This window comes from Pararge aegeria, chromosome 14, assembly GCF_905163445.1.
Source record: "Pararge aegeria chromosome 14, ilParAegt1.1, whole genome shotgun sequence".
In the NCBI taxonomy this organism is placed as follows: Eukaryota; Metazoa; Arthropoda; class Insecta; order Lepidoptera; family Nymphalidae; genus Pararge; species Pararge aegeria.
This window is the reverse complement of record NC_053193.1, coordinates 8,026,700-9,180,132: the sequence shown is the minus strand read 5'-3', so window position 1 is coordinate 9,180,132 and position 1,153,433 is coordinate 8,026,700. Positions and strand designations below refer to the sequence as shown.

General features: G+C 34.9%; 24 protein-coding genes, 1 non-coding gene and 1 pseudogene across 40 annotated transcripts; 9 read left to right on the top strand and 17 right to left on the bottom strand.

Moving 5' to 3' along the window:
- Positions 1-69,784: 69,784 nt before the first annotated feature.
- Trnal-cag lies at positions 69,785-69,868 on the bottom strand. The gene has a single exon. It is a non-coding gene; the product is annotated as a tRNA-Leu (tRNA).
- A 9,123-nt stretch (positions 69,869-78,991) lies between these two features.
- Positions 78,992-87,506, top strand: LOC120629594. The gene is made up of 4 exons (XM_039898570.1): positions 78,992-79,135; positions 86,517-86,593; positions 86,671-86,748; positions 86,961-87,506. Exons 2-4 carry the CDS (start codon positions 86,536-86,538, stop codon positions 87,458-87,460), a joined length of 636 nt encoding a protein of 211 aa, XP_039754504.1. The 5' UTR covers positions 78,992-79,135; positions 86,517-86,535; the 3' UTR covers positions 87,461-87,506.
- A 53,241-nt stretch (positions 87,507-140,747) lies between these two features.
- LOC120629395 lies at positions 140,748-152,811 on the top strand. Its single transcript, XM_039898329.1, has 12 exons — positions 140,748-140,840; positions 142,215-142,284; positions 143,574-143,667; positions 144,255-144,412; positions 144,980-145,132; positions 145,530-145,736; positions 146,472-146,774; positions 147,100-147,236; positions 147,536-147,681; positions 148,515-148,681; positions 151,712-151,863; positions 152,601-152,811. The coding sequence occupies exons 1-12, from the start codon at positions 140,773-140,775 to the stop codon at positions 152,749-152,751; spliced, it is 1,806 nt and encodes a 601-aa protein (XP_039754263.1). The 5' UTR covers positions 140,748-140,772; the 3' UTR covers positions 152,752-152,811.
- Positions 152,812-156,707: 3,896 nt separating this feature from the next.
- Positions 156,708-158,003, bottom strand: LOC120629461 (probable tubulin polyglutamylase TTLL1). The gene has a single exon (XM_039898402.1). The coding sequence runs from the start codon at positions 158,001-158,003 to the stop codon at positions 156,708-156,710; it is 1,296 nt and encodes a 431-aa protein (XP_039754336.1).
- Positions 158,004-159,382: 1,379 nt separating this feature from the next.
- On the bottom strand, positions 159,383-160,884 carry LOC120629460 (annotated as a pseudogene).
- A 49,742-nt stretch (positions 160,885-210,626) lies between these two features.
- LOC120629374 (probable tubulin polyglutamylase TTLL1) lies at positions 210,627-211,973 on the bottom strand. The gene has a single exon (XM_039898305.1). The coding sequence runs from the start codon at positions 211,943-211,945 to the stop codon at positions 210,704-210,706; it is 1,242 nt and encodes a 413-aa protein (XP_039754239.1). The 5' UTR covers positions 211,946-211,973; the 3' UTR covers positions 210,627-210,703.
- A 46,492-nt stretch (positions 211,974-258,465) lies between these two features.
- Positions 258,466-284,767, bottom strand: LOC120629189 (transcription initiation factor TFIID subunit 1). 3 transcript variants are annotated; one of them, XM_039898029.1, is made up of 34 exons: positions 284,400-284,767; positions 283,733-283,800; positions 282,240-282,484; positions 281,193-281,307; positions 280,679-280,857; positions 279,511-279,685; positions 277,915-278,094; positions 276,919-277,046; positions 276,297-276,541; positions 275,591-275,750; positions 274,718-274,952; positions 274,068-274,253; positions 272,952-273,124; positions 272,583-272,703; positions 272,169-272,326; positions 271,554-271,749; positions 270,884-271,147; positions 270,296-270,429; positions 268,910-269,078; positions 268,077-268,188; positions 267,357-267,641; positions 266,927-267,063; positions 266,017-266,187; positions 265,298-265,537; positions 264,401-264,545; positions 263,896-264,026; positions 263,202-263,364; positions 262,743-262,885; positions 262,306-262,483; positions 261,778-261,834; positions 261,551-261,643; positions 260,837-260,979; positions 260,147-260,248; positions 258,466-258,636 (listed from the first exon to the last, which is right to left on the bottom strand). In XM_039898029.1, exons 1-34 carry the CDS (start codon positions 284,617-284,619, stop codon positions 258,562-258,564), a joined length of 5,526 nt encoding a protein of 1,841 aa, XP_039753963.1. In that variant the 5' UTR covers positions 284,620-284,767; the 3' UTR covers positions 258,466-258,561. The 3 variants fall into 3 exon arrangements, with proteins under 3 accessions (XP_039753963.1, XP_039753965.1, XP_039753966.1); XM_039898031.1 differs by having other exon boundaries at positions 264,401-264,542; XM_039898032.1 differs by having other exon boundaries at positions 282,240-282,364.
- A 141,960-nt stretch (positions 284,768-426,727) lies between these two features.
- On the bottom strand, positions 426,728-462,762 carry LOC120629628. The gene is made up of 5 exons (XM_039898621.1): positions 462,481-462,762; positions 443,898-444,021; positions 440,118-440,435; positions 430,113-430,227; positions 426,728-427,841 (listed from the first exon to the last, which is right to left on the bottom strand). The coding sequence occupies exons 1-5, from the start codon at positions 462,545-462,547 to the stop codon at positions 427,704-427,706; spliced, it is 762 nt and encodes a 253-aa protein (XP_039754555.1). The 5' UTR covers positions 462,548-462,762; the 3' UTR covers positions 426,728-427,703.
- Positions 462,763-463,059: 297 nt separating this feature from the next.
- LOC120629077 (evolutionarily conserved signaling intermediate in Toll pathway, mitochondrial) lies at positions 463,060-466,797 on the top strand. Its single transcript, XM_039897810.1, has 5 exons — positions 463,060-463,628; positions 464,670-464,896; positions 465,292-465,499; positions 466,078-466,200; positions 466,304-466,797. The coding sequence occupies exons 1-5, from the start codon at positions 463,244-463,246 to the stop codon at positions 466,474-466,476; spliced, it is 1,116 nt and encodes a 371-aa protein (XP_039753744.1). The 5' UTR covers positions 463,060-463,243; the 3' UTR covers positions 466,477-466,797.
- On the bottom strand, positions 466,433-470,563 carry LOC120629078 (TM2 domain-containing protein CG10795). The gene is made up of 4 exons (XM_039897811.1): positions 470,177-470,563; positions 469,461-469,542; positions 469,061-469,226; positions 466,433-467,318 (listed from the first exon to the last, which is right to left on the bottom strand). Exons 1-4 carry the CDS (start codon positions 470,403-470,405, stop codon positions 467,196-467,198), a joined length of 600 nt encoding a protein of 199 aa, XP_039753745.1. The 5' UTR covers positions 470,406-470,563; the 3' UTR covers positions 466,433-467,195.
- Positions 470,564-470,890: 327 nt separating this feature from the next.
- Positions 470,891-497,966, top strand: LOC120629076 (nuclear pore complex protein Nup214). Of its 3 annotated transcripts, XM_039897806.1 has the most exons (30): positions 470,892-471,141; positions 471,252-471,390; positions 472,159-472,325; positions 473,209-473,381; positions 474,113-474,324; positions 474,676-474,796; positions 475,310-475,397; positions 476,478-476,580; positions 477,475-477,628; positions 478,359-478,425; positions 479,524-479,656; positions 480,365-480,435; positions 482,181-482,381; positions 483,031-483,197; positions 484,139-484,300; positions 485,842-486,024; positions 486,492-486,742; positions 487,479-487,685; positions 488,430-488,573; positions 489,284-489,523; positions 490,293-490,775; positions 490,998-491,087; positions 491,197-492,092; positions 492,960-493,135; positions 494,025-494,206; positions 494,700-494,855; positions 495,454-495,514; positions 495,946-496,088; positions 496,668-496,791; positions 497,777-497,966. In XM_039897806.1, exons 1-30 carry the CDS (start codon positions 471,103-471,105, stop codon positions 497,805-497,807), a joined length of 5,364 nt encoding a protein of 1,787 aa, XP_039753740.1. In that variant the 5' UTR covers positions 470,892-471,102; the 3' UTR covers positions 497,808-497,966. The 3 variants fall into 3 exon arrangements, with proteins under 3 accessions (XP_039753742.1, XP_039753740.1, XP_039753741.1); XM_039897808.1 differs by lacking the exon at positions 489,284-489,523 and having other exon boundaries at positions 470,891-471,141; XM_039897807.1 differs by lacking the exon at positions 490,998-491,087 and having other exon boundaries at positions 470,893-471,141.
- A 2,848-nt stretch (positions 497,967-500,814) lies between these two features.
- LOC120629090 lies at positions 500,815-538,693 on the bottom strand. 4 transcript variants are annotated; one of them, XM_039897848.1, is made up of 31 exons: positions 538,505-538,693; positions 538,100-538,296; positions 537,663-537,782; positions 535,871-536,921; positions 534,686-534,936; positions 533,815-533,989; positions 532,575-532,713; positions 530,513-530,630; positions 529,331-529,673; positions 527,551-527,689; positions 526,190-526,307; positions 524,826-525,328; positions 524,167-524,284; positions 522,746-523,248; positions 521,837-521,954; positions 520,123-520,625; positions 518,911-519,028; positions 517,105-517,607; positions 515,980-516,097; positions 514,936-515,441; positions 513,878-513,995; positions 511,238-511,740; positions 509,786-509,903; positions 509,298-509,643; positions 508,705-508,868; positions 508,049-508,241; positions 506,509-506,647; positions 505,938-506,055; positions 504,785-505,205; positions 503,470-503,618; positions 500,815-501,174 (listed from the first exon to the last, which is right to left on the bottom strand). In XM_039897848.1, the coding sequence occupies exons 3-31, from the start codon at positions 537,772-537,774 to the stop codon at positions 501,170-501,172; spliced, it is 7,710 nt and encodes a 2,569-aa protein (XP_039753782.1). In that variant the 5' UTR covers positions 537,775-537,782; positions 538,100-538,296; positions 538,505-538,693; the 3' UTR covers positions 500,815-501,169. The 4 variants fall into 4 exon arrangements, with proteins under 4 accessions (XP_039753782.1, XP_039753779.1, XP_039753780.1 ...); XM_039897845.1 differs by lacking the exon at positions 500,815-501,174 and adding an exon at positions 501,815-503,403; XM_039897846.1 differs by lacking the exons at positions 500,815-501,174; positions 538,100-538,296 and adding an exon at positions 501,815-503,403.
- A 1,565-nt stretch (positions 538,694-540,258) lies between these two features.
- Positions 540,259-545,772, bottom strand: LOC120629335 (D-beta-hydroxybutyrate dehydrogenase, mitochondrial). 2 transcript variants are annotated; one of them, XM_039898251.1, is made up of 6 exons: positions 545,693-545,772; positions 544,587-544,705; positions 543,196-543,342; positions 542,279-542,439; positions 541,576-541,738; positions 540,259-540,601 (listed from the first exon to the last, which is right to left on the bottom strand). In XM_039898251.1, exons 1-6 carry the CDS (start codon positions 545,770-545,772, stop codon positions 540,264-540,266), a joined length of 1,008 nt encoding a protein of 335 aa, XP_039754185.1. In that variant the 3' UTR covers positions 540,259-540,263. The 2 variants fall into 2 exon arrangements, with proteins under 2 accessions (XP_039754185.1, XP_039754186.1); XM_039898252.1 differs by having other exon boundaries at positions 545,697-545,742.
- A 6,382-nt stretch (positions 545,773-552,154) lies between these two features.
- Positions 552,155-571,590, bottom strand: LOC120629459 (phenoloxidase-activating enzyme-like). Its single transcript, XM_039898401.1, has 8 exons — positions 571,457-571,590; positions 567,523-567,657; positions 562,504-562,517; positions 558,956-559,131; positions 557,879-558,137; positions 555,862-556,018; positions 554,105-554,283; positions 552,155-552,531 (listed from the first exon to the last, which is right to left on the bottom strand). Exons 1-8 carry the CDS (start codon positions 571,588-571,590, stop codon positions 552,155-552,157), a joined length of 1,431 nt encoding a protein of 476 aa, XP_039754335.1.
- An 8,665-nt stretch (positions 571,591-580,255) lies between these two features.
- LOC120629252 (CLIP domain-containing serine protease 14D-like) lies at positions 580,256-585,561 on the bottom strand. The gene is made up of 7 exons (XM_039898129.1): positions 585,336-585,561; positions 584,990-585,150; positions 584,274-584,865; positions 583,137-583,304; positions 582,819-582,987; positions 581,820-582,016; positions 580,256-580,959 (listed from the first exon to the last, which is right to left on the bottom strand). Exons 1-7 carry the CDS (start codon positions 585,406-585,408, stop codon positions 580,568-580,570), a joined length of 1,752 nt encoding a protein of 583 aa, XP_039754063.1. The 5' UTR covers positions 585,409-585,561; the 3' UTR covers positions 580,256-580,567.
- Positions 585,562-606,688: 21,127 nt separating this feature from the next.
- Positions 606,689-918,260, bottom strand: LOC120629175 (brain-specific angiogenesis inhibitor 1-associated protein 2). 6 transcript variants are annotated; one of them, XM_039898010.1, is made up of 18 exons: positions 917,365-918,259; positions 768,555-768,610; positions 739,329-739,370; positions 694,548-694,774; positions 622,913-622,988; positions 620,646-620,738; positions 618,526-618,587; positions 617,882-617,953; positions 615,800-615,937; positions 614,158-614,223; positions 613,617-613,808; positions 612,814-613,033; positions 611,409-611,664; positions 610,861-610,890; positions 609,958-610,114; positions 609,563-609,778; positions 609,317-609,483; positions 606,689-606,877 (listed from the first exon to the last, which is right to left on the bottom strand). In XM_039898010.1, the coding sequence occupies exons 4-18, from the start codon at positions 694,590-694,592 to the stop codon at positions 606,805-606,807; spliced, it is 1,863 nt and encodes a 620-aa protein (XP_039753944.1). In that variant the 5' UTR covers positions 694,593-694,774; positions 739,329-739,370; positions 768,555-768,610; positions 917,365-918,259; the 3' UTR covers positions 606,689-606,804. The 6 variants fall into 6 exon arrangements, with proteins under 6 accessions (XP_039753944.1, XP_039753938.1, XP_039753942.1 ...); XM_039898004.1 differs by having other exon boundaries at positions 606,784-609,199; positions 917,365-918,260; XM_039898008.1 differs by having other exon boundaries at positions 606,784-609,199; positions 612,874-613,033; positions 917,365-918,260.
- Positions 918,261-942,731: 24,471 nt separating this feature from the next.
- On the top strand, positions 942,732-943,955 carry LOC120629358 (cathepsin B). The gene has a single exon (XM_039898285.1). The coding sequence runs from the start codon at positions 942,743-942,745 to the stop codon at positions 943,871-943,873; it is 1,131 nt and encodes a 376-aa protein (XP_039754219.1). The 5' UTR covers positions 942,732-942,742; the 3' UTR covers positions 943,874-943,955.
- A 6,712-nt stretch (positions 943,956-950,667) lies between these two features.
- LOC120629159 lies at positions 950,668-962,123 on the bottom strand. Of its 2 annotated transcripts, none has more exons than XM_039897980.1 (7): positions 961,906-962,123; positions 960,797-960,945; positions 958,813-958,966; positions 957,776-958,354; positions 955,680-955,970; positions 954,786-954,891; positions 950,668-952,257 (listed from the first exon to the last, which is right to left on the bottom strand). In XM_039897980.1, the coding sequence occupies exons 1-7, from the start codon at positions 961,949-961,951 to the stop codon at positions 952,092-952,094; spliced, it is 1,491 nt and encodes a 496-aa protein (XP_039753914.1). In that variant the 5' UTR covers positions 961,952-962,123; the 3' UTR covers positions 950,668-952,091. The 2 variants fall into 2 exon arrangements, with proteins under 2 accessions (XP_039753914.1, XP_039753915.1); XM_039897981.1 differs by having other exon boundaries at positions 960,797-960,942.
- Positions 962,124-962,485: 362 nt separating this feature from the next.
- Positions 962,486-965,746, top strand: LOC120629320. The gene is made up of 2 exons (XM_039898232.1): positions 962,486-962,964; positions 964,041-965,746. The coding sequence occupies exons 1-2, from the start codon at positions 962,629-962,631 to the stop codon at positions 964,311-964,313; spliced, it is 609 nt and encodes a 202-aa protein (XP_039754166.1). The 5' UTR covers positions 962,486-962,628; the 3' UTR covers positions 964,314-965,746.
- Positions 965,747-965,808: 62 nt separating this feature from the next.
- On the bottom strand, positions 965,809-967,101 carry LOC120629319 (UDP-N-acetylglucosamine transferase subunit ALG14 homolog). The gene has a single exon (XM_039898231.1). The coding sequence runs from the start codon at positions 967,009-967,011 to the stop codon at positions 966,361-966,363; it is 651 nt and encodes a 216-aa protein (XP_039754165.1). The 5' UTR covers positions 967,012-967,101; the 3' UTR covers positions 965,809-966,360.
- Positions 967,102-969,577: 2,476 nt separating this feature from the next.
- LOC120629139 (GPI inositol-deacylase) lies at positions 969,578-992,114 on the top strand. Its single transcript, XM_039897932.1, has 18 exons — positions 969,578-969,740; positions 969,828-969,919; positions 970,650-970,780; positions 971,730-971,887; positions 972,496-972,774; positions 973,809-973,979; positions 975,340-975,461; positions 979,559-979,693; positions 981,011-981,167; positions 982,956-983,227; positions 983,302-983,430; positions 984,725-984,946; positions 985,826-986,014; positions 986,656-986,809; positions 988,365-988,566; positions 989,224-989,464; positions 990,162-990,263; positions 990,625-992,114. The coding sequence occupies exons 1-18, from the start codon at positions 969,588-969,590 to the stop codon at positions 991,022-991,024; spliced, it is 3,309 nt and encodes a 1,102-aa protein (XP_039753866.1). The 5' UTR covers positions 969,578-969,587; the 3' UTR covers positions 991,025-992,114.
- A 71-nt stretch (positions 992,115-992,185) lies between these two features.
- On the bottom strand, positions 992,186-992,627 carry LOC120629142 (signal peptidase complex subunit 1). The gene has a single exon (XM_039897935.1). The coding sequence runs from the start codon at positions 992,537-992,539 to the stop codon at positions 992,261-992,263; it is 279 nt and encodes a 92-aa protein (XP_039753869.1). The 5' UTR covers positions 992,540-992,627; the 3' UTR covers positions 992,186-992,260.
- A 491-nt stretch (positions 992,628-993,118) lies between these two features.
- On the top strand, positions 993,119-1,003,750 carry LOC120629141 (serine-threonine kinase receptor-associated protein). Of its 2 annotated transcripts, none has more exons than XM_039897934.1 (8): positions 993,119-993,341; positions 996,603-996,737; positions 997,747-997,905; positions 999,380-999,501; positions 1,000,726-1,000,807; positions 1,001,603-1,001,770; positions 1,002,453-1,002,631; positions 1,003,461-1,003,750. In XM_039897934.1, the coding sequence occupies exons 1-8, from the start codon at positions 993,227-993,229 to the stop codon at positions 1,003,473-1,003,475; spliced, it is 975 nt and encodes a 324-aa protein (XP_039753868.1). In that variant the 5' UTR covers positions 993,119-993,226; the 3' UTR covers positions 1,003,476-1,003,750. The 2 variants fall into 2 exon arrangements, with proteins under 2 accessions (XP_039753868.1, XP_039753867.1); XM_039897933.1 differs by having other exon boundaries at positions 993,120-993,341; positions 1,002,453-1,002,664.
- A 1,931-nt stretch (positions 1,003,751-1,005,681) lies between these two features.
- Positions 1,005,682-1,068,204, bottom strand: LOC120629355 (peroxidasin homolog pxn-2). Its single transcript, XM_039898281.1, has 24 exons — positions 1,068,004-1,068,204; positions 1,034,265-1,034,429; positions 1,033,354-1,033,511; positions 1,027,730-1,027,896; positions 1,021,516-1,021,585; positions 1,020,088-1,020,217; positions 1,017,244-1,017,436; positions 1,016,722-1,016,859; positions 1,016,287-1,016,516; positions 1,015,700-1,015,825; positions 1,015,298-1,015,450; positions 1,014,539-1,014,714; positions 1,013,557-1,013,692; positions 1,012,911-1,013,182; positions 1,012,274-1,012,447; positions 1,012,009-1,012,185; positions 1,010,934-1,011,137; positions 1,010,349-1,010,591; positions 1,009,800-1,009,984; positions 1,009,284-1,009,552; positions 1,008,535-1,008,684; positions 1,007,968-1,008,114; positions 1,007,204-1,007,360; positions 1,005,682-1,006,844 (listed from the first exon to the last, which is right to left on the bottom strand). The coding sequence occupies exons 1-24, from the start codon at positions 1,068,018-1,068,020 to the stop codon at positions 1,006,659-1,006,661; spliced, it is 4,023 nt and encodes a 1,340-aa protein (XP_039754215.1). The 5' UTR covers positions 1,068,021-1,068,204; the 3' UTR covers positions 1,005,682-1,006,658.
- Positions 1,068,205-1,104,456: 36,252 nt separating this feature from the next.
- Positions 1,104,457-1,112,374, top strand: LOC120629519 (nucleolin-like). Its single transcript, XM_039898468.1, has 8 exons — positions 1,104,457-1,104,520; positions 1,105,035-1,105,256; positions 1,106,919-1,107,019; positions 1,107,132-1,107,524; positions 1,110,629-1,110,833; positions 1,110,947-1,111,397; positions 1,111,635-1,111,769; positions 1,112,237-1,112,374. Exons 2-8 carry the CDS (start codon positions 1,105,042-1,105,044, stop codon positions 1,112,372-1,112,374), a joined length of 1,638 nt encoding a protein of 545 aa, XP_039754402.1. The 5' UTR covers positions 1,104,457-1,104,520; positions 1,105,035-1,105,041.
- A 5,470-nt stretch (positions 1,112,375-1,117,844) lies between these two features.
- Positions 1,117,845-1,152,851, bottom strand: LOC120629478 (sodium-independent sulfate anion transporter-like). The gene is made up of 13 exons (XM_039898419.1): positions 1,152,599-1,152,851; positions 1,138,366-1,138,576; positions 1,130,862-1,131,057; positions 1,129,840-1,129,979; positions 1,129,334-1,129,414; positions 1,127,213-1,127,376; positions 1,125,797-1,125,951; positions 1,124,331-1,124,492; positions 1,123,578-1,123,690; positions 1,121,940-1,122,113; positions 1,120,039-1,120,189; positions 1,119,246-1,119,419; positions 1,117,845-1,118,598 (listed from the first exon to the last, which is right to left on the bottom strand). Exons 2-13 carry the CDS (start codon positions 1,138,564-1,138,566, stop codon positions 1,118,399-1,118,401), a joined length of 1,911 nt encoding a protein of 636 aa, XP_039754353.1. The 5' UTR covers positions 1,138,567-1,138,576; positions 1,152,599-1,152,851; the 3' UTR covers positions 1,117,845-1,118,398.
- Positions 1,152,852-1,153,433: the final 582 nt, after the last annotated feature.

The following is a 1,153,433-nucleotide window of genomic DNA, read 5'->3' as shown; positions in this document are numbered from 1 at the left end:
CGAATATATTATCATAAAAATACAAGGAATTAATATAAATCGACACGCGACTTATGAGTTGGAGTCGGAACCCCTGGTCCAAAAGCGATATTTGATGTTGGGATAATACCAAATTTAAGTATCTCTTTTATACGTTTTGGTACCTACATTAAATAACTAAGCAGTAGCTTTATAGGCAAAGCGAAAAATTCAAAGGATGGCCAGACATTTTGACGTAATTACTTTTTGTTGCCCAATATGTTTTCATCTTGAATGAAAAAAAAATTAAATGAACAGCTATAAAATTCTTTGTTCGCAATTTAAATATTCCATACAATAGACGTGAACAAAGGCAGAATATTCCATTTATTCAATTTTAAATTATCCGAATACTCAAAAGAGTTTAACGAGTGTGAGCTAGCTCGTAAAAAAGAGGAATTTCACGCTATTCAGCGATTTCGGGAAATTGGTATGGCAGGTACATTTAAGTTGGGTAACTTTGCTTTTCAATCTAACAGCTTCGACTGACTACGGAATATGTTTTTTTTCCCCTATAGGTAAAGGACTTCATGTGTACCAAATATTCAGTAAAAAGCTTTTACTGCTGAAACTGTTATCTGTGTGATCAATCAGTGTGTCGACCTTATCTTGTTGTGTTGAAACTAAATTAAAGTTTATGAAATTCAGTTGCCTAATGTAGAGCTGACCTTCTTAAAATATCAGAAAAAAAACGCATTACGAAACAAATACATTACTTTCAGCGGTAATGCTACACGGATTGGTCACAGATTTGCATCGACTTGCATAGATACCTATTAGTAATACTTGGTTGCATAAAGGTCTCAAATGTATTAACTTAATTGTAGGTTTCATAGTAAGTGGATCCACCCTATTTAGAATGTTGATCAACAGTTACATTAAAGTTAGGAAAATAGATGAGTCAAGCCATCTGTCTCCTGGGTAACGTTAAATTAGCATAGGCAAATTCGATACTTTGAGCAAAAATCCCTGGAGACTTATCCGGTATCAGAAGCCTCGGTCCATAAACATTTACGGGATTTTGCTACACTGTTACGCTTTTAGACTGTCCTTTAAAATGTACTGAGTTGTTAAATTTAAAAGCCACAGAATATCTTATATTTATTAATCTAATAATCTGATTGCTCAGCACCAATAAAATTGACATATTTAATGTAAGTTTAGCTAAGTACATAAATTAAATTCAGATAATATTTTTTGTAATGTAAATCTGCAACTGACTTAGTTAACGTTTTGGCTAGTTGTAAGCATACTAAGGATATAAATAAATCTAAGACATGGACTCCGTGGTTAGGTACTTCCTAGTCGTTATTTAAATTGCGGGTACCTAGTCGACCTAGTAACAAATGATTAAAGTTTTATATTCGCTGTAAATGTGACATGTTGAAAACTTTGCTGATTTGCCAACTGGAACTGTAGGACATGCATGGACTTTTGTAAACATACTTGTCTTTTTCTTCTATGGTGGGCTATGGTGGTAAGTGGATAGGTATTCCATCGCCATTTAATAGAGCATCGTATGCAAAAAACACACTCTAATAAGTGCCGCCCGTTTACTATCATCCTGAATAGTAGGTGTTTAACACATTATTTTCGTATGCGTTGTTTATCATTTGACAATACTTTTGTAAATATATATTTTGTTAATCAACCACCTCTTTTTTACCATTGATGAAAAGCCTACTATTTTAATCTAATGTATGTTACTAATATATCAAAACCTTCTTATTAAACCTTTATATTCTTGAACTAAACTCAGAACCGGCTTTAACGATTATGATAAAGTTTTTTATTTAGATACGGTCTTGCTTCTGAAGTATGCCTTTAAAGTTGAATCGAAAAAGACAATAATAGGTATGATTTTCGAAAAGAACTGATAGGTACACTTTTATTTTATTGTACATCACGAAACAACAAAGCGAATACAATATGGCGGTTTTATCGCTAAGTAGTGTTTTCCGGGCAACTAATAGCGCAAAAGATAGCCATAAAAAATTAAGTGCGTTCGTATGTTTTTTTTAATTTAAAGCAAGTGATATTCAATAGATTAAAACGCACATACCTCCTAAAAGTAAGAGAAACTTGCTAAGGTTCGAACTTAGTCCGAATTCTTACAATGTATGTAATTAAGTATCTCTATTTACTGGAGATTATTAATTATAGAGAAACATATATTGCATGCATTTGACGGTGAAAGAAACCTGCATGCTTGAGAGTTCTTCGTAAAATTCTCAAAAGGCGCGTGAAGTCCAATCCCACTGGGCCTTCGTGTTTAAACTAAACTCTTCTAAGTCTTTTTAGGGTACATTTCCTTCACCTAACAGCTGTCGCCTACAACCGCCAATCTGTACCTAATCCCAATGTCAACAGTTTAGTAATATTTTAAAACTCCTCTCTTGAAGTATTATTTAAAATAGCTATCAAAGCCATCTTTCCACCCACTGTTTCTATCATATTTAGTTTTTAAATAACTGTTATAACCTGTACGAGTGTTTTGTTGCGAAATTGTATTCTTTAGATGCATTTTAATTTAGATAAACTTGAAAAGTAAATATTAAAGAAATATAAATTTTCATTTTCACCGTCTGACCCATTTCCGAGTTGCGAGAGATATAGTCATCATCATCATTATAGACCTACTACCGGCACATAGGTATAGCTATATAGGGCAAGGTAGAAGGCACTAGAGCACGCGGTAGGTCACCCATGCGATGGACCGATCAAATCAAATCTTCAGTGGGAGGTCCCTTGCATGAGTGTACCAGACTATCTGCAGGGAGAAGTGGCGAATGATCGTGAGGCGAGTAACAACTGTCACAAACACAAACAATGTCCCACCGTGATGACCACGACCACTCTGGCAAGAGTGTTACGACAAAGAAGAAGAAGACCGGCACATAAAAGGGTCGGGTTGCCTTTCGGCATTTCAAGGCATCTTTAGGTTTATTGACTTTTAAAGCCTTATACTATTATATATACTATTATATACTATAAATTTATATTCCTGTACAAAGTAACGTGTTTTAAAAGAACTTTTTCCGTTAATGTAGCTCTTAAAACAACTGTTTTGTTTACGTGTAGTATTTAAATATTGAAACTCGGGATAACTTCTAAATTAAATGTCCAATTAGAATTAATTAAAAAAAAATTTTATTTATTTGGGGCGTAAATTTGTTATATAAATATAACCTAAAATAAACTATGTAAAACTAAATAAAATCTAAAATGTCTTCGAAACCACCGCAGGCACAGTTCCTAAGATGCTGGCAGAATTGCACGTTAGGATGGCCAAACTAATTCTTTGGCTAAGGTAACGGCCCGTTCTAAGATCACCGGTAGACCCGATAAGCCTTTTTGATCATTCTTTAAAAAGAGCTCGTGCCTACGGACTCCACAGTCCCAAAGTCTCTACTCTAAAAGACACAAAAATGAAACTGCTATCCAGGTTTTCGTACTTACGCCACTTGGCCTGCTCGGCACTGGTAGCAGCCGCACCCACCATTGACGTTTTGGCTTGAATGTGTGATGCAGCTAGGGTTTCGACACAAATTATATCCCACACAAGGAACCTTCCCAGCCTCAAAGGAATGAGCGTCGTACCATCAGGTCTCTTGCCATCGCTCCTCGACAAACCAATAGATACTAATACAGCTGAATGAATTAAAATGTATTTTACTGCCATATATAAATACCGTTTATAATAAAACTATTTATTTGAATAAGAATTAATACTGCAATAGAAATTAAACCATATAGTAAAGTAATATAAGTACTTTAAATGTAGGTACCGCTACTGTAAATATTATATGCCACTTCTGTTTCTACCGGTGATCTAATAAGGATTTAGGAACACAGAAGCTGCCATTGCGACTTAACTATGATAATAAAACTTTAGGAGAAAACAGTGAGTGCCTTAAAAGTGGAATTATCAAACTTCGAGCCTCACATTTCACGCCGCAAATCTTTTGCAATATTTCTTACAACAGATTTCGTGAATAATGAAAATAAAAAATCTTTACAAAAGAGATGTAATTTTGTTTACATAGCAACAAACCTTTTTCGATATTTCTTAAAACTGAGTAAGTAAATAATGTTACCAGTTCCTATCTTCCTTAATTTATCCTTAAGTCATTCAACTTCGTTAGCAATAAGCCGGGGGCTAAATACGAGATGGAAAACAGCATTAGCAAAATTGTAAACATTTTCAACAATACAAATATAGACTACACGCAAATAAAACTGAAGTTGCTGTAATTTTGAAATTCCTGCCAATTCTAATTACCTACTAAGTTTATTCGTTTAGGCTCTTTTTTTTTTTTTTTTTGGTTTTTGTCTGCCAGTCTTTTCGATTCGATATTAAGACGTATACTTAAATGTATAACTATATATTAAATATATATTAGGTACATAGAGACTTTAACATTGATTAATCTTCTTGTGAAGTTAGCTCTGCTCGTAACTTGACCAGTTTAAAATTACATAAGAATACTCTTTTTAACCGATTTACAAAAATGAGAGGTTATTAATTCGGATTAATATACAATAAATAAATATACTACGACGATGCACACATCGCCATCTAGCCCCAAAGTAAGCTTAGCTTGTGTTATGGGTACTAAGATAGCTGTTGCCAGACACTGTTTATCACACAACCTTTTTTCAGTTGTCGGAATCGAAGCCACGGCCTAGAACTCAGAAAGCGGGGTCGCTGCCCACTGCGCCAGTCGGCCGTCGGATGTATTTTGTTTTTATGTTTGTTACCTAAGAACTCCGTCATTTCTATACCGATTTAAAAAAAACATTTACTTGGTTGATACGGTTGACTTCCCTTGCTGCCCCATTTTTCTAAGGTCAATAATATCTGTTAAAGGGATCCTGGAGAAATCGAGGGAACTTTACATATATGATAGGGTTGTATTTGAATATCTTTATTTCGAAAAGCACCACTTAGTCAAGTGAAACTCGTGATGAAGACCGTGGATGGCCACAGGAACTACACAATAATAAGCATAATGGTGCTGCTAATGAAGAAGTCCCGGGAGAATTCCTCAACCATTAACACCCCATGTTCGGTAAAATAAATATATTGTAAAAGGTTATGAGCAATTGACATTTGGCTATTTGAACAAAGATAACAGCAAATCTAGCCACTAAGAAGCGTGAAAAAAAAAAAAAAAATAATAATAATTTCACAAGTATGTTCTTGACACCTGCCATTTTTTTTGTATTAACAATTGACGGCTCAAGGAGATAGGCCCACCTGTGTTAGTGAAAACCAACGCCTTTAAACAGAACAACACTTCACAGGGTATTCACACTTCACACCCACAAAGCCATCTGTGTCCATAAACCTCAATCGTAAGTGTTAAGTCACATGTGCCTGTAATTAAACCGGCAATCATGCCCTTCAGACAGGACACAGCAATACTGCTTGGCAGCGTAAATAAGCATGTCGGTAGTATCCTATCCTCGGAAGAAATCTATGTTTTTTTTTTTTTTATTCTTATTGATTAAAGGGCTTTTATTTTACAAAAATATGTCAGCCCTTTCGTAACTTATTCTATTCTTGTACAACTTATAAATAACTACTTCTATAAAAATCATATATCATTTTGGCTCCCCCAGAAGTTGGGGAAGACAAGATGGTATGAAACACACCTATCGCTAAGGTTTAATTTTAAATCCCTTAGAAATCTATGTTAATGGTCTGCGGTATGTAACTATCTATCTATACGATTGTTATACATAACCAGTTGCGGCCCTCAGGATATTTTGGGGATTAACCATACCTAGAGAATCATGAATCTAAGCTCTCTAAGCCTCTTGTAATTGATATTATACTCTGTCGTTAGAGGCAATATAGTAATTAATTTAGGTTAGCTGTAATTAGGTTGTAATTCAAGATCAAGATTGCTTGGTAGTGGCGTACTGTTTTGGATCAGTCTGACGCACCTACGTCTTTTATTAAAAATGGATAAATAGATCGATTTGAGACTCATATTTTGGATAACTAAGACTGAGGTTACTTTATAATCCCTCTCCCTATCCCTATCCCTACTAATATTATAAATGTCAATGTAAGTTTGTTTGTTACGCTTTCACGCAAAAACTACTTAACCGATCCTCATGAAACTTTGTAAACATATTCTTGGAAGTGTTAGAAGTAATATAGGATATTTTTTATCTCGACATTAAGCTCGGTTCCTTGGGAGAGGGGATGAGTGTTTGACGATTTTACACCATAACTCCGACAAATTATAACCGTTTTAAATAATTATTTTTATACTATAGAGGTTATAATATGTTTTTAATTTTGCCCAAACTTTGTGTAGATCTGATGAATGTGTTTGGAGGTAGTGGACAGCAGCAAACCCCTCATTTAAGGCTTAGCGATAGTTTAGTTGTAGTTCTAAAAAAGTTTAAAGTATTCAGTATACTTTAAACTTTTTTAGAACTACAACTAACTTGAATGCCACAGCAAAAGACAAAATCAAACGCAGACGAAGTCGCGGACAATAGCTAGTATTGGATATATATTTCAACGTTAAATAGCTGTTGTTCTTTTAAAACTTTGTGTTATGAATATTTAGTATTATTCCGCGCTTTATAGTATATTTTGATATTTGAAACTATGCTAAACCAACTGCTTAAATAAAAACCTTCATGAACTCAAATTCCTGCGAATCAAAGCTACTATCTAATAAAAACTTCTCTTTTTCATAGAATATTTTAGGGATGGAATGGCTAAGAATGGAATGTAAAAATAAACTCTCTAATACATTGCGAAATTATATTATTATATCAAGTTAAACAAGTATAATGTGCATGTTTAAAATATACTTGAAATATATTATTCAAGTAGGCATTCAGTTGTCCACATAAATTAACAAAATAAATATGCTTTGGCTCAATCTATTCGGAGTTCATATTAGCTTTGCGGTCGAATCTCTGATGGTAAATAGTGTGATGTAGAGTTACACAAATACGTTTTCAATTAACTTCTTATTAATAAGCCGATAGAGCGCATTTCAGTGTTACAAAAGACACGAACTGTATCTATTTGGAACATTGTTTGATACTAAGCAATCGTTAAATGTGTAAGAATATTGATTTAACTGAAGCAAACTAGTAAACCATTATATTAATAAGGATAGTTTAACGTTGATCGGATAAAGTGTCTCCATTGTTTTGATTTTACCTCCTTATTTAAAGATATGTTATTTATTGTATATATTCGTTTTTTTTATTTATTGGCATTGTTGATTGGCACATTGGGAAGCGACCCTGCTTTCTGAGTCAAGGCTGTGGGTTGGACTCCCACAACTGGAAAATACTGTGTGATGAGCATGAATGTTTTTCAGTGTCTGGATGTTTATTTGTATATTATAAGTATTTATGTATATTATTCATAAAAATATTCATGATTCATCTTATTACCCATAAACAAGCTACGCTTACTTTGGGGTTAGATGGCTATGTGTGTATAGTCGTAGTATATTTATTTATTTATTTTTGTTTTTTATAGTATTTTAAAATTTTTAATAGAAGCCATATAAGTTTTATAATAGTATAAATGTCCAGGCTTTTCAATTACTCAAACATAAATTGGAAGTCTAAGTAAGTATGCATTATTCATAATTTGGGTCCGAAAATACACAACCATATGATTTAAAATGAATCAGACTTATTGGCTTTTGCCGACAACTTCATTCGGGTTGGTTTCGATTCTTCTTAAATCTGCGAAAACTTTTTTTGATTACAAGATATTGTTAATCCTGACTTTAAAATTGGGCTCTATGTAATTCTAGATAACGCAATACTCAAGTTGTACCTGTTTAAATTCAAATTCAAAATTCATTTATTTCAAGTAGGCCTAATATAAGCACTTTTGAAACGTCAAGTCTGTCTGTTTGTAGTGATTCTACCACCGGTTCGGAAGGCAGATTCTACCGAGAAGAAGCCGGCAAGAAACTTTACTTTTATGCCATGTGTTCACACATAGAATATGGTAAGTAGCCCCAATAATTATTTCGATAGTATTATTTTATTCATATTATACCCAGTGATTTTTTGAAACAATGACAGAACCTTAAATCTACAGTATCTCTTAACTCCTCAATGTTTACTAAAGAATTAAAACATAAACTTCTGCATTTAGAAAGGAAGCAGCTGTTTAAATTAAGTATCTATTCGAATATATTATCATAAAAATACAAGGAATTAATATAAATCGACACTCGACTTATGAGTTGGAGTCGGAACCCCTGGTCCACAAGCGATATTTGATGTTGGGATAATACCAAATTTAAGTATCTCTTTTATACGTTTTGGTACCTACATTAAATAACTAAGCAGTAGCTTTATAGGCAAAGCGAAAAATTCAAAGGATGGCCAGAAATTTTGACGTTATTACTTTTTGTTGCCCAATATGTTTTCATCTTGAATGAAAAAAAAATTAAATGAACAGCTATAAAATTCTTTGTTCGCAATTTAAATATTCCATACAATAGACGTGAACAAAGGCAGAATATTCCATTTATTCAATTTTAAATTATCCGAATACTCAAAAGAGTTTAACGAGTGTGAGCTAGCTCGTAAAAAAGAGGAATTTCACGCTATTCAGCAATTTCGGGAAATTGGTATGGCAGGTACATTTAAGTTGGGTAACTTTGCTTTTCAATCTAACAGCTTCGACTGACTACGGAATATGTTTTTTTTCCCCTATAGGTAAAGGACTTCATGTGTACCAAATATTCAGTAAAAAGCTTTTACTGCTGAAAGTCCGTTTGTTTGATCGTTATCTGTGTGATCAATCAGTGTGTCGACCATATCTTGTTGTGTTGAAACTAAATTAAAGTTTATGAAATTCAGTTGCCTAATGTAGAGCTGACCTTCTTAAAATATCAGAAAAAAAACGCATTACGAAACAAATACATTACTTTCAGCGGTAATGCTACACGGATTGGTCACAGATTTGCATCGACTTGCATAGATACCTATTAGTAATACTTGGTTGCATAAAGGTCTCAAATGTATTAACTTAATTGTAGGTTTCATAGTAAGTGGATCCACCCTATTTAGAATGTTGATCAACAGTTACATTAAAGTTAGGAAAATAGATGAGTCAAGCCATCTGTCTCCTGGGTAACGTTAAATTAGCATAGGCAAATTCGATACTTTGAGCAAAAATCCCTGGAGACTTATCCGGTATCAGAAGCCTCGGTCCATAAACATTTACGGGATTTTGCTACACTGTTACGCTTTTAGACTGTCCTTTAAAATGTACTGAGTTGTTAAATTTAAAAGCCACAGAATATCTTATATTTATTAATCTAATAATCTGATTGCTCAGCACCAATAAAATTGACATATTTAATGTAAGTTTAGCTAAGTACATAAATTAAATTCAGATAATATTTTTTGTAATGTAAATCTGCAACTGACTTAGTTAACGTTTTGGCTAGTTGTAAGCATACTAAGGATATAAATAAATCTAAGACATGGACTCCGTGGTTAGGTACTTCCTAGTAGTTATTTAAATTGCATGTACCTAGTCGACCTAGTAACAAATGATTAAAGTTTTATATTCGCTGTAAATGTGACATGTTGAAAACTTTGCTGATTTGCCAACTGGAACTGTAGGACATGCATGGACTTTTGTAAACATACTTGTCTTTTTCTTCTATGGTGGGCTATGGTGGTAAGTGGATAGGTATTCCATCGCCATTTAATAGAGCATCGTATGCAAAAAACAAACTCTAATAAGTGCCGCCCGTTTACTATCATCCTGAATAGTAGGTGTTTAACACATTATTTTCGTATGCGTTGTTTATCATTTGACAATACTTTTGTAATAATATATCAAAACCAGCTACACCTTTATTTATATTCTTGAACTAAACTCGGAACCGGCTTTAACGATTATGATAAAGTTTTTTATTTAGATACGGCTTTGCTTCTGAAGTATGCCTTTAAAGTTGAATCGAAAAAGACAATAATAGGTATGATTTTCGAAAAGAACTGAAAGGTACACTTTTATTTTATTGTACATCACGAAACAACAAAGCAAATACAATATAGCGGTTTTATCGCTAAGTAGTGTTTTCCGGGCAACTAATAGCGCAAAATATAGCCATAAAAAATTAAGTGCGTTCATATGTTTTTTTCAATTTAAAGCAAGTGATATTCAATAGATTAAAACGCACATACCTCCTAAAAGTAAGAGGTGCTTGCTAAGGTTCGAACTTAGTCCGAATTCTTACAATGTATGTAATTAAGTATCTCTATTTACTGGAGATTATTAATTATAGAGAAACATATATTGCAGGCATTTGACGGTGAAAGAAACCTGCATGCTTTAGAGTTCTTCGTAAAATTCTCAAAAGGCGCGTGAAGTCCAATCCCACTGGGCCTTCGTGTTGAAACTAAACTCTTCTAAGTCTTCTTAGGGTACATTTCCTTCACCTAACAGCTGTCGCCTACAACCACCAATCTGTACCTAATCCCAATGTCAACAGTTTAGTAATATTTTAAAACAGTATTTTTATCCTCTCTTGAAGTATTATTATATTTAAAATAGCTATAAAACCATCTTTCCACCCACTGTTTCCATCACTTTTAGTGTTTAAATAACTGTTAATACCTGTACGAGTGTTTTGTTGCGAAATTTTATTCTTTAGATGCATTTTAATTTAGATAAACTTGAAAAGTAAATATTAAAGAAATATAAGGCTTAGAGTCACTCAGCGGGCGATGGAGAGAGCTATGCTAGGAGTATCTCTACGCGATCGAATCAGAAATGTGGAGATTCGTAGAAGAACCAAAGTTACCGACATAGCTCAACGAGTCGCGAAGCTTAAGTGGCAATGGGCCGGGCACATAGTTCGGAGAAAGGATGGACGTTGGGGTCCCAAGGTGCTGGAATGGCAGCCCCGTACTGGTAAGCGCAGCATTGGTCGACCCCCAACGAGGTGGACAGACGACATTAAGCGCGTCGCAGGTAGCCGTTGGATCCAAGCGGCTCAGAATAGTGGAACTTGGAACTCCCTACAAAAGACCTATGTCCAGCAGTGGACGTCTATCGGTTGATGTGATGATGATGATGATGATAAATTATCATTTTCACCGTCTGAGCCATTTCCGAGTTGCGAGAGATATAGTCATCATCATCATTATAGACCTACTACCGGCACATAGGTATAGCTATATAGGGCAAGGTAGAAGGCACTAGAGCACGCGGTAGGTCACCCATGCGATGGACCGATCAAATCAAATCTTCAGTGGGAGGTCCCTTGCATGAGTGTACCAGACTATCTGCAGGGAGAAGTGGCGAATGATCGTGAGGCGAGTAACAACTGTCACAAACAATGTCCCACCGTGATGACCACGACCACCAGAGTGGTCGTGGTCATCAGAGTCAAGAGTGTTACGACAAAGAAGAAGTACGGTACGGGTTGCCTTTCGGCATTTTAAGGCATCTTTAGGTTTATAGACTTTTAAAGCCTTGTAAGTCATTAAGACTGTATTCTTAACTGAAACGAAAGCTCGCTCAAAATTATATCGTTATTCAATGATTATATGATTTCGTTGATTATTTAATAAATGCAAATAAAAATTGTCACTACTTTTCGTCATACTAATACAAACAAAGTTTCGATTTCAGTTCAGTTACTTTACCAAGAGAGTTAGGCTCCGAACATTTCCTATGAATATCAACAAGATATTAAGATGCCATTAGTACAAACTGAAGCGAAGTTTCGAGTGGTGGAATCATTGGAGTGATTTACGAAATTACTCTGAAAGTTCTCCAGTTTAGAAATACCTACCTGCTGTCTTCGTTGTTTCTGAACAACAAAGTTCGAAGAACCGTAACGACTTAACACAGATGTTCCGGGCAACAATTAAACAAAAGTAGTGATTTCAGTACAAATGGGTATTTAATTTTCAATGTTGATGTTTAATGGCTAAACTGCCCGTCAAAGATGAAAGAAACGTTGAAAATTAATAAAAGTTAATACATAGGTACTGGGTAGGGAACTACGTAACGATAACGTAGGTATGGCCGGTAGGGAAGTACCGGCCATACCTACGTTATGTGGGAATTATATCTATTTATACTGACTTCATATTCAATTTCGGCTCGGTAATGAAATTTCCATTGCTAGGTTATACTTGCTTACTTATAGAAAAGAGAGAGAAAGGTATAGATAACTAAGCCCAGCAATAAATGACGTATATTTAAAATCCCGAATATATGGCATCAAGAAAAAATGCGTGGTTTATATTGGAAAGATGAATGTCGCTATTATAAAGGTTTGTTATTATAATGGTCATAAAATTCAATTTTAATCGTGAAATAATTGTGCAGGATAAACCTACATATTACAAAAGCTATTAATTACTATATAATGCAATCGGTTTTTTTGCAAATGCAGAAAAACGTAATGCAGAAAAGAGTCTCTATGCGAGAAATCAACTTGATTGGTGGCCTGCAGGAAAGACATACAGCTGTTTCACGTTAAAACTACATAATCAATCTTCAATTAAACATGGGCTACTTTATATCCCAGAAAAGTGTAAAGCTCTCGCGGGATTTACGAATTAAAAGGCGGACGAAGCCACAGTCTACAGCTAGTAAACTATAAAATATTATTAATAGACTGAACGGTTAAATGCTTTGCACAAATCCTTCAAACGTTGCGTGTTGTTGTTAATTACAAATATACATTTCGTTGGGGAAAAACAAAAGGGACCCCATATCATCTATTGGATGGAAATACAAATTAATCGTATTAGTGCCGTTTAAATATATATTATTTGATACGTAAATTTCATTCCGGACGGGTAGTTTTGAATGGTGTATAATATCAACATTTAATTTACATTTAATAATGCAAATAATATTAAGAACGTCACTATATATTTTACTTATTAACTGTGACACCACACAAATAACGTTTTATGGAAAAAAGTTCTAACAATCCGCGAGTGTCTTGTTTATTTTTTAATTATGTAGGTCCGTCTCAAAGAGTAAACTGATCTTGGCAAAATTGGGCATGTATATACCTAGCTTACACTCCGTAGTCTAGACTAGAGGTACTTTTTATACTTAAAAAGCCAACGAAAATCGGACCTAACGACGAAAAAAACTTGGTATACCAATCTTTACGAATTGCAGCTTACGATTGTATTCTGGACAAAGGAAACTTTTGAGCTCGAGGAAAACAAATATTTTCCAAAGAAACCGAACCAAACACAACGGAAGCAACTAGTTTCTATTAGATACACTTAATGTAAAATGATCTCAATGGGACGTAGACATAGCATCCCAATACGCTAATAAATATTTAAAGGAATTACAGAAGTGAACAGTGGCAGAAAAAAACAATTTCATTACAAAAGTTACATTATGCTGTAAGTAGATAAAATATATTATATCTGCCACCGTCCATTAGGCCTCATTTTGTGTAAGAAGGGCAAAATATGGCATAAGTAAGTTTGTTTTTCCCGACCAAAGGAATGAATCATAACTGGAGATAAGTGAACGCAACAAGCAGAAAGGTAGAAACACCGTAGAGTTATTACAGGCATTTGTTTTTACGAAAACGTAGCCACATTTTATTCAGCGTCTTCTAATGCGTACTTGTAATTACTACTTTGTCTTTTACTTAGAAATAGTGAACTGGAATGTTATTCAGTTACTCTTATTATTCAATTTAGTAAAATACTGCCTCGTTGGTCTAGTGGTTAGCATGTTTAACAACGGATTAAGAGGTCCTGAGAAAAAATCCCGGGTCGTGTTTTTATTGATTAATAAATTGTCAGTACTAGCCCGGAACTCTCATCCCGATCATAATTACTAACTTGTGAAAATAGTCGTTAGGCCTGCCAACCAGCATTGGAGCAATGTGTTTCTATGCTCTAAAACCGTCTCTCCTGTAAAAGAGGAGGCCTGTGCCCAGCAAATGGGCTAATAGTGAGTTATAAGGCTGCGGATGTTGATGATGACACATAGTAAATAAATGAATCTCTAGTAATACTCGTAGAACATAGATGATCAAAGCTCTAAATCCTTCTATGAGATAGGATGCCTGCGCCCTGCGTTAATAAGCTAAGAAAGAACAAGTTTAAAATGCTCTATCGAATTTATCTTTAATTACATTTTTGCCAGTAGCTGTTTAAAAATAATCTTTGAAGTGACGTCATTCACTCCGTTTAATATTATCAAAAACACGCCCTTCTAAATAGACAATGATTGGCATTTCAATTAGCGAAAGTTTCAGATATCGTGGCTGGTCGGGCCAATTAACTGAGAACGGGATCGAATGTGTCGTTTATCTCACACAATGCTGTCTGGCTTTTTATCTGCACGAAAATAATGGAGTGAATTAAAAGAAAATATTGTGGTGAAGGAAAACAGTCAGCATTTTCTCCATATTACATTATTTTTTTGTTATTCCTTTTCAAGTTAACTCTTGACTGTGAACCTTCTTATGTTATGTTGCGGTTTAAGATGGTAGCGGGATATGGTAGAAGAATGGCAGCTGTGTTAAAACCCATACCCCTAATCGGTTACCAAGCGGCATCAAACCAGACCTGTCGCTTGGCGGCATGTTTTTGTCAGTAAGTTGGTAGCAAGATTTTTGGTGTTTTAGGTAAATTGAGGAGATGGAAAAATCTACTACCACTTAAAACTAAAATATCTCTTGCTCACCTACCAATCCTTGACTATGCCGATTCTTGTTTCTCCGATTTGTCACAACAGTTACTTAACAAGCTTGAACGAATTCAAAACCTAATAAGATTTGTGTTTGGGCTTAGGAAGTTTGACCATATAACTCAACACCAAATGTGTTATATAATGTATGTATAAACTCCAATTGCTCACTATTAGACACCGACTAAACTATCATATTTTAAGTTTTCTTTACACTATTCTGTTTCATCCTCATACTCAGACTAATCTTAAAGATCGCTTTACATTTCTTGGTGCTATTTCAATTCTTCCACTTACTCTTCGTTCTCAGAGTGACAATAAGCTGGAAGAGCCAATCAGCCGTACGCACTGTTACAACGAGTCATTTACTATAAAGGCAGTTAAATTGTGGAATGATCTTCCACGTGACATTCGTTACGCTAAATCACACAGTATTTTTAAGACTCGTCTAAAGAATTATTATTTAACACTGTAAGTATGATTATTATATTCCACATTTACTTTCTGCATCGTTAACATTATTATATATAGTTTTAGTATTATTTATTTTATCATATAGTATTTTATTACATTTTATATATGTACTGTTTTTGTAATTATTAATATGTATGTATATTCTTAGATTTTTCCGCACCGCTATATGTGAGCCAATTCCTCATAATGGTTGCCTGGAAGAAATCACTATAAGTGATAAGGCCGCTTTTGTACCTTTGATTGTGTGGTAATTGACTTGTACCTTTGTTCTCTTTTATTTATTTTTTCTTGTGTGCAATGACTTATTTTTGAATGATCGATTGATATAATTATATAGCGTTTGGAACCCTCGTAGCTTTAGTTTTAAGTTTACGAATGTGGTTATCGCCATCATCTCACTACCGTATAATTCTTATGTACGCATCAAAAGTGCCACCTATGGGCCTACTTGAATAAAGATATTTTTGACTTTGACTGACTTTGAATTTATAAATTAAAAGCTTAAAAAACCTCCGGCAAAAACAATTAAAATCGTATCTAAAATTCTACTAGTCAACCTCTTTCATTTGATACCCATATTGAGTTGTGAAAAAAATTGTAATCCGCCATTATGTTGCAGTCACATTGAACTGATTTTCATCAGTCATAGTTAAGAACAGTTCCGACTAATGAACCTTTCAAGCAAAAAAAAGAAACTAAATCAAAATCGGTTCATACGTTCGGGAACTACGATGCAACAGACAGACAAACCCACACTCCCATAGACATGTTAAACTAATAACACCCCGTTGTTTTTGCGTCCGCGGTTGGTAATAGCTATATATATATATATATTGAGAATAATTAAAGCCACGCCTTTAGCCTCCCGGTACACCTAGAAAGATGATAAAATTGTACATTTCTAAATAGGTCCACGAAAACGGGATCTCTAACTTATGACAAAAACACCCCCCAAGAATATTAATTTTTTCATACAAACGTATTCAAAATATTCTAAGTGTTTACTTATGACAACCCTATTGATGATTAAGGATCGACACGTGCAGTGGCGTGCACTTCATACATGCACAAAAGCACTGCTTCCTTCATTATTCGCTGGATACGCGCAAAGTACCTTTGCTACGCGACGCGTACCTGATAAATTAACAGGTGTCACATGATTTCAATTTTGCATGTGATGTATCTGATTTCTTTTAGTAAAAACTATGGCAGTGGTTTACTCCAAAACTATTAGGTTGTCGGTTTCACAAATAAGTCGCAGAGACTGTACATAATATACCTCTAATGCCTATGTAGTATTATTTCGGTTTTCATATTTCACACGTTGTATAATGCTAACTAGCTGACCCGTGTAACTTCGTCTGCACCAAATCGGTTATTACCGGAAAACACAAATAAAATGACATTTTCTAAAAATGAATCCTAGCTAGATCGATTTATGGCCCCGAAACCCAATGTAAATCGTTTCATGAAAGTCGTTGGAGCTGATTCCTAGATCAATTTATCGCCCCGGAACCCCCTGTATACTAAATGTCATGCAAATCGTTGGAGCCGATTCAGAGATTCCAATTATATATATACACAAGGATTGCTCGTTTAAAGATATAAGATTCTATAAATCCAAGAGAGTATATGTTACTTTTACCGGAGGGTGACTATGTGACAGATAAAAAGCATAATTCTTTTATTTACTCTTAAGACTTAATTGGGTGAACAATCCTGCAGCAAATTTTTGCATTTATAACATAAGAAGTATGTTGTAGTGAGCTTTTTGTCACAGAGCTCATCCGGGGAAGTTCTACCGCCATGCAAAAAATTCAAAATTCAAAATTCAAAATTCATTTATTTCAAGTAGGCCTAATACAAGCACTTTTGAAACGTCAAGTCTGTCCGTGTGTAGTGACTCTACCACCGGTTCGGAAGGCATATTCTACCGAGAAGAAGCCGGCAAGAAACTCAGCAGTTGCTCTTTTCCAACATCAAAAATTTACATTTTATATTTTAACATTCATTTTTCTATCTTGTGAGAGATGAAAGCGGAGCCGGATGCTTCCAAGCAACCTTGTCATTAAGAATGCAAGCAGCATGATTGCAATACTGTTTTCTACATATTGCAGTCATGCTGCTTGCATATACTTGTAATTACTGGTGTAATTACATGTACATGAGGCTTAACACCTACGCCTTAGGTTGAGGGTCACAGGGCGGTACATTTCAGGCAAGCCCTGTGCAGTGTTACTCTGTTTATGTCCATCAATTATATAGAAAATAAGGTAAGCAAGTGTGGCACAGTGATGGCGAAATATATATCCTACTGATATTAAAAATGCGAAAGCTTGTATTTTCCGATGAGTTTAATCCCTCACGCCACAATGACTGAAATTTGGAATGGTTTCAGCTTGTACTCTGAATTAATATAAAAAACATTTTTTTTTATTCCGGATATTTCAAGAGTTCCCGTAGTAATTAATAACTGTAACCGATTTCCCCGGAGATTAACAAAAAATAGTTCTATTTATAATTTTGATGAAACTGATATTCTTTATTAATTAAAAATTTATCGGTACGATGCGTACTTAATTCTTTCACAGAAGGGTTATTTTTAAATACAACATTTTCTTAATTAAAGAACGCCAGATTATTTTTAAATTTTGTTTAACCTGTTTGTTCCTTGGACATAATATGTTTGTCCAATATAGGAGCAGTCGGCTCCGTTTTTATCACAAAAAGGTAGAATAATTTTTGTAAAATTGTAAAATCTTTAGTTGGAAAAGAATAACTGCAGAATTTATTATAGGTAGTTTATATATATTATAACTTTATAATAGGCTTCTTCATAGATTCAAACTGGTGTTAGGATTACTAAAAATATACCGATTTACGCTTCACAGTGATAAGAAATAGAAGAATCTACAGGCTTATTGTCCAAATTACTTGGGCAATCTTGACGTAGATACTTTACATTATGTGTACAAGTACAAGCGCCAATGTGTTCACGGATATATTATTTTCCTTTTCTTCTTATCAACAGTTTTACGATTCTCGCCAAATAACACAACAAGGCGTTCAAATTGTCAAGCGTTTTTTGCTTCAATGGCGTCTTGAGGATTCTCGTTATTATTCAGGAAGCATCATTTCCTCATCGTTTGTAAGAATTCCGTAGAGACGTATACAGTTTCTGAAGAATTCATGATAAACTCCAGATTGCTTAGTTTTATACTTTGCCGGTTTGTTTCGTTTATAGCAAGTAGGCCTCAGATGCACAGCGCAGTCTCTCAGTACACAAAATACGGGTTGATGACGTCATCACGGCGTTGGCAGAATTTATTATAATGTTAATTGTCGCTTAATTCTATCTTCAAAGTGAATTCGTTGCTTAGGGGGTTAAAAAGGCATCAATTTTCTTAAGGGCCTAGGCTTTAGTGATATAAAATAAAAGGGTTATCAGGAAATTTATGGCGTTATGGCCCATAAAATAGGGAGATCTTTACTTACCTATTCAGATGAATTCACAATTCACAAAAATAAAACTCAATAGGAACGTGCTTCTTTGATTTTGATAAAGTTGGTCAATAGTGATCAAGTTAAGTTATTATTTTTTATTCTGATAATAATTTAAGTGTCCTCACTCACAAAATGTAATTATAACAGTTTGTCCAAGAACACATTGAGTCTTCACTATGACTGGCAATCGCTTAGATTGATAAGAAAATTCATATTGTTAAGCATCGGTTTTGATCCCTGGGGCTCAACTCCTGGCTTAGCTTATCACTATCGCGCTATCCCTGCCTCCCAAAGATGCAGTTAAAACCCCTGTGGAGGTAAGTAGGTTCAGAAAAACCAAAGCAACACCGACCCTTTTACTTATACTCGAAACGCTGGTGTTACAGTGATGTACTCTACCCGAGAAGCTTTAATGCTATCGAGTACACTCTAAAAAAAATTGGTTATTCCTAACAAGATAGTGATTGTTGTGATCAAGCATCTTGATGCCATACGAGCCTAACAAGAACATAGATACATCAAATAAGATGATAATGATTGTTTATCATAATTCAATGGACTGGGCAACTGTATTGCTCCTATTATTGTTACTTAACTAAGGCATATTCTTAACTGATTCAATTTACGTACTTGTTTAAGCTAAATAATTAAAAATGATCTAATCATACAAAGAAGTAAATAATAATAGAAACAACGTATTTATTTGTTAGAATCAATGAACATACCTACATTGTTAGCTCAATCTATAATGAACTTGCTGCTATAACTAATCAGCTTTTGTTGTTATGTTTATTATCATAATTGTTATAATTTATATAACGTCAACTAAGAGAAAATCTCTCTTAGTTGGCTTTCTTTTTTTGGAGTGTACTTTAATTCAGATTTTTAACTGTCTGTACTTCCACATTTTGACCTTGGCGGGAACGAGCCGTGTCTAATGCGAGATACGGATGAGACACAGATGCAAACCTTAACATACATTTTGTATTAAGCCCTAAGTTTTATTGTATAGAATGTTCTTGATGTATAGGATCTGTGCAACAACTGTGCTATATATACTATAAAGTAACCGTATACAAATCCTTCATGAAAATACTGATATAACCATCACTTGTTTTTATGTACTCCCTACCTACTTATATACACTTATAAGTCGAAATTATATTAATATCTAATTATTAGGTACGTTATATTTTAAGAGAGCTGATCCCGTCAACAAATCATTGTACAGTTTGTTCCTCATATTGGTTGCCTGGAAGAAATCACTATAAGTGATAAGGCCGCCTTTATTGGATAGAAGCAGGCGTAACGTATGTCTCGTCCATATCTCGTTCCCACCAGTCTCAACCATAAGTCATTCTTAAACCTGCCCCATAATTTTCCATCAAATAAATACCAATTGTAAAGACTCCATCTAGGAAATATACGATGGCCATTAAATGTAAGTAAATAAAAGGGCTTTTCTTCAAATTGGTGACCAAACTAGTAGGAATGAGCTCATCCTTTATTCAATCCTCAGATTGGGTCCTACAAATTGCTGCAGTTTAGAGGGATAAGTGCTGCCATAAGTCACAGAACCGTATTCTTTATGTAAAAAGTAAAAAGAGAATATTTCGAATATTTTCGCATATTTTCCTTCAAAATATTTAATAATGGCGTTACTTTCAGTCTTTTAATTTGAAGTGATGATAACCTAGTGGGAAAGGCCCCAGTTTTTTTTCGTGGAGACCGAGTTTTAGTGTGTTTTTGGAAATTTAAATATCACTTGCTTTAAACGGTGAAGGGAAACATCATGAGGAAACCTGTATGCCGAAGAGTTCTCCATAATGCTCTCAACGGCGTGTGAAGTCTACCGATCCACACTTGGCTAGCGTGGTAAACTACAGCCGACACCCTTCTCATTCTGAGAGAAGACCAGTGCCCTGTAGTGGACCAGTACTGGGTTGATGATTATGTCCCACTGCTGGGCACAGACATCTTCTCTCACAGGCGGGAAGAATGAAATGAGAGTCAAGAAACACTGGAGGGCAACTCTACTGCTCTGATGCAGGTGAAATTCATCAATCATAATAGCTTATAACAGTCCACAGCTGGACAAAGGCCTATTCCAACGGAAGGGTTTGCCCAGAAGCTTTTTATAAATGGTTAATTAATAATAATCATTTATTGCCATACTCTCGTGTTAATAAAAGTTTCTTACCACTTTATTATTTACCAATATGGCAAATGGCCGCTAACACAGCCTAATACAACAATGCTCTGTGCTGATTTCCAATTTGCTCAAGTATCCAACGTACCAAACAACCGCGTCGCACGTTGCCTTAACATTTTAATTAAAAAGTTAGAAATTCTAATAAAAATTAAATAAAATTCAAAATAATAACAAACAAAATGGAACACAATTAGAACATAATTAACAGTAATAGGAATAGAAGTAATTGTGGACGAAAATTCAAAAAGCAAAACAACTAATAAACAAAAATGACAATTGAAAAACTTATTTACAAATCCAGTTGCTTCTATTTGTATGAAAAGGAAAAATTTATATAACTTGTACATTCAGTAGTTTATTTTTAATTATTGTTTTTGATCTGTCGTCGTCACGGCACGTTTCAGGTTGACCTATTGACATTCAAATGTGTACCTGTTCTATTTCAGGCAAGTAATCATGTTGATGGAAGAACATATAATGTATCTTCAATTAAATTTTATTCCATCCTACAACCGATTCATTTTAATAGCGAAGGGATGCTAAGTTTTTTGTAGAAGTTCGAAGAAAGATAACTGGATTATCATTTTTATTTTAGCTTGGGGATGTTAGGTATATCCGGGTAATTCCCTAGATGTTTTATTAAACCCTCACTGTTCCGGTCTAATATCACGCGGTGTTTTCCCATGGGCGTTCATAAATCATAATATCTTGACACATTTACCTTGTTGAGTCCGTTGTACCGTATACGAGTGTAAATTAAAGAGATAAAAATGTCTTTAAGAAAAACGTGTATTACAAAAAACGAAAATGAGGTGATGTTGTTAATTAATATAACAACGTGGGTATGAACAAAGGTCGAGGGCACGTTATGTCCTTTAGAAAAGGTGGTGATTTAATCTCTATAGGCTACCAGTTTTAGCTTCCTTTATATTGTATCCATTTACGACCGAAGTTCCTGGTCAATTTAATCCTAAATCTTCCGATTACAGATTGAAATTAGGAATGCTATCCTTTTCTACAAAGAAAGCTAGGAATAATACTTAATTCAAGCTAAAATCGAGATATTTATTGAGATATTAGACAGCATTGATGTTTATTTGGGCGATAATCAACCACAATCAACTAATTATTCAACCTTAATAGTTTCGTCAAATTATTTGGGACTGTTATACCTTAGTGCAAGCATTAAAATGCTATAAACTAAATGTAATATTTTAAAGTCGATATTCTAATATCTAAGCCGTATTTAGACGATCTATAATCCTGAACCTTTTAAGGTAAATATCTAGACGGCATCTTCTCTAATCAAGACTGTAGCCAAGCTTAAAATCGAATTTACAATACGGAAAATTCCATACTATTATGGAAAAAATATCACAAAGTGTAACTCTATATTTATGTACTTAAAACTTTTTTTAGATATTCAGTAGTTCCATCAAAGTAAGCAGGACAGCATCTGGCATGTCCAATATAACTTTCGCTTGCAGCTTCTTGTTACACCGAGAAGGACTAGCAAGTAGGAACCGAAAACTTTGGCACCATCTGCCTTCATGTCATCGCTTTTTGGAATATTTTACATTGACAAGGCTCAACGCGTTTGAATGTTGAGAAATAAGCTAAATTTAGTTATTAAATAATCTATGCAGGACTTGCATAAGTTTTCCTTGATAGATACTTCTCTTAATCATTAGTGCAAGGTAGTAATTTACTATGATGTTTCCACTACCTTGGTCACAGTAAATGTTTACTGCGTCTTAGTCATCTTTGTCCTTAAAAATTTAGAGGATAATTATTGCAATTGTGAAATTTATAAGCCATGGTATGACTGGTAACAGGATCTTCCAACTTATACACATCTTAAAAATAAGAAGTTAAATTCGTGCTTCTGTATGCAGCTCTATAATAATTTATTTCAATTACAGCGCTCTTATGCAGAACCGACTTTAATGTAGTTTTATTCTAATTGTTACCTTTTTAGGTTGGGAGGTAAGCTGAAAATACCCCAATTGCTAATGCTGACTTACTACTGTAGCGGTCTCCACATTACATAACTAGATGTCGCTACAAGTACTTAATATCCACAGTAAAAAATGTAAAAACACATTAAAGCCAAGAGCATCATGAAAGCGGTCTCTCGGAGCGGAAATGAAGGCATTTGGTTTATCATGGATCACAATTAAGGCGGAGATCGTGATAGATTTTGTGGGTAAAATATACTCGCTGTTTATTACATCACTATTTAATTTTGTCATGCTTCTTCTTTACCTCTTTAGGTTACGCAGAAGAACAAGACATAATAAATAGTGGAGTACTCTAGATGCTGGAGAATAGCTCATAAGCTACTTGATTATTCTCATAAAAATGTAAAGCTTATAGCTTGAATAGAAATTTTAAAAGGAGAAATGAAAGACTTAAATTGCAGTACTTTAGAGATATTTTATGCAAAAAGTATTTTGGTCAACCTTGTGAAACACTACCGTTTGATGAAGTAGTCACAGTAAAGTAGGTTATACGGGTCAGGGAGATATTCTGCTTTCTAAGATTTATTCATAACATATACTCAACACCCCATCCGACACGACGTGTCGTCAAGCGCGAGATCACAAACCACGTGATCGTGTACTATGCATACTATCCAATCCACACGTATACTCCACTAGCAATTTGTGAAAATCATTCATCAATGGTAGCACAGTAGACATATCTGTAGCAATTTCTTGGCTAAGAGTTGGCAGGAGAATTTATCGTCATCTGGTTGCGTTGCAGTCAATATGTGGAAGTTTTGTTGATATTTTCTAATAATCTTCATTTAATGAGCTAAAAGGAGCAGGATCTTGATAAATATTATGTCACTCCGAAAAAATAACATATACAAATAATTAATACTATTTCTAACCAAAACATTAAATAATACAAACAAACAAAAATACAAACTAAATAGAAGCTATATACAGACCTAGTACTTTTTGCAGCAACAGGGCGCAGAATTCCATTTTGTTTTTATGAACTTGTTGTATAATGCTGTGCGGTCAGGAACAATAATATTAGGTTAAAGAACATAGTATCTGCTCGGAAGCTATTATTCTTTAATACTAAGTACATTTTAATTTGTTATGATAGCCTACTTAAAAGGATCTATACTATGCTTTCCCTAGATAGATTTCACGCTCTTGCATGAGTGCAGAAAAGTGACTTACAATAGAAATATGCAATAGCCCTATAGAATATTACATCGCCTCTTGAGATGCAAGTATGTGTATTCCAGAACAAATCATTGTGGGTCTTCGACTACATCTATTGTGTAATTTTATCTCCCAATTGTAGGATGCTTTTCAAAAATACACTTGCTAACCTTCCTACTACACGCGTCGTGTTTTGACCATTGGCATCACGCCAATCTAGAGCTCCTACCTCAAGTAACATGTTGTCGCACGGGTATACAAAATTGAAATATATTATATCCAACGTCGCTTACAATAAAAGAGTGTGCATCTAACATTAGATATACCACAAACCATACTCTAAAGAACTGTGTGTATTATTGTTGTTGTATTAATCAACGATGTTGGCAAATAGTCGCAGTCGATAGCATCCTGGAGACGGACTTAAAATACTTTATATCACGGGGAAACTAAAAAGGTGAGAAAGGTGGATGATGTCGCTTTCAGTAGTTAGTTTTACCATAATTCCCTGAGCAAGTAAGATTAAATATACATACGAGTACCAATGATCGTTGTTATCGCTAAGCGTAACTTATTTTAAGTTAAAATATATATGAATAACGCATCGAAATATTACGTGTAACAATGGCATCCTTATGAAATGTTAGACCCGTAGAAACAAAGTTTTATAGAAGTTTAACATAAGTCATTGCTTAACGCTCGAATAACCGATACCTTTGTCGCGACTTAATGAATTGGACTTGTTTAAAGTTCCCTGTATCTGGAACTGATATCGGATTCAGATCGGAACGAGGGGTTCTAATGACGCCTTTGCAAGAACTCTCTGGGAGTTTTTTATTGAGACTCGTTTTAATTAAAAACCGCCGGTCGCACGAATCAAACGAAAAGAACGAAGTAAGTTGTGAATTTGAATTTAAGATTTTAAATTCGTTCTCTATAAAGCTAGCGTTTGAGTCATACTGAATTAAAATTGTCTACAAAGACACTAATTTGTAAAATGTAAAATGTACGTACTTGTACGAATTCAGCACGCACCTCTAACTTTTTAAGTTATGTGCGTTTTAAGTCATTAAAACATAACTTGCTTCAACGGTGAAGGAAAACATAGTGGGGATACCTGCTTGCCTGAGAGTACTCCATGACGTGTTAAAAGCCTATACGAATCTACATTTGGCCAGTGTGGTGGACTACGGCGTAAACCCTTCTGATTCTGAGAAGAGACCCAGAGTCTCGTAGTGGATCGGTAAAGGGTTGATTATGCAGGTACAAACTGGTTGGTTTAGTGGATTGCATGTTACTAACTACGGATAACAAAGTCCTGGGTTACCGGATTACCGGATTGGGCCAGAATTTGTCAGTTCAAGACTTGCGGAATAGGAAATATCGTTAAACCCTTGATACTGTAAACCCTCAACCTAATGTGAGACAAGGCACGTGCTCAGCAGAGAACCTTTAGCAAGTTAATCATGATGGTGATGATAAATAGCGTAGAAACATTAGATACTTATTTATTATTGAACAATTATTATTGTATTTCTAGGTTTATATTTTGGTATTAAATTATTGTATTTCTAGGTTTATATTTTGGTTTACTTCCGTCCGTTATAAGTTTTAGGAAAGATAAGATATATTTTTTCTTTCCGGGAAAAAGGGAACATTGCGTGAAATGTTTGTTTTAATCATATATTAAAACGTTAGTTCTTCCATGTTCCATGTTCTTGTATCTTATATTTATGTATTTTTATATATCTTATATTTATATATTTTTTTTGTGCGTGTGTATGTCACTGAACTCCTCGTAGACGGCTGAACCGATTTGAATGATTTTCTTGGTATACGTTTGGGTGGCACCCTGGATGGTTTAGATGCACAAATTAGCCCGACAGATGGCGCTGGGGTCCGCTAGTATATATGTATATATGTAGTATATATGTATATATAATTTTGATGAACTGAAATTGAAGAAAAAAGTACAAATCTAAATAATATTATTACATGCAAAAAGCAATATCTTCCAGGCTACGATACCATGTATGTGGATTCGAAAGAATTCATTTATAATTTTCAGAAGAATGCATTTCGTAAGTCATGCGGAAAAACCAATTACTGGAAATGAATCCACATCCATGGTTAAACGTTCTTGTCAATAACAAACAGCAAGGAAAGAAAAATTGTTGATTTTTACTCTTTATTTTCCATCTAGATCCCGATATGAAGCCAATGTTTTGTGGAAACGCTGCTATGAATATATCCTCGGTTATCTGTTTTCATGAAATACAATACAAGCTAACGATACTCGGTTCTTTGGCTCTCGTTGCTATATTACGCTTCATATATTGCTTCCATTATGGTATGCTGGGCACTGGAGAGGCTACAGCGTTCCTTTTAAGGGTTCCGTTGCTGAAATGGAATAAACGAAATCTCATGGTGCGGCTTTGTTCATCTGTCGATTTGAAACTTGAACTTGTATATATAATGATCACGTAACAGTTATAAAATGTTCTATAACTGTCATCTGTCGTCATCTACATTATCAACCCAATACTGACCCGCTATATCAGGGCATTGGTCTCCTCTCAGAAAATAGGAAGGGTTATCTCAGGCCGTAGTCCACGACGCTGGCCAAGTGCGGATTGTTAGGCCTTTAAGAACATTATGGAGAATTCTTAGGATTGCGGGTTCCCTCCCGATATTTTCCTTCATAGTTCAAGCAAGTGACATTTAATTGCTTGAAATTCTTTAAACGAAGTTTACTCCGTAAAATTTATGCTACGTGCCGCCTGTCACGGAGATAATACCTAACTATCATCACAATAAGTATCATATCATCAAGTGCACCATCAAGGGAGATGTCATTGGAATTATTAAAAGACTTCATTTTACAATTGCGAAACGGGTTTTTTTAAAACTGCACAGTTGTTGATTCATTCTAAAATGTAATAAAAACAACTATTCCAAACCTATTTATTCGATGTTTGCAAGAAAAAAAATTACGATCAATTGGTGAATATTGAAGCAAATTTTGCAAATTTTAAATCTCTTATCAAAACTTAGTATAGCTTATATATCTTCTTGAAAATGATACAGTATAAAAAAACAGCAACACTCATAGACCCGCTTATTTAGTTTAGATCAGAGATTTATGAACAAAATAATCGATAACATAAACCATTGTGTTAGCATTAGCTTCTGTACGTTATACAGGAAAAATAATACCATGTCTTTCGTTAGCACAGTTATTCAGAAATTAGCCACACATTTATTAAAATAAACTTAGATCAAATAATAATTATTCATCCGAAAATTAAAGGTATACAGAACCCTTGGTCGAAACAGTCCAAATCGCACTTGCCGGTTTTTTTTTTCATTGTAAATTACAACTATTCAGTACCTATTACGTCCAGCTACTGCGCATTTGAGCATGTGGTGCAGCATTTGGAAATGTAATATTCCTTGCACGTGGTGTTCAATTCGAAAGACTTATAAATGAAGATGCTGTGTCTCAATTTGTCCAGTAATCCCTGTAGATTTTGAGTCTACAGTAGTAACAGTGCACACTAGTTTTTGATAATTTAATAAACAAAAAACTGTAACTCAAATAAACTGCCAACGTCGTCTTGGTGATAGAAACAACTCAAGAAGCCCGGACCAGGTCGACTTCCAAGTTAGATGGAGAATTTTAATGATTCTACGGTGTTAGCTTTTCATACCAGATATTTTCGATATAACTTGGCAGTTGGAAAATGGACGTTGTCCACCCTAGTGCAACGAGCAGGTAAAGCTATCGTACCCGGTTATTGTCACTGACATGTTATAATAAATTGCCATTAAAGATCGCATTGGAGAATCTGGTTGGGGTCTTGTGAAAAAGGAGGCATGCGCTTGACAGACGACAAACACGTTGATGTTGAGCCATGTTGAGGCATGTGCCCAACAGCAACAAAGCTCCTTTAAAGCTTAAGATATAAACACCGTTCTTGGAATCCTAACTATCTCATGCTTATTTCTACCGCCAAGCTACTGCTTTGTTTTGGTCTGAAGGGCGTGGTTGCTGGTGTGATTTCAGGCATATGAGTCTTAACATCTACTGGTTAACCGATACAGAGCGACCAAAGTTTTAGAGTAAATTCCATTTTGAAAATAACTCATTAATATACCCCGCCACATCTTCCACAAAGCATATTAAGCATTCCAAACTAATTTACTTCAATAATCTGCTGGAGCTAAATCCAATGTCGTGTGTGTGAGCGTAGATAGCGGGGTTCCGTATCTGCAATGCTAATGGACCTATCTGTATTCAACACGTACGGTATATACTTGCGGTGGACTAATTTAACACATCTTGACTAAAACATGTTATATGAAGTTGTTTATTTTATTGAATATTTTCTTAACCGCTTTCTCCGCTGATATTTCGTAACAGAGGCAGCAGTGAGGTAAATGGAGGTAGATATGCCAAATAATGCAGTGCAAAAAAAACGAGATTGATCAAACAGAGGTGCATTTTGTGTCAACAGAAAATAAATAAATCAGTTTACATAAAAACATAACATATAGTACATAATAAATGAATGTATGTAATGTTTTCATAGTTATTTCATAATTGAATCTATCTATGACCTTTTCGATTACTTACTATTATAGTTGTCACGCCATCTTCATTATAGATTCCATGGAATTAATTTGTTACGATAGTAAATAGATGAGCAGTGTACCAGTGTAAGAAACGCATTTAGGTATGGTAAATCAATTATTTATGATTTAACATTATCATCGATTTAAACTATCGACATCCATTACTGATGATAAAGGTCTTTTGTAGCGAGTACCAAAATCCACGGTCCTAAATTTAAAAAAAAAAAAAATTAAATTACTCATTAATTTAAATTTTTTTAACAGGCATCTTAGTACCCATAAAACAAGCTACGCTTACTTTGGGGTTAGATGGCAATGTGTGTATTGTCGTAGTATATTTATTTATTCTTTTATTAATTAAATTCCAAATTTTATTCAAAATTCAAAATTCATTTATTTCAAGTAGGCCTAATATAAGCACTTTTGAAACGTCAAGTCTGTCTGTTTGTATTGACTCTACCACCGGTTCGGAAGGCAGATTCTACCGAGAAGAAGCCGGCAAGAAACTCAAAAGTTGCTCCTTTCCAACATCAACAATTTACATTTTACATTTTAACACCCATTTTTCTATCTTGTGAGAGCTGAAAGCGGAACCGGATGCTTCCAAGCAACCTTTATTTCGACATTAAGGTAGAGTAGTGTATCAAGATGAACTGTTCATAAATTATAGTATTAGAAATCATTTTGTCAAAATTCGACCTGGGAAGTACGTTTGTGTTTGTACGTACGAAGTGTGTTTTTCTGCCGTCAGGAAGTATTGCTCTATTCCGGTCTAAAGGGCCTTATTGCCGGTGCACATGACGATTCATACCTTAACCTCAGTTTTCCTTGCATCCTTTGTGATGCAATGATGTTTATAGGTGAATGATTTGAATGATTTATTTATTTCTCCACATTACTTATAAGTACGAGTACAATATAATGTTGCTTACGGGCTATTTTGTTACACATTTATAATGTGGGGACTGATGCTTGAACTAGGTAGAACCGGTATCTCAAGCCACCAGGCCCTTTCCCCAGGATAAAGTATACAAGGATGAATATAATATAGTTTAAGTAATGTTATAATCACAGTTATTCGGTAATATTTAAATTAAGTAAGAGTAACTTTGTGTTCTATATTTTAAATAATGAATTTCTTTATTTTAACAGAAGATTTAACTTATGCAAAGATTTTAAAGGTGGTCAGTCATTTAGTAGTTACTATAAAAAATGGATGGTATTATATTAAATGCGATGCGATGCAATATTAGAGAGGATGGAACGAATTTGAGAATGTACATTTCTACTTAACTAAAGGTTCAAATTAAGCTGTACCAGGTTTGAGTGGATAACAAAGGATATTTCTATATCTCGGGAAGACTGTTCAGCTGTTTTTTTGGAATAAAAACTATCCTCAGCCCATCCAAGATGCATCCAAGAGGCATCCAAGATGCTTATTGTTATGCCACTAGACAAATTTGTAATTCTAACACATATTTTTTTTTTATGAATGTAGTTACAATTAATTGCTGGCGTGTCTTATGAATAAATAAATATAAACGGATGTTTGTTAAAATATTCTTTAATTTGCTAAATATAGAGGATATTCCTGACTTTGACCTTGACATAAAAACTGGCCCGAGCCTAGAGTAACAGTGTGCACACATAGTAATTAAGTAAATGAATGAATGGTTTCCGTAATGGAGATTGCGGGATCGTGTGGACAAGCTAATGTAGAAAAATACTATCACACTTTACTGGTGTGACGCAGAAAATAGTTGTATTCATTTCACAATATATAAAAATGGCGTTGGGTATTCAACATAACACTAACGACGTAATAAACCGACGGAGTACTGTGTGTAGGTATATATTGTAACATCCAAGCGCTTTTCTCTTTAAATTCTCGTTTACGATTGACTATTTTACAATAGTCATTGTTTACAAATTTATAAAATGAATAGCAGTAAGACGGTTCGCGCTCCTTCTACTTGAGTCGAAAGTAATATGCTTTCCATGGTTCAATTTATTGCAGAACCTTCTTATTTTTTAGACTTTTCACAATGGACGATGGTGTTGACATTATGGTGGCCCTTTGCCAAGTAGCTTAACTTCTTCTTCTTCACCTTGGCTTGTCTCCGTACTTAGTTGGCCAGAAACTTCCGTTGTACGTAGTGGCATTGGTACGGCTCCCTGCTTGGTCACTTAAGCTAGCTGATCTTACTCCAAAAACTTTACAGGCCGCCCAGATCTCCGTGTGATTCATGATGCTGATGAGCCGAGGTCAGCTGCTCGTTGTTCTCCTACTCCATTTTATCGAAACATTACGCATGTCGGTGTTTCGTCCGCCTGAATGCATGCTATACACATAACTTGATACACAGATTAATCTCGGTTAAACCTTAAATGAGAAGATGTTTGTTTAGTGGGTAATGCTTAGTTATCATGCCTACTACTATCCTTAGTTTTTCCCAGTTTAGAAGCAGTAGTTTCATTTTCAGTCGTAAGCTGAAGTATGGCATGACCTTCTTTGTGTGATTACACTCATTTACATTAGCCCATAGCTCCGAGTTTAATATTACTATCATCTGCATATTATTTTTGGCTGTCATCTTAAACGATGCTTACGCTTCGCTATCCAAGATCTTGTGCTACTTATTCCATTAATTTGTTGTCTTGGTTGACTGTTACAAACACTGTTCTTTCCAGTACATTAATACATAAATAAATAAATAATAAATAAATATACTACGACAATACACACATCGCCATCTAGCCCCAAAGTAAGCGTAGCTTGTGTTATGGGTACTAAGTTAGCTGATGAATATTTTTTTATGAATATAATACACATAAATACTTATAATACACAGATATTATTATTATATTATATTATATTATTATTATTATTATATTATATTTGACGGCCGACTGGCGCAGTGGGCAGCGACCCTGCTTTCTGAGTCCAAGGCCGTGGGTTCGATTCCCACAACTGGAAAATATTTGTGTGATGAGCATAAGTGTTTTTCAGAGTCTGGGTGTTTATATGTATTTTTTAAGTATTTATGTATATATAATTCATAAAAATAATCATCAGTCATCTTAGTACCCATAACACAAGCTACGCTTACTTTGGGGCTAGGTGGCGATGTGTGTATTGTCGTAGTATATTTATTTATTTATTTATTAAAATAGAGTAAGGGTTGTCGTACTTACAGAGTTCCGACAGAGCTGTCTAAATAGAGAAATGGTTCTGTAAGTTTGGGAGGAGTGTAGGTGCCTTATTTGTCTAATTAGTAAGAGTCTTTTACACTGTTGCGACGCTGTCTAAACGATGCAAGATGTCGGCATTTACCGCGTCGAACTTATAATCTATTCTCTATTTCGTGAAAGTGCTAACATAATAACACATACCTAAGAAGTTTCTCTTGTTGTGTACAAAAAGTTTCCGCCATTTTTCTGACTTTTTTGAAATATTGCGAAAACCATGTTGTTTGTTTGTCTGAAAGCTTTATTGCACACACACATTTAAACAAAGTAAACACATATACAGAAGAAACTTAGTTTAGAAAATAGATCGTGCAAAGGCAGTCTTAATTCTTATCACTATTGTGTTCTCTTCCAGACAACCTTTGACGTTAAGAAACCCTTATAGTTTTTCCGGGATAAAAAGTATCCTATGCTCGTCTCTAGGAAGCCATCTATCTCTATGGAAAGTTTTATCAAGATTGGTTTTGTTTAGCTGCTAAGCCATGCATAGGTATAAAAAAATAAATAAGATAGAGATACACTTTTGCATCTATTTTTTTTATTTCCATTATAAGTTAGCCCTATACTGCAATCTCACCTGGTAGTAAATGATGATGCAGTCTAAGATGGTAGCGGGCGGGAGTATGGTAGTCATACCATAATCGTTTTCTATGCGACATCGCATCTGAACACTAAATCGCTTAGCGGCATGTCTTTGTCGTTAGGGTGGTAACTAGCCAAGGCCAAAGCCTCCCACCATAGACCATAAATTAATATTACTATAGATGAACCGAGCAGCTGGCGTTCTTGCCTTCCACTTAGATCTCTTATTACAAACAACGTAACATTAATTATCTTTTTGCCACTGGAGACAGAGGAGAAATTTATACGTCTCCGTTTTCGGGAAAATAAATGTTTGTAATAACTCTGCGGCCGCGCTCTTGCCTTTTCCACTTGTTAAGTTCAGTTATGATGTTTTGTGATTTATACTTTGTTTGTGCGGATTCGCCATCGTAGTTTAATGCTGCTGACTAGGTCTTGTCTGTTTTTTATCATAATATAAGTATAAATAAATATAAATATACTACAACAATACACACATCGCCATATAGCCCCAAAGTAAGCGTAGCTTGTGGTATGGGTACTAAGATGACTGATGAATATTTTTATTAATAATAAACATTTTACATAAATACTTGTAATATACAGAAAAACACCCAGACACTGATAAGCACACATGCTCATCACACTAACACTTTCCAGTTGTGGGAATCGAACCCACGGCCTTGGACTCAGAAAGCAGGGTCGCTGCCCACTGCGCTATTTTTCCGCTAATTCGCCCGCGCAGAACTTCTGCTATGTTTGTCATAAAAACTTTCTATCGCTATTCTACACAAAAAAAGCCGGCAACGCATCGGTGGCTCCTTCGGTGCTGCAGATGTTTATGGGCGGCGGTGATCGCTTACCATCAGGTGACCCACTTGCTCGTTTGCCCGCTATTAATATAAAAAAAAAAAAACCGCATGGCTAGTACACACGAATGGTAACGACTTAGGTTTTGGGTTTGAAAAAACATTTATAGCGCTAAAAGGTCAGCCCGCCACCATCTAAGACGGCATCATTATATACCATCAGGTAGAATGCAGTCAAGGAATAACAAAATTAATATTAGTGGAATAAAAAACAAAATAGGAGCCCTGCCCATTGCTAATTTATCTTCGCAACACAATACGCTGTTGTTTATTCATGAACGTTCCTCCATTACCATTTGGTACACCTCACGTCATTGAAGGATTGTACCAAAAATTGGTACGTACCAACCGTAGTCCAACTAACTGCCTGGTTGGTCCGGTGGTTAGTATGTTTGACCATGAGGCCCACGGTTTGATTCTCACGTCAGACTGTAATAAGGGTTCAAAAAACACAACACTCGCAGTCACTACTAAGTCCTATTTGAATTTTAAAATAGGATCTACTACATTTATTTATTTCATTTATTTATATTTTTATTCTAACACTATCATTACAGAATTCTTAAACCTAACGCGATAGTGTAGCTCTTTTTTTTTTTAATAATCTTAACATCATAATATTTAATTATCTATTCCTGTAACAAATAACCCACATTGCGATCCTTGTGAATTCACTCAGAGCGCAACAATTCAAATCACATTGCTCTGATATGACATTGAGGATGCGAACGGCGCGCGTCATTGGTGCCTCTTTTTATAAATTTGTCCGCCCAATCGGACGTGTGCGTTTGAGTCATGATTGAAACCCCTTTTGAATTAAAAATAAATGTTGTAGGGGCTTTTTATGACAGCTTGCCCGGCAAACCACCATGCTTGTTTCTGCTAAGTAGCATTGTTGCAATGCTGAGTTCCGGTCTGAAGGGCGCCGGTGTCATTACTGGCTCATGAGGCTTAAGATCTATCCCTCAGGTTTTTGGACACAGGGCAGCACGGTGCAGACCGTGTTCCTAGCCTGCGCTGTAAATTGTTGCTCTATTCTTGCTTATCATCAGGTGGGCGATCAGCTTTGTAAAAAAAATATTACAGAAATCAAGGAGTTGCATAATCTAAAAAACAGAGCATTTAGGAAACCTTCTTATTTTAAAACGTTGAGACGTACCAAAATTATTTTTATTATTGCAAAACAAAAATGTTTTTCGCATCCTGAGACGGATAATTTCATGTTTCAGAAGCAATGATGCCGTTTACCAAAATAACCCTTTTATTTTTGCGCACTTAAGCTAATACTCTCGGGGAAACTGATCGCCTTTTATCTTACGAAGGTTGGGTCTACTCCGCAGATGAAAATCAGGAACAATTAGGAAAAATATTTTTTTGTACGAAAGAAAGGAATAGTTACCAGTGAACACCGCAGTTCCTAAACTTTGATGTTATGTAATACTAGCGGTCCCTTGATTTTGTAAAGTTCCATACAAACTCTCACCCACCGCGTCGCATCGCCCGCTAATTGTTCGACCCCTAAAGTTGTAGTCTATCTATTTTCCTAACCCAACTTTTTCCAGGAACTGCCTGTTGGATTTGGAAAATGTTAGCTTGCATTTAATAGCTAAATGTTTGAAGTTATCTACACTTCGGAGTCGAACTAAGTTGGTAAAAGTTAAAATAATGATAAACTTTTGTCAGGTGCATATAACGAGAGTTTGGCATGGAACGTAGCAAATGAAAGGTATGCAGATATAAAATCTTACACCTGTAAATTTCTGTCCCGAAAAACTTCACGCTAGACTTTTTTTTTATTTATAAAGCTCCCTGAGATACTGCTGAAATCGTGGAGCCATCGCAGAAACTTTTTTCCAAGGGCTTACGAAGTATGACGAGGGTAGAATTATTGACACTTTGATTAGTAGGTACCCAAAGAACCCTTTTCGAAACCCTGGATGTACAGTCGACTATATATAGTAAATCTATACTTAAAATAAAACTGTAACTGGACGATTTCTGTAAGTTTAATATATTATGAAAATTTTGACAGGGGAATGCTTTATAATCGATACTGAAAACAGATTTTTATTTAACATTTGTATGTCTGTCTGTCTTTCTGTCCGGGCATTAGGTGAAAACTACTGAACGGATTTAGATAGAGGGGATTATTCCGGGAGACATAGCTCCGTTATATGATAACCAAATTTAATAATTCTTTTTTATTTAAAAGTTTATACTGTTAAATATGTATTGTCTAATTTTAATGAAGATCTGATAAATATTGTCCGAGATAAAGGACATAATGCGACGGCCGAGTGGCGCAGTGGGCAGCGACCCTGCTTTCTGAGTCCAAGGCCGTGGGTTCGATTCCCACAACTGGAGAGTGTTTGTGTGATGAACATGAATGTTTTTCAGTGTCTGGGTGTTTATCTGTATATTATAAGTATTTATGTGTATTATATTCATAAAAAAATATTCATCAGCTATCTCAGTACCCATAACACAAGCTACGCTTACTTTGGGGCTAGATGTCGATGTGTGTATTGTCGTAGTATATTTAATTAATTTAATTAATTAATAATTCTTCACAAATAACAGCAAGTACTGCTACTAGCATATTGGACAACGATCGAATGCATAAGTAACATCCTACTAATATTATAAATGCGAAAGTTTGTGAGGATGGATGTATATAGTATGTATCAACTAAAATAATAACTACTTACTAACTTAGTATACCACTTAAAAAACGATGATAATGATGTAAGCGTCAGATCTATTCTAGCTTCTCGATTGACTCAGACGCGGACGAAGTCGCGAGGGTTCGCTAGTATTTAATAAAACAAAGAGTACAGTAAATATTAAACTTCATCATCATGGTCATCAGCTTATTGACGGCTCACAACTGGGCACCGCCTCTACTGAACATTGTGCATATGTAAAGCGTCTATTGAGATACAAAAAATTACGGTTTGAAGTACACTGCTGATGGAAATTCAATATTAGAAGGATATGTAGATGCAGATTGGGGTGCAAATGTTAAAGATAGGAAGTCTTATACAGGTTATTGTTTCACTTTATCTGGTTGTGTAATTTCTTGGTAAACTAAAAAACAAATTACTGTAGCCTTGTCTAGTAGTAAGGCCGAATATATGGCTATTACAGGAGCATGTAAAGAAGCAGTTTATTTGAGAAACTGACTTTATGAAATTACACAAAATTGTTATACCATAGATTTGTTTAACGATAATCCAATGTTCACAAGCGTACAAAACACATAGACATTATGTTTCACTTTTGTAGAGAATGTGTAGTAAATAAAATTGTAAATGTGAAGTATTTGCCTACAGCTGATATGCCAGCTGATGTATTCACGAAGGCTTTATGTACTGTGAAACATTATAAGTTTTTGGATGTATTAGGTATTCAAAGATTATATTTTGTTTATACCTCCATATTGTTAGATATAGTAGGGGTGTTAAAGGTCTTATATCTACACAATATGTTACTAGTGCATGACATGTTTTTTTGTTTTAAAAATAAGATGTAGTCAGTGTCACTCGTCAATGCATTAGGTTGTTTTATTATACTTATGTCGTGACTGAGAGGGTTTTAGAGCATAGACCCACAATGTAGCTCCAGTGCGGATTGGTGGACTTTTAATGATTACATTATCACACATTAGTGATGATGTCCGAGATTGAAAGCTCAAAAACACGCCAATTTCTAATATCCGGGCTGGAGGTGAATTTCTTGAACGTAATATTCAACACTTACAAATATTTGCCTAAGCCGGGAATCAAACCCAGGATCCTCCAGAACCTTGGTATGAATGAATGAATGAATGAATACACTTTTATTGTACACCACAGAGAAAATTTACAGAGATACAAATACAACAGCACAATAAGGTAGAACGTACAATTTGGCGGCCTTATCGCTAAATAGCGATCTCTTCCAGGCAACCAAAGGTATACAAGAAAATGCTATACGAAATTAGTAGGTGGTACAACAAACATTAGTAAAATATTAGGATTTAAAACTAAATTAACATAAAATATAGTACATATTAAACATAACATATTAAAGATATGTACAAAAATATAAAATATATTCCATACATATATATAAACATATAAACATACAAATACGCTACTATAAATACATAATAAAAAAAAATATTATACTGAAAAATAATATATATATACTTGGTATATGTTGTATGACATGCTAACCACTAACCCAACGAGGCACCAGGCTTAATCCACCAGGGCCATAGAAATCTATATTTCTTCTGTATTGTATAGGTGAATGTTTTCAAAGCGGTTTGAATGTTCTCAAAGCGGTGATAGCCCAGTGCATAGTACGTCGACTTCACTTTCGAGGGGAGGAGTTCGAATTCTAACGCGGACTACTAACTTTTTAAGTTGTGCGTTTTCAACAATTAAAATATCACTTGCTTCAACGGTGAAGGAAAACATCGTGAGGAAACTGCATGCCTGAGAGTTCTCCAGAATGTTCTTAAAGGTGTTTGGAGTTCACCAATCCGCCAGCGTGGTGGACTAAGCCTTAACCCCTTCTCATGTGGGGGGGAGAACCGTGCACTGCAGTGGTAAATGGGTTGGTGTTATGATAATGATGATGATGAATGTTTTCCTATTTTTATTTGCTATACGGCACACCAGAATCTGTGATCCTCCAAAACACTCTCTTCGCACGCCTTGCGACGTTCTAATCTGACATTAAACAGCACAATTCGAAACTGCACCGTACTGGTCTATACACGGTACGGTATCTGGTTGTCGCAAATAATACTGAATCGAGCTTAATTTTATTTATATATTACTAGCTGTTGCTCGCGACTTCCTCTGCGTTTGATTTTGTTTTTTGATGTGGCATTAAATTTAGTTGGAGATCTAAATAAAATAAAGTATTCAGTATCGCTAAACCTTAAATGAGAGGTTTGCTGCTGTCCGCTGAGGAGTTCTGTCCTCTATCTCCAACCACAGTTTGGGCAAAATTAAACACATATTATAACCTCTATAGTACAAAAATAATTATAACGTTAAACACTCATCCCCTCTCCCAAAGGAACCGAGCTTAATGTCGGGATTAAAAGTATTCTATATTACTTCTAACACTTCCAAGAATATGTGTACAAAGTTTCGTGAGGATCGGTTAAGTAGTTTTTGCGTGAAAGCGTAACAAACAAACTTACATTCACATTTATAATAGTAGTAGGGATGGACTGAATAAAACACCTGTTCTGTGCGGAATAATTAGATTTAGTTTGTATAGATAAGATAAAGACGTAATACACATTTGTGAACGAAAATAAACTAGATGGGGATAAAATGTTGTAAATCATATTTCAGGCTAAAATGCTGAAAGGCGGACTTACACAAATGAAAAAAGTCATATCAAGTTAATAATGTCACGTTTCTGGCTTGGTTGAGAATGAGATTAATGTCACAAAAACCGTTTCATCGTGTCTTCTATTAACTATGTAAGGTATTTCATACGATTTCTACTCTATTTAATGATTTCTTACAGTGTCAGGAAGAGCCTACATATTTTTAATTAATTTTAAGAGCATATAAAAATTTTCGGAACCGACAGGATTTGAACCTGAAGCGACTCTCTGGCAATCGCGGCCTGAGCGCTTTCTCCAATTAAGCTGCGGCTCTCCTAGCGTCGATGCCGAAATTAGTATATGCCTTTCCCATCAGTCTTATAGCGACTTAAATATATAAAATTGATAATTCCAACAAGTGTAGGTAAAAACACTTATAAAAAATTATAACCTACATATTATTATGGATAATTTGTAGATTCTTACTAAATTTTCAAGGATTTGTTAGGCAAAAAATAAGCTAATAAGCTTAATTTCAATATTTTGTTTTGGTTTTAAATAATCTTAGTAAATAATCTTCTCACAGTGTTAACAAATACTTCTCATAATTTGGTGGGTGATATAAGTTGAGCCACAAAATCTCAGAGTGAACAGTTCCCTCCGACTTCTTCTGTTAACACTGTCAACTAAGATGATGAATTGAAGAATTGATGATTGAAGATGATGATTTTGGTATCAAAACATAATATTAAAATTAAAATTAAACAAATTAAAATTGTTTCTATCATTTCATATTGACGCAATCCGGTTTTTTGTTTTTCTTAGTATATTTTTTTTTAATTTTGTTGTACCTACCCAGTGTCACTTTCACGACTAAGTGTAGGCTCTAGGTTGTTCCAAAGAATTAAACATATATAAGTAAATAGATACATTTATGCACTCGAAAAACATAACCCTCCATCTTTCGCAGTCGGGTAGAAAGTCTTAGTTCAGAGGCAAGACAGTTTGTTGTTACTAATTGGTTAATGCCTAGAGCAAGAATATTCTACATTGCAAATTTAAATATATTTTATCTTATAATTTTCTGATTTGAAAACATTCTTCCTTCCTTCAGTCCTTAAAAACAGCTCCCTTTAAACTACTCGAAATTGCCTGATTAGCACTTTTATCACACAGTTGAGAAATAACGGAGACTTTCAGTTCTCAAAAGATGAATTTAACTTAATTAACATTAGTGCAGCGCTTCGAACATCTGATGCACTATTTCTGCCCGAGAACAGTTCTGCTAATGAGCTCCGTATTTAGATATTCATAAACAAATAGGCAAATTAGAGGTTTTATTTCAAAGATTACTACACGATTAATGAATTCTTTAACGACAAGGCTGCTTGGAAGCAGGCCACTCTGCCCTCATCTCTCGCAAAACAGTAAAATTCTAAAGATTGTAAAACTATAAAATGATGTTGGAACAGAGCAATCTGCTGAGTATCTTGCCGGCTCTACTCAGTGGAATCTGCTTTCCGAACCGGTGGTATAGTCTTTACAAACAGACTGACTTGACGTTTCCATATGATTATAAACTAGGCCTACTTGAAATAAATGAATTTTGAATTTGAAAGAAACGTTTACTTATTTCAAAGAAACTTTTACTCATTTCATAAACACTTTTCGATTAGCTGGACAAATTCAAATAGGAAATAACTAAAACAAAAACTAAACTAAACGGTAAAACCAACAAAGATCTATCAAACGCAGAACATTATAATCAATTATTGACTACCTATTTACCTGTTTTTACTTATTGCCCGCGTTCTTGGTCCGCGTTTAAAACTTGCTTTTTAAAAAAGCGTGTGAGAATCTCGTGAGATAAAAAGTAGCCTATGTTACTCCGTCCTTTCAACTAACTCTGACTGAACAAGTTATTTACACAAGTTTATTGATTGCTTAGTTGGAGCGTGAAGGAAGGACAAACATACAAACACACTTTCGCATATATAATATTAAGTAATATTAAGTAGTGATAGGCGCCTTGCTTTCCTGACTGTGCTTATACAATTAATTAAAATCGTGCTGCGATGCAGTTCGTCGCCAAAGTTATCAAAAGCCTGCCAACTCTTAAGCTTCCAAAACTGTATCCAAACTCAAACTAGTCCACTTAACACTCGACCTTAATTTCTGAATAATGAAAACTACGAAATTCGGTAGCATCAAGATTTCAGCCCAGTAAAATTATTGGACCACAAAAATATCCTTTTAACAATGAAAATATCACAGCATTAATATAATGGAAGTTAAACAAAAGACTAGATATTTTACGCTTTCGACCTATAATTCAGCGTAATTTCTGTCCAAAATATGAAAATATTTTCCGTTTGAATAGATTAATCACCTTGAACGAGCCGAGTACGGATTATTGTTGAGTTAATTGAATGAAGAAAATTGGTTATGGCCTTTACAATTTGTTTTGAATAGCTGCCTCATCGATCAGATGCTTTAACAGTAAATAAACTTTGTACGACAACATTTGTCGGCCAGTATTTTTTACATTCTTTCTTATATTATAGATGCAAAGATGTTGGGTTTGTTGGTTTGTCTATCAATCATGAAGCAAAAGAGAGACAAATTAATGTGATACTACTTTTTATCACGGAATAGTGCACGATGGTTCCTGAGGAATAGATCTAATGCGAAATTCTATTGATGTAATTACGAAGAACTTATTGGACCCTTTATATAAAATAAGCAGCATTTTGCGCGGAAGTTCCTTACCCAAACAAAACCGAAAAACATAATTTATATATATATTTTTTATATACAAATGTATGTATATTCTTTTATTAATATATTTATATTTTAATGTGCATATATGCATCACATTCTTACTTCTTTTCTATGTTTTTTTGCATTGGTTGCCTGGAAGTTGCTAAGAAGCGATAAGACCGCCTAATTATATAGCCTGGGTTGTGTTTTTTTCTTGTTTCTATACTTTTTGTGTGAAATAAAAGTGTATTTGTTGATTTATTTAATCATTCGCATTTAGTATTTACTGAAGCACACATTTTTTCTTTTTTTTATTCCACTACAAGTTAGCCTTTGAGTGCAATGTCACCTGGTGGTAAGTGATTATGCAGTCTAAGATAGTAGCGGTCTAACCTGTTAGGGAGTATGGCAATCATACCCCTAATTTTTTTTTCTACGCAACATCGCACCGGAACACAAAATCGCTTTGCGGCACGTCTTTGTCCGTAGGGTGTTAACTAAATACGGACAAAGCCTCTAGATCAAATACCGGACCAGAGAAAATTCAGAAATTATAAATTCCCAAATTGCCCCTGCCGGAGTCGAACCCGGGTCCTACTTAAGTTCATAGTGCTCACCGTTGTGCCAGGGAGGTCGGCAAAATTTTAATGAAGATTATGAGGGTGCCGTATAGACTCTAGTTATGTTTTATAAGCCATGACCCAGAACGTATCCAAAACTATATGTTCGTCATATCTTATCTTAATATATATAAATCTCCTGTCACGATATTTGTCCGCGATGGACTCCTAAACTACTTAACCGATTTTAAATTAAATTGGCACACCGTGAGCAGTCTGGTCCAACTTAAAAGATAGGATAGCTTAGGTCTTTAATTATAGTCGCAATTTTATTTGATTAATTGACAGTCACAACTCACATGTTATATATATATACTACTATACTCATTTAAGGCTTAGCGATACTGAATACTTTAAAAACAAAATCAAACGCAGACGAAGTCGCGGGCAACAGCTAGTGATACTATATAAATAGATTGCTAAAACTGCTTTAGAAGTAAGTATAATTTATAGTGGACAAAATGAAGCCTTTGGTGGACCGCACATTGATTTATTTCTATATGCTACATCTACTTTTACTACGCCATTACATCTGAAATTTAATTTAATCAAAATACCGATTTAAAAACCTATTAAAAAATTTAAAATAATAGTTTAAAGGATATCTGTCTTTAATTCGGTGGCATCTGTAATCCGACTTATTTTCGGTAGAAAAAGTTTTTGTCACATCTGGCCATACCAATGCCTATCATGAAGCTCTATGGTTATCACTTTAAACTCTAATTTGTTCACAATAATTATTCACAAAAACGACTTCACTAAAAGTGTAAAATAAAACCTTTAATTAAAAAAAAACTACTGAAAATAAGCCAATATACGGCCAGCCTTAGAGCGTCAATTATGCTTACGAGACCTGCATTCTAGATCACTGGTTCTCGAGTATAGAATTCTCAGAGGTGACAATGATTGGCATTCCAAATCGTTGATTCACCATTTCAGTTTGGAATTCGCTAGGAAATGTATCTTTCATTAAGGAAGGTATAATAGATTTCAATTTTAATGAATACATATGAGTGATTCATTATTGTACTAAGGAAATAGCAACACGTAGCCTGATCAATCGTTTATCATCAGTTTTAGGTTTAACATTTATTATAAAACTACCCACATATATACTATAAATATAAATTGCTTAAGGCGTAGTCCACCAAGCTGAACAAATGCGGTATCGCAGACTACACACACCTTTGGTTATATATAGCTTAAATAAAAAAAGCACTTGCTCTGGAGAGTTAGAGGTGCATGCGGGGATAAAACTTGTTCCCCCCGAAAGGAATGCCGAAGCTCTAACCACTAGGATATCCACAGTTAAAAAAAATGGATACTAAAAAAATTACTAGTTTTACAGTTATAGCAAAAAAAAAACCAGCTGTAAATGTGGCATTGACTTTAAAGTTAAATTATTCTCGCTATAAAGAAATGGGGCCATTTATATCATTGACAGCGCAATAAGTACATAAAAATAGCACATAAAGCGACTGGCAGTGAGCGTTGAAAGGACCGGTCGTTCAGTCTACATATTATGCTATTTATTTTGGTCCGCCCTGTAAAGCAATTACGCGTAAATTAACGTAAATACTGTCTGCCACTGAATGAATAGCACAAAATATTGATTCACATCACATGAACTATTTACGTGATTAATTATTCAATCAATGAACAGGAAAACTGATAAGGCCTTTTCTCTGTTAACTTAATTGCTATTCTTTAGCTTCGGATAGATAACGAGCTCATTTCCTGCCATCAATTTGATTATAACTGTAATACTTTATATATAATGGTACGGCCTTTTATCTACTTTTAAGCAAACATTATTCCTAAATAGAACGTGCAATATTGTGCATAATTTGTTCCTTTAATACCATAACTTTGTAGAATGGGCTTTATAATCTCCAAACCGACACTTAAAAAATCTTTAAATACAACATGATATTAACTTAAGTTAATTCAAGCTGAGTGAGCTTTAAAATGGACACGGACAATAGATTGTATAAAATACTAAACTCTTACTAAACACTTAAAATTGTTATAGATATAATGAGTTCATTAAATAGCTTTTTAAAATGACCTTTCAAGTATTATTTCATAATTATAAGTTCTTACATAACGATATAGTATAAAAACAAGTTTTTAATTGATAGTACAAATCTCGAACTAAGAGAATTGAAATTAGTTTTTGCATTTTAAAGACCAATTCTTGAGGAAGGTTATATGGGTTTCCAGATCGGGTAACCTCCACGTATACTGCTGGAGTGCTGGAGGTCCTTTTCCAATAAAGGGCGGGTGATAAGCAGCGATCGGTCGCAGGGTAAAATTTTGAATGGGACTTACCTATTGCCTAATCAGAAATTGTGCGGATGAAGATTTGTGACAGAGCTCGTATAGAGAATAAGGTTAAGGTAATAGGTTTCGTAGGTGCTATTAATAAAATTGCGATCCAAATAATAAAAAAAGAAGCTTAATAGGCCTGAACTTAAACTTCGTTCCGTTAACTTTCTCCTTTGATGGATTAATGACATCTTCCTACACAAAGGTTCCGAGAACTGGGCAAACAAGATAACATTGTTTGCATTTTCTTTGTCTTTAACCTAAACTTCGATAACAAAATGAAAATGACGGAAGGCACGACTTTTGACTCTCGCAAACCATTTCTTCTTATCAACGTCAAAACGGTTTTGTTAATAATATTTCGTTGAGCTGACTTCTCTACAGGATTGTGGTTAGTCCTTATTTCATAATTTGAAAGACCGATTGTTTTTGCTAATCTGTTTGTTTTACATACATACTCGTATCTGCGAATCATTTTTATTTCTATAAATTTGATGTCAGATTTTCAAAACTATTATATACATTCTTGACTATTGAAGAAGAACGAGGATGGTAATAATAAGTCCGGGTTTTGGACGAAATCCCTGATTTTATAATAATTTCACTGCAATATACTTGTTGCACCTACTTACCCTCTTCCTTTGGAAACTAATCCTGTATCAGGAAACAATTCCTAACAACAATGCGGAAGTCGATGAGAGTAAGCGCACTCTTGCTGTACTTTTAATGTCGTTTTCGCGATACTATTAATTAAAACTTTAGTAATTACCGTCAACCTAGCTAGTATCCGGTATAGGGTTTTTTTACTTGTCATTTATTAATTTTTGTTGCTAACTTTGATGGAAAGCATTTATTAACAGGATGAATGGTTGGTATGGATGTTTTTTTTTATTTAGGGAAATTTTGATTTAAAGCCGAAGGAAAACGTTTTGAGGTGGTGGACTACGGGATTTCATTTTGATAAGAGACCTGACCTGCTAACCAAAAAGTGGAATATCCTCTTCAAATAGACAAATGGTACAGACCGGTTTTAGGTAGCAAGACAGTCTTGATAATCCCAAATTTTTGGCGCAGAAGTGAGTACGTTCGGTCGAGCAAGAACGATTCGTTCCCTGGCGGGAAATTTTGGAAATTATGTGTTTTCTGAATTTTCTCTTGCCTAGTGTGGTGTGACGCCCTGGTCGTAACAGGTTAGCGGCTAATCCATCTTAGACTTCATCACTTACTAGCGGCCTGATGATATAGCAGTCACTAGTAGTGTAATAAAAAATAAAAAAAATCAAAATGCAAAGCATTGAATGGCAAGTCCCTATTCATCATCATTTTAAATACCTAGTAATTAAAACATATGCGCAAAATATAATCATAATGAAGAAAGCTAGTTCTGCCAACTACGATATTTGCGGTACGATGGATGATGTCCAGCATGTACTGGTGGAATGTAGCAGATACAATTTGGAGCGACTAGATGTTATGCGGCGGTACAAAATCAACAGATTTGACGTGGGTGCTCTAACGAACCTTCTCTCTCAACCGACCACAGAAGGTTTCAGGTCTGTTGTTGAGATATTTGTGCATAGGCAGCAATAACAGATTGTATCTGTTACATTTCCCTTATATTAATATAATTATTAGGTTTTTTGTTTCCTAGTTACTTAAGGGATGATGGGGCTGGCATATCCGTGTTGGATAAAAGTCCCAAATAAATAAAGATTTAAAAAAAAAAAATAACTAAGATCGATCTTAGTCGCTAAGTTTAATGTGTGTTGAAATAAGTAATAAGTTGTCAAAAACAATTGTGAGTCAAATATTGAGGTATTGTTAGATATCTGAAGGAAGAAAGTACAAGATGTCTATATATCTCGGTCTAACTCCTTTGCCATTAATTCTGACCTATTCATCGCTCTCGTATTTCTGAAACGTTAATATGTTACTAATGTTTTGAAAGTTCTTTTCTAGATCTACCGAAAAAACTTCGATTCGAAACCAACCGAAACTAACCAAGTTCGTCAAACTATTCATCAAATTAAACCAGGACTTGAAGGCTGCAAGAAAAAATATTACCAAAGTCAGCAGGTAAAGTAGCAGGTAATATTTAATGCATAGTAACTACCGAATTAGCTTTGGCAAATATATTGAAGATTAAATTGTAGGCTATTTTTTATCTGCATGTATACTTTACCACAAACGCTTCCACTCTATCTAAACTATTGCGAACCGTTTCGTCCATTAAAACTGATTTATAGTACACGTGAGACACAAAGATCTCTTTCAGATTGCTTTTTTATAGCATTATTGCGTTTTATGGTTCCACAAATGGGAATTCAAAGAAGAATTGTAATTACATCTACGTTAATTTTATTTGGGCCAAAGCGAAGAGCGTTATTAAAGCCATAGTCAAATATACTTTTTTTTTATTCCTCTTGGAGTTAGTAGCTTTTGACTACAATCTCACTTGATGGTAGATAAGTGAAGTTACAATCCAAGATTATTTGAATACAGTCAGTATGAAATTAAAGGCAAATAAATACACGTTTTGATGCTTATACACGTAAACTAAAGAAAGTTATTTTCGATTCCCGTTAGGTAAATATGCTGTAAGACGCGAATCCTACTCGCACTTACCGTCTTTTTACTATACGCCCACGGTTTGTATACCTTTTATCTGAAGATTTATTGTTTGCCTAAGTTCAAGTGGAAATAAATTGCCTAGTTTATATTTTTGTATAGAGAAAAAGAATCTGCTTTATTTTGATTCCAACCAGTGTAATGAAATAATAAAAATATAATTTCTACGCACCTTTTTTTTATTCCACAACAAGTATCCCCTCACAGCAATCTTATCCGGTGGTAAGTGACGATGCAGTCTTTGGTGATAACGGGCTAACCTATTAGGGTATGGCAGTCATATTAAGCCCACACCACTACGGTTTCTACGTACCGGAAAGATTCGCTTAGCAGCACGTCTTAATTGGAAGTATGGTAGCATAGCCACGGCAGGCCAGAGAAAGTTCAGGAATTATAATTTCCAATATTTTCCAAAATCTACAAAAAGGGATCGAACCCGACCTTCCGCTTCCGCTAAGTATCAGATTGATATAATTGCTTTGCTTTCAAAGGTAAATTATGAACTGCAGGGCAAGGTAATACAGCATAAAGTCATATGGTATACGCACATAATATTTTTTACAAAAAAATCACAATTTGACAAAATAATGACTAAGTTTGTTGTAGGCTTCTTAGACCAGGGCGCGTTTGGAACCCTCGAAGCATTATTTTTAAGTTAACGAATGTAGTTATCGCCATTACTCACTATTATGTACACATTTTGTATGTAATCGACGTATCAAAAATACCACCTATGTGCTTTTTTAATAAAGAAATATTCGACTTGACTTTGACTTTGGCTTTTTTTTCGATTTCCCAAAAATATTGTTGCTCATAACTGCAGTTACGTACCGAATAAGATTTCACGAATTCATAATGATATTATATTATTATCAATTATCTTACTAATATTTATATACTTATATCTATCGATAGAGCAAAGTTTAAAGTTAACCAAACTCCCGTGACGCAATAACGAGCTTTATTGATTTTTAGCTGCCGAATCCATCAACGACACAAAGGTTTTTTGTCAATGGACAGTGGACAGTCAGAAATTGATGTATGGATAGAAAAAGCGAATTGGCTTTCGTTTGGTAGGTAAGCTTTTTTTAACTGACTTAATAAAAGGAGAAAGCTCACTCACAGTGTAAACAATTTATACTTATTTCTTGCTAAGTAGTTGCTTGACTGACATCATTTTGGCACTGTATATAAAATAAATAAATAAATATATTGCGACAATACACACATCGCCATCAGCTAGCCCCAAAGTAAGCGTAGCTTGTGTTATGGGTACTAAGATGACTGTTGAATATTTTTATAAATAATATACATAATTACTTAGAATATACATATAAACACCCAGACACTGAAAAACATTCATGCTCATCACACGAACATTTTCCAGTTGTGGGAATCGAACCCACGGCCTTGGACTCAGAAAGCAGGATCGCTGCAAACTGCGCCTATCGGTCGTCTGTACTGTATATGTACGAGTCTGCATTATAATGCGAGTGTCCAAGTTAAAATAACCTAAAGCACTATATTATTTAGTTCGAGAGAAACTCGTTTTTACACTTCATATAGGGATTAAATTTAAGCTGTTATTTGTCTAGCGAAAGTAGGTCTAGTGTGAGATCATCATCATCATCATCACCAGCCTACATAAGTCTACTGCTGGACTAAAGGCCTCTCCAAAAAGGAGGTTTTGCCGATAGTTACCACGCTGGGCAGCCGGTTTGGTGATCGCAGTAGATGGAAGTCCTAGCACAGAAGATGCTGCTGCTCGTTGTTTTGGCATCGACCCGCGGGAAGAGTTGGGGTGGTGACACCTGTATTCTAATCTGCCGCCACCGGACGGTACGGTGTGAGGACAGTGGGTTTATATGTCTTCTGAGTACATACGAAGCCTTATTACCGACTATTAGCTATGGGCACAGTTAAGGTAATAAGGTATCTTTCAGAACGCAAAAGGAAAACATCGGAGGGATCAGCTGCAGTAGAGCTTGGATGAGAGATCGCGTGCGAGAGGCGAACTGCCAAGCGGTTTAGAATACAATCATAGCTACTCCGAAATAATCTTAAAATATTTTTTTAGTGCTTTACTACTTTCTGCATAGATACTTATCTGTGCTTGGAAAAGTTGTAAATGGACTCTAACAACGTCTCAAGGTAAGGTAAGATGTTTTTCATCTTACGTTTCTATATTTTTATATCGAACAAAGCAAAAGCTTTTGAACTTAACAAAAGAACTTTGCGTGCATATTAAATAAATAAACACCCACTTATATCTTCCTTCGTTAATGTTGGCTTGGTTGGCTTTGGCCATCTTGGTTTTGAGAAGTTTATATTATTTTACTAATCGGCTTATGGGTTTGCTTGAAAGTTTTTTCATTTGTTTATTTTTGTCATTTTTTCAAAGTTGTTTTGATGACATTCTAGATGTTAATATGAATTGAATTTGCTAAAAAAATCGTGTTATTAAAATTCAAAGTCGAAGTCAAATATTTATTAATTCAAATAGGCACTTTAGATGAGTACATTACATGTAAAATATAACATAGAAGTGAGTTGATTGCGATAACTAAATTCGTTAACTTAAAACTGAAGCTACGAGGGTTCCTATTCACTGTTTCTGTTTCCACACATTTCCTCAATGTTGCCCGCGTTGTGAAAATAGTGGCAATAGTTTTTGACTTGTCAACTTAGTGAAGTTACAATTTTCTCGTATCACCACCACCAACATTCAGTACAAAGAAGAATGGACGAAGCATCTACATGCTACTGGTGAAACAGATCAGTTTTTGGTAGAAATAAGCACGAATATGTCCCACTCAATGCGCTACATGTTGATATTGAAATCAGTGCCCGGAAAGCTATATATAGACTTACAATGGCAGGCACGCAAGGATCTGCGCGGCCCAAGACTAAACACTTGTGTCTGGACGGAGATGCTGATCTTTATAGGATACTTAGTATGGGGTGTGATAAGATCGCACCTGTGCAGATATTTAAGAAGGAATACACTGTTCAAATCCCTACAAGGGAGGAATGGAAAAAGGGACTCCACCCACCTGAGGCAAACACTCTTATCTGGTACACAGATGGATCCAAAATGGACACAGGTACGGGTGCTGGGGTCTACACAAATGGCTACAGAGGAAGCTACTTCAGTGTAACTGCTCTAGCTTGTGTAGCTGCATAGTCTAAACATAAAGCATGTGGACGTCTACTGCTGGCCATAAGTTTTAGTAGTGGTAGAGCGTTTTGTGACAGAGTTTGCTGGCGAAGTACTATCGCCATGTTTATGTCTGGCGCAAGGGCATTGTTGCAATGCTGTGTTCCGGTCTGAAGGGCGTGGGTGCCGGTGTAGTTACAGGCGCATGAAGGCAGTGGCGTGCATAGAGGGTATGCACAGGGTATGCAGATTATATAAAATGAAGAAAATCTCTGATAGGAATTATAAAAAACTTAAGGATAGGCATTGTAAGAGTCATAAAAAGCCTACTCTTGAGTATTTAATAACTCGTAATCGAGATTTTCTAAATTTTATGTCATCTGCATACCCTGTGCATACCCTCTATGCACGCCACTGCATGAAGGTATACCTACGCCTCAAATTTATGGACACAGGGCAGAATGTTTGCAGGACGTGCTACTTGCATGTCCTGGAAACTGTTGCTCTTCTTATAGGCGATGATTTTCCACTTACCATCAGGCCCACCTGATGGTAACCTGACGTTTGGCCTGACAGGCCAAGCATTTGGCCCACCATATGCTTTGCCCGTCAATTATTACTATTATAAAATCAAAACTTTAAACATATTCATGCAATATATAAATAAGGCTTCATTTGCTATAATCTGTGAAAACAAGGCAAATCTGTACGGAGTGATTAATAATGACTCCAATATTAATACACCATACCAAACAAATCATCCAAAATGTAATATCTACGCACGTTTTGCTCCGACACCGGAGAATCGTCAGGCGATGTTGACTTTAGAAAAAACAATTGCTAAGTCTTAAGTATGTGCCAGTAATAATTTCTTGCATTATACTTTACTACAGTTTTAAAAAAAGACTAGCTCAATAATACTCTAGTTAAAATCAAAAATCTATATAAATCTCTGGCAATGCCAATATTACGTAAAAATATATTTCCGTAAATGAATAGATAATTTACCAAACATTCACATTGGCTTATTTTCACTGCTCTCAAAACAAATTAAGTTCGAGCCTGCAAGGTGAAATGGAGATTTTAAAAGCCTAACGGTGTAATGTAATTAAGTAAATACAGTCCGGAGCGGCTTAAATCAGGATAAAGCTCGAAGGATCTCGCCTATATTCTTGAAATTAACCACCCTCATCATTTTGACGGCCGATGCTTTCTGCGTCCAAGACCGTGGGTTCGATTCCCACAACTGGAAAATGTTTGTGCGATGTACATGAATGTGTTTCAGTGTCTGGGTGTTTATATCTATATTATAAGTATTTATGTATATTATTCATAAAATTATTCATCAGCTATCTTAGTACCCATAACACAAGCTACGCTTACTATGGGACTAGATGGCGATGTGTGTATTGTCGTAGTATATTTATTTATTTATTTACCCAAAATAACAGTACCTCGAAATAACCTATTTACTATACTATAATCATAATAAAACTGTAATAGATGGAATTCTGTAGGTTTTTGCAAATTGTTTTGGAAAGATACTGAAGCCAAAACTGTATTTTTTTATGTTTGTCTGTCTTGGCTACGCATAACGCTGAAACGAAATTCAGTTCAGTTCAGGGACGATGAAAGTGTTTGACGATTATACAACATAACTCCGTCAAATGTTAACCGATTTAAATCATTATTTTTTTACTTACTATATAGCTAATATGCTGTACATGAACTAATCAGAAGTGAATATATAAAAAAAAAAGTGTGTGTGTAACCTTTACGCGCGATTGAAGAAAACTTTTATTATTATTTATTGATGAAAGAGTAATTGGAAATAGAAAATTGAAGGTTAGATCAGCACATGTCCATAAAACCTTTTCATTGAATATTATAGAATGTCGCAATCGTTAGAAAATGTATTTTTAATTTATTTATTACAACAGTAATAAAAAAAACAAGTATTTTAAGTTTACAAAAAACTTTGCAATTTAAAATATTTTTTTAAACTGTTGAATTTTTATTCACTTTGCGCTTCACAATTGATCCGTTTGAAAATATTGGAAATACATAACCCTAATTGATTATTATATTTGTCACTAGCTGGCGTATAAGTCAAGAAGCGTGGAGTAAATGACATATACTTACGATAATCCAAATTATTATTTTAAAATAGCGAAAACTACACAGACGTCTGACGTAAGCGTTACTTGCGTCAGAAAAAAAATCAGAGTTAATCCCTAGTCGCACCTAAATAAGTTTTACTTCAAAAAACCTTCTGATTTAACAACTTCCGCAGCTGAAAAGCCAATGGATACATCATTTAGTTCGAATCATCTGTGAACTTTAAGTAAGTTGTCCAAAGTAACATGATGACGGCTTGACACTGGATACCTTAACGTTGGTAGATGAATGAACTACTCTTAGGCTGTTTTTTGACGATTATCTATAGTCCAGCACGGCTATTGCACGGCAATGGACAGGAGACATTTTTTTCCTCAAGAAAGGAAACAGTTTTATCTCCTTAACAGCTTTATCGACCCTCCGAGCCAATGGCACAAGTGAAAATTATATCTAAATAACTAGCTGACAGCGCGAATTTCATTACGCCTTAATATATTGTACATCACAATGTCTTTGTAAAGTACAGTACGTACTGCTCATCTTACTCCGGATTAATATAGCTCTCTTTAGGCCATATCCACTGTTCTACGTTTATAGACAAACTGTTGGCTAGATTAGTCTTTTGATTTTAAAAATATTGTTTTATCGATAAATATTATTATTCTATACTTGTCATCCCATTCCGGAATAACAGAAATCCAACGAATCAAAAATAATGCAAATCGGTCCATCCGTTCTCAAGTTATAAACGACTACACTAACACGACTTTGTTTTATATATACTAGTCAAGTACAATCGCCATCTGTCGGGCTGTTTTGTGAATGTAAACCATCCACGGTGCCACCCAAACGCATACCAAAAAAATAATTTAAATCGGTCCAGCCGTTTAGGAGGAGTTCAGTGACATACACACGCACACAAGAAATATATATATTAAGATATACGTGTAATAATAAATGGGAGTAAACTTGTTCTATTCCCTTTGCCATGCTCTGGCAGGTGCACACGTAGATTTTATCTCTTGTCAGGGGATATAATCGGGGGATGTATTTTTTTTCTCCTGCCTTTGCTGCCAGTTGATACTACACGGCTAGGATCGGCAAGATGTATGTCTAGCAGAGAATGGCCATGATTATCAAGCAGAGGGCACGGCAGAACAAAGTATTTCATCTCCATCTAACGTTAATTAATACGTGGTACTAAGGTACACAAGAGAAGAAAAATTTAGAATCCTTGAAAATCTCTATTAATACCCCGGGATTTACCTATAAACATTGGATTCTGTATCTTATTACCACTCGCTACGTGTGAAGTTACTATGGGTACTGATAAAATGCTCTGTCCTGTCATGCCCGCTGTTTGCTAAAGGAAGATAACTGCTAAAATAATTTCTTTCTAATTTTCAAGACAAAGGAACACACACAAAGAGCATGGATATTTTACTACTTTGAGTCCTGAAAACAGATCTATTTTTGTGAAAAAGCCGTAGTGATTTTTTTTTCACTCGTTAAAACTGATTTACTTCTCAAAGCTACTTTGCGGAATGTTTGTTGCAATTCTCTAAGGTAATTTTACGGGTGAAAATGTGGCAATGCTGCAATTCTATTCAACTATATAAACTTTTTTAGCATTTGTTTTTACAATACACGCTAAAACACATTCGTTTTACGTCGGAAAGTTAACATAAATATATAACTTGAAAAAAATGTAAGAAGTTAATTTGTGTACAATATACCAATCAGCGAACGAATAATGCATTGCACGAATTGCTTCGTTCGCTGATGCCAAAATATAAATATTTACCTATTTATGTAGGTGATTTCCGAATAATATCGGTCTTAGTGAAATGAAGGAACTTACAAATTCAAATTCAAAATTCATTTATTTTAAGTAAGCCTAATGCACTTTTCAACGTTACTTTGCAAACGTCACGTTGTGGTTCGTAGTAACTACCACCGATTCGGAAGGCAGATCCTACCGAGGTGTTTTTTTTTTAAATTCTAGTACAAGTTAGCCCTTGACTATAATCTCATTAACTGTTAAGTGATGATGCAGTCTAAGATGGTAATTTTTAAATAAATATTCTACCTTATGAGATATGGAAGCTGAGCTGTGTGCTTCCAAGCATTCTAGTCATTAAGAAATTCATCAATTGTATAGTAACCTCGCTGTTATAAATTGACAAATTGTTTAGCCCTTAACTTATTTAGGTCCAAAATTACGTAGCGAATCAAGTTAAAAACCGTATACTTAATCATCATAATCATCATTCCCAGACTACGACAGCCTTACGCTCGAAGAGATGCGGATTAGATCTTGGGTCCTCCAAACGTCTCCAATACGGGTTAGCGAATCCGCGGAGTTATTTATACCGAATCTCTACTAACAGATCTCTAAGTTTTAAAAGCTAGTCACGTAAAAACAAAAAAGAGAGATTTATCCTATTCCAAAGGAATGGCGACATGATGGAAAGCTCAGGTGTCCTATAAACTCGACAATATTGACCATTAGCGGAGAGCTATTGAGTTTCAACGGCGAATCCATCAACAACACAAAAGGCTCCATCAGAGACCCGACGCTTAATTCCACCTAGCGTTGACGTGAACAATTAAGCTAGTTTTAATTGAATAAGATAACATTATACAACTAGTGATTCCTAAACTATCCATAGCCTTTCATTGTTTCAATCAATGAGATCGTCACTAAGTAATGTAATTATTTTTTAAACGACTACAAGTTCTAGCTCTTCACTCTCAATCTCACCTGCAGGAGTATTCTGTATCTCAGTTAACATCAAATTTAGCTAGCCACTCTTGTAAGTAGCCATGAAATAACACCCAAACCATGATTATAACTTACGTAATTGTATCTGCCAACCGCGTTGAAATGAACTCAGTTAGAAAGTAGGTCTCAGAATGATTGATCCTAAATGTATAATGTATATAAATAATAATATAATGTAATGTATGTAAATGTATATGTGTAATATTGAAGCAATATAATTCTCACACACTTTCTTAAGCACACTGCTTACTACGTGCTGGAGTATATACATCCAACACGTTAGTAAGCTGATAGTAAAATAGTAAATCAATGTTATTAAGACACAATCAAAATATCACATACTCGTACGTATCTACATCGATATATATACCTAATTACGCAGAAACATATTTAAGTATGCCTATCTTACAATTATAAAGGTACAAAAGCTTATAATAATAAAAGTCATAGATTCTTCAATCTCTATACCTACCTACTAAAGTAAAAATCCTCAGTAGGGAAAGACCGCCGTTTTCTCAACCTACTAACGCCATCACAGCTTGTAAGGCAATGAATATTCAATAGAAATCGATCACAGAAGTTCCAGCGTGTTTCGATTAAAGGTAATTATTCTGTCACAACAATAACTAGCGCATCTATTAGCATTGCAGATACTAACGTTCGGGTTCCTGCTTAAGAACCTACTGTATCACAAACCCAGTGTTTCCCAAACTTTTCGTCTTCTAGTTATATTTTCTGTCAAGGAATTCGCTGTACAAGCATGGGTTTAGCTCGATTGATGAAGTTGGAATCCCAAAGTAAAAGCAGCGTCGCAACCCCCAAAGAGATAACGATGCGAGCGACCTCAAATGATGGGAGCCGCTGATAACAAGCGGCCCAGGACCTTGTATTTTGGAACCCCCTACAAACGATCTCTCCCCTCTTGCTGCCCTAATCCTAAGGTTACCTGGCAGAGATCGCTTCTAAGCGATAAGGCCGCCTTTTGTATTCTGCTCCAATCTTTTTGTTTCTCTCTATTCTTCCTTTATTTTCCTAACTGTGTAGTAGTGTACAAAAACAGAGTTAAAAAAAAAATATATTCTTAAAAGATCTATGTAGGAGAAAGTGAAATTGGTGTCAATTCTGACGCCCGAAAATCTAAACTGACATCTCGAGTATAATTCATTTCTAGTAGATACAAAGTGAACGTGCAGGACTACTTTTGGACTTGCCAATTTAATCAAGATATTTGGTTCTATAGTCCACTTCAATGACTCGGAGAGTAAGTTGAGTCGGTCTGAGGAGACCTCTGATATGAGCCCGCCAACTCACTGTCAAGCAACGCAGATAGTTAAAGTCTAAACCTCTCTTTCTTTTTTAGTTGGACACTACAAGAGCGAGTTACATTTTTAATTTATTGTTTATTGTATGAAAATTTTCTGTAAGCAAACTCTAAAACCATTTTTACGTTAACAGTTACATGATGTATTTATTAGATTCCAGAGATGATCCAGAACTGATCACAGTTCACAAGTGTTCGTTTCAGACTTACACTTATTTACTTTAATACCTAAGTCTCCGTGCCAATAAAATATGTTCGGTACACTGCTTATTGCAAATTGTCGGTTTTTGTATCAAGTGTTGTCAAATATGAAGTCAAACCCTAAAAGGATTGAAACTGCGATGTATTCATCCAGTTTGATTGCTACCCAAAACTGGGTGTACATCCATCATTTGAGAAACGCTGCACTAACTGATTGCTAAAGTAAATTAGCGTCGAAACTAATGCTCTTAGGGAAGTTCCGTTATTATAATATTACCTATTTGCAACAGTGTAGAGTATAAATTCTAGCATTAAACTTAGCTTTGAGTTTTGACTACACAAATGACATACGGATACTGAAATTTACTTGTGATCTGTCTTAAGCGTCTGTTAAGATCAAACCAAATATTGATTGATAAACTCCCTGGCGCAAGGGTGGTTCCCCTGGTTCTAGGTTCAATTCTCGACAGGGAATGTTTAGAAATTTATGATTTGGTAATTGGAAAACAATCACCTAAAAATAGAGCATCCTACAAAGTACCGTCATTGGACCATCCAACTATGTTGTTTTGCCTCAGATTGGATAGCGCAGGTGTTTTGTTTTTAATCTAATAGGCATAGTGGTGCCCTGTGGAGTATGGTGTCTTATATTATTATCACAAACAAAAATATTATGAGCTCACTATGATTTATTTCCAAGATAGGTGAAAACATTATTTCAAGTTCTTTCAGTAGAGTCCTTATAAGACTTTGATTAATTTTGCATTAAACTTTAACTCATGGATAAATTGACTTTTTAACAATTTAAAATTAGAACAAGTTCAACAGCTATCATAGTAGGATCAAATTAATCTATCCTTTTATAGCTTTTTGTGAAATTGTGCAACAAGAATTTAGTATCTATAATTTATTTCATATCAAAGTTTTTTTACGAGTTTACTAGTCTGCACTCAGTAGTTTTTGCTATTTTTTATAATGAGTTGCGTAGTAGTCTCTGCTCTAAAACTTAAACCATATGATATGATATGCCTGTGTCCAGCAGTGAATCACAACATTTTTCATTGTTTTATACATTTTACGGGAATTAACATTGTAATTCATCATGATCATCATCATATCAATCCACAAAAAAATACTTATAGCTATTAAAAAAAGAAAATAGAATAGAAAACAAAAAAGAAAGAAAAAAAGAAAAATAGAAAAATATAGAATTTTAATTATTTATTTTAATTCTAGCATCAGAAAACCACCCAGGTTTGTAATATATGCTTACAGAGAATTAAGTCTAGGTACGTTAACTACAGAACATTATTGCCAGTTTACCATGCCCACTACAGGGCACGTGTCTCCTACCATAGTGAGAAGGGTTTAAGGCTATAGTCCACCACGCTGACCCAGTGCGTATTGGTGGACTCCACACACCTTTAAGCACATCATATAGAACTCTCAGGCATGCAAGTATCCTCATGATGTTTTTCTTCACAGTTGAAGCAATTGATATTTTAATTACTTGTATGTGCGTTTTAACTTAGAAAAGTTGGAGGTGCGTGCTGGGTTTCAAACTCGGCCCCGCGAAAGTGATGTCGATCTCTTACCCTCCAGGCTTCATCACCGCTTCGCATTGTAATTATAACATTTTAATCAACATTATGTTTGGAATGTAATAAATACATTTTTATTGTCATTACTAACAATAAAGTCACAGTAGTAAATACATCAATAAACAAGCAACGCTAAAGCACGTGCGATTCTACTTTAGTTTTATAAGAAACTTTTGAATGCCAAACATTTCTGCATGGAATTTGTCATATCCCGTGAGAATAAGTTACTTCGCGCGGTGCTTATGCCCGTCGTAGCTACAGGAAAAGCTAAAAGCAAATGAAAGTCAAAATAAGAAATTGATCGATATACTTAACTTGAACCTTAAAATTCAACAAACTTCTATGCCCTTTTTAACTCTTTGGGAATGGATTGTATAACAAATAGGTACTTCTTTATTTTTAACTAAAATATTAAGTTTCATGGACATACAATTTCAGATTTTTACACAAACTTTCTTCCTCTATCTTACCCCATAATTTTTAATATTTCATTCTTAAAAAATTCTAAGTTCTACCTTCAACCGTTTAGGCTATTTCATCTTCAACCGTTAACGTTGTAGGTTGTCAGTCAGTCAGTCAGAACAAAGCCTTTTATAGATAAAGAAGATGATATCCTTTCAGTCTCAGAATATGTACTGCTAAAGATAACAAAAATCTGGTTTTAATTCAACCTGTTCTAAGCAGATTTATTTGGTAGCGTAAAAAATTCATTGCTACGCCTTTACGCTCGTTAAAACTGATTTACGTCTTGAAGATGTTTCCAGGTTTTTTACAATCCTTTCAAGTCCTCGGGGAGATAGGTTTCATAAGAAATATTCCTATGAAAAGCTCCAGAACCTTTGCACTTTTACAGTAAGAATTGTTAACAGTTTCTTTGATTTTATATATAATACACTACGTAAATCGCTAACGTATTGTTAGCAATTATAATGGCTATTGTCTAAAAGTATAAACTCTTCAATTTTATACCAAAAATGTACCTTTTCCAGAATACTTTAATTTACTTAACTTTCAAATAAAGCCACCGTAACGATTCATTCAAGGCAGTAAGCTTTCACTCATTTACGAGTACACATGACTATCTAGTTATTGCTTATAACCTCTGTCTTTTATGGGAATATCTATTGGATAGCTCATACCAACAGAAGAGGTCGAGTCGGACTTCTACCGAATAAAATTTCATAAGTTATTGTATTTTTAGTCGACCATGCGTGATTCAGCCACTAATATGACATTATGTAAATGCGTAATAAAAGTTAGTTTGAGTCCTGAAGTTGGTTCCAGGACTCAAGCTATCTCTGTGCCGAATTTCGTCGAAGTCAGGATCGGTGCAGCGGTTAAGCCGAACACAGTTATCAAACAAACTACTAAACAAACAAAAAGATACACTTCCGAATTTATATTATCAGTAGGAATTATCGTTAAAGCTTTTCCTTGACGTCTTAATGTCGACTTCAACAAAGGCTCGTGTACTTGAGGAAATAAGATAGGTAACGCTGTTTGCATATTTTTCGACCCCAGCCTAAAGTTTGGTAACAAAATTAGGTTGATGGAAGGCGTGACCTTCTGGCGAGTACGTGATCCGTTTTTGTAGGGGCCGCGCTTACATTCTTACTAGAAAAATGAAACCGAATTTATGACATATGGTATCATGGTATTGGTATATGGATGGTAAGCAAATTAAGCTCGTCACAATAAAGGAGCTGATGGTGAACTGCCGGGAAAACTCCTCAACTATTAACGGGAAAATTGAAAGGGAATGCGAAGTATATTACTTACTAAGTACACTTCATGGTAATCTCGAGTACACTTCATAGTATTACCAGACATAAAAATATTCTAATTATTTTATTATCTTTGTTTCGGGGTTGGTAAAATCTGTTTATAATGACCCTGACATTGACTTATTTTATTGTAATATAATTAGTGTACGTCGCAACGTATTGGATAAACTGTTGCATGTTAGGTAAATTTAACTTTTATATATAGTTTGCTGCATTTTTGCTTGGTTCTACGAGGTACCCTTGTTTATCTAGTACTTATCTGTGAAAACATATTAATGAAGTAAATTTAAGTCAACCAATTTATGAACTATTTCGTAAATACATTTGTTGGTTTTCCAATTAAAGTACAAATAAAATAAAATATTGTCTATACCTGGTAATTTTCTACATCTTTCTTGGCACCGACTTAAAAATGTTGTAGAAAATATTTATTTCTTGCTTTTGAGTTGTGTAACAAAGTCGGTTTTTTTTGACAAAATTATCAATTAGAACCCACGATTTTTGGGATGGAAAGTTTTCTGTATAGTGTTCTAAACCATGTTTAAATATAAAATATATACCTTAACGGCAAATATAATGTGAATACTTTCATCTATTTTACACATACATTTATAGGTTATAACAGTGTTTAACAACAATATGTTTTTCTATAAACGAATTTCTGAGTTAAGTTAATATTTAATCTCAAGAGAGTCTTGAATAAAATTACTCAGTAGTATTTTCATGATTTTATTTTCAATTTATGAGTTATTATAGTTCAGTAAATCGAGTGACCTAAATTTCGTACGCTCCTTAAATATTAGGAACAATACATGTAACAATGAAAAGCAAATAAAGAAACTCATGCTCTGAGCCAAGTCCATTGTTACATAGAAATCAGTTGTGCTTAAACACTAGACAATAAATGTACCAAGTAATTAACTTAGTCTATGACTTTGGGTTATGGCCAACTTGACAGACCTTCTTCGATTAAACGTTATCACAATAGGTGGGAGTATATTATAGCCCACTTTTCTCTTTGCTTTAGGTTTCAGTACTAGTTTACTTTTAAAACATAGAGGTTTGAGTACCTATAGACTCATATGGGTTAAGAGATTGATTTGCATTTCATGTCATATCATATCATGGAATTCGGACACCGGAACATCTTCAGGAGATGTTGACAATACAATGAGTAACTGTTGAGTCCAATTATTCATTGTAAAGTGAATAGTTGTTAATTACAATTATTCATTGCAAAGTTACATCACACAGATTCTCCTGCTTTTCGCGAAGTATAGCAAATTAAGTTTAATTTTCATTATATATATATAATATTATGGGTTCTCAAATATAAGTTCACGATCACAACCACGTACCATTATAAGTCGCATTTTAGTTTACAGCGTTCTGAAATCGAATAATTTCATTTCAGGCTAGTTTAGAAACTTATTATAATGATTGAATACTATTCTGCCTGTTTAAATACGGAGAAAATGTACGGGACTTTGGTTGCGCAAGTATGACTTGCACATGCCCAACTCTTCTATCTGTGTCAAGGCCACTAAAAGAATTCCCATTACGTTAATTGGGGAAAGGCCTTATCAGTTTTCCGCCTCAGCGACTGATTAACGATTCACCAGAAGTAACTTTTCAAGAGGACGTGAGATAATATTTTTTCCTGTAATTGGCTGAAATTGAACTAAACGCAATTTTCTCGCCCGAATTTTCTGTAATCGTGTTAATCGTAGTTTTACTTTGATTGCCCTGAGTTTCGCCCCCTTTTAATTTGGGTCCAGCTGTCAGGTTGTTATACCTACTTTGATTTTCATAAAGCTTGTCGCTAGACAAGAAATTAAAACTTCACATGTGGCAAGATATGAAAACTGGCTCGTGCAGTACGCAAACGTCTCTCATATTGTTAAAATTATAGCTCCAGAAGTTTTCTAGTCCGTTATTTTTACCGTATTTCTTGATATTATAAGGTTCTTGAAGTTAGGTTCTAGATTCATCATCATCATCATATCAACCCATTACACTCTTGTGATCTCCTCCCATAATTAGAAGGGGTAAAGGCTAGTTCACCACGCTGGCCCAGTGCGGTTTGGTGGACTTCAAACTCCTTTTAGAACATTATGGAGAACTTTCCCGTATGCAGGTTTCCTCACGATGTTTTCCTTTACCGATGAGGCAAGTAATTTTTTAATTGCTTAAAACATAGAAACGTTAGAAGCTGGGATTCGAACTCTGCCTCCTGAAATTTAAGTCGAAGTCCTAATCTATCTCCACTTCTAGATTACTAGGAATTAATCCCTTTGTTTCCTTGTCTCATTTTCTCAGAACAGGAATCAAGTTGAGATTCTTAAGTCTGGAAAATATCTTGTGGCTGTGAGAAAATCAAATGAAATGAAAATGACCTTCACGTTTTCAAACTTGGCGTTCAACCAACACGTGTCCTTGGCGGCGTTCAAGTTTGAGGCCTGCGTGCTACCAATCACAGCAAGGTGTTCCAAGAATTCGTGCTATTTGTAAGACGCGAGCAGCTCTAGAAACGACCTCGTCATGGCCGATCTTTTTTTTATCAAAGGTTACTTACTACAAGTTAGCCCTTGACCACAATCTCACCTGCTGGTAAGTGACGACGCAGTCTAATCGGTATGTACACGACATCGTACCGGACATTTAATCGTTTGGCGGCACGTCTTTGTCGGTAGGGTTGACCAGACCAGAGAGAAAAAAAAATCCCAAATCGCCCCTGCCGATGATCGATGAGAGGTCCTTGAGACCTCTCATTTAAAACCACAGCACTCACTGCGCCAGGGAGTTGGTCAGTCGTCAATCCGTCTGCAACTCGTTGGTCAGATCAATGTACGTTCAGATCAACGCGGCAATGTGCGAACAAATTAATATGGACTTGTCTATTCCAACCGACCAATTAAAATAGTGTAATCCGTTGTCCTTTGGGAGTGGAAATATCGAAAATTGACATGTCAGTTTCAGTTTTCATGTTAATGAACACAGTAATGATTTTTACTTGTACGGGTATATCGCTCGTCGGAGCGCCCGAAATGGATAGCATAATAAACTGCATGACCGGTCTTTCAGCGCTCTTAACTGGTATTTTTTATGGGCCGTTGTTGGTTATTTATGGAGCTACCAATGTTGTACCGATCTGTGAATTTTTTTTTTTAGTAAACAAAACGAACATAATAAATATTCTAGCGAAAAATTTTATGCCTCGTAATAACCACCAGTCTACGCTGTGATTTTTAGGATTCCGTAGCCTAGGATCTCAACACTAAGAACTCCGCTGTCCGTTTGTCCGTATGTCCATTTGTTTGTCGCTCAGCTGTAACTGTTGAACCGTAACAGACTTAGTCACATCGAAGGGTGACTGGGTAAAGGTAGTAAAGATTATACAGGGAGGAACACCCTTAACAAAAATATTTAACAATTTTTTTTAATGGAATTTGACTTAACAATTAATCATTGTAAGGTCAACATCTCCTGAGAATGCTCTGGTTTTGGAGCAAAATGTGCGTAGAGGGTACATTGCCAAGATACGAGTATGTTTTGTGTTGAGTATAAGGATTGAAGAAATTATAAATTACATCATACAGATTCTCCTTCTTTGCGCGGAGTAAATTAAGCTTAATTTTCATAATATATCATGGAATTCCGCAAAGTAACGCATGCTTCTATCCAATATTTCAAGAAATATTGCTACCAGTAGGTATAGAGATGTAACAGGAATTTCCCTGGTGTTCTATCATACACATTCACACACACACACTCTGCACATACTTTAAAATATCAACTTACCTCCACCAGTCTGTACCAGCGCGCATGTCAAGTCTTAAACAAAGCAATATTTCGCTTTGTAGCATACTGTATTATTTATACAGGCATAATTCAATGACTGACCGGGTGTTTCATCCCTTTTTACAGGCTTTTTATGGGCTGTTATTAAGTATTTATATAGCTTTGTCAGAGTTGTATTGTTCTCGCAATTTGTTATTGTTAACAGTGATGGAAAGCGTATTTTGTAATACGTTAATGATACCGATCAGATTAATGTTGTAAAACACGCGGTATGGTTTTATGAAAGGTTTCCATATTTCATTTTTATGATTAGGTTTTAGGATTGTATGTATAAGAAAAAAACTGGATTAGCGACAGCCATTTACTTTTTGAGGAGATCCATTCTCGTGGCCCAAAGGATAAGGAATATTTAACTATAAATTAAATCAAAATGATGTGATAAAAATAAAATTGTTGCTTTGTACCCGAATTAAACGCGAAAAAAGTACAAAAAAAAGTAAAGTTCTTTTAGGTAACGAATTAATGTCACAAATGCCTTTCGTTGTAACCAAAAAATTAACAAAACTTGTCAGGTACCATTGTTGGATTTGATATTTTGGCATTTCAACTTTGTGTCTAACGTAAAGTTTATACTCGTACATACTAAAGTCAGTCACCCGCTGGATCGTAGATTTTAAAACCTTGCAAATATTAATAAGGATTTTTTAAATAAAAATTACCATTTTTGAAGAGGACAAAAAATGGTATTATTCCTAGGAGCGTAATGCAGTGTTCATGCAACTCTGGTTTGTTATTACACATTCATGAAATAGAAGGAAAAGAGCGCGTCCTAATAAGCTAATGGAATTTGGTCGTTAGTTACTATACTATATATCTAGTACGGTGCAGTGGATACAAAGTTATTGCCACATAGTGTTTATGGAATCAGTTGGTATGTATACATGTTTAAAATGTTGCAATAAACCGTAGAGATAAAATGATTATATTATCAAACAAATTTATTTGGTTCACATTTATGCTGGACAAGGTATGTAGGGATTGCCAATTTATGGAATTCCAGTCTAAAGCTATTCATGACCATTTACTCCTACGGAATCGTCTATACTCCCAGTGAGGGTTTACTAACACACCCTTTCCTTTAGCTTGTTGGTTGGCAATTCACCGATGCAACTCGCTTGACTATGCCCGTTACTCGAATTCTTCTACGGATCGCCTCGTTTCTGAAATGATCATGGAGAGTTACCCGAAAGCCGTCATCCGTTCAGTGACACTAAGATTGCTTATCAGGTCCATAATTGGCAACTTAACTAAACAACGTCAATTATAAAACAACGTTGATCACAATTTGATTCCTTGTGTGGTAGGATGGAGATTTTTCTCTAAACGACGACGCGCTACGGTTGGACACTTTCCAAGTAAAGCAGGTGTTTCTAACAGAGTTGCGGTTTACATTACGGCTCATATTTATTTAAATCTCATCCCATGCACTAGCACTTTTAGAGCTAAGTTTAATAGGAAACTCTACGATACTTATATATTTGATTTTGTTAAGATTAAGTTTTTTTTAGAGCTAAGTTTAATATGAAACACTACGATACTTAATATATCTCTTTAACATTCTTAGTTCCCACCTTCTTAGTTTCGCATTGATATGTATATATGGATAATATTATAACATTTATTCTTGTTTGAAAACAAATAAAGAGTTTTGCTTTCATTATTTGTCGAAGAAATTTAACAGTGCATGTGAAATCATCTTGAGTAAAATATTAGTAAAATCTTATCTATACTTATACTTAATAAAACTGTAACTGGAAGATTTCTGTACATTTAATATATTTTGAAAATTTTGACCGGGGGATGCTTTATAATCGATACTGAGTCCAAAACAGATTTTTATTTAATTTTCGTCGTACTAAACGGATTTAAATGAAATTTGGTATAGTGGTAGCTAATATTCCGGGTCAACATATAGGCTACTTTTTATCCCGTTAAACAAAAAGTTTCCACCGGAAAATGGGATGAAAGTTTTTACCAATTTTACTTCCAATTTTAATAATTCTATTTTTATTTAAAAGTATACATTATCAAGCATTTTTTGTCTAATTTTAAGAAAGATCTAATAAATATTCTGGGAGATAAAGAGCATAACTCTTCACTGATAACAGCAAGTCGCAAGGCATATGGGATATTAAATTACTAAAATTTGACTTATGTTTAGTAGTTACGACGGGTATAAAAATGCCAAAAGCAAGAAAAAATACAGAGGGACGCCCGGCCGCGTTTTATTTAGTTTGGAAATAAAACTGGACCCAGTAGGTGGCGCTGCAATAAGGTTTTTAGTTTTTTTAAGATAATAAAACAGATAATCAACGATTTGATGCAGACGAAGTTGCGCGGGTCAGCTAGTTAACTATAAACGTATTTCTTTGAGAATAGCTTCTATATACCGAACTTCTAACTCTGGAAACTGAAATCAATTCGATGTCTCCGATGATGTGGTGAACAATAGTAGATATTGGGGTTTTTCGCTCATAAACCTGGGACATACGATCCAGTTAGGTAGGTCCAATTTTGAGAAAGAGGTGAACCGCATTTGGGAAACTTTGTGACATATTTTCGTCGAAATTCCTTATTGCCTGAAGACCAAAGTCTTCGCACAGTGCGTGTTGTCAGTGGTGACTTACGGATCCGAAACGTGGTCTCTAGCTATCCACGAAACCTCACACGAAGGCCATTCAACGGGCGATGGAACGAGCTACGATTGGAGTATCTCTTCGTACGCAAATCAGAAATGAGGAGTCGCGTCGAAGAACTAGAGTTACCGACATAGCTCAACGAGCCGCGAAGCTTAAATGGGAACTGGTGTGGCTCGGAGATACGATGGATGTTGGGGTCCAAGGTTTTGGAATAGCGCACTGGTAAACGCAGCGTTGGTTGTCTCCAACGAGGTGGACAAATTACATTTAATGAGTTGCAGGGGGCCCAGGAATAGGATCGTGGCTTGGAACGCCCTACAAAAGACCTGTGTCCAGCAGTAACCGTCAATTGGTTGGAAGTGATGATAATGATTATGATAACCCATAATCATTATCATATGTAACAATACCAGTCCAGAATTACTAAACTGGCGTTGTCTGCCCTCACATCTAGAAGATAAAGGCTTTATCACCGTTCCGGTTTTAAAGTAAAACTGTACCTACTTAGCAGTGGCACATTGGTATGTTGAAGCGGTAGCTGAGGGTGTCAAACGCCGACAGGATATAAACTATCAATCTGAGGATATCTTAAAGGTTTGAGTAATAGTACAGCTTTTTGTGACAGAGCCCGTCCGGGGAAGTACTATCGCCATGCTTTGTTTCTGTAGGGCGTGATTGCAGGTACATGAGGCTTAACACCCACGCATCAAATTGATGGACACAGGGTAGCATGTTGCAGGACGTGCTCCTTGCATGCCCTGTGAGGCGTTGCACTGTTTTCCACTTATTAGCTGTGCCATCAGCTTAGTCCGTCAATTATTACTATAAAATAATTTAAAAAAATGTTACTAAGCAGTAAATACATATACTTCTTAAGTATATGAATCATAAAATATTGATAAATATAATATGTTACTTTAAATACCAATAAATCTATCTATCCTACATGGATTTTCCTATAATCCATACTCTGGTGGTGCATTCCATTAACGTAGAAATTTAATTAAACTACTTTGGCCAAGTAACCCAAATGATTGTGGTTTGAAATACTTTGAAAACTTCAGCTTTCCAAGTATTCAGCTCAGAGCTGATTTTGTGATAAAGAAACTGATTAATTAATATACTTACGTAGTTTGAAAGACTTGATAAATTTTATGATGAATATAATATTTTAGAATTTTAGCACAAAAAAGTTATCGTAAGTAGTACTAAGTGTTAATAATTAATAGCAAATACTGTATTAGTTGTATGAACTGAACAGGGAATTACAATGTGGTCTATCCGGAACGCTGCTTCTTCAGGGACACTTGTTTGGGTCTGCGCTGCAGTTGTCCGTAGGCGCTTTTCTGGGTGAATTTATTAAATCCACATTTTAGGTTATATTTTTTTAATCGCGCTAGCTTACGTTACGCGTGGTCTTTGTATTAAGTCCGTCTGACAAAACAGTGGTGCTGTTAGTTTGCAAATTTCCATTTTGGAAACGTCTACATTAACATACAACAATGCACAAAATAAAAATTAAAAACCCTGACTTTCAGTATAGTGTGCATTATTCTAATAAACAAGCCACTTTCATTTCACCACAACCCATGTTTAGGGAGCTGTCAAAAAAAATGTAATTTGCCATAATGTGGTGTCCTGCTAGTCAAGCTCTTTCATTTGATACCCATTGAAAGCTCAGAAGGGTAATTCGCAATAATACTCTGATAAAATTTCATTAAATCATTTTATTATTTATCTCCTATTTATCACACATTAATTATTCACAGTAATATATTTTATGTCCACGTCCGAACGTGACCACAGCCGAGAATAGACTGCCGTCCGCCTAAATCATTCAATGCCAACAAGTCTCATCAGTATGTACCTATACACAAATCGGTATCACTACCTGTCAATGTAAGTCATGAAACGTATGCAACAAGGGTATATTGACATGGTTACACTTATTATTTCATGAGGTACATTGACAGACACTAATTATATTTGAAATTGCTAACACCATTTTCAAGGAGTTGTAAAAAATATGTAATCCGCCATTTTGTGGCGGCGGGCATCTTAGGCCCATTTTTATTAAACATAGCTACGTATACTCTCAACTCATTCACCTTTCAAACAAAAAAAAACACAATCAAAATCGGTTCATCCGTTCGGGAAATACGATGCCACAGATAGACACACACACTCGCCAAACTTATAATAGCGTTATTCTTGTGTCGGCTGTTAAAAAGTGCTGATCAATTGTGCTTTAAGGTTCAGGCTGTAGATAATAAATTAAAAACTTTAGCAGCGTAAAAAATGTATCGGCGAAACCCTGCATCTGCTTTCTTTGCAAGAAAGTAATACAAATACAAATTAAAAAAATAATCAGGTCCGATAATAGATATTATTTTTCTAGATACGGAAGGAAAGCAACGGAAAAATGTGCCAGCAAAATGTTAACCGAGTTTTTTGTATTACCGCAACAGAGTTAGACGGCCAGTGTGATAGACTCCGGGCCAAGGCAGTATATGAAACCGGACTAAGATTTTTCATATCTCTGCCTTGTTAGTACGGATACATTCCAATAATAAATGGTAGGTAGCTTTGCTTTTTTGATTCCCTTTTACTCGTATCTTCGATAACTATTATAGTTGTTCAAAGTTGTTTGACGTATCACTCACTACACACACTACTACACTACTGTTTATCTATGTAGATAAATATAATGAATGAGTTAATTAATGAATACACTTTTATTGTACACCAAAGAGTAAATTCACAGAGATACAGAAAAAAAATTGATATGATTAGCCGAAATATCTTAAATATCCATTGTATGGGAACTGACTGACTTTAGATCGGTATCGACAGGTAGGTATGCATGAATCCATACTATCGTTAAGTTTAAAAAAAAACATTGGTTCAATCGATGTCATAAAATTTTGTATATATTTTCTAACGTTTCTAGATTTTTAAGCACATGAGTTCCTTACGAAGACGCAAGTTTAGACTGCAAACTTTCCAAGTAATACAAATCCAATAAAGAAACTTCTCCTTTGTTTTGAATCCAATAACAGTTCCAAACAAGCAACTCTATATTTTAATTTGCGATAAAAGTAATATATTTTGGGTTCACTTTGACTCGTGATATTTTTGAGAATCTTTTCAGTGAGGCTATTGCAAAACAAATCAAGTAAACGTAAAAAAATAAAAAAAATATTTTTGTCAGAAGTGGGATTCGAACCCACGCCCACAGAAGTGGACTGTGACCTGAACGCAGCGCCTTAGACCGCTCGGCCATCCTGACTGAAGACTTGTTAGTCAATATTTGAAACGATTGATATCATATTACGTAAAAGGAAGTCTCATCCTGTAAAAATTTAACGTTTTATTTTGTAACCTGAAATTTGATCAATCTCCAAGCAAGCTTTAAACGAAATCGTTTCATCGTTTGGAAAAACCAACAGATAAACAGCGTAACTTTCGAATTCATAATATTGGTATGGTTACGAAAGTAGAAGTTGCTTCACATTGCGTTGATTTAATTCAAAGACAATGGCTATTATTTTGACTTTTTTATGTCACAATGGTTATCATTATGAACAAAGACTCCTCCACATCTTAAAGTGGGTTAAAATTAATGAGAACGATAAACTCTGCCCAATTAGGGAAACCGTTGATTTGGAAAAAATGTTGAAGGAGGCTTTTGTTTGCTATACAAACGCTTTTCAGCCCCTGCTAGTAAACACTCGTACGGGCAAAGTCGTTCTACCAATTTACCTGAGGTTCCGTTTCTATGCGATGTAAGAGCTTTAGGTGTTATAATATAGAGTAATAATTAAGGGCCGTAAGAACGACCCTTAAACAACAAGACAGACAAGATTCATGGCTGGGTTTCGTAAGTCAAAGGAGAAACCTATTACAAGATTGTTAATTTTTTTTTCGCACTGCAAGTTAGCCCTTGATGGCAATCTCAACTTATGGTAACTGGCGATGCAGTCAAAGATAGTAACGGGCTAACATGTTAGGGAATATGCCAGCTATATTAATAAAACCATACCATACCTGAAATCTATTAAGATTTCAGATTTGTGTAAAGTAGATTTTATAATATTTATTTTAGTAGCAGGCACTCAATGTCGATTTTCCCTATTGCTATCGGGAATGTTTTTATATAAATATTGATTCAAATTTGAAACCGTGAACGCGTTGTAGCAAGGTGGCTGTCGGTTATAGTGTGTAGTCATATACCTAATACATAAATCATACATGTATCAAATAAGGTCTATATTTAGTTTTTTGAATCTATTGTTCCTTAAATAAAAAGAGCCTTGTTAAGTAAAGCATAACTCAAAAATTATGTGGTTTGACAGTATATTTTTCATAGTATATATTTTAAAAATCATAAAAGTAAAGTTAACCATTAGGGACTTGAGACGTCGCGTGCAAATGGTTAGGATTAGCATACATGTGTCGGAGATACGAGGTCTGCCGAATTTAAACGACCTTCCGGAGAACAGTTAAAGGATACGCCTAAAAGTTGTGATATATTTGATTAAACCACCTGAAAATTTTGTTCACTTTTCAAACATCTGCAAGTTAAATTTCAACTTGTAGACGAACAATACTGCACACGTTAAATGACAAAAGAAACATAAAAAACTTTGACTTTCTAAAATGTTTAAACAATTTGCTAGGAGATACGTAATGACAAGTGAAGGTATTTCAAAAGGAAAGACCCTAAAAGTTAAACTTTCGGCAACAACGTTTAATTCCGTTAACAATGTTCCACTTTATAACTTTCTTAATAGGCCAAATAAATAAAAGGATTTTGTTTGTTTATTTGTTTTTTTGAATGCATGTTTTATTTCAATAAGTTTAGGGAAACTTTTCTTTCATTTGTAAAAATAATACATGGGAATTATTGCATGCCTCATAAGCAAAGCGTTGAGGTGGGTATTACTGTCAGTTTACGCACACCGAATGATTCTGCAACTTAAAATGTCACATTTTTTTATTCTTTATTGCTATTATAAGTGAATATAAATAGACAAATGTTGAGAAAAAACACTATTTTTAACACTCATGATATTTTTAAGTCTATCCGCACATTCAGACACACGGACTTCCACGTCCGTGTGTCTGAATGTGCGGATCCCGTATCTTGTAGTCACGATAACGAGCGAAATACTTCACTTATCGAGTTGTTTTTTTATAGGCTTCAGTATTTTGAGGAATAGAAGAAGGAATAGAAGAGAATTATTATTTACAAATAATCTCAATTTTATTGTAATGAATGAGATTATGAGGCGTGCATTTTTGGATTTTCCAACTATTTTAGATCGCACTAAAATTTCAATCCTAATGGAATCATTGACGTAAATAATTGACGCCCACGTGTTAATTATATATACAGTTCACTTGATTAAAAACATATTATGTTCTATAAAAATCTTCGCGTCTGTTAAATGTTGTCTACCATTCTATCAGTATTAACATAAAAAAGAGGACAATAAAATTACTCGGAAAAACGAATTCCGGTTTCAATTAATCGAGTTGCTGACGTGAAAAATTGAGAGAGAGTGTTTGTTATATTAACGCCAACGGTGAATTTGTCACAAATGCGCTATCAAATTTAATAAAAAAATATTAATTAGAATCTTCTAATATCTAATAGAAGTGCAAAAAGGAGGCATGACTCAGGTTCTGATTTTCATAACGTGTCTCCTTTCTGCATAAATCTTTGGTAAAACACCTGCAGGCGGGTATAAGGGAATTAATATATTTACAATGTCGGAACACGTCTGCCACGAAACTCTCATATTGTAGTCTTGAAGCTAAAAACAGAAACAGAAATAAATTAGATTACACTTAGAGTAACAGACGACATAAGATTTGCATAAACTAATTTGGTTAAAAGGCGAAAAGTCTAGGGACCAGTTGTGGTTCCAGCATCTTTACATTTATGCGCTTGAAAAATATTTACTTAGCGCTTCATCTTTCCCCTTGTTACAACCATGTTACTGGACCATTTTAGCTACGTAGTCAGTTATAAACATTAAGCTGAATAAATTTTGATTAATATTAGGTCTGATCAGTTAATCATTAAATAACTCATCTGAGAAATCAAATAATTAGATATTATACAGTACATAAAACTGTCAACGTCACATTTATAACGAAGCGATTATCGGGCGATAGACAAATAAGCTCTAAATTTATTATTTTCATTACCAAATACCTGTCCCTACTAATATTATAAATCTCAATGTAAGTTTGTTTGTTACTCTTTCACGCAAAAACTACTTAACTGATCCTCATGAAACTATCTATGTACACATATTCTTGGATATGTTATAAGTAATATAGGATACTTTTTATCCCGGCACTAAGCTCGGTTCCTTTGGGAGAGGGGATGAGTGTTTGACGATTTTACACCATAACTCCGACAAATTATAACCGATTTAAATATTTGTACTATAGAGGTTATAATAAGTTTAATTTTGCCCAAACTGTGGTTGGAGATAGAGGACAGAACTCCTCAGCGGACAGCAGCAAACCCCTCATTTAAGGCTTAGCGATACTGAATTCTTTAATTTTTTTTAGATCTACGACTAATTTTAATACCACATCAAAAAACAAAATCAAACGCAGACGAAGTCGCGGGCAACAGCTAGTATAATAATATTTCAGCCGTAGCTCCTTGCGAATGAACTCGTCCAGGGACGTACTTTCGCCATGAGGATTTTATTAATAATAAAAAAAAAAGGATCTTAAAATTAGGTAACAAAATAAACTTAAATAAGCTATAAACAAACAAACATAATTCCATGTTGGTAGTGACATATCTGTGGTGTTGTTTCTTCCAAACAGAGTATCGCCTCAGCGTTATGCTGTAGCAGTGGTAATTTCTGCCGCAAAGCAGCATTGCTCTGTTGCGGTCTAAAGGGTGCTAGCCGGTGTAATAAAAGGCATATGGGGCTTAACACCTACGCCTCTGGTTTATGGACACAGGGCGGCACTCAACAGGATACGTTCATGCCCGCTGAAGTGTTGCTCTGGTTTCATCTTTTTGGTCCGTCAATTGTTACTATATATGAAATATGCATTAACTGTATAACCTTAAATATTAATAATAATATAGTCTGCCCGTACGTTCTTACTACATCTATACTTATAATAAAACTGTAACTGGAAGTTTTCTGTACATTTAACATATTTTCTGTCTGTCTGTCTGTCTGTCTGTCTGTCTGTCTGTTCGTCCGTCCGTCCGTCCGTCTCTCTGTCTGTCTGTCCGACTGTCTGTCTGTCTGTCTGTCTATCTGTCTGTCTGTCCGGGCATAACGCGAAAACTACTGAACGGATTTAAATAAAATTTGGTATAGTGGTAGCTGATATTCCGGGTCAACATATAGGATACCTTTTGATCCCGATAAACAACAAGTATCCTAAGGGAAACGGGATGAAAAATTTTATTAGTTTTACTATTAGTTTGTGAAAGTATGGATGTATGTAAGTATATATGTGTCAAGTAAAATATTTACAACTTACTAACTCTGTATACCACGTAAAATAATATCAGGCAAATAGCTAGGCACGATGATTATGATTTTAGCATCACATCTATTCTAGCTTCTCGACTGACTCAAACGCGGACAAAGTCGCGAGGGTCCGCTAGTTATAACTAAAGTTTTACTTGATACTTATAATTTGAAATATAATCTGGTTAGATTTCGAAAATATTACGACATCTATAATGCAATCAAACTGAAATTGTGGTTTGAAGGATAGGGAAACGTTTGACAGCGGAACAGATGGTACCAGAATAGTTTTCGATGTGACTCTGTCTACTTAATGCGACGCCGACAAGAAAGTCACAAGTTATATTAGAAGCGCCAGATGATGCCCAGTATGCTGCAGGAAAACTTTTTAGCGTATAAAAACTGACTATCTATATTCTATTGGCTTGCGGTGATTTAAAATATCCCAATTATTTCGATGTTATTCAAGCGTGAATGCTCACTGGACATAAGTTTCTTGTAGAGATTTTCACACTTCAGCATCTTGTAACGTTTTAAGTTTTATAATAATAGTGGCGGATACAGCAACGCCACTTTTTCTAGTGTGCATATTTTATCTTTCCTGAAATTTACCTACCTACGAGCTCCTTCGGGGCACGGGTCTCCTTCCACAGTGAGAGGTGAAGGTTGTGGTCCACCAAGTTGGCCCAGTGTGTATTGGTGGATTTCAAACACCTTTGAGAACATTGTGGATAACTCTTAGGCACGCAAGTTTCCTGCTATGTTTTACTTTACGGTTGAAGCAAGTGATTAAATATCACTTAAACACATAACTTAGAAAAGTTAGAGGTGCGTGCTGGGATTCAAACTCGGCCCCCCTCCAAGGTAAGTCAAGCTCCTACTGCTAATTCTTCCTCTCTATCGCCCGCTTCCTAACTCTGAATATCTACACCAATACTGGATGGAAATGCTAATTCGATTGTTACCTCGATCCTAACAGTGTAAACCATTTAAAATAGGAAAATAACATATAGCTATAGTAGTATTGGGAAATAACACAGCTGTTATAGTAGGTGATAAGGTTAAGTTTTAGTTAGTGTTTTTTATTTACTCATGGTATGAATTTACAAAGATGTGTTAGCCTGAACAACAAACATATAAGTTTACGTTAGCAATAAGCACGTTTAATATCTATTGCATTGTATGAGTTACATTTAATTGACAAAGTTAAGAAATAATTTAAAAAAACCTATCTATCCTAAAGGTTGTCTGGAAGAGATCGCTCTTTAGCGGTAAGAACGTCTTTTGGTACTTTTTTAATAATAATAATTCTTTATCTGGTAACTATGACCCATCTGCACTATTATATAGCATAATAATTAAAAAGTAATAATCACAAACTAAAAAACAAAATACATGAGACATTAATGTTAAATATACAAACTGTTTATTAATAGTTTATTATAAATTAGAATGCCTGCCTCTAGGCAGCCCTACATGGAGTTTAATATAAAGCTAAATTGGAGAGTCTTATCTATTTATTTATGCTTTCAGAATGCCGTCACTGCTTACCCACGTCCTTTTCATCAAGAATGCTATGCGTTTTCTTCCGATGGCAAAAAGTCATCAGTATGAGCCCTCGCGAACATTTCGGATGCATTAAAATAACGTGGTAAGCCCAACAGCATTTTGAAACCATTATTATACTGAACTCGTACTCATATACACTTACGTCCATAAAAAACATCACCGGCTTTAAGAATATTGATCTTCTTATATCCAGTTCATTACTAGGTACGCTATCTGTTGACTCAAACATAACTCTCAAAATTTAGACGTGCGTGCTGGAGATAAAACTCCATAAGCGATCAAGCTCAAAAGGTCATTACTCTTTTTAAAATTTTAGTAACTATGACTATGAAGACGGTTACTTTGCAAAAAAAAACATTTAGTTGTTTAATTTCATCGCCCGCTTATTTTTATCACAGTGGGGATAGAGATCAAATTTGGCACAGTTGAAGATAGTTTTCGTGAAATGATTTTCCGATTTTTTCCTGAGATTCTTGTGACATATAACTGTACTTATCCCTCCGAACTGCTTGGTTTCCAATATCAAAATGAGGATTGAAATAATGAAATTGTAATATACCTTTTCGATATCGCCTATACATTGGAACGCAATGGCTCGCAAAAAAGCAATTTGCAACTTGATTTGATAAAGCTGTTCTCATAATTTTCTACATAAATTTATGTTTCTGAAATCTTCTTACAATAATGATGTTTTAATAGAAATTTATATACATCCAACAGATTAAAGTATACACATTGATACAAAGTTTTTTGTTTTCTCTAACATTTAATTGTCATCAAATAATAATATATACTTTGAGAACATCTTACATACATCTTTTTAAGGACTTTATTACCTGTAATTTTCATTGTATCTAGTTCTTCCCAAGAGTTTGAGCACAATATTCTGAACACCAAACTTTAGTTACTAACTGCCTTCCGAAATATTACATTAAGTTGACCAAATTGAACTTTGGTAGACTCATGAAAATCTTCGGTGATAGTGAGGTACCTAAAGTAATAATTTCTTTGTAAAGTGGTGGTTCAAATCGACCACAATTATTGTTTTATTTTCTGCATAAACCAGTACCAACTCTTTCATAATAATCTCTCCCTTTGGCAAACCATAACATTAAAGACCACAGGTAAATTGAAAAAAAAAGGTTTAAAGAAACATAGGGTTTCTAAAGCATTACCAGCTTAAATAAACATAATACAACTCTGTGTTAATAGCAAAGCGTACAAAAGGCCAAAGAAATCTCAAACCATTAATTACCATCACTTTTTTTCTTTTAAAGCTTTATATAATGGGATACTTGAATAAATAAAAACGGTGCGTCATGAAAAGTGTTTGATAAAAAAAAATTGTTTTGTCCTTTATTTTCTTCTATTTTGATATCAGATAATATATATATAATAATGTAACTGTATGGTCGTATCTCTACGTACGTGCCAGGTTTTAGGCAGGAATGGCATGTTTGGCAAACGTAGCGTTGATGAGTGAATGGTCTTCACTCACTCGTAGACAGATAATATTATCTATACATACGATTATCTGTAACCAACTAAAAATTTTGCGTCTGAATAGCTGTACAATTAAAAGTAAAGCTAATTATTATTAGATATTACTGTCATCCTCATCATATCAACCGATAGACATCCACTGCTGGACATAGGTCTTCGAAGGGTGTTCCAAATTCCACTGTTTTGTGCCGCTTATGTCCAGCGGCTCGTGCTTGATGTCGTCTGTCCACCTCGTTGGCGGTCGACCAACGCTGCGCTTACCAGTTCGGGGCCGCCATTCCAGCACCTTGGAACCCCAACGTCCATCCGTTATCTGAGCTATGTGACCCGCCCATTCAGCTTTGCGATTCGTTGAGCTATGTCGGTAACTCTGGTTATCCTACGATGGATCTTCTCATTTCTGATTTGATCACGCGAGATATTCTCTCCATCGCCCGCTGAGTGACTCTGAGCCTTCTTATGAGGCCCATAGATATTATTGTATGATAGTCATAATTGATGGTAAATTTAAAACCATCGCCTACAAATAGAGCAACATTGCACAGGGCATGCAATGGAAAAGCCCTGTAAAGGGTTCCCCTGTGTCCATCAATTTGAGACGTAAGTGCAACTGGTGCGTGCAATTACATCAATGCTAAAGCTGGCAATGTAACACAAAGTTGTTTATATTTATTTAAGCTGGTAATTCTTTAGAAACCCTATGTTCCTTGAAACATTTTTTTCAATTTATACGAGTAGGTTATTTGAATAAATACAATATATTATCTTATAAATGTGTCTTATAATTTTTTTCTACATTTTCCATAGTTATCTATTCCCTACTAAATGTGTAAGTGTGGATGTTTGTTACTCAATCACGCAAAAACGGCTGAACGGATTTGGATGAAATTTTGCATGCATGTAGCCTACAATTATAAAAGGGATAAAAGGTAGCCTATGTTCTTTACATGTAAAAACACAGGCATAATAACATAGTCATAGACATTTTATCCCGATTTCAGTAGTTCCCGAGGCAAATTGATTACAAGCTAAGCCGCGGGCAGACAGCTTTGAAATTTAGTATGCATATCGCCTATGCTATGGAAAAGGACATGTACTTTCTATACCAATCGCTCAAAAAGTTCCCATAGTAGGATTAAAAATTGTTGTCGAGCGAAGCTTTAGACCTAATTCTGAAGTCCACGCAGACGAAGTGGCGGGCAGATGTTAGTTTTCAATAAATACCCTACTTAAATGAAACCTATTCATTTGTTTTACCTTACCCCAATAAAACCTTTATCATTTATTGTACTCGTGTAATGTTGTGTGTGTACTAAGTCATGCTAAAAAAAAACGTACGAATTGATTTCATGAATCTGCCAATTTTCATAATATATAATTTAATACTCAGAACGTATTAATTAACTCTTGACTGGACATGGATATTAAATAATGTTGAAGGTGTCGCCCTATAGAATTTCTGTTTCAAAGACCCAGCTTACCTGCAGACATCTGCAGGTAAGCTTAGCAATACAAGTTAAGCCATGGTGGCAACAGGGGGTTATCGAGGGTGGAATGAAAGTGGATGAAAGCGTTAGCCATGTATAAAATCATTTTGGAACACGTCTCGATACCTAAAAATTAAGTATCCAATGCTTGTCATAAAACGAGCTTTCGTTTTATATTTCTTAAAAACCAGCAATGGATGCATTGAATTGCGAAAATTTTACTAAAGCTTTCATGTTAGAGGTGTGGCGTTCTGAGACTGGCAATATCGAGTTGTCCAACGGAAAAGCTTTCAGTGTAATATCGGGTCGCAAACAAGGAGGACGTATACACGGGAGTTGTGCAAACACGAAAACTACGTAACAGTAGCAGAAAGTTTCGTGAATTATATTGAAGTTTATTTTTATTTATTACCACTTCCTAACACATATGTTTTCGCTGCTGTGAAGCGTCTGTGCGTGAATTTACGGTTACAGGTAAATATTTGATTCTTTATTTAAAGTTAGTTTTTTTTAAATACTCGTTCGTATTACTTTATTTAGAGCAATTTTGAAGGAATTGTTTATAGTTTTAAAATCAATGATCTACATACTTGCTTATCATTCTGCAGAGGTTGCGGATGTTGCTCTCGACAGCATGAGAGTTTTTAGTGAGATATTTTACAATGGCACAAAGACAGACAGTTTATTCCCAGATAAATTGAAGCTCCTTCATCTGAGAGTTTTTTTAAAACATTTCATGTGATTATATAGACTGTTAGATTTAATAATAATGGCCTTTGAGAACAGTTTGGAAACTGACATCCACAATTTAAATACCACTTATTAGATAAAATATATCGTCTGTGTGACTGCAATACTTTTCCAGCGAAGTTGAAAAATGGGTCGACACCAGTTAGTGAGTTTTATCCTCCATTTCCGAAGATCCTCTGAAGAATTTTACTAATAATTTTGTCTAACAAGACTGCATAGAATCATCGAAATTAAAATTGGTTCAGTACTGATGGGTACATAGAGTTTCACCGTCTCATTTGGCGCTCATGCCTTGCTTATTCAATTTGGGTTGTATTAAGCCCAAAATGATTCATAATATTTTTGTATTACGTTAAGAATAGTTTATTTTTTCTCTTTAAATAAGAAGTTGTTTTTTAAAAAATTCCGGAGACGTGACAGCACATTTCTTTCTTTTACTGTTAATTTAAGCCATTCTTGAACCGACCATGTTAGTTTGCCTCATCATGTTTGATTTAATTTAGTGTTACGACAGCTGTAATAAGGACTAGGATAGGACTAACAATAACTAGGATAACATACAATTCTGGAAAAAGCCTGTGAACCGTTCCCGTAGGCTTTAAAAACTTACCTACATTGACAAAATTTTGCATAGAGATAGCTTGCACCTTATTGGTGAACGTGGGTTTCATTTTAGGCCGGAAAAACAAATGGTTGAATCCAATAATTTTTAGTCCAACGCGTGAATCAAATCCGGAACATCCTTAGTCGACTAGCTAACTACCAGACGAGCAAAGCAGTTACTCATATAGAAGCACAAAGTGCCAGTAACTATTATTTATTGGTATACATAAACCATTATACCAACGCTATAACCGTACACTGAACTTAAACTAGGCGTAAAGACTATAAGACTTCATAGCAATACACGTGAATACGATTGAAACATTTGTAATCAAAACCTACAGCTAGACATTAAGATATCTGCAATCATGGCATCCGTTGATAAGAATTGATTTCACACAGTTACGTAGTTAATTTCTAAACTCTTTACTAGACGGCCTGCTGCGAATAAGCAAGCAAGAAGCGCAGCGTTTGCTTTGTTCCAACCTTAAAATTTTATAATACATTACATTACTAGGTTCCATACTGTGTGTAAATGAAAGCGACACCGATTGCTTCCAAGTAACTATGTCGTTAAGAAAATCGTCAACTTAGTATAAAGTATTCTTGACTTAATGAATTTGTTAAGTAAAGATTAATCCATTTGGTAAATACAAAATATCTTCGGAATCATATAAACATCACAAATATTTCATAATTATTTTTTGTAAATAGTTAGCTTATTAACAATTTTTTTTTGTTTACAAAGACTACTACCTACCTACGGTAACATTACTGTGTAATTTCGATTGAAAGCCTTTGTGCTGGCCATGAATTTCAATTCAGTAGATAATTGGTAATTTTATCAACAAACATAGGTTTTCGTACATTCACATTCATTAATTAATTAAACCGCACAGTTTGTTTCATCAACATGTTGGAAGTATTTATGGATATACGTTATCCATTGCTAGCAATTTTTGAAAAAAAGGCGTTATGGAGGTCGACCGATCTTTGCCTTCATTTTTAATGTTTAAAAAATAATTGATGTACTATCCATAGTGATATTCTCTATTAGATAAAAGATGGAGTAAAAAATGGATGTATAGCAAAAGTGCAATTCAGTTTATAATAATTCATGTAAATAATGAATGTGTTGTCTGAAAAGGTTTCGTTATTTCGGTTGCTAATGGTTAATCCTAGTTCATTTGTTTGATATTGCTATAAATAATATTAATTTGCTCGCACTGTGATACGTTTTATAAATAATATTTAAATAATATTTATTTTTTATCGTAATGAAATTTTGGTACCTGTATAAATATAATATATTAACTTTTCAATTGAAAAATTGTCTATTTAATTTGTCATTTATTGGCACGTGCCTACTTTTAACAGCGCAATATAAAAATTTAATTTAGGAGTTATAGATTTTATTATTTAATAAAGATAACCAACAGCTAATACATTTCGACTTATTGACAATTATCCTCGAAAAATAAATTGAAGTAAAATATGAGAGGATGTTTTTTTCATATTACGCATCTAATTGAAAAAGGGAGGAAGAGGCGTACAAACGATTAAAAACCGAACTATATTTCTATACAGACATCGGAACTAGATCTTATTTTAATTTTTATCAGCTTATCTACCAAGTAATAAAAGATTGATGGATGGGTATTTTTTCGTTCGACTGCGGTTTTTTCCAAATCTGAACCATTGCCAAACTGTTAAATGTGCCTGGAAAAATATTAATACAATTTTCAATGTTCTGTATTCCCATGCCTATTTAAATTCCTTAACAAAGTTATGGATCGTTAAAATATTCTGTTATTTGGTACAAATATTGAAAGTGCTGATTGTGCTTGCGATAGGATGTTGATTGGGGCGGAAATGTAAATGTAGAACTAGACATTGCATTTGCTATTATCTTGATTGAGCATATCCGTATTAATGTAAATATATTTAAAGAATAAAATAAAATGCATTTTTTTTATTGAAAGTTATGATTTGCAAATCCATCTTAGGAAAGGTAGATTAACTTGGTCTTTAAGTTTTGTAATGCAATTTTTTTTTATAATCACAAGTTGGCATGTTTATAAAAAAAACGTTTATTTTTCTATGTACTTTTTAGGCAATGAAAATTATTTTCCTATGTGTTAAATTCTTTAGACACTCTTTCTAAGTAAGCGCCCTTCTAGTTTAGACCTATAATCAGGTAAAAAACAATCAGGTATAGTTTTATAATTTTTATAGTGTTTTTTCCTGTACTTGGAGGAAATATATTTAAAATGTATATCACTTATGTATATAAACATTTTCGGAACCGACAGTATTTCGACCTGCGACTCTATGGCTGATTCTCAGGCCGCGATTCCCAGAGAGTCGCAGGTTGAAATCCTGTCGGTTCCGAACATTTTTATTTGCATTTTAAATTTATAAAACTATCAGGTGTGTTCAATCAAAAAAGGTACCAACAGAGATTGATGGGAACTTACCCATAACCTCATACCTCATACCTCGTACACGAAAATGTGTAGAGGTTTTTTAAAAAGAAAACGTGATATTGACACAGTATCATGCAGGAGTACAGCAAACGTAAGCTATAAACGAAGGATAGGCGAAAAAGGAAAACGGATACCATTTTTTTCTAAGCAACGCTCGTCTGGCGTTTGAAAATTGAAAAGAACCCAATTTAAAACTTTTGTACATATTTTCTCTTCGTAAGTAAGAGGAAAAATATGTATGAAATCAATGAAAGGCTTAGTATATTGTGGCTTAAACGCTGTTTCAATAGTATCGACCATACTTTCCGTGAAGTCTTTCGTGCATATTTTATACAAATTGTATTTACAAAATGTTACCAAAATCATAACAACTCGTTTTTAATTATAAATATCACTAGCCGTTTCCCGAAACTACGTCCACGTTTCTTTAGGTGTTTATATTTTCCACAAAAGCTCATCAGTTTTCCCGGTATTAAAATGTATCCTATATATGACTTTTAAGCCGTGTTTATAATAATAATCTCGGGTGTTCTCTGGAATAAGAAAATCCTATGTATTCTCCCGGATACAAGATATAAATCAATAGGAGTGTTTTAAGAGTGTGCAGTTGTGCAGAGGAGTGCAGTTGTTGAGCCGAACATAGATAATGCAGAAACAAACGTTTTCACATCTATACATATAATAAAACTGTAACGGGTCAAATTCTGCATATTGAAGATATTAAAAAATATTTTTTTTGAGAGCATTCTATAATCTAAACTGAATTGAAAAGTCTGTTAGTCTGTCTATTTGTCTGTATCTGGGCCGCGCATCACACTAAAACTACTGAATGAATTCAAATGAAATTTTTCACGATTTAATTTCGTACTATGAGTTGGACATAAGATCCAAGATTGGAATCCCGAAATACAGCTTAGTTTTTTTGGTAGCCCCTCTACCTCTGATATGAATATATTTGATGATTTATCAGCATAACCCTGAGAAATGTTAACCGATAAAATAATTCATTAGAACTGGATAGGTTATATATATATATCAGTTTAATTTCGGCCTAATTTCGCCTAGCTCTGATGAATATGATTGGAGGTAGACGAAAGAACTCCTCAGCCGATAACTCAGCAACAAACCGCTCACAAAATGCTTAACGATATTGAATACATAAAATGTTATCATTTTTAAGGACTTAATACGAAATGTTAGAAATTGTCTTGTTAAAGGTTAACTTTAGCATACGAATCAACTAACAATGCGATTTCGATACTTCGTTTAAGGATTACTATTCTTTGTTAGTGATAGGAGCTAAGACTGATTAATATCAAACTACTTATCAAATTTACAAAGTAAACCCATTTAATTTACTGACTTGGGGCAATGTTGCTTACCCTAGCGTTATCGGCTAACATGTGGTGCTGCTGTTATAGCACACATTATTTACATCAAGCTCAAATTTGCCTGTTATTCTTCAGCTAGGCTAGTTTTTGCAGAACACTTGTAAAATAAAAATGCATAATGTATGCGACGCTTAAGCGAAGAGAATAAGGCCTAGTTTACTTTGACGGTATAGAGTTCGATATTTGAAAGAGAGAGTCCTCGATTGTGAGTTAACATATCTTGTACTAAGACAGTGCGATTGAAAAAGCTTTACGATTAGTATTTGATTTATTAAGGCAGGTGTAGTCTGTGTAGCAGTACGTTTCATCCCGTAATTAACGCTAATCATGATTTCAGATACATTATTTAGACAATTTCAAGATCATCTAGATGTAATAGGATCACCCAAATCAAAACAAATGTTGGAAATCTGTAAAAACAGCGGATGAGTCCCGCACAGATTTCCTGTTTCTAAGTAAAAAAAAATCTGTTTTTAGAAGTTTGTTAAAATAAATTAAATTAAAATATTAATTGATTGAGAATAGAGTATCATGAAAATAAATTGACTTCCTGTAATGTATAATTTTATTACCTCTCGTCAATTTAATTTTGGGGCTTAAAATTAATGAGAAAATATTAAAACATTTTCTTCGACGGAATGGCAACATCTGGAACCGGAACAATATTTAATGTTTTAATAATGAAGCTCAGCTACGCAGAATCGTAACAATAATTTAAATAAATATTTGAGGCTATAACGAGACAGGAATAAACGAATTTCAGTGACAAAAAACAATATGCTTATAATAAATATAACCAATCCCTATTTTGTATATTTATATATTATATAATATTGTATTTAACCTTTACTGTTGTCTGTTTGCTTGTACGTTGCCGATCGCCGTTGGAAAAATTGAAAAATTTTCATTTTTCATTTTTTTACTAATAATTTTCGATCTTGCAAAATTAAATAGATACTTAAATTAAGCGCGGCTTGCCCAAGCCAGAGTACCCGTTATAAGCCGTTTTTTCATCCTTTTGGGAAAATTATAAATATTGATTCTACAATTCCGAGAATTAAGACTTTTTTTAGGAAATTTCATTCTCTTTTTGAATCTTTTTTCAGTTTTGAAAAATGTTGATTAGTTTTTGGGATATTTGCAAAAAACCAAAGCCACCTTTTTTTTAGTTAATTGTTAATAACTTTTACAATTTCTGCAAGCGGATCTTCATTTTTCATCTAGATGTCATTCCAAATCGAGTGACACCTCGATCATAATTTTTGGAGGCTGCTGAACAAAGTTGGTCCAAAAAGCACTTATTATCAAAATTAAGCTTAATTTGCTATACTCCGCGAAAAGCAGGAGAATCTGTGTGGTGTAATATATAATTTCTTCAATCCTTATACTCCACACCGTATAACCGTGTGGAGTATAAGGATTGAAGAAATTATAAATTACACCACACAGATTCTCCTATACACCGTATAACCGTGTGGAGTATAAGGATTGAAGAAATTATAAATTACACCACACAGATTCTCCTGCTTTTCGCGGAGTATAGCAAATTAAGCTTAATTTTGATAATATATCATGGATTTCCGCAAAGTAACGCCTGCTTCTATACAATACAAAAAGCACTTGTTGACTAGACTATGATTCTGTTGAACACAAATGTCTATATTAAACTAATTTAGTTTAATTCAAGACAGATCTAAAAAGAGTGTTTTACAATGTACGAGGTCAGTGGTAGAAAGGGTTACCTCTATATCACGATATATCAATTAAGCTTTTGAGATTTATGTGAACTAGTTACTTATTAAATCAATATACATTTACATCAAAGTTGACACCATTGACTTTAGTGTTCACTATAAGTTTCAAATTATATCATCTATGTGCATATAAACGAATTCTAGTGCGTGTTTCTTCCAAATACTCGAAAATGGCTGGACCCCTATGAACATCATTTTTTATTTTGTTTTCATAGATACTGGGTTAATTTAAAAAAAATTGAAAACCCAAATTGAAAGAATCTTTTGTATGGGGATTGCCACCGCGGAATAAGCCCAATTAATGGCGTCCTTTAAAAAATACGAAACTCAACTGATCTAGTTAAAAAAAACATTAGTGAAAACTAGAAATATGAGAATAAATAGAATCTGTCTACCAATCTGCACTTGGCTAGCGTGGTAGACGACGTCCTAGACCCTCTCATTTTGACAGGAAGGACTATGCCCTATAGTGGGCCGGTAATGGATTGATGATGATGAAGCTATTGTCTATGACTGTAGTGGTATTAGTAATCACTCAACTCTATTTTATATATTAGCTTCGCGTTCTGGAAACGGTCATGGAAGATTTTATTCCGAAAAAATAACCGCGGACCATTGCTGTGGGATTTAATTTTCGAGATAGCGTGCATCGTCAATCCTGCAGAAAGGTGTATGGTAGTAGATCCTGCATTTCTACAAAACCAAATGCATGCGGGCTTTTTTATTTAAATATTTCAATAAAAAGTGTAATGATGAGATAAAAGTATATAATAACATCAAAATACAATTGAATATACAGAGGCTTACTCAGCAGAGCGTTAATTTGTACAGCAAAAGGCAATCCATAAAATTTATTCTCTCCTTGTTCCAGGTTGCTGTCAGAATTTAGAATGGATTGTTGCTCCGTGCAGAATACATTCTTGTTAATTTTGCTTGCTTTATTAGTAGGTACGTATGCCAGCTTTACTAAACCATTAAAAAAAGCAGAAGTTAGAAGTCATAATATTGTTGTTTATTATTTCCAGGTCAAGGCGATGGTAGATGGAAAAAATCAAATAGAGAAATGCTTCAGCACGATGTAAAATTATTCAAAAAGATGACTGGTATGTACTGTATTCAGTGAATATACATTATTATAAAAAAAATGGGGGTACAAAAACTCCCAAAAATGTTGGTCGTTTTTACTTCAGTATTAATTTAATAAGAAATAGTTTCGTAACCTATTTTCCAACCACTCGAACTTTACTTGCAGTATTTTCCCTAAGTTATATTATAAAAAACGCAACAAAAATAAATATGTTTGTTTTTCTTATAGAAAAAATCAAAGACGAACTCGGAGCATATTACGAGGAATACTCAGATGAACCATTTGCGGATTATTTTTTTGAAGAGATAGATTATTTGCAGAGTAGAATTGAGAGAAATATGAACAGAAAAACGAGAACAGGCAGACGTAAAGAAATAAACAATTCTAATTTTGATGACGAAAATAATTCTCCACAACGTTATACAAAAAACGTGTTAAAGAACATTCAGGCTTCAGTAAAAAACGTCACTTTTGAATCAAGTGATAGAAGTTATGAGTGGCCTAGTTTTGAAGATATTTTATCAGAAATGGGAAAAAAGTACGATTGGAAAAACGACCGATGGATAAAAGTAAGGACTAAAATAAAGAGGAAAAACGAAGCGAAGCCAACAATACACTCTAAGAGTAGTATCGAACACCTTAAACATAACTTTAGGTATAGAATTGTAAAATTAAATAGGGGGAAAAGCAAAAGAAATGTTGTGGTAGCTGTGACAGCAGTTAGATAGAAAAATTATGTCAGTACTCGTGAAATGTTAAAGCTTATTAATGGGGGTTCTGTATTTCATAATATTGAGGGGACCAATCAGATAAGGTTGATGATTTATTTTAATGAAATAATCAATAAATTATTTGAAGTTTAGATATGGTTGGTATAAAACATAATAATTTGTCAACAGTTTAAATACTACAACAACTAATGTATATACTATTCTTTATTCAATTTAAACATCATCAAAAAAAATTCACCCACCGTTATTTAGAAGGTAAAGGTAGTTCTTTCAGTTAATGATATAAATTATACACTACTTAGTATTTTCTTGATATTCAAACCCAACGTTGGAAATAAATAAAGATAAGCTTAAGATACTCGTTGTTTGTTTATTTATTTATAACTCCTGAAATACATTAATGCTTTAAACGAGCAATTCTTGTATATATATAATTGGAATCTCGGAATCGGCTTCAACGATTTTCATGAAATTTAGTATACAGGGGGTTTCGGGGGTGATAAATCGATCTAGCTAGGATTCATTATTCATGGAAATCTTTTCATCTAGAGTATTTGATGAGCATTTATCATGCAGAAAACTTGCTTGATAAATGGCCATTTCTAAAACACTTACAAAAATTAAAATCTTTCAATTATTGTAAACTGCTTGGCGAAGGCGCTCCCTTGATGAAAATCTATATTTTAATTTAAATAAAAGTTGTAGGAAAATCTAATTGATGAAAGTTAAATAAAATAAGAATGTTTGGCTAAAATTAATAAATTTATTACTAATTCTACTAAAACCCAGTAGGCTAAATATATACACAGAAATCTACAGATCGTTTGACTTATTTCGAACATTAGCAAAATAACCTGCTCGGAACATATAAGTATTATCTGTGATATGTATAGGTATTTATAGTATTTTCTCGGCGTCATCATCATCATCATCATCATCATCATGTCAACCAATCGACGTCCACTGCTGGACATAGGTCTTTTGTAGGTAGTTCCACAATACACGGTCCTAGAAAATGTCTACTCTTATCTTGAAGGCATTATCGTCGTATGAATCAGGAAACACAAACAACAGGAATAGGAAGATTTCAAACCTTAGCGGTACGTATTAGAAACGTAGATGAAAAGCGCTTCGTGCGTGTTGCACGTATATGTCAACCACATAAGGATGCCGCCGTTCACGGCGTCCATCTGTTTTGTGATAGAATGGTGCAGGTGTAGGTGGTGTACTTCATAATCTTGTAATTATGAAGTTCTTGAGCACACTCGCCAAAGTATATCCTGTTAAAAACCGCCAGGCGTTTTTTACGTCAGTGCTGTAGTTTTGCCTGAGTAAGGGATTCGCTGCCGATGATTCTTCTGTCGCGACGATCCAAGGAGACTAAGGTTTCAGTCTGGAACTTTGCAGAGCCATCCCACAGGTGACTAAAATATTCCATACTGGTTCGCATTTGGGCTTGGTAAAGTCTAAGAAGTTGTCCCGATGTGAAACACCGGTTAACCATGTTAAAGATACCAGGTTTTTAGCAGCAGTTTATGCTCGATACTTTTCCCATAGTTGAGATTGGATGAGATGTTGATACCCAAGGGCTCGCTTACAGGCACGGATACACCCTGGAAAGAAAGAGCGAAGAAAGGGCTCTTTTTTGCACTGAATAAACACGCTTGGTTTTGGCGACGATAACTTAACCAAGTTGGATTTCATATGTAGAAAATATAAAGTTTATTGCCACAATTATAAGGTAATAAACCTTATAATTTCTACATATCATTTTGATCTAGACTGATCCGACCCAAGGGTTAAAAACATTGAAGATGTTAATTTCAAAGATATACCTACTGCTACTATATTTTTTTCGGTTTATCGTATTTACGTATTTTAAAATCGTAATCGCTTAGAAGTTGATATATTTTACCGTGATAAGTATTTACCTTGTGGTGCATTTCCTACGATAAGTTTATTCTGAAAATTTATACGTTTTGGAATGGCGTGGAGTGGGTACTATATTTTACTATCGTATTGTCACTTGTAATCAAGATACCCGGCATAACTGTTAATATAGTAGTTAGCCCTTCAACTAGCAATTTTGTATCCATTTCTTGTATAAAGTTTGTCCTTGGTTGAAGGTGAAAGATAGTGAAAGTCATGCATCACATTATTTTAACTTTAAATCCATCCATATATCATCCATCCAAACACGCAATATAGTAGTTGTAGGTAAACTTTGTACATTTTACTAATACATAACCTATTTGCGTATATCTCACGCTTTGATCTCTTGAATGGCTATCCGGTAGTATTTTATCAGGTTAGATGCATTCTATTGAATGCAGAGGAAAATGTATATTGTGTATCGCCTAAGCCATCTGCCACAATGTCCACTGTCCGCGCGAGCCCGTAGCTGCACCAGAATACATTTAGCGAGCCAATGTTGATTTAAAATGGCGATGTGTTTGAACTGCGAGTAATCCGTTCTGTACGTGCTATAACATTTTTCGTATTCAATTGCAACGATCTTACTGGCTTATAAATTTTGAAGATAATAAAGTAAATGAAGCAAGTGGAGAACTTTCAGGCATGAATTTTTTCTGAAGAGGTTTTCTTTCACGGTTAAAGTAAGTACCATGTAAATGTAATATCCTTAATTGAAAACGCACATAACTTCAAAAACTCGGAGGTACCGGGGATCGAACTTGGCACCCCCTGAAAGGGAGGCAGAAGTGTTAACCACTAAGTTTTCTCCACTTTAACTTCCACCTAAAAGCGTAGAGTAAATTATTGTGAGTTACTACTTTATATAAATTAATATTGCAAAGTGGTCCAATTAGGTTGGATCCGACAAGTTTATTGCTGGTAAATTCATAAAATAATTCATAGCTTTAATATTTAGCAAACAACTTTAACTTGAGTTAACAGTGTAATACCTGTTTTCCGATATTTGAGGTCCACTAATTAGGGGAAATTTTGGACTGTTATACCTGGGTCCTACTATATAACCGCCATCAAACAACTCTTATAATATTAATAATATCATTTTTGTTTTTTGATAGGCAGCTTTCTGGTAGCTTTCTAAAATATTATAGTTCGTTTGTTCGTTCATTTTTGATTACCACTTAACATGAATGAGATTTCAGTCACGTTGTAGAGAAAACAAAATAACAAAACAAAACTAATAAAATACTCTGTACTAGACGTAACCGATTTTACCTGACACAGTCCAAGGACACAGATTCTCCAGTAGATATGGCTGTTATGCAAATACCACTGCACAATTTATATTCCATCCAAGGCTTTTTAGCAAATGAAACCTTACCGTGATATAAATTCTTTAACCTGAATGCAACACTAGCCATATTCATTTGTGGACAATAAGGTAAGGTATTAAACCTGTGTAGAGGATTACGTCTGATATAGGAGCTTAAACTTTGTACAACCTTAACTTGAAAGTCCATGAATACAATATATTGTACATTAAGGTTCAAAGGTTTGGACGTAAGACTAAATCGTGAAACTTTCTGTTTGGTGTGGAGTATAAAGATTGAAGAAATTATAAAATACACCGCACAGTTTTCCCGCTTTTCGCGGAGCATAGAAAATTGAGCTTAATTTTGATAATATGAACATAGTTTCGATGGGGGATTGCAAAATAAATTTTTAATGAGATACATCTTTTTTAAATGGTCACCGTGCAGATATTATTCACGGCAATGCACAGCCTAAATCGCGATTTTGTATCCTACTACGCGCTGTTCTTTTTTTTTTTGATTTTCTGAGATGTGGAGTAAAAATAAAGAATATAAATAAAAGTAAATTAAACAACAAGCCTAGCTCAGATACTAGTCTAAAATGGACTATGGGCCCATGCTTTCAATGAGCAAACTTTACCTACAGGCATTACTCGTTGGCATCGTCATCGCTTGTTTTGTAGTTTCGGATCGATACAAGCACGGCGGTTTTTATAAACAGGTAGCTGCAGTGATAGTTAATTGTTTCTATTTTTACCTACTAGTCTGGAATAATTTTTCTCAATAGTTCTTGGAGTATTGATAAATTACCAACTTATCTTAAATGTAATTATAAGATTGGGAAATCATAAAAATACTAATTGATTGATATATACCGCCGTGTTTGGTCTACCAGTCGCTTGTAGGACTAATGGCTCATGGGTTATCGTACTTTTGCTTCAATACACGATACAATTAATGTTAGATTAGTTTAGGTAAACGAATTCCTGCTTTATAGCAGTGTTGTCGGTAATAGCTAAATTTTATCCCTATGTCTATATTATAAGATAGGAGGCCTGTATTTGAAAACTAGCTGATGCCTGCAATTTCGTTAACCTAGATTTTCTAGTTAACTGTGGGGTTAAGATAATTATCTGATATAACTGTAACGGTAGTCTGTGAGCCACTTACCTCTTGATGATTTAAAAAAAAATATTATGAACATAACATTCCAAATAGAACACCATAGACATTTTCATTACCCGTTTCATTCCTTGACTTAATAGTGTTCTCTTATCTCTTAATGCAACATTAAATTCTTAAGGGAATACGATGTCCTTATATATCTTATCTGTCTTTAGTAATTTAGACTATCAGACAGTGAGCTAGACAAGGTAATTTTTTTTTATCGTTCAACTTAAATGCCTCTTTGCAAGTAAAACCTTTTTCGAGCATATTACTAAATTAAATTATCCAATTATTTATCATCACTCTGCTTAACAGCTTTATTCGCAACTTGATTGAATTCCATTACACTTAAACGAATAAGAGGCAAATATTCAGATAATGGACTTGCAATGCAAACACAACGCCACTTCACTCAATATTGACTCTTTGAATGCGGGCCCGTTTAGACTCGCTCAAATAGTACCTAAATGGTGTCAAAGTATTACTAATACGCAACTCAAAGACATAAAACTGTGGTTACAAAGACAAACGGTGGTTTCCTCTTAATTCTTCAGAACTTCATTAATATCGACTTGTTTAATTAATTGACTTGGCTATGATCCATAGTATACAATTTTTAAATGTTTTCACTTGACATTGACTGTATCCGTTAAATTTTAGTTACAACGTAAACCGCGGTCTAGCTTTTTAGCTTTGCGAATATGTCGCAACGCCATACTAAATTGACTTTTTTTAGTGTTAATTTTATGCAACGTTTTACAATTTTATTTTATTATTTTTATTTGCTAGCAAACTGTTAAACTTTGAGTCGCATTTACCTTTATCTATTCGAATACAAACTCAATTTGCAAAAAATCCTAACGTAACAAAACAGTTGAATAGTTTTCTATTTTTAATTAATGTCAGGCCTGCTGTCAGACAACTGACGATGGCATAAATTAATGAATTAATTAATTCATTATTTTCAATTACTAATACCTACCTAAAGTGTTTCATGCTACCAGACCCTTCCCCATATCAAAATATCTGTTACAAATCCTAATAAACAATTAATTTTATTTATGAGTACCTCTGTAAAAAGTATTCGAAATATATTTTATTTAATTTATGTGGCGCATGAGTACCACAAACATAATATTAAAGAGATATATATATATTTGGTAACAATGCCTTTTTCTATATTTTAAATTCGTTTCTTCTTTATTTTTGAATATGATATCTCTTGAAACTAGTCATTGCCCGCGACCATTATCGCATATTATTTGTAATACGTAAAAAATCTTCTCTTATAAACAAAGCAACGCTTCGCAGGGCACAAACCTTACAACGTGCCGACCAATGTTCATGAACCTGAGCCTTATGCCTGTAATTATAGCGGCAACCAAACTTTTAGCCCGCAACACAGCATTGCAATTACTATGCTGCTTTGCGGCAGAAATAAGCATGGAGGTAACAATTCCCCTAGAGCTCAGTCACAAAAGCTTTTAAAAAAAAATATCTTTTTTTTTGTAGTAATAATTGACGGACCAAGCTGATGACCCACCTGATGGTAAGTTGAAAACCATCTCCTATAAACAGAGCAACCTTTAAAGGTTCGCCGCCCCGAGTTCTTCAACTTGAGGAGTAGGTCATAAGCCTTATCTAATTACGTCGGCAACTGGAACTCACAGCTATGCTACCTATGGCAAAAATAACCATGGTGTTGGGAATTTCCCCAGAACTCTGTCACAAAAATCTCTACTGCAAATAAAAAAAACAGTTATTTTCAGTCGTGAAAGGAAGCAGTCTTATTTCGCATCATTGCGTTTAAACAGTCTAAAAGTGGTGGAAAGTAGTTTACCGAGACTCAGTTCCGCCAAACACCTGGCGTATTCTGACCTACGTAAGTGCCTCTTCAGTTTCCGAGCCCGAGTTTAACAATTTCAACGTCTCTTGTTTTATTTACTTTTGTATAAAAGGAAATTCATATCGCTTATTTGGTTACTTGTCTTAAAAAAACTGCTAAACACTTATGCTCGTATTTACTAAACCTAGGAAACGTTTAAATCGGATACCTGATGATTTGGGAGATGCGTAGGGAAAAAAATGTTTCACCAACTCTTTGGTGACTAATGACGTTAGGCGCCATCTTAAGTTACGACACGATTCAGCTTTTCGCGATGTTTAGGGAACTCGTAAACTAACATTTGGCAGATGTAAAAAATTTAGGAAAAATATTAATTCCTTTTTTTTTTAAATCCATATGTTAAATGATAGATCAGAATATAACACCTAGTGAGAAGAACCATAGACAAGTAAGGTACTATTGTTTATCCTAGCCTAGTGATAATTAATTCGTGTAAGGTAAATGTATGTCTGGGAATCTACTTTGATTAGGCGGGATTTGTTCGTCGTTAGTGAAAACGGGCATTACCAATACGCTGGTATGCAGTGCTGTCTTAATGATGCACTCTTCCAAATAAAGTCATGAGAAGAGTCAATTCATATTTTAAACTTTGTATCGTTTTTCTTTGATTTGAAATAATAGAATGTGTATTTCTTAACGGAACACATAGCACTGTGCTTTGAAGCAATCGCATAAAAGCACTGTCTGTTTCTTTTTAAAGTGAAATATGGTCGACGTATATTGTGGAGTATCCGTCTTCCAGAGCCCTAAAACCTCTTAGACAACTTCGAATTCTCAAATTGTATATTATGTTAATTAATCCATAATTGTTGTTTGTTTGTTTGTACTTCACGCCAACCAACTTTAAGCAACAACTTAAAGCAACCAATCGATTTGATTTTTTGCATAGAGTTAGTTAGTTAGTTATTTCGATCCTTGAAAAACATGACATTCCCAAGGTCGCTGTACAGGAACATTCGTACACCAGATATCATGTTTTCTTCACGTCCTAATAAAGCAACCAAACATATTAACCAGTAGCACTATGGGACGTAACTCTTATAATAAAAAAAACGTAAGACCTGGCTCTATCAAGGCGATAAAAAAAAGTGTTTCATCAAAAGTCTATAAAACTCTACTTCTTGCTGGACTAAAGATAGATAGATAGATAAATTCTTTATTGCACACAATTAAGGGATAAAGATAACATATTTTGAAAACATTAACACTAGAAAAATAAAAATGCTCAAAGGCGGTCTTACCGCTAAAGGCCTCCTAATGAGAGGGTTTGGCCATAATCATCACGCTAGGCCAGCAAGTTTGTAATAAATGGTAGTAGTAGCACAGAAGGTTGTCCTTTCTCCTTTACATTCCCTCAGTCCCTAGTATGATATAGACGAGGAAAGGGATAAGAGGGTGAAATCGTAGCGAGAAATAAATGTAGTATGAAATAAAATATAATATCATAAAATAAATATTTCATAATGTCGCCTGATAGGCACAATTGATATTAACCACTTTGTGGCCATTATTTGGCCATTAGGCATAAAATACGCATGAGTTATGTAATTGATATAGGTCACTAATGGTGTCTTAGTCAAGTGTAACTTCTAAATACAAAGCTACCCTACCCAGAATATTACCTAAATATAGTTACTTGAATCGGTATATAACTTGTTTTACACATACCTACCAAATAAATGGATACCTTACTTACTGAACTGAAGGATTCATACAAAACAAATTAGTTTTAAAAATGCTAAAATTCGCGTGTTTGTTTGTTTATTACCTACGTTTGGCTGAAAGGGTATAACGATCTTGACGAAAATTGATTTATATAATCCCTTGCAGATCAAAGATGGGCTTTTTATTTCGGGAAAGCTTACGGTTTCCTTGGTATTTTTAGTCACGAAGAAGTAGCGGGCTCCATTTGTTTATTATTAGTAACCTCGGTACCTTCAAGTCAGAGGCGAAAAAGCATCTCCTAGGCAATCGCGCTCCATCTTAAACCGCATTTTTACTTACCATGAAGTCTGATTGCAGTCAAGCGTTGGTTTTAACATAAAAAAAATCTGGGCTAAAATACAAAGCTTAGTTGGACCCTCAGTTGAGAACTTTTTTAGATCGGTTAAACAATTGATAATAACCGACGTATAAAAAGCTTGGTTCCTAAGAACTTTGTCCTGCCCAACTGACAGTCATCCTAAAGCCCATACGGATAAGCGTAGATATTTGAGTTTTTAGAGAATATTAGAGGTAGCAAAAAAGGATTTTTTAATGCAATCCTTAAAAAGGAACAAATTTTGTATCAAAATTATATCAATAAATTTGGTATTTTTACTTAAGCAAGTTTTTCTTCTATAGCATCTTAAAAAACTAGAGTCGATCACGAATCGATTCTTTGAAGAGTTTATCATTGATTTAGATTTTATTCGTACAAAGAACCTACCACATTTTTTTATTGCTTACAGAGGTTACTAAGTAGTTCACAGTATACAGTAAATAGCAACCTGGAAAATCACAACACATTCTAGATATTTTGAAGTCGGTTTTACAGTCGAGTAACCTCTATATACTTACGAGCTAGGGTTCGTAGATTGGAATGAAAACACGGATTCTTAGACTGGCGCCTTTATTTGTTCAGAAGCTCCGCGACACGTGAACATCCCCTACACGATTCAGCTTTACGATCATAAGTACTATCTTCTCTTCCACTATTACTTATTTTTACTGTATTCGCTTTCAAACTGAACTGACTGAGTCGTCCCAAGGTCTAGGATAAACTCTTAGCAAATCAAATTATCTTGATCTTAATTCAAACTTCTAATTGTGTACATTATCTACAGCGAAGTTCTGAGTTTTCTCGAAAAATTCTATAGATCTTCCATCCCATTTTATTTCCAGATATTTTTGTTCTTGACTCTTCTAACATAGAGTATTCGGCGAGTTGGCCGGCGTAACTAGAATATAATTTTCTATATTTTGTTTGTGATATCAGAACTACATTATATATAAAGTAAATTACTAAAAATGAACCTTTACAGCATTATTATAAAACTTCTAGGATAGTCTTAATTGAATTAAATAAAAGAGGGTTTTACTATAAGCGGTTTTTATACATTCAGACAAGTCGGATAATAAGAAATAAGTGAATACTTATTAAATTAAAAATAATATGTAATATCTACAGGCGTCAAAGGCTTTGTAGTTCCAGCAGAGTTCGCCATTGTACAATGTTCGCTTTTATCAGTAACCCTCGATCAAAATATTAATCGAACTTGTTAAAACTTTACTGGATTTATTTAATACTAGCTGTGCCCTGTGGTTTTAACCTCATTAACTACGGGACGCAACTTTGAAAACTTTCTTCGATAAATCAACTACCTAACTAAACGATTTTACACATAACAGATATAAAAGATAGCAAAGCAACTTCTCCCAGCATCTTATACAAAATACAATTATATCAACTAAACTGTGTAAGAATGAGGTAATTACATAATGTTGATTTCGAGGAACCATTTAATAAACTCGAATCTGCATCGAATATCAGCTATACTTATAATAAAACTGCAACTGGAAGATTTCTGTACATAGAATATATTTTGAAAATTTTTACCGGGGGATGCTTTCGGTATCTGAGGTATGAATCGGTACTGAGTCCAAAACAGATTTTTATCTAACTTTTGTCCGTCTGTCTGTCTGTCAGGGCATCACGTGAAAACTACTGAACGGATTTAAATATAAATCGGTATAGTGGTATCTGATATTTCGGATACTTTGTATCCCACTTTAAGCCACTGTAAGCACTTTTGAAAGATCAAGTCAGTCTGTTTGTAGTGGACTCTACCACTGGTTCGGAAGGCAGATTCTGCCGAGAAGGGCCGGCAAGAAGCTCAGCATATTTCTCGTCTTCAAAATAATTTTACAATTTACCATCTTTAGAGTTTTCTATCTTGTGAGAGCAGAGCCTGCTTCCAAGCAGCCTTGTCGTTACGAAATTCAGCAATCGTATAGTGACCACGATTTAATAAATGTGTTTATAAACTATTACAAAATTAAAAAAAATACTTATTTTAAAATTTTCAAATGCATGAGTACCTGATTTAAAGCAATTGTAATATACTTACGTGTATCAAGTAGGTATACGGAAACAATTGTTTTATTTGTTGAACATAAAAAAGGCAAAAGAAGTACAAATTAAAAAGCCAAATAAAATGGCTGATCAGCTTAAAAAAGTTTTATAATTTATTCATGGTCGAGGTGGAATGGCGCGGCAAACTTGCCACCGGAAAAAAGTTTGCGGAACAAAATTTGCTGATTTGCCGCCTCTGAAATTATTTTAAGCCGTGGAAGCATATCCAATTTTATCTCATCAAAACTTTTAACGCATATAAGTCGCACAGATTTATATTTTTCAATTTAAATATAGAGTTCGTTTTCGCAGTTTTTTTTAATGAATGTTTCAAATAAATCATTAAGCTTAGATTAATGATTGGGGTGCGCTGCTCCAAATATATATATATACCGCTTGATCTCAATGCGCTTAGTATATATATATATATATCTACACTTGTAATCGTAGAAACGTTATCGAGTATCGAAACCCTGTAAAGTCAAAGCAAATTGGAATTAATAATCCTTGGGAAACTTAAACTCGTCTACACTTCTTCAGGCAGCTCTCTGAGCTTAGCTGGCAAGATAAAGTTTAATAAGGTCCTTTTTTTGATGTCATAGCGTTTCGATTTTCGAAAACGACTTCACTATAACTATCTTGAAAACTTATATCAACGAAGGGTACAGGAAAATAGCTCCTTAAATGCGGCAACTTAGAACTCAATTTCGAAGTGTGTAAACTATTTGCTACGTTGCGGCTTATCGATCTATAAACTTTTACCCCATATATGGGAACATTTATATATTTATTTGCTATATACTCGACGAAAAGCAGGAAATCTGTGTGGTGTAATTTATAATTTCTTAAAGACCTGCCAACTTAGTTTAGTTATTATATATGTGAATAATAAAATATTGATCAGCATTATGAATGTACAGATAAAAATACAAATGTCACCATTCCTTTCTTTTCCTCCGGGGTGTCGTACGAGGCGACTAAGGGAATTTAACGGAGATCGATCCTCTGCGCTACTACTAATTGTAAATGTTGATAATGATTGTAAATGTTGATAATGATTGTATATATTGATGTTGGAAAAGAGCAACTACTGAGTTCCTTGCCGGCTCTTTTCGGTAGAATCTGCTTTCCGATCTGGTGGTAGAGTCACTACAAACATACATACTTGGCGTTTCAAAAGTGCTAATAAAAAAAAATTGAGAGGTTAACACAAAATAAATATAAAAGACAGATTTTAAAAATATATATATTTTTAATAAAGAAAAAAAAAGAAAAATTATAAAGAAGCCTACTTGAAATAAATGAATTTTGAATTTGAATTCCCCTTCTTTTCAATAGCCTATAACAGTCCAGTAGTAGACGTTGACGGACGTGGTGTTATAGGCTATTGATGATGTTGATGATTATGAATGTAGCTTAGAAATTGAAAAACTTCTAAAAATAATAATTATCCAACTGCGCTGATTTCGCAAAAGTAGTGGTCGCACTTTACTTGTAAACTGGTGGTATCTAGTTGGATCGCATCGGATCTAATTATTAATATAAGATAGTATATAGATAGTAATAGTAGTTATTTATATTTTGCGAGTTCAAAGGTAAACTGTTAACGGTAAAGAAACGGATGTAAATGTTCATATAAACGTAAATGGAAATACCATTATTTTTTGTTAAACAGAAAAAAGTGCGAGTTAAGGCAACCTTCACATCTCGCTTGTCACAAGTAAAGCCCTGAGTGAGATAAACGACGCAGTTTTCGTTACGCGATCTTGAGAGATCAAATTTAATGAGATAGTGTTTTTATAAAGAAAAACACACAACAGGCACATACGCATGTACCATACACTCTGCGAGTCTGTGAAGCAAAGACAGGTAGCTTTTCAATACGTCTTCTGTTGTTTACTGCTTCTGTGTTAAGTTAACCTAAAAATTTGTTTTAAATTCTGCTGTATTATTACAATAAATTTGTCAGAAAAAAGCTTTACTTTAAATAAAGATCATGAGATATGGAGCTACCTATAGTAAATGTTATTGCCAGATAAATCGTGTGTTATTTTTATTGTATTAAAATAGCACCAGATAGATCGTTTACGCTCTCTACGCACGTTTCGTCCCGATCCCGTAGCATCCTCAGGAGAAAGTGGCTTTAAAATTACGAATTTGCAACTTTGTATAAGCGTTACTTGTAAAAAAATACCAAACAACCCATATTGAAAAAATAACACCATACAGATTGGTGGAGCAAATATAGTTTTCTCAAACATGCGCGAAAATATTAATATTCGTAAAAATAATGCGCGAACTATCGAATTTACGAACTGGGTTTGAACTATAAACATAACTTTAATTTGAATTGAAATTTAAATAAAGTTGCCCACAATATTTCCGGCTGATTCGGTGGATCGGTGGCTTTGGTTTGTAGACCCTATTAATTAACTTACATAACGAGTCCACTATCATTGATAGTTAGTTTATGCAGCTTCTAAATATTGTATGTATACCTAACCTCGTCAAATGACTAAGGATTATGTTATCGCTTTTTCGGTCAATGATATTTAATTTTCCTACAAGCGCTTGACAACAATTCTTGAGATAAGGCAACTGTCGCATTTCTCTTGTCAGAAATAAGCTCCGAGTGAGATTAATGATGTCCTTTCTTTAACGCGCTACCCGACCTTGGGCCTTATTCGTTATGATATTCATTATAGAAAACTAGTTACTGAATTTGTGATAATCTTGAGATGTCTTGAATATGGAATGGCGAATGTTATGAAACTTAAAAACTGCTAATTTGGTTTGCGCAACCTTCGGCAATCATCGGCAAAATATTTCGAATTTTTATTGAATTAAATGAGGGATCTGATAGAATATAACATCATATATGTATGGACAAAGTTATTCTTTTGTCTATATAAAATGTTACCGTCAAATATTGCACGAAAATACATGTTTGAAGAATTTAATATAACCTAAGGAATTTCCGAGCAATTTTCTATTAGGTATCTGAGGAAATTAATCGCAGCAATGCACTTTCAACGAATGGATACACATGGCGAAGCAGCTGAGATGTTCTACAAGCTTGCTTTTAGCATTCCGAAACTTTTAAGAGTGATATAGTTCTTGTGTTACTTTGACGCTTGCGAATAGTTCAAAACTTTTAGAACATTTTATGATAAAATCTCTTCTGCTAAGTACTTATATACCTACTTTATTCATTTCTACATTCTCTTCTTTTTTGCCGTATTAACTATGTGTTCCTCCCGTATCCGCGCCTGCTTATATCATAATATTTAACTGCACGTTATGAATTTTATAAGAACTTCGAATTTCTCGGATTTAAGAGTATTTGTTTTCAGTCTCATGGATGCAATTTATCTCTGTTCTAAATTACATTAAGATTCGTTCAACCATTGAGTCGAACATATAGGAAAACAAATGTAGGTAGGTAATAAACCAACAAACGTATGGATACGTGAATGTCGTGCCTGGACTCAATGATATGCAGCCTTGTTAGACTCTTGTTTTGTTCTCTGCTTTTCCAACATTAGCTGTAATCGGGAGACCTGTTTGTTTAGGCTTATCAAACCAACCAGTGTATTCCACATTACCCTACTATTAGTTATCCGAGGTTACCGGGCAGGCGTTGGGTAATATGACAAAAATAGCGTATGTTCCTAAAACAAATAGATCAAGTGAATTTGATTAATTTATGTGTTTTTTTGAACGTCTTATAATTCGATGGAGCCGGCTGCACGCACGAAAAAACATGACGTATGCGGCGTTACCTTGCTCTGAGGCGTTCCATTCAAGGCTTGAAGTGCAAGCGAGAGCGCGGAACGAGCGACAAAGAGGCATAGTCGGCCTCTGCGTTCGACATCTGTCTCTCTCCTACTTGAGTGAGCGATGCGTCCGCGTGGACACCTTCTATACAATAATACATTTACATGTTTTCGGCAAGGATGAAGTGCATTGAAAAGTGAATGTGGTGTCAATTGTTTATAACAACGATAATATCTATCAAACAAATAATATTAAAATTTTCTTTTGAAAAATGCAACCATTCCATCACTATTTTCTTACGACGTTGTTACGTTCAACTATCGTCAGTAAGCCTACTTTACAGACAACCAATTTTTTATCGTAATAATTGAAGAACCAAGCAGATAGTACATCTGTTTGTAAGTATGAAGCCATCGCATATAAACAGAGCAACATTCGCAGTGCATGCTGAGTACACATTCTGCAATGTGCCGCCCTGTGTCTATCAACCTTAGACGTAGGTTTTAAACATTATGCGCCGGAATAACACCGGCAACCACACCTTTCAGACCGGAACACATACAATGCTGCTGCAGAAATAAGAATGTGGTAGTACTTCCCGGACGAGCTCTGTCACAACACCTCTACTTCTAAAAACTACTGTACTATTGTTTATCCTTATTTCACACATTCCACATTCATTCATAGTTAGAAAGAGTGGTAAGATAGGACGTGTTACTTGGAAAGTGGTAAAGTTTCCTTAACTTCAAATAAATTCTTTGGAACTTTCCCGTTGTGAACGTACATAAAACTGACGGCCGATTGGCGCAGTTTGCAGCGACCCTGCTTTCTGAGCCCAAGGCCGTGGGTTCGATTCCCACTACTGGAAAATGTTTGTGTGATGAGCATGAATGTTTCCCAGTGTCTGGGTGTTTATATGTATATTCTAAGTATTTTATTTATAAAAAAAATATTCATTAGTCATCTTAGTACCTACCCATAACACAAGCTAAGCTTACTTTGTGGCTAGATGGCGATGTGTGTATTGTCGTAGTATATTTATTATTAAAACTCGTCGTTCTCTCCTAAACTAAGATTTTTTAAAGTGATACATAAACGAAAATTCATAAATTCGGTAGGATGCATAGTAGGTACGGAGTGGGTAGATAAATACTCGTAGGTAAGGAAGGTAGTAAGTAAAATAATAACATCATTTTTAAAGCCTTTCACTGTTATTACAATTAATACTTAAATGTTGTTTCATAAATAAATTTACCTTCTTAAGTAATATTATCCTTAAAATAGCTGCCGCAAAGTTTTCTGCTAGATTTATAACTTTTAGCACTCAGCTCGACATTGCACTGCATTTTGGAGTAACCAAATGTAATAGTCGTGCTTACAGCTGGTTTTCAATGGTGTTGCATTTATTCTCGCTGCAAATATTCATTAGTCATCTTAGGTTCTTTTTATTTTATTCAAAAAGGCAAGAGTAATAAAAGTGGAAAAATTGAGCTCTGCTCGGTAGGGTATAATATTTTCAGAAGCTTCATAATTGATGAAAGAGATATTATTATGACCAACATTATTCTCTTTAGTGCTCCTACGTGTCAAGCATAACCAAACTTACAATAAACTAAGAGCTTCAAAAGAATAGTAGAACCTTTATATATTTATCTGCTTTGCAAGCTTAATTTAATTATCAGAATCCCGGTATTTAAGATGTATGAATTTGAAACAAGAGTACAGTACCCAATTTTAATACAAAGGAAAAAATTAAGTCAGTTTCTTCAAATAGACATATTTGACGGCCGATGGGCTCAGTGGGCAGCTACCCTGCTCTCTGAGTCCAAGGCCGTGGGTTCGATTCCAACAAGTAAAAATATATACTTATTAAAGTTCGATTCATACAAATAATACAGTCATCTCAGTACCCATAACACAAGCTATGCTTACTTTGGGACTAGATGGCGATTACATATTGTCATAGTATATTTATTATTTTTTATAAGAATGGCACGTTATATTACAAAAAATATGTACATACTACATAATAGTCAGATGATGGCGATAGATGGCGCTCCCTGGTCTAAAAATAAGCCCCCAACAAACTTAGCCGGGTGTTCTTTTAATTAATTATTTGTTACTTAATAAAAGGTTAATAACCTTATTTTAAGTTTCGACCTAACGCATTCACAAAATAGGACGGTACTTACTAGGGTAGAATTTCATAGAGTTATATATATTTTTGATTTAAAGGTTCACATAGGACCAGTGGATTACAGAAGCTGAGAAACGTCAACATCTATGCGTTCAAGAAAAAAAAGCGCTTCGTAAGTACGTGTGAGGTGACTATGAGTTGATATGAATAATAATTAAGAACGGAACAGATCCATGCGCTGACCCTACTGAATAATTACGACTTTTATTATGGGCCATTTTTTCGATATCAGCAATCTTTGTTTACGTTCGAGTCCAACATACGCTAACTCAGAATTTCTCTATACGTGTAATACATGGGACATGTATTGTTTGCTGGCACGCTTCCAGCCGAGTTCAGGACAAACTGCTGGCGTCTCTAGACAAATTACACGTTTCAACGGGTATTATAATTTTCGAAACTAAATTAATCTTTAACTAAGACAAGTTTCATCTGTATAGAATAAGGATATGTTAAGGAAATTAATATAAAGTAACTCTTCAACTCGATACGGTCGGCGCTACTGGGTGGCTCTTTATATTGCGGCTATCTTTGAATATTTTGTTTTTAACAATCAATTATATAATATAAACATGGAAGTCAAAAAGTAATCGGTGTAAGTAGAAACCAATATATATTGTTTAAAAAACGAGCAAATGTAATAATTAATGCAATTGTATACGTTAGTGACGATAAGCAAGCATTGATCGTTGTGCCCAACTTTTACCAGTATCAGAACCTTCGACTTTCCGTTTGCCGTTTCTCTACACAGTATCCGTGGTTTCCTGTTATGGCTTTGGTAGAAAACAGTATCTATGGCGTCGATTTACGAAATACAGGCGAGTAAATAGGCATCGCAGATATTCTGGAACGAGCTTGGATGGCTGGAGTAGCGGGCAACAGCGGGAAATTTCTACGTACAACAAACGAAGCGCTTACGTGCGGAAACTGCCCAGAGAGAAGAAGAAGAAGAAGGTATCGCAGACAAATAACATAATGTATAGGTAGATGGTGTATTTATATGCTTTTATCCTAAGGAGTCTTAAAAGCTGCCGACCCACTAACCTAGCCATGTTTGTGAAACGCAGGTTAGTCATCTCATTACAAGTTGGAAACCTTTGTTGGCGGCATGAAATCTGCAACTTCTAGAATCGCCAACTTTTAGAAACTGAATGTGCGGCTATGTAATACTGGTAGGTACTTCCTTACTGCTAAACAATATTGGTGTGCTTCCCATAAAATCTAAATTTCCAAATAGATCCCAACGGTAATGCAAACATTCGGACACACCAAATAACTCACAACGTCTTAAAAAGTAAAACTGGAAAATATCTTTAAAATGTTTATAAATCAGAGTAAATCGAAAATATTATATTTGCAGGGACAAATACCTAATAGGTACAGTCCTGAACAGTTCAGTGGAGCGAGTGAATTTATGTGCACGCTGAGAAATTTATCATAATAAATGTGTTTCCTGTCTTTGCAGAGGAATAGAAAACATATTATAGTTGGCCGGATACTGCTAGGAAAACAACTTTTATCATTGTTACTGAACAAAGTAGGCACATACTTAGAAGTTTTGTTCCATATTGACATAATATGTAATCAGCTTATTTATTTATTATATTTTAAAAAAATTCTTCCCCTGATTGCAATCTATCTCATCGGCTTGAACATTGTCTTTGTTTGATTGGGCCACAAAATATAAAAGCGTAAAAACACCAAAAATTTTTTTTTCTAAAAAATTATACCTACATCATGAAAATCATAAGCTACATGAGCGCATCATGAAAATCAAAGGAGAGTGAAATATTTCGAATGCATCCGAATATCATACGAAATTGAAAAATTCGTGAGTGCGACGTAGAAGTTTCGTTACAATTTTTTAATAAAAAAATACTTTTGTCTGCTTTGTGACATTCTATTTTCTAATCTATTTTTGTTAGCATAGCTATAAAGCACAAAATTAAAAAAAAAAATATTTTAACGAAAACGAAACGTCAAACTTATGATAAAGTTTTTGAACAGAAATTAGAATTTTTAAGTATAATAGAGGTCAGTGATTTTGTACCTATTTTTTTACTATAAAATTACATTAAAGGGAACCATAAGCGGCACTAAACATAAAAATACCTTAACACCAACGGTATTTGAATCATTAAACGTCTCATAATAAAAACTCTTACGTGACCTTAGAAATTAACCTCAATTTGCCAGCGAATACATCGAAGAGAAAATATTTCAGTGTACGTACATTTTTATAGCTTTTAATATAATTTCATACTTCCTATTTCATAATTTAATATTAAAGTCACCTTGGCTTATTTTTGTTGAGTACTTTTTATGTAGAGTGTATAAAAACATAAATTAGTATAGACTACATTTATTTTATTAAGTACCTAAAATCACTGAAATATAATTTTTTTTTATCTAATCAATTAAATATTATATCTGAACGCGAAACACCCACGTATCTCGTATCCATACTTATATTAGAAATTCGAAAGTGTGGCTGTTGGTATATTTGTAACCTATGTTCAGCTCAGCCGTTATACACACATATTTGGCACACATGTAGCTTGTATCCTGGAGATGCATATAGTATATTATCCCGCAAAAGCTGCTGGTAAAAAGTTTACCTGCTTAAAAAAGGATTTGTTACAATTATGGATGGCATGCCCGCCCACTTAATTAAATTTTGCTTAACCTAACTTGATTAAATTTTGCTTAACCTATCTTAATTAAATTTTGCATTGAAATAACTTCGCTGGAGCTTCCTAGCATCCTGGAGACCAGCATATGCTAAATTTTATCCCAGGATTAAAAGGTTCTAAAAACCCCAAAAAAAACGCGAACCATGCTGTGGGCAAATGTACGTATGATGTTAAACTTATATGAATGGTTTAATTATGAATGATTTTGCGATTCAAACTTAACTTGCTTCTTTCAACTTCTAGATGTTTCAATAAAATAGGAAGCTTTATGTTATATATTATTCTATGTAATCAAAAATAACTTGATTGCGGATTTGAGCTCCATGAAATTCTAGATGTTTCAATAAAATAGGAAGCTTTATGTTATATATTATTCTATGTAATCAAAAATAACTTAATGGCGGATTTGAGCTCCATGAAATTCTAGATGTTTCAATAAAATAGGAAGCTTTATGTTATATATTATTCTATGTAATCAAAAATAACTTGATTGCGGATTTGAGCTCCATAAAATTTTCAAACCTCTAATATTACAAATTTCTGCGGCCATAAAGTTTCATAGCTTTATTTTATTGTTGCGTCGTTAGATTTGAATTAGCTGTAATATAATCATGTATTATGGCAAAAAGTATGTATAACTTTAGACATAACTTTACAAGAATGTTTCTTCAACATAACTTTACAAAAATGTTTCTTGTGTGAAGTGTTATCTTATAAGGCTATTAGGCTAAATCATATTAATAAAAAACCAAGTAAAGCAAGTTTATAAGGTTTGCTTAGGGAAAATAGTACTTTTTTCCTATGTATATTTTCTTATTATCTGTCCGTCCATCCGTCTGTCCGGCATCGTCTCATGTCATCCAGATTAAGGATGTAATAACTCCAAATTCAATTCAAATTTACAAATATTATGATAATTGACGCATTGGGCGTCTAATGTACTATCTAGGATTAGAGGTATTTTTATATATATATAGTCATATATATATATATCAATTGAGTATTATATAAACATATAAACTAATACTAGCTTACGATACATGAATGTCTAAAAAGCGTTGCGAAATTATTTTCCTTACAGCACGGGATATTGTTTCGGAGCAAACATCTATCTATATATTTAAAAATGAATTGCTGTTCGATAGTCTCACTAAAACTCGAGAACTGCTGGACCGATTTGGCTAATTCAGGTCTTAAAATACTTAAAATTCAATTTTACAAAAAAAATTACAATAACTGTTACTAAACTAATCTTTAAGGTTTTTCTTTTAATCCTATTAGTTTTCAAGTGCTTAAAAATATCATCACGATGAATATTTGTGACACTTACCTCTAACCTTTCGGGGTTATGTGCGTTTTTAATTTAAGTAATTTTAATATCACTGGGTTTAACGGTGAAGTAAACGGTGAAGTAAACGGTGAAGTAAAAAAAAATGCATGCCTGAGTTCTCCATAATGTTCTCAAGTCTCAACCAATCAGCGCTTGAAAAGTGTGATGGACTACGGCCTAATCTGTACTCATTCTGAAAGGAAACTCGTGCTCTGTAGTGGACCCGTAATGCGTTGATGATGATGTGATGATGTACCTTTATGGAAAACTTTAATAAATTTCGCTGCTAACTGCGAAGGCTATCCTAAGTGAAATTATATGTGTTGCCTATTTTTTAGACCTGAACAATGATAGCACTACAATCTTAGCTATCTGTCCTTAATATCATAAGGCTGAATATTAAATTTGTTTACCTACGTTACTATGTGTATGTATACGCTGTACGCTGCGCCCCGTAGTTTACGCAGGTGAGAACGCAGGGCATAGCTAGTTTAAAATAAATTATATTTTTCAACATAAATAGAAAAATTCATAGAGAAACTAACAGAGTAGTTATTTTGATATAGCGTCGGATGGCGATAAATAAAAAGATCTTCGAAGAACTTTATTTCATCTCGGATGCTGGCGAAGTTTACCGGTTTAATAAAAGTTCGATCACAACACTCCTTTTAATATCCGTCTCGCAGCAGGATCATAAAATCTTACTTCAAAAATAACTTCAGAAAATGAACGCATAAAATACACCTTAATACTCAGAGCGTCGAAAAGTGCTTCTATCGTTTCTATAAAATATGAAGCACTATAAGGCTTACTTATGAAAGAACGGGATGAGATGGATGATGAAAATCCAAAAGGTAAAGCAGATCTTATAATAATTAAATAGTCTGTATCTATTCCAAATAATTTGGCCTTCTATTGTAGTAGAAGTAGTAAGTTTGTTGTGGGCTCCTTCTTAGACTAGGGCGCGTTTGGAATCCTCGTAGCTTTAGTTTTAAGTTTACTACTACTGTTTATTTTGTATATAATCAACGCATCAAAAGTGCCATCTATGTGCCTATTTTAATAAAAAGATATTTGACTTGATTTGACCTAGTACATTATGCATCAAGTACAGTTACATTTCATTTTATTCATTGAGTAAGTAATGTACCATTCGCTTTTTTTACAGCGATTTTATTCACTCCTGCGTGAAAAATAGCAGGCTTAACTTTTTAATACTTTCTCCGAACATAGCTGACCCTTGTTTGCTGTTTTTCTACTGTATGAAAGTTTCGTAGGCCACTCTCTAGGTTTTGGTGGAAACAGGTTATTCACTCTCAATTTGTGCCTCAATTATTATACCCGGCGGAGTGAAATTCAATATTGCTCTGATTTCCAAGTTAAACTGGACTGTTTAAATTTATATTTATAAACCAACCACAAACCGAAAATAATACTTAACAAAATATTAATTACGAAAATGGCACGACGCTTTTTTTCGCTCGTCAAGATAATTACAAATTCAGCCAGCATCGTTCGCTATATACAGCCTAAATAAAAACATATTAAAATACAATACATCATACGTTTTTTTTTCAAATAACTTATTATGTATTAGTAAATAATTTAATCAAATTTATTGTACTTTATGTATGGTAAATAATTTTATCAATTTTAACGTTAAAAGCCCACCAATCCCTACTGGGCCAACGTGGTGGACTAAACCCTTCTCATTGTGGGAGGAGACCCATGCCCTGTAGTGGGCCGGTAATGGGTCGATATGATGATGAAACGCTAATTAATCCTAAAAAAAGGTCCATAATATATATACTCATTTAAGAAAATGCGAACACTTCGTTGGTTGAAAAAGAGAATCCGGATTACCCGGTTAAATTAAAGATGTTCTGTCTTCAAACATATAACTTGCAGTGAGGTACAAGATTAACTTAATCGGGACATCAGAAATAAAACACGAGTACGGTTATTTTAAATAAAACATGCGTGTTTAATATTTTGGATTATGAGCCTTATAGCAATGTAATAAAGTCCACGTGTTTTTAGGTGGTTAAGGGTACCTGGCAGGAGCTCGAAGAATGCTGCCAGTGGCAGTTTGTCTAAAAAATAATCTCTCTGAGACTATTAGTGGAGTTACCATTTCATTTAACATTGAATAACAAAATTCTTCAAGAACGCTTATAATCATTATTTTACACAACCAAGTAACTTTTGCCCTAACACATTAGGTTAAAAATCAGGCAAGGCAACGTAGTGGGCCGCAGAATTAACAAATAAGAACTAATTCACTTATCAGATGTTGTACGCAAAGGATGTCGCGGAGGACAGCTAGTAATTTAATACATTTGAACCTTGTAGTAAAAAAATATACCTACAATTTTAATTTGTAGTCACGTGACACAAATCCTTGCTACAATCAAAAAGACAGGAACTAATATTTCATTTGCTAAAAACAAAGCTTTATATCAAAGAATGCGACACCTGGCGTAATTGAATATTTACCCGGTATGAAAAAATATCATTTCAAATCTTTTTGATACCGAGGAACAATAGTGGGCGCTTTTTTCGTAAAGTATTAAAGGCATTGAATAATATTTTTGATGAAAAGCTTTACAAATACCGCTATTATGATACTTGAATCCTCACATTTTTTGTAAAGAATCGCGATTAAGATTAACATAGCTTTCAATGTTATAACTTTACTCTGTTGCTTAAGCATTTAGTCACCTGGAATATAAAATAATAAATAATTGAACATGTAAACATACGAGTACCTACTTAATTAAATTCAATTTTTGTATGAACGGCGTAACCGGGAAACGGGTAATTGCCCAGTGTCTAGAGCTTCGGCCAACCCGACCAGACCGAAGTATATCCCTGGCGTAACTCTTACTATTCAAAGACATGTGTTTATTGAAGCAATTAAATATCACTTGCTTTAACTTTGTTTATTATAATAACAGAGAGGTTAGAAATACTGCCGCAAAACTAGATTTTCCAAGCTTAACATCTAATGCTGCATAAAAGTTCTACAACAACTCATGTGTTTATTTTATGTTGAGTTGTTTTTTTTAATATATTTTATGAATAGCTTAAGACTGGGAGTTTTACCGCGTGAATTTGTATTCCAGGAGTAGGCACTTTAAAAAAAAATACTATTTAGCTATCTGGAAATTACGTCCATTTGTTACTTCAAACGAAATCTATCACATTTATTATATAATCAAGTAGGTGTAGCAACGTTATAAACGCAACGCAAGCTCCTAGTCTTATAGGAGATATGGTGTTAGATTATAGACTTTGCTCCAATGTGGATCGGTGGGCTTTAACGATTATTGTCACATGTTAGTGTAGTATATCATTCTCCGAATCTTTGGCTACCATTATGCTAAAAAATCGATCATGATTATGTCTATCGCTTGCTTTGTGAAAATAAATACAAGACTATCCCATGAAAAACAGTACATTTTCCGGGATAAAAAATAGCGTACGTGCTCTTCCAGACTATAATCTATATCTGTACTCAATTTCATTAAGATACGTTCGACCATTCTGGAGGGATTGAGTAACAAACATCCCTCCAAACTTTAGCATTTATTATATTAGTAATGATGAAGAATAATAATGTTATTGTATAGGTATAGTGAAAAGTACAATTAATTTTAATATGTAGCTAAAAGCTTTGTGTACATTACATACACGTTTACATTAATTCAGTACGTTTGTTATGTGAATAATACAAATAGGCTTCGCAGTGAAGGTATCGGGTCAACAGGGCGTGTAGCCCCATTCGTCTCAGTCAGCCGCCAGGTAGGCTATTTATTTGAGCACGGACAACTTGACAATACATCGAGCCGGTATTTAGAAAAATATATAGCCGTTTCCTAATAAAAGATCAAACGAACTGTATTTTTAAAGGGACAGTTGTATCGCAGAGTTCAGTATTCCGAATTCTATGAGTTGTATTATACTTCTGGATCGTTGCTAAAACATTAAGGAACTATAGTCCGACTACTGAAAATGATTTCTTGACAGTCTGTCCGTTTATCATCTAAAGCTATATAAATAGTTGGCAAAACCAGTGCGGTAACCAAAAACAGTGCGGTAGGAATCAAAAAAATATTGTTTCGTTTTTATTTATGTGTGTAAGTTTACCTAAAATATAATATAGTTTTATAACAATCATTCGTTAGTAAAGCAAATAAAGAAATATTTAAAAAGTGACTATCGATAATTCAAAGCCTATTCGTAAATTAAAAGTCAGATCGTCAATTCGATCCATTGAGTTAATATGTATATAACAGACTAATCACACCAGTCTAGAACCCATTATATGGCTGAACGGAAGTTCTCTTCTTTCAACGGTCGATCTGTAGCTGTACCTAACTGGACACACTGACATTGCGTCTAACACTTTCATATATAGCGCGAAGAGACAATAAGAGAATGGTAATTTATTTGTCTATTAGAAACTGTGCATTTATTTTGGGATGAATGAAAGAGCCATTTACATGATGCAAGTTTCTTAACTGTTGCATACAATAAAATTGAAGCAATAAATTAACTGCATGGTCTAAACAGTACGTAACACTTTGATCTTTTGCGCAAGTTTTGCTTGTCAAAATTTTCTTGGTGTAAACAGCACATACAAAAATTTCTTAGGCGTTTCTTAGTTTTTTATTTTGTTTGTAATTTCCTAAGGTTCCAAACCGTCAACTCCAAATTCTTGTGCAAATGCTACAAGTGCAGCATTACGTGCATCACGATTCTTGCAATTCATATTTTCAGTGTCCCACAAACACTCATGACTGCGATAAATCTCAATAAACTTTATTAAGTCAGCAGAACCAAATTTTAACACTTTTTGACTCATATTTTTTAATAAACAGACTCTTTGCAAAACCTTCCAACACTGGAATGAAAAATTTGACAACGCAAATACGTGCAATACTTGAAGCAACCTGCCAATGAATGGTACACGCACATAGAACTCTATATTTAGACAAGTCAAAACTTGAAAGCAATATTCTCCTAAACATTATTGTATTGGTCTAAACAGAAGACATTTGCAACAATTTTTTGTCAAGACTTGCATTCAATAATAGCGTTCAATTTTTTTACTTGTATCCACATGTAAACAGTTGCGTACAATTCTTGAAGGTCAATTAATGCACTTAATTTATTGCAATCAATAATTGCACTTTAAGAAAATTGTATCGTCTAAATCACTTTTAATTCTTTGTACAACCTATAAACTATCTGAAGGGATAAACGTCATTCTGTTGCATTCAATTTGTCAGCAACATCGTATTGGTTTGAAACGATAAAATCAATGCTGGTATCTGCAAAGTGCATTTTTGCAGGTGGGCATATTAATTAAACCTCGAGCGACTTCAAGTATCGAACGTCAATATCCGATATGCGAAATCGATCATATCGAGGTACTCTTTCTAGCGTTTTCATTTCCCATTATTGGATCTGATATTCTGTAACGTTGCCAATATCTTCCTTGTTTGTCCACTCGGGTTCTACCAACAGGGGTGATATTGTAGATACCGCCAGATACTTTTGCTAAAGCTACTGCTGCTGGAATCTGAAAAAGCAGGCTGCTGAAGACTATATACCGTGACCACGTTCCATGCTTGAAAAGGACATGCAAATAATTATCACGTCTGATATGTGGGTTGGTGATGTAGGTACTGACTTTATTACATCGATAAGGTTAATTGGTAAGGAAAACAGCCATTGGACGGTTTTTTTTTTCGGTAATTAAAAATATCACTTGCTTCATCGGTGAAGGAAAGCATCGTGAGGAAACCTACATGTCTGAGAGTTCTCCATAATGTTCTTAAAGGTGTGTGGAGTCCACCAATCCGCACTGGGCCAGCGTGGTGGATTACGGCTTAACCCCTTCTGAATGTGGGAGGAGACCCGTGCCCTGTAATGGGCCAGTTGGGTTGATATGATGATGATGATGACAGCCATTAGTCGGTCGCCCAAGCTTGTCCACTAACATGATGCATGCACCATGGTTAATGAGCAGCTTAAAACAATAATCACTATCCCTATCCCTATCCCTACTAATATTATAAATGTCAATGTAAGTTTGTTTGTCACGCTTTCACGCAATAAATAATAAACCGATCCTCATGAATTTTTGTACACATATTCTTGGAAGTGTTAGAAGTAATATAGGATACTTTTTATCTCGACATTAAGCTCGGTTCCTTTGGGAGAGGGGATGAAAGTGTTTGACGATTTAACACCATAACTCCTACAAATTATAACCGATTTAAATAATTATTTTTGTAATGTAGAGGTTATATAATATGTGTTTAATTTTGCCCAAAATTTTTGTAGATCTGAATGTGTTTGGAGATAGAGGACAGAACTCCTCAGCGGACAGCAAACCCCTCATTTAAGGCTTAGCGATACTGAATACTTTAATTTTTTTTTGAACTACAACTAAATTGTATGCCACATCAAAAAACAAAATTAAACGCAGACGAAGTCGCGGGCAACAGCTAGTAGTATTATAAATGCGAAAGTTTCATAATCATTATCATATGAACCGATAAACCACAATCACCAAACCAAATTCACTGCCGATCACTCCCACACTCCGATCTTGAGCCGCATATGTCCAGCGACTCTCTGAGTCACGCTTGATGTCGCTGACCACTCAGTAGGAGTTCTATTCACACTGTCTTTCGAATGTGGAGTTGAAGTCCATAATCTTGGAACCCGAATTTCACGCGTCCATTGTGCAACGTGCCCCGCTTATTGCCACTTTAGCTTTGCAACTCTTTGAGCTATATTGGTAATCTGGTTCTTTTGCGAATGTCCTCTTTCTGATCTTATCACTGAGAAATTCTGCAAGTATAGCTTTCTTGCCCATCACTTGCATTGCGGGAGAACAATGCAAGTTATTTTCTCAATAACTTGCACAGTTCCTATAGGATAAATAGATGACTGATACATTCTTATTAAGACTTGGTTATGACGTCTTGGTTGGTTGGTTTTTCCTACAAGCAGTAACATTTGCAAGTATGACATAAGAAGAAAAGTAGGGATGCAGTACCTACACGTGAGCAGATTAAGTACAAATACATATTACATACAATTCGCAAATTCAAATTCTGTTACTGGTTGAAATGGGCTAATATATCAATTAACATACTGATAAATAGCTTCGTACATTTTATCGCGAGATACAGCTTTATCATTGTCCATAAATCTCGCGCGATTTAATATATTGGCAATAATTCAGCAGTACTAACTCATTTTGACATTAAATGGGATATTTCATTATGTTAACAACGTTAATGTAGCAAAAGCTTTGATGTTAACAAAGGTGGATTGTATAATATTATTTTACCTATATATATTTATATAAATTGGTGTTACTTTTTGCTTGCTAGTTTGTTTAATAATAATTACCTTGGAGTACATCCGAAAACAACAGACTTAAAGTTCAGGTACCTAGTAGCCTATTTTTGTGAAAATATTGCTGTAAAACGTTTCCTCTACATTGTTACTACCGCTTCGTTGTACTATTTAGCATATAGAATACCTACCTGCAGTCATATTGTGATATTTTCACAAGCGTACAAAATGCAAATTAGCACAATACTAATATGTGCACTATTCAAACGTCTGCGGCTGCCTTTCCTACGTAATATATTTTACTTCTTTTTATTTTTAGGCAATCATATGCGCGTTTTGAGGAATTAAAATAACACTTGCTTCATCGTGAGGAAACCTGCATACCTGGGAGTTTTCCATAATGTTCTCAAAGGTGTGTGAAGTCCACCAATCCGCACTGGACCAGCGTGGTGCGCTAGGGCCTTAACCACTTCTCATTGAGGTAGGAGACCCGTAGTGGGCCGTAAATGGGTTAATATGATGATGATGTTAATTATAACTAGTAATTGAACTAAATACGAACTAAGTATACCGTCGTAACATGAATCCTACCACCTACTTTTGGAAAGAGCATCGAAACCTGTGCACTTGTTTACTGTTTGGCGAAGGACACGTCGGTTTTATACCAAAAGGGGAAAATTTCATCCTAATGCGAACTAATATTAAAAATAAATGTGGAAATGTGTTTGCTTGTTTGTCCTTCTTTCATGCTCTAACAAAAAAGTCAAACTAGATATTGACATAGAGTTAGTTGAGAGGGCGGAAAGTAACATATGCTACTTTGTATCCCAGGAAAACAACCCGTTACCACGGGATTTGTATAAAACCGTAATATACGCGAACAAAGAAGTGACAAAATAATCTAGCTTTTGATTTCGCTAACACATGAAATGGTGCTATTGCGTACATAAACATAAAAGGAAATAAAGGCTGACGATGTTAATTTGTTCGGACGCCAAAAAAATACACGTTTTTTTTCATTTTCCTCTGTGAGATAGGATCACGGGTGGCAGATTAACCTTAATTATGCATTCAGTTTCAAATCGTTGAAGGTTTTAGTTGCGAGTTTATTTGTTTTCCAACGCTGCTAAAACGTTAGAACAAAAGCTTTTAGCCCTAGTTTACATATTCCGGAAATACACATTACATTTGAAGCTTTATCGCGAAGTTAATTTTGATATTATGATTTTAGTCATCATAATCATGATCACCATCGACCTATTTAACAGCCCACTAAAGGACACGGATCTTCTCCCAGAATGAGAAGGGTTTAGTCCTTTATAGTCCACCACGCTGGCAAGTAGACTTCAAACGCTCTTGAGAACATTATGGGTTTCCTCACGATGTAGGTGGGAACTGGGTCGCACCGAAGGTAAGCCAAAGCCTTAATCATCATCATCATCGTTCAGCCTAGGAATATCCCAATGCTAGGCTCAGATCTTCTGTCCCATAGCTGAGAGGGTTTTAGAGCCATTGTGCTGCTCGAATATGGATTGTTGGACTGAATTAATTGTAATCAAAGTATATAAGTGGTAATAACCAGGTACAGCTTAATGGACTCTCCGAAGCACTGGGATTTTCGCCATTGCACCATGCGCCATTTTCCTTGCGCTTTTTGAAGTGGTATCGCCATTCCTAACAACATTCGGGGTAACCTTGATACCCCAAAAGTCTATTAGTCCTCCGAGCTATGTGTCCCGTGCATTGCTAATTCAGCTTCACAACTTAAAGCTATGTCTATAATTCTCGACCTCCTTCAAATCTCTTCATTTGTAATTTGATCGCGTAGAGATACTCCGAGCATATATCCATCGCCCTCTGACTTCCAGCTTTCCTCTTTGAAACCTATGGTTTTCAGCTTGGTTACCATGTTGCAACACTGTCCTGTTACCAGTGTCATTTATATATACGAGTTACACTATTTAATATAATTGTTTCTACTAAGCCAGGTTAGTCAAGTGCCAAGTCGACTCCACTTTTTTTTGAAAAAATAAGAGTGAATGTCTCTAACTAAATAGCTTAATCTTAATTAACTGTAAGATGGTGATAACGAAAAAAAATACCCGGCTAAGTTTATGGTTGGTTGTTGAACTGTACTTCGTCACTAAAACTTATCTCTAAATACTTGATCAATGTAAATCGCGCTTACCTTCGCTCGCAATCAATAAATAATTTAAAAAATAATGTATCTAGTTACTGCTGCTAAAATACTTCTTTAACTATTTATTGCACAATATACATGATAATACGATTAAGTTAGTAGAAATAGTATTGTATTAAATCTGCTTCGAAGCTTTTCATGTTTACCTCAACATTTTATGGCGAGCCCGCCGCACACAGGCAGTTAATATGAGCTGCAGCTTGCTATCTACTTCACTTAATAGGAAGAAGAAGAAGAAGAAGAAATACTTTATTGCACACAAACATCAGAATATACATAAAATATAGAATAAACAACAACAAGAATTGTAGGCATGCAAAGGCGGCCTTATTGCTGCAAGCAATCTCTTACAGGCAACCTCTGACAGAAGGAAAAGCTGCAAGAGAGCGGGATAGTGCAATTATACTACATATAATATACATATATATTCGGCAATAAATAGACATACATATAATATAAATAAATATATAAATACATATATAATAAATATATATATAAATACATACATAAATAAAAAATGAAAAAAGAAAAATACAAAAAAAAAACACATTAATTACGATATTTGTTCAAATTACTTCACTCAAAGACAGATAGTAGTCTTTAAGACGACATTTAAATATGGGAAGGGATTGACTTTTACGGATGTCAGCAGGCAAATTATTCCAAAGAACAACAGCCTTAAAAGTGGAAGAGTTACCGAAGAACTTGGTTTTGCAAAATGGGAGTACCAGGCGGTTATCGTGCCGAGATCGGAGGTCAGTATGTGAGGCAGAATCAGAAATATAGCGAAAACGGTATTTAAGGTACGAGGGTGTAACTGGATTATTTAGGATAGAGTACAAGAATGAGAGGAGATGAAGTTCACGACGCAATCTGATCGGCAGCCATTTAAGTCTAACCCGGTACTCCGAAATGTGGTCAAATTTACGCAGTCCAAAAACAAACCGGATACATAAATTTTGTAGGCGCTCGAGTTTGTTCAGCAGTTCTTCGGTGAGATCAGGATAGCATGAGTCAGCGTAGTCAAGTAACGGAAGAAGAAGAGATTGTGCAAGAGAAATTTTCGTTTTAACTGGAAGGAAATTTTTCCAACGTTTTAAATAACCGATCGAAGCAAAAACTTTACGACTCACCTCAGCTACTTGAGGGGACCAGGATAGGGTAACCATAAGCAGGCCGAGATTCTTTACTGTAGTGCTAAGAAGCAAATCAGTAGAGTTAAAGCGAACAGAAGGAAGAGTGCTGAAATTAACTTTTGCTAATTGCTGACGGCTGCCAATAATAATTACTTGTGACTTATTGGGATTAACACATAGCCCATATGAATTACTCCATGTGTAGATACTGAGTAGTTCATTGTTAACCTCAGCAATGCCCTCACAAATACTGTGTGAGGGGGATCCAATATAAACTTGTAAGTCATCGGCATAGAGATGAAAGCTGGAAGAAAGTTGTTTTGAAACAGTGTTTATAAAAATAGCAAATAGAAGAGGGGAGAGGACGCCACCTTGAGGAACACCAGCAGTCAGAGAAGAATAGGAGGAGAATTTATTTTGACTATAAACACATTGCTGACGTCCATTTAAGTAGCTATGGAACCAATCAATAGCTGCCTCTGAGATGTTAATGGATTTGAGAATAGCAAGGAGGATATCAAAATCCACAGTGTTGAAGGCATTGCTGAAATCTAATAAAGCAAGGATTGTAATAAGCTGATTGTCCATATTAGCACGAATATCGTCACAAACTTTAACAAGAGCAGTTACAGTACTATGGCCGCGTCTAAAACCGGACTGATACGGACTGAGGATATTGTTATTGACCAGGAAAGAGTTAAGCTGGAAATGCACGATGCGCTCCAATACTTTAGATAAAAAGGGAAGAATGGAGATAGGGCGATACTGAGAGAAAGAAATTGGATTTTTAGCCTTAGGTATAGGAATAATGTGAGCTTTACGCCAAGATTTAGGAAACTCTCCAGAAGATAAAGAGAAATTAAAAATATGCGAAAGTACTGGCGCCACAGTATCTAGGAGAAGAAAAATCATTTTGCGGTTAATTCCGTCACACCCAGTAGCATTGGACTTAATTGCCAGGACATGTTTTTTTACCTCAGCCGGAGTTATAGGACAGAAATGAAATGGAGCGCAGTTTAAAGGAGAAAGAGTCTTAAGATGACTTAAGGTGCTGCATTTATTCTGTGGATCCATAGGCGAAATTGAAGTGAAATGGCGATTAAGAGCATCAATATCCAGGTCACATGGGGCGCTCAAGCGTTGCCGGCCAAAACCGAGTGTCTCCAAGAATCTCCAAATCCCAGTACTGCCACAGTTTTCAAAGGAGGAGAAAATATAGCTCCGCTGTGCGTCCCTGCAGATTTTATTACAACGGTTACGCAGATGCTTATATTTATTGAGATAGCTGTCAGTTGGGTTGCGTTTGTACTTGGCTTTGGCAGCATTACGCTTCGCCATCAGTGCCCGGATATCTTGTGTCAACCATGGCGCAGATGGATGTACTAGAGTACGCCATATTTGTTTAAACAAGCTTGTATTTTCACAATGAATCCCCTTTTACGGCCGTTGTAAAATTTTAGATGCGATCGACGTCATTACTGTACCGAGCGGCCATTACTCCAATATTCTCTTATAAATATCCTGGGATTGATTGCTAAGATCTCTGAGATACGAAATTGGAGTATAGACCCACCACCCTGTTCCGATGTAATTGGGTTTTAAGCATCATTATCACAAGCTGGTCATAATAACCGGGCCTAACAGCTTAACGTACTCTCTTAGGCACGGAGGTGAACACCGCCTATTTCCTAACTCAATTCTCAATACCTACTAATTGATTCCCATTCGGGAATTTAGCTCAGACCCTAGGTAAACCTAGTCTAAACGCTAACCACGAGACAAGAAATATGAGGCAATAAATATTCTTTTAAACTCACGGAAATATAATATTCTAATGTAGATACCTGGTACCTATAATATTAAGTTATTTTTACCGCAGTGATATTATACCAGTTTTTCGAATAATATCAATACGTGGTACAAGGTATCTGTTATCAACATTCCAATCACGTAATTTTCGAGCGTGTCTATATCTATTCGCTTATTCGATTACTGAAAGAGGATTTTTACAAACGGCTCCAATGTTTCGACCGATTCCATACTCTGTGATTATCTAAATAAAAGCTAGTTTTATTAAATTCGCTAAAATTATTGCGTAGTTCGTTACTTGATTTATAGAAATTTTATTAAGTTTCGATATTTTAATAAACTGGGGATATAATACAACTTTCGATATGTGTAACTCGCTTTAAGTGGGACTATTACTTCCATAGGTGTTATATCGATAATTTTAGTTTTACAAATCCTTTAAACTTGTGATCATATCCAGTACAATAAATACACGCTTCTATCCAATAGTTTTAAACGGAACAAAGATGCCTTTGTGATTCGATGTTTGAAATGTGAATTCACTTTCCAGTCTTGCAGAAATAGGTCACCAATGAATGGGAAACAAAGCTCGAAATACTAAATTATATTTAGAAAATGACTGTTTTCATTTCACATTTGTCTCTACATGATATAAAAGCAAAGTACACTTCCCGAGCTTTTCCTACCTAAAAGCATTGCAGTCTGATCGCTCTCCAAGGTATTCACGGCTTTAAAAGTACACATAAATAATTTAGTAAGTAAGACATTTTACTTACCAGCAAAACAATGAGTCTATTGGCTAGAAGCATTGGCTACCTGATCATCATCATATTAACCCATCAAAGGCTCGCTACAGGACACGGGTCTCCTCCCACAGAACAGGTACCCAGGTACCCAGACAGTGTAGGCCGTAGTCCACCACGCTGGCCAATTGCGTATTGGTGGACTCCACACGATTTTGTGAATATCATGCAGAACAATCTCAGGCATACAGGTTTCCTCACGATGTTTTGCTTCACTAATTCAGCAAGTGATATTTTGTTTAAAACGCACTTAATTCGTAAAAGTTAGAGGCGCGTGCTGGGATTAGAACTCGGCCCCTCGAAAGTGTATTGCTAAGCAATTGTACGATGAAGGTTCAATATATTCTGTGGATGCTCTTGGATTGGAGCATAATATTATCATTCTTAAAATTGTAGCTTATAGTTTCACACCCCTTTTTCCAACGCACACTACGACTTAAACGAATAATATCAGCATAAATTTAAATAAATACTCTTAAAATTGTTTGATAATATGCCTGACTGAACTCATATATGTAATATATTGGTAGATAAATAATTATACTCACATTGTACTCATAATCTTAATTTATTCAGAGATTAAATTCAGGTCACTTTTCATTTGCGTTTACGTAATCCCTTGGGTTAACTTATTTATGGCAGTAGAGCCAGAGGTAGCAGTTATTTATAATGGAAATGTATGAGCAGACTTTTGGTCATGTGACTTTTAATAACAAATTTATTTCAAAGTACTAGGTACATAACATTATTATTTGTTAGGAATCGGTTTTATCTAAAACTAAGTAATAATTTATAAATAAATAAATATACTTCGAAAATACATACATCGCCATCTAGTCCCAAAGTAAGCGTAGCTTGTGTTATGGGTACTGAGATAACTGAAGAATATTTTTTTATGAATAATATACATAAATACTTATAATATATAGATAAACATCCATACACTGAAAAACATTCATATTCATCACACAAATATTGTCCAGTTGTGGGAATCGAACACACGGCCTTGGACTGAGAAAGCAGGGTAGCTACACACTGCGCTAATCGGCCGTCAAATTTATAGTTAAACTATGCACTAGGCAAAAATAAAAATAAACTCTTATAGACTTAATAACAGGTCATTTTAGATAAGCGCAATAAAAAGTGAATGTTTACGTAGTCATTTCAAACAGGTCACTGAGTGATACCTGAGTTAGTAGGGAAGTGTGGCAGTAGGGATGGCAAAAGTGAATAGTAGTTGGACGCGAGCAAAACTACTGATAGTTAAAGTAATAATTCATCATCATAATCATCTCAACCGATGGACGTGTACTGCTTGACATAGGTTTTTCTTAGGGAGTTCCAAATCCCACAGACTTTAGCCTCTTGCGTCCAGCGGCTCCCAGCAGCTGGTTAATAACGTGTGTACAACTAGTCGGGCGTCTACTAACGGAGTGATTACAAGTGCGAGGTCGCATTTTCCAGCGTCCATCGGATCTTTGAGCTATGTGCCACTTCCACTGGCCCTACAGATTTGTATCGGTATCGTTTGTATCTCGTTGAATTGTATCGGTAACTCTGGTTCTTCTACAGACCTCCTCATTTCTGACTCGATCACGTGGATATACTCTGAGCAAAGCTCTCTCTATCGCCTGCTGCTTAGCTGATGGTGGCATCTTAGGGAGCTCATAATAATTTACGACAACGTTTCGTAATAAATAGTGTTCTTTTGTATGTTTATATATATATATTATATATATTTATATGTATTTAATTTAATTGTATCACCGGTTGCACTATCCCGTTTTCCCTAACCTAATTCTCTACCATAAAGGGCTGTCTGGAGGAGATCGCTTAAAGCGATAAGACCGCCTTTGCCGCCGCTAATATATATATATTTTTATTGTTTTGTTATTTCTTGTTTCACTTTTAATTTCTGCAATAAAGAGCTTATCTATCTATCTATCTAAATAATAGCGACTAATTTGAGCCATGAATTCTATATGTTTTCTCAACCTACATACTTGAGCAGCAAAAGTGAGGCACAAAAGCATCGAGACCACGGCTGAAGTCTGTGACATACACCGACATTAATTTGCTGTCTGTGTGACATATCTCCCGTCGCCTGCCCTTAATTACAACCCATTACTAATTAATTTCACGATGTGATGGCTTGGAAAGTGAGTCATTTATATCATAAATTATATTAATTCATATTCACTAAAGTACTAGGTAGTTTAACCTAGTTTATTTACTTAACTGCTGCTATTAATTTAATTCCGATGGTAAAGGTGTAATTTTGCCTTTATTTACCTACCTATATTCCTGTCATTACCGGAGAATCAAAATCTGCTTATCAATAAACTTACACCTAAAATTAATTATAAATCGAATCCGAAAACTTTAGATTGTAAAATCTTTAAAATTGTTTGGTATTCGACTTCGATGGTTAGGAATTCTTAGTATCAGCCTGTCAGCCTAGAGTTAGAAAATTTACGCACAGCAGCCCTCGGAGAGAGCAAAACGCACATAACTATTATTAATAATATTTGAAAAAAAACTTTTAAGCCCGCCGACCGTCATTATATTGGCATGGTGGATCTGTGATGCTAATTCTAATAGAGACGTTATTATTAGGACATTGTTTTGAAGTTATCAGTACCTGCTCGGATTTTGGGAATTGGCGTTGTCATGTCTCGGAAAGCACATCATGATTTCGTACCAGGCCGGTTATTAACACAAAAAACATGATAAATATTATCGTTAAATACCTATAGCGTGGTGGGTCTCTGCTCTAAAAACTCTTAGCTCTATCAATAAGAAAGCCTGTATAGGACTTTAATAGGCTGAGGATGACGAAATAGAGTTTAATGATATGACTTTCTTTCACGCAGTTACTTTCGCTGACCTTGTTCACTTTAATATTGTTTTCGCTACAACGAAGGAAACTCGTTGATCAAATACCTTACTATGTTGCTTATAAATAAATCCGCTGTTACCATTCAACGCTTTACAACGAATAGAACACCTACAAAATTTTCTTGTTTACCATCTCAGACTGCTTATAACAAGCGTTGCCAAGTACCTAAACAAACAGAAAAACAGGGAGGTACCTTCGTTTGCGGTTCAACCTAAAATTTAGTTGTTCCGCTCATCTTTACTCAGTTTAGTTCAAACAATGAAAGTTACTTGCATATCTCATCTAGATTCAGACAAAGTCAAACTTTATTTTATTCAAGTAGCTACGCTTATTTGCTAAATCCATACTAATGTAAGAAATGTGAAAGTCTGTTTGTTTGTAACCCAGATAGAATCCTGAAACCATTCCTTGTGGCTTATAAAAAGGTTAGCTTAAGCGTTTTTATCGATGCATGGTTAACCACATAGGTAGGTATGCTAATCTTGATGAAATCTTTGTTAGACAGCAAAATACAAATTTTCGCGAGATTTTTCAATTCAAGCGGCCGAAGCCGCGGAGTTGACAGCTTAGTTTGCTTTCCAAACTTTCCCAACTCCGAGCTGGTAATGTCAATTTATTGATAGAAAAACCTATATCACAAAACAATCAACCAGAAAAATACGTCCTTGGAAATGTTTTACCATGTAGAATTCAAAAGAAACTCATTACACTAAAATATGTATTTTCACATTGCATTAAAAGATGGATTTCGCTGGAGCGGAGCAGCAAATGTCATCATTACGATAAAGTCGCTCACACTCTGTGAAAGCTCTATAGATTTTTTTGTTTTGTTATTTTCTACAAAGCTTTGACAGTTGCTCCGATGTTCTTATGAATATATTTTTGTGATTTGAACAAAAACTTACAGGAAATTACTTTTACTAAAATAACTAATGTTAAGGAGGTAATCTTTACTATTATAATAAAAACAAAAGTTAGTGAGTTTGGATGTAGGGGGTCCTCTCCGGTACTAGTGATTCGATTTGAAATTTCCTTGAGTTCTATATTTTTAATTTTCGTAAATATATATTTTCAATAATTAATCAGAAATAAAGTAACGGAATCAGAAGAATTATATAATATGGCATGCGCTGCTTGAATGGTTTGATTTCAACAAAAGTATAGAAAAAATGTTTATTACTTTTAGTATAGTATAATTGCTATCTAGTGTATAGCGTATAGTGTCTCACTGGCTCCGCTCGCAAAGGTGGTTCATGCAATAAAGTTATGAAATAAAAATAAATAAATAAATATTAAGAGCTTTTAAAGAACTCTTCAGCCCGATTTTTATCGACTTTTTTCAAAACATCACTATTCGTGAGAGAGTCTACATTCATCAGCAATCAACATTATAAAAACGTTTTATTTTTATTTTATCACACTTTAAAAGAACTAAGACCATTTCTAACGTTTTTAACCTAAGTCAAGAAATGATAGCGATGATCAGCTCTTTGATTTTAGCAACGCCGCTCGGGCCAGACTACTAGTTCAGTATACAACTGGATATAATTAACCATAATTCCACAATAAATAAGCCCTTGACTGCAATCTCTCCAGGTGATAATGCAATCTTATATTGTGAGAGCAGATTAAGCTATTAGGAGTATGATAGTACACAGTTGTATTAAACCCATAATCGAATGCGACGTCAAATAATATTCTTTTCCTCTCTTATTTGATTTTTCGGTAAATAGCTACGACCAAAATTCTCACCAGACCAGAGAAAATCTTTATTTATAAATTGCCCCTGCTTGGGATCCCTGGAACTCCACTTATATAACGTAAGGCTCACCACAGTGGCATGGAGGTTACCAAAAAAAAAGCTCCAGCTCTAATTTAGTACCTACTTTTAATGACATAAGACATTGAACTATTAATAAGACCCAATAAAGAATATTGTGCCATTTAGGGCCAAAATTGTGCTTCCCAAATATTTGATACATGTCTGTATTAATAACATTACCATTATTATGTAACTAGATATTCAACTGTGACTCAAATTGCCACAGATGAGATAGCGCTTGTAGTTTGCAGCCTATCTAAAACCTCATTTGCACCAAATTTCACAGCGAATGATGCTCCCGCAATTCCAAATACTATCTGTAGCTGTGAAATGGAGTTTGAATTACTAGGAGGTATATTTGGGCGGCAATAGGCTAAAACTTTCGAGATTATGGATTTTAATGAAAATCTATCCCACAATAATAATTGTATTCTTAATCTCACTGCCCTTATTGAACTCCTTTATTAATATTCTAGAAAGAAAAAAAAAATAGAAAAAAATTGCTTCCATTTTAAAATTAGGCTGTTATTTACTTAACTACCTGTTGTCCATATATGTGTTTAAAAACAATTTATTTTTCAGGCAAAAAAAGATATCCTTTGTTAATCTCCTGGTATCATCAATACCACCTGGCTGGAACCACCCATTGTACATAGAGCCGCTGGTATGGTTACCCGATGGGTCATTCCAGCCAGCCAAGCTAGAAGCTTCTAGAAGCTTAACAAGCCGCCCAGGTCGCCTTAGATGGTAATAGTAGTACAGAATACGATGCTGCCCGTTTTCTGTTAAATTCTCTTAGTCGCCTAGTATGACACCCGCGGAAAGAGAAGGGGTGAAAACTATACGTATATTGTTACGTAGATAAGGAAAGGTTTTTCAAACGCTCATTGAATAGATATATTTACTGGAAAATGTCTGTGTGATGAGCATGTATATTTTTCAGTGTCTGGGTGTTTATATGTATATTTTAAGTATTTATGTATGTTATTCATAAAAATATTCATTAGTTGTCTTAGTACCCATAACACAAGCTTCGCTTACTTTGGGGCTAGATGGCGATGTGTGTACTGTGTATATTTATTTATTTAAAAAAAAAAAAAATATATATATATATATATTTAAGGATTGAGCCTGACGTATGTCAACAGGAAGGGAATTCCAGGTTGTTCTTGTAAGAAGCGCTATTGGTATATATCCATTCAATAAGGTGGATAGGTCTACAGATAGCAGGTTGCATCCACATCAAAGGTTTCCGTAGGAAGCAACGGTGGGAGCCCTTTGATGTCACAGCGGTACATACAATATACTCAATACATTCAATAGGGCCCATTGTTACTTTGTGAACAATATCTATCACAATAGCTTCTCGAAGACGTACGTGTTATATAACTGTATTGATTTTATATGATGGGGTATGTACTGTACCATTAGACTAAGTGGTAGGGTATGTTAAGAAAATATTGGAAAAATTAAGGCTCCTATTATAAATGCGAAAGGGTTTTTGTTTGTTTGTCCTTCCTTCACGCATTGACTGAGCAACCAATCAACTTCATTTTTGGCATAGAGTTAGTTGAAAGGAAGGATAGTAAAATCAGCTATCTTTTACGTCAGAAAAAAAAATAGTTTTATTTAAACTGGGATTTTAGTAATCTGTAATAAACGAAGACGGAAAACACACTGGCTACAGCTAATGTATGTTTTCTGAAAAACAAATTAAACAACTAATTGTATTGATACATCCGTTGATTCCCACATTAGGTAATCCTGTATCGCGCTTAATTAGCATCTAACAATATTAGTGTTAGAATTGTTGAGTGGTCGGCACTTGAAATCAAACGATAAATATTTTACATGATGATATTTTATAAAATAAACTAGCTGATGCCAGCAACTTCGTCTGCGAAAAAAATCTTATTTCTCCTGAGATAATAAATAATAATGAAGGTCTCCATACAAACTTTCATTCCATATTTGACGGGTGACTGGCGCAGTGGGCAGCGACCCTGCTTTCTGAGTCCTAGGCCTTGGGTGCGATTCCCACAACTGGAAAATGTTTGTGTGATAAACATGATTGTTTTTCAGTGTCTGGGTGTTTATCCGTACATAATAAGTATTTATGTGTATTCTTAGAAATATTCATCAGCTATCTTAGTACCCATAACACAAGCTTCGCTTACTTTGGGGCTAGATGGCGATGTGTATATTGTCGTAGTATATTTATTTATTTATTATTATTTATGTTTAAACTCCATAGGGATAGAATTTTAAGGAGAAAAAAAATACAAATTTATACGTTCAGGGTATAAACGGTAGTTTTTTCTAAATAAAGGTAAGTATCCTTTGACAAGCATACCAAGGCCAAAATGTATGTATGCAAAAAGTGTTTATGATGTAAGGAAACTGTTTAGCACGTAATAATTATTACGCAATTAATTATTATATTTACGTGACCTATAAAAGACTATTGAATATAGAATAATATTCAATAGTCTTTTATAGGTATATATAGGTATATATATATTGAATATTATTCTATATTCAATAGTCTTTTATAGGTATTTACGGGTTTTTTTTTTTTTAACAAAATATCAAACAATTCACAGTACCAAAACGAGATAATATCCCAACTTTCGCAGGAGGTGACTGCGACACACCAGCGTATATAAACCTTATCTACCAACCCTCGTCAAGAGATGACATTCGCAATCTTTGCACGACCTTCGTTCAGTATTACGAATTGTTGTAACATCCTTTACATAAAGGAGACATGAGTAGCTTAGACAAAAGTTGCAAAAAAGTTTTCCAAGCTCCATTACATTCGGGTGGTTAAAAATCTTTTAATAACTATTGATTAACATTGATTGAGAAAAACATATTATCACTATTATTGTTGTAAGTATGTCAATAGCACCAATATCGCCTCTTTGTAGACTATTTAATTTTAATGATTTATTCTATTAATTGAACCTTTTACAATTTTGTGGTTTGCAATTAATTTCTTACATACACAAACACACACACTTGTAAACATAATCGGAGGGCTTAAATAAATATAAATAATTAGTGACGTTCTTATTTAAAGATTATTATGGTTATTTTACGGGCGTCAAAATATCTTTTTACTAATACTTTCATACCAATATTATACAGTAGAAAGATATATTTGTAATCGATAGACTCTTAATCTACTGAATAAAATAAAGATTATATTTAATTTTAGTAATATTAAAGCCTTACAATAAAGTTTCTTGTAGAGCAAGCCAGATGAAGTATTCATCATCCGTTTCACCAGCCCACTCCAGAGCACGCGTCTCTTATCAGAATGAGAAGGGTTTAGGTAGTCTACCGTGCTGGCTATGTGCGGATTGGTACATAAATATCTACTACAAAATTGGTACATAAATACTGAACCTAGGCAGATCTTAAGAAAAAAATCGTTTCCATGAGAGTCATTTTATAACAAGACAGCTCTTGATAGCATACTATTTAGACGCTTAACTTGGAAAATAATAAAAAAATTAAAAATATATACTGCTGGGGAAGCTTACGTTACTATGAGTTTGGCCAATATTATCCCTATCCCTATCCCTACTAATATTATAAATGTGAATGTAAGTTTGTTTGTTACGCTTTCACGCAAAAACTACTAAACCGATCATCACGAAACTTTGTACACATACTCCTGAAGGTATTAGAAGTAATATAGGATGCTTTCTATCCCGAAATTAAGCTCAGTTTTTTCGGGAGATGGGAACAAAGTGTTTGACGAATTTACACCAGGATAGCTAATCCTAAATACATAAAGTACTGCCACATTTATGAGGAACATGTCTTTCGAAAAACAGAAACAAAAGCGGACGAAGTCGCGGGCAACAGCTAGTGCTTAAAGTTACGAAGTTCAGCTAACGCGGTGAAATCTCGGGAAATAGCTGTTGTATTAGGTAAACTCTCTTAGCTATTTAATATTACTTTAGGCGGCAGTGTTAAGCCTCTCGAGCCTTAATCTTTTTAAACAAGCATCATCACTATCAACCTCTTATCAGGTCATGGGCAACTTTTCAGAATGAAAAGAATCATTATCATGCCAACCAATTACCGACTCACTACAGGGCACGGCAGGGTGATTACATATCTCGCGACAGCGATGCGACAGGCGTAAGTCTTGCAATCACTGCTGTCAAACACTTTTCCATACAATAAATAAACAAAAGGGACGTTTGACAGGCGTGATTGCAAGATTTACGCCTGTCGCATTGCTGTCGCGAGATACGTAATCACACTGCGGGTCTCAATAAGATGGGTTTAAGGCCGTAGTCCACCACGCTGGCCCAGTGCGTATTGGTGAACTACACACAAATTTGAGAAATTTATGTCGAACTCTCAGGAATGCAAATTTCCTCCTTCACCGTTAAAGCAAGTGATATTTTAATGACTTAAAACGCACATAATTTAGAAAAGTTAAAGGTGTGTGCTGGGAATCGAACTCGGCCCCCCGGAATTGAAGTCAAGCTCCTACCCACTGGGCTATCATAATATTACATACAAACCACACATAAATCAGGGTCTTTGAAGTCCTACTGCACGAAGATGTATAGATACGGAGTACTCGTAATTCTCAATAATAAAATAATCCCATTCAGGACGTGCCGGATGCGTTCATTTCCCCGACCATTATGACAATATTCCGTTGAATTACTACCTAATGACAAATTTCCAACCATACTGCTTCACTTATAAATAAATAATATTATCTATTATCGGAATTGTATTGGAAAACATTTCGAATACTTAGATTGTTAATGTGAACGTAATTACTGTATAAACAGAAATACTTTTGTTATTTTGTGTAATGTAATCGTAATTTAAATAGATTAATACTTCTAAGTCATAATACATAGGTTTAATATAATTATTACTAATTAATAAATCCTTAACTAAACAAAATTGAGGGAACATAAAAAGTTGACGGCTGATTGGCGCAGTGGCCAGCGGCCCTGCTTTCTGAGGTAAAACTGTAGGTTCGATTCGCACAACTGGAAAATATCTGTGTGATGAACATGAATGTTTTTCAGTGTCTGGATGTTTATCATTACATTATTCGTAAAAATAATTATCAGTCATCTTAATACCCATAGCACAGCCTACGCTTACTTTGTGGCTAGATGGCAATGTATTTATTGTCATAGTATAATATTATATTATACTAGCGGTCTCTCGCGACTTCGTCCCGTATAAAAAAAAAGCTACGCGATGAAAATGATATGTGTGCATGATATGAGTGCCTTTCACGATAAATGGGCTATCCAGAACTTAATGAATTTTTCAAATTGGACCAGTAGGACATGAGGTCATCTCGTTCAAGTAAACAAACTCTTCAGCTTTACAAAAGGTGCCCCAGGGCTAAGTGCCGCCCGGCGTTTATTGAATATTTGGACAAAATTATTAACAAATAACCTTAAACTAGTGGTCTAATCCATATAGTTTTTTTAACTGGATTTTTGACTTTTTTATGATTGATTGAGTTTTATTGATTTTTAACTATTTTTTTGTTTTTACTGCTTTTTCGTTTACTAACTGTTATCATAATATATCAATTAAAGATATTAAATCTATCTAAAATAAAATGAAACGATTTAAAAATAAATATATTAACTCAAACTTAAAAGAAAAATCACGACATTTTTTTCTCATTAGTCTCGTAATACCGAAAAATGTCGAATGAATACTATTGTTTTTTAAACTATTATGAATCTATACATAATATTAGCTACAATTTGTTAATACAATGTTTATATCTCAGACATACCAAAATACAAGAAGCTCTTGGAATGTGATCGTTCTTCGGTCAAAAAAAGGATCTATATCCAAGTTCTAAATTAGCACCAGCAGAATAGTATGGCACTATTAATTTTCAGCATTCACGACGTGTGGTCTCTGTCTTGCGGTAATATCACATGGCTAGAGCTCTTCCATTTCAACGCTTTTGTGAGGCACTCGAGCTAATTAATGTAATATTCCGCTACAAACCACAACCTGCAGGACTACTTAAGCGTATATTTCAATTGGACGCATTCGAATAACGATATCAATAGTAAGAAACTTAAGTAGCCTATTAACAAGTTTAAGATGCTGAGGATTTTAAGAGGAGGTTTATAAAACACATCGGAAGCAAGTTATTTAATTTCTAAGCCCTAGTTGATTTGCCCACTCGTTTTGACATAGCAATGTCTGTACTCTCGAAATTCATAATTATGTATGATAAATGTTGTGCCGCCGTGCTAAAAATTTTAAGCAAATTTTAGACGACCTCTCCGGCGTAACGGTGAGCACTGTGAGTTTAAGTACGAGGTACCGGGTTCGATTCATGGCAGGGACAATTTGGGAATTCCTTATTTTTGAATTTTCTCTGGTCGGGTCTTGTGGGAGGCTTTTGCAGTGGCAGGTTACCACCCTACCGACAAAGACGTGCCGCTAAGCGATTAGCCCATTACCATCTTAGACAGCATCATCAATTAACACCTGGTGAGATTGCAGTCAAGGTCTTACCTGTAGTGGAATAAAAAAAGTAGCCATTAGGGTCAACTGAAAAACATTTCTAGCCAGGAGTTAGGAAATTTCCTTAGTCACGTGAAGCCGTCTGCAAGGCTAGCACGGGTGGAAGATAAAAATTATATCCCCCGATTATATCCCCTGACAAGGAATATAATTAACGTGTGCACCTGCTAATTCACTGGAACATGGAATAGGAGAAGTTTACCCCCGTTTATTAATACACATTTTATTAATACCTACATATATTTGGATATTATTTCCACTTATGCGCCAGTGCTCTGAGAGTTGATAAAGCTGTGTGAGAAGGTAAATTTTTATTCTTTCCCCGGGGAGATAATTGTCTCCTGCCCATGCTAGACGACTGGTCCCAATTATTATCGCTATGACAAGGGTAATAACCGTTGTACCAGCCATTGAAGCATCGTGGAAGGTCCAAGCTCTCTGTACAGTAAAAAAGAATTCCTATGCCGAGTGGGAAACCAACTGAGAATAATGCAAATAAAAATACATGGAAATGTAAAATAACCCCGTTTGAGTAGCTTGCTCCATTCAATGAAATGATAAATTCTGTTCCTCAATGTCGATTCGCGAAAAGGGATTTAACAGTAACTTCCCAACTTCAATAACAAACGCAATTAGAAGACTATTGTTCCAGTTGATCTTTTGTCTGAACAAAAGCATTCTGTTTAAATATTCATTTGGGGTGGAAATTATAACACTTGAATCTCCTTCATTTAAATAATTCATTCTTATGCATTGGAAATGTGTTTCGTTTCGCCTCACCTGTTTTAATGCGGGCGATAAGCTTGCGTACCGTTTTGATAATAGAATATACGAGTAAGATTATATTGTAATTTTTGCTATTATTTAGCAATTATGTGACAAACACTTTAGACCATTGCTTAACTTGCACAAATATAATATGTGATACATTCACATGCATCTGGTTAAAATTTATCTTAAAAGGGTAATAACATATAGGACGGATATTTATGTACGTAAATGCACGTAATGCAATTAGGTTATCATGGAGAAATCTCAGGAAAACGGTATGGTTTCCTCGCCATGCAACTTTTAATTATTTAAATTAAAAACGCACGGTACTACGAAAATTAAAGATCGAATTTCGTTTCCCAAAGGAGAAGCTAAAGTGCGGCCCACCAGGCTATAACGTCTCTGCATATCATACCGTACCATTTAAATCTGTGTTTTATTTTTAAATAATAAAAACGCTTCTTGCTTTCTTTATTATAATTAAAAAAAATCACGTTAAGTGGTCCTTAGATACCTGATCCTTCCATTATAGAGTGTCAGCTTCTTGTGATGACGGTATTACTATTTCATTATGCGTAAGAACGTTCCTGACAGGCAAATTCATGAGATCAAAAGATGACCTGGAAGTTTAAAAAGTATATTAGGAAATTTCTAAATATAAAACTGATCTCTGAGTGCATTGTTATTGTATACTAAATGTTTTATTTTAATAAAAGTATTTTTATACCAGATAGATAATATGATTTATTTCTGTTTTTATTTTTGTATTTCCTTTTTTTTAATTCTCGTTTCAATCTGCTATGTATTTAATTAGTGTAATTGGTGTCAACCGTACTAATTGAATTAAATGAATAAATAATAATAGGATCCCTTGCCTGTATCACACGGGATGGCAGCCTTAGGTCGAGCGCGCTTGCCTAGAAGTATTTGTCATATTGGAGGTGGGGACCACCAAGGGTTAGTAGTAGCTTTTTACGACGAGGCATGCCACCAAGCATTGTTGTGTTCCGATCTGAATGGCATGGTTGCTGATTTAATCGCAGGCACTTAGGGCTTAACACCTATGCCTTAGGTTGATGGGCACAAAGTGCCACTTCGCAGGATGTGTTCCTTGGATGTACTGCTCTGTTTATATGCTACTAGCGTACCCAGCCCGCTTCGCCGGGCTAGATTTTGCTTTATTTTATTTAAACAATAAACTTACGTCATTCAATTTTTAATTTAAGTCTCATAATATATTAAATTATTTATTTCTCTCCGTATTCATTCTCTTCTATTCTCTTCTCGAGCGGACCCAACAATAGAATATCGTCATAGTTAATAAAAGCTGTATTTGACAGTTTGACAGTTCAAAAATAGGAGTGCTGCGATCATCACCAAACTTTACAGGATTACTCGCCAGGTCAATCCGGAGATTCCCTGAAAGTTTCATTGAAATCGGTCCATATAGATAGATTGTTTTCAACTTACTTTCAGTTGGCCAACCTGCTTGATCCGTCAATTATAATAATAAAAAAAAAACAGTGCAGATCCCTACGATGCCTCGTAGTTTGATAGTAAATAGAGTGGTATTAAATCAAATAGTTCTGGGGTATAACTCTATGGTGTATGTTTTGTAGGATACCAATAGTTAGGCAACCTAGCAACGGTGCTCTTAACTTGGAGTTGTGGTGGTTCTGGAAAAGTTGGAGTTCTGGTTGCGAATGAGTTTTTCAGTTCTATTTTTCTTTCTTTTTTGAGTCGTTTAACTGTTCTGGGATTTGTTAATACACTATGATACACCTTTTATTGATTATCCGACGACACTAGTGGTAAAATTTAACCATTATTAAATTAAAATTAGTTGAAACTAGAAGTTCAGTAATATAATTTAACAAAAATGCTTTAATTAAGAAAAACATGTTGTAGGTGTACGCGAACGGTACGGAATTTTATATTTACTGAAATATTTTTTGAAACGCGCCAGCTTTTCCTCAAGTGCGGTACAAATGACCTCATTTACTGAGAAAATGAAAAACGTAACCACCTTTACGGTTTCGAAGGGCTTACGTGGGTATGTAAAACACTTTATATAACATTTTCTATTGAATCTTTGGCCGTGGGAGTGTTTCTCATAAACAAATTCTAAGGAATGTTACAATTAAAAACGTGCTCGCATTGAATGTTATCATTTTTATTGAAATGTTTAAAAAAGTACAAAATTTTCCGAAGTTTTTGCAGCCAAGTACAAAATAGGTGTTTATTTTCTCTAAAAGCTTTTTCGATCGTGATCGAATTAAATACAAATTTGCTCAGGGAATTTCTACTTCCGTTCCAATCTCGGACACAGTTGATTCGGACTAATACAGGAATTGGTTTTTTCGCCAAATAGTATGGATAAGATAAATTGAATTTCTTTCGAATTGTTTAAAAGTTTTTTCGACATAACACTGCCACGCCAGACAAATATCATGTACCTCAATATCAATATGAACATATCATATAAAATCTGGTTGAGCATAACTATAACTTACAAAGCAAGGTTTAACAAACAATTGAAATCAACTTTTAAGTTTTGATATTTTAAACTTTATAGCAATATATTTTAAAATGTATTTTTTCCTTTTTTCACAAGAAGTTTGCTAACACAATTGCATATAAATTATCGTCACGTTATTAAAACCATAGAATCAGTATTATTATCATAAATTTGAAAGTGTGGCTGTTCGATTCTCTATTTTGACGTGACAAAGTCTTATAATTCGATGGATTCGGCTGCACGAACGAAAAAACTGACGTATGCGGCGTTACCTCGCTCTGAGGCGTTCCATTCAAGGCTTGAAGTGCAAGCGAGAGCGCGGAACGAGCGACAAAGAGGCACAGTCGGCCTTCGCGTTCGACATCTGTCTCTCTCCTACTTGAGTGAGCGATGCGTCCTCGTGGACAGCTTCAAACAATAATACATTTACATGTTTTCGGCAAGGATGAAGTGCAGTAAAAAGTGAATGTGGTGTCAATTGTTTATAGCAACCATAATATCTATCAAACAAATAAAATTAAAATTTTCTTTTGTAAAATGCAAGCATTCCATCAGTATTTTCTTACGACGTTGTCACGTTCAACTATGGTCAGTAAGCCGACTTTACAGACAACCAATTTTTAACCATAGCTAATACATAGACCTACCTAGTGGATTGGTAAGCGCTGTGGTCATGTAAGAGTAGAAAATCCTGGGTTCGGTACCCAGTAGGATTAATTTTGGATTTTATGATCCGTGACTACCGAGCCGAGACCTTTTCTTTTTATAACCTTAATATTTATATTTAGGTACCTTCACTCAATGCTACACACAGAACACGGTGTTTATTGGTAGAAGCAAAAGTTTAAACAAGCCTGCAATATCCTGACATGCCGTATAAAATCTCGTGAACTCAACTCTCGTAAGCTTATACAAAGTTTTTACGAAGAATACGGTCTGTGGCGCCAACTTTAATTTCCTGTCGACGTAGTCTTAAACATATTCTTTTAAACTTTTGTTAATGTAAAGAGTACTGTATCTACATATCGTGTGACAGAAAAGGGGTAATTGGAATCTGTTTTACCGTAAATCGGTTATATTTGATCCAGAATCATCCGATCCGATCAGAACTCGAGTACCTCTCAACCATTTATTCGTAACTTGGTATAATAATAGCCCAAGCAAAGTTTTCTTGGATAAATAGCTAGAGCACTAGGATATTATTATACAGTGCCTCTTTTATAAAAGAATGTTGTTGTATAAAGAGGAAAGATTCATTTGATTTTTTGTTTATATATTAATAATTTTCTCACAATTCGAATTCTGTTTTGCCCTGAATAGACAAATAACGCTATTTTTAAACCAAGCCAGAAGCATAAAACGTTCTCGTTCGTATACCAGCTGTCTCCTAATAATAAGCCACGATAACGCATTTATTTAAAAAAAAAAAATTAAAATGTGATTTCCAATTTTAATTTTTAGAAAAAAAATATTATTCTTCAGATAAAACAATCAGTTTTAGTGTCTGGATGTATATCTGTTTATTATAGATATTAATGTGTGATATTATACTGTCGTATACTACGACAATAAAAACATCGCCATCTAGCTTAATTATTTAGCTTATTTATTTGTTTTTTATTTAGTCTATTATCAAGACAATTTTATGTCGATATACTTTGGGCTTCACAGTATATTATTTAGTCTCATAGTTTAGTTAGAAGATAATATATTGATCGCCTATCAATACTACGCCTATCAAATTTTTCAAAAAGAAAGATGTATAAAGATTAGGAAAACACGTGAAGGACAAATCTGGATTAAAATAAATCAACTCACGGTGCCCCTTCGCGGGTCCAGCGTGTCACTCATTTTCACTTAGAAACAATATCTTCACCACTACAATATTCAATGAGTTTCGTTATGCGAAATGATATTAATTTATACAATTTTTGTAACTTATACGGCCATGGTTTTTGTTTTCACGAATAGTACGTGCGCGCGCTATGGTAGTCGGAGTTCGATGTTTTTTTTTCATAAATTTGCGAACCTCAACGGGTAGGAAGGTAATAAAGATTTAATGAGAGATAAAATCTTTATAGCTCAACGAGTCGCGAAGCTGAAGTGGCAATTAGCGGGCCACATAGCTCGGAGAACCGATGTACGTTGGGATTCCAAGGAGTTGGAGTGGCAACCCCGCACCGGTATAAGCAGCGTTGGTCCCCAACCAGATGGACAGACATCGAGAGATTCGCGGGGAGGCGCTGGATACAAGCGGCCCAGAATCGTGGAGTTTGAAACGCCCTACAAAAGACCAATGTCCAGCAGTGGACGCCAATCGGTTGATTTGATGATGAAACCTGTTTTAATTAGAGGGAAAGCGAAAGTGTCTTATTAGTCTTTTTTTATAGATGCGTTTTATTTTGGCAAATATTTTGATTGGCATATTAAAATTGAGGTTCCTATTTTTACTAAAAAATATATGATAAAATTGTATAATTATGGTCAATGAACCATAACTTTACGTACATTATTTGATAATGTAGGCGAAACCGTGGGGAACATTAAAGCAAAGCAACTTTATAATGCAGTGGAGAGTAATTACGCTGCTATTTCACTAAAACTCGTGCCATGCTTCGGCCTATTTCAACAGAGTACGGCACATCGTTCCCAACTTGTTAATATACCCAAACTGACACTGCTTCCAGTTTCCCGACCACAGTTTATTGCATTTCACAACACTTAGCTCCACCATCAACGATAAATAGAGCCCATGTAAGTTTAAAGCTTAGTTGAACATTGTATATACATTGACAGTATTGTACATACTTGTTGTAAAATGTTTATTATTTCATAATCTTCATTATTACATATATACGAATATGATATGGTAATGTTTGTACAAAAGAAAACTCAAAATGTTCTAAACGACTTAATAGATACCTAGAGACAGGAGAAGGAAAAAAGGTCGACTAAAGAAAAGGTGGAGAGATATTTTCACAGAAAATTGGCACAGATTGGATAACTAAGTACGGAGATCGGTATCATTGAAATACTTGGGGGAGGCCTACGCCAAAGATGAGTCACAAAATAAATTTTAAAGAGGCCGTTGCATGATTATTTTTATATAATTTTTATAACAAATTAATTTAATCAATGTAACAATAAATAGATTTAAATGTCTTAACAGGAAAATATTATTTTTCTTTTCTTTTACATTTTATTTATATGCGAATACATAAATTGATGATTGATTGATTGCCCAGTGGGTAGGACTACGACTTCACTTTTGGGCTCCTAGTTCGAATCCCAGCACGCACTGATACCCATACGCACACGTACAGTAACTTTTCCATGTTATGTTCGTTTAAAGTACATCACACCACTTGCTACATCACTTGCTTCAACGGTGAAAGAAAACATTATGAGGAATCATGCATGCCGAGGACTTCGTAATGTTCTAAAGGTGTGTGCCATTAATCCGCACTGGGCCAGCGTGGTTGCCTAAAGCCTGAAGAGGTTATACTCTTCTCACTGTGGGAGAAGACCCGTTCCCGGTAGTGGGCCGCTAATGGGTTGTTAAGATGGAGATAATGACATTCATTGATGTTAAGATGATTAAAAGCCGAAATTTCCTACTGTTGTGCACAGGCCTCGTCTCCTATGCTTGGTTCAGTTTCGTTTTAGAGATTATGATCACATATTAGTGATAACGACCACTAAAGGCAGGGGTTAAGAGGAATTTAACTCTAGACTCGTACGCAAAAAGTATTTATAGAAAAATCAAGCTCTAAATTTTGGACCCGGCCCGGGAATCAACCAACCAGAAACTATTATTCCTTAGTAATAATGCTTACTACTTACGAGGCCATACAATCGAATGAGGTATTTTTTATTAGTAAAATGAAACACAACATACAACAACAACAGAATCTAAACAAAGGAGGATTTTCAATTATCTTGAATGCTTTCATTCAATAATATTTTTAACGCTCACAAGCATCGAGTTCACTGAGGCAAGAAAATTTATATGCATCCAAAGAAATTATTCATATTAATGTGTGCTGTGTTCATGCAAGAGTAAAGAAAATGATAGCGGAATAACACAAAATATGAGTTGCTTTCATGTTTAAAAGCCTTTAAAATATATTTAATATTTGAATAATGTTGTCTATTTATTTTTATAATTTATAGACTAGCTTCGAAGAGCAAGATTATCCGTCGGTCCCGGGCGTTTATTACGTCTAAATTTTTTATTTTTATTTTTATAATTGATAGTCCGAGCAGATGACCGACCTGATAGTAAATTGGAAACTTGCGATAGTTTTTCCATTTGGTTATAAACAGAGCAACGCTATGAAGCACATGCAAGTTACAGGTCCATTAAGTTTCGGTCTGGATCCAGTGTGGCGTAACTAGCTATTAAGCCTCATGTTTTAAGCCTTAAACTATCAACCGTGCCCTTAAACATGGAATACACAGATGTTTCTTGGCGGAAAAAAAAGCATGGCTGTAGTAATTCTCCGCACGATCGCTGTCACGAAAAGCTGTACCGCTACTTAAACGCGTGACAATTGTAAGTTTACACTCACTATTCGTGGACATTTAAATTAGCATTCCTAAATCCCTGCATATAATTTTTTCACTGATATGGCTCATAAATAGTGAACAAAGTCATGAAAAATTGGAGAGGTGACGATTCTTATACATTTACTAGTATTATAACTAGATGAAGCTCATTTGATCCTATACGAATTGTAGTTAACTTTATCGCGATTGAATAAGTAAACATAGGGAGAAAGTCTCAAAATAGGCACTCGGCAAAGGCAAGACAAAGTCTTTACTATCAAGACTTTTCTTTGGTATTACATAAACTATGGTGAGTGTGTAATAAATGTTTTTGAAAAAGCCAACTAGTTTTATTACATTTCTTATCATTTATATCGGTCATTGTTATTGAACCACAAATAAATAATACAATATTTGCGTGTCAAAAAAATATTAAAATATGCGAAAGAAATTATTACCTCCGGAAAAGCCAATATGCAACGTAGTAGCAGTTTATAGAGAAAGAGGGTGAGTTAAATTTTGAGTTAGTTATTTTAAAAAAAATCCCCAGTCCCTTTAAATTTTTGATTGAGCAAAATACCTAATACTATTCGTCTATTAAGCTCTACACAAAGAAAAAGTATATTTCCCTTTATACTTAGTTTTAGAACGTTTTATTCAATGTTGCTCCCTACATCTTCGGCCAAAGCCCTAAAGCAAACAATAACTTTGTAATGAAAAACTTTAGAACATAATGTACGAAGTAGACATGGCGTTTTAAGTCCAGTTTTTGACGTCATCATTATCAACATATTACCGGCTCTGTTTAGGACACGGATCTCCTTCAGAATAAGAAGGGTTTACTATTTAAGCCGCAGTTTAGCATTCTTAGACTTCACATGCCTTCAGTGTACCTTACAGAGAAGTCCCGGCATGCTTGTTTTCTTACGATAGTTTAACGTTAAAGCAAGTGATATTAAATTGCTGAAATTAAAAACGTAAATAATCCCAAAAAGTTCTAAAGAACGGAGATCGAACACGGTCTTCCCGAAAGAGAGGGTGAAGTGTTAACCATTAGGATATCAGCACTTATTTGAAAACTGGCATAAATAAAGATAGCGATTGATAAGAAGTTAACGCTTGGCTACGATTACAAGATGGTAAGTAAAGAAGAAGCCTGAGATGGAACGCCCTAATTTAAAAGAGATTTCCCTTGGCTTGCAAGCAGCTCAATGCTTTTTCCATTTGCGGTGCGGATTTTCCAGTAGGGTGGATAGTAGATTGCCGAATAGATACATACTTTTAAACTAAAAATAAAATTTATTTTTAAAAACCCTCTTTTAGGGCCTAAGATAAATAAAATAATCTCTTCGTGACCAGTAAATTGGAACTAATGGAACGGATGGATTCAAAATAAATGTAAATTCTTGCAAAAATAGTATTTTGGAGTCCAATTTGAATCCATTTCTTTTGGCATTGTTTTTACTCTTATTATACTGGGCTTATTAGTGATGCACAAAAAAATAATTATTTTTATTATTTGATGTTATAATGGCGTTTAAATCAATACAATTCTTTGAAAATTTCAACTGGTGTGAAAAGGTGGAGCTTTTACAGTTTAAGAACAAAACAGAACTAACAGATTTTTAAGCTTCAAAGATCACCGAACATATTATGATAAAAGTCACATATCGAATCCATACACCTAGAAATATCAACTTTAATCGGTCCACTAAAAGATAAAAGGGTTCAAGATAAAATATTTTGTAATCATGTAGATTGGTAAGAAGTAAAACCTTCGCAAAGCCAGCTTTTACTCGTTCTAGTTTATCATATTATACATATATCGTGAAGACCCAGGATTGCCGAGTAGATTGCAGATAACAATTTCCATTTTCGCAGAAATTACTTGCAACGCTTGGAGCAATTTGAGAAAGCGATTTTAGCCTACAACGAAGCTCTTCGCTGGAATGTATGTCATTACCTATTTGTTGTGAATTAGAATTATTGATATAAGTGGTCGCCTAGTGCTTGAAATTCAACCTTAATTAATTTAAATTATAAGAACATTGTTAGGTTTCCTTTGTCAAACTATATACTTCTTTAATCACAGATTTAGCCAACGATACAATAATAATTTGCCTTTCACTACTGAAAAAGAGTATATATATGCATTATACGTGTGTGTCAAATACATGGTAGTAATAATAAAAAAAAATTATATATATATATATTTTTTTTTTTTTTATTGATTTAATGTATTTTTATGCATAGTTTAAAATAACTTATAACTCGCCAAACTTCTCTATGTAAACTATAAGTGTAGGAAATACATACTCCTCTGTCCGTGGAATGATTTCGTAAATACGAATATAAAGTTTTTACTTCACGTATTATTATATAGATAAAATATAAATTTGTCTAATTTATTACGATGATGAATGATCTTTACTGATCGCCAGTTGCATGTTATAGTATTTAGATATTTTCGGTGATGGTAAAGGAAGAATAGCTGCATAAAAATAGTACACAAGCACCCAATAATGTTAAAGCAGGTTTACTGATGTGTAGTATAAACCCATAACTTTCATATTTTAGAATATTACCATTATCTTATCGTATTATCTTCCAAGGATGCTAATAGGTATACCGTATACTATAACGTAGATCTGTCCATAATGAGATATTAGCCACTCTATTTTGATAATGATCAGGTGACAATGCACGTATTAGAGGACTATATATAGTTATATACTCTGTCAAATGAGAGTAGGTACGTTAAAGTGCTCGGATATGGCAAATTAACATAATATTATATTTGTCTATATATACCCTTGTCTTCGTCTGTGTACGACTCCTGATACAATATACCCAGATCCAAAGCTTCTCACCCGTCTGAGTTAAAAAAATGAGGCATGTAGGATACTTGCACTTTTATATACCATCAGGAAAGCATCAGGGTTGTGGTTGCCCCGGAATTTAAAACGGTAGCCGTTATTACCGATTCACGGCTCCACGGCAAACTAATCTTGGTGAAGTTACTCTCTGGATATGGACATAGGAATTTTGTCATTCCAGGAATAACGGTTTCGCATTGTTAAATAGTCGCTAGTAATTGCTAGTTATTGATAAGTTAAGAAAAAAGATAAAAAAGTAAGTCGCAACATTAGGTTAAGTTTTAACATGTTTGTACGGTACCCGGTTAATCCGTTCGGGCACCATTCTGGATTAGCCTCAAATAATTGTTAACTTCGTTCGCAGAATGCCGACGTCCGTTCACTACTCGGACGAAGTTTAGCTCGAGCCAAGTCTACTTATTATACCGAAGCATTGGTAGATGCTGCAAAAGCTGCTGGTATAAATTGCAATGTTGTTGCATTAGAAGTTACTAGCTAATTTGAACCTTCACTACACGGGTTATCCTTAGTTTTTATAAGTAATCTGAAACTGTTCCAAGGGAGCCTGGGAGCCATATGTAGTATTTATCATCATCATCATCATGTCAACTAATGGACTTCTTCTTTTGTAAAGAGTTCCAAGCACCACGGTATTGTGCCGCTTGAGTCCTGCATAAAGGATTATGTAGCATTACCGTCATCTAGTTGTATACGTTGAGTGGGATTTTTTAGTTATTTTTTAAGCAGAACCAATTACGCACTATTATACTTGTATCTTCAACTGCAGAAATTGATCTTTACACAAGTCTAATAATGTTTACGAGAAAAATAAAATAGGGATGTATGGAGCGACAGTTTAGACTAGAATATTATTTATTTGACGAAGCAGAATAAATATACAAAGGTATATTTATCCTATCGGAGGAGAAGGAATATATAAAGAGGGTCCGTTGAACTTTAATGGATTTACACCGAAAGATTTTTTTACAAAGTTCTTTATAAACTTAAATGACGTTTAACCCTCAACATCCCGAATTCCATTTAGAACTGGAACCAGAAAACTTGACGGCCATGCAAATAAGAGCACAAACGGAATATGAAAAATGCTCCTTTGAACGTGCTTTAGTGCTGGCGTATCGAGGCCAGCGCGAGAGACGACTGCCGCCGAACTTCGCAGACTGTGCCAGATGTGCCGAAGAAACGGTGCAAGTTTTGATTTAAACTGTTCCATACTTAGCCTAATTACCACCCACATTGTTTAATGGTTCTCTTTTTGTATGCATAATTTGAAAATTTCCGATCCTACTATCCTACTAATATTTATTAATATTATAAATGTGAAAGTGTTGATGTTTGTTACTCAATCACGCAAAAACGGCTGAACGGATTTGAATTAAATTTGGCATGCATACATAGCCTTTGACATGGAAAAGAATAAGAATGAAGTCGCGGGTATCAGCTAGTGGTTTCATTAATTCTTCATTATATTTTAAATTTAGAAATTTTACTGTTTCTAGCTTTTTTTTTGGAGTACTGTGTCTTAGCTGTTAAATAAGTAACACAAGAGCATGATTTTAACATAAATACATTAATAAATGTTGTTAAGTTAATTAAAAAAAGTTATTTCATGTGAATTTCGCCTTTTGAAACCTCTTTAAAAAATTAATCCGTGTAACATCACAAACTTCAGTATCGATTATTACAGTGTATTATGAATACAGTGTCATTGAGAATTTAGGGATCGTCCTGATCCAATCGCCTTTCGTTTAGATTCGAGAATGCGCTGGAAATAGTGCTGGCAAAGTACTCTCTCGTATGATCAATATATTTCCACTTATCGGTTTGCGAGAAGATTCCGTAGATGCCACAAGAGCTCCAAAACGAAGAAGTCGGATGCAAGCTCAATCTACACCATCACACCAAGTAATGTATATCTATCTACCTTCCTATCTTTTCTGAAAATTATGTAAAAATACTAAATACAGTAAGTTAGTCTCTAAACCTTGGAATAGCTTGAACGATTTCAATTTTGTTTAGTTTTATCATCTCAATATTACGACGCGACGGTATAGCAAAAAATTAAATGCCAAAGGAACTGTCGCAAAAACTAAACCGGTTATTTAGTGTGGGAATTGCTATTAGGATTAATTTCATAAGATTGCGTTTGAATTGATAATCGCTTAAGAATCGTTACAATTTAAATAATATTAGGTCGTACGAAGTTCGTCCGGTCATACCTCGGGTTTCCTTTTAATTATTTCGGGTTATTTTAACTTAACTGTGCTTACAAGAAATTTCTGCATAATATAAACTATTCCAGACTCAAGAAATATCTCGGGTGGAAAAGCAAAAGGCCGAACATACATCCCGTCTAATGGCTTCGAAGTATTTGGAGCAAATGGCCCATGACAAATATTTTCTCCGAGCGTTATGTAACGATGAAAGACTTAAATCCGCCAATAAACAGGGTTCCCACGAATTACAAGAACTATCCTATAAAGCACTGGCTGACATCGATAAGAGACTTGTAAAATCTTTATTAAAATTTATTAATTTGACTATTAAGATAAGAAATATAATATTATAAATGCGAAAGTGGATATGTTTCTTTATTTATTTATTTGTCATTACTTTACGTCCTAATTAAGAAAGCAATGAAGTTGATTTTGACAAAGAGTTATTTGAAAGGACGGAGACATAGGCTACTTTTTTTTCCAGAAAGCAAACGGTTTCCACGGGGATTGTAAGAAACCGTTATTTGATTGTGATTTTGAAAAGTCTGAACAACGCGGGCAACAGCTAATAATAATATTATATACCTCTAAAATTTGATCGCCACTTGAAAAATCAAAATGTTACATATACTTACTACGAAACATTTGGATTCCAAATACCTAGTTTTAGACTCTTTCTAAAGTTTTAGGTGTGTACCTAATATTTAATGTTTTAATTGTATAATATTAAATGTTACACGCTTAGGTGCCCAAAATTAGCACTGGTGAAAACATTGGGCCCGATGCGCTCTAGGATTCCAGCTAAGTGCCTGAGAACTATTCGCACCGGATTTACCTTTGTTTTATTATTGTAAAAGAAACGCTAAGCAGCAGAACCATTCTTCATGATATTATCCACATAATTTTGATACCTTGCGTATAATTATAACTTTAGAGCCTGAGAAAACGAATGATTCCAGTGGAATTTTTGCAATCTCGAAACAACCACATACGGCCACCCTTAATGATTTTGAATTATTTTTCACCAGACTGTACTCAGAGAACGCCGCCCATTTTATGCGGCTCGTGCATCTGAGGCTGCTGCAAGAGCAAGACTGTCAAGAGCTCGTAAACAAAGAGTGGGTAATGCCCAGCGACAACACATAACAGACGCACGCCGTCTAGTTAACTCTGCACAAGAAATTTATGAAAAACATGATACAATTAAGTGTTTAGAGGCAGCAGAGTTTGGTATGGAACAGATCTCGAGAATACAAGGCAACATGCTGCCTGGCAAGGATAAGTTTTTGCAAGAATTATATGAAATTGTGGCTCAAGCTTTTTTAGATCAGGTAATGAATACTTCAAGATGTCTTAAGGGATTACTTACCTTAATTGATGATGTTATTTTGGTAGTTGTACATTTCATATTAAATTAATTATCAAATGTTGTTTTAATTTCCATTTAATTCGAAACCTTTATTGATAGCTAAGGAATTGGAGCCACAATTCCTTAGTTATCAATAAAGGTTCATGATATTAATAACAAATATAAGCACCGTAGCACATCATTAGGAGATAGTTTAAGTTATCTTCACCGAAACCAACTTATTCTCAAATATTGCTGACGAACTCTTACCGCAGTTTTGTCGTTTTATAACTGAATTTTATTCACAGAAACGTGTTCGAGCAGAAATGAGCGAGGCAGATCGTGAGAAAAGAGCGTTTATTCTGTTGGGAATACCAATATCGCGTGAACCCAGCCATGATTCAATTTTACGTACGCGACCCCCAGCACCCCCTCGCGATGCCAAGTGAGTCACTTATAGACGAACTCCTTGTAATATTAATATAACAAAAATATTCTAACAGTACGAGTGGAGTAATAAAATGATAGATTATGAAAACTAAAGTATGGATATTAGGGTAAATAAAGTAATAACCATCAATATAATCATTCATTGCTGGACACAGGCCTCTAATACAGGCATAAGTTTATTTTTGTTGTGTCCATTGTTTTTTTTTCCTATTTGTGGTGTACAAATAAAGTGTATAAATAAATAAATAAAGATGCTAAGCAGGTTGACGAGCTTAGCTAACTTATCATTCCAAGACGACGTCTCCGTGCATTGGAACGCAGCCTAACTCTTAGTGGACGTGCACCCGAACGTTGCTACGTTCTACACGAGCTGGCGCGCCTGCACGCTGATACTAGGCAAGCGCACAGAGCACGGTTTTATGCAGCAAAATGCCAATCTGGTAATTCTTTTGAACCTTTCAAACTAACTTCTAGTAGATATAGCTAGTTCGCGTATAACGCGCGACCGCCCGTGACGAGTATCATAACTGGGTGTTCAAATCAGTGTTCAATCAGTTAACGAATGTGGTTATCGCCATCATCTCACTACCGTGTGGTTCTTATGTACGCATCAAAAGTGCCCCCTGTGGGCCTACTTGAATAAAGATATTTTTGACTTTGACTTTGAGTGGTGTAGATCATCGTCATCATGTTCATCATCATCCTCAGCATACTGCTATTAATGACTACAAGTCAGTGACTTGGCACAGGCCTCGTTCTCAGAGTTCACTTCCATCACGTTTGCCTAATGCGAGTTGGCAAATTTCAAGATCATCACTTCATGTTGATGATAATACCAGAAACTGACAGTTTCAGAGCCACAGGGCAAATAAATCATATTACTTAACTCAGGGTTAGTACTGTTAAGTACTAAAATTCAAAACTAATAACTAAATATTTCAAAGAAGCTTTCTCTAATAATGTACTTTTGGCAGTAACTATTCCGCCGCCTTTTTCTCAGTAGAATCTGCCTTCCGAACCGCATTGGTCTGAGAAAAAGGTGGCAAGAAACTCAGTCAACATAAGCAATTTAAAATTTAACATTCACTATCGTGACAGAACACAAAAAAAAAAAAAATCCTGCCCGACGCGGGAACCCAGTTATTAACAATTATATTTATGCCGTTGGGGGTCTAACTTCTTCTCCTTTATGAAAGAGGAAGCCAATGTTCAAGTAAATAAATATGTAGGTTTACCCTTCTATAATAACTTCGAATAAAATTACTATTTACAGAGGCCAAATCCTCGAAGCTGCACGCATGGTGTATCAACGCAACATTTCTTCTGGCACGGTGTCATGTGCTACAGAACAACCGTCCGGAAAGTCGCGCACAATTGATTGAAGGAGCGGCACTGGCTCGCTTGTTTGGCTACCTGGATGTGGCTGCATTTTTTGATACGGTACTGGCTTAAGCCGAATACATACCTCACCAGCATCACCGATAGCCTATAGCAGTCCACTGATGAGCTAAAGCCCTTTCTCTATAGAAAGGTTTGCTTATAACACGCCGCGATGACCAACACGTCTGCCCATCGTGGTGCAATCCCCACGATGGGCACACGTGTTGGTCTTCGCGGCTGACGGTAGTAGTTGCAGTGCAGATCTTTTTTTTTTTTTAATGTTTATAGACGAGCGCTTGACTGCAATCACTCATGATGGTAAGCAATGATGCAGCCTAAGGGTGGGCGCGCTTGCCTATTCACTTGATTTGAAGGTACTTATATTGTAGGCACTGGGGAAAATGGAAGCTGGAAGAGCGTTCTAGATCCTAGCGGTGCGGATCAGAAACGTAGATGCGAAGCGCTTCGTACGCGTCCGCCGTATATCGATATATCGTATCAACTTTCGATAGATATTTTTAAACCACTTGCTCAATAAACTTGTGGAAATCCCGAACTAGGACACCCCTTGTGATGTAAGGAATAAATTTTTCAACTTTTAGCGAAAATACTTAAACAAAACAAAACGTATTATTTTATATTTATACTTGATCGTTATCAATTTTTATTAATAAATATTAAAGTACATAATTACATTGCATTGTAATTATACATATCATTTACTATGGCTTAATAACAGGGCTACAGCCAAACCAGCAACTTTGATAAAAAATTGTCCATTGTGATCGTTTATTGCGAAAATTAAAAAAAAATATAAAAGTAAGGGAATGTTTTATTAGAATTGCTGAAAATACGACTACGTACAACAGGAAGTAATAAAGGCAGGCCCTCGCTAGGCATCCAAGTGAATAAAAACGAAGATTTTTGTTTTTTTAAAGCTGATTCAAATTGTTTTCAGGCTCTACTAGTAGAGTGTATTTAATATTACTATTTACAATAGAGTGTTAATAATAAATTGTATTATTTTATATTGCGTTTATTAATTATTGTGTATCATAATCTATACTTATAATAAAACTGGAACTGGAATGGAAGATTTCTGTGACCGGGGGATGTTTTATTATCAATACTGAGTCCATAACAGATTTTTATTTAATTTTTGTCTGTCTGTCTGTCCGGGCATCACGTGAAATCTACTGAACGGATTCAAATAAAACTTGGTATAGTGGTAGTTAATATTTCGGGTCAATATATAGGCTACTTTTTATCCCGATATACAATACGTTTCCTCGGGGAAATGGAATGAAAATTTTTATCAATTTTACTTCATGGCTCCGTTAAATTTGAACCGATTTTAATAATTCTTTTTTTATTTGAAAGTGTATACTATCAAGCATGTACGGACTTATTTTAATAAGGATCTGATAAATATTGTCGGAGATAAAGAACATAACTCTTCACAAATAACTGTTAGTCGCAAGGCATATGGGACAACGATCGAAGGATGGTAATCCTACTAATATTTAAATTGCGAGAGTTTTTGAGGATGTATGTATGTATGTATGTATGTATGTATGTATGTATGTATGTATGTATGTATGTATGTATGTATGTATGTATGTATGTATGTATGTATGTATGTATGTATGTATGTATGTATGTATGCATCAACTGAAATATCACGTAAAATAGTAGGTACATAGCTACCCACGATGATTATTATGTTAGCATCAGATAAATTCTAGCTTCCCGATTGACTCATACGCGGACGAAGTCGCGGGGGTCCGCTAATTATTTTATAATTAACTAACGTTAGAATTTAAAAAAAAAATTGGTTGCCTGTAAAGTCGGTATACGGGCGAAAGTTTTACGTGACAACGACTTTGAGTGGTAAAATAATTTTAATGTGAATATTCATTCGTATAGTAGGAAGAAGGATGAAATAATAGTAACAATTTAAAACATTTATTTATACAAAGAATTATATTTAAAACATTAATTTATACAAAGAATCTCGCACTGAATTTCATATTAACAAAATTTTATTTTTACTTTTACACATACATACGTATTTATATACAAATATACATACAATAACTTGCAATACATTTGCGTACAATGAAACAGCGTTTACTAAAAAGGGACGCGTGCCTTTCACTTTTTATGTCTGTCTCTCTCGCTCTTAGGCGGGCTAACCATGCCCGAGTGGAAGGGACGCGTGCCTCTCACTCGCTCTCATTGTGAGCGCATAACGTGAGCGGAGCGTAACGCAGTTTCTTGAAGTGTCACCCGGCAAACCAATTTATAAGACGTTGTCACGTCAAAAAATATTTCAATTATCGATTAATAATGTGGGTAAAAGAATGGTACTTATTTTATTGAAGCAAATATTTATAAAATAATAAAAAAACAGAATAAAAAATAAAAAAAAACGAAATATGAAAGGGAATATCAATCTTACTCTGAACGACTGTGCATCGCCTCACAAAAATACTTATTCTATTTATGTTTTCACTTTAATAAAAGTAATTTAAGAAAGTAAATTTCAAAACAAAAGAAATTATAACTACCCTATATGAACCAAAAAAGAATATTTGTGCGGTTGCCTCTGGTATTCGTAAAAAAGTTTTTTAGCTGTACTAATTTATACGGGACTTTTACACGTAGGTAAAGAATTTTGCTAGGAGTCTAGGGTACTTTTGACTACGTAAAAAGCTAAACTTTTTGAGCAGGTGGGCTTTAATGACGAAAGTATGTAAGCTTCGCGAGAAACCCGAAATCAGAAATTCTTTGTGGATGAAATCGTTCATTTAAACTAAAAGATAAAAAATTACAATTTTTGCGTCTTGCGCTATTTATACTTTAGGTTAATAATGTTATTACCTACAGGTATTAAGTACAAAACACGATGAAGATTAAAGTTCATGGAGTTATTCCCACTACGTCGCTCTCTGTTCATGTTATAAAGCTATATTGTATAGGATGCGGGGAAAACGCAAACTGGATGATCTAAGAATAATATAATGAGCGCACAACTTCCGACTCGCTTCTACTGTATCTATACGTCCTCTAATGAATTATTATTTTTAGTGCGTCGATATATCACTAGAGGGTGAGGTTGGATCGAATGATTCAATCCTGGTGAAACGAGAAAAAGCGATGGTGAGTCTTATGCAGGACGACGACCTTCGCCAAGCTGCTGAGCATCTGTTCCGAAGAATGTCCGTTTTACCCGCTTCGAGGTAATCAATGTAATCAATAACATGACTTCTAATGAATTCAATTAAAGTCAAATAAAATGTTTTCGTACAATATTATAGTCAGGTTAGAAGTAATTTTGGAGGCTCAGTATGATGTTAATACTGTATTTTATATCGTAAACTATCCACAATAAAATAAAACACACTAACAATACTGTTGTTATAAATATGAATGTGGGCGTTTTTGTGCTTGTTTCTTTGTTTAAATGAAAATTGAAATGGACAAAGGATGCAGAAAAGCACCCCAAGTAACGTTTTCGTTTAATACTAAATGAACATTTTATATAACGATAAGAATAGCTTGGGCACGGCTAGTCAAAACAGATGCAAATGATTGGTTGCGCCCTCATATACTCGTAGATATGATATTTTTATTCGGGAGAACCCTTCCCCGACAATATAAAAACTATAATTTTACTCACGAAAAAGTATCAGCACAGCTAGAAAGAGGCATTTTTACCAAACCACTTGCAAAACTACTTGTCCACCGATTATATTAACTAACAAAACACTTGCCAAACTACTTTTCCACCTGCCAAAGCTATTATGCATATTACTACCATCCGCACGACTAACCTCGGTGTGGATAAAACTGTGATATAAGATTTTGTCCTTACCCCGTGGCCCCCCTTAAAAAATCTCTTGCAGTTCATTGCGGTTCTTGCTTTTTTTTTAATAAACGATACAAACACAGGTGAAGCTAGTAATTCATATTTTAGACGATTCTCCGTAATGCCTGGCACACGTGCTGAGGAGCCTGTTGAACCTACATCTAATCGACGAGCTTCGATCATGCCACGTGGCCAGACTCCAGTGCGAGTTGCTCCTAAGAAACACTATCCTCTTGGATTTCAAGATTTTGATATGTGATCACGGATGCTTTTTCGTTAATATCATTGGTTTACAATATGTTGAATCAAAATAAAATGTAATGCCAGAATTCTATCTCTTGTTTTAGTTTCTGTTCTACCTGGTAACTTCTAAATATATATATATATGTTACGACATTACACACATCACCATCTAGCCCCAAAGTAAGCGTAGCTTGTGTTATGGGTACTAAGATAGCTGTTGAATATTTTTATAAATATAATACATATAAATACTTATAATATACAGATAAACACCCAGACACTGAAAAACAATCATGTTCATCACACAAACATTTTCCAGTTGTGGGAATCGAACCCACGGCCTAGGACTCAGAAAGCAGGGTCGCTGCCCACTGCGCCAGTCGGCCGTCAAATATATAAGGCTACTTTTTATATTATATGTCTTGGAACTGTTTAGTTTAAGTTGCAGTATACATATAAATACTACTTCTATGATTCGCATACAATTTATTATTGTAGTAATAAACGGAATTGACACTGACCCACAAAAACAGTCCACTCTAACTGATGCTTACCCAAAGCAGCAAGAAATATACCTGAATCCTGAGCCCTTATCCGATTAGGTATATTTTCTAAAGTATGATGTATACTGATACCTAGATGATACTGTTACCTAGTATTTTCTTTAATTTGATCTCATACAATTTGATTCGGATTTTCTAAATTCATGAAACAAACAATGTAAAATAAATATAAATATATAGTGATAGATATTGCACTAAGTGAAGACAATCAAAGTTAACACAGTAAAAAAAGGAAATGTGGCAGCCTATTAGATACGATATTAGAATACGAGAAATAGAATAATGCATTTGAGAAGTTTCTATACTTTAACTAGACTATGGACTACGGACAAAAAAATACATAGGTTTATGAGTGTTTGTTCAGAAATTGTCTTTTAAGGATACTTGCCCCTCGGAAGGTAATTTCTGAAGTAAAACACTTATTTAACTGTGAAAGAATTGTCATACACAACAGGATATCAATGTTAGCTCAAAATTAAAGTGCACGTTCCACAAAGAAAGGTGAATCGTTTTTATAATGAAGTACCTACAAGATAAAAAGATAAAAAACCTGTAAGTTCTACAGGATCGCATTGGTAGCCATTTTAAATGAGCAAAGTAGTACAGTATATATATAGAAGGAAAATATCGTGAAGAAACCTGCACGCCTGAGAGTTCCACATAATGTTCTCAAAGGTGTGCGGAGTCCACCAGTTCGCACTGGGCCAGCGTGGTGGACTACGGCCTTAACCACTTTCATTATGGGAGGAGTTAGGAGTTCATTGGTATTCTACAAGATACATTATTTATTTTTTTATGTTAATTTAGTTTTAAGTCCTAATATTTAATTTTGTTTGTTGTACCACCTACTTATTTCTTATAACATTTTCTTGTATGCCTTTGGTTGCCTGGAAGAGATCGCTATTTAGCGATAAGGCCGCCAAATTGTACGTTCTACCTTATTGTGCTGTTGTATTTGTATCTCTGTAAATTTTCTCTGTGGTGTACAATAAAAGTGTAGATGTGTGTAAATAAAGTGTATATTCATTCATTCATTCATACATTCCAGAGTATGCTGAATACATACGCATCATAAGTGCCATCTATGGGCCTACTTGAATAAAGATATTTTTGATTTGGACTTTCCAGTTTCATTCTTCCATCATATTATAATTGCCTGGGATGGAAAGAGTCTGCAACATTTCGATATCCCTTCATCATGTCGGAAGCGCTTTTTTTCCTCATTTTAATATACACAGTTTGCGGTGCGTATTAAACAAGCTCTCACGCCCCTTCGACTTCCTTCTTTCCCTCAACATATGGGTCCCTTATAATCGAAATTTGAAGAGTTTAAGATTTTAGACGAGATACCTTAAGCTGCACTATCTGGTGTGATTGCAGACTTACGCTAGTGTATATTATATAAAAGAAAACAATAAAATTTACTATCAACTGAAAATGTGTCCCAGCGCAAACCTGCAATGAAAATATAACAAGATATTTTATTCGGAAAAAAAATAAAAACCAAACTGTTTATTAAACTGCGACACAAAATGCTTTCAGTGTTTTCACTATGACGGTATAGCACTATTTCGGTATCCGGGGTTAAAAGGGTCTTTTTCCGCATGTGTGCCAAAAATCCTTTTATAGGAAACCATAGGAATAGAGTATTGATATGTACATTCAGTGTGAGCTTATTGTAAGCTCAATTGCCTGCTTGGAAAAGAATTTCAGGTTACAATGGCTTGATTTCATGTAGGTACAATATCTGTACATATTAACAAAGTAGCTTCTGCTGTTTGTACGCTTAGATCTTTGAATTTTTTCAATAATAAAAAGAAGATAAAATTTTAATTTACGTTTTATTCAAAGAAAATCTCCCCCTAGTGAGCTATTAAGAGACGAAAAGAAAAGCAAAAACTAATGAGCGTTTATCCGATGTGGCTTCATTTATCTCCTAGGTAATTTGTCTCAAGCGATGAACAGAAAATATTTAAATAAACCTTTTTAGTTATTTTCATTCCATGCGGTGAACATTATTAAAGTTGTCTATGTTTTAAAAACTTTAATGTTATTTTGAACACGATAAATTAAAAAAAAAAAAATTTATATCTACTGATAAGGTTGCTTGGAGGCAAGCCGCTCGGCTGTCATCTCACACAAGATAGAACAATGATTATAAAATTGTAAAATGATGTTGGAAAAGACAAACTGCTGAGTTCTTGGCCGGCTCTTACTCGGTGGGATTTGCCTTCCGAACCGGTGGTAGGACCACTTTTAACAGTCATACTCGACGTTTCAAATGTGCTTATATTAAGCCTAATTCAAATAATTGAATTTAGAGTTTGAATTTGGATTTGATGCTTTATTCCTCGTTGGTTGAGTTGTAAGCACGTTATATTACAGATCACTGAAGAACGTGCTCTTCGAACAAAGAACGGCCCTGGTGTCGATTTCCAGGGCCTCGAAGAGCTGGTTTAGCCGTCCCTATTGGTTATTATCACAACTATGTGATAATAATAAAATAGTTACAGCTTGCCTGTAGTGGAGCAGCGTGATAGGTTAAAGTTCTAAATGTCTTAAGTTAGCGCTGAAAGAGGTAGCCTGCGTCCAGAAATATAAAAGAACCCCTATACTGAAGCCTAAGGATGTCGATGCTGATATAAAATAAAACACCTATAGTACGTACTATCGGGAAAATTTTCAGAGCTAAGTCCAAAGAAGATATGAAAGTTTTAAAAAATGTCAGATAATATCAGATAATCCCCCATTCAATTGCGCTATGAGTTTCCGCTGAGTTTGCTACTTCATTAAAAGCGTTCTTCGGTTTTATCGTCATAAAATTGAACCGCATCGAAGTTATGATATTTCCACAAAACGAATCTATACATACCTACTCATAGATACTTTTTAACGGTCTAATGTTATTATAAGACTGCTAAAAAGTATTATTCTTGCGTCAATTATTCTTTATTATCTTAAATCATTTTTAAATACACGTTTGTATTTAAAAGTGAAGCAACTTTGACGTGTTTGTAAGTGTGTCTGTGGGCACCGTATTTCTCGAATGGAAGAACCGATTTTATTTTGTTTTTGTTTGAAAGCTGTAGGCAGTGTAGTTAGCTATGTTTGATGAAGTACGATCCAAGATTGCCGCCACCAATAAAATGGTGGATTACTTATTTTTTTTCACAACTCTCACAAAATGTTCACTAAATGAAATGGCTTGACTAGTAGAATACACTTAGACAAATTTCAAATCCAAAATGGCCGCCACGTCAAAATGTCCAATTACATTTTTTTCACAACTTCCTACATATCAAATGAAAGGTCTTGACTAGTAGAATAATGAAATGAAAGTCCGGGGTTTTTTAATTTTAAATTTATATATTTTTAATACAAGCTTAGATCATGAAATTATGACAATAGACTATTTTTTATTTTTTGCACCTCGACCAGTTGAGTTTGCTGACTCTTCTTTTTCCATCAAGTCTTCATCAATCAACAAGTCAAAGTTCCCTAGAGCTTCTGGGTTAGGCACTTTGTTCCAACGCACATCAGGTATTCCATCAGGAGGCAGTACGGCTGTCAAAATATTATCTATCAATTTATACTTCATTATTCGATCATTTACAGTTGTTGATGTAAGAGACGGTGAAGCGTTCACTTCCACCAACCAGGGTTTCAGCTGATTATCTATTATTATATCATATCCATAACACTCAAAACAATGCCTGTCATTTGCCATTACAGATGATACAGCTTTCAAAGAATGCACAATAAGCCATTGTATCGAGGCAAATAATTTTTCAGTAACAGCCCGACCTCTGGTACCTTCCAAAAACAAACGCAAATTCTGTACACTCATTTTTCCACCGTGTATATTATTATAATCACCCCCGTGCTTCTGTACACTGACATTTGTAAGATGCACATACATATTATCTAACTCCGTAACACTTGTGTCATATTTCACTGTACAGAATCTACAAAATCCCAGTTGAAAAAGGTAAGCTTTCAATGGTCGGAACGATGTCACTAATACGTATAGCCGCAGGTCAAACTTTTTGCTGCCGATAAGCAAAGGATTATCGATATAACGAGATATAACATAGCTTTCCTTACTTAGCTGCGGGTGAAAAGGGGCCTTCGCTTCCCTTGACCATTTTTTCAGTTTCGACAGTTTATTTATGAGAAATATACCAGTGCCCTGGGATTTTCCGCAGGGTTTCATAATCCACGTACTCTGGGGTGATTTACGGTATTCCTCAACAAACATGTTGTAGTCTGCTGGGAGAACAAATGTCACTGGGATAAAATCTAGATGAACATAACGGGTAACAACTTGCCCTCCATGTAACACGACCTCGGCTTTTTCGGCTAAAGGACTTCCATCTCGTTCCAATTCTTTTCGATACCTTTTTATATTTTTCACCAGTAAGTCTTTTCTCGACAGTTCGTAATGGTTAGGGAAATGATTGATTATTTGATTATCATTCATCCGATAGCCGCTCTCGACGCTGAACAAGTTTCTGCAAGTTTGTGTTGATGCCCAATAAAAGTTCCACTCATCGTCGGGCCCAACTTGATGCCACCCGCGCCTTTCAAAATTACTCATCAAAACAGATTTTTCCATATCAGTACAAAAGTTGACTCGACATCTTTCTATTGGCACATTTACCCTTCCGTAAAGGCTTGCGGCCATTTTTTTCCCTTCAGTATTCATTGTATGTCTTTAGATTATTTCATTTACCACATAGTTTAGGCACGTTTCTGTACGTGAGCGGTTACTATAGCAAGAAAGGCACCAAACGGCGTTTCCGAGGCGATCTAATCACATTGTATCCAAGATCGTATTGATCTAATAACGATACTGACTTGTGTAAAATGAACCGCGAATTTAATATCGCCTGGTAAAGTTATGATATTCTTTAGGAAAGTAAACATTTTCTATAATCGAAATATTGTAATATTTGATGTTAAATTATTGATAATAAACAAAATTGATAACTTATTTATAAAGTTACTTTCAACGTAATTACTAAGAAATATTTATTTGATTGTTATTCAAAGCAAACCAACGCTATTTCAAGCAAACAACCGACAAAAGTAATAACTGCTATTGGGGAGCATAACTCTAATAATAAAACCACACAATTTTCTTTAAAGCCTAATATGAAAAAGTAGATCATAATATACCTATTTACAAAAAACTCATTTGCTTTATCGCGAATGTTTGGCCAAACAAACAAACAATTTCAAATATTGTTTTTAAATTGAGAGAAAGACAATATATTGTTTAAATATTAAAAAATTGAGGAAATATCGTAAACCAAAAAATTGTATTATTCCTTTTTTTAATAAATTTGAAAAATATACATTTGTATCGAAACGCATTGAATTAAGTATCATTCGAAAAATAACTATGTAGGTTAGCTAAATTGTGCCTAAAAACAGATAATGAAGATATCATATGTTAATATTCGAAAGATTGATTTTTAAAAGCGTTTAAATGAATGCAGACATTTATCATAGCAAGTTTGTTGATTTTAGAGACTTCAGACATAAGGATAAAATAACAGTAACTTATTTTACAAGAGCTCTTCAAAAACATCCTGCCCTGAAGCTTTGAAACGTACCTGCCTACCGAAATGACTCTGAAGTTTATCTCGGAATACTGTGATGTAATATTATTATAATGTTTTATATTAACTTAGAAAGCGAGTTTTATATATATTTAGTTCTAAATGTACTAAAACTTAATATATAAAATATCATAAAAGACAATGACAAAAGTAAACATTGCAAATAATAATTAAATCTATATGTTAGAAGCTATGTTGGTATTTTTTTAAATAAATACCTAATATTATATATTACCTAATATACATAATATTGATAAAGATGCTAGACATAAAAACACATTGTAAATGGTGTTTTCATGTCTAGAATCTTCATCAATAGGTATTTCAAAAGCGCCAATAGCAGTGGCCTTGGGAGTTTTTTTTTCGTCTGACATCAGGAATTCCGTTTGGTGGCAAAACAATGTATAAAATATCATCGATAAGTTTATATTTGAGGATTCTATCAAATACAGCTTTTAAGTTATTGAGACTGTTTTCCACTGTGTTTTCCAAATTTCCAGAATCCGCAAAATCCTTTCCGAAGCATATAAGCTTTTAAAGAACGAAATGATGTCACTAATACGTAAATTCTCAAATCTAATTTCTTTCCACCGATCAAAAGCGGATTATGGATGTAGCGAGATATAACGTACATACGAGTATTTTTGCTTGAAAGATTACACGATAAGTATTTCTTGGATTGCCGAGACCACTTCTTGAGTTTCGTTAAGTTGTTTATTAAAAATATGCCATCGCCTTGAGACTTCGTCGATTGTAGATATTATCGATATTCCTCAACGAATATATTTATAGTCAAAAGGGAGAACATAAAATGTAAGAATAAAATCGACTAAATAGATTGATTGACTTTTTTCTGCAAGCGGATTACCGTATTTTACTAACAAGTCTTTACGCACTAACTCATAATGATTTGGCAAATTGTTTATAAGTTGATTATCTCAAAATCGACGTCTAGTATTGAGATTAAACAGTGCTCGATAACTTAGAGTACTCGACCAATTAATATTCTAGTCCTATAATATTTATAAATCTTAATTAGTATTTTTACTTTATGGTATATGTTTTATAATTCAAAACATCACAAAGCTCCTATTGTATATAGTTTTGCAACCAAGCCAAAACAAAATTTAGTAAAGTTATACAGGTATTAGCCAGCTGCTCCCTTTACAGTAGCACACTGTATCTGACATTTAAATTATTTAAACGTAAAGTATACTTCTATTCTCGAATGAACATTTTAAGCAGTCATAAAGGGTTAACAAATTAAATGAATGCTTTTATTCAGACAAAAGATCAACTTAGTCTGCTAATTGCGTTTATTATTGAAGCTGGGAAGTTACCATTTAATTTGTCTCATAAATCAACAGCTAGGAACGAATTAAGGGTTTGAAAGGAATAAATTTATTAAAGGAAGGTTTCTAGCGTAATAAATAATCTTGGACAATTTCCTGGTAGGAATATAATCGAGGTTTTTATTAATACTTTATTAATGCTTATCGTATACCACAATTTTGGCGATAGCAATTTCGTTAAATCTTTCATTAGTCATACGTGTATATTATATCAACATAAGAATATTTACGACTAAGCCCTCATAAGCTTTAAATCTAATAACATAATAATATTATATTAAGTATGAATTATTTGATTAACTAGGTATTATTACAAAGTAATATGAAATGAAACATTAATTATATTCAAACAAAAATGGCTTACTCTACTAAATAGTGCCTACTTACTGTAAATAATATTTCATCAATAGCATATAACAGTCCACTGCTGAACATGTCCTCTCCATATGGAAAATTAGCCCCTAATCACCACTCTGGGCAGACGGATTGGCGTTCCCAGTAGATGGTACAAATAGCGTGGAGGATGCTATCTAAAACCTTAGCACTATTAGCCGTTGGTCTAAATAAGTCTGGGTCACAGACGTACAGAGCAATTTTCGGGACACGACATAATGCATGAATGAATGAATACACTTTATATCACAAATACAACAGCACAATAAGGTAGAACGTACAATGTGGCGGCCTTATCGCTAAATAGCGATCTCTTCCAGGCAACCAAAATCATACAAGAAAATACTATACGAAATTAGTAGGTGGTACAACAAACATTAGTGAAAAATTTGGATTTTAAACTTAATTAACCTAAAATAAACATATAACATAGTACATATTAAACATAACATATTAAAGATATTTACAAAAATATAATATATATTCCATACATATATACAAACATATAAACATACAAATACTCTACTATAAATACATAAATAAAAAAAATAAAAATAAAAGAAACCTCAAAAATATAAAGAATACGAAATAAACAAATGGAGTAAATAATGTATTGTTTCGTGCCCAATCATCAACGAATTAAAGTCTCAAAGCAAGTCGCATCCCAATCCAAAGCACGCCTGTGACCCTATCAACCACAGGTACTGTAATACATATAACTGAATTCATTATTTGTATATTCTATATTTTATTGCAATTTGTGAACCCTAACATAATATTTATACCAGTTTATGTATTTTGCACAAAAATGTATCGCGATAAGTCTGAAGCTATATTAATAGCCTACCTGGGGCAAGGGCCTGACTGAGATAAATGAGGTCACACCGGCTCCACTTGACCCGACATTACCTTTCAAATTTGTTCAAGTCGACCCTATAAATCAGGAACTTACAAAAATACAAGTAATTTGGCAAATGGAATCATCTTCATTCAATAATGCCGACATATTTAAAATTGCTTAAGAATATTTTATACATTGTTGTGCAGAAATATATTTTTTTCTTGATTCCATTGCACAAATTAAATTAAAGGGTAATTTAAATAACAATACTGTTACTCTAACATTCATATTTGTCAGATATTTTATTAAATTTATTAGGATTTTACAAATACCCTAATAATTATTAATTAATTAATAGATAGTTTTCAAGACACCATTAAAATTATATTTGATTAATAACCAATGTTCATGACATTGAGTTTGTGGGTATTTTGACATAAATACGGGTGCATTTTCGATACACTTCAGTCCTACATGGACTCGAACGATGCAAAGATGCCTCCCGGTGTCTTAGTCGTTTATCAATACTGTAAAAGAAACTTGAGAATATTAATTTCTATAATTGTCAAATCATGGGCCCACCATTCCACCCAGTAGCCCATTTTACCGCTCTAATCCTCTACCTGCTTGTAAAAAACGGTCCTTTGGCCGGAACAAACATATGGATATAAAACAATTAATACAAAATTCAATGAACAATAAACTCTAGTATTTTTTATTGTATATCATGAAATTCTGCCAAATTGATGGTTTTAAATTTAAAATTGTTTTTTAGTTATAAGTACTGACTTTCGTAATAGGTACATACATATTCTTTACATAGATCTTTAATACTACGCAACGGATTTTAATGTAGTTTCAGCAATAGATTGAGTGATTTAAGATCAAGGTTTATAATGTAGTCATCATCATATGAACCGATCCACTGCTGGACATAGATTTCCAAATTCCACGTTTTTATGCTGCTCGGGTCCAGCGACTACCTGCGACGCGCTTAATGACATTTTTGTTTGTAATGTGTAGTATACAAATTATGGTTAAGAAAAGCAAAGAAAATCACATATTTGTAATGTGAAAAATGTGTCGTAAGAAACTCATTTTTGTGCTTTTACATTACAAACGCTGCCTAAACCTTACGAGATGGATTAAAAAATTATTGTACCACGAAATTGTATCTTTAATCACCCCAAACTGCTCTATAGTATCTATATTATTTTCTTTAATTACTCACTTCTTTAGTATAATTTTTTTTTTTTACCTAAATGAATCTACGCAATGCAAAATTAAACTCACCGAATACGGCGAAATATGTTTAATCAAGCAATTTAATATCACTTGCTGCTAAAGGAAAAAAAACAAACATAGTTCCGAAAATTTAATGTTTCGTGCCGTATAACAGACAGCAAAGTCAATCATACTCTTGGTTTATATAATATTCAACTCTGTAGAACTTGCGTACTTGTGCGTGAACCTTGAGTGATACAAAGTTTTGTTTTGTAACACAAAACAGTCGAAATAACAAGACATATTTTACATTCTAAAACAAAATTTCTTGTCATTGGCTGGCTGATAGCAAATAGGTGATGAATAATTAATCTGCCACTGTGTGCCTACCGACAACATTCAGGCTGCCTAGTGTGCGGCTAGCTTTGCGCTAAAAGCTATAGGGAAGTAAATTTGCACAACAAGCGAATGCAACGTTTTGTGCAAGTAACTCCCACTTTTCATTTAAACAAGGAGCTACAAAATGAAGTTTGTAGAATTAGCAGAAACTTTAATGAACTGTTAGCATAAATTATTATGTTTCACGTATAAGCTGCAGCTCATTGTGTCATATTTCCTATATACAATGAAGCCGGAATTATTAAGTCTTGTATGCACACAGAATTAAACTTTGGGATTATGTTATAAACTAATGAAACTGCATCGTTGTCTGGTTACATAGCTTTATGCGTAGGTTCCCTTTCCGGATCGTACAAAAATGTTGTTATTGGAGTTTCCTTTTAAAATTCTGTGCACCAGCCTGGAGCCTATATCGGAGTAATCTGCACTTGTGCTTCAGAGTACTTACTAAACCTTTTGCGTGATTATAACAATTAAAAACAGCCAACCTGCGTTGAAGCAGGGTTGTGTGTGTATATTTTAAACCCTCGCTTTCTCTCTATATTACCAAAAATATTATTTTGTTGATTTATAATTATAAATATATAAAATTAAAGTTGCTTAAATTAAAAAGATTAAAGTTTAATTAAATAAATAAATATACTACGACAATACACACATCGCCATCTAGCCCCAAAGTGAGCGTAGCTTGTGTTATGGGTACTGAGATAGCTGATGAATATTTTTTTTTTTTTTATAAATATAATACACAAAAATACTTATAATATACAGATAAACACCCAGACACTGAAAAACATTCAAGTCCACCACACAAACATTTTCCAGTTGTGGGAATCGAACCCCATCGAACCTCGGGACTCAGAAATCAGGATCGCTGCTCACTGCGCCACTCGGCCGTCAATTATTAAATAAGATAATTGAAAAGATTAAATTTCTTATGTTAAATAATCTATTGTTCCCTAGAAACAGTAAATCTTCGATCAGTAATATACTAGATGTGCTGTCAGTCAGATAAAAGTATCAAATAAGTTACACTGACAGAATGAGGAGTGTTTTTAGTAAATTGGCAATATTTGAATAGCCAACGTGTTTGGGCTAAGCGTCCGAAAAAGCTTTGCAAACTAAATAAATGTGTGTTCGAAAATTAAATTCAATATTTTAAAAGATCAACTTTAATAAATAACCACCAGTTTAAAACCAAAACAGGGCGCATTCTCTACTAGGTTCTGTAGATAACTAAGCTGGTATTTTATTGATCGAATACATAAATATTAAAACATATTGGATAGAGCCTATAATGGTGGCAGAAAATAATTATGCGACATAAATATTTTCCTAATCCTACGACAAAGCCAGCGAGGCGAGTAAATTTATGTGCATTCCATGGATATTTATCATGGCAAATGCGCACCGCGTTTGTACAAGACAGTAAGTAAAATGCGAATAACAGGATTACTGAGTCAAAACAATTTTTTTTTTTTTACTTTAGTAAATCATACTGCGCAGTCTAGATAATAATCGATATCAAAAATCCATGTGTTCTTTTTGTATTAAATACACAAATAAACATTGCTTTTTAAAAAAAAAGAAAAAGGATTTAAGAGTGAGTAAAAGCTAGACTTATAACTATTTATCTGCACATTATCGTTATTATTAATAGCTATTACCGGCTTTCATCAGAGGTCTCTCAAATTAAGAAGGGCACAGTAGTCCACTAGTTGAATTGCTAAGACGCACAATATTAAAGTTAGAGGAGCATGCCGGAGATTGAACTCAGTGCCCTGCAAAGATGGATTCCTAACCTCTAGGCTATCACCACAAAGCACTGGAAAAATCTACATACGTTATATTAATGTTTTTATTTAAATTATAAATGTATATGTATATGTATCTTTAAATTTTGGTATTTATGTATATCTATCAACACTCTTGGCACTATCCCGTTCTCTTGCTGTAAGTCCTATCTACAAAGGTTGCCTGTAAGAGATTGCTTGCAGCAATAAGGCCGCCATTGCATGTCTACATACTGTATACTCCTTACTGTTTCTTTTCCTGTATGTTATACGTGCAATAATGTGTTTCTTCTTCTTCTTCTTCTTAATGTAAAAATAACCCTAATTGTTATCACCATTGTCAACCAAATGCAATTTCGGTCCAGATTGCAAGTTCCAGATCATAGTCTAAACCACGTCTACGTATTCTTATTTTCTGTTTTTTTTTTCTGTGTTGGATAGTGAAGGTTTATTAGTCATTCGTTCACGGCTTCTTCTTGGTGCCCATTATTTTTTATCAAGCTGTGGATAGCCGATGCTGCTACATTTTAGAGTTCGGTTACCTCTCTGCTCTCCATCTGCCCATACTTTTTATGACACACGTGACATATCCAGCTCCCTTTTACAGTTCGCTGCTTTTTGATTGTGCCAGCAATATAATATAATAACACATTAAGTATATACAGCCCCATATTTATAAAAAAATAAATAAAGAAATGAATATGTGGTTAGTGTTCCTAAACAAATAGTAATGAGTCGAGCAACAAAGTATTGCAATACTTAGCCGTATCGGTGCCAAATAGAAATATAATTGATCACGTCCAATTACTAAACTAGCTCCCATTTGGGAGGGATTATTCATTAAAGCTTCTATAAGTGTATATAGTTATTTCCCATAACGAACTGGGTATATAAATGGATAGATTAATAACTGATCTACATACCTAGAAAAATTCGTTGTAACCGTGTGTGTGAATGTGATACCTAATACAATATGGTAGGGAGTATGTCTTTTTATGGAGATGTGTTTTGAAAAATGGATAATCTTACACCAGTAGATAACTTATCTTAACTTTTGAATACACACAGACAAGTAGTTTAAAACTTAAATTTTGTATAAAATATGTGTGGTTGTAATAAAGACTTCAAACAAACAAAAACAACAATTCCCAAATCTCTAGATCATTATTTAGCATAAATATTCTGACTATTTCTTATCAGCCACACCCTGTATTCTTTTATTCCTACACCTAGTAAGGTTGTCAGACCATTAGTGACTTCTGTAATAAATGATGTCTATAAGTATCACAAAATAGTAATATCATGTACCTACCTTTTTATTATATTCCAGGTAAAAAAATAAACAAAATTTTTAAAACAACCTACGCGGGTTTTTTATCGTTAGGTTATATTTTTCATTTTCACCGTACTAAATGAGATCATTTGTACCGCACTTGGATGGTAAAGCTGGCCCGTCGGGAATATTATTTAAATATTATTTTTGTTGCTAAAATTACATTTTCCACCTTTGTGAAACATATTTTTTTGATATTTGAATTGAATTCTATTTTATTTTGTCCATTTGTCCCATAGAGGGTCCGAGCGTTTTTAACATTCTAGTAATATTAAAACTGAATTAATAAATATATATTACCATCGTGAATAAATACTATACCTAAAAGCATTATTTATCCATTTGTCATATTATCTATTTAAATTAAAGAAAAATGCGAAGAACCAGAGCGAAGGTAGGTTTTTTTATATAATCATTAAGAAACACAAAGTAAAATTAAAAAATGATGTAATTCAAGAAAATTGGTGGTAATTTATGGTGCCACAGTTTTTAGTCTTTGAAATGCCGTAATGATTTTTTTTAATCAACTGATTAATTACTATGCATGGACTGCTAGAACCAGTCTTAGTCATCTTTGTTTTATAAGTTAATAAAAAATCTTGAGAAATAGCTAACATTTATTATAAACCTTTTAAAAACTTTGAAGTTTCATGTTGAATTCATAAAAATAAGCAAAAAGTGCTAAGTAAAAGCGCATACAGCAGCGTTTGTGCGGTGAGCATTTTCTGGTAATTTGCACTTTAATGAGCGAGCTTGCAAAATATCATTACTACAGAGTTGAAGCTTTCTATATGCAAAATGGACAGGAAGCGTTGACCATGCTGCCGTGCAGGTTTTTGGTCAGTTCAGTTCAGACTTTATTTTGTTTTAATAACGTTAAACTGCAGGTGATTTTGCACGTTCTGGTTTTGGGACTCCCGATAAACAAGTATCGCCAATTTTATTTTATCTCAAACAAATGTAGTAAGATATTTTATGTCTCAAAGCCTCTTATAATGTCTGTTAACTTTTCAGAAGTTACTTTACAGACACACAATTTTTTTTGCTTATGTGTATTGTGAGATTCATATTAAAATTTGTATAAGTAGAATGAACTATGTCCTGAACTTACGCCTGCTTCTATACAGCGTGTAAAAAAAAAAACCGAAATAATACTTCACAGGCTTTAGATGTACATTTTTTACTGTCTCTTAGACTTATCTGTGAAACCGAAATTTTCATAGTTTTCAAGTAACCCATTGCCATAGTTTTTATCGAAAGAAATCAGATACAGCCCTAACATAACATGAAAAAATAAAATCAAGTTACTGCTATCATTTTATTAGGTACGCGTCGCGTAGCGTAGGGACTATGCACGTGTCGGTCTTTTATCTTCAATAGGGTTTCGTGTTTTATTCATTTAAAGTTTCTGACATAACGTGGAAAACGTAATTCTATTTTAAGTTTTAAGGTGTATTCGTTCCAACTTGGTTCTTTCCAATTTCGCAGCATAAAAATGTATGGAAGTTTTAACTCGAAACTTGTTTCACGTGAAACATGTAATACGGCGCAGTCTGAAATTTTCTGAATACGTGCTTGAATTTAGAATATTTTGCCTCAGTCTATGGCGTGCTTCAATCGCGTAAAATCAATCGTAGCAATATATGCATACTGGTTTATTTATATATGAGCCGTGCTATTCTCGATATACACAGCTTGATCGAGACGACTCTTTTTAGGGTTCCGTACCCAAAAGATGCCAACGGCATGCTTTTTAATAAGCTTTCATTGTACATCTGTGACCACAGTTGCACAGTCTTCATCAGCAAAGATTAGGGTCCGATTTCTGACTTCATGAGGACTTACTACGGACACGGTCAGGTGTTCAGACTTCACTCTAGCCCAAAAAGCCACATCCATCCCCTTCCCCTGGTGACGAGGTTACAGCCCTTCTCACTACTTCGGAAATAATACCATCGTCTGTCCGACCGATTGTCAGGTTGTATCTCAAAAACCGTAATAGGTTTTAAATATATAGATTCAGATTGTAAATATCCACATAATGTACAATTCTTATATCCACTGTGTTCACAACTTAATATAATTATAACAAAACTTAAAAATTTCGGGGTTCAAAACAGCTGCTCAGATACCTGTGCTTTTGCACGATCTTAACAATGTTTTTGTAGTTTTTCATATTGCAACTTGGTACGGAACCCTACGTTTGCAAGTTTAACTCGCACTTAATCTGGTTTTTCATCGTACCCTCTCTTTTAGGTGTTATTCTGTCATGCGTCACCATGCTTACTGTGAACGTTAAGTTTAATTTTGTGACTTGATGGGTGTATTTTTTTTTTTTCAAACACGTTTCTTTTGCGTATGCACTGTAAATTCCAGTTTTAATTTCTAGATTAAGAACATTTTGTAATATATTATTATTCTTATCTAGACTCAGGTCCAGATACAGCAGAAGAAACACGACTATAAATATTGTTTTACTTTGCAAACTTTCCCTTGAATTTAAATCGGAGAACATCAGAAAATAAATAAAATATTTAAAAAAAATTGGTAATTAACAAATATACTTCAAACTGATAAATTTTAATGTAAAGCTATGAATTCCTGCAAATGATGGGTGTAAGTAAATTCTGTAAACACTATATTATTTGTAAATGCAAATCATCAGTAAACATTTGTAAACTGCACGCTTTGTAAAGTGAACTGCTGTAGTTAGCAAATAGAATCCACTGGTTATCACATTGTGATAGATACGAGTGGAGGATCATGGATTACGTTGAGTGAACGTTTTATCATTACATCATTAATCCAGATTACTTATTAATAAATTTATTCCCCAATATTAATCTCCATCAACAAACTAACTGAACCGATAAATTTATAATAGCCGACACTCAATTGTAAAAGGAATTGTACTTTTATATTTTAGTATAAATGTACATAAAAAAGTTTATTTAAACAATATCTCTACGTGATCAAATCAAATAAAAGGAGATCCATAGTAGGTCTAGAATTACTGACATAGCTCAACCAGTCGCCAGACTATAGTTGTAATAGGCGGGGCACATAGCGCAAAAAACAGATGGACAATGGAGTTCCAAGGTACTGGAATGGAGACCTCACACTGGTAAGCGCGGTGATGGTCGACCCTAACGAGGTGGACAGATGACATCCAGCGATTTGCTGGGAGCTGTACAGGTACTCGTGTGTACCTTTATATCTTATCGGTTAATGGAAAACCATCACTAGCAACAGAGAAACACTTCGTTCGGCATGCAAACGCATCCTACATCGTAGGAGATAGCCTCATGCAACCCCAATTATGTTGGAAACAACGCCCTTCAGACTGCAGCACATCGATACTGCTTTGCGGCAGAAACAAGCATGGCGTTAGTACTTTCCCTTACGAGCTCTTACACATAAAGCTTGTTATTTTTGATAACTAGTCAGTCGTTCTGGTACTAGCCGAATTGCTACCCAGCTACAGAACTGGTTTCTGCCTGCCGACCTACCTCAACAACCAGTAGCGTGCACTGGGTTTCTTACCAGGGTATGCATACAACAGGAAAATTGCATAAAATGGAAAAAATCCTCCTCTTACACGGGCTATATTTCAATTTTAGGGTATGCCGTGCTTTTGTGCATGTATGTAGTGCACGCCACTGTCAACGACAAGATAATCTCGTAGTAAAGTTATTTTAGTAAAGTCAATAAATGGTAAATAATTATAAAATCTTAACATACATAAATGCGAAAGGGTGTGTTGTTTGTTAGGTTGTTTGTTTATTTATTTATCCTTCATTTATGCACTAACTAAGCAATCAGTCGATTTGACTTTTAGAATGAAGAGTTCGTTGAAAGACGCAGTGAAACATAGGCTACTTTATATCCCTCGAAAACTAATGGTCCACGGTAAAAAACCGTCATGAACGCAGACGAAAAACATCACCCAATGATACATTAGCTAATTCTAGTGCTTATTTTTTTTTTATCTCATGAAGTGCCAGTAAAATAGTGCGTCGATTATAAAACCACAATAATCCATACCAATATTACAAATGGGAAAGTTTGTTTGTATGTTTGTTTCGGCTTCCTTTACGCCCTAACTAAGCAACCAATCCACTTGATATTTGGCAAAGAGCTAGTCGATAGGACGGAGAGTAACAAGACGGTGAGGAAAACAAACGATTCCCACGAGATTTGCAAAAAAACCGTAATAAAGGCGGACAAAAACGCGGGCATCATTTAATATTCGATCGAGATGATGAAATGTTTAACAAATAACATTTCAAAATTTGTTAAAAATTCTGTTGTATTCCGCTGTGAAATTTTTACGTGTAACCACACGTAAAATGTTTAGAGCGAAAGTCAAATTTATCCGGTATTGCGGTTACAGCGTTTATTTATTTGTACGTAGTTCCACCGGGGCTGAGCCTCAGCCACAATTGTCAGAGTTTTAATTGGATGGGCTTACCATTGCTTCTATTTACTTTTATCGGCTGCATTCAGGTAATATTTCAGTTTAAAAAGTTGACGCGATGACGTTGTGAAACATGTTTTAATTGCTATAAAAATGTTATTTGAAGCGCACTTTCGAGGTGCTTTAATTAGTTTTATAAATATCTGCAATAACTGTCTGGATTCTTATTTAATACACTGTATGCAGGTGATCCCATCCATTACTATATATCTTGAAATGTCACTTTGTTTGTTTGTTTTAGGAATAGGTTTGTCTAAACCACTTAATTGATCTCAAGAGAATTTGGCACAGAGATTACTTGCGTCCTGGAGATCTACCTCCAGGATGTCCTTATTTAGGTCTGCCAAATTATAATGAAGCAGCAAGAGGGACCGAAACTCTGTAGGTGTATGTACCTATCTCATATAATATCTTTCATAATATCTAGGTACAAATATACGACTATATATCCTGTAAGTCTTGCATTACTTGGGATGATGGTGATGAAGAAAGATCATAGCGTAAAGAAAGTTATTCTCTTTGTCATTTTGTGTTCAAACTCATTAGCGATACTTTTTAGACTTGTATTGAGATTGAAACGGCGCATACCTCTTAGTGTCGTCATAAGTCGTTTCACTGGAATTTAGTAACTTTTCATTAGGCATGAAAATTAATTCGAAAAAAATCCACTCTCCTAGGTGAGATATACAGTAATGAGTCGATAGGAGATACTAAGCATAGAAGTTTAATTCCTTTTTTATATAAATGTTTTGATGGTAATTATTCAAAAAAGTTGACAGAGCAAAATCTTATCCCTTAAGTTCGAAGTTCCTAGGATAAAGGTTCGTTGTTTCGCAGTTAAAGAGTTTTTTTTTCTGCATGGACCGTAGTTTTCTCGAGCGGCGATCTTATTGACGGTGATGAAAGTGTGTCAAAAATAACCGATTAGAAGAGATTTCTTATAGTACCTTTTGGTTTGGCTTACGTTGGTGATAATCCATAAAACGCGTAGATTCAATTCAAGTTTAAAGGTTTCATAACTTTCTCAGATCATAAACACGATACAGTGTTGTATGTAAATACTTACCTGTCCTAAGGGTTTCAAGGGTCTCCTCTAACTTAGTGATAGCGAGACCTTTCAAACTAACACGATTCCACAGTAAATAGTCCTATTTGCTTGCCGTCCGGTAGAGACCTTTGTAAACAGTAACTTCCCCATCGTTTATAGATACTTAAGCACCTTCATTCAGTCGAAATAGGTCAAGATAAGGCATTGATTTCAATAAATGTACAACTAAGCATAATTATGTTACAAGTTCTCACTCACGATTTTGTCCGCGTGTTGTTTCTGATTTCCCATAGACAAAAATCTCCAAATACTCTTAAACATTAATGTATACTTATTTATTTATAATCAAATGCTTAACAAGCACCGTTATAATATTACTAGCTTTGCATCTCGGTTTTACACAAATATTATAAGAAGATGAAATTATTTTTCGATGAAAATTTATATTTAGGTTGACAATAAAAAAAAGTTAAACCCACGGTTTAGACTTTAAAAAAAATCAACCCGAAGAGGTTAAATAGGGGAACAAATTATAATATCAAATAATTAACGGATGATGCAAGGATTTTGGTCGTAGGACGAAAGTTTGTAGGTATAATCGTTGAGACCAAAATATTTTTTAGGCATTTCTAAATAGTTCTCATGGAAAATAAATGCGGCAACATGTTTGATTATTTACAGTGACATTTAACTAACGGTTGTATAACTATTGGTAAATAAATCAATAAATAATGTACCTTTTCTTGAAAATGTTTTCCGTTGTGAAAAATAAAGCTAATAAAAGAGTGTTAAAAAATAGCGGATGTGATCTAGAACCGGAACGTGCCTCGAATGGTGCTACGCAGGATGTTATGTTTATGATTTTTTTACGGCCTTCTTACGAATGGGCTCTATATTTCTTCGTTCTCGCACGAATTCAATTTTGTTTCTACTAACCTAAAAGTCGCTCACTGTAATTTCGTTAAAGATTTTTATTTTTGCGCCTGTTGTTTATTTTTAGAATTTCGATACTTATGAAATTACTGTGAGATTCCTAAATATGTTGAGCCACCTTAGTTGACCTTTTTAAGAGAGCTTATCATACTAGTGCCATGCTTACTGAAAATATTAACCAATAAATGGGAAAATCCCTATATGGAGCACTGGGTTGGTACACACTCACACACCAAGTGCTCAAGAGGGTATTTACCTTAGTTAGGAGATCCCTAATTTTTTATTATGTAGATGTTTGTAGCTATGGATTTATATCTGAATTAAACGTTATTATTATTACAATTTTCTATCATTTTTTTTTTTTTTAAATTCTTAACAATGCTTAAAAATAAAATAAAAAACACTATAAAAAAAATACATCCACCCTCCGCTTGCGGGGCTTTTGAACGCCCAAGCAACCGGCGGTCAGGGCTCCAGAGTGAGGAACCTCCTCACAATACGCGCCGTTTCAAGGACTACTGCCTTCTGTATCCGACCCTTGATGCAACAACCAAGCGAAAGCTTCTTAAGATGTTTGTCGAAGCTTTTCGCGAGAAGACCATTGACTGAAACGACGATCGGAACAATAACGGGCGACTCAACACTCCACATGGCGATAATCTCGTGACCAAGGTCCAATTGTTATTATTATTATTTCTGCCACTAAGCAGCATTGCTGTGTTCCGGTCTGAAGGGCGTAGTTGCCGGTGCATGAGGCTTAAAACTTAGGCCCCAGGTTGATGGACACAGGGCGCTACTTCATAGGACGTGTCCTTGCATGCCCTGCGAACTGTTGGTATGTTTATAGGCAATCCTATCTTCTGGGCTTGTGAAATATTATATGTAATATAACTTGTATTATTTACAAAATATTTGACGGCCGATTGGCGCAGTTTGTAGCGATCCTGCTTTCTGAGTCCAAGGCCGTGGGTTCGATTCCCACAACTGGAAAATGTTTGTGTGATGAACATGAAAGTTTTTCAGTGTCTGGGACACTCTTCATGTTCATCTGTATATTATAAGTGTTTTTGTATATTATTCATAAAAAAATATTTATCAGTCATCATCTGACGTTTCCAAAACAAGGATTCAACAATATATTGTTCTACTTATATTGATATCAGCGAAGTTAAGATACAACACAAAAAAGAAAAAAAGATAGCTATTATTGTCCATTTATTATCATACTAAATGGTGATTGAGTAAAATTGGTTCCGCAGTCTAAAATAATTTATAAAAATTTGGAATAAAAAAAATCAACCAAGATGTGTTTAACTTTATTTAGGCAACTAAAACTCGAAAAAAATTTATGAAACGGCCACATGGCATTTTTGAACAAATTTTAATTTCCAACGTTCTGAAATAGAATCCGCTTATGTCATGCTCTAAAAGTTTCACGCAGCGAGTTTCACATTAATTAAATATTGTTATTATAGTAGAGAAGGAAGGATACATGCGCGCAAAGGAAAAAGATACACTATAGTAACCTTACGAGTCTACTATAATTTACCATAATATTTTTTTATAAATTGAGTAAAGATTCTGATAAAAAGCTAGAATATAAGCTAATTATAGAACACAACTACAAATCATATTCGCCTGAATTGTGCCAAGAACTTCAAGAACGCTTGCTGCATTTCCGCGCTGGATTGTTTAATTGATTTTTTGTGCTAAAATACGAGCTAGCTCTTTTGTCACTTGACTTTCGCACTCTTAATTAAAATTTAAAAGTAGTTAAGTGGGAATGTTAGTACTTACGCTTCATTATTCAATGAATTTAAAATGAAAGTGAATTTAAGGCTAGCTACTAATGCTCCTAATATAGCGTCTTGAATTATGTGAAATTTAGTTTTGTGCTACGTACAATTTTTTATACAATTGTTTGTAAAATTCATGAGAAAATATGAATTGTCTTCGTTTATTTTTAAAATGGAAGATACCTTCTTTACTTCTGGTTGGTCTGATACGAAGGAATCGATAAAGACATTCGTAAAATAATGAAACATTCATAGTTTCCTGCATTAGTCATGTTTGTTATATATTATGAAATTTTTAAAAAGCGGATAAATATTATTACTTCCCTTTTCGAATATTTAGCTTCATTTTTATATGTCCTGGACAATGATTTCCGCTGCTGCGCCGCGCATCGCTTGCAATGATTTTATGATGTTGTTTACTGACCGTATCTGCAAAAAATTTTTTAATTTTACTTATTGAATTTTTATTTCTTAAATGATTATTTTGCTTGAACAGCGCATTGAGCGCATTAACTGAGTCGCCGCGCCATCTCACGTCTAACTTTTCTAAGTTATCTAGGTTTAAAGCAATTAAAAATATAACTTGCTTCTACGGAGAAGGAAAACATCTTGAGGAAACCTGCATGTCAGAGACTTGTGAGAACTTTATGTTCTACATAAACAAAGGTCCAACGATCGGTGGAGTCCAACGATCCGCACTGAGCCAGCGTTGTGGACAGCCTTAACGCCTTCTCACTGTGGGCGCAAAACTCGTGCCCTGTAGTGGGCCGGTAATGGGTCGACATGATGATGAGGTTTAATGTGTAATCGTTAAGATTCCAAAGATAGTTAGGGTTGGTGGAGTAACGATCCCGCACCGCAAACCAATGGATATCCTCACTAAGTGCACAGATGATATTAAGTAAGCCAAATGGAAGCGCTGAACACTCGAATCTCGAGACGTAAAAGTCCAGACTTCTCAAAAATAGAATTATTTGTAAGGATTTCAAGAAATGCCTATGTCCGATGTCCAGTAGTGAACAACCATCGCTTGAAATAATAATCACTTGGACTCTACATTTAGGCCTTTTGCGACTCTTGCGGCAGTGCACAACTATGTGTACACCCCACTTTCCACTGGCGCTTTCCTACAAACGCAATCGTCACCGCCCGCCGTAAAATTTCATGCAAATGAAATATTACCTATTCCACAGATTACGTTCCCAGTTCACGTAGAGGAAAATTAAAGTTAAACGTATGAAAACACGACTTTAGGATGGATGATCTAAGAGATATAGAGATATGCTGTAGCATATCTCTGTAAGAGATATGAGATATGTTGCCTACATAGGTAGGTATTATATTATCAACTGCTTTTTAGTGTGTACCACAATGGAATACACAAGTGGTAAAAACCCCGGTTTGTACCACTTGTGTATTCCATTTAAAGGAAATTGTATACAATTTTACAATAAATTACCAGTTGATATATTGGAGATGTCTCTGAAAAAGTTCAAAGTTTATATTAAACGTAAGCTTATAGAAAAGTCCTATTATAGTATTAAGGACTACGTCAACGATAAAAATGCTTGGATGTAAATTATTGCTCTAACCAGGTTGATTCTTTAATAGTTTTTAAAGGACAATGTGAGATGGTGATAACAAAAAAAAATAACAACCGGCTAAGATTGTTGTAGGCTTCTTCTTAGATCAGGGCGCGTTTGGTACCCTCGTAGCTTTAGTTTTAAGTTGACGAATTTATTTATCGCCATCAACACACTCCTATGTCATATTTTACATGTAATGTACGCATCAAAAGTGCCATCTATGTGCCTATTTGAATAAAGAAATATTTGACTTTGACTTTGACTTTGTGCCCAGCGGTTCTCTGCGACTCGTTTCATGATGTCTGTCCCCCTAGTCCGGAATCAAACAATGCTATTATTACCTGTGCCACACGCCCATCAATTCTCGCATAAACGCTTAGAATAAACACAGTGTCTAAAACAGGCATAGCATATTCAAGTCTAGTCTAGTCTAAAGTCATACCTCACAATTGTGAATCATGCAAATACCTACGTCCAGCGATTGTTTTGTTTCGTTATATATAGAATATTTGCGTTATTTAATAATTTGAGTCTCTTTTAAAAATCATGAGAAGCACTAAATGACACAATTTACTTTTCAAACTTTGTTAATTTAAATACACAGCCGTGTGCGTACTGTATTTTTTTATTTTATAATCAGAGCATTATTTTCCATTAGAAGGCTAAAATTAAATTTTGTTCATGTTCTTTACGATCTCTGCAACAGAAAATAGGTCCTAGAGTTCTGTCGTATTTTTGTGTCTTTAATGATTTCGTAACTTTGTACCTACGAGAAGGTCTGCAACAAAAGACCACTATTCCGTTTCTAATTACGGATTCTAAAAGGTTCATTAATGAAAGCTGCCCGTGCCTTTTCATCACGCGACAAACAATGAATGGTAGCCATTTCGTTTCGTCGTCAGTAACTTACAGACCATGGGGGTGCGGTTGTAGGTATTAACCGAAGCAAATTACCGAAATACCATTTGAATCGTTTGCCAAAGCAGATACCTAGTAATTATAGTATCCTGAGTACAAACAATCTAAGTTTTGTTTCACCTAACGGATAATTTGGATTATTTTTTTAAAGGAATTCCACCTATCCGAATAGGGCCAGAGCGGTGGACTGCGACCTAAACCCTTCTTATTGTAGGAGGAGATCCGTGCCCTGTAGTGACCGGGTAATATATTAATTTAAGAGTATGATATATGTATTGTATGATAAAAAAATATATTTATTATTATGTAGCTAAAATATCTTGAAGAACACGTAGAAACTAATTAAAGAAAAGCGAGTTTTATAACAACTTTATGAAACTTAATTTGAGTTTCAAGATTTCCTCAAGCGATTCTTTGATATAACATTTATACAAACGGTATTTGACGTAACCACGTATATTTCTCATTAACGTGAAAATAAAAATTGTGTATCATATTTAGAGCTTATTGAATATAATTTATTATATTTATGGGCAGAATTACAAAATAATTGTCGCTTTTAGCAATTATTGTAACAAGATAGACATAATATTGGTTAGTTGATAAGATTTTTTTTTTTTGCGACAATCCCAATACCTTAAATAAGCTCATCACTAGATCAAGAAAGTATTGCGATAAAGTTAAAAAAATAAAAAATATACTTAAGTATATTTTCAACATCACAATCTAACAAAAAAAATGTGTGTGTGTGTAACCACGTAAGAAGTTAAACTTCTTTATGACATTTTTTTTTTCAATTTTATTATTACAATTAATTGATGATTACTAGATTAACAGTAACATAAGTAGTATACTTAAGTATATTTTATATTTTATTAAGTTTTTATTATTGAGAGTTAACCTTGGTGCGAAATTGTCCAGAATTAAGAAATACCCTTCAAGATTTAACCGTCCTTAAGATGCAGCTGGGTCAAGTGATTCCATCGTCACCCTCTCTAGTACCCTCTTTAGAAAGGTCACCGTATTGTAGGTCCAAATTCACAATTTTCGGAAGATAAATTAGGAAGGTTTTATGAAGAATTTGGACGCTCTTTACACATTTGGAAACTAATACTGTAACATTATACAAGCACGACTATATCATAGTAGTTTTAGTTTCGTATACCGAATGAACTCGCTAGCAACATCACAATCTAACAAAAAAATGTGTGTGTGTGTAACCACGTAAGAAGTTAAACTTCTTTATGACATATTTTTTTTCAATTTTATTATTACAATTAATTGATGATTACTAGAATAACAGTCATATTAATAAATAATTGCTAGTTTTAATAAAATTTTCCTTCACTGATTCAGGATAACTTCAGTTTTTGATTGCAAATGTAACACCTTAAAAAAATCATAATTACACCCACGGTTTAAATTTATTACAAATAAATATGGCGCGTAACGGAACACTGTGACTTAAAAATGAAAATGGCCCAAAATCGTTACATTGCTATGAAATTTCCCCCATACGTCGATAAAGAAGTTTCACTTAAATAATGTAAACAAAGCTCTATAAGTGTCTTTGATGTATCCGAACACTTCTGAGTATTGCCGTAACTAATTGATTGCTTTAAACGATAAGACTTCACCTAAATACTCGACATTAGCAGTTGTTTATAACTCAAACTTGCTGTTCCTAGAGCCAAATTTAGATATACAAACATGAGACAAGTTTATGACTATTTTTTTTATTTGATGAATATTTACAGTATTATCATAAAGTAACTTAGACACTTGAAACTTAGAACTTTGTGTTTCCTCAGAGTTAAAGCCCATGGGAACTATTTTGAAGCATACACGGTTCTTCTTAAATAAAACTTGGTGTAGGTACTGTGTATAAAATACTACAATAGACAATTTAGGTTCGCGGTGAAAACCTAGTGGTTAGAACTTCGGCTTCGATTTTCGGACCCCAGTTGCAATCTCAGCACACACCATAGCTTCAACGGTGTAGGAAAATATCGTGAGGAAACCTCCAGGCCTGAGAGTTTTTGATGAGTTTTTTAGTTTTGTATAACCCGCACTTGGCCATGGTGGTGGACTACGGCCTATACCCTTCTCATTGTGGGAGACTAAACTGGAAACAGTAACAAGAGTAGTTTTAGGAAACGTCATATTTTTTAATAAGAAACCAATACAAAGCAAGAAATAAAATCAATTTATGATTTTCAATATGCCATAGGTATTATAAGTATTTCGCTTATTTCAAAGAAAATTTCCGTACAAACTTTGACGAGAAACAGCTGCAGAAGACATATTTGCAATATGACTTTAACCTATAAGTTTTCGCCAGAAAATAATGTATTCGCGGTTGGCAGGAGAGAAAAATATTTTGATAAAATTGAAATACAGCAGTTGCGTAGCAAATGAAATATAAATATTGGAAAAAATTGGTAGAATAGCACTCTATGAATTTTATTCTCTTTCCTATAAAATTATATAAACTTTCTATATTTTTTATCAATGCTCTGCATAAATGTTCCTACAGAAATAAAATATTATTCCAAAGTAACCCAAGGTGCTAGAGTGACGATCCACACCGGGAAAGGCAGTCTGTGTAGACCGCTTAATAGGTGAAGAGAAAAATATCAAGAGTCGCAAGCAAAACATCATCAATACTCGCGACTTCGTCCATATTTTTGGTGCAGAAAATTTACCCGTGTTCTCTGGTGTGGTCTGGTGGGAGAAGATGGCGCGTAACAGTAAAACGTTACATTGCTTTAAATTTTGTGGGAGGCTCTGGCCGCGGCTAGATACCCTACCGACAAAGACTTGCAAGCCAACTGATATAGCTTTTCAATACAATACTGCACAGAAATCGATTGAGGGTATAGGTTTTTAATATGACTGCCATGTTAGTCCATAGCAGGTTAGCCCACTGGCAGGTGAGATGGCAGTCAAGAGCTAACTTGCAAAGGAAATCGAAAAATGCGATCCTACTTTACGTTAACGCATTTCCATTAAACTGCATCATCTCATTCTATGCTAACATATTCAACTCAGACTTTAAACGGGCATTTTTGTTACTACGAATAATAAGAAATGCACTAATTCTTATTCCCTCCCTTGAACAAACACGGGTCGCTTTTGCCGTGATAAAATGTCCTTGGATGCACATAAATTTATCCGCCTCGCTGGTTATTGTGGCAGATTAAGGAAATATGGATGTAGCGTAGTTAACATGGTTCGCTGCTCAATTTCCACGATAAATATTAAAGATTAGTAAACTGTATTTTTCCTAGAGGTAGCTTTTATACACTACACAAGTTATCGCTTTCTTTCGGTGGAATAGATGAATGAGGATGAGACAAAACTTATAATAAATAATGCCTCACATTATAACCTACAACACTTCAAGTGCCAATAATTAGGTTACAGTAATGATGCTATTAATGCGAAAAATTACGTCAATAGTTCCACTTTTATTTTTGTATGTTGAAATGTAAAATTTTGAATTTGGAAATAAGCAAAGCGGCATAGTTTTTGTCGGTTTTTTCTCTGTTTTTGCGTTAAATGTTTTCTTAACCAGCAACAGTCCCTATGCAAATATTTATATACTTATTATAAAATATTTTTTTATTATATTTCTATTTGAAACTACGTTCCGCAGATTGAGTTCAGCTAGCAACAGTTCGAGTTCTATTTTTAAATGGGTAAGTTCTTCGATCACTGTCGGTACCTATTTCAAGATAAATGATTCTGTAGAAAAAACAACGAAAAAGCTCCTATTCATGGTTCTTGGGTGCAAATTTAACAACGAATACTATTATTCTTACTCTGTGGCTTGAATATAAGTTTAAACGACCTCTCCTTCTCCTGTATTGGCGTAAGGTTTTATTTTTGGCTGCAATCATTGGATTTACTGCTTATTATTTAAACAATTGTATTAATAGGAATATAACCTATTAATTAAATTTTAGATAAGTAGTATGCACGCCTCGGTTTCTCAAATATTTTTTTTAAATTATGAAAATTAAGCTTAATTTGCTATACTCCAACATCCAAAACATTTTCAATATTTTTTTTTTTTCTGTTTAGTGACAGTTTTCGTTTGTTTTAAAATTTAAAGAGATTTATTTCTATAGAGCAGCGTATTTTTAGGTCTATTGTTTCAGTTTAAATCAATGTTATGAATAATTTTCGACACATATCTATACAACTATATGAGAATAAAACCTTATTATTATGCATGGCTCGGCTCCTAAAATATTTAGCGAGAGGCTTTTTTCGTTTTGTGTCAGTGCCTGTACCAGGTGAATATTCAATCACGCTATGTGTCACGTTCGTTGATACAAAGCTTTGGGATTGGGACAACGTATGAAATACGAAACATTACCTCTTTTGACATGACAAGGCTTAGGGTGATTTATGTACAAAACACAATATAATAAACATAAGACATATATACCTTGTGAAAGTCACATTAATTAAGATTTTATTTCATTTGTAAAATTTTTACTAATTAGCTGATATACAGATAAAAAAGTGTATTACTTTTCATCATTGATTTATTATGTTACTATCGCAACAAACTCACTGCTTTTCACACTAAAAAATAAACTTAAATAGGTTTTATTTTTAAAAGATTCAAAAAATAGTAGGTTCTCTCAGTAACAGATAGGTAGTTTTTTTCAAAACATAATATGAACTCCGAGTTTTATTGGTAAAATAAAAAAATAATATGGCTTCATATTTCATATAATAATGTTTACCTATTTACAGTTACGCTGAAGCGATATAATTTTTTGGATATTATTATTTTAGCTACTTTACCTAAAACTAAAACTCGATATCAGTATTTATTGTAACAATTAGTAATTAGTAATAAGTTTTATTATATATATATTTATTTATTTTATTAATTTTTATATGTGTATGTTATAGTATATAGTATACATATTTTTTTTCTCGCCTGTGTATGTTTCATTGTTTTCTGTTATTACTTTCACCAAGGAGATTGCTTTCACTGTAGGAGATTGCTTTTGCAATAAGACCGCCTTTGCACACAACAGTATTTAACTTTATTATTTTTTTTTTAATTGGTTTTAATTTTACTTATTTTATTTTCTTTTCTTGTGTGTTTCTTGTATTGTTTCTGAGTTTGAGCAATAAAGTATTCTAAATAAATAAATAGTGTTTTTGTTTCATATTCTATCATTCTACAATTCTACTATGCCCTAAAGGAAATATTTATTACAGTGGACGCGATTTCTACACTAATTGAAATCACAAAATTAACTCTAAGTATTTCATGGTTGTTTTGAGGTTTTTAGTTTCCTCATAAAGAATACTCTGAACCACTGCGAACTGGTATTTATAAAAATTCCCATCCATAGCGGAAATATTGCTTTCAAAGTGGGGATTGATCGGATGAGTCGTTTGCATTGTTATCACCGTCCTGTTTTCTATAGAAAACAAATAAAACATGACTTTATTAAAGGAGCAATCTCCCATCGAATGTGTATCGATACACTACTTTTTAGGGATATTCAAGGGCAGATAAACAAACGCCTTTAAATTTTTATAATTTTAATTAGTGTCATCACTACATTTGGAGGAAATATAAATTTTATAAATGTAAAAGTGCATATAGAGTTACGGGAACTCTATACAACTCTCTTGAAAACCGGCATCGGTGGCTCCTCTAGTGCTGCAGATTTTCATAGGCGGCGGCGATCACTAAACATCAAGTGAGCCACTTTCTCGTTTTTCTGCTATTAGTATAAATAAAAACATGATCCCTTTTTTGTTATTCAATATTAAATATCAATAGCTGGAATGGCGATCTCGCACCGGTAAACGCAGCGTTGATACACAAGTTGGACGGTTGTCATCAAGCGAGTCGCGGGGAGCTTAGACTCTAGCAGCACAAGACCGTGGTATTTGGAACTCCCTACTTAGTATACTCTGAAAATAAATACATATAATATATACAATATCTGAAAAGTTCTCTGTGACCGAAACCTAAGCATTGCTCGTCGAACACGCATAGCGCGGTGTTATGTGTTCTCTGTATTCCTATATGGCGTAGAAACTTGGACTCTAACAGAGACCATGTCCAGGAAACTCGAAGTGTTCGAGATGTTGGTGTACAGGCGTATGTTAAGAATATCTTGGACAGATTGTGTACGGAATAGCACTGTATTGTAGAGAATGGGTAAGGTCCCAGAGGTACTAAGAGTACCTTTTTTTAATTGTTCCAGAGGTAAAAAAAGAAAATTAGAATATTTTGGTCATGTGATGCGGAACACCAAAAAGTATGAACTTCTTCAGCTTATGGTACAAGGTAAAGTGGCAGGCAGAAGAAGGCCTGGCCGGAGAAGAATATCATGGCTCAAAAACCTACGAAAATGGTTTGGAAAGAGCACCAAATCTTTATTTAGAGCAGCGGTGTCCAAAGTAAAGATAGCCATAATGATTGCCAACCTTCGTATGGAGACGGCACCCTAAGAAGATACTTAGTGGACGTCCGTTGGTTTACATGATTATGACGTTTAGCAGTAGCTTTTGTGAAAGATCTCGAGCGCGGTAGTACTATTACCATGCTTATTTCTGCCGCTAATCAGCATTGTTGCAATGCGGTGTTCCAGTCTGAAGAGCGTGGTTGAGACTTAACACTTAAGCCTCAAATTGATGGACACAGAGCGGCATGATGCAGGACGAGCACCTCGCATGCTCTATGAAGTTTGCTCTGTTGGCGATGGTTTTCCACTTACCATCAGGTGAGCAATCTCCTCCAATCTCCAATCTCATTAGCTGTCATAACATAGTTCGTCATAACAATGATAGTCAAGTACTAAAGTTACTTGACCCGTTAAGTAGTATTACTAAGTTGATATCACAACAAGTTAACTAAGTCTTGAGAAATCCCATGCCATGTCGAAACATGAAACTCAGTTAGAGTGTAAATTGCCTGCAACTTCTGCAATATTCTTAGCTGTATGTTTCTAAAATCATCTATTTTTAGAAAACAACATCTACATTTATATAATTACTAGCTGTTGCCCGCGACTTCGTCTGCGTTTGATTTTGTTTTTAAAGTATTCAGTATCGCGAAGCCTTAAATGATTATAGTAGTATATATATATATATATATATATATATAACACTAGCTGTTGCCCGCGACTTCGTCTGCGTTTGATTTTGTCTTTAAAGTATATATATAACACGTGACTGTCAATTTAAAGTCAAAGTCAAAGTCAAAGTCAAATATTTCTTTATTCAAATAGGCACATAGATGGCACTTTTGATGCGTTATTATATACAAAATGTGTACATAGCAGTGAGTAGTGATGGCGATAACTACAATCGTAAACTTAAAACTAAAGCTAGGAGGGTTTATTATAGACAAATAATTTGCAATAAAATAAAATTGCGACTATAATTAAAGATCTAAGCTATCCTATCTCTTAAGTTGGACCAGACTGCTCACGGTGTGCCCATTTAATTCAAAATCGGTTAATTAGTTTAGGAGCCCATCGCGGACAAACATCGTGACAGGAGATTTATATATATTAAGATATATATTTTTTGGCCAAATCCTCACTCGTTTTTAACGCTAGTATGGCTGGTAAAAAAATGCTTAAGCATTAAGGCTACCTTTATAACAATGTTTGTAAGCTGGTTTATGGTTGTGAAACAAAAAAAAAATCACACTTCTTAATATTGAGATAATGTATTTACATAGTTTGCATCTTGTAGAATCCGCCTTTCTAAATCAAAATTGAATTCAAATTCAAAATTCATTTATTTCAAGAAGGCAAAATGTAAGCACTTTTGAAACGTCAAGTATGTCTGTTTGTAGTGACACTACCACTGGTTCGGAAGGCAGATTCTACCGAAAAGAAGCCAGCAAGAAACGTTTCCAACATCATTTTACAATTGTTCTATCTTGTGTAAGATAAAAGCGGAGCGGCTTGCTTCCAGGTAACCTTGTCATTAAGAAATCCATCAAAAGTATAGTAACTTCGATGTATTAAATGTCTTTTTACACATTCTTTAAACTAAAAAAATTGATTGAAAAACACAATTGCCATAACACATTGAAAACGGCACCAGACAGCCATTTTTATTGAGTAATGCGTGATATTGTGAGGATTCTTCATACAACCAAATCTGTACAGGTATTTAGAAGTCGTTGCAGGGTGAAGAAGCTCACATACATGCATACAAAAACCCTAAATACTTGTATCTTCTAATATTCCACATTTCTACAACATCCATCCAACAATTTCTATAAGCGATATTTATTTGATTGGCCGCGATTGCTATAGTCTGTAGTAATCAAAATCTTAACCTTAGCACCTATTTGTTGGTTGTATCGAGTCTACTCAAAAAAGAGATTTTATACCACAACGCACTGGTGCTTATACAAATTCCCATCCAAAATGGAAACAATATGTTTATAATTATCTAACAGAATACATAAACCCTTAAAACGTGATACTTCTTCTTTGGGCAGTCATGTGAATATTTTGAGCAAACTTTCGTCAAACGAGGCATTGCAGACGAGATATATATGGTCTACATGTTGAAAACGCTAAAAAAATTATACTGATTTCTTGCCGCAATACATAAAACATTTTAACTTAGAGTCGTTAAAAGCTTTATTATTACGAATAAATGCAACGATAATACGAAGAGGGCAGGACAATAAAATTGGGATATAAAACGTTTATTGTGTCTGAGATTTGAAATAGGTGTAGGTTTTACATTAAATGAGCTTTGGGGAGGCAATAAAGAAGTTTAATAAAAAAAAAGATTCGAATAATATGAGTTGAAAACCTACGTACAATTATTGTGCGATATTATTTCGAAGGCTTGAACTTTTAATGTCATACGTCGCTTAGCGGCACGTCTTAATAATTAGGGTTGTAACTAGTTGTAGTTGCTAAAGCCTCCCACCAGACCAGACCAGACCAATTCAGAAATTATAAATTCCTAAATTGCACCTGCCGGAGATCCAACCCGGGACCTCCTACTTAAATTCATAGCGCTCCACGTTACGCCAGGGAGGTCGACAAAATTCTTCCTATTAATAGGTACATCTTCTGAAAATTTAGCTTAATTTGCAATACTCCGCGAGAACCAGGAGAATCTGTATGGTGTTATTCATAATTGTTTCAATCTTTATACTCCACACCTACGGTACTTTATACTACACACTAATGTACTGTCTACGCATGTTTCGCTCCGACACCGGAGCATCTTCAGGAGATGTTGATTTATTCATTGTAAAGTCATCATAATATACAACAGCTATACTAGCTGTAGAATAAAAGTTCGCGGCACTTTTCTTACTCTTTATATTTTTATAACCGTCTTAGCTTCTAACATAAGTTCCAATTTGCATAATTTAATGAGCAATGTACAGGTACATAATAAATTTTAATTATAAAACTTATAAACATTTGGATAATAACTAATATCATGATTGTGTCACTTTTCGATAGTAGCCGTGTTTTGATTGACAAATGTGACTTAACCAATAACAGTTAGACATAGACCTCGCGGATATTTTTTAAAAAATTATCACTTCAAAGTACATTTATTTTATTTTTATGTATCATCAATATTGATCGTACGCCAGTAAAGCTCCAAGTCGGTATGGCATCTTCAACAAACATCGTTAAATTTTAGCCAGAAAACTATACCTTCCGCATGAGTCCCTGTCCATTAGTGAAAACCGTATGAAAATCCCTAAGTTACTTTTAAAGTTGTTGCGCCCAGGCAGACAGACAGATAGATAAATATAGATAGATAGATATAGATGTAAATAATTTTACTATGCCTATAACCAACGAACAAGTGCGTCTAAGAACTAAGAAGAAAAGTTACATATAATTGGTAGATTTTAGATTTAAAAAAAGTACCTTTTCTGTTTCTGTAAGTTTATCGTCCGCGGAATTATGGAATATTTTTAACATTTACCACTGAAATATTAAAGTTTTACAATTATTTTTAGCTAAGATTAAAAAACTCAAACCATTCCAGAATCTGTAACAAATACCGTAATATGCGATGCTATTTCAATACATGACGATATTCTAGTCGATGTCGTCGCCCAGCAGAGTAATTTAAGTCTAAGTTCTTAAGTTGCCTTCACGGTACATTAAGCAGAGTTTACTCAAACGTAGATAAAGTGGGTGTAACTAATATTAATGCGGGCTTTTAAGCGCACCGCGACGATAACGTATCACCCACTTTGTGGCGTTCTGTTATGTATATTAATTGCCACTATAGTATTTCTGACCTGAAATATACCATCTGGTATATGTCAAAGTATCCCTTGTAGAAGTAGGGCAGAAATGAACTTAGAACAGTGCTCAAAACCAGTTTATTCATCGTTATATACTTTGTGTTGGGTGAGGAAAATTAATAATAGTGTATTGTATATATAACAGACTTTACTTTAACAATTAAATGAGTGGTTTACTTGTTTGAGCGTTTAGTGGGTTGATTGGCGGTTCGTGTATGATCTCGCATAATGCATTAAACATTAGACTAAGACGTGGGGACGCGCTTCCTATTTATATTTCTTTGACCCCGTGTACATTTGCAAGACATTGGTTTCATAAAATAATATAATTTACCATTTTAGATAGCTCGTTAATTCAATTTAAATAAAATTGAAATTAAATATCTGAAAGTTATATTCCTCGCAGGTCTATTTGACCAAATGAAAAATAATCAAACATAATAGCGGAACGCTGTGATGGTGCCTAGTTACTTTAAGCAATTTACGCATCACGTTTTTTTTTAATATAAAACATCTTTGACACGCATTGGTAGAAACATTAACGCCGGTATTAAGCCTTGACTTATTGATCAAGAGAGTCAAAATGTCACTTACGTCAGTTACGCCATAGTCACTGCTATTTATATGACCAAATAAAACAATAATAATAATAAGCTTATTTTATTTTAAAGTCCAGTACAAGTTGGCCTGCTGCGATATCAACGGGTGGAGTGATGATGCAGTCTAAGATGGTAGCGGACCTATTAGGGAGTATGGCATCGCATCGGAGCACTAAATCGCTTTGCCAGTAAGGTGGTAACTAGCCTCGGCCAAAGCCTGCCACAGACCAGACCAGTGTAAATTCAGAAATTATAAATTTCCAAATGGCCTACTACTGAAATTCAAAGCGCTCCCCGTTGCACCAGGGACGTCGTCAAAATGCAATTTTTTGCAATTAGACTTTGAACTTTAAGAGTAAAACACAAATCGCGTGACATTGGCCGGGTGGCTTTGTAGTAGATATGCCGGGGTTTTTACTAGTAGGTACCTACTTAAAAGAGACAACAGACAAGTTTCAGAAAAAAAAATTTTTTCACCTTTTATAAGAATAGCGGCACTGCTTCAGGGGATACAATAGTAGCAAATCTGAGTAAAATCTCTAGCCTTAAAAAAATTGAATAGATTGCGGTATGACCCAAATATATAGAATGAATTACGAAAGTTTAAAGTCTAGGTACCTCTGCTGCTGGCTCTGGCATACAAAAGCCTCGGAAAATAAACGGCTTTTTGTTTTACATTTGCCTACCCTGATTTAAAAACTTAACGTACGAGTACTGACCTTAATAGGAATCTGCTTTTATTAATGCGACTGTTAGTAGTTACCTCATTAAAAAAAAAAAAAATCACACGCACCGATATGCAATAAAACATGATATCCTTTGCAGGAATAATATGAATACCCATGGAATTACTTTTACTACTACTGAACGCGGTTTACTTCTACTTCTGCATAATCTACTTACTCAATAAATCAATATTTTCTCAATTGTACTGGTAGTGCCAAATATACCAAGCTATGATATAAGATAAGTACAGGTATAAAATAAAGCGATTTTGCTTCTTTTAACATATTTACGGAAAAGACAGAGATGTGGGCTATTAATGATCTCGCTTATAAAAATTGAATTGAATCATCCTTTTCGAAACCTCTAATCAAGTAAAAATTGTAAATCGGACATCAGACAAATGACCGTCCCGGGAATCCACTCCCGTTTCGCCGTGATTAGAATACTTAAACGGTCAGACCGACAGACAGACAGACGGATCGAAGGACGGACAGACTGAAAATAAACATTTCGTTACCTATATAGACAAAGGCTTTATAGCTAAACTGATCTTGAGACTTTATTTTGCCGCAGGGAGACTGAAAAAGGATATTTTTTATTTCGGGTAAACTATGTGAAAAAAAGTCAGATTAAGTCTCGTGCTAAATCTGCATTAATTAAAAATGCACACAAGACTTTATTTTAATATGACGAACCAAATTTAATAGTCCCTTTTGTAAAAACTGTTGCTTTACGTTTCCCCTTTTTTGTTTCATATAATCTGTCTCAGACACAAGCATATCTAATGGTAATCTAAACCACAGTATAAGTTTGAAAGAGTTACAGAAAATAGCATTTCCTTGGCAAGGCATGAAAAGGCAGTAGGTACTTGTGTATGAATGGCTCTTTTCTAGGAGGCATTAGTGAAAGAAAATCGGAAAGAAACGCATACAAGCACTTTTATGTATGTACCCATTTTCGTGTCAACAACTCAACATGTTTGCAAATATCGTTTCAACATTACTTTAGCTTGCTACTGCATACCCATAATGTAGGAATATAAGCACAAAATTTTGCACACAAAAACTTGTTAAAAAACAGATTACAAATCTTTTATTTGCTTAGGTATAAAAGGCATAAAATTCAAAATTAAAAATTCATTTATTTCAAGTAGGCTTATATAAGCACTTTTTAAACGTCAAGTATGTCTATTTGTAGTAACTTTACCGCCGATTCGGAAGGCAGATTCTACCGAGAAGAAGCCGGCAAGAAACTCATATCAAGAGCAATCTACCAGACAACCTAATAGCTTGGAATATGTTGAGAAAATGGGGTTAGTGGGTAACGGGGCAATGTACTCGTAGTTAGGTGGTGTATTATAATACACTTGTTTAGTATGTCTCAAAAATTCCAAACAAGTAAAGAATACTTTTGGTAATATGGGCGATATTCATAAGTTTAAACAATGTGTTAAACATTTTTACTAAATCGAGGTTACCAGGTTTCGTAGCTCTTGAGTCCACTGGGTCCACTTACGTCTCTCACAAGATAAAAAAAATGTTAAATTTTATCTCTTGCTCGCTTATAGATCTTTTCAACCGATGATTGAGTTACTGTGGCTGTGAAACTACAAATAAACAGGGTCAGGTAGCAAATGTGCTTAAAAGGTACTTGAAATACTACTACTCGGTACTTGAAGACTACTTGAAATAATATAATTATGATAGCAATCGTGCCCCAACAGATAAATGGAAAGAGAACCTCATTTTATTTTTGATAAGAATCCTACTTATAGTAAGCATAAGCTAAATAATAATGTCTGAGATCGTGTTCACAACTTAAGTAATGCTAGCATAATGCAAAGTAATACTTTAACTGTGTAATTTTTAGAGGTCAATTTTAAACCTGTTAGACGTCAAAAAGAATCTTATTTAATTAACGAATGACACTGATGGGACAAAAAAAATAGTCTCAAGATATCGCTTGCACTGAATGTTTGTAAACGTCATGACATGAAAAACTTTTTTTTTAGTCTAGTGGTAAAATTTGTAGATCTTTCCTTAACTTCATAAACTCTTTTGAAATGTTTAGTACATCTGTTCTTATAGACTGTATAAAATCTTATGTATAACTTATATAACTAGTATGTAAAGTGTATGCTTTTTCTTTTATCACTAGTTATAGACCTAAACAACACAGAACATCTAGATACCTCCGTTAATTTCTCAGCAGATAGAAATATGCTAATGCGAGTTATCTATATAGACTTACTCGGAAAATGTTTGCCTAAAGAAAATGTGTAATGAGGTGTAGCAGGGTATGTAGGTAATGTACCCAGTAAATATATTAAAAGCACGCGCATACATATCTTGGTAATACATTCGCGATGATGTGCGGAAGGTAGGGATACCAACCGACCGGGGTTTCAGGGAAGGGCCCAAACACAAAAGCTCTTGAGATTCCCGCAAATTTTTCTAGAAACACAGATCTCCATTTTCTCAATTGAAAGAAAAAGATTGAGAATCTCTTCTCTCTCTTCATTGAGAAGTTTTTCTCTGAACTGCCATAGTAAGTTTATCGTTTGTAGAACGGTTCGGAACGGGGATGTCTAATGGTTAGGACTTCGGTTTCACTTTCAGGAGGCCGAGTTGGAGCCCGGGTACGAACCTCTCTTAACCTCTTTTTAAGTTATGTGCGATTTAAGCAATTAAATATCATTTGCTTCAACGGTTAAGGAAAACATTGTGAGAAAACCTGCATGCCTGCGAACTCTCCATAAGGTTCTCAAAAGCGTGCAAAGACATCTATCCGCAATTAACGAGCGTAGTTTACTACGGCTTAAACCATTCTCAATGTGAGACCCGTTGAAAGTCCCCGACTGAAGATGATAACAGTTCTTGTAAACTTAGTTAATTGCATAATCTTAATAATGTTTGAAATATAATACATTGGAACTTCTTATAGAGAATATAGAAGAATTTAAATTATTTAATTTTGGCAAAAAATAAAGTTTCATACCAAGTTCCAACTTTATCTGAACATATATTACCATTTCATGGCGGGAACTTTCTTATCTTTTATTTAATATTAGTAGCATTAAAATGTGAGCCACGAAATACGCCAAGCGCCGGATATCGAAAAAGGAAATCCCGGAAATGACTTTTTTGTAAATGGCAAACCTAGTTATTGGGTCGTTTTTCATTTGAGACTGGGGGTTTGATTTTGGTGGCATAAGCCTGTCAGGTGAAATAATGTGTTTAGATTTTTTTTTAAATTAAAAAGAGCGAAACGCCGATTGCCTAGGGGTTAGGACTTCAGACTAAATTTCCGGAGGCCGAGTTCGAATCCCAGGACGCACAACTAACTTTACAATTTAATTTTACTTTCTAAGTTTATGCGTTTTATGCAATTAAATATCACTTGCTTCAACGATGAAGGAAAACATCGTGAAGGAACCTGCTTGCCTGAAAATTGTCTATAATGTTCTCTATAATGTTCTAGGCGTGTGGAGTCCACTAATCCGCACTGGCCAGCGCGATGGACTACGGCCTAAATCCTGCTCATATGTGGGAGACTCACTACAGAAGGCCGGAAAAAAAATTTAAATAATAAAACGTTGCAAAACTATGTATTGTAACTATCTAAACTAAGTATTTGATGTATTTTTTATACATTTAACATATGAACAAACAATTACGACATAAGGAAGTGAAATGCTTGCACAAACATTACAAAACTATTTCCCGTGTCAAAACAGAACTCTAATAATAAGTGTTCAGTTTCTCTGTTCATATGTCTCGTCCTTTTCACTTAGGTCCGAAGTTAATCAAAAAGTCCTCCAAAAATTTTTGATTTAATTAAACTTAAAGCCTTACAGGGTCTTGTTAATAACAGTGGCATAACGTCTCAATAGTAAAGCCGTGTTTTACTCATTTTAACTGATAGCACCTTTCTAATTGAAGAATTCATCACAACGTTGGGATAGTGGGATAATCTATCATGCAGTGCATGTAAAAACACTGCATGATAAATTATCCCAATATCCCAACGTTATGCTACGCTTATATATATTGGAAATAAGATGATTTCTATAAAGATTTTTTATTGTATTTTGGATAAAGATGTAGTGATACTACACAAAAAATTAGGGTTCCACACCACACACTGATTGATTGAATGATTCACTAAGGGAAGAAATAAAAATCAGTGCAATTAGGCATAAATATATATAATGCAGTTTCATGTTGTCACATTGATTTTTCCCAAGTCCATAGTATGTTAGACAGTAGTTGCGTATATTTAGGAATTCTCTAACATTAAAATTTACGGAAAAAGAATATAAAAAAAATTAAGGTCTTTACAACTAATATTTCAAATGAATATAGTCATTACGAAACAGATTTGTTGAAGAAAATAATATGTCATGTAGCTTTCATATTATGAAATACTCCGTTCAAACATATAAAACCCTCGGCAAGTTCAACACGCAGTTAGTTTTTTTTTTTAATTGAAGTATTTAATTAATTCCATCGGGAAATTAATGCGGTTTCGTTGTTAGAGATGACTTGGAAACGCAACAGTGAGTGTCGCAATATCATTACAAAACATTTTGTAAATTTGGGACACGTTCTTCAGATCGCGTTTGTTGTTTTTTTCATAAATACCTAATCCGTGATTTATATTGCACTCAACAAATCAGGGTGATGAATGGCGGGCTCGCGGGTGAGAAAGGTCGTTTATGAAAAATTTATATAAAGAACTGAGGAATAAGTAAGCGTGTCTGCTGACGGTAGCTAATAAAAGTTTCAACGGTTTTCGCGTTTGTAATACCATGCGTTACACAGAGAATAAATATGAATAAGAGAGAAGAATAATGTACATTAAAGCACGGTTTATTTTATTTCCAAAAATTTTAAAAAAATACGTAGGTATTTTTGATAAATTTTCTTGCTGATCTATAAGAAAAATAATTAATAAATACTTACTTAAAAACAAGATAATAAGAATATACAAAATACTTATCTTATTTTTGCAATACCTTTAAAACAGAAAACAAATATTAATTATCGAACCTTTAAAAGTTTTTCAGGTTAGGTCAGTTTGTCAAGCACACCTGCGTGTGTTTGCTTGTGGCATCTAGGTTCCGAACATATCGACCGACTTAATCAAATTGATTTAGTTTTTTTTGTTCGAAAATTGAATTAGTCCGTTCTGTTCTTATGTATGTTTAATGAAAATAAGTTTAAGATGGTCGCTGCCACAATAAAATGAAAGGGCTTGATTAGTAGAACACTGGACTAACTATGATAAATTTCAAATACAAGATGGCAGCCACCGCAAAATGGTGTATTACATTTTTTTTCGCAAACCTCCCTATATGGATATCAATTGATAAGTTAAGATAATGACAAGGTACTATATGGTGCCGAGGTTTTTTGAAAATTTTAAATTAATATTTTATGTAGTTATATAAATGTGTTCTTGACTATCTTTGTTCTTATCTATGTGTCATAGATATGCTTGTAAAATAGCTAGACAATAAAGGTAAGTGCGTACGCATTTATCACAGTTCGCCGCAAGGTAGACCCAGCAATAAGACCCCTCATATATTGTAGTCATACGTTATCGTAGCGTTTACAGGATACCTCGAGGCTAGACTGAATGTGACCTAGTTTCGATCTGTTGACCGATTCATCGTTCTTGCTTCCTATACAGAAACGATGAATCGGTTGGTCATTTGACCTCTTTCTACACAACTTAGACTAAAGTCTTACATTTTTTGTTTGTTTTGTGTAACTTATTCAATCTTTTACTCCTTGAGATTTTATAAAGTACTAGCTGTTGCCCGCGACTTCGTCTGCGTTTGATTTTGTTTTTTGATGTGGCATTAAATTTAGTTGTAGATCTTAACAAAATTAAAGTATTCAGTAACGCTAAGCCTTAAATGAGGGGTTTGCTGCTGTCCGCTGAGGAGTTCTGTCCTCTATCCCTAACCACAGTTTGGGAAAAATTAAACACATATACCTCTATAGTACAAAAATAATTATTTAAATCGGTTATAATTTGTCGGAGTTTATGGTGTAAAATCGTCAAACACACACACACACACCGACATTAAGCTCGGTTCCTTTGGGAGAGGGGATGACCCTCTTCCAAAGGAACCGAGCTTAATGTCGGTATAAAAAGTATCCTATATTACTTTTAACACTACCAAGAATATGTGTACAAAGTTTCATGAGGATCGGTTTAGTAGTTTTTGCGTGAAAGCGTAACAAACAAACTTACATTGGCTTTTATAATATAAGTAGGGATGTACTTGTAACATTGTGTTTGGTAAATAAGGTGTTTCTTCGTGGTTTGGTCACTAAATTTAAATGGCGTTAAACCAATCATCTTCTATATTTATAAAATAAAGTTGTGTTAGTTACACCATTTATGACTCAAGAACGGCTGGACCAATTTTTTTGATATTTGATTTTTTGGATTCCTCTTAGACCGGAATAGGATAATAAGCATTAAAATATAACATTCATAAAAAAAAAATCCGCGGTACGAAGTTCGCCGGGACAGCTAGTATAAGATTAATAGGACAAATGGATGGAATACAAAACCCGAATTAATAAGGTATTTAATGTAACATTTTATTCAATAGTATTCGAGAATTTGGTCAAACATAAATTGCTTTATCAGTAGGTACCTATAGATTTTGTGAAGTGACAAAACAAAAAAAAACATTTACATTGAAGCAACCCCCTTTCCGTCTGTTTAACATACGTGACCTGGCGTTCCACGGTAACTAAACTAGTTTTTACTCTTATATTTTACGCTCTCTTGGTAGTCTTTGTATCTTAAATTTGTTGATCCAAGACGTATGCCCGATAAGCCGGAGCGTCTGTAATCGCTTTTTAATGTGTATATCCTACTTTAACGGAAAATTTTCAATAAACAGATTTAACTTAACTTCAATGTATTTCCGATTTGCTTTTAGCTATGCAATAGATGCATTGCATACAATAAATATATCATTACGTCCGGATTATAAGTAATCACTATCACTAGATCACTGAAAAATCCATTTTCTTTTTTTTAACGTAATAGAGTGGTGAACAAAATGTATGCAAGCCCACAGCTAAGATATAAATTAAAGTTCCATATGTATCGACAAAATAGGCTCACACACTCACAAACACGCACACGCGCACGCATATACATTATGTTAATATACCTAAATTTCAGTGTTCCTAAATTTATTTTAAAATGCAACTTACTTCTTTTACGCATATAACGGATATTGTTATGGAAGAGCGGAGTCTTCAGATACAGGTATAGTACTACTACATCTAAAAGGAGGTTCCAAACTTGCAATCTTGTTAAAACTGTAAAAACTTGTAAAAATAAACTATTTTATTTATTTATCATTTATTATTAAATGTATGTCAAGCAGGGGAGGTTTACAGACTTCTGATAGTGATGATGATGGAATTACAAAAGGGGTGGATGAAACATTCTCTAAAAAGTAAACACATTGGCAGTTCCTCTGTTGAAACTGGTTTTTTAAGGCCGCATTGAAAATTTCATAATTTCACGAAAAACCGCAAGAGGGTTGAAATTATTCAAACTATTAGTTTTGTTACCTTTAATCTTTTCTGGTTGGCTTACTTATCGTTGAATACCTGCACCCAGTGTTACTGGTTCATTGGTTCCCCTTATTGAGTAAACTAAATGACATGGAAAACTGATAATGTTCGATCACAGAGGATTTCTATTATGCGTTTTATCTTTACTTTTCAATATATTTGAACAGGCTATTCACAGAAACTTACACAATGATTTCATGTTATCTCCTTGAGTTAAATATCTTATTTATAAAAAAAAACTTATTGAACTGTTTTAAGTTACGCAAGACGTGATAATAAATAAGTTTAACAATAACATAATAAGATAGATCAAGAAAAATAAAAATCAAAAAATATCATCAATAATGTCAATAAATAAAAATAATGTCGCGAGTCTCACAAAAGCTCGAAAACGGGTCAACGATTTACTGTTTTGTTCGCTTAATTTTGCAGGTTTTATTTGCATATTGTTTTTTTTTTAAACTAGTTTACTGGTTTAAAAAATCAATATGCAAAAAGGAATGCTTTCCATAGATAAGGTTCGATTAGAAGAATTAGATTAAAAGCAGAATAGTTTCAACAAACTATTCAGCTTACGGTACGGTCGAGGTGGCACGAAGTTCAGCGGGTCATCTGGTTAAGCAATTTACATTATTTTTCATCACTAATAATTACTAAATAATAATCAAGGCACAAATCGCGAGTGTTTAGCTCGATGCCACTAAAAACTACCAAAACTACGGAACGCTACGCAATAATTTCATCATTGTCATTTTCAGAGAACAGTTTTGAAAGTTTAGCCTATTCTTTCTTTCCTTCGCAGGTGTTATAAAAAAGTCGTCTGAAACACGTGTGCATTGATCATTACAACCTTGACTTCCTTATCGCGGTATTTACTTACAGCTCGCGCGCTTAAATAAATGGCTATGTAGCTATAAGAAGGTGGTTAATATTAGTATAATATCAACAGTTATAGGTATTTAAAAATATTACTGGGTTAAATTTCTACCTCCAACCTTTCAGATTAAAATAATTTTGCGTTAATTTATTTAAACTTACACTCAAGACATTATTAAAAAGTTCTCTTGCTTACAAATACTTATGAATTATTTATTAATATTTTTAACAATTAACAGATAAAGGGCGTAATTAAATTTGACATCATACAAACAAGAACTCTGAATGAGGACTGAACTAAGGCTCCCTAATATGTTTTATATGACTCATATTCTTCTCATATCATATAAGAAGTATGCGGTGCAAACTCGATCGGCATTATATCAGCTGTATTTTTCTCAGCAACATCTCACATATTTCGGTCAAGACTAAAGTACTAATAAGAAATTTTGAAAATATTATTTATTGTTCTTCGATTTTTTCTGCGATCAAATATTCGATTAAAACATTTTAATATATATATTAACGAAAATAATATATTATATATCTAATTTAACATTTCCTACGTTTGAAACACAAGTTCAGAACAACTAAACCACTATTAGTGTCAAATTAAACCACGCCCGAGGGATCACAGTTATTACATACGTATTCGCATTGTTGCAAACTTCGACCTTACACTAGTTTCTGAACATTAATGACCCTAAGTACAAAGTTACCACAACAAGTAAATATGCTTGATGTAGTTTCTACGTTATTCCTTTTATCTTAATACGCTTGCATGGAACGAATTAGTTCATCAAGCAAATGCTTACTAACGTTGATTAAGTAAATCTAGAATAAACATCCGTCGGGCAGCAGCGCTGTTTGTTCGCTTTGCACGCAAAGGAGTTGCAGGTTTGATAGGCACGCTGCAGGGTTAATTTTATGTATATTTCCATTCCCTGCATGCCGCTAAATGACTAATATGTCAGTGAATGTCAATGTAAAATGAGCAAGATGTGTATAAAAGCACTTGTCCAGACTGACTAATCTATCAACAGTCAGCCTGATCTGCTAAGGTTAGAAACTTAAAATATTGCGATTAATTTGGTTTCACGATGTAAGTAAAAATGAAGAAGAGATTCCTACCACTTCCCGAATCTAACCCCTTAAATAGGGTAAGGGGAAAGATTAAAAAAAAATTTCTAAATATCAATCGACTCTCGCAACTCTCGTAGTATACCGTTTACATCGAGATCAAAGGCGTCAAACAACCATTCTCATACTGTGACCCAGCTTTTACTGGTATTTAAAGGGTTAAATGTTGGTATGAATCTCTTATTCTTCTTTTCTAATCTTACATCGTATATGAAACCAAATTATGACAATATTTTAAGTTTTTAACCATAGCAGCTCATGCTTGCAGATAACAGTAAAAAAAACTGGCTGAACCTGAGACTGTTTGTTACAGCACGATAACTAGGTATTTACTCGTAAGTCAAAATAGGTAAGCGCAGCGCCTTCTCCTACACTTATATCCCGTCACTTATAAAAATCAGAACGTAGATAATTAATAACCCTCACAGTCAACTAGTATTGTATCCACTGAATTGAACATAACATAATGCACTTTGTGACCAGATCACTCCCCTAAAGAGTTAAATATCTCAAGGATATGGGTATTAAATCCCCACATCGAAAAACCGAATGTCGAAGAAGAAGAATTCATACTCGTAAAATGAAATTGTGTTTTACAAAATTGTTCGCAAATTCGATTGTTCCGACCATTGTACGGTTAAAGGAATATAGTAAAGTTTAAAGTGAGTTCGGTTTAAATTTGATTGGCGGTTACCGATAAGAGGAACAGTTTTAATGAAGTAGCGAACTCAGCTAGAACTCCACAATGCCTTTGAGAGCGCTTCGGTTGCAGGGATTTTCTACTATTCGGAATTTTTACAAAACCTATAACAGAAAGTCATTTAGGCTTAACTTTTTATCCAGCATTTTTTTAAAGCTCTATTGTTACTACTCCACCTGCATGCTTTCCAACTCTTTTTTTGAATAACGTATAGCGTCAATAATTAAAATGGATAAAATGGAAATAGAATCCATTTTATCCATTTTAATTATTGAAGCCTATATACTTTATTTAATAAATATTCATAATTCATATTATATTTCGGGGGCGAGTGATTTCGACCCCCGGCACGCAGATCTTTAACTTTTCGAAAGTACTTGCGTTTTTAAGCAATTTAATATCATTTGGTTTTACGATGTAGGAAAACAGTGTGAGGAGTTGTGCATGCATGATAGTATGTTCTCAAAGGTATGTGAAGTCTACCAATCCGCTCTTTGCTAGCGTGGTGATATGGGCTTTAAACCCGACTTGTCGTTAATCGGGTGTTAATTTATCATGATCATGATAAAGAAATTTAATCTGCATCAAAGAAACTCGTTCGATAATGCGGCAAAAGCACTTTTACTGACAAAAAATTAAGATAAATGAAGTAAAAAGCGTAATAACTTTAATATCTCGAATAGGCGCACCGCGCAAGGAATAAGTCTTGACATTTTTAAATCAAGCTGATTCTCGCGTAAAGCCGAATGTTGGATGGCGATACTCTTTAACCCCCAATGATTAGAGGTCGGTTACCTTAGAAAATTAACCAAAGCCTCACATAGCGAGTTTTTTTTTTAACTGAACCCACAGGTCTGGGGTTTTACCTAAAAACAACGAGGCGTTAAAGCAGTATTATCTTGTTATTCTTTTATAATCATAATTCTTATTTTAGAAACTTTAAGGTAAGTATGTCATACGAAACTCTATTTCAAAACCATAGTAACATATTAAATAAATGATTTTAAAACTGTAATACTGCGTTTTGCGATGTATGCCCCGCAGCTAACAGTGGCGTCCTCTGCGACATCTCACCCACCCTGACGTCGATTTATCATTGTCAGATACCATCTTTATAAAGATCATAAGTAATACCAATGTCTATAACAATTGTTGGGGTTTGGTTGCAACATAAATTTTAAATAATCAAGTTGGAATCAATTTGCAATGGAATCAATCAGCCAATGAAATTTTCGCATCCATTATTTATTTATTATCGGTGCAATTATCAAATTACTTCGGAAAGCTGCAGTAAGTACGTGCCACTGAAACATAAGCAGCATTAAATATTTATAATAGGCACTCTGGAAATTAATCATTACGTTAATTATTTGGATAAATTTTAAATAGGAGTGATAATATTGCAATTCATTATTCAGTAAATTTAGCGGCTGTTACTACAGCTTTCCTGTGGGTTGACATCAATAAAGATTTATTTGATACTAGCTGTTGCCCGCGACTTCGTCCGCGTTTTTTTTTGTTTTTGGATGTAATAAATATACTAAATATACTACGACAATACACACATCGCCATCTAGCCCCAAAGTAAGCGTAGCTTGTGTTATGGGTACTAAGGTGACTGATGAATATTTTTATGAATAACATACATAAATACTTATAATATACATATAAACACCCAGACACTAAAAAACATTAATGTTCATCACACAAACATTTTCCAGTTGTGGGAATCGAATACACGGCCTTGGACTCTGAAAGCAGGGTCGCTGCCCACTGCGCCAATCGGCCGTCAATGTGTGTGGATGTGGCATTCAATTTAGTTGTAGATCTTAAAAAAAAAATATTATTCAGTATCGCTAAGCCTTAAATGACGGGTTTGCTGCCGGCCGCTGAGGAGTTCTGTCCTCTATCTCCAATCACATCATCAGATCTACACGAAATTTGTGCAGAATTAAACAGGCATTATAAACTCTAAAGTACAAAAGTAATTATTTAAGTCAGTTATCATTTGACGGCGTTATGGTGTAAAATCGTCAAACACTTTCGTTCCCTCTCCCAAAAGAACTGAGCTTAATTTAGGGATGAAAAGCGTCCTATATTACTTCCAATACCTTCAGAAATATGTGTACAAAGTTTCATGTTGATCGGTTTAGTAGTTTTTGCGTGAAAGCGTAACAAACAAACTTACATTCACATCACCACCACTAATTATTATTATAAATTTCCCACTGAGATTGCAGTCAGTCTTTCACAGAAGAGTGAGGTTATGAGCTTTAGTGAATTTGTTTTGAAAATCGAGGCAGACAGTTTATTTTTTACATGAATAACGAAAACTTTTAAACGGTATTACAAAGTTGCTTTTAATTTAATACTCACTATATTTCTCTCGAGGAGTCTTCAATTGATATGATCTACAACCATAAGAATGCAAGATTAAAAACCTAAGCAACCTACCTACCAACATGTTTTTAATTATGAGTTGAACATAATACCTTTGGCGGAATGTTTTCTTTGAGTCTTTAGAAAGGATGTTCTTTCTTGCTAAGTATATTAAAGAAGTTGAAAACGGACGAAGAAATATCTGTTTCTAAGAATAGTAATGACGTTCTTTAAAAAGCTCACTTCGAATGGTACAAAAAAACGACTTTTTACTTTTTGAAAAAGGTCAAGATGTATTTTGTTTTAAAATACGGAGACCGTTAACGTTACGGTATAATTAATATTGAATACATTTAGGGTTTATTTATTGTTTATAGCTTCAGTGAAATTGCAATCTGTCCATCAGTCCTTCTGTCAAAGCCACGTAACGTTTAGTTTCCTCCAAACTCACCAATATTATGTAAAACTGTTGATATGGCAAATTGAATCATAATAATTAAAAAATATATATTTGAGAGATGCTCTCATACGAATAAATATTAATGAAAATATTAATATTAATTATAACCTGCTATATATGGTCAACCATTGGATTTTTTTTCTTATAAAGTACATAACTACAGTAACTCAACCTACTTGCGTGTTAGATAAAAAGAAGCACGTGATACTTTTATTTATATACATATGTTGTATAACAAATATATATATATTACACGAACAGATTGGTCGTGCTGTCGCGGAATTGTATCGAAATATCGAAGGAAATTAAAAATTTTAACGCCTTAGAACAAGAGGGTTTTGTCGTGTATGTTTAATTTAAAATGCTATTGACATATTAATAAAGGAAGTTTATACTAACAAGCTTAAACATCTTCTAAGTTTTATAAAATAATATACTTAAATATAATCACATGCTTACCGAGCAAAATTCACATCGCTTTCCATAACGATTCATTCGGTAACGACGAGATTCAAGTGTTTTGCTTACCTTGTTCACCTTAATCAACAACCTCCTCCTACATTTGTGCGAAAGGTTTCTCTTAGATTCTGAGAATGGAGCGACTTTATTGACCTTGTTTGTAATTGTGTAATTGTAGGTAAAAGGTAGAAATTCTAGTGAACTTCAACCTTTTACCTACTTTGGACTAACACATAACATCGATAGCTCTGTTAGCGGCTCTAAGTTATGTTAAACTTTTCGACCTCGGTGATCGCTGTAAATTTAAGTAATAGGTCCCAGTTTCGAATACCGCCAGTGGCAATTTGGAATTTATAATATTCGAATTTTCTCTGGCCTGGATGGTGGGAGGCTTTGGCTGTGTCTAGTTACCACTCTACCGACAAAGCCGTATATTGTGTGGCAACATGAAGTATAATATATTCGCAACGTTTTGGCGGATATACCATACACACCTACATGAAAATGTTTTAAAGACATCCTTTCAGTCGCTAAAAGGCTTCGCTATTTAACTACTTCCACAAAAGCATACGCTAACGATGATTATTTGTACGACGTCAAAAAATAACACAAACTAAATATCATTTGCAACTAACAAAGAACAACAAACAGTAAATGAAAATCAGTTTTCATTTCGTTAATGGAATTAACATGTCTCTCATATCATTGACGTGAACAGTGTGCTCTCATTACGGAATGGATGCCATTTTCCTAGCCGTTTTGCGTTTATATTAATTAATTATCAACAGTAGTACATCAGAACACTGGACGTGTGGGTTGTTAACTGTTTCATCTGTTACCGAATATGTCAATCGAGTGTAATATATTATTGGTCATCCGGTATACGTAATGTAACATAAAAAAAGCGCTGTTGATCCTTCAGAGTACATTTGTTTTGCGTTATGCGTTTTCATTACCTTTTCACCGTGCTATCTTGATAAAATTTGCCGCATGGATATCTTGTATCCTGGAGCGTATCAAGATACTTTTTATCGTACCTAAAATTAAATCCCTACAGGATATTGTAATGAACTTAATGCACACGAACAATGTTAGTAAGAGTCATGAAAAGGCCGGCAATGCGAGTCAGATAATTAAATCAATTATTCGACTGCCTCAAAAACAACAGTCCGTGGTCTGTACACCATCAATTTAATTTGCCTTAGATTCATCTTTCCAAGCTTCGGATTTTATTTTAGCGATGAATAAATAAAGTTGGTTACCTAGAACTTGCATTCCGGTGTCAGTCTTATCGGAAATATGTCCTTAAACTGTACCAACAAATAATTTTCCAACAAAAACAGACGCTGTCGACTACACGAACTATTATTTGCAACTGCTTTCACAATTTATGGCGCATAGCCAACAATATTCGCTTTTTGTAATCCATTAACATGGCTGTAACGTTAATATCGTTTTGAACATTGTGCTTAACGGTCTGCTATATATTTTCTATACGCTATTATCATTGTCATGTCCAAAATCAGAGGCACTTTAATAATCATAGATGCCTAAACTGGCTTTGATAATGTGTCGTAAGTAATAGATAATCTTTTGAAAACCTCCCTGCTGTTGTGTTGTACACCTTGATGTTCTAAGTGGGAGAGCCCGGGTTTATTCCCCGGCCGAGGTAATTTGAGAATCTATAACTTCTGAATTTCCCCTGGGAAAGCCTGATTTGAGGCTTTGGCCATGACTTGTTACCATCTTACATACCAAGACGAGACGTAATTAAATTCAGCATGATGACGCGTAAAAACCAATTAGAGATATAGACTTAAAAAAGCTGCCATAACCCTAACAGGTAACCATCTAAGAACGCATCATCATACAAAGTCAAAGTCAAATATTTTTTATTCGCGTAGGCCTATCACAGGCACTTATAAATCGTTCATACATATATTATTACATAATAGCCTGAACTTCGTTCGACAACATAAACCTAAAGCACAATCACAGGCTCCAATTAGTAGAGGTTTTAGTAGTAGATTCAAATTCAATTTCAAATTAAAATTAAAAAAATATTTATGTAGACCTCATACCAGGCACTTATGAAGCGTTCATACATTTAACATGTTAACACTAAAGTTAGGTGATGGTGATAACTGCATTCGTCAACTTAAAACTAAAGCTAGGAGGGTTCCAAACACGCCCTGGTCTAAGAAGAGCGCATAACAACAAAGAGCTTTTTGTGACAGAGCTCGCCCGGGGAAGTACCATCGCCATGCCTATTTCGGATGCTAGGCAGCATTGTTGCAATGCTGTGTTCCGGTCTGAGGGGCGTGGTTGCCGGTGTTAATACAGACACATGAGGCTTATCACCTAAGCCTCAAATTGATGGACACAGGGCGTCATGTTGAAGGACGTGCTGCTTGCATGCCCTGTGAAGTGTTGCCCTGTTTATAGGAAATGGTCCGTCAATTATTATTATATAAAAAGGTGACATTGCAGTCAAGGGCATTGGAAGGGCAACAACAAAATATCCGCAACTGAACTCAATCATATTGGGTTAGCTATTTAATATAAATTCACGACTTCCCTTAGTGTATCTAATCTAAGAAACTAGCTCTTTCCGGGTTTATAGGTGAAGTTTTCCTACGTTCTACACATCATCGTAAATTCGTTTTATGTATTAGTCAGCCGTTTATCCCGAATGTGCAGAGTGTTTGTAAAGAAACCCGTGTTATAGATTATACAACCGCACAAAGATTTACGATGTTTGTTGCGGATTCAGGATACATAATATACTTCGCAGGTAAATATTTACGTCAGCATAGTGCACTAACTGTTTTCCGAGGCTCGTCCACATTTGTTCCAGATTATGAGTTCATCGAGAACCTTTTTTTCCGGGGTAAAAAATATCGAATGTCCGTCTTCATGATGCATGGTGTCTGGCAAACCTTCGTCCTTTCAAGTATACGTGACATTGGCGAAGCACAGCGTGCTCATTTGGCACATTTAAAAGCCAAAGAATAAGAAGATAAATTCATCTTACACAGAAGAGATATATAAATATATGTTTTGTACCCTTGACTTAGTACTTTTTAATACCCATTACACTATTATTAGTGCTGTGCTGCCATTTACTACATTACTATTACGAAAATTATCAATTCGTTTTAAAATTATACAAAAAAATTTAATATCAAGTCAGTGCAAGATAACTTAGACTCACTGCTAAAAAAGACCTAAAGCCGGTCGTCACCGTTATGGCCGGTACAGCCGGTAGTACTTACAATCCACTGGCTCACTACTACACTGTCACGAGTGCAGGCGCACGTCCAATAAGTACCTTGTCCCTCTCAAGACTACCCGATTGACAGCTAGCCCCTCTGCTTGTGTACGTGAGACAGTGCATATTAATAGTTACGTACGCTACAGTCGCAACTATGATTATTAGGGATGTAAACAACTTTACAAGTTCAAATACAGCCAAATTCAAACATGTACCTAATTTATGTTGCAGTTGTTATTATTTACCAAAACGTGTTCAGATCCTAAACGTAACACTCCTACTTGTAGAGAGTGCAAACTTATGGGCATAATATGTGGGAAAGCGAGCGCAATATATTCTTGCGCTCGCTTTCCCACATATCATTTCCCCCATTGTTTCCAAAAAACAATGTGTGGGAAAATCACTCATTGTTTATTAATACGCATTGGTACTAACGGTGCGGAGGGTTAAAGTTAGTTATTTAAATGAACCCATATGGGAAGTGAATTTACAGCAGACTCCATTTGTATATTTGAACTGCATCGCATGCTGCCTTAATTACTGTTGCGGCTGCATTTACAGCAATTTCAGCGTTAATAGCATTTGCTTGCAGTCCCATTAAATACTCTTTTAAAAAGCAAAATTACGACACTACTAGGCATTATGTTTATATCCTCATTGCTTTTTTATTAGTTACTCAGTTTCATGTTTTATTATGCTAAATACGTCGATGTGGCCCTTAATCTATTTTACAGTTAGATTCTATAGTAGCTTTATATGAATTTATCCTTACGCAGCTATTTTCTAGTTCAGGCCGATTGTACCACCAGGCATTGTGTTCAACTTCAGTAGATGTTTATATACTATCTTAGGGGTCCATAATTAAAAATGTTACTTGAATAAAACTTGCATTTTCGGGGGGAAATAATGTTAAAAATGCCTTACCAAAAATAATCATTTTGATGATAAAAAACACCTTTGAGATATTATAGGTACACAAAGATATTTTAAGTTGTAGCTTGACTGCTTCTTACAGGAAGGAGCTTTTGTGGATTAAGTCATTTTATTATAGCACTCAAGTAAAATAGTGATGGAAATGTCTTATAAGCACTAGTTCGGAGGCAGGAAATTTGCCTAGTCTACCCCTGTGCCTATGGTCGGTGGACTACGAGAGCGGGGGATCACGATACCCAAGCCGTTATTATTATTACCGAGAACAAACAAATCTGCCAAAATTGTAGTAGCGCGGGTCTATGCTCTTAATCCCTCCCTCATATGAAATATGAGCCTTATGCCCAGCCGTGGGATATTAATGCACGACGAACGACGACAAACTAAATAAGTCACGCCTAATCTAAGGAGATTCCTAGATATATATCAACGGATCACAAATAGTTATCACCTAAGAGTTGGTGAAACTTGTTTCAACGGGCAGAGACCGAGGATGAAGTTATTACCCACTTCTTACATTCATTTTATACTAATAATTGACTGACCAAGCAGATGGGCCGATTGTTGGTAAAACCATCACCTATGAACAGAGAATTACTTCACCGGAAATGCAAGGAACACGTCCTGTAACATGCCATGCCATGTCGGTATTTTATATAAGCTACTGACGTCGACTTCTTTAACACGCTTTTGTCGAAAGAACGCCAAACACTTTCAAGAAATAAAAAAACACTTTAAGATACCTACAAGAAGTTGTACCTAATTCGACAAAGAAAAATACGTTTAACCGTTTTACTGATCCCAACAAAAACGTATTGGTCGATCAGAAAACAATTTCCTCACGGTTTTACGGCTGGTAACGGAGAAAAACGACGTGTTTCTGGATGAAATCACGCATTGATTTTATTTGCCGGCAGGGATATTCATCAGACCGCGACCGAGGGAAATAAATGAGATTTCTTTATTATTTTGTTTTTTTTTTATTCCACTTCTATTATATTTTGGCTTTTAGTAGTGCCCAACCAGTAATTTACACTTCACCAGTACCAATTGTTATCGGATCAAAAATATGGGGTTATTTGTCAAAAACCTCAGTAATAGCCCTGAACTACTTTCTTCGGTTTTCACTCCCGGTTCTAGTAATACTAGTATGTGATATTAATCGTTAAAAGCCAAGCAACCTTGGTGGAGAGTTGGGGTCTGCAAGCCCTCTGTCCTTTAAGACAAAGGCCTGTGTTTATATGTATGCTTACGAGTACTACTAATATTACTTAGATATGATAGAGCGCCCATGCTTATTATCCTTATGGAAATGAACCCAGAATACTTCCTTTGCGAGGCAGAACCATTCCTCCAGAGTGCTTGTCGACTTTGTCAGTGACACTCGTGTCGAGCTTTTAAAGGTGGTAATCCCTTAAAACATCTCACGTTTAAAAGCTTTCTGTGTCAACTAATGGAAAGCAACAGATGTTATTATTGACTTTTCGCCTGTTAAGAGCAAACATTTAACATACGATAAACAAGCTATGTGTATTAAGTCAAATAGAAGGGTAGTACCTATAAAGTAGTATTCAAAAAAGGAGGACGTTTTCGATCGACCCGTATTTAGGTATATACTATCGATTATCACTCACTAGATGAAGTAGTTTACAGGCCCACAGGGCACGAGTCTTCTGCCATTATGAGAAGGGGTTAAGGCCGTAGTCCACCAGCTGGGAATATACAGGTTTCCTCACGATGTTTTCCTCCACCGTTTAAGCAAGTGATATTTTAATTGCTTAAAACGTACATCTATATCTTCTATATATGTATATAAAAGAAAGTTGTGTTAGTTACACCATTTATAAATCAAGAACGGCTGGACTAATTTTTATGATATTTGATTTTTTGGTTTCCTCTTAGACCGGAATAGTATAATAAGTATTAAAATATAACATTCATCAAAAAAAAATAAAAAATGATGTGCGGTACAAAGTTCGCCGGGACAGCTAGTCTATATTTATAAAAGAAAGTCGTGTTAGTTACACCATTTATAACTTCAGAACGGATAGACCGATTTTCATTATTTTTGATTTGTATGATTCCTGTTAGTCCGGAATAAGTATTAAAATATACCATACGTTAAAAAAAACGATCTGCGGTACGAAGTTTGCTGGGATAGCTAGTAACATATAAAAATTAGAGGTGCGTGCTGGGATTCGAACTCAGCCCGTCGAAAGTGATGTCGAAATCTACTGGGCTATCAGTGCTCTATAGGTAGACCCGGTAAAATCGCTGAGAGGAAGCCATCAATTGAAATTATTCTAATTTCCAACCAATTCGATACGAAAGGTTTATTTTTATTTTTAGACTACTCCTTTGGGTTTGTCCTAATATTATTTCTTGCCACTTTCTATTAGATCAAAGTAAGAAAAAGGCGTATAGACTTAGATAAGGACTGTTAAGTCATAAAATGTCATGATTATATCATATTGAATGACACAAATATATTTGAAACTGGTGACATTTAGAATGCCAGCGATTTCAGTGGTGATTACAGTGGATAGTCGAAGATATAACATAACACTGGTGTTAGAATTAGCACCAGTGTTATGTTAACACCAGTGTTATGTTGTACACAAATCTCTAAACCCAACAAACAGATCCGAAAGTGATTCTACCCTTTTTTCTGTTAGAAAAAGATAAAGCTATCTCCTTTTAATATAGTGTGGAAACTGTACAGTGTGATTTATGTAAAATTTCATTAGCATCGGTGATCTGCTTTTGAAAACAGTAAATTTCCGCGACCTGATACTGTAAAGTCCACCGTGTGCGTTAATCCATACAAAATTAATTAAAGCGTTGACACGAGCATTTTTTAAATGCGCGCTACGACGCACCGCGTGTACGTGTGCGCTACCAATTTGCGTTCACAATATATTACTTTTGACGTACGTTACGACACAATTAACTATGGAAAAGGGGCTTATCGGCTCGTACATACAAGGAACACAGTCGTGACTAATTGGAAGATATCTGTTAAGGTAAGCATAAAACTGCATCGTAATATATATTAAGCATCAAATAAAGTTAAATGAAAGCGTAATAGTATTTTGATACTGTCAATTCCCTACAATAAATAATGTACAAGGGAATACATAAAGTATTCTCTGTTGTGTTAAATAAATAATGCTTTAAAGATTAAAAAAAAACCGTTGTTAGTGCTTCGGGAAAAGAAAACAGGAGAAAATAGGAGAAAATACGCTGTCGTGCTTAAGCGATCAGAAAGCAATTATGCATTCAATTATTTTTTAATCGATGAAAGCTGTACAGCAAGTTTAAGCTATATTGTTTTCATTTTTTATAGGTACTTTAAACTTCAATTTAATAATATTAAAAATCTATTTTAATATATCAATAGCGTTTATAGCCCAGTGGTTAAGACTTCGGCTTCATTTTCAAGGGGGGCTGAGTTCGAATTTCAGCACGCATCTCTATCTTTTCTAAGAAATGTGATTTTTAAGCAATCAAAATATAACCTCCTTTAGCGCTGAAGGGAAATTTTGAGGAAACCTGCACACCTGAGAGTTCTTCTTAATGCGTCTGGTGGCGGACTACGGCCGTGCCCTGTAATGGGCCAGTATTTGGTTTTCAAAATGAAATAGACATCATAGATAAAAAAATAGTAGGTATGCATTCAAGAAATCTATATTTATAAAAGAGAAAGTGTGTGGGTATGTTCCGTATAGGCTCCGAAACGGCTGGACCGATTTCAATGAAACTTTCAATGAATCTCCAGATTGACCTGGCGAATAATCCTGTAAAGTTTGGTGACAATCGAAACACTCCTATTTTTGAACTGTCAAACTGTCAAATACAGCTTTTATTCACTATGATGATATTCTATTGTTGGGTATACATGGGTGTAGATTATGATCTTCACCCGCTCGAGAAGAGAATAGAAGAGAATGAATACGGAGAGAAATAAATGATTTAATATATTATGAGACGTAAATTAAAAATTAAATGATATAAGTTTATTGTTTAAATAAAATAAAGCAAAATCTAGCCTGGCGAAGCGGGCTGGGTACGTATTTAATAAAAACTGATTTAATCATTACTTTAATAATTTCAAAATAAATTTATAAAATGTTACAGTAACTTTTATTATTAAGAGTGAATAACTAAACAGAACCATTTCATTTTCCCTTTTGAATCAAAAACCACTTTACACCGTTGAAAAGTCACGATTTACACCGATTATACTTACCGCTCCGCAAATTTGCGTCATCCCTCTCTATTAATTCCTCGTCGATCAAAACATCGAAGTCACCTAAAGCCTCTTCGGTAGGAACTTTATTCCACCTCGCATCCGGTATACCGCCCGGGGGAACCACAACTGAGATAATATTGTCGATCAATTTGTACTTTAGTATTCTATCATTATGCGTCGTCGACTGAAGCGATGGCGATGCATTAACCTCAACCAGCCAAGGCTTCAGAAGATCGTCTATGATAATGTCATAGCCATAGCATTCAAAACTGTGCCGATCATTTGCCATCACTGGTGCAACGGCCTTCAAAGAGTGAACAATCAACCACTGCATATCATCAAACAACTTCTCCGTCACGACACGTCCTCTAGTACCTTGCAAATATAATCTCAAATTTTGTATGCTCATTTTGCCTCCATGCAAGCTATTGTAGTCACCGCCGTGTTTCTGCACACTAACATTAGTCAGATGGACGTACATATTATCTAATTCCGTAACGCTTGTATCATATTTCACCGTGCAAAATCTACAAAAACCATGCTGAAATAAGTAGGCTTTTAATGGTCTGAACGAAGTGACTAACACATATAATCTGAGATCGAACTTCTTGCCGCCAATTAAAAGTGGATTGTCAATGTAGCGCGATATTACGTAAGTTTCTTTGCTTGTGAGTTGCGGGTGGAGAGGAGTTTTCGCTTCACGAGACCACTTTTTTAGTTTTGAAAGTTTGTTTATTAAAAAAATTCCGGCTCCCTGGGATTTCCCGCAGGGTTTCATAATCCAAGTGCTCTGTGGTGATTTCCTGTATTCCTCCACGAACATGTTGTAATCCGCAGGCAGTACATAAGTTACGGGAATAAAATCCAAATGTAAGTAGCGTGTAACGGTTTGACCGTTTGGTAGCGTTACGTCTGTTTTTTCCGCTAAAAGACTACCCTCGCGCTCCAATTCTTTGCGATATCGTTTGATATTTTTTACCAATAAATCCTTGCGCGAAAGCTCGTAGTGGTTAGGAAAATGGTTTATTATTTGGTTGTCGTTCATTCTGTACCCACTTTCAATGCTGAAAATAGTACGGCAGTTCTGTGTAAAGGACCAATAGAAATTCCATTCACCTTCGGGACCTACTTGGGTCCAACCACGTCGCTGAAAGTTGCTTATTATCACCGATTTTTCTAAGTCAGTACAATAAGTAACTTTGCTCTTTTCCATGATAAATTACTTTAATTTCGATACTATGGTATTATTTATAAATATTTAACATATATAAAATTATTAAACTATTACATTATAATTATTAATCATTAAAATAAAAATACATAAAATAATAATATTGTTTGGAAACTGACGTCTAACTTAAAGTCAAATATTTCTTTATTCAAAAAGCACATAGATGGCAAAACTTACTTATGTCTCAATTTGTCATAATGTCTAATGCAATATAAGTACGTATCAAGTATCTATTCCTACTTATTTTTGGTTTACATCGCGTTTCTGTTCATTGTTTTGAACTTTAAATGAACGCATGATAAAATATATTCTCATTTACTCTGACCCATTTTAGGGATATACTGTTTATTTTGATTATTATAATACTTAGTGTTCGTATCCTCTTTGGTGTATATCATAGGTGGGTCATCGGCTTAGTCCGTCTATTAATTATTACTGTTACAATATAAAAATAAAATACTTGGAGATAGGTATTTTTAACGAGGCGGTTGGAAAGTAAATTAAGGAGCTTTCCAAATTATTTTGATTTTCATATTTCAGTTGCTTTTTCTCCAAATTCACTAACATTAGTAGTATTATTCACAATTTCTTGACGTACATATGTACATGTATATATTAGAGGCGGAGCAAAGTGCTTTTTAAGTGTTATATTGATTACTTTTTGGAATAATATACCTACGTAACTTTGAAATCCAGTAACGCAACTATACAATTATATATTATCACGACGAATTCGATGGTAAAAATGTAAAGCAGGACCTAGATAAAATAGTTCCCTCCGAATATCTCCGAAATAATGTATCTTACAGAATACCGATAATTAACGTGTAACCGAATTCCGAAATAATGTTGAAGGATGCATAAGTATATTTATAAGTACATAAGGAGTGATTCAAAGTCAAAGTCAAAGTCAAATATTTCTTTATTCAAATAGGCACATAGATGGCACTTTTGATGCGTTATTATATACAAAATGTGTACATAGCAGTGAGTAGTGATGGCGATAACTACAATCGTAAACTTAAAACTAAAGCTACGAGGGTTCCAATCGCGCCCTGGTCTAAGAAGAAGCCCACAACAAACTTAGCCGGGTGTTCTTTTTTGTTATCACCATCTCACATTGTCATTAGAAAATATTTAAGAAGCAACCTGGTTAGAGCAATTGTTTACACCCAAGCTTTTTTATCGTTTACGTAATCCTTTATACTATAATAGGACTTTTCTATAAGCTTTCGCTTAATACAAACAATTCCTTATGAAATACTTATGCATCCTGTAAACTATTAAATCAAAAGAAGAATTTTATTTTTCCATACAAACGAATTCAAAACATTTTAAGTGTTTACTTATGTCAACCCTATTGAAGATAAAAGACCGACACGTGCATAGTACCTACGCTACGCTATTTAATAAAGTGACAGAAGTCACATGATTTTAATTTGATGGTGTTTGGGCTCTATTGCAGTGGTTTACTCCAAAACTTTTGGGTTTCTGGTTCCACAGATTATCTCAGAGACAGTACATAATGTACCTCTAAAGCCGGTAAAGTATTATTCGGTTTTCATTTACACCTTACATAGCCTAACATACAACGAAGCTGTAAATTTTGAAGATTTTACGTTGACTAGCTCTTGGTTCCCGAGTGTTGAAAATAAACTGAAGCAAAAATTCAGAAGTTTGTTTAAAACCTGTAACCCGAGCGTAATAAGTATCACGTAGAACTGTAAAACGCGGCATAAGTAGGCATGTAACATTTTACGACTCTTTCCCAAAGTTGTTTGCGTTGAATATTAACATTTTTATGTCAAAAGGTAAGTACTTAGACTTCAGGTGCAGATAAAAGCTTTATGTACTCACAAAACTTTGTTTTATTTATAATACTTTTACTACTATACCTTTTGCTTTGCACGTATGACCCTAAACGCTTAAACGCTCTGCGAAAACCGAGACAATTTTGTCTTGTTTCTGTTACAAGTAACTAAACAGGGATATTTTTCTTCTATCAATAACTATGATGCCAACAACCAAACACGACCTACGCGGATTTTTAATCAAATATTTTTGATGCAAGCAAGAAACTTAATGTGTGAATGGACACACCGTTTCTTTAACACCCGCAGTGTCTTTACAGGACTTTGTTGCATTTGTCAGCATATCCTACTTATATGATAAACGAAAAAGTTTACCGATATTGATGTATGTATTTTTGCTAACTTTCTAAACAACTATGTCACTCTACTACTACATTCTTTCACGCTAAACTAATGTGTCAAGTAAGTCGGCATAAGTTTTGCCATCTTAGAGCCAACTTAGTATAAACTGAGAGCCAGCATGGCGTAATAACATAATAAAATAAGATTATTGCTATTAAAATTTTTAAAAATAGTCAGCGGCATCATATTTACCTTTTATGTGGAAGCTATTATAGCCAAAACTTGATATTAAAAAAAAATTAAACTCAATACTATACTTACAATACAAATTTTATATTATTATGCTGCTTCTGGTATTTAAAGAAGATTAATTTTGTGTTTTACAGTAAGAAAGAAGTTTGAAATTTGTCGAGGATGATATTTAGCAACAACGTCCCGGTAATTTAGAATATGGCGCGGTGCGGCGTCCGTGGGGTTGCAGGGCAGGGTACGATACAGAAAACACTTTTACTAACAAGAAATCAGAAACTTTGCGCAGACAAAGTCACGGGCATCTGCTAGTAATAAATATTTACGGAAAACTTTCATTAATATTGCCAGCCGCTTTGGATATTGGATAGAAGCAGGCGTTACTTTGGGGAATTCCATGACATATTATGAAAATTAAGCTTAATTTTCTGTACTCCGCGAAAAGCAGGAGAATCTGTATGGTGTGATTTATAATTTCTTCAATCCCTATACTCCACACCAAACAGATTTTAGGCAATGTACCCTCTACGCACGTTTTGCTCCGAACGCATCCTCAGCCTCAGTCAGCTGCTTTTAACATAGTCTTTCGTCAGCTGTCCATTCGTTCAGCCTGTATTTTGCTATTATTTATTGCGCTTACCTTGCACCTTCAGATTTCCACCAGTTTCGGCCTTCTCAGTTTATTCGAGTCGTTTTTATTTACTGCTAATGCCAAATAAATGGCATAGTCGTAATAAATAATAATCAATGAACTCCACCAACCCATATTAGAGTAGTATGGTGGGTCTAAGCTTTAAAGGCGGAGCATGTGTGCGCACAAGTGGAACATTAATATTGGCTAAATATATAAGTATAAATAAAGATTATCCACTGCTGGTCATTTGAGATAGAGATTTAGAGCATTCACCCACCACATTGCTCTAATGTGAGTTAGCGGAATATATATATATATATATATATATATATAGATATATATATTATTTATCCAATGAGTATGTGGGCCGTAATATGGTTACTTCTCGCCGAAGCCTGTTAATGAAATTACAAAATATGAAATCATTTTCCCTCATCCCGTATTAAGACTATGGCACACTTATAACGTTCTACGTAACTTAACAGACATCACGCGATGCATGTTGAGTCAATTCGAGTCATTGTATTTTCTGTAACCAAAAACAGTTTTATTTATAAAAACACTGCGATTTAAATCAACTCATTACACGACTCTTGGTTACAAGTTGAGTAGCGAGTTACAAATATGTTTCCAGCTTTAACATTGTTGGCTTGGCCTCGTAATGGTGGTAGCAGCTGTAAATAATAGTGTTCATTTTCAGTAATATCACATTGTTCGGTAGTTAATTACTGCATAACTCGGTTATAAAGGCCACTTATTAATTTAACAGAATTAAGGAACGAATTTTCATTTTAAAAGTCACACTACATAAAGTTAATGTAAATGTGCGGCCTATTAAACATCAATAAAATTATATTTAATTGATATAATCTGTTTTTATTTTAAAAATAACAGGGTTTAAGCCATCATTTTTAACCTAAATGTTATTAGGGCATAGTCGTTATAGATTGTTTGAATTCGCTTACAGAGATTTGTCTAAAATATACTTCCAAAGGGGTGAAAAAGTGGTTGAAAGATTGTATGAACTTTAAGAACGTATTTTTACCCAACCCTCAAGGTTTAGGAAATATCACTGGTTTAAACGGTGAAGGCAAACGTCGAGAGGAAACCTGCACGCATGAGAGTTCTCTTTAATGTTCTCCACCAACCCGCACTAAACCAGCGTGGTGGACTTCGCTCAAACCCCTGCTCGTTCTGAGCCGTACCCTGTAGTGGGCTGATGATAATGATAATGAATGTTATAGACTAAGTAAATAAATAAGTTTGAATGGAAAAAATTACGTATTACTAACATTAAATAGGTATATGCATTGTGTTTGGTTGTGTGGAAGAGATCGCTATGTAGCGATAAATTGTATACTTTTTGTTAAATTTTTATTTATAGTTTTTCTATATGTTTATGTGGTGTACAATAAAAGTGTATTCATTCATTCATTAAAAAATATTTTTACTAAAAAAATGATATTTTCATACTTTTTTTTCATCAATTATTCCACGACGTACTGATCCATCAACCAGCACTATATAAAAAAACACTACTAATAAATATTTATAAAAACAACTCCGCCGCAATTATTCTATTAATCCACTTATTTTAATTTAAACAAAACAACAAAGAACAAAGCAAAAATTATAAGCACAAAGTACAGGTCCGTTAGAATTTTACCTCCATAAGCCTGTTGCTTTAGATTTGCCGTGTATAAAAGCTTCAAATAATCCGCCTTGGAGCGCTTTAAAGGGCAGCCCGTGAGTCACTAAAGGTATGAAAGGGCCGGGAAGGATATGAATGGCGACCATTTGTCTGTCCTGTCATAAATGGTTACGTAACGAACATTATGTGTTTAAATACCTTTGCAACATGAAAACGGAAAATTTCTTTATCCTTAAATTTAATTTATTTTATTTATTAATTTAATTAATTTGTTACTACTATAATTATATTAAACTCTGATAGCCTAATGGTTAGGACTACGGTTTTACTTATGGGGGGTCGAGTAAATCCCAGCCTATTATATCCCACCTTTAATAAGAAACACGTGTTTCAATGTTCTAAAGTATCATCCATAGAGTACGACGGAAATGCCTTGCAGCGAATTGCGGCAAGTATTATTGCAAAAAAAAAAACAATAATAAAGTGTGAACATGGGACGTGCAACGCCATAGATACCCATCTACGTTAAACGGTTCTTATGTTCATTGATGTTTAGCGGCTGGTTTACGGCTTTGAATGTGGAGCCTTTATATATTTCTGATAACTTATGGTCATCATCATCACATCAACCCATTACCAGCCCACTGCTGGGCAAGGGTCTCCAATCTCCAATCATAAATATACTACGACAATACACACATCGCCATCTAGTCCCAGAATAAGCGTAGCTTGTGTTATGGGTACTAAGACAACTGATGAATAATATACATCTATACTTATATTTAGATAAACACCCAGACACTGAAAAACATTCATGTTCATCACAAGAATATTGTTCAGATGTGGGAATCAAACCCACGGCCTTGGACTCAGAAAGCAGAGTCGCTGCCCACTGCGTCAATCGGCCGTCAAAGAAGGCAGGAGAACTCTCAGGCATGCAGGTTTCCTCACGCTGTTTTGTTTTACCGTCAACGGTGATATTTATTGAAAATGATATTTTAACTGCTTAAACTTACATATGGTCACTGACCTATATTTTATTTATCGTTATGATTGATAGACCAAGCAGATTTATTTATTTTATTTTATTAATTACACATTGTACACATAGCAAAATACAAATTTGTAAAAACTGCACAAGTTATTTAGATGTATATTATTTATAGGTTATAGTTATTAGGTAGGTACATTTACATCGCAAAATACCTATGTGTAATTGTAAAACAATCCAATTGTTAATTGACTACTGACTAGTTCAGTAAACTGTGCATCAGTAGTCAGCCTTCCTCAATTATACAGGAAAAATAACACAACGAACAAAACAACTAGTGAGAAATTTTAACAAAAGGACATTTAAAATAACATTTAAAATTACAGCATGCAAGTATGTTCATAGTGGTGGTATATGTAGTATTGTTAAGGGGTGTGTAGTGAATGTATGTAAAGTAATGTGTGGAGTATAGTAGGTGTACATGTTTGACATTCAAAGTACAATAATTTATAATAATAACATGCAAGTATGTGTATAGTGGTGTTATTGTTGTAGATGAAGCATTAGCACTGAAGTTGATATTTACTCTGACTCGTTTTATAAGTTCAGAGATAAGATATTTTTATCATGGACCAATTGACCCTTATTTGCTGTTTATTTGTTTTTTTTTTTCACTCATTCACGATACCTTTTCTTTTCATGATATGGTGTTATTATATATTTTCATATGCTGTGTTTACTTTTAAGAAAACATTACACTTAAATAGAATAGTTAAAATTTTAAAAACGGTTGTATTAGTGTAAGTGTTTGTAAGTAAACCTAATAAGTAAAATAAAATAAAATAAATGGCCAATATGAGCGGATAAAAATAGATCAACACTTCGCAAGGCATGCAAGGAACACGTTTGACAAAAAACCGCCCAATGTTTACCAACCAGAGGTCTAAGTGTGAAGTCTGATGTGCCTGTAATAGCACCGGTAACCAACCTCTTCAGACCGGAGACCTTCACAGCAAATCTGCGTGGAGGAGGTAAAGAACAAGGCAGCAGTACTTCCCCGGAGCTCTATCTATCACAAAAAGCTATACTGCACTACTGTAAATGATTATCGTTCTTTATTATACAAGTGATTCTTCCCCATTTTATTATAGGCTGTAAGCCTGCCTAAAACTGGCCACCCTAAAACTAAAAAGAATTAAATTAAGAAGAAGAAAAATTAAAAAGATACCAAGACAACAAGTTATAAATTAAATTATAAAAACAGTCTCATTAATGCAAAAGGTAAAAAATGCTTACAATTATCGTTTCCCTTTCCGTTTCTGTCAACTCCCTGGAAGTAAAGAAAACTCGGATTTCCGAACTTGTATATTTAAGAATTGTTAATTTTGCTTGTTTTAATGTACAGTTCAAGAGTTATTGATAAAGGTACCAAAATAAAAGAAAAGTATTTTCTCTATCCTAGGAAATCCTAGGAATTAAAGACATGTTTCAACTGCAAAGATTTTTTTTTTACTTTATTGAACAAATTAGCTAAACCAATATCTACCAGTTAACTTGTGGAGTGCGAGAAAAGAGTGTGGTGCTGTAAAACCAAAAAATTAAATAAATATTCTCATATTAATATAAATATATGTATATTATTGTGTAATAACATACATAAATAAGATTTTTATTTTTTTTTAGCTACGATCAGTAGATTTTATCGTGTAACGAGAGTACCTTACAAACGAGGCGAAGTATTGTTGTATGTACCTACTTTAACAAACATTTTTTTCTCCCTTTCGATTGATTCGATTTACGTATAAGGGGAATGGGATAAAGCGGACAAAATAGAGACGCCGCGAAATTGTGTCCGAGATTATGTGACACACTGTTTGCGGCCGAAAAGTAGATAAAGGCAATGGCTTGTAGGTTTTCGGTTTCGATAAATTACGTTTTATTTGATACTGCATTCACTGCTGACTTGAAAAATAACAAATCAGGATATATTTACGTTGAGACTAGACATAGTGAATAAAATATATAAATATACTACAACAATACACACATCACCATCTAGTCCCACAGTAAGCTTAGCTTGTGGTATGGGTTAATAAGCTTGTGGTATGATGAATAATTTTAAACTACTTATGATATATAGATAAACACCCAGACACTGAAAAACATTCATGTTCATCACACAAACATTGTCCAGTTGTAGGAATCGAACCCAGGGACTTGGAAGCAGGGTCGCTGCCCACTGCGCCAATTGGCCGTCAAATGTCATATAGAATAGGTATCATCAACATCAACTCATTACCGGCCCACTACAAAGCTTAGGTCTCCTTTCAAAATAAGAGAGGCGGGGCGTCAAGTGCGGATAGATAGACTTTACACGCCCTTGAGAAAAATTATGGAAATCTTTCAGGCATGCAGGTTTTTCAAGTTGTTTCACAAGAGTGCGGATTCTTCGAAGCCTGTTCTCCAACTCCGGGCTGATATTGGTTATTATTTCTTCCTAATACTTACAATTTTTGGCCAAACAAAAATTGTAAGTATTAGAAAGTGTTAGAAGTTTGTTGTGGTTTTATTTAGTTTATTTAGTTTAATATGATAAAGGTATGTTAATCATTAAAATGTGCAGGTATATTTATTTATGTTTATGCGTACAAACTGGCCTCTGCAAATATTGTTTTACCAAAAAGAAATAGAAATGAATGCAATAAAACGGAGCGGGAAGTTACGCGTAAGGATCAGAATAAGTTTAAATGGAAGAAAACGAATGTATTATTTATTATATAATCTAATAATATTTATCATAAATAACAAACACATTTTGTAAAATAACTACTCGTATATAACACATACTACATCCTTCCAGCCTAATTCCTCTACTAAACCCGGAAAATGGTTAAGACAGGTAATTGCTGTCAACGTCCCATCCCTACATTTATCCAATTACATAAATTTAATTACTCCTACGCACGTATCGACTAAGCTGAATCGAATTTCCTATTGGAATTTAACGCACCGACGGTTTTATACGTATCAGCTCGAATGAATAAATTAGCCGGATTACATTTACTTTTACGGGTTTTGAAATGATTTAGGTCAAAGTTAAGCCTTTAAAATTCAATTTTGTATATAAAGTGTGGCATGTGAAAATAACTCGGTCTGTCGACCTGGGTAGTGGAGTATTTCTATGAATATTTATTTAGGGCAGATTTTTCGATCGTTAGATAATGAATATATTATCAAATATAGATATCAGGAAACACAGGAAACATCCCATTAAACAAGCGCTTTTTCGTGTTTGATCTCATCGACACCGCCTGTTCAGATCATGTAGAAAGAATACATGAAGTTTTAAGTTCGGAAACTGACCCATTAAAAGTAGTAGTACTATATTTGTATCCTTCAAAACAAATGTATTCTTCAGTTAACGATTATTAATTTTCAGATGAAATGTTGGCATCTATCCTGCTCGAAGGACCATAATATGATCAAGAATCCAGGTTGTAACAAAAAAAACTTTACGCTTTTAAAAAAACTCAGGCTATTATGTGTATTGAAATGAGTAATTTCGTTGTGTTAGTTAGTTACGCAGGCTAAGCTACTTTATTCCTCACAGAATAGTGCGCCAGAGCAGCTCCACAACGAAATTACACATCTCAATTGTTTATATTAATAATTGACTGACCAAGCAGATGACCCACCTACAGACCAGGTGCATACTACCAGACCAACAGTTGCACAGGGCATGCAAGAAGCAAGTCCTGCAACATGCCGCCCTGTGTCCATCAATTTGAGGCTTAGGTGGTAAGCCTCATGTACCTGTAATTACTCTGGCAACCACGCACTTCAGACTGGAACACAGATTTGCAACAATGCTGCTTAGTGGCGGAAATAAGCATGGCGATGTTACTTTTCCGGACGAGCTCTGTCACAAAAGCTCTACTACTGTTTATCACTCAATACACAAATGGCCTTTTGTTCGTTACAACCTAAATTCCTGATCAGATCTAAAAGAAAATTACAAGTAGCAATTAGAAAGCGGAAAAGTATTCCCAGATCCTTTGCCGGAACAAAAACTACTTGCCTATCTCCAGAATACAAGCTAGGTATCATGTGCCTCATCATCAACAGTGCACAAGCGTCCACTGCAGGACATAGACCTTTCCAAGAGCGCGCAACCATACACGGTCTTCCACCTTTCTCATCCAGCCGCTCCCAGCCACCTTTTATGTACCTCATCAAGATTAAATCGGTTCCGTGGCTAAGCAGAACACGGATAATAAACCAACAAAAAAACAGACACTTTCTGGTATTGTATAAGTGTCGTTAGGTACGATAGATAGACTGAGGACGGAGATGGCTTATGGAGGTTTCACTGATTAAGGCTCAATGTCCAGGGAAAAGAAACGATTTGCGATTGGTATTTCTGTTTCGTATTCCGTTCTGCCAATATGCAAAACCAGTAACGAGGTAGACATGCAATTTCCCAGTAAACGGCAACGATGAAGCCGTATACGCAAACACCAACTGGCGCAGCGATTCAATTCCGTGCAATTATGGTCGCAACGAATGGCAATACCACATTTGAAGTGCCATGTTGTAAGCGTATTGTGTTTTGTGTAGGCTTGTACTTGTATCTATTTATACATATAACTAAGATACCTCTTATACATATAAAAGATATTTAAAAATAACTCTCTTATGGAGCCAAAGTCATTAAATCAAGCTCTATTTTGTATCCCTTGGCTATCCCTACAAACGCTACAAAGGCAACTAGTTCTTGGTTAGATTTTCGATCTTTAACGCGGCATCTGAGATATTTTACTTGATTTTTGTCTAAATATAGAAGAAGTTGCATAATGCAAGTGCTTCCTAACGAATAAAACCATTTTATTCTAAAGTGCGTGAATTTATCTTGATGAAATTCGATATTAACGTTTTACATATTATAGGATAGGTACTTTCATACCAAAAAATCTACCAATGTTAATATTGCGAACGTATATAGTTGCCACTGGAGAACACATCGGACAGTAATTTTGACGTCATAGCTAAGGTAGTTGCCGATGCATGCCCAATTTACTGACAGTAGGTAAATTATACGAAACTAAACTTTATATATTTAATGCTTTTGTCCATCTGTTTGTGCAGGCTGATATTAAGAATGGCTAAACCGAATTTCGTAGAACTTTTACTGCCATGAAGAAATATGCGGCATAATCCAGCGGCCATATCTTTTGATTGCGTTGACTTAAAACTTCAAATATTGCATAGCTACAAAGGATTGCAGACTTGTGAATTTGATATGATTTACAACTGGATGCCTTCTCGTCTTTCCGCAGACAAATGAATGGCACATACACAGAAAAGTAGACAGGCGGACGAACAAAGAATTATCCTATAATTCTTCCCTTTCCCTTATTTTAAGGTACGGAACCAAAAAATAAAATTGTTATGTGTCGACATCGGTATCGTTACTCGAGCATTCGAACAAATAAATATTTACACGGTGCTGTTCCAAATGCCTGCCAAAAGAAGTTGAAGCTGAGTATGCTTGATTATTTTTAAATTCCGTCTAATATTTTTTTTTGTCTTATAACCAGTAACTAACGTATATAAAGTTGTATTTATTATTCTTAAATTTCTATGTTATACATACCTATATATATTATCTTTGACATATATTATTATAGTATGAATTCATATTTATATAAGTAACTACCCTTTACTACCTTTAATATCTTTCCCCAAGGGTTGTCTGGAAGAGATTGCTTTAGCAATAAGGCCGCCGCGTAAGGGTATTTAGCATACCAAAATGTGTTGAAATTTATTGAGTGTTCTTTTGTGTTGTTTCTTTTTTGTGTGCAATAAAGGGTTTATCTATACGGAGAAAGTTAGTACCTAGGTACCTTAATAATATTATCATAAAACTAGTATTAAATTTTCCTCTAAACGGCTTTTTTCTATCTAGGTTGTGGTAATAAGTAAGCTATGGCCCAGGCAGGCGTGGAAAAATAAGCTTATAAAAGCTGAAAGAATGTTATTATAATATGGTATCGCTGTCTTACCTGCCTAGACCTTCAGACAATCGTCCATCTAATGGTTCGCCCATTTCATGCGATGCTACGAATCACGAGGGCCTGGGCCTGGGGGTCAAGCCATAATGTGAGAGAAGAGATGACACAAGTCGATTATGTATTAATAGCGATAGAAAGCAGGGCTAACTCTTCTCTCAAGTTTAAAATACAGTATCAATCTCTCATTCTATTTCGGTTGATTGCAGGATACGTAGGCAAAATATTAAAATAAAATATTATTAAAATCCAATAGCGGATGCATATTGACGGCCGATTGGCGCAGTTTGCAGCGACCCTGCCTTCTGAGCCCAAGGCCGTGGGTTCGATTCCCACTACTGGAAATTTTTTGTGTGATGAGCATGAATGTGTTTCCGTGTCTGGGTGTTTATATGTATTTTCTAAGTATTTATGTATTTAATTCATAAAAATATTCATCAGGCAGATTAGTACCCATAACACAAGCCAAGCTTACTTTGGGGCTAGATGGCGATGTGTGTATTGTCGTAGTATATTTATTTATTATTATTATTTATTTATATGTAAATAACACACTCCGTAAATTCGTATATGGATAAAAAATTGGCACACATGTTTATCTCGTTAAAACGGATAAATAATTAACGTGCTTTGTAAATTTATATGCCGTCACTATCCGTGACATGTTTGAGATACAATTTATTTTAGTAACTAGATGCACCATCCAAATGTTCTATGAACAGCACATTAAGAAGTTATTAATGCAGTCATAATTAGCAATTCATTCCCGTCCTACAATAGGGCACAGGTCTCCTCTCAGTGAAAGTAGTCCGTAGTAGTAGACAGTAGACGTAGTCCACCGCGCTGGCTAAATGCGGATTGACTAAGACACAACGTCTTAAACAACATTATTGAGAAGCAAATTCTCAAGGGTGTAGATTTCCTTCACCCTTGAGGCAAATAATATTTTAAGGTCAAAATAGCAGTGAACTCCGAAAAGTTGGAGATACGTTCCATGGATCGATCTAGGTCTCGGTCGAAAGTGAGGTAAATTAGGCTATCAACGTCCCTAAAAACTTTAATGTCAGTTTTCAGTAGCGACGAACAAGGTAATTCCTTAGCAGGTAACTCTTAATCTAAGAAATTTCCTGGCCATACCTAACTTTCACCAATGGATATTTACTAGGCATTTCATTAATTAATATATATTAAAACTGATATTCTTGACACAAGTGGTCGTATTTTTTGTTTGTATTATCATAGTTTTCAGTGTTCATATTTATTTAATTTTGTTAAAAAAAGTGAATTTCAATTTTTTTCATCTGCTGTGTTAAGTGTCAGTTTACGAGTTCCCTTAACATTACGCACTGCCAAATCGGTGTCATAAATTTAGATGGTGCCTTTTCAAAATATTAGGCATCGGTTTTAAGCGTTTCCTAGGTTTAGTGGAAATGGTCATAAACCTTTTAAAGCAAATATACAACTAACTATAGGATCTACTTTATGTAACACAGAGATTTCCCTTTTTTATCTAGCTCCTCTCAAATTTGCCTACGTCCTCTCGGTGCACTAGTAATGACGTTGACATGCAATTTCCCAGTAAACGTTAACGACGAGGCCGGATTAACAAACACCATCTGGCGTTGCGTTTCAATTCCGCGCAATTACTTATATGGGCTATGGTAGCTGTATATTGCAATATTCAATCGCATTTGTATTAAAGTGTGAATGTTTTTGAACCTCATATTAGCCTCATATAAGGAGTTTCCTCAGCTTTCGTGACTAGTTTTCAAAAAGAGTGATATGCCAGCATATATCAAAGTCAAAGTCAAAGTCAAAGTCAAAAATATCTTTATTCAAGTAGGCCCACAGGTGGCACTTTTGATGCGTACATAAGAACCACACGGTAGTGAGATGATGGCGATAACCACATTCGTAAACTTAAAACTAAAGCTACGAGGGTTCCAAACGCGTCCTGGTCTAAGAAGAAGCCCACAACAAACTTAGCCGGGTGTTTTTTTTTTTTGTTATTACCATCTCACAATGTCATTTTAAATTAGTAGAAGAGCAACCTGGTTAGAGCAATAATTTACACCCAAGCTTTTTTATCGTTTACGTAGTCCTTTATACTATAATAGGACTTTTCTATAATCTTACGTTTAATACAAACTTTGAACTTTTTAAGAGACATCTCCAAGATGACAATTGGTAGTTTATTGTAGAATTGTATGCAATTTCCTTTAAACGAATTATGAATTTTATGTAACCTAGTATATTGCACTGTAAGTTTATTCTTACTTCTAATGTTTAAATTATTGCAGTCACATTTTTTCTTAAATTTAGAAATGTTTTTATGAACGTACATTAAATTTTCAAATATGTACTGACTATACACTGTCATTATTTTAAAATCTTTAAATTTATCTCTCAATGACTCTGACTATTATCGATATTATAACCGACATATATTTATATTACGACTGCTTATAATATGTCACTTTGCATTTCTCTCCAAATGATTTACACCATTTTGGTTCCGTAAGTGTGACGCGGTAATATGAGTAACTAAAATTTATAAAAGCAAAACTCCTCAGCGCTTAGTGACTAGTTTTCAAAAGTGTGTGATGTAAGCATATACCGATATTATCATCACTGGACTGCTTATGTCACTTTGCATTTCTCTCCAAATTATTTACACCATTTTGGTTCCGTAAGTGTGACGCGATGGTATACGTCAGCACCAAAAGTGCTGTGTGACGCGGTTATAAGAGAGTTCAAGTAACTAAAATTTGTATTACTAAAAACAATAGTATTTAGTTCCTGGGTTTTGAAAAAAAGAGGATAACAAACTGCGGGTGGTACAAAATATAAAATTAATACATACGAATAACTAAATACTAAACATAAACTAATATACAAAAATTCATCGAACACATAATAAAAATTAATAAAATAACTAATTATATGACGGCCAATTGGCGCAGTAGGCAGCGACCCTGCTTTCTGAGTCAAAGGCCGTGGGTTCGATTCCCACAACTGGAAAATGTTTGTGTGATGAACAGGAATGTTTTTCAGTGTCTGGGTGTTTATATGTATTTTATCAGTATTTATGTATATTATTCATTGAAAAAATATTCATCAGTCATCTTAGCACCCATAAAAAAAACTACGCTTACTTTGGGGCTAGATGTCGGTGTGTGTATTGTGGTAGTATATTTATTTACTTATTTGCCATATAATAAATACTTAGATTAAAGTTAATAAATACTATTAAACATCCAGGACAAATAATAACACTTAACGGCTTTTTTAAATATCGCCAGTGAGTTTGACTGCCGTATATTCATAGGAAGTGCATTTCACAATTCGATGGCTTGTACGGTAAATGAATGTTTATAAAACATTATGATCGAACTCGATCTTCCCAAAAGGGAGACCAAAGCCCTTAACACTAGGTTATTATTTGTAAACACAGTTTTGCTACATTTAATATAACATAAGCTACTACTCTAAATCAAACTCAGTGGCAGCCTGCGATAAACACAGAGGATGACGCATAACGGATAACAGCCACCGCACTGCGACTCGGTAATAGGCCACGTCGCCCGTCACGTCACGATGTAGTCTAGAATCTAGATTTGGCCTTCTCTAAAAACAAAGTTAGAATATTATGTACATAAAATATCTAAGGATGTTTTATTCCAAAAGTATAGAGTACGATAAATTTTTTCGAATTATTGCCAAAGGTCTTTGAAAATTTATGTTTTACTTTTATTTTACCTTATTTACCTATATTTTTAACTGCCCCTTTGGTCTAGTGGAGAGCATGTCCGACTGCAAATCACTAGACAAGGGTCTCCTCTCAAAATGAGAAATTAGGACGGTGTCCACATCACGCTGGCCGAGTTCAGATTGGTAGAATTGATGCACTTTTTAGAACATCATGTAAACTCTCAGGCATGCAAGTTTTTTTCCCGATGCTTTCATTTTTTTTTATTGACGGTAGGCCAGCGCTTGGTGACAATCATGCCCGTTAGAAAGCAATGATGAGGTCTAGGTTGGAGCACGCTTGCCTAGAAGAAGCCTATTCACTCTAGCCTTGAAGGTACCCAAATTATACGTGGCAGGAAACACAGTTGCCGGGAGGGCGTTCCACATCTTAGCGGTGCGAAATGTTTTTTACCCACGTTTATGATAAACGTGGATAAAAAACATATCGTGCGTGTTGATGGTATATCAACGACATAAAGATGCCACCGCTCACGGTGTTAGCTATTTACCGTTAAAACAAGTGTTACATAATTTCTTTAAATGTACTTAAATCTGAAACGTTAGAACCCCGAAAGGAAAGCTAAGTCTCAACCCCTAGTCACTATCGAATTATTTAGCATAGCCTAAATTCCAAAATAAAAATTAAAGACAAAGTTTTTACCGATACTTGCAACAACGTTACGGGTCAAAGTCCTAACTTAAATCTACACATTACTGAATACTTTGTTAATTTTACCTTACCTACATTTTCGAGTACTACCACATGCTTCAATAACCTGCAAGCAATGTCCAATTTGGCGCGTCCCCATCTTATACTGATCGCCACTTCATATCAGATGTGTACGCAATCAAGTGAAAAAAATTACTTTGTACTCCGATCATTTCACGGTAGTGACGTCCATATTGCGAGGAATTAGATTGCGGCGGCACTCGGTGTTTGCAAATGTGGTTATCGTTTACTGTATGATATGAAATTGCACGTTTGCGTTATTATGGACCATTGAAATTTAAGTGGTTTTCTCTTAGTTGGTACATCTACTAATATGTCCTAAGCTCCAACTTCAATCAGGATAAGTATATTCTCGAGCTACTACAAATGTAAGATTTCATCCGCGTTCATACTTCAATTTTTTTTTTCATACCTACTTTCATCCTTTATTCTTCAATAAATACTATGTAGGTACTACCGCCTACCATCGCCCGGTCGTAAGAGATAAAAAATCTGTAGTTTGTTATAAATATCCGTACTATTTAATACAACTAAAATAGGCTCATTTGTGTTTACTACTCATTTTTTTCGCATCTGACTTTAATATTTTTTTCACTTTATAGACTTACTTTAATTGAATAAATCCCGAGAGCTTTATCCATCGGGACAAGAAAGATCACGCACGTTGGTGCGTAAATTTCAGATGTACCTACATACGTCTATAGTAGGTACATATACTCTTTAAAAATACGCGTCATATTGAAAATTCATCGTTTTTTGAACTCTGTGCACAACATACGAAAAAAAAGTTAAACACAAAATAAAATTTCGCCGATAAGCTTGTTTTAATCAACAATAATGCTTTTAAATTACGAATGTACATAATACAATAATAAAATACGATACTAATTATACAGATAAATACATTAAAGTTAAATCGAAATCGCCTGAAAGTATCGTCAATTATACAAAAGCACGACAAGTAAAGCCTACAGTCTGATAAGCTACACGTAAAACATTTAAATTTCAAATTATATATTCCGCATTGTGTTCTGTTGATAAAGACTTGTATAATCCTTGTAAGAGGCCAGAGTTCGGTACCTTCGCGCCCTTTCGGAATGCTGCAGACACAATTTATTATTTAGTAGATTTATTCTTCTTATATTATCCCCCTCATGTTTTATTTTGAAACATAATAATAAAAGGATAAGAGCCTAAGGCTATGCCTATTAGGATGTTGGAACGAACATCTTATTTTCATCATCATCATCATCACCACATCAACCGATAGACGTCCACTGCTGGACATAGGTCTTTTGTAGGGAGTTCCAAGTTCCACGATTCTGAGCCGCTTGGATCCAACGGCTACCTGCGACGCGCTTAATGTCGTCTGTCCACCTCGTTGGGGGTCGACCAACGCTGCGCTTACCATTACGGGGCTGCCATTCCAGCACCTTGGGACCCCAACGTCCATCCTTTCTCCGAACTATGTGCCCGGCCCATTGCCACTTAAGCTTCGCGACTCGTTGAGCTATGTCGGTAACTTTGGTTCTTCTACGAATCTCCACATTTCTGATTCGATCGCGTAGATATACTCCGAGCATAGCTCTCTCCATCGCCCGCTGAGTGACTCTAAGCCTTCTTATGATAATATCATAAGAAGGCTTAGAGTCATCTTATTTTATTACATTATAATAAGATACTAGAAATAAGGAGTGTTTAACTATTTGGATACACAGGCCTTCTCATCTATTTGTGTGAAAAACTTTGTAAATGATTTTTCTTTTATTCATCTTATAAGACAAAAGGTCGTTTAATATTTTAAAAAAAATTATATCTTAAATAAATATACTATTTTTTAGAGCAAACTAAAATCAGAAAAATATACGTTTAATATTCGTAAAAATTTTATTTCATAAATATATCAAAGTAAGAGCATTTATGAAATGTTTTTTTTTTTTTATGTAAATTACCGATAGCAGGTAGGTACTTTATATTGGACCAATTGGCTCGTTGGTTTAGTGATTTTGACGACCTCCCTGGCGCATCGGTGGCCGCTGTAGATTTAAATGGGAGACCTCGGAATGGATCACCGACAGGGGCAATTCGGGAACTAATAATTTTTGTATTTTATTTGGCGTCGGCTGGTGGGAGGCTTCGGCCGTGGCTAGTGCCTTCCCTACTGGCAAAGACGTGTCGCTAAGCGATTAAGAGTTTGGGTACGATGTCGCTTTTGAGTATGGGTTTAATATAATTACCATACCCCTAACAGATTATCCCGTTGCCATCTTAGACTCCATCATAACTTCCCAGCAGCTGAGATTGTATTCAAGGGAAACTTGTAATGGTATAAAAGCTGATATGAGAGGTACCTGAATAAGACCGTCGGTTTGATTTGTGAAATGAAATGAATATGTGGTACCCACCCTTGATTCGTAGAGCACGTTTAGTACCTATACGGCCCCAGATAATCGTTAAAGCTCATTAACCCACATTCAAAACAACGTCATGGGTCTACGCTCTAAAACTTTCTCTCCTATTTGAGAGTGCCCAGTACCCAGCAGTGGTTAATAGGCTGATGATAATCCGGGATTTATCTTTCACGTTACCATAAGTAAACTTTGTCACACAACATTAAAAATTCACACGAGATCTTGGAACATAGAGGGACTCTACATGACTATTTGCTTAACCTAAGCTTAAATAAAACATTCCATTGTTCCTTTAGTTTGCCGTCCAATTTTAGGAAGGTGACTTCAATACTCCGGGGAAATCTCTTTAACTATTTTCTTACCTTTTTTTTGCTTTGTTATCTCTCAAAGCAATTCCAAGATTAGGTGTGAATGGGGAAATCGACTTATGAACTTTTCTTTACGGCTTCGTAGTAAAATTTAATAATATTTATGGGCAGTTGAAATTTTTTACACAACTCTTTGAACGTGATAGAAATACTAACACCAGAAATAATCACTTCAATTTAGACAAACATAATATTGGAAACGTATTAGTATATATTTTTTTTTATATTTATCAATAGTATTGTTGTATTTGTGTAGTCTGGTTTATGTATTAGTATTCGTATGTATGTACTAAATTGTGTATCCCATTTATTCGTTTTTCTTTTAAGTTTTCCTAATCCTAAGGTTGCCTATCAGAGATTGCTACTTAGCGATAAGGCCGCCTTTTGTGCTTCATTCTTCATGTGTTTGTTCTTTTTTTCTCGTTATTCTGAGTGGTGTACAAATAAAGTGTATAAAAAAATTAATAATAAATATTTTGTCCATTCTTCAGGGCAGCTGACTGGTTTAAATCCATAGTAAGATATAAAATCAATGGGTTTTAAGATATTAAAATATAACAGCACGTTCTAGCAAATATAAAATTAATTTAAATTCAAGCTATTGTTAATACCGTAAATAATAACGAACCCACTAAGTAAATGTTATACCAAACTAAAACAGCTTTACGTGCGTATTGTGCGTTACTTCATTGACGAAACTTAGCAAACAGTCATTGGTTAGATATGCCACCTTAAAAACAACAAACCGAAAACAATCGTCATGTCAGCTAACAGCCAAACACTGTATATGCGTACACAATAAACTAATATTTATCACATCCCTACTAATATAATTAATTTGAAAGTAAGTTTGTTTCTTACGCTTTCACGGGAAAACTACTGAACCGAACGACTTCGTGAAACTTTTTATACATATTCTCAGAGGTATTAAAAATAATATAGTATACTTTTCATTGAAAAAAAATACGTAAGATAATAAAACATTTGCGAAAAAATCTCATTTATAACTATATATAGACTATGTAGCAGTACGCTGCCTCCTAAAATTACGCGGCCGAAGCCGCAGGGCACATCTAGTATAGAATAAACATCTCAGTCCAGTCTTTCTAGAAGACTAAATTGATTTAGGTATTATACACACGTAAATCACATAAGTTTACTCGTATCAACCTACAGCAACCTTGTTATTCTTCTTAGTTGTTTACTCACTTATATTGTTAACTGACAGTTATCACATATACAAACTTTTTCGAAATTTTTAACTTTCATTTTATTCAGATATAAAGAGATTAAAAGTAACCTTTCTGCTATCTACTTACGCGGCAAGTTAAAGTCCTCATTAAATGTTTAACTTTGCGTGAAAGTTATATTCAGGTTTATGTCTATCCCAAAAAATTGTGTGCGTAAGTACCTACTTCTTACTCGCTTATCGCCCTCATTTCTTTTTGCAATAACTTTTACGTCTTTTTTACTAAAAGTTCAGCATATTACGTTTTTTAGTATATTCCTACTTACTTACATATTTTATTGAAAACTTTTATAAATGAAAAACTGAACTTTTTAACTCAACTACCCGGATTTAGGGTTTCGTACTTGAAGGGTGCCAACGGGATCATGTTGCTAAGCCTACGATGTCCATCCGTCTGTCTTTCTGTATGTTGACATTTTCAGAGCGTTCGTATGTTTCTTGCCACTATATAAAAAAAATAAGATGAACTTAAAGTGGTTCTACATAAATTGATTTGTAAATCGATTTTAATTGTGTTAAGGCTCACCAATTATTATATTGTGTCAATATTATTATTAAGTCTTTCATATTGCATGTTGATTAAACGACTCTAACGTTTATTTTAAATTTACTAGTAATTAACTGCAATCACAACTGATGGTAAATGATGGTGGAGTACGCTTGTCTATGACCTATTCACTCTTGACTTTAAGAAACTCCCATACTATTAGGTAGTGCCATAATCAGTAGCTGGAAAAGCATTACAGATCTTTGTTCGTACCTGTCCACGGAATGTCAACGACGTAACGATGTAGATCCTATGGCCTCGAAGTGCGAGGGTAAAAGGCGAGGGGAAGATCAAGTAGTTCTTGCACACTATCCAAATTATACCTACCTTGAAGAATGCCAATATACAGGCAAATTTGCGGCTTTCCTCCAAACTTAATTATTTATTTTATTTCTTATTGTATTATTAAGCGACATTGTTTGCCGTATCATTTACAAGCCTCGAACATCCTTCTTTAAACACCAACATTCATTCTTAGCTCCCTATATATAGAACAAGATCAATAAAAAATTAAATATCTATCCTATGACTAAATACCTAGCTAAAACAAAAATTACTATATGGCTACTGCAAATGAGCTGTGATCAAACGGAAGAGTTTATTCTATCAAATATATGACATCCCTAGCCATCCTGTAGTACGTACGAGTATCTATAATATAAACTCACACACAAACTCACACACACACACACACACACGCACACACGCACACGCACACACACACACACACACACACACACACACTAAATCTAGTGGAACATTTGTATAATTATTGTACTATAACTCGGAGGTGGGCGGTGGTACATGCAGCACAGTTTTGACTATTGCAGTGCTTCCCTTGCTAGTATTTTAAGTGCCATTGTAACTGTTCCAAATAAAGATTTATTATTATTATTATTATTATTATTGTTATCATGATTTAGTGAAATGTTTGATTTAGTGAAATGGATGATTTTACTTTTCAATTAATGTTACCGACGAATAATATTAAAATTAAAATGTTTTCGCTACATTTTGTGACATGTATAGGTACATAGCAAAAAGACACATCCGATTGCAATGTCCTGTCTTGTTAGATAATGTTTATCATGTACATTAATGCAAATAAATAAATAAACAAAACTGTCGTCGACTTTGAAATAAAATTGTTAATCATAGAGCGGACAGTTACCTTGGCCAACGAATTAGTTTGGCCATCCAAAGGGGCAATGCTGCCAGCATCTTCGAACTGTGCCTCGCTGCGGTGGTTTCGAGGACGTTTTAGATTTTATTTAGTTTTAAATAGTTTATTTTTGGTTATATTTATAAAACAATATTTTAACGATTAAATGTTAATCATTTCGATTATTTTTATATTTTGATTAACAGATATAGCTTTTAACAAGTAGAACCTTAACACAATACGTTCAATTATTGACAGAACTTCGCTGATTCCGACGGCAAATAACGAGCTAAATTAAGCGGAAATTGCCGCCGAATGAGGATTGCCCGACGAATGCCGATGAATCCACAAATAGAGCCTTCCAGATATACATTCATCCCTACAAATAATAAATGTGATAGAAGTAGATTATAATAAAACGGAACAACGATCATTGCGAATTGAATAATACCAGTCTATAAATATTTACCCGAGGGAAACATGTACATGTAATTTTTCGAGTCATTATAATTTTGAGCATGAATTATTATTTAACATAATATATCGTAATGTAGTTAAATTATACATTATATTTTCTAATGAGTTCAATGTTAGATTTTAATGGAATAATACCAATTTGTGGGTCGGAGCCCGTAAACCCGCATTGGAGCAGCGTGGTTAGTATATGGTCTAAAACCGTCTCCCCTGTGGGAATAGTGTACTAAGCTCAGAAGTGGGACGTTACTTCAGATAATAATGGTGATCCTATTACGAAATACAGCCCTTTAAGAGTGTTATTCTTAGCATTTACTGTGGTAGTTATGATAATATTATGATTACCATCATTCATCTAATTTCGATTCAATAAAGACAATACAAAGGTGAGGTGAGTGCCGTCTCGTGAAGTTAGGAATATAGCTCCCCCTCAATCGCCACCCCTCCTTTTCCCGCGGTTGTCCTACGAGGCGTCTAAGGAAATATAAGAAAAAGGCGGGAGGTTTCGTGCATGGCAGACGCGGTTTTTTCAGATTTTTCTTTAAATTTATTGTTAACTCGTTTTGGGGAGGATTGGTGTTGTTTTTATTGTGCTGTTTGTACTCAAAATAATATGTTAAAAGAACTCACTCAGAGTTCTTTTAAAATATTATAAAAGTTTAAAATTTAGAATATAATATTTTGAAGAACTTGCATATAAAGGCGGCTAGCTGCTGTGGGAATGGCGCCGGTTCTGCGGTATGTGCAGTATATACAGCACCAGTCCTTCGGGGCGAATTTGCGGTAGATTTGGGGGGCCGCGTCCACCATGTGCGAAGTTTCCCGCCCTTTTCGTCAGTCAATTTCTCCTGATATTTTATATTTATGCTTACCTAACTTTTATTGAACATTTATAAACCTGTTATTGGCTAATCTGTGTAAAGACAAAAAAAAAGGAAATATAACGGAGAACGGACAGCAGCGACCTCTGTGCAACTACTACCATCTACTGCAATCACCATCAGCACCTGTATGCCACCACCATGGTGATTATGGTTAAGTCCTCCCGTTGGGAACATTTTACCTAAGTTTAAACAACATAAAAAAACACATTTAACAAATCGTGGTTACAACACTGTCAGCCGATTGGCGTAGTGGGCAGCGACCCTGCTTTCTGAGTCCAAGGCCGTGGGTTCGGTTCCCACAACTGGAAAATGCTTGTGTGATGAACATGAATGTTTTTCAGTGTCTGGGTGTTTATCTGTATATTATAAGTATTTATGTGTATTATATTAATAAAAATATTCATCAGCTATCTTAGTAACCATAACACAAGCTACGCTTACTTTGGGGCTGAGGGCGATGTGTGTATTGTCGTAGCATATTTATTATTATTTATTACACGATTGATGAATTCCTTAACGACAAGGCTGCATGGAAGCAGGCCACTCCGCTCTCATCTCTCACAAAACAGAAAAATTATAAAGATTGTTAAACTTTAAAATGATGTTGGAAAAGAGCAATCTGCTGAGTTTCTTGCCGGCTCTTCTCAGTGGAATCGGCCTTCCGAACCGGTGGTAGAGTCACTACAGTCAGACTGACTTGACGTTTCAAAAGTGCCTACTTGAAATAAATGAATTTTTAATTTTTTTTTAATTTGTCCGACAGATAGCCTATAGCCGTCCATTCTAGGCTATCGATAATGGGTTATGATCATTGATTGAATATGTTACTATCGGTAATGATATTGTGAATATCATCTTATTTCCATTCAATGAATACAATACCCGTCGTGGTTTGCCGAGGTTTGTGGCTAAATATGGTGTATTTCGCTTGGAAAGTGACTCAGATATAATATTTGGTTCGTTTAATCCAATTAATCGAAGAAAAACGATATTGGTCTACGATAGTGGTCTATATAATTGGTTCGTTGATTCGAAAGAAAGCCTGCCGAACTAAAAAGAAACCCTACATTTAGCTTTGTTCAAGGTAATTTGAAACTATTTTATATTTGTACCTTTATTTCTACTGAATTTCGTTTTCCATGGTGATTATCCATACTTATATTATGAATGTGATGCGAACATATGTTTGTTTTTTTTGTCCTTTACGTAACCCTCTTTGTATGCCGTCTTCCTGCTTTTAGCCTACCCTGGTACCCCTGAACCTTGTAAAACCCCTGTGCTCGCCTCTGTTATGAACACTTTATGAATGTGACACTATGTGATTTGAATCAAATTTATATATACAACAAATTTATCAAGGCGTATAAAATCAATCGCAACCTCAAAATTATATTACAAAAACTAAATATTATTTAACATATCACACTGACTTATCTATTCTATTGCCTATTTACGTTTACGCCCTAACTTAGCATCCAACCGACTTTATTTTTGGCAAAGCGTTAGTTGAAAGGACGGAGAGGAGATACGCTACTTTTTATCCCAGGAAAACAAACTGTTCCCACGGAATTTGTAAAGAACAATGACGCGGACGCGGACGAAGATCGCTAGAAACAGCTAGACAAGTAAAATAAATAAGCATCATCATGAACTACTCACTAGGTTCTGCTGAACATATATTTTTTATGTAGACGATCTGATATTTTTTTTATGTAGATATTCTATAGGCAAGACACAGACAATTAATCACTAAGTATTATATTATGAGTAACTTAGTTTCTGACTCAGGTGAATGTTGCGGATATGACAAAATACCAGTGCTGTGGTACAACACTGGTATTCTGCCAGTGTTATAATAGAAGCATTATTTTTGCTCTCTCTCCTTCTCAAGTTCACTCACTCGCATTCTCTCTGTTAAACTGTTTTCCAGTCAGGCCGTGACGCCACACTTGAAAATCAGCGTAGCAGGAGTCAAATACCGCAGCATCGTGCTAAGGTAGAAGCCTTTTCAGTTGAAGCACCCTATAGCTAATGCATTCCGTTTGTAATAGTAGTAGTGTTTGTAATTAGTTTTAGTGAATAACGTTAAAATCTGAACAGTATATTATTGCATGAATGTCAACTGCAGAATCTTTTTTTAGTATTTTCTAAAGTTTTCCAATATCCAAGATTTTTTCGTAGTTTGCAATTGTTTTTCATCTATCTACCTTTTTAGGTGCTGCGTTTACTGCTGCTTGGTCGCCATTCAATATGAAGATTAAGCTTTTTTTTGACGGCCGAGTAGCGCAGTGGGACCATGCTTTCCGAGTCGAAGATAGTAGGTTCGACTCCCCCAACTGGAAAATATTTGTGTGATGAACATGAATATTTTTCAGTGTCTGGGTGTTTATCTGTATATTATAAGTATTTATGTAAAAATATTTATCAGCTATCTTAGTACCCATAACACAAGCTAAGCTTTAAGCGAGGTGTCGTAGTATATTTATTTACTTAAATAATTGCTATACTCCGCGAAAAGCAGGAGAATCTGTACGGTGTTATTTATAATTTCTTTAATCGTTATACTCCAAACCAAGCAGATCTTCGGCCATGTACTCTCTACATTTTTTTTAATGTTAATTTAGTTTTAAATCCTAATATTTAATTTTGTTTGTTGTACTACCTACTTATTTCTTATAACATTTTCTTGTATGTCTTTGGTTGCCTGGAAGAGATCGCTATTTAGCGATAAGGCCGCCAAATTGTACGTTCTAGCTTATTGTGCTGTTGTATTTGTATCTCTGTAAATTTTCTCTGTGGTGTACAATAAAAGAATGAATGAATGAATGAATACATTCATTCATTCATTCATACATAAACTCCTTAATGCGACGTAATACCTACCTACCTGCGAATATCACTTGCTTCAACGGTGTAGAAAAACATCGTGAGGAAACCTGCGTGCGTGGGAGTGCTCCATCATGTTCTGGCCAAGGCGTGTGGAGTCCATCAATCCGCACTGGGGCAGCGTGGTGGACCACGGCCTTAACCCCTTCTCATTGAGGGAGCAGACCCGTGTCCCGAAGTGGACCGGTGAGTGAATGAGTTGATATGATGAATACTTACCTTTTTAATTACAATTTGCAAATAGCTCTTCCTTTATTGTCCCAGCCATTGTTTGTTACAATAATGGTGTTTTTGAACTAGATTTATTCTCAGTTTAGACAATCACTCTGCTCTTGCCATTTTTCAAATAACAAAAGCGTCACAAACTCCTCCTTTGGGGCATAATTCACGCGAATTCTTCGACATCATCGTTTAATGTAAAAGGAAATTTGTTTTCATAGCTCTAAGGAACTTCTATAATCCTTTTCACGTCACATTGTGATTCGCGTAAAACAACAAGTTCTGAACAATTTGACGTTCTTTAGGCTTGGCAGTATTCTGAGGATCAATCAATCATAAAAAATAATGAGTTATCGCGTCATCGCGGCGTTCTTACCACGCTCTTACAGTGTAGGCAGTTTATCAAAAAGCATCATTAGGTTATTTTTAGTACCATGACTACAGTCTCGCGTTGAGGCCACGCGATCATTTATCAGGATCTTTAAAGAACCTACCTACCTACTGTAATACGAAACTCCGTTCCGAAAATAACTAGTAATGCCAGTTTTCAGTAAACCTAAGCATCGCCTGATACGAATGCCTAATGTGTAATATATTCGATGTCTACAGAAAAATAGTGTTTTACCAACTCTCAGGTTAAAACTATTGGTGAACGGTTGATGTGTACCTAGGAATCTCCTTAGACTAGGCGTAGATATTGCCTTGTTCGTCATTAGTGAAAGCGAGCATAAGTATACTTTATGCTAGCATTAATAATATGCGGCAATGGAGAGCCACATTATTATTGCTTGCATATAAGGTATATACTTTTGCTTATTGGAGCTATGCTCGAAGTTTATCTACTTGTAGGACATCTGGGAAATAAGGGCATTCGTTGAAAAATTGTTACGGGTGGGGGTGGTCGGTAGCGTGGTCGATAGGGTGGTAACTAGTTGCGGAAAAAACCTCCAACTCGATTAGATCTCAGAAAACTCAGAAAGTAAGTATACATTTCCAAATTTCTCTATCACTATTGGGGTTTTGTAGAGACCGGGTAATCATGTCTAACATGTGATAATGATCGGTCAAAATGAGTCGTTTATAAGCTAATAGAGAGACCTAAAACAAAATCGGTCTCCCATAAGTTTCCATAACGGCGAAATTAGAGCATTACGAGCGAAAGTACTAAAAACTATATTACCTAGACCAACGCTGTGCTTTTGCGAGTAACGTGTACACGTATTTACGAGTACAGGAACATGGCAACATTGGATTTTATGTGGCGTCCGTATAATCCCTACTTACGACCCCGGAGCCCCGGTTGTAGCGCATTATCCTATTAGTTTTCTGTGACATTACGTTCTTGGATTACACCATAGTGGTAACTATAAGGTCACGTTGTATATATCCAAGGCTTAGCGGAAAGATGGTCTACTAATAATACACATTATGCTTAATTTGCTATAATATACGAAAAGCTGGCAAAACTGCACACTGCAATTTATAATATCATAAATATATAGTTTCTAAAGAATAATCCTGTGAGGCATTACGCTCGTGTGGGTGTAACCCTCATGTCAAGATCACGTTGTTTGTATCCAAGGCTTGACGGAAAGATCCAACAATACACATTAAGCTTAATTTGCTACAATATACGAAAAGCAAGCAAAACTGCACACTGCAATTTATGATATCTTCAATGTAGATATATGGTTTCTATGTGCAAAAAATAATCTTGTGAGGCATTACGCAGGTGTGGGTGTAACCCTCATGTCAAGGTCACGTTGTTTTTTATCCAAGGCTGGGCGGAAAGACAACAATGCACATTAAGCTTATTATCAAAATTAAGCTTAATTTGCTATACTCCGCGAAAATCAGGAGAATCTGTGTGGTGTAATTTATAATTTCTTCAATCCTTATACTCCACACCAAACAGATCTTCGGCAATATACCCTCTACGCACGTTTCGCTCCGAAACCGGAGCATCCTCAGGAGATGTTGACTTTACAATGAATAATTGTCAAACAACTCCTATAATATGATTCCTAAGGTAATTTTGGACCTACCAATGCATAAGTTTAAAGAATGTGTTAAAACACATTTATTACAGCGAGGTTATTATACAATTGATGAATTTCTTAATTACAAGGTTGCTTGGAAGCATCCGGCTCCGCTTTCATCTCTCACAAGATAGAAAAATGAATTTTGAAATGTAAAATGTAAATTGTTAATGTTGGAAAAGAGCAACTGCTGAGTTTCTTGCCGGCTTCTTCTCGGTAGAATCTGCCTTCCGAACCGGTGGTAGAGTCACTACACACAGACAGACTTTACGTTTCAAAAGTGCTTATATTAGGCCTGCTTGAAATAAATGAATTTTGAATTTTGAATTTTCAACAATCCGCAAAGGATTTCCGCAAAGTAACGCCTGCTTCTATCCAATAGACATTAAGCTTAATTTTCTACAATTTATAATATTCGATTTAAATATATACTTTCTATGTGCAAAGAATAATTTATGAGGCTTTACAGGAATTACAGGTGTGGGTACCCTCATGTGCCGGGCGGTAGAACTTCCCTGTCACAAAAAGCTCATTGGTAGTTTATCACTAGATCAATGACTTACACCTGTTTAAGTTCGCACTTACGGTTCAGGCCGGCCTAAGGGCATAGTTTACCGACGTATCCTAAAATAAAAGATTAAATAAAAATAATAAAATAATTACGAAATTTAAGTAAAATGGTAATATATCATCATCATAGCCTATAACACAGTCCACTGCTGCTCTAAAGACCTCTCCAAATGAGGGATTTGCCCATAATTACCGAGCTTAGCAAACGGATTGCTGATCGCATTAGATGGTAGTAATAGCACAGAGGACGCTGCGGCCCGTCCTCCGTCCGTATACTCCCTTAGTCACCTCGTACGACACGGAAGAGGAGAGACGGTTACAACTGTATGTATCATCATCCTTATCAACAGCCTATTACGGTCCACTGCAGGACCTCTTCCAACTGGAGAATTTGCCCACCACGCCACGGGCAGGCAGGTTGGTGATCGCAGTAGATGGTAGTACACAGAGGACGCTAATGCCCACTTTCCGTTATATTATTCCCTTAGTCGCCTCGTACGACACCCGCGGGAAGAAGATTATCTAATACAGTAATGTGTAGTTTCAGTTAAATTGAGAAAAATTACTTACTTCTTTTTCGTATTTTTCAGCCATAATTGAAGAAATTTTATATTTTACTCGAAGTGTTTTAAATTGCTATGTGCTCATTCTTCTTTAGAAACGTGAGCATAATACATAATATCCTACCTTAGATACCCGCATTTCCCGGCAGGGATGAATACTGTACGCCTTGCGAACACTTACAGAATTTAACAGTTCGTTAAACATTTTTGCTGTAAAGACTATAAAATATATATTTTTAAGATACAACTTAACGTAACCTGAGAGTTGAGTGGCCTAGTTTCAAAATCGCAGATCCGTAGATTACACTAATTCGATAACATATCCCCAGGTCGGTTAGTGGACGAGTAACAGGTTTTAGTTAATGGCATATTACCTAATTCTTTTAACTACTTACTTAACAGTTTTAAGTTTAATAGAAAAACTGGTAAAAATCTATTTTACTACAACTATAAGTATAACTCAGCAGATTGCTCTTTTTCAACATCATTGTTTATAATCTTTAAAATTTTCTATCATGTGAGAGATGAGAGCGGAGCCAGCTACCAAGCTGCCTTGTCGTTAAGAAATTTATCAATCGTATAGTAACCACAATTTATAAATCCCACAAATGACTTCTGCACCTTTTGCAAACGATATGCACTAAGTTATTATGTCCATTTCGAGTAAGGCGGTTGTTTCCACTTTTTGTTTATAAAGAGTAATTGGCTGAAGGCTTCCGCAGACTTCTCGATGCTGCAACATCAACTTGGGCATCTCTTGGAAGTTACACCGAAAACACGGTACACGGAATAAAAACATTGGGCGCTTTTAACAAGTGGGAAATAATACTCAACAGATCTTCATAAATTAAAGCTAAGAACCATTTCGACGCGTCCGCTTTCAAATAGAAAATCCGTATCAAAATCGTATCATCGGTTTAAAAGCTACGATGCCACAGACACACAGCGCACACAAATTGCAGCTTCATATTCTGTTCAAACATATCAAAGTCAAAACTTTACGGATTTCAGGTAATACCCGTCAGGGACGTCAGTTATTAGGCACATTCCTAAGATGGCTTTATGTAGCATTTTCCTTTGTGTAATAATGTACGGAGGTAACAGGTATCGCAAAGCAAGTTGTTGTCCCACGCTTCGTGATTCAATGTACTGCATGTGACAAGTTCACTTTTCAGTGCCAAGTTACAAGTGTATTAGCATAGAGTAAGGATAGCAGTAGAGGCCGTAAAGACAAAGCAATCGTTTGTGAAATGCAGTGCAAGAAAATGATTCTTACTGGCTCACATTCAATTATTTAGCGAAGCTGTTAACAAACAGGCGACTAGTGGCCTTGTGGCCACATATTCCAGTAAGATCAAACGAGGTGGTTTCACGCTGTCATAATTATTATTGGCAGTGTTAAAAATCCACCGTATAATCAACACCAATACGGTGGCCACCGACTACGCAAATTTTTGTTAATTATAAGATATTTGTTAATAAATCAGGTCCATTTATTCATTTTATAGGTAGTGTAGTAGTATAGCTACGTGTTTTTTAGATTTTATGTAGCTTGGTTTTAGAATTCTATAAAAACGCTGTTTGAACCATGTCGGCATTTACCTCGAAATCAAAGTGTGTTAGAGTGAAAGCGTTTTGATAAGCTTGAATAAAAATAAAAGTATATCAGTTAATAGATTATCTTGGTTGTTCTTTAACGTATTTTGCTAGATTTACTTCGTATCCCGCTAACAGAACACTTACAGGCTTATAACTTCTTCCTGAGCTCAATATTTTTAGAGGAATCACGTAAAAAATGTCACTGTTAAAAAATATCAGCATAAATATGTATACATCACAAAATGTATATATGTATACATTTTTAGTCAAATGGGGTCACGGCCGTATATTTTGCTATAGGCTTTGCAAAACGCAATAATGTAACCTAAAACTGCATTCTGTACCTTTGAGCCAACAGTACAGAACTCAAGGTTCCAAAATAAACCAATTCCGCTTGAGTGTTAGTTTGAGAATAGTGGTGGAATACTATGACCCTACAAAATATTTATACAACAATTCACACGCGTTGATACGCACACGTACACGTGTTAATGCGATTTCAATCTATGATGATATAGCATTGCACTTAACTAGGGGGAATCAAAACTGATATATACTTACTTCAGTTTAAATTAATCTTTTCTCTATGTCGAGTATTAGTTATACTCTTTATTTGTGCAATCAACAAGTACACTTGAGATTTCTGCTTGGACACCCTAATAACGAGCTTCAAATTCCATTGCGTTTAATTAAAACTGACATAAGCATCCACTTTCTACCGGTAATACCTACATTATATTTCGACTCCAAAAAAAATCACTCCAATAAAAAACAAAATACATATGCGTTAAAACTAATAGGTAATTCGATAGCACTCTTTCAATATGAGTTTTTAAAAGCCAATACACGAACTGTCCCAAATAGTGTGATATCGTTCCCTATCAGCAGCATGCACGTTCGTTATTTTAAAGTGCCTTTCAACAGATTTCGATTGAAATGTGATTACATTGCACCACTCTGCTGTTAAAAGATTAACAAGCGAAAAACGAAGGGCTGAACTGTAGTGTGTTCCAATTAATGTTATTAGTAAGATGATTGGAATGCATGCACTGCGGCTTATAGTCCTTTTGGTTTACGCTTGTAAATAGAAATTTTTCATTATTACTTTTAGCTTACTTTTAACTTACTTCATTTTTTAAATAATGCATTTTTAGACTCCGACGTAAACCCGCGCGTGTGTGTGCCTGTGTGTGAGTGGGTGTGTGTGTGTATAATAGTTGATTACATATTTTTTTACAAAACTCTTTTTATGGGTGTCAAATCAAACGGATTCACTAGTAGAATACTATACACTATGTTAAGTTTTTTTTCCACTTCATCAATATCCTTTATCTAATGAAAGGGACTGTAGAGTAATTAACACTATATCGACGGTTGAAGTTTTTAAAATTTAAAATTTATCAAATAAATTTTAGAGTCAAATCTACTTAGAGTCAATTTTATTTAATGAAATATTGCATTTTCAGGCAATTAGAAATTTTAAATTACAATATTTGATGGAGTTTTCCGTACGCTACCCATTAGAGTTGGGTTCCTTTCGGCACCTTTTTGTCAATATAATCAATATTACTGGATCGCACATCCTGTTATTTTGTATTAATCGCCTGTTATCTTGCAAGCCGTAGTAAGTAATAATCGAAGGATCAAACTGATGGTCTACCTGAGGGGAAGTGGAAATCCATTGACTATAAACATAACTACACTTGTCAGGGCATAAGAGGAACACGTCCGGCGCCCTGTGTCCATCAACTTAGGCGTAGGTGGTAAGTCTCTTATGTCTGTAATTTAGTATTAGCATTAAACCAACTAAAATGGGTTACTAAGCGAAAATCCAGCGACGATGTAACTATATTTCACAACTGTTTCACATAACGCTGATAATGTTACCCATACTTCAAGTTCAGTTGTAATTCTGAACATGGAAGCGGGAAATTCGCTTTAATTTCACCGATCCAACGATTTTCCGACTCATGGAGCCGATACCACGATGACAAGTACAAGTAGTTTCAATCGCCAACAGGAGCTGTAAACTAGCCAATATCTCCTACGATATGCATAGTGCACCTATAAATAAATACATTAGTAGTTTATTTGTTTTAAACAACTTTTTAATCTACTTACAACAAATAATATTTTTTACTTATCATGAGCTTTCAGCAAAATCTTACCTGCTGCAAATAGCGGCAAAATATTATATACCCCAACTTGAGGGCTTTCGCTAAATTATTCATTTTAACTCCAACTTACTATTTACCGTTAATACTACTACTACTAGAGTTAACAATTCGTCCTTAGTACAAAATTTGCTAGCAATCGAGGAGTCGTTTTCGAAAATCGTAACACGTTATATCGTGAAGGCTTGTGTTGTCATAGTAAGTTTGTATAATGTAGGTAAAGAAATTGCGAATCTAAACAAGTGTCATCAGATCCATTTCACTCTGGCTGATTAGTATTCCGATAAACGAAAGCGGCTCCACGTTTGCGAGCGTGCTAATCTTTTACCAAACGTACAGTCTACAGCTAGGCATCGGCTTTCACTCATACCACATCAGCGTGTCGTCGACAAGTTGGTAACAGTAAAGGACGAGTTATGGGTGAAGTGATGCAGGCTGTAAGAAGTTTATAACAAGAGGGCATCTCGTGGTCTTGAAATCGTTGACTATTTACACAGTTTCAGAATACCTTACTTTATACTCCACAAAGGAGAAAGCTCACTTTGCCATGCTTTAGTTTAAGTGGTGTTGGTATCGATTCAAAATGGTGTTAGTATGCGAAGGCCTTTAATGTATTAAAAGTTACTTCTTTCCACAAAAGGAGAGGTAAGGTAACGTATAGTATCTCATAAATATTAGAAACAATCTGTCCATTTGGTTAGAACTTTCAATGTTTATGAGTTGGAAACATCGTGAACATTGAATTTTATGTTGCCCCCGGTCGTGTAATCTCTACTTACGACCCGTAGAGCTTCTATTTGATGGTTGTTGTTATCCAAGTTATCCAATTAGCGTGCGATGTATTATTATTGACCTACTAGGCAATTGTTTTTACGGTTCCGTACTCAAACAAGGGACACCTATTGGGCCCTAAATATAAGTTTTATCTGTCTATTCGTGTGACATGCGTCATGTTCTAGGTCGTGAATATTTGGGGTGAAGTATCACACATTCAGACGACATTCATGGTGCTACTAGTGCCGAGCAGGCTAAGAGGCATAAAATATGAAATACTTGAAAGCATTTAGTTTTTGTGCCTTTTGTAGTAGTCTAGCCGTGGGGACCGGGGACTCCAGCTCTTTTTATAGAATTGTCAAAAAGAGTTAACGAACACTTACCTTAGCCAAAGGATTAGTTTGGTCATTCAAAAGGGTAATAATGCCAGTTTCTTATATAGCCACTATGCCTCGCTGCGGTGGTTTCGAAGACTTTTTATTTTTAAAGAAATAAATTTTGTAACGAAACACTGAAGGAGAAGACACAAAGAGAACAGTAATGGTATTTATTGCTAGAGTGCAAAGTCGGCCTTATCACTAATAGTGATCTTTTAAAGACAACCCGAGCGTACGAAGCCGATATAAAGATGGATAGGGGATAGTGCATAAAGTATAAAATAAACTTACATGTAAACAAGCAATATTAACGTACACACAAAAAAAAATACAGGTATAAACTTTATATAACTTTATACATTAGAATAGATATTAATGATAAATATATGCTATCATTAACAATACTTAATTACATAGAAACGTAATATTTTTTTACGTAACTAAGGTTTTATGTAATTTTATTTTCCGGGCTATGGATGCGGGAAATCCGTCACACGATGGAGATAAGTCTTCGGGTCCGCAGGCGGACCCTGTCTTCCTTCAGCGATTTGTAGGGCCATTATAGTATGTCTCAGGCCGTCAGACAAGGGTCTGCCACAGCGGGCTGCGCATAGCTGGATCGCGGTTGTGTGCGAAAGCTTTCCCGTGGCCCAGCCGCCAGGCAACTGGTTGGTAAGCCGTGGGGTTTTAGTCGGTAGTTACGAGTCTTACATAGTCCTCTGTGCCTCCCCGTGGCGCGGTGGTATACATGAGGCTTTTCACTAGGAAAAAAAGGGTTATTTTTTTTATAAATATTTTAAAATTAACCACCGTGTTTAGAATGTTGAAAAAAAAAAGCTTTTAAATATTTATTTAAACAACATTATTGCATAATAAAGGAAACACAAACAGGAACACTTACTTTAAAATAAATTATGTGCAAAAGGCGGCCTTATCACTAAAAGTGATCAGGCTACCTTAACTAATGGAATAAGGCATTCTATAAATACAGAATTCTATACATAGATTTACACACTAAAAAAACGTAAATAATTAAATAAAATAATAAATGTAATAATATATAGAAATATAGTTATTTTATTATCTCGCGATCTCTAGAAATATACCACCGTTTTCTACTTATTACGCAGTAACCCATTTTTGCGCACATTATGCCCTTTATACTTGGGTGAATATGTCGGAAAGTGAAGCCGAGTTATTTAATGTGAACATTAATTTATACAGATCCGTACCTACATTTTTATTTCAAATACAACTAAAATAAGATCCCGACTGGAAAACTAACAATAAATTCACTCTGCTAACCATTTCAATTAAAGACCAGGCTTAACGAATATGGTACACTATTGAGACTGAAGCCATTTGTCTGTAAATCCCAAGACACTGTATCGCAGCTTGTCTGTGTCCATATAAATGGGCCTACCTGCCGGCTGACTGTGACGAATGGATTTACCGACACCTCGAGGCCTAAATAGGACGTGAAGTGTGTTTTATTAAAGCACTTACAATACAAAATTAATACGAACCAATTTATTATTATGTTGTGTAATTTACTTAGGTGATTTATTCAGGTGTAGCCGCTGCCCGCGTTTTATACGCGTTTTTTCGCGTGCGTGTGTATGTCACAAACTCCTCCTAGATTGCTGGACCGATTTGAATGAATTTTTCGGTATGCGTTTGGGTGGCACCCTGGATGGTTTAGATTCACAAATCAGCCTGGCAGATGGCGCTGGGGTCAGATAGTATATCTTTTTATTTATCGTTTTTTTTATTCGATTATTGGCATAAGTGTCTATTGTGAAGGTTTAATATCAGTAATTAAGACCGAAACTCTAATCGACTTACAAATAAAAAAGAAAACTTTTTTAAGATAGAACTTTCGGATAAATACATTGAAATACAGTTCGATATTTTATCCATATCTGAAGCTTATATCGTATATCTTTCTATTTTAACTCTGCTGTGTATTTTATATAAATAATTATATATAGTAAAAGTTTCATATGATAATATATTAATAAAAAAATTGTATTTATATTTAAATATATGGATATACCTCTACAAGTCTAGTCCATAGCCTACATAACCGGATGCATACATATTATAAATCTACTACCTAAATACACCAGAATATCATAACAATATTACACCAGTATAACATACAAGGAACACACCATAGATAAAGATTATACATTAAATAATTGGTATACATACTTGAAAAAGCCTTTAATACTACTTCCGAACGAAACAATTGTTTAAATAAGAGTTTGATTTGATTTTTCTTTCAGTTACAAAAATCTGCTAGATCCTAGTATAGTAAGTAATTCCTATGTCGATCTTTCAAATGGAAATATTGAAATAGCAGTCCGATCTCATTATAGACTTGGTACCAACGTATAAATTTTGTTCACGCTTCGGAAAACGTCACGTTCTGAATTAAGCATCCGTATCGAGCTATTCTTTGTAAAAGAACTTTAATCTGATACAAAATTCCATTACCAACAGTGAATGCGATAAGTATTATGCTGGCGTAGAGGCTTACAAATGCAAAACGGAATTGTGTTTTCAGAAAGTAATCACGCTTTCATTATAAATAAATGGTAGTAAGAAGCTGAATTCAAAAACCCAAATAATTTACGGGCGTGTAAAATTACGGGTTTTCAAACTAATTTTACAATTTTATTTTTTTCGATTTGTACCTACTTGTACGTAGAGACCCGTTAGAAAGATTCTTCATTTAAGACTGTTTGTCGTGAAAAATATCGCTGATATTCAAACTGTTCAGTTTTTTTTTGTAGAGTTAAAAAAGAAAAAAACTCCAAATCATAAATACCAACCACCTCTTTTTTAAGTCTACCTTTTTAAACTCTAGTAAAACTTTAGTAAAATAAACTCATAAAAACGTTTTCATAAAAACTATTATTTTTCATACTACATAAGCCTGACTCCATCTTGGTTATTTAACGCGTTAAATAATTTTATTATAGTAGGTAATTGCGCAGCTCGGAGCAAACTACTTATGTGATGTAGGAAAACTATAATGCCTGCTCCGTAAGATTTTATTTTTGCTATTTTTGATTGCGGGCTCGCCTTTTATTGGTAAGTATAGCAGTTTTATTAAACCGATATCCCTAATCAGTTTCTACGTAGGATCGTAGCAGAGCGGTAAATCGCTTGGTGGCACTAGTCACGGCCAGAGCCTTCCACCATACGAGACCAGAGAAAATTCAGAATATATAAATCAAATAAATTTGCCCTCTCGAATATAAACTCTATACCTGATACTTTTGATATCTCCGCGCTCACTGCTCCAGAGACGTCTAACACTATTGCGATTTCCCCTCTCACAAATAATAACCCACATGTTACTAGATATGATCACGTTTAGATGTGTGCATTTAATGACATACCTACGCAAAATTGCACAAATTAGTCAGTCATACTTTTATAACATAGTATTTCAAAATTGAATGCATACTCGTACCTATACCTAATATACGTAAACTTATATAGATCTTTCGCTCCATATTTTCTTATTTTCGCTCAACTTAATCCCTAGAGACGTTGGTCGATCCAGTTTAAATTTAACCGGTCTCATGAAAAGATCAAACATAACAGACTGCTTGAAATAGTGCAATATTTTATTATATTTCGTATAAAATATAAAGATTATTATAGTATTAATGGCGGCTGTAATAATAAACTCGATACTAGCCGGCTAATTAGAAGTCTATCCTCGAGAAGATAATTAGGATAATATAATCACGGTAACATCGGCTAAACTAGTCTTCTGATCACTGTTGGGAAGTTATCAACTTAGATGTAGACTAGACATATCTTCAGCCATCAAATAAAATTTCAACTGCTAAGCGGAAAATCGACAAACACCGAAGCAAGACGTTAAAATTAGCATCTTCTTGAATTAAAAACGGCTTATCTTATATATTTTCACACCCAACGCAAATAGCAAAACATGGAAGACGGTATCGTGTATTTAAAAATCTGTTATTTAAAATTGTATTCACTTTATCGTCCTCACATTTTCCCCTCAACATAAAAGCCTTCCCGTGCCTTTAATGAGGACGTGTCGCTGCAACATAAATAATAAAAGAGAACCGCTTTTAGCAGAATTTACGGGAGTCTCGTGCATATCAAACTATCCTCATTAACGTGACGTGGATTGACAGCATGCATCTTAAAACTTTACTTAAACAAAAAGAAATTTGTATAGACGAACAATTAAAAAACGAATTCTCCAAATCCCTGAATTCGATTAGGTACTATCGGGACTATTTGCGTAAGAAATAAGATTCCTCTTAAAGTTCAATGTCTACTATACGCTCTGTAGTAGGTATAATATTTAAAAAAAAATCGCCTTTGCGTGAAGCCTGAAAGTTGGAGCGAAACAAATTTTATTTTTATAAATTTGAAATTTCTTTCTAACATTATTTGAACCCGTGCACTAAAATCGGTATAGAGCGGTTGTATATAACGTTTCCAAATCAATTTTAACGAGCAAATCCAAAATAATATCACCTCAACACATCAACCCATTACCAGCCCACTATAGATCATAGGTCTCCTCCCACAATGAGAAGGGGTTAAAGCCGTAGTCCACCACGCTGACCCAGGGCAAATTGGTGGACTCCACACACCTTTGAGAACTTAATGTAGAATCTTTATCTTATATATTACTAGCTGTTGCCCGCGACTTCGTCTGCGTTTGATTTTGTTTTTAAAGTATTCAGTATCGCTAAGCCTTAAATGAGTATAGTAGTATTTATATATAACATGTGAGTTGTGACTGTCAATTAATCATAGACAAATAATTTGCAATAAAATAAAATTGCGACTATAATTAAAGACCTAAGCTATCCTATCGCTTAAGTTGGACCAGACTGCTCACGGTGTACCAATTTAATTTTAAATCGGTTAAGTAGTTTAGGAGTCCATCGCAGACAAACATCGTGACAGGAGATTTATATATATTAAGATAAGTGCATATGTGATTATATTCATAAAAATATTCGTCAGCTATCTTAGTACCCATAACACAAGCTACTTTGTAGCTAGAAGGCGATGTGTGTATTGTCGTAGTATTACTTAGCTTAGACTTTCAATGGCATCTATTTACATAGATTATCACCTGTTAGTAATAATATTTATTAATCGAGACTGGTGGTTTTTTTTTCCTTGGGGTACCCAGCCAAGGGTATTTGTTTGTGTATTTCATCATTATCGTCATAATAAACCAATTATTAGTGCACTACAGGGCAAAGGTTCTTAGAATTCGAAGGGTTTGGGACGCAGTCAACCATACTGACCAAGTGTTGAATGGAATTAAGACATCGTGCCCCTTTAGGTACGTTATGGAAAACTCTGAGACGCGCATGTTCCACGTTTCTTCATGTTTTTCCTTCACTGTTAAAACAAGTGATATTTTAATAGCTTTAATTATTATGCACATAGCAAAGCCAAAAACTCAGAGAAGTGTCGGGATCGTACTCAGACCACCCGAGAGGGAGGAAGATGTCCTAACAACTAAGCTGTTACGGTTTATTGTTTCGGGCATTTGCACTAAGCCTATACCTATCAACTTTCTACAAGGGCATCTTAAAACGCACCAATGGCAATGATCACCGAATAATTACCTATTAAACAAGTTACTACAGTTACAAAGTACTCGTACAGCGTACTTTGTAACGAACAAAGTGCATTTTGTCTATCTAAAGTATGAAACTTGCATCCTAGGTAATATAAAATAGGAAAGCGTTTTTAAGAAAATAAGATGAGTTAATATTGTAACCATTGTGCTGTGCTCAGCAAAAATTAACGGATCTCAAATAAGATTACCATCTCGTCGCGTCCTGGTGAACGTTCCCGCGTAACTGAATTTAAAAATACGAATGTTGCTCCGGAATTAAAATTGTCTCTACGTTCCGCTGCTTATAAGCATTACATAAAACACTTTTAATAGAGCAATTTATTTTCCTGCGCACGTTAATGAAGTTTAAAGTCTTAAGAAAACATCATGTTTATTTAACCGAACTAATTATGTTACTCGCAAGTTAAGTACTTACAACGTTTTAACTATATACCAACTCCTTTCATTCAGGCTGTCATTTATAAACGACATACACGATAATAAATATTTAATGATAGATATCAATCTTGCTGTATATAGATGCTTTAGCTAAACTTAATTGACAAGTCTCATCTCATCTCACTTATAAAATTGACAATTTAGTTTTGTTTAGATATCTATTTCGTGTGTTTTAAAATACCTATTAGTATTTTAACTTTTATCAGTGGCGAGTTAAAAAATAACGTTTTCAATACCAACCTATCTACTAAAACAAATTGACAGTCGATTGGTGCAGTGGGCAGCGACCCTGCTTTCTGAGTTCAAGGCCGTGGGTTCGATTCCCACAACTGGACAATATTTGTGTGATGAACATGAATGTTTTTCAGTGTCTGGGTGTTTATCTATATATTATAAGTATTTATGTATAATATAAATAAAAAATATTTATCAGTTATCCTAGTACCCATAACACAAGCTACGCTTACTTTGGGGCTAGATGGCGATGTGTGTATTGTCGTAGTATATTTATTCATTATTATATATTTATTTATTAAATACAAAGCAATAAAAAAACACAATTGAAAGAGACAAAGAAAAGGATAGGCGGCGTTATCGCTTGAAAGCGATTTCTACCAGGCAACCTACTATAAACCTAATAGGAAGTTAAGAAGAAAACTTAGGGTGTAAACAAAATAATATTTAAATAATAACCTAACTAACTATAGGGTTGTACACTGTGCATAGGGTTATATTTGCCTTAACATATTAAGGCGGCCACGTCAATATAATTGACCATATTCTGCATGTTTTAATGGGATAAGGCCGCCTTTTGTGTACTGCTTCTGTCTGTGTTTTTTTATTCTTCTTCTGTATTTTTTTGAGTGCAAATAAAGAGTAGGTAAATAATTAAATTAAATATTTTAATAAATAAAATAATAAATAAATGTACTACGACAATACACACATCGCCATCTAGCCCCAAAGTAAGCGTAGCTTGTGTTATGGGTACTACGATGACTGATGAATATTTTTATAAATAATATACATAAAATACATATAATATACATATATACACCCAGACACTGAAAAACTTTCATGGAAATCGAACCCACGGCCTTTGACTCAGTAAGCAGGGTAGCAGCAAACTGCGCCAATGGGCCGTCAAATAAATATTGACTTATTAGTAAATAATATTGTTAATATTTATATTATTAAGTACAAGATGTAATTGGTAGTTTGTTACGGCGCGGCGGCTACGGATAAGAAAATCAAGTGGCTACTACCTACTTTTTCTGCTGAGGGCAAGCGGCCCAGACAAGGATTGTGAAACAAAAGACCGTCGTCGTCGTCGTGGACGTCAATTGGTTGAAATGACGATGATGATGATGATGATGACTACCTAATTTTCTTCTGAATGTGAGTATCTTCTATCAATTTTATTTGGTTTACACCTATTTTTATGTTTAAACTGAAATCTTTAGCGTTTCTACAATATTGGTCGCGTCACGCTTGGAATTTTACTCGCGTCGCGTCGTTTGTTAAAAGTTTGTTTCCTCCCCAAGCCATGCAACGTATTCTGAAATATTTGGATGGGTATCTACATATTCAAATATTTGACATTGTAATACGAACAAAATAGCGAGGGCAAAAGCTTTTTTCCCTAAAAGTTCCTACTCTCATGGAATAAATGTAAGTTGTGAGTTCCTCAGGTACTTACCTACGCTACGTGATTAGAGTGACTAATAGACAGGGTATTTATTCTTTTACCGATAAAGTACTGAAAAACGTATGTTATTTATGAGAATTCTTAGCAACTTTATATTGATGTGACACGAAGTTAAAATTTACAGTGCTATTGAAGATAAAAAAATAATCCGAAAATTGAAAAAATACAGTTTAATATAAACACAGAATTAACAATTATTAGTTAACTAATTATTAATAGTTATTCTAAAGAAGCTGTTTGTTACACGCAACTGTTTGCATATTTATTTCGGTATAAAAACCAGCTTAAATCGGTTTATTGAATCGACAAGTAAAAACCATTGTACAACTTAATAATGAGGAGTTGGATTTGGTGGATACGACAATCTTTTTAGGAATAACTTTAGATGCTAAGCTTCAATGGGGCCCACATATAAATAATTTAGCGAACAGACTTAGTTCTGCAGCATACGCGGTAAAAAAGATTCGTCATATGACAAACATAGAAACTGCTAGGCTTGTTTATTTTAGTTATTTTCACAGCATTATGTCCTATGGCATTTTATTATGGGGTAATGCTGCTGATATAGATTATATTTTCGTCCTGCAGAAAAGGGCTGTTCGTGCGATATATAAAATGGGCCCAAGATAGTCATTAAGGGATAAATTTAATGAAGTTAAAATAATGACGGTGCATAGTCAGTACATATATGAAAATTTAATTTATGTCCATAAAAATAAGTATATCAAAATTTAAAAAGAAAATGCACTGTAACAATATAAATATTAGAAGCAAAAATAAACTCGTTGTGCAGTTTACTAGGCTACACAAAATTGCAAATTCATTCAAGGGCAATTGTATATTATTTTATAACAAATTACCAAATGAAATCTTTGAGTTGTCTCTCAATAAGTTCAAAGTTTATATAAAACGTAAGCTTACAGAAAAATCCTATTATAACATTAAGGATTATTTAAACGATAAAAAAGCTTGGGTGTGAATTGCACTAGCTTCATAGCTTAATTTAAATTTACTGGAAGATGGTGATAACAAAAAAATAAATTTACCCGGCTAAGTTTGTTGTGGGCTCTTCTTAGACCAGGGCGCGTTTGGAACCCTCGTAGCTTTAGATTTAAGTTGGCGAACGAAGTTATCACCATCCCGTTACAATTATGTAAACAATTATGTATGAACGCTTCATAAGTGCCTGTGATAGGCCTACATGAATAAAGAAATTTTGAATTTGAATTTGAATTTGAATTTGACAGTCCACATAGATAACATACACAAACTAACGAAACGTCCGACGTCCTAAATTCCCAACGCACCTACCAAGATATCAATAAGTTCAATTTTTTGCAACAAGTATTTTTATTGTGTGAATAGAATGGGGCTTGACTGCAATCACACATGATGGTAACTGATGATGCAGCGTTAGGTCGAGCGCGCTTGCCTAGAAGTCCGAATTTATTCATATTATAGGTGCTGGGGAGAATGGAACTAGAAGAGCATTCCAGATCTTTGCGGTGCGGATCAGAAACGAGGATACAAAGCGCTTCGTACGCATCCATGGTATACCAACCACGTAGGGGTGCAGATCCTTACGGTCCCCCGTGGTTCTATGGTAAAAAGGTTAGTGGGGAACTAGATGAAACAGTTCTCTCACTCCGTGCACGATCGAGCTTGGTAAAAGGTGAGAAGTTGTTCAGGCGTGAAGTACTGCTTGACGCCGACAAGTACCTTATCGAACTAAGAACTTCCGATTTAAAAGCAAAATAACACGTTAGTTCAAATTCGTTTATAATATAAAAAAAAATGTTTTTCTTTACTTTTCCTTATCAGAAAGCATACAAATTTAGACTAAATAAAGTAAAAAACACCTGGGTACCTGAATAAAAGGCATAACTTTAAGTTGTTAATAATTTAGAATTTCTCAAGTCGGAATTTCTTATCATAGCACTGGCACTCTTCAAAGGAATTTTAATATGTGATGTTAGCTTTTCTCCATATAAATCAAGAATGGAATGTTTATTTTTGCAACGAATACTTGGGACTATTTCTTTGAGAGGAAACCGCGGTAGGTATGTTTGTTTTTAACCGACTAACAAAAAAGGTTACGTCAGAACTCTGTCATTTATAAACCAATTTGAAATTATTTTTTTGTTTGAAATTTTGCGTATCTATACTTCCCGGATGATCGATCCCATTTTCATCAGGTCAAGATCTATTGGAGGGATCCTGGAGAAATCGAGAAACTCTTCAAATATTATATTTTATTATTATAGCGATTTGAGATATTTGATTTAAATTAATTTGAGCATTTGCTTTGCATTTGAAAAGCAACATTTGGTCAAGTAATGCTGATGAAGATTGGCACCACGGATGGGCACCGGAACTGCACAATATGGTTCGAAAGCAATTAAGCTCGTCAAAATAAAGGAGCTGATGGTGAAGTAGGTACCGAGAATACCTACTTCTCAACCATTACAACCATTAACGTCCTAGGTTCGGGAAAAAAATATTTTGAAAAAGTCTGTTTGTTGAAATGTCGAATTAGTCGAGAGTATCTTGGCTGTTTGTTATGAAAATCGATCCAACATGGTCACGGCCACAAAATGGCGGATAACATATTTTCACAACTGCCACAAAATTGATCTCAAGTGAAGGGTCTTGACTAGTAGAATAATATACAATATATAGAGAGGCGGGGTTTTTTTTAAATTTATATCTTTTAAAGAATGAGGATTCCTTTAGAAAGGTAATTGAGCGAAAAGAGATATCGTATCGTAGGTATTATTAAATTGGCCAAGCGGATACCTGATCCATAGACAACTCCTATAATACCTATTAAAAATCATCTCCTAAACTATGTTTGTAAGTTTTTGTTATCGAGCTGATTTAGAAACTTTTAAGAATTTGTCACAAGAATCAAGAAGGAGGACCGAACGTCAACACCTTCACCTTTTGGTATATAACCCAATCTACAACCCTATTAATCAAAATACGGCGCTCCGATCGCTTGGCTTCAGCAAAACTAGCTTCGTCTATCTACTCTTAACTACGCTTGACATTGCAAGATATTTGACTTTTAGGCACTTAGCTAACCCGCTCCTAGCTAATCCATCAAGACACGGCGCCCCGATCACATGGATTTTTTTTCGAATTGAAATTTAAATACATATTTGGTTCAACAAAATATTATTCAAATACATATATATTATTTTGCTTAAAATATGACAAAATATTATGACATGTTTCGTCGCGGTCTACGACATGCAAATCTTTAAATATCGCTCAATTGCCTATACTTATATTAAAAATAATAAAAGTTATAATTATAACCACGTCATATGTGCACTATAATAGCATTATTATATTTGTTGTATATGTCAAAATAAAAAAAAAACTCCGAATTAATGTTTCGTGGCAAAGATTTCTTTAACAAAATACTAACTGTTATCTACCATCCAGTCATGTTATTTATTTTTGAACTTCAAGAACGGTAAATCTTTTATACTTGTTGGTAATTTATTACGAATCATTATCATTTTATAATGATAACAACTTTTGGAAAAGAGCACTGTTTTGAATGGTGGATAATATATATTTTTTATCGGGTATTAAAAAATACAACATTTCCACATATCTCAAAAATTTCTCTTCTATATCTTCTATATCTCTTTGCGAAGCATGCTGATTCGAAGATGTATATACACGGTAGCGTTAATATGTAAAAACTAGCGCCATCTAACTATGTATAAGAGATCTACATTGGGCTAGTGTAACTTTAAGCTTTAACTTTTTGGCATAGAACCACCACGCTCCAATTGCTTGGCTAACGCAGAACAGCGCCATCTATATAATCGAGATACCCTGAAGTACGTAAGGTGTTACCTACACTTTTTGGCACTCCAATCTAATGCGTCAAAAACATGGCGCTCCAAAACTAGCGCCATTTATTTGGAGTAATCTAAACTTTATTGTGGTTTTATTACTCAATTTACGTTTTCACTGTATCCAATAAAGTACACGATAACTCAACATTTTTGGCTAGACCCGACAAATGAACCCCTATTACCTATCTATAATGAAAATCGCCAATGGTTCTAGAAATCTTATTTGGGAATAAAACAAATAAACTTTATTAAACGTAATTTTATTTAATTAACAATCTTATTCAATATATTTAATATAATTTTAACTAATTAACAGAATAGACCCTAGATGTTCTTACAAAAACCCGATTATGATATATATACAGCACATGTAAAAATATTATGCGAGTGCTAGAACCAAAGTCCGTCCTCAGCTTCTTCTTCGCTGTCCGTGACCTGCAAGTCATCTTGTATAGCAGGATCCGGCTGAAAAAAAAACGAATTTCATCGTCCTTAACGAATTCAAAACAACATACAGATGTACGAAATATCTAAAGTCAATGGATTAATCTAGGTTACTTTAATTATTTATTTATGAACCAACGAAAAATATATTTTTCTAGGGAAATAATAATTACAAACTAAAATTAATATTTACAATAAATATAATCCGTCTAACTGTTCACTTATGGGCATGGTACCCAAAATGCTAGCGGTATTGCCCCTTTGATTGCTAAACTTAGCCGTTGGGCTAAATAAGCGCCAGCTCTTCTCTCAGGTCACCAGACGTACGGACCAATTTTTGGGACACGATGTTAATAAAATTGATTAATTGATTTTGACATTCTAATTTGCTAGAATGGTAATGTGAACTACTACTTAATGGAGAAGTTTCATACCAAAACAATAGGCAGAAAAATATAAACAACGTGTAAAAGTATTACGAAATAATATTAAAATATGTAAATTGCATAAGGAATCGTCAACCCTGTAAAACTATTAAATCAAAAGAAGCATATTTTTTTTGCATAATAACCAATGTGTGTTTACTATTGGCAACCCTATTGAAGATAGAATACCGACACGCCCATAGTACTATGGAGGGTAGAGGTAAGGAGAGTCATCAGTGTATATGAAAAAGTGTCGTCAAAATGTATTAAATTAGGATGGCGCCACATTTGCATCAGGGTAACTCTTAAAAGAAGCGCCAAATATAAATACCGTACTATTTACTGTTTACGAAATAAAATCACTCTAAACGCACGTTTGGTTATAATAAATATGTAAGGTTATATTTACCACAATATTTTGTACAACGTAAGTTGTTGAAATTCTCAATAATTAACTACTTTAGTCGATAATGACATTAAATTTTTTAACTCGGCATACTTCAATTCATCTAGGATTGCTACATTCATACCATACCCTGTGCATCCACCAGCGCCATTGTGGAGGATTTTTGAACTGTTATTTAGCGCAACAACTGGACACTTTTTCAACTTTTCTCCCATATAAGATGATTCTCCTTACCTCTACCCTCCATACATAGTACTTAAGCTAGGCGACGCGTACCTAATAAAGTGACAGGAGTCACATAAATTGAATTTTGCATGTGATGTTTGGGCTGTAACTGATTTATATAATTAAAATCTATGGCAGTGGCTTACTCAAAAACTATTAGGTTTTCGGTTCACAGATAAGTCTCAGAGACAGTACATAACTTACGTCTAAAGCCTATGAAATAATATTTCGGTTTTCATTTACACGATGTATAATAACAGGCTCTTTTTAAAAATGGATTTCAATTTCTATACGATAAGATGAGATCTTCTCCTATTCCCTGTTACCATGTCTTTGCCGGTGGACACGTAATTACCTTTGTCACGGGATATATATTTATCACTTGCCTATACTAGCTGTGCACAGATGGTCTGAAACCATCGACTATAATCTATAAAGAGCAACACTTAACGGTACCAAAATACTTAAGACAAACCTGCCAGTTTTCGAGCGGCTCCTCTTTAAACTGCGTATGTTCCACGGGCGGAATGTCCAACATTGGCGGCTCCAGATTCAAATCGGGCTCAATAGGTTCCTCCTGTTATTAAAAAAAATAATACCTTTTGTTACATTTTTAATTTAAACGAGCGAATGTGAATATATCTTAAAGATATCGTAATTTCTTGAATATGACTTCCTAAACTACTAAATGAGCAAATGTATTGTGGCGATTAAATATCTTAAACACTGCTACTATTAATTACTGTATTTATTGCTTCGAATTCTAATACTTATAAATATTTGTCTCACTTGGTATAAAATTAACCCAATTAGTATTTAATATTCGCCCATATTTTGCAAAAATAATTGAATGCTTGTTTAGATAGATAGATTAACTTTATTGCAACAAAGCGCTGAGAAACAATACAAAGAAAAATAAAGACATAAGTTAGGGTGCAAAGGCAGCCTTATCATTTTAAGTAATAAGGCTGTTTGTTAGGTATTAAAATATCTTTCTCAACCAACAATTTCACAATGTACCGTGTACTTTTTATCAAATTTATTAGTATCCCTAGACGCATGCCTTCAAAGGCTTAACAATAACATCCTATTTTTAGGTAAGTTATAAATCAGGTCAAAACAAGGCTCTATTTATTTAGCGTAGGTTAAGTTATCAGTATATTACCTTCACCACCGCAGGATAGGTGTAGTCTCGGCTGTGTTGGTCCAAGTCAACCAGCTCGTCAGACATCTGGGGTGGCTCATCAGGAACTTCACGTTTGATGAGGAACTCTGATGTATCGAAACTCGGCTCTCCAGATAAGTCTTCTGTTAGGAGAGTTAATTGTAAAGAGTGAAGTTCATTATCAGTCAATCAGAACTTTGAATTTTACACAATTGTTTTAACCTGGCGCTCCCCACTTTCCTAGCGTTTGAGTTACATAATTTGAAAATAATTATAAAAAAAAATACAGTAAGGATGTTATATAGACGAGAATGGATTGCCACTGAAAGAGAAAAGCACTGCACACGCGTTTGAAAATTAAGCTACATTTTTTTAGTTCATAAAATGAATGAAAGCTATGCTTTAATTTTATCATTTATCATCATTTAACATAGCTTTAATTTTATTGATGTTTAATGACACTAAACTTACTAATACTCAAGTCATGCCCGCGTGAAATAGTGGCAAGAATGCTGGCTGCATTCCGCGCTGAAGCTCAGCTCAGCCAGGATGATCATTTGCACAAAAAAAGAGCCAGCTCTTTTGTCACCACATGATGCATTCAACCGCAGTAAAATGTCTCGTAAGATTTTTTTTTGCACTTAGACAAAGTACCTTATGATGCGTTCCAAAATTAAGTGGATAAGTTATAATACTAATAAAATGCAAACTTACCTGGACGAACCGGCAACTGTACCATTGCCTCGGCCACGTCCTTCGATTCCACCTCTTCAAGTCCTGAACTTCCGCTGTCCGAGTATTCCAGATCTGCACAAAATCAAAAACTCTATTGCGGAACAAACTTGGAAGGAAACTTTAAAGGAATTCTGCAGTATATTCCGATTTCAACCGACCACATGATTTTTAATTAAGAACTAATGGACCATCTTTAATGCACTTACCGTCAACAAGGCTGTTCTGATCTTTCTTCGGTCTTCCGCGTTTTCTTTGCGTTGCATCTGGAAAATATGTCATTATCATTATCAACCCATAACCGGCGTACTACAGGGCACGGGTCTCTCATTAAAACGAGCAGAGTTCAAGTCGTAGTCCACCACGCTGGCCAAGTGCGGATTGGCAGCCTTCACAGACCTTTGAGAACATCATAGACAACTCTCAGGCACATGCCTTCTGATTATCTCTAGATGTTTTCCTTCACCGTTAAAGCAAGTTATATTTTAAATTCTTTAAATTAAGAACGCACATAACTCCGAGAAGTTAAAGGTGCGTGCTCGGAATCGAACTTAGTCACCCCATAAGGGAGACCAAACTGGGCTATTACCACTTCGGAAAAGATGCGAAATAAAAATACGCTAAAAGTCGGGTAAATCACTACGATCCGCGCATGTATCTATTTGAGCTTAAACGTCATCATGAGTTAGGAATATAAGAAAGTATTTCAATTCCTGAATAAAAACAAACATCGTTACCATCAGCTGCAGATGTTGAGGTGGTCGGCTTATGTTTCCTGGGTCGCCCTCTTCCACGTTTCTCGTCAGAATGGTGAGGTAGCGGTTCATCTTCTGTATCAGATTGGTCGGCCTCTTCTAACATCTTTTGTTGCACGCGGACAATGTTGGCTTCTAATTGGCTTACGTGCTCGTCGAACTAATGTTTAAAAGTATAATAAGTTTTATAGTAGATAAAATAAAATAAGCATTCAATAAAAATTTAAAGATTTCAATAATGCTTATCACGTACAATCAAGCTCATATTTTAGTGAATATGTTAAGGTCACATACGTACTTTTACAAGTAATTGAGGTTTCCAATTTTCCTATCTTTCAAAATAAAAGAAAGTTTTGCAATTAAGAAACCACAAACAGATAATAATTGGTCATATATATCTTATCCTTTTTTTGGCATACCTGTTCTAAAGCTTCCTGCGTAACCTTGAGCACCGCTTCAGCTTGCCGTGTAAATTGAGAATTAGGTCCATTGTATGCACGACAGTTATCTACTAACAGTTGTATATCACGAAGAAACTCTTCGCGACTGTGATACTTGTGAGCTAGAACAATAAGGCATTTTCAATACTTTAAAAATAGTAATATGGCTGTTAGGATCAAATTACCCTCGAGGTCGTACAAAGTACATCGCAGAGCAAATTGCAGACCATTAAAGAAATTTTAATTCCCTTCAATCGGCTTCAAAAGAGATAGAAATGAACGTCAGAAGGTTTACCGATTTCACATAGGTTTCGGCGATATAACTTCTCTGTATCTTATTCTATCCGATTTGGTGTTTTACAAATGTTATTTAATAATCTTACGATTTCATCAACTTAGTACATACAAACAAAAGAATGACCTTGAACTCTTACTTACCTTGAATTTTCTTGCCAATGGTCTCCATGTCGATGGGTTTTTTGATAACGTTGTAGTAATCCTTTACTTGCTTCTTGTTCACAGGTTTCAGGAAGGGCCACGCTTCCGGCATTATCTTCAATTTTGTTGTCAACAGATTCTCGAAGATAAATGACAGTGCAACCTACGCATACAAAGAACTTACAGTATTTCTTCTTCTCATTTGTTCTTTTTCTAAATTTAAGTTTTAAAAACTCATTCTACGACTTCTTTTTGTTTAGTTTGAGAGTTGACAGATAGCCGGAAAATTCAGGAAAGTCCCAAAAAATACGTTGCATTATTAGTGTGATGTCTTGGACTCGTTTCCGGTCGAATCCAATGCAGGAATATGCAATTTTTGAATTTGCTTAGGTGGGTTTGGTAAGGCCACAGTTAGACTTAGTCGCAAGCAAGCTGAAGTAGGAGTTTGAATTTCAAAATTCAAAATTCATTTATTTCAACTAGGCCTAATATAAGCACATTTGAAACGTCAAGTCTGTCTGTTTGTAGTGACTCTACCACCGGTTCGAAATTTGAATAACTGTCTCACCCCTTGGAGATAAGGACGTTGTCATCTGAAGAGTGCATCGGCACATACAATTTAAGATTTTAGTCAAGGAATACTACAATTAAGCACTATAGAGCACTAATAAATAAAAATCTTAATCGCACTTACCTGATCATTATCATCAAGAAGTGGATTAATTTGTTTTTCAAGTTTCATAAACTGTTCCTCTTTTTCGGCCAACTTCTCGAAACAGCGTTGCATCATACGCTGTGCAGCAACGGTCAAGCTACTGGTAGGACCTAGATAATAATCCGAAAACTATAATTCATATGGATAGAACGGCAACAGTCATCCTCACATTTCCTTTAATGTTAGTGACATTATCTACCAACTTCTTAACTTATTTTCAGAAGCACGGAGTCAAAGGAGCCCAGTAAATACCGTACAATTTTGATACATGGAAACATTTCACCCACCTCCAAACCATCTCATATAATTTTTTCAGTTGAGAGTAAAAGTATTGAGTAAGTAAAATTTATTAAATTTCAGACTTAGTTTTAACTCTGGAGACAGACCTAGGCTGATGTTTTCTGAAAACACCTTAGAAGCTTGTAAAACACAAGATCAGAATAATGCACCGGAAATTATTACGTGTCGAAATGGTTGTCCTTACCATTATAAAGATTGGAGTTCTCAACAATTTGGTTGACATCAGCAAGGAATTCTTCGCGACTTTGATAGTGTTTTTGCCTCAAGTTGTCCCTAATCGTCTGCAGATCCATAGGGCGTGACACGATGCGGTAGTAATCTGCGACCAGCTGTTAAACAGGAGGAAAGATTGATCTATTCGCTTGTTGTCGTGGAAAGAACAAACCGGAATTAAACTATTCTAACTAATTACTATAAATGCAAAAGTGTTTTTCGGCATTTTTTATTCGTGGAGCATTCATACTATTTTTTACTTTCGTATTATTTTTATTATAGATTAGTAGGAAAATATGGACGCACACAAAAAAAAATGCAGAATAGTATACGCTGTAACGTGTTTGGTATTATAAATACGTAAGTGAGTCTGTTGATTTGTCCATTATTCCACATCAGATATCCTTGCGTAACTTATCAATTCAATAAACTTAACTTTAAAGTAAATCTGTCAAATTTGTATAAAGTTTTTGGATGGTGGCGTTGAATTTACGATAACGTGGATGTGTCGTTGGTATACATTAAAGTTTTAACTAAGTCTACTAAGCAGCGTAATGCTGAAAATAAGCTACTTTCTATCCCACAATATATCGCTGTTTACTCTTATGCAAGAATGGTAAACTAAATGTTGTTCTCACAACATTCAGCTTGTACTAAAACTTAATCTCGATGGTTTTAAGTTAAATTTGGCGTCAAACCATAGTTTCTCCTATAATAATTATAAATGAACGAATACACTTTTATTAGAAATATTAGAAGCAAGACAATTATTTGTCTAAAGAGACAACAAGAAAAAAAGTAAGATATTGTAATATAGAGCGAAATAAAGGAATTTTGCGTAAAATGAATAGAAACCGTGGTAACTTACCTTGGGATTAACCGGGAACAAGAACGGTTGAACATCTGGCAAATGGCGCATAGTGTTCAAGACATCTTCCAGAAGAGACGAAAGGGTGACTAACGGGTCAGTTCGGCGTCTTTCGGCTGGTCTCTTCACTAGATAATCACAAGATTCACTCGCGGTGCCCCGGCGACGATTACGACCGGCCGGTCGTATTCCGTCCCCACGATGGCTTCCTCTCCGGCGTTTGAAGTCTTCGGCTGATTGCTGCAAGCAAGTGAAATAATATATATCTACACCGAGGACAATAACAACAGCTTTAAACAAAATCTATGTTAATAAAGTGTACTGAAAAATTTAGACCCAACCATTTAGTAGTGAATCACTATACTATATTATCATATCAGTTACTTCAAGTGTACATATAAAATTTTAAATTCAAAATTCATTTATTTCAAGAAGGCCAAAAATAAGCACTTTTGAAACGTCAAGTATGTCTGTTGTTTGTAGTGACTCTACCACCGGTTAGAAAAGGCAGATTCTACCAAAGAGAAGCCGGCAAGAAACTCAGCAGTTGCTCTGTTCCAACACAATTTTACACAGTCAACAACTATAGACTTTCATGTGGTGCGGAATAGGTTATCAAGATTGGATCCAGATTTTTATCACACGCCTTGCGCACGCATTATCTAGAGTAGCTAATTTTGATTAAAAGATGGCATAACGAATCGTTTTGAAGTACTTACTTTGATGATCTTGGACGGAAGAGTGAGTTTGGTTCCGTCAACATATCCAAGATCAAGGTCGTCGGGTTCCGGCGCCGGTTCATCATGCTCAGGCGTAAGAGCACCACTGCCCGTGTATAGAGGACAAGCTTTGTTGGTTCTCATGTGACCTACTTGACCGCAGGCTCCACACTACGAATTATATATGATTTTAATTTTATTTATCACTAATCGCAGAGCGCAGCTTGTATAAATATAATGCAAAAAGTAAACTATGTGATAATCCAAGCTATTATTTGCCTCCATTCCATTCAAATCCGTAGTTTTTTGCGTGAAAGCGTAAACAAAACATTCATACATCCATCCATACATAATCACAAACGTTCACCTTTGTAATAATAGTAGGATCAATTTAAAAGTGGAATATGGAAAGTGCGTCCGTTTATCAACATACGTACGTTTCGTACGTACGGACTTAGTCGAGGACACAACACGTAGTTGGTTTTTAATGACCAATTAGAATCCATTATTAATAATTAAGGATTTTAAACTAGACTTTCGCGGTTAATCACAATTTCTAAAATATTTTTTTTTGAATAAACTAAGTTGCCTTACTCGACTTGATTTAGAATTGACCACTTTAAACGAATTAGACGAGATACGGTTTATATTTGATTCTAAAGTTAAATGAGACACAGTTAATACAAACCAAAAAGTAAAAATTTACTGTAAAATAGATTCATTACAAAAATATTATAAGAAATTAACACTGCTGCCATTCTAAACTGCGTGCGTCATCTTTCGCCACCAGGTGTGATTCATGGGCTTATTTGTAGTGTTTTAAAAAAAATATATAAATAAATTAACGGTAAATATGTCATATTTACATTTACGAGATTTCGAGTTAAAATTGTGATTTGCATTTCATTACCTTTAACTTTAAGTCGGCCTTCAGCTTTGTTCGTCTCCTAGAGGGCGTATGAAGATCTGGCTCCTGTTTAATTTGACCCAGAGGAATCAAACCAGGCGACGGAGAACCCAGATCTGACATCGTCGAAGAAATCATACCTGAAAGTGTAAAGAAATAAAAAAAAAGATTTACTAATGAATTAATTTATAAAATTCTCTTATTATTACTGATTAGAAATGTGTTGAACTATTTCACTAATTGCTCTTTCTCCGAAGACCGTAATCGCTCTTGTCAAATTTAAATGGTGTTTACTAGACGGCAAACTCTTTCCAATAAAAAAAACATCAGCAATAAAACTTAATGAGCGTGAATTTATGCTATAATTTAGAAGCCTTAAATAATTCTAAAATAACTTTACATTTAGTTTCTTAGTATATATTGAGATACTTACTATCGCCCAAGGGAGTACTAACGCCCAAGACATTTCCAGCGAGTCTTTCTCTTTCTTGATTCCTTTTGATACGTCTTAACTGTTCTTGAATTCTTCTCTTTTCTCTCTTCATCTCCTCTTTCTGCGTTTCATCCATGGTAGCGAATTGTCTTATGAACGCGTCATCTTTGGTTGAACGTATTTTGGTATACGCTTCTATGACGGCCGCTTTTCGTACTAACTCCAAGCGGGTGTAACGTTGACCGGACGCGTTTCTGAATGTACGTACTATACGTAGTACACGGCCTGGAAAAAAAAATTTTGGGTGTCTAGAAAGAAGCATCTGATATACAAGGTTACTCCGTGACTTAGCGGCTTTTATTAACTTATTGTAGCCAAAAAAATAATATTAAGCCGTATTTTCTTGCATGAGCACCCTTTTCAAGCTGTGATCAGAAGGACGGACAGATGGGAGACCTGGTGGGTTTGACCTATTAGTGCATTAAGTGAGAATGATTTGATAACGCCGAGCTTTTTTGATCATTACAATTCCGACAAATCCTTAATATTTATTATTTTGCTTTTATCCTACTAATGTACGACTTGTTATAGACATCTATCTTCGTATACGATAGACGTCCTCTGCTGGACATCAGTCTTTTATGACTGACTCGAGGATTTTGTATCAATCTCGCTAGGTCAAAATGAGCATCTGAATGTTGTTTAAAATAAAAAAAATACCTTGACTTGACGTTTGCTGGTCAGGTTGATTTATTTGCGGTTTCTTTTCATGCTGTCCCATAATCATCTTTCTTAATTCCGCTCTTTCCGCTTCTTCTCTTTCCATAGATAGCTTTACGCAAAAAAAAAATATAGTGTGTTTGTTAGAAAAATAGTAAAACTTATCTTTATCTAAGCCAACATAGAATTTTCAAGCGGCTATGAGTATTTATTTATACCTTGGTTTTATTTTTATTTTCTATTTATAGTAATAATTGACGGACCAAGCAGATAGCCTATGGTATGCAGTGGCGTGCATAGAGGGTATGCACAGGGTATGCAGATGATATAAATGAAGAAAACATCCAGTACGAGTTATAAAAAACTTAAGGATAGGGATATTGTAATAGTTATAAAAAGCCTACCCTTAAGTGTTTTCAACTCGTACTGGAGATTTTCTTCATTTTATATCATCTGCATACCCTGTGCATACCCTCTATGGTATGGTAAGGGAAACCATCGCCCATAAACATAGCAACACTTCACAGGGCATGCAAGGAGTTCGTCCTACAATATGTCACCCTGTGTCCATCAATTTGAGGCGTAGGTGGTAAACCTCATGTGCCTGTTATGAAACCGTAAACCATGCTCTTTAGACCGGAACACAGCATTGCAATGCTGCTTGACGGCAGAAATAAGCATGGCGATAGTACTTCCAACAAGCAATCATATTGGTGAATTTGACACACATCCGTAGCTCGGTAATGCAACACGCCAGTCATAAAAGAACAGCCTCAAAAACAGCGGACTTAAAAAAAAACTTCGTTTGCAGTATCGTTTTATATTGAACTCACCTGTTCAGTAGTCTTCTTATTAGCAAGCATGTTCTCAAGGTTTTTGCCCATCTCCTCCAAATCTGACTCTTCACTGACAGAACTTTCCGCCTCATCTGTACTCAGTACTTCAGTGCTAGTCAACACGCGATTTTGCAACTCGAATATACGCTGGCATTCTTCTTTGTATCTACATAAATAAACCTGAGTTATATTATCACAATAATAGGCATGATGAATAATTTTGTAAAACTGGCCTATGTTGTTCGGTAGTATCTAGTTCGGTTTGTTTTATATAAATTACAAAATAAATCAAATAAAAACGCGCGCCGTATAATGGCCGCACTCATAACCTCATAGGCAAATTAGATCTATATACGTATAATGGCCGCACTCATAACCTCATAGGCAAATTAGATCTATATAGAAAGTCTTTGTTCCATAACGAAAGATTTTGATTTTGGTATAGATAACAGAGGAGTTTTAGTTTTTAGATAGTTAAAATCACAAAATACTTTATATACGCAGCTATTTTCGAAGTTCAAACGGAAAAAAAAATAGTTTTTACGTGGAGTCATAAACCTGTCATGGTGGATCGCTATATTGCAGTTTTATTGAACAAAATAACAATCTCACTAAAAATATAAATAAAATAATGTTTTGCATAATACATGACTAATACAATTTATTAGAGATTCTTTGTTATCCTCATCCTGCCTATTAGAGAACTGAAGCCTAAAATAAAACGCTCAGTTCATATTTCTACACATCAAAAAATGTACAAACTTAATAGCCAACGTGCCCAAACGTCCCGCTTTAAGTGAGATAGTCTGATACTGGACTCTAATACTAATAGCCAACTATTTGTGGATTTATATCTTAAACTTGTCCGCGCTCTTCGTCCGCGTTCATTTCTGTTTTTACAAATCCCATGGGTACCATTTAATTGCCTGGGATAAATGTAGTGTTTATTAGTCTCCGTCCGTTCCAACTAACTTTATGCCAAAATCAAGGTTATTGGTTTGCTGGCTTCGGCGAAAAGAAAGGACAAGCAAACAACCAAACACAATTTCATATTTATGACTTTAGTAAGGATTATTAAATAAAAAGGTTAAATGTTTAGATAAATTCGTGCAGGAATACATTTTCATGTGGATAAACTATCTGAGACTAAATGAAATTTAGTAGCTGATAATATTTCCAGTTTTCTTCAACCGCAAGAACACCGTTATGCGTATTTCATGAAATAGATTTACGTATAAGAGAAGTAAACACAAGGAACTCCTTTCCATCAGATGATTGGCCAGGCAACCTTACCAATCAGAAAACATGTTTCCTTTAACAAAATAATGCTATTCTTATTCATATATTAAACAGAAAGTAATGGCAAAATAGAAAAAAAAATACCGTTCTTGATGTTCAGCTATCGAGAATCGGTTTCCTCTTGAGAATTTAGTCATTCCCTCTTCACCGGCCTTTGCTTTCTCTGTTGATAATGTTCTCACCACGTCTATAACTTCCCATCGGGACAACTTTTTAATCTGTATGAAGAATGCATACGTTAGTAAGTATGGTTAAGTTCACACGCGGGTTGGAAGTGGACAAATATCTTGATGACTATTACAATCGAGCACTATTAAAATCATAATGTAAGGTACGGAAGAGGGTCGGGTAGGTGGAACGTATAATATATTTAATGTGCTTTGATTAAGCACAAAAAATAGCATGAAAAGAAACCTTGGGAATATCTTAGGAAATCAAAAGGGGGACCGTCCGGTGGCGGCAGATCGTAATACAGTAGTCGCCACCCCTTCCCTTCCCGCGGTTGTTGTACGACAAATGGGCAAATTCTCCCGGTGGGATAGGCTTTTAGTTCAGCAGTGGACTGTTAATACTTGTTGAGGACAGCCTATGCTGTTGATGATGATGATGATGATAAAAGTAGGACGGGCTTAGACTAAGTTCTTTGAAAATAATTCATTTAAGTTATTTTACCTCTTCTTCCGGCACACCAAACTTCCTCAGCAAAGCTTTAGCATTATTCAAACTCAGTCTTCTCAAGTCCGCATCAGTACCCGTGACCGTTCTCTTAGGTTGCTGTTCTTCGTTCGGTTGTTGAGTGGGCTTGTTAGGAACACGCACGTAGGAGAAACCTTCGCCGCAACCCGTGGGGTCGGCGGGACCAGTCAACTGGAGAAGGCATTTCCCGCGCATCGCTTGGATATAGGCACGCGTTGTGTTCCACGGAGCGACTTTGACCTGGGAACAATAGTTTAATGGAATCGTTGCTTTTGAGTGTATTGTTCTCAGATTATTGACTCTACGTATTATAGCAACCAAAAACTGCATATGAAAGATGGTAAAAGGTTAGCAGGCCAACCAAACATTTGTCTGTCATAAACTAAGCTGCAGGGACGGACTGGGTGAATCAAGGCAAACCAACGGTAAGGTCGGTCTTTATCCGAGAGGAGGCTCGTATCCCATAAGTTAATTATAACATAAATTTAGACACAATTTTATTCCAAAACGTTTACAAACTTATTATCAAACGTACTTAATTACATAAGAAGTCAAGTCAAAATTATATAACAAATGACCTCGTTCTTTTCCTGAAAAATAGCAAAGTAAAATCTCGAAACATGTAAAATATTTGCAGATTAAATACCTCATCGTCCATCTTTAGTTGCAGTTCCTCATCGTCATCCTCCTGTGGGGTGAAAATGAATTTTTCCCCGTAACCGGCATCTTTCAACCTCTGCTCGGCCGATGCCATGCTGAAGTACGCACAGCACTGCTCTGGTGACACCATAGCCCGAAGTTCTTCCTCGGAAGGCAATCGAAAGTCTGGTTTAATGACCCACCTAGTAAAAATAAAGGTCGATGATACTTTTGACTTATTTTAAAGGTGCTATTGTGAAAGTAAAATGGATTAATTTTGATTCTAAAGCGCACAGTTTAAAATTTCAAACAAATTGGAATTGTGTTTGGGGTTCATTGATGCATTCAGATTTAGTTCTCTAACTAAGCAGAGAAAGCAATTGGTTACTAAAGTTGCAAATAAAATTTCGTCGGAATTCATTCTAAATCCTTATTTAAATAATAGGAGTTAATATTCTATGGTAAATAATCTAAATCTAGTGTGATTCCATCTGAAAAGAATTTTAAGGGATATGGGTTTCAAAACACTGTGTTAGCTATAGTTTTTACTTACCAATAGAGTATGATTGTAATAGAAAAAACTTAAATTATGTTGACGGTTAATTTTCTGATTGATACATACCAATTAGAATCTTCTCCAGTTCGCTTAAAATCTGCGCATAACTTTAGACGTTTACGTATTGAACTTTCAGAGTGAGACGGGAATGCCCGTTTGATGTCGTCCATCTTAATACGGCGAGGGTTTCCTCGGGATTTCCAGAACAGCCTGTATATGAATACCTATAAAATAAGAACGCAGAATTTTTGACGTTTCCAAAGTGCGTATAGAGTAAGCCTACCTAAAATAGAAGGATTAAGAATTTTGTTTTTAATTTTTAATATATTTATGCATCCTTGCTATACTTGCATCAACCAACAAGTGATGCCCAAAGCTTGTGAAATTGTAATATTTTAATATATTGACTCGATTGCTTTGAAAGAATTTTTTTTCTTGCGTACAAGCACTATCATTTATTTTAAAAAAAAAAATACACACCTGCAAAAAGTCTCGAACAAAATTGTTCGCTCTCTTGGAATTTGGTCCCGGAACTTCATACAGTGGACACTGTTGTCCGGCTACAAATAATGCATCAACCTCACGAATATAATAAGCTTGCCTTAAAATAAACAATTCAAAATTAAATATTGAATATTATTAGTATAAGTATTTTAACGTAAATAATCTATTAGTTAAGTAAAAGCTAATTAATTAGAACTACTTGGTTTCAAATGAACTGTAAATTCGAGCCTTCATATTCAAAATACGTGTAACAAACTGAATTATATTAACTATGAAGAAGATTTTTTGATTTCGCAAAATAAAAAATAATTGCAGCCAAGATGTATAAGGTAAGATGTGACTTACCTTGTTCTTATGACAAGAAAATCGCTAACACATAATGTATGTTCGTAAATAGGCGCGCGATACATGTTGTTCTCAACCACAGACTGTGTCGTGCCTGGAGGTAAAATTCCGAGAAAAGGTGACGTATGGGCATACGCTATTTCGCCATACTTAAGTGACTTTGGTCCATTATCCTGCAAAACAAATAATCTAAGTCCAAACACGTATACGTACGTATGTACGTAACTTATAAGTACGCAATGAAATAGGGCAAGTCCATACTACCCCGCAATGTAAATTTTACAAACAATTTTCTCTATTCTTGAGTCAATGCGATCTAAGAGGGGTAGGGATAATTGCCATTATGTACACTAAATTTTTTCTAACTTGGCTTATTATTAAATCTTATTATTATTTTTTACTGTGAAGTGTTGAATGAACATGAATAAATACCAATAAAAAGAGATTATCTTTATTAACGTCTATTTTTATTCACCATCAACCCATTATCAGCCAACGACAGGGCATGGGTCACCTCCCACAGTGAGAAGGGGTTAAGGCCGTACCGTACCGCCACATTATTTTTAATATTATTAAAATATTATAAGGAAAGATTAAGAGAATATTTTGTGGACTATAACTAATTCGATTCATATAATTAGCTTTCACTTGAGCTTATTGACAGTGCCGCGTCCGTCAAGTATGAATTTTGAAAAAATAGTAGCTGACAGTAGATTTCAAAAGTTTTTTAGACAGTTTAAAATACTTTGCTCCTATTATATATATATATATATATATATTACATAGTTGCAAATAACGATCGTGGAAATAAACTAAGCAACTTCGTAGTAAAATCATACTAATCATAATCAGTTTGTTTTAATTGATAAACCGGATTTCAGGCCACATAAATGTGGGGCAAAATTACAGCATCAATAAAAATACCTTTTTTTTGGCGTGGTGGAAAAGCTTTATTGCTACCTACGACCCTTGGGCAGGACAGAGGTTATATGGGATTCCCCCTTCTAAAGGGGGTATAACCCAAACTTAAATCCACCACGGCATGTCCCTCTTGTTGGCTTTGTTAGACGCCCGGGTAACACCGTTGTATGCCTTCCGATCGATCAATAAACATACCTTGGTAGCAGTTCTCTTGTAATAATTCTTGATCTTGGTACACATGCCAACTTGGCTTATTAGGGGTGGATGTTCTTCACAGAACTCCACCAGGATCAGTTCCCCATCCCTTCCGCTGAGGTCTTCAGCCAATCGCATGAAGAATACGTCACCACCACCGGACGCAAGACGTTCCGCTTCACGTTGCTGTGGGTAGAAGAAAAGGTTGTAAAAATAAATTATGATCATACCATATATTGTATATGACCAGTTGAAATTATTATGACCATATAGGAAATAAGATGAAATAGACAAGGACAATAATTATTATAGACAGGAATCGGAATGTAACAAACTTTTTAAGTACACCAAAAAAGATAGTATCCATCTTTAATATTATAAATGCAATCTGGATATAATTCAGCATATATATAACTTTAATCTTACAGACGGATAGAATATATATACTCCTCAGCCTAGTAAAGCGAATGATTTCTTGGGTGGTTCTTTATACAAGTCTGCTAATAATTCTGATATATAATATTTGACTCTGCAGAAAAACTCAGGAAACGGAAGAGTTTGAATCATTGAAGAACGTATCGGGTTGTCAATGAACAATAGGACTTCGGACACCAGATAACTTGTAAATAGAGCTTTGAAAAGAAAAATACCTTAGCTTTCTTTCTAATATGCTTCAACAAAGGTTGAACTGGATGCGGTCCAGGCGCAGCCAGTGGTCCATACGATAGTTTCCTCATAGCTGGTCGATGGAATGCACGCAATCGAGCCGGTCCCATATGAGTTTGGATGAAAGGAGCCCGAAGTTCTACCACTGGTGTACTATGCTGTATGAGTTGACCTCCACCCACTTTGAGTCGAGGATTTTGTGATTTAGGCTGATAGTACCTAGAATATATTTAATATAACTTAAAATTATATATTATAAGCTTCACCAGCATCTTTCTCTCAGAGAATCCTATATAATATTTTGTGGACTAATACCTGCATATAAGAAATTTGGCCTTTTAGCGGAGATGCTTTTAGTCCAGCAGGGTACTGTTGTAGGCTATTGATGATTGATGAACATATTGGAATAACATAACATATTGTGTATTTCAGTGCGTAAGCCTATTACTATTTTATCTCAAACCTATTAGGCTAGATTTGTATATAATTAGAACATACACAATAGAAAACCAGGTAGGAGTAAAAATCGTTTTCAGTGGCAAAAGATTTTTATCAACAAAACGAGATCTCAATAAATCTTTCTCCAACAAAGGTACATAAGACCTTCTAGACGACCGCCTCTATTTTTTTTTAAATGTATCATCTATTGGCGGGCTTTACAAGCTAAAGCCCTCCAATTGATGATCCGTCCGATCCGTCACGGTAAAAGGCATGACGCTTTGTTATTCTTTTTCATTATATAATTTTTTTTATATATTATAAAAATTTCAGTTTAAAGCTACTTGTGGCTTCCAAAATTCTACCACTAAATGTACTGACACTCCAAATTGTTTGTTTTTTTTCGTAACATTACTTACACGTCATTAGATACATTAAAAGGATCACGATCAGGCGACTTCGGCGGAGGAGGTGGTGCGTCTTCTTGTAAAACGTTGATCACGCCCGCTTTGCCCAGCAATATTTTGGATTTCTTCACGTGAGGATGGGGTATCTTAACCTTCGGTTGTGGCCCTCGTTCTTAAAGAGATAATTAGTTTAGCTACTCTCATGAGAAACTATAAGCTTATTAATAAAAGATTAACAATGCGGAAAAGTTATGAAGGCTTTTGTCTCATGTCAACTGAATAAACCTTAGAAATATCAGTGTCATAAAAAAAATGTGTAACTATATCAACGTTATTCTACGTTTATTAACTGAGCCCTCAGTGTCGACACAATTGCATTTACAACAAAGTGACAATATTCTAATCAATTGATGAAACGCTTCAGAATATCCGCCATGAATTATTATTATTATTTATTATTAAAACTCTTTATTTGTATACCACAACATTTAAAATATAACAAAAACAGAAACATCGAAAGAAGTAGTAATACAAAAGGCGGCCTTATCGCTTAATAGCGATCTCTGCCAGGCAACCTTAGAATTAGGAAAAAAAAAAAAGAAGAGGAGGCATGAATGTTGTACGCCCAGAGAATACCACTAACTTTGTTAAGTGAATGATTGTTAAATTAATATACAAGGCAAAATAAAATATAGAAATTCAAAACTACAGCATGTACCTCTGGTAATCTTCGAAGGATCGACATCATCAGGTATACCCAATATAATGTTTTCATCGTTAGGATCCAGCGTAAGTATTTTAGGTTTCGGTATTTTGGGCATGTTCTCAGCGTCCCATATAACATCGTCTTCCCAATTTCCGTAGACAAGTTCCTCATTCTCTACAGGGAATATGCTGTACCAAGTATTGTCTTCTCCATCAGCAGAATTCGTCCCATTGTTGGTGGAAGATGAAGCTGTTGATCTAAATAGGAATAAATTAATTCAATAAAGTCGAAAAAATAATTTATACATGTTTTACAGAGATAGCGAATGGAGTTAAGTGAAAAATTCACTACATATTTTTTACTCCACCATAAAAAACGTTCGTAATCAATTTCGTCACATTGATAGGTACTACATTAAGTTCTAGGAAAGACATGGTGATAACAAAAAAGAACACCCGGCTAAGTATGTTGGGGACTTCTTCTTAGACCAGGGCGCGTTTGGAACCCTCGTAGCTTTAGTTTGTAAGTGCCATCTATGAATAAAGATATTTTTGACTAGAAGGATAGTAAAATTTAATTCAAGGAACAAGGAAAATAATTCAAACTGCTGGAATTCACATTAAAGGTAACTCACATGGTAGGTTTCGTTTGCAAAGGCGCGGGTTGTTGCGGTCTGGGATGGGAGAACTGTTGAGCTGTTCTACTGCCCGATGTTGGTACCCAGCCCGCAGCGTTGCTTTTACTGTTAAGACGAGCTAGAACCTACAATATAGTAGTTTCCAGTAAGATTTATAAATTACGTTAATCGCAATGTAAAATAATATAAAGCTAGAGACAGATTGGTCTTACGTACGCACGAAGTGCACTATTTTCCAATGTACGCAACAGATGCTGTTGTAATTTGCGTACGCAACGTGTGATGCCTCGTACGCAAATCGTCGATATAGTATGTCCAGACGTGCATTTTAAGGTTTGTACGCTATTCCACGCTTAACCAGTGTGTTTCTAGAACTTAAACGAAGCATTTCCTAAGCTAATAGGCCTTTGAAAAATTACAACATCTAAATTACAGCATCTATTGCGCACATGGGACAATAGTGCACAGCGTGCGTACGTGAGACCAATCTGTCTCTAGCTTTATAGTATTTTACATTGCGATTAAACTTGTGCGTTTCATACGATACGTGTTTCTATGGCATAGATTTCCATATTAAATAAAGAGTCCATATACGAGTATCATAATGCAATGCATGTGTTGCGTACGTTGAAACACTTTGTCTCTAGCATTAAACATAATTATCTGTGTTAAAATTGCATCATAATTGTTTGTAAAACGCAATGACAGAAATTCATAGTTATAACATAAGTAAATACGCAAACATTTAAATAAGTACGAGAGACATATTGGGGACATCTCGCTGTCTCTATCACACATATTCATGTTCAGCATTACGTCATGGCTTTTGTGTCATTTGACAATACCTTATAACACTAAATATAAATAACTTTATACTTATTTAATTTAAAGAAGATTAATGGAAGGAACATTGTATTTTGCGTAACGTAAAATTTCAATTAAAAAATGCGTGTATCGTGAGAAAAAAAATTGAAGAAATAGCCATTTTTTTACCTTCTGTTTGATCTCGCTACCGTCCCATATAACATCATCCTCCCATTGCAGTTGGGAGACCATTAGGAACGCGTCATCGGGGAATCCACTGTCGGGGCTTCCCACGTTTTCATTAACATCAGAGTTCGGTTCTCCTTCAATCTTGTCTTTCGGTTTTTCTTCCCTTTCTGGAGATGGTGCCTGTAGAAACAAAGAATCATTATCGTCCACCCATTACCGGCGATGACCGGCCACTACAGGTCATGAGTCTATTTCTCAGAATAAGAATGATTCAGGCCGTAGCCAAACACGCTGGCAAAGTGATGGTAGCTGGCAAGCCGCTTTGAAAGCAGAAAGGAGAACTCTTACGCATGTAGGTTTCCTCACGATGACTTCCTCCAACGTTAAAGTTATATTAAACTGATTTATCTACTCCCATGCTAAAGCATGGTGTAAAATCTACATTCGTGTTTAAGTAATCCAAAATTCATTTATTTCAAGTAGGCCTAATATAAGCACTTTTGAAACGTCAACTCTGTCTGTGTGTAGTGACTCGACCACCGGTTCGGAAGGCAGATTCTACCGAGAAGAAGCCGGCAGGAAACTCAGCAGTTGCTCTTTTCCAATATCAACAATTGACATTTTACATTTTATAACTCATTTCCTTCCATCCAATCCTTTTTATAGAATAGTTGCATAAATAACTGTAAACGCAAATAACTTTCAAAAGTTAGAGGTCGGTCCCATGGAAGGAAAGTCGAAACCTTACCCATTAGGCTATCACCCTTTCATACAAGGAATAATCATCGTAATCATCACTAACCCATCACCGGCTACTACAGGGCACCGGTCTCCTCTCAGAATGAGAAGGGCCGTAGCTCACCACGCTGGCCAAATGCGAATTGGAAGACTTCACACGAGAGAACTATATGGAGAACTATCAGGCATGCAGATGTTCCCACAATGCTGTCCAGTACAGTTGAAAAAAAAAGAGATATTTAATAAATTGAAAGGCACATAACTTTGAAAAGTTAGAGATGCGTGTCGAAGATTGGACTTTGATTGATTTTTTGTCACGGCCGAAGCCTCCCATAGAACAGGTTAATAGCCTAGTGAGTAAAGGTTCGATTTCCCTACGTTCCCTTTCCTAGGGGACGTCCCCTAGGAAAGGGAACGTAGGGAAATTGCAAAGACGTGTCGAAAAGCGATCTAGCGTTTTAGTAAGATATCGCGTAGTAACCAATTAGGGCTATAGGTTTAATATAAATATATCCCTAAGAGGTTAGCCTGTTCCTTAGATAGCATCTTTATTTACCATCAGGTTTGTAGTCTAGAGATAGAGATGTACAAGTGTAAGGGAATAAAAATGAATAAAACCTTCTAATTTAAAACTTTTTACCAGATAGCGGGAAAATATAAGGTAAAAAGTTTTATACGTATCAGAAGATTTTATTCATTTTTATTTCCTTTACACTTGAACATATTTATTTTAATTCAAAATGTTTAACTTTCAAGGATGGCTTCTAGGTCTTATTACATAGCATTTACACCAACACCAATCAAAATCAGCTATATAATCTAAATGGACTATGGACTATGTTTACACTGTACACATACCTTAACCTTAAATCCGTAGTCAAATCCCTCGCCGGTCTCTGGCACATTAAGCATATCATACCAAGCCTGAGCGGGACCAAAGCGCCAATGTGCCGGCGTTGGCCTTTGCGATTTGTCACCAGAATTTTGCGAATTAAAATCGCCTTGTGACGCTTGAGAGTTTTCTTCCATGGGTCTAAAAATATTGCAGTCTTGTAATTTTGATTAATAGATGCGTACTACGAGAATCATTATCATCATGATCTACCCTGTACCGGCCCACTAAAGGGCACGATGGGTCCTCAGAGACAGGATATAGGCCGCCGTCCACCACGTTGTCCAGGTGCAGATCGGACTTCGCAAGCCCTTAAGAACATTATGGAGAGTTCTCAGTCATTTAAGTTTCCCCACGATGTTTTCCTTCACCGTTAAATCAAGGCATATTTGATTTCATTAATAACGCACATAGCTCCGAAAAGCTAGAGGTATCGGTGTGCCGAACACTTGCAAAAATATAATTCAATGAATATTGAAGCTAAATATTTTCATCTAAATCCGTTCAGCCGTTTTTGCGTGATTCAGTAACAAACATGCACATTTCACATTTGTATTATATACTAGCTTGTGCCCGCGATTTCGTCTGCGTGGACTTCAGATTGGGGTCTAAAGCTTCGCTCGTTAACAATGTTTAATCCTACCAAAGGAATTATTTGAGAGATCGGTATAGAAAGTACATGTCTAGTATAGGTGACATGCATACAATGCATATTTCAAAGCTGTCTGCCCGCGGCTTAGCTCGTACACAATTTTTAATTTTCCCTCGGGTACTTCTTAAGGAATCTGGATAAAAGGTAGTCTATGTTCTTTTCCATGTCAAACGCTACATGCATACCAAACTACATCCAAATCCGTTCAGCCGTTTTTTTATGATTGAGTAACAAACATCCACACTTTCACATTTATAATATTAGTATAAATGTGAAATTGTGGATTGGGATAGGAGGATTGGGCTTTTGGTATAAAGAATTATCAGTAGCAGTTAGGAAATTGGCGGTCGTTGAAGCCCACCAAATTCTTCTTTTCTTTATTTTAAAAAAGCCTGTCTCGTACAAGAAAAGGTCTGTGCCCAACGTGTGTGGGACCTTAATAGGCTGAGAATGACTCAGGAACTCGTGAAAGACCGACTTACTTCAAAAATTTCTCTTCATCGTCACTGGCATATTGAACTTCTTGCATCTCTGCGGATTGTGGGGTATCGCTACCAGTACTGCCACTGCGCTTGCGACGACGACGTCTTTTCACCCCGCGCCAGATTTGTGGTAAACTGGATAATTTACCTGGTCCGAATAGACGTGTGAACAATAATACCTGTAAAATAAAAAAAAAAAATTCGCCAGCTGCCCTTTGATCGAATATTTTTTATCATTAGTTGAAATAGTTTTTAGGGTAAAACAGGACCCTATACGACGACTCTGCAGAACGTCCGTCTTTCACCAGGCTGTATCTTATGATCAGCGATACAGTCGAAATTTTCACAGATGCTCTGAGTATTTCTTTTACTAAAACGAAGAATACAATTAATATTTGGGACGGTACCGTGCAATAGACATGATTTTTGCCACTTGTATAGACCAAACCATACAAAATTCAGAAATTATAAATTCCCATGTACACTATATACAGTCCCCTGTGTGTTGACTCACCTTATCCGGCCTGAAGTCTGGAAACAATTCGGTAACGTCAACATTAGCATATTTAGAGGGCAACATAGCTGCGAGTGGAGTGTCCAATTTCTTTTGCTTGTCACTTTTAGGTTTCCTGGAAGACAAGAAAATAAAAATTTCTGAATTGCACTTATCCTAAATACAATAAACTTTACTAAGTTATGTATCTCAATTGCAAAATATAAACAGTTTCTATTTTAAATTCTTATTGTATCTGTGGCTATGACCTCTATGGTGCAGTGGTGTACCCTATTGTCTTGTAAGTAGAAAGGCCCGAGTTAGATTTACAGCCCATGCTAACTTAGGCATTTACAATTCTTACACAGCCTCATTAGTTCAGTGGTTCGCATGTTTAGCTACATAACACGGGATTCTCGGTTAAAATCCTGGGTTGTGGATATATTGAGATACTAATATTGAGATAAGAAGATTGAAGAATTTGAAATAGAGTTTTTCTGCAAAGAAATTTTTAGTAAGTTGCCTGCAAACTTCTTGAGCTAATGACCTTCATGGCGCAGTAGCTATTTATGTGGCAATATTGTACCCCTGAAAAAGCTAGCTTTAGTTTTAAGTTAATGAATGCAGTTATCACCATCACTAACATTAGTAACATTAGTTATGTTAAATGGTATGAACGCTTCATAAGTGCCTGTGATAAGGTCTACATGAATAAAACATTTTTGAATTTTAGTTTCTAAATAAACTCTGTTTTCTCTTACTTATCTTATTATGTTAACAACATTTTTGTTACTTTTTAGTATAAATTACATTCATTTTAAAAATAATATAAACAAACATTCATTTAGAAAATCTTTTTTTTAATTTAGATATTAAAAAAATTTGTTTTAACAAAAACTGTTTTTATTTTATATTTTTACACTAAAAGATATTTAAAAGTGTTTAGGTAATAAGACAAGAACATTAATGTAAAGATTTCAGTACTTTAATTCTGTTATAAAACTAGTTAACGGAAATCAGTGTGTGTTATCAACCTACCTAGTATTGCAATAATTAATATTTACTTACGGCACAGTAGACGGTGGTGGCATGAGTCCCCCATCGCCTTCCATATCTCCTTCATAACCTTCGTCATTATTACGTTGTTCCGATTCATTCTCATAATCGTCTTTCCAGTTTTCTTTAACATCAGTCTGTGGAAAATCGCTTTTAAAATCTAAATCCACTGCAAAATCCTCTTGGACACTCGTCTCAATTTTTGGATCAAACTCAGTCTCCCCTCTATTGTTAGGCTCTACATTGCGCTCTACCTCCTTTTGGTATTAACACAAAAACAAAAAGTTAGCTTTACTTTAAAATACTGTGCCTATATTATGTTAGTCAAATATACCCGATACCCAAAAACTATCTAGAAATTATTAGCTGGTGCCATAAAATTCTTGTAAAATATTTATTGAATTCAAAAACATTTAAACCCCACTTCAAAAACACAGCACATTGCATTCCGATGGTTGAAGTAAAACTGAATACACAGTAAACCCTTACTGTGCATTCAGTTTTACTCTTACTGTGCATTTAGTTTGTCCAGCAATTATTAAATAACTACTGTGCCTCATGGTTTCACCCACACTCAATTCAAAACTTAATATAGCCACTAACTTTCTATAATAAACAAGCTATTTAACACGTAAAGGATCTTTCAAATTGGTGTGGTAGTCCCTCAGATTGTAACATTCAAACAAACCAACTTCAGCTTTATAATAGTTATAATTGCAATTTTTACAAACTATTTACTTTTAATATCATTACTGCAACCTGCACGCTGCATTCACTTCCAACTTTGTGGTAATACAAATGCATGTGGTTGTCAGTTTGGATGTATAGAATAATGAGAACCAATCATCTAATCATGCTAGATGCCAGTTTTCAAAGTAACCATACATTAAACCTATCAATTTAGTTTGTTTATGAGATAAATTGGCACATTATTTATTAAGTTATGAATAAAGCTTTATAAATTATATATAATTATGATATCAACACTCAACAGACCATGAGTAAAAAGAAACAGTTGAGCCGGAAACTTTTTTTTGCTGACATTTTGGATGGGACTGCATATCTAGTTCATTTTAATTTATCTCAGGAGTGCCAAATTGGTTCATAATTTTTTTTTTTTTATTAGACATACCCTTGAAGTTACTTTATCTATCTTTACTGACACCATGTTAGACTTTGATATAATCAGATAGGGAAAAAAAAATTTAAATGGAGCTGCATTTTGAGCTCATGACCAATATTCCCGTACAAATTATTACTAAGTCTATTCAAAGATATGATAACAATATCCCTGTAATAAACTGACTTCTCGATCATTGTGTGTTAAGATGACATGTGCCATGCAACATCACAGTAGATTTTGTATTTGAGTATAACTTACTACTTAGTATAAAATGTTCAGAATAAAAAAACATATAAATAAAGATATTAATTTATTGAAAAAACCATACAAGTTAATATATATTTGTTAATATTGTGATGTATACCTTTGTGTATATTATTACCTTTTCTTCCTCTGCCACATCGTCAATATCAAAAAAATCCACAGCAGAAGGACTTTTTTGGGCATAATCTGAAAATTATACAATTTTATGTAAAAAAGTACACAGATTTTAAAGTATCCATATTTCATACTTATATTATAAATGTGAAAATGTGTCTGTTTGTTTGTTTCCTTTTTCCAGATTGGCTAATATATCTTGTCTGATATTCGGCACTTGTTGATTGAGACCCTAGAGAAAGACATAGGATACTTTTGATCCTTGAAAAGTTTTGCTTGTATTATATCCCTGGAAAACTTATAGTTAATTTCCAAAAAACCCTAAATATGTGGTCCATTTTTCAGTTATTTAACAATAATATTTTTATTTAATTAATTTTCATGTTAAATTTTCAAATCGAATATTAGTAACTAAATTGACATAGCAGCAATTAATAAGTACTTATATCCCTGCAATAAGTTAATGTTATGACAATCAAAGTCTACTATCACGATATATCTAATTTGTTCCTAATTATAGTCAAAAAAGCTCCAAAGCTATATTATTCAGATTGAACACCTCATTTACACTGTGTAACTAAATATCAATAAAACTTTATGGCACCTAAAAATTAAGTTCAATCTACTAAGAAAGATTTAGTTGGTAAACCAGGCCAAAAGTGACGCTTTACCTTTCTCTTCATCATCCTCAACAGGTTCCTCTTCTTCCAATACCTCTGATAGCATAGAACCAAGCCCCAAACGTGTTAGTGAGGACAGCATTCGCTTAGAATCTCCGTCCAGCAGCCCATCGTCCTCCAGTTGGCCGCTTTCATCGATATTTCCAAACAAGAAACCAGTCAGGTCCATGCCGGACCTACTGTGATCGTTCGGGTCATCACTGTCGCACATTATATACAACTAACACCCAAGTTAAATGCTGGAATTTGTCAATATTACACAACAATACATTTATTACACCTAAATAAAAACAAATAATACGAAAAAATAAATTAACGCAAAGCGCGTCGTTGAACAGTAGGCACAATTTTGGTTTTAATTGTCACTGTCAGTGTCAAGTGTGATTAAGACGTCACAACAATTAGCCACAGATACAAAATCGTATTTTTTTTAATTATCTTCTTGACACGGAATCTGGTGTTTTTGTATTCTTACAATATTATTAACTGGTTGATGATAAAACTATTTGTTTAATACTGAACACTTGATGATAAAAATATTGATTTAATACTGCGATACAAATTTAATCCAATTTTGTTTTTACCAGTGATTAAAAAAAAATTTGCACCACAAAAGCTGCTATTACGACTTATGTTTTTTATCTTCAACCACGTTCATCAGATCTACACAAAGTTTGGTCAAAATTAAACACATATTTTAACCTCTATAGTAAAAAAATAATTATTTAAATCGATTATAATTTGTCGGAGTTATGGTGTTAAATCGTCAAACACTCTCATCCCCTTTCCCAAAGGAACCGAGCTTAATGGGATAAAAAGTATCCTATATTACTTCTAACAATTCCAAGAATATTTGTTCAAAGTTTCATGAGAATCGGTTTAGTAGTTTTTGCGTGAAAGCGTAACAAACAAACTTACATTGACATTTATAATATTAGTAGGATGTTACTTCGTTATGATTTAGTTTTCTTTTGGCGAAGAAATTGTTAAGTCAGTCCACTACTTTCGGAGCCTATTTGTTACAAACAAACAAAGAAAATAATTTTCATCTTGATCTTATTAGTATAGCTGATATAGATGTTTAAATAATAATTATTATCAAACCATTACCGGCCCATTGCAGGATATTGCTTTGCTCTTCATAAAGCAATACAATTGCATGTTTGCTTGTTAGACTTTACACGCCTATAAGAACATTATGGAGAACTCCCAGGCATGCTGATTTCCTAACGATGTGTTCATTCAACGTTAAAACATAATATTACCTATTTACATCATTAATAGACCATCGGAGCTTGACGGTTGCACGAAATGGGGCCGAAATCTTAACCACTAGACTATCAGCGCTTCCGTACCGCGGAGGTGGGGCGAAGCGATAGCCTTGTTAATTGTAACCTTACATTTAATGCAATTCCCATTATGTTAAAACAGTTGTGGGCTGCCACAAAAATAAATAATATAATTAGTATATTATGCAACGAATTACAAAATACTGTTGAAGGGTGCATAAGTATATTTCACGTGGAATCATCCTGTAAAAATTTTATATCAAAAGAAGCATATTTATTTTTCCATACAAACGAATTCATTCATTCACGAAATTCTAAATGTTTACTAATGACAACCCCATTGAAGATAAAAGACATACCCGCGCATAGTACCTAATAAAGTGACTTATGAAGTCACTTGATTTTAATTTTGCATGTCATGTTAGGGCTGTATCTCATTCTTTCAATAAAAATTATGGCAGTGGTTTACTCAAAAGCTATAAGCGTTTCTGTTTCACATATAGTTCTCAGAGACAGTAAATTATGTACCTCTAAAGTATTATTTCGGTTTTCAATTACACGTTGTATAAAAGTTTACTCTCGACAGGAGGACTGCGGTATCTTTGTACCTTGAAGTGTGACTTGAGTGGATTTTGCAGGAAAGACGAAGGGGAGAGCACAAAAGAACTAAGAGGCTATGTGCATCCGGCAACAGTAATACTCAAATGTGATAGGTACAAAATAATATGTATAATTTTTAATAGCAGTAGGGCCTTTTTGTGACAGCGCTCGTCCGGGGAAGTAGGTGTTTACTACCCTTATGCTTATTTCTGCCGTCAACAGTTCTGAATGGCGTGGTTGCCGATGTAATTACAGCCACATGAATCTTAACATCTATGCCTTAAATAAAATAAATATACTACGACAATACACACATCGCCATCTAGCCCCAAATTAAGCGTAGCTTGTGTTATGGGTACTGAGATAGCTGATGAATATTTTTTTATGAATATAATACACATAAATACTGATAATATACAGATAAACACCCAGACACTGAAAAACATTCATTCTCATCACACAAACATTTTCCAGATCTGGGAATCGAACCCACGACCTTGGACTCAGAAAGCAGGCCCTCTGCGCCACTCGGCCGTCAACAAATTGATAAACACAACGCAGTACTTTATAGGAAGTATTCCTTGCATGTCATGCGAAGTTTTGCTCTGTTTATGGGGAACGGTTTCCCACTTAGGCATAAGGTGAGTCAGATCACTTGACATGACACCAAGCAGACGCTTGGTCCGTCAATGAACATTTTAAAAATCATATCTAGTTATCTTTACATTAACCGCGTTTTTAACTGCTACATATTACCTACTTACATTTCTAGAACCTATAGAGATCAACTTAGATAGGCAGATTATGTAGAATAATCCATTGAAAGCTCCAATATATTGTTGTAATCATCATCCTCTACGCGAATCAGACATGATAGTTGATACGAGTAGGTATGTCATCTAACCGCTGTGAATGGGGATCTACATACATTAGATCCTAATCAATTTATTGCTCAACATTTCAGTACGCAGTGAATTATAGCCATTAATATACTAAACCTCCTTTATAGTTAGCCAGGGGTAAAGTTAGACGGGTCTTAACTATTAGATAACCTTAAGACGTTATAAGTTGTTATAATATGTGAGTAAGTAATAGAATAATAATTATATAACCGTTACGATTTTTTATCGTTGATCGCATAGTGGTTAAGACTTCGGCCTTCCTTTCCAGGGATAGGACCGAGTTCAATCTCCGTCACGTACTTATTTATAATTATGAGAGATATGTGCATTTTAAGTAATTAATTACATAAACAACACTTGCTCCCTGTATTACCAGACGTACTAAACTTGCATAAACGACACTTGTGACCTATATACGAGATTACTAAACATGCATAAAAGGTACTTGCTTTCTGTATACGAGACGTACCAAACTTGTATAAAACACTAGCGACCTGAATTCAAGATGTACTAAACTTGCATGAAAGACAATTGCGAGCTATATACGAGGGGTACTAAACATACATTAAAAGTCACTTGCTTTCTGTACACGATACTTACTAAATTTGCATAAAAGTCACTTGCTTCCTGTATACGAGACGTACTAACCTTGCATTAAAGACACTTGCTCTCTTTATACGAGCCGTACTAAATATGCATAAAAGACAATTGTGACCTGTATATGACAGGCACTGAACTGGCATAAAAAGACACTAGCGAGCTATATACGAGAGGTACTAAACTTGCATAAAAGACGTCCTAAACTTGCATAAAAGACAATTGCGAGCTATATAAGAGTGGTACAAAACATACATTAAAAGACACTTGCTTTCTGATTACGAGATGTACTAAACTTGCGTTGCCGTTCTTTCGCTTTTCTATGATTTGTAAACCTGCACAGAGCCTCTGACGAAAATGAAACAAAGTGAAACACTGTACTGGGTACATTACTAGTTTGAACATTTCTCATTCAGAGAGGAGGCCTGAGCCAGGGCTCAGGCCTCTACAGGTAGTGGGCGGCTTTTGTTTGATAACAATGATTTCGTATCAACTTCTAGTTTCTTTAAGTCTGTTTATTGTGGTTGGGCTTATAACATTTGGCCCTTGATTAAGTACGTATCTGTTGTTCTTGCAGTTCTATTATTTGTTTATAATAGAACTGCAAGGTGATAGTTTGTAGACGAATAGGGAACATTCCTTATTCGGACACAAACTATCACCAGCTACGAGATTAGCCCTCTACCAACTTAGACTGCAACATCATTTATCATCACAATGGTAAAAATGGATCTATCAGTACACGAGTAGGTATCTCTCGTAGTTTTTCTGTGGTACGATTTGACTGCATTTTGAAAATGAAGTTTGTAAAATTTGAGTAAACAAATGTTATTCTTAGGTGCTTCACATAATAGAAAAGCGGCGAAAATTTAAAAACAGTTTTTAAATAAATCTACCGTTGCCTTGTTTATAAACATATTTCTTTCAATGCAAATACCTATAATTCTTAAAGGCGCGATGGAAACTTTTGAATTTTGTTTCGTTACAGCAGGTTTTATAATCTTCAGTGAGCTGAACTCCCGGTTAGCGTCCGCCGTGGACTAATTACGCTAATTAGCTCGCTAACTTTACATAAATAAACGTTAAGATCGCAACTTTTACTCCTTCATTTAAAATCCGGTTCCGGTTGTCCACGGGGCTGTAATTTCAAATGTACTTAACAACTTATTTATAAACGTGGCGTAAAATCAGAATAGTTGCGCAATGTTTATGAATTTGACGACGAGTTAGGTTAGGGCTACAAGCTAACCTGTTAGGGGTGTGGCAGTTATATTAAAACCATAGGCCTAATCCTATCATAAATTTAATGTAGTTTATCTTAATTTACTTACTTCTATTAAAGATTAAAATATACACGCTTACTTAGTTCCCATCGCTCTACAATGTAGCAGTATGTTCTTCTCACAGCTGGTTTTTATTCTTTCTAATCAAAAACCTAAGGTAATCGTTGCAGATAGGCACCGAGGACAAAACTTTGCGGTTTTTTCGGTGCTTATATACTAAACATTTTGATGTGATTGTTTATTTGATAAAGAAATTAAAAAAAACGAGTTCTACGCGACATAGTACCGGAACAAAGACGAAAGGAAAAAGAATGGCTATGCCGTGGGTCTGACTACGTAACAAGTTAAAAAAGATACAAATAAACAAACGATTGTTGTTGGTTTCCCGCTATGTGTTACACACTAAATCGTAAAATATATAGGCAGCTTACCTACTTCTACCTACAAATCGTTATTAGGCACAAATAAAGATAAAAGTAAAAAATACAATGATTTTTGACATGGTGAAAATGTCAAAAATAGAATATTATAATTTATTTCTATGTCCTAATCTAAATTAGTTAAATATTCCTAGGTAGGTATAGATATATATTAGAGGTTTTATTGTTTACAATGGTTTGGCCTTTGTTGATACGTCAATAAGTGAAGTCGAAATATAAACTAATAAAACATGTCAAAGTTGACAAAAGCTGAATACGCTGAATATGAGTTTATGCAATGTTGCCGTAGCGCTTTCAATCACTGGATGGTATGACGTCACCAATTTACGTCGACAGCTGAGGGGCATTGAAACTATTTATATACCTACGTATCCGTTGAAATACTGAGTGCAAGGAACTTTGTTGAAGGAAACTTCATATGAAGCGTATATCTGTAATCAAATATATTGTTTGTACGGGTTTTTAAAAAGTTAAAAAATATCTATATTGTACATACTAATTGTATTAGTACATATAAGAAGTATTTTCAGATACCTGATTTATGGTCGATCATATAATTACGAAATGGCGGAAACATTTGAAAATCTTATTTCATTACAACACTATTTTTACAGATTTATTAAAACAAGCGATCAAGTTTTTAAAAGAATAAATTAAGTTCTTTCCTAAAATTTTGCGGGTTCAAACCACACACAAAAGTCATAATACATACATTTGTCTCTGAATCTTTCGCACAAACTTAACAGAGTTAGATTATCCCATAACAAATTATACCTACACAATAAACTTACGTCATAAATCAAATAAACATGCCCAAAACATCAGTTACAATAACATTTCTAACATATCATGTTATCTAAAAGCGGCTGTAACTTAGATAAATTGTATTGTCATCTTGATACTCCACTACATTCTAGTTTACTATCGCCACTCAAAACGGATGTTATTTTAAAATAACAGTTTTACGAACACTTATCTCTACAACAAACAATAATTTGCGACGTAAACACAGAGTTTATGTATGAAAAATAAGACAAATTTTTGCATGTGAATTTCAAAAGAGATGTTAAAATTTACAACACGAAATGCATTTTGTACTCAGTTAAGATTACAATACTATTGAAAATCAGTGGTCTTGTCGCAAACTTGGCAGTGAGTTTTGGGGACGGAGGTTTGGTTAGTAGGTAGGTACATTCATTCTCACTGCATATATATATGGATTTTTTAATAGCTCAGAATCCAACAAGCCCATTACCGCCTCAGGAATTCGGGTATCTTACCAGGAGATTGCAAGGTACAAGGAGATTACAAGGTACCTACTAGGAGATTACGAGGTACCAGGAGATTACAAGCTACCAGGAGTTTACAAGGTACCAGGAGTTTATCAAGCAGGCAGTTGAACTAGAACTGATTATGTAAAGTTCGCTAGCGAGTCGGTTTAGTTTTATAAACCTTTAATTTTTTGCATGTGAATGTCATTCCACAACTACATACGTCAACACTTTTAACATCCGTTCCTGCTATTATATTGACCCCAGTCCACACCGCCCTCTTTCACTAATAGGTAAGCAAGAGGTATACTGGGTTAGTTGGAAAATGGTTTATATAAGACACTTCCCATAAAATTCGTATGAGCGTGTGTGTGAATTATTGCTTTAATATTATACTCTACCATCACCCTTTGTATTTTGCCATTGTAATCGGTGGCCTTTTATTACCTTAAAGCTTAAACCTTGTAAACACAACTGACCGAACGCCTGGTTTCCATCAAAGCGGAGATGATCAGATAGAAGAGATTTTTCGTCAATAGCCAATAATATGTCAATTAGCTTGAGTGGGAAAAAAAAGATGGCTTATTTTTCTATGGTTTAGCTAAGCGCAGATGTAAGCGGTGTGCGGCGAGCAGAACGTGGTTAAGATAATTATGCTAAACTGTTCAGACAGCTCCACTCCTTATTGGTGGAAATAATCTGCCTGTTACGTCGCTGTAGTGTGTAGTGTTATTTCTCTATAACTTATACTGATGAAAAAGTTCTAGACAACAAAAACAGTGTTTTATGCTATGGATACTGCAATAACCCATTGCCCAATCTTCCCCCAATCTGACAAGCATTGTATGTAAATCTATCTCACTATCTGCAACTATAAAAAAAAACCGTTTACACTACTAGCTTTTGTAAATTTGGCACATTCGTTTTATTTAAATTTGAAAAAAAATTGTGCAGTAGTGAATGCTCAGGTATATTCTTCTTTACGCCTTGTTGAGCGCCAGCTACGTAACACGGCTTAACTGTAACGAGGTTGTTTTCTGTTATTTTATTCAAAGCGTTTTTGTAGAAGCTCATGTTGAAAAGCCGCTTAATAGAATAAAATTGTTACTTAGTCAGTCCTGAAAAGATTTAACCAACCATGTATTGTTTTAAAATTGTCTTTTTTGTATACTTGCAAGCTTCTATATAGCGTTACCTGTCCCGGTGACTGTCTGTGTGCTTGTATTTAATTCGTGAGCCGCTTTCTGGCTTCCGCTTGTCCTAAATTCTTCATGCAAATGATGTACATTGGATCATGAATTATTAAGAAATTTAGAACTTTCAGGTTTCATTATGAAAATTAAGCTTAATTTGCTATACTCCGAAAAGCAGGAGAATCTGTATTGTGTAATTTATCATTTCTTCAATCCTTATACTCCACACCAAACAGATCTTCGGCAATGTACCCTCTTCGCACGTTTCGCTCCGAAACCGGAGAATCCTCAGTAGATGTTGACTTTACAATGAATAATTGTTAAGACTGATGCAGGTTTCCTCGAGATCGTTTCCGAGATATTTAATATGACTTAGAAAAGTAAAAGCGCACCTTTTACTTTTATAAGTTATTCGATCACGGCTCCCCGAAAGTAAAGCCGAAATCCCCTATCTAGGCTAGGCAAAATATACCCTTGGCTATCAACTCTTCAGCAACTATCAAAAGCTTTAAAAAAATCATGCTAGTTATTTTTAACAACATTGCTATACTAATATCCGTTATTGAATGAATTAATGAATACACTTTTATTGTACACCAAAGAAAAAGAGTAGTTACTGAGATATAAATACAGAGCAAGAGAGTACAATTTGGTGGCCTTATCGCTACATAGCGATTTCTTCCAGGCAACCAAAGGCGAAATAGGAAAAAACAGAAAAGAGGTCAATAAGATTTTAAAATTATACAAATATATAAATAAAATATATATATAAATAAATATATTACATATAAATACAAATAAGATATAAACATACATGAAATTACCCATAATTAATGTAAACTACTAAAAAAAATTTAGTATTAATAATAATTAATAATAATTAATTAATAATTATTAAAAATAATTAATTAATTAATGTAATCCAAAATTTCCATATCTCAGTATGAACTTAGTAAAGCGTTCTTTGTCAAAGTGGAAAATATAAAAAATTATAGCAAAACTCTGAGATCTGTTGATTTAGGATATTGATTATTAATTTAAATGTAATTGCTCTTACTCCATCTAAGAAGTTATTAGAATACCTACATAGAAATACCATGCTTCGCGTACAGTGTAACGCGAAAAAATCTAGATAAATAAAACAAACCTTTTATAAGAGAATAAGCTCGGTAGATGCCAAATTAGTATCAAACATAAACAGGTAAGTAACTCATTACATATTCACAAAAAGTTAAGAGATAACCTAAAGTTTTTTAATTAAACTCTCACCAATCTGACGCAGTACGTTGTCTTAACTTTTTTGATTATCCGTGAATAATTAAAAACGTTGTTTCTAATACAAATAATTAATTCTATACGCATTAAAGATTTTATTATAAATATCAGAGGCTGGCGAGGTGTGGCCTAAGGTAAGATATACGCATTTCGTATTCTAACATCGATTATACCCATAATCTTGCATCTTGCTTATTAAAGGTTAGCACTTAAAAACTGCCCTCCGCGCCACGCGAATCGCGGATCAAATGTGAACAAAAAATGACACTTATTGATGCCATAAACAACATTTTAGTCTTCTATAAAAATCTAATACATAAATAATAAAATATGTTATTTACCACTAAAATCCTAAAATAACCTTATTTTTTTCTTGCGGAAATCCTCATGAACCTAACTAACCTGATCTTTAATAAACAAGAGAATCTTTCTAAAATCTTCAAGGAACTCCAGCAATTTCGTACCTCTATCTGTTACGGTTGGTTTACAGTGGCTACTTTACTTAAAAATAGCGTTTTTTGCGACTCTATTTACTTTTATTGAGTATGGATCCTTAAGTAAAAATTATTATACTATTCTTGTGTATTTAATTTTTTAATGACATAATAAAATAAATATATACTTTGGTAATAGTCCTCTCGTGTGGACGCATTGTTAAAATAATGCTCCATTCGTACGTAAATGAGTAAAATTTCTAGTTTAGCATTAGAGCAAATGCGAAGGGTTCAAGAAGTTGGTGTATAACGACGCCTCCGGGCCTCTTTGTGCCCTACGTTTGTTTAGTGTATTCGTAAACGAGCAATTCACCCTGCTACACTCCACCGACGAATATTCTGAAGTATTTCGCGTCTTTAGCCAAATTTTAAAGTAAAATAGCCATATTTTGATTATCTTGGCCTTTACCTAAATTTAATGTCTGTTAGTAAATTTATATTTGTTTAAAATTCAATTTTAAAATCCAAACAAAAAATAGTAATAATAATAAAGCGTGTAACGTGGGCGTTGAAAGTCTACTAAAACCGTTATGATTGCTACTATATGGCGTTAGTTGTCTTTATAAGGTTAATAAAAAAGTATTTATAATAATTTCGGCATCGACGGTACGAGAACTCTACGATTGACAAAGTACCTACTCAGGCCGCGGAATTGTAGGTTCATATCAGGTTCCGAAATATCTGTTCAAAAATAAATAAATTTGCCTGTAATACTACATTATTAGTACGGGTCTCGTTTTAAAGTTGTTGATAGTATTGTGCTCGGATCCTAAACCCAATTCCTAAATATTTTCAAATCAATCATCAGCGACATAGTAAAATTACCATCAACCATTCATCATTCATTCATTCATTCATCATATTATTTCATAACTTTAAGATATAAATTAGAACATGCATCCAATGCTCGCTTATGTATTGCTCAATCTGTGCTTAAGACTGAACTTGAGAACCCATTCTTAGCTAAAAATCGGTTCATTACTTACCAAAACCAAAGACTTACCTAACGTACTTCATCAGAGTCATGAGGTCGATTGGCTGGTACTCAGTATGGTTGAACATGCTGACGACTACAGCTATGAGCAAATATAAATAAATCGTGACAATCATATCAAGTTTAATAATCTGATTGGGTTATTGCTGAACGTCTTCGCTCGGCTCTTTAGCAACACACCCTAAAACGTTCTAGAAAGGCAAACAAATAGGTCTTGTTAAAACAGTGAACATGTTTATGTTACGTTTTAGTAGTATTATTGTTATCCAAACGTTCCAAAACACCCTAGATATATTTATTGTCAGCATTATCCACCGCAGTATACGGAGCGTAACGCCGGAATAGCTGTGACGGTAATTACATTAATTCCTGCCGCGCGTATCACGTAAATATTGCAACGTCGGCAATTTATTACAGCTAGTGCAAATAGCGACGTAATAGCGGTTATTGCTGCGATTTCTAATATTAACCCATCGTAATCACAAATGTTTGAGGTAATTCAATTCTTGTTTATGGCTTTAATTTGTGTGAACTAGGCACATGCCATTTTGCCAATGTAGTTTTATACGGAGACTTTTCAGTTATTAATAACAATAATAACAGTAACAATAGTAACAGTATTAAGATTTTAGTAAACAGCCATTTTAAAAGCCGTAACATTCAACTAAATTAAAAGTGTGCAAATTTTTATTACATATCAGATATAAACCAAATTTTAATGGATGCGATCACTGCGCCCGGGAGATGGTTATAATTAAGAGAGAACTTAATAATTGAATACTCTTTCTCAAATTGCGGTTTTTAGCCACTCGCGCTATAGTATCGGTTTTTAGCCACTCGCGCTATAATATCAGCTCAGATCTTCTTCTTCCTCGTTTTCTCCATTACTGAACGTCCTGCTCGGATTTAACTTCTTTCGTAGCGTTTTTTATTACCTTCCATCCTATTCTATCCTTGGCTTTTTTGATAGGTTCTGCAATAGGGAAGTCTGATAGTCCTGGTCCGACAGGGAAAAGGGGATCGGCCGCGTGGTCTCTACCATACCTACCAATATTAAAAGCTCAGATAAAGGACACTATAGTAGCTCCTTCATCTGAGTTTAGAAGGATCTTGATATAACAACAAGTATTATTTGCGCATGTCCATATTGGAAGGTTGATAATTTTTTAAATATTTGTTTCCTTTTTGTAAGTCCGTCCTAAACTGGTTAATTACAAAAATACTTTTAGTGATATTTATCTTTTTTGTTGAATTTGATCTTGCTACCAAATGTATAATCAAGGAATGAAGATCGAGATCAACTTTGTGTTTTTAGACGAGAATAACATGATAAATCAATAGGTTTTAGTGTTAGCTGATTGAACCTAAGACTTTTAAACACACATAATTTGCTTTAAAGCAATGGGTGAGGTGTCATTTATAAAGGCATAAGAGGGCTATGTTACTGAAACTTAGGTATGTGCAGCAACAAACTTATAATCTCCAAGGATTTACGTTGCCTGAGGCGTAACACAGGAGTCAAAAGCCAATTCCAATTTCTAGTTTGTCCGTTGTATACCTACTATTGCAAATTCAATTTTATTTAACACTTCAATAAAATTATCATAATTATTTTAATAATATTCAGTAACAGAAAATATTAAATCCGTAATAACGCTTATACCAATTAACGAGTTTCGTTAATAATTACAGAAATTAATATTTTAACAACTTTTAGTTTCATACCTAATTTATGTTTTGTTTGAAAAATACGTACTTTAAAATATATTTTTGTATCTAAAATCAACAAGATTTTAGATATTTTTGACTGCAGATTTATTTGGTGTGTTATACATAGTTTAATAATATGTTATTATTAATGATATCTCAATATAAATCATTAATTCAGGTTAAAAATAAAGGCTACATATGCCAACTAAGTTTTATCAGATTTTATAATGCGGAAAGCATCCTGGTAGATATTAAAATTATAATGAGGTACCTATGCTCTGCATCATGAATAACTAAATAAGGCTTTCAACTCATTTAGCGCGTTTTATGAGCGTAATTAAATTTCATATTCGTAGACTATTTAAGTTCATCTGATCAATGAAAACGTCTACACTGCAGATATTATAATTAATGAGCTATGCTTTAAAATAATTGTTTTATAAATATAACCTAAAATAAACTATTTAAAACTAAATAAAATCTAAAACGTCCTCGAAACCACCACAGCGAGGCACAGTTCCTAAGATGCTGGCAGCATTGCCCCTTTGGATGGCCAAACTAATTCGTTGGCCAAGGTAACTGCCCGCTCTAGGATCACCGGTAGACTCGATAACCTTTTTCGATAATTCTTTAAAAAGGGCTCTTGCCTCCGGACCCCACGGTCCCAAAGTCTCTACTCCAAAAGGCACAAAAATGAAGCTGCTATCCAGGTGAGCTATGTACAAAACGCAAAAAGATAATTTATTGTAGAGCGTGTTCTACGTACGTATCTTATAGTTATTATCGACGTACCTTTATGTCTTTTAATTTTTCTAAAGATTGATGCAAGAGCATTGATGTCATGTTACACACTTCGCATTTTCTTATTTAAGTTGGCAGCTCTGTTTTGAACATAGCGCGATTGGACGTGAGGTCATCTCAAGCGATACAAAATGAATCACGTACCGAGATTTGATTTCGCACCGAGAATCCAAGTTCATTCTTAAGAGTATACTTTGAATTCAAGTGGTTCATTATTTCTTAATACTTATTTTACCAATATTTGTTTCCTATCCTATCCAACAGTCCTCTTTAATAGGTATTGTAAAGAATTGAAGAGGTTTAGCGGAGTGAATGGATACTTTATACAAATTTCCCACACAGGGGAAACCAAGAAGTTGATATTCTAATAATAGTTCTTAAATATGATACAAATTACCTTGCTTAGCAAACTCATATGACACCTGAAAATTCAAAATGGCGGATTTGTGCTTATATTTTAGTTTTTATAGATTATTATTCAAAATATATTTATAGGACTGTAACGTACTGAAGAAAGAAGATAAGTATGGTCATTTAAAATCTTTATCGGTAAATTCTAAACGTATATATAGACTATAAAGCTATAAATGTAAATATATAGTAGTAGAAGGATATAGTTAGCAAATCGTTATAAATATGGCAATAGTACTTCCCCGGACGAACTCTCTCAAAGCTCCACTTCTGCTTTCACAGCTGCAGTTGATCTTCAAAAATGAAAATTATTATTGAAAATGAAAATCTATACTAGAATAAGATTTGAACCCCAAATGGGTTTCCGCAGTGCTGAAATAGCGAAGAACTAATTCTAGTGTGCGTTTAAAGAGAAACAAGATAAGTAATTAACGTCCAAGTACTAACTAGTGCACAATTTGAAATCAGCTTACAGGAAAGCTTTCGATGTTTCCGAGAAACTTACCTAAGTGAACAAGAGTTTAAGAAAACTTTAAAATCTTAAAAAAAAGCACTTAATTAAATTACAACTCCCATCAATTGAACTGCGATTATTGGCTTTGAGAGTGTGGCGTTTATAATTCAGAACACACCTCCCACCACCATTTTTGGATCAAAATAATATCTTTCTAACAAAATACCTATTGACTGACTATATTATATGTAAACCTGGAAGAGGTTCGGCTGTTATAAATCTAATCTATTCATAAAATTAGGATACGTACCTAAACGTATAACGTCCACCTTGGAAACTGCGCTAACGATTTGGATCAACTTTCTTATGTACATACACATATTATGTATTACTAAGAAAGTGCACCTAACATTAGTTTTCTACGTTATCTCTGATATTTATTATACTATAAAACAAACCTATTATTAGCGCATTGGGTAGGAGCTCGACTTCGAAGGAAAACATCATGAGGAAACCTGTTAAGATCCGCACTGGGCCAGCGCGGTGCACTAGAGCCTTAACCCCTTCTTATTTCACTGTGGGAGAAGACCCGTGCTCTGTACTGGGCCGGTATTGGGTTGATGTGATGATGATGATGATGACACAAACCTATTACCTGTAGACATATAAAAACAATAGGAATGACTTCCAACGCAAAATACATACTGCAATAACTCTCGTAAACAGATACACTCCTGTACCTGTTTGTTAGTACCAGTGATTTACGTATCTACGTTGAAGGAGGAACAAAACAAACGACAACGGTAATTTATTTCACTGTAAGTGTGAAATATTTGGATAGCTGTAGCGTAGAGCGTGTGAGAAAAACGTGCCTTCCTTTTCCAGCCAAATACAACAGTTATTTGTTACTGTTTTAATTACCTTATATCTTTGGAACCCGTCAAGGACTACTACTTTAGCATACTGCCAGCATATTATAATCACACGTTAGTGATAATTACCGGAACTGTTTGTTTAACGTATTATTTGATGCAAAAAATTCAAGTCTCAAGACACCAATTTCCTCACACCTATTCTAATAAACGGCAAGTATTCATGAACAGCGGATATAGGCCAGTGGGTAGAACTTTGGCTACACTTACGGGGGGCCGAGTTCGAATCCCAGCACGCACCTCTAACTTTACGAAGCTATGTGCGTTTAAGCGATTAAAATGTCACTTGCTTCAACGGTGAAGGAAAAGAGAGAAAACATGCATGCTTCAATAAGTTTCTCCAACGCGTGTTGAGTCTACTTACGCGCGCAGGATCAGCGTGGACTACGGCCATAACCCTTTCTCATTGTGGGAGGACTCTGCCCTGTAGTAGGCCGGTAATGTGTTGATATGATGATGATTCATTTAATACTAACCCAGGCTCAGTCCAATACAGCTCTTTGAAGAAAACATAGGGTCCTGTTTAGTGGGGGTCCAAAGATCTGAATATGACAAATATTTAGTTTCCACTTTTCATTTTAATCTGCAGCTCAGAGATGTTTGAGATTTTCTATCCATGTTTACTTATTATATTGCGTGAAAATTAACTACGATTTATATAGTATCGAAGTTGCGCCCTCTAGTAACTATACTGGGGAACCGTTCTGTCACTAGATCGTGCCATTTCGATATAAATTGTAGTTAACTTTCACGCGATCGAATAAGTTAACGTAGGTAGAATATCTCTAGAGTCGTAAGAAAAACATGTCAAGTGATGTCTGAATAATATCAAAAGAAGCTCTTAGGCATTTGGTGATGGAAAAGCTTTCATACGTTCTTATTATACTTCGGCCGAGTTGTAATAATATGAAAGTAGCGATAATTATTATCAAACCATCACTGAAAAAATAAAAATAAAATTATTAACTCTATCTCATCTCATTACAAGTGGACCCAAAACTTTCCTCTCTGTTCTGTCTGTCTGTTTTATTTTTTTGAGTGATTTTTGTACGATAAAAGTGATATTATCAAAATACGTGGTACTTACTTTTATCTACGAGCTACGAACTGTAGCATTTCGCTACGAAGCTACAAAAATGTTTTGACTACAAAGTGACACATTAACGACAAATAAAATTACCTGTACTCATAATATAAATACGAAAGGGTGTTTGTTACCTATATTAGGTTAACCACCGCACCAATCTTGATATAATTAGACATAATATACAGTTTTATAATTTAATTTAGGCTATATCGGAATCAAATTCCCAATTTGGCTTACATTGCATCACAATTGGAGCACTAGTATAATTGATTGGATTACACCTGTTATCAGGGAGAGGTTCGGCTACGTGATCTCTGTACATAATTGTCAAATGCGACACAATTTATTACGAGGCAACCATGATAAACTGATTCACTAATTTCGTTCTATTACTTGAACGTGCTAATCGTACAAATATAGAGACCATAATATATAAATAAAAAATTTAAAAAATTAACCCCGACTTTAGATATATAGTTTAAATTATTGGGTGGCGGCCATCTTGGTTTTGAAATATTTCGTAGTGTCTAGTATTCTACTAGATACGCCCTTGCATTTGATACTCGAGGGAGTTGTATAAAAATATGTAATCCGCCATTTTGTGGTAGTGAACACTCTCACTAAGAACACTCCCGTCAAATAAAAAAACACGCTAGGTATAAAAAACTAAACTAATTTCTTTCTTTTAGTTTATTCATAATAGCGATTTTTTTTAGTTTTTCTTAATCTATTATTTTTATTAGAGCAAAATTAATCGGTAACCCATCCACCATTAAAGAGATAAAATATTTTTTTTTTATTCAGTGTGCCCGTCTCTCGAAATGCAAGTTCTAATTATTATTTAAAACAGGCCATTAAAAAGTAATAGCTAACGCCCTCTACCATCTAGTAGCTTAATGTTTTCTGTGGAATTTGTTAGGTACGCGAACACCCGGCTAAGTTTGTTGTGGGCTCTTCTTAGACTAGGGCGCGTTTGGAACCCTCGTAGCTTTAGATTTAAGTTGGCGAACGAAGTTATCACCATCCCGTTACAATTATGTAAACAAATATGTATGAACGCTTCATAAGTGCCTGTGATAGGCAGGCCTACATGAATAAAGAAATTTTGAATTTGAATTTGAATTTGCAGCACTGTTTTCATTTACTTAAGCCTCACGTGCCTGTAACTACACTGGCAACCATGCCCTTCAGACCGGAACACAGCAATTGCAACTATGATGAATGAATGAATACAATTTTTATGTACACCACAGAGAAAATTTTCAGAGATACAAATACAACAGCACAATAAGGTAGAACGTATAATTTGGCGGCCTTATCGCTAAATAGCGATCTCTTCCAGGCAACCAAAGGCATACAAGAAAATGCTATAAGAAATAAGTAGGTGGTACAACAAACATTAGTAAATATTATTATTTAAAACTAAATTAACATATAATAAACATAAAACATAGTACATATTAAACGTAACATTTTAAAGATATGTACAAAAATATATGATGGCATCAAAAGCAAGTATGTTGTGCAAGTGCTTAAACATGCATGCAAAAACTTAAACTTCATTATACAAAATTATCGCAAAGGTTCTATAAAAATGAAATTAGATTTTCAACTTTTAAATTCACTCGTATGAAATGCATACTTATCAATAAAATAACTGTTTATTGATCTATGCATTGTAGATTTCACTGTTGCAGAATTGGAGCACGAGTGTAATAATTGATTGGATTACACCTTTCATCTGGATGCTACGTGATCACGGTACGTGATTGGTGGAAGAGACTTTGACTGCCAATGTTTCATCGTTCATAGGATCTGTGGTAGGTAAATGCCAAATAAACTACGTTTAAGAAAGGACGACTTGCTTCAGCAGTGAAGGAAACATCGTGAGGAAACTTGCATGGCTTAGAGTGCTCCATAATGTACTCTCAGGTGTGTGGAGTCCACCAACACGCATTGGGCCAACGTGGACAAAGAAAGACCTAAGCCCTTCGCACTGTGGGAAGAGGCCCGTGCCCTAAAGTGGGCGGGTAATGAATTGATATGATGATGATGATGATAGTGAAGTAAATACCTAAGTACATATTTGTGAAAAGATTTAAATGTTTAGATCTTAGTTGATAATAAATAAGGACACCAGTGAGCCCTAGTCCAATAAATATCGAAAATACCGACACAAACGCACGGACTTAAAGAAGAAGAAAAAATTGTCGAAGGCACATTTGCGCGTGCCTTTAATGTAAAAAATCGCAGACGAAAGTGTCGAATAAATTAAACATTGCTGTTAGTACACTTTAAAGTAAAAACCGCTAATCGGATTGAGTAGAAACTCTCGAAGCTGAGGCCGGTTGGTATTCTAATGTTATTTCACTGCTCTTTTTAACCACATGCACTGCAACACGGTATTCTAAAACATTATCAAAACGTGTTCCAGACCATTTTATATCGCAAATAAAGGTAAACCCAACCCGTTCTAGTAACTGCAGTTTCGCGACTTAGATTAAATTGTATGCCATGGGTAAAAACCCCAAGAATGAATAAATATTTATAGCATATACCTATCCTACCAGTTGCCTGCGACTTAGTCCGCGTTTTTTGTTTTTTTTTTCAATCTTTGTTTTGTCTCATCGTTTACAACCCGGACAAAGAAGAAACAAATATGACACACTTTGTTACAACTAATACCTAAATAATATAGCCCGCACCAGCTCAGCTGCCATTTCACAAGCAAGGTGCGGGCATCTTGTACGTATGAATGGCTCTAGACTTCTTAAGGCCGTATTCTACTAAAAACTTAGAGGAAATGTGGTGGTCAATTTCCGCACTAAAGGGATGTTCCCGAGCGCCACCTAACAGCTTCCAACATACGAAGAAACAGGTGGGAGGAGCTTGCACGGCTGAGGAACCTCGATTTAAAGACCTCGACACGAAACGCCTTAACAAAAAGACCCAGCCGAAGTTTTTCTACACCTACACAAAAAATATAGCTGGCCAGTTACACTGTGAGCAATGCAATTGGATCTTCAAAGCCAAATTTGCCAGTCTGATACGCTCACTTTTCCAGCATTAGTCTGGTCCACCGTTGACAGACACGTCAAGGAGGCTCATACATATACAAATACTATTCACCGATGAGCCGAAGCAATAAAATCATAAATCAGGACTACTCAGGGCACTCCGCGCAACACCTACGTCGTTATAACTAAGGCTCATCAGTGAAAACTTTTATTCCGGTCGCACTACATCAACAAGTGCTGGACATCTTCTAGGCGTCCACACACAGCGCAATTTGGTCAACCCGTCTTCTTCATTAGATGAGCAAACTTGTAGCGTGGAAAGTGACCGTACCTAAAAGTTAATTTAGGCTGATCTCTTTAATTTTTCTTAGTACAAATCAGGGGACACAAAAAAGCTCACTCTGGATTGTTTCGTACCATATTCCTTTCGTTCTAGATCGTTCTTCAAAATAATTTTTCGTTTATTAAAAATCTTATCGGAACCGTTATTTTTTAGCTGTGTACATGGGTAACAAAGGGTTTCTGAGTTCTTCAGGAATGTTAACGTGGTGTTGATCCGGGATAGAAAGAATCTACAGTATAGTAGTACATAATATGATACATTTGCCAAATTTTATCAAGATCGAATTTGTTATGAAAAAATGAAATTGCTGTGACTAATTATACTTTGCTTGATAAAATAGTGTAAGCTTTAATTTTCATAAAAAGGAATATTAAGATTTTATGTACATAACTTTTACAGCAAAAAATATCGCTTTTATGATTTCTTATAAATTGCGTAGGTACCTAATTATCAAATACTCCGGCCTTCAAAGTATAGCTATAATAAATATCTTTGATAGTCTCCCTTAATTTCATTTGACCTTTTGCTAGACAAAAGTACCAAGTATTCTGTTTTATGTTCGATGAGGTCTAAGCTTTTTAGGTTCTTACCTAACAATGTGACATCATTTAGGAGAGGACGAATCTTTAAGAATTGGATTATTCTCCGTAGGGATTGAGGTCTTCTGTTATCTATAACTATAAAAGACTTCGTCCTGACTGATTTACTGACAGAAACTGCCCAAGCGGCAGGACATAAAAATTTGAAATGTTGGAGAACATTCTTTGAGCATCCGAGGGTTGTACTAAGAATGGATTTATTAAAACTCTACTCCTAAATGATTAACCAGGGTAAGAAAATTCGTGTAAAAGTCTTACATTATACAAGTTACATTCATGGTACTTGACCTCACTCTTAGAAACAGAGAAACACGTGTTTTCAAAAAATATTTACTACCACCAAACAACTGGAAAACAATGGAATGGAAAAAGAGCAACTAAAAACTCAATTTCTTGCTCTTCTTAGTAAAATCTGCTATTCGAATCGGTGGTAGAATCACTGCATAAAGACATAGATACAGTACCTACTAATCATTGGCCGAACCCGGAATTCAAACTTGGGGCCTCGTTATTCGTCGTATTAAAGTCTTACCGTGCTAAACGTACTCGTATTATACAATCAAATTCATCAGATTTTTATAACACACTAAAAGAAGTATTACTTAAATAAAAAGGCAGCGTATAAGAATAAAAATCACATGTCGGGCCCGACGCGATTTTAAAATGCTCTCAGTTGCAAGGTGACACATCAATTTAAAAACTCTGGGCTTCTACTAAGAATTATTTGTCAGAAAACCTATGTAGTTGAGTTCATACAGGCAGACTTTTAGACAGATAGGAAGTTTAGAAATATTTAGTGAAAATTGTAATATTAATTGTAATAATTTAATAATATAATAGGTATATTGGTACACAAGAAGCGGTCATAGCTCTCAACTTCATTTTCTAAGTTATGTGCGTTTTAAGTAATGAAAATATCACTTACCTTACCTTGGTTGGTACCTTGGGCTTCAGTCGTAGCTAGCTACCACCCAACCGACAAACACGTGCTTTAGTGTTCCAATATAACGCGAAGAAACCGATGGTTATTAAAACCAATATCCCTAGGACCTAAAAGGTCAGGTTAGGCTAACATCTGAGATTGCATTATCAAATTAAATCAAATCAATACACACTTTGTTGTATACCATCTACAAAGCAATAAAAAACACAGTTGAAAGAAAGAAAATAAAGGTACAATAGGCGACCTTCTCTATTATAGATCTCTATATCTTAAGTGAAGAAGAAGGGTTATTGTGTACACAATGTAATTTATAAATAATAAACATAAATTACAAAAAAGCTAACTAATAATAATAAACAAAATAAACTTACCTCATTATCAATTAACAAGTTGGTGAAACAGAGTTCAAAATATATTGAGGTAGCAGTTACTAGGGGCATTTCATACTACTTGATAATATCAATATTCCGGTACAAAATCTACTAGGGCAACAGTTAAACATATGGAAATAAGTATGAAAATTGCTCATGAGGGTGGAAATTTTCCTATTTATTTATTTATGAACGTCAGACTCGGAGTTGAGAGAGTTCCTTTTCAAGAAGTGCCTTATCGTGTAAAGATAAACACACCGAAGAGCTGAATTAAAGGTAAATGTTGACATTTGTTTTATTTTTAGGGTCCCGTATTGAACCGACCTTCTAGTTTTGCACGTTTAAAGTAACGACTTTGTTGTTCGACAGCGTTGCTATATGATGAACATTGACACGTGTCAGCTACACCATATTATGTTTGTATTAAATTGCTGCTTAAATGCTATACCTAATAATCATTATCAAAATTCTGTGTGTACTTACCGGTACACACTCAATTTTGACACACAAGGCACACACACACAAGGCAGGCGGATCTCCTCTTAGAATGAAATGGGCTTAGTCCGTAGTCTATCACGCTGGTCTTGTGCGGAAGGAAAACAACGAGAAGAAACCTGCATGCCTGAGAGTTCTCAATAATGTTCTCAAAGTGTGGTGTCCACCCATCCGCACTCGGCTAGCCTGGTGGACTACGGCCTACGAACTAACCCCTTCTCTTTGTAGGAGGAGATCCGTGCACAGTAGTGTGCAGCTAATGGGTCAAATAACTTACCGCAAAGTAATATCTTACAATATTATTATTGGTCAGTTTTGTTGTCAGTATTATAAACGTTATCCGAGCCGTATAAAATAGTCGTATAATCATTGCTACGTCGGACACTCATTCGGTAAGTAATATTTAAAGAAGACTATGCCCAAATATAGAACAAAATATATGCGATAATGAGTTACATATTCTACAGTAAACAGCATGCGACGGGTTATGGAGCATGCAATTACATGCTGAGAAACGGAAAGCCTCGAGATGGTATGCGCAGGAGTCCGCTAACACGTGATTGCGGGTTAAAGACGTAAAAGCGAGGGCGCACGCCGTAGCAAATTTTCCTGCTCTGGTACGTCATTGGCCCTTGGCATGCCGTGGAATATCCCGGTACCAGCATGTGCGCAGGCCGATTGCAAAATCCCCAGGCCTGCCATTAATGTTGTGCGCTGGTTCTATCTATAACTGTGTTTCGTAACCAAAGCAAGCTTTTTAATTACTACGATGGTGTTCTTTTAATAACCTATTACCATAGAATAAAATATTCAGAATCCACATTCATATTGTGTCCAAAATCAGTAAAAACGCCCTGCGCTCTGACTAACTTCAAATCCGCGCAATGTTGCTAGCTTATACAAACATTTTCTCATTTTCCCCAAGTTTTTTTTTAAACGTTTAGAACATTAGAGGTAAAATAATGACAGTCAACTGCTAAATGGAATTAAGTGACTAACCGCCTGTTTGAGAACTTTAAAGTGAATGTGTTTTTGATGCTTTAACATTAGTCGTGTACACAGTTTCTGTGGGTTTTTAATTCTGTGCCTATATCCTCTAATGAGAAAAGATAGAGATATAGAGAAAAGGAAAAGAGCGAGGGGAACAGTAAACCGTCAAAACTATTTTGAATATTTTTAAGGCAAGACGTTCTGTTTATTGACTCTCTTGTTGACGTTGCAGTTTCCTCGCTCTTAGGGAACTCTAAACTCCCTTTTGCGTGCTGAGACACAAACTTGCCCAGCTATTTATTATTCATAACATTTATTTTTGATATGAATATTCTCGCAGGTGGTTACCCTAACGTCAGAATCGCAAATGTGTTCATTTTTCCATATGCACTGAATTCATTTATCTAACAAATAAGTAAAGCTAAAGAATTAATCTAACTGAAGTGACAGCTGTGTAATAACCCAGTAAAAATAATTTAAAAAAACATCCATCATTCAGCTTGCAACATCTAGATGGACTTAGGATAAATTTTTAATGCACAACAGAAACGTTCGGGAACGGGACTAGAATTATCGACTTCAGCTCATTCACTTCACAAGCAGATAGAAATTACACAGGCAAGTTTTTATTTCGGAGATTATCTCTAAAGGGATGAAGTGGGGGATTGAAAGACTGGTTAAGAGGAGCACGTTATTCTCACTTCGGGATATGAAACTTCAAATCAAAAACTTTAAAATCTAAAGAAATAAAAGGGTTGAAAGATTGTATGAAACTTTGAAAGTGTAACCCACTTTCAAAGTTTCATACAATCTTAAGATCAGTGTTTATGATATATACGTCAGAATACCTCCATAACTTTTTTTATTATTTTCTGTCATGACATTAACTAACGACAGAACGAAACGCCGCAGGTTAAATTGTCGTAGTCTGACGGTGTTCTTATACATTTCCTTTATAAAATTAAAACATGTTTGACTCCGATTTACGCTTCACAGCGTAATAAAAGCAGAGGTTCAACTTTTATACTCTTTCCCGCTTGTAAAAATATCTATTTCAACAAGTATTAATCGCATGGGCGCTTCAAAAAGAAAGCTCTCGGCATTGCCTGCAAAGAGAAGACACTGCGAGTATATTTCAATATTTCTTTTCCGCCTTGGCTTCCTTTCACACTGTTCACTTGCTTTAAGAACGCCTGTCATTGTATGTTACAATGAACAAAGGCAGGTCTTTATATAGAATCTCTGACGGTTAAACGATAAAGCCGCGGCTGAAAATTGAAATATCACGTATATTCTTAAGTGGATTTATATTTTACTAGCTGTTGCCCGCGACTTCGTCTGAGTTTGATTTTGTTTTTTGATTTGGTATTAAATTCATTCATTCTTCATGTGTTTGTTCTTTTTTTTGTCTCGTTTTTCTGAGTGGTGTACAAATAAAGATAGTATAAATAAATAAATAAATTTAGTTCTAAAAAAATTTTAAGTACTCAGTATCGCTAAGCCTTGAAAGAGGGGTTTGCTGCTTTCCGCTGAGGAGTTCTGTCCTCTATCTCCAACCACAGTTTGGACAAAATTAAACACATATTAATTCGGTTATAATTTGTCGGAGTTATGGTATAAATCGTCAAACACTTTCATCCGCTCTCCCAAAGGAACCGAGCTTAATGTCGGGATAAAAAGTATCCTATATTACTTACTATATGAGGATCGGTTTAGTAGTTTTTGCGTGAAGCGTAAATATTAGAAGGGAAGTAGAGATAGAGAATGTCCGTGGTTTATAACACGGATTTTTTGGAGATATGTGGGTATATATGGGATATAGTACTGATTACTGATTTTTGCAGACCTTCCTGACGCAACGGTGAGCGCTGTGAATTAAAGTTGGAGGTCCCGGATATGCTTCCTGGCATTATCTAATTTGGATTTTTATAATTTAAGAATTTTTTCAGGTTTGTTTGGTGAGAAGCTTTGGCCGTGGCTAGTTACAACCCTACCGACAAAGAAAAGAAGTGCGATGTCGCGTGGAAACTGATTAGGGGTAATTTTACTATCACACTCCCTAGCAGGTTAACCCGCTACCATTTTAAACTGAATCATCACTTACCACCAGGAGAAACCAAAGAAGTCATTGGACATGCTTTAAGCGATTAACCATACCATACATTATAATTAGGAACAAACCGAATGCCTTATTAAAATTTAATAAAAACAATTATGATGGTCCTATGACAATCACTAATCGATTAGTGCCCAACTAAAAAACAATTGTACTAATTATAGAAAACAAAAACAATGATATAAAACCAAATTCACTGTCTATGAAGGGTTTATTTCTATGCGGAAAATTCCTAAGTTTTATTTAACAAATTCAAAAATTTCAAATTCAAAATTTCTTTATTCATGTAGGCATTCTGTTAGCGAACAGATACGACGGATAGAGTTGTAAATCTTCAAATGAAACAGCGATGTATTTAGTTCATTCAATAGTATTGAGTATGAACCATCAAAGACACCTGCAAGCGATCCCATGGTATTGGAAAAATACTCGACTCCAATATGAAATAACCGATAACGGGAGCTAGACTAAACCGTACAAAACGTTTCAGAGGTATAAGAAGCTTACCTCGGATTTAGCGGCTGATACGCCGTATCGATATGAAGAGATGATAAGAATTCTGTTACATTAATTTGAGAGATAATTGTATTAGAAATCGGTTTGATTAAATAAAATATAATAACTCAAACGATTGCTTTGCGTTGTAGCTTAGATTGTAATTGCTATTCAATGTTTTTTAGGCTTAAAAAATGTTTAATTCATGAAGATCTAATCACTTACGCTGACGCACTTATGAAGCGTTCGAACATTTAACATGTTATTACTGATGGTGATAACAGCATTCATTAAATTAAAACTAAAGCTAGGCTATGCTAAGCTAAGGCTAAGTACTAAACTAATTTTAACCTTTTCTTCGCTAAAAGAAAGCTAAACTATCACAAGTGACCATTGCAATGAAAAATAGAATAGAATAGAATAGAAAAACTTTATTGCAACACAACACAATAGGAAAAATACAAGGAAAACCATAAATAGTACTTAGTGCTAGGGTGCAAAGGCGGGCTTATCACTAAAAGTGATCTTTTAAAGGCAACCTGAGCGTACGAAGCCGATAAAAAAGTGGAAAGTGGATGGTGCATAAAGTATGTTACAAAAAATAAAATAAACTTACATGAACACACAAACTACATTTACATATTAACTACACAAATACCGATATAAATTTATATATACTATAATATATATATATATCATAAAAATTGCAATAATGTAACCAATAGTAACGAAATTTTACTTATGAAATCCATTACTTGGATTACTGTTAGAACTATTGATAATAAATAAAAAAATATGTATTAAATGATTCAAGTACTCATTATTACCTAAAAAAAGTCCGCGAGGGAATATATCTATCAAAGTTAAGTCGAATTAGAAGCTTGTGTGTGCTGTGTTCTAACTTTTGTTAGATCGCAGGTAGAAACAGAAGTGTATTAGTATGACAGTATTTATTCTTATTCAAATAAATGATTTTATCATCAAGGGTATTTATATAGCAGTAAAATACTTTTAAATTCATTCCAATCGGACATTTAATTTAAAAGTTATGGCAAGTTTAAAAAAATTAAGGACCACACCTAAATCAAACAGTTATTTTTAGATATTTTATGAAATGAATTGAAATTTTTATTTAAAAACTACACCCAAATATTTTCAAAAGAAAACACAACTTAAAAATATCAGTAAGACTACCCCTAAATGAACACCATAAATCCTACAAATAAACGGAATGCTTTAAAAACAAAAGCGGACGAAGTTTCGAGCAACAGCTAGTAAAATATAATTTAAATAGGTTCGTTAATCCGCTGTTATTTGCTTTAAGTTTCCCTCGACAAATAAAATGAAATAAATTAATTAACTCAAAGAGAAATTACATTAGACGGGAGCAGGGTCCAGTAAAGTTGTTGACGCTGTAAATTACAATAATAAAGGCTTATAATATCATAAACACCTGGAACTAGCGAGCACGACTTCCTGAATATTCTATGCATTCAAATCTGAAGTTTATTTTGGAGCTCATCGTCGTGCTGTTTTGTCTCACTTTGATATTCCACCTCAGATATTCGAGATTTAAAAAAGACTTCCTTGGTCCTTAATTATTATAGTTTAGTAGACAAAATCGGTTACTTGTACGTAGAATTACTAGTAATAGGGACGCACGCAATTTTTTTGCATATTAATACTGTAGGGTCTGATAACAATATATAAACAAAATACTTAAATAATAATAATTGATCTAAATACTTTACATACATATATAACTTAACGCCTTATTCTAATTTGCCAATAACAGTTTGAACATACAAACATTCACACAAACATACATATAAACATTCACAAACTTACATTTACGATCGTACCTACCGGTTTTATTCAACCATAGTCCATACCGATCTCGCAGTTGAAACGCACAAACTCCCGACTGATTTTATGACGTCGTCGTTAGCTTGTAGGTAGTCGGTACACCAACCGCCCGCCGGCAGTTCGCTATTGGATTCGTGCACCAGTCGTGTCGCTCAATGTAAACGAATGTTATTATCTTCTTATCGACTCTAAACAATATTGTAAATCTCGTAGTAAAGTGATTCCGAACTACAAGTGTGTTTAACATTTAAAGCAAACCTAAATATCATCGGAAGATCATAACTCGCCAACCCATTGCCCCTTAGATTGCTATTTAAATGTCTGCCTCGTTGGTCTAAGGACTGAGGGAATATAACCGAGAATTGGCAGCGTCCTCGGTTCTACTATTACAATCTACTGCATTCACCAACCTGTCTACCTACTATGGTGATTATAGGCAAACCCTCCCGTTGGGAGAGCAGTGGATTGTTATATATTTTTTATTATTACAGGTTAGAACTTGACTGCAATCTCACCTAGTGGTAAGTTATGATGCAGTCTAAGATGGAAGCGGGCTAACATGTTAGGGAGTAAGGTAGTGGCACTCCCTAATAGTAGGGGAGCCCACGATGCTAAATGGGGATTTACTCGAGCGTCGCAGAGACCTATTGGGATGCAAAGCTTAGATGATAAGAAGAAAAAAATGTTATATGATATATACCTTTACATCGGTGGGGGAAGCGGCTATAGATTTTTAAATATGTAAAAAAAAACTGTTGCATGGACATCCTCGAGCGCGTCAGATATTGATAGCATCAATGCCTTACGTATTTTTAATAATGTACGTATGTTAATCTGATCGTTTGCATGATGCGGGTGGTTGTATTAAAGGGTTGAAAATGAAAAAAAATAAAATTTAATCGAGCGCGTCAGATTTTCTAAGGGAGTGTTAAGTACACCAAAAAAAAGCTCTCATTCACTAATCTGACGATTTCGATGGGACGCAAACTCGGGGCCATTTTCATAATGTGCAAAAAAAAATCGCCATTTTGAAATACTCAAGCGCGTCAGATTAAGATCGTTCATCTTTAATTTCTAAACGTACTGTCTCATTATCTGACGATTATCTAGAGGGATTCGCCTGATCTGACAAAAAAATATTAGAAAAACGGTTCACCTTAAAGGCCATCCCTGCCACTTCCCGCTAATTCCATTTCTGGTCGCTTAAAATTGTACTTATGACATTTTTGAGCTCAAAATATAATTTATGTGATATTTTGAGCTCGCTGAGTTGAAAGAAATAATATTTCTATGCATTTGAGCTCTCCCAGCTCGAAAGTCTGATAGAAGTTTCATAGAACACTATTTTTGGAATTTTCGAACCACAATAACTACTTAATAACCTCAGTAGACAAAGAATCAGCAGTACCATATGCTTCGGAACACTCTCCAGAATCAGGAGCATGTGTTTCGGAGCTATTTCCCGAAACTTCCGGTGTATTGTCATGTTCCATTACACTTTGTAAATACTGAAAGCCTCGCGGTATTTTAATTGCAGTAAATAATTTATAACACTGTGCGTGATATAAATCATTTAATGATGATTCCATCGACAATTCGAGGTTATCATGTTTCTCGAGACTTTCGGATAACCGGCTTGCTCCGACGATATTCCAAAATATTTACACATTTTTTTAATGTTTCTACCGTAAATTTAATTGTTTTTTGTAAGGTACTTTCACCACAAAATACACATTTCAAATTAATATCACTCATATTAAATATTTATAAACATTAATTAACACAAATAATATTAAACTAGCATAAAAAGCCGAAACGTTGGAAACAAGTTGTAAACGTCGACGTCGTCGTTGTACACGTCGTTTATGATCAGCTGTGATGGCGTCATGGCAGCAGAAACCAGAGTGGGGACGAAGTGAGAGAGTAATAGATAGAGAAAGAGTGAGAGAGGAATAGAAACGCGGAGAAGGAAATGTAGGCATCACGCTGCACGCATTTAACTTCATCGACGAATTTTCGTTATTTCGGCTTGCGGAAATCGTTAGATTATATATTTTTCATTATTCTTGAATTATTTCCTTCAAAATAAAAAAATATTTAGCTACGCTCGAGAATGTCGAGATGACTTTTTTTTTACAATTTTGTTGACCTCCCCTTTTTTTACGTCACTCTCAAATTGTCAGATTAGTGGAATATATACTTTTTAGGATGTAATTTACTCGCACTACCTTAATCTGACGCGCTCGAGAATTTCTGATGGTCAATTTTTTTTTACTAGTCTGATCCTGTATCCTTCACGGGCGGCCTTATATATGGGCCTCATGATTTGTGGAGGTACTTAAACGGGTATAAGGTATCCCCCTGTATATTAACCTGCCGCGCTTTAGTAAATCCCGAAATCCCCGCTTGGGCTCCCCTACTATAATAAGTTTCTATGCGACATCGCACCGGAACACTTAATCGCTTTGCGGCACGTCTTTGTCGGTAGGGTGGTAACTAGCCACGGCCAAACAAGTGAAAATTCTGAAATAATAAATTCCCAAATGGCCCCTACCGGGAATCGAACCCGGTACCTCCTAATTAAATTCACAGCGCTCACCGTTGCGCTAGGGAGGTCGTCAAAATTGTTATATGTTAAAGTCAAAGTCAAAGTCAAATATTTCTTTATTCAAATAGGCACATAGATGGCACTTTTGATGCGTCCATAACATGTAAAATGTCACATAGGAGTGAGTTGATGGCGATAAATAAATTCGTCAACCTAAAACTAAAGCTACGAGGGTTCCAAACGCGCCCTGGTCTAAGAAGAAGCCCACAACAAACTTAGCCGGTTGTTATTTTTTTTTCGTTATCACCATCTCACATTGTCACTTAAAAACTATTAAGTTTGTTATATGTTATTTACAACCATATGTAGAACATAATAATATACCCTGTGTTCATTTTATTTGCAACCTAGGTACCCTGCTCAACGCAAGTGGCTACGCTTCATTTAATTTCCAAATAATGTAATATCAGGAAACAAAATAAGGTTATAGCTAATTAGCTTAATGAGGTGAGGCGTGAGATTAATCAACATGTCCTACACAAAGGGAGGTGATTAATGAAGGTAACACCGGTAAAATTACTCCCTAGCAAAATCATAACAACGTCATATAGATCCCAAATATACGAGTATGTATGTTATCCATCCTAATATTATAAATGTGAAAGCGTGTCTGTTTCTTTGTTTGTCTGTTTGCTAGTTAGTTACCTATGTTCGGCTCAACTGTTAAACCGATCTTGATAAAATTTTACACACATGTAGATTGCATCTTGGAGATGAATATAAGATAGATATTATCCCGGAAAAGCTGCTGGTAAAAGTTTTCCACGGGCTTTAAAAAAGTAGCATTTGATTACTAGTGTAGGTGAAACTTTGCCTAGAAAAAACCTTGCATCCTAGAGACGGTAATAGGATATTATTTATAATAGGAAAACAAAGGTTTTCTGCGAGATTTTTAAACCCGAAAAAAAACGCGGATGATTTCGCGGGCAACAGCTAGTGTATAAACATCTCATAGAGATCGCTTTGTTTAACAGAATTATATGTAACACGTTATATAACGGTCATTAAAACAGATAAGATTTTTAAAATTCGCAGCATTCGTGAAGTTCAGTTGAAGCTTTAGGCAAACATTTCTCCTGGAAACAAATTTTATATTTAAAACCACGTAATCTATGAAAGCGTAAGCCAAAACCCCTTAAATTTACATCCAACTAGTGAATCCGTGCAAGCTCATTACGACTGCATTTAAAGCTTATCTCGAAGCGATTACCAGTTAATAGGCTGTCGCGGAAAAGCTAATCTGAATCGTTACAGTAAATAAGCGTTTAATTTTACGACGTCACAGCCGTTCCGATATAAAACGAGTAATAAAATGCGTGATAAAATAATGGCCACCATATATGTTTACTTTAAGGCTAAAAGTTATAGTTCAGCAGTACGAAAATAAATTGCTAGCCTATGTACGAGATTTGTCCGCTCTCAATCGTAGAGTCGTTTCCGAGTTCAAAATACTTGAACATTGGTGTAAAATGAAACCTATTCTGATAGTTTTGAAGCTCAAATTTGCCTAAAAATCTTTAGCTTTGTATTTTGTAAAACAAAAATAGGGAGTACGGAATTTGCTACTCTAATGAGAGGGACATTAGGTCTATTTCTCGAAAACTGTTGCTGGATTTCGAGCGAGCAAATCTTGTACTAAGACTACTAAACTAATATGCAAAGAAATTCCAGGATATTTAGTGGACGTCAATCGGTTAACTATCCACGGCCCTAGATAATTTATTTATTTGTATATACTTGATTATACTAGCTGTGCCCTGCGGGTTTCTCCCGCTCTAGGCTTAGAGGTAAATAGAAAAAATAACAGCTCTTTCTAAAATAGGTTGTTATTTATCCTGCAATATTATTAATTTAAATTAGTTCTATTTCTAAAGTTTTTAATACGATTTTATTAAATAGAGTAGTTCAATGTTGATAGAGGTTCTAAGCACCTCTTCTATTTTTCAGTTTGTGCTGAATATGGTTGGAGGTCTATAACAGTATCATCATGTTTAAAGTGACGTACTGGTCGTACTCATAAAGTATTGTTGTCGGTTTGATTATGTTGACCATTTTACACTGCTGTAAGCATTGGTTAAATATTTTACTCTTGACTGTAAGATTTTCATTATTCCCTATTTACCTATAATTGAAGGGGGTAATTTGCCTGTTTATCTAATCAACATTTACTTTTTACCCATATTCCTTATCATTTTAAGTTATTAAAATTCACGTTCAGTTACTTAAAAGGAAAATATGTTCAGAGCTCACGTTGCATTAAATCGTATAATCCGATCAATTAACACGGTCGTGCTCTAATTCTGCAACACACGAAGCACAATCAAAAAAAAACTCGAACAAATGAAACCATAACCTTTAGAGTTTCTGCAATTTTTTAACAATTATTTTTCAATCTGTACATAATTCTTAAAAATCAGCTTTTACCATGTAGTTAACATGAAGGACAAAAATGCATCAAGAAGGGTAGGTAATGTTCAACGGGTACATACCACGATAATATTTGTTGGTATTTCGATATTTCGACCCAGACCCAGATATTTTGAATCTTTCCTAATTGTTGATGCCTCTTTGTTCCTTCCCCAACTGATAGTAAACTATCGTTTTGAAGATATTTAGAATTCAATTAATATTGTGATTTGTTATTGACCATTGAAATATAATAGGTGGTATTAAAAATAGATCTTAAACACGTAAATAACAATAAACACAAGCTGACCCAGACCAAGATGCCCCTTTTTTTATTTTTATAAATGAGCTCGAATAAACTAAATCTCAAGTTTATATTCCTCGTTACACTTCATCAAAAATAAGAGATTCTCGCAACCATTTAACTTTTCGGTAACTCCAATCACTTGAATAATAAGATGAAATGAACGAAACCGAAAATAAGTGACACGTAATAACATTTTACTTGCCATCATGAGAAACAACGAGTTTCACGATGTCGTGGACACTTAATTTTGTTTCCATAACTCACTGTTAATATTTTGACCTACTCTAGATCGTGTTTGGGTGAGAATTTGGCCATTTAAGTGCAAAATTACTTGGGATTTTCAGATATAAAAGTATTGCCATCCTCTTCATGATGAAAAGTGAGTGCACTTTAAAAAGGCACTATTTATGGTAATTTATGGTTTCTTTATGCAAAACACAATTTGCACTAAGTCTTAATAAAAAGTCGAAACCCTTTTCGATTTTATCACTAGATAAAAAGATTACTTACGCGAATTTTCAATTTTTTTATAGAGAGTAAAACAAGACAAAGGCGTCAAGCGCTGAGTATTCAGTAAAATTCGAAGTTTTCCCTTCCGAAGTTTGTTTGGTGGATTCGAAATAAACTATTATGAAGGATACAAAGCTATAAATTGAACTTACCTGATTGTTGTTTGTTTCCCATTCATACGATTGATGGAATTCCAAATGTTTTTTTCAGCTAATGTTTTTTTTAGAATAGAAACTTACCTACTCGTATTTCCTTATGTATAATAATCTGAAGCAGCACTATCTTTCCTCATCAATCAATTATACCTACTGTTAATACATATTTATTTATTTAGGTATAATCTTGTTCCTTTTCAAGGCATGGCTCTAACACACCAGTTGATCGAGGTACAGAGAAAAAATTTTGCGAATACATTTTAACATTGCATGAAAAATGACATGAAATTGAATAAAGAAATTACTAAAGTCAAGTATGTTTCAAGCCTACCTCGCTCGCAAAGAGAACTAGACCACGGCGAAGCGGGAACACCGGCGCCGGCCGTGACTCTTTACATTCCCTATCGGGATTGAAAGCAACAGCCTTTAATAGTCCACTACTAGACTCTCTCGTCTCTCCCACGCTGGGCAGACTGGTTCGAGATTGCAGTAGATAGTAGAAGTAGCACAGAGAAAGCTGCTGACCGTTCTCCATCATATTCCAGTAGTCGCATCGTAGTCGCCCGGGAAGAGACGTACAAACAATGTTATTTTTTAGTACTTTTCTTAGTCCACCCAGTTTCGACCAAAACATTATTTTATATCTAACAAATAATGTTTTGGTCCTTCAAGCCGGACATGTTAATTGTGTGCAAAGATTTGTAAATTATAGAAATGTAGTAAATATTGCCTTTTAATGTAACGGCATAAGCCAGCCTGGTCAACAAGTTTATCTAACAGTCACAGTAGTATTTTGCCAAGTAACAAAGACAATGGGCTTTTGAAATTGAATTTTAGTGAAGCATTGGGTCTATCTGTACCTGTCTGTAGATTGAATGGGCGAAATTGAAAATCGGGACAATCGTTTGATTGGAATTCATTGTTGTTTAGCCAAACATACGGTCGTGTTAAGCCTCGTGGCCGGCTATAAATATCGACTAACATTGACTAATGGGCACGATGCGAACATTCATTACCCTTGATTGGACTACTAATGCCGACACAATCAGACTTCAAACAAACCACCCTTATGTCAAACTCTTAACTATTAGTATTCCAAATACAAAGCGATTTTTAGGTCTTGTTGAATGAAGGCGAATCGAATTAGAACGCGGAAAAATGGGGTAGATATTCTAAATAGATAAGTTATTCAAAATAGATAAATATACTTGTAACTTATGCGGGCCGAAGCTTCTTATTAATATAATCGTCAAAAGAACAACTGAAACAGAAAATAAAATAAAGTTTTAAGAAAAAAAATACTATAATTAGAGGTATTCACGTTGAATAGGATCTCGTTGAATAAGGCTTTGAATGAATAAAAAATTTAATATGAATGTAAAATGATTTTCCCTTCTTTGATCTCTTTTACTGCAAAATTGCAAAGCCAAATTAGAATAAGATATTATGCTGCCTTTCTGAAAGTGTGGAACTTATTAAACTCTTATTTTAAAGCTTATTCAAATTGTTATAGGCAGCGTTATTTTCTGGACAAGTCTAAAAAAATTAAATCGCCTCAACGTTAATATTTTCTACTTGAAAGTACGATTAAAGTTACAAAAATGATTGCTCTAGGTACTTGTTTTAAACGGCGGATAACAAAATACCGGAAAACCGAGTTGCACGCCCATTTAACTTTACGGAGTTATGTGAGTATTTACCAATTAAATAACAATTGTCATGACGGTTATTATCAAACGTGTACGAAGTCTACCAATGCGCGCTTGGACAGCGAAGTGGCCGGCCTAAACCCCTCCTTATTCTGAGAGAAAACCCGTGTAAAGTTGTAGGGCGGTGATAGGTTGATAAAGATGATGATTTGCGCAATTCATGCCATAAACTTGTACGTATCAGTGTCGCTGGTATCACATTCAAATGTCGATGATTTGAGTAGTATTAGAGCTATCTGTGACAGAGCTCGTTCGGGGAAGTACCTATTACCGGCAGTTTAGATTGCATGGTTGTCTGTGCAATAACAGGTACATGAGACTTTACACCTACGCCACAAGTTGATGGACAGTTTTTATTTTTCACTACAAGCCCTTGACTTGCCCTTGACTGCAATTTAACCTATTGGTAAGTGATGATGCAGTCTAAGATGGTAGCAGGCTTACCTGTTAGGAAGTATGGAAGTCATATTCCGAATTGGTTTCAACGCGACATCGCATCGGAACACTAAATCGCTTAACGGTAGGGCTTTGTCGGTAGGGTGGTAACCAGCCATGGCCAAAGCCTCCTGGACCAGAGAAAACTCAGAAACTATAAATTCCCAAATTGCCTCTGCCAGGAATCGAATCCGAGAATTCGTAGCACTCACCGTTGCGCCAGCGAGGTCATCAAAAACACACACACAGGACACAGGGCGTAGGATGTGTTCGTTTCATGCCCTGCAAAGTGTTATCACTATATAAAAAAAGATTAGCAAGCCAACTACTTATATCACAATATCGTGTCATTTTTTCAAATTGTTGGCTACCAATAGTTTTAAGAAAAATATTTTTTTTTTTACCAAAGCTTACACCTAAGCCAAGCTGCTAAGAGGTATGGCAGTTTTTTAAACCCGGATGGGTTTACTATAAATACTACGTTTCTACGCCATATCGTTCCGGAACGTACAATCGCTTTTGTCGGTAACTAGTCACGGCTGATCCTAGCCATCCACAAGACCATAAAATTTTAGTTAATAAAGGTTTTATGTAAAAAAAAAAAATAAAAGGTAATTTGCTTTAGTTATACTATTTTTATACCCATACAATTCTTATTACAGAACAATCTTTCCGCAGAAAACATTTTAGTGGCGAAGTTAACAGCACGTATGGCTGCAGACCGCTAAATTTTATTGCGAACAACTTAAACTTGAAGTAATAACAAGAAGTTGTTATCTTATTTCCTGAAAACGTTCGTGGATATTTGTTTTGTTTCAACAGTTTGAGAAGTACCGGTAAAAACAGGCAGAGAGTAATTTTTGTTATTGTTATTAAAGGCATTAACCCCCACAAAACGACGGGGTCTTATAAGTTAGACGTGTGTGTGTGTGTGTGTGTATGTTTGTGGCATCGTATTTCCTGAACGGATGAACCGATTTTTACTTTATTTTTTGTTTTAACAGTTAATTGTTATCTTTGATGAAACTCGTTCCTAGATGGCCGCAGCCACAAAATAAACTCCCTAAAAATATGGTATCAAATGAAGGGGTTTGACTAGTAAAATACTATACGCTATGATAACAAAATGGCGACAATATTATTTCACAACTTCCTCAATATTGATGTCAAATTAAAAGGCTTGACTAGTAGAAGAGCTAGTGCAGTAAATATACATATTTTTAAAAAGATATTAGTAAATTGGTTTTTTATGCAAGGCTAGTTGCAAACAGGGAAACTTTTTCAATGCGGTATAACTGTAAGAACCTACTCAAGTTAGGATAGTTTAAATATATACCCCATTGGCATAGTGCCCCCTACGCCAATGGGGTATAATGATATTCATGACAATGTAAAGCTATTGTTTCACAATTTGCTCCTGTTTTCATACAAAATACGCGGCGGTTTTATATTTTAATCTACAAATGAAGTTTAAAAATTAAATTTTATTAAAATAAATAAATATAATATTAATATTAATATTTAATTTAATTTAATTTTTATTTAAATTTATTTAATTTATAATTTTATTTACTTGGTAGTTGACAAGGGACTAAACCAATAGATTATTGCGGTGGTCGTGATGAAGAAAAACTTTGTTATACAACATTCGCCTATTTCCATTCAAGATACCCTTAGGTAAGATATTTTTTACATTTAAGGTAAATAAACAAACTACTCACTTAATTACAGGATATACCTGGAACTACCAGTCGGTTTTTAAATCTTTTGCAATTCGATAGCCGAATTCCTTAGGAAGGTTATAGACTATTTAGCATTACATTAAGACCCTCAGGAGCGGATTTAATTTTTCTATGGAAAACTCAACAGAAGGGATACGCGGACGAAGTCGCGGAAAACCACTAGTACATACTTGATAAAGTTGAAAACATTCGTCTTATAAAGTGTGCTTCATAGCTATTAGCGAATTTTTTTTCACGCCCAAAACTTTTCCACCCGCGAATAAATCAAGTTGACGCTAGCAATTTACTTGTTTGACAGAAACCACATCAACTCTCAGCCAGCGATGGCTTCACTTACTAGAAAATGGCTTCGTTAGACGGGAAGTAGGAAATCCAATAAGTTACCGCTTTGATAATTTCTTGGAATAAAATTTTCTCTGCGTATACCATCTTAATATAAGTTGCTTGTTCGTTTAAATGAATTACTAGTTGCTTCCCGCGGTTCCACTCACGTTAACGGTCACGTCACGGGTCACGGTCGACCGTGGACCGCAAAGAATATGAAATCATATCAGCCGCACGATAATCTTACCCATAGACGTAAACTCCCCCACAGCAACAGTGCTCTCCTAAACTATGTGTCTAAAAATCATGCTATGGAGCATTAAGTTTGACTGTGTACACTTTTTTGATAAAAAGTACTTTATTTTGTAAAGATTATTAATATGTGCGTTCTAATGACGGTTGAATGTTACTTACAATTGATATAAGATATAGCTCCACTTATTTTTTTTTTTAATCTACGAAATACCTACTCCTAAAAGTAATAAATATTCATTTTGTTAATTTTAAATAATAATGTAAGAATTTCTGCAGTGCAACTTGGTACAACTCATTTAACATTCGAATTATAAAAATTAAAATGAACATTGTTGACATTACGCGAACGTGATGATGAGAATAAATAAATAAATAAATATACTACGACAATACATACATCGCCATCTAGTAAGCGTAGCTTGTGTTACGGGTACTAAGATAACTGATGAATATTTTTATGAATAATATACATAAATACTTATTATATATAGATAAACACCCAGACACTGAAAAACATTCTTGTTCATCACACAAATATTTTCAGTTGTAGGAATCGAAGCCACGGCCTTGGACTCAGAAAGCAAGGTCGCTGCCCACTGCGCCAATCGGCTGTCAAAAGAATAAACGGAGAATTCAGTGAATTATAAAGGAAATCGCTTTTTCGGAGTAGCCTATTGAACATTATATTCTAAGAACTCATTATACCTTTCTATTTTCATCAAACACTGGTCTGGCCATTTTAGATCAACGTGGATCAAGAGATACCTAAAAAAATAACTGCGATTTAAATCGATCATATCCAATGAAACCATTCTATTTTCTAACATAAAAAGTAGGCTACATCACACGGCCTATGAAATTTTCAAGATCATAATGGTAATCGAAATTGTTAGCCCACGTATGCAATGTAAGCGCACAAAAATATATTTGTTACGACATCACATTAAAAATGTTTGTACTGTTTTGCTTTTCTGTACTTTTTATACATGTTTACTGCACATAAACCTTTCTCTATATATTGCTGAAAACTGCATTAAAATCCGTTTCGTAGTTTAAAACATCTAAGCGTAAAAGCAGTGAGAGCAACTTTGTTTTATACTATGTAAAGATATATCTAATAATCTATTTATAATTATTCTGTCTACAGATTAGTAAATAGTACGGAAAATAATTCCCACTGTTGGCCACAGCTTTCCTATCACGTACGCAGGAGGGGAATAACAGTCACCACGCTGCTCCAATGTGTGTTTGCGGGCTTTAACTATTATTCCAGCACGTGTTAGTGATAATATCCGAGACATGATAATTCCTGACCTAAAATATCTTACCTATCAATTTCTCCCTGATAACCCAGTACTTCATCATTTCTAGTTAAAAATTGTTACCATACAAATTACAATACCAATATAGGACAACGAAGTAAATAAACTTTAGTACTTTTGTTTGACTATTAGTGAACCAAGATTTAGATAGAACTAAGTAGTTATCCCAACAGTGTTTGAACTCGCTGGATTATACCTACTCGAAACAATTTATGTTGTTGTTTGGACCTTCACTGTGGGTGGAGGCGTTGATAACAGCAATATGATAAGCCAGTGGGGCTTACCGCTCAAGACTTGTGTATCTTGTAACCCTTACTTATCCAAATACTAAACAAGTTTTGGATCTACTTAATTTACTAAAATACCTCCATTTATACTTAGGTATTGCGATTATTGCACGTCTCATAAGCGAAGCGTTGAGGTGGTTATTACTGTCAGTTTACGCACACCGAGTGATTCTCCAACTTAAAATGTCACTTTTTTTATTCTTTATTGCTTTTATAAGTGAATATAAATACACAAATGTTGAGAAAAAAACATTATTTTTAATACTCATGATATTTTTAAATCTCGTTTTATTATTTAAAATAATTAATTTTTTTTTTTTTAAAGTTCTGTCTTGGACGTCCGTGTGTCTGTATGTGCGGATCCCGTATCTTGTGGTCACGATAACGAGCGAAATACTTCACTTACCGAGTTGTTTTTTTTTATAGGCTCATCAGTATTGAGATGAATTATAGAAGCCTTCATCATCATCATCATCAAGCCTACATCTAAATACTTTTCAAGGTATAATTAGATGTAGTTTAATTATTATTTACAAATAATCTCAATTTTATTGTAATGAGTGAGATTATGAGGCGTGCACTTTTGGATTTTCCAACTTTTTTTTATTTTACTACAAGTTAGCCCTTGACTGCAATCTCAACTGATGGTGAGCGATGATGCAGTCTAAGTTGGAAGCCGGCTAACCTGTTAGAGAGTATGCGAGTTATATTTAAACCATACTGATACCGATGATCGGTTTCTACGCCCCATCGTACCTCTAAGCGATAAAGCGTTCCGGTACGTCCATGTCTTTGTCGGTTGGGTAGTAACTAGCCACGGCTGAAGCCTCTCACCAGACCAGACCAGAGAAAATTTAGAAGTTATAAATTCCCATATTGTCCCTGCCGGGAATCGAACCCGGAGCCTCCAGCTTAAAACCACAGCGTTTACCGTTGCTCCAGGAAGGTCATCAAACCTTATCATGGACTCTCTATGTATTTAGTGAAATAATATCAATATATTGTCATCAGAAGAAATCAAGATCATCCCCGTTCTAACCAGCGAAAAGATCGGCAAAAAGGAAATGCATAGGATTGTTTTTTTTTTAAATTAAAATCATGTTAGTTGCTAACTAACATAGTGTTCGTAGCTTGTAGATACAACTTTATCTATTGTATATAACTGTTTTAAAAACAGAGTAAATAATACATAACAATCAAGATAATTTGAAAAAATCGTTATACAGACATAAGAACAACTCCGCCTTTTAATGAATACTTACTTTTATTTTTTACAGAGGCGGCGTGATGTACGTTAATAGTAAATTTTTACATTTTATTTGTCTAAAAGCACCTAAACACATAAAAATCAAATTGGACTAACTTAGCAACCAATACATAGTGTGGTAGATGGGAAATTCAAAAAAAAAAATACTTAACTGCACGCAAAACATAAAATAACATAGATAAATACATAAAAAAGGTTCTCCAAGCAGTGTAAAAAAGGTGCGAAGCTGAAGTGGTAACGGGTCCCCGCCCGTTATTGAGATAACCTCTTGCTGTTTAACTATTTTCAAAGAAGAAGAAAGAGTTACAAAATTTTTCTGGCTATCTAACGAATTAAAATCAGCCCTTAAAATAAATATTCTTCAATGGAATTCATCACTAGATGAAAATATCGGACTTGAAAGTTGTTGTAGAACTTCATATTGCATATGCTTGTTAGCGAGAAGTTAACAATAAATAGGTCACGTGGGACGAACGCTGCCTTGTATGAGACCTTGCGGTCTGATGTTATGCTTGCTTTGTTGAACGCAAACATTTAGACTTACCTAATAGTTCGTATTTTGTATTACTAGAATACGTATTGTTCACTGTAATTATTAGGTATAATTTTATTAGCAAGGTAAGTTAAGTACCCAAATATTACAACGTGGCATTATAATGTTCTACAATGGAGAAACTTCCAAAGTTTGAAGAGATCCTGTGTAGACCCTGCAAGGTGCTGAAAATATATCAATCTATAGGATATCTGTATAAATATGTTAATCTTTTTTACAAAATTTACCTTGGCCATTAAAATATTTGTTTTATAAATATAACCTAAAGTAAACTATGTAAAACTAAATAAATTCTAAAACCTCTTCGAAACCACCGCAGCGAGACACAGTTCCTAAGATGCTGGTAGCATTGCCCCTTTGGATGGCCAAACTAATTCGTTGGGCAAGGTAACTGCCCACTCTAAGATCACCGGTAGACTCGATGGCCTTGCATTTCGTTTAATTTTGAAAATAGTTGTATAATAAATTGTAGTGTTGGTTATGGGATCGTGAAAATGGATGGTTACCGACTTCGCCTTTTTGTAGCAATACAGTATATTATTACAAATTATTTGGAGTATTACAAAGTATCAAAAAAACAAATTCGATTAAAAAGATAGATAAAACTTATAGCACCCTTCCTCAATTAGCTGGATAGAGCCATAATCAAACGCGCCAAGTGTCTTTTAAAATAAACACATTAAACTCATACGAAATGGAAAACCACGTTGCAAAGTGAGGCACGTTCGATGAATTTATCGAAGTTATTTTAACCTCCTTTATTTGTTTTTCGTACAACTGTTTTAGCTTTATCATCAGAAATGTGAAATGTAAGGAAATAATAGCTCACTGTGAGGGTACAAGTTGTGTAGGTTTATTTGTAGGCTCCTAGCACTAAAGCAGGTGGACCGATTTTGTTGTGGTTTTTTGCATTTTATATTAAGGCAGAATTTTGTTTAAGCATACAATATTCTTGACAGATAAGTGCAAGGTTTGAAATAGGAATACTTGTATAATTCGAGTGATTTTATTAAAATGTTTCCGTTACGTACCTACGTACTCACTTGAAACTCTACGACTCTTGCTTTAACCGGTCTCTCAAGCGTGTACCTAAAGTTTCAAAATTTTTCATAGAAACTACAATTTCTTTGACTTTGGGACCAATGCACCATTGGAACGTCAGCGCAGAGTATTTTTCTCTATGATACAAATTCTAATGTTAATATATCAACCTGGGATATATCCCCAGTGTGCGCTCAACTTTGGTATTTTCTGTTCTCAGAAAAATCTGTCCTTGAACACAGTTCTCTCATTGTGTCAAAAGATTTGCCTGTTTCATACTATTTTCACACTCAGATGAGCCTCAATACCGAAGCAAAATCGCTTATCCATCAATCGAAAGACAGAAAAGGGAAGAGAGCTCCAGGACGTCAGAGACGCAAATGGTTGGACGATATAAGGGGGTGGACCGGACTTTGTTACCGAGATCTAAAGAAAGTTCAATTTAAAGAAGATTGCACCCGATGATGATGATGATGATAAATCGAAAATCAATCTTAGCTACCAACTTCAGCCCAGGTAAAGCAGGTAAAGAGGTTAAACCTAAAACCCTATACGCCTACATGCTTAGCCTTATCGAAAAAATCCTACTAATATTATAAATGCGAAAGATTGTATTGATGGATGGATGTTTGTTACTTTTTCACAAAAAAAAAGACTGAACCAATTTGACTGAATTTTCGAATGGAGTTAGATTATACCATGGATTAATACATAGCCTGTTTTTTATCTCTGGAAAAAGTACGGTTTAAGCAGGATTTATGAAAACCAAAAAACCGCATGCGAAGCCGAGGGCAACAGCTAATCAACAAATAAAAATGCAATGCCTAAAATACCACAACATTTACTCTAACTTTAGGCAATTCTAACGTTGTTTTATTCAAATCAAAATGTATTAAGCATGTGACACTAAGTTTTACAAAAATACATTGCCAGATCGTAACCCTATCGTAGTGGGTAAAAATAATTAATTACCAGCAACATTAAATCCACATAAGCACCTGGAGCACCTAAGTATAATAAAATGGCGAAACAAACTCTCCTAATTACGCAACACGAAGAATTAACTCCAAGCGCCTCGGGCTGTAGTAAGCAGTGATCCACATTGGCCGAGCGAGTAATTAAATATTTCGCCAACAAAACCCTGCGTCCGTTGAGAGGAAAGCTCTCTTGAATAATTTAGCTTCACGACGCTTTCGCCTGTCGTAATCGGCCGTCGTATGCTATTTGCTTGCGTTAAAGGTGACACAACATCCGTCGGAGATAAGTCCCCGAGTTGCAAGACGCAACCTGTGTGATGTATCTTTTTTATTTTTATGTTCCACTTAAAGTTAGCCCTTGACTGCAATCTCACCTGGTGGTAATTGATGATGCAGTCTAAGATGGCAGCGGGCTAACCTTCTAGGGAGTATGGTAGTCATACCCTAATAGGTTTCTACGCGACATCGCACCGGAACACTTAATCGCTTAGCAGCACGTCTGTGTCGGTAGGGTGGTAACTAGCCACGGCCAAAGCCTCCCACCAGACCCGACCAGAGAAAATTCAGAAATTTTAAATTCCCAAATTTTCCCTGCCAGGAATCGACTCCGGCAACTCCTATGTAAATTCACAGCGCTCACTGTTGCGCCAGGGAGATCGTCCAAATATCTTTAAGTATCTCTCTTTATCTCTCTGATATAGAACATATATAAGTATCTCTCGGCTTTTTGATATGTCCCAGAGCAGGGTCTATAATGGCGGGCACGGCTGGATGGATGATTGCAAAATCGTTCCTGGCCCAGGTTTCGACTGATTGGAATACCGTTGGATTTTAGTCGGTATGAGGTCGACATAACCACCCTGCCTCTCCATTGTGCGATGGTATTCATGAGCATTACCTAACGCAAAAAATTAATAATAAAACATAATAAATATAGTTACTACGAAAATACACATATCACCATCTAGCCTCGAAGTAAGCGTAACCTGTTTTATGGGTACTAAGGTAGCTGTTGAATATTTTTATGAATATAATACACATAAATACTTAAAATATACAGATAAACACACAGACACTGAAAAATAATCATGTTCATCACACAAACATTTTCCAGTTGTGGAAATCTAACCCACGGCCTGGTACTCAGAGAACAGGGTCGCTGCCCACTGCGCAAGTCATCCGTCTGATATCCCAATGCTGGGCTGGAGTTTTAGCTTTGTACGCCTTGGCCTGCAGTAGACCGCTGTATAAATAAATCCTTAGGTTATGGGATGCATTAGGCAAGAACCATATTGGATAAGAAAGTAATTAAACATTTCGCCGCCACCAAAACCCTCATTCCATCGAGAGGTGAAGCCCGCTTGGAAAATTTAGCTTCGCGACGCTTTCGCATGTCGTAATCGTCTGTCGTACTTTACTTGCAACATCATCTTTATAACCCGTAGCCTATTAATATCTCATAGCATATCCTTCTTTCTTTTTTTAATTATTTCTGTTTTGTTCTTGCGTGCAATAAAGTATTTTTGATTGATTGATAGTTGGGCTGAAGAATAAAATCGTTACACCTCCGTAGACAGTGATCTACCTACATTGGTTGAGAGAGAAATAAAATATTTCGGCAACATAACCCGCGTCCGTCGTGGATGTAACGCTCGCTTGAATAATTTTGATTTTCGAGCATTCCCTGTTACCTTCCGGTTCCGGACTCCTTTCTATTTTTAACCGCTTTAGAAAAATGTGGAGTGCTCAATTCGAAGAAAAGAGAGAGTCTAAAATGTTGCCTACTTCAAACTTAAATAAGACAATTTCCAAATGTCCGTCAGTACCAACACGGTATACTTAAAGACTCAAAAATCATTGTTCCATGATATTACTTGGCCCCTACTTAATGCTTAGTCTAATACTTATATCGGTTCTCGTTTGAAAGAAGTGATCCTAATTCTAAAAAACCTTATATAGAAATGCTATGAAGAGTTAAAAATCACCACTGCTTTTGGAGTTTCACAAACGTTAAATCCTAAGAAATTTTATAAATGCAAATGTGTGTGTGTGTTTCCTTCACACACTAGTTAAGCAACCAATAAACTTGATTTTGGCATTGGTGTCAATTAAAAGGACGGAGAGTAACATAGGCTAGTTTATAGCCCAGGAAAACAAATTTTTCCCGCAAAATTTGTAAAAAACTGTAATTAACACATTATAATCATATTTGATACTTACCACAATAATTCAAAGTTATAAAACAAAAGAATCATACTTATTTGGCTTTAATTTTTTATTTACCATGCTTATGTTTTAATAATGAATACAAAATAAAACGTAAAAACTTTGCGTCGATATGATCGATGGATCGATAAAGTAAATGAATTTATGTTTTATATAAATAGGTGGATTCGTTCTCATTTATGGCAACGTTCATAAACATAATGTAGAACAAGATAGTTCCAGCACGTTATTACTCAGTGAATAGGTGAGTACAACATTTTCTTTGTCCCATCAAAACCGTGAACAACGAACAAGGAAAGTTTTGTTGATACAGTTTCGTCGTAGTTTATTTGAGAAGTTTATTTAAAGGTATATTAACTTTGACAAAACAAAAAGTTTTGTATCTTCACTTTTCAAATTCGACGCCGTGCCTACCCCTCTTTAATTAATGAAAAGTTTCCAAAAGAAAGCTTTTTCATTGTTACCAGTTTAAACTTGTTCTAACAAGGTTATATTATAGTATAAAATATAAAAACGGTAAGTAAGTATTGTAGAAAAGATAGAATAAATACTCACTATCATGCAAAAACTTTATCGAAAATGTTGTTTGAGCTAACAACAACCTACGATTTGTATAAATTTATGTAGAGTGCATCTTTTCAATTAATAATGTAGATTCTTAAGTGAGAAGTGCTTTGTTCATCGCTCGAAACACCTGTGCTTCGAAATATAAGGGGCATTAAGTGTACCGACAGCGACATTATTTTTAGATTTTTATTTAAGCCCGTAGGTACTTAATCTAAGTCTACATAAATAATCTTTTGAAGTCGGCGTTTTAAGTGCACGACAGAGATAGACAAAATATAAAATTTTAGTTGAAAAGCAATAAATTTCATGCAAATTTTAATCCGATATTATCCCTTTGGAGCTGGAATTTTGAAATCTTTGAAACACAATCTACTTCATTTTAATATACCAAGTTCCATAGATATAACTTTAACCATATAGGACTTTCCTCTATTTTTTCATGGGGTAGGATAATCAAAAAATACTGTTTCCTCATTTTTAAATGAAACCACATATTTAATGGATTGAACTTGAAGAATGACGCAATTTCACCCCTTATTTAACACTGGAGTGGAAATTCAAAAACACACATACTTAGTGAGCACCTACATCGTAAGAAAAACTTGTTGTAAAAATTTCAACTTCCTACTCCAGCAGCTAAGGCTGTGCGGTATATCATCTAACTATAAATCAATCAATCATAAATCAGTCAGTCAGTCAAGACTTCAGAATTCAGGACAGAAATATTTACGAGTATAAACAAAAAGATATGTAGATAGATTTATATAAATATTCCTATTTTTATGAATATATTCAAATACTGTACTTTGTTTTTGATATTCCATTTTCCGTTTAATATTACATTCAGGCCATAAATCCCGTAGTCCGTGCCTCACATAAATATAATCAAAGATAAGACAAACAGCGGAACAAAAGTAACGTTCATCAACAGGTAAGCCTCAGGAAGACGTTCACGCTCCCAACGAAACTATTTATCGCCTCTAACTGCTATAAAGATGTTTGAAACACGCATTTACCGAGAATAAAAGCTTGTACGCGAGACGCATATTCCTACCACGCCACGGAATAGATATAACTTCGTTATAGGTTCTTACCCTTTTTATGAGATTATTTCTAGTACTTTATTGTATTTGACGTTTCATATAACCTTTTTTATTAGCGATGGCTAGTGGGTAAGGCTGTAACTTTCATTTGTTGATACAAAATTCCATCCCTAGCTCGCACTACTGTCTTTTCGGAGCTATGTGCGTTCTTATTAAGACAATTTATTTATTACTTGCTCTAACGGTGATTGAGAATATCGTGAGGAAACCTGCATGCCTGAGAGTTCTCCATAATGTTTTCATAGGCGTGTAACGTCTACCAATTCGCAAATGGCCAACGTGGTAGACTACGTCCTAAACGCTTCTCATTAAGAATGAGAAAGGAGGAGAACCGTGACCTGCAGTGCACCGGTAATGAGTTGATGGCGATGATGATGATAAATATAAATATACTACGACAATACACACATCGCCTCCTAGCCCCAAAGTAAGCGTAGCTTGTGTTATGGGTACTAAGATGACTGATGAATATCTTTATGAATAATATACATAAATAATAAGAATATACATATAAACACCCAGACACTGGCTCTACATTCATGCTCATCACACAAACATTTTCCAGTTGTGGGAATCGAACCCACGGCCTTCGGCTCTGAAAGCAAGGTCGATAAGCTTTTCCCTTTTTCCCTTTCGAAGGATGATAATAACCTTTTTTCATGATTAATACTTTTTCTTTTATTTTACTTTAAGTTAGACCGCACACGCACACGCACACGCACACGCGTACGCACTCAGGCATAGTAATTTCCTAAACTATTAATTACCCACAAAATTGTAACCTATAGATAGCAAATATAAATTATATTTTTACTACTTTATACTTAAGAACCCATAGCAGATCAAGGGTTCTTTTAAAGAACTTACTTCGGGCCCCACGCTTGCCTAATCAGGCATTACCACTACCAGACCAGAGAAACTTCAGAAATTATAAATTACCGAATATCTTTTACTGCTACGCAAGATTACTACATATATGTAGTGCAGTATGAAGAAAGTGTATCTGTTTGTTACCTGTGTTCGGGTCAACTTAGTAAATTATTTTTTTAAAGTCTTCTCATTATTGGGTCAGCGTTTTCAAAAAAAAATCCCGTTAGAGTATATTCGATGTATAGAGACGATTTATTTATTCAATTAAGTTCTAAGAGTAGGACTGTATCGGCAAAATGAAAAACGTTTCTTACATAATTTTCTACTGATATCAGTACTTAGTCAGTACTTTAAGAGAACTAACTGTACAAAATTGCTATTCGAAAACACGCAGAGACAACTTTACCCATCACGGATTTCTTTGCTAACAGCAAAGAGGTTATTATCGTAGATAATATTTAAACAATAATACACATTCACGTTCATACGTACATACATACACGTGAAAATTTGTTTCTAGTCACTACATCAGAGCTGTCAATTTATTTTAAGTCATTTTAATATGTAAAATAAAATACATTTTAAACGATACTTTTTATTTAGATATTTATTAAAAACATTAAAAATAAATATGGCCGTGTTGTTGTAAGGTAAGTCCACATGTGTATATATCAAAGTTCCCAAACGTGTTATTCCTGTTATAATCGTGAAGGTCTCCAATCACTGGAGCGAGATTTCCTTATTTTCCCGCCCTTTGCTATGGATGAGGCAAATTATAGCTTGAGGGCGCCATTTATTCAATTGTACCGAAATCAAAGATGTGCCATTTCAGCAGTACATGGTTGAATGAGCTCATCGGAACCGGAAGATACGAGTATCAGATAAATACAATCGCAATTGTGTGGATATACACTTCAATTGTTCAAAATTTTTGTATATACAGATTGTAACTATGTTTGTTTGCGATGACGCACATACGAGTACTAACTTCGTGCATACCTATATGCGCTACGTTTTGACGACCACCCAGGCGCAGTCTTTTACAGGTCTCGGGTTCGAGCCCACGCGGGGGCAATGTGGAAATTTATAATTATCAAATTTTCTTCGGTCGTTCTGGAGGGTGGCTTCGGCGTTGGCTAGTTACCACCCTCCCGACGAAAAGGTATCGCGAACCTAGATGCCGCGTAGAGACCAGTTAGGGATATCATACCCAAACAGTTAAGACTGCTACCATCTTAGACTGCATCAACGGCTAAATGGTAGCGAATTAAAAAACGTAGTTTTAGGTTTTTTAAAAACCCTGTTCCCATACTTAGTTTTCCGAGATATAAACTTTCCAAACGTCCTCTCCCTATTATAAAAAATAAAAGATATAAAAGATGGTCCCACGTTCTTCATTGGTTTTATATAAAGGCTTAATCTTAATCAAAGGGGCACAGGAGTAAATTGAATATCAACAACAAAGTAACGCACATTTCGACCGTTCATTTATCTGAACATGTACGTAGAATCCCGATCCTCCTTATAAGTACTATAGGAGCCACTGTGTCATCACTGGGTGCGAAAAAATGCAAAACACAACGATAAAGGTAAAAGCCGCGCCGGCCGTATCATTATAACAATACATTTGTTTTAGACGCTATAGAGGCGGTCAAAATTAATTCAAAAATTGCAAATAGGGGTCGCGAATTACCGCGTGTTCATTTTGTTAGACGTGCGTTCCTGCTTATTACCTCCGTTAAGGTGCTATACAAATTTATATCTAAAGTCAGCGAGGCATAAAAAAATATTCGAATAGATACTACATTTCATCAGCTGCTTCCATATTTCTTCTATGATTTAACTTCATATTACTGGAGTAGAAAACTTCAATTACTTATTTCGAATATTGCTTTGAGATACTTTAGATCTCTATATTAAAGGAACTGTAGATGTCTGACGATAAAAAAATCAGGGTGCATATTTTTCATAACTCTCGGTTTTATGATAAAAAAATAAAGAAATTTCGGGATATTTTATGATCAAAATTTGTAAAGTAGCAGTACAAACTTTGACACTTAAACCCGTAAAAACAGAGCATAAAGTTTAGGTTAGGCGCGTGAATTAATCCAAAAACTTCAATAGGTACATTTAAGAATATTAAGTTCATTAAATTAATGCATAATCCACTGGTGGTATGAGTTGTATTAATTAACTGTGTTATAAAGTATTAAGCGTTTTTTGTTCTTATCAGAACTTTATAATTATTTTTAGTTCGCCCTGGCAACGTCTGTCTCTGCAGATCTTCTAATAGAGTTGTTGAAAAGTTCTCAGAACTGAAGTGGGGAAACTTTATTAATGAAGTTTCAGTTTTTATGGTTATTAATTTTGTAGCTACAAATAAAATAAGTAGATTGAATTCTGAATAGATAATAAATATATGAGATTAATTAGGACGGGAGGGATACGACGATGGGGGTATGACAGAAGAGACCTAAATGACTAAAATTTAAATAATAAATACATTTCAGATAAACAAATTAATGACTTGAATAAAATCAATTAAATCAAATTCAAACTCCATTAATTGTAGTTTTAATTTGATTTTATTTATAATTTAAAATTACTTAGTCTCAGAAATACTGTACCGCGATTAATGAAAAATATTACAATTAGTTAAAGTTGTAAATTATTTTTTAGAGTTAGAGGTTACTTATAAAACTAATATATACCTACTTTATTTGTTATTGTTGATATAATTTCTCTAATTAAATACTAGTTTTACTTTATACGGGCCGTGCTAGGATTATATTTTAGTTTGTAACTTATTCTAAATTCACGCTGATGGCCACTATTCAACTACTGTCCCGATTTGTCCTTCCTGTCTACGAGCTAAGCTAAACATCGTGAATGCGAATGTTTCACACTTTCCAGGGTAATAAATTACCTTTGTCGTTGTGTTTTGTTATATTGTAAATATTTCATGTGTGCTTTGTTAAACAAAGCACACATGAAATATTTCACTTTATTCTATGTAAGAAGATAGCAAAATGTTTTTATAACATAGTATACATAACGTGAATAGCACACAACTTTTTAATTTGATTTAAAAAAACAACAAAATTTGACTTTTTAAAAATTGAAATATTTTTTTAAATATACGGTTTGGGAAAAAGTCTTTTCGCATTATAGTATGTATATAATATAACTGGTTATAAAATCTCTTTGGCTATACTATTTGTATCTCGCTGGTTTTGGTCTTATTAAAAGTTTAAATTTTAAAGAAGATAATTCCAATTTCAAACTAGGAAAATGTGTGATTTTTATTTGTTTTTCCTACTGTGAAGAACATAGACCACTCAAAAAACAACATTATAGGTAAAGGTAAAGATACTAAGCTATTTTCAGAGTTCGCAGAGTCTATTTTTATGGTCCCAAATAAACTACTGAGAACCTTTTAAATCGAGCTATCTTGCTGTTACTTGGAACGTTGTTTTGATGGGAAAGGGAAAATGTTTTATTAGGTCCAGTGTTATCTTTTGTTTTTCATAGAATTTATATTCTGAAAATAAGTAGGTTAGTTATCCTTTTACTGGTTTTGTAAGTGTCGTATAAATTGTCTGAATAAGTGGTATTAGAGAAAATATAAAAGTGTTTAAAGGTAAACAATTAAGAATCTGGTGGCAAATGAAAAATAAAATTGGTAGGCAATCTATGTAGAGTCACTAATATTTTTCAAAATCTTCGCATACCATTTTGAAACTATTGAAATTACAATGCATTGGAATTTGGGCTTTGTTTTATCTGTCATAATGTAACTTTTCAATATTTATGTGCCAGTAGTAGGTATACGACGAGTGGACGACCACGCATCGGCCATGCATCATACTCTTCATCAACATTTTCGCTCGATTTTCAAAGTTATTATTTGAATGTAGTCGGTTTTAAGTCGATATGTTGTATCTTAACCAGCGAACAATAAATAATATAAGAAATATATCATCAGAGATAATTATATTAAAACATTAAATATACAATACTTGCTTAAAATTTTGAAAAGACATTTACAATATACCCGTTGACTACCAGTTTAATTTCCTCGCGATCGTAGTAAAAAGAAAAATGAATAAACTCATACATTGTACTACGTACAATGTACGTAATACATTGTACAAAAAGTGCATAAAATCCATTTTATGCACTTTTTGTACAATGTACTATTTTTATGTGACAATAAAATGGAATAAATTATAAGTAACAAATCCCTTCTCTATAACAAATCTTTTTCCAAATATAAAATTGAAACGATTGTTTAATGTAAAGAAATGCATGCAGTTTTCAACCGTTCGGTTTAAACCGAAAACCAATAAGCGATCAGAATTCGAGGCGGCTCCATTTCAAAGCTTTGCATTTAAATCAGTTTTATAGAGTCACCTGCATACTCGATATAGAATATAGTGCTCCGTGAACAAATTGTGCTTAAAATTTATTTAAAGTTGAAATTTACAAACTCGGGATGTTTTTATATAATATTTTTAATAAATAATTGAAACAAAAATAATATTAATATTAGTTTGAGAAACACTCAGCTGACCTTTTTCATAATGACAGCTAGTTAAAATACCTACACACTTCAATACAAAAAAATTTTGGGTTGCAGTATGACGTATTTTATGCGTTTACTCAAAACTAAAGTCTAAACATAGAACAAATAATTGATTTATGGAGTCTATGTTATCGTTTTCCATTAATCGTCATCATTTGGACGGGACATATTAATTAATTTTGCTCCTCGCGCCATCAATCTGAATTATTACGTTCTATTTTAGGAGATAAATAAATAGCCACGATATAATGAATTATTTCTTGATATGCTCTCTCTTTGTACTCCCAGAAATTATCAGCTGCATTTGGGAGAATATAATATTGCCGAAGAAAAAAACAATCGGTAATTGGGTCACAGGCGACCGAAAAACTCACAAGGTAGGGTCCCGTAGTCTTAACGAGAATCAGAAATAAATGAAAAAAAAGTAGTTTTGCATTTGATTATTCCTCTTACTTTATGTAAATTTCACAAGTCAACGGTGCTGGAGGATGACGTTTATATAAGCAAAATATTATATAGCTCATGATGATAAATCATTTGTTCAAATTTGTGTGAAATAATATTGCAGAATTTATTAGTTTTCTGATATGTTTTTACAGTAGTTTAGTTTGATGGGACATTCAACTAGCGTAAAACCAATTAATCGACGATTTAACAATCGAGAGTTATGTAAGTACTTAAATAATTGTTAATGGAGTTGGTTTTCATTACACTGAAAGTAATAGCATACATGTTAGTAAAAGTTCTGTTTATTTTGTCACTATTTTTTGTTACTTAAGTGATATTAAATACATTGCATAAAAAGTGTACCTACTTGCAGTTAAAAAGCTTGAAAGAAAAGACAATAAAAACCTAAGAGTTTTTTGAAATATCTTTATGCCTTGGAATAAAGCGTATAAGTTAATAAGTGACTATTAAACTTCATCGAAAACACCGAACTGAAACTAAGTATGCTTGCAAAGGATATAATATTGATTTTTAATAATAACCTTGCTAGTTATAGAAATAGCTTTCTTATCAAAGTATATATAAAAGCTAATATGTACCTCTTTCAACTCTATTTACTTCTATTTATTTGATGATTTGAAAACTCAGAGGTATATGGTTAAGCTAATAGGCAGCAAAATATTAAATATCAAACGTAGGTTTTGATACAGTATTGTGACATATTTCATACCGAAAAAAAAACATCTGTGGTAAATGATGTTTCTCAATGTACTCAGGTGCAGATGGTCCGCAGTTTTACCAAAATAGTACGGAACCCTAAAACGTTAATAAGTACGCACCGTTACTTTCTCCGATTTAATACACTTAAGTTATTACATCAGAGCCATAGAACTACGCTCGAACATAATTGTGATTTCACAATAGTCGTAAAATGAGTTGAATGTAAAAAATTGTAATTGAGTCGTGGGAAACTTGCCACTGGAACTTCGCGCCGCCCGTACTTATCTGCAGGAAATTAGAGCTTTTGCGGGATTTCCATCATATTTTAATTTTCCTGACTCTTTTTACAAAAAGTTAGTTTTTATAAGAAAATAATGACTACTGTTGATAAAGTATGGCAACCGAGATATTGCTTTGAGGAATATAAAAGTATTCCTTTTTAAAAGCATAAAGGGAATTCCATTTTAGAAATTTCTCTATAAAAATAGTTAACCTAAATACCTGATGTTTTAGTTCTTAATATCTTGATAGAATCCATTACTGTATTTTATTTTATCAAATATGTTGGTTATCTGAGCATTATTTTGACGACCTTTTTTGATATAGATTGCCTGGAAAATGCAGCTGGCCCACCTGATGGTAAGTAAATAAATAAATAAATAAATATACTACGACTACTACTACTACGATACACACATCGCCATCTAGTACCAAAGTAAGCGTAGCTTGTGTTATGAGTACTAATATGACTGATGAATATTTTGATAAATAATACACGTAAATGCTTATAATATACATATAAACACCCGGACGCTAAAAAAACATTCATGTTCATCACACAAACATTTTCCAGTCGTGGGAATCGAACCCACGGCCTTGGACTCAGAAAGCAGGGTCGCTGCCCACTGCGCCAATCGGCCGACAAAAAGTGGCAAACTACACAGGGTATACAAGGAGCACGCTACCAACATTCCACCCTATGTCCATCAATTTGAGTCGTAGGTCTCATGTGCCTGTAATTACACTGGCAACCACGTCTTTTAGACCCGAACACAGCATTGCAACAATGCTGCTTGGCGGCAGAAATAAACATTATGGTAGAACTTCCCCGGACGAGCTCTGCCACAAAAAGCTTTACTACTAATAAAATAAACTAGCGTACCCAGCCCGCTTCGCCGGGCTAGATTTTGCTTTATTTCATTTAAACAATAAACTTACATCATATAATTTTTAATTTAAGTCTCATAATATATTAGATCATTTATTTCTCTCCGTATTCATTCTCTTCTATTCTCTTCTCGAGCGGGTGAAGATCATTATCTATAGCCATGTACACCCAACAATAGAATATCATCATAGTAAATAAAAGCAGTATTTGATAGTTTGACAGTTCAAAAATAGGAGTGCTTTGATCGTCACCAAACTTTACAGGATTACTCGCCAGGTCAATCCGGAGATTCTCTGAAAGGTTTCATTGGAATCGGTCCAGCCGTTTCGGAGCCTATACGGAACATACCCACACACTTCATCTTTTATATACGAGTATATACAGATAGATGTTCTTATGTTGCAGTAAAATAATAATTATTATTTAAAATCCAAATGGAAAGATGTATTCATAGATTATCTACGCTTACGCTTCTTTTGGGGCTAGATGGCGATGTATGTATTGTCGTAGTATCTATATTTATTTATTTGTTGGCGCGTACATCACCATGCTTAAATCAAGTGATACAAAACGATTGCTGTTCGAACACATACTACTTTACTAACACTGTTATTTTATCAAAACACGTAGACAGGTGAACACCTAACTTACCTACTTGGTCACGATCACCAAGTGTAAAAGCCTATCACGTTAGGTTTAATAAACAACAACTTCATTAACATTTTAATTGACTCTTTCGTAGCGCATATTTTTGGATATTTATGAAGACCCGCATAATTCGTAGTATTTGAATTACTTCTAAAAACTTTTTTTTCTATTACAAACTAGTAGTTGCCCACGACTTTGATCGCGTGGAATTTTTTATGTATATGCTTATGTAATTATCTGACCTCTGAACCACCATAACGCAAAAGAATGTTGATCTCTTTCTCTAAGAAAAACAAACAAAGAATATATCGAAGGGGAATGGTACATTTATCTGGGATAAAAAGAATATTTGCTATTCCAGACTATCGATCAGCCTTTCTTGCGCGTTTGAGTAATAACAAACTTAAGTATTTATAATAATAACATAGATTTTACTAGTAAATCAAATTTTCCGAAATCCTTTGAAAAGCTTCTGTATCTCGATATTTAATTTTGATTTTGAAAGACATGTAATAGTAGGGGTCACCAAGATACTATCCACAAAATCTGAAGCCACGTATGTCAGGTCAGCGCTTAAAAACTTGGTTATATTTACTGTTAGCGAACAAAAGGTACGGGTTTGATTTATGGATTTCGATATGAAGGGGCATACATATCTTAAGTTACAGTCAAAGATAGAAGTTGACAGGTTTTCCTACTGTAATGGTAAATCTCTGTAGTAACATACTAATAGCAATGGAAAAATGGTACGCAGTGGCGTGCACAGGGTTTTTGACCAGGGTATGCATATAAAAGGAATATGCCAAAAAATGAAACAATCCTACGCAGTTATGAGGTATACAAAATTTGAGGGTAGGCAGAGCTTTTGTGCATGTATGAAGTGCACGCCACTGATGGTACGCGATTGAAAGTTTTGGGTACAATGCATTCAATGGAATAAAAAAAATCATGTCCCTATAGAGCTTTATTGACAGCTGATATTAAAAATGTACAAAAAAAATATTAGCGGGGATGGCTTAGTGGATAAGGCTTCGGATATCCTTTCGGAGTGGACCGAGTTCGATGCACCTCTAACCTTTCGGAGTTAAGTGCGTTTTTAGCAATGAAATATTACTTGCTTTAACACTCTCTATCAATCCTCACTAGGCCAGAGGACTTCGGCCTAAAACCTTTACATTTTGAGACCCGTGCCCTGTTGTGGACGGGTAATGGGTTGGGGATCTTGATGATTAAAAACATTCACTTAGCTTCACACATGGCTTCTTAAAATAAGATCTCTATTTAGTTCATTGGTAAGTCAGTTTCGAACGTTAGAGTTATTAACTAATTGAAACGAGTTAGGTAGGTAAATATAGCAAATAAAGCATAATATCACATCTGTCACAACTTTTGTTTTAACATGTATCTTTTGTTCTAAATCAACATATTTTGTATGGTAACGCTATGTAAATAACAATGGCCCAATGGTACGACAAGATATATTCGGCCGTTAAGAAAATCGTTATATTATACTATTGTCAAAGCGTACTTAACTTAATGGATTGACCGCAAACTATTGTTATAAATAAAATAAATATACTACGACAATACACACCTCGCCATCTAGCCAAAAAGTAAGCATAGCTTGTGTTATGGGTACTAAGATGACTGATGAATAATCATATGAATAATATACATAAACACCCAGACACTGAAAATCATTCATGCTCATCACACAAACATTGTTCAGTTGTGGGAATCGAACCCACAGCCTTTGCTCAGAAAGCAGGGTCGCTGCCCATTGCGCCAATCGGCCGTCTTGGCCAATTGTTATAGTAATTTCGTTTTCGTGGTCTCCGGTCAGCTCTAGGATTTTCGGTAAATTCTTCGGTCTATTGCTTTGACCAGAGTGCCTTAATTATGAATCTCGTTAACTTCCACGCCATCGCAGACGCAAGCTGGATGCTTTAGCTTTCCTAAATTGGCAAATTATGTCGTCTCTGATTGGGGCGTTCAAATCTAATCACAAAGTAAAATCATAATCATATTTTAACTTCTCATAGAATAAAAGAACAGTTATTAAGTTTTTTTTTATGTGCATCAACTACTGTAGGTATGTTTAAAAGAAAATCTTTGAGCAAAGTTTAGTAAATCTTCATTGTTTATCTTTTATCTGGGAGTTGCATTAGTTTTTCAACTTACTTTCACCGACTTCAGGCGAGATTAGTTTTTCAAAGTTTCCCCACAATGCCGCGATGTAGTTCAAGGTATTCAAATGCGTTTTTACTTTTTACTTTCCGAGGCCTAGATACAGGCTTACAAAGAAAGCTTGAAATGTGAAAACTTTGTCTATAAAGAGCTTAACTGTATTGAACTGTTAAGTTAGCAGACGCATTACGCTCTATACACACATTTTATTCCATTTCCCTTTACTCTTAAGTATAGGTTTTGAAGATTATACTAAGAAGCTCTTTATAACTCTTAGTAGGTAGGTACTATTAAACGTCGAAGTGACTTATTTTGATACTTATTATCGGTTCTTCTTGTGGGATCTAATGAAATGTAACTAATGCTAAAACGTAACTACATTTTTTCTATTAAAATTATAGTTTCGATATTCAAATAAACCAATTTACAGGCATTCTTGAAACGATGTAATGATTTTTGAGTGATGTGAGTAAACTATTCGACTCAACTTTGCGCTCAGGATACGGAAGCAGATCTTAAAGAATCTCAAGTAAGATCATGTGCCACCCATGTGAGGATAGCACCACAACGCGAAAAATAATAAAAAGCTAGAGTTCAGAAATATCATGGTTACTGTCTATTGGCACTAAGTTTTAGGACAGCCTTTTTTATGAACCATTTTGCCCGTTACTTCGTGCATACCCCAAAATCTTGCATTGTGCCATTTCACATTTCTGCCGATATTGCGTTGACCTTTGATAGTATAAGAATATATCGGTACTGACGGGAAAGGCAAAGCGCAAATAAATTTATATGTTAATTTATCTACTGCAGCAACAATTGAGACCTGCTCTACCGCAAAAGAGTAATAGGTGCTTAATTAAGTAATCGCCTAAGATATATGTTTTAAAATACACCCGTTCATTTAACGAGGAGGCTCGAGGAGGCTATAAGTGTATTATTTAGTACAACCCGTGTGTATGTAGCGTTATTGTATAGATTCCCAGTGAAAAATAAATAATAGATGTACCTAATCTTTAATTGTCTTTGGTAAGAAGGGGATTGACTGATGGAAGTTGACCACACAATACACTGCTTTGTGCTATTTAAAAATGCAACCGAAAGCTGTTTAAATGTACCTGTCAGCTGATACTTATATTATATGATTAGGACCGGTAGACATTGTCTAGTACAGTAGAATTTCGATCTTATTATTAGTATATTATTTAGTTTCCAAGTTTCCATTTAAGAATATGTGGTTCTGAGTACCTACAAAAATACGTGATCAAAATAAACATAAAAGTTTTCAGTTTTTTTGCAACCTTAAGTTATTTTCTGGCCTTATTAAAAGTTTATAAGAGGATATGAAACATTTTTTAACAAACTTAGTAGAATAACACCGTACCACTTATACTATGTAACAGTTTGAAAGCCTGAGGCGATTCGCAAACGTAGTCACTTTTTGTTACAGACACGAGCACAGCATTTTATTTAAAGACCTTATTTTGCGAATAAGTGCAACTAAGCAAGTCTTGGATAGCCAATAAATTGAATTCAACTAGGGTACATTAATCACTTACTTATATATATTAAACACAACCATAAAGATAGAGCTAAAGAAGTTCACTCGTGTGATCGCAAAGCACACTCGTTTATTTTTTGGCTCATTTTTGTCTATCATCTTCACCATATTCGATTTTTAATGCCTACAATACACATTAGATAAAGACAAGTTGATAGACATCCCATTTATCATTATGATCCGAATAGGAAATACCCTACAGTGAAATCTATACTTACAAATAAATATACATAAAATATCAAAATATTACTTATAAATGTAACACCACAGTGGCAACAATGCAGCCAATTACGGTCGACCGTTACGTTCCATAAGTTGTAACATTTAACAAGAAAAGAGGTTTTCTTGATTTACCCTGGACAATTCCAATGCATTGTACTGTACTGGGAAACATTTTACAACGTTTCATAAATCTGTTTCCGCTCCGTGTGCGCAACCAACCACGGTAAAACGCTTAACATTAAACGGTCAAGATTTTTATTGTATTTATTCTTTTAAAAATAAGAATGAATGAATGAATGAATACACTTTTATTGTACACCAAAGAAATAAAGTATTATAATAAAGTATTATAGCAAGAGAGTACAATTTGGTGGCCTTATCGCTACATAGCGATTTCTTCCAGGCAACCAATGGCGTAAAAGGAAAAAACATAGAAAAGAGGTAGGTGGTGCAATAAATAAGATTTAAAATATACAAATATATAAATAAAATATATATATATATATAAATATATTATATATAAATACAAATAAAATATAAACATACATGAAATTACCCATAATTATTGTAAACTACTAACAATCATATACAACATATATAAAATATGTAAACATATAACATAAATACCTATATAAATATATAACATATAACATCCTCAGTTTATATAAAAAATTCGTAGTGGTAGTTGCCAGACCAAGTAGATCGCCCAACCGATGTTAAGTGGAAAAAATTTTGCCTGTTTGTCTTGCCAGTAGCTACAGTGCCTATTTGTTACTTACCAAACAGACACTGTAGCTACTGGACCGATTTTAGCATTTTATAGAAAATAAGGTTATCAGAAAGTGCCAAAAAATTATCTAACACAAATGATTGAAGTAATCAATGTTACCTATAAAAAAAACTGCGAGAAAATAACTTTAAATTTCTAGTTAAGGAGTTTTAAGGAGTGGCTAAATTTTTAAAGATCGTGCGACTTTCGAATTCGAATCGAATCGAATTACGTTGCCTATTAAAATATAAATCAAAAATTCATAGAGGGCAGCTAATCTTCTATCTATATATATAAAAGAGAAAGTGTGTGGGTATGTTCCGTATAGGCTACGAAACGGCTGGACCGATTTCAATGAAACTTTCAGGGAATCTCCGGATTGACCTGGCGAGTAATCCTGTAAAGTTTGGTGACGATCGGAGCACTCCTATTTTTGAACTGTCAAATACAGCTTTTATTTACTATGATGATATTCTATTGTTGGGTGTACATGGGTGTAGATAATGATCTTCACCCGCTCGAGAAGAGAATAGAAGAGAATTAATACGGAGAGAAATAAATGATTTAATATATTATGAAGCTTAAATTAAAAATTAATGATGTATGTTTATTGTCTAAATAAAATAAAGCAAAATCTAGCCCGGCGAAGCGGGCTGGGTACGCTAGTATTTAATAAAATTTAAAGCTTAACTTTGAGTTATGGACCTAAATTTTCGTCACATTCGGAAACAAAAAAAACTACTGCTAATGACCCACAGGAACAGGATGTAAGATATCTTTACGCAAAATTTCGCCAACATCGGTTTATCTGCGAAACCGTGCTACCCTGGTATTCTTCATGGTTAAAAAGTATCCCAGGTCCATGCCCCAGGTGCAAAGTTAGTTTAAATCTTTAAGGGATGATGGCAAGAGACCAGGCGGTATGACTATAGTACCGTGGTCGATGGGGCGTGCGCTGGTTTGGAATGCAAACTGCGTTGATACGTTGGCAGTTACTCACTTGCCGAGTACATCCCAAAAAGCGGCAGCAGCTGCCGAATTAAAAGCCGTAATTAAGAACCGTAAATACTACGTTATTTGTAATGACTACGTTTTTGCGGCCCCAAGGAGACTCTGGGCCCAAGGTCTTCGTACGCGAAAAATTTTATTAACATCGTGTCCCAATAATTAATCTTGACGTCTGGCGACCCAAGAGCTGGCGCTTATTAAGCCCAACGGCTAAGTCTAGCAATCCAAAGGGGCAACAGGGCCAGCATTTTGGGTACCATGCCCATAAGTGAACAGTTAGATGGCTTATATTAATTATAGTAAATATTAATTTTAGTTTGTAATTATTATTACTTATAACTTAAAGTCTGATTTTCAATAAAGAAAAGATTCTGGTTTAAACCTCTGATTAAGTTTAAATTTGAAATCAAATGAAGTGAATCGTGATGAGGACGATTATTCTCGATCGGATTGCAGAAAGCACTCGCAGAACGAACCAAGGATTGCTCGTGAAAAATCTTAGATCTCATTGAGCTATGTTACAATTGAAGTTAAATTCTAAAGTTACTTTATCTTGGAAGAATGTTTTATCTTACTCGTAATTGTATAAAAGTTAGCAGTGTTTATACTAAACTTTCAAGTCTGTTCTAGTTTTTTAACAGTTACGGAACTGTTAAAAAACTAGAACTATTTTGTGTTTGTAGCTATTGTAAGTTTTATTTATATTTTGTAGCTATAGTAATTTTTGTTTATATCTATAATGTCTATTCAATAAATTATGTCTATTCTTAATAATGAAAAATATTTTATTTTCCATTTCAATTGAGATTCAATGTTTTATAAATATATATATAACGTAATTAAACTTATTGCGTTTTGTATCTTTTGTGAGACCTAGAAAAAGTCTAAGAACAGTTTTCTTGTTTTCTTGACCTCGATACTTGGGTCTGCTTGGTGTAGAAATTAGGAAATTAAGGAAAAAAAAAATAAAAATTGGTTGCCTGTAAAGTCGGTATACGGGCGAAAGTTTTACGTGACAACGACTTTGAGTGGTAAAATAATTTTAATGTGAATATTCATTCGTATAGTAGGAAGAAGGATGAAATAATAGTAACAATTTAAAACATTTATTTATACAAAGAATTATATTTAAAACATTAATTTATACAAAGAATCTCGCACTGAATTTCATATTAACAAAATTTTATTTTTACCTTTACACATACATACGTATTTATATACAAATATACATACAATAACTTGCAATACATTTGCGTACAATGAAACAGCGTTTACTACAAAGGGACGCGTGCCTTTCACTTTTTATGTCTGTCTCTCTCGCTCTTAGGCGGGCTAACCATGCCCGAGTGGAAGGGACGCGTGCCTCTCACTCGCTCTCATTGTGAGCGCATAACGTGAGCGGAGCGTAACGCAGTTTCTTGAAGTGTCACCCGGCAAACCAATTTATAAGACGTTGTCACGACAAAAAATTATCTTAGTAAAGCCTGAAGTATAGGCATAAACATTACTCAATTGTTTTACAATCGAGTAGATAACGAATGGGAGGTCATTTTATAGTGTGAGTTACAAACGTTGGCAGGAAACAATTCAATAGCTTGCCTCGAACAGCACTCAACGATACCTATTTGCCAAGTTCCTATCTTGAAATGTGTCCCATTCGAGACAGTAAATAAGAAAAGTCACATAAAAGTATTGCAGTCGGCTGCTCGACTCAATTAATTTTGTGGTCGAAATTACCAGGTTGGTGTACTAGTAAAAGCCAGATGTGAGTAGCTATTTCTAAATAGTTGGTAGGTAAGTAGGTGGTAGGTATAAGGTTTATCATAACCATAGGCTATGGGTAGATAATGGATTGGTACCAACCCAGTATCTATCCACAGCCTACGGTTCTCCTCTTAGAATGAGAAAAGTTAAATTCGTAGTCCACCAAACTGGCGAAGTGTTTAATGGTAGACTTCACACGCCTTTGAGAACATTGTAGAATACTCTCAGGTATGCAAGTGATATTTATTTGCATAATTCATACATAACACATTTGTTTGCCTGGAAGAGATCACAATGTAACGATAAGGCCGCCAAATTGTATACTTTTTGTTAAATTTTTATTTATAATTTTTCTATATGTTTACGTGGTGTACAATAAAAGTGTATTCATTCATTCATTCATTCATAACTCTGAAAGGAGTGCCTTGCATGACGGGGATCGAACTGAGCTATAGGCAATAACGATCCACTGCTGGACTAAAGGCCTCTTCGAACAGGCAAACGGAGTTGTTGATCGCAGTAGATGGTAGTAACAGCACAGAGGGCGCTACTGCTCGTTCTCGGTAATATTTCTTAAGTCGCCTCATACGATACCCGCGAGGAGAGAAGTTGTGTCCACGTTATTTTAATCTACCTCCACAACAAGGAACACAGAATCGAACTCTTCCCCTCATAAGGGAGGCTGAAGCGAGTGAGACCTACTAGGCTATTTGTTTGTTGTTTATTAATCGATTACTTTCGTGTACAGGCATAAGAGATTACCTTTTGTCTTTCTCCGATCAAGGAAGTATCAAAACAATATTTTGGTATGTAAGTACTTTACTTCGCTTCCGATGAGCCCCGTCAATCACACGTCACTACATTGTCTTGGTCTTGATCAAAGGCAATTATAGAATAAATAGCTGCAAGAATTAAGAATTTTTATGAATAAAGAATAAGAAAGCTAAATTGACAGACTTACAAGTAGTACTTTTTTTCACACTGTATGCACTAGAAAAGGAGAGCACTATATGTAATCTTGCAATCGTGGGCACTGATCTTCTTCGTAATACAAGGGCACTGGTGGGCACTGATCTTCTTCATAAGACAAGGGACTGAGCTTCATGTTGCTGCTGCTAAGTTTATGTAAGTCAAAACGTGAAAAATATTGAGAAAAAAATTCTGGCATTACGGGGAATAGGGAAGTATTTTGAACTCGTTTTACGAGGAACATAACTTACCATGCTTTGAGTATTCAAATAGTGACAAAATGGGTGTCGAAATACCTTAAGCATTTGGGCATCGATGTGAGTAATAAAACAAACTTTATCGTTAAAGAAATTTATCTATTGTATCTTTAAGCTTGTATTTTTAATGGGATATAACTACACACTTTTACAGCAAGAACATTTTGACTTAAGTATTCCGTAAATTAATATACGTATATATCTCAAGTCGTAACGATTATGTATATATGTATCGCTTGACAGGGTTATAGTTAAAAATCTTCACAGTTTTCATAACATACTAGCGAACTGGTAAAAAAGTTGAATGAAATATATCCACCCAAAAAGGTTTCGAAAAAGTTTGTTATATATCAATCAAAAGTTAGCTACGCAACCACGGGATTCAATTTTAGTCAAAACTATTTCGACTGAATAACAATGATTTTTTTCAAGCAACATTCGATTGTGCAAAACGCAGTCCAATGAATATATTGGCTTTTTCTATTGCTTTAACTATTCAAATAAAACGACCTACGACGGAAACTTTTCGACGGAATTTAATAACAAAAAAATTTCAAATTAACTAATTTTTGAAAAGGCATATAAAAAAAGTTCTAATTTAAAAAAATATGTCCATAAATAATTTTAAACACTCTGCAAAATAGGTGGAGGTCCGTTGCATTATTGTTACCTTCTTAGTATTTAAAGTCGATTTTATGTATAAAAAAATATTGGTATATATCTTGCATCTGCAACACATGCTTGCATCTTTTTCGCAATTATACTAATATGGCCAAGTTACTTTTAAATATTACTATAGAAGTGACCTTTTCAATAGCAGTAACGTGCACTTCATACAAACGTAAAAACACTGTCTACCCAAAAGAGCATTATGTAACTCGTACAGAAAGATGTTTCCAATTTATAAAATCTTTCTGTCTTATGCCACTAAGCGTTGCAATTTAAAACGAATCCAAGTTCTTTATTTTATCAAAGTGATGTCGAATTTAGATTTCCAGAGGAGCATTTGAATACGAAGGTATAATCTTGAAGCATTACAGCGGACCAACCCCAAACATTTTGCTAATAACCGAAATAATTCACATGGACCGCTTTCCCAATTTAGAGGGCGATATAATGGGATCAGCTTGGAACTCCCAACGTCGGGGATAGTTTCAGGGGTTCATGCCTATAATAGTTGTAATCGGATTAGTGAAATTAATACCTAGTTCCCTCAATGATCCTAAACTTTGTACACTGTAGGTACAATCATAAAAATAAATTAAATATTCTGTCAGTTTTTGTTATCCTTTTTTATTCATATTCGTTACGTTGTTAATATACGATGAAGCTAATTCAAGATGCAATCCATATAAATAAAGTCTTATTTAAAGATATAAGAGACTTTACACGCAATCTTTCTATTAGTTAAGTTTTAAGTGTCATAGTAATTTGTAATATAAACTCTAAATATGTACCTAAGAAAATTGCACACCAGAAAGCGGCAAACTGTTAGAACTATTCCCACTTACAACACCAAAAAAATCTAAACAGTTAAAGCAATAAAATTTCTTCTATTTCTATTCTATTCGATTCTTAAAATATGTAGGTAAGTTTTTTTCACCATCATCATTTCCACCTATTATATATTCCCACTACAGAGCATGGGCCTCCTCCACATATGCCCAGTCCACCACGCTAGCCCAGTGCGGATTGGTGGATTTCACAAACCTTTGAGAACATTATGGACATCTCTGAGGCATGCAGGTTTCCTCACGATATTTTCCTTCACCTTTGAAGCAAGTGATATTTTAATTACTTAAAACGGAGATAACTTAGAAATGTTAGAGGTGCGTGCTGGGATTCGAACTCGGCTCGGAAAGTAAAGTCGAACAATTCCGAAATGCTCTCAGTATTTTTTAACTTATTTAAAAGCTTAAAAAAATGTGTTTTAGTTTAAAACTCTTTAACCGCAATTGCCGGAAAGATACTGATTCAATTTCTATCGTATCCGAAGTTTTATGCGTAAGCACTTAAGAGTGATCTCTATAAATAATGCGTCAGTTTCTTTGGCATGTTTGACTATGATCACAAGGTTCTGGGTAAAATTTCCGGAGCGGGCAATGTTTGTTTGAAACTTAATTTCACACACATTTTATACAAAGTAAACACATGTAAAAATACAGAAGAAACAGAGAAGAAAATGGGGCGTGCAAAGGCGGTCATATCGCGAAAGCGATCTCTTCTAGACAACCTTTGACGTTAGGAATCATGTTCAAGGGTACTTGTTGAGTTTTTGTGCAAGAAATTCTTGAGAGTTGGGAAATTGGCGTATTCTGCCTCCGTGCCCACAAGAGCACGTTAATCTATAGATCCCCGTGATTATAACTAATTTGTGATCATTATACGTTTGGCCTGAGAGAGATCGCTATGTAGCGGTAGCGCCAACGAAATATATATATAACTTCTGTGATGCATAATAAGAGTGCACCTTTTTCTTAATTCAATAAATATTTTATTTTATAATCATCGGACATATTTTTATCTGGAGGCTTGTTCTGATATTTATAGTGACTAGACTAACTATACTCAGTCAAAAAAAAAAAACGAAAGTCCTTGATGAAACCGCATAATATTATCTACAATAAAGGGTTGTATTTGAAGTCACTTTATTTTTTTCGCGGGACACCTCATTCCACGTGTAGAAATCGTTCAACTGTCTGTAACTCGGAAAAGTTGGGAACAGAACGATTTTCCAACTGGCTTTATTGTGATTGCCGCGAGCTATTTGTTTCCCTCATTCGACCTTTGTACATCTATCTCTTACACTTTATTGCGGGGGATTTTACCTGACTTCAAAAATCGGAAATACTTCATTCAGCTAGTGTCTGTGATCGTACTGCTATACTATAGCAGGTACGTACGATCACAGAGTTTATCGGTTTCACGATACACGATATGAGACGACTGATCGTAGGATACGCACATAGCTCACAATAGTAATTTGTGATTTTAGTGCGTAAACGAAACGAAACTTTATCAATACAATCATTGGAATTTTGAGAATTTTCAGTAATATCAAAATATTCGGAAACGGCGGATATTTTAACGAAATTGCATTGTCATTGCAGTTGGTAATTTTGTTTTTAAATTAGAGGTATTGAACGTGAGCTTTTTACTTACATGTGTCTAGAAAGTCAGTTTAAGTGGTTATTAAAACTGTTACCATAATTCTATTATAGTCATTATATCAACCCATTACCAGCCAACTGGTCACACACACACATGGCACTGGTCTCCTCCCACAATGAGAAGGGGTCAAGGCCGTAGTCCACCATGCTGGCCCACTTCGGATTGGTGGACTCAACACATCTGTACGAACATTATGAAAAACTCTTAGGTTTGCTGGTTTCCTCACGTATAGTATTTAAACAAACTTTTACAAATACCTAACTATTTAACCAAGAGTCAACATTTATATAACAGTTATTACAAACTGTTAGTTTTCTACTAAATCAACTCAACAACTACTGTTATCGAGTATCAATATCTATATTTTGTTAAAACACTCATCACTACCTGTTTAAGGGCTTACTTTGCATACAAGATTGTAAAATGTAGATAAACTTTATAACAAAGTAAAATCTACGCTGTAACTTTCAAGAAAGTGAGACTAAAATCGGGGACTCACTTAAAGATTCGCCGGGGACGGATTTTTCTAAAGATTTAACAAGTCACTTGCGAATCCTGATTTATAATTCACGAGCGGGTTTCGCAGTAAACTAACCAGATTTAAACGAAAATCTAACCACAAAATAACGAAAATCAATTTAAATATAAAATCATCAATTACAGTTTCATTTTTCCTACTATTTTGAATAATTAATTATGTACTTAATTTTTTCAAATAGACCTAAAGCACTGTTATGCGTCGTCTATACAACTTATCTAGAATCGTCAATATCATGTTCGTCATTATTTTATAACTGCACGCACCGCTTCTCTCATTATATGAATGACCCAACCTGCTGGAATGCCAATTGTTGGGCTATCACAATGATGAGGCTAGTAACCAATATCGAAGATTTAAACGGAGCACGTTAAATCTTGAAGTGGATACTAACTCCGCAGTGCTACAAAGAATTTTACCAGAAAAATCCATTACCTAACAACTCTTGTTCCTACCCGGGAATCGAACCCAAAACCTTGTGTACCTAGTTGAACGTGCGAACCACTAGAAAAACAACGTTAAACTAATTACTTGTTGATTAAAAGCAGAGGTTACGTACTTTGCGAAAGTCACATCGATATTTACGCAAATAACACTTATCGCCCGCCCTCAAACTTACAAGTAATACATGCAAATAAAACACAACACACGTCACGCTTCACTCTATTCGCACTTTTCCCTCCAACGCCGGAGCATTTTCAGGAGTTAATGACTCTTCAACGTACACGGTACAATTTCAAAAAATTGCATGTTAGACCTCACGTCTTGTTTTTACGGATTGCGTACATGTTCATTTCCAAATGCAACGAATTATTTTTTTCATAAGCAGGAGTCATACGTTTTATCCCCGTTTATAACTACTCGGATATATAAGGGATACAATTCACTTGTCCACCTACTGAACGAAAACAAGGAAAAGGAGCAGTTTACCTCCGTTTAATATTACATGTATATTACTTGGATGCTCGTGCAGTGGATAAAATTGTATGAGAAGATAAACATTTTTGTCCTTTCCGCGTGGACACAATGTATTCTGTCGATGCTAGCCGTTGGGGGTAAAAATGAGCGAATATTCACATATGTCTAACTTTTATTAGTGCAAGGTGTAATCACGTGATATACACTATCAGACCATGTATTTAAAAGGTGCGGTTCCCGGGACTTCGTCAGCGTATGAAACCGACCTAAAAGATAGATACAGTCGACTTCTATTTATAACTTTAAAGAGGGAAAAATAATATTGTACGTAATTTTGGCGTAACTTTAAGCTCTGAAACGGAATTCTTTTCCCCGTTTTTGCAACATTTTTCATTGATGGTCTGCTCATATTGGTCAAACCGCAATTTTATATTACCTATGCCTAACTCAATTAATGAACTATCCGACACAAAAAGATTTTTCAATTCGAACCGGTAGTTCCTGAGATTAGCGCGTTCAAAAGCAAACTCTTCAGGAGGGATCTCTGGCTGAGGTTATTCAAGAGGTTACTATTCAGTATGAAATGTTGGCTGTGAATAAATAATAAACAGAATTTGAAAATAAAATAAAAATCAAAAAACTGAATGATAATTTCGGCACCGACGGGTATGAGAGCCGTAGCTTAATTGGAGAAAGCGCTCAGGCCACGATTGCCCGAGAGTCACATGTTCAAATCCTGTCGGTTCCAAAAAAAAATTATATGCATTTTAAATTTATAAAATTGATAATTTCTACAAGTGTAGGTAAAAACACTAATAAAAAAAATTAAAAAAAATGATAAATTTGATTTATCATTGGTGACATTTATAATAATTATTATAGACTATTAAAATTATATAATTTTTTAGTTAAATAACGAGTGCATTATGTTTAAATACGATTTTTTTATATGTGTATAATAACTATTTGTAATCACTGCTTTAATAATATTGCACGCCTGAAATGGCAAACTTCAAGCCCCTTTTTTATCTAACAAGACCATTAAATGTACACAGTTTATGCAACAAATGAATTACGAATTTAGCTTCATAATGGCTAGTATAGAAGTTATATATAAGGATACAACGTTTACGCAGTGCCTAAAGCTACACTTTCATACTATTTTGCTATTAGTTATGTTACAGCATAGAGCAGGTGCTGCCACTAATGTACCAGCCGCAGAACGATCTCATGACTATGTAATGTTTTTGCATTATGGCGAAGTGGCATACCAACGCACTGTGTAAACGGAAGCTTTTTTACCCTGCTTATATTATTCAGAATTTCTACTTTGTCTTTGCTTGGCTTGTTATCCAATTTTTTTTACAAACACAACATTCGCTATTCGACATCGCTATGTCGATCGCGATAAGGCCGCCCTTTGTATCCTATTTTTTAAGTTTTTTGTTGTGTCCATTGTTTTTTTTTCTATTTGAGGTGTATATTTATAGCCGCAATGTTTTTTTTTTTATTTTATTTATTTTTATCACATAAAAAAAACAAAAAAAAACATTGCGGGTAAACAAGCATTCGAATAAACCTAATTTTTAGTAATTACCATCGATATCAAATCAGTAGTAGTATAGCTTTTTATGACAGAGCTTGTCCGGCTAAGCTGCTGTAATCCTGCTAAGCAGCAAAAATAAGCATGAAGATACGCAACGCTCTGAAGGACGTGGATGCCGGTGTAATTACAGGCACATGAGTCTTAACACCTACGCCTCAAATTGATTGACACAAGGCTGCATTTTGCAGGACGTGCTCCTTGCATGCCCTAGAAGTGTTGCTCTGTTTATAAGCGATGATTTTCCATTAACCGTTCCAGTACCTATTACTATAAAAAAAAATCGTATCTGACCCTTGAACAAACCTACATTGTAGGTTTTGGGGAGCACCATGGATATTTGCAACCACATGGAAATACAAGTGGTGGTATAACGAGTGGAATGAGAGCCACATTAGAATCCAAATCGTAGGAATATTATTTATATCTACAACTTGAGCTACATTCAGAGACCGTATAATAGCAAGAATACCAACCTTGTCCTTAATACTAATAACTCCTTAAAACACTATCGTCTCGACACATCACTTCAGTGCCCTAAGGTTTTAGCTTCTTGGCCGCACGTAGAACTTTTTCTCCGCAATCCTGGGCTAGTAGGCTTGTAAGCTCGTTCCAGAAGCCTGTTTAATATTAGAAGACACCGAGGATATCTGAAGATGAGGCTGGAAATCCCAGGTAAATTCTACGTTCTGATTCTGATTTTACAAAACCTTCTAGGTCCTTCCAATCCACAGCCGGCATGTGAGCAAATAAGCTTACGAAACTTTTGGCATTTTATGAACATACTTCTTTACTTTATTAACACAGCATCATAAATGACAGCTTGATTAAATACATTCAAATGAGCCACAATTTTCAATACAAAATTGGCGAAGCTCAGTCAATACGATTTCTTTGGAATCTTTTCTGCTTAAATGAAAAAATCATTCCATCATTGACCCCATACATTAACTATGTCAAGAGCCAAAGCGACTGATATTAGGGTTAAATTATATGTGAGGTTGAATTGAGCCAGTGTTGTGTCCAGGTGACATAATTCAATTAGATTACGAGCCATTCATCTGCCACGCGGGAGAGTTATGTTCTGTCTCACGACACTACCTAAATTGGGTAAACACTGCCACGTAACATAGTAGCTTCCAAGCGTTTCAAGTTTCAACTGCGAATAAGTTGAGCGTTTTCTTTAATCTTAACTAAAGATTTGTTTATTTTTTTAAATATAACATTTGGGTACAGTTAAAACATTATTGAAATCCATTTAATTATATTTACACTACAAGCAATTAACGGAAAAGGATATTTATATAGCAGAAAAACACTTATAATTAACTCTAATCGGACATTTAACGTCGAAATTACCGTGAGTTAAAAAAATTAACGACGTTTAGTGCTTAAACTTTTTTTTACATAAGTCATTTATTTTTACAGATACACTTAATTAAATAGTTTTTTTTTTTTCAAGAATACTCATCTTAAAGATATGCTAAACAAAAATACAAGGGAACGAAGTTGCGGGTGCTAAAAAAATATAAAGAATGGAAGGCCCAGGTATTCAGATATTCACTATAATACCCACAATGTTCAGGATGGCACTTAATCTTTCATTAATTAACAGTATTATTGAAGCTAAATACCTAGTTTCTTAGCAGTAATCATTTATTCTCATGACTATTATTCTTCCTTCCTATTAAAGTATTCATTTTATAAAAGAAATCTTTAAAGCCCACCAACCTGCTTTAGAGCACTGTTGTGGGTCTGTACTCTATAAACCTGACTTCCCAAAGAGTGAAATAAAACAACTGGACTGACTCTAATACTGTATATTAAGCTTCTCTATTATTCATATTACTTGTTACCTTCAAATGACTCTACAACCAGTTCGGAATGCTGTCTTCGGCAGAGAAGACCACTGGCAAGAAACTCTACCGTTGCTCTTTTATTCAATCAATTAAAACAACTTATAAACACAATTACAACATTGTCATATGTAATAAAGCTATGCCCTTTGATACAAGACATATTTTAAGACAGTTAAAACATAACTACTATTATCACTTATAACATCAGGACTTTTGGAACGTTGTTTGTATAGAGCAACCTCTGCTACATAAACTATCTGTATAAAATAATGCTAGGGCTCCATATATGATACCTGAATAACCCAAAGGATATAAGAGATATACTTATCTGATGCTACATCAGGTACAACCATAGTACCAACAACTTTTAACAACTTATCTCAACTCCATCACCAGTATATACGACTCTTGTTTTGCCACAACAATATTTCGTTAAGTATGTCGTTTCCATTATAAATCATCTATTCCCAATTTGTAACGTTCTATCCACAATACTTTACTTAATCTTCTATTCTCAATTCATTAATTTAAATCCGTCCTCACTTTTCTTTGCCGCCAATCTAACTTGTCAAACTCGCGTCTCCCGCCATAGATCCTATACTTTTTTTTGACAGTCTACTAAAGTGACAGTCTACTAAAGTCCATTATTCTATTTTCAATACATTATCAATGAGTATACAAACTATGATTTGTTGATATATTTAATATAATCATCGGGTTTATCATAGATAAAGTGCTGTAATTCTCTATTTCCTAACACGGGCAACGGCTCAACGGCTAGTTTGTCAAAAAAAAGATGAAAACTAAATTAAAAACATTAGGAAATTGTGATATTGAATGTTTCAGATTAACGTAGTTTCCATGCTAACGTAAACTTTAATGTCAATTTGTATAATACCTGCAGTAAGCTAAAAATCCACTTAAATTTATATCCTGTAAACGAGGCTGTACAAGCTCATTATTGTACATTTGAAGCTTATCTCTTAGGCGATAATCGCGTTAGCAGGCTCAAGCGGAACGGCTACTATTGTGATAGTAAATAGGCATTTCATTTTATGACATCATCACCATTCCGTTGATGGAATGGCCCATAGAGAAAGGGTATTGTCTATGCTATCTGCGGTTCCCCCGTGTTTTCTTTATCAAAATAACAATAATGGTACATTCAGATACTTTTAATAGGGGTTATTATTTACTGTAACTTTTGCCTTTATTACCCGTTAAAGTGTTTGGTACACTTATCTAACAATATTCTAATAATTCTAATATATATCTCTAGGTTTTAACTATTCTAACAATATTCTAGTGGGAGGCTTCGACCGTGGCTAGTTACTACCCTACCGACAAAGACGTGCCGCGAGGCGATTTAGCGTTCCGGTAAGATGTTACGTGGAAACCGATGGGTTGTACATAACTCTCATACAGGTTAGCCCGTTACTATATTAGACTGCATAATCACTTACCAGAAGGTGAGATTGCATTCAAAGGCTAACTGGTAGTGGAATTTAATAAATTTCTGTTGACAAATATTATCTTTCAACTCGTAAGTACTAAGGAGTTCTGTGGCTTCCATCGTCATTTCATCAGCATTGTGTTAGGACACTCACACTCACAAGCCTGAATCAATAAAATACTTCATTTGATTTGAAAGAGTTTAGCAAACACTAGTGTTTTTGTTGAACTCTTCTTCGATGTAAATTTAATCGATTTCCATAGGACAAACTGATCCTGACTTGGTGCTAATAGTTCAATGATAACTATTAAAAATAGTCACAATTTACGGAGAAATCGATTAACAACCATAAAACAATACAATGTACCAATTTATTTTTGACTGTATTATTTTTGTATGTATTACAGTCCTACATAGAACCTCTTGCTTTTTAGGAAGTAGGTTAGAAAGGAATTGTAAAGAATAAACATCAGATCAGATCAGGTAGCACAGCTTTAAAATTAAAGCTATTTGAATTTGAAATTCAAAGTCAAACCAAAGTTCTAAGTTCAAAGTGGATATAGTTACTGATTTTCAACCGCTAGAAATCCGTACGATTCAGTAACTCCAGACTTGTTTGAGTGAAACCCGCTGCGTCGGCGTCCGCGGCCCTAATTAACGTGGATTCTGATAAATACGCGATTCGCATCATTCCCGCTCAGTGCGAGTTCTTGTTTTAAAAGATAAACTTTACATAGAGATTTTTAATTAAAAGGTTGTTTAATTTTGCTCTGTTTTTAATTATAACATTTCTTTTTACCTGTATTTATAAGTGTTTTAAATTATACTCGTAAAACACTTATATTGCGTCAAATTCGTCGCTTTTTTTGCGTATCGGTAAACCGGAAATGGTGGAAAATACCAGTTTTCGCTGCTTTGCTCCATCCAGTTGTAAAAAATTACAGATGGCAGATTGAATTCAGTATTGTTATCTCTTTTTTACCGTAATAGGAATTACTAGATTCAGGTAAAAAAAAAAATGTTAATGCCTTAAATCACAGGTAGCTAGTCTTATGCTCGTTTTCACTAACTCTAGGCATCGCGTCTACAGAAAAGAGGCGAAGCTTGGCTTGACTTGGCTTGGTGTTCTCGCTCATTGCGCCGAAGGGTTCTACTGCCATATTTGCGGCCGTAAATGTCGCTCGCGCATGCCGGTATTTAGCCATACAAAGAAGTGTCGCTTAAACAGTGTTTGAACCGTATCTCAAGACGTACACGCCATTGATTGATTGATTGATTGATTGTTTTATAAAATACACTGAATAATACATTTCTATACTATTATAATACATTGACTGAATAAAGGTTTTTCTTTTTTGACTTCAATGCCCCCAAATAAACTACTGTGGACCCTTGTAAACTGAATATTCTGTATTGTTTTTCGTCTACGTTTCTAAAAGTATTATTTATTGTACTATTAGGTATCAGGCTCAATGTTTTCGTTTGATATCCATTAAATTGATAATTCCGTGATCTTTCCCTGTTTTCAGGTAGGTCTTGTCATGGAGTTCATTAATTTTTTTTATGGAATTTTATCTCATGTCGGGAAAGGCTTTAATATTGCTTTCATATTATTACCTACTAGCATTCTGGTATTTATTGCCTTTGCCGTAGGAATAAAGTTATTTATGACGCGAAAAATTTCGTACTGATTGGTCGCCACGTTCGTTATTATAATATATAGACGTTGATAATAAAGTACCCAGATACTGCGCTTTATTTTTTTAAATAAAGAGCAAAATAAAAAAGAAAGGGATAAAAATAATCTTCTGGTTTCGGGACCGCCTGAGTTCCCACCTGAGCTATGATTGTTTTTGATATTATATATAATAGGTATATATACATGTATATATACAAGAATTTCTCGTATAAAGATATTATATAGAAAGATAGGTAGATAGATATGGGTTCAATTTACGAAACAACATTCGAAATTTCTAGAAATGACCCAATTGCGCAGAAGCCTTGCTGTCGCCACGTGGCTAGCCTGGCTGGCTAGCGAGGACTTCAAAATAACTTTATAGAAAAGAATATTAAGAGAAAGAAAATTATTTTTCCGCTCCATGCAGCCGAAAACAATATTCGAAAAAGTACTTAATTTCATCAGCTGCATTCTTCCCAAACACAGAAGTGTACCTACGAGTACCTTTCCACAAAAGAGGATGTGAAAATAAAATTGCGTATCTATAAAAAGATATATATGTTTGGTATATGTTGGTACACCGGCAACAGAAATACATCATCTGTATTAAATACACTATTTTATGCAAATGAACATACTACGGGAACGTAAATACGGATAGTTTTTATAAGACACTTCACCATATTTTTGTATGGATCAGTCTGTTATTATTTTTCTCTATTATTTCCTGTTCGTGTATATTTGTACAATCACTCTTTGAGAGACATGCAACATTGCGTAAAAATTTCAAATGAAACCTATCGACTACATCTTGACGAAAGCTGCATGTCCGAAAATGTTCCATAATAAATAAATAAATATATGTATTTCGACAATTAATACACATCGCCATCTAGCCCCAAAGTAAGCGTAGTTTGTGTTATGGGTATTTAGACTGATATTTTTTTTTTATGAATATTTATTTATTTCATTAGATATACCAACGATACACTTTATTATCATTTTAGATTATAGTTTATTGTCCAAGTACAGTTATCACTTACACAACATTGAAGTAAGTCCGGTTAAAAATAATTAAATTAGGTTAATTGCAAAAATAGTAACAATAAAATAATTACTATTAAACAAAATGAAAATAATGATTAAAATTAAAAAAAAAAAACAATTTAAAAAACATTACTCTCAGTTTAATTTCGCCTAAAGGCTAAATATAGTGTCATGAAACATGTCAATGTTAAGGTCATTCGGTTAATAGGTGAGAATTGTTATCAAAATTAAGCTTAATTTGCTATACTCCGCGAAAAGCAGGAGAATCTGTGTGGTGTAATTTATAATTTCTTCAATCCTTATTACATATTGCGTACAGGGTGTATTGCCGAGGATCTGTTTGGTGTGGAGTATAAGGATTGAAGAAATTATAAATTACACCACACAGATTCTCCTGCTTTTCGCGGAGTATAGCAAATTAAGCTTAATTTTGATAATATATCATGGATTTCCGCAAAGTAACGCCTGCTTCTATACAATAGGTGAGAATTGTCCTAGGTTAGTATTGGAAAATTTAGGAGAGAAGGTTTTTGACTCTGCGTGTCTCGGAATATGACAGGGAACATAGATACAAATTTAGAACAATTTTATAGAGAGTCAAGAGGTACGTTTTTCCAGGAAATGGATTTTAAAGTGATAATGTTATACATTAATACTCAAAAACATTTATGTTCAACACATACATATTTTCCAGTTCTGGAAATCATATCCACAGCCTTGGACTCAGAAAGCAGCACTGCACACAAAAAAATAATATATTCAAAGGTTGTCCAGCGAGGTGGACTACATCCTAAACCCTTCTCATTCTGGTAGAAGACCCGTGTGCTGTAGTGGGCCGTTAATCGATTGTTGATGGTGATGATTATTACGCTTATCTATGTACCACGGTCTCTTTGTTTGGTCGTGCCAAAGTATGAAAGTATTATATTTATCCTTTCATATCAGCAATTAATTATTAATAATTAAGTTATTTTTTAAGCGTAATTTATTAAGCTTCATGTACCCGAATTTACACCGGCAACCACGCACTTCAGACCGAAACACAGCAGCGATCAATTCAGATATACGTTATAAAGTAACTCAGCTGACACTTCGTTTTCAAATCATTGCAAATGGGATGCATAGATTCAGCTGAATATTCGACATTTTCCTCAAAATTTTTCCTGCAGTATACATAAAAGTGCAAAGACATTTTATTCTAAATAGGACTTTTTTATGCATGAAAGACAAGAGACGATCCTTGTACTTCATGCATATGGAATATGGATAAAATATAATTTTATTCATACAGAAAACGTAGTCTATATGTGACCTTTTTGTTAAGGGGGAAATTTTATAAATATGAAATTTTTATAATTAAAAATTTAAGGCACTCAGATGGGGACCTGGCTGCGTGACTCTTTCGTTCTTTACTTACCTAATAATAACCAGCCCTTGACTGCCATCTTGCCTGGGAGCTTTTTTTTTTTTCTAAATCCCTATGACTGGTGACTTGGTACACTAACTAACTTTAAAATTGATATTTCAATATAGAACTTTCAGTGATACATATTTTGATTAAAATAAATTATTATAAAAACACACTTAAGACATTTAGTAGAATACTTATAAGCGAAATTATTAAAACAAAAGTTAGTATGAGAAAGGCAGCGGTTAAAATCATAAAACAAAAAACTGCATTTGTGCAGAAAAGTATAATTTTCACTCTCAAGTTAGTTTTATAAATTGTAGTACTCTAGAAAGTTCGGCAATAACACCGCGCAAATCCCATAGTTCCCCGCTCTCGCGAGCACAAGCGTTGAAGTTTCTTAAGTAAAAATATTATACCTCGTTATAAAAATGTGAATAATTAAGAAACTAGTTATAATCCCTACTAATATTATAAATGTGAATGTAAGTTTGTTTGTTACGCTTTCACGCAAAAACTACTTAACCGATCCTCATGAAACTTTGTACACATATTCTTGTACTTTTTATCACGACATTAAGCTCGGTTCTTTTGGGAGAGGGGATGAAAGTGTTTGACGATTTAACACCATAACTCCGACAAATTATAACCGATTTAAAAAAATCTTTTTGCACTATAGAGGTTAAATATGTGGAGATAGAGGACAGAACTCCTCAGCGGACAACAGCAAACCCCTCATTTAAGGCTTAGCGATACTGAATACTTTAAATTATCTTAGTTCTACAACTAAATTTAATGCCATATAAAAAACAAAATCAAACGCAGACGAAGTCGCGGGCAATATATAAATTTTAAAGTTTTTTAACTTTCAATATTGAAACCCCCGACGTTCAATATTGTTTACTTAAATTATTCTACTAGCTAGCCCTTTTATTTCAAACCCATAATCAGAGAAATGTGAAAAGAAAATGTAATTCGCCATTTTGTGGTGGCGGCCATTTTGAATCGATTTTCATCAGAAATAGCTAAGAACACTCAACTAGTTCACTTTTTAAAAAAATAAAAATCAAAATCGGTTGATTCGTTCGGAAAACACAATGCCACAAACAGACACACACGCAGACACGTCAAACTTATAACATGCCGTCGTTTTTCGCGTCGGGGGTTAAAAACTGTAAAAGAATATAAAGTTTCCCTAAATGATCGGCCACGGTGGTCAATCTCCAGAGATATTTTCCAATTACACAAGTGTGTGAGTAAAGACAGGTGCACTCTCCATTCCCTCTCTCTCATAGTCCGATAGGACAGCACTTCTCTCCGGGGGAAGGGGGTGAATCACAGCCAATTTTCAAACTGCGGACTGTATGTGCGTTGCTAGTATTAGTAAAGCATAGGGCCGACCCGGGTATCGAATTCAGAACCTCGTGATTTGCAGTAAAATATGCTCACCACTAGAACAACAAGTCATTGTGAAAGTAAAAAAAACATAAAAAATAATGACAGTGTATATTTGAAAATTTTATGTACGTTCATAAAAACATTTCTAAATTTAAGAAAAAATGTGACTGCAATAATTTAATCATTAGAAGTAAGAATAAACTTACAGTGCAATATACTAGGTTACATAAAATTCATAATTCGTTTAAAATAAATTGCATACAATTCTACAATAAACTACCAATTGACATCTTGGAGATGTCTCTTAAAAAGTTCAAATTTTGTATTAAACGTAAGCTTATAGAAAAGTCCTATTATAGTATAAAAGACTACGTAATCGATAAAAAAGCTTGGGTGTAAATTATTGTTCTAACCAGGTTGCTCTTCTAATAACTAAAAATGAAATTGTGAGATGGTGATAACAAAAAAAAAACCCGGCTAAGTTTGCTGTGGGCTTCTTCTTAGACCAGGACGAGTTTGGAACCCTCGTAGCTTTAGTTTTAAGTTTACGAATGTGGTTATCGCCATCATCTCACTACCGTGTAATTCTTATGTACGCATCAAAAGTGCCACCTATGGGCCTACTTGAATAAAGATATTTTTGACTTTGACTTATGACTTTAAGTAAGTAAGTATACCCTAGTTTAATCTTGATACATGTATGATGTTTTAAAATTTTTCTCTACTTCCAATATTTTATTTAAATACATATCTGTCCCTTTACATATTTGAATAATTTAGAAATATGGTATTAGCACTAAGCGTGTTCCAACCGCATCCACATGGGATGTTCTTCAGTATGCAAATATTTGTTTAATTCCGGGCGCAGTTTGTTTGTCTTTGTCCTATGTTTCCCTATGTTTCTCTTGTAAATCCAAAAGCTAAAGCATCTTTAGGCACACCCGAATTTAGGTTTTGACTTGCACCTAAATGGTACGGTAAATTCGAGAGCTTTAAAACTATTTATACCAATAAAATACTGTAAAAACATTTAATAAACACGATTTTTTCGATAACCGAACTAAAAAGTTGGCTTATCCTGATGATCCTGAGCAGGATAAATGGACAATATACTTAAATTATTGCATTGCAGCTGACGTGGGTGATAATTACGTTCAAAGATACATACATACATAAATACAAAACTAATAAAAGCGTGTCTACATGTATTGAAGTGGTGATAGCATATTGGGTAGGAGGTCAACTTTACTTTCGGGGGGCCGAGTTCGAATTCCAGCACGCACTTCTAAATTTTCTAAGTTATGTGCGTTCTTTTTCTAAAATATAACTTGGTTTAACGGCAAAGGAAAACATCGTGAGGAAACTGTTTTTTACGATAAGAACAGTTTCAGAAAGCTGCATGCCTGAGAGATCTTCATTATGTTATCGAAGGTGTGTGGAGTCCACCAATCCGCACTGGGCCAGCGAGGTGGACTACGGAACAATTAACCCCCCCTCATTGTGGGAGGAGGCCCGTGCAGGTAATGGGTTGATGTGATGATGATGATGATGAGTTGTTTTGATTAATTGACTCAATGTTTGGTAAATTAGTACTTTATAGATTTACAGTACAATTTTTAAATAATAATTTTAGATACATAAACAAGTTAAATAAAATGTTTGCTAAAAGTGTTTGAAGTGGGACCAGTTTGGTTTACCAGCTGTACAAATGAAATCCCTGTTTTGTATGTATTTATTGCCCAAATCCAATATAATGATTTTTTAATATAATTAATGGCTGCATAATCTACCTATAGATAAATAATTAAACCAATATCATGTATTTGTTGTGTAAGCTGGTTCGGTTAGCCGCTAAAAATTTGTTGGCCCCAGTATAGTCACTGTAATCATCTCATTAGCGAACCGTTGCGTTTTCACTTTATTTTCGCAAACATTGGGTTGAAGCTTTGCACACATATCTTATATAAACTTTACTTTTTATAAAATAAACCTAAAGAGAAAACAGAAAACTCTACCTTGTTTTTACTGGAAATGGCTTTCACATGTGTATTTACAACGTGTATGAATGTGATGGTTGTCACTGCGTAACTTTGTATTAACTATGTACAGCTCTATGTACAGCTATGTACACTATGTCTATAAGTATTGATCCTAGAAAAACATTATGGAACAAACGTCTTTGATTATAATTTATAACGTAATACCGCATCAGTACATATACATTAGTGATAACAGCTGGGACCGATTACTTAACGTGGTCTCTCCAACCAAGAATTCTAATTTTAACTGTATAAACCCTAATATTTTTTGGCCTAATCCAAGAATCGAATCGAACCCAGGACCCCGAGATTCCTAGTTTGACTAATCTCCTAACTAATAAGACAGCCAGTTAGCAGCTCCACAAATATTTACAACAATATTAATCGTGTCATATAACAAGAGCGCTGATAAATTTAGTGTGCTTTGTGCTATTTTTGTATTACTGGCTGAATATGCCTACAATAGATTTTGGCTTGTCTCTGGTTATTTTGTCTAATCTGGTCTAGTGATAGGGTTTGGGCGAGGCTTCAGACGTGTCCGGCCTAGTTACCGCCCTACCAACAAAGAAGTGCCATCAAGTAATTTAGCGTTCCTGTAAGATGGTGCATAAAAAAAACGATTAACATCACTGTTTTACGCCTAATAAGTTAGCCCACTACTATCTTAGACTGCATCATCATAATGACGACCAGGCGAGATTTCGAGATTCAACGGCTGGCTAAATTGTAGTATCATTAAAAAGCGGAAAAATAATAATCAATTGTACAGGTGTCTTCTAAGATTGGTGTATTAACACATACTTACAAACAAAAATTTATGTAATTAAGTTTGTTACACTGAAAACAAAAATATATCACGCATCTAACTACATAAATAAGTCATTGTGCCAATTGCTTTTTTTACCTCACACCTACTATACCAAGGAAATAGTTCTTATCCAATATCAGATCTCGTGTCGAACGCAATGTTTTCTAATAAAACATCTCAGCGTTAAAGTTAAAAGCACATAATATGATCGCAGACCGAACTGATGTTTTATTGCAAACAATTTAAACTCGAAGTAATATCCCGTAGGTCCCGTTATCTTAGTACCAGATAGACAATCTCCTTTTATATGCCGAGAGCTGGTGAGAGTAATCTCTCACCAGCATCTCATACCAGTATCTAATGATCGAAGAGTTTATGCTGGTTCATATCGTTACTTATATTATAATCCAGATGTATTTTTTGTTACCTAAAAAGAATGAACATTATTGGAACGAAGTTCCTAATGGCACGATGCGGAGGGATGACAGCTTAGCCGGAACAATTGTCCGTAGCTCAAATACGTGGAGTAATATTTTTATGCATTTTTACACCACTCCGTTGGCGATAGAACCAATCAGGCTTAATTATTATTTATGTAAATAGCTGTTTCTTTTTATATTTTTATAATACCTTTATGAATAAGATATACGTAGTTCCTGGTTTTCCATGGAACAAAGTTTAATAATTTCTCAAGTAAAAACAAATTTCGATCAGAACAGTTTCAGAAAACTGTTTACCAACTCCAAGTGTAAGTGTTCTCGCGCACTAGACGTCTCCTGGTTAGCTCCTGGTCACCAAACTCTAGAAACCACGGCCAGTTCTAAACTCTAGAGGGACTTAAAAAAACGTTCCTAATTACGCACTATAGTTTCATCCCCATAACTAAAAAAATTTGTTTTAGGTTAAAAATATATAAAATCAACCCCAATTATTGGAACTTTTTTGACCCCCATATTGAGGGAGTTATGAAAAAAAAGTGATTCGCCATTTTGTGTTAGCAGCCATCTTGGACGGATTTTCATCAAACCCTCTTGGCTTTGAAAAAAAAACAAACAAAATCAAAATCGGTTCAGTCGTTCGGGAGTCATTTTTCGATGCCACACACATACACACATGGACACTTCAAACTTAAACACCCACTTAAACAAACATAGGCACCGCTGAAGAAATATTTCAACGTTTTATAACCAACTAGGTTCTTATTTGCTCGCGGTTGCAAGTGGAAATGAAATGAAAAGCGCGAAGTGATGAATCGTTTTAGATAAGATTAAGTGTCAAAAGAAATATCTATTTAAGTTAAAATTGAGAATAGCAGTTTCGTTTTTAATACAATAATTACATTTTGTTAGGTCGTTACTTTAATGCTAACTAAGTTAACTAAACTTAACTAATCTTATTTCGTATATTAATTTTACACAATAAATTCTAAAAAATCTTATGTTATTTCAGGTAAAGTGGAAATCATCTAATCATAATTAAAGGGAAAATAGCAAGTTTTAAAATCTTTCATCACCATCATCGTCTCATCTGATTCACTTCCACTGCTTTAAATGGATATTTTATACGGAGCTCGTAAGTCCACGGTGCTGGGCCGTTTTTTCAGCGGCTTCCAGGGACAGGTTTAATTTCTTTCCACCTCGTTTGGGGTTGACCAAAGCTGTGTTACCAACGGAGCTTGGTCGCCATTGCAGCACCTTGGCACCTCACCTATTTAAGCTCTTGTTCTCTAAGGATCTCCTTATTTCTGATTTGATGTGGTAGAGATATCTTCAAGAACTATTTAAATACACTCACACTACAAACTAATAGAATACAAGTTAACACGACCGGGGAGTTATGTGCCAAGACCTCCACACCTTTATGATCTCCATCATATAATGTAAGTCATGTTGCACTGCTGCAGTTTTAGATTAAAGAACTACGCTTCTCCAATGTTGCTCCATGGTTCTGTGGGTTGACGTGATTGAATTGTTTAATAGAAAAATCCAACCGAAAACCAGAAAATATATGGTATTTTCAGTATAAATAGGTCAATTGATTTTTGTTCGGTTTATTTTTTCTCTGCCGATATTCTTAAACAATACAATCTTAATACAAAAATTTAAAGTTTTGTGCTAAATAGTTTAAAATTTCACCATATGCCTAAACCAGTGCAACTTTGAAAGCTTACTATATTTGGCTTATTTTTCGGGAACCTTCTTTTATTATTTTATTATTATTATTATTAGATTTTGCCGTATACAATCCTCGTTAGATGATCCTTGTCTGATTCAATATCAGATATTGTTTCATCAAAAGCGGTGATAGCCTAGTGGGTCAAGCTTTTGCTTTCCTTTCGTCGAGACCGAACTTTAGCCCCGGCACGCACAACTGACTTTCAGAGTATGTGCGTTTTAATTTAAGCAATTTAAAAATGGAATGGAAAAAAACCTGCATGCTTGACAGTTCTCCATAATGTTCTAAACGGCGTGTGAAGTCTACCAATCCGCAGCTGGCCAGCGTGGTAGACTACGGCCTAAACCGTTCTCATTATGAGAGGAGACGTGCGATGTGTGGTTACAGCAGGTCAAAATACAGATGTTATAACCCCTCCTCTTTCCGCAGAAGAGAACTGGCAGCAGCGTTCTCAGTTCAACTGCTACCATTTACTGCGATCTGCCTCACACATAATTTTCACGCAGCTAGAAAATTATGGTCAAACCTGTTTGGAGGGTTTTTCGTAGAGCAGGGCACTGTTATAGGGTATTCATGATGAATCAAAGAAGATTAATGAAAAATAAATCCAAAAAGCCTTACTGAAAGAATTGGACACTACTTCAGACACTTGGGGTTGAAACCGCGCGAGATATCTAGTTCCTCAACCGTTAAAGGACTCGATCTTCTAGAGTAGTATACTTTAGAAATGAATTTTTAATTGCGACCTCGGTGCGGTGTTTTAAAGGTATCTAAAAAGTATTGTGCCAACTCAGACTAATGAGCTGCGGGCGGGGTCTGTCGGCGAACATTATTAACGAGGCTTCCTATCGCACAGCAAAAAGTTTTAGTGTAGATTTTAGGAGATTGCTGTAATAAATTGTTTTGCAATGTAATCTGGTGGTCGCCTAGGATAATCATAGAACGACAATGCTACGAGGCGCTATGGGGACTATTTCTGACTGGGCGACACTATTACATTTAGCTTGCTAGCAAGTAATACAGGAAGTACTACCGCCATGTTTAATTCTGCTGCCAAGTAGCATGGCTATGTTTCGGTATGGAAGTTTTGGCTGCCGGTGTGATTACAGGCGCGTGTTCCTTAACACCTACGCCTCATACTGATGGAACCGGGCACTTTGTAGGTTGTATTCTACTAAGTAAAGTAAGTATTCTACTACTTAACTTTGTTTTTTAATCATAAATTAATTTATTTTAACAATGAATTTATTTAATAATTTATGACTAAGTAGTATATGTCCAAGATAACCATTAAGTAGGAAGATGGCATTAAATGGAAAAATTCTCCTCCTAAACGTGTTATTATCTTTTTAGGGTAGGCAGTGCTTTTGTGGTCAGTGGTCAGTGATCCAGTCTCGAAGCCGGCTTCCTTGGGCTCCCTCAACTCAACGGATCTTATGACTTAGATGGTGCCTATTATTACAATTTTTAATACAAAAATACAACACTTTTAGATTTTCTGTTCAAGCCTCAAGAAGAACATTTTATTTCCGGATCGGATATTAAATCTCTTCGTCTTTTTATTTATATAGAGTAATTTTGCCTGCCTTGTTGCATTTTTTTATATTTTCAAACCTAAAAATATCGTATTGCGCAGAGTCAATTATTGTGGTTAAAGCTGTAAAGTTTCTTTATAAATACAACGCTCTTCAGAAATACTGCTAACTCTATAACGAGGGAGGGAATTTTTGAATTTATGTAGGTATAGTCAAGTTGGGAGTGTGAATAATTGTAACATTTGACGGGCGGTATTCTCACATGTTAAACACAATCTAAAACACTAAATACCAGGGTGGCATAGACGGGGTGGTAGTGTTCCGATAGAGGACATAGGACAGTAGTAGGTGTATGTGTTGGAGTTACTTTATGTATACAGATTACAAAATAGTGGCATGCAGCTGTACTCTGTGATTACATGCCCTCTTCTGGATCTACTTATAGGCATTTCAGGTCCGAAGTCTGAACCGCTGCTTTCTACTATGTTTCACGCTCTAGTGTTTGAGATGTAGCCCAATCTGTACTACAAAGTATATTGTAGTAAATTGAACACCCGTGCATGCGACATGAGCGAGTTTGATTTATGTACACTGTTATTATATCAAACAGCGTATGTCACAGGTGTACACCTACTAGCAATTTTATTAACTACTAGCCGTTTCCAGCCCGCTTCGCTGGGCGAATTGAAAAAGGAAATAAATTACATTTTATGTTTCATTTTTTTTTTTTTTCATATTTTTATTATTCTCCTTTTTTTTATTTTTGTATGAACATAAATAGGCCCCGCGGATAGAACTGTAAGCATCGATATTGTTTAGACTTAGTCAAATTCCAAATTCCATCGATTTAGCCTGTATCTTTCATCCAGGTGATTTTTCTCACTAATATTCATTGTAACTTTCAATGTGCAATCATTATAACATTTCCGTGCCTTTCTTCCAAAAATTAATAATAATTGACATGAAGAAAAAAATTTGAAATGAGTATTGAAAGTTTAAGTTAAAGTCATTGCAAGTCTCATATGTGAAGTTGAAATCTGTCTAGGTTCAAGTGCGACGAATTTTCTGTTAACTAAAATTTTCTCCGTGACATCAATTTTTTATAGAAAATTAATTGTGCATGTTTTTTATGAATTCTATTGGAATAAGTAACTAAATTTCTTTTCCACATCTCATGTGCTTGGAAAATGCATTCATTTTAATCTGTTACATTTCCGCGATCCCGCAATAAAAGAATTCGTCGGTTATGTAGTCTGCAAAAGTAAAATGAATGTAAAATTCTTAGTCCGTTGATTGGATAGCTACATGTAAAGTTAAGTTTTTGAAACCTCTCAATGACTTTTTCTCCGCTGCCAAAAAGACGATTGTTGTAAGGAAATACACGAATATCCCTACATACACGAAGATCCCCACCAAATTTGGAGTCTGTAGAAGTTAAAGGTTAGAAATAAAAAATTTAGATTTTAACACCCACCCCCGCAATTCCTGTCGGAAGTAGACTTTATTGAAATCCATTTTGAGATGTTCTTTATGTGAATAATAAAAGATTCCTACCATATTTAGAATTTTTAGAAGCTATATTTCGAAATTGAAATTTTTTATTGTTAACACCCACCCCCGCGAACCTTATTGGAGGTGATTCATTGTAAAATCCGCTCGAAGATCATTTTTATATTACATATAGAATACTCTCACTAAATTTGGAGTCTATAGGAGCTATCGCTTGGAAATTGAAAATTTTCATTGTTAACGCCCCCGCAATCTTCTTTGGGGTGGGATATCGTAAAATTTGTTCATAAATCATTTTTACATCACTTATAGAAAATTCCTACAAAATTTGGAGCTTGTAGGAGCTTTAGCTAGAAAATTAAAAATATTAATTGTTAATACCCACCCCCGCAACCCCCTGTGGGGTGAGCTATCGTAAAATTCGTTCATAGCCTATTTCTACACCTCTTACAGAAGATTCCTACCAAATCTGAAGTCTATAGGAGCTATAGTTTAAAAACGGGAATTGTTCATTGTTAACGCCCCCGCAATCCCCTTTGGGGAATGAATTTCTTAAAATCTATTCATAGCTGGCCTCTACATAGCAAAAGTAATATTCCTACCAAGTTTCACGTTTCTAAGTCTTATGGTTCCCGAGATTTCGTGGTGAGTGACTATATAGATGGGAATTCTTCGATTATCATCGAAATTTTTAACTTTTTATCGGGCTTTTTTAAAATTTTCTTACATACAAAACTTTCTCCTGACAATTCTGAAGATAAAAAAAAGCCCAATTGGTCCAGCCGTTCTCCACTACCGTGAGTAGATTCTTAGCTGAATGTAAAAAACCATAATCCGTTTAATACACTCTGTTGAAATCCATGAAAACAAAAGAATCAAGAGAAAATGCTTATCTTTTGTTTTTATTAGCGGGATAAATGTTCATAAAAGTAAAACAGCAATAAAAAAATGAAGGAATGTTGGAATTCAAAAAAAAAGTTCAAAGCCATAAACCATCTAGGAAAAATTTCGCATCGAATGGTGGTAGTTTCATGTCGATACGATCAGTGGTTTAGGCGTGATTGAGCCTCAAACGAAGACCATTTTCATTATATATATATAGATTAAATGCCTAGCTTTGACGCCAGGATGGAATTATACAGATCCGTATTCCACGTAACATGTATTTAATGTTTCATAAATAGCTCATAACAGTATACTGATGAACTAAAAACCTCTCTCAGTAGAAGGGTTTGCTCTTAATTACCACGCTAGGCACTGGTTAAATTCAAATTCAAATTCAAATTTCAAATTCAAATTCAAAATTTCTTTATTCATGTAGGCCTATCACAGGCACTTATGAAGCGTTCATACATATTTGTTTACATAATTGTAAGGGTATGGTGATAACTTCGTTCGCCAACTTAAATCTAAAGCTACGAGGGTTCCAAAGGCGCCCTGGTCTAAGAAGAGCCCACAACAAACTTAGCCGGGTAAATTTTTTTTTTGTTATCACCATCTTCCAGTAAATTTATATTAAGCTATGAAGCTAGAGCAATTCACACCCAAGCTTTTTTATCGTTTAAATAATCCTTAATATTATAATAGGATTTTTCTGTAAGCTTACGTTTTATATAAACTTTGAACTTATTGAGAGAGAGGTTAATGATCGCAGTAGGTGGTAGTAGTAGAACAAAAGATGGCCCGTTTTCCATCACATTAGCCTGGTACGACAGCCGTGGGAATGGGAGGGTTTGTGCTAGCGGTTTTCTGTCATACCGTCACCAAACTGAACAACATGTATTTTACCATATCAATCCATTACCGGCCAGTTACAGAGCATAGGCCTCCTCATAATAAGAATGGAAGAAAAAAAATTTTTCCTTCGCCGTTATAGCAAGTAAATGAATGAATCAATCGATCAACACACTTAAATTGTACACCACAGAGAAAATTTACAGGGATACATATGCAATACAACAATAATGTAGGCGGCCAAGTGATGTTTAAATTGCTTAAAACACACATAACTTAAAAAAGTTAGAGTTGCGTGCTACTATGTTTTAACATGTAAGTATTTAGAGTTTGGAATTTTATGATATTCAGAGAATAGATACATTTTATTAAACAGAATAGGTACAACATAAGAGCGCGTTTGATTTATGTGCGATTATGTATTATCAAACATGCCTGTCAAAGGTCTAAACCTACTAGCGATATTAACTAGTGAATACGTTGCTTTGACGCCAAGACAGAATTAATCAGATCCGTTTCATCGTATATCCATACCAGATTAATAATATACCAAAGGTATATAATATCTTGTAAATTCTTAGAATATAAATATTTTTTCAAAACAAGAACAAGTATTTGAATCAATAAATCAGATATCAAACGTAAAGTTTTTGCAACGTACTGCAAGTGCCAAATATTCAAACCTATGATATACAGATAGTATTTAAAGATATTGAAACAAACGACTGAGGTGTTTGCGAATAATATATATGTTCTTGCTATTGGAGCTTTTTTTCACTGACTATTTGAAATCTTCAATCCCGAAACATTGCCAATCGCAAATGCCCGTCCCGAGAACCTACTCCCGTTTTGAACAAAAAATACATTACAAGCGGGCAAACCTGCGGACAAAACTCAGCGGGAAACAGTCAACAAATATAAACAGACACAACAGGTAGTATCATTACTTCGCTTGTAAAATATACTTTGGAGCAAAATGTTTTACAAAGTTGCGTGCAAACATCAAATCGCTACAAGATAAATAACCTAAGTCAATAATTAAATACTCGAACATCGCTTCGAATCATTAAACGCTGCACGGCGTTATCTAACTTTTACTGCCTCGAGCTTCATAAAATATGGAGAAAAAGGCAACGACTGTTGCGATGGTGGATTCTCGGCCAGTCGGTATTCTGTAAGACAAAGATGACCCAGAGAAAGTGACGACCCCCTGGCGGAGCGATAAGCACTGTTGTTTTAAACTAGAGCCCTGGGTTCTATCTCGGTCGGGGCAAATTGGGAATTTATTATTTCTGATTTTTTTCTGGTCTGGTCTGGGCGGCTTCGGTCGTGGCTAGTTACCACCCACTGACAAAGACGTGATGAAACCGAAGGGTGTAGGTTTAATATAACTGCTATACTCCCAAACAGGTTAGCCTGATTACAAACTTAGACTGCATCACCACTTACGAGGTGTTACGTCTAGGGCCAAATTATAGTGGAAAAAGAAAGTTAACTTTTGTCCAACACTTTGTCTTAGTAAAATTGTTATCAGCAATGATGTTTTGGTACAACTTTGGAATGTTGTAAAAGAAAAGATTTTAAACAGGGTGCAATTAAAATTTATTATTCAAAGTTATAATTGCATTGTTGAAAAAGAAGTAATATTTTATCTTACGTTATTAACGATTAGATGCGACAGTGGTTCAACAGGTAATGTAATTTAATCGGTTGGTAGATAAAACTCCTTGCTCATTTTTTTCAAGTAGACTATATATTTCAAGTAGTTATGCACTCATTAGAGTCAAGTGTTTTTTTACTTTCCCATGGAAGCAAAGATTCTATTGAGAAGAAGCCGACAAGAATCTTAGTAATTGCTCTTATCCACCGTCAACATTATATATGATCTGTATAACAATTTATGACGACAGGGAACCCGGATGCTACCAAGTAAACCTTTTACTAACCTTTCCTTCGCTAACTTCTCTAACTTGTAAAATGCTAACTTCTCTAAGTTGTTATATATTGATGATATCCAACTCAATACACTGATGAGATTGCAGTAAAAGGCTAACTTGTATAGGTGAAAAAAAAAAACGTTACGCAATGCAAATTATTTCTTCTCTAATGTAAATGATGTCTTAGCGCAAGAGCGACTCATATTGCTATAGCCTTGCTACGGGCTTACCACGAGTTTTCGTTTTCCGAAGTAAGAAAAAACTTTTGCGTATCATATGAGATGGATAAGGACGCCTCGTGCTACGATTGAATCACTTGCTACAGGTGTGCTACGCATCTTTTCACAGAGCCGTACGCCTGCATTGGATATAACTATTGACGGCCAATTAGCGCAGTGGGCAGTGACCAGTGGCATGCATAGAGGGGAGGGAATACAGATGATATAAAATTGAATACCCTCTATGCACGCCACTGGCAGTGACCCTGCTTTCTGAGTCCAAGGCTGTGGGTTCGATTTCCACAACTGAACCAAGAATGAATTTTCTTCGGTGTTATAAGTATTTATGTATATTATTCATAAAACATATTCATCGGTATCTTAGTACCCATAACACAAGCTACGCTTACTTTGAGGCTAGGTGGCGACGTGTGGGTATTGTCGATATATATATTTAACTACTAAAGAAAAAAGGGATGACTTTGGTGATATTGCGGTCAACTGTCGTCTGCTGATGTCATCAACATTCTAGTACTATAATTTTCTTTTAAATAAAAGTTCACTTTTATAATATTAAATTACCAAGGCTTTGAAAAATAATTAAATGCCCTCCATAATTCTGATGTAGTCTTTATAAATGGGATCGTTATAAGTAAGGTTTCGCTTGGGTTTTATGTTGAATGAGAAATTTTAACAAGATTGAAATTAAAAAGGTATTATCTCTATACCTTCACAAACAGATTTTAAAGTAATAGGTTTTTAGATTATGTTATTTTTTCGACACCAGAAATAATATTTAGGAAAATTACATTTGTCATCAATATCATAAAATATTGAACAGTATGTATCTATGTCGTTAAAAAAACATTCAATGCAAACAAAACATTGATAATACCAGTAGTAGTAACGCTTTTCGTGACAGTGCTCGTCCGGGAAACACTACACTTATAACTGCCGTCCAGCAGCAATGTTTGCAATGCTGTGTTCCAGTCTGAAGGGCGTGGTTGCCGGTGTAATCACAGGCGCATGAGGCTAAAATCTACGGCTCAGTTTAATGGATATAGGGTGGCACTTTTCCTATGCCCTACAAATTGTTTCTTGGTTTATAAGCGATGGAAAAGGTGGGTCATCTGATTGGTCCATCAATTGAAACTATTAAAAACACCAACAGCTATTATTTTTTTATAGTTAAAATTTAATTATTTATAGATAGATAAATTATTTATTGCACACAATAAAGGGATAAAGATTATATATATTGAAAACAGAAATACAAGAAAAAAAAATACGCAAAGGTTGAAGTTAACAACTCACTGCTGAGATGGTTTGGAGCATAAATCCAGCACGCCGCTCTATTTTTGTAATAATAACAAGGCGACGACTTTACATGCTCTCCGAAGCATAACACACTTACCTAACTATGGGCTAGCACAATAAAATTAAAATAAAAAAGCCCTATCATTATTCTATTTAAAAGCTCAGGTTAACAGCTCAGGTTAAAAGCTGATGATGTGGGAAAGGAAAAAATGTATTTACACCCAAGGGCTACACGCGGGTGAAGACATGGGCACAGCTTGTTTGTACATATTTCAATGGAACCAGATAATATGATGTTAATTATATTTATCAAATAACAAAAGTTAGAGGGCGTTATATGTTTGTTGTCAGCGGTGAACCGCAAACTAGTTTGCGGACATGACTGCACAAGATATGAAATGACACGCATTCGCATTTCCGTTTACCAAATATGCATGAGAAAATTATTTACAAACTATGATTTGTTTATTTATATTTATGACTAAAATGCATTGCCCGCGGCTTCAATGTTATATTGTCTTCAATGCGAACATTGTTTTTTTTTTTTAAACTACAAGTCACGCCTCGGCTGCAATATCACATAGTGGAACATGATGATGCAGTCTGAAATGGTAGCGGGCTAACCTGTTTTGGCTAGCGGCAGTTGCATTAAACCCATACTTTCATAACTTTGTCGGTAGGGCTTTATCTAGCCACGGACGAAGCCTCCCAACTGACACACAATCAGAATGCTTATTTTACCACTTTAAAAAGGTGATATATCATTTATTTTTATTTATAATTCTGTCGTCTTATCCAGGAGCTATTTTATTTCTGTAGTATTTTTTAACAGCCTTTCTCAGCTCACATCTCATTTTGCTAACTATACTCTTCCAACTTGGTAAATTATAGCTTTAACATCCATTAGTTTTTGATGACCTGGTAATCAATAAGTCGGTGAGTATGTCAGTGACCTTTCGTTTTTTTTCAATATAGCATACTATCTAATAACCAGTTATAGAAATAGGTAGAGTATATTTATCTAAACTTTCAGAATCTTGTAATTTTTTTCTAAATTCTGGTAAATAAGAACCAAATTCAATTAATTTATTGTATTTATAACATGTTTATCGTACTCACGATATTCCGCAGATGTCCTGAAAATAAAGTTAGTCGTATGGAAATCTCCACTTGTTTTCTTAGAAGTTTAGGTAATTATGCACTTTTCCAATCACTTTTGCCAGAGAAGGGAATGCCCTATCTACCTGCCAGGGTCTACCGTATTCAAAACCCTGTGCACGACACCGCATGTTTACATAACAATCAGTGAGTAAAAACAATTTTGGCATTCACAAAACCCGTGATTGGAGTAAATGAGCTGCTGTTTATATTCCGCGTACAACACGCGACCATAATGCACCTACAATCCACATTAAGTATATAAATTATTCAAAGACCAACAATTCAGTTGCCACTATGGACACAGACAGTTTTACTGCCTCACAAATTGTGGATTACGTACTTACTCATGTAATATGTAGTGCTTTGTATACCCAGCTATTTTATTCGTCTTAGGTACAACAGTGATACCGTTAATCTGTCCTGTGTCTATTCATTGGTAAAAAAGAATTATAAAAATATTATTTGAAGAAAAAATAATTATAGTTTGGTATTTAAGAAGCATCCTATATCGAGTGTAAACGGTTTCATGAAACAAAACAAAATATTCGAATAGGTGCTTAATTTGATTCGATCATATCAACACATTGTCGCCCCACTACAGGGAACGGGTATCCTCTCAGAATAAAAAGGGCTTAAGTCGTAGTCCACCACACTGGCTAAGTGCGGATTGGTGGACTTCACACGCCCTTGAGAACAATAAGGAAAAGTCTTAGTTTAAATTAAAAACGCACGTAACTTCTAAAAGTCGAATCGAACTCGGTCCCACCGAAAGGAAAGCCGAAGCCTTTCCCACGAGGGTAACACCACCAATTTGACCAATTTTATTAACTGCAACCAAATTTGTATTTGCTAGATATAAATGTTTTGATTTATTACAATGGTATATAAAAAATTATAAAAATAAAAGTAAACCGTGGGTTCAGAATATTTACGGTTAGTGCAACTCTGTTTCTTTTAGATACATGCATCACTTATTAGTTTTATCCGGCAGGAGAACGTGGCTAATTAATAGTATATTGAAAAAACGTGCCTCCAAGCGTTTTAGTGTCGGGTACAAAACCGATTGGTTTAATATAAATATACCTAGACTTACAAGTTAGGGACACTAAAATCTTCCTTGAAAAATAAAAAATAAAAAGAAATCATATATAACCTTTTAAAGGTGGTAAAATAACATTCTGATTGTTTTGTGAGGTGTGAGCTTTCGTGGCTGGTTACCACCCACCCTACCGCCAAAGTTATATAAGTATGCGCTTAATAAAACTGCCGCGACCCAAACGGTTTAGCCGGTTACCTAGACTGCATCACCACTTACAACTGATTTACTGGTTGAGATTGGATTAAAAGTCTAACTTGTAGGGGAACAAAAAAAAAATATTTCCCATAGTTAAGTTAAAATTGCGTAGAAGTTAACATATTCGATAAGTTGAAAGGCAACATTACATAACAAGCACAATTGCCTGATATAAACTGTCGCATCTGGGTTGTATAAATAAAACTACTCAATATATTTGAGCGCTCGTTACCATATTGACATTCGCATCACGGCTCGTACTTTCGAATGAGTAAATCTGTACAAAAAGTTAAAACGTTTTATTGTACCAGTTACTGAACAAATTCAGTCGCATCCAACAATCATGTACGGAGATCACGTCGCATCCAGATGAAAGGTATAATCCGATCAATTATTACGCTCGTGTTCCAATTTAGCGACACCGGAGTACATTTAAAAAAAATACATTCAATCCCATTAATAATGACTGGCTCGTGCTTAAGTACACTACTTGCGTTTACACGACTACGTTAACACCCATAATCACAAGCATTACAATGACGTCTCTCAGTTTATCTAAAGTTTCCTTAATAACATCCATCAGTCTCTTTTCTTTATCGCACGATATGTGGCATTGGCACAAAATTTCATGAAACAGTTGTTATATTGTTTTGGTTTTGGCATTTAAATTCAAATTCAATTTCAAAAATGTTTTATTCATGTAGACCTTATCACAGGCACTTACATTTAACATGGTACACTAATGTTAGTGATGGTGATAATCTTAAAACTAAAGCTAGGAAGGTTCCAAACGCGCCCTGGTCTAAGGAGAGCCCACAGAAAACTTGGCCAGGTTTTTTTTTGTTATCACCATCTCACAGTTGAGTTAATGTTGAACTCTAAAGTTAAAGCAATTCATACCCAAGTTTTTTTATCATACATGTAATCCTTTTTATTAGAATTTTCTCAAACCTCATTCGTCAGCTGCGTGCACTGGATAGATATCCAGGCCAGGGTAGATATCTTAGCACATTTTTTTATATTGTACTCGTGATTGGCACTCCGTATGCAATATCAAATGGTAACACTGTGGCTGACAGTGGCACACTTCCGTCAGCCACAGTGTTTCCAGAACTCCCTTTTCATAGGAGTGATTTATTTTAGCGTATACCCTCCACGCTTTTTCAATGTGGGTTAAGAACTTTAAGACATTATTAAAACATTGGTGATAGTACCAAATTTCAAATCCAACATCTTAGTGTGAAAAGTAATAGCATTTAGGTGCTTATATAGAAGACTAATTGTACAGGGACCATTAGTCAGAGCCTGACCATATTTATAGCCTAGGTTCGTAGCTTAACACGGCAGTATGTTTGCTAGAGCAAACAATAAATCCTCGACAAATGAACTTTCGAATTATCGATGAGTTTTAAATCAACTATCTTTTAAGAGTAGAAAGCTTTAATAATTTAATGAAATCATTCAGTAAATTTTAATAATTTAATGAATTCATTCAGTAAATTATTAAAGCTTCAGCTAAAGATTTTCAAGTTAAAGTTAAAGATTCAGTCATTAAGACTAGGCATGGCCTAAATCGAATGCCGAATGATTGTAGGCAATGTCTGTAGAAAAAAAAAATGATTCTGAAACTCTTAGGTGATAACTATTGATGAACGGTCGATATATGCTTAGGAATCCCTTAGATTAGGTGTTACCCATTTAGGCATTGCCTTGTTCGTCGTTAGTGAAAAAGGGCAACTTTTTTTTTTATTTGTTTATTCCTTTTTTCCTTCGACATTGGGATTGAAGATTGTTTTAGTTCGGTACTCAGATAAGCTACATGGGTTGCTTTCTGGTTTCGTTTTTTTTTGTTCAGCTTCTACATTGAGAAAAGTCTACGACCGTGACATAAGCAATATCTTAACTATTAAGAACGCAGATCCAAATTCCAATTTGATTAACTAAGTTAGACTTTTTTTTTTGTCGGGTTCGGTTCTTACTTTATTATTTTTTTTTTCATTAAGGGTATTAAAGTCAAACAAAAGTCAAAACTAATTTCATTTATATATACATCTCAGAATTTAGCCCGAAATTTAGGAAGGGAATATTTAGTCTTGTGTAGAGCACTCAATTTAAAGAGTGTAAGATTTTAACGAGTCACTTTAACCTAAAACAAAAAAAAACATATTTTAATTATTTCTTTTATAAATACTAATACATAAATACTTCAACTTTTCTATGTTTGTTAACAAGTAAACGTAGGAGCTGTAGACCATTTAAAGAAGAACTATTAAACTCACACAATAGACAGGTGATTTACGGCGGCCAAATTAATAAAGTATTTTTTTTTGTCACATAACATAGAATTTAGACCTTAATATAGTAGGAGGAAAGTATTAATTAAGTCCCGTAAAAAACACTCTTTGTAAAGAGTTTGATTTTATAGAATCGCTTCTCCCTAAAAAAGTAATACTCAATGACATATTTTAATTATTTCCACATACTATGGTAGTAAAGTAATTGCTACTTTAACTTAACTGTGTTTGTCAAACAAGTAAGCGTTGGGTCTTTAGGATACTACGTACTGTAGTTAGCACAATAATTAGTTTGGCGTTTAGAGGCTTCTTAGGCCTTTGCCACATCGGCATCTTACTAGTAAGGTTGGTGATTATAGCCCACGTGGGAGCAACTTTTCTTGTTTTCTCATATGCTAGCGCAGATGGAGATTTAACGCTAGATAAAGTCAAAATAAAAAACAAAATTAACTTCATTCTAATACATAAACGCGCTATGAACTGATACCTACATTTGTAATGTAATTTAATCCTATAAGTAATTAATATAATACCTACTAAGTGTTTTAAGAGAGGTAAAAGTATTATTATTAATTATCTTAAAATTTTAAACTAAGATTTTGTGGTTAATCCGTCGGCCGACTGGCGCAGTGGGCAGCGACCCTGCTTTTTGAGTCCAAGGCCGTGGGTTCGATGTGTTTCAGTGACTGGGTGTTTATATGTATATTCTAAGTATTTATGTATATTATTCATATAAATATTCATCAGTCACTCAAGCTAACGCTTACTTTGGGGCTAGATGGCGTTGTGTGTATTGTCGTAGTATATTTATTATTATTTATTTATTTAATCAACATTTCTTAAATATAGTTCAACGAAAACATACCACGATAATACACATACATGGTCATTATTGTGGTATGTACATTGTACCCGTAGATTTAACTATATTTAAGAAATTATTTATCATTCACAGCTAAACAACTAAAATTAACTTATTTTCTTTAATCTGTGACATAGATATAACAAATATGTGTAGTTTATGACAATATACTTAATTTTATAAAAAAAAAAATACGCATTTCCTTAAACATTTTTTTACAAAACACCACACAGATTCTATAAGTAGGTATTCATCTTTTCAGGAGTCGTTGACTTTTGACTACACTCTTGCAGTCTAGTATAGACTCACCGCGCATCAAAGTAATGTCTGGTTGTCGCGGATTTTAGCAGGTTAGTACTTACCGCGGGAAAATATCTTTGCCTCGAGTAATAAAAAAGTTCCTCGTGGCATGAATTGCAAGTGCAACTAGTAACTGAAATTGTTCGTTTCGTTAAGCGCTTCTACTATTCATCTGTATTGTATGTATTTTTATTGAATAGTTCAATTCACATTTAAGTCACCATGGCAATTTATTTTAAAAGCAGGACAAGGAATACTTTTATTATCATAGCTGGTTAAATAGAAAATATTATTACATTACATTACATTTTCTAGTTATTTAATGGAAATCTTCAGCTAAGTATAATATTTATTACATTAACCTGTCAGCTAACAGATCTAAAAGGATATTCTTCAGTAACAGAAACCAGTGGCAAAGGATGTAACCGTGTATGTTACGTAAATCAAATGACCCCGACATGAGGTAGAACAACGATATTATCTCCTTTTTAACATTTAACTGACAGTAATGACTGTACATATGATATCCTACCTGTAAGGCTATACCATTCCCAAGGAATATTTCTATATTAAATAGAAGTTCTCGCAAACCCAGTTAATGCTTTATACCCTTTTCCAACAATGTTTAAAAAATACTCCAGTGAACGGGTCAAGGCCCCTAAATAAATTAGGATTTATGTCATCTTCAAGGGAAATCAGTCACTCAAGCTAACGCTTACTTTGGGGCTAGATGGCGATGTGTGTATTGTCGTAGTATATTTATTATTATTTATTTATTTAATCAACATTTCTTAAATATAGTTCAACGAAAACATACCACGATAATACACATACATGGTCATTATTGTGGTATGTACATTGTATCCGTAGATTTAACTATATTTTAGAAATTATTTATCTTTCACAGCTAAACAACTGAAATTAGCTTATTTTCTTTAATCTGTGACATAGATATAACAAATATGTTTTACTCCAAAAATACTCCAGTGAACGGGTCAAGGCCCCTAAATAAATTAGGATTTATGTCATCTTCAAGGGAAATTTCAGTGGAAACTACATAACTGTGAGATTCTGGTAAAATTATTATGCACGTTATAATTTATAATGCAAAGAGACAGACAGGTTTTATTCTACATGTCTACCAACAAAAACATTCACTTTGAAGCCTTAATTTACATGCTTCTTTTATTATGTAAAGGATGTAAAGGGACGGTCCCCGGGACTTAACTTTTACTCACCTAAAGAATATCTCAAGTCAACATAAGACCGAACACATGTACTAGCTCATGACATATAAAGTAGGGCTGCCGGCTGGGCAACAATTTTCCTATACTTACACGCAGATTATTAGTAAGTATTATTTAATTAATAAGCAAGTAAAGAGATGATACCCGGAAACCTAATTTGTAGCTACCTAAAGATATCCCAAAACAACACGAAACCGAAAACGTGTCCTAAAATAACAAGACGGTTGACAACCCTAATTTACGTGCATTGTTTTAATATGTAAAATGGAGAACCATCGTTTTTTAAAAATGCAGGCTCTTAAAAAAACAACGCGCGGACCCATCAAAGCGTTTGAAGCACCCTTACTGTAGCTTGTTGACGTTGGCTACGCTTTAAAAGTTATTTTGCATATTTTATATTGCCGTTACAGAGACAGTACTGTTAAAATGCAAATACATTTATTGCAAGTGAATTTTTAACTCACTATACGAAGGAAATAAGCCGAAGCCGAAGTAATTTTACATGACAGGATTGCATATTGTAAATTGCAAAATTACAGTTGACTTCATCGAAACTATAGTCCATCTTTTGTTCAGTGTCGCATTATTTAAACAGTCTTTTGGTAACTTTTAGCGTAAAATATGTTTAAAAAAATAAAAAAAAATTAACATTTAGTTATGGGTTGGAAGTCTCCCTAAAGACCTATGTCCAGCAGTGGACTTCTATCGGTTGATATGATGATGAAATATAACAGCCATACGAGAGGTATGGCTGTTATATTTAACCTATTTAACCCAACTGGTTGGCCATAGACTGAATCATCGCTTGATGACGTGATTGAAGTCAATGGCTAAATTATAGTGAAATTTAAAAAAACTACAACAGTTGTACATCAAAGTTTCTTCATCAATATCCATCGTCAATCTTAATGAAAACAAGCAACGAATTAACACCAGTGATCGGACAACTGGCGACTGTGTCTGGTTTCGGTTACCGGATACAGCTATTACTTTTTCTGTGTCGTTAGCGGATACAAAAACTACGGTGACCTTCGAGGGTGACACGTGACTGTAACAAAAAGTCTGCGTTTAGGCAGCGTTTTAGGGATGATTTTATTGAGAATTTGTGTGTAGCTATGCTTTTCTGATTTCATATGCAGCGCTCGGATAAGTAACTCTATGGCTTTTAATGCTAAAAATACTTTATGCTTAAGACAAAAGTCAGTGCTTAAGGCTCAAAAATGAGGTCCATATAACACTGGCTTAATGTTGAAACATCTCTAAGTAGTAGTGGTCGAGCTTTCTGTTTATTAGGGGTAGAGCTTTCTAGCTCGACTGCGGAAGTACTAATGCCATGCTTATTTCCGCGGCCAAGCAGCATTGTTGCAATGCTGTTGTGTCTGAAGGGAGTGATTGCCGGTGTTGGTTGATATACACTGATTTTGTGGGAAGTGTTCTCTGCATGTCCTGCTAAGTGCTGTTTTGGTCATCTACTTACCATCAAGTCGGTTATCTGCGTGCAAAGTTACAAATAGCTCTGAGGAACGTTGGACATCGCGTCCTTGAGATCTGGAATGAGTCAACCTCTACATGGTGGGCAGTCGCACAAAAAGAGTCGCAGCGATCGCTAGTTACTATTTAGATAAGATAGTGGACTTTTAAAATCACTACAAAAGACTTAATAGGTGCGTACGAAAGAAACACAACTTTTCGCTGAATATAAAAACAGCACTTTGTTTTCCCAGCAAATTCTTATACAAAAGTAAATAATAAAACGACATCCATTAAACGGCCGTCTCAGATAAAAAATTAAAATCGTTTAAAGTACCCACCCTCGACGTTAAGCATATTTATTCACGCTCGCAAGTGAGTACTTGATACGCTATAATTATTGTGCGCATGCCGTATTAATGCCAGAGTTAATTAATTAAATATCGTCGGGCTATTCAGACTACATGCCTACCTATTGTGCAAGCACAACTTATAGTCGTGAGTAAGACCGATGTACCTACGTCAGTGTCTCAAGGTGCTAGAATGGCGACCCCGCAATGTTAAACACATTTCACAACGTTGGTAGAAGTCTAAGGTCAAAAGTGGCAGATAAACATGGAGTGTGGAGATCTCTACAAAAAATAAATATTCAGCAGTATCGATCGGTTGAAATAATGAAGAATAATCACTAGCTGTCTAAGATTTAGTAAGTATTATATTATTACTAATTCTCTAAACAAAATAATATCCGAAATTAAAGTAGTTATTGTTTTGCGGCGCTTTTACTCTGAAAACCTGAATCACCTAAAACTGCTGCTGCGTGGAAGACCGACCGACAAACCGACGAACACATTTTCGTATTTATAATAATAAGTATTGAATAATTGCCTTTTATCGAGACTACAAACCAGTAAATTGTTCCGGTATATAGTATCTGAGAAAGGTCCAATTGAATCCATCTTTCCTTACCTACATCCTCGGATACCAAGTAAAGCCTAAAAGATCTCGGTATTAAAATTAAACGATCGTTTCATAATCACGGGCTATTAACAATAATAAAAGATAAGTTAGCTAAGTAAATAAGGAGGCCTTTTGTATCCAAATACAAAACTACAAATAATAACAAAAAATAAACAATATCAAAATTCAAAATTTAAAATGGTTTATTCACTCAGGTACTTATGAACCGTTCATACATTTAACATGTTTCACTAATTTTAGTAATATAACTGCATTAGTTAACTTAAAACTAAAGCTTGGAGGGTTCCAAACGCGCCCTGATCTAAGAAGGGCCTACAACAAACTTAGCCAGGTTTTTTTTTCTAATAACCATCTCACAGTCGAACAAGTTCGATAAGCTAAATTTTTTTTTTTTGCGTTTTTAATACATAAATTACCCTAAAAGGTAACGTTAACATTGTTTACATAATAAGTCAAGTAAGAAAGAATAGACTATGGGTGAAATTTTCTACACCTATTATAATATGAAGAGATTTTTAAGGTGCTTTGTTATGAATCCTCGGAGGGTATTTTTGCGGAGAGAATAAAGTTTTATAAACTTTACGTAGAATTTGTAGCTATTGTTGGGTTCTTTCGGGAAACTATTGTTGATATGAACTTACCCAAACTTTCTCTAACATACTGGCGATTTTGTTTTTAAAAATGAAAAGTTATGTGAAATGTGAATAGAAAAAAGTGACATAATAAACTTGTGCGTGAATTATTGTTCTAACTAGGTTGCTTTTCAAAACGTTTTAAAAATCACTTTGAGATGGTGATAACAAAAGAACAGCTTTTTACGCTTTTTATGGACTTTTTATACGACCCGGGCGCGTTTAAAACCCACGTAGCTTTAGTTTTATGGTCACGAATGTAGTTATCGCCATCATCTCATTACCCTTACACATTTTTATATAGTGGACATAAAAAATGTATCGTGTTCATAAAAAAAAAATATATTGTGCTTTGACTTGGCCCACGACGTATGATAAATATCGTCAAAAGCAAGGCAAGACAAAACTGCCTTAAAATAAATATTTACGTTATACTGTTGTAACAAACTGTACCTAGTTTTTTTGTTGTTTAGGAAACTTTATATTTTACACCCTTGGAAATAAACACAAGAAAGCACGAAATAAAAGTTTCTACTAAATAAAAATGCTAAACCTAATGCCTTAGGTATGCCAAGTTATACTCACACTAGCGAATCTCGCGACTACGTCCGCTTTCAATTTTCCGCTGACAAGTTAATTTTTCCCGTAACTTTCATCCGCACTTTATTGTACAAAATAAACCTAAACCTGCCGCGTCGCATCGCCCACCTGCCCCACTAATTCGCCAAGCTCCTAAAATCGTAGTGGTATGTCTTTTATTATGCTTTCAAATACAAAAAAAAGAAGATTTTAACCTACTAGTATTTTCAGAGATATGGGCACGTTCATAAAAAAAAAAAAAAGGTCCTCAGCTCTATCGAGAGCTATGGACAGCTGGTAAATTAACAATGCTATATTTCAAATAAACTATGGAACAGGGGCTGTAATATACAATTCGTTTTTTTTTTAAATCACCTCTTTAAATTTATACGCGGTAAACAATTATCCACCAATTATAACGGATTCATAGAAGCCAAAATTGAGAATTATTTGTACAAATTCAGCAAAACTTAATGATTTCGTATTTAAGTATGAATTAATGAATGAATGAATACATTTTTATTGTACACCAAAGAAAAAAAGTAGTTACAGAGACATAAATACAATGCAAGAGAGTACAATTTGGTGGCCATCGCTACATAGCGATTTCTTCCAGGCAACCAATGCGTAAAAGGAAAAAAGGTAGGTGGTGCAAAAAATTAAATTTAAAAATTATACAAATATATAAATACATAATTTTATGACTTGATCAAAGCATCAATAAGATGGACATTGGACACACATCAACACTCCAGGAACCAGGTTTCAAAAAATATATAAAAAAGTGAAATACTTTAGTCGTACTTTTGGCTTCATTTTTTGTGATAAGTTGGTATGATCGACTGCCTATTACAGTATTTTGTTTACCTTGGTTCCGTAACGAAACTCCTTCCCTTTCGATGGGAAGTAAGTCCGATCCACGCATTCCTAACTATTTGAAGGTATGTGAATTTTGTATTTAAGCCGCGTGATAGTTTTCCATAATGCTCCCAGAAGCTTTAGGGCCTATCAATCTGCACTCGGCAAGCGTATTGGACTACGACTTAAACTTTTATCATTCTTAGAGCTTAGAGCCCGAGCCGCTAACTGGTTGATAAAATGATGATGAGGGCCCGAAACGCTAAACTACTGTGTGTTGTATGTAAAATAATTTTAGACAACACTCGTATATCAGGTGCTCGTGGCCAACAATAAATCGTGCCATCAATAAAAGAACGCGACGCACACCTGTACGAAGGACTGTTTTTGTAAAAGCGATAAATATAACAAGACAAGGGAAAAACTGTACTAAAGTAACAATTTACTACAAATAGGTCTCCGAGGACAATAATAACAAGTATTTATCGCTCTCAACTCCTATAAAACCTTACAAACACGCATTAGCAGAGACATACGTGGGCCGTTGTGGCCCACATTTTAGGCTCTACGTATGAATTTATCAAGTTATCTTTCGCCCGTAGCTTTAGCTGTGTAGTTTTTAATGCGCTGTCATAATAAAAAGGAGTTAATGAGCGTCACAAAGTGACAAAGCGTCCGTAGTCTTTTGCACAAAGAGATTTAAATTGGTCTAAGTATTATATATTTAAACATTAAGAAAAAGCACTTGATGCTTTTGCTACCACTGGTAAGATAGAGGTGATATAACAAACCAGTCAAACACGTTAAATAACGCGTCAATGCGTTAGGCTTATAGAAAAAAATATATTGAATTGAATTTGTTTGTTGTTTTTAATGGAATTATTTATTTATGTGTGTCTTAATAATTTTAATAAAGGTATAAGAGTAGAAGATTTTAAGGTGTGTAATATGGTAGAAAAAAAATTTAAAGTGCTATTTATTTGAGTCAGAAGATATTAACTAATATAAAATAATTGATTTACACGGGGTCCAATGTGTTTTGGCAGCCTACCAAAATAGTTGATCCGATTAATTATCTCATTACGAATATACGCAATGATCGCATTTATTTGGCACACTCGATCACAACAGTAGTGGTTTAAACGTGGAAATAAACAAAAAAGACGAAATGGTCATGTCATCTGACCACTAATCTTTTGTGATATTTCCAAATTCATACTTTCCTTGCCGACGTCTGTCCACCTGTTGGAGAAATTCGGCAATATTTAATTCGAAGGGGGTATTAAGATCTCATTGGATAATGCTGTTTACATGAAGGTGTATGTGCTAATAATAAAATAGAAACAGTGTTACATCTATACCTATCCAAATACAAGTCAGAGTATCTAGATATACGTAGAGTCGCGTAAAGCGATAATTTTAAAAGTTTTAATATCAAATTTAAAAAATCCCCAACTTTCAATATAGTGTACATTATTCCAATAGTCAAGCCATTTCATTTGATAATTAAGATAGTTTAAAAAATATATTTAATCCGCCATTTTGGGGCGGTGGTAATCTTGGACTGATTTTGTTCACGTATAAAACAAAGAAAACCAAAATCAAAAGAAAACCAAATCGGTTCATCTGTGCGGGAAATACAATGTCACAGACCAGCAGAAAATATTGTTTAACGTTAGTAGACCAACCTTGGTCATGTCATGGAGCACGGAGTTTTCTGCCTGGCAGGATCGAGATTGAAACATGGATTATTTCAGGTAAATTCACGAACAAAACGATTTTGATTTTGACGTGTATTCCTAAATTTTAAGGTTAAATAAAAAAAAATCTGTATGTTTAAAAATATACGGAATATTGACTAGAAATCCAACGTATCGTTATCATTATCTTCAGAATATTAAGAGCTTGGACAGCAAGATTGAGAGCTTTCACCCAACACGCTGCTTCAATGTGGATTGGCGGTTATTATATCTTGTTAGTTACCGACACGAACGGCTTACTGTGCCCTCTGAAGCAGGAAATTTAGAGCTAGAAAATTCTGGCCAGTAAAACCCAACTCTTCCAACCCAACGTATAATGTATGAAAATGAAATATATACGTTTTTTTTAAAATAATATATTTTGACAAGGGATTTCAATAGTAACTGATGACGAATAGTATTAATAACATTTCATCTTCAATAATTATGTAATAAAATATAATCTTTTAATTATATTTAAAATTAATCTAATATTAAATATAATTAAAACATAAATCTAATATTTGCAGGCATATGGGAAACGAAAGGATTAATAATTTCAGTTAAACAGAAGTAGGTACGTTCACAGAACTTCAGCTAGACAACTTGTATGTGTGGAACTACCAGTCCGCTTTGCGTAATGAAGGAAGCCCATTTATTAAGCAAAGCCTACTAAGTAGTGTCAAGCTGCAACGCGGGTGAAACCGCGGTAGAAACACAGCTAGTTCAAAATAAAAACTGTTTAAAAATATTCTATTAAATATCTAAAAATATTCTATTATATATTTCTAGATTTAGTATTGGTATTTAGTGTAGGCAAGTTTGAAATGGTATAAAATATTCTTGTTCCTTTTTTAAACGTTTTAAATAATTAAACATTATAACTATATTTTAAAAAGCAAAAACATTTTATTAAGAAAAGAAAAACAAATCCGATGTAGAAAACTGTAATCAGATTTAATGGTAGGCTTGCACGGGAAATTCACGTCGCCTCTGTATTATCTACAGGAAATTATAGCTCTTGTAATTTTCTGCTAGTGTATTATTCTGTATTTTTATAAAGCTATCGGAATATTATGTTTATTGTATGTCTATATAAAGGATATTGGAAATTATTTTTAGATATTGTATATCACATTATTTTTAGATATTCCTAATTCCAATCCATTAAAATAATAAAGCTCCTGATATTCATTGTTACCATTATTTTTTAAATTAGGTTTATTTACTAAGACTTACAGTGTCAATAGTATTAAAACAAAAGTATTCTAAACAGTTTAGCTAAATAAAAATACTCTAAATGTAGAGGAGAAGATTATAACGTTATCTTTTCTTCTTGTTGTTTAAATATATTAATATTAAAGTAGCATTATGAAAAGCAAAACTAAATAATAATAAATTGAAATACTTAATACGATTCTATTATTGGTACGTACGTAAAAATAGTGTAAGACATTATGTCTTTGATTTTCTTTGGTTATGCTCTAAGAATACTAACTATCTAAAAATTATAACCTTCAGATAAGCAATGTAGGTGTACAGTATATATTGCAAAATACATTGAATAGTTTATAAGCGTTCCTAATACTGAGAAACAAAATTTGCAATGACTATTATTATTTTTACATCACCGTAGCTCGTAGAGCTGTGTAGCGTGCGACGTAGCAAACTTATAAAAACCAAGGCTACTATCACTTAAAGCAGTATTGTTTTGACAATGTTGACGTTTTGGCTACAATCCTTATTTTAAGGACGTCATGGTAATCCCAGTAAACTATAATTATACTACTCTAAGCGGTGGTAATAGGCCCTCAGTATTCAGCTAAAATTTAAGCGCACTCTAAATTTTTATAGTTATGCTTATGGAAATTTGCACATACAACTGAACCAACTTTATAATTATAGAAGTCGCTCGATATTTGTTTTGAGCTCAACAAAGTTCATGTACAAGAGATGCGTTAGAGACCCATCTCTCGCTAAATAGTAAAAGCACATCTAGGCTTTTTAAAACTTGTTGGTTTTAACCTTTAAACTTACAATTAGCCAACAATGACTATGCCTTCCATTAGATATGTATGCAGTTAAAAAACAAGCTCAATATCAGCTCATTTCCACCAAAGCTACACTTTGCTAAGCTTATACATATATAATTAATATAATAAGTATACTAATATAATTAATACACTGTCCATGACAAGTCCACGATTTTCTTTTAAATCATGCAGGATAAGTTTGCTTTACAGCCATTAAAAGTATCTTTTATCCAGGATGCAAAAATGCTATGCAGATCAAATTAACCCACAACATTAGTTAATTCGCATTGGTATTAAAAGTTATTTGAATTCCGCGCAAACGATTCCCAGAAAACCTTTCGGGATAAAAAGAATTTCTTCTTGTTATTCATTCGTTTGTTATTGTTCGTTTTTAGCCTTTTATAACGATCGGCTAGCTCAGCCAAACGTAGATTATAAACAAACCAACAAATTACATAAACTTTCGCATCAACTTTCCGAAGCGGTGGTACAGTAACCACAAACACATATACTTGACGTTCCAAAAGTGCTTATAAAGTAGGCCTACTTGAAATAATTGAAATTTTAATTTTGTATTTATAATATTATTATAGGCACTAAGACGGACTTATGGCGGCGTGTCTTTACCATTAAACTTTAATTTTAGATTAAAAGTAAGTAATATTTTCCACAGCTCTTGTGCTGAATTCAACATTACGGTGGATCCCGGAAGCTGGAGACGTGAGGGAGCGACAGAAAATAAGGAAACGACTTAATTTTCCTCAGTAAAGGAGCTAATTCGCTACGTCAACACGAAGTTAAGCATCTTTTTCTACGCTGATTGGCTTTCGCATTAGGGTGCTTCCTTACAGTTGGTATTTTTTGACCCCCGACGCAAAAACGACGGGGTGTTATAATTTTGACCTGTATATGTGTTGTGTGTGTACACTACGAAAATGACAACTCATGATGGCCGCCACCAGATTATTTTTTTTCACAACTCCGTCAATATGTGTATCAAATGAAAGGCGCAACTCGGGGTTTTTTAATATTGAATATAATTTTATTACTTCGAACTTACCACGTCCACCAATTTACTTAAAGTAAATTCAATGTCTGTATATTTTAAATGAACAATATTTTATTTTATTTTTTATTCTACTGCAAGTTGCCCTTGACTGCAATCTCACCTGGTGGTAAGAGATGACGCAGTCTAAAATGGCAGTGGGTTAACCTGTAAAGGGTAAGGTAGTTATGTTAACCTAAACCCCTGATCATCTTCTGTCTTTGTCGTCAGAGAAGCCTCCCACCACCCGAAATCAAAGGTATTGGTTATTGGTTAAACCGGTTTTGTTTGTATAATCAGTAAAGTTGAAGACCAGTTCAACCTAGCTAATAACCGAAACAGGTTCGAAATTTCTTTTCACTTTCAAGCCGAGGTGTTCCAGTAGAAATAGCAGTCAAAAACCGGCCACCATTAAAGAAAACGCAATCGAGTGCATCAACACGGGAAATTTTAAAACGAAAATTCTAACAGTTGGTAAATAAGTCACGGATTCCACGTCAGTTATCGGTAACAGGGCCGATGCAGCTGGAAAAAACGAAAAAGTCTGTATCTTCACGGGGCAGTCTTTGCCCAATGCTATCGAACGGTTGCAAATCAATAACGTTCATTGTTATGCGGACGAGATAGTTTTGAGTGCTGCGGCTTGCTTCGGCGACATTTTGTCGTACGCTATTATTATATCTGAATATTCAGCTTTCAATATTCATAAGCCTGGATAACTACACTGGATTTAGCTCGCTGCTGCGTCCATCGCTATTGTTATGATATTTTACGGATAAAATCGAATATCACTTAAGTCAAGCCAACGATTTCAAACTAACAACGGTTTACATATTCAAGGCTGAATTGTGACTATTCATAAGGACTTCTAAAAAAAGCTTTCTAAAAGGTAATCTTTACTCTCTACTAATATTATAAATGCAAAAGTGTGTTTGTTTGTTTGTTTCTCCTTCCTTTACGCCCTTACTGAGCAACCAATTAACTTGATTTTGGCATAGAGTTAATGGAAAGGACGGAGAGTGAAATAGGCAACTTTTCCAGGAAAACAAATGGTTCCCACGGGATTATTAAAACCCGTTATTAACCCGGACAAAGAACGCCGGCAACAGCCAGTGAAAATATTATTAGGCGTTCGGTTTATTCTTTCTTTGCGTGTAATAATTTAATAACTTTTATTTTAATGAGTTTGATTCTCGGATCAAGTTCTGAGTTTTCTTGTCATGAAATTCGTAACACCTCTTTCCAGTTAGGATTTTTTTGCGTTGTTTCACAACAGTGCCTCGGAAAGTATGTAAATAAGCCGGTCGGTAAGATCTTAAAAAAATATATCACTTCTATGTCATTATACTTCTTTGTTATTGGTTTTGTTAGAGAGTCCAAACGTTTCTATTTTAAAATAAAATATAATGGGAGGCGGCAGATATGGCAACGGTTTTGATGGTGTGGATGGAAGCAAAAAGACAAAGCCTGTCACTTAAAATGCACCCTTTCAAAAGAGGTCGCGGCGCGGTCAAAAATGTTACATTGTGTTGGATATATTCACTATATCAATAATCGAAAATAACCGAACCCATAGGCTATTAAAAACATTGTATTCATTGCATTATTTTCAGGTTGTATAACTTTAAGGATCTACCTGAAACTGCCTCGTGGATGTAGTTTTTATATTAATAATTAATGGATTAAGCTCATGGCATATAGGTTAGTGACAAACCATCGCCTAATGACACAGCAACACTTTGCAGGGCACACAATAAACACGTCCAACAAAAAAAATACCGACCTTCGTTACTACGAATAACAAAACAATACCTATTACTACTTAATATGATAATAATTGTTAAAGACAACTAAACTAAAGAACAGCGTAATGGGGTTTAAATAAGCTGTGAATTACGATAGTATTATAAAAGTAACGATATTTTTTTATGAGGTTGAAAACGGTGTACGTAGAACTAACGTTCTACCCTAATATAACCGCATGTAAATATATTATTCATGACTATGTAATGGATTTATATTACAGCGATATGTATAATGTACACGTGCGTAAACAAAATGGTATGTACCCTTTGTTGCAGGCCCCGGGAAGGCTAACATAAAATATCGGGCTGTTACAACATGACGATTTGTTAATCTTAAATTGCAGTCGTTTTGACATAAAAATATTAATTAAGCTTTATTAAAAGAATTTTCAATATTTTTAGTTAAGGTGTTTTACAAAACGTTGAAAATAAATTTATTTACCCGGGGACTTTTTATTTTTTCGGGATATAGTCCTATTTGTTGTTTGTCTTGAGGATGCAAGCTATCTCTCGAATATTCAAATTAGGTATTCACGAATGAATTAGAAAAACAGAAAGCTGGATATGAATGTAAATTATTACTTAAAGCTCCGACATATATATTCGTATATTTATTTATTTGTAACTTAAAGGCACAGTTAAACCACCTTATCCAACCTGCACTCTTAAGCGTCGTTCAAGTTTCGGTTCAGCGTGCGGCCAATCAGAGAAAGCGCGCGTTCGTGCAAGAGTCTTGTGATTGAACGCTTGCAAGACGTGATGACTTTTGGCCTCGTGATTGGTCGCACGATGACGCGATGAAACTTGAGTGCCGCCATGGTGTGGAATTAACTTTAGTCGATTTTTAAATGCATAAGCCAAGTCAAGATTGCTGACGTAATGTTATATTATAATTACTTACAATCTATTTCTTGTAGAACCTTAACAGTACGTTCATGCTAACCATAAATCGTTTATGTCGTTGGATGTCCCTTTAAGTGTCTCATAGAGCTACCTGGGTATTTCATTCGCTTAAATTATTTTGTTTACCATATTTAAACTTTAAAAGGGTAATAGGAAATCCGTAGAGAGGCGACCCCTTAATTTAGTTTTACTCGACATCGCAATGGAATGCTAAGTCACTTGGCGTAATTCAATTAGATTCCGAATCAACTTCCCGGGAGAGTGATGTCACAAAACACAAAATTAGGTACACAAGTGAGCTGTGATGAAACACTAAATTATTCAAGGATAATCTCGGCGGGCGCGGGATTTGTTGGCGAAATGTTTAATTACTCACCCCCGCCCTCTGTGGATTACAAGTTACAACGTGTTTGAGTTTAGGAACACTGAATAAACTTTTTTTTTATTGTTATATAGCTGCTGCCCTCGCCTTCCTCCGCGTTTATTTCGGGTTATTACAACCCCGAAAAACTTTTATGTCCATCTTCCTGTCCTGTTACCGTTTTTGACGACCTCCCTGGCGTAGTGGTGCGCGCTGTGGTTTTAAATTGGAAGTATCGGGTTCGATTCCCGGCAGGGGCATATTGGGAATTCATAACTTCGGAATTCTGGTCTGCTAGGGACGGTTACCTTCCTATCGTCAGTGGCATACGGCTAAGCGATTTAGCGTAACAATGTCCTCTAGTTATTCTATTAGGGTATTAGGATTATTAGGATAGGTCTATTAGGATAGTTCTATTGGGGTATTGGTTTAATATAACTTCCCTACTCCCTAACAGGCTAGCCCGCTACCATCTTGGACATCATCACCTTGACCGCCTGGTTTACCGACAGGCAGTCAAGAGCTAACTTGCAGTGGAAAAATAAATCTCCAGGCTACAAGCTACATGTGTACCAAATTTCACAAAGCTCGGTTCGACCGATAATACCAACATAGGTTACAAACAAAAGGATACAATGGGACATATTACTCGTGAGAATAAATTACTTTTCTCTAATCTAATAATTAGGTTCAATAAGTGATGACTTGAGATGGATTATTTCTATCTGCTCTGTATCCTCAGGTGGACAAATAGGAATAAAAAGTGCGGTCTGTCCACCGCTAGCCTTATAAGGTTAACCATATGAGCAACATTATCCGGACGTTCGTGTACTTATGTACACCCGTTAGAAGTTATACTTTGGCGTAACAAGATAATAATCTTTTCAAAAATTTTATCTTTCGCCTTATTCTGCGTTCGTATTGTTTGAATTATTGAAAGTCAACTGTCAAACCTTTTTAGAAAAACTAAAATGTTGACTATAGCTAACTTCATGGTGTCGGTTTTAGGTGACGGTGTGCGCGCGCATCATGAAAAATGGCTCTCACCATTTTTCCTTAGCGCGCCAAAAGAAGTATAACTTTAAGTCTGTAACTTACTTTCTCTATCTAGCTTTATAGATATCAACATTAAACCTTGCAACAATGCTAGTTAACAATAACCTACTAACAATATTAGTTTTGCTGTTGATTAGGGAAAGGAAATTTTACTTCACTTAATTTATTTATATTGAATTAATATAACAATAACACCGAACTTTCTACTCATTTTGACTCAGAGTTACCCAAAGTTTTCAATAAAACAGTTTCATAAAGTCAAAAGCCTATGCTTAGAACTCCTCATACCTTTGAATTTAAACGTACTGACTAAACAAAAACAGTATAATTTGTTTTGAAGTACGGAACCCTTGGAACGTGTGTTCGAAGAGGTGTCACTAAAATTTCAAAAAAAAGATGTTTCCTAGGTTATTTTACAATGAAAAAAGTTTTGTTTCAGACTATCATATCGATTCGTTTTGATATGTAGAATTAAGGGTTAAGTGAGTTCATTCGTATACCCTTTCAGTTTGTAACGCGAACATGTTTCTGTTTCCTAAAATGGGATATTTTAGTCCTGTTTCTAAAACATCTGACAATGGTCACTAATTTAACTTAAAAGGGAATAAAAATTAAAGCATTTGAAAAAAAAAAAATTCGAAGATCGTTTGGTATTTCATTAAATTAAATTAACTGTTGTAACTTTTTTTCTTTTATTCTTCTACAAGTTATCCCTGACTGATTTTAATGGGCTAACTATTACCATTATGGCACTAATATTAAACCTCTAATCCGTTTCTAAGCGATATTGTACCGGAACGCTAAACCGCTTAGCGGCACGTCTATGTCGGTAGGGTGGTAACTGCTGCAGCCTACTCTCAACCAGACAAATTTAAGAAGTTAAAAACTGCCCCTGCCCCCTGGAATTGCCCCTGCCGCCTGGAGGTCCCACTTAAAACCACAGGACTCACCATGCGCCATGTTCGGCTGCTCTGACACGTCCGAGCACCAATCGTTTAAACAATAGATTTTCTCTTTCTCTGACGTAATACTGTAGAATCGGGACTGACCCCAATAATTATTACTACGTCTGGTAACGAGTATTATACTTAAGTGGCGCGTCAATAATTTTATACAAAATTCAAACTTCAAAAACAATTCCTTTGCTCAAGAGATAAGGCGATAAACTTTATTATTCCACTTTAGCACTTCATTATTGTTTTCAAGTTTTCTTTTAACTTGTTCTGTGAAGGTTTTTTTGTTAAGCGCTTGAACTCTGAGCTCGATGAAGCATTTATAATCGTTTTAAGTTGAATCCTTTCGAACAATATTTGTTGCATAAAACGCGGACAACTGTCATAATTTTTTTTAAACGGTACTTAATAATAAATGTCTGAGTACCAATGTTATGCAAATGTTGTAAGTGTATGTATTAATTTACAAGCTGTTGACTGCGCTCTTCGCTCACAGTTAATTACGGGTTTGTTGTGGGACGTATGGCGATTGTTTTAAACCCGTTTTAAATCGGTTTCTACTCAACATCGTACCGGAACGGTTCTTCCAATACGCATTTTGCAAGCTAACTACGGCCTGGCTCCTGTAGTAGACCGGCATGGGTTGCCAATTATAATGATACCTTAACAGAATGTATAGTATTTCATTTAAATTAAATATTAGCGCACTTGTCAGAAGGCTTCAGACATCTGTTGATTTTAGCTACCGTATAAGCGACGGAAACTAGCGTCCATTTTCTAATCGGCTTACGTATTAAAGCTGCTTAAATGTACGATTATGACAAACTCAGACATGCAAAGTTCCATAACATGGAATATGATATTGGTATAATAACAAATATTAAACATATAGTTTTAATTTAATAATCTCGGTGTCCAATTTTAAGTAGGTATATGATATAGCAATATATAGGCAACACAATTTGAAACTCGGATATATAAATATTATAGAAATTTCGTGAAAACAGCATAGAGAAAATCATATTTTAACTGCTAAATATTATCGTTTCATCGTCATTCCATTACCGGCCCACTACAGGACACGGTTCACTCTAAGAATGTGAAGGGTTCAGACCGTAGTCTACCACGCTGTCGAAATGCGAATTGGTAGACTTCACACGCCATTAAGAACATTATGTAGAGTTCTTAGGCATGCAGGCGCGTGCACTTCATACATGCACAAAAGCACTGCGTACCCAAATTATTTGATATAAGTCGTATTGGAGGGAAATTTTCCATTTTGTACCATGTACCTGCTTTATGCATACCCTGGTCAAAAACTCTGTGCACGTCACTGCAGGCATGCAGGTTTCCTCACGATGTTTTCTCAGCAAGCGATATTTAAATTGCTCTAAATTAAAAATAACATAACTCCGAAAAGTCAGTGGTGCGTGCCGGGGATCGAACTCGGTCTCCACGAAAGGAAAATCGAAGCCTTACCCACTAGGCTATCACTGCTTGGTTCTTGTGGTGGATTATCGGTTACCCGGACTTCATAAGCAAAGAAGAGCCAGAAAACAATGAACTGCTTAATATTTTGTATAAGTGATTTTGCTGCCTATTTTTATATTACAAGTAACCGCGGCATCACTCGCCTGTACTGAAACCCAATTTGAAGAAGATACAGGAAAAGTGATTTTACTGTATCTTCTAGTTATTTTTTTACACTCAGTGCACAACAACGCACCACAAGAAAACCAGTGGGTTTTCTTGTGGTGCGTTGTCTAAGTTCTGAAAGTCTATTGAGAGTTTCATTTGAAAATACATTTATAAAAAAATTCGGTTCAAGTTTATCATCAAATGAAAGGTCTCATTTGACACGAAGGTTTTGCATAAACACTGAATAGTTTAAATATGAAAAATTAACCGTTTTTCGAAAGTGATAGTTTTAAGTAGTTGGATATTAGTTCTTAAACTGTATCATGCTTTATTTATTTAATAAGGGCACCAACAGGCTACAAAAAAGAATTTATAAATATTACATACAAGCTAAACAATTAAAAAAATAAGTAGTAATGTAAACTAAACAAAGCCAGAATCTCAATCTACTCGAATTGCGTTATATAAATAATAAATTCTCTACGACACATAAATTAAAATTTGGTAAATGTTCTGCATAACAGCATAGTTTCATAAGTGGAATAATAAATTACTTATGTTCTGTATGTTGAACATATTTCTGATTCTGTTAATCGATAAAATATTAACAATATGTCATCAGCCGACAATAAGCCAGGATGAAAAACTGAATTATTCAAGCCAGTTCACCCTGAACGGATGCAGGTTTTGTTTGGGAAATATTTAATTACTTACTTCCCAAAAGAGTTGTGGATTGTTGTGTCATTTAATTATTCACTAGTCACTCAGAAATATTTTCGCTACCTATGATAAGAAAAAATTACAGTCTGTCAACGGGTAATGGACGAAGTATCTCTGACGAAGTGATCGAATCATATACGAGTATGAGGAGACCCTTAGAAGTTTTTGACGTACCGACATATTTAATTTCAAATTAAAAATTCATTTATTTCAAGTAGGCCTAATATAAGCACTTTTTAAATGTCAATTATGTCTGTTTGTAGTGACTCTATCGCCGGTTCGAAAGGCAGATTCTACCGAGAAGAAGCCGGCCTTGTTCTATCTTGTGTGAGATGAAAGTTGTCCGGCTTGCTACCAGGCAACCTTGTCATTAAGAAATTCATCAATAGTATAATAACGCGCACAAAACGTTTTTTATCCACGTTCCTGATACGTGCCGCTAAGATGTGGAACGCCCTCCTGGCAACTGTGTTTCCTGCCACGTATAATTTGAGTACCTTTAAGGCTAGAGTGAATAGGCTTTTTCTAGGCAAGCGTGCTCCAACCTAGAATTCATCATTGCTTTTAAACGGGCATGATTGTCGTCAAACGCTGGCCTATCGTTAATAAAAAAAAAAAAAAAATAACCTCGATGTTTTAAATGTGTTTATACATTCTTTAAACTAATGTAATGGTTAATCTAATATTACCTTCGGTATCATGTTATAAAAGCATATACTCAGCCCTACAAATGTTTTCTGCACTTCCCTTATACAATATGCTGACATCACTAATTTATGACCGTTTCTAGTAAGTCCACTTTTACGTTTATATCCATTATTTTTATATACATTAAAAGAGAAGCACAGTAGTAAGTATACATGTTTCTATATGGGCACATGTCTCTATATGGGCACCCCACTGAAGCTTAAAATCCAAGGTCACTCCTAGAAAAACTGTGAAATTCTCCATTTACGATTATAATGAGCACAATTAAAATACAAAAGAATATTATCATAGCGCAACGAGTTTCGAAGCCAAATATATGGGAATAATTATGGTAATATATCTAGTAAATGCTACATAACTAATAATAACATACGTTGGGGTTCCAAGGTGCTAGGATGGCCACTCCACATAAATTCCCCTAAACTTGAACAGTTGGAGGGAGTGAATACACATGCATCATTATGACGAATAACGAACGAATAACTACTGGAGATTAAGCTGTACAAGAGATGTTTTTTGAGTTTAGAAAGTGAAACCTATGTCTTGCATTCAAGTGGTTTAAACTTTGACTAGTGTCAAAGTTTAAACCACTTGAATCTAAAAAATCTATCTATTTACTTATTTTCACATACTTTTGTGTAAGTGTAAATGTTTTCTGCGCATCGATTGATAGGCATCTACGTATAGAAGTAGCCCGAAGTAAGTAAGCCACGGTAGCGCCAAGATGTCCATCCTTGCGTCTTTCATACGCCCAATCACACGATTCTTACTCAAACTTGTGATCATTACCATCCCATTAGCAATTAAAGATTTTAAACTAAGATTTTCGTGGTTAATCAACATTTCTTAAGCATAGATCAACGGGTACATACCTCGATAATATTTTGAATTTGTCGATATTTCGACCCAGTTACATGGATCGTGGTCACGACGGGACTGCGTAGGCACGAGATGTCAAGTTGGATGTCACGGGCAGAATCTGACTACCCGCTTTCGTGTTCTTTTTGTCGGTATTTCACGAACATTTCTTCTTCTTCTTTTGATTTTTCGACACACTACACTGACAACGTCACTTGACTTCTTAGTGACGTTATGACCTACAAGAAGGTGAACTATAATCCCACTGCACGAGTGACCAGAAAAACCACCAAACTCATCCGGGAGTACCGGGATATCATAGGGAGTGATATTAGCAAGAACTTGTTAAGGCCTCGTATAATACAACCACCAAAATTGTACGGCTTACCATAAATACATAAGGAGGGAGTACCACTACGTCCTATTGTAAGTCAGATAGACTCCGACTTATGAACTGGCAAAGCATATAAGTACAATTCTACAACCCTTGGTGGGACATACGAAGTCTTAATTATCGTGTTATGTACCTGTTGATCTATGCTTAAGAAATACCATTAGCAGCCCACTATGCGGTGCGGGTCTCCTCTAAGAATGAGAAGGTGTTATGCCGTAGTCAACCACGCTATTCAAGTGCGGATAGGTAGCCTACTCGTCTTTGAGAACGTTAAGGAGTCCTCCCAATCAAGCAGGTTTTTTTCATTATGTTTTCCTTCACCGTTCAAGCAATTTATACTTCAATAGCTTAAATTTAAAGCACACAGAACTCTTGTACTCCTCTTACAGGTTACACTTAAACTCGGCCTTAACGATTATTAGTATAAAATTACAATTAAACTCGGTCCCCAAAATAGGCTGTAAGGTAATAAACGCACACAGGGCGAAAACTTAAACGTACTTTGATAGGAATTATGAATATTTTTATATGAATAAATGTTTTTGCATGTTCGCGAACTTGGAAGTATATCACCGAGTCTGGTATCCTTTTTATTTGTTTCAAAAAGTAGCGAAGCCACGCAAGAGTAAAACTAATGCAGCAAATATTCCTATGTATTTATGCTTTCTACCACTGACCTGTTAAAACCCGTAAGAGCGTTGGGATGCTTTGGGCCTTTTAGGAGGGGTTTGACTTGGCTATGTAAGCAACTAGCCACGGCCAAAGCCGTACACAAGACAATAGGAAAGTTTACAAAAAGAGAGGCAAAACAGCGGCAGCTGTGTATTCGGTGATTATTTAGATGAAGATTGTATCACTACCGGTAGACACACTGTTATTGTATCACCTAGCACTATACTTGCAGTATATCATATGGGAAATCTGTAGGGACCATGCTGTGCCACCACGGCAAAATTATGTCTACTTCACGTAAAAATTTTTTGTTACCTAGATATATTTTTTGTTTTTTTTTTATGATGCCCTTCATAGGTAATTAAGTTTCGTGTTAATGTTTTTTTTTTTATATTGTTTTTGTTTAGTCGCGAGGATTCGGCGTTGATGAAGATAAGGGGGCGGGCTGAAAACCAGTGCGGCCTGCGCCTTTTATTGTGCGAATATACCAACCCTTGTCACATATTTTATTTAAAAAAAAATTATGCAATGTAACAAATCTTAACCAATTTCTGTGTGTGAATTCAGATATCTAGGCACATTGGTTGACGACAAAGGGGATCATAGTCTTGAAATTCGCTGCAGAATAGAGCAAGCACGCATTGGCTTTTCTAGACTGAAAAAGTACACTGTGACAGCAATCTAAGCATTGCTCTTCCAACACGCATAGCGCGGCTTTATGTGTTCTCTGCTTCCTATATGGCGTAGAAGCTTGGACTCTAACAGAGATCCTGTCCAGGAAACTCGAAGCGTTCGAGATATGGGTGTACAGACGTATGTCAAGAATATCTTGGACCGTACAAAATACGGTATCGTGTACGGAATACCACTGTATTGCAGAGAATGGGTAAGGTTCCAGAGTTACTCTTAACAATTAAAAGTTTGAATATTTTGGTCATGTGATGCGGAACAACAAAAAGTATGAACTTCTTCAGCTTATCATACAAGGTAAAGTGACAGGCAGAAGAAGGGCTGGCCGGAGAAGTATATCATGGCTCAAAAATCTACGACAATGGTTTGGAAAGAGCACTAAATCATTATTTAGAGCAGCGGTGTCCAAAATAGAGATAGCCCTAATGATTGCCAAACTTAGTAAGGAGACGGCACCCTAAGAAGAAGTGAAGTGTGGGAATAAAGATAATTTTTTCTTTAAAAAAAAACACTTCGTACAGTTTTTATTTATATTTTAAGAGTACTAAGTACAAGTTAGCCCTCGATTGCAATCTCACCGGTGTTCGGTGATGATGCAATTTAAAGTGTTTACGGGCTAACCTGTTTAACTTACCTACAGCAGTCTGTAGGCAACCTATGATTTTAAATGTATGTTAGAACTTTTGACTCAAAGAAAAGTTACACAAAACTAGCAATCGTAAGTGAAATAAAAGTACTGCAATTACATATTCATAACTTAGGCACGACAGATACCAATAGGTAAAGAAATATTCTAGAAAAAGTTCTTATTGAAACGAAACTTTAAAGTAAAGAAAATAAACTTCATACCAACTAATTGGTCTAGTGTTTTTTCCTGTTATTCTCCAAGAAAAGTTACCTCCCCCCCCGGAAGCAACGAAGAACACTCAGCCGTTTCCAGTAGCGTTAGTACAAGATTTGATCGCTTGGAATTGAGGAGTAATTTCGAATATTGAAATACTATAACATCGGAGTAAAATTGATCTTTAATGATTTGTTTTAAAGCTCAAATTTGTCTACAATTCTTTAGCACGGGCTTTTGACAGGACTTTTATAAAACAAAAATTAGATGTACAGGATTTGCGACTCAGAAACGAGCCACATTAGGTCAATTTTACTTTGACGATACAAAGTTTAGTCCTCGAAAACGACACCTCGATTGTAAGCGATCAAATCTTGTACTAGGGCTACACAAGGGTGTGGAGTTAAATAAACGTTTTTTTCGTGGGATAATAAGTAGTCTACGTTACTCTCCGTCCTTTTAACTAACTTTAAGATATAAAACTAGTTGATCGGTTGATCGGGTTCGGTTGATCGGTTAGTTGGAGGTAAAGGAAAGACAAACAGCGAGAAAAAGAAACTATTATTATTACAATTTTTGTTATTATTATTTACACTTCACATTTATAACATTAGTTACTAATATAACCCATACCTCATTTATGTATTTTAGCTCGGAGCAATAAAAATCAAGAACGGTCCTTACAGATCGAATTGGTCCCGGAAACTCGCCAACCTACGTGGTGTACCTACTGTCAATCTATTAGAGGGAGACCCGTGCAGGTCGTTCACATTTTTTATTCCTTAATAAAACAAACTCTAAAATAAAATAATAGAAAATAAGTAGGGTACAAATTTTTCAAAATCCAGTTATTCTTATACCAAAAAAAAGAAAAAATAAAGAATTATAATTTCTAATGTTATTTACCTACAACCTCTTTGTAGCGAAAAACTCTTAGACCAGCACAAATTTAAATATAATTTATTCGTAAATGTGTAAAATTTCGCAGAATTACATTAGTATGAATATCAACTGGGTTATGGAAGTTTCCTCGTGCTATGGCGCCTCAGGGACTCTTTGGTAGCTAACACTGTAGTGTGTTTTCAACTAAGCAAATATAAACCACACGGGTTAACGCACTCCAGTGTTGACTTGCGAAAACAGATATAATATATATATATATACAGATTTCTAAATGCAATTGAAGTGTGAGTTCCTTGATGGTTCATTATGTATATCCATTACCAGGATGAGAAAGGGTTAAAGCCGTAGTCCACCACACTGGCCCAGTCTGGATTGGTTTTCCGCATTGAAGAAAATTATGGAAAACTCTCAGGCATGCTGGTTTCCTCAAGATGTTTACCTTCACCGTTGAAGCAAGTGATATTTTGATGAATTAGAACACACATAACTTAGAAAAGTTAGGGGTACGTGCTGGGATTCGATTTCGACGCTCCGATAGTGAAGTCGAGCTCGTACCTACTGGGCTATGCAGTTGTTTTTTTTTTTTAATAAAAAAAATTAATGTCACCATTAATCATAAAAATATTCAACAGTTATCTTAGTGATCGTATAATTTAATATTGAAATTGATTAAAGCATACCTACCTACTTAAGTTACCAAATCTCTTCACTCATTGTCCAGTTAACCATTCAAATCGCATAGCATCGGTGTACCGCAACCATAATTCGAATTAGCTTGATATTTGATAAATGATACGATACGTTTCAAACTATCAAAACTACTTTTTCACATAATCGTATCTACTAGCTCAGTGCAGCACTATACCTAAACCTCATGAAAAGCTGTATGTTACGATCAAGGTACGGTACAATAAAATTACATTCATTTATTTTCCAAGTAATTGCGATTCACAATCAAAATGTACCTATCATGTAGCAATTAGAGCAACAAATAGTAGTATTTGCAGTAGCTAGTTTGGAAATATTTATGTGTTGGCAAACTATATATTTCAGTTTTAAACTATATATTTTAGTTAGCGATTGAGTCGATTTATGGTTACGTGGAAGGAGAAACAAAAAAAAAAATCCGAGCTACAAGAGGTAAGTTTCCCGCTACCCGATTCAACTTTTAAAACAAGTTGCCAACTCGTAACGTATAATTTGATAGCGACGGTTGTCAACAAATCGCTTATTTTGTAATGTGATAACAGCAACCCCTAAGCAAACCCCCGGTTGTTGTGCAATATGAAGATCTGTCGTGGGACGTACAACGTGTCGTTGCGACAAGTCGTGTCGGGGTGTTGGATGCATTTGTTACTCTATATAATATAAGAGTACTTGTTTCATTCTATCAATTTATACAACTCGTAACGTATAATTTTATAGCGACGGTTGTCAACATATCGCATATTTAGTACTGGGATAACAGGTAGTCACCCTTTAGCAACTGTTGGAAAAGTTGCTGAATCGGACAGCTAGTGTCCGTTATTGTTGCAAAATGCACGATACCCACGTGAGACGTACAACGTGTCGTTGCGACAAGTCGTGTCGGGGTGTTGGATGCATTCGTTACTCTATATAATATAAGAGTATTTGTTTCAGCAAATTTATATCAATTTAATGAATCAACCGAGCGCATCGTATAGGATGACGACCATAATAGTTATAATCCGATTAGTAAAATTAGAGCGTTTGCGCGCAGTCTCTCTAATTCAATTCGTAGGTACACCAAGAGTAGGAATCCATTGTTTGAACTTCCTAAAGACAGGATATCTGCGCGTATTCCTGCGGTAAATTAGTTTATCGCAGGTAAATAGTATACTATTTACCTGCAATAAACTAATTTACTACTAAATAATTAGGTACCTAATTATTCAAAATACTACTGTTCCTAATTGTCAAATATGACAATGTATACAGATACTCTTTGACATTATTATTATAAATGTTCATATATTTCTTTTTATCTATTTATATATTTATTACCTATGTTTGGGTCTTGATGAAATTGGCACATATCCTGCCATCCTTGAGATGGACGAAGGATACTCATTATCCCGGTAAACCTCCAGGGTAACGTTCCCGGGGCATAAAGTCAGTTATCGCAAGTCCACGTGGTTTATTTTAGGTTTTAGGCACTATATGAAATACCTGCTATGCTCATTGACACAAAACTGTGATTTTTAACTCAACAAAAATTTTTTTTTTTTTTTTTTTTTTTTACCTTAGCTAGTTTGTACAATTTATTTATTTATTTATTTATTTATTTATTTCATTACATATTGTACATACACATAGCAACTATAAAATACAAAATTGTAAAAACTTCACAAACAAATTAGATGTATAATATTTATATGTTATGGTTATTAGGTAGGTACATTTACATCGCAAAATACCTATGTGCAATTGTAAAAACAATCCAATTGTTCATTGACTACTGAACTAGTATAAACTGTGTTTCAGTAGTCAGCCTTCCTCAATTATACAGGAAAAATTACACAAAGAGCAAATAGTGAGAAATTTTAACAAAGGACATTTAAAATAAAATTTATAATTATGGCATGCAGGTATGTTCATAGTGGTGCTGTGTATATGTAGATATGTGTAGTGAAGGTATGCAAAGTAATGTGTGTAGTATGGTAGGTGTGCATGTTTGACATTAAAGGTAAAACTTATAATTATAACATGCAAGTATGTGTATAGTGGTGTTTTGTATATGTATGCATGAAGGTTGTGTAGTAAAAGTATGCAAAAAGTGAGTGATTATGTGCGAAACCTTATAGATAAATTGTTTTAAGAAGTTCCTCAGTTTGGACATACGACATTTTAAGAAGGTAATCTTTAACCGTTTTTTTACATACACTTAATTTTAGTGGATAAATATTGAGTGCATTGTTTATTTTATTGTATAACTTAGACCCAAGAATATAGTACTGATTACCAGCAAGAGTTGTTCTATATGATTCAAATGAGCAGACTTTTTTCTTCCTTCGTGTCTCTTCAGCATTAGGAATTTTGAATGGTAATGATTTATGCTTCCGTAAAATTATCTTTAGAATAAAAATTTGCCTTACTGTCAGTACCAAACTATCCCTGTACAATAGTTCCGTGCTAAACCAATATGGTTTTCCTGACATAATTTTCAGAATTGACCTTTGCGCACGTTCCAGTCGTAGTATAATGGAAGAACCTACTCCACCCCAAGTCATTATACAGTAGGAAAAAATAGGTTGTACCAAAGCATAGTACACCGTTTTAAGAGTATGAAAGTCTAATACACGTCTCAGTTGTTTAAATATAAAATTTAACTTTCGAGTTCTAGATAAAGTAGCGTCGATTTGTCGGTGCCAACTCAGTGTACAATCAATTACAACTCCCAAATATTTGGCACTATTTGTGCGAGCTATTGGTAAACAATCACATGCATTGGAGTCAATGGATCCGCAGCTATGGGCTTTTATTACAAAATCCTGCCTGGGCTGAGAGTTTAAGCGAAGTGTGAAGGGAACATATTGGGTTTTCAGAATGTTCAGAGTTAAGAGATTTGTAGCAAACCATTTGGAAACAACTGCTAGAAGGGCCTGGGCAGTATTCCTCACAGAATCCCAGTCACTGCCCTCAACAAGCAAGACAGTGTCATCAGCGTAAGACAGTACTTTACAGTTATTCATATTAATGTGGCAAAGTTCATTTATATAAATGAGGAATAGTGTTGGACCAAGAATACTACCCTGTGGAACACCAAAAGTAATGTGATTATCTTTGCTAGTAAAGTTATCAATTTTAACACACTGAGTGCGCCCCATCAAATAGCTTTGAAAGATGGCAAGAGCTGGACCACGAATTCCCAAATGCTCCATTTTACTTAGCAGATGAGGGATTGACACGCTATCAAAAGCTTTGCATAAGTCCAAAAAAATACCAAGAACCTTTCTCTTGGAATCAAGTGCTCTGACTATAGGTTCAGTTAGCTTAAGTATTGCATCCTCAGTGGATACTCCCTTTCTAAAGCCTGACTGATGATTATGGATAATTTGATTATTTTCAAGATAGTTATTTAGCCTAATATTTAAGATCTTTTCTATAATTTTTGAGAACGTTGGAAGGATAGAAATTGGTCGATAATTGGTGACGTTTTTTTTATCACCACTTTTGTGGATTGGTTTAACAAGAGCTTTTTTAAATACTGTGGGAAAAACACCGGTCCTCAAACAAAGGTTACATAAGAAAGTAAATGGCTTTACTAGAACGTTTCGAGCAGCTTTAATTACGGATGCAGGAATATCATCCCAGCCTACAGCACAGTTCGATCGCAAGGCAACAATGATAGTGTCTACCTCTTTTTCATCAACATCCAGAAGAACCATTGAGCTTAAAACACGGAGCTTATTTGGGGAAGGAAGATAAGAAATCAAAGAGTTTTCCAGAGTAACACTAGATTTATCAATATTTTCAGCCAGATTGGCACCTACAGCAGAAAAAAACGAGTTTACTTCATTAACCGATTTAATGGGGTCTTGTGTTAAGTTAAGCAGGTCAGTAGCACATTGGGGGTTTTGATTCAAATTCGCAATTTTCTTAATAATATTCCAAGTCGATCTTGAATCATTCGCGGCTTTCTCGAGTTCAGTTTTTTCATAACTAATTTTAATTTTTCTTAGCAGATTATTACAAAAGTTTCTGTACCTCTTATATGTGATTTGTATTTTAGGGTTTTCCAGAGAGGTTTTAGCTCTTTTATGTAGGCTATCCCGATTTCGAATACACCTGAGAAGGCCAGGAGTGATCCATGGCTTGATGAGCCTTTTACTGCTTGAAACTCTTTTAACTGTTGTATACTTCTTAACTAGGGTGGAAATGGTATTAACCAATAACTCCGCTACCTCATTGGCATTCACCAATGAAAAAATATGCGAAAAATCAAAATTGTTTAGTTCATTCGTAATGGATGGTATATCGATGTGTGTGCGCTTACTAACTGATCGTTTAATCATCGATTTTCTATTTCCTAAGCATAGCAGAATCGGGGCATGGTCAGTTATGTAAGAACTAATCACAAATACAGATGCTTCGCTTTTAGTCCTAAGTAAAACATGATCCAGACAACTGTTCTCCCTGGTTGACAGAAAATGGGCTGGGTATAATCCATGAGAAGTAATTATATCCAAATAGATATCAGAATGTGGGTCTTTGTTGCCTGGAGATATATTTATATTTATATCACCAATTAAGACTATTGTTTTATAGGCTTTTAAATCTGTTAGAATATCGTTTAGACTTTTTACAAAATTATCAATAACGGAAAATGATGGGGAACGATAAATAGCCACTATTGCAGTGTTACTTGACTGTTTAATAACAAGGCAATTGGCATCCATAAAATAGGGCTCATTTACAATTAAATTAAGATTATTGCGAGTAAATATCACGACACCATCATTCTGATTATTAAATTTGGACATGTAAGATATATACCCCGTTATTGATGGAATTAAAGGTAACTTGGAAAGCCAGCATTCTGTTAAGATCAAAATGTCACATTCAAAGGCCATCCTATTCAATAAAATTTGAAATTCTGAGAAATTACAGTTAAGACTACGTATATTGATATGTAATATCTTAGTAGATTTTAACATAAAGCCTTCATGGTGTAAACATTCTTCAGGGCTGCAGTTATAAGAATTAGAAACCTCTAAAGATTCAATATCATTTGCTATTAAGAGCTCATCATCCATTATTGAATTTAAAAGGTAATATTAGTGATCTACAGAAAGGTACAATCAGAATATCTCCAATGCTTATAAATATTTTAGAAAGTAAATTAATATCTTTTAATAATATTTTAAATGAAATTGTGTAAACTCGAGTAAATTTAAATTGTGTGATGTGTGTCGTATAAAATACGTGTATAAGGTGCAAGTATGAATTATATCGGTTGTTAATATAAAGTAAAATTATTGTAAAAAACAGCATGCTTAAAAAATTTAAATAAAAAGTTTTACAAAATATAAGTACACATATAACTAGTCATTTCTTAGCGTCGGTAACTAGATTAATAAGGGTATGTTCATTCTTGATGTGAATAAAAGGGGCCCCTTCTTTCTTACGTAGATAGACTTTTCCATGTGTTGTCCAGCAAAAAGCATAGCCATTGGCTTTGGAAAATTCCCGAGCTTGAAAGAACAGCTTCTTGCATTTATACGTAAGAGCTTCTGAGATAAATATGGGCTGAGAAGGTATATCAAGACGAAGAGTTTTAGTGCTTAACCGATCAGACCCTCGGTGTTCCCTATTATAATTTTTGAAGGCTTGTAAGAGGTTCTCTTTCAATATGACTGAGGAGAATTCAATGCTTATTGGCTTATTGTCTTCGGGCTTGGCATTGATTCTATAAACATCGCGGACCTCGCTTCGTTCCAGTGGAACCTTTAATACCTGACTTAATTTTATGACTAATTCCAAAAGTTCCAGCTTGCTTTCTGATTTTTTAGTAGGAATGTTTCTTATTTCTAGGTTAGATGACTTAAATCTTTTCTCTATTAATTCAATTTTTTCCTCTAACTTCTCTATACACAAATTATAACTTTTCTTATCCTTTTCAATTTTTTCGATTTTAAGCTTTATGTCGTCATATTGCTTAGATAAAAATTCTAGTGAAGACCTAATTTCCCCGTTTTGCTTCTTGATGTCATTAATAGTTACAAATAAACTGTTTTGGAAAGCTTTGAAATTTTCCTCTTGTTGACTTTTAAAGTCCTGCAACATCTTTTTCATGTCTGCCATAAACAGACTCAAATCATCGTCATGCTGTCGTTTACGTATCCTTAGTTTTGATGTAGCAATAGTGGCACTCTCTTGGGTATCGGTGTCTGTCATTGCATTGGAGCTTTGATTCGAGTCTGAGTCAACCTGTAGCAGTATGGGAGTTTTCTTTGGAGGCATAAGGAAAAAGCGAAGCAATTCACACAAGTATTGCAATTGCTATATGCGAATCGCAGGTTCGTAGTCTTATATGCGAAAACACTGATCTTATTACTATGGACTTAAGGCTGAGTTTTGAGGGAGCGGCTTCAGAAAATAATAGCTCTTATTAATTAATAAACTACCATTAAACACTCACTTTTATTCTATGTGCAGTAGCGTACAATTTTGAAGCGGGCAAATGTGTTTCACCGGTCCATAATCGAAATAAAATGTATTTACAATAAATTTAATTATACTTTGATTTTCCGTTTCATTTAAAATCCTATACCTAAACTACTTGCCAGATAAAACTGTGGAGAAAAATGGTTTCCCCGTGGAGAAAAATGGATCCTGCCCATACTAGCCGTTAAGGTGATAACATAAAGATTCAGACAAGATTCGGGAAAAAAGTTCTGACAAACAGCTGTTTTATAGGTTACTATTGCCAAATTCCCTTCGTTTGCTGTATGCCGTAATCAATTTTGTTTACCGAGCTGATTGGAGACTGTTGGTTTGTTTTCCGAATCAAGATACCTACTCATTTCGATTGTTAAAAGCTTTAGTCGTACTTCGCACAGAAAATAAATCACATTTCGGGAAGCAAGTAAGTAGGCTACTTATGTGTAGAAAACTGAATGTATGAATGAACGAATGAAAATGAGCTTTACTTTACTCTACACATAATAATAACACAATTATATAAGAATGTAAGCGTAATAGTTTTATAAATGTTATACTTAACTTTGTTAGCTAATCTAATTCGCAATGGCATAATTAATAGGCCGCTGAAAATTGTATCTTTAATAAGCATGCTATATTGTTATTAGCATTTTTTTATAGTTATAATTGACAGACCAAGCAGATAACTCACTTGATGGTAACTGGAAAAACATCGCATATAAACAAAGCAACACTTCACATGCAAGGAGCATGTCCTGCAAGCGGATGCCTACGTTGTAATAACTATCTGTGTGCAAAATTTCAGCCCGATCCGTCAAGTGGTTAGAGCTGTACTTTGATAGACCAGTCAGTCAGTCAATCAGTCAGTCAGTCAGTCAGTCACCTTTGCCTTTTATACCTATAGATTATGTCTATTCGGAAGTGGTTCATACCCTTTAATAAGACACAAGCTCATGTCTACGTAATAGGCTTAACAACACACAATGGCCATTGCGGATGGAAATTAGTAGACCCTGTCACATGAATACGATCGTTCGACCTGATTTGTGTACCTACACGCTCCATCCCGCTTTGTCTACACTTATACATATTTAATATGCATACTACTATGTTATAGAGTCATTAGGAAATCAACATTCAACAATAAATGGATAAATAGATAAATATACTACGACAATACACACATCGCCATCTAGCCCCAAAGTAAGCGTAGCTTGTGTTATGGGTACTAAGATAGCTGATGAATATTTTTTTATGAATATAATACACATAAATACTTATAATATACAGATAAACACCCACACTGAAAAAACATTCATGTTCGTCACAAAAACATTTTCCAGTTGTGAGAATCGAACCCACGACCTTGGACTCAGAAAGCAGGGTTGCTGCCCACTGCGCCACCCGGCCGTCAACAATACATATATCTGATAATATCGACGGCCGATTGTTCGCAGTGGGCAGCGACCCTGAGTCCAAAGCCGTGGGTTCGATTCCCACAACTGGAAAATGTTTGTGTATTCAAATGAATATTTTTCAGTGTCTGGGTGTTTATTTATATATTATAAGCATTTATCACATTAATAAAAATATCATCAGTCATCTTAATACCCATAACACAAGCTGCGCTTACTTTGGGGCTATATGGCGATGTGTACTTTTATGTCGTAGTATATTTATTTATTACTAGCTGTTGCCCGGGACTCGGCTGCGTTTGATTTTGTCCCTGGTCAAAAGCGCACGCCACTGGTATTACTTCTTTGGATCGATCCGCGGCTATAATATGGAAAAATTTAATAATTTCTGAAATCCGGAAAGCAATCGCTTTTCCCAGAACTGCATACGGGTAACGAAGCCACCATCGGGGCAATGCTGTTAAACTCATGTTATACCACCGATATAGATCCTTAAGTCAGAAGATAAATATGTACCTTATATATTTGGAAAAGAGCAAGAGTTTCTTTCCGGCTCTTATTGTTAGAATCTGCTTTCCGAACCTGTGCACAAACAGACATTTTGTCGCCTACTACAGTATCAATTATGTAGCATATTTATATAGGTATTTATGTTTTATATTTTATTTGTATTTATATGTAAAATATTTATATATATATATATAATAGTTATATTTATATATATATATATTTTGTTTATATATTTGTATAATTTTAAATCTTATTTATTGCACCACTTACCTTTTTTCTATGTTTTTTCCTTCGCTGTCCTATGTAGCGATAAGGCCACCAAATTGTACTCTCTTTATATGTATTTATATCTTTGTAACTACTTTTTTTTCTTTGGTGTACAATAAAAGTGTATTCATTCATTCATTCATTCATGGTGCGGGTGGCGTCTGCATACCTCTCATTCTCTCACTTTTTTATTGTAGGTACATACATACTTATAAACGCCATTTTCAATCACATGTTAGGTGAAATAAATCAAGTTATCATTAACAGGATCATCTATTAGTGGTACTTTTATGGGTTTCCAACTAGCCCTGTATATTATTTCAAGAAATATTGCACCACAACAGTAAATATAAAAGAGTATCAAATTCTTACAATTCTTTGCATACGAGACACGGTCTTTTCTCACGTATTAAAAATGCACGAGATGTTACAATCTGTAAGAATAAAAAAAAACCTTTCACGGCAGATATCCGCTGGTCGCCGAGAATGAAAATAGGAAAGTCGGTCAGTACTGGGAGAAGCAAAGATTATACCTACTTGTGAGATGTAACACAGCGATGTCGCTGCGAAAATGTTGTAGATGTGATTCTACTGTAACTCGTTTGAAGAAAGCGAATGGATTTTTAAACTGAGCATCTATTGGCGCACCTTGGACGTAAAACCAAATCCTATGCCGTTACGGCAAGCGGCACGACGCTCTTATATGCCATCATGAGCTACCGTATACATGCATATTTACTTTTTACGGATTTCTATTGCCGACCTTCTTAGGTTGTTTTATTTGGCCCGTAAGAAGATCATTACTGTGTTTTCCCTTCGGGGGGCAGGCTTTGGCCTTTAGTAGCGCTACCTACGAACAAGAGCCTCAAGCGATTTGTCGTTCCAGTACGATGTCGCGTAGAAAGTGAAAAGATTATGAGTTAAATATACTAAGATAGACTGCAAAATCTGTTACCACAACGTGAGATTCCAGTCAGCAGCTAACTTGTTGTAGAAATAGAAAATGTCAGCGTTGAGATTGAGAACGGTTTAGCAGAAAATTTCATTACTAGGCTCGACCCAGAAATCGATCAGGACCCCATAATTCAAACATGCAAACTAATTGAACAAGATGTTTGTTTAATATAATTACACACAATAGTACCAATTATTTGCTTGGTGTAAATAACTTTGTTGATTTTTTGGATTAGTTAAGTAAGTATAGATTCTCGCTTAACCTAATTTACTTCCTCGAGAAACTCTCTAGGCTCTTTTCTCACGTCTGCGGTGTTCCGGCATCAGAATGTTTGGCTCATTTCCTACCCCTAATTACTTTCTCAAATATTCCTGCTTTTCGGCCGGGTTATACCAACGTTTTTATTTATATAGTCTCGTTAGCTGGGCACTTTTACATAAGCCGACTTTTACAATAATTATTGTGTCTCAGTGGTCGATTAATGACACTTTTGAGTCTTTTGACATATATATCTACAGTACTTTTGACATATATATCTACAGTAAATATGCCTATTTTGTTTGGTTTGAAATGTAGATTCTACTGAAAAGTAGCCGGTAAGAAATTCTTTTAGTAAGGTAAATGTTTTAGAATATTTTTATCTTGAGTGCAGACGAAAGTGTAGCGTCATGATGCATCTGTGTCGTTACGAAAATTACGGAATAATAAATGTTCTAAGCACATTTTTAAACTCATGCTCAACTAAAACGTGGGAATCGTGTTATACTGGTATGCTCAACCTCACAAAGACTTCTGCATTAAGCGCAGAAGTCTTTGTACCATCCTACTAATACTATAAATGCGAAAGTTTATGAGGATGACGAAGTCGCGAGGGTTCGCTAGTATGCTATAAGAGCAGTAAGAGCCAATTTTTCATATAACTATGAAAAAACTTTATTGCTGCTGGGAAAATGTTAGTTCAACGAATATAAGTATTACATTCACACGTTCCACACTAACTATTTTCGCACGAATAAAATCAAACAATTCAATGTATAGATAATAGAGAAGAGGAAAATAATTGCAATTTTTCATTTTCCGATACGTACTGCAGGTAAAAAAGCATAACATTCTATGAAATAACAATTTTCACTGAAAATTTAAGTAATTTTTATTTTAGGCAATCAATTTCTACGTTTCACATCGCATTGATTGCTGTTTGGATTATTCTCTGGGATAATTGATAGAATGGATTATAGCTTTAAAAATATGAATGAATGAATAAATAATATTCTTTTATTGCACACCACTAAAAGTACATAAAAAAGAAAAGTATAACAAAACAACCTATACAATTTGGCAGACTTATCGCTTCATAGCGATTTCTTCCAGGCAACCAATGGCGAAGAAAACAAATACAGAAAATAGTGAAGAATAAATGTTATACCTAACATGCAAAATCTGGGTGTCAACCAGATTTTATGTTTTTCTAAAGACCTGACCTTAAACTTAAACTTCCAATTTTCCAATTTGATTAGAAAGACAGATGATATCAATCCGTGCATTTTTCTTCATTTCTTGGCAATTTAGACACTACTTGTGCCCCTCTCTTAGGATTATAGCGTGATGTTACATTACCTTACCAAAATATACCTATATGTATGATTATTTATATGCACCACCTACCTCTCTCCTATTGGTTCATCGCCTGGAAGAGGTCGCTATGTAGCGATAAGGCCGCCAAATTGTATAGGTATCTACTTTCCGTTAAATTTTTATTTACAATTTTCTATATGTTTATGTGGTGTACAATAAAAGTTCATTCATTCATTCATTCATACCTTTAACCTTTTTCAATAAACGGGCTGTCGAACGGAAATAGAATATTTCAAATTGAATTGGCAGTTCCTGAGCTGCAATATCTTGGGCACCTCATGCGTTATGAGAAGTATTGAAATAAATAATGCAAGACGATATCCTAGGAAGTGGAAGACCTACAGTTTTTTCCTTGTAGCCTGATGCGGTTTACGTATGCACACTTCACATTCTCTCACACCCTGATATAGCAAAGATTGCTATTTGTGGCAGAGCTCGTCCGGGGAAGAACTACCGCCAAGCTTATTTGTCGGCAGATTGGCGCAGTGGGCAGCCACCCTGCTTTCTGTGTCCAAGGCCGTGGGTTCGATTCCCAAAACTGGACAATATTTGTGGGATAAACACGAATATTTTTCAGAGTCTGGGTGTTTATCTATCCCTACTAATATTATAAATGTGTATGTAAGTTTGTTTGTTACGCTTTGATGCGAAAACTACTGAACCGATTTTCACGAAACTTTTTATACATATTCTTGGAGGTATTAGAAATAACATAGTATACTTTTCATTGAAAAAAAATACGTAAGATAAAAAAAATGTTTGCGAAAAAATCTCATATATAACTGTAGGTGTAGACTATGTAGCAGTACGCTGCCTCCTAAAATTACGCGGGCGAAGCCGCAGGGCATATCTAGTATATTAAGTATTTATGTATATTATTCATAAAACGAATTCATTTGTTATATTAGTACCCCCAACCCAACCCAAGCTACGCTTACTTTGGGACTAGATAGCGATGCGTGTATTGTCGTAGTATATTTATTTATTTATTTTTGCCGTCCAGCAGCATTGGTACTGTGTTCCGGTCCGAAGGTAGTGGTTGCCGTCGTAATTACATGACTCATGTATAGATAATAGAGAAGAGGTGTGGATGATAATTGATAAGCCTCAGGCCGCAGGCGGCATGTCGCAGTCGTGTCGTTTTTGACGACCGCCCTGGCGTAACGGTCAGCGCTGTGGTTTTAAGTAGGAGGTCCCGAGCAATTTATAATTTCTGAGTCTTTCCCTGGCCTGGCTTTGGCTACAAACCTACCGACAAAGACGTGCCGGTAAGCGATTTGTTCTGGCGTAGAAACCGATTAGTGGTATATCATACTCCCTAACAGGTTAGCCCATCTAAGACTTAATCATTACTTACCACCTGGTGAGGTTGCAGTCCAGAGCCAACTTGTAGTGAAATAAAAATTTAACGTGCTCGTCGAAGCACGGAGTTTACTTAACTCCAGATTTTTAATTCCCTACTTGGAAAACTTGACAAAAAAGGCCAATACCTATTAATTCTTGGTCCAACCCGAGAAATAAACCTGCAGTAGGTACCTCGTAACTCGTAGTCGATCATGCTAACCGTTAAACCAACGGAGCAGTTTCCAGTAATCCGTGCGTACCTGAATATGCTTTTTGTAAAATGGAAAGAAAAAATAAAACGTATCCTTTATTTTCTGATCTTTTTATTACTCTTAGTAGTCTTTTCTAATGGATACGAAAAACTTTCTCTTAAGGGTTATAAAATATTTACGGCGGAATACTGAAAAGTTAATTAATAAGACCCATTAAAATGTCCGTTTATTGACGTTTCTTGTATTGACGAAGTGCCATTAAACGTTCGAAAAATAGTCTCTTAAAATTTAAGAAGCTTTTCAGTATTAACAGGTAATGCTTTTATTATCTAGGTACATATTAACAATAAATATTAGATTTATTTATATTGCGATTTAATAGAAATGAATTATATGAATTCATTGTAGCTACATAGGTCGCACGTAACAAATTGTTAGCATCAATTTTTATATTTATTTATATGAATTGTTACTATAAGCCAGTTTTAACAGCGTTTGTTCATCATAAAAAAATTATAATATTATTCATCATCAATCATCAACAGCCTATTACAGCCCACTGCTGGACTAACGGCTTCAATCCTTATACTCCTCACCAAACAAAGCTTAGCGCAGACAGTCAACTACACTACTATATATCTTTCCGCTGATTGGCTACCGAATATCGAATTCTGCGCATCGCAACTCACAGAGGTCGAGAACTCATATTGTTTGATTCGGTCTATAACTCCGTTTATGTTACCAGCATCCGTTAAAAACCATACTACAAAAACCGAAGAAAATAAAAATGAATAAAACAAATGCTCCCAGTGAGTGCAGTGCTTTGAAACTGCTTACTTACTTGAAGGATCTCGTACCTTAAGCAAAATATCTTGCATATCTTCATATATCTTGCAATTCGATCGTTTTTAAAATTAAATGCGAATTTTAGCAAAATGCTCGTTGTTTGCTTCGTAGTTTATTGTTTAATAATGGCTCGAGTCCATTTATATCACATAAACAGCAAAATTTAGTTGGTTTAAAAAAAAAAACACTTAGGTAAAACAATCGATCAGTTAATTTTTCTTGGATGCTTTAGTAGAAAACTTCGACGCTTAAGATCCAATTTTGTAATACAGATACTTTTAAACTCCAGTACCTAACATAAAATCCTTACTCTTTGTCCTTACAATCTATTTTACAGAGAAAATTGTCACTCTGAAAATTACAAAAGATCTTTTTCTCAGAGATCTTTAAAAAAGTATAAGTACCTATTTGTTGCGAATACGTCACCGTGGTTTGAATACCATGCGAATACCTTATACCTACTAATAAGTACGTAAAGCTGAAGGTTTTGTTTGTTTGTTTACTTGAACGCGATTAACTCAGGAACTACTGGTCCAATTTGAATTTTTTTTTTTCATTTTTAGATAGCCCATTTCACGCGGAAGACTATAGACTATATATCATCATAATAAGACCAATCGCATCGCACCAATAAAGAATGTGCGCTGCGTAAACGGTTAAAGTTTTGATAAATTCATGTATGACAAAGTTGTTCACCTTTAAAAGTTCTTAAATAAAAATCCGTGCCAGAATATGTCTATCTTTTCAGGTTGACTTACACGCGGACGAAGTCACGTATGGCCGCTACTAGTTAATAATAATCAAAAGTCGTCGCGTTACAACAATATTACGCCTTGGCCAAGGAAAATTCTATCGGCTAAGCGTCTAGAGGCTAAATCAAATGTATGTTAATATCGTATATTACACCAAGTATGCCACAGGTAGCGTCTGATATACTCGCTACCATATATTCCACCGCCCATTTTCCGGTCACCACTAAGGATGTAAGCTGTTTGTTGTTTAAATTACAAGATTTTATGAAGATCGGACCTCTTGCAGAAATTATATCTATCTGGGCAAAAGCGCAGCGTTTAAACGAACAAACAATTAAACCATATAATTCAGAACGCATTGGTTAAAATCTGAGGATAGAACTAACTACATTCGTTGCAAGTTCGCGATTTGTATGATCGAGTTTGCGATGCAACCAAAATTTTTCACCGGTTCGTAAAAAGAATAACGGAAGTGTGTACCTTCCTTAAGAACAATAAAAGTAATGGAATATTTAATTGCACGTTTCGAGCCCGTAGCTTATTAATAAGAGAGTAGGTAATCAAACAATAATGTAACGACGAGTGAAATTTATTTAGTAACATTTCGTACATTCTTAAGGATAGAGGCGTATGAAATTTCATATTTTCGGTAGCATCCTTGCAGAAAGACGGGTTGACCGGTCTTCGTGTTGTTACAAATAAAATTAAAATCTGTGGACACATTTAAATAATATATACCTATAAATTGTATTTAATAAAAAAAAAAAACTGATTTTAAATGTCAAATAAAGTATAGATAGTAACATAATTGATTAAATTAATAATAAAATAATAAATAAATTATTTCCATATTAACTCTGAGCAGGCGCTCGACTTCCCTTTCACGGGTCCGAGTTCGAATCCCAGCACCTCTAAGTTATGTGCGTTTTAAGTAACTAAAATATCACTTGCTTCAACGGTGAAGGAAAACATCGTGAGGAAACCTGCATGCTTGAGAGTTCTACATAATGTTCTGAAAGGTGTGTGGAGTCCACCAGTCCTCACTAGGACAGCGTGGTGGACTACAGCCTTAACCCCTTCTTATTGTGGGAGGAGACCCGTGTTCTGGGCGGGTAATTGGTTGATGTAACGAATAAAAGAACATGCTTTTGAGGACTGAAAAAATTTCATGTATCTTTACACACGCAGAAGCAGTGGAACTACTTTGGTTTATTTTAATATCCTCGTATCGTATATCTCAAACTCAAGGTTAAGTTTGGTTAGGTCGCGTTGGCTCAGATCGGTACCTTATCCAGTTCGGGTCCCAACCATTTCCAGCTAGTCCCCGGACCCGTTTCATGTTTCTCGTTTCCGTTCATATTCAATAATTTTTTAAGCACATTAACTATTTCTTATGAAGCCTTATATAATCTTTTATGTATCACTGACGCAAAAACAAATACATATTTTGAAATGATGATAAAACGTAAATAGTAAGTGACAAGAGATATTCATGACTTGAATCTATTCATATTTATAAAAAATACGTAAGAAGGTACATAAAATAATAATTTCTTATAATAATAAAGCAGCAAACGTTTGACCGTGCAAGCTCATATCATCATCACCATAAAAAAAAAAAAAAAAGCCTAGCATTCTCAGTTACGGTAGTTGCTTAGTATAAATTATTATTTACATTCAACTTATCTATAAGTAATTAAATATAGGTGTATAAATGTAGGATTGCCATATTTTTGATTTCTCTATAAGATACTGCCTTAATACTCAATAGTTTACTGAATAAGAATAAGTTATTCACGTAATTTTTATTTGTAGAATCATTGAGTTATCCAGCGACTTCTAGATCTTTGTCTAATGCGAAAGACTTTAATGTCTGTGGATTTTTTTTTCGGGAATATTCAAAAATGTTTTTTTTTACTTATAATAAATATTAAAAAGGTGTTGATGAACTTTGTCATTGAATTATATTGTATGAATTTAAAGTAGATTCCTACCTATCTAAGTTAATTAACCAGTTAATTCCAATGCAAATTGTCAGTTTTAACATAACGTGATTGACATATGAACTCTTTAATATTCTGTATTGAATATAATTCTAAAAACGTACCGACTAATTCTAAAATTCAAGTTAGTATAAACAAATAAACTTAAATTATAAATTTATTTGTTTATATGCACCCCTAGCTAAAAAAAATCTACGATAACAGTGCCCCTGTTAAATAATACAATGTTATTTAAAAGCGGCACTGTTGCGATTGCAACATTCAAGAATGTGTAGATACACGTATCATGTTTAATGTTAAAATTAGTTTTGCAAAAACTTCCAGTGAGGACTCAACAAGCACGGCTAATAGGCTTGAGACAAAAATTATCCTCGACATGGGATAAAATTGACGTGTCCAATAGGGAATAGGAGAAGTTTACTCCCGTTTATTATCACACTTATTTTGTTTGGATAATATTTTCACCCATGCGCCAATGAATAAATAATGGTAGTTGATAAAGCTGTGGGCGACGATAATATTTTGTCCTTTCCCCGGGGAGATTAATGTCTCCATCTCCTGGCCCATGCAAGAACTTTGTTAATCGATGATGTGGTATAGGAAAAAAAAACTCCAATTTTATATACAAACACAAAATGTTTGTGGCAACCCTACTCTAAAACTATAAACAAACTTGAACTCAACAAACACATTATTATAAGAGCTTAATAACAAAATCTCATTAATTTTCAACATAGCTAGTCAGTATTCAACTATCACAGAATGTTCTGAGCTAAATATTAAAAATAAACAAATAACATTATAACTAACTATAATATGAATATAGAAAGAAAATTATATACAGCTTTTCATTAATTGGTAAAACAAAATCGTTTGAGATTCGCCTTTCTGCTATTGTGATTGTGAATAGCTACATGCAAGAAATATAGAGTGTTAGCTTAAACTGGTCTACAGGTATCTTATAAACTGGACTTTTATGTTTTACTCTGGGGACTAGTTACAATGGAATTTTTTCATACGCATATTATAAAATAACTAGTATTAGAAAGAAATGAGCTTATTATATAAATAAAGATTTTGGTACATCGATAAAATAAAAGTTCGTATTCTATGAATCTATACAATTTATTTTACACCTTAAATATATTTATGATCATCTAAATTCATAATAAATATAGGTATGGATAGGTAGATTAAATATTTTGCTTTCGTATACAGTACATACCCACTGAAAACCATGCTTTTCATGTTTTTTACTTTATTTTGTTACAGCAAGTTATTATTAATGTAATATACCTGATGTAAGTACGTTATAGTAGGTTTTTTTATTATTAAGTTATTAAAGTTCGCCTTCGTTTGTATAAAATCGTTAATCTCAAAAAGTAGGTTCCTGAACGGATCTTTTTTGTAATTTTCAGTATCAAATCCTGTCCTACCCAAGGTGTATCAACTCGCATCAAAAGGGAAATAATAGACTGGTTTTGCCTATGTTATTTAAGTACAAAAAATATATTCTAATAGTAATATAACTACCTACCACTTATTTTATTAACAGCATATTGCTCCTTACTTGCCTAAACACGTTTATATTAAACGAAAAACAAATGATAATTTTCACAAAAACTGCTACTATAGCAGAGTGGTATTGATGGTTGTAGCACAGTAAATCTTATATAATTACAATGGTAGTAGTGCCAATACCAGGTGGGGAACTAAGCTTTTAGTAATTTAAGATTTTAAACTAAGATTTTCGTGGTTAATCAACATTTCTTAAATATATTTGAACGATTTGTCGCTATTCCCCGTCGCGACCACGATCCATGCGACTGGGTCGAAATATCGACCCGTTGAGCTATATTTAAGAAATACGCTTTTGGTCTCATAAAATCTTAGGAGAACCAGTGTGCTAAACCAGGCGAGTAAGCTTTTAGCTTTGTCTCAAAAAAACTGGATGGATACAGTAACCTTTGAGTAGTAATGTAATAAGTAAGTACGAAGCAAAGAACTCATTTGCTACTCGTTGCGGTCAACTGGGCTGCAAGCGAAAAAATCAAACTTAAATTAAATTTAAAATAAAAACTTATCATTCTATGATATTTTGTTTACCTACGTGACTATCACGGCGGGCAAAGATTTCGTTGGACTGGAATGCTGTAGTACTTAGTAGATCTAAACAATACAAGCACTTACTGATAATATTGAAAGGTTTTATTATAATACAAGGTTCCCCAAAAGATGGAAATAGGAGCGAGACTAAATATTATCCTAACGTGAAAGGCCTCCGCTTCTATTATCCGAAAGTTTTTGTAGGAAATATTTATAAATATTTCTGTTAAAGGGCTTACCTCCCAAACGAAGTATGGTAACGGATTATATTCATTTACTTTCCTTCAACAATAGAGGAATCTCAACAATGCAAGTGCAGACATTTTGAAAATAACAACAGCAATTTCTGAGTTAAAAACTGCTTGAAACCTGCTTGAAACATATATTTTTATATACTAAAATTTATATACTACGACAATACACACATCGCCATCTAGCCCCAAAGTAAGCGTAGCTTGTGTTATGGGTACTAAGATGACTGATGAATAATTATATGAATAACATACATAAATACTTATAATATATAGATAAACACCCAGACACTGAAAAACATTTATGTTCATCACACAAACATTGTCCAGTTGTGGGAATCGAACCCACGGCCTTGGCTCAGAAAGCAGGGTCGCTGCCCACTGCGCCAATCGGCCGTCAAATAAATACGTATATATGATTAATGAAATTCAAAATTCTACGTAGTTGTAAAAAAATTCAAGGACGGCTACTTTCTAAATACCTAGGAAATGTATAGTTTGTGTTTGATATGAATCTAGTTTCCACAGGAAAAAGTTGGCAATTTTATTTCCAATAAATAGCAATTTGCTATCATCATTCAATCTTGTGTTAGCTGCGAATATTTTTCATTTATTTGGTAGGCAGGCCGAAAAACGTTTATAAAAATTTAACGATGATTTATGTTGATCTAAACTCTGCGTCGGTTTCAGAAATGCCGTAATATTAATTTAAATGAACGCTGCCTTAAATATTCAGACAAAATAACTGGAAGGTATATTCAAACAAGATCAAATTGGTCTTTAAACAACAGTAAGGTCGAATTATATTATATTGCCGTACATTAATGTTAATATCTACAAGAATAAACATACGTGGACAAATTGAAGTGTACGTTGGTTGTTTAAGAACAACTATCTTTTCCGCACTCATTAAATAATTATTTTCAAATTTCTATACCCAAAAACATGTTTATTTACCTGTATGTCCACTGCTGGTTTTTTTATTTCTCTCTCTCAAATTCCACTCTTAGGCCGATTGATCGATTATTCCGGGTCTACCATAGGCAGATTCCAATTTTACCGAGGCTTTCAAGAATATGTATGACCTTGACAAGAAAATAATATTTGCTTGTTAGACTAAACATATGATAGAAGAACATACATTATATTCTTGTTCTAGAATATTCTTCAAGGTCAAACATGATTGGATCGGTATTTCGGTCGGCGCCGATTTCAGGACAGAGCGTGATTGTGAAACGCGACCTTTTTATTAGCGACGATGACCGAGACCAGTATGCCTCGCACAAGCCACTGTGTGTTCAACCACATTAGATATTCCGCAGGTAAGTAGATAATGTAAAATGGGCAAACCCTTCTCCAAGTAATCACAAGTTAATAAATGCCAAAGTGCGTTTGTAGGTTTGTTTGTTTGTCCTTACTTTGCACCCTAACGAAGCAATCAATGAACTTGATTTTTTGGTATAAAGTTAGTAGAAAGGACGGAGAATAACATAGTAAACTTTTGATCTCAGGAAAACAAACGGTTTTCAAGAATGAACGCGGACAAAGAACGCGGGCTACAGCTACTAGTCCATACTAATATTATAAATACGAAAAAAGTGTTTGCATTACCTTCCTTCACCCCCTAACTAAGCCACCAAACGAGTTGCTTTTTGGCATAGCGTTATTTGAGAGGGCATATGCTACTTTCGGTCCTCGAAATTCCCAAGGGTTAAGAGGTAAATTCGAATTTTTACACCAAACATCGTTCGTACATCACGTCCTAAAATAACAACTATACTACTTATAGACTTAAAGCGAAAGGCTGTTTCATTTATTTTTTTGTCTTTAAAACATACGGCAAGTGACGATTAAACAATGAATATAATTTATGGACTGGTAAGAGGAAGAGACCGAAAAGGAAGTTTAATTCCCTCTTCATGCTTAAATGGCTGCAAGGATTAAAGAATTTTTGTAAAATTTGTTTTTTTTTTTTATTTTGTTAGGTCTTGGAAATACATACAGGATACTTTTTATCTTGAAAAACTTACACACTAATTTTGTAAATAAGAAAATTGGTTTGTGCTTGCTTTAAGCATAGCAGAAAAGTAGGCAATACACCTGGTTTTAAAGCTCTTGACTACTTTTTGAGATTACGATCCATATTCAACATACCGGATGTAGGTTTGCCAAAATTAAACGCATGAAATAGCAAGGCAATCTTTAGTTTTATTTATTTACCGGACACGAGTATCCCTACCTATTCTTGATATCTTGCCAAACATAGAGAAGACGAACAAAACAAAAGTACCCAAAATCACATTGCTCCAAACATCTACGTATCCACAACCCTAGCTTAGCCATTTAGGTTCATTCTAGAGCTAGAATACAAACATCAGTTTCACATTTAACCGAGAAAACAATACCTACATTAATTATTTACAGCTCAAACGTTGCATCAACGGTAACTAGCAACAAACTTCGTCTACTAATTACTGGCAACCCCGCTTTCAGCCACGTTCTAATTTTGAAATTCTTTTTTCTAATTGGTTTTTAAGTCGGAACAAAGTTGCCATATAGCAATGAGTATAGTGTTGCTATAATGGTGGGTATTAAAAAAACACTATGGTCCGTCGCCGTCGCTTTGCCTGCCAAACTGCATTCCTTGTCCCGATATTCGAAGCAAAAGTTCTGCAAAATTAAAAAAAAGAAAACGATTAACGAAAAAAGTCGATAGCAACGATGCGCTGTTTAACGCTCGTCTGTCTAAGTGACAGCGCTTTGTCGTGGAAACTGCCATATTTAATATTTTCATTTCTATACCAATATTGAGGCACCTAAGCAGTAAAATAAGCCCTAAGCAGTAAAATAATTTATTTTGATGTCCTGTATTTTACCAATTCAATGAATGAACGAACCGAAATGCTATAGGTTATCCTTCTTTTTAATTGAGCGAACGATTTCATAACGTTTAATAATTAAAATTAAAGTTTCTTAAACCGGTTAATTTTGATGAAGATAGAATGAAATTAAATAAGAACCGGTCTCTCTGTTTTACCGATTAAAAGAACCCGAAACCTTAATCGAAATTATTCCAATACAGGGGTTAATGACCGAAACCAATTTGAAATATTTTCCGGTTTCCGAGCCCTGTCATGCCACTGCTTTCACAGATTACTACCATTAAAATATGTATACTATAGGGCTTATTGACGAGGAGTAATCCTGTTTTGATTGTTTATTATTTTTAATTGTTGACTTTTTGTAGACAACAAAATCGAAGTAGGCAGCCCGCGTCGAATAGCATAGTATATTTTCTTTTTGACGCTAAGGTGGGATTTATATTCAGTAGCCGCATACGCGACAATACTGTACTACGAAAGCGAAAAGAAGGTCGCACGAGTTTTTCGTCGGAGAATCGAAAGAGAAGCGATCTATTTATCGTATAGGTTTAAAACCTTCATTAATGAGAACGAGGTACTTCGCGGAATAAAATAAAAATAACTGTAATTCTAAAGTACGCAATCGGTAGCCAGGTAGGTAAATATTTTATTAATGCATTATTTAAAACAAAGCATAACTGATAACATTATTTTTTTCACGTTGTCTTATTATTCTACATTTACAAGTTAGAAAATAAACCGCGAGATTTCGACACCACTTTAATTTTTCCATCCACTTATCACTTAAAAATAATAGGCCCTAACAATAGTTTACTGTGACCTAAACCCATGCTCAATATCACAAGTCAAAATTTAAAAACTCTACTTTCTCAACGGTTACGAAATATATTTTCAGATAAGGCAGTCTTTTTTGCTTATATCAAGTACCTACACGCCGCTACACATAATTGCAAAGCAACATTTGTTGCCTTCTGTCAAGCTATGCCACACTAATTATACTAACTCCGCTCACCCCAAATCCCATACATCAATTATAGGACTAATCAAATTAATAGCTACATCCTAAGGTCCTAAGGTAATTTAGTAATAAATCTAGCTATAAACCGCAACTTCGACTTGATTCTATTATTTATGATGACGTCACAAGTCCTGTATTATTTGTAATCATCATCATCGTAATCAACTCATTAAAGGGCATGGGTCTCCTCTTAGAAAGGGCAGGGTTTAGGCCTTATACCACGCTGGCCCAGTGCGAATTGGTAAACATTTCACGCCTGTGAGGACGTTATGGAGAACTCTGAAGCATGCTGGTTACCACACGATGTAACTTCTTATCATCACAACTTCAACAGAATTCTATTGTTTATGATTACGTATTTATGATTTTGTCACAGATCCTATATTATTTGTAATCGTCATCATCATTATAAACTCTTCTCCGTCCCACTGCAGAGCAAGGGTCTCTTCTCAGAATGAGACGGGTTTAGGCCGTAGACCGTAGTTTACCACGCTGGTCCAGTGCGAATTGGTAAACATCACACGCCTTTCAGGGCGTTATATAATATAATATAATTGTGTATCCAATGGTACCCATAGCTCATTCTAGGAACCTTTAATTTTGTTTATTTCGTATATGAAATGAGATAATTTCTTCTGCACCACGCTGCAAACCTACCTATATATGAAAAATTGTATGTTCAAGCACTGTACAAACTATGTTTTTTGTTTCTACCATCAGGTTGGCCATTTCTTATTTTTAACCATAAAAAAAATTATGGTAATAATTGAATTTAAATTCAAATTCAAAATTCATTTATTTCCAGAAGGCCTAATATAAGCACTTTTGAAACGTCAAGTCTTTCTGTTTGTAGTGACTCTACCACCGGTTCGGAAGGCAGAATTGAAGAACTAAGGTAGTCCTAGTGAAAAAAATCCTATTACACACTCTTTCAATATATATAGTGAAACTTTTGAATTTCCCTATAAATAAGGAATAGCACCGAGCTCGGAATTGAGCAACAGTAATAAACTGGAGCATATTTCAAATCAAAACTCATACCTTAATGATATTGGAAGCCATCCGTTTGAGGAATGCGCTCGTGAACAAAGCGGCTTCATCTCCGCACGACCTCAGGACCGTCTGCTCAGAGCACACCAAGTACTCTTGAAATGAACTGCAAACGAAACCATTGTTAATCGAACGTTCTATAAACTACGTTCTATAAACTATTTTATCTCATATCTTAAAATAGTTGGTTTTAATTTATCTTAACCTAATTTTTCTACTTTAGGTGCCTCTTCAATTCGCCTTGTGGCTCTAGGTTCACATCTCGAATACTTATAGACGTTTTCTGACATCCTTGATTGTCCAGGATTCGCATCCGGAAAGAAGAACCGGCCATACGTAATAATGTAGAACGCGTTTACGTAACACAATGTTTAGGTCACAGCTAGTGAGCACATTTTTCATGCTTTGAAAATACTTTACCAACTGTATACCTTTTATAGATTTATTTATCATTGAAAAATGGGTCCTTGACTGCAATATCACCTGCTGCTATGTAATGATGCAGTTTAAGAGGTACCGCGCGTTAGGTTGTACCGCAGCTTAAACCGATTACGGGTATGGGACCCGTAATCAGTTTCTTCACGACGTCGTACCGAAACGACATTCCCCTTTGAGTCTTTGCCGATAGAGTGGTAACTAGCCACGGTCTATGCCAGACCAGACCAGAGAATATTTTGACCGGATCAGATAACAAATTATAAATTTCTAAATTGCTCTGCCAGAGATCTAAGTTGGGAGCTCCGCCTATAAGACATCAGGTCAGGTCATAAGGTGGTCATATGTGTATGATATGTAGTATGTGCACAATTACATATCGTACTCATATGACACACTCTGGCATAATATGTGCACATATTATGTTACATTACATTGCCCCTTTGTTGTTAAGTCAGAAGATGACAATAAGAGACACAGACAGAAGCGCGTAGTTTTCGAGAAGTTCGATGTACCAAAAAGCCCCTTGTTTGATAAGCTATAATTAATCAAACAGGGAAGTTAAAATTGACAAAAACATTCTTTGAAGATTAAGAAAAAATACTGGAAGTGCACGTTAAAGATTTTGCAAGCTTTGCAACCGTTGAAAAAATAACCTGTACGGATATCCCAGAGTGTTCATATAATAATGTTTGTAATCTGTAAAATAACATTTCATTTATATTTAATTTTGTTAATTTATTTGGATGTGTAATAGTGATTATGTGTCTGTGAAAGATTATTGTGTGACTAAGAAGGTATGTAAGCGCTCAAACCCTCGACCCTTGTCTGAATGGCTCAAATTTATTTACACTTGATCAGTACCAGGTGTCAAATTTCAATGACTCAAAAATGTAAGCCAATAATTGATACATGTTTGAGTGGTAAAAAAAATATAAAATTAGTATTAGTTGCATTCTTTGAATGGCTTTTATATTTGTTTTAATGAAAATTTTGCGTATCTAAATAAAACATTATTATTAAATTATTATTTCCATAAAAATTTAAGTTTTCATAATAATTAACGTACTTACAACTTAATTTAATATTTAATAATATCTAACTTTCAAAACAGAGCAAGTAGTGTTATTTCATGATTACGTGCCGATGTGCGGTTGGACCACACGCGCAGAATGAAATATGCACGTATCCATTTCTTTACTTCCGCGCTTGCATTACGTAGGTACCCAATACCCGGGAGTCGATTGTCGTAGAATAACAGCGACAGCGTTGCTATCCTTTCCGATTGGCTAAAACTATTCCACAATTGGATAAAACTAGTAGTTCTGCGGACAGTAGACCTCGCGAGCACAAACTTTTTTACAACAATATAGTGGTATTCTAAAAGTGAGCAATGGACCAAAATGGAGTTACATTTTGAAGTCTGCTCTATCTCGCCGGAGATCCTCAGCAGATTTATCAATCATATTCAATTAAAAAATCGTATTTCATTTTGGCGGAGATTTCCATTAGCCACCTTCTGCCTCTTCTGGGAGGAATTATTGATTTAAAGGGTACCCCTCAAACAAAAAAACCCTGAAGACAAAATTTAATAAGCCGCAAAACCTATATACCAAGTTTCGTCTGGATCGATTGTAAAATACGACCTGTAGGGAGTACCAATTAACTGACTGAGGAAAGCAAATTGGGCTGGATTTGGAGCAGAGACGCTTCGGTAAGAGGAGTAACATAAATCTAACCAATAACAACAATTGCCATAATAGAGCCATACTTGGTTTACTTTAACACGCATTTAATAGCGACGGTTACACACTCGTTGCGAATCTTGTACGAAGAAGACACTTGAGAGTTCGCCACCTGTTAGTAACTATCAGATTAGATTTTAGCTGGGAGCGCCTTTTAAAGATCAGATTGTGACAAAACACTTGATAACTATTCCGAAGTTATTCCACGTTTATTTATAGGGCCCTACAATAAATGTACAAATGAAAACCTAAGGATCCTATTAGGATCACTTCACTAATTCAGGGGATAGTCGAGTCATCGCTCTATTAGAAAGAAGACGATAAGAAACCCCTTTATAAGTAATGATACTATTAACTAGATCATTTCTAAATAACAAAGGTAACTTAGATTAGAAATTCAGTGTATTGAAGTTTTATTTAAACTAACCTTTATTCGGTGTTAAAGTCAATCAGTGATTCGATATGGATGACTTAAAGGGTATTCAAAACTTTATACAAGGTAACGTAACTCTAAAGTTTTGCGAAAAGGCCACAGAATGCGTAAGTGCAACAAAGTAAAGTGCAAAGTTTTATAACGTAAACATTGTATTGTATTTTACCTAGTCTGTTACGATCAGATAAATCAGAAAAAAATACGGTGAATTTATGAAATTTTTTTTTTACCACATCACACAAATTCACTAAAAAAAAGGCCGTTCCGAAACTTTACAAAGTCACAAGTTCTAAAATCAACATGACAAGAGGGTGCACTGGTATCAGAGCGAAATGTGCGTACTAAGGGTTTGGATACTCAGTTGTTTTAATAAATACCGAGTACCAGGTACTTCTTCTGTGCATTCAACTTTTACAATTTCGATACAAATACGATAAAGAAAATTATCAAATTTACAAAGTTGTTAAATTCCATTTAACACGCGTTTAAGTCAGATGTGGGCTTTGCTACTTGTAAATTTGTTACAAGTATCAAGCCCATCTTTTAGCGTAACAGCCGGTTCACGGTATGATTTGACAGGTTGTCGCGGAATATAGCAAATTAAGCTTTGTTATGCAATTCAGACTTTTGCAAAGTAAAGCTCTTTCTTTCCAATACGTAGAGTTTTAAGTTAAAGTAACAATTTCAGTTAATAAGGAACATGATCAAATTTACAAAGGCGTTCCAATTACACTGTTCCAATTCCGTTCGATTTCCAACTACGGTCCAAAAATTTTGCGGAATCTTGCATACCTAGAGCAAAACTAAAATTAGTATTCTACGGTATTCCGGTGCAAATGATTTCAGATTCTTTTATTTCAACGTTCACACGTTTCAGAGCGTTTCGCTTCGGTATTTTTTCACGGGAAATAGTATTGTTTTTGTTTATCTTTTCATAGAGCGACTGCACGGCCGGCGATGTATGATTCCTGTGATACTGGTTGAATGCATTTAAAATATACGATATGACGTACACACACTGAGTTTGTTTACTTTTATTTATTTTAAGCTTAAACAAAGTCAGGTTTTACTAACGATTTTTAATACATGGATGCACGCGACTGAAAACTGAACTGCATTGGTAAGTTCAAAAATATTGCCATCCCTTTAATTACATCCCTTGTGAATAAAGACAACATGATTTTTAGATTTATCCATTTAGTTCAGTTTAGAGATTTGTGTACACAGAATTGGCAATACTAAATTATAACACACTAGAGGTTTATAATTTTAACAGTGGCTTATTATTTTACTACAAACCCACCGATTTTGATTAGTGAGATGTCGCTTTTAACGAAACGCGAAAGTTAACGAAATTGAAATGAGATCTATTCAAAATTTTAAAAAAATAACATAATGCGAGAAACTGCTGTATCGTAGAAGGACATGTATAGTTATGATTATTATTAAGATAACATTAATAAGATTATTGATTTCCTGATCGTTTTATATAACTTGTGCTAGAAACTTCGACATTTCATCGGGATGACCTGCATCCCGATGAAATGTCGAAGTTTCGGCATCGGGAAGTTACCCATATTTTTATGATGGAGATAAATTTATTTAAATTATTGAACAATCTCATAGTCTCATTGTTTCGATTTATCGTTTTATTGCGTTAAACTAGATACTTAAACTTTCACTGCAATAAGAGACAGTTACCTTAATTATTTGGGTTATGTTTTAACTTTGTACCTCAAGCTATCTCTAAATAATACGAACCGTGAAATACGGATGGACGGATGGACCGACAGACGGACAACGAAGACAACGAAGGTAACGAAAACACAGACGAATTAAGGGCACCTTTTTTTCGGAATCCTAAAACACTTACTTGACTTGATTGGCATAATTATATTGTATAAATTTTAACTCAGCAACTATCTTAAGATGTCTATTGATTGACGGACTTACAGCCGTCTGTTAACCTCGTCGGGGTCTACCAACGCTGCACTTTGCGCTTTGACAAACATTATACTTATCAGTTTTATAACCTGATTTATAATTGAAACAAAAATGAGCGAATGTTTATAACAGATTTAATTACGGCACAGTAAATGGTGCGGATAATGAAGTCATTAACATGACGAGGAAAAAATCTTAAGTGTTCCTCTTAATCCGACAATATTCACGCTGAATATAAAACAGTTTTGCGTTTACTAGTGGCTATTACTGTGACTTCACTTTGCGGGGGTAGAATTGAAACGTGTTCATACTTAAAGCTCTTTACAATTATAACAATTTTAATGCGCGTTCTATTTTTTTTATTTCACCACAAGTTTGCTCTTGGCTGCAATCTCACCGGGTAAGTTGATGTTGAGTAAGATACAGTATAAAATGGTAAAGGTATAATCTATTATGGTATAGATTATCCTGCTCTCGAATTTTTTCCCGTCTAGGTTTTTACGCAACATCATAACGAAACACTAAATAGCCTGGCGGCCCACCTTTGTCGGCAAGGTGGTAATTAGCTACGGCCGGAACCTCCTAACAGACCATCATGATCATCATATCAACCCATTACTGGCCCACTACAGGGCACGGATCTCCTCTCGAAGGAGGGGGTCAAGGCCGTAGCCCAACACGCTGGCCCAGTTCAGATTGGTGGACTTCTTCACACACCTTCGAGAACATTATGGAGAACTCTCAGGTATGCAGGTTACCTTGTTTTCCTTCACAATTAAAGCAAGTTTTAATTGTTTAAAACGCACATAACTTAGAAAAGTTAGAAGTGCGTGTAATTCGAACTCGGCCCTCCGATAGTGAAATTGAGGTCCTACCTATCATCGCTTCAACCCAACAGACCAGATCAGACCAATTCTGGAAATAAAATTCTTAAATCGCCCAATTTCCACATTTTTTTCTACTTGTGCCTCTAACAACAAAAACGATACGACCTTCATACAACCTTGAAATACCGGTAATTGAACCAAGGAGGCCCCTACTTATTAGACCAAAGTGCTCGCCACTGCACCAGGGAGGTCGACAAAATAGAAGTCTAGGCTCTATTCGGTAGGAACAACTTTTCGAACCGTTCAACATTTACAAATATATTTACTACAGTTAACAAGCATATTACGGAAATGAAATAATTCAAAATTAATATACGTAATTAAACCATGGATAATTGAAAATGGCTTTCATTAACATAGTAAAATAAAAGCAAGGTCGGCGTGTGTTTCTCATACATGAAAATGTCAAACGGTACAATATTGCGTAAGCAAGTATTTTTATTTAGTTTAATAATTCTCGTTTTGATCCGCGGCAAAATCGAGTGCCCAATGTTCAGTGCTTACTGTGTTCAAACTTTCAATGGGGTATCCATCAAAATTATTTGATTAGGCGCCTTCCAACAATAATAACCGATCAAGTATGAGTTATATTTGTACATCTATCTGTACTTCACAAGAATTAAAGATAACCTAAATGGGATAGCCAACGCAGCAGAACTTTTCCGTGTGGATAAGACAGGAAATTATATGATGAAATGAAGGGCAACCTCCAATAGTAGAAAGGCACCAGAAGAAGATAACCTAAAGTAATTAACAAAACAATCCTTTTCTCATTGAACCCCAATACTAAGTTGTTTTGTAGAGATATATTTTCAAAAACCACGCTAGTTAGAGAATGGGGTTTATTTTTCCCGTAAAGTTTACATAAACTTTTATTTATCATTTCTCGATTCGTAAACTTCGTTGATAAGGGCCGTGAACGTTTTTTTTTCAATGCATTTTTCAATGTAAATCAAAAACTGCTAAAAAAAAGAACCGAATCCAGAAACTTCTTTGAAGTCGTTTAGTATAAAATCTGTTTTAGAATGCAAAGTTAAAAAAAAAAACATTGAAATCCGATCATGGCCTTGATCCGCTACTATATTCTACGGTCACATTTAATCTCGTAAATTCTGGCACCATATACAAGCACTGCGTCAATTATACCGTCGCAAAATAAATGTTCTGCGCATTAATGCTAAACAGGTTCCTAATTTAAGGGAGATTTGAAATGATAACTTATTTTCTTTAAAAATCTGTTGAAAAGTTGAAGGGTGAGAGCGAGGCAAGTTCCAACCAAACTGAACCAATCGTTTTTTGAACCACCTGTTCAGGAACTCACCCTCATTTTACAACTGGTCACAGGAATCCTCTCTGAAGAGAGAAGGTACACTACAGGTGCTCTACAGCAAATACCTTCCACGCTAATCTAATTCCACGTTACACGTTACCAGGACTGACGACGGTTTGACCTGCTCTCCAAATTACGGGGGTGAAAACGCCAATTTTCCAAGTCCGAATGGGAAATCGAATGAAGGATGTTTTAATCTGTAACCGATCATGCTAACCACTTCACTAGTGAGGCAGTATTCATGCACAGTTGGTATAAATATTTTAAAACAAACGTTAATATATAAGGCTTTAAATATCAATGTAAAAGTCTGATAAATAACCAATCAACGAAAGTACTGGAAATTAAATCTTTCCATAAAATTAACTTCTGGAGTGGAGTTTTGTCAGTGAAGTCCTCGAAAGAACAGGAATCATAAATTGCGTAACCCACTTAAACAAACAGTTCAATAAATCGAAGTGGCTTCTCAATTAATTAATTTTCTCCAAGTCAGAACGTTATAAGTTGTATTAGATTGAACAAATAAAACCATTCAAAGGAAATCCGTTGAATTATAATTATAAGGAAGTGGTGGTTCCGAGCTAAATAATGGACACAAAATTATTAACGAATCAATTAAAATCTTTATTTTTTATTTGAGCGGACGTGGCGCATATTTCACCTATCGCATATGACGTGTCGACTATAAATGTACATAATAAAGTAATTAAAGAAAATATTATGGAAGAGTTCTTTACAATAATACGAACGACCTAAGCGAAGTTTCTCAATAGGTGAGCTTAGTTAACCTATTAACGACTGTTAAGTTTAATTTAGGTAAGGTATGCAGATTCTAAAGAATAACATGACATGCTGCTCCTTCATTGTCTCGGTTTTTTGTGTTTTTTTTTTATGCCACTACAGGTTAGCCCTTGACTACAATCAGCCGTCTATGAAGCTAGCTATAGATCGATAGAACTTGATGTACAATTGTCTAGCGACGAGGCCAACGAGTTATCAATTATTTTGATGTGGATTTCACTTCGTAGAAATGCGACATCTTTGATCTTACAATACAGATGATTGCCATCAATTAACCTTAAGAATCCATTCTGAATGAATCGATAAAAATCATTGAGATGTATATAATTTTCCGCTTCAATCATTTTAACTCAAAAATACTATAAGAGTAGAGCAGTAAGTGACAAGAACGGGGTCCCAGTGTTTTTAAATTAACAATTCCAAAAAAAATATTAAATTTCTGATGACAAATATAATTAGTGTCAGTAAAAGTTTAGAACGAACATACTTAATGTACATATATACCGCAGCATATATACTGCAGCGTACGTATTTAAATTGTATTGTACTACTCTCTTATATAATTGCTCTAGTGACATATTTTATTAGACGCTTCTATAAATAGATTTCAATTGTAGTTTGTTGATATATTGTTATTTAAGTTAGGACACGTATGGTATTTTCACATTTAGCATTACATTTCTTACGCCTTTTTGTGGTGATTCTAGCTTTCATTGTTTAATTTTTTGGCCATTACTCTTATCAAACAAGTGTGCATAAAGCACCACAAAAGTAAATCGGACACTCGATCAAACTAGTATTCCCAGGAAAATTAAGAACCAATGAGTTTAATGACCCAAACCTTTAATGTCTCATAAATCTTATATCTTATACTAATATATAAAGCTGAAGAGTTTTTTGTTTACTTGAACGCGATGATCTCTGGAAGTACGGGTTGATTTTGAAGAAATATTTCATTTTGACGTGACAACGTCTTATAAATTGGTTTGCCGGGTGACACTTCAAGAAACTGCGTTACGCTCCGCTCACGTTATGCGCTTTCAATGAGAGCGAGTGAGAGGCACGCGCCCGCCTAAGAGCGAGAGAGACCGACATAAAAAGTGAAAGGCACGCGTCCCTTTGTAGTAAACGCTGTTTCATTGTACGCAAATGTATTGCAAGTTATTGTATGTATATTTGTATATAAATACGTATGTATGTGTAAAGGTAAAAATAAAATTTTGTTAATATGAAATTCAGTGCGAGATTCTTTGTATAAATTAATGTTTTAAATATAATTCTTTGTATAAATAATTGTTTTAAATTGTTACTATTATTTCATCCTTCTTCCTACTATACGAATGAATATTCACATTAAAATTATTTTACCACTCAAAGTCGTTGTCACGTAAAACTTTCGCCCGTATACCGACTTTACAGGCAACCAATTTTTTATTTTTATATTTATTTCATTGCATATTATCACGCTAAGACCAATAGGAGCATAGCACCAATGAAGAAAGTTTCAAAACCGGTGTTTTTTTTCCTTTTGAGAGTTTCCGCTTCGTACTTGAACGGTTACAGTTTCAATAAAATAATGTATGACAGACTTAGAAAAACTTTGTCATACATGATTTTATCCTTAAGTTCTAAAAAAGCCTGCGGCAGCATATGTCTATATTTTAAGGTTGACTTATACGCGGACGAAGTCGCGAGGGACCGCTAGTAGATGGTCTAGGACCATAATAAGTGGGATAAGAAGGTAAATTCAGAGGCCGGTGAGCTTTGTAAACAAGTTCAGATATTTAGTTAAATATGATTAATTTATAATTTACTAGCGTACCCAGCCCGCTTCGCCGGGCTAGATTTTGCTTTATTTTTTTTAAACAATAAACATACATCATTAAATTTTTAATTTAAGCCTCATAATATATTAAATCGTTTATTTATCTCCGTATTCATTCTCTTATTCTCTTCTCGAGCGGGTGAAGATCATTATCTACACAAATTGTACACCCAACAATAGAATATCATCATAGTAAATAAAAGCTGTATTTGACAGTTTGACAGTTTAAAAATAGGAGTCAGGTCAATCCGGAGATTCCCTGAAAGTTTCATTGAAATCGGTCCAGCCGTTTCGGAGCCTATACGGAACATACCCACACACTTTCTCTTTTATATATATATATATAGATTTATCAAGAGTGATAATGACCCAAAATTTCCATCCGTAATAAGCTCTGATCTAGTGAAATATTTATTTTAATTTTTACGACTTCACTTACTATCCAAGACTCTATCCGTAATATAGGCACAAATATAAAGCAAGACCAGGAAATTAAAAAACCAAATTTAGCAGGCAAAATTATTCCATTTTCATCCGCATTAGGGCGAGGTGTTTTTTTTATTCCTGGTCAGGTTTTAATTATATAATACACTCACCAACAGACAGTCCTTAAATAATCTTCATGGTTGGCTGCTACATTAGTGTTGTCTGTATGATACTGGTCTTTCTTTTGATGGTTGCTGATCATAGACAAAGTGCCCTCGTAGTTTTTACTGCAGACTTCATACTCTTGCCTCACTTTTTTCACGCACGTTGCATGCCTCAAATATTCATCTTGATATTTCCCTCTAGTGCACAGTTCTTGGACAACATCAGTTATGCCTGCGTATATACGCCTAAACATCACCTGTTCACTTTTCTCCATACAAACTTCAGTGTAGTTGTCGATACACTTTATACCAACCCGCAGCTCTCTGCAACAAAATTAATTAATTATAACATCTTACGTTGCGCTTTGCAGTTGATGCTTCGTTGTTTAGAAACTTCTTGTGTGGGAAAATGCTAATGAATGCGGAGCTCGGTTACACGTTAATAACTAGAGCACTTCGTATAGTAGTCAAGTGATTTTACTCTTGAAGACTTACTTAGATGCTTTTGCAACTGTTTGTTCGCTCGAACAAAAATGATTGCCTACTCTTCAACAATTAATAAATAGCTCGCTAATTTGCGGTAAGATAAGAAAATGGAGCTTTGATGAATTTCTAATTAATTTTATATTTACGCCTTGTACTAACTTTTGTTTTCATATATTTCATATTGAAGCTGTGATAGCCTAGTGGCATAGACTTGGGTTTTCCAAACACAAACCTTGGCCTCTAAGAATTAAATATAACTTAAGCTTTAACGGTCAAGGAAAACATCGTTAGGAAACCTCCATGACTGAGAGTTCTCGATAGTTAATGTTCTTCATCTGGCCAGCATGGTTGGCTAGCGCCTTAACCCTTGTAAGGAGGTTACCTGGGAGGATACCCGTGCCCGTGTATATATGATGATAAAAAATTGGCTAAGTGAGTCTGAAGCCGCACACAGGGGATTCTGGACCACCACGCCATTTAAATTTTGCCAATAGTGATCCCAGGGTCACCGTTTTGAACTTCGGAAATAATCGGAAAAAAACAATACAATTCCTTTATAGGAACTTAGACAGAACATATTAGAAAGCGGTTGTTGACAACAAGCAGGCACTTCAATTGTATTTATTTGTATGGATTTTATATTATTAGGTATCATTCGAAGGAACTAAAATTTATATCTACAATTGATCACGCGCTCTTCCAAACCTACGCATCTCAGGGGAAATTCTAGAATAAATACATCCCGCCTCACCCAGCAGTAGACTGACATTTACAGGCTGTTATCGCGGTTATATAAAAATATTATTTATTGTAGGATAAAGTCATGCTTCTGTTACTCAAACTATTTTTTTCTATACAAAATTAAGTTAATTAATAAAACCCAAAATCTTCTCTCTCCTATGTCATATTTTACATGTAATGTACGCATCAAAAGTGCAATCTATGTGCCTATTTGAATAAAGAAATATTTGACTTTGACTTTGACTTTGACTATTGGCATACGCATATTTAAACTTCTTTTAATGCGTATCCATATGTTTAACACTGTATCAAAATAACGTTTGATACGCTATTTAAAAATTAGGTATTTGTTGTGAATACTGTATATTGAGTGTATATTGAATTTTTTTTTGCTTTAATCTTTTTTCGCTGTCTGTCTGTCTGTATTATAGCCGCGCATCACACTGAAACCGATTTGAGTTCATAATACGAGGAAATACATAGTACACGTTTTATTCCCGAAATTAAGCTCTGTTGCTTTAGGAGAGGGAATGTGAGACGATTTTACACCATAACTCCGCTAAACGGTAACCGATTGCGAATTAATCGTTTGTTTGTACTTAATATCATAGGTTTGTAAATTTGACACTGCCAGTACGATTGAAAGCAATTTGCGTTTAGTCTCTGATTTATTGAGGTAGGTGTAGAATATGTAGCATAACGCTGCGTCCCGTAATTCGGTCGATTGGCGCAGCTTGCAGCAACCCTGCTTTCTAAGACCGTGGGTTCGATTCCGACTGCTGGAAAATGTTTGTGTGATGAGCATGAATGTTATTCAGGGTCTGGGTGTTTTTATGTATATTCTAAGTATTTATGTCTATTATTTATCAGACATCTTAGTACCCATATCACAAGTTACGCTTACTTTGGGGCTAGATGGCGGTGTGTGTATTGTCGTAGTATATTTATTTATTTATTTATACCAGTAGATTCATATTCAAACAAGGCGTATATAAACCTATATTGTGATTGGAATCAGTAATAGAATATGTCCATTAAATTCTGAAACAATAACTTTGTTGACTAACTATTCCAACTAAGTGCCTCATTGGCTATTCAAAGGTCTAATCAAGCGGCGAACGAAGTTAGTGAGACGTACAACTAGTTCCAAATTGGTATTTACCGCAAACATGAGCAGTAAATTAAGATGAACTAACAGATGTTCTAACGAAATACCGCGTGCGGCGTACCACCTCGTTTCTAATTGAAACTTTCTTGTAGTAACATCGTCTTACTGAATGTTCAGATAAAATTTTCAACTTTTTTAGGGCCATAGTTCGCAAAAAATTTAAATGAGGTTGCTCAATCTATGTGTGCCTGGTATTCGAGATACAAACAACTATCATACAAACTTTCTTCCCTACTTTAATTAGGGATAGAATTAAAAAACTCAAAATTCTATGTTTAACTGTTAGTATGTTTTAATTATTAAAGATTTTAAAATAAAGACATAGTCAGTACATATTGGAAAATTTAATGTAACATACATTAAACATAAAACAAACATAAAAACATTTCTAAATTGAAGAATAAATATGACTGCAATAATTTATACATTAGAAGTAAGAATAAACTTACAGTGCAATATACTAGGTTACATAAAATTCATAATTCGTTTAAAGGAAATTGCATACAATTGTACAGTAAACTACCGATATATAGAATTTTGGAGATGTCTCTTAAAAAGTTCAACGTTTGTATGAGGAGTTCATGAAATACGTGAGATGTTTAAGGTGGGGAGGGGGTCGAGTCAAATCTCATCTAATCTTACTTTTGAGAGTGGGGGGTCTCGGCAAATATCACGCAATTTTTTTTCCTGATTGAAACAAAAAAAAATTATACTATTTTGGTCTATTTGCCTTTTTACAACGATCCAACGCGTTAACGTAAGAAAACCACATTTTGAAAAATCTCACGTGAGATTGGGGGATGGGGGAGGAGGTTGAATAAAATCTCACGACATCTCACCAGGGGGGGCGGGAATGACAGAAAATTTAAAAAAACGCCTAACTTAATTTTTGGACGTCCCTTTTAACGAAAGCTAGAAACTTCCTATTATAGTATAAAAGACTACTTAATCGATAAAAAAGCTTGGGTGTGAATTATTGCTCTAACCAGGTTGCTCTTCTAATCATTTTAAATAATAATGTGAAATGGTGATAACAAAAAAAACACTCGGCTAAGTTTGTTGTGGACTTCTTCTTAGACCAGGACGCATTTAAAATCCTCGTAGCTTTAGTTTTAAGTTTACGAATATGGTTATCGCCATCATCTCACTACCCTGTAATTTTCATTTAATGTACGATACAAAAGTGCTTCCTACTTGAATAAAGATATTTTGGACTTTGACTTTATTAAAAGTTTTTTTTTGTCTCTTCTTCTTTATATTTGTATGCTGCTGTGATCAATAAAGCATATTATTAGCTCAGATAATAATAGGAATCTGTTTTTGTCACTAAGTAATTATGTATGTGAATGATGTGATTTGAGGCACACAAATCTTACAAGGTCAAGACTTACACACAACTTTTGTCCAGTTCTTCTCTTGTTAGTGCAAATGATATTTCCGGTGAACTTAAAACTGGTAACGCCATTGAACACCGTTGCAGGCCCTCTTCTTTGTTACAGTTCGCTTTGAGGCCATCTGTTAACAAACACATTCATTAATACCTTACCCGCACAGTTAACACGTAAATAAATATTCTACGACAATACACACATCACCATCTAGCCCCAAAGTAAGCGTAGCTTGTGTTATGGGTAATAAGATAGCTGATGAATATTTTTTTTATGAATATAATACACATAAATACTTATAATATACAGATAAACACCAAGACACTGAAAAACATTCATGTTCATCATACAAACATTTTCCAGTTGTGGGAATCGAAACCACGACCTTGGACTCAGAAAGCAGGGTCGCTGCCCACTGCGCCACTCGGCCGTCTCCAGTTACTCATCTATAACCTCAAACAGTCCTCTGCTGGGCAAGAGGCCAAACGGGAGAGTTTATTATTGTAGTAGAAGGTAGTAGTAGCACAGAGAACGCTGCCCGTTTTCCTTTATATTCCCTTAATCGCTTCACACGATACTGGAAAGAGAGGGTTCTTGGCAACTGGTTTCTGATCGTTAAATAACAAACAGAGCCCAAACCGCAAAGAGGAAATAAACGTTATTTACATGTTAAACCTGTATCATTACCACGATTATAGAACTAACCTGTTCTGTTGTTTAAGTTTCAACTGTTAAATGCGATATCAAAAATATTGACTGCCACATCAAAATAGAATTTTATTTTCTGACACATTCAATTCTCGAACAGACTCTACACCAATATTTGACTTTTATATTTATTATTATATATGTAGCATAAAATATTTGTTTGTCTAATATGAAACGAGAGCGAAGCACTAGTGTAATTAGTCTTCGATCGGAAATTATAATTATAATTATACGAAGTGCTTCCTTCGATCAAGACTCAACCGCCTCGCAAGGTTCAGTCCACAAAATATAGTCTTGCATAAAAAAAGTAAAAGACTTTAATAAGTTGATACATAACAAAGCAAGCCCAGTGGGTAAGGGTTCAGATTTCCTTTCGAGGAGACCGGGTTCGAGCCCCGGTATGCACCACTGACTTTTTGGAGTTATGAGCTTTTTAATTTAACCTATTTAAATATCACCTTAAAAGTTGAAGAAAAACATCGTGAGGAAATCTGCATGCCTTTGAGAAAATTTTGGAGAACTCTTAAATGGAGCATCATGGATCTTAGGAGGGAACATTATGGAGACTCAATGGCGTGTTAAGCCCACCAATCCTACGCGGCCAGCGTGGCGGACTACGGCCTAAGCCCTTCTTATTATGGGAAGATAACCGTTGACCGGTGATGCGTTTGAAATGATGTTGCTCAGATCAGACGTGATGGTGCTCGGAATTAATCAAGTACAAGTGACAGGTGGATATAATACGGATGGAGTGTTAATTTTTATGCAAACTGACGTCACATCCACGTAAGCGTAAATCTGTATTTTTATAAGGAGGATCCGAGGACCATATTTGATAACTTGAAACAAAGACAAAATGACCTTTACACCAAAATTGAGTTTGTTAACTTCATACGTTACATATATATATAAATAAATAAGTATACTACGACAATACACACATCGCCGTTATGGGTACTAAGATGACTAATAACTATTTTTATAAATAATAATCATAAATACTTATAATTTACATATAAACAAGCAGACATAGAAAAACATTCATGTTCATCCCACAAACATTTTCCAGTTGTAAGAATCGAACCCACGGCCTTCGACTCAAAAAGCAGGGTCGCTGGCCACTGCGCCAATCGGCCGCTTATATGCGTATTGAACTTCTAAAAGAGGTAAAAAGAAAAAAATGAATCCTGTTTTTGCCACAAAGCGGGCGATAATGATTTACGAGTTACATATTATGCATGTAAGGCGATAACGAGCCCCTGGCGTCGAATAGTGCAGGAAAAATTTGTCGTGGTAACAAAAATATGAAAGGAATTTATTTAAAAGGTACAATTTGAAATGTTTTATACGAACGGGATTGCAAGAGTTTCTGAAGGTGATATCGCATTTGGTAGGAGCTCGACCTCACTTTGAGGGTGCCGAGTTCGAATCCCAGCACGCACTTCTAACTTTTCTAAGTTATGTGCGTTACTAGTTATTAAAATATCACTTGCTTCAACGAAATTCATAATGTTCATCGTAAGGAAACCTGCATGCCTGAGAGTTCTACATAATGTTCTCAAAGGTGTTTGGAGTCCACCAATTTGCACTGGGGCAGCGTGGTGGACCCCTCCTCATTGTGGGAGGAGACCTGTACTCTGTAGTGCGCCCGTAATGGGTTGATGTGATGATGTTGATGAATGACAAATTAGCGTTTGACTGCGATATCAGACATGGTACATGGTATGGTTTCGTAGCAATCTAAGAAACGCGCTATCATAAAGTTCTCCTATACAAAATATATCGCCATAATCGTACAAGAACGGCGATGACACTATTTTAGATAAATTCCAAAATTATACATATATACAAAGTTATATAGGTATTTTTTACATAATCTTTTATAATAGGTAAAGTATATTTAGTGAATTCTGAAAATCGTCAAAGGTATCCATTAAACTTATTTTCATTGACAAATTGGAAGACATATTTTTGTTAGACCATAATCTGTAAAACCAATTTTTTTTTATGGAAATGAACGTAATCCCTTCAAACTATAGCCGTGTTACTTATACAGGTATCACAGGCTAGATTTACGTCCAAACACTATTTTTGCGTTGCCCTCGAAGATTATAATAGACAAATTATTATGACTTAAGAATTCCATTCATTGTATAGCAGGTAAGACGGCTGCCAGAAAACCAATTTGAAAACCGAAACAGGTATATATACAATATCCATGGTATATATATCAATCTTCCGGCATTAGCTACGTATATAAATATTCGCTGTGCCTCGGTTATGTGCTTCATTTGTTCATTTGATTTGATCGCTGATAGCCTAGTAGTTAGGATTTCGGGTTAACTTCCCGGGGACCGAGTTCAATCCCATACGGAACCTCTAAATTTTCAAAGTTAATTGCGATTTGAACAATTTAATATAACTTTAACGATGGAGGAATACATCGTGAGGCAATCTGCATACCTGAGAGTTTGTATGTTTGTATGAAATCTTTATTGCACACACACATTTTATATAAAGTAAACACATATACAGTAGAAACTTAGAAAAGAAAATAGAGCGTGCAAGGGCGGTCTTATCACTAAAGCGATCTCTAACAGACGACCATTGACGTTAACAAATACGAAGGTACGGGTTGGTGCAGCAATTTAAGTTTATTAATATATATATATGTATACATAATAATTATAATAAACTACTTACTCATACATTTTAATGCTACACACATAGTATATACATATGTATGCAGTATACTACGTACTATAATATTACATAATTCCAAAATTATTAGGGAATTCCAGAGTCTGACACAATTAACCGTAAAAAGAGATACTATAGTATTTCGTGCGACTGAATGGAACCTGGAGTTTGCCGTCGGAGAGTTTCATATGGAGAGTTCTCCATATGAAGTCTACCAATCTGCACTAATTGGCTAGCTTGGACTGGACTGGACTTGGACTGGACTTGATATGGACTACGGCCACAACCGTCCTAATTCTGAGGGGAGACCCTTGCCCTATAGTGGGCCGCTAATAGCTACATAATAATGATGATGATGATGATGATGATGACAATGATTTATTACATAATATCAATATCTGGTAGGTTCCTACGTCTGTCTGGGAAGTATACAACGGGTTCCCCGGACGTCCAATAAAGCCAACGAGAGGGACATGCCGTGCCGTTTTTAATTCGGGTAAACGAGTCCCACATAACCTCTGTCCTGCCCAAACGAACAGAGGTAGCCATAAAGCTTTTCCACTACGACAAAAAAAAAAAGGGTTCCTACGTCTAATACAACATATTTAATAAGTAACCTCAGGCCTACTTAGCGGCTCTTCTCTGAAGAATCTGCATTCCGAACCGGTGGTAGAGTCACTACAAACGGACTGACTCACGTTTCAAAAGTGCTTATAAACTAGGCCTACTTACAGTAAATGTAAATTTTGTATTTATTTTTAAATTTACTTCAATTTCTTAGATCCTATGTACGTTTTCATAGATAACTTAATTTTGTGTCATAAAAAGTTTGCATACTTACTTAACTTTTTGTATTTTATTATATTTCCCTTTCTTTTAAATCCAACTCCGTACATAATTCTACATTACCCAGTGGGGAAAAATCTAGCACTTTTTATTATTACTATTCATCTATTGGAAATTTTATTTGATCACACAATATATTCAAAACTAAATTCTAATTAGCCTTTAAATGGTAATCCAGGCAATATATGAGCTATACTTAATAACAATAGTAATAATAAGAAAAAAATAAGAAACGAAATTTATCAAATAAAATGTCGTAAGACCTGTTAAGACGCAACCAGTCATAACTTAAGGATGTAATAAAAATATTCACTGTGAATGAACAACATCCTATAGTCTGAGGAATAAAGAGTACATTCCTACAACAAAAACTTCGCAAGTGGTGGTCCCACATGAATGCATCGAATGGTTATTCCGCGTTATCTGTCCAGACGCAAAACACGTTCACGTCTCACGTCATTCAGATCTGGTTTCATGAGGTGCGCATGCGCAAACAAATATTTGCTTTAGTACGATTGGAAAATTTGGCGTCGTCTTTACGTTTCGCTATTTTAAATTAATTTATTCACTAAAAGATACAGAATTAGTGTAGCGAATCCTGCGAATGATCTACCGCAGTTTTTATTTTTAATGTAGCGTAACATTAAACTCTTAATAATGTAGATTATATATCTGCATTATTAAGAGGTACCTACTTTGTTTATTGATCACAAGGGTACTAAGTTACCCATTCCTACTGTGGATTTGTTCGTTTATCATGTACCTACTCTATCTACATTCGTGTGTATTATTGCCAATATTATCCATGTAACCACACATTGTTTAAATTCTCCTGTTAAAAATATGAATTTAGGAATATTTCGACTAAAGAAAAGTCCTCGTTTTCCTTGGTTTGGTAATGTTAGAGGCTATCAGCTAGGTTGCGTTCTAGATTATTTATGCAACCAATTCGCATTTCTAACGAAGAAAGTAAATTCTGCCAACTCCAATGAACATATAGGTACGATGTCCAGCACGCGCTAGTGATATATGTAGCAGATATAATGTGTAGCGGGATTTTTCTGATGATTGGAGTCATTAACCTATGGGATAATTTTAAAATGGATAATAATGGTAAAATACTTTTTTGGTGGTGGCAAACACAAATTTACTCGATGATCGCATAAAACTACTATGTGCTGTTATTAAAATTATTTTTTAAAGACCTCGACTATAATAAGACCCCCCTGAAGCTTGGCACGCCCTATGATTCCTTCAACTTTCTGTGTGTTGTTCACATACCTACCTTCATACGTACATGATGATCATGAGAATTGTTAAGGCCAGAGTCCACCACGGTGTGGACTGGTAGACTTCACACGCCTTTGGGAGCATTACGGAGAACTGTCACTAAGTTTCCTAGCGATGTTTTCCATTACGACGGCCGATTGGCGCAGTGGGCAGCGACCCTGCTTTCTGAGTCCAAGGCCGTGGGTTCGATTCCCACAACTGGAAAATGTTTGTGTGATGAACATGAATAATTTTCATTGTCTGAGTGTTTATCTGTATATTATAAGTATTTATGTGTATTATATTCATAAAAAAATATTCATCAGCTATCCCAGTACCCATAACACAAGCTACGCTTACATTGTGGCTAGATGGCGATGTGTGTATTGTCGTAGTATAGTATATTTATCACCGTAAAAGCAAGTGATTTTTTTTATTGCTTTTTTTAATTTTGTTGTTACATAATAAAGGTTAAATAAAAATGTTGGGTGTTACAAATTTCGATATTATGATGTCTTAGCCCAGCGCCAAGGTCAAGCTTCTGTGATTGAGCACTTTTGCTAGGAATCAATCCCACGTGCTAAAAATAACAACTACGGAATATCCTTTCACTGATAAGTATCATGGCATTGGCCTCAAATACGACGGTCGAGGAGTCTCCAGCGTAACCAGTTTATTATTAACAGTGCCATTTACAACGCCACACATTCCGACAGCATGGTGGGGCGCCAAGCCCACATCGTCAGCTCTTCCTATTGGCTGGCAAACATCGTATGATCTCTTTCTATGTGTTCGTTAGGTTCGCCGCTTTTAGACGTTTGCGTTTAATAGTGTTGAACGTTGATGTCGTAGATCGGAGACTAATTTAGACTACGTTCTGTTATTACAAATGATTGAATTGATCTCGTGGATGCCGTAGAAAAACAGTATTGCCTTGACACAAAGATTTCCACTCATTTAATTGTTAACCTATCTGTGTACAAAATTTAATGTCAGTTATTGTTTGTATTGTTGAAGCGTTTTCACTGCCAGCAAAAGTTTTTCTTCTTTCTTACCATAATTATGTTTCTTTTTTCTATTGTTCAACATAAGCAATACAAATAATACGATCTTATGCTAGGTAACTCGCCTCGTCTCAAACCACACAGGGTTTATGTGACTATTTATTTTTTTATAATTGTAATCTCAAATCTACCATCATATATAGCATGGCAAGTTTATGATTTCAACTACACACAGAAGATACCTACGAGATCCTTACCGCATGTAACATTCATTGTTTGTCGGATAATGCATAACCTAAAACCTAGACACATATGTTTCGAAGGTAAGTATTACGTTGTAACTTTTAAACCTAATTAAAAATAATTGTAAAAAACACGTTAAGCATTTGTTTTATATATAGAAGTCGTAAGAATGTCTACTGATAACTCTACTGATAAACGCATTGACCATTGCGTACCGGTTTCCTACCACATGCCCCGGTTTTGTCCCGTATTTCAACAAAAACACCTTCGAAAAATATATTTATATTAGGCATCATCAGACGCGAAAACGTCCCATATTGGTTTCCTAGAAGTTATGGCAACTCTACTGATAACATAAGTAGGTACCTATCTAACTGTAATATGTGGAGTGCCTACCTAGGTAGGTATGCTTTTTATTACTTGAAAGGTAAGTAGGTATTATTATAAAGAACCTCGTGATCGTTAGAGATCATGAAATAAATATATTTTTTATTTATTTGTTACAGGGATAAAGTTTCGTAACTCGAGTACCTAATTAGTAGGTGTACTATGATAATTTCGACTTATTTGTTCGAAAGCTTTTCACTTCTATAGTTGAACTTACAAGTTATTAGTCCAGCGTAATATCTTTACTGTAATTAAGTTAATTTTAACTAAACTATATCGGAGAACGGGCTGCAGCGTCATTTGTGCTTCTACTACCATTTTCTGCCATTACCAACCCGACTGCCCAGCGCCGTTTTTTTTTGCCAAACCCTATCATTGGGATATTTTTTTTTATCTTTTAATAGCGGGCAACTGAGGAAAGGAGGCGCCTGATGTTAAGTGATCACCGTCTTGCATGAACATCTGCAGCACCAGAGAAGCAACCAATGCGTTACCGGTTTTTAAGGATTTTTTTATCCACCCCTTGAGTAACCCTAAATTGTAGTTATGAGTCAATTCATCGGAGATTGTTCCAAAATTTGCATGCGCGCGGTAGAAATGATCTGGTATTGCGAATAGTAGAAGAATACCAGGTATCTAAATAGCTACATATTTACTGCCTCTGACACTTATCTGTGAAACCGAAACGCTAATTGTTTTTGAGTAAACCGCTGCTATAGTTTTTACTTCAAGAAATCAGATGGGCTGTATCTAACATCACATGCAAAATTAAAATCAAGTGACTCCTGTGACTTTATTAGGTAGGTACGTGTCGTGAAGCGTAGGCACTATGCGCGTGTCGGTCTTTTATCTTCAATAGAGTTGTCATAAGTAAATTCTTAGAATATTTGGAATTCGTTTTTATGAAAAAATAAAGATGCTTCTTTTGATTTAATATTCTTACAGGGTGATTCTTTATGGAATATTCTTATGCAAATAACCATATACTGTTGAAGGGTCAAAAATATTTCGCAATTCGGTTACACGTTGTATATCGATAAAAATGTTTGGGTATGAATTGCTCTAACTTCATAGCTAAGTATTAATTGACAGTAAAATGGTGATAAAAAAGCGCGGCTAAGTGTTGTGGCTTCTTATATTATGGTGGGCCTAAATATACATCCTGGACATAAGGTGAAAAATGTATCCACTATTCATTACTTTTCTATTATACTTCTTAGTTGTTGTAGTTACGTGGTTTTGACTTTGATTTAAAGTTAGGCCAGGTAGAGTCCGAAGCTTTGCTCTACAAGATGTAATAACTTTAAACAAGTGGGATTTTTGTAATTTAATTTTTTTTCAGACCTCTAGCCAAATTTTCAGAACTCATGCCAATTTTTCTGACCTCTATCGTCTAAATTGTTTAGGGGTTGGGGGACAAAAGTTATAAGTTTTATAACTTTTTGTTGTTTTTATACTTATACCACATACCAAATTTGAGCTTTATAAGTCATAGAAAAGGGCCAATCATGGAAAAGAAATGTTTGATGGTCATCAGTGAGTCATTGACGAAATAAGGGTTATTTAGATATCAATAAAATGTAAATTGTAAACTCTAACAGTATTAGAGCTGTCTTAACTGTCGCTTGGCTCGTCTTGGCGAGATATTGCTGATGCTTTTATTCCAGAATTATAATACATATATTTGTGGGATGTTAACATATGTCAAATAAAACCAGTAGCATATTAAATCAATACATAAAACAGTAATTTTAAAGATGATAAGTACTGTTTTCATAATATGGCAGTAAGCCATACTAGGTAATTTCAAAGCTAGTGCTGATAAAATTGCATTGAGAGTACCTAAATGTTGTCAGATATGCCAATATCATGTTTTACATTTATTGTGTAGGTACGGAGGAAGTAGGTTTTATAAAAAAAAATGATCTGTTATCCTTTATCTGTACACAGTACTTTGGAATTTAAACCTAAATTCAATCATTACAATAATTTCGTGGAATTTGCAGATATAATTACTTGAGTTTATAACTTTTTATACAAAACGTTATGGCCGCAACTTTATATGGAAAAATACTAACGTAACATTTCAAACAAAAAAGGCAATATTTCGATAATGCGCATCGCTGTACACGTAAGTTATGTGATGAATTAGACCTATATCAATAACGTGGATATTTCTTTAAAAGCATATCTTTCTATTATCGACTTTCCATAGATATAATGTACTTATTTTGTTGATATTGTATCGCATTACTATGATTCTGCGACGCGAGAGTAACTCTTGTCAGATATCCCAACATCTTGTGTTTTATCTTATCTTAACGTGAAAGATAAAACAACTACGTAGGTTCCTACGCCTTTTGGTGTATTAGTTAGGTTGGTATTTGGTGGTAATGTCAAGCAAACGTAATTGTTTTCGGCCCTTGACAAAATAAATTATCTTTATAATTTGTAGGAATACTAAACCTGATTCTATGACACTTAAAGCGTATACACTTGATTAAAACAAAAAACCGAAGCCTACATTTTAATAGCCGAACCGTAGGCAAGATTTTAAATCACAAAGAGACGTAAAATATAAATGCGATCATGAAAGCACATTGCCCTTGACAGCAGTCTAAGATTGTAGAGAAAGAGTTTCCATACGAAATCGTACCGGAACGCTAAAGCTTTTAGCAGCACGTCTTTCTCGGCCGGGTGGTAACTAGCAACGGCCGAAACCTTCCACCAGATCTCAGTTATTTATATAGTTGCACCATTTACAATATATATATTTATTTTATCACGATTAATTTTTTTTAGGTAAGGGAAATTTAATAGGTACCTAGGTAACCTAGGTTTAATATTATATTATAACTAATTCTGAATTGAGTAGTGCATAATACTAATAGTTTACTTTGCTACTCGTTGACATAAAGCAACCTTGATTGAGAACACCTAAATAAACAATATCCATATGTAGGATATTACTAACTAACATATATAATATGTTCTGGTGAAACACAATATCCAAGTAGATCTTATGTAACCTGTGTAATATGCGAACAAAGATTTGTATCATCAATATCTGCAATTAATATATTCCCGATGAAAACAAGGTAGAGCTAGGTTCTAAACTATATTTATACTATCTTTTTCAAATATCAATTAGGAATGGGGCACCAAAAAGATGTCTACCGAGTTTTGCCATGCCTCGGAAATTCTGGGACTAAATATTACAGGGTTGGTTTCACTGCGAATCACGAACGGAGAGGAAGAAAATTGTTTTTTAGCAAACAACAAACAATTAGCAAGGCGGAAAACAAATAAAGTTAAAGTCAAAAATATCTTTATTCAAGTGGTGGCCCATAGGTGGCACTTTTGATGCGTACATAAGAATTACACGGTAGTGAGATGATGGCGATAACCACATTCGTAAACTTAAAACTAAAGCTACGAGGGTTCCAAACGCGTCCTGGTCTAAGAAGAAGCCCACAACAAACTTAGCCGGGTGTTTTTTTTTATTATCACCATCACAATGTCATTTTAAATTATTAGAAGAGCAACCTGGTTAGAGCAATAATTTACACCCAAGCTTTTTATCAATTACGTAGTCCTTTATATTATAATAGGACTTTTCTATAAGCTTACGTTTAATACAAACTTTGAACTTTTTAAGAGACATCTCCAAATACGTTTTGGTACCGTGATATAATCATCATCATCAGCCCATTATATGGCATGGGTCTCCTCTCAAAAAGTTTTAGGCCGTATGCCGTTTAAAAGTTTATTACAGGTTTTCTAAATTGTTTTTCTACAGTTATAGCAAGTGTTATTTAATTGTTCAAAACGCTTATGGCTCCGAAAAGATAGAGATGCGTCCCGAGGATGGTATGCTATCCCGGCGGAAGGTGAGGTCCATCATTCCATGTTGTAACCTCTGTCTCTCTTAAGACGCTTTTTATCGTGATATTGGTTACGCTGGTATAGGGCAAAAACCCTTATTTTTTGGCGTGGTGGAAAAGCTTTATTGCTACCTCCGACCCTTGGGCAGGAGATAATGTGGGACTCCCCCCTCTAAAGGGGGTATACCCGAACTAAAACCCACCACGGCATGTCTCTCTTGTTGGCTTTGTTAGACGCCTGGGGAAAATGGCATAAACCCTAACCTGAAGAATAACAACATTACATGCTCGACAAATCCCTACTCCCTAGAAGTCTATAAAAGCTAGTCCCTTTTCCCCAATAGTTCAAGGTTGGTCCGCATGTAACATCCGAATGATAGCCAAGTAAATCGTCCATTTCACTGATGTCTCTATGCGCCCACTGGGTCATTTGTCATCCCAGTCGGATGGGATAGCTTTTTATACGGACCGCTGAGTTCATCCCAACTTTTATATGGAAATCGAACTTTATTATCACGACATAATTTAGTGGTTTCCACCTGCTTTTTGATTCAAATTCTACAATGTTTAGGCGCGCCCTTTTGATGACTGACTTTAATTATTTTGGTAGTACTGGTACTTTCAATATAATAAATTACACTATACAATTATAATATATTACGTCAGCCTATCGTCGAGACCTAAAAATTTTATCTTTCTACTTGTTACCGTTGTTCTTGTTGTTGATGTTTGTTGTTGTCCATGAGATCCAGGCCGCTGGAGCTGAAAAGCAGTTTTTTGTCACCTCCCTTACGAAGCGCTGTGGTCTTATATATAAGCTGGACGGCCTGTGTTCGTTCTTCGGCAGAGGTACTTTCGGCCGTGGCTAGTTACCACCGACCAAGTATTTCCGCCAAGAACCGGTACGACGACGTCGCGTAACAACCGATCAGGAATATAGATTTTATATAACTTCGATAGCCCTAAAAAGTTAGCGCCTAAGACTGCACTTTTATCAAATGGTATTGCAGTCAAGGGCTAACTTGTAGTGATATACAATGAAAAAGAAAATGGACAGTGGAGGATTAACAATAGGGTCCAGTTGGCAGCATCTGGGAACCCTAACAAAGTCTTGTTGGCAATTTATTAGGCCGTAGGTATAATTTAAGACACAATATATCCGGCTTACATTATCACGTCAATAGCATGGAGTGCCAGAGCTTAGGTACTATCTTTTTGCGCAGTACGAATCAGGCTTGATAAATACAAATTTTTATTATGAAACTATATTTTCAAGAAATAACAAATCATTTTACTTTGTATTTCCTAGATGCAAATTTATAAACAATGAATTAGCAGCTTCCAGCTGGAAAACTTAGGGATTTAAAAAAAGTACATTGGTCGGGTTTACTAGCCGTACTCTAAAATACTCTATTCAATGAAGGTGTTCTCTATAATCTGTAATACTAGTAGATTTTACTTAATTAATCTATTACAACATGTTAATTAATAAGTAGGTACTCATTGCCCTACCAAAATTTCTACTGATTACAGAATCCCCAAACCAAACTCAAGACGTTTCTTTAGACAACAGGACTCATATACAGGACGTTTGAAGTACATTGAGAACGTTGGAGTCATACAATTCGTTTTGAAATAAATGAACTTTGATTTTTTTAAATTATGAAAAATATGTGCCACAAACGGCACAAAAAATACCTTATTAAAGATCAAAATAATTATACTTTTTATTATAACTTGGTACATATACTCTTTGAACTCAAATATATTCTATTTATTTTATTGAACGAAGGCAACCCTAGTCTGAACTCCAAAGAAAAGTATGAGATAAGGCCAGGCACGTTTAATAGCGTTCTGTCTAGATGGGTACCTAGGCTGAACTGTATAAAACGCGCCTGGTCTTGACCTTTCTCTCTGTGAGGAGATACACCCGTATATATATATAAGTTATTTGTCCAGTAGTGGGGCAGTCATTAATCTGGTGAGAACGCTGTGTAAATTACACGTTTATTACTCGAACCATTGGTAATCGCTAATGATGACACATTGTCATATCGATTTATCGGCCGTTATAAATTAAGCCATTTTCAAAATTTATGTATTTAGGCCGACATATTAGCGGTTTAATATATGCGAATAGAATTATATTCACGACAAAACGTATGAGGCGATCTAGCGTACTATGTGAATAGTGTGGTACGTACATATATACACTTAAGTTAAGTTAATGGATAGAAGTCAGTGATACTTTTAGGAATCCATAATATATATATATTACAAAAAAAAAATTAAATTTAAAAACCTCCGACTATCGATAGAGTGTAAATTATTCTACTAGTCAAGTTCTTTCATTTGATACCCATATTAAATATTGAATAGGTAATATCTACTTTTCATGAGCTTTGTGCTTGTAGCTACTCCCATTCAGAATATTCTTGTAAAGGTAGTTGTTTTTTTTTTGAGATAAAACGTGTCAAAATTCAAAATTCATTTATTTCAAGTAGGCCTAATATAAGCACTTTTGAAACGTCAAGTCTGTCTGTTTTTAGTGATTCTACCACCGGTTCGGAAGGCAGATTCTACCGAGAAGAAGCCGGCAAGAAACTCAGCAGTTGCTCTTTTCCAACATCAACAATTTACATTTTGCATTTTAACATTCATTTTTCTATCTTGTGAGAGCTGAAAGCGGAGCCGGATGCTTCCAAGCAACCTTGTATATAATTCCAAGATCTTATACCTGAATACCAAATTTTATTAAAATCCGGTCAGTCATTTTAGCATGAATAACAGATCTATCCCATAGGACCCGTACCTACATTCTCTCGGGATAAGAAATAGCTTATTTTGTTTTAGCCTTCCCGTCCGCTATTTAAAAAAAATACGTTATAAGCATTCAATATACTCAGTTTATGCATAAAGTAACATAAACTAAGAAACATAATATTCTTATTTCATTTCACTCGTTCAATCACATTTTCTTATTTTATCGCAATATCTGTAATGTCGCAAACTATCAGCTAAACTAAAAAAACCTAATGAAACTAAACTTTTTAGGTGGACTTGTCTGAACCTTTGCTGGTGTTTAGTCAGATATGCTTGTTTGTATTGCACGCCTCATAAGCGAAGCAGGTATTACTGTCAGTTTACGCACACCGAGTGATTCTCCAACTTAAAATGTCACTTTTTTATTTTACACTCATCATATTTTTAAATCTCTTTTAATTATTTAAACTAATTTAAAAATTGTTTAAAAAAGTTCTGTCTTGGACGTCCGTGTGTCTGTATATACTTCACTTATCGAGTTGCTTTTTTTTTTATAGGCTTCAGTATTTTGAGGAATAGAAGCCTATTACTTTTCACGGTATAATAAGATTTAGTTTAATTATTATTTACAAATAATCTCAATTTTATAGTAATGAATGAGATTATGAGGCGTGCACTTTTGGATTTTCTAACTATTTACATTTATCTGTGCATTGATTTTTTTTAATTTTCAGTATAAGTTCACAGCCTCAGTCTAAGTGATGATACTAAGATGGTAGCGGACTAACCTGTTAAGAAGTATAGTAGTTATAATAAGAACTCTATTATTAAACAACATATTAATATCCCTTATCGGTTTCTACGCGACATCGTACCGGAGCGCTAAATCGCTTAGAGGCACGTCTTTGTTTGTAGGATGGTAAGTAGCCACGGCCGAAGCCTCTCACCACAAAAGACCACAGAAAATTCAGTAAATCCGAAATCCTCATTAACATACAAAAACTTCTGTAAGCCACCCTTGATGTTAAACTCCGTCCGTTCAACTAACTCAATAACAAAAGTCAAGTAAATAGGTTGCTTAAAAATAGCCTTAAGCAAGGACAAGCCAATAAACACACTTTGCAATAATATTAGTACGGATAGTATTGTATTAACAGGTACTTTGTAACACTGATCGAACTCTGAGTTTTCAACAACAACAGTAACGTTCATCATCATCAATTCAACCAATTGAATCCACTACTGGACATAGGTTTTTTTTAGATAATTAAAATATCACTTGCTTCAACTGTGAAGGAAAACATCGTGAGGAAACCTGCATGCCTGAGAGTTCTGCATAATGTTCTCAAAGGCGTGTGGAGTCCACAAATCCGCACTGAGCCAGCGTGGTGAACTACGGCCTAAACACCTTCTGATTGTGGGAGGAAACCTATGCCCTGTAGTCAGCGGCGTGCACTAGGCTCCTTACTAGGGTATGCATACAGCGGAAAGAGTGCCAAAAGCAGCAAAAATCCCTCTTTTCTACGAGTTATATAAATTTTAGGCTAGCCAGTGTTTTTGTGAATGTACGAAGTGCACGCCACTGCCTGTAGTGGGCCGGCTCCCAGGGAATCTCCTGAGAAATAAATAATCATCAAAAGCCTATAACATTCCACTGCTGGACAGTAAAAGGCTCTCCCAATATCACCCTCGCTGGACAGCCAGTTGGTGATCGCAATAGATGGTGTAGTACGGAGGACGCTGCTGTCCGTCCTCCAATACATTCCTCGTAAGACGGATGAGGGGTTTGCTGACAGCTGCATTCCGATCTGCCGTGAATTTACGGCAATAATTGATCGTCCGTAAAAAGTTTACGTTAACTCTGGTGGGACATTTAATAACGTGAAAAATTTACACTAAGGGAACACCTGAATGCACGGATCGTGCTAACAAAACGCACTCGACATAAGCCCGGACGCTTTTGCCGATCGGCACAAGCCGGTTAATCCGAACATATGAAATCCTTGCTTCGGGTCGGCTTTATTGATCAAATAAATAATTCCGGATCGAATTCGAAAACGTGTTTCCATGGGCGTAAAATATAAGGAAAACCGAAACATGTTTAATACATTAATCTTACTAAGTTTTTTGCTCCATAATAGTGCGTTGTTTTAATAAGTAGCCTTTGATGATTTGACGATAAATGAATAACATACCTATTTTTAAAGAATGAAATATTAAGATTTTTTTTTTCATTTTGTTTTTTGTTTGACTTTTGTTTTTTATCAAATATCGGAAATTCCAATAAATTTCCCTTATTCGGTAATAAGCTGTGATGGTTTAGTGGGTAAGGCTTCGGCTTTCCCTTTTGGGGGAAAGAGTTCGATCCCCTGCACTCTTCGAACCTCTAACATTTTGGAATTATGTTTTAACTATCACTCAAGATGTTTTCCTTCACTGTTCAACAGTGAAGGAAAACATCTTGAGGAAACCTGCATGGCTGAGAGTTCATGCAAAATGAGTGTGAAGTCTGACAATTAGCACGTGGGCAGCGTGGGCTAAACCCTTTTAATTCTGGGAGGAAACCTGTGCCCTGCTGTGCTCGGTAATAGGTTGATGGTGATGATAAAAATCATAGAAACACCTTATAGCTTGTGCATAGATGGACAGTGTCTTGTAAGAAATGTTTGTTAAGGTTAATCAGTAACGGCAATTTGGCGAGCGACTACAGTACCATAGAGGAAAAGATATAGACCGATATGATGAAACCGTAAGGGTTGTTCCTTGTTTACTAACACTAAAAATAGCTTCCACATGTCTTACGCGAAGTTCTGTGCACAACAAATTAACTATGATACCTACCCACACATTTTATTGCAGGCGTTTGGAAAGGTGCCCTAAAACGTTGACGTCTTTACAAACAACTAACAACGTTCACTAAAACTTTACTGGATAGGATTATAGAGAACTCTAATAATGAGCTGATGATGATATATTGTGTATGTTATATACTTATATATATTATGTCTATTTTATATTTATATATACAATATATATTTATTTTAATTATGTATGTATCTATACATTTTCGTATTTATGTATTTATTACAACACTCTTGGCACTATACCGTAAGTCCTACTGCTACTACCCTGGCTGTAAGTCCTGTCTACAAAGGTTGCCTTGTTGCCTACCTGTAAGGCCGCCTTTTCATTGTGTTTTACTGTAAACCCCTTACTGTTTATTTTCCTGTATATTATACGTGCAATAAAGTATTTCTTCTTCTTCATTTTGTTTCTACATTCAGAAGTTTCGACGTACTGAGGTGAAAGTGAAATTAAATTAAGTGGCTGCATTTTACATAGGCCTGCTCAAAATATTTTTTGTAGCCCGCAGGGAACATATTTTTAAAGGCCATATTATGTGTCAAACCAAGTTAAGAAGTCCCGAGCACACCACTGATTCCATACAAATAAACTTTTTCAACTCGCTTCGAAAATAATCAAACACATTGTTTTGTAAACAACTTACGTCAATTACGTGATGTCAAAAGAGTAATGCCGGAAACATACTACGACACTTGTATGACATGCCGTCCCACCCACTTTACGCCACGAGTGTTAAATGAAATGAAGCCAATTCTAGTATTTTCTATGAACACACTACGTATCTATCGGTTAACAAAATCTCTCATGGGATATTGCTAGTCGATGGCTGATGGTCCGACGAGGTTGGGTCTCCGCGCCTCCCTCCGATCTCCAGTGGAGGGCGCATTGGATGGACCCAGGTGACCCCCAGCTGTGGAGTTTGGGTGACGCCCACGTCCGTCCGTCTAGGTATGGGACTGGCGTACGGGCTTGGGCGGTGTGGCTTTTGCTGCTGGAGTGTGGAGGCAGGGGCCAGCCAAGTGCTGGTCGACCCACCCATTAGAAGGTAGGTATGCAGCCTATGCAGTATGGTACTATAGACTTTTGCTGATTGCGCCGTGGCCGATCAATGGCCGGGGGGGAAGATTTTTCCTCCATCCTGATGCCTTGGGAGGACTTGTGGGCGATGGAAACAGCTGGCATGCTGTTGTTTCAGCACGCCTAGCCCAGACTGATAAAACTGGGAACGTTGTGCCCGAGGTTAGTCCGCAACGGCGAAAAACCGTGGGATTTTAAACAGTAAGAAGTTTGATATCACCACTTCTTCTCCCTCCCACCCCCACGAAAAAAAGGTTTCTTCCTCGAACTTCACGCACAAAGTTGTTGTTTAGGTTTTGGCGTATTTTTCGACCGCCTGTTCGACGTCAACCCTCCTTGAGAATGTTTTTGTTGGTGAAATAACCTGCACCTTTCGGTTCAAAGGGCTAAGATTATAACCCCCTTTTAATCGCAAAATCTGACAGTTTCAATAAATAAAAGCATAATAAAAGATAGAAGCTATCATTTAGATGTATACTGTCATTTTTAAATGTCTGAGTAACGAAAAGATTACTAAGCCAGCCTCTACCTACAAACATCTGAATATAATTTGATTTAATTTCCCATCTTTATTCGAGATTTTGGAATACTTGCATATATTTTCGGCCATTTAATATATTTATGCTACTATACACAGTACATAAGAAATTAAATAACGAATGAAAACATTTTAATTTTTTTGTTTATAGTAAACAATCAGACTTTATCTACTTAGAACGTCATTAATAAAAAGTGATTGAATTTTCCATTAGAGAGCTACTTAATAATGAAACCTCGTGTCTATAAAAAATACCAGTAATAAAAAGTTGTTAGTTAAAGTAATATGGTTAAACTACATACCAACTGTATTGAGAAACAAGACGACGGTAAAACACAAAACTATTATTCCTTTTAGCATTATCACCATTTTTATTTATACCAAATTAAAAAAGACAAAAGTACATGTAATTAATTCACAGTTTGCCACTGAGGCTTATTTGGTCTAGGTACAGTCTAAATCACAAGAAAAGTCACTCCAAATTTGCGTATTTAAATACGTAACTTTATGAAGCGCGCGAACCACCTCCCTCTTATAACGCCAATCAAATACTACTTGCTAAAGAATGAATGGTTTGTCATGCCAATTGCCGCGAAAACAGTGGAGGGAAAGCACCGCGAATGATCCAGTGAACTGAACACGAATGAACGTATAATAGGATGCGTTCAATTAAAAAATGATTACTTTTGTTATTTATTTATCATTTTGGATAAATCATTGAGCCTATTAAATCCCTAATATAGTTTGAATGTGTATCCTTTTCAGCCAGGCCAATCAAGGACAGTTACATTAAAAATATCTGATATATATATATATATATATATATATATATATATAGTAACATGATACGTTTTTAATCTGTTTCTGTGATCACAGACCAATACTAAAAACATAACCTCAAATCTGGACTATTATGTCAAATTGGGCTTATCTATATATATACCTATGGTGAATTCTAATGCAAATAATTTTTGCAATAAATAAATTCATATCTTACTTAAAGTTTGATATAAAAATGAGTAAGTGTGTTAATGAGAAAACTTAAAGTATTGTACAAACAAAAAAATGAACGTTAACCTAATAAGAAAAATTGTAAGAACAAGACCTACAAATATATTCTTTCTGAGATGGAATAGCTCAGAGAAAAAAATAGCTACATACGATCCCTTTTACGCCAAACCAAAGAAGACAAAAGAAACTTACCTAGAGGTTATTACTATTTTCGAAAACCAAGACACAAGGCGGCGGGGACACGTAGAGTTTATTTACGCTGCTCTAAGTAGAATGAAGGAATTCGGCGTTCAAAAGGACTTGGAAGTTTATAAAGCCCTGGTCGATGTTCTGCCTAAAGGGAAATTTATACCTACTAACATATTTCAGGCAGAATTTATGCATTATCCAAAACAACAACAATGTGCTGTGGACTTGTTGGAACAGATGGAGGATAACGGTTAGTTTCCCATTTACTTTCAAACGGAGAAATAGTCGACTAACTCTCATCCTCATTCCATTAGTGTGCCTATATCTCTCTTTTGATAAAAATAATTTAGAGGGCAGACCCCCATAAATTGGGCACAAGAAAGTCATTAAGGGATAAATTTAAAGATGTTAAAATAATGATGGTGCAGTATAGTACACAGTCAGAGTTAGTGTACATATTTGAAAATTTAATTGTAATATGTCCATTGGAATATAACAAAATTTATATATATAAATATTATAATATATATATAAATATTAGAAGCAAAAATAAACTTGTTGTACAGTTACGGTGTTGTACTAGTCTTCATAAATTTGCTAATTCATTCAAGGTACATTGTATATAATTTTATAAAAAATTACCGAATGAAATCTTTGAGATGTCTCTCAATAAGTTCAAAGTTTATGTAAAACTTAAGCTTAGAGAAAAATCCTTTTATAACGTTAAAGATTACTTAAATCATAAAAAAAGCTTGGGTGTGAATTGCTCTTAACTTCATAGCTTAATATAAATTTACTGTGTGATGGCGAGTTTGTTGTGGGCTCTTCTTAGACCAGGGTGTGTTTGGAACCCTCGTAGCTTTAGGTTTAAGTTAGCGAAAGTTATCACCATCCCCTTAAAATTATGTAAACATATTATATGTATGAATGCTTCATAAGTGCCTCTGATAGGCCTACAAGAATAAATAAATTTAGAATTTGAAATTTAATGTTAAGAAGATTCCTTGTAAGAAATGAAATTTAAGTATATAGCTAGAACAAAATCACCATATATACAACAGCCAATTTTTAAAACTAAGCTGGCAACTTACTTTGATAGCTTAAAGCAATATTAAAAAATGGAAGGTTTATAACGCTTATTCAAAATAAGTACTATTAATCACAATATCTTAAATACTGCTTAAATCGATAATAGTAAGGCTTCTGGTGATGAAACTTCAACAGAGAGAAAATTCATTGAACTATGCGATCAAAACCATATAATTCAAAGTAATTAATGAATACTTTTTAGGTGTAATACCAGACTCAGAATTGGAGCAGATGTTATTAAACATATTTGGTCGAAGAGGAATACCATTGCGTAAGTTCTGGCGCATGATGTACTGGATGCCGAAGTTCAAAAACCTTAGTCCATGGCACCTGCCTGAGCAGCTTCCTGGTGATACATTAGAACTGGCTAGACTTGCTATACAAAGGATAACATCAGTGGACCCAAATACAAAGATAAATACTTGGCAGGTGATGATCTCTTATCATGTAATAATAGTTACTATCTATACTTATAATAAAACTGTAACTGGAAGATTTCTGTACATTTAATATATTAACCGTTAATTATTTAATAAATTTTCACCGGGGGATGCTTTATTCTCGATACCGAGTCCAAAACTGATTGTTTATTAATTTTTGTCTGTCTGTCAGTTTATTAATTATGAAAAATGAGAACACCCACGTTTAATTTTTTTCTAGTGATAAAAATTAAAACCAATTGCTGGTTAAGCAGTTATATCCTTAAAATTTAATTATTGCTTTCTATTTGTCTTCGGCTATCAAAGTTTATTTTATACTTGTAACAAAATGAGATCTGAATAAAATAAAAAAGCAACAAATTTATAACATTTTATTTTTGTCAGACAGAAGAAATTGAAGCCTCACTGGATAAAACATGGATTATAAGTGCACAAAGTATAACACAGCAAATACTCTTGGCAGAACAGCCACCAACTGAACCGTTGGTTATAAAAGGCCCATTTGATGTGTATCTGAGAGACCATGTTGTCACATACTTTTTATTGTTAGGAAAAATTCGTCCGGATTATAAAGATGAATCAGATACAGATGGTATGTTTATGTTATCAAGTATTTGTAGTACTAATTAATATTTATATTATATCTGAAATTATAATAATGTGGCATTTAGAGGTCTACTTATACTGTAAAAAAATTTGAATTTTTGCATTTTTTTTATGTTTTGTTATAAAAACTTATATTAGTGGATTACATGAGTTCTAATGCTGATTTAAAATACTTATTTATAAATCTATCAATCTATTTTATTATTAAAATCAGTTGTCTTGTCACAACGAAATAACATGTTTTGTGAGTTCAAATACATATTTCATAAGCGTCAGACTAGACCTGTTTAGAAATTCTATATGTACAACTTTGTAAATTATATTATACACATACTTAGATAAGCTGGAAATTAGAAAGTCATATACCAAGTCTTTTTTTTTTTGTAGACTTCAAGGTGTTTATTATGTACAACTTTGTAAATTATATTATACACATACTTAGATAAGCTGGAAATTAGAAAGTCATATACCAAGTCTTTTTTTTTGTAGACTTCAATGTGTTTATTATTAATAAACCATTGCATGCATTTAGAATCTCTTATTAATCAAACAACTTTTATTTAGATGTTTCAGATATGCCAAGGCCACCAGGAATACCGGGTGTAATAGGAAAAGTGACACTACCCCAAGTCAAAAGTACAATACATGAACAAGATGATGGTACAATAGTAGCTGTCTGTGCTACAGGTATAAACTATTTCTGTTCAGAAACTTCTAATCTCAAACACAAACCATTCCTCTATTTTGACATGTGAATGAAATTTACCATAGAAAAATGTTATGTTTTCAGGGACATCATCCAGAGATTCTCTGCTATCTTGGATAAGGTTACTAGAAAAAAATAATAATCCACTTTTATCAAGTATACCAGTTATATTTACGCTTGTGGCGCCGCCTAGTGATGTATCTTTGTATGAAACTCAACCTGCCACACAGAATGACAAAATTGAATTTAAGGAATGAAACACACTATTAGTAAAATAATTCTACAGAAGAACAATATTAATTTCAATGGTTTTCTAGTTAATGCTTACGAAATGACTAGCTAGCTAGCCCTTAGAGCTATCTAATATATTATAAAAAAAAACTGTGGTTACTTTTCAAGAGATCTATTAATAAAAATGTTTCTGTTAAAATTATTTTATTTACATTTTTACACTTTATGTATTATACTAAAATTATGTGTACAACATAATTTTATTTAAATTACACATGTGGTCACCACAAACATAATATATGTCTAACTGTGTTTCCAAATGGATACAGTGTAGCTGTTTGGTGGTACATACCACCAAAAAAAATAATCACCTTCTACATTGCATTCTGATGGTCTGTGAGACTTAACAGCATTGTTTGAAAACAATGTTAATCTTTATATTGGTAACAACTCACTGCTATAATAATAATTAACCGCCTCTTACACATTAAACTTGTAAATTGTATTGTCATTTACATATTTTCTATTCAGAGTATGTTAAGAGAATTCACTGAGCTGACTGTTGAAATTTTCTCAAAAGGACACTTAAACTTGAAAGGAAATTATAATGTTAGTATCACATTAACTTATTATGCTTGAAAGTCTCTTTAGATATCATAGCCCTTTTCACTAGAAATAATTCTACTAAATTTAATTAAGTCCATTCATAATCCTCATCAACTTCAAAGGATATGGTTCCCCACTGTCAGGTGATGTTATGCCAGTCTGCTTGCGGCAACAGGTATGTCTCATTATCACTCCTGACAACAGTAACTCCAGCCCCATAGTAGGGTATTACGTATGCTGAACCGTCAGATGGTCCCACCACCTGAAAAAGTTTGGTATAAGTATCTCATTGAAAGATAATAAGACAGAACAATTCCGCCTGCCATAGAGTGAACCCAAGACCCCTCACTTATAAAACAAATGTGCCAGAGAGGTTGACAAACATATTTTATATTATTCAAATTTACTGAGATCCGGTATAAGAAATTTATACCCTCATCTGTTATTTATCAATGATTTGAAATAAATGATAATAACACAACTTTATATATATCGTGATATGGTTGCCTAGTTAAATTACGTACGTATACTATTAAATATGTTTTATAAAAAATCAATTTATGAAACCTATCTACTTCTCTCGTAAGTTATTTAAAAAAGTCGTTCACTAGATAAGAAGCCATACTCAACAGAATTGAAAAAGTTAAGGTTGCCTTCTTCACCCTCTGCTTAACTGTGGGGTTGCCAGGTAAGTAAATGTTATTGATATACTCCATCAGTTATTTTATCATATGTTATATCTAATTAATGCTTATTTATTACCTATCTAAAGGCATTAGGTACGTTGCCTAATCAAAAAGTGGTTAAATTCAGTCTATCAATAAGATTTAAGCGGCGATTGTGACGGAGAAACATAAATAAATTACAGAATAGTGAAATTTTTATATTCTGGGATAAAAAGTGAAGTGTCAAATTTTTTCATCATAAGTCCAGCAGTTCGGGCACATTTAAATAGACAACTAGCCACACCTTTGCATGTTTTATAACATCGCCAGCTACATAATCATCACCATTAACATTACTGGCCTACTAGGCACGGGTCGGGTCTACTTTAAGAATGAGAAGGGCTTAGGCCATAGTCTACCACGCAGGACAAGTGCGGATGGGTAGACTACAAACGCCGTTGAGAACATTATGAAGAACTTTCAAGCATGTAGATTTCGTCACGATGTTTTCCTTAACCGTTTAAAGAAAGTAATATTTAAATTGCTTAAATTAAAAACGCCCATAACTCCCGAAAAGTCAGTGGTGCGTGCCGGGGCTCGAAATCTTCACGAAAGGAAAGCGGTAGCTTTACCCACTAGCCAGCTACATGCGTGCCCAATTTCATCAACATTGTTTCAATGGGCGAGCTGAATATAGGTTTCAAACAAATGGACACACTTCACGCATTTATAACATTCGTATGGTTTCTTTAACTTTATTCCAAACTAGTGACCCGGCTTCGCACGTGTGCAATGTATATAAGTGTGTATATAATCTGAATTTGTGTTCGAGGAGTTTGAATGTCACGCTCGCCATCTAGTAGTAAACATTGCAGTTTCGATCTACTTTTTCAAAGGTTAATATTACATTGAGACACGTTTGAAACAAGAGATGACACATTGCTTTTAGTGTTTTTACCTACTTAAGTACTTATCAGTGCGTTTCCTACTAGATGCCGCTACAAGACTGACGTTAAAGGCATATGTTAATTTCGTCATCGACGGTAGCTTAATTGGTTATAGCACTCAGGCCGCGCCAGAGTCGCAGGCAAATTCTGTGAGTTACGAAAATTTTTATATGCATTTTACTATACTTTTTTATAAAATGTAATAGATATAAATGGTTACTGTAGGTCATACTTGTGAGATAAACATATACCATCAAAGACTTTTTTGTAGACCATTTTAGGATCAAGGCATATATAGGAAAAGACAGACGGTGGGAAGCGACTTTTATACTATGTAGTGATAGTTATCATTAATAGGAACTGTAGTATTGTAAAAATAAAATTGTTCTTACCTGGGCGGCGATGAGTATAATATCTAACAGCTGACCCAAGAACATGAAGCCCAGTGTGCACAATTTAGCTAAGCCAATGCCAGGATATCCCAAATAGAATCTGTCTAAGCCAAACATTCCCAGAAAAACTGACAGCAATAATGCTACTTCTAAAGAGTAACCATTCCTGAAAATATAAATGATAATGTTTAATTATTAATTTAAAATTATTCTTAGATACATGTCATACATATTATTTTATAATAAAATCCTCGACGAAAATAATGTGGGTAAGCAGTAAAAGCATTTTAAATAGCAGCCTATTTCTAAAAAACAAAATTAGTCAATGGGAAAATTATATATTTAAAAATAATCTAAAAGTGGTTTCTAGTTTTGTCATAAATCATGAAATACTCCTTACGTCCATTTACATGGCATCTTTCTCCAAAAGGTTGAATTACTGGTTTGGTTGCATATTATTCCATCAGCAGCTATGCACTGTACTGTAATTAATAAAATTTTCATATTATTAGAGTCAAGACCAAAACAAATTAAAATTTAAGAGTGATCTTCTGTGAATTTTATTAGTCCCTTAATCTCCAATAACTAAGTTAAAAGACATAATTAATTTACCTATTATAATACATAAATCTATGACTCAAAGAAGTTATTAATAGCTTTATATTTTAATGGTGATTCATACACCATAAGAAAATATAGATAAACTTATTTTTAGTCATCACAGGGTTCTGGGATATTTTATGAAACCATTTTTTGATATGATCACTGCCCAGCGCACACAACACACACACAGGTAAACAACATCAACATCCGCTTACCAAAAATGATACATGGGCCTAGTCTCTCTTAATGAGGGCTTATTTATTAGACGACTGTGTTTTAGAAAAAAATTGGTAGATTTTTTTTTCTATTTTTGAGTAGTGATTTTTATCCTTTTTTTACACCTTTCTACTATCCAAGCCGCTATTTTACAGGTGTTTCATCACTGAGTCTATCTTTAAAAATATGTACTATTACTCAAAAGTTCTAACTTTGTTGAAAATAGTTATGTTCAGTTTAACAACAAATAGAAAAATGTGCCAGAACTTAGTCTATAAGAGATGTAACAATATATACCATCAGCTTCGCCTTCCGATGGAACATCTTTCCCTTTTGTACATCCTGCAAACTGCTGAGTGTTAGGATCTATTTGATTTTTATTAGGATCCGGACATATATACTGTCCCAGTCGCAATGTACTGCAGTCCACAACTACATTCTTGTCACTTTTAGCATCATCAGAAGCTAGGCCACCCGTTTGGAAACAAAATAAACATAATATAAGGGAAAATGTCAACCAAGACATCTTAGATGTGCGGATGGGAGTGATGAGTTGATGATTGATGAGGCGTCCCCTTATTCAACCACTGAACACCATTACTAAATTTAAACTAATTAATTGTTTAAAAAAAATCAAATTTTTATTATTTATCAAATTAGCTAAAAAAACCACACTTTGTCAAATATAGGACTTATTATGACAGCTCAGTAGTGAATAGGGATGAGGTTGTGAGGCAGTGTATAATAGTAAACCGATACGATTATCGATTATTATTTTTATAAAACTAATAATCGCATCGCCTGCTGAATGGCCAGATTATAAAACGAAACAAACAATAATATGTTATCTTTTTTGATGGAATCATTCCTATTCATTTAATCCGGATGGAATTGATCTATAACATACACAATAAACTGGTTCGCTATATCACTTTTCAGATGCAATAATTATAGATAATAATTTTCAGAGCCCTAGTTCAACACAGGTGACATCTGACAGTTGAAATCAAATTGACATTTCACAGTGACACTACCTTCGTAAATGGGAATTGGGATTGATTTGAGTGGAGTGAGTATGCCGTGTGAGTGTCATTGTTTAGCGAAATCACTGAGCTAAGTATTCGTGAAACGTTAAACTTGGTAAATAAATATAAGTGATTAATTGGATTATCTTAGATCTTCCAATTCATAGTAATTTCGTGAAAGTTATTTCATTAAAAATTATGGAAGTGCAGTTTGGACCAAATTCTATCGATGAGCCGGTAACAATATTTGATATATTTTGAAAATTCAATCTACATTCCTTTGATTTGCTGTATACGTTTGATTGTGCCATGAAATCTGGATGTTAAACTTTGTTTTTTCATTACAGAGTTTGCTTTATAAACTACAACGGAAAATTAAAGTGTTCAACACAAATCAACCTTTACCTAACCGTGGTTACAATTTTGTGGCTTGTACCTCAAAATATGGGTTAGTTTTTGTAGCTACACCCATGAAAATATTATTAGGTAAGTTTCCAATTTTAATTAACCCTACTGTCGTTCTTAACTTCTACTTTTTATTTGTTCAGACTGATATAATATAACACTTAGTGCTGGTTTCCAATAATGCACCTTGAGAACCTGATGTCCGCCTTTTGCAACTTATTATAATGTTATGTTTTTTTATTTATCCTGGTTCTTGTTTCAAATTTGATCATACTGAGATTAATATATTTTATTTGTCTGAACATAGTTCACTAATACCTCCTGAGCTGTCATTATGCTTAGCTATGGCTATGCTGAGTACTCGCATTAAGGCTTAGACAATATAATAATCAATATTTCAATCATTTAATGTTCATATCAATTGAGAGATCAATTAAGGATATACATCTTTTTGACTACCATTTCAGAGTTCTACAGTCTTGGTAGCACTCTGTGACTTGTTTGATGAAGCCTGTCTACTAATTCTTCTTAATATGACGGCAGATTAACACAGCGTGCAGCAACCCTCCTTTCTGAGTCAAGGCTATGGGTTTGCGTCCCACAACTAAAAAATTTTTGTGTGATGAACATGAATGTTTTTCAGTGTCTGGATGTTTATTTTTATATTATAAGTATTTATGTATATTATTCATAAAATATTCATCACTTATCATATCACCCATAACACAAGCTACGCTTACTTTGGGGCTAGATGGTGATGTGTGTATGGTTGTAGTAAATTTAATTAGTATTTTAATATGGTACAAAAGTCACCATTACAGTATCTTAATACTATGTTTGTTATTTCAGTGTATTATCTCAAAGAATTAATTGATAAGGAAACTGAGCCTCAACACTCTTCTGTACAACTTCAAGTGTCCCCATCACACATTGCAGTTAATTGCAATGAAGAATGGTTGGCAGTTGTTGGCGACCAGATGATCCTTGTATACAAATGCATGGATTTCCAAAACATGGTATGGAGTTTTTAATTTTTTTTATTCCACTACAGGATAGCCATGACTACAATCTCACCTGCTGGTAAGTGATGATGCAGTCTAAGATCAAGTAAAGCCTGTTATGGGTATGGCAGTTATATTTAACCCATACAACATGTGTATGGCAGTCATATTTAACACATACAACATGTGTATGGCAGTCATATTTAACCCATGCTTTCTATGAGACATTGTACTACAAAGCAAAACCGCTTAGCAATATGTCTTTGTCAGTAGGGCAAGTAACAACTGGCAAAGCCAGCCAGCCACCAGACCAGAGAGCATTATGAAATTATAAATTCCCTAAAGGATATGGTTATGGATATGGTCCTTGGTTCTAGCCCAGAACCTCTAACACCTGTGTGTCAAACCACAGTGCTCATAGCTGTGCAAGAAAGTATGTAAAAAAAAATGATAGTAGTGATGGTTGGAGTTAAATTGAATGATTCAAAAATAGCTGTATATACCCTGTTATAAATAGAAGCTGAGCCCTAGTAACTTGCAACCACTAATTTTTAGTAATGTTTGCAAAACGAATATAAACACAAATTTTACCAACTTAATTTCATTAAAATACAGGCAATACAAATAATGTAAAATATTTTTTTACCTGAATTTTAAAATAAAGTAAGAACTTAAAAATGATTAAAGAAACAAAAATGGTAGGATGTAAATTTTTTGTTTGAGTACCTTTCCCATCAATGCAGAAAAAAAGTTTGTGCTGGTACAAATTCAGTGAATTTCAGTTTGCTAGTCACTAAGGTTAAGTTAAGTTAGTTCTTGATTAGGGATATTTTTTTGGTATACTATAATTATTTAACATATCGACAGACTTTTTAACCTGACTGTTTTAAAATTTTAGGATATAAGACCATCTGTGTCCATTAAATGTGACGTGAGTCCTTCAACATTTGTATCAGCATTGCAATGGAATCCATGCATACCGGATACTATCGGAATTGTGTTTTTCGATGGAACTTTACTGGTCAGCCAAGTCAGCACAATGCAGATGAAAAAGATTCAATCCAATGCGAGGTAACTCTTTCTTGTTTCAGTACAATCTATATATGCCATTTTTAGATTTGGGTCTTTATAAAGTTACTAGCAACCTGATGCAGCTTTGCATAGGTACCGCAAATTTACATCTATGCATGCATTACACTATTTTTTTTATTATAAAAATATAATGTTTGTGACCTAAATAATAAAGCTAGACATGCTCACTGACTTTTTGTAGGTAATTACCAAGCTCCACAGCTTTTCTCTAGAACACAATCATAGAAACAGTACAAAATGCAAAAAAAAGTATGTTGTTTTCCAATTTCTCGACTTAGTTTGCAAATACGCCCACCACGCAAGTCTTCACATTTTTCAGCCTATGACTCTCACAAATAATGTAGTTTTCTATCGGTAAATGAAGTTTACAAATTGATACTGTAGATTACATACCCTCTACAAACTTTAACTCTATAATATTAGTATATTGCAGTGGTGTTAGTTTTGATTTTTATAAAGAATACAAGAGATGTGAAAAATTCAGAACTACTAGACGGGAAATATTTTTGAAAAAGTTTTGCAATATTTGTTGTAACTTCGTTGGAAATGTCTGGAATTGCTAAGTCATTAAGGAGGGTTTCATTTGATAGATTCGGTCCGAAGCTATAAAACAACCCCTGGATTTACAATGCAACCCTCACCCCACCCTCACTTCAAAAAAGATTATCATATTAAGGTCTCCATGTAATTCTAAAAATATATATTTTTAGATGCTTATGTTGGAGTCCGAAAGGCAAACAACTAGTGACAGGGAACAACGATGGTACCCTCAGCCAATACAAACCCGATCTCTCGCCAACGAAAATGATACCAACACCAAATTTATTTGAAGGTGCCCCTATTGAAGTCTTAGCAATCTACTGGATTGCGACTTACCAGTTTGCAGTAACATATAAAAATGCGTCAGATAATAGTCGACCAGGTCAGTAATTAAATTATTGTGTATTCCTTATTAACAGTAATTACATTATTTGGTAATTTTCAGGAATTTTGATCTCAATGAAAGGATTTTACAACTAATCTTGATTAAAATTATATGCTTATCTCAGTGACTGTTATTTTCATTCCGATATATAAAATAATTTCTTCTATCTCTTTGCTTATTAAGTCTACAAATTTCTGTCCATGTCTATTCAGTTGAGTAACAAACGTCCATCCAAACTTCAGCATTTATTATAGTAGTAATATTATTTTATAAATCCATTTTCTAGGCTGTACATTAATGAATAACATTGTAATAAGTGTCATTTAATATTTTAATATCTGTTTTCAGCCGTAACAATAGTAAATACACCTAAAGGAGGTAAATCTGTCTGCTCTAACTTTGAGGATATTTGTTATAGTATGGGATCAAACAGACCTTGGTACTATTATTTACAAGGACTTGCCCAATGGTAAAAAATACTTGTATTATTATTGCCTCGCGCCATTAACTATTGAAGGCGTGGGTTCACTCATGTTCTCATGTTCTCATCCGTCTTCTCATGTCATGAGTAGACGGATTTATTTTGTTGCACTCACTGAGTGAGTTCACTCACTTGAGGGAACTCACAAATATAGCGATTTGGATTTTATCATATACACTATAGTTATATATATTATTAAAATTTACATAACATGCTGCATTGTCGTATTAGGATAACTTTTTCCTGTAATGACAAAAATGTAAGATGGGAATAAATAAATAAATTAATAAATGTTAGATACGTCACGCCCCTTCAACCCCTCTTACTTATTTTGTAATTATATTATTATAGGTAAATTAATTAAAATAAGTCCATTGATTTATGTTTTATTTTTACTCTTTATTTATTTTTACCAAATGTAAATTCCACTTTAAACATTGATGTTACATAACTGCCTGGCGTCCACTTAAAATAAAATTGAACTTTATTGTTTTCTTGCAGGAATCTTATAATTTCATCTTCATCAAACAGTATGGAAATAGCTACCCTTGCGTCACCTGATAGTACGAACTGGGTACAATGGTGTCAGGTAATTGTTAAGCTTTTGGTAAATTTTTATTCATCCTAACAATTTTTTTTTACTTTTTTGATACATATTCAGTTATCTGTTTATTATAAGTATTTAACGTATATTATTTATTAAATTATTCATCAGTCATCTATTAAGATGACTGATGAACCCATAACATAAGCTACGCTTACTTTGGAGTTAGAAAGCGATGTGAGAATTGTTCTAGTATATTTGTTATTATTATTTTTTATAGCTATACAGGATAAATTAAGCAGTTAAGCCATTCTAAGTATGAATGGCGTGAACGCTCAAATTCAAATTCATTTATTTCAAGTAGGCCTACTTTATAAGCACTTTTGAAACGTCAAGTATGTATGTTTGTGTGACTCTACCACCGGTTCGGAAAGCAGATTCTACCGAGAAGAGCCGGCAAGAAACTCAGTAGTTGCTCTTTTCCAACATCAACATTTACAATCATTTTGCTATCTTGCGGTAGATGAGAGCGAGGCTGGCTGCTTCCATTCTACTCAATCATGCTTCTGCTCAATTCATGACATATGCTATATATGTATAGGCATATGTATAGTTATACTTTGAATAATAATAATACCGGAATAAATATTATACTATGCCTATCAACAGGCTGCTAGCTATATCTGTGCCAAATTTCATGAAGATCATTTCAACGGTTGAGCCGAAAATAGGTAACAAACAAACAGACACACTTTGCATTTATAATATTAAGATGGATATGTATACTAATAATAAAGCTGATAGGTTTACTGAACGCAATAACCTCTGCAATTACCAGACGGATTAAAAAATATATTTGCAGCTCAATTGCGAGAAAGATTTAACATCTCACTAGACCCTTTAAGGGAGCCGTAAAAACGGCGTAACAGCGCGAGTCGGGGTATATTATGTAAAATATTATAAAATAAGTATAGTTTGTATGGGAGAACCTTTACTCATCATCAGTTTTAAGCAAACTAAGTTGCGTGGAACAAACCTCTGAAAAGGCAGATCTTTAGTTCATACCCCATTGATCCAATGGAAGCTATACTGGCTATTCCTATATAAAACTACTTTATTTTTTAGCCCGATGAAGCCAGACCAGAATTGCCTATGACAGAAAAAACGCAAGAGAACTATCCGGTTGGCATTTGTTTCGACACAGCTGCCATACATCAATTACCGTGCGGTAAGGTTAAACAGTTTTTCAGTATATGTAAATTTATTATTGTAACATCTATTCATTAACATCTGGAATTTTTTAGGTATATTCAATTTTAAGGATTATTACAAGCGTAACTTTTTTTATATAATACGTTCGGTCATTGTATTATATTATAACTTTATATAAGAAGCAAAAATAAATTTAGTACAGATTACTACTAGCACAGAGATAAGACTGCGACCCTGCTTTCTGAGTCCAAGGCCGTGGGTTCGATTCCCAGAACTCAAAAATGTTTGTGTGATGAACATGAATATATCTCATTGTGTGGGTGTTTATCTGTATATTATAACTATTTATGTGTATTATTTCATTCATAAAAATATTCATCAGCTATCTTAGTACCCATAACACAAGTTACGCTCACTTTGAGGCTAGATGGCGATGTGTGTATTGTCCTAGTATATTTATTTACTTAGAGTTTTTGCATAATATACTTTTTTGTAGGAATGAATGAATAAAGTATTACAATTACAACTTACTTACAATAGTAAGGCACAGAAATAAGTAACAGAAATATAAATACAATAGAGCACGATAGATTAATAAATTATAATGCAAACATTTACTTATATCAATCAATTAATACGGTAGTGAGAAGTTGTAATTAAGAATAGGGTGCGTCGTGTGACATTTTCTACCCACGTTTACTTTATCGACCGCACGAAAGTTAACTGCCATTGGTATCGAATCAAAAGAGCGCCATCTAGTGACAGTACTGTTTCCAATTATTATTCTCTTTGGATTCCACACAAATCGAAGTTAACGCGTGTCAACGCGACTCGAATTAGTAAACGTAGGTAGAAATTCTCACACTAGGAACCCTGAAGTACAAAAATGGCATGTTTACGTTATCTTTAGGAGAAAACGAGATGTTTCCGCCAATGCCGCTTCTCCACGTGGTATCACAGACGGGACTGTTATCTATATTTAACGTTATCAACTTGAATAAATCCGCACCGCAAATATGCGCGCCGCCACAACAGTTAGCGCTACCGGCTGCTACCTTGACGAGGTACGATCGATGTCTTATTGTTATACTAGTTATTGCCCGCGACTTTGCGTGGAAACTTCTGACCCCTGAACTACCACCATGGAAAGAAACATGTCCATATTTCGTTCTGAGAGAAGCAACACCAAATCTATCGCACGGAACAGTACATTATTCCAAAATAAAAATAGCCTATGTGCTATTCCAGACTTTCTGTGTAGAATTTCATTTATAACAAATGAAAAACATCCATCCATCCAAACTTTTGCATTTATGTTATTTAGCATACAGTATAGATGTTAGCTCAAAATGCCCCGTCAACAATCAAACACGTTTGTAAAATTTTTCGTTTTGTATGTTCAAGGTTCTCAAAAACTGAGTAAGTTTCTACGCAGTTCTGGGGCCAGGCATGAAAGCGTGACTTTGTTTGAACTGCTGTACAAATTTTCAATCCCCTAGATCATCCCCACACAGGTCGGGGTTTTGAAAAACGAAAAGAAATATTTATTTAATTATGTGAAGTGTCTATATACCAAGTTTTGTCTACAACAATGAAAAACTTGCATATAAACTTTCATCTCCTATTAAGATCCTTTTTGCGATAAAAAGTAGACCTTTCTCAGGGTTTAGTCTGTCTGCACCAAATTCCGTCGTAATCGGTTCAGTGAAATGAAATGCGTGAAAGCGTAACAGTCGTTACGTAGTAGTAGTAGCGTAGCGTAGATACCAAATAATGTTTAATATGAAATTTTAGGATTATGCCTGATGACGTGCCATCGCAACCCGAAGCACCTCCAGCTGTACCGCCTCCCCAACCGAAGGTAATAAACTATTTTATGGCCTATAAAACTTTGATTTAATCAAACTATGGTTTTATGTTCTCCACCATTACCATTTTTGACGTGACAACGTCTTATAAATTGGTTTGCCGGGTGACACTTCAAGAAACTGCGTTACGCTCCGCTCACGTTATGCGCTCACAATGAGAGCGAGTGAGAGGCACGCGTCCCTTCCACTCGGGCATGGTTAGCCCGCCTAAGAGCGAGAGAGACAGACATAAAAAGTGAAAGGCACGCGTCCCTTTGTAGTAAACGCTGTTTCATTGTACGCAAATGTATTGCAAGTTATTGTATGTATATTTGTATATAAATACGTATGTATGTGTAAAGGTAAAAATAAAATTTTGTTAATATGAAATTCAGTGCGAGATTCTTTGTATAAATTAATGTTTTAAATATAATTCTTTGTATAAATAAATGTTTTAAATTGTTACTATTACTTCATCCTTCTTCCTACTATACGAATGAATATTCACATTAAAATTATTTTACCACTCAAAGTCGTTGTCACGTAAAACTTTCGCCCGTATACCGACTTTACAGGAACCAATTTTTTTTTTTAAATCTTTTGACAATATATCTCATTTTCCCGCCTACTGTGTACAGTGGCGTGCATAGAGGATATTCACAGGGTATGCAGATTATATAAAATGAAGAAAATCTCCAGTATTAGTTATAAATACTCAATAACTCCTACCCTTTAGTTTTTTATAACTCGTACTGGAGGTTTTCTTCATTTTATATCATCTGCATACCCTGTGTATACCCTCTATGCACGCCAGTACCTGTGCCTCTCGAATAGTTCTTTTTTTACTTTTGATGGTCATTAATAACGTGATCACTACATTCGTAAACTCAAATCTAATTGCTACGAATCTTCCAAACGCAATAGAAGAAGCCGACGACAAATTAAACAGTGTGTGTTTTTTTTTGTTATCACCATCTTATATTGTCATTTAATAATTTCAAACTATTAAAAAGGTTTATGTCTAGGGCTATAATTAACACCCCGTCTGGTGTGGTGCTGTGACCCGTATAAGATGAGATTAGAACTATTAATAATTGAAAGTTTTATTCCAGCCACAGCCACCGCCGCCGCAATACCAGCAACCACTCGTGCAACCTCCGCAGGCGACCACGCCCTTGCCGGTCCAACAACCCATACCCGTTGTACCAAAACCCGTGCAACAGCCACAGAGTAACATTGCACCAGGTATAAAACATCAGTCCTCATCGTCTACAGTACGAGAATATTAATGCCACAAAACTGGCACAACCCTCTCTTATAGTGCTGTGAATGCAAGAGTAATAAAAAACACAAAACAAAATATATAACAAAAGTATTATATATATTCTATCCATCAATATCTGAGCAGTTTTTGGCTAAAGGAATGGCGGTTTATAATTTTTTTATTCCTCAAACTGACTCAACTTTTTTTTAACATATTTTTTTGGCTAAAGGAATAGCAGTTTATAATTTTTTTGTTCCTCAAACTGTGAGTTCACTTGAACTCATTTTGTCAAATACAATACCTTGAAAATTAATCAAACAACGAACAACAGAATTATTCCGGCGTTAAAATTTTTTATTTTTTTCAGTTAACAGCTTTCCATATGAAAGGTGATTCGAAATTTGAATAAAAACTTTGATAGGTTACCTCCTTCGTCGCCATGTGTCGGAGTAAACAATCATTCGATTTTTAAATTGCACGATATATATGAGTTTCCTATGTAATTTACATGGCCGCTAAACCATGACAGATATGGATTTTGATACAACTTTTGCCGGCCACTGCCCGCATGTATTTGGCCAGTACAGCAACTGTTTTATTTTGGAGAAGGTTGTCAAAAGTAAACTGCCCATAGTGTTTAAAGTGGTAATAATTTTACTGTGTATTGCTTTACAATATTTTGTCCACAGCATCAAGTTTATCATTTGGAGTGATAAAGGACCCAACACCGACCGATGCGTCGCATGCGGCCAGTCCCATGGTAAAATGGCTTTGTATATTATTTTTTACTTGCTGTGGCACGCGTTTTTCGTCCGCGTACATAACGTTTTTTTTAACTAATCCCTTAGGAACCGTTTCTTTTCCTGGGATAAAAAGTAGCATATGTTAGTCCTTTAAACTCACTCTATGCCAAAAATCAAGTCGATTGGTAAGGACAAACAAAAAAACACACTTTCGCATTTAGGTATAATATTAGTATGAATTAGGTTTACTTACAATAATAAAATAATATTTGCAGATTGCAGAATAATTAATACTCATAGGGCTGTGTTTAGGTCACTGCAGAGATGCCGAATTAACTACCGGTATATCCAAGTTTTGCAGTGTTTGTACAAAAATGCCACTATGTCAGTTCGTATACAGGATCAGACTACGAGACCAATCCAATTGCAGCGAGGTGTGCGACAGGGAGATGTTATCTCCCCGAAACTATTTACCGCTGCGTTGGAAGACGTCTTTAAGCTTTTGGATTGGAACGGACTTGGCATCAACATTAACGGCGAGTACATCACTCAACTTCGGTTTGCCGACGCGTAGTCATAATGGCAGAGACTCTGGGAGATCTAAATACGATGCTCAATGGAATCAGCAGAGCTTCTTAATAGGTTGGCCTACGAATGAACATTAGCAAGACGAAGATGTCTAATGCTCATGTTCCGCTTCAATCAGTAATCGTTGAGAACACTGCACTCGAAATTGTTGACGAATACGTATACCTAGGACACACAATCCAGTAAGGTAGGTCCAATTTCGAGAAGGAGGTGAACCGCCGAAACCAACTCTGATTCGGCGGCTCTTTTCGTCAAAAATCCCTCAGTGCCTGAAGACGAAAGTCTTCGAACAGTGCGTGTTGCCAGTGATGACCTATGGCTCTGAAACATGGTCGTTAACTATGGGCCTCATAAGAAGGCTCAGCGTCACTCAGCGGGCGATGGAGAGAGCTATGCTCGGAGTACCTCTTCGCGATCGAATCAGAAATGTGGAGATTCGTAGAAGAACCAGAGTTACCGACATAGCTCAACAAGTCGCGAAGCTGAAGTGGCAATGGGCCGGGCACATAGTTCGCAGAAAGGATCGACGTTGGGGTTGGGAACTGGGAAGCGCAGCGTTGGTCGGCCCCCAACGAGGTGGACAGACGACATTAAGCGCGTCGCAGGTAGCCGCTGGATCCAAGCGGCTCAGAACCGTGGAACTTGGAATTCCCTACAAAAGACCTATGTCCAGCAGTGGGCGTTTATCGGTTGATGTGATGATGATGATGATATAAAAATATTTCTAAATGTTATAAAAATTGCACACAATTTTAAAATAAACTACCCTTTGAAATCTTGGAGATGTCTCCTAAAAAGTTTAAAGTTTGTATTAAACGTAAGCTTATAGAAAAGTCGTACTATAGTATAAAGGAAATAATAATATATAATATCTGTCAAATTTATATTGAGTTGTAAAATTAGGACGTTCAGTCCTCCATATTAAAATATAGATTTAAACTAATGTTTATATGATGTTTGTTCATATGAGAACTTTAAATCTGGCGTTGACCAGGAAACAACCGACAGTATAACGATCTTCCCCAGGCACTAAAGAAACTTTTAATCGGAAACTTTTAATTTACTGGCGCACGAGAACATGCCGCTTGTTCGATATACATACAATTTTATACTTTAGGCCATGGTAATATGAAACATTGCATAGTTTAAAGCTTCTAAGCCGTAATTTTTCCAGTCGCAGTCGAAACCTACGGTCCAAGCTCCGAAGGCCAATGCAGTGCCATCTGCAGAAGCGACCGCCGCTCTGTTGGAACAGGAGAAAATCAATAAGGCGAAGATGAATCAAAAACTTAAAAGCATGCTCATCAAAGAAGTGAACGATTTCAATATGGAAATGTATACGTTCATGAAACTCACGCAAGAGAAACAAATGAAGGTAAACATTATGCACTCATTTTTAACCCACTGTGTATAGGCAGTTATTCACCTCAGTTTGAACAAAGCTTAAAAGGGTTAAATGAAAGATTGTATACAAATTCTGTTAATGAAATTCGAGACATTTAAATCTGCGGTTAAATTAATAATTTTAAATCGAAATTATTAAACGTTTTTCATAATGATAGCGGCCACTGCTCGCTGGTGCAGCGGTGAACAATGTGGTTTTACGGGTTAGGTCCCGAATTCAATCTCTGGTAGGGGCAATTTGAGAATATATAATTTCTGATTTTTCTCTGGTTTGGTCTGGTCTGGAGTGGTCTTTGCCCTCCCTACCGACAAAAAAGTGCCACCAAGCGTTTCGGTACGATATCGTGTAGAACCAATTATGTTATACGAGTATATAACCCATACCGGTTTAATACAACTAGTATAAAAAGTTAACCCGTTACCGCTTTAGACTGCATCAGTACTTACCACCAGGCGTGATTGCTGCCAAGGGCTCACCTGTAGTAGAATATAAAAAAATTATATTGTATCGTAATAATAATGCAATGGATGTGGAAGTGAGACTCCAACATTGTGTCGAAAAAAGTAAAATCACAGTGAGCGTGTTAGAGATGTTGAAAAAGCAAGTACTTTATCCACAGTTTCAACAAGACATCGAAGCAGCCAAACTGAGTGTAGATTTAGATATGGACACTGAGCGCCTGAGAAAAGAATGCGATATAGACGAGTTGCGCGATACGATCGTGCAACTGAAGTTGGATATGGTACGCGCATGTGCAGTGATCGCTGAAGCCAGAACTCAGGCTGAGTAAGTTTATTTATCTGAAACATTTTGAATAAAATGCGAATATGTATCTCTGAATGAATGATCTAAAATTGAAAGTGAATTTTCAACAATTTTGTATGTTCTTCTTTTCTGGCAAGTTAATTTTTCACTAATAAAAGAACATTTAATCATTTTGATATAACTAGGAAAAGGTAAGAGTTCATTTTATGGTACTGTGTGTGTATCTTTAACTCTACTTTTAGCTTGGTTCGGAGACCGCGCCACATTTACCACATAATATAATGTAATACTACTGTGTCGTGTTGACGGCAGACCAGAGTACATAATTTGTCACCACCTATCTCTATATTCTCTATGCGGGTGTCGTACGAGGCGACTAACGAAATATAACGAATTTCGGGCAGCAGCGTCCTCTATTACCACCTATTGCGATCACCAACACGTGAGAGAGGCAGGTTGAGAGAGACCTTTAGTTTAGTGGACTTTTATAGGCTGTTGATAATGATGACTGCGGTAGATTGTGGATCGTGGAAAGGTCTGGAATAAAATAGCACTTAATAGCACACACCATGCCCAGGCTATATATATTTCACCTTCCGTCTAGAATCGTTATTCTACTTTGTTTTAGTATAATCAGGAAGGGTGGCATGACATCTTTCACAAGAAAGATATCTTGTGAATGATGGCATCCGAAAAGTTGAAATTTATTTAACACCTGGCAAGGAGGTAGTGGTATAGTATGCATATATTATGTTAATATGTAATATACACTGAATGACTGCTGTGCACTTCAATGTTGATAAGAATACATAAAACAGAGCAAATAAAATGACTGAGTTAAGTAGTAGGTAAGTACCGACTTGAAACAGTCCGACTTAAACAGCGTACCATAACACACTCGAACACCGGTGTTTTAGAAAGTGAAAATAATGTAAAATATTAAATAAAATTGTTGTTAATAGGGCCAAAGATCTACAAGAATGGACCCAAGCTGATCCTCTGACTACAAAACGTATAGCGTCTGTGAAAAAACTCGCGTACTACGTGCAAACACAACTCGACCACGCGCGCAAAGCGCTCGACCACAAGTGGAACGAGATGAGTGCCAGAGATGATTACGTCAAGTAAGTGATTTCTTTATGCTTTTGAACTAAGAAAGGATAAAATAGATACTAATTCAAAAAAAGTTTTATTTATAGAGACAGGCACTTATGAATTGTCATATATGTTATTTGTGACCATTATTTTGATAACTACATTCGTTATCTTAAAACTTAAGCTAGGAGGGTTCCAAACGCCCTCCGGTCTAAGAATAGCTCACAACAAACTTAACTTAACTTAACTTACAAAACTTAGAAAACAAACTTTTTTTTATCATTCATGTAATCCATTTAATAATATTATAAAAGGATTTTTCTATTAGATTAGCTTACGTTTTATATAACTGGTAATTTGTTATAAAATAATATAATCCCTCGAATCAATTACTTGTAAACTGTACTATAGTCGTAAAAATGCAATAGGCCCGTTTTGACATTTGTGTAAGACCAGAATGTAACTTGGAACGAAACTGAAAGAAACAATAAAATAAAAATAAATTACATACAGTGTTTTAAAAAATACGCCAATTTTTTTGGGACGTTAAATAATATGAAAGAATATATTGCGAGTATTCTTTTTGCGCTTACTTTATAGTAGCATGCAATTTATAATTGTTGCGAAACGTTCCGAAAACAGTTACGTTCTCAGTCTTTTTTTTTTTTATACTAGAGCTGTAACCATTTTTTTACTGAATATCGAAATTAAATATATTGTAGTTATCTTTACTGCAAATAATGAGCTTGGTTCTCAAAATGGGTTCTAAATAATGAGTCTGAGTTGATGTATCTGACCCAAGCGGCACATGACTGAAGCGTCCCCGCGCGCACTGCGCAGTTTTTCGTTCCTCATCTTGTAAAGTTGACTGTGCGCTCGTTTAAGTTTGATATATATTGTTTTCTATTACGTTAACTATGGCTCTTCTATTTTGGACATTAATTTAAACATAGTGATTTGACTCGATTTTTGTGTTTGTTGTTATTTAGTACTAACTCTGTTTCAACATGTTGAAAAGTGGACGTATAATCAACAGCCAGTCACGCGTATTGCTTGTGAAGTTAAAGGAATACTTTGAACAAACGAACACTTTACAATACATAATAATATCAATCAAGTACTGATACAAACTTGAATTGATTTATCGTGAGTATCGAGTCCCGAGTCTTATGGTTCATAACTAGTTACGTCGCGATGACAAATGTCAAAACGGGCCTATTACATTTTTACGACTATAAAAGTTTATTTTTACACTTAATAGTTTCACAGTCCACTTTCTTTTTAAATTAAATATAATTATCCTTTTAGCTTTCTTGCTGAGCTAAAAAGTGGCGCTATGTAAAAATATTCCGGATTTTTTAGGAGAAAAAGTCTGCGAATCTACCTACCGCTTCCGTTTTCTACGAGTATATACTATCTGCACTTTGAACAATATTAGTATCCTTGATTCAATGCTGCAAATAGGACAGTCGGATTTAACAAACTCTTCAAAAGGCCATCGAGGGCTGATACAGAAAATTTTCAGGTTACCTTCGTGAATTTTCACATTTTGTTTTGTTTTTTCTTACAGGCACGGAGAACGCATGACCCGGCCCATACTGGACGAAGTTTACCAACCTCTAGTGAAGCAACAAGAGATACTGAGCCGTCAGATGGCAGTGCTCAAGACCTTGAGGAATACGATGAATGAATGCAATTTTTCACCAGCTTTCAAATCTACATCACTTTTGAGAAGTACCCCATTTAGGAACAAGTGAGTTTTATGACTTTTATATATATTGCACTTATTGTATGTCCGAAAAGATCCCTGCTTATGCACGTTTGTAAATTAATTAGTTTTTTAGTATAGAAACTTTATAAATTCAATGTCCGTATACTGATACTTATACTACAAACGGATTTTAGCTATACTTTATTGCAGAATAATAGAAAATAATATAAAGAAGCTAACCTTTGTCATTTTACAATTACATTACGTAGGAATGTTTTTCAACGGACCACCATTCTACTAGGTCCTTCATAGGTGTGCATATCTAGTATTCTATTGATCAAAACTTTCGAGTCCAAAAAAAACATCGAATTCTCTTTAGAATTTACGTAATTAAAAAAAGTTAGAAAATTTCTTTTACCTACTACGTTTGCAGTAGGCCTATATTTTAGTGACATACATAAAGAACGCTTATTATTTTTGGAATGAAGTCATTACGGATCAATTTTCAGGGACCCACTTTCAAAACTGACCAAAAATATTCTCAACATGAGCATCGAACCGCAGAGCAAGCCTAAAGATCAACTCTTAAGCTCACAGAAGTTGGACGCACTCCGCGATGTTCTTTCTAATCATAAACCAATTAAAGTAAAACCAGTCAGTGTTGAACTGCGGCAACATTTGGAGTCTATGAAACAGAGATATGAGAAGAGTGCCAGAGAGAGAGAATTGAGAGAAACTGAAACTAAACAAGAAATGGAACGTAAGTAATTTGTCGTTTAACAACAGAAGATTTACTAAAATAATATAAAATTGCAGAGATTAACCACTGAAATTCTTCTCAGAACAGTAACATTGATTACCCCAAATAGGCAATCTAAAATGTTGATTTAAATATTACTTCTGTGCTCTGTTTAAAAAGTTGTGAAAGGACAGATGGACAAAATGAATAATCTTATAATCTTTAAAACCAGAGTGAATTGGCATCTTCTAGACAAGCGTGTCCTTTATCCTTAGATGTGACACACTTTCCATAAAACGGTTTTATCATCTACACCTTACATCAGGCGGAATTGTGGAGAACTTCAGGCCGATACGAAAAATAATAAGTCGCTCTGGCTAAAGTAACGACCAAAAATTCATATGATTGTATATGTATTAATGTGTCAGTGTTACAATGCTGAAATTACGGACACGCTTGGTCCTGATGCCCGGATGTGGTTGCCACCATCTGGCAGCAAATATATACTTTAATCTATACGTATAATGAAATTGGAGTGTTTGTAATAGTGAAATAGCCGTTTTTTACTAGATATACATCTAGTAAAAAACGGCTATTTCACTATTACGAATTTGATGCATGCACCATTCTTTGATGCTGGAAAAAAGCAACTGCTGAGTTTCTTGCTGGCTTCTTCTCGATAAAATATGCCTTCCGAACCGGTGAAAGAGTCACTAAAAACAGACAACCTTGACGTTTTGAATTATTGCTTACACAGATACCAACATACAAAAACCTGTACCATTCTCAGCGACGCCAGCGCAAGTGCAATCTCAAATACCTGCAACAAAGTTTGAGCATCAAATACCCGCTCCTATTCCTCAGCCAACAAGAGTTCAACAGGATGCTCCACAATTGAGAAATGAACTGAAAAAGGATTCAAATATATTCATGGGTCAAAACTTTGGAGGCCCCACGTTTGCATGTAAGTAAAAGCTATACGAAATACCTAATACGTTTATTTTCCTGAAACCGAATGTTCTATATACTAGTTTCTAGCGGATTTCAGAAACATCGTCTGCGTAGATCTTCTGATATTCCGTGTGATTAACAAATTTTTGCTTGCTCCCTGGAAACTGACAGTCTCCATAGAGACTTATTTTCTATAAATAAAAGTCGAAACGCCACAATTTTGAATATGAAGTGAATGATTAAATACTATTCTTTAAACAATTATCCTTTATTTAAAATAAAATAAAAACTGTGTGACACTTTGTATTTTATACCTATAGCAAAAATACCAATTTACCAAGTTGAAAAATATCTGCACAAGCAAAAGCTTTATGTTTGTATAAATAGTTCAATTTCGCCCTAGAGTTGAGTGTATTCATTCAAGACCATTAATCTGCTGTAGGCTGTCTCACAGTCTTTAATTATTAGTTCCTTCGTCAAGTAAATGTTTCTCATATTTTCATGTATGATTATTAAACAATATACTCAAACCTTCTGCGTTGCATCGCTCGCCCATCTTTTACTTTGTTCGCTCGGCTCCTTGGGGTATTAGATGGTGAATAACCTACAACCTTCTTCATGAGATGGAATATCAAATGTAAATAACAGGTTTTTTTTTAAACCGACCGATTCAATCTAGGGACTTCAAACCAACAAACAAACTCTACTTTGTTGTATGAATAGATACGAAGGTGACGAAGATAAAATATAATTTCAGTTACGCAAACTCCTTTCGCCGCCACAATACCGAAGCCCGACATAGTAAAAGAATCGCCCATCACAATTCCTACATTTAACCCGGTCAGTAATTTGAAGCCGGTCCAACCACCAGCAAGTGTTGCAAGAACCTTATTCGCTGATGGTAAATATGTTGGTTAATATTTTTTTCTTTTTGGGGCCAGATTTAAGCTTTTTAGCCTTTTTCCTGTATAATTCATAACAGAATTTATTATCTCCAGAACGCTCCAAATATATATATATATGTATATACGTGGCAAAAAATTTATTAAGGTTTAATCATGTTTTAATCGGTATATATGTCATGGTCAAAAATATACGCTTGTATTTATTTACGTATCGGCTTATACGGTTTCGGTTTTTATAACTATCGTGCATTCATGTGGAAATAAATGTACGGCAGGTGTAACAATTTTCGAAAAAGCATCCTGCACCTTATCTAAAGTTTAATCGTGTACATTACTGCTCATTTTTGCTTGCAACAATTTATCACATTACGCATCGATTAGGAGGCACTCTGTGGTATTATACGCTGTTTCGTCCATTTCTTAAAGAAAAAAGAGTTTGTTTCTAAACAGAGACTAAGAGTATACTTCCTGGAAATATGATACTGCGTTTTTCTCATTACTCAAATGCATCATGCCGCAATTTTAGACATGTAGTCTTTTGATCGAACAAATAAAGGCGGACGCCAAATTCAAATAAGGTATTTATTTGCGATTCCAACAGTAATGCTAGAGGAGAGGAGGAGATGTTGAAAAATTGATAATAAAAATTGTATATAATGTACATGTTTTATTTATAATAATAATACATGTTTGTGTATTATTGTAGTAAGACAAGAAGAATTACCAATAGGTCACCAAGAACCTCAAGGCCAATCGCAACGGCAGCCACCTCTTATTGACCAACCGAAGCAGTTCCCTCCTAACATTAATGCGTATACTAAAAGCTTACTTAGAAAGTTTATACTGAAAGATTCGTCGAATGAGAACTTACCGCAACCCAATGAACCCAAGAGCGATGCTAATACGTTTATGGGTCAAAATATTTGTTCGCCTACCGCCTTTGCCTGTAAGTGAATGTGTTTTTGCATGCTTAATAGTACCTTACATGGTTCGTTTTTATTATATGTATGTATGGTTCAGTAGCGACAGACATTATATAGACAGACACTACATTATATATAAATCAATCTATTGCTTGGTAAGCAACGTTACCCCAAATCAGTGACTGGTTTGATTATCAACTTTGGAGGGTCAACATTTAGCCCTGCATGCCTTACAAAGCACGTCAAACGATCGATCTTAGTCAAATTCACTATAAACTGTTAATAATCGTCAACTGAGAATAGCAGTGCTATCTAAACCAGCCTACATTTGTATTAGAGCAGCGTGGGTTGATTAAAATATATGCCCCTCTCTTTTAATGGCATGTTACTCTTCTAGTTCTAGTTGCTTATAATAATTTCTAAATATTCTTAGTAACAAATAGAATGTAATACGACTAGAATTTAATATAAGAACGTTGAGGTCATGGAGGAAGTTTCAAAAATTCGCTACTAGACACCTTGGCGGTCACTTGAACTCACAAGTGAAGTTGTATATCAGAAATTATGACATCAACTAAGTAAAGACGATTAACAATTTAACTCGAGGTAATCTTATCGGCTTAAAGTAGTTAAATCGCTATGACCTGAGAGAGATTCAGAATCCAATTTAAAGGTTCTGTAAGGTCAATTATTGTATTTGTGTTTAAAATAATCGTTGGTTGAAGAAAAAGACGTGTCACCGCGCCATTCGCATCATGCCAATTGTGTAATGCTGGCTTTATTTGATTTCAGCTTCAAAATCAAATACTCCATCTACACCCTCTTCTATATTTGGCTCTAAACCTTTCACCGATGTCAGTAAGCCGTTCCATAAATTTCAAACAGTTACCCCTGAATCTGTACCAACAACTACTTCCGCTGTAAACCCGAAATCAGATGAAACCGGAGAACCGGAAGCGGGTTCAACACCTGTTAAAGATGAAAACAAACCAAGAGAAGAAAAACCTATAACAAATATGTTCAGTTTAAAGACGCAGTTTACTGGCAAGAATCAAAATGTTCCTGACGTTTTAAAAGGGCAAAGTTTCGTATTTGGTAAAGCTGACAAAAAATCAACTGCCACTTCAGCTGAGGGATCTGATAAACTCAAAGAAAGTAGTTTTGTTAAAGCTACTGACATTCAAGATAAGCAAACCACAGATAACAAAAAGGAAAATGAAATTAAGCCTGTTGCACAGATGATAAATAAACCACCTGCACAATCTGTAATTTTTGGTAAAGTGTTCTAATTTCTCGTTCAATCAATTTTAATTTTAATTACGCACGAAAGGCTTTTTACGACTTAAATTTTTACATAGTTTAGTTAAGAGTGTGATTTAGAAATAAATAAATAATTTGGGCTACTATTGATAATATACGTAAACTGTTACTTAAATAAGAAGTTAGCTAATTACTAGTTTTTAAGTGACACGTAATAATGCTATTGACTTTTTTTAGTTGATCTCAAAAAACCAGCATCTGAGGCTAAAGTAGAACAGGTTGCATCATCATTATTTGATGTTTTTACTGCAGCACCCCCGCCTTCAGGTCCTTACAAAATCTTATATCTATTGAATACCTATATTTTGATTCTTAATGTAGATCTCCTGTATTATATTTATGGCTAACCATTTAATATGATTATTTAAATTTTCAGGATCAAAACCCCAATTCGAAAGTGGACAACAGTCATCCGTATTTGAAACAGCAAAACAATCTGTTTCCCAGGAAAGCTCATCAAAATTGAGTTCAAAAGGAACGCCTGTAACACAAACTGCAGAAGCTCCTACTTCAACAAGCGCTTCTACATCAACATCCAAACCTTCACCCACTTTGGCCTCTGCTAGTGAAACAACACCAACTGTAACCACATCAAAATCTACACCTGAAGCGCAACCTCCGAAAGCTTCAGAACCTGAGTTAGTGACAGAGTTAGAAACAGATTCAAACGTAACAAAAGATTCACCGAAAGTCACAACTTCCGGCGACTTTAGCTCAACTGGATCTACATTCGTCCCTGTTACTACATCAGTTTCGACACCCGCTTTAAGTAATCAAGAAACAAAACCTTCTGTATTCAGCGCACCCACACCTACTTCTACATCCGAAACGACCTCTGCCTTCAGTTCGGCTCAGCCTTCCGCGTTCGCATCAAGTGCATCTTCAATTTTCGCATCAGCGTCCGCCTCAGCATTTGGAACGCAGACAACAAAACCTTCGGTATTCAGTCCAACTACAGCAAACCAAAGTATTTTCGGAACGGCCACGTCAACTACTTCTGCGTCCACATTCGGTACTGCTTCATCAGCGCAAAGTATATTCAGTGCAGCGGCATCCTCATCTATGTTTGGTTCAACGCCGACAACGACACAGAACATTTTTGGAACACCCACTACCCAGGCGTCTGTTTTCGGGACCAATCAGTCTGTATTTGGGACATCAGGGAGTCCTAGTCAAGTATTTGGCACTCCCTCAACTCAGACGTCAATATTCGGAACGCCAACACCTACAAGTCAACCATCTGTATTTGGAAGTCCGACCCAAACGACTCAGGTAGATTTTTCAACCTCTGTTTATTCAATGTCAATATTACAATTTTTTTTATATCGTTAGGTTAGTTCCAGTACTGAGAAGTATGTAATTTGCTTAATGCTGTCTTGCCTATTAACTAAAATCATCCGTAGACCCACAGGCCTCCTCTCCTTATATAGTAGATAATAGCCGGTACCAATATGCTGCATGTACAATTAATAATATTTAACAATTTGACAGTAAAAATAATTTCCATTGGTACCTGTACTAGGTAAGCCTTTTCGCTCGGTTACCGTAATTTACTCATAATGACTTATGTAAGCAAAACTTTTTTATTACCTTTTTTTATTACACTTTTTGTCATTAATCGAAAACATACACAATTGCAATAGCAGACTAGCACCACAGATGAGCCATCTGCTTGGTGCGTCAAATATTAGATTCAAAAATATAAACAACGTGTAAATGAAATCCGAAATAATACTCAACAGGCTTTAGAGGTACATTATGTACTGTCTCTGAGGCTTATATGTACCAAAAACCTAATCGTTTTGAAGTTACCACTGCCATAAGTTTTCACTGAAAAAAATCAGATGCAACCCTAACAGCACATGCAAAATTGAAATCATGTTACTCCTATCACTTCATTAGGTACGCTTCGCGTAACGAAGATACTATGCGCGTGACGATCTTTTGTCTTCAATAGGGTTGTCATAAGGTAACACTTGAGAATGTTTTGAATTCGTTTGTATGGAAAAATAAATATGTTTATTTTGATTTAATATATTAACAGGGTTATTCCTTATGAAATATACATATGCATCCTTCAATATTATTTCGTAATTCTGTTACACGTTGTATATTAAGTTTCTATTCCGTTCTGTCCAGGCATCTGTCTTCGGAACTCCGCCACCGGTGACCCAAGCGTCCGTGTTCGGAACTCCGACAACAACACAGAGTGGATCGCTCTTTGGCGGCACTGAATCTAACCTATTTGCATCTGCTACTATATCCACTACCAGTGCACCGTCGCAAGCGAGTGGTGGAAATATCTTCGGCGGAGGGTAATTCTGGAAATAAATTTGCACAATAATTGCAACAGAAGTAAACTAGGGAGTCTCTAGTAGTGACCTTATTAATAAATCTTTTTTCACGCCCTGACCTATGAAAGGTGTTGTTACTTGAAGTGTGTCAGAACACTTACAAGTACATAACTATTTCGACGTTATACCACGTTTTTAAAGGCCCTTAGCGGAGGGCTGCGTAATGTACAATAACTGATTACACCGGGGAATACTTATTTTGCGAGTACAATGGGTCCACGCTATTTCGCTATATGAAAGTCTATAAGCATTGTATGTCGAAGGTACATACGTATCATTGACCGTTGTAGTTATAACAAAAAATGACAAGCCACTCTGATATTGTCTTACTACTGTCCAGTCAAACTAGATCATGCGAACTGCACTTTGTATAGACAGATAAATTACTGTACGAATACACCATCTTATCTATTTTCTTCCTAGTTGTGACTAACAACTGAGTTACTACCACGACAGTTTTGTATGCCATATTTACTTTGACATCCCAAAAATGAGGTTTATTATTCTGAAACCAGTTCAATATTGAAATAATACTGCTTAAATCGACGGAAGCTAGACGTCTTGTAGATTGATATAAAAAACTGATATATAAGTTTATTTTTAGTTGTTTACATCACCCAACTGAGTTACTCCACGACAGTTTTATATATCATACTTACTTTGACATCCCAAAAATGACTTATAATTCTTTTAATCGCTAAAACTATTACAAATAGGCTATTTGTCCCAAAAATAAGAATTTGAATTCAGAAACAAATACAATATTAAAATTAATAATGCTTAAACGATGGTAGACAGATTGAATATAGAAAACACACGAGGAAGCCTATTTTTGTTGTTCGCTTCACAGTTCATCGAGCTCGGTATTCGGTAATAATACCAGTATATTTAGCGGGAAGACAAGCTTCAGCGGCTCGAACCCAACAGCAACCAATATATTTGGAGGCGGAAGTTCTTTCGGACAAAAACAAGCCAACGATTTCTGGAGTGGTGGCAGCAATACTACTAGCGGTTTCGGGAATTCCGCTTTTGGTAAACATTTTTTTAATTTATAATAAAAAATTAAAATAATTCTTTATTCGGTAACTATGACCCATCTACATTGTTATATAGCAAAATAATTAAAATAAAGTAATAATCGAAAACCAAATCAAAAAATTAAATATAAATTAAATTAATATTAAATATACAAAATAGTTGGAAATTATAATTTTTACATTAAATTTTAATTATTAAAGTAGTAGCTGAACCGACGGTCACTGTGTTGTTCAAATTTCAAGTTCAAAATTAATAACTTGATTTTCATAAAAAAATCCATCCTGGTGCAGTGAAGAGCCCTCAGGTCTTATAAGTGGCAGTTCCCGGTTTTGATTCCCGGGAGAAGCAAGATGGGAATATATAGCTTCTGACTTTTCTCTGGTCTGGTCTGATGGGTTTCTTCGTCGGACTAGTTACCAGCCTATGCAACGCATTTTAAACCGAAAAAACATGTTGACAAGTCCTTATTGATTGCACTTTTGTTTAGGTCAACCAGCAACCACGCAAGCTTCGTCCATGTTCGGCAGTTCGGGAGGTAGTTTCAGTACACCATCCCCAGGCCAGACGTTCGGAAGTCCACAGGGTCCATTTAGTGGTGGTGAAGCTAATCCTTCCGTGTTTGGAACCCCTCAACAACAGACAGGTTCGTTAGTCTTTGATCTTACTCTAATAGATCTTCTTGCCTTCTTAACAGAGCTCGGCAAGGATGCTATAACCATCAAGGCCTAAAAATAAATTTTCTGAAAACTTATACGTTTCTAAGATTAATAGGATGTGTTGTTGTTATGGAATGGAAGCTAGGTTACTGTAAAGTTTTTTTATTAACTGATAAATAATACAAATTGTTCAAAGTTCAAGTTAGTAGTCATACATATTCAAGGTTGACCTTGACGTATAATACGTATAATTGAGCGGTGCGTGCTCAACAAACTCACCAAAATTAACGCCAAAACTTCAGAGCGCATGAAAAAATTTTACAAATAAAATTTGTCTTGATAAAAATGTGCTACAATTTTAACATTAATGTTAACATCTTTCGAGCAATAAATGACGAGATAGACGCTAAAACTGTTCTTTAAACTTTGACTTTTAATAGTTTACGACGCAGACACGACACATATTGAAACTTTAAGCCAACCTTGAGAATACCAAAATGCTTATTAACTCTCATTCCAAGGTTGTTCCTTGATTTTATTGGAGTATTTATGATAGAACAATGAATAAAATCCGTTTTATTGCAGCTACTGCTTTTGGGGGAAGTCCGGCGTTTGGTTCCAAACCTGTGTTCGGCGGATCACCCACGTAAGAATTAAAACTAAGTTATGTAATATATAGTAAGTCTATAAAATTAAATTAATAAATCACTATTTTTTTTGTGTTTTATTAGATATTTTCGCCATTTCACAAACGATGTCCCTAATTTTTTAGTACATTTAAATTTGCTGATGATAACTTGATGTACCAAAAGTATTCGATCTTTAAGTTTCATAAATATCCCAAAAATAGACCAAGTTTTACCGTTTCATAACAACCTGTTAAGACTACGAAAAACACAAGTTGAATCTAGCAAAACTGCGAACAAGACTTAAACTTTTTTGATTAAGAAGGTAAAACCGGCGCAAATAAAGTTTTAAAACACCCAACAACTTATCACGTTTTATGTTACAGTCTGTTTCTAGTCATGGATACTACGATTTGATTTATTATAACACGTGTTTCCTGCTTCAATTCAGATACGGTTCTACGGCGTTTGGTGGGTTCAACAAGAGTCCTACTAGCGGGTTCGGTGCTCCAGCGGCGTTTGGCGGAGGTGCCTTTGGTGGATCTTCCTTTGGAAATACATCACCGGGAAAAGCATTTGGTAACTCTGCACCCGGTAAGTCAGCCGGGCAATTCGGGGAGGAAGCCTCTAATATTAACACACCGTACACGATGTCCTTATACAAATGAGGTATAAGTTTTGTTTGGTTTAAGTTTTGTCTCCATTTGGAGCGCCACATGTGTATATATACTCTTTGAAGGTAAGTGGTGTAATAGAACTTTGCCTTCATAGTTTACTACTTAGAAACTTGAGCTTGAGCTTTGAGCATGTTTCGCTCGCCAGTTCAGGAGATATCAGATGTATAAAAAGCAAACTGGTATTATTTTTACGTTTATCCAAATTTGTTTCACTCATGTGCCCTTTATATTTTTTATTTTAACGATAGGCCGGGCTTGACGACAATCACGGTTTATAAAAATCAATGATGAATTCTCGGTTGCAGCGCGCTTGCCTACAAAATGCCTATCAAATCTTGCCTCGAAGATACTCAAGTTATACTTTGCAGAATACATAGTTGCTGGGAGGGCGTTAGAAGTACGGATCAGAATCATGGATAAAAACGCTTCGTAGATTTAGATTTTGAGATCGGATAGAGTCCTTAGTAAGTATAACGAAGTTTTTTTTTCGGTGCAGGTTTCGGCTCGCCTACTCAATCCAACGCCACATTCGAAAACCTTGCGACACAGAACACACTCACTTTCGGCAACCTCGCGCAACAATCCGGCCAAGCCCCTCAAGCCGCCCCTACTTTCAATACGTAAGTATTCATTTTATTTTTTATTATTGAACAGGGTAGGCTCCATAGAAGCACATACAAAAAAAAGAAGATAAGTGGTGCCGATTTTATAGTTATAACAAATCTCTGAACTAAACCAAATTAGCATGATGTCACTTTTTTAAGTCATGTTAATTTGGTTTGTTAAGATTTATGAACGACGCCATTGATCTCGTGGCAAGTGCCGACATCGCCTATACATAACCCAAATTCGATATTCGCTATTTGAAATTGGAATGTTTAGACCCAAAGCTTTGCTGCATGCTTGCTTAGCAACCAATGCCATGCAGATGTTATGATCCTATTGAAAAATTTGACCGTAATTATTAAGAATACTTGAAATAAATAATGATTTATTATTAAACTGTTAAAAATATTTATAAAAGCCATTCCAGCATCTTTGGACTCCAGCCTCACACAACAGCAAACACATATAACTCCGAAAAGTTAGAGGTGTGTCGAACTCGCCTAAAGAAACGGTCGAAAACTTTTTAGTCTGACTATCACCGTTTTTTTTTCGCTTCTATTACACAAGTTACTGCACACGTTCCATAAGCGGTAACGAGTTCGAGGTAGATGCTAATGGTGGTACTAGTCAGGTAGATCAATTTGAAAAATTGGTGACTACGGATTTTAAAAATATTTATGGTAATCTACCCCTGAGTTCCCGGAAATGTATGCTGTATGTATGCTCTCAGTCATTCTGGAGTGACCACACTATAATTTAAAAAAAAACATTATTTATCTAGCGAGAAATAAACAACTCTGTTAACCTTGACAATGCTATCTCTATTTTACCAAAAAAAAAAAAAAACTAACGTGAAAAGGCGCATCTGCAATGAAATTCCATAAAATAAAAACAGTGTAGTTTAGTGTACTGCTCAAAGTACTTATTGGCTCTGTGTGTAAACAAAGGCAGATGATTGATTTGCTGATTGGTTATATAAATTTTTGTGTTTGTCCACAGGTCTCCTTCATTTACTGGATGGCGAGGCTGATGTTGCATTACGAGGAACGTTCTGATAACAGCATTGATGCATGATGCTTGTTATGTTGATATTGTAACACATGCTATCAAATAATCGTGTTTATTACGTTCTAACAATATGAATGACTGTATCTGTATTTGTAATTAAAAATAAATAGTGATTAGAAGTTAAAAAGTGTGTTTTTTTATCTCATTATTGAATATAATATAACTTTTTTATCACAGTTGCTCGTGACTAGGACCTCTTATTACATCGACATAAGACTCATAATCCAAGATATTAGAAACGTGTTATTATTTATAGCCTATTTTTCCTCGCAAATTTGATGAAAAGCGTCTAAAACGCGTATGATACATTGCTTATTGCTACCGCATCGACTGTAAAATCGAATCTACCATACTCGAGAAATGATTTTATATTGACATACTTTTACAAAATGCCAAAAAAAAAATTATCCATACTATAATTTTGTTTATTAAGGCACAATACATGATACGTCCAAGAATTCTATGTTACCAAGGAGATTCTATCATTTTTCCCCCTGGAACGCATAGGCGTATCCCCAGGTACGTGGCGCGCGCCATGTTTATTGCATTACAAGAGTTTGCCAATTTTAACTTATCTGTGGCAGTTACTATGCCTTGTTTTAAAACCGGAAAATATATTTTTGCGCGGGATTGGGATCATTCCATTTAACCTTGGGCATAACGTTTTGATTAAAATACCTATGTATGTTTGTTACAAAACTTTTAGTAATTCTAATAAAATTACAGCAGAATATCGTAATTCGGGGAAAGAAAAGATGCAACATTTTTGTATTTATTACTATTGAACCAAAATATTCAATTATTTTATTATATTATCAAAGTAACGTTCGAAAAATATCCATACTATCCGATCCGATGATTTCAAGGCCTATAGCATTGTGACAGATGGACGAAGTATCATTTTATGGTGTTTTTCAACTGTAAACAGGTAGATAGGTAAGAGCTAAATTTAATGATGACAATAAAATAAAAACCTTTTTTGGACAACATTTATTTATTACAGTAAAAAACATGCAAAATTTTTATAAAAATAATTGATTAAAAATAATTTAGGCCATATAAAACCTTGTAAAGATTAAACATTTAAATCTTATGGCTAATGTTTCATTTAAGTAGTAAACTGTTATTTTATATAACTTGCAATAAATGTATACACCGCATTTGTCCGCTTCTATACTTTTATTAATTTGTTTTCGTAATCAAAACTTACACTTGTGGTTGTAAACGTTGACGCTTTGTTATTCATGTTCAAGTTAATCATTGCCTGAAATCCATGGCATATATGTGATATATGGCAGTAAAATTAAAGCAGTAGCGCTAATCGGTTTCTATGCGACATCGTACCGGAACGCTACATCGCTTGGCAGTATGTATTTGTCGGTAGGGTGGTAACCATTCACAAGCCTTCCACCAGACAAAGCTATATGAATAGTGGGTTTCTTATTACGAGTTTAACCAATTTAATTTCTTACACTTTTGCATGTACTTGACTGCGTTATGTAATATAGTTAAGCGAATAAAAAAATAAATATGAATGCAGTTCTATTTAATGCACGTTAAACTAAGTTTTAAGCCTATATTGTTTTCAAAAATCACACTATGGAACTAAGAGTTATATGATTATTATATTTATATGATTTATTTTGTCTTCAGATGACAACATTGTTGTTTGGTAATGGTACTTATGCTGCTTTTAGTTTGTGTGACTTTGAAGTAAGTCACGGTTCCAGTCCCGAGTGCCCAGTCTGTGATTGTCTACCACACTGGGATAGAGTTTTTTCACTAGATGGCACTCTTTCGATTCCATACAAATCGTAGTTAACTTTAACGCGATCGATTAGGTAGAGGTAGAAAATCTTACACTAGGCACTCTGTTCTTATTTGAATTGAATTCATACCAAAATTAAACAAATCTAACCATATGTTAACGGGACATGCTCGACTCTTTATCATTATTAATTATTGTAGGTATTTACTAGTAAATACATTTACAAATTACCACTAGATGTTAACATGGCCAACTATGGATCACGAGGTCCTGGGCTCTATTTCCGGTTCGTACCAATTTTTTTTATTAAGAGTATGTTTTCATTTATAATCACTAGCATAAAAAAATAATCGCTGAAGCTAGCAAACCCGCATTGGAGCAGCATGGTGGGTTTACGCTCTATAAACCTATCTCTTAGTTAATAGGCTGAATATAGTGGTGGGGAGTTACAAACATATAACCTACATAACATTATATTGATTATTTTTTAAAATAAGCTACTTACGTGATATAACACGTAACAAATGAATGTAAAAAAATCTTTGGTAACTTATTGTGTACTTTGTACCATAGAAGGGTTTTAGAAAATCTTTATACAAAAGACAGCTCCTAGGCCCTAAGTTAGCACCAAAGAAGAAGTTATAATCATTATTTTCTGGTAGAATTTATCATGAATTATTAATTATGTGGTCTTCTTTTATAAACATGACCATCAGCAGTTTACAAAATTACCGGGAAAACTAGTTCTCGTTGTTATCTCTATTGTGATAATTATTTATATTGGACACACTGTCCTTGGAATATAATGGCTGGAATTTGGTCCCCGTTCAAAGTGCAACAGTTGACCAGCACAGCTGGAGGCAATTATTTCCCCGGGGAAAGGATAAAAATTTTACTGTAACGTTTAGCCTTATCACTTGGCATCTTCATTGATCATGCTTCAGCTAAGACGCAGCTGTGTCTATTCTATATGTCCTAATTCTGTGGCTTTTATTTGCAATTGAGACAGCTAATGTTTGCGAAATATCAATAAAAATGACGGAATATCTTATTCTTACTTGTAAGAACAATTTGAATAAGCAAATATAATAATTCTCATGCTTCAGACACAGCTGCATCTTAGCTGAAGAATGTTCAATGAAGATGCCGAGTGATAAGGCTAAACGTTACAGTAAAATTATTCAACAAATAAGAAGTATTATAAATGCAACTAGAATTAAATTCATACAGAGAAGTTCTTACATTTTCATAACAAATTATATTGGACCATAACATAGACTAATTCAACTTTGTTGAACATAACATTACTTATCCTATAATATTATCTGAGGTAGATTTAATACAAACGGCTTTTGTAAATATTAGGAATCATTAGTTTGTTGTAAGTACACAATACTAGCACGTAAATATTTTTTTATTCTAGTTCAGTAAATAGTTTAACATATTAATTCCTCACCAAAAAAAGCTTATACGTTCTTCCTATGAATAAAATAGGATTTTGCAATGAATTGTAATGCCATTTCTCTCTCTCATTTCGATTCCTCTTAGATCCAGATTTAATCTGCGAAATAAAAAAAATGTTAAAAAGAAATACTGTTAGATAAATCTTCACGACATAATATCTCTATTCGACTTATTCTAAAGCAGGTTGATTTTGAAAAGGTCCTAATAAGTGTCACAATACAAGAAAATAAAAATGAGAAATGCCAAAAAATGCTCACCTAAAGTGATGCATTCAATGAACAACTTTATATCTGAATTAAAGTTAAAATTACCTACACTAACAGAAAAATAAATTTAAAATGTAACTTTCACCTACTCATACCATCCTACATATATTTAAATCATGATTAAAATATAAATCATGATTAAAATATATGTAATAATTAAATATATATTATAATTCAAATGCATATAAAAATTTCGAAAACAGTAGGATTTGAACGTGCTAATTAGTTAGTCATGGTTCTCATGCCACTGATAACGAACTTAGCATATGTTTTTTATATCATTCTCAAAGCGAGTCGCTAAAAAAAGCATATACTTTATAAAGATTGATAAATTTGATTTTTTAAATTTTTAATGCATGTTATTTGATGATTGTTAAATCATCAAATAACTTATCAGAAGAATAAAAATTATACAAGATAAACAATATAAAAACTTTCAAAACGTCAGATTTGAATGTTTTTATATTGTTTATATACCTCAGTGAATCTGGCATTTGAAAAATCAGCCCTTAATGATAAAAGAAGAATTTTCGTTTGGCGATATTCCAGCAAAGCTGTCTATCAAAGGTTTTGCATAAATTGTTCCTGATCCAATCACCGTATTCGTATCGTTGCCGCGTATCACGATCGCATATGAAGATGGCTCGGCCGTTCTCGCACGATACGCTACACGGCCGATTCCATGCCAAGCCTGTTTTATCTGATCATCGAAGTAAAGCTAACACAGAACTGGACACTTTGATGAAACTTGATAAATTAAAACGAATGGTAACGTGATCGGATCAGACCAAAGGACCGAAATGAATTATATGATATACATCATTGGATCCGGCCTAAGCCTATTAACGATTTTGTTTATCCTTAACTTACTTTAAAATTGGATGTGTATATAATAATCATCTTTTAAAACGGAAATCACTTGAAATCGCTGCTATTGTGTAGTACATATAACATAATCAATAACATTTGTAGTCTAGAAACACTGGAGTGTCATAGCAAAGTGGATCGTGTCTTCCTTGTCCGAAACTTCCTATTTGTCCACTAGCCAGCGCCTTTGTAAAATAAAAACCACTAGTACAGAATTTGAAACTCTAATATTATCTAAATTAGGATCATTTAACAACTCGTTGCGTATTACACACTCGTAAACAGTACAGTACAAATAATGTTTTAGCACTGCCATATTTGCCTGTATAAGCCTTTCAAAAGGCTTAACGGCTAAATGAGAAGGAAGACCACCTTCAGAGCGTAAGTTCTGCAGGGAAGGGCCTCGAGGTAAGAGCCTCCTTATCTTCTTAGCCATCTTGCGGGAAAGCAAACTTCCCCGGTGATCCCAGACCTAAAGCTCCAGTTAGAGGACGCAAAAGTATGCGAACGTCCCTATTGACTTCCGCATTCATGCATACGTTGCCGACAAAATATATGCATGAATTTATTTACTCAATAACCAATAATAACATATGCAGTGATTGGGTGATTCCAAGGTATTTAAATTTTGTTGTGTTTATAATATAATGCACATTTTTTATTTGCGTTTTGCTTGAATGCGGCGAGAAAGTTTTTGATTCGACCGCGAATGTTTGCACGTCATCTAAAGGCAGCCTAAGCCTGCCATCATGGCTAAAGGCAAGGGGTATGTAATATAGGTCGAAAAAAAGCTTCATCGTTCTCTCCGTCAGTGTCTACGTCTTCGTCAGCCTCTTCTTTCTCATCTGCGTCGGTTTCTTCATTCTCGTCTGCGCCGGTCTCTTCGTCAGCCTCTTCATTCTCGTCTGCGTCGATCTCTTCTTTGTCATCCGCATCAGCCTCTTCTTTCTCGTCTTCGTCCTCAAGTTCTTCGGCCTCCTCGTTCTCGTAGGCTTCATCATCCTCGTCCTCATAGTCTTCATCGTCTTCGTCGTCATAGTATTCATCATCTTCTTCCTCACAGTCGTTTAAGTCTTCATATTCGTCATCATCTTCTTCGTAGTCTTCTAAATCCTCGTAGTCATCATCGTCTTCGTCCTCGTAATAATCAACGTCTTCGTCATTGTATTCGTTAAAATTTTGGTCATCGTAACCTGCGGGATGCAGCGTTTCAGTAGGTATTTATAGATGTAACGCAATATTTGTTTAGTCAACATTACCTTCATAGGCGTCGTACTTGTGCCGTCTGTTGGGATCACTGAGAACATTGTACGCCTCAGAAACAAGTTGAAAGCGACGCTTCTGCCGTTTGCGCTCAAATTCCGAACGATCCACATGACGGTCTGGGTGATGGATCATGGCGAGTTTCCTGCACAAAAATAATATAATTTAGGATTGAGTGTTCAAATTCTCATTTCGTCCAACTCACCTAATTAACTGTCGGTCCAAATGAGGCAGGTCCTATATGCTTGTTTTGGCCCAAATACAGAAGCACTGAGTTATCTCAATTAACTTCCTATAACTAAATATGTAGTATTAGTATGTAATGTTTATAATTAGCACAATTTAATTATTGCACTATCCCGTTTTCTCTAATATGTTTCTTCAACCAAAGGTTGTCTGGAGGAGATCGCTTCAAGCGATAAGACCACCTTTGTGCATATGTATAGTTTTTATTTTTTATTTTTTTGTTAACCTGATTTTATATTTGTATGTGCAATAAAGACTTTTTCTTCTTCTTCTTCTTCCATTTCTCAGTCTTCTAACCTGACTTAGCTGTTTTTTAAGTAACTTATACATTTGAATTAATTAAATGATACAGACTGCCTCCGAACTTCACAACGGATTTGACCATCCACGAATTGTGAAATATTTGCGATTTGCACCAATCGCGTCTTAACCAAAAAAAGTAGGCTTTATATTTTGGACCCATAACGTAACCAGTTTTCGTCACTGTCGACGCAGACTAGGAGGACTGAGTTGCAAACTTGACCTATTGTTGGCAAACGCAAACATTCTTTTCGCTACCTTTCACAGATCAAGGGTAAATATAAATAAATAAATATACTACGACATTACACACATCGCCATCTAGTCTCAAATAAAGCGAAGCGAAGCTTGTATTATGGGTACTAAGATAGCTGATGAATATTTTGATGTATATGATACACATAAATACTTATAATATACAGATAAACACCCAGACACTGAAAAACATTTATGTTCATCACACTAACATTTTCCAGTTGTTGGAATCGAACCCACGGCCACGACTCTAAAAGCAAAGCTGCCTACTGCGCCAGTCGGCCGTCAAAATATGTTGATACATGTTTACAAAAAGAAACTTGTGAGATGGTGATAACGAAAAAGAATAAACGGCTAAGTTTGTGGGCTTCTTATTACGTCCTGGTGTAAGGTGGCTTTAGTTTTAAGTTTATGAATATGGTTATCGCCATCATCTCTCTACCGTGTAAACTTTTATCATGTAATGTACGCTTCAAAAGGGCCTACTTGAATATATTGACTTTGACTTACTTGTATGCCTGAACAATGTCAGATTTAGTCGCATTTAAATTGATGCCGAGGATATGATAGTAATTTTGGCGCTTCGATTCTTTCTTTTGGGATAGTTTGGCTTCGCGCAAGAGTCTCTCGATTTCATCACTTGGATCGATTTTTTTGAGGTGTTCGTAATCTTCAACAGCAGAATCATAGTCTTTGAGTTCGGTGAAGCATTTAGCACGCAGATTGAGGGCTTTGACATAATTTTCATCTAACTCCAGAGCCTTTATGCAAGCCTCGGCCGCCTCGTGCGTTTGGTTCAGTTTCACGTACACGGCCGCTCTGTTAAAGTGAAGTTTACTATTGACTTTAACTTGCGTTGCGTCAATTTTTAAGGCTTCTTCGTACAGTCCTAATGCTTTGCGCCATTGGCCTTTTTTGAATTCATCGTTGCCTGCGAAGAAAACAAAAAAAATGTAAGCGGGCGTAGTTTCTACAAGATCCAGTTAAATCTTAAGGAAACAATTATTTCCTGTGCACAGTTTTCCCTGAGCGATTTCGGCTACCATGGTCAATTTCCGAAGAAGATTTCCAACTATATCTTGTAGAAACAAAAGAGGCGCGCAAAAAAGGGGCACTATCTATTCCTAGTCAGATGGGACGGTGGCTCAGGCACGACCGGAAAGAGGTCAGGCGAAACAAAGGCTAAAAGTGCTCTCCAAGACATGGGGATGAATAACCGCTGATTTCCAAACTCCGGGCTGGTGCTTTGCACAAAATCTGTGATATCCTGTTTATATAACGTATTTATGTTAAGTCTCCGACTTGCGAGAGTGCAGCGTTATTCTATCTATATAATACCTATACAAATAATACAACTGAAGAATTTGTTTTATTTTTTTGTTTTTAAAGGTGCTTATCTCTGAACTACCGATACCCTGAGGCGTAGGAAACCACGCCCTTCAGACCGGAACACAGCATTGCAAAATGCTGCTTAGCGGCAGAAATGATCATGATAGCCCTTAGTACTTCCCCTAACGAGTACTAAAACAATAGTAATTGAAACTTTTAAAATAACGTAGCATTTTTATTTGTGTTTCTATACTTTTCATTCCACGGGAATAATGTTATACTGATCTACAGTGAAACCTCGTCGGATTTAGACAGTCGATTGCAAAAAGAGAACCTTGTATTTTCTTTTCATCCAGCAACTTAGCCTTTTTGTATGTCGCCGCAGCCTGCGCGTGATCCGGCGAAAGTCGCAATACTTCTTTAAAGTATTTCAAAGCCTGTTGAAGTTTTTCCTAAAACAAATTAAATATTTTATCACATATTAATTTACTTAAACTATACAGGGTTAAATAAAAAATAACAGAAAGATCTAAGCCTGTAGTCGTTTATGTTAAAAGTAACAACTTTTGGTTTACGACTTTTTTTAGCTCAATTGTTTGTGAGATATTAAATATAAAATATTTTAAATCTATGTAAAATATTTAACGCTCTACTCTATAATGTAACATGAGCATTCCGCGCGCGAACCACGACTATCGTGCGACTTAATGAACCGACTACGCGACGTTGTCGAATCACATGTATTTGGTTTCACAGTGTAATGTCACTTTACAGAAAAGACATGATTTTTTTATATGAAATAAATGAATACAGATATGTGAAATTTGTATAACAAAAGTTCTGAGTATTGATAGGAACTGCAAGGCCGAGAGCTTTAATAAAGATCAGTTCCAGCGAATACATACATTATAATAAAGGCATATCCCTTTTACAAAAACAGCTTCGACGTCGGAATGATCTGATCTTATACATTCTTCGGCTATCTGTAGCGCTTGATCATTTTTCCCAAGCTTCACTAAACACTCAGCTTTTATGAGTTTTGCTCTGAAACAAATAGATTCACTACATTAAAGTTTTCAGATACCTTTTTAAGACTTGCTGAGACATTACACCATTTCGTAGAGGTTTAAGTTAGGTTAGGTTAGTTATTCCATTTATATTTGGTACATGCATAGACTATTTTAATGGTAGAAATTAAAAAAAAACACATCATACGTAAATATTATGTACTACCGAAAGAATTGCTCTTTTGTAGATTTAATATATAGCTTTCTTTTATAATTAAGCCCCCTAACGCTTTATATAGCTTAAATAATTTGAAAATGAAAAACTTAGAAATTGGTTATCTAGATTTTGTAGGATGTAGTTTAGGAAATATTAAAAAAAAATCAGAGACCGCGCGATCAGAATTACGTTATGGGAGTTTACATACATGAGTTATATACCCGCCGTGATATCTACTTAGATTGTGCAGGCAATTTAGCGCTATATTTCTGTTCAATAATAATTAGAAACATTTAAAGCTAAAATCTATAAAACTCTCATAATTTCGGAGGAAGTATTAGTGCTCATGGCTTGTTCATTTGACATTTAGCTGTTTATGTAAAAAAAATATCTTTTCATCACAGAAACATTTTCTTGTTTTGGGGTCGAACCCACGGCCTTGGACTCAGAAAGCAGGGTCGCTGCCCACTGCGCCAATTGGCCGTCGATAGGCACATAACATAAAAAGCTAGTCTCATATTAGAAACATGACGGCCGATTGGCGCAGTTTTCAACGACCCTGCTTTCTAAGCCCAAGGCGGTGGGTTCGTTTCCCACTCCTGAAAAATGTTTGTGTGATGAGCACGAATGTTTTTCAGTGTCTGGGTGTTTTTCTGTATATTATAAGTATGTATGTGTATTATATTCATAAAAATATTCATCAGCTATTTTAGTACCTATAACACAAGCTACGCTTACTTTGGGGCTAGATAGCGATGTGTGTACTGTCGTAGTATATTTATTTATTATATCAAGAGCGCCATCTAGCGACAAGCCTGTTTTTCAGTATTGTAACCAGATCGCGCACTTCTGATACCGTTTAACTTTCACGCGAAAATGTCACAAGGCACTCCGTTCTCCTTTATACTATTAGAACTAAATGTTTTTACATCATCACCAACTCATCAACCTATTACCGACCCACTACAGGGAACGGGTCTCCTCCCACAATAAGGGGGTTTAAGGCCAAAGTCCACCATGCTGGCCCAGTGTGGATAGGTGGACTCCACACGCTATTTGAGAACATTATGGAGAACTCTCAGACATGCACGTTTTCTCACGATGTTTTCCTTCATCGTTGAAGCAACTTAGAATAGTTAGAGTTGCGTGCTGGGATTCCAACTCGGCTCGCCGAAAGTGAAGACAAGTCTTACTCACTGCGCTATCGCAACTTTTACTTACTTGTTACTAAATGGACTGGATACAAGGCATTTATCGATGCTTGATATAGCGCGGTCGTAGCTCTGTTCGTCGATATATTTCTGAGCTTGCGCGTGATAGCGCTGAAGTGATTCCAAGACTCGCTGATCATCCGTACAGTCGTTGCCAGCACCACGAGCTTTAATAATCGCTCGCTCAGCCGCAGATAGGTCTCCTAAAATTGTAAAATACTACTGATATAGTCGTGCATCGCAATTAAATTCTAAACGAAAAACTAAAAAAGAGTACAAAAATCGACACTAACATACTACAAACACAAATAACTCAAATGCTCGTTTATTTTAACAGCTATAAAAAAGAAAATAGGAAAGAAAAGGATTTACCGATAAGTACCATCAGTGGTGTGCACTTCATACATGCACAAAAGCTCTGCATACCTTAACATTTTTATTTAACTAATGAGTTATACGAAGAATACGAGAAATACGAAGGATTTTATGGCATCTGCCTTCTTTATGCATAGAAAACCCTGGTCAAAAACCCTGTGCAGGCCACTGAGTACCGTAAGGGCGGTTTCAATTTAGATTTTTATAAATGTGGCATAACGTTGCAAAAGTTATGCACTGTTTCTTATACGCTGCGAAAGGAGAACACATAAAAATTACAATTATACTAACCCAAGCCGATGTAGCATCTAGCTATGTTCAAAGAAAATTGGTTATAATAATATTCGGTCTTTTCAGGATTGCATTCAGCGGCTTCTTTATACATGCGCAATGCATCTTTTAACTTATTCTGCTCGAAAAAGGTATTTCCTGCTTCGATTTTTTCTTTAATGAATCTACAAAATAAAATGACGTGGTCACACGTTGATAAATGCGAATGTTTGAAAATTTAATAGACTTTTCTTCCTAAATCTATGTCCCACTCTATTTTTTTTTTTTTTTTTTGTAATTAAATGTCAATAATTGGTGTGATGACTGTAATAGGTAAGCTAATTACATATCGCAGCCCTAGGTAGATTGCAGACGCAGCACGGCCCCACCAATGCAACCAAGCAGGAATTTAGGTCACGTCAATCAATTTACCTTTTAAGTTAAATTAACATTTTGTCAATTATTTTTCTAACTTCAGAAAGAGCACTAGATTAGTTAGAATATAAGTAATTAATTGTAATTTTTATATTTTTAATTAAATTTATATTGAATTAAAATAAATTATTTTCTTAGTCTTCCAAGCGCTGCGTATGAATTCAACATATATGACTCACTTGGAATATAAGTATGCTGATTTTGCTTGGTCTAAATACTTTTTAGTTTCGTCACTTTGTTCAATTTCGTGCAATTTTTCATAATCTCTCAAAGCTTCATCGTACTTTCCAACATCGGGTAAGCAATTTGCGCGTCCACGTAATGCGTTTATACAATTCGCATCATAGAACAGAGCCTCAGTATATGCTTTTATCGCTTGAAGTTTTTGATTTAAATGAAAGTATGCATTGCCAATTTTGCAACACAGTTTGACCTTCAGATTTTTATTATTTTCATCAATGTTTAATGCCGCTTTTAGAGTAACCAAAGCGTCTTGCCATCGTTGTGTCTTAAGTGCATCATTAGCTGAAAAAAAAATGTACCTTAGTCAATAGTAAATATTATTATAGTACACAAGGTGAAAAATGCCTCATGCCTTACGACCAAGATGTTCATTCTTAGAAGAATGTCTAATATCTGAATTAAGATCTATTACCAAATACTTTACCTTCATTTATTGTACTTTTGAGCCCTGTTATCTTTTTAGTTTCCTTTAATGCTAATGAATGCGATGGTTTGATAAGCAGTACTTGTTTAAATTGATCTAGTGCTTGGTCATATTTCTCCTGAAAGAGATGAGAAGATGATATAATAATACACGAATGATGTTAACATTTAATAATATGTGAGATTTTTTTCAACCCTGACGCAAAAACGATGGGGTGTTATAAGTTTTATGTGTCTCTGGGTAGGTTTTTTTTAAATTTATTTATCACATCAAAATGGTTAGTATAAAAGCACAGAAAAAACCGCAGAGATTTGTCCTCGGTGCCTATCTGCAACGATTACCTTAGGTGTTTAAGTAGAAAGAATAAAAAAAACCAGCTGTGAGAAAAACATACTGGGGTATTGGCTTAGGTATTGTTTATTGTTATTAGGTACACAAAACAGGTAATAACTAAAAGTAGATCTAAATATAAGTAATAACAAGTTTTGTTCTAAGCTACAACCCAAAGTATGTGTACACAACTTGGAATTAAATTAAACAGAAAGTAAAGATAAAATTAAAGTTGAAACAAAAAAAGAAACACTTAAATAATAATATATATATTATTTCCCTAAAGATTATGTGGAATAGTGCTTAATAACTTGACTTTTAAAAATATTTATTGTTTTGTTAAAAATGTCAATATTATGATTACTTGATACTAAATCATTATAAAGGCGGCACATGCGAACGATGGGATTGTAAAAGGAAGTATTGTTCTTGTAGACACTTAGGGCAAATGGTTTAAATTATTTTAATCTGGTATTAACGCGACGGTATGTGTGTGTAGTATCGTGTTTCCCGAATAGTTGAACTGCTTTTGTTTTTTTTATTGATAGGCGAATTAATCGGGAGTGTTCTTAGCTAGGTCGAAGGCCGTTTGGGCAGAGAACCTGATGACCGAGTCCAAGGCTGTGCCTTGATTCCCACAGCTGGAAAATGTTTGTGTGATGAACATGAATGTTTTTAAGTGCCTATGTATTTATTTGTATGTTATAAGTAATTATACACATTATTCAAAAAAAATATTCATCAGTCATCTTAGTACCTATAACACAAGTTACGCTGTATACCACTCAACCTGTGTGTAATGATTATAGAAAAGTCCTATTATAGTAAAAAGGGCTAAGTAATCGATAAAAAAGCTTGGGTGTGAATTATTGCTCTAACCAGGTTGCCCTTCTAATAATTTGAAATGTAGTATGCTGTAAGATGGTAATAACAAAAAAAAAACACCCAGCTTAGTTTGTTGTGGGCTTCTGCTTAGACCCGGACGCGTTTGGAACCCTCGTAGCTTTAGTTTAAAGTTACTAATGTGGTTATCGTCATCATCTCACTACCGTGTAATTCTTATGTACGCACCAATGTGCCACCTATACTTGTATAAAGATATTTTTGACTTTGATTATGTACCATATAATATAAGCAGCATCCTTTTACACAGAGAGCTCTTTGGTCAGAGCTATCGAATTGCAGGCTTTCTTCAGCTAGTTTGATAGCATGTTCAAGTTTCTCAGATTTTTGACTTAATATCAATGCCTCTGCGTACTCAATTTTTGCTTTGTGAAACATCTTATCCTTAAGATTTTTAATGCAGTCCAAAGTCCACTGTTTTAATTGTTCGTCTTGGTATATTTCATGTAGTTTTTTATAATCTCCCATTGCATCTTCATAATTCTCAACCTCTGTGTAGCATCGTGCGCGGTCACGCAGTGCCAATGGACTGTTTGCTACTAACTCAATAGCAGCTGAGTATGCTTCAATAGCTTGATGTTTTTTATTTAATATACAATATAACGAGGCCTTTTGGTAATGCAGTTTAGAACTAATACTGGTATTATGTGAATAAATCTTCAATCCTTCATTTAAGTTATAAAGGGCAACTTGCCAACCACCAATATCAAGTAAATGATCGCCTAAAAACAATTTAATACATAAATTATAGCCTTTTTATCTTGTTCAACCATATACTATTTTTATTTTATTTTTTATCTTATTTATTGAAAGAACAGCAACAGCTTGTTCACTATACATAGTAAATTAAAATTACAAATAGTTTGTTTCTAATCAGTGTGACTAGCCACTTAAAGGTGTGCACAGCATTTACTAAAAATCGACCGATATTAACACTACAAACTATAATAAAAATACAAAAAGTTAAACAAAACTAATATTGCAATAAGAAAAACTAAAAATAACAAAAGAAAACTAAAAATTACAACCCAAAAGTGCAGTCCGGATTGCTTGACAAAGCAGAAATAATAGCATGATAAAATCCTTTGGCATTTGACAAAATAGATCAATATTGTTATTTGCGCGAGCAAGATCAGATACGACTTAGGCGATTTAGAGCGGCATTCTAACTAAATCGTTTTACCGCTGTTCACATAAAAAGTTAAGCGAGTAGCAAATCTAGGTATTTTCTTAGCAGAAAATGAAAGGAGCCTCCAAGCTACCATTTACGAGCTTTTGTAGAAAAGTCATATCAGTCATGCACTGTCGGTCAACGAAGGAAAGCATTTGGAAGTGTTTCAGGTTAGCTTAGCTTAGATTTACACTGTCGTTTGATAAAGCTATATGTCCTCTAAAACTCAATTTCGAATCTATTAAACCACCTAGGTTCTTTATAACATATGCCTCCTGTAAACTGAAGTTTTGTCCCAAGGTATAGGTAGCTGGGAAAGTATACATTCCTGGTAAAATTTATATGGGTACATTTAGCAGGATTTAAAAGCATATTATTATTTTGACAACATTTGTTTATTGCGTTAAGATCCTCTTAGAGCATAAAAGCGTCTTCTAGAGACCTTATATCCATATAGATTTTTAAGTCATCTGCGAAAATTGAGTATTTGCTATATCTTATATGATTAGAAATATCTTATATATATATAAATGAGAAAGTGTGTGGGTATGTTCCGTATAGGCTCCGAAACGGCTGGACCGATTTCAATGAAATTTTCAGGGAATCTCCGGATTGACCTGGCGAGTAATCCTGTAAAGTTTGGTGACGATCGGAGCACTCCTATTTTTGAACTGTCAAATAGATGTAGATAATGATCTTCACCCGCTCGAGAAGAGAATAGAAGGGAATGAATACGGAGAGAAATAAATTTATTGTTTTTCAGAGATGTAAGTTTATTGTTTAAATAAAATAAAGCAAAATCTAGCCCGGCGGAGCGGGCTGGGTACGCTAGTCATTAATAAAAATTGAGAATAAAATTGGGTCCAAGTGAGAACCTTGGGGCACACCAGACGTTGGGACCAACGGATCAGATTCGTAGCTTTCAACCACCACTCTAAGAACCCTATTGTTAAGGTAAGACTTAAACCACAAAGTTCCGTATACGCCAAAGTTTTTGAGTTTCCTTAAATACGTTACGTTATAATCTACTTTGTCAAATGCACTGCTAAAATCAGAGCTTCAACCGGGACTCGAGAGTAGACCGACCTTGAGATGTCACGGATATAGTATATTAGATACTGTACATTTATTTTTTCGAAAACTGTGATGGGCATCAGTCAAGAAGTTTTTTGAATAGAAATTTATTATAGGACAGATAATAGACTATTACTATGTAATAATCGATATACTGTTATGTGAATGTGAAATATGAAAAGGCCTATAAAAAAAAAACCAAAAAAACTTGTGTTTTTCGATCCCATATGCGCAAAGTATTTACTCAGGAGTTCTTACTCTGTATGAATAAAAAAAAAACAACATTGTTTATCACGCTCTTTTCACTTCCAGAACGCCGCGTAAAAAGTAGCGCATTCGAATCCCCGAATTCGATATTTTTATTGTATTTTCTTTTATAAAAGATAGAGCGATTCAAGTTTTGACAGCACACCGCTAGATATTTTTAGTCCTGCAAAAGACTTATTAGGTTACTTATAAAACAGTTGCATTAATAACCATTAGTCCCTTATTGTACTTATTTTATTATTATGTTTGCTCACTAATAAATAACTTCGTGTCAACTACATGGGCGGTAAGGTTATTACAAAAATTAGAACTATCATACTGATATCATAATATACTGTTACAAATACCTTTCTCTATTGTACTTTGGAGCCAAATAAGATCTTTAGATGTATCAAGCGCTTTTTTATGCGATGGATTAAGATTCAGTATTTGTTGAAATTGATTGATCGCTTCTTGATATCGGTCCTGAAACAAATATTAATAGTACTATGAAATTGATTTTACCCCCTCAATTCCCTGGTGTAAAAAAATTAAAGCATCATCATCATCTCCTCTCTAATAGGATCCCCGTAGAACCGTCCGAATGCGGGTTGCTGGGTCAGTATATGTAAATATAATTTAAAAAAAATGCGAAAATTCTTACAATCACTTTTCTTCTACTAATAATCAATAATTGCAGAGTTTCGTCAAGTGTAAATTTCTAGTATTGTGGAGTTGATTTTTTGCAATCCGTTTTTGTTAAAACCCAATAACTATTTTCAACTTTACTAATAGTATGTTAATAGCTTATGTTTTTTTCGTTTTTATTTGTTAATAACAATTTCATTTTTATGTGTTAATAATATATGTATTTATTTCTTAGACGGCATTCATAATCGAATAAACCACTGCTTCTACTTAGAGTAATACAAAGAACTAGCTTTTGATCGCGAATTGGTCTGCGTGGACTTCAGAATTGTTTCTAAAGTTTCGTTCGTTAACAACATTTAATCCTTCCACGAGAACTATTTTAAGAGATCGGTATAGAAAGTACATGTATTTTTTCATAGCATAGGTGACATGCATACGAAATTTCAAAGTTGTCTGCCCGCGGCTTAGCTCGTAACAATTTTTAATTTTCCCTCGAGAACTACTTAATGAATCGAGATAAAAGGTAGCCTATGGTTTCCATGCCAAGACTAAATGCATGTCAAATTTCTTCCAAATCCGTTCAGCCGTTTTTGCGTGATTGAGTTTCAAATACCCACACTTCCACATTTATAATATTAGTAGGATTAACACGATTAGCCAATTTTTTGGTTTATAGTTGGTTACTCTTTAACTCCCGTTGTTTAACCTCGCTGGGGTGATTATCCCAAGGTTAGGAAATGTGGATATATGATTTCAGAACGAAATATAGTGATACCTCATAATACAGGCACGTTCCCTTTACGAAAAGCGCGTTTGTGTCAGAACTATCGAATTGTAGACATTCTTCTGCTAGTTTCTGAGCCAATTGCAGTTCCTTCGGTTTTGGAGTCGATACTAATGTCATGGCGTGCTCACTTTTTTCTTTGTAAGCGATTTTACTCTTAATGCTTTTAATGGCGTTACAAGCTAATTGTTTAATATCTTCGTTTTCGGCTTGTGTGAATATTTTTTCATAATCTTCAATAGCAGAATCGTATTTCTGATCCTCCGCGTAACATTTAGCACGCTCAAGCAGTGCCTCCAGGCATTCTTTATCTAACATTAAAGCATTCGAGTAAGCTTCAACCGCTCGAACTGTATTATTTAATTTCAAGTACATTTCAGCCGTTTTACAATACAGTTTAACGCGGAGTTTCTTATAGCACATATCATTTGTTAATAATGCCTCATTAAAATAGTCTAAAGCGTCTTGCCATCGACCGGTAAGTACTGAGTTGTTAGCTGGAATTAACAGAACGTCTTAGTCATTAGCGAATAATGCATTTGTATTTCTTGGTGGATTATTTAAATCTAAATTTGTTAATTTGTCCAAATTGTTGGAAAAATATATATGTGGGTTGATTTATTATAGTTAGTCAATATGTTTGTATACTCATTGACAGTACCGGCGCGTAAAAGAAGAAGCCAAATTAAGCCACGCCAAGCGGTAGAGTTGACTAACTATAATATACTGATTATGGTGATAATATATTATAATTAGTATGCCGACTTTGATTTAGTTATGCATGTTGTTTTTAATTTTAAGATCTGCTAAGACCAACCGAGTTTCAAGAAAAATTTTTGTGATCTTGGTTCAGTTTACGCAGATCATTTCAATAATTCTTCTTGGCCGCTTTATTAGGTAAACTATCATTCCGATACATTTTAATGTAGTTTGTTTTAAGAATAGGAAAAAAAATTAACATATCTACGTATATATACTTTAAAAGAAAAAACTTAAAAATTGAATCAAATAGGTTATAAATACTATTACAATTACCTTTCTCAAGTGTACATCGGAACGATGATATCTTTTCAGTTTCCTTGAGAGCCGTTGAATGTGATGGTTCGAGAAGAAGAACTTTTTGAAATTGATGTAGCGCTTGTTCATATTGGTCCTAAAATAAAAACGAATGATATATAAAAACATTATCTATTCTCGCGGTTGTGCCCACATTTAGCCCTATAGAAAACATCCGGTAAATAATTTCTAACATTTTAGCACATTATATAATTAAGTATGAATATAATAATAATACCCCACCAATCGGTTTTCCTAATCCTAAGGTTGCCTGGAAGAGATTGCTACTAAGCGATAAGGCCGCCCTTTGTATCCTACTTTTAAGTTTATTTTTGTTGTGTCCATTGTTCTTTTTTACTATTTGTGGTGTACAAATAAAGTGTATAAATAAAATAAATAAATATAATTACTAAAGCTAAAGCTTGTATCATGTAGTAGAAACAGCTTTCGTGAGGTTTTTAATACTGCTGTTGTGTTGTTTTCTAGTTAATTCGAGTGAGTTTTCATCATGTTCAAGAAGTCATAAGGGAAAATAATAATAATCAGTTGAGTCTCTTATTTTAGATAAATTCACTTTTCAGTGTACATTGACTGTAGAAATCTATTTTTATTTTGTTATCATTGTTCTCGTGCAGTGCTCGAATTATATGTACAAATTTGTAATTAAAAAAGTATAAAACAAACAAAATACTGTGTAATTTCAACTTATTATTCATCTTAAAAATTAGGTGAATAATCAAGAAGGTACATTAAATTTTCGAGATAACTTAAAGCGGACAAACATTAAGTCAAAAAAATGGCAAAGAATAGCATATCTTCTTTTTTAATAGTTTAAGTTCTTTCAATCTCATTTAGCAGCGCTGCAGCAAGCGTGCTTTATCTAATCCGGTTTCCGTTCTGGGCGGAGTACAGCTACTGTTATGAATAAAGTTACTGTCGACATTCATTGGGGCACGGAAAATAAGCCACCAGTAGTTACCTTGCTGGACTTTAACCACGCGATTCAGGCAATATCAGAAATAAGCATGGTGGAACGACCTCCCCGGATGAGCTCCGTCACAAAAAATTCTACTACTACCAAATGTAACTAGTAGGTAGTATTACCTTATAATACAGACATATTCCTTTCACACATAGCACATTTGTGTCAGAACTATCGAATTGAAGACATTCTTCTGCTAGTTTCAGAGCTAGTTCCAGTTCTTCAGTTTTTTCACTTCTCATCAAGGTCTCGGCTTGCTGACTCTTTTTTAAGTAAAGAATCTTCTCCTTTAGCGTTGTTAAGGATTTACGAGCAGATTGTTTGATTTCTTCGTTTTCGGCAATAGTGGATATTATTTCGTAATCTTCAATAGCGGACTCGTATCTCTGATCCTCCTTGTAACATTTGGCGCGTTCACGCAGTGCATCCAGACATTTTTCATCTAACATTAAAGCATTCGAGTAAGCTTCAATAGCTTGTTGCCTTTGATTTAATTTCGAGTGCATTGAAGCCTTTTTGCAAAATAGTCTTACACGGATATTAATACTACACATATCAATGGTTAATGCTTCAGAAAAATTACACAAGGCGTCTATCCATTGACCATTCATCAATGAATAGTTACCTGAAATTAAAAAAAAATCGTTATGGCAATTATATTAACTCTTTAATAAACAGTATGAATATAGTATTAAAACGTGGTAAGAGTTCGAAGATTTAGAATAAGAACACCGGATCATTTTTAAGACTTTAATCTTCTCTTTAGGAATAAGACCACAAACACACAACACTGGTGTATCCTAGAATACAATATCTACTTATAATAAATAACATCGCTAGGTGCTTCAACTGCAAGAAATGCTGGCGATATTAATCTACATATGAAAAAGAAATTACTGGAAATTAAATATATATTTTGAAGCGTTGATAGCCCAGTGGGTACGACTTCGACTTCACTTTCAAGAGGTCGAGTTCGAATCCCAGCAAGCACTTCTAACTTTTTTAAATTATGTGCGTGACTTGATGGGAATGATCATTGTATTCTATTTTGTTTATTTCGTATTCTACATATTTTTCAGGGTTCTTTTATTTATTTATTACTTTTTTTTTTTTAGTTATGTATTTATAGTAGAGTATTTGTATGTTTATATGTTTGTATATATGTATGGAATATATATTATACTTTTGTACATATCTTTAATATGTTTTGTTTAAAATGTCTATGTTATATGTTTATTTTATGTTCATTTAGTTTAAAATCCTAATATTTCTAATTTAGTATAGCATTTTCTTGTATGCCCTTGGTTGCCTGGAAGAGATCGCTATTTAGCGATAAGGCTGCCAAATTGTACGTTCTACTTTATTGTGCTGTTGTATTAGTGTCTCTGTAAATTTTCTCTGTGGTGTACAATTAAAGTGTATTCATTCATTCACTTGCTTCAACGGTGAAGGAAAACATCGGGAAGAAACGTGCATGCCTTGAGAGTTCTCCATGATGTGGAGTCCGCCAATCCACACTGGACCAGCGTGGTGGACTACAGCCTTAACCTGTTCTCATTGTGGGAGAAGACTCGAACCCTTTAGTGCGCTGGTAATGGGTTGATATGATGATGATAATGATGATAAATAAATAAATAATAAATAAATATACTACGACAATACACACATCGCCATCTAGCCCCAAAGTAAGCGTAGCTTGTGTTATGGTTACTAAGATGCCTGATGAATATTTTTATGAATTATATACATAAATAAATACATAGAAAATATATATAAACACACAGACACTGAAAAACATTCATGCTCATTGCACAAACATTTTCCAGTAGTGGGAATCGAACCCGCGGCCTTGGGCTCAGAAAGCAGGGTCGCTGCAAACTGCGCCAATCGGATGTCAAATGATGATGAAATATATATTTTACAATTACCTCTCTCTATTGTTTGTTTGAACCATGTAATCTTTTCAAATTCCTTGAGCGCCGTTGAATGCGATGGTTCAAGAAGTAGCACTCGTTGAAATTCTTCTAGGGCTTGTTCATATTGATCCTGAAATAATTATTAATAAAATTTTGTAGTAGAGAAAGTAAAACAGCGTACAAATATACTAGTGCAGACGAAACATTAACACAATGTTCTTTACAGACCAGATATGAGGAGCATTTCTTAATTTTCTTTCGTCGTGACCACGATTCATGCAACTGGGTCGAAATATCGACAAATCCAAAAATATTATCGTGGTATGTACCTGTTGAACTATATTTAAGAAATATTGATTAACCACGAAAATCTTAGTTTAAAATCTTTAGATATGAGGAAATTTGAAAAGAATGATTTCCCAAAATACCTCTGTCTAGAATCAAACACAGAAAAATCGAAAACCTCAGCACTCATCGGTGCGCCACGGAGGTCGTCAAAACAGTTTCTTCAAATATTATTATTCGTAGAGTAAGGCATTAATATGAAACTTTAGGCTTTATTGCGACGGACAAGTTTCATTCTATAAATACAAAGTTATATTTAGCATAAATATAACTACTATTTATTTATAAAAAGCGTACTCAGCCCTCTTCGCCGGGCTAGATTTTGCTTTATTTTATTTAAACAATAAAAGTTACATTTTTAATTTAAGTCTCGTAATATATTCAATCATTTATTTCTCTCCGTATTCATTCTCTTCTATTCTCTTCTCGAGCGGGTGAAGATCATTATTACCCACTTACACCGAACAATAGAATATCGTCATAAAATAAAAGCTCGCCAGGTCAATCCGGAGATACCCTGAAAGTTTCATTGAAATCGGTCCAGCCGTTTCGGAGCCTATACGGAACATACCCACACACACACTTTCTCTTTTGTATATATAGATTTTATAATTTTTATAGTGTTTTTACCTATACTCGGAGGAAATATTGATTTTATAAATTTAAAATGCATATAATTCTATGTGTCCCACTAGACGGCGCTACAGTCGCTATAAGACTGATATAAATACATATCCTAATTTCGGCATCGGAAGTTGTAGGGCGGTAGCCTAGTGGTCAAAGCCAGAAAATCACAGGTTCAAATAATATCATTTAAAAAAAAAAATGCATTTTAAATTTATAAAATTACTATTTATTTGTTACATTAAAACGTTTTACCTTATAAAACAAACACGTTCCCTTCACACAACGCGCGTTTATGTCGGAACTATCGAATTGCAGACACTCTTCTGCTAGTTTCAGAGCTAATTCCAGTTCCTCAGGTCTTGTACTCTCCTTTAAGGACAATGCGTGCTTACTCTTTTCTCTGAAAGCAATCTGCTCCTTAAGGAGTGTAATGGAGAAACGAGTTGTTTTTTTAGTTTCTTCCTGATCGGTAATAGTGGCTATTTTTTCTAAATCTTCAATAGCCGACTCGTATTTTTTACCTTCTATGTAACATGTAGAGCGTTCAAACAGTGCTTGTGTACAATTTTCATCTAACATCAAAGCATTTGAATATGCTTCAATCGCTTGTAGTTTTTGATTTAATTTCGAGTGAATTGCAGCAATTTTACAATACAGTTTAACACAGAGAGTTCTATTGCACGCATCAATCGTTAATGCCTCAGAGAAATGACAGAAAGCGTCTTCCCATCGACCTTTTAAAAATGAATTGTTAGCTGAAAAAAACAGTATTATATCTCTATATTATTGTAAATCAGCGAAAAAAAACATAGAAGTCGCCCGCGTGCTTTCTTACTAGTTGTCGGTTTTTTTTCTTTTTTTTATTCCACTACAAGTTAGCCCTTAACTGCAATCTCACTTGGTGGTAAGTGATGATGCAGTCTAAGATAGTAGCGGGCTATCCTGATAGTGAGTAGGGTAGTTATACCCCTAATCGGTTCCTCTGCGACAACGCACCGGAACGCTAAATCGCTTAGCGGCACGTCATTGTCGGTAGGGTAGTAACTAGCAACGGCAAAAGCCCACCAAACAATTATTAAAAATGGGTACCAATCAGTCTATATAGCATACACCATGAATTGATTCGCAATATGCTTGATTGGTTCGAATGTAAGTCATGCGGCACTGGACCAGCCGTGATTGGCCGGCAGTTAATCTGTCAGCATTGTGACTGCAAGCGTAGTTATAGCGAACTAAATGCATGCGGGGCACACTTCATAAGCCACTCCCACTGAGGCTATGTTTACGTAAGGGCCATTCTTGAGCAGTAGTTATGTTTCTATGATTTACGTTCGCTGCTGTAAATGATAACGCAAATGTGAGCAATCCATTAGCATTATGACAGTTTCATGCGTGCATCGAATAAAGCAAATTTTAGATGAATAAATCCTACACACTACGCGGTATGCGGGCGAATAAGTAGAATCATGCAGTGTGGTAAGACCTTAGCCTTATTATTATATTATATTATAAATTTATTTGTGTGTGCAATAGTGTGTCGGTTGGTTTGTCTATCAATCAAGCAGAAACAGAGCAACCGAATGAGGTGATTTTTGTCATAGATATTTTATGGGCCTGCCAGTGGCTAAGAAGGCTACTTTTTATCCGCGCTTTTAACAATGCTCTTATGGTATACACTCAAACGCCATTCTATTATTGTAACTTGAGGCTAAATACTCTTTTACATTTATACGATTAATTGGGAAACAGGGATAAAAGCGGATTTATCCTTACTAATAAAAGTGCCCGCTTTTATCCCAAATATGTGTTGTTTGCTCCTTCCTTAACGTTCTAACTAAACAACCAATCAACTTCATTTTCGGCATAGGTATAGTTAAACATAGGCTTTTATTAAAAAATATTTGTAAAAAAAATGTAATAAAAGCTGGCAAAGACCGAGGGCAACAACTAGTTAGTTTATAAAAACCTTTCTCCATAGTGCGTTTGAGCCATGAAATCTTTTTGGTTAGTTCGTTCGCCATTGTATGCGACGGTTTAAGAATCAGTACTTGTTGAAATTGATGTAGCGCTTTTTCATATTCATCCTGAAAACGTTAATGGAAGAATGTTAATACATTAATTATTATTGGATAGAAGCAGGCGTTGCTTTGCGGAAATCCATGATATATTATAAAAATTAAGCTTAATTTGCTATACTCCGCGAAAATTATAGCAAATAAAGCTTAATTTTCATAATATACATTTATTGTTTTCATAATATATATTTATTATTTTTTAATGTTAAAAAAAACTTTTTTATGTTGGTGTATTACCGTTACTACATTTGTGATACCATTTGGCAAAGGTATTACTGTCTATGCCATCATTATGAAATATAATATACAAAACAAGACTTTCAATACAGCTCAAAATTATTCTACTAGTCAATCCTTTTCATTCGATATTAAGCGAGTTGTGAAAAAAAAAATGTATTTCGCCATCGTGGATTTGAAATTCGTCATAGTGTATAGTATTCTACTAGTGAAGCCCTTTCTTTTGATACTCATATTGAGGAAGTTGTGAAAAAATATGTAATCCGCCATTTGGTGGCGGCCGCCATCTTGGACCGATTTTCATTAAACGCAAGGAACACTCTCGACTAATTCACCTTTTTAACAAAAGAAGAAAAATAAAATGAAAATCGGTTCATCCGTTCGGGGAATACGATGTCACAGACAGACACAAACACATTTAAACTTATAATACACCGTCTTTCTTGCGTCGGGAGTTAAAAACCATGCTAAAATCAACTTATTTAAGTAAATAGACCATCCTTCATAGTTGTTTAACACGCGTATTACTTTATATACGTTTGATAAACAATAATTAATGGTACCTTATAATAAAGGCACGTCCCCTTCACGCAACGCGCGTTTGTGTCGGAACTATCGAATTGCATACACTCTTCTGCTAGCTTCAGAGCTACTTCCAGATCCTCAGGTTTTTGGGTCTCCATCAAGGTCATTGCGTGCTTACTCTTTTCTCTGAAAGCAATCTTCTCCTTAAGGCTTATAATGGAGTACCGAGCTGATTGTTTAGTTTCTTCGTTTTCGACAATAGTGGTTATTTTTTCATAATCTTCAATAGCAGACTCGTATCTCTGATCCTCCGTGTAACATTTGGCACGTGCACGCAGTGCATCTAGACAATTTGCGTCTACCATTAAAGCATTTGAGTAAGCTTCAACAGCTCTAAACCTTTGATTTAATTTCGAGTGCATTGCAGCCACTTCACAAAACAGTCTTACACGGAGATTCTTATTACACATATCCATAGTTAATGCCTCACTGAAATGATCCAAAGCGTCTTGCCATTGACCGGTTAATGCGGAGTTGTTAGCTGAAATTATTTTTAATAACGCTATAATTATTATTAATAACGCGATCGTTATTAATCGCAAACATAAAGTCAAAGTCAAAGTCAAAAATATCTGTATTCAAGTAGGTGGCACTTTTGATGTGTACATGAGAATTACACGGTAGTGAGATGATGGCCAAATACGTAAACTTACATAGCTTCTTTGACCCACTGAGACAGTGTTGGCAGCTTTTAAGTTATCTTACGTTATGTGAGGTTTTTTTATATAAATAAAAAAATCAATACCCGCTGGGATTTAAGAAATTGGTGGTGCTCCCGGTTTTTAACACTAACATTCCAAACCTACGTCGGAGCAGCATGTTAGGTATATGCTCTAAAACTCTCCTGTGAGAGGAGTCGAAATGGAGCAAATTAGACTGAAAAGTTCATTTACGACCTCAACTTTTTAATTAGTTTGAGGTGTAAGAAGCATTCTGTATCGAGTGTAAGCGATGCAGCGGCGGTTTAAATTTTATCAACTGTTTCATGCAGCAGAAAAACTTAATATAACCCGATGCTTCCGAATTTCAAAATGCAGCAATAAATGTTTTACGGTTTATACATGGTGTACTAAACTTCAATAGTATTTTAAACATTGCTTGGAGTTACTGTAGATCGGGTACACTGAAGTTGTTGTGAATGTTTGAAGATAAAAAAAACTATGTCGGAATTCACCCCCGATATTTTATATCTTTAAACAAGCAATTCTTGTTAAAAGATATATAAGATATAAAGATATATAATTAGTTTCGGGGGCAATAAATCGATCTAGCTAGGATTCATTTTTAGAAAAGTAATTTTATTTGTGTTTTCCTGTAATAACAGATTTGGTGCAACGAAGTTTCAAGGGTCAGCTAGTAGTAATAAGACAAAATAAATAAATACTATTTAAAAAAATACCTCTCTCTATGGATCTTTTAAGTGGTGGAATCGTTTGACTTTTCTCGAGCGCCAATGGATGTGATGGTTTAAGTAGCAATACTCGTTGAAATTGATCGAGGGCTTGATCATATTGTTCCTGAAACCAATTTGATATTTAAAGATAACTGCATTTTAGAGCGTGAATCTCCATATAAAAGTTAACGAAAATCGAATTTTAACTTACTAGATAGCTCTAGTGAGTTGAAATCCAATTTTAGTTACTGAGAGATGCTAATGTCACTTTGTAAAATAATGTTGTCACATTTATTTTAAAAAGCTAATGTGACTATGTATATATGTATGGTGTCAATAGGCATTTATGAATAACTAATTGCGATATGGGCAGATTTACTTTATTTTATTAATAATCCGACTTATTTATTTATTTATACTCTTTATTTGTACACCACTCAGAAAAACGAAAAAAAAAACCAAACACTTGAAGAATGAAGCCGGATACAAAAGGCGGCCTTCTCAGCCTGGCTGAGATTGCTATGTAGCGATTTCAGCCAGGCAAAACGAATAGGTGGGGTAAACTATTTAGAATATACATACGAATAATACATAAACCAGACTACACAAATACAACAATACTAACTAGACTTAATTTTATGGAAGAAAAATAATTCCAAAAATACCTTGAAGTACAAACACATTCCCTTCACAAAAAGTGCGTTTATGTCAGAACTATCAAATTGCAGACATTCTTCTGCAAATTTCAAAGCTAGTTTCAGATTTTCGATTTTTTGACTTTGCATCAAAATTTCTGCGTAATCCCCCTTTTCTTTATGAGCCAGCTTCTCCTTAAGAGTTATAACGAAGTTACCAGCTGATTGTTTAGTTTCTTCGCTATCAACAATAGTGGTAATTTTTTCATAATCTATAATAGCTGACTCGTATCTTTCAACCTCCGTGTAACATTTGGCGCGTTTAAGTAGCGCTTCAACGCAATTATTATCAAACGTTAGAACATGCTCATATTCATTTATAGCTTCGTTTATTTGATTTAATTGTAAGTATATCTCGGCGTTCTTACAATGTACTTTAATTATTAGATTCAAGTTGCCAATATCAATTTCTAACGCTTTTTTGAATTCATACAGAGCTTCTTGCCATCGTCCGGAATTAAATAATTCGTTACCTAAAAATCATTACAATAGTAAATAGTTAAAGGCGACTTTCGATACCAATATTTTTTTGGGAGATACTTTTGGGAGAAGTAGTATTTGCTTTAAAGATAGCAGAGTTACCACAAACAGACAACCTTGAAGTTGTACCGTTGAATTACGGTACGGACGGTACTTAACGGAAGCGTTCTCTATCAAGCGAACGTTTATCACGCGAACACATTTGTTCACAATCAGAACGGTTTAGTGAGTACGTAAAATTAATAATAAATTGCAGGTTTGCATAAAGGATTACTTAATATTTACAGTTTTGTAACAGTTTTGACAATAATAACTACTTTTGAAGATTCCAGCTATACGGGAAAAAAGTTAACTCTGTAGCTTTATCATACCGATCGAAAGGAACAGTGCAACATTTCTCAGAGCATGTAACGAGCACGTCCTTCAACATGCTCCAAAAAGGTCTACTACAACTAAAACAAATATTGTTTTTTGCTAAATAACATAGCATCAGAAATAAAAGGTCCTACGTCGGGCCCAATTATTTTTAAAACATAAATAGCCTTTTGACCGGTTTGTTAAAGCTACCGAGTAACTTTTTATCTTGTATAGTAGGAATCTACAAACATAACTAAATTCTTGTTATAAGCGTGTAAAAGATTCAAATAAATTACACCGGGGCAATTATTTAAAAATATATGAATACTGTTTTTTTTTAAATTAAAATCAATTCTTTGTTTGTTTTACACTATATCTGCCTTTGTTACACAAATTTAAATTACTTGTACTTTTATTTATTTCTGTTTTGTTCTTGTGTGCAATAAATTATTTTTGATTGATTAAGACTCCGGCATGTATAGTTTAAACGTACTTACCTCTTTCTAAAGCACGTTTCAGCGATACTGTTTTTTTGAACTGTGGGAGGGCCTTGCCGTGTTTCGGTTGAATATTTAATACTTGGAGAAAGTTTTCAAGTGCTTTTTCGTATTCGCCCTGGAATAGCAATTATGAAATATAATATTAATAGCTGTTCCCCGCGGTTTCACCCATATTACGTTATGACCCATACGAGACGAGACTGCAAATGGTAAGTTATAAAGATTTTATTGGTGTTAAAATTACTCTTTTTTTGTAAGCTGTGATATTTAATACTAAATGAAACTATGGAGGGAAGAGGTAAGGAGGATCATCTGTGTATATGAAAAAGTGTCGTCAAAATGTATTAAATTAGGATGGCGCCACATTTGCATCAAGGTAACTCTTAAAAGAAGCGCCAAATATAAATATTGTTAGAGTAGGCTTGAAAAATAAACAAGGAAGTAAGGTTATATTTACCACAATATTTTGTACAACGTAAGTTGTTAAAATTCTCAATAATTAACTAGGTACTTTAGTCGATAATGACATTAAATTTTTTAACTCGGCATACTTCAATTCATCTACGATTGCTACATTCATACCATACCCTGTGGATGCACAGGGTATGGTATCAGCGCCATTGTGGAGGATTTTTGAACTGTTATTTAGCGCATACAACTGGACACTTTTTCAACTTTTCTCCCATTTAAGATGACTCTCCTTACCTCTACCCTCCATAAATGAAACGCGGCAGCTGCGGCATAAAGCAGTTTGGTAGCGTTTTTTCTTCTAAGTCAAATTTTACTGGAATTAAACTGCGGATGAAACTTAACTGAGAAGAATTGGAAAACATGTGTTCTCCACTTCGCAGGACTACAAGATTCGCGGAAATCACGTTTATGTGAGCGTCTCGTCGTTAGCATAGGTGACAATAGCCACAGTGACGGTCTCTTAATTAAATCTTATCTCTCTTAAATAATTTTTACCTATTTTATATACTGTTCATAACATATCGACACGACAATGGTGCATCACTATGCCACCCGTAAGGCCCGTAAGTGCGACAGAGAGCGCACCGTTGGCGTCTTTTTCCCCATTTTAAACATCGCTAGCAGCGAGTGTTTGCTAGGTATAGTAGGTTTATTTGTTCCGCCGGGTGATAAGACAGGCTCATCCATTCCTCATGAACTTTCGCGATCTTAAAAAGTCAAACGTCACTTTTGCATACGATATAAAAACAAAAGTGACGTTTAACAGCTGGATTTACGGCTTTTGCAAGCCTGTTGTGTGATACGTTTGGACTCGTTTGAAATGTGAGGAAGTTTTTTTTTGGCAATGCATAGTAATTTAAATAGCGAGGGTGGCCTAGTATACGTACCATATAGTAAAAGCATAATCCTTTAGTGTACAGAAGTTCTGTATGATATTTGTGTTTTTGCAGATAATCGTCCGCTAGCTTCAGTGCTTCCTTAAATTTTTGACTTTCGACCAAGCGTTCCACGTCCGAAACCATTAATCTAAAACCAGATATAATTAAAAATGGTCGTTAAAGGAGTCTATGTCTGGTCTGTCAAGTTGTTGTTGTGTTGTTGTCGGACGCGCTATTTTCATGCCCTTTGTGTTGCTCTATTAATAGGCGATCGTGCCATCGGGTGGAGCATGAATGAATGAATGAAAAAATGAATATACTTTCATTGCACACCACAAAAAGTACATAGAAAAAAAAGAAAAGTATAACAAAACAACGTATACAATTTGGCGACCTTATCGCTTCATAACGATTTCTTCCAGGCAACCAATCGCGAAGATAAAAAACAGGTACAGAAAAAAGTTATGTTATACACATATACCCATAAAATAAATATTTCATTACATAAATAATACATATAATATATAAAAAACAATATTTGTAACTAAAGACAAATAAATAAATAAGAAACTACAATTATGTATATAAAAATGAGCAACGGCTTGGTCCGTCCATTATTTCGATAAAAATAAAAATTACTCAAAAAAAAGAAAAAAATTTATAATAATGAATATAGACAAAGCAGTTAAGGCCAGACCAGTTAAACGTAAATAGGTATTTATTGTATGTTATGGTATTTGAATATTCATGTGTTGTTATTATACAAATAAGTTTATTTTTATATTCATTAATCATATTATGTACTTTTGATGTATATCTGTAAACTAGTTTATGTAGTATGTAGTTAGTCGCATGAATGTAGTTTAAAAAAAATTTACCAATAGCATTCTATTCTTCGTAATTCGAAGATTGCCTGGCAGAGATCGCTTAAGCGATAAGGCAGGCTCGTGTATTCTACTTCTTTCATCATGTTTCTGTTTTAATTTTATATTTATTTATACTATTTTTTACTTTTATTTATTTGTACACCACTCAGAAAAACGAGACAAAAAAAAAGAACAAACACATGAAGAATGAAGCAGGATACAAAAGGCGGCCTTATCGCTAATGCTATGCCAGGCAACCTTAGGATTAGGAAAACTAAAAAGAAAAACGAACAGGTGGGGAACACTATTTAGTACATACATATAAATATCTACACACTAATAAATAAACCAGACTACACAAATACAAAAATACTATTGATAAATATGAAAAATAAATATACTAATACATAAATATTTATATGTAAATTACGTGGTATACAAATAAAGAGTTATCTAATATTAATAATCACGATTCCGTATGACGAGAGCGGAGACCGAGAAAAAACGTAAGTATTGATCTAGCTCACGAGGTTACCGCCATGTGGCACGTGTAGTCCGCTGAAATCATGCCTATAATCTGCAAATGGTTTAATCCCAGTTAGCCTAGCACACCATCTAAGGCGACTGGGGTTCCGTGGCAGCTCACTGGCAGCTAAGATGCAGAAAGTGGTGTTGCTGGACTCGGCTAGGATAGTCCGCCGATTTCTAAGCCTATCGTCCCGGCCGTCTGGCCTCCCCTGCCGGGGTGTAATCCTCCGCCCAATGCAAATATGTATTTATGTAATGTATATTTAAGTGTATAAATCCCTATGTATCTAAGTAAATATATTAATGTTGTTTTGGCTCATTTTTTGTATTTATTTTGTACACGCGTGAGAGTAAATCTCGAATAATAATAAATATAACATGTACAGTACACTTACACTTTCTCTTTATTTACAGCTAATATCTGGGCTCCCTCTAAACAGTTATTTACGCTCCTACTGATGTCTCTAACCTTCTCGAGGTCTCTGACAGCATCCTCATATTTCCCAAGTTTATTATAGCATTTAGCACGCATTCGTAGAGCATCTACACAGTTTTCGTTAATTCCCACAGCGGCTGTGCACGCTCCGATTGCTAATTTTAACTCATTTAATTTTAAATACATAGCCGCATTGCTACAATACAGTTTAAGGTTGGTTATGATGTTTAACTTATCAGTTAATAATACGTTATTTAACCTTATAACTTTACTGTAATCACCCTGTTTCAGGGCTTCCGCTCCTGGAAATATATTAAAATATAATTTAACAACAATTTAATGGATTCATTATTTGACAGGTTAGATAAAACAAAATTTTATTTTACAATATTAAGTAAAAAAAAAAAACTATTTGATTTTAGAATGCATATTTTTGGCCTCTTGGTATTCGCCATGGAACTGAAATGTTACTAAAAGATAGGTATGTTAATTATTATTATCTATACTTAAAATTATAAAGCTATCTTTGGTTATATGTGTAAAAAGTGTTTGTTTGGTTGAACGCGCTTATATCTGCAACTACTGGTTCGAATTTGAAAAATATGTTTCATGTCGTTGACGAAATCTATGTAACATCACGCTTCGACCAATAGGAGCGGAGCATCAAGGAAAAATGTGCAATGCAAAAACTGAAAGAAATATTCCTTTTGAGAGCTTCCGATCCATGCAGTGTGTAAACAGGTAAAACTAACCAACACAATGTGACTGAATCGTTCTTTTTTTGTTCGTTTTCTACAGGTTAGCCCTTGACTGAAATCTCATCTGGTGGTGAGTGATGATGCAATCTAAGATGGTAGCAGGCTAACCTGTTAGGGATTGTGGTAGTCATACCCCTAATCTTTACGACACGCATCGGACCACTAAATCGCTTAGCGTCACGTCTTTATCGGTACAGTGGTAACTAGTCACGGCCAAACCATCAGACCAGACCAGAGTAAAGTCAGAAATTATAAATTCCCAAATTGACCCATCCGGGAATCGAACCCGGGAACTCCTACTTAAATTCACAGCGCTCACCGGAGCGCCAGGGAGTTCATTCCGAAATTTTAAAAACAAAAAATAAAATAAAAATATAGCGTACCTTCTTCTGACAAACTCATGAATTTGTTAGTTTTCTTCAATGATTCAATCGCTCCCCAGTGCGATGGACACAAAGTTATTACTTGTTTAAAATAGTCAACTGCCTGTGCGAATTGGCCCTAAAACAATGATGATATATAACATTTATAATATTAGTTAGTCTCAGCGTTCTGCTAGGGAGAATATTCTCCGAATGATGAAATGTAAGTCTCAAAGTTACTCGGAATCCTTCACAATAAAAGCTGCAACTCTGTGGAATGCACTCCCTGACGATATTCGTCGCTCTAAATCCCTAGCTATTTTCAAAAGCCGTGTTAGACATCACTATTTGTCATTATAATTTTCTTGTTCGTATATGTGTACTTATGTATCTATAGTAAATATATATAAATGTTTGTTATATATATATATATTTATTTATATCTTTTTTTTTATTTATCTCTTTTAATAATTTATTATATTAGTTATTAGTAGTATGTACTTAAGTGTGTAAATTTATGTATTGTTTATTTTAATTGCGATTTCCCGTCTCTCATGTTTTGTTGTGTACTATCGGTAAGGTTACCTGGCAGAGATCACTTATAGTGTTAAGGTCGCCTTTTGCTTTTAATTTTTTGTTTAACTATACATATTTGTAATTTCTCCTTTATTACGCAATAAAGATGTTTAAATAAAATTAGTCTATAGTCCTTCACTAATATTAAAAATGCGAAATCTTTGATGGATGGTTTGTTATCAGTCACGCAAGAAGGACTGGACGGTTCTGGATGAACAGAGATAGATTAAGGTCTGTTGGGATAGCACGGATTCTTTTGAATTTAAAAAATTGAATTATAATCCGGTCTGTCCCGCTAAGAAAACAGTGGAACAACTAGTGCCGGAGACAGACCGAAATTAATTTATTTTAAAAATTATATCCCCTGACAGGGTATCCACCCGCTAAAGCACGGAAACGTGGAATAGACAAAAGTTTACCTCCGTTTATTATTACACATATATTATTCGGATATTATAAGGCAAGTAAGGATACTTGTGCTCTGAGTTGATAAAGTCGTGGGAGAAGATAAAAATCTATCCTTTCCCCCTGGAGATAACTGTCTCCTGCTCATGATAGCCATGCGGGGGGACAGTTAGAAGTTTTACCTCCTGAGGGGACAGAGCAGGGAGACCTATAGGTATAAACTATCCCTAGTATTTTATCATAGTATGGAGTTACAGTCACCGTGATATTTAGTATTCCCTTAACCTACGTACGCCAAACTCTACGACTACGATTATTATGCAAATAAATGTTTTTATTCTATTCTATCTCAAAATGTACATGTCGCCGGAGGCTAAGCGGACATTTATTTGAAGAACTTTATTTATTTATTTTAACTCTCAACTTATTTTGTAACGCAAAACCTTTAATCAAACCAAATGATTTGATGTTGGCTTTGGTAATGTTATTTAAATAACTATTACACTTTGTGGGATAGTTCTACACTGTAACAACAGATGGCAATATCAGCGATAAAATACTCCTAATGCATTTTATGTCTAATTGCCATTCAGATCTAACCTAAGTTTTATCAACATTTTATTAATGATTTTTAATGTAATTTAATTGCCAATAACTTACTTTTAATAAGAATAAAATAATAATTTTAAATAGAATAAGTAAGATTATAATTTTAGAATAAGTATGTTTCAAAAATGATCGTTCCCACTGATTGAACGGGTATGACCAATAGGAGTCGTGGTGATAGCCATGTGAGTGGAGGATCCGATCACGGTGACATTATTATTAAAAAAATTGACGATTGAGCTTGCAAGCGTGATAGACGCAATAGAATAATTATAATAATTCTAAGAAACAAATATGTTGCATTTTGGTTTACAATTTATGATTGATTATACATGTACATCATTATATCTATTTGCATTTAATTTTGTTTGCTTTGATCTAAATTTTAATTTCAACGAACAGTGTAACCGGCAGAACCGCTGACCCAAGTTAGGTCAGCGGTTCAGCATCTTTTTTAAAGGACGGCTTGACATCTTCTCCGATATATATAACTTACGTTGTAATAATAACAGAGTCCTTTCGCGTTAAGAGCATCGGGTTCAGACACGTCGCTTAGCAGGCATTCTTCTGCTATCTCCAAGGCTTGCTCGAACTGCCCAAGCATTGCCAAACATGTAGCCTTTGAAGCTTTCACTCTGGAATAGTATTAACTGAAGGTTTCAATACATCATCATCATATCACAGAATTACCGACCCACTACAGGGCACTGGTCTCCTTCCACAATAAGAAGGGCTAAGTCTTTTTGGGGATTGGTGGACTTCATACGCCTTTGAAAACATTATGAAGAGCCCAACAACAACAAGCATGGCGCCTTCTCGACGTTTTTCTTCACCGTTGAAGCAAGTGATGTTTTATTGCTTCAAACGCAGAAAACACAGAAAAGTTATTCTATGAGTACTTGTCTAATTTATACAATGTAAACAGCATGCATATTCCGAAGCTTGTAAATTTGATGCGCTCTATTTGTTAGGAGCAAAAAGTTCGATTGACTTCAACGACGCCACCACGGGACACGATACGATATCGGTGTGTGTAAAACGTGTAGCATGTAACTAGTAATGACAAATTGACAAACACTAAGAGGTGTTTGCTGGGATTTGAACTCTGCCCCCCGAAAGTGAAGTCGAAGTCCTACCCACGGGTCTAGCTTATCATTTTGATAATCCTAATCATTCTAATACAGGCTTATATATATACACTTTGTGATATATTTGAGCGTCTTATTTAAGCTCATTAATTCCCAAATTGATTCTTCCATCTTACTCTCGCTCATTACAATAAATACTCGCGTTAACACCAGATAAAAATATTTTAAACCCTTTGTTCTGAGTGTCTACAAGAACAATACTTCCTTTTACAAGCCCGTTTTTCGTTCGCAGGTGCCGCCTTTATAATGATTTAGTATCAAGTAATCGTAATATTGTCATTTTCAACAAAAGGATATATATTTTTAAAAATCAAATTATTAAGCACTATTCCACATAACTTTAGGGAAATTATACATATTATTTTACGTTTCAATTTAAATTTTATCTTTACTTTTTGTTTAATTTAATTCCAAGTTGTGTACACATACTTTGGGCTGTAGCTTAGAACAAAACTTGTTATTACTTATATTTAGATCTAACTTTAATTATTACCTGTTTTGTGTACCTAATAACAATAAACAATACATGAAGGTACTACAGTATTAAAAGGAGTATAATAAATAAGGCGTAAGGGAAGTAAAACGCACTTGCTCGAAGGACACAGTTCGAGAAACCGGTCTGTGGACGCGAGAGCACCGGTGTAGTCGTCCAGCGAAGTAGCACGTTGTATGTTAATGTACAGCTCAAACAACTCCTCAAGTCCCTGGAGCAAACTTTGCATATCGTCCGTACTGATATCCTTCGGAGCGCCAGGTATATAACCTACAACATTTATATTGTTATTAAAAGACTTGAATTATCTAGAAGGTTTTATCAACCCATTACCAGCCACGGGTTTCTTATGACCTTTTTCATCAACGACAAACAAGGCAATCCCTAAATAAGTAACGCCTAACTTAAGGAGATTCCTAGTCATGCATCAACCAATCAGCAATAGTTATCACAAAGAGTTGGTGAAAGGTTTTTTAGACCTCTCCTAAAACATTAGGCATTCGATTTGGGCGTTGCCTAGGTTTGGTGAAAACGGGCATTAGAATAATTAGCTATAGAAATGACAATTTATATAGCTATATAAAGCGACTCATATTCAAATTCAAATTTAGAAAATGTTTTATTCATGTAGACCTTATCACAAGCACTTATGAAGCTTTCATACATTTAACATGTTAAACTAATGTTAGTGGGTGGGGGTGATAACTGCATTCGTTAACTTAAAACTAAAGCTAGGAGGGTTCCGAACGCGCCCTGATCTAAGACGAGCCAACAAAAAACTAAGCCAATTTTTTTTTGTTATCACCATCTCACAGTCTAGTTAATGTTGAGCTATGAAGTTAGAGCCATTCATACCCAAGCTTTCTTATCATACATGTAATCCTTAATATTATAAATATGACTCATACATGAATAAAGTGAGCATTCAAAGTTTTATTCAAACCAAGATGATTTAGTAATACTAACCTAAGGCAATATAACATTTAGCCAAATAAATAACACCGTAAGTGGACTCAGAATCGAACTCGATGATTTTCTGTGCGTCTTTCATTGCTTCTTTGTACATCCCCAGTTTCATGTAATAGTGACATTTTATGGCATAAAATGGAACATGATCTGGACATAAGTGTATTGCATCTACAAACATGGCTATTGCACTTTTATAGTCTTCATATTTGTACAAATTTATTTTAATCTTCTGGAGCTCATAACTTGTTCTGTGGACAAGAAGAAAAAGTTAACAAGGATAGAAGCGTTACTTTGCGGAATCACAATGAACATGAAGTTTAATTTGCTAGACTCCGCGAAAAGCAGGAGAATCTGTATCGTGTAATTTACATTTCTTTTAATTTTTACACTCCACGCCACAACAACAGATCTTGGGCAATGTACTCTCTACGCACGTTTCTATCCGACGCCGCAGCACACTCAGGAGAAGTTACTTTACAGTAAACAATTGTTAAAAAATAACTATAACTTAACTCCTATAACCTATCTTGAGTACCTTACTTAACCATAAAAGTGGTCAGTCACGCTTTGCGATGCCAACTCATCTGATAAGAGTAGGAAGTAAGGGAGAAAGTTCCTCCCTTACTTCCTATTCTTATCAGATGAGAATAACATATGTGTCATTACACTCTAATTTAATTAATTAACAAATCGTAGCGGAGAAGTTTTAGTAATTCGTTCTGAATTCGTGCTTCTGAATTTAACTTAAAACTGAAATTGTTGTGAGGAAAATATTTAAATAAATGCATTGCAGAAGATTTAAATCAGAAGAGAAAATTTCAAACTTTAATCAGTACATGATACTAAAATACTGTTTGTTTTACTTAAGTCATTTGAACAGAATGAAAAAGGAAACATTCATCAAAAATTATCAAATAAAATATAATTTCAAATTACAATATACCCCAACTTAAATACCGAAATCCTGTCTGGTCATGTCACAATAAGCTTAATAGATTGCAATTCAGTTATACAAAATCTGTAAGCTTAAGTTAGACAGTTCTAAAAGTACAGGTCTTTTCAAGATGTGTTCCCTATAGAGAAGTGCTACTTACTTTTCGACCTATCAATTCAGTTTAATTAAGACATTTATGTACAGCAGAATTTGCACTTTATAAAACCAATAGAAGAACTGTCTTTTACCTGGTGAGTACTAATTGTGCTTGTCGTGTCAATATACCGTTAAATGGAAACGAAATTACTGTAGAGTTTGCCAAGGATAATTTTGGGGTTGGCGTTGTAGATGTTCCAAAATTCAAAGTTTCATCAAACAAAGTCATTAATACTGTTTTATTTAATAAGCTTTCTGCTGAAGCAGATTTCTCAGATGTAGTGATTGTTGTTGCTGATGGTGGACTAAATATGCATAGAGTTGTAGATTTTTTCTGGCCTCCAAAAACATAAAAAGATGTATCATTCTGTTGAGCTGTACAGAATGTAGGTATAACAGTTTTAAATGTAGTACTAGCTGTGGGTGAATTCAGAATTTCAGAGGGTTTAACAGTTTTCTTCTGTGTTCTTGATGTTTCATATTTTCTAGAACCAGAATATAATGTTGACATTTTTGCAGTCTTATGAAACAAACTTTGTACTGAAGCAGTATTCTCAGATGAAGACTTCATAGTTGCTTGCGGAGACCCAAATTTACAATGCGATATAAATTTTTTATTATATATAGATCCTAGAGTCTTCTGGCCTCCAAACACAAAAAAAGATATAGCATTTTGTTGATCTGTAGTAAAACTGGGTTTTATAGGTTTTAATTCTGTTTTAGCTGTGGGTGAATTTGTCTGTGATTTCTTTTCAGAAAATGATGATTTCAATGCAGCCATTGTAGCCATTTTATTTTGTGTAGGAGATGATCCCAATTTCCAAGTGTCACTAAACAGGGTCATTAATTCAGAACTATTAAATATAGCTGTATTCTCAGATGAAGATGGCTGTGTTACTGCTGGATGCCCAAACACATATTGAGGTGTTGATGTTTGGTTAAATTTATGAGCAACAGATGTTTGGTCTTCAGTAAATGCATATTTAGAAAATTCTTTTGACTGTTTTAGTTCCTCAGTACAAACATAATTATTTTGAGGTTTTCCTCTTGTTTCATCATTGTGTTTCTCTTCCGGTGTAATTATTTGTAATTCTCTAATATTTTTAATAAAATCATTAATTGTAGGATGTGTTGGCACTGATTCTGAAATATAATTGATACGTTATAATTATAAATGACCATATTAGTATTTTAAATGCAGAAAGGTATGTTTTTCTGTTCGTTTGTTAACTTTCAAAGGCACTGTCACAAACTATTCACATGGTTTGTAATGTTAGCAACAACTTAAACATGTAGAATTAAATTAGTTATAACTTGAACTCTAATTGTGTATAATTATTATGGTCATTATAGTCCATATTGCCAGAAATAAGTTAGTTATGCAATAACAAACTTATTGCCAGCACTAATTCAACACAGATGTGCTATTCTGGATTACACAAATTTCAAACTGCACATAATTTTTAAGAGAATATTAGATTTATTCATTTTACTACATTTAACAAGAAACTTTAACAGTGATAAGAGACTATTGACTTTTTTATTCAGAATATGCTTCAACCATAATACCACAAGCTATTACTGACAAACAGAGCCTTGAATAGATTTAAGTACAAATGGCTAATCAGAAAGATAGACATCTTACAAACTGACCCCCATAAAGAGTCAGTTTTTCCATTACCAAAAAATGGGTTGTTTTTATATTGAAAAGATAGAAACACTAGTTGTTTGCATGTTTTTGGACCACTGTGCTTTGAAATCTAATTAACACCACATCCTCAACATTGAAATAAAATATTGTTTGATGTCTATGTAAATATTCAAATTAAGAAAATTAAATTTAAAGATTTAAATGTGTTAACTAATTATGTATATGGTTCAAACCTAAAGTTCCATTTGTACTTTCTACATTATTACTATTCCCACAATATTCCCTCATTTTAGTATTATTCGTAAGATCTGGTTTGTGCTCCTTTATTTCTTCTTTTTTATCCATTTTGTGAGCTGAAACAGCAAGAAATGAATTGTTTGTTTGGTCATTTATGAAAAAAAGAATGAAACTAAGCATTAATTAGAATGTGAGTGAATTCTCTACATAATAGATATTTTGAACAAAATTTTTGGAGGTTAGACTACAGTGAATACTGAAGCCAAAACTGTTATTTTTTTCAATTTTGTGTCTCGGCCAAACTAATTAATTCAAAGAAAACTTAGTATGATTTGAGTTTATACTTTAGTATTTCTTTAATCCAAAAATTCAGTTTTGGGTTTACCATAACCCAGTGAAATGAAAACCAATTTAAATAATTTTATTTAATTACTGGATAGGTGGTAGTATCAGTTTAGTCCGTCCAAAATTTCATATAGATCTTATAAATATGATACAGCAAACTCATTATCTCAGTTTACTATAACTGGTGGTTCATCTAATGTAACATAATGTATTCCAAATAAGTGACAAATTATTTTTATGGCTGTTCACTGTGACTTCCGATAGCTCACACAGATATCAGACGTACTGAAATGATAAATAAATTATTTAACTTTTAAATTTTAGTATGTACTATACTTATAATAGTAATAATATGATAATAGTGCGACTAAATTTGTAGCGTATCAAACATACCACGAATTAGCATTGTTTTTAAAGCTACAATAAAGTAATAAACGGCTCGCTTATAATTTTAACCAAAAATCGCTAAACACTAATAAGTTAGGGTACTTACAATTGGATTTTAGTAATAAAATCAGTAGGTAACTTTCGATATGACTAAATCACATTATAAAGATTAAAGTAGAGCTTTTGAGGAAATCACATGCGGCACGTGAACAAAAACAATGAACTACACAAACCAGTAAACAAATACTAAACAGCCAGATTTTGTTCAAATGAAAAACGCAAAACCACAGCGAAAAACAACTAATCAAGTGTCAATGTCAAGATTCAAGCCTATAATTATAGGTTAGCGTAGATTGAGTAAACTTGCTCAATACTGTGAAGACCATAGAGCAAAGTAATATCGAGCCGATTTCAGATACACTTCGTATACTCATTTTTTCTATTAGTTTATGAAATTTCTATGAATTTGAATGTTTTAATGTTTTTTTATGCAACTCTCGTGTCGTTTCATAATTAATTATGCTCGGTGCTTTTTGCCTGCCCCTCGCGTCCTTTATTTGAGAACTTTTAAAAATTTATTCGAAAGGACACACATTTACATATTAACCAAACTAGTCTTTTTGTACCCGGACGCCTAATAGCAACTAACAATGTGTCTGGGCAACAACTGTTTTGTGCAGAAGGGATCAATTTGTTTTACTGTTGGCACTGAGCTTACTGTTTCAGAATCTTTTATAGAGGATATAAAGTATGGGTAAATAAACTAAAAAAACTCGCTTTATAATTAATATTTAGAATAGTGTTTTTTTTTATTGATGGCCCATTTCATTGTAATTGGAAAACCATCGCTTAGCAGGGCATGCAAGGATCTCGTTCTACAAACTACCGCCCTTCAGAACTGAACACAGCACTGTAACTATGCTGCTTTTCGGCAGAACTAAGCGTGGTGGTAGTAATTCCCCGGATAGGCTGTCACAAAAGCTCTACTCTTACCAGAAAACGAAAAAAACATGCATAACTATTAACTACGGCTCAAAATTGGCCCCATACGAAAACCTAGCCTTGCTGCGATTGGCTTCTGAAGTGTGCCCCGTATGGTTTTAGTTCACTAGTCACAAATCTAACAAATTAACTGCCGGCCAATGACGGGTGGTCTCGTGCTGCATGACATCCATACAGTAGAACCAATCAAGTATTTTGCGATTCAATTCATGGTGGTGGTCAATGTTGCCATTTCGAATTACAATTTATTACAAAGGGTGACTTTTTTGTTTTTTTCGTACGCTGACTAGGTCCCAATATTTAAGTGTAGATAAATTATAAAAAAGCGTGGAGTGTTTGATGCCCAAGCCACCATTTTACACCTCTACCTCTAGTTCTTTAAAATACGTGCGTCTAACCATATACATCCACATTAAGCTCGTGCAAGCCTCGGATAAAGTGCTAATAGGATACTTTCCATCTCGTTTGTCAATCTATATTAAATGGTGTAAGGCGATTTTAACGTAATGGGTAGGTAATTAACTTACTTATTTAAAAAACGTAATGTGGAAACTACATTTATTTATTTATTTATAAGTACTCTTTATTGGTACACCACATCAAGTTAAGAAGAACAAACACTTCAAATATGTAGGAAACAAAAGGCGGCCTTATCGCTAAGTAGCTATCTGTGCGGAAATTAAAACGAAAAACGAAAAGGTTAGGAAAACACTGATTGTTTTAAACAGTGTTTTCCCAACCTTTTCGTATAATTAGTATATAGTTATACATACGAATAACTACATACTAATTCATAAACCAGACTTCACACATACAACAATACTATTGATAAATATAAAAAATAAATATTACTATTAGCAAATTTATTCGGGGAAATTTAGAAATTTTTTAATCAACCAATGATACGTTGCATCCGGTAATGGTAGTTTTAATAAATTGTAATATAACTTATATCGCCATGATTCAACTTTATATATTTGCTTAGGCTTATGATCACTGAGAGCTTTTATAAATGTTTCAATAATATCTTCGTTGTTCAGAGAATCGAATCTCGGGTTGTTTGAAGCTTGCCCCAAATATGTATTTAAAGTTTTCATCCTAGTTTCATAAACGGACTTCTGTTCTTCGCTTAAATGGCTGAGCATTTTGTCTCCATTCGCAACTTGATTTGTAGTTAAATTGCTTGATCCAATGAATCCGCCTGCATAAGTTTAAAGAGAAGCATTAGTAGGAAATAATGTAAGTGAAGTAAATATAAAAGGTGCAGTAGATACAGGCATGGCATTGATCACCTACCTAACTATAAGTTAGGTTAGGTACTGAGTGCCTGGACGATTTATATGGTGACGAAAGAGCGCAATCTAGTGAACGGTTTCCCAGTAGATATTATAACTAGATGGTGCGGGCACTCCTTGGATACCATCGTATAAATCGTAGCTAAAGTAATCGTAAATAACAACTCGAAAATTTCACTCACCGGCACTCTATACTATAATAAAAACTAATTATATTTTTATCTAAGAAAACGGTTTATTGAAGCGGTGACAGCCCAGTGGGTAGGAGTTCGAATCCCAGCACGCACCTCTAACTTCTAATTTATGTGCGTTTTAATTACCAATATATCACTTGCTATAACGGTGAAGTAAACATCGTGCGGAAGCCTGCAGGCCTGAGAGTTCTCGATAATGTTCTCAACGGCGTGTGGAGTCCGCCAATCCGCACTGGGCCAGCGTGGTGGACTACGGCCTTAACCCCTTATCATTTGAGAAGGAGACCCTGTGCCTCGTATTGGGCCAGTAATGGGTTGATATGATGAAGCGGTGATAGCCTTATGGTTAGAGCGTTAGCCTCTTTTTCCGGGGGACCGATTTCGATCACAAGCACCTCTTTACTTTCGAGGTTATGTGCTCTTTTAATTAAACAATAAAAATATAACTTGGTTGAACGATGAAGGAAAAAAATATCGTGAGGAAGCCTGCATGTCTGAGAGTGTTCCGTAACTTTCAAAAAGTTCTCAGAAGCGTGTTAAGTCTATCAAACCGCACTTGACCAGCCTGGTGGACTAACCCCTTCTCATTCCGAGGAGACCAGTGCCCTGTAATGGGCCGGTAATGAGTTTAGAATGATCATGATGATATTTTGCCTACATACGTCCGTTGACCCGTCGGTACCTACCTGGTATAAATGATACAACACTAAGGCCATCCTGGAAGTGTTCTAAATGTACTGCACGTGTCCATGCTAAAAGCCCCGCTTTGCTCGCACTGTAAGGTCCAAATCCTGGCATAGGCTGCAATCCGCAGTGACTTGCAACGTTTATGATACGGGGCTTGAAGTCCTGTTGAAATTGTGCTATTACTATCATGACCATCATTCCAACCGATGGTCGTCCTCATATGTACAAGGCTCTAGCAGGGATTTTAGTCTACCTCGTGCCGCTGGGGTACAGCGTCTCCCGTCGTGTCATTTGTACTCTTGTTCCGACGCTGCGTTTTTGGTACAAGCTTGGAGAACCGATGGACACTGGGATCGTGGCCAGTGTCCATCGCTTTATGAACTCCTCGATGAAGAAACCACATCAAAAAGAGTCGCAAGGAGACACAGAACTTTGGAAATTGGGAAACCGTTGAAAAAAGACACCTATCTACGTTCAGCATTAACCGCACATCGGTTGATATGATGATGACGATGACAACGAGACGAATAAAAAAGCTTACACTAAAAGCAAAGAGTCGCAAGGAGTTGTTAGTCACAAGCGACACAGAATTATGGAAATTGGAAAACCATAGAAAAAAGATACCTATCTACGTTCAGCATTAACCGCACATCGGTTGATATGATGATGACAATGACAACGAGGCGAATAAAAAAAACTTACACTAAAAGCTGCACTTCTTCTTATTTCCGGTAAAAATGATGAAACAACCCTCATAGCTCCAAGTAGGTTGACGTTAATTGTGTTTTCAATTATTTGTGGCGTATGCCATTCGTAGTTGCCGATAGTCATTACTCCAGCGTTGTTGACCACGGCGTAAAGTTCTAAAAATATGAAAAAAAATTGAAATTAGCCATAGAAAAAAAAAATTTAGAAATATATAAATTGCATTATCTTCTAAAATTCATATTATAGAATTATTTAATTAGCCATTAATTTTTAAACTTTAAACTTATGTAAATTAAGCTTAATTTGCTATACTCCGCGAAAAGTAGGAGAATCTGTATGGTGTAATTTATAATACTCCGTTTGACGGCCGATAGGAGCAGTGGGCAGCGACCCTGCTTTCTGAGTCAAAGGCCGTGGGTTCGATTCCCACAACTGGAAAACGTTTGTGTGATGAACATAACTGTTTTTCAGTGTCTGGGTGTTTATACGTATATTATAAGTATTTATGTATATTATTCATTAAAAAGATATTTATCAGTCAACCCATAACACAAGCTACGCTTACTTTGGGGCTAGATGGCGATAATGTCGTAGTATGTATTTTTTTTTTTTTATGTAATTGTTAAGTGCAGGTACTTAACAATTATTCATTGCAAAGTCAACATCTCCTGAGGATGAGGAAACGTGCGTCGAAGATCTGTAGGGTGTAGATTAAAAAGATTGAAGAAATTATAAATTACACCATACAGATTCTACTATCTTTCGCTGAGTAAGTATAGCAAGTTAAGCTTAATTTTCATAATATATCATGGAATTCCGATAAGTAACGTCTGATTCCATCCAACTTTAAACTTTACAAACCGAAAATAAACATTGGGGCTATTAAGTAATTGAAAATTACGATCGCTTACTGTAATGTGGATTGTCCAATATTACGTTATTTACATAATCACGAAACTCAGTAACACTTTGTGAGTCTGTAACGTCTAATTTACACGGATGGACACAAAATTTTTTGAGTTCTTGAGCGGCTTCAGTATCACAACCATTGTACATGCCTGTAAAAAAAAAAATCAGTATTATCTTTTTTTTGTGACAGTGCTCGGTAGAGCTCATGCTTAGTCCTGCCGCCACGAAGCATTGCATTAAAATATGAAAGGCGTGGTCACCCGTGTAATTACAGGCATTTTTTTAAATAATATTATAGCTATAAATTGTCGCACCAAGCATATGGACCATCGCCTATAAACACAGCGATACTATAAGCAAAGCAAATCTTATGGTAATACTGTAATGTCATCAATTCGGTGGTACTGCAATATCAACAACGAATCTAACGTCTCTTTAACTATTAATTAATCTTTGTTTTTAATCACGCTGCAGCTTACGAATTAGAATGGAATATAATAGAATGTTATTTATCAGAATGTTTATTCATCAGAACAAGACACACAGACTTACATAACTTTCGAAGTTATGGGCGTTTTAAGCAATAAAAATAAATATTGCTTTATCGGTGAAGGGAAACATCGTGATGAAACCTGCACGTTTGAAAGGGCTCCATAATATTCCCAAAGGCGAGGCGAATTTTACCAATCCCTAGGCCGAGCGTGGTGGACGAAGACCAAAAGCCCTTCTCATTGTGTGAGGAGACTCATGCCCTGTAGAAAGGGGTTCATATGATAACGATAATGAGCGGGTTAATCTTGGGAACTACCAGACAATCTGATTTGAAAAATATTGTTTGAAGTGAGTGAATTGAACTTAAGGAACCCTAATCGGTTTCTACGCGACATCGTACCAGAACGCTGAATCAGTTGGTGACACTTCTTTGTCGTTAAAGCTGTAACCAGCCACGGTAGAAGCGTCCCACCAGATCAGACCAGAGAAAATTGAGAAGTTAGAAATTCTCACAGAACTACTGAGGCCAGCATTGCGCCATGTAATTTGTGAAATTGGCCCGGGACCTCCTACTTATTTACACAGCGTTAAGCACTTCACCGGGGAAGATGTCAAAAAGGTGTTTATACACCCGCGTACTGAACCTAGGCAACGCCTACATCGAATGCCTAATAATTAAGGCGATATCTTTTAAAACATTTCACCAACTCTTAGGTTCTAAATAGGTTATAACTGTTGGTGAACGGTTGAAGTATGTCTAGGAACCTACTTGGGTAAGGCGTTACTTATTAAAGCATTGCCTCGTTCGTCGTTAATGAAAACATGCAGTAATCTTCCTAATCGGCAGTCTAGTAAAAATTAAACAGAAACTTTTAATGTTATAGTATAGGAACGTGTAAACCTGCTATTGTGACAAGTCCTTCTCTCGCTGCACGAGCCGCTATGGCCCATCCGAGGCCACTGTCACATCCTGTTATTGCAACTACTTTCGTCCAAGACATTGCTTCATAAGCTCTTAGTCTGAGAAAATCAATAAAACCTTTAATGACATTTTTTCGACCTTTTTTGAATTAGTGAGTATCCGCTTTCTAGTCCCCTCGCTCAGGATAGAGGTATGTAAAGCATTTACCCATCGCACTGGTCCGATGTGGATTGACGGTTTTTCTTTTGAGTTGTTACTTATTTTTAGGTACATTTTAGCCCAGTCCATGAAAATAAACGAAGGCTGACAACACAGAATTAAGAACATGCAGAAACCTCATCCAGCCATTATTTATTGCTTTCAGAGTGTTGTGTCCAAAAACAGTAAAAACACGCGGAATGTTCCTAGCTCAAAAACTTTTCCCATTTTCACCATTTTATGGTAAACGTTAAGAGTTTAAATAGTAACGGTCAACTGCTAAATAGAATGAATTTACTAACCACCTTGTTCGAGAAACACTACTAAAGTGGAGTGGTTTTTGATGCTTCAATATTAGTGGTATACCTACACGGTTTCTGTAAATTCTTAATTCTGTGACTGGCAAGTGGCGGGCAATATAAATACATGACAACACAACAATGACAGATTATAGGGCATTATAATCCTTGAAGTCCTAAAATAATGATTATGAATTTGAAGCGGATAGACAATAATTTCAAAAAATTATCTACTGCTTTAAGCGATGGTAGTAAGCATATAAACGATAACTACCTAGAACGTCTCAAGTAATACCGCGTAAGTAATTTTATTAACTATGTTACAGGAATGTATTACCAATTTATTTATTTTTATATATTACAAGTCTACAAGGAAAGCATATTGCTAATGAGATTCCTTCTAGAAAGATAACCTAGGTACTACTTAACGTAAAATCAAATATTATTCCCTAAAATTTAGATGTCCATGGCATCAAAATAGGTACTAAGAAGACACATTTTATAATGTGTTTCTTCCGAAATAAAGCAAGTACTCGTATTCAGTTGTGTGTTGTGTAAAAAATCATAAATAAAAGTCATTTCACTCACTTACCCGCGTACCCGTGTTTTCGAGAACAGAGCGAGTTGCAAACTGAACGTTTTGCAGATCTTTGCCCGAAGCGTTGCATACAAAATAAGGTGTCAGATTTCGTTGCATATTTATAACGAATTTCATGTTTGAATTACCTAAGCAGGTACGTCTGTGATAAAACAGCTAAGACTCCGATATATATTCTGTATTGATGAATAATATTAGATACCTATTTTGGGTCGGTAACTAAATATACTAGAAATATTTAGGTACCTATTAAGTTTTTTCTGTTAAAGTCAGTATGACCCCGAAGTTAGGAAATTTGCTGTTGTCAACCCCGGTGCCTAGAAAGAAGATAAAATAAAGGCTCGTTCTTTATACGCTTTTATTACGGTTCTTTACAAATTCTATCTAGTCTATGCTACCGTCCATTTAACTCTATGCCAAAAATCAAGTAAATAAGTTATTTAGTCAGGGCACTAATTAAGTACATACTAACAAACAAACGCACTTCCACGTTTATAATTAAAGATTATACATTTAATTTTTATACAAGATATTAGTTCTTCTGTTCAAAAAAAGTCAGTACCTACCTACCAGTTCAGAAAGCTACGTCCACTTCCGTAAAATGATAACTATCACTTACGTGTAATAGTAATCGTCAATTATGCTCGGCATATGTAATAAAACGTATTTAAAATGACTTTTCAAAGTTTATACGTGCGTTATTAAGTAATTAAAATATTACTTGATTCAATGGTGAAGGAAAACATCGTGAGTAAACCTGCATGCCTGAGAGTTCAACATAATGTTCTCAATGGGGTGTGGAATCCACCAATTCGCACTGGGCCAGCGTGGTGGACTACGGCCTTAGCCCCTTATCATTATGGGAGGAGACCCGTGCTCTGTTGTGGGCCAACAGAGCACGGGTTGTTGCCACCAACCACCAATCAATGCACATTGGAGCAACGCCAGCTAGTATATGCTCTAAGAACCTCACTCCTGGGAGTCTTATGCCCAGCAGTAGGATAGGCTGAAGATGATCATGGAATTTTAATTTTAAAGGTAGATACTATTTCCTACAGAAACGACCTCTGAATTTTAATCCGTAGAGCCCTAAAACCAAAGAGATGCCAATAAAAGAGGATCAATTCGGCACGACTGCCCAACCGACGGATTAGTGGCTATTGAACGGAAATAATCTTGTATTTCAGCTTCAATTCACTCGGGATCAAATCCGTGGGCTTTAAAGTATTCTAGAAATCGAAAATACCACTTGAGTTCCTAGAACTTGAATGTCTTATATAGTAAAACACTAAAAACTAACAAAAGGATAGTTTACTTTGTAAGACAAGCAACAAAAAATATACTGTATCAGTTTGAGGTTCTGACGAATCATCTTTGTTTTAATTTTTTTTTTTTCCGATTGCTAGAAATACACTTATTCTCTCAAATGTATTGCGATGCAAATGTCCCAGAACATGGTTATTTTTCTGGTCAGGCTTTATATATCTTATAAAATATAATATTTAAACATTAAAACTAACAACTTTTCTTATCGTTACTTTTTAGAGTAAAGTATATTTTAAAAATATATAAAAATAATAACATTGTAACATTGTGAGGTTTTTTACCGTCGGTACCTATTCGATTGGTAAGTTTTACGATTGTTATGAAATCCAAAGAGCGCCATCTAGTGAAGATTTACTAACTTGCAATCGAAGAGTCGTTTTCTAAATATTTGAACATCAGAGTAAAAGTAAAACTTTTACTATTGTATTAAAGCTCAAATTTACCTTACCTTTTAGGACTTTGGGCAGAACGTTTTTAAAATTAAAAAAGTGCTTTTTGTGTTTGATATGTGAAACGAATTCACGATTGTGAGTAAGGAAAATTTGTACTAATGCTTTTTTTTTTCTAACTTCTATAGACTAGCGATTAATCACAATCTCACCTAGTGGCAAGTGCAGATGTGGCCTAAGATGCCTAGAAGATGTCTATTCACTCTTATTTTAAAGATACCCAGGTTGTAAGCTGGCAAACTGACAAGCTTACCTGATAATTGAAAAGTAAAAACATTCAGATGAGACTTAACAGTCTACCATTAAATAATAAGTATACTGAAAAAGTAAGTGTATTATAGTTGTAATTTGTCAGACAAAGCAGATAGCCCACATCATGGTAAGTGGAACACAATGGCCTATTAATAGCCAGTATTGTCAATTAGCGTAGTTAGCTTAGTAGAATGACAGTGTAGAATAGGTAGATGCAGATAGAAAACCTCACACTAAGAATCCTGGACGTGGAGTCACAACCTGGACGTGGTGCTCGAGCAAGTAGAATGCCTCGGTCTGAAACTTTGGCAAATAGTACTTAGGTATGTGCATGTCGCTTGCACCACTAGCTTATAGGTAGGTAACATCATTTATTTTTATTTTACAACAAGTTAGCCCTTGACTGCAATATCACCTAGTGGTAAGTGATGATGCAGTCTGAGATGGTGATGGGCTAACCTGTTAGGGGTATGACAGTTATATAGAAACCGATTGTATAATCGGTTTCTATGCGACATCGTACCGGAACGCTTAATCACTTAGCGGCACGTCTTTATCGGTGGGGTGGTAACTAGCCACACCTCTCAAACATTACTAATATTATAAATGCGAAAGTGTATTTGTTTGTTTGTTTTTACTTCCCTCACGTTTTAACTAATAAACCAATAAACTTGTTTTCGGCAAACGTTAGTTGAAAGGAAGGAGAGTAACATAGGGTACTTTTATCCCAGAAAAACGAACGGTTCCCACGGGATTTGTAAAAAAAACTGTGGGAAAGCGGTCAACATCTATTTTGCAATATATTAGCTTTGATTCAGTTTTTAATGATAATAATTAATAGTTAGATACCCGGTTTATCGGATGGTTATTACATCACGGTAAGAACAATATACAACATATAACATAACGTGTCCTCCCAGTGGACGCGCACTAATTGTGACACGCCGTAGATATTTATCGCTGTGACCTTTATTTGTGACACTGGTTTTACATAAATCTCGCTGTCAAGATATATGGCCTCCCTACACCCCTAAAATCAGTATATTTAAATAAAACACACGATTCTAATTTATTGAAAGCTACCACGTACCTACGAAGTAGCTTACAGCTTAAGCAAAGTGAAAAGAAAAGTTGATTATTTTTCTTTGCTCGGCATAAAGTTTCAAAAGTCCGGTACTAGGGAGTCATAAATTTCTAGCATTATATTCTTGTATCAACATCATCACCACCATAATTTTCGCGTGCCACGTCCATTGCTCGACATAGGCCTTGTCCAAAAAGCGCCACCACATCCGGTCCTCCGCCTAGCCTAATCCACCCACTCTCCGTCAATCTCTTTATGTCATCGAAACACCGTGGAGGACGTCCCACACTACGCTTGCTAGTTCGTGGACTCCACTCTAGAACTTATCTACCTACGACAAGCAAGGCCTGCCTATTGCCATTTCAACTTGCTGATGTTTGGGGTTTATCAGTGAATTTAGGTGTCCTGCGGATCTCATCGTTTCTAATTCTATACATTAGGAAAACTCCAAATATAGCGCTCTTCATAGCTCGTTGAGTGACTTTAAATTTGTGAATCAGTAAATTTGTTCACGTTTCAGAGCCATAAGTGAGGACGAAAGATCACTGGTTGAAAACTTTAGTATTCAGGCACTGTGCCATATCATAATAAAAAAAAATATATTTATCTACGTATTAACCATGAGCATAAGTGAGGACGGGAAGATCACTGGTTGAAAACTTTAGTTTTCAGGCACTGTAACATATCATAATAAAAAAAAATACTTATCTACGTATTAACCATGAATATAAGTGAGGAGGGGAAGATCACTGGTTGAAAACTTTAGTTTTCAGGCACTGTAACATATCATAATAAAAAAAAATACTTATCTACGTATTAACCATGAATATAAGTGAGGAGGGGAAGATCACTGGTTGAAAACTTTAGTTTTCAGGCACTGTAACATATCATAATAAAAAAAAATACTTATCTACATATTAACCATGAACAAGGACAACTTATTTATTTATTTATTTATTTATACTCTTTATTTGTACACCACTCAAACAAAGAAACAAGACAAAAAAAGAACAAACACATGAAGAATGAAGCAGGATACAAAAGGCGGCCTTATCGCTAAGTAGCGATCTCTGCTAGGCAACCTTGGGATTAGGAAAACTAAAAAGAAAACAAATAGGTGGGGTACACTATTTAGTACATACATACAAATATCTACATACAAATACATAAACCAGACTATACAAATAAAAAAAAATTAAAAATACTATTGATAAATATAAAAAAATAAATATACTAATACATATCTTAATATACCATAAATACTTAAATATGAGTTTGAGTAGATAAATAAATAATAATAGTCGTCTTTACTGAGCGAGATAATGAGCCTTAACAGCATTTTTAAATATGCCCAATGACTTCGACTGACATACTTACCATAGTTGGCAATAACAAAAACTCACTAGTTGCACTCGCTTGATTGTTAGTCGATTATTTGTTTTCCCACAAAATTCAACAACAGAATACGCACCGCTATTCCCAGTGTTATTTACAAATGCCAGTATTGGTTTATCATTTTTATAATGCAAAGGTTAGACGTGTTTTGCGAGAAAAGCGACCTTTGGTTTTCAAGAAGGTATTAGATTTAGATCGTGGAATAATTAATAGTTAATAACAATAGTATCCTTTTTATTGCGAAATACATACAATAATGTTAAAATTTCAAAGTGTTTTTTATGAAAATTAAGCTTAATTAACAACTATTCTTTTTAAAGTCAACATCTCCTTTGGATGCTCCGGTTTCGAAGCAAAACGTGCGTAGAGGGTACATTGCCGAAAATCTGCTTTGGTGTGGAGTATAAGGATTGAATAAATTATAAATTACACCCTACAGATTCTCCTGATTTTCGCTGAGTAAGTGTTTAGAGCATTTTAAGCTTAATTTTAATAATATATCATGGAATTTCGCAAAGTAACGCCTGCTTCTATCCAATATTTAAAGTATGTTTTTTCTTCGTTTAAAGCTCAATTTTTGTATTCATAACTTAAGTAGGTTCTTACGGAAATAGGGATATATTACATGCGGAAACTGCAGATAGGTAGCACCTATCATCAGCATTTTAACGTCCACTGCTGGGCACATGTCACATAACTCATAGAAAAGAGAGTTGTGGAGCATAGAAACACGATGCTCCAATGAGGGTATTTGGGCTTTATGGTTTATTATCTCCAGGGCAGCCTTCTTAACGTGCTCTCTGAAGCACTCGGGTGGGATTCCCTAACTTCGGGCTGTTAATGGTATTTTTTTAACCTCCTAAGTTTTTGCCTGGCCTACGATCAACCAGGCAATTGCAGATCGTATCAAAACATATATTTCATGGAGATGAATTGTTACTTATATAATAAAAACAACAAGAGTACTTCATTTGCGAGTAGCATAAATGTTTAAGTTACCATAAACTTTTACCATACACTTGTACCGAAATTCATTTTAGATCTTCCTTTTGTCTTTCGGCATGATTTAAAAGGCCCGCTCACGGAATAGCGGTCATCCCACCGACACTTTTAAAGAGAAGGGCTCTCAGGGGAAATCTGCGCGCCCCCAGCCACATTCTGATAATAGTGTTTGCTCATTTAAGTGCTTTGATGTATTGTGTACTGCTTTTAATAGAATAGGCAGTGGAAGAAAATATATAGCAAATATAAGTATCAACTTGAAATTACAGTTTTATATGACATTCCTTGACGTGCCTGAAATAATGTAATAAGAGCGTAATAGCTATTACGTAATTATGGGAGCTTCAATTCGAGATCACGACATTTAAATACGTTTGAATTTAATTTACCTACAGTAATGAAGTACCTATTAAGAAACATTAGATTTATGTAAATAAAGCGTAAGTTAAAGGTGTTGTTAGGGGAATAATGCTATTAAAACACCCGTTTAATATGTAAAAGTAGTTTAGGCTTTCAGGGGGGGTCCATAAATACATCATATTATTATACAATCGCCTGCGATGTAGGTATATGAACAAACAGCCATATGTACAAATACCTACATGCCACGTTTCGATGCATATGAGTTATAATGCAGTCGATAGCAAGTGTGCAGTGGCGTGCATAAATGCAATCCTCATCCAAAAATTTGTATGTATGGGAGGAGGAATTTTACACTTTATGGATTCTACCTGCTCTATGCCTACCCTGGTCGAAAATCCTGTGCACGCCACTGCATGTGTGTGAGTGGACGGCAGTTTGGGATTGCTGCGATTTGCGCGCAATCGATAGCTGCAAAGAATTGCCTATGAAATTTTAAATGGTATCATCGGGGTTCGTTTAAGTTAGTTCGTTGTTAATAAATCGCAATAAATAGACCATGATACTGAAGTAAGTATTTACTTTCAAGTTACGTTTTCCCTAATCCATGAAATATAAAGGTGTACATTTGTATATAGTAAGGGTATTGATTTTCCGCTAAAGTTTGCACTCTTCCCGCTAACTAATCCAATCTGATAATACTTTCCATTGAAAAACATCATAAGAGGTCCTCCGGAATCGCCTACATGTGCATCTTCGCCATAACGTCCGGCTGCGCATAGGTGCCTTTCTTTAAGGGACTGGTAAAATTTGCGGCATTCCAGCCGAGGGACATAGTTCACGACTGTATACTGTCTAAAATTACTGTCGTGACCCATGTCCCAGCCTGCTACTACTAGTTCTAGATCCGGAAAGTCCATATACTCTACATTAAAAGTTGGGAGGCATATAGGTGTATATCCTGAAAATGAAAAAATGCTTCATTTAATATGTATTAAACGTAAGCTTATAGAAAAGTCCTATTATAGTATAAAGGACTACGTAAACGATAAAAAAGCTTGGGTGTAAATTATTGCTCTAACCAGGTTGCTCTTCTAATAATTTAAAATGACATTGTGAGATGGTGATAACAAAAAAAAAAAACACCCGGCTAAGTTTGTTGTGGGCTTCTTCTTAGACCGGGACGCGTTTGGAACCCTCGTAGCTTTAGTTTTAAGTTTACGAATGTGGTTATTGCCATCATCTCACTACCGTGTAATTCTTATGTACGCATCAAAAGTGCCACCTACCTAGCTACCACCACCTAGGCCTACTTGAATAAAGATATTTTTGACTTTGACTTTGACTTTATGTAGTTTGGCAGGTAAATTTTGCATGTTAGTAAGATAGTAAAGCATCGTAAAGGGCTCATTACATGGGGAAATCCGTCGAAAGTGACGAATGTGAAAGTGAAATGACGAATTTGCAAGGTGACGGGCCCTATTTCCTATTTTGGTGCTGATTTTAGCTAGGTCACACATCTTTCCATCCTTATCATTAGTAGTAATTTGTGATAACAAGTTGAAACCGTGGTAGGTCCCGGGGACATTCGTTTGCAACTGACAATATTCATTGCGAAAGTGTGTCTGTCGGTTTGTATATTTGGCTCAACTTTCATTAATAGTCTCGTAACCGTTTGAACATTTTTCCGCAAAATGAAAACAAAATGCATTTGCTATATTTGAATGCTTTCATTCTGAAGTCATGACTTAGTTTTAGGTCCAGGCAAATAAATTTTAAGCGCACGCGGTGGCAGCTAGTAAAATTATTTACTATGTATCTAGTAGATAACAATTTGAATTCTGAAAAATCCGATTGTTTATAAATTACAGACAGCAAATTGCAACAGAGTATGTTAATGCGGGAAAATTTATGACCATCCTTCTATTGAGGCTAACATGACAAAATAATCAGGTCTCGTGGCAATTAATATTTTGAAACTGCTAGCGTACTTTAATGCTGCCAGGTATATACATCTTAGAATCAGCATGCTTCGTAAAAAGGTACAGAAGTGATTTTTTTGAAATATGCGGAAATATTGTACCTTTCAATACCTGTTACCGAAATAAAATATTCTACCCACCATGTAAAACAGGACTCGGTTCTAAAATTTGTTATCATAATATGATTTTGATTTACAACAAATTGCCTATGGCTATTAAAGATTTGCCATTTTTGAAATAATTTCTTGGATAATAAAATATAATTATTAGTTTAGTTATTTTTAATTGACATTCCATGTTTATTATTCCATACAGTAAAATTAATGAAATTTTAATATATTCAGCCGATTATTTTGATTATTTTGATTTTGTTTATTTTAATGTTTTTTTAGTTATTACATGAATGAGTTTGTTTAAATTAAGATTTGCATGTAATATATTATGACTAAACATGTATACCTACAATGTTTTATGCAAATAAAAGGATTTGGTTTTGGTTTGGTTTGGTTTGGTTTGAAATATTTAACTAATAGATATAAAACAATTTCTTACGTGTTGATACATAATCCTTAAGTCTTACGAGTGCTATGTCATGTTGAAGATTTTCGTTGTGGAAAAGTGAGTGAACTTTTACTTCAGCAGCAGACGTGAAGAAGCTATCCGTACAATCAGGATTGTACTCCATTTCCAAATTACAATACTTGTTAAATTCTCCAAGTGCTACATCGATTCTGAAAAATATCGTTTACAAAATTAGCTGTTCAGTGTTCATCATTCATCCACCCGAGAACTGCAGTGGACGTCTCCGTAGCCTAACAATCACGTAGATATGATCAATGTAATCATGATTAAAATGTTACTTTTTCATAGACAACGTGCGGGCTAACCATAAGCTGATAGAGCCTTGCTCGATTAGGTACACTGTTTCAATTTTGACTAACAAGCTTACGTTTTAAACTTCAAATTGTAGGTAATGATTATAGTCAGGTGGTAGTAAAGGTTTTGATCTCATAAACAGACCAGTCCGAAGTTGGGTCAGGGTTGCTTGACCACTGCAACTTTAGCGTGCAAGTGATTCCTGGCGTCACTGTATAACTTTAAAGTCTCTGCTGTGTTTTATTGGTTGTTCTGACCAGCAAGTCTCAGCCTTTCGGAAACTGCTAAGATTTTCTTCGCTGCTGCCGGGGTATGCGTAAATGCATTCCCAACTTCAAAAACAAAATAGTTTCATAAATACGGATAAAAGAGAACTTGCGTGCTCTCATACAATCCATATCTTCTGCATGACCGGCAACCTGTATTTTAAAATTTGTACCACCAGCATTCTATTCTCCTCTTCTTTTTTTTCCTAATTCAAAGGTTGCCTGGCAGAGTTCGCTATTAAGCGATAAGGCCGCCCTTTGTATTCTACTTCTTTCGATATGTTTTTGTTTTTATTATATTTTATATATATTAATGTTGTGGTATACAAATAAAGAGTTTAATAATAATAATAATAACCTCCCCTGAGATTGACCTCCAGGCGTCCAACCTGTCACCGGTCGCAGATGAGTCCTCGAAGACCTTTATATATTTATAACAATATAGTATTTGTAAGACAAAAAATTACTCTTCATAAACGAAAAGTGGATATAAATAACCGCCTTACTCGAAATGGACATAAGTTAGTGACATCTGCATATCGTTTGCGAAAGCTGCAAAAGCCATTTGTGGGATTGAGTATATGCTTTTATAATATGATTCCCACGGTAATTTTGGACCTGCCAATGCATTAGTTTAAACACTGTGTTAAAACACATATAATATATCGTGATTACTATACGATTTATAAATTTCTTAACGACAGGGCTGCTTGGAAGCAGGCTCCCATCTCACACAAGATTTAAAAGATTGTAACTGTAAAATGATGTTGAAAAAGAGCATCCTATTGAGAATCTGCCTTCTGAACCGATGGTAGACTCACTACAAACAGACTGACTTGACGTTTCAAAAGTGCTTATAAACTGGGCCTACTTGAAAATAATGAATTTGGAATTTTGGATTTTTTGAATTTTGAAGACGCAATGCCTTCCACGGTATGTTAATATTTCTGAGGGCCCAGAGGAAGGTCTAAATTAGCTTACGCCGACCGTTAGGACACTGTGGCAAATCTGTATGAGGAGTCCAAACATATCCAATGCAGTTCCTCCTGCTACGGTGATGCTATGCGGATTTACCCACGAAAAAGGTTGGTTGATCAACAAAATAGATTTACTTGTGCAGTTGCAACTACTATTATAGGCACTATCATAATATTAATAGTTACTTACCGATCTAATTTAAGTCCTTGTCTGAAGATGCAATGTGCAGCAGTAAGCACATATCGACGACTTATTAAAGAACCTCCACAAGTAAACACATGGTCGATTATATCAGTTTTCATCGTCGTTCGTAGAAACGCAAACCATGGAAATGTTTCAGACCCACCTGATAAAATATTTTTTTTTAAATAATTTAAGTCTGAAAAATAAATTGGTCTGAAAAATATACATTACTAAAAAAGATACTGCAAAGTGTTTAGTTACTATTGCTTTGCAATAGGTTGTGCATTATACAACGTGTAGACGAAATAATACTTCAACTGCTTTAGAGGTACCTAAATTATTTACTGTCTCTGAGACTTATCTGTGAAACCAAAACGTTCATAGTTTTAGAGTAAATCATCATTGTCATAGTTTTTACAGAAAGTCAACAGTTATAGCCCTAACGCCACATGCAAAAATAAAATCAAGTGACACCTGTCACTTTATTAGGTACGCATCGCGTAGCGTAGGTACTATGCACGTATCGTTCTTTTATCTTCAATAAGGTCATTTTAAGTAAACACTGAGAATGTTTTGAATTTTTTTGAATGGAAAAATAGATATGCTTCTATTGATTTAATATTTCTTCAGAGTGGTTCCTTACGAAATATACTTATTCACCCTTCAACAGTATTTCGTAATTACGTTACACTTTGTATATAAAGAATCCATATAGGTAAGTATAAGCTTATTTAACACCCCCGTCATCGTCCGCGTTTGGTTTTCTTCTTAAATCATATTTTAAGTTGTGTAATTTTGTAAAAACTATCGGGTTTATGTTTAAAAATAGAACTTTTTCAACCCTTGATGATAACATTATTTATTTGAATAAGAATTTATACTGCGATACAAATGTACCCCACATTATCGATTCTACCGGTGATCTAATTAAGTCAAAAAGTCAAAAGTCAAAAATATCTTTATTCAAGTAGGCCCGGCCCATAGGTGGTACTTTTGATGCGTACATAAGAATTACACGGTAGTGAGATGATGGCGATAACCACATTCGTAAACTTAAAACTAAAGCTACGAGGGTTTCAAACGCGTCCTAGTCTAAGAAGAAGCCCACAACAAACTTAGCCGGGTGTTTTTTTTGTTATTACCATCTCACAATGTCATTTAAAATTATTAGAAGAGCAACCTGGTTAAAGCAATAATTTACACCCAAGCTTTTTTAGCGATTACGTAGTCCTTTATACTATAATAGGACTTTTCTATAAGCTTACGTTTAAAACAAACTCTGAACTTTTTAAGAGATCTCCAAGATGTCAATTGGTAGTTTTTAAAATTTTAAAGCGTTATTATAATTTAACTAAGATAGTTAGATATATTACCTCGCGGACTTTTTTGTAGGTACTACATATTGAATACATTATGTATCATCAAAAGTTTTTTGTCAGCGCAAGCCAAGTAATGAATTTTATAATTTTATCGGCAAATTTTTGCTTCCTTGGGTTATATTTTAACAATTTTTTATCTCCACCTACATTTTTTTTTAATATACTGTAGCTTTGTGATAGTTTAACTTTTTTGGCGAAGAAATGTTTAAAATCGGTTCAGTACTTCCGGAGCCAAATGGGTACAAACAAATAAAATAAATCCTTCCTCTTCATAATTTGACGGCCGATTGGCGCAGGTTGCAGCGACCCTGCTATCTGAGTCCAAGGCCGTGGGTTCGATTCCCACAACTGGAAAATGTTTGTGTGATGAGCATGAATGTTTTTCAGTGTCTGGGTGTTTATATGTATATTCAAAGTATTTATGTATATTATTCATAACAATATTCATCAGTCATAATAGTACCCATAACACAAGCTACGCATACTTTGGAAAGAAGTTTCATTCGTCATCATAATTATAAACCCATAATCGGCACACTACAGGACACAAGTTTCCTCTCGGAATAAGAAGGGTTAAGGCAGTAGCGCACCACTATGGTCCAGTGCAGATTGAAAGTCTCCACATGTTGTTACGATATACATACCCTTCTGCGTGTTGGAGCCTGAAATATCATTGCCACAACATAAGGTTTCAGGATCGGGTAGCAAGCTTTGTTGCTTTGCGCATTGGTCCATCAAATTTGGTCTTGTAAACACATTTTCATTTTCATTTTCATTTTCATTTTCATCTTCAAAAGGAAACGGATATTGCCAAATGTCATCAATGATACTTCTGTCATCTGGGTTTGGTGATCTTTTATTTATAATTTTAGTGGATTTGCTTCTTAGCTCTGGACAACACACCTGGAAAATGTGATGATGTTAGTTAGTCATTAGCATTTGTCTAATATGTTTGCTGCATTTTTACCATTAGTCTAATTAATTTCCAATATTCTAAATAATTTAGTTATTTAGTCCTTTGTCACGCTCTAGCATTTCAAAGGTGTTCTCAGTTGAAGTGTGACCAAACAATTTTTGGATCCATACATACACCCACGTTACTACCGAACCGAGCGAGTACATTCCAAAAAATAAAAAATATATATTAAATTTTATATAGTTCAGTGCTTTTTTTCTCTTATTTACGTAAAGGTTCTTAACATACACTTTAAATACGTTTGTACATATTGGATCTATTGGTGTGACGATTTAAGTTTCGCTAAAGCACTAGCTTTAGTTAAGAGATTTAATGTCAATTTATACCAATACAAAGGAATTGGTACCATTGTTCATTTTTTAAAACCTTACCTATAATTTTTATATAACTATGGGAGTAAGTACTAGTTAATATTTTATATAACTATAAGTACGGAGTAAGTACTAGTTAATATTTAAAGTTTATATATATACTACGACAACGCACACATCGCCATCTAGTCCCAAAGTAAACGTAGCTTGTGGGTACTGAGATGACTGATGAATATTTTTATGAATAATATAATATACATAAATACTTATAATATACATATAAACACCCAGAAATTGAAAAACATTCATGCTCATCACACAAACATTTTCCAGTTGTGGGAATCGAACCCACGGCCTTGGACTCAGAAAGCAGGGTCGCTGCAAACTGCGCCAAACGGCCGTCCATAAAGTATATAGAAAATATTTAGACAGACCCCATTGGGTATATTTGAAACACCAAAATCCGTAGTTCCATCGGTATCTTCTTTTCTTTTACAAGAAACTCGTTCCACCGACCTTTGTTGTTCATGTTTATTCAATTGAAGGAAAGTTGCCCAACTTTCCTTCAATTCATCAATTTTCACGCAACTTTTACAATTATTGGCAATTTCTGAAAAAGCGGTAGAACCATGTTTTAGTACAAATGAGTGAGTAAAATGTAATACAAAACATTATGTTGAATTTGATGCTCTAGTGAAAGAGATAACGCGTAAAAGACCTCAGACAAGATCAATTAGTTCAGTTTAGTACACATCAGTCATTAAGGATAAATACGATTGTCTTGTTTTAATGAAACTCTAGTACTATCATGAAGTTCAAATTATTGGACGGGTTTTTGATTCGTTCGTGTACGAAATTGCCTTTGGTTGTTTACGCCTGCAAACGTGTCGACGCTTTTGCACACGGAACATTATTACTCTATAGCAAACTGACCTTATGCCCTTCATTTTATAGACGAGCCAAAGATTATCATTAGACGTTCTGCCAAAAGAACTAGTTGTAGACTTGTTGTCGAAATTCGAGCATTTAAACCATCACGATAAACGATAAGGTCCTTTTTTCTCTAAAGTTTCAGCGTTTCGGTATTCTTCGATTGTGAGAGTACCAACTAATTTCATACTTAGAGGTTGCGGTGCACTATAACGTCAAAACCGAAGCCCACAAATACTAAAACCAGCTCACATCACTCACATCAGTCATAAAAGTGAAACCTAAAAGATGTTCTATATTATAATGATCAGCTTTAGAAGCCTTACCTTTTTTAACGGCAATCACAAACAAAATGTTAATCCAAAAAAATACACAACTCCTCATTTTAAAAACATTAATAAATGAAAACACGTATTATTCCGACTTCCCTGATTGAATATTTCATATAGACTAATTATTAGTATATCAATATAATTTGCCTATTAACAAATGTCTGTATATTAGAATGTAACTGTCATCTGATAACAGAAATGGTTGTGGTTAATGGGTATTGGCCACTAATTGCTTTATGCAATTATTATAATATAATAGTATTGTTATTAATAAGTAAAATAAACAAATCGGACGGAATAAAGTCATAGTGTCCTGAGCGTAAGTTTAAAACTGAACAAACGTCAAAACGATTAGCATTTTGTTATTACATATAACAAAATGCTAAGGTGTTTTGATGTGCTTACTTAAAATTTACACTCTGGTCGCTGGGCCTGGATATGTAAATAATGTGGTGGTGTGGCGCGAAACGATGTAACAGTGGTGGTAATAAAATACGTGATATTTGCCTGCTTCCCCGTGTTTTGCGAGAAACAAAGAAAATCATATCAAGTAAAGATTCGCATGAGTTTCTTAAAAACATTAAACTTCTTTGTAGTAAGTTTTTTTTTTTTTTGTTATCTACTAGGTTTCTTTAACGTCAGGGGAAAATGGTCATTCGAATGTGCGGGTCAAATCAAAATAGTGTTCATAGGTATATAAGCTTCAAATTGATCGCCTGTCAAGTTTCTCAAAGGGAATTTCAAAGCTGTACTCGCGAAAACTAAAACAAAGTAAGCGTTCACGTAGATACAGTATTTCTAGTACGAGTTTTAAATTGATTTTTATTTAAATATCGTGGAAACATAGAAAGCTAATGCGCGTCCGCCACTTACGCCTGTTACGTGTTTCAATTTATAAAAACTCCAGTGAACCATTTGTTATCCCAGAATATAATCCCACAAAAATACTTTGGCTATAAAGCTCCAGTTTGTTAATTTTATATTATTATACAGATCAGTTATTATAAATTAAGTATAAACTTGAATCCAGAAATATATAAAATTACATTTATCATCCTCATCATAATTCGATGTCCTATTTTTCAGCAATCTAAAGTTTGAGGTACTTGTACCAGGTTCATCTCTTTTACGATAGGTAAGAACGGTAAATAAACGTCTAAAGCTTACCTTAGTTATTTAATAAGAAATTGCTGGATTTTTGTACGAGTATTTACCTTTTATCGTAGGATAGCAAAAACAGCTGATACAGCCAGCGCTGTTGCAGATTTCATAAATAAATATGAAATCGGTAGATCAGTGAAACGAGTTTTAAATTTAATATACATAAAGCTCGTTTAAAGTATATGAAGTGTTAATATCAATACTCACATGAATAATACCTACCGATACCCGCGAAAACCATCATAGTTATCGAGTTAACTCACATTAAGGGTACAGGAGCTGAAAATCAATTAGCACGAAACAGTCTCACTTCGTTGACACAATGGATTGAATCGGTTTGACCGTTTGTCCTGTAACAATGGACTTCACTATTGGGTTGCTTTGACTTACAAAATCCAGTTTGTAGGTAGTCCTTTAATGTAGTTTTTTATTTACCTTTTGTCAAAATATTTTCTCGCCGTATTTTTTGTTTTTAACCCCGACGCATAAACGACGGGGTGCTATAAGTTTGATGTGTGGAATCGTAGCTCGCGAATGAATGCGCCTATTTTTTTTTTGTTTGAATGGTTAATTGTTCGAAAGTGTTGTATGTTTGATGAAAATCGGTCTAAGATGGCCGCCGCTACGAAGTGGCGGATTATACAGCTCCCTCAATATGGGTGCTTCACTAATAGGATGATATACAATTTATTGAAAATTAATACTACTGTGAATTCATTATTACCTATTCTAATTTATCCGTATGGAGGGATTGCAAAAAAAAAAAATCTTAAACGAAAACTGTGGTGTACTGTATATTAAGTTTTGCATAAATCCTATCGGTACTTCATTGAAACACCATACAAAACAACCAACTTGCTGAAACAGTTTTTCCGTTCTCTTTTCAATGTTACATTTTGTAAAGGATGGCGAAAGGGAACGAAAAAAAATGGCTTCTATTACTTGCAGTTATATAATTTACTTTAAATAAATAATTTGTATTTACAGCCTAATAAGCCTAATAATTTGTATTTACTATACAATTCATTAACAGTGCTATTAAATATTGTGATTTTTTAAAATATATAATAGAAAAAACTTTTTTATGTGTTTTAAATAACTAACACATTGGTAATATAAAGTGGATTTTTTTAAATTTAGATTAGTTTACATCTCGTTCAGTTCGATTTCTTTTTCGGTTGGTAAGTATATCAACCGAACATACACGTATCCACATTTATATTGTTGAGTTAGTATATATTTTTAACATACATTAATAATCAATTAAATTATTTATTTATTCGGCTTACAAAATAAATGTAAAAAAAGAAGACCCTAAATAATTGAAATTCAAATTGATCGGTATGATTTATCAAAGCAAATTGGATCCCTTTATGCGCATAATTATGGGAGATGTTTAAAATATTAAAAATATGAGTTTGGTTTATTGCTATTTGATGTAGTAGATATCCTAAGAATTATATTAGTATAAGCCGTTGCCATCGAAATCATCCGCTCTTTTTTCCGGATTTCACACAGTCCCGTGATTAAAAGAAGTATTATGTATGTGCTATTCTTACCTGTATAATTTTCTCTGCAGAATTAATAACATACAGAAACCGTATAAAAAAAAACACTGGACTAAAAGTGTTTATCGAACAGGCGGATGGTCACTTCATTCCATTTAGCAGTTGACAGTAATTTTTTTACCTTTAATGTTCTAAACGTTTACCATATGAAATATAAAATGGGGAAAATATATATATTTAAAATATATATTTCTGAGCTTGGACCTTACATCCCCTATTTTATCCTTTTATTATTAGCCTTTACTGTTTTTACTTTAGCCTTTACATGAACCCTACGTTTAGGATGTAAAAGATTTTTTTCAGATTTTCTTTTCTGTTCATGTAACTCATTCTAAGTCTAGGTATGTTTAAAATATAAATGAATTCCCACCAAAAACATTCTGTAAAAAACTAGCAAAGTCTCGATGGAGGTGCTTGTTTATCTCTAAAAGTAATGAAATCGAGACAAAGTTGTGCCAATTCTAAGATTCCTTACTGCGATTTTTTTATTATTATAGTTAATGTTGTGTGACTTGGCCGTTTAACATTCTTTATACGTCAGTGGGTACAAGTCAATTTTGTTTGGACGTAATGGTATATCTGTTGTAACTACATGTGTTTGTTAAGCCCACACTGGTATTGGTAATTGGACGCTAGTGTCTAATTTTAGGCTGTTGTTGATTGTGCAACACATGCATTCAGCATTGACAATGCTGACTTCTGCTCTTCTTTTTTTGGGCATATTGATTTTTTTATTGGATTTTCTTATTTGATATTTTCTTTTTCTTTTTAGGAGCAGTTTTTCTTCATCAGATACTACAGACCTTCGATTTTTTACATCGAATGAAGCGGCCTATCATGTTTAAAATTTGTTGTAAAGGCGGTAAGTCAATTTCTTTTAGTTTGGTTGGGCTCTTGTGTTTTCTAATCAGGGTCACCAGGTACTCCAGATCTTCGTTAGTCCTAGTTTTTATAGTTCTCTCTTTATGTGGCCATTAAAACCTAACTTCGACCAAATTTCAGCCCTCTGAGTTTATGGGAAGTACTAGTTCTATTCTGATGATCATAAGTGAGTGAGTGAGTATCATTAATGCAAAACTTTGCTTTCGCTTAACTTCGGAACTAAATGACCTACAGACTTGAAATTTTGGATTTTAGGTTAGTTATTATAGCTTACTGGATGACGAAAGTTTCTACTTTCTGGTCTTATCCAGAGTTTCTCAAATAGGGGCCTTAAAATGCGGCAAAATGGTTCCAGTAAAGGATAGTACGGCGGTGTTTGCTTCGCGCTCAACATGGCGGGGGCACCGCCGTGCCCCCCGTAATTTCAAATTTTATTTTCTGTCCATTTTTCGTCTTTACAACCCACATTTTCACCCCAAGTTTGCGTGATAGAAAAATGACCTAAATACCTGTTATACACTTGAATTATTGTTGTTCTAGAATAATTAAAATTTATAAAGTATGGATAGTAATTGCCATAAAAAAGTTAGTGTTTGTACTTAATATGTTGCTACAATTTCTTTTTCTTCTGTCATTGTATCCTCAATGTATACAAGTACATATCTATGATGTTTCAAATTAAAACGTCCATAACAAAGCAACGAAATATGAAAGTGTTCAACGTTATTAAATTATAAATAGCTATTTGTACAGCACTGAGGTGAAATCTCTTCGGTGCAAAATGCGCAACACGGCCCACGAAAGGAAATGATATTCTGAACAGATTATCTAGTTAATTTCCCGCCACAAACACGTGCTATTTCCGTTTGTGCACTCTAAAATAAACTAAATAAAGCCGATTCGAAACATTTCGATTTATTTTCAATTGCGTTTAGGAAGTCTTTGAGTTATTTTTAGTAGGTATTTCATTCCTAATTTTATATTGTGAATACCTCTACCTATATCTTAAATCTTTAAACTAGCAATTCTTCAATTCTTGTATATATATATATATATATATATATATATATATATATATATATATAATTGGAATCTCGGAATCGGGTCCAACGATTTTCATGAAATTTAGTATACAGGGGGTTTCGGGGGCGATAAATCGATCAAACTAGGATTCATTAGTGTGATAATAAAGCCGCCCTCTAAAAAACTAGTCTCATATAAACAACTAGTTAGTTAGTTGGACTCTCAAAGTATCCAATGAGGAAGTTCTGCGACGCGTCAACCAACGGCGTGAACTTTTGCACACCATCAAGATCAGAAAAGTTGCATATCTGGGGCACGTGCTAAGGCACGAGAGATATGAGCTCCTTCAACTTATTATGATGGGAAAGGTTGCAGGAAGAAGAGGCGTTGGTCGCAGAAAAAAGTCCTGGCTTCGTAATATCAGAGAGTGGACTGGAATCGCGAGTGCAGCAGAATTATTTCGCCTCGCGAAAGATAGACAAGAATTTACGAAGCTGACTGCCAACCTTCGCTAGTCGGAGAGGCACCGCAAGAAGAAGATATAAACAACAAAATACTATACAAGCATTCAAAGTGAACAAAGTGAAGCATCCAAGAGATCACACGGTTAGGCGTGTACTTTATCATCAACAGTCTATATAAGTCCGCAGCTGAACTTAAGGGTTTTCCGAACGGGACGATTTGCCCATAATCACCACGCTGGGCTTGACAGGTTGGTGATCGCAGTAGATGGTGAGTCTTATCACGGAGAACGCTTCTGCCTGTTCTCTGCGTGCGGAAACGTGTGGGAAGTGGAGGGGTCGTGGGGGGGGAGTTATAATTTTTCGGAGTTATGGTGTACAATCGTCAAACTTATCCCTTCTCCCAAAGGAACCGAGCTTAATGTCGGAATAAAAAGTGTACTTTATTACTTCTAACACTTCCAAGAATATGTGTACAAAGTTTCATGAGGATCGCTTAAGAAGTTTTTGCGGGAAAGCGTAACAAACAAACTTACATTGACATTTATAATATTAGTGTTTATTTGAGTCAACAATTAAAGAGGTGAGGCGCCGATTGTAGGGGCAGCGCATGTGTACAAACCTATGCAGCGTCTTTTTTTATCACGAATCTACAGGAATGCTTTAATATAATGTTTTACAATTTGTTATTTACAAGGCATACTTTGCGCCTATTGTAAAGACTTGCTTATCGATACTCCAATACAAACAATATGTTGTTGTGTAAGTTTAAATAAAAAAAATACACTGGCGGCGCGGCGCCCCTTTTGTCTTGGCGCCTGTGTGCGCCGCACACTTCGTAGGGGCGGCGCGGCCCTGGCTGAGAGGAGTTATTTTTTGTAAGAATACTGTCTTGCAAGTATTTAAAGTGTACGTAAAACATTTGGAATAAAAGATGAATTGTAAAAGGGCATTTCGAGTAATATGTACCTATACAAATGCAACGGTCTCGCACGATACGGAGGCTTGTGAAAATGGGGGAACCAGCCTTTTAGATCCCGAAGAGTAGGTACACCTGGTTAGAATGTATATATTTTGACGAAGGAAAATAGGGAGCCTCTGCAATTTAATTCTTAAGAAATAAAAAGTTTTTTATCAGACCAATACGTAGGTATACCTATTTTTATATATTATTGAGTACAAAAAGCAAAGCGGTGGTTAAGACTTTGACTACACGACACGACTTCGGTGAGACCATCCTGAGGAAACCTGCGTGCCTGACAGTTCTCCATAATGTTCACAAAGGAGTGTGGTGTCCACCAATCCGCACTGGGACAGCGTGGTGGACTACGTCCTTAACCCTTCTTATTATGGGAGTAGACCTGTGCCTTGTAGTGGGGCAGTATACGGGATTTCCTAAATAGAGTAGTTTATTGTTCTCATCTAAAAAACAAATATCGACTATCTTTTTTCCACTGAAACACGATGTAATTGGAAAAGAGCATAATAACACTAAACAGTTAAATAAAAAGTCTATGACCAAAAGGGATTAGAAAGAAAACTTGAAATATTGAAAAAAAGGAGAGATTTATACTATCCTTTAGACATAACATATCATATGTATCGACTTTTAACTACCATATAGCTTCAATAATGCCAAGCTACATAAGAAATGGGATAAAGAGCAGTATATCCAATTTGAATAATTCTACGCTAGCTTCGTAGATTAAAGTAGTGTTGTAGTAGCGTGAATAGAAGTTAACGATGTGCCAACTGTCTGGGAAATTATGAGCCGTCTGAAAGTGGTCACGCGCTCAAAGAAGATTAAGTACATTTGTATAATTTTTAAGAGTAAATTTTATCCTTCCGGCTGAAAAATGTAGCCATTTGCGAATACTAAATATGTTTAAATCAAAGTAAATTGAGACTTGGTTTATATTAAACGAATTATAAATTTGTGACAGGAATATAGGTAGAATTTTGGGGTGTAGCGAATTTGATTTGGACATTTTATATCTCAAAACTGAGTATAATTCATTTTAATAATCATCCATGTCGGAATTTTTAAGTCTCCTATTGCTTTGCTATTGCTGTGTTATTGATAAACCTGGAACCCGACCTCCTTAGCTCCGCATATACTGAACATGAGATAATTGCAGAGATATAATAGTATTATATCTCTGCCATTATCTCTGGGAACTTACAACTATCGTCATGGAGATTTCTAGAAAAACGAGTCCTAAAACCCTCTTTGAGTGAGATGGTTTTTACACATCACACATATATTTATATAGAGATTGACGCAGTTGAATTTTTTCACTTTTCACAGGCCATAGAACTCCGGCTGTAATTTGAAACACTCCGCTATTCAAACGGCCTGAAAGACTGCCTTAGCTATAGCACAGTCCTGTTTTTATTTGTACGAACATTCTGCCCTCTCGTTGCACCGTGTGGTACAATCGTCAGTACAATGATCTTTTGACTAGCACCAGGCGAGCAACAATTTTTATCCGCTCATTTTAGAAGCAGCTTAATAAAGCTTTGTCTACACTCTCCGTTTTGTCTGCGCCTGCTGTCAAAAGGGAACATAAGATGAAACAGTGCCCATACAAGTCATAATCATTATCACCCAACAGATTGACGCCCACTGATGAACGTAGCTTACATGTAGGGAGCTTCAAAATCCATGATCTCGGGCTGCTTTTTACCAGCGGCGCTCAGCGACTCGTTTGATATCGTCTGTCCACCTCCGACTAACGCTGCGTTAACCGTGCAGGTCACCATTTCAGCACCTTGGGATCTGAACATCCATCATCAACATCGGTTCTCCGAACTATGCACCTTAAAGTCATCATCATCATCATCATCATCATCATCAACATTTCAACAGATTGACGTCCACTGCTAGACATAGGTCTTTTGTAGGGATTTCCACAAGCCACGGTTGTGGGCGGCTTGCCTCCAGCGGCTCCCAGCGACTCCCTTGATGTCATCTGTCCACCTCATTGGGGGCCGACCTATGCTGCGTTTACCGGTGCGGGGTCGCCATTCCAGCACCTTAAAAGATTTGTCTATATTTTGTGTGAGATTGGAGGAAACAGCGTAGAAAATTTAACAACAATATGTATCACATGAGTATACCTACTTCCATTTATGCACCAATTAGCGACGATGTAATTAAATTTTTCTTTATCTTACTCAATCACGTTTATTAAATAAATATTTCTCACAATACAGAATCGCTGCTAAATATTATATTTGACTAATTTGATGTGTCAAAAGTATAATGCAAGCACCAAGTGCTCTTTTCGTTACTTATCTCCATTGCTGTTTAGAAAATTAAAGCGGTCTCAAAGTCGTAAGTCTCGAGTGGGTCTGCAAGAATACCTTCCGAGATTTATGTGTCACCACAGTTCAGCGGTACCTTAGACCGCCGCAGTTTGTAGTCTCTTAATGGAACCATAAAAGCTTTTATAAGTTGCACGGCATTTTATTTTAAACATTTTTGTTTTGAGTATCTTGTTTAATATAATGTTTATAATGTATGCAGAACTGGATACAGTTTGATAAGGAGACCACAATAAAGAGCCGAAACACTTCACAGCTCGCCGGTTTGACATTTTTGCAATGGCGGCAGCTTGCATTGAAGTATTATTAATATTATAAAACTGTAGAGTTTTTTTGTAAGTTTGAAAACGCTAGTCTCAGTAATTTACGGTCCGATTTTTGATAGAGATAGACCGTACGGGGAAGGTTATAAAATGTATTGTACCGCCCGTACAATTTACTTGTAAGTCTTCAATATTTTGTAATTTTTGTTTATTAAATAAAAGTTCAATTAATTAATCTTTTATAACAACTATTTAATAAGCGGCTAAATTATGATAACGATGGAATAAGGACAATATAAAAAATACTGCAGTGAAATTTGTTTTACTACACTTACTATATATTTTTGTCATTAAAATACCTGAAAATAGCATCAATTTGATATAGACTTAAATGCTAGTTATGTTAAAGCGTTCTACAGGGGAAGTCTAGGGTAAAATGATACATATAATGCCCTCATTATCATCATTTGTGGAAAGAATTAGACGTCTGAAGCGGACAGAAGTTCTTGATACTGTACAAACTTAAGGAACTTAAGGCCACTCATATCTGCTAAAGTCAATACGAACTACAAAAATCTACTAAAAGTCAATCGACTAATCGAAAAAAAGAAAAAATATTGTCGTCATTCTAATTATTAATATTCACTATTCTTTATACCTTACTTTTTATGTAAAACTTCTTTTTACAATAGTGTGTAAATGTATAATATGTACTGTTTTCCCTGAGGGTTAAGTGAGCCGATCTGCTCATTAAGTTGGATTCAACCTGGTGTCGTCTAGTAAACGATCTTTCAATTAAGATTTAAGCCGACACGAAATATTATCTCCGGAGACAGGTTTATTTCGAACTATTCCTTGACACTTTTGTTCGGTTTACTTGACAGATTCAAAGAGAAATTAAAAGGATAAAGAAATATGTTTTGCGGATAGTCAGGAAGACTGACCGACTTGTTTGAAAGGGAGTATAACCTTACTTTTATGAACTGAAAGGTGGTGGTTATAACAGGAAGAAATGATGAATGAAATTCTTTAAATGGTGCCAGCAGCGTCTAGCACGACCCAGCCCTAATGATCTTGAGTGCTGCTTAAGAAGATTGATAGAACTTTTATTTATATATATAGCTCTTCATTGTGAAATTACGATAATTGTTATTTTTGTCAAAACTTATGACTAAATTGTTTTAACAGTTTAACACAAAAATTTGTCACTTGAAAAAAATTATAAAGTTACCTCCAATGTTAATTTTCTGAACCTGTTTCTTAGTTGTTTAGTAGATAAAATTTAGGTTTAAAATGAAATATGCTATTTTAATATTTAATTTATATTTATTAATTATTTATTTACACTGATATTTCAACCAAGTTATAAAACAGTTGGATACAAATATTAAGGTTGATTAATACTGATCTTGACCGCTAAAAATAATGAAATGTGTACCGTACCTATGGATAGATTGTATGATTACAATTATGTTACTCACCTAATGTACGGAATTCCAAATTAGGAAGTTATCTCACCCCTCTTCCCAGCGAAACTATTCATCCGCGTAATGAATAGTTCGCTGTTACGTTATAATATTCACGACCGTCTCGTCTGGGGTGCATAGTTCCGGCGCAACTTTACTTCGACATTGTGACTGCGATAGCTGGTAGCGGTAATATCGTAATACGTGTTAGCAAACTACACAGGTACCAGTGGCGTGCACTTCCTACGGACACAGAAGCACTGTCTACCCTAAAAAATATATATAACGCGTATCCAAGGAGGACTTTTGAATGTTATGCCATGTTCTTACTTTATGCTTACCCCGATAAAAAACCTAGAGAAAGTTTGAAAACAGTGATACGATTTTAAATACTGTATACCTACTCACAACGTAGGGTCCTAACCACTAGACGATCACGGCCACTAGACGATCACGGCCAAGTATGTGGGATACGGATGGGGGGTGTAAGTGGGTGTGGCTAGTACCAGTCAGCCTCCCAAATTGCCAACCTCACCTGCACGTGGTGCACCCTGCCGTTTAACCGACGAGGCTCTGGCGACCGACAAGTGGCGGTATAACCACTTCGAATTGGCTAGGCTGAACAAATGGCACAGACCGGTGTCGGGCAGCAGCGACGCCGGGGCGATCAGTCTAGCCCTGCGATGACCAACCCGCCTGCCCAGCGTGGTCATTATCTGGCATATCTTTAATGGGAAGGAGAAAAAAACCACAGCCCCTAGTTCCCGGCGGCCCCGCTATTCCTGGCTCTGGCAGCGGTTATGGTAACGGCGGGGCAAGGGGTGTTAAAGGATGGACGTTGGGGTCCCAAGGTGCTGGAATGGCAGCCCCGTACTGGTAAGCGCAGCGTTGGTCGACCCCCAACGAGGTGGACAGACGACATTAAGCGCGTCGCAGGTAGCCGTTGGATCCAAGCGGCTCAGAATCGTGGAACTTGGAACTCCCTACAAAAGACCTATGTCCAGCAGTGGACGTCTATCGGTTGATGTGATGATGATGATGATGATACCTACTCGGGTCAAGTTTTCTAATGAAATCCTTATTCATTAGAATTGTAGCACTCAGGATTGGTTTAGAAATTAAATGTTGACAGTTGAAAATACACAAGTGCAAACATAGATTTTCATGCATAGCGAGCAAACGATCAAGCGGGTCACGTAATGTTTAGTGAACACCACCGCCCATGAACCTCAACAGCACCAGCGGAACCGCTAATGTGTTGCTGGTCTTTGAGATACTTGTTTATCAGCCCCTTAAATTATTCTATATTGAAATCAAGTGAAAACACCGAAGTCGGTCCGAATTTGCATGTGTGGAAGAAAAGTTCTACTGATGTGGTGAGGATAAAATTTGTTTCTACGATGCATAGTACGATCAGAGAACAGCGATGAGGTATCAGCTTAAACAACTCTTCAGAACATTCCCCATTATAGAGACGCAGATAGGTTAGGTTACTTCAGAGTAGGTTAGCAGTGTAACCCACTTCTGCGGAGACCACAACGCGTAATCGCGGTGCGAGCGATCCGGCGCTACCGTACTGTGTCTTGGACGGCATCCACACTTCTGGCTCGTGACCTGCCGTGGGACCTGCAGGCTGAGGTGCTTGCACAGGTGCATTGCTACCCATCAATCATAAGAACTCGAGGGGAAAGAACAGGACCTGAGGAGATTGGGAAACTCCGTCGGGAGGGAGGTCCTGGTCTAAAGATGGAGAGAAGTAGCGGGCATCTTGACGGTGAAGGGCATCAGTCGCGACTTAAAGCGGTGACTGAAGTAGTGCCATGTCTCGCTGTCATACCATCTCGTGCAGGTACTTACCGGACACGGCTGTTTCGGTTAATACTTACACGGGATCGATAGGAGGGCTCACCGATCTGCCACGAGTGTCGCGCGCCTAATGACACGTTTCTCCAGTCCCGGGGAGAATGCGGGTTATGGTCATGATAAGGCGCCGTAAAGGCAATCCTGGACGGCGATCTCCCTGAACGGTACACCCTCCCCACTGCCAATCTGATTCCTTTCGCCTTCTTCTGCGTAGCTGTAATGGCCACAGGCAGCGAGTCCCATATACCTTGCTAGATGCTTCTCAGTTCTGCGCATCCTCCAGCAGGAAAGCCTTAACGCATTTCTCAGCGTCAAAAAAAGGTTAGTACCAATTGTAGCTAGCAGATATCAAAGTCTTATTAAATTGCTTTTGCTGCGATTGACATCGGAACACGTGCAGAACGAAGCATTCAGTCGCTCCATCGAGCTTTCAAAAGGTTTGTTTGCTGCAATCGGAGTTACCTGCAGTTACCTGAGAAAAGGACAGTAGGACAAAATTAAATTTCATCGAAGATAACTACTGATAGACCTCGCTTCGCTCAAAAGTCAATTCATTTGTAATTCAAAACCCTGATTGTACATACCTATATAAGTCATAATTTTTGAAGTGTATAATATTGGACAGTCGTCTTTAATATTCTTAACTGTTTTTTTTATATGTACCGCCATGATATGCAACGATTTATATGTGCCAGCTTAATTATATTAAAGATAAGATAAACCTTCTGCTTGTCAAAATATATACCTATATCAATATAGCGAAAATATTCGCGTTATCCGAAATATTCATCAAAAGCATAGCTCAAAATTGGCAGTAAAGCATTTAAAGTTCCCTAACGCACCCACCCACTTACTTTGGAATTTCTGGAATGTTGCAAACTAACGCATTCATTGATATTTTCGCATTATATGATACCCACACATAGCTATCTCGAATACATGTGGTATTACAATCTACCTTTGCTGCAAGTTTTCGTAAATATGGTCGGGTAGAAATAGAAGCAGAATGGCTTATTAATCAGTTTCTATGTGGGATCGACCTTAAACGTTAAAGTAGCAACGTAGGCAGCTTTGACACTAGGTAAGGTTTTTTTTGGCAAGAGAGCTCATGTCAACACTCGATGTTGAGTGATCATCAACGCACATGAAAATCTGCAGCATTAGAGGCGCCCCTAATTTAATGCCGGCTCTTAAGGTAATTCTTAATCCGCCCTTTAAGCATTCTGTTACAACCCTACAGACAAAGATTTAGCGTTCCGGTACGATGGCGCGTTGAAGCCTATGAGTGGTATGCGTTTAATATAACTCCCATAACGTAACATAACGGGTAACCATTTCTGTTTACCATTACTGTTACCATTTTAGACTACATCATCACTTGACTCACGTGAAACGTAAATGAAAGAAAATTTTAAGCAAATTGTTTCACGATTTGATAGTGTTCGTCAGGAATTATCAGGTATAAAATGTATTATAAGAGAATGTCAAATGGTGATGACATTTCTTTCGCCAACGAGAGGTAGGTCTACGGCCAGAGCAAAGGAATGGTGGCAATCCAAACAACTCTTAAATCAAAGTTTATAGAACACACAGAGGGACTCTAGGAACTCCGATGTGCAAGTTATAGTAGTAGTAGATCTTTTAGTGACAGAGCTCGTCCATCGATATACTACCGCCATGCTTAGTTCTGCCATAAAGCAGAATTATTGCAATGCTGCTTAAGTGCAGAACTAGTTGTCGCGTAGTGCAAGTTGCTGGTGTAATTACAGACACAGTTGTATGTCCAGCTTAGTGTTGCCCTGTTTATAGACGATGATTTTCCATTCACAATCAAGTGGGCCATATGCTTGGACTTATGACTAAAAAATAGAAAAGATTTCTGGGTTGTCCTAATGCCCCCATTTGTGCTCAGTCAATTAGAAGCTGTGGGTATCTAACCTAAGGGTGCCCAAACCTAAGGGTGTTTGCAGTTCCCCTTGCAGAATAGGACAGCGGTTGGCAGCTGGTTTGGCAGCGACAGTCGCTGCCAAACCAGCCAAAAGATGTTTTCACCCATTACTTCGGTGCTCTTAAACTATTTCGTTCCTTATTTATATTACTCAAGACTATTATAACGTAGCCTGTACTGTTTACTGCAATATAAACAGCGGAGCTACCGGCCTGCGATCCGTTTAAGTTTAACTAGATAACGAATCAACGTCTTTGCACTCACTCTGTTTATTTTTCTTGCAGGGAATCCTTTGCAGGTTGTAATTAAACTCAGCTAAAACACAAACGCTCGTTGTTAATGTGTAAATAAAGGAGGCTAAAGCTATAAAAAAATACTAATTATGAATTTTCATGAGACTCAAACGTCTTTCATGAAAATTCATAAATTCGTATTCATAAGTGATAATGTAAGTTAATTAAAGTCAGTTCATCAAATAAGGTGAACCATTCTGAAAGTCCAGTTCTCTTTAGTCGTTGTTTTTCTTATTCTTCTTCCTTGTTTTTTTTTTAATTATTATTATTTACCTGTACAAGTTAGCCCTTGACTGCAATATCACCTGGTGGTAAGTGATGGTGCAGTCTAAGATAATAGCGGGCTAACCTGTTAGGAATATGTTAGGCATACCCCTAATCGGTTTCTATGCGACATCGCACCGGAACACTAAATCGCTTAGCATGTCGTGATTCAGTGTTGTTTGTTGTTTTTGTCGGTAGGGTGGTAACTAGCCACGGCCAAAGCCAGAGAAAATTAAGAAATTATAGATTACCAAATTGCCTTCCCCAGGCATCGAACCCGGGACCTCCTGCTTAACTTCAAAGCACTCACCGCTGCGCCGGGGGAGGTCTTCAAAAATGTTTTACTTATAGTCAACTATTTGGACAGATCCACGAATTGTCATATCTACCTCGTGATCCGAAGTTGAACAGGCTAATTACTAGATCATTGAGGCAGTTGTGTCCGGACATTACGGTTACGTTCCATATTCCGTAGAGGATGGGGAGGACTTCCTAGGGGGTGTGCCGGGATCAAAATCCGTGTTCAAAGTAAGCAAAATCATGAGCTTTGCGGATCTAGCTTAGCTGTCTAGACGCAGTTAAGGCTTAACTTTTTACAACGTTTTCTCTCATACACTATTAAACGTGCTTATGCGGACGGACATTTTATTTTCATAGCATGCAATTACGTTCCTATTTTACGTTTGCACATTCCTGGAATAAACATTCTATATATTTTATGGGTCTTAGCACATTTCGCACATTTGATACAATATCTAGAAAATTTATTGAACTGCCTTGTTGGTCTAGCGAGCATATTCGACTGCGGATCACCAGGCCCTTGGTTCTATTCTCGGGTCGGGCCAATGAATATATTTTATTCTATCAAGACATTCTTTAGTTGGAAGTTGGAAAGAAGCCTGGAGTTTGGAAATCACCGGCGATTCACCCGTTTGCCTCGGAACATAAGGCTATCCGTCTAGTACTTGATCTCTTACCGGACGCGTTGATGTTACTGTCTCATGGGACTATGAGTGTAAGGAAAAAGAGAATACAGCTGTGCTTACGCACATACGTATTTAGTATAATATGTCCCGCGTTGCTGGAATATTCCTTTGGAGATTGACTACCGCAGCTGAAATCGGTCAGGGAAACTGTATATGTGAATGTATATGTCTAGAAATATCCCAATGCTGGTCATATTGACGGTCGGTTGGCGCAGTGGGCAGCGACGCTGCTTTCTGAGTCCAAGGCCGTGGGTTCGATTCCCACAACTGGAAAATGCTTGTGTGATGAACATGAATGTTTTTCAGTGTCTGGGTGTTCATCTGTATATTATAAGTATTTATGTGTATTATATTCATAAAAATATTAATCAGCTATCATAGTACCCATAACACAAGCTACGCTTACTTTGGGGCTAGATGGCGGTGTGTGTATTGTCGTAGTATAAAAAAAAAATATGCCTTTTCATATTATAGAGGTAAAATTTAAATTCATTTCCACCACGGCGCTCCATTGTGGGTGTGTGGGCTTTAAGGATTTTAATAATATCTCAATAGTAGTTTAACTGGGACCGACGTAGGCTTAACGTGCGATTCAAGGCAAAGGGGTGGTGGCTGAATTTCGGAACTCCGGGAGTTATCATTGTTTGGTAAAAACCCAACCTACCTTACCTGTTTACTACCCAGCTGTTTTTTGTGGGTCCTTTTTAGACCAGGGCGCGTTTGGAACCCTCATAGCTTTAGATTTGATGCGGCAAACGAGGTTATCACCATAACCTCACAAGTATGTTAACGCATCTTAAATGGCTGTGATAGGGCTACAATAATATAGATTTTTTAAATTTGAATATTTATTTTCTGGCCTAACCTCAATCAAGACCACGCGATTCGCGAAGTCCAACATATGATCCCAACGAGACAGTTATCTACTATGATAGCTGAAAATCACAGATAATGACACGAATTGACTGCGTCTAGACGAGAAAGCTAAAGCCGCAAAGCTTATTACAGTGCTTAGTTAGCTATATTTCAACAATGCAGAGAAGCTTTTATACTGAGTTCACCTTAAGGTTTATTCAGGATGAGAGTTTTTTTATAAAATATGTTATTTTTAAAGAGCCAATAAAATCGCTTTCTAAATCCCACTGCTGGGCGCGTACTCTTAGAGCCTACTACTCGACGCAGCTCTATAATATCTAATTCCAATACAATGATTTTTCTTAGAATTAATTAGAAGTAAGTACTTACATAAAATTATTATCAACATAGGAACGGGGATTTGAAAAGAGTCAACAGAATTAAAAGTCTGGTATAAAGTGTGCACTTGGGCTCAGACGGGTCCATTCATTGTGCTAAATAATAAAATCTGAGACTCGGACTCTTATTTCACACAGTGAATGAGCCCAGAAGAAATAGCGTCGTCACTCCGTATTTTATAATGTAGAAGTGATACGAATATTCTAACAAATAGACAAGGTCTTTTAATTTTAAATAGATGGTACGTTTATTTGTAACTAGCTGTGGCCCGCTGTTTTTAACGAATCCCTTAGGAACCGTTTTTTTTTCTGGGATTAAAAGTAGCTCATGTTATACTCCGTCATTTCTGTGAATGAATGTAAAAATGTAAAATGTAAATTGTTGATGTTGGAAAAGAGCAACTGCTGTGTTAATCTGCCTTTCGAATCGGTGGTAGAGTCACTACAAACAGACAGACTTGACGTTTCAAAAGTGGTTATATTAGGCCTACTTGAAATAAATGAATTTTGAATTGAATTTGAATTTCAACTAACTCTATGCCAAAAATTGATTGGTTGCTTAGTCATGACGAAAAACAAACAAACAAACACTCTTTCGCATTTATAATATTAGTACCCAAGGATAATATGTTAGTAAGGAGTCATCACAGAGTAGTCTTTATAATGGGTGTACTGAAGAGTTCTGAGAACTCTCTCTCTATGGTCGTTCCTTCATTACTGAATATCGTGGTCCTGGTGCGATCTCAACTTCCGTTGAAGGGCATTTTGTCGATTTGATATAAACGGCACGAGTTTGATTTTTTAAACTGGTTAGCCCATCTCGTTGGGGACCGCCCTCTGAGACTTTTGCCTTCAGTATTGCCCGCTATTATATTTTTTTACAGGCTATCAATCCCCGCCGCATTATGTGCCCGAAATATGATAACAAACGTTGGCAACATAGAGAGGAAAGAATAATTTAATAAACCAATATATAACTATCCAATATTTAAAATCCCATTTGTATTACCGGGATAAGAAGTATCCTATGCAGGTTTGCAGGATGGAAGAAGGTGGAAGAAGCTATCTCTTAGCAAAATTTTGGAGTCATACTCATCAAGGTAGCAAAGCTATTTAACATTATCACCCGGGAACTTTAGCAAAGTTTTCTCGAGATAAAATGATGTAAAATCCATCTGCATCAATATCTAGGCTCTACATTTATAATATTAGTAGGTATATACAATTTCGGTAGATGCTACACACAATGCGTCGCAGAAACTACCCCCAAAATCTTGATAGATGGTATATATCTTCCATCCGTTTCACCAGATATATTTTTCCATGCATGCAAATTGTGGAACCTAGACAGATAACTGTATCAGAATTTAGTTTTCCGAAAGGGCCCGGAATTATATCATGTGGATTTTCAGAGAAAGATTTTGCGACTAAAGGATAACCTTTACTCTTTGAACCGGAAATGGCGGTTGTTCCACTAACAAAATATTACCAAGAAAGTTTGACTTCTGTCAGGACGTAAAAAATGTGCTCAAACCTAGGAACAATGAATGATACAGCTAAAGCTAAAACAAAAAGTCTGTCTTTTAGTTTGAAAAATACGTTATTTGGAATAAATTTAAGTTATTTGGTGCCGTAGATGTTTTAGGCGTTTTAAATATCATCATGTGATCCGACTCATTTGCTTACTAAATATTTATAAAGTGCGAATGTAATTGGTTTCTTTGTCCTTATTTGATTTTTGGCGTAGATTAAAAAAGGAGGTAGAGTAACAAAGGCTACTTTTTGTCTTGGAAAAACATAATTCTCAGCTAGTAATGGATAAATAATAAATAAAAACGGCTTCTCACAAATAAAATAATGCCCAAAAGCTTCTAAGGCCTTTGCTCCTCTTTAAAAGAATTTTCACACTTGTCCAGTTTGAGAAAATACATTTTCTAGAGGCCTCTTTTTAGGTGGTCTAGTTAGAGGGTTTAGTAGTGCCTCGTTCCTCGTATCCTCTTTTTTCATGACTATGCTGCCTAGTTGTAGATCGCCCAGCCACATTGCTTGAATTATTCATGCAGGATTCGAATTTCAAAAATGTGGATGACGACACCAGTACGCATTTCCAGTAGCCACAGAAAATGCAACGCTGCAAATTGTGCACACGATCCGCATTGCTTAGTTACTACTCTGAATTGATTGATTGGTTGAGGTTTTGACATTGAATTGCAAGGTATCGTAAGGATCATCCCCATTATCTTATATCTTATCTTATTTATCTTATATCTTTAAACGAGGAATTCTTTTATATATATAATTGGAATCTCGGAATCAGCACTAACGATTTTCATGAAATTTAGTATACAGCGGGTCTCGGGGACGATGAATCGATCTAGCTAGGATTCATTTTTAGAAAATGTCATTTTATTCGTGTTTTCCGGTAATAACCGATTTGGTGCAGACGAAGTTGCACGTGTCAGCTAGTGTAGTTAATATCCAAAGTATAAGTTTGCTATGCTTTGCTACTAGGTTTCTACACACTGCGAAAACTGGAATACCTCTCCGCTGTTTTATTAAGGTGTCCAAAACCTTCAATTTTATCATCGTTTAAATTTAATCAACTCAAATATAACTAGCCTTGTGGGTGAAGGAAACCATCATGAGAAAAACAGCATGTCCGTAAGATCTTCATAAAGTTCCAAAAGGTGATTGAAATTTACCAACCCGTTATACTGGACCAGCGTGACGGATTACGGTTTAAGCCCCTTTTGATTCTGAGAGAAGATCCGTGCCCCGTAGTGTACCGGTAATGGGTTCATATTTATGATGCAAAACAATATTATACACATGGTCAAAAGTCCAAATGTCTAAATGTCAAGTCATTTACAATCATTAGTAGGTAAGGATGGCTAAAATGTTTTGTAAACTTTGAAATGAAATTAAATGTGCGTTACTTGAAATTATAAGTATTTTTCTAAATCAATTATTAATGATAATTTTTATTGGTGGGGGCCCTAGTACCTTAGACCTTAAAAAAAAACTATATTCAGACCGCTGGCATGCTGTTGAGCTATTCAGCTTTTTATATAACGAAGCCGATTGAATTTTATGATGGTATTGGCTTTTATTATAAAAGCGAAGAGTCGATTTAATCTCTAAAGGAAAAGTCAGACATTAGAAAACAGAAGCTGATAACCGTTTCGAACGTTTTGATATTTTTCATCCTGTCCTCGCCGTCAGGTGTATCTGACGATGATTTATATCGCATCCAAAAACGAAATTGAATGAATTTTTGTCTTGATTCCGTGAAATTTATTTCTACGCCGTGTTGATGTATTGTTACTGCGAATTTCTTTTTTAATTTAAAAACGACCTTCCTCCTAATTTTTTAATGCCTTTACACAAGCCGTAACTCGTGAATTCTGCGATCGTTTCGGGCATATACCTACCCTTTGATTTTCTCAGGCTGAAACGTATCTCATGCCCGTTTTCCAATTGCAAGCTACATCTATCCACAATTTTTCGTAATTTAAGTATCTCTTTATTGGTTAAGCAGTGGATAAATAAAAAAGACTTGTGTACCTATAGATTCCGCAGGATCGGTCCCTGGGTGCTATTTCGAGCTATTAAGTGTCCTTTTTCCGTCTTCGAAACATGCTAGCTATCTCTGAGCTAAACGTAAATATCAAAGTCAAATTTATTAAAATCGAAGGCACTTTTTATGCGTACATTCAATTGTTTCTAATATAATAACTACTAGTTTCGTTTATTTAAAACTAAAGATGCAAGAGTTCCAAACGTGCTCTGGCCTGAAAAGAGGCTTATAACAAACAGATACGGGTATTATTTTTGTTATAAATATCATACATTGTGTATCATAGATATCGATCGGTGTAATAGTAATGCACGAACAGACACACTTTCTGATTTATATTATTAGTAAGGATTTCGATTAATTAGGATGGATTTAACTTGTACAATAATTCAATTTACTGCATACATTATTGTCTTACTCTACAACTACGTAAATCATATACAGAAATATTAGTTTTTTATATTACTCTTAATCCATGGAACATAAAGGTAAACATTTGTGTAAAGCGACGGCACTGATGATCCGCAAGGTGTATCCGCTCTTTTTCCACTGACTACACCAATTACATAGTAACTTTCTCTGAACAGCATCATAAGGGGTCCTCCAGAATCACCTTTGCATGTATCTTCGCCAGTACGGCCGGCTGCGCAGAGGTGTGAGTTGCTTAAATACCGGTAAGCTTCCTGACATTGGTCATGAGGTACTAAATGCACCACAGTTGACTGTTTTATTGGGCTTACATATTTTCCGTTGCGTCCCCATCCAGCTACAGCTAGGGGTAGATTTGAAAGGTCGTCGTTATCTATGTTGATAGGTGGAAGGCAAATGGGCCTTATAAATCCTGAAATTCAAATTCAAAATTCTTTATTGTGAATTTCATCATCATCATCTTCATCGTACCCATAACCGGCCCACTAGAGGGCACGGGTCTCCTACAACAATGAGAAGGGGTTAAGGCCGTCGTCCACCACGCTGGCTCAGTGAGGATTGGTGGACTTCACACACCTTTGAGATCATTATGGAGAACCCTCAGGTATGCAGGTTTTCTCACGATGTTTTTCTTCACCGTGTTAAGATGCGAACTCGCCCCCGCTCGCAAGTTTAAGTCAAACTCCTACCCACTATCTATCTATCACCGCTTCATTGCGAATTTGGGTGGTTGGAATACAGAAGATTGGAAGAGAATAACTGATAAGTACAGCCGAATCTCGCCTTACAAAATGCAAGTACAAATACATCTTTACATCTTCGTGTATTACATAAAAAATGTTATTTCTAATTATTGTTGTCAATTGTTTGCAAGCTGTGATAGCGCATTGGGTAGGAGCTCGAGTTCACTTTCGGGGGGCCGAGTCCAAATACCAGCGCGCACCTCTTACTTTTCAAAGTTACATGCGTTTTAAGTACCTCATCAAATTATCACTTGCTTCAACGGTGAAGGAAAACATCTTGAGGAAACCTGCATGCTTGAGAGTTCTACTTAATGTTTTCAAAGGTATGTAAAGTCCACCAATCCGCACTGGGCCAGCATGGTGGACTGCCGCCTTAACCCCTCCTCATTGTTGGAGGAGAACCGTTAATTCAGGGTATAATCTATTTTTAGTCCAAACTTCGGCAAAATTGGTGCAGAAGTTTTTGCGTGAAAGCGCAACCTATCCCTACAAACTTACGCATTTATCATATATAATATTTGATTCTTACTTGTGTAAGGCGCATATCCCTGAAGTCTTACGAGTGCTATATCATTATGAAGCTGTTCATCATCATACTGCGGGTGAAGTATTACCTCTTCGGCAAACATCAAGACGTTATCAATACATTTTGGCTTCCTTCCTAAATCGTACTTGCAATCTCTGGGGAAAGTTCTCTTGTCATATTCGGCTAGTGTCACATTGATGCTAAAATAAAAACTTTCATCAGTTTTTTGCATAAATTGAACAATAGTGTGATGTTTAAGTACACGCGACAATGATAGCAGTGAAGCTTTTTAAATAACTAATACTTAAACTAGTGAGAGAAAAAGTAAAAAACATGATAGATTTTGATATAAGCTGACTGAGTGAACGAATAAATGTTTTTTTTCTCCACATTACTTATATAAGTACATGATAAATAAATGTTGCTAACGGGGTATTTTGTTACACAGTTATGTGTGGACTGATTCTTGAACTTAGTAAAACCTGTGTCCGAATCCATCAGGCCCTTTCCACAGGAGGAAAACTTTGTACAAGAATGTATATAATTTGGATTAAGTAATGTTGTTGACAGTTATTTGATTATATTTAAATAGCAGTAACATTAACGTTAAATATAATAAATAATAATAAACAAAGGTCAAACCCTATCTTAAAAATTTTGGTTTTTTTAACAGATTTTTGATTACGTAATTTTTTATATGATAGGATGTGTATGTTTATAAAGTTAATTAGTTTTAAAAACCAATTATATAAATACTTCTTTGTTTTACATTATGACTATTAATATAGCCTATTAATAGATTTTTTGAATTATACATTTTTATTTCCGTCAAAGTCCATATAAACAACAAAACCAAAAAAAAATTGTTAGTAACAACGTTAAACTTGATCAATGTTCGTATAATTATTTTTATAATTTATTATCATTTCATTATTTTATTATTTTATTAATGCTTACACAAGTCCTTTTTTTAACTGTATAAATACCCATCTGATTCCTTACCCAGTTAATACAGCTCCTTGTTCGAAGACGCAATGTCCAGCGGTAAGCACATATCGCCGACTAATTAAAGATCCTCCACAATTAAATACTGACATCTTGTTGCCACGTTTGAATGTCATCTTTAAAAGTACTGTCCAAGGAAACTGATCTAGCTCTGTTTCTTTACCACCTGATAACAATATCATTTGCATTATAATAGTCAGAAATTCTAAAGAAAATAGTGACCAGAAAATAGATTTGCGGTTAAAAATTATTATCTTTCATCTTTTAGCAATGATTAAGGCTAAATAAAGTTGTCTAAAGGGCAAAAACATTTACCTGCTATTCTGTCATCCAGGTTAATTTCCACTTCTGTATTATTTTCGGATAGTTTCTGTCTTTGTGGGTATAAAGGCCGAGTTTGATGAGGTTGCCGATGAGGTCTGTTTTGAGATGGCCAAGACTGATGATCAGAGGGTGCATAAATGTTTAAAAGATTTTGTAAGTCTGAAAAAAATATAGAGATCATAACAGTGGTACAAATTCTGTTTTACACAAATTCCTATTTTTTTTTTTCAATAGCCTATCACAGTAACGTAGTAGCCACTGCCGGACTAAAACCCTCTCCACGCTTAAAAATAGAGCAATATAAATAAATAAATAAATATCATCATCATCATCATCATTTCAACCAATCGAGGTCCACTGCTGGACTAAGGTCTTCTGTAGGGAGTTCCACAATACACGGACTCGGTCCGCTTGCCTCCAGCGGCTCCCAGCGACTCATGTCATCTGTCCACCTCGTTGGGGATCCACGCTGCGTTTACCGGTGCAGGTCGCCATTCCAGCACCTTAAGACCCCAACGTCCATTGGTTGTCCGAGCTATGTGCTCTGCCCATTGCCACTTCAGCTTCGCGACTTGCTGAGCTGTGTCGGTAACTCTAGTTCTTCTACGGATCTCCTCATTTCTGAGATTTGATCACGTACGGATACTCCTAGCATAGCTCTCTCCATCGCCCGCTGTGTGACTCTGAGCCTTCTTATGAGGCTCATAGATAAATATATAAATATACTACGACAATACACACATCGTCATCTAGCCCCAAAGTAAGAGTAGCTGTTATGGGTACTAAGATGACTGATGAATATTTTTTATGAATAATATACATAAATGCTTATAATATACAAAGAAACACCCAGACACTGAAAAACATTCATGTTCATCACGCAAACATTTTCCAGTTATGGGAATCGAACCCACAGCCTTGGACTACGCAAGCAGAGTCGCTGCCCACTGCTATATACCCTACATTTGAATATAACACTACATTTAGAAAATGATAACACTACATTTAGACCATTTTAGGTTAGGAAAATAAAGATTAGTGTATGCTGAATAGAATCGGCACCACATCGTATGTTAAAGACTGTTACATTTAAATTTTTGCTGTTTAATGCAACACGAGTTATTTTACCTGTAATAGTAGCGGTGTTCGACATGTCGCGGCCACAGCATTGAGTCTGAGGATCTGGCAATATTGTTTGCGCTGCGCATTGGTTGCCTGAATTTGGTCTACTGAAAGAATTTCCATTTCCATTGCCATTGTTATAATATGGATTCCGTTGTTGCGGTTGCTGTTGTGGATAACCGTTAGGATTTTGCCATGCGTTTTGATTCTGGCCAGGATTAACAGTCATCACCCCTGGTTGCCTTGGATCGCTCCACACATTGCCATCGCTTGGATATTGAGCATAATTTGGATTTCTCCCGTAAAGATTGTTCTGCCCATTTTGTCCATAATTTTGTCCGTGATTTTGCCCGTATGGATTTCGATTATCATAAACTTGGTTTTGATAATTAGGATTATTGGGTTCATAGATATTGCTGTTATAATCTTGGCCAGGGTATTGGTTTTGATATAACTGTTGTAAATTTTCTCGTTTACCGGTGTTATTCGGTCTTATTATATTTGATTTATTGGCCGTTTTATTAATATTCTCAGCAATTAAGCTAAAACCTCCGTTATTATCCTTATTTTCCCAAATATTTGACTTTGGACAACATACCTAGGAAAAGTAAAAAGCATAAACTTTAAATAAGATGCTAAAATTAAAAGGTTAATGTAAAAATTTGCCGTATTTTGTCGTATTTTAGGAAGGAGTGAAAGTTAAAATATATTTTGATATTTACATAGTCCCCTTTAGCGACGGGTGAAAATCCAAAAATCGTTGTTGCCTCTATCGCTTGTTGCCCTTCACAAGGGACTTGTTCCAACCACACCTGCTGTTCATGTTTATTCAAATGTGCAAACGATGGGCACTCTTCAATTTTTACACATTGTTCACAGATATCTGAAACATCATTCGCATGCACAAAAAATTCTGAAATTGTATTTGGAAATTACATTTTTGATGTCTATTTAAATATACTTATTATTTTAGACTTGCTGTAAAAACAAAATGGGCTATAAAAATATCGGAAAGATTTGGTGATTTTTATAATATTAAATGAAATTACGTGGGTGGTTATTGCTTACCTTTTCTGACGGCACTCGCAAATAAAATGTTAATCCAAAACAGAGTTAAACTTATGTAATAATATCGTCTCATTGTTAATAATAATTATTGTATCATCACTCTACACCTTTATCTTTACGAATGAAACGACGTATTCTGCCGACCTCTCCTGATCTTAGACAATTAAAGACATTAACAAATGCCTATGTAATTGACAGTTGATGACGGAAATGTGGTTGGTGGGTATTTGCCACTAATTACTTTATACGATTATCTATATTAGAGTAATAGTTTTGTTATCGATAAGTATCGTGATAAAAAATAGCTCATTCTCAGAAAGGATAATTCTTTTAATTGGTAATGAAACAATGAAACAATAGGGCGCACTCGAGGAAAATTGAAGAGGAAAATTTTCATATTAGTAACTCATCTTTGATTTCGGGAAATATCCACTTACACACTATAATTTCATCATTAGAATAATTAATGACCCGTTGCTGGGCACAGGTCTTGTCTCTCATAAGAGGGTTTAATCCAACAATGCTGCCCTAATACGGTATGGCGTGCTTTAGTTACGTACCTACTAAACAAACGTGGCCTAACGTCGGAAGTGTTTTGTATAACACTTCAAATTCAAATTGTATTGTAATCATAACTGTATAGGGAGACTTTTATATTATCTGGACCGGTATTTTTTTTCCCGTACTTGATGTCTAGCGACTCCTCACGGCTTTTACATGGGAGGAATATTAATGACAGGCTATTTGGAGTAATTAATAATATTATTATTATGATTAAATGCGCGCTTTTTAAGGCACACCTCGCAACCGCTAGCCGCTCTGCTCCCGCTTTTTAATATCCTATTGGAAATTTTGATCGCCATGAAATGCAAGACGTATCTAATGTATTTAATTGGATAAGGAGTAATAATGTATTGTTTAAAATAGCTTGGTATATTTTTTTTTTGTAGTAGGTAGGTATGTAAAAGATAAAAAAGTTTAATGTAAACGTTATCCTTATGAGATAAACATTTTAATCGATTTTTTTAAGGTATAAAAATTCCGTAGTACATAAATTAGACTAATCTCGTAAGTTTTTAGTAGCCAGGGTTTGCAATGTTAGTGCACAGAAATATGTTTATTACCAAATCACATCCCTGCATTGAAATCTTTGAATTTATTATACTAGTATACTGCATCTAACCCTCCTTTTGAATCACTCTATGTATTGCTCCAATTGCATTAAAATTCATTGCGTAGTCTAAAAGATCTATCAAACAACAGGAGGGACTTTGTTTTACACTAGGTACAGCCTACAGGTATTGTCAACATAATTTATCTTTTCCAGGTTATATTCTCAACACATCAGATGTCCAGCTCTCGTTCTTAGTGAAGCTGTCAGGACTAAAGAAAAAAAGATTTTATATCACTAAGAGGAATAAAGAATCAGGGCCCGGGAAAGTCCTGAACAAATAATTTTCTTAGAAATGTTAACCAGAATAGTTATCAATGTACCTAAGCTCCTATTTTAATTAGGTTGACTATTATCGTATCAGTATCGTTAAACCTCAATTAAGTGTATCAAAGTAATATTAAATCTAAGTAGTTCGTGCTTCAGGCACCAGAGTTCTGTAAGTACGTACTTTGTCGTAACGGCAGCTCATATTATGCTAGATTGCGTATAACAATTATCGTTATCATCTGTTTTAATATTAACTTGTAAACTCTATTCCAGATATACCTAAGACGTAGGTTTTCCATGGATCGTTGACATTTATTTAGTTGTTACGAGCTTATTAACAAAGTCTTCAACTGGTTTGCCTATTACCCTACTGAGTTTTCCAATAAAGAGTTCACTTTTGTTCGAAACTTGTGGTCCAATGTGGTCCCATTTTTATCAGGCTAGGATCTATTGAAGGGATCTTAGAGTAAAAGAGGAAAGTCTTCAAATATTAAAGGTACACCTGTAGCAGTTTGAATATATTTCAAGCAGCTTGTGTATTTTCTTTCAAAAGCGACGTTTGGTCATGGGAGAACTCTCAACCATTAACGTCCTGGCTTCGGGAAAGGCAATATTTTTAAGGCTATATGAAACTGACATCTCGCTATTATAACTTAGATAATTAAAAAAAAACTATGACACGCTTTTTAGAATTTTTAGAATCCTATAATCAGAAGATAGCAGGCGAATAAAACAAGCGAACTTTTGAGTTGAAGATCTCGTACAGTTAGACAAGTCGGCTTGGAGAAAAAACTTATTTTGTTATACAATTAAAAAGCAAGAAATAAACATTATCTAGAACATTTTAATGCTAAGTAAAATGTCAAATATAGTAGCAAAATAAGTACCTAATAGTTTTTTGACAAAAGCGGTTTTTTTAAATTTTTAAATAGTTTTTCCTCGTAATCGATCCGAAAAGTAATATGTTAAACTTATTACTTTTCGGATCACAACCCTTTCACTTCTGATGGGTGTTTTAGATCTTGTTTAACAATCTACTATTCATTTCTAAATTTAAGTCATACACTCCAAAAGGTTAAAGGGTCGAAAATTTTTCAGGGTTGCAATCTAGGGATCAAGGAAAGTAATGATTGAAGAGATAAAAACACTGTGTGAAAGTTTCAAAATTTCCGCCACTTACATATTTTGTTTATCAATATCGAAACTCATAAACTATGCCGCTGTATTTGAAAATACGAGACCCGTAGACTGCGTGCTAATAGAAAAAATTTTTTTTACCAATTACCAATAAAAAAAAGGCGACGATCCCAATATTTTTTTGAGGATAAAATAAAATACTTTTTGTTCATGTAAGAGCATTTTTTTTGGCGTTCTTAGTGCGTTTAGGTAAAAATATAATGTATGACATTTGTAAATGTGGAATCTTATAATCAGAAGATAGCAGGCGAATAAAACAAGCGAACTTTTGAGTTGAAGATCTCGTACAGTTAGACAAGTCGGGTTTTAGTTTCCGATCAAAAACCCGACGCTGTTAGCGCTTTTCATTTACATTCGTGAATTTCCGTCTGTTTATCTACACGCTGCTTTGTGGTCATTAGTTACGAGGAGTGCGCGTCCTCATTATATTTTACAACCGGTCTGGAGAATAACCCTTTAAATGCGCTTGGGGTTTTAAATGGCCGCTATAATGCTCTTTAACGCCACATTAATTATCACCGCATTTACGTGATAGGATCAAGTTAACCGGATTTTATAATATCATGACTTATTTGCATAGTAGAAAACTTTGGCAGCGACAGTATATTCACTCTGCTTCCAGAGTGGCTAATAATTTTTCTTCAAGAGAACAAGAATTGTTAGCCTTCTAATATTATAAAATATGACAGTATCTGTTTATTTATTTGTTACTTAACTTTGTGTTACTTGTGTTGTGCGTGGGTGTGTGTGTGTGTGTGTTGTGCGCGCGTTGGTGTGTAGGTGTGTTTGCTCTATACTTACTTGCGATCATCTAGTCCTAAAGTAAGCGTAGCTTGAGTTATGGGTGCTAAGATAACTGATGAATAATTTTTATGAATAATATACATAAATAATTTGAATATATAGATAACCACCCAGACAATGAAAACATTCATGTTCATTACACAAATATTGTCCAGTTGTGGGAATTGAACCTACGGCCTTAGATTCAAAAAGCAGGGTCGCCGCCCACTGCGCCAATCGGCCGTCAAACATTACATGAGAAATGTGTACATGGTAGTGAGATGATGGCGATAAACATATTCGTTAATTTAAAACTAAAGCTATGAGGGTTCCAAAAGCGCCCTGGTCTAAGAAGAAGCTCTTAACAAACTTAGTCGGTGTAGAAACTATGATATTTTTTTTGCCTCGCCGTCCGGCAAAAGTTACGAACAGCCACTGTGTTTAGAATTAAGCACCTTGAAAAACTACATCTGCTGCTCAGCTTAGCCCTATCTCCCTGGTAATCCACGTGAAATTATCTAGCTATAGAACTATTTTATTGATACAAGTTTGGTGCTAACTCCAGAACATAACTGAATTACAAAATGAAAATAAGTTAAAAATTACACTGAGTCTGATTTTAAATGAAGAATAATATTTTTGGGTTAGGTAAGGTTAGACAAATTTAATAAATACGTATAATATTCCAAAAGCGCGTTTATAAAAAATGCAAACGAATATACCATTTAAATCACCCAAAGCGTAACATTTTCGAGCAAAACATAATATTCAGAGCAACTCGCACGTGGCGAATATTGCAGTCAATTTGTTGGTGCCACGGCATATTGAAGCCGCGTATAAGTCACGGTAGTGGGCGATCCAAAAAAGGCGAACCTATCAATCTATCTTCAAAGGGTTCTTCCCTGTAAGGAGTATTTACTGAGGGCAAAACAGTAACAAATGTCGGATGCAAAAGAGCGTTATATTAGGTTACATACACGCATCTGTCTATCTACAGTAAAAACAAATCGGAAGTTATTGAAAATATAGAAAATACGCGCTAATTTCTGGTGAAATTAAAAATGTTTCTGGCTTTTTATATTGAGAAAGCATTACTCCTCGAAGCATTGAGTAAAAAGCTTGCTATGCTCCCAAGTTGACTGGAGATACCCACTGGGTATCAACACACATCAGTACTTCAAATACAATTTCCACCAATAGCTAAAATACGGAACAGAGATATCAAATAAACAACGCAACAAAGTAAGTTTAACCTGTAAGAATTCTGCTCGATTCAAGCGCAAATCGCGAAAACTTTAATCTTTTCAACTGAGAGCTGTTAGAATATGTATGCTTCAACACTATGCGGATAGAAATTCAAAACAATAAGAGATTTTACTCACCTACTCGTATATTGTCGTAGAATTCTTTAGTGCAACTGCACAAGTACTTATTTTAGTTTTCTCAACATTTTGATTAAATGAAGTTATAAAATAATTAAAAATTCCTTTAATTAAATTTAACAAGTAAGTAGTATGTTTGTACGTATAATGTAACAAGGTAAGATTTGGTCGGCACGATGGCTAAAAGTTCGGGTTAACGTTCAGTCAGCCATATTCTTAGCTAATATATTATATACAGGTATGATTATTATTTAATATAGCTTTACCATACTTATCCTTACTTCACTCTCTTAGGAATGGATTCCAAAAATCCACAATTCCATCATCTACTCCAAAAATTGTTAGTAATATTTTTTTTTAAATCTCCCCCATCTATGTATATATAGGTAAAATTTTATCTTGCTAGACGTTGATTTGAATTTAAGTCAATTATTCAGTGTGAGTTGGATTACTTGTATAAAAAAAACTGTATTTTAAGCAACATTATTAAACTAAGCTATTACAACTCACATAATTAAGTAGGAAAAGTTTTAGGTATTAAAATTATAGGAAAATTTCAATATTAAAAAATGTGTTAGTGATTCCGATTGATTGTGCATCCTCCAAGCTGTGCCATAGATTCTCAAAACTAGGTAGCAAAAGTCTGAATAGCTATAAGCAAAAAGGTTTTCCACAAAATCCCACTGAAAACTGTTACCACGTACTTACCTACTTCAAAAACATCTTAAGCAGACTTAACATGTATTTTACATTATTCCCCCTTTTCTGCTGAAACACAACGCGTGGACACTTTTCCCCTAGAGGGCGCCCTTGTAGTTTATTGACATTTACTTTCCTAGCGTAAACATGGCGACGGTAGCAGTCTCGGGTTAATTCCCGTATAACGCCGGTTTTACACTGCGGAGGGGTTTTTATTGGCAGTAAGCGAAATTTGCTTAGAGTAAAACGCGTTTGTATCAGGCGAGTAACATCAGTTGATTACTGATGTTGAGTTTATCTGACGCGATATTTGAGAAGAAAATACATTTATCATAAAGTTGAAACAGGCGTGATAATAATAATAAAATTATGTAAACGACTAAATTAACGTAAATTATTGTCAGCTTATTCCCGACTAACCAGATGATGGCGTAGTAGCTAGGACCTCCGCTTCACTTTCATGGGTACTGAGTTCTAGTGCCGGCTAAGTCCCCTAACTTTTCTAAACAAATTGTATTTAATTGCTAGAACGCACTTACTTTACAATTTAGCAATAAAATACCCTATGCTTTAAGGGTGAAAGAAAACTTCTTGGGGGAACATGCAAGCCGTTCTCCATAATGTTCCCGAAGGCGTGTGAAATCCACCAATTCGCACTTGGCCAGCGTGGTGAACTACTGGGAAGAGACCTGTGCACTGAAATGGGCCGGTATAAATAAAAGAATGCTTGACTACTTGTCTGGTGGGAGACTGCAGCTTCAGCGGTACGCTACGATCCTACATGAAAAGCGATCAGAATAGATGGGTCACATAATTGCCATAGCTCCTAACAGATTACCCTTCTACCATCTTATATCATTTACGACCAGGTCTTATTGCAGACAAGGGCTAACTCGTAGTGGTATTAAAATGAAGTTTGGTGAAACGAAATGCATGGTATGGAATAAACAGTTGACCACCCATTGGCTGAAACTTCTTAGCTAATGGTTAGCATGATAGAGCATGAATTTAGAGGACCTGGTATTGACTTTTCTTTCTTGACAACAAAAGATTCTCAGTAGGCTCCCGCCCGAGTTAGGAAATTGGCTTTGTCGATCCTTTCTCAGTTTTTACTCTTTTTCACTAATGTGATCGTTAAAGTCCGCCAACCGTCATCTTAATATATATAAAACTCCTGTCACGATGTTTGTCCGCGATGGACTCTTAAACTACTTAACCGATTTTAAATTAAATTGGCACTCCGTGAGCAGTCTGGTCCGACTTAAGAGATAGGGTAGCTTAGATCTTTAATTATAGTCGCAATTTTATTTTATTGCAAATTTTTTGTCTATAATTAATTGACAGTCACATGTTATATATATATACTACTATACTCATTTAAGGCTTAGCGATACTGAATACTTTAAAAACAATATCAAACGCAGACGAAGTCGCGGGCAACAGCTAGTTGTTTATATAGGAGGTGCCGGATGCGATCCCCGGCGGAAGCAATTTGGAAATAAATCATCTTTATCAACCTTTTACTGGCCTAGGCTGGTTTAGGCCATGGTCCACCTTGCTGGCCGAGGATTTGTAGACTTCACATGCACCTTTGAGAACGTTTTAGGGAACTTACAGGAATGCTGGTTTCCACACGATGTTCACCGTTAAAGCAAGTGATATCTGTGATTCCTTACATTAAGAACGCACATTGCTCCGAAAAGTTCAGTATCGGGTTCGAATTCGGTCACCCCGAAAGGGAGGAGAGGAGAGAACTTTAAAAAAGTAAAGTTACGAAGTTTCGAAATGTGCCCTTTAGGGCTACCATTCAAGAGATAATAATTATCTCTACCTTGTCTCATCTCACAACTTACTAAATAAAAGCGCGCATGTGAACCATACAGATGGGTAAATCTGATACAAAACTCGATTTATAACATTAAATATCCTAGGGATAAACAATATCTCGTTCCGGATATCGTCATGGCTAAGACGTAATGAAACACGTATCAGCCTGCGACTTGCTAACTTGTACCAGAAGCTGTAGCGGTTTACCAGGCTTAGCTAAGTTTTGATTGCTTTCTGGAAAATTGTTTGTCCATATACTTATTCTGTGAAACGAAGAAGTACATGTAACCGGGTGATTCATATTGGGTGGTTTAATCAGTCTTATTTAGTTCTTCTTGATTTAGTTATTTCTCCACATCTTTACTCTGTAGTTAAACTTATATTGTAAATTGAAAGATTTTTTGAAAAAATTGCTACCCAAATTTTGCCTACAAAATTCATTCCTGCGCTGTGAAAACTATTGGCGATACATAAAAACTATGTCCATATAATTAAAGTACCTACTCATTATTACCCACAAACAAGTCTGCAAGGTAATATATCTAACTATCATAGTAAAGTTACAGAAGCAGCTTTTGTGTCCTAAAATTTTATTAGATCGATAGAACATACTTTTTAATTCATTCTAATCGGACATTTCATTTAAAAGTTATCGCAAGTTTAAATAATTTAAGGACTGCACCTAAAAAAACCGAGATTTTTTTAAAGCTGCTACGCTTCATTGAAGAAGTTATTTTTATTAAAGATACCCGATTTTTTACTAACCATCCACATGGCAACCAGGTTTGCCATGTTCTTAAACTTAAACTGATGTACTTCTTCTTCAAATCTCCAAAGTTGGTAAAATTCATTTACAGTCACCATTTAACATTACTTATCCAGCGCAATAGACTATTTTTAATGATGATGAAGCGATGTTGTTCTCATTAATGTTCCTGTATGAACCCAGAGTTAAGGCTTCCAAGTTTAAATATTCCTCGGATAGAAGCATTTGAATGTGAGCATGCTGGTTATTAGCTGGACTCATAAAGTCTCCAAAAACGCAAACTGTTGCTTACGATTCAAGTCAAAAAAGTTGCCTATCGGGGGCGTGTACTAAGGCACTAGATATATGAGCTCTTACATGATGGGAACAGTTGCTGGATTCGCAATATCCGAAAGCGGACTGGTGAGTGCAGCTGAACTATTTCGCCTCAAGAAGAAGTATACAAAGTCGGAAGCACCACATAAAGAAGACGAAGACAATCCTCCGCGTGCACATTAAGCCGTCCCGTAGGTCCTCGTATAACGTGGTAATTCCAACGTCTTCCTACCTATCTCATTTAAGAAGGGAGACATGTGTGCAATTGTGGGACATTAGGCTAAGATTATTACAAAAATAACCAGATATTTCCAATGAAAACATTATGCTGACTCATAGGAATGCTTGTGGTAGTTATGTGTGTTTGTTGGTATCTAAGGCAATATAAATTTTGGCTCGGAGCACCTCTTGGCTCTGATACAAGTGGGCCAATAACAAATGAGTAGACATAAAGAAGAATTGTCGATTACAAGATTCAATACACCAGACTAGACATGAACTATTCCAAACATTTAGGAACTAAAAATTTATGAAATTTGTTTATACCCCTTTATTTGTATATCTACCAATCACTTTGACATTTTACTTAAAAAAAAAAACGAAAGTATAAAGAAATAGCTATTTCTTCTATTACAAGGCAAAATATGAGACAATTAGAATATGGGTGGCGGCGGTGCAACATGGCAATATTACTATCAAAATTAAGTATTTCATTAATATATACGTATTATTACTAGTTATAAAAACAACCCTAGGTGTTAACGGTGTAAACGTACGTACCTACTCCCAGACGTGAACTTACCACTAGAATTCAGTAATGCTTAGTGCAAACCGTGCAATGTGCCTAATACAGATTTAATACTAATTGTCTCATTTTTTTTTTTAAATAACATGACGTCCCGTCCGACTATGAGAGTGAGGGACTAGAAACCTGTGTTTGCGAATATACTTGTGGACTATAATATCTCCCGTTGTTGGAAAATCTATCTGAGGATTCACGACCGTGACCAAAATTTGTCAGGCAAATTGTTTTTTGTTTTTAAATGACTGTTAAATGATGTTGAAAGTGTTAATAGAAGCAGACACACTTGACATTTTAAAAGTGCTATAAATGTTACTTTTTACTTAACTTACGGTTAGTATGTAAATTAAATTAAAACTTAGAAACCTAACCTTACCTTACCTTACCTACCTACTTACCTTCAGCCAACCTGGGCACTATGTTAGACCACACCACTCTTTCGATTGTGATTGGTCTTAGGCTTGGTGCCTCTATTATTCAGCCGCATCGATGCTACTGCGGTGACAGCGTTGACACCTACGGTCACGATAGACTCTCCTGTTCAAGAAGCGCTGGTCGCTTCTCTCGCCATAGCACCATCAACGACATCATCCGACGATCGCTTGACCGCTCACATACCAGCTGTATTAGAACCTATTAGTTTGCGCGGAGCGATGGCAAGATACCTGATGGTATGCCGCTCATTCCTTGGAGGCTGGCAAGGTCACTTGTTTGGGATGCAACTTGTGTCGATACCGCGGTGGGTGCGGCTGCCTTCAGCGTCGAGCAGGCCAAGAGGATAGCAGTTTCATTTCGGTGCCTTTTGGACTGTGGGGTCCGGGGGATCGAGTTTTAAAGAACTATCAAAAAGGGTTATCGAGTCTACCGGTGATCCTATAGCGGGCAGTTATGCGAGGCACAGTTGGCAATGCTGCCAGCATCGTAGGAACGAAACATCTGAGGTTGTTTCGAAGATGTTTTAGATTTTATTTTATTTACTATTTAGTTTAACTATGTAAATAGTTCATTTTAGGTTATATTTATAATAATATATATGCATATTAAATACGATATGATAAGAGTTAATAAAAACTAAAACACATCGTCTTCAGTTGGGAACACTAAGAAAGAATTTTGAATTTTGAACACCAAAGAAAAGGTGTTTGAATTTAGAAGAAATAAAACCTACATTGTGATGGTTTGCTTTTAAGCAAATTTTACAAGAATTTCAGAGGACGAAATTATAGTGGAAGCTTATTGAGAAATGTGGAATGTCAGACAAGGGTGAACCCGCCGGTCGGCACCTGACACTATTATAGCCCAAATTTAATGTCCCGAACCCTATTAAGCGCAAAGTACGGAAACTCGTTAGGTAAACTAAATTCACGATACGCAGTATCGAATTTATGACTTCATTACTAGTTGCTGATGATTTGTCCGTGTACTGTAACATATCACGGTAAGAGACGTTAAAAATACCGTTTAAAAAATCTATAAAAATTGGTAATCCTTACTATTATAAATTCGCATGTGGGTTGGTTTTATGTCATTCACGCTCTAACAAACCAACCAACCAATTTTTGGCAACGAGTTAGTTAAAAAGACGGAGAGTCTACTTTTATTCCAGGAAAACAAAGAGTTCCCACAGGATTTGTTAAAAACCGTAATAAACAAGGACCAAGACCAGCTAGTTTCTTAAAAAAAAAAAAATTTAGACTTTTTAAATGCCTCAAAGATGATTTAGTAATTTTTGATGCATTTCACGTGTAATTATATTGGTGTTATAAGAACAACGTAAATGGCCTGTATTCAGTTAGTAGTACGCTGTATTATGTGGCAGCTATAAATTACAGGTCTGGTGGGAGGGAAGCCACGTATAACGTGAGTACCAAGAGTTCAAGGCCAGAGTGAATAGGCTTTTTCTAGGCTAGCGAGCTCTAACCTAGACCTCATCATTGCTTTCTAAGGGGCATGATTGTCGTCAAGCGCTGGCCTATGGTTAATAAAAAAAAAGCTTAAGCCATGGTTAGTTACCTCTCTACTAACGAAGACGTGCCGCCAAGCAATTTAGCTTATATTATACCAAAGTCAAAGTCAAAAATATCTTTATTCAAGTAGGCCCATAGGTGGCACTTTTAATGCGTACATTTGAATTATACGGTAGTGAGATAATGGCGATAACCACATTCGTAAACTTAAAACTAAAGCTACGAGGGTTCCAAACGCGTCCTGGTCTAAGAAGAAGCCTACAACAAACTTAGCCGGGTGTTTTTTTTGTTATCACCATCTCACAATGTCATTTTAAATTATTAAAAGAGCAACCTGGTTAGAGCAATAATTTACACCCAAGCTTTTTTATCGATAACGTAGTCCTTTATACTATAAAAGGACTTTTCTATAAGCTTAAGCTTACTTAATACAAACTTTGAACTTTTTCAGAGACATCTCCAAGATGTCAATTACCTATACCGATTAGTCAGTATGGGTGTAATAAAACTACCTTACCCTAACAGCTGACCTGCTACAGTCTTAGACTGCATCATCACTTACCACAGGAGGTATTTAATAGCTAACTTGTGGCGAAAAAAAAAATACAGTTAAACATTTTCATGAAGTTTCTTAGAATAAAGACATGCAAAACAAAAGTAGCATGCATTAAACATGAGCTCGCACATCACGTACCTACATGTCAGTATAGACGTATAACGCTTGGCGACATTCATATTTTCATTTATATTTTGATACTCTTATTTAAGATGAAGACGTGAAAATATTTTAGCAGCCAGCCAAGTATGAATATCTTATTTTTCTGTTTTTGATTTGTTTAAGCAGGTCAAAGAACATTAAACAAACAAAACCATTATGTATATTCAGAATACAAAAATATTAATTGTGAATTACCTATTTCATTATTATTTTAAAACGACTTATAAAAAAGGAGATGTTTCTCAATTCTGTTGTATTTTATATTTTTTTATGTTTGTAGCTCAGAACTCTGTCATTTGAAACCGATTTGAACTTTTATTTCGTCAAGATCTGTTGAAATTGAGGGAACTGTTCAAATATTCTAGGGACACCTTTACATAATATATTATATGGATGTAGAAAATGTAGAAAATTACTGGTACTTTCCTTGCTACAATATAAAAAGGTATAGGAATTGTATGTGATCATAATCACTTTTTACTTGGCACCGACATAAAAATGTTGTAGAAAATATTTAATTCTTGCCTTTTAGTTGTAAACAAAGTCGTTTGTTTTTTGACAAAAATACTTAACCCTTCTTCTTTTAATAAAAGTATGTAAGACAGAAAACAGATGCGAGAGGTCTTTAGTCTGCGAATCTTCTGAACAATGTAAAAGAATAAAAACAGATCGGAATACGGAAATTGACGTTGTCCACCCCCTTGCCTCGGAGAGCACGCTTTACTGAGGGTAACGGTTATTATCACTAATATTTGTGATTATGACCACGTTCTTAGTCCCATTTATTTGCAAAATTCCGTGAGAACCGTTTATTTTCCTAGGATAAAAAGTAGCCTCTGTTTCGACTAACTCTATCCCAAAAAAATATTTATTAGTTTTATAGTTACCGCGTGAGGAAGGACAAACAAACTAATAAACAAACACACTTTGTGTGTATAATATTAATAAAGAAGAAAGGATATAATTTGCGATGATAAAATATAATAATCGTTATATGCCATCCACTCGCATTATAGCAGCTTTTCAGAGCTTAAATATTATTGAAATCATCTAAGATCTAAAACATGGAGAGGACAGTCCCAGTAGTATGTCTTAATAGGCTGAGGATGATGATCAATTACTTTACATACTATTTCCACATAACGTTACCAATATAAGAGAGATACCTTTTTTGTATGTGAACCGATATGTCAGTGTCCCTACTTACTCTAAGACATTGATGAATTGGACACTCAACTTTTATTTTGGTAATAGTTTTTTTCACGTCATCGCAGTCTTCTGTGATATTTTTCCCGTATACCTTATACATTTTTTAGTCTGTGTTTCACAAGAAGCTATGCCTAACCTGATATCAACTGGTGGTGTAAGGACATGAAAGATTTTTAATATTGATCGGGTCACTATAAGATGTTTTTGGTTAGCTAATTATCGTCAAGAAGGTCGCCGACACCACTAAAGAGAGACTGGTCCGAACAATAGTCTAATTCTGATATATAAACGGTTAAAGCGGATGTAAGGTAAAAAATAGATTTCTTTGAAATGTTAAATGTGTTATTGGAGAAGGATGCTACGTTTACCTTGGACCGCTAAGAGAACAAACCTACCGATCCTGGAGCAGCTACGTATCCACAGCACGCTTTGCATTCCACGCATATTGACGGCCGATTGGCGCAGTGGGCAGCGACCCTGCTTTCTGAGTCCAAGGCCGTGGGTTCGATTCCCACAACTGGAAAATGTTTGTGTGATGAACAGGATTGTTTTTCAGTGGGTGTTTATATGTATTTTATAAGTATTTATGTATATTATTCATTAAAAAAGTATTCATGAGTCATCTAAGTACCCATAACATAAGCTACGCTTACTTTGGGGCTAAATGGCGATGTGTGTATTTTCGTAGTATATGTATTTATTTATTTATTGTGTTACAAGAATGTTCTTAGTTACTTTGGCAACATTTCCCAACGCATGCCCTGTAACCTGGATAAGCTAAGATTGGTAGGTAAGGTGGAAAGTAAAAGACCACGTGGCCAATCACCTCGTCGTCGTTGTTATCAAGAAGGCCGACGATAGAACAGGATGAAAGTCTGTAATAAAGTCTGTAGTAAAGTCTACGAAGAAACTTGAATCCGGCTACGACCTTTAGTAATGAAGAAAACGACAAAGAAGAAGAACAAGATATTACGTACAGAAGTTAAGTAATGCCAAGTAGTTGGCATTGTTCTTTGACGTTACATTGATCTCATAATTTTTTTACGGTGGAAGAACTGAGTTGCGTGATTTGGTTATTGTAAAGATTTTTGTTTTTGATGGAGCCGGACCTTAAAATTGTGGAAAACAAAATTACCTATTTTTTACTTTTATATTCAACATGGTATTATATCATCCATTGTGTGAGCAGGCCTTTTAATAGTATCAGAGCTTTTTGTGTCTGTGATGATCAGGGGAAGTACCGCTGTGCTTATATTTGCCACCGAGCTTCTTTGCTGTCGTCTAAAGGGTGCGGTGGCTGGTGTGATTAAAGGCACGTGAGGCTTCAAACCTTCGCCGCCGCCGCACTTTGCAGGACCTTGTCCCTTTTATGCCCTGCAAAGTGTTGCTCTGTTTATAGGCGAAGGTTTCCCATTTAACATCAGATCGGAATATATTAATGCTGCTTGAAGCGGAAACAAACAGGACGGTAATAATTCCCCGGACGAGCTCTGACACAATTAGCTCTACCACTACTAAACATGGTATGATAATGTTCGTGTGGCTATACACATACTGACATATATATATAGAGTATGGCTACGATGTTGTAGGTACGTGTGTGCACGTGGCTTCTGCAATGAACAGTGCTTATATTAAACAATGTGTTGCTTATAACGGCGTTGAACATAAATTAGGGCAACTAAAATATCGAATGGAGTTCGCAGCGTGCGGGTTGGCACCGACGGTGGAAGCCACTCGTGCCAAATTGCGTCGTCCGCTTATCATTCGGATTACGTCTCGCAGCCACAATATAACACGTCATGGCTAGCCACCATTTTAAAATGTATGGCCGAGATTTCGACAAGTGATTGGCTGGACCTAGTTTTGGTATATTTCAGCCTAAATGGATTTCCCACATATTTAATTACTCGGGTGGGATCGTAAGATAAGTCGAGTGATGATAAGTTATGAAAAATCCATATAAGATTTTCTACAGTAAAAACGCCATTTTAAAATGTGTGGCTGAGATTTCGCCAAGTGATCAGCTAAACTCAATTTTGGTATATTTTAACCTCAATAGAGTCCAGACATATTTCGTACTCGTATCGGAAGATGAGTAGGTACTAACCTATCAGATTTTATTGTCGGCGGTAGGAATAATACATAAATTATATATCATTAGATGTATGCAATATTTTAGCGATTCTTTGTTAAAGTCATCATGCCTATTCTCCAGACATGTTCCCAGTTCACACTAAGTATTGCAAATTACCTTTTGTTCACATTCCGAGTATCCGCAGTCACATTAAAAAGGGGAGAATTTTGTTTCCCGGTCGCAATAGGGTCCAGCTGCAACCACAGTCCAAACTGTCTGTGCTTATTTAAGAACTTTGCGGTGTGACTAAACACAGGGAACTATTTTCGCTACTAGTTATTTAAATAAGTTTGTTGGCCGCGTATTAACATGAAAGGTACTAACATGTAACAATTATTAACAGATTTTTAGTTTTATAGAGCTATGATTATCATCATCATCATCACCATCATCACCCATAAAAGGCCCACTACAGGGCACGGGTCATGGGATTCCGCAAAGTAGGGCCTGCTTCTATCCAACATCAAAGCCGAAATCGGTCAGGGAAACTGGACCTACCTATATCAAAATGTGTAGTTCTCCTCCTCGATACGATATTTGATATTAATTATAAACGCCTAAATATGTAAAAAGATATGCCTTATACTAGTTGTACGATAAATTTAATTACACAAGGAACACTGCAGTTTAATTTTGCAGTGTACTCGTATGGCGGGACCGTGACAAGTGTATTAATTATTTGATAGAGTGTAGCAAATTATGAAGAGATTCTTGATAAAGGCTGAAAGATTGGGTGGCGCTTTTGTTTTTGAGCTTATACCTACTTAGATATAATATGCTGAATTGCATACTTAGTTAGGTAATGAACTCAGTTATCGATTATTTTTTGCTATTAGACATAAAATACTGCTTCACTCCTACATCGCCCTTGCAGGCCGCCGCTTTCAACAGCATTCTAAATGCTATTGCAGAGATGCCTGGCTGCGTAATAGTCAAATATTGGGTAGCGGCTACAGGGCTCCATTGGAAAAATAATATTATATAAAATAGAGACATTAAGATTTGTTAACAGCCCTAACAAGGAAAAAATTTTACTATATGTACACTCACTAGATCATAAATATAAATATTTATTCATTTATTAAATCAATGCTTTAAAAATGACACTAAGAGTCTATTTTTTTGACGATCTCCCTGGCGCAACGGTGGGCGCTGTGAATTTAAATTGGAGGTCCCGGGTTTGATTTCCGGCAGTGGCAATATTGGAATTTATAATTTCGGAATTTGCTCTGGTCAGGTCTGGTGGGTGTTTGGCCGTGGCTAGTTACCACCCTACTGCCAAAGACGAGCCGCTAAGCGATTTAGGGTTCCGGTGCGCTGTCGCGTAGAAACCGATTAGGGGTATGACCATAATCCCAAACAGGTAAGCCCGGTACCATCTTTGACATCATTGCATCATCACTTACCACCAGGTTAGATTGTAGTCAGGGGCTAACTTGTAATGGAATTGGATTTTTACTCAGTGGTATCAGATCATAATGGTATCAGATGCCACTATCATCTCATTCGATAGATGTCTACTGCTTAGCATAGTTATTTTACAGGCAGATCCACAGACTTCAGTTTCATGCCATTTTTGACAACCTGCAAGTGTTTCAGTCGTCGTCAAGTCGTAGTGTTTCTACCAGCGCAGCGTTTTCTACTGCGAGGTCGATAGTCCAACATCATTCAAATTACTGACAGGCCCTCGGCTTAATGAGCCTAGCCCATTGCCAACATAGAATAAAAAGAAGAAATACTTTTAAAATATTTTAAAATGAAAAAATATTTTTAAAATACACATACAAACATGCACACACACACATACAATACATATACAAATAAATAAATAAAAAAAAACCAAAAAATTAAGGCATACAAAAGCGGCCTTATTGCTACAACCATACTCTTACAGGCAGCCTCCTTTAGCGTCAAAACTCAAAGTCACCTTTCTTACTATAGCAACTGCACGTTTTTTTTAATAAATACGGTGGATATTTCCAAGCCAAGAAGCACGAAGGGATCCGATGGCTCGGAAAGCATTGGCCTGTTCACTCGATTTGCAGTGCAAATTGATTTTTATATCGACACCTACCCGTCTTCGTATTTCTAAGCATTTTGTTTGTCATCGCTGCGATGTGTTGATAAATTCTTTTTAAAGTTAATAGCACATTGCCGAAAGAAGCACTAGGGCTACCAAATCCACCTATTCTAAAACAGCCGCATATCTAGAGATGCATATACAATTAAAGCTGCGAGACACTTAAAAGGGGAAATAGGTATAACAAGAGCAGCAAAATCCAGCACAGAGACAAAAACCAAATGAACCAATACTGCTATAAGATCCGTTAAGGCATCTAGAGCCACAAAAAACACATGAGACGCCAAAAACTCAAGAACTGCGTAACTTGTCCCGGGGGACGTAACAACCATAAGAGCGGCAATATCTAAAAGTGGTTCAAGACAAACAAACACCACAAAAATCACAAACAACGCAAAAGCTTAAAGAGCTGAAAGAAATGCAAAAGATACATGAGACGCCAAAAACTCAAGAACTAACTGTGAGACATGTCCCGGGGAACGTAACAACCATAAGAGCGGCAATATCCAAAACTGATTTAACACAAACAAGCACCACAAAAATCACAAACACCGCAAATCTTCAAGAGCTGAAAGACACAAGAGACGTACATTTGTGGCTCAAATGTAAGAAAATACATAACAGCTACAATATCCTCGAGACCAACAAATGCCGCAAGAAAAGCACACATGATTTAAGACAGAAGACAGAGATATAAGAGCCAGAAAGAAGAACAGAAGCCCAAAGGGCCGCAGGAGATGAAAGACCAAGAGACTTTAAGTAAGTTTTTATTATAGTCATAATTGACGGACCCAGATAGTACGTGGAAAACCTAACATATTGCTGAGTCTAGTAAAAAATAAATAAATAAAAATTTGCAATAGGTAGGTCCAATACAGCCTCTGACAATGATATCCTTTTTTCTTTGATTTGCCTTAAGTAGTTTACTGTTATTAACGTCAATAATATTTTAAATACAGGATAGTGCGAATTTGGGCCTTCGTGACAGTCTGCGATCAACTTCAATCTCGTTAATTAGTAGGTATATTTATATATTCGGGATTAATTGCACATAATGGAGCGTAAATTTAAATGAGTAGGCTTTGAGTGTCATATATGTTAAACGTCAATTTCAATGCAACGGTGGACTGTTAAGTAGATAATATTATGACGTCAGACCATATTATTGATTTTGTGCATAAAGTAAAAAAAAGTACGATACTGATTGATGAAAAAAAAGTCAGTCGCGGGTAAAGGCACGCTCCACTAACTTTTCTAAATTAGGTATATGCGTTGTAAGCAATTAAAATATCACTTCTTCAACGGTGAAGGAAAACATCGTGACTAAACTTGCATGCCTTTTTGGATTCTCTCTGTCTGAAGATTTTGGATTAGATTTATTTTCCCTCGGCCGCAAACCCACAAGGAAATAAAACTTTGGCACCTCTCATCGTTAGTAGTAGGTAAGTCTATATAAATACTTACATAATGTTATACTCACTTTGACAAAGATATTCCGCTGGCTTTACAAATGGGTCCTTTTGACGGGTCGAGTCGCTGTCGAGCTTCCTGCGTCATAATCGCAGCTCCTTTGCGCTTTGTGCTAGTGCTGAGTTTTTTAATGTGTGGCTGTTTGTGCTAGTTGGGATCAATGTGCAAAAGGAAAGGCTGCTAGCAATATTGAGCTATCTACATAACAGCTCAATACGGTTTTGGCAGCTTTAATGTATCATGTTTTTTTTTTTATTCGATAGGAGCCGGTGTTACTTTTCATTATTCCATGATGTACAATGAATAATTTGCTTTGTCTATACTAAAATCATAAAGGGGAAAGTTTTGGTTTTTTTGGAAAGTACCGAATCGATTTTAATTATCCTTTCACCATTACAAAGCTACATAAAATATGTAGAAGAAATAATGGCTTATTCAAGTACAGTTATTATAAAATATCAGTCTGAGATAATGGTATTTGTAAACTAAGCCAAAAGATAACAGTTCGCGATTAGTTTTACCCCACGTGCGCTGTCTACTAACTAGCTAGACTATGCCTGATGTTCATTGTAATTTTCTACTGCATTTTTCGACCAAGTAATTAACAACAAGAAGAATTCTTGGTATTAGAAGAAGAATTGGTGATAACCTAGTGTTTAGGACTTCGGCTCAACTTTAGAGGGGTCGTGTTCAAACTCCAGCAAGCACCTCTAACTATTCTAACTTATGTAGGTTTTAAGCAATTAAAATATCACTTGCTTCAACGGCGTAGGAAAACATCAGGAGAAAACCTGCATCACTGAGAGTTCTCCATAACGTTCTGAAAGGGCTATGAAGTCTACTAAACTGGACTTGGTCAGCTTGATATACTATGCCCTCCTCATTCTGATAGGAGACCCTGTCCTGGGCCAGCAATGAGTTGATCATGATGATGGTCCTTCTCAGTCATCAGTGATCAGTGCAACATTACTTCTTCAAACTTGTTTTTTTTTTTTTGGTTTTGGCATATTTTTTAAGTTACCACATATTTTTTTGCATATTATGGCGCAGCGGAGAGCGCTATGAATTTAAGTAGGAGGTCCCGAGTTCGATTCCCGTCAGAGGCTTTGGCTAAGCGATTTAGTGTTCCGGTGCGATGTCGCGTGGAAACCCATTAAGAGTATGACTACCTTACTCTCTAACAGGTAAGCCCGCTGCCACCTTAGACTGCATCATCAGGTGAGATTACAGTCGAGGTATAACGTATACAAGGTATAACAAGTACGTTATTAATGATACCAACGCGGTGCAAATTTAGCCATTTTAAAATGGCGCCATACAGCAGCCATATTGATTTTTTCTCAATGTCACTGAAGTCTGAAGATGATATTCTCATTGATTTTAGCGATACCGCAAGCATCAAAATCTTTTCAAGCATTTAGAAGTTATGGTGGAACATATAAACTCCATACATACATACATGAACCTCGGACACATTGCTCCCCTTTTTTTGGGCAGTCGGACAAAAGAATCTTCTAAATTTTAAGCTTCTTCTTAGATAATTTGCGGAAAAAAAAATACTTAAAAAACAAATTGTATCACTTTCAACTCACTATCAATATAAACACGCTTCATGAGATGTTGAACATTATATGAATAAATAACTTCTTGTATTTTGATTTTAACTTACGTTTGTGCGGCGACTAAATCAAAAATATCTATTCAACGCCGATATCCCTAAACTCTATATGAGCATGACAAGGGGGATGGGCGCAGGGAAGAAAAATCAATGTCAATTGCACCCGTGAGCGTGACAATGGCTGATGATTTATCACGTGTTTCCGTGGGGCCCTTTACCATACGTCACGCTGTTGATGCCCGCGGGGTGGAATAATATGAAAACTTTATATGGGTGTTAGAAAGAATCATTACTTTGTTATGCTCTTTTTTTGTTCTCTTTCTTAATCAATAAGTTGCGTTTTAGTTATTTACGATTATGATTTTTGTATCAAGGAATAGGAATTCCGTCTCAAAAAATGTTTGAAGTTGTTAAATTTTAGTAAAACTACTTAAGGATGCTCATATATTTACGCTGAAATTTTTTTTTTTTTTTTTAATAAATATACTACAACAATAAACACATCGCCATCTAGCCCCAAAGTAAGCGTAGATTGTGTTATGGGTACTAAGATAGCTGATGAATATTTTTTTGAATATAATACACATAAATACTTATACAGATTAACACCCACCCACCCACACTGAAAAACATTAATATTCATCACACAAACATTTTTCCAGTTGTGGGAATCGAACCCACGGCCTTGGATGCAGAAAGCAGGATCTCTGCCCATTGCGACAACCGGCTGACCAAATTGGTACCAAAATTACCAAAAAAAAACAAAACTATGTATAAAAAGGTCAGGAAGTGTCAAAAGGTAGCTTATCTCTAAAGAGAAATCTGTAAGAAGAAGTAAATTCTTCTTTGATCCTAACCCAGGATTTTTTACCGAAAGGCGCGATATGATAAATAAAACAACTATTTAATTATTATAAAAATTGTGATATATTCTTTCTTAAACTATTAATATTTAACTGTACAAAATACACGACGTTTCTAATTTACATAATAATATATTTTATTTAACAAAATAAACGTAATAAAGGTATATATAATATATATAAAATATAACTTAATTACTCGATAGCGGGCGACGAGCGATCATTCGTCAATGCTTTTCTTAGTTTCACCGTGGCGAATTGTTGCGGCCTGGGTCAAAAGGAATGTTTCTAAAGATTTGGCAATTTGTAATTCAAAAATATATGAATCCAAGAATATAGGGCAACATTAATAATATTGAAAAAAAACTTTGTAGTAAGTAAAATATTTATTTTAACCAGCTTTCTCTGCCATCAATAACCAAAAGGTTTAATTTCTTTAGGATACAACCTGATTTTAAAACCTATTCGAAATTATTTTTTCATTAAAAAACAGATGATGTTTAAAATATATCGATAAAAATACTAGCGTTCTCTGATCTAGCTTTAAAATTACATAACAACAACATTTACAAAAAAATTAAAATAATGTTATACCTTATTTTTTACTGTGAGTTGAATTTAAAGTACACTCTAAAATGAAATGTAAATACAGTGCGAAATAATAAAAGTGCATGTTATAAGATAAATCCTACATTAAGAAAGTAAACAAGTACTTAAAAAAATAATGGTATTGTTACACATTCCTAACTAGAACCACTAGAATAGAAAATCTTATACTTTAAATCAAACCTGAATCTACTTGTACATGGCAGTTTCCCGACCCCACAAATCGTACCAAGGCCCAAATGTGTGACCTTCTTCGGGTAGTTCAGTTCCATCTACATTCCTTTTCAATAATTTTGTACGAGGCAATAGCTGTGGTCTTTGTTGTTTTAATGCTTCATTGAATTTCTGATCATCAGATTCACTGTAAGGCGCTTCGTTTCGCTGGTCCATAAAACGCCTTGCCTCTAGTCGAGCTTCTTCTTGTTTAATCTTTGATTTCTCTGCTTTCTTAGAATCTGTTTCATAATCATATCGTGATGAGCGCCTCTCTTGATCACTAAAGTACGATATGTTTGACTCGTAGTACCTTTCTTCTCGTCTGCCACTATGCGGTAGGGTGCTATCATCATAACTCCGGTTAATCTTATTTCTTGATTTGTTTTCACGGTTCTTGGTATCTGTGAAATCTTTTCTGCTATGTCGTCTATCCAACGAATAATCTATTCTTGGTTCATTTGATTCGTAAGATCGTTTCTCTTTTTTTTGATTTCTCAGTTCAGCTTGTGGATATTCTTTACTATTTCCATTTTCGAAATTATGTTTTCGTAGTTTTTCTTCACTTTGCCTTTTCTTGTATTTTAAAGTACCCTCATCGTTTTCATTGTATGCATCCTCATTCCTTATATCGTTATTGTTTCGCTCAATGGGAATACCATATCTATCAGTTGGCTGGTCACCGTCTTGATATTTAAGTGTTTCAGAAGATGCGGAAAAGGCTTTTATTTCTTTTGATGTATCCTTAAAAGTTTTAAATTCCATAACTTTAGGTGGGGATCGTTCATGTGAAGATTTTTTTAACTTTTCTGTTGACATAGTTGCTCTTACGTGCGGTTTTATGGGTGTCACTTCAATTTCTTCAAATTCAGGCATATATGCATTTTCTTTATTGTTTTTCACTTCGTTATCTATATGTTGTGCTTGGCGACGTCGATCAAGCTCTTGTTGATTTTTTGGAGTCATATGGTCATCGACAATAATACAATCATAAGGATCTGTACTGGAAGCTACAGAATTGTTATCAGAATTACTTTCGTTATCATATCGTTGCAAGATTTCTCGTCGCTTTACAGTTTTCATCACAAATCCATCACCATTTTCATCATTGTAGAAACTGTTTTCAAAGTTTGTTTTAATAGTACTGCTGTTAGTTAAGTCAGAATGTCGAGATTCATTACGTGGTATAAATTCATCCTGCTTTTCTTCTGCAATAGATTTCTCAGAAAAGCTTTTTTTATTTATCATTTGATTATGATGGTAATTCATTTGCCCTTTCTTCTCCTTTTCAGCCCGTTCTTCATGCTGAATAGAGCCTAAACTTCTAGCCTGTCGCATTCCGTTATTAACTTTAATGTCTTTTCTATCTATTGTTTCTTGTGGTCGCACCGGGACGTTTTCTGCTGTCGGGGATTTATCCTGTCCGTTTTGCTTTTTTGACTCTGGTACATCTGGAGCTGGTCGTAATTCTTTCTTCAATTTCACAAATAATTTTTTCTTATATTCTGGTACAGTATCCACAATGTCCCTATGTTGCCAAAGAGACATACCTTCCATAATTTCTTCGGATGTTGTACGGCCAAACTTCCAAAATGATTTGGTTCTTTTTATTTTTTGAGAATCTTTATCCATATCTAACATATTGCGCAGAAGCAATTGTTGATCATCTGTCAGGTATCCATTATTTGTGTTATTTGGCCTTGGACCACGTTTCAAGCTTTGTGTTTTTAACAGATAGGCTTTGCGTTCCAAGTTTTGTTGAGCAGATTTACTATAAAAATAATTAGCAAATTAAAATAAAATGAAAACTAGCTCTACTACTACAAGAAAAAGCAACAAATAAAAAGCAAGCACATCAAGAAAATTCTAAACTTAAGTTCTAATGTACCTGATTGGGACACGGAGTCGTTGTGCCTCTTCATCACTATAGTCGATATCAGGTTGTGGAGGAGGTTCGTTCGAAAATCCTGAGTCATTTGAACTGTGTAACGAGACGTTGCCTACAGCACCCACGGCTGAGACCACTGTCTTTGCAGGACCTGTTTTTTGAGCGACCTAAAATTTAAAAGATATTTAGTTAAGAAACTAATATAAAATCAAAATATTAAGTCAAACTATTCATTGATAATCTTACCTGTGATCTCATAGGCAGAGTTTGAGGACCAAAAGTTCTAGTTTCTATGACAGCATGTGTAGTAAAACTGGCAGCTGATGTAGAATTCTTGATAGCGCCTGAAGCTGCAGCGATTGGCGTAGGATGGAAGTTAGCGCTCGCTGAAGTGCTCAGAGCACTTGGAGACGGTGCTGGCAAAGTTGGAGGTAACCCAGGTGAACTGTTTGCAAGACGACCCTGGAACAAAAAATATTGCAATAGGTTCAAGAGTTACTATAAATAAAATAATATAATAGATTTCTTTAGATTACATACAAAATCCTAATTTATAAAATTCCATTTTTATATTCAATTTTGATATGAATAGATATTTGATCAATAAAAAGTTAATTAGTTTTTTTTTCGTGTACTTGTACCTTGGCCATGTGATGAGCTGTAACAGTGTCCCCAAACATGCGTGCAGGTGGGTGGGAATGTGCAGCTGATGACGATACTTGTGTGTGGGCCATTGGTGCTGGTGGTGGTGTCTCGCTTGGAGTTTGCGCGATACTCCAACGAGCTGGTGAGTTTCCACTGTAAATCACCACATAATAAATATATATAATCATTCCAACTTTGACGTTATGATCATCATCATTATCAACGCATTACGCTTCTCTGAGAATTGTATAGCCTATAGTCTACTACGCTGGCCAAGTGCGGAATGGTAGATTTCACGTGAACTTGAGAACATTATGGGGAATTTTCAGGTATGCAGGTTTCCTCACGATGTTTTAGTTCATTGTTAAAGCATGTGATATCGAACTGCTTAAATTATAAGTATCCTAAATCAATCCAACTTCTACTAGTGCATGTTAAAATTAAATTAAGTGAATATGAACATAGAATTATAAATTATAGGGTCAGATTAGATAAGGATCTGAAATCACTGATTCGTTTCAAAGGATCTGAGTTCAAATAAAGGCGTAGGTTAGCATTACATTGTATTTTAGCCAAACATTATGGGCATAAGCTGAGATACGACACTAGTGATATTTGTTAAAATGTATGTATGAAAAGTTAAATGTGCATTTCAAATATTTGACAGTGATGTTTTCATAAGATGTTTTAATGTACTAAATGCGCCTCGTGGTGAATAAGTCTGTACACGTAACATTTCTTATTGCAGTTACGTGAAAAGACTTCTTCATCGCGGGTAACACAGTGGGGCGCACTCGCACAGTACAAATCTAATTTCTAGGAAGTTTGTTAAGGCAAGCAATAGCTATAGTTATAGCTCATCAACGTGAAATTAAGCTGATCACTAATCGCAGGGTAACCTTGGATTTCTCCGGGGTCGAGAATGAAATCTGTCACGATTTTGAGTTTCAGTCGAATCCGTGCGGTAGTGTTAGCGTAAAAAAAATAATAAATTCCAATAAATATATATACTCCTCTACTCGTTAATCAATTGCGCGAGGGAGGTCGTCAAATCAAAAATGTATGTTTGTTAAATTTCTTAAGCCCAGAATAGTTCTAAACTAACTTGATAATATTTTGATTTATAGTGTTTTACCAAAGGAAAAGGAAACGAAGCACATTGACTCATTTCTAAATGTTTATAAAGAAATCACAAATATTCACGTCTATAATATAAGTGGTATTAAGTTGAGTTTGCTGTGCTGTTACGGTAGATCAGAATACAGTTGTCACCACCTTTCTGCGGGTTTTCTATCGACTTACTTCAATGTTGTGTATACTTGTAAGTATACCTGAAAGTGATAACTGTACTCGGACTATAAACTATAAAATTATAAATGATAATACAGTGAATGGTTGGTATATCTAATGAAATAAATAAATAAATATAATGCATCATTGTACGTACCCTGTATCCTCAGTAATAATTTGTTCAGTGTAAGCCAATGGGAACCATCCAGCGCTGTGTGTCCGCAAGTTCTCTCCATACTGCCAGCCTTTCGTTCTATCACCCAATAGGGCGAGTATGTCGCCTTGTTGGAAACTGAGTTGGTTGTCGCCGGCCGCTGCATACGCATACAATGCACGGGCCAATGGTGGATCACGCGATGTAGATGTTGGTGGAGCGATTGATGAAGGTCGAGTCTTTGTACGCATATCTGTATCTGAAATTAAACACCTCCTTAATGTGTTTTCCAGTGCATCTAATGCTCTTCAATAGGCATGGTGACACATTTTGAAAACCTGCCGTATGATGTTTGGAAATATCTAATATATCCACGCAGGTATGAACTTGTCAGTTAACGAAAAAAATAATCAACGGTAAACGCTGTTTTATTAATTGAAAAACTTACACAAATGGTTCAAGTTGTAATTTCCATTAACAATTAACGATTATGAAGAAAAATAACTACCTAAAATGGACTGAGTACATATAAAATATTACGTAAGAATATGAAAAGTGAAATTAAAAATAAGTCTGATGAATAAAATTACGCTTAAATATTTGGAAGATTTTGATTATATTATAGTTGGTACCACTTTAAATAATTCCAAATGCCTGCTCATTGGAACAGGTATTTAAAAATCTCTTTTACGGTCAGGGTCATTTGCTTTTGGACTAAGCTCATTTCGAAATTCAATGCGCGAATACTCTGAATGGATTTAAAGTCGACGTATAAAATCATTACCTTGCACTATGCAGTCATTAGTAGCAACATTAATCTATATTTATGTACATGTGATATGTATAAATGTGCATCATATTTACTTTGCAGATTGAAATGTATATTATTATGATGTGCGTATTGATTTAGGTAATTTCGATATTAAGATCGATATGTTTACACAACCCCCCTAATAGTAGTATAAGCATAAACAGTTTTAGAGCTTTTTGTGACAGAGCTCAGTCGGGGAAGTACCACCGCCATGTTTTTTTTTCCACCAAGCAGTATTGCTGTTTGCAGTTTGAAGGTCACGGTTGCTGATGTTATTACAGGCATATAAGGCATAAAATCTAGGTCTCCCGGGTTGCCCTCTGTAGGACGTGTTCCTTGCATGCCATGCAAAGTGTTGTTCTGTTTATGTTGCTCCATTTACAATCAGAGCCGTTAATTATTGCTTCAACAATGTCCTTCTTTTCGACATGTTTCAAACCTTAAGATTGTCTAGAAGTGATCGCTCTTTAGCTTGAAGATCACTCTTTCTACCTTCATCTGCTTTTTTAACCTGTTCTCTTACAAACTGTGCTGTGTGATATAGTGTTCCCATACTTTATGGTTGTGATGTGATAGGAAAAGTTTTAAAAGATTTACCTTGTTCTGCACTATGGAGACTAGCTTGTAAATTCAGGTCTGATTTGGCTCTAGACAAACCATGTGTTGGTGATCCGAGGTCTGCAATAGACCTGACATCAAGGCAGGAGGCGTCGACTGATCTTGTTTTACGCAACGCCGATCCAACTGAAGCACGATCATCGTCATCACCATTGCGAGGACTGGCATATACGTCCTCATCGGCCCAGAATGATACTTGCTGTAAACAGTGATCCGTTTTTATGAAGTATACCCAAACTGAAGTAAAGATTCTCTGAGCTAGGGACATAGCGTACAAAAATGTAAATGATTAATTATTAACCCTTTACCCATTTGCACGGCTAAAATAGACAGAAGACAAAAATTATATCCCCCCATTATATCCCCCAATTGTATCTCCTGACAAAGGATAAAATTGACGTGTCCACCTGTCAAAGCATGTCAATAGGGATGGAAGAAGTTTACCCCGTTTTATTATTACACATATGCTATTTGTATGTTATTTCCTACTGTGGTAGACGATTTCATTTTTCTTCGGTGATAAAAATGTCTCCTGCCCAAGTTAGCCGTGCTGATATACAATATAAATTGGAATTGGAAAAGAACAGAAGTTAAAATCGCAAAACCGAAGATGCTGACAGAGGTTTGAGTATTAGGGACACATTCTATTAGTTAAACGGCGAATCAAACCATCAGGTAATGCATTTTATCAAAAAGAAATATATGTCAATACAACTACAAAGTTGATGTCAATATAAATTGTAGTTTATATTTTATTTAAATAATGAATAATGTTGTCTTACCCTCATTCTACTGACAAACATGGCCTCAACATTGGACGGCAAGAACTCCCGGGTCCTTGATACTTCGAGCCATTCTTCCAAACCGACATTGTATGCCGATGCACCAGCTGAATGATACGCTAGCCAGTGTTTCGCTAGGGAACACTGGCGTTCCAGTACAAACCCGTATCGCCTTCGCTCTTGTGTCATTGCCTGTTGATCACATATTTTTTTAGATATTTGAAGTAAACTTATATACAAACGAGAATTTTTTGAAGACCGTTGTTTTGGGAGCCGTCGTCTAAGAAACAGTTTCTAGGTTCAGGATAGTCTAGGTTCAAGCCACATTTACTCTGATATTATACAGTAATTTCGACATAATGCAAATTTTATGAAAAGGGTTATTTTAATGTGACTTTTTATTAGGAAATTTTAACTTCAAATTCAGTAGGAAAAAATTACGGCCAGCGGGATCAGCATTAAAGAATTCATTATGCTGGGCACGCGCTCCTATGAAAAGGCTGTAATGGTTAATGAAATAGTTATTAAGCAATAAACTTACATTCTTCAAGCTTTGCTCGCAGAAAGCGTCCAATTTAGTTTTCTCCTCTTCCAATATCTGCATGCTCTGTAATATAAATTAATGGAATCTTATATTATCTTTGTCATTTAATCTCGTTCTTTAGGCACTTTATTCATAAGAGCCATGTTGATTACCTATTAAGTTTAGTGATAATTAGTTTAGTAGTGACATAATTTTTTGTAGCTATATTTATTTACGCATAACTTTCTACCTTACATGTGAATTCTGCGTTCATTCCTTGATAACAACGTAAGTGTTTTTACAAAATGATTTTTTTTAATATTTTAAGTTTGGAGTACCTTTATTAACAGACTAAAAAGTTCGGCGGAAGTTCGGCGGTGGTTCTCTATTCAGTGTGTTTTTTGTATTTCGTTTTCCCGAAAAGCCGTGACGATGTTGTTGCGAAGCACTCCAAGAGTTAACTTGAACGTCAAGTTACGGGCTCTATTATTATCTGTTGGGAGTCTGGAGTGGTATTATCAAAACAAACCTCCGAAATCTTGTGGAATATTAATTATAAACTTCTCTCTTGTAATTAATTGTTGTTTTGTAATTTATTCTATTTATTACGTAAACATTGCTAAATATATAATATTGTCTGTATAACTTTGCACCGATAAATCGTAGTCCACCAATCCGCACTGGGCCAGCGTGGTGGACTACGGTCTTAACCCCTTCCCAACTCTGCCCTGTAGTTTTATCAATATCATCATCTCAACCTCAACAAGACTGCTAACTGTCTCTTTGCCTTACAAAATGAAAAAGTCGCCCTATCCGCTGCTGTCCTTACATTTCCATATCCTACAGTCTTGTGCCGTTTACGAGACCCTAGTAGACCGTAGTAGTATTGGTGTACCATGGTTAAGCATTACGGCTTCTGTACTGTCAATGAGCTTGATGTTATAAGTTAGAACCTAAAAAAATCAGTGAATATCTTCTTACCTGTACCTTTATTACCGTACTTTTATCAATTAAGAAGCTAAATATAATATAACGAACGACTGATTATTGCCCGCGGTATTTTACTGTACAAACGATGAAACTTGTTAAGATAAACTTAAAAACCGTTATGGTTTTTAAGTTTATCTTCTAGGTTATTAACTTCTATCTTGTAGGTTATTAACTCGTCCTAAAATGTATACAATCTTTTCGTTAAAAATAGAAAAATAAAATAAATAAATACAAACACATTAAAAATATATCTTCTTATTTTAATTAGAAAATAAATTTCGCTTCATATGTTAATACGCCCAACATACGAGTATCAATGTTTAAGAATTAAATTATTATGCAATCTTACAAAATTTTTAGGTACTATATACTAGTGACAAGTATCTTATCGATTTACGTGATGGCGATATAAAGTTGTTCTTATTTTTGTTTCTTGCTTCAAATCGTGGTTTTGTGGTCAAGACATTAGAAGACCAATTTAAGAAGCAAAACCTTAAACTTAACAAAAATATGATTCAAATCTTTAAAACCCTTTCCGAGATACACGAAATATGCTTACATTTCTACGAGAATTGCTTCTTTATTAAAGTGAGATAATTTCCTGAGATTTGTGTGTACAGACCTACAAATAACTTCTGCCGCTTTATATACGGTTGTAAATGAATATTACCTTCATCTCTTTATCCATGGCTGAACCGACTTTTGTGACATTGGTCTTCTTTTTTCTTTGCTTCTTGATGGTAGCTGCGGCCTTGCTGTAGCTTTCAGAACGCAGTTTATGTTGTTGCAAAAACCTTTTTTGTTCAGACTGAAATAAACATGTTTGATAAGAATACAATTATTCAATTGAATTTTAAATAAGAAGAAAGTTGTTTGTACCCTACTGGACCCTATGTTAGGTATAATAATAATAATATTAATAATCATTTATTTTTCTAAAAAACAATGTATACTGTATATTTTAAGTAAAAAAGTTAAATTACGATACTTTAGGTACACGTTGTGATTGTTTTTGATGGACTGTAGCTGATGACCCCCTCAAGGTTGCAACAGGGACACCTGCGCGTTCCTGAGCGAAACAGAGTGGAAAGGAAGATGAGGATAGGACCTGGACTTGGGGTAACTTATGAACCGGTTGGGTTTATTAGAAAAGTATTAAGTCTGTGACCGTATCTTGACAACGTGGTATGAAACGCAGCATGTTAGGCTTTACTAGAAAGGATAGGAGGAGGTGCAAAGACTTAAGAGAAATCACTAAGCTTGAAGATGCTGTCACATGGACAGGGCATATGCTTCGCGAGAAACGCGAGAAATGGACCAAAGCTTTCACTGAATGGGAAGTTAGGGATGGCTCAAAAAGAAAAAAGTGTAGACAAAGGAAGCGGTGGGTTGATGACATCAAGCAGACGGCAGGCATACTATGGTCAAGGAAAGCCCGGAACCGGCACACATGGAAACACCTGGAGGAGGCCTATGCGTCAGGAGACGCGCTGATTACTATTAACTAAAGTGCGAGATATTAGTGTTAATAATTTAAATTTACATAATGTACATACTGTATATCAGCAATAAAGGCTTTATTTATTTAAGTCAGTGACCGTGCATAAGACCCACGTCCGGATCAAATCAGAAAACCCTGAGTAAAGATTGTATGTGCTACTTGGCATGTATTATCAGTCGTTGCTGTCTAGACACGTAAAGTACCGACTACGGAGCTTCCTCAGGAGATTTTGTCCTTCATAACCCACATTGGCTTAGTTTGTTTTGGTAAATTGTTCTTATTCTATAATTTCTGATATAGGCAGAGCCTATCAAAAATAATACGAACGACATCAGATCAATACCCTTGGTTTATTTAATAATTTAAAGTGCTTTTTGACTACGCTGTAAGTTTAACTATATACTCGTTTATACTGCATAATCGCCCAACGCTTGTTTGAGCTTTGCCCTTACTATATTTTTAATTCTGATATACATAATAGCTCGTTAATTCGTATCTGCAACGTGTAACGCGAATTTAAATCATAATATTTGCGTTCTATTAACTTAATTATAAATGTCAATCATAACTTTAAACGCGCAACAATAGAGATAAATTATTACAGTCAACAAAACAACAATTGCTTGAGAACGTGACTACAATTTAAATATTTTATCTTAATCTATTATTATCAGTTCGACCTTATATATTAAATTTAAATGATTGTCTTATATATTATTCATTGAAAGGCGAAAATGTATTATTTAGATAACGCAATACTCAGCACAGGCTTTTCAGTATAAGTAAATTACAGTAAATGAGCCCTTATACATTAGGAGGGAAATAAAGTATCAAAGTATAGTCCGAATATTTTTTAACGATTTGAAGTTTGCAGATATATTTACTTAACCGGTAAGAAATCCCTGTAAGACCAAGACGAACACATTGTGTTTGTTATAAAAACCATAAATCAATACTAATTTTATTAATGCGAACGTTTGGATGGATTGTTGTTTGCTACTCAATAACTCCAGAACGGCTGAACGGATTTGAAATGAAAATGAAATTTAGCACAGAGATAAACTGTCTGCAATAAGTAGCATATATGCTGCTTTGCATCCCGAAATAATAAACGGTCTCCGATAGATATGCTCGGCATGCTTTTTTGTATAGTCAGAGGTCAGATATAATAACATAGGTATACACATCAACATTTCCAGGCGAACGAAGTCGCAGGCAACAACTAATAAGCTAATAAAAACATATACCAACCTGTACAACTTTCGTATCTTTCTCAAGATTGGTCTCTAGGGGGACGAGTAAATCCACGTAGAACGCCTTCAGCTATAACAGACAAACATCTTTTGTATTATTACTTCTCAAGTAACAATTGAAGGAAAAACTTTTTATAGCAGGTGCTTTATCGTCCAAATAAGGATATACTCTTTATTAGGTCTCCATGTCAGCCCTTTAATAAAAACAAAAGCGTAAAGATTAAATCTTTGCCCCGCTTTTTTCCTACTTTCATTAGATTGCTCAATCTTATTAAATATAAATATAATAATACTTTATGTAGTAATAATATACTCTATATATTATTTCTCAAAAAAATTGCTTATGAGGGGGTATTAAATATGTCCCTTGTGTATTAAAATTACATAGCCGAAAAAGTTTTTGGTGATCCGTGCGAATACTTCTATTATATAAATGATAGAATGTTAATCTTTTATTTATTGTTATTCATTTTTAATCATTTTCGTTGGATAAAATATAAATATATGATATTTAATGTCATCTTTCGTTCATTAGTGTTATAGGTATCCAAAAAAATATTTAGTTCCATCTAGTTAGTGTAAGTGGCCCTGCCGTACTAACAAGATGTAAAAATAAATAAACCGAAGTATAACATAACTTACGATGTTCATCTGTTGATCTTGAATTTCCCGATACACCTCCACAACCTTCATAAGAGCAGTACCTGGAAGCGAAGTAAGGTTATATATATCTATCTAAAATTATACCTTTAGGTCACGCAATTTTATTGTTGTAGAAGTAAAATTTTTTGCGTCAAAAGTATAATCAGCTGGTTTGGAACAATTTATTTCATATTTTTGTAGGTATCTATGTTGAAACCATAAACTATTTTAGTTTATTAATTTAATGTTTTAACGAAGCGGTGATAGCCCAGTGGGGGACTTCGACTTCACTTTCGAAAGGCCGAGTTCTAATCCCAGCACGCACCTCTAACTTTGTAGTTTAAAGTTATGTGCGTTTTAGGCAATTCAAATATCATTTGCTTCAACGGTGAAGGAAAATATCGTGAGGTAACCTGCATGCCTGAGAGTTCTCCATAATGTTCTCGAAGGTGTTTGGAGTCCACCAATCCGCACTGGGCGACTGTAGCGGTGAAAAACGGCCTAAACCCTTCTCATTATGGGAGGGGGCCCGTACCCCCTAGTGGGCCAGTTATGGGATGATATGATGAATATAATGTTTTAGGAAACTTAAGGGACAAAGGAACTTATATCAAAGTGGAAATAAACTTCCTGTATTCAAATAGAGTTCTTTATTCAATAGGTGCTTATATTAGGCCTACTTGAAATAAATGAATTTTGAATTTTGAATTTTGAAATATATTGATTTTGATGTTTGCAACTACAATCGATAACTGTAAACTGAAGGTTATAAAAAACCGTGCGGTAAGTAGAAACCCACAACAAACTTAGTTATCACCATATCAGTTTCTCGTAAACGTAATCTACTAAACTATAACAGTATGTATCTACTAACTTATTAAAATTAGATAATCGCCTATGTAAGGTACTTCTGAGTTAAACCGAAAAAAACTGTCCTCATGGTAAAAGGATGATTTAAAGTTTTAGTTTATCACACACAAATACATAAACAAAAAAAATATTCCTTTTTACAATATTATAGACTATAGTATAAGCATAAATCAATGAAAATGTGTAAACTATATGAAAACACAAATGTGTAATCTATATGTTAACAAAACTAACTATAAAACCATTGTATTTACGAAACCTGATCCACTACATCCGTTTTGTCACAAACATACGAAGGAAACTTCTCGTAGTACGACATGAAAACTAATTAACTAAGTCATTCAAACAGATGTCTAAATAACTTGGTATTTATATTACTCAATCTTGTACTCAAGACAGATCGGGCCGCTTACAAATTAAGCACATAACCAAAGAGTTGTATGTGATTAAAACTAACAGTGATTAGGGTCGTACATTAGAAACTTTGTCTCAATAAATAGATTTTAATTTAAAATAGAAGTAAGGATCATTCATAAATTGTAAGATTATATCACACAGATAGTCATATGCAAAAGAATAAGTGGATTTTTGTAACAATGTTTGTGACGTTTTTACGTACGTCTATTCGGTCGCGTGAAAGTAATTATGATTTGTATGGAATCGAAGGAGCGCCATCTAGCGCCGTAGTCATCAAACATGTTATTGAAGCCAGGCCTATTTCGTGAAAAAGTTTGTGTTGAGAACCTGAAGACGAAGAGCACCGTCTTTTCTTTTATTTTAAGTTAACGCGTATAATTACATCAGGAATATCACCTCAAAGTAAGTAAAAATAATGATTCGCATTCGGATTCAAATTAGAAAATTCGTGCAGTGTTTCACGGTCGTGTTTTTTTTTTATTTTATTACGTAGGTAGGTAATTATTTAGCTTTAGTCGAAATTATAAGTAATAAATAAGTGATGATATAGCCTAAGTTGCAGTAGATGATGATGATGATGAATCATACATATAAAAAGGTGGTGGGGAAAACGGAAACTGGAATGACATTCCAGATCTTTACGGTACATTTAAGAACCACTGAAGGAATTTAGGGCCTTAAATATAAATGTTGGCGTTACGTCGAAACATAACTATTCTGAATTCAAAAACTCTTCGCAAATATTCTACCGCTATCCCACGTTTATTTGTCAGTTCCTTAGTTCTACAAACGCTCCGTTTTGTCATTGTTAAAAAGTAGAAATAATATATTACCAATGTCGGCGCATCCTCCCCAAGTCCCCTGCTGAGCCTGCCGTCCGAGTTTCCCCACTGCATCGACGTACAAGCGAGAAGCGGCTGCCGCACCTGGTGCGAAAATTACGTAGTTATTATATTAGATTAAATCAAAAGAGTAGATAAAATAGTATAGAAAAATCTGTGGAAAAAAAAATGCTTGGCAACTGGTTTTAAATATCAAAGTTATCTTATTGAAAATAAAACATGAGATAGGTTTTCGCTAGCAAAATCAGTATAGTTTTCTTTTTATCTGAATTAATATAATGAATACTATAAACTATGTAGAATCGGGGGGACATCAAGGCATAAGAGAACGTTTGTGTGACGAGTCGATTTACTGATTTTACACGCAAAAGAAAAAAAAGTGTTATATCTAATTTACAGTGAGTTGTCAAGGTGTGCATGTCAGAAGGTCACATCAATACATCAAATATCTGTTTAGGGATTATTTTTTTCAAATAGGTATAACAACGTAACGGTTTAGGATCTTCCGGTCTTAAAGTGTAAAACCAAGGACACATTTCATGTATTTTTACTTCACCACCCAACCTGAAAAGCTTTACCGCTGAGTTATAAAATTTTCCTCTTTAATAAAGAGTATGTATGGATATCAAAACTGACATTCTCCTAGCAAGTTTGAAATGCAAACCTGATTAGACTGCAGCGTCATAGAATAAACAAAAGCGAAGTAAAGTACCTTTTCATAAATGGACTTAAAATTCAAATATTGTGTAAGTTTTTTGGGTGTCATTAAACAATGGATGATCAAAAGCCATAAATCGTAAAAACTTTAAACGTCTTAGCTGGAAAAACTGTCAACACATAAACATATCTTGTCAGCCGTAAAACTAAGTATCAAGAACAATAAATCCCGGCTCGGTTGAGAGTTTATGCTTCGAACGAAATCATATTCTAGATCTGGAACCTTGATAACTGTCGCGAAACGATGAATTAGGAATGCCTATCGAGATTGAAAGCCATAAAAAGTGAATGCGTTTATCTGCTTAACTGGATGTTAAGCTGTTAACATGAAAAAAAATGGCTGTTAAAATAAGTTTCATTCTAGATTTCAAAGTTACTAACTATACGGTGACATTAAACCATGGATGCCGACTGCTTATGGAAACCAACGATACTCAACGTTAAATCGAGTAAAGCATTACATCCCCGCGCAATGGCAAAGTTTATTGTATCTAGGGGAACCACATTTCCCTGATCTAGAACTTTGTAAGCAGTTAAACGATCGATTTTACGATGGAACGACGAGAGTTTAACTCAGGCTATATGCCGTGAGACCGTTTAACGTCTTAGCCGCTGAAAGCGTCAACACTCGAAAGAAATCCTGCCTGCCGTAAAACCAAGTATCAAGAGCAATACATCCCCGCACAATGGTAAAGTTTATTGCTTCTAGCGTCGAGTATAATACGCTAGATAAGCCAACAGAGACAATTTGGCACCAACTACGCCCTAGTTCCGAAGCCAAACAAGCACAACTAAGGTTTTGCATATAGATGCAACCATTTGGCTTACGGTATATAAATTAATTGTCTCCTATTTAGTAACGTATAATATTGAATTAATTTGACGACGTAACGAAATTTGCTTCCTTACTGGCCTATAAATAGGAAACATAAAGTGTTACGATGTTTAGTCTTCGATCAAAGTCGGTAACAATGGGTGTTTGACTGCGAAAACTTAGATCTGGAATTTCTCTTTGCGCTGTGGTTCGAAGAGAACTTTAAGTCGCATTTTCACGAACATCTGGCCATTCGATTGGCCTGGGAGCGTTGGACACTCTAATCTTAGTAACTATAAGCCAGTATGATTTGAAATAATCTTTAACTTAAGGCAACTCGTTCATTGAAAATGTTTAGAAGCCAATATGGGATATTGCTAGTTTAAAAATAGATTATAATCAATTCATTAATACATTGTGTACTCAGGTATCGGTAAGACATTGTCTTAGACCGCCTTTTTACACTACTTTACGTACTGTTTTTACGTGCGTGCAATTCATCTATTTTAGTTAATGGAGAATGACCTTAGTAAATAAAACTTAATTGTGTTTTTTTTTATAGCTGCGCTTTTACCCGCAATAAATTAAAACTAACTTAACCCTTCTCAATAAACTTTTTACCGAAAGGATTTTTTTTTGTTATGAGTCCGAGCTCATTTAATTTTCAATCTCCAGCTCCAGTTATATTAGTTTGCATTGGTAAGCAGAAAAAAGAAGGAGCACTTACCATGTAATGCCTTTAGATATGCTTTACCAGCCATTATCATCTGTCGTGCGCCAGGGTTGAACTTGTCCAAGATATTCTGCAACAAAAAAAATAACGTAAGTTTACATTATTATCATTGATATAATAAAGGTAGGAAAAAATATCCGATTGGTCATCACACATATTGGGGTGGTAGGCGTTAAAAGTTACATCTCAAGGTCTTAGTTAAAGGCGAACTACTAGTGCAGATCCATAGTTTTCCTTTGACACCACCATCACAGAGTAATCATATTACTAATAATATTACTAATCACCTCATATTACTAATATACCTAGTTATATTCAACGACACACATACATATGCTGACAAATACCATTGTTATAAATAACTTGGTGAAAAAACATCATTACGATCATCGACATCCTATTAATGCAAATTTGACACAGATTTCCTATCTAATATGAGAAAGGTTTTTTTCAAATTTCTATCACAAGTTAACCCTTGCCTTGAAAACAAACTCACCTGATGGTAAGATGAAGCAGTCTGAGATGATGGCGGGCTAATATATTAGCTTGCAAGGGAACGCAAAATCGCTTGACAGCTCGTCTTTGTCTGCACGTGGACTGGACCAGAGAAAATTATACCCACTGGGGATCGAATAAGGGACCTCCCATTTGTAAGGCCACAGCACTCACCACTGCGCCGGAGATGTCCTCATTATAAAAAGCTTAGACCCTCTACGCTGTTTGTATGCGCGTTAGTTTATAATAACTAACACTTTTTCCTTAATTGTACCGATACTAAAAGTTTCTCACAGAAACGGGCACAGAAAGACCCAGTGCCTAACATTTATTCCTAACCCGGGAAACAAACCCAAAAAAACATTGTGATTTATGCGTAAATAAGAAAAATGATGACAAAAATAACTGCAGGTTATAACGCGCTGTCTATTTGAGGCAATTGATATCATTGTTGTAAATAATTTTCTAAAAATACTCTGTACAAAAACCCCAATAGAAAAGTTTTGTTATTACTAACTATATGAGCCGGTTTAAAGGAAAAATGAGGTCATACTAAGTACAGCAGACAACTTTTTTAATGTCGTACAGACATTAATTTGCAATCGCGAAAGAAAATGAGGGCTTAGACCGTAAATAGAGGCGTAGGAATGTGGCCTTTCAAGGATGCAGCAACCTCGTTACGAGGTGTGGCAAACCGCCACGGCATTCCATTGTAAATATTGCTTAAAGCCACTTCTTCGGTAACCCATTTACTTAAAATGGATGCAGATTCTTTAACCTGATGTCAGCAAATCAGTGATTTGAATATTTATCTTATAAGGTGATTTTTTATCAGCACTGTTAGGCTTTTTGCTCGGGATGTGTTTAAAACCGATCAATAACATTACTTCGTTTCGTTTTAGCTAAGTATAGCTTTGCTGGAAATAAGTTCAGAGCCTTGATTTTTTAATTGCATTCAAAATGTAATACACCATGTCAATCCTAATCTGAAAAGGTATCAATGTTTGTCTTAAAATCAATTTGTGTATAGTTACTTACATTCAATGCCATAGAGAAAAAGAGCCTTGTTGAGCTAAGTTTTTTATACACTCGCAATCTCAGAATGTCAGCAACAATATTGTATGTGCCTTCCATTCACAATACAAATAAGGGTCAATAAATAAATAAAATAAATAAATATACTACGACAAAACACATATCGCTATCTAGCCCCAAAGTAAGCGTAGCTTGTGTTATGGGTACTGGGATAGCTGATGAATATTTTTTTATGAATATAATACACATAAATACTTATAATATACAGATAAACACCCAGACAATGAAAAATATTCATGTTCATCACACAAACATTTTCCAGTTGTGGGAATCGAACCCACGACCTTGGACTCAGAAAGCAGGGTCGCTGCCCACTGCGCCACTCGGCCATCAATAAAATACAATAAACACATCTTTATTTAGAACTTAGTTTTTTGTGAGACCTACAGACAAAGTAGTCGTAACATTCTGACAAAGATTGTAAGCCTTCAAAGATTAGAGTCTTACAAGTACTACGACCAAGTACTAGTACCGAAAACCAAGACTCTTGAATAGAACTAAGGCTGAGGAAGAGCTTAGAGCTCTTTTAGCCTTCTAGGCATCAAGAAACGAAATAGGAATTGTAATCCTCGAGACACGATTTATAAATATAAAATATACTTATTTTAAACCATTACTTACTACACACATTACAGTTTTTATAAAATCGTATATGTATATACGTATGTATGTATGGTGTATGTTAGCAGATTATATTTAGAATAGCTACAATAAATATACCTTAATCTTGCGGGAATATTAGAACTTTAATTGTAACCTACTTATTTATTGTTAAAAAAGTCTATTCTTACACATTACAGCTTTTATAAAATCATGTTACCTATAAAAAATATTATAGCCCTACGATTTTACTTCCGTTAAAGATTTATATTTTCAAGGATCTGATAGGTTTTATAAAATCAATATATTTAGGATATTATAAAAAAAAATTACAGTAATATACAGCTCGGAAAAGTTTTTATCAAAGTACGCGAACTGACGCCGATTCCGAACCCCTAATCCGCAAGTTATGAGGGCATTACAAAAAGCCAATGCATTTTCCCTTTTATCCCAATATCGGAGGCTGCGAGCCGGGGTAACTACGTGCTAATGTGTTTTACGATGTCGTGACTGCGAATGTCAGCCCATCGTATTTGTGCTGACGTTACGTTACGTTATACGCACGTACGACCAAATATTTAATAGAAAACTACAACATACACTAAATGGAATGCCTACTTGGAGTTAAATCATTAGTTAGAGAGAGTTAGAGTCATTATTATCAACCCATTACCGGCCAATATGCAGATTTCCTCACGATTTGTTCCTTCACCGCAAGTGTTACTCTAATTGCATAAATGAAAAACGCACATAACTCCGAAAAGTTATAGGTGCGCACCGGGGATCGAGCTCGGTGTCCCCGCAAGTGGGGCCGGAACTCTAACCTCTAGGCTATCACCGCTTCATAGTGTATACATATTTCCTTTTCTGTGTTATTTTCATTTATTACAAGGTGAAATATATTCAAATTTCAAATTCAAAATTTCTTTATTCATGTAGGCCTATCACAGGCACTTATGAAGCGTTCATACATATTTGTTTACATAATTGTAACGGGATGGTGATAACTTCGTTCGCCAACTTTAATCTAAAGCTACGAGGGTTCCAAACGCGGCCTGGTCTAAGAAGAGCCCACAACAAACTTAGCCAGGTATATTTATTTTTTTGTTATCACCATCTTCCAGTAAATTTATATTAAGCTATGAAACTAGAGCAATTCACACCCAAGCTTTTTTATCTTTTAAATAATCCTTAATATCATAATAGGATTTTTCTGTAAGCTTTCGTTTTATATAAACTTTGAACTTATTGAGAGAGGTAGAGGTAGGTGATATAAATAGGACTCATCATTATAAACACCCTCTGCCTATTATTTATTCTATTCAGAGCACAGGAAAACTTCGCAAGTTAAAAAAAGGTTTTTGCATGTTAAAAAATTAAAGACTACCAGGAGCGCAGAGCAAATTTGTCTTTGTCATCTGTTTTTAAATTTTTAAAATTGTATTACTTGTCCTAGACCGATTCCCAACAGTGACAGTAAAGTATCGCTTCTTCGTCGGGGCGGGTAAAAAGCAATATTTCACAGAATCAGGCGTACATTTTAAAATACCGATACCCTATGTCGTATGTAGGTTGTGTACGGCATAAATCTTAGGGGATACTTCGTATACAAAACATCGCGTAGGGAAAAAGATGCGCACTTATAAAAATTAAGTAGGCAGAAACAGATACCGGATATATAAGTTAAAACGTGATGATTTAAAAGAAAATTGTCGCAGTAAGAGAAGCACTTTTATTTATTGCTACGAGTAGGAAAACGTTTTTTTACAGGACTATGAATATATTTGAGAACACATTGATATCAGAAAAATTTAAACTAGCCTCGGCCCGTTGCTTCGTCTGCGTATAAATTTAGAGAGAGAAATAAAAACATGAAGTTGAGATAAAATCTTTTCAAAACAAACAAACTTTTAAAAAATCAAACTATTAAATAAGATGATAATAGTATTGATATAATATGTTACTCTGGATGACAATCGTTATGACATATTATTCGCCGTGTAAAAAAGTATCCATGAATTATATGTATGTATGTATGGTGTACTTGGACTGCATTCCGCACCAACAATTTCATTTTAAAAGAACTGAATATCAAGGAACGACTTTTGTCTACGGTGCAATTACGCATATTCAATGTTCATAATCAATTACGCATATGTTTTTTGGCCACATCTCAAGGAATGAGGGGTCAATTGAACGATTGGTGGTGCAAGGACAGGTTGAAGGAAAAAGGGCAAGAGGGCGGTCACCTACTCGTTGAACAGATACGGTGAAATCGCTGAACCAGACAACTGTGGTGGAATGTTTTCGATACGCTACCACCCGCCAAAAGGGGAGAAGACTCGCGCGGGAAGCCGTGCAATCCAATTATGCCTAGCGCCATGAAATTCATCTCAGCAGCCACGACCACTCTGCCAAGAGTGCACGACTAAGAAGAGAAGATGTATGGTGTATATATGTATGTTAATTAGAAGATGTATGGTGTATATATGTATGTTAACAGATATTTAGAATAGCTGTATTATATACCTTAATCTTGTGGGAACATTAGATTTTTTCGGGATTGACCTCAGAGTGAGTTTGAATCTCCATTCAAAATTTCTGCCAAATCGGCAAACACATTAACGTGTATTTCGGTTATAGTTTTTGTGTATGTGTTAAACCTCTTAAAATGGTCTGTCATTGCAGTGTGTAGAAGTAATAAGCATCCATATACCTACAAAAGTTTGCAATTATATCTTCGATAAAAAAGTGGTGATATACCTAAGTGGTTTCATTTAGGCCATCCTTTCGAGGGTGAAATAGTTTGATCCTCCAATTCTTCGGTGTTATGTGCGTTTTTGATTATCACTTGCTTTATTGTTGAAGGAAATTATAGTGAGGAAACCTGCACGCCTGGTAGTTCTCTGTCATGTTCTTAAACGCTTATGGAGTCTATCAGGCACTTAGACAGAATGGTAATCAGCCTAAACTCTTCTCATCTCAGAGGATACCCGTGCCCTGCAGTGGAACAGTATTCAAATGCTATTTGCTAATTGATAATTATATGCTAAATATAATTACTAATTCTGATTGCTAATTGATAATGATATTGCTATGATAATAATTAATAAAATTGCCGTATTAGGTAGTCAACGGAAAAAAATAAACCATTAGCAAAAATACTCACAGATTGGGTTACTCATTTTTTATTAAAACTATATAAAAATATAGTTTAATAAATAATGAGTAACCCAATATTTATTAAACTATATAATAAATAAAGAACCGATATAATTTCTATGTAACGGAATTACGAAATACTGTTTAAGGGTGCATAATTATATTTCATAAGGAAACGCCATGTAAAAATATTAAATAAACGAAAGACGAATATTTATTTTTCCATACAAACTAATTCTAAACATTCTAAGTGTTAACTTATGACAATCCTATTCAAGATAAAATACCGACACATGCGTAAGTAAGCGTAGCTATTTGTTATGGGTACTAAGATGGCTGATGAATATTTTATGAATAGGATACATAAATACTATTAATATACATATAAACACCCAGACACTGAAAAACAATCATGCTCATCACACAAACATTTCCTGTTGTGGGAATCGAACCCACGGCCTTGGATCGAGAAAGCAGGGTCGCTACCCACTGCGCCAATCGTCCCTCAATGGAAATGGTTTACTGAAGAACTCACAGATAAGTATCAGGCACAGTAAATAATGTTCCCCTGAAGTATCATTTCGCTTTTTACTTACACGTTATGTATAACATTCGGTAGACATCATTATTTTGTTAATAAGAAGGTATGATCATTCCAAGTAAAGTTTCAAAATAGGTGTATCACGTGGCTATACAAACTTCTTAATAGCTCTGAGTTTAGTTAACTTATATACCCCGTGTACGCCAATATCCTCCCTCAATAACTTTGCCAACAACTTAACTTGTGTAACAAGGTTCGCACAATACAATCTACAACAATACTTGTTAAAAGTTGAGTCTTCAAACACTACCACTCAATTCTCCTATGCCTGAATGAAAAGCAAAGGAGGTTTCAACAAGGAAACGCAGAGCGAAATAACAAATTCGTTTCCTTATGCATATACAATATAAGATACGGCGCATTGTGAACTAACAGCTCCTAAAGTAATAGAAGCGGCTTTATTCTGTCCTCTTTATTTGTGGGGCACGTAGCAAATGACATTTGGTACCAAATTGCCTCGGGTAGGCTTCGTGACGGGACCCCTTTGGCTCGTCGCTTCTTAATGTCCTCCGCACACGTTCAAATTTTTTGTATGACTTGAGAAGTCGTATGATGGAATCCGTATGCTAGTTTTTGTATTAGTTGATATAGAAAAATCATGATTATTTCTTTTGATCTACGTCGTCTGACTTAGATAAAAAAAAAATGATCATTACGTCATCAGGTTCACCATCAACCCATTACCGGCCCATTACAGGGCACGGATTTATTCACAGAATAACAACTCACCAAGTCAAGTCATGTCCGCCACACTGGACAAGTGCGGATTGGTAGACTTCACACGCCCTTGAGAACGTTATGGAGAACTCTCAAGCATGCAGGTTACCTCACGATGTTTTTCATTACCGTTAAAGCAAGTGAGAGTAAAATAAAAAACGCACATAACTCCAAAAATATAGAGATGCGCGCCGCGGATCTAACTCGCGAAGCCATAACTACTTGGCTATCACTACTCCAAACATTTCCTACTAAAATATAAAATACAAATACACACACCAACAGCCAACTAACAGATTGAGCGATGAGTTTAATGTTTAGTTATATAAAGCTCACTTTCGCCTGTATTTTTCTGGTGGGAGGCTTCGGCCGTGGCTAGTTAACAACCTAGATTTAAATGCAAACTGTAATCTATACTTTGGAGATTTAAATTAACAGAAATGGATAGACTGGACTAGATAGAAAACCGATTGTAGTAGGTACAACAAACTCTTTATTTAAACTGAATTCAGCACCATCTTACGATCCAACTTAAGAATTTATGACGTTGATGCCACCCGATCAACCCTTATGCTCCCTATAACTATGTATTACGTGCTTAGAAAGATGCTCCAAGCGATTTCACTGTTTTAATATAGGCCTTTGTGGTAAGCAATAACATGATTTCGGTAAACTGCCCATGGCCATGTGCAAATACATTTATTCATGATATCATCAGTAATGCATTAACGTCTAATGGAATGTTTGTTATCGAAATCAAATTTACATAAATCAACGAACCACAAAATATTATGTTTATTAATTTTACAAAATTAATTCAAAGATTGTATTTACTGTTAAAACAACCTCGCTAAAGCGCAGGGCTACGTATACATACAGAGTAACTAAAGTAACATAAGCAGTTAGATGTAGATAAACACGGAAAATTGCTTTCCAAAGCATTTTACGTTTACTTTGAACAAGACCATTTTGTAATGGAATAAATTTTCTAACCGGTATGAAAATTTGGATATTTCGTTTGGAATATTTCATAAGGCAAATATACTTAGAGCAGAGTCCTACCTATAGCGCATAGACAAGATATTTGCTGAACACTTGTTGCGTCTCGGCACGGCAACATGACGTTGTGTACAAGACTGCAAGCAAACTTTCCAAGTGCAATAAACTCGTGGAAGTCAAGATATTACGTCTTAAAACTTTAGACAATTTCTTATATCCAGTCTGTAGGAAAACACAAATATTATAAATTGTAATAAGTTTAAATCAAAACATTTTAGGAATGTGTTAATTTAGAAAACAAGATCATGATAAAATCTTCCGTGTCTTAAAATAGATAATAATCATAATTGGTATTAACTAAAATCATCAAATTTTTAAAAGTAAAAACATTATAAAAACACGTGTTTGTAAAAATATCTAATTATATACCTATTTCTAATTTATGGATATAACAGCTCCAAAGATTGTCTCTGAAGATACTTAAATCACTATTATGAATTACGGGCCCACTGCATGGCACGAGTCTCCTTCCAGAATGAGAAGGGTTCAGGCCGTCGTCCACCACGCTGGCTAAGTGTGGATTGGTGGACATGACACGCCTTTGAAATCATTATGGAGAGCTCTCGGGCATGCAAGTTTCCTTAAGATGTTTTCTTTCACCCCTTAGAGCAATTGATATTTAAATACACAACTTCGAAAAATAGAGATGCGTGCCGCGGATCAAACTATTTCACCTCGGAAGGGTCGCCGAAATGCTAACCACTTTTTTATTAATAAAAATAAATGCAAAAGCTTGTAGATGTGTAAGTATCGAACTCGGGCCACCGAAAGTGAAGTTTTAACCACTAGGCTATAGCCTATAGATACTTGAATGTTACTTTAAAAAGAATATCTTACTTTATATCAATATTTAAACATTACAAGTATTACCATGAAGTTTTCATGTAAAGAGATATCCACTTCAGTTACTGACAATAAAGAGTCATTAATTTTACTTATGTAGCTTTCAGACTGTCTGGCTACTAAAACTTTTAAGAGAAAGCAGTTGCTACTGTCGAAAGAGACCGTTTCAGTTTTATAAAAAATTAATGAACAAGTCCCCCTTCCAACGGCTGCGCCAATTAATCTGTTTAGCAGTTTTTGCGATCAAGAATGTAGCTAACAGTTAAATTCCAATCTACTCCCTACCTTTGTTAAATGTTGGAGTTCTTAACGTAATCACGGGCGCACAATTTGTTACCGATTCAACAATACATCTCTTAAGTTCTTTGGAAAAGGGAAAAATAAAAGAATTTTCCCTTTAACTTTCCTAAATGAAGTTGACTACAAAAGGCGGAGTGAAACGTAATTCAAATGAGCGCTGCCGGGCGCCGACCACTCCTAGCTTCGATTCCGCACTTTGAAAAGTTTAATTTTTAAAGAAACTTTCAGTCCCAGGACTTTTGAATACGCTTAAAACTTTGAATACAGATTTAATGATTTGATATATCTTTAAATTACCGTGATTTATTATTTAAACCTTTTGTGAAAAATGAACGAGTATTAATAATGTTGACCTGCGCTCTCGGTATCGATTGTTTGAGCGTATTGGAATTTATGAACATAAATAAATTGAACAGAAAGGTTTATTCCGGACTTCAGAACCTTGAAATGCCACTTGTTCAATGTTGAGTCGTCAATTATATGTTTGGAGCAATAGTTTTTTTTTTCTTGTCGGCTATGGCAAGTCCTTTTGTGTGAGAAAATATTTTTAAGCGGTCGGCAAACGGAAATGGGGTATTTAGACCGTAATCGAAATACTGTTGCTTAGTGATTTTTTTACAGATTTTTGGTAATCTCGTGTCGACATAGGTATAGATTATGATTATTACGTGCGATTGGAATGATTAAAAATATGTTTTAAAAATATGAAATTCACATTTCTTCATATTTGTAATTTTTGATGTGAGTCAACTTTTTGCGCACCTGGAACACTGGAAGTAAAACTAACTCTTGTCACGGCAAACGGCACGACGATCTAATGCCGTCATGCCCCTCTACGTCTCCGTATATTAACTTATTTTGTAATTATCACTATAATTGAATTAATTAGAAAAATAATACATTATTTTATTGAAGAAACTATTTATAATTAACTTTTTTAATATTACTTTTATTAATACCCACGGCCTGTTGCCCACGACTTCGTCCTCGTTTGTTTTTGTTACAAAGCGTCTCGTAGGTATAGTTTATTTGGGAGGTGAGTAGCATTCAATTTTGGTGTATTTCTAAAGATATTTTTAAATTGTGTTCTAAAATTCTTCTAAAATTATTATATTATTATATTTAGTTTAATTATACAAATATAACCTAAAATAAACTAAACTATTTAAAACCAAATAAAATCTCAAACGTCTTCGAAACAACCGCAGCGAGGCACAGTTCCTTAGATGCTGGCAGCATTGCCCCTTTGGATGGCCAAACTAATTCGATGGCCAAGGTAACTGCCCGCTCTAGGATCACCGGAAGACTCGATAACTAACAACAACTTTCTTCTAAAAACTATCTCTATATTTAAATATAAAAATTGTTATGAATTCTGTGTAAAATAATTGTTTGTTTTGGTGTACTCCTTGAGTTTTGAAACTCGCAATAAAATTAAAGAGTATTTTACTGCTTTATAAATAGCCTTGATGATAAACATATTTATTTGAATAAGAATTATTACTGCAACACTAATGTAACCCACTTTTATCCACTAACTAATGTTATAAATATTTTTTCAGTATCATCAATAGTTTTCTCACCGAACACGAAGTAATGAATTTTATAGGAAAATTTAGAAAATTGCAAAAATGTATTATTGCATTATACGTACATATATTTTTTAGCTTAGCTTACTTTTGGCAAAAAAATTGTAGTAGGTCGAGTACCTACTTTCGGAGCACATTCGGTAACAAAAAAACAAACAAGAAATCATTCCACTTTATAATATTAGTATGCATAAGTTCTACCTACTATTATATCAAGCTTGTTATCGATTTTCTTTTATTAGCTAATAAAACCAAATTATCATTTTAATCTGTTGTACCAACTGTATTCACATTTGATAAAGAAATTATCTTCCTAAGAACTTATGCAGTACACTTAATACAGTTGGTATGCAATTATTGACAGATATTTCAAAAGGATAATAGAACCGTCCTGTAACATTATCCTCATCACCGGAAATCCTTGTAAGCTACACTTGATTCTTGAATGCCAATGGCGTTCACGAACGACGATATCACATAGCAAGGTCGTGGTCTTAGTTAAAATAAACATCTTAATAACTTATGCATAAAAGCCAATTGTTCATTTTGACAGCCGTTCGTCACTGTTATGGTTTGTTATTTATTTTGCAAGGCCTTTGATAAATAATGTCGTCGTATCGTTATATACCTCATCATCATATCGACCCATTCCGGACCAATACAAGGCACGGGTCTTCTCTTACAACAAGAAGGGTGAGGCCGTAGTCAACCACGCTGGCCCAGGCACTCCCTCAGGCATTCAGGTTTCCTCACGATGTTTTTCTTCACCGTTGCAGCAAGTGATATTTTGATTCCTTAAAACGCACATATCTTAGAAAAGTCAGAGGCGCGTGCGGAGATTCGAACTCGGCCCCTCAAAGTGAACCCGAAGCCAAAACCACTAGGCTACGACCGTTATACGGTGCTTATTTTAATATTATTGACGCTCTTCCTAAAACTAGAATCGTAATTCTCATTTTAGGGTGTCATCATCATGTCGTTTCGCAATATGCAATAATAAACTTTAGTTTAGAAAGTTAGACCGTTCCGATTATCCTTACATTCGATTGATTAAAGTTGTTAAATTATTTCTAATGTTATTTTTATGTACAATTGTGTAAATTTAGGCGATTCCCATGGATTTTTATAAGGGTCACTGACACTATTTGCCATTATCATCCCCATGTGACTGGTACCCTTTATTCGATAGTGCTACCATTAATATCTCTTTCTCTTGTTTGTGAAGAGAAATCTATTACTTAGGCTGTTTCAAAGTGATGAATCACACTCATGGTAAGCGTATCTCATGTTATATGTGGTGAATAACGACTTGAGGACTTTAATGACAGGAATGTTTTGGATGAGAAAGGTATAATGAATGGAGTACAACACTTAAAAAAACATACCGCTCAAATAAAACATTTATTTCAAATAGGCTTACCTACTGTAACCTCTAGGTAGATTCTACTGAGAAAAGCAAGCAAGAAACTTAGCAGTTGTTCCGTTCCAACATCAACAATTTGCAATTACTGAGCCTTATATTTGTTTTTTTATTTGAAAGATGAAAGCGGAACCGGATGTTTCCTACTATAGTTTTGTATTTGCATTTATAAAGCTTATATATTTTGCCATCCACATTTATATCAACGAATTTAATTCGTTTGTGTGTGTTTTGTTGCTTATTTTTGTCTGCCATATCCACCATATTGGATTTGTCATTTCGAGATATAGCCTCAGACACTCCGAATGCTGAGTGGAAGCCAACGTCACTCACTTTACACTCATTAGAATCAGCTCGACAGTGGGGTCGAAACTGTTAGATATTCTTTACATAGTATATATATATACCTAGACTGTTAATACTTACTCTTCATGTGGTTTTGGTCAGAAACAATTTAAAAGACCAGCCAAAAAGCCAGTCAGCCAAAAAGGCGGATATTCGTATTTTTGTACGTTTTGAGCCTTAATTTTGCATACCTACTGAATACCCGCATAAATTGTCAGGGAAAACAACCTAATCGATTGGTTACCGAGTCTACACGTTTCAAATCGTGAGTATTTGCAAAATCAAACTGTTTCTCAATGCTAATCGCGTCACGATGTGGTTTACCGAGCTGTATAATCTCGTCCAGTCCCCAAGAGCATGATGTCATCATGGTTTATTGAACGTTTATGCAAACTTTGAAGTAATTTATGACAATCTTCACAAGTCATAATTATCCATTGTTATCAACTATTAAGAATGTTAACAATCGGTTAACCATAGCGTCCATTGCACCAATCTTGATGAAATACGAGTAGCATCCCCCCTGGCGTAGTGGTGGGCGCTGTTGTTTTAAGTTACAGGTCCCGGGTTTTATCCCCGGCAGCGGCAATTTAGGAATTTAAAATTTATAAATTTTCTCTGATCTGGTCAGGTGGGAGGCTTCGGCCGTGGCTAGCTACCACTGTTACGACAAGGACGTGCTAAGTGATTTATCATTCCAGTATGGTGTTGGGTAAAAACTTGAGGTTTAATATTATTGTCATACGATCTAACGGGTTGGCCGGCTGATGTAGACAATGTCACCCCCACTTTCTTTTTTCTTTTTGTTTGTTGTTCCAGTCCAAGGTTTCCCGGCAGAGATTGCTTTTAAACGATAAGGCCGCCTTTTGTATCCTACAACTATTTCTGCTTTTCCTTTTGATATTCTTAACTTGTTCTGTTGTACAAATAAAGAGTATAAATAAAAAGTCGCGTGCAAGAGTCATCATAATGGTTAAAGCCTGCAAATCCAATTCGAAATAGCGTAGTACGTCCAAGCTCCAGTCCTACTTTTCCCCCATGTATAGAGAGATAGATACAAATTAAAGAAAACAAAAGGTAAATAAATATATATATATACGCAAAGGCGGCCTTGAAGCGAGTTCCTCCAGACAACTTTTGATTGATGAAGAATTTTGGTACGGAAAACGGGATAGTGCAACATTCACAAAAAAAAATGATATAAATTACATTTACTTTACCCATACTTTATGAGGGAGAAAGCCCGTGCTCAGAAGTGGGATATCAATAAGCTGAGGATGATAAGACTTCAAAATTCATCATCAATAACCTGTAACAGTCTACTGCTAAAGCTAAATGCTCTCCCATTGGGAAGGTTTGCTCATAATCACGACGCTGGGCAGATCAGGTGCACAGAGAAAGCTGCCCGTTCTCCATTATGCCTATTGCCTTAGTCGCCTCGTATGACACCAGGAAGAAGAGGAAGCGTTTGCCGTTACCACGCGACCTGACTGATATGACTTACACAGAAAATAATATGTGATAACTGTTAATGGATTTACGCAATACGATTTCTTTAAAATAACCTATTATAACGATTGATCTAGAAGTAAACATCCACAGTCTAAGCTTCGCCTCTTCCGGACCGTTATAGCGATTATTGAGCTATGATGATCTTTAAAACATATAGATTTAGGTTTCTCTGCAATGTTTTCGATTAGTAAATAGATAGATATTAAATATGCTAACTTTCATAGCGTCAACCGGAAATCAAACTAGAGATCGCTTGTGTGGTGATTATTTGCATTACAACCACAGAGATTGTCATCAAATAGTCATCTACAAGCAGATATCTAGTGGGTACTTAAAACAAAATGAGATGCAATAATCATCTCGTATATTAAACAGCCTTAGACCATTACTAGGGTATTATATAACTTGAAGATGGTTTCGCTACATAATAATATAAGAGATGGTAGATATAACGATTCCGTGTTTACGTAAAATACACTATAGATGTAGTAACCTACATAATATTGTACGTTTCGTTCCGATTGACCCGTTAAGTGGACGTAATACTGATATCGTACACTATACACTTTATGAAGTTTTGCTCAATCTGAATAAATTATGACTTTTTACTAAGCCCACGAAAATGTTGCTCTACCAAACTAGCCTACTCTGTATAAATATTGTTATAATGTATTACTACAATCAATCAATCTTGTAGCGTATGCTTTTCAAATCTTTTACTTTAAAAGGTTTAGTCTTGACTGACTGACAGACAACCTACGGGTCGAACGGCTAAACGGAGTAATTTGAGAATATACTTTATAAACAAACTTACTTTTTCAATATAATATTATATCATCCTATCCGTATAGTTTAAGATGCATAATACAGTTTTTTATGAATAGTAATTTCATTTATGTTTTTTTTGCCCCTTGCATCTTTAATTTACTATATTATCTAGTCAGCGTTCTGTAACGATTGTTTGTTAAGAATAATACAAACTTTATTTTAGCGGCATTTTAACAGCGAAAGTAATGGGACTCGATGAAACGACCTATTCTATGAGATTCTAGAGGAAAAGGCGAAACGTACCCACGTCAGAAAGAAGGGGTTGCTACCCAGCAACCTCTTCTTTCTGAATACAAGGCTGTTGTCTCGATTCCCACAACTGGAAAATGTTTGTATGATGGGTATGAATGTTTTCCAGTGTCTGGGTGTGCATCTATATATAATAAGTATTTATGTACCTTTATAGGTAACTAGCGTACCCAGCACGTACCAAATAAAGCAAATCTTTATTTTGCTTTATTTTATTTAAACAATAAACTTACATCATTAATTTTTTTATTTAAGTCTCATAATAACTTATTTATTTCTTTCCGTATTCATTGAAATCGGTCCAGCCGTTTCGGAGCCTACACGGAACATACCCACACACTTTCTCTTTTATACATATAGAATCATAGAAATATTCATCAGCCGTCTTGGTATTTTAGCGGAGTATTGTTTTTTATAATTTCTTAGCAGTCATCGTTATAGGTAAAGCTAATAAAAGTCATTAAATACCCACATCTTACATTAAAACTCATCGTAAATGTAATTTTAGCGAGAATCAAGATAGTAATAACAGCTATCATCTATGTAATCAGTTCTGTTAATAAACCAAAAGGAGAAACTTTATTAGCAATAGATTTATATTTATCTACTTTTACGATCGCTTATCTTCAATCGTGAAATAGTCGGAAGCCATCCATTAACCAACTTCGTTAACAAGTGACTATACAGAGGTATTTACGATGCAAAATGGCGATCGAAATGCAAAATAAGACGCCGATAGCTGTACCTTGATCGAGTTAGGACCTACGCATACATTAGCCGCTGAATTGTAAAACCTAGATTAGCATCTAGATGTTTAATATATAACGTTGTGTCGAGCGCAACGTTGCGGTTAGGCCTCCGTTCTACATTTATGTATAAACATTATCATTTATGTCTATTTCAGCAATGATAATATCTTAGTGAATTTGAATTTCATTCTAATGTTTACGATCCAAGATATATCGACTGTCGACAATCACGTCTGACGCACAGCACTGATGAGGTTTGGGTGCGAAGGGCACCTTAGAAAAATAAAATAAAGAAGTGTCTCCGCTTTTAAATGGTCCAATCCTGCGCTAAAGCTGTCAAAATAAAAAATGGCGACTATCCAACTAAAAGATAAATTATTTTTATCATTCGCAAAGCAAGGACTCATGGCAGAAATAACAATTTTCGCTTGCATCCCATACAAATTGGACAATATTAAATGACGTCGAGATATTTTCTCGCAAATGGATAATAAGTTGGGAAAACATGGAGGCCTCATCGTCTGCGGTTTGTAATGAAACAGTCCAAACGAATTTTATTGTGGTAGGCTATAATTTGCGGTTGTCTCCGGAATTTACGGATTTCGATGTAATATTATTAGATGGCACACGAATGTTAACTGGTTTAATCTATTTAACCGGCAATGTAGCCAGTCGAGTAAAGTTCTGCTTTAGGCTTTAAGGTGTATGTTGATTTATTCATTTGACATTTTCAACACAACGTTGCATTGTTTTATATATAAGAACACAAGAGAAGAAAGAATAATCATATAGAGACCCAATGAAGCAGTCTAGACAAAGCAATAATGCGATAATCAGCTTTCAGGCATGCAGATTCTTTACGATTCCTTTACTACTAAAGCAAGTATATTCGTAATATTTATTAAACTCATCTTACTGTAAACACTAACTGCTTTTTGTGACAGAGCTCGTCCAGTACAGTACTAACGCCAGGTTTATTTGTTAGGCCAATTTGTTTTAATTCTGTGTTCTGGTGTGAGGTCGTAGTTGCCGGTGTAATTACAAGAACATGAGGTTTAATGGAGGTGTCCTATACCTCAGGTATATGGACACAGCGCGGCGGATAGAAACAGTGTTCCTTTCATGCCTTGCGAAGTGTTGCGATGTTTATTAACGATGGTTTTCTGCTAACCATCTGCTTGGTACAAACAAACACGTGTGTGACCTGATGTACAAGCGTTCGAAGTTATACTTCTTTGGCGAAACGAAATAATGTTTTCAATAATTTTATCTTACACCTTATTCTACGTTTGTAAAGAAAACAACACTAGTAATAGAAAAAAGGTATTTAATACATTGAAAGTTTTACTATAACACATTATCTAGTTATTTCATTATCGGACTACCAAGTTTCACTGAACGTTAAAATTTGAACAATTGAATCAATGAAATCACCGGAATGAGCCTACAGACTGAAATCTTTTTTTGAAAAACTAAAATGTTGACGCCACTAACTACAGGGTGTCAGTTTTTGGTGTGTTTGTGTGCGCGCGCATCGTAAAAAGTGAGCTGGCGGACGATGTATTCCCCTCTCACTCGGTTTCGCAACTACCTTCAAAATTGTGTAACCATGTGCGTGCGCATTTCGTTACAACGTATAATTTCACTCGCATGATTTTTTTCTTCACGCCGCTAAAGAGGTAAAACTTCAAAAACAACTTGGTGTCCCTGAAAGGGAGGCTGAAGTGCCATAGGCTATTACTGCTTCTATAAGGAAAAATACCATATTCATTACGTAATTATACAGTTTAACGGAATATCATGTATGGCAATATTTTGAATCAGTGAGAAGTTATATTTTGGTCACATGTTTTATGAAAATCGATATCGGAAATCTAATCCTGGAACTCGATAAAACTACAAACAGATATAAAAGTTATTGTAATTTTTATCTCTGTTTGTAGTGGCATCGCATAAAAACTACGGACGGCTTTTATCGCAGTTTTCATTGTTTAAAAAACAGGGCTGGAATTAAAAACTTACGTTTGATTTATCAAAGATGCTGCTTTGCAGTGAAACAGACGATAAAAATACTTAATAAAAGATAATTTTATTGCTACTTAAAGTAAAAAAAAGTATCATATGTTTGTACTAATATTTCGAAGTCAGTCGGGTATTTAAGAAATAGTCTTGATCTGGCTTCTTCTTGAATCATAAACTTTGTTAATGATAAAGGTAAAAGATAGAAGATATAATATGTAATGTTAAATTACCTCTCTCTAATATAAATGCTAGTATATGTGGTTAGGGCTTCGGACTCCCTTTCGAGGGGACCGAGTTCAATCACTGTTACTAACTTTAAAGTTATGTGGCATTTTTTATTCATATACCTTATTGACTATCACTTGCTTAAGCGGTGCAGGAAAAAATCGTGCGGAAACCTGCACGCCTGAGTACGGCATTATGTTCACAAAAGTGTGTGAATTCTAGGTAGTTACTTAACTCTTCTCATTCTGAGAGTCAGAGGAGATAATGATATGATCGTCGTAATGAAGATGATAAGCCTTTACGCTAAATACGTTACTAACTATGGATTAATTCAAATAAATTGAGTACATTCTTGTTTAGTGAGGATGCTTTTATAAAAAAATCGTTTTCTTCCTATAAAGGTCCCATTGCTGTGACAGATATCCGCTCTCGTAGGAGAGAAGGATCGAAAGCCTATAGTGCTATCCGATACACGGGACTCGACACCGCTTTTATAATTCTATAGGGTAATAAAAATAAGTCTTGGATTGATCTGGGATCCAAACCTAAGACCGTCCAGTCACAGGTTTTTCACGATAAAACGCTTAAGCAACGTGATTTGCTTACGTAGCGCACTTAATTGAGGTAAAATTACAAACGATGAAACCTTTGAAAAATTTATATTCAAAAGAAACAAAACCACACTACCCATTTTGAAATTTTGACCTGAAATGTTAATTTGCAATTGGTTAACACCAAAAATTAATTTAATTTATTATATTTGTAATAGATTGCATAGTATTAAATGTGGTATAATTAAATTCGTAATAAGAAATAATTAGTTAGCTCAAAGTTTCACTTTGATACGCTCTGTTTATGTTAGATGGTAATTTACGTTTAACGAAAATATTATCACTATCACTATCACTAATTAGTCTTAGAAAAAATAATAAACAAACGGCTCCCTACGGACATACGGCAGTCAAAGTCACTGGCGATATTTTAAAAAGCCGTTAAGTTTCATTATTTTTTTAACTGAAGGCGATGTTTAATAGTATTTATTTACTTTTATCTATTTATTGTATGGTATATAGTTTAGTATAGTATTTAGTTATTCGTATTTATTTATTTTATATTTTGTACCACCTGCAGTTACTTCTCCTCTTTTTTTTCCTACTTCTAAGGTTGTCTGGCAGAGAAAAGGCCGCCTTTTGTATTCTACTTCTATTTTTATGTTTTTTTTTTCTTGTATAATTCTTAATGTGGTGTACAAATAAAGAGTTATAATAATAATAATAATAATAATTGTGCTTAGTACCCATATCACAAGCTACGCTAACTTTGGGTCCAGATGGCGTTCGAGTATTTTCGTTGTATATTTATTCATTTTATTTATTAATTCAAATATAGTATGCGGTTTTTTCTAAATTTCAGTTCTATATTCCGTTTTATATATATACTGTAATAGAAGTGTATATTATTATAATAGTAGCAGAGCTTTTTTCTTTCACAGTTAAAGCAAAGCAGCACTTAACTCCGAAAAGTTAGGGGTTCGAGCCGGGGTTCGAAATTGCTTTAGTTGTTGAACATACGAGTTAAGCTACATTTAAAAAAATAAAAAAATCTGGGTAGTTCAATCCCGTAATCATAAATAAAATAAATAAAAATAAAAAATAAAAATAAAAAGCCATTTATTCTACTACCAATAAATAAAGAAATACATATTACATTCATTCCATCCCGTAATCATATTGTAATAATATTATGTAGCAGCCATTTTGTTGCCGCAAATACTCACTCGAAAAAAAGTCTTGTAACATACCAAAGGTTTTTAATAGTCACGGTTAACTCTTTACACAATTTTAATATGCCACAAAGTTGCTAGCGCATTACGCAGTCTAATCGGAGTCACGAATTGAGACAACAGCCGCGTTCCATACATTCTGATATTTTTCTTCCGCAATATAGGTACTCGTATATACCTAACTAGGTATTCTGTTCTAGGTGTCTCAATATATCGTTATCAGATATTATTGACAGCCTAAAACGTATGCCAATTGTTTTCTTTTAGACCGGTCAATTAACTTAAGAGATTTGTGTACAACGAAATCGGCACCAATAACTGGAAAGAGAACTAGAGTATGTTTATGCAGTAAAAAAAATATAAGTTAACTTGATGTTGCCCGCACTCTTCAACATATATAAATAAAATATACAAAGATAAAAATAATTTGCAACTAACTCTTACTTGATTTGTTGCAAGTTAGTGCGAGGAGGAAAGACAAACAAACAAGCTCTTGCATTTATAATTAGTAAGGGTTATTTTATAGTAAATTGTTCTTTTAAGTAGATACACTAAGGTAAAATTCCTTTAAGAAGATACACTGCTTTGAAATTTGAAGAATAACTATCTTTGGATTTTTTATGTAGGTATGTATTAATGTTGCGTTTTACTTACCTACATCGTGTTATGAACTGTGACAAGAACTGATTTAAAGTCTTAAAAGTGCATGAATTCTGAGCTGTTCTAAAAAAGTTTTGATAGCCCCAGTGGGTAGCCCTTCATCTTGACTTTCGGGCTCAGTTTGAATTCCAGCTCGCACTTCAAACTTTTAAGTAATTAAAATCTCAGTAGCTTCAACGGTGAAGAAAAACATCGTAAGGAAACCTGCATATTAGAGAGTTAGTCATAATGTTCTCAAAGGTGTGTAAACTCCACCAATACACACTGGGCCAGCGTGGTGGACTGTGACCTAAAACCTTCTCACTGTGGGAGGAGACCTGTGGCCCGTGGTGGTCGGTAATGGGTTGATATGATGAAGAAAAACTAGATTTTAGATCACCAGTCACTGGAAAACTTCTTTTAATGGACAGTTTAAACAATCCATGAACAATGAATTCAATGAAACCTTACACAGTGAGATTTTCTGCTTCGTTACATAAAATGATGAAATTTCTTTGGTATTTTTTTATAAAATAGGTAATTTAAATGCAGACGCCGATTCTCGGCTGATTTCTAGGAGATATTCAACTTGTTCGTGGCATATTCTAAATAGTTTTTCCCTGTGTTGTCGTTTTGTATTTGCGTAATGTGGTTAGCTAAATATTAGTTTGAGGAGTTAAAGACGTTGGAGTTACGACAAATAGACGTTTGGGTTACGTGGCAGATAGGCTGGCTGTTGGAACAAGCTGCTCAAACCGGTGGTTGTGATTTATATACAGCAGTGGATATTAGTCACAATCTTCCATTGCTATTAATCGTGGACCAAATATTTATTTTGATTAATACCTTAAAATAAATAAGAACCGACGGAATTCGAACACTCGCTTTCGAGTGATTTTTAGTAGAAGTAGAGATTTTCAGTAGAGATGTTCAGAGCTTGTTTGGAGAAATACTAACGCCACGTTTATTTTAGCTGCTATATAGCATTGTTGCAATGCATGTGTTCTGGCCTAAGGGCGTGGTTGCCGGTGCAATTGAAAAATGTGAGATGGTGATAACAAAAAGAACACCCGGCTAAGTTTGTTGTGGGCTTCTTCTTAGACCAGGGCGCGATTGGAACCCTCGTAGCTTTAGTTTTAAGTTTACGATTGTAGTTATCGCCATCACTACTCACTGCTATGTACACATTTTGTATATAATAACGCATCAAAAGTGCCATCTATGTGCCTATTTGAATAAAGAAATATTTGATTTTGAAATATTTGACTTTGACTTTGAATTGCGAGCACATGAGTTTTAACACCTACACCCAAGGTTGATGGACACGACACGTTCCAGAATGTATTCCTTGTATGCCCTGCAAAGTTTTGCTCTATTTATAAGCGACGGTTTCCACTTACCATCAGGTGGTCCATCTGCTTGGTCCGTCAATTACAACTAAGAGCATCTATCATCATCTGCATGCAGCATCTGTGCTTAATTTGAGAAATGCATTGTTATCAGTCGTATGAAACATTGCAAATAAACATTTCTTCAGAAGATTCATTTGTTATAATTAATAAAATAAAAACTTACTCGTCATCCCTAGTTAAGCGTGATCCTTAGAAATATGATGATCTCTGAAGCAGGGTTCGGTCTTAAACTCCCTTAATCAAGATTCGATTATTTTATTATAATTGATTACTTTTCCGTAGTTAATAAAGTCGACAAGGGTCATAATTAAAACATTTTTAAAGTTAAATAAAAACGTGACACCTGCTAGAGCAAAGCAAGAACAGAATGATGATATTCATATTGTTTTTCACAAACAAACTTAAGCTCACTGCTTTCTTGGAGGCAACTTTAATATTATCCGAAGTGGGCGATAAGGCGGTACATTTCAAACGAAATGAATTCCGACGCCGGTCTACAGTTTTACCATAATGAAATTCTTTAAATATCACCCCTCTCCATGGAATTAAAATTCGTGTGTGAATTAAATTCGTAAATAAAATTAATGTGCGTGCGGTTTGTTTACCAGACTGTTCTATTTTTGAACATACCGACTACTATGAAGAGATATCTATAATGGTTAAAATTAATAGAATATAATAATGGCGCTTTGATCGACAGTCCATACTAAAAGTATAAATAAGATTTTTTTTATATAAATAAATAAATACACAACGATAATACACACATCACCATCTAACCAAAGTAAGCGAAGCCTGGGTTATCGGTACTAAAATGACTGATAAATACTTTAATGAATAATATACATAAATACTTATAATATACATATAAACACCCAGACACTGAAAAACATTCATGTTCATCATAAAAACATTTTCCAGTTGTGGGAATCGAACCCACGGCCTTGGACTCAGAAAGCAGGGTCGCTGCAAACTGCGCCAATCGGCCGTCAATTTTACCAAGCACTTTATAACTTGTGGAATATTGCGAAATATGAACTACTAATATTATTCATTAAAGTATCTAGGGATGTCTAATATTCATGTTCCGCTTCAACCAGTAATCGTTGAGAACACTGCACTCGAAATTGTTGACGAATACATATACCTAGGACACATGATCCAGTTAGGTAGGTCCAATTTCGAGAAGGAGGTGAACCGCCGAATCCAACTCGGATGGGCAGTGTTCGGGAAACTTCGTAACATCTTTTCGTCAAAAATCCCTCAGTGCCTGAAGACAAAAGTCTTCGAACAGTGCGTGTTGCCAGTGATGATAGGGCTCTGAGACATGGTCGTTAACTATGGGCCTCATAAGAAGGCTCAGAGTCACTCAGCGGGCGATGGAGAGAGCTATGCTCGGAGTATCTCTACGCGATCAAATCAGAAATGTGGAGATTTGTAGAAGAACCAGAGTTACCGACATAGCTCAACGAGTCGCGAAGCTGAAGTGGCAATGGACCGGGCACATAGTTCGGAGAAAGGATGGACGTTGGGGTCCCAAGGTGCTGGAATGGCAGCCCCGAACTGGTAAGCGCAGCGTTGGTCGCCCCCCAACGAGGTGGACAGACGACATTAAGCGCGTCGCAGGTAGCCGCTGGATCAAAGCGGCTCAGAACCGTGGAACATGGAACTACCTACAAAAGACCTATGTCCAGCAGTGGACGTCTATCGGTTGATGTGATGATGATGATGAATGTACCTTCAAGTATTTTAACTATGGAATATATTTTCTGTAATATACGAGTATATATCTTGTCTGTGATTGAGAGGTAGATAGCGTAAAATAAAAGTCATTCGACGGGAAATGTACCGGGACGTAGAAAAGGATTAATGGGGTATTGTTAGTGTCGCTTCATGGGATACACAGACCATGCTACAGTAACCGTATATCGTTTGTAAATATAGGAATTAGGATCTGTTTTATTTTTTTCTTCTCCCTTTGGCATCGTATTTTTATGTACCTATTGGATACAATTTTTCAAATAAAAAGAACAACGTTATCCAATTAGAAGATCTTTATTCCTGTTGGTCGACATGTTTTATGATTATAGTGCCGATCGCTCATTTAGTATACCGCAAACACTGCTATGGATGCATCTTTTAGTACTATATAGCAATGCGTATAGCAATGTAGCAATGCGAATCAATTCCGCACAAGCCGTACGCAAATAAATAAATGCGGCATAACTTCGGCACTTTCCAAGCGGCTGACGCCTGATGTCATTCGCATTTATAGCAAACTTAAAATTGAATAACTGTAACGTCAAAGAATAATGAACTTACACGTCCCGATTATAAGTCACATGTTTAGTAGGTACTACTGAAGTAAATTTTACATTTAATTATGTTTACGTGTAGGACGTAACTTTGATTTGTAGATGTACGAACGAATAAAATCAAATTATCAAAAAAATCCACGGGAAATATAACATTGAAATAAACCTTAATTTTGTAAAACTTTTGCTACGCTTACGCTTATTAGGCAGTAAAGGCTCGATATGTGTCCGCGCTTTAAATGTCTTTTAATTTATAATTTGAACAACGTTCGAAACGTGAAGACTAGCAGAAAACAATAACGTGCAGTTTACTTTGTCGTTATAGACTTAGGTACGTCAGATACGGTGACGTTTTTACTTGAGTATTGCTCAGATACTCGACCAACTATTAGAAGTTTTTTGTAACTTCTTATTAGAAGAGACGTGACGATAGCAATCGAGCAATTAGTGTAAAATTTAATAAATAATCTCGCGTGAAAACCAACCATTTGGTATCGCGTAGAAGGTAGTACAATATTGAACAATTAGTTATTTGCGAGCCGTGCCTCGTATTTCAATGTGCGATAAGCTTAAGTACATTATCGTTTTAAATGACAAATTGTTTTCTAACTTACGCACTTTCTTTCATTACTATGTTATTACTTTCTTTACTCACAATAATTTGAAAGTGAGAGCTTGTAATTTTATCGCTGACTATTAAAATAGGAGTTTCTCAACACGATGCCTATTTGTAGTCCTCAATATTAAAGTGACGTCAGAAACACGTATGATGATTATCCTCAGCCTATTATTGTGGTTTCCAGCTCCTTTAGAGCTACGACCTCAATAACGCAGCGGTGAGCGCTATGGATTTAAGTGGGAGGTCCAGTGTTCGATCTCCCGAAAGGATATTTGGGAATTTATAATTTTTAAATTTTCTCTGGTCTTGTCTGGTGGGAAGCTTCTGTCGTGCCGCTAAGCAATTTAGCGTTCATGTACGTATGAGTTTTAATATAACTGCCTTACCCTTAACAGGTTAGCCCGTTACCATCTTAGACTATAGCTACTTACCAGCAGGTAAGATTGAAGTCAAGAGCTTACTTTAAGTGAAAAGCTAATATGCTATTCCACTTTATTACTGGGCTATGGCGATTATATAAATATGCTAGTGATAATAGGTACCTGAATAAGACCGTCGGTTTAATGTGCTCTCCGAGGCACGGTTTGCGAAACAATATCAGATTTCTAACTGCGAGCGGGTAATGAAAATTTATTGACTGGGAAAGCTCAATGGTGTCGATTTTGTTCTACAAAAATCGTTAACTAAAACAAATTGACAAGTCTAAAAATATTTCACACATTCACAATGATTCCAGTTGAAAAGCATGACAGTATTGTTGAAATCTCTGAACCGAACTAAATCGACATTAGTTTAGCTCAGAGATCAGAATTGGGACCATTTACTAACAAATCAAAAAGCTATGATAGAATAAACATAAATAGATTCGCAAAGTCATTACACAGTACATTCATTACAAATCCGTGGTTCAAACAAAATTAACTCACCACATCGGATGCCGGGGATAATTACAATTTTGTCAGCACCATAAAGTTATTTAAACAATGTTAAATTGATGCCGCTAGCAGAAGCTAGTTTTTCTATGAGGTTTTAACGTGGATAAATTTAGTAATATCTCAAATTCTAAATTCAAATTCAAAATTTCTTTTTCATGTAGGCCTATCACAGGCACTTATGAAGCGGTCATACATAATTGTTTACATAATTGTAACGGGATGGTGATAACTTCGTTCGCCAACTTAAATCTAAAGATACGAGGGTTCCAAACGCGCCCTGGTCTAAGAAGAGCCCACAACAAACTTAGCCGGGTAATTCTATATACCGTATCTAGAAGCTTTAATAATATACGTATAGTAGAAGTGCGTAGTTAGAACCATCTTAAATCTGTGAAAGTTTCATTACCATCGTTCATGTGTTTTCAGAGAAACTGATATGTTTTAATTTATAATTAAAAAAAATAATTGTATTTAAAAAAATAATAATTTGCAAAGTAAACAATAAATTCACTCAGAACACAAAAACACACTCAGAGGTGTAAGTTTGTTATATATCTTGAAAAGCTTTCATATGTTCGTTACTTTTTATGGTAAGTATTACATCAGTAAAAAAATATATACCTATCTATAATATTTTTTTGGTATTATTGTTCAGAGGTTAATCTTCACGGAACTTCGCGGAATGACTTTTAACGTTTTTACGAAAAGAAACTGCGACTTTTCAATCGCTTCACCCAGTTAACAAAAAAATAGACTACATACTGAAACCTCTTCACTATTTGTTTAGAACCTATTAGGCATTCATGGTTGGTCAAATAACAGTACAACGTATTAATCGTACCGCGCACGTACGCTATTGAGCACGTCGCTTTACAACCTGTCGCGCAAATATTTGTCCACATCGCATTTACGTGTGACCGCGCGGAATCGTAATCAGCTTTGATTTGAGTCGATGCCTGGGAGACTAATGATCGCTTTGTCACATGCCTGGTTCCCTTGTGGATCAGACACTCGAATCTGCATAGAACTACACGCTGACGCTTGTATGTAACTAAGGCGTTTATAGAAGCAGGTCGGCTTCGCACCTATATATGAGGACAGCTTTAACATAAGAACAAGTAGGTCATTTAAGAAAATAATAACGCTTACCAAATACTGTACTAATTTTAACATTTGAAAATTTCAATTGATTTGGCAATTAGAAGTTATCTTGTAACAAAGAAACTCACATAAATACAAAAACTACTACGTAAAATAAAGACACATGAACTCCGAAAACATTATATCTAATGTTTTCGGAGTTCATGTGGCAATCATTTATGTATTACCTAGTTGGTTTTATCACTGGTAACAAACAAACAAATAAACAAGCATACACATTTTCGAATTTATAATATTAGTATGAATGTCCGAGGTTGTTCGCTATGATACTCGATTTGTCCAATTATTCTTTGAAATATACGGCAATTGTTCGTTTTAAAAAAAAAAATATTTATTCAATGTGAGGGAATCTGTTTTTTTCCTTTTATATTTCCCTTATAAATAAAAACCTTTTATATTTCCCTTAACTATAAAAGATAAGTTTATAAATAGAACAACACAGTTTGAGAATAGGTGCAGACAGTTTTAATAATATCCAATACCGGAAGTTTATCCAATAAAAAGAAGATGGTTATCGCAACACGTTAAAAGTTTTCATTGAAAGTGGCTTACAAACATCTAATAATTTAATTAGAAAGTGATTCGTAACATAGGAAAGAATAGGTAGGTATGGCCGGTTTGTAAGTTTCTTAGTTTACTTACACAATTACAACTTTTTACAATGTTCGCTAGTAAAGCTTGGTATAAAATAGATGTGACTTCATAAATAAAGGGACTGAGCTGATTGGAATATACAAATGTAGGCGATGAAATGCAATTGACTATTTGATGTTGTTGTTTCTTAAGTTTTTCATTCTACATACCTACCATGTATTGTCTAAGAAAGTGATTTAAAATGAATGAGCTCTCTTCAGTCCGCGTCATACCAAACAAAATATAACTGGTTGGGCAAAGAGTCTTTGCGACCTAGTGGTCGGTCTTTGCCAAAAACCAACCGCTAGGTCATGTGAACTGCTTAATTTTTTTTAAATTATAAAGGCAAATCGATATCCAAAATCTTTGACTCAATTTCTTCTTCTATTATATTATATACCTGAAACAAATGCAAAATAAATTATTAAAAGGGTTTTAAGTTGCGTATACCTCGCAACACATACAACTAACAAGTAGCTACCTACTTATGCTAACGTAGATATATCGCATGCCTTAACCCGAAGTGTCACAAAGACGTTTTGTGTAAGTCTGATTTCGCGCCGATGCTGCTTACTTGGTATTTCACTTAGAAAGTATTGCGGAACAATAGACAAAATGTATTGTTTTAAACGCCATCGATAGTTGTCAGTTGGATGCGAATGGAAACTTAAGCTATTGTATGAAAATGGCACCCATTAAGAGTGTGACACGACCGGATTCAATTTCAATATGCAACGTTGTAATTTACAATTTTTTTTTCCTATTTTGATGATGATTTGTAGGAGCCTACAAGTTCAGTATAAACAGGTTTTACTTACACTAAGGAAATATGAACATACATACAGTATTAATTAGTAATGAAAACAAACAAATCACCTTGTTCCTAATGTCTACATTCAAGTAGTCCATATTAAAGTATTCTTTATTTTATCCCAAAAATCGATAAAATAAAAATTAAGAAGTAATTAACTGTAAATTTTCGTTGCTAGTACGTAACTTAGACATTTTCCCCTATCGTACTTTCTACATTTTTCATGATCTCCTTTAAGTTTTCAGGTGTTACTTTTATTCCTATCTCTATCTCTAGGTCTTGTCTTTCCCTGCCGAACCTCGGACAATCTGTTAGCAGGTGAATGATATCTTCGTTAGCATTTGGATCGCATTTACAACTTGGACTGTCTTTACACTTAAATTTGTGAAGGTAAAAGCCAAAACCTCCATGCCCTGTTAAGATTTGCACTGCAGTTGAGGTTGGTTGGATCTTCCGAATTATTTTATATGCTTCTCTAACGTCAGGCAAAAATATTTTTGTCGTTCCACCTGTTGTTCCTGATGTATACCGATCCTGCCACTGGTCCAATGAGTTTTGTCGTATCATGCGTTTGACATATGATAGTGGACATTCTTGATAATCTGCTAGAGTTCTTTTGTGTAGAGCAGCTGTCTTCGCGAGTTCGTCAGCTCTTTCATTTCCTGCTATACCTACGTGGGCCTTGATCCAAAACATTCGTATGTCCTTTCCTTGGTTTCGAATTTGCTCTATGTTCTTTTTTATCGCGAACCCTAGAGGGTGCGACGATTTCGGATTTTGGAGCAGTTCCAGGGAGGATCGGGAGTCACTGAAGATACATGTTTGCCTTTCTTTCCCCTCTCGTACCAATTCTACGGCCTTCCACAGGGCGAATAATTCCGCTTGGTATACTGTGCAATATCTTTCCAGCTTAAATTTTATTGCACGACGTTCCTCTCCTTCCCTCCATACTGAAATGGCTGCTCCTACCTTCCCTTCAATTTTACTACCGTCTGTAAATATGAGCTGGCCTTTTAGTTGATACTTTTCTACGGTTGCAGGTTCTAGGTCTTCAAGGCAGGAAAAACCAATCTCAATGTCTCGGGCTGGATGCTCCGCGGTCATAAAACTCACTCGTCGTTCGAGTTCCCTGTCATCTGGCAAGCAGAGAATTGGTCGTCCTCTTTTTGCTTCGTACAAGTCAGCGTGTTCATGTACTCGAAGATCTAAGGGAATGAGCCCAGCCAAAAGTAGTGCTGAATGTAGTGACACTGTTCTGTATGATTTACAGATTTTTTGGGCAAAGCCTCTTTGAATCGTGTTTAGGTGCTTTTGCACTCCTATCTTTTTTACAGCTGGTGCCCATACACTTGCTGCATACAGGATGATAGGCTCTATTACTGAAACATACATTGTCCGTGTTACTTCTGAGTTTAGCCCCCAGGATACTTTTGCTGCCCTACTTAATTGTTTGTAAATGTTTAGGACTTTTTTAGAGTTATTAGAAATATGTTTTTTGAACGTTAATTTTGAGTCTAAGGTAAGGCCTAATATTTTAATTTCGTTTACTAATTCTATTGTACTTCCTGCCATCATTAAGCATGGGTTGTCATAGTTTAATTTTTTGGTTAACACCATAGCGTTAGTTTTATGTGCCGCAAATTTAAGCTTGTTTTTGTTTCCCCAGGTGTTGATAAAATTAAGTGTGTCGTTTGCTTTTGTTTGTATATTTTCTGAAGTTTTTGAGAAGAAAACAAGGACAACGTCGTCTGCGAATGCTTGGAAATATACTCGTTGCTCATCTAGTGCATCCAGCAAAGGATCTAGCAGATGATTCCAGAATATTGGGCCTGCGATTGATCCCTGAACACATCCTTTTGTAGTCGCTTTAGTACACGTTTCTCCAGCATACCTTACTTGTACGTTTCTATTTTCGAGGTAGCTATTTACCAAATTTCTTAGATTTCGTGGGCAATTTTTCTTTATCAGTTGAAGTTTTATGGCCGGCCACCAAGCATTGTCAAATGCGCCTTCTATATCTAACGACACCATTGTTACCAAATTTTTCTCTTTGATTTTGTCTCTTATGTAGTTAACTAAATCGTATAGGGCATCCTCAGTAGAACGCTGGGGGACAAAGCCGTATTGCCTCGGATTTAGTTTAGGTACTAAATACCATTTTAATCTCGATACGAGCATTTTTTCAAGGATTTTTCCTAGGACAGACAAAAGTCCAATTGGTCTATACGACTTGGGGTGGTTATAGTTCGTCTTTCCGGGCTTTCTAAGCACTATGACAGTTGCTATTTTCCATTGATCTGGGAAGTAGGCTAGTTCCAGACATTTATTGGAGATCCCTAGGAACACTTCCGGTTTGTGGTTAATAGCAACAGTACATATATCCGATGTGAATCCGTCTGGTCCTGGTGCCTTCTTTGGGCTAAAACTTTTTAAAGCATTTTCCAACTCGACAGCGGTAAACAGTGGGTCGTTAACACCTTCTTCATTAGCTTCTGTTGTATTTACATATGCCCTTATTTGTGCTTGTTCAGGCGAATCGTTCTGATTTGTGTCCTCTTGAAAGAATGTTTCCGTTAGTATCTGCACTGACTGTAAAGGGCTCAGTGTTAAAAGTGAAGTATTACTATATTCTTGGTCTTGGTGCTTGGTCAAGTATAACTATAAAAAAATCCTGAAGATGGCTATAGGATACTTTTTTTTAATCTCGCTTCTGTTCTTAGGGAACAATATCGATTTGTTCCCGGGGAATTTCAAAAAAGCCTTTGTCATCTATACACGACTTCACAACCAAACCGGCCACAGGAAAACGTTGCATAGACAAGCTTTGAGACGGACATATGATACTGTTAATCCCGGGAATCTTCACGACTCCAGGGGGTATTAAAATGCTTGCCACTTCCTAGATTAAGTAAGAGATAACTAATGTTCAGAATATTCTCTTTTAAAATCTTCAAATACATACATAATTTTATTTCTTCTTGAATTTGTTTTGGAGAATGATAATAAATAATTATCACTTTGATTAGTGTCAACACTCAACACGTCCGTTAATTACTCTAATAAATTTTTAAACCTGCCACTTCTTTGAATAAGTACCAGTTAATTAAACTTTAGAATATATAAGCCGATTTACATAAATATGCAAACGAATCCACTTAAATATTAATATTTTAAGTATCTGAAAGTAATAAAATTTGAAAAGTAATACTTTCTAGCTAATAAAAACGCGCCACGGCAAAAAGATACTTAATTTTAAGATTTCTCAACGGCACGCCGCGTCTGCCGGGAGGGTTATGAAATAGCGAAACTCCTAATTTGCACTGCTGCATTTAATATTAACTTGAAGTTTTGAAAAACTGTATTCATTTATATAACACACTTATCGTAATAGTGCTATCATTAGATTCGGAATTCAAATCTTGGAATTATTTTTTTATACTTACAATTATACTGTAACTACTATTTACTGAACAAAGCTAACCTGTGTGGTGATGGCAGATCAGAATACAGCCGTTACTACCCCTCATCTTCCCGCGGGTATCGGATGAGGAAATACTCGTATATAATAACAGAGAACTGGCAACAGCGTCCTATGTGCTACTTTTACCATTTACTGTGATCCGTCTGTCCAGCTTGGTGAAATTGGGCAAACCTTCCCCTCAGGAGAGATCTTTAGTCCAGCTGTGGACTTTTTAAGGCTATTGATAAACCTAACGTATATTAGAGCAGCGTTCAAAATATAATTCAAATTCAAAATTCATTTATTTCAAGTACTTCAATTACTTTAGAAACGTCAATTATGTATGTTTGTAGTGACTCTACCGCCGGTTCGGAAAACAGATTCTACCGAGAAGAGCCGGTAGAATCTGTTTTCCGAACAGTCCGTTGCTCTTTTCCAACATCAACATTTACAATCATTTTTCTACCGCGGGAGATGAGTGCGAGGCTGGCTGCTTCCAATCTACCTTGTCACTAAGCGAGGTAGGTGTATGCTCTAAAACCTTCTTTGCTGTGAGTGAGGAAGCTTAAGCGCAGCAGCAGCAAGTTTTTAACCCTTTATGATATTTGGGAAAGAGATGAAAAGCCGACTCGCACTCGAATGGGCAGCGTTCTTCGTGACAAAAATCCCTACGTGCTTGAAAAACAAAGTCTTCAAACTGTGTGTTTTCACTTATTTTAGGCCTAATAAAAAGGAGCAGAATCAAACCATATATATTTGTACGTGATGAAATCAGAAATAAGGAGATCCGTAGAAGAACTAGAGTAACTTATATAAATCAACGAATCGCGAAATGGCAATTGGCATGGTACATAGTTCGTTGATCCGATGGACCTTGTGATTCCGATATGCTGGAATGGTGACATCGCACAAGTAAGGCCAGCTGGTTGATACCCAACTAGATGGACAACCCAACTATTAAAAATAATATATTTATATGTGAAATATACATTTATATATACATATTTCACTTCCTACCTATTTTCTATATTTTTTTTCCTTTGATGCCTTTGGTTGCCTGGAAGAAATCGCTATGTAGCGATATGGCCCTCTCTTGCTCTATGTTTATATCTCTGTAACTACTCTTTTCTTCGGTTTACAATAAAAGTGTATTCATTCATTCAATTATTCAATATCGCCATCTAGCACCAAATAAGCGTAGCTTGTGTTATGTATACAAAGATGACTGGATAAATATTTTGATGAATTATGTACATTTTTCTTTTTTTTTTTTTATTTTAATTTATTGTTCAAAATAAAAGTAACAAATATTTTTCCAACATAATTATCCATCCCCTTAGAAACTATGCATTTATGGTTGGGATGGCAGGTTCGCAAGTTTATATCTTTAAAAAAAAAGAAAAAATTAATTCAACTACTTAATCTTAATGTAAAAATATTTAGACACAAATACTTATAATACAAATTTAAACACCCAGACCCTGAAAAACATTCGTGTTCATCACACAAACATTTTCCACTTGTGGAAATCAAACCTTGGACTCAGAATGTAGGATCGCTGCCCCTGCACCAATCGGCCGTCGAGTACTATTTTTGAACTCCATAGAAAAGACTTATTTCCAGCAGTGGTCAATCGGTTGAATCGGTGATGATTGAGAGGTATTGACATTGGGCATTTACGTTATAACGAAGTAGCAAAAACGCAAACATTATATCCCAAGTAAAATCACTCACTGGTATTAACAAAGTAAAATGTTGTACGTATTTAATAACCAGAAATAAAGGTTCTTAATTTGTATGCGTAGAGCCAATACGCCATCCAAAAGCGAAACGCGTCTCCCTTTTGTTTTTCGCGAGTAATTAAGGAAATATTTCGTACGGAGGAACTAATTTCTGTTCGTTCAAGATGCGACAGGCAAACCGGGCTGTGATGGTACAGAATGTAGGCAATTACATAAATGACAATCAACGGTACAAAGACGTCAAGAGGGAAAGTCGTGTAATGTAATTATACAGATATGCCACGTTAACAAGACAGTGTGACGGATTGTACGCTGCTGAAACGCCGCGTTCGCGTTTCGGTGACAGCAAAGGAGTTATATCACACTAGAAATCGCTTAAAAGTACTCCTAAAAAAATTTTATACTCCGTTTGTTTTAATTATTTATAATAATTTCGACATAAAAATATACTCCGGGAAATGCTTCAGGTTTCAGCTGCAAAAAAAAACACTGCTACACAGCTGTTTTATATACGGCTGTGTACACCTAAACCCATCTTAGCTAAATTTTGTATAGAGATAGCATGCATCCTGGACAGGGACACCGAATACCTGTTTCATGAACTTAACATTGATAGGTTCCAGAGGGGTTTTTAAAACGTGGATGAATTCGCAGCTAGTTATATACGATTTATTGTACAGTACAATAAGTTTTGATATTAATTAGACGTTTTTCGCTGACTTTAAAATAAATATATTTTCAAAAATTGAAAATAACGCTCCGAGAAAAAAAAACGTTTTTCTGTGTCGGCCCCATCTTCCCAATAGCGGTAATAAGCGTTAATATAATTTGCACAAACATGAAAACGGCTGAGTTTGCCCTTATTAGTGTCTCGCTCCAGTTGTGCCTTGTCATCCTTGACACGCGCATTTGTAGCTAATATGATTGTGATTTTATCTTGAAGAAAGAAAAAAGTTTTACGTCAGAAAAATAACGCAGATTTAACTTTTTAATCAGTGTTGTTGACAATAATGTGAACCTGGTTTGAATGTGACCGTCTATTGGTATTATTACTGTAATGCGGATGCCTTTTAATAGATTAATTTATAACTGAGAACAAAAAAAAACTGACATTACCAATCTTTCAGCATTTGTAATATAGCCTGAACTCTTAATTAAGTTGATAAAAAAGGCAAACAAAAGTTAAATCTAGGCAATATTTACTTTCCAGCGATTCACGTAAAAGTTTTTCGTTTTCCGTAAATGCCCAGATTAAAAGGAGGAAAAAACAATGTTTATTGTTATCTAACAAAAGAGGAAGCTCGGTGTGAAGGCGGCTTATAAAAATTACCCTTTTTATTTTTACCCGAGTCAGCAGAGGTCAGATTGGTCACATTTGTCATTTTTAGTAAACTTAAATTTTGCATTATATTATTTGCAAAATATAAATTTAAAAGTTTAATGGTTATGATTACCTGAAGAATGTAAAATATATACGAAAGGATAAGAAAGAAGATAAGGAAGATCATAAAGGGATGAATGGACTGCTTGATATGCGTGTAAAAGGAGTGGATAGTGAGAAGAGCTGTGGAAAGAAGACATGTGCTTATCCCACATAGTGTCAAAAGTTGCAAATAAGGTGCATATTATAATACATGGGACCTGGGGCGTATTGCTTACTATAAAGTAAAAGAACCTTCATCTCTAATCTCCTAGTCATATCATATGAAAGATGCAAACAGATAAAGAAAGTCTGCGATACCTTAGGTTGGAAATAGTTCCGAATGGAAACTAAAATTCCACGCGGGTGTTAGGAAATAGGGAATTACAGCACTTTATCTATGATAAACCCGATGATTATATTAAATATATCAACAAATCATAGTTTGTATACTCATTGATAATGTATTGAAAATAGAATAATGGACTTTAGTAGACTGTCAAATAAAAGTATAGGATCTATGGCGGGAGACGCGAGTTTGACAAGTTAGATTGGCGGCAAAGAAAAGTGAGGACGGATTTAAAGTAATGAATTGAGAAAAGGAGATTAAGTAAAGTATTGTGGATAGAACGTTACAAATTGGGAATAGATGATTTATAATGGAAACGATAAACGTAACGAAATACTGTTGTGGCGGAATAAGAGTTGTATATACTGGTGATGGAGTTGAGATAAGTTGTTAAAAGTTGTTGGTACTATGGTTGTACCTGATGTTGCATCAGATAAGTATATCTCATCCTTTGGGTTATTTATTGGTATCATATATGGAGCCCTAGCATTATTTTACACACACAGTTTATGTAGCAGAGGTTGCTCTATACAAACAACTTGTTCCATAAGTCCTGATGTTATAAGTGATAATAGTAGTTATGTTTGACCTGTCTTAAAATATGTCTTGTATCAAAGGGCCCCTAGCGTTATTACATATGACGTTGTAATGATGATGTTGTAATTGTGTTTATAAGTTGTTTTAATTGATTGAATAAAAGAGCAACGGTAGAGTTTCTTGCCAGTGGTCTTCTCTGCCGAAGACAGCATTCCGAACTGGTAGTAGAGTCATTTGAAGGTAACAAGTAATATGAATTATAGAGAAGTTTAATATACAGTATTAGAGTCAGTCCAGTTGTTTTATTTCACTCCTTGGGAAGTCAGGTTTATAGAGTACAGACCCACAACACTGCTCTAAAGCAGGTTGGTGGGCTTTAATGATGTCTTTTATAAAATGAATACTTTAATATAAGAAACTAGGTATTTAGCTTCAATAATACTGTTAATTAATGAAAGATCTAAGTGCCATCCTGAACATTGTGGGTATTGAAGTGAATATCTGAATACCTTGGCCTTCCAATCCTCTATATTTTTTTAGCACGGGCGAAAAAAAGAACGATAGAAATGACATATTTAGGTTGTTTGTATATATAAGGCAGACGGCGACGTAAAGTCGATTCCCTATATCGCACCATTTGTCGCTCAATGTTCCTGAATAAACGACGAAACATAGCTGTGACAATTTCAATTAAATTAGGCAGAGCCGTAGACCGGAATCCTGATGAAAATACGTTCAAGTATAATACGTACATAGTTTGGAAAATCGATTGTCTTTTCCAAGAGCATTGAGTTTCTTTATAAAGGACCCCATTACGTGAAAATGAAGACATGAAGTGATAAAGATCTCCGGAGATATAATATAGAGCTCCTTAACAATATAATCTTCAAACAATAGTGTTAATAAATTTTACTACGCCATTCTACCATTCTTCTTTTTCGCCATGAGTTCTTATGTGGTTGATGTTCAATCAACACTAACCTTTTATAATTACAAAATAAGCGTCAGAAATAAACTTTATAGCAAAGACAAACATATATATAATAAAAGTGGTCTATAAATTGCACAAAAGAAACTTTGTAAGAGTCTCACGCCCATACAATTTCTTCCTAAAAGATTTACCAAGTTAAAACTGTCTATTTTTATTATATTTCACCAATGATACTTCGACCAGAAGGAGTTGTTTTCACGTCAATTTACCGCTTGACTTGGGAGCTAAAAACAAAGTCCATTGTAGCGTTAAATAACTTGAAATTGTAGATATAAATGTTTTGAAAGTTTAACTAGTTAGTTCAAGTATATGATTTATAAGCAGTAAGTAATTGCCTAGTAGGTAAGACTTCAGCTTTCCTTTTGCCTGTACCGAATTTTTCCTGGCACGCACTTCTTACGTTATGTGCGTTTCAAGCAATAAAATATCACTCTAAGTAAAGGTGAGGAAACCTGCATGCCTGTGAGTTCACCATAATATTTACAACTACTGCCTTCTGAACAATTTCGCACCTGGACTCAATTCTTTCGTAGAAAAACCCAATCCCAAAACAATTCATGACCGTAGTCACAGCTTAAAATTATTGATCAATATCAATTCGAGTGTATTATTATACACTTCGCTGGCTTTTTTATATTAAGTAAAGTAATTTACTAAGAAGACCTATCCAAAAATCTTTTGTATAGTGTACCTCTATCTAAAAACCAACGGTCTCGCTCAAGCGTGTATCTAAACGGTAGCTAGACTGGCTAGCTACAAATAAGTTTCCAGTTGTGTTGTCACTGCATTGGTCGTGTGCCAATCACGTGCCCCGTCCAGTAATTTTCCCAATCACGTCGGCTACTGCCGTACTTTTATTCAGTTTAAGCGACACAGCAGAGATAAGCCGTGCAAAATGTCAAACAGTTTTATTTGGAAAACTTTTGTAACAGCCATGTAACATTATTTAAACGATGTATATCCCTAGTCTGTCTGGTGGTAAGCATGTTCCACCGCGGGTTTGATACGCAGTCAGGCCAATGAATTACTGGGTTTTTATATCAAGAAATTCTAAGTACCAGCCCGGAGTCTTGGTGAGCACGTCAAACTGTCCGTCCTGCGCCTGATCCCTTTCTGGTGGTATTGAAGCCACCGATTTGACTATGACAGTGAGAGAACAAAGAGTGCACCTGCAATTGCGCACACACTTGCGCACATCTTGCACATTGCGCAATATCTCCCGCGTAGTTGGATAATCTCTCTAGATATTGACCACCGTGTCCGAAATCGGTCAGAGAAACTGTGTATAACCTAGTTGAGTAAGTTTTCGAGATGGAAATATGTATGGCTTAAGCGCTTTTGATCTATTTGATATACCAACCACGTTTTTTTCTTAGACAACAATTATATAAACGTTTGTGAAAAAGGTCCTTCAAATATCTGTGTGCAAAGAATCACACCACTCATTTGCTTTGTTGCTGAATAATCATTGTTTAAACACTAAAAGCAAATTCAAATCTGGGTTACAAGAATTCAAGCTCATTCCGGATACCAGGTTGAAATAGGTTTCATCAAATAAAATGAAAAAAAAACCACGAGTAACAAAGAAGCTAAACGCCGTCACATTTCACATCGCTTTTAATAGCATACGTTTCGGGCAAAATGAAAATAAATGTTACAAAATAAGATCAACAATTCCAAATTCGTTTTGTAGCGACCCAGCAAACGCCACACGAGTGTCCTAATAACTGTCATATAGATTTAATATCATATTATATTCTATTTCGTATGGGTTCTACCGCGAAGCAATTTCCCTGCTTAAATTGTATTTGGACGAATTCCCTTAAACTAAATACGTACCTACATACGCGATACAAACGACAAATTTAATTTACAATAAGCGGCTACGACCCGGCACTTTGAACACAAAAGAAGGATTTTGGAACGCGATTTTTTTACTGCATACAGGTTTATTTAGACTTCGGTTTTGAAATCGTTAACCTATCAGCGATGCGTTGTAAGTTAGTGTATCAGTTTTATTTTCGAGTTATAGCAGGAAGCAGTGATAGCGCATTGGGTAGGAGCTCGACTTCACTTTTGGGGGACCGAGTTGGAATCCCAGCACCTCTAATTTTACTAAGTTATGTGCGTTTCAAGTAATTCAAATATCGTTTGCCTCAACTGTGAAGGAAAACATCGTGAGGAAACCGGCATGCCTGAGAGTTCTACATGATGTTCTCAAAGGTAGGGTACTCAATACTCAATGGGCCAGCGTTGTAGAGTACGGCCATAACCCCTTCTCATTGTAGGAGGAGATCCGCGCTCTGTAGTGGGCCGGTAATGGGTTGCTATGATGATGACGATTATCGCTCGAGTGGCACCAGAAAATTGGATAGTGAGCCTTTAGTGTTTTAAGATCCCGTCCCCGATTCAGGTATGAGTTAAGGAGTTATTACTAGTTTATTTATACTCTTATTTACGTAAGCAATTTTTCTAAACGTCATTCGGTTTAGAGAAAAATTATAATTAAAAATTTTTTTTTTGGATAAACCATGAAAATTTATTTACGCCGAAGAAACCTCAGCGAATTATGGTAACTATCATATTATTTTGCTGAGGTTTAAGAACGAAATTAAGAAGGTAGCTACGTAAAACTTAGTTACCTTATCGCTCAATCATATTCGACATCTTTTTACAGTATATATTATGCTCTTTTGCTCAGTGAACGTTTAGTGTAAAATTCTTTTCAAGAATATATTATTACAAAAACTTACGTAAAATAAGATTGGGTACAAAATAATTTATAATCTTCATTTAGCATCTCATATAATGTAATACTTTTGTAAGTGTAAGTATTTTTTGTTACAACAGTTTGAATAAATTTTCTCTTTTGTTTATGACGAAAAGAGGCCAATAATTACTCAACGATATGCGTATGTATTTAATGTGCAACTTACATTTAAGCACGATGGCTTTGTAGTTATCGTTATGGGATTTCCTTTTTTTTATTACACTACATGTTAGCTCTTGATTGCAATGGTAAGTGATGCTGCAATTAGTGGGCTTAACCTGTTTTGTGTATGGCACCCCAATCGGGTTCTACTCGGTATCGTACCGGTCAGGACTTACGTACGCTAAATCGTTTGGCAGCACGTCTCTGCCGGTAGGGTAGTTACTAGCCATTTTTATTTTATTTTAATCAAATTGGTCTATCGGTATGGTAAACAGTTTAACAAATAATATCAATCTTAATGAAAAGCCTCCTCTTTTTTGAAATTTGTTAATACCACAGTACCAATTACAAATTATACACACAAACTCTTTTAATGGGTTTTTATTTATTACTAGCGTACCCAGCCCGCTTCGCCGGGCTAGATTTTATTTAAACAATAAACTTACATCATTAAATTTTTAATTTAAGTCTCATAATATATTCAATCATTTATTTATCTCCGTATTCATTCTCTTCTATTCTCTTCTCGAGCGGGTGAAGATCGTTATCTACACTCATATACACCCAACAATAGAATATCATCATAGTAAATAGAAGCTGTGTTTGACAATTCAAAAATAGGAGTGCTCCGATCGTCACCAAACTGTAAACTCGCCAAGTCAATCCGGAGATTCCCTGAAAGTTTCATTGAAATCGGTCCAGTCGTTTCGGAGCCTATACGGAAAAAACCCACACACTTTCTCTTTTATATATATAGATAGATAAATAAATACAAATCTAAGGTTAATTGTTTGTTTGTGGTGATAACAAGTGTCGCTTATGATTTACTGCGAGATGAGTTTTGCAATCAGTTTATCGTGCACTTAATAATTGGGAATTATCAGTGATAATAATAAGGACCTACGCGACAGCTTAGCGTGCTTTTCAGGGTACGGGTGTGAACCTCGCCATTTTATTCTTCTTCAATTTATTTTTTGGTTTCTAGATGTGTCAAATCAAATCATGTACTTCGCCAATGGCAAGAGGAAATGGTAAAAAAGAATACATTTCCAAATACAAAGCGTTATACTTTTTTTTAACTAACCTTGCTTAACTACGGGCCGGTTTTGAAAACTTCTTGTCAGAAAAACCCAAGCAAATTTTACGCCGATTTCTGTATCTTGTTATCTGTAGAACATACGCTCCACTTATATAAAACAAAATAATTAAAGGTTATTGTCGAAGTAAAAGTAGTTTTAAGCCATCAATATTATTTTAATGAGCTTGTTATCAATACATTCGCAAATGAATGCAGACATCTTGAGAGGCATTCTTCAAAGAGCCTTTGAGTTCCTAGTTGCGGCACTTCACCGGTCACAGACTGTGGAAAATTAAATGCATTTATCGTTTCATGAAAATATAGAGAGCGTATGTAGAGCTAATAAGGCGCAGGTTGTTTTTATGTAAAAATAGTTTTTATATTATGTATATTTCTTAGAAACCTTACAATAAATATTGCATAGCTAGTGACTAGTTAAATAGACAACGATTTCTCTCTTTCTGCTATAACTAATTTGACATTCGAAAGAAGAAGATATATCATAAAGTATGCGTAACTGTATAGAACTGATGTACAACGTTTACTAATATTGGGGATATACTTTTAGATTAATGTATATTTTACTCTTTATTGAACTCAGTAAATAGAATGGGTAAGTTATAATAGAAACATAAGTAAAACTAACAAGACTAGTCACTGAGATTAACGTTCAGAGTAACGTGACGAGAGGGATGTTTCCCAAATAATATAGTTACACAGATAAAAAAAAGTAAGAGTTAAAAATGATAAGTAGGTATGTAAGTACCTATTATTTCTTTCGTCAACCTTTTTCATAAATTTAGTCAAAATATTTACTAGCTATGGTGTCCCCTAGTTCCTGAAAAGATTTATATATGTGTTATGTATATTATTCATAAAATTATTTATTATCTAAGGTACCCATAACACAAGCTACGCTTACTTTGGGGCAAGATGGCGATATTTGTATGGTTTTAGAATATTTATTATTATTTCATTATAATAAAGAACATATTATGTCCAAATTTTTATAATGGGCATGGTACCCATAGGGTTGGTGTTTTTGTCCGTTTGTGTGGCTAGAATAAGCTCTTGGTAGGTAAATAGCATCTATTAAATGTTTCGTAACTGATGAGCAATGGACTCAAGTGATCAAATGCAGTAAACATGCATGCATGCATGCAGTAATAAGGAAAATATAATTTAATATCCCGCACAAAATAATGTCCGTAAATCACACACAAAATATTCAAGTAAGCTTTGCTAAAAATCTCGGAAGACGTGAGGGGTAGACTTACCTAGTTCATACTTACTTTAACGAGCACGGGTAAAGCTACGAGTGGGTGAGGGATAGCAGAACTAACGTTGTGAAATACTTACTTAGCATAGAACTTTACCATTTATCACTTGGAGTAACTTCTGAAAACTGTGTGCATACATGATTGAGGTACGAGTAAGTTAGTAGATTGTATGTTAGTATAATGGAAATGTTATCTTATGCCGTTATATCTAGTATTATAAGTCTTCAGTGATGTTCCAGCACAACGCAGACCATCCTACTGCGTGAAATCAGATAACAGGTATGTGTTAAAGAAACTGCCAACTGTAGGTATCTTTACGAGCACGCTTTTTTAGATGGTTGAGATTTTCACAAATTATATATTTACTAGCTGTTGCCCGCGACTTCGTCTGCGTTTGATTTTGTTTTTAAAGTATTCAGTATCGCTAAGCCTTAAATGAGTATAGTAGTATATATATATAACATGTGACTGTCAATTAATTATAGACAAAAAATTTGCAATAAAATAAAATTGCGACTATAATTAAAGATCTAAGCTACCCTATCTCTTAAGTCGGACCAGACTGCTCACGGAGTGCCAATTTAATTTAAAATCGGTTAAGTAGTTTAAGAGTCCATCGCGGACAAACATCGTGACAGGAGATTTATATATATTAAGATGTTGTTGCTATAACAACAATTACAGAAATACATAATAAAATAAGTATTTTTGTATCACTCATGCGGGGAAAGTAGTATCTTGACGCTCGCTGTTAAAATGGGCAAACGGTTATTTTCAATGCCACATCAAAAAACATAAACAAACGCAGAAGAAGTCGCGGGCAACAGCTAGTATTAGTATAAATACTATGCATACGATTTTTTTTTTTATTGTACCGACCAGATTGTTTTTAGACTAAACCCTGTGGGAATGCAACACTCTTACAACCAAAAGGATTATTTTGAATGCCAGCTATGTTTCTGTTGATTTATTTTTAATTTCACATAGCTGGCATTCTTGCCCTGCAGTTTCACTTCAAAAAAAGAACCTTGAGAAAACGGTATACCCTAAAGGCATATACTCGAGACAGCTAGTGATTGGTTGTGTCAAGATTGATAACAACATAATTTATTACCTACTGTGTACTGTTGGCCGCAAAAAATGTTTGGTTTGTCAGAGAATGATACATGTTATATTTTTTGTACCTCATATTTTGTTTTGTTTGTATTTTTTTGGACTGACGGGCGTTTTTTATTAACCTGCTTAGAATATGAGTTTTTAAGACTCAAACTTCACTTCAGAAACAAACTGCTGCGAACGTAAAATTTCAAATAAGAATAGGAAACTAGTATAAATAATGATAAATAATAAATAATAAATATACTACGACAATACACCATACCATAGCCCACCATAGCCCTAAAGTAAGCATAGCTTGTGTTATGGGTACTAAGATGAATGATGAATATTTTTATGAATAGGATACATAAATACTTTTAATATATCTAATAAATACCCAAACACTGAAAAACATTCATGTTCATCACACCAACATGTTGCAGTTGTGGTAATCGAACCCACGGCCTTGGACTCAGAAAGAAGGGTCGCTGCCCACTGCGCCAATCGGCCGTCAAAATAATAAATAATAGTAGTTATTTATTAGTAATCTGAGTAGAAAGTTACCTATAGTATAGTTATAGTCTCTAGCTATATAAGAAAATGGGATTTGCAGAGTTCGATATAAGCACAAAATTGTAACAGCGTTGATGTTCTAAGTTTTTATTATATTTTGTCTCGAATATTCTCTTAATACTTTGTTTACTAAATCACTTTACTTGGTCTCTTGGAATTTTGTATTTTTTTTCATAAATCTGACCTTCAAAGGGAAAGCGGCTTAAATTTTCAAATGTATTCATTTTTGTTTGAGTAAAAGTTTATAAAACCACAGCCCACGTCTACAAGATCCTTGCCCGAAAGATTTACTAAGCGATAAAGTTTTTAGTATGTTTTTATTATAATTTTTTGCTTCGAAATGAGATAGGTATTTGAATTGGAACTTTGACTTCTTAAAAAAAATGTTCAACTTTGTAAACCCGAGTGTCAGATATGTAGCAAACAATCTCGGCATCTGTGTGATCTTTTACCTAAAAAGTACTCAATTTGTATGTAGCAGGACGTATAACTTGAGTACCTTTATGGTGAAAGCGAATAGTCTTTTTTAGGTAAGCCATTGCTTTCCATGAGACAGGATTGTTATCAAGAGCAAGCCTATCTGGTATAAAAAATGTCTTTAAAAATAAATAAATGTTCTAATGCACCATTGCTGTGACTACAACGTTAAATAGTAATAATAGAGCTTTTTGTGCCAGAGCTCGTCCCGTGAAGTACAAACGCCATACTTTTTTTTTAAGGGGTGGTTGCCAGTTTAATCACTGAGGCTCAATACCTGCTCAAGTGGATGAACACCGGGCGGTACTTTGTAGGATGCTGCTGTTGCTTACATGTTTGTTTCCATTATAATATTTCCCGCGTAGTGGTAAAGCTCTCTGGAGATTGACCATCGATGCCGAACTAATGTTATATGTCTATTAACACTTAACATTGACAAAGCAAATGCCAAAGTATATACTTGTAGCGTAAAATAAAAATGTGGCTGGTATCTTTAATGAAAACGAGTCGGCTAGCAGAAATAAATTTGAACAGAACATAGAGTGTTACAAATAAAAAGCTCTCATTAAACAGAATGTAACAAAGGACAACATACTGAGAAAAATATTGCCCTACATCCACAAACGCGTAGATACACCAGGAGCGAGTGTTTCGAACATAAAGAAAATGTCAGTTAAAAAACAGCCAACAAAATATAACCTCGCGCTAAATTCGTTTTGTAGCGATCCAGCGACCGCAATTCAAGTGTCCTAATAGCTGTCATATAGATTTAATATCACATGTGCTACTTTATACGAGTTTCTCAGCAAGCAATTTCTCTTCTTAAATTGTAGCTGGATAAATTTGTATTATCCATAGACAGAACAATTGCTTGAGATAAGTCGAGGAGTTCAAAAAGGAAACATTAAGTCCAATTTTGACCAGTGTATGTGTCATCCGAGGTGTATACAAATTTTATTCTTTAAACTTCAAAATTTTCTTCAAACTTTTATTTACTGAAAATAGATACCAATCTTTCCAAAAATATAAATAAAAATACCGTTTTCATAAAACGTATCATAAATACAATATTTTAACGTTTCTTTGTTACTGTCGTTATGTCTATTATAATATTATTAATTTCATGAAACAAAAAGTATGTTTTTTATGAAACTCTATCTTGACATCGTAACTAATAAATTTTTATGTTTCCAATCTACGACTTGACCTTTCTCCGCTTTTATCATATTGTTATGTGTATCTCATTTCGGATACAATCAAACGTCTTTCCATTTTATGGCTTCATATTTTTCCGTCGACATTTGATACAAAAGCACTCTTCGGTATATTGTTATAATACCTACTTACTCTAGTAACTTGTGAAAGGAACTAAATCAATTTTAATGAGCTTGTTAACTTTGCAATGGAATGCAAACGCCTTAAGTACACAATAAAAAGCTCCTGCATTGTGGTTTAAGTGCCCTTCTTACTAAATTACTATGATTATTGTAAAATGCATTTTTTTATTGTATTGATAGTATACCTGTTTTTACTTTGTTAATAGGATACCTTCATACTGCATTTATCGATTGGTATTTTTAGTGTGTGTACATTATCGAGCAGTTAATACATACATACAAAATAAGGGTACAAAGGTAACAAAACAAACATATTCAGACGGCCGATTGGCCCAGTGGGCAGCGACCCTCCTTTCTTAGTCCAAGGCTTCCCGATTCCCACGACTGGAAAATGTTTGTGTGATGAACATGACTGTATTTTTTTTAGTGTCTGGGTGTAAGTATTTAATGTATATTATTCATAAAAGTATTCATCCGTCATCTGAGTGCCCATAACACAAGCTTACTTTGGGGATAGATGGCGATGTGTGTATTGTCGTAGTATATTTATTACTTTTATTTATTTATAAGTAGGGTATGGGGAATGCTCCAAGAAAATCTTGTTATTTCTGAAAATCATAAGAATTTCCTACAAGTTTTTTCTATCGTAATATTATATATGAATGAATAAATGAACTTTTATTGTACAACACATAAACATGCAGAAATCGTAAATAAAAATTTAACACAAAGTCACTGATACAAAAAGTATGGTAGTTATGTGGTTTTATCGCCACATAGCGATCTCTTCCAGGCAACCAATGGCGTAAAACATAGGGACAATTGGGGAATTTAGTATTTCTAAATTTTCTCCGGTTTGGTGGGAGGCTTTGGCCGTGGCTAGTTACCACCCTACCGACAAAAAACATGTCCTGGTGGTTTTTAGTTAGTGTATACGTGTCCCACCTGCGGAGGACGGAGTCATACAGCTTATCCACCACGCCAAAAAAAAAGGTTGATGAAGATGTCACTAAAAGTTCATAGTTAAGCTATTTCTCACTTCCATAAACTTCTTTTTCGCTACGCAATGTATAAAAATGCTCATATTTTATTTTAGCAATAAATTCTTCCTGTAGGATGTAAGAAATTTCATCTTCACTGGATTCATACGGCGTTTGACAATCACCGGTAACTTGTTCGACACGCCGGGTGCACACTGGATCGTGAGTTCCGTACCGTAATGGCTACAACGTGACCGCTCTTTTAAATCTTAGGTTAGGAACTAGGAACTCTGGGCACTTGTTCACGTCCGATCCAAATCCGAGACAATACGGGAAATAGTCGTGGTACGTACCTATTATTAAAATATGTAGCGGGGCATTAGTGCTTTTTCGAATATCAAAAATTAATTTCTTAGTGCAAAGGCTTTTGCACAAAGCTTATCAACCTGGCTGTCCAACGTGATATGATGCCAGTGTTCTTGGCAACATTTCACGCGGGCATCGTCATTCCCTCCTATACTTATTATTTCAGGTTTAATTTTTATTTTATTGTAACATTTAAAATAATATATTTTTCATAGGGTACTTTTTAAAGGTAAAAGTCAAAGTCAAAGTCAAAGTCGAAGTCAAAAATATCTGCATTCAAGTAGGCTCTATTATAGCTGGCACTCATGATGCGAACATTAGGTACAAAAATGTAGTATCATATCGTACGTAAATGTGCACACTGTCGTGAGATGATGGCGATAACCATATTCGTAAACTTAAAACTAAAGTTACGAGGATTCCAAACAGAACGCCTGTTCTAAGAAAAAGCCGAAACAAACATAGCTGGGTATTGTTTTTTATAAGTATCATCTCACATTGTCATTTTAAATTAAAAGAAGAACAACCTGGTTAAAGCAATAGTTTTTATCGATTACGTAGTCTTTTATAATATAATAAAACTTTTCTATATGCGACATCAAAAAGTCGTTGCAAATTAAGTATTAACATTAAGTCAAATATATGCTGGTTGTTCCCTTTAAACAAATAATGACCTTATACTAGGTTACACAAAGTTGCACTTAAATTTTCAAATATGTATTGACTATAGATACACTGTCATTATTTTAAAATCTTTAAATTTATCTATCAGTAACTCCCCGGACCCATTTTGTAGATATCATATCAGCAGCAAGTGAAAGTAACTGAAATATCATACGGCATATCTTTTTCACCGAACACTTTAAGGGAAAGTGATAACTCTATAAACTAAAGCTAATTAAATACTAAACGCACCTTGGTTTAAGAAGAAGGCCAAAACCGAACTGGGGACAAATCAACTTTTTAACATGAACAAACAAAACCTTTTGGGATTTAATATTTTACCTATATACGCAAGTTCTTTAGCTACATGACAAGAAGGAAGCATCATCAAAGACAGGTTTTTAAAAAGTTTAGCGGTTTGCAAGCATGTGATCGATCACCATCACCGAGAATCTAGTACAAATGAAAAAAAAAAACTTTAAGCATAATAACCTAAAAATTACCTGTCGATTTCACCTTCAAGTCATAGATTTTTATATTATTATATACAAGCCTTATATCTATCTTGGCAAAGTTAGCATACCAAATTTAATCTCTGATAAAAGATCCAAAATTGATTAACACTTGTATAAAAAGTTGAAAGTCAAGTCGCTAAAGATATTAAAATCCGATATGCAACGTTCAAAAGAGTCAGCATCTTTGGAAACTTTTCGGCAAACATCTTTCGAGGTCCTAAAATATGCAATGTAACTTAATAGAGACGGAATGCTTAAGGCTTGAGAATTGTGAAATTTAAATTTCAACCGTCATTAGGGCTGCCACTTCAAAAGAGACTCCGATATTAGAGGTATATAGCTATTTCTTCGTAAAATATGACAATACTACTAACTCTTCAAGCCTTGGAAACGTGAATCAGAAACGTAAAAAGTAAATTAAAATTCAAAAAATTCATTATTCGTGTAGGCCGATCATTTACACTTATGAAGCGTTTATACATATTATAAATATCACTATTGCGAGGTGATATTAGAAAGCGGCTGTAATATCATCTAAAAATTATATTTGAACTATTTCTCACTTAGTTTTTAATTAAAAATATCAATATTTTGTACCCTTGGCATTAAGAGGTAGTAAAGTTTTAATTGCTTTTAGTTATATATAGTTGAAATGGACATCCCTATGAACGTAAACACAGAATCTCATCATAACCAGTTCGTATTAAAACTAGTTTTAAATAAGTATGAACTTTGTATTGACTCGGCTGTATAATTTTAAAATGTTACGCTTGTTGCTAAAAGTAAAACTCAATGAAAATGAGATTAAGATAAAATTAACTCTAGTTTTAGTCCATGGTAGGAAAGTGGGTTGCTTTTTTACTATTATCAATAGTAATTTTTTAATTTATGCTTTAACTTGAACTAGTTTTAAGTAATACAATTGCATGTATTTATAATTATATTATAATTGGAGGTTACATAATATTCAACAAAAATCATTATCATCAACGTCAGCCCATTAATGTCACATAGTGAGAGGGATAATATCACTATTATAGCGGAAATAAGCATAAAAAATGTCTTTTATGTCACCCCCGCCGCAAAAACGACGGGGTTATAAGTTTGACGTGTCTGTGAGTGTAAGTGTCTGTGTGTCTGTGAGAGTATTTGTATCTGTTGCATCGTATTTCCCAATCGGATGAACCGAATTTGATTTTGTTTTTTTTATTTGAAAGGGATACGATTAGTCGGGATATTATACATATTTTCTCACAAACTCTTCAATATAGGTATCACATGAAAAGGCTTGACTAGTAAAATACTGTACCCTGTGATAAATATCAAATCTAAGATGGCCGCCACCACAAAATGGCGGATTACATTTTTTGACGTGACGTCTTATATTCGATGGAGATTATTATTCGATGGAGCCGGCTGCACGCACGATAAAACATGACAACATGCGGCGTTTCCTCGCTCTGAGGCGTTCCATTTAAGACTTGAAGTGCAAGCGAGAAGGTGGAACGAGCGACAAAGAGGCACAATCGGCCTCCGTCGTCTCGTCCGCGTGGACAGCTGCTATACAATAATACATTTACATGTTTTCGTCAAGTATGAAGTGCAGTGAAAAGTGAATGTGGTGTCAATTGTTTATAGCGACGATGATGATAGAAACTATGTACATTGTAAAAAAAATTGCCATAGTTGTATTCATGTGTACAAATAAATGTAACTTGATTAATTCAATTGTGATTTCAATCTATCTACTTTCTATATCCATACAAAATATCTATCAAACAAATAAAATTTAAATTTTCTTTTGAAAAATGCAACCATTCCATCAGTATTCTCTTATGACGTTGTCACGTATAACTATCGTCAGTAAACTGAATTTACAGACAATCGATTTTTTTCACAACTCCCTCAATATAGGTGTTAAATGAAAGGGCTTGACTAGTGATGATGATGATGATGATGTCCTCCATGACGTATCCGTCAACGGCGACACCTTGGCTTTATCGTCTCGAGTGTGCACGGATATGACTAGCGTAGCCAAATTTAGTTTTGAAGATTCGATTGCACGACCCGCAGTAAAGTTGACCGCTGTTATTATAACTATACGTATAGGAAGGCTTAGGCCTAATTTTTTTGTTGTAGCGCTTTGAGTCAATGTGCTCTAGACGTTTCATTTCGAAGGTTTTACATTTTTCACTTATCAGTTTGCGCCATTTAGACCTCTGCGTGGCAATTCGCTCCCAATTGCTCCATGGTATATTGCATGATGTTAGATTGCGTTTTAGAACATCCTTAAAGCGCAAGTACTGACCACCAGACTTTCGTTTACCATTACTGAGCTCAGAGTAAAAAACTGCTTTCGGTAGCCGGGTGTCATTCATGCGCGTCAAATGTCCACACCATCTGAGTTGACCTTTCAATATTAATGCTTCCATGCCGTCCATGCCCGATCTCCTCAGAATTTCAGAGTTTGTGATTTTATCCTGCCACTTTACACGCAATATTGCTCTTAAACATTTGAGATGGAAAATATCCAGACGCTTAATATCTGTTTTGTACAGACACGAAACTTCAGAAGCATAAAGAAGTATTGGCAGAATGATGGCTTTATAAACCTCTACTTTAGTTTTCAACCGTAGATCATGTGATGTCCAAACCCTCCGATTTAATCTGCCGAAAGCAGCAGCAGCTTTTGCGATACGAGATGCTATTTCGGTACTCAAACGATTATCCTTTCGTATTATACTACCCAAGTAACGAAAAGATGACACTTCTCCAACGCGTGCGTCATTTAGCTTAAGGAAAGTATTACTTTCAGGTAGACCTTTAACAGGTTGCTTGAGCATCTGCGTTTTTCTACTGCTTGACTAGTAGAATAATGTACACTATATTGAAAGTCAGGGTTTAAATTTTATGTTTATATATTATTAGGATTTTAATAAGACCCAAAATATTGCTACACCGTAGCAACCCTACGCATCAGTCGGGTCAGAGTGGTCGTTTCAAAGAAATAGCCTTCACGAATTTCTCATTACTTCCTCACTTCCGAGAGAAGTCACGGATAACATATCCGTGTATATTTAAGTAGAATACGTAACGAGACGTGACTGAACTACTCGATAATATGAATATAAGAAGTAAGTTATTACTGAAAATAATATATATAAGAGATAAGATATAAGATATATTATAAGAGAATATAAGTAATATTCAAAACAAAAAGTTATAAACTATGATAGTACTTAATTTTTTTTTATTTAACTTTATTCGTATTTTCATCGGTCAAATGATAATTAAACACGAAAATGTGTTTCATCGAAATTTACATTTTACCCATGAAACCTACGTTTAATGGTAAACTATGGATTTTATCTGAGTTTACTGTTACTTTTTCATTAGGCCTGTAGCACATTAAACGCTATACTACTTGTTGACGTACTATGTTTCTGTTTGAATATAGGCATTGCTGCACACAGAAAATTTGAATGTTAGTTTATAAAACGTGTTGTTTTTGAACTCGTAAGTAACCCTAAAACTTTGGCAGAACGGAGAATTCCTTCTCATAAAATCCTAATAACTAACAATTCTGAGTCTCCATTTGGTGATTCAGTTATACCTATAATATACTATACGTTAAAATGGGACTCGTATCATGAATTTGAGTTTTACTTAGAGTTTCCAATTATTTACCGCGGGTATGACCAGGCCATATCAATTTCAGTAATTATGGAACATGTTGAAAGCAAATTGACATTTTGCATATTGAGTCCAATCAATTTGCCTTTAATTTAAACCAATGCTATTACAATGATTAGACGGCCAACCTCAACGACGCTGTCGTTAAATTAACCCCCCACAATATACATTATTGTAACATTTTATGATTGTGTGACTGATAACATCGGTGGGCGGGGTAACTTTGATTGATGTTGTGAAACAAAACGCTACGGCCTAATAAGATTTTTAAAAGAAATAATAAAAATATACGTATGTATTCAACTTTCTGCGTGAACTATTTATAAAGGAATTGAGTCCTGAGTTGAAAAAAAAATGTGAGAGTCGTATAAGGAAAGATAAAACTATGATGTATGTACGTATATGTTATTCCGCGTGGATATACACGGGAAATTTTAAATGTTTTTATACAGAATAGCGGTGATAGCCTAGTAGTAGCCGTACACAGCAGATTTGTTAAACAACATCTATAAAAACGCATTAAGTCCTCAGTCAATAACTAACTAAAAAAAAATTGTTACAGTAATTTTGAAAAGTTGGTAAATAATGTTACTTTTGACAACTATAATTAGCATTTTTAAAAATGTACCTACTTATAATTTTTATTTAATTTATTGAATAGAAATAATTAAAAATAAATTTGATTCAAAATTCATTTATTTCAAGTAGGCCTACTTTATAAGCACTTTATAAATGTCAAGTATGTATGTTTGTGACTCTACCGCCGGTTCGGAAAGCAGATTCTACCGAGAAGAGCCGGCAAGAAACTCAGCACTTGCTCTTATCCAACATCAACAACTGGCTGCTTCCAATCTGCCTTGTCATTAAGGAATTCATCAAATATATAGTAACCTTGCTGTATTAGATGTGTTTTTACACATTTTTTAAATGTATGTATTGGTAGGTCAAGAATTACCTTAGGAATCATGTTGTAAAAACGTATACTCAACCCCACTTTTCACTTCGAATGCTCAGGATATTGTGCCGGTGAGTATTTTGATATGACTACGAGTGCATTACTGACACTCTTCACTCTTCAGTCTTGTATTGAGGTTCAGGCAGACGGAAGGCCTCTTGTAAATAATTTATCAAACAGGCTTAGTTCTGCCGCCTATGCAGTGAAGAAGATACGCCACATGACGGGCATAGAAACTGCTAGACTAGTCTATTTTAGTTACTTTCACAGCATTATGTCATATGGAATTTTATTATGGGGTAATGCTAGTGATATTGGCACTATTTTCGTACTGCAGAAGAGGGCTGTTTGTGCGATCTATAAAATGGGTCTAAGAGTCATTGAGAGATAAATTTAAATATTTTAAGATAATGACGGTTTTTAGCCAAGACATGTTTGAAAATTTAATGTATGTTCACAAAAATATATCCAAGTTTAAGAGAAAATGTAACTGCAATAATGTGAACATTAGAAGCAATAAACTGCAATATACTAGACTACATAAAATAAGTAATTCATTTAAAGGAATTCATATATACAATTTTACACTAAACTATCAATATATCTTGGAGTTATCTTGGAGATGTCTCTGAAAAAGTTCAAAGTTCGTTTGTATCTTGTTAGACCAGGGCGCGTGTGGAACCCTCGTAGCTTTGGTTTTAAGTTGAAAAATTTAGTTTTCGCCCTCAACTAACTTCTATGTCATATTTTACATGTAATGTACACATGCCATCTATGTTCCTATTTGAATAAAGAAATATTTGACATTGACTTTGCCTTTGACGGCGCAAAAATACCTCCTGGTGCCTTAGTCGTTATAAAATTTTACTAAATACTTAAAATTAGCTTCAATAAGTAGTATTTAAATGGAGCTTTCCAGAAATTATAGATTTAAATATTAAAGTTAAACTAGTTCACTCAATCCATCTTAAACAAGAGCACTTATCGTTCACTGAAACCATTATTAATACCACTCACTTACTAAATTTCAAATTTCTCTGAAAGGAAAACGCTTTTCTCCTAAAATAATCAGAGGAAACTAATTCAAGAGGCACTTGTGTGGCTCCTATCTAGTCCCACAGCGCCGGGGCGAATCGGGGCCTTATTTGAATAACAATGGATATCCCGGGACACTACAGTCAACTCTAGTTCACCTCTCGACATGTACTCCCTGTAATTCAGCTGGAAAACTAGCTCCTTCACATAGTCAAGTCAACTTCGGAATAAACCTGTTTATAGTGCGTAAGGGATCGTCATAAAATGTTTCCTTTTTCGCTCAAGGTTCCCCAAGATTTTTTATATATTTTAATTGTTCAAACCGGAGAAACAAATAAAGTATAGAGTCTATAGCTGAGATTGCCTATAAGTGCTTCCTTGACCAACCTTTTTTACATTATGTACCTATCTAATACATTACAATTCAAATTTAAACTTACTTAGCCGGGTAAATTTTTATTTTGTTATCACCATCTCACAGTAAATTAATTAAGTCAGCTATGAAGTTAGAGCATTTCACACCAAAGCTTTTTTATCGTTTAAGTAATCCTGTGAAAGAAATAGTTATTCTTTTATAAATTGAACCGCTGATGATTATTAGATTTTAACTGTCTTTTACTAGTGCCGCTTTCTTCAGTAAACATGGTGTAACCAGATCTGTATGTTGCGTACTTAAAGTAAATTAAGGTTGTATAAACATTTAAGTCGGTTTACTTTGTATTCCTAATCCTATTATTCAGATATATATATTCTCCGAGTTATACGAATCCCGTGGATTCCATAACGTCCTTATTACCATTCAGTACGCGCACGCATCGCGTATGTAGATTACAGGCTTCTTAGTATCAGCTTAGCATCGCGTCGTCACGCAGACCCCATTCGTTTTAGCTTTTTCATTTGCCCAAAGCACCGCTGTTTTGTGACACCAATTTGATTTGATCTTGATTTCGTTTATAATAATAATAATAATTGAAATCATCCCTATAGTTATATCTGCAAATGGTTTAATCCCAGTTAGCCTAGCACACCATCTAAGGCGACTGGGGTTCCGTAGCAATTCACTGGCAGCCAATATGCAGAAAGTGGAATTGCTGGACTCGGCTAGGATAGTCCGGCGATTCCTAAGCCTGTCGCCCTGACCCCCGGGCGTCTGGTCTGCCCTGTCGGGGTGTAATCCTCCGCCAGGTGCAATTATGTAATTATGTTATGTATATTTAAGTGTATTAATCTCTATGTATCTAAGTAATATTAATGTTGTTTTGGCTCTTTTTATATATAATAATATAAATACATAAATCTCGAATAATAATTCTTTATTTTCAGGCAATAGTCCCAAAAAAAAATTTTTTTTTATAGTACAATAATAACAATAATAATAAATGAAGCTAATGCAGATGTCAAAAAAAAAAAAGAGTTATCTTAAAACCTAAAATTATTATTCTCGCACCGGTGCACGCCAGACCATTACTTGACAAACGGATTTTTATAGTCATCATTTAAAGTGCAAAGGATGGTATTGGTGGTGCGTCTAAGTCTTTCCCAGAAGGAAGCCTTAGACGCAGACTTTATGCCAACAACATGTAATATTATCATCATTTTCCTGAACCAATCAAAGTCCCACTAGGGCATAGGCCCCTTCTCTCATAATAACGAGGGTTTATGAGCTTCGATGCTTCAAGATGCTCCAATGCAAGTTATAAAATTTCAGCGATTATTATCATTATGCGATAGTAACTGGACTTAACATGACTTGAAGCCCTCATTGCTTTCTGAATTGAGAATTTCTTGATAGTTAAACCTGGGAATCAAAGCCAGGACTTCGTGGTGTCGTGCAGATCAAATCTTTAATCTGTAGACCAACGGGGGCTACGAACTTGATGGCGATTTATTGTACAGCATTGCTTTATGGATGGATAAAATTTACCTACCTCTCAATCCCTTTTATTTTAGAGAAGCGGCTTATACGTTGGTTCCTCCAAGAATCATATTCCTAGGTCCTACATAACTAAAAGTGTATGTGTCCAATTAAGCATCTTAATTTTTCAAGTCTGTAGAGAATCACGTTCTAGACTCACGTGACTATCTACCGTCCCTGTCCAATGTACCTAACATTTATTGTATCCTTATAGGATTGAAAATTCTTGAATAATAATAAATAATAATAATAAAAAGTTTTTATTTGCTTAGAAGTACAATGTTTTTTCTAAAATTACCCTGGACCCCCAAACTAGGATATCCCGTGTCTTGGGGGTCAGTGTCTTCCCATATGTGCTGTGCCCGTATTTAATACGTACATAAGTGTGTGTGTTTATGTGTGTGTGCGAGCATGCGTGTGTGTGTGTGTGTGTGTAGTTTGTGTGTGTGTGCGTGCATGTGTGTGGGTGATTATTTATTATTTATTCAAATTAATATTCAATAAAATATTATACATATTTAGTTAATTTACCTTAACGAACGAATTATATTTTCGGTATCTTGATAATTTAGATGACTCAGCATATTCTTCAGTTTATTTGTAACATTGTAATTATTTAAATGTGTTATTTTTAGTTTTTTATTAATGTTTTTATATAAAAATGGCCCTAAGTACAAAAACTGACGCTGTGCAAATGCACTGTTTGTTCGAGGAATATGTATTGTAGGTCGACGACGGGGAGAAATTTTAATAGATTGGATTCGATAGGTCCGGTGGTACCGTGTAATACTACGTAGGATATACAGTTGCCGTACTGTAAGAAGTTTGGAAATTGTATAAAGTTCAGTTGTAGGAAATCTGCGGGGCTTAGTAAGCATGACCTTTATAATAGCTCTTTGAGCTCTTTCCACCTCAGTCATATGCGTGGTAGCGGCTCCTCCCCAAGCTGATATGCAATAGATCAGAAGAGATTGGCATAGCGCTATATAAACCAGTGTAATCAATTTATTATCGACAATATCACGGAGGTTTCTAAATACTGGAATAAGTCTTCTGACTCTATTAGAAAGGGCTGTAATGTGGGGGTGCCAGTTTAGATTTTCATCGATTATTACTCCTAGATACCTCATGGAAGACTCTTTATCGAGAATTGCACAGGAGCAGTCATTTGGTGGGAATTCCAATGTGGTACACTGAAGAGAGTGCAATTTGAGTGTGAAATTAGTAGGCGGTTGGGTAGCTGGCGTGATGCTAAAGCAAATGTATTTAGTTTTTTGGGCATTTATAGTAAGTAAATTGTTTTCCAGTGTTTTTCTAATCTTCGCTAGTCCTTTTTCAGCTGTCTTGCGGGTCTCTTCCCATGTTCCTCCATGAAATATTATGGCATTGTCATCGGCAAATGCAATTATTTGGGCGTTATCCAATTCTAAATCACACATTTCATTGGCATATATTAAAAAAAGTGTAGGGCCTAGCGTGCTCCCTTGAGGTATACCGTGTGTTACTTTCTGGGTGTTGCTAGTGTAGTCCAAAACTTTGACTGTTTGGCTTCTTCCTTTAAGGTAGTCCTTAAACCATGCCAGTGGTGTTCCCCGTATGCCAAGGCACTCCATTTTCCGTAGAAGTAGAGGTATTGAAACAGTATCAAACGCTTTTTTGAGGTCTAGAAATACTGCTAGGCATTTGAGTCTCTGGTCCATGTGCTTGGTTGCAATATTTGATAAACATATTACAGCATCCTCGGTGGACTTTTTCGTCCGGAAACCGTATTGATTGTTTGATATCAGGTTATGGTTTTCCAGATAGCTCAACAGTCTGTTATTAACTACCTTTTCTAATACCTTACTTAGTACTTTTAAAAGCGAAATGGGCCTATAGTTGGATACAGTCATTTTATCACCACTCTTGTAAATTGGGATAATAATAGCTTGCTTGAATATTGATGGAAAGGTACCTGATGTTAAACTAAGATTACAAAGATGGTCAATAGGGAAGCATAAGATGTCATGAAACTTTCTCAAAAGTCCAGAGGATACACCATCATCACCAGGGGCACAGTGTATTTTTAGGTTGCCTAGAATACCTTTAATTTCTTTTGGATCTGTAGGGCTTAGCATCATTGAATTCCCTTTATGGGCACATGTTTTTTGTAGAGAAACTATGTGTTCTTCAGATTTATTTATATTATTTAATATTTCATCGGCAAGTGAACTTCCTACGCTAGTGAAAAAACTGTTAACTATATCTAGTGATTCTTTTGGGTTTGGAGTTAAACCAAATAAATCGGAAGCTGTGGTTTTTTGAGAGGTTAACTGACATATGTCTTTAAGTATATCCCAGGTAGGTTTATTCTTTCCATTGTGTTGCCGGAGTCTATTTTGGTAGTAGTTTATTTTTAATTTTTTAGCAATTTCTTTACACATATTTCTGTAGTTTATATATTTTAACTTGTGTTCCCCATTTTCAGGATTTTTTTTTGCAATTAAATGTAGTCGATCCCGTTTTTTAAAACATTTGATTATACCATACGTGATCCACGGTTTAAGTGGCCTTTTTCTTTTCGATACTATAAAGGTATCAGTAAACTTTAGGATAATTTCTTGTAGTATATTGGTAAGTTCTTGTGCTGCTTCGTTTGCATCCCTAATAAATAAATAAGCAGACCAGTCATGATGCTCTAAGCTATTTTTAATTCCGTCATAGTCAATTTTGGTCCTAGTGTATGAACCCTGGTCAATTTTTCGTTGTATTGGGGATCCTTGAATTGAAAGTAGTAAGGGTAGATGATCTGTTATGTCTGTATTAAAAACATGGCATTTAGAAGTTCCTACTAGTCTGGTCATGAAATGGTCAAGGCATGTTTTTCCATGCGTTGGCACGTTAACTGCAGAGATAAGACCATGGGACCCTAATAAATCTAGGTAATCAGAGGTAATTTTATTACTAATGTTGAGTGTATCAATATTTATGTCACCGGTTAAAATTATATTACGAGACCGGGTAGTTGTTAAGACCGTATCCAGAGATTCTATAAAGGGCAGAATTTCTTTAAAACAATATGGTCTGTATATACCGAGAATAGACATATTACCAATCCTTGCGGACAGACAATTCGCTTCCTTTATATTTATTTCACAGACATATGATTGAATATCTGACTTAATGTACATCATGACCCCATCATTTTGGTTAAAACTACGATTTGTGAAATACACATTATAGCCATCAATATGCGGAGGAATAGTAGAGTCATTGCACCAGCATTCCGTAAAAATCATAATATCCGGGTGCACTCCTAGTTGTGTAACAAATATGAGAAAGTTATCGAGATTTTTATTAATACTTCGTATATTGAACGATATTATATTGAAATTATTCGCACCTTCCAAAGTTAGTGTTTTTGGGTCGTCAATTAATGAACAAGGAATACTACACGTGCACTCTATATCATCATGCACTGTTTGTCGATTGAATGTAAAAATCTATGACGTAACATTTGTTCTTGTTCACGATACTGGCTAATCTATTATGAAACTGCTTAAGCTTAGTCTTCTTATTATCGGTATGATAGACAGAAGTGTTCAAATAATCGTTTAACATTGGTACAATATAATTTTTGACTAAAAAATGCGAATAAATATGGTTTTGTAGATATGTGTGATTGAAGATGGATATTTGGTTCGTGTATCTTGTTTGGGAATGTGTTGAACAGAACAGGCTGTATATTACATATCGAATAAAATTGTATAGTGAGTAATAAAATAACAGAATAAATAAAAGTTGGCAAAACATAAAAAATAGTAAGTTTTTTTTCGCACTAAGATTACTATTAAATAAGAGTTTTTGAATTGTAGTCGCAATATTGAAACATACACCCAGTAAGCATGAAAAAAAAATTGAAGTTATACAAGGTGGGTTATACACAGCGCTATGTAGTTTACAATTGGCAATAACATACTTGGCGTTTTTAGCGGTAATTAGCCACACTACTACATGACGGGTAGCGATAAAACGTCCATTATACCTTATTTTGCAGATCCCCAAGCTGTTTTTCGTTGATAACCACGATAAAACGATCTCCTTCTCGCTTACGTAGGAAGATATTACCGTGGGTACACCAGCAGAATCTGTAGTCGTGTGTTCTTGCGAAGTCTCTACATTGAAAAAACAGCTTGCTAGTCTTCGCTGTCAGGTGCTCTGTAATGTAAATCGGTGCAACCGGAGCGCTAATGCCAAGATGCTGTGTATTCAATTTCTGTTTATTATCCTTATTGAATTTTTTGACCGATTCCAAAACTTCCTCTTTGCGAAGTATTGAGGAGAATTTAACCAAAATGGGTGGGATTCCTTCTTTTTTTACGGGGATTCGGTAAACGTCTTGAATTTCGATTGCTTGGATGTTTAGGTTAAGCGCAGACCCAATTCTAGAGGTAACCTTTACTAGGTCAGCCTTGGTTTCCCCCTGCTGTTTCGGTATGTTTTTTATTTCGATAGTCGACGCTCGTAAGTTCTTCTCCAGGCTCTCAATCTTCTCTTCCAAGCTGCGAATATATAAGTTGCTGTTCTCTTTTTCCTTAAGGACCTGGTCAAATTTTTCTTTCACTTCATCATATTTTGAAGAAATAAACTCCATGGATTTCGCCATCTCTGTATTCGTCTTGCTGATTTCAAAATTCTGATTTTTCAACTGTTGAAGCTCCGAATGCAATTTAGAGAACTTACCATTAAATATTTCGGTCAATTCCTCTTTAAAAGCCGTAAACATTTCGTTTAGGCCCAGTCCACGATCGATTTTCCGTTTAGGTCTCCTGCCCACGCTCGTGCTTGACTCCTCAACAGTTTCGCTGGCTATGGCTACGTCCGACTCCGAAGAACCAGAGTGTGTAATCTTAATCATAGGCAACTCTGGTGTTTGCATTTTAAATTCGTTCAATAGCTGTCGCAACTACCAGGGCAACAGAATTAATAGGAAGTATGCTACAAACCAGCGCGTCGTAGAATGGGTGACTCATATACAGCACCACTAAGATGGCGTCGTAACAGTCGTCGCCTCCAGCAAGATGGCTGCGCTGATGGACGGGGCTTGACTAACTGACCCGCCTCCAACCAAGATGGCTGCTCTCTGATGGCCAATACGTCTTACTCTTCACTACTTATGCACTCCTATTATTTTACTAGTATTTTTTGCGAACCTTTGATTCAATGCTATTTAATAATTTAAACTAATAGAGTGTTAAACACGACTGCTCGCAAACGAGGTCCGGGGGGAAGAGGAGATTTGAAAATTAACATACATTCGAATATTCTAAGATTTAATAATATTTTTTCAAACTTCTTAATTGCTGTCATAATAATATCCTCTGTTCTTATTATTAATTAATTAATTTATAACAATGCACACATCTAGCCCCAGATACAAAAATAACTGATAAAAATGTATTTATATCTAACATTCGTAAACACTTATCATGTGTAGATAAATACCCAGACACTGAAACGGATTCATGTTCATCACACAAAAATTTTCCCGTTTTGGGAATCGAACCCAAAGCCTTTAATTAAGAAAGCAGGGTCACTGCCCACCAGCCAATCGGCCATTAAAGATATGAAACCTCATCGTAATAATTACAGATAGGGAATCCGATAAATCCGCTTTACTTACCTATTAATACATATTTATTTGTACTTAACATATTATAATATCAAATACAATGCGTTCGCGTGTTTCTTCTTTAACCCTAAAAGCAAAATAATGAAGACGTTAAACAGAACGCCGCAATATAGATAATCGAGGGTATTAGGAGCCCCATCGCAATATCCTAAGTAACCTACTTATTCGGAGCGAACGTATATTTCTTCCATGACCGGAGGAAATCACGCAATGATCCGCACTAACACTGAGAACAAACAGACACAGCGTAACGACGAAAATTTACATTAGGCTGGCTTAATGTCGTGGAGCAATCTCATTCGGGCAAGGAAACTGCGTAACCGACCAGCGCACGTAGACCTGCGGGATGTATCTGTTCTGTGCGATTTTGTATGTTTTTTAAGATGGTCGAGCAACTTCAATTGCGATGTCTTGTACGATATCGCAACAAAGACGAATGTGCCGCATATCTTCGCGGTGCCACAACCTTGACATTCTTATTAAGAATTCTACAATTTAATTGTGGCGTGTTGAGCGCCGATTTTATACTTAAAATGCTCATTGGTCAAACGGTAAAAATTTCTAGACTAAGGATCACGGGATACTGGATTCCCTATCCGGACTGATATTGTTAAAAATGCTTCGAGTTTAGTGGCACAATCAAATTATAACCTAGGTATTGTAGGATATCTTGCAGCAGTCTGTGTTCAACATAATTCATTCCTTGTTAATTTTTAATTCTTATTCTTCGTCAAATAATTTATATTCGATTAAATCTTTATAATAAGAAGTTATAGGTGTAATTGAGATAATTTATTTAAATTCCATTCACGAATATGCTAATAGTGTTAATGTGACTGACGTTAAATATATTTATCAAAGAGCGTACAATAATAGAATAATAGAATTAATATATGATTGATAAAGGTCAAGGGTATTATTGATGTTTTAAACATTTTGCCCAACAGCAATTTTTAATGGAATAATTCTCCAGGAATGAAGGCGTGGGTTTGGACAGGTTCTGAAACATTGAGTACCTTCTAATGTTATTTTTTTTTTTTTTTTTTATATTTATAGACGAGCGCTTGACTGCAATCACACCTGATGGTAAGCGATGATGCAGCCTAAGGTGGAGCGCGCTTGCCTAGAAGATGCCTATTCACTCTTGATTTGAAGGTACTAATGTTGTAAGAACTGGGGAAAATGGAAGCTGGAAGAGCATTCCAGATCCTATCGGTGCGAATTAGAAACGAAGATGCGAAGCGCTTCGTACGCGTCCGCGGTATATCGACCACGTAGGGATGCAGATCCTTCCGGTGCCTCGCGGTTCGATGGTAAAAAGGCGAGGGGGGAACTAGATCAAATAGTTCTTGAGCACACTCTCCGAAATATATCCTATAGAATACCGAAAGGCAGGCAACCTTGCGACGATGTTCCAAACTCTTAAGTTTTTTATTGGCTAGGTCACCGATGAGCCTTCTAGCACGGCGATCAACCGAATCCAGGGCATCAAGCTGATACTTGGCAGAGCCATCCCATAAATGGGAACAGTACTCCATGCACGATCGAACTTGAGCTTGGTACAAGGTAAGAAGCTGTTCAGGCGTGAAGTACCGCTTGACCTTATTGAGGATGCCAAGTTTCTTGCCAGCTGTTTTTGCCCTGGATTCGATGTATTGTCCAAAGTTGAGGTTGGATGAAATATTGACACCTAGAAGCTCTAGACTGTCGGTAATAGGCAAAGATATACCTCGGAAAGTCGGAGTCAGGGGAAATGGACTCCGTTTGGTAGTAAATAAACACGCTTGCGTTTTGGTAGCATTAAATTTGACCAAATTGGCGTCTCCCCAATCAGACACCTCATTTAAGGTCAGATTAATGCGTTCCACCAAAGCCTCTCTGTGTCCTAAAATTTCAGCACCACTAGCACGGGGACCGGGCATATATCTCTCCGTTACAGTGCTATCATCTGCGTACCCAAAGATACCGGGTTTCAACAGATCATTAATGTGAAGCAGAAAAAGTGTAGCGGAGAGAACAGACCCCTGAGGGACACCGGCATTGATTGCCATTTGATCTGACGAGGAGCCATCTAAGACAACTCGAAAAGATCGACCACTCAGGAAATCAGATATCCAGTTGATGAGACTAGTGGGTATCCCGTAGCTAGGTAACCTATTTAAAAGGCCTTCATGCCAGACCCGGTCAAAAGCCTTTGACACGTCAAGGGAAACGGCTAGCGCTTCACCATGTTTGTCAATGGCCTCGCCCCAGATGTGAGTGGCATACACTAAAAGATCCCCCGTCGATCTATTTCGTTATTGCAGTGAGAACTCTACAAAAACGCTAATGGAAACAATTCAAAGGAGAAATAATTTTGAAAAATCTGTGTATCTGGTGTCATTTATGTAACTTATGATGATTCGCTGTAGCGTATAAAACTTATGATAAATTAAACCTAACAGATTTCTCTAGATATTGTACTAGGCGACTGTCTTCTTAATCAAAATTATTGTTATTATTATAACACTTTATTTATACACGACATCAAGAATATATACAAGAAACAATAAAAATAAGAAACATGAAAAAAGAAGTAGATTACAAATCGGCCTTATCGCTTAATAGCGATCTCTGCCAGGCAACCTTATAATAAGGAAAAAAAAGAGGAAAACAGACTGCAGAAGATGATCTTTCTCCACCAGGTTCTACTAAAGTAACACTGGCCCAATGTGGGTTGGCGGACATCAAGAAATATTACAACGTGTATTGATTACCGGGACCGAAGCAGTTTAAAGAGCTCGATAAATATATTAAAGGCAAAATCTAATGAGAATGGGTATAGATTACTACGCGAATTTTTGATTACCAATCGGACATTAGGACGATTCAAAGGTGACCTTTTTTATATTTGTTATATTTTTTGCACTTTCAATTTATATGACACTTTCAATTAACAAACCGGGTAAAGGTGCATTGAATCATTTCGCATGAGAAAATTGAATGGACACCTTTTATGTTCCCAAAGATATTAAAATGAATAACGCAATAAAATTTCCCTTCTCACTGTATACAAAACATTAAATACGTTTTGTTTCATTATGGGACCCGAAATAATACCAGAGTTAAAGTATCTGATGCTATTAAACGAGTAATGCTTTAAGGCGGGTGTACGGTAGATAGATACCTATAGCATTTTATATGTTTTATATAGTAGTAGAGTTATTAGAAGTTTTTTAAAAAGTATTTTAGGCACCTATACCTATACAGTTGTATACAGTTTGGGTTAGATTGTTTTTTTTATTTTACTTCATGTTATCCTTTGTCTGCAATTTCATTTGGTGGTTGGTGATGATGCGGTCTAAGATAATAGCGGACTAACGTTTAGGGAGTATGGTAGTCACACCACCAATCGGTTTCTACGCGACAACGCACCGGAATAACAAATCGCTTAGCGGCACGTCTTTTCGGTAGGGGGGTAACTAGCCACAGCCAAAGCCAGAATAGACAAGGGAAAATTCAGAAATTATAAATTCTATAATTGCCCCTGCCCGGGACTCGAACCCGGGTCCTCCTACTTTATGTTTATATCCAGAATGCAATAATAAAAATGCTATGTACGTAGGTTATTCACAAACAAACAGCCAGACTCGTTTTTGTATCTAATATATTTTTAAACTAACTAACAAAGACACGTAAGTAACGTATGATGTAATACGTTCCTAAACGTAAATATACGTAACATAAACAAATAGTAGAATATTTTTAATATTCCGCCCATCTAATAGTGTTAACTGGAATAACATTTGCTTAGTACTTATGAAATTAGCACTTTGTGATAGACAGGCGGGGGTTGACTTTACTTGCTTCTATAAAGAATTGATCAAAGTGTATCAAATATGATCATATTACGAAGCGGTCATAGCCCAGTGGTTATTACTTCGGCTTTACTTTCGGGGGGCCGAGTTCGAATCCCAGCACGCACTGGTGGACTACGGCCTAAACCCTTATTTCTGTGCTAGGAGATCCGTGCCCTGTAGTGGACCGGTAATGGGTTGATATGAAATTGGTGATGGTGTTGCTAGCACAAGGTATATGGTCAACATATACTTAGCTGAATAGGATAACATTTATAAAAGGCAATTGCATTTAAATACGACTGTAGCGCAAAGAATCTGGCAACTGTCCACCAGGTTAAGGATATTTCGGTCCATTGAAAGTTAGCTGGATAAAAAGCTAAACAAATGGCCGGTATTTTGTCGGGAAAACGTGTAAAAGTCATGTAACACCAGCGATTTGTCTATCTTACTGCAATCAAGCACGAAGCGGTGATAGCGCATTGGGTAAAAGCTCGACCTCACTTTCGGGGGGCCGAGTTCGAATCTCAGCACGCATCTCTAATTTTTCTAAGAGCGTTTTTGTAAACGGTGAAGGTGAACATCGTGAGCAAACCTGCATGTCCTGTAAACCTGTAAAGTCCACCAATCCCCACGAGGTCATCATGGTAAATTAAGTAGTTCAAATATTACATGCTTTAACGGTGAAGGAAAACAGCGTGAGGTAACATACATAGTATTCTCAAAGCTGTGTGGAGTCTACCAATCCGCAATGGTTCAGCGTGGTGGATTGTAATGGTTTGATGTGATGACGATGATGATTATGAATGCAATCAAGCAATGAAACCGTGTTACCAATGAAAAATAAAAAAAGTGTTTGTTGGTTTATTTATTGTCTTTCTTTCACGCAGCAACAGAGAAACGTATACAATTGCTTCTTAGCAGATTTTTTATGGGCTGACGAGACACAGTAAGCTTTAAGAATTAAAACTACCTATCTTATTCTTTCAAAAAATCCACGGTTCCTATACGATAAATTTAAGGATCATTTAACAATTCTTTATTCACTTTAATGTTATTGATTTCATTCTAAAAAGAGGTTTGTTCCGTATGTAGGTAAAAAAGGCAATAGTAATACATTAGAAGAATACAAACAATCATTAATGACTTGCGCATCTAAAATCAACTATGTTGAAATGTATATATATTAAAGTGAGTTCCGATTTTCTTAGGAAAGTTCGCCTTTTCGTCAGTAAATCACAGTGACTTAGCCCTATATGCATTAAGTATATATATATATGAACAAGCAATAAATAAACAAAAGAATATGTAAGTCGATTTAATTAAATATCCTGCTCACAATATAATCATCAGTCATATTAGGCAATTTTGATTTAACGACGCAGGGCTAAGTTAGTAACTACCTACTAGTCAAAAGACCTTGTATAATAGCAAAATAGACATTCGTAAAAGACAATTGCATTTATGTACGCCTCTAGAGCATCTGGCATCATTCCAAAGAAACCGAAATGAAATACTTGTACAGCTATTAATTGTAATATACCCCAATTACGTTGCTTTAAGATATGCAAAAATGATTTTTTAACTAACAAATTTCTATTTACAACAAAAAAACCGTGCTTACAGCAGCCTATGTAATTTTTTGTCTCAATCAATACGTTGCTGCTTGAAATATGACACAGTAGGAAATTTTTGATGAAAAAAGTAGGCGATGTTGATAATGGATATAGATAGGTATAGATTTTACAAAGGTATTATTAGATTTATTAATAGAAACCCGTCAAGCGTTAATGCAATTTAAAAATTGCTGATGCGTTTAATATACCCACATTTGGCCCTGTATAGAGATCATTCGATTAGGCTCATGGCATACCTTCGGCCTAGTTTTATGCGCGTAAATTGTATTACATTAATCGGATGATACACAGTTATCAGCTTTTTCGAGGTTTGCTTAATAACATAAATTGTTATGGATTCTAGCATTTTTAGTATTCCGTTGTGTGCAGTGTGAGATGAAAAACAATATTGTTGTGTGTGCACAACAACAATATTGTTTTTCATTTTTTTATGACTTAACATGTCATGACTTAACGATTAACTTAAAAGCATAAATTAATATAAATAAATAAATATACTACGACAATACACACGTCGCCATCTAGCCCCAAAGTAAGCGTAGCTTGTGTTATGGGTACTAAGATGACTGATGAATATTTTTATGAAAAAATATATTAATATTATTATTATTATTACTATTTATTATTATTATTATTAATTTTTTATATTTTTTTATACATAAAATCTTTATAATATAAATATAAACACCCAGACACTGAAAAACATTCATGTTCATCACACAAACACTTTCAAGTTGTGGAAATCGAACCCACGGCCTTGGACTCTGAAGGCAGGGTCGCTGCCAACTGCGCCAATCGGCCGTCAAATTATAATAAACTTACTCCAAAAAATCATGAAAGGTATTGATTCAATATGAAGATGAAACATATTAAAAATGGCGACTCCTACAAGTTTGACCTTAATAAAGTTGTATCTGCAGAGTAGTCACGAAATTTTCAGTCGGCAGAAGGAAATATCGAAAACCTGTGCTGAAAACTTTAATATGGCAGTGTGAATGCAGAACTTTACGTTCCACGTTTATACAATCATAAATCATGACAAATTTACAAATTTAATTACCTAATAGTTAGGAGCACCATTTAAAAGTTTAAAAGTTTAGTTAATATATTTAATTTATAATCATAGATAAGACCTGCCTAGATTTTAAAAATATACAAAATGGGTATTACGTACTTGGTTAATAAAGGACTTTTGGACAATTTTAGAAATTTAATTGATTGTAAAATCATTGGTTCCAGTAGTTTTGAAATTATATTTTTTGTAATTTTTTTGGAAAAATATGAGAATGAGCTTTTTAACGCTGCAGTAGGTACATAATTCAGGAAGATATTGCTACTAAAACATCTCTTTTAACATGAAGTAAAATAGAACACATACTTCGATATCTTATAATAGAAGATAAATAGGGAATCGCGAGTAAGGGACTTGTGTTTTATCAAAGGCATTTCTTTCTATAAGGGAAGGGTTAAGGACTTAACACTTCGAATAGAGATTTTTATCGATGAGATAGAAAGATAAGAAATAATGGAATTTTAAGGGTATTTACGAAGATGTATATTTTCCTATCACGTTCAAAATAATATAGTCTTTTGCCTTTGAACAAGCTTTTAAAGTACTACCTGTGCTTAGGGCTAATAAATAATTTTTGTTTTTAATGGACTTCAACAAATTTTTGTGTTTAGCGTGTTTAAACATAGAAATAAAATCCTCACGAGAGCAGTTATCTTATTTACCTTACTTACTTATTCTTACTTACCTTTATCCACTATGTTTCAAAATGTGTTGACGGGCTGTAACGATCATCGCCAGGGCATGCAGTGGACAGTGTTTATTTTCTAACCGGGTCTGATACTTTAAATTTCTAGACAGACAGACCCAATGGCCCGACCCGGCAATCAAACCCACGTCCTCATGATCCCGTACACGCTAACCACTAGACCAAGAGGCAATAATTTTATTCAGAGTTATATTAAGTGATACAATGAATTGTTTAATTAGTCGGAAGCGTTTTGTTCCTATAAGAAACTACTGCGGGTTGGGAAGTTGTCGGTTTGTTTAGTATCTTTGAGAGGTTTTGTTTTTCTTTAGCCACTGTGCACGTGATTGTAAGCCTAACGATGGAATAAGGGTCTATCCAAATCTATCAGAGTCGTAATTTTGGTCAGTGATCAGACGTGTTACATACAATTTGCATAAACCGGTAAAACAGGTCTGTATCAGGCACATATATACTAACGTACGTACGCTACTTCATGATTCAAAATAACTAACATAAATAAAACTATCTAGAAACCTCTGAAACAGCACTAAGAACATTGATGCTTTATGCATCTGTGTTTATATATATCAGGTACTTAAATCATTCAACGATATGTGTTAAAACCGGTATCTGACACTATGTAACGCCACGATTTCATGGTTTCGGAGCTTAGAATGCCTTGACCCTGATATATCTCCATATACCTTAAACACTTATCGACTGTGTTTGGTTAACTTCACGAATACTAACTAGATGCCAGTTCATCGGATAGAAAACAAGCATTGTTACTCGATATATATTTGTTGAGGGAGAGGATTGAGTTCGAGAAAGTATAATTGGAACGTCGATTAAGAAAATACCCTTTCGACTGGACTTTTTTTTTATCTTATTTATTTAAAGGGGTTTTTGTCACAACGTGTCCATATCACCCCTATGGAAGCTAAACAAAACAAAAAAGAAACTATTACTAGTTTTCTCTCCGCTTTAACGCTAATAGAACAAGTTTATAAAGCATTCTTGCCTTCTCGGATGCCGGGAAGGCAAGAATGCTGTTCCACAGTCCTATATTAATTACATTAAAATTATGTCTTAAAACTAAATCCAACCTCTCGGCCTCGCACTGGGCACACTCCGCTATTATATGATACACGTCCTCTACTACATCGCATTCGGAACAATTAGGTGATGGGACCTTGCCCATTAGCGCCGCAAAACTGTTGAGCGGAATATGACCAGATCGAAGCCTAAGGGCTGTTACTACCTCGGTCCAACTCATATTGGCACCCAAGAAAACCAAGATCCAAGGTCGTCCGCACAAACTTTTCGACTGGACTTATACTTTTAGAAAAGCCGATAGTTGCGAAGAAGCGCTTCTCCTTATAATGTAATACGTCAAACGTGCCTCTCCGGTCTTTTGAATTGGCATGTCGAAAATGTATCACAATAGAAAAAATATTGTCAATTTTTTTCTATCTTGTCAGAGATAGCTAAACGGCCTGCTTTCAAGCCACCTTGTCATTAAGTTGACTGTCATTAATAATCTTAAAATGATGACGATCTCACCACAAACTACATAACTCAAACAAAATACTCAAACAAAAAGAATATTTACTTTACATTCCAGTGAAAATAATCAGAAAGTCGAAATCTCTGACCCCCATATGGAATGTCGATAAACATGAATATTTACACAAAACGAGTTAGAGAAATCGTATGGTATGGTGTTGTTTTGTGACCGTCTGACCTTGACATTTAAGGCAGGTGCTTGAAGATCCGCCTGAGCGTATAGTTTTCACTTTTCTAGACCCCTTGTTACGCTAAAGGTCGCAGTCGTATACGGATCAAGTAATAATAGTGCTAGAATTATACCAATACAAATAAAACTGGTTTTAGAATGCCTACTGCGTACCTACCTACTTTGGAACAGGTAAAACTGTAGTCTCTTTAAAATCCACTTACATTACCTATTCTTTTTGCTCATTCTTTTTATAAGTCATGATGTAAACGTTACAGGGACAAAGCAATAGGTGTGTTTAAGTTATAATTTTATTATTATGATACGTGAATAATAATAATAACTGATCTATAATACCTTATAATTATCAATGCCAAAAATTTAGTTATTACCAAATAAACACCTATTGTATTGTTATTAAACACACTTAATTACATAGGAAAAACTTGGCTATCCCAGATTTCTAACAGAACCTATTATCACGTTAAGTGAAAGGGATAGGTAGTCAGAGGCCAGCACGGTGTAGCCTTATTCCGAGTAAAATAAAATTATAGACTTCTCGCTATAAACTGACAATATCGGAATTTCATTACGCAAACACAATACAGGTTGACTGATATTCAATTAATGTAAGAACTTTTCCAATACATACAATACATTTTTTCATAGAGTTTGCGCTACCGTGTCAAAACTTTAAAGTATGCCTACTAAGTCGCGGCAATATTTTTATTGCATAGCATTACAACGTAAGTAGGAGTAGTTTCGTATTCAAATGTTTTAAAAACCAATTCAAACATCTGCATTGATTATGTAAAATAACAGCACATTAATTGTGTAATAATTGTATTGCAAAGTTTATTCCATTATAAAAGTTCCATTATAGATTGCTTTACAGGACGGCACCGGTGAAATAATGGCCTCTTTACGAACAAAAGTATTGGAATAGATACTTAATATGTCTTAGGTACTCGATTGTTTGCAGTGAGTCACTGTGATGTTACCCTGTCCTCAGTTCTAGGTAACTAACTAGTTTTTGTATGACATATCACTTAATAAGTTTAAAGACGCGCAGAAAATATTGCGCTTCAGCTGTGTGTGCTTCAAATGTGCTAAGTACTCGTATCTAGATAAGTAACTCATGTTAATATAAGAATTATTGAAAAAGGATGGATAGTAATAATACTTATGTGTATATTACTTTTTTATAAATTTTTAGTAGTGTTTTTTATTTAATTTTTAAGCATTGTTAAGAATTAAAAAAAAATGAAAGAGAATAAATGATGGAATCTTATGTACCTATAGTATCATTTGCTTAATGGTTTCTGCAATACAAAAAGTATTAAAACTTTATTAGCCAGCTTTAAGCGTCTGCAAAAGTTTTAATCTCTCTTCAGAATATTAAAGCGAAAGTGCCTACATTCGGTATATGAAAAGTTTTTTAAAAAGGTATACTGTAAGTATAAAAAGCACCTTACCTTGTAAATGCCATCGACAAGTTTCGTAAGTTCCTCAGTCTCCATGATGAAAGATTGTAAGTAACAGTCACAATAGTAAAATTACACTGGATAATTCATTAGGAAAAGTTTTCACAAGAAAAACTATTTTATCACTATTGGCACAGAACTCACATTTCAATGGGTACACTAAATATATGTTTCTATTTGTCACTGTTCACTTAAAACACGATCCCATTCGGTGACATCTGTAACAAGAAAAATATTTATTAGCAAAAATAAATTTTATTGCAACTGAATCGAAAGCTCCCAAGCGCAACGTTTGGAACAAAATGTTTTTCCGTCTATATTTCGCGTCCATTTGTTTTAGCAATAACTTTTGTTTTGCGAGTTTTATATAAACTTTAATATTCAAAAACAATAACTTGTATAACAGTAAATTACAATATATTCCGTAAACAAAATTAAATAAAAGTTATTAATACTAGTATAAAAAGTAAGTACGCAATCGCACCTTCAGCCTGCAATAAGCCGACGTGCGTCCGCGAACGAGCGTTCGAGTCGAATCACTTTAAGTTGTGAACTCGTATCTCGCGAGTGTTTGGCAACGCAGTGACTGGGAATGGACCGTTGATGTCTAAACCTTTGTACTGTTAGACACCTAATTGTTTAGATTTGCTGGTATTTAGGATGGACATTTCGCCACATCTCGGGTCAACGGCACACATACACATGTTTTTTTAAAAGCGTAAATATTTTTTCGTGTTAACTATAAGTTGGTTTTAAAAGGCTTTCAATGTAGGCAATTTCATTAACACGCCTAAGTGCGTTTACTTTTTTAAACATAAATTTTTGCAACGTAATTTAAATATTTTAGTAGAACAAATAATGAATAGGACAAGGAGGTCCACTAGTATTAACGAAATCGTGAGCTGCAAGTTCGTGACGTAAAATGTTATTAAGCTCGTTACGAAATTTTGTCAATGCCAGAAGAATAATTGCTCGCATAAATGTTGGTTAGCAATTCGCGCCAAATGTTACCTACACCGAAATTATATGAATACAATAGGTTAGTGATAGTTAACATACATATTCTAACGCCCACAAATGCAACTTAGGCATTGCCGTCAGAAGGTATTCAGCGTTGGCGATGATGTTTCCTATTTCAGAGCATATGGCACGTTTCACTGTTGCTTTCTAAGTTTACGCAATTTATATTTGTTTTACTCGAACACCGTCAAAATGTCTAACAGAATGAGCGATGTTGGTGTAAAATTTACATAATTACGCAAGAGATGCACTTGTGTGATGCTAATAGTATGCATAGCCCGTTGCGACGCCTAAGTTCATTAAATACGAATAATAACTCCCACCCAATGTTTGGCAAGAATGAATTAGTTATAAACTTGTTGCTTAACTAAAGTCTCACCGCGTAAAACTCAATTTTGTCATGCAAAATTATTTATCTACGCTGTATCAAAGTTGTAAATGTAATTACTTTCCTGTACCAAGAAGATATGTAAAACTACTTATCTATTTTATGTGCTTACGAATTGTTTTGTGGAGGACTTCTTAATTCGATTATAATTTTATCGTAGGCAGTTCCAAAAGTCACTTGACGGCAAGAAAACCTTAAGCCGTTAAGATTATCACAAAACATTGACTTGTTAAGTTGGCTTTTTAAGTTTTATCACAAACTTAATTATAGTAGTGGTGCTAATCAGGTTGTTCACTAATCCTAAGACAACAGCAATAATAGTGCGTACCTATATTGTATATCTTTCAGGTGACATTGGGAAACTGATGGCACTACGCATTGATTTGATATATTACGTTCTCTAGAAATACGTATTTTAGATAGTTAAGAATCAGTTAAGTTAAGGATTTACAACCAAGCTTTGCAATTTATACGCAGATATAAATGTTATTACAAATAAATGGTTAAATAAATAAATGGAAATGGTTAAATAAATAAATGTGAAATCAGCCTAAAAGTTACTTATAAATAGAGTTATAAAATGGGAGGGATAATTTGGATCGGGTGTCTCTTCATATGCACTTTTAATAAATATGTAAAAGTCTTGTCTATTATCATGACCTTTACTATAAACAGTCATATTAATCTTTTTTTTTAATATAGTATGAGCCGTTCAAGTTTTCGCGTCACACGTAGAAAATATAAAACACATTTCCTCAGCAAATCCGTAACTTCATTTCGAACAAGAGAGATTTGCGCCGCGATCCCGCCTCTCTGCATGTGCACCCGCACGGTACGATCCTGAACGAGCTTTACACTTTCCTTACTTTTCTATCTACCCGAGGCGTAAAGAAACAAGTATGCGACTGCTTATTTGAGTTGAAACTTGTTTAGTCCGATCGAACTTCTTTTATCCGGATTTAGGGTAAGCAAACGGTAGTAATTCGGATTCTAAAGAGAGTATCTACACTATTCCAATCTATACGTTATATTTTTCAAGTAAAACTGCTTTAAAAGTTCCAAACTTTGATTGTCTTTTAGTCGGGACTATTTGATTTTCATATAAGAACTTTTAGGAAAGACAGCTTACGATTGCTTGCCAAGTCGTTGTAGGTACTTAGTGAGAGTCTGCAGTAAATGTGCAAGTCGCGACTGTGGCTGTGTTCTGCTGACGAACCTTGTTATCGTGAATGTAATATAATATGATTCACTACACATTGCAACTGAATATTCATATTCACATTCTTGCTTTGACGCTTAGGCAAATCGGATTTGTATTAAAGACACTGATGTAGCAAGATCGATACAGCTTTATTTCCGAAGGTTTGTTACCTTTGAAGTTGTGTATTGTATTCATAGAAGGGACAGATACTGTTATACCGATCTTTTTAAATGTTGGTTTCCGAATTATTTATAAGTAATTGATCCCTGTAAGCCTTTACTCAGAGATATTGTTATCAAAGCAAATGCTGCCTATTTTGGAGCTTAGACATACTAATCGGTTTCACAGTATTTTGATGGTTTTGATTTAACCAAATACCTGAAGTTCCGGTGTTTTATATTGTGTATTTAAAAAAAGGTAATTTTTTTAAGGCACATATGAAGCGTTCATATATATAATAATAAGTTACTACTAATGTTAGGGGCTGATGATAACTGCATTCTTTAACTTAAAACTAAAGCTAGGAGGGTTCCAAACGCGACCTGGTCTAAGAAGAGCCCCCAACAAACTTAGCCAGGGTTTTTTTTTTATTACCACCTCACAGTCGAATTAATATATAGCTATGAAGTTAGAGCAACTCATACCCAAGCTAAGACCCAAGACCGACAGCTTAACATACTGTCCGAGGCATTCGGAATTCAAAATCTAACTATTCGCCCCACTGGGGAATCAAACCAAGGGCCAATGCCGACAGCAAACAATGCAGTGGATTCAACTTTAGCTAGCTAACTACGAATGATGAGGCTTCCACGACGTCTTCCGTGTACCAATCGGTATACATTATCGAAAATTTCTGGTGAAAATGCATCCTATGGTGTATGTGTATCCATGGGAGCGTCATCTGTCAGCCGCACTTGCGGACTTGCCACTAATGACATTCTGATACACTCACGGGAAATATCCCATAGTGAATTCGCGTGTAATGAGTCATCCAAGTGACGGACGGGACGATGTTTCAATCATTCATCGGCCTCCGTTAAATCGATAAATCTGTCTAGTAAACCTCCCTGGCACTGTGGTGATCTGTGATGGTAAAAGTGAAAGACCATGGGTTCAATCCCTAGCGCAAGCAATTTGGGAATATTCTGGTGGGAGGCGTCAGCCGGGCTTTCACAAATACGTGCCGCCAAGCGATTTTTCATTGCGATATGTTGACGCGTAAAAATCGATAAGGGGTTTGAGTTAAACTTAACTGGCATACTTTTAACAGATGTATTACTTTCATTGCCAAGTAAGAAACTGGGAACTTAAACATGCGTTTGTTGTCTTCAAGTGTGTGAATGGGTAATGGTCCCATGAAGTAACCTATAGTGTACAGAGTTTAAATACTTTCTCGCATTAACAATCGGTTAGCTAGTAAGAACTAACTTACTTACTTGAAATATGACCCGATGATACTCTTTACATATAGTTTTTATTCGATTCTGCTCATATAAAGTATTGCAGTTTCATTTTTCTTAACATGTTTTTGGTGGAAGTTGCATACATTTAATGACAGACAAAGTTGTTACCAAACCAGCAGGGTCTCTCCTCTCAGAATTAAATGAGCTTAGCTTAACTCAAATCCTCGAATTTTCCGGCACAGTTACAAAAGTATTAGATGATCCAAGATATAAGTTATCTTTGTGACATTTTTTCAGCAGTTTAACCAAATATATGATGGTTTGTAAATCCCGTAGGATGAAAACTATCAAGCTACTCGTATCTGCACTATTGCGTCAAAATCATCAGTGGTTGAGTACAACCTAAGTAATAGGACGCTTTCGCATTTATAATACTAGTATGAAAGAATGAGTGGGTCAGTAAAGAGTATGTAGGTACGTATTAATTTTGCGCCTTTAATGTACCTACCTTGATAGACACCACAAGATACTGCGCTATACGGTGTCCAAGTTTCAGTGTGGGAACAGGCAGCTGTTATCCACGCTTGTACGAGCAGGTTTACCGCTAACAATATTTCGATACATAGGCAGAAAATTCTTCACAGTGTATAGAAACTACGCTTTGAATGAGACAAGCCAATAAACAATGAAATTTCCATAAAGTTAATTAAAATGTACGTGAAATATCACGTATGCAGATCACAAATATTTATTATTACATTTGTTAGCAGATTAAATTTGATTGTTTTTGTCACCTCAACTATCTTTCTTGAAATGAACCACATAAAGTATATATTCCATGCTGGAGTTTGACATGAAACACTTATTATGGAAAAAAACTGGCTAACGTTTCCGGGGGATTTAAAACATGCGACTTCTTTTTATATTTAAGTATATTGAATTAAGTTGTAAAACGTCTCGTTAATGGTATACGTACGCCATTGATTAAAATCCTTGTATTGGAGATCGATCTAGCAATATTAGTTATTAAATCACAATTCTAAGTGCATAAATATGCATTAAGATTTTTTGGCTATGTCCCTGGCTTGTGATTTTAAGCTGAAGGTTCTGGGTTCGATTCTCGAGGTGGCAATTTGGGAATTTTCTCTGGCGTCAGCCTCGGCTAGTTACCAGCCTACCGACAAAGCGTGCCGCTAAATGATTTAGTGTTCCGGTACGATGCCGCGTAGAAACAGATTAGGGGTATGGTTTAAATACAACTGGTTTACTGCCTAAGCCGTTACCATCTAAGACTGTATCATCACGGCTGTACCATGACTGTATCATGACTGTATCATAAGACGGCCGATTGGCGCAGTTTGTAGCGACCCTGCTTTCTGATTCAAAGACTGTGGGTTCGATTCTGACTACTGGAACAGGTTTGTGTGATGAGCATCTATGTTTTTCAGTGTCTGGGTATTTATATGTATATTCTAAGTATTTATGTATATTATTCATAAAAATATTCATCAGTCATCATAGTACCCATTACACAAGCTACGTTTATTTTGGGGCTAAATGGCGATGTGTGTATTCGTAGTAAGTCGTAGTATATTTATTTATTTTGATTTATTTATCACTTACCACCAATGGCTAACTTGTGGTGAAATAAGAATAAAGATTGTGTTGGCTTGAATTGACCTTGGGTTTTATTTATATTACTAATTTCGGTTGTAAGTAGATCAATCAATTTCTAAGCCAAAACTAGACTACATCGATACATATATAGCCAACGAATAAATGCCAAACTGTCTGGGCGGCACCCCACAAAAACTAAATTGCCTTCTGCCAAACTTTCAATGGCACACGGGTGACACAACCGTGCCACTATACAAACCACTCCATAATCCGTGCAGGGGAGGAAATCATTACGCCTCTGATTGTTGCAGTTTGCGTGTGTTGTAGCAATTGTGATACCTGTGCTTTGTTGCAATTGCGATTCATCAATTGGAATCGTTGTCAACCTCGATTCCGATTGATGAACAATAATTGCAATTAATAAAACTTCTCCGGTGGACCTTAGATGTTTTATAAATACGAAGAAATTGTTTTATGCTTGGCTGTGTAAAATTTGATTGAAGCTGTCATTCAGGTGCATCTTATATTTAAGGTTGAACTAATCATTAGTCTACCAATACGAACGTGGTGGATTACGGGCCTTAACCACTTCTCATTGTGGGAGTAAACGCGAGCCCTATAGTTGGCCAGTAATAAATAAATAAATATTCTACGACAATACACACATCGCCACATAGCCCTAAAGTAATCGTAGCTTGTGTTATGGTTACTAAGATGACTAATGAATAATTTTTATGAATAATATACATAAATACTTATGAAATACAGTTAAACACTCAGACACTGACAAAAGTATGGGTAAGTAAATTAAAAAGAAGTTTTGCTTTTAATTTTTTGTTTAACTATATTTGTAATTTCTCCTTTATTACGCAATAAAGATGTTTAAATAAATAAATAAAGAAATGGGTTTATATGATGACGATGAAGAATAACTTTTGACGATAGATTTAGATAAATAGAAAGACAGATACAGATAAGGTGCGTACGCATGAATAGATACCGTGAATATTCTTATCCATTCATCTTATTTTTAAACAGTTTCAAAATTGGGTAAGGTTATTAATAAGGTTTAATTTTATGTTTGTTACATCAGAACTCCAGCATTTATTAATTGTTATTTTTTCATATTTCCAAATCGGTTCTATAGATTTTTTATAAAATTCGGTTCCGTTGTTAGCAAAGTAATAATATTTAACTCATGAATCATCCAAATAAACAATAACTATTGCTTATTTTTTTTACGTATAAATTTGTTTATACGAATAAATTATGATTTACAATTTGCAGTACGAACTTAAAATGAAGTTGGCTTTATAATGTCTCAAAATTCAGATTTAGGTAAACAGAATATTCTTGCTCATAAATAAATTGTCAGTTCATATGTAAAATTATGGACGGATCTACCGTACATATAGAAGGAAGTTATTTATTATATAATTTGGGTTGCGTAAGTATCTTTTTTCTTTGGCTTGGCGTTCTGTGACTTGCATTAATGCATGTACCTAAGCGACCAGAGATCCCTCATGTCGATCGCGATTGGTGAATTACAATCGCACGAATCAGGTCGAAGCGTGTTAGTGACAACCCAGTTATATCTCCAAGTAATAGGTAGGTTACCACTATCGTAACTTTTGATTTTATCAAGTGAAAGTACGAATTTATATTTTCTACTTTGATTTTTTCGAATATTGAAATATTTTTGTTATGCGACTGATACTAGGTTGATAACGGAGTTACGATGTAGCCTTAGATGTTAGGAGGTTAAATTGTTACGGGTGCGCCAGTTATATCAGTCTGTGAGAGAACTTACTTAATTTTTATTAAACTCTCTATTTGTATACCACAACATTAACATATACTTAATATAATAAAAACAGAAACATAAAGAAAAAAGTAGAACACACAAGGCGGCCTTATCGCTTAATAGCGATCTCTGCCAGGCAACCTTATAAAGGAAAAAAGAAGAAGAGAATAGACTGCTGGTGGTACAAATTTATCATTGGTGGTATCATTTTTCATACAATAATATTATTATTTTTCTATGAATAATAAAAATATAGATACTACGCCAACTTCACAGTGCTGTAGACGGCGAGCAAAATAATGTGCTATATTATCGTTTTATACAAGACGTAAGGCTTTGTGGTCCTTTGTGACATTTGCCGTAATCTACGCGATTCTTAGCTATTACCTATTGCTATGACAACAAAGCCGAACATTGTGTCGCGGACTGTTCCCCTCCCCTACATTACAATACAAATCCGTTTCTTAAAGAACACAGAAGAATAAAGCTCTTTGTACTTCCTAATATAGGTACAGAATAAACTATAGTAATAGCCTATTTGCCGTGAGGCAGGGTTGTTATTATGGGTTGAGTTACGATATTATTTTTACTACGTTTTGTCTGAACTTATAGGTTAATTACATATTTATCCAATGTATCAATAGTTTAAAAACTAAACTTCCCTACACAATAATCTAGAAATCAACAAAGTGCTATATAAAGTAAGTTAAAGGGATGTTAATTCGCAGTTAGAAATGGCGATTGAGCAGAAAGTCTGGTCAGATTTATTGATTTAATATTGTTTATGATTAAATTATTAAATATCATTTTCAAAACAATTCATGTAAATGATTTAATATAGTAATTTAGGTTTCGAAATCTAAAAAAAGTCACAATATTTCGTCATGACCAACCAATATGGCGGATATGACTTTAGATGCAAATTAAACTTGAGTTGATGAATCGATTTTCGTGTTAAAAATGCCACTACATTTTACATAAATGTTGATACAATTTATATATAAAAAAAACTGTATGATATGTGTGCAGTGTTGGCATTTTTTAATATAGATGTAGTCCATAAACTTTTATATTTTGTTAAAACGATTTTTATCGCTCGTGGCGAGCTTTCAAATTAGTGTCAAGTGAATAGGCTTTTCTCACTGCAAGGACAACCACCTACTTACAATAATCTTTTAAATTGCGTTACTTAACAATTTAGTTGAAATACCGGTAATTCATTAGATCGGAGGGCAAAATAATTTACGAAAAACTTTAGATTCAGTTCGCAAATCTATGAATCAAATGTAGGTAAGTAGGTATGATTTTTTTAGTTTATCCGAAATCTTTAATAAATTTGCAGTCGGCGGATTGGCGCATTATGCAGCGCGCTTTAATAGTCCAAGGCCGTAGGTTCGATTCCTACGGCCGAAAATTGTTTGTGTGACAAACATGAATGTGTTTCAGTGTCTGGGTGTTTATATGTATATTTTAAGTAGCCATAACACAAGCTACGCTTACATTGGGGCTATATTACGCTTACTTATATAGTATAGTATCTTTGCAGATATTTTAAACGTTATCATTATTAATCTATTGCAGGCTCACTTAATACATAGCACATGTGTCCTCTCAGAATAAGACGAGTAAGGCCCTAGGCTGCCACGGTGGCCAATCGCGGATTGGTAGACTTGACACGCCTTTTTGAACATTATTGAGAACTCTCAAGCATGCAGGCTATCACCACTTATCGATTTATCTAGGAAATTAGTTATAATAGTCTCTTTATTGACGTAGTTCTAAAATAGCTACTATGATAATACAATTCATACCAATACAAGAAAGCAAAATACAAACAAGCTAGTTATTATTGCCTCTAAATTTGTAAGGAACATCAATTTCTGAGATTCATTTATTGAATAGCTACGCATTCATAACAATAACTTTTTAAAGACTAAGGCTATAATCTGCCTAATTAAACGTTTTACGTAAAATCCTCAGAACTAACAAGTCACGTTAAAAAACGAATCAGCATCTTTTTGAACATATTTTCTAACAAGTCGAGCTTTTCCAGCACACGAGACTGACTTTTCAAGAGTCTCCTTTTAAAACGTAAAGAGAAAAAGCTGAACGATCTCGCATAAGATTAATAGCATTTCCTTAAACACGAAGTCTGGCAGTGTAAGAGACGGTAATACTAACAGTATGGTAAGATTTTACAAAGTGAATGTTTGTAAAATGTAATTAGAAATTAATGAATGAATGAATGCACTTTTATTGCAAACCAAACAAAAGTTCAAGAAAAAAGAATATAATACACAGCGTATACAATTTGGCGACCTCATCGCTGCATAACGATCTCTTCCAGGCAACAAAGGCGAAAAGCATAAGTATATTAAAGAGGTAGATTGTGCATTTATACACATAGTAATTGATATTAATAAATACATTTGTTTTAATACCAATATACCGAATAGTGAACTATTTCTGGCCCTCAGATGATTGAGACAAAAAGTGTTTTTTGACAAGTCTTCCAAAGATGTTAACGAATTTTGCCTACCTGATAGCTTAAGGCTAGGCATTACAAAGCCTAACAGCTTAAATCGAATATTTTTGAAAAAAGAAAAATATTTTAGTGTATCAAATTATCTAGTAGTTCTTTTCGGTTCTTGGAAATTTTGCGGAAACCAATACCCCATAATTCAATCTTGCAAAATTTCGTCAAGGTCCGTTTAGCGAATAGCCGAAATTAAGCAACAAAAAGTAAACATACACTTTTGAATTTATATAATAATATTATTACTATAGATTGTTAGATAAGGTATATATGGAGTAATACTTTTACAAATAATGAACAGTATTGTATAAACTGCATTAACATAATTATAATTCTTAAGTAAACGGTAACCATTACTACTCATGAATTATAATATAATTAATTTCGTACCGAAATATAATATTATATTACAGAACAAGTCCATAGGTTTGGGTAGCACTTATTTATAAAATATCAGAACATAAAATTAAGTTATCTGAGCATAAAATCTATTAGAAAAAGGTACGAATGTTTATCTCTCAGACTACTATTACACGTGCAACTTTTTCGCTCTCAGTGAAGATTGGAAATTGAAATAGTATCGAAACAGCTTATTTGAATACGATTTCTATACGATACTAGTTTAATCTAATCATCTTCGCTTTTACCGATACCCAACTTACTCTTTTAATAAAATACATATATCGTGCTTCTATATGATTTTGTGCTATATATTTTAAATACAATAACAATACAACATCTTATAAATGTTGTAACAAAGCGAACAAAAACAGTGCTAATACTGCTTATGTAAATTGTTACGTAATATATTATGATAAGTTATAAAATGTTTACTTGATCGTCACTAATTTTTTTTGTCTATTAAGGAGTTTTCGACCGTGGCTTTAAAGAAAATAAAAACATTTAAATTAATAGACCCAATAAAAATTTGTGTTAAGAACAACAACCTGCTTTTTCGAATTTAGCTTGAAACCTAAGTGAAATAAATTTTCACCAAATAATAATGAAATTTCAAGTTAAATTATTACACAATTTACGATCTGGAACGTCACCGATCATAATTCAATATTTAGTAATTTTTTGAACTGAGACGACATCAACCCTCGTGATGTGATACGATTGCTCAATTGGCGAGAAATTGCGACGGGGGTAAGCTTGCGGAAAATTGGCGATATCGTTAATATTCACCCGAAACCGGTGGTTCACGTGGCGACTACAAATAACGAGAAGACAGCCTCCGTGGATTTATGCTCTGTCGTTTTAAGTGATGTATAGCCATCCTGAGTTATCGACGCATCTCAAGTAACTCCTAACGGATCCTAAACACGGTAAAAGATATCTGTATACATTTGAATGTCAGTTTTGACGGCGGAATATTTAACTCGCGCAATCTTAAACATTTAAGATTACCTATTCGATAATTCTAGTAGTCAGTGAAAGAACTCATCACTTTATGGATATATAGAAATATAATAGATAAAGATTTAGATTATAGATTAAAATGTAATCACTCGCACAGTCAACGGGCAAAATTCCATCACTCGTTTTTTTCGTACATGATAATTATACAAATGAAAATAACATATCACCTCTCAAAAATATTCAAAACGTTGGATATAGGAAAGTTGACAACCCGCAATGTTAAAATAAATCACATCGCTTCTAAATTCTTTATAAACTTGGCATGCATTGGAAATTGGATAAGTTGTTGCATAATTTACGAGTAACAAGGTAGAAAGGAAAGAATATTACGCGGGCACAATAAATAATCTATATCTTGACAAGCAAGGCGCAGGTAATTTTAAGTAGTTTTCCCTTGGCGTTAATGTTACGCCCACTACCAAAGCTCTTATGCTACGCAGCACGTAATTTTTAGAATGATTATTGTTAACTCAATTTCTATTCCTATTTGGCGATTTTAAATAAATACATCTCTATATTCAGATTATTATTTAACATTTAAGTCTATGCTTTATTTAACTGAACTGGATATTACTCACGCGGATAAAATCTATTATCATAGTTAAATAAAAACTTAAGTATTGGTTTTGATCTAAGATTAACATTAACTTGTTGTTTGAGTGTTCTTTTAAATTGTGTATCACAGAAATACCGATTTTATACCAAAATACCCATAGGCACAATAACGGTTTAATTGTTTTGTATAAATTAATTTATAAGATATCAGACAAAATGCTTTGATGAGAATGCTATAGATCATCGAGCTCCGAATCTTATGAGTAAGAGTCCTTCTCATTTTATATATGTCATAGCAACGCTCCGTAATTAATTATATACGTTTCCCCTTCACCATTTCATTAATATAACTAGCTATCCCCGCGAATTTCATTTCGCCTTAATATATTTTACATCTCAATATCTTTAAAAAGTACAATACATAAAACTCATCTTACTCCGGAACCTCTCTATAGGTCACATCAACAGTTTTACGATTAGGTATAGACAACTTGACGTGCGCTGTCAATTGTGTTTTGTTACTAATGAACGGCTAGATAATTGTTTTGATTTTAAATTAAAAAAAAATATTGTTTAATACTTATTCTCCTATTCCGGATTAAAAGGAATCAAAGAAGTCAAAAATAATGAAAATCGGTCCATCCGTTCTCACGTTATAAATGTTGTAACTAACACGACTTTGTTTTATAGATGTAGAATATAGATATATATATAAGGACTGTCGAACGGGATAAACAGTATCCTATGTCCGTCTCCTGGTTATAAGCTACCCACCCACCAATTTTCAGCCATATCGGTACAGCCGTTCTTGAGTTATAAATAGTGTAACTAACGGGACTTTCTTTTATATATATAGATTTAAGCACCTAAGTACCTAAGTAATAATTGTCAATATAAGTAAGTCAAGCGCTAAACAACACTGTATGATAATATAACAAGGTTTAACGTTTCTGCAACCAGTTCAATACTGATTGCAGGGCCTTGGTTGGGTCAGTTAAGGTATTAAGCTTATAGAATTAACAACAATTAATCAAAACATTGCAACAAAGTTAAGTTTCACGGCACGGATTGGGTGGAAACCTTTATTTGTGAGTATGGAAATTTGTGACGCAAGCATTCCGCTCATGTACAGACTCCATGTAAGCACGCACGGAAAGTACAAAAAAAATCCTCTTTCTTATACAAACTTATATTTCAAGAAAAAAATCATGCCTTTACCTATTTTACAAAACTGAGCTATATCTGGTTATTAAAAAAAAGGTGTTTTTAAATTCTTTATTTTTTGTATAAAACCTAGAAATGTACACAAAGATAGGTTTAATTTTTTTGTTAATAATAATAATTATCAGTCACTCACACTTTCTTCTGGTGGGAGGCTTTAGCTGTGGCAAGTTACCACTCTATCGATAAAGACGTGCCACCAAAAGATTTAGCGTTCCGGTACGGTTTCGCGTAGAAAACCATTAAGGGTATAGGTTTAATATAATCTTTACCCCTCACCGGTTAGCCCTCTACCAACTTAGACTGCATCATCACTTACACCTGGTGCTATAAAAAAGAAAACTCTAACTGCCTCGACGATCTAATGGTTTATATGTAAACTGCTATACCAATCTTTTGTCATCGCTCGTCAGCAGGCGTCCGACGGAAGTCTCCTTGAAGCATTGAACTGCATCTTTTTAATCCACTGTTCAAGTTTATAGGTTTTATAAGCATACGGTTCTCGGAAAAAACTCGAAGTTTTTACGGCAATACCTAGGTTCCCGTATCTTGTTACGATGATGCTCTCTCGCGAACTCTGCGTGTAGCAAAATGTAATGTGTGTATTACAAAATGTCGCTCATAATAGTAAAAGTTAAGAGCCTTTTACGTTTTTTTTTTCTGCATTACCGTGTCATGAAAATGATAACATTTTTGCGCCTTAAACAATTTTCATAATACAAAAAAGCACGTGACATAAAAATAATATCAGAATTTTAGTATTAAGCACATTCTAACATAAAATTTAAAAGTCGTATTGAACAAGGCTTTTTTCATTTAATTTATATGTTATAATATCCACTTAATTGCTACACTGATGGGATACAGCTATGTAGTATACTGAAATCCTAACGCTATGTAAAATATAGTAAGTTTGTCGTATTCCGGCAAAAATAGCATCAACAGCTGCTAATAAATTTTTTGCTTTAGAAAAAGTAGATAAAAACTCTTTCTTTCTTCCATTTTATTTGGATATGACATTTTATACGATTTAACACAAAAAATTAATGTATTGTATACAATACACTATTCAATCTTTTTTGCTTAGTTATGTCGTGCTTTAAGAAACCAAGATGTCCAAGAAGTCAAAATTATTCCCAATAGTAAAAGGTTCAAGATGCACGAAAGTAACTGAAATGTTTATAGGGCAATAGCTACTAATCAAAATTATTCTCGCACATAAATCAACAGAAAATACGCACAGCATAAAGGAATTCCTACTTCGAAATCAGTAAAAAAAAACCATAAACATTTTAAAATATTTGCGATTGGATAAAAGCCGCAAACTGGGGGTTTTATCGAATTGGCTGTAACTGAAAATAATTACGTAATCGCATGTAAAAATTACTGGTTAATGCCGTTTAAATTTACGACTTATTGCGGCGCGAAGTATATCAAAAGCGGATCAATAATATCCACCTATTTCGCTTAACGTTAAAACTAATACTAGTAAACCAATAAATGGATAACGAACTTTTTATTTTCCCGTGAGACTTTTACTACTACGATATACCTAATTTTTTATCAAAAGGACATGCTTTTTGAATATGTAAACTATCATCATCGTTATAGGCATTGTCAAGCCATTACCGGCCTCAGAATGCGCAAGCTGGCAAAGTGCGGTCACACGCCTTATAGAGAACATTAAGAAAAAATCTTAACCTTTAAAGCATGTGATAAGTAAATAATTAAAAATAAAAGTTGCGTGCCGGGCATCGAACACGCTTCTCCGACAGGTGAGGCTGAAGTCCTAACCACAAGGCTATCATTCCTTTTTCAAAACGAATGATATCTTATAGGTTAAGTAGATCTTAGATATATAGGTTTTATTTGAAGTTAACTTAATAATTTTTTACTTTTTTAAGTTGGATTATTATTCGATTGCAATAATTTAAAACAGATGTATACTTATCATGTAAAATTTTAAAACTGTATAATGTAAGAAAACAGCTATAGAATTGCTAATGGCATTTTCGTAGTGGAAACTAAGTCAATTGAGTTGTCCCCTATCCAATAGGGTATCTCACTTTCATTTATTAGCGGGGAGAATGGATGGTCGTCTACGCCTGCATTAATAGTATCGGGCTACCCTCTGTTTCCTTTTATATTGCTTAAACCCTTAGTGACGCAATACTTTTACTAACTTATGTCTCGCCTACGATATTCTCTTTATTTCCCTTTGTTACACAAATACGACTCAGTGCTTTCAGTATTTTTTTACTGTGTAAAACAAAATTATACAGTTATCGCGGTAAATCTGAATTGACTTCGGTATATTTCCGTTAACTATAAATTTTCATCGCATTCACCCAAAATACTAGATGTAAAAACATAGTTCCCGTTATGGAAATATAAGATTTGTTTTTTAATAAGTAAGTGTGTGGTACATTTCTTTTTTTTAATATTATGATGACTCTGACTTAGCAATGAAATCATGGCAAAGTGGGAAGTTTGATTGTTATCGTTAATGACAAAGAAGTAGGTACTGCTAGTGGTTTAGAGTAACAGTATAATGTCACGAAAAATCTAAGAAAGGCATATGTAACCTTTTCTCTTCAATTTTGTTTTCATATTGGACTGCTTTGCCACTTAAATAATAAAACGCTGTCTTGAAATCGAATAAAAAATAGGCAACTAGGTATATATATTCTAAGCAAAATATCACCTGTACAAAACTTTCTTTCTTTCTTTTTTTACACAATAGCCCTAACTTCCCTTAGAATTGTAAAACAGAACACACTCGGATTATCCGATTAAAATAAACAGCAGTAACACGGCAATTGGTCTGTTAACGGCCGCCCAAACTGCTGAACAATATGTTAGCAATTGAACGATCCAACAAAAACACCCTACATTTACCGCCCAAGTAAAGCAGCTTACACATCTATGCAGGCCAGTGCCAGGGGGCTTACTACCATAGCTTGAAGCAGTATTATTTTTATGTTTTGACGCTCTTTCTTCAGGATAATCGACGTAATGGTATGTTAATAAATTTGAAACTCTAAAATAGTACTGGAGCTTTATTCTCTTTGAATCCAAAACATAACAACAAATTTATTATGAGACTCAAATTTGGCACCTATATCTCAGAATAATGAAATCTTATAATTTACGTCACAAAGAGATACCACAACGTTTCGAATGTCATACAAAAATAGAGTTAGCTATTCAGAAAAATGAAAAATTAATATTCATAATAGGCTCCTGAGGCCGCAGAGTTTGGCATCACTAGTTGTATGCTCATCGTTTTGTCAGGTAAGTAATTTAATTTTTGTAAAACGTGGTAAGGTTATAAGCCTAATCTTCCCTGGATTAGGCTTATAACCTTATAACTCCCAATGAATGTGAAATCGTTTTACAAAAATTATAAGCCTATTCCAGGGAAGATTAGGCTTATAACCTTCAACTCTGAATTAATATTCTACATTTCACATTTATATAGAAGTTTACCAAAAATATGTGAGACTATCAGATTTGCTTTCTACTAAAAACAAATTAAATTCAGTTATCCCAACAAACAACTGCGCGTGAACAATTATAAAACATAAGTGCAACAGTGATAATATAAGTCAAGTTAAGAACCTCGTTATTATAAATAGATTAAAAATTGTTGATTATAAAAAATTAAGAGTAGGTATACCTTTAATATAACTTCGACTTTCTTTTAATAAGTACGTACTTTTCCATAAAAGTTAAGTTATAAGTAGGTACGTAGGTACCTGTTAAAATATTCAAGTACGTGTTGAAATTTTCAAATTTCATAAAGGAATCGGGGGCAAGTGGCAAGTCACTAAATTGTCTTTACCACACTTACTTTGTGCTACTCTGCTCAAAAGCCACCGATGTGGACCGCCCTTTAGCGTAGCGTTTATATCCATTAAGGACTCTTCCGACATAACGGGTAATCATATTCCGGGCTGACCCAGCATAAATCATGAGGGCAAAAAACGCGACTGGACTTAACCATAGCCTCAGTTTATTGTAGGCTTTATTACTGACATGCCTAAACAATAACTAATGTTGATAAACTCGTAGCTGGACCGTGAGTTGTGCTCAAATTGCACCCAAAAACTGGCAAAAAAACAACGGGTTTTATTTTTATTAAAAGTCAGAAATGTCAGGGTTTTATATTTCATGTTTATATTCTTCTTCTTCTATCACACAAATCTCTATGGCATCAGTGGGCACAGGCATATCTGTAACAGCGAGTTAAGTTCGTATACTCATTGAGAATACCGGCGCGCAAACAAATTCAGCACTCATTAAGTGGACTCGCCATGCACTCAATAGAGATATTTAACCTAAAATATTTTAATATACTCCAAGGCGTTATTTTTAAGCAATTTTTATATCACTTGCTTCAACGGTGAAGTAAAACATCGTGAAGAAACCTGCATGCCTGAAAGATCTACATAATGTTCTCAAAGGTCTGTGGAATCCACCAATAAAATCAACCAACTGGTCCAGCGCTATGGACTACGGCCTTAACCCCTTCGCATTGTTGGAGGAGATCCGTGCTCTGTAGTGAGTTGATAAGATTATCATGATGATGATGATGACAACTCCAATGCGGATCTAGTGGTTATCTAGCGTGTGACGTAGTTCTGGAGCCAATAATTTTTGGGTACTTAGTTTACTAGAATTTTTTGGTCATTGAATTCAATACGTAAAGTAGACGGTCCCAGTTATTATCACCAACATGTCATGATACATAATATTTAAAGCCTACGACCTGCATCAGAGCAGCGTTAACCCTTCCTTGTTTTATTTAATAGGCCTGAGCCCAGCAGTGGGGCGTAACAGGCTGATAATAATGATAACGATGTTAATGATAGTCACCGACGGTTTAGCGTGTTCTCTCAAACAACGCTGATGTTCATACCCCGGTCTGCCACAAAGATCCGGGAATCGAAGTCTGAGCCTCGTGGTTTGAATTCGAAAATGCTAACCAGGAAACCAATAAGGCAGTTGCCGATATTCTGCGCAGCGCTGATAAATCATTGAAAGTGGGTCAATGATCCAATAGCCTTTCTCCTATAAAACTTGTCTTCTGCTTGGACCCGCTGCCCAGCTGTTGGTAAAATCCCATTGTTGGGGACCGAGAAAATCAGGATTAGATATATGAGTTTCATAACTCTAACATCGTGAAGCAACATTATTACACTCAAGCGCTTTCAGTTTAAAATAAAGCGAACCCCATTTAGCAGCTGTTTAGACATCAAATTCCTTTAAGACTTATTGACACGTTGTTGAAGACTTATGCCGCCGAAAATATGAAAGCTAAAAGCATAGATGGGAACTCGAGGCTTATGTCTCAACAGGAAACACTGTTTACACGATAACATACTTAATGTATCCACGTGACGGTGAGAAAACACAGTGACACTAATATTTATTTATGACACACTTAATATCAAGAAAATAGTATATTACGGTTGGGGAAATTTTCATAGAGTAAGCGTCCTTACGTAGAAACTTTATCACGACTCGGTATCTACTTTTTATCATCCTCAGTATATTATTGCACCACAGCTGGAAAAATACATTCTTTCACATAAAAGAAAAATGAGAGTTTTTTGACGACGTAGCACTGCGGTGTTGTACTCGTAAGTGGGAGGAGCGTCCAAACTGCGTGTATATACGTTACATTATATAATTAAATTTATTTTAAATACTGTATTATAAATGTAACATTATGTAGTTTGCTGAATAAATTGAAATTGAGGTCGGCTAGGGCAATATAGGAATTCATCCCCATTATGTTTAGCAGTGGAAGTCTGCAGACTGAAATGATGATCGACTTTATCATGACGTCATGCAATATACAGGTCGTTAATGCATTTCAAAGTAATAAACCTGTTGCATGAAAAATTAGCTTTACGTAGAAAAATAACGGTTCTTATTTTCACCTGTGGACTCCCGTCGCTTCGCCTCTGGGCGCCGCTTTAAACCGCTTACACTTAAATAAAGTTGCTTAAGCATGAAACACACTGAATCTGGGGTGGAAGCAGACCGATAGCTAGAATTTTCAGGCTGTATGCTGCCACGTACACAGCACAGACTCCGTTTCTCGCTCACTATACAATAACTACTGTCTCTCGGTTCAACTACGCAATAGCTTCTGTGTGTTTAGTGCTTTAATTTTCACACCAGCTTGAGAGATGGAAGATATTTATTTTTATTTAAAGCACTACGAACATAAAGCTCTAGACAGGTGACAAAGAAGAAAAACATTTTTACTGGTATTTTTTATTCGACTCAAATGTCAACCTGGCTTTAACAGTACAATGATGATGTTTAATAGACCAGCCAGAAATCACGTGGGTCTGTAAAATCAAGACTGTTAGTTAATTTTTACTCCGAATGAATTACAAAAAATATTTTTACTGTATAGAGTTGTTATTAATAGTAATTTGATTATGGACAGACCCTCCCGTCGGAAGAAACCTTTACTCCAGCGATGGACTGTTGGTTACTGATTGATTGAATACCAAAATTAGTAGTTTTAAATAATCGGTTGGTACATGTTAGTTTGATACCTACGGTTTGGTTAGCACGCCATAATTTTGCGCTCTATCATCACTATTAGTTCTATCACGATTCTAATGAAGCTTTTGCTATTTTTGCCTGGATAAAAGAAAAATGAGAGTGAGAAAACTCTTTTTGCTGCACATACCCATACTTCACACATCTATTTAATTTAACTGCCCCATGAAACTTGACAACCTGGGGGGGTTGTCGAGTTTTATTGAGGCACGCCACGGCCCCCAACGAGGTGGACAGATGACATCAGGCGATTCACTGAGAGGCGCTGGAGGCAAGCGGCCAAGGACAATGGATTGTGGAACTCCCTACAAAAGACCTATGTCCAGCAGTGGACGTCAATTGGTTGAAATGATGACGATGATGATGGTACACCTCGAATGCCTTCCCCGCGAGATTGAAAAGGCATTTTCTAGGCATGCGCGCCCCAACTTAGACTGCATCATTGCATTCCCTCAGGCATAATAGTTGTCAAGCACAAGCCTATCTAGTATAAAAAAAAAACTAGACAAGCAGGAGGATATATCCATTAAATGTATGCCATCTTCCTACTCTATTTCCACATCGGTGGTAAATTCGCCAATGAGGTGTTTTACGCCCTTGACACCGCCGCTTGGTCTGACTAACCAGACACGACAGCATGTATTAATATGTGCGCACACCTTAACCATTAATACTTAAGGAAGAAACTTAGAAATATTTTTCTTATTTAACGGCGCAACGAGCTTAGATCGCAGTCTTATCATATTCCGCTAATGGACAAAAGTGGAATGGTCGAGACAGGAATAGAACTTTATAACGTGATTCTAAGACGGGATTTGAACACGTTCATGTTAATGCAATGCATGGACTGGGAATTTCCTTTTCATAATATTAAACTTGAGTACAATAGTGGCTAGAAATTCGTTTTAGTACTTACTATTTTTTTATTTATTTTTTTGAGGAAAATTTTTTACTTTATATTTTAATGTTCAGTAGTAGTAAATTTCAATGATTATTTTTATACAACTTTTTTATTGCAATTATTCAAAATACAGAGTGAATTTGTGTAGCGTGTAGTATCGTTATTTTTTTATTAACATAGTATTTGTAGTAGATATAGTAACTGAGTTATATTAATTGATATCTTCGATAGATTACTAAATGCGGTTCCAACTAATTATTTAGAAAATTAAACTAAAGTCAGACATAAATACTTGGCCTTATTTTCAAATAACTTAAAAAAGTTGGAGGTTCTTCATTGGGATGTGTTTTTTTTTGTTACTCGATTACTCCGCCAATTATAAACCGATTTTAAGTCTGAGTTCGGCAAAAAAAGGTACTTTCACTTTAGTTACTTTTTATTAGGTAATTTAAGGTCATTGTAGGTCTTGCTATATACACCTCTGACCTATTATATAGGAGGTATGTGCATGGTAGGTAAATTAGATTGATGATGATAGATTATTGACTGTTCACAGACCCAGACGTTCACGGTATATCGTGAATCCACCTTTACTATAATCCGTGCGCAGTAGACATGGATAGGTATGGTGAATGGTGCCGTGTCTAGTGTCATGTCATGGCATCATATGTAATGCTAATTTGGACGTTGTTCGTGTCCAAAACCTGTACTTATATGTACATACTTGTAACTGGTCTTAGCTAAGATTTGAAACGTTATTCGATGTTAATTTATAAGATATTGCGATAGGACATTTGTGTGTCAATTACAGTTATATATCACAAATTTACAGGTGATTATTCTAATACAGGTAAACGTAAATCAAGGTTTAACAACATAATATATAGTCAGAAAAGGTGTTTATGGCAAATAATACTTAGAATATTAAGTACCTACAAAGGCTGTAACATAACGCCTTAACAATAGTTTACTTTATCTATACCTATTTTTCTTCACATTTTAGAATTTATTTAATGGGATCTATCTTTTTTATTTCAATTTTTTTTATGTGATACCCATAAATTGCCAACGGAGTATTTAAAAATCTTGCCGGTTAATTTGGAATTGTAAATATTTTCATCTCTGTCGTTTTTATAGAATAATTATTATGATAGGTTTTTTTGATTCCAGATACAATATGTGATTAGATTAAAGGCTTGCCGTATGCTAATCAATGTGAGGCGTAGGCGTTAAGCATGTGTTTGTAGCTTTTCGGCCGAAATAAGCATGGCTGTAGTACTTAATCAAACGTGCACTTTCCCAGAAACCTCTTCATCTACTACTAGAATAATGGAATAGTTTACGAATCATTTAAACTGTCCGCACCCACTAAAGTAAATCGATGCAAAATTGGAAATGCACCGGTCTGTCGCAGATAATGCTTTTAAACCACCGCTAGTTTTGAATTCGCATTCTAACAAGCCCTACCTACGCTGCTAATCGGATCTAGGCGACGCGACGCGACGCGTAGCGTTGCATGGTCGATTACGCAGTACACACTAATTGTATCAATGCAATTGTACAATTATATACAATACAGTTCATACTAATACCGCTATTCAATATTCAGCACCGATTGGTTAATGTTTGGCCCAACTAATTAAATGCTAATACGTGTATAATTGATATTCAACGCAGTGGACATTGAATAATAAAACGTAATCTAATAGAAAAATCCTATTATAACATTAATGAGTGAATGATAAAAAGCTTGGCTTATTCTAACTCCATAGCTTTTAATTTGACTATGAGATGTTGGTAACGAAAAAATACTCGGCTTAGTTTGTTGTGGTCTCTTTTTGGACCAAGGCGCGTTTGAAGTCTCCTAGCTTTAGTTTTAAGATTATGAAGATAGTTATCACCATCACGTTACAAACATGGTATTATAAAAATATATATGAACGCTTCATAAGTGCCTGTAAGGTTAGGTACATGAATAAAACATTTTTATATATATAAAATATGAATCTTGAATTTTTTAAATATTTTAAAACGAAGATTCACTGCGTTAACACAATGATTATTGTAATATATTTAATTGCGCACTACTTAGTTATTCACGAATTTCGTTCCCACCGTATTCAAGTAGCTTAGAATAACTTTACAAAGTCCTCTTTGTTACTTAAAAAGTTTCTTCGTGATTTTTACTCGCTATGAAATTGACTTGCATTACTTGCTGCAAGGTTTTCTATCTGGCAGGTAAGCATAAGAAGTGTTTGGCTTTGCTCGCTTGCCTTCAAAAACATTGGAATAGAAGCTGCAAGGAATACATTCATACTACAATTTTAAATATTTCAGATTTAAGTTCGGTTCAACACCTTATTACTTCTTCAGAAGTCTTTTAAAAGAATATAATTTATTCCGAGTTATAAACTGATATATGTACTTTGTATGTAATTTTAAATACACATATGTTTTTGTATTTACAATATTTATCTCTTAATTGTGTGCAATAAAGAATTTATCTATCTGTGTATTTTAAATTTTTGTATCAGGTAACTCATATTAAATGAGCCAGCCATAAATGTCAACATTTGCATCATCAGAGTAACCATCAATGCAGTATTTCCCGACTTTATGTAAATTGTTAATCGGCCACTTGAAAGCACAAAATCGTATTTTTCACGGAATACCGAAGATGGACGATTTCCACAATCAGATCAAGCCATTATCGGCCCACTTCTGAGCACAATTCTCCTTCCACAGGAAGAAGTCATTAGACTGTTGTCCACCACGCTGGCCCGGTATGGATTGGTGGACTCCACACGCCTTTTGAGAACATTATGGAGGAATACTCTCAGGAATGCAGGTTTTCCTTCACCGTTGACGTTAGTAATATTTAAATTGCTTAAAACGCACATAACTTAGAAAAGTTAGAGGTTCGTGATGGGATTCGAACTGGACCCCCAAGTGAAGCCGAATTCTTAACCACTGAGCTATCACCGCTTCCCTTCCCTCACCTTCGTATGTTATTAATTACTCAAGTTATACATTATATCTTATACCACTAATAGGTAAGCAACAACTATCTTAGACTCAACTGTAAGATGAAAGCTTACTATTTGATATTCCAGTAGTAACACAAATCACTGCATAGTTCAAACGGTTGTTTGATTGATCAAATACTATCGCGTATTTCTGGTACCAATTTCCAGGAAAGCTTAGTGCAGATTTGAAACGATCTAACTAATTTTCAAAATGTAAATTTCCGTAGCTGGCTAATATTCTGAATAGCGTATAACGCAAAGTGATAATTGTATTCTTCTTACCAACTAGCTCAAGCCCACGAATTCATCCGCGTTAATTTTGTTTTTTTTTTTAATTCGTCGGGAAGATGCTTTTCCCCGCTGTAAATTGTAATCTATATCTGTCCCCAAGACGATATAGTCAGAAAAAAAGGTTATTTGCATAGATATTAATTGCTGTTTAGTAGTAGGTACATCCCTGGAGAGAGGGCTAGTTGTAACATTTTTTTCATTTTTCGATGGGGTGACTAAACATTTGAGTATTTTAATAGAAAAATTGTTTAAAATGAGGAATCATGTATTTGGAAAAATATTTCTGCAATATTTTTTCCTGAATCTATAATCAAATAGTATTTATGGCACTTTTTGTGAAAAATTTCGCTTGTTACAACTTACCCCGTTTTGGGGTAAGTTTTAACTAGTGTGGGACAAGTAGTAACTTCATATTAAAATTGTAGGTTTAATTATTTAAGGCTTGTATTATATAAAATTAACAAACTATTTGTTTGTTAATTAACAAGCCCCTGTCTTCCCTATGTCCTTACAAAGTACCAAAGTTTTATTTAAAACGTTAGGACGTAGGATAAATAAATATACTACGACAATACACACATCGCCATCTAGCCTCAAAGTAAGCGTAATCAAACATTTGCCAGTAGTAGGAATCGAATCCACGGCCTAGGGCTCGAGAAGCAAGATACATGCTTTCTATGTACCAAATTACATCAAGATCGGTGTAATGGTGAACAGAACATAGTCTATAAACAAACAAACACACAGAATTATGCATTTATAGTATTAACTAATAACTATGAACTAATCTACGATAATGTGATTTAATTTGATATGATATCGATTGTATTAGTTACTAATTACTAATGTTTGATACTGTAATTATACCGTTTACTAGACTACTGCACCAATTACGTATTCCAACTTCGAATATCATTATCAGGCTATCAAAAACTTATCATCAGCATCATCATATCAACCGATTACCGGCCCACTACAGGGTACGGGTTTCCTTCCACACCACACACTCATGGGTTAAGGCCGTAGTCCAGAACGCTGGCCCCGTGCGAATTGGTAGACTCCACACACCTTTGAGACCATTATGTAGAACTCTCTGGCATGCAGGTTTCCTCACGATGTTTTCATACACCGTTGAAGCAAGTGATATTTTAATTACTTAAAACGCACGTAACGTAGAAAAGTTGGAGGTGCGTGCTGGGATTCGAACTCTACATATCATATCATCAAACTTATGAGCTGTCGGTGTTTATAGGTTAGCTTGAGAACTTCACACATATTGAAATCATGCTCTGTACACCAGCAGTAGTTGATGGAGTTAATGAAAAAGTCCTTTATGAGACACATTTAACTTAGTTATTTTATATATATATATATATATATATATATAAAATAAAATAACATTATATATATATTTATTATACCCTAAATCAATGTATCAAATATATCTAATTGTATCTTGGTATCTATAATATATAAATATTTAGATCATAAAAGGAAGTATCCTAGTCCTATGTTAATCTAAAAGAGAAGTATTTCATGGTCTCCACGATACAGGCTACCTAGTGTGGAGACCACTAGCAATTGATTTTTGTAATCTTGTGAAAATAAAGATATTTTTTTTTTTATAGTTATTTTTGAGGTTAGTGATGTAGAAAAGGACTTAGCTAGATACATTTTGTCATAGAGTATATTATCATTAGAGATGACAGAGAGTTTACTCTATGCATATTTATATTTTCAAAATACTAATAATATAAACTAAACACATAGTCATCCATTATCAACCAGTCCACTACAGGGCATGGTTCTCCTGTTCCTCGAAATGTGAAGAGTTTAGACAAAAGCTACCACGCTACGGCTACGTGCGGATCTGCGGTAGACCTCACCCAACTATTTTTTTTTATTAATATACTACGATTATACACACATCGCCATCGTAAGCCATCGTAATCTTCTGTTAGGGACTAAGATGACTGATGAATATTTTATGAATTATGATGAATATTTTATGAATATTTATGAATACATAAAAGCTTAATTTCATAAGATTTGCAGTCATTTGTTAATAAGTTTTATAATAGAAAGGTTCATATAAAACAAAAATAGTAGCTTTCCTAGAAAAAAAACAACATTTCGTCGTATTTTGGTTAGATTTTGACGGAGTAAGTATTAATTCAATAAAAATATACGTGTTGAATTCATAATCGCCTTCATCTGAAATTCGGTTGGCAACAAACAACCTTGTCGAAAAGGGACCGACTTTTAGAACTTGTCGAACCAGCGATTTATTAAAAGGTTGAAACAAACAAACATGTGTTTTGAACAGCGTGAAGGGCGAAAAGCGAAGAGTAATGGTCTAAACGTGTAAAAATACATTCCGTATTTTTGACTGAGCTATGTGTGTGTAATAGGCAATCAATAATATAATCGAATGAATAATAGTAATAACGAAATGAACGAATGAACGAATGAAACGAATGATAGCCCAGTGAGTGAATTCGACCTTACATTCGGGGGGCCGAGTTCGAATCCCAGCACGCAACTCTAACTTTTCTAAGTTGCTTCAACGGTGAAGAAAAACATTGTGAGGAATCCTGCATTCCTGAGAGTTATACATAACGTTCTCATAGGTGTTTGGTGTCCACCAATCCGCACTCGGGCAGCATGGTGGACTACGGCCATAGCCCCTTGTCATTGTGGGAAGATACTCGTGTCCTGTAGTGTGTTGGGATGATCTGATGATGATGATGTGTGTGTAAATGCAACTTATTTCACTTTATTATTACTGAATGGCTCGTTAGTCTAGTAATTTACAGGATCAACTGGGGCTCACAAAGAGGCTTAATGCGGGAATCGAACTCAAGACCCCGTTGATTGTAGCATAATTAAAAGATGTTAAATTTTTATCATTGTTATAAAAGCCCACAAACGCGCATTGAGATGAGAGAAGTACATCTGTAATATATTGAGGAAGATATTTTATTAACTGAATAATTTTAATCAATTGTCATATTAGGTCAAATAAATATTAAGATATAGGCCTTTTGCATTTTCTGAGTTTGTAGCATTTTAGCATTGGTATCTTAACTAAAATAATCGAAATGCATTTTTGACTTAAATTAAATATCACTTCACTTCTGTGAGGAAGTTACAGTTATTTAAAAAGTTCTGTACACAAGGAATCTTGACGACATAAATAATTGTGATTAAGATAATGAAAGAATAGAGAACCACACGATTGGAACTCTCTTAGCTTTGCATGCTATGATTATTACTATTAATTCACAAAAATAACAACAAACTTATCCAAAAGTCCAAAAATAAATTTCTTCTATAAAACAATACATTTCAGACATGATGCTCATTTTTAAAGCAACATGACATTAACCAGTAGATAAAATAAATTCTAATGAACACACTTAATGAACGAACGATTTATTAAAAGATTAGAACCAACAAACAAACAGTATGTTAACATCGAGAAGGGGGAAAAGCGAAGAGTAATGGTCGAAACGTGTCCATGGGCAGTTAAAATGGAATTTTCTCACAATCCGCGCCTGTAATTTGGTTAGGAAGTGTATTTTCGGTGCAGTCGTAATCGGGTTAAAGAGACGACCAGTGGTGTACGTGCCGAGCCTACGGGAAATTTCGAAACTCTTACTATGAACAGTCGATACGATTATGGTCTTTATTCAAGAAAATCCTTATTGGTCATTGTAGACTATTGACTTGTACCCTGTTGTGGAGAGGTAATGAGTGGATTATGATGAATGAATAAATCATAGCATAGGCCTGCTTCTCTCATATAATTATTTATATCTGTCAGAAGAAGTTAATATAAATAAGTTAAAAAACTACTAAATTCAATTTCATAAATCGACTTTGACTTTAGGAGGAAACTCTAAAGCAATCAAAGATAATTTCGCAATCATCAGTATCCATCCGCCAAGATATCCAAGTACATAACTAGAAATATACCTACATAACAACAAATCTTTGAACTTAATTAAAAGAAATTGGTTGCATTTCTGCTTTGATAGCGTCAACTCGCCAATAAAACTGGCTGTCCAGTTTGGCAAGAGTGTAGCTAAATATACGAAAAACAATGTTTTTAATAGTAAAACAAAGTCACTCTCTAAACAAACCGACTTCATTCATAACAAACAAATAGATAAAATGCATATAAAGAATCTATTCTATATTAAGCCCATGCTTTGTAGTCCATGTTAGGGGAACAGGCGACATCTCAAATTCCGTGCGCTGTCCGTTCACACGGGCTGCATCGTAATACTGACCCGTACACGCAGTGGAATTTGTCCTTATTCACTGGCATTGCCCACCTCAAATTATCATCGAAAACGGTGTTATTCAATAAGAATATCTGTGTGGCACGTCTGAACTTTAGGAGTTTGTCAACGTTTGTAAACAGTACAACCTATTACATTGCACTGTCTGTAGGTACTGGTCTACTACAAGGTTTTGGTATCGCTTTGGCTTTTTTTTTCACTTTTCAAGGTGGTGTAGATGATCGGTTAGTCAATGTACATTTGTTGTTGATTTACACCAGTGGTGGTCGTGAAAGCCATTTTCTTTTATTTCGGAGAGTATGTTCAAGAATTTTGGCCTAGTTCTTATCGTAGTCGTGAAAGTCAAAGGCATCGTACAGACGCACCGAAGGTACCTTCAAATGAAGGGTTGGTAAGTGTATGAAAGGGACAATACGCCTTTGACTGAATCAGTCGCCCAAGCGCTAGTCTATCTATTTGATGAACTCCACACAAAATTCATGATTGACAGCTGACCTGCCGCAATTTGTACTGTCATACTTACGATGTCCATCTTACATTTACGAATATCGTACAAACAATGCTGCTGGTCTGGCAATTTCAGAACTCCCAATTCGGTATTAAACAAAAATAGCACAATTAATGCTCCTCGGAAGTACATGAAAATGTTTTCAAAAGCCAGAAAAATAACATATTCAGTGAATGTAGTCCGATGAAGCAGAAGTATCCAAAGTGTAAAGCCGTTTTTTATGAATTACGTCGCTCTACAAGGAAAAGCTTTGAGGTGGATAGGCGGTTATTACTCACCTTTATAGGCACTAATATTGAATTATGATCATTCCGAGTACCCCATACCCAGATTCTAATGATAATTGCGGGCAGAGTGAAAGAGATGGCTTCGATAGATGGATCGGAAAGGAAACTGGCGATCGAGGCCCTCGCAGTAATTTCTTAAGGGGGAATTTTTACTTGCTCCAGTTATTTTTGATTGATTTTAAAGAGCTCCTGGGTGAAATCGACGCAGCGATGGAATTTAATCAAGATTTTTCCCTATCAGGGGGTTTTTTTATCTAGTTTAATAAGGTTAGTCGACGCCGCATGAAATGCGATAGTCGAATTTGCTGCTTTTAATGTGCTGTATTTTGAAGTCCAAAGCTACGTGCTTTTCGGACTAACGTGTCGTTCCTGGAGGAACTAGAAGTCAAAGAGAGATTCTTTCTCCAGTTCTTTGGACATATAGCTAGGAATAAACACTCCATGGAACGACGCGGTCGATCACCCATGCGTTTCACAGACACAATTAAAGCTGCAACACAAACCTCGATAGTCCAATGTTCCCGAAACGCTGAAGACCGTAACAAGTGGAGGAGCATTGCTGGGGCTGGTGTAGCCAAAGAAAATGGATCATCGTCAACCACGACCACTCTTTCAAGAGTGAACGACTAAGGAGAGATTTTGAAGTCATGTTGTTTTCGTGTGATGTTTAAACGCATGCCAGGCTAGTTGCAAATGGTATACAAGGCAAATGGAGTATAATAGAATTCATGATTTTCCTAAGATCAATGAGAAACAACTCATTAAACAAAGTCGTGTTAGTTACACAATTAATAACGTGAGGATGGATGGACCGATTTTCATTATTTTTGATTTGATGGATTTCTGTTAGCCCGGAATAGAATAATAATTAGTTATGGAATAATAACATTTATCTATAGAACAATATTTTTAAAATCAAGTAGAACGGTTGATGTGGCCTAAAGAGAGCTACATTAATCCCGAGTAAGATGAGCAGCACATATTGTACTTTACAAAGGCATTGTGATGTACATGTAAAAAATATGAAGGCGAAATGAAATTCGCGGGGTCAGCTACTATTAATATATTTTTTGAATCGCAAATCGAATTCAAGTTAGTAGATAGCGATTATTATGAATACTAGAATAATCAACATTTCAGCAATTGGATTTTAGTGTTTATGTTGTAACTTCCAATTCCCTAAAACAATTATTACATTTGGAACAAGCGACATGTGGCGTGGGTAACAAAAGCGACTTTGATTAATTCAGCGTTAGATTTATGGCTTCAATAAATCAATACAAGTGCAAATAAGTCAGTTGACCAATATTTGAAGCTGAATTGATATTTTGAACTCTATCTAACTGTACCAAGCACAATTACGGCTACAGAAGATGTTCATAATATTTGAATGAATATAATCCATAATGTATTATGATATGACCTTTTACAAAATCAAATTCAAAAATGTTTTATTCATGTTGATATTATCACAGACACTTATGAAGCGTTCCTACATATCATCATCATCATCATCATGTCAACAAATCAACGTCCACTGCTGGACATATGTCTTTTGTAGGGAGTTCCACAATACACGGTCCCGGGCCGCTTGCCTCCAGCGGCTCCCAGCGACTCGCCTGATGTCATCTATCCACCTCGTTGGGGGCTGACCTACGCTGCGTTTACCGGTGCGGGGTTGCCATTCCAGCACCTTAAGACTTCTAAGACTTCTTCTACGGATCGCCTCATTTCTGATTTGATCACGTAGATTCCTAGCATAGCTCTCTCCATCGCCCGCTGAGTGACTCTGAGCCTTATATCTTATGAGGCCCATAGTTAGCGGCCATGTCTCAGTTCCGTAAGTCATCACCGGCAACACGCATTGTTCGAAGACTTTAGTCTTCAGGTACTGAGGGAATTTTGACGTTTTACGAAGTTTCCCGAACGCTGCCCATCCGAGTTGGATTCGGCTTACATATAAAATATATTCGTTCCTACATATAAAATTGTTACCTCTAATATAAGGTGATGGTGATAACTACATTCGCTAATTTAATACTAAAGCTAGGAGGTGCCCAAACGCGCCCTGGTCTAAGAAGAGCCTACAACAAACTTAGCCAGGTTTTTTTTTGTTGTCACCATCTCACAGATGAATTTATATTTAGCTATGTTAGAGCAACTCATACCCAAGGTTTTTATATCATTCATGTCATCCTTAATGTTATAATAGGATTTTCCTAACTTTATTACCTTTAATGATTCGTGGTGACCTTTTGATCATCATTATCATCGTACCAACCCATCGCCAGGCCACTACAGGGCACGAGTCTTCTCCCACAATGAGAAGGTGTTAAGGCCATAGTCAACTACGCTTGTCCAGTCCGGTTGGTGGACTTCACACAACTTTGAGAACATAAAAGAGAATTCTCAGGCAGGCAGGTTTCCTCTCGATGTTTTCCTTCAGCGACGAAGCAAGTGATATTTGAATTGCTAAAAACGCACATAACTTAGAAAAGTTAGAGGTGCGTACCGGGTTTCGAACTCGTCCCCCATGAAAGCGTCGAAAGTCGAAGTTCTACCCACCGGGCTATCACCCCTTCACATTTTAATCAATTTTGTCAAATTATATTTTTTTGGCTTCCGTAGCTCAAGGGTGCCAACAGGACCCTATTACTAACCTTCCGTTGTCCGTCTGTTCCCTCTTCCGTCCGTCCATCCGTTCATCTGTCTATCTGCCTGCGGGCTAACGCATGAACAGTAATAGATAGAGAGTTGAAATTGTCAGAACGTGTATATATTTTGAAATACAAATTTAAAAATTATTTGTTACGTATACACGTTTGGAACCATCGTAACTTTAGTTTTAAAATAACGAATGTAGTTATCACCATCACCTACTATAAAACATTTTTGAATTTTTGAATTTTGAATTTTATGGGGGGGGCATATACAAGATAAGTGTATTTTTGGTGTATTTATGTTGATGATGGCACTACTCCTGCTCTGTACTTTATCATTTCATATTGCACGATGCAGTGATAGAATACTTATATCCTGTATACATCCGCTATTCGCCGATTCTTTTCATTGATTGTGATTCTTAAATAGTTAAGATGTACTAGAGTACTTTATCTTTATAAGTACTTATGTAAGTAAGGTAATAGTGGATTATTTCAATTCCATTACATTTTATAAAAAAAAATTATGACATACAAGAATCGTTTCAGAAGCTATTTCTTTCGTTCAGTTTTTAAATAAGTAGGTACTCGTAATTCTCTAATATCTCTGAATCTTTTTGGTTTTTTAACAATCCCGCGGGCAACATTACATTTCCCATTATAAAAAGTATCTAATGCCTTCTCCGTGATGGAGAAGGATTATATTATTATTATTTATCCTTCTCTTATTCTCTCTTTATGCAAAATTTCGAAAAAACGTTGAGCTCTGAACCCGTGTACATAGGTACAAACATAGTATACACTCATAGGTAACAAACACTATAATTTAAATCCCCCGGGAACGTTACCCTAGTCAATTTCCAGGATGCAAGCAATATATGCGCCAAATTTCATCAAGATTGGTGCAGTAGCTGAGCTGAATATAGGTAACAGACACACTTTCGTATTTATATTATTAGTATGGATTATTTTGTTTTCCTCGCTTCTTGCGTAAGAGTATAAAACTTTTATTCGTTTCTCTATTCGTTCTAGTAAACACATTTATGGTATATGGATATGCATTATTCTAGTTTAGAAAACAGTCGTCCAAAACAAGTGCATATTATTTCACCGCACATTTCGCTACAAAACCTAATTCTGAAAGTAATATATTCGTAGCTGTACCACTTATATCATTACCCACTTACTAAAGCGACTATAAGTAAAAGGGATTTACCGCTCCACATTCGCATAAAAACCTCCATATTTCGAATTTAAATGTTTTGCATGAGATATTCGGAAAAAATCATTTTAAGCTGGGATTTTGCGGAGTCCTAGTCGCACGGAACGAGTTTCGAAAAAAAGGTTATTCGTGGGAACTGCAACGTGAGCGTGTCTCACTAATTGTAGGTACCTTCTCATTGAAATTATTACCAGCGTATGGATGATTTTTTTACGCTTTTTTATAACCACTCTGTGGCACATCGGTTAGTGCTCTGATCTTATATGTAGGCGGACCCGGGTTCCATCGTTCGAGCAATTTGGAATTTTTAATTTCTGAATTTTCTCTTGACGACTTCTCTAGCGCAGCAGGTCTGGTTTTAAGTGGGAGGGCCCGCGATCAATGCTCAACAGCGGTAATTGGAATTCTTAATTTACTCTGATTTGGTCTGGTCTGATAGGAGGCTTCAGCCGTTGCTAGTTATCAACTTTCTGACAAAGATGTGCCACCAAGCGCTCTGGTGCGATGGCACGTAGAAACCGATTAGATATGGTTTAATATTAATCCATAATAGTTTATCCTGTTACCATCTTCGTAAGCGATGATGCAGTCATCGCTTACGGCCAGGTAAGGTTGCAGTGAAGGGCTAACTTGTAGTGGAATATGTATAGTCTTAGCTATTGTAGTGATTGTGATGTAGTTCAAAATATCATAGAAAAGATAGAAAACCCAGGCCTGTCTGTGAATTTTTTTACGCCATCCAATTTCGCCCAGCTTGACATTTTATTCCGTCCCGATCGTGCCCGGATCGTATATTCTTAAGTTAATTAATAAAAAAAGCTTAAACTTTTAATGTCAAATCAGAAACTTCATATTTACATAATGACAGCAAGATATATTTTGCCCAGTAGTGCTAACATACGCATCACGAGTGTAAAAATGTGTCACGTCCTATATGATATACGACTATAAAATGAAATATAAAAAGAGATAATGCCATAGGTATACGTAATTAGCTTGTGATAAACATTTTGTGAAATAAATTCTATCTCTCACACAAAGGTTCCGATAGAGTCCATGGAATCGTATAGAACTGATTGTCAACAGTAAATACTTCTGGGCACTAGGCCTAGTCTGTCATACGAGACATGGTCTTAGAGTATAAACGCAGGACGCTGCATCAATGCGGGTCGGTGGCTTTTAACGATGATTATCACAAGTAAGGATTAATAAAACAGTGGAATAATAAAACAACTAAAATTAATACTGACTCACATAGCACGAATTTCTAGCTTCCGCTGAAATTTTTGAACGAAAACCAACGTTTCTAAACTTTCATATTACGATGAACCGACAATTATTCACTAAAATGAACGGTGGATAAACTTTTGGTGAGTCAACTCACCGCAAATCTGCATTTCAAATACACACTGGCTCGCAAACTCATAGCTTATACCTGCTATCCAGCTAATATTATGAGTCTAAAAATTTGTCTGAATTTCGGCTGTAAATTTCAGTTTCTACATTTTGGATGAATAAAAATTTCGATAATTCACTCATTAAAATTACGTATGTGGAGCATTAATGATTTTATATTTATGAAAAAATTTGAATTAGGCATATCTTTGAATAGGAATGAAAGGGGAGATTCTCATGATTCTCATTACAATAAATTATAAAGTATTTGAATTTCTAATAAGGAGACGGTACAGCCCTCAAACCTGTCAAGTACAAGTGAATGTCGATAAAACTAATCATGCTAAAATATTCAGAATCATTACTAAATATCATATTATTAAGCTAGCTGATGCCTGCGACTTTGTTCGCGTAAATTTTTTTACAGTCCCGGGCAGGGCCGCGCCGCCCCTGCGTGCGAAGTTGGCGGCGCACACAGGCGACCATAGAAGCGCCTCCGGCGAAATTTTTTTTCTAACCCTTCCATATTAATAATTACATATTATTTGTATTGGAGTATCGATAAGTAAAGAATAGTAGGCGCAAAGTATGCCTTGTATAACAAATCATAAAACATAATATAAAAATACATGAATTCATGAAGATTCGTGATAAATAAATGGTTTATCACACAGGCGCTGTAGGGAGTCGGCGCGTCTCTGGTTCGTTTCTATTTGGTACAAACGAACCACATTTTCCTCTTTATAGTATTAAGTATAAAAGTATATATAATATAACTTATGAATATTTTTTATAATTTTAAATAGGCTTATTAAATTAAATTAAAAAAAATTTAACACCTACGCTTTAGGGTAATGGACTCAAGGCGGCAATGTGAAGGATTTCTTCCGTGCATAAAATAGGCGAGTATATAAAAAGAAAATATATAGATTTATAGATATATAAATCTATATATTTTCTTTTTAATCTATATATTAAATACTTAAAGAGCAGATGTCACCCCTGATGGAAAGTGGAAAACCATTGCCTATTTGAATATATATTAGTATATATAAAAAATATATAGAGAATTTTTTTAAAACCAAAAACTTAAGGACCACAGGGTAACGCTAAGCAGGGCATGCAAGAAACGTGAAAATGCATCTTGTGTATTTTGGAGAATCTTAAGAAAATCATATTTTATAACACAGATTCATTTTATTTTATGAACATCCGCCTTTTCCTATCCAACATTTACGAAATATTTAGAATATATATAATTTTTGGTGTTATATCCAGTCAAATTTAAAATCAATTTAACTAAAGAAAGCAATGTAAAAATTCAGGTAAATTACCTGGCTTTTTGTCGAAATTTGACTAAGCCCAATAACACTTCACCACCGGCGCTAATAAAATAAACCATCCGAAAAATCCACAAAGGGTAGCCGGTGAAAATGACGCGTCATTCGCAGGCGGAGGGTTACAATAGCCTAGTGTTATATGGGGTTGCCTGTAGAAGATTACAATTTTATAAATAATATATATAAACATAACAATTGATTTCAATCACTAGCATGTATATATAACCATTGTGCATTCGAGCTGCATTCTGTGACAGAGAAAATTTGTGCAGTGGATTTTTTATAGGCTGAGTCTGATAAAGATTAGGTTAAAGATATACTTCACGTGTTTTAAAAATTTACAATTAATTATAGCGAGTGATTAACGAATAAAAAGATATCGGCTGACATTTAACGGAGACCTAAACTAACACTTTGTTAAATAAGTTCAAAATAGGTATATATGTACAAAATGAGGCTGTTTGGGTTATTCTGTCGGTAAAAAAATCATATTCCAGTAGCCCTCATATTTTGAAATGTCAAAATATGTGTTTGTAGTTGTACACGAGTTCGGAAGGCGGATTCGACCGAGAAGAAGCCGTTGCAAACTCTGCAGTTGCTCTTTTCTAACATCATGTTACAATTGATCCATCTTGTGTGAGATGAAAGCGGAGCGGCTTGCTTCCAAGCAACCTTTTCATTAAGAAATTCATTAAGATTATAGTAATATCGATTTATGAAAAGTGTTTTGATATTGAGTGTATTGAATAGAAGTGCTATTTTCCTAAATAAAATAGTAATTTTATTATTATTTTTGTAAGATATGGGCACAATGTAGCCCGGGGATATTACACGGCCGCGTCAGCAAGACGCCGCCGGTCGGTCATTGTCGTCTACATCACGTCAAATTGCATCTCAAATACGCGCCCTCCGGAAATCGGATAAGGCGTCCGGATAGAAAATGGATGGTCTTGCCGTATTCACATTAAAGAAATATTGCAATTTTTCACATCTCTTTATGAAAATGAAGTTATGCCTACTATAGTGGGCTAGCCATCCACTACGACTAGCGACAGCGCATTGAAATACAAGTTATTGACATCGGTATCACAAAATTCACGCAAGTGTCTACATGAGAAAGAAAGTTAGATCTTATGTTCGACTTGTTATCATTGTTATGTACACAATTTTATTTCGTGTAAGTGAGTAGGTACATAAAGTTTGAGCGCTGAATAATTCACAAAGGCTGTCTTTTATTTTTGTTTGAATTTCAATCTCTCAATTGGTTTAATATGCTTAGGCTGTTCTAAAGACCTGTTCAATCGACAAAATAGAAATTCACACATTGAAAACAGCACAGTAGGAAAATCGGCTCAAAAGATAGATTGATTGATTGCTTGCATATCTGAATATTTACCAGTATCAAAATTATTAGAAGTTGCTCCGCCAGGCAGTTCCTAAAACAACTTTTAAGACGTTAAATTAACTTAGTAAGCGGAGCTAATAAAAAATCAAGGCCCGAAGGCCCTAATTGCTCGACCAACAGTTATAAAATTAGGTATATAGATCCAGTAATATGTGCAAAAATATTATGTAATTATGAAAATTAAGCTATCGATAAGCAGGAGAATCTGTATGGTGTAATTTATAATTTCTTCAATCCTTATACTCCACACCAATGAGATCTTCGGCACTGTACCCTCTACGTACGTTTCGCTCAGAAACTGGAGCATTCTCAGGAGATGTTGGCTTTACAATGAATAATTGCAAAGAAGAAAATATAGCAAATGAAGTTTAATTTTCATAATATAACATGGATTTCCGCAAAGTAACGCCTGCTTCTATCCAATATTATGTAATTATTTAGAGCGATAGCAAAGTAGGTAGTTACTTGCGAACTACTTCTCAGTGGATATTTGTTTGTTTCTTGTTGTCAAAAACTACTTAAAGAATTTTTACGACGGGGTTCAGTTATCGGTTAAGTTTGAAGTTAGATTGCACGAAGTTCTTAAATCATCTGAGGCGAATCTAGGACAATCCAATATTATTTTGATAGCTTCTTGCAAACCAAAACGTTTTCAGACTTGTCCTGCACTCCTATCTAGGCTATCACCGCTTCATATCACATCACACATACCATTCAAATCACATTTATAGCAATAAGTACTTTGCTTGCGGTCGTTTTTATTTTGATTTGATAAAAATTTAATTTCTTCATGAAACTGTATGTGAATTAGAAAGAATATATTAAGTAATTAATTATTTATATTTTTGTAAATTATAACTAACGCGCACTAGCGCGCAGTTCTAATATTTAAAAATATGTTAATCTGTTTACCGGGAAACATATCTTCGTCCATTTCCAGGATACTAGATATCTCTGTGCCAAATTCTTTTAAGGTACAGTGGTTGATCCGAACATAGGTAATAATCCCTATCCCTATCCCTACTTCTCTATCCCTATCCCTACTAATATTATAAATGTGAATGTAAGTTTATTTGTAACGCTTTCACGCAAAAAACACTAAGCCGATCATCATGAATGTTTGTACACATATTCCTGAAGGTATTAGAAGTAATATAGGATGCTTATTATCCCGAAATTAAGCTCAGTTCTTTTGGGAGACGGGACGTAAGTGTTTGACGATTTTACACCATAACGCCGTCAAACGATAACCGATTTAAATAATTACTTTTGTACTTTAGAAGTTATAACGTCTGTTTAATTGTGAATTGTTTTTTTTTTGTAAACTTACACCAAATTTTTTTATATAAGAATACCAAACTTAATAATTTCAGTAGAATTACACCGAAATTGAATGCCACATTTCTTTCGAAAAACAAAAACAAACGCAGACGAAGTCGCGGGCAACAGCTTGCATTTAATAAACATACATACACTTTAACGTTGATAATATTATCTAGTAATACTAGTGATTCCCTTGTTATTGACTTTAATTAAGTGTTCTCAAATATTGATGTTTTCTGCCATATATTTTCGTGAAACCCTTGGGGCGTCCCTCTAACAGGATATAAGAAAAGACAACTTAATCCACATGGCTTCAAAGCAAATTGATAGATGTTATCTCGGGAGCCAAGACGCCGGAAAAGAAACAAGGACAACCAGAACAATGTCTCATAACAAAATAACACTATTGATGACTATTTTCAAGAATTGGCTAAAATTAATATATACTAGTCTTAAATGTTCATAATTTTATAATAGATTTTAATAACAGTTTTTGTGAGAGATTTTTTTATAATATCACCATTACATTCTTACTTTCTTATTATTATTATAAATGCGGAAGTGTGTTTGTTTGTTTGTGTTTTGTCTTTTATTATTAATTTGATTTTTTGCATATAGTTGGTTGAAAGAACGCAGAGTGGCATAGGCTACTTTTCATCCCCGCAAACTACAAGTTTCAACGGGATTATAAAAAACCGTGATAAATGCGGATGAGGAACGCGGGCAACAACTAGTTATGAATATGTGACAGCTTTGAGCGTATTTTGTAGTTTTAACTGCCCTGAGTGAAGTGCTACTATACTAAAGTTCGACCATTTAGAGCGTTTCTGACAGGTCGTGATCGGATGAACGAAATAACAATTAAGAAAGATTGAAGGAAAGAACAACTTTCTTTATTTGTTCCAACGTACTCTTCATTTTACCATTATAAATTATTAGTTTTAATGGATTTACCTACATTTGAATTACTCATGATTAGCTGCAGCTAGCTGCAGAAGCGATGAATTGATGTAAAAAGAGTTGTGTGCTAATGTGACATTGAATTTATAACACAAATATTATTAGAGCTTATTAACATTAAAACTATACGATGTGAACGGCTTTGGCCGAGACTAGCATCCACCCCACCGACATAGACGTGCCGCCAAGCGATTCGGGTTATAGTTTGATTGTAATTACCATACCCCTAAAAGGTTAGCCCGCTAGCGTTTAGTAGTGAATCATCACTTCACTTCATACAGATTGCAGTCAAGTGCTAACTTTTGGTAGAAGAGGAAAATAGAAAAATTGTTAATCTAAATTACTAGTGAGATTACTATTTTTTACTACTTATTAAAAGATATAAAAAATGGCTAAGCTCACGTGGATTCTTGCCAGTATGACGAGTTTAAAACTAATTCGGAGCTCCTAATCACGAGCGTGTTCGTGCGACGCAAATTAAGCAAACTAAATAAGTTCAGCCGTTTATATACATTTAATATATTTAAGGGTGTAGTTTACAAAGCTAAATTTGTCCTTGATTTTATTTAATGAATGTAATAAAATGTATTAATTCAAGCACAAACATCGTGAGTAAACCTGCATGCCTGAGCAGTATGCAATAGCGTATGAACCATACTAACGCGCACGTGGCCAGCGTGGTGGACTCTATGCCCTATACGCTTCCCATTCTGAGAGAAGACCTACGGGTCTGCTAAGCTATCGGCTAACAATGTAATATGATTTGAACCAACCTTGGCCATCTATTCACCAATAAACTCCTCGTCAAAACGACCCACTTTCCAGATAAAAGTGACATTGCAAGTATTTGTTTTTTTTTTAACCAAACGAATATCATAGCGAAAACATTACATATTTATTATATGTACGTGAGACGACGACAGTACAAACATTTCCATGAATATCTAATACTTATATTTTATACCTAGCAAGATTTGCGAATTTTATGTTTAGCCGGATGTTTCTCATCACACTATAGAGTAACATTGCCAAGCTTACCCAGGTTGATATGGTAAGGAGATGGTTAAACCAGTTAAATGAAGAAATAAAATAAACATAACGTCAAAGTTAGTTTATAATATCATCAACTTCAGTCTATTAACCTCCTACAGCTGGCCACATCTTTTGAAAAAGAAATAATGATTTAAATTTATGCTATTTATTATATATAATTTTGTATCGTATTATAGGTAGATCTAAGCAATTGTTTTGTCGCATAAACTAACCTCAGTTTTAAATTTCCCATTTATGTTTTCAATGGGATATCATCAGTGTTTGTTAAGAAGTAAATTTTTAAATTTTATATATACCGTACTGTTAAATGATCCTTTTTTCCCGCGTTTGGCTGTGTTTTCGTTCCATTTTCTACATTTTCTTGAACTCAACCTTATTCTATTTTCAAATATAAGATTGTGTTAAGATTGTATTTCTTTCGAACGACAATAATTATTATTACAATCATTCGTATTGAAGTCAGATCGGTGAGCCGGCGCTCTTCCGCCAGTTGCAGTTTGTATTATTATGGGATATCTATGTTTTATAAATAAGTTATAGGTATACGGTACGACTTTTAAAAGCGACCTTTCATCATTGAACCTAGTTTATAGAAGATAAAATTATAAATTAAAAATGTAATAGCACCCTCTTTATAATGCACATTATTCTACTGACCAAGTGCTTTCATTCGATACCCATATAGTGGGGGTTTTGAAAAGATATTTAATTCACCATTTCAACCGTTCGGAAAAACGATACCACAGCAGACACACACAAACATACACACACGTCAAACTTATATCACCCCGTCGGTTTTGTGTTGGGGATTAATAAATAAACCTTATTACGACAAAGTGATACGCGCACACGCTACGGCGAGTCGAAGATCCTAAAATAAAATTTATCTCGTTTGCAGAAAAGTTTTGACTATATAACATTTAGTTCATAGTGCCGAATAAATAGAACACTAAAGTATCGTGAAAAGGGGAGTCATAAACATCACAGCTGAGCTAAGCTGATCGTAAAATTTAAAAGTAATTTTTATAGTTTTCAAGATATCTCCAATGCGAAGACGAATTCATCGGCATGAAACCTAATATTAATTACTCTAATACTCAATTAGTTATTTTGTTAAAATAAAAACATAACCTGCAATAAAAAAAACCCTTGAATTGGTGGTGATATAAAATTTGGTTAATAACATATTCGAAAATTTGATATTATCCCCCCCTTACAAAAAGGGTAACAGGGATTCGACCCGGGTAGTAGGCATACACCAGGAAATTTTATATAACCATCTAGCGTAGTGTAATTAGAAGTAAATGTAAATAATATAAACTGTAAACACTCATGGGTGTGACATGTTCACTGTTCAACAAATCCTTTAAAAAAAAAAGACCTATATCTATTTCTTGTTTCTCTACGTATGCTTTACCTTATTGTAAAACAAGTAGTAAATTGTAAAATGTATTTTCATTTCATATTAGGAACTGCGTACGAATTTTGTCTACTTCTAAGTATATATATGCCAATGGTATTAAAATTTCAATTATATATAATGTGCATTATTTTTGAGTGATCAGTTTATTACATTCTTGAATCCTCAGTGTAATTTCAAACTAAATTACACGGATTATTGCTGCATTACATAACTAAATGAAATTCTGAATTAACTGTTTGAATAAATACGTCGTTAAAGTCACACATATGCAATCAGCAGCAACCGAATGTGTTTAACATACCTACACTTTGCTTAAAAGGTCTTGATAAACCTGGTTCAATCTAAGCTTAATTATCAACGATCTTAGTACCTTGTTTGCACTTTAAGACATTGATTAGAGCGTGTTTAGCGAAGCTTAGGTTGCAGTCTCGCTACACCTACAGCATCACAACAAGACTAGAAGATACTATCTTATGTATCTATTCAGCGCTATCGGGTTGAAAGGAAAACCAAATGCAGGTTACTTAAACCTGAAACCCTTTTTTTATATAGATGTATTTTATATCATATGTTTTACTATAATATTATAGTATCATAGTAACGCTTACATCTAGTAATTTTATCATAGTAACCGAAGAAGACGTGCCGCTAGATTTAATGTTCCGGTGCGATGTCGCGCAGAAATCGACTAAGAGTATGACTACCATACTTCCTAACAGGTTAGCCCGCTACCATCTTAGACTGCATTATCACTTACCCAGATGAGATTGCAATCCAGGGCTAACTTGTAGTGAAATAAAAAAAATGGTTCTTTGTAAAACCTTTCAAACGACAATAAAAAACACTCATAATAAAAAACACTCATAATATATGAGTGTTTTTTATTATTTCCAGAACCATTATACCTTCTCCTCAAAGTTATAGGAATTTCAGATTCCGTTATATACAGTTGAACTGAATCAGAAATTCCTATAACTTTGAGCTTACATCTATATCGGCTATGCCTAAAGCATCTTAATGAACGTTCAGTTTATTATCAACGACGACAACATCAACTGAGTAGATTGCGTAACTTTACGGCGTTTGATATCTGCACTTAACGAAATTGATTACGGATTATTTCGTGGCAAATTTCAGCGCACTTATGTAATCTTGTGCCAATTTGAGCTTAAGTTGATTATAATTTATAAAAACCGTAAAGGGTAAGCAATATAAAAAACTGTGAATGTAATGGAAATGGTGAAGTGGGTGAAAAACCGGTAAAAAAGATTTTAAATAAATAAATAAATAATAAATAAATATACTACGACAATACACACATCACCATCTAGCCCCAAAGTAAGCGTAGCTTGTGTTATGGGTACTAAGATAGCTGTTGAATATCTTTATGAATATAATACATATAAATACTTATAATATACAGATAAATACCCAGACACTGAAAAACAATCATGTTCATCACACAAACATTTTCCAGTTGTGGGAATCGAACCCACGGCCTTGGACTCAGAAAGCAGGGTCGCTGCCCACAGAGCCAATCGGCCGTCAAATTTTAAAAATACTAGATACATGTTTGTTGATGTTATGGGGTATGTGAACTTTGGTGAATGTGTACCCCACACACAATTAGCGAGTATCCAAAGGTGGATGGAGGTGCAGAAACTGTAAGAAGGAGCAGAATACAACAACAATGGTAAGAGTTTTTAGGGGCAAAAAGGTGCAACTCAATCTATAAGCAATTTATCAGGCCGCAGTTCACCACGCTGGCCAAGTGCGTCCATGGTAGACTTCACGCGCCTTTGGCTACATTATGGAAAACACAGGCGTGTCGAGGTCCTCGACGACGTATGTTTTCGTTTACTACAGAACTATAATTACTATTATTACTAGTTTTTAAAGCAAGTGATATTTAATTGCAATTTAAAAAATAGAAACGCACATAACTCTTAAAGTTGGAGTTGCATGTGAGGATCGATTCGGCCCGAAAGTAAAACAGGAGCCCTTATCACGGAGATTATCACCGCTTGGCTCGTAATAGCAATTCGTCTTAATATTATTTAGAATAATACACAATACTTAATATGATTTAGAATAATATCAATAAATAACGCAAATAATTATATGATTATAACAGTCATACAAGACTGTGATTAGCCTCTTGAATAAAGAAGTTTTGAGTCTGAGTTTCGTGAAGAATGTTATTGGTAAATAGCCAAACGAATTTGTATCGCTCTGACACCTGCATTGCGCTTAAAGCATCTTTATGAACGCAGAACGCAATATAAACTAAATTGCCTTAGCTACTATGACGTCAGCATTTATTAATATATTTCCTGAAAATACTTATTAAAGATCAGGTATCTTTTCCAGATTAAGTTTATTGGATTGCATGGATGTTAGTGTGATCTGGATTTGTGAGATTCTAAGCAAACCTATACGGTTATATTCTAATAATTGGCTTTTCTGCATCACAATCAACATTTATAGCATTTCGAGTTGACAAGCGATAAACTTTTGATTTTATTATTGACAGTAATTTTTTACTTTTTTCGATTGAAATGTTACAATCAAACTCAAAACAAAACTAATTACTGTAAGGGTCTTGCCCTCGTGGAATGGTACCAACAATGCTTGCTGCATTTCCGTGCTACACAGCCCGGCTGATTCTGATATCTGTACTTAATATCGTAAGTTTCTATATTTGGCACTTCAGTGGCAATTTAAAAAAAACTACGTTTTGTATCTAATTTACTGAAGGAGGTGTAGATTATGTAGCACTTGGCTATTCTTAGAACATCGCAAATCTAGTTATATTAATTAATAGGGTCAAAATATCATTGGACGACTTTATAGGTAACTTCTTTTTTAAATTACCAAAAGAGAGTTGAAATTTAAGAATAATAATTGTTTCAAGCGTACCTGACTCCAACTGATGTTCTCGCTTGATTTCTAACGCTTTACCTGGAAAGAGATACGACTTATTAATATTTGATATAATGATTGAGTAAATTGTAAATGTAACATAAATTTTAATCCAAATGATAGTTTGACTTAATTTTGTTAAAATCTATTCCATTCTCAATTTTATAATTATGCAAGTTAATAATGTACATATCATCATCATCATCATCATGCCAACAAATCGACGTCCACTGCTGGACATAGGTCTTTTGTAGGGAGTAACAATGATGTACATATTATACATGTTAATAAATTATCCAATACTAGCTATTGCCCGCGACTTCGTCTGCGTTTGATTTTGTTTTTTGATGTGGCATTCAATTTAGTTGTAGTACTAAAAAAATTAAAGTATTAAGTATCGCTAAGCCTTAATTGAGGGGTTTGCTGCTGTCCGCTGAGGAGTTCTGTCCTCTATCTCCAACCACAGTTTGGGCAAAATTAAACACATATAACCTCTATAGTACAAAAAAAAAAATTTAAATCGGTTTTAATATTTTGTCGGAGTTATGCTGTTAAATCGTCAAACACTCATCCCCTCTCCCAAAGCAACCGAGCTTAATGTCGGGATAAAAAGTATCCTATATTACTTCTAACAGTTCCAAGAATATGTGTACAAAGTTTCTTGAGGATCGGTTAAGTAGTTTTTGCTTGAAAGCGTAACAAACGAACTTACATTGACATTTATAATATTAGTAGGGATAGGGATACTGGTCATATTGGATAATAATAATCGTTATTTAAAGGTATAACCCGAGTTATTAAAATACAAAGAGTAAATTTGAAGACCAGTAAAATAATAAGAAAATATAACAAAAAAAAAAATTGCAAACGCGCGTCTGTCATAAATGTGTATATAAATAATATATGTTACAGGGAGTTATTTGTAATAACTTCTTGTATATATGATTTATTTAGTAATTAGTTATTCAAAGAGGTAAAAGTAATAAACATTTCAGGCCAAGGTCACATATTTATAATATGTGATCTCAAAATCACATATAATAAATATGTATTTTAACCCTCGCTGCCTTTTGACTGTACTTGTTTGACACGAATAGTCTTTTGCTTCGCTACCGTTGCATGATGTTTATTTTAGTTTTTAATAACCTCAACTAAGAGTATCTCTTCTAGGCTATGTTTGGGATGAATGAGCCTATTTTGAGGAGTGTCAAAATATATAATTATTCATTCAACATATATAAGTTCAATTCAGTTGAGAGAGAAAAGATATAATTAATTATCATTTTTGGAAACATTAAAAAGGTTTTTACTCTTTGGATTAGGTTCCGATCGGGATATCGTTGTAAGCGTTAATTTGTTTAAGATAATGTGTAATCAACTAATCACAATCCAAACATTAACTGCTATCAAAGAAATGTAAGTAGGTATTACTGTTCGCACCATTAATTTCGCTTTATCGAGAAATTTGCTTTGCGAAGTCGCATTGTTTAGATGGCTGGTTATGGAAAAGTCATTATGAATCGATATTTCACTTTCCAAGAAAGTTAGATTAAATTCCGGATTTATGTCAATGGCTACGTTAAGTTTTAGAGAGTTATCTTGTCTAACAAATTAATGCATACTACCTCTATCTACTGAGCTTAATTGACCACCTCTATGGGACAGCAGTATAGCAGTTTTGTCGACGTATGTTTCTAGGATGGGTCTATTTCCAGTTGCTAAAATATTAAGTTGTTGGAAGTCTAGTTATGATTACACAGTAAGGTTAATATTTGAAAAGCCTGGACTCAATTTTAACGCTTTAAAGTAATTAACGGTTAACTAACGTAAATAAAAGTTTTTTAGTTTTTTATTAGGACAGTCACCCTTTTTTTGGTTATATATTTATGATACAAAACACCTAAACCAACTGCTGACGTCTTCGAAGTAGCCCTAATCCACATCCAACACGCATTAGGGGTGCATAAAATTATCGCCAAATCTAATTATGAATAATATCACGTTTTGAATTTTACTTGTCCCCCGTTAGCGTGGAGTTTTACTTTAACGCTAGACCTGTTTTCACATTATTGAGGACATTAATTGCAATTTTACAAATTTTTTGATGATAAGTTTAAAAATGTCTGTGTAATCATCCGATGGTGGAAGATAATACAGTATAGGTAGAAAAGACTCAGGATACTAGGAATACTATAAGAAAACTGCTGTAGGAAAGGAAGGGCTGCACCTTATAAGAAAACTGCTGTAGGTGTAGCCCTTCCTTTCCTACAGCAGTTTTCTTATAATTATTAACTGTACACACCAGAAAATCTCTAAAACCTACTCGACATGCTCTCAAAGTTAATAGTGAATAATCATAGTAATCTAAAATTTTCAGAAGAAAATTTTAATTCAGTAGTTTTATCCGTATCTGCAGGGAAGAGTGGAAAACGGATAGCTCTATAGATCTGTTATCTGAAAATTTTAATTAACATTGTTATATTAGTTTGGGTCGTAAGAAGCTTGGCATCACGTCTTATAGGAGAATGTGCGTAATATAACAGAATAGTATACATAAAATATGGTTTCCGTAAGTCTCTCGAAAAAAATAACATCAAAGTAAATACAGAGTCGAAATTCCGATCACTCGTGTCATAATGGGCCAATAAAATAGATAAGAAAACATAAAAATAACAGGGAGTCGGCTGAAAATGTATTATCTAAAATGGAACTTGGAGGAGGGAACTTATCAAGTTAAATTGGAAAGTCTCTACTTTGCCTGCCGCATGGGAATCGTATTAATTGTTTCCATTCCGCTCCTAACACGAACAATTCACATGACTTTGGTATCACTTTGCGTATGTACGCGCTTACACAACTAATTACCTCATAACCGAGATTCCTACTTATCTGATGCTGATCTGACACGCAATTGCGAATCCGCAATCGGAATGGAGATCGCTATGATTGATAATTATATATTATTGCAAAGCTTCAGACTAAAGAAGATGGTTAATTCTTTACAAGTACAAAAATAACTGTAAAAATTAATAAATGTAAACTAATTATTTGTGTCTTTCATTCTTACTATATAACCTTTTTAAAATAAATATTGGTACCAATTTTGCTGTAGGTCTAAAAATCTTTAAACTTAATCAAAGTGACATACCTATAAATAGAACAGTCCTTTTGAAAAGGAAAAATTGTAAAAGGACGGCACTAGTTTGCCACTACATCACGTATTCTATGTAGCTACGTGAAAACATATGAACAACAAACACTTTCAATATTAGTAGGGATTATCAAGCGAATACTCGTGACGTCACAAGCCACCAACCATTTCAATTAAATTCTAGCACACTTGCCTTATCGTACCAGCCACAAACTCCCGAGATACAATATCTTAATAGAATATTTGCGTGGAACTACACCTGGTGCCAAAAGGGCCTTCACGTGGTATCGGCCCCATAAACGCCGTCGGTAACTTATTTGAAACATCGTTTGGAACCCAATTTATAGTCGATTCCACTCGTTTACTTCACATAAATATCTATGCGTTGAATTCAAAAAAAGCTTTTTGTTTTAGTAAAGTTTTGGGTCGATTTACAAATTTTTATACAATTAATATAAAAAGGTTTGAAAAGGACCGTTATAACAACTTAAAAGTTAATTCTTGAAGAAAAAGGCTTTTAAAATCCTTTTCAACTTAATTGAATTGTCATGTTAACACAAGATACTTACGTGTCGGATTAAAAGAAAAGATAATGCTTAATTTATTATTTTTGATACGCTCAGATATTTATTTATCTTTCATTCGTTATTTTGTTATGATAATATAATAAAGTGTTGGCCTAACTGAATTACTACTTATTTCGCGCGACTTCGTCCGCGTGGATATTCTCATTCATGAGTGAAATAACAACTTGTAATATTGAAGTGGTGTCGCAGTCTAACATGATATTAAACCCTAATATCACTAATGGGTTTCTACGATGCAACGTAACGGAACGCTAAATCTCTTAGCGTCCCTAGGCAAGATAGACAATATATAGGTATTTATACACTTTGAGCAAACGTTACCAATCGATTATCTAGATAGCGATAGATAATGTACTGCGAATCCAAGATCACTTGCAAACAAGGCCCAAGTCCCGACATGTCGTCTACGTGCCCAGAATCTTGGCAGCTCGATCCCTTTCAATTACGAATGTGATCAATAATCAAATTCGGAAATGTCAGTATGTAACGTCGGGGAAGTCCGTGTCTGCTGCGTATATCACAATCATATTATCATTTATCTTAGTATTCCCTTGATATGGGTATTATAGAGACCATATAATAGGTGTTATAGGCATTAATGTTCCAATGTAGCTACGTATAGGTCCAGTAGCTGTTTAATTTCCTGCTGGTGTTTGATTTCATCAATATCAATTTAGTTGTTGTGGAATCTACTCGGCAGGCCGAAGCGTGTCTAGGTGCAGACCCGGGCAAACACTTACAGGGAAGATAACTTCCCTGGTGTTTGACGTTAAGCCTTAAAGACTAAAGCTTAGAGACCTAAATCTTTGCTTAGGCCCTGTTGGTATATTGTTGAATCCGTGTTTTCTACGCTGTGTGCGAGTGCGTTCAATATCAATGTTATCGATATCTCTATATCTTATGATCTTTCCAAAGATGGCAGCACCCACAATTTAATGGAAATGGCAGGATGTCATGTTTCGTCATTTTAACTGCGCATGTAATGCAATTCTCGACGAAATGTTGTGGTCTGTCAAATTTTGTGTCAAAAATCGGTCAGTCTTCCGATTAGTCTGTTATGAAATCAGGACTCCATTAATAATGACTAAAATGTAAAACGTAAAGTTTTATATCAAAATTGCGTGTACATTTGTAGTCGACATTAAGTTTCTCGCATTTCATAACTAACGATTTCCGCTCCAATAACCGGTCAAATGCGCTTAAAACAAGACCACTTAGACCATTAACCGTTAGAGGCTTAATTAATTGGCCGTTCCTTTGAAATACTGCAATGTATTAAATCAAGCTCATCTGAGTTGCATAGAACGTAATTGCAAAGAGCGGCGTCAGCTAAGATTTGCCAATTAAGTGAATCGGCGGCAAAACCGCTAGCTCACTCAGCATTTGCACCAGAAATTTGAACATTTAACGTCTACAGTATCTTTTATTTCGGGCCATAAACAGCTCTCAGCTTAAGGTTAATATCATTAAAATAGAACGGATTTAAATTATGATTTCAATCGAAAATCTAAAATTCCTATTGTTTCTATTTGAACGGAGCTTTCCAGTTTTTGGACTGCTTTTCAATTGTTTTAATAAGAAACATAAGCAAAAACAATCTTTTTTTTTTTAATTTTTTAGCTGCAGTTCGTTTGATCTTGTGACTCAATTAGTTGAAATATATACTTAATGAGCGCCGAGATAATAATTTATTCTTATGAACTTCAAATACATTTTTAACTAACTAAAAGCAAAAAAGATTCAATTCGAGTTGAATGCAAAAGTGTCGAGGTGAAAAGTGGATACTTTAATGAAACGGGACTAAGACGGATTCAACCAATAATAAAATTCTTAAGTCGACTTACAGTATTTGCATAACAATGAAATACAAGAGAAGGAACTCCTTTGAAAAAAGTTATCTTTGAACTCAATGAGGACTGCAATAAAAATAAAAATGTAAGAAAGTTGAATTAAACAACAAATCAGGAGACAATAGAATATTACCTATATTAAAACTTTAATTTCATATGATTGCAGATAGTCTATTGTTTCTATTCCTTTTATACTTTCTGGCATAATCTTATTTTTAATTTGACTGCTGATTGGCGTAGTTTGCAGCGACCCTGCTTTCTGAGTCCAAGGCCGTGGGTTCGGTTTCCACTACCGAAAAATGTTTGTGTGACGAGCATGAATGTTTTTCAGTGTGTGGGTGTTTATATGGATATTCTAAGTATTTATGTATATTATTCATAAAAATATTCAACTTAGTACCCATAACACAAGCTACGCTAGTGGTTAGCTAGTATTTTGGGGCTAGATGGAGATGTACGTATTGTCGTAGAAAAAAAAATCTATATAATTCCTCGTGCCATAGAGTGTTAGGCGAAGAATAAGTGAAGAATAATAGGACCTATAGCTTTTTTATTCTCACAAACATGAGGTAAATCGTTAAAGCCTTATTACCCATAGTGACAGAGATAGTGTTCAGCAAGCACTACGGTTTCCAATGCAGGGACGCAATCGCAAAACCTTATAAAACAAACTTACATTTTTTAAATATAGACCAGTGCTAGGGTGCAATCACATCTGATGGAAAGTGAACTCGCGACCTTAAACGCCCTTGCCTAGAAGACGCTTGTTTACTTTTGATTTCTTATCACACTATTAAAGACACACAGATTTATAAAAAGAAAAAGACGATAAGCTTTTTGGGGCGATGATGCGAATTATTAAGGGTATGCACTAACGTATTAGTCAGCTGCCATCTTAGAGTTTGCAGTCAAGAGGTAACTGAAAGCAAAAGCATTTCAACGATAATGTCTTCAATGCCTTAGCAAAAAGGTTTTTTGTCCAGTTGTATAGATTTATTTTAAGAATCTGTCTTTGCATGAATAAAGTTTTCTCACAATGCATTCCTGCACATCGTTTGTGGAAAGGCAGCTTTAACTGGGCATGTTCTTGATCTACACAGACACGTGGTAGCAAGAACACTTTATCATCGTCACACAATGTGTGGACTGATGTGCAACATAACCAAGCCTCCTGGAGCGACTTTCCAAAGCTTATCTAGTATCAACAACATCCTTTACTGACAGAGGCTACTGAAATGCTGGAAACACACTACATCACAGCATAAGGTTGAATATAAACTACAAAGAATTGAAAAAGTGTTTTGGGTTTTGACTTTTTTTTTGTTGAAGCCGAGAGTTTAAGACTGATTGTCAGTGACGACGCAGATGTGGATTTATTGCCTTAAAATAACATATTCACTCTTCATTTACAATTAGTCAAATTATTGGTTATGGGGAAAACGAAGCTGTAGGGCATTCCAGATTTTTTCGATGCGCATTAAAAGTGAGCTGGTTGTAGCACACTACTTTAACACATAAACGACGAACTTATGTTAGTTTATGTTCGTGTGTTTGTGTGTGTGCGGGTGTGTCTGCGGCATCGAAGTTCTCGAACGGATGAACCGATTTCGATTTTGTTTTTTTTTGTTTGGGATTTGAATTAGTTCTGATTGTTCTTAGCTATGTTTTTTGGAAATCGCTCCAAGATGGCCGATACCACAAAATGGTGGGATTTCATATGTTTTTTTTTTTTTTTTATTTGGAAAACAAACAGCTATAAATAAATTTCTACAATGGATAAACTTAATTATAGATCTTACACAAGCCAATAAAGTTTTCACTATTAATTAAAATTATCATAATGATACGGGAGTTTGGTTTAATTATATATAAGTAACTTATACTAAGTAACACTAGTTACAATAAGTTAATAACGCAAAAATGATTGCTCATTTACAAAAAGTTTAGTCTAAGAAAAAACACGCATTTTTTGATAGCAGATACAAACTTTCCATACTTATAATAAAATTGGTCTATATGTTGATACTTATTATTGTAAATATCACATGTTCTTATAATAAATCTGTTCCGGCTATAATTGGTCTTAGCACGTGGGAGAAGGTACGTATTAATTTTACGATTAGTACGTTTGTCGGATTTGGGAACACAAAATTTTATTTTATTTGTCAGATATTGGCAATCGATTAGGCCGTTTATTATTTTGTACAAAAAAAATCTGATCTTTGTGTTCTCTTCTAAGTTGTAAAGAGTTTAATTTTGTACGGTCAAAGGAATTAAATCTTTTACTAACACACTTAAAAAATTTACGCTGAATGCTCTCTATCATATCCACGTGAATGGCGTAATGCGGATTCCAAGCAATGGAATCATGTTCTAGGTGGGATCTTACGAGTGAGTTGAAAAGTAAAATGAGTGTATTTTGGTTCTTAAAATTAATGGTCTGACGCAAAACAAAACCAAGCATTCTATAAGCTTTATTACGAATAATATTCAGATGAGGTTCAAACGACAATCGACTATCCAACTGGACACCCAGGTCTCTTACCTCATCTACTCTACGTAATTTTGTACCGAGTAAATTATAACTGTAAGGTATAATTTTCTTTTTCCTCGTAAAGGTAATGGAACAACATTTATCAACATTCAAAGTTAAACCGTTTTTTATACAGTATTGACTGACATGGTCTAAGTCATTCTGCAAATCTTGACAGTCTTTTTCTGTTTTAATTATATTAAAGATTTTTGTGTCGTCAGCATATAAAAGTAAGTTAGACTTTTTGATACAATTTACAACATCGTTGATAAAAATGTTAAAAAGTAAAGGCCCGAGGTGAGAACCCTGAGGTACTCCAGATGCAATTGGTACAAAAGTAGCAGTATATCCCTTGACAGCAACTGCTTGAGTACGTTCACGGAGATATGATGTGAGCCATCTCAGGAGGTCACCATGTATACCGATTGCCTCTAGCTTCCTAATTAAGATATCGTGGGATATTTTATCAAAAGCCTTCGAGTAATCGGTGTACACGGCATCAACCTGGAAACCATTGTCCATTGCCTCTAAAGTGACATCAAGAAGTTGGCATAGATTGGTTTCCGTAGAGCGTTTATTTATAAACCCATGTTGAAAGGGCGTCAATAATGGTCGTACTGCTGGGAATAACGTGTCATATATAATCTTTTCGAAGAGTTTAGGAATGACTGATAATTTAGATATACCGCGATAATTACGTATGTTGTGTTTATATCCATTTTTATGGATAGGAACAACGATAGAACGTTTCCAAGTTTTTGGCATTACTCCTGAATTCAGAGATCTCTGGAACAAAAGTGTTATGGGCTTAGACAATTGTTTGCTACATTTTTTAAGGAATAAGGGATGATGACCATCAGGGCCACTGCCTTTAGTCGAATCAAGACCTGATAAGTACTTTTTAACTATTTCAGTATTTATGTTTACGTTTCCAATAAGTGCTTGTGAAGAGTTAAAAATGTTGATGTTCGAAATAGCATTCGAATGGTTTTCGAAGACCGATTCAAAAAATGTATTGAAAAGATCCGCTATTCGTTGCCCATCATATGCATTTTCATTATCTAGATATAGACTATCAGGTATTCTATTAACGTGATATTTTGACTGTAAGAATGACCAAAAGCATTTTGAGTTTAAAGAAATATTACCTTCTGTACGCTGAATAAACGAACTATAACATGAAGCTTCCAAGATTTTGAATTCAAGCCGTAGATGAGAAAACAGTATGTAATCAGATTGTAACTAACTAACTACTTCACAACTCCCTTAATATTGGTATCAAATGAAAGAGCTAGACTAGTAGGTATAAGTAGAATAATATATACTACATTAAAAGTCCGGGGGGTTTAAATCTTCAGTTTGTTAAGTTAAAACGACATACTATGCTCTTAATTTTAATCCCATTTAATGATTTTATCTCTTCGTGGTAACGCAAATTCTTAAGCTATAAAGACTCACTTTGTAGATTAAACATGAATTTCCTTAGCGCGGATCAAAAGGCATATAATTTAGTTTGCCTCCAAGGGATCAGGTTATCTTGTATCATCTTCTAGCCTCCAAAATTAATTATAAACTTTATACTAATTCTGGTGGAATGACAAATATTTTTGCTTAGTAACTTTAGCCGAAATCAATTCACTCTAAATTACTTTTGGGTTAAACTGAATAACTTGTTAAATCTCATTTGTAAGAAAGTTAGTGTCTTGTTTAAGTGAATATTTAAGAGCGTTTGAACTACTTTCACGAGCGTCTTAATGAAACGTCATTAAAAAAATGTATCATCATCATACTACCCATTACCGGCCTACTACAGGACACGGGTCTCCTTCCACAAAGAGAAGGGGTCAAGGCCACCACGCTCGCCCTGTGCGGATTGGTGGACTCCATACACATTTTATATATAAGTATATAATAATAATATAAAGAAATATACTACGACAAGACACACATCGCCATCTAGCCACAAGGTAAGCGTAGCTTGTGTTATGGGTACTACGATGACTGGTGTATATTTTTATGAATATAATACACACAAATACTTTTAATATTCAGATAAACACCCAGACACTGAAAAACATTTACGTTCATCACACGAACATGTTCCAGTTGTGGGAATCGAATCCGAGGCCATGGACACAGAAAGCAGGGTCGCTGCCCACTGCGCCAGTCGGCCGTCGACCTATGAAATCACTCTGGTGAACCCTTGATAGTAGGCAGGAATATTTTATTTGCCTAAATAATGGAAACTTAAAGTTAGAGAGTGCGTTCTGGGATTCCAACTCGACTTCCCCGAAACTGAAGTTGAAGTCCTACCCACTGGGCTAAAAAGCGTCCACGTTTTTTACAAACCAACAGTTGCCCACGATCTCGTCAGCGGAGCACCATAAGAGGCAAACGAAAATATGATATAAAAATAGTTACATTTTATCAACTAGGCCTAGTTTTCAAAAATTTAAAAGTATTAGTTTATATCTGATTAGTTTGCGAATCCTAAAATTCCTAAATAGCACAATATATTCGGTATGCATAGTGCGCACTTATAAATAAACTGTATTTTATTAAGATATTCCGAGAGGGCGCAGCTAATTTTGAGGAGGTGTTTGGAAACAACTGAAATTTTAAATGTGGTTCTTCTTCTACGTTACTTGTTTAAATATTGGAGAAAATACTTAGTATGCGTAAGTACATACCAATTCTACGGTTACACTAAGCCTAGTGTATCTGGGAGGCTTTCGATTAGTAACTTAACTTTTACTAAATCTCTTTTGTCTACTGTGTTTTTTGAAAATATTATAGTTACTTTTCTAAGCTTAAAATGGGGGAGGACTTCAATTTGATTGTTTATTGCCTTAATTTTCCAATTTTTACAATCTAAATAAATTAATAAATAAATAAATATACTACGACAATACACACATCGCCATCTAGCACCTAAAAGTAAGCAAAGCTTGTTTTATGGGTACTAAGGTAGCTGATGAATATTTTTATGAATATAATAACACATAAATACTTATAATATACAGATAAAAACCCAAACACCGATAAACATTCACGTTCATCACACAAACATTTTCCAGTTGTGGGGATCGAACCCACGGCCTTGGGCTCAGAAAGGTGGGTTGCTGCCCACTGCGCCAGCCGGTCGTCAATCTGACTGAAGTTTGTATAAAAATTTTACCCGTCTCCTTTTAAAACTTTCTCAATTTGCATATTCACTAAGTGACTAGAAGATCTAATTTGCTATTAAAGAAAAGCAGGGTCAGGGTCAGAGTCCAACTTACAACATGAAACACCCCGTTGAAATTTCCTATGCCCTTCGGGCTATTACTGCATGCATCAACACAGGAGGATTAATTTCCTGCCATAAACGACGCTACGAAACGTCAATAGTCTCTGCATGTTTACAATAAGCGTAATATAGTGCTGTCAGTCCCCTGTGTCTGTTACAGGTGTCGCGATACTATGCAATAACGTCATGCCCCGATTTGTCCCAAGCTGTATTGCTTTGTGGCCTAAAATACTAGCTTTAGCGTTTTTTATAAGTAATACTTCTTTTGGCGCGTTAGGAAAAAATGCTGGGAGTTTACGATGCGCGCGCACACCGTCACAAAAAACCGACACCCTGAAGTTAGCTATAAGGTTTGACAATGTAGACTGCAATAGTCAAAGTCTGCGGGCTCAATCCGGTAATTTAATTGATTCAATTGTACAAAAATCTCAAATTTTAATGTTTAGTGAAATTTTGTTGTCCGATAAGTAGTCTATTAGTATTCGAAATTTAATTATGTTTAATAGGTCAATATTTTAACTATGCAGATTTTCGTTTTTTGTGATATTTAAATAAACTTTATTTAACTAGATAATGCTTAATATATGTTATGTTTGCTTAAACTAATAAAAAATTCGAAGTATAAAATACCTTTTTTTTATTGTTTGTAAGGATAAGGCGAAGGATAAAATATTTGAAAATATGTTTATCTTGTTACGCCAAAGAAGTATAACTTCTAACGCGTGTACATAAGTACACACACGTTTTATATTTTACACTAAAACAGTACCAAACTTATTTGCAACTATTAAACATTGTATAATGAACTACCACATAGGTCCTTTTTAAGAATTCCAACTTCCACGGGCGTGTGCCACTTATGATTATACGACTCTTTTATATCATGTGTGGATTTAGAGGGGGATATTGCAATTGCTACGTTTTCCGGTGCGGGGCACCAGCCCAGTATCTTGAGAGCCTAAAGTACATCGGTCATCCTAGCTAACTACTGACTCGTTCAACTTTTCCATTAGCTCTCTGCCTTCTACGGATCTCATAATGATTTCCAGTACCATCATTAGCATTTTGCATCTTTAAAGCAGCATAAAATACTCCAGAAGCGTTTAGAACCTCCATGATTTAAAAATGAAGAACATGTTTGAAAACGTTTTATTAAACTTGATATTAGTTTTATCAGTATAATTATAAATAACAGTTTGCTACAGAGAGTACTAAAAACGCGTGAAAACATAAAAAATCTACGGTGTCGTAATACAAAATAGGCCTGGGGAAAATCAAAATGAGTATCGATAATACTGTTATTAACGTTTAAATTGCTTCATTTGATTGAGATGTCGAAAATATGATTTTACGGTAGGCTTTTGAAATTATATCTGCGTGATATTAACATTTCGCGGGATTTGTGTTTATTTTAATAAAAATTAAGTTGTTTCATTTACATTTCGCTCGCGTCGGTTACTGAATATATTTTTTACTATTCATCGAAATAATAATTGTATGATATCGTAAAATAAAATTCAGCGTTGAAGAAATCGTTAATGTTAACAACACATACCTTTAGCGCTCTAAGTTGGTGATCAAATTTGAGGCGTTAATTGGATGCATGGATAAGGGTTTTATATATACTTAATATCAATGCGTAATTCTAAAAGTTTAAAAAAAACTTTAACCTGTTAAAGCTATGATTGCCTAGTTTAGGGCTTCAGCTTCCCTTTCGGGGTATGCGAGTTCAATCCCGGCACGCATCACTGTAACTTTTCAGAGTTATGAGAGTTTTTAATTTTAGCAATTTAAATATCACTTGCTTTAACGGCGAAGGAAAACATCGTGAGGAAATCTGAATGCCGCAGAGTTTGCCATAACGTTCTCAAAGGAGTGTGAAGTCTACCAATCCGCACTTGGCCAGCGTGGTGGACTACGGCCTTAACCCTTCTCATTTTGAGAAGAGACCCATAATTATTATTTTTTTATTTATAGTGGTACGTTACTAATTTATTTATAGAAAACAACTACATAAACTCATGCTACCCCCAGCGCAGACTAATTTGGCTGCGTCGTTTGGATGTTACTGGATACTGAATGGCGTAAAGTGATCTTATAATATTAAACATGAAATAAAAATATTAAAAAAAATCATCGTGAATGAAAGCTATTGGATACTAAGCAGCTATTCTTTACCACGAAAGTAACATTGAGAGGAGAACATAACAGTTTGTGCGTTTGTGTTTTTTTTTTAATAAATATTAATATATATTCTACGGCAATATACTCATGACCACCTAGCCCCAATACTTGTATACTTATAATATACAGACAAACACCCAGACATTGTAAAACATTTATGTTCATCACAAAAACATTTTCCAGTTGTGGGAATTGACCTTAGTCTCAGAAAGCTAGGCAGGGTACCTGCCGTCAATCACAAAACAATTTTATAGGTACGGCAAATTATTTTTCGCACAGTCATTAAAATGACACGAGCAGCTAAAACTTCTTATGTTATGTTTAGATGATACAATTTTAAGCTGTGCTTTTGTACCACACGCTCGCTACCAGGATGCGAACACCAAAATGTTCTGCCGCCCATCCTTTGTAGTTACCAGCACTACGGAATTTACACACCCGCAATAACCTAAATTTATTCACGACACTCTCTGGAAATATAGAACTCGATACTATATAATATAAGGACTATAATATTTACTTTAACTGAATGCTGAAACATAATAAATAATACTCTACACTTTAAAAAAAGAAAGCCAACTAAGAGAGATTTTCTCTTAGTTGACCTTATATAAATTATAACAATTATGATAATAAACATAACAACAAAAGCTGATTAGTTATAGCAGCAAGTTCATTATAGATTGAGCTAACAATGTAGGTATGTTCATTGATTCTAACAAATAAATACGTTGTTTCTATTATTATTTACTTCTTTGTATGATTAGATCATTTTTAATTATTTAGCTTAAACAAGTACGTAAATTGAATCATTTAAGAATATGCCTTAGTTAAGTAGCAATAATAGGAGCAATACAGTTGCCCAGTCCATTGAATTGATAAACAATCATTATCATCTTATTTGATGTATCTATGTTCTTGTTAGGCTCGTATGGAATCAAGATGCTTGATCACAACAATCACTATCTTGTTAGGAATAACCAATTTTTTTTTAGAGCGTAGTACGCATTTATATCACGTTTATTAGGAGTACTTGTGTATATCACGACTTTATGCGTCAAACGACGCTTGCAAGCTGCCTGTAAAATACGATGTTTAAAAATTATGAAGATTTATAACTCGATTATGTTTATATAGGTCAAATAAATAATTTTGACGATCTCGCGGGCGCTGTGAAAGTTCGATACCGGGCAGGGGAAATTGGGGAATATATAATTTCTGAATTTCCTCTGGTCTGGTCTGGTGGGAGGCTTTCACCGTGGCTAGTTACCACTTTACCGACAAAGAGGTGCCGCTAAGCGATTTAGTGTTCCGGTGCGATGTTAGAACCGAAAGGGACCGATTAGGGGTCTGACCACCATACTCCCCAACAGGTTAGCCCGCTACCTTCTTCTGCATCATCACATACCACCAGGTGATATTGCAGTCAAGGGCAAACTTGAAATTTTTTTACAGCCCAGGGTGCCCTTGAATAGTATCTACCCTCAGCTTCGGCTTGGCTGAATCTTAATAACACGTAGTTCCATTAAGTTCCAGTATTTTTTTTGATATACAAAAATACGAAAATTTTTATTAATTTTATTCAAAAATGAACCGTCAATCACCGTTCCGCTGCGAGACCGTTAACCGCAGGATAACAGCTGAGAACTTGCGTGGGATGACCTTAATTATCTTCGCCGAAGTTCTTATCTTTTAGACCCGTGTAATTCTTAAATAAAACATTATAAGACAATGGTTACATAATTTCGAATTCTCATATCCTCGACATATCGAAATTTGAGCACTAGAAAGAAAATAATGGTTTAAGGTGTGTTTTAAAAGTCACACCCACGTCCGCAGTTCTGCTGGTCTACTGAACCGCAGCAAAACATCGGTAACCAATTATTAAAATAGGAAATAGTAACAAACTTTTACCTCTAACGCATATGCCTAAGTAAAAAATAGATATGGTAATCCGAGATACCGAACAACTTAACCAATTGGTCCTGTTTATACGAGTATATAATGGTAAGCTTTGATAGCGCAGTGGGTAGAAGATCGATTTAATTTTCAGGTGGCCGAGTTCCAATCCCAGCTCGCAATATTAACTTTTCCAAGTTATGTGCGTTTTAAGTAAATAAAAATATCACTATTATAAAAATTAAGCTTAATTTGCTATACTCCGCGAACAGCAGGAGAATCTGTATGGTGTGATTTGTAATTTCTTCAATCCGTACACTCCACACCGACCAGATCCTCGGCAATGTTCCCTCTCGGGCCGTTTCGCTCCAAAACCGAAGCATCCTCATGAGCAAAGTAACGCCTGCTTCTATCCAAAAATATCACTTGCTTCGACGGTGAAGAAAAAACATCGTAAGGAAACAAACCTGCCTGCTTGAGAGTTCTACACCATGTGCTCAAAGGTATGTGGAGTCCACCAATCCGCACTGGGCTACGGTCTCAAACCCTTCTAATTGCGGGAAGAGAGCCGTGCCCAGTAGTGGGCCGGGAATGGGTTGATAGGATGATAGTAGAATGCTGCATTTATTTATTCGTCAGTAAAACGTTCCATAAACCTATGTGTGATATACATAGGTTTATAGAACGTTATACTGACGAGATAGCCACCCCAACTATTTTATGCACTTTAAGATCAACAACCCCGCTCTGAAGGCGCAAATAATGCTATTTGACAACCACTTCTGAGCCTAGTCTAATGTTAAAGGAGGAAACTATCCCTACGCATCGCTAGTTTGATCGAGGGTTCCAATAATATATGGCAAGAACGTTCTTGTTTTCGGTATGTGACATACATATCATGTACACTGAGAGGCGTATTCTCTTGCAAAGGCTTTGTGACTTGTATTTTGCAATTTTAAACCGACTTTAAATTCCAAAATCAGTACTTTTGCAAGTTGCTTCTACACTGCATATTCATGTAACCCGGATTTCAAAGGATTACCGTGTATCACATAGTGTCACAATGTATTTGAAGACGGCTAAGACGATTCTGTTGTAGACAGACAAAATCAATCGAGTGGCTGCAAACGAGTAAAATAAGTGCGTGGTATAAAAATCTCTTCAAAACAAACACTTTTATCTATCAGTGGATGCTCCCACAAAAATTGCTTGTCTGTAATAGACACTATCAAAATTCAAACTCCATTTATTTCAAGTAGACTTATATTAAAGAACTTTTGTAACATATACTGAAAGGATTCAAAAGGAATTTATTGTACTGAGAAGAAGCCGGTAAGAGACTCAGCATTTTTTTTTCCGAGAACAAGAAGATCGATTGATCGATGGATAATGGTGTCCAAGATGCTGACACCACTCATTGAAAAGCGTTTAATTAGTAGGGTCACTTCTGTGTGAACAAACGAACAACAAACTATTAAATGATTTGCAGGGCACATAAAAAACAGTGAAGTGTAGACATCCCTGTAAGAGAGTCCGAGTTTTTGTCGACCTCCTTGGCACAATGGCGAGCCGCTGTGATCTCATATGTAGGAAGCAGCGGCAATTTAGGAATTTATAATTTCTGAACTGTCTCTAGTCTCGTCTATTGGGAAAATTTGACCATGGCTAGTAATCCCCTAATTATTTCTACAAAGACGTTGTTGTATATGATTGTTAGTAGTTTACATTAATTTTGGGTAATTACATCGATGTTTATATCTTATCTATAATTACATAGAATATATTTATACATATATATTATAGTTATTTATTTTAATTATATATTTTTATAATTTTTAAATCCAATTGATTGCACCCCCTACTTCTTTTCTATGTTTTTTCCTTTTACGCCTTCGGTTGCCTGGAAGAAATCGCTATGTAGCGATAAGGCCACCAAATTGTACTCTCTGGCTTTGTATTTATATCGCTGTAAATACTTTTTGTGTAAGTGTATTCATTCATTCATTCATTCAAAGACGTGCTGCCAAGCGCTTTAGCGCATCGAAACCGATAAGAGGTATGGGTTTAAAATAACTGCCATAACCTCACAAGACATCCCCCATCTAAGACTATCATCAATACCACCAGGTGAGATTGCAGTCAAGGGTTAACTAAAAAAAATTAAAAAAAAGGAGATGACAACGACAACCTATCCGACAGTAGAAATATACGTAGCAATCAGTATTTCCGCTTGGAATCTGAATTGTCACAAGAACGTATGCAAATAAGAATATCCTCATTTTGACTTGTAGATGGAACACGTTAGGAACACGTAGAGTATTAAATTACGGGTACTGTGAATTTTCCGTTTTAACATTAGCGCATTACATTTAGTGATACAGTTGATGGTTCCATTATTATAACACACAGTACAATGGGGACTTGTCAACACAGACGGTCTCAATATTAAGAGCCTAATCAAATTTCAAGCGCTAGAAATAATGGATCACGAGGATTCACATAATTTGGGTATGGTTGTAAAAATATGAAAGAAGTGCCAATTTCTTAGATAAATATTATAAACCATCACTGAAAATATATTTATATAGTGTTAGTATAGCTTGAATTGTTGGAAGAATTCTCCCCTACCATCGTAGAGAGGAATTAAGCGCTCAGGCCCGGCACGCTGCTCCAATGTGGGTTGGCGGACTTTAATTACCATCACATGCTAATGAAAATTAAAGGAGACTGATGGCTTAATGTACTTTGGAGAACTTACGTACTCGGAGAAGTAGGCAATTTCGTAATTCCGAACTTGTACTGGGAATTTCTTCTCTTTTTTTATTTTAACAGTCTACCTACGATTTCAAAGCTGAGATGCTGACTTGTGACAGAATCAAGACACTCGTACCTAATATAATCAATAATAATATACCTATTCTGTACCGGATAGGTATAATTTGCTAAATGACAGCACTTATGCAGTCTATCTGCACTCGTTTTAAATTTGCTTCAAACGGCTCACAAAGCTGTCGCAATTTTACGGACCACTTGCTCTATATGCGCGAGTAAAACAGAAGCATTTTTCATTTATATATGTACTTTTAACGAATGTTATTTTGTTTAAAAGTCACTTCACAGTTAACTATAATAGTAAAACGACTTAGATTAAGCTTACTTCCTCTATTAGGCTATATATGTGTAAATAAAGTCAAGTTTGATCGGTTACATCTAATTTATAAAGTAATGTATATTTTGCTCATTGCACAATTTATGCCGCCCAGAAGGCATGTAATTTTTTTTTTAAACGAAGAATGTCTTCTCTTAGCAGAATGACTTCATATGTGCATAGAGCATAAATATTTCGCATATGTCACCTTTAAAACGACTATTTAAACTGGATCCTGGAGTCCTTGTTTATCTGTATTGTAATGGCCAAAGCATTTTAAAAAAAATTACAAACTTATGCAGTCTGTCTTATGTCGTCCAAACAATTCACAACGCTGTCGTAATTTAACGTGCCACTTGCTCCACATGCGGGAGTAAAGCACGAACATTTTTCATTTGTTTGCACTTTTGCACAAATGATATTTTTTTTAAAACACGTCACAATCGTAGAAAACAACTATTTGAAAATTTCAAAGCTTTAGTGCATTGACGTACATCTTTTATTTTTATGAATGGCTCACGCCGTAAATTTTGCAATTCCATGCAAACTTGGCTAGTGAACGCTTTCGTATACTAGGAGCTCAGTACATTAGAAGAAGGTACTTTATGCGTATTGTGATAAGGATTTTACATTGCACCTTTTGCTTTTCATGTCTGCCATGATGTTATGACACCAATGTTCCTTAAATCACAAGTAAGCGGTTGACTGCAAATTTATCTGATGATCAGTTACAATAAAGTGAGTGTCAACTAAACTGGAAAGTATGACAATTTATTTAACCCTTTGGTTGGTTTCTACTTGAAGTGCTGACTAGACACAATAAAAGTCTCTCAACTGATTTAGCTGTTCATAAATTAATAACTTCCAAACTCTTGCACGCCGTAAATAAAAATTAGGACCTCCAAGCACAAACAATACCATAAAACCTCATTTATAAATATTTAATGTACTGACATTCAGACTAGCGTCTAGCATCATAACCCTCCCGAAATAAGGGATAATTCCCTTCAATGATACAAATCGAAGCACTGAAATAGAAGCTGAACTTGTTTAAAATTTAGTCCAAACGGCTCACAAAGCTGTCGCAATTTAACGCACCACTTGCGCACACACACACATGGGTGAGTTAAACGGGAACGTTTTTCATTTGCTTGCATTTTTGAACGATTGCGGTTGTTTTTAGCGTTCCGTTGCCAAAATGGTTAAAACTACCCCTTATACGCGACAACTGTCCATTTGTCACTACTTTATGTACAGGTCACCCATACTACTATCAACTTAGTATCGGTTCGTTGTTTTCGAAGCGTTTAAATAATCATTTATACAAAAACTATTAATACGTTCCCTTCCAAGGTATGGAACCCCTCGGTACGTTAGTCTGGCTCGCACTTGCCGGTCTTTTGAAATGATTCCGGTGTATCTTAGTGCATGCGTATATTTTTCATTTGTCAGTGAGTTAGTTCCTCATGCGGTTTGTTCATTTTTCTTGCGCATTCTTTTTGTTTTTTTTTCCTATATTAAACACATAAAACAGATGAATGTATGAATGAATACACTTTTATTGTACACCATAGATAAAATGTACAGAGATACAAAAACAACAGCACAATAAGGTAGAACGTACAATTTGGCGGCCTTTTCGCTAAATAGCGATCTCTTCCAGGCAACCAAAGGCATACAAGAAAATGCTATACGAAATTAGTAGGTGGTACAACAAACATTAGTGAAATATTAGGATTTTAAAATAAATTTACATAATTACAACAGATTATGGCATCACAGAAAAATAAATACATCATCCGATTAAAAAAAAATATTGTCATTCCCCCACATGCATAAACAAATGCAGCCTATAAATGTGACGAACTTACGAACCATGATTTTTTTTTCTGAACACATACCATGTCTACAGGATAAGGTGTAAGTCTTAAGAGAATACAGTTATAAAAAATATTTTATGAACTACAAGTTTGGTATATTTTGTAAAAACCTTTTCTAACGTAACATACTAGTACATGCTAAAACGTGATCCCGAAGGTTAGACCTGCCCATGCATAACTTTAAACAATGTTTTGAAACACGTTTATTATGTCAAGGTCAAGAAAGTGTAAGGTAAACTAGAAGATGAGTTTTTTCAAAGATCCATGTTCCATGTTATTAAACTTAATTAAATATATTATGCGACATCGTTCTACAAACCTTAATGTCCGAAGCCAAATAAATCTCTTAACTAGGTCTGCCTAACATTTTTAATCATTTCTTAAGTATTCGTCCTACTTATATAATCCTATTTATTGGTTGAAATAAGAGTAGGTACTTTCTTGTTGTGAAGCATTCGGGTATAACACAGAACACATGGCCCACATGTAAAAGTACATACATTATATTTTCATTGTGGTATGGTATATATATCCAAACTTTTGATAAGATGAACAAGCAAATAACTTAGAAAAGTCAAAGGGATTCGAACTCAGCCCCCCGAAAGTTAAGTCAAAGTACTACCCACTGGGCTATCACCGCTTCCAATACCTCTTATGATGTCTCATTTCGATACTCTACATGCCGCGTATTAAATCAATAATATTTCGAGTTATTAGTAATTTTAAGTAATTTTATTTATGAGTTATTAATCATTAGAATGACCAATAACGGACAGTTAAATTTTATGTACGACCATTACACTGAAATAATATAAAAGTAATATGTAAGTATAAAGTAAATTTATTAAGAAAAAACTGCAATTATAACTGCAAATATGAATGATGCCTTGGTGAATATGAATACTTTGCATGGAACAATTATTGATGTCAGGTGGAGTGTTTTCCAATACGCTGTTTGTTAGCGATGTCGATGCAGACACTTTTGGTTAAAATCAATCAAGACAAATAAAAATTTAAAAAGCAATTATAAAATTTTTACTTTGTAAGTGCTTGTGAGTTACAGTTGAGCTTCAGACGATGGGTCTACTGTAGGTTCTGAGCAGTTCCCTAGCGCAGCGGTGAGCGCTGTGGTTTTTAGTGGAAGTTCCAGGTTCGATACCCGACAGAAACATATTGATAATTTATAATTTCTGCATTGTCTTCCGTCTGGTCTGGTGGGAGACAGACAAAGACGAGCCGCTGCGATCCAGCGTTCCCGTTCAATGTCGCGTAGAAACCGATTAGGGATATGTGTTTAAAATAACTGCCATACCCCTGACAAATTAGCCCGTTACCATCTTAGACTGCATCGTCACTTACCAGGTGGGATAGCAATCAAGGGCTAACTTGTAGTGGAATGTAAAAAAGGTATATATTATAGATGTTTCATGTAAAGGTTTGACCTATGTCTCTTTAGTAAAAATTTCCCTTTGAAAAAATTTGTTTATAAAATTGAACTGAATCGAAATAATGCCATTTCAATACTGCTGTCAAATTCAGAACTAGAACATTATGATACCGATGATTTATCTACATAAAGGCACTTAAAACTACAATTTTATTATAAAATTAATGAAATATGCAGATTTATTTCCTAGCAGGTTAACAAATAATAATATTGTAGTTTGAAGTACGTCACATCATGTTTTTTCCCACTTACATATGATGGTACTTACGCAGAATGATTGCACAAAAGCACTTGACTACGCTCTATATCCAGTTTGAATGAAGCACTGATGCTTCTCGACATATTTAAATAACAAGTGGATTAGACCGGGGGTTGATCTATAGAATTGATGTCATTCAATTTTATAATGTGAGTGAAGTTTATAATAAACATTCAATAATCATCATTATTCTCAGTTAAGTCCCACTGCTGGGGTCAGGCTGCCTTTTACATAGGAGAGTGCAGTTAAGACCCACCTTTATAACCAATGTGGAATAGCGGGCTTTATCGATTGTTCATAAACGTAAACAAAAGTCTAACAAGTTTCCATGATTTGGGAGTAGACGCAACAAATTACCTTACTCCTAAGGAAACCGTATTTAACTGAAGACTTAGCTTGCCTTTTGAGACACGGTCCTTACTACTAAGGAATCCTTATTCAACCGAAGACTTAAGTGAACTTTCTGAGACAAGGAATTAGACGTTGCCAAGTTCCAGGAGCGACAGCCTAGGGGTTAGGACTTCGGCCTCACTTTAGCGGGGCCGAGTTCGAATCCCAGCACGCACCACTAACTTTTATAAGTTATGTGCGTTTTGTGCAATTAAGATATCACTTTCTTCAGTGGTGAAGGAAAATATCATGATGAAACCTGCATGCCTGAGAGTTTTATCTATAGGTATAATGTTCTCTAAGGCCACCGCGCACCAATCCGCACTGGCCATCGTGGTGGACGGCGGTCACATGTGTTGGAGACCTTTGCCCTGCCGTGGGCCGATAATGGGTTAACAATTATTCATTTTACAGTCAACATCTATTGAGGATGCTCTGGTTTCAGAGCGAATCGTGCGTAGAGGGTACATTAATATATACTACGACAATACACACATCGCCATCTAGTCCCAATGAATAACACGGCCTCGGACTCAGAAAGCAGGGTCGCTGCAAACTGCGCCAATCGGCCGTTAAACACAAAACATTGCCGAAGATCTGTTTGGTGTGGAGTATAAAGATTGAAGAAATTATAAATTACACCGTACAGATTATCTTGCTTTTCGTGGAGGAAACCTGCTTGCCTGAGAGTTCTCCATTATGTTCTTAATAGCGTGGGATGTCCGCCAATCCGCCACTTGGCCAGCGTGGTAGACCCACCTACGGCCGTTCCTAAGGGGAGACCAGTGGCGTTCACAGGGTATGCATAAAGAAGGTAGGTGCCATAAAATGGAACAATCCTTCGTATTTATGAGTCATACAAAAATTTTAGGGTATGCAGTGCTTTTGTGCATGTATGAAGTGCACGCCACTGGGGGAGACCCGTTCCTTCTGTGCCGTCCGTTAATGTGACCGATTCTTCTTGATTCTAGCTTTAAAAGCTGAAAGCTTTGCAAACACATAAATCGTTAACTAACTAAGTCACAGGAACCTGTGTACAGTTTATTAGTATTAGAATCGCGTGATAAAAACACGTATACAGCGCGGAGTCCAGATTAATATTGCGGCTTTGAATTTCAAAAATAAAAGTTTTTTAGGTTAGTACCAGGTTGGACGCTGCGATGAAAACACACAATTGTGTTTTCGCCACGTTATATAAAAGACTGTCACTATCATATATGAACCTTGTCTAATAGTAAGTTGACTGCAAATAAAAAATATCCTCGACCTAACGAAAATACTTATATGAGCATTGTTGCCCGCGTTATTCGTGTGCGTTTATTAAGGCTCCTTACAAATCCCGTGGCAAACTTTTGTTTCCTTGCGATATTACTCCTTTCAACTAACTCTATGCGTAAAACCAAGTTGATTGATTGTTAAGTCAGGGCGTGATGGAAAGACAAACAAACACAATTTCGCATTGATAATATTTGCTGGGATATCGTCCGCATTTAATTATGAGATATAGTTATGTTATACTAATTTACTCGTATAAAGCTGAAGAGTTTCTTTGTTTGTTTGCTTATTTGAATGCGATGATCTGAGGAACTACTGGCCCGATTTGAAAAAGTCTTTCAGTGTTGGATAGCCCATTTATCGAGGATATATATATAATTTTTCCTTTTGAGAGCTTCCGCTGTGTGCGCTGCGTAAACGGGTAAATTTTCGATGAAATCATGTATGACAAAGTTGTTTCAAAGTTCTAAAAACAGTTCGCGACAGCATATTCCTATGCTTTAAGGTTAACCTATACGCGGACGAAATCGTGAGAACCGCTAGTAGTATAATAAAAGCTCGAAGCCTTGCAAACTCATAAAGCGTTGCCTAACGAAGTCACAGACACCTGGCAGTTTATTAGTAAGGATCGCGTCATACAGACACGTATAACTACGTATAGAGCGTCTAGTTAAAGTGAGTCTCGTATAATAGTGCAGCCATTCGGCACCCTACACAGTGCGTTTGATTTGTTTTATTCGTTGCCGGGTACTTTGCCGCTCCCCATTCGCATGAATCAAACCGAGCGCGCTCATTTATTTGATACCAACTGGAAATACACCAATACGGTTGTTTGTGTGCAGCGATTCCCTAAAACTGTTCAAATACAAATGAATTTTGACGAAAATTTATAGGTTTTTATTTGGACTTTTTCGATTAAAGGAATCGAAATTCAAATAATTAGAGTAGGCCTGTTTTATATAGCACTTTTGAGAAGTGAATTCTGGCTGTCTGTGGCGCTATACACCCGGTTCGGAAAGCAGATTGTACCAGCAAGATACTCAGCAGTTTTATATTTGAGCAGTAGATTAATGACCCTGTTGCACCAGCAGCGAACTTTCTGGGTTAAATACATTTCAGTGTCGCACACAGGCTGCTCGACCAGTTTAATAAATAAGCACGTGAGTGATATAAAATGAAACAATCCTTCTCCGATCAGAAGAGATCTTAAAAAAAAAATATTAGGAGTCTGCACATACGCAAACAATTTAGTTCAATATTGATTTTTTTTTAAATTTTAAATCTGTAGAAGAATATTATTATAAGATCTATTCAAGCGTATTTTAATGGAAACACACATCGGCTTGAAAAATTGTAAACAAGAAATAGATCAAAAAATAAATCCACCAGCCAGTTAAAAATGATTTTTAAATCAAAATTTTGTTTGACTCTATAAAAGCTTTAGAAATACCATGATTATTTTAAATGCGCGTAATACTATTATTAGATATTATATTAAATTTGAATCGGCTAATTCACGATACACCGTAAAACGGGACTGCAATTATCTACATTCCCCATCTAATAAGGCGCACATCGGAAGATATCTTATTAAATTGTGCTAATGGGTTGCGTTCCAGTAATCTAATCCAATGTTCTCTAATTAACCGTTAAGAAAGTCATCCTCACCATAAGTTGTCTAATATAATTAAAGCTAAACTTTGCTTTATTGGCGGTTCAAAACGAGCAGTTTTGAAAAAGCAGCAGTTTTAATAACCTAGCAACTAAACACGAGATTGTTATCCTCTCTAATCATAAAATTCAAATTATATTGTCTTGTCTATTTATAAAAACTCTTTCATAAACACAGTAACGAAATTTAAAAAAAGAAACACTAGCACTTTACTTTTTTTTAATTCAAAATAATGTTAAATACTGGTAGATACAGGACATCGAATTATTTATGAATATCAGAACCAAGGAGGTTTCGTCCTTATATTTTTGTAATAGAACCTATAATTAGCATAGCATCAAGAAATGGTTTCCATAAAATAAAAACAACTATATTTCTGGCAACTATTTATTTGTGGCAGTGCCAGTTGGTAAATAAATTAATCTTAGAAATAGGTATAAATATTATTATTTCAGAAAACTTAGTTATTTAAGCTAATGTATTTCTAAAAATCTGCCTCATTTATTTCCGCGGGTTCGGGACAACTTCACAATTCTTATTTTGAATTATTTTGATTTTGAACAAAAATGTCTACCTGGGCATTGTCTTCATACTGCAAATATAAACTCATTTATTTCCGCGGGTTCGGGACAACTTCACAATTCTTATTTTGAATTATATTGATTTTGAACAAATATGTCTACGTAGACATTGTCTATAGACTGTAAATCGGAAACTACTCTACCTGACATCAATTATTGTTATCACATACAAATAATCATATTGTCAATTATTTAAATTTGTTTTCTGACTGAAGGTAAAGTCTTGCAACAGTTCGTAATTAGTCAATAACCCTTATTACTTAACAGTTACGTAAATTATAGCTATTGTGTGTACAGAACGAAAAAAAAGCCGAATCATAGGCACATGTGGAAAAAATCTACAGGATTAATGGAAGTTAAACTACTTAGAAAAAGAAGTTAAGCATAAAATCAAAGAAAAGAAAATCCACAACGGCATGTAAGGCTTAAGAGTGAGTTAGGTATCATTGGGTTTGATATCCGCCGGAAACAAAAGCCACCCTATACATTTCTTACATAATGACGTCCCTGGCGCAGTGAGCGGTTTGCTATTATAAGTGAAAGTGCCGGGTTCGATCACTTATTAATATAATGTAATAATTTCGGAATTTTATCTTATCTGGTCTGTTAGAAGGCTGAGCCGTGGCTAATTACCACCTTTCCAACAAAGCTGTGCCACTAAGTGATTTAGAATTCCGGTAAGATGGTACGTAGAAAGCGATTAGGTTTAATATAACGGCCAGCTCCTACAAGGCTAGCCCGCTACCATCTTAAACTGCATCACTGCATCACTTACCATTAGGGAAGATTGCAATCGAAATAAAAAATAAAATATACATGTAGGAACCGCTTTTGAATGTTGTATTACGTATAAACATTTTAAACGAAAATAACCAGTAAAAAATATATTTTATTTCCTTTTACGATGTTCTGTAAAATGGGTAAAGACGAGAACAAATAAGTAGTTTACCATAATGTATGACCAAGTAGGCTTACACAGATTGCACTAAAATTAGGTCAACGCACAGCACAAGTGTGAATTTAATTACAGGCAATTTTTAATTTAATTGGTGTAATAACTTAGTGAGTTTATATTTGGATGTACGTGGAAAATACTGGCTTTAATATTTATGGTGTCAATGCAAAAATCCTTTTAAAAAGGCACTGCACAATGTTTTATTTAGCAAATAAATTGTTAGTTTTATTGCCAATTAAACAGGAGTTTAAAAAGGTTAAGATGGCGAATTTGTGATTCTTGCTAACTTAATGTATGTATAAATAACAGTTAACTTGCAATTAATTGTGCTTTATTCATTTACATGGTTATTATACAATAGCCTTGATATTGTATGCGTGGAAACTGATCAATAAAGTGACAGTTTTAATGTATCTTTCATCAAAGCTTTAAAATAGCCTAGAAAGTTAGATCTACCTCTATCCCTTTTTTAATTGTATTTATTTTGCAATACATTCTTTAACATATAATATCGTATATTTTAATTCAAACGAGTGCATAAAGTAAGGTTGCTTTTGTTTTCTGACATTTAAAGCGTACTTATGTAAGTGGGTGAATGTAGCCTACCGTGGTATATAGCATCTTACTGGACACTTAGGATAATAATACCTGCTAAAAGTTTTGAAACAGCTAAACTTATTTCATTGTCACCAAAGACCTACCACCTACTTAAATAATTAACCTACATTTGCATTTTAAATCTAGCATTTTCACCTAAAAGCTTTTACGAAACTTTATTTGTCTCCACTGTAACAGTTAGAGGAGTTAATGAATCCAAAAAGGTCTATTTTCAATTTTCACGTTGCTTTTCGGACGTGGTTAAAGTAGGATTTTTTTTTTCAAATTAATTAAAAGTCACCATGGACTAGCCAGAGCGAACGTGCTCAAAATACCACCCAACTTCCATTTTATTCCAACTACTTCATTTTTGTCTGCACAGTCTTAAATTAAAAAGTGAAGTTTCGGCCTTTCCGAAGTAAAAATAAACTGCGTCATGATAAATGAATGAATTTGAATCTCCTTTCACGTTGTCCGTAATATGATAAATGAACTTAATTAGTTTTCATATAAAAAAATTAAAAAGTTTTATATTTGAATTTTAGAAAATGGAGGCCTTCACCCAAAATAGGGACTGTAATGAGCAGAAGATTATGATAAAATCAAAACATACATTTTGTTAGTTTAATACTCCAACCACTAAGATCAAATAAAAAGAGTGAACCAGCCGGTATTTCATGGTATTGGACGATTATTATATTTTTTGCCAATGAAATCGGAGGGCGATATCGTGTAATAAAAAACACAAATGACTGAGTAGGTACTGAATTACCCCGAATATTTTTGAAGCTTGTAAAGGTTGAGGTATATAATAAGTATACTCGGTATATTAGGTATTGCCTTCAACATCGGGCACGTTTGTTTTGTAAAGTACTGCAGAAACCTTACAACTTTCCTAGCTTTATAATATTGATAAAGATACCCTATTTTTACTGGGTATAACACGTTACAAAACGTTCATTAAAAACGAAGCTACGACGATTCCAAATGCGCCCTGGCCCAAGAAGTAGTAACCTATTTTATTATTGTGCAGTTCCGGTGGATTTCTAAAAGTACATTATCAGTTTCACTTACCAAATAGTGTTATCCGAAAGAAAATACACAAGCCACTATAAAAAAAAACTATTTTTGGTGTGCCTATAATATTAAATAAATAAATAAATATACAAGGACAAAACACACATCGCCATCTAGCCCCAAAATAAGCGTAGCTTGCGTTATGGGTATTAAGATGACTGACGAATATTTTAATGAATAATATGCGTATATACTTATAATAAATGAAGATATTAGAATATTATATGAAGAATTCCCTCGATTACTCGATCCCACCAACAGATCGTAACTAATGACAATGAGAACACCCTGGAAGTAAACAATCGAATAGACAACCTCCTTTTTATGAAGTCGGATTTATTAACGTTTCTTTGGTGAGGGTGGCAAAATGGTCATCGCGCCCACTCTATGTTAACGAATACAGAACGTGATTGTTCACTGTAGCAAAAACATTAGATAGAAATACTCACATTAATCCTTTCCCCACAGCAAATCACTTCTTGTCATAACCAAGATTGTGAATTACCTGTAATAACAAACCAAATAACAAGCATTAGTGATGTAATCAAAACAAAGTAAAGTATTAATATAATCCGTATATTTCCTACGATCGTAACGTACAGCTCTTGCAGAACATATTTTGTTTTATTCTACTACAAGTTAGCCCTTAACTGAAATTTCACCTAGTGGTAAGGTTTTTCTAGTAGAGGTATGGCGGTTACATTAAACCCTGTGGGTAGGGCCTCGGCTTCTCAGCCCGAACCTCTAACTTTTCTAAGTTATGTGCGTTTTAAGTAACTTATTAAAATATAACTTTCTTTGACGGTGAAAGAAAATATCGTTAGGCGAACAACAACCTGCATGCCTGAAATTTCTCAATAACGTTCTCAAAGCCGTGTGAAGTCCACCAATCAACACTGGGCCAGCGTGATGGACTACGGCTTAAATCCTTCTTATTGTGGGAGGAGACCCGTGGACTATACCCATACATTTGACTACGGGCTACACCCTTCACATTCTGAGAGAAGACCTGTACCTTGTAGCGGGTTGATTATACAGAGCGAATACTATACAGAATTTAGACCATCTCTACAATTTTAAATTTGTTGTTTTTTATTAAATAATCTACAAGGCTAGCAAGAACGGTTGTTTGTTGAATTTTCACTTTAAAAATGTATTAATGCTCGAGCTTGTTTGGGCACCCATTAAATCGGACTGAATTGTAAATAGCGAACTTAATGGCACAATTAATAATGATTGAGTTTTATTACACAGCCGACGAGTATTCTATTGTTCGTGAGTAGCAATTATCACCGGTTACGCCGCATAACCTATTAAGAGAGAGAGATTCTTGACAATAAAGCGGTATTCGTTTACAAATCATACTATTTTACCCAGTGAGGTGTTATAACTTTAAAGGTATTAACATTAACAATTATTATTAACATCATCATCATTATTTTGTTGAACTTATTAATGAGAATACTTAGAATGAAGTTAAGCGGGCTCAATCGAATATTAAGTTACTACACGTTAGTGATAATAACCGAAACCGATGTGCATTGCGTGGAAAAGGTGTCCACTGGCGATTTCCAAACTTCTGACTGGTATTATTATTTTACTTAGTCATTTATTACGAATAAATATGTCTCGAAACAAAGAGCACTCATAAAAAAATATGTTTGGAACTCAGCATCCTCGATTTTTTAATATCTACCTTACTTTAGAGAAGAGAAATACCACTCACTTACTGTTTAACCACTAATAAAAATACAATTATCGGTTCTAAAAATCTGCATTCTGCAAATCCTTCAATTTTTCCCGAATGAACAGCACAATGGCAATAGACAACAAATACACAAACAATACACCTACTAGTACATTCGCAACCGTTATGTATATTTATTACGTATTCTATACATCGTGTAAATGAAAAACTAAATAATACTTTAGAGGCTTTAGAGGTACATTATTTACTGTCTCTAAGACTTATCTGTGAAGCCGAAACTCTAATGGTTTTTGAGTAAACCACAGCAGTTATGACTGAAAGAAATTAGATACAGCCCTAGCATCACATGCTAAATAAAAATCAATTGACCCTGTCACTTTATTACTATGTATGTGTCGGTCGTTTATCTTCAATAGGGTTGTCATAAGTAAAAACTTAGTTAGGTTGAAAAATAAATATACTTCTTTTGATTTAATATTATTACAGGTTGATTGTTTATGAAATATACGTATGCGCCCTTCAACAGTATTTCGTAATTCCTTTACACGTTGTAAATCAGTATGGATTGATTCTATCTAAATTTGTACAATTTATATATCTTATACATATCTCTAGATTATAACTGGTTCAGTGGCGTAGCATAAATAGTGATAACTATAGGAGTTTAGTATCGTTATGTTTCCGCTTATCTCGAAATATACGTAAATATGGTAAAAAAGCTCTACTACTCCCTGGAGTTTTAGTTTCAAAAGATAACCAACGCTATGTACCTACAAATTAGATCTGGTTTTAGAATTTGCAGTAGTTTAGGGGTTAACTTCATAGCGCAATGTTGTTTACAAGTAATTAGAGCAGTGCTCGAGGCGTATTTTCGTGGACACGGTCCGCTTTAATTGTGTAACATGTGCGGATGTCCGTGTCATGCAATATTAAGCGTTGATACACGAAAAAGGAAAATAGGGACACTGCGACCGACGCTTTGAAGCTATGGTTTAACTTTTAGAGTATTTCAGTCTTTGTCGGCAGACTGGCGCAGTGGGCAGCGACCCTGCTTTCTAAGTCCGTAGGATCGAACTGGAAAAGATGTGTGAGATAAACATGTATGCTTTTCGGTGTTTATCTGTGTGTTATTCACACACAGATATACATTATTCCTAAAAATATTCATCAGTCATCATAGTACAAATAACACAAGCTACTCTTACTTTGGGACTAGATGGCGATGGGTGCATTGTCGTAGTATATTTATTAATTTTTTTGTTACATAGACTTGAAGCAGTAATAGCGTTGTGGCGTAGGTTCGGCGTCCATTTCTGGGGACCGAGTTCGAACCCCGGAACGCATGTCTAACTTTTTAAGTTATGTGCGTTTTAAGCAATTAAATATCACTTGGCTTTAAAGCTGGAGAAAAATACCGCAACCGTCCACCAATCCGCACTCGGTCAGCAAGGTGGAATACGACCTTTCCCATTCCGGGAGGAGACCCGTGTCCTTTAGTAGGCTTCTATAATGTTGATAAAGACTTACCTAAAGAACTATTATAAAAACATTTTTTTTTACAGTCACATAAAAAAAGCCTTCTTTATCTATTTGAATATAAAATGTGAATGTGTTTTATGTGTAAAAGGAAGGGAAATTTAACGGTTGCGTTCAAACTTGCGTTCCACTTGAATTTTTTTTGAAACCTGTCTCTTTATGTGATATACAAATAAACAAAATATAATTACAATTTTAAAATAGTAGAAATTCCGCTTTAAATTATTTGTATTGTACAGAATACCCACGCTGCGGAGATTTATCGGGTGAAACGATTTGATTGATTGAATTTTTAATTTTCTGTGGAAAACAATTAATTCCCTGAATATATAAAAAAAAAACAACAAATCCTCCTCTGTTGATGGTTTTTGGTAACATAGATAGATAGATAAAGGTTTTTAATGCAAATAAAGAAAGAAAACAAGATTAACAAAACAAAAGGTCTCTCCAGACAACTTTTGGTTACGTACTGCCAACATAACGTACATGGTGGGTTAAGGACTAGGTGTACCATACCTTACCAATACCAATACAATAATTAGTATTAGGTACAAGGGTTGCACTTCGTGTATGGTATGAATTTAGTAGCTCGTCTATGGCTACTACTGCCAGAAATTCATTTTACGTCATAGAATTTCGCAAAGTAGGTAGCGCATGCTTCTATTCAATATTTAAAAACAAATAAATGAAGAATCCGACTTACTTGCATTTTTAATATTAGTAAGGTACATAATAAGTAAAGCTCGCAGCACACACATATATTTCTGTTTACAAGTTATTAAACCAGTGCTAAAAAAGCGTATTTCCTCCGCCGCTACCGGCTCTAATTGTGTAACACGTGCGAGCTATGCAATATTAAGTTCTATAACACGAAAAAGAAATGCAACTGGCATTTCAAAGCTGTTCGAATTATTTCACGCTGGAAAAATTCTGGGAATATAACTTTTAAGTTTTATGTCAGTGTTCAAAAACATTAGGTCGCAAAAAATCTCTGATGCACTTCCTTTGCTATAAAAATTGAAATGTTACGTAAGTTATTGATATAGTAAGTCCACCTTCGCCTATTTTATGTACCTCTATTGGGCCAAGCGACGGCTGATAAAGTCAAAATCAAAGTCAAAAATATCTTTATACAAGTAGAGCCATAGGTGGCACTTTTGATGCGTATATTACAAGAGAATTATACGGTAGAATTACACGGTGAGATGATGGCGATAACCATATTCGTAAACTTAAAACTAAAGCTACGAGGGTGCCAAACGCGTCCTGTTCTAAGAAGAAGCCCACAACATCCTTAGCCGGGTGATTTTTTTGTTACCCATCTCACATTGTCATTTAAAATTATTAGAAGAGCAACCTGGTTAGAGCAATAATTCACACCCAAACTTTTATATCGATAACGTAGTCCATTATACTATAATTAGACTTCTATAAGCAATTTCTACTTTCTATAACATCTAAGACTTTTCTTTAACATTTTGAGCCTGAGCTAAATTGTAAATCTGAACCATGGATTCTCTAAGTCTGAGTTTGTATACTAATCCTGAGGTAAAACTCTAAACCTGAGCTTTTCAAAGGAACTATTAACGTCAGCTAATATTCACGATTACGACTAGATGATGTTAGATGCTGCTTTAAATGAACGAGCAGCCCTTGTTTAATACCAGTAAAATGACCAGGAAAGATAAAAACTTTAAAGAGCTTCAGATGATTAAACTTTAGTGGTTTTTTTTTATTTTGCAAGAGGGTTTGAAGTATTTCTTCTCCTACAAAATGATTGTGATTTGATTAAATAATGTAATTATCCTACTTTTGACATGGAAGATACATAGGTTACAGCTTCGTTATAATCTATGAATATAACGGTGTCTTGCTCTACAAAGACGTTATAATTATCATGTTTAATAAGGCTCACAAGATAACGTATATATGTGAGAAGTACCACTTAATGTCACGGCTTTGCTTATGAAGGTTAATGCACAACCATTTCACTTATCGGTATCATATTGTATGTTTGTACAACATTTCACAGATTTGGAAGCTCAGATAAACATCTAGATTGTATTTGATAGATGCAGACCTTACTTTCCGAACGTCCATGATGCTTTGCAGAGTAGGTAATATCTCTTGGCAATAATTATAATTTTCATAACTATTAAATAAATAAATATACTACGACAAAACACACATCGCCATCTAGCCCCAAAGTAAGCGTAGCTTGTGTTATGGGTACTGAGATAGCTGATGATTATTTTTTTATGAATATAATATATAACACATAAACTATTAATAGCACCTTCAAGCTTCATCATCATCATCATATCAACCTATTACCGGCCCACTACAGGGCACGGGTCTCCTCCCAAAGTGAGAAGGGGTTAAGGCCGTGTACCACCACGATGGCCCACTGCGGGTTGGCTGACTCTTTTAAGCTTAATTTGTTATAATACATGGCAGACAAACAATGCTGTTCCGAAGAGTTGTCTGCATTATTGCCATCCCTGCCCTCTGACCGTATCTACATTAAACCGTTAAAACAAAGATTATCACCATCTTGATGCCTGGTATTCTTCTAGTAACTGTTATTTCTGTATATTTCTTAGACACACTTGTATATTGTAGAATAATGTCCCATTTATGGCGTTTCCTCAATATTACGATTTAGCCGAATTCAAGGGGCCGCTATAAAAATCCTAAAGATAAGGCAATGCATTGTTGGCTTCTCCAGTACTGCAAATATACAAGCGAACTACTTACTTGTTTGTTTATTTGTATATTCTAAGTATTTATGTATATTATTCATAAAAATATTCATCAGTCATCTTAGTACCCATAACACAAGCTATGCTTACTTTGGGGCTAGGTGGCGATGTGTATATTGTCGTAGTATATTTATTTATTGTTTTAATTTATATGTCAAGTTAACAATTGACAACTGATTGAAATTGTTTGTCATAAAGTCTAAATCTTCTCTTATTCCACTCTGGTATTAGAGAAGTGTGGTAAGTCTATTCTCTTATACACTCTCTCCTATAAGAGATGAAGCCTATGCCCAGCCTTCTGAGGTTATTAGGCTGATAACGATGATGATGATGGCCATACTCTAAATGGAAGAATACAGTTTTGTTGCAACTTTTTTCCAATAAAAATCTTTAAATCTCGCCACGAGGAGGGGAAAAAGTTATGTCGGAAGTTATGTTCTACTGAGTAAAACCCCGCGGTGGCCCAACTCTTCGCCTGACGACTGGGAACCAGAACTCGTAATACTTTGGATATATATCCTGTTTCTTATCAGTACACCCGAAAAAATCGTTTACTAATTCAACATCAAACTGGTAGATGTCATAGAACCTCCTGTCACCTGTCAAAGCCTCATAGAACTCCCTTTATTAAAGTCAAAGTCAAAGTCAAATATTTCTTTATTCAAATAGGCACATAGACGGCACTTTTGATGCGTTATTATATACAAAATGTGTACATAGCAGTGAGTAGTGATGGCGATAACTACAATCGTAAACTTAAAACTAAAGCTACGAGGGTTCCAATCGCGCCCTGGTCTAAGAAGAAGCCCACAACAAACTTAGCCGGGTGTTCTTTTTGTTATCACCATCTCACATTGTCATTAGAAAATATTTAAGAAGCAACCTGGTTAGAGCAATTGTTTACACCCAAGCTTTTTTATCGTTTACGTAATCCTTTATACTATAATAGGACTTTTCTATAAGCTTTCGCTTAATACAAACTTTGAACTTCTTTAGTGACATCCCCAAGATATCAACCGGTAATTTATTGTAAAATTGTATACAATTTCCTTTAAATGACTATTATAAAAGATGGGGATAAAGATCAAATATATGTTTGAAGGTAGGATTTTATAATGATGGCGCAGTGTTAATATTGGCAAATAATACGGATTGATCTCGTTTTGATTCGTTATACTGTATTTTATTTTATTCATCGTATACTGAATCCAGGAGTCGGCAAGCGGATAATGATCGATTTACGTCTGTAATTGGATTTTTATAATAGAATATCTGCAACATGTTTTCGCCCTGGTAACGAGAAAAATTTCTACAGTTAAAATGGTAATTATTGAAAAAATAGTGAGACGAATATACGAACGTACGACTTATAAAAAGTTTTAATGATGTTCGAACAAATAGAACTCGTATTTCAAGTTCTATTTTTAAGAGTGTAGGTAAAAATAAATTTCAGATACTTTAGCACGGGTGCCAAAGTTACTGAAGTTTGTTTTTTACTTTATAAAATATCAATTATACATATTATTATATCCTGTCTTATTGGTCTAGCGATTAACATGCTTCACTACGGACCGTGAGTGAGGGCTTGGTTTAGTTTTGTCTCGGGTTAGTTTAAAAAAAACCTCTGTAGGTACCTACTAGCTCGCGTTGTTTGACCCGGTAATTACCACTAATATTTGTTAATAATACCATAAGCCCACTAACTTTCATCGTAGCACTGTGATGGGCCTACATTCACTCTCCTATGAAAGGGGAGCCCAAAGCCTAGCTGTAGGACAGGTGGGTCTGTGCTCTTAATCACTTCCTTTTTGTGACAGGTGAGGAGAGCAAAATGATGGAGGGAATAAAAAATGAAAACTAGGTAAGAGGTATGAGCAGTATTATTTTCAGTAGCTCTAACAGTTACTTACCCTCTATGCTAGCATATATACTGCCAATACGTACTCGTAAATGAAAATATTACTTAGACTTCAATTACCTTGCTTAAGAGTCTTATTCGGAAATGAATCAAAATACGTTTTTTGATAATAAACATCCGAATTAATAGTTTCTTCCTTTTTAAACGAAGTAGGTTAAAAACAAAATGGAAATGCATTAACGTGTCACAAAAATTCCATGCGTGTCGCTAATATTTAATTCATTGGTGGTCACTATACGTAGCGCACGCTTTATCAATTACCAACCCGGTTTAAATCGATTTCAATTAAATAATCTTTTTACGCTCCAAGTAGGAAAAAATATAATTGATACGCTATCAATACTCTCTATAGTGTACGGTGCATGAGCGCTATTTCAAAGATTACCTGTATCGATCTACCAAACTCTAAAGTGTTACCTTATTCTTTATTAGCATCTCAGATTAGCATCGAAAAAACAATGGTCTTAACAGCTAAAATAAACTCAAATTAACCTAAACTTCTGATTAATCAGTGAAAGAATTTCAGAGCTTCAACTATCAACATGAACATAGTTAACTTTAGTCCTGGTTAACCGGGATTAAAAAAACAATACCCCCTATGCGCAGTGTAACAGGTAACAGCTAAAAGGTCTTGGCTACATGTGTCATGCATGCTTCAGACATTTTTAGGTGAGGAAAGCAAATGGTAACCGTAAGAATTTTTTTACCCAGAAGAAACCACTCGGGCAGTACACACAGTACCACAGCTTGTATTTATATATGCGTTACCTGTGCACCACGAGATAGTTATCTCTACTCTTAACTCGTATTTTGGTTAGACATAAATCTCTCATGGCTCGCATCCTAGCCCTACAGATTTCTGAATTTTTTATACCATTTATTGGTAATGCGATATTTTTTAATTCAATTAGTTATTAGGTACTTAAATTATGCTAAGAATCCATTACAAGCTTTACTAAAGTTGCTTGAATAGTAAAGGCATTGTAAGTTTGAACAACAGATATTGCAATAAATCTAAAACTCGAAAAACGAAGATTAAAAACAATTAATATAATTACTTATGTTGTCGAAGCACTCTTACTTTTTATAGATGTGTAAACATCACGAACAACATAGGTATTGTATTCTTAATCTTTTAGCACAAATCGCATTCCCTGCGGTCAACTCTTCCACTAATGGAAGAAAAAAAACCTACAAACAGGTGGTCATTTTATCAATGAAACATGTGGACAGCCGTGGAGCGTGGTATACCGTTTAATTCCGCTAAAAGCGTTCATCGCATTGTGGGAACGATCCGAGATTTCCTCGCATTCGCTGCGTTCCTGGTAATGTCACAGGTGATTGCTAACGAGGAGCCAAACAAATCCCCTGAATAGAGTTACATATAAAAACTATTTCTGGAAATTATTTAAAAAAACGTTTAAATAATACTTCGGCTATACTCGTATATAACAAGACGTCGGAAATAAGCATGGCCGTAGTACTTCCCTAGATGATTTTTCGCTTTTGTCGCCCGACGGAAATAAATCCTCGAGTTGAGGGACGTCCCGTGTTCCTGGTGTGCCTTCGATGGTGTTTATCTAGTCTCAGAGGAGGCACCACAATGGGCACCGCAGGCTGGGTTGCGGTTACGGCATAACAACTCCACTTCCCGTAGTGTGGTGGTATCCATGAAGATCTCCCCACGAAAAAGAAAAACGGTTAGGGAATGCTACTTTGGCTTAGCGTACAATCCGTTGCCCCCATAGTTGACCTATTGGCCCATAGTTGGGAATTCTCCTTTAGTGTTCCTTCATTTACTACGGTTCTATTTCAGACCATTATATTCATAATCTATCCGTGTTGATAGATCCATCCTTCCATCCAGATCCGCTAAGCCTAGCATTAGTAACAAACATCCAACCATAAAAACTTTCGCATTTATAACATTAGTATAGATGGCGAGAATGATTCTAGACTTCCCATGTCACTGCATTCTCCGTAATAGGTATATGCGCATAGTATACCCAGGTGGATTACTAACGAGAAGTGAACTACGAGTAGATCGATTGAACTTATATCAAAGTCAAAATTTCTCTTGCCTTAATCATGATATGAATTTGTAAAGGAATTTATAAGGCCACTTACTTGATTACCGAGTTATTAAAAGAAGGCTTGCTTGATATATTCAAATTACAGTTTACATAACTGAACATCTATAAAAAAAGGATTATAACCGTAAATCAACCGGTTCCGTGTGGTGACGGCAGATGAGAGTACAGCTCAAACACTACACCTCCTCTTGCCGTAGGTGTCGTACGAGGCAACTGAGGGAATATAACGGAAAACGGGCAGCATCGTCTTCTGTACCACTACGACCATCTTCAGCGATCCCCAATTCCGGCGTGGTGATTATGGGCAGTCTCTTCCGTTGGAAGAGGCCTTTAGTGTAGCAATGGACTGTTATACAGTTGCTGCTGTCATACTTTTGATGAAGAAGAGCGATGGTATTTAAGCGATGGTAAAACCGATACCTAACCTCTATCTTTACCGTTTGTTGTCGCATAGAAAGCAAAGTCATGTGAGCGGTAAATACCAATAAACGTGAATCGGTGAAAACAAACATTTGCCCTGCTGTTATTAATATTACGGCACATGTTTGTATTTACACCAAGGCGAGGTTAAAACAATTAGTTCGTAAGCTACAGAGCGATCTGCGAATACCATCCCAAGGTTCAATGCACATACTAATCAAGCCGGGAAAGACGTGTTCATTAACGTTTACTTAAACGAAAGGTAACATACGCTACAATTTAGCAATCATACAGTTAGGCAGTTGCTGGTGTTTCGCCTACAGACGACGTATTACTTGTTGCGTAATTAAGACTATATGTTTTACTCGGTCAATCCACGTCTGTGGGGCACCTATCCACAATGTTTTCAACGTATTAAACATAAATTAAGATCTTATCATTAAAACCTTAGAATATTAAGGCGGAAAAATACGCGGATTTTATTATTAATTAGTATGCGCCTTTTTAACTACAGGTTTTCTAAAATCTCGTCCACTCCACTAGAGTTAAAGGACAACGCAAAACTCTAAAATAATTCATTGCTTTCACACAACTGTTTTGCAAACCTCATAAAAGAGATATATACCAATATACCTATATGGGTTTATCGTACAAGTAGATGTCTGAAGAGTGAGTATGCTAATTTGAATCAAGTTGTTTTCTCTTTGTTTGTTTGAATGATTTATTGCGCACACACAAAAAATAAGAAAGTACAAACTAGTATTAGTTATTTAGTTTGTTAGCTAAGCGACGGGATAAACCCATTACCAACAAAGCTAAACTTTGTTAAGCTATAGGAAGTAAATAACGTTAATATGACTAGTTTTCACTCACACACCCTCGCAAAGCAATCGCGAACATTCTATATTAAAGGGTAGCCTTAAAAGTCTCCCTGACAAATCAGCCACAAAATATTATGATTCGTTATCCACGGTATGTTACCAACTAAACAATTGCTAAACGGTTTGTTAGCCAAGTCACACTTAATTTTAAATAAGGATTCTGCAAATGGGAACAATTAGTTTTCTAACATTAATCAAGTTAAGAAATATATAGCAGATACATTAGTCGCGATGGTCGGTAAAGAGGTAGAAACTAATTAAATTGCGCGATTGTATTCACGCCGACGCGGCATTTAAAACGATTAGTTAGGGAGCGACCAGGCGAATGCCACTCCAAGGTTCAGTACACACACTAATCAAGTTGTGAAAGACGTGTTTATTAAAGTCTATACTGCGAGGCAACTAAAGCTACTCTCACACGTCTGTACGTTATTTAACTTTACAAAGTAGGTACATTATTCTGCTTTAAAATAAATTAAGGACAGAAAGGCCTAGCGGGGTTTTGCCAAATACAAACGTCAGAAGACTAAATGGCTTGGTGACACATCTTTGTGGGTAAAATGGTAACTACTGGCTAGTTACCATTTTACCCACAAAGATGTGCTAAAACCTCAAAACTGGCAATTTGAAAATCCCTATAAAATACTTACAAAAAAGAGAAACTTAGCAGTTTCTCTGCTAAAAGGTTAACATTTTACAATTCTTCTACGGAAATAAAAACAGAGATTTTTTTTAGGAGATATGAATATAGAGCTTTTACAAATCACTCTGAATTCATTTAGATTAGTGGGTTTAAGTAAAAAAACTCCTACGTTTTATAAAAGTTTATGATAAGGCTTATTATGCTCTCTTAGGTACGGGCTTAATATAAATATTACCATTTGCATTTAATTCCAGCTACCTCTAATCATTGGAAAGCAAAGCACATTTTAGCTCCATAAAGCTGTAATTTGGAGCAATAACTTGAACAGATTTACTTTGCCTAACGAATTGAATCACAGGTAAATAGGAAACGATTAAAACTAACACGCTTAGATAACTTGGCAACAACTTTAGATTTAGAATGACATCAAGCTTAGGGAAACTAATTTAACGATTGTGTTTGTCCTTGCTATCGCCATATCTTGTATAGAAGATACACAAGATATGTATTAAATGTTTTCTGAGAATAAACTAGACCAAATAGTTTTTCTATTTAAGGGTATTAGATTATTTTAACGAAGTAAAAGAAGTATGTCTTAAACGAAACCCAAATCTCACTCAAATGCTAAAAACTATACATGACTTTTATTATTGCTATTTATTGTTTTTTTTTAATGTTAATATCCATAGATATGATTTACGTTCAATTTAATTTAATTTATTTTTTATGGAGCGTTGAATATTATCTTACCTTAAACTTTATGTTTTTGCCAAAGAAATACATAAACCCATTTTATAATAAATGGAAACATAACCAACGTTTTGTTTGTCACTGCGTATTTTTATCTAAACTTTGTACAGTACTCAAAAAGTACTAAGTTTCTTTATTAAAAATACGATAATACCTAAAACCTCATTAGATTAGACCCCATTTTCAACTAATTGCTAAAATAAATGAATATGAATATAATATTTCTTAGAAAACCTAAATTTAATAAAACTCACTAAACGAAGTACCCTTAATAAATAAAGGTCAACAACATAACCGATTTAGAGTTGACACAGATAGGAAAAAACATCACAAACTTAAACAACTACTATTTTTGTATGTCGGCTAAAAATACGAAAGATTCCTGTAAAACATTAACTACAGTTCCCGAGCAACGTACAAAGCTATTTCTTTGTACAAAAGAGAGAAGCATTTAAACGATTCGCATAAGTAGTCTTTAATTTAATTATCTTCGTAATAGGCAACATTGGAAAGGCGTATGCGGAGAGCGTTCAAAACTAGGAAAAGTCTGGGAAAAATAATTAAACGAAACTTTCAAAACAACCACAGTTGCTCTAAGTATATTATCCTTGGGTTTGTATAGCTTTGTGACAAGGCAAGTCAATCAATTGTGCTATTAGCTAACAATGTTTACCAAAGTCATTGGTTAGTATATTCGACATGAGGTTTCGATTTCCGTGTCGGGTTGTTATGTATTGTGTTATTCGAACATTGCTGTCTCCTTCACCTGCCAAACTACTTTGAGCCTTCTTATAAAGCGCACAGTTAGCGGCAACTATTAGGTTTAAAGACTTTGTCACTAAGGCATTAAGGAATTTCGCGAAAAAGGTGGCAAGAAATTGTATGCAAAATTCTCCGTAGAAGAGCCAGAGTTCCTGTATCATAGCTTAGACTCAAAGCGGACGTGGCAATGGATGGACGTTGAAAAAGATGGACCGATTAACGTTGGAGTCATAAGATATTGAAGTAGTAATCCCTACAAATGACCTATAACCAGTAGTGGTTGAAATCTTTTTCGGGGAAGAAATCCTCAGCTTGTCTTGTATTGAATAATGGTAAAATTCAAATTCAACATATATTTATTTCAAGCTAAGCTTTAGTTTATAAACACTCATGAAACGTCAAGTCAGTCTGTTTGTAGTGATTCTACCACCGGTTTGGAAGGCAGATTCTACCGAGAAGATCAACATTACTTTACAGTTTACAGTTAACGCAACATAGCAAATTAATAAATATTTTAAGTTCATAACAACGAGATAAATCATAATTTAGACAATTTTTCTGACTAAATAGCTACAAGTAAAAGTTATATTATCTCGACAAACAAAAATGTCAACGTTATCCTTAGTTGGGATTTAATAAAATACTGATTATTTTGGATATTTTAAGTTTTATGTAAGAACTAAAAATTGCAAAAAAGTGGAAATGGAAAAGTACACGAAGCGGCATCGTTCTGTTTATTGATACTCATTAATATGTGACCTGAAATATTCAGATATATATATTGGAAATATACAGATTTATATATTTATATATATTTGAGGATATTCATAGGCTAAGTATGGTGATGATGTTGATGATCCATGCCATTAATATGTATTGACAGACTTTAGATATGCCACTTTTTCTCATACAATTCCACCTTGCCTCTATGATAACCGCTGATTGTTTAAAAACAGTATAATTCAAATCAATATACATTCACGTTGACAGGTTACTTGTTATCACTTACATCGTTACAAACTGTACGTACGGCAAACTATTACCAAATTATCAAATATAGCGGTCTAGGCGTATATTTATGCAAGCCAAACGAGGGTTCAATATTGCGTTAGGTCAGACAAATTGGGATCAGCCAGTGAATATATTACGAGCCCAGCCATCGGTTTGTTAATCGTCCCCGGTTATTTATGACCGCTTTAACTGTTTATCTGGGGGCGCGGATGATGCAACTTGTGACGGCAATATTGTAGCTTTTTATGCGATTTCACCCCCGAGGCTGTCTGTTAAATCTATGCGATGCTGTACAAGTAGCTATGTAAACATAACCAATTGAGCTTTGCAATTTTTTGGGTTCTGAACCTCATAATAGAATTCTCGCAAACTCTAGTAAATTTGAAACTGATACTGAAATCTAATCTCAATAGTTATTTATGGCTTAAAAAATTTAAAGACAAACGCTATAAAATATACAACCTTTCGAAATTTCTACTGAATCTCTCATCCGACTTTCTTTCGAAAAACTGATTATTTCATTTTCCGAATACTTTTATGCATACTGTATGAAATTGGCTGCATACTTTATTATGTCTGTTAAAATATGTTTGACGTCTCCTTCCAAAATAAGGAACCAAATTGCGCGATTCCGACTCGCACTATATCTTCTTTTATTTTAAATTTTTTCATGTAAGGTTTGAGTATTTTATTCGCCTAAGGCTTCAAAAAGGAATCAATTTCAAATAGAAAACAGATCCAAATTCGATTTAGCATGACTAAGAAACAAAGCCAACTCAAAGCTAAGACATATGCAAGTTTCCTCCTGGCTCGCACTTTCCAGTTTTTATTTTATAATACCGCGCACTTCATGCATGGATTGAGTACATATTTTGTTCCCTCAATACATGGAGGACATACTGATATCCGAATGAAAAATAAATCAGAATTCAATTTGGCATCATTGAGGAACAAATCTGAAGCAACTTTCGTTCGATTTTCATACGGCTTGAACTGATCGACTCCAGTACGGCTTCTAGAGTTTACGGATCATCAGTGTGCATTTTATTCAGTGCAGCAGTAAAGTAAGCGTAGCTTGTGTTATGGGTGCTAAGATGACTGATGAATATTTTTTTAATGAATAATGTACATAAATACATGTAAAATACATATAAACACCCAGACACTGAAAAACATTCATGTTCATCACACAAATATTTTCCAGTTGTGGGAATCGAACCCACGGCCTTGGAGTCAGAAAGCAGGGCCGCTGTCTACTGCGCCAATCGGCGGCCAAGCCCTTAGGAGCCCAATTTGCCCTTAGTTACACTATCTACAAATTTCCTCAAGAGCTGTGAAACTGTGTTTTGTAAATCCGGCGGAATGTTTCCCGCGTTCTATTTTTGGATATCGTTGTATCTGCGTCCATCGCTAAGCAGATCGGTACAGTGCTAGAGCCAAATATAGGCAAAAAAAAAAAAAAAATTTATAGTAATAATTGAAGGACCAATCAGGTCGCCCACCTGATTGTAAGTGGAAAACCATTACCTATGAACAGAGCAACTCTACGCAGGGCACGCAAAGAACACGTCCTCAAACGTGCCGCCCTGTTTCCGAAATATGAGGCGCAGGTGTCAGGCCTCATCTGCCTGTAATTACACCGGCAACCAAGCCCTTCAGACTTCGACCAAGCAACCAAGTATTTCTCCGGACGTGAAAAGTGCCAAAGGTCGTTAAAATCGATAGTATGCACAGGACAGAGCTGCGAGGCACGCACGAAGCTTATACTTACTCCTTACTTAAGTGCACTGCGAAGGTCTGCAATGCCCATCCTGATTCCGTCTTACACAAGTTTTTGAGTTTGATTCCCACGACTATACAATGTTTGTGTGATGATCATGAATGTTTTTCAGTGTCTGGGTGTTTATATGTAAACTAGCTAGTTACGTTTACATAATCTAATCGGTTATTAGAGGTTTTAATATCTTGAAAGTTTATGTTTTTTAATTAACATTTATTAAAAAACTATTTATTTGGGTAAGAATAAATATCATGATAGGAATGTCAATATCTAAAGATTATACCCGTGTTTTGAAAGAAAAATTATAAAAAAGCAGTTATGTGACTTAAGAAAAATGAATGAAGAATTTTTGAATTTTAATTTGTAATAAACTAACACGTTATACTAGTATTGAAGTACGAACTAACGTAAATTTTTCACAAAACACGTTTTGGTATCTTATTTCATTTGAAACAGTCAATCTCTGTGTTTATCCTATATCAAATTGTCCCTGGCGATAAGCAATTTCATGAATATTCAGCACGCGATATATCCTTTTTCGTCAATTTCTTTATACGAAGAGGGTTATATTGCGTAAATTGTGAGGGACAAACGTTTCAGTAATGTACTCAGTTTATTATTGCCAATTTATATTTTTATGCTGTACTCCTAGAAAAATAGAGGCAGGTATTTAAATGATGTCTGCAATATTAAATAAAAGAAGTAGTCGTAATGTCTGAAAACAATTATAGTATAGAGCAAGAAGTTAAATATTGGAGAAAAGCAGGCGTTACTTTGCGGAACTCCATTATATATTATTAAAATTAAGCTTAATTTGCTATACTGCGCGATATACTGTATGGTGTAATTTATAATTTCTTCAATCTTTATGCTCCACACCAAACAGATCTTCGGCAATGTACCTCTACGCATGTTTCGCTCCGAAACAGACGCATTCTCAAGAGATGTTGACATTACAATTAATAATTGTTAAGTAAAAGTAAGTTTTTAACAATTATTCAATAGCCAGAGTACAGCAAATTAAGCTTAATTTTCATAATACAGTATATCTTACCACTACAAATCGTTTAAAATAACCGAAGATAAAATATTTAACAATATCATCCGAGATATCATGTTCTTTTCATGGAACAAGTAAGGTCAATATTAATGATAAAATACAATATAATTTTAATGAAAATTTACCAATATTTTTAATCATTGATTTATCGATAGTTCATCTATACTCGTATATGGCGCATTTTCGACCGGAGGCACCGGTTGACCTGACCTGTAATCCTGTGACCGCGCGCTCTCCGCCCTCTATCTTGAAAACGGTTCACCGTATAAAAAAAAATCGAACAAAATTTGTAGAGAATTTTGTATTCTACAATATTGATAATTAATACAAATAGCAAAAAGCCCATAGGAAATGAGATATTTACAAAAAAATGCGCAAAAAACCGATTTTTGTGACCTTTGACCTTGAAATTTAATCGATGCGTACACTCTAAAAAAAATTGGTTATTCCTAACAAGATAGTGATTGTTGTGATCAAGCATCTTGATTCCATACGAGCCTAACAAGAACATAGATACATCAAATAAGATGATAATGATTGTTTATCAATTCAATGGACTGGGCAACTGTATTGCTCCTATTATTGCTACTTAACTAAGGCATATTCTTAAATGATTCAATTTACGTACTTGTTTAAGCTAAATAATTAAAAATGATCTAATCATACAAAGAAGTAAATAATAATAGAAACAACGTATTTATTTGTTAGAATCAATGAACATACCTACATTGTTAGCTCAATCTATAATGAACTTGCTGCTATAACTAATCAGCTTTTGTTGTTATGTTTATTATCATAATTGTTATAATTTATATAACGTCAACTAAGAGAAAATCTCTCTTAGTTGGCTTTCTTTTTTTAGAGTGTACACGGTACACCGTACCATATGTAGGTTTTGAGACAACTTTAATGGTGTCCAAATAAAAGTATTTACAGACTTACAGCTGGGTATCTCGAATTTTAAGGTAAACTTACAATAATGACTCGTCTAAAAACTGTTACCCATAGACAGAGCAACACTTCTTGCAAGGAACACGTTCTAAAAAGTGCCGGCCTGTGTCCATCAACCTAACCCTGAGTTAAGCCTCATGCGCCTGTAATTACTCCGGCAACCAAGCTTTTCAGATCGGAGCACAGCAATACATCTTGGTAGCATTTTTTAGTCAATACCTGATAGTAAGCGATGATGCAGCAACAGGTAGAGCGCGCTGCCCAGAAGATGCTTATTTACTTTTGATTTGAAATAACCCATATACCAGGTAACAGGAAAAACGGAAGCCGTAGAAGTTACAGATCTTGGTGCGATGCGTATTAGAAAATAGGAAGCGAAGCTCTTCGTAAGAGTCAATTATCTTATTGATTCTTCAGCTCCTCTACGAAACGGTTTAGGTTTCGAGGGGTTTCTCTTATTGATTGTTCAACTCCTCTACAGTACGCTTTAGTTTGTGAGTGGTTTTTATGCCTCACGGTTTTCTGGTAGAACGATGAGGGTTGAGCCAACAAAAAATGTTCCTAACAAATCTTTTTATTAGATGTAGCTGAAATATGTACACAGTTTTCACCGATATATATGCGGTTTTCTTTCCTGAAGTCTACGCTACCTTAAATTAAACTTTTGAAGAGGCTTACGCTCACTTTGATTTTAATCAAAGCAAATTTGTAACGAAATTAAATTAACACGAACTTATTTCGTCTAACGTATTCCCTCTATATTTACTCGCAAATGAAGTAAGCAAATTTTTCAAGCTAATAGAAGACATTTTCCTTTGAATCTTAATTATAAAAATTGGGTGAATGGTACTGTCATATTTAATTACCCGTGGTTTTAATTGAAAAAAAAATGTAGTTATTAGTTTTTAAATTAACATGTTTAGATTCTACGCAACCCTCGAAGATCTTCGCGATGATCTTCGCTTTAACCGATGGTCGTTGAATGTTGAGCATTAGTACCTACTGTGGCTGGTCGAGTTTTCGACATACCACGGTCGCCGCCTGTTTCCAACGACTCCAACGGAAAATCACGTCCGTTGAGACTACTAGCATATAAGCTCGTTTTAGTAGCCTATAAGTATATGTAAAAACGTGAACTTTGGCCACACCTTCCTACCTCACATTCACGTACCTACTTATAGTGCTTACAAGTTGCCACTTGTATCATTCATCTCACTTAACTGCTTCGAACCCGACTCAAATTTGCTAAATTGTGAAAGTGCGTATTCATGAAATGTCCTTATAAGCGCGTAACACGCTTTTTTAACGGGTTCATCTGTCCATCAGTCTGTTTTGTGGATTATACGACTCGCTTATTCCAGCTTCTAAGTGCGTCTGTAATCGTACGAGATTCGAATATATAAAAAGATGCGCGCATATCTACAAGTGCTCAAAAACGAGCTTAAAAGTGCAAATAAACGCCAATCTGATAGTCACAATTTAAAAATCCGCAGTTGAACCAAACCAATGCAGGTCTTAAAAACTGATATTGATGCCAATTCTCTTTTATGCAAATCTCTAAACTAATTAAACATGACAATTAATAAGTAGTACTTCAGATCCCATTGAGTTCTTTGTGGAAAAATGTAGCATTATTGAAGTAAAACTTCTTTAGGCGCGACTAACTCAGATTTTTTTTTATTTTTTAACGTAAGCGTTACTTCCGTCAGACGTCTGTGTAGTTTCCGCTATTTTAAAAATAATAATTTGGATTGGTCGTAAGTATATTTCATATACTCCACGTTTCTTGACTAATACACCAGCTAGTGGCAAATATCATAATCAATCAGGATTATTTATTTCAAATATTTTCAAACGGATCAATTGTGAATAGCAAAGTGAATAAAAATTCAACAGTTTTAAAAAAATATCTTAAACTGCAAAGTTTTTTGAATGAAAATCTCTAAATATACTTTTTTATTTATTACTTTTCTGAATTCTATATTCTGCGATATTTACGTACCTTCAATTTTCTTCCCTCAATTATTCTATTAAAGAAATGAAAATTTTCATAAAATGTAAAAGTGATATTAATGAATTTTAAATAGAATATAAAATGAAATAGTGAATATTGTATGAAATGGCGGAGTCCCAGGAACATTTTACTCTTTCATCAATAACTAATAATAAAAGTTTTACTTCGATCGCGAGTAAAGGTTACACGCACACACTTTTCTTAACTTGTCATTGTAGGTAAAATATTTGTGTACAAAAGAGTTAGCACAATTAAAAACTTAATTTTATAAACGTTAAATAAATGAAATATAGAATAACATAAAATATAATTTGCGTTGTAAACTTTGGTCTCTACTGAAGCGTAGGTAATATTTATTGAATATAACACTTTATAACGCAGCGTCTTAGTTTCCTACCATGACCATAGCTTTAAAGGGTACTTAAACAGTCCATAAATTAATGCGATATGTCGTGGAAATGCCCTGTTTCATCGCAGCTTAGTCGCCATGAAATATTACCAGATTACACTTGGTAGCGCAAAATTCGGACAAGAAATACAAGGAAAGCACTTTGTTGACTACTATCTTCTTCTCCTCCTTCTAATATTGAGGAATCTTTTTTCTATTGTTTTTGTCCAGCTACCGAACAATAGGAAGCTCTATAAAGTGAATAAAAATAAAACTTTGAACCTATATGTTGTCAATAAAAACTCCAAAGCGAAACGTTAAAAAACTTTTAGGTCCATTAGTTTCCGTGAAATATACATTTAAACCGCTTAGCCGTTTAGAACGCCAGCCGAAGCAGTCTGTCCCAATCAAAGTGGATAAAAAAAAAACTATTGCGTGGACATTCAAAGTAAATTGCTTTTTTGTTCTACAAGGGTACAGCGTTGACTTTTAATTAAAGCCCCTTGCCAATCTCCATTATGCACGAGATTTTTAACAGCCTCCTACACCTACTTATACCTATGTATGTAGGCCCATTCTGTCCCCGCTTTATCCGATTCAAATTTACTGCCTATCGATTCAATTTGGCGAAACTATTTACACTTTTCACGAATGGAAAGTTTGTGTATAAAATATATAGCTACCTATGCAAGTATGAATGAGGTTCATTAGATTTCAATACATTCATTTTCAGTGTCAATTCCTATAACGAATTGCAAGCTTATCTAAGCAATGCTGGTACCGCAAATTCGCACCCTATAACTGTATAAATAATTTTAGATTGGGCACACGATCAATTGACACTAATTGACGTTCTTTTAATCATAATCTATTTATATTTAGGAGGGTAAAACGTAAATAACGGCCCGAGGTAGGTTGTCACGATGAAAGTAAATATAATTAAAATTTTCAAAAACTTCACGGGCACCGCAAATTTCATTAGAATATTAATTTGGAGAATTAATTACTTCATTATATATAATTTTGAATTTATTCAACGATAATGGCTGTAAACTCTGTATTTATTTTAATTAAAATACTATTGTCGTTAAGTTAAGATAAAAAAAATCGCTAAGTAGTAAATGTACGGACACAACATTTGCTTAGCGATTTTTTTTAGATTTGATTGGTTGGATATTTTTCTTGTTCGGACTACTTCAATATTATGTCAAATCTCCACCAAATCAAAAGAAATTCTCTGAATTAAAGATAGATTTTAAGATTAAGTATTATAAAAAAGAAATAAAATGATATCGTAACTCGTAAGTTTTATCCGCAACATTCTTTTTGAAGTCTTCGAAATAAAACCTCCCTGATAATCAATATTCCACCGATATCGAGACGATCGCGACTTCCAAACGATTTTGAAATCAAACCTTAAATATCCGACTTACAAAAAGGAGAGCTTTCCTATTCAATCCGATTTTTATATATATATATATATATATATATATATATATGTGTATATATATTTATATATATCCTTATTTAACTTCATTCGGAGCACACCACTAGTACATAACTTGATGGTTTATTTATTTATTTACTAACAACATGCATATTACAAGTGCACATAGCATTGACAAAGCGTCATGTAAAATTATTTTAACAAGTGTTCGGTGAGTTGAATGATTGATTTTTTTGATTTATTGCAATTTCTTTAAGAGTATTAAAAAATATTTACATATTATATATTTATATATATATTATATTTATATTTACATATATATATTTATGGTTATGTACATCCCAAAACTATTGCGTATCTATGGGAAGCCTTGATACACCCCCGTCTCGAAAGTAAATTAAGCATTGCGGAAAATGCCTCAGTAATTTAAGCTATACTCTAAATTTACTACGTAAGCCTCCAAGAAATTTAATCTCGAAATTATTTTTTCCCTTCGCCCTAAGATACTGAGGCGTTTCCAATTATAAATAAAATTAGTGATAGCGCCTCTTTTTATTGTGTTCCTAATACCTATATTTACGATCAAATACGAGTATCTCGAAATAATTGAGAATGCAGGATACTTTAGGAATATTTATCAAAAGTCCAAAGTGTGTATAGAGCTGTGATAATAATTTTTCGGATTTAGATTTATTTAATCTTACTCTTGCTCAGTTAATAAAACATCTTTATTCTAAATTCTAACTTCTAATTGTTCTACGAACATATGTTTTTATATATTCACTTGTTAACATTATCTTTCAACAATGCGTTTTTCTTTTTCTTTTCTTTTCTAATATTAAAAAGTTTCATAATTAAGTTATAAGTTTTCTGTCAAATTTAAATGTATTCGTATGATTTTTAACGGCTACTTATTTGGCGCATGTGTTTTTTTCTTTGTCGAATTTTAAGTATTAAGTAAACTGTTTGGGCCTTAATAAATAAAATAAAATAACTAGAGTAGATTTTTTTGATTTACTGCGATTTTTTTATGAGTAGTAAAAAAATATATACATAGTAATAGAGCTGTGACAGAGCTCGTCCACAGAAGAACTACGCCATGCTATTTCTGCCACTAAGTCGCATTGTTGCAATGCTGTGTTCAGTGGCGTGCATAGAGGGTATGCAAAGGATATGCAAATGATATAAAATGAGTTATATTAATCCAGCACGAGTAATAAAAACGTAAGGGTAAGCTTTTATAAATCTTACATAGCCTATCCTTAAGTTTTTTATAACGCGCACTTAGGTTTGCGATCTGCATACCCTGTGCATACCCTCTATGCACGCCACTGGCTGTGTTCCGCTCTGAAGGGCGTGATGGTTGGTGCAATTAAAAAAATAGGCACATGATGCTAACTCCTATTCCTCAAATTGATGGACACAGGGCGGCATGTTGCAGGACGTGCTTTTTGCATCCCCTGTGATGTGTTACTCTGTTTATATGCTTCCTTACTATCAGGTCAGGGCCATCCATGCTCTTTAAATTATTACTTTTAAAAAAATATAAATATACTACGACAATACACACATCACCATCTAGCCCCAAAGTAAGCGTAGCTTGTGTTATGGGTACTAAGATAGCTGTTGAATATTTTTATGAATATAATACATATAAATACTTATAATATACAGATAAATACCCAGACACTGAAAAACAATCATGTTCATCACACAAACATTTTCCAGTTGTGGGAATCAAACCCACGGCCTAAGACTCAGAAAGCAGGGTAGCTGCCCACTGCGCCAGTCGGCCGTCGAACGATATACATATATAATTGGGTGGGTGTGGGCCACATAGCTTATGGTGTGATGTGACATTTCACGTATGTGCGCCCTCACTAACTCTCTCCGTCCTCACAGTGAACTCATGCTCTTTGACACTGAGATGTAATAGGGCAATACAGTTTCGAAGGTTATAACTGAGTAACATACGAAATGTAAATCATTATATTGAATTGTAATACATTCCTAAAAAACTCTTGAATTGTTGAATTTGACAGCTTGTATTCCATAGAAACATCCGCAAGGTTGTTGATAAGAAGGTAAGGAATCTTTTTTTTACTATAAAAATACACTAAATGATATCAAAACAGAAATCGATTATCAAAGGAGCGATAATTTCACTTAAAACAGTTCACGATTGAATGAATGATTTTATAGTTGCGATTTTAAAAACCACCCCTCGATTTTCGGGAAGGGATTGATGATTTTATTAATGTTCACAATGTGCGACTGATTGGAATGAGTACGTATATAAAAAGTAATTGAATGATTTTGACGTGCAAATGAAATTCCAATTAATTTCTGGTTGGACTGTAACGTTTTATTTAACGGACCTTCGAGATCAATGAATACTTAATGTCGTTTTTAATTGATTATAAATTATCATGATTTTTTACAGACCTTTATATTTCCGAAACTTCACCCACATGATGATATGAAATGATCATTGGGCAACACCCCTATCATTGTATTGAAGCTTTTAGGTTTGAGGCACAGTAATCCTCTGGTTGTGGATAGGCCACTCCCAAGAGGTCCAACCGCTTTCTAGCCAATCCGTCGCATTCACAAAGCAAATGCTCCATGGAGGCCGTAGTCCTTAACGCAGAGGACTGCTTTTAAGATCGTTATGGAAAACTCTCAGGCTTGCAGGTTTCCTCACTATGTTTTTTTTAACCGTTAAAGCAAGTTACGTTTTAATTAAGTAATAAATAAATAAATATACTACAACACTACACACATCGCCATCTATCCCCAAAGTAAGCGTAGCTGTTGTGTTTTGGGTACTAGGATAGCAGATGAATACTTTTATGAATATAATACACATAAATTCTTATAATATACAGATAAACACCCAGATACTGAAAAACCTTCACGTTAATCAGAAAGCAGGGTCGCTGCCCACTGCGTCACTCGTCCGTCAAATTTATTGTTTTTCTTATCACCGTCTCACATTGTCACTTAAAAATATTTAAAGGCAACCTACTGAAGCAATCATTCTAACCCAAGCTTACGCAATCCTGTGAACACAGAACAATAATATGACTTTTCTAAAAGTTAGCGTTTATTATAAACTTTGAACTTATTGAAAGTCATAATCCAAAACTTTTTACCAAAACTTTCCATAATTTTCTCCTTGCTGGGAAAGTGAGTGTTTGCTTTCGTATAATATTATACTATTCTGTTCTCACTTTAACGAAGGCTGCGATGGCCGCTTATTATAAAAGTAAAAGGGTACAAAGTACTACAAAGTAACGAAACTCGGTAGCTAATTAAGTCTAAAGAGCTTTGTTTATCTATGTTTCACTTAAAGCATCTTTGTTCCGTGAAGCTGTAGTATAGCATAATCTGCAATATTCTCTGATATTAGACGCATTATATATTTAAAAATCCACTGGTTGGAAAAAAAATCGGTTCACACACATTATTAAACAAAGTAAGATATGAAAAAAACTTCTTTGTGACAATGTAGTAGTAGCACAGAGGATGCTGCTTGCTGTACTCCATTGTATTCCCTCAGTCTCATCGTACGACACCCGTGAGAATGCGTGGTGGTTATGACAAGTGCAATTCGATGGAACTATGAGCGAGGGTACGGGATGCGGTTACGAAGACCATCTCCCTGAAGTAAAGAACTTGTAAGTGGGAGAATCTGGGTTCGTTACCTAGAAGAAGTGGGACAGTTGGAGAGTTCGAAATTTCTAAATCATGACTGCTCTTTTCTGGTGGGAAGCTTCGGCTGTAGGTAGTTACGGCCAAAGATGAGACGCCAAGCTATTTTTCATGACACCGCGTATAAAGCGATAAGAGGTATTAATATTGCCCCAAACAGATCTATATGTCTGCATCATTAGCTATCGCTAGATACTATATAGTACAGTCAAGCTAACTTGTAGAAGAATATAATATCCTCATCATTATCACCAGCGTAATTTACTTCCCACGGCTGTTCACAGATATGCTCTAAGACTATTAGAGAGAGCCTTCTACGCATTTTAACATAAAAACTACACTAGATTCAACATCTCCATCATCACAATTATCTTTTTAAGATCCTATTGTGTCTGTAGGCCTCCTCTCTCACAGAAGAAAGGGTTTTAAAACATAACAACTCTGCTCCTATACGGGTTTCTGGGCTTTTACGATTATTATCACATGTTAGTGTTAATAACTTTACTAGCTCCGAGCTAGTTCCGGGATTTTTTAACAGTATTGTGTGACTTTTTTTCTTAGCCCGGGAAAAAAACTAAGGATCTGGTTGAATATGCTGACCACTAGACAGACGAAGCAATTGCACCAATTACAAGTACTGAAAACTCATAAGCAACTAATAAGATGAGGAGAGAATTACATCTGGACAATTCAAATAAGCCATAGCAACTCGTACGTTAAGAGCGATATATTGTAAACTTCCTCGCAGTCAAGTTTTACCGAGCAACTTTATCAAAGAGATTGTTACGAACATGTTAACCTTCCTAAAGAGTACCTATCTTCTTGAGTGTATTGATCCCTAGGTGCAATAAAACATCAACATATAAGAGTATAAAACCTCAGATTATAATGCCTTTTCTTTGTTGAACTCCCTCAGTAAAGTGGATCAATTTAAAACTAATTGGAACCTTTGTATAGTCTTTTGCTTTGATTTGCTTTCATAATTTGTACATCCACGTACGTGAAAATTTATTTGGATGGCTCGATACAAGGTTTTGCAACGAATTGATAAATAAAAAACTTGCACTGTCCTGTATTATCAAACATCCACAAATTGACCTAAGGATGCAAAACCGATCCAATAGAGTTATATAAGTGATGTGGGTTCGATCTCTGGAAGGAGACTTTGACAAATTTATAATTTCTTTTTTTTTTCTGATCTGCTGGCAACAATGTGCCGCCAAGCGATTTAGCGTTGTAGTAGGTTGCCGCATGGTAAACAATGATTATAAATAAATAAATAAATAAATATACTTACGACAATACACACATCACCAACTAGCCCCAGCTTGTGTTATGGGTACTACGATAACTGATGAATATTTTTATGAATAATATACATAAATTCTTATAATAAACAAATCAACACCCGGACACTGAAAAACATTCACAGCCTAGACTCAGAAAGTAGGGTCGCTGCCCACTGCGCCAATCGGCCGTCTGATTATGTATGGGTTTAGTTTTTACAAGAAATGAAAAATCCTACTAGCATATTAGGTTAGGTTTAAAGACATTTATTCCCATTAAAAGACCTAAGTCACTAACATAGGACACTTAACTTTCTATAATAAATTAATACACTTCTCCATTAGACTAAACTAAATTTAATTTAACTATTATCTACTCATTCATAATATTCCACGCATCATCATCACCCAGCCATCGGCAACCAGGTGAACTTGCTATAAAGGGCTAACTTGTAATGGAATGAACAAAAAATGCTATCGGTAATAGTTTGTGCGCGCTTCACACAAAGTCTACTGAAGCAATTTAAATAAATAAATAATAATAAATAAATATACTACGACAATACACACATCGCCACCTAGCCCCAAAGTAAGCGTAGCTTGTGTTATAGGTACTAAGATGACTGATGAATATTTTTATGAATTATATATACATAAATACTTAGAAAATACATATAAACACCCAGACACTGAAAAACACTTAATGCTCATCACACAAACATTTTCCAGTTGTGGGAATCGAACCCACGGCCTTGGACTCAGAAAGCAGGGTCGCTGCCCACTGCGCCAGTCGGCCGTCAAAATTAAACAGTACTTTCGCAATTCAAAAGCTTGTAAGCAGATTTACATGCGCTCAGTTTGATCAATTTGGTTAAGTGGAACACGAAATACAGCTTAACACTAATTTTATGCGGTCGAAACCGAGAGCTATTATTGTCGGCCTGATTTGTCCCACTGGTGGGCGTGGACAGTGCTTATTGTCAGTGATTACTTCGAAGCGTGGTCGCGAACTATGGCCCTCATAAGAATGCTCAAAGAAACCTGTGCTCGAAGCTTAGGTTTACGTCATCAAATCACAAAGATCTGTAAAAGAAGTAGTTAACGACGTAGCTTATATATTTGTTTCATGCAGGACATATTTGGTATGAAAACCAGTGGACACTGGAACCCAAGATGCTGAAATGGAGTACCCGCGCTAAAACGCAGCGTTTCTATACCCTCAACTAGGTGGACAGTCGAAATCAGACTTGCTGATGTTCGGAGTCACTGGACGCAAGCGGCCCAAGACCGAGTAATTAGAATACTGTACAAAAGACCAAGACCAGCAGTGGACGTCTACTGGTTGATAATATGATGACAATTTAGGGCATAGGCGGCCTCTTTCGTGGCAGAGAGGTGTTTAAAGGACCAACGCAGCTGCGATTGGAGGGAATAACTGGGAATCACGGCTCCAAGTTACAAACCCAATGTCCTAACTCTGAGCCTAAAATTTTTGGCCCGATTTACAATATTATTAGGAACCGATACCAAACAAGTAACTCAGAAGACCGAGAGTAAAATCTAGCTAAATAAAAATCCATTAGTTCCATAAACGCTGAAAGCTCACGTAACTTGCCTCATCTGCTGGAATTTAACTTTAATATCGAAATATGAAGGAAATAAAAAGTTGCTTACGCTTACCGCCCATTTAGCGCTATGAAAAATTTTCCACACCAATGAGGGAGCAAAGTTATGAGCAAATAAGAGCAGTTTTTAAAACTACTTTACACGTTTCATTCTTTTATTTTGCATTTGAAATAATAAATAATTTACTCTAAGGAGAGCTTAAGACACATTAAATTATGTTTGAATATTAAACCAGTTTTAATAATAACGGTGCTGTTTTGGGATTGTTGATTTTAAAGGCAAGAAAGACTTCACGTCGCATTTCCTTGTAAAAAGATTATCTATGACAAAGCTGTAAATATCACAGACAAATTACAATAAAATATTGTACAGTGAGGATATTTTTATTTGAAAGCACCATCCATATTGGGTGTTCATTTCTATATCTACATTCCCAGAGTACCTACCACCTAATTCTACTCCCACCCCTTTCGAGGTATTATTTTCGTTAACTGTGAACCAAGTGTTTCTTAGCCCATAAATACTTTTTTCCCTTGTTGAACTAAGAGGGCTTAGAGGGCTAAGTGCTGGAATATTAAAATCCATTTATAGTACAAATTTCTCAGTCAGGACAAAGCCTTTTGTAGCTACATTCTTACTTTACTCAGCAATCTATCATTGAAATTTCCCGCGAGATATTCCATCAAACCTTGATTTGGCCACGGTGTCTGTTTGTTGCCATATCATTACAGGTGTAGTGCTATTCCAAAACCGTTAATGGGAGCCGGCAGCTCATTAAAACAGTTTACCACAAATTCACAAATGGGAATAGTCCAAATTCCTGGATAATGCGCTCTAGCGCACTGTACGGTACGCCCGCCATTCGTAATTAAATATGATCATGTACATTTGCTGGCTGGAAATCGAAATTCAGTGTATCTATGGTTTGGTACGCTTATTTAATTCTGTTTACCTTTTGTAATGACTTTAAATAGGAATTTGGTTGTTAGAATTTGGCTTTAATGAAAATGTATGTCGATTGTTAATTTTAATTATTAAACCATCTCGTTTTAATGAGTTTTTTTATAAGTGTTTTTATGTAAGTAAGTAAGTGTATCTGTTTGTAGGTGGGTTCTTTTTGATGCAACATTACATCTAGGTTTGTCTATTAAAGTTTATTATTTCTAGAGTTTATTGCAACAATTAGGCAATGGGATCCCAAAGTGCTACCCTACAACACTTTGGGAACCCATCTTCTATAACGCGGCTGAAGCTGCAGCGATAGTAGACCCCCCCACTAGAGGGAAGAGACGACAGCAGTTGCAGGAGGTCACTGGTAAAAACCGGGCCATGTAAAAGTACCAGTAGAAGTTGGCTGACTTTTCTTTAAATTGAATGTACTTACAAAAATTCCATTCCAATCCGTTCGAAGCAGTTCGAACATGGAGCTAAAAATGTCGTACATAATGGAGATTGGCAAGGGGATTTAATTAAAAGTCAACGCTGTACCCCTGTAGCACAAAAAAGCAATTTACTTAAAATGTCCACCTAATAGTATTTTTTTTAATTCGCCTTAATTCGTACACACCACTTTACTTGCCGCTTTACAAAATGCCGTGATGAATTTTTAATCCGTTTAAATCTTAAAACGTTTAGAAAGGTTGATCTTGATAAAATACGTAATTAGGCGGCTTACCTCAGTGTGATAAGAAGAATTTATTTAAGGAAATGTTTGAGGTTCGATTTACTATGAAATCAATTTATTTAATATTTTTTTTTCATACTTTTTCTTGTTCTGAAAACAAATATTAAAACATATGAGGTTTTTCTTCCTCATTATTCGTTTTCTTGTTTTGGCAGGAGAAGACAGTTATATCGGCGATTCTCAGAGAAACTGACATTACGGTTTTTTTTTCCATAACTTATTTAAGTGTCGAATATTCAATTACACAGTACAGCTCATTAAAACAAATAATTTTGGGTTTTTTGGTTTGGTTTGGCGAGTTTGGTAAGCGGCAGCCGGCTGTGTCGGTTACTTCCTCAGAAAGACTCAGAACCCGCAGTGTACAGGTGTAGAACGATTCGGAGTATTAAGATGACATAGTTATCTTTATTAAACAAAACATAAGTAATTATAAACAAAAAGTCGATATAAACAGTCGACCAACTAGTAACGGACATAAATTAGTGATATCTGCATATCGTCTGAGAAAAGTACAGAAATCCTTTGTAATGGGTATATGCTTTTATAACATGATACTTCTAATAAATATTAGATCTACCTTTACCTAAGTTTAAACAATATATTAAAACACATTTAATAATTCGTGGTTACTACACGATCGATGAATTCCTAAACGACAAGGCTGCTTGGAAGCAGGCCACTCCGCTCACATCTCTCACAAAGCAGAAAAATTCTAAAGATTGTTAAACTTTAAAATGATGTTGGAAAAGAGCAATCTGCTGAGTTTCTTGCCGGCTCTTCTCAGTGGAATCTGCCTTCCGAACCGGTGGTAGAGTCACTACAAACAGACTTGACGTTTCATAAGTGCTTATTAATTAGGCCTACTTGAAATAAATGAATTTTGAATTTAAATTTGAATTTAGTATAAACATTTACCGTTTTTCCATTATTGTAATTAAAGAAAAATAAATAAATAAATGACGAACTGAATAAGATAATGTACCTTTTTATTAATTTCATATTTGCTAATAATTCACACGGAGTAACAGGATATCTGAGGCTCCCAGTCTGGACTGAATAGTATAATGCGTCTCAATATAGTACACATTTATTTCAACGTCATCCATTATATTTCTGATTAATTATGAAGACTATTTTCTGCCCAATTCAGCATTAATTAAGTGAAAAGAGAAATTAAACTCCTGTCTTAAAACAGACATAATACTTATCGTTAAATAATAAATGTTTTACGAACTCCATCTTAGAATTGTTGACGAAGATCGTATTTCTTGTATTTCTAGCCCTATTTTCTCGCCACCAAGTATAATCTGGTAATATTTCACGGCGACTTAGCTACGATGAAACAGGGCATTTCCCCGACATATCGCATTGATTTATGGACTGTTTAAGTACCCTTTAAAACTATGGCCGGAGGAAGCCAAGATGCTGTAATAAAGTGTCATTTTTAATACGCTTTCTATCTAGCAATCGGATTCTTAAAAAGTATATAGTATTAGTGGTAGTTATGATGACTTTTTTATAGTAATACATAATTGATGGACCAAGCAGATGGCCTACCTGATAGTAAGTTGAATACCATCGCCTATAAACAGAGCATCAGTTCGAAGGGCATGCAAGACACATCCTGCAAAAGGCCGCCTTGTTGCTATCAACTTCAGGTATGTCAAGCCTCATGTGCCAGTAATTACACCGGCAACTATTCCCTTCAGACCGGAACACAGAAATGCAGAAATAACAAGATATATACTTTAAATGAGCATACTCATGTTTTTTTTTTTATAATTTTTATAAGTGTTTTTACCTACACTTGGAGGAATTATCGATTTTATAAATTTAAAATGCATATAAAAAATTTCGGAACCGACAGGATTTGAACCCGCGACTCTCTGGCAATCGCGGCCTGAACGCTTTCTCCAATTAAGCTACGGCTTTCCTATCCTCGATGCCGAAAGTGCAAGGTGCACTTCAATTGTAGACTGAGTTTGGACAGGATCATAGCACAAACAAAATTCCCATTCATTGGTGCTAAACTTTGAAATAGCACCAAAGAGTGCAATTGGTAGTATTGTACTGATGAATGAGAAGCTGAACAGGCGATTTCTTATAATATTAGGTAAGTATAGCCGTTCTGAGTTCTGGAAAGTCACTTAAATCGTACAAATACAAAAAAAATCTATATAGTTATGTGGTAGTAGTCTAACAGATAGCGCTAATTAAACCGTTGGTCGATCTAATGTATAATATTTTTTCGCAGGACCGTATCTATTTATTTATATCAATGCATATAATTTTATAATTTTTATTGCTGTTTTAAAAGTAGATCGAAACTGCAATGTTTCCTACTAAATGGCACTACACTAATAGTCGCTATTTGACTGATATAAAAGGCATATTCTAATTTCAGCATCGCCGGTAGGATAGCCGTAGCTTAGTGGTCAAAGTGCTCAGACCGCGATTGCAAGAGATACAATTTAAATTTATAAAATCCATGAACACAATACGAAAACGAACATCAAATATAAAAATTTAAATTATATAAGTACTAGCTGTTGCCCGCGACTTCGTCGGCGTTTGATTTTGTTTTTTGATGTGGCATTCAATTAAGCCGTAGTTCTAAAAAAAATTTAAAGTATTCAGTATCGCTAAGCCTTGAATGAGGGGTGTGCTGCCGTCCGCTCAGGAGTTCTGTCCTCTATCTCCAACCACATTCATCAGATCTACACAAAGTTTGGGCAAAATTTAATACATATTATAACCTCTAAAGTACAAAAATAATTCTTTAAATCGGTTATAATTTATTGGAGTTATGGTGTAAAATCGCCAAACACTTTCATCCCCTCTCCCAAAGGAACCAAGCTTAATGTCGGGTTAAAAGTATCCTATATTACTTCTAACACTTTCAAGAATATGTGAACAAAGTTTCATGAGGATCGGTTAAGAAGTTTTTGCGTGAAAGCGTAACAAACAAACTTACATTGCCATTTATAATATTAATAAAATGAAGAAAATCATGAGTAAGGGTTATAAAAACTTAAGGATAGGCTTTGTAAGAATTATAAAAAATCCTACCCTTAAATATTTATAACTCGTACTGGAGATTTTCTTTATTTTATATCATCTGCATACCCTGTGCATACCCTCTATGCACGCCACTGAGTGATAGGGATAGGGATAGGCATAATGCATGAGCATTATCACATATTATACTAGCATCGTTTGCAACGGGCAATAATAATTATTGTTTCCCCAAAATTCTATTACCAGTCATCACAAAAGACAAACAGATTCAAAATTACGTAAGCATTGAAATTATTAGTTCAACCGTATTATAAATTTTGACTCCCGCGCGAACAAGCGGGTGGCAATGATCGCTTTTAATTACAAATGATTGTTGTCACAAATATTCCACTAGATCGCGTAATCCAGGAGGTTATTCCCACTTGTGGATTTGTGGTGAACCGTTTTAATGAGGTGCAGCCGCTACAAGCCTTTATTAGGAAGCTTCAACCATCAGCAGGTTTAGTTAGAGTTTGTATATACCGACAACGATGATGGTTACGGTTAGTTAATGCACATGCGCCATTGTACCTACTTACATGAGCAAAAATACGTAAACATAAATAGTTTAAGAACTTTAACCACTAAAATAGAAAATATCAATAAGTCTGACTTTCGATACTCATGCAGATTCTCGCGTGAATTTTGGTCTAAAATTTAATCGCCCATTTTATGAAATCGCGGTTTAATCGCGCCATTTTTAAGACAGAAGTACCAACTTGTATTTTTACAAAGCGTCTGCATTGCCATTTTTGGAAAATTACAAGACTTTTTTTTTATGTTTCTAGACACGCGCTAGATTGAAATCACACCTGATGGTAAGTGATGATGCAGCCTAAGGTGGGTCGCGCTTGCTTAGAAGATGCCTATTCACTCTTGATTTGAAGGTACTCATATTGTAGTTACTGGGGAAAACGGAAGCTGGAAGAGCATTCTAGATCCTTGCGGTGCGAATCAGAAACGAAGATGCAAAGCGAAATTAACCACGTTGATGACTTTTATGGTGTAATGAGGAAGAGAGCTGCATCTTTGATGAGCAGGATTCGCAGCAGCAGCAACAGCATTTTGCAAACACTAGCTGAAAAGCTAAATAGCCCCTTCTGGAAGCACTGGGTGGGTTTACATACACACACACGGAGCAAAAAGTATTAGATTTTAATTTTATTTTTTTATTTTATTTAATAATTATCATTATTCATTGTAATTTTATATTTTTGTCTTTTTAATTTATTTTTCAATTTTATAATTATGACATGCAATTTTAATAAATTTATACTGCAATTTTAATTTTAATTCTATTTTGTATATTGTTAATTATTTCATTTTCTTTTCTCCAATATTATTGTTATTTTAAATGACTATGGGCTTTGCCTGAAATAAAGAGATTATTATTATTATTATTAAACTGTTTCAGCTGTGGTACATTTTATACTCCTGTTTTTTTCTTATTAAATAATAGAGAGCGCAGGTTGCAAATGTATACATTAACCCAAACTCTGAGACAAGGGATTTTAATTTAACGTTGAATTCTCGAAACCATTAACGTTGTCGAGATATGTAAATTCGTACTACAAAACGCCTGTCAGTGTGACATAGCGACAATAGCAAATAGACCATATCATCGTACAAATATTTGGCAAATCTCTCGGGAAATATTTCCAATAAGTTGATTAAATATTCCACAGTAAGGGGAATTTGAAGTGCCATCACCAAATTTTATTCACGCTTTCACCTGAGGGAATTAGAGTGCAATAAAAATATTATTTTTATTATTTGACTAAATTATAACGTATTGGATAGAAGCAGGCGTTACTTTGCAGAAATTTATAATTTATTTTGAAAACGAAGCTTAATTTGTTATACTTCGCCAATTTTATTTTTCTGCCCGATTTTTTTTCTTCGTAAATTATAAATTATAACGTTTTTTGTTTTTTTTTATTACTGCCCGATTTTTTTTTTCATAAATTATAAAGTTTTAACTCAACATTCATAGTTTATGGCACCTTTTGGTGATTTAGTCAGAACGCTTCTTAGAAGTGGAAGGTCTCATATTCGATCTTTCGATCCGACAAATTTTTCGGCCTTGGCGTGCTCCCTCCCAACTGACGCCTATTTTATACTAAATAAAATATCGTTATACCTCAAGTATATTTTATTTTAGGAAAGTTATGAAAATCTTTATTGGTTTACTTAAATATATCAATTGTTGATAATCAGACATTTAGTTTAGCACAGACACCATAAGCACACACAACCACACACACAAGCATACACACTTTGTGTTTTAAATAGGTTGTCACTTTTTGTGATTCTCCTGTATATCATGTCTATTCTTTTGATCGTATATCATGTTTTTTGTTTTTTTTATTACCCCAACCTCCTTCCTTTTAACGTAATTTGTTAGCCTTTTTTTAATTATAATGGAAGAGCGGCGATTTCTGATACAGGGGTAATACTACCCTTAAAAGAAGGCTTAACTTTTTTTAACTTTCATTAGGTATATCTGTAGACGTTGAGACTTCTCATAAATTATTATGTGTAGCATCTTAAAATTAAGTGTTTATTTTAATTAAACATAAACGTACCAAAATTGAGTATCCTAAGTCTAAATTAATAATTTTATCCACAGCCGAAATAACATAATTCCTGTAGGAGTTACAGAAACCTTGTAATTTAATTCATCGCTTCACTTGCTACAGACGGCGCGCTCAGGACCGGTAACTAAATTTGGGTGGGATTTAGAATCCGTTAGATGTATCGGAACTGAAACCACTGCCAATAACTTTGTCTACTGTTTTATTTATCTTCATTTATTTACTATTATTTATCTTCATTTATTTACTATTATTTATTTATTACGAAAACCTTTTTGCACATCATCATAATCATTTCAACCGATTGACATCCACTGCCTGACATAGAAGTTTTACAATCCAGGACCTCGTTAGATGTCGTCCATCCACCTCGTTTTGTGTCGTCCATCCACCTCGTTCCGCCTTCTTATGATGCCCATGGTAAGCGAGATTGAACACATGGAAACAATCGGAGATACATAAAAAAGGTGAAAAGCTATAGTGTTGTGGTCAAAGGTGGTACTATTGCTAGGGCAATCATCACCATGGGACCCTAACGCCTATCGGATCTTCGAGCTATATGCCACTTCAACGTCGCAACTTATTGAGCTATGTCGGTAATACTAGTTCTTCTACGTATTTGATCACGTAATACTCCCAGCATAGCTCTCTCAATCGCCCGCAGAGTGACTCTGAGCTTTCTTATGATGCCCATGGTAAGCGACATTGGACACATGGAAACAATCGAAGATACATAAAAAAGGTGAAAAGCTATAGAGTTGTGGTCAAAGGTGGTACTATTGCTAGGACAATCATCATCAAGTCATCATTATAATTTCAGCATGCGGACTTCCACTGCTGAACCCGTTCTTCAGCCTCCCTCATCCACCCAATCTCCGTCACTTTCTTTATGTCGTCGATCCATCATGATGGAGGACGTATCACACTACGACTTGCTAGAGCAATATGTTTGCTAAATTTTATTTTATGTTTTTACCTACTAATATTATAAATGAAAATGTAAGTTTGTTTGTTACGCGTTCACGCGAAAACTACGGAACCGATCTTCATGAAACATTTTATACATAGTCTTGGAGGTATTAGAAATACTATAGTATGTATACTTTTCATTGAAAAAAAATACGTAAGATAAAAAAATGTTTTTGAAAAAAACTAAAAATCTCATATATGACCCTAGGTGTAGACTATGTAGCAGTACGCTGCCACCGAAAATTACGCGGGCGAAGCCGCAGGGCACATCTAGTATTATATAACTAAACGTTTATATGTGAAAAAATATATGCACTTACTAATACGACATCATATCACACAGTAAATACATGCCAATACACAATACTGCGACAGACCTCCTCTTCCTTACGACAACCTCTGTTTAAGCTCTTAGACTCACCTCGCTGCTTCAATCTGTGTTAGCAGGCTTTAAGTATCATTATTACATGTTAGTTATAATTACCTAACGGGTGGACATTGCATAAGTACTGCTAAATTCTTAACAAAAAACACCTGAGAATGTACAACAGAAAAACTACGACTTCGTGATCTCGTACATGAACATGCTAACCAATAGACCAACGAGGCAGTTCAGAAAATAAACCACATGTATTCCATGATTGTAAGAACATAAAATATGAGAGCGCAGGTAAATTTAAAAAGGCTTTAATTTGATCACAACTCCCCCCGATGCATAAAGTTCTGCAAAGCGCTCAACAGCCTTTAACCGTAAGCAAGCTTTTTATTTCCCTTCATACTTCCTCGCGGGTAGACAGTGGATTTACACTACACAGGTATATTACGAAATCATAACGGATGAGATTCTTAGTTTGAAACTTAAAATTAATATCATGCAGAGTTCTAAAATCTATCTATATATATAAAAGAGAAAGTGTGTGGGTATGTTCCGTATAGGGTCCAAAACGGCTAGACCGATTTCAATGAAACTTTCACGGCATCTCCGGATTGACCTAATCCTGTAAAGTTTGGTGACGATCGGAGCACTCCTATTTTTGTACTGTCAAATACAGCTTTTATTTACTATGATGATATTCTATTGTTGGGTGTACATGGGTGTAGATAATGATCTTCACCCGCTCGAGAAGAGAATAGAAGAGAATGAATACGGAGAAAAATAAATGATTTAATATATTGTGAGACTTAAATTAAAAATTTAATGATGTAAGTTTATTGTTTAAATAAAATAAAGCAAAATCTAGCCCGGCGAAGCGGGCTGGGTACACTAGTTAAACATAAAAATATTTATCAGACATCTTAGTACTCATATAGTATCTACTACTATTTATTGTGGTAATCGACAGAGTAAAATAGTCTGCTTGTGCAGAACTTCAACCTACTTCCAACAAAGAAGGTTCAATAAGTCTCACCTTATTAATATTATGTATATGAATGTTTGTAAGTTTGTATGTTTTGCTACTCCTTCGCGGCAAAATTAAGGAGCCGACTTTGCTGAAATTAGGAAGGCGATAAGTAGCGTAAACCAACCATCAATTAAATAATTTCGTAAAAAGACCGAATCTATAAATAATAAATAAATAAATAAATATACTACGACAATACACACATCGCCATCTACCCCCAAAGTAAGCATAGCTTGTGTTATGGGTACTAAGATGACTGATGAATATTTCTATAAATAATATACATAAATACTTATAATATACAGATAAACCAGACACTGAAAAACATTCATGTTCATCACATAAATATTTTCCAGTTGTGGGAGTCGAACCCACGGCCTTGGACTCAGAAAGCAGGGTCGCTGCCCACTGCGCCAGTCGGCCGTCAAAATATTGATAGTTACTAAGATACTAGCTCCCTATATATAGCAGATTTGTAAAATGCTAAGCAATTCAATAAAATATCTGGCACATATAAAGACCAATTTTTTCTCTACTTTACAGAATTACTATAACACTATATAGGTTCACTTCTTTGCATGCATGTGTGTTCGTCTATCGATGTGGTTGTCGGGATTTGGTATATAAACTTTAAAAAAAGCTAATATCATTATATAAACGCTCATATTGATCGTTTCAATTTCGGTTTACTTCTCGTGCCATCTCGACGAGTAGGTGTACTTCTGCGTTGCTCGTGTAACAAGCTTCAAAGTACTGGAGAGTGTAGAAATATCTTGGTAATAGTGAACTAGGAAAATATCCACACTCAAATAGATACGCTTGACGAAGGCTAAGTTGTTCGCTACAATCTCTTTGATAAACTTGCTCGAGGAAACTTGGCCTGCACGCCTGTTTGGGAACTCGCACTTAACGTACGAGTTAATTGAATTGTCCAGAAATCAGTTTGATTCTTCGCTACGTTTCCGGGCTCGTACGAGCTAATTTGTGTTCAACAAACCGTATACAGTTAATGGCGTATAGAACCAAATACGTTATATCGAAATGCGTATTTCATATTAAACTTGGTAATACATTTATTATTAAGACTTGATACATATCAGAATACAATTATATTTATACGTAGATATACAAGTGGAAAATATTATACACATTTTTTGTCAAACATAAAGCATCAACTTGCTTTATGTTCCATTCCTACGAACTGGCCAATTACATGTCTAATTAGTAACTTAATTTCGCATTAAACATCTACTTAAATTTAGTTACAACTAAGATTTAGTTTTATGACTTAACTCGGTATTTTATAGATCATAATACTCACTGCACTTCACTTACTTAAAGAGATAAGTGGAATATAAACTTCCATACGTAATGAACAATATTTTTTTAACAGTTCGTGTAGGCTATTGAGACTTGTCTGAGTGGCACTTGCTTTTAAACGAACACAGGGCTTTTTTGATAACTCGAAAAAACATGGAACGATTTTATTTCAATACTTTGAATACTATAAAATAAGGTAGTGGACGAACTTTAAAAAAAACGGCCAGCCTGACTTTGGCATAGAAAGGAAACCTTCATATAGGGTTTCAATAATTAACTATTATTCGATAACCTTAAAAACAAAACAACAGAAGTTTTCTTTATAAGATTATAGCTAGAAAAACGGTGCCAGTTAGAGACACAGTTTCATTTGACTGTAATATTCACAATTTCGATTTGCTAAATTTAGAGAGTGACAGGGTGACCAGTCTAAACGTGAGTTCAAAGAATCATCACTTCTATTTTTTTTCACAGATTAGAAGTGGAAATTAGACAAATGTGTTGCTAAGGTTTAAAATTAAAATCGAAGAAAGCTTTCCAGTCGAACTTTTATTATCCGTGTTTAATTTATTTTATAAATAAAACTTCATAATCCTGCTTTTAATAAGAGATTTTAATCTCAACCTATTAAGTTGTTTTAAAGTAATAATATTATGTCTGGCTTGAACGCGGTACAGATTATCAGCTGCAGTTGCCCCGGGCAATGTAGTTGGCGTAAAACAGGGATAAACAAAGCGGTTTCTTTTGATCTTCTGTTGACTTTTGATACTTTGCAACTAAATAGCATACTCTTTTCGCAATTAGCTGAGATCATCAAAGGAAACTTTGTGAGTCGAAAGCTTATTTTTTTTAAAGATAATTAAGCTGTTAATAAAAGCTAGACCAACGGTCTAGCGTTTAACGTGTTCACATGGTATATTTTGAATCCTGCACGTTGTGGAGCTCTACCATTTTCATCCTCTTCTTGACTGGACGATATATTTTGATAGAAACTCTTTTTTGTTGGACTTGTTTCTCTGACCATTCATCCTTATTTCAAAAGTCAACCAGGTTTCACCGGTTGCCGAGAATGTTTAGTAGTTTGGTCCTTGATATTATGATGTCTAGAAAATATCAGTGCTGGCTCAGAGTAAGGAAATTAACTCAAAGCCTAGCAATTCAACATTAAAGACGCGTAATCGGTAACGAGAGCTCTACATCTCTTTTTGTAATGAGAGAAACGGCCTGTTTGCTGCATTGGGAGAAAAACTAGGATGCTCGTGATAATGACACAAAAACAACAACAATAAACTTAAAAAATATTGTAAAGGTATTAAGTGTTCTTCACTTTTTTTTAGTTTACGGTTTACGGGTTTGTTTTTTAACATCTACACAAAAAAAAAAATATTTATTTAGTTTTCCTTTATAGCTTGCACACCTTAGCGCCAATAAGACAGCGTTTAGTGAGAGTTTGTCCATATTACTCCAAACCAAATTCTTGGATATGTTTTAATAACATGTTTTAGCAGACCTGCCAGATTTCATTCAACGTGCTATTAGAAAACAGAATTTGGTAAAAGTCGTCACGTAAGGAAAAAGTGTTATGCCCTCTTCATACAAGTTGTTTGGTTCAGTTTGGCGTTGTCCAAATATAATCATCAAATGGTCGTGGTGGCTGCACTTGTGTACGACCTGTGTTAGTTAGATGGCTGATTTTTTCCAGTGGTCTGAGTCGAATGTCGAACTAAACAAAGATACTCCGTCCCCGACCGCATATTTTTGTTTCGTTGCTTGTATTAATGTGCGATAGATTAGGAGGAAGTTGTTGTATCGAATATCGAGCACAGCGCGTAAGTATATCGTGATCCGCCACTATTACGGTTAGCAGATCATATCAACAAAATACCTTAATGGATAGCTTGCTCCAATTGTTTGTTACATTCGATCACACCTAACGAGAATGGACATGCAAGGTTACTTTGCTGTATTAAAACAAAAATATTAAATAACGATAGTTGTCTTTGCTTTTTGTTAATTTGAAAACGGGTATAACGGCAGAGTGCTTATTGATTACCGGATGCGATTATTTCGGCTGCTTAAAGCTAGACCCTACCGTTAAAGGTATACGGCCATTCCAATTTTTGCTTGACACCGCGGGGGCAGGCACTGCAGACAGAAAATAAATAAGTATTGTAAGACTAGAAAATCAATCCAACGGAAGCTAATATCTCAAATTGTATTAGCCCCAAAGTACTTGGTAAGGCTTTTAGGGATGTGCATATTAACCTGCATTTAGTACCTAACTACTAAGCGTTTTAATAATCATCTGCATCGCCTTGCTGGAGATTTTTGTGAACATATAACATGAGAGACGATACGACGAAAACAAATTTCCTCCCAAAAGTTCCTGACCTCGATGTCTTAACACAGCTTTATTGTCCCTTAATATTCACCAGTGAATTGGACAGAAAATTAAATAAGTAATTGAGCGACTGGAAAATAAATCGAACAAAGGCAAAAATCTTGAAAGATATTAGTTTATCGCCCGAAGTGTTTTGGCAAGGCTCTAGACGTCACGCGCGCAGGAACTCATTTATTACCATTCCGCAATATTTGCGGTTTCTGCCAACATATTTGCTAGACTGTCTGAACCGTTGTTCGTGATAATTAAAGTTATTATTATGGACTTCTTACCTAATGGACGCCGGCAGTTTTGATTGCATAAGAGTTTCATCAGCTTTATATATTAATGAGAGGCGTGAGATTCACACAGAACTTTGTCTGGTAGAAAGCATTGATCTTAGCTAGTTACCACTTTTTTTTTAATAATAAGTAATCGACGAAGCAAGCAGATGGTTTAGTTGGCCAGCTGCTTGCATACCCTATGAAAAGAGCAACACTTTGCGAGGCGATGCTGTGGCATGACCTGAGACTTGCTGAGACTGCATGTCCCCCACTATGTCCATCAACCTGCAGGGCTAGCACGGGCGGAAGATAAAAATTATATCCACCGATTATATCCCCTGTCCTTAGGAAATTTTCCTCTTAACCTCTTAGAAAATTTTCTAAAGCTTACGGTTACTAAATCTTTAAAGAATTACAGAGACTCAATAAACGTAAGGATTCTTTTTCTATATTAGATTTGGACCCAAATTTACAAATCTAAGGCGTCTTAACAATTTATTATCATTAAAAGAAACGAGTAACCCATCGCTTATAAGATTCGAACAGAATGGAAACCATTACGATTTTCTCTTAGCATTTTCTCCAAACAGATATACGATTCCCACTGGATCCCCTTTATAGTAGAGTTTGTTTATAGCATTGGAGATTCGCAAACAAAAAGCCTGCCTTGTATCTTCCGTGCAGTATATTTTTTAAAGTTCGGGAAACCAATTTGGTTCGACTGCGGTATAGACTATGGGTAAATGCGGCTATTGTTCTTTCTATTGAGTATATTATTCACAATGGGCAATGGGTTGTCGCGGTGAACGTATTTATTGCTGTTGTTTATTAATACCTAACTTAGATCAGGCGATTATAACATGTTTTACCTTTCCACGGTGTAGAGCGCATGTTATAAGCCTTTAAAACGATGAAACTGTCGTAAACACCAATCTATGTAGCACTGCCTCATTGGTCTGGTGGTTAGCATGTTCAGCTACAGATCTCGAGTTCCTGGGTTCTAATCCCGGATCAAATTTTTTCTGTCTAGAAATTTCTAGTAACAGCCCGTAGTAAGAAAATGGTCGTTTTTCCACTCCGTGTCTTAGAGAGCAAGTTAAACTGTCGCACTAGGATGACCGAGTTTCAATGATGAAACAGAAAGAGTAAAAATATAGACAATGTAAAGGTCAATCTCCTTGTATATGTAATACAAGGAGATTGACCAATTCAGTAAGGACGATGGTTTCATTGTAATTCAATTTGCCTCCATAAATCATATACAACCTTTTATGGTTTAGTTATTGTAATAAAAAAAAAAAAAAGTAGTAAAAAAAAAAATTTTAAACAAAAATTAATTAGTACCAAAAACATTAAATCTCTAGTTCGCCGCATTTTCGCCGGATTTGCAAATAAAAGACGTACGAAGATCGTTTTTCCACTTGCGAATAATGTACCAACCGTTCACACGTATTTCTGGATTCGTTTTTAAGTTTATTGTAAATACCCGAATTTTATATGAGGAACGAAAAGTAATGTACCAACCGTTCACACGTATTTCTGGATTCGTTTTTAAGTTTATTGTAAATACTCGAATTTTATATGAGGAACGAAAACTAAACACACAACACAACACAACCAAAATACACTAGACATATTAACCGTTGTCACAATATTTTTAAATAGTTACATTATAAATCAATGATTTTCAACCCATTCGCCACATGGGTCTTCTCTTAAATGGTTTCGGCTGTCCTCCACCAGCTGTCCAGCCAAGTGCGGATTGGTAGACTCGACATGCCTTTACATTACGGAAAGTTCCAGGCATGTAATTTTCCTCACGATGTTTTCCTTCAGAGTTCGGGTTGTTACGGATTATTGCGAATGAACCTTAAATGTTTATTATACATCATAAAATTGGTGATAGACCAGTGGGTAGGACTTTGACTTCACTTTCGGGGGGAAGAGTTGCAATCGCAGAACACCTCTTTCTTTTCAAAGTTATATGCGTTTTAAAATATCACTTGCTGCAAAGATGATTGAAAACATCTCGAGGAAACCTGCATACCTGATAGGTCTCTACAATGTCCTCAAAGATTTGTGGAGTACATCAATCCGCACTTGGCCAGTGAGGTGGACTTCGGCCTTAACCCCTTCTCACTGTGGGATGACGAATATGATGATAAAATCATGGAGTATAAAAGGCTTTGTCCTGGCATACCGACAGAACCTACAGCAAAAATTTTAGAATATTGAGCACCTTTGTGACGTTCTCAGAATATTTATAATTCCACCCTAAACAATTTTAAGTAAGGGTTAAAAGTTTGTATAATAGTCCGCCATTCTTCAAGGTATATCTATAGAACTAGGTATTTGGGCATTTAGTTAAAAAAGTGATTATGGACATACCCTCCCCTTGGGCGACGCTTTCAGTACTGCAGTACTGAAAGCGGCTATTTATAGGCTATTGTGAAGATGATGTTGACCCTCAAATGGCCGAAATGTGGAATTAAAGTTTATATGTAAATATATATGTTTCTTTACTTTTAGCTTGTAACTTGCTTTCTAAAGACGGGCTTAGGCATCGCGAAATCATTTCTTAATCTCACGGCATGTTAGAAATTATACGCAGACAAAGTTGCTAGTATCTAATAGGTATAAAAATTTTATCTTTCAACCTTACAGGACTGAAACAATATGAGAGCATATAAAAAATAATACAATCTGCATGAAAATGTCAAGCCCCAATTCCACGGGAAGATCCAATGCAATACGCAAAGCCACCCATATCCCGGACACTTAAAACGAAACACGTACAGTATACACGTACGCTTGACGTTCGACGTTGGGCTCAACAGCAAACGAATAATAAATCTACCAGTATATACCTGAATCCACAAAAGAAAAAGTGCCTCTGGATACTTATATCACCGAACAAGGTATACATGCAAATGCTGCTTTTTTTCGCTGAAATCGTCCTTTTTATTCTCAAAATTGAGCGTAGTTTCAGTTATACTTAAAGTGGGATTACCGTCAACTTCGCTCCATTATTTGATGAGAATTTATTTATGGTATTCGGATAAAGAAGAAATTCCTAGACGGTCAACAAAATCTAACTATACGTAAACATATCGAGATTTTGACAAGCAATAGGTAGTTATGTATAATAACAGCACTGTATACATACAGTGTTATAATTATACGGTACATTTCCGCACGTCATACAGAATCAACTCAGACTCCGAGTTATTTATGTGGTCAACGCTTTAATTGGATTCTATATGATGTGCAGAGCAGTAAGTATTTTTAGAAGTAGGTTTCAGAAAAATATTGCGAACAAGAAAGTCTCCTTTTTAAAAAGACAGACAAAAGATACTCCTATGTTGAGTACTGCAATAGGTCCATTAAAAAACTCTTCTGGTAAATAATATGGATGGATGATCAAATCTTCCATACGAGTAGGATTAATCAAACGACCCAAACAAAACTTGTTTAAAATGGGAATTATGTAACAATGACGTTTTTTTAAAAACCATACGATATCGGAGCGGTGTATTTATTGTAACCACTGGCGGTGTAACCACTATACCACTTTTATATTTCTCGAATTATTTCACGACAAGCGCTTAAGGAAATGCGACAAATGTAAAAAAAAATCCGCCTGAATGGCTCGAGCGCTTCACATCGTTCATATCGAATCCCCGTGATAAAAATGGGGGTATTATAAGTTTGAAACGGCCACGTTGGTTTAATGTTTTGACTGCGGATCACGACGCGGGCTCTTTTCTCGTGTCGCGCCAAGTAGATTTTATAATTTATATAAGACAAGTAAGAGAAAATTGAGTAGTATAGTAAATTTACAGTAATATAAGTACTTACCTTGTCTCCGTGCAACCTAACGACTACCCAACTACTATAAATGATCTTGTAAGATTATGGGCCACCAGGTAGCGAAAGTTTATTTCCTAAAAGAGTTCTTAAAATGTTTGTATTATATTATTAGCTATTTCAGATGTACAAATATAGGTAGGAAATTTTATATTAGATACTACATTGGGTTTTGGTAAAATATATTAACAGTTCATAGTTCCGATTCAGATGTTCTCAATTTAATTCGTATTTTTAACAAGGACGCAATAAAGATGGTACACCTATTGGTCCCGAATAGGATCTCGACCTTTTCAAAATTCTGGACCATGTTACAAATTAATAAACTTCTTAAGAGATCACCCACAATCGAAATCCCGGGAAAGAATTGAATTGAGTAAGTTTTTGACGAAACGTGATAAATAAAGCAATTTAAGTGTAAATCAATAGCGCAGAGAGCTGCACCTCATAAAGTCAAATTGAGGACTGATTTACTGAATCGAGTCACAAATATAACGAATCACGATTTCTACTAATAAAACAAAACAACTTTAAACGGATTTAGGATTATTTTGAAGGTATCATTTGTTTAGCAAATGTGGGAAACTAATAATGATGAAAAATTTACATTGTTCTTTGTGAACGACATTCTAAAAATGACTTAAATCTTTACCAGATACTTCCAGGGAACAAGAGAACTAAATTGACAAAAAGACCCGAGATTCCATGACGGGAGACGTCCCAGGACCTAAGCCCTAATTCGGTGTAAAATGTTTGGTATAGGTTTATTCATAGTACTATTTTACGCTTTTAACATAAAGTAGGTTATTTTATATCTTTGGCAGTTATAGACCTCGTTGTAGCTCTGAATGAAATTTATATATAATATTTCAACAAAACATTTTGCGAGCTTTTAAGCATCTTTCAGAGAGGTCTGAACCCAGCACTGCTTCATTAAGAGGCTGTGGATGATGACTTAATCCCTTAATATTTCTTAACACAGTCTATTAAAGTTTTTATATAATTTGAAAATATCATTAAAATAAATTGTATAGTTTACTAGTAAAATTTCAGATTCGGTATTGTTGTGTTACATTAATTTGCTTTTCTATATTAAAACTCTTTAACTTTAAGTACTTACGGGAACAGGACTTGAAATAAGATGGAGCTCAGTATCAGTGATGGGTTACCCTAGATTATAGAATAAAACTTGTTCTGTTAGAAATTGAATAAACTTCCAAGTAACTAATTTAGAAAAAACGTGTAATGTGACACGTTCGCTTTGGGTTCTAAGCTTCTCTATATTTTTTAATGTGATTTTCAGTTGTGTACCATACTTGGATAACAAAGAAATCTAACTATAATATCACCTTGAACTATATACTCTAGAAAGAAAGGAAATAAGTAAACGTCCATTGAGCTGAATCTATACTCATACCTATAACTACTGTACCTAAACGTTCGCGTTTAACGGCATACAGGCCTTGACTTGGATTCGGTCTTTTTACGAGGAGAAAGAGAGGAAATGGATTAAAAATGAAAAAAATTGTCGCGTTTCGACATAAACTCTCGCATATTATGGTTTGGGGTACATCTTGTTGCCCCCAAACTTTTTCGGTCACTTCTATGGATTCGAGTTAAACCCATATAATGAGATAGAAATATTTTGTATTGAGGCACAATGTATTTTTATCTGTAATCTAATTAAGTTCTTTCCCATAAACCTCATTAAAGTTAATATTATTTAAGACTTAAGAGAACTATTGATTTTTTGTTTAAATGACGCAGTAAAATTTAAATAAATTTGTTTCAGCATTTGCATTAAGGAAAGTTGTGTGTTGATATTGTATCCCGCCAATAGACACATGTCACGTGTCACGTGTTTTGTTTTAATGCTTTGAAGCCCGCTTACATACTAAAAATCAGTGGGATATTAATACACTAAGGATGATGATGATGATGATTATTTTCTTGGAGTTTATTTACTACTAACAAGCATACCCAAGCATATGGTGGGTAAAATAGTATCGTTATACAAACTGTTCTGACGTAATAATAATCTGAAAACTTTATTCTTTTGTAACGTGGTCTTCAATCTACATTTACTTTTAAAAGTTTTCTTACTTAAGGTGCTACTTTATTAAATAGTTAACAAGCAGAATTACAAACCATCCTACAACTCACATTAACCAATTTTTGTTAAAACTAGCAAAAATCAGCTTCGTGAAGACAGAGAAATAGAAGTGGTAGGTATGTAATATCACAGACTCAAGTCAATTAGGTAATTATTCCAACGCCTACCTTTAAGGCGGATTGCGGGCGAGCCAATCTATCAGCAATATATAGGAATGCATAGATGTATGAACGAATGTATTGATGGACGTACTGTATTATACAGCACATACAACCTTAAAAATGTTTGTTCTAGCCTGTACGAGATCCGATAACTCATGTGAACCTATTTAACTTATGGTATTCGAGAAGCAAACCTTCGCGCGATATTTTCTTTTATTTCCAGTCAGCGCCATCTATTCAAAGTATCGGGTACTAATGATATGTGGGTTTTATAACTTAAACGTTTTTAAGCATAACGTACTATGCCATCTATGTATAATGATGGAAGTGTTAATTAATGAAATTAAGTTCCATGTAATAAATTTGAAATATTAATCTATTAAAATTATAGTATTCGCGAAGTAATAAAACGTTCGCGCGATATTATAATATATGTGTGTACTATAAACAAAACGTTTTTAAGCATTACGTACTCAGCATATTTTTAGTAAATGAATGAAATAAGTGATGGACTATTCTTCTATATCGCGGTTAGTTCGATTTACACTAATACAAATAGATACCTAGTGTAAGTAATGATGTCAATTTTAGAGAAAGTTAAAATTATAGATATGTTTAAAGCTTGATCTGAGCCTTTTTACTGTCGATAAATAAAGAAAATATTAAACAAAAACATATGAAATTTTATTTCATTTATTTTTAAATATGTATATTTTAATTTAGTTCTTAATTTACAGTATTTAATGCTATGCTACTAGATAAAATTAGATTAGACTTACTAATTATAAGGTTAATAATGAAAACAGAATAATTTTGTGAAAATATAAGATCTTTGTTAATATAGGCGGAACACGTTCTTCGTATGTCACTTAAAAGCTTCCCCACAGATAAGGATAAGCCACTAAAAGATGGGCGTCTCTTAAGGATTTTCCAACGGAATTGTTTTTAAGGCTTGAACTCAATAGGTATGTGAGTTTCAATAGTAGGTAAATATTACATTTTATCTGACTGGAAGCAGATTATTAAGATTGCTAGATTAGCTACCTATACAATTTGATAGCATTTGGCTTTTATCCTGGGGCTTTGGGTGTTCGATTGAGTCTATTCTAAATGAAAATCTTCGAAGATGCAGACTGGAACTCAACAGCGGACGTTATCACAAGAAATCAGGCAACACAAAAGCGAAAACAAGCATTATAAAACTTATGGTCAGCCCAATGAAGTATCAAGAACAAGTCTCATGAAGTTCCCAAATGCGGGTAGACGGGCATTCATTATTATTTTCACATATTAGAGATGCGTTCAAAAACGAAACTGATGGCTTAAAGTGCTTTTCGACGCATGGGGTAAAATTCCCGATTTTCTGACTAATGTTATTTTTAGAACTGCATAGTTTTTTCCCGACTCTAGAATCAAAATCATGACCTCATCATTGGTAGACCTCGAAAACGCTAACTGAACTACGAGCATATATTTTGTAAAAATCTATTCCTAAGGGGATAAACTAAATCATCGCTAAAGTAATATTATTTTAATATTGTTGATGTTGTTGTTTTGCTTCAGAATTAAAATTATATAAAGATGAACAGACAAGTCAACTTAACTGTGATTTTAAAATAAAACTGTTATAATCAATGGCAATAAGCCTCCATTTTATCCCCTTCGTGATGAATTAATAAGAAATGTGGTCTACAAAACTGTTTTCACCTTTCAAAATAGGAGATCTGTTTTATATCGTTTATAATCCTGTTAGGGGCACGAGTTAAAGATAATGTCATTTTAGTTCAGAAATTTCTGTAAACCCGAGGTCTATTTATATAACTACTAAAGCTCCTCTTAAAAGCCAATTGAAAAAGCCTTGTACGGCTTTTGCCGAAAGTCTAAACGAAATTTCAAAACATTACTAGCTCGCCAGACTGCATCGAGTCGCAAGTGCCTACAGTTTAATAAAAACGTTTAATTCAATGCAGGTGAACCTGTATACAGCCATGCCGGTCGCCCTTGACACACGCTCCAAGCCATCCACTAATGGCTCGTTCGCTTCTCCTACAGCGAAATAAAACGATAATTTAAATCCTATTTCTAGTGCGATAAGAACGATAAACAAGTCCGGTACACTTAATTAGTTAGGTAACCACTTTACACGGAGCTAACGTAATATACTACCAAGAGATTAAATCTGGACAATACCGCATACTAGTGCACACAATTTTATTATTTATGGTGGCACAATAGAGCCCACTCTGCCACGTTCTATATAGTCATTACGTCGTTAGCGTGGATGTACTCAGTACGGCCATAGTACATCAAATATGCATAAGGTCGTCTGCTCTAGTTAAGAAAAATGTCTTGCACTCACGATCTTGCAAGTTCATAATGACGGAATCATTTGCAATTTTAATATTGACGTACAAGTTTTTGTATAATGGGGCAATTATTTGCAATTTTAACATTATCATACAAGTTGATTTCATATTGCCACAAGAGCCACACGTGACACAACGCAATTCAAAATATCAAAAATCTAATAATGTCATGGTCTCTTCTGGTAGCTAGAATACTCTTTAGGTTCAGGTAATTGTATATTTCCTAGTATTTTGCCTTATCTAAGATCCTATGGCAACATGACTAAATGAAATGGAAATTAAACATCAACATGATTATCCTCACAGTCATCCTTAAAAAGTCCCTCGGCCTTTTTTGCTCCTCGAAGAGACGTAACTGCGTCTAACTGGACCCACGTCCATCCTTATAGGATCCTTAAGCATAGACCCACGTCCATCCTTACATTACAAAAATTTCGTTACAAAAAAAAACTTAGCATTTTTCTTGGCTGCACTTTCCCGGAAATTTAACCCCAGAACTTGTTCTCCTTAATCAAGCAGAAAGCAGATAGCATGCAGCCAAAAAATAAGTAAAAACAAACGTATTCAACTTAGCTGGTACCTACCTACCTTCTAAGTAATGTATTTCGAAGAAGGTAAAATATCCTATTACTATACAAAGCCTATTACTTTGGGCTCGGTTAGTCCAGTTAACTCTTAACATTTTATGACAGAGCCTTCATAAACTTATGAAGAGGAATAATGCTGTTATAATTTACTTAGGATCTTATTTATTTTAATAACATAAGACAGAAGCAACGCCCCGCGAAACATAATTTTACATACATCACGCAAGTGGGAGTGTTGTATTAGAAAATATATTCAAGAGACACTTGTGTAGGAGTGACTTATTTATTACTCGATGTAGCCAACAGTGGAACAAGCCATTCTTCCCCAGAGGGCTGCTAGATCGGAATAACTTCGTATATTCACAAACGACAAATTTAACATTATGATCAGATAGGACTATGTAAGTAATACTTGAAATAAAGTGCAAGCAATAGTTCTTCTTTTCACACAAGATTAAATATTGCAAAAGTATTTGATTAGATTAGAGTATATAATTTAAATATTAATAAGCTTACCTTCCAAACGCTTTGCTCGGTTGACACCACTAAGTACTAGGTATCGTAAGTGTGACAGAATAGTACGATACTACTGATGTGGATGTCTTCAACCCATACTCCCAACCAAAATATGAAACGAGTCGCAAGGAGACGCTGGACAAACCGAAATCCCTGCAAAACACTTCTGTCCAGAATGGACATCCATCGTATGGTCTGATGAGGACGATAACCTTTGCACTTATCTATAGATCAAAACAGAAGCCTTTTGCTAAATTTTCTCTTTAATGGACAATTTAATACACATTGCCTCCTATAACTACACTTTCCACATGTCGATCTCGAGTCACGCTGGAGACGCGACGATGCGAAGATGGGTTAATGCACATAACGACTTGCAATTTCGTAGTTCTTGCGAGTAAAATCTGCAATTTGCGAAATTGCAGTGGCATGAGGGTCCCAGTAATTGCGATCTCTTGCCAATACATAACGCGATAAATAAATATGGATCTCACTCATTGCCCTTTCAATGGTTGTTGATGCGGGAACGGCGGCGCTCGCGATTAAATGCGAGTACATTTGCGAGTAATTCACCCACTTGTTTCGATTGCGTCGGTGTTTAATCCGATTTTGTTATCCTCTACACTCATTAGAATGTGCATTGCATCATTCATAATCTGAAATCAGCCTAGTTGCTTTGAAAGGCTTGCAAACGGTGGTGTATGGATTTCATAAATACACAAATATAAGTTATTTCGTGAAATTAAATATTTATGAGATGCGCAGTGTTCTTTTTTTCTGTTGTGTAATGTGTTAATTACAATACACCACTAGACAAATTTTATAAGGTTTCTTTTTTATATAGCTTTGGATGTATGGTTTTATTTATATTATTATTATTATTTAAATAATTTTAACATTATCATACAAGTTGATCTCATAATTTTGCCACAAGTGACACAACGCATTTCCAAATACCAACAATCGAATAATTTCATGGTGTATCTGGTCTCTTCTAAGTTCTAAAATCTTTAGATTTTGATAAATTTTGATTATCAACTATTTCCTAGTATTTTAACCTATCTAAGATGGTCTCCTGATGTTTATTTATATCCTATGGTCTCCTGATTTAATTATACACTTTAAATTAAAAATGCTGGTTTAACAATTTGCACGAACATGTAAAAAATATTGTGATATAACAAAGAATACCAGCAATCTAATTCGTGGGGTTGAAATTTGTTTCTAGGATGCATTGTAAAGACATATCATAGGGAAAGAGGTTGGGATTATTACTTTCCCTATTATAGAGTCGACAGAAAAGTATAAAACATAAATGGGACGATATCACTAGAGTCCTGGAAGATTTATTTGTTAATAAATAACGCAAAAAAGCTGAATAGGTATGAATTCAATCATCAATGAAACGCCACTCATGTGACAGTGTTGGACTTATAAGTGTAAGTCTTATATACACGCAGGACTTATATCACCAAAATATTAATATTTCAGCGGCGGATGAATTCAAAAAATTCATTGCGTATAAGTCATCAATTTTATAATAAAGTACATGTTTCATTATAAATAAAACCAACAACATAAGAAACCAGTTAAGTAAAGAAACCTACAAAAATCTGATGGCTTCATACAAAACCAAACAAAGCGAAAACGAATTAAAAAAATATATCGTTATTTATGTTCTTCACAAAAACTCATTTCCTGTGAGAGTGTGGACGTCCAATTTTACCAAACCTTAATAAACACGTCGTGTATATTAAGCCAATAAGTATACCTTGTGACAGCTTTGCAAAGTTTAAATAGGGGTTTCTCCTGTGCCTGACATTTCCAGCAAGCAGGAGCGATACGTATTAAAATTTCTATAGACGCTAAAATGACCACGGTAAATTGAGTTCCCATACTGTGGGAATGGACCAATCTGACGCCAGTGTCTACGAATTGATTGGGTTGAATTGTATATACGACTTCACTATACGAGATTATAGTTAATACCACAGAATTAAGAACATACAGAGACCGTGTACACAACAAATAAAGCATAAAAAACCACTACACTTTAGAAGTATTCCTCGAACTGGCGGTTAGTCACTTTATTCCACTTAGCAGTTGACAGTTATTATTTTACCTCTAATATTATAAACGCAAACAAACTTGTGGACAGACGACATCAAGCGCGTCACAGGGAGCCGTTGGAAAAGACCTTTGTCCAGCAGTGGACGTCTACGGGTTAATATGATGATGATGGTGATGATGATTCTAAACACTTACCATCAAATGGGAAAAATGGGAAAAAGTTTGTGAGGTAGCAACAAACCGCGGGTGTGGAGTTTTCACTGTTTTAGGACACAATGCACTGAATGCAATATTGCCTGAATGAGAATTCTGTATATTCTTAATTCTGTGGTTAGCACGATGTTGTTTGGAAAGGTGGGAAGGATCAACATATCATCCAATCCATAGTAAGGGAAAACTGGATGTGAAGGTGATCGCTTAACTAATCATCCTAACTGGTCATTATATTAGCTATACATCTATACTGAGCCAGCTCCTTTGTCACACATTTTTTTTTATTTATATACTTTAACAATTTTATTACACAAATGTAACATTTTACACAAATGTGTGACAATAAATACGATTTTTCTTTCTTTCTTTCATATTTTAGTTAAAATAGTGACCTCGCATAGTCAGTACATATTTGAAAATTTAATTTATGTCCATAAAAAATTATCAAAATTTTAAAAGAAAATGGACTGCGACAATATTAATATTAGAAGCAAAAATAAACTCGCTGTGCAGTTTACTAGGCTAAATAAAATTGCTAATTCATTCAAGGGCAATTGTATATTATTTTATAACAAACTAGCTGTTGCCCGCGACTTCGTCTGCGTTAGATTTTGTTTTTAAAGTATTCAGTATCGCTAAGCCTTAAATGAGTACAGTAGTATATACTCGTATATATATAACATGTGACTGTCAATTAATTATAGACAAATAATTTGCAATAAAATAAAATTGCGACTATAATTAAAGATCTAAGCTATCCTATCTCTTAAGTTGGACCAGACTGCTCATGGTGTGCCAATTTAATTTAAAATCGGTTAAGTAGTTTAGGAGTCCATCGCGGACAAACATCGTGACAGGAGATTTATATATATTAAGATTACCGAAAGAAATCTTTGAGATGTCTCTCAATAAGTTCAAAGTTTATATAAAACGTAAGCTTACAGAAACATCCTATTATAATGTTAAAGATTACTTAAACGATAAAAAGCTTTGGTGTGAATTGGTCTAACTTAATAGCTAAATATTAATTTACTGTGAGATGGTGATAACAAAAAAAATCTGGCTAAGTTTGTTGTGGGCTCTTCTTAGACCAGGGCGCGTTTGGAACCCTCGTAGCTGTAGGTTTAAGTTGGCGAACGAAGTTATCACCATCCCCTTACAATTATGTAAACATATATGTATGAACGCTTAATAAGTGCCTGTGATAGGCCTACGTGAATAAAGAAGTTTTGAATTTGAATTTGAATGTGTTGAAATTTTATCGACAAAACACCGCCATATGAAGATATATTCCTTTAGATATAACTTTGTAATGTAACAACTTATGAAACTTGTAGTGGAATAAAGAGTATAGTATTAAGAAGATATACATTTCGAAATTGTTGCCGTCGAGGATCAAACCCTGGACCTGTCACTTATAAGACAAAGCGCTCACCCCTGCGCTAGAAAGAGAATTACACCATATATATTTAAAATATGTGTATATATCGTTCCTGGTGAGCACAGTCAAGCAACTGACAAAGTGAATATGAAAAAACCGACGTGAAAACTAATATTTTCAACTGATTGCGTACGTACGGAAAACGCTTGCAATGAATAAAACTCAATTTAATAGGAATACACCCATCACAAAAGACTAACGAATCTATTGACACTTTAGTAATGGAAATCCATCACGTGAATTGGACACCTAAACTAAACAAGCAAACAAACACTGCATGCCTACTTTTTTAATTCCAATGTTCTCTATATTTTAAGTTCGACGTCCGACTTCATCAATTTGATATTTTTTTTTTATTTTATTCAATGTTCTGTGTTTGAAAATGTAGGAGGTATTATACTTTCCATTTATAACTTGCAGATAAGGCAGGTCACGTATCGAGAAAAGACAATGACTCCATTGAACGTCTGGTTGTCCAAGGAAGAATCGAGAGCACCAGATCAAGCGGAAGATCGTCCATGAGACGGGCAACCAAATAAAGGCTAAAGTGGCTATCCACTGGAAAACTGGATAAGAACGTAAATAAACTCTATAAGTAAGTATTATGCTACATTCCTTTGTAATGGGGAATTTTATCATCATTCTGAAAATAAATGGCCACTGCTGGATACAGGCAAACTCTTTCATTGGAGAGATTACGAGCTAGGCCTGGAATTGAACATAGAACCTCATGATCTCGTAGCACTTCTTTAATTCCACGGCACCACAAGTATCCTACCTCTAGATGCAAAACATCGCTACAAAACTAAGTACGTCAAGATCTGCTGAGTGGGTGAGGTAGGTTAATAAATGAGATAGAAATGTTTTGGTTAATGCTGAAGAAGCCCTTTACTTTCCCTGTATTAAAAGTATCCTGTGTCCAAGCTATCCACGCTAAACTTCTTAAAGAAATTTGCAACGGTTGAGCCAATCTTAAGTCACAAATAAACAATGAAGCCAATATACACAGGCTTTTATAATACAAGCTGTTGCAGTTCTTAGTCTGCGTTTAGTATAGTTTTTGAAATCTGGTGGGATAGTTTATTTTGTGGAACAAAAGCCCTCCGTCTTTTTACCAAACCATCAAGTCTTGCTTAGTTAGGGCGTAAAATAATGATAAACAAACAAACACACTTTCCCATTTATAGTGGTAATGATTAGTTTGGTTCTGCAGAATCAGCGTTATTCCCTTTTTTTATCTTCAAGTGATAATACTGTACCTGCTCCACCAAAATTGATTGCGACAACGTTTATTCGGGGCTTCAGCTAAACAATGAGAGGTCGGATGCCGTCACCTTAACAATGGAAGGTTAATGTGTAACATTAATATATGTCATCAGCAACTCTCATACTTTCATTCTTTTATTTGAGACGTGAGTGTCAATAATAACTACCACGTCTTCGCCCCTGTCCGCTTTATAGTGTGATCATTAGAATTTGAAAATCCGAATCTCTTTACATTGTGTACTAACTGATGCTTGCGTTCCTGTTTCAAGTTTGGCAAAGGTTTTTTACGACTCCCTCGAAGATGTCCTCCGTCCTTTCAACTAACTCTATGCAAATAATATGCTAAAATCAAGTCGATTTGTTGCCTAATTAGGGCGTTAATAATATCAGTCAGTACTAGTTATATTTTTAAGCAAGTATTCCGTCCTAGTATGATCCTAGTACGAGGCTTAACATTGGACATAAATATGATGACAATTTTAAATGTTTACAAAAGTTTTAACCTTAGCTAATTAATTTGACGATAGTAATTGGGACTAACATAATTGCTATTCTTCTATTATATGAGTTCATATATCTCTACTGGGTTTAGTAATATAGTTCTTATTAAACTTAATTGTATTATAGTTTTTCACAATTTCTGCCGTCATTAAAGCTTACAACATTTACTGATAAGTGCATTATATTCAAATTACTTTTTCACGATCAGTTAATCCTGCTTAAAAACACAGTCGAACCTTAATAGGATTTGATTAACGATCCATGAACATTTCCCGGCTTTTAGGTCGTAACAGTCTGATAGTTATAACAAAATAAAAACCGGCCAATTGTGAGTTAGACTCGCACACCGAGAGTCACCTACTAAATTTATCATTCGTATTCTACTAGTCAAGCTCTTTTATTTGATTCCATATTGAGGAGGTTGTGAAAAAATATGTAAACCGCCATTTTGTAGTGGCGGCTATCCTAACCTAACACCCATTAAATCCTTAACAATGCATTAAATCCTTATTTGTTTTCGTTTGCTACAAAGTTGTAAGAGTAGGTACGTATCGCTCTTTACAGCTATGCATCTGATTTTTGCAAAGAATCAAGTCCCGTTATCACTCGACATAATATTATATAATGATAATTACCTACAGCATTTTATTTGCTAGCATAGTTTAGAAGTAAATGTACGTTTATAAAGACTATATTTACAAACGAAGAAAAAAGAATTATAAGAACAAGAAAGGATATTTGAACGTTTAAAAGAACCTTTTCAAAAAGCAGTCACAATCCAGCAAAGCCGATAGTACTTAGAACACCCCAAATAACATCCAATTATACAATTAATACCTACGGACACGAATTGGATTTGTTGCTTTTAAATAACGTATTTAACGACGACTTTGTGTTTCAAGTTTCAATGTTCCTCAATTCATAATACTCTCGTTTCATAAAGGGTTTTATGAATACAATTTTGTAATAACAAAATAAACACAAATAGGGGAATTAACATCAATTTTGTTTTGTATGTTTGGAGTACAATTTACATAATAATCGAAGCATACGTAAGGCTACTAGTACACGTCAAACAAAATCTCGTTCGTAACCTCCGAGTAATTGAGCACATTTTTTGCAAAATGTAGATATTCAAACTTTTATAACGAATACTACGAAGATGTATCAACTTTTTTTATTCAATGTATACAATTTATTGAAGTGTAGTGTTTGTCTGTGTTTTCAAAATAAGCGTCCCTCATAATGTGTTTAAATAAATAAATAAATATATAAATATACTACGACAATGCACACATCGCCATCTAGCCCCAAAGTAAGCGTAGCTTGTGTTATGGGTACTAATATAGCTGATGAATATATATATATATATATATATATATATTTTATGAATAAAAATACACATAAATACTTATAGTACACAGATAAACACCCGAACACTAAACATTATGCATGTTTATCGCACAAACATTTTCCAGTTGTGGGAATCGAACCCACGACCTTCGACTCAGAAAGCAGGGTTGCTGCCCACTGCGCCACTCGGCCGTTGGAAAAAGACCTTTTGTTTATATTAATTGAAAAACGCGTTAAATTTTAGACTTCTATGTACTTAAGTATAACTATGTCAAAAGTGGCCCCTTATACTATTAGACTTTTTTTTTTTGATAAATCATATTCAAACGTTTTTCAATCATCTACTACACTACCAAAATAAACAAATAAAAATGAAATGGCATATCTTGACTTTGCCTTTGACTTTAAGTACGTATTAAAACGCTGCACCGATCGTGATAATATAATTTGGCCAATAAGTATAAGCTCGTAATAGTAAAGAGATGGGCATTATTGGAATCCCGGAAAAGCAGCGAGGTAACGTTATCGAAATATGTTTTGCACGCTGCAAATGTATCAGTTTGCATCCTCGAGACGGATATAGTATACTTTAAATCCAGAAAAAAGTTATTTTTACAACTAAATAAAAACGGAAAGCGGACGTAGTTACACGGACAGTCTACAGCTATATTATTTCTTATAAACTGCGGTAGATACTATTGATACCAATATTGAATTTCAAACGTCGATTAATTCTATTCTCAATTCGAATTTGAGCTTTAAATGTAGTATGTAGCGGCATTTATTCTTGTTATATGAGAACGCTTGGTGCAAAACATTTGCAAGCAAATGTTTTTAAAACAAATCCAAGTTGTTTTATTACGGTATCAAAATATTATTACTCCACTTACCATTCGCCTGCCTTCTAAGTATAATTTATTTATTTGGAAACTGGAGGCTTACCTGAAACACAAGAAAACAATATGCTTTAATAATTATTCTCTAAAGCCCATCTTTTTTTTTATAAAATCTACTGTTTGATAAAAAAAATAGATTGAGATAGTGCGATTACGCATTCCGCTACATTTTAGGACAATTATATAATCACTTCTGTGGAATGAATTCAATCTGTGGAATGAATTGCCGAGAGATATAAGACAGTCGCAGACAGTAAACATATTTAAAAATCGACTAAAAGAATTTTATTTATCTAATATGATATAGTGTATGTTTGTTCTATTATTTATATTCATATATATGTATATATTATAATTATATGTATTTAACTTAATTGTATCACTGGTTGCACTATCCCGTTTTCCCTAACCTAATTCTCTACCATAAAGGGTTGTCTGGAGGAGATCGCTCAAAGCGATAAGACCGCCTTTGCGCATCTTATATAAATATATTTTTTATTGTTTTGTTATTTCTTGTTTTCGCTTTTAATTTGTGCAATAAAGACTTTATCTATCTATCTATCTATCACCATATCAGAAAGTCCTCAATCTTAGATCGCCACGTCAGTTCTGCCGCTGAAAGTCAAGACGACTGTGATCGGTAATGATATCTAATTGATTCGCATGATAAATTTTCTATCACTTCTCGGATAAGGGGCTTTTTAACAGATCATGATGATACATCTGTGTTTAATGTCACAAGCATATTGTTCTGGTGGGAGGCTTGCTAGTTACCACCCTACCGACAAAGACGTGCCGCTAAGCGATTAAGTGGTCCGGTGCGATGTCGCGTAGATCAATTAGAGGTATGAATACCATACTCCCTAACAGGTTATAGTTTATATCCTCACTTTGTACCAGGTGAGATTGCAGTCAAGGGCTAACTTGTAGTGTAATAAATAAATAGGCAACTATTTTACCTTCAATGCAAGGATAATTAGTACCTGTTAATTGACGGACCGAGCAGATAGTACGTGGAAAACTATCGCCGGTAAACAGAACTAAACTTCGCAGGGCATGCAAGGATCATGACCTATAAACTGCCTACCCGTGTCCATCGGCCGGTTAAGCCTTAAGTGCCTATAATTACACCGGCAACTACGCCCTTCAGACCGGAACACAGCAATGCTACTTCGCGGCAGTAATAAACATGTAGTACTGACCAGGACGATCTTGTTGAAACTTGGAACACATGTGGCTTGCATCCTATATAATTATCGCGACAAAGCTGCTGGTGAAAGTTATTCGCGGGATTAAAAAATAGCGATGCCTGACAACTTAACTCATGTCGGTGAAATTTGGCATATAAATAGTTTTCATTCTGGAGAATTCAAAGCATTCGCGCCATTCAAGTGAAAATTATATGAATGGCTTAGCTCTAAAACATTTTACAGCATAAATGACTATTTGCAATTTAGAGAATAACTTTATTATTTTTTATTTATGATCAGCCTGCCTATATCCAATCTGCCTAGTAGTTCAAAGGTTATGTTTCAAATAAGATTTTAATCTAAGTGTTATTATTATATTCCTTTGACATCAATTAGTTGGGCGGTTGTATCTATTTTGTAACATTGCATGCCAAATTACTGGCAATACACTGTGCCTTAAACCAACATGTAAAAACTTATTGACGTGTATTTTGCAATAAATTATTATGATTATGGTTATGATAGGATTCATTAATTTATTCCGAAAATATAGGGTACCAGAGGAATTTTCAAAAATCCAAAATAAACGCGCATGAAGTCGCGGGCTACAGTAAAGTAAACAATAAAGCTTGTGAATCACGCGATTTTATCTTTTATAGCTACTAAAGCGCTCTTTTAAACTTTAAAAAATATCCAAAGTGATTCAAAAGTGGTTTAAAGAGTTGTAATAAAAAAGTAATAGGTATCTCGGTGAAACTTTATAAAAGAGCAAAATGTTGTTTAAGCGAATAGTTTTAACGAGAGTCGCAAAAAAACATCGTTATGGAGCCTCACTGCTTCAAAGAGAAATTTGAATTATTTTAAATATTCAAATTGCTACTTATAAAACACGGCAGAACATATTATACGAGATGCAGTGCTTTTTTTAATCATCGAAGGCAAATGGAATCATAGATCTTATGATTCTGTCTGATTTTATTTGTCGTTTAAGCTAGCCATCAAAGAGACGCGAACCTGAAGTGGCAGTACGCGGGGGCACATAGCCCGCAGACCCGATGGACGTTGAGGATCCCAAGGTGCTGGAATGGTGACCTCGCACCCGTAAACGCAGCGTTGGTAGACCCTCACGAGGTGGGCGGATGACATAAAGCGAGTCGCAATGGAGCCGCTGACCCAAGTGGCACAAGACCGTGGTACTTATTTGGAAATCCCTAAACAGACTTATACCCAGCAGTATACGTCCATTGGTTTACATGTTAATGAAGTAAGCAATACAAGCTTCGACTGCATAAACAACGTTCATAACTACATACAATGAACCGCCGAGTAGTTGCTGACTTCTTCGAGCGGTTGGCATCGCGGTGAAATTCCAACATGTGTTCAAGCAGTGAAGCGGTAGGAGAAGTAGAAGCACAGTGGGTAGGAGCTCGACGTCACTTTCTTACTTTTCTAAGCTATGTGCGATTTAAGTAATTAAAATATCACTTGGTACAACGGTGAAGGAAAACATCGTGAGAAAACCGGCATGCCTGGGAGTTCTACATATTCTTCTCAAAGGTATGTCTAGTCCACCAATCTGCACTAGGCCAGCGGGGTAGACTACGACCTTAACCCTTTCTCTTTATGGGAGGAGACCTGTGCCCTGTAGTGGGCCGGTAATGGGTTGATATGATGATGAGGGTCATCATCAACTGCGCCTCCCGCCCACCTGCCACGGTTCATACCAACTGCTGCAATTGGTATAAACTCCAGCAGTTATCAATAGCAACTTCAAATTGATCACTTATGACTGCAAGGGCGGTCCGTGTCAGGCCGGCCTTTGATCTGTCGCCGAACGAACCAAATTATGTATTATTACAGACTATAAACACGTTTTGACTATGTGATGTGTGGTTATAATTTTTTTTGATTCCAATACAATTTACTATTACAATTTAGTCCTTGACTGAAATCTTATCTGCCGGTTTGCAGATGCAGTCTAAAACAGGCTGACCTATTAGGGTTATGGCAGCTATATTAAACCCTAATCAGTTTTTACCGCTTGGCGACACGTCTTTAAAATTGGGATTGTAATAAGCCACGGCCGAAACCTCCCACCGGACCAAATTAATAAAGTAACCCTACAATATACACTGGCTCGCTTTCGTTTTCCGAAAATAATAATAATTCAAATCGTATTGGGTATTGTAAATAAATAATTGCCCCACTAAAGTTGGTGAAGAGAAACTAGGCCTTAGGCGAAGATCTAACGAGACGTCAAATGTTTTTGTTGTGGTTTGAGTGCCATTAGCATAGTTATTCGGGCATAAAATCGTTTATTGACCCGGCTGTGGTAAACTAAACACAGTAGGTATAATTATTGTTACCAATTTTATTACGAAATGTATTCACTAAAGCGATGAAGTGCGTGACAAAGCGCGGATAAGGTGGAATTTCGTAATCATACAAATGAACAACTTTTTTTAATTCACTAATAATTAACTTGAACAATGTTTTTTTAACTAGTCGTTTATTAATTTAAAAAAACTTCTTTACCTAGCGATCATAATATGAGAAAATTACCGCCATAATCAAAGTTTTATCATTTTTAGGAACTATCAATGACCTTAAAGTCTATGATTTATCTAGCCATAGATTCCTTGTTTCACATTGTTGAATAATAAACCCTAAAGAATCAGCGGTGTTTCCCGTGTTAAAGCTCATTTAAGCTCATCATCTAAATCTTTCTCTCCTAAGAGGAGGCCTACACCCAGTAGAATTAATATGACAATTTGACGTATAAAGCTATTTAGACAAAGTAGGGGAGAGTGAAATCAAGCAAAATATGAATACGGATGACTTTGATAAACTTAATTGAAAGGGTCTGTATATCGAGGAATAAGGAAACAAGATTACTATTGTAAATGTTTGGAAATACATGCTTCGATGAAGTTTGTCTTCTGACCCATATTACGGATAGTTGTCCTGATTTACATATGAGCAATCACATTAATTTCTGCAAACCTCATAACATCGATCTATTAAATAGGCATGGCATATCACCAGTAGTGGTTTTATGACCACATCAACAACACCAGAAAAGAAAAGAATTCCAAAATATGTCCTGTATATCCGAACAGGATAAACTTTTACAATAAAAACGGCGGGCATTTTTAATTTCCGTCTCAAGTTTCATTTTACGAGATTCAAATGGCAACAAGTTCACGAAACATTTAATTAGTGGCAAGAGTTGGGCGGAAATGAAACGTCCTATGGATGGCCGTAACTAGTGTTGCCAGGTAACACGTTAAAGATGGGATAAACCTGTGACAAAGGTCAGTCTGACCTTTAGTGACGAAAGAAAAGTGTTAGAAAACTAAATCATCAAATTTCTTTTGTATCCCAGTAACATAAGTGATATTAATTTATTCGACTAAAACCTATTAAATGAGAATAATCATCTTCTAAACTAACTTTTGACGATGTTTAATAATAACTGAAAAAAAATTAAAACCTCGTTCTTATTACAAAGGTTGTTTGATTAGCTATGCTACTTAGAGACTTGTTTTAGTTCTTGTAAAGTTTACATAAACTTCTATTAATTCTAATTGATGGTATGTTGTTGTACATTATCCACGATACGGTTTTGAATTCATTGCGTTAAGTTAAAAAACTTAAATGATAGTATCTTTATAATCAACACGTGAAGAGAAAACTATTTAACCCCATTGTGCGAACCAAAATAAATTTTGTAAAAAAAGTCGGTTTTTGCACTTCTTGTCTATATTAGTTTTATAACAATTTAAATTAATAACGAAACCTTTATTTTATATATAATTGGATTAGTTAAGGATATTCCGAGTAAAGACCCTCACTTGGTGCCTCTATCTACAACACCTTCGTGCGTGATTCCTGCTCCACGATGTTCACGCCTTTATTTTGTTCACTGATCCGTGAAGCTTAGTTTAAAATGAAATTTTGTTCTTTAAGTTATTGAGACTTCAGTGGATTAATTTAAAAGTTTTAGATTTAATTTCCTATGGTCACGATTCGATATTAATATAACAGAATTAAATTGAGAATTTATTTTAAAGGTACCACTCTCTTAAACACTCATACTTGGGGTATATAATAATTATTCAAGGTAATAAAATATCAAATAATAAAAATTTCACCCAAAATTTAATTTAGGAATGTACCCAATCTGCAAATACAATGCAATGCGAAGCCAACAAATCATTTTCACATTAATTATAATATGAGTAGGTGATAACCCGAAAATCTTTCCATTCCGTGACCATTTCCAGGATAAAAAATGCTTATACCACTCTAATGGACAAGCACAAAAAAACCTTGCGAAAAATACATCAACTGTTATCTGTCACTGCGTGAAAAAATAACAAAACAAGACGTATACAAACACTTCATCATCATGCCAACCAATGGACGTCCACTGTTGGCCATCTTTTCAGAGATTTCTTGCGACTCTTTTGACAAACTTCAAGACTTTTTTTTTTCATTACGTTGACGTTGGTAACTGAGATTCTTCTAAGGATCTCCTTATTCCTGATATAATTCAGCATTAATAACACGCTTAATCCTTAGTAGGAAGATCGGGATGATTTATAAAGCATTAATGTCATGCAATTATTTTAATTACAGAAACACAATATTTACTGCGGACATTTTACAGGTCGCAAAATTTAGAGCTCACGCGGCTACGAATATATGGGTCAGCTGCTAAGTTTACTTAAAATAATATTCCTATTTTGACATTTATATAAAAGTCAGACTAGTCAAAAGATAAATAAGGCAACATCCTCAACTTATTATAGTCTCAGTGTTTGGCACAGGCCTTTGCTCTCTCAGGAGAAAGGTATTTAGAGCTTAGACCATTCACACCGCCCCCGAAACGAGCTCTCTGACAAAAAGAGGTGTCAGAGTCTTAATCTTACAAAGCAATGTGGCGGTCCTGAGATTTTCATTATAATCTGTTCATCATTAAAATTATAGTCTGTTAATATAGTCTGTTCAATTTCATGTCGGTACACCGGGTGGAGAATTTGGCATTTAACATTTATGCTTTTATTTGTTTTTGTAAATTTTGCTTTTTAAGAGAGTACTTGATTGTTGAATAAATTGTTTGTCTACGTTATTCTTATAGTATTATAACGAATACACATAACATAAATAATAACGATTCCTGGCAGCGGAATGTCAAGCCGCGTATTTCGTTCGTTCTACGTAGAAACCAACTAGGGCATACCTCTTATTTGGTTTAATATATATAAATGCTCTACCCTTAACAGTTAGCCTACTTTCCTCTTAGACTGCATCATCACTGAACACCAGATTTTAGAGTCAAAGGCTAGTTTGTAGTGGAATAGAAAAGAAAAGAGACTCTGTTTTATGTAATCAAAACAAAATGTTGTAAATAATCGAAATATATTTATCTTGTGCTTATCTTGTCTAACGGATTATTTTACAAAACAAATTTGGTTACAACAAAATATATTCAATTTTCTGTGATTTGCCTCGAAATCCTATATCATGAATTTTCCCAGCCACGTGAACATAATATAACGATATAAGGTTACACATTAGTCAGTTCAGCGGTTTCGGCGTGAATATAACAAACTTTTCTTCTCATATTAGTTTATATGAAAATAATATTCGCTGTCAGGTTATGTGATGTATTTGATGTATCCAATACAAAGATTCAACGAAATTTCGACTTACAAATACTCTCTTTAAATACTGTGCAGTGTGATTTTTCGCAAGTGGTTCCATGTAATTGTAACTTCTACCATTGATTTAAGGAATTAATAAATAAATACACACTACGACAATACACACAACGCCATCTAGCCCCAAAGTAAGCGTAGCTTGTGTTATGGGTACTAAGATAGCTGTTGAATATTTTTATGAATATTATACACATAAATACGTATAATATACAGATAAACACCCAGACACTGAAAAACAATCATGTTTATCACACAAATGTTTTACAGTTGTGGGAATCGAACCCACGGCCTTGGACTCAGAAAGCAGGGTCGCTGCCCACTGCGCCAGTCGGCTGTCAATTTTGGAATTTAATATCACTTGTTTAAGGAGAGAGAGAGAGATAGAGAGAGATAGATAGAGAGAGAGATAGAGAGAGAGAGAGAGATCTTAAGTAAACCGGTATGCCTTAGATATCATCATAATATTCTCGAAGACGCTATAAATCCGCCTGCTGGACACCACGCTGGCCAATACAGCCCTTCACATTCTGAAAGAATGTAATAGGGATGAAAATGTTGATGATGACGATAATTTTCACCTGGTCTTTCATGTAAATCTATTCTAATATTATAAATACAAAGAAAACTTAATAGTTATTTATACTCAGCTCAATCAACTGAACCAATCTTGGCAAATTTAGCAAAATACAGCATCCTGGCCAGGGACGATATGTTTTATGCCGGAAAAGCTGTAAATAAAATCAAAAAAAAAAGCTTAGACAAACAATACTGCTTCAACCTTATTATAAACGGGCCTTATTTATAAATGGCATAACGTAGAAATAGTTAGTTGGAGTAGTGATTTTGACGCTCCGCCATTTGAAAGTTGTTGTCAGTTGAAATGTGCCAAAACACTGCATAGGTACATAACTATTTCGACGCTATGCAACTTTTATTAATAAAGGCAATAGGTATAATGTATTAAATTGAGTAACTAAAGTTCTAACATAAACAACTTTACATATTTTTCTAAAAGATAAACCAGCTGCTATTCAGAAAAGGAAAACTTTAAACTAACGCTTTCTCTATGCTAACAACGCGGATGGGCGAGAAAGTTTACATAAGTTGACATTTCCACGATCCGCAACGCTCGTGCGTTGACACTGTGCGCTACCCTTGATCTCGGCGGTAAACACGACTTTGCTATTAAGGTACACTCTTAAAACACCGCTAACAAACTACTTCAGAACCTTCTAGGGTCCTTTCGTAATTTTAAATATTTTCTATTATAATTTTTTATTCAAAATGGAAACTATGAAATTTCCACCTTCGCGGATCTTTTATTGAAAATCTATTGATAGCTCATTAAAATATATTCAAATTTATATTGAAATAATTACAAAGTATATAACGCACAATAATAATAGTTCATATTTCATGTTTTTTCTTTAAAATAATTGTTTTATAAATATAACCTAAAATAAACTATTTAAAACTAAATAAAATCTAAAACGTCCTCGAAACCACCGCAGCGAGGCACAGTTCCTAAGATGCTGGCAGCATTGCCCCTTTGGATGGCCAAACTAATTCGTTGGCCAAGGTAACTGCCCGCTCTAGGATCACCGGTAGACTCGTTAACCCTTTTCGTTAATTCTTTGAAAAGGACTCTTGCCTCCGGACCCCACGGTCCCAAAGTCTCTACTCCAAAAGGCACAAAAATGAAGCTGCTATCTAGGTTTTCATATTTACGAATTTTGGCCTGCTGCGCACTGTTAACAGCCGCACCTACCATTGACGAGGTGGCCTGGATGTGTGATGCAGCTAGGGTATCAACACAAGTTGCATCCCACAGAAGTGACCTTCCAAGCCTCCAAGGTATGAGCGTCATACCATCAGGACTCTTGCCATCGCTCCGCGCCAAACCTATAGGTTCTAATACAGCTGGTACGTGAGCGGTAGCAAGAGATTGTCGGATGATGTCGTTGATGGTGCTATGGCGAGAGAAGCGACCAGCGCTTCTTGAACAGGAGAGTCCATGGTGACCGTAGGTGTCAACGCTGTCACCGCAGTGGCAATAATAATTATTTATTTATTTACTTAAATCTTCTATGTCTATAAAAAAGTGTTTTTTTATGACTGACAGACAGACAACCTAGAAACCGTTGATCGTAGAAATTTGATATTTTGAAAGAATTTTCTTTAATCTTAAAGGTGTACTAATTCTTACCGTTAAAGTTTGTATGAAGCTTTTGGTTAAACATATAAGTTTTTGTAGATACTACGCTAAACGGTTGAAATAGAGAATTAAAGTTGTATGAAAGTCCTTATTTCACGCTATTTTAGGTTTTAGAAAAAAATAACTAAATACGTTAGTTTACTACATTTTTTTAAAATCCCCATGGGAACCAGTAATAATAATCGGGCTTTGTTACTCTCCGACCGTTCGACTAATTGTATCCAGTTGTGAAGGTTGCTTAGTCCGTGCGTGAATGAAGAACAAACAAACAAACTTTCGCATTTATAATATTAGATAGGATTTTATCACTCGTCATTCACTCGGACTCGGGCGGTTTAAATTATATTAAAAAGTATAATTTTGTTACATAACAGCGTTAAATAATTAACACGGTACTAATTATTTATTCTACATGAATGTATTAATGTCTGTGAGTGTACGTAATGAAGTTAGCCGGTCCTCATACCGCTCAGCATTACAAATGACCCAACTTTGAATGTGGCTTGTTGGCGGTCGAGATCGCAATGCGTAATTAGATATCGCTTTAGATTTAACATTAATTTCGTGTAAGCACTTTATTACGTCTTCCGCTATTAAACTAATGTGGTATTTTATAACTTGTATCTATGAATATAGCCTGCACTTTAGTTTGAGGCAAGGCGTAAATTCATTTTAAGCGCTGGATAAAACTTACCTGATATATTTTTTCCATACCCTACTTAGCAATCTCTTAATTTTTAACTTACCTTGGGGTTGCATAAAATGTTTTTTATAACCCTTCGTTGTTAGTCCATCATTTTAGATTTTATGTATACTCTTTTTGGATTTTGGATTACAATTTGTTTGAAAAAAGAATAACATGTGCGAAATCTGTGATTAAAGAAGTATAGTTTTTGCTAATGAAACTGTAATAATGTTCAAAGCTAAAGTTTGAATTAATTATGGTCGAATTTCGACCAGTGGGCGACCACTAGTTTCATTAATTTACTTAGGTATTAAACGACTTTTGAAAAAATGATTCATGAAATGTATGATTCAAGTTTACTTATATAACATCAATAAAAATTCTAAGTTCGATAACTCCTTTTTAAATCAAAACTTAATTCCAAGCACCTAACTGAATAACTTTTAGCTAACTTCCTGTAGCTCAGCATACGTCTTTCACAGGAGATAGGGAACGTAGGTTTATCTAAGAATTAAGTTAAGCACTTATGCATGAGCTTGGCATTAATTAACTTAAGTTACCTACTTTGCTTAAGGCATAGAGAAACATTGTTTACACAACTGAAGAAAATATCCTTATTTATTATTTGGCTTTCTCAACTACTTACGAGTATATTAGTGCGGCAAAAAGGTTGCAGCACTAAAAATAACATAAAATAGGTAAGTCTTCTATGGGTTTATATATAATTATGTTTTCCAAAGGGGCAATGTTGCCAGCATCTTAGGAACTGTGCCTCGCTGCGGTGGTATCGAAGACGTTTTAGATTTTATTTAGTTTTAAATAGTTTATTTTAGGTCATATTTATAAAACAAATATTTTAAAGAATACATAAATTTAAAATTAAAAAGTTTTAATTTTTATTTTTATAATTCAATACTTATTTATTTAAAATGATCTTTAACGTAGTATTTGATGTGATGCGTAAAAAATATTTTTATTAACACTTAAAGAGTAAAACTTCTTTCCTCCTAGCAAGATGTGCACGTTTTAAGCGATTAAATATTAAGAAAACTCTGAGAGAACCTGCATGCCCGAGAGTACTCCGTAATGTTCTCAAAGGCGTGTTAAGTCAACCAATCTAGCCAGTATGGTGGATTTCATTCTGAAGTGACCCTTGCTCTGTAGAGAGTCAGTAGTGGGTTGATGATTGTATAAAATAATAACAATTTCCTTTTATTTCACTAAAAAGAATAGAAAGTGTACAATATAGAAGTAAGAGAAGATAAAAAAAACAGCTCAACTATTAATTTAAAGCTTAATAAACCTCTGCTACAGTTGTCTCGAAGTTTTTAAATAATAAAAACGTTACGACTCCTAAACGACGAACTCAAATTTCGAAATACCTAAATTGAAACTATTTCTCATAAATCGAGTGTTTAAGGGATTTTCAAATTAAGGGATTTCAGTCCGGTCACAAAAATAAAACATCTAAAACTTTTCGGAACGAACTAAATGAATACCGTCGGTCAGGCAGAATTTTCAAAAAACGCAGCGACTCGCCAAACTTCCTGCCAATAATCAATAAATGAAAAAGGCAAAAGTTCATCTAGTGCAGTTCGTCCTTTAAAACACAAAAAAAAGATTCGTAAAATGAGTTGAATACGACGAGAAATAAAAATGTATACAACGAGTGTTTAGTATCGACATAATAATTTAGTAGTGGCAGAGTTTTTGAGACAGAGCTCGTCTTGGGACTATCGCTTTCCTTATTTGTGCTGTTAAGCAGCCTTGTTTTTGATCCGCACCGCTAGGATCTGGAAGGCTCTTCCAGCTTCCATTTTCCCCAGTTCCTACAATATGAGTACCTTCAAATCAAGAGTGAATAGGCATCTTCTAGGTAAGCGCGCTCCACCTTAGACTGTATCATCGCTTACCATCAGGTGTGATTGCAGACAAGATCTATAAACATTAAAAAAAAAAAACAATGCTGTGTTTCGGTTTGAAGGACGTGGCTGCCGGTTTAATAGCATGGATATGATTTTTAAAACCTACGCCTAAAATTGAAGGACACAGGGAGGCATGTAGCAGGACATGCTCCTTGCATACCCTGTGGATTGTTGCTCTGTTTATAGGCGATGGTTTTCCACTTACCATCAGGTGGGCCATCTGCTTGGTCTGTTAATTACTACTAGAAAAACATAAACATTATTATTATCAGCTTATATAAGGTTTGGCAGTGGCGTGCCATACATGCACAAAAGCACTGCCTACCCTAAAAATTTTATATAACTCATAAATGCGAAGGATTTTTCAGTTTTATGGCATCTACCTTATTTATGCATACCCTGGTCAAAAACCCTGTGCTCGCCACTGAGGTTTGGCACTGGCCTTAAACCTTAGACAAAGAATAGATATACAAATCTTAGACAAATCGACATCAATCATCAACATATTAACTTACCACTGCTGGGCTAAAACCTCCTCTTATAGAGCAGATTTCACAGCACGGAGCCACCACCTGTTCAAACGCTGACCGGAGGTTTCTAACGATTATAATCACATTTTTAGTGATAATGGCGCAAATTTTGACGGCCGAATGGCGCAGTGGGCAGCGATCCTGCTTTCCGAGTCTAAGGCTTCCACAACTGGAAAATGTTTGTGTGATGAAAATTATAGTTTTTCAGTGTCTGGGTGTTTATCTGAATTATTTAAGAATTTATGTATATTATTCATAAAAATATTTATCAGTCATCTAACCACCCATAACACAAGCCACGCTTACCTTGCGGCTAGATGGCGATGTGTGTATTGTCGTAGTATATTTATTTATTTTATATATATAACCAGTATTGGCTTAGTATGCTCTCCATGGCACAGAGGAAATCTCCACCAATTCCGGACAGGTACTGAAATTTTTTATACAGAAGAATCTAACCTAATCTAGGATCTTGAGGTGGGTACATGACTGTAATTTAAATACATCCCGCGGTTACCATATCACTGTGGGGATGACATTGCTAGTGTCAGTGGTAATGTATATATATTTAAAGCACTATTATGAAATATATAAACCAATAAAAAAAAACTATGATATTGACCACAGATGGTCTCTCGGATTTTAATTTTAGTTTTAAATGTTCAGCGAATTTTAATAACATAGTTCTAAAATGTGTTTTTTTTCGTTTGTCAAACAGCAAATTTGAATTTGACAGTTTAAGATGTGTGCTTTCGTTTGTCATTGTGCTAATTTGAATTCGATTGTTAAAAACTTGTGTTTTATCAAAGAGCTAATTTAAATTGTATAGTTTCAAAAATGTGGTTTCGTTTGTCAAACACCTAATTTATTTTATTGGTAACCTAACACAATATTGCGTAAAAATATTGCGTATTTGTGATTGTTTACTTAGAAAGCGAAACCTTGGTAACTTAAGTTTTTATCTAAACACAATTAGTATTATATTTCCATCAAATACTCTTCATCGAAGTTTTATCCGCGAAACAAAGCGTAGCAACTTTTTGAATATTCGATATCCAATATCAAAAAATTTGACGTAGCGACAAAAGAATATCGTCTCATACAAGATGTTACAAAGTAAATTCATGAGATTTTTGTATTGCTATACGCTTATGGTTTAATCTCGGGATAAAGAATTGTACCAAATAAGTTTTAGCCGCAGTGGAGCTTTTGGTTTATCAAGCTCGTCCGGGTCATGCCTTTTTCTGCCGATAAGCAGCAATGTTGCGATGCTGTGTTCTGGACTGAAGGACGTGGGTGTCGGTGTAATTACAGGCAGGGGCTTAGCACCTATGCCTAAGATTGGTGGACACAGAGCGGTACTTTGCAATGGTCTGTTTATATGCTATGTTTTTTCACTTACGATCCCTTGGGCCATCTGCTTGGTCCTGCAATTATTACTATACTAGTGGACCCGCGCGACTTCGTCCGCGAATGAGTCGAGTTAAAAAAATAGTCGTATGTCCAATATAAATGATTCCGAGATTCCAATATAAATGAATCCTAGCTAGATCGATTTATCGCCCCCGAAACCCACTGTATACTAAATTTCATGAAAATCTTTGGAGCCGATTCCGTGATCCCAATTATATATATACAATAATTGCTCGTTTAAAGATATAAGATAAAAAAAAAGGTACTGATCAACACAACAGGTATAATAGTTACCCCATTGTGAGTCAGTGCAATAACATACATTAATTTGAGATAAAGTTATTCTCATTGTAATTAATAGGCGTGTATATTTCACAGGGATATCTAAAACTACCGGTTTATCGAGCTCAAAAAATTGATTTTAAAAATATTGGTCATAGAAAATGCATTAAAATTTGCACAGCCGCTTTCAAGTGAAAGGATTTAATAAAGCTATGCCCCGGTAGTTATTACATGATTTATAAGGCTATATGAAACGCCTCACATACGCTTTGAGCGGGTTTAATAAAGTGTAGACAGACGGGAATATTGTATCAAGAGTAATTGAACGTTATAAATGAAATGTAGCCCACTTTTCAAATCAATTCTTTGGTGTTTCGATGTTCGAATTTTCTCCTTGTGCTTTCGTTATTTCCCAATCTGACATATGGGAATATGGTTTTAGATTTTTAACCTATTGTTTTCCAGCATTGTGCTTTAATTGTAAATATCGTACGTAGGTACATTTTTATTGAAGTTATTTATCTACAATTTAATACATTGAATTTAAAGGATAAAAAAGCTGCATCATCATCACGAAAACAACGTCTACTGCTGGAAATAGGTATTTTATAAGGAGTTCTATCTACCTCGTCGGGGGTTTACCAACGATACGTTTACCAGTGTGAGGTTGCCATTCCAGAATATTAGGACCCCAACCTCCATCTTAAAAAACTATGTGCCCCACCGATTGCCACGCTTTTCAACACGTTTAGCTATGTCAGTAACTCAGTACCTAGCAATTTGAACTCTACCAAGGAAACCGTATTCGAGATCAGAAATGCAAACCACTTCCACCTAGGAAGTTAAAATAATAGCAAACAAAGATACGCATAGGTAAGAGAAAACATTTAAAGTAAAAGCTCCTCATAATATCCGAGAAACTGCGCTAATTCCAGTAAGTACAGCCATCTTGTCTCCATTACACCTCGTACCGCTCTCCGCAGAGACCGATATATCTTGCTGGCTGCACTAACACCTAATAACACCTAATTCATTGCACCAACTTAGCTAAGCACCACAACTTTAGCTTTAACTTTATTCAGAACTCATTGTACAAACAATAGCTTCTGAATAAGATAACTGTATATTAGCCAAGAACTTAAAACTGCAAACTAATTTTAGACATGAATTTACACTACTTTATTTTTTTATAGTGATTATAATTTTGGTATCATTTCAAACAATCCTAGCACGATTCTATTTATAATATCTCTCGGACGCAGCTTTTACATTATATTCATATTAACTTACCGCAGCTACCTACCGGAGTTACACAGATACATTTTATTGAATTCGTCGAGTATACGCTCCTTTGCTCCATCTAGATCTAGATTTTTCGCAAGGACTCTACGACACTGAATTTAATACACTCTGCATACAAAGAAGACTGCAGAGCGACACATATTTCGGTCAAATCTCGTAATAACTAAAAAAAAAACAATGAATGATGCATAAATGATTGCATATTTTCAGTCAGTTAAGTTAACAGAAAATAATCTTACATATTTGTCTGGTGGTAAGGTTTGGTCGTGGCTAGTTACTACCCTATCGCCAAAGACGTAAAGCCCAGCGATTAGGCGTTCTGGAGGCTAATAGCTGCGACGGGAATAGGAAGGAGATATCAGAGGTATAATAAAATATATATTTTTGTGTTTTTTTTATAATAGAATTTAGAAAAAACACAAAAACATTCGATCGATAAAATATTTAAGTACCTAGTCAAGTTATATTACAACTACAGATTAGGTACAACACTAATTGTTATAATTCTCCTTCACCACCATTATTATATACTTTAGATGCACTACTAGGTAATGTTTACAAAACAGTTGGCTAACGAATCGTATTATGTTCGTGACATAGCAGTGGAAAAACAGTTTTTCTTTTGCGTTTTCCTCATTTCAGAGCATTCTAAGTCAATACAGACGTTTTGTCATTTTCCCAACATTCCGTATAGAATAAATACGCGCTTAGGGTGGGCATTCACTTTTGGTTTAGTCCCACTAATTATTTCAACTTAATTCTCTCCTCATATTTTATAGAATAAATAAAATATGATAATGACAATGTTACAAAACAGCCTATGAGTAATTTTATTACTGTAAATACCAAACTGATGTATATCTTCAAAGTAAACGTAATAATGCGTAGACGTTAACAATACACCAAGTTACTTAAATAGGAATATCGTCACAGAGCAATTGAGCAATCACGATCACCAGATTTTATTAGAAAAATAATTTGGTGATCAGGACAAAAAACGCTTATTTATCATATATAGGTAAATGTAACCAAATAACCTGTTATTTAAGTCCTTAATATGATCATTTCATTTCCGATCATATGATCATCATTTTCGTATTGGCAATACAGCCAAAAAAATCCAGCCATACATCGATTTTGCCTTGTTATAGAGGTGTATTTAATGTCTTCTTGTTCTTTTTATATGATTTATATTTTGGCAACACAGTGCTATACAGTTTTATCGTAATCTATTCATTCGTTTTTGCGTGAAAGAGTTACAAACATCCATGCACACTCAGAAACTTTTGTAATATCAGTAGAAGATTATGTTTCAGAAAATAAGTATTGTTTTATATATATTTATTTAAGTAATGAAATATTTATTCTATGGGTATATACCACCTAACTATTTTTTGTATTTTCTATCTTTCTTTGGTTGCCTGGAAGAAATCGCTATGAAGCGATAAAGCCGCCAAATTGTATACGTTGTTTTATTATACTTTTCTTCTTTTATGTACTTTTTGTGGTATGCAATAAAAGTATATTCATTCATTCATTCAGGGTAAGATAAATGAAAGAAAAGACGCAATTCTTATTTTTCTATCCGCCAATGTGCCTATGCCTTTACTGTTGATCACTTCATTATATTACAGGTACTCCCCTGAGTATTATTTCTGTTTCTATCATTTAGTCAGGGAAAATTGTACCTTCTATTGTATTTCTCTTGTTAGAGTGAGCACTTCGAAATGGTGTAAAATAAGTAGTATCTCAGTAGATTAAAACTCATAATTACTCAAAATGGCTAAATTTTGACAGTAGTGTTTTATTGCAAAACTTAATGCTCTATCCATTTCAAAACGAAAGTAACGCGTTCTCTTTTCAAATAGAATATCAAATTATATATAAAAAGAATTAAAATATAGTTTAAATTCATATTTAAATTCAAAATTTCTTTACTCATGTAGGCCTAACACAGGCACTTATTAAGCGTTCATACATATATGTTTACATAACTGTAAGGGGATGGTGATAACTTCGTTCGCCAACTTAAACCTAAAGCTGCGAGGGTTCCAAACGCGCCCGATCTAAGAAGAGCCCACAACAAACTTAGCCGTGTATTTTTTTTTTATCATCATCACACACGAAATTAATATTAAGCTATGACTTTAGAGCAATTCACACCCAATATAAAAAATACTAATCCATTATTTCTTGCATCCTTGTAAGTTAATAATGATAATATTACATAACATTTATTACATTCGTTACCTCAAAACTAAAGCTATAAGAGCACTAAGAGTCTTGGCGTGTGACAGCTCTAGTTTTAAACATGATTAATTTATGTCGATTTTATATAGGTTCTAGCAATTCGCCGTGAATTTACCAGCATTCAACTTCTGATGTTTCCCAATATTCAAAAGTCGGGCTGTATGATTTTACACTATATATACTACCGGTCCAACCGGTAGTTGCGGGATAGTGTGGCGTTGAAAAAAAAATCAGTCGGCTTTATCATTAGTAGCGAAGATAGATAGATAATTTGTTTAATTTAAGGCTAGAATTACAATATACCCAACTACATCTAAACAGTTATCTGTAAATACATTGATTTAAGCTTTAAAATACAAGATGAAGTTTACAGCGTTAGGAAGATTGACTTCCAATTAGAGATATCTGTTCAACAGGCAAAATTTCCCAAGAAAATATTAAAGATATTTGGCTCAATCTGGTTGAAGTAACTTTAACAGCTTTGAAAGGGTTTTGTTTACTGTTGTTTACGGGAAATTTATATCCGATATAAACTTTTGGTTAAGCAGCCCCTTAAGAGCCATTCAGACTTTGCGTGTTGGGATATTGGCTAGTTACGTATATCGAGTGTGAATCGAAAACAACTTTTTCTTGCTTTGTTTGTTTTGCCAGCAGCTTCTAAGTTACAGTTTTACATAGAGTTACTTATAAACGAATGCTGCGCGTATATATAGCTTTGAATATGACGACAATTTAGAATTAGACTTATTTTATTGTGATAAAAAAAAACTTATGTTTGTATACTCACGATTTAGCACATAACTACTAATGAAACATGAAATTAAAAAAATATATTATGGATGCTAAAAATATATTTAACGTAAAGTGCTAAGCGGTAAATAAGGTTGAAAGAACTTGAACTTTTAATAAAACATATATTTTATGTAGTTCTTCACAGCGAACAAAAATATATGTTAGGCTTTACCACATTTCTGACTAAATGGTTGTCCGTTTTACACGATTCATTGCATTTTTCGATAGAGAAAACCGCCAACTACCTCTAACGAAAGTGTGAAGTACATATTACTTAGGCAATCATATTATTAAATAAATAATACTGCAACTTAGCAAATCTTTCTCATTTCGGGGTTTCCAAATAGATCGTACAGTAATTAATAAATAATATTAAATAATATAAGAAAAACGAAGCACTATAAACTATGCTAATATGAATAATGCGTGGGCCGGTGAATAGAGACAGATTTTGTAAGTCATTATAATTATAATGCGTCCCTACCGGCCGCAACATAAATATACAAAAGACAATATGTCTTTTGAAATAACACGTTCTATATAGTAGGCGAAGTTTTTAAAATTATTATTCATGGCACGTTTAACTGGGTTGTGGGAAATAATTTGTGTACCTATTTGTATTGTAACAGAATTTTTTAGGTATTATATGAGGAAAACTTGGTGGCTACCTATGTCTCGACCGTCCTGCTGGATAAACAAAGGAATACTATCATTACAATATTCTTATATTATGATATAAGAATCTATATATCTATATATATATTATGATATAGATACCTAAAGATACCTTATAATGTAATCACTAGCGGAACCGCGCGATTTCGTCCGCGAATGAGTCGACTTAACAAAATAGTCGTATGTCCAATATAAATGATTCCGAGATTCCAATATAAATGAAACCTAGCTAGATCGATTAATCGCCCCCGAAACCCCCCCGTATACTAAACTTCATGAAAATCGTTGGAGCCGATTCCGGGATTCCAATTAATTATATACATGCTGCTCGTTAAAGATATAAGATACTCAAATCATTCTTATATTGAAAAACTTTTATTCCATAACTATTTCCTGAGGTATTCCTGAATACTAGTAGTGAAAAAACCATTCGAAGTTTTAATAAAAAAAATACGCAGTGACAACCATAACATCAGCAGTGTTTGCATTCAAGGTCAAATGGGTGTCAACACTCAAAAGTTATGACCTTAGTTTTGGTCCTTACCTTATTATAATTATTTACACCAGTTTTAAGCGATTGCGATTAGTTAGACTTGAAATTTTATGTTGTTTAGTTATATGAGGACTAACTAACTAACTAACTATGTAAAAACTCAAATCTGCGGTAGTAGAGCTATCGTGCAGTCAGTGGCGTGCATAGAGGGTATGCACAGGGTATGCAAATGATATAAAATGAACAAAATCTCCAGAATAAAAAACTTAAGAATAGACTTTATAAGAGCCTACCCTAAGTGTTTATAACTACGTATTTGAGATTTTCTTCATTTTATATCGTCTGCATACCCTCTATGCACGCCACTGCGTGCAGGAGAAGAGCTTTTTGTGACAGAGCTCGTCTGGGGTATGGATTATAGTACTTACTATCCCCATGCTTATTTTTGCCGCTAAACAGCATTGTTGCAATGCTGTGTTCCGTTCTGAAGGGCGTGATCGCCGGTGTAATTACAGGCACATGAGGCTAAACACCTACGCCTCAAATTGATGGACACGAGGCCGCATGTTGCAGGACGTGCTCCTTGTATGCCCTGTGAAGTGTTGCTATGTTTATAGGCGATGATATTCCACTCATCAGGTGGGCCATTAGCTTGGTCCGTCAATTTTTATTATCAAAAAAAAAACTTCCATCCCTATGGTATAATACTTTTCGATAGTAAATTACATTTTTGTCGAAATGTATACCCACTGATCTACAAGATCATAAAGCTACTGCGACACACTGTTTACAAAATTACAATTTCTTATGTCTTAATGTAGTTGCAAAGGCAGAAGTGCTATTAATACGCAATTTTTGTATCCCCAAATTGGTACTGAGAATTTTGTGACTAATTTTTAAATCGAAACCGGGATCCCTTGCGATCCAAAGATGTTTTAACATATATCCTGTATGTTTTAATTTTGGATTTAACTAACTTACTCATTTAGCTGACCTAATTTAACTTTTAACGGTTCATAGCAGTTCTAATAGGTGCAAAACGAGCGCACCTCAGCTCATATTTATTCACATCGCGTTCATGAATAACACAACAATTGTGAACACAATCCCTGGGGAACTGAACTAGTGATAACACACGACGACCGGGGATCGTGTTAAGGGCAATTCAGTTCAGCATCTTTACGACATAGCTATACGTAACTGGGAACTTCTGATCTTTAGGATGAGGATAATACGAGATTAACAAAGTCCTCCCCTGGTTGGTAAATGCGTGCAGATCTGACATGAAAACATTTGCCACCGGGAATATTAATTAAGTAATATTGATCAAGCTCAGAATTACTCAACAGACGATGCAGATATCTTAGCTCGATTTTTTTAAGTACACAATTATGTCTTCATTATGAAATCTCTACTTTATAACTATTAATAGGCTTGTCTTGACGGACTCTCATTCAACGGCTGAATGTAGAAATGTTGAGATATTCTTTGAGGACATTTGATCAGTACTTTTTTGGGGTTTAAAAATTTAAAAAAAAAGGGAACGAATGTTGTGGAATGCCTGTCATTTTTCGGGTTACATCCAGGCAACTTGGTACTTGGGTTTCGGTTAGTATAATTCGACCTCCGAAGCGTTATTATAAGCATATTACTAACTAGCGGACCCTCGCGACTTCGTCCGCGTATGAGTCAATCGAGAAGCTAGAATAGAATAATCATCGTGGCTTGCTATGTACAAACTATTATTACAGAGTAAGTAAGTTGTCATTATTTTAGTTGATACAAACATACATAAATCCATCCATACATACATCCTCACAAACTTTTGCATTTATAATATTAGTAGGATGGTACGCATGCATTCTATCGTTGTCCGATATGCCTTGCAACTTACTGTTATTTGTGAAGAGTTATGTCCTTCATCTCCGACAATATTTATGAGATCCTGATTAAAATAAGGCAATACATGGTTGATAGTATACACTTTCAAATAAAATAAAAATTATTAAAATCGGTTCTAATTTAACGGAGATATAAAGTAAAATTAATAATAATTGTCATCCTATTTGATAAAAAGTATCCTATATGTTGACCAGGAATATCAGCTACCACTACACCAAATTTCATTTCAATCCGTTCAGTAGTTTTCACGTGATGCCCGGACAGACAAACAGACATAAAAATTCAATAAAAATCTGTTTTTGACTCAGTATCGATTATAAAGCATCCCCCGGTCAAAAATTGATAGCGGGCTAACCTGTTAGGGGTATATCAGTTATATTAAACCCATACTCCTACTCGGCTTCATCGTGGCATCGTATTGGAACGCTAAACCGCTTGGCGGCACGCACGTCTTTGTCGGTAAGGTGGTAGCCATGGCGGAAACCACACAAAACCAGACAAGGCTAATAAATACATAATAAATATATTATGAGTAACTCTTACTAGTTGGCTGACGTTAAATAAACTAGGGCATAAACAAGAACTCATAATAATTTAGAACAAATATTTTGTTAAAATATACCTACGCAGTTTTCTAAGGAAAGTTGTACCTAAGGTCGCACCTATTTTAGCTACAGCTTTACTTAGAAAATTATAACAACAAAGCACATTTAGTAGAATAGGAAGGCACTGGCAGTATTTTACGTGCAGTGGGGTACTTTATGCCCGAGCTTGCTGATAAACGAGTGTTGTCTGAATTTCGCGTCACGTGTCCGTTATGTTGCCCTGGTGTCAGAGAAGTAGCTAATAAATGTTGTTTTTAGACGTAGGTAAGTTTGAAAAATATTTTTATTACGTAAGCAGAGTTCGTTCGTTCATTTATACTCACTACGTGTTTAATATTCAAAAAATACATCAAAATTCAAAAGTAATTTAATTAAGTAGGCCTAATATAAGCACTTTTGAAACTTCAAGTCTTTCTGTCTGTGGTGACTCTACCACCGGTTCGGAAATATTAGTCCACTGTTTGTAAGGAATAATATTCTATGCCTAAAAATTATGTAAAAAAATGCATTTTTGTTGCTTGATTATAAGAGACACGTAGGTAGGTAATCGATAAGTAGGTAAGATATAGGTAGGTAAGATATAGGTAGGTTTTGCAAAACGCACGATTTTTTAGTGCCTTTGTTCGGTTTACAAATACTCTCAATAATGAGAGTACACTCAATAAAATATTAGGAGTGGTGTTCAAATATATTTTTATGGATTATTCGATTTAGAAGATTTAAGGGCATGCCTGCAATTTTTTTTAAATATGGGAGTTTTTAGCCAGTTTACTGGCAAAATTAAACCAAATAAATTACAGCTAATAATAATTACTCTGCGATAATCTGACCGCTACAATACTATATTATACAAACGAGTTTTCGTCTCCTCCTCTCCACACAAAACTGACGATTTCGAGCAGAGTTTCGGTACTGTATTTATACCTACTGTTACGTACTTAACTTATTCCATTACATCGATTTCTTAATTCAACTTTCTTGACATGCTATACTTGCTTGGGATGTATACTATATATTTTTTTAAATAAACATAAATATATTAAGATAATACCCACATCGCCATCTAGCCTCAAAGTAAGTGTAGCTTATGTTATGAGTATATGTAAGTAATGAATAATATACATAAATATAAATACTTATAATATACAGATAAACACCCAGCCACTGAAAAACATTCATGTTCATCACAAAGACATTTTCCAGTTGTGGGAATAGAACCCACGGCCTTGGACTCATAAAACAGGGTCAGTGTCCACTGCATCAATCAGCCTTTTATACTATAATATATGTTATATAGGACAGACTAAGTTTTCCCTGTTTCTCCGCTAAAAGAGCCAAGTCATGAAGGTTCATTACGTAACAGACGCTGTCAAAAGTTCAAAATGAACTCAAGTCTCCGTATAAATACCGCCACAATGACGCTGGGACACTCATTTATACTCTACGCCGATAATTGTTTGTACTAAAATGATGACCTTGAGTTACTAGGTGGAATAATAAAATTTAACTACTTATCTATCATACTCATTTAAAACAATACATATCTTACTGATGTTATGCAAAAGTTATCAGTGTGTTTGCCGACTGTGTTTGGCTGAACTACTTAATCAATTTTCATTAAATTCGATACAGAGATACTTTGCATACTGGAAATGGACCAAAGGTATTTTACACAAATGGCTACCGTCGTTGTGCTATTAACAAAACGCCTTTGCAATGCATGCGGTTTTTGTATTTAAAAAATTGAAAGACGTGAGTGAGCGGAAAACCATCGCCTATAAACAGAATAATTTCACAGGGGGCTTGCAAAGTACCGCACTGTGTCCATCAACTTGGGTAGTGCCTTATGTACTTGTAATTACAAGCAACCATGCCCTTCAGAACGGAACAGCAATTTTGCTTGGCAGCAGAAAGAAGCATGGCGGTTGTCCTTTCCCGCAAGCCCTCTGTTAGAATAATCTCTGCTACTACTACGCTTAGTAGTAAAAGTAGAAAAGCATTAGAGAGTAGTCGTTAAGAAAACCGATCTTGACGAAACCTTACATTGAAATATGGTTGGACAAGGATGGACACTTTAAGCCGGGGTAATAAACGGTTCCCGCGGGCTATAATTTCCCGTATCAAACCGAAACAGACGCTGACGTAATCGCAGACAACAGATAGTAGAAAAATAAATTTTGCGGAATAATGGGCCAATGTATTAGGTACATACAATAGGGTATTTTATAACCAGGCTCGCTACCAACGCGCCTTGTCTAAGTTTTGCATCTCGAGTATATTACGCTCCGTCTATTGTTAGAAAAGTAATAAATGTAAAGTAATTGTATGGATATAATACCTACTTTGAAATTCAGCTTAACCCTAACAGCATAGGGTATATTTCGGCAGTGGGTAGTATCATTTATAACCACAATTCCACTGAGATCTAGCTTAAGATACTCCTTTGGAAACAGAATACTTAGGAGAATTAAAACAAACGTCCATGTCGATCCTAAGTTGTTCCATTCCATGCTATCAAACAAAAAATGTTCTAAATGTGAAACACGTCAAAGCAGAGTTTCCTATCTTAATATATATAAATCTCCTGTCACGATGTTTGTCCGCGATGGACTCCTAAACTACTAAACCGATTTTAAATTGAATTGGCACACCGTAAGCAGTCTGGTCCAACTTAAGAGATAGGATAGCTTAGATCTTTAATTATAGTCGCAATTTTATTTTATTGCAAATTTTTTGTCTATAAATAATATGGTATTATATATACTACTATACTCCTTTAAGGCTTAGCGATACTGAATACTTTAAAAGCAAAATCAAACGCAGACGAAGTCGCGGGCAACAGCTAGTATATATATATATTCATACCCAAGTAGGTAAGTATATGGAACTTGATTTCAGCTTACTTCGTAAAACCTCGTTAATGTAAGCAATATTCCCAGTACAGAAGAAAGTTGTTGCCGATATCTACATAAGAGGAACAAACCCCATGTTACAAACAAGTGCAATTTCCCACGCTCTTGGAGATTCAGTTTTGTTTGTACAATACGTATCCGTATAAGTAGCGTGAAATTGATATCGGCTGAATATACACGTTGCTGTTTACCTATGGCGAAGTTATCTCGATAGTGTGCGAACGTTGATGAAAACATTTAGATACGATCAGGATGATTGCGAGGGAAGCTAGGTAGGTAGGGTATTCTTATAATTGGATGTTTACATGATACTGGCAGACTGATAATAATTCCCGAAACTGGAGTAGGTAAACATGTCGTGATTTTCGTTTTCTGTTTAGTATGCAAATTGATTATAGGTATATCTTAAAATTTTAGGCGACTTTAGCACACTAAGAGGAATATTTCTGGCGAAGCGGTAAGCGCTGTGTTCGTCGTGTTTGTGAGAGGTCCCGGATTCGATCCTGGCAGAAGAAATTCGAGAATTTATATTTTCTTAATTTTATCTGGTATTGCCTACCGTGCCGAGTTATCAATCTAACAACAAAGACGTACTGTTAAGCGATTTAGAGTTCGAATACGCTGCCGCGTAAAAATAGATTCGGATTATTTAACCACATCATCGAAGACTTCAACATCAATTGGTATGATTACAGTCATGGGATATTAGTGGATTCAAATATAACTCTAACAGCATGAAAATTGTTCTAATGTGTTTCATTGCAATGGATATGCTTGGCAGACGCTTCTTTGTGAAACTAGATTAAGCAAAGGGAAAATATAATTTCTGTTTTGCGAAATCAAAAAAAAAATCCCAAATGAAATCATTATCGGCAACCGCATTTTTACATATCATTAACCAAATAAAACACTAAAGTCAGCGAATCGGCAAGTTACGGGGTGTTCCTGAACACGAGATAGGGAAAAGCCCTCCCATTCCGGGTCATATACGGCCTATTCATTGCGTGGGGTAACAAAATTTTATTTCAACTTAAATTGTGTTTCGTATACAGCTACTTCTTATTTATCGTAGGGAGAGCATCGATGCCTCAAGCCCGGCATTTAGATACGTAGAGATGTCATTCTCATCGATAAAATAAATCGGTAATCGGTTAAACCGAAATCGAATTCAAGCATGTACTTGAAACCTTCGGTAAAAATTTTTTAGCGAAAGATGAATGAATAAAGAGCTAACAGAAAAACCTGCTGATTTTTTATTACAGTTAAACATTCGTGGAAGATGAATTAGTGTTTTTTTTCTTCATTCACATTTAAAATAAAATAGAATAGTTATAATTTGCTTTAATTTAAACTAAATTTTAATTACAAAATACACATAATTGTTGTAATATCGGTATTTGATAATTTCCTTCACTTCATGTACTAGAGTGATCAGTATATTTAATGATTTGTAAGACTGGAGGGAATTGATGATAAATTACATTTTTAATTTAATAACACTGCTATCATTAATTTGTATATATTATATTATAGTAATAAAAAAAAAAACGATAATTTCTTACTTGGTTCACTATTTCATTACATCTCTAGTGAAAAAGTAGACACAGTTGACTTAATAATAATATCATTGCCCTTCTTCGTCAACGCTTTCAAATTCTAAATGCAATTTGGCATGAGTGATTTTATTACTTACTTATTTCGGGGGCAAATTTGATTCCGTCCCAGAACTCTATAACTTTTGTATTTTGTATTGTACCTTCTTTGATACTAATCTACAATAACACCCCCACGACTTCTAAAACATGCATATTTTTCCAATTAGCAAATCAGTCTATTGTACAAATTTACTGCCAAAAACAGGGATACTATAAAATGTTATTAGATTAAAATAAAACTAATCGGTTGCAAAAATGTTCATCAACGTATTCATCTTGTATTTCTTTTAATATATCAACTTACGCTTAACTGTATTTATTACTTACACCTGTCGGTATGGTTCGGCCTAAAATCAAGCGTCCTTGCCTATTCTATTCACTCTTGCTTTTTAGGAACCTATATAATTAGAATCTTCGCGATGCGAATTGAATCAGCGAACTTCTGACGAGATGGGAGTAATTCTACAAATATATTTGAAAAATTGAAAACAAACAAGTACATACATAGTTTTTGATTTACATAATTATAAGGGTAGCTATATGTATAAAAATAAAGGTGTGTTACTTACACCATTTATAACTCAAGAACGGCTGGACCAATATTTATGATATTTGATTTTTTGGATTCTTTAAACCGGTATAGGATAATAAGTATTAAAATATAACATTCTACAAAAAAACTGATCCGCGGTACGATGTTCGTCGGGACAGCTAGTAATTTATAAATTAGAGTTTGACGACAATGGTATAGATAAAAAGCCCTGCTTGTGTAAACAAAAGTCAATTTAGGAAATATTAGAACCTAAACTGACCAACCAGTACTACCAACGTGCTTATTTTTGCCGCCAAGGGGCATTTTTGCAATGTTGTGTTCCGGTCTGAGTTACAGCACATGAGACTTGTTAAACAAATTTTGTTGTAAATTCCCTACTATTCTATAACTGCTCCAAATAAAAGTATTGTATGCCTGTCTATCTCTGCGAAAAATGTATACAGACCCACTTCACGTTCATTTAAATGCACGAAAAGGGTGTATCACATTGCCGGAGAGCTGCATCATATTTGTTCGTCAAGTTTAACAATACAGTTCAAAATCTAAATATCAATAGGATAACAAAATCACCAATCAAAACAGAATTCAATTGCAGAGCTTGTGTTCTGCGCGAAACATTTTAGTGCGGGAAGCGTGCCAAAAACTCTGCAATATTCCGCATGGGTTTATTGAGGAATAAAACGTTTAGATTTTTTTTTCTGTTTAAAACTTGATCATTCATTAGTGTTATCATCCCTACTTATATTCTGAAGTGGTACTGCTAGAAGAACATCTGAATATATCTAATATATTTTGAAGATCTGAACTGGTGGCTTCCTATGGGCCTCATAAGAAGGCTCATAGTCACTCAGCGGGCGATGGAGAGAGCTATGCTAGTAGTATCTGAGAAGTATCAGGAATGAGGAGATCCGTAGAAAGAGAGTTACTGGTATAGCTCAAAAAGCTCTAAGGAGAAAAAACGCCGTGACTGTATTGACCCTTCGTGCCAGAACTAATAATAACACCATGCCGACGTCGCCAGCAACATAGATTTATATTATTGCATACAACTGTCTCGTTGGTCTAATTGTTAGCATGTTCGACTGCAGAACACGAGGTCCTGAATTCAATCTATGGGTCGGGCCCATCGGGATCTTTTTATCGTCGTGTTGGAGCTGAATATAAGAGGAAACAGAGAGTGCACCTATGTTGGCGCACGTAATAGTGTCCTATAATATCTCCCGTATAGTTGGAATATCTCCCTGGAGACCTTGGGTGAAATCAGTTATGGAAACTTTTATCATAACAAATTTTATTTATAAATAGCTAAGTAACCTGGCTACTCTTTGGCAAAAAACTTCGCCAGCCTAGCAAATTCTAATACCAAGCTTTGTGGAATCTGGAGACTGACGCGCTGGCGACGTGGCCAATAAATAAAATATACGTGCAAATAGCGCCATCCCACTTGAGTGGCCCTATATTTGTTAAATAAGTGCTTTCTTGAGTTAGAATTGGCAGAATATGTTTTTCGTTACAGACCGTTTTATTGTCGAGATTGAACATTGACCTTTCTTTTGGAATAGCGCACTCATATATCATGCAGGGATTTTTTCTTGTTCATTCCTAAAACTTCAAATGAAATGACTGAGAAGGCTTGGCTACGCTTTGACCCTATTTGGCATCATTTGGTTACTGTTAATAGGCATAGCTGCACTACGACGACGCCGTAGCGATGCAACACGAAGACTTTCGAAAAATAACACAGTTAACTCGACAACACCCTATCGTTAGAAAATACATTAGGATGCACGACATACAAAGCTTAACGTGCTCTTTGATACACACAGGGGGTGAAAATGTCAACATTAAATCCCTCTAATTCCAAAATCCAGTCCAGTGAACGCTACTATAAATTCCGTATTGCAAAATGATTAAACGTGCTCGAACGGTCACTTAGATTAGAAAATAATATTTAGTTAAAGTTCCAAATGTTAAAAAGGATACAATACAATGGACAAGCAAATATCTACATATTCAAAAGTTGCACACTATTTGTATTATAGAGTTGTTTTTTTTTGTACTTTAGGAGCAAGAGTATAAACCCAATTGGTTCATGCGGGACATCGTACCCGAACGCTAAATCGCTTGGTGGTCTTTGTTGGTGGGATGGTAACTTGCATGGCTTCTAAAGTTGTACAAAATGCAGATCCGCTATCTTCTACGATCATGCGGAAATTTTTGGCCGTCGTTGATATGTGCTGGTACATAAGGGTGTAATATTTGCATTTATTTTATAAAGAAGAAATAAGACAAAGCCGAAAAAAGCCATTTTATACCTAGACACTTATGCTCTATATAACTCGTCGTTAGGGAAAACGTGCATTAGTAACTAAAATATTCACAAGCTAAATAAACATTTCGCGCAATGTTACATTGTAAAGCATGTTACATCCATTTACTATGTCAAACATCATGTATATTCCGAAAGTGTAGGCTTTCATTTGAAGAAGGTAACGCACAATAGTGTCGTGACAGCCGCCATCCATCATTTTCTTTCACTTCATTAACTAGTGCTCAAATATGAAAGCTGTCCGCGTGCGCCGCCTGGACAGAAAACTGAATATCAGAAACATTAAGCCCGTTTGAGTGATGTGTTTAATTACCATTTAGATATCTTTGTTAATTACCTTTGAAATATAAGTTTAGTTAAATCGTTCTGGTTATTTCTTTTTAATCATACTAGCGGATTTTGTTTGCGTAGAATTTATAATATCCAGTGATTAAAAAAAACAGGAATAGAAGTTTTCTTAAGGCCTGCCGAGGTGAAAGTCAAAAAAACTGAATAACAAAAATGGAATCAGGAATACAGTCTGGTAATGTATTTGTGAACATACGAGTACAGAGCCCGCCATGAGTATGTCGAGGGCATCCGTGACGCGAACCCTTAAATTTTTCCCCTACCAAAAACAGCTCAGCGCCGCTAAAGAAGTTTTCGCATCGAAAATTCCGAGCCTATGCGCGTGCCCAAATAGCAAAGTACAGGCTGATAAAATTCAAAGTATCAAATTTATGGATAGTTTTCTACAACCTTCTATCCCCTATTGACCACTTCTGCGGTGGAACTTTTAAAAACTGGTAAGGTACATCTACAGCGCACATCATTCCTTTTAACTGAAAGTTAAATCCTGTAATTTGTGGAAAACCTTTCAAAACGAATTAATTTTATACGTTCAAGAATAGTATTTTAAAAAACGGTAAAATAGTTGTTTCTTATTTTTTAAAGCCCCAATTTTCATGAATAAATCTCTTAAAATATCCTTGAGTAGTATGCCTCCAGGGTGCCCACAGAAAATTCTCTCAAAATTACAAATTTCTATGTTCAATCGTTTGGGCTGTTAGTTATCTGTCAGTTAGTTAGGACAAAGCCTTTCGTAGTTACAGATTTCACAAAGTGGAGATAAACATAAAACTTAATAATGAAAGATAGACTAGTGCTTGACGTCAATCAAGGATAAGGTTAAAGTTGGAGCGAACTTGCCTAGAAAATGCCTATTTATCTTGCCTTGAAGGTACCTACACTAGCAATAAGTGGCAAGAGACACAGATGTGCCGATAGGGCGTACAACATTTTAGAGTTAGGTATCAGAAACGTTTCATATCGGTTATCATGCAGTTATCGAGACATCTACCAGTAATCTAATATATGTATTCAATGTCATGTCTTGTATCTTGGATTGTCTGTAGCAACAAATTGTATTGTATTGTATTGCATACAATTGTATTGCAAATTCAGATTGTGCATTACCTTTTTAGATACTATACTCACTTACCAGGACGTAACCCTAGAAGTTTCATTGGTTTCGAAACCTTTTATTTGTGTCGTATCTATCAATTATGCAATCCGGGCAGATTTGATTGATCCAGCTATTCTTCGAAACTGTATATCTGAATATTGAAAGGCAGAGCTGTGCCAATATTTTTTATACTCTTTCCATTTGTTGTTTTCTTCATGGAAAATGAGTTTGCTTTTCTACAGCTTCTTTTATTTTCCTATATAACTTCCTAACGCAAAAACAAACCAAGAAATGTTACAGAGAGACATATTCGACCTTATAATCATAAACTCAAAACCTTTCAATGAAGATTAAAAAATTATTAAATAATTAATTAAAAACTACCTCGGCCTTTATCCTATTTAAAAGTTAATTTATTCTTTTAGCAATTTATTTTCATTTTTCTGTAATATTTTTATTTTCACTTACTCGTGCATTTCAAATTTAAATCACGTGATACTTCTTATAATTTGAGAATAGATCAGTTGGCTAAATTAAAAAGAACAAGACATTATGTGTTATTGAATTTACAAAACGTGGGAGGCAAGAAGAACAAGTTGGTTAAATTCAATAAATATTTATAGACGTATATTGGAGTGGCAGCCCTGCAATTGAAAATGCAACCCTTAAAAGCTGGGCAGATCAAATACCACAAGTGGCGGGGAATCACTGGATATGCTTGATTTGCATATTTCAAGCATGTTTTTAAACGCCAGGAAGAAATTCGAGGCCCACGTATAAATAGCGTAGCTTAATGTAAATGTAACAAAGACAAGCATTGTTAGTGAGGGCTGTTTTGTCGGGTATCACCTTAGTCGAGTCAATTCCATGTTAATTAGAATCACTGATACCCCGCGCGATATACGCCTTTTGTTTGTTGTGAATTATGACACTATAGCCAATTACGGGTGAAATAACAATTGTTTCGTCGAGGTTTGATGTTCGTAAAACGAAATGGATGTATTGTCAACCCCAGCTGCTTTGGTTAACAAGAGAGTTTGGATTAATACGAATTCCTTAACAGCAAATAAATGAAGTATGCATGCCTTTTGTCAATAAATTACCAGTTAATAAAAGCATATATAATTTACAGGAAGTTTAGGGCTTTAGAGAGGTATATAGACGGTTGATCCCTTGTCCATACCACACAAAGAATGGTCTCATACTCTTTATTTTGCCATGTGGACTGGAATCAAGCACATTAATCTGTAGACAAAAGTTTTTTGGTGACAATAGAGCGAATCTATTAAACAAGCCATAGCAAATCTGAATGACTAACATTTTAATAACGTTAGCTACTCGTATCTGTATATCTACTTTTTTATAAATAAATAAATATACTACACTATATACACACATCGCCAGCGAAGCCCTAAAGTTAGCATAGCTTGTGTTACGGGATAACAAGAGGACTGATGAATATTTTTATGAATAATATACATAAATACTTAAAATATAAATATAAACACCCAGACACTGAAAAACATTCATGTTCATCACACGAACATTTTCCAGTTGTGGGAATCGAACCCACGGCCTTGGACTCAGAAACCAGGATCGTTGCAAACTGCGCCAATCGGCCGTCAATGTTATGTTAGCTACTCGTATCTATATATCTACTTTTTTATAAATAAATAAATATACTACGATACACACATCGCCATCTAGCCCATCGTCATCTAGAAGTAAGCGTAGCTTGTGTTACCGGTTAACAAGAGGAGTGATGAATATTTTTATGAATAATATACATAAATACTTATAATATAAATATAAACACTCAGACACTAAAAAACATGTTCTTTACACATTTTACAGTTGTGGAAATTGATCCCACAGCCGAGGACTCAGAAAGCAGGATCGCTGCCTACTACGCCAGTCGGCCGTAAAATTGGTTCCGTAATTAAAACTTTAAATTACTTTAATTCTAATATTACTTTCTGTGTTGTGAATTTTATCGGTAGATTCGTTCCTAACAATAATTATAACACGTCTACCGCATATTACTGCCGTGTGGTCACGGATTAGAATACTGTTGTCATTATCCCTCCACTTTCCGCGGGTGTGGTACGAGGCGACTAAAGGAATATAACGGAAAAAGGGCAGCATGTTGCTCTGTGCAATCTTCCACCTACGGGAATCATTAACCCAACTGTCTGTCTGCCCAACGTGGTGGCCGTGTACTTTTAAAGGATATTGATGATGATGTTGATATAATAAATATTGAAAATTGACACCCTCTTCCCGAGGAATCTCCATATGTGTTTTGTGCACAGCACAAGAAGGAGTTGGCCATGTGTTTTTTTGTCTATAATAGTGTACTGCTGGACTAGAGACCTCTGCCCCTTCTCTGGTATATTACCTTAGTCGCCTCATACGACACCTGCGGTATGAGGAGGGGTGGTGAAAACTGTATTTTGATCTGCCGTCACCATACGACACTGCCGTTACCACATGAGTACGTTATGATTAGGAAACTAATATTTAAACAGGAGTTTTTAAATTACATATCAGGTGTTCGAAACTAGATTCAAATGGTTATAGTTTCCATGCTTGATTTTCTATTTATGATAAGAGCAGTAACATTTTACAAGTTTTTGTAAAACTTTTTTTTAATTTAGTACTAAAATGAAAAAATTAAACAACTGTTTACTCTCAGATTTAGTGGAATAACCGGTCCTGATGTACTTATTTTTTGATTCCCTATTTTCAACAAAGCAAAGCAATCAAAAAATTAAGTTAATTTCTTTCATCGAGTTTCTCAATTCCACGCAATGCGCGACATTGGAAAAGTAAATTGTGCCCAAGCAATTCTTGGCCAATAAAATATCCGCTTCGAAAAATTCTTTAACAAAAAGATTTCGCTTCTATAATCAACTTATTCTGAAACATTTTTCGCATTTTACGACATGCCTAAAAATTATCTGCTTTATAATTACTATAAAGAAGATAATTTTGTTGCGTATCTTAAAATGGGCGAGATTTTACTGTCCCCCTGAGCCACTTTTCCTTCTTCTGGTTATTTTTTTTTTTACTCGTAAAGTTACAAAACAAACCAAGAGAGTGTTTCTTATCAGAACAACATAAATCATTTCGAGGATGACCTTGATAAGAGGGAGAAAGTTACGAAAAGGCCGAAATTGGTTGCTTCTCGGCTAAAATGGCCAACATTTTGACTTGAAAGCGTAGGTACTTACAAAACTAGGGTGGAATCCGTTAACTCTGTCAATCGTTTGTCGCCTATTTTATGATTAGAAATACAGTCAAATAGACATTTTGCAGTAGCAGAAATAAAAACTTGTCATCACCATAAACATCGTTGTAAGCCCATTAGCGGTCCACTACAGAGCTCGGATCTCCTCTCAGAATGAGAAGGGTTTAAGCCGTTATCCACCAGGCTGGTCAAATGCGGATCGGTAGACTTCATATGCAGTTGGGAACATGATGAAGAAGTCTCAGGCACAGGGTTTTCTCACGGCGTTCTCCTTTAACATTGAAGCAAGTGATATTTAATGTTCTAGACACAGCTCCAAAAGTTAGAAATGCCGGTAAGGAAAGAAACGCAAAAATCCTGACCTGAAGGTTTAGTAATCCGGTTGTATAGTATATCCTAGAGTTTAGAATCATATTAAACGTAGTACACTTTACTAACCAAGCAGTTTCGAATTCAAATGTATAGTAGCTCAAATCGGCCTTATATTTCAATGTTATTACAAAACTTCTTGAAATTTCAACTATCAAATAACTTTACGGCAAATTTCCCATCGTGCAAAATGCATTCGAATCAGTTAATGTCAAATGCACACGAGTTTGCGGGCGAAACGTTGGCATTCATACGTCGAATACCTAACCTCTAGACTTTAGGCTTTGAATAAACGTCAGTGCTATCAACTACCGTGCCGCTCGAGCTTGAATTCAGAACGAGTGACTTACATACTGCGAGAGAATATAAAGGAAAGAGCTATCTTTTATCAACAACATAGGAAGTACCTTTTGAAAATGAGATGGTTGTTTTTTAGAGACTCACGTTACGTATACTGAATACTATTTATTCTACATTATAAAATAGCCTCACTACAGAATGATTATGTCTTACAGATGGTGTTGACGGCTAAGAAATAAATTTAGTAGTAGTTCTAGTTCAACATAGCTGTGTTCCAGTCAAGAGGGCGTGGTTGCCGCTGTTATTAATTTAAGTTTAAACAATATATTAAAACACATTTAACAAATCGTTGTTACTACACGATTGATGAATTCCTTAACGACAAGGCTGCTTGGAAGCAGGCCACTCCGCTCTCATCTCTCACAAAACTGAAAAAATTCTAAAGATTGTTAAACTTTAAAATGATGTTGGAAAAGAGCAATCTGCTGACTTTCTTGCCGGTGGTAGAATCACTACAAACAGACTGACTTGACGTTTTAAAAGTGCTTATTAATTAGGCCTACTTGAAATAAATTAATTTTGAATTTGAATTTATTACAGGCACATGAGGCTTGACAACTACACCTCAGGTCGATGGGCGATATATTTTCACCACCTCATTTAAATTCCAAAATATTTTGAAGCTAAGATACTACATTCAAAAATCTTGTTTAAAATCATAAACATTATCAACCCTGGATATAACCCCGAGAAGAGAATAAAGTATTTTTTTAATACAAAACCAAATGTGAGCCGTGATCCAAATTGCGAAATTTACTATTATCCAACTGACTTATATGGGGATTACATTGGATCTTAAGATTGACGATTGATACTAAACTGTTGGAATCGTCCCTTACTAAGGCTGTGCTTAATATATAACGACCGTGTTAGGTTCCGGTCGTTTCAGAAATTTATTCGTTGACTCTCGTCTAATTATTTAATACGCTCGAGCCTTACTAATAAATTAACCAAGAGAACAGGGAAATAAAATTGAAGACACTATAGTTAATCCTTTCAAACTATTAAATCTCTGATATAATATTATGGTTCAACGGACAGGTAAGTTAATAAAAAAATGTTGCTTGTGTTGGAATAGCCATGCAATGTTTTGTCAAACTTTAACGGACAGCACCTTTCAAATGTCAGAGCAACAACTGAATCATTCCAACTTTATGCCACGTTCATCTATCAGGCTCCTAGAGTTTATAAAGAACTTCAGAATTTAACTGGGGGTTTTGTCAGAATTTATTTTTGCAATTTAGAAGCATTTCTATTGCAGTTGACACAATTGCATTCCAAAACAAAGTCATCATACCTACCACCGAATGCAAGCCATATTATATTGCAGTTCATTCTGCCCTATATATAGCAAAGAAAGATCAAGGAAATCCGAACTAATACTCCACTCCTAAATTTAACAAAAGAAAAATCCGAACAAAGTCAAACCTTACTTGCAAAACCCTATAACCGACCGATTTTATTTAATATAAAATATATTAATGAGTCCGCTTCGATAGTTCTTGTTCCTTAATCGAAACCCGTAATCAAGAGGATAACTAAAACGTCAAACAACTGTTACACACGGCCCAGATTGCGTAACTCACGACCGTCCAACTAAAGATTACCGCGCTGATCTCGAGATTGACGATTGTTATAGAATTGTTAGACCTTCCTCTGACTGGGATTTAACATGATATTGAGGTTTAACATATTTGATATACAATTGAATTCTGTATACTGTCTTCATAAATCCAATCGAAACTTGACGTTAAAGTTTAGAATAATGTTAGGTTACAATCTTGGTTAGGCTTGAAATAAAGTGACTACACTTTATTATGGCGAAATAAATGTTATTATGAAATTGATCTATGCTTAATAACAATTCATTTAGTTGGATTTTCTTTAGTGAAGATAAAGAAAAGGAACATTAAATAGCCTATGTACAAAATAAAACCTTTGTATAAATACAATCTAAAATGTCAATACTAAGATTGTGTAAGACCGCCTCAATATTCTTTATGTGGTCTCTTGATAGGAATGTGTTGTAAGAATAGATAATGCACGAAAGCTTGTGTATGGGAATATCGGGGTTTCTTTCCTGGGAGGTTTTTTTTACATGTTTTATAACTCAAAGAGGCTTTTTTTTTATTTAGCCAATTTTCGAACATATAATGTTATTCACTGTCATCAATTATTGTTTCACTTCGTCCGCGTTTATTGCGGTTTTTTATAAATCCCGTGGGAACCGTTTGTTTATCTTAGATAAAAACTAGCCTATGTTTGCTCGCTACTCGACTAAACTACTCTAACTAATCAAGTTGATTCGTTAGAGTAGTTTAGTCTCTGCTACAAAGGGCACAAAAATGAAACTGCTATCAAGGCGTTCATTTTTGTGCGCCTTGTACTGCTCGGCACTGGTATCAGCCACACCGACCTTTGACGAGTTTGCCTGGATATATAATGCAGCTAGAGTATCGACACACGTGGCATCACACACAAGCGACCTTCCCAGCCTACCTACTGTATCTGTGCAAATTTAATTAGATAGTTGGCAAGTAATGGTAAGTCATACGCAGTCATATAGCTGGTGGAGATATTAAAAGATTCTAGTTCCCGCACGAGACCAAATTTTGCTGATTTCTGTCAGACTTACGTACATAATATTTTTACGTAATAAAGGATACTGTAAATTAGTGTGTTTACCAAGGATATGATTCGAAATAACTTTCTCTACAAACTCGGCATTTACACTAATATTATAAGTGAAAAGTGTGATCATAAAATAGAGTTATTAAGTGCGGTATGAAGAAACAGAACCTTGTCGTGGAGTTGTGAATAATTTCATAAGTTATGTAGCAGCGCACGTACTCGTACTAGGTATTCCTGTGAGCTTGTTCTCTAACATTTAATATATTCGCAATAATTTTATTCTCAACCTGTGGGTTGAAAAATAGGGTGTCACTAAGGTGACATATAACAGAAGCCAAAACAGAAGCCAGTTCTTAATAGGAGCAAAGTTACTTTAACTTCATTGTTTATGCTAACTCATATTATAAATACGAAAGTTTGTTTGTTTATCGTTCCTTTACGCCCTAAATAAGCAACCAAAGTACCTACTTGGTTTTTGGCGAAGAGTTAGGCGGAGAATGGGGAGTAACATAGGCTGATTTTTATTCCTAGAAAACAAACGGCTCCGACGGGATTTGTAAAAATCCGTAATAAAAGCGGTCAAAAGTTAGTTAAAAATAATTTGGAGTCCTACAACAAGTCAGTACACCAATACTAAAACTAAACTAACTAACCTTTAAAATAATTTTGTAGGTCCGAATTTCAAAGTTTTATAATAATTGAATGGATAGCACTACGGTCAATAACGTATTTACAATAATTCCTGTTGTGAAAAATATACTTAACCAAAGTAAGAAAAAATAAAATGTTTATATGGCTGCAACGACTAACAGTTAAACATCGCAAAATGGGAGAGAAATGCGTGGATATAAAAACGCACTACACTCTTGAGAAGTCTGTAAACAATTGAAGCGACAGGTTCAAGGCTTGAATATCAAGTCTAGTCGCCTCAACGTAGCCCCCGCGGCTTGCGCATCGTAAAATAAATAAACTACGCTTCCGTTATACATCCGTTGTAAAATAAATAGAAGCGGAACTCGGTTACATCACTATTGTAAAACTCAAGTGACACTTTCACAAACAAAACTTGCTAAGTTTAAACCGAGATGTGAATATTCTACGTTTTGCTCCTTCATTTTTAATACCAGTTTTATGATTTTTCTGAGAAAGATTCCCTCAAATGCTTTACTTTAAGCCCGGTAACGCTGGATTTATAGCCTGCGTGGAATTTTATATCCTTATTTATTATTATTTCTCTGACCCTAATACAATAAACAACATCTAAGTAGGTATGGTGCAATCCATATTATATATTATTTCTAAAATAAAAATGAAATCCCGTTATATCACCTTTCCGAGTTTTTAATAAATAATTTATTAAATTTGATTCCCTTTTGAACCAGCTGAAAATTCTTTAAGGTTTTGTTTCTTAACAAGAATTCTATTACCTAAATATCGTTTTGGACCCTTGTCACTGTTATGGAAATCAAATAACTGATAAGCATTTTTACTTAATAGTTAAATGCTATAAAAACCGAATTACTAAGTTAAAAAATAATTCGTTTTTGACATAAGTTATATAGGTATAGTACATGTAGTTATAATTTTAATTCGGTCTTTATAGCAATTAACTGATAAGTAAAAATGCTCATCATTTATTTGATTCACCTTATATCACCATTACCTTATATAACGTATGTATAACTTATTAAACCATTTAATAATATTTTATCTCACAATTGAATATCAGCAAAAGTTGTCCCGTTTAATATCAAACACGAGAACAATGTTTCGGTAGTATCAGCCCCTAATTTTCGGAAAAGGAATTTCAGACGGTATTTCAAAGGAATCAAAAAACCTATTGAACCTATATTAAAATGACTACATAATTATTTTACATGAAAGATACTCTGCAGCATAAAATAAACTTTCCTGGGCTAAAAGTATATCAGTATACCAGCATGCTAACGACGCACAATATAGTACAAAGATAGTATATTCAAAAGTGAAAAATTTAATACAAATAAATTTTTGCGAGTGTTTTTTTCATCAGCGAAAATTACAAAAATAAACAGAAACATTTTATATGGTAGGAACATTCAAAAAACATTTCAGTTATTAATTTTACTTTCATTTACACTCGACGGAGTGGTCGCGAAATAAAAGCGCAGGTTTTTATACTAAAAGTTATTAACTGCCGCCTCTTTACGAGGGAATAAACATGTACGATTTTTTTTTACTGGCTACATAAAGAAAGTTACACGGGTAGCCATTAAGATAAGCGCGGAAAGAATGAGCCCTTCCATTGAAGTTACATCAACTCTGACACTTGCAAAATAGGCACTCTGTGTTTATGCCAACCACCTGAGATAAGTTAATATACCGCAGCGATACGCAAAAAGACCGTTTTAGTGGCTTATTCTTTGTCTTATTTTGTTAATTTATCACAGAAACGATGTTAACAGTTCAATATGATCCATAAACATAAACAATAATCTAATTTTAATTTAGCCTTAAAAAAAAAAAGCTCGTGATTTCATTGTTTAGATTTCACCGACCCGACTTATACAACTAGCCAAGATAATAATATGTTAAAATAGAGGAGACATTGAAGGCGACCTCTTTGCAATATATTTCTATATAATTGTTCTTAAAAGCACCCTCCTCTATTATTCGATGAAGTGTAAAGGGTGCTAATTTATTGCCCAAGTTAGAGACCCACTTTGATTGTACGCAATATTACTGGTGATAATGTTAGTTTAATTGCTCCTTCTAGGGTTCAAAATGGGTAATTAAAGTCGACCTTTACAATGACGTTAGTTAGAGTTAAACTCTAACCGATTTGCTAATAAACGTGGTGTAACTTTATCCTATAACTTAATGATAACAATTTACAATTGTTAGTTTCGAAAAGTAATAGTATATTGATGGTGCCAATAATTGTGTTTTACATAAATCTGTAAACTGAATTGTCATATCTAGAAATAGTCCACGGACAACATTTTTAAAATTCTCATCAGACTAGTCCATGTAATTTTCAGTTATTTTGGTTAAGTGACGTAACGTTGAACCATAATTTAATAATAAAATTGTATGTTTGGAAAAGAAATAGGTTTATAACTCTGTTTTAATTAAATCTGCAAATGAAACTTAGTACGTTACGTCTAAAAAGTGCCATTCTTTGCCACGGCATACATTGATAAAAGGACATCACTTTACTTCTAGGCTACATATTTTTTTATAGTAAAAATTGAAGGACCAAGCAGCAGGGCGGGAGATAAAAATTATATCCCCCGATTATATCCCCTGACTAGGGATATAATTAACGTGTCCACCTGCTAAATTAGTGGAACATGTAATAGGAGAAGTTTACCCCCGTTTATTAATACACATATGTTATTTGGATATTATTTCCACTTGTGTGACATTGCTCTGAGAGTTGATAAAGCTGTGGGGGAAGATTAATTTATATTCTATCCCCGGGGATATAATAGTCTCCTGTCCATGCTGGCCGTGCTGAAGGCCCACCCGATGCTAAGTGGAGAATCATAGCCAAAATAACAGCAACACCTCGCAGGGCATGCAAGGAACACGTCCATAAAAGTGCCACCCAGTATCCATGAACAGGAGTTATAAATGTCAAGCCTCTTGCACCTGTACCACACACACAGCAGTAGTTAGCACTTCCCCGGTTGACCTCTGGCACAAAAAGCTCCACTACTTTTAAGAAATTAGATTAGTTTAGTACAAAAGAATCGGCAACAATGTTCATTTTTAGATATTATTTTGAAGGCCGAGTGGCGCAGTGTGCAGCGACCCTGCTTTCTGAGTCCAAGGCCGTGGGTTCGATACCCTAAACAGAAAAATTTTTGTGCGATGAACATAAATGTTTTTCAGTGTCTGGGTGTTTATCTGTATATTATAAGTATTTAAGTATATTAATCATGAAAATATTCAACAGTCATCTTAGTACCCATAACACAAGCTACGCTTACTTTGGGGCTAGATGGCGATGTGTGCATTGTCGTAGTATATTTATTATTTATTTATTAATTATGATAGAGTTTTTCGTACCTCAGTGACTTATGAGTTATGACTTTAGCACTCTCAAGATAAGAATGCTTAGCCTCTATCACTTACTTTATTCAATAATAATCGAAATCTCAGCCTATAACGTATCTTTTCAAAATTTTGATAATCAGCTTACCTAAAAAAAAGGATAAAATATTAGAACAATTAAAACCATATTGGGAACTATGAAATTAGAAATAAGGCCCTCAGTGACTTGCGCTAAGAACAGTAAAATTTAATATTTGTCGTTAAAATTTTTAGCTGAACTTAGCTTAAGCCAAAATATTCACATTGTAAAAACATAAAATACTAGGTTTATGGTAAAAAAAAGTCTGCTAACTTTACTCGTTGTTCTAACCATAAAATTTATACGAATTAAAGTAAAGGTAACACTGATAAAACTCTCGCCCTATATTAGTCCCAACCGGGTCCATTTCCAACTTTGGCCCATAAAAGTTAAAGAGCACATTACGGCAAGTAATAACCGAACAACGCACCCCTAAATTGGACGGACTAGTCTGATCCGATCTCTATTTATTCCGTGCCCTTTATAATTAAACCATTAATTATATAATTTAAATTTTATTGTTTTCCTTCGAACCTTTTATTTTACGAAACAAAATGTTTCACCGAAAGCTCTTTTAGAACCTGCTTTCCCTTAAAACCAAGGATGAATACGCAAGTAATGGTAGACATAATATCGTATTGACATACGTGACATAGCGAAAGTACACGTGCGTGATGATTTATTGTAGCTACGAAACATTTCTTATTATTCCATTACAAGCTAGCCCTAGTATGCAATCACATCTTGTGGTCAGGTGTACTGGTAGTTTAAAGGAGTTACTTGAAATCCATATCTTAATCGGTTTCAGCTCAGCATCGTATCGGAACGCTAAATCCCTCTCGATGCTTAGAATATTTCAAGAGTATAATATTTCAGAAATATCTTTTATAATGCAGTTGTTTAATACATTGACTTAAAAAACAAATGTAATAAGGACATATTTGATTTTCTAATAAGGACATATTGTATTAATACCTGTTGGTTTTTCAAAATACATAAATAGATAAATCTCTGATCAAATTAGAAACGAGAAGATCCGTTACAGAACTAAGGCTAAATTGGGTAACGTAGTTTGTGAGTTAGTACCGAATCGTTTCATTTCGTACTCGTACCGTTCATATCTCTATGAAGCATAGACGTTGGCGTTCCTAGTTCCTTTCTTCCTGAGGTGCTGCAGTGGCGACGCGCACCGGATATTGCAGGGTGGTGAACCCCATCTAGGTAAACTAAAGACGTAACACAAGTCGCAGGCAGTCGAGAAAACTGTGGTTTGTAGCCTAGGAACTCCGACAAAATATCTGTAACAGCTGATTCATATAGCATGTAGAATAATTACTTACTTTAATTACTGACTAATTTTCGTTGAAATATATTATTTTAAGATACAGATGTACATTATTGATGAGAATCACGAAAAAACTTGACCTTTTACGTAAAGTTGTTAGAAAATAACTTCCCGCTACGATGTATGAGATTAACGAGAAAGCTGTTCACATTTACATGTAAAGCAGTTCCAGTACAGATTTAATCACGGTCGGGTTAAGCCTGTATGTCACAAATGGCCATATTTCAAGTATTAGAAAAGCGGTAGGGCTACACGGTTGAAGGTTTCACTCTTACCTACACGTATATAAAACTTTCACTTCCCAAGGTTGAATAAAACGGGTCTTATAAGACTTGAAATGTTAAGTTATTGAACTTATAATATTATATCGACATATCTCAACTATCAAGAACAGTACCCTTATTTTATGAAATTCGCCCTCTTGACTCCCTGGCGCAAACCGTTGCGCCAGGGAGTCAAGAGAGGGAGTGAGCACTGTTTATTTAAGTAGGAGGTTCCGGATTCGATTTATTACCACTCTACAGATAAAGACATACCGCTAAGATATTTAGTTTTCCGGTGCGATGTCACGTAGAAACCAATTTGTATGACTACCATACTCCCTACCATCTTAGACTGCATCATCACTTACAACCAGGTAAGATTGCAGTCAAGGGCTAACTGTGAGTCGAATAAAAAAAAATTGAATAGTTTAAACTTCCACAGAAAAGAAAAAAACAGTATTACTGGATTTGCGAATCTAATAGGAGTATAACGTTACATTGTTCCGATACTCGAAAACGACTCTACGATTGCGAGCTTGCAGGTCTTATTGTAAGCGAACAAATAAAAATAAATCTCTGTTGAAATAATCTGTTTAGTGGAAATTCTGTTTCTGACACACGAAGCTTTTTTTTTCGGATTTCACGTTACTACGTAACAAATCAACTAAAAAAGACTGGCATCCAAACAAACTCATTTTCGCTTTTATATTATGGTAGAGTAATACTAACACTAGATAATATTTCTAAGAAAATTTAGATAATTTTAGGGGTTGTAAAATAGGAATTTCCGAAGCGAACCCTCTTTCATTTTTCAAAAGGACTATCGGACTTAAATACCTACTGCTTTAACTTTAATACAAATTTCAAAACCCGAGATACACAGTGAGGCATTGAAACTAATTAGACTTATAATTTTGTAGTCCATGAAATTCTTACAATATCAGAAAGATTATTTTTCAGTCGTTATAAAAAAAATTACATAAGTTATTATAAACAATAGAATAAAAATCATCAATAAAATCATAAATCAACATTTGTTGTAAGTTTGACTCTCGACTGTTCTCACTTTCAAGATTCTAGAACTTACTTCCTAATTTAGATACTACGAGTATATTAAAAAAAAAAAAAATTATAATAAGTTACACATTTAAAAGTTACAGAAAACAGTTTTAATTAAGTAATCCTTGTCATTTTTGGTCACAATCCGTCGACATTTAATTAATAAGGGATGAATAACAAATAAGAACTTTTAAGCCAATTTAATTTTAGCCCTTTATGAAAATAATTTCCTTTGTAGAACAAAGGAGCTGATGCAAATAAATTAAATTAAATCTTAAGTACATATTTCTATAAATAGGAAGTACTACCCATCGAAATATATCTCTCGAAAAATATACTCGTAAATATAAATATGAGAGGAGAAATTAATTGTCAACTTAATATAAGAGAAGAAAAATTCTACATTATAATGGGATTTTTCCTGGGACAGCTATATTGTCTGTCGGCTAGTCCGGCCACATACAATCGGAATTCCGTTTGTAAGGAAAAGGAATATTCATAACTTAAGTTTATTTCCGTTTGGCAAAAATAACAAGGCTCAGTTAAGACCAGACAAACTGGCAACGAATATGAACTTTGAGGACGATTTCCTAAAAGTGACTGCATTTTGGCTGGATCTTGTGTAGGAAATTAAAAAAATAACTCTGTATCTTATGAAAATACTGCAAGATTTAAAATATGCATAGCCAATAACATCTATAGCTCCGCTAGTAATATAACTAAACTTGCATAATTATTATAAAGATATTAAACCATTCAGAAAATGGATACACATGATTACGTCATCAATCATATGGAATTAACGATTGTGCTATGCTAAGTATTCAAAATAGATATACTAGCAATCGGAACTTTTTCCACGTGAAATTCTGAATACTAGTACTGTAGAGTTCTTTTTTTTTGGATTTGTATCTGGCCAATCTCAAGCACAATGGAAGTCCTCGTTAGTTTTCTTTGTATAACTAATACCTGAACCATTGCTTTATGAAAAAAAAAAACAAAATATATTACACACAGTAAAATTATAGATATTTATAATAATTAACACTGTGTTCAACACGAAACGTTAGTTAGGATACTACACCACTATGGAATTCAGGGTGTAGTTCTAGACTTAATGAGTAACTATCTACGCGATAGAATTCAGAAAGTCGACGTGAATGGAAAACGGTCTAATGGATCAGTTATGAAAATAGGTGTCCCACAGGGGTCTATATTAGGACCATTTTTGTTCCTTATTTACATTAATGACCTTCCTTACCTTGCCAAGGACAAACACGGGATAGTTCTGTTTGCCGATGATACATCACTGACTTTTAAAATAAATCGACGTGAACTAGCTTTTGACGACGTAAACAACTCTCTCGCTAAAGTGGTACAGTGGTTTTAAGCTAATAATTTGGTTCTTAACGGAAAAAAAACCAAGTGTATAAAATTCACTTTACCTAATGTTAAACACGTGAAAACCACTGTATTACTTAATAATGAGGAACTGAAACTGGAGGATACGACAGTTTTTCTAGGAATAACGTTAGATTCTAAACTTCTATGGGGCCCTCATGTAAATAATTTATCGAACAGGCTTAGTTCTGCTGCCTATGCGGTAAAGAAGATACGCCATATGACCGACGTAGAAACTGCTAGACTGGTATATATTAGTTACTTTCACAGCATTATGTCATATGGAATTTTACTTTGGGGTAATGGTTTTAGATTTTTTTGGATTCGGTGGATCGTCGCGCCAGGAGAATTATAGGCGACAATTCGTTAACGCAGGCGAAACTACATAGTCTCCAGCACCGACGCAATGTTGCCTGTTTATCGGTTTTTTACCGGATATACTTCGGTGAGTGTGCTCAGGAACTTCACAATCTTGTTCCCCCTTCCCCGTTCTACCACAGAACAGCGATACACCGAGAGCGGTGGCATCCTTATGTGGTTGATATCCCATCAACACGCACGAAACGTTTTTTATCCACGTTTCTGATACGTGCCGCTAAGATGTGGAACGCCCTCCCGGTAACTGTGTTTCCTGCCACGTATAATTTAAGTACCTTCAAGGCTAGAGTGAATAGGATTTTTCTAGGCAAGCGTGCTCCAACCTAGACCTCATCATTGCTTTCTAACGGGCATGATTGTCGTCAAACGCTGGCCTATCGTTAATAAAAAAAAAAAATGCTGCTGATATTAGCACTATTCTCGTGCTGCAGAAGAGGGCTGTTCGTTCTATCTACATAATGGGTCCGAGAGAGTCATTGAGAGATAAATTTAAAGATTTTAAAATAATGACAGTGTATAGTCAGTACATATTTGAAAATTTAATGTACGTTCATAAAAACATTTCTAAATTTAAGAAAAAATGTGACTGCAATAATTTAAACATTAGAAGTAAGAATAAACTTACAGTGCAATATACTAGGTTACATAAAATTCATAATTCGTTTAAAGGAAATTGCATACAATTCTACAATAAACTACCAATTGTCATCTTGGAGATGTCTCTTAAAAAGTTCAAAGTTTGTATTAAACGTAAGCTTATAGAAAAGTCCTATTATAGTATAAAGGACTACGTAAACGATAAAAAAGCTTGGGTGTAAATTATTGCTCTAACCAGGTTGCTCTTCTAATAATTTAAAATGACATTGTGAGATGGTGACAACAAAAAAAAACACCCGGCTAAGTTTGTTGTGGGCTTCTTCTTAGACCAGGACGCGTTTGGAACCCTCGTAGCTTTAGTTTACGAAGTTTACGAATGTGGTTATCGCCATCATCTCACTACCGTGTAGTTCTTATGTACGCATCAAAAGTGCCACCTATGGGCCTACTTAAATAAAGATATTTTTGACTTTTGACTTTTAACTGCCGAGCGTTAAGTCACGAAAAACTAAAATTTCCGTAAACGGACCCAGAATTTGGTACAGTACAGTGCGTTTTATTTTAGAACATTATACCAATAAAAAACAATAAAAAAGTCATCTGTTTCTATTTTTTTCCTTGTCACTAGATCGCCTCCCTATACGCACTAAATGCATTTCTATTTTAAACGGAGATAGAAAGGGCATAATAATTTGTAGTACGTACCATAAACTAAAATTATTTTATTGCTACATTTCTAGAAATGTTGTTTTGCCAAATATGCCCCTTGAATGTCAAACAGGCTTTTCACTGCTATTTAAATTCAGTATTGTTTTGTTACGCAAATCATGTTTTTATGGTGCCATTAAATAAATTAAGGTATTTAAAGTTTATAACATGAGAAACAATTCTAATTTGCTATAATTGCAGAGTTTCTCTCTTACTGATAAAGCAACACTACCTACTATTTTAAGACAATTATTAGAAACTAGCGGTCATTTTTATAAAAACGCGAACGCCACTGCCCGGCTCTTTAACTATATCCATGCAAAAAATGACATCGATTCGGTTCTCCATGGCGTTTTTGCGTAATAGAAGGACAGCTCAACAAACAAACACAGTTTCGTGATAATATTGTTATTCTCCGCGACTTCGTCCGTACTATATAAAATATTTATTTTATAAACTTTCATCTATTTAATGAATAATTGTTGAGTATAAAGATTGAATAAAATATAAATTACACCATAAAGATTCTCCTGCATTTCGCGGAATATAGCAAATTAAGCTTAATTTTCATAATATATCATGGAGTTCCGCGAAGCAACGCCTGCTTCTATCCAATAAACTTTCATCCGCTATTCTCTACTCGATGTATCTCGACCCTCCGAGCCGCCATGCCTGCATGCTTTATTAATTTGTTTTATCGGTTACTAAGGGTTAAAACGGTATAGCATATAAACTTTTATCAATACTTATAATATACTGATAAACACCCAGACACCTAAAAACATCCATGTTCATCACACAAACATTTTCCAGTTGTGGGAATCGAACCCACGGCCTCGAGCTCAGAAAGCCGGGTCGCTGACCGACTGTCAAGACTAGAGTGCCTAGATGCTACGCTGCCGCATTAGTGCAGGGTATTGACAGATAATATGCAGTTGTGTTTCCACTACATCTTGTATTATCTGTATCCTGGAGCTTTAGATTGTGCATTTGTCATTTTTTTTTCGCATAAGTGTATCAAAGTAATAATATTTTAAACAAGGAAAGTGCTACCAGGCCTTTAGGTATGCTACGACACGGGTTATACATGCGAATAGTATACCTACTTTTATTTTATTGCACTACAAGTAAGCCCCTGACTGCTATCTCACCTGGTGGTAGGTGAAGATGATAACGGGATTTCCTTTTAAGGGTATAGTTTACATTAAAGTCGACTTGTAATAGTATTTACTGTTATTAATGTCTTTATGATATGTTAAAGTATATATTAGTTTATTATTTCACATTCAGACATCATACCGGAATTCAAAACCTAGAAGCAAGCCACGGCCAAAGCGTCCCACCAGATCAGACTAGAGAAAACTCTGAATACAAATTTCCAAATAACCCGTGCGTGGAATCTAACCCAGGACCGCGCTTTGCCCGCGTTTTGTCGACCTCCCAGGACGCCAGGGAGGTCGACAAAACGCGGGCAAAGCGCGGTCATAGTTAGTAATAATTAATAAATAGTCAAAGCATAACCAATAATATAAATATTTAATTAAACATTAACACCACGACTTTTTGCAATTTGGATATATACCGACATATAATTATGCTGCGGTTGAGAATGGAATGACCGCGCAATAAATTCAAAAGTAAATCATATTAATGAAGTTTAAATTCGTTTTGCAGTTCAATAATAATAATAATTTGTCTCATTGTAGAAAGTATAATGATATAAATGTATTAATTTATTTGTGAAGATATTAATATTATACGTGCTTTATAAGTAAACTAGCTGTCCCCCGCGACTTCGTCCGTTTACAACTAATCCTGATAATAATCGTCCGTCCGGTGCTCGAATAATAAGAGCCGTAATTTAAATAGCCTATGAATATATCGGTTAAATTCTGCCAATCTTATTAAGTAATGATTTGACTCGATAATAATCACGGAGACGAAGACGAAGACGAAGTAAAATGAAGTGTAGTGAAGGGAAGTGAAGTGTAGTGAAGTGAAGCGAAGTGAAGTGAAGATATAGCATGTTCTCATATGTGGTTTAAGGTTATATATTTTTTCCTATGTCTAAGTTAATATGTTTGTATTAGTATTCTTATGAATAATATTTTACACCATGCCTACAAACCACTGATTTAATATGTTACTAACGGAACAAAACACAATTCGTTAACAAGAGATACTTGAAGAAATATTAACAGAAGACGAGTCGAAAAGTCTTAAAAGCTTTCACCCAAAGTAGGCCGAGTTAATGTTTTGTCCATTATGAACTCTCCCATAGTCGAGAAAAAATATAAATTAAAACCACCTAACGCTTCCTAGAACCCTCTACATTATTTTTTCTGGTATAGAACGAAAGATTTTGGCGCAATTTCACAGTATTTTTTCTAGATGAGTGCGCAACGAATTTTTCGCCTCCGCTTTTAATATCAAGTGAAAATAAAATTTCATTTTAAGTTTATTAACAAACTTCATTAAATTAAAAGCACTGGATGCCATCAAACTTGAAATAGGGCTGTTTAGCAAAGCTATGGATAAGCTGATAGATAAGGTCTGTGAACAGTTTTTAGAAGGAATGGAATGTTATAGGTAGAATCATTTTCTTATCCTTATACTAATAATATTGAAAATAAATAAAATAAAATAAAAAATAAATATACTACAAAAATACCTACACACATCGCAATCTAGGCCCAAAGTAAGCTTAGCTTGTGTTATGGGTACTTCAATACCTAATTAATATTTTAATGAATAACATACATAAATACATTTACATAACTTTAATTTATTAATTTTCCTTTTAACTTTTTGGTCATCCCTTTTCATAGTATTGCAGGTATTCAGTTTTAAATTTTGCCTCGTTAGTTCATTAGCTTTTAATTTTTTTTAATAAAGCATGCTGTGAATGACCACAGGTCATCACATACAGCACAGCACAGGAGATTGAAACATTCTAGAAATGATTCCAGAATTTTTCAATCTCTTGTCTTTCTCTTTCATTTATGTTGTTCTCATAATAATGTCATATATTGATACCAGATTCATGATCAAAAAAAAAATACTTATAATATACATTGGACAGAAGCAGGCGGTAATTTGCGGAAATCTATAATATATTATGAAAATTAAACTTTACAATTAATAATTGTTAAGAACAATTATTATAGTATTGTTGACCTCACGTAAAGTCAACATCTCCTGAGGATGCTACGGTTTCGGAGCAAAAAGTGCGTATACACCATACCATACAGTTTCTCCCGCTTTTCGCGGAGTATAGCAAATTAAGCTTAATTTTCATAACTTATAATATACAGATGTTCATCACACAAATATTTTTCCAGTTTTGGAAATCGAACCCACAGCCTTGGAAACAGAAAGCAGGGTAGCTGCCCACTGCGCCAGTCGGCCTCCAAATGTAAAAGTGTGTTTGTTTCTTAACCCTAACAGCAGCCAATCAATTTGATTTTTAGCAGAGAGTTAGTTGAAAGAACGGAGAGTAAAATTTGCTACATTTTATTCCGGGACAACAAACGGTTCCCTCGGGATTTCAGATACCAAATTCATGAAGAACGCGGGCAACATCTAGTAAACTTTAAATGAGATAATAGATATTTTTTTATTTTCTAGTTCATTTTCTTAGGGGTCGCAGAGAAGGTTGTTAGTGCAACTTACAAAAATACAAAATAATGAAAATGTTACATAGAACTCCAGGTCAAATAATTTGTACTTGTATTGTAAACCGAAATTAGAAAGTTTACCGTAGCATCGTGTTAAAACGGTACCCGAATCAAATTTCTGCACCTTACGTTCGCACGTTACGGTCCATTTCACACCCTCAGGTGATAAAAGCATTAAACTCGATTAAATGTACTTAATGAGTGTCGAGACCACCCAAAACCACCCAATATTCTTATCGAGATGCGACCCAATTTTCTCAATTACCAGGATCAGGGAGAAGTAAATGAAATGAGAGTAATCATTATCTTATTCGTTTATTCTGCTCCGCGCGCCTTCGTCGCCAACGGCTCCCCAAAATAAAGCATTAAAAGAAGGCTACAGATTATCACACAATTTATTCAGGTGCTTAATTTGAGCAGCTATCCCACTTTGAGTACAATTTATATTTTTATTTTACTTAAGCATGGATCCGAGGAGATTTACCTTCACTTTTCATTACGAAAAGCTCTGCCTCGTTCACAATAAAAAGATCGTGTTTATTGTTCCGAAAATTTATATGAAATAATAAATTGCGGGTCTTAATCTATGTTCGTCGCGTCCAAAATACTTTCATTGAGAGGCTTATTAGGTTAATTGATTTCTTTGCAACTGTACGTTGTTAAATCAACGGCCGATCATCCAGTATCAGCGAAACGTGCGTAAGGCGTATTTCGGGGGATCTGTGCGGGCCTGGTGGAAACAACAGTTTACAAAAAAAGTATACAAAATTTATTTTTTAAGACAAAAAGCTGTTGCCCTCGTCTTCGTCCGCGTTTATTACGATTTTTTACAAATCCCAGTGAAACGTGGAATAAATAGTAGCCTATGTCACTCCCCTTCCTTTCAATTAAGTATATGCCAAAAATCTAGTCGATTGGTAGCTTAAGACGTAAAGGAAGGACAGACAAACAAATAATCACACTTTTGCATTTATAACATAAAAAGATTATTTAAGTTCTATTCATTATTAAAAAAAAATGGTATATACAATAAAATACAGAGCAGGAAAAAATACGTTATATGTAATATGTATAGGTAATAGATGATGATTACGGTGCTGGTGAACTTCGTACCGCCTATTCCCATACAAAATTTCCAATCTCGATTGGTCAGCTATTTCCTTCGTGTATTCTCTGAATTTCTTTCTTTTTTTTTAAAATTTTTTTTTTAAATACATTATAGTAAATTAATTGATTATGTTTAAAATGTTGTCGTTGTCATTCACACAAGTTTGTTTCTTGCTGGCAACATATCTCATATTTGTAACATAACATGATATCTTCGCCGTTTTCTATATGTCAGTGCTGCCATCTCTTGACAAATACATACCGATAACAATAAGATTTTTTTTGGTGTTTTAAAGGCTCTTATATTTGGATGATTGTCCAATTATGTGAGAACGGTAAGGTATTAGATTGGACATACAAATTTAGGTTGGAGCTATTAAACCCTACCCTCCTAGGCTTTGAGGCGAACACACGCTTCGATTGCACTCATCCGAGTGGTCGGCAGTCCAATCGAAACTTTTGATTAAAATCAAGCAAACCAAGAGCACTGTGCACTGATTCCGGCTGAATGCAGATATCTTTATTTGAGTTCCCTGCGTTATGTGTCTGATTGGAAACACTTCCGAAGATATTCTATTCGAAAAAATTGATCGTCCAATTAATGGTTCAATGAATTTTTTAATTATATCTAGTGATTAAATTAATTATGACTATTTACTAACGGTTGCCCGTTGTTTGGTCCAGGTTCAAATTCATATAACTAATTACAATTTTCCGGAGGTATAACGAGTTTTTTTTTTAAACGCTCTATTTCTTAGGTACTCGTAGTCAAATATTTCTTTATTCAAATAGGCACATAGATTGCACTTTTGATGGGTTGATAAATAAATATTATTTCAAATTTGCAGAATTTTATATATTTTCTTGCATAACAAAAGATTTCAATGCAGTTGTCTTCTTAGGGGAAAGTTTTAGTAATAAAATCCTGCATAGAAACCTTATTCCTAAATTTTTCATGTCATCGAACATTGAAAAACTTAGGTATTACATACAACTTTCCCTTTTCCTAACATCTTAATAATAGGTTCAAAGCTTAGCCCGGAGCGACTACTGATAAATAGATTCATTACACGACTACACTATTATTCTCCACTAGTATTCTCGAAATTATATGTCCCATTTCATTTTAACTATTTTTGAAATATCAATCATGAACTCTGCTCTTATTATAGGATTTCCTGACCTATACCTACATAATACACACCGATTACATACCTACTGAATGTTTGCAGTAATAATTGGAATGGACGGCATACCGTGCTCCCGCAAGCATAAAAGGATTGGAAAAACTCTACAGGATGGAACGAACTATTTTACAACGAACGAACTTAGATCTACTCGCATAAAAAGTATTTCAAGAGTTATTTTAGTTACATTGCAACTAACAAACTTGCAGTTCACAACCGTGTTTGTTGTTTATTTTTAGTTATATTCAACTTTAAATAATATTATATTAATGATATACCCGCCGTGTGATTTCAGTTGAATAATCAAAGTCAAAAAAAAAACAAAAAAAAAAAGCAAAGTAAAAAGTCAAAAATATCTTTATTCAAATAAGCCCATAGGTGGCACTTCTGATGCGTACATTACATGGGAAGTACACGGTAGTGAGATGATGGCGATAACCATATTCGTAAACTTTAAACTAATGCTACGAGGGTTCCAAATGCGTCCTTTTTTCTGGTGAAACTTATGTACCCATTTTAACTGTACTCAATTTAATTGTCCACATGACAACCTCAAGGGCTTAATGTTTAGATTTTATTAATCGGGATGTTTGGGCCGATCTTTATTATTATTTAAAATTCAACTTCAGTGTTTTATTTTAGCAAAACTCATAAAAGTTCATAGACTTATTTGTTGCAGCGTTTTTTCAGCGACAGCAGCTTATTAGCTGCAGCAGCTTATATCGAAATATTTTCATCTTTCCAAAAGGCTGCATGAAACGCTCGTTTCATACAAAATCGATCTTAATAAGATCAATCGAAGCTCGAATAATTGTTGGGTAGGCTTTTCCTCGTCGCCTGAATTCTAAATATAAATATTCATTGCCCATTGTGAAACAAGGATTTCTAATTACACTGCAAAGGTTAGGGTCCAACGTCAAAATGCCGCATTGCAAAAATCTTTTAAATACACGCCCTAATCCTTTCATGCGTGAGGTGCCTTTAGGAGTTAATCCGATTAATATGAGGGTTGGGGTACTGGGTACTTCTACGGGAAGTGGCTTGATTGAATCGTACAGTCATACCCGGTGAAAGGTACGATAAGTGACGAATTGAAATCGTACAGAAGGCAGTAATTTCGTTAGGGTAAACCTTTTGACGTAGTAGAATTCTTCAATAGCTGTTCAGCTGATTTTTTTTTCTTTTGGTGCGGCATAAGAATCGGATGAAAGTGAATTTTTCCGAACACAGGTTGAAAAATATACGAGTGCGGTGTTATACCGGATGAATTACCCTATTTCTATAATAATAAGAATTAATTTTAGTATGATTCTCTTTATAAATTTTATATAAGGCACATGATGGTTTTGGCATCGCTTGTATAAGAATTGTGACGTAATGGGCTGAAAGATACTCGGGCCGTATTTGCCGAAGATATGCAGGTTCAATTCCTGCAGGTTCTGCAATATTTATATGCATATTCAATTTTTTATTGTTATTTTTAAAGAAGAAACTAGTAGTAAGACGTAAGTAGCTTTATGTTCCACAAGACGAAGTTCACAAATCAGCAATCACAATTCCAGCAGTAATTTCAAATATAAGTTATGTTTTGAAGGATAGGTATATTGGATTGATAAGCTAACGTGCGCAATTAAAGTAAACTTTCAGGTTTTAACAGTCACGAGTTTGTTAGTAGGACATATTAAGCTTGAAATTATACTTTCCGTAATTAGCTTTAGGGTAATACCAATTATTTTAACTAGCTAACTTCTACGGTTTCATTTGCATATATTTAAAGTCGTCGTCTTTTAAGTAACAACATTACCAACCAACTGTAAGTGCAGTAAAGCTTTGAATAGCACTTAGACTCGGTCCTGTATAGCACGCACCTTAAACTTTTACGAAGTACGTAAACTAAGGCCAAGGAAAAAAGATAATAAATGTGGGAAAATCTTGACAAAAAAAGACACAGATAATAACACGCAAGTTTTAAACAGATAATATTTCGAACGTTTTGGTGACGATTTTATGTTATAATGCTACTCACACATTATAACATAAAATCATCACCAATCAATTACCGTTCCAATGCCGGAAACGGGCTCCTTCTCTGATAATACGAAGGGCTAAGGCCGTAGTATAAACACGCCCAGTGCTCATTGGTAGACTTCACACACCTTTTGAGCACTTTATAGAGAACTCTCAGGCATGCTCATTTACACACGATGTATGGTTTCCTTAACATTTTTTTTTTACGACAATTGCCATATCGCCATCTAGCCCCAAAATAAGCGTAGCTTGTGTTATGGGTGCTAAGATGACTGATGATTATTTATATGAATAATTTACATAAATACTTATAAAATACAGTTAAACAACCAGACACTGAAAAACATTCATGTCCATCACACAAACATTTTCCAGTTGTGGGAATCGAACCCACTTCTGGCCACAACCTTGGAGTCAGAGTCCTTGCCCACTGCGCCAATCGGCCGTCAGCGATTAGAGCAATGATATTTTGTAAAATTTTACGCTAATCTTATTAGCCCTCGGTTATTTATTAAATACTACTTTCAAAAGTTACAATACTACGTATTACAATACATGTGAATATTGAAACGTGAATATGTAAAGGTCAATATTTGAATGCTGGCTCTTAGTTCAACGATAGTCAATAGGTATATTTAGACTTGGCAGATGTCAGCGATTTGGCCAAGTGACGGGCCCTTGAAAGCATTGGGTTCTCCGACACGGCCCCTTATTGCTCTTTATTACTAAGACGCCAGTGGCTCATTTAGCTCTCCTTAAGTTTCTCGGCTTTCCTGTGTCGCATTTTCATACGGAAATGATACCTTCTTATCTACATTGAAGAACATTAGAACATTGATCCTTGAAAAAATATTTCACAAAGAGAGAAAGGGGACTGCAAGGAGAGTTCCATATAATTTTACTTACTAATGTGACATGAAACTCTCCCGGCACATTCCTCTTCCTGTGTAGCTAAAAATTTCAATAGTTTTCAGTTGACTTAGTCGCAGTAAAAAAAATCCAAAATAACTCTTTCCAAAGTCCGCATCCTACCTGTGAATTGTAAAAGTCCCATCGAAATTCAAGTTCCTACAACAATTATAAAATAAAAAAAAAAACTGTCTTTCGTGCGACTACGTTAAATGCATTACCATAGTACAAAAGTGGCATAAGAGAGTGTACGAATAAATTAATGAAAACACGTCTGTACACCGAACAAAACATTTGAACATAGAAAAACAAAACAAAGCATACATTTTTGTGGCCTTAACCAGTAGTAACATATTTAATCATTGGCCTTACCCGCTACCTAGCGATATCTAGACAACAAATCGCTTGAAAGATACAATTACAGTTTAGTGTAGATATAGAGACAAAACTAAGTCTACGAGTGGACGTCTATAGGTTAATATCATCATATCAACTCGTTACCGTCACACTAAAGGGCACGGGTCTCCTTCCACAATGAGAAGGTGTTAAGGCCGTAGTCCGCCACTAGCCCAGTGCGGATTGGTGGACTCCACACATCTTTGAGAACGTTATAGAGAACTTTCAGGAATGCTGGTTTCCTCTCGTTTTTTTTCTTCACCGTTGAAGCAAGTGATATTTTAATTGCTTAAAACTTACATTACTTAAAAAAGTAAAAGGTTAACAGGCTGGGATTCAAACTCAGTGCCGCTAAAGTGAAGACGAAGTCCTACCCACTGGGCGTTCACCGCTTCCTTGATATACCAAAGTCAAATTGGGTTGACATAGTCAAAGTCAAAAATATCTTTATTCAAGTGGACCCATAGATGGCACTTTTGATGCGTAAAATACATGAAAAATGTGTACCCATATGGTAGTGAGATTAAAAACCATATTCGTAAACTTAAAACTAAAGCCACAAGGGTTCTAAAAGCGCCCTGGTTTAAGTAAAAGCCCACAAGAAACTTAGCCGGGTGTTCCTTTTGCTCAGTTATTAAGAGAGTAACCTGGTTAGAGCAATCATTCAACCCAAGATTTTTTATCGCGGATACATCTTCAATGATGACGACGTGACGATCTGATAATGATATGAAAATAATGTCCGCCTTAACACTTTTCGATGTCTATGGCAAGCCTAACGTGGTAACACACGTTCTCGACGCACAGGTGTAATGTAACTTCCGCTGCGGAAATTCCATTAGCAACGAGTATGTCGGAGTCTAGCCTAAAATCATATATGCTCTAATTTGCCTGCGAAATTTCCACTAACTATTGAGTAATTAAGCTTGTTTAGATACCTATTTTAGAGAGAACTAAATACCACATCCTTAATACCAATATCATCATAATCATTATATCAATCTATTACCGGCCAACTACAGGGCACGGGTCCCCCCCACAATGAGAAGTGGTTAAGTCCGTGGCCCAGTGCGGATTGGTACATCTCACTAACACTACATGTAAACTATTTCAGCTAATTTACACAAATCTTTAATTAATCCATAAAAATATAACAAAATTTAAAAAGAAAATGGACTGTAACAATATTAATATTAGGAGCAAAAATAAACTCGTTGTGCAGTTTACTAGGCTACACAAAATTGCTAATTCATTCAAAGGCTATTGTATATTATTTTATAACAAATTACCAAATGAAATCTTTGAGATGTCTCTCAGAAAGTTAACATAAAACGTAAGCTTACAGAAAAATCCTATTATAATATTAAGGATTACTTGAACGATAAAAAAAGCTTGGGTGTGAATTGCTCTAGCTTCATAGCTTAATAGACAACAAAAAAAAATTACCCGGCTAAGTTTGTTGTGGGCAAGACTTAGACCAGGGCGCGTTTGGAACCCTCGTAGCTTTAGGTTTAAGTTGGCGTACGGATATATGTATGAACGCTTCATAAGTGCCTTGAAGAAAAAAGAAGTTGCCTTGCCTAAGAAAATTTGAATTTAATGTCTACAAAGTATAAAACAAAGTGGCTTTCCGCGTCTGTCTGTTTATCCGGTAACTTTTCCTAAATCATGAAAGGATTTTGATGTGGTTTTCACCATATATAATAAAGACTCATTAAGTTGTTTTGTAAACGAAAAGAAATTCACGATGCAGTAACTTCACTTCTTTCTAATTTATACCCTTGTGAAGCCGGGGCGGATGGCTGGTTAAGTTTAAACAAAAAGCTTCACTGAGTCAATTGGAGAATCCGTATAAAATTTTTCCGTTTGGTAATTTTTCATTTTAACATAATAAAATAAAATGTACCAAATGGTTTTATTTTATCTTTTAAATTGTATATCGAGTAGACAGCCTTCAAAAAATAACCTCTTCAGCTTTCTGATTAGTAGATATAGATGTAGTTTTAATACAAATACAAAAACCTTAGTAGTTACGTCAATATATCCATAACAAGATTTAGTTAAGCCAATAAAGCAACAATTGCTGTCTAGAACATAATACGCTTGTGGTCTAATTGCTAAATCGCCGTGAACATCCGTATACGCAGCAAATCTGTGACCGCTAATGAGATTTCTGTATCTAGGTACGCCAGGAATTTAACCTCGCACTTCATAATGCTAGCAACAATCAATAACATTAGTCAACCCGTTGAGGTAAAAACGTTATAAATAAAAATGAAAAATAAATTTAATATTTGAAAATCCCCGACTTTGCATATAGTGTTCTACTCTATTCAAGCCCTTTCAATTAATACCCACATTCAGTGAGTTGTTAAAAAATATGTAATTCACTATTTTGTAGCGCCGGCCATCTTGGACCGCTTTTCATCAAAATAGACATAGATCGCTATCAAACGATAAGGCCGCCTCTTGTATTCTAATTCTTTGTTCATGTTTCTGTTTTTATTGATATATGTTAATGTTGTGGTATACAAACAAAAAATTAAATAATAAAAATAGCGCACTTTTAGCGCATCTTTCAATAAAATAAAACAAAATCAAAATCTGTTTATCCGTTCGGGAAATAAGATGCCATGGGCAAACACAAACACGTTCACTCATAAATATACACTATACCTACCCATTACAACAACGTGAAATTAGGAAAATACAATCATCGCGATACAATCATTTGAGTATTTTTTTTTTCAATTACATTGCGGTGTGTGTGTGTGTATGTGTGTGTGTGTGTGTGAATAATAAAAGTTTCAAAAGTACTCCATAACACAATTTATAAGCCTACTTGTTACTATTACTGTTATTATTATAAAGGACAGTATTTAAACAAACATAGAAATGACAATGTGTGATTTAGTATAGTAATATGACAAAGATGCTTCTAACAGTGTGTATTCTATACCTTACTACCTACCTACTATTGAATGACGAGCTCATGCAGGACGGAACACGTAATGGCTAACTGACAGTCTCGCTAAAGCATGTGTGGAACGATTGTCTCGATGACACTGACAATATCACGTGCGAACTGAGCTTTCTGATTGCCTGACACTATTGGCTTAAACTAAGCAAATTGAACGAGACTGTCAATAGCAAAGTGAAAAAAGTAAATTTTGGGATAGAAATAGAAGTTACTTTGCGAAAGAACCGATGAAAGCTAGGCTCCCAAGGTTTTTTCCCCCAAGTGTGAGTTTGAGTGCAATCTCATTGTATATTACTTATTATGAAGCTTAAAATGGAAGCGGGCTTACCTGTGACGGATATGGCATAGTTATTAAACTTATACCCCTAATCGGTTTCTACGTGGCATCGTACCGGAATGCTAAATTGCTGAGTTTCATGGCTTTATCATTAGGGTGGCGATTCTTCGCACCAAAAAAAGTGCGTTGGAATGGCGACCCCGCACCGGTAAATGCAGCGTTGGTAGACCGACTTTGATTGGCAACCAGGTGGACAGACGACAGACACAGTCGCAGGGAGCTCTGGACTATTACTAAATATTCCATAATATATAATGTGTGGATAGAAGCAGGCGTTACTTTGCGGAATTCCATGATATATATTTTTTTATGAATTATAAATTCAAGCTTAATTTGCTATACTCCTCGGGAAGCTGGAGAATCTGTATGGTTTAGTTATATAATTTCTTCAATCTTTACTCCACGACAGATCTTCGAAAATGTTTTCGCGGAGTATAGCAAATAAAGATTGATTTGCATAACATATAATGTGTCAAAAATTGAATATTAAATATATAAGTAAGTCTTATTAATTGCACTGCATTTTAAGCTACAACATTTTCGGAACTAAAGTTTTGAATGGTCAGCACAACATAGAAATGAGCTTGAACACTCTCGCCGGACGCAAAAGGCATCGATGCGGAAATTCCATTAGCGGTCATTCATTTGCTGTACGGATTTGTTTACGAGTAGGTATGTTGATTTTGTAATTAGTCAACAAACATTGTCTGCTGAATTAGTGTTTAGCTGTTAAAATACGAAAGAACTTACTCACTTAAATATCTAATATTATACTAATCCTCCATTTCTTATACACCTTATTTTTATTACTTACTTAAACTGTTATATTATAAATGCGAAAGTGTGTATATTTATTTGTTTTTGTCGTTCCTTTACGCTCCAACTAAGCAACTAATCAACTTGATTTTTGGCATAAAGTTAGTTGAAAGGACGGTGGTGGTGAGTAACATACACTACCCAGGAAAAAATTTATCCCATGTGATTTGTAAAAAATCATGATAAGCGGACGAAGAACGCGGGAAACATTATTAGGGTAGAAGTTTTAAAAAAGTTTTAAAAAAGTTTTAAAAAGAAAAAAGTTATAAGCATTTTTAACCCGTCTATTTTAATTGCTAGTTATGCTACCGTGTGTCCATCTAAGCCTCACGTGTCTGTTATCAATAAGTATGGCAGTAAGTACAAGTAGTACTTACTGTGTGTGGATAGAAGCAGGCGTTACTTTGCGGAATTCCATGATATATTATTAATTCAATATTAATTTGTTATACTCCGCGGAAAGCTAAAGAATCTGTATGGTATAATTTATAATTTCTTTAATCTTTATACTCGACACCAAGCAGATCGACAATGTACCCCCTATTAGAGGAAATATAGAACTGTTTGATATGGAGAAAAAAGATTGAAGTAAGTACAAGTAGTACTCACTGCCATGCTTATTTCTGGCGCTGTATAAGTAGAATATCTGAGCTCCGGTCTGAAGGTCCTGGTTGCCGTTGTGATTACAGCTCAACAACGCAGCAAGTAACGGACCAGCCCTGTCACAAAAAGCTCTTACTACTCCCAATCCAATAGTTTTATAATAATTCCTGCAGTCAGGCGTATGCAGCGCCTCTCTTTCGTTTTTGTTGTACAGTTTTTGTGTATCACATAATTTATCTTATTCATTAACCCATTCATTTAAATATTTTTAAACGCTTATATCTGTATAACTTTCACTTTCAGAATATTTTGGAATTTAAGTGTTATAACACTGGTAAAATTTATACACCAAACAACCTATTTTTTTAGAAAAAAATAATGATTGAGTTGATGAATCAAAACCAAATAAAAATGATTAAGAAGGGGCTGCTGGCTGGTACTGAAAAATGTATAGTCAGAAAAACATACACATATAATACCTAACGATTTTGGTCCTATTCGTTATTCGAATCCAGGACCTTTAAATCCGTAGTCGAGCGACCTTAGGTAAGTTTTATATAAACCGAACGGCCGATCTATACCATAGAGAATAACATATATTTATAATACGTCTTACCAGGTCTGCCCCGTAAGTAGGCAGAACAGTGAAAATTGCAAAGTTCGTACAATTAGTCACAAATAGTCGCGCGCGTAGAGTGTTTCCCAAAATAGAACAAAATACAACTTTACGTAAATGTAGTGACACTTACTGTACCGAGCAGAACGTAACAAGTAGTAAGAAAGATTCACAGAGGCAAACTAAAAGAAATAACGTTAATGCTTACAATTGGGTCTATTAGATGTGCGCTAAGTCTATATCTTAACATACCTACTCTTTGGTTTATACTAAAACCTCAGCGTATTCATATTGAAGTATACTAGCTATATAGAAAATAGTATGGTACGTATTTATAACAATAATTCAATACGAAAGAAATCTGAGGATCTGTGTGTTAATAACTAATAATCAAATGCAGTTCAGAGAATAATTTTCCACCTTTATCCCGTATCCCGGGGTAAAAGCCGGCGATAGCGTGCAGACGACTATCAAAAGGCCACAGAGGCGTATTTTGAAACATTTTGTGGGACTATCAAGGGCTTTAAATACGCAGTACCTATATCTTTGAATGTGAACTCTCTCACTGAATACCAACAGTACGGATGGGGAAATTCCATTAGTTGACATGAATTTGCAGTTTACAGACGTTTATGCCGCTTTAGTAATTAATATGTGAACGCTGCCCTGCGTTGGAGCTTCATTGTAAGCTTTGTTATGGAACACAATAAGAAAGGTTTTAAATTAGCACGTGCCACGGGCACATAATAGAAAAATGTTGTATATTTTTCTGAATTCTTTTATAATGACTACAATTAAAATATAGCAAGAATGAAAACAAGTTTTTCAACTGCCCTTTTTGTCCAGTATTTAGCATTTTTGATTACGAATTACGAGGATACCTTAAATTGTTAAGAATTGGGATTTTCTTTCAAACGTTCTCATTTACAGCCTGGAGTTGGGAAACAGAATTCTTCCACTCCTGTGGCTGTTATAAGCTCACAGCCCGTTCATTTTAAGTCCTTAACGGTAAATAGACAAAAAGTTAATCCCCCAATTATATCCACTAAAGAGAGAACCAATTTACTTGTCCACCTGTCAGAGAACGGAGAACAGAGGGAGAAGAAGAAGTTTGAAATAATCTAATTGTTACAAACGGGTGCCCCCGTTTGTAACAATTAGATTATTTCGATATTATTTCCTCCCATGCGCGGGGAGTGGATAAAACTGTGGGAGAAGATAAATATTTTGTCCTATCTCCTTAGAAAAAAATCTCCTGTTCATGCATGCCGTAGCAGGCTGAGGATGATGATTACACATAAAATATTCTGCTTTAATTGGCAGCTGGTCTGGTTTTAAGTTTCGGCCACGGCTTAAAGAAGTGCCAAAACTTAAAGCGATTTTAAATTCACTTAGACATACATAGGTTTAGCCGTGTGGTGATGGCAGATCAGATACAGTTGTCATCACCACTTCTCCTCCCGCGGGTTACGTCAAACGTGGCGACAAAGGATATATACCGTAGGACGGCCAGCAGCGTCCTCTGTGCTACTACTACAATCTACTGCGATCTTATACTTCTTACTACTCCGATACTTCCCAGTGTGGTGATTATGGGCAAACCCCTTCCGTTGGGAGAGGCCTTTAATCCAGGAGTGGACTCCTCCTCCTTAGTCGTTCACTCTTGACAGAGCGGTCGTGGTTGACGATTTTTTTTTTTTAATCTTTATTTATTTGGGACTTTCATCCAACACGGATATGCCAGTCCCATCATCCCTTAAGTAACTAGCAAAAAACCTAATAATTATATTAATATAAGGGAAATGTAAAAGATACAATCTGTTATTTCTGCATACGCAAAAATATCTCAACAACAGACCTGAAACCTTCTGTGGTCGGGTGGTTGACGATGATACATTTTCTTTGGCTACAGCAGCCCCCGCGTGTGATGTGGAGGAAGGAGTGGACTGTCATTGGCTATAATGATGGCACATAGGTTAGGCTAGGAGAATGGCAGAATTATCATAACCCTGTGACAATACGCAAGAGACATCGCATTCAACCTTGCGTTGAAAACTTAAATTCAAATACATTAATTTGTAGTAATATTACTTTTATTAACTTTACTACAAGTTAGACCTTCACCAGTAAGTAAGCGATGATGCGATGGTAGTGTGTTAACCTTTTAGGGGGTATGGCAGTCATTTTAAACCCTCAATCGGTTTCTTTCGTACCAGAACGCTACATCACATGGCGACATATCTTTGTCAGTAAGGTGGTAACCAAGCCTCCCATCAGAGCTGGGCAAAAATTCCAAAATAACAAATTCCCAAGTTGCCCCTATCGGTCATCGAACTCGAGACTACCAATTTAAAACCACAGTTCAATGGTTGTTCCAGAAAAGTCGTCAAGGAAGTAGTCCTAATAACACTCTACCACCGGCAAGGAATCGAAGAAAACAACTTAAGTGACCTTTACGATACTTTATACAATGTTTTTTCTCTGTCTATCATCAGTGGTATGCCATAAGAATGGAGAAGACCCAACATTTCATAACTATGCAACCGCTTTCCAAACTTTAGTAACGTCAAGTAAGTCTTATATTACGAAACAATTAATTAGTAACTCGTTAAAGGATTTATTGAGATGGTTATTGAATTAAGTGTCGGCAGTCAAAAATACAGACTTGGCATGTTATAAATGTAATGCTATAAAATCCCCGGCCACCTTTTCCATTTATAGCAAGTCGTGCACCAAAAGTTCAGGTAGTAAAACTCGTCTCTTCTTGCTTTATAGCATCAACCTAAACCGGGTCTACGGTCCATAAACGCTAGTGAAAGGCATCTAAGAAATCTGACGACTCGTTAACCATGTCGTTATCGCGGCCTTTGCTTCGTGATTTTTAGTCTTCTTTAAGCATTTGAATATGAATTACAAGAACTTTATTTATGTAATTTAATGTTCGTTTGTAGAACTGTTTACTAGTAACCCATGCCTACTTCAAATCTTTATTCAATTTAGGCTATAGTTACAGCACTTATGAACATCATACATTATATCTTTAATAAATATAATATATTATATAATTGTACAAAAAAGACAAACAAAGCAAAGTTTATGCATATGCCTTAAAATTAGAAGTTTAATAAAGTAGCTAAAGCATTAATAAATTAATTGTTATATTATTATAAGCCCTCATATTATATATAAAATTGTTATATCACCACTATAGCATTCACTCATTATTGTTTGGGTAAATTTATTAATATTATGTATTTACTCCTCCATCAATATCCTTTGTCCAAACTTCTTTATCGCCAACGCAAATGTCAGTAAACTATGTATACTAATATTTTAAATGCGAAAGATTGAATATATGTTTGTTACTCCATCACGCAACGGGAATAAGGTAAGAATATTAGATAACACATTTATTTATTTATTTTATTTATTTATTCACATCGAAATGCGCGTGCACGTGTGTCACAATAATTTCTAACTCACCCTGATATCACAATTAAGCGATATATTATGATATAACTATCAAGTATCAGGGTGTGTTATAACTAGTTTAAAAATTACACTTATTTGTGGTCAATAACCTTGCGACATACAAACGTACAGTCTACGTTTTTCATTATATTTGTGTGATAGTAACTAATATATAGTAACTTACCTCTTGAAATAATAATGATAATAATAAATCTTTATTTACAGGTAATAGTCCCATAACATTAAATAGATAAGTTTTAAAATATAAATCGTATTTAAATTTTATATGAAAATAATCGCATATTATTTTCCACAACAACTCATGTTTATATCCACAGCAAAAAATATAATGCATTTTATTGCAAGATTTTGCGAATACGGACGATTACACGAGTATAACTACGCGCACGCATGCGTAAGAATAATTCTTTTATTGTAACAAAAAAACACTCAAAACCTGGTTTTATTGTGAGTAAAGTTACGTGATCAATTCAATCAACTCGGGATTTATTTTTCATTCATTCCTTGTTTTTATTCACTTACAGCGTGCTTAGTCTACTAAGGTTTTAAAAACGCATGCCAAGCCAAATTTATAAGGTAGCTAGGAATTATTAAATAATTTAAATAATAAATGGGTCTTTCGGAAACAAATTTTCAAAATTACCAACGATTATTTGAATTTATCAAGTGATTTTCCTACTTTCTATGTAGTGTTACATTTTTCTTAGTATAATAACGACTTAAATTTGAATTCCACAATAAAATAACTTGCCTGTACATTTTTGTTCGTGCAGAATTAAAAAAAAAACTGGGAAAGAATGTGAATGGAGGCGGTAAAATTAACTTTTGAGTGAGATCGTTGTTTCAAACTATGCTAACGCAGTGTTTGTATCCTCTTTGAAGCCACGTTACTGCTGTTGAAAGTACACTTTACGAACAACTATATTGAAAAAAGCATTTTAGTTCATAAGCTTTTGTGGCATTATATTCAGTCGCTTGCGTTTCAAATAACGTTATAAAGTTCTGGAATTAAGAACATCTATAGCAATCTAACCTGAATCATGTTGTCTTAAAAGTATAATTGAAATTTAATTATAATTTAGTGAATTATGCGTCAAAATTTGTAACAGTGAAAGTATAATCATTCTGATATTTTAATTAAGAAAGTGTTTTCGTATAAAACAAAAAAACTTTTATACTTCTTTCACTTAGAATCAGCAACGGTTTTTGCACAGCTAGGTATACTTAGACAAAGCTGAGGAGTGACTACATTTTTATACAAGTCGCGGGTAAAAGCTACTAGGTACTATTATAGTCTGAAAACTGTAATCACTTGGTACTAAGTGATTTACTCTCACTAATTTACTTTCTCGCTATACAATCATTCAAAGGCATATCAGTTTAGAAAGTATATATTTTCGATGTATGTTCCTAATAGTACGATGGCATCTTCGAACTAACTTACTTAATAATTCGTGCTTATGTATGCGCAAAAGTTAATCAAGGCTACAATATGTATACATAATATATATATAATCTTAAGTGATTATCGCAAGCACTGGTTCCCAGATTTGCGAAATATTATTAATTTGCTACTTACCTACTAGAAAAACTTGTATAACTCTGAATCTGTTTGCTTAGTGGGAAGGCTTCTGCTGTGCCACACTGTGTCAAAGGATTTAGCGTTTCGGTACAATGTCTCCGTGAACCGATCCACTATCAACCCATTACCATTTTTAACGGCCGATCAGCGCAGTGGGCAGTGACCCTGCTTTCTGAGTCCAAGAACCGTGGGTTTGATCCCAACAACTGGCAAATGTTTGTGTGATGAACATAAATGTTTTTCAGTGTTTAGCTGTATATTATAAGTATTTATGTATATTATTCGTGCAAATATTCATCAGTCATCTTAGTACCCATAACACAAGCTACGCTTACTTTGGGGCTAAATAGCGAAGTGTTTTACGTCGTAGTATATTTATGTATTTATAATTACCGGCTCACTACAAGGCACGAGTCTCCACACAGAATGAGAAGGGTCTAGGCCGTTTTTCACCACGTTGGCAAAGTGCGGATTGGTAGACATCACATTTTAATTATTGAAAATTTTAATAACACGTTTGGGGGTATTGGATAAATATAACTGCCATGCCACTAACAAGTTCGCTAGCTACCATCTACGACTGAATCATCACTAGCCACCAGGATTGCAATCAAGGGCTAACTTGTAGTGAAATAAAAAATTACAAAAACGTAGTTTCCAAAACAATCGAGTATAACGGGAAATAGAAGAATACAAAGTAATAATTAAATAAATAAATAAGCAGACAACCTACAATTTATTATTTAACCGAAATATTAATTATTTAATTCAAACATAACTATATAGTAATATTATAAAGAGGAAATATTTTTCGGTTGTTTGTTTGTACCCAATACGCTCCGAAAGTACTGGACCGATTTAAACCATTTCTTAGCTAGAGAAAGCTAAACTATCACGAAAGCCGTTTAAAATGCTGGCCAAGTGCAGATTTGTAGATATCACACGCCTTTGAGAACGTAGTGGAGGACTCTCATGGCATGCAGGATTTCTTAAGATGTTCCTTCACCGTTAAAGAAACCGATATTTAATTTCTTAAAACACACATAATATTGAAAACTTAGAAGTGCGTGCCAGAATTCGAACTCAGCCCCCTCGAAACAGTGGCGTGCACTGGTCTTCTTACCAGGGTATGCATACAGCAGGAAAATTGCATAGAATGGAAAAAATCCTCCTCTTATACGGGCTATATTTCAATTTTAGGGTATGCAGTGCTTTTGTGCATGTATGAAGTGCACGCCACTGCCTCGAAAGTAAAGTCCTAACCACTAGGCTTTCAGAGCTGCTAGTATATGTTTATTATTCCACACGCATACAAAACGTAAGCGTTGTGATGAGCAATTGATTACTCATACGTAACCTTTACACCTATTGCATAAAATTGTCGGTAAATCGCCCATCAATCATTTGTTGGGCCAGACACGAACGAAACATAATTCCGGTTGACCATGACTGTTTGACGTAAGTAGGTTGTTGAAAAGCTCAGCTCAAATACCTCGTTAGTCTAGTGGTGCGCATTTTCGACTGTAGATAGCCAGGTCTTCAGTTCGATCCCCGAGATTGGCCAATGAGTTATTGTATTATGTTTTTCTATCAAGTAATTTATATCAAGTCCCTTTTAGTACGTAAAAGAGTGAGTTAATATTCCAAAACAAATATCGGTCTGAGACGGAGCCAAAGCTTAGATGGTGTTGGTAGCTATAGAAGTATATAAAACCGTCTAACACTACCGAGTATAATCATTATAAAGAAAAGAGAGTGAACCCTTTCTTGTATGGGGGTTTCACTTCCCTTTAAGTCCCGGGTATCGTCATTCCAAGGAGGGTGTTCAAAATACCACAGTTTTGTACCGCTCGCGTCCAGCGACTCCGTGCAACTAGTTTGATGTCGCCTGTCAACCTAATCGGGGTTCTACTAACGCTGCGTTTACCGGTACGAGTTAGACATTTCAGAACTGTGAGATTTCTAATTAATTCGAAGTCAAATCATTATCTATTTATTCAAAAAGGATGGCACTTTTTATGCGTACGTTAGATTAAAAATGTGTATAAAGTAGTGAGATGATGGCAATAACTACATTCGTAAAGCTCCCAAGAGATGAATTTCTGCAGCTTAGTGGGTCTATGACTATCTCTCTCACAAAAGAGGGCACCTACTTGTGTCCAGCAGTGGGGTAAAAATAATGAATACTGAATAATGTAACACTAGACCACCAAGGCAGTTGTTGAATAAAGACAGCTAAATCCACAGGGAAATATTCTTTACAGTGTAATTCGCATTTACTCGCGTAATGGTGCAAAATAGCTTTCTCCCCTAACGATGTGCGTGGGTATTAAATGTGCATTATAGTCACGAGTATAGTGTTGAAAAGAGCTTTGCGAGGGTGAGGTCTACTCTCCAATTCTATATTTACGCTCCATAGATAATAGGAATATTTGGCGTAATTATAGCGTTACTTTGCGGCATGTACAACAAACATTAAACTCAATCTAGGTGCCTGTAGTGTTAGATTTTCTATCTACCACTACCTTTACGATCGCTTTACTACGATTCGTATGGAATTTAAAGAGCTCTCCATATAGGGACAATGTTGTTTACCACTATTAAGTAAATAAATATACTACGACAATACGCACATCGGCGTCTAGTCCCAAAGTTAACTCAGCTAGTGCTTTGGGTACTAAGACAACTGATGAATAATTGAATCAATAAAACACATAAATATTTATAATATACAGCTAAAGAGCCAGACACTGAAAACATTTATGTTCATCTCACAAATATTTCCCACTTGTGGGAATCGAACCCACCACCAATTTGTATTTGAAAAAAAGATCGTAATTAATAACATAAAAAAAAAATATGCACCTTTGAAATGCACTGCTTAGACTCAGTTGCTTTATTTAAATTGTGTTTGTTTTAATTATTTATAACATTCAGCTATCTGACTCAATATACTTAACATAATTCGATACATTTCGTAATAGTATTATGAATCGCCAATATTATTACTTTCCTACGTGTGGTTTATTTATTAGCTACGTTTCATGGTAGAGAATCATAAATATTGTGCCTTGTACACTGAAATGATAAATCGCTTCGACCTATGTGCCCTTATGCTCCGAAGATAGGCATTTTACAAGTAAACAAACAAATTGCTAGCCAACCAATACCGACCAAAAAGGCAGATGTTAATATCCAATAAATAATCCGGTCCCCATTACTGTAATAAAGACAGATTTCTCCATTCCGCTGAGTCAGGGCCCTTTCATTTACACTACGCTAAGCCAATAGTTTCTCTGGCTTCATTAATTCGGACTTCATATAATACCTCATACAAATAACTTTATTCCAATAGTCAAAGACGAATACTTTCGCCGTATTAATAACGTGGCTGAACTTAATTTTAAAGCTTTAGGGAGATATACAGTTTTAATGAGACAATCCCTATTTTGAACCCCCAACGGAAATACGACGGGAATTTATAAGTTTGTGTGTGTGTGTGTGTGTGTGTGTGTGTGTGTGTGTGTGTGTGTGTGTGTGTGTGTGTGTGTGTGTGTGTGTGTGTGTGTGCATTCGTGTGTATGTTTCTATGTGTCTGTCTGTCTATCTGTGACAGCTTAACGGATGGACCGATTTTGTTTTTTATTTGGTTAAGGTGAAAAGTGCATGTAAAAATATCTTAAACTACAAGATTTACGCCAACGAATCTTTGGCAATCGCAGCCTGGGCGCTTAACCATTTGAACAACGGTTCTCATATCATCGATGCCAAAATAATAACACTGCATAACTTTTTCGAGTTTGAATTAAATAGGTACTTATTTCACGAAGCTACTTTCACATTTACAAGCTTTATTTTTATTGCATTTTACTTTGGTATTTAAATAATGTCGGTTTCTTGACAAAACCGGATTCAATTCATTAAAATATTATTCTTACGTATGAGGCGATAAATATACCTAACAGCAAAATAATGGCTAAGATAATCTCCAGCCGACCTTGCCGTTCACTCACAAACCGGTGGAGTTAACACACGAATTCCTTATTACCTATAGTTTGCAAACCTGCCGTAAATATTAAAAGGTATATATTACTCCATTCAGTAGGTATACCTACCTACGTATAATAAAAAGTAATTTTGCAGATGCGCACTAAAAATACTTTTGGATTTTTACATTTGTATATCTTTTGCCTTTTGCAACAATTGCAATTATTATAAGTTGGGTTTTTAAATGTGTGAATACAATCTTTATTCAAAAGATAAGAAGTGATTAGCATAAGTTACCTTTACATCATAGAAATGCTAAAGGGGCGGGATATCATAAAAATACGACATAGCATTGTTCAATAAGTAAGAGGAATGCATACCAATTCGTCTAATGCAAATGAATCTAAACTATATTGATACAATATTCGATGCGCCATCTTCTTCAGCCTATTAACGTCCCACTGCTGGGCACAGGCCGCGTAGGAGAGACGGTTTTAAAGTATAGACCCACCACGCTGCTCCAATCCGAGTTGGTGGAATTTATCTACAAGTAATAATAACCGGGACCGACGGCTTCGACGGCTTTACTCGGGGCTGGTACTGAAAATTCTTTAAGAGTAACATTTTTATAGCCCGATCCGGGATTCGAACTTATTACCTTGGGATCTGTAGTTAAGAACGGTACCCCTAGAATAACGAGGATGATTAAGTTCGATAAGTCATCGAAAATACTCAATTATATAAAGCCATTTGTTTGGAAATATTATTAAATAATTGAGATAAATCGATTCGAAGGTCCGTACTGCTTACATAAACAGTTACTTTGATTCAATAAAAACTTACTTAAGTAGGTTATTAAATTGCCCATAATAAAATGCCTTAAAAGAGGATCTTTTAATAAAAATACTATAGTCGCCCACAAAGCATTGAAAACTTGCTAATCACGTCACCCGCATTTCTTTGGTAATTCCAAATGTCGAATTAAGTATGAAATATTCGCGGCATGCAAAAAATTGTGCCAGCTTTATGTATATTTGTACATATGTGTGATACCCGAACATCACTTTCATCTCCGATCACGGAATACTGCGCCCTTCTTGGCAATAGAGCAGGCTATAAACATAAAACCACCATAAAACCGTAATGACAAGCATCCTGTAGCTACCCGTATAGTCAAACAAATGCCGGGTAATATTTGGTGCTTCTCTCATCCATCCTAATATTATAAATGCAAGATTAAGTTTGTTCGTTTGATTAGATGTTACTTATTTACTACTAAGTCGGTATTGCGAATATTTGGAATCAATAAAGCTTATATGCTGGGTATGGACATAGGTTACAATTAATCCTGGAAAAGCGTTCGGAAATCGTTTCTGCGGGATAATAAAATAAACTTTGTATGCCGCATAACCGGTTTTAGCGACAACGTTGAAATGCTACCGTAAAAATAATGCGGTCCTGACGTAAATATGTCAGTTGGTCAAAGAAAACAATAATAAACATTTGGTATATTAGGCATGAATCTTAGAACAATAATATTGCTTTCGCATTAATTTAACACTAGCGTTTGTTTTTCCTAGCGCAGTGCCTTGCCACGCTGCGCGCCGCATTACACCATGTGACCGGCAAATTTTACCTTAATATCATCGTCAAATAGCTTTTTAAATGAGAAAACACAAACGTATTATTGTATGTATTCCGGATTACGAAGCGACCATTGATAATCTTGGTTGATACCTTGAGACTAGAAGCATTGGAGAAAGAAAACTGAATGTGTCATGAGTCTTCTTGAAAATTTTATTCATCAGTCTTCTTAGTACCCTTAACACAAGATACACTTACTTTGGGGCGATGTGTGTATTGTCGTAGTATATTTATTTATTTATTTATTATTAAATATACCTATATTAGCGTGCCTTCAGAATATAAGAACGTTATTAAAATAATAAACCCTTTTGAATGGTACCCGAAAAATACGTCTTATCTGACTATTATGGATGTGAACTGAGTTTTCACACACGTGTACCTACTGTACAAGTGGCAATCTTCCTTCGAGTCCCATAAGACTTTGATAGTCTCGTAAAAATCTGATGTTATTTCCCGTCAATTGATAAGACCAGTACTATAAAGTCGCACAGTCCAACGCCCTTACGGCGTAGATTCCTCAAAACAAAATTTGTGGAATTTACTCTTTCTGAATCGTGTAGTGTTTTCGAAAACGGTTATAAATGTTGATCTAGTTTTATAATACTGTTGACTAGTTTTTGTTACATATACAGTTGAAATTGCCTTTGCTATTAGGCGGTATACAAACGAAGACGATTTGTTATCAAAACGGGACACAAAAACCGAAAACAAATACTTAGTGAGCATTCTATTTCTCTATAATCGATTGCTTGATACGCAGCAATTTAGTTTTTCAGTTTCATTCGCTCAGCAGACGTCACTTAAAAATATAAAGTAATATATATAAAAGCAATATACATAATATAAAAGTGCCTGGATTGAATACTTAAATCTTTTAAGATCTCACGAGAAGACACAAGCGAAAATAATTTTCTATATCAACTAAATATTCTTAACATAAAAGTAGCACACTATGAAAAGAGACTAAGTAGTGAGTTGCGGGACTTCAAGAGACACCTAAGCGATGGGTGTTGAAAGGCTTATGTCTTGTAGTCGACGTCAGTGGGTTGCGCCGACGATAACACCAGCTTCGTCTTAATTCCTTGTGTTCGGTTGACGTCATGGGGTTCCAAGGTACGGTACACTTAACAAGAAATTAAGGTTAACAAGGTACTCCTTGACGCTCAACTGCTTTATCATCTAATACCAGGTTAGTTTGCAGTAATCTCACCAGACCGGAGCAGAGAAAGCTTAAAGTTAAAAAATCCTACATTACCTGAGATTAGCCATAGAATTTTTTATAAGACCAGCAACGCGTCAGAATGGTCGGCAAGACCAGGGAAGTCTACGTATGGCGGGCGCCTTATATTCAAATATTTGCTTTACACTGCAGTGTTATAGAGGTCGTCGGTCTTTTTTGGCGTTTGACCAAGTTGCCAAATACTAAAAAGTCAACCAAATCGGCGTAGTTACAAGACCTTTTTGCTGTAATAATTGGTTGGATTCGACACGGCACGGTCGTGTGCCGGAAGAAAGTTACGCCAGTATCGACGGTTGATGCCCAGCAGCGGGCGCGCAGAGAAAACGCAATCTTCGCGGTCAGTTAGCAATATCCGTGTCAGTGGCACCCTTCCATGGCAATAAAATTAGACCATTGATTTATTTCAATGCATTCAATGGTTTACTCAATACTCTCTTACTTAAGAATTTACATTTAACGCGCGTCCATATTATATACGTTTTGATTGATTTATCGCATTGTTTAATACACGCACACATAAAGTGATAGACTAGTGGTATGGGCTCTATTGTGCGGAGACCGAGGTCGATCCCCGGCACGCTGCTACTAACTTACAATACTACGACAGTACACACATCACCATCTAGCCCCAAAGTAAGCGTAGCTTGTGTTATGAGAACTATTTTGCTGATGAATATTATTCTTATGAATATAATAGATAAACACCCAGACACTGAAAAAAAAATCATGTATTCCAGTTGTGGGAATCGAACCCTTGGACTCAGAAAGCAGGGTCGCTGCCCACTGCGCCACTCGGCCGTCTGATCAATATCACTTGCTTTGAGGACAGCATCGTGAGGAAATCCGCCTGAGAGTTCTCCACAAAATTCTTAAAGGCGTTCACACGTCTACCAATCCGCACTTGGCTGCCGTGAAGGACAACGACCTAACCCTGCTCATTCTGAGAGAAGATCCCTGCCCAGTAGTGGGCCGTTGCTGTATATTGAAAATACAAATATGATACAGTAAAAACACTCACAAAATCTCGAAAAATTTAAGCTAAGTTGGTCTTATGGCTAAGGCGATATCCCACGACAACCTTTAGCGAGAGAATTGGTTGTCGCACATACCCAATTTACTTTTTTAAACAATAGTTAAATCATTTTAGTATAGAACGCTAAAAATAAACAATAGTTATATGATATCACTATCGCAGAATTAATGCATCCCAGAAGATTTAAAACCATTATCATTTGAACATAATAATTATTGTTATCAACCATACGTAGGTATGATATTAATTATAAAATTTAAAACTGATTTTGTAAACAGTAATGCATCTGATTTAAAATATGAAACATATAGCTTTCATATACCAACCAGAATCGTAGGTATGATAATAATTATAAAATTTAAAACTGAATTTGTAAACAGAAATACATCCGATTTAAAATATGAAACAAATAGCTTTCATATAACGATATAGTTTTAAATACACACAAGTTGATTAAAAATTTATTTATAAAGTTACAAAAATCAATTATTCATCAGGGTAAATTGCATTGACAGCAATTAGTAATTGTGAATTAATTAAATTTTGGATCGGTTAACTAATCAAATTAACTTTTTACAGTCATAATTAATTGGTTTTACTTTAAAACAAGCAGTTGCACGTGTCGTCGTCCACGTTTTGTTTATAGTTTTTAAAATACAAAGTTCATTTATTTCAAGTAAGCTTTATTTGTAGTTACTCTACCATTTTTTTACAATCATTTTTCTTTCAGCTCGGCCGAAATTAGAGCAGAGCTGACTGCTTCTAAGAAACCATGTCATTAAGAAACGTATGAATTGTATAGTAAACTCGCTACAATAAGTGTTTTAAAATATTGTTTAATTGTATGCATAAGTAGGTTAAAAATTTGCTTTTGGATTATTTAAAATCCGTTTACGTGCGTTTACAAGTGTCGGGTCGCCCTGCCCTTCTATCATCTTAGACTTGATCGCTTGAGCTGCGTGCTCCCAATCATTTGCTATTTATTGCCATATAACAGTAGCCCAGAGTTACTACAATTACTAAAATATAGCAGATTTTTTTTTGTCCTTGACTGCAAAATGGTGCACCTGGTGGCAAGTGATGATGCAGTCTAAGATAATAGCTGGCTAACTTGTTATGGGTAGATCATACCCTAATTGGTTTCCAAGTAACATCGTACCGGAACACTACATCGCTTAGCGGCACGTCTTTGTCGATATGGTGGTAACCAGCCACGGCCAGGGCCTCCCACGAGACCAGACTAGAGATAATTCAGAAATTACAAATTCCCGAATTGCCCCCGCCGGCAATCGAACTCGAGACCTCCCACTTAAATTTACAGCACTCACCGTTGCACCAGGGAAGTCGTTGCAACAAATACTCTATGCGTAGTTCCCTTATCCACCGCTAGCATAGGCAGAAGATAAAAATTATATCCCTCGATTTTATCCCCTGACAGGGGATAAAATTAACGTGCCCACCTGCCATAGCAACAGGGAATAGGAAAAGTTTATCAACGTTTATTATTTACACGTGTAATTATTTCGATATTATTTCCACTTGTGCGCCAACGATCGAAAAGGTTTCCCCTGGGACAAAAATGTCTCCTGCCATGCTAGCCGTGCTGTCTAAGAGAATCTAAACCTTAAACGAAAAAAAAAATTAAAACAGAATATTTCATTATGCACATTTGTATTATGCACTTACATTTACACACTTACACACACCCACTCACACATACATTCACATTCTGAACACGACGCGCTATTGTAAATATTAAATTGTATTGTATATTGTAATATTGTAGTTGCAACTTGCACCTATTACTTAATCATCACAGTAAGGATTTGTAATCTAGATTTGGCCTTATCTTACTACTAAGCGAAACTAATTGTTAACGCTGTAAATAAAACACTAATAAATATCTAATTAAAACCCCAAATATAACTAGGTCCTTAATCAGGCAACAATCATAAAGTTTAAACTATTTCATATTAATGAATTAATTAAAAAACAAAATAGAATTAAAAAAAACATCTTCATACAGGCGACTTCCTGGTACTATCAGATGTGAAGGTCAATCAAATTTATTAAGGTGAACGTCGTAGTCAATCTTTTGTAACGGTACATATTGAATTCCGATACGCCTCGTAACGGTCTACCCTGTCTTCAATTATTTGTCATTGAATGTATAAACTACCCAGCTTAGTGCTATTTATAGTATAGTTTGTTAACTAAATAAAAAATTATAATTCTTACTAATATTACAAGTGCGAGTCTTTGTTTGTTTGTTTGCCCTTTCTTCACGCCCTAAATAAGCAACCAATCTGCCTGATTTTTGGCATAGAGGTAGTTAAAACGACGTAAAGTAACATAGGTTACTTTGTATCCCAGAAAAAAACGGTCTCCACGAGATTTGTAAAAAACCGTAATAAACGCGGTCGAAGAACCGGGCAACACCTACGAGTAGTAATTAACAAAAGCTTATACTGCAGTAGTTGTTAAACGCGACTTCATTCGTGTGAAAATTTGGATGTGAATATATTTTTCTCTAATCCCTCCTGCTATGTGAAAATCTAAAACAAGTCTATCCCACGGGAACTGCACATTTTTCGCGTTAAAAAGTAGCCTATGTGCTATTCCAAACTATAAAGTTAAATCTCATGCAGATCCATTCGGCCATTCTGGCATGATTGATTAACTATCATCTATCCAAACTTTCGCTTTTAAAATATCAGCACAGATTGATGTTTTGGAGGAAGCAGGCATAACTTGGTACTGAAATCTGATATGAAACTAACCTCTCAGATCCCGCAAAGTCCACCCTTCTAAAATAAATTAGATCGGCTGGCAGATTGACAGGTTTTTTTAAGTACAATAACTTTTTGTTTTAAAATTATTGATACATTTAGATGCACAAGTTACCACAAGTTAATTTGTAAAATGTTGACGTTTAAAAAGAGCAACCTCTGAGAGTTTCTTGCCGGATTATTCTCTTCCAAACCAGTTATAGAGACACTTTAAACAGACTTGACGTTTCAAAAGTGCTAATAATGTCAAAAACGTTATTATTTAAATAAATGTACCCTAATTTGAATGAAAATAGGGATACAATTTGCATGGGTATGTAAATGTGTTAGAAAGATCTCGCATTAGAAATTTTACACGGACGAAGTCGTGGGCAACCGCAGGTTATAATTAAATGCTCAGTGTATATAAGTTTATGGTGAAAATAAATAAACTCAGCCCCCATTTTCACTGGGAAATTGCAATCCACCGCGAACAGCAGATAACGAAGAAAAGTGGAAACCATTTTTCGCGTATTAGTGCCCTCTCAGACGCTTCATCGAAATGATATATAGTTTATTTTTGGCCGGACTATAACTCAGCAATTCTGCAATCAATTTATTTTTACGAGGATATATCTAAATACGAAATAATGTTATTTAGTTCCTTGAGAGAAAAACCTCGAAACTCCGAATGCACTTAAGAAGAACAAAATTAAGAACTATCATGAGATCATAGAGAAGGGCACAAGTCAAATAGTAAGGTCAAATGAACAATAATTGAGATTCTAAGTAAGTAACATTTTATTATTATTTTTATTCACGTGCGCTGACTACATAGTCCGTCATACGTACCTATATATTATGCGCTACAAAGATTTTATTCTTTAGTTGATCTAAAAAGAAGTCCGCGGAATTATACAACAATATACCTATATCTGTTACACGACACGAGTGGGAAGTTTACATCTATGAGTATGAGATTCTTAATCAATAAAATTATAGTTCTACATTACGAATATAATTTAACGCAGGGGAAACGTCTGGGAACAGCTATTCCATTGTATAACAACAATTAGATTATTTTTATTATAAACTTTGAAGGTCCTTAAGAATTTATACCACCAGTTACTTACTCGTACTTAAAAATATAGCCAAATCTGCAAGATAGTGCACAAAATCTCAGTTATTGGGGCTTCGTCAGAGCTACCTGGTTATTTTTGAAACTAGAACTTTTCTTTATAGTAAATCCACATATCTATGCCGTTACGTTTCAGAAGTAATAATATGCCATTTAATGTTCATGTCTTAGTAGAAGTTGTAGGTAGTTTGTCAAAAAGATAAGATAATAATAAATATCATGTAGAATTATAAAATCATAATGTATTTAAAGTTTGATTGAGTAATTATTTCAAAGCCTCCTAAACTATTTTACACTTCGGTAATGCGCTTAGAACATACCTTGTTTGAAATATTTCAGTGTAAAGACCGTGAACAGTGTCTTAATAACGATTTAGGTTATTGCTCACTCGCATATACATTCAGCAGATTATATTATTAGATACAAAATTGTTACTTCTTTCATAAACAGCTTCACAATAATTAATTACAACGTCCCAGAATTTTGTAAGATAACTATTTTATGAAATCTGAGGTTATGTAAATTTTAAATGAAATACTAAACTTAATTTCTTTTTACAAAATCTGAAATTGTTCATATTATTTATAATGGCCATAAAAAGAAGTTTGAATTATTTTACTTCATAGTTTTACCACTATGAAGTTCAATTGATATAATAAATTTGGTGACATATTATATTATGTGGTGGCAACGTTACGGTTAAAACATTACAGAAAAATTTCTACCGAAGAGACTGATCTTTTAGACAATGACTATCAATGTTATATATATCTATATAACTATTAAAGATGTAACAGGACCACAAACCATTTTTATTTTACCTGTTAATTGATTAAACCACTTTTATACACTAAAATAAAGCTTGAATTTGCATAATTACAAGCCCAAAATCAATTAAAAACAATTAAATAATTATTATAAAATATTTACACGAATTTCTCACCTTTAAAACGTGTGAATTAAATATGTCATGTCATTGTATTATGTCCTCCGAAAATAATATTGTCTTGGATACGATTCAATTGTTTTAATATTTCAGTCGAGTCCCATTGTATTTTAATTAATAACTTAATTCGTATTTTTTTAACTTGTTTCAAAAATATGCAGGCTCGAATTCTTTTGTTCATTAATAATATAGTCTTTTGTTAATAAATTGCATTCGTAGATATTTTTCTGGCTTATACATTTAACAAATAATAAGTTTTTCAGCGAGGAGGAATTTATACAATAAGATTATTATTGCTTCTTTAATAATTACTACAATTACAATAAAAACCCGGTGACTACATGGAGTTCCTTTTCCATAGTAATATTATGAAAACAAATCAAATGCACTTACGCCCAAACGAGCGCTCTCTTTTGATAAATTTCTCATTGGCTGCAAATGGTTCCACTTTCATCTGAATACAAGATTATATAAAAGGTTGAAAGATAGAATAAAACTGTAAAACGTTGTTTAAAATAAAGAAACTGCAGAGCTACTTGCCGGCTTTTTCTCAGTAGAATTTAAATTCCGAGCTATATAGTCACAAAGAGACGAACTCTACTGTTCAAAATAGCATGTAAGGTAAGCCAATTGCAATTTCAATATATAGCAATTTCAATATATTGCAATTTCAATATATTGCAATTGCAATTTGCAATAAATAAATTGCCGTAAATACTCCGTTATTTGTAATGACTACGTTTTTGCGGAGCTTGCGTTTGAGACTCTAGGGCCATGGTCTTCGGACACGAAAATTTTTATTAACATAGTGTCACAAAAATTAGTCCTTACGTCTGGTGACCCAAGAGCTGGCGCTTATTTAGCCCAACGGCTAAGTCTATACAAAGGGGCAATAGCGCCAGCATTTTGGGTACCATGCCCATAAGTGAACAGTTAGACGGCTTATATTTATTATAAATATTAATTTTAGTTTGTAATTATTATTTCCATCTAAAAAAATAAATTTTGCAATACCTAAATTAAAAGTGATGTCAATATTATAAGCTAAAAGAAGAATTAAAAAAATAACACTGCAATAAAAACGGGTTACTCTGGGATATCAACAAAATAAAAGAAGGTAACATTATGCACAATACCCTAACTGATTCAATAAGGTATAAGATCAAGAAGCTGATGCCATATCCTACTATAAAATATTACTAAGGATATGCTAACAGTAGACTTAAATTAATATATTGATAGCTTCTTGGTTTTCTAGTCGAATCAAAATTTCAATAGACGGACCTAAATTCTACAAGGAATCCCAACTAAACAAGAGAAATCTAGTTAAATTCAGTGATGAATTCAAAGTTGTGTCATCGAATCCCATTAGACAGTCTTATAATTGAATCGCCATATTCAACATTCAATCAGTCACAGAATAGCCGCTGAATAAACTAAGTTAAAAATCCAGCAACAGTTTATGATGAATTTACTTTAATAAACTTGAGTTAGAAATCTAACACAATTGAGTGATGAATTCAAAATTATGTCATCGAATCCCATTGGACCATCTTATAATTGAATCGCCATATCGAACATTGAATCAGTCACAGAATAGCCGCTGAATATTGTATGTTATAACAACAAACGTGATTGATTGACGCGAAGTTATTCAGTCTATAACAATTGATTGCAGATTGTTGACATTAAATAGAAATCACAAATAAAACTTATGGTTGCTTAATTCTCAATCATCATCAATCATCAAGACGAACACTGCAGGATATAGGTATTTTTAGGGAGAAAATAAAGCTCGATAGCGATTGCGTTACGTCAATCTGTTAGCTTAGGTAAATCTGTCACTTTATTAAGTCGTCTGGTTTAAAGAAGTGACAGTTTTATCTAAGCTAACGTTGAAAAAACATTGCAGAATCCTTATTCAGAATGCTCTGTAAGATACAATCGTTCAATTTTAATAGTGGTAGTGATGGCTATTTAGTTTTAGTCTACAAGCTTTCTCCATTGATTTTCCATGAGTGGACTTCTGTCAAGCAAACTAAACAAAGACGGATAGCTATAGTTAAATTCAGTGATTAACTCAATGTTGTGTCATCGAGTCCCATTAGACCATCTTATAATTGAATCGCCATATTTAATGTGCAATCAGTTACAGAATAGCTGCGGAATATTGTCTGTTTTAACAACAAATGTGATTGATTGACGCGAAATTATTCTGCCTATACGATAAATTGATTGCGGACAACACAGAGTTGACTCCCAAAATCAAATAATAATCATAGGTACGTCGCATGATTCCGAATTCTGAATTGCAATAAAATACATCATAATCAACATCCTTAGTCAGTTAATGAGGGTTTCACTTCAAAGATTATTATTATTATGAGTATTAACATCGATTATTGCGTGCTCTCTGAAGGCAAGGAGATTGACAATGCCAATTGAATTAGGACTGGTAGGTTCAGATTGTGAAGTTTTGGGACAGAGAAACCTAGCACCCAACACTTTAATACCCAACACCCATCCGTAGTGAAACAACCCACTAGACCTACGCGGCATTTAAAGAAATGCAACTAAGACAGCTTAAAATTTTCACTGTAAATTACTCCTGAAAAGATTCTTAGTAATGTTTTCAGTTACTGTTGATCATATTTTTAATAATTTGTGATATTGACATAACAAACTTATCTGTTGACTTCTTGTTATTTTGGCACTAAAAAGGTCAGGTCAAAGGTCACTTTAGATCAGGTTATGAAAATGTTTTACTTTCCCTGCAAATATATTATGTGTGTACAATGTACATTTTGAAAGAAAATTAATTTGATTACTCGTTCATGAAATTTTTAAGGCCGGTTTCCAATCGCCCGTCCATTGTCGTTTTAACAGATCATCAGATGGATGGGAAATCTGCTAAATTTAACAAAGACAGATACTTTACGCGTACTACGCGTAGTTTTGTAAGAATTAAAAAATCAGCCCTTAATCAAATATCTTTTAAGGATATAAAGGAGTGCAGATCAATATAACGAAACAAAATTTTGTAAAAGCATCAAGTTACGTTTTACTCACAGCTTGTGTACGTACGTTTTCACTATGATTAATCTCGTCTCAGAAGCCAACTCACCCTGCGCATTGGGTTGGAGCAGCGCCGGGGGGCAAGGAGTAACTATCGCGGGAGAAGAATATAAAATTACCAAATCCGGATAAGACCATATAAAGACTTAACATTTTTGTTCTACGCATAAATAGGTCAGCCTCAAGTTAGTGCGTTCATGACATTGACTTACACATAGCGCTATCTTATTGGTAGGCTTAATACCAAATTACTTCCGTATTTTATTAACATGCAACATTTACTAGCCAGCATATGTAATATTTACTTATTATATTCTGTAATTATTATTATAGTTAAATAAATAAGAAAAAAATATAAATTCATTTTACTATTTGTTTTTTTTAACTCAAATTTTTTTTTAATAAATTATTTTAAGTCTTTACTACCATCACGTTTTGTTTCACATCTGCCAGGAGTCCCGAAACGTTGACCGTCACGGGACTCCCCCTTAATGAAATTAAAATTTTAAATATAAATAAATAAATATACTACGACAATACACATATCGCCATCTAGCCCCAAAGTAAGCGTAGCTTGTGTTATGGGTACTGAGGTAGCTGATGAATATTGTTTTATGAATATAATACACATAAATACTTATAATATACAGATAAACACCCAGACATCACATTGTGATGAACATGAAAAACATTCATGTTCATAACACAAACACTCTCCAGTAGTGGGAATCGAACCCACGGCCTTGGACTCAGAAAGCAGGGTCGCTGCCCACTGCGCCACTCGGCCGTCAAAATATACTATGACAATACACACATCGCCATCTAGCCCCAAAGTAAGTGTAACTTGTGTTATGGTAACTAAGATGACTGATGAATATATTTATGAATAATTTTATGTATATAAATACTTATAATAAACATTTGAATATGGTAAAATGAGTTTTTATTTTTGTTAACCTTTAAATTATATTACATATCTATTGCATTTCATGAAAATAATTTAAAAAAGATCAATAAAGCAAATGTGGAATCCCTGGTAGTCCCAATAAATACATACGAGTTCACATACTACGCAAAATCGTTTCGTGGCACTTTTTGCCGGCAATTTTAACTACCACGGCCACGGCTAAAGCTTCCAAAACCACCAGTACGTACCATCGCCGATGTCAAATCATATGTTTTAAGTAGAGACTACTAGTAAGAATAGTAAATATGGAAGGTAACCTATTTATTCCTTCATTCAATCAAGCTTCAGCTCATTATGGATAGTCATATACTTAAACAAAATTTACGAGTATTTGTATATTCTAGCGTTAATGACATTATTAATCGCTCGCCATAATCTCAATTACCTAATTCGAATGCCTTAGCTTTGCAGTCGAAAAAAATAACCAAAAATAGAAAATGTGTTTGTTTAAGACGTTCAGCCCCCATCATTAATCTTATCTTACGAGCCAAGTCATAACGGAAGGTAAGGTGTTGCCGGAAATATTCTCCAGATTTTGTTCCAAAAACCCGACGCAGTCTAGCAATTTATATTTCATTCATTCACGGCCCTCGAAATTTTATTACTCCTTCCAGATAAAATAAAATACTCTCACCAGAATTTACTATAGAATGTTATAATATTCTGGCTATATTTAACTACTGATTTTTAAAAATAACATGAAATAGTTATACTTTTTTTATTTTACAAAAGTACCTACCTCGAAATTGTATTACTCTTACCAGATAAAAAAAATACTCTGACCAGAATTAACTATAGAATGTTATTATTATGTATATTCCGGCTATATTTAAATACCGATTTTAAAAAATAACATGAAATAGTTATACTTTTGTTATTTTACAAAAGTACCTACCTTTATTAAACATTAATTTTTGATCTCTCACGATCAACTAGTTATGCAGAATTATGCAGTGAACAAAATAAACATGCGTTCGCTTTGTATATACTATATAGAGAATACCTATAATGTAGGAGGTACTTGTAGTGAAACGCATCTAAAAATAAGTAAATTAATATCAGGTATAGGTACATAGGTCCACTTTATAAACCCATTTTCGTTTGGGGAATACGAAATCTTGAATAAGGATAAAGAAGAACATTTTCAAAACAGAGAAGACATAGTATCATATCCTGCTATTCTTAAAATGCTATCAACTCTAATCGCTTTTAGCTGATTAGGCGTGAAAGCAGCATATACTTTTTAGAATGTATTTGTACCTAAGTAATGTAGTATTCTGTTATATTCGATAAGTCCTAATCCAAATCACGATCATTCGTATGTAATTTTGACCTAGACAAGGCGTTTATTGCATTTTGAATTTGAAGCCTCATTTATCATACATTACGGCTTAAACTCATATATTTTCTAAGACCAATGTATCCGGTACCCGGTATTCGGAACAAAAAAACAACCTCGTTTAAAACGCGATACATTATCTGATGTATCAGCGTTGATCTTAAAATCTCACGTTGGCAGACACGCGTATATTACATTGATTATAATCGCTACCTCATTATTAAATACAATGTACGATATGAATCGAAAAGTAATAAGCAAAAAATGCTATCACTTGCTTAAAATTTAGTCTATAGTGGCCAACACGTATAGAGATATAACTACGTTTTATTATTGCTAAATTGGAACTTTTTACTAAGAACTCTTTTATTAATAGTTATTTAAAATTACATTTTTTAAAAAATTATAAAGTCATAGTCAAAGTCAAAAATATCTTTATTCAAGTAGGCCATAGGTGGCACTTTTGATGCGTACATAAGAATTACGCTGTAGTGAGATGATGGCGATAGCCACATTCGTAAACTAAAAACTAAAGCTACGAGGGTTCCAAACGCGACCTGACCTGACCTAAGAAGAAGCCCACAACAAACTTAGCCGGGTGGTTTTTTTTTTGTTATCGCCATCTCACAATGTCATTTAAAATTGTTAGAAGAGCAACCTGGTTAGAGCAATAATTCACAGCCAAGTTTTTGTAATAAGCATACTTATGTGTGATTGTCATTTGTTATCTATATTCCGCTGCACCAATCCTGATGTATGGCGTAAGTGTGTTAGTAAAAGATTTAATTCTTTTGACCCTACAAAATTAAACTCTTTACAACTTAGAAGAGAACACAAAGATCAGATTTTTTTCTACAAAATTATAAACGGCCTAATCAATTGCCAATATCTGACAAATAAAATAAAATTTTGTGTTCCCAAATCCGACAAACGTACTAATCGTGAAATGAATACGTACCTTCTCCCACGTGCTAAGACCAATTATAGCCGGAACAGATTTATTATAAGAACATGTGATATTTACAATAATAAGTATCAACATACAGACCAATTTTATTATAAGTATGGAAAGTTTGTATCTGCTATCAAAAAATGCACTTGAATGTGTGTTTTTTTTTTCTTAGATTAACTTTTTGTAAATGAGCAATCTTTTTTGCTTTATTAACTTATTGTAACTAGTACTACTTAGTATAAGTTACTTATATATAATAAAACCAAACTCCCGTATCATTATGATAATTTTAATTAATAGTGAAAACTTTATTGGCTTGTGTAAGATCTATAATTAAGTTTATACATTGTAACAATTTATTTGTAGCTGTTTGTTTTCCAAATAAAAAAAAATTAAGTAATCCTTAAATTGTATTTAGACATTACATTAGAATAAGGGATCAAATATGAAGTCGCGTATCTAAATTCTCATCCTAAAATATCGGAGTCCTAACCCCGACTGCATACACCTGATGATGCAAGTCTAATGACATCCCTAGTATATTCTGAAGCAGTACTTAATTATATCTAAAGAGGGCGTACATCGGATACCGAACAAAAACAAAACATATTTCTTCCAATGAAATAGAAACTCAATAAAACCGTGTTCATTGAATCGTATTGCATACGGAATAACATACGTTCAATGATTTTATACTTTTAATCGGAATAAAAGAATTTGGATCTGTTTTATTAATTGGCAATTAATTCAGTAATAAAAATATAAAAATATTTCAAAAGCACAATATAATTCTATAGTAAGCAGAAGGATATACCTTTACACATGGTGATCTATTCGACTTCACTTGAAAAATAAAATATTTGATTTTCTAGATCGATCTCATGCTAAAAAATATATCGCTGTCTGTTAATTCTCATAATCTTACACTTATAAGTACCAACTACAGTAAAGAGTATTTCGTACAAAATTGTTTTTGTTACTTACTCAGCCCATTAACACCCAAGTGCTGGACACAGGCCTGCTACTTAAAGATTAGAGGGTTAGAGCTTGGACCTTATATGCTAAATGCTCTTCTCTAATGTGGGAGGGTTTTAGAATTTAAATGATAATAATTCAATAAAGTGGTACTGAGTATTCTCTTTAACGAAGCAGTTTTTATTTGAATTTTGAAGCTGAGGTTTTTAACATTAAAAATCAAATTTATTTGAAAGAAGTAAAGTCGAGCGCGACCCTGTAGGTTTGTATCCAATATATAAAATACTAGTTTTCTTACGAATAAAAAAAAAACACTTAGTAAAAAGTATAACTATATATTGTTTAATTTAAGTGCATTGAAAACACCGTAGGTATAGCGAGAGCGAGACGCGCTGCATCGGCGGTATTTCCGATAGAAAATCGAATAGCTTTACCAAAACTGCATTTAATACTTTTTTTATTTTATATAATAGTGAAGCAAAATAAAAAAAACAAATTTAATCAAAGTGAACCGTCTAATTACATTATGTAAGTTTTATGAATTAGTCAAAGAACGAAGTATTATTCAGACAAGTTTTATATGAATCTGTTGTAATTAACTTACCTCAGTCAGCGGCCTCTACGTAATAAAGGGGATGTAAAATTATGGTAATTGAAGCCCTGGATTGGGGTGAGCGGTGAGCCTCATTCTTAACGCAAGCCCATCAACCGCATCCCACTACTAGGTAAAGATTTTTTTTTGTGCAAATTTAATGTACTTAAATCCTATTCAACTTATAAAGGTTCGACTAGCATTGCAGAAAACTATGGACCTGCGGAAATCTGATTAGCAAACAAATTAATATCTTTTCAAAGACAAAGCTGGCGATCACAATTGAAACCATTGTTACTTGACGGACACGGCGTTTTGTTGATAATAATTGATTATCTTTGAACTATGAATGTTTGGTAAAAAATTAGTATACTTTGGTTATATTTCGTAACTATTTGAAACGATAAATAAAAAAACTTGCGTTTTAATGTAACTACTAATTATTGAGCGCTTAAAGCTTGTATTGCTTATATGTATAGTTATAAAGTTTATATATAATAATGTACCCTAGGATATAAACAAGTTTATAACAACCAACAGCCAACTACATAAAAATAATAACCATGAATTATTAAGAAGAAGAAGTAGAAACATTATCAAGAAGAAGCCTACAAAAGTACTTTAAGTAGTGATTTATATTTTAATTGACTTCTCATACCTTTCTTTTAATTTTTTTGCGTAGACGGAACTGTGACGCTGTTAGTTAGTTTCTATTGTCTGAATGGAAATTATTTACAATTCTTCATATAAAGATACCTCTTTAATTCTCTTACAGAGAAAATTCTTCGCAAGCTCATCGCATAAAGATAATACATGCAAGACTGAAACTTACGCATTTTTACCCGTACGCTTAGTTTTTTTTACAATATCAAATTTTCCTTTAAGAAAATAATTTCTTTAAAGTATTTTACGGAGAGTTTCCTTTCTGTTGGTTAATAAAGCGTGTGTTTATTTACCTATGTTTTGTGTTGTTTGTGTTCGGAATGCATAATGTTGCAATAAGCCGGAGAGAAACACAGATATCAGTTGCTCTTTTAAAAGGGCAATGTGTAGCAATATTTTTATTAAATCACATGTGCCGGTAAAAGAAAATGATTTTTTCATTCATGCATCTTAGTTGATGTCTAATACTCAAGAAATAGATCAATTACATAGTAACCTCAAAAGAAAATACCTAAAACTATTAATTTTATTTTTAACCTGCGTAGGTACATATATACATATTATACTAACGTAATTAACCTACCTACCTACCTACGAGCTACCAGAATTAGAAACATCCGTATCCGTACAAACGTTACTATAATGAAATCATTAATATTAAGTTCCTTCTCCACACAAATATTGTATAAAAATGTTGTTCCTAAATAAAAAGTCAAAAGCTCACATAAAAGTGAGCTAAGAGGCAATAAAACAGTTTTTACTGTTTTTAAAATCAGGATGCGACATAACAGTGTAAGTTGAGCGCCGACCTAATGATATTTCATTTTTACATTTTTTCCTCATGAATACTTGAGCCGGCTTCCCCGTTTTAAGCCAAAATATATAGCTTGCTAAAAAGCAATTTACATTCATCACTTTCATACCAATCTCTTTACGCTCTGAATAACTTTCGTTTTTATTTAAAAACATTAACATAACACATCTATTAAAAACAATTTCTTTTTTATTAGTTTTACTTATAGGTACACCTTATGTTACTTAATGATAACTTAGTACTCACCGTATAAGGAAGTAATCTGAGTCAAACCTCAATAATCAACACACAGTTTTATTACAAAACTGCGCTGATATCGAAACCAGTCCAATATAAGTTAAATTTCACTTTTCAGCTGGATCGTCCCACTTAGTCACTCGATTTAACACCCAAAGTAAAGTCCTTACACAATTCTGTTATCGCGAACCAATCGCTCGGTTTCACTTTCTATGGAGTATCGTAATCAGTCACGAATCGGAAATGGCTGCCGGCTCTCCAATTTCCGAGCGCGATTTACGTAAAACTTCTGCCGAAGTGGAAGTCTGCGCAACGGGAACGTGGTCTCCCTGCAACGAGCTCGCCGCCCGACTGCCGTACAGCGACTGTGATAACGACACTTCTTACGAATGAACCTGCGAACCTCTGTATAGGCAGCGTGTAAGCTCGCCTCTCTCTCACTGCCCCGTCTACGCACCAAACCTATCTCTGCCGGGACTCGTTTAACCCGATCTCGACCCTTTCATTATCAGAACAAGATACAAACTCAATCGCTCCACACTCACTCGAACTCGTCTCGTTCACATCGCGTAACGAGTTTACGGTACGTAAATCGTAGTAGATTTGTTTTCGGTCCAGCCACAGTAATCCAGTTCTTGACTCCGGGACTCAGAACGCTTTTTTCCGCTTCATTTCCCGTTAAATAGAGCCTGCTTTTTGTGCGGCCGCCGCGCGGTAACCTATGTAGGGAACTCGAAATAACCGCTACGGACAAGATGCCAACTTTCTAAACTAAACCTATAAGAGCACACTATTGGGACGGCGAATTACGTTATTTTTATTGGGAAGTCACAATAGTCCGGACAATAATAAAGCATTTAGAAGATTGGACATTGTACCTAAGCGACGTGGTGTAATTTGATGTTTTTGCGTGACTTGGCTGTCGCCCATAATGGTTATTGCAGTCGCGGTTGTGCCTTCGGTGTCAATTATCGGGCTGCGGTCGAAGCCCCACATAAACGAACGTAAATTGGATACCAGTCACTCAACCGGATTATACCTTACGAAGGCTGTTGAGTATTATGTAAGAAACCTAATGTCAACATAATTTCGTTTCTAAAAATATGTTTGTAAATAGGTCACATCTAACAACGCTGCCGCTAAGAGATAGTAGAGAACACTAGCAATGAAACTTGAACTATTCCCATAAGATATAGCGGTTGTACATAGTGGATAACAAATATTGAAAATCGTAAACCCTCCTCGATCCCGCGACGATCCCGAACTGGGTCACCAAGCATGATCGTAAAGTAAGGGAAATTCCACATATATGTACGAATGGAATGGAAAAAGGTCCGCTTTAGTAGCTATCATGAATAGTTTGTTTAATTCCGAATGACAACAATATTCTGACCAAAGACTCGGAGGAGAGCACGTTAAGTCGTTGATCTGGTAATTAAAACTAACTCCTCGTAATATGTTTTACCTAAGAGTTGCAATTTGTCACCTAGGCTCAGTTATTTATTCTTATTCTGGATATATATTATTGGATGGATTTTTCACTCGCATTCATAATCATTATCTTCATAACAAAAGCATTGCTTCTAGTTGGCTCCCTTGGGCTTCACGTAATGTAAGGGATGGTAAAGCTTGAAGTACTTACAAACAAAAAAAAACCTGTTTGTGTAAAAATTTAATATGTAACCCAGTGCGTAGAAACTTAGAGTAAGTCCTTAGTGTATCAGCTGTGGTTGTGCTTAATAACTTTTATAACACCTTAGGACCCCAGTCCATCAGTTCTCCAAGCTCCGCCCAATATAAGTGGGACTACAGCATCACGGACCTTTAAAAGCTATGTCGGTAATCTCGACGCTTCTACATCACACAGAGAAAGCTACGACACTTTAGGCGTCATTTTTTTTTATTATCATCAATCATTAAAAAGTGTATTGTTTAATATGTGATAAACTACTAAGACACTGGTATGTATCTTTGCATCGTTCGAGTCCATGTAGGACTGCCGTGCATCGATAATGCAGTCGTATTTATATAAAAAGTCAAGTCAATGTCATGAACATAAATATCAAGCAAATATGAATTTATAGTTATCAAAAGTTTAATTATTCACCCACTTTATAAATTTACTCTAACATATGTTAAAGAGCACAAAATAACTCTCTTGAATCAACACAAATGGAAAAAAGCAAGAAGAATTAAAAATCTTGAATAGTAACATGAGACGGAAGCCGTTTGAGTGCATTCATACTCGACAATCTTTTTATATTCGTCTGCCACAGATAACCTCAAGAAATCCATTTATATTAGCCGTAAAGACGTGTTAACACAGATATTATTCGCAACCTTCGTATTGAATCTTTATTACACCATTTTTATTCTTCCAGTGAGTTGAACTTGGAATTCACTTTCGAGGGGACGAGTTCGAATCCCGGCACGCACTTCTAGCTAATGTGCATTTTGAGCAACTAAAATATCACTTGCGGTGAAGGAAAACACCGTGAGGAAACCAGCATGCCGGAGAGTTTTCCATAATGTTCTGAAAGGTGTGCGGAGTCCACCAATCCGTAAGTCTCATTGTGTACCTTTAAGATTTCGTTAATTCCGTAGAAGTTTATTATTCTAATATTTGAAATTGATTTTAGGTTGAATTTGGTGTTCTTTTGTTTTTTTTTAAATATTTTACAAGTGTATCGCAATAAGTGTATGATCAGGATAATTTTTGTTTCAATTAATTTACCTCATCCTTAAATTATAAAAAAAAACATACTTTAGTACGAAAACTCTTACATAGGTTACAACCTAATAGAAAGACAGATGAGAAATATACCGCCTAGTGTATTATGGTTTCTTCTTAGACAAGGGTGCGTTTAAAACGTAAGAACCATAATAGTGGTAGTAGTTAAATGAATACGGAAAATGATTAATACCTTACTGTAACGGTAATAAAGAAAGTTTTGACTTTGCTAGGTTCTCCACTGTAAACACAGCCTTGTAAAGAGATATCGCCTGCTGTCCGCTGAGACGTGACTCTGTCAAACCACTCTGAATTCGGCCACTTCGGGAGACAGAGGAAGTCGATGTGAGAACCGTAACTTTATAACTTCAAACTGTGACGCTATTTTCTAAAAATGCTTCGTAACAGCAATATCATATTGCAAAGTTGCATTTTTCATCATGCATGTATAGTGGAAGTCTTATATTGAACAACAATAATAATAATAATATATTATTATTTATTTATTTGCCAAATTGTGAGTACCCAACCAGTTATCATTTAATTAATAGCCCCTTCACGATAGACTGTAACAGACAGTGTGCAAATGTTTTAAAAATAAAAATAATTTAAAAATTACATAACAATTTAAAGATTCATGAATTCAAAAAATCAGAAATAGGGTATATTGTTATTTTAAATTAATTAGGCTAATAATACGATTACAAATGTCGTTATACAGTTACAAATTAACTAAGTGGGTATATTAATAATAATAATAATTATATTGAATATTATATTTATTATATGTTATAATCTGTTTATTTCAGGCAAAGCCCATATTAATACATTTAAAACAACAATTAGTATTACTTAATATACAATGTTGAATTAAAAATTAAAATTACAGTATAAATTTATTCAAATGGCATGTCAAAAATATAAAATTAAAAGACAAAATAAAAAATAAAAATTAAATTAAAAATTACAATGAATAATGATAATTATTAAATTTAAAAAATAATTAAAAATTAATACTATTTGCTCCGTGTGTGTGTATGTAAACCCACCCAGTGCCTCCAGAAGGGGTTATTTAGCTTTCCAGCTAGTGTTTGCAAAATGCTGTTGCTGCTGCCGCGAATCCTGCTCATCAAAGATGCAGCTCTCTTCCTCATTACACCATAAAAGTCATCAACGTGAGCATCTGCAAACATCTGTGATGCGCTACACCAGCGCGGCAATATTACTGTCACTAAGGTATTATTTTGCACTATAGTAGTTTTTTTTGTTGATAGTTTCAGGAATTGCCGTTTAAGTAGTCAGCCCCATAATAAATTTAAGTTACCACCCTACATACAATGACGTGCCGTGAAGCGGTTTAGCGTTCCGGTACGTTTCCGCATATTCGGTTATCCAGCGACCATCTAATACTGCATCATCACTTACCGTACAATACATCGTACCATACACGCTAAATCGCGTGAGGTAATGTTTTTTTAGAAGCGGTGATAGCGCAGTGGTTAGGACTTCGACTTCACGCAACTTAAAAGTTTCTAAGTTTTGTGCGTTTCAAACAATTCATATATCACTTGCTTCAACGGTGAATAAAAAACATCGTGTCGAAACCTGTACGTCTCAGAGTGCACCATAATGTTCTCAAAGGCGTGTGGAATCCATCTAGCACTGGGCCAAGTGGTGTACTAAGGCCTAAACCCTTCTGACTGTTTTTTTTTGTTAGGGTGGTAACTAGCCACAGCCGAAGCCTACCACCAGACGAATACGAAAAAGCTTCTGAAATTGCAAATTCCCAAATTACCCCTGTCAGGAATCGAACCTCCCGCTTATAAGACCACATCTTCAGCGATGTTTACTAATATTAGTTTATGCGCTATTCGTTGCCAGTTCGTTTAAGACATGCTACTTCACCAAGGCGGCGTATTTAAATCGCAAGAAAATTATACTAAACTTATTAAACGTAAGTAGTTATTCTCAAAGCTTCAGGAAACAGCCAGACCTAAGCCAATACAAAAAGATCATTTCCTAAATTGACTCAACCGGAAATCGACTTCCATCGCTGTGCAACGGAAGTCGTCGAGAATGGATTAAAGGGAAAAAAGTTGATGCAACTATACACACATAAATTTTATTGTTAATAAAAAATTACGATGACTAATAATAGCACGTCGGTCATGTGGTTAGCAGGTACGACGAGGTCCTGGGATGAGTAAAAACTTGATGTGAACTATGAATTAGGTTATACAGGTAATTTCTGTACAAGCCCAGTTTGCAAGTTAATAAAACTGTGTTATATTATAATAATAATAATATAATAATAATAATAACGTTTATTAAACATGTTTATGTATATTATGTGTCTGGGTGTTTATCTGTATATTATAAGTATTTTATGTATATTATCCATAAAAATATTCATCAGTCATCGTAGTACCCATAACACAAGCTACGCTTTCTTTGGGGCTAGATGGCGATGTGTGTATTGTCGTAGTATATATATATTTTTTTTAATTAATAATTGTTTTATAAATATAACCTAAAATAAACAATTTAAAACTAAATAAAATCTAAAACGTCCTCGAAACCACCGCAGCGAGGCACAGTTCCTAAGATGCTGGCAGCATTGCCCCTTTGGATGGCCAAACTAATTCGTTGGCCAAGGTAACTGCCCGCTCTAGGTATCAACACAAGTTGCATCCCACAGATGAAGAGATCGTCGGATGATATCGTTGATGGTGCTATGGCGAGAGAAGCGACCAGCGCTTCTTGAACATGAGAGTCCATGGTGACCGTAGGTGTCAACGCTGTCACCGCAGTGGCATCGATGAGGCTGAATTATAGAGGCGCCAAGCCTAAGACCGATCACCACCGACAGAGTGGTGTGGTCTAACTTAGTGCCCAGGTTAGCTGAAGGGAGAGCATGTAGCCAGTAGCCGGACTCCTTAGCAGAGAGAGCGAGAAGACGAGCACGGTCTCTTTTAGATGGCATTTGGTCTAAAAGTGTGTCAAAGGTTTTTTTGCAAATAATGTCGTCCCACTGACTCTGTGAAGAAAAAAAAACCGGCAAAATACTGGGACTAAGAGCAGACCAACTATTTCTTGCCTCTGCCAAGTATGACACTTCTAAGGAACCCAAAGAATTGGATATAATTTTTTGAAGAAGAGTGTGTGTACTGTACACAGAGGAAAGAAAAGCTGGCAGCAAAACACTCGAAATTTTGCGAATTCCAAGACCGTCATACCCTATCGGAAGTGAGGCCTGGCCTCCATCAATGCCTGATTACTTAATTAATTACCAAAAAAAATTTTATGCTAATCGTCCAGGCTTTCTAATAATATGTTTGAAAAATTGTGGTTACAACGTTGTGTTTCAATGTATCTTGATTTTCATTCGGAAGTGACTGTTATGAAGACTAGCCATGTTATAATATCCGGCCCCGTCCGACGCACTCACTGTAAAACTGGGAAATTTATTGTTATTGTTGTCATGGTAGTCGACTTGCTGTGGTTTAATACAAGACAAGGAGTAAGATCAACCATGAGCTGAGTTTATTATGAAAAGAGAGAATATTAAATTACACTAGTAGGCAATATTTTTCCCGTCGGTAGTCCTTAAGCTATCACGTTTTTTTTTTTTTTAATATATTCATAAGACACACTAGCAATTAATTGTAACAAAATTCATAAATAAAAAAATATTGTGTTAGAATTACAAATTCTGTCTAGTGCCATTACAAAAATCAATTATAGGTCTATACAACATTATCATTATTATCTCCGGTCAAAAGATAAAAAAATTAAAATTAAAAAGAGTATTAAACTAAAAACTGTTAAATATGAAACTATTCAATATTAAATATGAATTATAATACTATTAGATTCATAAGTAACTAAAAAATAGGTTACTATTAATATTTCAACATATTCCCATCACCTTAAGCTATCGTTAAAATGGCATTTGGTAGTAATCACGATGCCATGAGTTCTATGCAGACGAACGTCTAAAGTAACTATTCAAACTAATCTCTCGTTTAGGTACACACTAAAGCTGCCGACCGGCCGACTTGCTTTATGTCTGACTGACGTTATGCCACTGACAAAGTTGCCAAACCTGCCCCCTTTTGTGTCGGTGGGTTGGCGGCTTTGGTGTCTATACTCCTTAATATCGACGACGTCCTTACAATGTTACTTCATGTTAACAAAAAGTTTGCAACGACACTGTTTATCTTGTAAGTTTAGCATAAAAACAGTGACAACCAAAATATTGACTTAATGGTGTACCTTCTTCCTAAGTCATCTAGAAGAATCTAGAAGAATCTAGGAGATCAATAATTTATTGTTGGATATTGATGAAGTTTATGACTTACAACACTTTCATTCACGAAGTTCAACGTCTGCTGATTCAACTCGTTTTAAGTAAGTAAAAAGAAACAAACCACAATTGCGAACCGAATGTTCGAGTCATGAAATTCAAATTTCAAAGCTAGAGACGTGAATTTTTAGGACAGTTGCTACAGACTTCGGAGGATTTAGCTCGACGTTCATGAATCAATCAATTCAGACATTTTCAATTTCAAAGCGCCCTTATTTTATTTACACCAGCTCGTATTTGTATGAGACAAGGTTAGTTAGTTCAATTATTAAATAAATATTAAAAGGGTTTTAACATAGACTACACAGGGAGATAATTTAATTATACAAATAATTTGACAGCCCATTAACTGCCTTTTTGGTGGAGAGAAAAGAGTCTTCGACTATGGTTCACGTGGACTTGGTTTCCATCAACAGGTCGGACTAAGACTCTTAAGTTATTGGATTTTTCTGTAAGTAAATTCTCAATGCCTGCCGAAGTTAGGAAATTAGCAATGTCAACCCCCGTCGATTCCGGTTATTACCAATAACTGTGTGGCAATAATCGTTAAAACCCATTAACTCTTTAAAGCCCATCAACTCGCAAAAGCGCAGAATGGTGGGCCTATTTCATATATTTTTATAATACATATAGATATTTTGAATCCAACAGGATTTGAATCTTTCTATGTTCAAATATTTCTCCATCTCTTTTTATACCACTGCAATTTAAGGTTATGACAGTTATATTAAACCCAAACCCCTAATCGGTTTCTACGTGATATCTTCCGAAAGACTAAATCGATTTGCGGCACGTCTTTTTCGGAAGGGTGGTAACTAGAAATAAAAAATAATAAACTCATATATACTAAAACATACGATACATACTTAAATACGAGTAAAAAAAAGTTTAAGAATAAAGCTAATGTTGTCTAAAAAAAGTAAAAGTTTTCAGTGTAAACGTAATTTTTATAGTTCTAAACCTCGCCCCTCATAACCAAACACGTGTTACACCATTCGAGCTCCCAAATTCACATCGAACTTTATTAAACTGTCGCCAACCTTGTCCATGGCATGCAGACTGCTGTCACCATAAAAAATAACAGCCTCGTAAAAGTGGATTGTGCCTCCCATGGGCCCCACTCATTATGTGCGTATAGTACTGCTAATCAATCTCTATCGCCGGTTTATTTGCTATTGGGTAAGTTTTAGATATGACCGTTTTTATTAGAATAGAATAGAATTTTATGTGTTTACACGTGTTAAGGCCGAGATAAGATTCAAATCAGTATGCCCAAATTTGGGCGTACAATACTATCTTTACATTATTATCGTTTTAATAATGTTTTTGTACGTGTGTTTGTCAACTACCTCCAGCCTCCTAAACCTATTTGGATGAGATTTTGCGTGTACATTTCATGTAATGGGTTCCTGGATGGTTTTAAAATGCAATTGCAGCCGACATACCACATACCGACAGCAGTTAACTTAAGTAACTTAACTTTCTTTTATATAACACCAGCTGTCCCGGCGAACTTAGTAGGAGCAGATTTTTTTTTTGTTGAATGTTATATTTTAATACTTATTATCCTATTCCGGTCTAAAAGGAATCCAAAAAATCAAATATCATAAAAATTTCAGTTCAGTTCAGCAATTCTTGAGTTATAAACTAACATAACTTTCTTTTATATAACATATATAGATTAGGTAAACGCACGATTTAGGCAAACGTTCTACCTAATATAACCTGACTGTGTGTAAAATTTGCCTGGTTCCTAAGCGTCTAAAATTAATAAATATCTACGGAAGTCAGAAGTTTACCACCAAAATTATCGGACCGTTTATCGAACCTGCAAAAACTCGGACATGGATGGAACCTATTACACGAGCTTTCTGTGAGCTTCGGTTGATTACCTACCTGTTATTTTCTGAACGCTAGATATTTGCAACAGTTTAATAAGGCTCGGAGCTCGATGTCAATTCGGGACCAAAACTCGAACGTCGCGTAACATGTGTCCGGTGATGGGGATTCAAATTTGGAAACAATTTCACGACTAAAAACTTTTGTGAGCGCTTTTGTTTTATTCATATTTTCGACCATCAAATTGTAACGATTTGTTTTTATCAAGTTTTATAAAGTACGCTCGTTGTTTTTATATGTAACGGCGATAAAGTGAATATTAATGAAATATATATACGGCTGAATTTTTGTCGAGTATTCCCGACTAGACTTCAAGCTCGAAGGACGTTCAAGAATATGTTATCGCGACTGATAGCAAAGCTAACGAGAGTTACGTATACGTCAAATTAGTCGGACATACTCTGACAAAAATTCACCCGAAATCAGTCTGTTATATTTCATTGCAGAGTGGTGAAGACTCCGGCATCACTTTCAGGGGCTGAGTTCGAATCCCAACACACACCACTAACTTTTCCAAGCTATGCGCGTTCTGGGCAATCAAATATCACTTGCTTTAACGGTGAAGAAACATCGTGATGAAACCTGCATGCCTCAGGCATGCAGGTATTGTTCTAAAAGGCGGGTGGAGTTCACCAATCGGCACTTGGCCAGCGTGATGAACTACGGTCTTAGCCCTGCTTATTGTGGGAGTGGACCCGTGGAATGCAGTGGGCCGGTAATGGGTTGATATGATGATAATATATTTCATAAATATGAATTTCGCTTACGACAGACAGAAAAATCTCTCTTTTTTGAAATATAATTTTATAAACACGTGAGTGTGTATTTTTGTTTCCGTGTGATAGGTACCTCAGTTTTAATCAATCTTACTGACACTTGTAATTTCGGTCAAGCATTCTTGCGTCCCTGCGGGGTTAGAAAAATTGCCTTTGATACATTTGCGCTGTTAATATAGTTTGATAGACAAACCGTCAAGCCAAAACGTCAGTTAATTATGAGAATGCCTTATGTATTTATTTGTTTATTTTATTTTTCTTTAATTGGAAAACCAACAGTTATAGATACTAAATAGTTAAGAAATTGGTTGACTTAAAACTAATAACAGGTTTCCACAGATAAGTCTTATATAAACAAGGGTACCTGATAGAACCCAGCAAAAACGCAGCAAACTATAACTAAGTATTAAGTTTACCTAGCATGCAACAGTTTATCTACTAAGTTGCGACGTACACTGTTCATATTACTATAAAATAAGTAAACTTCGGGGTCATTGTAAACAGAATTAAGAAGGCGAGAGACACGGATTACAAAGTAATTCAATACGAAAGTTTGTTAAAAGCAATATGCTTATATACATGCTTATTTATTCTCGTCCGTGGAAATATTATCAATATGCTTGTTTTGCCGCTAAGCAGCATTGTTGCAATGGAATACTGCGTTCTTAAGGGCATAGTTGTCGGTGAAATTACAGGCACATGTGGCTTAACACCTACGCCTCAAATTGATGGATACAGGGCGCCTCCTTGCCTTCTCGCATTGTTTGTTCCCTATGTTCGGCACGATCAGTACAACGATATTGTAGTCCTGTAGCTTGGGATAAAACACAAACGCGCGCACAAAACGTACACAAAAGTGTACTTTAAAGTATATTTTTCCTTACCTGTCATTTAATGTAAACAATCTTTTAGTTACTTTTTGTGCTTTTTAGTGTTAAAGTTTATATTAAATTGTTAAAAAAATAATAAAAACACATTATTATTTATTTTACCAAACTTGTACTTTTATATTTAAAAAAAATACTTTATATTAAAAAGTTATGAATAGATTTTTTTACATTATAAGACATGTTAGAAATTCATCAGGGTGCATCATCACCTACCATCTATTAAAAAATATATTAGTAAGGAAATCTGGCTATTATTCCCCAGCCGTAACGTTTTCTAAAGATGAAAAAACAGTCTCGAAAGTGGCTCTCATTACTCAAATTCCTTTGTAATAAAACCTCGAAATTGTCATCTGAAAGTTACCAGAACCCGATGGAGGGAAAAGTTCTGTTTGGCACAAAATCAACTGCAACCATTACGTTTATGTTGGCTGGGGTTATCAGGCCTCGACATGTGTGTAACCTTCTGCCTAATGGGATTGTAGTTCGTGTAAATTCTGGCTTTTATATATATACGCATTTTTATTGTCAGGGAAAGTTGTCATGTCGGCTTTTCTATCGGTTACAGATTAGCGCGCTGCTATGTTAATATTTCATCAGATAAATCCTTTTAAATAAAAAGTTATATAAAATTGGTATTTTATAGGGCATGGTCCAATTATTTATGGACAAGTTCTTGTAACTGTTGAAAACTAAAAACCATATTATTCAAGTACAGTGTGTAGCTTTTTATTATTATTGTTTTATCAGTTATATATCCAGCTGTTATTTTATTTTTTATCAGTTTAATAGATGTAGTATAGATGACAATTTTGTTTACATGTCCCTTGCGCAAAAGCGCTGAGGTCTAAGGAGGTTTGATCTATTAAATTCGTAAATTAATAATTTCTGAATTTTCTCTGATGTGGTCTGGTAAAAGTCTTTGGCTGTGGCTAAGTACCACTCTACCGACAAAATAATGCCTCGAGAAAACCGACTAGGGGTGTAACTTCCATAACCTCAGTACTTCCGTACTATCTTAGGCATACCACCAGGTGAGATTGCAGTCAAGGGCTTACTGCTGAAATTGAAGTCAAGGACTGTAGTGGACTAAAACAATAACTTTATCATATCTTAAAAAAAACCATCTTTAAAACGGAACAAGCTCCAGAAAGAGCTATTAAGCAATCGAAAGGGGGGTTACTTTTGTTTGTTACCTTTTCACACAGTTCCGCCCTGAACCAGATTTCGATAAAAATTGACAAGGAGATATATTGCATCCAGGGAAAGGAAAGCTCCAAAAACAAATGAATCCTGCGGAATTTTAAATAACCCGGAATATACACAGACGATTATACAACGAAGAATTTAACTAAGTATAACTTGCTTTAAACGGTAAAGTAAAATCGTTCGAGACTTTTTTTTCATCGTGAGGAAACCTGCATGCCTGAGAGTTCTCCATAACGTTCTCAGGGCCTAAAACCTTCTCATTCTGAGAGGAGAACTCTCAGGCATGATGATGATGTTTTGATGAAATGTTAGATACATCAAACGTAAGAGGCCACATGTATGACACACAATCACTAAAATCCATGTCGAATGCAGACAATTTCAGTAAATATACAAATATATAATCCTTATATGACCAAACAAAAGCTAAATATGACCACTATAAATAAGTATAGGTACAAAAACCATAATTTATTCACGGAACATTCAGACTTAGGAAATCGAAACAGGTATTCTGGGCGTTTGTTTCCCAATGCTACCAAAACGAGGGTGAAATTTTTAATCAGAAATAACTTCAAATACCTACCTTAAAATCGCACTTAAAACCTTTTACTTTATATACGTTCATTTTCACCGCTACGCCAAATAAGTCTACGAAACTCGTAGAAACAATGTCGCATGAAGCCGCAAATAAGTTTTCTTTTCACCATTAAACAGGCGACAGTCACACAACCTCATGATCCCATTTTAAGCAATTAACCCAAATGTTTGCTTTTTTCCAGCTTCAGTTAAGCTACGTTACATAAGAGCTAGTGAAGGACAAAGCTTGTATTGTAGTAGGAATGGCGCACCGAACAATGGCGCGGGCGATCATACCGTTCAATAGACGCCATGTTACGAGTACATGCATTATTCATGTGGTGCAGACTTTTCCAAGAAATTCACAATTTCTCCGACAAAAATGTACTGTGTCTACTGACTGTTTATATTTACAATAGGCCTACTGTGGCTTTTTAATGATCGCTTTCTTGTATGTCTATCTCCTTGCAGAAATTTATCAAGACAAATATTGTGGAATCCTTATAGTATCCATATAATACAGAATGACATCGTCGATTAAACCGTTACTTATTTTAAATTACCGATTTTATAAAATAAAAAAATTAACGGCTTGTATTTTTTTACACTATACTAATATATAAATAACTATATGAATATGTTTTATAAATTTAAAATTCATGAGGAATGTTGAAAAATTGTCACGCAAACGAGCTTATGAGTCGGGGCATAATCTATATACCTATATAAAAATGTTATGTTGGTTTGTGTACGCTTCAAAAGTCAAAAAATTTTAGCATGATATATAATACGCATCACCATTCAATCGAAATGTGCCACAGCGAAGTGTGCAGCAGATAAGAGCGTGATAGGAGAAATTTCAGAATTTATATGCATTCATAGCCACGGGAAACCGCTAGTTAAAGCATAAAAGCTGTGACTTGTATCTTAGTATACTAGGTACCCGGGTACCACAAAAGGACAGGACGGGTTTATTTACAGACGTCTCTTAATTAGTTTCCGTAAACGCAATTCATAAATCAGAGCGTCGCGCGTCGCTTCTCCTTACATTTTTCTTTATACTCGTACTTACATTTTTAAGCAACTACAAGAAAAGTCTGTTCAATTCGTTGGGAGGAGATGTTTTACCGAGCTTACGTGGATTATTTTTACAAAAATAATAAAATAGCTTTTTAATTAACATCAAAAACATGCAAAGAGGAATAATAAAGCGACCTACATTTTTAAAGGAAGAATACCAAAGAAACCATAACAATTTTGAAATTATGAAAACGGTTGTCAAAACAATTAGTGATCCACTCAATATTTCCGGCATTCATTTTTACAGAACAAGTTTGAACGATTATCTAAACAGAGATCGGAACGTTATAAATGTTGGGTTCTCGTTTAACATTTGAAGATATATTTTGACTCTTAAATAAAACCTAAATTCCATTAGATTATATTGATTCCTCTTTCGGCGACGATGCCAATTTATACTTGCACGCAAATCTCTAAACTAAACTTTGAAAGGTCTAAAAATTAATGATATCGTTTTCATAATCTTCCCTGTAGACAAGTTTATGTTCAACAAAATTGGTACCAACATATCCCAATATCTGAACGATGGGTGCACCCATGATTCAAGTGTAATCCAATAAGTTAAATATTTTCCTAGGAAAAGTTGTTTAATAGTGATAAGGGTAATAAAGTTTTAAGATGGCTTAAAACTTTATTCTCTTATAATTTTATGTTGAGTGTTCATAATTAATAAAAATATTACGGGTGCAGCACCATAGACAAGACAGAAGTAATTTCTAAAGAAAGAAGATATCTTAAATAACCTTTTATTAAATCGTTGTCACATTACTTTTCACACTTTGTTTACACTTATCAGCTTATCAAATGATTATTGTCATCATTATCAAACCAAAACAAACCGGCCCACTACAGGTAATAAATAAATAAATATACTACGACTAACACACATCGCCATCTTGCCCTAAAGTAAGCGTAGCTTGTGTTAAGGGTACTAAGATGACTGATGATTATTTTTATGAATATAATACACATAAATATTAATAAACTCATCACACAAAAGCTTTTCAGTTGTGGGAATCGAACCCACGGCCATGGACTCAGAAAGCAGGGTCGCTGCACACTGCGCCAACCGGCTGTCAAATAGTAAGTAATCTCTAAAGAAAGAAGAAATCTTAAATAAACTATTATTAAATCGTTGTCATATTACATTTCACACTTTCTCTTTACTTGTCAGCTTATCATATAATATTCACCATTGTTATCATCATCAACCCAAAAAAACCAGCCCACTACAGGTAATAAATTAATAAATATACTACGAAAATACACACATCGCCATCTAGCCCCAAAGTAAGCGTAGCTTGTGCTATGGGTACTAAGAAAGCTGATGAACATTTGTGTGAATATAATACACAAAAATACTTATACTATGCAGATAAAAACCCAAACACTGAAAAACATCACAACAAACATTTTTTCCAGTTGTGGGAATCGAACCCACGGCCTTGGACGAAGAAGACAGGGTCGCTGCCCACTACGCCAACTGAGGGTTTAGGCTGTAGCCTTTGAGAACGTTATGAAAACTCTTAGGCATACAGGTTTCCTAATTTTCCTTCACCGTTATAGAAAGTGATATTTTAATTACTTTAAATTTAATACGCACATGACTCTGTAAGTTACAGATACGTGATCGAAATCATCCCCCTCGAAAGGGAAGCGAAAGACTTACCGACTGGGCTATCACCAAGCGATATTAAAAATAGTAAAACCTACTTTACCTTTCTTCTCTTTCATGACACGGAATGTGCCTTAAAGCTAGACGTCATTGAAATTCCACCCGCAATGCTGTCAAAAAATCGTCACTTAAGAAGTTTCACTTAAAATTCCTTAATCACTGAAATATGTATAAAAACAAAGGAAAACAGTCGGAAGTAGCAGATTACCTTATCTCTCCTCCATAGAATAACATATTGCTGACCGAATAGAACAGATGGTCGGATATGACGTTTGAATTATTTGTCAACGGAACTCTAAAAGTAGGTGTCTGGAAAATTCTTTCATAAACAGCCCGGGCTGCACCGGGAAATTTTCCAGAGCGGATATTATTAGGGGAAGACCCTCCCCTTCTTCCATGCAATTGTTATTTTGGCGCCCGACTTACTCTGAACTCGCCGGTCGATGCCAATATAATTCAGACAGTAGTTTGAGGAGCCTAAAATCCTTACTAATATTATGAATGCTAAAGTGTCCTTGTTCGTGTTTTCTTCTTTCACGTAGAAAAAGAGCAACGGGTTTATACTTTTAGGCAAGACTTACGATGAAACCGAAGATTTAATAATAATTCAAAAATAATTCTTATACTCGATATTTGACGGCTGACTGGCGCAGTGGGCAGCGACCCTGCTTTCTGAGTCCATGGCCGTGGGTTCGATTCCCACCACTGGAACATGTTTGTGTGATGAACATGGATGTTTTTCAGTGTTTATCTGTATATTATAAGTATTTATATATATTATTCATAAAAATATTCTTCTGTCATTTTAGAACCCATAACACAAGCTACACTTACTTTGGGGCTAGATGGCGATGTGTGCACTGTTGATATTTATTTATTTATTTGTACACACACACACATACATACACATACACACACACACGAACACAAACTCCACACGTCTGCATGTTAACAAATTTTTAAGTAGGTACCTGAATTAATGTCACTAGCTTATGTTTGGATCCTTGGTGGAAGTTTGTTGCCATCAAACAGGTCGCCTACTGTTTAATTATATTACATACAGAACATGTGACACGGTAGAACTATTAATAATTACTATTATAAACTAAACTAAAAACTATTATAAACGTTACCAAACAACAAACTGTTGCTATACCTCTATACCAAGAAACTGTCAGTATGGGTGATAGCCTAGTTAAGTGGTGATAGCCTAAAAACGGTGAAAGCCGAGTGGTTAAAACTGCGGGCTACATTTCGGGGTGTCCGAGTTCGATCACCCTGTTATATGCGTTTTTAACTTAATGAATTAAAAATACCACTTACTTTGACGATGAAGAAGAAGAAGAAACACTTTATTGCACGTATAACATACAGGAAAAGTAACAGTAAGGAGTATACAGTACACAATGTAGACATGCAAAGGCGGCCTTATTGCTGCAAGCAATCTCTTACAGGCAACCTTTGTAAATAGGACTTACAGCAAGAGAACGGGATAGTGCCAAGAGTGTGAAGGAAAACATCATGATGAAACCTGCTTGCCAGAGACGAGTTTCGCCATAACGTTCTCAAAGGTGTGTGAAGTCTACCGATCCGCATTTGGCCAGCGTGATGGGCAATGGCCAAAATCCTCTTCGTTCTAAGAGGAGACCGAGGATGAGGAGGTAATTGGTTGATAAAGATGTTCGGATTCCTAAAGCTAACGCACAATTCTATTATAATCTCTTTGCTCTAGAACTCTACGAGCATAAGAACTTAATAACTTTCTTTTTTTTTTCGTTTCTGATCCGCACCGCTAGGATCTGGAATGCCCTTCCAGCTTCCATTTTCCCCAGTTCCTACAATACGAGTACCTTTAAATCAAAACTGAATAGGCATCTTCAAGGCAGCCGCGCTCCATCTTAGGCTACATCATTGCAGTCAAGCGTTCGTCTATAAAAATAAAAATAAAACTATTTTGAAAGGTGTTGATTTTATTTTGCAAAAGTGATTTCCTTCTTTCTCACTTACGGAATTCATGGCAAAAGTAGAAATTTAATAAGATCTAAATAATAAAGATAGCATTCTGGGAAGCCCACAATAATAACAACGAGCGTAAAATTTACGAGTGCGTTGTCTCTCTTCCCCAAACTTTACTCGCATCACGCATGTTGCTTTTATTCATGCTATAAAACTTAATCAATGTTCATTGTGCGTATCACAGCATGTATCTAGACTCGAAAATATTAAACCTTTACTATTTATACTATTTAGTAAGATCTTTTTATGTAGAAATGATGACGTGACGAACTAAACAGATGGCCCTCCTGATGGTAAGTGGAGCGCCATCGCCTAAAGACAAGGCAACAATAAGCATGCAAGGAACATGTCCTGCAACTTCCACTGGTCCCTGGTCTTCTCCCACAATGAGAAGGGGATAAGGCCATAGTCCACTACGCTGGAGAAGAACATTATGGAGAACACTCAGGCATGCAGGTTTCCTCTCGATGTTTTTCGTCACGTAACTGGGAAAAGTTTGAGGTTCGTGTTCGGATTTGAACTCGGCCCCCCGAAAGTGAAGTCAAAGTCTTGGGCTATCACCGTTTCCAACTGCATATATATATATATACTTAGATATATAAAAAAGTGGGTGGGTATGTTCCGTATAGGCTCCCAAACTGCTGGACCGATTTCAATGAAACTTTCAGGGAATCTCCGGATTGACCTGGCGAGTAATCCTGTAAAGTTTGGTGACGATCGGAGCAGTCCTATTTTTGAACTGTCAAATACAGCTTTTATTTACTATGATGATATTCTATTGTTGGGTGTACATGGGTGTAGATAATGATCTTCACCCGCTCGAGAAGAGAATAGAAGAGAATGAATACTTAATTAAGGAGAGAAATAAATGATTTAATATATTATGAGACTTAAATTAAAAATTTAATTATGTAAGTTTATTGTTTAAATAAAATAAAGAAAAATCTAGCCCGGCGAAGCGGGCTGGGTACGCTAGTATGCTATAAAAAAATTATCTACTAATTACTGAATCTTTCTCTAAAAGGTGACTATGAACGCAGAAAAACTTTTATTTGATTTTCTAAGACCGTAGTAGTAGTTCATCGTAGTCTGCATCACCACTTACCATTAGGTGAGATTGCAGTCAAGCGCTAACTTGTACGTAGTGGAATATCTTTTTTATAAATACAATGAAACCGCAGCTTAATTTGTTATTTTATCACGATATTCAGATAATATTATAACGTTAAAAAAACATTCAGGTGGTTGGCGAGCGACGTCTCGTCAAAAGAATTTATTTGCCCTTCTTTTGTATAGAACCCTAAAAAGTAAAGTAGCCATGTAAATATGTTTAGGCTCTAAGAGGGAGGGAGGCCCTTAGGGTGAACGGCCTCAGTTTGCAAATAAAAACAGGAAGCTATCTTTGTTTAGTTCAAGATTAATATTAGGGATGCCTGTTATCTTCAGGGATTGCAAATAATTTGTTTGTCGGGCAGTCTACCGCGGTTTTAATTATTTGTTAATTAATTGAAATCTCAGTAAATTTCCGTTAACTCATTTGTTAATTAATTGGAAAGTTTCGTTACCTATCATACTAAAGTGTGTCTTTATCATCATATCAACCTTTTAGCAAGCAATTTATATCGCGTAGAAACTCAAGTCAAGGTCTAACTTATAATGGAATTAAAAAAAAATACATGAGCGCCTTCATCATTTTATACGAAACTGCTGCGAAAAGGACAATTGCTAATACAAAAGCCAATAGCAAAATCTTATTCATTCCGCGCTCGAGACAGAATAATGTTTGATATTATTGGAAACTTTCAATTTTCTTATGCAAATGCTGATTCTTCTTCGAAACTCTATGGGCGACCGTTTTCGGAATCGATACTTTTAAGACAATTTTGTTAAATTTATGACCATGAGTTCAATACCTACCTTACTATGGACCTACTTAAATCAGTGAAATGTTACAAAAGTATGATCTTGTATATTAACTGTTGGTTTTTATTATGGTGCTAAAACAAAAGGGCCTTAATCAGTCTTCCCTTCCGTTCGACATAGAGCCACATAGAGCCACCACAGCTTCAGCGTTAAAAGGCAACAAGTTGATATTTTCACAGAATAGGGACATTATTAATATTATCATCATCATCATCTTCATATCCACCCATTTCCCACAACAGGGCACGGATCGTCCCCCACATTGAGAAGAGGTCAAGGCGGTAGTCCGCCACGATGGCCTAGTGCAGATTGGTGGACTCCATACACCTTTGAGAACATTATGGAGAGCTCTCAGGCATGCAGGTTTCCTCACGATGTTTTACTTAACCGTTGAAGCATGTGATATTAAACGCGCATAACTTTGCCTTCCAAAAGTGAAGGTCGTTATTTGTGTACGAGTAACATTTTCCCAGAGAAAACACCACTAGACATAACACCATAGTAAAACTAATGATGATATATCACTGACGGTATCACTGAACCTGACACGACAATTTCATGGGTTAACTTTCGATTACTATATAGGTATATACTATTTACATTAGAGGAGCTGAAGGTGAAGTAGGACCAGGTCCAAAATGTACCTCTTCCTAATGCAGGGTAGACAGTATACCTATGATATGAAATAATAAATAATAATTCTAGACAATATACCTATGATATAAAGTATAAGCATAATAATTCTACGCTGCATTAGGAAGAGCTATATTTTGTAAAAGATGATCAGCAAGATTTAATAGGCACCGACTTAAAAATGTTGCAGAAAATATTATTTTTTTGCCATTATTGCTTATTACATTGTACAGGTCGGTATTTGCTTTTCTTAAAATCATTTTTGTTTGTTCAGTGACCCGTCCATGGGAAGTAGTATACAAGTCTATGTGATTTTGACTAATTTCAACCAATGTAACCTGGGTTAGTGAAAAATACACTGTGCATTCAATGTTATTGAGAAGATGGTTTCAACGGCTTCAATTATAATGTTGAGAGCTATATAAAAAGTAACTTCAATTATTCTTGATAACATTGCTAAATAAGAGATTGCTCCCTGTAGACTACGTGCACTAAAACAGTCTGAGTATAATTTGCTGAGTTAAAATGGTTTGCTTCTCTCGTCTTCTTAACAGTATGACACAAAATGGAATTTGAAACTAGCACAAATTAAGTTTGCTTCCATTCGCCAGCCTTGGGATCTGCGATTCCGGTACGGGGCTAAAACTTTGCATTGGCGCCCCTGCGTCCCCATTTGAGATTGATGAATACAACCGCGCAAAGCACTGTGCTAGAGAATGGGTAACGCTCTCGAAGTATTGATAGCCATTAAAAGCAGAGAACTGGAATATTTTGAATCTACATTTCTTTTTTATTCCACTCGAGTTAGCCCTTGACTACAATCTCACCTAAGATGCTAGCGGGCTAACCTGTTAGGGAGAATGGTAACCTACCTCTTATCGGTTTCTACGGACATCGCACCGGAACACTGGATCGCTTAGCGGCACGCTTTTGTCGGTAGGGTGGTGACTAGTCACGGCTAAAGCCAGACCAGAAGAAAAATTTATATTATAAATTCCCAAATGGCCCCTGAAGGGAATCGCTCATCCACATTGCTTACCATTGCCGAAGTCACCAAAATGTATAAACTTCTTCAAGTATAACATACATGGTTAAGTGGCAGGCTGAATAAGACCTGGCCTCAGAATTTTATAGCTCGAAAACTAACGTCAATGGTTAAGAAGGAGCTCTTTATCATTATATAGAACAGCAGTGGTCTCCGAAGTTTAAATTGCCCTAATGGTTGGAAACATTTGTAAAACACATCATACATCATTTGGCGGCACGTCTTTGTTGCTACCAAAAAAGACGGTGACCTGTCCTGAAAAAAATCAGACATTATAAATTCCTTAATTTCCCCGCCGGTGAACCCGGGACCTCTTCCCACTAATATGACTGCATCGTTCATCACTACGCCAGGAGGATAGTCGTTGTGTTGAACGAAGTGGTAATAGGCAGGGTGCATAGCTCTGAGAACCGAGAGACGTTAAATGCCAAAGGAGCTGGAGTTACGCACTGGTAAAGCAGCGTTGATAGACTCTCTCGGACAGGCGACATCAAACGAGTCCTCACGCCAGTGCACAAGACCTTGGCATTTATTTGGAACTCCTATAAAAAATGTCTCCATAATCTTCTCGAGGGCATGTGAAGTTTGCACTTGGCTAGCGCTGTAGACTTTGGCCTAAACCCTTCTTATTCTGAGTGGAGACCCGTGCCCTGTAGTGGGCCGGTATTGGGGTGATGATGATAAAAAAAGACCTTCATCCAGAATTGGACGAATATTTGTTAACATGATGACGATGATTCTGCTTACTAAATAAATTGCACCGCAACATTAATTTCAGAACTTAAAATGGTTTTGATAGGAAATTGCTTAGCTTAGACAGTATTCCCTTTAGACGAGAAGCACTAACACAAACCGAGTAGCTATTATAACTATCCTTTGTCCAGTGAGTTAAAATTGTTTGCTTCTCTCATCTTAACAATATGGCACAAAACTACACTTCCACAACAAACACAAATTCAATTTGCAAATGGAAGGCTGGATACAAGTATTATCTAACATTCCTTGTAATATTAGACATAATCCTTCCATTTGAACAAGGACAGATCTCGGTACACTATCTAATTGAGTGGACCCAAATAATTCTTTTATTGTACCTACGGACTTGGAAGTTCTTAGATTCATTCTATAAATACGTAATCGTATTTGAGTGGCCTCTTTTAAAAATAAAAAGTGTTTCTATAGTTGAAGGTTCCTTTGACATCTGACGGCTGATTTGAGCAGTGAGCAGCAACCCTGCTTTCTGAGTCAAAGGCCGTGGGTTCGATTCCCACAACTGGAAAATGTTTGTGTGATGAACATGAATGTCTTTCAGTGTCTGGGTGTTTATATGTATATTATAAGTGTTTATGTATAAAATTCTTAAAAGTATTCATCGGTCATCTTAGTACCCATAACACAAGCTACGCTTACTTTGGGGCTAGATGGCGATCTGTGTATTGTCGAAGTATACTTATTTATTTATTTGTTAAATAGTATTCACAATGATTGAAAAGTGAAATGCTTTTGGGACTTTAACCATTAACCGCTGTTTTAGTACTAGTAGAGCTTTTTGTGACAGAGCTTGTCTAAAAAAGGGAAGTACTATCGCCATGCTTATTTTTGCCGCTAAGCAGCGTTGTTGCAACTTGCAATGCGTCCCGGTCTGAAGGGTGTTGTTGCTGGTGTAATTACAGGCGCATGGGGCTTAACACTTAACTCTCAAATTAATGGACACAGGGCGGCATGTTGCAGGACGTGCTCATTGCATGCCCTGTGAAGTGTTACTCTGTTTATAGGTTTTCCATTTTCCATTTCACTAACGTACTTTGCACTAAAAAGTAACTATCAAAAGATTTTTTCTACAAAAAAATTGTCTCTAATAAAGTTATGACAGAAGGTCAGAATTATAAACCAAGGATTATGACTTTGTCCTTCTGTCACAACCTTGATATTTGGAATAAAAATACTTGCACGTCGAATTACGAATATGCCTATGCGTCTGCGTGCCTAGCCATGCGTCAAAAACCCAAAAGGTTGACATTGAGGAAGGAAAATATTGGTCATGGACATTCAAGGTGAGTAATATTTTTTTATTGGTATGCAGGCCACAGCAGACCTATCAACTTTCATTACGCCAAAAGGTATACAGGTTCAATAATTAAATTAAAAACAAAATTTGTGTTTTTATTGTGACAGCACAAACAAAAAGTATGGACCTTCTCTGCTGCCTAATTTAGGTAACCCTGCGCTATAGGCATCAAATACGTATAAGTTTTAACTATTTGATTGATGAAGGAGATTTGACAAGTCTACGCTACGCCACTTTGTTACATCTGTATAAAACCACACGTAAGACCACAGATTAAGTTCTCCATACACCTGTAACACGTTCCTAAATTCGTGTTTATAAAACAAAAGTGATATATTACCATCAATCACTTCAGATTAAACACGAGCATTAAGCCCAAGATCATTAATTAGACAGATGTAGGCACTGTATACAGATGTTCCCGTGCTCCCGACCGCTATGGGAAAGTGATTCGGGGTCTAATTTGCCATCTGGGGCAACAACCCGTCACTACCGCTCAGCTATCTCTGTGATGTCCCGAAGTTTCTTCATCCGTTTTGCCAAGTTTATGCCTTATGTTACGTTGGTTATAACATTGTTTAATTCGACTTGAATTACAAATTTATCGCTTCTGGTACGCTAACCTATTTGAAGAGTTTCTGTGCATTTTAATAAAAGACTCTGTTTTGTAGTATCACCATGTATATTATAATGAGGCCCTACCCGAAATCCCAACTAATAAAATGCGTAAGTTTTTTGTTTGGGTGTCCTTCACGCCCGAACTAAGCAACCATTCGACTTGATTCTTGGCATAGAAATTGAATTAAAAGGACGGAGAGTAACATGGGGTACTCTTAGTCCTGGAAAAACGTAAAATTTTATGTAAGAAAAATTCGTATTTTTACAGAAACAATCACGTCCTACCAAACAATCAAGTGACTTGGTTTATGGCATAGTAATAGTTGAAAGGACGAAGTGTAACATGGGTTGCTGTAAGTCCTGGATAAACATCAAATTCCAAGGAAACCACCAACTACAGGAATATTCATATTTTTAAACTAATTATCGTTCTTCCTTCCCCCGGCTGCACTAAAAGTTCAGTTTTTAATTGTAAATAGGTACGAAGATATACAGACTTATAAACCGCGGGTAACACAAAGGGGCGTTGCTAGTGTATTTGTGAATTAAATCAAAATAAACTGAGCCAAAAAGACAAACAAAAAGTGCTATGAATTAACACATACAACGCGACGTTACCGGTATCGATAGTCGAAACCGACTTACAACTACTTGCAAACGTTAAATACTAAGCGTGCTGAATTGTGTCAGAGATTTCATTCTCGTTTTTTTTCTTCACGTGTTTTATTTTATACCTAAACGCGTGTGTAGAAATTAAGGTACATATGTAGATCAATTTGAACGCTTATCAATATCTGATGATTTATAGGAATTCTATATAAATACAAAACATAACATCACTGATAGCCGTAAAACTTAATTAGGTCGCAAAGCGTAAAAGCCTCGTGTTTTAACACGGAATTACGAGATGCCATACAATATTGTATTCCAATCCAATTTATAACATAAGTAAATACGCTCGAAATACTGGAACTACGCGTGTATTTATACAAGAAACCGTAAAAGATTCAATATATACTTAAAAGGTAATTACAGGTTTAACGAAACCAGACGCGTAGAAATACAAAGGTTGGAACTCCTTTCGTAAAAGAACTCTGGACGACATTTGTCTGTTGCTTTATAAAAATATAGGTAGTTTTTACGGATAATAACTGCTGAATTATTTTGAGGTCATTTGACCTACAAGTAAAAGCGTATCCCAAAACTAACTATTGCTAACCTACCGTATTATACTCGAAATTGCCTTCATGACGCCAATTTTAATAGTTATTTTAATTAATAATATAATCAAATTTAAAATGCATTCCGCAAGAACGATAATTTCATAAGAGTATAAATTCAGTACCTATCAATTTTTAATTGTGGATCAGGAATAAGGTAGGTATTATTTATTCCCAAAAACCAAAATTAGTAGTAGGTATTTTTCCCGGTTCCCAAAAACCAAAATTTTGTTAAAGCCTGTTAGTATAACATTAGCAATAAGTAATAACTAAGAAAGATAATCAGTTTTACTCGAAACGTAAAATTCATAGAACACAAAACTTTGTATAAAATAAGTACCTACCATTTATGTTAGTATTTAAAACTTTAGAGAGCCGATTACGCGTAAATTCGATCATAAACCTATAAACTAAAATCATTTAAATGTAGGTACCAATCCTTATAAATATTAACTATAAACATCTATTATCAGAAACAAAATATAAGATTCTACTTAATAATGTATTTCTTGCAAGACAGTTTACTGACCGTAAAATCCACAACATTTGTGTTTGTTTTCTTTGTTCTAGATACTGGCGTGATTAACCTTCGACACGCGCGGTCAGGCGTTGTCCTGCCCCTCGTATCGTGCGGTCGCCGGTCAGACGCAATTACTCGGCGTATGAGCAATACACAGTACTCATGCACTGCTCTACTTGATATTACTTCAATACTTCAGTCGACGCGCATCGCTCGGTTAAACAGCGCGTCTGATATCCGGTTCGAAGGAAAAAAAGTGAAAATGAATATTGTCCGTGCTGCGTGTGTTGTATTAGTTTATTCACTAGCATTCTCGAAAGCAGAAGTACTTAATCCGCTCTCCGATGCCTTCATAGACATTATCAACTCACGACAGTCCACATGGAAGGCGGGCAGAAATTTCCCGTTATACATGACGTTGCGGTCCATAAAGAGTATGATGGGTGCCATACCGGATAATGACTTATTGAACTTGCTGACAGTGTTTCATGATCAAGAACTAATAGATAGTTTACCGGAAAGCTTCGATCCTAGGGACAAATGGCCGAATTGTCCCACTTTAAACGAAATCCGCGATCAAGGAAGCTGCGGTAGTTGCTGGGCGTTTGGAGCGGTTGAAGCTATGACGGACCGGTACTGTATCTACTCAAACGGTACGAAGCATTTCCATTTCTCCGCGGAAGATTTACTAAGTTGCTGTCCAGTTTGCGGCCTCGGATGCAACGGTGGGATGCCAACACTGGCTTGGGAGTACTGGAAACATTTTGGAATAGTTTCTGGTGGAAGCTACAACTCTTCTCAAGGCTGTTTACCCTATGAAGTAGCACCCTGCGAGCATCACGTGCCTGGGAATAGAATGCCATGCAGTGGTGACACAGGTACGCCAAAATGCTATAGAACATGCCGCAAAGGCTATCCGTCCACTTACAAACAAGATAAAAAATACGGCAAACACGTCTTCAACATTAGAGGTGGAGAACCACATATTAAGGCCGAAATATTCAAAAATGGTCCTGTCGAAGGTGCTTTTACAGTGTATGCCGATTTGCTGGCTTACAAAAGTGGTGTTTACAAACACGTTGCTGGCGAAGAACTTGGCGGTCACGCAATTAAGATTATGGGATGGGGAATTGAAAATGGTAATAAATACTGGCTTATTGCAAACTCTTGGAACTCAGATTGGGGTGACAATGGCTTCTTTAAGATCATTCGCGGCGAAGATCACTGTGGAATCGAAAGTTCGATAGTTGCTGGCGAACCTTTACTGGATTAAACAATTATTTGCAGGTACATTAATAAAAGTTAATTTTTTTTTAGGAAACCAAAGTGTAAGGCATTTTTAATAAATAGAATGAATAGGTGTTTTGCTTTTTTTTTAATCCCACAATCTTTGTTTTTTTATAAATATGATGAATGAACATATGATGAATGAATATACATAAATAAGCCGTGATAGCGCATTGGGTAGGAGCTTGACTTTACTTTCGTGGGAAAAACATCGTGAGGAAACCTGCATGCCTGAGAGTTCTACAAAACATTCTCAAAGGTGTGTGGCGTCCACAAATCCGCACTGGGCCAGCGTCTTGGACTACGGCCTTAACCCCTACTTATTGTGGGATGAGATCCGGTATAGCTGGTAATCGGTTAATGTGTTGATGCAGAAACACTTATGACAAACACCCAGACACCGAAAAACATTCACTTTCATCACGCAAACATTTTCCAGTTGTGGGAATCGAACCCGCAGCCTTAGACTCTGAAAGCATGGTCGTTTCCCACAGCGCCAATCGGCCTTCAAATAATAATTGTCTGTTATAAGGATCTTCCATACATGCAAAATTTCCTAGAATAATGACTAGACGATATTTTCTGCGGCAGGAGGTAGGTATTGCATTGAATAATTAAGTCATTTTTTTCTTCATAAGTGTAAAAAAAATTGTAATTTACTACAAGTAGGTCCTACCTACTTAGTGATCATAATTTCCTTTGCAGCTTGGTTGACTGGCAGATACCGCATTTTAGCGATATGGCCGTTAATTCTAGGTACCTAAAATCAAATGGTTTGTTTATTTATATTGTTGGACTAGTTTTCCGAGACTGCGTGAGTTTGTTTGGGTTTCTTTGAACCCCACGGAAACCGCCTTTTCCAAACTATAAAGTATCCTACATTCTTCCCAGGACGCAATCTATTTTCTTGCTTATTTTCATTGAAATCCGTTTAGTGGTTTAGCCGATAGTAATATAATATTAAAACAATGGGATTAGGCATGAAGAGATAACAGAAAAACATATTAACTTCCGTCTCTCCGATGACCTGAGTAAGTAAGAACTTAGATTTTTCTTTGTGAAATGCACATTACGGGATCGGAGGATCAAAGTAAGGTGTAGCATGAATTAATACTATAAATGCGTATTCACTTTATACTTGTAGGTACATATTTTACGAATTATTAGCACATATTTATATATACAGCATTTGCCACAATAGAGGATGTTTCTTGGTTTAGATACCTACAACTCAGTTAAGGGGGCTTTTGTACCTACCTACTACCATGGCTTAAAGCCGTTCTCAGTTCGTTGCCTATAGCTTAAAGCGATGGTAGTAAAATTCCTGGTATATATTCTTACTTACAAATTATACACTTACCTACCTTCCTTAGCAAACTTTTATATTATAAATAGATATTTAAAAATATTTTAAACTGTTTTCGAATGCTACAACACCTACAGAAAGAATCCGTGTTTTAATTGCTTACGAATACCTGATATAAACACGAGTACAAACATAAAGAAACACGTGCCTACTTCATGCATAATTAAAAAGAATATCTCTGTGTATGTAATTCAGTGACAGAGTATTCATACCACTCCGAGAAGAGGCTCTTTGCACGAGTGCTGTGAGCGTGACCTACAATGCTGCTCTTATGTCGGTTCTAAGAGCGTTAGCACACCCGCGCGGCGAAATTGTAGTAGCAATAACCGCTGTAATACCGCCATGACTTTTATTTATTTGTATCTACAACTTGCATGATTAAAATAATGTGAGATACAAAGTAAAACTAGTGTAAGTAAGTGACAGCATATTCATACCACTCCCAGAAGAAGCTTTCTGCTTGAGTGATGCGAGCATGACTTTAAAGTAACGCTGCTCTTATCTCATTTATAACAGGATTTGCACACCTACGCCGTGAAACCGTAGCAGCGATACCGCAGTAATTTTACCGCTACTTGTATTTATATATATTACCTGCAAAATTTAAAAAAATATATCTCTGGGTATTGTTTTAGTGGCTTTCTGCAGGAGAGCTGTCACTGTGATGCTGCTCTTAAGTCGGTTCGGCATTAGGACACCTGCGCTGCGAAATTGTGATTGCGATGATTCAGTCTAAGATGTCCAAATTGACCCCGATGGATACGGGACCTCCGACTTACAGCGCCACGGCCGTAGCTGTCCTTTTTTTTTTTTTTTTTTTTTTAACGCTGGGAAATGCGTTTATGCATCCCCTCTGGAAACAGTGCAGCTTCGGATGCGCGGAGGGGTATGTGGGACTCACCGGCATAAAACGGCCAGAATACCCACTAAAACCCAGCGTTGTTCCTACTCGTCGCCTGGTGACTGGGCCGTAGCTTTCCTACCTCAAATTAGACGACTTACGTGCTCAAGGGACGAGGTCTGGGGTTCGATACCCGGCAGGAGCAATTTGGGAATTTATAATTTCTGAATTTTCTCTGGTCTGGTGGAAGGCTTTGGGTGTGGCTAGTTACAACCCTGCCGACAAAGACGTGCCGCTTAGCGATTTAGTGTTCCGGTGCGATGTCGCGTAGAAACCGATTAGGGATGACTACCTAAAAGGTTAGCCCGCTCCATCTTAGTCAAGACAGGGGCTAACTTGTAGTAGAATAAAAAAAAAACTAGACTAGAGTAAACTAGCCCTGCACATCGGCTCAGCAATACGGCAGGGTCAAATGATTCGACCCCACCTTCACCTTTCTGCCATCGAACAAAAATGTCTACACCGTTACGTAGATGACGTCCCATCGACTCGTTTCAACTCGGCTCAAAGATCCGGAATGCTGTTACGACTTCCGTCTTTTCCGCTATCTATGATGGTTCCTTCAAATCAAGAGTGAGTGCGCGAGCTCCATCAAAGGTCGTAACATTTTGATACAATCAGGACTCCAAGAAATCCCAAGAATCTATGAAACGTTACGTGCTAGGGTTGGTTAGTTTGTAATAACCTTTAAAGTAGTAGTAGAATATATTTTAATAATTTATTAGTAGTAGTAGTAGAGCTTTTTGAGAGAGCAGAGCTCGTCCGGGAAAGTACTTGTAGTACACCATGTTTATTTCTGCCGCCAAGCAGCATTGTTGCAATGCTGCTTAAATTTTTTAAGATTTCATGGATGCCCCATCCTATAAAATAAGAAATGTTTTTACTATATTGTTTAGACTTAAGATTTTTGGAAATAAACATTATTATTATTATTATTAATGCTGTGTTCCGGTCTGAAAGGCGTGGGTGCCGGTGTGGCACATGGGGCTTATCAACTACGCCTCAGGTTCACGGACACCGACGGACACTTTGAAGTGTTGCTCTGTTTTCCACTTACCATTAGATGGACCATCTGCTTGGACCGTCAATTATTACTATAAAAAAAATTGAAACCCAAACTTACTTAAATAAAAAATTCGTTATGAGCAGAGTGAATAAAATGGAAAAATCCTACAGTGCTTTTGTGCATGTATGAAGTGCGGTTTACGAAAAATATAAGAGACGAACTAAAACCAACTTTTCAAGTAACACTTTATTATAACTACCATTTATACAAACATTCTGTACTTTAGAGGCACAGAGACTCGCTTTATGAGATAACAGGAGCAAAGGTTAGTTGTTTTTGTTGATATAAATATCACGTGTTATCTATAAAATAAAAAATTACATTCTAAAAACAATTTACAAATATAATAATAATAGATTTCGTATTTTTACAATATATTAAAAGTGGAATTAAGGCTTTATTAGACTAGAAATATAGTAATGAAAAAAACGTTTTATTTTATTTCTTATCTTTAAATGATGCATTGACAAAAACATATTGTTCAAATATTTGCCCCTGATCTTTTGGGTTGTTTTCTTCGATTTCATGTAATACATAAACAAAAACATATTGTACAAAGATTTGGCTTAGTTTTGAAAATAATTCAATCATTAATTACCCTTTAAATCAGGATTTTTATGATTTATGGTTAAATTCCTGCGGTCTGTATATACTTACTCTCTGCTTCTAATATACAGAAAATGATTACCAATAATTATATTCCAGAACTAAGATATAAATACAGTACATCTAATTAATTAAAACTATTATATTATCACAAAACATGACTGATCACTTTGTTAAATGTTTAGATAATCCGTGTGGAAATATTTATATATCATTTCGTAAACATAAAAAAATATACATTTTAAATGATAGCTAAAAAGCTGGTCACATAAACTCGTGTGGCATTAACTACAAATAGGCATAAGCAACGATTTAAACAGGGTTTTATTTACAAAATATAGGAAACTATAGCTTTCCAGAGCTTGAATGAGTTCATTGCAACAGTTTGATAAAAAATTGCTGATTCTTTCCTTTCAATGAAAAGTTCTAGATAATTTTTCTCGTATCTAAACTTTTTTCACAAATGATTCTTACAGGTCCTTACAACATCCTGCATTCATGAATTTGTAAACACCGGTATTGTTAATGGTTTATAAAAAACAAATGAATAATCATTAACGTGCTTGCCACATCAATCTTCAAAACATCAACATATTTTTTGCCACTAGCTCCCTAGCTACGATTTTACAAGTCAATTTTATACATATACACAATAAATAACAATTAGTCAAAAATTGCGTCAAACATGCTTGGAGGTGGAAGAAAATTGGAGAACAGCAACGGCTAGAAGTTTATAAGGGATACGACCTAAAATGTAGTAATATCTTGTTATATTTATGGGGAGTGCACACAAGTTATTAGGCGCAACGATCAGACAGGATACGAAATTTTTCTATACATTATTTTTAAATTATTCATTTAAAAAAGTAATCTATATCTTTTGTTTGCCATTCAAAGGAGAAAATATATAATATGGATGACAACTAAAGTATAATCTTATAAAGAAAATAAAGAAATGCTTCGATTAGGCACTGCTCGTAGAAACGTTTTGTTACCAACCGGCCAGCTGGTGGCTGTTTCCTCCGACTTCGTCCAAGTCTTTTTCCGGATTGTTTTTATCCACAGCAACCTCTTTGTTTTCAGGGCTCTAAATATCCTATAGTCTTCAGGGTTCATCTCCTTTCCAAGTTTAATCCTAATTTGTACAGTGGTTTAGGGACAGAGCTACTTTCAACTCCATTATATTTTTATGGATTATTGATATGAAATCGATAATTTGACATGCAAACAATATTTACTAATAGGCTAGTTAAATCATAAAACTCAATTCGAATCAACGTTTTTTCATCAAATTCCTTATTTTTTCTTTTTGTGGCTCACCAGACTGAAATTAAAGCAATGAAATTTTATATAAAACAAACCGTTCAAATGTTTGTGCCAGTAGTACCCGAGTGGACCTCGCGACCACGATACAAACAACACATCACACATTAATTTAAATTAAAGCACTGAAATGTCAGCTTTATGTCGCATAAAAATACAGCTCACTTTACAATCCTTTCAATTAAACTTAGTTGGCAAATATGAGTATCTCACAAAATCATATCCCCGTTAGTAATGCTGTGCAGACGGGTTGGTGATCGCAGTAGATGGTCTAATTTATATTGCCTTAGTCGCCTCGTACGACATCCGCGGGAAGAGGTGACAATTGTATTCTTTTCTGGTACCACACGGCTCACGGCGTAGTGACAATTGGAAGCAAAACGGCGACTGAGTACTTACTACCTATATTGTTAATGTGTATCCATCTCGGTAACAAGAAGTTTCTACGTTTGCAGAGATCCTGATATTGCTTTCAAGTGTCAGTCGAGAATAAAGCTTATGTACATAATACCTTTAATACAGCTGCGTTTTAATAGCACATGGATAATATCCATATGTACCTAATTTACAGGGACAGATACAAAAGTACGTACACTCTAATTATAATGTTTTCAATTTAACAATAAATACATTAAAGAAGTCGGCCTTCTAAAATTTTAGACTTTTCACAATGACTTCTGAAATATGTGCGCAATGATGTGGAAACGAGGCGCAAATTTAAATCCCGTGTATGTGTGGGTAAATCATAGATAACAAATATTTAGACACGCACATTTCAGTAGGCTGTGGTTCAACATTCTTATTTTTAGCGATGCCTGAGAAGAATAATATTGGGTGACAACCATAGACACGCTAATTAAACTGGCTCCGCTATCAAAACTCTTGCCTACGGATTATGCTTAAAATTTGCGCCTCCACCTTTAGTACCGACTTTTGCACTGTCATAAATGACTGTAATTTGGCCAAACAACTTTTTCATACTACTTGCTACATGATAATATACATCTCTTTTATATCAATAGCTCTCATTTGCTCTAAGTAATACTATTAAAAGCCGCGCCAATAAAATAAAATCGATACAATGTGGCGCTAACAGAATTTGGCACATCACTTTAAAGTATACTTGTAGTTATTATTCGAACACAAATATAACTTTCAACCCCGGTTTTTTCTTGCGCAATATCAAAAAGTATTTATAATAAGATTTTATATTATAGATAGACAGTAAAATGGACCTAAACAACTATTTTTACAGACGTACATTCCGTTCAAAGTATTTAGAAAAAGGAAGGCTTCTTCGAAATCTGTTTTCGATAACGATAAAACCTCATGCTAGGGTTGCATATATTTGCGCGAGCGAGAGGCAAATAGATAGGTAAAGCAAAACGCTCTAACTAAAACCAAGTGTGACCTTACTGTAATCGATATTGGCACGGCAAATAATAATGTTTATAAACTTGCTCATAATAAATGGATTATAAAATAATAACATTATAGAAAACTAATCAGGTTAATATATTCTTTAATATTTTGTATGCATTAACCAAAATGGGTAAATAAAATTCTAATTTGTAAACTACGCTTGTTGCTAGGGGTAGGTAGGACCTACAGTACACCGGTTGTGGACATTTACTAATGTTTTGCGATCAGTTAGCTTAAACTATTAAAGATAGAGGAATTTGGTCACCTTAAAGTCGAATTAAAAGAAAATCTGTCTCGCTTATCGCTCACAAAATATTTTTGTAGATTTAATCAATTGCTTAATTATTACCAATCGCATAGTTTTCAAAGAGCATAAGGTAGTATTGGAATGATTTCATTACATTATGTGCTATACATATTCACATGGAAAAAAAACATCGCTTTCAATAAAACATTTGTATGTTTTGTGCATATTATAAGCAAGTCCAAGAACGCTCGAAAGAATTTTGAAAAAAGAACTTTGGTTCATCTTTTTTTGTTAAATTCATTGTCCTACCAGTTGTAACCAAATCTCATAACTAAATTGGCAAGTGTGCAAGAGAACAGCACTAATTTTTTGGGGCTGTCAAAATTTAAGTGTGAGATTGGAGTACAACCAAAATTCCATTTTTTTTTTACAAATACCAAATGAATTGTACCCAATATGGTTAATAAATTCTTTTAAAAAAATCATGCCACAAAATTTTTATTCAAATGTTCCTTTAAAAGCCAAGAAATAAGATTACATTTAAAAATAAACATACCAATGTGACGTTTATAGAATGGCGGTGCAATATAACCTTTTTACGTATGCACTTACAAACTGGGCATATATGAATAATGGAATTGTTTAGTGAAATAATACTTAGCAATTAACGCAAAGGCTGCGTTTTATTTGTCCCTTAAATACCACTTGCACGAACATGTCAGCCAATGAGAATATTCCTTCGAAAATTCTAGTATAACTAAACCGGAATGTAAATTAAGATTAGCCGTAAAATGTTAACTTTTATAATAAACTATAGGTTTTGCTGGATACTGGATGTTTAGGTCGCCGGAAACTCTTAAAAATTAATATTCAAGAAAAGTTTCAAACGTCAAAATGTTTTGAAATCATTTTTCGCAGAAATCACTTTGAACTCCTGTCAATTTAGTTCATTATTTAATTTGTGTAGAGCCGAATTAGTACCTAATTCAATACTTTATGTAAATACCAGCATACCTAACATTTGTACATAACCACTCATTCAAATAAAGTAGTACTTCTGCGCGGTTTTAAGATGTTTGTCAATATTCCCAATGGCAAACGTTTTCGTGCGACAATTATAAATTGTAAATTCATAGGATACTTTAAATGGACATTTTTTCATTCAACATACCACTTGACGTCAAAGCCCATCACGCGTGTTAAGTCAAATGAAATTGAATATTTGATTACAAGCCCACTGCTTCAAATTTGTGGGTGTTAAATTATGCGTTTCTTATGTCATAGAGTCGTATCTAGTATCCGACGTCAGGGGTTCGGTGTCATCGCGATGTCTAAAGTTTAACGCGTTCCGAAAACTATCTCTAAGGCGTTCAGTGAATGTTTTATAATCCAAGTGAAGTTGTTGTCCAAAATCGAAGTCTGCTACTTCCACTGTATATCTGTGAACAAACTTGAACATAAATCAAAGCCCGACTAAACATGTCACGTTGCAACGAGACACAGAAAATAGCAATGAAATGAATAGTGTACCATTTTTGACACCATGCATCGTTTTAGCAAAAATGTTTCATTTCATAATATCTGTGCATTCATTTTCCTCCTTAAATATATGATTTTAACGAAAAACTAAACGTGTATGACCAAAATGGGATTTATTGTGGATTGGACAGTTTGCGTGCATAACGTCCAACTAATAAATAATTGACCTAATCATTCGAGGAACAAATTATCCCACCCGATAGCCATAAACTGGTTGACCCTACAAGTCCCTTTCTCTTGGAGAGACTTCCACACTACAGAGGTCTTGTGCAGCATGTTTTGTATGTGTTTCAATGCTTTCGCATTGAAACATTTGCTTTGCGTGGTAACCTTAGTGGGTCCAGCAACACTTTGTCCACGGATGCGGCGGCCTTTACTTGGGATGGGACTTTTTTTGGTAGCGGCGAAAACTTAAACTATAAACAGGAAATATTGATTTTTAAAATCGCATATAGCGTTAAATAACTTCATTCTAATCTTAAAAAGTATTTTTTATACGCGGCTCAGGAATCGAGTCTATAATATGGTGGTTCTTATTAATAATACACGTTATAGCGACTTAAATAACACTTTATATGATACTGGATACTGCACTGCAGGATAATACTGACTGGTAAACACTGGCAAACAAAAAACAATATATTTTCAACTTCGATAAGGAAGGGACCAAGAATTCGAATACTGTCACTTTCTTAATTCAATTTCTTCAGTGAAATAATTTTCATTACCTCGAATAGTAAAAATTTCTCGCCTTACAGACTCATCTCCTGTGTGAATCATTGTTTTAAAAATAAATGAATAATAAGGAAACTTAATAAGGAAAAATAGAAAACAAGGATAATCAACATCGGGTAAAATAAACAATATATTAATTTAGATATGAATTTTTAAATATCAATATGATAATAAATAATTAAACTATGAATATAGCATAAAATATAAATGCAATAAGTTTTTAAAAGAGGCATTTCAAGATCACAGAATTCAATTAGAATTCATAAAGAGTAAAGCATTACAACCCACGGCTTCGCGTTATGAGGTGTGCAATTCAAACAAGATCAATACGTACTCTAATAAGGGCAATAAATAACTAACCAAAATAATAATACGAAGGTATAGAAAGCCTCGCAAGAGTCAGTACAAACTTATTAAATCCTCCGTGAGGTAAGGTTCCGTGATTTTGCTTATATTGACCACCTGGTCAATATAAGCAGAATCACGGAACCTAGTTTGAAATTGGATAAATTTAGTCAGTAAGATTATTGGTTATAAAATATCCCCAAAACTCAATAGAAACTTGAAATGGAATGTGTTTGGATGTTTATAGTCATAAAGACAGACAATAAATAGTTACAACCCAGAATTGAGCCGGCCAACATTAGAAAAATGTTACCGGTCGAGTCGGTATTGCTCCATGGCTTGTCACGGCAGGAATGATCCAAATACCACGACTTTCTAATTCTTAATTTTTTTTCAAGTATGCCTAGTTTATAAGCACTTTTGAAACATCAAGTCAGTCGGTCGGGTTCGGAAGGCAGATTCTACCGAGAAGAGCGGGCAAGGAACTCAGCAAATTGCTCTTTTCCAACCACAATTTAAAATGGTCGCCGATCTCGCTTTTGTAAAGGGTGTGCAGGCAAGTAAACAAGACACAGTCACTAAATTAACTAAATTAAACAGTTAAGTATATAAAAGATTTGAGCTAACAAACAATAGGTGTAATTCAATAATTCAATTATCTTTTACAGGGTTGGAAAAGGTATATTTTTGGAAAAACTTAAAAAGGCCTGAATGAAAACCATGATTGATGATTTGACAGTCGACCCTTCTTTCTGTATCCTATGCTATGGATTCGATTCTCACAGCTGGAAAATGATTTGTATGATGAACAAGAATGTATTTCAGAGTCTGGGTGTTTATCTGTATATTATAAATGATTTTAAGTATTTATGTATATTATTCATGGATTTTTCACTTAGTACCCATAACACAAGCTACGGTTACTTTGGGGCTAGGTGATGTGTGTATTGTCGTGATTAAATTTGTTTATTTATACATATCTTACTTAGCCTAGTGGTTAACACTCGGCCTCCCTTTCGGGGTCCCCGTATTTGATCCCCAGCACGCACACTAACTTTTACTTAAGCAATTAAATAACACTTTCAAAAACATCGTCAGAAAACCGGAATGCTCTTCATAATGTTTTCAAGGGCGTGGTAAGGCCAATCAACACTTGGCCATTTTGGTGGACTATTGCCTCGGCCGTTGTCATTCTGAGAGGAGACCCACGCACGGGCCGGTAATGGGTTAATAATTGGTGTTTGGGTTAATGGTTTGAAATGGGTTAATAATAGGTGATGATCGAGGTCCCTTTTTAATGGCTCAATTATTTTTTATTTTAATATTATTTTAGTACAGCCGAACGTACCTAGAGCGGTGCTGATAGTAGGCGATGCCGAACACCACCAAGATGACGGCGACCAGGCAAAACGCCACGGGCACTACGATGACTGACAGTTGCGCATGGACGGATGCTGAAGGACATTCAAAAAGTTATTTAAACTCATACACCTCAACTTCAATATTCATTTATTTCAGTTACACCTTATATAAACATTACTGAAAGTCTTTCTGTTTGTGGTGGCTATACCAACGGTTTGGAAGGTAGATTTTAAAGAGAGTAACCGAAAAAGAAAATGAGCAATTGCTCATAATTTTGGATAGTAGGAAAACTTCTGCATGGTAGGATTAGTTTCGAAAAACCTAGAACGATTGCGAAGCTCAGTTGGGAATTGCTATGAGTTAAAGCTAAGTATTAATTCTGTTTGATAATTACTAGAAACGATGAAAGCCTAGTGGTCAGGGCTTCTGATTAACTTTCGGTGGGCTGAGTTAGAACCCCGACATCTATCCCTTAAATTTATGTAAGTTTTAAGCAATTAAATATCACTTGCTTTAACGGTGAAGGAAAACATCGTGAGGAACCCTACATGCCTGAGAGTTTTCCACAATGTTCTTCAAGGTTCAATAAAATAAAATTATATTCTATTCTATTCTATTCTATTCTAAGGCGTATAAAATCAACCTATCCGCATTTAGCCGGCGTGGTGGACTACGGCCGTAACCCTTCTCATTTTGGAAGTTCACCGGTGCCCTGTAGTCGAACGGTCATGAGATGTTGCGATGATGATGAAGATAGGTTTAAACAGTTTTTTATAATGGGACAATGTGAGAAATACGTAACCATAAGAATAGAGTACCCATCTCAAATCACGTCTCGCGTCAAGTTGAAGTTTATATTACAAATAGAAAATAAAAATACCTTTGTAAATGTTGATAGTGGCCCTCGATACGGTCTTTCCAATGACATTCTCTATAACAACGACCACAGTGTGTTGGTCGCTGTCAGAGAAGTAGTGTACCAAGGGGATCACATTGGTCTCGGTTGTGGTTTTCACTGTGCAAGTCTCGTTTCCTGTCACGTTATATTGCCCTGGTATATAGAGTGTGCAATAGTCGAAAGGCGGCGATCCGGTGTATTTAACCAGCAGTTTTAGTAGGTCCCCGTGCTGAAGCCAGTTTAGACCTGTTATGTTGAGTGATGATATGGGTTCTGAAACAATGATTTATATGTTGTACCATCATCACATCACCTCAGTCATTGTGTATATTCTCCATCTATAGAAAGATTTGCCCGGTAATGACCACGCTGGGCAGGCGGGTTGATCATCGCAGGGCTAGACTGATCGCACCGGCGTTTCTGCTGCCCGACACCGGTCTGTGCCATTTATTCAGTCTAGCCAATTTGAAGTGGTTATACCGCCACTTGTCGATCACCAGAGCCTCGTCGGTTAGACGGCAGGCTGCACCACGTGCAGGTGAGGTTGGCATTTTGGGAGGCTGTTCACCAGAAAATGGAAACCTGTAAAAATTTGTGAACTAGCAACATTCCGCGGGTGTAAAGCGAGACGTGCGCGGGGCCTTTTTTTCTATTTTTGAACACAATATACTGCCTACAATAATGGCAGAATTCTTCTAGTTCTTAATTCAATGATTGCGGTAGACCTGTTTGGTTTGGAGTATAAAGATTGAAACAATTATAAATTGCACCGTACAGATTCTCCAGAATGAATGAATGAATCAAATACTAATATACTCCATATTAGTATTTGATTCATTTACCACCTTCAATATTGCCTTTTGTATACTTCCATCTTTGTTTCTATCCTTTCCTTAACTCACTAACTTTTTAATGGTTTACAAATAGAGAGTATTAAAAAAAATACAGTCAGACGATAACTTAGGAGTCTGGCCGATTATAACTATCATATATTATATCAGGTGGAAGATGTAATAGTGCCTTCCTTTTCCACAGGGAAGAGTAGGAAAAGAATAGCACTACTCATTTAAATCTATAATTATCTGTAGATTTCGGAATAGATTGTTTATTATTTTCCTTCTTAAATTTGCACAACTTTCTATCCTAGATCAATAAGAAAAAATAATGGGGGATGTAAACATTCGCAAATCGAAACATTTGTCAATTTTACTTTAATTGCTTTCAGTTTGGTTTGGGTCGTTGAACCAAAGAGTAAATAAGTTTATAACTATGACCAATGAATTTTATAAGAATGAAAAAATAAACGAAGCATGACGCAGATGCATCTACTGTCAATGAATAAGCATACAAATTAAAAATAAATATTGATACAACTGTTTGAAGAATCTAAAAACGTAATGACAGTAAACAGCGTCGACGCTCTGGCAAGTTAAGAATTTTGAGCCCGCCAATACCTATTTTAAGGAAGAGAATCAACACAATAACTTGTGTAGAATATCGGCATTTCGCTGACTTAGTAAAGTGGCGTTAAGGTTAATTATAGTTATTTTTATTAGCAAGGTATTTTTAATTTATAATTTGCATAGAAATAAATCCCCTTATCATTTATTAGATAATAACCGACTTCACCAACAACAGATTTTTTGCTTTAACGGTGCGTTAGAGCACTTAACGGACTGTTAGCACATGTACAAACAAGTGTATAACTTTCCTTCTTAACGAGGCTCTGAAGTTTATTGCTGGTATAGAGGTCGATCAAATATACCGACGATATATCATGATGCCAATTAAAAATCCTTGAACAGGGGAGGTACTCTACAAAACCCAAATAAGGACTAGAAATCTCAATGAACGCTCGTTTGGGGATATCGAAACGTAGATTTCCTGTAACCTTGGGCATAAAGATGCATTTAAAAAGACCACGGGGAAAGTGGTGTCAGTTCAAACACTCTTTATTCTAAAGACAATCGAAAATACAGTTTAATTCACGCACAAATTATGAATCGCATTCATGATTTGTGCGTGAATTAAACGCATCTATATTACTATTAGAAGATAAAAAGCACTAATCAAATTACCTCTGACGCTAACAGTTTGTTGATAATGGCCATATGTGTAGCTATCTCCGATGGGCACTATACTCGAGTTGTGGCATATAAAATCCTTGATTGCATTATTTTTCTTCAAGGTTTCATTAGAAGCTGCCCTTTTTGCTACACTATGTGGTGCATTGGTTGTCACATTATCTTTTGGGGATGTTGTTGTTGGGACCGAAGTTGTCGGTTTAGGTGTTGTTGAAGTTGTTGTCGTCGAAGTCGTCGTTGACGTCGTTGTTGTTGTTGTTGTTGTAGTGGTTGTGGTTGTCGTTGTTGTCGTGATTGGTGGAAGCGGTTCGTTGTTTGCAACAACAAGCGCATCTATATAATGGTCAGTCATAACATCTTGATAAGTGTAGTTCAAAGCAAAATCGGTTGTTTGGTCGATGTACATGCAATCAATGAACCAATATGTAATTATTATTGAAGCGTTTTGTTTCAGAAAATCCATCTCATTTTCCGGTAATTTTACGTAATGATGCACGGGTTTGTTGACAGCTATGAAGTTGTTCGGCCTATCCAAGTTGTTTTGGTTAAGCACTAAATGTCCATTTAGTGAATCTGTAAAAAATACAACATCACCATAACTAATTAGCAACAAAAACACAATCGTGTTTAGTTATATGAGTAACATTAAATAATTATAAACAATTTTTCTAAATAAGAGCTAATTTTAAACTCAATTGCACACAGTTGTGCTATTTACATATTTAATTATTTTATCGATTCACAGAACCTGTTTAACTGTGTTCAATTTTAAATAAGAATTCAAAAACGCAAACATTAAAGTATTTTCTCATTCTTTTTTTAATTTCAAGTGGAACATGTTTTTCCGTTTATTGTAATTTTGTATAGCGCAACAGTTGTTTAATCGCTGTAAAAGTTTAAGAGATAATAAAACCATGGTTGCATTTATGGAAAACGTAATTTTTAATTCAAAGTTTGATAGTAACCAAACAGGTAACTACTATAAGAAAGTAAATTGGACAAATGTGAAATGGTCATTACAAAGTTATTACCTGTTAATTCGAAGGTAGTACTTGATGTGGTGACCAAATACCATATGCCATAAAAACCCTTCAAAAGGTTCACTCTAACAGTGTACTCTCGAGCTTCATACAAATCTTTAGGGTACTCCACTGTCCATTGTGATGTGTTTGAAGTTTCATAAAACTGTAAAAAAAAAAAAACTGAGTATTTAAAATTTTTGATTATTTTTTGATGATTCAGGTCAGAGCAAGCGCTTGTAGTGTGATAAAAATAACATACTTATATCTACTAGAAGATCTGTAGAAGAACCAGATTATTTCGCAAGGTTTTGGAGAAACAGAAGTTAATAAATTAATAAACATTTTACTACTACAATACACACATCGCCATCTAGCCCCAAAGTAAGTGTAGCTTGTGTTAGGGGCTATGTTCATTTCCGCAGCATAAAAATAAAATAACAGAATTTTATTTTAGATCTATTTTATAGGAAACGTGCAATGAAAGTGTCAATTTTAAAATAAACTGGGCACACATCATATAAATGATGGTAAGATTGGTGCCAATTCTGTTATTAAACAAAACCTTTAAATTAAAACTAAAATGACATTTGTAAAAACAGTATTATTTATCTCTTTGCACTGGAGACACACTGTGTACAACAGAGTTGGCACCATTTGCATTGTTATAATTACCAACGCAAAAATGTTGTGTGGGCAAAAATTGATAAATATGCAGGAAATATGGAAATAATCAATGCAATTTTAGTTACAATTATAATTATCACAGCATTCATTTCCTGAACATAGCTTTCCTATACTCTGTTCATGTTAAATTGTTGTTCTGATACAACATTAAGATAACTATTTTGAGCACAACTTTATATTAATCAAGGTAAGGTTTTTTTTTCAATGACAGTTTTCATTAGATAGCAATGTAACATCATGATAAGCCTTAATTATGGCAGTTTATACATGGACAATTGAAAAGGGGTTTATGAAGGACCACTAATGCTCAATTTAGTGAAATGATTACAAATTTTACTAACATTTTTTTTAAGCAAATATTTACAGCCCTTAATATTATTGTAATAACAAGACAAGAGACATCACATTTATACATGCATCTGTGCATGAATGAATGAATAATTAAACACATTTTTACTGTACACCATAATAATTTTTTTTACAGCAATAATACAAAGAAGTAGTTTATATAGGGTACTATTTGGTGGCTTTATCAGCATAGCAACCTCTTCTTCCTTCGAAAAAGTAACATAAATTTTGTTTGTAAACCACTCCTCTAACCTTTGAGGAAAGGATGTTTAATACATAAAGATTTTGCCTACAATAATCCATCACCAATCGTGTATATTAAAATCCATAAACAACCTTACGTAATTGCCTTGCATTTAGAAATTGGAAATTAAAAAACTTAAACTAAGCCACATTAAAATAGCTGCAGTACACATTGCTGCACTACAGTGGTTGTCTACTTTGATGTAACATTCACTTTGAAAAACTTTCACTTTGTAAAGTTCACTAACTACCTGCATAATACTTTAGGTTCAATGAACTATAAACAGGACTGACCAATCCACCTTGCACCATCTTACATCCTTTTAAATGTACAAATAGCATTCAAGGCAGCATTAATAAAAAACTCCTTTAATTAGACTGCGGTTTGTTGTCCATTAACAATCTGACACTTTACAAAAAGTTCTGAAGTTAACACCAGCAAGTAACACCTATACCAATGTGAGATAGTTAGAAGAACATTTAAGGAGTACGAAAAGAAAAGGTTGTCATGACTACCAAGGTGGGCTTAGGCTCAGAAACAGTTTAAAACATGGTTATTTTACCAACAAAACCTCTCAAATCGCCCAATTTTTGTTGTAAATGCTACAAGAAAACATATCAAATACTAAAAAATTAATATTAGTTTAGAATATTACATATTTGTGTAGATGTTAATATAAAACCCTGGATTACCTTGCAAAATCAATTAAAACCATACCTCAGCTTGGTGATGTGGCTCAGCATTATCCCAATACTCAAACTTCAAGCCCTCTCCACTATATCCAATGACAGTAGCTGTAATTGTTACATTGGATCCCCGCACTGCTGGGCCATTATTTGTGACTGCCAATTTTAGACCAGCAACTGCTATAATCAAAGACCACCTATTAACATTAAAACTACTTTTATCATATCTCATAAAAATCAATATCATCATTAGTATAATTGAACTTTTACATAATAGGTTCCTGTTAACCCTGTTATTGGTAATCACTAATAAAAACATGAATTTATGTATTTATTTACTAGCTTTTCCAGGAAAACAAGCATGTACCTTAACAAAAAAAGTTTCCACAACTTATATATCAGCCTAATATGTTGTATGGGATCTATAATACAAAAGTATCTTTTTATAACTAGATAAACACTTTTTATAAACAAATAGGTGTTGAATTATTAGAAAAAAGATTTAACATCCACTGTTTGCAGTTTTGTTATAGACAAGTGAAACTAATGCAAAAATGTGCATTGTATTTTAAAAGAACAATAAAAAAAAATCATTATTGATGGTAAAGTCTCCTAGAAATGTGCAAAAGGTATGTATTTAAGAGGCTATGTGTTGTATCAAAAGTAATACCATTTGTCTTGTGGACTAGTCATATCAAATAGCTAATAAAATTCATTTTGTAGCATGGATTTCCACTAAAAGCCTTCAATGTTTTGTGCCATTTTATCTAAGCTTTATTCATCATAAAAATCATTGTAATATGAAAATCCATTTTAGATATAATAGTAAGTGAACACAAAGATAAATTAATAATGACACACAGATGATATATTCTAAACAACAAGAATTTGGAAGGGTTTTTTTTTCAAACAACAAGTTCGGAAATTGCATACTCGAGAGGATGTTTATAAGTATATAAGAACATTTTGAAAAATAAACAAACTAAATAGGCGTGAATCTTTGAGCCAAACAGTTTATTGTTTTATTTATGTTTTCAGTGATTTTTTATCTTATTTTGTCCCTTAGAGTGTATTAGTGATAACAATGTATCTCATAAATAGTGTTTATACTTAATTTATGGAGTTTTGACAACATCTTACCTCTAAAAATAAATATCAAACAAAGCAGTAGTAAAACTCGAAGCATGATTAATCGTAACTTATTTTCAAAAAAATATTAATCTGTTAATATATGCAGCACTTTATTATCACTAGAAGATATTTAATTGTTTAAATTACTGACACATTGCAATTTGCGTATAAAATTATTAACAAATTATCAGTAAAACATTTTGCGTCATCATTTTGTTTCTCCTGAATTAGACAGATCCTGACAATCTAATGACAATTGACTAAACTGACACTTCTCAAATTTCAAATTTATTAGACATAGAGCTAACCACAGATTGCATACTGAGAAATAAGACTGATCTGGGTTCGGGCATCTCAGGAAAAAATACACTCAGTCACATTCAAATCAATTAAAAAAAAATAATGCGTTAGATCGGTGGTTACATTAATGAAAGAAGCTTCTGTTTTTTTCTTATGAGGATGGTTTTCAATTTCCATCGCCTGAGTTATCGCTACCATTTAGACATGGGTGCTGATGCAACGCTACGTTCAGGTGGAGCTGCCGTAGCATTAAAAGAGCTAGAATCCAGATCCGTGAAGAAAGTTAAAAAAATAAAAAAGTTATTTGTGCTATTGCTATCACCTGCAAAAAAGTTTTTACAAACAATTATTTAGTTCGTTCCCCAACTATGTTTACATTGTGAAAATAAAGTACTTAATTATTACGTCTTTGTAAATTGCGTACATTAAAAAATGGCTACGGTTTTCGATAGTTCTTTCATTCGACAACGTTTACATCGTCTACGGCATCGTGATTTTGACTTGGATGAAGATCAAAGATTTGGCCGATGTGATTGCACGAGCTATTCGTATTTTGTGCTATCCATGGTCTTATTTTCCGTCGGAACCGTTATTACCGTTTTGGCACTGGGTGATGCCGATGGTTACATTTTGAGTAATTTAGGCCACATGTGGCTCGTGGGCCCTATATTTATATGTTCTGGAATGATGGTGGCCGTAAAGAGTATGTTATATTTACGAAGGAAAAGTGTTATACAGATGCTTCTTCATCAACGAGCGATTATAAGGGTAAGTATCTATTTAATAACGCTGTCAAACAAATGACTTGTATAGAAAATTTACTTAGGTATTTACTATCTTCCAGGGATGCTTTAGTTAAGTATATCTAAGATAACCTTCACTCAAATACAAATTCACTTCAGCTAACTTTAACTACTAAAATTATTTAGGCAAATATAATGATTGATATTCAAAGATCATCATTACTTAAAGCATGATCTAAGTCATTACAATTAATCAATAACTTCATTAGTTATCTCTAAAACAGTTTCACTGTATAACATGTCTTACTTTAATAAGTATATTATCTCTCATTTATTTCTGATCTAATACCTGATCTTAGACCCTAAATACTTACATCATTTAATGAAACAGTTCCTATGTCAGAACCTTGAACACAACATATGTAAAGTACCAGCAGAAATAACCAGTAGTTTTACACATATTTAATTAGGTAGTTTTACAAAAGTGGACTTGCCAATGACTGAATCACACCTTATTTATGATTTATCTATTTTCTTTCCTGTTTCCTGCTATTTCAATTTGTCTATACAAATAATTAATATTGTTGTGTATCTGTGATTTTGAAATAATCTAATCTGATATCTTTATTATTTTAATGGTAGAATAACCCAAACACACACTTTCAATAAAAGTTAGGGTTTCAAGGACCATATACATAAAATTGGTTCAACCCCTATTTTGCAGGATTTTGCACCCATATTGTAGTTTAAATTCAAATTCATTTATTTCAAGTAGGCCTACTTTATAAGCACTTTTGAAACATCAAGTATGTATGTTTGTAGTGACTCTACCAGTATATAGTATCTTAATAAATGTTAAATGGTATTTGGTGGTTTTTCCTTTGAAGAACTTTTATTGCCTTAAATTAAATAGGATATCTGTTCAGATCACTGTTCATAGCTAAGTAATAGCTGGCATCAAAACCTATAAGCCAAGCTCCTCTTTATTATCAGAGTTTTCAAACCCCATTTCATAGGGGTAAATAAGAGTTACAAATAATTTCACAATTAAATGTGAATTACAGAACTAACATCAACCGTATATTCTTTATTTTTTTACAGGATATGGCCAGTGTTCAAGCTGAACAATCATACAGTGGCCAAGTGCCACGGACAGCATCCAGTGCTACATTACCCCCTTCATATGATGCACTCATTTCAAGTACTTCTGCAAAACCTCAACCGTCCAGTTCAGAGCCTCCACCCCCAACATATGATGAAGCGATGTACCTCATTGATGATGGAAAATATAATTTAGAAAATAAGAGTATCAATAGTCCTAAAGAAGAAACTAGCGAGCAGACAAATTCTAACCATGATGTTAGTAAACCATGAAAATATAATTAGCTACAGCATTTGCTGTATGAGTGAATCTTAATTCTTCCCTTTGTACTTATATTTTTGAATGCATAGTCAACATTTTTCTAGTATTCTCATATGTGCCTAAACTATTGGCTTGTTGGCAATATTGTTAATGGTGTAATTAATTTAAAATAGCAAGGTAATGGTGCTCATTGGGCTGTATATAAAACTGTAAACTAAAACAACTTGACTAAGCTGTGGTCATCAAAAATAAAAAAAATTACTTAAGAACCTATTATGTTAGGATAGACAAAGAAGGACAATTGGATCTGTTAATAATGCTGAAGTTTATTTACAATAAATATCTCTCCGTTAACCTCTATTTAGTCTAAAATGTTGTTATTTTTTTCTTTAGGAAATAGTGTGAAAAGAATAGCAGTAATTTTGACTAGTTCATTTTGTTGAAAGTTTTGTGTCCAACCAGCACCAATGTAGGTTAAGTTGTACTTGTGAATTAACTCTTTTGACTGAGTTTTGTCAGTGTGTCTCTTAAGTGTGTTTAATGCACAAATAATAAGTTATTTAGTTTATTTTAGAGCTCACTTTTCGAATATATTTTCTCATTATAGGTACAGAATGCAAATTAAGATTTTATACAGTGTGGTACATAATAGTATCAAATAATTATGGAAGTATTTAATTCATTTCACAAGATGGTAAGTAGTAGTTAGGTCTCATTTTGGACATTTCATTTACCATCATAAAACAGCTAACTTTTCTAAATATAGAATTTTCTGAAAATCAGTGCCTTGGCATCAATTTATTTAAATGTGTCCTTTTATTTTGTTAGTAAGTTATACCTAGTGTAAAGTCTTAAATGCATTTTATTATTATTATAAGCTAGTAGTGTGTAGAAGTTTGTCTTATTCCTGCACAAGATGATATGCATTTGTAAACAGTCATTGTTTTCATAAGCTCTTAATGCAACATTTCAAGCTGTATATATAGGTTCCTATGTGTGCAAAATAATAAGATAGTCCTCTAATAGGTATGTACTTATTTATGTTATGAGAAAACCACCAGTGACAGGTCTTCTAAAATAATCGTAATATCAGTTTTTGTTACACTCACTAAAGGAAACAAATCAAATATTTAAGTTATTAAAAATTACATAAATAATTAGATTAAGAATTTTTGAGTAAAAACTCATAGCTTTTGCTATCTTAATATGCAAACATGCCTTTGAAATACATTAAAAAGGTATAGTTAGTTGTACCATTTTATTATTAACTTAAGGTGATCGGAATATGCACTTAATAATTATTGTAAAGACTGAAGCATTTACACTTTACATTGTTGGCAATTTATAAGAAAACATTACATTTATTGTATATAATGTTGATCTGAGTTGATATATTACTTCAAAGTAGATGATTTTAACTATATTAAAATAAAAACCTTTTGAATTGTGATTTCTTTTTATAGTATACAAATGGACTAGTTTTATATTTTATCAGGGTCTTTTACATTTATATAATCTGCAGCCAGATGACTGCAATGAATGTTATAATATTTCTTTTTATATTTTAATCCACAAAACTATTGATTAATTCGATAGTTTGAAAGTCTTCATTGTATTGCAAACATATACAAATTGCTGCAGATATTAAAATCAGTCATCATTACAATGGCTAAGGATTAATAATTGTTAAAATATAACAAAAACATAAAAGTGTAAGAGGCTTTGTAATTATTAAAGTAGTGTTTTATTTACTATTTTTTTGGATATTTTATTTAACATGTATTGAATACTGTAATTTGGTATTTCTTTTGTATACCTACTTTAAAGTTAATATATATGTTATGCTTAGTCTATTTAAAAGTAAAAAGGGCAGATTTTTATTTGTTAGACAGAAATAAATGTGATAAATTCCCTTTCAACATTATTCAAGCACCAAATCTAGCCCTCTGTTAAGTAACTCGCAATTGAAACATCAGCATATAGATAAGTTATTGTTTCCCCATTTCCCTATTACCTCAAATAAAACATTACTTTTTGATACATTGTTTTTTTACAGAATTAGGTTAGCCTTCCAAAGTATTTACCTCTAAAACAAACATTTGTTAACTGAGGCCATTGAATAACAAATACATCTGCAAACCACTGTAATATTTTACCAGATAATGATAGTGTTCTTACTCTGCAAAAGCTTTCTATAAAAACTATTCTGCAATCCAGTACAAAAATGCATCTGAGCAGGAATGCAACCAAACAAATAGGTATACAAGTACCAGGACCATTGCAAAAAATTATGTCTGGTTTAAATTTACAAATTATTGGTACAGTACAGATAGTAGCATAGAGTGTTGTAAATACTGACGAAATGTATGATTGTTTGACGTTCCGACTTCTGGGGATTCTATAAATTTTATAACCAGTTGATTCGCGTTCTTGTTCATGTACTTTTACTTCGCTACTCGTATCATTGATAGCCATGATGTATAACCGCGGCTGATACTTTTCGGGGTCCAAATGAGACGTAAATCTTAACAATTCTGTTGTGTGTCCACCCGATCCAATACAGTAAATAGTTTTCAGACTATTATTTTCACTATTTAGCATGTAATATCCTCTAAAAATATTGTAAATAAGGTATAACGCTCTTAAAGATATCATTACTATAATAGAAACACTTAGTATTGAAACCAATTCCATCGTAAATATTAACATTTAGAACACAATCCCAAAAAGAACTAGTTACAAGAAGGAAGAAACTAGAAAGGTAGGTACTACAAGAACTATATAGTACCTGTAGGCACAGACCAGTTACCAGTAGGCAGTAAATAACTATCTGTTGGTAATAGTTTTTACCACAAACAAGTAAATTGACATTTTATTCTCAGAGTCACAGATTATTGACACGAGAAAAATCACAGACAAAAATGATGTTTGATGAGTTGAGATAAAATAATTAAAATTAAATAAATACTAATTAATTTAGGTTTTTCATGAAATTGAAAAAGAATTAAATTAAAATACCAAAATTCTTATTTTCAACCGACTTAAAAAATAGGAGGAGGTTCTCAAATATCCAATGTTTTTTTATATATGGTACTCAATTACTCCGATTTTTTTGATAATTCTTTTTTTTGTTTGGTACGTTACACCTCAGAGGTGGACCCTTTTTAATTTGGTAAAGTTTTATTGGAGGAGAAATTGAGGGAACTCTTCAAATATTATAGGCATCTATATAATATTGATGAAGTAAAATGTAGTAAATTATATTATATATACTTTTCTTACTACATTTTACTTGGTACCCACTTCAAAATGTTGCAGAAAATATAATATTTTGCTTTTTAGTGGATTTAGGAAGTCTGGTCATGTTGTCAAATATTTTTTGATGTAGTTGGCATCAAAAAACTTATAGTGAAATTATATAATTGCGGATTAATTACAATACACCAAAAAGGCTTTAGCCAAGGTCATAGCCTGATTGTTCAAACCTTTTCCTTACGTAAGTAATTCGCAAGTTCGAATTCCGGACACGCACCTCTCACTTACGGTTATGTGCGTTGTAAGAAAATAAATGTCACTTGCGTAGTGCCGAAGGAATTACATTGAGATTCTATTGCGATACTTTGCACTTGATACAGGAGCAAAAACTGTAATTATTTCCATTTTTCTCTGTCTGTATCGAATGAATTCAAACGAAACTTGGCATACTTTTAGTTCATATAACGAGGTAGGATATATGATACTTTTATCCCGGAATTCAGCACAGTTCCTTAGCAAGAACATATATTAATAGCAGATATAAAAGTTACGTCGCTATCTTTTATATATGTACTTAATACTATAGTTTAGTATATATTTTGGAACTACCAGAACGGTTGAGATATTTGTAATTATTGAGTAGGAGAGTTGAGTTGAGCTTAGTCCCTAAGGACAGAATCTACCAGCCGTTTCTACGTCTACTTCTCTAATGGTATCATCTGTGTCATACTAGCCAATTGATGGCCGTTATTAATGACGTACTTCAAATTTCACTCTTAAATCTCGTCTTAAAAAATTAACGAATCACCACCTAATCGATACTTATAATAAAACTGGAAGATTTCTGTACATTTAAAATATTTTGAAAATTTTGACCCGGGGATGCTTTATAATCGATACTTAGTCCAAAACAGATTATTATTTAATTTTTGTCTGTCTGTCCGGGCATCACGTGAAATCTACTGAACGGATTTAAATAAAATTTGGTATAGGGGTAGCTGATATTCCGGGTCAACATATAGGCTACTTTTTATCCCGGTAAACAATAAGCTTCTCCCGGGAAATGAGATGAAAATTTTTACAAATTTTACTTTATAGCTCAGTTAAATTTGAACCGATTTAAATAATTCTTTTTTTATTTGAAAGTGTATACTATCAAACATGTGTTGTGTAATTTTAATGAAGATCTGATAAATATTGTCGGAGATAAAGGACATAAACCTTCACAGATAACAGCGAGTCGCAAGGCATACGGGACAACGATCAAATGCATGCGTACCATCTTACTTGTATTATAAATGCGAAAGTTTGTGAGTATGTATGTATGAATCGATGGAGATGTTTAAAGTAATCATTATTACTTAAAAAAAAGTCCGGGAGGCTAAATGTCTAAATGTCTAACTAAAAGTTAAGGCACAATAACCGCTTTTTGTTATAATTTGTCAATCAAAACACTGGTACAATCTTTAGATGGTAACGTTTGTATCAGATCTTTATCCAAATAAATAGTTTTGTAGTTAAAATTGATTATGTACCTGCATATACCTCTTTAAATTTTTAAAACTGGACCTATCGTTTAAACGTTACGATGGGTATAGAAATGCCTAAAAATATTTTAATTATATTTGATGCAGACAAAATTGCGCGGGTCAGCTAGTATTGAATAATTATAATTTATAAGTAGACAGTAGACGATTGAAATAGGTATACAGACGGCACTCTCCAGACTCACCTCACCTTCATGGTCAACTTTGGGAACAGATCGATACCTCTTCAATTAAAATAATTTTACATCAATTTTTCTCAGTAGATCTCTAAGTAATACTTTGTGACGTACAACTTGTATTCAAATGTAAATTTATGTAAAAAAACTAGCCGGTGATTTAGTTTCTGAATTGTGTCGAGCGTGTAATATGAATAAAAATAAAAATCATTATCTGCGACGCGGAATTAAGAATTTTTCACTATTTATTTAAAATATTCTAAGCAAATAAATCGTAATGTTTAATTTAAAACAGTAGGTGGCCAATATGAAGATATTAAATATTATTGGTGTGAGCCTTTTCCAATTATTTTCATGTTTTTTCCTTGTTGGATATTTTTTGGGGATTTTAAACATTTATTTTAGTGATAAAAATGATTACTGTTCAATGACTTATATGTTCGAATATCCTCAGTACGTGGTAAGTCCACTCGACACGAGAGATATTTTATTCATACGAGCCTTATTTTAGAATTTGAATAATTGAAGTTTATTTGTATTATTTTAGCGATTAGGTGTAAATATAAGTTATAAATATCCGCAGTATGGACTGTATGCCTACAGTGAGGGAAGGTATACTGAGAGATCTAGAAAGATGTGGTAAGATAATTATATTAAAGAAAAGATGTATTATAAACTTTATTAGAGGCAAGAATGGAAGATTTATTATTTGATTTAAAGCCACTGTGTGTGGGTTTATGCTGTATGGAACACTTCTGTAAGGAGACTGTCTCGCAAATGACACTACGAGAGTGTGCCTCATTATGCAAAACATTATGACAGTGTGTCGCATAATGTTAAGAAACAGTCTTAATGCCCAGGGAAAGCTTTATACAAATTACATAAGAATTTAGCTTATTAGTGAATTAAACCTATAATCCATTTACACCCCTGTTTAACCACTATTGGGGTAGATTTTTTAAATTTTTTGAGAAACATTGAATTAAAAATCTTAATACCAAATTTCATTAATATAACTTGAAATTGACAGACTTTAATACCCTATTAAATTATACGACTTATAGCCTTCCTCAAGAATTGGGCAATCAAATGCTAAAATAGGTTTTTGAAATCTGATTAGCTGTTGCAGCAATTATCACCATCAAATAAAAAAACCAACTTACCAGCTTTTATATTAATGTAGATAATGTGTCTCATACCAAATAAACATACATTACCTAATACAATCACATGAGTTTCCACACTTTCAATATGTGCGGGTCAATCTTTAGAGACCTTACGAGAATCATTTTACTGTGCAGTCCCATTGTAGTGTAGTTCTATCCGCGGTTCAACCTATAATGGATGTAAGTTTTTTAAATATTTTTAGGTTCGATGGTATACCCGTATTGTTTCTACCGGGCAATTCGGGCAGCCATATGCAAGTCAGATCAATAGCTTCTGTGGCTTTGAGAAAAGCTGTAACACAGGATTATGAGTACCACTTTGATTATTTTACAAGTAAGTTCGAATATTTCATAGTTAGTTTACTTATCTGTTATTGTATACTCTGGTTGAGGAATATATTTTTTATTAAAATAATTTGTCAATCATTCCAGGCCTACACTAGTAAGTGTGAATGTAACATTATTTTAACTTATTATAGCTTGTATGTACTATAGTCAAACTGCTAATTGAGATAATTCTTAGTGCTAATTTTTCATGCTAGTTATGTATTGATCTTATCCGCAGTTTCTCAATATCATCCTGTAGTGAATTCATAACCAAGTGCTTCACTTTGGAGTTCAGAAGTGCTGAAAGACCTTAAAAACAAAAAAAAATGTATCTGTAACTGTCTATGTAGAATTTCTGATATTCAGTAAGGTTGTAAATAATTCTGCATAGCCTATGCAGAAAGCTAGGTACAGGAAAAGCTTAAAGTAATTAATAATAATAGGCAAAATACCAAATTTAATATAACATATAACTTGAATGAATGTAATACTTATCTACAGACTTATCACCTATTTAAGCCATCATAGTTGGAATTTTTAAAACTGTGAACACATACACTTCTTTATTTTTAATTGAAAGAACCTTAATACTTGTTTTCGTGGATAATGGGAGTATTTTCAAAAACTGCTAAATGTGTCTAATTTTTTAGCCAAAAGCCCATACACCAAGTTTAATGGACATAGCTTGAAAAACCTCTTAGGAATAGAATGAAAAAATCCATAGTATACATCCCCTGGATGTATACTATGGATTTTTTTCTTCAAAGAACATCAAAATTCAAATTTCCACTTTTAGCCATAGTGGCTGGAGTTTGTATGTCAGCCAGTCAGGACATAGCATTTTATGGTTATAAAAGATTTGAAATAAATATTAACACATCATTTTTGTATAAATGAATATGACTGCCTGGAAATGTAATGGTCACTTTTAATTAACTCAGTTCAGCGTTTTTCAGTTGGTTACAATGAAGAGCTATCTGGATTTTACGGAGGTGTGCTTGACACTCAAACAGAATTTGCATCAGCTTGCGTCTCTAAAATTCTTAGTCTTTACCGAAAAATTAACAATCCAAAAACCGTACCATCATCTGTTATACTCATTGGACACTCTATGGTATGTAATCTTTATTATTTGGATTACTTTAGTTTTTAACATCCATTTAAAACATATGTATTTAAAATTCCTTAATCATGTATATAGACATAAATCTGTCTGCCTATTGTACCTGGCTTGTCCAAAGTGGCCATGGTTTACCCTTCATCATCATCATATCTACCCATTACAGTAGTACAACATGCTGGCCCAGTGCGGTTTGTTTACCGTTATTAGTTTTTATTTGGTTACTGATGGTACTACTTCTACCATCAGTCATGCATGCATAGCATGATAGAACTTGGTCTGTACATACCAAAATTTGTCTTTTATTTTGTACCTATACTTTATGGCTGTCTCAAAATACCATTCCTCATTAATTTGCAGTTAGCAAGAAAAAAAAATTGAGTTGATAGAAGTTGATGGAAAACAGTTAAGATATCAGCAATAATTTTGCACAATAGAACTAATTACGTAATTTGGTGTTTATGAGGCAGACCAAATAATATTTGAACTAATACAATACTCAAGTTACAAATACTCAAGGACCAAATAATAAATTGGATTAAAAAATGTGCATTTCAATTAAAATTTATCTTTCAGTTTACAACATATTATTTTACTTTCAGGGTGGGCTCATAGCGAAACGCCTTTTAGCTTACCCAAGTACGATTAATCTTACAAACATAGCAATAACCCTAGCAGCACCTTTAGAAGCACCGGTTGTTAACTTTGATAAAATTATCAATCAATATTACATGAAAACCAACATGGCATGGGATGAAGCTATAAATCAACACAAAGAAATAAAACAGAGGAAGTTATTGATAAGCATTGGCAGTGGGCCCCGTGATATTTTGATCCCTGCTGGTTTGACCTCATCTAGTGACAGTCATATGAGCGCTTTGGTAATTAATATACTATATTATATTTTTAAGTCGTTGACGCAGTATTTATAGTCTCATAAGGGCGAGGACTAGGTTACTATCCCTAGCGGGGTTACCACTAGTTTTGTCGTGTGGGAAGACAAAGACGTAAGCTAAAGCTTATTTAACTAAAGCTAAAATAAGAAATAAGCTATTTAGCGTTACGAGACGATCCCGCGTAGAAACCGATTATTAGGGTTACACTTAGGTCTCATACAGGGTGGCCAGTCAATTGACGTAATAAAATTTAGGTCCGGAAGTTGTGGGGCATCCGAATCGACCCATGGGCAGATATGTTCATGTTCATGTAATGTGCGATTTTTCATAGTTTTGGAGTTTTGATTTTTTTTTTCGATTTCTGAGGAATTTCGACATGATCATCTAAACGACACGACATCACACGATATGATAAAAATCGCGAAACATACATGGGGTCGATTCGGATTGAAAGAAACTTGTAGTTGAATCGATTATCATATCCACCCATTACCGGCCCACTAAAGGGCACGGGTCTCCTCCCACACTAAGGAGGGGTGGACTCTACACACCTTTGAGAACAGTATGGAGAACTCTCAGGCCAAGTTTCCTATAGCGCTCTATAGAAAGCGTTCCTAAAGATGTTTTCCTTCACCGTTGAAGCAAGTGATATTTTAATTGCTTAAACCGCACATTACTTAGAATTGCGGTGCGTGCTGGGATTTTAACTAGGCCCCCCGAAAGTGAAGTCGAAAGCCTACCCACTGGGCTCTCACCGATTCGATCGATAGTTGAATCGATCAAGTCTTTAAATCTATCAAAGGGAGATTTTTTAGGGAAAAAATAGTTACTCCTCATGGATTATGGTTATAGCTTAATGCTAATGTCTGGATTATTTTTCTTCAAGCACGATGAGGAAAAATCAGACATCCAAATAAATGAAGATCTTCTTTGTACTGCAGCTATACATCTTCACAAACTTTCAGAAGTGTGATAATCCATGGTGTTGCTTGTTTTATGAAACATTTTATTTTTTACAGACCACATCCATTCCCGGAGTATGGGTTACACCAAACCATGTCAGTATGGTGTGGTGCAAGCAGCTGGTAATGGTTATAAACAGATTTCTTTTCGATATAATCGATCCTAAGAAAGAACAAGTTACTGAGGATAGGTCGGTGATTGTTTCAAAAGCCACACAGTATTTCCAGGTAAGTCCAGCTATACTTACATCCTGAAACACAATACTGATTTATTTTAAAGTTATACAAACTTCTTTTGGCGCGTTAGGGAAAAATGATCAGATTAAGTTTTTACGATGCGCGAGCGCACCGTCACAAAAATCCGACACCCTGAAGTTAGCTATAGTCAACATTTTAGTTTTTCAAAAAAGGTTTGACAGTGTACACTTTCAATTTTCACAGTCTACAGTTCTACAGCTCATTCCCATGATTTAATTGATTCAATTGTACAAAAATCTCTAGTTTTAATGTTGAGTGAAACTTAGTTGTCCGATAATGAGATATCAATAAAACGTTCTAATAAAACTTTTAATGCATTAAATACCTTTTTTCTATTGTTAGCGTCGTTTTTTATACAAACGTAGAATAAGGCGAATGATAAATTTTTTAAAAGATTTTTATCTTGTTACGCCAAAGAAAAATAATTTCTAACTTTATTTTTATTTTTAATCTCTTTATTTTAACACTGAATCATCACCTACCAGCAGGCCGGATTGCAGTCAAGGGCTAACTTCTAGCGGAATAAAAAAAAACAATGCGAAATATCCGGCTTGACAACTTGATAGGACATCAATTTGCCAAAAATTGTGATTTATATAAACCAGATATTTCAATGTCATACTCAAGAATGTCAAGTACGAGTAGAACTCGCATCATTAGAGGACTCCGTATCTAAATAGATTCCTGCTAACGTATTTAAGCGACATACGAGTAGTTATTAGTTTTGTAACAACTAAATAGACACAGAATTTTTACTACCTGTAGGAATTTATGAGTAGTCAGTGAAAGGGGAAAAAAATCATCTTTCTAAATCTATCTATGTAGTAAAGCTTCTAATTTGTTTGTTTCAATGCTTTTATCTCTAGAAAAACCAGCCATCAGTCAGATTAGAAAAACCTTTTTGCATTTGCCACTCTTTTTTAAGGCTACAGGCTATTTATTATCAATCTAAGGCTATTTAGGAGCCGAGCAAAGTCGAATGAGAAACGAAACGAACTAACAATGCGGGCGGGCTATGCGACGCGGTGGGTATATTGTGTAGAGTACATGATGAAAGAAATAGACGGTCTTAAATAAGAGAGAGGCAAATACGAGCTAGCATTTGGATGGATTTATATTTTTTTTATATTATTCATAGTTTAGGGTATTTATCGTTGCTATTCATTTATCAAGAGAAGATATGTATGAGAACAATATCAAATTATCTTAACACTTTTGGTCAATATAAATAATATTAATCCAAAGTATAAGATAATATGATGAGTTATTAGCTCATTAAAATACATATGGCCGCTACATTAAAGCCAATCTTAATCTTTAATACTTTAAGGCAAATCGGTCGATGATTTTAAATCCACAAACAACACGAAACAATGTCACAATGCAAGCAGACTCTTTCTGGTATGAAGATAACAGACGTATTTATCAAGTAACTCGACCGCAGATTGACAGGTGAGTGCCCAGGTCCAGATATGTATAATTTGCCCTATCACCGTACATCCTTATCAACGTACCTACCTATTATTTGTCGTAACGTTTCAATATTGCGCTCGCGTAATGGATATTGTGGACGCCTTCATCATCATATCACGTTTGCTTATAAAATTTGTCCAGTAGGTGCCAGCAGTAGCGTGCACTTCATACATGCACAAAAGCACTGCACACCCAAATTATTGTATATTACTCGTGTTGGGGGAACTTTCCATTTTATGCCTTGTAAGTTTAAGATTTACACGTGGTTTTTCTTTCTTCATAATATCGTCGTAGCAAAACTAGCCTTATAATACTGATTTTAGAGTCGCAAATTCTGCACAAAAGACTTCAAATAGTTATTTACATGCGCTCTGTCCAAAGTGCTAGCTGTAGAGTTGTGGACTAATTGGAACATTAAAACTAGGACTGCAAGTTACATTTTAGTCTGTCAGCATACTAGGGTTACTGTTATGGTTACGGTTCTTTGTCAGCTTTTCTTTGATGATCGAGCCCGCTTACCATTATCTGTAGACATAATAAGCTATTATGATACGCGTTGGCGATACGGATACGGTTTTGATCGTTCAAATGATACACCCCACAACAGCAGGGGACAAAAATTATATCCCCCGATTATATTCCCCTGACAGGGGAAATAATTAACTTGTCTACTTGGGCACTGCACGGGAACATCGAATAGGAGAAGTTTATCCCCGTTTATTATTGATCATCATTATCGAAGCTCTACAGCCCTGGGTGGGCCTTGGCTTGATCAAGCATATTTCTCCATTTGAGGCGGTCAGAAGCTGCTTCTTTCCAGCTCCGAACTCCCAGAACCCTCGTATCCTTCTCAACTCCTTCACTCCACCGGCCCCTAGGTCATCCTCGGCCTTTACGCCCCTCCGAAGTGCCCTCCATCAACCTCTTTGGGGGCTCTCCGTTTATTATTACAAATATATTATTTGGATATCATTTACACTTGTGCATTAATGCTCCGGGAGTTGATGAAGCTGTGGGAGAAGTTAAATTTTATATTTTCCCCGGGGAGGGAGATAACTGTCTCCTGCCAATGAAAACAGTGCTGGGCACGGTTCTCTTCTACGAAAGAGTTTAGCCCGTAGCGCGTACTCCAACTGAGTATTGGTAGACTTCACAAGCTCGCATGGCAGTCAGGCGATTCGTTCATGTTTTCTTATGTTAATATCTGTATTACGTAAAACCAAATATCTCTTGGTTTTGTCTTTGTATCAATTTATTGAATGCAGAAATTAACATAAGAAAACATGTAACAATCTCCTGACACTGACATGACAATAACATTGACATTCTTTATTTGAATTCTATGACACAAGCATTTGCGAATATTATGGAAAAAAGGCTCAGGCACGCAGGTTCTACACCGTTGAAACAAGTGATATTTAAGACACATAACTACATATAGTTAGTAGGCTAACACAACTACATTATTTAATTGACTTCATCATTAATATAACGAGCTATGTGTAAATGCCTGGTAAGGCTGAACATTGTTAGGTGTTGAGTTTTTTTGTCCAGAAATTTTCACCAGCAGCGTGGAGTTAGTAATTTGGCTGCGTTCACTTTTCACCCCCATTCCTCGGAGAGCACGTTAAGACTGTCCCGGTGCTTACCGATTCCCGATAGGTACCTAATATCATAGATGGCCTGTGTTTAAAATTGGGATAATAATAAGCTAACAATGATAACGAAAAAGATTTATTTGTTTGAGAAGAATATTGTATTTCATAAATTCGTGCCTCGTTTCTAATCAACTAGCGAAGTGCTGATAGTGATAAGACATGTGGGTTATATATACCTTGCTGTGCTATTGGCTTCGGGTAATAAATGGTTTTATGTACTCAACCTAATTTAAGTATGTTAAAGCGAAATACCACTTGGCTTACAAACATGCGTCATAAAATATTAGACAGACAAAAAAAGTAAATTATAATTTAAATTTAGAAGATTGCTTTTACGACTAAAATCCAGCCCAATAAAAATTTAGTTTTTTTAGATTTACTCATACTATTCATAAATATTAACTCCATGTTCTCGTTACTACATGCATAAAATAGCGGGAGGGAAATCTGGCGCGAATGTCTCTAAACATACAGCAATTCATTCAACAAATGTTTTTTTTTAAATCCCGTGAGAGCCCTTTACTTTAACGAGATAAAAGAAGTCTCTGTGGCATACGTCAAGATCGGTGCATAGGTTGAATGTAGACCGTATGAATAACGAATGAACAGACGTATTTTCTCATTAATAATAATACTAGTATAGATTTTTTTTTTTTTTTTATACATATATACTTGATAGACTTGCGATTGACAACTATCATGCCTGATGTAAAGCAATGATGCGGTCTAAGTTGGGGCGCGCTTGCCTAGAAAATGCCTATTCACTCTTACCTTGAAAGAATTCAAGTTGTATCTCTTATTCTTCTAATTAACACCTTAGGTAATCGTTGCAGATATGAACCGAGGACAAACCTCTGCGGTTTTTTCGGTGCTTTTATACTAACCATTTTATTGTAATTGTTTTATTTGATAAATAAAAAAAAAAAAATGAATCAGATAACACCGAAGCCGGAACAGCGTTCCAAACTTTAGCAGTCCGTATCAGAAACGTAGATGAAAAGCGCTTTGTGCGTGTTGCCTGTATGTCAACCACATAAGGATGCCACCGTTCACGGCGTCTCGCTACTGCGGCGGTGCCTCCTAGGGACCTATCTAGACGTCATCGGTTGCAAAGTACGTCGTAATGTTAACCGTACAATTTTAAAATTCGTTCCTTTAAATAACCTTAACTTCTATAAAAGCGGCTTGATTCCAGCAATTGAAAGTTTTGCTGTAAGCTCTTTACCCTTGATTAAAGTATAAGAGAACACCTAATAATTCATTAAGATACGTTTACGTGACGTAAGGGCTAATAACAGGTTGGTACTAAAATAAATGTCACATTATTAACATGTCTGGATAAATGCCAGAGCGGATTGCATTAGTTACCGCAATCGACATAAATAACAGCTGATAACGATCGTTTCATTTTTATTTGAGTTTTACGTTTTGTTTCGATAAATCAGTTGACATTCACTAACGAATGCCGAGATTTAAATGATTAATTTTATTTATTGCTTATATTTAATAATCAGCTATTAGGGCTTTATTTGTTTAATGCCGTGTGTCAATAGATATGCAGTTTTGTTATCAGACTGAAAAAATGGGTTATTCATTTTCATCATAAAAACGACGTCCACTAATGGACTAAGTTCTTTTGGAGGATTTTGCCAAATTCCATGGCTTGTCTCCAGTTTTTCTATGCGACCCTTATAATGTCGCCGGTGCATTAAGTGGGGGAGTTGAACAAGCTGCGTTAACAAGACGGTCGCCATTCCAGCGTCCTGGTTTACCCACCATTGGTTTTCCGTGCTATGTGGCCCGATCTCCTCACATTCTTTCGTAAGGATTTACCGTTCACTTGGTTCGATAAATGTAATTTGGTCACGGTATGAAGAAGGCGATAAACAAATATAACCCTAAGATATATATGAGTATCATATCACTAGAGCGTCAAAGTAAAATGTGTTCAATATTGCTCGTTTTAGAGACCCTTACTAACGTTTATTTCACAGACTTTCTGTCGAGTTTCTTAGCTGCAGATGCGTACACGACCTTGATCTTAAATGGATTATAGTAAAAAGTTGAAAAAAGTTTGTAAGACGATCAATAAATAAGCTTAACTTCGTTAAAAAAACGAAGTTCGAATAAAGGCACCCACCGCAAACTTTTCAAAGCTTTTTATAATACCACTTGCTCCAGAGTTGAAGGAAAACACTGTGAGGAAACCTGCATGCCTGAGAGTTCTCCATAATGGTCTCAAACGTGTGTGGAGTCCACAAATTTGCAATGGGCCAGCGTGGAGGACTGTGGCCTTAACCCCTCATTGTGGGAGGAGTCCCATGGTCCTTGTAGTGGGCCGGTCATGAGTTGATATTATGGTGATAAAAAAAAACAATAGCCGTATAACAGCTTATTTTCCTAACCTTTTATTTCCAGAACAACGCATCTTATGATAAGACTGGTCAGTTTTCCACAAAACAGATTCGTCGCTGTGGAAACTGTCAATGTTCACGATAAAGAATGGATTTTTGGTTGCAACGCGAAAGATGTTCACAACTCATACAGATATTGGTAAGTATATTCTTTATGAGACTGAGAAAGAAGGTTCTACATTGAAGGTGTTATTTTTAGTTAGGTGGGTATATAGCATCGTTAGATGTGATAATAAGTCTGCCGTACCATCATTTGGGTTATAATAAAAGCCTAAGCTGGCTCTATTGTCTACTGGTTAGAGTGTTGAACAAAACAAGGTCCTGCTGGGCTAACGTAGCCGTAGAAGGGTGACCAAAACCCTAAAGTAAACCAGGATCATAGCTATAGCAGGACTATAGTAGGACCTAATTTTCTTTTTCGTCATGGCTTTTGTGCATGAAGATTTCCCCACGGAAAAAAGATGGGTTTTTGTCATGAAATTCTCAGTGCCAGCCGCGAACCAAGGAATCGGCGATGCCCCCTTTTGCCCGGAGAATAGATTAAGCCGTTAAAACTATATAAAGTTCAAGATTTGAAGATTTTGTCTGACAAATCTTTCACTCTTGAACTTTATTTTATTTAGGAAAATAATTGAGGAGTGTTTTAACTGCTTAACCTAGTCACCGGGCAAAAGGGGCAATCGCCGATTCCTAGCGGTAAAAAAGTCTACAGTTTTTGTAAAAAAAAAAAAAAAATGATTGGACTATTTTTTTATAAGTACGATTATTATGCTTAATGAGAGCCAGTTGCATCATTTAAATATTATTTATTTACATACACTCAGAGAGCCATTGTTTGAATCTCCTTTCAATCTGACTAGAATCCTGTTTGTCCACGCTAACGTCGCGTCGCGTCGTACTCATCCTTTAAAGGTTATTTACATCTTACACTAAGCCGATTAAAGTCGCCTTAATTCAGTCGTTACTGAATGTTTTAAGTTTAGCATCCTAAATTCAGAATGGGATAGTTTTTGTCAGTCTGAATAATTCAGTAACGACTGAATTAAGTGTAGGTACTCAATTCAGCCAGGTTGTTGGGCAGAGATCGTTACTAAGCGATAAGGCCGCCTTTTGTATTCTTCTTCCATCTTTTTTATTAGTTCTTATATTTTACTTCCCTTCGCAGTGGTGTGCAATATAAGTCAGTGGGAATTATATTATATTGTATGTCTTGTAATATTTACTTATATTATATTATTATATATACATTGAAATAGCGAAAGTTTTTATGCTAAACCATTTTGTCTTAAATTTGGAATGGAAATAGGAACACATAAGCTATATTTTAATCCAGGGGATAATCTACCCCGTAGATATTACTTATATACCCCAGAAAATTCATTCTCTCAACGCGATTATGAAAAAATAAATTAAGTTAGTAATTAATTATAAATTATAGAATTTGTTAATGTTTCAGCAAAGAAGCTACATCGCTCAGTGAGCTAAGCCGCTGGACCGGTTCGGCACCGGAGTTTGGCAAAAGGAAACTAGCTACTGTGAATCTCCACAAACTGATGGAATTCGAGCCCAACTGGACGCACGTTGTTGTTAAAGTATCGCCGACCAACAAAGCGGTATGTAGCAGCAAAATATATATATATATCTTAATATATATAAATCTCCTGTCACGATGTTTGTCCGAGATGGACTCCTAAACTACTTAACCGATTTTAAATTAAATTGGCATACCGTCAGCAGTCTGGTCCAACTTAAGAGATAGGATAGCATAGATCTTTAATTATAGTCGCAATTTTATTTTATTGCAAATTATTTGTCTATAATTAATTGACAGTCACATGTTATATATATACTACTATACTCATTTAAGGCTTAGCGACACTGAATACTTTAAAAACAATATCAAACGCAGACGAAGTCGCGGGCAATAGCTAGTATATATATATATATATATATATTAATCTCTTTTATAGAGCTGAGTTACTAAATTGACTATGTAACTCTTGAGGGTCTCCAGTTAGTACCTTATTTAATGAAATATATAACGAAAATTAAGCTTGATTTGCTATACTCCGCGAACAACAGGATGGTGTAATTTATAATTTCTTCAATTCTTATACTCCAAACCAAACAGATCTTCGGCAATGTATGTAGTATACACACTACATTATAAATTTTGGGACTTTAATAAAATTATTATAAAAATATAGTCTCATCGTTCTTTCTATCTATCCACGTTAATGGGAACGCATAGATGCGAATATAATTATTAAAAAATAGTTCCATCGTCCCCGTTATCTTTCCTTGTGACGATGACGGTTGGACTTGAATTAAAACAATATACAAGAACATTGAGCTTAACTAGTTACACTCCGCGAAGATAGATATACTCTGTACGGTGTAATTTATATTTTCTTAAATGTTTATACTCCACACCAAACAGATCTTCGGCAATGTAATCTCCTGAACAATTGTTCAACTTAAAGTCAACAGCTCTTGCGGATGCTCCGGTATCGAGCGAAACGTACGTAGAGAGTCCATTGCTGGAGATCTGTTTGTTGTGAAGTATTTAGATTGAAGGAATTATAAAATTTACACCCTGCTTTTTGCTGAATATAACAAGTTAAGCTTAATGTTCATAGGATTCCATGGAATGTAAAAAAGAATATTTGATTTAAACAATAAAAAAAAGACCTGTCGAAACCGTTAACGAGAGTGCATAACGGAGACGATGGGACTATTTTTGCTTAACTGCCTGAGCTCTTATAAAAAAATTACATTAGGAATGTGTATACTGTGCTTTATAACGATGGTATGACTAAACTATGAAATAGTTATGCTTTTTTTGTTACTCATTGATCAACCGAAGCGGAAGACAGAAACTTAGAATAGAAGTACCAATATAAAAACTGTGTGTATACAAAAGAAATGGCTATAAAAATATACAACTACTTACCAGACCGTGTTAAATTTTTACCTATTAATAAATTTAAAAATTACATTTTTAACAAATTAAACAATGAACACATAAATAACATTAATGATTATTTTGAAATAAAATTTGACTAATAAATAGACATTTCTAAATTTAACTAATATAAGCAGACATTTTTGAGTTGACTAAGAAGTTGACATTTACCTAATTTCACTATTTAAACTAATTCAAATTAATTAATATTGAATACTAATAAATTGCCTAATTGAATAGATTTGTATCCGTAAAAAAATTTTTGCACGCCCTTATAACAAAACATGTTTATAAAGGCGTGCAAAAATTTTTAAGGCGTGCAAATACATATTATGTAACCTAAGTAAATGAATTATTATTATCAACCTCTGAAGCACAATTGTAAGGGCAGACTTGGCCCCCGGTTTTAAATCTACTTACAAATCATACTTTTCAGGTTGTATTAAACGTGGATATAAACGATCACGCATCACGACAAATAAATGTTGACGTGCCCTCGGATTTCGTCTTGGGAAAAAAAATTATAAAAGAGCAAACGGAAAACAACAGTTTGTACTACGAACTGATCCTAAACGATTTCGATGCGATTCACCAAGCGTATTTACTGTATGTGGAGCCAAGTGAAAATTGCCCAGCGATTTCGTACCATGTGTCCGCGGAATTGCATGTACCTTGGGCGAAGAATCACGAATATTATCATTATTTTACGTAAGTCTATTTAAAATAACGATTGAGACGTCTTGTTTGAACAGTAATTAATATTGAACATTTTTGAATTGCAGCCATATAAAAAAGTCACCAATGAAATTACGCTTATTCAAAAGTAACCCGGACGTAATTACGAGCTCAGAATTGAAGGCAAAAGCGAAGGTTACTCTCTTATTGGATCCTAAATGCACATTCACTATTAGGTAAGCAATTTCAAAACAACTACATTATGACAACGGCTTAAAACAACTGTGTTCATTAATTATTTACAATTTTATAAGCATTAAAAAAAAAAACAAAATTACAATTATTATAATAAAAATAATAAATATACTATGACAATACACACATCGCCATCTAGCCCCAAAGCAAGTGTAGCTTGTGTTATGGGTACGAAGTTAGCTGATGATGAATTTACTTTAAAACGATCTATTCTATGTGTCTATTGCCGGAAAATAAAGAATATACGCAGTATGCGTCCAAAGTAACTGTGGTTATCCAAAATAACCGTATTCAATAATAACAATAAGCTGTTAAAATTTAAATGGCACAGAAATCGGGGACAAGATTCACCTACGTTTATCATACTAACCTATTACCGGCCCACTACAGGGAACGGGTCTCCTCCCACAATGGGAAGGGGTTAAGGCCATAGTCCACCACGCTGGCCCAGTGCGGATTGGTGGACTTCACACACCTTTGAGAGTTGCAGGTTGAAGGTTTGCTCACGATGTTTTCCTTCACAGTTGAAGCAAGTGATATTTTAATGCTACAACTCACTTAACTCAGAAAAGCTAGAGGTTTAACGCTTTAGAAAACAAGGAAATTATTCCTCACCCTAACTAATATTATTAATGCGTGTGTTTGTCTGTTTTTCTGCCTATCCTTCCTTCACGTTGTAGCTAAGCAACTAATCGACTTGATTTTTAGGTATAAAGTTAGTTGTAATGACAGATAGACAGTAATATTGGCTACTTTTGGTCCTGGAAAAACATGAATATCCCAAGTCTGTGCTACACGACTACATTGCGACAGACTGATTTACCAGGGGGTTTTCTTTCTTTTGGTACGGTAGTGCTCCCGTTAAATCTTTCGTTTTCTAATTATAGATAGTCTCAGTGGCGTGCACTTTATACATGCACAGAAGCACTGCCTACCCTAAAATTGATATATAACTCGTATAGGAGGAGAATTTTTGCCGTTTTATGCAATTTTCCTGCTGTATGCATACCCTGGTAAGAAACCCAGTGCACGCCACTGGATAGCCTACTTAGCAAGGGCCCGAAGGTCAGCGGCGTGCACAGGGTTTGTGACCAGGGTGTGCATAAAGAAGGTAGATGCCATGAAATGGAAAAAATCCTTCGCATTTATGAGTTAGACGCAATTTTTAGGATAGGCAGAGCTTTTGTGCATGTATGAAGTGCACGCCACTGCCGAAGGTCTAGGGGCGTTCTAGCGTTCTATAAGATTACTTAAAATGGAACTTTTTTTTTACAGTATTTCGACTTCATGGTACCACCGCTTAGCTCAACTCTCACGTAACTATACGCCAGTGCTATTTCCGTACATGGTGGCTATATTACTGTTGGCTATCAGGAGCACTATATTGCATGTCAAAGAACACGGCACTTGCGTTTCTATGCACCGAGCATTGACGAGTGACGGAGTCAAGCCGTATTACGCTGTGGTGTTTGGGAGATTTACGACTGTGGCTTTGCTGTAAGTGGATAATATAATATCTTTCCGCATAATTTGTGTAAAAAATATTAGTTATATTTTTTTCAAATTGGTCAAAAAGTGGTGGTATCCTATTCACAATGTTTTTTGATGACAGCATTAAAAGGACAGCACTATTTCTAGACCTATACATTTAATTTAATGGCACCATTATCTAGTTCTGCATTGAGCTTGGTGATTAAAATTATGTAGTAGTAGCACAAAGGACGCTGAAAGCACGTTGTCTGTGTTATTCCCTTAGAACGTACGACAGCCGCGGGAAGAGTTGGGGTTTGTGACAACTGTTTTCTGATCTGACGTCACCGAACGGCACCCTATAAATTTAGTTTAATTTAGAGATTGGTCTAAAAGTAGTCGTATCCTTTTCACAATATTGCTTGAGGTAAAGGACAGCACTATTTGTAAAACTATAAATTTAGTTTAATTTAGAGATTTGTGTACAACATAATTGGTACCATTATCTAGTTCTGCATTGAGCTTGATGATTACCAACTTACTTATTCGAAGTATTGTCTGTAGCAGCTATTATAGGGATACGATAATTTGTTCATAGAAATCCATCAAAGGATGTTTAAAAAAAAAGTGCGTTTTTTTATTATTTTGCTATTCTGTAACATTCGCAATTATAGACATAAAATCTGTTATTGTTTGACTATTTAGACAAAATGAAGAGCATAGAGTCTGCCAATAATGTTAAAAATAGTAAGGAAATTTATACGTTGTGCTTGGTTGGTAAAATTCCGAGTATAAATCGCTAGAATAAAAAACACACGCCCACACACATACGTAAATTACAATCTTTTTTGTTTCTTACTACTTAAAATTCGTGATTTGCTTTACAATATTTTGATCTGTTTGTAGGTCTACCCCGGTAATTTCATACATTCTTGAAAATGCCAGCAGTAAGAATTTTGAACTGCAAAACTTCACCCGCTCGATGCTGGTGTTGCCAGCTTATATGACAGCTTTGGGATTACTGAATATTATCGCATTGGCTGTGCTCATTGTGTTGGTGTTTTGGTCGCAGTTAGTTCATCGAATACTGTTCAGGTACATTATATTAACTTTAATTAAAATTAGTTTAGTACTGTGATCACGGCAGACGGCATTTAGAATTCAGAACTAAATTTTCTCTGGTTTCATCAGGTCCCCACCTGGCTTTGGCCGTGGCTAGTTACCACCCTTCCGACAAACACTTGCCGCCAAGCCATGTAGCGTTCCGAACTATGTCGCATAGAAACCCATTGTGTTTAATATTATGTTTAATATTACTAAAATACCCGTGTTTAGTCGGGTACCATCTAAGACTGTATCATGACTCACTGCCCGGTGATAATGCAGTGAAGGCTTAAAAATAAAGAAATAAACAAAAAAAAAAAATTTTTTTTAATTTTTTCTTGTGAAATAAAGAAATAAAAAAAGTTTACCCATTGCAACTGACCTGGCATTTTTTTATTTGCATTTGGTCCACGGATAAATTAGCCGCAATATATTTAGGATTTTTTAACAGCTTAATAGTAAACTAAATGTTCTGAAAGTATAGAGTGCTATAATTGCGATAATCGCTATTGTACCTCTTACGTAATTTCAAATTTACACGTTTTTCAATGTTTCCCAAATATTTAATGGCGTAATAAATTTTTTTGAAGCTATGCAATGTTGGAATAAAATAACCAATATATTTCCGTTAGACTCGTATGGTTCGGCGGTCCGGATATAGCTGAGAGGATGGCGACCGGTTTGCAAAGGGTCCCTATGTTGACGAGTGCCTCGTTAGTCTGCGCAGTACCTATATCCTGTGGAGCGGCTTCCCTAGCCGGCGGCACCGTATTCTACGCCTTTCTGGTAATTAAAATATATATTTGGCAATAAATACTCCATTTTTGAATGAATGAATGAACAAATGTATAATACTTTCATTTTACAACATAAAAAGTACATAAACGGAAAAGCAATCACAACACAGCGTAAATAATTTGGCGGCCTACATTTATGAATGAATGAATGAAAATACTTTTATAGTATACCGTACAAAGTAAAACAGCAAAAAATTATTTAACGAAAAGTATACATTTTGGCGGCCTTATCGCTACGTAGAGATCTCTGCCAGGGAACCAATGGTGTAAAAGACAGCTCAAAAAGAGAGTTAGGTGGTGCATATAATAAACATACATATTTACATATATACATAAATATTATATATATATATATATACATTATAGTAAATTTATTTATTTATTTCATTAGAAATACCAACAATGCAGTGTATTAACATTATCAACATTAAATTATAGTTTATAGTACCAGTACAGTTCTCAATTACAGGTATACACAACATTAAAGTTAGACAGGTTAAAAAAAAATATATTGGAAGCAAAAATAGTAAGAATAAGAGAACACCCACTACATTGTGATCTCGAAACTACAGAAAATAGATAGGTGGTGCATACATATAAATACCAGTATATTTATATTTATTTATGTATTTATAATGACTTAAATAAATATATACCTACATAGTTCATCTATTTATTGTACATAAATAAATATTTTTATTTAATATATATATATAACTGCCTCGTTGGTCTAGTGGTTATCGTATTCAACTTCAGATCACGAGTTACGATGTTCATTCCCCGGGTTGGGTACGTTAGTACAAATTATAAAAATAAGCAAAATACTAATGTCTACACAATATTTTTCCTTTTATCCCAAAATTTTAATAACTAAGAAACTTAGATATATTTTTTTAAATCAAGGTAATAGTATAAAACGGCAAACCATTTAGTCAGGACCCATGGTCAAGAATAACATATCTTTACTTGTCTATATAGAAGTTTGTTTTTTAATTTTTTTTTTTAAGTGCTTTTAACATCTTTTAGCAGAACTCAACACCTCAAATATAAAATTGTAGAATACGCGTTATTTGAATCCGCGTCTCTGTCTATCGACACGCATGAGATGATGATACATTTTATAATTAACGCTTCGGCCGCCCCAGATACGGATTCAAATCAAATAGATTCTTTATATTGGATATTTATTTATACACAAATATATTATCGAAAGATTTTTTTTTTAATGTTTGTTTGTAACCGATGTTATTAACTCTTTCACCACTTGAAAGCTGTTTTAATCGTTAGTAACTTGGCAATATTTTATTTCAGTAATTTGGTTTGTGCCTGTAAATGGTATTTATAAAGCATGGCAGAAGAAAATGCGCTACTAAGCTGCCTTATCCGCGTGCGCTGACTTAATGGACCTTCATACATTAATACTATATTCTACTAAGATATTAATCCGTGTCACCATTTACCTGTAATGTTATGTAAATAACGTACAATAACGCATTTTATGTAAAAAAGCTTTCTTGTCATTATAATATTTATTTTTATTGCAGCTTTCTAAAATGTTTGAGGAATACCTTGAAGATTTCTTCTATAGGTTGATGTCTAAAGTGGGAAGCAGAATTTGTAATATGTTTAAACGTAAGAAAGCTACTCCAAAGACCAATCCTGCTACCAACATTACTTTATCCACGGAGGCAGCCACCTCTGGAAATCTCAATGAAAACATTGCTGCACCAGAAAACGATAAAGCAAGTAAGTAAAATACTCTATAAATACTATAAATTTTGGTCTGCTTGTATATTACATTTTTATTGGTAACTCGACCTGGTGAGCTTTGCACTTACAACTTAGTCATGAAAGTGGCAATTCCCATATAAATATATCAATTAAGATATATGACATATATAATTTATTTTGTACTATATTGAAATTTAACTAAACAAACACACATAGCAGAAGTCTGCCTACACACAGTCAATGTTATTGAAAATATGCAGAATATTGTCAATGGTTGTGTGGTCCAGACACCCAAAATAAAGAGGATAATATAAGAACTAGTGACATAACAGGCTGGGTGAACACACCATGTACCTTTCACCTAAAAAAAAAAAACTAAAACTATAAATAATAATACATACTATTGTATACAATTTAATTCATAGACATATAAATAATTAAATACGTAAAAACATAGAAAAACTGAGGTAAACATAACATTAAATTATTGAAATGGGAAAACAGATTTAATCTAGAAAATGGCAAAATTTCTAGATTTATTCTGGCATCCATTATTTGAAAGAAAATCAGTTTTTCTTACCCATATTAAAATGAAAATATTTATTTTTTCTTATTATGTAATATTCACAGATAGTAGCTACTTTCGCAGTAATATGTATATTTATTTCTTAGAAAAGAAAAATAATGTATTACGAGGCCCGAATGATGAAACTGACGCAGGTGAAAATACCCAAGAGACACAAGCTCTAGTAACACAAGAACCAGAAGAAATTAAGGAAGAATGTGATACACAAGCCGCTAAAGATATAGAGAACTTGAGTAATATATACTTTCATCTGATGCTATTCTTTATGTGGTTGGTAGTGACAATTGCCAACATTCCGGCATTGCTTACTTGGGCACATAATTTCCAGTAAGTATTACAAGTTATATTCTCCTATATTTAGTGTATGCACAGTATCCTAGCTATACACAAGCTGATTTTGTTTCGAAATTTTATTGAGGCCTACATTATTGTGTAAGCAGTATAAATCGGTAAAGAAAATAAAGTGATCAACTGAAGCAAGATATATTAGCAATTTATTTTATCTGTCAGTCCGTTTGTCGGTTCGCCTGTCGGATCCCTATATAAATGAAAAAAAAGTGTTCCAAGTGTGTTTTAACTTTTGAATTATTTTAGTCATATCCTAGTTTAACAACAAATACACCCTGAGCCAGTTACCTGATACCACCTTTTATAGGGAGTGAGTTTTTAGAGTAAAAAACATTACTGCAATGCGGGTTGGTGGGCTTTAACCACTCAATAAAAAACGCCTTAATAAATAGGAATATACAATAATACAGAACACCTTCTCATTACAATGTGAGGCTGTATTTCAGAGTGAAACATTTGTATAATGTGTACTTAAAATCTTTCTGGCTTTGTTAATTAGTTTTTCATTTGTGTATATTTTTGGGACAGTATTGTGCATTTGCCTGCAATCTCAGCCGGCTGGGCTTAGCGGGCTGACCTGTTTGGGATATATCACTTGCATTTAACTCATACCACTTATAAGATTGGTGAGTGCCATTATTAAAAAAAAAAAAAAAATATTTATTTATTTTTACAGGCACTTCTTTGTTTTAAAACCCGATACATCCTACTATACGGGGATCATTATGTCTGCTTGTTCGGCAGTTATATGGCAAATGGATGGACCTAGAAAGAATTTGTAAGTTATATAAACTTTCAATTAACACTTCAAAATTAGCTTTTTACTAAAAAATACAAATTACCATTATCAGACTTACTATTTGTCCTTTTGCTGGTCACAGACCTGAGACCTACTAATAGTACATAGTGTTGGAATTGGCAAATAAATGCTGATACATTGATATCTGTTATCAGTAATGTCTGGGACTCCTAGCTTAATTTGCTCTGAGACATGAAGGACAGGTAAAAGCCGATTTTATACATAACTAGATTCTATTCTTGGTTTACCCTGTACAGCCTCTGGGAATTAAAGATAGCTCATTCGGAATTTATAAATAGGTATACTTACTCAGTTAATAAATTATGCTTTAATTTTTCAGGAAATATTACGACACTGTAGCTACCTTACTATTTGTAATGGCTGTATTAACACTAGCCCTAGCACCATTTACCTGGTTCATCATCAACTACGGCATAACATTTGTGTTTACAATTATAACAATACAGCAATTATACGATTTTGAGGTTCCTACGCCGGGTAATATAACTGAAGAACCTGTTGTTGGTGATGCTGTAGAAAATATTGATAACACTATTCCAGTCAATGAGGAAGAGGTTATTGTACCAAACGAAAATAGCCCTTCAGATACTGAAAATGATGAAAGTTCTTCTAATGAAGAAGAAAATGAAGAAACATGCGATATCGTCAATGAAAGTAGGATATACAATTTATTCAAAAATCTGAGAGAAAGAATCGCTTTTGGTGAAAATAATCAGTAATTTACTTTCACTGCCTGACATGCCATGCCATGTAAGTTTTTGGCATCAATATTGCAGTGCACTTTAACATATAAAGTAAAACTGGCCTGGACAGTAGCGTATGTGTGATCTCAAAGCTGTTTAAACAGGTAACATTAAGTTACCACATAAAAAAATTGATGTTGTAATCAGAAATATGTTTTGAAGTAAAAACTAATACTATTTGTATTCATTTAAGTAATGCTTTTACAATATTTCCAATGTATCACTTTTTAATGAGATTTTATAATAGATGTGTAGTCTAGTCAAATTTTCATGTAACAAGGATTTTTCAAATAAAACATATGCTAACTATAATAAATATTTGACCTAAAGAGAATTTGATGTAATAGTTAAGAGCAGCCTAATTTTTGAACTGTCTACTATGTAAAGGATTGTAATCTTTTAAAAACTTAAGTTAATAATTTACCAAATAAAACACTTTACCTTAAAATCTATTTATTTTTAACACCTTAACTTATATAAGAATGTAAAGCATTGAAAGAAAGCAAATTTATAGAGATATCTCAGAATAATTACTTTCTTCAGCTTCTTAAAACTTGCTTACTGAGTAATTTTGTTTCAAACATTACATTTGAGTCTGGGGTCTTCATACTCCAGTGAACTTCCTCTAATAGTAATAGTAGCATATATATATATGAGTGATCTCAAATTTGTATATGCTGGTAATATGTTAAAGTTACCACATTTCACAATAGAATTAATATAAAAATATCTTGGTGTAAAATCTAATACTAGTTGTATTCCTAGATACTTATGTAAAACTTTTTTAGTGTTTCCAATATATCACTTGCATGTAGTTAAAAGGAAAGGATCCAACACACATTGAGGTAGTTTTGGGGTTTTCAAATAAATATCACATATAATCATATATAATGTAATGTCGCTGTAAAAAAGCTGTTGCAAATTTTGGAAGGTCCTAAGAGTTCCAAAATCATCTACTCATGTCCCAGTGGTATACTGTAAGAGCTGTACTAAGTCATAAAATACATACTATAATGATTAAAGATAATTTAACTGTAAGTAGTTAATTAATGTAAGTAACCTAATGTTTGAATAGTATAGTATGTAAAGGATTGTAATCTTTTAAAGTATAGGTTATTAATTCCATAAATAAAACAATTTTACCTTAAAATCTTTTTATTTTGAACACCATTACTAGGCTTAGGAGATACCGCCACGTCATAAAAGTATTATTTATTTCTTCTTTTTGCCTGATGACTTCTCTTCTGAATTTTTTGGATTTTGCCAGTTAAGTGGATTTCTCCGATACATCGGCCACGGTGGTAAGGTTAAGATAGCAGCCAGTATAAATCCAGCTCCCAAAATGTAAACAGACTGGGAAAACTGCTGCACGATGTAGCCCCAAATGAACCCTACGATGCTAAATAATGTAATAATTGCTTTGTACAATTTCTCGGCTTTTGCTTGTCCGACGTAGTCAATGTGAGTTGGAATGGAGGTAAAGAAATCCATATTTATGCGAATTTAATTTAAAAGTATTTTCGTGTTTTGGTAAAAGTTTTATGATCGAATGACACTTGACAACACGTTGACAACTAAGAGAGACACGTCAATAATACTATGTAATTCACAGATTAGATAAATTTTAATAGATTGTAAATCCTGTAGCTACCAACCTTAAGAAAAGAATCAGATATCCATGAGAATATAAATTACGGTTAAACTAATGAGTTTGCTAAAATTATGATTCAGTAGTCACCACCGCAAACTTTTCTAACATCAAGCCCATTTTACGAAAAGTAGTAACTAGGTAGGTACTTAAAATAAAGCGATAATCCTTACATTATTACTTACTGGGTTAAATAAAGATAATAACGAGCTGTGACTGATTATTATCGTAACGTTTACGCTAGCATATCATATAGACATCATTTATTAGAAATATACGGATGGTGGGGATCCCAACTGGGTTTAGTCTGGAGATTGGAAAATCGTGAAGCGGTATAAAAATTAAAATCATAAAATGTAAGCAAGTTGTAAATTAGGAGTTTTGGATTCTTTCTAGCAACACTTTGATGCATAACTTTTCCGTCAGTCGATTGTCAACATTCAGAACGATCAGACTCATTAGGTTAATTTTTAACAGTAACTAGTTTTGTTTTTTTTAAAAGTACAACAAATTTTAAATTATATTATAAAATGTCAGCCTTCAAACAAGTTCCTCTAACATGTGGTGGCCATACTCGACCAGTAGTGCACTTGGACTTTAGTGACGTTACTAAGGATGGATACTTTTTGATTTCGGCCTGCAAAGGTAAGTTTTAGTATTAACTCATTACTCCTCTCTCACCGGGGTGCCCTTTTGCCTTGACCCACTTCTTTGTGGAAGTCTTTCAAGTGATTTTGGGCGTAATTGTTTGTGTTTTACATGACAGATGTTAGGTGCCAAGGAATATTCGAAAGGCCTTCACTTTTCTTATTTTAGTAAATCGCTAAGCTCGGTCAGTTTACGGATTTAATGACCTTCTCTTTCCGGACATGTAGGAAGTGCCTTGAAGTTCCTTTGGTGTGTTTATTTCCTCGAGCCTGTTTACCTTGGTTGACAGTTTATACATTTGTATTATTTCTTTAGTCCCATGTTCCATTACTTACTGTAAATGCTAAATAATTGTTCTAGTATCACGTTTATTTGTTTCCTGTGCAGCTTGATGACATTTCACTCATATAGTCTGGGTCACCTTGTGCTACCTCAAGGTGTAACAGTACTTGACATTAATGTTTACCTCATACAATGTGAAGTAAACATTGGCTACTTTCATTGTTCCTTACAAGGAAAACCTTTTACCATTTTTGTAACTGTGCAATTATAGGTTTATTATTTCCTGCAATCATTGCCCTTCCTCCTTTATTATCTATGTTAACTAATATAAATTATGCAAGGGCAGTAATTACCTATATCAAAGATAAAATAACAGTTTCTTCTTTTCAATAAGAAGAGGGTAATTGTTTCATGTTTTATTATTGAGTTATTATAATATAGGTCACAAGTTATTAGAGAGTGTAAACCTTATTAAAAGCCACCACAAAGGTATTAAATATTATAAGCTTTTTGATATTGCTGATTAGATAGAAATAGTTATACTATTGGTGGTATGAATGCTATACCACTCCATGAAAATATTAAGGGATGTTAAATTCTCTTCCATTAACTTGATACATATGATTTTAATATTACCATTTCTTTTAGACAATAAATTATAAATTATTATATTTTGGAATATTCTTTTTTTCTGAATCTATTTTCAAATTTAATATAATAATAAATCAATATTTTTACCTTGAAGAATAATAACATAATACTTTGTGGAATACTGTATGTCTTTTCATCATCTATGTGCATGTAAAGCTTTTTCTAGATGAAAGTGAAAATACATTTTTTAGGCAAGCAAACCCAACCTAGATCTCATTATTGCTTTCATGATGCAAGCCTATCACTTCATAAAGAAAATTAATAAAAGCTTCTATGTTCAAACGATTTCCACTATTTTAGGCTGATTGATATTTTCAGCATCATAGAAGCAAAAATTCTTTTCAATAAAATAATATATTTATCATTAAGTTAAGTTAAGTTTTTTAAATAGGTACTTTATTTTAGACTTGTAGAGTCTGGATTCTGAACAAGGATGGGGACAGAAAAAAAAAGATTTAATATTTCTATAGAAACTGTAAAGTACAGCCTACTTTAAAGTTCCTTGATATAAAGACTTTAATTAATAAGTATTTGTATGAAACTGGATGAACATTGAACACACTATAATATTATATTGTTATACATACTAAATTTCCATCCAAATCTTTAGACATCACCAACTTGCATTAGTTTTGTGATAATAACTAATATTAAATACTGATTTGCATGCCCCTTATCTGTCTGAACGTCAAAGTTTTGTCCAATCCTAGCCATGTTCATCATCAACTTAATTACAGGCCTGTGTATTCTTAAAACTACAATTTTTCTGTTAATTATGTTAAAAACAAGTTTACCAATAGCATTAAATACATATTTATGCACAATATAATCAGTGTGTTGATTCAACACATATATTTCTTGTTCCCATTATTCATGATAACCTTGCAAAGTAACCAATTGCCTTCACTATGTCAAAGTCACTGCCTATACATAATGAATAATATTATCATGTTACTTATACTGACATGGCATTGTGAGTATGTGGGGATGGAGTAAATAATGTAAATAATAATAAATATTCTAGATGAAACAGGTATTTGGCAGCAATCTTTCAACACACTGGATATTAGTAGATCAATATATATTGCTGATACTAAACTTTGCTTCTGTTGCATTATTTGCGTTTATTGATAAACTTAGATCTATTGTATTCTCCGTTGTGTACTGACTTATGTATAGTTTTAGAGCATATACAGTTACTAGAATCATCATTTTTCACCGTTCCAGTTACCAAACTATCAGCAAAAGGGCATCGCCAAGCGATTTATAGTTCCGCTATAATGTCGCGTAGAAACTAGTAGTTTATTAAACTGCCACACTTCTTCCAAGTTAGCAATTCATCTTCAGCATTGTACTACTTTGTTATAAGGGTTTAGTTTCCAAATTGGAAATTTTAAAATACGAGCTAACAAACGTCCAAATTTTTTTGGACTTTGTCGACTTCGCTGTCGCAATAGTGAGCGCTGGATAGGAATAGCTGGAAGGGAATAGTTGGAAGGGAGTTCCAGGGTTTGATCTCAGGCAGGAAGATTTTGGGGATTATATCTCTGAGTCTCTTGTTTGGTCTAGTAGAACGTTCTGCTGTAGCCGTAGCGCCAACGATTTAGCTTTTCGGCAGCGGTGTAAAAATGCATCGTAGACTATATCATTTAAATTAGGTGAGATTGCAGTGAAGGCCTAACTTGTTAAAAAAATTAAGTTTAGCTGACCATATAAAATGTCAGATGAAAGCGTCTGTTTACATGAAAACGTACACTTGGGCGCAACTGATATCGCAGTGATGCACAAATTTCATATAATTAACCAAAATAGTCATCGTCATTACCAATTCAATACCAAGCGTGGGTCAGTTAATAGCACGTCTTTCAGAACATTAAATAAATAAATAAATAAATATACTACGACAATACACACACCGCCATCTAGCCCCAAAGTAAGCGTAGCTTGTGTTATGGGTACTAAGACGACAGATGAATATTTTTATGAAAAAAGACTTAAATACTAAGAATATACATATAAACACCCAGACATTCATGCTCATCACGCAAACATTTTCCAGTTGTGGGAATCTAACCCACGGCCCTGGACTCAGAAAGCAGGTTTGCTGCAAACTGCGCCAATCGGCCGTCAAACATTATAGCATTATAACATTATACACACATAAATCTTGTGGCGCGTATGCTAGGAAAAGTTATGAAGATTAGAGGTGCGTGCCGGGGATTGAACTCGGTGCCCCTTAAAGGGAGGCTTTTCTTTAGCCTAGTGGGCAACACTAGGCTAAAGAAAAGTAGTAAGATTTAATTGTTCTCTATTTCTTCTTTATAGATGGTAAACCCATGTTGCGACAAGGTGAAACTGGAGACTGGATTGGAACTTTTGAAGGTCACAAAGGTGCTGTATGGGGTGTAGCTTTAACACAAAACGCAAACTTAGCAGCCAGTGGGGCAGCAGACTTCACAGGTAACTAAGGAAAAACTAAGAAATGCGGCTTTTTGTTACCTTTAATTAGTTTATCGGCGAGCAATTGTAACATGCCACCTAAGGCGCGTCCACGCTATCTTCAACTAGTCGTTGCATATTTCGAGATGGGGTTTTCATTCAAGTATCCCAGGATCCATCGATTCTTTCTTTTTCTTTTGCGGATGGACACTTGCCTGAGATTGCTACGGCGTCACCGGGGGACTGGTGCGAGCGCGGGAGCTAGCGATTCTTGCAACGAAGCTCTTTACCATTTCTGGTTTAAGATATTTATTGTTCCATAAAGGAATTTCCACTTAAAAGGAACTTACAGGCTAATTTACAAAAAGAGGGTAATTATATAAAATTGCATCTTCGAGCGCACAATAAATAAATTGTAAATTGTAAGTGGGTAGTTTTGAAGCACCGTCGCATCAAAATCATATCGACGGTCAACTGCTGACGCGAGCCGCGGCTATGTCACTGCATAGGTAACATGGATTCATCCACAATTTAAACTTCGCAACTCGTTAACTTTGGTTATTCTTCGGATCTTCTAATTTTTATATTTATTATTTATTTTTGATGGAGGTTTTGGAAATTTATTCTATCCGTAAAAAAGGAATAAATTCAAACATGTTTTTTTTTTTTAATCAAGATACAGAAGTACATTTGAAAAACATATTTAAATTTCAATGTCATATTAGCTCAAGGTACCTATTACATCCATAGGTAAAAACTGAGCTACCCTTTGTCAGCCCTACTAAAATTATAAACGCGACAGTATTTTATTTATTTGTTTTTTGTTTGTCTTTCCACGGCCTAAAGCAAAAAATCGACTTGATTTTTGGCATAGAGTTAGTTAAAAGGCCGGATAGGCTACTTTTTGGCCCAGGGTTTGTGAAAATCCGTAATAAACGCGGACGAAAAACGCGGATAATATTGTAAAGAGGTTACTTTTACAATTATATTTACTGCTGTGATCAGGCTCAATATTCTTTTTCATTTTCAGCCAAATTATGGGACGCACGGTTTGGCGAAGTTGTGCACACGTTCGATCACGAACACATAGTCAAAAGTGTCAACTTCAACTCCGAAGATACTCTGCTGCTCACGGCTAGCAACGAAAAAGTTATAAGAGTTTTTGATTTAAACAAACCAGACGCGGGACGTGAGTATTTTTTTTTTTTTTTTCATAAAACAAAAACATTGTTTCTTCCTATATCCGTTGTACACTTTGAAACCATCCAACCGATGGCTCCCAAACGGGTTTCATTCATAGAAAAGTAAATACCTATTGCATTTCACTCATCAGAACACTAAGTACATGATTTGCTCGCTCGCAATCGAGGAGTCGTTTTCGAGTATCGAAATACTTGAACATCAGAGTAAAATGGATTATTGGATGCTATTCAGACTGTTTTAAAGCTCAAATTTGCATCTATCCCTCAGCGTGTACTTTGGCAGTGCGTTTGTAAAATGAGAAGTACAAGATTTGCGACTCTAAAACAAGTAAAATCAGGCACATTTTACTTTGACAGTATAGAGTTTAATATGCGGAAACGATTCCTCGATTGCAGAGAATTTGGAAATTGTATTTCTTTTTATTTGCGTAGTAGCACACGCCGGGTATCCGGTAGGTCATTATATACCTGAATACCAAATAAAGGCTAGATATTGGAAGCACTAAGCAAAGCCCAATGTTAAAAAACCTACAAATAAACAAGATATTGCAGTAATTTTCACGCTCTGGAATTTGATAGGGGTATCCATTCAAAGTGTGACAAAACACTGTTATGCTACATTAATATAAAGGCCCTAAAACTATACAAGGTAGTTTATTATTATATCTACTATACATGCATCGACATCTTCCACAACCTGCAAACGTCTCACTTCTGCACACAGGCTTCCTCTCTCTTAAGAGGCAGACAGAGGGAACAAGGGAATGCCTGATTAAGTAACGCCTAATCTAAGGATATTCCTAGGCATACATCTACCTTTGACCAGTAGTTATCACCTAAGAGTTGGTGAAACGTTTATTTCCTATAGACATCGCCTAATTCATTAGGCATTCGAATAAGGCGTTGTATTGAAAACGGGCATAAGAATTCTTTATGGCCGAATCCCAATTCGTAACATTTTTTGTTTATTATTTTTTATTATTACCTCTTTGTAAAAACGAGGATTATAATAGTATTTGGGCCTCTTTTGATTTGCTGAAATGGAATCTAGTGTATTAACAAACTGACGTCGTCGGCATAGATATGCAGTATTTCCTTACCAACTGACAGCACCTTTCAAATATAAGAGTTAAAAAGTACCGTTTAACTATTCCGACGTTATGCAACCAATATAATTAATTATCGGCAAATAATAGAAGATACTAAAAATACGCGATCAAAAACGGCCTGAATGTTAAACGAGCTTTATTACGGTCATACTGTGTTAATACGGGCACATGGGGCTTGAAACCTACGAATTAGGTTGATGGGACACGTGGCGGCAAATTGTACTACGCGTTCCTTGCATGCGTCGTGAAGTGTTGCTGTGTTTATAGACAACGACCTTCCACGTATCATCAGGTGTGCCATCAGCTTTATCTGACGGAATACTTCCACTCAGAGGCTAATAAATGTTGACAGCTGTGGACAAGTTCGCCGCACACACAAACAGTATAAGGCACGCTGTGTTCCTGCACAATTCACGAATCGTCAGCGTCAGCGATGATCTCACTATGCGCGTTTGGGATCGCTCGAGTGGTCAGGTGAGATCTATTCAATAGAACATTTACGTATTTTTTTAAATAGCCCGGCGGGGTTTATAACCCCATCTCTCGGCCTATATATATCCTGTCCGCTGATGCAGAAACTCTTAAACGCATTTTTAATCAGTTAGCGTCATCTAGTCGGAAAAAAATCAGTTTCCATCTTTTTTTTTAAAATTAACACCGATAACGACAATATACACATCGCCATCTAGTCACAATGTAAGCGTAGCTTGTGGTATTATCAAAATTAAGCTTAATTTGCTATACTCCGCGAAAAGCAGGAGAATCTACTTTTGGGTAGCTTGTGGTACCACAAGCTACCCAAAAGTAGATAGCTGATGAATACTTTTATGAATGTAATACACATAAAACCACAAAAAAATTTCACTGCCTTGGACACAGATTTAGGAACGTGATATTAGGAACACAATACAAAGACCTACATACTGCAGTGGACTTGATTTGTTGACATTACAAAGTTGATGATCTGTGATGATCTGATCTTTGATGATCTGATCTGATATCTTTTGGGTAGCTTGTGGTACCACAAGCTACCCAAAAGTAGATAGCTGATGAATACTTTTATGAATGTAATACACATAAAACCACAAAAAAATTTCACTGCCTTGGACACAGATTTAGGAACGTGATATTAGGAACACAATACAAAGACCTACATACTGCAGTGGACTTGATTTGTTGACATTACAAAGTTGATGATTTATAAAAAATCCACTCTCGACTTGATTGTGTTAGTACTAATTCTAATAACAATTGGTATATAATTCACAATAACCTATTGCATTTATTGCTTAGCTACTGTCCGTTAGGAGTTCCATTCCCTATCACCAAAGATCACTAAACTCACTGAAAACATCGTCTTAAAGTGTTATGTTAAACCTACATTTCATGAGGGAGACATAATAAAATAACATTGCAATAAATAAGTGGAGATTCATTATTATTAAAATAACTCTGTTTTATTGTAAATGGTCCGATAGAATTTCTATAATGAGCAACGAGTATATAGCGAGTCTATTTCTTATTACGGTACTCATTGAGAGTACCGGCGCGCAAGTAAAGCAGTGCTGCATTATTTATTAGTACCAAGTCTTCGTACCTTACTCGGGTGACCGATCTGACTTGCTATATACCGTACCGTTTACACATATTCTTTTACCATACATAATTATAAAATTTCGTTTCATTTATTTATTTCAGGAAGTCCAGAAAGTAGAATTCAATCAAATCCCAAATAGTTTAGAACTGTCCAGGGACGGAGCAGTGTTGACTGTAGCCCATGGTAAGTGATATATTGAACTATTAATATTTATTTATACTCTTTATTTGCACACAAATAAAAATACAGAAGAACAATAAAAAAAACACAGACAGAACAAGTATACAAAAGGCCTTATCGCTTTGTAGCTATCTCTTCCAGGCAACCTTAGGATAAGGAAAACTAAAGGATAACATACTGCAGGTTGTGCATATTAAATAAAAAATACATACTGACCATACATAACTACATATTAATACTATAATAATATATGGTTATTTAGGTAGCCCCTGTAGATTTGGTTATAAGTTTAAGAGTGTACTTATCGCCATCATCTCACTACCTTGTACACATATTGATGTAATGTACGCATCACAAGCGGCATCTTTGGGTCCATTTAAATAAAGAAATATTTGACTTTCATTATAACTTTTAGTTTACGAAGCCAAATGTTGTTCCAGAACTTTTTTCTTGAGATCATTACTTGTAGAGAAATAACTGATCTAACTTATCACAAAAAATACGCAGTGACAACCATAACATCAGCTGTGTTTACAATTGAGTTCAAATGGGGTCACTAATTGATATGTCAGCAAAAGGTCCGAATGGTCTGAATTTTAGAACTATTAAACCAATATTGATAAAATTTGGCACACATTTAACTTGCATCTACAATGAGAAAAATAGCATTTGTTAGTGGCTTGAGGGATTAACTTATCGGCATCCTGAAGAAGGCCATAGGATACATTTTATCTTGGGAAAATAAATAGTAGTCGCGGGCAAAAGTTAATAGACTTTAAGTTACACCCTTATTTCCAGGTACAAACGTATCATTCTATTCCTCGGATACTATGCGCAAGATGCGGGAATTCCCCGTGCCTACCAAATGTTACTCCGCCTCCCTCGCGCCCAGTCGAGCTACCTTCATCTGCGGCGGCGAGGACCTCAAAGTGTACAAATTTGATTACAACACTGGCACTGAACTCGGTAAGAAAGTTTTACTTAGTTTAGTTAAATTATGTCCAATTTTTATCACCCATGATTCGGTAAAACGTTTTTTTTAAATTTTTTATTTGGAATTTGATTTAGGCGTTTTCTAGGTTTAGAGAAAACGGGTATTACTCAGATAGATATACTTTATTGTACACAAATTTAAAAAAAACAGCAACAATTTTCCCAAACATTGGTATGCAGAGGCAGTCTTATTGCTATTGTACCTATCTCGGTGGCCGTAATTTCAAGTTAGACTTTGGAAAGTTGCCATCGAACAGTTGCCATCGAACAGCTGTCAATCCTTCCTTTGTATTCTGTAATATCAGTAGCAAACCGTGATAACTTCATTGGCACCGTATCTCGGTGTGCAACTAAGTTACCTTACTATTTATTGTTTCTAACTAGTTTAATATCCACCCATAAACAGAATAGGCCGGCAATGTTATTGTACTTGTATCAATACTGCAATCCGCCTCGCACACAGTCAGTGCTATTCAGATTACTGTCAATTACATTGTGTGTGTCGTGTGCCTAAAATAGGGGGTAAAATGGCCGAATCCAAATTCGCTCTGAAAAGCGGTAAGCCAGAATATTCAATGTCCTTTGAAATAAAAATAAAATTCTTACCTGAACGTGCAAAATTGGAAACCTTTAATACCGGTTCTTTTACTTCCAGAATGTAATAAAGGACACTTCGGGCCCGTCCACTGCGTGCGATGGTCGCCCGACGGCGAACTGTACGCGACTAGCTCCGAGGACGGGACCGTGCGACTGTGGCAGGCGGTTCCAGGGCGGGTGTACGGACTCTGGCGGCGCAGCAACGAACATCAGCCAATGGCCAACGGCTTCAAGGAGGTAGCCGCCAACTGACCCACCCATGACCTACCCGTGAGTAGATAAACGCGTCGGCAGCAGGAGATGGGAGTCTAGTCTTTGGCTGGTGGTGACAGGTTGGGTGCATGGAATGTATTTACGTAGTTATGCACGCTGGCTCATCATCTGCGGAATCGAGGATTTAGCTGCCAACTGATCGTTCCATGACCTACCAGTGAGCAGCTTAACGTGTCGGCAGCAGGAGATGGGAGTCTTATTCTTTGGCTGGTGGTGACAGGTTGGGTGCATGTACTGTAGTGACGTAGTAATGCACGCTGGCCAATCGCCTGAGCCTTCAAGGAGGTAGCCGTTAACTGACCTGTTTGTAGCTTGACATGACAACAGCACAAGATGGAGTCTTGTTATTGTTTGGTGGTGACAGGGTGGGTGTATGGACTGTAGTGATGTATTCATGCATGTGCAGGTAGTCGTCAACTTTCCCGCTAGCTTAACATAATGGCAGCAGATGATGGAGTTCTTAGTCCTCGGCTGGCAATCGTGGAGGGGGGGGGGGGGGCTGTATGGCCACTGTCTTCAAGGAGGTAATAAATATAAAATTATCTGCTCATGATCTACCTGTGAGTAGCTTAACACTAATGGGCCTTTGTCCAAGGAGAATCCCATATAAAGTGTTTTCTATTTCTACCGCCATCAGAGGTACTTAACATACCTGCTAAATATTATTTTTATGGAGCTATAAATAATTTTTATTATTATACTATATCAAAATACCCCCACAAAACTAAGAGCAACAGCTGAATAATGAAAGTTTTCTTTTGTATCGTTCATGCAATTTATTTGATTGTTTCAGAGTGATGAGGAGTAGATAATGTGCAATCAAAATCGATCGCTTGGTGGTGATACCACGAATCGTCGTGAAGATAGCAGTCACCAAGTCGTTTGATGTACATACAACACGTTGTGTGCGGGACGAATAAATATCGAGACTTTTTACATTATGTCCAGTGTTTGTGTTGTTTATTTTTTACCGCAACACTTTTTTTATACTCAAAATGAAATCTAATGTACCTATTTATTGTAAAAAGAAACTGAATAGACTTGATAATTTTATGGAACAAAATAAATTTGTAAATATACTAACATGTTGATTTTGATTCAGCCTTTATAGTAAGTACTACAAATAACTAAACTATGTTCTTTTTAATTAAGGGTGATAATTATTTTGTCAGTGTCACTCCCGTAAAGTTTCTCATTTTGTTTCGGTAAAATATAATACAGATAATATCATTTGACAACTGTATTATAGAACATTGGTAAAAGCGACCACAGACTATAGAACATTGGTAAAAGCGATTTTATAAATGTCGATTTTTTTGTAAATATTAAAGAAATTAATCTATCACGCATTTATTTGTTAAAAAATCCTACAAAATAACTAATAATTTTAGTTTTAAAATTGGAACAAATTATCGTCAGTCGTGGGGCATGTAAAATTCAAAGATGGGAATGATTTCATCCAAAAATAAAGAATTTTTTGTATTATAATGATCCTATAACTCACATAAATGTGCGCTGTTTGTCAGGGTGGGTCAAAATCTCCGGACCCTATATAGGTGGGCTGAGAAGTACTGGTGTCTGATGTCATGTCTATGGCATTTGCTTTAATAATAGCTGTGCTGATGATATGGTGCATTATGATACGTTCAAATCGTTAATATATAATGCGTTCAAAACTGAGACAGTAAAGGGTTAACAATTTATTTTTCTCGGCACAGCGGTTAGGGTAACCAATTCTTGTTCATCAATGCCCTTTCTCCTATACTTGCCAATTATCATAGTATTATTATATTATGGTACAGAAGTTTTTGGGTTTTATGAAATTAAAATATCAGTAAAGAAAAACATCGTGAGGAAACCTGAATGCCTGAGAGTTCTCTAGCATGTTCTCATTAGTCTGGATCTACTAATCTGCTCTGAGCCAGCGTTGTGGACTACGACCTAAACCTTTGTCATGTGTGGCAGACCGGTACCCTGCAGTGGGCTGGTAATGGGTCGTTGATGAACTAGATGATTATGATGACGTTGCGTTTTCTGGGGCAGGGTCTCCATTCAAGCACTTTGGTCTTTTTTCGAAGGATCATACAGATTCGATTAATGGTATTCCATTAAGTAAAAATAAAACTCAAAAAACTGACTATTCGTTATATTTTATTTACTAAAGTAACTTAGGTACCTGTTAGTAAAAAATAATACTACTTAATTATAATTAATTATTATGCCAATATTTTACAAGAATAATTTACAAAATTATTACTAGGGACGTAACTAGGCAGTGAGTTATATTTTATCGACAAAACTTATGACAAAAATACATTGATTCTTAATCTGGTTGTACGTAAAATGGTAACATATAGTGTTGAATTCGGTAACTTGCTACATTAAAACTGTAGGTCAGTGGGACAATAATTGATACTGCATTATTGTACTCTTAAATTATTTTGTATCTTCTTCAATTAAAGCTTAAGATGGCCATAAATGCGCATTGTATAGGACAGTTATTAAGTGCAACTTGGATCTCGATTCTCTACGGCATTCAAACCAACGGAGCACGAAATATATTAAATGTATGGGGATGCAAATTATTGATCCCCTTATAAAATTCGCAATAACTAAATTCTTATGTCACAAATTGTGGTGAGTTACTCACGATTTGAATGTAATAGAAAATAATGATTTTGTATAAAAATGTTTAAATAATGTTTAATAATCTATTTGATAATTCCGAATCAAGAGGTTTTTATAGTTGAGTATAATTATAACTTTGACTAAGTTGATTAACAAAATTTCGCTGAATCGCGTATTTTTTAAATATTTCACACATTACATTTTGTTAGAAAACATAGTTGACAGTTTAAATAAAATTATCAATATAGCTATATTATACATAATATTTTCTTTTAATACTAGTAAATAACCTAATCATTTTTTAGGTTATTTAAAATTATATTTCATATTTACGATATGATGTTTTAATTATATTCTTTTAGGTATATTTATTTATGTTAAAAAATTAATAAATAAATTTCATTTAAGATTCAACAGCTTCTATAGCACCATTGACAAGTAGAATTACATTATACAAAACCCAAGTATCAACACATGTGGGGACTTGTAATGTTTTTATCTTTTGCTAAAACCGTTCACATCACTGGGTTTATTATAAACACATCACTAGAAGAATATTCACGATTGTTTTCTTCACCATTCACAAGCACATATATTTTCAAACAAGAGAGACAAACTAACGTGGGCCCTAATTTTCATATGAGTGAATACAGAATAAGATGGAGCATCACTAACGTAGATAGTTTAATGAATAAGGACGTGCACAATCGATTTGAATATGACGATGATTAACGATATTAAAAGTTTAATATAAGTTTGCCATCGTGTAAACATGTATACTTGTCAAGAGTTTATTTGAGACAAGTGTCCAAGAAAGCGCTGGCTAGACATCGTGAATGGAGATCTGGGAGCCAATAGAGAAAAAAAATCAGATACTCAAGACCGAGCGAAGTGGGCTAGAATATGCCGGAAAGCGGACCCACCTATAACGTTACGGGATAACGTTTTTTCGAAAAATAATTCATTCAGCGATTAAATTAGGTCGTTAATATATTTCCGCTCGATTTGGTAATTGAAAACATTCACTAGGGCCAAGGGGCCCTAATCACAATATCAGTAAGCAAGAATTGTATGTTCTTATAACCTTTTGGATTTTTCAAAACATTTACTTTCGTTGACAATTTGTATTAAAACACACGTTTATAAAATTATTTGACTGTTAACTTGTCGATGAGACTTTAGCTAGATTTTAAAACTTTTGTACACTAAAATAAGTTAGTAGGATACGAATGTTTTGTCTCTCTTGATCGATATGAGTATATCAATAAATCAATATATCGGCAGTGGGCACTGTACTCTTTAGTCTATCACTCGTACCTATCATTGATACGAAAGGTATCTTTCACCTCGCTTACTCTGTTCCTCACTTAGCGATGAAGGGTGTGAGGTCGGGGAACTTGAAGTTGATGTTTTGTCGTCTGGGTGCGCGCGGTTGCGCAGGCGCAGCGCCGCACTGAGCGGTGCACACATCATCACGCAATACGGCCTCTCGCGGCCATTCGCGCCATAGTTGCGCGCAGTCTGTTATGCGCAGGGACGCGCATTGGGCCTGTGAACGTTTAAATTACTATTAGTTTAAAAAACTTTGTATATATTATTTTTTTCGAAGGGGGTTTGTGTTCAATATTTCTGTTTCTAAGTTATTATCAATTAAGTTAATATTGTCATTTGCGTTGCATACGTTCCGTGAGAATAAATAAGAGATAAACTACCTCAGAACTTCGCAATGACAAGAAAGTGAACAAAACGTTCACCTTTTCGTTCATCATCACCACCACCCGTCTCCGCTGCCCAGATTTTTTATAGAGAATAATTGAACACTTAACAGACGACCAGGGAATCAAACGTTTTTAGGATTCCTAGACACGTTCAGCCATGCTAACATGGCCATATTGAGTATGCACTTACCCCTTCAACAGAACATATGCAAGAAGTACAGGGTGAGGGGAACGCCGAGTCTCCGAGTGGTACGTTACGAGCGGCGATGAGGCAGCCCTGAGTGGAACTTTCACGCCACGCAGATAAGTCTATTTTGGGCAGAGATGAGCATGGCACACGTGGATTCCTGAAAGTAAGTGTATGTAGTATAATGGTCACACTTAAGAAGCAGGATATATGTTAGTTTATCAAAATTCACATAGATTTCACATAGTTAAGAATTTTCGAGGGTAGATTATCTACATTTTTTTTACTACTACAAGTCTAACCCTTGACAGCATTTTGTCACAGTGGTGAATCAATGGCGGCACGTCTTTGAAGTTACTCGTAAAGTAGTAGCTAGCCATGACCAGATCAGAGAAAATTGAGAAACGTGTAATTCCTAAACTTATTAGTTACTATTTTTACTCGAATACCTTGCAATTTAGAAGCCCAGAGACACATTTTGTGCTTATTTTCTAAATGCATTGCTGTATGGGCCTTCGAGCCGGATAAATTGAACAATTGGATGATGGGATTTGTTTATGCTGGTTTATCCGTAAGCTGTTCCAATATAAACAACCTCGTTTTATTTTTATAGCATCAATGCTGCTCTGCGGCAGAAATAAGCATGCCGGTCGTACTTCACCGCATTAACTTTGACACGGAAAGCTTTAGTACTACTAATGTTATAAATAAGAGTTATTGACTGAACAGAGATGAAGCAGGTGTATAGGTTAATGGTGGAGACTTACAGGAAGTTGCTAGGCAAATCAAAAGCGGCACGTTGGATATCACTGGCCACGTCAAAGTTGTCGCACAGAATCTTCGACAGAGTAGTCTTACGAATTTCCGACAGTTGTTGTTCCGTGAATCTCGCCGCTCTATTGTCGTTTTCATACCTGGATTGAAAAAATAATAAAAAATTAATGTTTTACGTATAGCACGCAAAACATTTTTTACCTTTTCTAGACCATTATTACCTATACCTGTCATAATTGATATTTGGATCAATATACTAATAGACTTAAGACCAACCCGCCTTATGGAAGAATCATGACGGGTCGGAAATACTGAAGGCTTTCGAAAAACTAAAAGAGTTAACGTATCTTATTTACCTACTTCCGCAGTTGTATAAATCGTAGTTGAATAACAACTTTCTGGGATCTAGACTTATACTTAAATATTGGTAGCGCGTCCTTCGAGACGCAAATAAAAATTAGATATTAATTAGGTATTTGTTTAGTAGTAATTATTATTTTATATTATATACTAGATTTATATCTTAGAAATAAAGATTATTATTTTATTTATTATATTACCAGTAGCGGTCACATTTTCTAAGCTGTCTGAACTGTATGGCGATGATGCATGCGAAAGTTGGCCCAACAAGACCACCTTGTAGTGGTCGCTCGCTCATACCGCCCGGGAACAGATCGATGTCGTCCACAGTTGCGTATATCCTCTTGAATCTAGTACAAATATAAAATTTGAAATGGAGAGAAATGGCGTACCAGTACCCAAATATATATTTCTTAATTGCTCGATACATCGACGATCTGTTTCCTGAAAACAATCTAATTTAGATCATAAATCTAAGGTCACAGGCCAGGAGTAACTCGGGCAGCAATGAAAAGCTAACCCACAAGTGAAATATTGAAGGAAGGGCTATAGTTTAAAATCTATTTATTGCATTTGCATCAAAATATTGCATTGTCATTGTTGCCTTGATAAGTGTGTGCACACTTATCAAGGAACAAATTAAACCGACGTAAAGAAAAGGACGAAAATTAAGCACGTTCAAAGATTGAGTTGCATTACTAAGCCAATAAAAGGATGTTAATAACCACTCGATTCACCCGTCTAATACGGAAGAAATCAGTCGGAGCAGCGATCTTAATTGATGAGGGACTGAGGTAAGGACAAAATTGTAGAAGGCCTAGAAAAACCTAATTAAACAGTTAAATTGGCCAAATTGCCACTAGCTTTAATTATCAGTATTCGTCGAACTCTAGCTCAAGGAATCTGAAGAGTTGAGATCTTTAATGAAGAAGTTTAGTGAGTTACTTACCTAGCAATAACTTCATCGGGTATTTCTCTAGCCAAGTCATCGAAAGTAGTGGCTCTTTTTAGGTTGCAAAGGGCTCTGTAGTTATTGTAACTCGGAACACCGTGGTCTCTCGCCCTTTGCACGTTAAGAGCTACTAAATCGATGCCAGAGAAGGGGATTTTGCGATCTTCGAAAAGATGGTTGGTAACTTCGCCAGTGATGAATTGATCAAGTGTTTCCATGGGTGTGGATGAAAGGCCTCGGACAAGCTCGTCTACCATTGGTGGATGCTGTAATAAAAGTCAGGTTTAATTTGACACTACTGCATAGTGACTAAAGTATACAATTTTTATACTAAAATTTTATTTTATTATTACTAAAATTTTAAATTATATTCAGATTTATTACTTGAAAATCTTAAATAACTAGGAAAAGTACTTGATCTACCTAATTACTGAACAACTCTTTGCGCAAAAGAATAAAAAAGATTTATCAGACCACATTTAATAGCTTGATAGAAATGTATGGAATACTTACGTTCATGAACATGTCAGGTCTGAAGAATCCGTCTCTAAGTAGGATAGGTGGGTCAACAGGTTGATAGTTTGGCGATAGGCGAGGTAAGTGCGGCCTCAATAGCGAGTGACCAAATCTGAAGGCAGCAGCTGCGAATTCAGTCACGATAGCCGGGTTGCAAGTAGGCGAGTATTCTTTGTAGTAACCTGAAGAAATTTGATATAATTTGATCACTATGTTTATTATTTCAGTCTCTCTTTAGAGGGAACTCGTCACTTTAATCTGGCCTAACCAGATGGCTGGTTGGCGTTAAATACCTTAGTATATTTCGAATAAAATAAACAATCCTGTTCTTACGAGCAGTGCAAAAATGATGATAATAACGCTCATAAAGAAAACAAATTTTGGCCACATCGATTAATCAGCCGGCACATAGTACCGATCAGGGTCGTGGCCGATGACTACGCTAAGTTACATGATTAAAGAATAATTAAGCGACTAACGCTGCTTTTGTATAAGGAAGGAGTTTATAGAGTATAAAGGAGGAAGTTAAACTGGTTAAGTACTTACCAGAAGGTAACAGTTTGAGTCCGTATAGATTTACAGCGTTCCAGGAAAGCAATCTGGGCAGGAACTCATTGTAGATGACATGGGACAATGTCGCGGCGACGATACGACGGGCGTGCTCGAACAATAGATCAGCGTCCCAGTGAGGATTGACTCCTCGTAAGCCTTCCACCACACGGTTGTGCTCGCGTAGGAAGATTGTGTGGATGGCCGTTAGACCAGGTTGCTCTGATGCTCTGCCATCACCTATAAATAAAAAACAAGATGTAATTTTCCCATATTTTTAATCCATAATATTTCAAAATAATCTTTAAATACTACAGGTACTCTGGCGATTTATTTGGCTGGTTGGAGTTAAAAACATCATTCTCAAAATCACTATAGAGAAATTTCAAATTGATTTTCGTTAAAATTTTTGCAAATGATTAAATAACAAATATGTCAGTCATTGTTATGTTACTTCCAATATTAAAGAGATAAGGTATAATGATCTGAAGAATCTAGGAAACCAGGGAAAGGAAAAAGGGATAGCTAATTTCTCGCTGCCCTGAGATAAACACGTAGTTTTAAGAAAGTTTCATAAATTACCAGCAATAAAACAGAATCCACTAGCGGCCTTGCACTCAGGATGGCTGTCAGAGCGCGGTAACAGATCTCTGCCGTTGAGAGGGTTAGCGGTAGCGTTAAGGCGTCCATTGAAACCTCGCAACTTGCGGACGATGCAAGGATTTTCTCCGTAGATGACTGATGCGTCGATAAATGCCGTGTTTTGGTTAACTTGTTCACGAGGTCCTGAAATAGGCACGATACGACTGTTAATACGTTTCAGATGTGGTAAAAGAACTGTAAATACTTTTGTAAGAATAAATGACTACGCTATAATAAAAACACTAATAAATATACGACAGTACATCTCCATCTAGCCCCAAAGTAAGCGTAGCATCAGTGGCGTGCATACAGGGTATGCACAGGGTATGCAGAGGATATAAAATGGAGAAAATCTCCAGTACGAGTTAAAAAAAAACATAAAAAAAACTTAGGGGTAGGCATTTTAAGAGTTATAAAAAGCCTACCCTTAAGTTTTTATAACTCGTACTGGAGAATTTCTTCATTTTGTATTATCTGCATACCCTGTGCATACCCTCTATGCACGCCACTGCGTAGCATGTGTTATGATGGGTACTGAGATAACTTATGAATGTTTATGAATAATACACATAAATGCTAATAATATACAGCTATACAAAAAAAACACACTTATATTTTCCAGTTGTGGGAATCGAACTCACAGCCGAAGACTCCGAAAACAGGGTCATTGCCGACTGCCCACTATTATTGTACACCACAGAAAAATCCAGAGAACAGCAAAAAACAAGTGCAATACAATGCCTACAATTTTGCGGCCTTATCGCTAGATAGCGATCTCTTCCAGGCCAATAATTTAGTGAAGAGACGTAAGTGGTGCAAATATGTAAATATTATTATAGGGAATACGGGAATTACGCTTCCCGATTGGAGTGCAGAAATTAATGATCCCAACTAATATTACCATCCATGTTGCGATGTTTATATTGTTGAAGAGACACTGTTGGTGACGCCGGTTGCTACGCTTTAGAGTTACTTAAACTTCATGTTGCATGACCACGTTACAAGTGATTCTTACCCAATTGCTGTTGTCCTGGTAAACTTCTCATAAATGGAAAGCAGAGTCGTTCACCCGATGTGATGTTGACTTCAGGGTAATAGTGGTCCCCGCGAGGTACTGGGAATGGATTGCACTCAGGGTGCACGGTTCTCGGCGAGTCACATGACCGACAGTCAGGAATGGATTCGTGGAAACCTACCAACAATAAACACAATATAATGTAAACGTAAATTTACTTCCAAAATCTTTTGCCAAATTTGCTGCTAAAGTTGTTATAGTATACCTTTATGAATTGGAGTCATAGTCAATTCGTGATCGAGAAATTGCGCGAACTGCATAACCATCAAAGTGTAGCGAGTGTGCAGATTTGAGATGTCCGGGTGGATAACTGTCGACACTATACGAGGTGACGGTAGAGGAGTTCCAGTTACGGAGTTGCTTCGCGGCCGGCTTACACCTGGGAATAGGATATTTTCTAATTTACCTACACTTTTATTATTCTAGATTTCTATTACAATTGAATACGCCTTGTTTGTCGAGTGGTTAGCATGTTCAACAATGGATCATGAGGTCGTTAGTTCGTGTTGGTCCAAAAGTTATAATATAAGCTATTGTGTATTTTTTACTAAAGAAATTTCATTCTCATCGGAGTTATGAAATTTGGTGCCGGTCACTTGATTGTGACAATTGTGGGTAAAGCCCACCAACCAGCATTAGAACATGCTCTGAAGCACTCGCTCCTATAAAGACGAGGCCTGTGCAGCATGCAGATCCGATAGAAGCTGTCACTGTTCCAAGGAAAAGTGATTAAAACAGTTTAACAATCATGGCATAATTCTGAGTTTAGATCCTAAAATCCTCCACTTGAGCAGTTACCTAATCTAGGCTTAATAATTTCATAGAATTCGTCTTTTTCTCACCGTCTTCATATACGGGTGGCAGTAATCTCGCAAAGGTCGTCAAACTCTTCCCCAAGTTGGGATTTCTTAAATTGTTACAGAAGCCGGTGTACGTTCTGAATGGATTGTCAGGATCGCAGCTACCGCTGTCATCGCATTGTGGTTCAATGATCGGGCCGAGTTGGTCCTGACCCAGGAAACTACTGACGTCCACAGATTGTAAGGAGTCCACGAAGTCGTTTGCTGAACCAAAACCAAGGGAATCTCCGAAGATTTGACGCTTACGACGACGCCTGGAAAGCAAGAACGTATTTAGTTCAACCAACTATTGAGTTTAGAACCTAATTGAAATAAATGTGAAAGTTATCAAATTACATAGATTTCCAAAGAATTATTGAAATCGGCTTGATTTCAATATATCTATTTTCTTTATTTGATCTACTGACATATACCATTTACATAGATAATGTTATGAAGAATATATTTTAAAGACTTTCAGAAATGTTGAATGAATGTTCGAAATTGACAATGGTTAATTTTATTTTTGATTTATTACATAGTTGAGTAGTAACCTGTAACTTTTGAACTGTTGAGGAAAAAAAAGTTTAAGTCAATTTTTTTTTCAAAATGAATTAAAGTTTATAAAATATTTAAAATTTTCGTTTACCCATTAACAGAATTGAGTAGTTCGTTGGTCGCGAACTCAAAGAACAGTGAAGTGTTCGCAAGCTTCAGCGCGTACTTGTTAGCCTTTGAGAATGAGGCCGCAGTTCCTACTGGTGACTTAGGATCGGCCCCTCCATCTGAAAACCATGATTGGGTCTTTACATTCCATATGGCCATTAATTTTAACGTCATCATCACCATGTAAACTTGTTAATAATAATGCAGGGAGTAGATTAACAGTAACGACTATTTAATCAGTCATCATATCAACCGGCCCACTACGGGACACGGGGCTCCTCCCTCAATGAGAAGAGGTAACAGTATGGAGAACTCTCAGGAATGCAGGTTCACGATGTTTTCTTTTACCGTTGAAACAAGTGATATTTTAATTTTCTTAAAACGCATATCACTTGTTAGGTTAGAGGAAATGTTAGAAGTGCGTTCTGGAAACCAGTTAGTAATAATAACAGATGGCTAAGCGTACACATCAGACTAGAAAAGGAAAGTGATATCCTAATTCAGCCTTGGGTCGTTGTTGCACAATCTTAATCGACTGATTCACATTGTCGCTAAGGCACATTAGGCCGAATAATAATGAATTATCTCGTTTTGTATTAATTAACAATAATACCCAGCTACTCGCTAGCAAGTTACCAAACAAATCAAAAGTAAAGTGAATCGCGATATTCGATTAGTTATGTAACACAGTAGTCTTATTTAAGTTCAAGTTCAAATAACATAACCTAGATTATGGTAGATATTTATCTGAAACATTAGCGATCACGTAATATTAAGAACACGCTGGGTATACTGCTGATGCCTATTTCAGATTGTAATCGAGCTGACTTGTTTCCTCGATACCTACTTACCGCATTATGTTCCAAGAATGGTAGTGCGGTAAGTTTCCTGACCGCAGATATATTCAAATGCCCATTGGTTTCCTATAATTGTTTATCCTTTAATTAAATATTATATATTCTTACGCGCTTCCCACAACATGTACTCAAGTTTCTTCCTGTCAGCCATTTCTTGCTTTGCTTTGTGCATCGCAGCGGAAAGCATGTCTTGAGAGAGACGCTCGGCGGCCTTAGCGCCAGATTCGTCGCGCCAAGCTGATAGCTCCAGGCTGCTATGCTGTGAGCACTGTTGAGCTGCGTTCCTCGAGGAAGAAGCAATAATTACGATGAGTATAAAGGACTAACGTTCAGCGGGATTTTTGTTTATGTATTATTGCAATTATGTGTGTATTCTAAATGAATAAATAAAACGTAATTGGTTTTATAATAAGTAATAGTGCTCCGTGTGTATTAAAAACAATATAAAAGAAGAAAAAGCTAAAGGCGGAGATGTCAGTAAAAAGATGGCTGCACAATTATCGATATAAACCATGTGAGAGCAATGACCTGACAGGTATATTTTTAATCCAACCGAAATCTAATAAAAGGGTAATTTAATCGAAGGTTGATTCAAGATAATTATTATACCAAGTGTGTGTAAAGTTTTAACTATGGATGATACAAGATTTTCAATTTTTTTAGAATAACAATGGATTTGTACCATACATAATCTAAAAGCAATAAAATCGTTAGTATTATCAACAGTCACCGAATGAAATATCTGTTTTGTTTCGTCCCTGGCTACTCTCCTTATAATGTGTTGGCAAAATGGTTAAATGATTATGATATTGAAATAAATAACAAGTAGGAAAATTGTATTTATCTACGCTCGGTAAAAATACTTACAAGTACGGATCTTCCTTGACAAATGCTTTTGGTTGGATACGGCCAAGAGTTCCATCTGCAGCACACAGCATGCCAACAAGGGATACTTTTCTAATAGCTCCTAGTTGTTCAGGAGCGAATGATGATGGGGGAATGTCATTTTCATACCAGAACCTAAAACAAGAATAAACTAAGTGTTATCTAAAAACCAAGCTGTCCCGAAAGTATTAAGCCAATTACACTCAGTTCATGACTAGCTTTGGTTGGTACGATTTTAATGATTTTATCAATTTGAGTTTCCTAAGTTTATTAATGATTGTATCATTTTAAGATTCTTATAACACGTTTCTCTAATCTTACAGCTTCAATTCAGCTTAAATCTAATTACAACAGCTTAATCTTTAATGTTTCAGAATCACTTACCTATCACTCTTCTTCAAGTTAGCGAATTGAACTGCCATAACGCATGCTAATGTAGATCCAATTACTGCACCAGAAGCTGGTTTCTCAATAGCGCCAGCAACCATAAGTTCAATGTCTTCAGCATTTCTGAAAATTGATATGAATTTAAACTCACGTGGCTAGATTTTTGATTGTTTTTTTTCAATTCATATACCAGGAATCCGAATTCATCGATTGCTCCATAAAAGTAAGGAGAATGTTCATAAATCTCCTATTTACTCTTCTATTTATACAAATATTAAAAATGCGAATGCACTGTACCGACCTTGATGAAATTTGGAACATAAAAAGATTGTATCCTGTAGATTTACTTAGAATACTTTTTATCCCGTATAAGTACACAGTACACTTTCTTTCTTCTAAAACCTTTAAAAGCTACACAGCTCTTGACTAAATTACGAATTTTAGACTAAATTCCGCTTGAATTCTGGTGACTGATATAAAATACTTTTTAAGCAGGAAAGAAACCTGTTTCCGCGTGATTTATAAAATGTTTTAATAAAAGTCGACGTTGCGCTATGGTTAATATCAAAATCGACAAATTTTACCTATACATATCGGCCAGCATTTCTTGGTGTGTTCTATCAAATCCGAGTTTTTCAAAATCGGCGTATGACTTGACATTTGCCATAGGATCGCACATACGTAGGACTTTCAGATAAGAAGGCAGTCCGTGATCGCGAGCTCGGTTGAGGCCCCATTGGGCTGACGTTGGGAACCTAGAAACTTGGTGGGAATTTGTTTTGACCAGCTCTTGAAGAGTTACTGTTTTGTTTAGCTGCAATAAAATTATATTATGTTTTAGTACTATGGTTCAATATCAAGAGTTTTAGAAGAATATTTTATGGAATTCAGATATACTTATAGGAACTTCTAAGTTAAATAAAGAGAATCGATAGTTTCAAAGCTTTATTTAAAGGTAAATGACGTATTTACCGCGTGACTTTAAAATTGTGTCGGACAATCAAAATGGATTTTCTTACCAATTTCTCATTCATCATAGCGTTAAAAATTGGAGCAACCGAGACCAATTCGGCGTACGCACCAGCTCGATTAGAACTTGAATATCCGCGCCAGAATCCGAGGGAAGTCAACTTCAGTTCTGCTTTGGCCATCCCCACCTAAAAATATTAACAATACTTGTAAGTAAACATTGGAAGGATACACTCAGTTACATACTTAGACCCATTGGCCTTAATGCATGCCCTGCCCACTCAGAATGAGAACGGTTTAGATACTAGTCCAGTGGCCAAACTTTAACGGAGAGTTATATATAACTCTCCGTTAAAGTTTGGCCGAAACGGAGAGTTATATATAACGGAGAGTTATATATAACTCTCCGTTATATATAACTCTCCGTTAGGAAACCAGCGTATAGTTATGCTGGTTCCCTAACGGCGTTTTTCCTCTTGACTGTACTCGGTCGGGGAAACCCCGAAAGGAACTCCGAACTACGAGGTTTTTCTTTCTAAGACTATTGCAACAAAAAATTTTAACAAACTTACCTCTCCTAATAATACTGGCAGGAACTCATTGAAAGTAATATGTTGGATGACAGCGGCCATTGCTCTCCGAGCCTCTAAGAACAGCGTGTTGTCTTCCCAGAAAGGATTCATTGAGTACAGCTGGCCAGCTATACGGTTGTGCTCAGCCAACAGGGTTTTGTATAAAGGAGCTGTAGGTGTGCCGTCGTTACATCTATTTGAAATAAAATATAAGGTTAAATCAGTGGCAGATGGATTTGGTTAGTAAAATTGAATCATAAAAGGAGTTCTGACTTTAGTAAGTACACTAGTAGATGGAAGAAAGGTACTGTTTGTATGATATATTTTGGTTGATCTCCCAACGGCATGGTGAGCATTGTGACCTAATAAGTGGGAGGTCACGGGTTCGAGTCACGGCAATTTGGAAATTTCTAATTTCTAATATTTCTCTGGTCTAGTTTGAAGGCTAGTGTAGCCTTTACACCCCACCAATCGGTTTCCCTTGGTTTTCCTAATCCTAAGGTTGCCTGGAAGAGATCGCTACTAAGCGATAATGCCGCCCTTTGTATCCTACTTTTAAAGTTTATTTTTGTTGTGTCCATTGTTTTTTTTTTTACTATTTGTGGTTTACAAATAAAGTGTACAAATAAATAAAATAACCTTTTTCAAGGGCTATCAAATTCAAAACAGATTCAAATACAACTGGTAGTTAAAAGATTTGCGCATTTATTTATTATATTATTTACTTTTTATTTATTTGTGCACACTAGTTTATGTATTAGCATGTAGTTATTTGCATGTATGTATTTTAATATTTGTACCACCAGCAGTCTATTCTCCTCTTCTTTTTTTTCCTAATTCTAAGGTTGCCTGGCAGAGATCGCTATTAAGCGATAAGGCCGCCTTTTGTATTACTACTTCTTTCGATGTTTCTGTTTTTGTTATATTTTAAATGTTGTGGTATACAAATAAAGAGTTTAATAATTAAGACAAGCAAACAAACTGTTCAGCTTTATTTCTATTAGTCTAGGTATGCCCAGCATTAATAACGCTAGATAATAATAATGGAAAAAATTAAGGTAGGTAATTAAATTTGCTGTAACAATGTACACGGCGCTAAAGATCATTTATGTTAAATCAGCTAGTCTAACAATCGTGACTAGGTATTTCACCCATACTGTAGGTATATGCTTTCCGTTGACTTAGATCCAAATTTATAGCGCAATGCAAGTTATGTGAAGGTTGTATTGCCTTTGTTTTGCATACAATCCGTCGATGTGACACGTTGGTATTCACTTTGTAGAATGAGCTTTTTGTTACATTGGCTTTATTGAGGGCTTTATTTAATTCAAGAAGCAAATCTTTCAACAGCGACTTAACAGGTAGGTAAAGGTATTATTTTAACATAGTCAAAAAGAGACTTACAAATTCATGTCAACAATAATCTATATACATTTTTAGATACAAACAACGTTTAATTTTATTTTATAGACTCGACTTAGATAGGTACTCGTAGGTAGCTAGATATTCATCGTTCGATTGGCCGTGAACTATAGGATCACATCTCATGAAATCATGACAACATCAACATAAATGCGCTCGTAAAGCACGATACTATAATGACTAGAATAAACTAAGATGACATTTCATAATGCTTCTTCGATTATAATCTCTTCGACTGCCTCGTTGGTATCGTGGTCGGTGTGAAGGACTACGGACTACGGATGGATTAAGAATCACGATGTCTTAATTTCGATACACGGATCGGGCCAAGAAAATTTTGGTAAGTATTCGTACTTATTGCTTCTACAGTGCATTTGAGAAAGGAACTTAAGCCGTAGATCTTGGACTTTATCTGTATCAAATATTACTAAGTCCGTTAAGTGGACGTTAAAGGTTAAACATTTTTAATACGCTAATGTAAGGTCTGAAAAAACTAAAATCAATTCTTTATGTAGGTAATTTTTAACCCTTATTGTTGTTCTGTGTTTCTGTACAACCCTAAGTTTGTAATTTTCTGTCTTGGGCTCTAATACTTAATGGCGTCGTTCATAAAAATCTGAACCAATATTTTAACTAAGAAGCAATTTTCAAAATTTTCAAGAGTTAGCCTTGCCAAAAAAGGATTAGGTAGAAGATTCTGTATAATTATTTATATAATTATACTACGAGAATACACACATCTTGATGAATAATATACATTAATATTTATAATATACAAATAAACACCCAGACACTGAAAAAGATTCATGTGCATCACACAAACATGTTCCAGATGCTCCAGAAATCATCAAATGCAGAAAAGTCTGTTATCGAGGGCATGTTCTCAGACATGATCGATCGGTACCGACCCCTTCAGACCTTCAAAACGATGGGCAAAATTGAGGGAATAAGAAATTGTTATGACCCAGAAATAGGTACCTCGAAACCACTTTAAAGTATATCTACGTAGTGTAAGAATGGCGGCGATAATAAAAAAAATGTTAGTCGGAGATACGGACATATCTAAAAGCCTATTCAAATAATTATCTTGTAATTGCACGTGAGAATTTTCACATCTTATTGTATTTCATTTGTTTCTGAAACACGATTAGCAAAGAATTGGCGTAGTAAGTGCAAATTTGAATTAAAGAAAAATACATCGAAATACATCAAGCCGAAGATAAAGACTGCCATACAGCATTGGAGCAGTGAGGTGGTCCCATGCCTTAAATTCATGAGTCTTAAAGTTAAAACTTAAACTTGTGCTATATTGTCGTAGGCTTAAAGGAAGGACAAACAAACAACGCATTATATTATTTGTAAGGACACTGCTTTAACTTTCTATAGGCTGAGGATGATAAAGATTATCAAATTTCAACTTACTTTCTACAAGAGCCCACGTCCATTTTCCCAGCGTCGTACAATCTCAGCGACCGAAGCTCCTTTTCCGAGCTACCGTAGAGAGCAGACCCATCCAATAAGGACGTTGCCATGTTCATCTGTTCCCTGTGTTCTGTGGTAAATAAGAAAGTGAATTTAATATAAAACAGTGACTTAAATATGAGACAGTGAATTGTATATAAGAAATTTAATTTAATTTAAGACAAGGAATTGAATACATGGTAAACTGAGACACAGCGTAAGTCACATTGTTAAATACCGCTTTAGTACAATGTTTACCACACAAATAACCTAGCCGTTTTTTTTACAAAGTGATGATAAGGAAAACTTTATTTTCTTTAACTATAATTGTACTTGTTTTAAAGTTATTATTCCCATTAGTTGGGTTAAAATGTAAAATTAAATAAAGTCTATCTTGAATAGTTTCAATTTTTCATTCAATTTACTGATTTCGGACGCTATAAGAACTCATTTATCAATACCAGTTACGCGGTATTGGAATATCAACGACGATATATCAAGGAAAATTACATATCTTATAAACTAAAGATGTAATTAGTTCTACCACAGAAGATCCATTATGTAGTTAGGTATACTCTTAGCTCATTTATACAACACTCCCATACGGTAAAACAATGAATATCCAAATTTGTGTCGTTTTTTGAAAACATAGGTGACAACACTTTAGCAAATTGCTATATACTATCGTGAGAGGTATCGTACAACCTTACAGCTTCTACAGTTATTCCGAACATGGCTATTTCATTAATATTCATTTCGTAGTTCCGTAGTTTCCGGTAAGCGATTTTAATATATGCACATAGGTAACACAATCTTAGGATATGCTCTTATCAATGAGTAGGTATGTGTTTCATAGTTCCGATCAGGAAATAGAGTTACTTAATTAATACTATACAGTATACACACCAGTCATAGAGTACACTTGAATTTATTACATACTTGATAAGTACTACTTCCTACTGCAACATTTCAAATTAAATAACATTGAGTATAAAAATTCATACAACTTTATAAGTTTTATAAATATTAATGTATAATGATGTGTGTATGGAAATTGTTCGTACATAATTTTATATTATTGTAACCAATACAGTTGTAACGTGTGTATAAGCATTTTATTTAACAATTGGCTGTGTATTTATAGTATCTGTTGCTTAAGTATCAGATATCAGAGAAATTAATTACAGCTTTCGAGATAAAGTCATCATTCAAATGGTTTCCGGAAAGCAAAAGGTTCAAACGAGGCTAGCCCTACTAAACTTGGAGACTACGATCGGTTAAATAACACCTTTTCCTTAATAAAACTGAATAAGGCTAAGAATTTTTATAACGTAGGTACTTAGTATAAGATAAAACTAAAAAAATATAAAATGCACGAGGAAGACTTACCAAAACCGCAATTATCGAAGTTTCTTGTCGGCGCTGAACGCATGTACTCGCAAACTGATCCCTCACAGTTCTGAAATAAAATATTCAATTATCATAATATATTCAGTGCAATGAAATAATATTTGGATATAAATAACGGATGTGGAGACCTAAAAACTAGAAAAAAGAACTTCTCTGAAGGAGTTCGAAATGAGGTCATGGGAGGTCTGCCTTCCATTGTCATAACCAACTTTGCGATTAAATGGGCTCCTTGGAACCGCAAGGTGGCTTTTCAACCAACAAAAACATAACCGAGAAGGGTTGACATCAAGTAGGTGGTCGTAAATAAGTATGCCATAACCAAAACAACTAGCCGTCCTTATAACTTAGAATAAGAGCAAGAAGAAGAAGAATATTTTTATCATCATCGCAATATCATTAGTAGCCTAAGCGTCCTTCCTGATCCATCCAGTGACCCTTTTAAGGTCATATGTTTCGCTATAGAACATGTAGGTACACAAGTCGTAAGTTCTGCCATAGATCTATATATTTTTTTTTATTCAACTACAAGGTAGCCCAAAGATATATCGCTTTGTCGGTAGGTAGCTGCGGCCAAAGCCACTAAACTAAACATTGTATTGAAACTCCCAATGTAGTTCACTTCATAAAAGCTGGCTGAGCGATTTTATATTTTTGGAAAAGGAAAACTATCTGACGTTTGCGTTTAAATATCTGCAACATACATCAAACATTTTTTTTTGTCTACTACTATTCTACTACAAGTTAGCCCTTGACTGCAATCTCACTTGGTGGTAAGAGATTATGCAGTGTAAGATGGTACATGGGCTAACCTGTTAGGGAGTACCTACCTACGGAAGTCATACCCCTAATCGGTTTCTACGCGATATCGCACCGGAACAGTAAATCGCACGTTCCACTCTACAGACAAAGGTCTGTAGGATGGTAACCAGCCAGGCCAAAGCCTCTCACCAGACCAGACGAGAAAATTCATAAAAAATAAATTCCCAAATTGCCCCTGTCGGGAATCGAACCCCGGACATCCTAATTAAATCCAAAGCGCTCACCGTTGCGCCAGGGAGGTCGTCAAACACGATCCACTCTCTAAAGACCAAATAATTTATAATCATAAGTTTTCTTTTTATTATACATTTGTTGCTACATTCAATACCCCTCAGGGATTATGGTTCAAAGCGACAGTATGAAATCCGGTTTTTAAATACATCCCAGTATTTCTCAACAATCTTCCACAAAGCGTGTTTCTGACCCAAAGAGTGGGTGTCGCCCGAGAGTGCAACCAATTTTAATATCAGTTCCAGTATTAAATTAAACGTAATGAAATACGATTACGTGTTTCTTCTTAATACATTCTTACGCTTAGGCAACAAATATGAAAGCTAAACAGGATCTTGCAACAAAACGTATTGTCATTTAAGTATCTACCTGCTCAATGGTCAAAAGGTAATTTAGGTAATATTGGAAACGGTAAATGATAGAATGACACAACAACGCAATTCTCTATTATAATATAATTTATTTGGCCATAACGTTACTGGACGCAAGCTAAAAGATTTTTAGCAAAAAAGAAAGATACAAATGTCCGCGTGATAATAGTTTCAATTGTGTTGAACACGAATCTCTGAAATTAAATGGACATTTGTAAAAAATAGTGCTATCCTCTTTCAGCGTAAAGTGTGAAAAGGGCAGCACTACTTTAAGACCTGTTAGTTAAGTTTTTTTTTGGGATGTGCGCATCCGGTGACGATTCTGTTGCACAAATACACTGAAATAAATTGACAAGTTCGGAGTAAGCACTAACTTTATCTACAAAGTTCATAACGAAGCGAAAAGCATGATACTACATATAAATTGATAAGACTTTAGAGATTTTTGTACAACAGAATTGTCTCACTTGGAAGGCACAAAGATTTAATGTTTCAAAACAAGTAAATAGGTTTTTTTGTCCTGACAGACTATTATTTCCTATGAGAACTCTATGGGTCATGTTTAGCTATCGAGTCCTAGTACCTTCATGTCACCTTACAGAGGCCCAATCGGCTGCGCCATTATCAGCTACAAAGCTAAGCAATCCAGGTGGTTTTAATTACTGTTATTGGTTCTTTAGTATTTTAAGTAAATTAAAAAAATGGACGGTTTTTAAGTATTTTTATTATTCTACTCTAAGTTAACCCTTGACTGCAATCTCAACTGGTTACTGATGATGCAGACTAGAGAGTAGCGGGCTTATTTGTTTGGTAACGGCAGTTATAATATATTACTTGCAATTGTGTGTAAGTGCTCCGAGAGTTGATAAAGCTGTGGGAGAAGATAATTTTTTATTTTTTCCCCGAGGATATAATTGTCTCCTGCCCTTGCTAACCGTGCTGCTGGGGATATAATCGGGGGATATAATTTTTGTATCCTGCTGGTGATATCGATATATTATCATGACTGTATATTTAATTACTAACTGTTCCCCAAAGTTTTACTTACACTGTGGGGTTTTAGTATAGACAGTAGGAGTCCGACATAACCATAAATCGTGCCTCCCCATGGCGCGTCGGTCTTTAAAGGCAACCACGGGCCGTTAATAATCGATTGGATGCGAAAGGTTAGAAATAAGTAGACTTGAAGTGCTGATAGCCCAGCAGTTAGGACTTCGGCTTCACTTTCGGGGGCCGAGTTAGAATCGTAGCACGCACCTCTAACTAAGTTTTGTGCGATTTAAGTAATAAAAATATCACTTGTTTCAACTGTGAAGGAAAAACATCGTGAGGAAATCTGCATGCTTGAGCGTTCTCCATCACGTTCTCAAAGGCGTGTGCATTCGACCAAACCGCATTGGGCCAGTGTGGTGGACTCCGGCCAGAACCTTTCCCATTGTGGGAGGAAATTCGTGCGCTGTAGTGGACCGGCAAATGGGTAATGATGAGAGATGGCTCTGCGTTAAAAGGCCTATATCTGTGTAGATGCATATTGGCTGATGATGGGGCTAGAATTGTTTGCACATGCTAACATTACGGCACATAAGAAATCAGAACAGGTAAATAAATCAAGTCAATTAGAGTCAAAGACGCGTCGATACAAATAAACCGACTTTCACATAACAAATGAATGGTGAAGACGTAACACACATTGTGTAATGCCTTAACGTTCGTAAAAGCTTTGACAAATATGCATGCACTTGCCTGTTTAATGCTAAACGCACATTATAGCAGAGCGTAGCCGATTAACGCGGCGAATTTTAAGCGCTGTATAGTTACTAAAATTAATAATGTAAAAGTGTATTTCTGTTTATTTATTTGTGCAATATATAGTTACAGCTCAACCAATCTTAATGTTAAGACATCCCATATTAAAAGGCTTTCATCGTGGAGATAGATATGCGATACTTTTTATTCCGGAAAAGCAAACGGGTGCAATAACGTTTATATGTCTATCTAATGTCAGAGATAGGTGGGTACGCTAATCAGCCTTTTGGAATAAATTTAAGTAAATTTTCATTGTATATAGGCCATATGAATGCCCAAAAAGTGTATAGCAATTATTCAATAACAGCTATCAAGTTTAAAACGATACAAATTATTGCAGTTACAATTTAAATGTCATACCGAAAACGGGCTCTCGCTGATATAATTTCAAACACATTTCCAAGGAAAGAGTAATCATCCAGTCAACCGTCTGTATGAAACCTATATTTCCTGCATTCGAACGGTATTAGATGTCAGTCGGCTCACAGCTGATTATGACATGGAAGGGGTGTGGTATCAGGAACTCGGTGTTACGTCACGGCTTTCACCGACGATAAGATGTAACCTTTCCTCACGTGAACCGCGAACTATCACGAACTACGCGACGATTTATGAAATAGCTGGTTGTTCCTTTTCTTTTTTACGAAGATAAGTTTGAACTTAACTGCGACACGACACCAACTTATTAATGTACATGAGCTATGGTTATTCACTCGATGGTACACACAGGAAGATCTTCTTTCGGAGCTGGTGTTGTGCTTGGGGTCCAAGGTCCGACCATTTATCTTTGGAAGTTGTAATAAATACAGCTGTGTGGTGACGGCTGATCAGAATACAGTAGTCGCCACCCCTCTTCTTCCCGCGGGTGTCGTACGAGGCGACTAAGGGAATATAATAGAGAACGGGAAGAAGCGTCCTCAGTGTTACTTCTACGATCTACTGCGATCACGAACCCGTCTGTCCAGCGTGGTGATTATGGGCAAATCCTCCCTGTGAGAGAGGCCTTCTGTCCGACAGTGGACTGTTATAGCCAGTTGATGTATGAGGCTTACCATTTGTGATGTACGAACTGCCCCCGAAAAACCCTTTATAACTGACCGGTCGCGGTTACTATTTTAAGTTTAAGATGATTGATGAATATTTTAACGAATAATATATACATAAATTCTTACAATGCAAAGATAAGCACAGACACTGAAAAACATCATCATCATCATGTTTATCGCACAAATATTTTACAGTTTTGAGAATCAAACCCAGGGTCGATGCCCGTTGCGTCATCGGGCCGTTATTGTTAAAGGTTTTTGTCGGAAAATTGCAACAATGTATCATATAAAATAGTGTTTTTCTTAATTTATTTTATAATGTAGGTAAGTATTTCTCGCTTAGTTAGAAACTTCCTTTCAATACGGCATATTATATCTTTAGCTTTAATTTAGTCTAGAGATAGGCGAAGGTTAACCTCTAACAATATATTTAATAATATATATTTGACTCTAACATCTCGGCCAAGTTCAAGCTTAAAAATCAAAGTCTTCGCATCATTAGACTCGAGCAGATTGCGACGTATGCGATGCGTTACAACACCGGCCGTCTTCCATTCATTTTGCCTTTTGGAATAGTGATACCATGAATATTTCTGCAATGGGATATGACTGTATCCCACTCAGCACGTACACCATTGGTTGCCTGGGAGAGATCGCTGTGGAGCGATAAGGTAAAATTGTAAATGCTGTGTCTTCTTTTTTTGTACTTTTATTTGGTGTGCAATAAAATTGCATTTATTCATTCATTGATTCATGTAGTACACAATCTTCTTGTGCTTTTTCCTACACTTATTTCATTCTACGATTGTAAAATGACGAATTAGCTTAGAAATCGGTAAAGGGTATCTGCCATACCCTGAAATGTTGTGATACCATCGAGTGATATTGTAGTCCAGGGCTAACTTTATTTGTAGTAAATTACAACTAAAACAGGTAAGCGACGTGGCTTATACATCAGGCTAGCGGGATAGTTACTGTCGCGACAAACGTAGCAGTCCGGAAATAAAAAAATTAAACATGGAAGTCCTATTTTAACAAAAACTACATCCGTCGGCCTTCGCACCGCTGCGCACAACGTGTGAAACGTACCCGATGTGACAAGTAATTGATTACCACGACTTAATAATGGAGGACTCGAAATTGATAATTGCACTTATTGTCTGAGTTCTTGACATCGCGTGACCTATACATGAACTTCGCTGAAGTTGAATCCATAATTTAAACGGTCAAGCGTTTTTAACTAAAAAAAATTATACACTCATTATTGCCGTTTATTGGCCGATTTGAGAATCGTATATGGTAAGTATAGCCTTTTTGACCACACCGAAGAAGGTCGTAACTAACATTCCCAAATACAATAATTTGCAAATTTTATAGAAGGGCCTTCAAAATTTCTAAACAATAGTCCGTTTAGGGTTTGGTTTTCTTCTAACTTAATGTAGAGATTTTTGGTGGTATTGTTTATATGGCTATAGGTCATTCCCTTCTTCTTTATTATGCTTCTATACCAACTTATGTGGGATTTAGTGTAGGTACCTTTAACTTCCGTACGAAGACCCGTCCTTGGGAAACTATTTTGTTGGTGAAATAGAAAGGAGAGAGAGAAATTTGGGTACACACACCAAAATAAAACTTTTAGTCTTCACAACAATTATTGGTAGGTACGGTGTAAATACACGCCACAACTCGGTTTACAGACAATTCCTGACCCTGTCAGAAATGTTCTTCTTCCCATTAGACTCACTGGCCTTACTCGCTATGGTTTTAGCTCATTAAAAGTACTAATTAAACATTATTTTATATAGTATTTAAAAGAGCCAGGATAATGTTCAAACCACACAACCAAACCAAAAGATTTCAGAACAGTACAGTGCTGTACGTCCTACGAAACATAAGAGTATGAAGCTACCAATGATTTACCTTATTTCCGTTAGCAGTGGCGATCAGGTCGTCCATCACGAACTGTCCCCAGGCAGCCAGCATGCTAGTGACGTAGTCATGCTCTGCGGGCTGAGCCAATTGAGCCACCGCCTGGATCGCAAGCGCAGGCTCCGGCAGACGTGGGGGTGCCATTGGCTGTGATACACCTGGTGATAATATGGAAGCATTTGAATTTGCTAATATATATTGATGATTGGACATATAACTAGGAAATAACACTCCATAGAACGACTCCCTGTCCAGGAAACAGTGGAAGACAAACGGTCACGCGTTCGATCCCACGCGTTGGGCCAATGTTCCCGAAACGCTGAAGACCATAACAAGTGGAGGCGCATCGCGGGGGCTGCTGTAGCCAAAGAAAATGCATCATCGTCAACCACGACCACTATGTCAAGAGTGAGCGACTAAGGAGAAGGAGGAATCATTTTATATTTTTCGAAGGGGTTTAGTAGTAGGTAGAGCTTTTTGTGACAGAGCTCGTTCGGGGGAGTACTATTGCCATGCTTATTTCTGCCGCTAAGCAGTATTGTTGCAATGCTGTGTTCCGGTCTGAAGGGCGTGGTTGCCGGTGTGATTGCAGGTACATGAGGCTTAACACCTACGCATTTAATTGATGGACGCAGGGCGCAATGTTGCAGGACGTGTTTTTTAATGCCCTTTGAAGGTTTGCTCTGTTTATAGGCGATGGTTGACCACCTGATAGTACGTGGTTACTATCAGGTGGGCCATCTGTTTTGTCCGTCAATTATAACTACAAAAAAGACTTGAATGCTTCGTTGGTCTGCCGGTTAGAGTGTTCGACTAAGATTCAAGAGGATGTGGGTTCGGTTCGGTTCGATTCGGTTTTATTTAATTTTATTTTATAACAAATTACCAAATAAAATCTTTGAGACGTCTCTCAATAAGTTCAAAGTTTATATAAAACGCAAGCTTACAGAAAAATCCTATAATAATATTAAGGATTACTTGAACGATAAAAAAGCTTGGGTGTGAATTGCTCTAGCTTCATAGATAAAATATAAATAAACTGTGAGATGGTGATGACGAAAAAAAAAAATTACCCGGCCAAGTTTGTTGTAGGCACTTCTTAGACCAGGGCGCGTTTGGAACCCTCGTAGCTTTAGGTTTAAGTTGGTGTACGAAGTTATCACCATCCCCTTACAGTTATGTAAACATATATGTATGAACGCTTCATAAGTGCCTGCGATAGGCCTACATGAATAAAGCAATTTTGAATTTAAATTTGTTCGTGGGTCAAACCTAAAAAATACATATAATTTAGTATTGAGTTTTTATTTCAAGCAGTTTTCAATACTAGTCATAATTATGCATCATATTAAACGCAGCTCCTATATGGATCACTGAGATTTAACGATTATCCGTGAGTCCTAATCTCACTTGGTAGTGATGATGCAAGATGGTAGCAGGATAAACCGTTAAGGCTATAGCGGGTATATTAAAAACCCTGTGTGGGTTAGTATGGCCAGTATATAGTTTGAAACTCTCTAATCTCATTCAAAATTGACATGAGTAGATATCATTGAATATTGATCGGTCTCGATAACTTACAAAAGTTACAAAATACCCAATACAGTTCAAGTGATACAAGTGTCCTACATATTTCTAAGCAAGTACGTGTCTATGATATGCAAATATTATTCAAGTAGATCTACTATTGGCGACTACTTTCAACTTGGTAGTTTATTAATAATTGTTATAGTTTTAATAATTAAAACTAATACCCGTCACTCTTATCACAGCTCCTTATAAACATTGCCTACGCTTATGAAAGTTATATTTAAATTGTAGCTTGCCAAAAAAAAAAAACATTTTTACTGCAGCGAAAGTCGAAAAATATAAATCAAAATATTATTCACCCGCAGCCAGAGCATAAGAGCCACCACGATTCTAAAATTCGTTGGTTGGCTATAATATAATAATAAAGTAGCCTACTATAAAATAATAAAAAAAAAAATTAAATTAAATAAACCTACCTAATACTAAAAGCAATTGATGACGAAATGAGAGCTTTTAAAATTTTATGGCGTTTGTTTAAAAATAAGAAATATTTAAACGATCATTTTCTCTAATCGATCAAAGCGTATACTCAATCCCACAAATGACATCTGCACCTTTCGGAGACGATATGCAAATGTCACTATGCATGCAAGTAATATGTCCAAAGTGTATGACTGTATATATCAACCTGAAGTCGTAGGGTTGAAGTGCCTGTAATTTAACCGGACACGGGCCACCACGCCCTTTAGACTGGAACACAGCAATGCTGTTTGCACGTCTAGCGTGGGCAGGAGACTATTATCTGCCCGGGGAAAGAACAAAAATTTATCTTCTTCCTCAGCTTTATCAACTCTCAGAGCACTGGCGCACAAGTGGAAATAATATCCAAATAATATATGTGTAATAATAAGCGGGGGCAGACTTTTCCTATTCCATGTTCCGGTGCACGTGGACACGTTAATTTTATCCCTTTGCGGGGGACATAATCGGGGGCTACAATGTTTGTCTCCAGCCCGTGCTAGCCCTGTTGGCGGCAGAAATAAGCAAGGAGGTAGTATTTAGCTTGACTCTACTATTTTTTACTCTGTTCACTGTCAGCACGAGCACTATGATGTAGGTCCTATTTATTGTCGATTATGTGAAGATATACAAACAAACAAAAGTTTCGCGTCGTCACTCAAATATCGCGCGGCGATTGATGGCTAGTGAATACATATCTTAAAGCTCGTAGCTCCTTATATAAATATTTTATGCATATATGGTAACTTTAAACCCAGAAACATAAAAAAATGAGGTTGTAACGAAATAACAAATGGAAAGGTACAGTTTATGAAGTCGGTTATTCAACTCAGCACGACAATAAATGACTTGTGCACAAAAATTATTCTCAGTCGAAAAACTTGCGTAACTAGTTTCTTACTATTTTTAGAATTAAAATTATGTTCTGTTCATAATCTTATAACATAATGTTCTGAAGGTTCGATAAATTGGTATATTTTTATGTGTGTTATAACATTATTTAATATACAACGTGTAAGTAAAAACCGAAATAATACTTCACAGGTTTTAGAGGTACCTACATTATGTACTGTCTTTGAGACTTATCTGTGAAATCTAAAACCTAACTTTGAGTAAACCAGTGCCATAGTTTTTACTGAAAGCCATCAGATACGGAATTAAAAACATGTGAGTCCTGTCACTTTATTAGGTACGCGTCGCGTAGCATAGGTACTATGTGCGTGTCGGTCTTTTATCTTCAATAGGGTTGTCACAAGTAAACACTTAGAATGTTTTTAAATCGTTTGTATGGAAAAATAAATATGCTTCATCTCACTCGGTTACACCAAAGAAAAAATTCTGAATACATTTATTTTCATTCGAAACGCGTTTATTAAACTTTGATAGATTTACCAATAGTAGGATATATACGAGTATCAACGAAAATATTAACATAAAATCTTGATAACAGATCGATGAACTATTATTGCTTTCAATAATAAAAAAAAACGTTAACTAATTCAGGAGGTCAAGTGGCATCTCTAGCCGACTCCGAAGAATAATGAGGGTATTAGCCTTAAGATTTGTGTCGAAAAATGTGGATGACGTCACCTGCACGCACATTCAGTACCGAATTACGCCAACTATTGGTACGTTTGGTTAATCTAGAGTTTATTCCAGTACAATTTAGCTATTGTATTGGAATAATAAAACTGTACAATAATATAATTTCGATGGATGAATATGTATAATGAAGTCTAAGATGCTAGCGGGCTATCTTGTTAGGGGCATGGTAGGTATATTAAACTCATACTCCTACCAGTTACCGGATAATCGGTTTTTACATGACATGGTTAGAGCTAATTCACTTGTCGGTAAAAGTCAAAAAATTCAAAATTCTTTTTTTCAAGTAGGCACATTTTATAAACACTTTTGAAACTTCAAGTTAGTCTGTTTGTAGTGACTCTACCACCGGTTCGGAAGGCGAGAAGAGCGAACAAGAACAGCAGATTGCTCTTTTTCAACATCATTTTGCAGTTTACAATGATAAAAATAAATACAATACATTTTCTATCTTGTGAGAGATGAAAGCTGCCAAGCAGCCTTGTCGTTAAGAAATTCACCAATCGTATAGTAACCACGATTTATTAAATGTGTTTTAACACTTTAAGTTGTTAACCACGGCCAAAGCCTTCCAGCCTAGATACAAACGAGGCGCCAAATTTGATCACGTGGACAGATTATATAAAACGAATCCTGCTCCCGAAGAGAGCTGCTGGTCCATGGTATTTGGAACTCCTTACAATACACTTATGTCCAGTAGTTAATGTTTATTCGTTTTTTTAACAATGATGATGATATCTTAGAACTATCTTCGATGAATATTACTTTGGCAAAGCGTACTGATATAATTACAGAACGACCGATTGTTTGTAAGGAAAATTAAGTACTCGGATTCATTATAACGTACAATGATATCATTGTCTTTAACTGAAATGACAATAATTACTTTACGTAACCTGTAGCGTGAATACGGATAGCTTGTTTATCTTAATTGGTGTCGAGCATTATGAATATGTAGTACAAAGGTCGCCTTGGGCTATAGATAGATATCTTAAAATTTCATTATTATTGACCCGTTGCCGACACACAAGGCGCAGATCTTCTCTTAGAACGAGAAAGGCCACCACGCTACTGAGTGCGAACTGGTAAACTTAACACGCCTTTCAGAATATTATGCAAAACTCTCAGGCAAGTAGGGATTCTCACGATGTTTTCCTTCAACTCTGTACTTCCCGACAGAGAAGCCGATGTCTTCCCGACTAGGCTATCACCATTACTGTTAAAATTTGGTATTTAAAAACAAATCATAGGTATGAGCTGTGATTAGCAAACGTTAGGATTATCAACAAATTAGATTAACCCTACTTCAATGAATTTGAAAGTTACTGTAATATTTTGCCACCACGTGCCTCGTATATAACGTTACGCTATCGGTAGTATAACTAAAATGACGTACTAGAAAATAAAATGATTATTCAAGCCAATCCGCATTGGAACAGCGTGGTGGGTCTATGCTCCTAATTCCTCCCTCCTATAGAGGTTATAGGTGAGGTTGGGACTTCAGTCTCTCTTTCAGGGGAACTGAATGCACTGACTTGGGCCATTATAGTTTGGTTATTATGATGTTGGGGACGTTTTTACTCGAGTAAGTGGACCTTTGTGGATGAGAAACGCTAAGGAAAGAGTGGAGAGAGCTAGGTGAGGCCTACGCCAGAGAGGCAACTTCTACCGCAAGTAACAACGAATAAGAATTGACACAATCTATATATTAAATTAATGTAACGAAATAAAATATGTAATGTAATATGTAAATCTTAATCTAATGGTAGTAGAATAAATGGTTTTTTTATATTATTTAATTATTACGATGATGATGATGAATAGGGAAAACTATACCCTGTGCATACCCTCTACGCACGCCACTGTGTGGTGGGACATTAATATGCTGAAGATGGTAATGATGGAGATTAACGAACATTTGCAAACAATTGTTAAGTTTGATATGCTTTGTTTGAATTGCTTACCATCAGCGTAGTTCGGAGGCAGAAGCCGTATGAAAACATCGCCTCTTCGGCCCCACGGTCGATGCCTGACATTGTTGCACTCCCCACTCGCACTGCGGTACTTGCTCGGAGGACACGGCGTGTTGCTTATATCGTCCTCCTCAGAAGTACAATTGTAACTGTGAAAGGTATAGTTACTTAAATATTTATTAATAAATTCTTTATTGCACGCACAAAAACAAAATACAAAGAAACACATTTAGAAATAAAAAAAATAAGAAACTAGTTTAGGTGTGCAAAGGCGGTTTTATCGCTAAAGCGATCTCTCCCAGACAACCTTTATTTATGCAACTGTGACTTAATGAGGGCCTAAATAGGATTTAAAATGACTAATGACGTACAGCTCAACAGCACGGCTAGCATAGGCTGGAGACAAGAATTAAAATATTATATATAATTTTTTTTTAAAGGGAATTCTGAACTTTTTCCTTATGTCAATTGCCATAAAACAGTTTCCCTGACAAATTTCGGTCAAGGCAGTCAATCTCCAGAGAGGTTGCCAAATAAGCGGGTGATATGATATTAGACCAGTGTTTGTGCAAAGACAGGTGAAACTCGAACTAATTTCCCCGGGCGAATTTCGAAACTCCGGGCTGGTAGTAAGAATTTATTGATGGAAAAACCCAATAGTCTATTAATCGGCCCGACTCGGGAATTGAACCCAGGACCTCATAATCTGCGATCAAATATGTTAGCCACCAGAAGTTCCAATGAGACTAATTGCCATATTCATTTAACACTCCAATCTTTCATGAAATAAATAAAGTTGCTTTATTTATTTCAGGCTTAATTGTTTTAAGCAGAAGAAAATATGACCTTCAAAAGGGTCAAAGGATACCATTCCGGTGTTAAGTAAATAGAGTTTTCCTTACGCATCATTTGCTCCCAGCAGGAACCTTCTTTCCACAGCAAGCGCTTCGCTAACTGCTCGTCTTAAGTCACTAGGAACAGTTTGTATGTTGCTGTCTTCTATTTTGTTTTTCTGCGCCTGTGTCTGTAGCGACACAATCGCCAAAAGCCATAGACTTCGCCTTAATCTGCAACAAACAAAAAAAAGTTTGTTTAAAAAACGAACTTCATTAATAAAAAGTGAAAAAAAAAAATTATAATTTCAGTTGTACATTTCCTTCTTTTTTTAGCCATAGCCCTTAATAGAACAATGAATTAATATAATACGAGAAAATCTTACTAAAACTGCTCTATTATTACCCTTATCACATATTGGAAGGCCTTAAATGTTGTAAACAAAAATGTCAGCAATAAATATGAATTATTCGATTTACGAAATTTGAAAATACTCCCATATTTAATACATGCATAGTTGAAAGATGCTCTTTCGGAAAAAAAGTAAGGGAAAACCTCTTTTCAACTATAGTTGAAATAGAACTATAGTTTAATACTTTAAACTTAATTTATACAATTTGTGCGTATTTCTATTTGAAGTGGCAACTAATGTAAATATAACGCTATAAAAGGTAACGTGATAGATGAATGACCTGCAAGATTGAAAGTATACGGCCGCGAAACCTTGATATAAAATTTCCTAGTTCAAAGCCGACTGACCTAAGCCTTCAAACAGAAAAGTAACTAGAGCCTTATATCGGAGTCTATACTAATTGAAATGAGAGTAATTTATATTTTTCATATATATATATATATATATATATTAATTGTATTCATGTTTAAACATAGTTATAGTAATGAGGCCCTGTCTGGGTGTACCAATCTAGTGAGTTTGACCTCTTATCACTATTACAATTTACATGAATTAATGTTTACGTCTCGTACATTTTCGAATTTAGAATACTTAGTCACTATTAAAAGATCGTCAAGTTAATAAAAAAATAATGTTAATTTCGAAAAATATTTAAATAATTGCTCAGTGAATTGGTATGTTATTAAATTATGAGATACTATGTTATTATGTGATGAAAATCAACTGAATTAATGCAATTTTTTAATTTAATGTAACATGTCAATGCAGTAAATATAAATATCCATTTAGAAATCATATTATTAAGTCGTATATATACGCAATCATTTTTGTAGTAATCTACCTATGTGTACCTACTGTTTGGTAGATAAATGTGTCTTCAATGCGACTAAGTTATCTTTAAGACGATACGCATATTTTGGGAAAATGATATAGGTCGGTAGGTACATAAAAAAATTGTGTCTGCTTAATACTGTGTTATATTGCCAAGCTCATATTTGATATATCAAAATCGATATAGCTCAATATGTTGTCAAGATGAAATGGCAAATAGCTTTTAACAAAGATGCGCGTTGGAATTTCAATTAAATTTTAACCCCAAATTGGAATTGTAAGGAGCCCGTGCGGCAAACGACCTCGGAGTATGGAATTCCTCACAAGAGTCTTTCCGCAGTAGAGTCTATCGGTTAAAGCGTATGAACAGATGAAAAGAATCAAACACGTATTACTAAAGCAGGATATAACGCCATCTATGACTTCATATAATCACATTGCAGCCAGTCGGATTTATCACCCTTTATCAAAAGACTGGTTTTGGGCAAGGAAGTGATTAAGTAAATACTAGTTTGGTTGCACGCTGTCCGACATACTGCCAGCCTATCATATGCCAAAGCGTGTATTTTATTCCTACGTGTTGATTGAATTGTAAAAACCAGCGATAACCGAATGAAACACGAATACAATCATTCATTCAAAATTCCATTAAAAGATTAGTATTAGGGTTTTCCATTTTGAAAAATAAGCTACGATTCGCTAACATGAACGCTATGAGACTTCAATTTTATAGTATTTATAACGAATATTACGCATATTTACAGAGGTAATGGTTCTGACGTTCTTTAAGGCAACAATCGGCAAAAAGCCGGAGCTTGGGATACTTTTAATCACGGGAAAATGTCTGGATATAGAAGATATCAAGGATAAAATCTAGAAATTACCTCCTAAATACAGACTTCATTCAAATAACAAGATATAATTCACAAACTGTAAAATGTAACTGGCATCGATATAAATCTAGAAGTGGTTGGTAACTGGTAACTTTCAATGTCTTAAAAAAAATTATAATGTATTTCTTTGAATACAAAATCGAATAAATATTTATTTGTATATTTATTTATTAAGTTAATATACTTATTTTAGTTAATATACCCTATTAAAGCTTTTAAACATAGGTTACATAGGTACTAAACGTTTCTTGCAATTGCAAATACGAATCTTTAACTATGGGCAAAGTTTTATTTTTAACTTTTTTTTATTTCACTTCTGCTTATTTGCATCTTCTAATAGAGATCTTCATTAAAAATAAAAAATATGGAATTTTCTTTTAATATCTACAATGACAGACAATTTGAATACCACCCATCTCGAAATACAAAAAAGTACAAATATACCTACTTAAACGAATCTAATTCAAATAAATAAAAAAAATATATATATTATTAATATTGTGCATTGCGCCACTGTCTGAGTAATCTAGTTTGAAAATTCTATTTTCCTATACCTACTTTTCAAGTTACGAACATAACATTTTTTAAAAGAGCCCATGTAACCTCCTCGCTAAATAACTGTGTTAGTCTCATAGTCTTTAGTCACGGCGTAGAAAGTATAAAACAATCATAGTATGGGAAAATGTCTAATTTGCACAACAATTTGAACAAGCAAATCGTTTAGAAATCTACTTACCTCTTCGTCCATGGCGACGAAACAATTTTTATAACAAAAGTATGTGTGTCATACACATACTTTTGTAAGCTGCAAGGCATAGTTTTTGGATTCCTTTTTTTTATGAATTATACTTAAAAATAGTAAAAATAACACGCATCGATAATAAAATAAAAAATAAAAATATTGATTGAGATAATACAGTTTTTTTTTATTATACGAGTATATTTTTACTATAAGTGTTTTATGAACGTTTAAAAGGATACGAAAAGAAAACAGAACCGAAAATAAACAAGGTTTTAATATGAGCTTTATATTTTCAGTACAATTTAAGAAGATAAATTAAAACAGCCTTGAAGGCCAGTAGATCACTTGCAAACCTCGACATTCGCAATGTCAAATTACAACTTTCATGCAGACAAGTAAAATATGTAGTTTACAGATACAGGTACTGTTTTAAACCACATTTGTTGCTAATGATATAATATCCCGTATTAAATATAGCACGCCATATTAAGGCGATTTTTATCTCTAATTCTGTATTATAAGAGTGCTTTTAGATGAAAGGCATAGTCTTCATTTTACCTCCCAATAATTGTACGGAGTTGTATAGATAACAGATAATAACTGTTATATACAGTCAAGTGTATACATTTAAAAATTTATGTGGAGTATGTACTTTTTTACTTTGTTGTTTAATAAAGTGAATTAAGTGGGTATGTTGAAATATTGTATGACAAAGTCAGTTCGAGTCAAGCTACCTAGCTAATACATATTGTTATTACGAACTCTAGTTTAATTTATGTTCTTAAACATATTAGTGGCGACGTGTGGAGAAAATTATACAAAATGGATAAAAAAGCAATAAGATTTGAAGAATACAACCCGGACTCGTCAAATTGGGACAGTTATATAGATCAATTGAAGTTTTGTTTCGAGGCGAATGGCGTCATTATAGATAATGTTAAACGCGCTAACTTTTTTACAGTGTGTGGTTCGCGGGTGTACGACACTTTACTTGCTTTAATTACGCCGAGAAAAGCTACTGAAGTGACTTTTGCGGAAATAGAAACTCTTCTCGGTAAACACTATAGCCTAACGAAATATCTATGTCGTTTAAGTTTTACAAACGCGATCAAAAACGCAGTGAGTCTGTATCGGACTTTATAGGTGATGTGAGAAAACTTAGTTCGAAATGTAACTTTACCGATTTAGAAAGAATGTTGCGCGACAAACTCGTGTGCACTCACACTCATCCCGTGTTCTTGAGGGCTAATAATATTCGGCATGTGACTACTGCACCCTACCCGCTACTAATGGGTTAGCGGAGCGGATGGTACAGACAATAAAAGATAAGCTAAAGAAAATGGTCTCCTTATCATGGGAGGTTAGAATTCCTAATTTATTGTTGGCCCTTAGAAGTACGCCATGCACAACAACCAACAAAAGCCCTGCCGAATTGTTAATGAAGAGGCGTCTACGAACACATTTAGATACTCTGCATCCAGATAACCTGCAAAATAAGAAGACAGAGAAACAGATAAGCAACAACAACCAAAAGAAGCCACGAAAGACTAATGTAAGTCAACAGATATTGTACAGAAATTATAGCAATATGGGGCCAAGATGGCTACCAGGTATCATAAACGAAAAAATAGGTCTATCGAGCTACAAGATTGAAACCAATGATGGTGTGATTGTTAATCGACATATTGATCAATTAATTAAAAAAACAGCGGCAACAACTCACACAGAAGAAAAAGAGGAAAATAATGGAACTCCAGTGCCCAACCAAGGAACTGAAGAAATTGATGAGAACATGAATGAGGACTTAAATGAGGGAAAAGAAGGAAGTAGTCAAGGATCTGAGGCAATAATTACCATACCAGATTCTTCTCAATGGGCTGAAATGTTAGGGATTCCTTCTACCTCGGAAAGGACAGGCAAAATCAAAAATAAATGTAGTATGCGTTCTAAGTCACCGTACCAGAGACCTTAAGTGATTAAATAATTATCCAAATTAGGGATTATACTTGAATTAGTTATTTGATTTATATTCGCTTTAAGTTTGGTTTGTATTTTGTTGGTTGATTAGATTTGGTTCATTTTTAAAAGTCTATATATTCTTTGGTTATTGTAAAATCATTCTTTTTGGGGAGGTATGTTATATACAGTCAAGTGTATACATTTAAGAAGAATTTATGTGGAGTATGTACTTTTTTACTTTGTTGTTTAATAAAGTGAATTAAGTGGGTATGTTGAAATATTGTATGACAAAGTCAGTTCGAGTCAAGCTACCTAGCTAATACATATTGTTATTACGAACTCTCTAGATTTATTTATGTTCTTAAACATATTAATAACATTCATGAAACACCTTTTTATCCAAATTTTCTGTCTATTTCTCGTGACGTTTACAGATACTATCATTAAAGACAGTGTGTGACAGTGTATAGTCAGTACATATTTGAAAATTTAATGTACGTTCATAAAAACATTTCTAAATTTAAGAAAAAATGTGACTGCAATAATTTAAACATTAGAAGTAAGAATAAACTTACAGTGCAATATACTAGGTTACATAAAATTCATAATGCGTTTAAAGGAAATTGCATACAATTCTACAATAAACTACCAATTGTCATCTTGGAGATGTCTCTTAAAAAGTTCAAAGTTTGTATTAAACGTAAGCTTATAGAAAAGTCCTATTATAGTATAAAGGACTACGTAAACGATAAAAAAGCTTGGGTGTAAATTATTGCTCTAACCAGGTTGCTCTTCTAATAATTTAAAATGACATTGTGAGATGGTGATAATAAAAAAAAAAAAAAACACCCGGCTAAGTTTGTTGTGGGCTTCTTCTTAGACCAGGACGCGTTTGGAACCCTCGTAGCTTTAGTTTTAAGTTTACGAATGTGGTTATCGCCATCATCTCACTACCGTGTGGTTCTTATGTACGCATCAAAAGTGCCACCTGTGGGCCTACTTGAATAAAGATATTTTTGACTTTTTTGACTTTTGACTTTTTAAAGATTGCCTTATAACACGAGTGGCACTGACCGGACTGGTTTCAAATTGAAGTGCCAAAATTAAATAAAGCAATATAAAACTGCTACTAGCTTTGATTATGGTTTCGTCTATAAAACATGTCTTAAAAGAATGCATATAAAAGTTTTTAAGGCCATCATCATCATAATATCAACCTATTGACGTCTACTGCTGTACATAGGTCTTTTGTAGGGAGCTTCAAATACCACGGTCGTCGGGGGTCTACCAATGCACCTTTGGACTCCAATTGCCATTTTAGCTTCGCGACTCGTTAAGCTAAGTTTGTAACTCTGGTTCTTCTTCAGAACATAGCATAGCTCTCTCCATCGCCCGCTGTGTGGCTTAGAGCTTTCTCATGAATCTTATAGACAGCGACCACGTTTCGGAGCCATAATTCATTTCTGGCAACAAGCACTGATCGAAAGCCATAGTAAATTTGCCATGTTGTAAAAATTATATAGGTATAAGTAGATGCCAGACATTAGTTAGGTAGTACTAGGTGCTACAACGTTTAGCCTTTTGTCCCGGTATGACCAATGCATACCAGTGACCAGAGAGCCCTACCTAGCAATATGCTTACTGCTCGAACAAAGGAGGCAATCAAATTAATACAAAATATTATGATAGCACTTAGCAGGTACTTAGCGATTCGTCTTAAATTATGTTAAATTCTCGGTCGAACTCAAGTGGAATCTCCAATCCATTGTTTGCTCGAGAAGGTTACGAAAATTGTAAAGACAATTCGCACAAATTGCGTAGAGGCAAGGAATTTGTTTTCGTAGTCACAACATCTGGCTGATATAAGAATGTATTAAAAGCCCGTACCTAGAGAAGGACATTAAAAAGGGGGGTACTTTTTGTAGATCACCTTCTACAAAATGCATAATTAAAATCGAGAAGTAAGACAAATATTGTAAGAACGTAACGAAGTTAAATACGTTAATGTTAAGTAAGTGATTTCATATAAAAGTAACCTAAAAATAAAATTAACCTAAGTATAAATGGATACATTGTTTCATTTGTTTGTGGGTTTTTGCTGTGCATGTGTTAATGATTGTATCTTAATATTATTATCTTATTTAGCCTATTTTTGTACTAAAAGCATTGATCCGATGTAAAGGTTTTGGAACAAAATAGGAATAAAGTAATATACCTGCATAGTGCCCCTTCATATATTAAAAAGCCTTTTTACGCATGCGTGGTAGAGGCAAAGTTTAAGCACGATCGTTTCAATTAAACTCAATTCATATTTATCTATAACAGTTTAAAAAAATAATAAAGTTCACCGCCCACTTTATAAGCGGATGTTAAATGCTACATTGTAATCAGGGGCTATAAATAATCGTTATTGATGGTTAACGTTGTTAGCCTTCTGCAATTTATTGCTAACACACCGTTTTAATTGTTATTTGTATTAAATAACTTTATCTTGATTGTATGGAAACGTGAATAACTTCATAATGATTTCATGGAAACGTTAATAAAATAGAGGATGTGTTTGAAGAACAGTTCCTATCTGTATAATCTGGTACCAACGAAGGTGTACTTTAGTTGGAGACCTGAGCTTGCTCAAGTTTTGGCTTAACGTATTCCGGTGCTCATAATCATTGCTATAGGGTTCAGGTCTCCTCTGAGAATGGGAAGAGCTTTGATCGTAGTCCAGCACTCTGCCCGAGTTCAGATTGGTAGACTTCAAACAGCTTGAGGAAAATTATGAAGAACTCCCAGACTTGAGACAAGAGTTCGGTGAATATGCAAGATGCCCTCATGTATTCCTGTCTATACATGAATCGAGGAACACACAGTTTTAGTGGGTACATGCTCCACATAACCGCTCCTGTTCTCCTAACGGAGTGGAACGCGTCGGGTATTTTCTCTATTTTTTTTTTATTTTAGGCTTCGTCATCATGTTTTTCTTTACCGTTAAAGCAAGTGACGTAAAAATTAAACTTTTGACCACTACTTAGGCACTTATCACAACTATTTAATAGGTTGTTCCATATATTAGCTAGATAACTCTTTACCTACTGATTCGATATGATAGGAGTTAAGAATAGATTGAGAAATATTATTGAACGTTGCATCGAAAACTTAAGTAGGTAAGTAGTAGGATACACGACTTGACATCACGATCTGGTTATTTACAGAATGTTGCGCGTTTAACAAACGAATAAAACGCTTTATTGGGTTAATATTATAAGTCCCTTACTAATCCTTCACTAATAAACGATGTAAAGCACTTGTTACGCAGGGTTTTGTCTTCTTCTTTCGAATGACAACTGAATGAATATCAGAAAGAGCGGAATCTTTGTATAGCTACTAAGCTACAGTTATAGGTCATTTATTAGTTAGACCATTATTACAATAAAAATGACAATGACAACGAAAGCCGAGACTTACCCATTTGGCAATCAGCGTTTCTTGCACGATTAACCTGTCTATATTTATAGATTGTGCTTAACTTAGAGTGCTAATTGCTTCTAAATATGGTTGAAGAAACTTTAACTATTAATAATAATCTGCGAGTTTTTGACAGCGAAAAAAGGTATTTTATTGATGACCATTTAAATTGTTGTCGGCTTTACATGATTCAGTTAAATTTTATAAATAGAAAAAAGTGTAAGTTACCTGCAATTAAACTTTTGCGTTAAAATAATTATAAATGTTATCATTTCTTACTATTGTGGTTGGTATTTTAAATTACCAAAAACACTTTTATAAATATATAAAATTTAATTTATAATGCATTCGACGACTCAAGGGATTGCTTCAAAGATTGAAAACAAAAATGAAGATTGCAACGTTGCATATAGTTAGGGTCATTGAATCAGAGTTAATACTAGATTCAATTAAAACTTTCAAACTCAGTATCTAATGCAAAAACAATCTATCAAGGAAAAAATTCGACGTTTGGTGAATTTTTTTAGACTTTTTATCGAAACGACAAACTCTTTTGTTTGTTGTGGCTCTAACAACGGTTTTGAATGCATATTGTGCTCAGAGAGCAACAGCTAAACTATTACATTTTTATAATAATAAACACTGAGAATTCGATTAAAATTTGCCTCGAGCGTTAAAAACAAATGGAAGTCACGTGAGGATGACCTCATGAGCCGGATATAATACGACCTCTGAGGCGGAATACCTAGTTATCTATATTTGAGTATAAAAACGTATAAAGATCTTAGATCAGTTACGATTGCGGTATCAGTTTTCACCAAACATCTATAAAATACGACCTTCCTGGCGCAGTGGTGAGCGCTGTCTTATAAATGGAAGGTTTGGAAATTAATAATTTCTCTGGTCTGGTTCGGTAGAAGCCTTCGGTCGTAGCTAGTTACCACCACACCACAGGACAAGTTACCAAGCCATTTGGCGTTCCAGTATGATGCCGTGTAGAAACCATAGGGTTTCATATATCTATCATACTTCTAACAGGTTAGCCCGCTACCATCTTAGACTGCTTAACCACTTACCATTAAGTCAGATTGCTGTCAAGGGATAATTTGTAGATCACATTAAAAAAATCTACAAAATACAGAATTTTGTTTACTCGTTTGTAATCGGTAGGAGTGTTGGCCGCGGATAGGTCACATAAAATAGTTAATAAACTCATCTATATGGCCGAGAGATTCCTTAATTTTTAACAAAAAAGTCAGGTTTATCATGCGATTTTTCTTGCGTGGTATTTTTAGCTGAGCGACGATATTTCCCTTATTGTCATCATTATCATACTGTCCCACTGCTGGCACAGGCCTTCGCTATTTTAAGAAAGGGATTAAAAGCAGAACCACACAGAGATACGATACTCCAATTTGACTTGCGTGGTACTGTCTTTGTTTTCCTTTAGTTGTAGTTAAAAAAAAATTGTTTTAACTGTGGTAATTTTTTTAGTGGTGTACATGTGAATAGTCCCAACAGTCCGCGACTTTCTAGCGTGCAATTTACTTGTATACGAAGAATTTATTTTGCATTTGACTATTTACTTCAAATTCGGAATACTTAAAAACTGTCACAAAAGCATTCGTTGATATTATAAGATGCCTTACTAAATTAACCAAGTTCTTAACCTATTTCTAAATACATTTCCTTCTTTTTTACTGTCTTTGTTTTCCTTTACTTGTAGTTAAAAAAAAAATGTTTTAACTGTGGTAATTTGTTTAGTGGTGTACATGTGAATAGTCCCAACAGTCCGCGACTTTCTAGCGTGCAATTTACTTGTATACGAAGAATTTATTTTGCATTTGACTATTTACTTCAAATTCGGAATACTTAAAAACTGTTACAAACGCATTCGTTGATATTATAAGATGCCTTACTAAATTAACCAAGTTCTTAACTTATTTCTAAATACATTTCCTTCTTTTTTTAACATGAACGAATGAACGAATGAATGAATATTCTTCAATGGCACACCACAAAAAGCACATGAAAAAAGACAAGAATAACTAAACAACGTATACAATTTGGCGGCAACATGAGTGGCAAATGGTTAATATTTTTTTACCAATTGTATAAGTAGTTCTTTTTATACACATAGAATAGCGTGTTATTTTTAGCTAAGCGACAATATACATTTTTGTATGTTACAACAAAGTCTCTCTCCAGTTGCAGCTCTTAGATAAGAAATATATACATTGTGGTGAAAGACTTTCGTATATAGTTCTACAATCCCCATTCACCTATTATTTCCAACTTCTTAAGTGTCTTTTCCCCACTTTCCCTTTCAAATTTCAACTTTCCCAAAGTTACATGATCTATGAAGATTTTAGCTGAACATTTTCATGTCACGTGAGTTGTTTGTTATACCTTACTTGGGTCTATTTATTTATCTATTTAATTATTGGTAATAGCTATAGCTATGCGCCTCATAAGAAGGCTCAGAGTCACTCAGCGGGCGATGGAGAGAGCTATGCTCGGAGTATCTCTACGTGATATAATCAGAAATGTGGAGATCCTTGGAAGAACCAGAGTTACCGACATAGCTCAACGAGTCGTGAAGCTGAAGTGGCAATGGGCAGGGCACATAGTTCTGGAATGCCAGCCCCGCACTGGTAAACGCAGCGTTGGACGACCCCCGACGAGGTGGACGGACGACATTAGGCGCGTCGCAGGTAGCCGCTGGATTCAAGCGGCACAAAACCGTGAAATTTGGAACTTCATACAAAAGACCTATGTCCAGCAGTGGACGTCTATCGGTTGATGTGATGATGATGATGAATAGCTATAGTCTTAGCAAATGATCGATATTTTAAGAATATAAAGTTTCATTGCTGAGACCCAAAGTATGTGCCCACGGCTTTGAATTTTTTGATTTTTTTATTGGTAATGGACGAGCGCTTGACCACAATCTTACCTGATAGGAAGTGCAGATGTGGCCTAAGATGGGACGCGTTTATCTAAAAGATATTATATATTCACTCTGAATTGGAACCGGAAACACAGAACTCGGAAGGACGTTCCAAATCCCAGCCATGCGTATAAGGAAGGAAGACGTAAATAGCTTTTTGCGAGTTTTTGGGATATTGACAACATATCGATGTAAACACCAAATATATATTTGGAAGGCTTTGGCCGAGGCTAGTTCTTGGGTTTCAATTAATTATATTGGTTATGGTAACTAAGATAACTGATGAATAATTTATAAATAAACACTTATACTTAATAAAAAATAAATAAATTATACAGCTAAACACCAAGACATTGGAAAACATTCATGTTTATCGCACAAACATTTTTCCAGTTATGGGAATCGAACCCACGGCCATGGACTCAGAGATTAGGATCACTGCCCACTGCGCCAAACGGCCGTAGCAGTAAATCACTAAAGTGTGATAATAATCATTTAATTCCATCAACACATATTGGAGCTGCGTAAAAAGGGTTTATGCTCTGAAAGCGTATCTGTGATAGATAAAATCTCAGCCTTTTAATGACCCAGCAGTGAGAAATTAGAACGCTGAGGTTAAAATCATGGTACATAACTATGTATATACCAGCTTGGTAACAACCGTTTAATAGAACATTGCATATATTAGAACGTATACCAAGTACGCATTTTAGTAAAGCACTAAAATTAACATTCAGTATCATCATTTGGCAGTAATTTCGTAAGCAAAGGCTTGATATTGCCAGAGTACCTACATAAGTATATTTATATATATATATATATATATATATATATATATATATATTATTTATATATTTGTATAATTTTAAATCTTATTTATTGCACCACCTACCTCTTTTCTATGTTTTTTCCTTTTACGAAGAAATCGCTATGTAGCGATAAGGCCACCAAATTGTACTCTCTTTATATGTATTTATATCGTTGTAACTACTTTTTTTTCTTTGGTGTACAATAAAAGTGTATTCATTCATTCGTAAGTATTCGTAAAGCCTCTACACTCATAACTGCTAGGAAACCTCCTAAATAATTATATAAACTGCTAAACGTTGCCTGCGCTAATTACGGTTTTTTACAAATCCCGTGAAAACTGTTCGTTTTCTTATGATACTATGCCAAAATTCAAGTTAATGATCTGCTTGGTTAGAACTTAAAGGACATGAAAAAAAAAATCACACTTTCGGATTTATAATATTAGTTAGGATTAGGATGGAATGAATACTGATTAAGGTTTGTATTATATTCTCACACTAATCATAGTTGTCAATTACGTTCCTTTGTCGTGATGAAACATCTGACACATACTTAGGTGAGAATTGGGACTATTAGTTATATGACAATAAGTATTTGAACATTACTGAAGATTTAAAAAACATATAAAAGAATATTCCCACAAGTAAACGAGTACTAAAAGTAACGTCTGTACGCACCTCTAACTTTTTGGAGTTACGAGTTTTTAATTGAAGAATCTAAAATATCGCTTGATTTAGAGGTGTAAGAAATCATCGTGAGGAAACCTGCATGCCTTAGAGTTCTCCATATTGTTCTCAACGGCGTGTGTAGTCTACCCATACATACTTTGCCAGCGTGGTGGATAACAGCCTAATGCCTTCTTTTGCTTTGTAATAAGTTGATAATGCTGGTGCTGAAATTGTAACAGAGACTTAGGGATCCTAAATTAACTAATTCATATAGCTAAAATTCACAAACAGGCCCGAACCGGGATTCGAACCAAGTACCTCGTGATCCATCGTTGAATATGTTAACCACTAGACATATGAGGTGAAGGTGACTTATAGATGGAATGAAGGCGATGAGCCAATATTAACAACATTTGCAAATATTCTTTACTTACAAACACATTTTGTTGAATGTGAAAACCATTAATTTTGACGGCCGATTGGCGCAGTGGGCAGCGACCCTGCTTTCTGAGTCCAAGGCCGTGGGTTCGATTCCCACAACTGAAAAATGTTTGTGTGAAGAACATGAATGTTTTTCAGTGTCTGGGTGTTTATATGTATATTATAAGTATTTATGTATACTATTCATAAAAATATTCATCAGTTATCTTAGTACCCATAACACAATCTACGCTTACTTTGGGACTAGATGGCGGTGTGTGTATTGTCCTAGTATATGTATGTATGTATTTATTAAACTTTTTTCACATACAAAGTACTCCACAATTACGAATACAATGCCGTTGATAATGTTCTCCACGGAAACTGGTGATAATTATTGATCTGTCATGGTTGATAGGCCCACCTATTAAGGTCTTAGCACAGCGTCTGTTGAATGTATAACCCTGCCATATCAAAATGAATGTTAAGAACAACAGCGTGGATATTCGACGTGGTACTTTTGCCCTGGGAGGTTAAAGTGGCGAGTCTAGATGAGGCAACGTCAGATCTTGCGAAAACCTACCGGCGCGGAGAAAAACATTACCTAATACAATACCTATGGTATGCCGGTTTTAAACAAAGCTGTTGTTAGTGTTAACTTATTGACTATTGGTAAAAGAATCGCTACGCACCTACAATTTTCTCTTAGTGACTATTGTTTTGGAGGCATACATTTAGATATGAACCATTTAAATTAAGGATTTGTTAAGAATTAGTATGCTAGCGTGATTGTACCACGCAAGCATGCATTATTGCATGTGTGTGTGAATCTTCAATTGATTTCTTGAACTTTATGTAAATATCTTGAGGATTAACAAAAAAAAGGAGAACATTAGCGCAGCACTTAGAAAAGAAAAACATGAAAAAAATATAGAAATCTAAGAGTTTTCGATATTGTATTATCAGTGTTGTTGTCTCCAACTATAACCATAGATATTAACCACATTTTACATAAAAATACTTAGAGTCACTCAGCGGGCAATGGTGCAGTCAGAGAGCTGTGCTGGGGTGTTTAAGTATCAAATCAGGAATGAGTAGATCCGCAGCAAAACCGTAGTACGACGTACCGTAACCGTAGGTCGACAACGAGTGAAGTTAGGCTGAAGTGACAATATAAGTGGCCGAATTGATATCGTATTGGAGGTTCAATAAACGTTGGGGTAAACACTGTATTTTTCTCCTGGGACTCGTTTTATGTCATTTGTCTACTCCATCGACACCCATCACACTACTCACAGGAAGTCTTCGGATCCAAGTGGCATAAGGCAGTAATTTGGAACTCCCTAAAGAAGACCAAGAGCAATCTCAGTTGGTAACGGGTTACACTTTTAGGGGTTTCACAGCTACATTAAATGACAAATCAATCCCGGTTCCATCGGTTTCTATGCGACATCTTAAAGTAACATTAAAACTTGCCAGCATGTCTTTATCAGGGTGTAGCTACGGTTGAAGCTTATTACCAGACCAAACCAGTGAAAATTGTAGGTGCGTAGTGATTCTTTCACCAGTAATAAACTTCATTGTATATTAAGTGTATACCGTAACCTTGTTCCGGCTTTTCGTGTGATTTTAATTGCATTATGATTATCATAAAAAAAGATGTCTATTTAAATGACGTCTCACTGAAAGCGTACCTACAAGGTAATTTCCGTTCCTTTGTTATTGTTTCCATTAGTTTTTTACCTGGTGTTTCAATTAACTCGTCAATACCGTAGATGGGTTGATTGGCCTCATATAACATCCTAGCATGTGGTTTTTATTCGTCATTATGATCTGTCTAAAAGGTTAGACTTTTATCTGGTGAGAGGTAGTGGCTAGTTACTACCCTACCTACAAAGATATCCTCCCAAACATTTAGCGTTCTGGTACGATGTCGCGTAGAAACTGTGTAGGGGTATGGAGTTAATATTAAAAAAAAACAATATAAGAACTTTTGAAACGTCAAGTAAGTATGTTTGTAGTGACTCTACCACCGGTTTGAAAGGCAGATTCTACCGAGAAGAAGCCGGCGAGAAACTCAGCAGTTGCTCTTTTCCAACATCATTTTACAATTTAACAATCATTGTTCTGTTATACCCCCTAACGCTGCATCATCACTGACCACTGAGGATAGATTGTAGACAAGGGCTTACTTTTAGTAAAATAAAATATATATATTTATGATCACATACCAGGTGAGCTTGCAGACAAGCGTAAAAAAAAATTGTGGGGAAAAACGACAGTTTCATATTTTGAATCAGTTTTCCGCTTTAATATACCTACAGCTCATTTTCTGTTTCATTAACTGAGTAGATTTTTTCACAATCATGATAATCAATACATTACTGGCCCACTAAATGCATTTGAAAACGGTTAAGGTCCACAAGTCCACTTTGCTGATCTAGTGCGTATTTATAGACATGACACGCTCATGAGAATATTACAGAGAACTCTCAGGCAAGCAAGTTTCCTCACGATATTTCTTTCATCGTTGAAGCAACTGTTACTTAACTGCTTAAAACGCAAATACCTCCGAAATTAGAGGTGCGTGCCGGGGATCAAACTCGGTCCCCGATGGAAGCCGAAGCCTTCCCCACTAGGCTATCACCGCTGATAGTTGAATGTTATGTTAATATAATAATTACAATACTTAATATGAGTTATGATTACCAGGGGAGAAATACCGACTTTATATTAATATTAAAATAACTTGTAATAATCGTAATTATTACACGATAGTATTTGTATGATGCAGCCTCCTAATCCATATTTATGAGTTGTGCGTTGTTATTTTACACACTAGAACATCTGTTCACGACTTCGCCTAGTGCCATAAGGTAGTATGTTAAACATTTGAACCCTTGAACTTGATACTGAATTGTTAAAAGAACTTTATATTTTATTTTATCTGTCGGGTCGTAGGAGGCTTCGGACGTGGTAAGTTATCACCCTACAGGTGAACCCGTTACCATCTTACGGTGCAAGTTGCAGTCAAAGGTTAACTTGTAGTACAAACGTACCATGCGTAAAACAATCTAGATAGAAACAAATTCATATGTGTAATCGACAGCCTTGTAGCTTAAAAATCTCTGTCAGGTTCACCTATTTATTTATTTATTTATTATTTATTTACATGATTTAGGTGATAACTATTGGTGAACGGTTGATATATGTATAGAAATCGCCTTAGATTACTTACTTACTTATTTGGGCATTGCCTCGTTCTTCGTTAGTGAAAACGGGCATAAGTATCGTAATAGTTATGCAATTGTCACACTTCAACTGGCAGCAATCCGCACCAATCCGCACTGGACCAGCGTGGTGGACTACGGCCTTAAACCCTTCTCATTGTGGGGGTAGACCCGTGCCCTGTAGTGGGCCGGTAATGGGTTGATATGATGAACTGGCAGCACCTTTTAAATGCCAGAGCGTGACAAAGCACTGAATGACTATTTCAACGTTATGCCACGTTTATTTCTAAGTATTTAGGAGTTTATAACCTTATACCTCCTATTTCCGTGGGTGTCATACGAGGCGACTTAGGGTACGTTAGAGAATGGGCAACAGCATCCTCTATGTTAGTACTACCATCTTATGTGATCACCAACTCGTCTACGAGATGATCGAGGAAGATAAAGAAGAGGCTATGCACTTTTTGGCAAGATCTTTACAATTACATAGTTATCTATTTTTTTTTTTTTTTGTAATGGCAGGTCGAGTGTAAACTTAAACCGAGAACACGACCGACCTTCAAAACAAATACCAAGCTACATTAAGTATAATAATTTCAGTTCGATCAGTCCGCTTCCTTAAACTACCAAATTGTCTTCCGTGTTCATATTATGGTAAAATGTGTAATTGCTTTAAAATTACTTTAAAATTTATTTATTTATTTATTTAGTTTAGGAGGAGTTCAGTGACATACACACGCACACAAGAAATATATATATAAGATAGGTATTTTAGAATTATATTACAAGAATAATTTTGGACACATAATATGTAACATTAAGTACTTCCTGTTTAATGAGGAGGATTTCAGTATGTGACGGTGCAATTTCTGTTTTTGGTGAGTTCAGTGCAGATTAAATTTTATAATTTTGAGAGTGTTTTGTAAAAATTTAAAAAATTAAATATCAGAAGATGAACACATTTCTGTCTCTAAGATGTGAATTAATCTGTTCTATATGCAACATGCTATAGCCTAGAGGGTAAGGCTTCGGCTTTCCTTTTGTCAAGACTGAGTTCGAGCCCCGGCATGCACCACTAACTTTTCGGAGTTATGTGCGTTCTTAATTTAAGCATTTTAAATATCACTTGCTTTAAACGGTGAATGAAAACATCGTGAGGGAACCTGCATACCTGAGAGTTTTCCATAACGTTCTTAAAGCGTGTGATGTCTACCAATCCGCTATTGGCCAGCTTGGTAGTTTACGGCCTCAACCCTTCTCATTCTGAGAGGAGACCCGTGTCCTGTAGGGGGTAGGTAATGGGTATAGGAGGTAGATGTTGATGATAGGCAACCGCGCCCTTCTTGTATAAAATGACAAAAACATTTATTGAAAAAAAACATAAAGATGTGCCAGGTCAAACAATTACATACATTTATCATTAATGTACATCATTTACAAGTATGTGAGCGAACGCGTGCGTATGAGTCGATATATGAGTCTGGGAGTATTGTGAGTTACGTATTGCTAGTATTATTCATTTGACTATAATTTCCAGCTTATTTTTTAGTAAAAAAATTCATCATTGTCATCATCATCATCAAAAGCCTATAAATAAATAATTAAAAATAAAAAAAGCCTTTTAATTCTTGCTTAAAATACATAGATAACACTGCAATACATATTATGATTTTACGTGAAAACATTATATACAAAGGAAAAAAAAAACAGGAAAATAAAAAATAACAATTGGTTCTAAATTGCGTTTAAGAGAATTAATAATTATTATCTGGTGTTATATAACTTCTAACAAGAACCCCTCTCATGCGAGGGTAAAGGCCTCCAGAGATGACTACCTGTCTATATCCTTGGCTACTTGCATCCAGTTTATGCCGGCAACTTTAGCGATATCGTCGGACCAAAAGCCTATAACAGTCTACTATTGAACTAAAGTCCTCTCCAAACGAGAGGGGATAAACACCATATTGGGCAGACGGGTTGATATCCCAAATGATATCGTAAAAGTGGTAGCGCACAGGACCCTGATGCCCGTTCTCCAGTAATACAATTAGTATATGATATATTACACAAACATAGTGAGAAACTAATTAGGTAATAAACTACTGCTGATTCTGAAATGGTTATTACCACAGAATACCTTTTTAAAACAGTGTAACGCCGGTAAATAAATGTAATGATGACAAAACGTTACATTGCACCCTTTACATTTTTATTTTATAGCAGTATTATCGAATTAGGGTTTCAAGATACACATTACCTTATGTTCGTCTTATTTTGTACTATTTTTATTATACTGTGTAACTGTTAATTGAAATAAACTTATTATTATTATTATTTACATCCTTAAATAATTTTACCAAGGACTGTCTAGAAGGGATTGCTATAGCAATTTGACCACTTTTGCATACGAATTTTTGTGCAGCTGTTATTTTTCATGAATTTGTAGGCAGTAAAGAGTCTTATTTATTTAATGCTGACCAACTAGCATTAGATTTCTTTTACGTCGGTGCTTCCATCAGTTGATTAATGACGAGTTATAAGAATATTGCTGTCAAACAATACTATAAAAGACCAGTTTGACCCGAATGAAGTATAAAACATGCAACAATCTTCAACGGACGATAGTAAACACATACCTACACCTTTTATGTTTATGAATCATCAGAGTAAGTTCTTTGTTTTGTTGCTTATGTAAAATTGGAATGTCGTGAGTTATTTTATTACGTAACGTTGCATAAGCTAAGGAATGTTTGTTAGATTTCAAGTTTTAGGCTAATCGCCTGTACAGCCTTCGGTAACTATGAGGTCAAAAGTATCAAAGTAAATTAACTTCAAAATGGCAATAGCCATACATTACGTAACATTTAAGGTGATAAAGAAATAATTATGTGATGAATGATTAGGTTGATAATTTTGCGTTGATAATTCCAACGTTATTACGTTGCGTTCATAATTTGAACGCACATTTACGTTATTATAAAATCTCTTTGAATAATGTTCGAGGATTGTTGATCGCACTATTTTTTCCAAATAATTTTATTTATTTTAGAACGATAAGGGGAACTGGTTTAATAGGTAGGTATATACTTAACAGCCATAACAGGTTAGCCCGCTACCATCTTATACTGCATCATAAACTTACTATTAGTTTTGATTGCACTCGAGGGCTTATTGAAAGAGAATAAAAATTAATAATTATTGAATATATATTATAAAGGACAAACATTTAAGAAAAAAATTGATGCAAAAAATGCACCAATGGAAAAATTTATTTGAAATATTCATTCTAATCATAATAATACAACATATCCACCACTCTTTTAAGTTAAGTAGCGTTTGCTAAGTGGTAGTATTTATTTTAATTAGATAATAAAACTGATCAATGAAAAGTAGCAAATAACTCATCTCATAAAGTGTCACTGAGTACTTAATTATTTAAAGAGCACTATTTCATCAGGAATACCTTGACATAATGCAAAGTTATTTTAACACACAAATAATACATGTACCTACCTATATTTAATTACATTTTAGACGTGTACATGTTATTCAAATACCTTAAAATCATTTACAATTACGATCTTTCTTTTGTTTCATAAATGAGGAAGTTAGATTATTTTGAATCGTATTATTTTGTATGTCTATAGGTACTTTACAAACACCCGATGTGATGGTGGTAGTCGGCAGCGAGATACTTATTATAGAAAATACTGCTGTTCAATTTTACTCAACACGTGTAGCGTGGCGCAGCATCAAATGGGAGTGTTGCAATTGCCGAGTACTAATGTTGTGTGTTGGTACGATTTTTTTTAATTAACTTTTAGGTCGTTATACCGAGGCATTGGATGATTCGCTTTTTTACGAAATAAAATATATATACTTAGAAACATATTTTAAAAATAATACAGATGGACGGTTTCTAAGTAATGTAATAGTAAAATTTAAAGAGTGCATTTCTCTAAAACATTCTAAATAAGGTGTTTAGATTACGATTACCTCAAATTAAATCAAACAAAATAGCGTGCAACATTGTGTAATAGGAAAGGAAGGAAGAATATTTACACAGTTATGCGGTAATGTCTAATGTATCACGCGGTCTTACCTAACCTGGTTCATACCGTAATGGTCTCGGTCAATACGCACTCAATTTGTATTATACGGATTATGCATTCATATACTATCTGTTTATGTATACCAATGAAAATTTACCATAGTTCTACTTATAGGTTACTTAAATTGAATAAGCTGTACGTGTATTCGATTTTGAACACGAAGTAATTACAAAATATTTGACTACCGATATTAAACTAAAGGGTTATAAGCCCTTTGATTGGTTAGTTCATAGTATTTTTTCTTGTGAGATTTATATCTTGTATTGCATTATAAATAGCCATTAAAATTGTGGTGGAGCGTTCTACAAGGAACAATATTTGGCCCTGTTCATAGTTAAGAGTTCAAATATGACATCTATCTCACCTTTGATTTGCATGTTTATTATTGTTGTTTTAGTATTGTTTGAATATTTTTCGATACTTAGAGCGTAATGATACAATTACATCCGCGCATTCTCACCAACTCTTCTAATACTTATATACCACCAACATTTCGTTTGATTTTTTTAAACAAAACCAATTATTGTTACGTATGGACTTATAAATTTAGAATTCATGACTTATTTATATACGATTGGCAATTTAATAACTTAGTTACTAAAATACCGGTAACAGTTAATTATTAAACAACTATGCATAGTTTGGGATTAAAGTCGAGCTGTACATTTTTAAATGATAGTTACCTTAATGATGAATGATAATAAATGGGACCACGATATTGATACATTTTACATACTTCTGTAAGTATGTTCAACCTTATTGCCAGGCACTAAAAACTAAGAAGAATATAATTATTGACTCTTTTATAATTATGTTTTGTCACTGTTTTGACAGAATCTGTGTTTGAAATCTGTTCATTTACATGAGACACGTTATTTTAATGCTAAATGTGTCTAATTATTTTCGTTATTTATGCGTACATTGTATTTATAAGTAATTAAAAATTCAAATATCATTAAGTCAACGAATATAAAATTCCAAATTTGAACTACTAATCGCGGGATGAGAACTTCGGAGGCCCCCTACCCCTATGAATTCCAATGAACCTAACCTAACCTAAACTAGACCAAATAGCGATCATTTTCAAGTAAAGTGAATGCATTAATTCTGACCGCAGTTCCTCATCTACACAAACTGGATTGTATTTTTTATGCTAACTTTTAAAAATGCTAAAAGCTCCGCTTTATACTGAAATGAAGTCAAAAAGAACAGACGTAAGATAGTTTTTATCGATATGCCTTTAAGGGTTCCGTTTTGATATTATTTTATGATAAGAAAACGTTATGAAAATATTTAATTTTATCTTGTTGTTGTTGTTAAATTGCAAGTTTTCTTGGATGATAACATTTATGATTCCGTCTTCAAAGAAGGCTTTGTTTTCTCAACATTGTATAAGTCTAGTCATGGCCCGTGTACGTAAGGCATGTATCCATTATATATTTTTTTAAAGTAAATACCTATATTTACTGTACATATTATTTACAAAGTGTACTGATAGATCATTAATCTTAAACTGCTTGACATAAGCCTCCCGTATAATAGAAGTGTAAAACAGGTAAATCACCGAACTGAACCCAGGAAGGTAGCTTCACAGCAAACAGGTACTTTAGCTTATACATTTACAGTGTTAGCGTTCAGAAATTTTCACGACATCTAGATATTCTTTTACGCCTTTGGTTGCCTGAAAGAGATCGCTATGCAGCGTCAAGGCCCCTAAATTGTACTTTCTATCTAAGTTGCCCCATGTATTCTTGTTTTCTGATTTATTTATTTCCCGTCCGAAAGCATATTCATTTTAGATTAAATGAGACCAAATTAGGTTTGAATATTTTTATTAAAGATTGTTTTTCTGTAAGTAATGTTACGTTTTTAATAATGCTATTAATATTTCTTTAGAGTATAAACGCATGTTTTACGGTATTTTTCCATGTTATCTTTATGAAGGTTGTGCTGGTATTTGCACGTGTCATCAACGAAAGCGACTCCGGTTCGAGCGATAGCAGTTACTCGTAAATGAAATCGAAAACGAATTATGTAAGCGGAAAGCAAAGGTCCCGTGTTGCGTGTACTCAGGTAACAGTCATGTGTGTGTACTCGAAACTCTGTATTTACTCCAAGTTTGAGTTTCCTTTTCTACGTATTTATCGTAATTATTATTTTTAATTTAAACAAAATAGATAAGAAAACTCTATTTTGACGGACGATTGGCGCAGTGGGCAGCGACCCTGCTTTCTGAGCCAAGGCCGCGGGTTCGATTCCCACAACTGGACAATGTTTGTGTGATGAACATGTATGTTTTTCAGTGTCTGGGTGTTTATCTATATATAATAATAAATATTTATGTATATTATTCATATAATTATTTATCAGTCATCTTAGTACCCATAACACAAGCTATGCTTACTTTTGGGCTAGATGGTGATGTGTGTATTGTCGTAGTATAGTATATTTATTTATTTATTTATGATAAACCCGGTTAGGAAAATACTAACCCAGATGAATCGTATTTGTAACAGGATAAGCATACAAATATAGATAAAACCTTTTTTATTTATGCTTCGTAAATAGAGAATTATACCTACTATTGTATTGGCAACATTGTATAGGAAATTGTATATTTGGAACACTGCAATCTGCGCCCACACGCTTTTTTTCATTTTTACACCGATTTTCGGTTTAACTCCGACCAATTCTTCTGCTTGCCCTTATCAACCGATTGGTTGAGGCGATAGGCGTTGTTTAACCCCATATGAATAGGTAAACATATAAGCTGTTACATTGCATTGGTTCCGGCTGTTATCACCAATTTATAAAAATAACCATTACAGCCAGCCAGCCCGCATTGCAGCGTGAGGTCCCACTCCTATTTTATAACAAAGCTGCCTGGTTTGTCTAGTGAGCGGCATGTTAGACTGTAGATCAAGAAGTCGTAGGTTCGATCCACAGGCCTGGCTAATGGGTATTGGGGTTTTCTATTAAAAAAATCTCAATACCAAAAGTTTGGAAATTGGTGGTTATTCAGTCTCTCGCTTCGGATGTCACGTTAAAAATTATTTCCAGTTGTGCCAGAACTGCCGTCTCGTCAGATTATGATAGGGAGTGTACCTGTGTTTGCACACACACTTGTGCATTATAATATCTTGCGTAGTTAGAAAATCTCACTGCTAATTGATTACTTTGACCAAAATCAGTCAGGGTAACTTTGTATACAAGAGCTAATCTAAGTTAAGCTATTAAGTGATCGTATTGGTGGACACATCTCTGCTGCACGGGTAGGTCAATCGTTCCATATTGTAGTAATGTTTTTTGGAGGTGGTGTTGAAGATCTATAGGAGGTATCCTGGAAAAATTGGAGAAACTCTTCAAATGTTATAGGAGTACTTGAGCATTTTCTTTCGATAAGTACCATTTAGTCACGTCAAACAGATGACGAAGACTAAGGATGATTACCAAGACTTAACCATAATAAGTATTGCACTATTTTTAGTTAGCGCGATCAACTCACTTCCATGTCCTATTTTACATGTAATGTACGCATCAAAAATGCCAGCAATGTGCCTATTTGAATAAAGAAATATTTGACTTTGACTTTGACTTTGACTATAGTATAAAGGAGTTGATGGTGAAGTGCTGCGAGAATTCATCAACCATTAAAGCCCAGACTGACTCAAATCTCACCTGGTGGTAAGTAATAATGCAGTCTTATATGATAGCGGGCCAACCTGTTAAGAAGTATGGCAGTTATATAAAACCCCTAATCGATTTCTACGCGACATCGTACCGGAACGCTAAATCGCTTAGAGGCACGTCTTAGTCGGTAGGGTGCCGCGGCTGAAGCTTCCCACCAGACCAGACCAGAGATAATACAGACTTATAACCACAGCGCTCACCGCTGGCCGGGCCAGGGTAGGTTGTCACAATTACAAATGGAAGGTAATTAATGATCTTTTATAGTCGCAGTGGCGATAAAACCTAAGGCTTAACCCCGTAGAACAATTATTATTGTAAGACAAAAATGTCAAGTGGGGAAGACGTAAAATCACTAAAATGTCATTACGTGTAGACATGCGTGGCGTGTTTTGAATTGAGATTCAAGACCGTAATTTGATGACAGTTTGGGTCCAAGTCAACGTGGAAAGTAAAAATAGAGTCACGCAAAGTCCATTCAGTGTAGCCTCCAGTTACGCAATGCGCTATTTGACGAATCGAAGATGGTTTCTGGTACGTGCTTGTGGTTTTGATGGCGACCTGGTTTGCAATTTAGTATAATTGCATCACTTTCGCGTGTGACCTCATATCTGGGGCTTCTAGATTAAGGGTTGCTTCACTTTAGTGGACACAAGAGACAGTTACTCAAACTACAGACCATATAGACTCAAATACAAGGTAAAGATAAGTCTAACTTTCTAACTCATGTAGATTAAAAAAACATTTATTTAAAAAAGGGGCCCCCATTATAATGTGTTTTGAAACGCTATACAGTCTGTGTATCTGCAGTAACTCTACCACTGATTTACAATACAGATTTTATTGAGAGGTTTTTTTTATTTTTTTTATTTTTTATTAACGATAGGCCAGCGTTTGACGACAATCATGCCCGTTAGAAAGCAATGATGAGGTCTAGGTTAAAGCACGCTTGCCTAGAAAAAGCCTATTCACTCTAGCCTTGAAGGTACTTAAATTATACGTGGCAGAATCAGAAACGTGGATAAAAAACGTTTCGTGCGTGTTGATGGGATATCAACCACATAAGGATGCCACCGCTCTCGGTGTCTCGCTGTTCTGTGATAAAACGGGAAAGGGGAACAAGATTGTGAAGTTCCTGAGCACACTCACCGAAGTATATCCGGTAAAAAACCGATAAACAGGCAACATTGCGTCGGTGCTGGAGACTATGTAGTTTCGCCTGCGTTAACGAATTGTCACCTATAATTCTCCTGGCGCGACGATCCACCGAATCCAAAGCTTCAAGTTGGTACTTGGCAGAGCCACCCCACAGGTGACTACAGTACTCCATGCTGGTAGGTAGACTAGAAAATCAGCAGTTTCTCTTCTCCAAAGCTTTTTCTTTACCTCTCAGTGCGAGCGTTTCTTCTCGCCATCTCTAAAACCTACTACAGCTGCCAACTTTAGTTACAAATTAAAATGGCAAGACATCTCGCCATTTTCGCCAATATATCAGAGATATAAGTACCAATCACGAAACATACGAGGCATACCTATGTTGAGTACAAGCTGTTCTGATACTACTTAAATTTGGTTACTACTCTTAACGTGATTAATAAGTTACGATGCATCTTGTCCTACAAAGGATTAACATATTCAATCGTTTTGGATTGAACACAGATTAAAGGCAATTGACTATGACTAACCTGTTTATGAATTCCATTGCGAATCAGGTAGTATGATAAGCAAAGCTCTCCTTAATTACTTATTACTGTCCTACAAAGTTTTATTTTGTCTACTGTGCATTCGACCTTTGTTTTTCTTTTGAAAACATTTCTAACTGAAAGCCTGTAAAAAAGCGGATCTGTTCCAAGGTTGTACTCGGTATCTATTTCGTAACCTGTCACGATCTGTGCATTAATAAGGAAAAGTGTTTGTCCGCCCCAAAAATGTAATTCATTGCAAGAAATCGTTTACTTTATGCAATTGAGTGCTTAATTTTTAAATTATTTTAAAATAGTTGTTGAGGTAATTCTATTTAGTTCCGTGGCCTAAAAGGCGCCACCTTCACAATCAATTAGAGTATAGCGTCTATAACCTCGCCATGCTATTAAATAATATATCCAAACAAGTTAATCTTCACACGACGATATAAGCCACAGCACGAGTACCTTTGACGAGTCCACCACGTAACGTAATGGATCCAACGCTTGACCGACTATTAATTTGGCACTACCGATTTGCTATGAGGTATAACAAAACGTTGAGGTATTGGTTTCGAGTCACAACTTTACGATGGCAGAATTTTAATCGCACGATGAAGTTTATATTAGGAATTACGATATGCGGGTTAATTGGTGTTGACCTTCGATCAAATTAGTTAATGTGACAAAATTGCTTGTGGATGTAGCGCCTGGGAACTTATTTGGTTGGATTAATATAGTAGTTTATCATCTATTAATTCTATGACCAGGATTCTCAGATCACGTGCATTTAATACCAATAGGTAATTTAATATTATTTTATTAAACAGTATGAGTCTGTGTCTATGTCTGTGGATGTGTGTGGTTGATCTACACAAACACTTTAAACATCCTGCTACCGTGTATTACGGATGTATTTTTCTTGTTATGATTAGCAACGTTTTAATGCTAAGCCCATCTATACCTACAGTGACAGAAACTATTATTCACATTCTCATTTACAGAGCCTTAAGGTCATGGTCGGCTCCTTTTCCCCCTACTCGTGTTATGATTACAATAGTGAGTAAATGATTCTTCAATTTTATCAGGGTCCAGAATCGAATGAAGTTTTGATATTATTAAGATTCCAGTGTCTCTGCCACTGATAAGTAGTTTAATGATCACCAATGAATGTGATCACCAATACACCATCCAAAATGTGAGTAAAGGTAAATTATTTCCTAATTAGTGTGAGTTTGGTAGAGCCGAGGGTAGGTCAGACGGCAACGCATTGCAGATACGCGCTGGTGACAAGCGGAATAAGATCTTTACATGTGGAGATTAAAACAAAAAGGTTATGTCAGGCAGTAGTTATCTATGGAGATTATAAAGCAAAAATTTCACATAATGATGATGATGCTGCTAATGTCAAAGTCAAAAATATCTTTATTCAAGTAGGCCCATAGGTGGCACTCTTGATGCGTACATAAGAATTACACGGTAGTGAGATGATGGCGATAACCACATTCGTAAACTTAAAACTAAAGCTACGAGGGTTCAAAACGCGCCCTGGTCTAAGAAGAAGCCCACAACAAACTTAGCCGGGTGTTTTTTTTTGTTATCACCATCTCACAATGTAATTTTAAATTATTAGAAGAGCAACCTAGTTAGAGCAATAATTTACACCCAAGCTTTTTTATCGTTTACGTAGTCCTTTATACTGGTGATGGTGGTGATGTTAATGATGATAATGAATAGAGTAAATAATTTTATAGATTACGTGAACCTTTAAACATTTACAGAACATGCAAATTTATATCATTTATTGCTCAAATGCCTATAATATCTTCAACTGGTATGTTATGCAAGGAGCAGCGATGAGGAAGACGATGTGCACACTACATTATTATACTGCATAATGTAATCGCAGTTAATTGAAATGAACAGGATAAACTGCTGAGGATGTAGGTAATAAAAACCGAGATAAAATATCTTCATTGGATTTAATCTCTTGATTTTGTGAGAAAATATACATTTGTATAATAATGTTTCATTCGATGACCCAATTTGATAGATAACGCTGTTACGGATTTCGAACAAGATTATGTGTCTAGTCTCTTGCGAGGTTCAAATGGACTTATGTCTACATCAGGGACCCGAAGCTATTAAACCTAGGCGACGTGGTGCTGTCACTAAATTTTACATATTTTTGAGGTTTCCCGTAAATTGAAATAAAAATTCGCTAAGTTTAAGTGAACTATTACTGCCATGTTGTAGTAAGTAATCTATTATATTTCAGCGGTACTTTATCTAAAACTATTTTGCGGTAATCTGTGCACCATGCTATTATACAATGGTTCTCATAACTATTCCTAGCATGTTCAACTATGGATCACGAGGTTCGAAGGAACTATCCTGGGTCAGCCAAAAATTGTTAGGTATGTTAAGAATGTCAGAGTATTAGCCTGGGTAGATAATTATTGGTTTTCAAGTCAGTCATGGTTATTACCTCTAGTATGGATTCAAAATGCTTAAACATGCAAACGTGAGTCCTAGCAGCGTGGTGAGTCTAAGCTCCAACTCCCTCTCAACTGCGTGAGAAGGTGATGTTAATGAATCAACTATTCGCCTACATAATAGCAGATTAGTCTAAAGGCCACCCATACTAAGTCCTGGTTTTTGTAAATGAGTATGACTAATAAAAAATTAAGGCTAAAAGATGTTTCATGCATAATCGGTTTTCTAATAAGCAATTACTAATATGAGAAATCATTATTATGCGCAATTGTGATCTGAATTTCCTACTAAATATGACCTCATTTTCGTGTTAAGCAGATATTAATCAAAAAATGATGGGTTCGGGTTTTCTCTTACAGATCTTGTACCCGGATTTTCCATGACAAGTTTTCCTCATTATTTAAACATTGTTGTAACAGTAAATATTTTTATGAAAACAAAAATTCCTTACAATTTTTGTTAAATAAAATAAGTATGATTACGTTATCAAAATATTAGGTAGTGTAGTTCTGCGATATATAAAAATATATCCGGAAATAAGACTTCAGAGAATGTAGGGTTATAGAGAGTTCTGTAGTTTCAGATAGCTTTTACACACTAATATTCCATGTTGCGAAAAACGTGATCATCCAACTGATTTTATTTTTTAATTCTTTTAGTGATTATTTGTTATTCTTTTACATTCACACTATCAAATCATAAAGTACGTAATGTTATCAATTTTTTTTTTCACCGTTTGGTAGGTAATAAAATACAAGTTGACAAAATACTTATTAAGGTTAACAGAAATGATAGCTACTTTTTGACAACGTAAAGTTACAGACTTTACGTGCATCCGCAAAGGGTCAGAAACTCCGTTTATGTGATCTTAAATTTACTTTTCAATTCTATAGCTTTTTAATTTTCAGATCCGAGAGCTACAGGCCAAAAAAGTGCATTCGATAGAGTTTCAAAAATAGGTATAATACATAAAATTAAAGAACCTTAAGTATTAAACGTTAGATGTGCACGTTTTAAATGCAACTAAACACAAAACTTAATTTCGTTAATAATATTTTTTTACATCGTACAAGATAATGACACTTATCATTATTTATAAGGGGTATTTTGAAATATTACATTTAACCTCGACCCAAAACAGTACTTCATATAGGTATTTATTTAAATTGCGTTTAACGTGGACACCTACGTGCTTTTGTAAATAAGAAGTGCCAAGTATAATGTAAGGTGACATTAGTTATCATGTATTTTGTTTGAGTATGTAGGTATTTTATTTGAAACTAGTTTTGGCCTCTCTTACAGTAGTAAATTTCGACTCCTGGTTAGGTAAATACTGGAAGTTTATTTAAATAGTATTTGTAAATTTTGCATATACATTCCATTAGTACGAATATTCTTGGTTAGTTCGTAGAATTCTTTTTCATTCGACACGTGGAGCTCTCGAATTTGTTTAATAAAAATTTCGTTAACTTTGGTCAGGTTTTTTAGCTTGATTTATATTTAAGCTGTTAGTACAAATTGTTATAATCGGGAAGCGGCTAGGAGGTGAATCTCTCAAAGATTGGAAAACCTTATGGAATTAAAAAACAATCGTTTTATTGTTGTGTGACGGTTGGGCGTTAGAGCACGGTCGTAGAATAGAAGCTTGCATGTGACAGAAGTTGTACGCAGACGAAGTCGCGAGAGACCGCTAGTGTCTAGGTATTCTAACTAACCAAAAGAGGTTAAAAAATAACCTATGCTTAAAGTGCCTTTGTTCTTGTGCTATTTATTAATTGTGCATCATAAAAACACAAAGAAGTGCTATACAAAGTCATTAATCATAGTATCTTGCAAAAGGTGAACTGCGGTCATAACGTTAAATATCAAATAACTATGTCTTCGAGACCACCTTTGGTTAAGGAAAACTGTCTACTATAAATAGGTTGGACGTGGTGTATTTATAATCATCCATTTATATAGATAATGATGCAGATGATGCAGGGCTTTAACGAGTACAATGAACTGGTACCCTGTGTTAAAAAGTAGGACAAGAAGTAAAGAAGTGGTATACCTAGACCTTTTTTATATGTAGGAAAGTGATTACATTCCGAAAATTGGAGAATTTATAATATCTTCTTCACTGTGGCTAAGTCTGGTGGGAGGCTATGGCCGTGGCTTCCAGTACTATGACAGGTAGACTCAAGTATCATAAATAGTCTATAATATCATTCCACTGCTGGACTAAAGGAGTGAGACTTACGGGAGGGTATGCCCATTATCACCACGCTGGGCAGACTGGTTTGTGATCGCAGTAGATAGTATTAGTTGTAGAACAGAGGACTTTCTTAGGAGGAGGAGGCCCGTATGAGACCCAGTGGCAAGCATAGAGGGTATAGACAGGGTATTCAGATTATGTAAATTGAAGAAAATTTCCAATACGAGTTAAAACTTAAGGGTAGGATTTTTATAACTCTTACAACGTCTGTCCTTAAGTTTTTTATAACTCTTACTGAAGATTTTTTTCATTTTATATCATCTGCCTGCTTCGGGCATACACTGTGCATACCCTGTATGCAAGCCACTGATGACACCCACGGAAAGGGGTGGGGTCACAACTGTTTTGTGATCTGCCGTCCCCACACGTTGAAGTGTGAACAACCTAATTTCCTAATATTTTATAGCAACGAAAACAAAAATTACTTGCTTGCACCTTGCAGGGTGCGCGGAAAATAATAATATTTTCATAAATGCAGAACTTAGACCCTTTTAACAGTAAGTACTTATACGTATACAACACGAGATGCAAAGACGAAATATAACGAGTAGCAGTGAGGATACAAGCGGCACAAGCCGTAAAACATTCTTTGGTTAAGATTATGGAGCGTCAGTGACTTTTACATTAGTCTTGTTGTAATAAATATGATATCGATCCCGATAGAAATAGTATTATAAAAATCGGCCAAAAAACATTTGCTTCATTGGGACCGATAATCGCTCTTTAACATCTGTTATGTAGAATTACTATTATGCTGTAATGTCTTTATATAATCTGAGAAGAAAACTAGTATTTTAACGTTCTATTTCAATAAAATTGTAAATAAGTGATCTTTGTATACAAACTGTACAAAGTTTTAATTTTTATTTTATATGCATGTAGGTATTTTAATTAATTTAAACAATCAATTGAAATATCTGCGTGCATGCATATCAATTGCTTTGACGGTGAAGGAAAATATCGTCAGGAAACCTGCATTTTCAAAGGCGTGTGAATCTACCGTCTACCGATCCGCACTTGGCCAGCTTGGTATATTTCGTCTTAAACCCTACCACCAGACCCGTAGGCTATAGTGGCTGGTAATGACTTTATAATGACGATAATTATATCAAGTAAATTTCAGTAATTGTAAGTAGGTGATTTGATTGATTAAAGTAGGCACGATTCCATTATATAACTCATCCATTAGCGATGTTCAGCCTATTATTGTTCTTTTGTATGGGACACTTACTTATTCATTTGTTTATACACCACAGATAGAAAAAACAATGGACACAACAAGAAGAAATTTAAAAAGAAGGATACAAAAGGCGGCCTTATCGCTTAGTACCGATCTCTTCCAGGCAACCTTAGGATTAGGATTACTAGGATAGGTTTATTACGATTATTTAAATAGGAGACGTCTTCTAAATGGAAGAGGTCTACTAAATAGGAGAAGCTTCTTAAATAGGAGAGGTCTTATATAGTAAAGAAGGGCTTAGATCTAAGACACTCCACGCCGCTCTAATGTGTACCTACTGCGGGCTTAACGATTATTATCACATAGATAATAATTATGGTTTAATTATCATCATATCAACCCATTACCGACCCACTATAGGGCACCTCTTACAATGAGAAGGGGTTAAGGCCGTAGTCCACCACGCTGGCCCAATGCGGATTGGTGGTCTCCACACACCTTTGAGTACATTATGGAGAACTCACTGGCGTGCAGGTTTCCTCACGATGTTTTCCTTCACCGTTGAAGAGAGTGAAATTTTAATTGCTTAAAACGCACGTAACTTAGACAAGTTTGAAATGCTTGTTGGGATTCAAACTCGGGCCCTCGAAAGGTAAGTCGAAGTCCTACCCACTGGGCTATCACCGCTAGTACAATTATGGTTTAGTACCGACTTACTTATTGTTATTTTTATGTTATTGGTATAGCCTGTAATAAACTGTGAAGTTTAAAGGTTAGCTCATGTTTGTAATAAATGAATGTAAAAACGCGGTTTGAACAATAAAGATTAAAAAAAAACAAACGCTTTAATTATAGTTGGTCACTTTTATATTTCGCACGCTTCTGTACTAAAGCGTTTCGTCATTGTTCTCAACTAACTAACTGGGGCGATCAACAATCAGCGCTGCCAAGAGTTCTTTAGAAGTTGTTTGCAATACTTTAAATCTTTCAATAAGCAGGTTTGAGCAATAAGTGAGTATAGATGAAAACCTTCTGGTGACTACAGGCAAAAAATAAAATTGGTGCTCACATCCGTCGTGACACCTTAATTTCTTAGTTTAATCAAGTTAAACGTTTGTGCTTTTGTTTTGGTATGATTAAATAAAAATGGATAAATGTAATGTCGCGTATGAATCTAATGTCAATACAAGTTTTTCCACATATTAATTTTTTTTATACATATGGAGGGCGTCAAGTCATAAAGAGTTGACTGTAACCATCAAACACGTATATTAGAAGTAACTTTAAACTGAAGGAATTAAATAGATGAATATATTTAATATTTTATAGATATATATTTCTTGTGTGCGGGTGTATGTCACTGAACTCCTCCTAAACGGCTGGACCGATTTGAATGAATTTTTTGGTATGCGTTTGGATGGCACCCTGGATGGTTTAGATTCACAAATCAGCCCGACAGCTGGCGCTGGGGTCCGCTAGTATTGTATAGATTTTATACACCTACCTGTGTTACATATAATAGCGTGGGCATTTTAAACTGTGACAAGAAGTGAAACAAGATAATTGCATAAATAGATGTAGATTGGTATACTGGATGAGGTGTGTCAAATGAGTGTGTCAAAAAAGGATTTGTCAATACAATTATTTGGCAAGGAACATTAGTTATTATTTGAATTCAACTTTTCAACTCTTACCTACTGTGTCTAAAATAAAATGAATATTTGTCTAGAAGGTTACAAGCTCGAGGTCGATTGCTTTCCGCGGCTGCTTAAATTCAATTGTTAAATGCCCAAGTATTTTAAAATGTGCATATTTAAGTTTCGTTATTCCCCTAATTAGTAGTGACATTATATATTTTAGTATGCCTGAAGCTTGGTGGAGTTGAACTCAACGCTGACATTGACTTTTGTAATCGTGAGGATATTTTTGTTGAATATTCTATACACAAGTTTTATAACCTGTAATACTTCAATCTAACTTAGATGTATCTTACTATTGTGTAAAGTAATAACTTACATTTTTATAGATCCCATGTTGCCACCAAAACAAAACTAACAATAGTCACTCAAAAAAAATCATAGACAAAACAAAACACGTCCCTCAGGGATATATCACTTTTCCTATCGCTGTTCTAATTTTGAATTTCGCGTTCGATCGCGAGCGCGCTCCGTTCCTCGCGAACGTGCTAGCTCGCTGACTGCCGCGGAGTGAAGCTGGATACAGGGCTTCCTTCGCCTACTGCCGAGAGAAAGTTAGCAGTTATCAAACTTGACGGTTACGTTCGGTGATGACGCTATCTTCCCCGATTGCGTATGCGGTGACAAATTTAATTTTCGCGTCTCCAAGTTTGACGCGCTACTAAGATACTGACACGGTGAACGGTCGGCATTTGAGTCCTACTTTTGGTGTTTGTTTATATTTATTCTAAATACATTAAATATCAGCATATTAGCATCGGCAGGCAGGAGGAAGTGGCATAGTTGGCAAAACACTCAGATCACGATACCCAAAGATATCCTGGGTCAAATCCTACGTGTTCGGTAAATTAAAAAAAAAAAAAAGAATTAAGAAAATAATATTCAAATTAAATTCATCACATAAACATCTGACAGAATACAAAACAACTGAAAAAAAACTCTTATTTGAATTAAAAAAAAGAACCTTCCTGGCACTTTTTTTTTTAAATATCAGGTTTGCTCTTGAATCTTGATCTGCTAACGTAGTGTTTATATACAGTTTGGTCGCTGCATTGAGAACTTGTAGTCAATTAATGTATTAAAATGAGTTCCAGTGAAGTAGCACGGATATTTATTGCACTTCGCTAAATTAAAGGGCAGAAGCCGAATATACAGTGCAAATTTCGACGAAGTTTATAATTTTGTTTCATAATTTACTTATTATATGTTGACGACTCTGTCCGACGAAAGCCTTAGCGGAAATTGCAATAAAGACGTCTTTCTTCTGGATGATTTGCCATCAATAGTTATGTCTGCGAAAGGTAGGTCGTTTGTAGGATTGAGTATACGCTTTTATAATATGATTCCTAAGGTAATTTTGGACCTACCAATGCATTAGTTTAAAGAATATGTTAAAACACATTTATTACAGCGAGGTTACTATCCAATTGATAAATTTCTTAATGACAAGGTTGCTTGGAAGCATCCAGCTCCGCTTTTATCTCTCACAAGATAGAAAAATGAATGTTAAAATGGAAATTGTTGATGTTGGAAAAGAGCAACTGCTGAGTTTCTTGCCGGCTTCATCTCGGTAGAATCTGCCTTCCGAACCGGTGCTAGAGTCATTACACACAGACAGACTTGACATTTCAAAAATGCTTATATTAGCCTCCTTGAAATAAACGAAATTTGAATAGTTTTTGAATTTTATGTAAATGAACTTCAATCATGTGATTTTTGGTTTTAATGTAAACTTTAATTTGAAAGGATACAATTGATTAATTAAACTGTTTAATGTACAACCCTTTTAAGCAGCGACTTAAGAGTTCTAATAAGAGAATGTTGTGCGTACTTTTAAGTGAATTACATAAAGCTCTACGACTCTTAAAAGGATGACAATAATAGTTCAGTGGAACTTAATACCTTTCAGGTATTTGTAAGTCTCTCTCTTAAACCTATTAAAGTTTGGAAATATGTAGTACAGGTACAAAATAAATGCGTATGTGGATTGCGATCAAGAAATTCTCAATACCGTTTTAGAAAATTTGGTTGCCGAAATTGCTGTGCCGCGGAGGTCTCTTTCAAATTACCACTAACATAATATTTATTAAAGTCTTATATCAGAGTAAAAAACAACTTTTTTGGTTATTACCTCACTCCATAATAAGAAAAACAAATAATTTTTATGTACGATTTATATGGGACTGTGATAGACCTACGTAAATAATTTTTGAAGGGTTGGTAATAAAGATTTTGCGTTATTCACAAGCGTACCTGAAAACTATAACACATCGTGCAATTTGTGGTTGTAATAAATGCAGCACTTACCTACAAATTCGTACGACTACTTATTTATCTCTCCCATATTCTAACTGATGTGTTATTCAAATTTTTAGAGAGCTAAGATAATTTGTTATATTCTTGTCTTCTAACTCTTCCAGTGTCTTTCGGTTATAACATTTTATTATTTGATCGGTTGCACGATGTAGGTACTACGGTTTTGATGTCATCGTGAGGTAGAGCACGTATGCCAGGAACTTTCAAATCCTTGTATGAAATGTGTAATCTATATCTAATGTTTAATAGTATAGGGCAAGAATGGTAATAAAGGAGTCGTGATTTTACTGAAACCGTGACAAAGTAGCTTTTTGATGCAACAGTTTGTTTGTAATGTATTTTAATTTATAAATTCATTGTCTCTACAAAACTTAAGAAAGTTATGACAAATATATTCAAAAATAATGTTTTCTAAAAAGGTACCCAAACTAGAGGGTTTATTTATAATACATTATATAATACCAGCTGTTGCCTTCGTACGCGGTTTTTTGGTTTATCATGAATCCTGAGAGAACCATAAACTTTTCAGTACATTTTTTTTTTAAAAGCAGCCTATGTTTTAATACATGGTATAATCTATCTCCATTCCAAAATTCAGTCAAATTGGTTCAGTAGTTTTTGCGTGACATAGTAACAAATATACATCCATCCATCCATCTATACAAACTGTCTTAAGACAGTCTGAACTCGGATTTTGTCATCGTGATAATTCAGTTTATATAAAGGTATCATCGAAACTTGATTTGTTCAAAAAATTATTTTACAAAACTGACAACTTAAACTTAAAATACCTATTCATATAGCACAGATAATATAAGTACACGCACAACTATAAAAGCCAAATTGAATATTACGATTAGTCACTTTTAACGTTTCAGCCTAAGTGTATTTATCTTAACAACGAGGTTTCCCTCACCTAGTTCGAAAAACTACATGTTGTTTCGGAGGTAATATTAGGTTAAACATAAGTTTATGCTCTTCAGTAGAATAGAGTGATGTGTCTTAGCAGACGCTTATTTCCAGCGGTTCCCAGCGACTCTTTCTGTCTGTCTGTCTCCTCGCTGAGGGTCAAGCAACGATGCGTTTACTGGTCGCCATTCCAGCACCCTGGGGTCCCAACGTCCATCTTTTCTCCGAGCTATGTGCCCGCCTATTCCCATTTAAGCTTCGTGTCTCACTGAGCTATGTTGGTAACCTGGTTCTCCGACAGTTTTTACTAATTTTTAGCTATTCTTAGTTATAATAATCCTAACTGACTGCATAGAAATGGATTAGTGATAGGTATGCATATCAAATTGATTGCGGCGTAGGCGTTAATAATTCGTTCCTACATATACAGGAACATCTCTGTGGCTATTAATTAAAAAATTAACTACACAAATTGTAGACCTTATCTTTTATGGCTCAAAAACATTGGTCGGAGAAAGACCGGCTATTAAGTTGATCGCCCATTGCGTAATACGTGGGTTAAATATTATTCGATTGTGAGCGGGCAGCTTTCACTTTCGCGGGTGATAAGTTTAAACTATATGGCGAACACGCATGGTAATATAAATATTATGAGTTTAATTGTTTACGAAGGAATGTTTACTATCGGTTATTTAATAAAAATTGTAACAAACACTCTATTTCACTGTTACTGAATGATTTGTTAGTGCCTTCTAAGAGCCTTTATTAGAAGGGTTTAGGTTAATTTCTAGTTCTTCTATATTGATACCAGTGGTAGAGTTAATCCTAGCAGATTTTACTACAGCACGTGTGTATTGTATCACATTGCATTTTATGTCAATTTCCAAACGAGAAGTTATGAGATTTCAATCTCTACTTACACTATTCCTTAATGTACAAATAAGTAACATTTAGTTCAGTTTTTTCATGATATATATAATGTAATATAATATAATGTAGTTACTTTTAACAGGTAATAAACCCTGCCAAACTACAAATTGCTTTCTCAGGTAAAGACAGAAGAACTTCACTAAATAAAAATATTTCTGTTTATTACAAATTCCTTTTTAGCTATTTTTTTTTCTTTAATTTCCTGATAATAAAAGCGTCAACCTACTTTCCCAACGTTTGTTACATCCATCTTACCAGACCAAGCCACGCTTACAACCCCTAGTATAACTTTGCCTTTGAGTTTTATTTTGTCAACACACAGAAATTTGTTAAACACTATAAATTAAAATACAATTGGAATGAAATCTGTCATAGTGTGTTGACCTTAGATTCACTTGAGCGATGATGATAATAATCTATGGCAGGTAACATAATGAGACATTCGAGCGTGTATCCAGATGACATGAGCATCAAGTGAAAGTAGGCCCGCCTCGAAACCTGTCCACCGTGTCATCTGAACCAGCTTACCGTCATTATGTAATACAAAAACGCTAATTCGAGAAGGCATTTTAATCATGCCAGTTTTATTAGGGCTCATCTTGTTTTTATTCCCCAAGAGATTGTAAGTATATATTATGTGTTCTGGTGCAAGTATATGTGTACAACTGTACATATATATTATGTCTGTATATTATTAATAACAACTACAGTTGGTTTACCATATAACTATGGTTGGTTTAGTGATTACCATGTTCGATTAGGAAGAATCGACACACGGGATTTTCCCATGTTTCTACTACCTGTGTCAGGTGAGTTTTCCTGTCAATAAGTTCTCAATACCAATAACGTCGTGCCTTTGAGAACACGCTTACCTGACGGTATTTATCAATAAAATGCTATATCAATCGTTAGAGCTCTCTCTCACCGTCGCGTTCCTTATTGCTGAGGGTCGTGACCCCTTCCACTTACAACCTTTTGGACGATTTTGTTCCATTTGACTCGGCTTTTAGCAACGTTTAAAGCAATATGCACTTTGGTGTCGAGAGCAGTGCGGACTTTATTCGACCAACGAATCGGGCTACGTCCTCGAGGTCTCTTTCCTTCCACTTTGCCAGTGACCACTATCTTTTCAAGATTGTCTCTATCTCTTCCGGCAATGTGACCGAAATACTCGAGAATCCTCTTAAGACAGGTGGTTGATAGATTTCTTGTAATTTTAAGCTGTCTCAATATCGATGCGTTGGTTCTGTGTGCCGTCCATGGGATTCGCAGCATTCTCCTCCAGCACCACATCTCAAAAGCGTCTATACGTTGTCTATCAGCTGCTTTAATGGTCCATGTCTCAGCTGCATACGTAAGTATAGGAAAAATAAGTGCGCGGACCAGACGCAATCGTTACAGCACGCCAAACCAAATTGGAGCTGCGTGGTGGTTCTAAGCTCAATATCCTCATTTATTTAGGAATTACTTTATATTTCTTTAATTTGTATAATTGATATATAAAAATCGATATTTATTACCTATAATTATTGGAATTGATGTTTTACTGTTTTGTGGTGGCATACTTAACTAATCAATTTAAACAATTAATAATAACAATATAAAATATTCACTTAATTAAGTATAAGCTATATCAATTTAAATACAAAATTCGGGGTTATTATATGTATAAAAGTTACACTGATTTTATTATTATAAAACTCAATCGTATTCAATACCGAATATTAAATTATCTTTTAGTTCCGCAATCAACTGGTAACTTTAAAATAATCTAATTATCACAACGAGACTAGTGACTCGCCTTAGCATCGAGCAGGTTTTTCAGACGTTCTTTAAGTTTAATTTCATCCAATCTACGTACGTTACCTCTAAGTAAAATTCAAAAGAAACGAGCTAAGCTCTAATCTGTGTAGCATTTTCAAGCCTTGTCTATCCATGGCATTGTTTCCTCTTTCTAAGTCCATGCACCACCCACCACCCGGCATGGATCCTTACACCCCGGTGACGCTTACTCACCCCCTCTGCACAGCTAGCATGGGCAAGAGACATTTATCTCCAAAAAAAATAAAAAATTTCTTCCACAGCTTTATCAACTCTCAGAGCACTGGCTAAAAAGTGGAAATAATATCCAAATAATATATGTGTAATTTAATAAACAGGGGTTAACTTTTCCTTTTCCATGTTCCCGTAATTTAGCAGTTGGAAACGTTAATTATATCCCTTGTCGGGGTATATAATCGGGTGATATATATTTTGTCTCATGTACTTCGGTATTAGGGACATATCACAGTAGGTACTTTTATATTTAGGGACTCATATTTACTATTCACGTCTATTTTCGATTTACGTACATACAGAAATACTTACTTAATTTATGATAGTCATATATCGTTTTATGCAATATTTTAACGATCTTCGTGTGACTCTAGAATTTTTATTTGAAGTGTATTTAATCAGTTGTAATAAATAACTAATGCATACATAATATCTATTATTTCTAATATAAATTAATTCATTAAAAAAATACTGTCTGATGAACGTTTGACGCTAAGCTCTAAAAATTCGAATGGAAGGCGTCCGCCATCCTAAGCGCACGGTCCATAGGAATTATCCAGTTATATAAATGTGTCCATTCCTTGCAGCAGATGATTATTTTAATTATTTTTAATAGTATATTTACCTACACTTGTAGGAAATCTCTTAAAACTAGATGTTGGCTGCGTTTTTACGGTTTTTTACAAATCCCGTTGGAATCGTTCATTTTCCTAGGATAAAAAGTATGCCCATGTTACTTGACGTACTTTCAACTAACTTTAAGCTTTAGCTTTTATAATACTTATAAGGATGTATCGTGTCTAATTCTATGCGTTGAAGATATTCCGATAATTTTTTCCGATACTGAAACCAATTCGATTTCCATTTTTCTCTGTCTGCCTGTATCTCGGCCGCGCACCACGCTAGAACTACTCATTGAATTCAAATAAGACTTGGCATGATTTGAGTTTATACTACGCAATAAGACATGAGATACTCTCTTCCCGATATTCAGCATAGTTCCCTTGGATGTGGTGGATGAAAAATATAAATGATTTTGTTTATTTATCAAAACTAAACTGATAAATCAAATATTTTGGCAAATTTTGAAAGAAAAAGCGTGTTTTTGCATGACCTGCGAAGTGATATGCTCTGTGTATGATGTTTATATCATAACAAAGTATATATAACAAATACATAGATTTCGAAGGCAAGGGGGTGAACAACCCAATTGCCTAACATTTCCTTATATTGACAGAGATACTTATTTATTTTATATATTATATTTTATTAAACAATACTTTACATTTTTTTCTAGACTCAGGCAGAAATCAAAGCCAGGGTCTTGCGATCCGTACTGGAACATCGAACGTGGTAACTAATAGACATATAAGGAAAATATTAACATATTGAGGAATGCGAAGGATATTTCGTACTTAAATCTTATCGTTTAATACAAACAAACAAATGTTGAAGTACTTTTAAAAATTTTAATTCGTGAGTTTACTCTTACACATCTATATGTGATAAAATATTGTAACTTGATTCTTATCTCAATTTTCATAGATTTTAAAATTGCGTGCTGCGTAAAAATTACTTTTATATTTGGTTCAAGCCAAATATTGACTAAAGTTTCACTTTCAACAGTACGTAATGAGATGCAGTATTCAGAAATTAGTTATGCTTTCATACTGGGCGTTGACAAAGGAATGCTAAACTAACACTTTTCTGCATAAATATTGTGAACATATTACATGCTTGAGTAGCATTGTTTAGGAAAACGGATATAAGCCAATATTGGAATGTTTAGACCATATGTAAAATCGATATTTCATATAGTAAAATAAAAAAAAAATATTACGAAATTAAGATCTTTTAAAAAAAAATTAAAATTATTAAAATACCTACCGTATTTTAATAATTTTAATTTTAGAAAAAGATCTCCCATCGGTCATGATTTGCTGTTTATCATTGAGCGTGCTCTAATTCAGAAGATCAACACCAAACATAAATAGGACCATCCTCAAAATAGGTTCTATATAAAAAATAATTATAAAAATAATTAAATTTACTTATCACATATATTTTATGAGGGCAATTTATTTGGATTGCCATAAAAATAATCATCAATTTCGGATTGCGCTGTAAAACTCATTATCAAATCAAATCAAATTTAACTTATAGTGAGTCGACAACAGGTTAATTTTTTGAATTGTAAAGAAACGATTTTATTTATTTGTTTACAGTCAAAAATTGTTTGAGGGTGCTTTTTTTAAACTAATCGTTTTTATATTAATTTGGAATTTGCCGATATTAATCACTGTAAGGCTTGGCTTGGAATTAATATTAAGACGAAAAATATAAACTTATCAGGTTTTGATAGCGCCACGATATTAAAACAGGTTCTGATATTATTGTTTTTTTAATTAAAACAGAGCATTAGCATTCTAAGCTGGCTTGTCAATCCACATTGGATAAATGATGATTATTCTCTTGTCTCTTGGCTTTCAGTATTAGAGGGGGCCCATGCCTATTCGTGGAACGTTAATAAAAGATTAATTCTTTCACTCTTCCTCTTGTCTTGGAGAGCATAATAGTCCTTAAAGCCTACCAACTTATAATTTGAGCTGCGTTGGGGGGTCGATTCAATTCAATTCAATTATTTTATTTGCATAAAACATTGTAGGTATAAATTCATTTATATAATAACTAAAAAACTTCAAAATAACAAAAATCAAAATAATCAAAATATGTCGTTAATTTTACTGTATGGAATAATAAATTTATAATCATGGAACGTCAATGAAATAATAACATATAAATTAAATTTGTACCTAAATAAATTATATTTTATTATCCACTCTCTCTTACCGAGTAATAGCATTTTTCAACCAACCAGTCACGTAATTTTGCCTTGAATTTCAAAAATGGCAAATCTTAAATAGCTATAGGCAATTTGTTGTGAATGTAAATCATACTATGATAATCTGAATTCAGAGGAGGCCTGTACCCAGCATTAGGACAACTGAGAATAATGATCTATGTTCACATAACAAATCACTATTAGTAACGCCATTTGATCCTTTTTCCAGACTTTGCATTCCCTCTATTCAGGTCATTTTGCGGAAGTCGACGCTCCAAGTCGAACACACACTCCGTTTGCCCAGGCTCGGTCCAACCTTGTCTATTGAACCACCAGCCACTGCCACTTTAGCCTTTGATATAAGCAAAGACGGTGAGAAGCGATCACTTCCCTGTAAGGCTGTACCTAATTGTAAAATAAATAAATAAATAATAATAAATAAATATACTACGACAATACACACATCGCCACCTAGCCCCAAAGTAAGCATAGCTTGTGTTATGGGTACTAAGATGACTGATGAATAATTATATTAATAATATACATAAATACTTATAATATATCGATAAACATCCAGACACTGAAAAACATTCATGTTCATCACACAAACATTGTCCAGTTGTGGGAATCGAACCCACGGCCTTGGCTGAAAAAGCAGGGTCGCTGCCCACTGCGCCAACCGGCCGTCGAAAATCCAACTAAGTAATTCAAGACTTGATTTTGTCCAGCTCGATCTTTTCCAGATAACATTTATAATAAAGTTATAAGAACTATGAGTTGTAAGGCTGATGAACCGACATACCGCACTCAATATGTTGCATGTAGTTGTTTATTTTTATAATTTTCAGATAGCCCTGAATCCTTGACAAGGCAACAGATGGCTGTAGGTCATATAAACACTTTGTATTTATCTTTAAAATTATATTGTCTCCAAATTGTTCACAACTTTAAAAGCAAAGATCGTTAAGATACTACCTACTAGCTTATAGCTTGCATTATGCAGACTGGACTATTGGTAAAAACCTTTTTGGGGATTAGTTTGATTATGTAGAAAATATGAACTGCTAATCCAAAAAAAACCCTGTCATTTAACCGATTTCAAATGCCAATATAGAGTAAAAATTGTATTGAAGCTTTCGATGATTCCATTATTGTATGGCCACCCGGGCCATTAGTTTAATGTGTTTTCCCTAAATTTATATGAGTATATATATGACCAATAAATGTGAGGAAAGTTACATTTGATTTAGGCTAAATATTTTTCATTTTATAAAATTCCACACATAAGGAAGCGCCGCCGAGTATAGCTAATAAAACAAAAACATAGTAGAGTTAATAAAGTGATAACCTGGAAGAGAGTTCGAGATTAATCTAACCAGGCAATATATGATCAGAGAAACGAAATAAGGCGAGGAAAGCCTGGATTCGTAAGCTATATTTATACATTCTACTTGATATGAGTACCTTATAGCGTAGCCTAGCGTAATCGATACAAAGAAAAAGACCGGGACTTTTCACTTTTACGGCATAACTGTGATGTAAAATGCGGATATTCATCATAAATCTAAAAAAGAAACACGAGACAATTGTTACTTACGAGTTAGTTACCTTAGTCTACCACGCTAGATTTATACTATCCTTCTTTTATGTGAGACAGAGGGCTTGCTATAGCGTTTGCGCAGCCTTAAAACATTAATTAAAATTACACTGAGACGAATATTTTTATTCCTAATTGAAGAAATAATAGAATCAAAGAACAAAACAAGAGAAATATCTTTACACAGATACCCAAAAACACTTTATAGATATTGACTTAACGTAATCGTAGTTGTGAAGTGAACATGCTCAGTTTTCGGAGTAAAATTTCGTCTGGTTTCTTGCGGATTATAGTATTGAAATGAAGTTTATTGTTGATTGTATGGCAAGAAAGATTGGAAACCAAAAAAATTTAATTATTGGAAGACATTCTTTATGTCAACCTGAGTTACTAGCCAGAGCTTATTTTAAACGTACTGATAACTATTACAGAGAGTCAGTTTAATTATCAGGGCCACTAGCTTATTTTATTGTTAACCTTTGGTTTCTGGTTTACATTGTTATATGGAAATTATTATTATAAAATACCATTAAAAAAGTCAGATCGTCAGAGGATTTAAATTGGCAACTACAAAGAATAATTTTTTGATCAAACATTATTTTGAGCTTAATAATACCTACATCAGGGTCGATAGAAGGGGCAATATAGTCAAGGATTTGCGTGATGCTCGTGACCGCATCATGGCTCCTAAATGATTTACCGATATAAGGTAAGGGTTTGTGGTTTAACCTATCATAGCTTTGTTATTAGCTATTTAAATGAGAAGTCTATTTTACGATCCCTTGGTATTATTATAATTAGAAGAGTAATAGCCTAGTGGGTAAGGCTTCAGTTCCCCTTTCGATGGGACCGAGCTCGGTGCCCGAATTGAACCTCTAACTTTTCGGAGTTATGTGCTTTTTAAACAATTAAATATCACTTGCTTCAACGGTGAAGGAAAACATCTTGTGGAAACCTGCATGAAGTTCTCCATTTTGTTGTTAAAGGTGTGTGAAGTCCACCAACCCTTCTCATTCCGAGAGGGACTCATTACCGGCCCAACCACAACAAGGCACGGGTGCCCTGTTGTGGCCCGGTAATGAGTTTATGATGGTAATGATGGTGATGACGATGCTTATCAATACGAATGACGATGGTTTAAATGTAATTTTATTTGAAAAATGTGTCTGACAATAATTGAACAGGTATTGAAATTATCGAATTCAGATTATTGCATTCACTTCTGCCATAATAATTTACTTTATAGATATATTGATATGGTTACTGGGAACCTTAGGTATGGCTTTTTATTTGAACTTCTAATATGTAAGCATGCTTTGGAAAGCTGCATAATATCTCTTATTGAATTTAACTAGAAACTTAAATTTACGCAGCATTATGGCACTATCTACTTCTAAACTTAAAGCTAAATCCTTATAAAGTTATTAGTTTACTGGACGAATGGATACATAGAAAACCAAGTTATCTTTAAAAAATGCGTTGTTTTTCCATTCCGTAGTAATGAACCCTAAAAGTACAGATGTGCACTCAAAATATTAATGCTTTAATTTTGTTGAGTAAACTTGTCAGTACCTTTTAAGTTTGCCCTTACATTCTATACTATGTTTTCGATCTCATCATGGCATTCACTTCCATGGCATTCACTGCCATCTTTCCGGGTTCATCAACCCGGATTGTTAGTGTCCTTTAAAACATAGTTTCTTGTTTTTCGTTTACTGTTACCAAAAACACAGGATGCTTTAATGTATAAACGCCGCTGGTGAGATTATATCTAAAAAATTACCGGACAAAATAAAACTACGAATGTTTCTATCGCACAGTAGGTACCTAATATGTTTTTTACTTGGAAATGAACATCGCGAACTGTTTATGAACATTCATATGAAATATGTTTTTAAGACTTTTTGTTGACACAGCACAGCACACACAGACACACACAGATCTGGCTAAGCAACAGTATAAAGTAAACGATCTGATTAGTATTTGTAATGCCAACTAAGTTGTTACAGTGAAAAAAAATACAGTTTTGGGTTCAGTATCGGTTATAGTGTGCATAACGAAGAAAAAAATTTAAATATCTTTGACGTATAGATTCAACCCGACAGTTTTATTAATATAAATAAGTATATAAATATAGGATATAGATGTAGATTACTTTTAACTTAAATAGAATTTAAAGTTTATATGCAACTAGATGTTGCTCGCATTCTTCTTCCGCGTTTATCACGGTATTTTGGAAATCCCGTGGGAGCTGTTTGTTTTCATGGGATAAAAAGTAGCTTTTGTCCTTTCAAATATTATATACAAGTTATTATACCAAAACTTAAGTCGAATTGCTGCTTAGTTGGGGTGCAAAGTAAGAACTAACTAACGCACTTTTATATCTTTCAGTTATACATACAGGGTCCAAAAGAAAAAATGGCATTAGCAAAACAAAAAAAAACTGCTAAAGATGGCTATAATACCAGTCCATTACCAGATGTTTCTAATCTACAACTTTGCTTTTTTTACTTAGATAATTAACTCTAAATGTAATGACATATAATATCTCAAACAACATAAATTTAATTTCAAATATTAGAAGTCTTTGTCTTGTTTAGGTTTTTTTTGTTCATCCCACGGGATCGGGCTCAGTCTTCTAAGCATTTAATTTTTTCTGACTAGTGCCATCAAAAGGTCACAACTTATTTCATCTGACAAGAATCAGTAACTATTTATAAAAGTACCAGTTTATTTTAGGAGACATAAAAACCCGCCCACGCTGTCGTTACTATGCGCCTTAAACGCTTTGAAATAACATCAAAAACGTAATAGACAGAATATGTAGAGAATAACAATAATGTCTAGTGACGATTAATGCTTAATTAAACAATTCATTTGTATTAACGACTTTATTTTTGATAATGGAATATTTTTGTTCTTCTAAAGTTCGTAATGGCTTAACGGATCTCATATAAGATCACTCTGTTGGATATTTGTGTCCGGGCGCTGGTCTGTGTACCCCTTTACCAGCAGTACAGCCTTCAGGTGCCACGTTGAAACTTGGAGACAAAGGAAAGCCATTCGAGAATTTTAAATTCCTAAAGAGCTTGCGCCGCGCATCAAACCCGGGTTTAGTGGTCCACTTATAAGTCCACAGCATTTACCACTGCACCAGGGAGGTCGGCCAAATCGTAGATTTTGCAGGTATACCACTTTTATTACTTCTAATACATGTAAGTAAATACGTATAGCACCTAGTAAATTAACTAACTAAAAACGGCTAAGAAGGGTAATTTTTTTTTTATTATGACGGGAAATCTTAATATTTAACTGGTCAACAATCAGCCTGGTTGACAAATCACCCTTTTTATTTATTTTTATTTCGATAGGTGATTATGTTTGACAAATTAGACGAATAAAAACAAAGTCAAAGTCAAAATTGTTTTTATTCATGTAGGCCCTATATGGCTCTATTTTTGGCGTACTTCATTTGCGTAGATTACATTAAAAAATGGACATGGTAGTGAGATGATAGCGATAACCATCTTGGTAAACTTGAAACTAAAGCTACGCGAAACACCCTGGACAAGAAGAAGTCCATAAGAAACTTAGCCGGGAGTTCTTTAAAATAATTAAGACAACTTCAAAAAAAAATAATGTTAAACTTCGACGACAGTCGATATGAAATGCTGAACTTTTTCTGTAACTTACCCTGTTGCAACTATTCTCAGAGATTTCTGTGATTCATATTGTGTCACTGAAAAAGGTTAAGTACAGAGAAGTGAATAGGCGTTGAGAGAGTTAGGCAATTATGATTTTATTGTCTCCCTAAAGCGACGAAATTCGACGAGGAATCTTTGTGGTTTCGGTTGTATGAATAGTGTTTAATCAAAAAAAAATTGCTAAGAGTCATCCAACTGTTAAATGAGTTTGGAGGTTGTGAAAAAAGTCGCAATAGATACGTGCAATAAATCAGCTAATTGGTTGGAATTTAAACTTCAACCTAGTATCTACGATGAATAAACTATTCGGTTATTTTGTTTGTACGCATATTTTTTAAATTATATTAAGTTTTATAAACTTTGAACTTATAAGAGATATCTCCAAGATTTTATCTGTTATTTTACTGTTTAGTTTTTAATTTCCTGTGCCATCTCACCTGATGGTAAGTGATGATGCAGCTTAAGATTGTAGCGAGCTAACCTGACAGGGATGTGGCAAGTATATTAAACACAAACCCCTAATCAGTTTTTACGGGGTGTTGTACCCAGTAGGTGTTCGAACCCGGGACCTTCACTTATAAGATCTACCTATCGCGTTTTTCGTTCGCATTTATTACGGTTTCTTCCAAATCCCGTGGGAACCGCTTGTTTTCCTGCAATAAAAAGTAATCTATGTTACTACCCGTCTTTTTAGCTAACTCTATGCCAAAAATCAAGTCAATTATTGGCATACTTAGGGCGTGAAGGAAACACAAACAAACAAACACATTTATAATATTAATTAGGATTTCCTTTAACGAATACTTTTAAAGAATTTTAAATCATCAATAAAAAAATATTTATTTCTTGACTTCTAACAATACCTAGTTGTACAAGTTTGACTGCTATTTGTAAAGCCTAACTTACCGGTTCCCAGGTGCTGATAAAGTGTTACGTAACCAAGCCCACGAGGTTTAAACTAACTGCAATGTTTTTACGAGTCACATGACTGCAAATGGGTGTGATAAAATTACCGGACGGGAGTAACCAAGACACCAATTAAGAGATGCGGCCGAGTGGGTAAGTGGGTTTATTATTATTAATTTGAATACATTATAACTAGGTTTAAGAGTATTGCTCTGTTGAAGTTTACTTTTAATGAATAGTTACTCTGCTGAGTTCGCTGTATCTTAACAAACACATGTCGTCTATTTAATAAGATTATAAAAGGGAGAGAACATGCTTGTTTATTCATTTAGTACCTTATATATCTATCATGTATTTTGTATGTATCATTGTCATCAGTATCAACCTATTATGTGCTCACTACACGTAACCGGTTTCCTGTCGTAATGACGGTTTATGCCGTAGTCCATAGCACTGGCCCAGTGCGGATTGGTAGATTTTAGATACCTTTGATGGCATTATACGGCACTGTCTGGCATGCAGGTTTCCTAGGGATGCTTTCCTTTACCGCTAAAGCATTTCCCGGAAGAAACTTATTGCTTATCCGGATAAAAAGTATTCTATATTATGTTGACCCGGAATATCAACTACCGCTATACCAAATTTTAATTTAATCCGTTCAGTAGTTTTCACGTGACGCCCGGACAGACAGACAGACAAAAATTAAATAAAAATCTGTTTATGACTTAGTATCGATTATAAAGCAACCCCCGGTCAAAATTTTCAAAATATATTAAATGTACAGAAATCTTCCAGTTACAGTTTTATTATAAGTAGGTATATAGATAACAGTTAAAAAAAACTTAAGTACAAGGGGGTATATTTCTCGAAGGACTGACCAATGTTTTGTGATGACATGTGCAGTTTTCGTTTATCAGTGTTGCAGTTTACGAGTCATCGTTCCAGGGAGAGTACCTAACTTTGATTGGTGGAATATATCTCAATTTATATTCTAGAAATCCCTATAAGATACCTACGTCCAATAATTGACCTAAATTAGTTAAGAATGCCCTTTTACCAGCCTTTATTCTCGCAACTATCTCAGTGGGATTTCCTGTGAATGTCATTAATTTTATTATTTAGTAAGAAGTATGAATATGTCGGCTTCAAAGCAATTTGTTTTATTTTATTGAGGAATAGCCGATTCCCATATAATGTTTTACGTTCACTCTAATTGTACAACAAAATGTCAACCTAAGTAAGTGGATTACGCGTTATTAACATATTTTAAATTCTAATTATAAAGCTACAATGTTGCAAATGTAATTGACTGTTAATTAAAATCAATCATCATCATAAAGAATGTGATAATCTTTAAAAAAAATCCAAAAGCATAAAATAATTATTATAATGCAGCTATAATACTCGTACCAGTTCGGTCGTAGAAAAGGGTAGCACTATTTTAACGCTTGCCAATTTAGTTTTGTTTAGAGTTTTCTGTACAACAAAATTGGTACTCATATTTTTAAGTTCACTGGTGTATCGAAATTCATCCAAAAAATATTTTTATTGATGCTAACATATTTTTTTTATGATTAGCTTCAACATCATATAATCCTTGTAATTTTTGTGTAAGTCGTTATCGTTAACAGTCAATGTTATTTGCAGCACATCAAATTGTATCATAGTACATAAAAACCATTTAAAATGCGTGAATTTATACTTAATCAACTTAATGTAAAATAGAACTGGCGCCAATATTTCGCTTAATTGGACAGTCAGTTTGAATAAGAAATCCGTATTTCTTTCATAATTATATAAATGAAAATAAAAGCGGAACCTTAAACCAAACACTCCAAAATATCACAGCGCAGGGTTTACTCGAATGTACCTATAGTTTAATTAGTAGGTTAGGCTGTGAGTGTGTCTTTCTTAAACCAATTTTACAGACATATATCTAAAAGTACTCTGTACTGCCGTAATACTTTTATACAGTATTCTTAATTTATAAATAAACAGGAAAGGCTATAATTTCCGGTTCTGTTTTTAAACTAAATTTTTTTCTGTTTCGTATATACTGATGAGCTTTTAATGTTTTCAATAAATAGATGATTGGTTGTATGTTCCACTTATGGTCCAGAAACAGGGTCGTTAACTATGGGCCTCATAAGAAGGCTCAGAGTCATTCAGCGGGCGATGGAGAGAGCTATGCTCGGAATATCTCTACGCGACCAAATCAGAAATGTGGAGATTCGTAGAAGCGCGTAGCTGAAGTGGCAATGGGCCGGGCACATAGTTCGGAGAAAGAATGTACGTTGAGGGACGGACGACATTAAGCGGCATAGAACCGTGGAATTTGGAACTCCCTACAAAAGACCTATGTCCAGCAGTGGACATCTATCGGTTGATATGATGATGATGCTGATGATGTTCCACTTTCACTTGTTATACTTTTTTTTTTTTTTTTTTTAAATATATAGACAAGTGCTTGACTGCATTCACACCTGATGGTAAGTGATGATGCAGCCTAAGATGAAGCGCGCTTGCCTAGAAGATGCCTATTCACTCTTGATTTGAAGGTACCCAGATTATAGGTATCGGGGAAGACGGAAGATGGGAGGGCATTCCAGGCCTTAGCGGTGCGGATCAGAAAGGAAGAAGCAAAACGCTTCGTACGTGTTGATGGTATTACAACAACGTAACGGTGCAGATTCTTTTGTAAAAACCGTTTAATTTTTTTTTCTAAAACCCGCAGGATCGTTTTCCCAGGATAAAAAATCACCGATCTATGCAAATATATTTGAAAATCCCATAGGAATATTCCTAGCGCTTTTCCAGGATGCAAAATATATGTTATAAAAGCTTGGGTATGAATTTCTCTAACTTCATAGCTCAACATTAACTAGACTGTGAGATGGTGATAACAAAAAAAAACTGGCTAAGTTTGTTGTGGGCTCTTCTTAGACCAGGGCGCGTTTGGAACCCTCCTAGCTTTAGTTTTATGTTAACGAATGCAGTTATCACCATCACTAACATTAGTGTAACATGTTAAATGTATGAACGCTTCATAAATGCCTGTAATAAGCGTCTACATGAATAAAATATTTTTGAATTTTAATTTGAATTTATTATGTGCAAAATTTTATCAAAATCGGTGTAGGTAGCGAACAAATAAACAAACAATAAATATTGGTATTGATGGTAGGAGAAAGTAGCTTCCGTAAATGCAACCGACGCGGGAGCATGTGACTTTGCTCATGTGACTGCGGGCAGCCACACAATGCTTTGCGTACACCCTACAACATCGTTAAAATCAACATAAACCACGCACAGGAATACCACACTTATCACAAGAAATACAGAGGTCATAATCTCGTATAAAAATTTATTCCGTGAATTTGAGCCGTCCGTGTCCGATTGCGAAATATATACGTAAACTGGGGTAACGTTACGTTCACGTTACGTGGTATTTTGTATTTCTAACATGTGCTTTATTGACATACAAATCGGTTTCATAATACTAATTAAAGTGTTTACATTCAAGTGAAATAAGATTAGTATAGAGGGCATGGCTTTTATTGTAAACAAGCTGTTGCTCGTGACTTCATCAGTGTAATATTCGCCTGAACCGTTTGTTTAATCGGGGTAAAAAAGTATCCAATGTTCTTCACCAGGGTACAGAATATGTTAATCTTCTTGACCAACATCGGTTTCGAGTATACGTGACCAAGGTGTTTTTAAAAAGCATGCAACGTCCATCATTGTCATTAGACGGCCGATTGGCGCTGTGGGCAGCGACTCTGCTTTCTCAGTCCAAGGCCATGGGTTCGATTCTCACAACTTGAAAATGTTTGTGTGATGAACAGGAACGTTTTTCAGTATCTGGGTGTTTATCTGTATATAATAAGTACCTACTTATGTATGTTATTCATAAAAATATTCAGCAGTCGTCTTAGTACCCATCATATAAGCTACGCTTTATTTGGGTCTAGATGGCGATGTGTGTATTATCTAAGTATATTTTTTTATTTATCTCTCGGTCGGTCAAACTATATAAGTACATAAATTAACTAAAACTGAGTAGATACGGAAATAGAAGAAGCAGAAGTCCTATTTGCAGTTGAGTATATGCTTTTATAACATGATTTGTATGGTAATTCTGGACCTACCAGTAGACAGGTTTACACTATGTGTTAAAACAATTTGATTACAGCGAGGTTACACTACAACCGATGATTTTTTTAATGACAAGGGCTCTTGTAAACTGTGAGCTTCACTCACATTTCTGAAATGGAGAAATTATTGTTAAATTGTAATAAAGGTAATGTTGGAAGGAGAAACAGCTGAGTTTTTTCCTAGCTTTTTTCTGTAAAGACTGTATTCCAAATCGGTGTTAAACTAAAGACAGACTTAAATAACACTTGACAGAGAAGATTTGATATTTAACAATTGACTTTAGTCCATAGCAATTATAAAACTAGCGTTATTTATAGTAGGGTTATTTTGAATCTATGAATTTTGAATTTCGAATAAATAAAACGAACACACCTACATAATCGAAGTAGATAGATTATGTAGGTGTGTTGTATTGTAGTAGTGGTTTGTGCGTAATCGACGACTTAGTCGTTTATTTTTTTTGTTAAATAATATACCATAATATACCATGCGGGCGTATCGTTACTTACAACACTATCAGCTCGATATTTGCCTTACTTGTACGAAGTAACCATCCAAACTCATCGTTTATCAGCTTTCCATTTTTTTTTTATAGTAAGACTAGCTTACCCAGCCCGCTTCGTCGGGCTAGATTTTGCTTTATTTTACTTAAACAATAAACTTACATCATTAAATTTTTAATTTAAGTCTCATAATATATTAAATCATTTATTTCTCTCCGTATTCATTTTATTCTATTCTCTTCTCGAGCGGGTGAAGATCATTATCTACACCCATGTACACCCAACATTGCATGCATGTGACAGTTTGACAGTTCAAAAATAGGAGTGCTCCGATCGTCACCAAACTTTACAGGATTACTCGTCAGGTCAATCCGGAGATTCCCTGAAAGTTTCATTGAAATTGGTCCAGTCGTTTCGGAGCCTATACGGAACATACCCACACACTTTCTCTTTGATATATATAGACTACTAATGAAATTGCAAAATACTATAGTATTAGTAGTAGTGTGTAGTTATAATAATCAGCACATAATAATATAAAAAAATAAACACAAAATAAGAAACAATATAGGAAATATCTTAATGATAAAGATTTCAACGCGTCCCAAAGATGTGAAACGTATAAAAGAGTTCAACGCGCTCTGACAATTTAATAGACGATTAATTATCTATTATTTATTTATGTAATCGATTATTATGTCTTGTGATATTTGAATTGATAAATCAAACCTAATGTCATCTATAATTTCATTACATAATATTAATTGCTTTGCGTCAAAGTTTGAGGCAGATTATACGTCAGTTTTATTATATTTGGTTCTAAATTAGTAACTGGAATTAATAAATAATAACATTTAATTTATGTATATCATATCAGTTGTAAAGTTAGTTACTGTGCCTAACTTGTACTACTTGTACTTTATAATTTATATATCAATAGTTTATAGATAAAGAGTATAAACTATTGATATATAAATTATAAAGTTTGCAGTCTCAGGACGGGTGTCCAAACAGATGTGAAAATTTAAGTTAATATTATAATTTAAAATAGTTTTGTTCGTAAAATTAATATTTTTTTTTTCGTTCCTTGTATGGTTTTCGTGCGTACATTCACAAAGCAGGTGGCATGGCGGCATAAGAACGTCATACCTTTTGACGTGATAGCATAGTGAGGACTCTGGAAGTTATCCCTTTATTAAAAATTAAAAAACTACATTTTGGCAACCTTTATTAATAGTTATTACGTATTTATACTTTTTATGATGGAATATAAAAATTAACATATATACTTTTTTTGCACAGTGTAACAGTAAGACATTGATTTATTAGTACTGAGTAAAAAATTAAAAAGACGTATACAATGCTGTCAAAGACTGGACCTAAAAGATTAATCCGGCTTACTCTGCACGTGCAAGGTTTCCTCGACATTAACATTACATTACTTAACTTATTGAACTGAAACCATATATATACTTATCAACAATACATTGTATAACGTAAACTCAGTCTTAGTTACGCCATTTGACCTTAATAATTGTAAACACAACTGATGTTATGGTTGCCACTGCGTACTTTTAATCGACTTAATAAAATGAGGAGGTTTTCAATTCGGTTGTTTATTTTTATTTGTATTTTGTTACCTCAGACCTACCTTTATGATTTATTAAAGATTTTCGTTTTTAAACGGTAAACTTCGAAATTGGTCCGACGCATTGGAGGGATCCTGGAGAAATCGAGGAAACTCTTCAAAGATCATATCACAGTTAATGAATATTTAACTATGAATTTAGATCAATTCAATTATTGTTCTAATCAGGTTGCTCTTCTTATAATTTCAAATGACAATGTGAAATGGTGATAGCAAAGAAGAACACCCAGGTAAGTTTGTTGTTGGCTTCTTCTTAGACCAGGGCGCATTTAGAACCCTCGTAGTTTAGTGTCAAGTTTACGTAACTATATGGTTGTCGTCTTCATTTTACTACCATGTAAATTTTTTTCATGCAATATACGCATCATAAGTGCTATCTATGGGCCTATTATAATACATGACTTTGAAATTAACAATCAAACCGGTTTATCAAAACAAGAGTTTGATACACTTTTGTTTTGATAAACCGGAATGATTGGCAACCTTAATATAAACCTTGCACAAAATAGAGCTACTTGAAGATCCGTTTAATATTCGAGACAATCCCACGTGAGTCTTACCAGGATATTCCCACTTGTAATAGTTTCTTGGTACGAGAACATCATGTTTTATATCAGAAACTATCCACTCACTAGTCATTTTAGTGTCTACCAATTGTATTATTTTTGCTCGAGGAAGTTGAATAACAAGCAATACTTTTTATTGGTTTGCCGTCATATATCAAGAGTCTATTTGTTAATGACGTAATGAATTTGTCAATACAGTGAAGAAAAACATGGCTAGACATGCCTTTGGTATATAAAAGTACTAAATATTTTGAGAGTTCAGCCTGTATTGAGTAGGTATTTATTAGTAACTTGACAAATTAAAAGTTTCGTGTATGCTCAATACTTACTAACGTTAATTAAATTTTATTCCTTCTGTTTATTTTGAGAATAGTTTTTACTAATTGTATAATTATGTACAAAGAGACCTCTGTTCTTTTTGGTATGTTAAAAGTCGGTGCCTTCCGGTGTGTGACAATGACTAGATGGAATACCTACACACAAATTTTTTTTTCATCTTCTGACAATTCAAAGTCTTTGCGATGTTTTCTTCGAAGCGGTGTAAAAAAAGCAGTGGTAACCTAGTTGGTGAGTCTATGGCATCCCATTCGGGACGACAGCTGTATGTGTTTTACAGTTAAGTTTCACTTGTTACGATTAAAAAAAGATCATAAGCTGCCTGAGAAGTCTCTATAGCATTATCAAAGATGTTTCACATCTAGTCTAGCAATCCGCACATGGCGGGCAAAGTGACTGGTTCGCCCTTGTGTGAACCCTTCTCATTTTGCGAAGAGACCCAGGCCCTGTTGTGTGCTACAGCGTTAACCATTCTCATTTTGAGTAGAGTCCCGTGCTATAGTTGGCCGGTGATGGGTTGATAATGATGAAGCAATTTTTATGTCTTACTTTTTTAATACACTCACATAAATGAAATTTTATATATATTTACGAAGATAACTTAGGTTTCAAAAGGACCTTAGTATAGAACAAAAGTAATTTTTTTTTAATTTATAATAAACAGCTGGACGGATCCAAAGATTTTTGCATTAAAAACCTTTAGTCTACTATTTGGATAACATTGCGATTGTAAGTATTCTATAATAGTCTGTATTTATATCGCAGTAAGAGTCACACGGCAATCTCTCTATTGTATGGCAACGCTTAAAGCCCGTATCGTCTTTGGAAATGTCAAGGCTCTCATTGTCTCGCCGTCACATGACCAAGCCACATGAGTGGACGGTTTATGCCGTTTTGTTCCATTTGAGCGCTTCTCTTTTGTTTTGTTCGATTAATTTTAAATTAGCAATTCGGTGCAGCAATTGTGCAAAAGAAAAGTAGCTTTATCTGCCGACATTGTATTATTTTATTTTTATATGGATTAATAATATATTTATTAATCGGTGGTGTGGTTAAGACGCTGGCTTCCCTTCGTTCTTCATAATGTTCTTAAAGACGTACAAATCTGCAAGGGCTCACCCCTTGCGGATTTGTACGTCGTGGGCCTAAAATCTTTCTCATTCTGAGTGGAGACCCGTACTCTGTAGTGGGCAAGTATATTTACAGAATGAAAATTACTGTGTGCCTGCACGCCTCATGGAAGTGACGTGTTAAAGCTTTTTTTACCCCTCCCTCCTTTAGTTAGTTACAATAACCTGAAATATATGGCCTTATAAGGTTTGCAAAGCCCGTAGGTGGGTTTCTTAAGTTTTCTGCTGGTACTAAAACTATATTGTCATAAAAAGACAATATCTAATAAATTTGGTACGACCCGCGTATTGTACCTACTCAGGATCTCGCTATCCACACGCTAAATTCTAGAACAAAGAGGCTGTTCAACCTTGATATAGTACGAATCAAGCGGATCTTAATAGAATACTCCACCTTATTGTAGAGACACTTGACAAATATTTATGCTGTTCCGATTCTTCGGAACGCGCGAAGAATTTTAAATCCCTATCGTTGTAAGAACTTCATACCTACATTCCTGTTACTATGCGTTGTCTTTTAACGAATAAAAAGAGTTGTATTTATGTAATTCGTTTTTGAACACTGTGGTTTTAAGTCGGAGGCCCTGGATAGATCCCTGACAGGGGCAATTTGTAAATGTTAATTTCTGAATTTTCTGTAGTCTGGTCTAGTGGAAGGCTTCGGTTGTGGTTAGTCACCATTCTACCGACCAGGACGTAGATCAATACAGAACACTCCAACAGAGTTCTAACAAATATTTATGGGTTAATGATTATGATAATAAATAATAATAATAAAAAACAAATATACTACGACATTACACACATCGCAATCAAGCCCCAAAGTAAGCATTACCTTGTGTTATGGGTACTTAGATGACTGATGAATAATATGCATGAATACTTACAATATACACATAAACAACCAGACACTGAAAATCATTCATGTTCATGACACAAACATTTTCCAGTGGTGGGAATGGAACCCACGGCTTCCACACGACTCCGAATGCAGGGTCGCTGCCCACTGCGCCAATCGGCCATCCAAATGATATAATGACTGAAGTACAAGCATCAAAAGTACGGAGCGAGTAGATCAATAGAGAACACTCCAACCGAGCGTCGCTTAATCAATATTTTACGTTGTTCCGATTACTTCGCGCAGACGCCGCATTCCGATGCTCCGACGCGAGATTAACACACATCCTTGTTATTGCGTGAGGTGTCATTGTTTTGTGATGACTATACACCATGCTCATCAGAGAACTATTAAAGCTCTTTTTTCACTTCTTTTAGTCCACTACAAGTTCGCCCTTGACTGCAATCTCACCTGATGGTAAGTGACGATGCATTTTATATAGTAGCGGGCTAACCTGTTAGAAAGTATGGCAGTTATACCCATACACCTCTAATCTGTTTCTACGCAAAGTCGTCGCGACCAATTTAATTCATAAAAACCTAATTTACCCCTGCTGGCAATCGAAACCGGAACCTTCAACTTAAAATCACTGAGCTCGCCGCAGCGCCAGCCAGAACAGAGATGTGGGCTAAAATAATTAATACATATTTTCTTAATCTTATCTGTATGCCCACAATAATTATAAGTATATAATTTTAAGTATGTATCGTATGTTATAGTATTAAGTAGTTTATATTTTTTTATATTTATTATTATTGGTATTTTATGTGTGTAATCTTGATAAGTATTAATGTGTGATTGTTCGTAAGTATGTATATAATAATAATAATACACCCCACAAATCGGTTTCCCTTGGTTTTCCTAATCCTAAGGTTGCCTGGAAGAGATCGCTGCTAAGCCAAAATGCCGCATTTTGTGCCCTACTTTTTAAGTTTCTTCTCGTTGTGTCTATTGTTTTTTTCTCTATTTGTGGTGTACAAATAAAGTGTATAAATAAAATAAATTATTTGGTTTGCATAAATAATTTAACAATATGTCTAAACAAAAAAATCATAAAAGTGCAGTAACCAATGACGCGCATATACCTCCCGGCAAAACACCTGGGTAACTTTAAACTTACCTATGCGCGGCCTTACACACTACGCGCAGCTACGCAGAATTGACGTTTTTTTACCTAAAAGCAATGCAATTAAAGTCGCGGGCGGCGGTGTTTTGATATAATTTAAAACTGTTGTACACCTAATAAAGATCTTCGTAACCTTTGAACCAAACTCCAGTTTATAATTCCACTTCTACTGAATTTGATGACCTCTCTGGTGCATTTGTGAGCTTTTTTTTGTTGGGTACATCTTAGGCTACATAGTCTTTTATTATAAGGTGATATCTCAGTCCAACACAAAATTATATCATCGAATGAAGCTATTTTTCAAATTTATAACAGATACTGTTATAACGGGTTAAAAAACTGACATACAATTGCAGGTTAGTGTACATACATTTCAGACTGCAAAAGTAACCGCTCCGTAAGAGACTGTAGTCAAAACAATTACACGTTTATTGAATAAATTACAAGAAATGCCGAAAAAGCCTTTATTCTAAGCTAACGTAATTTAAATTTTCCGTGAAGCGCCATCTAGTTTAGCAGATTAGTACTATTAACGTAGACCTGTGAACAAACATTGAATGGAAAATCGAGGCTTCGCGTGGCATTCTGTATTTGAAGTAGTTTAGGTGACGTACAATAGATGGCAGGAGTAATCAATTAAACGATCTTTAGGGGTAAGGCCAAACTGAATGATACGTTGCAAGTGCATTTCCGAGCGATTCAAAACATTGTATTTGACAGCTCTACATTCTAAAAATAAGGATTATCATTCTTATAATAACGTCTACTATATAATTACAATACTGCTTTAAAGTAACTGCGATAGAAGTAAGGCCCCTGAATCGTATTTTTTAAAACTTATTTCTAACTTTACAGATTCAGTAAATATTACCACCCTACCAGAGATTGAATTATTTTTAATACTCTTGTTTTGATAGCAGACACTAGAGTTGTATCCGAAAGTGTCGAATATTCAAAGAGGCATGTCCTAAAAAAAGTTTCCTACTTCATTAATGACTATATCACCACCCAATCATATTGTCACGGGCGCGCTCACGTTTCCCATAAACAATTTATTGTTACTAATATTATACATGTGAAAGTAGATCAGTTTGTCACCTAAGTTCGGCTTAACCACTGCATGAATCTTGATGAAATTTGGCATACATATTAAATACAGTCTGGTAACGATCATAGCATAGTTTTTAATACGAGACAAGAATGTTACCTACGGGATTTAAAAAACAAAAACCTACGCGGACTCAGACGTACTTCCCGTCCAAAATCAGATAATATATAAAAATATACTTGTATTAAGGTATTACTAAAAGTTATGCTAATGGTTTTTAAGAGTGGAGTAAAGGCATTAAAAATAAACTTATAATAATAAAATATGCAGTAGTCAGTGTGTATTCGCATGTATGCATTGCCGCTACTGTTAGGTTCATCCACTTCTTTAGTAAATGGGAAATACTATTATATTGTGTTAAAAAAACAAAAGGAAGTGTGTTGGCTCGTTCCCACACTTGGTCATGCAAGGCAGAGTTCATGTACACTGTCATAAAAACCTAGTAACCTCTTAATTTGTAATTAAGTAAGCTGTCAGTAATGCGCTATTGGATCAAATATTGGCGTTGGAGAAAACCTTTGGCTGTGTTTTGGAACGTTCGTTTTATGTTCTGTACTGTATGATTTAAAAGGAAAAAAAAACTACCGCATTTCATCATCATCGAACCATTATTGGCCCACTACACGGTCTCCTCTCAGAATGAGAAAAGCTCAGGAAGAAAGTTACGGAGGCTCTGAGGCATTGAAGGTTTCTTCGAGAGATTTCCCCTTACGGTTAAAGTAATATTTCATTGCTTAAAACGTACATAACTCTAAAAAGTTACAGATGCGTACCGGGAATCAACCCCAAAAAGGGGGCCGAAGCTCTAACTGCTAGGCTATCACCACTTACCTATCGCTTTTATCCCGGAAAAATAAATGTTTCTCGCGCGAAACATTAATTTTATTTTTCAATATTTAAGCATTGGGTCCAATATTGGACCCACGTAAAGCCAAAGTATCCAATATGTATGTGTGTTGTCCTTGCGCGTGGAGGCCCGCAGGCGGAAGTGAGAAGGCTCGAAAGAAAGTACTCACAACCGGTCGTTAGTGGGCCAGTGGCAGGTCCGCACCACAGTGTAGAAAAAACAGTTTAACAACTTGTACTAAGCACTTATTTTCATAACAGGAAATGGCCCAGCAGTGATTTTCTATAAAATACCAATTTTATAGAAAATCACTGCTGGGCATAGGCTTTCTGTGTAGATTTTATTAGTAGTAAAGCTATTTGTGACAGTACTCGTCCGGAAAAGTATTACCGCCATGTCATGCGTGTATTACGAGTACTTCTCCCGTCTAGCAAGCTTTGCGGTGTATGCCCTGCAAAGTGTTGCTCTGTTAAAGGCGATAGTTTTTCTCCTTCTTCATGAATAAGTTACTGATCAATTATTACTTACTATAATAAAAATTTTAGTACAGCATGTGATAGCAAACCAGCAAATCCTTAAAAATCCAAATACCTAATAAATTTTCTACCCAACACAGGAAATGAACCTCGTACTGTTTATTCAGTAATCTAACATGACAACCTCTGGATCATTTGGCGACTATTTTAAATGAAGTTGTAAAAAAATGAGATTACTTATTCTAAGACTTGGGAAAACAATCTCTATTTTATTTCTCATAGATTTCTTCATTTGACGGTAAAAAATTACTCACATATTACTATATCAAAATTAATGTTCGGTATATTTTCAAGGTACCAAACTTATATACGACAATTGGAGACAGGACAGTCCCACGCGTCCTACACATCAAACTTTATGACACATGATATAAAGCTTACATTTCTATACTTCAGTTTGAGTCGAGTCGGTGTTGAGTTGATATGGTATGTGATGGTCATAACTGTACCATCGACCGGAAGGTTGTTAGAGAAAACTGCACGTAGGTATGTGTAAAACTAAGAAGTTTTTATATCTTAACACGTTTTATCTAGGTCATTTGGTTCACTGATCAACTTTTTAAGCCAATACCCATTGGCTTTAAAGGTACCTATATTTCTTAAAAGAAATAATCATTTGGTCACGTGTTTACTACTAAGTAGGTATAGTACTGTTACTTGTTACATGATTGTACTCTGTGGCTTTCGAAGTCTGGATACTTGGCCCTCGGCCCCGTTAGTTCACGTAGCAGACATCAAGGTCGCATGGCAAAGATGTCAGATTTATATTGGTATTAGGTGTGTGCAATTTTACTAACACATTGCATCCATCTCTTACAGTTAGTTTCTTTGCAGCATCATTTAAATCGATAGGTACGTTTACCCAGTTTCTTTTCTGTAGTCATAACTAAGCATAACCGTAGCCTTAGTAGCACGATGATAGCTTATTGCTTGGCCAAACACATAATCAAAAGGTTAAGAGTTCTTCATTGTTCAAATAACCGCAACCAAACCATTTTGGAGGCACTGAAAATACCAGAATAATATTATAAAAAGTGTGAATTTTGGCCTTCGATAACAGAAGCTCTTCCATGGTGTCAATAAATTAGGCATCCTAGAACGTTTATGGTGCTTTCTTATTAGGTAACATGAGTTTATTAATAAGTTTAATAATAATAAGTAAACATAGTATATAGTTCGCCTCAAGAATACTTCCCGTATTTGACTTATGTTGCATTTTCACTTTTCGCTTGCCGAGAAGTCATGCAGATTTAGCTTATTCAATCTCATTTAGTTTTCCCGTTGCGTTGTTGGTGTCAAACTGACATGTTAAAAATGGCAGCACTACGAGTACATAAGCTGTAGGTACGTTAAAACTTAGCATTAATAAATGTATTTTATTTCTTTCTTTCTTTACTTTTAGAGTTGTAAATTTAGTTTAATTTCAATATTTGAGAACAACGGAATCGGCACTAGAGCCACTTTTCTTTGAACTTGTTTTTTATAATTTTGTTGATTTATATAAGTTATTGTAGTAATCACATATTACGAATGAAACTTTTTTAACGACAATACTTGTAGAAATACTTAAAGAAATAACAGTTAACCTATACAAATATAACATAATTCGATTTTGTCTTCATTTCAATAACCAATAACAGCTAAAAGTGGATATTAAAAAGTGAAAACTGCTTATGGAGTCAACAACGACGTCGTTGATTGCAACTTTCGAAATTCGTTTGACATATCGAACATTTCAAAAGTTTAGACAATAATATGACTTGACCAGACTTATGTTGCAAAACGATTTCTTTGCATAGTTATCTCGAAGCAACTTTTTCCTTTAATCTCGAATACCGAGAATTAACAAATTTATTCTATTTCTAATCCTCAGTCTAATAATTTCATCCTCTCTGGTCCTGGTTATAGATATTTGTATGACTCTTTATTTGGGTCAGCCATGTACACGAATTATTTTTAAAAACTTATGCCATGTAATTTTCTTCTAAATTAAGAGAGGAAGATGATGTTTGATGATGTGAAGGAACTGTGTATTCATAGACGTAAACTCACCACTCAAAATAACCGTCGCCTAGTGCATACCGTGCGAGCAAGCATTATAATTTACAATATAAACTTAAAATGTTTTTTTGACATCGGTAGCACAATATTTGTTATATTTAAATACCAAAAAAATCCTTAAAAACGTGTTTATACAAGTCATTTTATAGAAGAGGTAAAGTTTAAAAAATACATTTAAGCGTAAAACCAAAATTAAAGAAATAAATTAGACGGCTGAGCGAAATTCATCTTTAGTGTGGTATAAATTGACAAATTTAGACAACGAATCAAAGATATATCAGGCAAGCGGAACGAAGAAAATCAGATGACTGAATGATATTCCTAAATAAATAAATATTAATAAATAATAATAATCCATTGTATTACGATATCTATTATTGACCCACACCGGCAGCCGTTTCCTCTGTTTTAAACTCGAGAAATCGTAGATGTAAATAGTAAATCTCCGAGTAATTAAAAAAACGAAAAGTTGTTGAGCCTAACAACAACAACTTTCGTGTAACGACTGACTTACAGTTACTGCGGACGCAATTGCCGATGATACATGACGTGAAGTTGACCTTACACATAACACTATGGCTATCGTGTAACTACACTAAGATAATACTTTTACTGCCAAGCGAAAGAAATGATAAGAAATGATGATCGAAGACTGAAATTTATTCCTTAAATAAATAGTAATAATCAATCATTCCATAACAACACGATATCTATTATTGTCTCAGATCAATCGCAATGTCATCTGTTTTAATATAGAGAAATGGTAAAAGTAAATAGAAAATCTTCGAGTTATTTTGAAGCACAAGTTGGTGAGACTACAATCAGTTTTCGTGTAACAACTGAGTAACATTTAGTGCGGAGGCAATTGCTAATGATACATGACGTGAAGTTGACATAATACAAACACTATAACTAACGTGAAACTGCTCTAAGATAAAGCTTTTACAGCCAAGCATCCACTTAAGTGAATACGTTATTTGTAATTAAAAAGTACAAAGAATTTCTTAATATAAAAACACGATATCTATTGTTGTCTAACATCGCCAGCCGTATCATCAGTTTTAAACTAGAAAATCTCTGAGTGATTTTATAGAACAAGTAAAGTTGTAGAGAGAACAGCTTTCGTGTAATGACAGAGTTACAGTTACTGCGGCCACAGTTGCGGGTACATTCGCCGATGATACATGACGTGAAGTTGACATAACACATTACACTACATCTAACATGTAACTGTACTAAGATAATGCTTTAACAGCCAAGCGTCCACTAAATTAAAAGCGACATTTTTAAAACATAAGTACAAATAGGCTAGTAATTGTTCTATGACACCATCCGTAAAAGTATCACTAAAATATTTACAACCCTAACTATTTGTAATGACTTGAAATCACATTTACAGGTGTATCTTTTTACGCATGTACACACTTTGCGTGAATTATTGTTACAATATTATCTAGAAGCATCCCCTTTTTGTTGTAACCTTAGTACATAGTATCTAGTGTTTACATTTTAGACAAATGTCTACTAGAGCTTATGGTTGTCATTGCGTATTTTTTGATCAAAGGAAAGTTTTCAAAAAAAGTATTTTCATAATTACGTTACTTGTAATATACATTCAAACAGAACAAGCTCGGTTTGTTTATATTTGAAATTTTAGAATCCAAACATGATATTTAGTCGAAAAATGCTCATTACTAAATTAAAGAGGAAGTATGCTATTCTTATAACATAATTAAATAAATATAAAAATATATCAATAAATCATTTTATACGTATATAATCTACGCTTCAGTGGAAAAAACTGCTTTTCCAATGTTCCTACTTACCTCATAAAGCTACTGGACATTGCAGCGTTCTATTTAGCACTCAATCCAGCAGTATGTGATGATTAGGAGCGTCTTATGACCCTATTTGATTTTAGTATGTTGCAATTTTCACGTGTTTTATAAGGGCATTGAAGATCGCCGAAATACTCTGTGATACATTTAAAGTATTTATTCTTATTTGTGCCAAAATTTTACGAAATAGGTCAAGAAAAGGGTCCATTAAATTTTCGTTACAGGTAACTTTTTAATATTTTTCAAGAGAATTTTACTGTATCGTGTAAAGCGGATAACCATTTCGTTCGAAAGTATGGTGATGAATAGCACATCTTTTTCGGCTAGCGCTACAGATCTAAAAACCTTATAAGAACTAGACAGATTATTAATAGTTTAAGTTCTTTTAACCTCAATGAGCAGCAGTCAGCACCTTCATGTAAGGATAAAAGATTTAAAAATAATAGCAGCTCTTAATATTCCATCTACCTAGTGAACGCTTGCCTTTATGAGCAAACATTTTGAAGCTAAAATATAGCGCGAACTGGCATGGAAACAAGTTGAAATTTTAATAACCGAGTCTAGTAGTAGTAACCGCTATCTAGAACAATTTATTCATAAGTATTACTTGTAGATACAAAACGTTATGTACTTTGTTGTTTCTAATTTCGTTAACAGCAGAAAAGCTTCGAGTACTTATCTACAAACAATTGAAAAGTTGGTGCTTGATTGATTATTTTGTTAACTGATCAATCCCTACTGTTTGACATGGATAATACCCTCACTCTTTTAAATATTCCTAAAACCGCGACTTTGTCTGCTTTTAAGGAATCCTTAGTTTTTCCTAGTCTATGTATGCCAAATTTCGGAGATCGGTTTAGCTTATCGGTCGGATCGGTGTGCATAGGTATCAAAGGCTTTTTTCACTGCTTGTGGGTAAAAGTATCGCACGCCCATCTGCACGGCTAACATAGGCAAAAGATAAAAAAAATCTCCCATTATATCTGCTCCCAAAGGATAAAATTAATGTGTCCATTTGTCACGGCAAATAGGGAATAGGACAATATTACCCCCGTTTTCTCGAAGAGAGGATAAAGCTGCCGTAGAAGATAAAATTATCTCCTTTCCCCGAGAGAAAAATGTCTCCTGCCCATGCTAACGAAGTTGCAGGATACAAACTGTACATGTGCTAAATTCAATCAAGATTGTTGGATGACCCTAAAATAGCCAATAAACAAACTAAAAAACCACACATTCCCATATATAATGTTACTATGGATATACTAAATTACGGTACCCTTTTCATAATATGTCATGGAACTCCGCAAAGTTACGCCTGCTTCTATCCAATATTGAGTACCTCCAATATTGGTAGAAGCAGCCATTTCCATTTGGTGAACATAGATGTTAAATTGGAATGACCATTCTGATTACTCTCAATTAACGGCATTATTAAGGTGGTACGAAGTTTACCGTGTCATCTTATACTACATAGATATATTGTTGCATACATTACCCTTCCTTTTATTAGTCGTAGTCGGTTATGTAAACAAATTATTAAAAGTGCTGTTAAAGCAAACAACTTTCATTTAATATTCGCATAGAATGAAATGAGTAAATTTCAAACATATGAAATTTTAACTCCGAGCGAATTTTTAGGTTACGTAAGAAAGACGCAATCTGCAGCTTTCTTTCTTGGAAACTGGCTTGGCTCTTATTGTCGTGTAATCTTAGCAAAACGGGCTTAAAAAATTATGTTTTAGAAAAATCTATATACTTGCCTATATATGTAGTTGACATATCAAAAGAAACATACAAAGAAAATATTACTTCTCTGTTTTCTTTACGTGTGTGGGATGTACAATTGTATTCATGCATTCATACTTTTTCTTTTTAATTTGATACTCGACCGTTAGTGCTTCTTAATGCTTCTCTGCAATCTTACCGTTTTTAACGATGCAATGTAAGATTAAAGCACGCCAGATGGGTTCCTGTAGACTATAAGATTTCACACTATATTTCGTATTTTATATAAATTTTCAAGTTCCGTAGTTTCAGGTATAATGTTCAGGTTGATCGATCGATATATTTTTTTACATTTTATAAACTAAATGTGTAAATCACATTTATACTTAAATAAAAATAGTTTGGCAGTACCGCTTAGTCAGCCAATATTTTCGATAGGACACTTTTTATTAATTATCCAATGAATCGCATAATCTGAATTTGTTAATAATATCAGATAGAAGTTTACAGTAAAACATATTGTAGACATTCAAAGGAAGCCTTATTGCTGCAAGCAATCAGAACCCATCCGAGTTGGATTCGGCGGTTCACCTCTTTCTCGGAATCGTTGACAATGTAGAATAACGCAATACTGCTATTAAATTCATTATTGGTATATTAACGGTTCTTCGTCCGCGTTTATTTCGTTGTTTTACGAATTCCGTGGGAACCGTTTGTTTTCCTGGGATAAAAGTCCGCCTATGTTTCTCTACGACTTTTGGACTAACTCTGTGTCCAAAATCATGTCGGCGGATTGCTTGGTTAGGGCGCAAAGTAACAAACACAATTTCGCATTTATTATATATAGGTTTGGATTCATCGTAGCCTGAAGTATACGATCTTCATGCTTAAATTTTTTTGCTAAATATAGACCACTTCTTAAAAAATACTTTAACATAATGTTGACAGCATCGTTTATTTGTGTGAGTGTTAGACAAAGTTGGTGCAAGAGAAAGTCATCGAGGTCCATTCACAAGCCGCATACAAATATTTGAAGCCGCTTCCAATACCGAAAACGGGTTTAGACATTTCTTGCTTTGGGCGCTATCGCGATATCAACCTGTATAAAATCCACAATGTACATTATATTCTATTTGCTTTCTATCTTAATAATAAAGTTGAACAGTTTGATTTTGTTTTTGTTTTAACGCTTTAATCGAGAAGCTAGAATATATCTGATGCTAACATAATAATCATCGTGGCTAGCTATGTACCTACTATTATTTTACGTGGTATACTGAGTTAGTAAGATGTCATTATTTAAGTTGATACATCCATCCTCACAAACTTTCGCATTTATAATATTAGTAGGATGGTACGCATGCATTCGATCGTTGTCCTATATGCCTTGCGACTTACAGTAATTTGTGAAAAGTTATGTTATTTATCTCCGACAATATTTATTAGATCCTTATTAAAATAAGACCATACATGCTTAAAAGTATAGTATAGCTTATTACAATCGGTATAGCAAATTACACGGCGCTATGAAGTAAAATTGATAAAAAATTTCAACCCATTTCCCGGAGGAAACTTTTTGTTTATCGGGATAAAAAGTATCCTATATGTTGACCCGGAATATCAACTACCACTACACCAAATTTTATTGAAATTTGTTCAGTAGTTTTCACGTGATGCAGACAGACAGACACACAGAGAGACACACATACAAAAAATAAATAAAAATCTGTTTTGGACTCAGTATCGATTATAAAGAATCCCCCGATAAATTTTTAAAATATATTAATTGTACAGAAATCTTCCAGTTACAGTTTTATTATAAGTATAGATTTTGGTATTTCTGTATATATTAAAACACTATTGGCACTATTCCGTTCTCTGGCTGTAAGTTTGCCTGGAAGAGATTGCTTGCAGCAATAAGGCCGACTTTGCATGTCTACATTGTATTTTATTGTCAACTTCTCACTGTTTCTTTTTCCTGTATGTAAGTGCAATAAAGTGTTTCTTCTTCATCTTCTTCTTCTATGCATAGGCTATTAACATCACGATACGATCTTAAGGAGCCGAAATAAACGCATTAATAGCACATACGGGCGATGCGACGCCGTGCAGCGCGGTATTATATCGGTGGATGAAAGTTTGTATGAGAATAACTCACAGTTTTCATATAAAAATACCTAACCTTGAAAATTTAACATGTTGCAAAGACATCTTTAAATTTACCCTCAATTGAAAGATTTCCTATATGGATTCGTTTACATACAGAATTCATTAAATTCTCAGTATTCCGGCCTACAGTAGGTAATCGCCTAAACTGTAATTAGTAATGCAAATACTATCAGGAGAAGGTTCTAATAATATTATATTTATAGCATTGGATTATTTACGCAAGAAACTTAAGTTATCTGCGCACGAAACTATTGTACTATTTAGTGTCAAATTTGCCACATATAATTCAATTCTTCAAAAGGTTAGAGACATTAGAACTAGTATAAAGGTCATATTTTTTTATAAAAATTGGATTGAAATAAATACAAAATTGTCATCTTTATACTTAAGTTTTTATAAGACTCCTCGTGTTTCTTTTCCTTTCTTTTATTTCATGTAAAACACCGAGTTTTTTATTACAACTTCAAAGGAAAGTGAAAGCGAATAGTTTCTAAAATATCAGTGCAAATAGTTCAAACTATTTAAGTAAAATATACCTTTTTCCTATATTAACAGCAAAAATTAAAATTATTCAAGCAATACACTATCGAAATGGGCTGTGTGAAACAGCAATATTTCCCAATCTATTTTACGTTACGTTATCAATTACACTTAAATACACGTTTACATACATAACCTTAAGTGAAAGTATGGGGCTTGTCCCCACATACTAATGATAAAACCGTTTAAAGATTCCGAAACCACACGCGCACTTTTCTCCAACAAAACATGCTCAGTCGGCAAATAAATTGAATAAATTAGTCAAACGTAGTTACCCTACCGCTCTATGAATCTCAAAGATGAGAAGTTATACGAACAGATGTGCCAGTTTCTTTTATCAACACCCATTAACGTCATCAGATTTCTTTTTCGACCATCTAAAAAATATACTGTAAGTATTCTTGCAAAAGTTTACTTTGGGACAAGAGGAATTTGTGGGTTTTCTCGCCAAAAACACGCAAATGCTTATGCGTCAGTTATTAAGTTATATACGCTAATATGTCCAGTTGAAGATTTGTGATCAATGGCCGGTGAAAGTCTACGCGGTCGCTGATCTTTGCCCGCCGCGGCTACCATCACTACTTTCCTTCCCCGCGTGTGTGACGTAACTCTATAAAAGAGAGTGTGGTGAAGACGCCGCTGCTATACCGTTTCTGATCGCCTGCCTCGGTCATAGCGTTCCGAACACCGATATATAAGGACGCGGGCGGAACCTCTTCCGCAAGAGCCCTAAGGACTCAACAGTGAAAACACAAAGGTGAAGTGAATTTAGGAGATTTAGTGCAGTGTTATGTGCTAGTGCTGTGATATCGTGATAGCAACAGTGTCTGCGATAGTGGCTGGACTGGCACTGTCGCCATCGCGGTGGTTTGACGGCGTTGATTAAAGGCCTCTGTTTGTTTCAGATACGAGATGAGGTCGTTATTGTTCTTAGCGGCAGTATGCTGCTTAGTTTTGTCGGCATATGCGAGCCCTATCTCGCGGCCTGAGGAATCGGAGGTGAAGGAAGTGGGAAGGCAAGCAGCTGCGGCTGCGCCTGCGGCTGCCGCTCCCGCCGCTTCGTCTGATGACGATGACGATGATGATGAAGATGACGATGATGACGACGTTGACCTCGATGACCCACTATCAGGTAGTTAATTAAGAATTGTTTATATATATATAAAGCATTTTAAATAAAAATTTATTGCATCTCGAAACAATATATTTGATAATACTATAATCATGATTCATTCTTCAAATATCTATGTAACAATATACAATTAAATGCATTTTCTAAGAATTGAAATCTAGGACAAATCTATTCATTGCCATAATTTAATAGTATATAATAAATTATACAAAAAGTGAGTTGGATATTACGGTTTTCTTTAGTTTTCAGTAAATGCTTACAACTATTACAAAAATATATCTATAGGGTACGTGTAGGCAAATATAATGTACTGGAAAGCTTGGTTATATATTTTACAGTTAAATAGCAAAAGCTATAACGGTAAAGTAGTATGCGAGACTTGAAAGATTTTCCTTCCCAGCGGAACGCTTTAGCAATAGGTAACCTAGAGTATTTCTGTCTATTTATAAACATCATAAGTAATAAAGTAGTTTAGCATTTAGTATGCATCGTCTGCATACGTTTTCTAAGCACCTGGGTCCTTTGGACATAAATAGAACTCTATTACGATCATTGATTGACGACGATCATAAAGTTTTCGATTGAGTTTATATAAACCTTTTAGAAATTTATTTTTATTTTCTCCGTTACTCTAGGGCGTTAGTTTATGTTTATAGAAAGTCTGTCTAAAATCCGCTTTATGGAAGCGTGGTATGTCTAAGTGCTTTATTCGTTTCTATGTCTGATTTCTTAGAGAATTGAGACATTAATAAGAGTGAATATGACAAATATTTTAGTAAAATCAGGAAACAAATTATCCGTTTAGTCATGTTTCATTATTTTATAACACTCATTAAAGGAAATAATCCTTAATTAGCTACTACTTTGAGGATATTTTTGTATATTTGATAAACTTCTAATTCCAATAAAGTTACTAATCGAATATAAATAAATACTCTGCTCAGAATACTTTTGTGAATGTAATCAATTGTGATAAAGATAATGACTGAAACGTAAAACACAACACTAACTTTTAAAATCGATGCATTAATAAAGAAAGGAGGATTAGCCTAAGTAGAAAATAGTAATTAAAGTTAGTATTTCAGTCAATGAGTCACTAGACACTCTTTAATCACTCATTTAAGATCAATCAAACGAAAGTACGGACCCAAAAACTTTCAGGTAGGAATAATCATTTGAATACAATACCAAAGTGTTACAAGTCATCGATATAAATTCCATTGAATCAGGACGCGAACCAACGGAATGTGAACGCAGCGTGACAGGTGCTCTCATTAATTAATTAATTCAAACAGAAATACTCAATCTTGAGAAATTCAAGCCACCGTGCTTTCTAGAGTCGAAAGGCTCAGGACGTCACGCATCACAGCGCGGATTGCGATTAACTGTTCCGATATTTTATTCATGTTTAAGATGTATTATGGATGAGTTCTACTGCCCAATAAGTGTGACGTAGCTTTATCAATTTATTGCTTAAATCTCATACGTATTATAATTGACGAAATTAACAGTAATAACGTTATACTATCGGTGAATGAAATGTATGAAATACTTTCAAATCCTCACTTACCTTTAGAAATAACTTTTCAGTAACGCAATATTTGGGTGCAAATTTTTTAAAAATTGTTTATCTAATAATTAATATGCTCGTTGTTACAGACGATGATGACGATGACGAAGAAGAAGAAGACGAGGAAGAAGCTGATGATGATGAGGATGATGATTACTTAGAAAGATTCTTTGACGATATATTAGGAGGTAAGATTGTTTCTGGAACTATCCCAGGAGCAAAATATTTTTTTTCTTAAATACGTTGTTCTTATGTTCTCTCTCTTTATTTCTATATTAATTGTTTCCTATCCCTGTTTAGGCGAAGATGATGATGACGATGAGGATGAACCATCAGGTGTACAGTCAGTCGTGGCTCCATCCTTTACTGAGGCAGCTGGACCCGCGGCTGCCCCTGTTGCAGCTGTAGAAGCCGTCGCAGCCTCGGAAGAGGTTGAGGCAGTTGAAGGAGAAGCTGCCGCAGAAGGCGATGAGCCAGAAGCTGGACAGAAAGAACCCTCCAGCGCCGAAGTCGAGGCACCCGTAGCGGCTAGTTCAGAAGTTGCTGCTGACAGTGAAGACGATGAAGAGGAAGACGACGATATTACTGACGCACTAGACCCCGAGGACGATGATGAAGACGAAGAGGAGGAGGATGATGACGACGATGAGGACGACGATCTTTCTGATGCTCTTGGCAGAAACAAACAAGCACGTGAGTCCAGAAAATTAAAGGCGGCCTACGCGAAAAAGAGTGGGAAAAAAACTAGCCATATCAAAGTAAAGAAAACGAAAGCGACATTCATTGCGACCCCAGCTGTCGAACACAAAAAGTTTAGATAGTCAGAAGTTCCCGGACATCGGGCGAGCCGCGCCCCTACATCCACCTGAGAGACCCTACGGTCCCTTCCTTTAGCTTAGCTATTTATTGACTATTTATTTATTCTATTTATTTTATTTATTAAGTGATGTGTGCTCGATGAATGAATGAGTAAGTATGAAATTAGTAAGTTGAAATTAAATTAATGTCTAGATCATGTCACACCAGATCAGTGGCAATTTTTGAAATAAACCTGTTTGTTCTAATTTTTGTGTAAAATTTATTATACATGACCTATGTTGTGATTTGTGCGTTCAAATATAAATAAATGTAGGAAATACATTTTCAATGTATCGGTCAGGAATCTAGTTTCTTTTGTCAGATAAGAGTGACATTATCTAGTACTTAATTTAATTTTAAACGTTGTAAAAATAATAAACGTATACTAGTCAAGAATCTTATATTTATATACAAGCTCCCTCTTCAAACCTATTACTGATATAATCTATATAATGTTTTAACAATATCATATTATAGTTTTCAGCTTTTTACTATTTATTTAATTATTCTAGATTCCGCAGAAGTAACAAAGATATCAAATTTAAATATATGTAATTAGCTTTTTGACCGATTTATGTAATGTATATTTTAACGCACAATCATAACTTATCCCTAGTCCTATATCCTATCTAACATTAGTGTCGAAGAATTTATAAAACGCCATACGAGGTGGTCACGATTCGTCTAGTGATAGTGGCGATAGTCGGGTGATACCAATCTGGAAATCCTGTACACGTCTATTAGAAACGAACATTACGTTCTATAGACTGTTAAGGAGCAACTAGTTTTGTAGATGTATGTTATGGGGCCGGGGATCGCTTCTACCGTCCGCTTACTTTCCCATCCGGAGTTAGTTCAATGAACCTACTAGATTTCTTCTGCAACCTTGACACTTTCTTTAACCTTGCTCGTCCCTGTCTTAGGAAATCGACCTTGACAGAGCCTAGCACTTCGGCAGCGCGTAGAAAGTAAATTAATTCTAAATGTTTACTCTCACTATGACGAAATCACTTTAAAATTTGCGTGATAACGTCCGGCCAAGTGAAAACAAGATAATGAGATGCGAAAAGAGAAATTTTTACGTGTTTGTCGTCGAGAAATTCTGGGAGAGTCGCGAGGAGTCATATTCGACCTGAATGAAACTTGTTCGTCGCCGGAAACACCATGAGCAATTTGTGGCTCGATTTCAATCTCCTTTCATGGAAAGAAGTTGCAATGCCTTATATATGACACTGGTTTTTATCTAGGGCTTTTAATATTAAACAATCTAAAAATTACGCGATGAATATAGCAAAAACAGAGTCATACGAAAGATAAATTAAAGGGATTTGGGATAAATTAAGATTTGGGATAGGTAGCAATTTTAAGTTATGCGAGAACCAACGTGTGTTGGTTTTGAAGCTGTTCCACAATTCAGTTTCTTCCAATGTGCACAGGCATGTAGTTTCTTTTACGTGTAGAAAATAGAAAATCCACCGTTGACTGGTCCTATTAATTGGTATCGTCTATTAGAATTCAACCGGCTTGTAGATCCAGAAACAGTTAGCCGTTGGCGTGCTCACTTTACGTGAGCTGAATTAGATGTGTTGTATGAATTATTACCTCAACGCATACCTTATTATTATTATATGGGTGCGTGATATCATGGCACATGTAATGACTAAATTATTTGTTCGGACACAGATTTTTTAAGAAAATTGGAAATTATTGTATGCCAATTAAATTTCGTTTGCTCATGCCAGACACTGAATTAGTAATGGGTTTAATTGTTTAGCATTTGATAACTTAATTCTAACAATTGATTAACAATAATCTTGTCCATTCATCGTAGCCAGTTGATATTTGCAAAATATTTTGAATGCATAGTTTTGAAGATTGAATTAAAATGACTCTGACTAAGAATACATTTCATAAATATATAAAAAAGAATCCCGGCCGATTTAATATATTTTGGAGTTACCTATTCGAAGACACATTACATAAATATAGCGCAAATTCGCTGAAGTGCGTGTTGAGCCACGCGCGTTGTAGAGTTCCGTAGGTGCTGTTACAGTATACGGACTGAAGGAGGCTCGATACTCTCGATACTCTGAACATAATATTCAGAATATAGCATCTAATATTGAAATATAATAATAAACAGCTTTCTAAAAAACTGTGAGCTAAGCAGGACGCCCGGACGGACAGACGAACATAAGGAAACTATAAGGGTACTTTGTTACTACGAAACGCTGAAAAACGAAATAGGCTAATATAAATAATTTGGCTGCATCACCCTTTGAAAAGGTCTCTAAAGGACCGGATGAGATAGATAAACATGACACAAAAGGCTCTGAAACTAAAGAACCAAGTGCATCGATGCCTTAATCACCGTTGTCACTAAAGTATAAGGCAATGCCTTCATAAGTAACACCTAGTCCTAGGCTCTCCTAAGGAGATTCCTAGGCAAACATAAACAGTTCACCAATAGTTGTCACCTTAGAGCTGGTGAAACGTTTCTTTTACTATAGACAAAGCCTAAATCATTAATATCGTTTTAGGAGATGCCTAGGTTTAGTGAAAATGGGTATAATACACGGTATTACTACCAGATGTACCTAAGTCGATACTACAAACATGTTTTTGTTGTTTATTTAAGAAACTGATGGTGAAATTCACATTTTCTTGGCAGTTTTATCTGAAGTTAATACTCCGAAGGTTTCGGTAGTATTACACATTACTTTAGGGCAAAATGAAAGTCAAACAGCAACACCTGTTCCCTAAAAATTGTTTAGTTGTCCTTTAAGGCAATTTTTGATAAGTATCGACTGGAATGAAAGTTTTTAATTTAAAAAAGACTATATGCTTACATACATAATATTTTTGTGTGTCTCATAAACGATGTAAGATGAAGCATAGTAATACAGATTAATAACTTATTTTTATCATGCGCAATACAGGTGCTTTGACCGATGAACCAGTGAAGAAACCCCCGGTACCTGCAATCTACATAGTTAAATATAACAGATTTGTAGACAATATTCTCGAAAAAATGAACGATATATTGAGAAGATCATACGACCCAGTCAATGTAAAATTGCAGCCTATAGATGCAAACAAAAAGACGACAAAGCCGAAGAAGAACCAAAAGAAGACAAACAAAAGGTATGAAATAAGTTCCAAGTAGCATTGCGTAAAGAGAGAAAAATTTTGAAAATTTAATTATGCATTCAAAGCTTTTCTAGATTTCTTGTTTGATTAGCTATAACTATTTCCAGGAAAACTTCAAACAAAAAAAATAATTCCGCTCGTGGAGGAGACAGTGAAAAGAAAGATAGTGAAAATATCCCGGAAAAAAAATTAGAGAACAATAAGGTTAAAGAGGAGGAGGAAATTAACAAAATCACACCAGAACCAGTTGTGGCTGAATCAAGAGCATCAAAGGTGAAAGCAACCACTAAAGCAAAATCAACAACCCCGAAGCCAAAACCAACTAAATCAACAACTAAGCCAAAACCTAAGCCGCCAACAAAAACCACAACAAAGAAGCCATCCAATAAAAACAAAGTTAAGACTTCCGAAAAAAGCAAGCCAAGGGCCAAAGGTACACTGTATGGATTGTCTTCTTTGAGAAGGAATGGTGACGTTGCTGTTAATATTATGACAGACCACACTACAGTAAAGAGCAATTTCGCAGTCGGTCCGCTCATATTAAGAGTTGAGAAGGAGGTAAGCAAATTATCTACAGAATAACTTCAAACATAATATAAGTTATGGTTTATTTTGTTCCGTACATTTAAAGTCGCTTGCTAAATTATAGCTATATATATAATTATTATATTATTTATTGCTATATATATAATTATTGCTAAATTATTATTATAAGTAGATTAGTAAACTTAGATTTAAATATCTAATGTTTTGATTTTGTACGTGCATTTGTGAAAATCTATTTAAATTCTACAGGTTGGGCGAGGTGCGAAGAAAGAAATCAAGTCAGCCACAGCTACAACCGCGGAAATGATGGGAAAGCTTACACTACGCGTCAACAACGAGGGAGTTGCCACTTTGCATTCTATAAAAGTGTTACAGCCTAAACAGGTCAGTAACACCAGCATCGCATATTCGTAATCTGCATTTTTAGTGGGCGTTTAATGGGCGTTCGTTACATTGATATATTTTATAGTAAAGTTTATATATATAATTACAGTGCCATTACTAATAAATAGTTATTAGTATATTATTAAAAGGGCGTACCTCAGGGTTCTCTCTAAGGTTTTTCAATGTTCATTGTTTACCAGTGCAATTTAATTTTAGTCATGCCATTTTGATAAGTCAAATGTTTGTCATCGTGATACTAGTAAGTGATATTATACTTAATATACACTCATAACATGTTTTATGTTAACATAATATAATAGGTAAAAGGTCCTTAGGCAGTACAGAAGATAAAAATTGTCGATAGATGTCATAAACTAGAAACATTGAGTATAATCTAAGTATAAAATGTACTACTATCTACGATTCTCTACTACGCACTTATCGAGTGAAGTCGTCTTTGATTTTAGGTGCGTGTGGACAGCAACCACGAGAGAACGCGTGAGTTGGTCTGGCAACGTAGCGCACGCATCGCCCACGTGGTATCAGAGAAACTGAGGTCCGCATCCAAACCTATGTTCCTCCAGCAGCCTGTAGTCAGGCAATAAAATTAAACACATAAGAAAAATTTGAGAAAATGAAAAACAAACATATTTTGTGTTAAGCTTAATTAATTTATTGTGTATGTTATACTTTTTGATTTCGTTGGCCCGCTATATGTTATGCAGCGATAAAAAAAATATCTTTAATATAATAAAAATAGTAATTGGAGACTATGTTGATTTGTCTATATCATTTAAATATTAATAATTAGAATTTTGTACACTGTTATAGGCAAATCGACAAAAATATGGATTTGGTTTAGTCAAGTAATGTTTGAACGGTGCGTTTTTATAGTTGATAAGTTGTATGATACTCATGATGGAATAGTCAGAAACTGCATTTATTGTTGTAACTTATGGTGCTATTTATAAACATATTCGTTCGATTTATTATTATATATAGTTTGTATTAATAAACATTAAAAGAAAGGTTGTGTTTCATTCTTAAGTCTGTATTACAGTTAGGTTTTAAAAAAATATCATGTACCTAAAAAGTTCTAATTTGTTGCTGTTAATCAAAATTTTTTTTTTATAGTTCAAATAAATTTGAACGGAGTTGGACAATAGTCACACAACTAATACACACTCTTTAATTCAATAAAATAATCACAATAAAAATAACTCATGCGCACTAAGTTCGACGGCCGATCGGCGCAGTGGGCCACTGCTTTCTGAGTCCAAAGCCGTGTGTTGGATTCCCACTACTGGAAAATGTTTGTGTGTCATGAATGTTTTTTAGTGTCTGAGAGTCTATATGTATCAGTCATTTTAGTACCCATAGCACAAGCTACGCTTACTTTGGGGCTAGATGGGTATTGTCGTAGTATCTTTATTTATTTATTTAACTTATTTTTATATGGAGATAATCACACATGTTTTTTTCATTAGCACGAACATTATTTTATTCAGTAAGTTTTGCTTTACTGTCTAGGTTTACTTTAGAATTTTTGATGATGATGATGAAAAAATCGCAGCAAATTTATAAAAAAAAATCCTCTCTTATTCCGTAGTATCAGGTTCAAATCCAGTGAAATCTGGATCTGATCTTTTTATCTATAACAGTTTGGCTGGACGCAGTGTTCGAATCTAGAACTCAAACACAGTATCATCATCATCATCATCATTAAGCCATGTACGATCCGGCAGGGCATGGATCTTCTCTCAATATGAGAAGGGTTTTGGCCGTAGTCAATACAAACAAACACGCTGGCAAAGTGCGGATTGGTAGACTTCACACGCACTCAAGTACTTTATGTAAAACTCTCAGGCGTGCAGGTTTCCTCATGGTTTATTCCTTCACCTTTAAAGCAAGTAAAAACGTTAAACAAAGTCTCGCTTTGTTAGTGGAGTGGAATAAAAGAACATTTTATCGCCGAATGGTCGTTGGTGTTGATGTTTGCCGTAAATGTGTTTTATGACTTATAGTATTATATTACTATAGTCTATTAGAGACATGCGAGTGGTATTAATAGAGGTCAATGAACTGCACGCAAAAATTACTCATAAACAGTAAAGCTTATTAATTGAAAGATAAATAGATACTTGGAAATTGAGATTTATTTTCTTTAAAAGAATGATCATGATTTATTGCACGTGTTTCAATATAATTGAATAACAAAGATACATTTGGACACATAATAGAAAACACTTATCAAGGAAACAAATTATACTTAAATATTTTAGTCGTATTCATAAACGTTACCTTCAAAATGTATATGGCAGGTAAGTACCTATTTTTTGACGTGACAACGTCTTATAAATTGGTTTGCCGGGTGACACTTCAAGAAACTGCGTTACGCTCCGCTCACGTTATGCGCTCACAATGAGAGCGAGTGAGAGGCACGCGTCCCTTCCACTCGGGCATGGTTAGCCCGCCTAAGAGCGAGAGAGACAGACATAAAAAGTGAAAGGCACGCGTCCCTTTGTAGTAAACGCTGTTTCATTGTACGCAAATGTATTGCAAGTTATTGTATGTATATTTGTATATAAATACGTATGTATGTGTAAAGGTAAAAATAAAATTTTGTTAATATGAAATTCAGTGCGAGATTCTTTGTATAAATTAATGTTTTAAATATAATTCTTTGTATAAATAAATGTTTTAAATTGTTACTATTATTTCATCCTTCTTCCTACTATACGAATGAATATTCACATTAAAATGAAACAGCGTTTACTACAAAGGCACGCGTCCCTTTGTAGTAAACGCTGTTTCATTGTACGCAAATGTATTGCAAGTTATTGTATGTATATTTGTATATAAATACGTATGTATGTGTAAAGGTAAAAATAAAATTTTGTTAATATGAAATTCAGTGCGAGATTCTTTGTATAAATTAATGTTTTAAATATAATTCTTTGTATAAATAAATGTTTTAAATTGTTACTATTATTTCATCCTTCTTCCTACTATACGAATGAATATTCACATTAAAATTATTTTACAACTCAAAGTCGTTGTCACGTAAAACTTTCGCCCGTATACCGACTTTACAGGCAACCAATTTTTTTAATGAATAATCTATAGATATACACTGTACATTCGAATTTTGAGTTACCTTAGTTATGTTTCTGAATACGACTGTTACATCAAAACTGGAAGTTTAACAGGCGAATAAACCGCCACTTTATATTTAAGGTTACCTTAAATTTTAGGATGCGTTTAAATATTAAATTTTACTTGTTAAAGATTTAAGTACAACAGGTAAAATATAAGAAGAATAAATAACATACGTACGAATTATAAGTAGAAATTATGAATGATTGTCTATATATTGTATGATTATACCAGGCAGCAGTTTGTTCGCGCTCTTGTATATTTGTACTTATCTATATCTATAAATGTGTTACAAATGTGATTCGTCCAGCTAACCGAAAGATGAATAATATAAATCTGAGGAGTTGTTCAAAAATACAATCACCTCAACCACCGTTTTTTAAAAATTATTTTTTCTACATATAAATGGATCAAATTTTTGTACCAAAGATGGAAATAAATAAAAATAAATATAACATATCACGTTTTAAAATAATATATTATTTTTCAGTTTGATTTAAGGTTATGATCGTAATGTTACATTTATCAGAAAGTAGAACAGTATGTATCTCAAAAAAAACATTTTCTAGAAATAAATTAATAAATTTTAAAAAAAAATGGAAATAAATTTAAAATATAAAATATCACGTCGACTCTGTATTAAAATAATATTTTAAACTTAGTATTTATATATTCAGAGTTATGATAGTAGTATAACAAGAAATAAAATAATGAATAAACGGAATAAACTCATCAACAATAAAAAAATCTAAGCGTTTCTAGGGCGAAAAATTCTGTCCTTGATTTTCTGGAGTTTACAATGACCTTCCTTGCGTACAAATCAAATGGCGCATTAAGTTTTAGTTAAAATATACATACAAATTTACATTGCATGCAATGTGGCAAATAATTTTTGTAAAGTATTACGCAATAACTTAATTTTCGGTTTACATTATATTTCTACTAGGTATAATGGTAATATATAATATATAATACTTCTATTTGTCATTTAATGTGCTGGCAAGGTAAAACGGTACTTATTTGGCAACATTACGTTCTTATACTAAAGAGACCTAAATAATATTCGAGACAATCTTTCCCTGAAAGTTGCATGAGACGCCGATCATTTAATACTATTTCATATTTAATGGATAACAAGGTGCCATTTAAAATGCCACCACACATTTTCTTATGTAATATAATTATAAAAAACCTTTTATTGATATTAATGATCTTACTTACTAACACACTAAGGCAAATTCCTACTCCACACGTGACATCTTACGCGCAGAGCTAGACACTGGTAAATTTTTCGTACCGGTTAGGTTACATTTTGAGAATAAAATTAAGGTTTCGTTCCTAATTAAATTCGAACGGTGATTAGGTTGATTGACCGCTCGTGTTTGATCTCGCACTTGGTAGCACAGAGGGCTACGTGCCACCCGGGCCAACCGTGCTCACGTGCTAGGATCCGGTTTAAGAGCGGTTTGATATAGTTTCCACATTAATTTGCTCGTAAAAAAATGGTGGTACTGAAACAGTATTCAAGCCCTGCGCGCCATTAAAATTTAATTACATAACATTTTATATACCCAGAAATACATAAAAACCTGACGTGATGCGAGGGGACCCCGCTCGTGTCGGGTGTTAATACGTTGTGCTTCAGAAAAATACCTGGCTTATTTAGTTTATAAATTCCTGGAAAGTTTCGATATGTCTCGTTATATATGTTTCTCATATAATTATAACTCCAGGACGGCTAGCATGGGTAGGAGACAATTTTCTCCGCGGGGCAAGGACAAAAATTTATCTTTAAACACAGCTTTATCAACTCTCCGAGCACTGACGCACAAGTGGAAATAATGTCCAAATAATATATGTGTAATAATAAACGGGAGTAAACTTCTCCTATTCCCTTTTCTCGTACTTTAGCAGATGGACACGTTAATAATATCGCTTATCAGGGGAATACAATTTTTGTATATAAATATAATAGGGGGATATTAATTTGTCTCCTGCCTGTGCTAAAAAAAAATAAACATTGTTTTTATAATCATTCCAAGGTTTATGCATACGACGTCTTTACTTTACGTGCACGTTTCGTTGGTTGGCTTAAAAAAAGCGTCGTTTCTATAGTATCTTATAACCGTTTTCACTAAACCTAGGAATCACCTTAATAGAATGCTTAACACTTTAGGCGATGTCTATAGGAAATAAACGTTTCACCTACTCTTATGTGATAACTATTGGTGAAAAGTTGATGTACGTGGAGGAATCTCCTTAGATAAGGCATTGCCTTTTTCATCGTTAGTTAGCACGGACATTTGTCTTTCAAATTCTCTCACTATCGAATAATATGAGTTAAAGCATCTGTGCGAGCGAGAGAGCAATATATTTTTAAGTACACAAAATTATATACTATAATAGCATGCACAAAATTATTTCCAGAGCAGATTGCGAGGATTACAACCATGTTTTGAACATAATTCTCCACTTAAATAGAAAAACAGTTTACTAATTACAAGGCTCCTTTGCATTGGCAGTTAAAAAAGGAGTCATGGACAGGACTTTCCACAGATAAACATTTTTATAAATTATAGGAATAGGTATAATAATTGTAGAACTAATCTTAATTGAACAGTTTTGTATTACCAAACATATCAATCAATTTAAGTTTAATTGTTGCAAGTTACGATTCCGTGAACGCGTGAACAATGTTCGTTAAAAAATAAACTCTTACCAAGTTTCAGTTTCAAGTAAACATCCAATTATTGAATGAATAATTGAATTATGCCAATTTCACTAGCGACGAACCAGACAATACCTAAATAAGTAACGCCTCATCTAAGGAAATTCCTAGGCATACATAACATTTTCACTAATAGTTATCACCTAAGAGTTGGTTAAACGTTTATTTTCTATAGACATCACCAAAATCATAAGGCGTTCGATTTAGGCGATTCCTCGAGTTAGTGAAAACGGGCATTAATGTTTGATTAATGCTGACACTCGGTAAGAGTTCCGTTGACCTGATTATGGTAAACTAGTTCAGCCCGCTTTTCCTAGTTAGTTAACAATTTTTTTAATGATTTATTTTCCTGTTTTTCGGGCCATTAGTTCTTTTAGTCAACAGACTTGCTTGGCTCAAACAAAAAACCAGTATTAAAAGGATATTGCAAACCACGCCGAATTTCTGTCCGCAACCTCAAGATGTCCATACTTCCCCACCTTGTTCGCTCTTACCGCCATGATAGACTTCTATAATGCGTTACAATCTTAAGCGAGACATTTTGTTTCGTATCAGCAATTACAATTTAGCAAATAAAAATGTACATTCACAATGTTCTACGTTTTCATAGGTATTATTTAGGTACACACCTAATTGTAAAAATCTTAATGGATCAGAAACAGTTTAAGTAATACACGGGCTAATTTAGCTTCGATCGGCAGTATAAAAATTTCATTACAATAATTCTAACCTAATGAAATTGACGTCACGTGTCGTGCAATTCCTTTGATAAGCTTCTTCGGCGACCATTTGGAGTGGTTAGTAAAGGTGTACTATTTCTTTCTTCGGCTATGACGACTTCTATGACGTCATCGTCGACTTGACTTAGAGATTTGTACGGAGGCGGAGGCGTTATACGCTTCCCTTCTCCATTTATTACTGGTAAAGCTATTTGACCCGTTAGTTCTGAAAAGATAAAAGTATGTAATTGTATGAGATCCTGTGGTCGTTCAAGGTCAATGATCTTTTGAAAGATTGGATCTCATTTGACGGCCATTCTCAATTATCATTGATGGTTCTGGGACCTAATCGAGTCTGGGGTCAAATTTGGGCAGAAATCTTTTAACTGTCCATGCTTCCGCGGCAGTTTATACGATCGAGAGTGGAGAATCGGGCTTGGCTCATAGCTTTATTGTTTTTTAAGACCAAAAATAAATATTGCACATTCCTTATGTGTACGTAAGCTCTAAGCTAGAATGTATATTTTTATAATATTGCTGCGCTCCTGCAAACGCTGTACCCAACTCGCCGTCTAAGTTAAAGAAGAAAAGACGCTTAAGGCTGTCTAGCTAAAATTAGGAGATAAAACAAGTCACATTACAAGGTAGTCAGAGACAAAAGAAGTAACATTAATTATGTTTAATGAGTATATATTGAGTTAACTTCATGAATGTATACTCATTGAAAATGCCGGCGAGCAAGTAAAGCCTAGTCGGCCTACCGCAAGTGTGTCGGGAAACGGGACTCCGCACTCTACACCACACCCATCCATTTCGGGTGGCTGAGTTCACTCATTGCTTATTAGAAACATGTAGGGATTTAGCACAACTGACCTTGTAAAGTGGAGTCCAGTTCCGCAGCAGTCATGACCACGACTACGCTGGAGCCAGCTCCGGTAAATACGGACGCTACATTGGTCCTTGGAGATAGTAATACGAGCGGTTGACCACGGGAACATAATGTGTTGGATAACGCACAAATGCCTTTGGCTGCGGTGAAATCAGCTCCTGGTTGAAAAGATTAAATATTTTACGTAAGTAAGAGATGGGCTGTCTAAAACATTTTCTTTTAAATTAGTCCGATATTAGGGCACCCGAATTACAACAACAATATAATTAACTATGGTACTCGTACATCTGCGTTAAGGACAGTATGTTACCTTTGTCCATCCACGCGTCCCGACTTATTGCATGCTAAAAATTATATAGTCAAGTTCACGGTTTGTTGGAGGCGCTTTGAACGAAACTGTCGCGCGTTATTTAAATTCAAGCTTACTCGCTTACGTTACCTAAATGTCCTAAGAATCCAAACAAAACTAAGTGCGGGAAATAAATTTTTTTTTCAAAATTCAAAATTCATTTATATCGGTATATTTGTAGTTAATATGTAAGTGTAGTATGTATGTTCATGTAAGTTTTTTTTTTGTTACATACTTTATGTACCATCCACTTTTTTATCGGCTTCGTACGCTCAGATTGCCTTTAAAAGTTCACTTTTAGTGATAAGGCCGCCTAGCACTAAGTACTATTACTGTTTTCCTTGTATTTTTCCTATTGTGTTGTGTTGCAATAAAGTTTTTCTATTCTATTCTATTCTATTCTATTCTAACTAACTAATGGATCTTACCAAGAACATATCTGCAGTCGATCACTACCGGCATACTGCAGCCTCCCTGTTTCTTCGCCGCGCGAGTAACATACTGTCTTATGTATTCCACGCCGGGGAAATATAGACTGTTTCCCACGGTAATTAAAAGGTAACTGGACCCTGTGTTATTCTGCAAGAAAATGATTATAAAATTAAACGACTGTACAGTGATCACGAAAGAAATGGTCTTACCTGAATATAATTTAATTTTTTTAACATTACATTATGTTTAGTTTGAAGTACTTTTACACTAAGGTTCAGAATACTTTGGCAGTTGACAATAGAAATGCAAATTTTGTAGCAGATTCTTTTTTTATGTTACGTGTTTATTATTTCCAAAGCTTAACGTTACTTTTATGAAATTTGGGAAGTAGTAATTAATTTTCATTCTTACGGTACATTTATTTTAATAATTATTATGATCAATTGCATATTTTACTGTTTTAAATTTTAGATATAGATCGTATTTGTTGTTGATCGTTTGTTTGAATCAAAAAACACTTCTCAGATCTTTACTCTAAAAAGTAATTGATAGATTGTAAACATATTAAGACATATAAGAAAAAATGGGTTGTACATCAGAATAGGCTTCTATCATCATAAGTTTAAAGGATTTCAGAATATCGCGTCAATATCTTTACTTCAAGGAAATTTCGGAAGCAATAAAGCCGAGGAGTTAGTTTCTTTGATTGTTTGAACGAACTATGGAACAACTTACCATTAAGATTTGTAAAATCTTTTTTTTGTACAAGAACGGTAAATGGTGCTATTGTTGGATAGAATAATCAACCCTGACATTACATGCGCGACTAATATGTTCATTGCTGTTATTTGCATAACTGCGCAGATCGCGATAGCCTTGTATCATTTTCTATAGACGTAGCTCTTAATGGTATAAAATTTAATGTTCGTAAATAATGACAGCCACGTTTGTTTTGTAGTTAGCATGTTCGACTGTGGATCTTTTGATCCTCTGTTCGTATTCCGGATTACCTTTTTACATAAAAAACATCGACATTAGTTGACATCAACTAAATGTCGAGTACCAGGAGTTCAGGAATTTGGCTTGTTCCACCCCAGTGACAAACAGACTACTTTAGCAGTTGGCAGGTGTTCATAACTCGTGTCATGACGTCTCTCGATGCACAAAATCCATATACATCCATACCCGAAGGCTTCAAGGCATGGAGGCATGGGGGTTGACAAAACAACAACAAAGCAGTTTAAAAAACCTAGAACCTATTAATATGTACATATTTTAGTTTTTTCGGTTATCTGGAACAGATCGCTGGAAGGAAGTAAAGCCCTTACTTGACAAACAGTACAAAAAAAAAACAGAACAGAAAAAGTCATCTGAACAATTAAATTACCTAATTTATAAAATGTATATCAATATTTGGAACTGGCAGGTATTGAACCTGCCACTTGATACCGTAATTAATATATGCCTTTTTTGACAATCTTATAGCGACGCCGTCTAGGAAAAAAACATTGCAGTTCCGATCTACTTTTCAAAGGTGCATATTACAATGAGATACTTTTGAAACAATAGAATTAGATCAATCTTTTTTTTATTATTATTATTAAATTGCTTTAATTTACGCTTTAAATTCGATAGGTTCTCCAAGTGTAATGCTTACTAATATTATAAACGCAAAACTGTGTCTGTTTGTTTGTTCTCCATTAACGAGTGACCTAAGCAACTAATCAACTTCATTTTTGGCGTAGAGTTAGTTGGAAGGACGGAGTAACATAAATTACTTTTGTTCCAGGAAAACAAATAGTTAACACGGGATATGAAAGAAAAACCATCATACACACAGACGAAGTACTTAACAGCTAGTTTTATAATAAAAACGCTTAAATTTTGATAAAATTACCGTTATAATTTCAGCATCCATTTGAGGTCTCGCACTGGGATATAACAACAATATGACGTTTAGCAATACGCCAGCCACAATTCCCAATTCGACGCCAACTATGAGGCACAGGGCAAAAGTGGCAAATGCTGGCACGAGGTCGGCGCGTCGAGAGCGCCACATCGGTTTTACCACCTGCAAATTCATTTTAATCAAATAACAATTTCGCATAGTCATTATGCTAAGCGTCGACATCTTAGTGGGTAAGTTAGTTATGTGCGTTATAAACAATTAAACATCGCTTGCTTTAACGATGAAAGAAAACATCTCAAAGAAACCTGCATGCCTGAGAGTTCTCCATAATGTTCTCAAGACCAGAGTAAGGAAGTACGCGAAGTCTAACCCCTAGTTGTGTAGAGTACATTGAACTACCGGTTGGGTCATAATAACTTAAATCTCTTATTAAAATAAGAGATTTGAGATTGAGGTTCGGAGCTCTAATGAGAGAGCTTTTACATTTCTTCCTTGCTTTACAAATACCGTTCCTTCAGGCTGATATATTATAATTATTATTGAAATAATAAATTTACCATATGCTAGTTCCGGATAATATAGCTTTCTAAATAATTATTAAAATCGGCTTATTAGTATCAAAGGTAAGCGATTAAAAACAGACCCAATCTTTTCTCTTTATAATAAAGTTATAGAAGGATAGAGCGACCAATCATGTATAAAGCACGGTAACAAAGCGAATCAGATGGAATTTACACTCAAGTGTTTTCCCACGTCACGTAAAACCACTTATGATAACGGCTAAGCAGTCTATTTATAATTAGATTAAGAAATATTAAAGCAATTACTCATCTTATCCAATCAAATAAAATTATAAATATCTGCGAAATACATGTCATCTATTAATTAAGCTAGTATGGTTCATTTTATATTTTAAACAAAAGCATCACCCAGAAATTTTTTTTTTAATTCATTTCACGTCTCATGAACTGATAATATGGCCTATGGCCTGCAGGGATTCCCCATATCTGTTGTTCCGAGATTTTATTTATCAACATATGAAAACATACTTGTGTATAGCAGGGCTAAAAAAGGGATTTTGAATTACCATTTATAAAATTAATAAATGTTTTCAACAATTTTGCTAATTTTAATATCTTCCTTAACAATAACAAATTGCAGCACTCAGCCGCTTTTTATGTGCGAACCGAACAAGAACGGTCAACGAACCCAGCCAAATCTCACATTCTAATTAACGTGTCGAAATTATATTTTATCTTATATCTTTAAACTTTTTAATTTTATCTTTATCTTTATATAATTCTTATATATATATATAGTTGGAATCTAGGAATCGGCTTTCAGGGGCGATAATCAACTTAAACATAAACTTACTTTTTCTTATTGGAAGAAAAGTAACAAAAAGGTGGTGTTTGGGTAGTCCCAATTGAAACTGAAAAATATGACTCTTCCCGACATGATGTAGTAAGTATATCTGAATTGTAGGAATTGTTGTTTCTTTAAAGTTCTATAAAACAGGCCGCGACAATATAAGACTATTTTTTTAAGTCAACTCATTCGCGGACGAAGTCGTGCAGGACCGCTAGTTTCTACAAAACGGTACGGTTTAAATCCAAAATAACTCACCTCGTACTCTATCATGAATATGACCGCGCATATGACGACAGCGGCTAGCGACGCCTTCGGAATGTAGTAAAAGTATGGTGTGAGTAGACTTAGGGCTAGTAGGACTAAAATACCTGAAAATAAATAATAGCATTATAATAGCATTATACAAGTAGTAGATAGTACTATAAATATCCTATAATGTATATGTAAATCGGTTTAGAATAGACGAGTTCAAAAAATTTTATTGCAGATTCAGAAAATAAGCATAAATAAATAAATATATATTACGACAGTACACACATCGCCACCTAGCCCCAAAGTAAGCGTAGCTTGTATTATGGGTACTAAGACAATGTGGCTGATGAATATTGTTATTAATATAATACACCGAAATACTTATAATATACAGATAAAAACTGAAAAACATTCATGTTCATCACACAAACATTTTCCAGATGTGGGAATCGAACCCACGGCCACGACTCAGGAAGCAGGTTCGCTGCCCACTGCGCCAGTCGGCCGTCATACAGCATACTTTTTAGTAGTAAATTGACAACATTCTGCTTTTCGAAAGTTTTTTTTTTATTCTACTACAAGTTAGCCCTTGACTGCAATCTCACATACTCTACTAGTTAGTTATGACGCAGTCTAAGATAGTATCGGACTGGCCTGTTAGGGGTATGGCAGTTACAGTAAATTCATACCCCTGATCGGTTTGTACGCGACATCGTTAAACGCTAAATCAGTGAAATATTTATAACAGTTATTTACCTGTAAAAATGCTTCCAAATTGCGTGGCGACGCCACTCGCGTGATTGACGGCGCTGCGTGAAAACGAACCCGTTATTGGCATCGCGCTAACGAACGATCCAAGGATGTTTGCCAAAGAGAGCGTTATAAGCTCTTGTGTCGCATCTACAGACTCCCCGCTTGCTAAAATAATAACATAATACCATTTATTTGAAACCTAAGTGGAGAAAGAGATAATTTTGGAAAACAAGTAGTCACTGGCTAGTTTTTTATAGTTATATCTTTAAACGAGCAATTCTTGCACCTATATGTATAATTGGTATCTCGGAATCGGCTCCAACGATTTTCATGAAATTTAGTATACGGGGTTTCGGGCCCATAAATCGATCTAGCTAGGATTCATTTTTTGAAAATTTAATTTTATTCGTGTTTTATCGATCAATATATATATAATGTTGGGTTGAAATGAGTTTTTCCGCATTTGTCTTTCAGAATCCGCTCAACGAAGTTTTAGATTGACGTGGTTTTTTGGATAGGCATAGTTGGAATATTATAAAGCTTTTAAATTTTGTTTGGTTGAACGCCCTAATCTCAGAAAATTATGTTTCCTTTTTTTTTGTTTGGTAGTAACAATTATGGCTATTATATACTATATAATCCGGTACGACCAATGGCTACTATAATTAATGAGTGCAAAAATATCCTTTTTGAGAGATTCTGATGTGTGCGATCGTGAACGGTAAACGTTACTCCAAACGAAGGAAGTATGCAGTAAGTATGTCGGAATGGTTGTTTCTTTAAAGTTCTATAAAACAGTCCGCGACAACATACGGCTATTTTTTGAAGTCGACTCATTCGCGGACGAAGTCGCGCGGGTCCCCTAGTAGTTATACTTAGATAAAATAATATAGAGAGATAATAAGACCAAGCAGATGGCTCATAGGTGGAAAACCATCGCTCATATGGAAAGCAACACTACGCTAAGAATTGAATTGAATTCAATTGAAAAGAATTTACAAACCCGGTTTCACCAGGCTCTGACAACCTGGGTAACTAATATAAGATTGAATAGCTATATTCTTAGCAAGCGCGTTCTTCCGGCGATAGTTTCTCTTTTACCATTAGGTGGTCCTTCGCTTGGACCTATTGCTATGAACATAAAAAATTAAGTTCGTTAAGAACACCAAAAAAAATTGATGTCTTGAATGGGAGGTCGTGAAAAGTTCCTTTTAAATTTCAACTTTATTTTATTTTTATTATTTGCTGTTACAACGGCAATGCACACTACAGGATTAAATTGACAGATCCATCAGTAAAGCCCTTCCGGACATAACAATAAATTGGACGTTTCGACTCATCACTGTATGGGAAATCTGTCAAATTGAATCCCAGTTAACAAGATCGTTAATAGAATAAGTTCGCACGAACGGTATACAGTACAATTAAATAAAGGCGTAATTTTATTTGTAAAGGATCCGAATACACACCAAAAGCTTTAGCGATGGCAACGTTGCCCAGCACTCCGATAATTGGCACGAGTACTATCGACGACCCCAAGTCGGAGCACATTTCGACAAATGTCACATTTCTCTCGCCTAACTGCGTGCCGAATGGCGGTAGCGACCAAGATGGGAGTCCTTCTCTAAAATAACAAGATTTTGGGGTGTTAAGGTACAATTGAAATTAAATGGGAAGGTATATTCAAGTGGGGTGGAGTGGCCTTGTTAACCGAGGGCCACATACTCGTATAGGAACTGTGAAAAGGTAAAGATCAAATGCGAACGTCCAAAGACGTCTCGCCAGCCAAGCGGGGGATATACAGATGCCCCCGTTGTTTCATTGTCCGTTCGTTTGTAAAGCCGTCTGTTTGGGCTAATTAACGTTAACTAAATTATGCCCGCTACTAAAAAATATGATAATACCACAAAATATTGTGTTTGTATCATCATATTTTTAATTTTTCGTATTTTTTTTATCGGTCTAGTGTCAGTTTACGAGTACGAGTTTACGATCCGCCGAATCGATGTCGTAACTTTGTGGCAAGAACCACACACAAGTACGGTTTTATGAGTTGCCTAGTGCAAATCGCTAGGTGAAGGTAAATGTATGTGTACGAATCTTCTTTGATAAGGCGTTACTTACTTAGGCATTCCCTTGTCGTTAGTGAAAACGGATATAAGTTAACTAAGCTCGCCGACCCTTGCTTTTCTAAGCTGCCTTCGTCTCTTCATTATAAGCGGAACTATGATGACGAAACTCGATGTGTATGTTTTCAAAATATATTAATAAGACAAAATAAGACGATTACTTTAATATTAAAACAATCCTAGATCATGGCTAACTTCCAAAGAAGATTCCATCATTAATCATTACAAATTAAAAAAATCATAGTAAAAAAGCGTAAGAATTTTAGTAACGAAATTATTGATTGACAAGTAAAATAGACAATTCTAATAATAAAACGACCTTAGTCAGTGTACCGTACAACCGGGTTGATTGAATTTTCATTTTAAATTATAATAATGAACACATCATCAAGTATTCACATGCATTCCAATGCAATATCCTAAGTGAAACTGAAAATATCTTCGAAGTGATGTTTTAAGATTCTCTTCGCCATTCTACAATGTCTATTAAATTTGATCAATCAAGTCTGCCATTTTTTTCTAACTAGCTGGGTTAAGTTAAGCCAAAGGTTAAACAGATTGGCATGGATCAAAAAATTAGTACGAGTTAGAAATGGAATGTGAAGAAAAAATAGATCCCACTTGTTGTGGATTGTGGAACTCCCTACAAAAGACCTATGTCCAGCAGTAGACGTCCATTGGTTAAAATGATGACGACGATGATGTGCAAAAAAAGTTATTTAAGGTTTACAAAATACGTTTTGAAGGATTACTTACTTTACGGTACCGGTAAGTTTGAAGGGTGATTTTGTGTAAGAGTCCCACGCATAAGCTATCAGAGAGCACATCACCACAATTATAGCGTTACGCGATGTAGACAATAGCCACAAGGTTTTCTTTAAACCTTTCTGATTTTGCGGCAAGTTCACGTCTTTTATTTTCTGCAACAAAAGTTTAACGTATAAATCCCGCGCCAATAAAGAATTGATTTATAAAAGCCAGCGGATTTAGTGCTATCTCATTCGCACAATATCAATATTTATATATATAATATACAATGTGTAAATTAAAACTGAAATATTATTGTTAGGCTTTAGAGGTACATTATTTACTGTCTCTGTGAACATAACTGTGAAACCGTAACGCTAATAGATTTTGAGTAAACCATTGCCATAGTTTTTACTGAAATAAATCAGATACCTACAGCTCTAAAATCACAGGCAAAATTCAAATCATGTGACTCTTGTCACTTAATTAGGTACGTGTCGCGTAGCGTAGGTACTACACGCGTGTCGATCTTTTATCTTCAATAGGGTTGTTATACGTGAACACTAAGAATGTTTTAAATTCGTTTGTATAGAAAAATAAATAAGCTTCTTTTGTTTTAATATTTTTACAGGGCGATTCCTTATCCAATATACCTACTTACTTATGCACCATTCAACAGTATTTCGTAATTCTTAATTTTATATATCCAAGCATATTACCCAACTTATCGTATGTGGAAAACCATTGCCTAGAAAAAGGGTACGCAAGGAACATATCTTGCAAGGTACCTGTCGCGCAGGTGTTAAGCCTCATGTACTTGTAACTTAGCATAGCGGTTGTTCTTCGCAAGCTCTACTACTATTAAAACTGTATAATGTGCAAAAGAGATAGCAAGCTATCCGGCTGCTTTTTATAAATCTTTTCTTTAAATGGCGCAGGTAATAAGTGTTAATAATGTTCTATTTTATTTCCTGAAAACATATCTAAAACCATAATGAATTAACGCATATCAAATTGTGAGATAGGCCTCGCTTATTTATTACACATCGGAATTTAATTATAATAAGCGTAATTTCTAAATTCTAGTTGTTATTATTTATATTAAGTAGTGCCCTTCGGTAAAACGAACCGTAATGTACCTACGTAAGTTATTAATTAATCGCCGGATCGCGTGCATTGCGTGATCTTGTCTCTCTGATATTTTATTTTACTGTAACGTGTTAGAGTAATAAAATTTATGTCATTAAACACAAACTTTAAATATATAATGTACACTATATATTCAATATAGTCTACATTATTGCACAAGTCAAGACCTTTCACAGGAAACCCAAAAAAAAAATCGAATTCGCCATTTTATGGTGGCAGCCATCTTGGATTTAAAATTTGTCGTAATGTATAGTAGTCACGCCCTTTCATTTGATTGAGGAAGTTGTGAAAAAATTTCTAATCCGTCATTTTGACCGATTTTCTTCGAAAATTGCTAAGAATACTACCGACTAATTTACCTTTCAAAAGACAAATCAAAATCGGTTCATCCGTAGGGGAGCAAAGATACCACAGACTGGTGTAGCACCTCGTCGTTTTTCGAATCTTGGGTTATACCTTAGTATATATAAATCTAGTAAAGTAATAGGTATTCTTTGATTTCACTGAACGTGTAGGATTCCGTAGTTTACCGTCAGTGTTGAGTTTGTTTGGTAGTTTTGAACATTTTTCTACTAAAACCAATGTACTTTCTTATTTGAACTAAAGTATTTTGAATGAAAACATTGTTAATAATGATTAAGAGATATTATTATTTAGGATGTTATGAATTTATTTACCATGCATGGGCTCTTCTTAAGCATAATATCTAACAAACTGTCGTCGAATCGAGAAATAGTTTTTACACGTCTGTAATATTTTACAAAAACTGATATAAAGACACCATGGTAACGAAAAAAAAAATCACCAATCACTTCATGAAAGACGGAAGGGCAGACGGAGATGGAGAGTCTATAAGGGTTTCTTGATGAATGGGAAACACAAAATCAATTCCAAAATAATTTATTGCAGCTTAAACCTATTAATTTTTTTTAAACGATTAATTTTAAAAGTGAAAGTAAATTATTTCCGAAAATCACTTACCCTCATTATAAGTAGTATAATTATACACGCAATACCTAAAGTACTATCTGCTAAATTGGCATTGGGAATGTTCACAAAAACCTGAAACAATATTAAATATTTCTTAATTATTTCGGCATTCAACGGCCATTTCGAACATGAAATCATTATAAGTTTCTATTTTTATGTCAATTGGGTATACATTAAAATGATCAATTTCGTCGAAAAATATACTTATGTACTGCAATTTTAAATCGATTTATGAGTTTTATATGATCAAACTTTAAGACTATTTTTAATCATCTTAATTATTTTTTTTTTGTTAATGGATGTAATGTCTGTAAATATAGGTTATTATTATTATGATTATAAATAACATTGCCCAGCAGTCGGACAGTGGGCCATTAGTTATAACAAACATAGATAAGAAAAATAGATAGAAACATACTAAAAATTTATTTCAATGATACCGAAATAAGTTATTGGTAAATTAATAATTCAAAATTAAATATCGAGGTATTTTGTACCTTTTTCACATTATCCATAAATCCTTTGGATCTAAATTGGAGTCCAAATAATCCTTTCAGTTGTGAAACGGCGATTATAACGGAGGTTGCTGACGTGAATCCAACCGTAACTGGTACCGATATAAAGTCTATAAGGACACCTGTTGAAGATAATAATGTTACATTCTCTTCCAAATGTTTAAGAAAAGCATCTTAAAATTTAAGGAGACCTTGGAACTTTATTACACACAAAAAGCGCCAGGATAGGAGGTTAGGCGGCTTGGTACAGACTCTTTTAAAAGGAAAGGAACTGTCAATATCATTTCAACAAGGACTTCCCAACTTTTTCACTTCGCTGCAATCTCATCTGGTCGTAAGTTGTGATGCAGACAAATAGGGCAGCGTGCTAACCTGCGATAGGCTGGACGTAATATTAAACCCAAATCCCAATATTTAACGTTTTACTATCTGGTTTTTTGATATGAACAAAATTCGTTACGAAATCTGCATATCGGTGTTTTTTCTTTGAGTTTCTCATTCGAATTTCTTTATAATCTCTCTCATATCTAGATTTTATTTTAGATAAAGGAAATTTCAATAGACATTATGTATAAACTGTTTAAAAATTGAATTCTTAATTCATTGTTATTACTTAAGATCGCGCGACAATATTGACTTTAAGCATGAAACAATGTGATTAGCGATTGGATAGGTCCTGAAGTAGGCATTAACGCATGCAGGTCAAATTAATAGGCTAACTCAAACCTAAATCAAGATTCGAAAAGTACACTCAAAAATAGATTTTAAACTTAGATTTTCGTGGTTAATCAACATTTCTTAAGCATAACTTAAATGTCAAAAATAGATGTTTAAAAAGGCATTATTAATATGAAATACCTATTGCAAGATATATGTTATATATATATAAATAAGTTTAGGTATATATAAGATATATATATACCTTAACACATACACATACATCAAGTACATGATATTAAAATAGAAGCTACTCCTCATGTACATGCGAGTAAAGACAAACTTACCCAAGTGCAATATTCCCATAGCCAGCTGAACTACGCCAGTTAGGAAACATAGAAGTACGGCGTAGTCGAAGTTTCGTCCCTGTATTTGCTCATATGTCATGAGTGCCAAAAGCGCAGTGGGGCCTAATGTGATGTCTTTGCATGAACCAAATATTGCGTAGACAAAACATCCCATGAATGACGAGTACAAACCATACTAGAACAAAGGCAAAACATTATTTATTGAAATAGATCTGTAAAAGGTTCAAGTAAAGGTGCGTATACAATTTTTTTTCTATTTAACTAAGATGTTGATAAAGAGGGGGGGGGGGAGATAACTCGTTAGCGTTGAAATATGTAATATTTGTCCTGTTTTACTAAATGTTTATATAAATAAACGTGTATTTTATGGAAGAAGCTTCAGGTTTTTTAATTTTTAACATGTTTATTAATAATTTACTGCTATCATTAACAAATTACATTAAACTTAACGTTGATATCAATGACAACATTATTATTTTTTATTTACATACTAGTGGTCTCTCGCGACGTCGTCCGCGTAAAAGTCAACCTTAAAAGATAGACATGCTGTCGCCTGTACCAGACTTTTTTAGAACTTATAAAGGGAGAAACTTTTTTATGCGTGATTTTATCGAAACTTTAACCGTTTACGCAGCGCACGTGGCGTAGTGGCCGATTTTGAAACATTCTTCATTGGTCCTATGCTCCTTTTAGTCTTAGCGTGATGGTATATACTCTATAGCCTTCCTCGATAGATCAGCTATCCAACACTGAAAGAGTTTATCAAATCAGACTCGTACCTGAATAAATCAGCCGTTTAGTTGCAGTATAGGTAAATAACCTAGATACCGACTGCAGCGCCATCTTTCGGGCAGATTTGTGAATCTAAACCATCCACCCAAACGAATACTAAAAATTTCATTCAAATCGGTCCAGCCGTTTAGGAGGAGTTCAGTGACATACACACGCACAGAATAATTATATATATAAAGATAAATAAAATAACTGATTATAGTTTAAAAATTTTTTTATGATGAATTCGCACGTATGCAATTTTGCTTTCAGTCAAATATCAAGTTTAAATTTTACAATCTTATCCTTTGTATGGAGATCACATCGCTTAAGTCGGAAGATCACACTCATTACGAGGGACTATTTTGAATTGGTACGTTCTTTACATAAGTAAATACAAATTTGGAACACGAATCAAACATAAAAATGCTTCTATTAGCTTTTCCTGTATTCTTTTCGATTTGGTTCAGAACAGGTGCACTTTTCGATTTTCTTTTGTTTTAAAATGTGGAGGACATTTAAAACAATTAGAATGTTTGCCCTGTTGTTTGCACAAGTGTGATTATTGCAATATTATTCGTAATACTCAATGTTATTGTACCTAATTGGTAGGTAATATAATATATGAGTCCATTAAATTTATTGAACGTTGGTTGCATGTTATGATAGAAGTAGAACTTACTTTAAAAATTAACCTCATGGGTACTAAAAAAACTCATCCAAAGCAAGCTTAAAATTTAAAATGTTCGAAGAAGGTTAAAATAAATAAATAATAAATAAATATATTACGACAATACACACATCGCCACCTAGCCCCAAAGTAAGCGTAGCTTGTGTTATGGGTACTAAGATGACTGATGAATATTTTTATGAATTATATATACATCAATACTTAGAAAATACATATAAACACCCAGACACTGAAAAACACATAATGCTCATCACACAAACATTTTCCAGTTGCGGGAATCGAACCCACGGCCTTGGACTCAGAAAGCAGGGTCGCTGCCCACTGCGCCAGTCGGCCGTCAAAATGGATTACTAGTCTGATCATGGAATCTAGGATAATCTAATAATTTGCCGGAACCGGCAAACTGACCCCAGTTTGCCGGGTCCGGCAAATTATTATCAGGTCTTTTGGTTAGAATTTGTCATTACCAGCACATCAGTCTAAGCATCATCATCATCATAATATCAACCGATAGACGTCCACTGCTGGACATAGGTCTTTTGTAGAGAGTTCCAAATTCCACGTGGCGTGGAGACAAAAGTCATAAAGCTTAAACTAGAACCATTCTGCACTGTCTTTCAGGCTGAAATGTATGCATTGGATAGAGCAGTACGCCATATAAAAGATAAAAATATCCAAAAATCTAACCTATTTAGTGACTCAAAATCTTCCCTTGACCTAATAAAAAGGCATACAACCACACATCCACTAGCATGTTCAATAAGGAAAAACTTGATAGCCATTCAAAAACAAGGGAAAGCATTACATATTTTCTGGGTAAAGGCCCACGTAGGTGTTGAGGGTAATGAGAGGGCCGATCATCTTGCCAAGGAAGCAGCGTTATATAAAAGAACTAAGGCGGACTACGATGCATGCCCAATTTCCTACATAAAACACTCTATAAGAAGTGACACACTCGAAAAATGGCAAAATAGATATACCTCAGGATCAACTGCCGGAACAACTAAGTTATTTTTACCAAATGTCAAACAGGCCTATAAAATTCTCAAACAAACCAAACTAAACCCGATAAGAGTGCAGATTCTTACGGGACACGGTGGGTTCTCGTATTACCTCCATAGGTTTAAATGTAAGGACAACCCATCATGTAAATGCGATCCAGAAACAGGAGAGGATATTATTCACATCATATCCGAATGCCCGAGATTTGGAAGACAGAGATATGACACTGAAATGGAAATTGGAAAAACCATAAAACCAGACCTATTTAATGATTTGATGAGCCATATTGAAACAAGGGAAAAATTCCTTGATTATTGTGAGAACTTAGCAAGAATTATAATAAAAGAAAACCAGACTAACTAATCTGTGAACAGTGCAACAACCCTTCTACATAAATGAATACATTAATATACCATACCACACAATGTATCCCAAACATCAATACATATATATTATATAAATAAAAAATATATGTGTATATTTCTGTAATATACATCTATATATAAACCATCTATATATTGAAACACCCGCCAAACTAACCAAAAAATGTTATTGCAAAAAGTAAAGGCTCTGGTTGCTATGTTATAAATCACACAGCAACAAAAGACCACGACATGGACGTGGATTGCAGGTACTCATAATATAATAATTATGATTACCCGCTAATCTTTACTAGTAGAAAATTAAGTGCAAAAAGTTGGTAAGGAAGAGAGAAAAAAAAAAAAAAATAAATAAAAAAAAAAATGAATAATTGGTAAAGTCATGTAAAATTACTTAAAAGAAGTTGTTGGAATGGTATATCTTTAAACAAAGTAACTATGTACTCAAATAAAGACAGAAAATGGAGGGAGAAAAAGAGAAAAAAAAAAAAAAAAAATAAATAAAAAAAAAAAAAAAAAAAATATATATATATATATATTTAAAGAGTAAAAAAAAAAAAATTATAATACTTAAAAAAAAATATAAAAAAAAAAAAAAAAAAATATGTATGTAAGGTCTTAATATTTAAGATATTGTAGGAAGTACCCGGTTGTAGACTCTGCACAATGTAGAAGTTGCATAAAAAAAAAAAAAAAAAAACCAGAATGCTATCACGTAGCCTATTTGAGTACCGACCTAGAACAGTCTTCGATCCTAATGTCGAAGGAAAAAAGGAAGGAACACATTTAAAAAAAAAAAAAAAAAAAAATTCCACGGTTCTGTGCCGCTTGAATCCAGCGGCTACCTGCGACGCGCTGTCGCCTGTCTACCTCGTTGGGGGTCGACCAACGCTGCGCTTACCAGTTCGGGGCTGCCATTCCAGCACCTTGGGACCCCAACGTCCATCCTTTCTCCGAACTATGTGCCCGGCCCATTGCCACTTCAGCTTCGCGGCTCGTTGAGCTATGTCGGTAACTCTGGTTCTTCTACTAATCTCCACATTTCTGATTTGATCGCGTAGAGAAACTCCGAGCATAGCTCTCTCCATCGCCCGCTGAGTGACTCTGAGCTTTCTTATGAGGCCATAGTCTTAAGCAGGAGACAAACATTTATTTCCCCCCATTATATCCCGAAAAGAAGTATCCCCCTGTTTAACATTACAAATATATTATTTGGATATTATTTCCACCCGTTCGGCCATGCTCGGAGAGTTGATAAAAATCTGGTAGATGATTAAAATTTTGTTGTTTTTTTCCGTGGAGATAAATGTCCCATGCCCGTGCTAGCGGTGCAGCCCGGAGTAAGGAAATTGGCGTTGTCCACCTCCGTGCCTCGGAGAACACAGCCCCGTGCTTCGGAGAGCACATCAAGCTATCGCGTAATGGTTATTGCCACAAACATGACAATAACCATTACGCGATGACATGTGATAATAAATTAAACGTTAATCCCCAAGCGACCGCGTAGACTGTGTGACCGTAAGTTAAAATCGCGAATGATTAGTAATAAATGTTTTTTTTTTTAATTATTAATATTTGAGTTTGCTGCTGTTTGTAAGTAGACAGACATGTTATGGGGCAACATATATGCAGTATAGACTTCTAAAAAAATAACACCTATTACGATAAACAAATTATTTTACTGTTTTATTTTTGCATAGTCATGAGTACATGAAGATATAAATTTAAAAAGCGTTTAGTTTCATTGCCGTTTCTGCATTTTCTTATTTATGTTTATGTATTTTTTTTACATTTTACTACTACTGTATCTATCGGATCTTTGGAAATAATTTTTCCGGAGGGAAATCCTTTTTTATCTGTTTGATGCGAGGCCGTAAATATTTTTTACTTACTGCTGTTTTCGATTTTCAAGGCACATCTGTCTGCGAAATTTCATCCTGATAGGTTGTAAACTCTAGGGAAAAGAAGGCTGTGGGACGAACGAAGTGGATTAAAGGTTCCACTTTTACGACTTGACACACAAGCACGGAAATCCCGTATAGTAAAAGGAAATTCCCCTTGACTATGTTTGAAATGAAGTTATTAACTTGTATATTCAGATGTGGTTTTACATTATTAGCAAACTATACACCTAGCCATGAAGTTAGACTACATAGTACAAAGTTTTAAGCAAAGTCGTACAAGATCTTGGTATGTTATGTATCTAGTTAGTACCCTTTCATATTAGGTACCTATAGTTTTGTGGGAAAAAAACCTAGTACAAAAGTCAGTAGTAGTAATTTTTTGCAAAGTGCACAGTGACTGTGTTATTTTTACTTAGGTTTTCGTTATCTGTTGTATGTGTTAAAATAAGATTTTTTAATTTTTCTTCCACTAAAAGTTAGCCTTTAAGTGCAGTATCACCTGCTGCTAAGTGAAGATGCCAAGATGGTAACGGCATAACCTGTTAAGGGTATATATACCCCTAACGGGTTTCTACGCGACATCGCACTGAAACGCCTAATCGGATGGTGCCTGCCACGGCCGAAGCCCCCACCCAGACTAGAGAAAAATAGCCTTGCCGGGATCGAACCCGGGGCCTCCCAATTAAAACCATAGCGCTCACCACTCCGCCAGAGGTCGTAAAGTAATGTTTCGGAGAGTAAATACTCTATTTGATCTAAATCCCCCTTCACCTTTAGCGATCGAATTGCGGGGCATCGTAAACCGTTACGTAGTTGATATTCCATGGACACGTACGAAGCACTTGTTTCCACGTTTCTAACATGTACCGCAAAGACACAGCTTTTTAGCTTCCGTTTTTCCCACCTCCTTAATTCTTTACTCGAAGTAAAAAGTGAAGCCTCTTCTAGGCGTTCCACCGATGGCATATAGTTTTAGGATGATTACTTTCACCGTTGAATCAAGTGAAATTCAATTTGGTGTGTAATAAATACTTTGAAAAAATATATATTATTATTTATAACTGTTAAAATATATACCTTAAAATGCAAAGCAACAGAATTAGGTACTGAAGAAAAGGTTAATATTATAGAAAAAGAATACTGCAAAACTTTTAAAATTCCTGGTATATATAAAATGTAACACTTCACAGTTTTGTGGTATGTAGAGTTAACTGTGCTTTTAGGCTCGGCTTATATCTTTTCTAGAGATGCTTTGAATTTTAATCAGATATTTAAAAAATGCGAACACGAATATTTGTTGAATACATATGCGATGCCACGAGCGTTAACATCGGGCCTCAAAAAACTAAAAGCAAATGTGAAAAAAAAAATTACACATTATTTATAGTTATAGGCACTTATGAAGCAAATAATTGTATATTGAGAAAATTATAATAAACCTACAAAATTGAAGATGCCGCAAGTGATATAAAAAAAAAAAAATACACAACCTTTAATTAGTTCATTACAAACCTAAGAATTATTTAATTTTCTTTATATGGAAATGAAAGAGATAATTAAGATCTTTCATGATTAAAAAAACTCTCTAAGCGTATAAAAGCGGCGTAAAATATAACATAACGCTATAGGGTAGCCTAAATAGTGGTCCTACATGCCCTAGCTTAGGTACATCGGCTATAATAGTTAGAGTAGAAATAGTAGTAAAAACAATACGTAGGACGTGCTCATTATCATTTATTTTAGAACTAGCTGTTGCCCGCGACTTTGTCTGCGTTTGATTTTGTTTTTTTAATGTGGCATTAACTTTAGTTATAGATCTAAAAAAAAATAAAGTATTCAGTATCGCTAAGCCTTAAATGAGGGGTTTTGTGTTGTGCAACCACAGTTTGGCCAAAATTAAACACATATTATAACCTCTATAGTACAAAAAGAATTATTTAAATCGGTTATAATTTGTCGGAGACTAAATTGATCGGAGAATACTATTCAAAAATACTCACCAGTGTACCGCCAGCAAACTTAATACTGGTCTAACATGTTATGTATTACAAAAGTTAAGAAAACTTAACATGTTGCATGTTTTATACATCCCTATTAATCCCTACTAATATTATCCCTATCCCTACTATCCCTACTTCCCTACTAATATTATAAATGTCAATGTAAGTTTGTTTGTTACGTTTTACGCAAAAACTACTTAACCGATCCTCATGAAACTTGTTACACATATTCTTGGAAGTGTTAGAAGTAATATAGGATACTTTTTATCCCGACATTAAGCTCGGTTCCTTTGGGAGAGGGGATGAAAGTGTTTGACGATTTAACTCCGACAAATTATAACAGATTTAAATAATTATTTTTGAACTATAGAGGTTATAATATGTGTTTAATTTTGCCCAAACTTTGTGTAGATCTGATGAATGCGGTTGGGGATACAGGACAAAACTCCTCAGCGGACAGCAGCAAACCCCTCATTTAAGGCTTAGCGATACTGAATACCTTAATTTTTTTTAGAACTACAACTAAATTGAATGCCACATCAAAAAACAAAACCAAACGCAGTCGAAGTCGCGGGCAACAGCTAGTATCTCGCTAGTATCTCCCTAAAATCAGTGTTATACTCGTACGATACACAGCGTAGTTTAACAAGCTCTTGCTACTATAGAAAATGTATTCAGATAGCGTAATTTCCTAACGTAAGCCTAGATAATAATTAAGGATCATTCTCTCTATACCTGCGGGTGCAATCCAGCTAGAGTCGCGTAAGCCAGCGCCTGTGGTATGACCGTAAGTCCTACTGTAATACCAGCTATAAAATCCGCCAAAGCCTTTTCCGAATTGTATTCGGGCACCGTTTTTATGATGGGCAATCTCTTGTACATAAATCGCATGTACCACGTTTGCTTCTTGTAACGTTTCTTGGACGGCGACGACATGCTTGTTTACCTGGGAAAAACATAATAAAGGTTATTTTAATTTTATTCGAGAAACTAAAAGCTAACCCAATTCTTCCCATATTATGTTCCTGCTAATATTATAAAACTTATATTATAATATGCGAAAGTGTGTTTGTTTGTTAGTCCTTTCTTCACTTGATTTTTTGCATAGAGTTAGTTGAAACGATGGAGAGTATCATAGGCTTTTTATCCAAGAAAAACAAACAGTTGCCACGGGATTTGTAAAAAAACCGTAACAAACGCGGACGAAAAACGCGTGCAACAGCCGATGCGTGCTGATTTATTCGCACAATATTCGCATCTCTATCGTGCAAATGGCATTGCACGACATCAACCGCGGTTTATAAATTGATTCTTTAATGGCGCAGGTTATAAATAACGATTAGTTTAGAACTTGATTTTTATAAAGTAACTCATGGTCGATTTTTTTTCATCGTTAGGTAATCCACTTGAGGCTCAGACAAAGGAACTACTTCATCTGAGACCTGAGAAATAAAGATAATATATATGCAACAACTGTCAAAATGTCGAAATATATATTGCTTAGATATCTAGAATATAGATTACATACATGGCGATTTCAGCACTAAAACAAAATATTTTTAGTTAATGTTTGTTAGGAAAATAAAATTTGCAGCACTTGTCTTTGAAGTAGTAGTTTTTAGTAAGTAAAAAAATGTTGATGGACCAGTTCGGCAGGACTTCTTCTATAAGTGACTTACGTGAAACGCACTTATAAAAGATCCTCTTTTATAAGTGCGTTTTAAGCAATTAACAAACACTAGCTTCAACGGTGAAGGAAAACATCGTGAGGGAACCTGCATGCCTGAGAGTTCGCCATGATGTTTGGAATCCACCAATCCGCACTGAGACAGAGTAGTGGACTACGGCCTTAATCTCTTCTCATTGTGGGAGGAGACCCGTGCACTGTAGTAAGCCGGGTTGATGTGATGATGATGATGATGAAAAATTGTTTAAGAATAACTGAAGTTGTAAAATCGTAAAATAACGATAAGTTTCAAGTTGTATCCATATATCACTATCACCAGTTGTAGGAAGTATTCATCATCATCAATTAGTCTACAATGGAAATTGCGGTATCGGACGGATTCGACGATGTAGGGAATACAATATTTAAAAACATAAACGAACACGACAAAGTTCACGTTCATTCATTATTTATTTATGCTTTAGTTGGTGAACTTTTATTTTGAAATGAACGAGCGCGCTGCAAATAAGTTGCGAAACTAACTACCCTTAATTTATACAATAAACACAACATCAGGATGGAACTTTGGGAATAACAACGGCGACTGGCGCTACCAAAACAAATCATAATTTGTTATGATGTTCTAACTGCTTATGATGCTGCGGATTTATTTATATACAATGAAAACTGTATAAAATTAAATAACATAAAAGCGTAAAAAAGTTTTAACTAAACACGAAATAAGGCCTCGCACGGTATGGTAAAAACTTTTACCTTTTAAGCGTGGTTATAGCCGTCTATCCACTGGTGCTTATATTCAAAAAAGAAAGAAACTTACCAGGAATAAAAGTCAGTAAGTAATATTATATATTTCACTATTACCCAAACGAACGTGGTATTTAATAATTATATTTGAACTAGAGACTAAGATATCATAATGTTGTTTTATGTTTATAATTGCATATAAAATTGATTGACATTCGAAATTGCTTCATAAATATAATTATAAAATATACAAAAAATAAAGCCTTTGTAGAACTATGTTTAGTATTGTAGGATCACTCATAGTGAGTCATTATGGGCCTTCCCTTACTTTTTTTTTTCGTCAGATCTGTGCGAAATTGAAATATCAACCACGTTGGAAATGCAAGTGACAATCCTTTTCTGATTGGCTGTCACTACTGCACTCTCTTCTTCTCTTTCTTCCTCCACGTTATGTGGCGTCGGCACATCTTCTCTTCTTCAAGCTTGAAGACGGAGTCGTTGATTTGTTTTTGGTATACTTTTTACCACCTGCCTGAAGCTAACCGTCCATGAAAATGTTTTGGTAGGTGGAATAATCGCCAACTTTCCGTTCAAAGCGGTGACGTCGTAATTCCCGAAGATTTTAATCTCGAAGTCATTCAGTAGGTACATCACAGATAAGAAGTCATGTTAGAACCGGACATTAGACTTGGTAGTAATAATGGCTATAATTATATAGGTATATAGCGTCTGTTTCAGACCAATATGGGCCTTAAATGGCGTCGACGACGGATGTAAGCCTTTCCCTTGATAAAAGATAAAGCCCCTCTGTAGGGAATATTGGAACGGTTAATTTAATTTAAGACCCTTTGTGTCATACACTTCCCAGCAAGCATTTATTAGTAATAATAAATGCTTCGGCAACGTTAAGCTTCGCGAACGAAAAACAAAGGGGCGAAAGTAGTTCTTACGTAATAGAGATAATACAAGTGAAGATCTTATACGTATTATTGTTTGTGTAACACTCCGCGTTACCGTGCGTAAAGTACCTACTCTGTTTGCGAATGTGAAGGGAATAATAAATGAAAGGGTTCAAAGGGTTGCGTGGACGATAATATCTTTCATTTCCCTTTTATGCATAAAATACGAACAGTCTATTCTGTAAATCACCGTGGTAATCATATGATTACTGCGGCATATGCCGGGGTGATTGGAAAATTGGTTTAAAGCAAAAAGCTTGACGCTTGACTGAGTAAGTATATTTAAATTAAACTGGCTTAAGTAAGCAGTAGTTATATGAGCACTTAGGATAACTAGGGTGTGTTTTATCTGTACAATGATCTGTTAATATTTGTATCTGATATAGAACGATATTATTCTTTCCATATCACCTTCGATCAGTAATATACTAGTCATCGGTGTCAGAGAACAATAAAACCAAACAATTAATAACCTATTTTCAATCCTTCGCTAGTGTAAAAGCCAATATTGTTTTTTAAATCCGATGAAGCTATATGACGAAATATCTAATTTTAAGTAAGAATTAAATACAAAGAAACTAGCTGTTGCTCGCGGCTCCGTACGCCTTCTTTTCGGGTTCAAACAAATCTTTCAGGAACCGTTTGTTTTCCCCGGATAAAAGTACCTACCTACTATTACCCTATATGACCTTTATCGGTCTCTAGATATGTTTAAACAAAGCCGAACAAGATATCATAAAAATTTAAACGCGTCAAATATCCTATACCCATCTCAAGGACGCGAGCAATACGTGTGCTAAATTTCACCTAGGACAGTGCAGTGGTTGAGCCAAACAAAGGTAAAAACAAATAAATTCACAAACAGACACATTTACGCATTTATAATTTTAATAGAAGTAGATATAAGAAAAGGTCGAAGATGATAATGAAGAGATAATTATAAGTTAATTCTTAACATAGCACATAAGTTGTAATTAAACAAAAACCAGACACTATATCTATTAGAATTTGTATGGGACAGCATATAAAGTACATTAATGATCGAAGCGTTTCACGAAGGTTAATTACTAATCGAGCTGTTCAACCAGTCAGTTCGTTGAGGAGGCACTTAATGTTATCTAGAGTACCTTCTTCGATAACACATCCAGCAATTATTCAACTTACTTGTCTGTCAAATTTTGGACTACGTACAATTTTGGTTGATTGAAAAAGGAATATTATAAACATTTTCATATAAGGCGATTAGCGTATTCAAATCGATTAAATACCGTCCGAAATTAATAATATTCAATCTAATCCCACAACTTCAGGTCGTGCAATTACTAAAGCCTCCTATCCTTGTCGATATGGTACATTAAGAAAAGGATAGCATGAAAATATTTTATCTTCGATCTAGATCTAATATCGGAGTTTCGTCGATAGGTATTCCGATCAAAGAGTTAAGCTAAGTACCCAATCGATATAGTGTTGAACACGGATGGACTTGATAACACGGCTGGCGCTTTGTTAACCCGCGATAGTACACCGTACTAATAAACCCATACAGACAATGTCGCTCCAGCTCTTTGTTCCGGGTAGGCAGGTATCCGGGCCAATTATACACCATTGGACTGAGGATTTTCATTAACCCTGTGTTTGCAGAATTGACAGTTAAAGTCCACAACACAGAAATATAGGCAATTGTTGTGTAGTTAATGCCGCAATTACATACCGGCAAATGAGACTGCGTGCATTATTATGGACTGCTGAATGTTGCGGAAGTATTCAAATATTAAACAGTATAATATCAAAGTTTCTACGTTATGCTAATGGATTGTACAGTAGTTACCAAGGCTATACGGCTTTTTATGGAGTACTTAAACATAGATAAGACTTTAAAGAACGGCAATTGTTGATTTATTATTTGTGTCTTATCGGTCGTAGGGGCACTGAATATAAACCAATTTAATTAACATTAATTAACAAAATTATTGACATGTCAACTGATAGAACCCGGAAGGTTAAGTAATGTTTATGCTAAAATGATTTTGTGGAATGATCAAGTTCAAAGCAGGCTGTAAATTTACTATCTGCACATATATATTACACACATGATACTACTAAAACTTGGTCGTTTTAAGCAATTCCGGATACCGGATTATTTATTATCAAACTCGTTTGTAGGGTGCCATTGATTTATTGATGTTAAACAATTTCTCAGCGGTTAGTGAAAGTATTAGGTAAGTAGCTCAATCAATGCATAAATAAAGTTAGGTTAGGTGGGCTTGTGGGTGTCGCGGTTGTGTGCGAAAGCGTTCCCGTGGCCCTGCCACCAGGCGACTTGTTGGAACACCGCGGGGTTTTATCCGGTACGAGTCCGGCATAACCACTGTGCCTCCCCGTGGTGCGGTGGTATCCATGAGTCATTTCCCCACGGAAAAAAAAAGGTGGGCTTGTGGGTGGAAATAAGGTTGGCGGTTACCACGCATACTTCTGATTATTGAAGTGGGCACGTAGTGACCGAGGTTCACTGCAGGCTATGTTAAGACAACCTAGCTTGCAGCGAAACTCGGCGTAGGGCTAGCATGCGTGCCACGAAAGAGTTGTCTTCCCATTATCTCGTCTATCTATACACAAAATATCTCGTGGTGTGCATGCTTAGCTCTACTAAGAAACTTTTGATTTGATAAAAAATGTGAAATTTTCTTTAACTGCTCTGGCACTTACGTACAATCGATTTAAGAAACCTACGTCTCATGAATTACCAAAAGGTTAACCGATAGGGTAAGAAAACATCCGAAAAGAGTCGCTTTATGTTGCCATAAGTGGAAGATCTTCTTTAATCTCTCTTATGTAAGTTAATTCGTTACGAAAACTTTATGGGAATTGCTACAAAAACAAAGTATACCACTCTCGGAATCACTAAAGTGGAATAACTATTGGGACGTGAACTGAATAGGCAGTAATTGACGATGCAATGCACGTTGTTAAGTGTCATATTGAAGCTTGTTAATGGTCATTGATGTGGCAAATTAAGCTACACATATAATACGAGATTTTATTTTATATACTGTTTCAATGGGTAAAACACATCGGAAATTAATTATTTCGAAAGAGATGTTATAAATTTAACTCCTCAATATTTGTATACATATTTTCTGTTCACATATGAGTAATTTCCCTTATATACCCGATGAAGAACGTCTTATATGCCACGATAGCATAAAGAAGTTTCATTGTTTCAGATGGACTAAATCATGATGTAACTTGCCTGAACTTTTTCTGCCAAATTTTGTATGGGAAATGGCATGGACAGATCTTATATTAAATCTTATATAAAATTTCTAAATATTTCTTATAAAGTTTCATTATCTTCAACGTACAAGCACATTAACAGAAACCCAAAACGGTCGGCCTTGAGAAATAAATAGAACGCAAGCACCACAACCTTACTTGTAAACAACTTTGCCAAGAACGAAAAAATTGACATTGCATGAATATCGAAACGTAATAGTTATCACGGTTAGAACAATAAATTGTAAAAGGCGGTACAATGAAAAATAGTTTTTTATAAGAGATGCTAAAAAAAATAACGGTACTAGTTTCCTCCATTTCCAAGAAACAATAATAATGAAAACCTTTACGTTTACAGTTTATTAATATTCCAGTTTAGGTCATAAACCGGTGTAACTAATTAAAATCGTGAGGATCTACCAATACGTACTAATAATTGTTAACTGTATTGAATTGCAGACTAGAATTCAGAGTGATGGTCACGAATCTATTGTTATCTTTACAATTATTCTTGCATTTTATGCGTTTGCAGACTTGATTGCTTAAGTAACTGTAAAATAGTAAACCAAATACCATTTAACGCATAATTTATGAATAATAAATTGAAATTCTGAAGTCAATAATACTAATGGTTTTTGTGGAGAAATATTGGGGTCATTCTGATACTCATAATTAGTTTTTATAATAATCCCTTCTAATATAATAATTACTTATTAGTTAGCTCATTTATGTAACGTATCAAGAATAATCAGGTAGGCAATATGCTGCCCTTACAATTTAGTATCGCTATTGGTGATAACACAAATTACTAAAAAGAATTTCCTGGCCGTGAGTGATGAACTGATAACAACTTCCACTTAAAAAAAATAAACAGAAGATCCTACTTGTATAATCGTCAATGAGTTAAATATAGAATAAAGTTATATAGAGGAACAAGCTTTAGAATACTGTTTGTTATGTAACGTTTTAGAACATCGTTTCACCGCTAGACAATATAATATAACAAAAGTGACGCAAGCATTATAAAAAATAAGTAGCAGGTGTTCATTTAAACCCTAAATAGGCCGATCCAATAAATTGCCGAGGCCTTCTATTTTCTCCGCTACGAATACTGCACCTAAAGAAACACTTCTATTTTTGAAAACTATGCTCGTGCAATAAGGACTTTAATTTTTGTACAATTTTACACTATAAAAGGTAATAAATACCGCGATCTATTTGTACACAATTTCAACATATCATATGTTAGAAACATATCATATGAAATGCCCAGTAATGCCAGGAATCAAATGTCAACAACGGCTAAAGTCAAAGAAAATACAAAATTTCAGTCAACTTAAGAGGATTCATGTGTGAGATTCCGGGGAAAGAGTTAGAAAGAAATGGCTCGACGATATGCGAATGACTCTAATTGTAGACCGGGGCCCGCCTGGTTCGGGTGCCCCGTTACACTACTCCGCCTAGACCTAGGGTAGTTATACCCACACCACAGAACGTGTAAAAAAAAGCTTAAATATGGCACCTGATGATAATCATTCGCTCGTACAATAATTAATAGTCGCTGTTAAATCTTGTTCCGCGCAATGTCAACATAAATATTTACATAATGCCTAACTAAGTAAATTAAGATAGTTAACATACCATTTATATGCATATTTTGGTAAGATTAATGTGTCATTAATGTTACTAATAAGCCTCAGCAACAAATAGGCGCAAAACAAAAAATGTTTCAGCGAGAACAAATTGCTGGGAACGCGGCGCGTCGATTACGAGGCAGCGATTTGTTACGTGAAATGCCAGCTCGACACGTTATTACTTATTAGCTATACTATACTTGATATTTAGAATTTCTTTATATTTTCACTTTCAAGTCACCCGATAAGCTTGCATTTACTACAAGTCACAATAATTAGGTTTAATACAAGTGAGAAGAAAAAATTTTGTAGCTATGTAAATGATGTGAATTACACAGCCAAACGGCAGCTGTATAAGTAAAGCGTCACATCGTTTAATAGAGAATCGTATCCACTATTTATGAAAGGATTTTGCAAGACCGAAATACGTTAGCCATTACATACAATTCAAGGTATACTATAAAATTGGCATCAAATTCCTTTATATTACGATTTTCTAAATCAAAGCCACAAATTTAAATTCCCCTAAAATAAGGCTTTAAAGTCGTGCTATAGGTCACTATGAAATGTCAGAAGGAAGATGCACGGCATAAATTATGGCTAGGTGAGGAAAAGAAAAAAATTGTAGATTTTATTTTGATAATTTCTTGGAAATGAGGTACCAATGGAAGGCAAAGAATCGCAATTCGACCCGTGTCTTGTAATTTAAAGATATGATATGTAGCTTGTGTTGTGTACACGCATGTTTCGTATTAGATACACTTCATTTATAATTCATTTTTATTAATTGCGTTTGCTTTTAGGAATACCATGGTATTTTGGTGAACAAAATTCAAAATTCATTTATTTCAAGTAAGCCTAGCTTATTAGCCCTATTAAAACGTTAAGTCTGTCTGTTTGTAGTTATTCTACCTCTTTGGACGTTGGAGTTCACTATTGCAGTATGTAGTAACAAGTCAAAAATTTGCAAAAAAGCATGTATGTAATCAGCTTATTTCAACAACGAAGGTTTGAGTTGAGTTTTAAATATAATGTGTGAGGATAAATAAAAAAAAAACAAAATAAAAGTTACAACAATAGCGATCAGTGCAATAGTTCAATAAACAAAGTAAGCTCTAATAATTGATGACTTTTTATGAAGCCCAATATATTATCTATTTCTAGGTTTTATTTAGGTCGCACCTGTTATTGCAAGAAAAAAAAAATTAAAGTATTTAGTAATTTTCTCCATTTTACATCACTTAAAAATGTGGTAGAAAATATGTACCTACCTATTTTTTTTTGCTTTTTAGTAGTTTTACAAAGTAGTTCTTTTTTGGCAAAAGTTTATGATAGCCAAATGTCAAATCCTAATAATCTTTAACAAAATATTGCTTAGCAAATATACAAAAAAAGAACCTCCTCCTTTTTTTAAGTCGGTAGTAAAAGAGTCTCTTACAGCGAATTTGGGACAGCTAAAATATCAAACAAAACTTATCTTGATGAAAAATTTCAGTTTCCTTCCACGATACAATTTACAGGAATTTCAGGGGGCTAATTCGAAGGGAATGAGAAATTGCCCTCTCAGGCCTATGCGAGATCGACCCTGTCAGAGCCGATGATGGTGCACATCTGCAAGGGTCGAGCTTGACTTTTTCCTTAACAAATTACGGTACCGTGTTTTAAGATCACACTTGCAGCTTTTCGCTTGACTTTTACTGGCGTAAGCATTTTTATTGAATGATTGTTTGCTTCAAGCTGAAATGCTGGTTTCTCTTACTTCCTGAGTATGAGAAATTGTATTTTTAACTCCCGGCGCAAAAACGACAGGTTGTCAGAAGTTTGACGTGCTACGATGCCACAGACAGACAGTCTGTGGCATCCTAGCTCTCGCACGGATGAACTGATTTTGTTTTTAGATTATTAGAAAGTTGAATAGGTCGGCTAAAACTGGCAGATTTTATATTTATTCAAAACTCCCTCAATATGGGTATCAAATGAAAGGGCACGACTAGTAGAACACTATGACTAAACTTCAAATCCAAGATGGCCGCAACCACAAAAACATTTTTTTAAAACATGACTCAATGGGTATCAAATGAATGGAATGAAATTGACTAGTGTCACGGTTTTTTTTTTTATTATTTAATTTTATATAGACACATTTAGTTTAGTTGTTATTAAGCGTGTCCTTGGGGACAGCCGTTGCTCTGTACAGTGTACACATGATACATTAATGAGTATTTTAGTGTTCAGATGAACACACACACACACACTAAAAATATTCATTAATGTTCTAAAAAGTGGTAAAATTTTCTAATTACGATGGGTTTAATTAGAAGGTGAACTAAACCAAAAGGGCCCATAATAATATACAGCGACGTATTACCACTCTCAAGGACAATTAAACAAAAGTTTAAAGCTACAGTGTTTCAAGCCATTAAGTATCACTTACTTTAACGGCGGAGGAAAAGATCGTGAGAAAAACTGCATACTTGAGAGTTTTCAATAATATTCTGAAAGAGCTCTGAAGTCTTCTAATTTAGACTTGGCCAGCAGTGTAGTGGACTACACCTTAAGCCGTTCTGATTTTTTATTTTTTTTTATAAGGAGAGGAGACCCGTGCCCTGTAGTGGGCATATATCAAAAAACGAAGTGGAAGAAGCCATGTTGAGCTCTCACACATAACGTGAGATAAGGGCAAGGAGAAGAGTTTTATTTAGAGATTTATATGCAAAGTAATGTGCACCATTTGCGGCAAACATTTAAGCACAAAAGAAAATGAGGTGCCAGCAGTGGCGTGTACACGGTTTGCAACCAGGGTAGGCATAAAGCAGGAAGACAGCATAAAATGGTAAAATCCCCCTCATGAAAGACTTATATAAAAAAATTAGGGTAGGCAGTGCTTTTGTATGGAGTGCACGCCACTGGGTGCCAGTAACTTTTTGCCGAGCTGTACGTCGTCCACGTGTTTTTGTCTTACGGAATCCGTGATAGTCCGTCGATTACAAGTCACCGATACATCAAACGGGCGTCGAGTGGCACAGCACGTACTACTCTCATCAATTCGAACCGTCCGATCCCCGATCCGTCAACGCTATCGGAACCCAGCGCCGGGCATTAAGCGAACAACAAAATTAATTTCAAGTGCCGATCAAGATAAATCACAATTGTTATTAAGCGTCAACATTTATAGAAGCTATTTTAAGATGCTTGAAGTTGTACCTTTGACGACCTGATTTCCCACATGGAGCTTGTAATAGACATATATTTCTAATGAAGAGCTATATTTTTCTGTTTCATTTGTACTAAGTTGTGGAAACTTTTTTAGTTTTAAATGCGATAAAAAAACTATATTACTCATCATTATCATATGTTAAAGTACCTACTGTTTGTTTCCCTGGAAAAGCTAATAATTGAAATAAAAACAACTTTTTTGAATTTTAACTTTCCTGCATCTTCCGTACCTATGCATTATATTCTAAATTCTTATACAGTGTAGCAATCCCACTTGGTGGACGGTGGTAAGTTATAATGAAGATGTTAGCGGGCTAACCTGTTAGGCGTTTGGCAGTTACATAAAACCATACCCCGTGTAATCATTTTCCACGTGGCATCGTATAGGAACGCCAAATCGCGTCGCAGCACTAAATTGGGTATTGCGAGTTCTTTTACTTTCAAAAATAAAAGTTTTTTTACATCTTTATCTCCCTATCATCAGGAAGAGATAACTGTGCAGTGTTCTACACCTTTAACAGCTTAATTATTAGGTAAAGACAGAGCTTTCATATCCAAGAATTCGAAATTATTTTCCGTATAAATACAAAGACAAGATTTATTATTTGTTTTGTAATCTAAATATATAACATTTTGTGATATTATAGTGTCAAAGATATTCAATCTCATTGCAAATAATTAACGTTCGTGACTGGCTGTGACAGTCCCTGGCTTTGAGCCAGTGAAGTAATACGGTAAGCCAAGATTAGTGCTTAGGTATCCCATATTACTCCGCAGGACGAGAATTAATTAGCGAATAACTGCTGCATAAGCCGTCAGGGCATCTTATCTCGGCATTCGCAGCAAATTACGCTCATAACAATATAGTTACTCCGCTGGCAATTGTTGCTCGTCACATGGCTTTATGGGTCAAAAGCATACATATGACTTTATTAACCATATGTTACGTACGCGAAGGGTGCCAACGGGACCCTATTACTTAGCCCCCGCTGTCCTACTGCCCGTTCATCCATCTGTCTTTCAGCGGGCATCTCAACAACCGTAATAGGTAGATAGTTGAAATATTTACAGAAAGTTAAAGCTGGGTCCTCAGACAAGAAGCTAGTATTTAAAAACCCTTCGTGTTTAAGTCCATCTCGTTCCCACCTAAACTTAGTGTATATATCCATGGGTCTAACTTTCTAAGCACATGTTGATTTTCTCGGGGTGGAATCTCGACAGGTGAACTTCAATACGCCTCGCACGGGGTGTTTTTTAATCACCGTCTATTTAAAACACACACGCCAATATTATTATTGACGCTAATCTGAGTATCGACAATATTATTGACTGGTGCGAGGCGTATTGAAGAATAGTAGAATTGATAAAATATACTATCAATACTTCAATACGCCTCACACCAGTCAATAATATTTTTTATTTTCAGAATATCGTCAAAAATAATGGCGTGTGTGTGTGCGGGGTGTTTTATATAGACGGTGATCTGTTACACAACTACATTAAGGTGATCGTTTAGATGAATGATTCCAAAGAAAATTAAACACCAACTCTGACTCTTGCTTTTGGACTTTAAAAACAATAAGAAAAAAAAAAAATTAAGAACTACATAGTTACTATGACATTTGCCAATATACTTGCATTGCCATGGCAACCAGCTGTGCAACTTATATCCTAGCATTCTCGCTTGTTTTACTCTTTTTCAGTCCTCTTCCCTTATTTATAATCAAAATTAAAACAAAAAATATTAATGTCAAATGTCTTTAAATATAAAGTAAAACTTTTTACTATTAACTTGGTATCAAGTTGATTATTTTTTGCAACTATTTTAATTTGGTAGGTATGTAAACATTAAGACTGATAAGGATGTAACTTCTTTCAGTGCAATGAACTTAACATAATTTATAATATTGGTAGCAATTTATTTCAAAACTAGGCATTATGGGTGTATCAACTTTGCCTCTAAGAGGCATGGTTAAGAAATAAGTGTTTATATTCTCTTTGTACAAGGAGAATTAGGCAATAGTCCACCATGCTGGCCCAGTGCAGATAGGTGGACTCCACACACTTTTGAGAATGTTATAGAGAACATTCAGGCATGCAGGTCCTTCCCCCCCCCCCCCCCCCCCCCCCCGAATATGAGGTAGAAGTCCCTGGCTATCATTGCTCTACTCTCTCCATGCTCAGTTCACTGGCATTGACAACTGACACATGCATATATAATACCAGCGGTTGCCTACATTCTTGGTCCACGTTTATTATGGTTTATTAAAGATCTGTGGGAACTATTTGTTTTCCTGGGATAGAAAGTATCCAATGTTACTCTCCATATGAATATAAGATAAAGTAACAAAAACTTTTGCATTTAGAATATTAGTAAGCCATGAACTGTAGAAGCTGCCTGGTAGCATAACACATAAACAACAACATAGAATCAGTAGAGGTTGTGAAAGCCTTGAGGTCTGGTCAGGATAATATGCTCAAACCAGTTGTATAACTGGTACTGAAAACTTTACTACTCCTTACTCAGCATCAAATATATAAATTGTATTTGATTGAATATTTAACTTCACGGAAATCCCATTCAATTTCCAATACATGTTTATTGTAAAATTGAATAGTCATGTTGTAATCATTAAATTAGTTAGACCTGAATAGTTATTGGAGCATAGAATAACAATTCAAATGTTACTTAACATGATTTTAGGTTTAACTTCTCGAAATTTTAAGGTTTTTACAGTTTTTACTAGATAGTTTAATTAATTTTGAAATTTTAGTTAATTTGTTATTTTTTTTTCTAAAAATACATCGGGCTAAAATGTATATATAATAATCAGCATTGGAAACTTGTAATTTATGAATTTATGCTGCTGAGAGTTGCAATTGTCCCCTTTTAAAATATTATATTGAGCTCAGAACTAATCTAGTTTAAGTGATGTTCGTTCTTTAATCAAATGTTATTATATTTGCTCTCCAACAAACAATTTACTCCAACAAGACATCCTATTCATATAATTTTAATACTGAGAGTTTGTTGGTTGGTTTGTTCATTTTACAAGAAGCAGCATATCAACATAACCTTGCTTACATAATAATCCAGCAAACCAAAGCAACATAGAAATTGTGGACCAGAGCTAGTTCAGATTGTTAGAAAATTAAATTTTCTGACACATAAATTAAAAAAAAAAACTATACTTAAAGCACTCAATATTGTAATATTTATTTGTACCGTTTTAGGTTTTTTACTAGTTACTAGGCGGTTTGAAAAATATGTTTAAGTCTCTGAAATTAAAACATATCGAATCGAATACATATTGGCACCTAGTTATTATATCTTGGTAGTGATATGATCTACGAGTTGATTATTAGCTAATTATTAACAACTATTCCCTGTTCTTCACATCTTTAATTAAAGATTATAATAGTTAGGTAGTAATAAACGACGTAAATCGACTTACCAATCTCAGTACCGGTAGCGAGTTATTTTAAATTACTTTACCACGTAACGAAAGTTATCTTTGATTCTTTTAACTGTATACTCCTGTACATAATCACTGGACAGTCCGTTTAATAACTTGGCGAAATGGGTTTTTTTATCCTCACGTTAACCCGTCCATAGAGATTCAAATAAACTGACAGGCTTTAGCCTTTTACAAAATAAAAACATTGAGCAAATTTAAGGGACAAATCGAAGTTCGTTCACACATATTATGTCAAAATATTTTGCTGTCAGAATGACAGGAAACAATAGTGACACCACGACACGCGTAGACAGAGAAGTAAACACGACACTCCAACCATAGACATCACTGACACTGACACACGAAACAAAATTGTCTGTGGGATAATCAGCTGTAATGAGAACACAAATGTTATGGTGAGAATATTATTCAACATTACAATTCAACTGTAAAATGTGTACCTAAGTATTTAATACATTTCTATGGGTACTATTGGCTTACACCTCGGCATTTTTCCTACTTTTAGCATTTTATACCCGTCGTTACTTTTAAACTATAAGTCCAATTTGAGTAATTTAAAAAGGAATTTACAGGTACATAATCAATCTTAATTGGACGTAGTTACACGATAAGGATCCAATCCACAAAACTACCAAAATTGAGTTAACTATAAAGACCAAAGAGACCGTAAAGGTCGATATTTTCGTTCAGCAAAAAGATCCCAGTGAAATACGAACACATGACATTGTCATCAACACTAGGTACCAGTCCACATGAATGGCAGGCATTTATTATGAATCTACTAAAAAAATCCAATCCTCATGGATCATTA

Coding starts and splice junctions, on each gene's coding strand:
- LOC120629189 (XM_039898029.1), bottom strand. CDS start 284,619: ATGTGCGACAGTGATGACCCGAACGATCACAGTAGGTCCGGCATGGAC. Junction 283,801..284,399: donor TGAGGATGATGAAGAGAAAG/GTAAAGCGTCAC, acceptor TATAATTTTCAG/ATTATGCCCAAAAAAGTCCT. Junction 274,953..275,590: donor TTTAATGTATCTAATGACGT/GTAAGTAATGTT, acceptor AATATATTCTAG/GTACTATCAGCCTAAATCAC.
- LOC120629374 (XM_039898305.1), bottom strand. CDS start 211,945: ATGGAAAAGAGCAAAGTTACTTATTGTACTGACTTAGAAAAATCGGTG.
- LOC120629090 (XM_039897845.1), bottom strand. CDS start 537,774: ATGGATAAAAAAGAAGAAATAAAGGAGCACAAACCAGATCTTACGAAT. Junction 506,056..506,508: donor GGATATGCCTTTATTATAAT/GTATGTATTCGC, acceptor AATTTGTTTTAG/GAAAAACTTCAACAGGCTTT. Junction 503,404..503,469: donor CAAGTACGACGCCTATGAAG/GTAATGTTGACT, acceptor TGCATCCCGCAG/GTTACGATGACCAAAATTTT.
- LOC120629395 (XM_039898329.1), top strand. CDS start 140,773: ATGCGAAAGAAATTATTACCTCCGGAAAAGCCAATATGCAACGTAGTA. Junction 142,285..143,573: donor ACGAAGCTCTTCGCTGGAAT/GTATGTCATTAC, acceptor CTTCGTTCGCAG/AATGCCGACGTCCGTTCACT. Junction 147,237..147,535: donor GCACCCCCTCGCGATGCCAA/GTGAGTCACTTA, acceptor TATCATTCCAAG/ACGACGTCTCCGTGCATTGG.
- LOC120629175 (XM_039898004.1), bottom strand. CDS start 694,592: ATGGAGACTGAGGAACTTACGAAACTTGTCGATGGCATTTACAAG. Junction 609,779..609,957: donor CAGCTCATCACATGGCCAAG/GTACAAGTACAC, acceptor TTTTTGTTCCAG/GGTCGTCTTGCAAACAGTTC. Junction 609,484..609,562: donor CTCTGCCTATGAGATCACAG/GTAAGATTATCA, acceptor TTTAAATTTTAG/GTCGCTCAAAAAACAGGTCC.
- LOC120629628 (XM_039898621.1), bottom strand. CDS start 462,547: ATGGTGATAATGCTAAAAGGAATAATAGTTTTGTGTTTTACCGTCGTC. Junction 444,022..462,480: donor CTTGTTTCTCAATACAGTTG/GTATGTAGTTTA, acceptor GTTTGTTAACAG/ATGGCCTCAAAGCGAACTGT. Junction 440,436..443,897: donor GAACTGGACAAAAGTTGTGT/GTAAGTCTTGAC, acceptor ATTTTGTTGCAG/AGAGCTGCGGGTTGGTATAA.
- LOC120629335 (XM_039898251.1), bottom strand. CDS start 545,772: ATGCAACGCTTCGGGCAAAGATCTGCAAAACGTTCAGTTTGCAACTCG. Junction 542,440..543,195: donor ATTGGACAATCCACATTACA/GTAAGCGATCGT, acceptor TCATATTTTTAG/AACTTTACGCCGTGGTCAAC. Junction 540,602..541,575: donor TGTTGTATCATTTATACCAG/GTAGGTACCGAC, acceptor AAACTTATGCAG/GCGGATTCATTGGATCAAGC.
- LOC120629355 (XM_039898281.1), bottom strand. Junction 1,012,186..1,012,273: donor TATGACTCCAATTCATAAAG/GTATACTATAAC, acceptor TATTGTTGGTAG/GTTTCCACGAATCCATTCCT. Junction 1,011,138..1,012,008: donor ACCAGGACAACAGCAATTGG/GTAAGAATCACT, acceptor TGCCTATTTCAG/GACCTCGTGAACAAGTTAAC.
- LOC120629076 (XM_039897806.1), top strand. CDS start 471,103: ATGGAAGTGCAGTTTGGACCAAATTCTATCGATGAGCCG. Junction 471,391..472,158: donor ACCCATGAAAATATTATTAG/GTAAGTTTCCAA, acceptor TTGTTATTTCAG/TGTATTATCTCAAAGAATTA. Junction 495,515..495,945: donor GTGTTCGGCGGATCACCCAC/GTAAGAATTAAA, acceptor GCTTCAATTCAG/ATACGGTTCTACGGCGTTTG.
- LOC120629519 (XM_039898468.1), top strand. CDS start 1,105,042: ATGAGGTCGTTATTGTTCTTAGCGGCAGTATGCTGCTTAGTTTTGTCG. Junction 1,107,525..1,110,628: donor TGGCAGAAACAAACAAGCAC/GTGAGTCCAGAA, acceptor TGCGCAATACAG/GTGCTTTGACCGATGAACCA. Junction 1,111,770..1,112,236: donor AAGTGTTACAGCCTAAACAG/GTCAGTAACACC, acceptor CTTTGATTTTAG/GTGCGTGTGGACAGCAACCA.
- LOC120629077 (XM_039897810.1), top strand. CDS start 463,244: ATGAACGTTAACCTAATAAGAAAAATTGTAAGAACAAGACCTACAAAT. Junction 463,629..464,669: donor GGAACAGATGGAGGATAACG/GTTAGTTTCCCA, acceptor AATACTTTTTAG/GTGTAATACCAGACTCAGAA. Junction 466,201..466,303: donor AGTAGCTGTCTGTGCTACAG/GTATAAACTATT, acceptor TTATGTTTTCAG/GGACATCATCCAGAGATTCT.
- LOC120629078 (XM_039897811.1), bottom strand. CDS start 470,405: ATGTCTTGGTTGACATTTTCCCTTATATTATGTTTATTTTGTTTCCAA. Junction 469,227..469,460: donor AAGATGCCATGTAAATGGAC/GTAAGGAGTATT, acceptor TTATATTTTCAG/GAATGGTTACTCTTTAGAAG. Junction 467,319..469,060: donor TTATACTCATCGCCGCCCAG/GTAAGAACAATT, acceptor AAACTTTTTCAG/GTGGTGGGACCATCTGACGG.
- LOC120629252 (XM_039898129.1), bottom strand. CDS start 585,408: ATGAGACGATATTATTACATAAGTTTAACTCTGTTTTGGATTAACATT. Junction 584,866..584,989: donor CCGTCGCTAAAGGGGACTAT/GTAAATATCAAA, acceptor TACTTTTCCTAG/GTATGTTGTCCAAAGTCAAA. Junction 582,988..583,136: donor CCTGGATGACAGAATAGCAG/GTAAATGTTTTT, acceptor TATTGTTATCAG/GTGGTAAAGAAACAGAGCTA.
- LOC120629159 (XM_039897980.1), bottom strand. CDS start 961,951: ATGCTTCGAGTTTTACTACTGCTTTGTTTGATATTTATTTTTAGAG. Junction 958,967..960,796: donor AGCCACATCACCAAGCTGAG/GTATGGTTTTAA, acceptor TTTTTTTTACAG/TTTTATGAAACTTCAAACAC. Junction 955,971..957,775: donor ACAAACTGTTAGCGTCAGAG/GTAATTTGATTA, acceptor TCATTGTTTCAG/AACCCATATCATCACTCAAC.
- LOC120629319 (XM_039898231.1), bottom strand. CDS start 967,011: ATGTTAATATTTACGATGGAATTGGTTTCAATACTAAGTGTTTCTATT.
- LOC120629139 (XM_039897932.1), top strand. CDS start 969,588: ATGAAGATATTAAATATTATTGGTGTGAGCCTTTTCCAATTATTTTCA. Junction 970,781..971,729: donor CCACTTTGATTATTTTACAA/GTAAGTTCGAAT, acceptor AGCGTTTTTCAG/TTGGTTACAATGAAGAGCTA. Junction 983,431..984,724: donor AAATGCACATTCACTATTAG/GTAAGCAATTTC, acceptor TTTTTTTTACAG/TATTTCGACTTCATGGTACC.
- LOC120629594 (XM_039898570.1), top strand. CDS start 86,536: ATGGATTGTTGCTCCGTGCAGAATACATTCTTGTTAATTTTGCTTGCT. Junction 86,594..86,670: donor TTTGCTTGCTTTATTAGTAG/GTACGTATGCCA, acceptor TATTATTTCCAG/GTCAAGGCGATGGTAGATGG. Junction 86,749..86,960: donor ATTATTCAAAAAGATGACTG/GTATGTACTGTA, acceptor TTTTTCTTATAG/AAAAAATCAAAGACGAACTC.
- LOC120629320 (XM_039898232.1), top strand. CDS start 962,629: ATGGCTACGGTTTTCGATAGTTCTTTCATTCGACAACGTTTACATCGT. Junction 962,965..964,040: donor ATCAACGAGCGATTATAAGG/GTAAGTATCTAT, acceptor ATTTTTTTACAG/GATATGGCCAGTGTTCAAGC.
- LOC120629358 (XM_039898285.1), top strand. CDS start 942,743: ATGAGCAATACACAGTACTCATGCACTGCTCTACTTGATATTACTTCA.
- LOC120629141 (XM_039897934.1), top strand. CDS start 993,227: ATGTCAGCCTTCAAACAAGTTCCTCTAACATGTGGTGGCCATACTCGA. Junction 993,342..996,602: donor TTTGATTTCGGCCTGCAAAG/GTAAGTTTTAGT, acceptor TCTTCTTTATAG/ATGGTAAACCCATGTTGCGA. Junction 1,001,771..1,002,452: donor CAACACTGGCACTGAACTCG/GTAAGAAAGTTT, acceptor TTTTACTTCCAG/AATGTAATAAAGGACACTTC.
- LOC120629459 (XM_039898401.1), bottom strand. CDS start 571,590: ATGCACCTGTGCAAGCACCTCAGCCTGCAGGTCCCACGGCAGGTCACG. Junction 567,658..571,456: donor GCGTTGTGGTCTCCGCAGAA/GTGGGTTACACT, acceptor ATGGATGTTCAG/ATCCCAAGGTGCTGAAATGG. Junction 554,284..555,861: donor CAAGGACTTAAATTAGATCG/GTAAGTAACTAT, acceptor GATATTTTTCAG/AATCGATGTAGCACTTGGAG.
- LOC120629478 (XM_039898419.1), bottom strand. CDS start 1,138,566: ATGTCGTCGCCGTCCAAGAAACGTTACAAGAAGCAAACGTGGTACATG. Junction 1,131,058..1,138,365: donor TAGCTGGATTGCACCCGCAG/GTATAGAGAGAA, acceptor CCTTTGTTCTAG/TATGGTTTGTACTCGTCATT. Junction 1,123,691..1,124,330: donor ATTTGGAAGCATTTTTACAG/GTAAATAACTGT, acceptor ATTTATTTTCAG/GTATTTTAGTCCTACTAGCC.
- LOC120629461 (XM_039898402.1), bottom strand. CDS start 158,003: ATGAATACTGAAGGGAAAAAAATGGCCGCAAGCCTTTACGGAAGGGTA.
- LOC120629142 (XM_039897935.1), bottom strand. CDS start 992,539: ATGGATTTCTTTACCTCCATTCCAACTCACATTGACTACGTCGGACAA.